This window comes from Aotus nancymaae, unplaced genomic scaffold, assembly GCF_030222135.1.
Source record: "Aotus nancymaae isolate 86718 unplaced genomic scaffold, 86718_ANA_hifiasm-v0.15.2.pri h1tg000004l, whole genome shotgun sequence".
NCBI lineage: Eukaryota > Metazoa > Chordata > Mammalia > Primates > Aotidae > Aotus > Aotus nancymaae.
The window spans coordinates 49,279,440-50,432,872 of record NW_026988415.1 but is presented as its reverse complement, the minus strand read 5'-3'; the positions used below and the strand labels follow the sequence as shown (position 1 = coordinate 50,432,872).

General features: G+C 37.0%; 3 protein-coding genes and 5 pseudogenes across 7 annotated transcripts; 6 read left to right on the top strand and 2 right to left on the bottom strand.

Annotated features, from left to right (window-relative positions):
- Positions 1-21,548: 21,548 nt before the first annotated feature.
- On the bottom strand, positions 21,549-133,797 carry LOC105725084 (Y-box-binding protein 1-like; annotated as a pseudogene).
- Positions 133,796-156,349, top strand: LOC105725086 (S-phase kinase-associated protein 2-like; annotated as a pseudogene).
- A 28,159-nt stretch (positions 156,350-184,508) lies between these two features.
- LOC105725087 (histone H2A-Bbd type 2/3-like) lies at positions 184,509-184,859 on the top strand. The gene has a single exon (XM_012464035.1). The coding sequence runs from the start codon at positions 184,509-184,511 to the stop codon at positions 184,857-184,859; it is 351 nt and encodes a 116-aa protein (XP_012319458.1).
- A 28,866-nt stretch (positions 184,860-213,725) lies between these two features.
- Positions 213,726-1,119,742, top strand: DIAPH2 (diaphanous related formin 2). Of its 5 annotated transcripts, none has more exons than XM_064362641.1 (28): positions 213,726-214,062; positions 262,762-262,794; positions 265,256-265,432; positions 282,910-283,014; positions 289,051-289,071; positions 402,642-402,781; positions 432,211-432,285; positions 432,368-432,437; positions 436,267-436,403; positions 438,272-438,380; positions 451,566-451,676; positions 457,637-457,755; positions 459,656-459,772; positions 461,945-462,063; positions 465,471-465,535; positions 468,659-468,763; positions 476,926-477,243; positions 489,336-489,450; positions 608,421-608,522; positions 610,324-610,418; positions 637,366-637,467; positions 653,515-653,754; positions 679,676-679,805; positions 784,377-784,502; positions 880,047-880,210; positions 918,505-918,640; positions 957,867-957,962; positions 1,115,891-1,119,742. In XM_064362641.1, the coding sequence occupies exons 1-28, from the start codon at positions 213,931-213,933 to the stop codon at positions 1,115,953-1,115,955; spliced, it is 3,324 nt and encodes a 1,107-aa protein (XP_064218711.1). In that variant the 5' UTR covers positions 213,726-213,930; the 3' UTR covers positions 1,115,956-1,119,742. The 5 variants fall into 5 exon arrangements, with proteins under 5 accessions (XP_064218711.1, XP_064218718.1, XP_064218725.1 ...); XM_064362648.1 differs by lacking the exon at positions 1,115,891-1,119,742 and adding an exon at positions 1,000,577-1,000,719; XM_064362655.1 differs by lacking the exon at positions 262,762-262,794.
- On the bottom strand, positions 324,523-325,816 carry LOC105725103 (keratin, type I cytoskeletal 18-like; annotated as a pseudogene).
- LOC110567335 (replication protein A 30 kDa subunit) lies at positions 405,727-406,595 on the top strand. Its single transcript, XM_064360290.1, has one exon. The coding sequence runs from the start codon at positions 405,727-405,729 to the stop codon at positions 406,510-406,512; it is 786 nt and encodes a 261-aa protein (XP_064216360.1). The 3' UTR covers positions 406,513-406,595.
- Positions 563,029-564,243, top strand: LOC105725080 (large ribosomal subunit protein uL3-like; annotated as a pseudogene).
- On the top strand, positions 565,595-579,606 carry LOC135277510 (uncharacterized; annotated as a pseudogene).
- Positions 1,119,743-1,153,433: the final 33,691 nt, after the last annotated feature.

The window sequence follows — 1,153,433 nt, the reverse complement described above, 5'->3', positions numbered from 1 at the left end:
ACCACCACACCGGGCTAATTTTTGTATTTTTTGTAGACAGCTTTCGCCATGTTGCCCAGGCTGGAATGTTATTATTATCAAATATCTTTATAATAAGAAATCCACTATCAAAATTTAGTTGACAAATTGAGTCATAAAACAGAGGAAAAGGCCAGGCACGGTGGCTCACACCTTTCATCCCAGCACTTTGGGAGGTGGAGGTGGGTGGATCTCCTGAGGTCAGGAGTTCGAGACCAGCCTTGCCAACATAGTGAAACCCTGTCTCTACTAAAAATACAAAAATTAGTCAGGCGTGGTGATGGGCACCTGTAATCACAGCCACTCGGGAGGATGAGGCAGGAGAATAGCTTGAACCTGGGAGGCGGAGGTTGCGGTGAGCTGAGATTGCACTACTGCACTCCAGCTTGGGCGACAGAGCGACACTCTGTCTCAATTGGAAAAAAAAAAAGAAAAAGAAAAATACAGCCCCATTTTTTCTGTTAGATTGTTAAAAAATTGTTTCATAACTAATTGTGAAATAATTTGGAGATACTACAGATCAGATGTGGCTTTTGAAGCAACTTTTAGCAGTTACAGATCAAATTCTGTTTTCAATGACTTCCTCATTAATACAGCATCTCCCTGTTACATACACGACGCGTGCTTTATTATCTGGTAGGGGATTCATTGCAGTATGGATTTATTTGTGAGATTCTGAGCATACCTTCCCTTCACGCCAGACTGCCAAGCAGCTCCCCTGACCCCAGCATACTTTGAAATACACTAAGGACATCTGACTCTCTCTGCTCCAATTTTACCAAGCAGCTTCCCTTCTACCTAGTTACAAAGTGTAGCCAAGAGAACAAATGTTCACCTTTATAGAGGTAATGTTTCCAGAAGGTACAGTTTACTACATTTGTGTGTTAATTCACTTGACCCTACTGATACCATTCTTACCTGTTTCTCCATCATAACTTCCCTATTACATTGGGAACCCCCAACTTTTCTATAAAGTTTTGAATAAAATCAAGCCCATTTTGGAAAGCACGGACTTGGAATCTTTTCAAAGCTGGGAATGAGTATGATACAAACAGTAATAATATAACATAGAAATCATTTGCTTTAGAGACTGTATCAAATATTATAGAATGTCCCATTGTGAAAAGCAGTTTAGCACAGAATTAGCAATCAAGGCTTTTTGCCAGCCTCCTTAGCAGCTGTTAAAATTTGTTTGGAACCTTAGCATGAGAAAAGCTGAAACAACTGTAAACTACAGTGGTTCATCTGAAATACATTTATGGTTATGAAAAGCACAGCAAAACATCTGCAAAAGAAAGGAAGCACAAAGGGGGTAGAAGGGCAAGTCAGTAAAGCTTCCCAGAATTATCTCTGGGCCTGTCAGGGAAGGTTAAACAAGAGGTTTCCCCAACAGCTGCTAGAGACAGAACTGGAGCTGCCAAGAGTTAAAGGAATCAAATAAAGGGTGGAAGGACCCAAGGGATTTCTATCTCTATCTCATAGGCCAAGAGTAAGGAAATGCACTGAGGTGTAGCTAGGCAGTAACCTCCAAATCAGAGGAATATATGAAGAAATGGGATGGGTTGTGCCATATATGACAGCACAGTCTGTACACGAACAAGAAGATACATTCTATATTGTGCAAAGGGTTCATTACACTGATTCCCAAAGAGTATCTTCTAAGTAGCAACTTTAGATGGCATAAAACTGAATTTCAACACATGCTAATAAATCAGGAGCTAATCAGAAAGGTTTAAAAAAATGCATGTTCAGGCTGGGCATGGTGTCTCACATCTGTAATCCCAGCACTTTGGAAAACCAAAGCGGGAGGATCACTTGAGGTCAGGAGTTCAAGATCAGCCTGCACAACACATAGAGACCTCTTCTCTATAAAGAATAGCAATAAAAAAAATTAGCTGGGCATGGTGGCATGAGTCTGTGGTCCCAGCTACTCCAGAAGCTGAAGCGAGAGGATCACTTGAGCCCAGCTCAAGGTCACAGTGAGTTATGATCTTGCTACTGCACTCCAGCCTCAGCAACAGAGTGAGACTCTGTCTCAAAAAAAAAAAAAAAGTAAAGAAAAAGCATGTTCGAAAGAAAATAGAAACTCTGAGTGGAAAATAAAAAAAGACAATGTGGGTCAGGCACAGTGGCTCATGCCTGTAATCCCAGTACTTCAGGAGGCAGAGGCAGGCAGATCACCAAAAATCAGGAGTTTGAGACCAGCCTGGCCAACATGGTGAAACCTCATCTCTACTAAAAATACAAAAATTCGCCAGGCGTGGTGGCAGGCATCTGTAATCCCAGCTACTCAGGAGGCTGAGGAAAGAGAATCTCTTGATCCCAGGAGGCAGAGGTTGCAGTGAGCCGAAATAGTGCCATTACACTCAAGCCTAGGTGACAGACCAAGACTCCATCTCAAAAAAAGACAAGTTCACAATAAATTCAGGAAACTGCATTCAGGAATTTAAGAAGACATCAACTATTATCAAGGGGTTATTTTTGCCTCAATTTATACTAGCCAAGTGATTTATCCTCTCTCACTCCTCTTGTAATCTTCTAAGCCATTCATAGGCCAAATACATGTTGAATGGAAATTTCCCAAGATTTATGTGGAAAAATGTCACAATAAAATGTAAATCTATGTTGATTATCTTTCCATCATTAGGTGTTTAGTAGTAACTTTAGACATACTCTAGAAATAATGTATAGAATGTTAAATGCATTTATTCTCTGAGGAGTTTATAAATCTAAGAAGCACTGGATAGCTGCCACTGTCTTCTACTGTGTTACAAGACAGTGTTGATAACTGCTGTGCATGTTAAAGACTGTATTGTCAAAAATGCCAGATAAGTGGACATTAGAGAGCTTGCTTAAGGCCACACTCCTTGAAGTCCACAAAACATAAAAATAGATTTTAAGTTCCAATATAGTTTATATTACTTGCTACATCTTAATGTTGGGTAAGTCTGGATTATTAACTAACTAAATGAGTTGAGCAATAATCTTAACTGAATGGTAGTTATGTTATCCCAGTCAAGCTTCATAACAGTCCTGCAAGGTCATTAATTACTAATATGCCCATTTTATGAATGAGGAACTGAGGCTTAGAGGTATGAAGTAATTTTAAGCTGGTATGTAACAGAGCTGGGATTTGTGTTAAACCACACAAAATTGACACCTCTCATTCTTGTGCTGAACTGCCTCCCATCTAGCCTATTCCAGTATCAATTAGTAATCAGGTAGGACACAAAGAAAGCATGATACATACCCTCCCTCTCAAGCAGTTTACTGAGAAGAATGAAAGGAAGAACACATACTCACTAATGGCCAAAGGAACATAAAATTAAGTAGCAAATTGTAAAGTAGAAAATTAAGGTGATTCTAGGTTTTCTTTTTTTTTTTTTTTTTTTTGGTCTTTTCAATAGTAAACTGAATATCATTAAAAAAAAAGATATTCATCCAAGAAGAAGTCAGAACAAGATAAAAATCTTTGTTATACATTTAGATTGTGTGTGTATAGGGAACATGTCTTAGAGATGTTCATCCTATATCTATGTAACAGTTTCTATAACATTAGGTCCTCCACACTCCAACATTCTCCACATCCAGGTTAATCAACTGCTATCACCTAAACTTCTCACAGTCAACTCTGTACCTTCACACATGAGGTCTCCCTACTTTAAATATTCTCACAGTGCCTCCTCAACAAATCCTTAAATCCCCCAATTCCTTTATACCTCAGCTGACTTGTCATGTACTTTATCTAGACTTCTAACTGGGCACAGTGGCTCACGCCTGTAATCCCAGCACTTTGGGAGGCTGAGGTGGGTGGATCACTTGAGGTCAGCAGTTTGAGATCAATCTGGCCAACACGGTGAAACCCCATCTCTATTAAAACTATGTATATATAAAAATTAGCTGGGTGTGGTGGCAGGCATCTGTAATCCTAGCTACTCAGGAGGGTGAGGCAGGAGAATTGCTTGAACCTGGGAGACGAAGACTGCAGTAAGCTGAGATCACACCACTGCACTCCAGCCCGGGAAACAGTGAGACTCTGTCTCAAAAAAAAAAAAAAGAGAAACTTTTGACTAGTCTTAGCTTATACTTAACTTTCCACAACTGAATTCCTCTAACACTTATCAATAGTTTATATCACAAGATCATATTCTTGTTCATATGTAGGAATTATTCTCAGAAATTATGTTAAAAAAATTAAGTTGGGCCAGGTGTGGTGGCTCATGCCTGTAATCCCAGTACTTTGGGAGGCCAAAGTGGGCAGATCTCTTGAGGTCAAGAGTTCAAGACCAGCCTGACCAACATGGTGAAACCTCATCTCTACTAAAAATATAAAAAAAAAAAAAAATTTGGTGGGAATGGTGGCAGGCATCTGTAATCCCAGCTACTTGGGAGGCTGAGGTGCAAGAATCACTTGAACTCAGGAGGTAGAGGGTGCAGTGAGCCCAGATCGTGCCATGGCACTCCAACCTGAGCAACAGAGACAGACTCCATCTCAAAAATAAAAATTAAAAAATAAGTCTTTTCACAACAGTTCTCAAATTCCTTAAAGAGAGAACTTCAACAATGCATTTTATCTCCCATATCTATTACAGCAGTGATATTTAGCTAAAAGGACAAATGGGGCATCTCCTTATGCTCTTAGGACTGTACAACGCATTATGGGTAGGGATTCTTGTCTATGCATAGAGTAGATTGTGAATAAATGTTTCTTGTACAAACAAATAAATGCAGTAATGGATTGTGTTTAGCCACAGTGTGGATCCTTCTTGTATTTGGGTATCTTTCCCCTGAGCTCTAGGATTTCTGTGGAGGTCCTTTCCAATCATATATCCTCTAGTGTAAACAGAAATTTGCATCTTCTACCGTTGAATTAGTAGCATTTAAGTTCAGTAATTATTAGCATTTCAAATGTGTGGGTGACACCTAAGCCAAATGATAATTAAACTCTGATCTTCAAAGCAATATGAATTAAAGGGGCACTGGACTAAGAGCCAGGAATCTGGGCTTTTTCGTGTGTTTGTCATGTGATATTGAACAGCTCATTTGGCCACTTTAAACTTGTTTTCTCATAAGCTCACCATCTCAATCCTTGCTTCTTAAAGTGTGGTCCGTGGACCAGGAGTATGGGCATCACCTAGGAGCTTATTAGAAATGCAGAATCTCCGGCCCCACCCTAAACCTACTTAAATGGATCCTATATTTTAACAGGATCTCAGCTGACTTGTATACATATTCAAGTTTGATTATCAAGTCCCTGGTCTATGAGACTTTTGAGGACAGAGACTATATTTTATTCACCATTGTATATTCTAACATCTATTATTGAACCCAGCACATAGTAAGTATTCAATAACTTGTTGAAAGAGTTTATGAAAATGTAAAAGGAAAGGGCTAAGACTGATTATTTCTTTGGTCCTTTCCAAGTCTATTACTCTATCATTGTAGAACAAGCCTAAATTGGTTGATCTCATAACAGGCAAAATTGGACTTCAGACCAATCTTAACTGTTGGCTGATATCTCTGGCCTATTTCTCCATTTCCTCAGTGAGAAAATATATGCCAACCCTTAGCATAGTATTTTTAATTAAGTAAAATGAAAGACTGGAGACTAAAAGGTGTGTGTGTGTGTGTGTGTGTGTGTGTGTTCGTTCAATAAGTAATATTTGTATATACTCACTGAGATTCTAGATGTTGGCATTAAAAATATTTGATAAATTTTTAGAAGTAGGAAAAAAAGTTGTCCTGGTCAGCTATTTTTATAGCTCCTGTCTACCAGCTGGCTTTAGACAGGAGCTATAAATAATAGCAAGAGAAAGAGAATGTATTCTGTTATTTACAGATACTGTCAAACCTTGTACACTGAATTTCTTGCCCCACTTCCACTACTTGTCTCTTGCTTTCAGAGAGTTTAAATAATCTCATACCCACTTCTGGGCTTCTGACTGTCCCCACTCACCTGGTTTTTACTTCCCCTTAAATACAGATCGCAAAAACTCATGTCTTCTCTAACAAATATTTTAAGTAAGAAAAAAATGAGGAAATATTCATATTGTAATATCTACTAATATGACTCTGCCACTGCAGCTTGAAAATACAGGTTTTGTTATCCACTTACCAATAATGCTGCACGGGAAATATCTATATCCGGGAACACTGGGCGTCAGATTTGCAGGCATCCAAAAACATATAAAGTTTTCACTTATTTCTGCAAAATCCTGATAAATTATCCACTTACATTCCTAAGTGTATTTATTGGATAAATTGATTCCCTACACAAATGAATGTGAATGTGCTACTTGCAACTTGCATAATTTCCATGACTAATTATGGTACCTTCCTGCAAATTTCCAGCAAATTCTCAGTCTTCGACTTTCTGAAAGTTCCAACCCATTATAATTTCTGACCAACTGAACTGCTCACCTATGTGGATCTGTGGGAACGTCTGGTGTCATAAGCAGTGATGGCCATAGAAGCAGAGCAATGGAAATGGCCAAAAAGAAATTTTTTTAAGCCTTGTATATGTCCTAAGCCAAAACACTGTTGTTATTTCAGAGCATAACACTGAAAGTCAGGATATGGCAAGAAGACAATGTTTCTGTAGGATAAGGCATTGTATTTCTGTCTCTTTGTGTCTGCCAGAAAATGGAATCATGAGATTAACTACCTTGTTCACTACTACCATCCTAAGTGGTCTTACCATTTGTAACTCAAGCTCCTCAACTGTTTATCTCTAGTGCCATTATAAATATTCCCATAGCTGACCTCTCTAAAAGAATGGTGAAGAATTCATCACTGATATCATCATCCTAATAAATACATCATGGATAAAAATGATGTTTGTTTGCTACTAAGATTTAAACAGAATCTATACTAGAATACGTAACAGTTTATAGATTAAAAACCTTGCTGGGGGAAAGAGATGACCTAGATTGCCACAAAATAATTTGAAACCTGGCTAAAAAGCAAACCATCTGACTAATTCCACATGTACCATTATTCATAATTTTGAATCTGCTAGTGTTTTAGTTCTGTTAATGTTTAATCTGAACTAAAAATTAACTCACTGAGCTAAAAATTAACTCACCCAGTCTAGTACCAGAGACCAAGTGAGTTAAGCAACATTTATTTCTCATAGTTCTGGAGGCTGGGAAGTACAAGATCAAGGTGCTGGCACTGTCAGTTCCCTTGAGGGATCACTTCCTAGTTCACAAACAGCTGTTTTCTTGCTATATTCTCACATGGGGGAGAGCAGAGAGGGAGAGAGGCCCTGTGTCTCTCTTCTTTTTATAAGGATGCTAATCCCATTCATGAAGTCTCCATCCTTATGATGTAATTTCCTCCCAAAAGGACCCAATTCCAAATATTATCATATTGGTATTAGGGTTTTAATATAAGAATTTGGGAGGTGGGACACAAATATTCAGTTCATTGCAGTTAATAATGAACATAACCAGAATGATTGAAGAGTCTGACTTACCTCTTTCAACACTTTAAATGTTTCTGAGATACACATAAACATAAACACACACACACACACACACACACACACACACACACACACACAAAATCCAGCAGCTCTGAAAATCCAGTCATTCATACAGAAAACATTAGTAGTTACACTGAGTTATTCAAGTACAGTTTTCCTGAAAAGAGATTTTATGTAGTAGCTTAGGTCTCTGGCATCACCCCTCCCAGATATCAAACCCCAGAACTCACCAGTAGCCAAAGATCATAAAAGTTCCCTGGTGTATTAGTCCATTTTCATGCTGCTGCTAAAGACATACCCAAGACTGGGTAATTTATAAAGAAAAAGAGGTTTAATGGACTCACAGTTCCACTTGACTGGGAAGGTCTCACCATCATGGTAGAAGGTGAAAGTCATGTCTTACATGGTGGCAGGCAAGAGAATGAGAGCCAAGTGAAAGGTGAAGCCCCTTATAAAACCATCAGAGCTCATGAGATTTATTCATTACCATGAGAACAGTATGGGGGAGCCATCCCCATGATTCAATTATCTCCCAGAAGGTCCCTCCCACAACACATGGAAATTATGGGAGCTACAATTCAAGATGAGATTTGGGTGGAGATAAAGCCAAATCATAACAACTGGCATGCTCTAGAATCTAACTGACCCTATTTAAGTATAATCCCGACAAGAGATACGAAACTAGGTGTGTTAGTTCCCTAGGGCTGCTATATACATGCATATATGTATATGTATGTATGTGTGTGTATATATGCATATATATATCACTTTATGCATATAGACATATATATATATCACTTTGCTCTTTTCAAAGCCTATGGGGGTGGATCCTTCTTCCAACTTCTGGTAGCCCCAGGCTTTTCTTGGCTTGTGGCAGCATAGCTTCAAGGCAGAGAATCTCTGCTATCTTCCCTCTGTGTCTGCCTGTATTTAAATTGTCCCCTTCTTACGAAGACACTAGTCAGATTAGGATCCACCCTTATCCAATATGAACTTATCTGATTGCATCTGCAAAGACCTATTTCTAAATAAGGTCACATTCACAGGTACTGGGGACTACTAGGATATAATATATCTTTTTGGGTAACACAATTCAACCGATATCACTGGACATAATAACATCTGAATGGCCCTTTATGCTCTGTCTTTTCTTAGCTCTCCTATTCAAATATTGAATAAGAAATCCAATTAAGTTCTATATTATTAATTTTGATATATTTGTAAAACACTAACTAAATGTAATATTCAATAAATGCAAGCATAGAGATTCAGTTTACTTTGCTAATGTTTTGTATAACTTGTTAAGTACCTTTCAGATTCCACACTGGATAAATACAAATCTCAGAACTAGAATCAAGTACACAGTCATTTAAGACCAAAACCACAGATGTCACAGGCTCCATGTGGTCAATGCCTTTAAGCAGACAGTCTGCTACAATCTGTACCAACTGACATTTCCAGGTGGTGTACAAGAGAAGCCTCAGGGAGAAGACTGCTTTGCTTCAATCTAGCCGCAGGGTAACATATATCACAGAAATCGACTTTTTAAAAATTTTTCCCCAGGAGATCTAGGTGCTTCTTAATTGCCTCCTTTCTTCTCCTTAAATTTGTCCTGGGGAAAAGTGAGCACATAATTTCTATTATTTGATGAGACTCTAATATTTGAGTGGATGCTGATGTTGGATGAAATCACTGCACCGACTGTGGAATGACAACCAGTCACAGCGGCAGGAATGTGTAGGGGTATCTTAAGGAAAATACAATGCTAGGACAAGCTCTATTATAGGCAAGTGATACACTCTTGTAAAAGAAAATGAGTCACTTTGACACCAGCAGAACAAAATTTTTCTAGAAACACTTTGGGTATATTTTGCTGCTAGATCTGATAACTTAAATTCAAAACAAAATGAGTATATGGCTATGACATCTCCTACCCTATAGGGAGGAATAGTGTATGGGGTCCTTTGTACCTAAGTCTTTCTGGGCCTTTTAACTCTCAAATCTTCATTCAACGCTACCCCAAACTCTGAGATCAGTTATGCCTCCAGGCAGGAGGAAGCTTGGAAGCCCTAAGCCCATAAGTAGGTGACCTGCTCAAAATCAAGCTACTTTGCTGGTGTTCCCATGCTGGCCTATACTGCTTTTTGTGTATTATATTCTAATATGTGACCTAATTCCTATAACTAGATATTGGCCTTCTGCCATAGTACCTAAGTCTCTGCCTTGGTTTTGACACCATTCCTCCAAGTCTAGCATTATGACTGATCACTGAGTCTTGACAGAACCTTAGATCCACCCTAAATCCTAGTTTCTATTGCTGGTTTCCTGATGCCCACTGAAGGTCTACCTGGTGTAGGCTGTTCATATCTGAATAGCCTAACAGGTCTTAGTGGCAGTCTTCTAAAATCTCATATCATATCCCATATTCCTTCTGGTAATCAGTAACATATGGGTTCCAGTCCCCCTTGGTCTGATCTATTCTAAACTCCAGTTTATGATTTGGGATGATAATTTCTTAAATGTGATAACCTAGAATAATCAGTCATTCAAAATATTAGCACCCCATAGAAATATTCAGTGTAGTCATACACTAATTTGCTTCAGAGATTAACAGGGATACTTGTGAACTTGTCTACTATTATTTATATTGTATATTTTGAAGATTTTGAATTACTATTTCTCCCCAGCTGGTCTGGATGCTTATTAATTTCCTTCTTTCTTTTTCTTCCTTCCAGCAATGGTTATAGGATAAAGCTTGTTTTTGTCTATTTATTAGGATTTTTCATTTTAAAAACTGCTTCAAGCTTAAATCTTCATGAGATGGCTCTGATTTGATATACAGCATTTCACCCTGATGTTGGAAGCTTTAAAAAATTTGATTATAGTTCTCAGATCCATCAGATGAAGGAGCATTTGCTTAACAAGCAATCCCCTATTATAGACTATTGTGTCCCTCAAATTTCATATGTTGAAGCCCTAACCCCCAGTATCTTACATGTGACTATATTCGGAAATAGGCTCGTTAAAGAGGTAATTAAGATTTGGCTGGACACGGTGGCTCACTCTTGTAATCCCAGCACTTTGAGAGGCCGAGGCGAGTGGATTGCTGGAGCCCAGGAGTTTGAGATCAGCCTGGGCAACATAGTGAAACCCTGTCTCTACTAAAAATACAAAAAAAAAATAGCCAGGTGTGGTGGCATGCACCTGTGATCCCAGCTGCGGGGAGCTGAGGTGGGAGGATCGTTTGAGCCCAGAGGGCAGAGGTTGCAGCGAGCCAAGATTGTGCCACTGCACTCCAGCCTGGGCAATAGAATGAGACCCAGTCTCAAAAAAAAAAAAAGATTAAATGAGTTCATACGGGTGAGGCTTAATACAATATGGCTGGTGTCCTTATACGAAGAGGAAGAGACACCAGGACCCACACACACAGACAGGAAAGGCAAAAAGGCAGCCGTTGGTAAGCCAGCAAGAAAGGCCTCAAGAGAAACCAACCCTACCAACACCTTGATCTTTGACTTCTAGCCTCCAGACTATGAGAGAATAAGATTCTGTGGTTTTAAGCCACCCAGTTTGTGGTACTTTTGTATGACAGCCCTAGCAAACTAATATACCCCCTTTGAGGTTACAACCTCTCCCGTGAAGAACAAAGAGAAAAGAGGATGATCTCTGACACTTTATTAATACCTTGTTCTTGGTATTTGACGGTCTGCTCCATGAGCCTCTACAATTTGTGTTAAGAATGATACATTTGAACAATGATTCAAACACTTAGTTACAGCTGAAAGTTTTAGAGAGTCAGCTAATAGGAAACCTGGTATAACCTTGTGCAGCTCACTTAACCTCTTTGAACCTTGGTTTATTTATATAAAAGGGGATAACAAGCCCTGTCTTGATCACCACAAAAAAATGTTATGATGATCAAAAGTGATAAGGTGTAAAAGTAGACTCAGGTTGTAGAACTCTGAACAAATATAAGGACTTTTTAAAAGCACAGGGCAGGGACTGCTGAACATTTCCAAAGGGGCCTTTTTGTCTTCCCACGTTTATCAAGTTTTGAAGAATAACTATGAGGTAATAAATTGTACACACAACAAAAGCTGCAGGAGAGAACAGAACTAGGAAGCAACATAGTCCTGTGATATACTTCGGTAGTTAAAAGTACTTACTTTGGCACAGAAAAGTGTGGTCTAAGTTCTGCCACTTACTCTTTGACTAATGTAACTCTTTAAGTGTTCATTTTATCACCTAAAAAATGGAGGAAATAATAAAATTTCCTTATAGGCTATTTCCCATACTGAGATAATAGTGAATGTAAAGGAGTTAACACACGAGCACAGTGTGTGGCACATGGTAAGCACTCGATAAATGTTGATTATCTTAATCATTGATAATATTATCCTTATTACTAAGAACCTAGACATTATTCAAGAGGCTGTGGGTGCTCTTACACTTTCAAACCACAATTGCACTATATCTCAACACCCTAAACCCTCACAGGTAAGGCTTGCAGAATAACTAAAGAAAGTATGAAAATTGAGGCCCAGCTAGTGGCTCACGTCTGTCATCCCAGCACTTTGGGAGGTCAAGGCAAGAGGATAACTTGAGGCTAGGAGTTTGAGACTAGCCTGGACAACACAGTGAGATCCTGTTTCTACACACATGTACACACACACACACAAACAGCTAGGTGTGGTGTCTTGCACCTGTAGTCTCAGCTACTGTGGAGGTTGAGGCAGAAGAATTGTTTGAGCCCAAGAGTTTGAGGCTGCAGTGAGCTCTGATTGCACCACTGCAGTCCAGTTTGGGTGACAGAGAGAAAGACTCTGTCGAAGAAAGGAAAGGAAAGGAAAGGGGAGGGGAGGGGAGGGGAGAGAAGAAGAGACAGAAAGAAAAGAAGAAAGAAAGAGAGAGAGAAAGAAAGAAAAAAGAAAGAAACGCAAAATTGAGAAAGTGATCATGGTAAGGAATCTGGTTCAAAAGAAAAAAAAAACACATGGGCTTTTCATTTTCTTGAAAGAGAAGTTAAAGTCTCAGTTTATAGAGTCAGGCCAAATTGAATAACACAACCCAGCTTTGGATTCTACATTAGTTGGGGCAGGTGATCAGCCATAAATGAGGGCAAATCTGATTAGATGGCCACAGGTCAGCAATTGAGCTTTGAGGTTCAACTGGGTTTAAAAGGAAAGAGCAGAATTTAGGCCTGGAGAGAGGAAAAGGACAACAGAAGTATAGTTGGGGTAGGACACAAAAGCTGCCTGTCTGACCTGCTGCTCTCTGTTCTGGACTAAAACACCCTGTGAGTATGACTGATTAAGGACTAGTAGAAATATGCAGTATTGTTGAATGAGGCAATGTTCTCCAGGTTCTGGTGACTACAGAAGAGATTCTTGATCCCCAGGGAGTCCTAAGAGTTCTAAAAAAATCTTTATCCATTTTTATGTGTATATGAGTCTGAAAAATCAACTTTTAGATATCCAGCCAGTGTGTTGATCAAGAATAGCAGTAGAAACTGGCTTGAGGTTCTAGGCTATCTGTATTTTGATCTTGCTTTTTATTTTATTTTAATTGTATAATATACATTTAAGGTGTCCAACATGACCTTTTGGTACACTTACCTTGAAATACATATACATAGAGATTACTACAGTTAAACAAATGAACATACCCATCATCTCGTGTAGTGGCCTTTCTTTTTACAGGTATTCTTTTCTGTTTATATTAAGTTTGGCTAAGGGAGAGGATGTACTAGAAAGGAAAAGAAAGGCCTTGATAAGGAGAATGAGTAACACGTAACAGTGTTGATCATGTGCTGTTCGAAATTCTTTGCACGTGATTATCCTATTTAATCTTCTCAGCATCCCGTAAGGTAGATATTATTATTATCTTTATTTTCCAGATGGTAATCTGAGGCATCTTAAGACTAAGTAACCAATATGTGATGAAGCCAGGACTCAAAACTAGGCAGTCAGTCTCCAATTTCTCTAGCACTAATATTGAGCATCTATTAGTGCATCAATAAATATTTACCCAGTGAATGAATAACTAAACGTTGAATGTTAGAAAACGTTGTAACTGTACGTGTATACCCTGATTCTCTTAGATTACAAGTATACTGGCTATCAAGAAGTGTTTTCTACAGTTTTTACCTACTATTTATTTCCCCCATAGTCAGTGCTTACAGATAATTGGTATTGATGGTGGAAATAAGAATTAGATTCAATGCCTAATAGACAGTTCACTCATAACAAACACTCTTTATTTTATTCCCCAAACAAACCCCAACTTCAGCTTTTCTGTCCTCAATTAATTCTGCTGACTTTAGCTTGACAATCTTTCAGAATTCGACCACTTCTCACTACTCCTACTAGCACCACCTTAGTCCAAGCCACTGCCAATAACTTTGTGGATTACTGCCAGAACACATTTCCCTGTTTCTGCCTTGGCCTTTTTTCAGCAGCCAGAGCCATCCCCTTGATAATCTAAGTCCGATCATGTCATTCCCTTGCTCATTTCAATGGCTTCCATCTCACTCAGAGTAAAAGACAAAGACCTTACAATGGTCTACAGGATCTGCCTCTCACCAATCCTGTTATCTCCCTGATCACATCCTCTGAGTCTCTGTCCCTTTCACTCTCACTGCACTCCAGCCACACTGGCCTCTGTGCTGCACCTATAACTCATGAGGAATGCTCCTCACTTAAGGACTGTGTTCTGTCTACAATTTTTCTCCCCCACACCTGTATGGCTCACTCCTCACCTCCTTCAAGTCTTTGTTTATATGTCCCCTCAGTGAGGTACATCCCAATCATCCTTTTAAAATCGCACCCTCCCCCCACACTCCAGATCCCATTGCCCTGTTTACTTATTTTTCTCAAGCCCTTAGCTTTGGAACATGCAATTTTCTGAAGTGTTTGATGTTTATTGTCTGTCTCCCTTCACTAGAATGTTAACTCCAGGACTTTTTGTCTGTCTGTTTTGTACAGTGATGTGTCCGAAGAACCTAGAAGAATACCTAGCACAGAGTTAGCACTCAATCAATACATTACTGTTGAACTAGATAGGAAATTCTCATGTGGAACACTGATAAACTGGCCTCAGGTTAAATATAATCTACACAGTTGTACTTAAAGCAATACTTCAAGATAATGCAGGTCAATGATAAACTGCTGGCTCGGGTAGGTAAATACCACCACCACTACCTGCCCACCACTCCATCACCCTCGGAATTTGTTCAAAGCTAGTATAGGTATATTCAAACTGTACTGGTATGTTCTATTACATTCAACAAGCTTTACGGTATGCACAAAGCAAATACACCACCAAGTTTAAGGACAGAATAAAATGTAAACCAGCACACAAAAATGTCATAATAAAATAGAACTTCTAAAAGTCTACCCTGCAAATGAGCACATGAAAATGGGCTGTTCCAAATGTTACTCATAAAAGTGATAAATTCATGAAAACTAATGCATTTGCTAAACTCATAAAAACACTTTTTTTAATTTGAGATTTTTGCATTTATTTTGTCATTGTTGGTAAAAAGCTAAATCACAGCTAAGTGGCGTATTATGTTCCAGAAAACATTTCCATTTGCAATCTATTAAAATACCATTTATTACAGTAAAATAGTATATGTGCATCACAGAAAATTAGAAAATACAAGTAAGGAAAACCTTAAAAATTAAGACTTCACATTGTCACCATCAGAGACATCCTATTAACTCTATAGTAAATATGTTTCTTAACTTTGTTAGGCATGTATTACACATAATATGTGGTTTTATATATTTTTGACCAAAATAAGATTATACTGTTTAGCACGTTTTCTTTTTTTTTTTTTAGCACATGTTTTCTTAAGTCAATGATCTGCACCTTTGCCTTTCAGTAAGATTTCAGTTCATCTAGTACCCAAACCACATTTAAATTTTCCCCCAATTGAATGAAAAAGGCAATTTACAGCTAGTTTGCCATAAACAGTACTCAATCAATGATAATGCAGTGAAAACAGTTTTTAAAGTAATAAGCAGTCCAAACTTCTTTAATCACATTATTTTATTTTGGGAAAAATTCCAACCCAAAACAGTCTCTTATCTGAAAATATTTATTTTTAATGCTACATTTATCTAAATGTGATTTAAGTTCTGTTCAGTCTAAATTCACCAGTGATTTGTTAACAAAAATGTAGAATAGATATTTAAAAGTACAAGATGTTCTAATGTTAAAATAAGAGAAAACTTGTTGAATTATAAGAAAAAGGCTTAGATCACTGTAATTGCTAAAAAAAAAATACACAGTACCATAGGACAACTTGCTTTGCTAAGTTTTTAAGAACATGGTCATTACTCATTTGAAACTGATTTTTTAAACTGCTTTTTCTCTTTTTACCATATAATAAACTAATTCATATTCTGTGACTTTTTATTAAGCTTTTTCAGTCATAAAAGTGAAATTTATTTCTGTTACTCTTGGTGATAATAAAGGGTTATGTAATAAAATGACAAGGACCCTAGAATTAATGGAAAATATAAGTCGCTTGTATTCAACAACTCTTTTTCTTCAATATCCTTTAAATTTCAATTTATATTGTCCTTAAAAACAATCAATGGAAGACTTTCCATGGTGATTTTCTGAATGAATCCTCTTTCTAAACATAAAGTACAAACATATAACATTCATAAAATTAATAAATCCATCCATCTGTACAGGTTCTAATCTATCATTGTGTGTTTGAGATTTGAATATTATGTGAAGAAAACTGAAGACACTCAAGTTATACTCTGCATAGTGCTTTTTTAAATTGCAGAAATATGTTGACATCCCCTGGGTTTTGTGATGTAGTGAGGATATGAGGACAAAACTTTCTGAAAGAAGATCAGGGAGTTGGTTCTGAATGTGATTTGATAAGGAAGAACTGAATAAGCCTATACTATCCCTGGGTGTTTCTGTGAAAGTAGGTTTAAGGACAGAATATTCTGGGGAAAAATAAAAGTCTTGAAGTAGATCTGAACATGTTGAATTGAAGGAGAAACTGAACTAAAGTCTCTCTCCTGGGAGTTTCTATTAGGGTTTTCATGCATCTGTGGGGAAGGGTGGGGGGGGCATGTAAGGACAGAACTTTCTTGAAGAAGTAGTCAAGAGTAGGCTCACTACATGACTGGATAAAGAAGAACTAAGTAAGCTGCTTTGGGGATTTCTGTGAGGGTTGGGGATAAGAACAGATCTTTCTATAAAAGAGCTATATAATGGAAGACAGAACTAATCAGAAGCTGTTACTGCATGGGGACAGACTTATTATATATGATAATGAGCTTATAAATAGTAAGTCACAAGTAGACCAACTTCTTTTATTTATTTATTTATTGAGACAGTGTCTCACTCTGGCACCCAGGCTGGAGTGCAGTGGCACAATCTTAGTTCACTACAATCTCTGTCTCCCAGGTTCAAATGATTCTCTGCCTCCCAAGCAGCTGGGACTACAGGTATGTGCCACCATGCCTGGCTAATTTTTGTATTTTTTTTAGTGGAGATGGGCTTTCACCATGTTGGTCAGGCTGGTTTCAAACTCCCGACCTTGGGTGATTCACCTGCCTGGCCTCCCAAAGTGCTGGGATTACAGGCATGAGCCGCCGCGTCTAACTTCTTTTATTATGTGGATTTTCTTTGCCTATTATTTCAAAGCTGGCACTGTTCTCCTACTTCTGATTTTAAGCCACATTATGGGATGAGTTTCAATGAAGGCTTTTGCTCTCCTTATGCTTCTCTTTTCTGTTGTCATAGCTTTTACATATGGATTATGTACACTGAACCTTCAGGATAAAGTATATAGGGTTCAGACATTTTATAAACTAGAGGGTCAAGAGACTTATGGAGGCCACATCCAAGCAGGTATTTCTGCAGAGATGGAGATGGGGAAATGGGTGGTAAAAAGTAAAATAGAAATAAAATTATTATTAGAGGAAAGCTTGAGTTTGGGTTTGGACAAAGAAAGTGTCAAAAAAAATCCAGGGAAAAGCTTAGGCTCCAGATTAACACCAGTAATAACTGCACTGGTGTTTGCTGGTATTTGACCCTGGGCAAGATACTCATGGGGGTGTGATTCATATAAGTTAATACATATCTGAAGGATAACAAGGAAGAGTGTCACCACTATAATTAATTCCTGTAATATTGGATCCTGAAATAATTAGTGGCCTGAACCATATAAACACAGGCTTATCCAAAGGAGGAGAGGGGAAAAAAATCCAAACAAATTACAGTGATATTGTATTCTGGACAAGTTAGTCTTAGGGTATAATCCAAATATAGGAACACCTCTCTGAAGGAGGAGAGGAAAAAATTACTCCAAATTTATATTTAAATAACACAAACTAGTTATTTGTGTTATCTAATCTCTTTTTTTTTTTTTTTTTTGAGACATAGTCTTGCTCTATCACCCAGGCTGGAGTGCAGTAGTGCAATCTCAGCTCACTGCATCCTCCGCCTCCCAGGTTCAAGCAATTCTCCCTTCCTCAGCCTCCCAAGTAGTTGGATTATAGGCATGCACCACCATGTCCCGCTAATTTTTGTATTTTTAGTAGAGATGGGGTTTCACCACGTTGGGCAAGCTGGTTTCAAACTCCTGACCTCAGGTGATCCACCTGCCTCGGCCTCCCAGAGTGCTGTAATTACAGGTGTGAGCCACCACGCCCAGCCGTCTAATCTTTAAAAGTCAAGATTTGCCTGAAGCAGAAGGGCAAACACACAAGCAAATTTAATTCTAGTGATATTGGATGCTGGACAAATTAGTCACGAGGTCTTATCAAAATAACCAAATGCTTATCTGAGGGAGGAGGAAAAAACTGCTACCACCAAATTAATTCCAGAGATATTAAATTCCAGATGAGTTAGTCACGTGATCTGGTCCATAAAAGTGATCACGTCTCTGAAGGAGGAGGGAGGAAGTCACCCCTAACATTAAATCCAAAGGTGTTTGTTTCTAGACTAGGTATGTGTGTTGTCTGATCCATGTAAGTAAGTGCATCTTTGAAGGAGTACAGAGAAAAGACCTATTGAAAGATTATGTAGACATCACTGGCACTGGGTTTTGTCCCAAAGTGCAATTTTTGTGAAAAAAATAAATAAGAGTGTGAGAGAGCCTCCTAGTATGAGGAAAATACCAGGGTAGAATAGAAGCAAGCTATCATAGACACATGGAGTCATGTCATAGAGCAGAAAGGAAACGACAGAATAGTGGCTGACAAAACAGTTATGCTGGGTCAGAGTGGAAAAGAAAGTAGGCGACTATGGTGGGCAGAAAACTGAAAATATAGTGGTTACCAAACAAGAAATCGGTCACTAGGTACCAATATTCAACTATAATAGAAAGCAAATCAACTGTCTTAGTGGAAAGGAAAGTGGACAACTGTACAGCCAACGAATCCAGATCATCGAAAAGCACCCAGAAATTTCACTGTGGAAAGGAATGAGGGCAGCTAGAAAAGGGCAGGAAATTCCAGGTAGTCAGAAATCATTGAACAGGTATTCAAGTTTATTGAAATGAGCACAGTAAATGGCCAGCCAATGAGAATCTGCAAGGTCAGTGTATTAGTCCGTTCTCATGCAGCTATAAAGAACTTCCCAGGATGGGGTAGTTTATAAAGGAAATAGGTATAATAGAGTTCAGCATGGCTAGGAGGCCTCAAAAAACTTACAATCATGGCAGAAGGTGAAGTGGAAGCAAGGCACCTTCTTCACAAGGTGGCAAGGAGAAGAGTGGCAGAGCGAATTGGGAAGAGCCCCTTATAAAATCATCAGATGTCGTGAGACTCACTATCACGAGAACAGCATGGGGAAAGGAAAACTGCCCCCATGACTCAATTACCTCCTCTTGGTCTCTCCCTTGATACATGGGGATTATGGGGATTACAATTCAAGATGAAATTTTGAATGGGGACACAACCAAACCATATTAGTCAACAATATAGAGGCAGAGATCTTAAAGATTTAGACTATTGGACTTTTAACTTTTGGAAGCTTAAAAGCCAGGTGAAAACAGCAGGATTGGAAGCCAAAGTGAAAGGTCAAGGCAATGAGGATGAACAAGACACCAAAATGTAAGTTGAATTTATTCCAGTGATCTTAGTTAGCAGTTAGAGGGAATTAGGAATTGTGTTTCATTATTCTGAGCAGCATGCTCCCCTTAAGATGGTAGTTGCAATATGTAGCTCAGTCATACCATTCTCTAGGCTTTTCTCATGGTGGTAGGAAGTTGGAGTTTATAACATTACTACTGCAAACTAACAGTAAGCATCTTCAATCCATAGAAGTTTTTTCCTACTGAGGGAATGTATTCTCTTTTGGGGTCCACAGTGGGGCATAGCTTTAAGGGCAAGAACTTCTCAGTGCCATGCCCCCCTCCCATCTCTCTCCATCCGGGAGATTTAAGGTTTATGTTTGAATTTTGCAGGCACAGGAATAAACTAGAGTCAATCACTCCAGCGGAAGTTCTAAGGAACTCCTTTCATTGGCCAGGGGTCTTAGAGAAGGTGGGGGCTCCTCCCAGGTTAAAAGTCCCCTTCTTCCACACCCCTTCAGACACTATGTTTGAATCCCCTTCCACGAACACTCCCTTCATGGAAGCCATCTTTCTCTCTCCTGGATTTTCCCTCTGGAGTCCCCTTCCACGAACACTCCCTTCGTGGAAGCCATCTTTCTCTCTCCTGGATTTTCCCTCTGGAGTCCCCTTCCACGAACACTCCCTTCACGGAAGCCTCTCTTCCCCTCCTAAACTCCATCTCTCTCTATTCCCTTCCACTCAGTGTGGAAGCTGCTTTCCTCTCCTGGATTCCATCTTTCTGGATTCTCTCACTCAGTGTGAGTTAGCTGTTTCTTTCTCTCTCCTTCTCCTATTTCTCTCTCTCTTTAAATAAATAACTTTCCACAAACACTTTGCATCCGGCATTTACTGCACACTGCACCGTGGTCCCCTCTCTCATTCTTGAGGGCAGGAGGCCAAGAACCTGGAGAAACATCCTCTCAGGGGAGCTAAGTGCACCCTGAACCCCAATATTACATTTTGGCGAGCCAGCCAGGAGAGGGGGTATACCAGAAGAGGGGTACACCTGAAGAGGGGTACAGCCAGAAAAAGGGTACAGCCGAAGAAGACCTCCAAATCGTGAGTAAAACCGGCCCCATTCTGTCCTGTCTCTTTAAGAACACCTCAAGCGGCCGCAGCTAGGCAGGGCTACAGGGAACCTGAGCGGGGCGGCTCCTCAGAGGCACGACCCAGCCCCTTAAGCAGCTCAGCCCAGCCAGAATTAAAAGCAGTTTTTTACCTTCAAGCTCTCTCTCTGCTTTCTGCCTCCTTCTGTATCCTTCGGATATAATCTCTGGGACCAAAACCTAAGGGAGACTGTGGGGCCTTGCAGGCAAGCACAGCCCCCGGGCCTTTCGCTCTTTGTCGGCCGGGAACAGCCCAGCCCCAGGGGCGGAACTAAGCGCGCAGCCACGGTGGACTGGAGAAAACAGAGGGGTGGGGCGAAGCACAACAGGAGCCTGCAAGGGACCGGGGAGCGTGGCAGCCTGGCGCCTGGCTCTGGCAAGCCTCTCCGGCATTCCCCATTCCCAGGCAGCAGGGTAAAAATGCTCCCCAGGGCATTTGCCTGCCGGCCACGGGTCCCTTTGTGGGCAGTAGGTATGGAAGTGGCCCAGGCGTGCAAGTGGTTCTGGCGGGGTCAATGTGGCAACCGAAAGCCACGGGGGCGGGGGAACTCACAGCGGCCCAGCAGCAAACACGACTTTTTTTTTTTTTTTTTTAATTATTTAAGACCTTTATTAACAGGTGCTTGCAGTTTGTTGACTTTTTTGAAAAAATCAAGTTGTAAACTTTTATTACAAATTAAAAATGAAGTTCTTAAAAATCTCAACTTGACCAGATATGAAACAATTTAAAAACCTTTAAAGGCATATTGAGAAAAAGCAGGCTTTTTTAAAAAACACGTTTGTTATTACGAAAAAGAGACGTCTTTAGGTAAAAATAACAAAAACCCCATGCTGCAGAGATAATGCAGATAGTTCTATTTATCTGGTCAATGGGCAAAAAGCAAGCACTTAAGGTCTTCAGCTCCAATCTTTCGTTCATTTCTTATTGCTGGAATTTCTTATTTCTTCTTGTTGGATGAATAAACCGGATGATGGTAGAGATGGTAAGCCGGCATTTACTCAGCCCCGCCCTGCTCAGCCTCGGGAGTGGACGAATTCTCAGCTGGTGGATCGGCTGCTTTTGTCTCTTTGGTATCTTGTGGTTTAGGGTTTTCTGGGCATCTGCGTAGGTAATTGAAGTTGCGGCAGTACGGACGTTGAGGTGGTTGCTGACCTTGGGTCTCATCTCCTTGATTTTCTTTATCCTCTTCATTGCCGTCCTCTCTAGGCTGTCTTGAGCAAGGAGGGCCCCTGCGGAATCGTGGTCTATATCCCCGATACATATTCTGCCTCATTGGTCTACCTTGTTCTCCTGCACCCTGGTTGTCAGCACCCTCCATCACTTCTCCCTGCACAGGAGGGTTGGAATATTATGGTCGACACCCACAGGGTCTCTGCATGTAGTAAGGTGGGAACCTTTGCCTGCGGTAGGGCCAGCGTGTTGGGCCTGGCCTTCGGGAGCACTCTCTGATCCCTCATTTTTTTCCCCACTCTCACTATTCTGGTAATTTTGCTGGTAATTGCGTGGAGGACCCCTACTACGTGGATAGCGTCTATAATGGTCATGGTCTGCTGCTTATTTACTGCCTTGAACTGGAACGCCACCAGGATCTGTAACATTTGCTGCCTCCACACCCTTTTCTCCTTCAACAACATCAAACTCCACAGTCTCTCCATCTCCTACACTGCGAAGGTACTTCCTGGGGTTATTATTCTTTATGGCAGTCTGGTGTACAAATACATCTTCCTTGGTGTCATTCCTGTTGATGAAACCACATCCGTTCCTTACATTGAACGATTTTACTGTTCCCAAAACCATCGTTGCGATGACCTTCTTGTCCCTTCCGGCAGGCGCTGCCGATGTGAGGCTGCCCGTAGTGCCGGGCTTGGTGTCGGCGGCACTGAGGGTGGGGGCGGTGGGGGGCGGAGGGAGGGAGGTGGGGGTGGGGAGGGGGATGGCGGCGGCTCGGCCTCGCTGCTCGTGGTTGCTGTGATGGTGATGGGCCGGCTGCGGCAGCTACGGCTCCTCCTGGGATGTGATGGTAACTAGGCCGGTGGCGGCAGTGTGGCTGCTCAGGGCTCTCTGGGATCAGCTCTCTGCTCCCACTACCTATCGAACACGGCTTTTAAACTGACGTGGCAAGTGGCTTTTATCCTCTACAGCTGCGGCTCTGAGGGAAAGGAAGCGGTCAAAGCGGCTGCTGGCCGTCAGTCCCACCCGGCTTTTAGACAGGCCACACCACCTCAGGGCGCAGCATTCTCATTCAAATAATCCAGTGACAAGGGATATTAGATATGTGTACAGATAAAACGAGATTGGTCATCTGTTGATAATTGTTGAGGCTGCATGATGAGTACATGGAGGTTCATTATACTACTATAACTACTTCTATATATGCCTAAAACGGTCCATTATCAAAAGTATAGATGTAAAATTATTACTTATTATAACAGACAAGCCTGATAGGTAACAGAAGCTAGGTAATAGTGAAGTAACAAAGCTAAGGGCAACTGATGCATCTCGTAGATTTTACCTTCTCCTCCATTGTCTTTCTTCTATTTTAGTATATGTGAACATACTTGGACTTTGGTGACTTAATTGTGTATGAAATTGATGAAATAGTGATAAATATAAAAAGTACCTTTCTGATCTGAGTTAAAGTGAAAGGAAACTGCAGATTTTATGTGAAAATGCCAGTTTCCATTTTTACTCATTGATCTATGAATATAAAATTTACTGTCATTTTTATTCACAACTGTAAGGGAGGAACCCACATTGAGAAAATAAATAATGGAAGTGATAAGACTTGCAGTGGACAAAAGCAGAGGTGTTAATGCCTCATTGCTGCAAAATGGAAAGGTTAACCAATGTGAAACAATATATAATTTTTTTTTATTTAAACTTTTTAGGCCAGACATGGTGGTTCATGCCTGTAATCCCAACACTTTCGGAGGCTAAAGCAGGAGGATCACTTGAGGCCAGAAATTCAAGACCAGACCAGCCTGGGCAACAAAGCAAGACCACACCTCTAGAAAAAAAAATTTTTTTTTTAATTAGTCAGGCATGATGGCTGATGCCTGTAGTCCCAGTTACTCAGGAAGCTGAAGCAGGAGGATCACTTGAGTTCAGGAGTTTGAAGCTGCAGTGAGCTATGATCGCACCACTACACTCCAGCCTGGGCTACAGAGTGAGAACTTGTCAGAAAAGAAAAGGAAAAAAAAAGAGAAAAGAGAAAAAAAAGGCAAGAAAAGAGAAAAGAAGAAAAGGAAAAGAAAAGAAAGGAAGGGAGGGGAGGGAAGGGGAGTTAAAAATTTTTTTTTTCAGAAATGGAATCTCACTATGTTGCCCAGGCTGGGGTCCAGTGGCTATTCATAAGCGTGATTATATCACATTGCAGCCTTAGTTCCTGGGCTCAAGTGATTCTCCTGCCACAGCCTCCCGAGTAGTTGGGACTGCAGAAGCATGCCACCACACCCAGCTTAAACATTTTTATTGTAAAATATAACAGAAAACTAAATAAAACAAATGGATAGCTTAAGCAATTATTTTGAAGCAAACATCCTTATAAACAACCACCAAAGTTAAAAATCAGAATTTTGCCAGCCACCCCAGAGCGCCATCCTAATCACAGCTCTCTCCATCTCCTCACAAGTAATCTCTACCCTGACTTTTATGATGATCAATTCTTTACTTTCTTACAGATTTATCAGCCAAGTGTTCATTTGTGAACACTGGTTATGTTTCCCCTGATTATTCTTAAGTCTTTTTTAATCCAGAGATCCCCCTTCATTCTTTTTCTCTTGCAACTTATTTGCTGAAGAAACTGTCTTTTTCCCTCTAATTTTCCGCAGTCTTGATTTTGCTCTGTCTTGCGTTTCTTGTAAATCGGTAGGTAGTTCTACAAGCTTGATCAGATTTTAGTTGATTTGCCTTCTTTTGCCTTCCCAGGTGCTAGTGTGTGCTTCTGTCTAGAGGTACAAAATATTTGGCTGCACCTGTTTCCTATGATAACTGCTTTTAGTAATCAATGCCATCAGGCTTGACGTTGAGGGTGTCTCTCCAAACATTTTAGTTGTCAGAAGCATATTCTCTAAAAAGAGAAAGGCCTCATGGGAATAATATTCCCTGAGTTCTTGAATCAGCAAATTGTTGATAAATTGTCCTGTGGCTTTTTATTTGAAAATCAGGCTAGATATAAAATCTGTGGCTCACATTTTTGTTCCTTGGCTATATTAATATGCTACTTCTTTTTCTACAAGCATAAAGCTTTGCTGTCAGTCTAATGATAATCTTATTTCCTCTCCTTTGTGAGTGATTTTTTCCTTCCCTTTAAAATCCAATATTTTACTAGACTATATCTCTCTATTGATCTAGGTCCATTCCTCAGGTATTTGGTTGTGCTCTTTTAGTACCCAGTTTCAAATCCTGTTTCAGGGAAGTTTATATTGTATTATACTTTTTAGAAATGGTTTTGTTTCCTTCCTGTGATTTTCTTCTTTGGAGAGTGAGAGCCTGCAGAAAGTAAAAAATATTTTGAACAGCTGCTGGGGGCAACATCACAGGGATAAATGAAGAATTGCCAAGCAGTATTGAAGGCCCAATTGAGATTAAATGGCATAAATTTGTAGTGGAGCCAATTGGCACTATTCTACAACTCTCTGTAGCAGAACTCACCACAAGCAAACAAAGCAGATGTTTGGGTTTATCCATTGCTTTATATCAGCAGAGAAGATGGAGTGTAAGGTCAAGAGGATGAGAGACTCTAAACATTAGGTGACATGAAGTTGAAATCGTTATTAAAATGTTACCTGTACAAATAAGACAAAAATACACCCCAGAATTTCTGGGACAGTCAAATTATATACTATTTTATTTTCTATTAAAAAATTAAAATGTGTGGCTAAAGGTGGTTTAATTCTAATTCCTCTGTAGGAATGCCCACAATAAACAAACAAATCATTTAAAAAAAAATACTGTTGGCAGACTATTTGTCACAATTTTTGATTTGGATGGAAATATCTGTAGGTCTTTGGCCAGACCATAAAAAGTACACATGTGTTTTGTTGTGTTGCAACATTGTCAATGAAAACAGTGCCTGAGAAAAAAAGGCCCTTTGAGACCTTCTGATTTTTTTAATTATTATTTTCAATCGACACATGATGATTATACATAATGTGGAGCCACAGTGTGATATCTCAGTACATGTATACTATGTATTATGATCAAAGTGTTTACTAGAGACTGGAAAGGATAGAGACTTTTTTAATCACTCATGTAAAGCAGTGTCAATGTAGGTTTCTGATTCTTGCTAATATTATTTCTAGTAAATTTTAGGCTTGTGGAGCTGAAGGTACCATCAACCTAGAAAATGAGGTTTTTCAGAGACTCCCTTTGTCCATGGACTCCTTTTCTGAAGTGGAAATTGATCATAGTTTGTCCATAGACTCCCTTTCTGAAATAGAAATTGATCAATGTTTCTGAATATTTTTTGCAGTTACACCCAACTTAAGGTAATACTACACAGGGATATCATTTTCTTGGTCTCTCTTTCCTCATAGAAGTAGTAACAATATCCCTTGGCCAAGTGTCTTCTTCTTGTCCTTTAAGATTTAGAGTGTTCCTGCTCTTTAACTGTGACACTGTCATAGCTGACATCATTTATGCTCATTGATTCATTGGCTTTCTGGGATTGCTTTTCTCTGTCTTCCTGTTAACCAGGGGTAATATATGGAGTTAATGTTTATCTCTACATGTTGGTGGCCAGAACCCCACCAAACTAGATACACAACCAATCCCATCCATAAACCTTTAGAAATTCTGCAGTCAACTTTAGAACCTCATACAAAGTTTATTACATTTAGCTAAGCTCTCTTTGCTTTTTCTGTCACTACTAAGCCCATTCTTCTTTGGAACTTCCTTGCAATGGTCCAGTCAATAGCCATTTTATCATCTTTGTTCCACTTTGGCTTGCCCTGACTAATATGACAAAATTTAGTTGTAATGCACTGGGATTTAGCTAAGCAGATTCTTAATATGAGTTTTTTGTTTGTTTGTTTGTTTGTTTGTTTTAATGGAGTCTTGCTCTGTCACCCAGGCTGGAGTACAGTGGCGCAATCTTGGCTCACTGCAACCTCTGCCTCTCGGGTTCAAGCAATTCTTGTGCCTCAACCTCCCAAGTAGCTGGGACTACAGGTATGTGCCACCACACCTGGCTAATTTTTGTATTTTTGGTAGAGACGGTGTTTTACCATATTGGTCAGACTGATCTTGAACTCCTGACCTCAAGTGATCCACCTGCCTCAAAGTGCTGGGATTCAGGCATGAGCCACTGAGCCTGGCCAATATGAGCTTTTTGACTAATTTACCCAGCTTGCAGCCCTTACAGCAATTTCTTTATATAAGATCTCAGTCATTTCTTGTCCCCATCTACTGTTAAAACATGTTCCATTCCTGCTCTGCACAGATGGCTTCAGGATGCTAATACCTTTACCAAGAACATCAATGCCTAATATCTTTGCTGGACCAAGGCAATATTAAAGATGCTGACTCCCTCCTGTGATAATGCTGCAGATGCCTGCACTGAGAGTGCTGATTTTAATGGGTTAAATAATATCACCCCAAAATTCATATCCACCTAGAACCTCAAAATGCAACCTTACTTGAAATAGGGCCTTTAAAGATGTAATTAAGAGATCATGCTAAGATTAAGGTCGACTCTAAATCTGATGAAAGTATCTTTATAAGAGACCAAAAAGAATATACAGTGTCAGAGGAGAAGGTCATGTAAAGACAGAAGTAGAGATTGGAGTTATGCTGCCATAAATCAAGGAATGCCAAGAGCCACCAGAAGCTAGAATAGCCACCAAGACTTTGGTAATTTGTTATAATCAACAGGACTTGTTACTATCCCTGTGTGAGGGCCCATGGGGTCTAGCAGAGAGCTATCATTTAGTACCTACTTAGGAAGCTAAACACATCCAGCACCACAGATACTGTATCATATTAGTGCCAAAACTGTTGGTGCCAATGCTGCAGATTCTTTGGCTTTGAATGTCTCAATTAGATTTACTCTTTTTGCTGCAGCCTCCTTGCTAAAGGATTCAGACTTGAGTTTGTTGAGCCTGGCCTAGAATACAATCTGATATATATAATATACTTAGAGTCTATTTCACTTCTGTCCTTAAACACTGGTCTTTTTCCAGAGTGGGATTCACTCATCTTGATTCTTCCTCTAAATTCTTTTCTAGAAGAAACATTAGCCACTAGTGCAATACACATGGATCCCTTGCTTTCTAATCCCACCAATTCTCCTGAAAATGCTCCAAATGTGTCTGACATGCCTGCTAAATTTTTTCCACCTCCATTACCCCTGAATATAACTTTTGGTATCTTTTTTAAAAGTCTAAGGCTATCCAATAATGAGCCCTTCTTAGAAAGACGGAGAAATTGATACACCTTCAAGTAAGTCTTATACAATGCTAAGGCAATGGGGGGAAAAGGTGGAGCTATCTAGTTCCTGCCTTTCAGTTCACATAGTTTGCCAGTGGTAGTTGCTTCTATTCCTGCCTGGTCTCCCATGGGGTCCAGCAGAGAGCTACTATTCAATGCCTACTTAGGCCATGGTAATCTTTCTATTGTTCAATGGCACTTTGGGACATGGGGATAATTTATTAGGGTTTCTTTTGGTCCCATTTTAGACAACACATATCACAGCCATTTCCTCTCTGGGGTCGTGAGATCTCACCATCTACACTGCAAAACATCAGGGTGAAGGATCCTTGTCTTCTTTGTTCTTAGGATCTACATGCTTCTTTCTTTTCATTTCTTCCCTCTCTAATCTAAAGGAAATAGCAAGACTGTAGGAAACACCCCATTCTCTCCACCACTCACTTATTCTTATGAATTCATTTAATTCAGCACACTTCTCTTTTCATATAGCTTGGCTGGGAAGCATATGGGAGTGTGGTTAACAGAACCAGTTTAAATATTTGGTAGAAAGCCTTAGAGTGGGTGTCTTACAGCTACTTGTTGCTTATTTTAGAATGAGGGGTGAGTACTTCACACTTACTCTCTTCAGCTTTAGAAGTTCAGCAGAAATTGTGATGAAAAAAATCCCATTTAAAATTCTGTAAAATTCCACCATTAAGTGCAGTCATTCCCCTAAACATAGAAGTATAGGCACTTCCCTAACTCTTAGCTGTTGCCTTAGGAACATTCTGACCCAGGGGTTGGGGTGAGTCCTCTTTTGCACCCAGAAATACAGCCCTACTATGATCTTGGATGGTTAGCACTGTGGAACAGCACCAAAAGAAATACTGACAGAATCTTGCATAATGTGGAAAATTTTTAAAGGGGAGCGATGTTTTAGTTATTGTATAATATGATAAACCAAGCCTGTTTGCTTAAGTTTCTCCCATTTTTCTAGTAACCAGTCAGTGTAAATAAATCAGTTGTTAGCGTACAATTCCAGAAGAGGAATCAGTAGCTCTTGTGTCCTAGGGATAAAAATAACTTGTGATCTTGGGAAGGATACAGAAAGAAAGCAGGGGATTATCACCATACAAGGTAATAGACTATTTTGCAAGTTATTTTGGAAATGGTCTGTTACTACTGTGGGCTTCCCTGTTAATTAGAGTGAATAGAGTAACCTATACATAGAAGTGATTCCCAATAAGATTCAAGAAAACACACTCATTCCAGTTGTAGAATGTACCTGGGATGGTGGGTTAAATAATCAGTTGCTTTTAAAATATGAAATCCCAAAGACAGATTTATCCATTCTATCTCTGGGTGGAATGGGAAGTGCTGCTATGAATGCTTTCTGTTATATAATGACCAAGTTGAAAGGATTGTCCTTGCTTATAATATGTAGCAATCACAAAATTTACATCAGGATTTCATACTTTTACATATATTAAGCTAGAAGAAGAACCTTATACTCCTCCTACTTTGTAAGAAGATTACAAGGAATAAGAGGTATACAACAGCTGCTTGCATTGAGACGTAGATAAAAGAAATCCAATGCCCAGGTCACTTCAGTAGGAAATGACATAGATCAAGATAAAGTGAATTTCCCTTGAGTTACTTCCTTGTATACATACATACTTTGTTATGCTCTTGAATCAGATACATGATATTAGGTTTGTGCAAAAGTAATTGCAGATTTGCCAAATGATTGCTACTATTCCTGTCTGGTTTCGCCAAATGGCAAAAACCGCAATTGTTTTTGCACCAACCCAATAATATTCTTTTATAAATTTAGGACGATAAAATACTGGCTTCTTACCAAACAGCACAAAGTACTTTATATTTAACGTTCTGTATACTCTTAGTGTGCAGGTTGAAAGCATATTAATCTATATGTATTGGAATATTTCCAGATTTCTTACTGCTATGATTACAAGCATATTGGCAGTGGGGTTTAATGACAATCCTATTCTCTAACAGTTCTTTCATTATGATTCTCTGGCACAGATTTCCTCCTAGATTATACTGAGAATGGCTTTGAGTCATTCAACTTTATGATGTGCTGCTCCTTTTGTGCTCACTCCATGTGTTATGCAAATAGAGAAACATCCAAGTCCTAGTCCTAAATTTCCTCTTCAACCTCACCTTCTACCCTACATCCTGGCAAGTCCTTCAAATGAAAATCATTTTGATTCACATTTTGAGATTTCCTGGAATTACTGTCAAGGGAATAAATTGAAATTCAGAGTTACTCTCTTATTTGCCATCTTTTTATACATTATTATGAAATGTGTGGAGGGAGAGCTGATAAATAGCAATTCAAGGTCTAGTGCTAGTATTTGTGTGCCAGGTGTTTAAAGTGGCTGCATATAGTCCCAAATAATGCCACTACTCCCTCTTCACCTGTAAAATCAGGATGTATTCAGTAGCCCATTCACTTTTCAATTCCTATAGTCTCTTATAGAAATTCCAACCTGACAGTTAAAATACCAATTCACCACCTAAAAACAATTCTCTCTACTCTGCTTCCTTACTACTAGAACCTGACTTTTTCAAGAAGTAGGTAGATATCCCTTAATCTCAGGTTAGACAGACACCTAACCCAGCCCCCCAGGTGGTTAACTAATTGTTCTAGTCATTTTAGTACCATTTTCTTCCCCTAGCAATTTATCTAGGGTTGGGCCTCTAGGTCAAGCTATAGTTTGGTGAGTTCTGATCAAAAATATATTAAAGGGAGTGTGGTGGACTCTTGCTAGAAAACATTTTGTTTCCTGGTAAAGGGACAGGGCATAAAAGGAGAGCTTGCTGACACTCTCTTCCCTCTTCTTCCAGCCTTAGATTAACAAGAGAAAAGTGGACCTCTGAGCCATCATACAACCATGAGATGACAATCATGAGTCGAAAAGACAACAGAAAGGAAACAAAAGACATTATTTCTGGGTCTTTGATGGTGCTCTTGAGCAGCTGAACCAATATTAGCAACTGCTTACCTGTAGAACAGCAGATCTCAAATTTCATGGTCTCAGAACTCTTTATAATCACACTCATTATCAAGGAATATTAATTTTTCAGTCTTGATAAATGTGTAATGTTTATATAAAATGTTAACATTAGAGGAAGCTGAGTAGAGGGTATATAGAAGCTTTTATCTCTGCAACTCTTCTGTAAATCTAAAATTATTTCAAAGTAAACAGTTTTGTTTTGTTTTATTGTACTTTAGGTTCTGGGGTACATGAGCAGATCATGCAGGATTGTTGCATAGATACATACATGTCACGGTGGTTTCCTGCCTTCATCCCCCCCTCACCTATATCTGGTATTTCTCCCCTCATTATCCCTCCACGATTCCCCAAACCTTTCTCTAATATGGAACATATCTATTAGTGTTTACCATATTGTACATAAAAAGGGGGAGATTTTTGAAAATTTTATTTATTAATTTTAAAAAGATCACTTACAGTATGCAATCTGAAGTCATATCAATGAGCTTTCCATACTGTCTTATATTAAAGGCTATTTGTCAATTTTTCATTTTCAATGGGTCTTCTTCCCACTTATTAGTTATTGCCATGAGGTATTCATTTATTATTTGGAAAATACTGGTCCACTTAGTTATGCAGGACTTCTAATTAATGACCCATTTTATAATGAACTATCATAAAAATCACATTTGTTAATACCACCACTGATTTCACCAAGTCTTTAAGTTGGGAAGCTGACAAGCTCATGGTGCCAGATGTAAGTTTTCCAGAACTCTAATTTTTACTTGAAAGCTTCAATGTTATTATTGGCAACAAATACTTTAAATTGTTTTCCTTAAAAATGACAGATTTATTTTGTTCATTTTCAAGAAAATATCTGCCAAATACCCAAATCTGTATCACTACAGTAAAAATGATGTTTCGTGAGGAAAGAAGACAATTCAGCTTGTTACTCAATTCTGCAAGTTCTTTCCTTGAGACAACCGTCAAACTCAAGTGTGCAGCAGAAGTATTTTATATTTTACTGTTTCTTCAAGAATGTTCTAAAGTGGAACTTGTTTCTTTTTTTCACAAAGGCATGGCAGTAAAGAATACAATGATTACTGCCAGCACAGTTTGGTGTCACCCCTTTGATTCCTGCTAAGAGGCCAGCAGTTTTCGCCTCTGTTGCTTTAGCATCATCTATACAAATGTCAACAGGAAAAAAAGGCAAACAAAATCTTATAACTATTGTTTAAAGGATCTTGAGGATCCACAGGGGTCCATGGATCACATTTTGAAAACCACGTTTAGACTTAAATGAGAAAAATAAATCCTTACTTGTTTAATCCACTCTTACTCACATTTTCTGTTATTTGCAACTAAAAGCATTCCCGATAGATGAAGCATAATATATTATTGAGTATTCCTTGGTATTCAAAACATCCATGTGTCCACTTAACGATTATGGCAAAAAAAAAAAAAAAAAAGACTGGTTATCTATTTGAATTGAGTCCCTTCTTGTGTGGAGGCAGAGAATTCATGCTTCAAAGTCCTGTGGCTTTTCCCTTGCTGATCCATCAGGGTTATACTTCTTCATGTATTGAAACAATGCTAAGCAACCCTTAGACTGCACACAGTCTACCTAGTTTTGAAATATTTCCCATGATTTAATTTCTATAACAGGAATCTTAAATTATTAGTTATTAATCAGTAATTCTAGTCATTTCCATAGGTGTAGTGTTTAGAAAGTCTTCCTTTGCATTACTGCTACATCAGGTTAGGTAGAGAAGCTGCTTGTCTCAAGAGGGTTGAGTCAGAAACAAGACCAAGGCAATGCCAAAGGCGTGGCACCAGAGACATTGGACACAAGATACTTGGCACAGTGAAGGTGAAGGTAAAAGAGAAAAGACCCAGGAGTAAAGATTAGCTTCTGTGTGCTTCTATTTTAGGGACAGATTATAGCAAGAGTATTGGTTTCATTCTAATCTATTCTATAGTTTGGGAGTAATAAAGAACATTACTTAGTATTTTAAATCCCCACTCACTGCAGTACCTAATTACAACACTTCACATTTGAGTACATTTTGTATGTAAAAAAACCAGTAGGTAACACAGGGAGAGGGAGCTTGAGAGATTTGGAGACAAAAATATATAAATTTGGCCAGAGTTTAGCTACAGGCTAATGTTTAATGAAAATTGCTTTTTAAAGACCAAGGAGTTCCTAAACTCTGAAATATTAGCCAGAAAAATGAAACAATTTAACGCCTGAATTTAACTGTGTATGTTTTGATTTAAAAGATATAATTTCTTAGTAGGAATAGAATGGAACTTTCTTAAACTGGTAATGGACATCTATGAAAAACTCACATCTAATATCATACTTAATGGTGATAGACTGGATGTGTTTTCCCTGAGATTAAGAGCAAGATAAGGATTCCATTCTTGCCATTTGTTCATAACAGGGTACTGGAGGTTCTAGCCAGAGCAATGAAACAAGAAAAAGAAATGAAGGCATCCATATTGGAAAGGAAGAAGTAACACTATATTTGCAGACAACATGATCTTGTTTATAGAAAATACTGAGGCATACATTTAAAAAAATTGTTTAAACTAATTAACATTATTGGCAATGATGAAAGATATAGTATAAATACACAAAAGTCAATTGTGTTTCTATACATTTGCAATGAGCAATCTGAACAAAAGGAATAAAATAATTCAACTTAAAAAACACCAAAAAGAATAAAATACTTATGAATAAATTTAACAAAATAAGTTCAAAAATTATACTCTGAAATCTATAAAACTGTTGAAAGAAACTAAAGATTACATAAGTGGAAAAATATCTTTTTTTATGTATCAGAAGATCTAATATTGTTACTCCCCAAGTTAATCTACACATTCAACACAATCTCTATCAGAACTCCAGCTGGCTTATTTGTAGAAATTCACATGATGATTCTAAAATTCATATGGAATTGCAAGAAACTCAGAATAGCCAAAACTATCTTGAAAACGAACAAAAGTTGGAGGACTCACAATTCCTGATTTTAAAATTTACTATAAAACAACAGTAATCAAGACAGTGTCGTACTGACATGAGGAGAAACATAATAGATCACTGGAATGGAAGTGAGAGTCCAGAAATAAACCCATGTGTCTATAGTCAATTGATTTTCAACAAGGGAGCTAAGACCATTTAATGGGGAAAAATAGTCTATTAAACAGATTGTGCTGGGACAACTGGATATCCACATGCAAAGAATAAAGTTAGACCCCTACCTCATACCGTATTCAAAAATTAATTCAAAATGGATTATCAGCCTAAAAATAAGAGCCAAAACCATAGAACTCTTAGAAGAAAACGTAATGGTAAATCTTGGTGACCTAGGATTTGGCAGTGGATTCTTAGATATAACACTCAAAGCATGAACAATAAAAGAAAAAAATGGATAAGTTAGACTTCATTAAAATTTTTAAAATCTTTTCTGCATGAAGGAACATTATTAAGAAGGTGATGATGACCTACAGAAGGGAAGAATATATTTACAAATCATTTATCTGATAATGGCCTACTATCCAGACTATATAAAGAACTCTTACAACTCAACAACAAAGAGACATATAACCCAATTTGAAATGAGCAAATCACTTAGATATTTCTCCAGAGAAGGTATATAAATGACACAAAGCACATGAGAAGATATTCAACATTATTAGACACGAGGGAAATGCAAATCAAAACTGCCATGAAGTAACAATGCACAACCACTAGGATGGCTATCATTGAAATAACAGAAAAGAACAAGTGTTTATAAGGACATGGAGAAATTGGAATCCTTAGACATTGCTGCCAGGAATGGAAAATGGTTCAGCCACTATGGAAAACAGTTTGGGGGTTTCTTAAAAAGTCAAACATAAAACCAGACACAGTGCCTCACACCTGTAATCCTAGCACCTTCGGAGGCTGAGGTGGAAGGATCATTTGAGTCCAAAAGTTCAAGACCAGCTTGGGCAACATAATGAGACCTCATCTCTACAAAAAATTTAAAAATTAGCTGGGCACGTGGCACATGCCTGTAGTCCCAGCTACTTTGGAGGCTGAGGTGGAAGGATCACTTGAAGCTGGGAAGTCAAGGCCTCAGTGAGCCATGATCATGCCATTGCACTGCAGCCTGGGTAATAGAGTGAGACCCTGTCTTAAAATTAAGTAAATAAATAAATAAACATAAAATTACCTTATTACCCTGCAACTTCACTCTTAAATATATCCCCAAAAGATTGAAAACACGTACTCAAGGAAATACATGTACACACGTGGCTCATTGCAGCACTATTCTCAATAGCCAAAAAGTGGAAACAGTCCAATGTCCATCAATGAATGACCAGATAAACACATTATAGAAAAGAATGAGATACTGATGCATGCTTCCAGAGAGATGAACTTTGAAAACATTATGTTAATTAAAAGAAGACATTCACAACAGACCACATGCTAGATGATTTTATTTATATGAAATACTCAGAATAAGCAAATCCATAGAGATAGTAGATAGTGTTTGCTTAGGTCTGGGAACATATATGGGATGAAGGCGATAGTTAAAGGGTGTACGGTTTTTTGTTTTTTGTTTTTTGAGGTGATGAAAATGTTCTAAAATTGACTGTGCTAATGATTGCACCTATGTGTAAATATGCTAAAAAATATTAACATGTACACTTAAAAAGGGTGAAATGTGTTATATGCGAATTACATCTTAGTTAAGCTGTTAATTTAAAAGATCTAATTTCTTAGAAAAATATAAAAATAAGGTTTATTTAGATTTTTCTATTTCCTTAATATCTCTCAAGCAAAACAGATTTTTCATCAGCATATTTAACAGCCACTTCTCTGACAATGCTTGGCAGCCTGTTTGTGCCTACCATCCTATTACAGAAAGCAGAGAATCTGGATATAGGCCTGGGAAAACTGTTCATGAAAAGAGCACCTGGCTATACCCATTATTAAAATTATTTGAACTTGGGACAGAGTTTACAATAATGAATTATTACAATAGAGTGGGAGAAGGGCTATACTAGCTGTATCAAATAAGATAGAAGCTGGATAGGAAGATTGAGAAAAAGGCATTCAAGGTTCCTATCTCATCCTTGAGTCAGGGTCACAGAAGACAATAATCAAAGTTTGTAGGGGAAGATTTCTGGGAGTTGCCATGAACCAAGTTAGTACAAATAGTGGAGTGAGGTGTGGATGGGGGAATCAGTGTACACAAACTAAGAGAAACAACCAAGATAACTGAGGATAGCAATCACTGGGTGATCTAATTGCAAAAAATGATTTTCTCTCTTTCAGTGGATCTTACACCTGCCAGGTCTTACATCAAAGCATTCTTAAAGATGCAGCTTATCATTTGAAAATAAAATTATGGGAGACTCAGTTTGAGTCTGTGCGTGATCAGACAAGAATAAACATATCTCACAAACTGGTTGAATAAACCCAGTTAAAGTCCATGTGCTGAGGACCTCTTAGAATCACTCTTCCTGAGAGAAGAAGGATCCAGGAGTACAGTCAGCCCTCTAAGGGTGCAGTGATATTGGGTAGAGCATGATGTCTGTCACTTATTTTGGTCTCTTGATCCAGCCTCAATTAAGTCCTAAACTCTTAAGTTGAAACCACCTTTGCAAAAATTTTAAACTGAGGAAATTATGACAGTGAAAAAGATCAGACCTAAATGATTCCACATTGCTTCTAATTTTTAAGCTGTCCTTTTTCATTCCTGGGTATAGGCCGAACTAACCTTGGAAAGAAATGCAGTTTATGGTTTCACTCTGAAACAAAATTGATAATAGCCCTTTTCTGAAAAGAAAGACCCCTTCTTGTCTGGTGACCAGTCTACCTTTGTAGGACTAATAAATTAGCTACAAGATTAGAAATTTAGGGGTAAGAGTCTGAATTTCCCAAATTGCTTGGGGGGATAACATCAGTATTGTAAAAGCTAAGATCTGTGCTTGACATATTTGCAGATCATGCACTGGATTTTACCTTCCCACTCAGGAACAGAAGACAGCAAGAAAACCTCACTTCAAACCCCTGTGATTCCATCTCCAACATGACCAATCAGCACTTTCCAATTCCCTAGGCCCTAGCCACCAAAATATCGTTTTAAAACACTGATCCCCAAATGCTCCAGGAGACCAATTTGAGTAATAATAAAACTCCGTCTCCCACACAGCCAGCTCTGCGTGAATTAATCTTTCTCCATTGCAATTCCCTTGTCTTGATAAATCACCTCTGTCTAGGCAGCAGGCAAGTTAAACCTGTTGGGCAGTTACAAAGTCCTTGAGGGTATAGGCATTATTCCATGGGATCCCTCATCAATAGAGGGTAATACTAGAGACAAATAAGAGCAAGAAAATGAAGTAGGCAGCCTGGTAAAGGTGCTGTTGAACTCAGCGGAAGCTGATTTGTTCATAAATATGTTACTGGTGGAAAGTATCTGAGTTACTGGCAGAGAATCATATGGGTCTGCAGCAACCTCAATTCTTGCCTCCTCAGAAGAAAGAATTCAACTGAGAGAAATAAGACAGAAAAAAAGACCAAGGCAAGTTTCAGATCAGGAGTGGAAGTTTTTTAAAAAGCTTTAGAGCAAAAAAGAAAGGAAAGTGCACTTGGAAGAGACCCAAGTGAGCACCAAGAAGGTCAAGTGTGGCATTTAACTTTGATCTTAGGACTTTAAAGGCTGACCCACTTCTGGTGTCTTGCACCCCTTTCCCATGCTTCTTCCCTTAGTGTGGGCTGCCCGCATGTGCAGTGTCCTCCTTACACTTGGGTGGTGAGCACATGTGGTGTGTTTAGAAGCTGTATGCATGCCCATCTCAGGCTCTCTTCCCTTCTCCGGTGGAATGCCCCCAGAAGGTCATACTCCACCATTTTGTCTCTTAATGTGCATGCCTGGGCTCACTCACCCAATACTTGAGATTTTATTGGAAGCTCTTTTTGCTTCTCCCTGGTGCCTGCATTCAATTAATACTCTAATGTAACAGCTGTGGACCATCAGGAAATTGTCTCTCCCTGGCACAGTTGCCAAATTATCATTTTTAGAGAGGCAATGTGATAATTGTTGAACCATCACCTGACATTACTGGTGGGTGGGGGAAGAGCCCTCTCCTGCCTGGCTCATACCTGTCTAACCACCTATAACAAATACACATAAGGGAACCCTTGAAACCTAGCAGAAATTCTTGGGGAAAGGATCTTTAAAGAAACCCGTAGTCATGTGTCAAACAGATGCGGGCATGAGCAACTTATTTGAGGTATTATTATTTACATGAAACTCAAAGGCTGGAGAAGCCTGGAGAAATGTGAATCATGAACAAAAGTCCTAATCCTTCTGGAGCAGCTGAAAATGATCTTACAGTGGAAGTGACCTTTGACCCATGCCCTGAGAGAGGGTCCAAAGGGCATTTCAGATTAGAGCAGAGGGTATATACAAAGACACAGATGTTCACTATGCTTATTTTTGAAAATTAATTTGCATGGACCAAGTGTTTTTCATTTTGTGCATAGCTACACGTGTACATAGTTAGCAGGAATCCTGACATTTGACCACAGTAGCCACTGAGAGCAGCTCAAGTCTTTCTCATAACTGTTAAAAATTATTCAGATATTAGAATTGGAAGGAACCAACGATGCCATCTATACTCCACCACCATCAAAGTGCAAGGCATAATTGCAAAGCTATTAGCAACCTCCAAAGCTCAATAACTACCTTGCTTTCATACAACATCTGCTTTGTCATGTAAATTAAGAGGCACTAAATGTCACTATAGGATTTAGAAGGCTGAGGGGATGCCAAAAATCTGATCAGCAGGTCATAAGTATTTCTTTTGTTAATCTAATGGTCGAGTAATTTGACATACAATGAGGGCAGAAAGTTACCTCTATCATTTCCTTGAGGTTCAGACAGCATTTATACTCATGACACTTCATTTGCATGAAGAGAGATAAAAGAAAAGGGTGTTAATGTCTAATTGTTAATGGATCACAAAGTTTCACTCTAGCATCTAAATGTCATGGTAGAGCCTGCAAACTGAACACTGTGAATCTAATTGAAATTATTTTTGTGTCACTTTACAGTGATTGTTTCTTTCACATTGTATCCAATAAGTGGCTGCATTAATTCGTCAGGAATTATACAAAGCAGAATTCCCTTTGTATAGAAAAATAAGATGACCTTGCGTTAATGTGGTGTGTTAGTGTGGTTTAAAAACATACAACAAGCACTGACTACAGTACAAAATGTAATTTCTTTGAAAACTTGGGTCAACAAAAAGCAATTCTTAAATTCAGTAAACAGATTAAAATGAAAATGTTTCCTTGGCTGTTCTCTTCCAATACAATTTGACTATGACAGTATTTCAAAGATTATAAACAAAAATCTTGGTAACAGATACAAGAACTTTAAGCATACTTATATATTATGGGACATGCATTATATTTGGCCTTTCCAATATGAGATTATCAACAACACATTGTTATCAAAATTACACACCAAAAATGTTCCATGCCAAAGCTAAAATAGTCACTACTATTTCATTTTCAGTAGCTTTAATTTTAAACTATTCTTAGGTTCATAGAGTACTATTACCCAGGTACTCTTTCATTATTGTTAGGCATTACAAGCAAAAAAAAATTCTTAATATAAAGTCTGCATGTTGGCCAGGTGCAGTAATCCCAGCACTTTGGGAGTCAGAGGCGGGCAGATCACTATGTCAAGACATCAAGACCATCCTAGCCAACATGGTGAAACCCCATCTCTACTGAAAATACAAAAATTGGCTGGGCATGGTGGCGCGTGCCGGTAGTGTCAGCTACTCAGGGGGCTGAGGCAGGAGAATCACTTGAACACGGGAGGCGGAGGTTGCAGTGAGCCGAGGTCGCGCCACTGCACTCCAGCCTGGGTGACAGAGTAAGGCTCCATCTCAAAAAAAAAAAAAAAAAAATCTGCATGTTATGCATCTTATAATAAGACTCTAACTTAGCACCACCTACACAAAGAATTGTTGGAGACATAAAGTCTAAGGCCTTTCTCTTAAAGGACTTATGGTCTAGTTGACAAGATGAGATATATATACATACAAAATGCTCAACATATGATGGTACCTCTGTGTCAAATAAGCGTAACAGACAGTAACAACTATAGGAATTCAGAGGAGGGTCTAAGATTCTTCTGTATAATATGGCTTTGCAGGGCTAGAATTTCTAAAGTGCCTTCTTTATTCTGGGCAGTTTAGCTGCAATTAAAGCTGAGATACTATTTGTTAGACAATAGTGTATTGGTTATTATGTCATAACCCTGGGATGGTTAATTGTCAATTGTAATTTTTTCATATTTTATTAAAATATCTAACCACATGTATTTCCAAGTATCATATTAAAAATAACACAATTGGAGCAAAGCTTAAAGAAATTAAAATATCTAAATATCATATGGTCTTAATTTCTTTTTTAAAATTCACTCCCTTTATGACTAAAAACTTGTATCTTCAGTTTCCAGATCCAAGAAGTTATGCTAATACCAATCACTTTCTGACAATCACTATACCACTAGCATAAAATTTTAAAGTGACCTCAATATAATATAACCTCAGTGGTTTTAATATGGAACCTACTGAATATACAGTTCCATACTCATCCCAAACTCTGAATTTTCCCCTTCTTCCCTCTTTAGTAAAATCTGTTGTATTATATCTACATGAGATGAGGCACAGTATATGAGAGAAAGTAGAAAATACTTTCTCTCCATCAATGAGATGAAGAAAGTAGAAAATAAATACCAAAATTAGATCCTTTAGGTCATTTGTAAATGCTCTGCTTCATTCAATCTGCCCTCCATTCCCATAAGTTGTTTTAGTAAAGTGATTGTCATCTTTCTTAGGAAGATTAATACAAACAAAATTAACCGTTCTCTTCTCTTCTAGTTAATCTCTGCAGTCAGAGGCTTCCACATTTATATGTAAGAGAGGAGACAGGCTGTGTGCGGTGGCTCACACCTTTTTTTCCCAGCACTTTGGAAGGCTGAGGTGGGAGGATCGCTTGAGGCCAGGATCGCTTGAGGATCGCTCAAGACCAATCTGGGCAACATAGTGAGCATTGTCTTTAAAAAAAGAAAAGAGAAGAGAAAGAAAAATCAGTCATCTTGGAAGGTTCAACAGCAACCTAGGGTCTTCCAAATATCAAAGAGCAACTCTTCTTTCCATACTTCAAAAGATTAATATAGCATTTGAAATTATCTTTTTATTCTATTTTTATTGTAATGCTCTAATTTTAAGTTACTATAGTAACCATTTTTTATTTGAGTGAAGGCTTCATTACTGTCACTTTAATTGTTTTGTTTTCTATTCTAGCTTCAAGTGAGTCTTAAAAATGGAAAATGGACTTATCATTTACTATTCTCTAAATATTACAGAACAGAAAGACAATTCAGGCAATGATTCTGCATGACTATATTGGAAATATCTGTTTATACACAAATCATCACTTTGTATTTTAAAAATCAGGCATTGTGCTTTAACCAGACCATTGTTCCATATGATTAAATATAAGAGTGCTAGTAACTAATCTGCAACACGCCACTGAAAAGTACCTAATTGTTAAAGAAAATTTATTTTTGACTTCATATTATATTGAGAAATGTAAAGATGGTAATCATGATATTTGCAACATTACACAATTTGTATTTTAGGAGAGAGAAACTGTTAATAGATTTATCTGATTTTTTTCATAGTATTAATTGAAATAACCAATTAATGTAATTTAAGTTGCTCATGTCTGATTAACTTCTTAATAACAGCTCCATTCATGGCTCAGTGCTTAACTAGCCAGAATAACCAATTTCACTTCAGAAAGGATTAGTCAGTAACAGTGAGCACCACAGCTTTGAGTGCAGTATTATAGTGAAAGTGACATTTCAATCTTATAGAGCAGGGGTCCCCATCCTGAGCTGCAGACTAGTACTGGTCAGTAAGCTGTTAGGAACCTGGCAGCACAGCAGAAGGTGAGAGGAGGGCTATTGAGCATTACCACCTGAGCTCTGCCTCCTGTCAGGTCAGCTGCCACATTATATTCTTATAGGAGCATGAATCCTATTGTGAACCTGCAAAGGATCTAGATTGTGTGCTGCTTATGAGAATCTAACTCATGCCTGATGATGTGAGGTGGAAAAATTTCATCTGAAACAATGCCTGTCCCCCAACCCATCGATGGAAAAATTGTCTTCCACAAAACCAGTCCCTGGTGCCAAAAAGGTTGGGGACTGCTGTCATAGAAGAAAAACAAATTCACATTCACTAAAGACACAATTTGGGAATTAATATACCCCCTAATATACACTTAAAATTTTCCAAGATGAACCAAATGGAAGTATAGACATACATTTTAAAAATTAACACCATACTTAAAATCATAAGATCATGCCTCTTTCAGCATATTCAAAGTGAAGTCATCTGAAATTCATTGAATATTAACTCATTGTTTTTGCATGTACGTAAGTAGCACATTTTATCTAAGAAACTAGACTTTAAAAAAAATTATTAGGTAAAATTATTTTGGTGCCTTCAGAAATGAAAAAGCTAAAATACAAAGCAAAGTCTCTATCCAAGACTTTTATTTATTTATTAGTGAAACAAAGTCTTGGTTGAACCAAGACTTTTATTTATTTATTAGTGAAACAAAATTACTAATCTTTCTATAAAATAATTATTTATATTTGTATAATCTATATTTTATTACTTACACACCCAACATTTTATTTAATCCTCTTAACAGCCTTGTAAGGTAATCAATGTCACCATTTTACAGGTTAAAAACAAATTCAAGACTCATTTTGAATACATGACTTTCTAAGATTATAGTGCTAATGAGTGGCAAAGTCTCAAATTCAGTCATCTCATTTACAATCAGGTGCTTTTCCACTAAATTCACAGTTTAGATTGTTTTCATCATTAAACAATCATTACTACTGTTGTCCCAGAAAAAAGACCAAGCTTTACGAGTCTAGGCCATATGAGCAGAAGAAAAATGAAGAAGGAGAAGGTATATGAACTTTTAGTTCAGGCTTATCAACAAATAAATTCTGTAACTACAGACAGAAGCATTAGCCCATGATGAATGCATAGCAATGTCTAGAAAATACTCTCCAAAACTAGATGAATAATCTTTCAACTGTTTAATAAGGAAATTTCACCTAACAAGATTTTTTCCCAAACCAATTCAACACTAAGTAAATAGTAAAATTATTTTTCTCATCCTTCAATGTAGAAGTTGCTTTTCTTAGGCAAATTCACAGAGACAGTCTACATATTTTAAGAATTCTCATTTAGTGTTACATTGACTCTCACCTTTTCTTTATGGCTGAAACTTTGAGCAAGACCAATAAATCACGACCAAGCTAAAATTGAGCAAGATCCTTAGAAGCAGAATAATCAAGACTTATATGCATTTGAGAGACCTGGAAAGTATGAATGAATGTTCTCTGCCCCTTCAATTTTATTTGTATTAAATTTACATTCAGTCTGCCTAAAATTATTTAAGACTTGCATTTGACGTAATTCTTAAGTCATTAGTGCCTAAGATGTCATACCATTTTTGAATAAATATGTAAATATTATGTAAATATTGATCTACGACTAAACATGTTTGCAAGAACTGTCTCAATGTATTTAATATTTTGGTTAAATCAGTTTTCTACTTTTTTACAAACTATAAATTTCACCATTGGCATTGATCCGTATCTCAATATATTCATTTAATATGGACACTTTATGTTTGTAAATTCAAAGTTAACTATATAATACATATTTGAAGATAGCAGGCCAAAGAGACTATTTTTGTAATTGACATTGAAACAAATGATTAGCATGCTGCAGTACTCATCTAACTCTTTTATATTCATTAATTATTAAGGCTTAATTCTGTGAAAATCCAGAGAATGCTTATGATGATGAATTCTTAAGATATACAACTGTTGGAGGAGATAAGAAATGTTCATTAATTTATCATATATTGAAATACACTATAAAGATCTTGACTGCTATAAATGTCTCCTACTTATTTTCATATAATTACTAAATATTGGTGGAGAATGTACATTAACATTTGCCCATTAAAATCCGATTACAATTTTCTAAACTATTAAGATTTATTAACCTTGTGCAAGGTTATTTACAAATTATTCAAATGCTTTTTACTTGTGGAAGTACTTTATATACCTTGCCTATTTCACATGCATTGCCTCATCTGATCCTGCCAAAAATCTCATGAGAGAGAGCAGTTAGTAAGCCCATTGTAAAGGAAGAGAAGGCAGGCCCATGTGTAGAAACCCAGCTGATTAAGTGCCAATATATACTAAGTACAGTACTAGATGCTTAAAATATAATGAACAAGCTAGATAATCAGGAAGCATATAATCTAGCCAGGAAGACAATGAAACAAGTATAAGTATGAACTGTGGAGAGAACTGTGATAGGACAATCCAGGATGCTATGAGAATTCATAAATGGGCAACCTGACTTAGTCTTGGAGGAGGCAAAGAAGCATCCTTGAAAGAAGAGATATTTAGAATGAGCAAACTTGGGAAGTTCCTTTAAGACATGCAAGGCTATAGGAGCAATGAGAGAAAAACAAGAAAAAAAATGCTAGAAACATAGGTCCATGCTAAACTGAAAAAGAAAAAAAAAATGGCATCAGCATTCATTAACCACTTAATATGGACCAAGAATTGTGATGAATATATTTCTGCAATCTGTATTTCATTTAATCCTCATATCAACCCTAGGAGGTATTGACACTGGTATTAAAGTTATTATTGCTATAATTATTGCTAACAGTAGTAGCAGTAGCAGCAGCAGCAGCAGCAGCAACAGTAGTAATAGTAATATTTGACCTAAATGTACAAATAGTTGATGATTACCCAAATACATTATAACAGCTCACTAAACAGCAAATATAGTAATGCCCTATTTTATAGAAAACTATAGAAAAACTATGTCAGACAGGATCTGAAAGTCTTACATCTAGGTGTTAACAGCTAACAGTCATTATTTCTGGGTAGGGGAGATTATGAGCACTCTCTGAGGTCATCTTTTGCTTAGGTATATGTGTGTGTATTTATGTATATGTGTGTGTTTTTTAATAAGAAAATATAAAACATAGTAAAATAAAATATTTCTTGGACACTCGGCTGGATCCAACTTTTCTCTTTCACAAAAAGCACAAAAAAGGAATAATTGAATGAACACAAATTAGAAATAAAAATTCAATATGTAGAAAATATTCTGAAAAAGATGGAGTAGAATGCTTCAAGATGCCTACAGAGTTTTAAAAGAACTCAACGTTGCACCCAAATTGCCAATTCTTGAAAAACTAATGATGTTAATAGCTATGGACTGAATTGCATCACCCACCCCCCACCTCCACCCCACCCACCACTTACCAAAAATACATAGGTTGAAGCTCTAACCTCCAATGTGACTGTATTTGGAGATAGGACCTTTAAGGAGATAATTAAGCTAATTGAGGTCATAAAGGTGGGGCCTTAATCCAATAGGACTGGTGTCCTTATAAGAAGAAAAGTCCTTGAACACAGAGAAAAGGACATATAAGGACATATCAAGAAGACAGCCATCTGCAAGCAAGGAGAGAGACCTTAAGAGAAACAAAACCTGCTGGCAGCTTGATCTTGGGCGTCCAGCCTCCAGAACTGTAAAAAAAATACATTTCTGTTGTTTAAGCCACTCAGTCTATGGTATTTGGGTATGGCTGCCTGAGAAGACTAATATATTTAGATAGTTTATGTTTGACCAAATCATCAAATTGACCTATTTGTTTTCAGAAAAAGAAGACCTGCTTTAGCTTTATGAATGTTTTGCTTATTTGTTTTCTTTGGGTTTTGTATTTTCTAATGAGAGGAGGGAAGATACTCTGCCTTAAATGGTAGCAGAGTGTGGTTGTGGTCCCACTGGAGCAGATGTGGGAACAAAGGGAAATGTGATGATTACTTTATGTGTCAACTTGACTGGGCCACAAGGTGCCCATAAATTTGATTAAATAGTATTCTAGATGTGTCTATGAGGGTGTTTCTGGATGAGATTAACATTAACGTCTCTTCCTGACTGTCTTTCGGCTGAGACATCGGTCTTTTGCATTTCAACTCAAATGCAGACTGAGACTTACAACATTGGCTCTCCTGGTTCTCAGACCTTCAGACTCAGACTGAAACTTGCACTTATCTCTTCTATGGTGAAGGAGTTCTTGCATCTGACTCTCCCTACAAAAAAAAAAAAAAAAAAGTGAGAGGAGAGATAATGCCCAGTAGGCCTGTTTCAATTTTGGAGGCAACGTAGTCTTCATTTGGATGCATTGCTCCATCCCACTTACCAAGTAATTCAAAAAGCTGCTAGGTTTTTTTTTTCTTTTTCTTTATTTGTTTTGAGACAAGATCTCACTCTGTTGCCCAGGTTGGAGTACAATAGTGCAATTATGGCTCATTGCAGCCTCAACCTTCCAGGCTCAAGTGATTCTCCTACCTCAGCCTCCTGAGTAGGTAGAACCACAGGTGTGTGCCACCATGCCTGGTGATTTTTTTGCCTGTAGATATGAGGTCTCCCTCTGTTGCCCAGGCTGGTCTCAAACTCCTGTTTTCAAGAGACCTCCCACCTCAGCCTCCCAAAGTCCTGGGATTACAGATGTGAGTCACTGTGCCTAGCCAGCTGCTGGTTTTGAGTGGGGCCCAAAATAAGAGAAGGCTCTAAAACAGATCCAGTCTGACGTGCAATCAACTCTGTCACTTGGTCCATATTATTCAGCAGATCCAGTGTTGCTTAAGGTATCAGTTGTCAATTAGGGTGCTGTTTGGAGCCTTTGGCAGGCCTAGGTGAGTCACAGCACAAGCCCATAGGATTTTGGAGCAAAGCCCTGTCATTCTCTACAGATACTCTCTTTTTAAGAAATAGTTTTTGGCCTATGACTGAACCTTAGTAGAAACTGAATGCTTAACCATGGACCACCAAGTTACCAGGTAACCTGAGCTGCCCATCATGAACTGGGTGTTATCTGACCCACTAAGCCATAAAGTTGGGCATGCATAGCAGCACTGCATCATTGAATGGAAACAATATATACATTACTTGTTCCAAGCAGGCCCTGAAGGCACAAGTAAGCTACATGAGATGCCTGTGGTCCCCACTGCTGCTACACTGCCTTCTTTTTCCCAGTCTCACCTGTGGCCTTATAGGGAGTTCCCTACAATCAAATGACAGAAGAACAGAAGACTTGGGCCTGGTTCTACACAATATACAAGCACCACTTGAAAGTGGACAGCTATAGCACTTCAGCCCCTTTCTGGGAATTCCTGGAGGACATTGGTGAATAACAATCTTCCCAGTGATCAGAGTTTTGAGCAGTGGACATGGTTGCTCACTCTGCTAGGAAGGAGAAATGACCATATGTGCAATAATATGCCAATTCATGGGCTTTTGGCAATGGTTTGACTGAATGGTCAGGGATTGGAAGGAACATGATTGGAAGATAGTTGGCAAGGAAATGTGGGGAGAAGAACATGGATAGACCTCTCTGAATGGGCAAAAATAGTGAAGATGTTTCTGTCCTATGCAAATGCTCACCAAAGGGTGACCTCAGTAGAGGAAGATTTTAATCAAGTGCATAGGATGATCTCTTCAGTAGAGATCATTGATCCTGTTTCCCTAGTCACCCCTGTCATTGCCAAATGGGCTCATGAACAAAGTGGCCAGGGTGGCAAGAATAAAGGCTATGCATGGGCTCAGCAACATGGACTTCCACTTAACAAGTCAACCTAGCTATGGCCACTGCTAAGTGTCCAATATTCCAGTAGCAGAGACCAACAATGAGCTCCCAATATGACACCATTCCCAAGGCTAATCAGCCAACTACCTGATGACAGGTTGATTGCATTGACATGCTTTCATCATGAAAAGGTCAGTGATTGCTATTACTGGAACAGACACTCGGTACAAATTTGCCTTCCCTGCATGCAATGCTTCTGTCAAAACTACCATGCATGGATTTATAGAATTCCTTATTCACACAGTATTGCTTCTGCTAATTATGGAATTCACTTCACAGCAATGGAGACATGCTCATGAAATTCACTGATCTTACCATGTTCCCCACTATCCTGAAGCAGCTTGTTGCATAAAACAGTAGAATCATCTTTTAAAGGTTCAGTTATAGCAGGGCCAGAGCAGCATTCCTCCAGATGGCTGTATATGTTCTGAACCAGCATTCAGTATATGATACTGTTTCTCCTTCTAGCCGGGATTCATGAGTCCAGGAATCAAGGGATGGAAATGGGAATGTCTCCACCCACTATTATCCCTAGTGACCTACTAGCAAAATTTTTACTGCCTGTTCCCATTACCTTATGTTTTGCTGTTTTAGAGGTCTTAGTTCCAAAGGGAGAAATGCTTCTACCAGGAAACACAATAATAATTCCATTGAACTGGAATTTAACACTGCCACCCAGCCATTTTGGATTCCTCAAGCCTCTCACTCAACAGGCAACAAAAGGAGTGATTATGCTGACTGAGATGACTGATCCTGATTACCAAGGTGAAATTGGACTACTACACCACAATGGAGGTAAGGAGGAGTGTGTCTGGAATATAGGAGATCCCTTAGGGCAAGATGTCCAATCTTGGCTGTTGGGGCCACATTGGAGGAAGAATTGTCTTGGGCCACACATAAAATACACTAACACTAATAACAGCTGATGAGCTTAAAAAAAATCACAAAAGAGTACCATGTTTTATGAAACTTTATGAATTTGTGTGGGGCCACATTTGAAGCCGTCCTGGGCTGCATGTGGCCCATGGGCCATGGGTTGGACAAGTTTGCCATAGGGTATCTCTTTAGTATTACCATGCACTGTTATTAAGGTCAATGGGAAGCTACAACATCCCAATCCAGGCAGGACAAAAAATGGCCCAGACCCATCAGGAATGAAGTTTCAGGTCACTCCACCAGGCAAAGAACCATAACCAGCTGAGGTGCTTTCTGAAGGCAAAGGGAATACAGAATGGGTAGTGGAAGAAAGTAGTTATATGACCAGTTACAGAAAGACTGTAATTTTCATGAATATTTCTCTTTATTTTGTGAATATATTTGTGTGTGTATGCAAAATATCTTTGTTTTCTTCCCTCTCTTATTCACCTATCATATCACATATTGACTATATATCATAGTATTTAAGTATCATATTGTTAATTTGTCATGGAGCAATGGCTCATGTCTGTAATCCCAGCACTTTGGGAGGCTGGGCCAAGAGGATCACTTGAGCCAAGAAGTTCAAGCCCAGCCTGTGCCACAAAGGGAGACTCTGCCTGAACAAAAAATTTAAAAATTATCCAGGCATGGTGGCGTGCACTTGTGGTCCCAGCTACAAAGGAGGCGGAGGTGGGAGCATCACTTGAGTCCAGGAGGTAGAGGCTGCAGTGAACCACGATTGTGCCACTGCACTCCAGTCTGGGACACAGAGCGAGACTCTGTCTCAAGAAACATTATAATGTATTGTTAATTTTATATAATAGCATCTAAGTTATGGCATCTCGAGAAGAGTAAACATCACTCAAGTACTTTGCCTCTTCTTCTAGGGAAGGGGTTATTGCATTTTTCCTTTTATGTAGGAGAGTTGTATCATATTGAGTGGAACTGTGGTCTTGTCATTTTATATGGAGATTAAGTGTGGATTAAAGAGATTCATCTCGGATGCCAAGTTGACAAAGGGTTAACTCGTGATGGCTGAGTTCATGTGTCAACTTTATTGGGCCATGGGGTGCCTATATATTTGGTTAAACACTATTCTGTGTGTGTCTGCGAGGGTTAGATATTAATTTGGATGAGATTAATATTTACATTGGTAGACCGAAAAAGAGGAGATTACCTTCCCCAGTGTGGATGGGCATCATCCAATCTGTGGGAGACCTGAACAGGACAAAAGGTTGAATAAGGGAGGATTTACTCTCTCTGCTTGACTCTCTTAGAGTTGGGACATCTATCTTCTGCTGTCTTCAAACTCAGATTCAGATTGAATCTTACACCATTAGCCTTCCTGATTCTCAGGTCAAAATACAATGATACCATCAGCAATCCTGAATCTCCAGCTTGCTGACTGTAAATCTTAGGACTTCTCAGCTTTCATAACCAGGTAAACCAATTTCTTTTTTAAAGAAATAATATTAACTTTTATTTTAGATGCAGGGGGTACATGTTAAGATTTGTTACATGGGTATATTGCATGATATTGGGGTTAGGGATAGGAGTGATCCTGTCACCTAGGTAGTGAGCATAGTACTCAACAGGTAGTTTTTCAGCCTTTGCCTCATTCCCTCTCTCCCCACTCAAGTGGTCCTCAATGTCTATTGTTGCCATCTTCATTTCCATGTGTACCCAATGCTTAGCTACAACTTATAAGTAAGGACATACAGTATTTGGTTTTGTGTTTCTGCATGAATTCCCCTAGGATAATGACCTCCAGCTACATCCGTGTTGCTGCAAAGGATATAATTTCATTCATTTTTATGGCTGAATAGTATTCCATGTTATATATGTACCATATTTTCTTTGTCCAATCCACCCTGTATGGGTACCTGGATTGATTCTATGTCTTTGTTATTGGGAATAGTACTGCAGTCAACGTGAGTGAATGCGTCTTCTTGGTAGAATGATTTCTTTTCCTTTGTGGATATACTCAGTAATGAGATTGCTAGGTTGAATGGTAGTTCCACTCTCAGTTCTTTTTTTTTTCTCCCCAGCTAATTTTTTTTTTGTAGAAACAGGGTCTTGATATGTTGCCAAGACTGGTCTTGAACTCCTGGGCTCAAGCAATCCTCTCACCTTGGCCTCCCAAAGTGTTGGGCTTTTAGACATGGGCCACTGCACCCAGCCTCAACTCAGTTCTCTGAGAAATCTCCAAAGTGCTTTCCACAATGGCTGAACTAATTTACATTCCCACCAGCAGTGTATAAGCATTCCCTTTTCTCCACAGCCTTATCAGCATTTGTTATTTTTTGATGTTTTAATAATAGCCATTCTGATTGATGTGAGATGGTTTCTCATTGTGGTTTTGATATGCGTTTCTCTGATAATTAGTGTTGTGAAGCATTTTTTCTTATGTTTGTTGGCCACTTGTATGTCTTCTATTGAGAAGTGTCTGTTCAGTGTTTTGCCTACTTTTTAATGGAGTTATTAGTTTTTTTGCTTGTTGAATTAAGTTCCTTACTGATCCTGGGTATGAGACCTTTGTTTGATGCATAGTTGGCAAATATTTTCTCCCATTCTGTGGGTTGTCTATTTACACTGTTGATAGTTTCTTTTGCTGTATAGAAGCTCTTTAGTTTAACTAGATACCACTTGTCAATTTTTTGTTTTGTTGCAATTGCTTTTGAAGACTTAGTGATAAATTCTTTCTCAAGGCTGATGTCCATAATGGTGTTCCTAAGTTTTCTTCTAGGATTCTTACAGGTTGAGGTCTTACATTTAAATTTTTAATACATCTTGAGTTAATCTTTGTGTGTGGTGAAAGACAGAAGTCCAGTTTCATTCTCTGTATATGGCTAGCCAGCTATCACAGCATCATTTATTGAATAGGGCTTCCTTTCTCCATTGCTTATTTTTGTCAACTTTGTCAAAGATCAGGTGACAGTAAATGTGTGGCTTTATTTCTCTAGTCTGTTCCACTGGTCTCTGTGTCTATTTTTGTACCAGTACCATGTTGTTTTGGTTACTGTAGCCTTGTGTTTTGAAGTTGGGTAGTGTGATGGCTCCAGCTTTGTTCTTCTTGCTTAGGATTGCTTTGGCTATTTTTGCTCTTTCTTGGTTTCACATAGGTTTTAGAATAGTTTTTTCTAATTCTGTAAAAATGATATTGGTGATTTGATAGGAATAGCATTGAATCTGTATATGAGCCAATTTCTTATTATAAATATGTATATATATATATGATATATACATATTTATAATATCCAATATGTATGCATATATAGCTCCTATTGGTTCTTTTTCTTTGTAGAACCCAGACTAATACAAGAACCAAACCTATGTCCAAGGCAAGGCAATGTAGTAAAGCAAGAAAACATCAGAACCTGGCTTGGGCTGAAGTGGTGGATTAAGGGTTGTTCTTTGGCAAGAATCAAATCTGACTCTTACATGGGAGGCACAAGATGATGAGGGTAGGTTGGGAAGGTGAGATTTAGTGAAATAGCCTGAAGCAACTGCACTCATCAAAGAGCTTTTATGAAGAATTGGCTTCTATGCCTGTGGGATAGTAGAGACCTTTAAAAGGCAGTCTGGACAAAACATGAAAATTGTTTCTACTAGGAAGGAAGAGAGGGAGGGAGGGAGGAAGGGAGGAAAGAAAGGGAAGAAAGTTACTACAATAACAACAGCACATCTGAATTGTCTATTATTACTAGCTATCTAATAAGATGTGGAGAAAAACTATAATTGTTGCTTATTACTTCATATTCTGTCCCCAAGCTGCCACAGACAATATTTGGAATAATTTTACTTAATTGCACATTCATTTAATCAATATGCCCCTATATTTGAGCCCCATCTCCAATTATACTATATGGTTACATCACTGTTTCTAATATTCTTTTTTTTTTTTTTTTTGAGACGGAGTCTTTCTCTGTCGCCCTGACTGGAGTGCAGTGGTGTGATCTCCACTCATCGCAACCTCAGCCTCCTGGATTCAAGCGATTCTCCTGCCTCAGCCTCCCCAGTAGCTGGGATTACAGGCGCGTGCCACTGCATCTGGCTAATTTTTGTAGTTTTAGTAGAGATGGGGTTTCACCATGTTGACCAGGCTGGTCTTGAATTCCTGACCTCAGGTGATCCACACGCCTCGGCCTCTCGAATTGCTGGGATTACAGGCGTGAGCCATTGCGCCCTGCTAATATTCTTTATTTCATTTTTTTGTTCACTCATGATAGGGGCTTAACTATAGAGATTAAGAGCCAGGCTCTGGAATCAAACTACCTAGATTCAAGTCCAGGTGCTGCCTCTTTCTAGCTGTGAGACCAGGGACAAGTTACTGAAACTCGGTGACTCAGTTTTTGGGGAAGGGTTATGATAATTAAACATGTTAATACCACACTTAGATTTATGCCAGGCACTGTTGGCTCCTATGATTGTTAAATGTGACATTAAAAGAGAGACTATCTATGGAAAACTGCCCTTACTAAATTCCATTCTGTTACTGCAGTGCACCATTGTTTTCAGTGATATAGCATAATACAGTAGTTTATATTTTTTCTTTTTATAATAACAATAGCTTTGCATCCTAATTATGAAATATACAAAGTATATAAATATAATATATAGTAATAAAGCTGTAAATATCTACATATAAACTCATAAAATATTTTGAAATGTTGTAAAGTATAAATAAAAATAAAAGTAATAAATAACCACATACATTTAAAATAACCACTATAATTTTTTAAATTTTCTTTTAATTCTTAAATCCGTTGTACAGATTTTAAATTATAAAATAAATATAGTTGCCAGGCACAGTGGCTCACACCTGTAATCCCAGCACTTTGGGAGGCCAAGGCGGGTGGATAAGGTCAGGAGTTTGAGACCAGCCTGACTCTAGTGAAATCCCGTCTCTACTAAAAAATACAAAAATTAGCTGGGCATGGTGGCAGGTGCCTGTAATCCCACCTACTCAGCAGGCTGAGGCAGGAGAATCGCTTTAACCCAGAGAGCAGAGGTTGCATTGAGTTGAGATTACGCCACTGCACTCCAGCCTGGGCGACTGATCAAGACTCTGTCTCAGAAAAAAAAAAAAAATAGACATAGTCATTTTTTACCTTACAATGTAATAGGAATTTCTTCCTATCAAAAATATTATTTGTAAATGTAATTTTAATTGTTGTATAATATTCCATCAAATAAATATATCACAATTTAGCCATTCATATGTTTAGACATTTCTGTTGCATCATTTTCCTCCTCTTCCTCCTCCTCTTCTTCTTCCTTCTCCCTTCTCCCATTCATTTTTCTACTTTACTATTTTAATTAGCACTTAAATATACATCCTGATACCAGAATATAGGTGAATTTATGAACAAATGAAATAATAGATAGATCTGCATTGCACATCTTTAACACTAATATTCATTATCATCACTAATATATTACCTTAAGGAGAATTCCTGGGAGTAATATTACTTGATCAAAACACTTACTATTATATTACCATTTCCCGTCAGATAGGTTGGACCAATTAAATATTCACTCACAACACGTAAGGGCTCCCATTTTCTTGCCATGCTGATAACACTGTATATTTCACCTCTTCATCTTTGCAAATCATATCCCTTTTTTTTTTTTTTTTTTTTCTGAGACAGAGTCTTGCTCTGTCTGGAGTGCAGACTCGCTCAGGCTGGAGTGCAGCAGTGCAATCTCAGCTCAACACAACCTCCCCCTCCCTGGTTCAAGCAATTCTCCTGCCTCAACCTCCCATGTAGCTGGGATTACAGGTGCCCACCACCAAGCCCAGCTACATTTTGTATTTTTAGTAGAGAGGGGGTTTCACTGTGTTGTCCAGGCTGGTCTTGAACTCCTGACCTCAAGTGATCGACCCACCTCAGCCTCCCAAAGTGCTGGGATTACAAATGTGAGCCACTGGGCTTGGCGCATGTGCCATCATTCTTTTAATTTGATTTTTTTATAATCAGTAAAATTCAAATGCATTGACAATTTGTATCTGTTTTATGGACTGTCTTTTAAAATCTTTAGATAACTTTTATTTGTCATATTTTATACATATACACACATATTCAATTTTATATAAGGCATAAACATAACCATATCATACACAGCTGGAGTTTTAATGGAGTTCTTCTCTTATTTTATTCTTTTTCTCTTTTTGCTTAGCATTCTCCTATACCACCTTCACCCCTATAACCTGTATTAACAACTTAGTATATATCCTTCCAGAGTTTTCTTCATGCTCATAATTAAACACAATGAGAGAGAGACATAAAAAGAAAACCAAAATGTGGAAGGGTATTGTGACAGAGAGAGAGGGAGTGTGTTTCAGAAAGAGAGGAAGAGAATATGAGAATATGAATGAATCATTAAGAGAGAGCATGACCACTCTGGAGCCAAAACACCTAGGTTCAAATTGCATTCCTGCCATTTACCAGCTATGGGAACCTGGACAAGTGACTTTACCTCCCTTATACCTCAGTTTCCTCATTTGTAAACTAAGCATCATTAGTAATACCTACTTAATTGAGTTAATACATGTAAATTTCTTAGAAGAGTTCTGGCACATCATATCTGTTTTATAAATGTTAACTATTGTTATATATATATATATATGAGTTTGGAGGTCATCATTTGTTTTGCAAAAATGATATTATACACAACTCTTTGGAAGGGGGATCTTGTTTTCTTCATAGGAGAGACATAATACAGTTGACTCTTGAAAAATGCAAGGATCAGGGGCCCTCCCCACCCTTGCATGGTCAAAAATCTCTGTATAACTTTTAACTCCTCCCAAATTTACCTGCTAATAGGTACTACTGTTGACAGGAAGCCTTACAGATAACAAAAAAGGTTGAATAAGACATATTTTGCATGTTACATGTATTATATATTGTATTCTTACAATAAAGGAAGCTAGAGAAAAGAAAAAGTTTTGAAGAAAATCATAAGGAAGAGAAATATATTTACTATTCATTAAGTGGAAGTGAATCATCATAAAGTTCTTCATCCTCATCATCTTCACGTTGAGTACGCTGAGGAGGAGGGAGAGAGGAAGGGTTAATCTTACTGTCTCAGTTTTGGCAGAGGCAGAAGAAAATCCTTGCATAAGTGGACCTGTGCAGTTTAAACCCGTGTTGTTCAGGAGTAAATTGTATTGTCTTAAAACGTCTTTGATTTTAAGATGTTATTTTATGCACCGCTAAGAAGAAAGAAAATGTGCTACCAGTTAAAAATGACACAATGCTTTCTAATCATTTAGAATCTTTATTTTATTCTTATTGAAAAGTTCTTTTAGACATATTTACACAAATAATTTTACTGTATATTATTCCTGTGCATATAAATAAACCAAATTGATTAAGGGTATTCCTAAAAAAAAACCTTCTAACATTGAATCCAACTTTTCTGTATGCTTTCAACTCAAAATCATCATCATCCATGTTTTTGCACATAATATCATTTTCTGTGTCATCAAAAACATTGGTGGTGAAACAGTTCTTAAAAGAATGCTCCATTATCATCACCAGGATTTTATTTGAAGCCATTGACACCCATTCTGCAGTTTTTGATGCTGGGATCTTCTTGATTATATCAGAAAGTATCAATACAAGATTTTAAATAAACAATCCTGATTCACATTATTTTCTTCCGTAATTTTGTTGAGTGAAACACATAGAGATTGTAATTGTCCAGCCATGCTTCCAGTAGCAACAACCATGTTCATGCACGTGCAGCAGGGAAAATCATCGTATGACTGTTACTCACCTACAGTGATTGTAGAATGCCATCAATTCTAAGGCACATTCCAATTTTAGAAATGAAATCTATGAAAAAATATGTTTCTGAATTAAAAGAATATGATAATTCATTGTTTCAATTTAGAAGAATCTTCCTGTTGGTGAGCTTTAGATGTTTACATGTTTTTAAATTCTTCTGTGATTTGCTTCTTTATTTCCTTTGTCATTTTTCTATTAGGGCATTTTTTTCTTTCTAATTTATAATAATTTTTGTAGATAGTAAACTATTTGTCACCTTAGTATTAGAATTCTCCCAGATCTATAATCTATTGATTTATTCTATCTTTTGTCGTAACAAATATCTCCATTTTATATAGTCAAAACTGTTTGCATTTTTAAATAACTTCTGGTTCTCCCGCTTTGCCAATGTCTCCCCTATTCCCAAGCTATAAATGTAATCTCCTTATTTTTCTTCCAGGATTTTAGTTTTTATTTGTTTACACTTAGTACTTAATCCATCTGTTTGTGTGTGTGTGTGTTTCTATATGATGTGCCATAAGAGTTTAACTTTATTTTCTTCCATATGGACAACCAGTTGTCCCAGAACCATATATTAAATATTCTATCCTTTTCTCACTGAATTTGAAATGCCATCTTTGTTATATATTAGCACCTCATATTGCTAATGCTGGGATCTATTACTTGGTACATTTTACCCTTTAATTTATCTAGAATTTATTCCTGTACAACTGGTTGTCCAGTTGTTCAGAATCGTTTATTCAGTAATCGTGCCTTCTCCACTAACTTGAAATACCTTAGATATTGGTTCCATTTATTATTCTGTTTTGGCACCAGCATCTCCCAATTTAAATTCTTGTAGCTCTATAAAATGTTTTTGTATCCAGTAGATGAGTCATCTCTCTCCATCCTTTTATGCTTCTTTATTAGAATTTAATTGGACATCTTCTCATGTTTGTTTTTTCAGATGAACTGTAGGATGCTCTGCCCATTTTACATCTCTCTCCATATACACAAATACAAAATACATGTATACATGCATGAATGCATACATACATACATATTGTGATATGAGTTTGCTTGAAAATTTGTTGCATGCGTAGATATACTTCCTATGTTTCTCCATTAATTAGTCTTCTTTTATGTATCATTAGTAGAGTTTTGTAGTTAGTCTTGGACATTTTTTAAAAAATATTATTATTTGGTATTTTTGTGTCAGTATTGTGAAGATGGTCTTCATTTCATTAACAAATTGATTATTGCTGGAATATAGTAAGTATATTTTAGTATATTAATATTATAGTTTTGTACTTCATTCTTCAGAAGTTTGCAGATTGAGAATTATATCACCTATAAATAATGAAAATTTCCTACTTTTCATTTATATTTGATTTACGTGTACATATTTCATGCATGCTTTCACAGACAATATGCATTTATTCACCATCATCACTAATCCTCACCAATTTCATGTTTTATTGAAATAACTTGATTTTTTACATTGAGGTTATTAAATTTTTTATTATATAATTTATATTTTGGTAATTCTTTTGGAATTACTGTTACATTTCATAACTACATCAATAACAATTATTCATACAAATTAACTGTATGGTCTTCTGATCAAAGCACTGATAACCATATTTTATGATATACTTACAAAAGTATTCAAATGATACTCAATTTCCTCATTTTTCTAGATATTTTAAGTTTTATTCTGCGATTAAGTAGACAATCTTGATCAGGTGTCTATGACCTATACCACCTTAGACTTTCAGAAATAACCTTCGGCAACTCAAATATGTGTTAACATCAGTGTAATTTTCAAAGGACAACACAAGAAACAATAAGAAGAATTAACTACAGACTTTGCTGTAGATTGAAATTGTTGTCCACTATACATATCATGCAGTATTCCTGATAGAAAGCCCAATGTGCAGAATTTCTTTTACAATCCAACTAGTACTTGGAAGCCTTCCACAAAGATCATGAAAATAACTATGTTTCTTTTCTTTTTCCCTTTCGATTTCTAGGAATCTCAAAGCTAAATTTGAAGCTAAATTTCAGGAATTTTGCAGACTCTTGTGCCCTGATTTTTCCTGATCTTGACTTTCAGCTCATAATTTTGTTTTGGCTTGCCCTGATAATTCCTATTTATATTTTCTCCTTATTCTATTGTATGTACTCCTCAAAAGGCTGCATCACATTCTTTATAGACAAGGAGAGTACAAAATGAATAAGTAGAAACTCTACAGAAATTCTATATTTTGATCTATGTTTCCTAACTATTAAAATCAAAGTTTCAGCCAAGTGCGGTGGCTCACGCTTGTAATCCCAGCACTTTGGGAGGCCAAGGCAGGCAGATCACGAGGTCAAGAGGTTGAGACAATCCTGGCCAACATGGTGAGACCCTGTCTCTACCAAAAATACAAAAATTAACTGGGTGTGGTGGCATGCACACCTGTAGTCCCAGATATGTAGGAGGCTGAGGCAGTAGAATCACTTAAACCAGGGAGGTGGAGGTTGCAGTGAACTGAGCTCGTGCCACTGAACTCCAGCCAGGCAACAGAGTGAGACTCTGTCTCAAAAATACATAAATAAATAAAATGAAAGTTTCAAGGTCCTTAAATAAATCAAAATCTACAACAATATTTTGGTTTGTCAGTATTTGTATGTTTTTCTATCAACAGATTTCTTCTGTATGTTAGTGTATAACAAAAGAAAAATAGGCTCTTTATCCCTTATGTAATGCATTTCTTGATTTCCTTCACTGCTTCAACCCTGAATAGCCAAAGCAATCTTCAGAAAAAAAAAAAAAAGCTGCACGCATCACACTGCTGAATTTAAAACTACATTATAAAGCTATAGTAATCAAAACAATATGGTACTGGCATAAAAAGAGACACATTGACTTGTGAAATAGATTAGGGAGTCCAGAAATAAACCCATGCATATATGGTCAACTAATCTTGTACAAGGGTGACAAGAATGCACAGTGGGGAAAGGAAAGGCTCTTTCCCAACAAATGTTATTGGGAGAACTGAATATCCACATACAAAGGAAAGAAAGTGCACCTTTGTCTTACACCATACACAAAAATTAACTTGAACTGAATTAAAGACTTAGATGTAAGAATCGAAACCATATAACTCTTACAAGAAAGCATGGGAGGAAAGCTCCCTGACATTGACCTTGGAAATTATTTTCTGGACATGAAACTGAAAGCACAAACACTAAAAACAAAAATAAATAAATGGGACTACATCAAACTGAAAAGCTTCTGTACACCAAAGGAAACAATCAACAACAAAAAAAGGCAACTTATAGAATGGGAAAAAATATTTTCAAACCAAATACCTTATAAGAAGTTAGTATCCAAAATATATGATGAATTTATACAACTCAATAACAAAAAACTAAATAACCCAATTCAAAAATGGGCACAGGACCCAAATAGACATTTGTCAAAGAAGATATACAAATGGCCAACAGTTATATGAAAAGGTGATCAACATCACTAATGATCAAAGAAATGAAAATCAAAGCCACAAGGAGATATTACCTCATACCTGTTAGGAGGGTTATCATAAAAAATACAAGACATGTCAAGTGTTGGCAGGAGTGTGGAGAAAAGGGGACCCTTGTACACTGTTAGATGGGAATGTAAATTGGTATAGCCATTATAGAAAACAGTATGGAAGTTCCTAAAAAAAGTTGAAGATACAACTAATACCATCCAGCAGTCCCACTTCTGTGTATATATCCAAAGAATATGAAATCAATACGTTAAAGAGATATCTACACCTCCATGTTCATTGAAGATATGTAAACAACCTAGTGCCAATCAACAGTTGAATAGATAAAGAAAATGTGGAATACTATCCAGAACACAATGGAATACTATCCAACCACAAAAAAGAAAGACATCCTGCCATTTGCAACAACATGGATGAACCTGGAGGATACTGTGCTAAGTAAAATAAGCTAGACACAGAAAGGCAGATATTGTATGATCCACTTATATAAGGAATCTAAAAATGTCAAACTCATAGAAACAGAGAGTAGAATAGTAGTTGTCATGGCCTAGGGGCTGGGGGAAATGAGATATTGACCAAAATGTACAAACCAAAAAGTTATGAGATGAACAATTTCTGGGAGTCTAATGTATAGCATGGGTAGTGATGGATGTGTTAATTTGATTGTGATTATCATTGTACAATGTATACTATATCAGGTCATCACATTGCATATTTTGACTATATTATACAATTTTTATTTTTTAATTAAATATTTTTAAATAAAAATTTTGAATTATTTGAATTTATATTAATTTTGGTTTTGATTTTCTGCTGCTGTTATAGTATTTTGCCTCATAAACTCCACTGAATTTAATAAAAACCTTATAGGTGATAATGAGGATGTCTTATTTTTGATGATTAGAGAGTAGTATACTGTAGTAGAAAGATCTCTGAAATAAGAGTCAGGCATTCTGGTTCCATTTTCTAGTTACAATTCAGATACAAATTTGCCTTTTGAGTTAGGGTAAATTGCTTTACCTGTCAGATCCTTAAAATGAGGGGATAAAACGATAAGCATTTTAAGGTCTCATCCTTTTTAACATCTTATTATTTGAATTACTTGAAAAAGAGCTAATAAATACTTACTGATATAATATGTTCATTATGCTTTTATCGTATCTACAGTATCCCACCTTTGGGCTATGCCCTAGATTTATATGACTAAGTTAATGTAGTTAAAATAAGAAGCAATAAAATAATGAACATCTCATTCATGTATACATAATTCTTGTTCTGATGACATTTTTGAAATCCATGGTATTACTACAAGTACTCTTTTTCCTGTTTCCATAATGACAGAGTAACATTAATAATACATTCCTGAAATATTAATTATCTTGTGCTAATGAGAAGTGTAATAGCCACAAAACTATTGTAAATAACTCATAATTGTGTTTTCTGAGGAGTTCATTCACTTTTGTTATTGAGATCATCCCTGAAATGCTGTGGATCCTAATGATGTGACCCCTGTGTACAAGATTATCACTCCTGGGTTTCTAGAGGCGAATTGTCCTCTATATTGCAAACAGATGCATCCATTCACTACGTATAGTATCAGAAATGTTCATATGGCAAGAAGTAGTTCCCACCATATACAAAATGTGAGTTGAACTTGAAAGCAAAGGTCCTCATTAATACTGTCATACCAGTGCCCTATTCTGGTGCCTGCCACAAGGAAAAATTATATCACTTGCGAGATTGGAAATAAAATGATAAATCAATTTATTTCTGCTTTACTGCCCATTTAGATAGCCCCCAAGAGGGTCCCCAATAACTCTCACTTTCTAGTATACACTCTGCTCCTAGTTTGTACTAGGGATGGTTTGTATGACCAGTGGTCTGTAGCAGAAGTGAGGGTATGTAACATTCAAGCTCAGGTAACAAGACTATGACTTTTGTCTTAGCTCCTTCCTCCTCAGGGCACTCACTCCATGGAAGTGAGGCTTTAAGCAGCCCTATGGAGATATGCAGGTTTCCTTGAACTGAAGCCTCCTGCCAACAGCAGTGTAAGTCATCTTAGAAGAGAACCCGGCAGCCCGGTCAAGTTTTCAGAAATTGCAACCCTAGCCAACAACTTGACTGCAACTTCATGAGAGACCCTGAGCAACCACTCAGCTGAGTGGCCTCAAAATTCCTGACTCTCAGGAACTGTATGAGATATTAAATGTTTATTGTTCTTATCTAAGTTTTAGAATAACTTAATACACAGCAAAGAGGAACTAATACAGAATGTTTTACCTTAATATTAAGAAATATTTTTAAATTTTTTCAATGTTTCTTCCAAGCTCTTTCAACAACTTATCTACACTTTTTTCTCACTCTGTCGCCCAGGCTGGAGTCCAGTGGCGCGATCTCGGCTCACTGCAACCTCCGCCTCCTGGGTTCAAGCGATTCTCCTGCCTCAGCCTCCCGAGTAGCTGGGACAACAGGCGCGCGCCACTGTGTCCGGTTAATTTTTGTATTTTTAGTAGAGATGGGTTTTCGCCATGTTGCGCAGGCTGATCTCAATCTCTTGACCTCGTGATCCGCCTACCTCAGCCTCCCAAAGTGCTGGGATTACAGGCGTGAGCCACCGTGCCCGGCCTTATCTACACATTTTTAATTATGCAAATTAAATTACTATGACCTGCACTTGGCCCAGACTATTCAACAAATACATGGCATGTGGGGAAAAGGATAAGGTGAAACTGTTACTGATTGAAATAGGTTTAAAGTACATATCAACAGCTTCGATGTATGACCTTGATTGGATTTTGATTCAAACTAACTGTAAAAAGGCATGTTTGAGATGATCGAGGAAAATTGAACATGAACCCATGTGATGATATTAATGAGTGATTGTTACTTTCGTTGGCTAATAATATTGTGGTTATAATTTTTAAAGCCTTGTTAGAGATATATAATGACGTCTATGTGGTTAAAATGATACCATAGTTGAGATTTGTTTTGATATGTTTCAACACAAATAAACAGAATGAACTGTTGGTGGAGAGGGGATAGATGAACCAAGCATGGCAGCATGGTGATAATTGTAGAAGCTGGGTGATGGATACATGAGGATTTATTAGACTAATATCCTACTTTTTCTCTCTTTCTGAAAATTTCCAAAATCAAAAGTTTTAAAAATAGAGCAAGTTATGTTTTATTTAAAGATTCCAAATAATTATTGAATATGGAATTTTAATGTCTATTGTTGGAAACCATGACACATTTCAAAAAATTTCTCCAAATCAAAACCTTGTTTTAAGATACTTCAAGAGTAAACAATTTGACAATGGTCAACTGAAGTCCAAGATGCTTTCTTTTACACCTTAAATAATAGTAATTATTTATTTTATTTTTTAAATGATTTCAACTTTTGTTTTAGATCAGGGGTACATAGGCAGGTTTGTTACATGTATATATCACATGATGCTGAGGTTTGGGGTACAGTTGAGCCTGTCACCCAGGAAATGAGCATAGTACCGAAAAGTTAGTTTTTCAACCATTACTCACCTCCCTCCATTCCCCCTCTAGTAGTCCCCAGTGTCTGTTGTTATCATCTTTATGTCCATGAGTACGTAATGTTTAGTTCCCACTTATAAGTGAGAACATTCAGTATCTGGCTTTCTGTTTCTGCATTAATGTACTTAGGAAAATAGCCTCCAGCTGTATCCATGTTGCTGCAAAGGACAAAATTTTATTCTTTTTTATGGCTGCATAGTATTCCATGGTATATATGCACCACATTTTCTTTATCCAATCCACCATTAATGGGCACCTAAATTTATTCCATGTCTTCTGTTCTGAACAGTGCTATGAGTACATGTGGTTTTTTTTGGTAGAATGCTTTATTTTCTTTTGGATATATACCCAGTAATGGGATGGCTAGGTCGAATGGTAGTTCAATTCTTACTTCTTTGAGAAATCTCCAAACTGCTTTCCACAATGGCTGAAAGTATTTCCACCCCACCAACAGCATATAAGTGTTCCCTTTTCTCTACAGCCTCACCAACATCTATTATTTTTTGACATTTTAATAATAACCATTCAGACTGGTGTGAGATGGTATCTTATTGTGGTTTTTATTTGCATTCCTCTGATGATTAGTGCTGTGGAGCATTTTTTCTTTCTTTTTTTTTTTTTTTTTTGAGACAGAGCTTCACTCTGTCACCAGGCTGGAGTACAGTGGCACGATTCCGGTTCACTGCAACTTCCGTTTTCTGGTTTCAAGCAATTCTCCTGCCTCAGCCTCCCCAGTAGCTAGGACTACAGGCACGCACCACCACGCCTGGCTAATTTTTTGTACTTTTAGTAGAGACAGGGTTTCACCATGTTGACCAGGATGGTCTCCATCTCTTGACCTCATGATCCGCCCACCTCTGCCTCTCAAAGTGCTGGGATTACAGGTGCGAGCCACCACGCCTGGCCTTGTGGAGCATTTTTTCATATGTTTGTTGGCCACTTGTATGTCTTCTTTTGAGAGATGTCTGTTCATATTCTTTGCCCACTTTTTAATTGGGTTGTTTGTTTATGGCTTGTTGAATTGATTAAGTTTCTTATAGATGTTGGATCTTAGACCATTGTCAGATACATAGCTTGCAAATATTTTCTCCCATTCTGTGGGTTGTTTACTCTGTTGATAGTTTCTTTTGCTTACAGAAAATCATTAATTAGATCCCACTTGTCAATTTTTGGTTTCGTTACAATTGCTTTTGAGAACTTAGTGATAAATTCTTCCCCATGACTGATGTCCACAATGGTGTTTTCTAGGTCTTCTTCTAGTATTCTTATAGTTTTAGGTGTTACATTTAAATCTTTAATCTACCTTGAGTTGATTTTTGTAAATGGTATAAGGAAAGGGTCCAGTTTCATTCTTCTGCATATGGCTAGCCAGCTGTCCCAGCACCATTTATTGAACAGGGAGTTCTTTCCCCATTGCTTATTTGTGTTGACTTTGTTAAAGATCAGATGGCTTACATCACATTACCCAACTTTATTTCTAGGTTCTCTATTCTGTTCCGTTGGTCTATGTGTCTGCTTTTGTACCATGCTGCTTAGGTTACTGTAACCTTATAATATATTTTCAAGTTGGGTAATATGATGCTTCTATCTTTGTTCTTTTTGCTTAAAATTGCTTTTTGGATTCCATATTAATTTTAGAATAACTTTTTCTAATTCTTTGAAAAATGACATTTGTAGTTTGATACAAATAGCATTGAATCTGGAGATTTTTTCAGACAGTATGGCCATTTTAAGGATATTAATTCCTCCAATCCATGAGCACTGAGTGAGTGTTTTTCCAATTGTTTGTGTCATCTATGATTGCTTTCAGTCGTGTTTTGTAGGTTTCCTTGTAAAGATCTTTTGCCTTCTTAGTTACATGTATCCGCAGGTATTTTTGTTTGTGTGACTATTGTAAATGGGATTATATCCTTGATGTGGCTCTCAGCTTGAACATTATTGGTGTATAGAAATGCTACTGAATTTTTTACACTGATTTTTGATCCTAAAACTTTACTACAATCGTTTATCAGCTCCAGCAGCCTTTTGTTGCAGTCTTTGGGGTTTTCTAGGTATAGAATCATATCATCAGCAAACAGAGATAGTTCGACAGTTTTCTTTTTGTGTTTGGATGCTTTTTATTTTATTCTCTTGCTTGATTGCTCTAGCCAGAACTTCTGTAATTGGCTTTATAAGCTGAAAGCATAATTACAAATAATCACAAGAAAAAATTTCCAGTGAAATGGTAGGCATAGGGAGGTCACAATTTGATGTATGTCTGCTGTGCCACTTTGCAATTACAGAAAAAAAATGCATAAAGATAAAAACAAGAAGATGCAGCTCAAGTCAAAAGCAAGAAAAACAGCTCTGTGGACCAGAAATCAAACAGAAATGCAAAGTGATGGGCAATCCTGGAGCCACTAGCTTACTGGTTCCAATTCTTAGAAGCAAAATATGGATGGCCAGGAGTTTGTCTCTAACAGTGTAACAGTGACTAAAAGTAATGTAGAAGTAAGAGGGGAAATGAGAAAAGCTTGTTGCATAAAGCTAAGATCTGGGGTGGATTTATCCTGCTCCAGGAAGAAAACTGGCAAAAATAAATTGCCTGCATATATAGCTCAAGAGAAACTACAACTTTGGTGAGGTGAGAGGACAGTATGGCATATTTATTGTCTATCTAAAAGATTTTTTATTTTAGTCAAGTAATTTTAGAAAGTAGTCTGACAAAGATTTTGAGTATGTTTAGAATACTAAAATAGAAGAAGAAATTCCCTCAATCAAAGAAAAGTAAATTATGGAATAAAAATAAGCAGAACTAAAACATGAACAAGCAAATTTGCATAACAACCCACCAGAAATTCTAGAAATAAAATATCTAATCTTAAAAAAGCCAATAGAACAAATTAGACACAGTTGAATAATCAATGAATTTTAAAGTGATGATAGTTAAAAATTCACCAGGAATGAGACACTAAAACTCAAAGAAAAGAAAAATACAATCAAGATATGGAGAATAGGTTGGGAGACCGCAATATTCTTTAACAAGAGTGCCGGAAGAGAGAAAAAGGAGGGAATGGTGCAGAATTCATATTTGTAGAGTTTATGGCTGAGGTTTTTCCAAAATCTAATGATACTAATTAATCTTTATATCAAAATTATATTCTGAGTATTGATTAAAGAAAAAATAAATCTGTACCTAGACACATAGTTATAAGAAAAAAGCATAACATCAAATATAAAGGTAAAATTGTGAAAATTGCTGGTAAAAAAGAGAAATTACCTTAGGTGGAACAAAAATTAGACCAAGCAGCTTTTCCCTTAGCAATAATAAAGACCAGGAAACATTAAAGTAATATTTATTTTCTTGGTCTTAAAAACAAAAGGTATTATTTCCAGTTAAACCGTCATCAAAAGTGACAGGAAAAATGGAAGGAAGGAGTGAAGGGAGGAAAGAAGGAAGGGAGGGAGGAAGGAAACAAGGGAGGAAGGAAGGAATAAAGGAGGAGGGAAAGCAAATAGAATCCAGAAGGAAGGCATCTGATAGAAAAATACAATGCTGAACAAATAAATCATCAGTAAAATGAATTAAAATTTTTTTGATACCTAGTTTCGCTCTTGTTGCCCAGGCTGGAGTGTAATAGCATGATCTCAGCTCACCGCAATCTCTGCCTCCCGGGTTCAAGCTATTCTCCTGCCTCAGCCTCCCAAGTAGCTGGAATTACAGGCATGAGCCACCATGCCTGGCTAATTTTGCATTTTTAGTAGAGATGGGGTTTCTCCATGTTGGTCAGGCTGGTCTCAAACTCCCGACCTCAAGTGATCCACCCACCTCAGCCTCCCATAGTGGTGGGATTACAGGCGTGAGCTACTGTGCCCAGCCTAAAATTTTATTATAAAAATAAAATGTTAACTATTTTTGAGTTTTTGAAAAAAGCTTGATAATAAAATAGGGTTAATGAATCTCAAGGTCCTTATTGTCGTCCTGATCAAGTCAAAACCTGAATAACTTGTTAGAAAAAAATATATTAAAAAATTTTGAAGTTCAATTTCCATTTCTACAAATATGGCAGACTAGAGAACCTGAAAATCCCCCGAACACAAAACAGCTAGGAATATTAGATAAAATATAGCAAACATCTTTTTAAATGCCTAGCTGTGCGCCAATGAAAGTAAAGGAGATCACCAGTGGCAAAGAATGAAGAGAAAATTGGAAAGCCAGAGAAATACAACCCAGAGCTGAAACTGTAGGCCATTGAGGAATGTTGCTGGTCACAACAAGTTAGAAGTTTGCGTTCTAAAGTCCAAGTAGAGGCAAGACATGGCCTAGAGTATACATTATGTGTGGAGCTGAAACTGAGAAATTCCTCACAAAAATGGGTCTTGAACAGCTATAACTGCAATAAAAGGAAGAAGTAGAAGCTCACAAACAACTGGCTCCAGAAATTGTGTATATCATGTTGCATTCTTTTCAGGGTTTGTGGGATGGGTACGGAATCTCCTCTAAGAATTTATTAACATAAACTTGTCTTTAAAAAACAAGTTCATGGTTTGGATTTACATTACCCAATTACACCAGAAACCATTCCTCAAAACTCACCACATTCAGAATGATCACAGACTGGTGATAACTCTGGGGCTACTGACACAATCAAATGAAAAATCATTCTGGAGAGGTCAGATTTCAAACCAGAAGATGGAGAAAAGGTGAGAATGGCAAATCTAGAAGGCAAGAAAGGAGAAAAAGAAAAAAGATAAAGAAAAAAACATGCTAAGTAGAAAACATAAATCATTAACAATACATACAAATACATATGTAATCACATATTTTAAAATGGACGAAATTATAAAACAGAAGTTTTTAGATGATGAGAGAAAAAAAGCAATTCAACTAAATGCTATTTTTGAGAGACATCCCTAAAACTTCAGAAAGTGGAAAGATCCAAATAAAACGGTGAAAAAAGAATTTTTTTAGACAAATGCTAACCAAAAAAGGGTGATGATTACTATTAAACAGCAAAAGAAGACACTTCAAGGAAAAAAATGGGTAAGAGTTCAGGAAAAGGAGATACTGCATAATGATAAAAGTTCGAATTTTCCAGGAAGATGTAACAATTCTAAACTTGCCATGAACCGGTTAGCAAAGTTTCAAAATATGCAAACAGAAAGTGACAGCATTTAAAAGGGAAATAGATTCCCTTTTAAATTTTAACAACAGGAACTTTTAACAAATCTCTCTCAGTGATTGATAGATTAAGCAAACAAAAAATTAATAAAGAAATATATGCTTTGAACAGTGAGTTGTTTGATCAAATGGACATGTATAAAATCCTACACATAACATCAAAAACTCCATATTTGTTAAGAAGACAGAAATGCATACACACATGTCATTTATCCAAGAATAACAGCACATAAAACAAGTATAAAAATGTACATGGTAATGATAAACACAAAAATTAGGACAAAGGTAGCTTTAGGGAGGGACCATACTGGGCTTAGAGTAGAGAATATAGGACTTTCAATTCTATTAGCATTGTTTTATTAATTTAAAATATCTGAAGCAGAATGCCATATTGTTAGTATTTAATAAAACTGGATGAAAAGTAGATGAGGGCCTGGCGCGGTAGCTCATGCCTGTAACCCCAGCACTTTGGGAGGCCGAGGTGGGCGGGCAGATCACTTGAGGTCAGGAGTTCGAGACCAGCCTGGGCAACATGACAAAACCCCATCTCTACTAAAAATACAAAAAAATAGCCAGGCATGCCTGTGGTCCCATTTTCTCAGGAGGCTGAGGCAGAAGAATCTCTTAAACCTGGGAGGCTGAGGTTGCAGTAAGCCGAGATCGCGCCACTGCACTCCAGTCTGGGTGACAGAGCAAGACTCTGTCTCAAAAATAAAAAGTATATAAGTGTTCATTATATTTTTCTCTTTATACTTTTTCTGTTTGAAATAACTCATAGCTCTTTTAAAAAAAGAAAGAAACTAAAGTCAAAAGGCAATAGGCAATAGCAAACTGGAAAGGATATTTGAAAAAAGACTATAACAAGAAGTTAATACCCTACAAATTGATGAGAAAAAAAAAGAAACATTTTAATTTAAAAGGAGCCAAAAGTATTCTGGCAAATACTATTAGTTGGTGTATTAGTCAGGGTTCTCCAGAGAACAGAACTAATAGGAAATGTATATATAGAGAAAAAGAGATTGTTTTTAAGAAACTGGGTCCCACAATTAGGGAGGCTGGCAAGGCCAAAATCTGCAGGGTGGGCCAGCTGGCTGGAAACCCAGAGAAGAGTTGATATTGCAGTTCTACACCTAATGCACTCTGCTGCAGAATTCACTCTTGCTCAGAAGAGGTCAGTCTTTTGCTCTATTCAGGCCTGGAAACTATTTGAACTTAACCCACCTACATTATGGAGAACAATCTACTTTACTCTGAATTTGCCAGTTTAAATGTTAATCCTATCAAAAAGCACCAAAGGACTTCCGGAAAAATATTTGACCAAATATCTGGGTATCGTGGTCCAGCCAAGGTGACACATAAAATTAACCATTATAGTCAGCTAACAGAGCAACCATTTCCAGCTTTGCTCTCCCTTGCCTTTTACCCACAAATACTATGGAGGCTAGAAAAGTTAATGCTTGCTTTCCCAACCTCTAGGAATGGCCATAAATTCCAGATCTGGCACTGAGACTTAACTAGAAGTTTGCTGTGGAAAAGGCAATGGCTTCTGAAACAGCTTTTTCTTTAATATATAAAAGAAGTGGACACAGATCTTGCTGCTCATCTTCTCTTTTATCTGCCTTTAATGTGGACGTGATGCCTGGAGCTGTGGCACATATCTTGCAAACATCAATTTCCCACCTGCAAAGAATGGCATATCTGAAAGAAAGAAATCTGGGATTTCGGTGCCATTTTTGAGAAACTGCATGATCAACTGCCTGCTTACTTATAGACATCTTGTAATGTGTTATTAATTGTCTTTATTGCTTAAATCACTCTTAACCAGATAGTGTGATACTTGCAGTCAAAACCATTTCTAACTGATACATATTTGAAGAGATATTTGAGAGACTAGTGTCCATGAAATATGAAAATGTGGTCAACCTCACTAGCACTCAGAAAAGTTACAGCGTTCAACATTGGTGAGAATATTTTTAATAATGGGTACATATCAATGTTATTGGTGAGAGTATAAATTTTTGCAACGTTCTAAAAACCAATCTGCCAATATCCAGTTAAATAAAATATAGTAAGTTAAATTGTATATGTAAATATAAATATATTTATATTAAAATAGTGGTTTATATTTATATCTAAACAAACAGTGGTTACATATATACACATATATGTATACCTACAAACATATGTATACATACAAATATACATGTATGTATACATATATACACACAAATATGTATGTACATATATAAATATGGTTAGATTATATATATACACATACACATGTATATAATTTAACTACATTCAAAAGGCAATGATAAACTGGAAAATACATTTGAAAAATTACAACAAAACATTTATATACTCCAAATTGACGATAAAAAGAGAAGCATTCCAATTTACAATAGGCCAATTATATGTATATATACATCATACATACACATATATATAGTTTAACCAGAATATTTGTATGTGTGTATATATACATATTTGTGTATATACATATGCATACACATATATGTGTGTGCATGTATATATATATAAACACATAGTTTAACCAAGAAGTCCCACATTGTGAAATCTAGCCTAAAAAATAAAAATGACCGGTATATATGTCTTAGGAGAAACAGTTATCCAAAGTTTTCTTGGAGTCCTACACATCTTGCTGAGTATGCTAAGAACGTAAAAGCCTGATTGCTCTTTACTTGGTCCATTCCTCAGGTTATGTTTGCAGTGAGCAACCTTAAAAAATAAATACAAAAGCAGGCTTACTTACTGTCTGCTAGAAAAGTGCTCAATTTTCTAAACTTAGTGCCCTCAGGTGTAACACAAGCACACCGCATATAAAGCATCAATTAGGGCCATATCATCTCCCCTGTGGGACTTAGGAACAGTGGGAACTGATGTGAATATGCTTGTACTTATATTGCTTGGAGTGCTATGTGTAATAAAAACTTTTGTCTTTAACCCAGAAGTATTTTGCCTCCTATAGCATCTATGAAATCACGGCAGTCGAACTAGTTAGCTTAGAAGTAGGGTTAAAAGTCTGAGACCTCATAGTAAGAGCATACACAAATTGTTGTTTTGCATTATTAACTTAATGGTAAACCAAATAATTAAAAGAAACAATATCAATTTCCATTAACAAGAAAAGAGTTCAACAAAATGGTGCATCAACATCATGGAATATTATACCACCATCAAAAAAGAATGTGCTCTATGTATAAGCATTACCTTAGAGAGGTGTGTGTGTGTGTGTGTGTGTGTGTGTGTGTGTGTGTGTGTGTACATGTATTTGAATGAGCATAAAAATGTGACAAAAAACATTACCTCAGGAAATGCATTGGAAAAAGTTTACATATAGATATAGATTGATATAGATTGACTTTTAAAATAAGTATTTTTCTTCAATTTAAAATGTAATGAACCACTAAACATCTATTAGAATTAAGAAATGAGTTCAGGAAGGCTGCAGAATACAAGATCAACATAAAAAAATTAATTGTATTTGCATATACTTGCAGCAAACAATCCAAAAATGACAGTGGAAAAACAATTCCATTTACAATTGCATGAAAAAAAACTTAGGAATAAATTTAACAAGATAGTTGCAAAACATACAATGAAAACTAAAAAATAATATTAAAAAATTAAAGTTCATCAAAATAAATGGAAAGTATCACATTTATATGATCAGAAGACTTACTATTATAGAGATCTCAATATGCCCTAAATTGATCTATAGATTCAATGCAATCCCTATCAGAATCTCATCTGGCTTTTTTGCAGAAATTGACAAGGTGATCCTAAAATTTATACAGAAATTCAAAGGACCCATGATAGCATGAACAATCTTTAAAAAACAACAAAGTTTGAGGACTCACACTTTTCAGTTCCAAACTTACTACAAAGTAATAATCATCAAGACAGTGTGGTAGTGGCATAAGGGTAGAGGTATATAGATTAATGAAATAGAATTGAGAGTTCAGGAAAAGAAACATGTATCTATGGTCAATTGATTTTTGACAAGAGTATCAGATCATTCAATAGGGAAAGAATAGTCTCTTCAACAAATAGTGCTTGAACAACTTAATAGCCACATGCAAAAAGAATGAAGTTGAACTTCCTACATCACACCATATACAAAACAAGTCAAAATGGATCAATTGTGTAAATGTAAGTGCTATAACCATAGCACTCTTAGAAGAAAACATAGGATAAGTCTTGATAACCTTGGATTTGGCAATGGATTCTTAGATTTGCTAACAAAAGCACAGAGAACAAAGTTAGATATAAATATAACACAAATTGAACTTCATAAAATGTAAAAACACTTGTGCTTCGAAGAATACTATCAAGAAAATGGAAACACAACCCACAGAATGGAAGCAAGTGTCAATCATATATCTGAAAAGAGACTTGTATGTAGAACGTATAAATAGCATTTACAACTTAAAAATTATAAATAACCCAAATAAAAAATGTACAAAGTATCCGAATAGATATTTCTTCAAAAAAGATAAACAAATATCCAATCAACACATGAATACATGCTTCACATTATTATCTCCCAGCAGAATACAAATCAAAATTCCAAAGAGATTCTCCTTACACCCACTAGGATGTCTGTAATTGAAAAGTCAGACCAAATTTAAAAAGTGTTGGAGAGAATGTGGAGAAATTAAAGCATCATGCGCTGCTGACAGAAATGGAATCTGGTGCAGTCACTTTGGAAAACAGTCCAGAAGCTTTTCAAACGTTTAGAGTTATCTTTTGATTCAGTAATTCTAATCTAAGGAATATACTCAAAAGAAATGAAAACATATTCCCACACAAAAACTCACAAATGAATGTTTATAGCAGCATTATCCATAGTAGCCTAAAAGGTAGAAACAACTCAAATGTCCACCAACTGAGGAATGATTAAACAAAATGTTACACCCATACAATAAAATACCGTTCAGCTATATAAAGGAATGAATTTCTTATTTGTGCTAGAACATATATGAACCTTTAAAATATTGTGCTAACTGAAAGAAAGCTGATACGAATGCCACATTTTATGATTCCATTTATGTAACGTGTCCAGAATAGGCAACTCTAAAGAAATAGAAAATAGATTACTGGTTGCCTATGGCTGGAAGGAAATGCGGAGGTGAGAGTTTAAGAGTCATAGCTAGAGGGTATAGAATTTCTATTTGAGGCAATGAAATGTTCTAAAATTGATTGTGGTGATGGTTGCAGAACTCTGTAAGTATAGTATAAACCATTGAATGGAACACTTTAAATGAGTGAATTATATGATATCTGAATTGTATCTCAATAAAGCTGTTACCAAAATATATATAGTGAAGGGGAAATATGTTTCCTTCCAGCATTTTCTACTTTCTTCAGAATATGATAAAGGTACAGAAATTCCTGCTTCTTAAAATATTTTTTTAAAAAAGAAGAAAGGAAGGAAGGAATGGGGAAAATCACCTCTGCCGAATCCATACAGGTGTCTAAGTGAGCAGAAATCCAAATCAGATTGTATCCTATTTTCTATGTGGCAGTGAAGAATCTGACCATACAATATATCAGATTTGAATGCCTTGTATTTTTTAATACTTTGCTGTTTATCTCCCAGCTGAAATAACAGTTAACATCTGAAACCCCTACCAGTATGCTTAGCAAGTAGCTCACCCTTAGGACAAAAAAAAAAAAAATTCCTTTGTTTAAACAACAACAGCAACAAAAAGAGAGTCAGTGGGAAGAGGGAAAGACACTTGGCTTTGTCTTTTTTTTTTTTTTTGGCAAATATATATTAGCAAAATGAGATTTCTTCAATTCTAGCACAGGTCCCAAAGACAGCAGACTCCAGTGGGTTTATCCACAGGAAAATAAAAACTTAATATTATAAAATATGCATGTTAATGAAAAAAAGAAAAACTAACATATATAGAATCTCCCGTTACCCACCAAAAAACATAGTTTATCAGTGTTTGTTTATCAGAAAATTCTTGAGAGTCACTAGTATAATAAAAGTATAATGACATAAACATTTACATACATAGAAGTTGCAAGCAATACTGTGATAATAGTTCACGCATTCTCTGACAGACAGCCTTCACTTAGCCCTCTAATTTTTCAATAGTAAATTTTAAAATTTCTCTTCCTTTGAAGTTTCTCCTTCTAAACAGAATAGAGGAGAAATTTCATACCCAGAAGTTACCACCTAATCTGTTGCAAAGTAAAATACAGATAAATAAATAACTGGTAAATCTTTGACCTGATAAATAAAATCAGCTCTGTTTGAAAGCTGAGTAGAGACTAAGAATTCAACTTCAACTTCTGAATATAGTTTAAAATATTCCCATTCATCAGAAAGAAAAGTTTAACTTCTACATAACACAGAATGCCAGGATTAAACAAAAGAATATGGTTAATGGGATAATTTTAAATAGGGCAAATGAATTTAGAGGAGATGAAAATTCAGTCCTGACAACAAGCCCCTGATGAGCTTCAAAATAATTCAGGCCCTCTCAAACTGGTAACCCTTAGCGCTGAGGTAGAAAGATGCAATGTGCCTATGATGCCATAAAATAAACATCTTCCTGGATCCTCATTTGCAGTTAAAGATTTGGGAGAAAGCATTACTTTTATACAAATGTGTATATCTATACTTGAAGTACCACACAAACATTTACATGTCATTTTAAAGAGAAAACAATATGTGTTTACACAGAGAAATTCTAATTTAATCACAGAGAAATTCTAGACTGACCACTTTGGACTATGCTTGAGAGTCATGCAAAGTGCTAGTGTGACAGGCAGTTTCTAGGGTGGCCTCCAGGGATCTCCAACTCTTAGTATGCACACTCTAGTATAATTCTGTAACTAAATGCAAGGCCGGCTGATCTCCGTTCGGAAATCAAAACATGAGAAGCAAGATGTGGTGAAAGAAAAGCAGCTTTATTTATCAAATCCTAGCAGCTGGAAGATGGCCAGGCTCAAGTCTCAGAGAAACCATCTCCAAGTTTTGGGCTGAAGGCAGGATGGACTGGATTTAATGACTCCCTTCTAACAAAATATGCCAGAAGTGAGATGGGATGTCACCTCTGAAATTAGATTACAAAAAGGCTGGGACTTTCATGTTGGGCTCCCTCTTTCACTCTTTTGCCCCAAGGGAAGCCAGCAGCTATGTTGCTAGTTGTGCTATGGAGAGGCCACCAGGCAAGGAACTGATAGCTCCAGCCATAAACCAAGCAAGGACCTGAGAGGCCTGCCAGCAGCCACCCAAGTGAACTTAGAATTGGGTCTTCCCCTATTTGAGCCTTCAGATGACAGCAACCTGAAAAGACATTTTGAGTGCAGCTTTATGAAAGACCCTAAAACAGAAACACTCAGGTAAATTGCACACAGACTCCTGACCCACAGGAACTGAGGTAATATATCTTTTGTTATACAGCACTAAGATTTTTGGTAACTTGTTAAACAGCAATAGAGAACTGATACAGCATGAAAAATAAAGCTGAAACAACATGGGGGGCGAGAAGAGAAAACCAGCTGAATTTAAGGATTTTGGGGATGCATTTCCACTTTTTGAACAACTGTAATTCTTCAGAAATGGAAAAGGAGAGAGTTTAGCCCAGTCCCTATTCCTGTCTTCCAATTTTTGGGGTGATCAGCCAATTATGAACTCTTTATTGACTGAAGATTGAAATATCCAATACAATCCTTATTCAACCATAATCTTAATTTCCTCACAATTTCTAGAACTAGCCAATCACATTATGAGAAATGCACTGGAAAAACTCGCATTTTATTTTAAGAGCCTCCATCCCTTTAAAAAGAGGAGGTACAGAGCTGAGCCTCAGTTTCCTTACTCTTAACAACACTCTTCATCTTTGATACATTGTATAAAGCCGTTTTTGTGATGTCATGAAATGTGCTTAGAGTTAAGCACATTTGAACACCATGTACACAAATCCTACCCTTCCCTAAGAGGATGTGTGAATCTATATGTACATGGATGTTAACATTTCACCACATTATAATAACTAGGGGAAAAAGCCAGTGTGGTGTGGTGAAAAATACCACATTTTTAAGTATTTTTCAAAACACCTGTTTTCTGCCTTCAGGTACATTAAGAAACAAGATACAAGCAATAGTACACATTCATGTAAAATGTTAATGAAATTTTTCCATAATTAACTACATTACATACCAGTACACTGTAAATATTGACATTCCATTTTCAACAAGAAATGTAATCATTCCTCAGCCAGGTGTGGTGGCTCATGCCTGTAATCTCAGCACTTCGGGTGGCTGAGGTTGGATGATCGCTTGAGTCCAGGAGTTCCAGCCAGCTTGGGCAACATAGCAAGACCCCACATCTACAAAAAATTGAAAAATTAACCAGGCATGGTGCACATACCTGTAGTCCCAGCTACTCAGGAGGCTGAAGTGGGAGGATCACTTGAGCCCAGGAGGTTGAGGCTGCAGTGAGCCGTGGTCACAACGTTGCCTTCCAGCCTATGTGACGGTGAGACTCTGTCTCAAAAAAAAAGAAAAGAAAAGAAATATAATGATTTCTTTTATGTGCCTTAAGTTCTTGGTACCGGAGTTGGATAAACTACTGAATTCTGATTCTCCTTAATCTTTAGTTAGACCTTAAAGTCAAAAGGTAAAGAAATGTTTAGCTTTTTCCTCAATAAGAATCATGCTGACATCAACAGATGAATGCATAAAGGTAACCAACAAACATATTATAAAAAGCTCATCATCACTGGTCATTAGAGAAATGCAAACCAAAACCACATTGACATACCATCTCACTCCAGTTGGAATGGTGATCATTAAAAAATCAGGAGACAACAGATGCTGGAGAGGATATGGAGAAATAGGAATGCTTTTACACTGTTGGTGGGAGTGTAAATTATTTCAACCATTGTGGAAAACAGTGTGGCCATTCCTTGAGGATCTAGAACTAGAAATACCATTTGACCCAGCAATCCCATTACTGGGTATATACCCAAAGCATTGTAAATCATTCTATTATAAAGACACATGCACATATATGTTTATTGTGGCACCGTTTACAATAGACAAGACTTGGAAATAACCCAAATGCCCATGAATGATAGACTGGATAAAGAAAACGGGGCACATATACACCATGGAATACTATGCAGCCATGAAAAAGGATGAATTCATGTCCTTTGCAGGGACATGGATGAAGCCGGAAACCATCATTCTCAGCAAACTGACATAAGAACAGAAAAACAAACACCGCATGTTCTCACTCATAAGTGGGAGTTGAACAATGAGAACTCATGGACACAAGGAGGGGAACATCACATAGCAGGGCCTGTCGGGGGGTGAGTGTCTAGGGGAGGGGATAGCAAAGGTGGGGGATTGGGAAGGGTTAACATTAGGAGAAATACCTAATGTAGATGACGGGGGATGGATGCAGCAAACCACCATGGCATATGTATACCTATGTAACAAACCTGCACGTTCTGCACACATACCCCAGAACTTAAAGTATAATAATAAAAAAAGAAAATATGGTACATAAAAGGAAGGAAATCTTGTCATTTGCAACAACACAGATGAACCTGGAGGGCATTAAGTAAGATAAACCAGGCACAGAAAGACAAATACTGCCTGATCTCACTTATATGTGAACTCATTGAAGTACAGTAGAATGGTGATTACCAGGGACTGGGGTAGAGGGCATGATGGGGAGATGTTGGTCAAAGAACACAAAGTTTCAGGCTGGGCGTGGTTGCTCATGCCTGTAATCCCAGCACTTTGGGAGGCCGGGAGTTAGAGACCAGCCTGGCCAACATGGTGAAACCCCATCTCTACTAAAAATACAAAAAATAAATAAATAAATAACCAGGCATGGTGGCAAGTGCCTGTAAACCCAACTACTAGGAAGGCTGAGGCAGGAGAATTACTTGAACCTGGGAGACGGAGGTTGCAGTAAGCTGAGATCATGCCACTGCACTCTAACCTGGGCAACAGAGTGAGACTCCATCCAAAAAAAAAAAAAAGAACACAAAGTTTCAGTTGGAAAAGAGAAATAAGTTCTGGAGATCTATTGTACAGCATGATGATTACAGTTAGTAATAATGTGTTATATGCTTGAAAATTACCAAGATGGTAGATTTCAAATGTTGTCACCACAAAAAGTATGGTATGTGAGGCAATGGAAATATTACTCAGCTTGATTTAATTATTCTGTTATGAATACACAATCAAAATACCACATTGTACCTCATAAATATATACCAAGACATTAAGAATATTTTTAAAATAGTAATGCTGGGTCCAAATTATTATAAATTCTAAATTATGAATGACAGTTACACAAACTAATTTTGTTAAGTTTCATCTGCTTTCTTTTCTTTCTGTCTGTCAATGTGAGGAAAATGAGTGGGAGCACCATAACACAGACAGTTTGGATTTGAGCATCAGCAAAAGGGCAAGCAGGGTATGTAGTACAGGTTTGGTACGCCTGATATGGTTCATTTCACAAAAGAGTGACCAACGTAGGTTTAACAAGCCCTTTCACTCTAACTAGAGTTCTGGAATACAGGGCAATGCGTTGCAACTCACTGATGTATCCAGATGCATAAATTATGTAATTTGCACTATGTATCAGTCCCCTTTACACAGTCCTTTACAAACCCATCTCTGGTAGGAGCAGAGTGATAACACAAGTTTGGTACTCTTTTTTTTTTTTTTGAGATGGAGTTTCGCTCTTGTTGCCCAGGCTGGAGTGCAATGGCGCCATCTCGGCTCACCGCAACCTCCACCACCCGGGTCCAAGCAATTCTCCTGCCTCAACCTCCCGAGTAGCTGGGATTACAGGCATGCACCACCACACCCAGCTAATTTTTGTATTTTTGTTAAAGACAGGGTTTCTCCATGTTGGTCAGGCTGGACTCAAACTCCCGACCTCAGGTGATCCGCCTGCCTCTGCCTCCCAAAGTGCTGGGATTACAGGCATGAGCCACCGCACCTGGCCCTGGTACTCTTACTCAACACTGCTGTTTCAGCCTCTTTCTCATTTTGGCAAGCATTCAACTTAAGGGAGTGATTTTTCCATTATTAAGAATTATATATAAACTGATTTTTTTTGTAGTGCAGATAATCTTGGTGAATTATGCATGGGTCTGCCAAGAAAGTTATAATTCTGTCATTCCAAATACATTGTTCAACCAGGAGACCTAGACTGATTTAAAAGTATGCTGTGATTGTAAACCACTTTGGTATCCTTTGGGATGAAACACAATGTATAATAACGTTATATCATATGAGAACAGGTAGGAACAAGAATGACAGAACATAGGTGTTAATCATTTAATATTATTTCTAAATTATTCAATGTGATTCCCAAGACAAATGTTATCTTCATTTTGATATCAAATCCATGTACACTTGACAGTTAGAAAGCATGCTGCTGCTTTATATTTTCCCTGCCTTTTTTCTTCAGATTCATAAATCAATAATAAGTTGGCTTGCTTCTTTACAAAAGACAGAGCTACATCAATAGATACCATCCATCAAATAAAATTTAGATCGTACCCTAGGGAAACTGATTTTCCCTAGATACCCTTAAAATCCCCACAATGGTCAATACACTGCTCTACTCTCTCCGCCTTTCGCATGGACAGAAATTGCTTTCTTTCTTGAATTCAATAGTGATTTGGTTTTTTCTAAGGCAGTCCTCTGGGACATTCTGAAAGCTTTCAGAAAGATTGTATCATTTATTTGTCTGCTGCAAAGAAATGCAAGCAAAAAGCCAAGTGTAAGTAACAGTTAGACATTGCATGGCAAGCCCCGCTCCTTCTATGCTCAGGTCAGAGCTTGGCTGTTTGGTTCTCAACCACGGAATAAGTTAAGTTACTGTTACTCTTTGGTAGAAGAAAGCAAACTGAGGAAAAGAGAAGCAATCCTTTTAAGGAAAAGAAGGATCAGTAAAACTCAATAGTTGGCCTTCATCAGTTGGAGCACAGGCTTTTATCTTCCCTTTCAAGAATATGTATGGAAGTGCTCGTCTTTTCCTTCAATCAAATCAATGAAAATTTTATTCATGTGCTAATGAGAATTTTGAAGACATTTCCGAATAAATTTTGACATCATCTTTATGATTAAAGGAAATATGTTTAAATGGAAGTTTGGAAGATTGCAGCAAAACATCATCAAAACAAAACAGCATTTCAGCTCAGGAGGCATCTCATATTAATGTATTAAAGGTTGCATTTTGAAAGTCCTGTTTATTATATAAACTACCAACTACTGTGAAAAGGTTTATTTCAAAGACTCAGTGAGGCTTTAAAGAACATAGCATCCAGCACAACACAGGCAATCAATCTACTGAATGACTCAATGAATTAAGGACTTAAGATTTTAGTGTTTCAAAAATTCACTAAATGGTACTTTGCTTCAAACATTTGTATAAATCTGTATCTCTCTGAAAACTAATATACACTGATGACATATGTCTGCAAAATTGAATTATATATGAACTGTATATACTCCTACTTTTTCTTCGACTGCCTATATTTCTAGGAAAGCTTCATTTTTTTTCTCCATTTATCTTCCTTTTCAAAGACCACTTCTCGTGCTCTTCTTCCTTGAGGCTGTACAGGTTAGGTAGACTGATGTCTCTATACGTATGTTTCCTGCTGTACTAGGAACTTTTTAAGAAAAAGGGAAATTTTATTTGGCTTTCTATTCTGCTCTAGCATGGCACCCTACAGCTAACTTTATCATTCTGTATGCTAATTGCCCATTTGCTTAGAGAGATACAGCACTCTTAAGATAAGACTTGAACCTTTAGATTTAGCCATTCCAGAATATCTTCATCATATCAGTCAATAAACAAGTTTGAATTGGTTTTTGTCCCTTGAAACCCAAAGACCGCTTATAAAATTGATGTTGGGCTGGAAGCAACAGCTCACACCTGTAATCCCAGCACTTTGGGAGGCTGAGGGTGGAGGACTGCTTGAACTCAGGAGTTCAAGTCCAGCCTGGGACACATGGCCAAACTCCATCTCTACAAAAAATACGAAAATTAGCCAGGCATGGTGGTGTGTGCCTGTAGTTCCAGCTACTCAAGACACTAAGGTAGGAGGATCACCTGAGCCCAGGGAGGTAAAGGCTTTAGTGAACCGTGATTGTGCCACTGCACTCCAGCCTGGGAAGCAGAGTGAGACCTTGTCTCAAAAAAATTGATATTGATCTCTAGAAGAGTGGTATTGAAAAGTAACATATCACAAAAGTGGAACTGGCCCATTGTGATTGGAATGCAGGACACTAAAGATTCTCTTGCCTCCAGCTGGAAAATTGGCAAGCTCTATTTTGCAGTAGCTTATTAACTGTTCCTATTGTATCCTAGGATTCAGGCCTTGGGGACTTGATGTAAACACTTCAGGGTACTGAATTTCATTGGCTACTGCTTTTGATCTTGAATAAGTGCCTATCAGGAAGATAAAAGCTCTGGCCCAAGCTTATGTGTCTGCAAGTAGACAGGGAGACACTTTCTGCTTATGACCAGCAACACAAAACGACTGACAGATAATCATGAATCTTACGAGGTTGGATGTGCTGTATACTCTGCTTCAAGCTAAACTTAATGTGAGTAAACTTTACGAAACAGGATACATCACAGGAGATAAGACTGGTACTACTCCCCTAGCTTCTTACCTAGGACTTTATCCTGTGCATTTCCTGTGTGACAAAGGGCACAATTACCTGCATTTTAAAGAACAGTTCTTTGGGATTCTGCTATGGGCAAGAGACAAAGAACCTTATCTCCACCACAACCTAACCTATGACTACTTGTATTATCCCAAGAATGAGCAAGACAAATGCCATTTAACTAAGGGTTGGTTGAGTCAATGGTCAAAGCCCCAGGTCTGTTGCCTAAAGACACAAACTCTGAGGCACAGATTCAAGGGCCATTGAAACAGTCAAGCATGATGTAGGCCTTGGAGAATCTCCAACTGGCCTCACTGGGAAAAAGGGGTGGAGCTGTGGAAGTTCCCATCATTTGCAGGGAGGAGGAGCCTGGCCCTTCCAGTTCCTGTGTGGTGACCTGGGATTCAATAGGTGAGGTGGACAGCCTGTTAGTGGGACTTCATCTCACTTTGCTGTGTTGTTTTTCCTTTTTCCTCTATGCCCAATAAATTCTGTAACCCCTCACCCTTCAAAGTATCTGCCAGCCTTTGATCGTGTGACAAGAACCGGTTTTTTCCTACAACACCATAACTCAAAGAGAGATGTGTCTTTGGTTACCAGCCCATAAAGCTGACCAAATGCAAATTGGCAAAAAGCCGATTAAGGTTTTAAATGGATTGGATTGATAGTCTGCCTAGAAATAAGCCAAAACAGTGGAACGTAGTGCCAAGAGACAGAAAGATATTCTACCAAGAGACAGAAGGATATTCTACTGGCATTGGTAGAATCCCTGAATTTCCCTGTTAAATGAACCAACGTTTTCCATTTTTGTTAAAGTCCATTTGATTTGGGTTTCCATCACTTGTAACCAAGAGTCCTGACTAAAACCAGGTTGAAGGGAATAGGAAGGAAATTAAACTATATTGAAAAGATATTATTTGCCAGAAACTGGGTAAGGTGATTTCCTATATTCCTATCTAATGTTCATAAAAACCCTGTGAGGTACATAGTATCTACTCTCATTTTGTTTAAAGGAAATTGAGGTTCACAACATAAGTACACAATAAGTGCCTATGGCCACATTGTTAAGAAGTGGTGGATTCAGGATTCAACCAAGTCTGTTTGACGCTAAACCCATACAGTACCATTTCTACTATACCACACTTCTCCACAATAAAATGGGGATAATAACAATGTTTGCCTCATATGATTATTGTAAATGCTTAGAATATTCTTTGGCACATAGTAAATTCTGAATAAACAAAAGGCAAAAGGATAATATAAATAAATAGGCAAACAGTGGATCAAGGGGTTCGTCCTCAACATGAGAATTTAATAGCATCTACGAATGACAAGTTGTTTGAGCCTGGCAAATTCTGTGATGTCTAATGGCCTCCATTATTTAAAATCTGTAATCAGATGATGATATTCAGTCTCCAACTTAAAAAGATTAAGTATGATTGCTGTAAAATTTTAAAATATAAAAGCCACCTATAGTCAAGGCAGCTTTAATTGCCCTTTTTTCAGGAAGGCTAAAAAAAATGTTTATTGTATTAGAAAAAATATTATTTGGAAGTCATAAATTTTTTAGGGTTGCAAGCTGGGAATTTTTAGCATGCACATTATAAACTAAGAATCATTAAATATGTGACTTCTGTAATAACAGTTCTCACTACATAATACTACCCACATGATTCAAACTTACTGATTTCTTAACTGGAATCTGCCTGAAAATTTAGGCAACATCAACTTTGCTTTATGCAGAGTTTCAAGCTATAAAATAAATTATTCACAATGAGTTAATTATTATCTCAGTCTATCATCATTCCTATTTTTTAAATGATATTCAAAAGATTAAATACCCAGGAATTTAATCATAATTTGCATATACTAGTTTTGAAAATAAGTAACAGTCTCTTGTTCAATGCAACATTACAAAATCCTCCAGAGGAAAGATAACCTTGACACTGTAACCCAAATAGAGAAAGAATTTCCCTATAAAAAAGCTAATGGCCAACCTCAATTGCTTGAGGGCTTTTTACAGTTTATTTTAATAAATTGCCTCACATGCTTTCCTACGAAAAGTGGAAAAATTATACCTGTAATTTTGTTTGGGCCTGTGATTTTCATTCAGCACATGGAGGATTGGGCTTAAATGATTCTCTGAATTCATGCCTCTACTTTCTTTTCTCTTGAATATATAGGTGCTTCTTTATCACTGAATCTTAGAGACAAAACAATGACTGATGTGCAGCGTCCCCTTCGAATTACTTAGACTTGCATGGAGTAGAAACTGCCAGGTCATTGCCGCAGTTATTATTTCCTCTGTGAAGCCACTGTGAAACAGAATGACTGAACAGGAAAAACTCAGCCATCTCTGTGTCCTCTGGTCTCCAAAGCAAGTGTTTGTGATAACCAATTCTCTACACGTAAAGAGAAGAAGCAAGGTCTAAGTCTTATCAAATACAAAACACAACATTGTTTCAACTTTGAGAATAAATAATATCTTGAAGTAAAAACTTTATGACTTCTCATATTTACCTCACTAACAGATTATAGTTTGCTCTAGTACTTTTTTCTGCACTGAAAAAAAAATAACTGAAACATATGGAGAAATTATACAAAATTAAATCATTTTTGCAAGTATATGTATTCCTTTGAACATGTTACAGATCTGAGTTAAGCCTGGTTCTCATAATTATCACTTAATCTTAGAAGTTTATTTAACCAAAACTTATTACAAATTCAAAATATTAGTGTCTGACAACTCTTTAACATTTTCATACTAACATTCTATACTTCATTACAGCACTGACACAATATTCTGTACTATTTCTTGAAAAACAAAACATGTTTGCTATGATTCTAACCAAATAGTGCCTAGACATCAAAAGAAAATATTTTTCTAGTTTTTCTACCTTTAAAAACACTCAGAATTTACTGGAGAGGAAAGGAAGAAGCCTAGATCAAAGTTTTATTTTTTAAAGCCACATGTTCCCATTCTGTGACAGATAGACAATGAATAAGATCTGCATCCTGTGATCAATAGAAATTTAGAGGTTTGGGTTTTACTGTTTTTCCCTTGCTTGCCTTTAAAAAATATAATAGAGCTTGCCAATGACTTTATTACAAACAACGCTTCAAGGTAAGCACAATAGAATTCTACTTTCCTGGTACACAGTGATGGCATGTTTTTTTCTAAGTAAAAGATGACATTGAATTAAAGAACTTATTCCTTTATAGGAACTCAATTATAGTCTTCTTTGGTATTTTCCAGAATCAAATTCAATGCTACATCTTGAGTTAGAGTCTCACATGTTCCTTTGGCACAGATGTAAAGGAATGTTTCTCTGCCTTCCTCTTTGATTTTCCTCTTCAACTGGGTTAAAATCCAACTCAGGATTTTTGACAGAAACAGCTATATATAATGCTAATTGCTAGAATATTCAAATTTACCGAGTCCTCCGGACTTCAGGGGCTACTCTTTTATTTAATATCCAACTATAAAATGATGCAAACTCCCATTGATCATACAGGTAGAAGTCTAGCATCTTGCCTAAATTCCAAAGATTCCTGGGGAGCAGGGAGCTAAACAGGTGAAATCCCACCCTAAAATATGTGCCCCCCTGATTTATCAATCCTCTTATCATACACTGTCTTAAAGCCGACCACTTATCTCTCTACTTTGAAGCCCTCCATGCCCCTGCCTCCATATATAGCACTCTTCCTCCTCAGTGCTCCAAACTGCCACTAACACATGCAGTGTGGAGGTTAAGGAGGACATGCTGAATCAAACCAGGCCAAAGTGAGATGAGACATTTCAAAAGTCAAGCAGGAGAAATGTCAAACCAACAGCCCAAAGTGGCAATGAAAATAGAGGCACAGCTCAGAAAATACAAGACAGATGGTTCCTGTCTTCAAGGAATATATATGCAATCTATCAAGGCATTTCAAAACATACCTGAGCACAACTGAAGCTCAAGCTGGAGCCTTTGCTATACACTTAATGTCTTTTCAGGATGGTGTTTTTCCTGTAATAAACCCAGTGATCAGAAATCTGTCAAAGGAAATAGGAAGCAAGAGAGTAACCAGGTAGCTAGTGTTGTGTTTCATAACTGGCCAGGTGATTGAAGACCTGTCTTGAGTGAATAACTGGACAGGAAGTGGCCAGAGAGGGATAATGTTTTCAGAAGATCTGACTGAAGGGGAGCTGTATGGCCCCTTGTCTGGTAGGATGTCCAATATCTGCCAATCATTACACATGGATTAGTAAGGGAGGCTGTTCAGCCACTTCAGCATATCGATGTGATAATATTCTAATTCCTGACCAGAGTCCACTTGCTTTACAGGAAGCCCTTCCCAAATGAAGTGTTACTCTTTCGTCTTCCTGATTTTATTCTTTGTTCCTTAGAGTCAAACAAGCACTTGCTAAATGGCTAACATTTTCTCAAATATACACCGAGCTGAGAATTCAAATAACTGCTGGACTCCGACTGTAAATAGAAAAGGTGCTAAAGAAAAGACATCTTAACAATGGACAATAGAAATATGTAATCAGAGTTGGGAATATAGATATAGAAATGGGCAAGACTTTGTCAAAAAGGAATCTTTCAGGCACCCTTGTAATCTACTTAGATATTTCAGTGTTCGACCTTGAAGCAACTTCTGGCAAGTTGGATGGCATAATTTCCTAGAATATCATAGTGGATAAATCCATTAGCCTGGTGACCCTTACTCGGCATTTTCAAAGAAATTTACAGCCAGTAGTGATAAGGTTGTGAACACTGAAAGCTGCCTGGTTGATGAAAATTCTGTTTGAAAAAAAATAATCTAGGCTGATTTCACATAGGAGTTCTACCAAACACACCCACACACCCTTACTGTTAAAATGTATACCTTCTCAAAATAGGCATTAAGTTCTGAGAATACCACAGGCATTTTAAACTCTACTCCACTTTGAAAATATTTTTTTCAATCAATGTGTTTTGAGACCTACTATGTGCAAAATATTATGCTACGTGCGTGGAGAATGCAAACATGAATAAGAAAGACCCTCATTCTTTCTTGTAATAGATAAGACAGGCAAGTAACTACAGCAGAATAAGTAAGTGCTAAATAGAGATACCGGTACTCTATTGGGAGAGCTCAGGAAAAAAAAGTGATTGATTCTGATCAACAAGGATTAGGGGAAGCTTAATTGAGGTGCAATTGACTCATAGCAACCAAATTAAGTCACACACTTTGTGGAATCAAACAAGAATCCACATTCTTTAGCTGGATTTAATTCACAATGGGAAACCTGCCCAGAGATTACCCATCCTACAATGGGAGAAATGTTATTAGTGAAACAAAAGAGCATTCAGCCATGTCATCAAGAATGATACAACCTAAGAGGCTATCAGCAAATAATATCTGTTCCCATGGGAGTTGCTACATGTTTCAAAAGTATAAAATATTTAAGTCAAGAAGAACGATGTCATGACTCTTACCTGCAGAAAAATAACATTTGAATACTGCCTAAAGTTGCAGGAGGACATAAATATTCTATCATTAGGAAAGATGTACCATAGAATAGAACAGGAGTAGTTTACTTGGTTCAAGCATGACCGAGATGCACTTTTCTCCCAAGACTACCAATTATTATTTTGCAAATCAAGAGTATTTTAGAAACAGTACTTTGTGCGGGTTTGTTTGTTTTTTGTTTTGTTTTGTTTAAGACAGAGTCTCACTCTGTCACCCAGGCTGGAGTGCAGTGATGCAATCTTGGCTCATTGCAACCTCCGCCTCCCGGAGTCAAGTGATTTTCCTGCCTCAGCCTCCCGAGTAGCTGTATGGGCACCCGCCACCACACCCAGCTAATTTTTTTTTTTTTTGTAATTTTAGTAGAGATGGGGTTTCATTATGTTGCCCAGGCTAGTTTTGAATTCCTGACCTCAAGTGATCCACCTGCCTCAGCCTCTCAACGTACTAGGATTATAGGTGTGAGCCACGGGGTCAGGCCAGAAACAGTAGTTCGAATAAGATCTGTGGTACTATTTTTGAGGTGAAACATCTCCACTTAATGTTATTTCCCAACCTTGAGCTTGTGTTGCCAATATTTTATAATTAGTGACTTGTTTGCTTGCTTTTTGTATGTATGTTTATAAAGAAAAACAATTACTGAGCATCTACTACATGCAAAGCAAGTTCTCTGGATATAATAAGGATTCGGAAAAAAATGTGCTCCTGTCTTCTAAGAGCTCCCAACTGAATGGTGGAAACACACATATAAATATGGTCCATGAAAAGCAGATTGCATGCAAAGACGGAGGCAATCAAATTAATAAAAACAAAAAACAGAACAACAAACAAAGCAGACTGTAATGAATTGGTGGCTTTATTTTTCTCCTTTCTAGCATAAACCAAATTAAGTTCACATTACATAGTTAACTGGTAGCCTTTTGATTACTAATGTTATCATGCCTCCTAATCCCATATAGGAAAATAATTTAAGGATAGTACTAATGTGTGAGCTCCTTGAGGACAGAGACTATATACTAGTTAGCATAGATCAATAGCATATATCAATGTGTAAGTGCTTGATGACCCCTTGCTTGGCAAAATTGCAAATTCACAAAATTGTCAAAATCACAATTATTTTATACATACCAGCAAAGCAGAATTGACTCGTAATCTAACTCTTATACATCCTATCAGACTTCTAAATTTACTTACCTGTTGTATCTTTGTTTTCTGAAATAAAAGAAAACCAGTACAAAATTATAGACAAATCTATATAAAGCAATCTAATACATACTATAAGGCTATGTTCTCAGTTCGACCACACATCTTTGATTTTAGAATGAAGTGGAAGGCTAGATGGTCAAGAGTTTATTTAAAATTGTAAATAAATCATATCAAGAATATTTTAATAATAAATATGATGGAATAATGTAGAATATTTTTCAAGTACATGTCAAAACCAGAGCACAAATGAATTTAGGGGAAAAAAGTCTAATAAAAAATAATGAAAAGAATATATCTTCACTTAATCAAAATTATTATTTTTTTTTGAGACAAGATCTCATTTTGCCACCCAGGCTAGAAAGCAGTGGTACAATCACAGCTCCCTGTAGCCTTGACCTTCTGAGCTCAAGCAATCCTCCCACCTCAGCCTCCTGAGTAGCTAGGACCACAGGCACAGGCCCATGCTATTTTTTTTTTCCATAGAAGCAGAGTTTCCCTATGTTGCCCAGGCTGGTGTTGAACTCATGGACTCAAGAAATTCTCCCTGCTCAGCCTCCCAACATGCTGGGATCATAGGCATGAGCCACCAGCATCCAGCCTAAAATTATTCTGAAGTCTTTTTGTGGCCCAGATATTTAGAAATACTTCTTATTTGGCAAAATTTCAATTCATTTATAGACTCAAGAACTATTTATTAAACACCTACTCACTAGTAGGCATTGGGTGATGAACAAGACAGACACAGTCTCTCTCTTTGTGACACCAGAACTATCCTATCCACTAGGCATGGTAAGCACAGTGCTTAGCACCCACTATGCTTTAAGGGAGCTCATGAAAATGCTTTAATTTCTTTTAAAATGAGAAGAAAAAAATGAATATAATCCAGGCTCGATTGCATTAGTCTTTAGACAATGCAGTCATAAAATAAAATTGTAATAGTTTTAATGGAGGAAGGGATCTCTGAAGGCAAAAGTGGCTGGGGCTCAAGAAAGTCACAATGCAGGCCTGTATGGAGTTTATATTCTATTAGAAAAGGCTGCCAAATAATTAAATAAAATAAAATACATTATACAAAGTGTTAAAATAAGGTAAATTCAGGATGCTATGGGAATTCATCTTGAGGAGTCATGGAAATCTTCTCAAAAGCCTCAGAGGACACATGCAGGATGATAAGTGTTGAAGAGGAAGTGCATTGGAGTAACAAGATGAACAGATTTGAAAGAAAGAGAGATCCTGACAAGTGGGAGTAACACCAAGCACTTCTGCAGGCTTAGACCAGTGGTTCTCAATCTAAGGTGATTTTCCCAACAAGAGGACATTTGACAGTGTCTGGAGGCATTTTTGGTTGTCACAGCAGGAAAGGGATGCTGCTGGCATCTATCTAGTGGCAAGAGGCCAGGGATGCTCCTAAACATCCTGCAATGAACAAGACAGCTGCACATGACAAGGGACTATCCTACCCAAAATGTCAATAGTGCGAGGCTGAGAAACCCTGTGTGGAAGAATTAGAATTAGAGTTTTTTAATTATTAGTACTTGCCAGTCTGATAGCCAGAATTGGTATCTTAGTGCTTAAATTCACATTCCTTTGATTACTAGTGAGCTTGAATGTTTAAATATATATATATGAAAACAATAGCAAATTATGTATGTATAATTATATATTTATATATACTTATTTATTTATATTTAGCTATAATCTATATATATTATATATATAATTTACTATTATTTTTCTTTTTTTGGTATATTTTCTGTTTGTGTCCTTTGGAGACGTTTCAATTGGTAATTGATCTTTTGCTTAGTGTCCTGGAAGAACTCTTTATATATCACAGATAGAAAATGTATATGTCATATATGTTATAAATATTTTCCCACTTTATTGTATTCCTTGCTTTATTCTTTTTCTGTGCAGCTTATTTTATTGATTCAAATCTGTTGTTCCCATCTTTCATATTTTCTGCCTTTATATTATAAAAGCTATTTTCTATCCAAGTTGCATAAACTGCTTATTTGAATACAATGTGATAAAGCATAGCAGTAGAAGGATGTACCAGGCTATTGGTATGTCTGTCCCATACCAAGACAAAATGTGATATTTCTTGTACCCAAGCAAACCTGAGGAGCAAAAAAGTGGCAAGATTTATTTATTTTTATTGTCCTATGTAGGTTTAAGTGCCTAGGAAAGTGCTATCCACATAAGAGAGTCCCAGTGAATATTCATTAAGTGTTGAAGGAACAAATAAGTGATATTTAATTGGTGGTGTATAATTACAGTTTATATAACAGTATAAAATATTTATACTTGCAAATATTCTTAATGGAATTGGATAATGAGTAGAAGAGATCATATACTTTACTCCTAGTAATACTCCTTCAAAACGATGTCTAAGTCTAGAGCTTTCAGGCCTCAAAGTCGTCCTAGGAGTATATAGTACATCAGGATTCGGGCTGGTTCCGATGACCTTGAAGACATCTATATACACTTGCAGATCCTGTTCTCAATCCAAATTGACTTTCGTTTTTGTTTTGAGAGAAAAGGATTGTTCCTCCTTCCCCCAGCTACACACTACATACATTTTAAGTAAAAAGTGAAAGTTCCTCTGACCTTCATCCTACTTCCCAGAGGTTTGATGTATCTATTTTTTTAAAATGTATTTCTTATAAGCATGAATTTGTTCCAGATTGCTCTGGTGCAAGAAATAGCACAATTTGTTTCTTTTTGATTTTCAAATCAAATCAGACTCGGTTCTGAACCCTCATATTCCTAGCTGATAGGGCGTTCACTATCAATCATTATTGCAGCGTCCTTCCTCATCAGATTCTATAGAATCCTCAGAGCTAAGCCACAGGAAAATGAGGGAAAAGGGACTAATCCTTAATATCTGGCAGTCACCATCATTACTGGTGTTCCTGCTACTCAATGATGCACTGAATTCTGATTCTCTGCTATATGCAAGGCACTGTTGCTCAGTACTGCATATGACAGGAAACAGGATGGCAAACCATGCCTCCATTAACTCCTGCATTTATCCCAGGGGATCCTCACTGCTCCTCTCAAGGCAACGCCATGGATCTTTTTGATCAGTCTCCAACATATACCTCTCTACTACAGTGATACTGCCAGCCTGCTGACCACGGTTTCAGCAATAACCAGTTTGACAGCAAGTAAAAACCTCTACAGCAACTCCAGACTTTACCAACAAATTCCTAGACAGGTTTGATTTTGTGTTCATTCTAGGAGTCATTTTGGTTTCTGTGTTTTTCCTCTAGGGGGTCTTCCTATTAAGGAGTGAAAGAGAGAAAAGAAGAAAGAAAAAGAGAGAGAGGAAGAGAGGGGGGAAGGGGTAGAGAGGAAAGAAAGGGGAGGGTAGTGGAGGGGAGGGGAAGGGAGGAGAGGGAAGGGGACCAGAGGGGAGGGGAGGAGAGAAGGTTGGAAGAAAGAATGAAAGAATGGAAGAAAGTAGCAGCTGTTAACTTTACTTACCTTTCCACCTTCCATCCCCACATAGAGAAATTGATTTCCAGAAACACATTGGCTTTGAGCCAAGCAAGATGAATTTAGGACTCCAGGAGTTGTATTCAATTTGGGGAATATCTTTGTAGGGCAACAACTTAAGATTTGGTTAGAGTGGATTTCCACTTAAAATGATAATATCAAGAGACTGTATTATTGGAAAACCATTGCAAGTAAGGATAAAGCAAAGCATGGACTACTTTAGGAAGAGTATACTTTAGAGTCCTTTAGCAATAAATGGGCAAAGTTATTTTATGACATCTTTACAAAGCTTTGCTATTCTGAAACTACTCAGAGTTCCAGCCAGTTTTAACATGAACAAAATACTTCCAAGAGTGTTCTGACACTAATTTTGCATCAAATTAATTCGCATAGTTTTTCAACCCCAGAGTATCAGTATTACAATCAGGCTGCCATTTAGACTGCCTAATGTTGATCCATTTCACTAAAAGTCATGACTGGAAAAGTTGTGGGAACGTTTATGCCTTTTTAATGGAGAAAAAGCCATGGCTTCAGGGAATGGAATCAAGTACATTGTTTACATTAGCTGGCCCACTACAAAGATTGTCTAAAAGAAATTATTAAACACTAGATGATGTATAAATAATCAGTCCACATGTTTTTGGAGGAAACAAAAGAATATCACACACATACACACACACACACACACACACAAACTTCAATAATCTCTGAGGAAAAAGTATTAATACTGAACAGCACCCACAGCAACTTTCTTTACCCAATTTAAAAGTGGAAGCAAAGTGAGGGGTGAGTTAAGGTTCAAAACGTCAGGGCCCCCTTGAGACTTATTCTTAAGGGCATTTTCTAACTCATAGACGAGCAAGCGTGCCAGGCCCATCTCTAAAGAGTTATAAGTTTTAGTAAGTAAAGTGAATTTTAGTAAGTTAATTCATCATTCTGGATTTTTGTCTCCTCATCTGTAAAATGGGATACTCCCCTATCTACTGTTGCATTAAGCCATCTTACGGCAGGCTGAAACGAGGTCATGTCTGTAACAGTTTTTCACAAAATACAAAGTTGTGTTTTTATCTATTCCACATTGTTTTAGCAAGGAAATATACTAGGTGTTCAAGATAGAAAACTGAATTCAACAGAGTCACTGTTCTCATGGGTCTTATAACACAACATGTTCAGCAACCAACAGATCTTCTTTCACTACCAAATATTATGATCATCGCTGTGCTAAGTGATGGGGGTTATGAAGATAAAAGACAGGGTCCTTAGCCTCAAGAAGCACACAGTCTGAGAAAGAGGCATTTCCATGAACTGACAACAGCAAAACAGCACAGTAAATGCTGTGATCAAAAAAAGCACAAAAGAGGAATGGCTTAAATGCATTTCTGTTCACTTCTAATGTACTCTGTCTGCAATCAAGGGACACTGCCACCATGTCACCAGACTGACTTGGGTATGCTCTTCTGAGCAGTTGCTTTCCTCATATGTCTGGTTAGCTGAGAAAGAAAGTAGCACAACCTGAATTCAATTATCCATTTTATGATTAAAAAAACAGAAATATTTTTTAAAATAACATTAATGTGTGAAGCAGATAGTCGTCAGAGGCAAGTTTTAAAAAGCACGTTAAGTATAATTTGTTCTTTCACACTAATGGTTAACAAGCACTGTTTAGAGCAGGTCCATATATTTTACATTCTAGCCTTCAAGATCAAAATATCTGTTTATTGTTGGAGAAATATCTCAGAGCAGAATTGCTCTTATTAACAATATAATTTAATCTTACTTGAAATATTGCAGCAAAATAAATTAAAAATTCCCACCAGAAACACATAAGAGTCACCTAAGGAAATTCCTGCTCTAAACACTTAGCTGATGTGAGATATTGTTGTGCAGGAGCTCTTTTTTAAGAAAATAAAGTAGCAGGTTTTCCCAAGATAACATCCCATGGGAGCTGCAAAATTTATTTTTAAAAAGTATAATTTTTTTCTTTAATATGCTGCCATAATTCTAGGACAGCAGTCTCGCTCTAGGGGAACAAAAAAAAGGCATTCAAGTGGCTGCCATCTGTATAGCCCCATTCCAAATGATAGGAACAAGCTGGTTCAGAGGCTGAATGACAAATATTATGAATTTCAAACAAATCTAAGCCTGTCATTCTTCTCAGCTCTGATGCTCAAGAAATCATTTAAAACATTTGATAACCATGTCATTGCACACCTTGAGAGGTGGTTTGATTTCAGGGATTACAATTACCTGAGAAACACAGAACCATTTGCCTTGCAGAAGCTATTTAGATTTGAATACCTTTTCATCACAGCCCTGAACTTCATCTTACATCATCTCCCGACATGAGCTGACTGTCTTATGCTTGAAACTGTACTGAAAGCTGCAGCACTCCCATCTCTGCAGGCTTGTTTTACTGACAAGTCATGCAGATAGCATCAGTATGATAGGCTGTGGCATATACGCATTCTTTTGAGAAGAGAGGTTAAATCCTAGAGGGAACAGGGTTTGGGGAACAAATGATTTAGCAATAGGAAGGAATCGGTAAGCCCCCACCAAAGCAGAAGGACTAATCGAGGTATTTAGCTCTTTAGGGACACATCCAGCTATGTATCAAGGTCAAGGAAAAGCATGAAATCAATTAGAGTAGATATTTACACGCACTTAATATTTGATGACGCTGATATTTAAAGAGAAAGGACAAGGAATTCATCTTTTCTATGCGCCATTAATTTATAAATATTCCACATTTAAAAATAAAGTTTTTCACAGAAATGATGTCCTTTTATCATCTTTCTTTTCTGAAATATATTTCTTGTTTGATTTGTTTTCAATAATTGAACTATATTAAATCACACCATTTAAAATGCCTCTTCATTTAACCCCAAAGTAATTAAATCAGCAATAGGCATGTATTATGAATAACTTTATCAATCAATGTCAGCGTTTCAAATGTTTGAAATTGTGCAGTAATATCCAAGATAATGATCTCAGAAATACAGGGGAGGCATCGTGATTCTTAATGTGTATTATGACATTTATAAAATGTTAAGGAGAAAGAAATCAGAAAGAAAAAAAGAAAATGAGCTATTAAAGGCATGCATGTCAATTTCACGAAGTGGTTCCAAATTAGCATTTTATTCAAAATGAGTTAATTTTCTGATTATTTTATAATCCCCAGACCAATAGACCAGACTCCACTTCAGAGATGTTCAGGTAACATTTTTCTAGTTTAAGGTTTCTCTTTGCTTAAAGTTTGCCTATGTGGAAAATAATATTTGTAGCAATTACAAGTTTCATCTATTTTTACCTCACTAACTGATAATATCCTCAGAAGATTTCTTGCCTTCAATGGCTTGCTTGTTTCTTTCAAGGTTTTTGTTATCAAGGTTTTAAATTGTTCCCTGGGATTTGTGGGAATAATCATATCACTGCCCTCAAAATCTGAATTCAGTGGCAACAATTTTATTTCAAGTTTTGAAAGAAGTAAAACAGCAGTTATATTATTAAAAGTCCATTGGATATGATGTGACTATACTTTTTAAAATGACTTGTTTCAGGGATCATTTTCCTTTTTTCTAGAAGCTTAATAGATTCTAAAATCCAAAATGCATAAATCCTCTTCCAAATTATCAAACATATTTGAAAGTAAAAAGGTTTTTTAAGTTGAATTGTTTCAACTTTAAATACTTGCTTTAGAATGTTATCTACCCTGTCTTTTATATGCAGTTACATATTGCAACAATGACATACATTGTGTTACTGTAAATTTGGAATGTCAAGGACATTTTCAGTTTTTAAGGTGTTTTGTTGATCACTTGCATAATAAAGTGAAACTTAGGTTTATATTGTTTCATTATCACCCTCTTTTTCCTTCTATTTCTGTATTCAACACATATCATGCATTCAAAAACTATTTTTGTTAAGTATTGTGGGAGACACAAAAGAAGTATAATGTATATAGTATTTTCCCTCAAAGACACACATCCTCTAGGAAGTGAAGACACATATACCATTTAAGAGAAAAAAAATGGTTAGGTACCAACATGTATGACACAGCAGGAGTTACAATAGAAATTCAAAAAAATTGAGATTCATGTTCACTGAAATGTACATAGAAGGTTTCCCAGAAGCGATAGGACTTTTTTTTAATATATATGTTATTGTGTTTTAGGTTTTGGGGTACATGTGAAGAACATGCAAGGTTGTTGCATAAGGCACACATGTGGCAGTGTGCTTTGCTGCCTTCCTCCCCATCACCTATATCTGGCATTTCTCCCCATGTTATCGCTCCCCAACTCCCCATCCCCCACTGTCCCTCCCCTAGTTCCCTCCCACAGATCCCAGTGTGTGATGCTCCCCTCCCTGTGTCCATGTGTTCTCATTGTTCAACACCCACCTATGAGTGAGAACATGCGGTGTTTGATTTTCTGTTCTTGTGTCAGTTTGCTGAGAATGATGGTTTCCAGGTTCATCCATGTCCCTACAAAGGACGCGAACTCATCATTTTTGATGGCTGCATAATATTCCATGGTGTATATGTGCAACATTTTCCCTGTCCAGTCTATCATCGATGGGCATTTGGATTGGTTCCAGGTCTTTGCTATTGTAAACAGTGCTGCAGTGAACATTCATGTGCATGTGTCCTTATAATAGAACGATTTATAGTCCTTTGGGTATATACCTGGTAATGGGATTGCTGGGTCAATAGGACTTAAACTGAGTTTTAAGGGATATTGGATTAAGATGACATGAGGGGCGAGGGTATTCACAAAGAAGACAAAGAAACAAAAGATCAAGAGATTAACGAATAGAGACTGCTTTAGATAACTGGAAAGATTCCGATGGGCAGTAAGAAAAGATAAGGTTGGAAATAAATTGAGGTCTGATATTGAAAGAACTCAAATACTAAAGTGGGAAGTTTGGACTTGATATTTCTTGGCTTGGGCTTGGCTTATGGTGGTAATGTGGTAGAAAAGATGAGTACAAGAAGCCTAGGAGAGGAAACATCGACAGAGCTTTTATCCATTCGTCCTAGTAAGTGTTTGTTGTGTACTGCTTAGTTGGTAGAATATTATAGGGAGTGAAGATTCTAAGATGGCTTCAAGGAATTGAGATTTCAAAACAGAAAGAAGAGTTTATATTAGAAATTTTGCTATACCTTCTGGTCCCTTTAAAAATAAGACTCTAGTCCCCAAACAGCGCTTGAGCTGTGTAAGAGGAATGGTGAAGCAAATGAAGCCAATTTGTGATAATTAGTTTCTGAACTGTCCTTCAGTTCCACCGTGCTTTTTCTTGTCTTTGAATCATTCCCTTTCTAAATCTCCTTTCTTTCTCCAGCTTCTTTTCTGCTCCACTGCTCCAATTTCTGAGACTTTAGTTAGCTACCTTTTTTCTAGATGTTGCTCCCTCTTGGAGGTTCGACCTCCTTAGGCAAAGCCCAAGTTAACTTTCCTTTCTGGTATGCACTGGGAAAAAACTGACTTAGAGACAATTTAGGAAAGTTTAGAGGAAAAACAATTGGGATGGAGGAAGGTGATCAATTTGAATGTGATTTTATTGATTTTGTAATGAAAGTAGGATTTACTATCATATACATGATCCCTGATAGACAGTTGGAAATACCAAATTCGAAGTTAAGGCCTGACAAGGTGGCTCACACCTGTAATCCCATCACTTTGAGAGGTTGAGGAGGGTGGATCACTTGAGCTCAGGAGTCTGATACCAGCCTGAGCAACATCTATTTAAAAAAATTAAAATTGGAAGTTAAGGTTGAAATGTAGATTTGGGGGGTCTTCACCAATAGTAATAGTGCCTCCCAGAGGCCTGAGGAGTGTTCCCTTCTCTTTAGCCTGCAATGGACATCAGAGGTAAGAAGAGATGTTTAAGATATATGGTAATATCTTTGTGTTAAATCTTATTAAATCCCTGCAATAACTTTATGAGACTGAGGTAGATTATGTTTAATTTCTCTTCAGGTTTTTTTTTTTTCTTATTTGATCAAGAATTTGATTTTTATAAAGATTTGTATACATATTTATCCAAGACTGATTTCTTCTAAGGTCCTACACACATAGACCAGTCCTTATTTTCATGACTGGTCTAATTATCCCTAAAATTCTTTGATTCTGCTGTCTTTTCTATCAGCATGCACAGTCTTGCTCTCACAAACAACCGTGATTAGAAAAATTGCGTATGTTAAAAAGAAGGCCAGCTTGAGGAAATTTGGTCTATAACACACAGATCTTCTATTCAGCTAAAAATAAAGCAACTATGTTAGGGCAAGTATTAAAGAGAAAAAGACTCGTTATTCCTTGAGGGATATGTTTTGAAACCATTGGTTACTGTGCCTGGAAAAACAATAGACTCTGGAAAGAAAAATGCCTTTTTATTCTTTATATACTAATTATCCACTAAACATGCCGCACTGTATTAGAGTTATTTTTAAAAATCATTTTGTTATATACCATCAAACAGATCCATAAAGATAAAATCTCAGCGAATGGCAGAACATTCAGTAACTATAAGGCATTATAAGGCAGGGGTGAGAAATTAGAAACATGGAAAACTGTTTTTTGTTTGTTTGTTTGTTTGTTTTGAGGCAGAATCTTGCTCTGTCACCCAGGCTGAAGTGCAATGGTGCAATCTCGGCTCACTGCAACCTCTGCCTCCCAGGTTCAAGCAATTCTCCTGCTTCAGTCCCCCGAGTAGCTGGGACTATAGGTGCGCACCACCATGCCTGGCTAAATTTTGTATTTTTAGTAGAGAGAGGGTTTATCCATGTTGGACTGGCTGGTCTCGAACTCCTGACCTCAGGTGATCCACCCACCTTGGCCTCCCAAAATGCTGGGATTACAGGCGTGAGCCACCGTGCCCAGCATGGAAAACTCTTATTCACTCCTTTGGATCACTGCATCATATAATTGAAAGGAATTTGGGAAAAAATGTGTAGTTTAGTCATTTTCATTTTAAAGAAGGAACAATTGCTCAGAGAAATTGCAAAAAGCTTAAGGTGATATAGCTTGTAAATGGTAGAGCTCAACCTCGAATCAAATTCTTCTGACTTCCAGTTCAGTGCTCCACATTTCTTGTACCAATCATTAGATGTTGACTAAATGAATGAACCCAAAATGATTACTGAGTTCCTACTGTGTGCTTACCAACATGGTATGTGTTGAAGAAGAAGCTAAAGGGTTTTTTTGTTTGTTTGTTTTAATTTAAAGGAGTTTAATTGAACAATGAACAATTCACAAATCGGACAGCCCCCAGAATCATAGCAGATTCACAGAGACTCACATACATATATATATGAGTCCCTGCATATATATGTGTGTGTGTGTGTGTGTGTGTGTGTGTGTGTGTGTGTGTGTAAATGTCCCTGCAAAGGACATTTATATATATATATATATATTTTTAAGTTCTGGGGTACATGTGCAGAGCGTGTAGGTTTTCTAAATAGGTATACATGTGCCATGGTGGTTTGCAGCACCCATCAACCCATCATCTACATTAGGTATTTCTCCTAGTGCTATCCCCCGCCTAGTCCCCCACCCCCGACAGGCCCCAGTGTGTGATGTTCCCCTCCCTGTGTCCATGTGTTCTCATTGTTCAACTCCCACTTATGAGTGAGAACATGTGGTGTTTAATTTTCTGTTCCTGTGTTAGTTTGCAGCTTCATCCATGTCCCTGCAAAGGACATGAACTCATCCTTTTTTATGCCTGCATAATATTCCATGGTGTATATGTGCTACATTTTCTTTATCCAGTTTATCATTGATGGGTATTTGGGTTATTTCCAAGTCTTTGCTATTGTGAACAGTGCCGCAATAAACATACGTGTGCATGTGTCCTTGTAATAGAACGATTTACAATCCTTTGGGTATATACCCAGTAATGGGATTGCTGGGTCAAATGGTATTTCTAGTTCTAGATCCTCAAGGAATGACCACACTGTTTTCCACAACGGTTAAACTAATTTACACTCCCACCAACAGTGTAAAAGCATTCCTATTTATCCACATCCTCACCAGCATCTGTTGTCTCCTGACTTTTTAATGATCCCCATTCTAACTGGCATGAGATGGTATCTCATTGTGGTTTTGATTTGCATTTCTCTAATGACCAGTGATTATGATGGTTTTTTTTTTTTAAGAAAAAGTATTTTTCAATTTTAAGTCATTAAAATTTAAGTAAATTTTAAAATTTATATGTTAGTGTATAGTAGTTAGAAGCATTTAACAAGTAGTATCAGAATAATATATAAACAAGTATTCAATAGCTACAGGGTGTTGACTAATGAAGAGAAAAAAGGTAGGTCAGAAGAACTGGATAGAGCAGAAGTAGGAAAGAATCTATTATCTGCTCCAAAGCTACTAGACACATCTCTAAGGAGCCATTCTTTCACAAGGCCATGTGTTGCCAATAATATAACAGGAATAAAAATATATTCTATATTCACCTTCCTCACAGGGTACATATAGAAAAGTTGATGAGAGATAAAATTTGCTAATGAATTTTTAAGTCCCTCTCCCCCCAAAAAAATAGCTGTATTCTCCCTTGATGTATAACTATTAAAATTCTTCCAAAGCATTAAAAAGCAGTTTCTTCAACTCTAAGATTTTAGATTTTGCTAATATATGATAAATATCATAGTCTCTTGTTTTCTGGCAAATAGCACATAACTCCAGAAAAACAAAATAGAGAAGCTTTGAGCAGAAGTCTTCACCCAGGTGGAAGCATTTAGTACCACAAATTGCTTTAAATTAATAGTTATTACAAAGAGACTAAGATGAAAATGTATACTTAGCAAATGATTTGAAGCAAACAAATGAGAAAAAGGAAAAACGAGCAAGCAATGTTACTGTTTGGTTTTACTCATTTAAAATAAAATGATTATGCTACAAATATTAAATCCACAAAGGTATATAACCTGTTTCAAGAAGAAATTACATCATCTGTTGAGAAATTTTTAAAATACATTTTTATTGCCATTAAATCAGTTTTTAGCATAAATGCATCCTTTTTTGTCTTCACTTTTTCGATTAAAAATAAAACCACTGCTGTGTTCCCTTAGAGCCAGAAATTATGCCGACACATAGTAGGAACTTATTAAATATTCGTTTAATTTTGCTATATCAGGCTCTTTTCTCTCTCTAAATGTATTAACATTTAATTTTGATTGTTGCTTAGGCCACAAGGGCTACACAAGGAGACTAACAGCAATTTGAAAACATACTTTCAAAGTCACTGCATAAACAATACTAAAATTAGATATAGTCTCGTGGAAAAAAGCCATTTCTCCTCTTCCTGTGGAAACATTAGGGATTAAAACTTACAAGACCTTGCAGAGCCTCAGTGTGGGTCAGAACAACCAAAAGAAAGAGAAAGAGAAAGAAAGAAAGAAGAAAGAAAGAAAGAAAGAAAGAAAGAAAGAAAGAAAGAAAGAAAGAAAGAAAGAAAGAAAGAAAGAAAGAAAGAGAGGGAAAAATAGCACGTTAGCATGATACAGAGTAAGAGGATCAAATACCACTCTTTACCACTACCCCTCAGAGAAAAGTGAATAAGCCGAGCAAAAAGATTATACTGTTTCCTAACAACAGAACTGAAAATGAGGCTACTGCCGATTTATATTCCTTACATACTTGGCTTGAAACATATTAGAGGAGTTTGGAGTTACGATCACTGGCTTTGGATTTAGGTAGATAGGAGTATGCCTTTTGGTTCTGTACTTTACTAGATGTGAGACTTTAAGGTTATTTTGACATTGGAGACAATATCAGTAATAGCAGCTACTAATAAGCATAGCCTTTTTAGCTTCTTAAGTTACTATTAGTGTTTACATTATAGACATCCATGATGTTTAGTCCTAAAAGGCAATTTATTTCTGTCTAAGACTAATATTCACACCATAGGTACTATTGGCCTGCCAATAAAACCTCATTTGAATATTTCAAAGCAAAACTTGTATCACACTAATATCTCCCAAGTCAGTGCAAACAAAAATCATTGCTCAAGTCTAATCAATTTCCCAAAAAATAAACATAAATGAGTGCCCACTATGTGCAAATGCTTTGCAAGACACTAGGAATAGAGCAATACATAAAGCACAATACTTTCTTTTAAAGTAGCTAATAATTTGGTAGGAGAAAACCTTTATAAACATTTATAAAGGTGTAGTGAGGAGGTCCATTATTTTAAATTCAACATGTCATTTGACAGAATAAAACTTAGGATCAGAAATGGTTCTAAATATCATTGGCCCCACTTCCCGTAGTACTGCTAACTACAATTGGAGTTGGTAAGAAGGTTGCCATTAAAATGAAAGCTGTCTAAATTCACTGAAAACAATTACATTTAGAAAATAGAAAAGAATGATATTCCATATCACAATAATGAAATCAATCCCTCTTTAAATTCTAAAAGTCACAGTTAACATAAAATTAGTATTTTATTTTTTTAGAGTATACAATTTACAAAGAACTGTATATAATCTCATTTGACCCCCATAAATCCACAGTAAAGCAGCCACTTTTTTGCACATTTCTAGGTAAGGAAAATGAGGTTTCAAAAGGTAAACTGAGGAGATTGAGTCGATATGGCACACTGGGAAACAGAAACTGGTGCCCTTAGGGATCAGAAAAAGTAAGAAATGCCCAAAAGATGAGATGACAGAAAGAGGAAAGAAGGAAGGGAAGAAGGAAGGGAGGAAGGAAGGAAGGAAGGGAGGAAGGAAGGGAGGGACAGTTCAAAGGTGCACAGGAGGGGCTCCTGAAGAGTGGGAAGAGCTTCAGGAGTGCTTCTAGTTCAGAGATGGCAGACTTCAATATAAATGGACTATGGGGCAACCAAATGATAACAGGTTTGAGGTCCACAAGAAGCAGCCAAGAAGTTTGACCCCATCCAATTGCCCCAATCATGGCTTCAGATCAGACAGCAAACAACAGAGTTGCCTATATTTCCTGTCTTCATTTCATCTCCTCCATGCTCTTAAGACCACTCTAATCAGCTCCCAGCCCTCTCCTCGAGTCCGCCAATACTGCTCTCATTAAGGGGGTCTATTGAACAGCAAATTGCTAAATCTATAATTAATTCTGTCTTCATCTTACCTAACCTATTAGCAGGGTTGAACACAATAGCTAACACCTCTTCTTGCATATCCAAGAGACAGTTCAAGCTCAACATGTTCAAACCTGAACTCCCGATCTTCTCCCAAACCTACTCTACCTGCAAGCCTTCTTCATCTCAGTGGATGGCAATCTCATCCTTCCAGTTGTTCAGGTCAAAAGTCTTGAGGTTTTTAAAAGATAACTTATTAAAATGAGGGTGTATATCAGAAATCTAATGTTTGAAGAATTCTTACAAATTGAACAAATCCATGTAACAAGCCCAAGATCAAGAAAGAGGACTTTACAAATAATCCCCAAACCTTCCTTAGACTGCCCCCTTCCAGTCACTAGCTCCCCCTAAATGGTATTAATAGTGTCTCTCAGAATGCAATGCAAAGGACAATAAGGAAGAAAAGTTAGGAAGCAAGGAGTATATATCCAGAAGTTCCAGTATTTACCTTCTACAAATGCCAAATGAAAAAGAAGAGTTAAAAAATGGATAGGAAGTAATAGATAAAGCAATAATCAGAGAAAATGTTCCAGAACTAAAGACACGAGCCCTCAGATTTAAAAGCTCCATCAGGTGTCAAGCCGGATGTATGAAAAAGGACCCACACTTAGACACGCCGTTACAAAATTCCAGAACAATAAAGAAAAAATTTACCAATAGTTTTCAAAGAGTAAAACACATTGCCCTATGTCATTGATTCTTGCACCTTGCAATGAAAATTCAGATGTCATTGATTCTGAATTTTCATAGGAAACATAGTGAAAGAAGAAGATGGGACAATATTTAAAATAAGAAAATGAGATTTTCTTCAAGGTTCTATATCATCTTTATATTTATGTTATGATATTATAAAAATAGGTTAAAATATCTGCATTCCCAAGTAAAAAAGGTCCAAAATCCCATCACCTAACCAAATCAATATTTTCGTTTATACAGATTTCCTTGTAGTTCTTGTTTATATGCATATTCAAACTTCACACAATTGCAGTAGTACTATTAAAGGTAGACATTATATTCTACTTGCTTGCTTTATAATATACCATGAGAATTTTTTCTATTTGTTAGCCTTTCTTCGTTTCTTATCTTCTGCCAGCATTTCTCCTTCTCTCTCATTCCTTCCCGCTCCTACTCATGGTAACTAATGTTAACCTGATGAATGTATGTCCACAACCTGATATATATATGACCACATGTCTGTGTATGGTCATACAAACATATATCTACATGTTGTTTCTTTCTTTTGTCAGGTGTTTTTTTTAAAAATTATGTCAGTTTAAACTCATTTGTCTGCAACTTGTCCTTCTCATGTAACAGTACATCATGAACTTACATCTCTCAAGGTTGATACTGTTTATATAGAGTCCATTCATAATTTTTATTTGAAGAAAAATATTTCATGATATTTGAATTTAAGAATAATTTCAGATTGTTTCCAGTTTTTCTGCTCATAATATTCAGATTGTTGCCAGTTTTTTCAGTATAAATATTAAATAGTATTATAACAAACATGTTTATAAATATAATACACTTTTTTTTTTTGAGACACAGACTCGTTCTGTCACCCAGGCTGGAGTACAGTAGGATGATTTTGGCTCACTGCAGCCTCAACGTCTCAGGCTCAGGTGATTCTTGCGGGCCACTCCACCCCCATACCCTCCTGCCCTCCAAATACCATCCACACCCCCACCAACCATTCAAGTAGCTGGGACTACAGGTGAGCACCACCATGCCTAGCTAATTTTTGTATTTAAAAGAGACAGGATTTCGCCATGTCGTCCAGGCTGGTCCTGAACTCCTGGGCTCAAGTGATCCACCCACCTTGGCCTCCCAAAGTGCTGGGATTAGAGGCATGAGCCACTGCGCCCAGCCTATAAATGTATTTCATATACATTTTAAAGTAGGTAAGACTGACCAGCGTGAGATTACTGGATCAAAATATGCATATTTACATAGTTTTAAAAGCTTTTGTTCAGAAGAAATCGCTTAAAAATGGAAAATAAAAAATGTTTTTGTTGTTTTATTTTAATAGGTAATATGTAATACATACATGTGGGGAAAAAGCAAACTGAAAAAATTTCCTATCAGTCTTCCAATTCCCCTCACCAAGGAGAACTATTATTAAAAGTGTAACTTTCTGAAGATATTGACACAAGTAAATATACTTGTTTTGAATTGAATTTTCAATTCAAACAGTTATAGCCAGATTACCTCTCTGAAGGGCAGTGGCAATTTAAAACCCTACTTGCAATATATCATAGTGTCCTTTTTGTAGCTAAGTGATCAGCACCGTTAGCACATTTTTTGGATATTAAAATGTGGTACATATATGAAATATTATGCAGACATAAAAAGGAATGAGATCATGTCCTTTGCAGGAACATGGATGGAGCTAGAACCCATTATCTTCAGCAAACTAACACAGGAACATAAAACCAAACACCGCATATTCTCACTTATAAGTGAGAACTGAACAATGAGAACACAGGGAGACAGGAAGGGGGAGTCGGGGAGAGCATTAGGAAAAAGAGCTAATGCATGCTGGGCTTAATACCTAGATGATGGGTTGATAGGTGCAGCAAACCACCATGGCACACGTTTACATATGTAACAAACCTGCACATCCTGCACATGTACCCTGGAACTTAAAATTAGAATTAAAAATGAAGAAAAGTTTCTGTTTGTAAAATATGTTGTAAATCTTGTTCCATTAGCTTTTGAATTTATAATTTCTTTCATTAAAAATGTAATATTTTCTATATTCTAATATCGATTTTACTTATCTAATTACTGTATTTCCTCCATGGCTTAAGAAGGTTTCTCCAACCACAGACAATTATATATTTTCTCAAGTTTTCCTTTAAAATTCCTATTCTTTTGTTTTTCATAAATACTCAACTTAATATTTAATTTTAATTCATTTGGCGTTACATACGGTGTGAAATAAGGATTCAACTTTGCTTCTAGATGGAGAGCCAAATTTACCCACACTGTTAAATAGATTATTTTTTTTTTCCCAAAGAACTGAAATTTTACCTTTTTAAATTTCTAAATTGTTATGCATATATAAGACTCTCCATTTTCTCTCATTGAACTGTGTAGATATTCTTGCAACATTAACACTCATTCAATTTTTTTTTCAAAATTGCTCAACTCTTCTTGCTTATTTCCTCTACCTCTTAAAATTTAGAATCAGCCTGTCACATCCCATTAAAAAAATTATACTGGGCTGAGGCCGGGCGTGGTTGCTCACGCCTGTAATCCCAGCACTTTGGGAGGCCGAGGAGGATGGATCACCTGAGGTCAGGAGTTCGAGACCAGCCTGACCAATATGGTGAAACCCCATCTCTATTAAAATTACAAAAGTTAGCCGGATGTGGTAGTGTGAGCCTGCAGTCCCGGCTACTCAGGAGGCTGAGGCAGGAGAATCACTTGAATCCAGGAGGCGGAGGTTGCAGTGAGCCGAGACCGCGCCACTGTTCTCCAGCCTGGGCAACAAGAGCAAAACTCTGTTGCAAAAAAGAAAAAAAAGAAAGAAGGAAGGAAGAGAAATTCTATTGGGCTGTAATTGGAACTGCACCGGATTTACAGATTAATTTGATGAGAACTGCCATATTTATAAACTTGAGCCTTTTCATCTAGGAATTTGTCATATTTCTCCATTTATTCAAGTTGTCTTTTTTGTGGAGAAACTACTAGCAACACTGTTACAACTATTTGGGAAGACAGTTTGACCATATCTTATTACAGTAGATGCGTACACACTCCACGGCCAGCTATTTCTTCTTATAAATCTTGAATAAAATCTATACTCAAATATGACCTACAGCATTCTCTATAGTAGCCAAAAAAAAAAGAAAAAAATCAGAAATAACCTAAGTATCCAGCCACAAAGAAGTAAAGAATGTATTGCCATCCATCTTCTGAATAATTATGCAACAATTAACTAAAATGAGATAGATCTACATGTTTTGGCATGAAGCGACAACCAAGACAAATCATTAAGGAAACAAAGTACATTATCGAGTGTACATCACCAAGCTAATAAAATGGTTATTTCTATGTGAAGGATTGAGGTGGAAGATGAGGTAAAGAGCAATTTTCACGTTCTGTTGTTTGACTTTTTTCCAATGAGAACATTCATGTATTATCCATGTAATTAAAAGTAAGAACAATTTACAAAAAAACGTTTAAAAGCACAAGTGATTTGAAAGTATTATTTTTAAGAGGCCACACATAGTGGAATTTCAAGATCCAAATTGTTCTCACATATTGCCCAATAAAATGGTGCAACTTATCCACTACTCAGATGCAATCCAAAAGAAACTAACCGCACAAATGTATGTAAAGGTGACAGACTGGAAACAATCATATTAAGAAACAGGTGGTTGTAATAGAAAATGGTAGCTAAACTCTAGGAGAAAAGAAAGACCTCCACCTCTTGGTCAATCAGAATCCATCTTTAATTAATTAGCCTTCTTGTATAGTCAATTTTGTTAGAAGACAAACTATTCCTTTTACCTAATATACATGTGTAACATAGTTGTTAAGACTTTGGAGTCATAGATTTGATTCCTGCGTCTGCTATTCACCAGCTTTATAGCCTTAAGTATACCTGATATTTAATTCATTGTTCTTATTTTTTCTGATCTGTATACTATAGAACCTCAGAGGACTGTAAAGAGCGTTAAATGAATTACTATTTGTAAAGTGCTTAAAGTGGTGCCTGGTGCAAAGTCATTACACTCAATGTTAGCTATTATCAATATTATTAGTATTTGTTCAATTCAACAAATATTTATTTTCTAGCCATCATGTGTCAGATGCTCTACTAGCCATTGGTGATATAGAGGTGACTAAGAATCAGTCTTTGCCATTGAAAAAGCTTACTCAATGTGGAAAAAATAGACACATGTGTCTATTATGTCAATGCAATGTGGTGTTTTAAATGAACTGTTGCTCAGTGCTGTTAGCATACAAAGGAGGTTCACTCAATCTATGTTGGGGAGGGAAAAGTGGAGGAGTAGGGCATATTTGATATGGAAAACTCTAATAATAACTTTCTCTCCATTCCCTTTTCCCATTAAGGGAGAAAATATCCTTGGTAGATTATTTACTCTTCTCCAAACCTAAAAGCCACTCACCAAACGTATGTCAGAACAAGATATTCTGATTTCAACTCTAGCTTGGCAATCAAGAGTCACCATTATGAGACATGACAGAGTTGTTCTGCAGGACAAGTTGGGAGACAACTACAAATCATGTTGTAAACCTCACAGGGAGTCAGCATTTCACAGGGTGCCAGCCTTTCATAACATAGTTTCCACATTCAGTGACCATTTTATGGTAAGCTTCCAAAGATTGTGTTTCACAACAAATAGCTAAAATCCCTGCCAAAGACTTGAGCTTGTATAAACCCAAGATAAACATGAGTCAGAATTTCATCTCCATTAAAAAAAAAAAACATGAGGATGGCTTGTATTAACTGGAGTGTATTATCAAGGAAGTATTAGGTTACTCTCCAACCATAGGTCACAATCTTATCAGAATCAGACTGAATACTTAAGTAAGAGACATAAAAAATCAGATATTGATAAAAAGACCAACATATAAGACTGGAATGGGTTAAAAGAATAAGGAATGCTTTTCAACTAACTTAGTAAGCGCTACCCACTCTGAGACAAGGAAAAATAAGAGATTTCTTACCCGTAAGAGCTCATGGTCTAGTCAGAAAAACAAAGTGCACATACAGAAAGTTGAATGCTGTCAATTCTTAAACAATATGAACATAAAGTATAGGTTTGAGCAATTGGGATTTTTAGCTAAATTTTTAACAAGGATTATACACCTTTTGTGAAAAACTTGTGGCTTTTCACTGCCTACAGGAGAAATCTGGTTTTCTCACCTTATTCCACACTATATCCCAATGATAATCCCCTGGTCAAGCTAGAATGACTTAACAGTATGCCTCAAGTTTCCCATCTGAAATATTTTTCTGTACAAATCCTAACCATGGGTAACTATATTAATCCCATCTCTTCTATGAAACTTTTGTGGCTATAGCACCCTATGCTCTGAACCTCCAGTGAATACTCCTACCACTTATCAGGAGTTTCCAGTCTGCTATCCTTTGTCAATCTCCACCTCCACCACAAAAAAATTGGTCATGAGTGAAGAAAATTGCAAAATGCATCAAAACAGAAGCACACAATCACCTTATATGGCCCAAATGACTCACAGGCCACTAACAATTGACTGTATCTTAATTGACTTAGTTTATGTATCTAAGGAAACAAGTGTTGACCAAAACAAAAAGAAAACAAATCTCAAAAGCTAGAGGTGGCATTGTCCAGACAACACCGTCCTAGGGAGAGGGAGGCTTAGGCCCTGGACTTAAGTATTACTTTTTTCTATTCCTTAAAACAAAGCATCCTTCATATGGAAAGTATACTGATGCTTCTATCCAACCAACTTCACACATTTCTGATCCCACTGGTCCCAAATTTCCTACCCACTTGTAGAAACTCCAGTGGATGGGCCCACTCCCCATAATCTTCATTTTTACAGTCAGCTTTATTTCAGTATAATTTACATATTGTAAATATCACCCATTTTAGGGTGATAGTCTTTGAGTTTTGACAAAAGTATAATCCCAATTATGATACAGAATATATCATTTATCTTCTTATATACATTTGTCAACAAGGAGGAAATGCACTATTTATAAAGGCACGCTTGTAACAATTATTTTTCACCAAAAAGATACTTTTGTATTAGCTTAGCTAGAATGAGTCCATACTTAATGAACTGACAAAATCCTGAAAAAAAAGAGAAAGAAGATTGTCCTTTCAGACCGAAATTATGTCAACACAATATATTAGATAAGAATTCCAAAAAGTTACCTAAAGAGACAAAATATTTCACAGACCTGCAAACCTTCTTGACTGTAACCTGATTGCAAATTCTGTATTAACAGTGTCTCAAAAACCAGCAAGGTTGGTTTGGTCAGTTATTTTCTAGACTAGAGCTACTCAGAGTGTGATCCTTGAACTGGTGCCCATATCAGAACTATTTGTTATGGGCCTTTGATGAGATATGCACTTAAATTAAGAATAATCAGCTGGGTGCAGTGGCTCACGCCTATTATCCTAGCACTTTGGGAGGCTGAGGCAGGTGGATTACCTGAGATCAGGAGTTCGAGACCAGCCCAACCAACATGGTGAAATCCCATCTCTACTAAAAATGCAAAAATTAGCAGGGCATGGTGGCTCATGCCTGTAGTTCCCACTACTCGGGAGGCTGAGGCATGAGAAGAGCTTGAACATGGGAGGCGGAGATTGCAATGAGCCAAGATCACACCACTGCACCCCAGCCTGGGCAGCAGAATAAGACTCAGTCTCAAACACACACACACACACACAAATACACACACATACACACACACACAGAGAGAGAGAGAGAGAGAGAGAGAGAGAATAATTAATTAGTATTTTTATTGCAATTTGACAAAGTAATTTTATATTGGTTAAAGCTAATACTAAAAATGGATTTCTATTTTTATATGTCTGTTTTTCTATTACTTTTTATTGTATTTAAAAGGAACTTGTTCAACAGGAGAATCTCTCAAAATAATATTAATACAAATTGGCCTAAACTATTTGAAGAGATTATAATGAACAAAAGTAATGTCCTGGATAATTTCTCAAAGTTGCTTTTACTTTCAACTCTATGAATTCACCAGATGACCTATTTTATTTTCCAGATACAGGCTCTATGCCTCGAATAAAAAAGTTCTTAGAAGGAAGCATAACATTTTATTTTAAAATAATTGATACTTCAAATTATATTTTTGTGCCCAGTAAAACCACAATGTCTAAAATAAAGATTTTAAGAAAATTATTCACTGTAATGGATGACTAAGATTTAATCCAAATTTGATGACTTTAGCCTTAGGTCATATAAATATCTATGTGGGTATTAATACTTAAAGAGTTAGAGGAAGGAGAATAGGTTATAAATATTGCAGAGGTAGAATACGAGGAATGTTAAATAAGTGAATTACCAGTTTTCATTACAGCAGCAAAATTGTCATGTAAGACCACATGCAAATATCAAATTAGTCAATCTTTATTGAGTACCAACTATGTGTCAACAATTGTGAAGCATAAGAGGAATCAAACATAAGCCCTGCCTTCAGGGAGCTTATACTCTTGAAGTGTAAGACATAATGAATGAACTAGCACAACAGATTAGCCAAATATTACTGCAATTCAACAGACTATATTGGTATTTTCCAAAAGCTATCAAATGTGCCTTATAAAAGTTACTCAAGTAACTATTTACACATTTTATTGTTAATGTGTCTCCCCAGAGTAGAAGAATTGTTGTCTTCAGTAAAGAAAAAAATAGCCTCTTTGGAGCAACATGAAGTTAATTAAGCTAATGTAATTGTCTGAAAAGCATGTCTAGTGAAAGAAATGTAACCGAAAGCAAAATGAAAAACTTTCAGACCTAAGAAACTCATTCCAACATATTCTGGTCTATACTCAATATGGAATCAGTCCACAGTTATTTTAAAAACTGTTTAAGATTCATAAAATTAACACAAGTGGTAGGAAAATTCTTGGCAGTTGAAATATTTACAAATGTAAAGTGAATCAGGTTGTGAAAGAACTATCTGCAGCTTCTTTAATTAAATCAATTGCATATTGATTTATTCATTAAAGCTAAAATGTAAAGTGTATGATAAGGTCACTCCTTCTGGGTACTTAATGGCTTTATTAACCATGAAAATCACCATTAAGAATAATCTTTTAAAGGCCAAGTTAATATGACAATTTTGATTTTTTAACCACATGTTGCATTATTTTCAACTTTCTCAAATAAGACTACTTTGGTCTGGTCCTTATAATGTGGTTAAGGCAGTGTGGTATACATTTGCATCTGTGATATCTAACTCGGGGTCACTAAGATTTTCTGTCTGTCCCAATGTTTGTCATACAGGAGGCCCAGAAGCCAGACATAATATAGCTTTTGACCATTCTCACTCAAGAGCTGGTCTGTCACTCAAGGCTTCTCACCAAAGCCTGAGGACCTTGACTGATTCAACAACAGCTTCCCTGCATTGTCTCTGTTTTGGTACTCACTTACTCAGGTTAAAATTTTTACTCTGATTTATGACCCTGGCTTTTGTTCTATGTCCCTAGTATATTAATCCCATTTCCTGGGCCTTACTCATTATTAAATTGCATTTCTCCCTGCCTTCTCCGGCCTGATACTTTGATTCCAGTAAATCACTTTGCTTCTCTAACCTAAACCTCAGTCTTTGGGCTACATATCTTCCAATTTCTGCCTCATGGTATACTGATCAGAATCTTAATGATGAAGTTTATATTCATTCATTCATTCATTCATTCATATAACAAACATGTATTTACCTGTGCAAAGCATTCATTTAGCTCTAGTGATACAAAGATGAATGAAACAAAAAATCCTTGTCCTCAGGAAGCTTACAGTCTAATGACAGATAGATACAGAGAAATAAATCAACAGTTGGCATAGAATATGCTATAAAAGTATTATGTAAAGGGAGCCATGCAAACACAAAGGGGGATACTAATAAAGACTTCTAAAAGGAGATGATATTCAAACTGAGTCTTGAGGGCCAGACAGGAGTTAGCAAGCCAGAGGAAACGATTGAGAAGACAGGAAGAGTATTCCAAGAACAGGGAGTTATATATGTAAGGAAGAGATAGCATGGCATATTGGAGGAACTGCAAGTGGTTTAATATGGCTGAAGCATATTTGTGACAACATGGTGAAATGTGAGGCTGGTTGCAGCCAGATGATGAAAAGCTTCCCTGTACTCTGTTCTATCCAGAAGATGAAAGGAATCCACTATTAATATATTCAGACACATGTTTTAGATTACTCTCCAGGATGGTGGAAGTCAGATTAGAGACAGGTGAAAGAGGACAAACAGAGAAGACACTTACTATGATTCAGATAACATGTAACGAGGGACCAAAATAAGATGGTACCAATAGAAATGGAAACAAGAGGATGGAAGTACAAGAGTATGAGACCATATAGAACTTGACAAATCATTGGACACAGGAGAAAAGGCCTAAGCTAACTGTGAGGTTACATATCAGAAGAAATTGTAGTTGAAAGTTTGATGCAGCAGATGACTTGTTTAATGATGTTGAGTGGGTGGCAGTATATAAGCATCCAAGTGGCGTTATCTAGCAAGCAGTTGAGAATGCATTTCTGTGACTCAAGATGAAAGTTGTGGTTGGGATAGATATGAGGGTTATCTTCATAGAGGTTATAGCTTATAGGAATGGCTATGGAGAGTAAAGAAAATCTGAAATTATTTTTAAAGGAAAAATGAAATTCCAGGTAAGGCTAGAGTTTCAGTTGTTTTAATATTTTTGACATACAACATGTCCTGTTTCAAGAGGAAAGTCACTATCTTATCGTTTCCTTTCTAAAAGGTTTCAGCTCATCCTTTTAAAAGTATTTCCTCCTAGTTTCATGTGATCCTCCTCACAAATGCCCTTTGTGACTGATACACAATATTATCCCCTTTGTAAGAACGCCCTTGTAATCATAGTACCTGTTTCTTCCCCCCATCAAACTCCTGATCCCAGACAAACCGAAACACCTTGTCCTGCTGCCACCCATGCCCCCGCATGACACTCATTTTATAGGCGTAAGGGCCAGTGCACTAAGTGTTCAAATGTTTGCCAGAGGCCACACAACAAGTCACCGCAGGAAGAATATTAAGAACTCAGGACTACTGACTCTGTGTCTAGGGGTCTTTGGACTACATTTTATCACGAACTCTCCAGGAATCCACCTATTTCACAAAGCAAAGCAAAGCATACTGGCAATATTGGATCTAAATATAAAAATATATGGCTATTGAAATGTATTATTTACAGACATATGAGAAAAAGGTGAAAAAATTTAAACACCTCATTACTAGTATTTATTTTCACTTTTTTTTTCTTTTTGTGGATACAGAATCTGGCTCTGTCACCCTGGCTGGAGTACAGTGGCCTGATCTCGGCTCACTGCAACCTCTGTCTCCTAGGCTCAAGCCATCCTCCCACCTCAGCCTCCCGAGTAGCTGAGACTACAAGCATGCACCACCACACCGAGCTAATGTTTGTATTTTTTGTAGAGACGGGGTTTCATCATGTTTCACAGGCTGGTCGCAAACTCCTGAGCACAAGTGATCTGCCCACCGTCGCGTCCCAAAGTGCTGGGATTACATCCATAAGCCCCCACACCCAGCCTATTTTCACTTCTGATGAGTTACATAAGTAACTCTAAACTCGAAATCAGTTCCCATATGAAAATCTCTCTCTGACATAAAAAAGAATATTAATTTTTAAAAATGTAGTAAAGCTCCTAGCATTAAGTGACTTTAAAAATTTTATTAGAGTGACATAGTATACTTTAAAAATAGCCTGGAATTTTTCACAAAAACACAGAAGGCAAAAAATTACAAAAGAGAGAAGTTCTATCTGAAAATAAGGCTATAAGGTTTTGCATACTGTACAAGGTACATGTGTGCAAGAAAAGGGGGAAGGGCGTACGGGCAATACTAAGATACCTTCCAATAATCTGGAAATCATTTTTACTCTCTATGAGTTAAACTATAAAATCAAGGCCTAATGGACCAAGTCATAGATAAACAAGACACATTAAAGAAAAATAATGTCTCTCAAGCTAGAGCAAGACTAACAAAATATATTAGCATACCTAAAGAATGAGTGAGTCCCCGAGAAAGTGGGCTCAGTCAGACAGGAAAGTTTAGGAAGAGGAGAATGACAAAGGCCTTGACATGGCATCCTAGCACTGTCCAGGGGAGAAAATGTTAGGGCTGTAAGATACTTTCATCTCTTTCACATACCTACTCCAGAAATGGACACACATCAGTCCCTCAGAATTCGTTGTCGTTACACATTAATTTCATCAAGAAACAATGCTGTTTCTGAGCTGAAACTTACGAGGAGCATGCAACACTACTTGCATGCTCCTCAAGCCCCTCTCCTGTTTGATAGGGCTTTCTATAGGGGGAGAACACTTTGGTCATGTCAACATGAGTGTTCCGTCCACTGTGAGATTTGTATTTTTGTCATAAATAAATTTTTTTGTCAATCTGAATTCTTTCTTGTAAATTTAGTCAATATGAGTTCATTTCTGGGCCACAGAGCCAATCTCCAGGTATAGACAAATCAGATTTCTGAGGCTATCTTGCCAACACCAACCTTGGACATGCCTTTTATTCACACTTGAAGGGGAAGAGATGTACATAATCAACACCTTAGTAATTGCTATATAATCTGCACAAAAAATCAGGGTAAGCAATGGCATAGTGTGTTTTGTTGATAAAAATGTGGTGCTCCGAAGCAAGAATGGTTTTATATGAAAAGTTTACAAAACAATTTTCAGGTATAGTTTTCTTTGGGCCAAATCTGATTCCCAGATACAGAACTTTGCCAATTATCTACCTCAGATCACATATACTGATAGTCTAACCCCAAATATGCCTATGTAGCACTGTGTGAACTGTGTGAGTGGGTACATTCTCCTTTTCTCCTCCCTTTCTCTCTGAAAAGTGAGCCAGTGAAACAAATAGATGTTTTGGAGTTACACAAATCTGGGTTTGAATCTGTTTCCCTACTTCTCAGTTTCTTATTTTCTCTTCATCTCTAAAATGGAGATAATAATAATATCTCATAGAACTGTTGTGAAAATTAAATGAGATAATATGTGTATAAGTACCCAAATGTAAGTTTCCTTCCTGTTCCTTTCCATGCCTTGACCTGTTCAGTTTAAAAATAAACACACACACACCTTATTCCATATAACCATAAGTTTTATGAGAGCAGAGATCAAAACTGATTTTTGTTTACCACTCAATCCCTGGCATATGGATTTTAGTGGGCCATCAAATATATTTTGAACTATAAAAGCAGATTGGTTAAGAAATTGAGGTTCTGTTTAATTGAATTTCCCAGTCAACTTAGGGATCTTAGTTAACTAAAAACAAACAAACAAACAAACAAAAACTATGATATACTTTAAAGGCTTCTATCCATACTAAAGACTTTATCAGGTGTCACTTCTGTAGAATCTATTGTGTGACTTTTTTTTTTTTTTGAGGTGGAGTCTCGCTCATTTTGCCCAGGCTGGAGTGCAATTGCGTGATCTTGGCTCACTGCAACCTCTGCCTCCCAGGTTCAAGCAATTCTCTTGCCTCGGCCTCCTGAGTAGCTGGGATTACAGGCATGTGCCACCACGCCCAGCTAATTTTTTGTATTTTTAAGTAGAGACGGGGTTTCACCATATTGGCCAGGCTGGCCTTGAACTCCTGACCTCAGGTGATCCGACCGCCTCGGCCTTCCAAAGTACTGGGATTACAGGTGTGAGCCACCACGCCCGGCCTATTGCGTGACTTTTAAAAATATTTTTGTCTGAAACTTCAGATAGACAACTATATTCATTGGCAGTGCTGCTGTAACAAACACAACAAACTGAGTGTCTTAAACAACAGAAATGTATTGTCTCACAGTTTTGGAAACGAAATCAGAGATCAAGGTATCAGCCTAGTTGGTTCCTCCTGAGGGCAATCAGGGAAGGATCTGTTCCCAGCCTCTCTCCTTAGCTTGAAGATGATTGTCTTCTCCCTATGTCTCTTTACATCATCTTCTTTCGTGTGTGTCTTTGTGTCCAAATGTTCAAATTCAATCATTTTCACAAGTACACCAGCTATATTGGATTAGGGTCCACCCCAATGACCTCATCTTAACTAATTCCCAAAATAACAGCAAATTCTGAGGTACTCGGCGTTAAAACATCAACACAGGAATTACTACTTAACCCATAACAGCAACTTTTGAGTGATTATCTTCGGGCCCTCTGGGCACAGCCTACTCCTTGGACTGTTTTCTTATTATTGCATACAGAGAAAAACACTTGGAACTTACTGAATTAACATTTTTGCATGTTTTGACTATCGTTAAATAGCTTTAATATGCAACCCACGTAGTAGAGTGAGTCACTTAAGTTGTGAGGGTATCGAGCTATCTACCAAGCATTTGTATCTTAATTGACTTTTTTGTTTTCTATTCTTAAGAACATTTTGTGTATTGAAGTGGGGAATAGGAAGCATGGCCATCAGTCTAAAATACAATTTAGTTAATTTTGAAAAGGCAGTATGTGACAATATGTCTAAAAAGTAGAAATATGGTTCCAGAGAAATGCAGGGGACTCTAAAAACATGAAAACATGATCATGAATTTGGGGATAGCTGAATTTCAGAGGAATATCAAGGAACATCTAGATGTAGGACAAGATTAAGGCTCAGCCATGAATATGTATTTCCTCCAAAATGTATCTAAGTGAAGTTGTTCCAATCATTTCAGACATCTTCACAATGGATTTGGATGTAGGTAAATTGATCTGAATATTGATCTTTAAAATGGTTAAAGTAATTGCTTTCTTTAAGAGCTTACAAAGCATTTCATTGACTGAAATGGTAAGGGTTTCATTGAACCTGTTTCCTGTTCCCCATCAGATCATCCAAATCAAAATAAGGTGAGTTTATTTTGCTTGATTTGGGGGAACAAATATAAATTCATGCAGTAGCCTTATGAAGGATAGTTTTTTTAATAAACATGCCTCATCGGCCATCAGCATAAGGGGAACATTTATTGTTTGATATTCTGGAAATTGTCATCTTTGTGCTTAACTTGACTTCTAAAAATCTTGAGTGCTTTGTTAGGTCACATCTTTGTCTCCAATGTAAAGCATTATGCTACAGAGGAGTGAGTTTTGGACTGGGAGGGAGAAAATCTAGATTCCAGTCCCAGCTCTGCCTTGTGCCCTTGAGAAAGTCACACATGAGCTCTGGTTCTGTCTCAGTAAACTAAGGAGTTAGCTCAGATGATAGGCAAGGTCCTTTTCAACTCAGAGGGTCTATAATCATGTTATATGTAATTATTATGTCTTTATTACAATATTTTCACACAAATGCAAAGTATATCAATATAAAAGAGGACTTTTCTCTGCTGAGTGTAGGGTTTAGAAATAGAGGCTATTCATCCTTATCAGCTTTTCAGTCTGATTATTTTCATATTGTACTTCATAAGGTACACTCACATAAAATGTAATGTGCTTTTAAATATTTTTGTCTATTGCTCCAAAAACCTAAATTCTTTGTTATATCAACATTACCCAAGTACAACTAGAAGCCATATAATTTTATTTTACATAAATCTTGGCAAGAATTACCTTGGTGCTTTTGTCTTGGCTAAGTACCAGGTGCATTTGTACTGGATACATACCAACTGCTCTTTTTATTTTACAACTTTACATGGATCCTGTATAATTGATTTTCCTACCTATCTAATTACCCTTGATGATATTATAATTCTTTTAAATAATTAAATGGGCTATGACTAATTTTAATACTGATAACAAAATTTTAACTTGATCTTGCAATTTTAATATTGGCAATGTGATACACGGAATGCAAATGAATTTAGCTCATATTCCAAGTGTTTCATTTTGTGACACTTATATTGAATAATAAAGTGTTCAATATAATACAACATTTATAAATCCAGCTCTTTAATGAAAATGGGCTTATATCGATTAGTTTATGAGCAGAGTTTAATTTTTGAGATACAATATTTAAAAGGGAAGATTAAATTTTATATTTTAATTCATGAAGAAATCTATTCTATTACTTTATGTTATTTTATCCATTTTATCTTAATCTGATAACCAAAATTAAATATTTTCATTTTGTTTTCTTTGTTGCCTAATATGAAAGCCAATGACCTTTTGGAAATGGAATTTTATTTTCAGTTCTTAATGTGTTTCTCTTATATTCCATGTTTGTTTTAGCAGCACTTAAATATTTTTGTTATGTTTAAAAATAATTCTTTAATTGGATAGGTTTCATTTATTATGAGATTTTCTCCAATGCAAGTTTACTTGAAACTATATGAACTCGATCCATTTTCCTTACATAATTTTAAACTAAAAGGAATCTGTGTATTTTTCTTAATCATAGCAGGCAATAATGACCAAAAAAATCATTTTCTCACAAGTTCCTTATGCCCCTCATCCACCCCCAACCTTTATAGTGTATTTACAAACTATGTACAGTTTTTATTTTTCCTTTAGAAAAAAGAAGCAAGTTGCTACTTGACAATGTTTTCTCTGTAATTTCTGCTGTGCCCCAGGAATTTAAGTAATAAAACCAAGGCTGAAGATGTTTTGTGATATTGGGAAAGTCACAATCCATATTCTTATCTGTTTGTCTCATCAGTAAAATGATGATAATTATCACTTTGCCTACTTCATAGAGTTTTTGTAAGGTTCAAATGAGATAATGTATGCAATGGCCTTGGAAATACATGGAATGATAAGCAAATATATGGACTGATATTATTGTCACTGCTGTTGCTATGTTGTTATGTTTGTGGTTAAAGTCAGGTATTGGAATGCCTAAAATGAGAAAGGAAAGTAACTTTACCGGAAGACAATTCTCTCTAGTTTTCCCCATGTATCATAGTAGACTATTTTAACATATAACAATATAGAAAGATTCTGAACTTCCTATATAACATCATATTAGTTGCAAGATTTTTGGAGCATGAGTAAACAAAAAAAGGAAAACATCACAGGAGGAACAGACTTAGAGATGAATCAAGGAAGGACTTTAATATTCAGAGCCAATAGAGAGGAAGCCAGTTAAAGACAGAATAGAGAAAAAAACCCAGATGTAGAGTTGGTCCTTCCAGAAGAGCCAGGCAATCCACTGCAGTATCCACAGGCAGGCAGCTCATAAGAAAATCAACTAATGAATGGATCAGGGCAATAAAAATCTAGACCATAAGTGGTATTTAAAGTTGGGAGCTTGTTCCTACTTTGGTTCTAGACCATCAGTCTATATATAATAGAGCATCTTCAAAAGTCTTTCCTTTGCCCATGCTTTAATATAGATTCATGGATCACCTCCTCTAGGAAGTCTTCCCTAATCACCATCCAGACAGTGTTCAAGCCATCCTTCTGTGCTTTCTATACCTTGTGCTGGTCTACAACACATACTATAGTTATTCAGCCATTTACTTAACAGGTACTTATTCAACACTCATTTTCTACCAGACATTGTACTAGCAATGGAGGATAGAATAGGAAACAAAACTAAGTCCCTGCCCTCATGGGGCTTACATTCTAATGAGGGAAGAGGAATACAGATAATAAAAAATAAACAAATAAATATAAAATATGCCATGGTGCTAAGTACTATTAGTGGAAATAATGCTGGATAATAAAGATAGAGAGTTTAAGAGAATTGCTATTTTATAATATACTTCGATTTAATGTTCTTTTTTAAAGTTAGCATTACCTTTGTTAATAAATATTCTTTTAAAACACTTTATGTTTGCATATATATTCCCCTATATGAAGGCATGTACCATACTTATGTAACTATTCCCTTATTGTTGTTGAACATTTAGCTTTTCTCTCTATCATATACAATATTTAAAAGAATATTCTTACAGTTATTTTTTGGGACACATCCTTGATTGTTTCCATAGGATAAGTTTCAAGAATGGAAGTGTGACTCAGCTGTTACCCTGCTGAGCAAGTCTCAGTCATTCCCAGTCCTTTCAACACCGGCGTTGGTATTGAAAGCCCCTTTCTGTGGGAGTCAGCGCTGGAGCCTGGTTTGTGCTCCTGATCCTGGACCCACGCATTCACTGTTCTTTTTCTTTTTCTAATGACTCAAAAGTCAACAAAATTAGTGGTGGAAGTTATGAAGGTTATGATACTACCAGAGAAGCTCCCCAGAACCTAAGAAGCCTTTGTCTAAATCCAAAGGTATTGGTGCTTTAAATCTTAAAATTTGTACTGCGGGTGTGGGTAGTGTCAACCTGAAAGTTGACTGTAAAATTCTACAACTCTGCTTCAGCTCCACATTTATCTCCATGCAGAGAAAATTTTGGGTTTAGAACCTGTTGTTTGACTTTCACCTCCCAGAATCCATTACTTCCCTTTCACCTCATTTCTGCTAGGTGTCAGCCTCCCTCAGCTCTAGTCTCCTGGCTGACTTCCTAGCTCTTGTCCCTAGTCTATACCTTGACCATATTTTCTTTTTCTGTCTACCAGCAACAAATGACTGACCTAGGTGTTGTTCCAGTAGTGATGAATATGGGCCTGACTTTGGTGTTGGAACCCAGAATAGGATAGCACATCCGCCATTTCCCTTTTTTTCTCTACTCACTACCACCTCCTCCTTATCAGTCAAAAGCATGCAGAAGGGATGTAGCATATCCATAGCACCTCAACACACACAAGGTATATTTGCCTCCCAAAGGTCAGAGAAATGGTGTACAGATATAAATAATATATATATTGGCTATTTATTGGCACTTTTTAAGAGCAAAACAACCTGATAATTAAATAGGATCATGTTAATGATTAAAAATAGTCTGAGGGCAGAGAAACAGTTAATACTTTTCATTTGTCCATGACTTTACTTTCTCTTGCACAAATGATTACAAGCTGTCTCTACACAAATTATTCTATTTCTATTAGTGTTTGACTAAATCTAACTTAAGATTTTGGGGAAACTAACAGTCATGCTGGCATAAAAGAGTACTGATGGCCGGGAGCAGTGGCTCATGCCTGTAATCCCAACTCTTTGGGAGGCCGAGGTGGGCAGATCACAAGCTCAAGAGATCGAGATCATCCTGGCCAACACAGAGAAACCCTGTCTCTACTAAAACTACTAAAATTAGCTGGGTCTGGTGGTGCGTACCTGTAGTCCCAGCTATTCGGGAGGCTGAGACAGGAGAATCGCTTGAACCTGGGAGTTGGAGGTTGCAGTGAGCCGAGAGCATGCCATTGCACCCAGCCTGGTGACAGAGCAAGGCTCCATCTAAAAAAAAAAGTACTGACAAGGAAATAAAAAGAACAGTTAAGTAAAATATTTTTATTTATTAATTAAATTTTAAACGTAAGAACCCATTACCTAGACTAGTTCATTTTAATCAACTCAAACTTGAGAAATAGAGCTTACAAAGTTAGACCAAAAATGCAAGATTTTCCAGGCACTGGAACTTTAGTACCCTGGAGGAAATCTGTCTACCTTAGAAAAATGTATTTAATATTATTGATCTGACTTTTTAATAGATGTTACTATCTTTTTATTTTCTTATTCAAATTAAAGAATACACAGACTTACCCATCGTCAGTTGGTTTTCTCAAGGTGATAATGGGAAAATCAGAAGCCAAAGAGCTACCCAGAGATACGATTTTTTTGTTATTTGCATTTCTTCTCCCTTCATTGCTGCTTTCATTCAAGATGTTTCTCAGACAACTAAACCATGCTGTGCACCACGAGTTCACATTTTCACTCTCAGCCTCCCATATTGAGAAGAAAAGTTATGGTTCATAAGTTATCTTGTGAGCATCCTCTATTGTTTTCCTACTTTCATGGATATACAAAGGGAATAAACAACTCTAATAGGGAGGTGTGACTTACCCTACCTGGAAAACAATATACTACACAGCATGATCAAAGCCAATAGGTGTGACAGATCTTCCTAGAGATGACAAATGGTGTCTTCCCACCTATAAATCATAGGTCACACTGTCCAAACTCCTCCATTCCTTGAATGATGGATTTCACAGGAGGTTGTGCGTCATATAATCTATATACGAGTAGTGCTTTCACTTTCACTCGAAAATGGAGCTGGCAAGGCCATCTAAATTTGGTTTTGAGAAAAGTGGACATACAAAACATGCTGAGAGAATCAAGTTGTTGCATTTACATTAGTTGAGAAGCATTTTTGAGTCTACCTTAAAGTAATTGTCATATACTCACTTTAACCTAGATCAAATGTGACAGGTCTGTGTTAAAAGCAAGACAGACCAAACTGAAGATGATCAAGGATCAGGAGACAAGACTAATTCATTAGGAAATAATGGAGGTCCAAACAGCAAGCCACAAAAGGTACTTCAGACAGGTGGACAGGTAGGGTCAGCAAGAGCCAGCAGGTGATAATAGATAAGATCTCTGAAAGTAGAGGAAGTATGACATTAGGAAAATATGAGTTCAGAATTACATTCCACCCTTAGTATTAGAGACCCAAAAATATTGGCTTACGTGAGATTTATTTTCTCTTTCATGTAATTAAAAATCTAGCAGTTTTTATGGCAGGGCTGGTATGGCAGCTCTTGGTGTCATCAAACAACCAGTCTCCCCCCTATTGTCTTCATTTGTCATCCCTAGAGTGTGTGACCCTCTTCCTGAAGGCTACATAATGGTCAGTGAAACTGTGTTACATCTGCTTTCATAAAGGAAGAAAAGACTAAATGGGGAAGGACACAGCAAACCCTTTAAAAGAGACTTCCAAGAAGTCCTGACTACTTCTGCTTACATGACCGCTTTTAGCACTCCTATCGGTAAAGGAGACTGTCACATGTAATTTTCCATCTTGACACACTGCTATCCCCAAATGTAAAAGAATTATGTTTGTAAGGATGACACAGAGACTAGAATATTGGGTAGGCAAGTAGCAGCATCTACAACAGTCTAATGCAGTTTTCAGTGGGAGACCTTCCATTCAGGGATTCAAAAACTCAGATTCCTTCTACCTTACAAGCTGTTTTCAACACATGGTTTCAGTGATCACCACAAAAGGGAAAAGACAGGTGAACAAGACACTACCTGCTTCTTAATCACATTGGCACTGAGTCATGTACCTCACTTTTGCTCACATCTACGGGTTAGGTACACCCTGGTTGGTCATACACTTCCTACAGTAAAGAAGGGTAACATTGGTATTTGGTGGATAGCTAGTCATATCTGCTACAGTAGTTGACATCAGAGAGACTGAGCAACACAAATGGGAACTCATCCAAGATACAGGTTCAAAGGTCAGGATACAACTCTATGAAACAGCTAGTGGAGTGGCTTTACATCTTGGCTGCTCATTAGATTTTTTGGATGCACCAGATATTTTAACACGTATTAATGCCCAGCCCCAAGCCAAATATGATAGAAATGGGCATCAGCACTTTTTAAAAAAGTCTTCCCAAGTGATTCTAGTGTTCAGCCAGAGTTGAGAATCATGTCGTGAGAAGGATACGACTGGACTTCAGACTCAGAAGAATTGAATGTTAGACAAAGATTGAAGACAGAGACTTAACTAATCTCATAAACAAATTCATGAAACTATACAGCAAAACAAACTTGATACTTGATTCTTAGATCCTGAATCTTGAGCTACTTCGACAACTTTATCCAAATATCTGAGGTAAGGCTAATATTAAAAAGGGGTTCTATGGTCCCAGCTGTAAAGTCTAGAGGACCCCCAGGCAGGGAGTCAATCATACCACACAAAAAAATTTAACCTTCTAGAATCTTTGAAGTATGTGTTAATATACCAACAATTTCATGTACTAGTATATCCTCAGTGCTGGAACAGACCCAGACCCAGAGCCAGGGTGCAGCAAATATTTTTTTAAACTTATAAACTAACAAGTATAAAGAGAATCTATGTACCACATGTACGTTGCCATTCTCCATACTCAGAATGGTGATTTTTTTAAATTGGGAGATATAAAAAATGTAAGTAATGATTACCTCCATAAAATGAGAGGAGGGGCAGAGAGAGAGAGAGGAAGGAGAGACAGAGGCAAGCTTTAACACATTAAGCAATAGAAATCAGACAAGTGGTTACCTGATACTGGGGGCTGGATTGATGGTAAAGGAGCATGAGGAAATTTTGGATGTGATATTAATGTTCTATAGCTTAATTGTGCTGGTGTGTGCAGTTGTCACAACTCATCAAGCTATACACTTAAAATGGGTAAATCTTATTGTATGTGAAGTATAACCTATATTAGTTTTCCAATGTCGCATAACAAATTACCACAAATTTAAGGGCATAAAACACGTTCATTTATTAGCTCATGGCTCTTTAAGTCTGGCTACAACATGACTGAGTTCTCTGCACAGGATCTTCCAGGCTAAAATCGAGGTGCCTGGCAAGGTGTGTTCTCATCTGAAGCTCAGGATCCTCTTCAAAGCCCACGTGGTTGTGATAGAATGCAGTTCCTTGTGACTATAGAACTGAAGTCCCCATTTCTTTGCTTGATGTGACTCAGAGGATGCTCTAATCTCCTACAGCACATATTTCTTGCTGCATGGACCCCTACATCTTTAGACCCAGCAATAGAGAATGTCTCTTGTATTGAATCCCTGTGTGTTCCAGGAAGAACCCATTCCCTTTTAAGCATTCACGTGATAAATCAATTACAATTACAAAATAATTTTTGCCATAAAACATGACATTATCGTGAGAGTGACGTCTCACACATTTGTGGGTTTAACCTGCACTCAAAAGGAGGAGATTATAAAAGGACAAGGGTCATTGGGTCATTTTAGAATTCTGCCTACCACATCCCTCAGTCATGTTTATCATAAAAGTAGATTAACACACAGGAAATTAAGGATAATTTAATGGTGACCTTTCGCTACTTACTCCCAAGGCCATATCTCGGAGTTTATCATCATCCAGAATTGCTCAACTTTTTAAATCTTAAATTGAGACATCCTACTGTCTGTCTACAGCCTCTTATCTTCCTGGTTTCCTCACTCTGTAGCTTCCATTTTGCTTGATCTTTGACCTTGCAGGTCCTCTAGTCCCTTGACCTCTCTGGTTTTATAGCTACTATCATTCTTCTATGTTCACTTTCTTCTCCCAACCAACTTAGATCCTATGATGATGCATCATTTTGCTCTCTTGTTTCTCTCCATAATAGCTCTTATATTATTGTCTTGCCATTTGTCTGTCTCCCCCACTGGACTGTAAATTCTAAGGCATATACTTACCCTGCTATAAGATAGCATCTGGCAAATAGAAATACCTAAATAAATATTTGATGAAAGGAGAAATGAATGGTTGAGATACTAACTATATGTATAAAAGCAATTCAGGGTTGGCAGGAAGGGAGAAGCCCAGCAGTCTGGGGCAGCTACAAAAGACTTAATACACGTGGTAGAAATTGAACTAGGCCTTGGGGATGGAATAAAAATTGAATAACTTGGAGCTAATTGGGGTCATTCCAGGATGAGGATTATTAGTACAAGCAAAGGCTTTCACTAATTTTGAGTAAGAATGTGCATCATGTATGAGGTGAGGCTACAAGAAAACCAATTTGTTTGATTGATAGGGAATAGAGGGAACAGACAGAAAACTGGGACGCATACCCGATCAGTAACAGAAAGCCTTGAATAGGAGACGTATTCCTAGTAGGAGACACTGTCATAGATGTCAGCAAACGTGATTTTAAAGAAAGAAGTCATGCAGAAAACCTATAAGTTTAATGATGATAATCTAAAAGCTAGAAAATAGGAAAGGAGTCAACTATTGGGAGCCAGAGAGCTCTATCATGTATGTAAGAGTGGGAGTTATTAATCTAATTCTGCTGATTATCTTTCTCAACTAGGACAGTTTTCACTAGACTTTCCAACTCTCGCCCTCTTGCTTTAAAAGCTTTGCCTAGCATCTGACACAAAAAGTACATTTCATTGTTTTTTAAAAATGTTTTATTTTCCGTAGGTTATTGAGAAACAGGTGATGTTTGATTACATAAGTTCTTTAGTGGTGATTCGTGAGATTTTGGTGCACCCATCACCCGAGCAGTATACACTGCACCTGATTTGTAGTCTTTTTTCCCTCTCCCCCTTCCTACCATTTCCCCCTGATTCCCCAAGGTCCACTGTGTCATTCTTATGCCTTTGCATTCTCATAGCTTAGCTCCCACTTATGAGTGAGAACATACGATGTCTGGTTCTCCATTCCTGAGTTACATCACTTAGATGTAACTCAGGTCTCCGGTCTCATCCAGGTTGCTGCAAATGCCATTAATTAATTCCTTTTTATGGCTGAGTCGTATTGTACCACATATATATACCACAATTTCTTTATCCACTTGTTGATTGATGAGCATATGGGTTGGTTCCACATTTTTGCAATTGTAGATTGTGCTGGTATGAATATGTGTGTGCAAGTATCTTAAAGTACATTTCAAAATAAGTTGGAGATAATATTGGAAAGAAAAAAAAAGAGCTGGCTTATTTTGGAAAATGGAAAGCTTCAGAAACATGGAAGGGAAGTTTAGATTAAATGTGACGGTAAACCAGGTGCATGCCTGTTTTCTTAATTAAGGAGGTGGCAAAATAGAAACTATGTTTTAGGAACATTTGTTAAGCTGGGAAATGTAAGATGAATTCATCATAATAGATTTTTTTCATCCTAATTTTAAATTAGTGTTGGGGCCATATTAGCATTTTCTATAACCCAGGAACAGGGTGATTTCTTAAATAATATATCCATTTCTTGAAAGAAACCATAAAATTCAGCCTTTTTCTGTCTAATTGTATCAAACCCAAAATATACTTTCTTTTACAGATACAAGAATTGTATCTGTAAAAGAAAATCTTTTACATCCACAATCCACAATCTTTGTGGATTTTAAAAATCAGCAGTTATGTACTAATATGAGAAGATATACAATACATTCATACTTATTTGTTTTATTTTATTTACAAACATGGTACTATATATTTTAAATTCAATAAATTGACCTAAAGTGCAGCAAATATAGAAATTAATGTTTTCTTTAAGGCTTTTCCATCTGATTTGAGGGAAGGGATCAAACCACCAGAGAGATAAACTTTCACTGAATGATATAATCACATTGTGTGATATGGAAAAAGAGCCTTGGCAAAGACTTTAAGAATTGTCTAATGTAACAAGTGGGCCTATATTTAAGCATACAGGTTCTATTATATAATGGAAATCTGTTGACATTATTGGATTCTATAATTGCTTAATTGTGATTTTTTTGTCCTACTTTCTAACATAAAAGTTATAATTTTCTAAAGGGCATAGATTCAGTTGAGTTCTGAATCTGAACATTGAATAAGTGGATTACAAGTGTATTTGTATTATAAGCTGATGACCAAAGTTCCCTATGTTTGGAATATAACAACCTATCCAAATTTTAATATTCGAATTATGGTCATTGTTATATAGTCTCAATAAAATTGTTTCTAAAACAGAGATGAATATATCCAAGTCCACAAAACCACACAACGTCCTAGATACAAAATGCAGATAGACACACTACTTGTCAATGCAAATGGAGCAACTACATGATCAGCTGGGCCAGGTGACAGAGAAGCTGAGCTACTCCTTCAGGCATTAATTTTACTGTCATTATAGTTGACACATTTGTTTCTTTTTCATTCTACTGGGATCACATTCCAGTTGTCAGAAAAGTGTGCGTGGGAGGTGGGATTTACCAGCACTCCCTTAACTACCTCTTACTTCTGACAGCAGTGACTGATCACTGGTGAATTCCTTTCAGTTGTCAAGAAGTTCTCTCACTTTATGTGTGCAAGTGTGTTCATAGGCACACAACCCATGGTAAAAAGATACACTTCTGGACTTATGACCCAGTGCTAATGCCGGTTCCACTTATTTGGCAGTGAAAAGTAAACACTATATAATATTTATTGTATATGTCAATGGATTTTCAAAACCAACATTTGGATAATTGTCTAACTGTAATAGTCACGCAGCTACTTTTAATTTATGCCTAGAAAACACGATACAAAAGAAGGTACTATGTTATTTCATGGAAGATATCAGGGAGCATGTGTTTCGGATCTCTGTTCACATTACAGTAGTTGTCTGTTTTAGAAAAGTGATTCACTTTTATATTTATATCCATGAGAGATTGATTAATTGCTTCTCAGCATTTTTATTAGAAATAATAATCAAACATAAGCACACTTGAGTTTTCACAATTTTAAAAATTTCAACGTCATCACTAAACATTTTTAAAACTTCAGAAATATGTCTCTCTCAAAGTACATGATGATGAGCTCATTCCAAATGCTTTAAGTTAAATTATAGTAGTATTTTTATTTAGCAAATTACATGGAAGCTTGTAGATGCTATCTTAGTTTAAGAAATGAATCTTCACAAGTGATTTATGCTTTTTATATATATTCCTACACTTAATTAAATATAGACTATGTTCAAATATGAACACACTGTTAAGACTTAGGATAAGTGACATGCCTTTCCCACTAGTGTGTTATTCAAATGATATATAACATACTTCTTTTCTGGTCAGAATGATAGATAATGACTTTGTACAAGCTAATTTGAAATCAGATCCTTAATTTTCATTCATTTAATTACAAAGCAGCATTATAAAATCCCTACCAAAATAGTTCACATAGCAGTCTGCAGTGAGGAAGCTTTTATGTGAAAGCACATTGTATAAGCTTGGTCAGCCGCCAGAAGTGGTAGGATTCTGCTGAGCAAGTCATGGCATTATTAGAGGATGCTGGCATAAACAGAAATGCAGATCAGTAAATGAAATGGAGGATAGAAAGAAACCAATAAAGATGGTGTAGTAAAAAATTTAAGGCCGGGCACAGTGGCTCACGTCTGTAATCCCAGCACTTTGGGAGGCGGAGGTGGGCGGATCACGGGGTCCGGAGATCAAGACCATCCTGGCTAACACGGTGAAACTCCGTCTCTACTAAAAATACAAAAAAAATTAGCCGGACGTGGTGCCACGTGCCTGTAATCCCAGCCACTTGGGAGGCTGAGGCAGGAGAATTTCTTGAACCTGGGGGGCGGAAGTTTCAGTGAGCCGAGATCGGGCCACTGCAGTCCAGCCTGGGCACAGAGCCAAGCTCCGTCTCAAAAAAAAAACAAAAAAAAAAAAATACACGTTTAATAGTTCAGTGTGAGTAAAGACCTGAGGAAAAACCTTTCATTTCAGCATAAAAGAAATGTGGTTATAATTTATTCCAACTGTGCTCTTTTATAATAAAATAGGGTCATTTACACTTGCCCATATAAATAATTTTATTGATAAGCCGACACTAATGATAAACTAACTCTTCATGATACCAACACAATCACTGATAGAGAAAGAAACAGACTTTAAAGAAGAGATATGTCCTCTAGGACAGCGGTCTCCCCACCTTTTTGGCACCAGGGACCAGTTTCATGGAAGACAATTTTTCCACAGACGGTGAGGGGTTGAAACCGTTCCACTTCAGATCATCAGGCATTATCAGATTCTCATAAGGAGTGCGCAACCTAGAACCCTCGCATGCGCAGTTCACAGTGGGGTTCGCATTCCTATGAGACTCTAATGCTGCAGCTAATCTGACAGGAGGAGGAGCTCAGGCAGTGATGCGCACTCACCCATTCCCCATCTCCTGCTGTGTGGCCCGGTTCCTAACAGGCCACAGATCGGTCCGTGGCCTGTGGGTTGGGGTCCCCTGGTCTAGGAGAATAAAACAATAGGTAACCTATATTAGGATAAACAATCCACTTTGTTATTGTGATATTTATAGTATCTACTGCAAAACTCAGGCTTTGTAACAGATAAAATTTGATAGCATGGCCATCAAATTTTCTTTTAAAAAGATAAAATGAATCCTACTAACAATTTTCTTGTTCAATTAAAAGTAATGATATTATTTCATTATCTATTGAGATGTTTATAATCAGATGCATCATAGGACACATATGTTTGTCATAGCACTTATGAGAAGATTGATGGCTGGGATCCTAAATCTTTGAATCTTCAGATTCCATCATGCTGCTTGCTCCTGTACAAGGCTCGTGAGAAGTATATATTGCACAGAGGACACACTGGACAAATGCACACTGCATTCTAACTAGAGCTGTGGGCTTAAATCTCTATATAGCCTCAGGTTAAATTGAGCCAGACCACATGTGAATGAAGATGTCTCTTTATATACCCAACCTCCACCTAGACTATGACTCAGACTAGAAGTAAGAAGAGTGACTTCTTGGCCTTTTTTCTTAGGATCATTCCACAGTCTTGACCCTTCTCTTCCTTCCACCCTCAGGTCTTACCCTGATAGTGAGAAGATGGACAAACAGAAAATCTTCCCTGAGAAACCTAGAGTAGATCTTGCTTAAAACTGCCTCCTGTGCCCTAGACACTAACCTTATGTTCACTTGGTTTTACCAAAAAAAGGAGTATGAGTGGGCTGTCAACATGGAGGAGGCTCATATCACACCTCTCATCTGAGAGCACACCTGAAGCTTGAACTGTTACTTCTTTGTTTCTCACACCAAAACTCTAGCTCTTGAGAATTATATGTTCTTTACCCTTATTAGAGAGCTGTTTCTTCTACAAGACAGAATTGTTGAAGGAATATTTGACCTTTCTCAGCAGTTAGAAAACATGTGCCACTAATGATAATTAAGACTAACAGTGAAGAATGATTAGACACCTCGTGTTAGAGTTATTCTTAATTCAGGGTCACAAACTCTAATACTTCATTGACCTGGTGCATATAAAGTAGCAGGAACTGATTTTTTTTTTTTTTTAGTTCTATATCCACTTCTATTACCTAGCCGTTTATTGTATAATAAGCAATTTGTTTTCTCTATATAGGAATATACACATTATGGTACATATTTGGAAAAAAACAGCAATTGCTAATTGGTCCAGCTTTTTATTTATTTATTTATTTATTTTTGAGATGGAGTCTTACTGTCACCCAGGCTAGAGTGCAGTGGCGCGATCTCAGCTCACTGCAACCTCTGCCTCCCAGGTTCAAGCAATTCTTCCTGCCTCAACCTCCCAAGTAGCTGGGATTACAGGTGCCCACCACCATGCCTGGCTAATTTTTGTATTTCTTTTTAGTAGAGAGGGGGTTTTACCATGTTGGCCAAGCTGGTCTCAAACTCCTGACCTCAGGTGATCAGACCACCTCAGCCTCCCAAAGTGATGGGATTACAGCATGAGCCACCATGCCCAGCCAGCTTTTAAAATGTTTTAAAATTTTTTGTAGAGACAAGGATCTTGCTATGTCCCCCAGCCTGCGCTCAAACTCTTGGCCTCGAGCAGTCCTCCACCTTGACCTCTCAAAGTGCTGAGATTACAGGAATGAGCTGCCATGTCCAGCCTGGTCTAGCTTTTAAAGAACCAGTTCTGCAGCCAGTCTCTACTATGCAGTTATTTATTTGTTTACTATTAATATCAACATACATTTACTGAGCGTTGACCAGATACTACATGTATGGCTTCAAAATTGGCTTCTATCTTCTAAAATCATCTAGTATTCAAGATAAACACATTATATAAATAACTTATAAATAATAAAAGACTATGATTATTATTATAAGAGATATCGAAAGGATGTAAAATACATGTTAGAAAGAAGAGCTATTTTTATGAGAGAACGAATTTTTATATGGAAGAGAGAGGATTCAGAGAGGCTTAAAATACATATAAGATTTCTCAACAGCTGAATTTCACAAACATAGTCCAAATCAGTAATTGTTAATGTGTGGTTCAAGGACAAGCAACATCAGCATTACCTGGGAACTTGTTAGAACTGCAAATTATTGGGCCTCACCCAAGATTTAATGAATCATAAACTCTGGAGATGAGCCTGGTAATCTGTGATTTATCAACCCTCCACATGATTCTGATGCATGCTGGGGTTTGAAGACACCAGTGGTCTAATCAATCAATAAGCATATATTTATTGATTGACTTATATGCGAGGAACTGAATAGACATTTCAGGAATAGAAATAATTATAGACACAGTTCTTATTATTCAAAACATTTCACTAACATTAGGATAGCAATCTTACCAGGTATACTATAAAAGAAACCTAACAACACAAAGTCATTGTTAGGGCCCACAGGACTTGACTGAAGTGCCAAAGTCCGACACGACATGGCGGCAGGTAGAGATTACAGAGACCTCCTACCTAAGGGGAGAGTTCCAGAGTAGTCAAAGGGGGATTTTACTAATTTATACGTCTTCCCTTTGGCAACATGGATATTATCATTCCTTTGGCCCAGATGGCGATCAGTTTTGAGAAATCAGAAAGGATACTAGATCAGGGAGCCAGAAGCAAGGAAAAACAGAGCTAAGGAATCAGAATAAAAGCCAGTTCAGAAGCCAGGGTTCAAGAAACAGTAAAAGAAACACAAATGGCCACTTTCTTTTTCCTGCTATGAGTTTGTTGAGCTTCCCGGATGCGTGCATTTGTAGTTTTTATCAAATTTGAAAAGTGGCCATTATTTTTTCAAATATATCTTCTTGCATCTTCAGTCTTTTAGGACTCCACTTACAAGTATGTTAGACTGCTTGATGTGGTGATTACTTGATATAGTCACTGAGGCACCTTTTGCTTTTGTAAGGGATTTTTCCCACTCTATATTTCCATTTGCATAGTTGTTTTGCTATGTCTTCGAGTTTATTGATCTTTTCTTCTGCCATGTCTATGCTGTTAATCCTATCCAATGTAATTTTCATTTCAGATATTTTATATTTCATCACTACAAGTTCCATTAAGTCTCTTTTGCAGCTACCATTTCTCTTCGCATTATGCTCATAGTTTTTTTAAACCTCCTCACAGGTATAGAATATATATGCCATAGCTGTTTTAATGTCCTCATTAATTTAAAATGAGAATAACTCCAACAAGAAGTGTCCAATTATTTTTCACTTTTATTCCTAATTATTTAATGTTCTAATAATATAATGTTTGCACATTCCATCTTCTCTCGTTTCAGGGTCTGTTTTCTTCTGCTTATGAGCCACATCTTTCTGCTTCTTCTTGTGTCAAGTAATTATTTTACTGGATGGTGGACGTTGTGAATGTTATGATGTAGAAGGCTGAATTTTATAGTATTCCTTTAAAGAACATAGGGCTTTATTCTGGCAGGCAGTTAAGGAAGATGAACATCATCTTCACTTTTGAGGCTTGTTTTTAAGCATTTTTTTAGGCCCAGTACTAAAGTGTGATCTTCTGAGATCTCTGCTGAATGCACTGGATATTCAACAATGTCTCTCTCTTCTGGCCAGTAGGAACCAAAATGATTCCCAGCCCTGTGTGAACTCTTGCAACTATTTGGCATATAGCTTCCTGGTAATTGTCCTTTTCCTGAGAGTTGTTCCCTGGCCAACCTGATGGAGTTTCACTCAACATATGCACAGATTGGTTTCAGCCAAAGATTTGAGACTCCCGTGTAGACTTCCAGAACCATTTCTCTACGTAGCTTCCTCCTATCCAGTATTCTGCCTCACAAATTCTAGTTGCACTGGCCTCCTGAAATCCCGATTTCTATGTCCTCATTTTAGTGAGATTCTCTCTCCCTGTACCACTGTTGTGCCACTGTCAGGAAAGTGTTTCGACCAGAAAGTTAAGGTAGTTGTAGGTCTCCCCTCATTTACTTTCCTCCTCTCAGGGACCAAAAGCCTGTGCAGACTATGGTCCAATGTCTGAAAAGTGTTATTTCATTTATTTTGTGCATCTTTCTAGTTGTTTATGACAGGAACGCAAGTCCCATAGTAGATATTCTACATGGGTGGAAGCTGAAGTCCCCAAAATGCCCACTGCAAAAACATATAAGAAAAATATAGACACAGACATATGGGCCTTAAAGATGGGGAGCTGAGTGTACTGATACATATTTGGTAAACGTGTTTTGGAGTAGATAGTTGTTTCCCGCTGAACCCTGGTTGGTTTGAAAGGTGTCATGGCTCCAAGTGACAGAGCATTCTATAGGCACTGACATTAATAATTAATTGCTATAGACATTAAGTGTTTCTGAAGGAATTCCTAATTTATTCACGTTATCAACAAGTCAGATAAAATGAAACATTCACATTATCTTGTAGATTCATCTGCTCTTTATAAGAGGAAATTTTTCTTATAAAAGTAATGTATGCTTATTATAAAAAATCTCAAACAATACAGAAATATATAAAACAGAGTAGAATTAAATTACTCCACTCTATCTCATTCACTGTTAGCAGTTTGGTGTATATATTTATACCCCTCTAGCTAGCTATACATCTATTTCTCGTCTATTACAAAAAAATGGATTTCTCTAACATTTACTATCCAGTCCCACTGAAGAAACAGTAATAAGACTTTCCCTCCTATATCACAATCATCCTCTGTTTTGGGGTCTTACCCGAGTCTTGGGCTATTGCCGAGGAAAAGTATTCACAAGGAGTAGTTTAGACGGAACCCAGAAATCCTCAGTGCCTACTTCTGCTGGATGAGGAGCAGTAAGGACCACCAGCAGATCTTAAAGCAAAATTTTATCTCATAGATAAAAAATGACATAGTCATGGTCCTTAGCATAGCCATTTACTCTCTTAACAAATAATGAACTTTTGCTAGTATCAATTCAGCTTTCATTTGGCGTCCTGACAGTGGTCACCAATAGAGTACTTGGTGTCCCTTAATACTGCTTCCCCCCGTCATCCATATTCCTCCACGTCTGGCCTTTCTGTGTCTAGCTTATGACCACCTCAAGGACTTGTCTTTTGCTCCTTTCCCCAGACACACACCTATACTTCCTCCTGCCCAAGTGACTCTAATCTAATCGCTTCTCAGTACCGGGGGTAGAATAAGTAGGCAGGGTTTTTTCTCCTTTTACTTTCCTTTCAAGCTTTATAGTGTCATGAACTCTATGTTCTGCTTTCCAGAGGGCCTTCCATTTTGTTTTTCTATAGACTTGTCTATAGAAAATGTAATAAAACAAAAACAAAACGTGACAAAACAAAGACTGTATATTAACTCTTTTCCTTTGAATTCTTGCAATAACTATGCCAATTAATCTCCAAGCCATGCAAGTGGCTTTGACTGACTAGGGAGAGGGTCAGTAAGTTCAGGAATTGAAAGAAAAGAAGAAAAAGCACAAAGATGAAGTTCAAGGTTATATTCTGAATCCTTATAAGCCACTACGTATAGAAATGCTTCAGATTATTATGATATTATTATACCATATAAATTACCATAATATAGTTGACCAGTCTCTTATTGATGCACACAATGAAAGAAAACTACATTTTATGTGCTCAAACTTTTCTGTTTATGAAGGAAAAATTCCTGAAAGTGGAAACACTGGACCAAAGGGTATGTAACAATAATTTAAAAGGTAGTATCAAATTGCCTTCTAGAAAGATTGTACCAATCTACACTTTTATAAATAGCGTATGAGATTATCATCACTTGATATTAACATTTATATCAATATTTGATAATCAAATAGTATAAAATACCTGATTTTTTAAAATATATTTTTGTGATGAACAAGTTGAAGAAATTTTTGTATTTGTAAGAGCTGCTTATACTTCTTCCATGAATTATCTGTTCATATCCTCTGTGCATATCTGATTTGGTTGTTATTCTTTTACTTTTTGGCGTGTCGCAGCTCTGCATGCATACCAATATTAACCCTCTAGCTGTCATACATTGCCTATACAGTTGACTCTTGAGTAACATGGATTTGAACTGGGTCCAATTTTATGCAGATTTTCTTCTGCCTCTGCCACTTCTGAGACAGTAAGACCAACCCTTCCTCTTCCTACCCATCCTCAGCCTACCCAACATGAAGATGGTGAGGATGAAGACCTTGATGATGATCCACTTCCACTTAATGAATAGGACATATATTTTCTCTTCCTTATGATTTTCTTAGTAACATTTTCTTTTCTCTAGCTGACTTTATTGTAAGAGTACAGTATGTAATGCATATTATATATAAAAGATGTGTTAATCAACTGTTTATGTTATCAGTATGGCCTCTGGTCAACAATAGGCTATTAGTAGTTAAGTTTTGGGGGCATCAAAGTTATATATGGATTTTTGGTTGTGCAGGGTGTCAGTTCCCCTAACTCCCATGTTCTTCAAAGATCAACTGCATATTCTGATTACTTTTTCTAGTTTGACATTGTATTTTAACATTATTTACAAAGTCTTTTTGCAAAGCAAAGATCAATTCATTCAACAAACATTTATATTGAGAAGCTACTATGTGCCAGCCAGTAGTCTGAGTTGTAGGGACATGGTGGTGAGCCAGACAGACAAGGTGCCTGCACTCAGAGAGCTTGCATTCTAATGGAGAAGTAGAAAAATAAGCAAGCAATCAAAAGATGTACAGACTGCAGTCGTATGATAATAAAAATAAACAATGGCAAAGAGTAAATGGAAGCGAATGACCAGTTAAGGTCTTACTGAAGACATAACATGTGAGGTTAGACCTGAAAGATGAAAGTGAGACAAGAAATAAAAGCACATAGGCAGTGGAGGAGGCTGCTGGATTAAGGGACCATTATGGTGGGGAAACAGTAATCCAAATGACCAAAGGCAGGAAAAAGTTTGATGTGTTTAAGGACAAAATGAAAAGCACGGATCCTAGAACGTAGTGAGGAACAGACAAAATGATACAAATGAGGCTGAAGCAAGGGTAGGTGCCAGATAATGCATGCTCTTATTTTATTCTAAGAACAAGAGAGCCACTGAAGAGTTTTAGGTATGGAGTGATATGGCTTGATTTATGTTCTTAAAGCTCACTTTTTCAGCTATACAGAGAATAAATTAGAAAGGAGAAAGAGAAAGAGTACAAACAGAAAGAAGAGATAGGCAACTATTTCAAGACACTAGGCAAGATATTATAGTGGCTTAGATAATGGTGGTAGCCATGAAGAGAAAATAAAGTGGGAAGGGCAGTTTTTAGGCAGTCCAATCTGCTGCTATTTTATCCTTTCCTGCCACACAGAATATAACTTCATTTTCATCTATTCTCTTATCCTTTCTAGTGTCAAGGAATGTCTCTTCTGTAAGACAAAATTCTCACGAAACAGCAAAAATCATCTATTCATTAAGCATTTCTTGAACTTTTTAACTTTGCAGAGTCACTTACCTGTGCCACCAATGTGTGCAAACTTCTGTGAAAGCATTTCACACATTATGTCTTACATATGTTCACTTGTCTAGTAGTCCATAGCCTTCGTGAAGCAAGTCTGTCGCATTCATCTATAAAACACAGTGCCTGACTCAGTATATGTCATGTAGTAAGTACTTAATTATTAATTATTCTTGAATTGAAAGAATGAGTATTAAATTTTACCTAAGGCATCCATGGAGATACTAATTTATCTTCATCTATTGATGTTATATATAAATAGCTTGTCTGGGAAATTGCTCTGTATTCCCGAAATAAGCCTTATATAGTTATGATAGATTATTTCCAGTAATATCAAATTTAATCTACTTATATTTTTCATCTTTATTTATAAGTGAATTTGGTGTATCTTGTTAACATTTTGTCATCAAGGTTATGCTGACTATAAAATATATTGAGTAGGTATACAAACAGGGTTCTTAATTTCAAGCAGCAGAAAATGATTGTGATTAATATAAGCAAACATGGAGTTTATTGAAAGAATGATAGATATTTAATAGAATTCATGGGAAGATCAAAGACCTATGATCAGTATGAATGCAAGAACCACAGGAGGATAGGGCTCAGCACCACAGCCCACCTTATGCCATTGAAAGAGTCTGTTGAGTACACTACTGGAATTGCTACCATGAGATACTGGATACTGCAGTCAACATCCACTGTGAGGAAGTCTTCACCATTCCTGCTTCTTTGTTTTAGATTCCAAGCTCCTGATCAGAGAATCTGATAGGTTTAGCCTACGTCATTTACCTAGGCTTGGAGGCAGAGATAATGAGTATCTGGCCTTCTCAGTTCCTGTAGTGGAAGCCAAGCCCTGCCTTCTCTCCATACTCATACTATGAGGAAATCCTCAAACATAAACAAGAGGTTCGGATGCTGGAAAGTCACAAAATATACTCATGAAACTCTCCCAAAAAGGGCAAACAAAAACTGAAGTCCATTCCAGGTGATTGTAGTCATTTCAATGATCTTGACTAGACTACATTGCGCGGGAATTTGCCTGTAAACTTGCAAAGAGAGAATTTCCTGGGAGAAATTCTGTACTTATGATTTAGTTTAGCCTATGGTTATAGCTCTTCTCAAGTTGTCTATAATTTTGTCGTAAAAATTATTTTCTAAATGTACTAAAATAAAATACAAGCACACAATATGAAATGCCGACCATTTACAAAGACAGTAAAAAAGTGACAGTTTCTCTTAGACTTTCCCTGACTTTTAGCAATATGTGCTGACATAGAGAATATGTGTATATATCCACAAAACATATTTTTTATTTACAAAAATATCATTACCTCAGGCTAGAGAATGGAAGATGAAAAAATAGCATTATCTTAAGCATATTACTCTGATTTTTTGCCCCTAATTAGCTAGCAAAGTCATCTTTCTATGTTATTATAGAGACACCACATGTTAAGGGTTTTATTATAGTCTATTGTATGGATTATAATATACTTAGCCAATAGTATCCTAATGGACACTTAGATTTCCAATTTCTTGACATTACATACTGTAATGCAATGAATATTCCTGTGATCATATTTCCATGTTCTTAATCTACTTGGTAGTTAGAGGCTTTAATGGTATGTTAAGCTTGTGATTCTGTTTCTGTCCATTTCTTTATTTTTAACATCGTTAACATATGCTGAATGAATTTTGATGTTACCTTTTAGTGTATAAATTGCATGACTGAAATATCTTCATTTTTTTAAATCAGTATAAACTTATTTTGTCCCATTAAATGTTTTTCTTAAGTTATACTTTATCTGACACCAGTATTGACATGGGTTTTTATTTGGTATGTGATCATCATACATATGTTCAGTCACCCATTTATTTATGTCATTTCTAGATGATTGAGCTTTAAGAATATCTCCAACACATGCTAGGATGGGCCACCCCCCCTTGGTTCAGCATCAGATTTCTCCTCCTCCATCTGTTGTTTCCCTCTGCATTGAAAGAAAGGAAGGATCAGGTGAGTATAACAGCACCCTTCTCAAAAGAAATCTGTAAGGAGTAGACGTGCCACTTCTCGATATTTAAATATGCCAAAATAAAAGACTTTTAAAATCAGTTGGCCAAATAATTGAAAGAAATAACAGTAACATAGATTGAATCTAATCAGGCTTAGTGCTTTAGTAACTCCTTTCCTACCCACAGGTGAGGTCACAGATGCCTCACAAAAGGCTACTGGTTCTATATTGCAACACATGAAGGTAACATTTCCTGGAATTCTTCGAATCATGTCTCAGAATGGTTCCTCCATCTTGGCAGCCTTCTGATTGCAGTCATATTGCTTAACTCCTGCTTTTTACCTCTCTTTCCTGCTCTTTTGACAAGGCTCTTTATATGACTTCTTCGGTTCTTCAAACCAGCTTTGCTACCGTGGCTCCATGCTTTGCAGGTCATAGGCTAGACCTACACTTGCCCCATGCCAAGCTACAGCTTAAAGGAGGCTCCTTGGATCTATGATCTTCAGCATAAAGATTATCCAAGGTAGCAAAAATCTGAAGTTTATATATGTATGCAAGAGATTTGAAAAAGGAAATAACTATTCATTTTGCCTGCTTTCTGATTCAGGCAGGACTAATACTGACTATGTCACTAGACTAGAATACAAAAATGGCCTCTCTACCAACTTGGCACTAGAACATAAGAAGGTTCATATTCAGCCATTACTCAGTATTATTCCTAAACTTCTCCATCACCTGGCTGCTATTTTATAATTTGTGAGCATTTTTGGCTCCTTTGATAGGCTGAAAGTGCCTGTGTCATATCCCCTTTCCTATTATGTGGCTTGGTAGTGTTTTACATGTTATATTAAAAGTAATACTCAATAATTGTGTAAAATAAAAGAGAAAATAATAAAACAAATTGTGGGAAAAGAGGAAGAGAACTGACAGTAGGGGTAAAGATGACTTCAGGAATTATGTTTACATAAAATTGGGATGTGGTAAATTGAATGAAGACTTGTCTAGGTTGGTTGGGTTTGGTAGTAATAGAAAAACGTAATTATACATATCAGCAATATGCTTGTAACCTTAGTTACTTTAAACTCTACCAATGAAGTGGCATGAATGATGGGCTAAGAGAGTCACAATAATAGTAACATCTCATCAATCTCTCAGCCTCCAATAGCTGAGTCTGGAATCCAATCCTCCTTCCAATCCCTCTCTACTGCTTCAAGAGGATGGGACAGGTTCAAAGAGAAACTCACATGGTTTATGAATGGCTAGTGATCATTTTCCTCTTCCTATGGCCTTTGTCATATCTGTCTTTCCTGCTCCAGACCCGTTCCCCAATGGCAATTACTGCTTCCATAATACCTCTGCATGTCAGCCACAATATTGTAGCCTTGGTTGCCTTTCCATTCCGTTTCAGTACTCATTTCTGCCCTTATTTGTATATTAATGTATTTCTAAGCCACTAATAATACTTCCTTGTGCTTTCAAGTTATTAGGATCACTCTAATGCTAAAGCTCTTTCATTTGAACTATTATCTATCAAAGCCCTGAACCAACATCCTGACCCACAGCCTCCAGCACAGCACAGATCCATACGTGCTCTACTAAACCACCCCTTACCCCTCTAAATCAGATCATATTTTTCTGATCAAACTAGTTTACTTCACCACTCTGTCACCCCATAGCTAGTTTCTTTCCATCTATTCAACCGAATTCTTGTTCAAGGGAGAGCTCTTATTCTTCCAAAACTTGGGGAGATGTCTTAGTGCTGTGGGCAGATATCAATTTCAATTTTTCCAGTTATTATAGCTCACATCAGAGCCCTGAAGCCCCAGTATAAATAAACCCCTGATGTGTTTTCCCTGCTGGGCATCTAGATATGCCTGGACATGTTTGAATCCACAGTGGGTACTATCACAACTTAGCCTCTCACTCTAGGACTCCTGCTATACTTGAATAGCTTTTATAATTAAAAAATAACAAACAAACCTGTGAGAACAAAATGAAAGCAAGCATGTGAAAGTGCTTTGCAAATTGCAAAGTGCTTTGCAAATGCAGTGTATTATAATAAGTTCCTTATTGTTTATTTGTTTAGTAGAAATTCATGTCCATGAGGGAACTGAAGGCATCAAATTGGGAAGATTAAAAAATAAAAAGGCTGGAATGATTAACTGAGGGAAAAATCAAGTTGATAAACACATGGAAAGTAATTCAAAATCTATGTGCAAAATAGAGTTTCTGTGGGCCTATTTGAATGCAAGACACATTTGTCAAACAAACAGATGCAAAAATTGGAAGATGGTTCTGGAGTACTTAAAAGGTATAATACTTGGCCTATATACTTTAGGCAACAGAAACCTAAGTGAAGATGTACAGTGTGGAGTATTACAAAGCGTGACTCCAGAGGTCAACTGCTTGGTTTGAAATCTCAGTCCTACCACTGAGCGCTAGATGAATTTTGACAAATTACTTAATCTTAGTTTCTCATCTGTGATAAATTACAGATATATGTATCATCTCCCCCATAGTTTTTTTTTCTTGTCTTCTTCTTCTTCTTTTTTCTTTTTTGCAACTACAGTGGTCCTTCAGTATCCATGGGGGACTGGTTCCAGGTTCTCGCTCACATGCCAAAATCCATACATGCTAAAGTCCATTACATAAAATGGTGTAGTACTTGTATCTAATCTATCCACATACATCCTCCTATATACTTTATCTCTAGATTACTTATAATACCTAATGCACTGTAGATGCTACATAAATAGCTATTTTACTGTATTGTTTAACAAATAATGTCTGTATAGTTTCACTACAGACACAATCATCCTTTTTTCCCAATATTTTCCACCTGTGGTTCTTGGATCCAACCATAGATGCAGAACTCATGGATACAGAATGCCTACTGTGTTATATGAGTTAATACACATAAAACACTATCAGGTAAGGCACATAGCAAGTGCTCAATATAAGTAAATTTTACTACTCATCTACTTATGTCACTGTATTTCATAAAAGCAAATTGAAGAGGACTATAGTTTACCTAAATTTTCAATAAAGCAGAAATTTAGGGACTTGTATTTTTCAGTTAAATAGTTTGGTGAATGTTACCTGTAATTGAATTGAAAATTACTTTTTTTCAGGGCCAGGCACGGAGGCTCACGCCTGTAATCCCAGCACTTTGGGAGGCCAAGGCAGGTGGATCACCAGGTCAGGAGTTCGGGACCAGCCTGGCCAAGATGGTGAACCCCCGTCTCTACTAAAAATACAAAAATTAGGTGGTTGCAGTGGCGGGCACCTGTAATCCCAGCTACTTGAGAGTCTGACGCAGGAGAATTGCTTGAACCCAGAAGGAGGAGGTTGTAGTGAGTGGAGATCGCACCACTGCACTCTAGCCTGGGTGACAGAGCACGACTCCATCTCAAAAATAAGAAAGAAAATTACTTTTTTTCTTTAGGTTAAGAAGTAGTCCAGAATATACAAATTGCTTCAACAATGCACATTATACACAACTAGGTCATTCATCCTTTTGCTCACAATATGGGCAAAGGGACACACTATCACACAACAAGATCAAGAAATAACAGTTGATATTAAAATGATTAAAAATCTCGTTTACCCAAAACGACTGCTATAAATGGAGATTACTCTCACAATTGCTATAGAAAACAATTAATATTCATGTGCAGATACAGTTTTATTTACAAATACCAGATAGTTTACAGTGTACTTCGTTTTAAACTACTGTCATAAATGAAAATCACTTTTGTTACTACTATAGAGAGCTGCATTAATAATCATATGTAGATATAGTTGAAGTTCTGAATATTAGTGAGTGTATCGAGTAATTTGTCCTAAAGTAAATCCTTATAAAAGGAAATTACTTTCACAACCATTTGGGAGCTTAATTACTAATCAAACATAGATACAGTTTTAGTTACCAATATTACAGTTTATTGTATAATACTTGAAAATAATTGTACTCTAAAAACATTTATTTTTGACAATTTTTGAAAACCAAATGTTTATCATAAGCCACAAAATGTTTGCACCATAACAGTGCTTTCAAAATGCTGTTTACTAAAACATGAATTTGCAACAATAATTTTTTTAAATGATCAGATACCAGCAATGCTTATATTCTCTCCCAGAAAGGCATGGGGGTGAGTCAACAACATTTCAAGTGGTCTAAAAGCAGGGCTGTCTGCCAGATACTCATAAGCAGCCTGTTGGCCATATTTAGCAGAGGAGCCTGCAGTTGATTAGCTGTACTCTGATGATAAATATCCTATCATTGCCACCAAGGAAAATCGCTGCAATATAGAGAACTTGTAAGACTATACTGTAATTCATGTTAACCAAGCTAGAATATGCACATGTGAAAACCCTTAATATAAAGATCTGGTTTAGTGACATATATCCTCATGGAATTTTGTTAATAGCTGATCCTCACTGCAGTTAGCCATTTTGAGGCTGATTATCCAGTTTCTGGGTTATCCATGTCCTGCATTTTCTCCTACCACCACCTTTGGCTGACATCCCTTTGACCATTTCACTGTTCATTAGCACCTGCAAAGGATAACTGAAAGCAGATGAACTCAAACCACTCAATTATGCTTCTCATTAGCAGCTCTACGGAAGGGTTCTGTCCATGAGGTGGTTGCAACTATTAGGTAAAATTAGGTTTCTGGATTTTCAGTGGGTTTCAATTATCCACGTTGTTTCTGTCCCTCATGACCTTGCATAATCTAGAGTTGGCCACATATACATTATTTGCCTTGCCATATGGAGAAAAGAGCGCGTCTTTAACAGGAAGATTAAAGATACTGGCTCCCTGTTCCTCTGTTTCTGTTGAGAATTTTCTCCCTAGTTCCTCTTTTGCATAGCTAACTAAAAAGCACACCAGGCTTTAAGAATCCACATCAATTATTCGTTTAATTATTATTGTAATTGGTAAAACCCTGAAAGCAATCTTATGGACATGTGGATATTTAGCCACGTTTCTCACATTTGAAGAGTTTTATGTGAGAGTTTAAAATACTCAATTTGACAACTCATTACTTATACAAATCTCAATAAGAAATATTGTTGTCAGGAAGTGCCAGTAATAATGCTGTTGGAGGTTTATTCTGTGATGCATGAATAAGGGTGAGTCTCCAGGGAAAATAGGACTTGTATATCTTTCTAAATTGTGAAATCCTTTAGTCTATTGTAATCTTTGTTATTCCATGCATTCAAAGATTTGTATTATTGTATCAATATTACACATTTTAGAAAATAGGGATAATCATAATCCCACCAGTGATAACCAGTTTCCATTTGTGATATATGCTTGCAGAACTTTTCTGTGCATAAATAGATTAACCCATCACCCTCCAAGAGGGGTCACATGTAATGCTGGTTGTTTTTGTTTGTTTGTTTCCTTTTTTGTTTGTTTGTTTGTTTTGAGACAGGGCCTCACTGTCACCCAGACTGAAGTGCAGTGGCACGATCATAGGGACTGCAGCCTCCAATTCCTGGGCTGAGGCGGGAGGCTGAAACTCCCACCTCAGCATCCCAAGTAGCTGGGACTAAAGGCATGCACCACTACCACCACTCCCGGCTATATGTATATACATATATATATAATGTGTGTATATATATATGGATTATGTGTATATATGTGTATATACATATATGTATATACATGTATATATATGTATGTATGTATATATGGTGGCTAGTGAATTTACCTCACTGTCCTCTGAGCCAGTGGTGGAAATTATGGCTTGCATCTTAAGAATTGTTGGAGGAGAGAGATCCAAGATGGCTGATGATTAGCAGCTCGGGCACGTACCTCCCAGTGAAAGCGCAAAGAACGAGAGGACGCCACACTTTCAGACGAATATTAGTTGCTCACAGACCAGGAGATTCCCAGTGGAGGAGCTCCACGGGTCGCTAGGGCGACTCTTGTGGCCGGCTTGGCGGTTTTGCTGGTGCCTTAGCACGCCAGTTCTTGGTGCAGAGTCCGGAGATTCCCAGGCAGAAAAGCACCATCAATCTTAACACCGCTGTTTTGGCCGACTCAGTGGATTGCTCAGATTTCGGCGCAGGGAATCAACAAGTTGGACGTCAGAGACCCAGTTAGAAAGTCGGTAATTATAAAGACGACAGATGGACAAATATATAATGAAGGGAAGAAACCAGCGTAAAAAGGTAGAGAATACTCAAAATCAGAATGCCTCTCCCTCTACAGGGGATTGCAATTCCTCATCAGTAACGGAACAAGGCTTAATAGATTACACGTGTGTTCCAATAACAGAAGCAGGTTTCAAAACGTGGGTGATAAGAAACTTCTGTTAATTAAAAGAACTTGTTCTAACCCAATGCAAAGAAACTAAGAACCTTGAAAAAAGGTTTGACGAAATGTTAAAGAGAATGGACAATTTGGAGAAGAATATAAGTGAATTGATGGAGCTGAAAAACACAACACGAGAACTTCGCGAAGCATGCACAAGTTTAAACAGTCGAATTGATCAAGCAGAAGGAAGGATATCAGAAGTCGAGGACCAGCTCAGTGAAATGAAACGAGAAGACAAGAATGCAGAAAAAAGGATGAAAAGGAATGAGCAAAGTCTCCAGGAAATATGGGACTATGTGAAAAGACCTAATTTACGTTTGATAGGTGTACCTGAATGTGATGAAGAGAATGAATCCAAGTTGGAAAATACTCTTCAGGATATCATTCAGGAAAACTTTCCCAACCTGGCAAGGCAGGGTAATATTCAACTCCAGGTAATACAGAGAACACCACAAAGATATTCTTCAAGAAGACCAACCCCAAGGCACATAATCGCCAGATTTATTAGGGTTGAAATGAAGGAGAAAATACTAAGGGCAGCCAGAGAGAAAGGTCAGGTTACCCATAAAGGGAAACCTATCAGACTTACAGCAGATCTCTCAGCAGAAACCCTACGAGCCAGAAAAGAGTGGGGATCAATATTTAACATCCTTAAGAAAAGAACTTTCAACCCAGAATTTCCTATCCAGCCAAACTAAGCTTTATGAGCGAAGGAAAAATTAAATCTTTTGCGAACAAACAAGTACTTAGAGAGTTCACCACCACCAGGCCTGCTTTACAAGAGCTTCTGAAAGAAGCACTATACATATAAAGGAACAACCAATATCAGCCTTTCCAAAAATATATCAAAAAGCAAAGAACTTTAACACAATAAAAAATTTACATCAACTAATGGGCAAAACAGCCAGCTAGCATCAAACGCCGGTATTAAACTTATATATATTTTAATTGGATAAAAAGCCAAAACCCATCGGTGTGCTGCATCCGGGCCCATCTTACATGCAACAATACACAAAGACTCAGAGAGAAGGAGGAAGATTTACCAATCAAACAGAGAGTAAAAATAAACTAATAAACAAAAAGCAGGAGATGCAATTCTCGCCTCTGATAAAGTAGACTTTAAAGCAACAAAGATCAAAAGAGGCGAGGAATGACATTACATAATGGCAAAAGGATCAATGCAACAAGAAGAGCTAACGATTCTATAGATCAACGAGATAGAAAATTAACAAGGATATTCAGAACTTGAACTCAGACCCGGAACAAGTAAACTTAATAAACATTTATAGAACTCTCCACTTCAAATACACAAAACATACATTACCACCTCACACCTATTCCAAAGGTGACTATATAATTGGAAGTAAATCACTCCTCAGTAATCGTATAGCATTTCATAGGTTTAAATTAAGTATTGGTTGGCTGTTTGTTTGTTATCTTCTTCCCTTATTCCTTCCTGACTACATCATTAAGTATAATTATCAGTATAAAAGAGGTTTTCAATACCCATTACTAAATTGCATTCTAGCCTGGGCAAGAAAGCAATACTCCCATTCTCTCTCCCTCTTTCTTTTCCTTCTCCCTCCTCTCCATTCTCTCTCTCTCTTTCTCTTCCTTTTTCCTCCTTCCTATTCTCTCTCTCTCTTTCTCTTAAAAAAAAAAAAAAAAAAAAAAAAGAATTGTTGGTGGGATAGGTGCAGTGGCTCATGCCTGTAATCCCAGCACTTTGGGAGGCCAAAGCAGGTGGATCACCTGAGGTCAGGAGTTCGAGACCAGCCTGACCAACATGGCAAAACCCCGTCTCTACTAAAAATACTGTAATCCCAGCTACTAGAGAGAGGGGCTGAGACGGAGAATGGCTTGAACCCAGGACGTGGAGGTTGCAGTGAGCTGGGATCGCACCATTGCACTCCAGCCTGGGCTACCACAGCAAAACTCTGTCTCCAGGGGGGTAAAAAAAAAAAAAAAAGAATTAGTTGGTGATCTTCTACCACAACAACTTCTTCCCTATTACTTGATCTTCTCTCTCGTTTATGCCTCAGACCTGCCAGTGGCAGTCAGTGACACTCACATGCATTCCGTAACCCCAAAAGTTTGATCGAAACTGCCATAGTCAGAAATGAATTATTGACCTGCAAGGAATTAGACATGGGGAGTCAACTGATTATTTTCTTAGAAATATGTCCAATTCTAGTCAGAATCAGTGTTATTTGGCTTTAAATCCATCCATCGCTGATCCTGACGATGTCCAAATATCTAAGATGATTCCGGGCTCCCTTGATTTCTCAATTCTGAGACTTTGGCTTACTGTGGAACAATGCTTTAGGTTATCCCTAGGGGTTTCAAGCAAAATAGAATTTCTTTATCTGCTGAACAGCCTGACTGTTCAGATAAGAGGAATTTAATTGACTTACCTATTTAGGAGATTCTGTTTTGAGATGAGGTATGGAAAAAATATAGCTCCAATGGGAACCTCTCACTTTTCTCTCCTCAAAACTCTGTTTTTCTCCTAGTCCAGCCATGCTCATAAAGGTTTTAAGCGGATTAATTAGTGCTTAAAAAGTACCTTTATAAATGACAAGTAGCTAAGTACAAAGATAATCTTTTAAACTCTAGATGTTTGCCTTTTTTATTCATATTACAGTTCTAATTTCATGCTTTTTCCATAATGTCACCAGATTGTAGGTGAGCTCCCAAAATAGACAGTTACTAGGACTAAAACTGTTGTCTGACCCAATATGCAAAATAGTTCTGGGAAAAGAATGCTGAAATTGACTTGATTGTAGCAATGGTCTATTCTTTTAAAATGATTCTTGTTTATTCGATGTCATAACAGTTTTTTCAGGGATTTGGAAATGAGAGCACTTGTATTTGGTGTAGTGCAAAAAAGCTATTTATGTAACAGTCATCACAGATTAGCTATAATGCCATAAGAAAGTTTGTTTCAAAACTCAGCCTTGGAATTTGAGTTTAGCAATAGGTTAGATTAATTTTCATGAAAATCTTGGTATTGTAAGTCCTCATTCTCCTTCCTAAAACTTTTCATTACATTTTTCACAAATAAAGCTTGGTAGATCTTTTTCAAGGCATTTCTCTTCCAAGACTGATTAAAAAATATTCATTTGGATTTATAACCAAGTGACTACCTGAGAAACAAATCAAAATATTAAACCTTCAGGCAATGCAGATATACCATTGTGTTGTAATGATTTTCTATTCTATTTCACCTTTCCCAAGTATCTTGCAAAAAAAGCAAGCAAGCAAGCAAGCAAAAGCTATAATAATAATATGAGCTGAAGCTACCGAGTTCTGAAATAGGCAGGTTACTGAAAGGTGGCTGAGGGAGGATGTGGGTGTATCATCGTTTTTAACTTCGAACAAGTTTCAACTTTTGTAGCTACTCTATAATTAGCACATAGACTCTATAATAAAGGAAGATTTGTTAGTTTGCTGCATCTACCTGAACAGAATGAGGATCTACTATTGCCCATAATATAGATAATGATTACTTAATACTCTTTTCAGCTAGCTCTATGCATTGCAATATTAAGGATGCCAAAAATTTAACTACTCTGTCATATGAATTTATTAATTTTTCAAACATTTTTCTTTGGAGATAATACCTTATTGGTTTTTGTCCTTTTAGTAATTCTGTTAATATAGTCTCTGAAAAATTAAGTGAAGAAAATATATCATATAAGCAAATGAAAAAATATATATATTATTCTATATATTATTCTGATGTAGCTTTCTAAGCTATTGCTACATAAAAAATGAGTTGACGGTGGCTCATGCCTGTAATCCCAGCACTTTGGGAGGCCAAGGTGGGTGGATCACTTGAGGTCAGGATTTCGAGACCATCCTGGTCAATATGGTGAAACCCCGTCTGTACTAAAAATACAAAAAATTAGCTGGGCATGGTGGCGCGTGCCTGTAATCCCAGCTACTCAGGAGGCTGAGGCAGGAGAATTGCCTGAACCCAGGAGGCGGAGGTTGCGGTGAGCCGAGATCGCGCCATTGCACTCCAGCCTGGGTAACAAGAGCGAAACTCCGTCTCAAAAAAAAAAAAAAAAAAATGAGTTGAACATTTATTCTGTAAAGTGTCTTATGAATATATGTCTTCAGTAATAAATATGTCAGATGCATTTAGTCAGTTAAAGGAATAAGAGTGAATATATGAGAAGGGCTGGAATACTTGGCAAACTATTTTTTAAGGAAAAATAGTCAATAATTATCTATGATATTCAGTAGGTAAACTAAATGGTTACTCTATAGGGGGAAAAAGTAATTACCTCTATAAAAACAGTAGAATCTTCGCATTCTTTGGTGATTATATATTAAATTCAGTATCTAAAGGGTGAGCATGTGCCACTTTAGCTGTAGCTTATAAAGTATGTAAGAGGTGGAAAGCTAATAGTAAAAATAAATGACCAAATTTCAGTGTGTATAAAAGGCTCACAGGGCGATGGTATAGTCATATGTATGACTGGTGGTGTTGCAGTTTCACCAATTTATTAACAACCAGAAGAGGGATGAACATAAGAGCCAGTTGAAATGAGGCAGGAATTATAAAACACTCCAGGGGAACTGAGCAAATGTTATCATTGGGCAACAGCTGAACAATGACAGATATAATTTAATATTTCTGTGTACAAGTCAATGCATGTTGGAAAAAATTAAACTGCTGCATACTCTGAAAGATTCTGAATTAGTACATCTTGAGGGAGGTAAAAAACAAAAACAAAAACCTTAAATGCCCACCACAGACCATGAGATTGTCTGCTCAATATTCAGCTATGATCGAATACTGAGCAAAGTATTAAAAGTGCCATGACACAAGTGAAGAATTATTCAAAAGATATAAAGATATATCACATACATCATACATATACCTAAGCTTTGTGATCACCACACACACACACACACACACACACACACACAAATAATAAATATATACATATATACATAAAAGTAGTCATTTGGCCTTGTTTAGAGCAAACAAATGTTTTTCAACTCTATTTTGGTGTCATGAAACACAATTAAGGATATGGACAATATGTCACTGTCTCTTAGTGTGATAAAATAAAACAGGAAAAGAAAATATATGGAACCACAGTTGTTTGTTGTAAGTAGATAAGGAAGAGAATATCTAATCATAATGGAAGGCTGTACAAGATAGTGGCTTTAAGCATGGGCTTTGACATCAGACACACCTAAAATCCAATCCCAACTCATCTATCAAAAGGCAATCCCTACCTCATGAGATTAACCCGTTGTGTAGTAGGTAGTAAGTTTACCATAAGAGCTTAAAATAATATAAATTTCCTCTCACATATATTTCTGATCATTTTTATAGAACTCAGTAGGTTCTGTTTGATTGCTTCTAAGTTTTTTTAATAAATGTTAGTGCCAAAATATAACAACATACATTTTAAAAATACACAAATCACAAGCATACAGCTCAATAAAATTTCACAAAATGAAAACGTCTTGTAACCATCACTCACCTCAAGAAATAAAGAGTGACTCAAATTCAAAAAGCCTCCCTCATTCCCCTTTCAACTCATTATTCCCCTCCTTTCCCAAGGTTTTCACTATCATAGATAAGTTTTGTGATTCTGAACTTTATATAAATGTAAAAAGAGTATGTAGCCTCATATGTCCAACAGCTTTCACATAACATGATGTTTCTGAGATTCATCCAAGTTGTTGCCTGTGGTAGTAGTTTGCTCATTTTCACAGCTAAATATTCAGTTGTCTGAATATACCTCAGTTTATGTATCCATTCTGTGTTAATAAATATTTTATTTTTTCTGGCTCTGGTATAATGCTTCTGAGATGTCTTGTCCAAGTTTCTTGGTGAATGTATGTACTCATTTTGTGAGATTTGGAATTACTGGGTCATAATTATTTAGCATATATTTAGATTTAATAAAAACGGACAAGTAGTTTTCCAAAGTGGTTTTACCCATTTACACTTCCACCATCATTGTGTAAGAATTCCAGTTGCTTTAAACCTGTGATGGTTGATTTTAGGTGTTACCTTGATTGAATTAAGGAATATCTAGAGAACTGGTAAAGCATTATTTTGGGGTGAGTTTGTGAGGGTGTTTCCAGAGGAGACTGGTGTGAGACTACATGCACTAAATGGAAAAGATCTGCCTTCAGTGTGGGCAGGCACCATCCAATGGGCTGGAGGCCTGTTGTATTAGTCCATTCTCACGCTGCTAATAAAGACATACCTGAGACTGGGTAATTTATAAAGGAAAGAGGTTTAATTAACTCACAGTTCAGCATGGCTGGGAGGCCTCAGGAAACTCACAACCACAGTGGAAGTGGAAGCAAACACATCCTTCCTTACATGGTGGCAGCTTGGAGAAGTGCTGAGCGAAAGGGGGAAATGTCCCTTAAAAACCATCAGATCTCATGAGAACTCACTCACTATCACAAGAACAGCATGAGGGTAACTGTGCCATAATTAAATTATCTCCCACCAGGCCCCTCCCATAACACCTGTGGATTATGAGAACTACAATTCAAAATGAGATTTGGGTGGGGACACAGCCAAACCATATCACTTGGATAGAACAAAAAGGGAGGAAAAGCAAATGAGTTTCTCTCTCTCATGGAGCTAGAATAAACTCTCTTCTTCTCCTGTTCTTGGACATCAGAACTACAAGCTCTTCGGCTTTTGAACTGTAAGACTTAAACCTGAGTTCTCATGTCTTCAGGCATGCTACCAGCATTCCAGGGTCTTCAGCTTGTGGATGGCCTGTTATGGGACTTCTCAGCTTCCATAATCCTGTGAGCTGATTTTACTAATAAATCCCCTTTCATACCTCTCTCTCTATATGTATATATATATTTCTCTATATATAGAGAGACAATAATATGCATATATATAATATGTACATACATATATATGTATGCATATATATTTTATTGGTTCTGTCTTAGAGAATCCTGACTAATATAATATCCTAATCAACACTTAATTTGGAAAATTTTCTTTTTTTTTAATTTAGTCATTCTGGGAGAAAATATTTGAAACTATGCATCTGACAGGGTATTAATATCCAGAATTTATGAGAAACTCAAACAACTCAACATAAATAATAATCCCTTAAAAAGTGGGAAAAGGATATGAATAGACATTTTTCAAAGAATACATACAACTGGCCAATAGGCATATGAAAAAATACTCAACATGATTAATCATCAGAGAAATGCAAATTTAAACGACAATGAGATATCATCTTATACCAGTCAGAATGGCTATTATTGAAAAGATTAAAAACAACACGTTGCCAAGGATGTGAAGAAAAGGGAACTCACATACTGTTGGTAGGAATGTAAAGCAGTACAACCTCTATGAGAACACAGTATGGAGATTTCTAAACGAACTAAAAATAGATGTAGCAATTCAATGTAGCAATCCTACTACTGAGTACCCCCCAAAAAAATAAATCATTGTATCAAAAAGATACATGCACACATATGTTCATCACAGCACTATTCACAATAGCAATGATATGGAATCAACCTAAGTGTTCATCAGCAGAAGACTGGATAAAGAAAGTGTGGCATATATACAAAATGGAATACTATTCAGCCATAAAAAAGAATGAAATCATGTCTTTTGCAGCAATATGAATGGACCTGGTGGCCATTATCTTAAGAGAAACAAGTCAGACACAGAAAGACAAATATCACATGTTCTTATAAGTAGGAGCTAAATAATGTTTACACATGGACTTAGAGTGTGGAATAATAAACAAATGGAGACTCTGAAGAGTGAATGGGATGGGAGGGGGTGAATAATGAGAGATTACTTAATGCGTACAATGTACATTATTTGGTAATGACTAACCTAAAAACCCTGACTTCACCAGTAGGCAATTTATGCATGTAACATAATTATACTTGTACCCTATAAATTTATACACTTAAAGAATTAAATAATTTTAATTCCAGAAAGGAAAAGTGGGCCTTAAATAACAATAAAAGGGGTGCCCATCGCACTTTAAATGTTGCGATTCCAGCAAGACTTCTGAACTCCTGGCAGGCATCAGAGTCTGTGCCCTGGAGAAGGAGGAGGCAGACAGTGAGAACATCCCCCAGCAACTGCTCTAAAACCTGGGCCAATCACACAGTCCTGCAAGGAAATGGCTGAAGAGCAAAAAAATGACAAAGACTGTGATCATCCACAGGGCTAAACTAAAGGGAGAGAATTTTCCAGGTGTTTTATGGGACTCGCTTCCAGATGAGCTGCTCTTTGGGATCTTTTTCTGTCTGTGCCTCATTGAGCTGCTAAAGGCCTCTGATGTTTTAAGAGGTGATATTTGTTGAGCCCTAGCATTTGTTGAGTCGCTATGGCAGACTTTACAACTCACAGGTAAAAATCTACACCCAGATATGATTAGTCTGGGGAGGTTGCCTTCCATGGCCCACAATCATTTATGACCAACCATTAGTTGAACATTTCAGCCCTTTTCATATACAACAGAAAGATCCGTTGAACTCAGTTATAGATGTGTCTGCCCTCCATAGCATTCTGTCTCAGGGCTCCAAGTTGCAGAATCTAAGCTTTCTGGAAGACCTACGGCTTTCAGATCCCATCGTCAATCATCTTGCACAGAACTCAAATTTAGTGCTACTATATCTTTCTGGATGTTCTGGGTTCTTTGAATCCAGCTATTCCAGACTGGATGAGCTAAACCTCTGCTGGTGATATGACCTCACTGAAAAAGCATGTGCAAGTGGCTTTTGCGCATTTGTCAGAAGCCGTCACCCAGCTGAATGTCAGTGACTGCCGAAAGAATCTCCTGAAATCTGATGTCTCTACTTTAGTTAGAAGATGCCCCGATGAGGGTCTAGATGTCTACCTAAACTTAAGTGATAATGTCATGCTAAAGCTAAAGAATGACTGCTTTCAGATATTCTATCAGCTCTACTACCTCCAGCATGTATCATTCAGTCGGTGCTGTGATATACCCAAAACTTTTCATGAACCTGAAGCAATTCCCACTCTAAAAACACTACAAGTCTTTGGAATCCTGCCAGACGGCACCCTTCAACAGTTAAAGGAAGCCTTTCCTCCTCTACAGATTAATTGCTCCCATTTAACTACCATTGCCAGGCCAACTATTGGCAAAAAAAAAAGAACCAGGAGATATGGGGCATCAAATGCTGACTGACATTGCAAACGTCCAGTTGTCTGTGAAGTATTTATTGCAGGATGGTGTCTCTCTTTTCTTTGGAACAGGGAAAACAGGCAGGAATCCCAATTGCTGGAGTGCTTGGCTAGTTTTATTCTCGGTTTCTCTTTGCCTTCATTCCAAAAGTGTATTAAGGAATGATTTAAAAGAGAAAACAATGTGCTTTTCTGAAATGACTCTAAAGCTTCTATCAGTGCTTTGCCCTTAAGGTGTAGGACTTTTGAAATTTCGGGAGCATGAGTCTGTAATTTGAAGAGCAAAATTTGAGCCACCTCTTCCAAGTGCCCTTCTTTTTAAGTCTATTCAGAGTCAAGCTTAAAAATTACCACGAGCAAACAATCTTCATAGCCTATATGGTAACTTTTATCTATTTAATTTCGTAGTATTGCCTTATAAGACAGTTTGGAAGAACAATACGCTATTATATTGTGGGTTGAACAGAAAGAGAATTATAGGATAGTAACATCTGAGGCAATTTCTTCTGGAAATAGGAAAAAATGCATTTAATTTTTGCCTTTAGATTTGAAATTAGGTTAAAGAAGCAAATAGCCCCATGTAATTCACCTTCAAACATAGATAAAAATAAATAAATAAATAACAAGAGATACAGAATTGGTATAGGATTTGAAAGCTCAAGAGACAATTTTCTATGACAGGTTAATTTGAAGTATCCTTTAATGCTCACTAAGGTACTATGTTTTCAGAATTCTAAATTAGGTGAGTAAACATAACTGTGGTTTTTTTAACTTTATAATCAAATTATATTAACATGGGTTCTTTAGCTTCTAAAATGACTTGTTTTGTTTTAGAAAGGTGGTATTAAACCAGTCTCTATTCTTGAAAAGTCTGACGGAAGAATTCTGAAGTGAAGTTGCCTGCTGTTTTCCTTTAGCACTGAGTTTCTTGAGGTTACTTGTATATTAATTAATTTGGAATCAAGTATTTTAAATTGTTTTTTTTTAATGGTGTCTCACAATAATTATTCAAAACTATTCATTTTACAGAGTAATGGGGCCTAAAATTCCCTAAGAGGAACTACACGTTCCCTTCAATCGAAAATAAACAGTAGAAGGCCGGGCAGGGTGGTTCATGCCTGTAATCCCAACACTTTGGGAGGTTGAAGCCGGTGGATCACTTGAGGTCAGGAGTTTGAGACCAGCCAACATGGCAAAACCCCTTCGCTACTAAAAATACAAAAATTAGCCGGTTGTGGTAGTGCACACCTGTAACCCTGGCTACTAGGGAAGCTGAGGCAGGAGAATCGCTTGAACCCAGAGAGCAGAGGTTTCAGTGAGTTGAGATTGCACTGCTGGACTCCAGCCTGGGTGACAGAGCCAGACTCTGTCTCAAAAAAAAAAAAAAAAAAAAAAAACACTAGAAGAAGGTATATGTTCCATGCATTTTCAGCAATAAGCACTACTTGCAGCTACATAAGAGTTAAGATTCAGGTACTGAACCTTTCGATAGCATCAGTGATTTTTTTTTAAACTGGTATGCAGAAGTAAAAAGATTATGTTCTTCCTTTTAAAAATAACAAAAAAACTAGTTTAAATTGATGAACTCCTCATATGTTCAAAATGCAACAAAAAAACCCAAACTTATGATTTCTATTAACATTAATTGATTTTTTAAATAAAAATTTTTAATGTTAGAAACAATAATATGAAATGCCCTTATCTGCTCAGACCTAGGTAGCATTACACAGGAAGTGATTATGCTTCAATTTCTTAGTAGTTAAAAAGTGCTAAATACTACATGAAATTATTGTTTACAGATCAGTGACAAGGACTGGTCACTGACTCTGACTTCCAGATGCCCTCAAACATACAGAACTCCCAAACTCAAATCCAGCTATAACCTACTTTGCCAACATGTCAGAGTAATCAATATTTTTGTGTGTGATTTCTACTTTTATATACTTCTTATAAAACACATTGTTGTTTAAAAGAAAGAATTGCACATACACAGACTGAGAGGCATTCTTCTGTGAAGGATTCATGAACAGAAGAACTTCACAACAATACTGAATCACGTAAGGTTGAAAACTCGATTATATTCTGATCACAGAAAATGAATAATGGTTTCTTTTCTGTAAGTGAATGGAAATAAAAGGGTTAAAATATATACAGAAAAAGTAAATGTCACTTCAGGGAGGGTCACTTCCACTTCCATCAAGTGATCAGGCTTGATAATGTCTCTCTATTATAGGTTTCCAAGGCAGATTATACATTTGCTTTATGGCAATAATCAATATTGAAATAAAATAAATATTTCAAAAATTTGTAGTTATTCTCCTGGGTATTGTCATTCACTATTAAGGCATGTATCTTGATGTTTCTTGTTTATAAAAAAACAGGAAAAACAATGATGGGAGTCTTTGATTATCCAATTAAGTAAAATTAGGCAGGTTGAGTAAAATTACTTAGATATACCTCTACTGGTCATTGCATTTCTTCGGCTCAAGTTTCATAATTGAAAGTTTTAAAGGCAAAGCAAACCCAAGCAACTTATTTTGTGGATATTGACAAACTGATTCTAAAGTTTATATAGAGAGGCAAAAGATCCAGAATAACCAACACAATACTAATGGAGAAGAACAAAGAAGACTAAAACTACCCAACTTCAAGACTTACTATAAGGATACACAGTAATCAAGACAGTAATCAAGTATTGGCAGAAAAATAGACAAATAGATCAGTAGAACAGACTAGAGAGACCAGAAATAGACCAACACAAATATACTCAACTGAACTTTGACATAGGAGCAAAGCAATGAGCTGGGGAAAAGATAGTCATTTCAACAAATGGTACTGGAACAACTGGATATCCACATAAAAAAATGAATCTTAACATAGACCTTACACTCTTCACAAAAATTAGCTCAAAATCGATCATCATTTATATCACCTAAATGTAAAATGCAAAACTATAAAACTCTGAGAAGAAAATAGAGGAGACAATCTAGATGATCTTGGGTTTGGCAATTACTTTTAAGATACAGCACCAAAGACAAAGCCCATGAAATAAAGACTTGATAAGTTGAACTTCATTCAAAATAAAAACTTCTGCTCTGTAAAAAACAGTCAAGAGAATGAGAATACAAGCCACAGATTGGGAGAAAATATTTGCATAAGACATATCTGATAAATGATTGTTATCTAAAATATACAAAAGATTCTTAAAACTCAACAGTAAGAAGTCTAACAACCCAATTAAAAATGGGCAAAAGATCTGAACAGACGCTTCACCAAAGAAGATATACAGATGGCAAATAAGCATAAAAAGGATGCTCAACATCATATGTAATGAGAGAATTTCAAATAAAAACAATGAGCTACCACTACACACCTATTAGAATGGCTAAAATGCTGCTGAGGATATGAAACAACAGGAACTCTTATTCATTCCTGGTAGGAATGCAAAATGGTGCAGCCACTTTTGAAGCCAGTTTGGCAGTTTCTCACAAAACTAAACATATTCTTACCCATATGATCCAGCAGTCATACTCCTTAATATTTACCCCAATGTGTTGAAAACTTATGTCTCCACAAAAACATGCACATAGATGTTTAGAGCAATTGATTCATAATTGCTAAAATTTGGAAGCAACCAAGTTATCCTTAAGTAGGTGAATGGATAGAATGTAGTACATCCAGCCAGTAGAATGTTATTTAACACTAAAAAGTAATGAGCTATCAAGTCATGAAAAGGCACAGAGGAACCTTAATGAATATTACTAAGTGAAGTGGCTAGCCGTATGCAGAAAACTGAAACTGGACCCCTTCCTTACACCTTATACAAAAATTAACTCAAGATGGATTAAAGAATTAAATGCAAATCCCAAAACCATAAAAACCCTAGAAGAAAACCTAGGCAATACCATTTAAGACATAGGCATGGGAAAAGACTTCATGACAAAAATGCCAAAAGCAATTGCAACAAAATCTAAAATTGATAAATGGATCTAATTAAACTAAAGAGCTTCTGAACAGCAAAAGAAACTATCATCAGAGTGAACAGGCAACCTACAGAATGGAAGAACATTTTTGCAATCTGTCCATCTGACAAGGGGCCCATATTCAGAATCTACAAGAAACTTAAACAAATATACAAGAAAAAAACAACCCCATTAAAAAGTGGGCAAAGGATAAGAATAGACACTGCTCAAAAGAAGACATTTATGCTGCCAACAAACATATGAAAAAAAGCTCAACATCACTGATCATCAGAGAAATGCAAATCAAAACCACAATGAGATACCATCTCACACCAGTCAGAATGGCAATTATTTAAAAATCAGGAAACAATAGATGGTGGTGAGGCTGTGGAGAAATAGGAATGCTTTGACACTCCTGGTGGGAATGTAAATTAGTTCAACCATTGTGGAAGACAGTATCTAGGATCCAAAACCCAGAAATACCATTTGACCTAGCAATTCCATTACTGAGTATATATCCAAATAAATATAAATCATTCCACTATAAAGACACGTGCACATGTATGTTTATTGCAGCATTATTTACAGTAGCAAAGACACAGAGTCAACCCAAATGCCCATCAATGGTAGACTGTATAAAGAAAATGTGGCACATATACACCATGGAATACTATACAGCCATAAAAAAAGAATGAGATAATGTCATTTGCAGGGAAATGCATGAAGCTGGAAGTCATCATTCTCAGCAAACTAACACAGGAACAGAAAACCAAATACCACATGTTCTCACTCATGGTGGGAATTGAGCAATGAAAATACATGGACACAGAGAGGGGAACAACACACACCAGGGCCTGTTGGAGGGTGGCGGTGAGGGGAGGGAACTTAGAGGATGGGTCAATAGGTGCAGCAAGCCACCACGGCACACGTATACCTATGTAACAAACCTGCACGTTCTGCACATGTAGCCTAGTTTTTTTTTTTTTAGAAGAAATTCTTTTAAAAAGAATATTACTAAGTGAAAGAAGCCAATCTGAAAAGGCTACATGCTATATGATTCCAACTATAGGACATTCCAGAAAAGGCAAAACTATGGAGACAGTAAAAAGATTGGTGGTTTCAAGGAAGTGGAAAGAGGGAGGGATGCACAAGTGAAACATAGAGGATTTTTAGGGCAGTGAAACTATTCTGTATGATGCTATAATGGTGAATATATAGCCTTATATAGTTGTCCCAAACCAAAGAACATACAACACCAAGAAGGAACCTAAGTATTTACATTAACTATGCACTCGGGGTGATAATGGTGTGTCAATTTAAATTCCTTTCTTGTAACTAATGTGCCAGTCTGGTGCAGGATGTCAACAGCGGGTTAGGCTGTGGGTGTGTAGGTGTAGGGGAACTCTGTGCTTTCTGTTCAATTTTGCAGTGAACCTAAAATAGCTGTTAAAAAAGTTTATTTTAAAATATGTAAAGCAAAAGCTTATGGTTTCTGAGAGACATCCTAAGGATGTGGCCATTGTGTAGTTTATCATAAGAGTATTAAAACGCCAGGAATTGCAGGAATTTTTAAAAGTATGCAAGCTTTCATACAGACCCATCAACTTCTCAATTAAATAAAATTCTTATTGTTTTCATTATGTAAGAATTGGAGGCAAAACTGCATAGGCACTTGGGAGGCTCTATTTATTTCCCACCATATGGAATAGGGCTGCTCTTTAGGTAGGTAGCCACCTACATAGTGAGATATGAGAGATGCTTAAAGGCTACTTTTAACCTAAAATCTCACCTACTATTCTGTCATGGTATCGCCTTCTTTCTCTCGTAACCCAAAATGGCTCCTGCCTGCTTCTCATTTTTAACACATCTAGTATCTAGCCCATGTACTGATTAGCACATACAAGGTGTTCAATAATTGTTTAATTAATTAGTTGTTGATTCTGATTTCTTTAAAAAACAGGCCAAATAGTCCCCAACCTTTTTTCAAAAAAAAGTTGAGTACTCTCCTTTTATTTCTTGAATCTGATAAAGCCAAATTATTTAAGCCTGAATATCTCATAACTTTCTTTTAAATTACATTGTTTATTTTGCTTCTTACAAGGGCAAATAACATGATTTTGAAACAAACAGAATCTTTCAAACTGGGTTGACAGACCAGTTGACTTTGAATTCACTGATGTTGCAATTAGACATGCTCATCCTCAAATGGGCTGATTTTTATATTTGGGATATAAAATGTATATGTAAATAAGATGTATTCATAGTTGTATTTAGTGTTTCTTCTAGTAAAAATGTCAGATGACATTCTAGAGCCTTTAAATATAATGACAACTAAATTAAAGCCTATTTCTATGAGTTTGGCTTTATTTCTTAATCTTTTCCTTACTGTTATACACATCTTAAGGCGTCTTTGCCTTCCTGTATCTTCTTGCTTCCAATGCAAAGTGGCAATAGTGTAGCTCTTCTGTCATTATGGCCACTACCTCAGCACCTGCTCTGGCCCCAGATCAGTCTAATGTTTGCATAAATGTACACCCATTTCATTCCTGGCTTTCTGATTGGTGAGCTTTTTGTTCTATGCTGATATATAACTAGACTGCTTTAGAATTAAAATAGTTTGAGATTCTGCAAAGTAACCCAGGAAATGAAAAGTAGAAACAATAATTGAGGTAAATCAAAAACATATGAAACATTTGTATGAAAACCATCTGTGATGAAGTAGTAGGGAAAGAGAAAAGTTAAAAGATAAATGAGTCCTTGTCCTTCTGGATATAAGATGAATAAAACCTGGAATCAGGAAAAAGTTCCCCTTGGAGTGTTTTATTACCCATTCCCATAGAGTGTAGATTTCTGTTCTCCCCTTACCCCCATTGAGAACTGTGTAAGAAAGATGTGAATTAAACAGATGGTTAAAAATACATATGATGCCTAGGTTTCTAAGCTTTGAAATGATAATTGAGCAAATACTACCCTAGTCTCTGACTTTACTACAGGGAGTGTTTTACAAACTCACTTAGGAGCATGGCCTCCAAAAAAATAAGTTTTGGAAGCTAATCCTTTATTTTTGTTTTTCCTTTGAAATGCCAATAAAGCTCAAGTGACTACAGTCAACAACTTTCTAATCCATATTTCTAGCTTATGAGATATTCCACAAATATCTCTCTTTCTACCATCACACCAGTATCTGCCCATCTATTAGAAGCAGTCTTCCACTGTTTAAGAAGAGCAACAGCAGGTGGGACATAGTGGCTCACACCTATAATCCCAGCACTTTGGGAGGCCAATGTGGGAGGATTTCTTGAGGCTAGGAGTTCAAGACCAGCCTGGGCCACATAGGGAGACTCTGTCTCTGCAAAGAATACAAAAAGTAGACAGGCATGGTGGCATGCACCTGTAGTCCCAGCTACTCGAGATGTTGAGGCAAGAAGATTGCTTGAACCCAGGAGTTTACAGTGAATTATGATCACAGCACTGCACTCCAGCCAGGGTGACAGAGTGAGACCCTCCCTGTCTCAAGAAAAAAAAGAAAGAAAGAAAGAAAAGAATTGCAGCAATACACATGTAGTAACAACAGCTTTTCTAAATCTTTTACAGTGCCCCCTTTAGATGCAAGTAGCAATAAGCCAAGTCCTAATAAGATGGAATGATTACTGCTCTATAGCTACTTTGTCCAAATATGGGCTCCTGGTTTATGCCATAAAGTACAGAGGTTTGAGCTAAACCAACCTTTTTCAGTCATTGTCACTAGACTATGGAACATCAGCAAATTTTTACTGTTAGCAGGTACATGGCTGATAACAGGTGATAGTCTATACTCTGTCCTTAATCCAGGCTTGGCCTAACAAAAGAGACAACATCTAAATGGAAAAGAATGGGAGTTCTTTTCATCTCCTTTGACATTGCCAACGCTTTATGTTATTACTCTCTAGGCTGACTTGAAAGAACACAGACTTTGTGAAAACATTTTAATGGAAGGAAGGATCAAGTAAAACTCAGAATTGTAACATTACTTAGCAATGCCTGGAGCCTACATCTTCCTGCCACCATTATCACGATAAACTCATAAAGGTGTAAAACTATGCAGAGCTATGTCAGACACATTAAAATAACATCTGCTAAATGACTCTTATGGCACATTTCTTTCCTTGTTATTCTTTCCATTCATCATTCTCTCCTTACCTAGTTTTGAACTGGGCTGAGATAGAAAACAAAGAAACAAAAACCATTACTACATTTCCTGTAGTACAGCTGTTTTTGTATTATCTTTTACATATTTTTTCTGCCAGTGATCTAAGATATATTAAAAGACAGAATAAGCACAGTAGTATGCAAAGATAAAATACTGTTATCCTGATCTCAATCTACTTGTAAATTTTCAGAAAATAATGTTTGTATAAATGTCAACTTTAAGAGTTGAGGCTGTGATACGGTTTGGCTCTGTGTCTCCCCTCAAATCTCATCTTGTAGCTCCCATAATTCACACGTGTTGTGGGAAGGACCAGGTGGGAGATGATAGAATCCTGAGTCTCACGAGATCTGATAGTTTTAAAAATGAGAGTTTCTCTGCAAAACCTCTTTGCCTGACACTGTCCATGTAAGACGTGACTTGCTCCTCCTTGCCTTTCACCTTCCAGCATGATTGTGAGGCTCCCCAGCCACATGGAACTGTAAGTCCAATAATCCTCTTCATTTTGTAAGTTGCCCAGTCTAGGGTATGTCTTTATCAGCAGCATGAAAATGGGCTAATACAATAAATTGGTACCAGTAGAGTGGGGTGCTGCTGAAAAGATACCTGAAAATATGGAAATGACTTTGAAACTGGGTAACAGGCAGAGGTTGAAACAGTTTGGAGGATTCAGAAGAAGACAGGAAAATGTGGGACGGTTTGAAACTCCCTAGAGATTGTTGAATGGCTTTGACCAAAATGCTGATAATAATATGGACAATGAAATCCTGGCTGAGGTGGTCTCAGATGGAGATGAGGAACTTGTTGAGAACTGGAGCAAAGGTGACTCTTGTTATGTTTTAGCAAAGAGGTTGGTGGCATTTTACCCCTGCCCTAGAGATCTGTGGAACTTTGAACTTGAGAGAGCTGATTCAAGGTACCTGGAAGAAGAAATTTCTAAGCAGCAGAGCATTCAAGAAGTGACTTGGTTGCTGCCAAAGGCATTCAGTTTTATAAGAGAAGCAGAGCATAAAAGTTTGGAAATTTTGCAGCCTGATAATGCAATAGAAAAGAAAATCCCAGGCCTGCACTGTGGCTCATGTCTGTAATCCTGGCACTTTGGCAGGCCAAGGTGGATGGATCACAAGGTCAGGAGTTCGAGACCAGCCTGGCCAATATGGTGAAACCCTGTCTCTACTAAAAATACAAAAATTAGTCGGGCATAGTGGCACACACCTGTAGTCCCAGCTACTTGGGAGGCTGAGGCAGAAGAATTGCTTGAACCAAAGAGGCAGAGTTTGCAGTAGCTGAGATCATGCCACTGCACTCTAGCCTGGGCAACAGAGACTCCATATCAAAAAAATAAATAAAAATAAATAAATAAAATAGAATAAAATCCCATTTTCTGAAGAGAAATTCAAGCCAGCTGTAGAAATCTGCATAAATAATGAGGAGCTGAATGCTAATCCCCAAGACAAGGGCGAAAATGTCTGCACGGCATGTCAGAGCTCTTCACAGCAGCCCCTCCCATTACAGGCTGGGAGGCCTAGGAAGAGAAAGTGGTTTTGTCATCTGGGCCCAGGCTCCCCATGCTATGTGTAGCCTATAGACCTGGTACCGTGTGTCCCAGCTGCTCCAGCCATGGCTGAAAGGGGCCAACATAGAGCTTGGGCCATGCCTTTGGAGGGTGCAAGCCTCAAGCCTTGGCAGCTTCCATGTGATGTTGAGCCTGCCAGTGTGCAGAAGTCGAGAATTGGGGTTTGGAGGCCTCTGCCTAGATTTCAAGGGATATATGGAACTACCTGGATGTCCAGGCAGAAGTTTGCTGCAGGAGCAGTGCTTTCATGGGGAACTCTGCTAGGGCAGTGCAGAAAGGAAATGTGAGGTTGGAGCCCCCACGCAGAGACCCTACTGGGGCACCATCTAGTGGAGCTATGAGAAGAGGGCCACCATCCTCCAGACCCCAGAATAGTAGATCCACTGGCAGCTTACACTGTGCACCTGGAAAAGCTGCAGATGCTCAACGCCAGCCCATGAAGGCAGCCAGGAGGGAGGTTGTACCCTACAAAGCCACAGAGGCAAAGCTACCCAAGACCATGGGAACCTACCTCTTGCATCTGTGTGACCTGGATATGAGACATGGACTCAAAGGAGATCATTTTGGAGCTTTAAGATTTGACTACCCCACTGGATTGTGAACTTGCATGGGGCCTGTAGCCCCTTTGTTTCGGCCAATTTCCCCCATTTGGAATGGCTCTATTTACTTAATGCCTGTACCCTCTTGTATCTAGGAAGTAACTAACATGCTTTTGATTTTACAGGCTCATAGGTGGAAGGGATTTGCCTTGTTTCAGAAGAGACTTTGGACTGTGGACTTTTGAGTTAATGCTGAAATGAGTTGAGACTTGGGGACTGTTGGGAAGGCATGACTGGTTTTGAAATGTGAAGATATGAGATTTGGGAGGGGCCAGGGGCAGAATGATATGGTTTGGCTCTATGTCCCTACCCAAATCTCATCTTGTAGCTCTCATAATTCCCATGCATTGTGAGAAGGACCTAGCAGGAGATGATTGAATCATGGGGCAGGTCTTCCCTGTCCTGTTCTCGTGATAGTGAATGGGTCTCATGAGATCTGATGGTTTTAAAAATGAAAGTTTCTCTGCACAAGCTCTCCTTGCCTGCTGCCATCCATGTGACTTGCTTCTCCTTGCCTTTCATTTTCTGCCATGATCGTGAGGCCTCCCCAGCTACATGGAACTGTAAGTCCAATAATCCTTTTTCTTTTGTAAGTTGCCCAGTCTGGGGTATGTCTTTATCACCAGTATGAAAATGGACTAATACAGGCTGTATAATTACTACTTCTGAGAGATACTTCTACAACTGGCAAAACACTTAAACTTCCTTCAGTTATCAGAAATATCAGAGCTTGGATGATCTCTTAACCATCACCTCCTTCTGTATTTCCTGTCTTGGTGAACCACCTGGTCACCCTAAACAGAAACCTGCGACTCCTTTTTGAGATGCCTATCTCTTTAGATTCACAGATCCAATCTATTTTGATTCTGCCTTTTTGATATATTTTGATTTTTTTCTAAGGACCTGTAATTAGTAATTCCAATCTTTTCTATCAATTCTCATTTCTACTGTCTTAGTTTTGGTTTTAATCACTTGGATTTTTTAAGTGTTCTATCTAGACAACCTACCACCATCAGCCTCTCCTCCCCAAAATGGTCCTAAATATTCTTAAAAAAGGATCTTTCTAAAATTCAAATATTAGGTCATTAAAAAATTCATCGGCCAGGCACAGAGGCTCATGCCTGTAATCCCAGCACTTTGGGAGGCCAAGGCGGGTGGATCACTTGAGGTCAGGAGTTCAAGACTAACCTGGCCAGCATGATGAAACGTTGTCTCTACTAAAAATACAAAAAAATTAGCCTGTGGGGGGTGGGGGGCACCTATGATCGCAGCTACTTTGGAGTCTGAGGCACGAGAATCATTTATACCCAGGAGGCGGAGGTTGCAGTGAGCTGAGATTGCACCACTGCACTTCAGCTTGGGTGACAGAGCAAGACTGTGTCTCAAAAAAAAAAAAAATTCATAAGTGATGCTCCACAAACTTTATAATAAAGCTCATACTCCTTAACATGGATTACAAAGAACTGGTCTTTACTTACCTCTCCAACTTCATCTCTCTAGCCACTTTCCCTTCATAACCCCAACTAGTTTGATCTACTTACAGTTTCTTCACCTGAAGGCATCTAACTCTGTTAACTCCATGCCTGTGCACATGCCGTTGTTTCCCATACGGGGAATGTTTTTCTTGAACTCTCTCCTACCAAATCCCAGGTTTTTTTGTTTTTTTTTTCATACAGGATCTTAATGTGTCACTCAGGCTGGAGTACAATGGTACAATCACAGTTAACCGCAGCCCGGACCTCCCAGGCTTAGGTGATCCTCCCACTTCAGCCCCAAGAGTAGCTGGGACTACAGGTGCATGCCACCACACCTGGCTAATTTTTTGTGTTTTTAGTAAAGATGGGGTTTCATTATTTTACTCAGGCTGGTCTTGAACTCCTGGGCTCAAGTGATCTGCCCGCCTCAGCCTCCCAAAATGTTGGCATAATAGGCGTGAGCCACCACGCCCAGACCCCAGTATTCTTTATTATTATTTAGAATTGTGTTTAATGACACATAATCGGTACAATAGAAAAACGACAATAGTAGCTTAAACAGAAGTCCAAAGGAAGTAGAAGTTGCATGATATAATCAGGGTCTGAGACTCCTCCTATCTTTTTTTTTTTAATCATTATTATAATGAGGCTTCAAGATGGTGGTTCCATCTCTAGGTTTCATATCTGCATTCCAACAACAAAGAGAAGAGTAAAGAACCTGTCAGATATGGTCACTAGGCCTAGAATGGTGTATAAAGGCAGAAGCAGATTTTATAAAAAAATTTAGAGTTCTGTTTGTATGTAAGAAGGGAAGAATGGATATTGTCTGCCACATCCTTTTACCTGGTTACCTCTTACAAGATTCAGATCAAGCTTCACCTTCTCTTAGGAAGTTTTTCATGACACCATAAGTCTAGGTTCGGGGTCACTCCCTGTGTTCCCAGATTAGTGCATGGAAAACAGAAGGCACTCAATACATTTGGTTGACTGGATGAATGAATGAAAGTTCCCTCTATTCTTTGTGCTTTCAGCACACTATTCTGGAATCATCAGTTTAGATGCTGACTCCCTCACAAACCTGTAAGTTTTCTAAGGAAAACTTACCTCAGTATTCCACAGTATCTGAAATATAGTAATCATTTAGTAAATGTTTGTTGAATGAATATGTGATTGAACACACTTTAAAATGAGATTTTGTAAGCAAGTTAAAATATTTAGAGACACAAAGATTAAATTCATCCTGTGTTGAGGAATAGTAGCAGAGATCTATGTAAACAGAGGTAGCACAGGAATACATTAATCTTAGTGTCTAGCTTTAGAACCCTAAGAGCTAAAGAATCCCATAGCTAAAGCCATTGAATTTCTGCTTTTGGGTTAAACCTCTGTCCCCAACTTTTCTGAAACCGTAGTCTCAAAGATCAGTACTACCACCTTTATTTTAGGTTTCATTCTGACCTCTCGCTGTTGCAGAACTTTCTCCTTAGTTCAGCTAAAAACTGGGTTCTTGTCACACAACCAGGAAAGATTAGGCTCATGGACACATAGAAGGGCGAGAACAAAAAAGGAAAGAAACTCACCAGAGAGAGAGGTTTTCCTGTTAACTGGCCCCATCTCACTGATTGAATCCCAGATTACCACCCAGGAGCAGGAGAGGCCAGGCTCCTCCCCCATGCAAATGACCCGAACTTCCCAAGGCCCCACCCCGTCCTTCCAGCCCGCTGAGGTTCTCCAGGGAGCCCTTTTTATTTGGCTGCCCCAATGCCTTATTATAACCTATCTTAGCTTCATGCCTAACTTGAAATTCATGTTTAAAATTTCTCTTCATGATTTAAGTCTGTCTGCTGTGAACCTTATCCTCATGACTTGTTACTTCTCATCTCAGGTCATACCTCTTTTATACCAAACATTGGCCTGACTGGACTTAACATAGCATCTGGGCTCTGTTTATCTGTACCTTCTTCTAATGCTTGCTATTGGGACGTCTAGACTGCCTGACTCCCTGCTGCCTGCTACCGATAAGACTGTTTAGATTCTCAACCCAAATTTCTCCCTCTCTGGCTCATTCAGTCAGTGAGAACAAAGCCTGCTTCTGACATGTGTGGGTGAGGCTGGGTTTACCTAACGAGCACTTTATCAGAGAATAGCTGGTATGTCAGAGAGAAGCAGACTCTTTTTTTTTTTTGAGACAGAGTCTCGCTCTGTCGCCCAGGCTAGAGTGCAGTGGCACAATCTCAGCTCACTGTAACCTCCACCTCCGAGGTTCAAGCGATTCTCCTGCCTTAGCCTCCCGAGTAGCTGGGATTACAGGTGCGCGTCACCCTGCCCAGCTAATTTTTGTATTTTTAGTAGAGACAGGGTTTCACCGTATTGGCCAGGCTTGTCTCAAACTTCTGACTTTGTGATCTGTCCACCTCGGCCTCGCAAAGTGCAGGGATTACAGGCCTGAGCCACCACGCCCAGCAGGAAGCAGACACTTGATAAGAATTGTGGGAAATATTCAGATAGTTGAATGAAACCAAATTCTTATTAAATACATAATTAAGTGTCTAGACTAATTTGCATAATGCTTTCTGTTTCTTAAAAATCTTAGGAAGCCAAAATCTCTATTTTTCTTTTTCATACATATGGTGGCTACTATTAACCTTTCTGTTACTGACTTATGATTGTAACTGCAGGAAAGTGTATATTTAGTATTTTTTACAACACTCAGTATTGCCTTATTTTCTCTGGTGGCAGTTGTTAATTAAGTGCAAGTGTCAGAAAGAAGAAAAAAAAACTTACGTAACTGTTATTTATGAAATAATCACTATATATAAAGTCAGATCCTCTCCTTTACGTAGAGTGGCTTAAACTCTATGCCCAGTTGTCTACACAAAGAACAGCTCCTCTTTGCTCTTAGTACGCTTGCACACAGATTCACCTGAAATAGTGTGTATGAGGGTATGTAGCAGATAATTCATGTCTACACAAATATTGCGGAAGTGAGCAGATTCATTCAAGTTTCTATGACTCATATATTGGGGCCTACAGACACGAGTTTTATTATTACAGAGCATAGGGATGATTCCTTCTTCTCAGCTTTCGTAAACGAGACCTGCTAATTTTCTTAGTCTTATGTCCATTGGTTAACAGTGATTCAGCTATAGTCAACTTTAACTATTGCAGCTTAAGGATGCATAATATAAGTAGCTAGTGCTTGGATAGATGTGCCAAAGAATACCATCCCTTATTCCATGCTGCTCTATGTCTTAGGACTACAACTAAGCACGAGTAGAGGGGACATGTGCAATTCTCCCATTCCTATCTCATTACTCTCATGTAAGTTAAATTTTTATTGAGAGCCTGCTAGGTGCACAATCCTGTGCTAGATGGAGAAATATAAAAAACGATACTGCGAGGCCGAAGTGGGTGGATCAACTGAGGTGAGGAGTTCGAGACCAGCCTGGCCAACATGGTGAAATCCCATGCCTGTAATCCCAGCTATTCAGGAGGCTGAGGCAGGAGAATCGTTTGAACCCAGGAGGCCGAGGTGGCAGGGAGCCGAGATCATGCCACTGCACTCCAGCCTGGGTAACAGAGTGAGACTCTGCCTCAAAAAGAAAACAAAAACCTAAAAGGATTTGGCAAAAATTTATTAGATATGATTACCAAAAACACAATGCATAAAAGAAAAAAATAAATTAGACTTCATCAGAATTTTTAAAACTTCTGTTATTCCAAAGACACTTAAGAATATAAAAAGACAAACCAAGGACTGGAGAACATCCTTGCAAAGCATGGATTTGATAAAGGATTGTATCCAGAATATATAAAGAACTCCTGAAACTCAATAATAAGTAAACACACAGTCCAATAATAAAATGGGTGTGAAAAAGAGGTAATGAGACCCAGTAGGTCTCATTGCTCACTTCTTGCACACCTCCAAGAGAACTTGGAACTGTTATTCATCACTGGACATCCTCTGGGAATGTGGTATTTGGCTGATTCTTTATGTTAATGATTGAGGATTTTATTGTATGCACCTAGAGCAATGTACTATATTATACCATGTTGCTTTGCATTAAATCAAGATTGATGATGTGAATCTGATTTCATTGTTGGGGTCTTGGGTTTTGATTGCCACAGCTGGCTGCAGGGCCGAATGTCCTGTGTGACCACCCTTCCATAGAAATTTCGGATCCTGAGACTTAAAACGCCTTCCTTGTATAGAGTCTTCACATGTTTGTCCTTTACAGTTCACAGCAGAGATAAAGTATACCCTCTGAGACCCCAGATGGGAAAGTGTTGGTAACCTGTGCCTGATCACTCTGGACTCCACCCAATAGACATCCTGTTACTACTGTGCTTGCACTGTATACTTTATTTTAACAAATGTGAGTCGTGAATAAAACCTTCTATTGGGTTTTGTGAGTCCTTCTAGTGAGTTAGTGAACTTGAGGGTGGTCTTAAGACACCTGAGACAGTAGAAAAGGTATTTGGACAAACACTTTACCAAGGAAGATAAAAGGATGACTAATAAGCACATGAAAAGCTGCTTAATAAGGTTAGTCACCTGGGCAATAAAAAAAAACTACAATGAGATACTATTACATGCCAGTTAGGATGACTAAAATTAAGATTGATCATACCAAGTATGGCAAGGTATGGAGAAATTGAAACTCTCATGCACAGCTGACGTTAATATAGAATGATACAACCTTGGGAGACTGAGGTGGGTGGATCACCTGAAGTCGGGAGTTTGAGACCAGCCTGACCAGTATGAAGAAACCCCATCTCTACTAAAAATACAAAAATTAACCAGACATGGTGGCTTATGTCTGTAATCCCAGCTACTCGGGATGCTGAAGCAGGAGGATCGCTTGAACCCTGGAGGCGGAGTTTGTGGTGAGCTGAGATGGTGCCATCACACTCCAGCCTGGGCAACAAGAGCAAAACTCCATCTCAAAAAAAAAAAAAAAAAAAAGTACAACCACATCAGAAAAACAGTTTAGTAGTTTCTTAAAAAGTTAAGCATCCACCTGCCATACAATCCAGCCATTCCATCTCTGTGTGTTTATCCAAGAGAAAAGAAAGCATGTGTTCATACAAAAGCTAATATATGAATAACCATAACAAATTTATTTGTAATAGCCAAAAACTGGAAACAACTCAAATATACATAAAGAAATGAATGGATAAACACATTGTTGTATATTCATTCAGTGGGCAACTACTCAGAAACCAAAAAGAAAGAATTATGGATCCACACAACAATATGAATGGATCTCAAAATAATTATGAGTGAAAGAAGCCAGACTAAAAGGGTACTTATTGCTTGATTCCATTTATTTAAAACTGTAGAAAATGCAAGTTAATCTATAGTGTCAGAAAGCAGATCAGTGGTTTCCAGATTCGGGAAAGGATATTGGGAGAGGCAGGATGACAATGAGAAAACATTATGCAGTAATGAATGTATTCATTACTTCGATTGTGGTGGTGGTTTCACAGGTGCATATTTATTTTTAAATTTTCAAATGGTACAGTTTAAGTATGTGCAAGTTCATTATATGTCACTTGTACCAAAACATGAAACTAATCTATGCTGTTCAAGAAAAAACGTGACTTAATGTTACAGACTTTACGATCTCTGCTGTGTTCCCAGCAATCAAAATTGTTTCCTCTGCAAACAGTAGAGGAAGGTAGAGTTTCAGACAGTGAGCAAGGAAAAAGGGGCTGGAGAGTACAACTAGAAGTTATACTGGCCCTTGCCCCAAAGGCTGGTTAGTAGGGAGAGAAAACAAAACAAAACAAAACAAAACAAAACAAAACAAAAAAGAGCTCCAGGAAAAAATGGGAGGGAGTGGGTCTAGATGAAGCATGATTGGTAAAATGTTCATAATCTGTGTAGTTGGATGATAGGTATAGGGGTTTTGTTATAGAAAAAAATGATATTAGCTCAACATATGAGTTAATAGAATAACTAAAAACTAAAATATTTGAAAGTGATTTTATCCTGGGAATGAAAATATGGGAAAGAGGGGCTGCCATTATTTACTGATTATATTTATACTGATTAAGTTTGTATGTTGATTTGTTAAAAGTAGTTTTGCAGAAGGAGGATTAATAAGTCAACATCAGATGTGTTAAAAAATGTTCTCCTTCCCTTGTGAAGTCACTAAGTTGTATAAATCAGTTAATGATTAATGTAGTAGTTTAGCTATTTTGATAATCACTTGTTTTTGACAGCTGAAATTTTTTCAAAATTCTAATTTATCTTTATTTGTACAGTTTGGGTAGAGGAATTCTAAATTTGGAAATTATAAGTATTCAGACATTTGAAAGTGATTAGGCTTTTATTTAAGAATATATAATTTTGATAGAGCTTTATGAACTGAAAAGAATTATTTACATATATTTTATATATATATAAGTCCTGGGCCCAATATATATATATATGTATATCACCTTGGGCTGGTCTGGTGGCTCACGCCTGTAATCCCAATAGCTGAGGAATCAGAGGTGGAAGGATTCCTTGAGCCCATAATTTTGAGACCAGCCTGGGCAACATGGAAAAACCCCATATCTACAAAAAATAAAAAGAAAATCAGCTTGTCGTGGTGGAGTGTGTCTGTTTTTCTAGCTACTCAGGAGGCTGAGGCAGGGGAATCCCCCTGAGCCCAGGAGGCCAAAGCTGTAGTGAACTATGATTGTGTCACTCCACTCCAATTTGGGCAACCCTGTCTCAAACAAAGAAACAAAACCAAAACAAATACCTTGTACTTGTTCTTTTAGGTGAGCAGCATTTTTATTATATTCTATATCAGTGTGATCTCTCTTTGCATAATAGGGAGAAAAATTTCAGAAATGAGATAATTCAAGAAAGAAAAAGAATGTCTTCATATTCCTCTCACTTCATCCCTCTACTTTGGGGGAATCTTTGACTAAAGAAAAATTATATATGTATATATATGTGTGTGTGTGTGTGTATAGTTTTTTATATATATATATGTGTAAAAATTTGGGAGATTTTGGTTTCCGAGGATTCAAAAAAGGATTCTGAATTCATTGTGAATTCTAAATAGGTGTAAGTGAGCCAAATGGTACCCTAACTTACTAAAGGAATTGGTTGCTAATAAACCAAAGAGGATAAGAACACAAGAAATGCTGTACTGAATCATATAAGCATCTCTTTAGAAGTGATACTAAAATAAATATTTGTAAAAGAATCCTGTGCTTCCATTCAAAGTAATTAACCTCAAAATATTTTTCAAAACACCTCAATATCCCAAAACATCCTTTCATATCTTATTAGGAATCTATAATCACTGAATTTACCTAAATCTTTCTTTGACCTATTTGAAGTGGAGGGTGTGCAGCAAAGTGTTAAGGACACAAACTGCAGTCTGTTAAATTAAGTTTGGCTTAAAGCTGCCTCCTTTTAAGTTCACCCTAAAGGTTTCTCCATACATAGTGAACTGTAACCTAGCTGAATGTGTAACCTACTCTCATACCAATCTCCAAGGTTCAGCCAATCAAAAGTGGCCAACTATTTGTTATATGTAAATTTTCATTGTCACAAAAGAAGTAGCAGTTGAATATAAATTTCCTCAGCAAGGCAATTTATTTCTATAGAAGGTTGCATCTCATAGATGGAGCAATGGTGAGTGCATACCTGGACAAAAGAGGGAAAGGGGTTCTTATTCCTGATGCAGGTAGCCCCTACTGCCATGTTGTTCCCCTATTGGCTGGGGTTAGACCACACAGTCTAAGCTAATTCTGATTGGCTGTTTTAAAGGCAGCAGGGTTATGAGCCAGAGTGGTAAGGTGGGTAGTTTGGTGGGAAGGATGTTTACAGGACAGGTCAGAGCAGGTGACCAGGGGCGACTCAGGTCAAAGGAGGTGACCAGGGCTGGTGACCAGAGCAAGTGACTGGAGCAGATGACCAGAGCAGGTGACTAGGATAAGTCGGGACACAGCAGGGAACCAGGGGAACAGATGTGAACTACTGATTAGAACTGGTGAAAAAGGTTGTTTACTGAAACCATGAGGAAGTTGTTCTTTAAAATGGAGAATTAAAGAATAAGAGAACTGAATATACTGACATACTAATTCTTTGAAAAGAAACTTGGAATTCACTATATCTAACATGTTCAAACTGTGTGCAGTGCAAATAAGTCAAAAACTCTAATCAATACAGCTGTTTTTGTATCTCACTTTCATTTTCTGTACATCACTTTACTTTTTCTGTCCATAAATTACCCTCAACCATATGGCAGTGCAGTAGAGTCTCTCTGAACTTATTCTGGTTGTGGGGCAGGGGGCAAGGAGTGGGGAGAGTTGCTGCCTGATGCATGAATCATTGTTTGCTCAATTAAACTCTGTTAAATTTATTTCAAGTTTCTCTTTTAATACGTCAAACAAACGAGGGTCAGACTCTTAGACTTGTACAACGAATTTCTCTGTGCCTCAGCCTTATCGTTTGTAAAATACAGATCAATAAAGTAGCTACTTCACAAGTATGTTGTGATATTCAAGGAGAAGTTTTATGTAAACCACTTAGCATAGGGTCTGACAGTCGATACTTTGTATGTAAGTCATTGTCATTTTGTATTTTCAGTGTGTATGTTTTCTTGGTGTTTACGGTTATTAGTACCAGACTCATTAAAAGAAAAATTCTTTTTATAATAAAGGCTGAGCTTTAAAAGGATGAAATAGTCAATCACCTACATGGCAAGATTTCTAAAAGTATCATGAAAATACCAACCCCTTCATCCCCCCACTTCCCACATAAACACAGCATACTCTTCTATTCACTTCCATCCCACAAATAAAGCACTATCTCTTTGCTGACTTGGTAAAATTAAGTTCAAAATTCAAATGTTCCCAGGGCAGGTACTTTTGTACATTTAAACGATAGATTAAACAAAGAATCTAAGGCTGATTTTGATTCTCTGGAAAGGAGAGGCTAGCAAATGACTGAATGGAAGAAGCTGGGTCAAGTAATGCTAGTAACTACCAGGAAAATCTAACTCTCCCCTCCTTTATATCATGGTTAAAGAAGCTATTTAGTGCACTGGTTCTCAAACAGTTCTGACACATAGAATCACTTGGGTCATTTGTTAAACACTGGACTCCCAAATCTTTCCCCTGGGATTTTGTAGGTTTAGGATAGGGCTTAGGAATCTGAAGGTTTAATGAGCATCCAAGGGATTCCTAAAAGCTGACAAGTTTGAGAAGTGCTGGAGTGATTAGGAGCCCAGGGTATGGAATCAGACTACACCTGAATTCAAATCCTAGCTCCCCTTCTTGGAGATGGCTGACCATGGAATTAATTAGCTACCCTCAACCTCAATTTTCCTCCTCCCAAAATGTTGCACTGGGATTAAATAAGTTAATATATGTAAGACATTTGTCTCACACTGAGCACCGAAAAAATTGTTGGCATTATTACTAAGTGCGTTTAGCTTCAATTCATTTATACTTATATATGAATCCTTAGAGTCTCTTGGGCAAGGTGCAAAAATGGTCAATGATTTTCAATAACTTTTTGTTTGCTCTCCAACACGTCCTTATCTTTCAAGCCAGAGTTAGAGAAATCAGCATTGTTATTGTGATTAGTGTTGTGGGTCACCTTTTATATATTTATGCCTTATCATGTAAATTAAGCATTCAGAGTGTCTGAAGATTCCAATTCATATCCTCTACCAAAGGCACTGGACGTCACTTGTCCCTGAAATGTTGATTTTCATCAGTTACAAGGTTTTCAGACTTTAGCCTTCTCTTTGAGTTCCAACTTGAAAAGACCCAAGAACACTGTCCTATGAGTTTCAGTTTAAGCAGGGCTTTAAAAGGGCTTCAGAGTTTGACCTCCAGGTTAGAAGGGAGTAGATGTCAGAGAAACAGAAATGGACAGACAGGAGAAGAGAAACCAGGGATAAAGTTACAGACATACCTACAGCAACAAGGAAACCACTGGAAAAGACACTGCAAGACAGATCAACAGTGCCAGATAGAGATTGAAGGAGTTAAGGAGACAAAGACAATGATGGAGAAAACAGACAGAGGCATAGAGAGAGATACACATAGGGACTTACATAGGAATAGAGATAGGCACAGGCACAGAGAAAGAAACCAAGATATGTGCTAGGATGAAAGCTTCTCTTGTTACTAATACAAGTAGGTTTCACGTAGGGAATTTCCCTAGCAATTGAGGAAAGGGGAAATGCATTCATTCCAAATGATTTTAAAGTAATTGCTGTAGGAAAGCCACTGCTAGGTACCATGTGGGAATACAAGCCTTCCATCCCCTAGATGGGGGAATAAAAGTGTGATAAGGCAGAATTCCAGAAGCAGCTTTAAAATGTGAGGCCCTTTTTAGTCCTGAGACGGAAAGAATACATTCAGTTGAAGGATGAAGGCGGTATTACAGCATTGGTGCTGGACCCAGAGGTATGAGTACAGATTTAACAGATGGAGGGGGAAGGAATTTTCAAACATCAGGAAGAGCATTAGTAAAAACTTTGGGCAAGGAACACAAGGGGCATGTTCGGGAAAGAAGGAATGGTATGCTTTGGCTAAAGTTTAGGTTATAAGTAGGGAAAGAGTGGGAAAAAGCTAAAAAATCATTTTGTGTGCATGAGGAGGAGTTGAAGGTAAGATTAAGGAGAAAACAAAGGTTTTTGGACAGGGGAGTTACAAGACTGTGGGAGGGAAGAATTAGGAGAAGGAGACCTGGAAGGTGTTAAGTGGAGACATGAAGGAGACTGTTGCTATTGTATGTTCTGGAAGTTAAATCCTATCAAATGTCTCCTGATCATTCTTCCTACCCGTTCTTTACTTTCTTTTCCCTAGTGTCTTCGTCATTATTTGGTTGAATCAGTAATGGTATAAAGTGTTTTTGTTGTTGTTGTTGAGACAGACTTTTGTTCTTGTTGCCCAGGCTGGAGTGCAGTGGCATGATCTCAGCTCACTGCAGCCTCTGCCTCCCAGGTTCAAGTAATTCTCCCACTTCTACCTCCCAAGTAGTTGGGATTACAGGCATGTGCCACCACACCTGGCTATTTTTTTTATCTTTAGTACAGACGGGGTTTCGCCATGTTGGCCAGCCTGGTTTTGAACTCCTGACCTCAGGTGATCCACCTGCCTTGGCCTCCCAAAGTGCTGGGATTACAGGCACGAGTCACTGTGCCCCAGCCAGTAGTGGTTTAAAGTCTTAATTGGAGGTAGAGGATGAGGTTAACGAAGGAAGTGAAGATAGCCTGTAGGTTTCTAGCCTGAGTAATTGGGAGGATGGTAATGTCATTAACAGAAATTAGTTTGGAGGAGATAGGTTTAGTTTTTGACATGTAGTTTTAGGGATGCAAGTGAATCATTTAGAAAAGCCTAGAGGTGGGTTATGATGTGTTCCAGGAGAATGACTGAAATAGGCTCTTTGGGAAGAGTTCTCATATACCTTCCTTTAGCCATGAGGTCCTTTTGTGTTAAACTCTGGAACCATGTTAAGATATCATAACTCTTGGGAGAGAGATCCAAGATGGCTGATCACTAGCAGCTCGGGCACGTAGCTCCCAGTGAAAGTGCAGAGAACGAGAGGACGCCACACTTTCAGATGAATATTTGTTGCTCACGGACCAGGAGATTCCCAGCGGAGGAGCCCCATGGGTCGCCAGAGTGACTCTTGTGGCCGGCGTGGTGGTTTTGCTGGCACCTTAGCGCAGCAGTTCTAGGTGCAGAGTCCAGAGATTCCCAGGCAGAAAAGCACCATCAATCTTAACACCGCTGTTTTGGCCGGCACAGTGGATTGCTCAGATTTCGGCGCTGGGAATCAAAAGTTGGACATCCGCTCAGAGACCTAGTTAGAAAGTCGGTAATTACAAAGACGACAGAGGGATAAATATATAATGAAGAGAAGAAACCAGCCTAAAAAGGCAGAGAATACTCAAAATCAGAATGCCTCTCCCTCTACGGGGATCGCAATTCCTCATCAGTAACGGAACAAGGCTTAATGGAGAACGAGTGTGTTCCAATAACAGAAGCAGGTTTCAAAATGTGGGTGATAAGAAACTTCTGTGAATTAAAAGAACTTGTTCTAACCCAATGCAAAGAAACTAAGAACCTTGAAAAAAGGTTTGACGAAATGCTAACGAGAATGGACAATTTAGAGAGGAATATAAGTGAATTGATGGAGCTGAAAAACACAACACGAGAACTTCACGAAGTATGCACAAGTTTAAACAGTCGAATTGATCAAGCAGAAGAAAGGATATCAGAAGTCGGGGACCAGCTCAGTGAAATGAAACAAGAAGACAAGATTGGAGAAAAAAGGATGAAAAGGAATGAGCAAAGTCTCCAGGAAATATGGGACTATGTGAAAAGACCTAATTTACGTTTGATAGGTGTACCTGAATGTGATGAAGAGAATGAATCCAAGTTGGAAAATACTCTTCAGGTTATCATTCAGGAAAACTTTCCCAACCTGGCAAGGCAGGGTAATATTCAACTCCAGGTAATACAGAGAACACCACAAAGATATTCTTCAAGAAGACCAACCCCAAGGCACATAATTGCCAGATTTATTAGGGTTGAAATGAAGGAGAAAATACTAAGGGCAGCCAGAGAGAAAGGTCAGGTTACCCATAAAGGGAAACCTATCAGACTTACAGCAGATCTCTCAGCAGAAACCCTGCAAGCCAGAAAAGAGTGGGGACCAATATTTAATATCCTTAAAGAAAAGAACTTTCAACCCAGAATTTCATATCCAGCCAAACTAAGCTTTATGAGTGAAGGAAATATTAAATCTTTTGCGAACAAACAAGTACTTAGAGACTTCACCACCACCAGGCCTGCTTTACAAGAGCTTCTGAAAGAAGCACTATACGTATAAAGGAACAACCAATATCAGCCTTTCCAAAAATATATCAAAAAGCAAAGAGAATGAATACAATGAAAAATGTACACCAACTAATGGGCAAAACAGCCAGCTAGCATCAAATGCCAGTATTAAACTTATATATGTTCCAATTGGATAAAAAGCCAAAACTCATCGGTATGCTGCATCCAGACCCATCCCACATGCAACAATACACAAAGACTCAAAACAAAGAGAAGGAGGAAGATTTACCATCCAAACAGAGAGTAAAAATAAACAAATAAACAAAAAGCAGGAGATGCAATTCTCGCCTCTGATAAAGTAGACTTTAAAGCAACAAAGATTGAAAGAGGCAAAGAAGGACATTACATAATGGCAAAAGAATCAATGTAACAAGAAGAGCTAACGATTTTATAGATCAACAAGACAGAAAATTAACAAGGACATCCAGGACCTGAACTCAGACCTGGAACAAGTAAACTTAATAAACATTTATAGAACTCTCCACTTCAAATACACAAAACATACATTACCACCTCACACCTATTCCAAAAGAGACTACATAATTGGAAGTAAATCACTCCTCAGTAATCGCATAGCATTTCATAGGTTTAAATGAAATATTGGTTAGCTGCTTGTTTGTTATTTTCTTCCCTTACTCCTTCCTGTCTACATCATTAAGTATAATTATTGGTATAAAAGTGGTTTTCAATACCCATTACTAAATTGCATTCTAGCCTGGGCAAGAAAGAAATACTCCCATTCTCTCTCTCTCTTTCTCTTTCTTTTTCTTCCTCTTCTTCATTCTTTTTTTTCTTTCTTTTAAAAAAAAAAAAAAGGTCACATGAAGATGAATGGCAGTGTCCCAGCCTGGATGCAATCTTCTGTGCCAGGCTGCTGCTTCTTCTCCCGGGCACAGCTGGGCTTGTGCAGGGGACATTTCTCTGTTTTTTTTTTTTTTTTTTTTTTTTTTTTAAGATGTCCTAAGTACCTGCAGTCACATAGATATCACTCAGGTGTGGTGAGGAGAAAATGGGTTTTCAGGCTGTATCAGTCAAAACAAAATATCACAGACTGGGTGGCTTAAAACCATACATTTATTTCTCACAGTTCTGGAGATTTAGGGATCTAACATGAAGGTGGCAGCTGGATTGGTCCCTGGTGAGGGCTTTCATCCTGGTTTGCAGAGTGCTGACTTCTCTCTGTGTCCTCACCTGGTCAGGAGAGAAAAAGGGAGAGAGGGAGAGAGAAAGAGATCACAAAAAAAAAAAAAAAAAAAAAAGATATCATAACTCTTGGTAGTAGATTCAAATTGGTTTCATTCTTCTACTTGACTGTCACCTCTATGGCTAAAGCACCCTTCCGGACCCAGAGGGAAAAGAGAGAGGGAATTAGTAGATAGTCATAGAATATAGACAGTAGGATGATATAAAAGGTGTTCTCTTTTTCCAGGAGAGCATGGTACCTGCCTGCCTAGATGCAGTACTCTGAGTAATGAGCACCGAGTAATAGCAGATAGTGTGAGAACGTATGTGGCAATGTGACATGACTCTGTGTCTATCTAGGCTGTCCTACTTTGCTCCTGGAGCTAGGGAAGTGGTATTCTGCTGATTTGTAGACAACCAATAGGAGTAGTAAAAATGGCTAAGACAAAATCCTACTGTCTCCATGTGGGTACTGGCTTCTTCTTGCAGGACTCTTTAACCACCTTCAGCCCTTCATGATGGGGTGGGAGATTGGTGGAGTGGGGCGGGTTGCTGTAAATATACAGGGAGTGAGGTCATAAACATTTGGCTATCTCATGACCTGTTATCACCTACTTCCCACCATAGTATCTTTTGCTTTCCTCCATCTCCGAAACCTGCAGGGTGTTTACTCCAACCATATTCAATGTAAAGTATCCCTTAAGCATCACAAAAATGTATGTATCTTTGTCATTTAAAATAGGTACACTCCAAGAATGGGGAAAAGGTTCCTGGGTCCTCATCAAGTTACCAAGAACTCTGCCAGTTGCTGGATACCCTGAAGTAATTGATCTGGTACAAAGGCTCTCAACTGTTAAAATATATCAGAATGACCTAAGGGAGGCTTTGAAACATACAGATGCTCAGGCCCTCCTTATGATTATGATTCCTTTAGTTTGGGGTTAGGACCTAGGAATGTGTGTATTTAACAAGTTTCCTAAGTGATTCTTTTCACATTGTTACCAGCAAATCGAATTATTTCCATCTTGACCTTTTAGGACATGAAGTTGGGTCCTATAGGCCTTATTCCCTAATTGTATTTGCACCGTCAATCAATGAGTCTCAAGGAAAATCACAGAGGGGAACATTTGAAAATGCATACTATCAGGCCTCATCCATATCTAGTCTATCAGAATCTCCAAGAACAGTGCCCTGGAATCTGCATTTTTACAAACACCACAGTCATGTGCAAGACACTTGTCTGGAATCCACACTTTGAGAAACACTGATCTACATATGGAAAGTTAAACTTGCCCTCCATTTTCAGGGGTGATGAGGTTTGCAGCACAGTGGAAAGAGAAGGTAGATCTGATTGGCTGTTGAGTCACTGTGGCTCAGTGAACCAAAAAGGTCCTGGTTTGAATCTCAGCTTCAGTAATGTACTGAGCTGTGGTTAGTGTCTAGGCAAATAAGGCCAGATGACAGCTGGAGAAGACTGCTAATTAATTAAACCTGGTCTAAGGGCAGGCCACCAACTGGCTGACACAAGATCTTTTTCAGTTGGACAATATGGATGAGAAAAATCAGAAAGATCTGAAATATAAGAACTTTTTATTGACTTCTCAAATATCTCTTGCTGTTTGTTTTAGAGCTTAAGCAGTTTCCTCTATAACAGTATCAGAATTGACTCCTGAATTATTATTCATTGTTAAATTATGTTAGGAATACATTTGAAATTCAAGAACAAGGTACACAAAGTAGACACTATTTGAAAAGGCATTTAGACTTTTTTAAAAGTGAGGAAGAAATATTTTTTCAGTGATATTTGAAAAATGGACGCAATGTTTGTATTTTTCATGGTGTGTATTTTGTGAAACCATCTCATTATTTTATGGTAACATTTCTTCAACTGTGAAAAGCCATGGAAGGTAGGGCTGGTTTGCTTTTCTATTAATGGGGGCACCAGAGAGCATAGCTCTTAGTGGCAGTTAAATGGAAAGCGATGAGGTCACCTGATGGGAGTGCCCTCCGGCCACTTCTAGGCCGAGGGCTGCTCCCTCGGGGCCAATGAGAAATCGATGAGGTCACCTGATGGGCATGTCCCTGGTGAGGCTGTCACCACGTGCGTGCTAGGCCGTTACCACGGGCATGCTAGGCCGTTACCAAGTGCGCGCTAGGCCGTTACCATGTGATGATGTGGTGGCACAAGGATGTGCGTGCCCATGGAACTCGGCTCCCCAGCCAATGAGGGGCTTGGCCCTGGTCGTTAGGATACACAGTACCGGACGCCGTAACCGTCATCTTGAGAGGCATCTTGTGCTAGAGCTAGCCGAACTGATATAGGGCACCCAATACCCAGCATGTCGGAGAGGAGGAGCCGTAGAGGGTCCTCTGGTGCTGGCCGCCACAGGCATACCCGCTCTCGCACCCCCCGAGCGGGACTCCTATTTTCGGTTAGCCAGGTGGAGCGCAGTCTAAGGGAAGGCCACTACGCCCAGTGCCTGAGCCGCAACGCGCCAGTCTACCTCGCTGCGGTGCTTGAGTATCTGACGACCCAGGTCCTGGAGCTGGCGGTTAAGGAGGCCCGAAACCACGGAGAGAGGATGATCACTCCGCGGCTGCTGGACATGGCGGTTCACAATAACGGGCTGCTGAGCGCCTTCTTTGACACGACAACCATCTCTCAAGTGGCTCCCCGCCGCCCGAACTAGCTGCTGATGACGACGACCCCGGGCCCCAAACCTCCTCCCCGCCCCAAAACCACCAACCCCCCCGTCCCCACCGGCCCTAAAGTCTTGGGCCTTCATTAATTCTGTCAATAAAGTGTTTATTGGAACCAAAAAAAAAAAGCAGACTCATGTTTATTTAGTATTTAAATTTGGAAGCTTGGAATATTTAAAACAACTTCTTGACACATCTTAATACTCATTTGGGAAAGTAAATCAGATGCTTAAATACCTAAAAACAATTCCAGGTGTTTTATTGTGTAGAGTTTTAAAAAGCTGCAACACATACACGCACACATGCACACAAAGCTCATGAGCTTCAAAAAGTTCATGGAAAATGTGCATTATGAAAAAGCTATGCATGGATTTCAATTTTCTTTGCACCAAAACCCCGGGTCCCAAACCTCCTCCCCGCCCCAAAACCACCAACCCCCCGCCCCAAAACCACCACCCCAGCCCCCTTTGACTGGCCCCAAAGTCTCTTGGGCCTTCATTCATTAATTCTGTCAATAAAGTGTTTAATGGAAAAAAACAAACAGAATTTGAGATTTTACATATACAGTGGTTTTTTGTTGTTATTGAAACGTGACTGTTAATTATGAGTCTTAGTCATAATTAACAGTCAAATGTCAGTCTCCTCTTCCAGTCAACTAGACGGTAAACTTCCTGAGGGCGGGTACCTTGTCTCCTTTTTTTTTTTTTCACAGTTTCTTTCACCCAGGCTGGAGTGAAGTGGCATAATCTCAGCTCACTGCAACCTCCACCCACTGGATTCAAGCGATTTTCCTGCCTCTGCCTCCGGAGTAGGTGAGATTATAGGTGCGCACCACCATGCCTGGCTTACTTTGGATTTTTGGTGGAGATGGGGAGGTTTCACTATGTTGGCCAGGCTGGTCTCGAACCCTTGACCTCAAGTGATCCACCTGCCTAGGCCTCCCAAAGTGCTGGGATTACAGGTGTGAGCCACGGAGCCCATCCATAGTTTTAGGTATTTACATTTAGGTCTGTGATCCTTCATGAGTACAATTTTTTGTATGGCTTGACTTGGAGTATTTTAAAGCAAATCTCTGACATCATATTTTTTCACTGAAATCTTCAGTATATGTCTCGAGTATATGAGGAGCATTTTGAAAACATCATTCTAATACCTTTTTCATAATTATTTACTAACATTCAGTACCCAACTTGTGTTTTAATTTCCCCAACTGCTCACAAATTATCTTTTCTTTATCTGAATTAGGATCCAAACAAAATCAGCATATTGCATTATGTTTATTTGTTTCTTAAATTTCTAATCTATAACACTGCCCTTTCGCCATATTCCCATGTCATTTACAAAATTTAAGTAGGTCATATGTGCCATGAAAGTTCCCACATTCTAGACTTGGGGGATTTTATCTTTGTGGTGTTTTCAACGGGTTTCTCTACTCTGAATTTTCAGCAATGCTGTTATTTCTTGATGTACTGATTTTGGATATTATATATTTACTCTGTGGTGTGAAAGATGAGGATCTGGCTAACAGACTACTCTTTACCTCCCTCTCAATAATTATCCCTCCAGTATCTTCAGAAATTGAATAAAAACAAAAGAGTTTTGAAGGCTCAATATGTATAGAAGTAAGATCTCACTTCATGCTGTCAATAGTTATTGGAACCTTTGATTCTAAGGGAGATGACATATAACAAAATCAGTTTTACTGTAAGATAACTTACATAAACAAGAGTTAAGTTCTGGTCACAGAAACAGCATCAGGATTTCAGAAAGAGATGGCAAGAGGGCTGACCAGATGCAGACAAATGGAACAGCTCTCACAGGGGGACTGAGACAGCTGGCATGCTTTTGACAGCTCTTTAGAGAAGAGACACCTAGAGTGGATGGAGGGAAGACACAGAACCAGTGCTGAAGGAGGAGAAAGATGGGAACACTGCCCGGGCTATGGTACATCCGGACTCATTTAGCTCCCGGGAATGAGTGAGTTGAACTGGCAAGGAGCAACCCACTCCTTCCATGGGCCTCTGGAACCTGGGCAGGAGGGAACCCCTCAACCATGGCAGACACATGACATGGCAGGGAATGATGCTTAGAGAAGTGGTGGGGCAGCAAGCCAGCTGATGTGGAGCCCAGAGGATATGGTGCTGGAGTGTCCACAATGAAGGACGGCCAAGGACGGCCCATCTCCCTAGCCTTAATTTGCTCCCATAAGAGACTTTAGCTCTAAGGGAATGGCCTGACCTGATCTCTGCAGAGCAGTCTTGCACGCCAGATAGGCTTGGTCTGACCTGAGTACCCTTTGGTCTGCTGGCCTCTGCTGGGGCCCCAACCTGGCACACCTGCTTGCAGGGCAGTCTTGGGTGTCCTGGATAGTCACAACATAGCTTCTGTGCTGCCGGGGAATGTGTCTGACTGGTAGTGAGCTCCAGGGAGGTAGCCCCTATAGCCACGCACCAGACCACACACTCCCTCCCCATATTGCAGCTTTCCCCAGGTCCACAGCAACTCCCTATACCACTTTGCTGGCTGCACGGTCAGGTTTTGCTTTACTTGCCCCACCAGCATGCGGAAATGCATTCCACGCTCCCACTCCCTTCACTGACTGCCATTGCAGATGGACCCTTGACTGGCACAGAGCCAGCAAGCCCCGCGCCGGCCAGCACCTCACCCTTGCACTAACACTGTGCAGAGAACAGTGGATCCTCCCACACCCAGAATGATCATGCCTGCTTGCTGGGCACAGAGAAGGCACCCAGACCTGTGCTGGCCAGTACTCTGTCCCCAAGCCAACCCCAACTCCAGTGCAACAGCACATACAGCCTCCAGCAAGGCCTCACCCCAAGCCCTCACCAGCTGTGTTGCCACCGCCATTGTGGTGAATGCCTGCAAGAAGGCACTTTTATCTACCAGCACTCATCTGCAGCTGCTGCACCTCAGCCCCACCCAGTGCAGTGGACTCCAAACCTCTAGGAGCCAGAGAACAAAGTCAGAGTCCCGTACAAGTCCTCCAGAGTTATAGCACACAGTCCAGGAGTTGGGAGCTAAGCATTGGACCCCTAAAATATCCCAGAAATGAAGTCAGTCTGCTGAATGCACCTTATACCACAATCAAACACTCAAGGTCATCACATAGGATAAAAGAAAAGAAAACATTCAAAGGTCAGCAACCTCAAAGATTGAAGGTAGATAAGCCCAGAAAGATGAGAAAGAATCAGCACAAGAACACTGAAAACTCAGAAAGCCAGAGAGCCTTTTTTCCTCCAAATGACCACATCACCTCTCCAGCAAGGGTTCAGAACTGGGCTAAGACGGCTGAAATGACAGAAATAGAATTCAGAATATGGATATGAAGTGAAGATCATTGAGCTACAGGAGTGCATTGAAACCCAATGCAAGGAAGCTAAGAATCATGATAAAACGATGCAGGAGCTGACAGACAAAATAGCCAGTATAGAAAAAAAAAAAAAAACTGACCTGATAGAGCTGAAAAACATACTACAGGAATATCATAATGCAATCATGAGTATATTAATAGAAGAATAGACCAAGCAGAGGAAAGACTCTCAGAGCTTGAAGACTGACTTTCTGAAATAAGACAGGCAGAAAAGAACAGAGAAAAAGGAATGAAAAGGAATAAACAAAACCTCCAAGAAATATGGGATTATGTAGAGAGACTGAATCTATGACTGATGGTGTTCCTGAAAGAGAGGGGGAGAATGGAACCAATTTGGAAAACATATTTCAGGATGTTATCCATGAAAACTTCCCCAACATGACTAGAGAGGCCAACATTAAAATTCAGGAAGTGCAGAGAACCCCAGTAAGATACTTCACAAGAAGATCATCCCTAGGACACATAATCATCAGATTCTCCAATGTTAAAATGAAAAAAACAAAATGTTAAAGGCAGCTAGAAAGATCAGGTCACCTACAAAGTGAAGCCCATCAGACTAACAGTGGACCTCTCAGCTGAAACCCGACAATACAGAGAGATTGGAGGGCCAGTATTCAACATTCTTTAAAAAAAGAAATTCCAACCAAGAATTTCATGTGCAGCCAAAGTAAGCTTTATAAGCTAAGGAGAAATAAGATCCTTTTCAGAGAAGCAAATGTTGAGGGAATTTGTTTCCATCAGGCATATTTTACAAGAGTTTTTGAAGGAAGCACAAAATATGGAAAGGAAAGAACAATACCAGCCAATACAAAGACACACTGAAGTACACAGACCAGTGACACTATAAAGCAACCACATAAACAAGTCTGCAAAATAACCAGCTAACATCATGATGACAGATAAAATTCACACTTATCAATACTAACCTTAAATGTAAATGGGCTAAATGCCTCAAATAAAACACACAGAATGACAAGGTGGATAAAGAACCAAGACGACTCATTGGTATGCTGTCTTCAAAAGACCGAATCTTACATGCAAAGACACGCATAGGCTCAAAATAAGGGGATGGAGAAAAATCGACCAAGCAAATGAAAAAAAGAAAAAAGCATGAATTGCAATCCTAGTTTCTGACAAAAACAGACTTTAATCCAAGAAAGATCAAAAAAGACAAAGAAAGGCATTACAAAGATGAAAGTATCCTAAATATATATGCACCCAAAACAGGAGCACCCATATTCATAAAGCAAGTTATGAGAGACCGTCAAAGAGACTTAGATACCCACACAATAATAGTGGAAGATGTTAATATCCCACTGACAATATTAGACAGATCATTGAAACATAAAATTAACTAAGATATTCTGGACCCAAAATCAGCACTAGAGCAAACTGACCTGATAGATATCTACAGAACTCTCCACCCAAAAACAACAGGATACACATTCTTCTCATTGCCACATGGCACATACACTAAAACTGATCATATAATTGGAAGTAAAACACCCCTCAGCAAATGCAAAAGAACTGAAATCATAACAATCTGTTGGACCACAGCACAATTAAATTAGAAATCAAGAGTAAGAAATTCACTCAAAACCATATAATTACATGGAGATTGAATAACCTGCTCCTGAAGGACTTTCGAGTAAATAATGAAATTAAGGCAGAAATCAAGAAGTTCTTTGAAACTAATGAGAACAAAGATGCAATGTACCAGAATCTGTGGGACACAGGTAAGACAGTGTTAAGGGGGAAATTTATATCACTACAGGCCCACATCTCAAAGTGAGAAAGATCAGTTAACAACCTGACATCACAACTAAAAGAACTAGATAATCAAGAGCAAACAAATCCCAAAGCTAGCAGAAGACAAGAAATAACCAAAATCAGAGTTGAACTGAAGGAGACTGACACAAGAAAAACCATTCAAAAGACCAACAAATCCAGGATCTGGTTTTTTGAAAAATTTAATAAAATAGATAGACCACTAGCTAGACTAATAAAGAAGAAAAGAAGGAAGATTCAAATAAACACAATCAGAAATGACAAGGGAATTTTACCACTGACCCCACAGAAATACAAACAAACATCAGAGGATATTATGAACACCTCTATGCACATAAACTAGAAAATCTAAAAGAAATGGATACATTCCTGGACACATACACCATCCTAAGACTGAACCAGGAAGAAACTGAATCCCTGAACAGACTTATAATGAGTTCTGTAATTGAGGCAGTAATAAACAGCCTACCAACCAAACAAAGCCCAGGACCAAATGGATTCACAGCTGAAGTCTACCAGATGTACGAAGAATAGCTGGTATCATTACTACTGAAACTATTCCAAAAATTGAGGAGGGACTTCTCCTTAACTCATTCTATAAAGCCAAAGTCAGCCTGATACCAAAACCTGGTGAAGATGAAAAAAAAAAAAAAAAGGAGAGAGAGAGAAAAAAAGAAAAAAACAACTTCAGTCCAATATCCATGATGAATATTGATGCAAAAAAATCCTCAACAAAATACTGGCAAACCAAATCCCACAGCATATCAAAAAGCTTATCCACCATGATCAGGTGGGCTTTATCACTGGGATGGTTGGTTCAATATATGCAAATCAGTAAATGTGATTCATCACATGAACAGAACTAAAGACAAAAATCACATGATTATCTCAACAGATGCCAAAAAACGCTTTCAATAAAAGTCAACATCCTTTTATGTTAAAAAGTCTCAATACAGGGCCAGGTGTGGTGACTCATGCCTGTAATCCCAGCACTTTAGGAGGCCAAGGCAGACAGATCATGAGGTCAAGAGATTGAGACCATCCTGGCCAACGTGGTGAAACTCCATCTCTACTAAAAATACAAAAATTAGCTGGGCATGGTGGCATGAGCCTGCAGTCCCAGCTATTTGGGAGGCTGAGGCAGGGGAATCACTTGAACTTGGGAGGCAGAGGTTGCAATGAGCCAAGATCACACCACTGCACTCCAGCCTGGGTGACAGAGCAAGACTCTGTCTCAAATAAATAAATAAAGCAAATAAAGTGGAATTCATATGGAACCCAAAAAGAGCCCAAATAGCCAAGGCAATCCTAAGCAAAAAGAACAAAGCTGGAAGCATTACACTACCCAACTTCAAACTATACAACAGGGCTAGAGTAACGGAAACAGTATAATACTGGTACAAAAACAGACACATAAACCAATGGAACAGAATAGAGAACCCAGAAATAAGGCCACATAACTATAGCTATCTGATCTTTGACAAACCTGACAAAAACAAGCAATGAGGAAAGGATTCCTTATTCAATAAATGGTGCTGAGAGAATTGGCTAGCCATATGCAAAAGATCGAAACTGGACCCCTTCCTTAAACCATACACAAAAGTTAACTCAAGATGGATTAAAGACTTAAATGTAAAATCCAAAACTATAAAAACCCTGGAAAACAACCTAGGCAGTACCATTCAGGGCATGGACACCGGCAAAGATTGCATGACAAAGACACCAAAAGCAATTGCAACAAAAGCAAAAATTGACAAATGGGATCTAATTAAACTAAAGAGCTTCTGCATAGCAAAAGAAACTATCAACAGAGTAACCAGACAAACTACAGAATGGGAGAAAATTTTTGCAAACTATGCATCTGACAAAGGTTTAATATCCAGCATCCATAAGGAACTTAAGCAAATGTACAAGAAGAAAAATACAAGCCCATTAAAAAGTGGGCAAAGGACATGAATAGACACTTTTCTTTTTTTTCTTTTTTGTGATGGAGTTTCTTTCTTGTCATCTAGGCTGGAGTGCAATGGTGCAATCTCAGCTCACTGCAACCTCTGCCTCCCAGGTTCAAGTGATTCTCCTGCCTCAGCCTCCCCAGTAGCTGGGATTACAGGTGCCTGCCACCATGCCCAGCTAATTTTTGTAATTTTAGTAGAGACAGGATTTCACTATATTGGCCAGGCTGGTCTCGAACTCCTGACCTCAGGTGATCCACCCGCCTTGGCCTCCCTAAATGTTGGGGTTACCGGCGTAAGCCACCGGACCGAGCCTAGACACTTTTCAAAAGAAGACATACATACCGTCAACAATCATACAAAAAAATGCTTAATAACACTGATCATTAGAGAAATGCAAGTCAGAACCACAATGTGATACCATGTCACACCAGCCAGAATTACTATTATTAAAAAGTCAAGAAAAAAAAAAACAGATGCTGGCAAGGTTGTGGACAAAAAAGAATGCTTATACACTGTTGGTGGGAGTGTAAATTTATTCAACCATTGTGGAAGACAGTGTGGCTAATCCTCAAGGACCTAAAGACAGAAATACCGTATCACCCACCAATCCCGTTACTGGGTATATATCCGAAGGAATATAAATCATTCTATTAGAAAGACACATGCATATGTATTTTCATTGCAGCACTATTCAGAATAGCAGATATGGAATCAACCCAAATGCTCATCAGTGATAGACCAGATAAAGAAAATGTGGTACTTTTATGCCATGTAATACTATGCAGCCATAAAAAAGAATGAGATCATATCCTTTGCAGGAACATGGATGGAGCTGGAGGCCATTATCCTTAGCAAACTAACACAGGAACAGAAAATCAAATACCACATGTTCTCACTTATAAGTGGGAGCTAAATGATAAGAGCTTATGGACACATAGAAGGGAACAAAACACGCTGGGGTCTACCAGAGGGTAGGTGGTGAAAGGAGGGAGAGGATCAGGAAAAATAATGGGTACTAGGCTTAATATCTGGGTGGTGAAATAATCTGTACAACAAACCCCATGACACAAGTTTACCTATGTAACAAACTTGCACATGTACCCCTGAACTTAAAACAAAAGTTAAAATAATTATCCCAAACACTTCTTACATTAAACGTTGAAATAAATATGACTTATACACACATTTAAAAAAGAATAATGAAAACAAGATAATTACCTAATTTTTGTTGAATTAGTGATTGGCAATAGTTGTAGTAGTGGATTAATCAAGGAATAATTATTACAAAGCAAAATTTGGGGTGCATATCTATAGTCCCAGTTATTTGGGAAGCTGAGGTGGGAGGATCGCTTGAGCCTGGGAAGTCAAGGCTACAGTGGGCTGTGATTGAAACACTGCACTCCAGCCTGTGCTACAGAGCAAGACTCTGTCTCAAAAAAAAAAAAAAAGGCAAGAACTGTCAGAAGCACCTGCTACTACCACACAGTTCAAAACAAAGAATAACAAATAGAGTAGGCTCACTGAGGACTTTCATACTGCATCATTTATTTTGTGTATTTGCATGATTATATTGTATAATTTATACATTTTTAATTTACAGTCATTTGTATTCATTCATTCATTTTGCAACCCGCTTATTTCAGTTCAATGTCTCCAGTGGCCAGAACTTCTCCCAGCAGCTCAGGGTGCAAAGTGGGAAGTGGACCGAGAGAGATCACCATCTAATTGCAGGGTGCACTCACACACACATCTCCACTCACTCACACTGGAACGATTGAGACACACCAGTTAATCTAACATGCATATCTTTGTGATGTGTCAGGAAACTAGAATACCCAGAGAAAGCCCACACAGACGTGGGGAGAAGATGCAAAGCCCACCCAGACAGTGGCCCCAGCAGGGAAGCAATTTTTTTTTCTCATCAATGTTATAACAAGATGACATTGAATAAAATGACCTTATTGAAGGATTTGCTGAAATTAATTTGCCTTTATCCGGTAATATCATTATTTAGGCTTGACTGTACCATAAACTACCATATACAATAAACTACCTTTTATCCAAGGCAATAGCAGTGGGAGAGTGGAGAATAGAGATTTTAGAAATATCTCAGAAGAATAACTGATAGCATTAAATAAATAAAGGAAGAAAGGACTGTAAAATGACCGCTTTGTTTCTGGCTTCAACAACAGTACATAGTAGTGCCGTTTACCTAGGTAGAGAATAGAAGAGCAGATTTGGGTAAGGGTTGGGATCACAGGAAGTAAATAAGTTATTTTGGACATTGACACATGGAATGCCTATAAACAATTAAGTGGAAATGTCCAGTAGACTACTGGAAGTATGAATCTGTAGTTCAGGAAAAATATGTGGGCTAGAGGTATAGATCTGATAATCATCAGTTATGTGTGTTCTAGTTGAAGCCACGGGCATGGATGATATTGCACAGGGAATGTGGAAAGAATGAAGAAAGAGGAAGACAAACAACAAAACCTTGAGGAAGACTATGATTTAAGGAGACAGAAACAATCAATTATTATCATGTATGAGAAGTATTGTGATAAATACATGAATGCGATACCCTAGTGACTCTAAATGAAATTCATCAATTTGGTGGGGAGAAGTTATCATAAAAAGTTTCACTTTGGGCCAGGTGTGGTGGCTTATGCCTGTAATCCCAGCAATTTGGGAAGCCTAGGCAGAAGGATTGCTTGAGGCCAGGAGTGGAGACCAGCCTGGGTGACATAATAAGACTCTGTCTTCTAAAAAAAAAAAGTTTTACTTTGGGGCGTGTGTGTGTGTGTGTGTGTGTGTGTATTTTTTTTTTTTTTGAGACAGAGTCTCACTCTGTCGCCCAGGCTGGAGTGCAATGGTATGGTCTAAGGCTCACTGCAACCGCCACCTCCTGGGTTCAAGTGATTCTCCTGCCTCAGTCCCCCAAGTAGCTGAGTAGCTGGGACTACAGGCTCATGCCACCAAGCCTGGCTAATTTTTGTATTTTTAATAGAAATAGGGTTTCACCATGTTGACCAGGCTTGTCTCAAACTCCTAATTTCAAGTGATCCACTCATCTCAGCCTCCCAGAGTGCTGGGATTACAGGCATAAGCCACCGTGCCTGGCCTTGGTGTGTATATTTAAGGATGTATAAGGGTGTGGCTAATGTGATGAGGAGCAGAGAAGCCACAAACTTACCTGTTTCACAAGGAAAACAGAGGACTTCAAATGAGAACTCTCTCAACCATTCCCCACTCCATACACTCATATCCAGAATAGTGTTCCTTCAAGCGTGGTCCACAATTTACTTCCATGAGAATCACATAGGGACTTTATCAAAATGAATATCATGTACTAAATGCCGTACAAACTAATTTAAAGTGTAACCATGGAATGTGCAGCTGAAATGGAGCAGAGATAAAAAGCCTTGGAGTTGATGAGGTCAGAGAATTGTGACCTTCAAGTTGCTAGTTTTAGCAAGAAGGCATAGTGGGAAAACTGGAGGGACAAGGAGGTTTTGCAAGAGGATAACTGACAACCTTTTTTCCCTCATTAAAAAGGAAAATGGAACCAGAAAAGACTAAGAGTGGAGTAGTTTTCTCCCGAGCTGGTCCCAAGCCAACTAGACAGCACAGTCACCTCGATGAAAAAGAAATAAACAATTGATTTGAGTGACTGAATGTGGTCATTAAAGAAAACCCCAAAAACAACAATGCATCCATGAATTACCCTGATTTTGTTTCCACTTTTCGGCTGGTTATCTGGCACTTTACACTCAGCCCTTCCTAATGAACTGATGGCAGCTGAAGTCACTGAATGTTTATAGTCTTTTATTTGATTAATAATTAATTGATAAACATTGGCCACGTTTCCCATAATTTTTACCCTAAAAAGAGGAAATCTTGAGTCAAGTTACTGTGTACTCTTAAGTCAGAAAATGTTTCTATGTCCTCATAAAAAAGATAGATAACTATAAGTTTGATAATACATCATTTGAAGTACATCACAAACTAGATTTCTCTTGGGAACTAACTCACCATGTCTTTATGGAATCCCAGTCCTGTACTCTCAAACTAAATTTGATGACTTATGAATATTCAGCTATGGCCAGAAATGTTCTTCTTCTGATAAACTGCTAATGTGGTTCATTATTATGTTAAAGGATCTATCTACATGGCTCTCTAGAGTTGGATATATCTTGTTAGAAATAAGCTATTGGACTTCTAAAGATTGTAACATATTGCTTGGTTTTCAGAAAAACTGTGAATATTCCTATTCATTACTTGTAACTTTTCTAGAAAAAAGTTATATGAAAAACAATCGCCTCCTTTAAAAAGAATATGATACTGGGCCCTTCCTGTGATGAAATTAAGTCAATTCTGATATCAAAATTAAATATGAAAAATAATAAGATTTCTTAAAAGAACAAGCTCTTCTTTTTGTGTATTCATTAATTCTGTTTATTATTCATAGTTTTCTAAGATAAGGTTCCTGTCCCACATGTTGTGCTAGTAAATTAATAATGCTGAAGAAGCTGATGATAGTACCTAGTTAAAGAGAAATTAGAAGATGCTTTAGAAAGTATTAGAGGTGGCTGGGCACGGTGGCTCACACCTGTAATCCCAGCACTTTGGGACGCCAAGGCGGGCAGATCACCCAAGGTCAAGAGTTTGAGACCAGCCTGGCCAACATGGTGAAACCCTGTCTCTACGAAAAATAGAAAAATTAGCCGGGTGTGGTGGCACGTGCCTGTAATCCCAGCTACTCTGGATGCTAAGGCAGGAGAATCACTTGAACTCAGGAGGCGGAGGTGGCAGTGAGCCTAGACCATGACATTGCATTCTAGCCTGGAGCAACAGAGCGAGACTCCATCTCAGAAGAAAAAAAAACAAACAAGAAAGAAAGAAAGAAAAAAAGTATTAGAGGTGTGACGGGGTTCTGTGATTCTACTCAGGAGCTGAGGGATTATGTTGTTAAAAGCGGGTAGGGGCAGTGTGCTGGCTCATACCTGTAATACTAGCATTTTGGGAGGCTGAGGCAGGAGGATCACTTGAGCCCAGCCCAGCCCTGGCAACATAGTGAGACTCCCATCTCTATAAAAAATTTTTAAAAATTAGCTGGGTGTGCTGATGTGCACTTGTAGCCCCAGCTACTCGAGAGGCTGAGGTGATCTGGAGCCTAGAAGATCAAGGCTGTAGTATGCTATGATGGCACCAGCAAGGGGGAAATTCATCCCCATGATCCAATCACCTCTCATCAGGCCCCTCTCCCAACACTGGGAATTATAATTCAACGATATAGAGTCAAACCATATCAACATTTCAAAATCAATGTTTTGGTAAAATCTGCTTAACTATGAGTTACCTTTCTAAACATCTTATCTACCTGGAGAATCAACATTCACTTGCTTCGTACCTACCCTATTCCAGGTACTGGTGTAGGTGCTCAGGCTGGAAAGACAAGGGAATACATTTCCTGTCCTTGAGAAGTTCGCACTCTAGAGGAGGAGAAATACTATAAATAACAAATACAATAAAATGTGCTAAGTTTTATGAAAGAAGAAATGCAATATTGAAGGAACAAATTCAGCTAGACCGTGGTGACCCAACCAAGGTAAAGGAATATATTAAGCCCTAGAATACTGTTTAATTAACACTACTGCATAAAGTATGAGTTTATTATTTTTAAGACTTAATTCACTCATGTTTAATTTTTTGCCTGAAGTCTTAAAACCCATTTGATGTAGATATCTTTAAATACACTTTATAAAATGTTGTTTATATTTGTCAAAAAATCAGTAGAAATATGTGAATTTTGTCATTGTAATATGGTCATGACCTTGCAGACTATGTTATTCAAATTAAAAATCAGTCTTGACAGGATACTATAAAGTAATCATAACAACAATGCTATATGGAAGAACTCAGAAATCTAAGAACAGTTCAAAAACAACTACACAGAATTGTTTGCAAAGTTCTGGAACAATCCCTAATAATACATAAGAACCAGAGTAAAAAGTGGTGAGATAACCCAATTCATAATGAAGTACTGTATCACTTAGCATATATTGATTGTATAAAAGTTATTCTGATATTATGATATAGTTCAAGAAGCATTCAGTCCATTCTAAATTATTTTTCATAATGCCACCATATTTCCTGATAACCAAGAATAAATTGATCACCAATCCCTACATACACCAGTGATTCTTCATTTTAGATCTATTTTCCTTAGTCCTTCAAAGATGCTATTTAGAAACGGAAAGTCAGCAAATACTACCAAGAAAAGTCAGAGACTCCTCTTTGGAGTTGTGTATTCAAAAAGGTACTCTAATATGTGTATAACAAATAAAGAGAAATATGGCATGACGAAAGCTAACAAAATCTATTTCATAAAGTAACCAGCTTTTGCTTCCTATAGATTTCTTCATCCTCAGCTTTCATGAAATTAAATATAAAACTGTGATTTAGCTTTAAAATTTTTTAAATGAGAAATTTGAACTGAATTATTTTATGGTCTTTGCTAGGAACGTTGAAGGGTCTGAGATTTTATACTATGTACAAGTTAGTAAGTTAGTCAGCCACATAGATGCTGGCAGAATACACATGACTCCAGGATCAGAGACGAAGAATAGTTTACTAACACCAGCAATGGCAGTAGCCAGAGTGTCAGCAATTGTACCAGTTCCCTGAGCTCCACTTCCCACAGTGTGATGCAAAGAAGGCCAGAAGATACCTGCATATGTAGTAGAGTACACTATAATAGAAGAATTCTGAATTTATCATTTATAATAAGCAGTAAGCTCTGGAAGGAAACTACCTCTGTTTCTCATGCTTGCTCACAATACATTCTTTAAAAATTGAGATACAATTCACATATCATAACACTTTCAAAGTGTACAATTCAGTAGTTTTGAGTATATTCACAAAGCTGTGCAACCATCACCACTCCATAATGCTATAATTCCAGAGCATTTTCTATTATCTGAGAAACAAAAAACTCACACCCATGGTACCATGGTAGTTACCTCCTATTCCCTCGAATCACTAGGAATCACTAATCTATTTTTTATTCTCTGTGGATGTGCCTGTTCTGGACATTTCACGTAAATTAAATCATACAATATGTGGCTTTTTGTGACTGGATTCTTTCGCTTAGCATAATATTTTCAAGGTTCATCAGATATTTATTGCCTGGATCCCCCTGTGCCTTGACCCACCTGCCCGACTGGATATTTAGGCACCAGATATGGCCTGCACAACAGTGGAGCCTGCTAAGCCTTTCTACCTGAATGACCACCTCCTTGCTCTTCCACCACCACCTCAAGCCAGACTATACAGAAGAATTTGTTCCCAGGTCCTTATTTATTTATTTAATTTTTTTTTTTTTTTTTTTTGAGACTGAGTCTTGCTCTGTCACCCAGGCTGGAGTGCAGTGGCATTATCTTGGCTCACTGCAACCTCCGCCTCCCAGGTTCAAGCTATTCTTCTGCCTCAGCCTCCCAAGTAGCTGGGATTACAAGCACCTGCCACCATGCCCAGCTAATTTTTGTATTTTTAGTAGAGATGGGGTTTCATCATGTTGGCCAGGCTGGTCTTCAACTCCTGACCTCAAGTGATCTGCCCACCTCAGCCTCCCAAACTGCTGGGATTACAGGCATGAGCCCCTGCACCCAGCCCCAGGTCCTTGATCTTAAATACCTGGATCTCTACCAATCCTAGATAGTATCCCTCTCACAGGCTTTGTGTTGCTGATAACCATAAATCCTACTGGCAAGTGTATTCAAATTATGACAAAGGCTAATATACAACCACCACAACCATTTTAGTCAGATTTAAATGTATCTACTTTCTTATAGCTCTATTGATTTATGTTAGTATTAGAAATTCCATGCTCATTTGAGGCCTGTGAATGTGAAATAAGGTGGTTTCATAGACCATACCCTCTGCTGCAATATCAAAGGCCGGGATTATTCTGAATGTGTTGTTTTTTTCAAGCACCCACTCAGATAATTTTGGAATATCAACACACACACACACATATACGTATATACATATATACACATATACATATACATATACAAGGAGAAGGGAGATATATATACACATATGTACCTATACACATATACATATATGTACATACGTATATATGTGTGTATATATCTCCCTTCTCCTTGACCTAATTCCTACCCTTGGAGTGGCTTGTTCTCTCTGGTGGTCTCAGGAGTGTCAGAGCTTTTGTAAACTATCAGAAGCAACTGATTCACCTCTTCTTCTACTTATCTACCACTGTTGTGCTTTGTTCTACTCTTGATGGCTCCTGCTGGTTTGGATTTGATCCATCTCTTACACCATCCACCCCGACTCTGTTTCTACCTTTGACTCAACATTTGGTCTCTCATTCCACTTCATTTATTGTTGCATTTTAAATGTGCAGTTTAGCCATTTTAAAACATCCGCATGGAAGAATTGTTCTTGAAAAAGCAGTCAGAACGATACTATTTGGTAAACTACTCCTTCAGTATTCCCTTCCTTAATTCAATTCTATCTCCATTGCTGGTACCTTGTTTTTCTCTCCTCTGTCCTATAACCCTCCTGTTCATGACATATTTTCTTCTATTTCAGTCATTTTCAAGTTTTAGTGGGCTTCAGAATCACCTGGTGAGCTTGGTAAGACACAGATTGCTGGATTTCACCACAGAGTTTCTAATCCAGTAGATCTGGGTTGGTGCTCAATGATTTTTATTTCTATCAGGTTTTCAGGTAATGCTGATGCTGTTGGTCTGGGAACCATAGTTAGAGAACCACTGTTCTAGGTCAACACTGTTCGTATTGACCACCGGTTTATCTCCATGGCTTGTCCTCTAGACTCTTTCCTGTGAATTGCCTTGATGTATAGAACTAGCTAATGTAGCTAAGAATTCTCACCTCTGATGGTCACATGGTGAACCCTCTGGATATGCCATAATCACCCAGAGGCACATCTCTAAATTAGAATCAATGATCATGGGTCACTCTAAAGTTAGAAATTTAATGTGCTGCTGTATTAGTCCATGTTCATGCTGCTGATAAAGACATATCCAAGACTGGGCAACTTACAAAAGAAAGAGGCTTAATGGACTTACAGTTCCAAGTGGGTAGTGAGGCCTCACAATCATGGCGGAAGTTGAAAGGCATGCCTCACATGGCAGCAGACAAGAGAAGAGAGCTTGTGCAGGCAAACTCCCCTTTTTAAAACCATCAGGTCTCCTGAGACTTATTCACTATCACGAGAACAGCACAGGAAAGACCTGCCCCCATGATTCAATTACCTCCCACCAGGTCACTCCCACAACACATGGGAATTCAAGATGAGATTTGGGTGAGGACGCAGCCAAAGAGTATCAGCTGCCTAGAGGTAAGAGCTCAGAATCAAGATGTAGGATTTATACTCTAAAGCTCTTGAAAAGTATTTCCAAAGTGTAGCTCACTGCCCAAATAAAGCTAGTTCCACTTTCTAGAAGTAACAGAGAGGAAAAATAAATTTAGAAAGTGAAATGCAATCTACTCCTAAATAACCAAAATAAATGTAGTCTCTCATATTCATATTCTTTATGTCATTATTAAAATAGACATGTTTGTATGTGTACATATTAAAGTGATAAATTAAGGGTTATCTTCATGTGTATCTATCTGTGTGCTTTGTCTATGACTTTTCATATATAAGCATATATCTAGGAAATTCTTAACTTACTGTAATTTGTATGTTATAAGCCTTCAGCCCTTAGAGCAGATTTTCAGCACACAAATACAATTATGGCAGTCAGTCTGCTTTCTGATGCATTGCAATTACTGCTTTCCTTGGCTCCTGGCTTCAAATTGGCTCCTTGGACTAGCCCCTACCCTGTATAGTTCCTCTACCCTGTGTCTGGTCAGAGACCAACACCAGCAGAAACTTTGATGGAAACAGAGCGGTAGGGTTATAACTACTATATCCGGCAGAAAGGGAAGAATAATGAGTAAATATGAGAGAGAGTAGGGAAGAGCGAAGGGGGAGGAGTATAAGAGAGAAAGAAACCACCACACGTGAATGTCAACAGTGGGTACCCTCTGACTTTTTATTTAGCTAGTGAACTGTATCTGAAAGGAATTTCAAAAGTGGAGTTCTGAGGAATGTTAGCTTGATTTTAATGTGGGTATAGTCTTCTAAGGGTACATTGTTTTCAAGAAGAAATCTGCTCTTCAGTTTCCTGATTTCCATCTTTAATGTCACCAAAGATCTCATTCTTTCTGACTTTTTTGGCTACCATGCCTCTAAAGTTAATGCATGGCCTTTCTGTTCTTGCATTCTTATGGATCCCATCCTAGCTGTGTGAATTTTTCTCTCAGCATCCAACCATCCAATATCAAAAATGTTTCTCCTTCTAGATTATTTATCTGCCTTAAAGTCTCATGGTATCATCACTCTCCCTGTCATTCAGTACTAAAATCTCAGAATCTACCATGAGTAGGCTCTTTCCTTGGATGCTTTATTTTCCTTGTCCACACTTAAAATGAGTTCCCATAGACTTCTTTCTTTGATTCTTATAAACTGCCCACACTCTCCTTTGATGATCTCACCTACTCTCACATATTCAACTAATACTGTTATGTATTAGGTTGGTGCAAAAGTAATTGCAGTTTTTGCCATAATGGTGATGGTGTGAAGCAACAACGTGGTAAGGGATTAAGCATTATTCTATAGATTTGGAATCAAGCTCACCCCTGTGTGCCTTTGAATTTGGCCACTATTTTAATGAAAGTTTGGAGACATTCTGATGGTGTGAAGCAACAACATAGTGAGGGATTTAAGGAGGAAAATTTTGATGCAGGTCAGGCCCAGGTGGGAGGATCAATTGAGCCCAAGAGTTTGAGATCAGACTGGGCAAAAAAGCAAGACCCCATCTCTACAAAAAATTTTGCCATGATGGCAAAAACTGCAATTACTTTTGCACCAAGCTAATAAATTTTCATCTCTGTCTCCAAACTTTCTCAGTAAAGCCAGACCTAATTTCTAAGGACATCTATATTTGTGTATCTTGCAGGCATCTGAAGTGTTGCTTTATCTCTCTCTCTCTCATCACATTTTTATAAATATATTTCTCTTCCTAGATTCCCAATCTGAATGTAGTATTATCACTCCTCCTACTCAGTGTTGAAATCTCAGAATCCTCTTCCACTTTTCCCATTCTCCCATTGCCTATATTAGGTCACCAAATCCTGACAACTTTACCTGTAAAATCTGTTCCCTTCTTTCCATTCTCTTTTCTACTGCCCCAGATCCTAGTCTCATTATTGTATGTCTATCATTGAAATACCTAACTGCCCCTGATCCCTTAAACCAGACCAACATACCCATGCATCTCATATCCACCAACAAATAAAGGTAAGGTCTGGATGCCTCTAGGATGTTTACCATTCATTCTCCTTCCTTCCTTAAGGCACCTTCTCACTTTGATCATGGCTCCAATTTGTCAACTCTTGGGTCCACAAGCCAAGTCTAATGGAGACTTTAATCTTTTTCATTCTGTTTATTTTTGTTTTTGTTTTTTGACTCTTGGTTATTCTTAACAGATTTTGTCTTAGTTCACCCTTTCAGCTCCTCCCTCTCTGGACTTCCCTGGATATCTATCCTAGGTCAGGTTCCTGTAACTGGCACCCAGGCTGAACTAACACATATTTCCCAATAGGAGACTGGCTTTTGAAAGGGCTGTCCTAATTTATCTCCCCACCTCCAGTTTCTCAACTTACAAACCATTCTACATTCCAGTGCCAGAGCATTTTTCCTAAAACGTAGGTCTGATCATGTGTTTCTCCTTTTCATTTTTTTCTGGTGACTCACCACAGCCTATAGAATAAATTTGGAATTCATGATGGCATTCAAAATATCTCTGATGTGATGCCACTCTGCTTTTTCAGTTTTATCTCACACTATACAATCACAACCCCTACTCTTCAGCTTCATTTAGACCACTAATCAAATTCAGCCCACATTTTCCTTTCTCTATGATGTTGGGTTATACTGTTCTGTCTACGTCAATGCCCTTTTCTCTCACTTCCAACATTTGGGATCCTACTTATAATTAAAGGCCCAGCTTTTCTTTTAATTTTATTTATATTTATTTATTTATTTATTTGAGACAGAGTCTTGCTCTGTCACCAGGTGCCAGGCTGGGGTGCAGTGGCACAATCTCGGCTCACTGCAACCTCCACCTCCTGGGTCCAAGCAATTCTCCTGTAAAGACCCAGCTTTTCTATGAAGCTTTTCCTGTTTTCTTTCTCCTGTTTCTGTAATTGTTTTGCAGTCAGTGGCCTTGACTAGATACTAAGCCTGTTGAGATCATGAATAGTATATCTTTCACTTATCTTTATTTAGCACAATGAACTGTACATAGTTACTACTGAATATATGTTAATATTATTTAATTAAAATCAGATATATAAGTTCTAACATGCTAGATAAAATCTAATCTGCTTTATAATCCTACATCATATTTAGTCACCAAAAATAGCTTAGAATAGAAAAACTAATCTCCTAATAGTTCTATATTATTGTAGGGCCACATACAGGGCTGTGCCTATGCTGGAAAAGCATTATTCTATGGATTTGGAATCAAGTTCACCCTTGTGTGCCTTTGAATTTGGTCACAATTTTAATCAAAGTTTGGAGACATTTTGATGGTGTGAAGCAACAACATGGTGAGGGATTAAAGGAGGAAAATTTTGATGCAGGCCGGGCCCAGGTGGGAGGATCAATTGAGCCCAAGAGTTTGAGACCAGACTGGGCAACAAAGCAAGATCCCATCTCTACAAAACAATTTTAAAAATTAGCTGGGCGTGGTGGCAGATGTCTTTAGTCCCAGCTACTCGGGAGGCTGAGGCAGGTGGATGCTTGAGCCTGAGAGTTTGTGGCTACAATGAGCTATGATTATGCCACTGCCTGGATGACAGAGTGAGACCCTCTCTCAAAAAAAGAAAAAAAATAATTAAAACTTTGAGGCAAATCAAGGTTGGTTCATAGGGTTTAGAGGCAGGTCTGCCCTTATAGCAGGTGTGAGGTGAAGCTGCTCATGTTGATGAGATGGCTACTCAAGTTAGCCTGTTTTGAATGCAGCAGAAGGCCAATGTGACAGGGTTATTTGAAAAAATAATAAATAAAATGAAAGCAGCAAAATACATATTCCAGCATCTGTTTTCAGGAAATCATCCAGTGACTGAAGTCTTTCTCAAAAATTTTCTTTAAAATTCATGTGCATATTTCTTCAAAGAAGGCCTTCCAAATGAATCTGATGACAATGTGGGTGTACATTTTAGCTTCTAATATGTTGGAATAGGAGACTTAAAAAATAAGTAAGTTAAGGCCTGTGTATTCCCTGATACTATACCAGGTAAAATATAATTTAATATAATTAGTTTCTGAGTTACCCTGTTTAATCAGCTTATATAGACTCCTAGGAGCTGTTCTGTATATAATGTATACCCAACTAAATACGGTATTTGTGATCATTTCTATAAAATGTCAGACATCAGGCCATGTATCAGAAAGAAATTATTCTATTATACAATTGTATAGGAAATTCAACCCACAAGTCTCTGGCCTTTGCCAGGAAATGAGGGCAAGATTAGATGCGTTCATGTGAGAATATCAAACTCTTTGGAATTGTAAGTAGGCATATTTTGGTCACTGTGTGCACAGCAGGGGAGAGGCTTAAACAACTGGCTTGTATCCGTGTCCAAGAAACAAAGAGTACGAGCAAACCAAAATTGATGTGGTCTGGATAAATCTTAAAAACATTATTCTCAGTGAAAGAAGCCAATTCCAAAAGACTACACATTGTACGATTCCATTTATATGAGATGTCCAGAACAGACAAATCTACAGACATAGATTAGCGGTTGCCTTGGGCAGTGTGAGGGTGGTTTGGGAGGACTGAGGGAGGAGTGATAGTTAAGGGATAAATGGGGTGGTGATGGTGATACAACTCTGTGAATATACGGAAAACCTTGTACACTTTACAATGGTAAATTGTATTATATATGAATTATATCTCAGTAAAACTCTTAAAATTGATGTGGGAGAATATATAAAATGTAAATAAAGCTGATTTTAGGCTTGCCTGACTAGTGATGCCCAGATATGAAAACAGGTTATTATTTACAGATGTCAAACATGTGTTTCTCAATTTTCATGTAATTAATATTTTGAAAAGGTCATAAAAAACACAAACCACAAAATAAGAGACTAGATTTTAATAGCATAATTTTAGTCTTGCTTTTGAACTCTATGAAGTTTTTCTCTCAGTGCTCATTACTATACCTATGTCTTAGTAACTTACAGGCTGGATAATTACCATTCATCATCTGTTAAGCCATTCTTGAAAATCACTTTGGGGTCTTGATGAACGTTAAGAAAGAAAAGTCTGTTGTTCTTTATTAGAAGCATATTTTCCAGATTAAATTCAAAGGGCTGGTTTTCAGCATACTATATAAAACTATAGGAGGCATAAGTTTGAGGATTCTCAAAGACTCTATTAGGCTTGACACTTTCCCCAAAAGGAGAAACTGGCACTGGTGTCACTTGGACAGATTTTTTGGGGCTGTGCTTTAGCTGCCTGGCTTCTCGCCCCCAGCCCTATAATCATCACACCTGAGCCCAGTAACCTTTACCTCCAGTTAAGTGACCATTACTGGTTATTACTGTTTACAGGTTTTTCTTGTTGTCTTCTTTTCCTCCACTGGAACCAATCCTGCTCCTAGTCAGAGAGGATTAAGGAGCAGTATTTAGTAGTTTGGTGGCTTGGCATCAAGCAGACCTATCCCTGATGGTCCTATTTTGCTCTCACAGACCAGCTGAAGTAACTGGGTATCTTGTGTAGCAATTTTATTTCTCTGTGTCTGCCGCTCTTTCACGGACTTCATCTGATGTGCTGGTTCCTTTAGGACCAGTTCTCTGCTTTGTTCGGCACTGTCTTGCCAGACCTCTTACTGGATTAATCATTTGTTTTTGAATCCCAATCCCCATGACTGGATTCCTGCTCCATACTTTGAATCAACCTCTGCCTATTGCCCGCCACCAGATTTTCTGGATTTTGTTTTATCAGCCTGCCAGGGCATCCACTGCTGGATTTTCAGAGTCCGGCAGTTTGCCTGCTTATTGCCTACTGTTACGTCCCCAAACCCCTACTCCATGCTTTACCAGCTTGACCAGACTTTTCTTGCTGGTGACTAGAGGAACTTTCTTAGCTTTTCCGTCTTGCCCTAATTAGGTTTTTTAAGTTTCTAGGTACCAGGTTCCTTGATCCGGCTTTGCCTGTCAATGACAGGCACCTGCTGACATAATATCTCCTAGTTTACCACTAGTCTTTTATTTCCTTGGGCCAACATTTTGGTAATTCTTGTTTACTCTCTCTTTTCCTTTGTTTCCTGTGTATAATATGTGAGGAGGAACAGTTTATTCCTTTTAAACAACTCTTGGATTCATTTGTTGCTATTCATTTCCTCTGAGGCCATGCCAGTTTCAATCCTCACAACTTTATCTAGTTTAAGCTGGAATTCAGTAGTGGTGCCTCAAAGGGTTGCCTCAGAGGATGAGGGAAGCCAAGTGGACATGAGCAGGTCTCCACTCTCGCACTGATTTCAAACAGGTCATCTACATTTGTATCTGTTGGGGTTCTATGAAGAGTTTTATTTAGAAAACAATCCTGTACTCAGCCTGGCGCGGTGGCTCATGCCTGTAATCCCAGCACTTTGGGAGGCTGAGGTGGGTGGATCACCTGAGGTCAGGAGTTCAAGACCAGCCTGGCCAACATGGTCAAACCCCGTTCCTACTAAAAATACAAAAATTAGCCAGGCATGGTGGTACATGGCTGTAATCCCAGCTACTGGGGAGACTGAGGCAGGAGGATCACTTGAACTCAGGAGGTGGAGGTTGCAGTAAGCCGAGATTGCACTACTGCACTCTAGCCTGGGTGACAGAGTGAGGCTCCATCTCAAAAACGAAAAGAAATCCTGCACTGAAGGAAAAATAAGTTTGAAAATCAGTTTTCAAAGTTATTCTGTATATCATTGCCAAACCAGCTCCCTAAAACACCTTTTGTTTTATAACTTCCTTGCTAAAGATCTGTATCAGTCATTCCCACTATGTCTTCCATTCACATGTGTTTACAAATTGCGAATACACTATGGGGATACGCATGTTTCCTACAATTATTCAACATCTATGTTCTCACCATTCTAGTCAAGTGCCACTGGCCTCTCAACATTATTGGTTAGTATTGTTTCCACACCATTCCATAAGTTGTCTTTCCCTTACTTCCTTTCTTTGCTTTGTCTATTCAAGTCTGATTTCTACTTCATAGCTCAGCAGCTTAAGTCTTACCTCCTCCTTGAAAACTTTATCTATTCTAGGCCCCACGGATCTCACTCCTTCACCATATTATATTGAGTTTAGAGTCAGTATCTCCAGGCAGCTAATTTTCTCTGTTTCACACTTTAGTTCTCTTGCTTATTTTCTCAAGATTTTAGGTCTGATGATGGCAGGGATTTTATATTTTACAGTCTGTTTCATTACAAGTGTTTGTGTATCACAAATAACATATTAGCAATTGGCAAATAGGAGAATAATGTCAAAATAATGTGGCATTCCAGTTGATATACGTGTGAATTTTCTTAGCGCTTTTTTTTTTCTTTTTGAGACAGGGTCTCACTGTCACCCAGGCTGGAGTGCAGTGGTGTAATCATAGCTCATTGCAGCCTCGATCTCCCAGGCTCAAGCCATCCTACCACCTCAGACTCCTGAGTATCTGGGACTACAGGTGTGTACCACCAGGCCTAGCTAATTTTTTAATTTTTATTTATTTATTTATTTTTGAGACAGGCGCCAGGCTGGAGTGCAGAGGCGCGACCTCGGCTCACTGCAACCTCTGCCTCCCGGGTTCAAGCAATTCTCCTGCCTCAGCCTCCCAAGTAGCTGGGACTAGAGGCGAGCACCACCACGCCCAGCTAATTTTTTTGTATTTATAATAGAGACGGGATTTCACCATGTTGGCCAGGATGGTCTCGATCTCTTGAGCTTGTGATCTGCCGGCCTCGGTTAATTTTTATTTTTAGTAGAGACGAGGTCTCACTATGTTGCCCAGGCTGGTTTCGAACTTCAGCTCCAGTGATCCTCCTGTCTCAGCTTCCCAAAGTGTTGGGATTACAGACATGAGCCACTGTGCCTAGCCAGCACTTTGTTTTGAAGTGATCAGAAGCAAACTTCCTCACAAATAAGAAGTCTTAGGAATATACGAAGACTTTTAAGAAAAATAATCCTGCACAAAGCTCTGCCTTCAGTGTAAGTAGTGACTGGTTTAGTGGCTACAACCTCTAAGTTTTCAACAACATTAAACTATCTGGTGAAGCTGTGAGTACTGTGCTAATGAAGCTGTGCCGACCTTTCACCATGTGTTTTTAAAAAGCTGACTACTCCTCAATTAGATTTTTAATTCTGAAGAAAATAGCATCTATTAAAAGTGAATGCCCTTGAGGATCCACATCAAGAAGGAGGAAGCATAAAGGCTACCACGCATTGATGGTGACTGTGACGCTGGGTGCAAAGGCCAGTGGAGATTTATCTGTGTATTTTTATTAGGACGGTTGTTTTCATTAGTGCTCTGACTATAAAGTTGCATTGGATTTAAGTGGTCTTCCCTAACCATATTTTCCCGATAAGCCCTGCTACGTTAGGCGTGCAATTCTGCAAAACAGGAGATCCTTCGGTAAAGACAATATGACATTAAAGGAGAATGTCTGGCATTTTTTTTTTTTTTAATCTGCAGGACATCTAGTCTGGTGTTAGCCATGTATTATATACTTGGTAAATACTGGCTTATTCTTAGGCATCCTTTAATGCATAAACATTTTGCTGTGACCTTGGAGGTGGTTCTCACGTTTTTCAAATCTATGTTTCATCTATGAACGACGCAGACTGTTTAGATGAGGACACACCGCAGAAGGGAAACACAGAAAGTCACAGGGATACTATCAAGATGGTCGGAAATCCTCAGGGGTAATAGATGGCTCTAAGGTCAGTTTAAAGACAGGGCCCAGTAGCCTTTTATAGGTCTCTCCCGGGGCGGGCTTTTAAATACTGAGTGGGTGCCACATTCATGAGAGGCCCGAGGGAGAGACCACAAGGTCAGTGGTTCTAACATACATTTTTGATATCCCAACTGATGGTGGTAGCCTCCTTCTTTCTTCAGCATTAAAGAAAAGACGTCTTTCCCTCCACCAACCTATTTGTGTGACCCAGGAAGGTAAAAATAAAGGATTATAGATGCAGAGAGATCAGCTGTAGGACCATAACTGGTGAGGTGCTTGGTTTATAATCAATCAGTGGACAAAGCGTCCTTACCGAAAGCAGGGGCTCCTTTCCTGTGTTACTTTCTGCCAGGCTAGTGACCCTGAAGCCTGAAGGAAGGGTTTTTGCTTGTTTAAAACTACTGTTTACATTAACTGGAGCAAAATGCTGAAAAACAAACATTAAGAATTAAGACAGGCTGAGGTAACCACAATAAAGTCAAATGTAAGCTGTATCAAGGACAAACTTTTTCACTTTTTGCAGAAAAGATTATGGATCTTTTATATGTACTTCTAACTGGTTATGAAATGTAGATTAACCTGGCCTGAGGACAATGAAACTCAACCTTACATTCAAAGTAATATCAATCCATTTTCAAGTCTATTTCTACACTCCAAACAGAAGTCATTCATATCCCAATGGCCTCCCTATCCTGCTCTTCCACTTTTTATTTTTTACTTTTATGGAGACAGAGTCTCTCTGTCACCCAGGTTGGAGTACAGTGGCATGATATCGGCTTACTGCAACCTCTGCCTCCCAGATTCAAGCCATCGTCCTGCCTCAGCTTCCTGAGTAACTGGGATTATGGGCACCCGTGACCATGCCCTGCTAATTTTTGTATTTTTAGTAGAGACTGGGTTTTTCAATGTCAGCCAGGTTGGTCTCAAACTCCTGACCTCAGGTGATCTGCCTGCCTTGGCCTCCCAAAGTGCTGGGATTACAGCCATGAGCCACCTCACCCAACCCCCTTCCACTTTTTAAACAATGGCAATGAAACTTATTGGCTGGGAGCGGTGGCTCATGCCTGTAATCCCAGCATTTTGAGAGGCCAAGGTGGGCGGATCACCTGAGGTCAGGAGTTCGAGACCAGCCCGGCCAACATGGTGAAACCCTGTCTCTACTAAAAATACAAAAATTAGCCGGGCGTGGTGGCATATGCCTGTAATCCCAGCTACTGGGGAGACTGAGGCAGGAGATTCACTTGAACCCAAGAGGTAGAGGTTGCAGTGAGCTGAGATCGCGCCATTGCACACCAGCCTGGGCAACAAGAGGGAAAATTCTGTCTATAAAAAAAAAAGAAGCTTATTAACTAGGGGCCTTCACAATCTAGAACAGATAAGGATCTGTTCTGCTTCTTCCCCTGCCAAGAGTCTCCCCAGCTCCCTGCCAATTTCTTAACCACAGGGCCTCTGCACATGCTATTGTCATTTCCTTTGCCTGCATGCCCTTCACTGGCCCTATTTGCCTTGTAATTGCTTAATACATTTTTGTTTAATATCTTTCCCAATAGCCTGGAAACTCCGTAAGAGCAAACCACGTCTGTCTTGTTCACCACGTTGTACACATGATGCCTAGCACAGTACTAACACTTAGTAGGCTGTCAACAAATGTTAACTTGAATCAGACCCTTAAGACTCACCTCAAACATCATCATCTTTGGGAAAGTGTCCCTGAGCCTCTGACACTCCAATAGTTACCTCTCTCATGCGCTTCAAAGGCTGCCTGCTCACATCTGTTACAGTGCAGTGGAGTTCTTTAATGGTGTGTCTCTCCCAGTAGGCTCTGAAGTTCTAAAAGCCAGAAACTGTGTCATCTTCATCCTTCTTACTCATGACACTCTGTATCACCTAGTATACTCTAAGGAGCTGAAGAAATGCCTACTGGGCAGATTATTGAGCCATGTTTGCACTTGGAGAGCCCTCAGCTATGGACCACACCTATGGCTCAAACAGGAATTACATGTAAGCATTGGCTAAACAGGTCACATCTTTCTGAAGCATCCATTTTAACCCAATGTTCCAGGAGAGGAGACATTTATATAAACTGTGTGTGTGTGTGTGGTGACTTGAATTCAAAATATTCACTAAATGTTACTATAGTCACTAAATTTTAAGTGAAACAGGAACTTCAACAAAGCAAATTTACCATGGGTCTCCTTGTCCACCCTGTTTAGGAGCATGTATTCCCTCTTCTCTGCTGTCCTTCAGTAGCTTGCCACCTTAGAAGTAGAAAAGTCACGCCTCCATGATTAAAAAGAAAGTTAATGACAATGACAAAGCTGGAATTAAAGTCTAGTGGTCTTTTCATTCTACTGCCCAAGTTAGCTGTCTCCTCACACCTATAGCATGGTCAAATGCATCCTAATGCACTCTCAATAAATATGTTCAGATACAAATTCCATTCAGCATATTAAATTTAGGCTGAAGGGGAGAAGGTCAAAAGGAGTCATAGTCTGAAGATATCTTCAGTAATAGGTGTACGGCATGTTTATAGATTTCATATTAAATTTACTTTATAGGTAGCTTTCCTAGCATACGTGCTCCTATTCTATGATGGTGGTTCATTCAAATCCTATCTACCCCCTCTAATGTTCTCAGTGTGTACCTTTATTTTTAAAGGGCATCATTTAAAGAGGATGGGAGAGAAATACCATGTGGGCACTGTATTTTGTCCTGAGGACAAAATGCTAGGTACAACGCAAGGACTAAAGACTATAGTCCCTACAGTGCCCTGCCGCTGCTGCTGCTACTGCACAAAAACACCTAGCATTTGTCTAGGGATTTTCATTCACAACAAAGCTTTGACACACATGATCTTATTCACTCCCCACAACAACTCTAGTTTGGGAAACTCAAAGTAGCACTCCATTCGATTGCTAGCTGTATGCAAGTGTTTTGGTTAAAAAGCCTAACAACCCCCTAGGGATTATGGGGGCCTGCTGCTTCAACAACCCCGCAGCATGGGAATAAAGGTATTTCTTCGGTCACAATGTAATCATGGCAACAGAAAGCACCCACCCTTCCCACTCTGACCCACACAGTCTGTCGAGGCAATTAATCAGCACTCCTGGTGGTTTTCCTATAGGATGCCAGTTCCTTTGCCAATCAAGTCTTTCCAGAGTGTAGCGGGGCCACACCCCCGGAGAGGCCTCTGGGAGGGAAGGTGCTCTAGCCCACAGGAGTGAAAGCTGATACTCTGGTTGACCCGCCAGTGAAACTTACAGGCGGATCCTCCCGGGCCTCAGTTTCCCTATCTCTAAAATGGGCTACCCCTCTCTTGATTAGTTCCCTCTCTGTTCCCGCTGGGCCACTAGGAAGTGAAATCAGTGCCTAACCACAGCTGAAGGTCCTCTGTTAGGCTCCAGTCGCCGCGCCGGGCATGCTCAGTTGCTGGGGCCGGCTCGGCTCCGGGAGTAGGAAGCAGCTTTGCGCGCCGGGGCGGCCGATGCGGGCACTTTGAAGAATCACGTGTGTTGAGGCCCTCTTAAAGAGACAGGCACCTACTTTTCCCTCCACCCTAAACACGCCCTGAGGGCGGCGGCGACCGTGGTAATTGCAACTGCTCAGGGGCAGGGCTTGCCCCAGCGCCGAGTAGTGGCAACGGCGTGGTTGCGTCGGGGGTGCCTGGGAGCCGGTAGTCCCGGGGGCCTGAAATCGGCAGCTTCCCGGGCAGACACACTCTCCCTCTGGAAGAGGTGCCGCCGAGTCAGCGCGGGGCAGCGTGAGCGCCCTGAGGTGCTTCCTCAGTTGAGGAGAGGTGGGGTTACAGGGCACAGGTGACAGGGCCGGAGAAAGATGGAGCAGCCCGGGGCGGCGGCGTCGGGAGCGGGAGGCGGCAGCGAGGAACCCGGTGGGGGCCGGAGCAACAAGCGGAGCGCGGGGAACCGGGCCGCCAATGAAGAGGAAACGAAAAACAAACCCAAATTGGTGAGTGCTCCCGCAGCCCCCGCCGGCCTTAGGGACAGGGAGAGCCCCGGGATCCTCCTGTCGTTGAACACGGGGGCACCCGGGGCCCCCTCCCAAGGGTGACCGCGACCTCGCTGTGCAACTCGGGGAGCCGCTAAAGGAGTGGCCACGCCGAGGCGCGGAGACGGCGTGGGGGCGGAAGAGCACCCCCTTCTCTACTTAACCCCTTTCTCACTCTAGTAAGCCCGGGAGGCGGTGCGGGAAGGAGAAAGGCCCAGCCCCAACTTGGGGACACCCCGAGTAGTGGGTAGGGCTGTTGTTTGTCTAACTTGTGGGCGCAAACCTTTGCGCGATTCCATTCTCCTCCCACCTCTTGTCAGTTGCTGTTTTGCCTCCTAACGCGTAGGGTCCGGGGCGGGGGAACCTCCTTGCTTTTTAATTCCAAGTCCTTGGGAGCCCACCTACAGCCTTGCAAATCAAGAAGAACACTATTTAGGCTCTCAGGCTTTCTACTTTACCAGAAATCTCAGGAAGAGGCGCCTACGTGCCTTTTTCCTCCTCCTTGCCTCTCTCCATGTGCTCGCCAAAGAAACGTTTTTTTGGAAGGGTGGGGGCGCGTGGGAGTTGGAGGCTGAGTGAGGTACCACCAACTGTCTGGTGTGTGTAATAGGCATAGTCATACAGTACTTCCACTTAGTTGATTAAGAACGCTCAAAAGCAGTAGGCACAAACTGTGCAAATCTCACCGTCCTGATAGTGCGAACCGGTGGTAGCAGTCCATTTCCTGCCACTGAATGTGCAGAGGAATGAAATCGATGAGGCCTGGTATTGCATTGGGAAATACTGGAGTTTCCTCAGATCATCAAAACAGTTCCGCTTTTTGTAAACTTTCTAATTTGGGTGGTATGAGGGGAAAAGGTCTTACTGTACAAATTCAGCAGATACTCCTTAGAGCTGGATTCTTAGTCCAGATTGAAGCATAAGCCACATGTTGCATATATAGATTTCAGGTTTAACTAGCAACTTGATTATAATAGACAAGGAAGGAGAGGGTGACATAAAGCCATTTCTTACGGCATTTGGCCATTTGGTATGGATCCAGTACAAAACTGTGGTTTAATCAGTGATAAAAAATTTAAGTAAAAAGTTAACTGATGGTTTCCACAAAGGGTTTAGTACATCTAGCAAGAATCTACCACTTTAATAAGTATGCTTTCGAGAAAAAAACACTTATCACTGTTAGTAACAACACCTTGATTATATTCTTCTCTTCCCTTTAGTCTTTTGTCATGTTTCATCTTGTATGTTTTACTTGCTTTGACAAGGTAACTAGATAGTTAGGAGATCGTATCATTTTCAGTTCCTGGCTAACTTCACTGTTCCGTGTTGAACATAGCTTGATACGGTAGAACAGATATTCGAATCCAAGAGTTTGTTAATATTAACACGAATTTTCTTTTTTTGCTCGGACATAACTTTCGAGCCTTACATGATTTTACAAGCAGATGTGTCAGAGTTAACAAAAACAAATTTAGGAAGACATTGTAGCGCATTTTAAGGCAAGCACGTTAAGCAAACAGTAAGATTTAGTAAACTTTTCAGGAAAGAATTTATCGGGTTTCTTAACAGTTTGCTAGTAAGATAAAACTTGACTTAGATGAAATTTTATTATTTTGAGTATTATGTTAATAATCTCTGAGCTAGCCCTTAATTTATGTGTGTATAAGAGTGTAAAGGAATTGTGGTATGGGATTATAAAAAGCCATATGGTGATAGAAATTGTTTGTGTAGGTGATCTTGGGAGATAGGGGTTCTTAAACTCATGAAATTGTATGAAAATATTTGAGTGTATGTGGGTACATTTATTTTTCTGGGCCCCATAGCTCTCATCAGTTTCTCAAAGGCATTCATTACCTGTAGAAGAGTAAGAACTATGGCATTAGAAAAGATAGAAAGTAAAGGAAAGGACAGATGATTCCACTCTAAGTTACCAGATAGGGAAGAAGGGAAATGGCATTGACCACACAGGTGGTTGATATTGAAAGTAATTCTTTTGGTAAAAAAGAACTACACAATGTCTACATAGCTTAGATTAAAATTTCCACTACATAGGAAAATTAATTTAGTTGCTCTAGTATAGTAGATTCATAAAGTATAAGGCTTGTGTAGTTCGGTTGTTTTCATTTAGTTCCTCAGAGTTCTGGAGAAACGGAAATGGAAAGCATATTTTCTATAAAGAGGAATTGCTTTTATTTATATCCTCAACTTTTTAATGAGTATTAGTGAGAACTTTTTCAGAGTGGCATTTCAACACTATAATGACTTCTATTTAAGATTAGTTAAATAAAAATTTAATGAAATTCACTTCAGTTTTCTTCATATAAACATCCTCATAATGACCCTTTCATTTTGATTCTTTTAAAATAAGGCATTCCTGTCTTGGACTCATCACATTTTGAATAATGCATTAGTAGTAGAGTTTGGATTTTATGTAACTATTTTGGTTAAGCCCAGATTGCAACATGTCATCAAACAGCATGAATCTTAGATTAATTTGTAATTTGATGTCAACCATGGAATGCATTTTGTTAAATTGAGTAGAAGAGAAAGCTCTAGAAGTGTTATGAAGGAACTACATCTTGAATCCCACTTATTTAAGGCAGCAACTTAACCGTTAAGAGAGGCCAGGCCGGGCATGGTGGCTCATACCTGTAATCCCAGCACTTTGGGAGGCTGAGGCAAGCGGATCACGAGGTCAAGAGATCAAGACCATCCTGGCTAACGTGGTGAAACCCAGTCTCACTAAAAATACAAAAATTAGCTGGGTGTGGTGGAATGGAGGCTGAGGCAGGAGAATCTTGAACCCAGGAGGTGGAGGTTGCAGTGAGCTGAGATTGCACCACTACACTCTAGCCTGGGCAACAGAGCGAGACTCCATCTTAAAAAAAAAAGAAAAGAAAAGAAGGAGAGAGGCCAATGTTGAGGCAGAACACCATACTCCCCACACCACACGGTAGTGTAGAGTGACCTAACAGTATCTGATGTTTTTGCATTTTGACTTTGTGTTTCTGTATAATTTTGAAGCCTTTAGTTTTTCAAACAGTAAAGTTAAATGAGTTAGTTTTTCTGGTTATTATGTAACTTTCTATTTGGTTATTTGTTTACAACTGGATAAATTATGTTTTGATTTTTTTTCTTTTTTTGAGACACAGTCTTGCTCTGTTGCCCAAGCTGGAGTGCAGTGGTGTGATCTCAGCTCACTGCAACTTCCGCCACCTGGGTTCAAGATTCTCCTGCCTCAGCCTCCTGAGCAGCTGGGATTACAGGCATGCGTCACCATGCCCAGCTAATCTTTTTTGTATTTTTGTAGAGACAGGGTTTCACCATGTTGGCCAGGCTGGTCTCATACTCCTGACCTCAGGTGATCCGCCTGCCTCAGCTTCCCAAAGTGCTGGGATACAGGCGTGAGCCACTGCACCCAGCCTTGATTTTTAATGATAAGGTATGAGCAACAATGATTTCATTTATGCAACACAGGTTTACTGAGTACCTACTGTGTGCTAGGCACAATTCTAAGGGTTGGTGACACAAAGATACTTGTAGTCGACTGAGACAGACAGGGAAGTTAATTGATGATTAAAACACAATGTGAGCCAGATGTGGTACCTTGTGCCTGTAATCCCAGCTACACAGGCTGCTAAGGCAGGAGGATTGCTTGAGCTCAGAAGTTTGAAGCTGCAGTGAGCTATGACTGTACCACCGTATTACAGCCTTGGTGACAGAGAACTCATCTCTTTAAAGAAAAAGCAATGTGATAAGTTGCTATAGGAATATGCATGGTGGTGGTGGGTGGTCATGGAGAGGCATCTAGTGGAATTGCATGCTTGAGTAAGAAAAGGCTTATCATAGTGGGTGACATTTGCAGCAAGGCTGAAGAAAATAGGTAAGGCATTCTAGGCTGAAAAAACAACATATACAAAGGTAAACAGATAAGAGAGCATACCCAATAAATAAAGTTCACTTAGATGAATATGGCTGAAACAAAGGGTACACTTGGTAGACGTGGTAGAAAAGAGATGGGGTCCGGATCATGATGGATCTTGTGTACCCTGTTAGAGTTTCAACTTCTTTCTGAAAGTAGGGGTAAGCCATTGAAGAAATTAAAGTGGAGAATGACCTGGTCAGATTTGTGTTTCAGAAGAAATCTTTGGAGAATTTCTTGGAAAGGCATGCTAGAATGGAGGCAGGAAGGTTAGAAGGAGCAGAGTGGCATTAAAGAGTTTTTGATGTTTAGAGACCTGGATTCCAGTTGCAGCTCATCCATTCATCCATTTACCAGCTCATCCATTTACTAGGCGTTTTTCTCTGCACTTCAGTTTCCTTCTGCCACCTCTGTTGCCTCTCCTTAGTGCCACCCACCCTGAACATCCCCACCAAATCTGAAATGTCCACCCCTTTCTCTTTTATAACTTTCACTCCTTTTCACAGCCCAGCTCATGTCTCAATATTCTCTCATTCTTCCATTAAACCTCCACCGATTACTTCAGTTTAGTGAGGGCTTTCTTTCTTCTGAATTCATAACTGTCATGAGTCTAAATGTTACATGCTGATCTTGTCTCTGCAAAGATTTATAAACTGCCTCTGGGAAGGGGTTCCATTTTATGTCTGTTCTTGAAAACCTGCAGGCTGGTACTTGGGTGCAAAACTACTCAGTAAATAATTATTAGCTGGGGATATTTTCCCCTATACCCAGATATTTTGAGAGTGTCAACTGGTGAAAAGAAGCTTTTTAAAAAAAATAAATGTTTATTTGTATGTGCCTTTTTTTTTTTTTTTTGGTATATTTACTCCATCAAATGAAACTATCCATACATTCCTCTTTGTCTTTTCTCCAATTTTGAAACTCAATACACTTCTTCAGGGCTGTGAGAACTCTCCTACCCTGCCCCCGCCCCCCTCCCACCTTGTTTGAATTCTTGTGATGTCAGAGCCGAAACTTCCAAGGACAGAAACAGTACCAACACTGATGAGCCAAGTAACATTTTACTCTTATTAGCAGGAGACTTCAGATTATTGACAATAGAATATGGAACAGAGAGCCAAAAGACCTGGGTTCCAGTGTCCCATCTATCTTTTATTTGCTTGTGATTTCTGATAAGCCATTTAGCACCAGAAGTTTGAGCTATTTGATTAATGTCTGCCAGTTGGAGATAATGCTGCCTGCCTGATTTGCTTCACAAGGTGTTTTAGATAAAATACAGTAATGAACGAGAAAGCATTAAGAAATTCTATATTGTTACACAAATCTAGAGCATTTTTATTAACCCCTTATATTACTTGAATCAAATGTGATTATGGTTGGATGGTTTAATGGCTTTCTTGCATTTTGACAGCACTAACATTATTACTGTATGAAGTACCATAATATTGTTATATGTTGAAAGATTTCTTATTCTCTCCCCAGTACCATTTGTCCCTTTGGAGGATTATACATTCTCTCCTTTTACTAATATTTTATTCTGTTGAATGAATATAAGATGTGAGTTTAATGTTTTTCCATGATAATTTTTTGAAGCACCAGGCTACCCTTTTCCTTCAGTGTGTCAATTTGAGACATTAAATTTTTTTTAAACAAAACTTCCATTTGATATCTGTGACATTATGCCTTGTCAGGCAGCTTACTGCCTTTGTACAAATAAGGAAACTGAGTCACTGAAATTATAAGGGGACTGATTTAGAGATAAGTTTAAAAGCTACCTCCTCTATTGTAGAAATTATCCATAGCACTGAGTCATTGTGCTTCAGGGATTCTGAAGGTGAAACAGTTATTCAATTTCTTTTTTTGTTCCTTTTTGGAACAATTGTAATTGTAATCCACCTAGATATTACTAAGCTCTGACAGTAGCAACATGTTATTGAAGTGAAATCATTCTTTTCCAACCTGGTCTCAAAGAACACTGTGAATAACAGCATGCATAATATATAGTAATTTATATAAATCAGCACATCTGATTAAATGTTTCTGGGTACCACTAGCACCACAGGGGTTATTATTGAAGCCCCAACTTGTCCCTACTCCTGTATTCAGTGTACCATGCAGAAGAGACCAGTTCCTTCTGCTGGATTTGGGGTGTTTAATACATTTTTTTCCCCTCAAGGCAGGAAAAACTATGATGATGTCCAGGTGACTTAAAATATAGCGATAGGCTGGCTTGATATCCAAGTGGGCATGTTGTGGAAGACACCCATTGTGGAAGACAGCTCAAAATTGATGCATTTAAAGAAAGATTAAGATAAATTTTCACAAAGCTATTTATTGTGAATATCAGTAATGGAAAAAAATTCCATTACTAATTTAAAACTTACTTACCTGATCAGGCTGTATCTGTTTCTAAATAATATACTCTGACTGTAGCTTAAACAGACAACTGAATTCCGGTATTTACTAGCTTTGTGTGAGGTTCCCTGGCAGGGCAGGGTATCGGTCCCTTTCTCATGAAAGAATGTAGAAAACAAAATTCTTACTGATCACCATTTACATAGGCTTTGGTTTACTGAATATTTTACTATATTGTATTGCTTAAGGAGAGTAAGCTACATTGCTATGAGTACCTACCAGCATATTGGTCACCAGCTGTATACAGTGTGGCCTGTTAATGAGTGAGAAGCTTCTAGGTGGCTATTGAAGCAGGCCTAGTAGGAATCCAACACTTCATTAGGAAGGAATTATTCTGAAATGGCTGTTGACTCAATCACCTGGCAATTCTGGCTCTCACCCAAGGGAAAAGAGATTTTGGGTACAATCCTTTTTAAAAAATCTATTTAACAACAAATAATCTATTTGTTGTTCTGTGATACAGACATCCAGGCTTTATAAAGAAAGAGCTGCTCAAAATTAAGATAAATTTTAACCTACCCTTAATTTGTTGGTCTGCTATTAAGCTAAAAGTAAAAGAGATAAAGTTTTAAACTTCATAATATGAGCCACTTAATAAGACTTTTACAAAACTTAAATTTTCAATCATGCTAAAAGGTAGAATAGTACAATGAACCACCACCATCTATCCATTGCCCAGATAAAAGTTATCTACATTTTGCAACATTTGCTTTATTCATCCTTTATTTTTTCCTTGCTAAAGTATTTTAGTGCAAATCTCAGATATCTTGTCATTTTACTCCTACATACTGTCATGTCTTTAAAAATTAAAATTAACATATTCCTCGGTATCATCTAGCATTCATTCCATAATCAAATATCATCAATTGGCTAAAAAAAATAGATTTTTGGTCTAATGTGTGCCTAATTAACGTACATGTCACTGAACTCCTTAAACAAATACAGCTTTAAATTAATGGTAAAATCCTTTTCAGAGTTACTCCACATAAAGTGCTATCATAAAGCATCAGCCCAAATTAAGTTCACTTCTGTCTTTAATTCTGTAGAAGTATCTGGAAAGGTTGACTATACGAGGGTGGGTTGATTCCTTGGAACAACTATTATGTACCATCAAAAATAGACCAAATTAGTTTTGGCTTTACTCATCGGTTGGGTAATCACTCATTCTTCTTTTTGCAATTTGTGAAGTGGGGTGGGGCTTATGTGTAAGAATTTTCCTCTCAGGGAAATGCTGTAAATAGTTAGGCAAAGGAAAATTGTTCTTCAGTTCTCTAGATAAAGATTTCATATGACTCTTTGACACACACACACACAGACACACACACATACACACACAGCCCACCGCAACAACTAAGTTTACGTTACTGGCTCTAGTTTTATTTCAAAACAAATGCCAGTTTGCTCTATATTTGTATTTCAGCCCCTTTGATATAGAGTAGGTTGCTGAATCTGGATAATTGGGGGAGTAAACCTTTACAAAGAAGTTATCCTTATTGAGATGTTTGTGGGCTTACAATTGGAAACCAGACTACACTAATGAGGTGATGGAGCTGGGGATGGGTGGAGTGGGCAAGTATGAGAAATCAACTTGGGCAAATGGCCTAGACTCCACACAGATTTACTGAAGAAATTGTGTAACTACTACTTTACAGACACCAGTTTAGTGCTGTTATTGTGCTGAGAGGCAATAGGCATATAATTTTACTAACGGTGAACTCAAGTAGATTTAGGCTAGTAATCCATCTCCACTCTTTAACTTCTAGACTGACCATTTACTAACCCAGTCAGCTGAATACTTTTCCTCAAAATAGATAGATGAGTGATAATTGTGAGAACCAGACAACTGGCATTTTCTCCTTTTGTTTGGCCCAAAGAGGGAAAACTATGGAGGTGGTGTTTTATGTGCTCTGAAATCAATCACTGATAAAGTATTAAATGCTTAGTTGTCTATTGTGCTGGCTCGAACTGTTTACAGAGATTCTATATGTAGATAGCAAGACCTTGTATAGGCTGTAAACTTGCATTGGGAGAGTTAATAATGTATGCGTATAGCAGAGACCAGGTCAGTATGCATGGGTGGGCCCAGATCAAGGGTGTGAGACCACAGACGTCCCACCACTTACTAAATCATGTGCCAGTTACAACACTGTGTCTTCCTGGGGCCACATTTTCTGATTCACACAGAAGCACCATATGGGTTAGCTACTACATTTAAAGCCAGATGGATTTTAGTCTCATACCTGATAAGAAATTCAGCAAGGAGGCTGGGCATGGTGGCTCATGCCTGTAATCCCAGCACTTTGGGAGGCTGAGGCGGTTAGATCACCTGAGTTCGGGAGTTGGACTAGCCTGGCCAACATGGTTAAACCTCATCTCTACTAAAAATACAAAAGATTAGCCAGGTGTGGTGACGGACACCTGTAAACCCAACTACTCGGGAGGCTGAGGCAGAAGAATCGCTTGCACCTGGGAGGCAGAGGTTGCCGTGAGCTGAGATCGTGCCATTGCACTCCAGCCTGGACAACAAGAGTGAAACTCTGTCTCAAAAAAAAAAAAAAAAAAAAAAAAGAAAGAAATTCAGCAAGGAGCAGGAGCAGGACATGGTTTAAAGTCTCACTTAGAGTAGGGCTTTCTTATTTGTCATTGGTTCTGAGAAAAGAATATAAGATGTATATCTCGGCAATATCCTACACCTGATTACTTTTGCTTTTGAATTATTGAAATCTTCAGCTGTAGATGGCTATGCCCCTGAGGGCCTAGGTTGTAGGTTCAATATGTTCATTACCTTCCGTAACTTAAGGCTCCTCCCTTTCTGCAGTCTCAGTAATTTTCTCTACAATTGTTTCACAGAGTTTCATATGGTTACACATTATCTGGGTAAGGCTGCATTGTGGTTTTGTTGTTGTTTTTTTGTTTGTTTTGTTTTGGTTTGGTTTTTTTTGAGACAGAGTCTCACTCTGTTGCCCAGGCTGGAGTGCAGTGGCCCAATCTCCACTCACTGCAACCTCTGCCTCCTGGGTTCAAGTGATTCTCCTACCTCAGCCTCCCGAGTAGCCAGAATTACAGGCTTGCACCACCATGCCCAGCTAATTTTTTTTTTTTTTTTGTAGAGACGGGATTTTACCATGTTTCCCAGGCTAGTCTTGAACTCCTAACCTCAAGTGATCCGCCTGCCTGGGCTAGTCTTGAACTCCTAACCTCAAGTGATCCGCCTGCCCGGGCCTCCCAGAGTGCTGGGATTGCAGGCGTGAGCCACCGCGCCTGGGTGCATTGTTTTTTGAAGTTTGTACCATACTTATTTCCACTTTCATTGCTCATGATACAAGGCAAGAACATATAGAAAGTTAAGATGGGTTAAAATAAATTTGGCAGAGGCATTTCCTCTAATAATATGCTCTGCAATCTGGTACCTCACATTACAAAATCATTTTTCAGAAGAGTTAGTGTGTACATAAAATATTTGTTAATGAAAATAAACTTTTATTAGGGTGCCCTCACCTTGCTTTTCATTGAAATTGCATTAGTTTATATTACCCGGCTCCCCACCCCCACTTTGGTTGACTAGCTAATGGTCTTTTTGTTAAGACAGAGTCTTGCTCTGTCACCCAGGCTGAAGCGCAGTAGCGTGATCTCGGCTCACTGCAACCTCCACTTCTTGGGTTCAAATGATTCTCCTGCCTCAGCCTCCCGAGTGACTGGGATCACAGGTGTGCTTCACCTTGCCTGGCTGATTTTTTTGTATTTTTAGTAGAGACGGGGTTTTGCCATGTTGGCCAGGCTGGTCCTGAACTCCTGGCCTCAAGCGATGTACCTCCCTTGGCCTCCCAAAGTGCTAGAGTCACAGGTGTGAGCCACAATGCCTTGCACTAATGGTCTTTAAACAAGCTATTAAAGGGAAGATAAGTTTATGATTCAAAAATTGCCTGGATTTTATCCATGCTGGCGGTTTGGATTTTCATTTGTTTGTTTTACAAAAGTAGGGCTTCCCTGTATTCTCTTACCTTAAATTCTTAGGCTTCTTTATTACAGCCTATTCTTGCTTCGTCAAACTGTATTCAGATGGTCTTGTAAGTTCCCACGAGAGCCAAATCCTACATTTTTATATAAGCTGAGTCGGTCTGGGACAAAATACTAGATTTTAAATGGCCATTATCTCTGTATAAAATGGAACTGAGGTATTAGTTACATTTTAAATAAGTAGGAACTGTGTAGGGCTCTGGGCCCAATTTTTCACATTCTTCCTATGGGTTCTGTTATAGCTAATGGTAGATCAAGATATGTTACAAATCCCTACTTTCAACCTCTTCTCTCCTCCTTAAATAATGTTACTACTTGCATGTTTATAACTCTGAAGGCCATTTTATTTCTTGTTGTTTTTTACTGATTTCTGTGACTATTATCAATGGTGTATTCTATTGTCTGACCACAGAGATAACAGGCAGAAGGATGGCCATTGGATGTTAAATCAATTACTGAATGTGACGGAGATTTATTTAAAAGCATTTCTTATCCTCATCACCATGTAGTTGTGAACTTGTAGAAACTTCATTTTGATCTCAGCACCACCACTTCATGTTTTTCAAGATTCCCACATTGTATTTTATAGAATCTAATAGTATTTAATATGCTGTACAGAGTTGCAATAAACTAAATAGGATATTTAGCTGATCCTATTGTTTTTTAGGAGCTTGTTTCTGGTTATTTGAAAAGGTTGGGCTGGGTGCAGTGGCTGACGCCTGTAATCCCAGCACTTTGGGAGGCCGAGGCGGGTGGATCACAAGGTCAAGAGATCGAGACCATCCCGGTCAACATGGTGAAACCCCGTCTCTACTAAAAATACAAAAAATTAGCTGGGCATGGTGACGCGTGCCTGTAATCCCAGCTACTTGGGAGACTGAGGCAGGAGAATTGCCTGAACCCAGGAGGCGGAGGTTGCGATGAGCCGAGATCGCGCCATTGCACTCCAGCCTGGGTAACAAGAGCGAAACTCCGTCTAAAAAAAAAAAAAAAAAAATTTTTTTACAAAAAGGTCATATAGAGATAAGCTGACTACTTTTGACAAATGTGACTCTGGGATTGATGACAGATTGCCTCCTTGATCAGTATTAACTCATTTCATCCTCACAGCAATCATTTTATAGGAGAAAAAAATGTCTCAGAGCAGATGAGTAACTGGCCAGAGGATATGCAAAGGTTAATTTAGAATTCAAGACCAATGTGGGGCCAGGCATGGTGGCTCACACCTGTAATCCCAGCCCTTTGTGAGACTGAGGCGGGTGGATCACCAGAGGTCGGGCTTTCGAGACCAGTCTGGCCAATCTGGCAGAACCCTGTCTCTGCTAAAAATACAAAAATTAGCTGGGCATGGTGGCAAGTGCCTGTAATCCCAGCTACTTGGGAGGTTGAGGCAGGAGGATTGCTTCATCCCGGGAAGCTGAGGTTGCAGTGAGCCAAGATCCACCACTGCACTCCAGCCTGGGAGACAGAGTGAGACTCTGTCTCAAAAAAAAAAAATAAAATAAAATAAAATAAAAAATAAAAACAAAGAAACAGAATTCAAGACCAATGTGACTATAAAATGTATGCTTTTAACCATGATTTTCTATACTGCCTGAGAACCTCAAGGTAGCTCTAAATTGAACTGAAGACCTAGTAGTTCTCTAGACTGGTGATGGTGGGCCCTAGCCTAGATTTGCACTGTGCTTATATATAATTTAGAAGACAGAATTCAGGGGCCATTCATTTTAGTGCCATTGTCAAAAAAAAATTCTTTGAATCACTGCCATGAAGTAGTAGGTCAGAAATGTGACCACTAAGAAAAAGCCATGAGGACAAAAGTGATATGGCTGTGGATTTTAAGACTATTTGAACACAGTTCTTAAAAATACCAGCCTGTGATAGCCCACCACTGGAAAAAAAAATTACCCATCTGGCAGTTTGGCCTTTATTAACTAATTGCATGACCAGCAGAAGGCCTGTGTATTTACTGCCATTGCATATTGCATGTGATTTTCTTTTTGTTATTTGTATGTCAGCCTTGTAGAGACTAGCTTCTGAAGAGGTTCCATTGCAAGCCATACTGTCTACTTCATTTTTTAGTTTCTCTCTCTCCTCTATTGCCCACTTCCTTTCTGTTTGTGATCTTTCGCATGAAGTAAAAGTGCTTTGGAAAAATTACTGCTATCTCCTGTTACACAAGTACACGATATGCATTGTTTCTTGTTTAGGGGAGTGCCAAGAACCACCTACCCTCTCCTGCTGCTTCCTGTGTGTGCTTTGCCAAAAGATTGGCTGCTATAAAAGTGTGGTGTATTCAGCCAAGTGCTATCTTTTTAATTAGTTTGCAGAAAGTGTTGTGACAAACTATTTTTGTGTTGATGTGTGACGAGTAATAGAGCCCTAAACTACGGGCTTTAAGTGCCAAACAATATGGGAAGCGCATAATGTAGTTTGAGTTCTAGTCCCCTTACTTTGATTCATCATCTTTCCTCAAAGAAAAAGCCCTTAATTTTAAAAAATGTGGCTGGTAAAATAGATTATGAATATACCAGTATGTGTCTGGAGTCTGAAATTGGCCTATTTCTTATAATTACTAATCTTAAACTCTTTTTAGGTTTTTTTTTTTTCCCCCAGAGATGAGGTCTTGCTCTGTTGCCCAGACTGGAATGCAGTGGCATGATCATAGCTCACTGCAAGCTCAAACTCCTGGGCTCAGGTGATCCTCCTCCCTCAGCATCCCAAGTAGCTGGTATTACAGGAATGCGCCATCATGCCCAACTATTTTTTTTCTTTTTTTTTTTTTTTGGTAGAGGCAGCATTTTGCTATGTTGCCCAGCCTGGTCTGGAACTCCTTGCCTCAAGTGATCCTCCTGCCTCAACGCAGCCTCTCACTTGGATTATAGGAATGAACCACCACACCTGGCTTGATTACCCATGTTAATGAGCTAATATTTCTATATTGATTCTGTTCATACAACTGTGTACAATACGGCATGAAACTAGGAGGCGAAGGATATCTTAAGCTCTCATAATGATATAGACATAACTAGGAAAGCTGAGGGTTAAGCAGACTAAGAATCTTAGTAAATTTCTGTTTTTCAACTACCCCTCTTATCTGTTTTTACAAATTCATATTTTCTCTAAATATAGTCCTGGTTGTTGATGTTCGTTTGTTTTTCACTCCATCTAACCCAAAGAGCTTTGTGTTACGGACAAATATGTAAGGAAGGATATAGCATTCTTCTGTCTCGAAAAGCGTTCTTTCTCTTCAGACCAGTGATTTTCAGTAGGGGCTAATTTTACCTCCCAGAGAACATTTGGTCATGGCTGAAGACATTTTTGGTTTTCACAACTGAGGGAGGGTGCTACACTGGCATCTAGTGAATAGAGGCCTGGGTTGCTGTTCTCTAGCCTAGAATCATAGGACATTCTCCCCAACACAAAGAATTATTCAGTCTAAAATGTCAAGGTTAAGAAACTCTGCTTTAGACCCTATAATATTTTGTATATTTAGTGTGAAAAACTTTTTGTATATTTAGTGTGAAGACTTTCTGTGGCTCCTCAGCTGTTCTTTACTTTCCATTCTTTCCTTTCCTTTCTATTCAGACAGGGTCAGCTAATCCCTGTCTTCATGGAAGCTTGGTTTGTTTCATTGACTCCCACCAATTTTATTTGCATTTTCTTCTTTTCTACTACTGGAAATCTGGTGGACTACACTGTTGTCAACTTTGTAGTTGTGAACTACACCTTTTATCACTTACCTCATTTCTGACATCTAAGGAAAATATTCATTTTCATCCTAGTGAGTTTAAAAGGCTATTTTTCCATCTGTGGATTCTTTGATACTTCAACAACTTTTGATGCTGGTGACTTTTAACTCATCATCTATATGAATTTTATTTATTTATGTATTATTTTGAGATAGGGTCTTCCTCTGTTACCCAGGCTAGAGTGCATTGGTGCGATCACGGCTCACTGCAACCTCGACCTCCCGGGCTCAAGCAATCCTCCCACCTTAGCCTCCTGAGTAACTGGGACTATAGTTGCATGCCATCACGCTCAGCTAATTTTTGTATTTTTCGTCGAGATGGGGTTTTGACATGTTGCCCAGGCTGGTCTCGAACCCCTGGATTCAAACAAGCCACCTGCCTCAGCCTCCCAAAGTGATTACAGGCCTGAGCTATGTGCCTGGCCTGAATTTTAGATTCTATGATACAGTATTCTCTGACAGCTTCTGCCTCTTGATTTGCTGACTGCTAAAGTACCAGCTTTCTTCGCCTCCCATCTCAAAACTTCTCACTGTTATCTGTTCTTCTCCATATACAATTGCAGGCAATCATACGCCTCTTCAAATACCACCTGGATGCAGATGCAGGTGATGTCAAATTTTTCTATCTACTCTGACATCTAAGTTTGATTCTTTGTCATCGTTTGCTGAGACGCATCTCCTGACGGTGTGGCAGTTCTACTAAAAACAGCATAACACCTGAAATACTTCATGGTGGTGTTTTTTAATATTTTCCTTCTTTACGGGAAAAATAAGAAACTTGACTGTCAACACACATACATACACATACGCACATGGACACACACACTCTATTTATCAAGTTTACCTTTTCAAGCTAAGGTTTACTTGCTTCACTTATCACCAGACTGCATTACTCCATTGTTAGTCATTGACTGACCTTTATTATTTCTCATCCAGTTGAATGAAGGTTAACTTCCCTATTTGACCAGTGAAAGTCATTGACTACTTCTCATTCAACTCATCAGATCCCACTGTATTTTTACATTTAGGGCTACTATTAAGTACCTAATTGCATCTTCTTTCTTTTCCTATTTGCTACCCTTTTAAAAGTTGAAGCCATTAGGTGTATTGTCCCATATGCCTGAAATAACCTCTTCTTTTTGTGAATTCTAAGTACTTTCTTTCTATTTCTTTATATAACTCTTAAACCCTTTATTGCCTGCTTGAGGGTGACATGACATGATCATTTCATTCCCCTCCAATATTCTCCCATAGAGAGCCAGCTCTTTCTGCAGCATACATGTCTATGTTAACAGTTGTCCTTATTAGAAATGTATATTATAGGGTTCATTCCACACACATCAAATCCTTATGTGTGTGGCATCATGCTGAAAGTATAAACATGACTATATACAGTACTCTTGAGGAGCTCATGGCCTAATGAGGAAAGGACAGATATGTATAAAGTAGTAGATTGTATAATAAATAGGCATGAGGAGAATGCTCTTGGGAATGCTGCATACTGTGCTTGGTAGGGAGAGGAAAGACTTGACAGAGGTAACATTTGATCTGGGTCTTAGGAATGAAGAATAGCTTTGTAAGATTAAAAGGCAAGCTATTTTTTTTTTTTAAGACTAGTCAGGTGCAGTAGTGAGAAGAGGGGAAAGAGTAGAACAAGAAGTTGGATCTGTAACCGACTGTGAACAATCAGTTGAGATAACTCACTACCTTCGGACCAGTCAAGGCAAGCCAGTCTTAATAGTGGGATTATCATGTGTGCAAGTTTAGAGTTATGTACAGGCACATATTTGTTTTACGTGTCACTGATTTTCAAATATTAAGATCTTAGAGAGAAGGTTGTGACTGAACTTGTTTTATGACTGAATGTAGGTGATCACAGGAAATATTTTTCACTAACTCAGAAGTGGGATACAGAGAGGGAACTAACATTTATTGAGCACATACTGTATTTTAGGTGTTAGGAGCTTTACATCACCATCTTAATTTTCTATAAACATCTATGGTAAGTGTAGTTATTTCCCACATTTAACAAATTATGGGAAATGAGTCTCAGAGAGATTAACTGATTCTGATTCCAAAATACTTGCTATTTTATGATAGCATTCTGTCTTCTTCTTAGAAGTAACAGGCTATATTTAAAATCCAAAAATGAGCTATAATTTTCTATTTTTTACATAAATATGTTTTCTTTTTCTTCTACCACAAATCCTATTAGGAGTCTAATAAATACATCTTAACACATATCATTTTTGTTGGATTGCATTAGTCCAGAAATAATAAAGCTTGAGAAATTGGCTGGGAATTGTCCACAAACATCTAATTTGTAGCTATATATGGTTAGTTTTATTACTGATGATTTGGGCAAGCTACTCAGTTGGAAATAATCTAGCTCTGAAATTCTTCATGTTCAATACTTAATCTAATTTAATAAATGTTTTGGAGAAGCTCACCTCAGTGCTGTGCTAAGCATTATCAGAGTTAAAATAAATAATTCCTTCCCACTAGAAACATAGAGGTGGAGAATCTGATGTATACAAACCCGTGGTGCTGGGTGGAACGTGGTAAGTGCTACTGTAGAAGGAAAAGGTGCTATGGGAACACGAACGGTGTTAATTCCAAATGAAGTATTGGGGATGGCTTCATGGAAAGATACACAATAAAGAGATTCTTAAAGTGCAGGGATTTTTTTTTAAACACTGTGATAGAATGGAAAAAGGGCATTCTCTGTAGTGAGAAAAATAATGCATATCTCAGTCAGCACAGGCTGCTATAGCAAAGTGCCATAGACTGAGTGGCATATAAAAAATAGAAATTTATTACACACAGTTGTGGAGACTGGAAGTCCAAGATCAGGGTACCAACTTGGTGGAGTTCTGGTAAGGGCCCTCTTCTGGGTTGTAAACTGCTGACTTCTTGTGATATCCTCACGTGGTGGAGAAAGGAGATCGAAAGCAAGCTGTCTTGTGACTTTTACAGAGTCACTAATCCCATTCATGAAGGCTCTACCTTCGTGACCTCATCTAATCCTTATTACCTCCCAGAGGCCCCACTTCCTAATACCGTCATGTGGGTTGGAGGTACAGTTTCAAGGTATATATTTTAGGGGGACGCACACATTCAGTCCATAACAACGCATAACTGCCAGGGGGCTAGGAAGTTAGGGCATGTTTGAGGAAAAATATGAATTAGTCTGGTGAGGCCCAGATGTGTGTATGAGAGTTGTGGAGGTCAGTCTGGAAGGAGAGACTGCAGTTTGATTACATAAGCATTCAATGCTCACCATAAACAATTTGGACTTCATTCTGTAACCCATGTAGAGTATTTGAACAGGGGAATAATATGATCAGAGCTTTTCAATAATATCTTTAGACATTTTACAGTTAGAAATATCATGATGTCTAAAATCTTACGTCCAAACTTTCTGGTAATTGGCCTGTTCGTAGTGTACATATAAAGATATTTATTAATTCTGATACCTTTTGTCATGCTTTAATTTGACAGCTTTGAACTTGCAAAATTAAACATGTACTGTAAATAGTGTGCAGTTTGATAACTTACTGTTTTATAGCAACTTAATTGGTCCTTGCTCCCAGCCTACTATTCTGTAGATCTGTGCCTCTTGGTCTAAAGATCTTGTTGTTGTTTTTTCCTCCACAAACAGATCCTACTGTAAAGGTCAGGTAGCTTAGATTACAAGGCTGCTGCTGTCAAACTGAATGTGTTGTGTCTAGACTGAATTACAGTCTTATAGTCCCTGGAATATTCCAAGAGAAGCTGCAAGATTTATGACATACAAAACTAGGTAAAGTTATCCTCACTAGATAAAGTTGTCCTCACTCAAGTATTGTCATGCATTTTTTTTTTCCCATTTGCCTATGTGAATCCCCTGTGACAAAATGAGGAGAGGTATGGTGCTCACAACTGTGGCAAAGTAGTTTTAGGGCTATGATTTGAACTCAAGTCCCCTACTTCAGATAATTCTCTTAAATAAGTAGGATTTTTATTAAGAGACTCCCCTCCCTTTCTTTTCTTTTTTTGTTTTGAGACAGGGTCTTGCTCTGTCATCACGCTGGAATGCAATGGCATGATCATGGCTTACTGCTGCCTCCATCTGCTGGGCTCAAGGGATCCTCCCACCTTAGCCTCCTGAGCAGTGGGCCACCACACCTGGCTTTTTCTTAATGCAGTGATGGATAGCTATAGAAACAGGACTTTATTTCACAAGGTATAGGCTGGGAAAATTTTCAGGTTCCTTGTTGGGTTACAAAATTATTCTAAAAAGATACAGATCTTTAGGACATGAATCATCTTTTGGTAGACTACTTTCTCATGAAGGATTTGTGATTCTTGCAAAATCCCTTTTGAGCCTTTGAAACATGAAGAGCATTAACTACAAACAAAGAAGACAAATACCAGGCCATATGAAAGGCCCTTGGGCAGGGGCTCCCCTGGTATGTTGAGCCAAATATTGCCTGGCCTTTTTCTCCCCCTTCCCACTGACGTTGCCTTGGGAATTTGAGACCCAATCGCATCAGAGTATGCTTTGTTTATTTCTTCTCAGTGACCCTCATAAATGTGTCGGTGTTGGGAACAGTCTACTTCCGAAGCATCGCTCTTACTTGCCCTACCATTTGATTTTATTGCCAGAAAGGTTGGGGCTGATAGGAGCTTTTCCTCTGCTACTGGCGTCTCCTCCCTTTTTGCTTAGCACATTTTCCCATGAACATTATTCCTTTAATACGTATTGTGGTATAGTTCAGTTTCCTAATACATTTAGTGCTGAAGGATATAGGTCATGAGATATAGGCACTTGTTATCAAGGAATTTACAATATTATAAGGAAAATAGCTGTGTATTACCTCAGTATTTGGTAAGTTCCATATGAATGGTTTAGATTTAGGGACAGGAAAGGTTAATCATTTGGATTAAAATAGACTAGAAACTAAGTCATATGGGACTTCTCCTTCTCTGTACTCCATGCAGTTACTCCAAGGGAAAAATGCATTCAAAATTCAAAACAGAGTGTTGTGGTTTTATTTTTGAGATCTCTCGCTCTGTTGTTGCCCAGGCTGGAGTACAATGGCATGATCTCAGTTCACTGCAACCTCCGCCTCCCGGGTTCAAGCGATTCTCCTACCTTAGCCTCCTGAGTAACTAGAATTACAGGTACGCACCACCACGCCTGGCTAATTTTTGTATTTTTAATAGAGACAGGGTTTCACCATGTTGATCAGGCTGGTATTGAACTCCTGACCTTGTGATCCACCCACCATGGCCTCCCAAAGTGCTGGGATTACAGGCGTGAGCCACCGCACCCGGCCAAAACAGAGTTTTGAGGCCGCAGTGAGCTATGATCATGCCACTGCACTCCAGCCTGGGCTACACAGTGAGACCTCATCTCTAAATAATAAAAATTCAAAGAAAAAAGTTTGTGGCATAGGTATATCTTGTTTTAAGAAAATATATATCAGCAGGAAATTTGAATTAAGGAAGCAGACAATTAATGGGCAATGATTGCTTTTATAAGCATCAATACAGGGTTACCACAGCCAATTCCTTTCTTCTTTGAAAATGTTTTATATGCCAAAAATAAATAGTACTTTAAAAATAATTTTTTAAAATAAACAAAATATTTATGATTTTTTAGAAGACCACCTTTTATTTTAATGCTAACTATAGCCATCTTCACACTATTGATCTGAAATGTGCAGTTCATTGAAAAAAGTAATTTTGTAATACTTTAATTCTCACTGGTTTCATATATTACTGAAAATATGTTTTTTGGATTAGTATTATACTATTGTTCAGAGTTGAAACAAGGACGGTACTAAGTTATAGTTCTCTGGGACAATGTAAAAATGAGAACATTTAAAGTATTTTAAATGCATTGGAAACATAGTTTCCATTTTCCCAAGCTTCTCATTCCCTTGAATCCTGTAGATTCCCTTTCACACAGGTTAAAATGGCTTTAGAATCACTTGCCTCAAGGCCACTGGGAAAGCTTGCAAAAACTGTAGATAAAGGAGTCCCAGTGGACCTATCGAATCAGAATCCCTTGAGTGTAGGCCCTGGGAATCTGCATTAATAAGCTGCCTGCATGATTTTGTACTCTAAAGTTGGAGAACCACTAAACTTGTGCACAGTTTGCAAAATGGCAGCTCTGCAAGTCATACCTGGCCCATAGATTTGTTTGGCTTTCAGTATTAGCAGTGTGGTTTAAAAAATTTGGTTTGCCAACTCTTAAGAATTGGGGGTTTGTACACATAAATCTAAATTTCTGGCTTCTCTTGAAACATCAGAGTACTTTTTACAGTACTAGGCTCATGTTCTCATATGGATGGCAGCAATCCACTGTATCTGAATAAGATCTGTCTCATTTGAATAGGCCATGTGCTCTTGGATTTGCCACAGACCACCCTCCTGCATTTGACATTTATTTTTCTATAGCTGCCCTGTATCACTCAATTATATCCCCTGCTTAGAATCCATATACATTTGAGTTTTTGACTCCGGATCTAGAGGTTAGGAACTACACAGAGACTATTGGAAAGAGGTGAGACTGGAAGCTGGGAGACCAGAGCTATTATAATAGAGATAGGAAATGAACCATGGAACTAGGGCAGTGGTACTAGGAGTGGAGAAGGAGAGGAAGATTTAGAAGCTACTAACCTTGGTGATTGAGTTGGGATGGGGATCTGGATGGGAGAAGGAAGAATGGATATGGTAGAGTTGGGAGAGATGAAAGTAGGTGGGAAGAGGAATTTGTTTCTGGATACAGTCATTTTAGGTGATCGTGGGACATCATTGAGAGGTGAAGTATATAGCTTGCTACGGAGCAGAGACTCTCTACGTTGTTGGAGAGGATGACTCCTAGATGGAACATATGACAGACTCCTGGGTTTGTGTGTGTAGATTGAGAAAGCATATTTAAAAGCCTACCATCATTTTTTAATGCAAGGTGAAAAAAAAGTAGAGATCTATATGTACCCTATATGGAAAAGAGGTACAGAAAGGGATTAGCCACGTATGGTGGCAGATGCCTGTAATCCCAGCTACTTGGGAGGCTGAGGCATGAGAATCATTTGAGCCCAGGAGACGAAGGTTACAGTGAGCCAAGATCATGCCACTGCACTCAGGCCTGGGTGACTGAGCAAGACTCTGTCTCTAATTCACAAATTAACTAACTAACTAAAAGTAGAGATGGGATTTCACCATGTTGGCCAGGCTGGTCTCGAACACCTGGTCTCAGGTGATCCACTCGCCTCAGTCTCCCAAAGTGCTGGGATTACAGGCATGAACCACCACGCCCAACTTTAGTAATTTTAATTTTTAATACAAAAAATAACCTGGTGTGGTGGCACTTGCCTGTAACCCCAGCTACTCCGGAGGCTGAGACAGGAGAATCACTTGAACCCGGAGGTGGAGGTTGCAGTGAGCCGAAATTGCCCCACTGCACTCCAGCCTGGGTGACAGAGCCAGACTCCTCTCAAAAAAAAAAAAAAAAGGTTGACACATTGCTGTAGGGTATCACCAAGACAATGATTTAATGACAACTGCTTCTTTCTTGCAAATGGTAATTTTGATTTCTTTCTCCCTTTATCTGTTCTACATTTTAAATTTTGCTCTGTGAGTATTCTTTAGTTCTGTGGATACTAGGAGCATGCTGTATTCTAAAAAGTGTTTGCAAGGCATTTTTTTTAATATCTCTAAGAAATTGTTTCTTTGGGAACATGTTATGAATGGAGGTTAGGTTCCCAGGGTAGCTCATCTTTTTTCAAATCCCACTTAATCTACATTGCAGATGAGCTGTTCTATTAATAGCGTGTGTCTGAGCTCTGGGAGCAGACATGCGCCATGTGGTCATAGAAACACTGAAGAAAGTTTCTTCCTCTTTTCTGACCATAGGCTAAATTTGGAAACTGGTAAATTTTATCTTTGGGGTATTCCAAATCCCTTTCTGTACCTCTTTTCCATATAATTGTATCCCTCCCCTCAGGTGACCCCCATCTTCCTGTGACTCTTCCCACCCCCAAGATCTTTCCCATTCCTCAGTGTACATACCTCTTCCCAAAGTTTTGATTTCTGTCATATAAGTTATCTCTGCTGAGTGTTAGAATGAACAAAGTTATGCAATTATTTTTGAACGTACTTTATTGTGATTTAAAAAATGATTTTTTTTTGAGACGAAGTCTTGCTCTTGTCCCGTAGGCTGGAGTGCAGTGGCGTGCCCTAGGCTCACTGCTACCTCCGCCTCCCGGGTTCAAGCCATTCTCCTGCCTCAGCTTCCCGAGCAGCTGGGATTACAGGTGCCTGCCACCACGCCCAGCTAATTTTTGTATTTTTAGTAGAGACAGAGTTTGACCCTGTTGTCCAGGCTGGGCTTGAACTCCTGACCTCAGGTGATTTGCCCGCCTCAGCCTCCCAAAGTGCTGGGATTACAGGCATGAGCCACTGCGCTTGGCCAAAAAAATGATTATTAACATCAATTTCTTGGTGAAATATCTGTCAATTAGCACAATAAAGTGAATAAAGTCTGACAGTGCAATAGAATGTTCTGGGAAGGTAGGTAATCATATAAGCAGTCTTACTTTCAGATTCTCCCCTAGGGATAATTGTTTCAACTTTTCAAGTCTTGCCTTCATTCACATATAAGCTCATCTTTCAGAACTTCTCTTTTTTCATGACTGCCTCTATGACACCAGCAGAGAGGCTTCTGGAGTTGAGGGTAGGCAAATAGGGCAAGAAGAGTAGCTGTAGGGGATGGGACTTCTGTAAGTCTGGGACTGCCCATATGGCCTTTTGGATGAAGGGAATATTCCATAATGGCTTATTTTAAGCAGTAATTAAGAAATGAAAAAAGTTTCATGTTTCTTACCCATAAATGGTAACATGTAATTTGTAAGCTTAGAGAATTTGATCATTGAGGCAAATGATGAATGTCATTAAAAGCATTGGTTTCTAATTATTTATAAAGTACTCCTTTTCTGTTTGTTGCATTGCTTACCAAATCTCTGCCTACCAGTCACTTACATTTGTTCCCAAACCTATATATGCCAGCAGTGATTGCTATTGCAACTGTATTATTCAATTAAACATGCAATTTGATGAAATGTGTGAGGCAAAAGAAATCTTTCTATGAAAATTAAGTCTTTTGCATAAATTGATAAAGGAGCTAAAAGGATTGCTACAGAATTAAGCATGAGTGAGGTAACTGAAAGCCTAGGAAAAAAGAACAAGTCCAGAAGGATTCATATGGCTTTGCAGGTGTCTCTAAGTTCTGTCTTCTAAAGAAAATGAAACTACGTACTGTAGAGAGTGCATTAAGGGTATGGTTTATGAAAGGAAGTTGCTCTGATGTAGCTCTGCATCCAAATATTGATAAATTTGTGTTTTGATGACATAAGTTACAATACAATGTTGAAGATGATTTTTACTTTTTTTTTTAAGATGGAGTCTCACTCTGTCGCCCAGGTTAGAGTGCAATGGTGTGATCTCGACTCACTGCAACCTCTGCCTCCTGGGTTCAAGTGATTCTCCTGTCTCAGCCTCCTGAGTAGTTGGGATTACAGGCACATGCCGCCACCTCTGGCTAATTATTTTGTATTTTTGGTAGGGACAGTGTTTCACCGTGTTCCCCAGTCTGGTTTTGAACTCCTGAGCTCAGGCAGTTCACCTGCCTTGGCCTTCCAAAGTGCTAGGATTACAGGTGTGAGCCACTGTGCCTGGCACATTTTTACTTTTAATGATTCTTCCATTTAACCAACTTAAAAAATTAACCACCTACTGGACCTTATGTCTGTATAATACTTTACGGTACAAGCTCATTTTCCATGCTATGAAATGAGATTCTAGTTAACATTTCCCTTCTTTGCCACTTGTAGTCATAGTGAAGGACCAGCATACCTTCAAATCAAAGCTTGTTGAATGATCATGGTAGTCAAACAGATTTTATTCTAATTATTTAGAACTTACTAATCACAAATTGTTACTTTATTGTAACATTCTTTCCATGACAGATGAAGGCATTTATTGAATATGATAATTTTATTTTATGAAAATGATAAAGTAAGGAATGATTTCAGCATATAGTGACTGAGTCCTTGCAATTAAAGATTTTTTCAAGTATACTACTTATCCAGGGACATACTTTCTGGAACATTTATTGTTCCTCTTATATAATCTTGAGAAATCCTATGTATTTGTACCTTGACATTATCTTAGTATTCCTCTTGTTTTTAGTAGGATTTTTGTTTGGGAGGTTGCTAAGTATTATTTACAAATGAAATCTGATAAGAGGATTGTAAAACCATTCTCCTACCACAATAGTTCTTTTCAAATGCAGGTAAACTGTCCTTCAGTGAGACTACCTGGGCTCAGCCTTCAGGGTAGGATGAATAAAGCAGTATATTTGCTGGATTGACTTTTTGTATATGCCATATTGAAAAAACAATGTACTTAGCCACTGACCATTTATGTCTTTTTAATGATTGTATGTACAGTAGTCAAATAGTTAGAATTTATATGCAGAAGGATATACCATATCACAATTTTCATTGTAAATTGCTGCTTTACTCTCCTGTCTGCCACATTTTTCTGGTGGTTCTATATTTGCGTTGATTTCTTTTCATGGATAATAAAAAAATTTACATTTTCTCTTTTTACTTTGTGTGGATTAATGCTTTAGATTTGAATGCCTAATGCTAGTCAATCTTTGGATTACATGTGTAACACTCCTCCATAATAGCACTTCCCTCCGCTCCCACTATAGGATAAGGAGGAAAAATTTTTTAATATTTTAATTTCAGTAATTTTAGGGGAACAGGTTCTTTAGTGGTGATTTCTGAGATTTTGGTGCACTCGTCACCCGAACAGTGTACACTGTACCCAATGTATAGTCTTTTATCCCTCACTCCCCCTCCCGAAAGTCCGTTGTATCATTCTTATACTTTTGCATCCTTATAGCTTAGCTCCCACTTATGAGTGAGAACATAAGTGGGATATTCTGACTCATGTGAGATGAGTGAGATGATGTTTGGTTTTACATTGCTGAGTTACTTCACTTAGAATAGTCGTCTCCAACAACCCAGGTTGCTGCAGATGCCATTATTTCATTCCTTTTTTTGGCTGAGTGGTATTCCATGGTGTATACACACCACATTTTCTTTAGCCACTTGCTGGCTGATGGGCATTTAGGCTTGTTTCATATTTTTGCAGTTGCTAATTGTGCTGCTATAAACATGTGTGTGCAAATGTCCTTTTCATATAATTACTTTGTTTCCTTTGGGTAGTGAGATTGCTGGATTGAATGGTAGATCTACGTTTATTTAGTTCTTTAAGGAATCTCTATACCGTTTTCCATAGTGGTTGTACTAGTTTACGTTCCCACCGGCAGTATGAAAAGTGTTCCCTTTTCACCACATCCATGCCAACATCTCTTATTTTTTCTATTTTTTGATTATGGCCATTGTTGCAGGAGTAAGGTGGTATATCATTGTGGGTTTAATTTGCATCTCCTTGATAATTAGTGATGTTGAGCATTTTTTCAAGTTTCTTGGCCATTTGTATATCTTCTTTTGAGAATTGTTGTTTATGTCCTTTGCAGACCTTTTTTTTTTTTTTTTTTTTTTTTTTTAAAGACAGAGTCTCACTCTGTCGCCGGGTGCCAGGCTGGAGTGCAGTGGCGTGATCTTGGGTCACTGCAACCTCTGTCTCCCGGGTTCAAGCAATTATCCTGCCTCAGCCTCCCGAGTAGCTGGGACTACAGGTGTGCGCCACCACATCCAGCTGATTTTTGTATTTTAGTAGAGATGGGGTTTCACTATGTTGGCCAGGATGATCTCGATCTCTTGATCTCGTGATCCACCCTCCACGGCCTCCCAAAGTGCTGGGATTACAGGCGTGAACCACTGCACCCGGCCTTTGCCCACCTTTTGATGGGATTATTTGTTTTTGTTTTTGTTTTTCTTGCTGATTTGAGTTCTTTGTAACAGCTGCTGGATATCCTTTGTCAGATGCATGGGAGGAAGATTAACAACTGATTAGAGTAATAGTTTTGTAATTTGTGTATATAGATTGCTGGTACAAAATGATTGAATGCCTATGTGTTATTCTGGCTGTATAGTGAATCAAATGGGTAAACTATTAGAGATAGTATATGAGGAAAAGGCAACTTTAAAAAAAAAATTTTTTTTTCCCCACTTTCAGAAATAACTTGCTCTTTCTTTTAGCTCTACTGTTGCTGTATTTATCTAGATTAGTTTTTAGATGTAACAGTCTATTCAAATGTCATGATATTTGTTAGAATTTTCTGTTCTTGCACATAATCAGGGTGGACTTTCTGTAGACAACAGATCTGTAGTGAAAATAAAGTAAACCCCTGAACTTCCAAATGGGTGATATCTTTGACAAACTAAAGTAGTTATATGGCTAGATATTGAATTTTTAGAATATTGAACTGTACTAAAAAAGCAGATTTATTACAAAGAGGTTGTAAAGGTAGAGTTACGTTCTAATCTTAACTCCTGCGGCTTTAGCTACATCACTATGCGGGCTCTTCTTCGTGTTTGTATCTGTCATTCTCTCTATCATCATCATATATTGTTCTCTCCAATTGTGTTTCATTTGACTTCATCGCACCTACCAACCATGTCCCTAATGTTATTTTTCAGTTGTTTTATTCTCTAAAAAATATTGTTGCTCCTCCTTCTGTGGATTTTTTATGCAATTTTTTTCATCCTTTTTTTCTAGAGCTCTACCAGCTTGGTTTTTACTTCCCCTTTTATAATTTTTCTTAAAAAGATCTTTATTTTTATCAAAGTACCATGTGTACATAATTAAAGTTAGGAGTACAGAGGGCTTGTGATAAAAAGTAACAACTGATGCCTCACCCTTTCCTATTCCTAGTGTTGCTCACCCGGTGGCAACCCTGTTAACTCTTTTAATTGTTTTGTCTGGTAGTTTTCTCCTTATCTCTAAATAATATGCTTATAATGTTATGTATTACCTTATCTATTTTAGATCTTATCTATTGCTTCCCTGCTACGATAGAAGAGGATTAATATCACATCACTCTTCATCATCCTGTCCTTATCACAATACAGTGATCATGATTTTTAGTTTCTCTGGTCTAAAGTATACCCTCTTTGATCTTTTTTTACATAATCAATGAAGAACAATACCTGTAGTGCATCTAGATTTGTTTGTTGCAAATTTTATGCATAGATCCTCTGGTTACTTTCTAATCATTTATTTATTAATTTAAAAAATTTAGTTCTATTTATTTTCTTCCACACTGGTAAAAGTTCCCAGGGAACTTAAAGTTTTGTAAACATTTTAACTACCCCTCTTGATACTCTCTGCTTTAGAATTTACCAAGCAAAGGAGAGAGCAGGAGTCTCAATTTTTAGTGGTTTCCCATCTTCTTATGCTATTTGATCCCACTCATGATTTGTCTTGGAATTGGTCTGGCTATCTACTGTGAAGAGTGGTATGGTGTGTGTGCATAGATACTCACATACACAATTATGCATACAAGGTACGTAGTAGTACATATTTCCAAGCTCATGCATGTAAAAGAGATGATAAAGGGGACCTGGCTTAACTCACAGCCTGAACTTGAGCTTGTTTCCTTGTGTATCTTCTCTCTTAATTCTTAAAAAAATTTCCTTTATCTTGAGAACGTCTTCCCAGGGTTTTGCTATCAGTGGTCTTTGTAACAGTGTCAGCCTAACTTCCTGCCTCAAGGATTTTGTGTGTGTTACTTTGTTTGTGTTTTTTTTTTTTTTAAGATGAACTTTATTGTTTATAGCAGTTTTAGGTGCACAGTAAAATCGAGCAGAAAGCAGAGTTATACCCTCTACTCCCACACACTCACAGGTTACCTGCTATTGACATCCTACATCACAGTGATACATTTGTTGCAGTCAAGGAATCTATATTGACACATCATTCACCTAGAGTCCATAGTTCAGGTTCACTGTTGGTGTGCCTTCTGTAGTTTTAGGCAAATATATAATGACATGGAATCACCATTATAGTGGAAAATACAGAGTAGTTCCACTGCCATAAAAATCCTCTATTAACCACCTGTTTATTCTTCTGTCCCTTTAACTCCTGGCAACCACTGATCTTTTTACTGTCTCTATAGTTTTGCCTTTTCCAGAATGTCATGTAGTTGGAATCATACAGTATGTAGCCTTTTCAGACTGGCTTCTTTCACTTAGTAATGTGCATCTAAGGTTTCACCATGTTTTTTCATGGCTAGCCAGCTCGTTTGTTTTTAGCACTGTATGATATTCCATTGTATGAGTGTACCACTGTTTGTTTATCTGTTCACCTACTGAAGGACATTTTGGTTGTTTCTAAATTACAGCAATTATGAATAAAGCTTATAAACATCCAAGGGTGGGTTTTAGTGTGGACATAAATTTTAACTCATTTGGGTAAATGAGTGCTATTGCTGGATCCTTTGGTAAGAGTATGTTTAGTTTGTAAGACACTGCCAAACTGTCTTCCAAAGTGGATATATCAAGGATTTTGCATAGGTTGTTCCTTGCAGCCTCCACTTTTTTTTTCTAATTAGCCTATACTCTTCCTTAAGACCTCAGTTCAGCAATCTCTCATTACCTATTGATTTAGTAACTTCCTCTCATTATATGCTTTCATGGCACATGTATTGCACTTCTATAGCACTTATCATTAAGTTTGCGTGTGTAATTTTTTAATGTCTAGCTTCCTCATTGGTTTGTAAGCTCTATGAAAGCATGGATCATGTTTCATTTTTTGCTCAGTGTTTTACCTCTAGCACCTAGCACAGTATCTGGCATTTTAGCAAGTATTTATTAAATATATAGTGAATGAGTGAATGAGTGAATAAATCAATAAATTGCATCAGTGTTCTTTTTTTTATTGTGATTGATAACTATGTTTTGATGTGGCAAGTTTATTTTTCTTGAAGAATTTTACCTGTAAGACAGCAGAAAAGCTAGAAAAAATCATTTGAAACTTCATATCAGAAGAGACTAGACACAAAAGTTTTTGAAACTCCGTATTTTGTGTATATGTGTCTGTGTGTGTATACATGCCTGTGTATGTTTAAGTATTTAAAATAGTGTGTTTTCAAGTGAATTAATTTGTGATAGCTGTTGACGTAGCAAGTAAAATATTAGGTAACTCTTTTTGAAAAGTGCTGTTATTAAGCAAGGGACATTTCTTAAATGCTATGAATGGTTAAATAGTGAATTGGAGAGTTCTGTATCTTTTAAAAAATTACTACACTAAAACTTTGCTTGTATTCTTATAGGATAAATGTATACTGCACACACAGAAAAATCACATGTATGATTTAAATCTTAGTGAAGACTTACATACCACTTATTTCTGATAATCATTAGATTACTCTTCAGTTCACATTTTAAAAATCTAGGTAGCAAGGCGTTTATTCACGTCATTCATTTTTGTGCAACAAAATAGTCTTGTAGTTGACAGTGAACTTTAGAACACAGATTTTCAACTCAGGGCAATAATTATTGACAATATGAATATTCACTTTATGAATATTGACTGTACGAATATGGAAGCTATTAATGGAGTCAAATGTCTTTGAAAGTTACACTCTAGGGATACTTGTTGGAATACTTCACTCTTTATGGCTGGATTATATATGCTTTCCCATGGCAGTATTGATCACACAGTGAAGATTTATTCTGTCACCACTGGAGTTAGGTAGTCATAGTGAAGAGAAAGTGGGGCACATATAAGATATAATGTGATGCTCTGCCTCATCTTTATATTTATTTTAAGCTTCAATGACCTAGACTTGAGTGTTTTACAAGAAATTTTGTGTGTGATTAAGAATGAGTCTTTTCATGTTTGATTAATGGTGAGAAAAGATTAGAGTTTGAGGGAGTGACTGCTACACAGTGTATATTTAAACATAACCAAAAGTAGTAGTCTTATCATAGAAATAAAGAGCATGAGAATAAGATGTATTTGTTGTTTTCTTTGCTTTTGGTTTAATCTTTTTTTTTTTCTTGTCTTGCAGTATCCCTGCAAAACAAAAGGCATAACCTAACACTTTTCTTGTACTTTGAATACCTCTCCTCTGGACAAGGTCAACCGTACAACTCTTTCAGTCATCTGGTTAGGATAGAAAACTTATTTTGCCTTAGTGTTAACACATCTCAGATTACAGTGGGCAAACTGAGGCTTTAATATAATAAGCATACATTTTATAGATACGTTTAATCATTTTCCCTTCAACATAGTCACCCTGGAAGATAGGGGTTTTGTTTTGATTTTGTTCTGATGCTGCTACCATTTAAAAAAATGCCTGTAGGATTGTTTGGGAACTGTACTCAAAATTAATTTTGTAAGAGACATGAGAAAACTATTCTTATGGTCACATTACTTTTGAGTCTAGCATGTACTTGAGAGCCTGCAATATTAATCAGAGTTTATTATTTTTGAAAAGGAGCAAGTGATTTGAGTATATACATTCTAGTGTATTGAAGAATAAATTCAGTCATTTCGTTTATTTAAACAGCTTTATTATTTAAATATAATTGACATAATGCTGCACATATTTAAGTGTGCAGTTTGCTAAGATTTGCATATGTGCAAATCATCCTCACAATCAAGACTGTGAACATATTCATTACCCTCAAAGGGGTTATACCTTTTGCTTATCTCCCATCCCTCTCCTCCATCCCCAAACTGAGAATCAGTTTGCATTTTCATCAGTTTTTTGGAAGAGTTGCTGTTGAATTGATGTTTACTAGAACACACCGGTAAAGCCATAGTGTTGGGTCTTCTCTCATTGTTTATCAGTTTTATGGATCTTCAAAGAACCAACTTGTGGTTTTATTTTTCTATATTTTGATATTTCATTATTTAAATTTTGACCCATTATTTCTTTTAGCTTGCTTACTTTGGGTTTCATTTGCTTTTCTTTTTCTATTTGCCTAAGGTGACAGCTAAGATCATTGATTTGAGAACTTAGTTCTTATTTTATAATATAGGCATTCATGGTTAGAAATTTCCCCCCTAATTACTGCTTTTTGGTGTCCTGCAAATCATTATATTTTGTGATTTAAATTTTACTTAAATTTTTTCTAATTTCTCTTTTGTTGTCTTCTTTGACCCATCGTTTACTTAAAGTGTATTGTTTATATTCCAACTTTTTGGGGATTTTCTAGAAATCTTTTGGTTTTGATTTCTAAAGACCGCTGTGATCAGAGAATATACTTTATATGACTTGAATACTTTTACATGTATTGAGACTTTGTTTTGTGGTAAATGTTCCATATGCACTTGACAAAAATATGTAGTCTTCTGTTGTTGGGTCGAGTCTTGTTCAGGTCCTCCATATCCCTGCTGATTTTCTGTCTGCTTGTTCTGTCATTTGAGAGAAAAGCATTGAAGTCTGTCTGTTACTGTGGATTTGTCTGCTTCTCCTTGTAGTTTTCTGTTTCTGCTTCATGTATTTTGAAGCTCTGTTATTATAGACATAAATGTTTAGGATTCTGTATCCTCCTGATAATTGACCCCTTTATCATTATGAAATGACCCTTTTTATACCAGGTGACTTTTTTTTTTTTGCTATGAAATTCACTTTTCCTATATTAATATAGTCACTCTAACCTTCTTTTGACTAGTGTTGGTATGGTTTATCTTTTATCCTTTTACATAACATGTCTTTCCCCCACCCGCTTTGGCTGCTTTTAATATTTTCTCTTTATCAAACTGGCTTTTAGTAACTTGATTAAGATGTACCTTCATGCACTTTTCTTCATATTTCTTGTGCTGGGGTTCTTTGGGCTTTGGGAATCACTGGTTTGTATTTTTTTAATTTTTAGTTTCTGTGGGTACATAGTCTATATATATATTTATGTTCACATGAGATATTTTGATATAGGCATACAGTGTATAAAAATCACATTGGAGGAAATGGGCTATCTATGACCTCAAGCATTTATCCTTTGGTGCAAACAATCCAATATACTCTTTTAGTTTTTTAAAAATATACAATAAATTATTGTTGACTGTAGTCACTTGATTGTGCTATCCAATACTAGATGTTAATCATTCAATCTAACTTTATTTTTGTACTAATTAACTATTTCCACACCTCCCTCACAACTTCCCAGCCTCTGGTAAACATCATTCTACTGTCTATCATCTCCATGAATTCAATTGTTATAATTTTTTTAGATCCCACAAAAAAGTGAGAACATGGAATGTTTGTCTTTCTGTGTCTGGGTTTTTTCACTTAACATGTCCTTCAGTTCCATCTGTGCTGTTATAAATGACAAGATCTTGTTCTTTTTTTATGGCTGGATAATACTCCATTGTGCATATGTACCACATTTTCTTTATCCATTCATCTGTTGATGGACACTTAGGTTGCTTCCAAATCTTGGCTGTTGTGAATAGTGCCACAATAAACATGAGAGTGCAGATATCTCTTTAACATACTGATTTTCTTTCTTTTGGGTATATACTCAGCTGTGGCATTGGTGAGTGTATTTCTTTCTTTTGGGTGTATACTCAGCTGGCTGTGGCATTGCTGAGTATATTTCTTTCTTTTGGGTATATACTCAGCTGTGACATTGCTGAGTACTCATTGCTGAGTAGTTCTATTTTTAGTTTCTTGAGAAACTGCTAAATTGTTCTCCATAGTGGTTATGCAAATTTACCTTCCCACCAACAGTGTACGAGGAGTTGCTCTTATCCACATCCTTGCCAGTGTTTGTCATGTCTTTCGGATAAAAGCAATTTTAACTGGGGGTAAAATGATATCTTTGTAATTTTTATTTGCATTTCCCTGATCAATGATGTTAAGCACCTTTTCATATACCTGTTTGTATGTCTTCTTTTGAGAAATGTCTATTCAGATCTTTTGTCCATTTTAAAATTGGATTATTAGATTTTTTTCTCTATAGAGTTATTTGAGCTACTTATGTATTCTGGTTGTTAATCCCTTGTCACATGGGAAGTTTGCAAATGTTTTCTCCTATTCTCTGGGTTGTTTCTTCACTTTGTTGATTGTTTCCTTTGCTGTACAGAAGATTTTCTAATTTGATGTGATCTCATGTGTCCATTTTTGCTTTGGTTGCCTGTGTTTGTGGAATATTATGCAAGTAATCTTTGCCCAGTCTGATGTCCCAGAGACCTTCCCCAATGTTTTGTTGTAGCAGTTTCATAATTTGAGGTCTTAGATTTAAGTCCTTAATCCACTTTGATTTCATTTTTGTATATGGAGACACACAGGGGTCTAGTTTCTTTCTTCTGCATATGGAGATCCAGTTTTTCCATTACATTTATTGAAGGAACTGTCCTTTACCCAATGTATGTTCTTGGCACCTTTGTTGAAAATGGGTTCACTGTAGATTTTATGGATTTATTTCTGTGTTCTCTATTCTGTTCCATTGGTCTATGTGTCTGTTTTTATGCCACTACCATGCTGTTTTGGTTACTATAGCTCTGTAGTATAATTCGAAGTCAGGTATCTGATTCTTTCAGTTTTGTTCTTTTTTCTCATGATAGCTTTGGCTATTCTGTGTCTTTTGTGGTTCTGCATAGCAGTTACAATTTTTTTTTTTTGAGGTGGGGTATCGCTCCGTTACCTAGGCTGGAGTACAGTGGTGTGGTCTCAGCTCACTGCAACCTTCACCTCCTGGGTTCAAGTGATTCTCCTGCCTCAGCCTCCTGGGCAGCTGGGATTCACCTGCCACCACACCTGGCTAATTTTTTGTATTTTTCATAGAGATGAAGTTTCATCATGTTGGCCAGGCTGGTTTCGAACTCCTGTCCTCATGATCCACCCGCCTTGGCTTCCCAAAGTGCTGGAATTACAGGTGTGAGCCACCCCACTTGGCCACCATTTTTAAAAAAGAAAAGAATGTCATTGATATTTTGATAGGGGTACATCACAAACAAAAACAAAAGTGAAAAAAAAAGAAAACACAAAAATCAGTTTGACATGGTTAATTTAACTGGTTGGGATTTTTACAATTCTCTTTTACTCTTCTACCCTTCTACCTGAGCATCTGGTCAATCTTGGCTGAACGTTAACCAACCCTTTCCAACTTTCTCACTTAGACTCCAGGTATAACCTCTTGGATTCAGGTCAAAATTGCTTCCTCAATAATTATCTTAACCTCAATCTGGCAGTCTCCCCTTACTTTGCTTAGTAGTTACTTGGCAATTCTTTCTTTTACTGAACTTTGTTCTTCCTTAAAAACTGTGTACATAGAGCTTCTCTTAGTTTCCAAACATTTTTTCTCCGATTGTTTCTCTGGTCATGTGATGTATCTTTTCCTTGCCTGTTGTTTATTACAAAAATCTCTCCAGACTGGGTCAAAATTCCATCCTTCTGGGTTCACATATCACTGTCTCCAGCTCAGGCACATATTGTATTTTTATTAAAAATATAGCACAGGAACAGAATTTTGGTGCTAACAGGAATTGTACAGTTCACTATTTAACACTTGAAGAGATTGAGAGCATACTTCTGAGTCTCTTCATTAAGCAGCACCTAGATTTTGCCTTGTCACACGATGCTTAAGGTATTTTCACCCTTGATTATTGGAAAAATTCAGCAAAACCTTATTAGAATACTTTTAATACATAATACAGTTTGGGGATTATTTTATTTGCATAAGTTTGTATGTTCTTTAAGCTAGAACATTCTCATTGGTCATGCTGGCAGGGAGAAGAGATGCCAGAAGAAAATTCAAGTCACTGTTCAGTAAGAACAAATGTTACCATTTGTGCTGGATGGTTACATCAACATGGATTTTGGCAGAAAACGTCCCATCAATTTGATGGATTTTACTTGTGATGAATGTACTTCCAGAGAGCATGCAACAACTGCTTAGATATAAATGGATATTTCTGAAGTAATCCTTTCTTATTTGTTTTCAGTTCTAGTCCCTCCCCAACAAAAGTGTACCCTAGAATGATCTCATTAAAACATATGCGATGTAGAGACTAGGAAACTTTTTAGTAACATATTATACATGTGACCTAATTCTATACTGGTTTTCCTTGTCCTGATTCCATTCAGTAGGACTGTTAGGCTTATGGTTCTACCTTCTTACTGGAACTAGAGGGAAACTTCTGCTTGAAAGAGCTGGGTCAAAGTAAATGATTTTTTCATTGTTGAGTGTCTCCAAAGTTTATGTTGAAATCATCAAGTACCTGAGGGATGAAGTTAATATACTCATTTTGCATGTTGCTGGCAGTAAAATTAGGTAGAAGAAAACAAAATCTAGGAAGGTTTTTATGTTTGTTTAAAGATTTATTCTGTATTATGGGTATACCTAACCTTCTTGTCATATAATTTAAATAAATAGGATAAATATTTTTAATGCAAATCCAAACTGAAAATTCACTTTGCAGAGATCATTAGCATTTATTTCATGTCATTTTCCTTCTATAGTTTTAAAATGCAAATACCATAGGAAAATCTTCTGGTATATGCTCATGAGAGGGAATTTGTTGCTTACTGACTATTTTGTATTTTACGATTGGCTAGTCAAGTGCTGATTAATGAACAAAAAGTCTGTGTTTGAAAATAAACTTAACAGCTTTTATACACAAGCTAAGTTTATGTAAAGTGATCTAGGAGACACATGACCTTTGTGCTCCATAGCCCTTGCTCAGATTCTGAAGGTAAACTATGTAAATGATGTAAGATGTCAGAGCAAACAATTTCAGCGGTTTTCAACCAAGGAAACTATTGAATAGCCGTCTCTGCTATGATGGGTCATACACCATACCATAGTACTTTGCTGTTTACCTTGTGAAGGTATATTTGCTGCTGGAACCATGATGCTGCATACAGGTCAGAGAACATTATATCATTTAGTTCTGTTTTTACCTCAGTATGCCTTGGTTTCCTAATCAGAAAAACAGGAATAATAATAATAGCTATATTACAGGTTTGTTTTAGGGATTAATTAAATCAAAGAACTAAAAACAATGCCTGGCACATAGTAGGTGCTCAGTGAATCATAAATAGTAGTACTACTAATAGTAGTGATGCTCTCTCTTTAGGTCTAGCTTTTTTTTTCTTTTTAATATACAAATTATAAATTAACGTGATTCCCTGTTATTCATGTCTACCATTGGCATTTAAAGAGACTCTCATTCATTCATTTATTCATTCCCTTCTTCTCTCCCCTTTCTCTCTTACCTTGTCCCTGTTTCCTTCCCTTCCTCTACTGTATTTCCTTGACTTGTTGCTGTCTAGCTGCAGCAATGTATGCAAACCAGGCAGGATCTAATGGCTAAAAATTGGTTTGTTTGGGCTACATTTAAAGCAATTGGATATGTAGCAATTTGAGGTGGGCTTTGACCTAATGGGTCCTATCCTGCTGTGAAGAAGTAAACAATATATGGCCAATATACTGGGGTCATCTTTAATCCATTTATGTAATATATACAAAATATATACATTTACGTAATATATACAAAACTATATAAGACCTACTTCCTGCCTTAGGAAATTCATACATTCTAGTGGGAAATTATTACACTATGGTAAATGCTATAATCAAGGTTCGAACTAAGCCCTTGGGAGTAATAAAACATTCTACTTTTGTGGTGTTTTCAGGTTTTTTCAAGTATATTGTAGCTCAGGAAGCACTCTACATTGTTGGCTACTGGCGACTGACATTGTGTCATAACTTTTAACCTTGAAAACTGTGTCACCCTTTCGATATCTGGGTTACGTGTTCATATTCAGTTATGTTTGTAGGTTTGAGTCTACATATAGTCTCATTTCTGTATTTCATGCTAAAGAAAATGCCAGTCCTAGCACATTCTCTTCTTATGTTATTAATGGAGAGGGGGAGAAGTCATTCTAGTACCTTCCTAAAAAAAGTGATCACTATTTCAAGCTCAAGTAGGCGGGTGCTTGTGTATAGTTTATGAAATTTGAGATACTCTGAGTTCAGTGAATACCTGAAAATGAAGAGACCTTTTAACCTGGTGGGTCAAGTTTGACTTAAGTTCTTGAACAAATTTACTTTAAGTGTTCTAGAGGCAGTGTTTATGAAGGAGTTTAGATCCCAGGGAAATTTTTTTTTAATAGAAGGAATAAATTGCCCTTTGTTTCCCTATTAAGACACCTAAGAAGCTTAATCTGTAACGATGTCATCTGTGGTTACTCTCTGAAGCCTTATGTTGAAATAAGTGGCCAACTGTCTCTCTTCTGTCCTCTTATGTGCCAGTATTGCCAGTCCTGCCTATAGAAAGGAAAAACCAAGTTTTTAACACCCCGTATTAGAATGTGTATTTTCTACAGAAACTATTTCAAAGGAGAATGGAGTTGGAATATTACTGACTACCAGTGTGACTCTGAAGGTGTATTATAGATTTTTACAGGATTTTAATAAGGTTTTTTAAAAGTTGATTTGCGAAGTCAACCGTCATTGAGAACTTTGTTTCTGTAGGAAAATGTACTCACAGAACTAACTCCTTATGTTGCATCAGGACTATAAAGGGCCCACGTATGTAGAGAACTTCAGTAGTCTTGATTATGGCTGCTAAATAGGTCGTTCTGTTGAAAATAAGTTTAACTTTATTAGAAAATAGAATGATAATTGAAGAGAAGTTAATTTAGGAGTTTTGTAAAAGACTTGGCTATGATTATGGTGCTGACACAATAATATGGGGCTAGAACTTATGGCAACCCCGTAAGAGTAATTCTATAAAATTTTAAGCATATCTATATTTGTTTTACACTGATCTTCTGACTATAAATCATTCTGTCAGTTGCATAGTAACATATAAGTTCAACCTTCCCAGTCCCTAATTGGCCAAACTTATAAAACCAAATTATGCAGCAGTGAGGAAAATAGAAACCTGAATGAATGCTGTTGAAATAAGTTTAGAATGTCTCAAAGTTATCCTCATAATTCACACTTTCTCTGTTTTCAAAGAAGACCTCTCATACACACTGAGTGTTATTGGCAGGTTTGACATGGTTGGAGTCTTATGTGCAGTGATAATATGTATCTGTCACTGGTTTTCAGGAGCCCCTATGAAAAGGCTTCGTTTTGCTGGTTGGAAGCCTTTGTTGGCATCAGCAAAGCCAAAGAGTTGTAGGCAAGGTTAACAGCCACTTCATATGTAATGGGTTTATCCAAACTGTGATCTTTATATTGATATATAAGATACATCACTGTTGTCTTAACATCTAGATGAAAAGGAAAAAAATATGTTTTCTACATCAAAATCTTCAGACTTAAAAATCTCAGTGATTAATGGTATTAATTAAAAGAGAAAAGAAAAATTTGCTTTGACCTGAATATGTATAAGGGTTATTATAAGGATTAGTGCTTGGGTTGCTTGTGAGTTTTCAGGCAAAGGGACATACAGCTCAACTTTTTTATATTGCAACTGATCAGTGATTAATACTTACGAGGCTTCAGGGGCTAAGTATAGTTGCTGATTTATTTGCAGGTCTTACTCCACTTCAATTGTTTAAATACAGTGAAGAGTCCATGGTGAAAAACACAGAGTAGAAGAAATTTGGGATCCATAAGCATAAACAGATATGTATTGCTTTGCCCAAAATAATAAAAAGTAAAAAAATTAAAAGTACCTGTTAATTCATTATATTATTTGTAAAACACAGTGACATAAATGATATTTTCCTGCAATGTGTTATTTATTATTTTGACAGTTTCTTTCACTATCTTGAGAAAGAATCTCTTATCCAAATTAAAACTAAGTAAAACACTATTTAAGAAACCTTATGAGACAAAAGGTTTTTTCAGAGTTATCACTACTCAGCATAGAACCTGAAGCCCATTGGGGGAAAAAAATCAGGTTGATAAAATTGAGTAATTTTTAATATTAAATTTTTCCAAAAGCAATTTTTAAATTTTCTGAAAATTATTTTTTGTTGACCATATAATCACGTTCTGCTTAAGCTTTTATGTTTTAAATATTTGATATAATATTTAGTGATTTTAGAAGTTCTTCCTGTGTGAGTCCAATTGAGCTGTTTTTGTTTTCCATGTGGAGAATGTTGTCTACTTTCACTTTGGAAATGATTTTTTATGGGTTGCACCATTGGATACATGTGTTCCAAGAACTAAACAACTGCTATACAAGTGAACTTTGAGGCATGACCCATTCCTGAATTGGGGATGGTTTGCAAATTCAAGACTATCGGTTACAAGTACTAATAGTGAAGTTAACTTTACATCACTGGCTGACTTTTATGTATTTTTTCCTACAAAAAATATGTTATAATAATATCTTATTCACAACTCAGATAATTTTCAGTTTTAGGCAATTTATACTCTTGAATTTTTAAAGCAGTGAATCATTTTGTTTTGTCAGATTAATTTTGCAGCTACATCAGAAAACTAAATGATGTGGTTATTTGTAAAAGCTACTTGAAGTAGATAGATGGCAAGTCATTGTGAGGTAAAGTATCTCCAGAGTGATAATCATAGCCATTTAGAGGTTATTTTTGTGTTATAAAGATAGTAATCATAACAACAGATATTTAAATTACTCTATTTAATACAAACAACAATCATATGTCTGGGTACATTGCTTCAATAACAAGGGTAATTTTAAACAAAATTATATATACTAACTGCCTTATCTATTTCTATTGCTACCATCCTAGACTAAGCTTCTATCATCTTACAACTGGATCAGATTCTCTCTCTGTCGCTCTCTTCCTCTGTCTCTCTCCTTCCCCCGGCCCCAATTCTGTCTATCATCACAGGTTTGAGTACTTACTATGTGCTAGAAATAGTGCAAAAACTTGAGGACACAGTGGGAATCGAGAAAAACCTAATCTTTACTACACTGAGTTTGATAGGTAATTGGGATGTGTTGCAGAAGGGGAAGTTCAGGAACCATGGGAGACTGTAACAGGATCATCTGTATCCTTAGCTGAGAGCAGAACAATTGAGTAGATGACCATATAATTAGGAAAGAGGTGAGGTGGGATGGAGCAAGTGCGCTAAGCAGAGCCAAGAGCACATGGAAAGGCCAAGACTGAAAAAGAGCTGGAGCTCTAACCAGTATTGTTATAGTGATGAAGACTGTTCACACAGATTTCATAATGTAGACAGAGATTATAGAGCTTGTGTTCTAGTCAGACATAAATGCTAATCTGGACTGTGTAATTTATTATTTTGATTTAGGAAATGACTTGACTGCAAAACAGGACAGTACCTTCTTGTACGTAGGATTATTGTGAGGATTTAAATGAGGCAATGCATATAAAGCTGTTAGCATAGTGCCTGTAAATGCTCAGTAATGGTAGCTATTAGTTAGGTACAATAGACCAAACTTGCTGATCTCTGCAAGCCTTCTTTTTAGCCTTTGATTCCTTTTTCAGTTTATTCTTAATATTACAAGTCCACAACCCTTTTCTGAAATTCTAAAATCTGAATGCTCTGAAAACAGACTTTTATCATTTGGCCCCGAACCCCAGCCTTCTTAAGGCTATATAGGTAGTCTTTATCCTGTTTTGTGGAATATCCATGTGTGCCATCCAAAGTCAGCTTTCTAAAATACTGCTTTCTCCATGTTTGTCTTCAAATCAGAAAATCATAAGAACCCCCAGTGGTTCTCCAATTTAGTCTAGACTATTCCTTGTGGTTTTCTAGACTGCCTCTAATCCACCCTACACATTCAAAATTTAATACCGTTGTACTTGAACCCTTTGTTTCATGAGTCTGTTCTCCTCAACTTCCCTGAAGTGAAATGTTAGTGCTGCTCTTTTTGTCTGACTTCCTTCTCTTTCTCTCTCTGTGGCTCTTCAGATCCTACCCATCAATTAGGCCACAATTCTTTGTAGTTTCTTAATGAAGCTATATTTATCTATTTCTTCCCTGAATTCTTATTGTACTTAAATGAATTTATTTACCAATATTTGAGCAGATATTATGCTCCAGCTACTGTTCTAAGTGTTAGAGATCTGAAAGTGAGTAAGACAGTTAAGTTCTCTAGTGTTAGGGAACTTGTTTTCTAGAAGGTAGAACACAAACAAGTAAATAAATGAACAGTATCATTTCAGATAGCAGTTAATGCTGTGAAGATAAGACAGGAGGATAGTGCCTTGGGAGAAGGAGAAGCTACATATTTGAGAAACTCATAGTTTAGCATTTGGTTATTTTTGTTTTTATATGGTTAGTTAGTTTTTTTTTTTTTTGGAGACGGAGTCTTACTCTGTCGCCCAGGCTGGAGTGCAATAGCTTGATCTTGGCTCACTCCCACTTCTGCCTCCTGGGTTCAAGCAATTCTCCTGCCTCAGCCTCCCAAGTAGCTGGGACTACAGGCACCTGCCACTATGCCCAGCTAATGTTTGTATTTTTAGCAGAGACAGGGTTTCACCAAGTTGGTCAGGCTGATCTTGAATGCCTGACCTCAGGCGATCCACCTGCCTCAGCTTCCCAAAGTGCTGGTATTACAGGTGTGAGCCACTGTGCCCGGCCTATATGATTAGTTTTTACTCCCTAGTTAGACTGTAAATGCCTTAAGGGAAGAATCCTCAAAGTTCTATGAGCCATAAAATGTTGGGCATAAAATGAGTGCTTGATTAAGATTTGGTTGAGAAATTTGTCCTTTTTTGACAGAGAAGGTAAAAATCTATTTATTAAATATAGAACACTACTTGGCTAAATAATTGATCTAATGGTATCTGTTATGTACAAAGTACTGTGTTGGGTTTGGAAATGTTTGTATTTGGGTAAAGCTAGCTGTTTCATTTCTGTTGCTTTTTATTCATAGACTAAGAAAGAAGAACTTTTATGTCCAAACAATTTTTTTTTTCCATTTGAAATGGTTGAATATTGTGCACCCCCAAACTTTGAGACAGGTCTCAGTTAATTTAGAAAGTTTATTTTGCCAAGGTTGAGGATGTGCCTGTGACACAGCCTCAGCAAGTCCTGATGACATGTGCCCGAGAAGGTGGTCAGGGCACAGATTGGTTTTATAAATTTTAGGGAGACATGAGGGATCAATCAATATGTGTAAGAAGTACATTAGTTCGATCCAGAAATGCGGAGACAACTCAAAGTACCCCCCTGCCCCCCCCACCCCCCCGCGGGGGCTTCCAGGTCACAGGTAGGTGGGAGTCAGATGGTTGCATTCTTTTGAGTTTCTGATAAGTATTTTCAAAAGAGGCAATCAGAGTATGCATCTGTCTCTGTGAGCAGAGGGATGAATTAGAATAGAATGAGAGGCGGTTCCCAGCTTGAAGAGGCCCAAGATATTTTTCTTTCACTGTATAAAGCAAACAAACATTCTTTCTATACCTGCAGAGGATGCTACTACTCTAAAAGCTGAATTATTCCTGCAATTGTTTCTGCTTAATTCAGGCACCAAGTGACTTCCTCCAATTCATTAGTGTGAATATTTTTAAAGACCTAAGTGGCAGACATATTTCCTGAACCATTTTCCCTTAGTCCTGAAGCTGATCAGGTTTGTCACACAGAGACTGCTGGATTCCCATGTCATAGTCACCCTTCCTGGCGGTTCAAGATTGAGCTTTATGGCAAGACAATTCATTTAAGATTGCGCATAACTTACTATGACAGATTGATCAAAGTTATCCAGTGAAGTAACAAAGTCTTTTGCTTCGTGAAGAAAACTGAAACCCTATACAGGGATGTCATATTTGATCTGTTATAGATAAATATTTTGTTCTTTATAAATTGAAAGAGCATCTTGAGAAGAAAATCTCAAAAGGATTTTTTTTCTTGCCATAAAAATGGTGGAACGAATTTTGATTTGTAATAGCAAAGAACTCTGGTGGGTTAAAATTTGAGAATTTTGATTTGACAGTACTTCTGAGATGGTGTGCTTATGGTCACAAAAATATAAAAATATTGCTCTACTAAAATGATGAAATGGACAGTTCAGGATGTTAACAATGGCAGAGTAAGGTGGAGAATTGGAACTTAATATCTGTAACTTCATCTTCTCAACTACTAGGCTTTTGTGCTTCGAGGGCAGGGCCATATCTCTCTAAATCCCCAGTGCCTCGCACCACCACTTGATCTAGCATCTAATCTTAAATGCTAATGGTGATAGAGGAGTAGCGTGCTTAAGATGAAGTGTAGGTGTCTGAAAATGACCCTTACTGTTAGAAAGGAGATGAAAGAATGTTAGGGAATAATTTTAAGTACACACAGTAAATAGTTCAATGATTGCAAAAGCGAAAATTTGTTTTCTGAAAGGTCATCTTAGACTCAAACCTGTACATTGAGCTTAGTTCTTAAAATAAAATTAGACATAGCTTTCTTGGTGAAATTAAACACAACTGAGAGGTACTCAAAGTATCTTTATAATACAGTGTTTGAATACCTAAACAGAATGTTCAGCTTAGTTACCAGGTGATTGGCCTTGAGTAGTTTGGATTGGTCTTACTGGTTTTTAAAGTTCAGGAATGAGTATAGGATCTGAAAAGTTGCGAGGCAGGCCTTTGAATAGTAACTACTTCCCTCTGTGACTGCTGCTGATCTGAATGGGGATTGGGCAGGAATATCGTCGAGAGAAATCAAGCCCTGAATCAGTGGTTGATGTTGATTACCTTTCTCAAGGTCCTTTCTGACGTGGAAAATATATGAAGATTATAATAGGGTATTACCATATCAGAGCTCTCAGAAGCTTTATATTATGATTGTTCTTTCACTCCTCTGATCTTCAACTAGAGTGTAACCTCCTTAAAGGAAGAGAGCATGCTTACCTTGTTTACCACTGTATTCCCTGTGCCTAGTATTGAACAGGTGCATAGTAGATGCTTAAATATTTGTTCAGCTGAAGTGAAGGTTGTTTTTTGTGTCCTATTGCACCTGCTATTCTTGGAGCGCAAGAAACTTAAGGCAGGTAATGAGTCGACCCTTCATCTCTATTGTAGTGGCCAACTTACTCATTTTCTTTAAAAGAAAAGAAAATAGTCAAATAGTACAGATACGTGTTTTAGTTGGTGGCGAGACTTTTGAATTATATGCAATTTAGTTGTCTAATTTCTGTGGTAGCAGAGTAATTGCACGATGTTTATAAAACATTGTATTACCTACCATGTAACATTAGCAATAAGAGAGTTGAATCTTTACATCTTGCTGTTTTTGTTAATTTCTCCCTGATTGAGAAAATTAAAACTTAATTTTCTTACAATAATGACTCTTGCATTGCAATCACAACTTCAGCATTAGAATTTATAAGTAAGTCAGCCATTTCTCTTAGTCTTAAGGGGTTGAGAGTCTGGAGTGATACTTGTATAATTATATAATACTCATATAATACTATACTAAGTTATGTTTAATATAGCTGATCATAAATGAAGTTTAATAAACTCTGATTGCTTGACTAATCATAATCTTATTGCTTTTCCAGAGTTGATTTTAATGAAAATATATGGTCACTATACGTATTGGTACAATATGCCCCCATTGTAATGAGCATGATCATTAGATTTGCATAATACAAACTTACTAAAATGACTTTAATCAGTGCTTTTAATTCAGGAGTATGACTCTAATAAAGATTTTTGGGGGGGTCATTTTTGTTTCTGATTTTTTTTAACTCCATAGTAGCTCTGTAGTTTGTACACAGAAGTAAAATCTATGTTTACTTGCAAGTGATGTTAGAGAGATACACCCACCTGCATAAATGAAATTTGAGAGCTTGCACCTGAAGAGCATCATTATAAATGAAAAAATTTTTTTGGTGTTTCTGTTGTTATTCTCGAGTCCTTTTATACCTTTCTTTTTTGACTAATATAAAAAGATAATTGTGTAGCAGAAATGATTTAATTTTGTTTGCAGATCATTGAATCTTAACTGATACAATGATTTCATGGCATTTTTAATGTAAATGGCTAAAAATTACCCCTTCTGAAATTCAGCCTCTTCATATCTGCTTAAAGATTTTCTTTTACAGTAGACCATATTTGTTCTTTTTTTCTGAACAGTTATAATGAAGAGCTTTAAATGGTAGTATTGTATTTATGAAAGCAGATTTTTACATGAGGGAAATCTGAGAAAATATCCATATTAAATGTATGCATTTATACAGGTTGTCCACTCTAGTTGAATGAAATTTACAAATCAAGAAATCAGGAGCAGAGTGTTTTTCTTTGTTTCTCTATCACAGGTAATTAGGATAATTTTTTACATAAGTGTAATTTCCTATGTGCCTTAGGGTACTCTATCATTCTTGAAGATGCCTGTTAGGAACAAAAAGTTCTTTAAGAATAAAACAAAGCACAGTCCTTCTCTAGTATTTTGACCAGGGGTCCACATTTGGTTTATCAACAACTAAACTTTCAATTCAAGGGCAGCTCTAGAATTAGAAATGTATACCGCAAAATGGACATTCCAGATCAAAGGGAACAGTAGGGGCACAAACAGGACATCATAGGAGTATGCATTGGGAAAGAGGATTTTAAATTTTGTTTTCTATAGAATAGGGGTCATAAGAGAAGAAGTAGAAGGTAGCCTAGAGCTGAATCATACAGGGCTTTAAATTCCATATTAAGGATATACATCTTTATAGGTAGTCAGGAGGAATTGAATATTTATGAACAGGAGGGAGTATGAGAGTCATTCATACTCATAATTGAGCCTCAATGTGTCAAACACTGCTTTAGGCATTAGGAGTACATCCCTAAATGAGATGGGCAGAAATCCCTGTCCTTGTGGAGCTTACATGTTTTTTGTTGGAAAAACAGACCAAGATAACGATAATGAAGTAAATTATAAACTATGTTAGAACATGCTAAAACTTGATCAGGAGTGCCAGGAATGTGTAGAGGGAGGCGGATGTTTCCATTTGAAATAGGACAGACAGGGTAGCTTCACTGAGCAAAACCTTGGAAGCGGGGTGAGGGAGTAAGCCATATGGACCATGGAAAAAGAGCATTCCAGGCAGAGAGAAGAGCCAGGGCATGTGGCTTATTGCCTCATTGGGGAGCTGTGAGGTGATCAGTGTGACTGGAGCTGGGGGAATGAAGGGACAGTAGTAGGAGATAAAGTCAGAGGGATATGGAGAGTGTACAGATCAGTAGGGCCTTGTAGGCCACTGTAATGACTTTGACTTGCACTAGGAGGGAAAATAGAGCCCTTGGAAAGTGTTGAGCCAAGGAGTGACATGATATGACTTCAGTATTCACAGTGTCACTTTGTCAGCTGTGTTCAAAATTAACTGTAGGAGAGCAAAGGTGGAAGCAAGGAGGTAGATTAGGAAGTCACTACAGAAATCTAATTGAGAGCTGGTGGTGGATTCCACCACATCTTTGCAGACTGCAGAATGATTATCCTGGGACTGGATAGCTGCTTGGCTATTGGAAATGAAGGAGAGGAAGGAGAATAACATGATGTGGATGTCTTAAACCTAGACCCGTCGAATGCAGGTGGAGCCAGTAACAAATGTTAGTCTCTTGTTTGTAAAATGAGAGGCTTTTACTAGATTATCTCAAATTCCATCTAACTTGAATAGTTTCTACCTCTATACTTTGTGGTTTAATATAGACAAAAAGTATGTTAATTCCAAAGAAGAGTAGTGAGGGGAAGAGAAGACTTCAGTCTCGTCCCATAAGACCAAGTGCAAATATTGCTAGCAATGCTTTTTTTCTTGTGTCTGTCTCCCATGATTAAACTGTCAACATGTATTCAATTGAGATACAGATTTAAAACATTTTAGACATATGTACCTTACCTTAGATAATTTGACTAAAGCAAATAGTATTTTCCCTTAATTTATATTCTTGCTTTGTAGATATAGATGGGTTTCCAGCCTGGAGTTTATAACCCCAAAAGGTGGGAAGAAAAGGAAAGCAGTGGTTGCATGAAGAACTGTATAATCTGTCTCAAAAACCCAGGGGGACAGGCACACGTTGGGGTGGTAGCAGGGTTAGTTGAGGCACTTTCGATACTTTGTCATTTTCTCTCTGATTTGGTATTGCAGGAAATCATGAAGCTGGCCATTTGTTTAAAACAGTTTTCTATAACCCACTAGAAAAATTAAGGAGAAAATACCTGGTAGAGAGAGTTGCAGGGTAAATTCATCCTTCTTAAGGTGGTTTCAGTTCTGATATAAATAATCCCAACTTTTTTCCTAGGCAGTAAAGATTGGTTGGGGTTTGTGTCAGCAGGATGTGATGAAGACATGGTACAGAGATTAGAAGTTTAGATCCCTGAGGTAATCAATGGATTAAAAATAGTAAAGAGTTATACATAGAATAGTATATTTTCCTCAGCTGATCTGGGGAGGATGGTCTTTAACAGCTTTGGATTGGTGGTATTTAAAGACAGTTTTTTGAGATCCTGAGACCAAGCAATTTTCATTTACCTAAAACATAATGGAATATCCTCCCCACAGTGAGAAGACCCTATTTTTTTAGTGTGCCTGACCAAGTTGATACACATTATTCAGTTTCTGTTGTACGAAATAAATGTATAGGATCTGGCAGAACATTAAATTCAATTTCTAACAGACAATTTTAAAAATCTGGTTCTTGGCCTGCCTCGGTGGCTCATACCTGTAATCCCAGCACTTTGGGAGGCCGAGGCAGGCGGATCATGAGGTCAGGAGTTCGAAATTAGCCGGGCATGGTTGTGGGTGCCTGTAATCCCAGGTACTCAGGAGGCTGAGGCATGAGAATTGCTTGAACCTGGGAGACAGAAGTTGCAGTGAGCCAAGACTATGCCACTGCACTCCAGCCTGGACAACAGAGCGAGACTCTGTCTCAAAAAAAAAAAAAAAAAAAATCTGGTTCTTTCCTAATCACACCCCTAAGTGGTACTTCAACATGTTTATAATAAGAACTATATTTCATGCTTATCGTATGTTATTGTGAGGTCTTGAGCTATCTTCTGAATCATGGAAGATTACTACATTGTTAGGTATTGCTTTAGTATTACTGTACTCAAATTCTTCAAATAATGGTGTCATATATGTTCAATTTTATGTTCAAATAAGTTTAATTTTATTTAGAATATTTTATTAAAATATTTGTAATATGTTTATAAGAATATTTTTTCAAAATAGGTTCAGTTTTATTTAAAATCTTTATAAAAGTGTCCTTTAAATATCCATCAGGAGTAACACAGTTCTTAGGCCACACTGTTTCATTATATTTCATTCCTGTTAAATGTGACGTTTTTCCTATTGTACATGTTGTTGTTTTTTAAATTTAAGTATCTTAAAAGCCTGAAGATTCATTTCCAAACTTCTATATAACTTGCCAGAGCATATGATTTTGTTGTGTCTTTTCTCACATATCAGCACTATGGTAGTGACGTCTGATCTAGATCTCATTTGGGACCTTGGGAGCCATATTTAAAAACAAATGAATACACCTTCGCCAAACCTTCATTTTTAATCATTAAAAACTTTTTTTTTTTCTTTAAAGAATGTATTGTTTATATGTTTGAACGTTCTGGTTCTTTTTGACTGTTTACAGTTAATAAAAATGAAAATTATTAAATTATTTTCTTGTTTGATCTATGAATTTCTCTTATCTGATTGGCATTTCTTCTTTTTGTTTGTTTCTTTTTGGTTTTAATAGAACATTCAAATAAAAACTTTGGCAGATGATGTGGTAAGATGGTCTTAGCAGCATGCTATTACATTACTTATGCATGTTGCCTTTTTATTAAAATAGGTGGACATAAAAGCATTGATATATGTAAGATATGAAATGTCTGGGTATTTACAAAGTATAGAAGAATGGAATTAATTGTCAATAGAGTGAATTCCTTTACGAATATTAATAGAAACAATTATATGAGATCCCAACAGAATTTTGATATCATCATCCTGATATTTACCTTAACCAAATGTTTTTTAAAATTGCCATGTGAATCTAGATTCTGGAAAACCCAGATGCTTCCTTTTTTGATGGCCAAATAAATTGCAAATATATTAAACATTAATGTTGGAGGAAATTAATTTCCGTTAGAAAGGAAATTAAGTTCATTATGTTGGTCAGATGTGTGCTACTGAATTTAAAAACCAATATTTTAAAGCTGAATTTATCATAGTATATCTTATTAAAAGTTATGGGCTCAAAATTTAAATATACCCTTTTATAGTTAAACTATAAAAATGGTATTTTGAGCATTATCAGTTTTTTCTATGTGAAATTACCTATCTACAAATAATATAAAGTATTCTTAGGGCTCAAAAGAGATGAAGGTATGTGGCTTAACTACATTTTTCTTACCAAAGTATAGCTGAAATCAAAAGCTAACTTTTTAGATAAACTGAATGTCACAGTAGAAGATCAAATATATATGTTATTAATGCTACTCAGTAAAAAGGCTAATACTGCAAAAGTAAATATTATGTGATGGGAAAGGAGAAGAGATATGTTGATTTAATGGTCAGTTGCATATTTAAATGCTTTCACGTCCACTATATTTTTTAGTGAAATTTGATTATTGGATATATCCTCAGCTTATTTGGGATTACTTAACTTTTCTCTTGAGTTGTTTGAAGATATACTGTATAACTAAACCAATTTAATTTCCCTCAAAAAGTTAAAAGAAAATGTGAAAATATAGTTCATGATGATTAGAAGAAATGAATCTTAAGTTAATGTGAAGACTGGGATGGGAACTAGGGGCTGGTGGATTTAGGAAAGTCACCTTCTCTGTGAAATGAGGGAATTGGTTTAGATTATTTTTCAAGTTTCTTCTCAGCTCTAAAATATTATGATTTATATAATCTCTTTGTAAGCAACCATGTACTCAAATCACTTTTGTAATCCTAAATAAGCTGCTTAAAACTGCTCATGTTTCTTTCAAAGTATACCTTTTAGTTTTTATAAAGTATTCTTTGACAATAAAATAAAAGGTATGCTTGTTAATGAGGAGTTCACATAATTTTACATAAGCTATGGTAATAACTTCTGTGATGCTTTTTGTATTGTTGAAGTAATTATATAAGGATTCTGGTAACATGGCAGTGAAGATGCAGTGTACTGATATTTAACATGTCTGCTTGTTTAATGTGAGCTTGATGGTATGCATGTGCTTCCTAACAGAAACCATAATAAAACTGAGTTGCATTTAGTTTTATGCACATTACTAATTTTTGATGTCTCATGTTTTGTGGTTTAAAATAGAATATCCCATTTACATGCAACTGAAGTCATTAACTCAGTTTATAGCAAGCTAATTATTAGAGATTTTACATAGAATCAATGGTTCAAAGTCAATATCCATAAAACAGCAAGTTCATAATAATAATATTTGTAGGAATAAGAAATTTGTTTGTTATATTTCCAGTAAATAGAAAAGGTGATGTTTTTATCTTTGTTTTGCTTTGTCATTGGTCCCAAATTTTAGGGAAGAAAAAGCTGGGGGAAAATAATAATAGTAATAATAATAAATAGCAGCTAAGTGCAATAAACATATTAACTTATTTAAATTTCACAATAACCCTATGGAGTAAGTAATGTCATTATCCCTGTTTTAGAGATAAGGAAACAGAGAGAGACCAAGTAACTTTCACAGGGTTACTCAGCTAGTAAATGGCAGAGCTTGGACTGAAACCGAAGTAATCTGTTTTCAGAGTCCATGCTCTTAACCCTTCTACTGCTACACTGACAAATTGTTCAAATATACTTGTCACAATTTTTGCAACTTTGAAGGAGAAAAATATTACCATAATTTTCTCTTAGAATTGGATATCAGTAGCTCTTTTTAGTTTCTTTCTCTTTTTTCTAAAGTTGCCAACAAAAACACATTCTCACTCAAACAACCAACAGGACTTTGATCCGAGCCTTTTTTCCACATATTTACTGTGCAAAACAAAAATGACAAGGGACTAAGTTTTACTTTTGAAGAATACTTTTCACCCCCAGAGTTCTGAGGCTGAAGAGCTACTTCAAGTTTTCAAAGTAGTACAATCTCTAACTGGAGCTTGCTGCTTAAAATAATATTTTGTCAAAAGACAATAGTGATGTATATTATACTAAGTACCATTTTGATGTTCTTCATGTTAGTGGTTCTTGATCTTTTTCTCAGGGCTTTTTATTTATTTATTTTTGTTTGCAGCGTGACCGAATTACAAGTTTTAGAAAATCTACTGTCAAAAAAGAAAAACCTCTTATTCAACATCCTATTGATTCTCAAGTCGCGATGAGTGAGTTTCCCGCAGCTCAGCCATTATATGATGAACGATCTTTGAATTTGTCAGAAAAGGAAGTATTGGATCTCTTTGAAAAAATGATGGTAAGTTAGACCCCTAATTTTGATGTAATTTTAAAAAGTGTGTGCCCAGAATAGCACAGAGTTTTAAGTAGGTGTGTTTGTGAAAAGACCAGAAACTTGATATAACAAAACTATTGGCAAAATTGTCTGTTTTTTTTTTCTTTTTTCTTGGCAAAAATATCCTTACCTGTCTGTCTCTTCCACTGTGAGCTCCTAAAAGTAGAAGCAGTTTTATTTATCTTTGTTTTCTACTATTTAGTAGTCTCTAGGACATTGAATCAATTTTTCAATGAACTGATTTGTGTGTGTGTTTCTATAAAGCAAAAGAGGCCTAAGTCCACTTTGCTGAAAACAGCACAAGGTCTCTTGTTGGGTATATGAAATAGAGTTGGGAGGGTAGAGAGTAACAATAGAAGGGACAGAAAAATTAATTCATCTAAGTTTGTTCTATTAGCAACATTCACACAACCTATATTTTCTAGCATTTTTTCTATGTTTTATAGCTTGTGGCCTAAATAATTTCCTATATTAGGTAATGAATACAGTATTTTGAATATTCAGAAGTTTATGGCAGGAGAGCGGGGAAATGAGGCATTAAACATTACATTGGTTAATTTGACCAGAGAAGAGCTAGAGATCTTGATTGGTGATTTATTCATTCAAAATTATATCCCACATGTTACTATACATTTTTTGTGGTTGTCTATTTATCTGTAGTTAAGAGTCCACAGGAGTTTCAAAGGTCGCCTTACATCAAAATAAAAGGTTAAGAATCAATGAAATCTAGACCCTACTGTGCCCACTGTGGAACATCTTGTTATCACCTCTTCCCTTACCTTCATGATTTATCTCCTGCACCTAGAAGAGTTAGTAGGCCTTTAATAAATATTTGTTGGTAGTTGTTGAATGAATCCAAGCAAAATTTCCCTTTATCTTTAAAATTTTCCTTGACTATTCCTTCCATCTAGCCACAACTGGCATTTTGGCTATTCCCCTGAAGCAAGTCCTGACATTTTTACCCTCCAACTCTTCTTCCTGCTTCTGTGATGCACCCTTTTTCCTGCTGCTCCTTTCATGCTATCTTCTTTAAACCATCTTTCAACAACCTTTTCTCTTTTGAAGTCTGTTATCTGCTGACCTTCCTTGACCTTCCTGGCTATACTTTTGTCCTTTTCCCTTTCTGTTCATTTTGGTGACTTCAAATATTATGCTAATAACCCATTCAATACATGCTTTTGCTCTTAGTTCCTTGTTTCCTAAACTCTGACATTTACCTTTATATATTTAGCTAATTATACCTATGACTATACCTGGGACTGTGTCATCCTTTAGAATAATTCCACCTCTAAGGTCTTTAACTCTGAAATTTTCCTTGGAAGCCATACAATTTACACTACCTTTCCAAGACCCTTAATTTTACAGAGCATGTATTGTGTTGTGGTTAAAAACTTGGACTTTGGGGTCATTCAGAATGTTTGTGGCATTCGTTTCCATTATCAAATAAACCCTGTTGTGTCTTTAATTGCTAGTATTTCTTGATCACCTAGATACCCCTCAGTTTATCACCCTGGTGTCCTTAATCACTGAAAGCAATGATGACAACAACGAACACAGAAACATTCCTTGAGACTATTAACACTGTTAATGTTTTTGAATCTTTCTTCTCTTTACATAAAAATTATAATCATTGCTTTAAGCTGCTGACAATTTGGTTAACACCTTTTGCGGTATTGAAATAGTTCTCTGAGTTCATCTATGGCATTGCCCTACTCAGTTCTCTTACACTCAGCGTTACAGGGCCATCTTCCCTTCATTGATTATCCCATTCACTTCTAATTTCTTGCCAAATCCCATTGGTTTTGCTTTTGTAATAACTTATATCTGTGTCCTCAGTCAGCCTCCAGCTGTTCTTGCCCTACTTTAGATGTTACCCTCTCTAGTTATTTCTTGTGGCTGCTAAAATAGCCTCCTAACTGGTCTTCCTCCCATCCTCCAGGTTTTACCTATTCCAATCCAGTATCACCCTATGATTTGGACACAGAGTTCTTTTCTGAAGCCCCAGATGGGCCTTTATGTTTTCAGAGAATCATTTTATATGTCCCTACTCTGTTCCTTCAACTATGCTCCTAGATGCCTTTCACACCTTTGCTTTGCTGCTCAAAACTCAGAACTCTTCCCCATCTTTATTCTTTTGCTGATGACCTTGCTGCTTAATTTACTGAGTAAATTGAAGCATTCAGAAGAGAACTTCCACAGGCTCCCACCACCACATTTACCTTTTAGTATCTGTATTCACATATCTGTCTTACTACTATCACCGTAGTTGAAATTTTCATTTCCCCATTCTTCTACTTGTGTATAAGTTAGCATTCCTTTTCACTTACTCACAGATACTGCTCAATAATTTTCTCTTCTCTCTCCTACCATTCTGAGTATATAAACATACTGTCCCATTTTTCAAAAACCTTCGCTTGACCCTTTCTCTCTTGCTTGTTATCACTCCATTTATTTACTCTCCTTTGAAGCAAAGCCCCTCACAGTAATTTTATTTAGATGCACTGCTTCCAGTTTCTATAGTTTGTGTTTTTTTTTTTGAGATGGAGTCTCATTCTGTCACCCAGGCTTCAGTGCAGTGGTGCAATCTTGGCTCACTGCAACCTCCATCTCCCAGGTTCAAACGATTCTCATGCCTCAGCCTCCCAAGTAGCAGGGATTACAGGCACATGCCACCACACCTGGCTAATTTTTGTATTTTTTTAGTAGAGACAGGGGTTTCACCATGGCCAAGCTGGTCTTGAACTCCTGACCTCAGGTGATCTGCCCACCTTGGCCTCCCAAAGTGTTGGGATTACAGGCCCAAGCCACCATACCTGGCCCATTTATGTTAGTCTTTAATTTTTAAATTTATGTACAAGATTTACAGTGTTTTTCAAACTTTGTACATTTCCACTTTGTGGTTTGAATATCCTAATGTTTCATCAGAAAATTACTATTTCCTGTTTAAATGCGATGTTTAAAAAAAAAAGATTTGCTTGTTGGATTCATTAATGTGATTTAAAGAACTGTACAACTTTGTGTCACATTTTCCCTAATGGGAATTTTTTTCTTCCATGGGAATTTTGAAATAGGATATTAAAAAAATATATTTTTCAGGTACTATCATATTGTATTATAATTTTATTTGATGAATCTCTTTTATGTTATTATGTGACCCACATACTCAAATGTTATAGACTTGTATATGCAGATATTAAAAACTTATTTATATCTAGTAGTGGGATTGCTGGATCATATGGTAGTTATATTTATATTTTTATTTTTTGAGAGTCTCGCTCTGTTGCCCAGGCTGGAATGCAGTGGCTTGATCTCAGCACGCAGCAACCTCTGCCTCCCAGGTTCAAGCAATTCTCTGCTTCAATCTCCCGAGTAGCTAGGATTACAGGTGCCCACCACCATGCCCGGCTAATTTTTGTATTTTTAGTAGAGACGAGGTATCACCATTTTGACCAGACTGGTCTTGAACTCCTGACCTCATGATCCACCTGCCTCGGCCTCCCAAAGTGCTGGGATTACAGGCGTGAACCACCGCGCCTGGCCCTATTTTTATTTTTTTAAGGAACCTCCATGCTATTTATCATAGTGACTGTACTAATTTACATTCCCACCAACAATGTATACAAGTTCCCTTTTCTCCACATCCTGGCCAACAGTTGTTGTCTTTTGTCTTCAATAATGGCTGTTCTAAAAGATGTGAAGTCATATCTCATTGGTGTCTTCAAATTTGCATTATGTTAAGTGAAATATGTTAGGTATAGAAAGATAAATACCACATGATCTCATTCCTATGTGGAATCTAAAAATGTTGATTTCATAGAAGTAAAGAGTAGTATAATTAAAAAAAATAAAAAAAATAAAGATACGCATATATATGATGTATACATATACAAAAAAAAAAAAAAAGAAAAAACGAAGTAGAGAGTAGAATGGTGGTTACCAGGGGCCGGGGTATTTGGGCAGTGGGGAGAGGGAGTAGGTTGGGGAGATAGTGGTCAAAGGATACAAAATTTCAGTTAGATAGAGGTATAACTACAGGAGATTTATTATACAATTTGGTGACTATTGTATTTTTGAAAAATTCTAACAGTAGATGTAAAGTGTTCTCACCACAAAAATGACAACCGTGTGAGATAATGCACATATTAATTAGCTAGATTTAGTCATTCTACAATGAGTATATACTTCAAAACATCATGTTGTACGTGCTAAATACATACAATTTTATCTGTCAATTAAAACATTTATAAATGGACATATGTTTTTAAATGGCAGTATAATAAGATATCAGAAAATATGGTTTGATTAAAAGTAACAACCCAAAGTTTAACTGAAAACTTTAAAGGTTATATCTCTTCTTTGAGAGAAGTCTACTTATACCCTGAATATTACATATTTTCTATATTATCTTAGTTTGACTGTAATAACCTTACAGTGAACAAATTATGAATAACTGTAGTTTTCATCTACTGTATACTTACGGCTAAGGTGTGAAACTAAACCATTTAAATTTATTATTTCAGTTGATCCTTAAAACAGTGCCACAAAGTAGGTAAGATTGTTATACCCCATTTTCAGATAAGGAAAGTGAAGCTTAGAGAGAGGTAAGAAAATTGGTTCATTAACTTGACTAAGCTAGTAAGTGGCTGAGCTGAAACTTACATTTAGGTACACAAAAATCTAAAACATTGACATTTTTGTAACATCTACCTTTAATAATGCTTCATTTAAGCTCAATATAAAATTAGTACATTTCTCTTGGACACATATTGAGGAGAAGTAGAAGGCAAATCAGAGGTACATTAGAGTGGTAGGTGAAGCCAACCTGGGATGGATTATTTCCTACTGATGATGGAACATTGTCTGTAATTGTTTTTACAGAGCATTGATTGAAAAGAATGGGTACAAAAATCTAGCAATGGAAAACTGTTAAAAATGTCATTATCACAGTTGATAGGGAGAAAGCACTTAAGTTGTTCTGTTTCTGAAACAGAAGTAGACTTCCAGATACAAAATTTCTCTTTTTTTATTTTACTTCTTGTGGGTGTCCTTCCTTGTACAAATAATGTAAAAGCTGTTCTTGTCATATTTGATGGCTCTTATGAGAATCTTCCTTCTCTTGAGTCTATTGACGGTACCCATTTATTGTGCTGTTTCTCTTGATTGCCTTTTCTAGACTTTAGAGAACTATGAAGGTTTAGACCATTTGGTCTCAGTACTACGTATTTATTTAAGGATAACATACCTTGAGGTATAAAACATTTTAAATAATTGCAGCAAATAGCACAACATTATACACAGTACTAATATATGAGATGCTTGACAAGAAATAAATTGCCTTGTAATTTACTATTTAGAATTTCTGGGTAATGATGTGTTGGTGAAACTTTTGATTTAAAACTTAAATAAGAAAAGACAATATTCAAATATAATCATTTCTTACTCTGAAAATTGAAACTGTTGTTATGCCTGAGGATCATATCTGTCAACAGCAGTTCTCATTGGATAGGCTTGTAGATATAGATAATTGAGCTAAATCTAAAATTACTGCAAGACTTTTTTTAAAATTAACTCTTTTTACTTAATTACTAATAGATCATTTCACAAATCACTTGATTCTTCATAGCTAAGAAAAATAGTGAAATGGGTCCAGGTAACTGAAAGATCTGAATAGTTTGGTTTTACTTTAGTAGTGTATTAGTAGACTACTAATGTCTCATTGACTCTGGCATCTATTCTATGAATTGGTACATCACTTTTTGTATTGTGCTTATTCAATGATGCAATTATGAAGGGACTTTCTGAGTAATGTTATCAATGACTATGGCTGAAAAGTTTAAAATTCCAAATTTGAAATAAATATTTATTTATTTATTTTGTTATTTAGAGACAGGGCCTAGCTCTGTTGCCCAGGTTGGAGTGCCATGGCACAATCACGGGTTACAGCAGACTCAAACTCCTCAGCTCAAGCCCTCCTCCCACCTCAGCCTCCCAAGTATCTGAGAATACAGGCATGTGCCAAATAAACACGATTTTTTGTTAAATTTTTTGTGGAGATGAGGTTTTGCCATGTTGCCCAAGCTGGTCTCAAACTTCTAGGCTCAAGAAATCCTCCTGCCTTGGCCTTCAAAGTGCTGGGATTATAGGCCTGAGCCATGTGCCTGGCCTTGAAATTTCTTGATGATTGTTTATTTTATAGAATATAAGCTCTTTATTAAGAGTGTGTCTTTCATAGTTTGTAAAACTGAATTTTGTATTTAGAGTATGGTTACCAACTAATTGAAAATTGAGAAGTGGTTCTTTTACTAAAATTTTCAAGAATTAAAACCATTGCTCTTATAAGATTGTTACAATTACCTGCATAGGGTAAATCACATTTGTTCTTTAAGATTCTTGTTCCCCTCCCCTACCCAGAGTCATGTTTTCAAATCTTCCACAAGTGGGTAAAGGTAGTAGGATGACAACAATACTCCTTCCATGTTATTATTATTGGTAACTATTTTTGTTGTTGTTGTTTCTTGTATTTTTGAGATGGAATCTCACGCTCTCCATTAGGCTATAGTGCAGTGGTACGATCGTGGCTTACTGTGGCCTTGACCTTCCGGGATCACACAATCCTCCCACCTCAGCATCCTGAGTAGCTGAGACTGTAGGCATGTGCTACCATGCCTGGCTAATTGTTTCATTGTTTCGTAGAGATGTGGGTCTTGCTGTTTTGCCCAGGCTGATCTCGAACTCCTGGGCTCAAGCAGTCCTCCTGACTTGGCCTCCCAAAGTTCTGGGGTTACACTGTACCTAGCCTATATTTGGTGACTTTTAAAGATGACTGAACTAAAGTGGTTCATATTCATAATTCTTTTCATATTGATCAGAAGCATTTTGTATTGCTTCTAATTAGGATTGGATAAAATATCTCCTCAATTCCACTTTAAATGTAAGGAAATTAAGAATGCTGTAATTTAATAACTCTTCATTTTAAGTTGTCATAACCTTTGAGCTTACAGAAAATGACTGAGCTGGTTTTTGTACATTGAGTATACTGCTTAGGGACTGTTAAATGCTTAATAGTGATAACTTCTTTTCATCTAGACTGAATTATGCAATTAGAGTTCTTTTTGGGGAGAGGAGTGTTGGGAGAGGGGAGATGTTCATTTTAAGATTAAAAAAGTAAACCCATAGAAACTTCTTGGGAGTTTAAGTTGGAATTTGATTTCTATTAGCTAGCACAAGGAACTCTCAAGTGGAGGTTCAGGTTACATTGGCAACACACAGATACGTCAGTAAGGACTGTGCTCTAATATAGGTAATTAAATAGTTTGTCTTATGCAAAAGATGAGGCTAGTGATGATTTATGATTAACTTCTAGCCATATTTCATTTCAACCTAATTTATTAAAGGTAATGTTTAATAAATGATTATACATGCAAATTTGATGTTTTACACTCTTTTCTATTCAGCAATTTATATTAATATACTTTGCATTTTTTTGTCATAATTTAATGATAGTAGTTATATACAATAAATACCAAATTATTCCATCTGCTAGAACTCTCATAAGTAATGTCAAAGCTTTTAATTTGTGTTCTCTCACTCTTTGATTAGAGAGAATAGTTGTGTTTGAACACCAGGTGTTGTACATTAACCCAAGCATCCTTGTTCTCCACTGACTGCTATTATGGGTTTCTTTCTCACTGAACCCTAGTCTTTTAGAAGTTAGCTTGGATAAGAATCTTTTCATGCCCTCAGCATAAGTAATTTTAATTAATAGTTAAGGTACCACAAAATAAATTATTGGAAAACTAGGTCTTAAAATCTATAATAAGCCGTGGAAATAGTTGTCAGAAATGATTAGATTCTCAGTAATTGTCTAGACAGCATAATTTCCATAGGTTGCATTTACATTTGCAATATCTTTACTCCATATCATTAGACTGAGATAATGCCAAAAGCATTTCTGGACAACATGTTTTATTTTCTTATAAAGCTCGCTTGAAGAGCTTACAAAGGAGGAGCAAAACTTACCCAGTAAACAGATCTAAAAAGTAACTAAATCTGGGTCAATTTTAAATTTTATTGCCAAACATGATTTTCCAAAAAGTGATTTTAGGTTCAGGGGTACATATGCAGGTTTGCTATGTAGGTAAATTGTGTGTCACGGGTTTGCTGTATAAATTATTTTGTTATTTAGGTAGTAAGCATAGTACCCAATAGGTAGTTTTTCAGTCCTCACCCTCCTGCAACCCTCCACCCTCAAGTAGGCCCCAGTGTCTGTTGGCCAAAGGTTCACAACTGAGGGAAGAATAGGATAGGAGTTTCAGGAAGAGGAATTAAAAGAACCAGGTTTGCAAATTTATTCTGATTGTTGCTGGTAAACTTCACAATTCACTGGCTTTGTTCTTGGTTTGTACAGAGAAATGCTTTCAAAAACATTTCTTCTGTTTTGAAGGATTCTACTAGTATTTATTTGCATGAGTGTATTTAAGCACTGTTTATTGATATGTGCAATGTGCCAGGTAGGATGCTACATGTTAGTGTAAAGATGAATGCAACACCTTCCTTACCCTCAGAGAGCTCAGCATTTACTCAAGGAGAAAAGTAAATAAATGATTTCCATAGTCCTGTAATAGTTGTGAATAGGCCACTTTGGGTACTTAGCCCTGTGCAGGGGCTCAGGATGGAAGCACAGAATACCACCTAAATACACTGTGAAACCCAATGTTACTTCTGAATTATCCATCTTTATTTTTTGGCATTAAATATTCTTAAAATTTGAACAATTTAGTTCATCAAAGTCTCATGCCTTCCATATGTCCAGTACTGTTTTAAGGTCTGAGAAGAGAACAGTGAACAACTCAAAGAAAATCCCTACCATCAAGGAGCTTATGTTCTGGCAAGGGTAATAAGGTGGAGTTACAAAAGAAAAAGAAAAGACACATTTCTGTGTCATGGTGAAGTTTATTTGACGACTCTCTACTGAATGCCAGATACTTTGTTAGGTACAGCAGACATAAAGATGCCAAAGATACTATCCCTGCCACAAGGTTTTTATTTTGTATAACCCGCTAGCTAAGAATGGTTTTTATATTTTTAAATTGTTACACAAAAAAGACCGTTTCAGGACACATGAAAGTTATATAAATTTCAGTGTCCACAAATAAATTTTTATTGAATATATCCATGCCCATTTGTTTATGTACTGTCTGTAGCTCCTTTGTGCTATAGTAGAGTTGAGTAGTTGAGACAAAGACTATATGACCTGCAAAACCTAAAACATTTACTGTCTGGCAGTTAACAGAAGAAGTTTCCCAACCTCTGGACTAGTCCAAGAGTCTCTAAAACTTTTATTTCCTATCCCATGAGAAAAAAAAATATATATATATATATGTTTGAGCAAGTATATATATATATATATATATATATATGTAATTTTTTTTGAGACGGAGTCTCGCTCTGTTGCCTAGGCTGGAGTGTAGTGGTGCGATCTCGGCTCACTGCAACCTCTGCCACCTGGGTTCCAGAGATTCTCCTGCTTCAGCTTCTTGGGTAGCTGGGACTACAGGCACGTGCCACCATGGCCGGCTAATTTTGTATTTTCAGTAGAGACGGGGTTTTGCCATGTTGGCCAAGCTGGTCTTGAACTCGTGACCTTAGGTGATCCGGCCGCCTCGGCCTTCCAAAGTGCTGGGATTACAGGCGTGAGCTACTGCGCCAGACCAATATATTTTAAACATTATACACTTGCATGTATATACTAATATTAATATGTACATTATAAAATAGACACAGTAAAAATGAGAAAAACATGAACAAGATTTTAAAACAATTTAAAATGAGTTTATTTCTTAATTATACAAAAGTCTTTGCTGTCATGATTAATAACTTTTTAGTGAGAACAGTGTCACTATGTCATTTTTAATGTCTTGCTTAAAAATAGGCAGTAATTAGAAAGTTTAGCTCCAGGTTCATTTTATTTTGATATTTGGTTTAATTTCTGTCATAATTGAAACATAAATCTGACAAAGATTTGTAGGTCCAAATGGAACAAGTGTACTGTTAGCAACTTACTAAATTGTTGTATTAACTTTTATCAGACCAGTCCCTGAATCAAGGAAAGATTTCCTGCTGAGCCATGACTAGTAAATTCTTGTCTTACTTGATGACAGCCAGTTATTCTTGCAACTAGTCTGGAGTGTTGCATTTCTGTATTTCTAAATAAATGGATTCAAAATGGACTTTAATAAATGGGTCTTCAACAAGTACCACTGGGGACATGGGCTCTTTTTATTTTTTCTTCTACATTCTTAATGTGTAGACCCTCATCCTCATGTGTGTGTACTCATGCCTGTTCCAGACAGTATATCTAATACCAGGAAGAAGGGAATAATTCAAGCAGGGGTGAAGGGGACTGACTTAGAAGTTGGGTCTGTCAATGTGTGGCTTTTCCAGTAAAATGGGTTTGAAAAGGAGTTACTTTCTTCCTAATGGTTAAAATATCAAGGAATTTATTTTCTTTTTATAAATGAAAAATGCCTAAGGCATGCTAAATTTCAACAGGTTTTTTTTTTTTTTTGAGACAGAGTATTACTCTGTAACCCAGACTGGAGTGCAGCTGCGAGATCTCGGCTCACTGCAACCTCTGCCTCCTGGGTTCAAGCGATTCTTCTGCCTCAGTCTCTCCAGTAGCTGGGATTACAGATGCCTGCCAGCATGCCCAGCTAATTTTTGTATTTTTAGTAGAGATGGGGTTTTGGCATGTCAGCCAGGGTGGTCTCAAACTCCTGACCTCAAGTGTTCCACCTGCCTCATCCTCCCAAAGTGCTGAGATTACAGGTGTGACACTGTGCCTGGCTAATTTCAACAGTTTTAAAATACGTTATCTTGAAATAACCAGAAATACCTCTGTAAGGTACAAAATGTTTTCATGGTAACTTCCTTTCTTATTTCAAAATATTGTAAATATTTTATTGTATTTGAAATATCTTGCTTTTATTTTATAAAGAAGAACAATGTTTTTGACTCTTTGTAGTACTCTGTGTACTTCAGTTTCAACTATTTGCAATGGCCTTGAATTTTACGTGTGGGTTAACCTGACTCAGGAATCCTTCCCTCATATATTTTCCACAAATCCTCCTTTTATTAAATAAGTCATTTATTTTGGTAATATGTTTTCTCTGTTAAATTGTTCTATTGGTGACTCAAAGAAAAGTAGTTTTTAGATGTCATTATATAGAAACAATCTAGCAAATACTATAAGGTGAGATGTTTTTAAAAAGGTGATAATTTTATCCAACTATGTAGTAAACCTCACACACTAATTTTTTAAATACTTGCTTTAGTAAATTTTCAGTAATGATTTATATGTGTCTTCTGATACATCAATATTTGCTGATAAAGAAATGTACTTCAGTTTCCTGCCATGTTGTTTTGCATGTATTGTTTCAGCTGCTTTTACCAAGTGTTTCTCTTAATGCCATGGTACCTTTTATCAGTTGTTATTAAAGAAAGAAAATTCAAAAGAAGCTTCTAAACACTTATTAAGTTTACAAAGTATTGCTAAGGTACTGGATTTGAATATAACATGATTCTAATTATTGCTGAGAAAATTAAAGAATGAATGAGAATTGAAGAATAATCAGTGAGAATAGAAATGAATGAATAGGCAGCTGGTTCAACTTTTGACCTTCTCATTTGATCCTATTCTTATATGGGTTCTCAGCGATAACTTTAAGAATACAATGCTTGCTGAAGTGAAGGAATTTGTCTGTAATAGGAAATTGTATCATGGCATATGAATACAAGAAGGATTAAAAAATGGTTTAGTATTTACAAATATGGCTTTAAAAACATTATAAATGGTCAATTATTTAGACTTCAAACAGCATTTTTTAAAACTACAAAATACTGCATTTTTTCTCTGTATTATAGAGCTATCAAATGTTAACCATGTTAAAAGCTAGCTTTTGTTTTGAATACTATAAGAAATCAGTGTGTTTAGAAATAGTTTCATATTCAATTACATTGTTTAGAGTTAATATTGAATTATGAATATTGCTGTATTTAGCTTTATTATTGTATTATAGATCTGGAGTTAATGATTTGGAAGTGTTAGCTGCCTAATTAGTAGTATGTATCTTATTTCTACAAGAATAAAATGAGTCATTTTGGTCTCTTCACATGAATGATACCCATTTCCAATCAACCTATGCAGCAAATTTATAAGTATAAAAAACTGTTGCTGATTCTAAAGCAAGTTAATATATTTAAAGAAAAGGTATTATATATCACATTGGTTCAACAAATGTTTATTAAATGTTTACTGCATTCCAGGAATTATGCTCTTCACTGCGAGTACAAAGATAAATAAGTTCCTATTCTCAGTTAGCTTCAAGTTTAGAGGAGATAGATTTATCATATAATTTCAATGTTAAGTGCCACATAAGGAATTAATATGGAAGAACAGGATGAGAGTAGTTATTTTCAAATCAGGTGCTTTAGGAGAAATCTTCCTGAAAAATTGGTGGTTGAGTATGGTCTTGCAGTATAATAGCCAGATGTGAATTTGGAGGGGGCAAGGATGGGCATTAACAGATGGAGAGGATGGTAAAGGTGACCATATTTCAGACAGGGAGAAGAGCATCATGAACAAAATAATTAGTGTGTAACGGCACAGTTTATGTAGCAAAACTACAAACAACCTAGCATTATTAAAACATAAGGGGTAAGATGAAAAGTGGTTAAAAGGATGAGGTTGGGGAGACGATAATGCTAATAGCTAGCATTCTTTGAAAGCTAGTTAATATACACCAGGCTTGTCATGCGTGATCACACTCAGTCTTGACAACATTCCTCTGAGGTGTATAATCTTACATTGCTCTTATTGTCCTGCCTGCCTCCCTACAAAATAATTCTACTGTGATGGCATGATAGCAGCAATGTGTTTCATTAAAAATTGAATGGGTACGTAGTAATGTAGAAATGTCACTGGAAGCAGAGCAAACTCTACCTAGAGACTGCCAAATGTGGCACTACCACACTCTTAGGCCAGGCTGTGAAGTATACAAACACAGGCACTTAATCTTGTCAGTGTTCCAGAGTTGATTCTACTTGGAGGATGCGGATTGATGATAACCACATTTACAGGAGACTGAAATTTAACCAGAATTATTTTAGGCAATAGAGATATAGCCCAACATATGTGAACAGAGCATAGGGTTTTTGATGAAAACACAAACAATATGAGTCAGCAGAATGATGTTCTTGGCCAGTAAGATAATAAAATCAGAGGCTGAATTAATAGAGGTGTAAGTATTTCAAGGTGAGGGAGGTGGACGTTCTTTCCTTCCTTGCTTTTGTTAAACCACACAGTATTTGAGAGAAGAGATGTGGACACCAGCCTGTCTTACATGAAGATAAGTTGAATACTTTAGCCTGAAAGAAAGAATGTGGTCTTCAAATAACATTTATGTGGCTCTTGAATTAATTTCCTTCTGTCCAATCTGACATTTCTTCTTAGTTTGACTCTTATCTCTAGTCACTTAAATTACTTCAGCCCAAATTATTGAGCATAAAAATCCACTCTGGCTGGTTTAAATACAATATAATTTTAGGGGATGTTAGGAAGTTCTTGAATTAAGAGAGTTGCCGAAACACGCTCCAGATAACATTATAGGAATAGTTTCCAGAACCACACAACTGAAATACAGTTCCTATTAAGGAGCTCTTACCCCAGAACTATTTGATCAAAATGTCTTAATGAAAAAGACAAGCTAATGCCATCAGTTCTGTAACAACATCACCTCTGTTGCCACCTACATCAGCAAAATGGATGGCCTATTTGTGGCCTGCTTCCTCACATAGTTCACTTCTAAATCTACATGTCCTCTACATGTATTTTATTGGTGGAGACTAAGCCACATGTCTGCATTCTAGTTAAAAGGGAGACTGACAAATGTAGTTTTTATAGATTCTACCTTTGTCAGGTGGGGCTGACAATGTGAGGATGTATTAAATTGTAGAGGGCATGTTCAAGTGATGTTGGGTAGCGGAAAATGACAGATGACCACTAGAGTTTCCTGGCTGGTTTCCCTCCTTCCAGTCAGGTTTTTTTTCATCCTTTGAGACCCACAACTTGGTGAAGACTTCTCTGACCTTTCCATCTGCCCTCTGTGTTTCCAAATCCAGTATATGCCTCAGTTAGAATTATTTGTTCCTACTAGACCATAAATTATTTATTCAACAAACATATATAGCATTTACTAAGTATCAGGCATTGTTCTAAGTGCTCTATAAATAATATTTAATTTGAGTATAAAAACAGTCTGCCAGATTAGATAGCCTGGCATAGTTGCTGGTGTGTAGTATGTGTTCAGTAAATAAGTGATTCAACATTTTAAAAGTAGAGAAGAAAAATAAAGTCACACCACCCACCTTAACACACAATTAATATTTTGTGTACATATTTCATGTCCAGTCATCAAAGGAAAAATTTGGCAAAAATTAAACTCCCCTAAGAGGAGTGGGGCTCCCCGAGGAGGTAGGGAGTTCCCTGTCAGTTGAAATAGATACAGAGGCTGGGCACGGTGGCTCACGGTTGTAATCCCAGCACTTTGGAGGCTGAGGTGGGTGAATCACTTGAGGTCAGGAGTTTGAGACCAGCCTGACCAACATGGCGGAACCCTGTCTCTAAAAATACAAAAAAATTAGCTGGGTGCTATGGTGTGTGCTTGTAATCCCAAGAATCTCTTGAACCTGGGAGGCAGAGGTTGCAGTGAGCCGAGATCGGACTATTGCACTCCAGCCTGGACAACAGAGCGAGTCTCCACCTCAAAAAAAAAAGAAAAAAAAAAAGGAAATAGATACAGAACATGGATGAGCATCTGTGGACCGCATTATAAGTGCTATCCAACCTACTTTCTGTGATTCTACTTTGATTCAACAATGCCAGAGCCTATGAGAGAGCGAGGAAAAAGATATCTTCTACCTTCTAGTAAGTCATTAACAAGTAAAATATCCAAATGAGAAATAGCACTTGATAGAAAAGTGGGAATAGAGACAGTGATCCAGGTAATTAGGAAGAGAGGTCATGTATATGTACACAAAATTTATAGGTATTGACTATGAATGAATCATCATAGGAGTCACCGCAGTGGTTGCAAATACAGATTTTTGCTGTCAACAAAGTTACTATTCAGTAGATAGATGCAATTTGTTTACTTTTAAGGATTCTTTGTCTTCCACATTCTCACATATACATCTTTAAAATAACTTTGATGCTGTTCTTTGCCAATTAGTTTTTTTTGATTAAAGAAACAGAATGCTCAGAATTTCTGTATGAGTGAAGGGATAAAAATACTGATTTTTTTCTTAAAAAAAATTAGATATGATTCACATACCATAAAATTCATCCTTTTACAATGTGCTTTTCTCTCTCTCTCTCTCTCTCTCTTTTTTTTTTTTTTTTGGAGACAGGGTCTTGCTCTGATTTCCAGGCTGGAGTGCAGTGACAGGAACATAGCTCACTCCTGGGCTCAAACAACCCTCCCACCTCATCCTCCTAAGTAGCTGGGACTGCAGACACACACCACTACGTCCAGCTAATTTTTTAAGAATTTTTGTAGAAGCAAGGTCTTGCCATGTTGCCCAGGCTGGTTTCAAACTCCTGGAACTCCTGGGCTCAAGTGATCCTCCCACTTGGGCCTCCCAAAATGCTGGGATCATAGGCATGAGCCACTATGCCTGGCCAAATTCTTAGATTTTTTTTTTTTTTTTTTTTTGTATATTCAAAGAGTGTGAAACTATCACAACAAAAAAGTTCAGAACAGTTGTATCACCGCATAAACACCGTACCCATAATCAGTCATAATCCAGAACTCCCTACTCTTCTCCCCTGGCTCTGGCAACCTCTAATTTATTTTTCATCCCTATAAATTTGCCTATTTTGGACATTTAATATGAATAGAATTATAGAATACATGGTCTTTTATGATGCTTCTTTCACTTAGCATAATGTGATTTCAAGATTCATCCAGGTTATAGCATGTATCAAGACTTCATTCCTTTTTAGAGCTAAATAATATTTTATTGTATGATACGCCACATTTTGTTTATCCATTCATCGATTAATGGATGTTTGGATTGTTTCTACTCCTTGGCTATTATCAATAATGGTGCTATGAACATTCGTGTACAAGTGTTTGTGTGGACATACGTTTTCATTTCTCTTGGGTATGTAAGCTGGGTCGTATGGTAGATAAATCTGTTTAACTTTTGGAGGAACTGCCAGACTGTTTTCCAAAGTGGTTGTATCATTTCTCGTTCCCACCAACAATGTGTGAGGGTTCCAATTTCTTCAATTCGTTGCCAACATTTATTATTTTCATCTTTTTTTCTAGCTATCCTAGTAGAAGTGAAGTAGTATCTCATTGTGGTTTTGATTCGCATTTCTCTACTAATGATATTAAACATCTTTTCCTGTGCTTATTGGCCATTTATATCTTCTTCAGAGAAATGCCTATTCAAGTGTTTTGCTTATTTGTTATTGGGTTTTCGTCTTTTTATTATTGAGTTGTAAAAGTTCTCTGTATATCTGGGTATACATCTATATTAGACATATAATTTGTAAACATTTTCACCTATTCTGTAGGTTGACTTTTCACTTGGTATTGCATTTTGAAGCACAATCACAAAACTTGGTTTTGTGACCCTGTCAAGGGTGTCTTCATATGTCACAAGGATTAGCATGAATTTCAAAGCGAAGAAAAACAATTTGTCTAGTGAAAGTGTTATGTGTGTGTATATCACAAAATAAAGATAGATTTCCAACCAAATTAAAGTTTATTGAACCTCAAAACAATGTGTTCTTGTAACTGAATATTTTTCGCTCTAGTGAGTGAGGTTTGTTACTGCAATACAACTAGCTATGTTTCTGATTATTTTTTTGTTTTCCAAATCTAACAACTTCTTGTGAATTTTTTTCAGTGACATATTACAGCTATATAGTCCCTGCCAATTTGCAAATTATATTTGCTTTCCCAGATAATAGCAATCCTAAGGGAGCATATACCAAACACTATTTTTTTTGTGTGTGTTTATGTGTGTGTGTTTGTTATCAAGGTAAATAAAGAGCTTTGTTAGCATAGATATCATGTACATCTATACTTTAAACTGTCAATTTATCCTGTGGAATAGTTTTAAAAATATTTTTTCTTTCTGCTCAGTAGCTGGCTAGGTAGAGATGTGAACCATAAATGCATGGTACAATTTACACAAAACTGTGGTATCTAGAGTGAAAAATAATAGTGAAGTATCCCAAAAAAGGATTTTTAATGTTAGTCACTGCATGGATTAGTATTTTAAGACATAGAAATTATTAATATTTATTAATCACTTTTGAAGCTCTTAAGTGGAAATTTATCAATGCTCACAGTAAATGTTATTTCTTACAGGAGGACATGAACCTTAACGAAGAAAAAAAAGCGCCTTTACGAAACAAAGATTTTACCACCAAGCGTGAGATGGTTGTCCAGTATATTTCTGCCACTGCCAAATCTGTAAGTAGGGAGATTATCCTGGCACCAACAGAATGAGCGATGAGCTTAGTGTTATTCTGCTTAAAAATGAACAAACCTCAGATCTTCAAATTACCTCATTGTACTCGTATAGACTATTCAGAAAACAATTTTTATATATATTACCCACTTAGTATTAAATATATATTTTAAAACTATTCATCATTAGAAATGAGACACTTCCATTATTACAAACAGGACAAAGGATACAAAGCTCTGAGGTAATCCAATCCAGTCCTGAGCCTTTGTGTACGTACTAAAAATTGACTGCATGTTGCAGGTATTCTGCTCAAAATGTGGTTTGTTAGATGAAAATTTCAGATTTTGAAGAAGGCACAACTTAGCATAGTCACAGCTTGAGTTAAGTTTTCATTAAAGCTACATGTCTGGTGTCTGCTTGCATGAAAGTTTTAGCAGTATTTTTAAATTCAGTTAGCTTTTTTCATAATTTCATGTGATGCAAACTATGTAAGCTGCCTCATAATTGCTGTTGTATAGCTTCATTTAAAGTAAAGGATGTCACTTAATAGGAGCTTTAATCAAATTTGATTGTGAGTCCCAAGACTTGAAAGTAAAGTTCATCGAAAGGACGTGTTATTAACAGGAAACTTTGTATTTTAATGGAGTATTTTGCTCTGTTCACTTCCTAATGCACTTCCAAATATAGTCTTAAGCTTTGATTTTGTGTTTTTGGTAAGAAAAAATTGCATTTTTGAAATAGCAAAGTGCATCTTTTACATTTCTGTAAAGAAAAAGCTTTTAATATTTAGAGTTGATAAAATCACTGTATGTGTGTATATGTGTGTATTCATATATATATATACACACATACAGTGATTTTGTGTGTGTACATATGCATGTACACACACATACACATTTAGACCATGCATTTTAAATTTCATAAATTGACCATTGCAGAAAACAAGTTTTCATTGGAAAATGTATTCTAAAGTTATTTGGCTATCCTATTAATGCTATTTCAGTACAGTAATTCCAGTGGCAATTACTAATGCATTTTGCTGTGAATTCTATGACTGTATTGATTCTGTATTGTACTTTAAGCAAGCTAAATCTGAATGCTGAACTATTTAAACATAACACATTGCAGCTCTGCCATAGCAGAGCAACAACATGTTTTTTAATTTGCTTCTGGTATCCAAGGGCAGAAATATGTTTCAAGTGATAAGTGAAATTTGCCATGAGCGTCTTTTTCAATAGAATTAGGTGATGCATAGGGTTTTACTTTGAAATTCTGATGAATCTCTTCTCATTTTTGCACTCAAGTTATTGTTCACAGTAAAATGCTTTAGGAAATGCAGGCTGTACATTCAATGTTATTTTTTCAAATACCTAAAGGCTAATACACTAGTAAATCTGTATGACTGAATCTGAGTGCAAAGTACAGATAATAATATATGAATAATCATGTGGTGGTTTTAATGATAAGATTTTGTTAGTGTCTCTGGCTCATTTGTTGTTGTTTGTGTAAGTGATTATATGAAACTCTTATTCCTTGACCTTTTGATTATTACTTGATTTCTGTGCAGAACTAGTTTTCGTTTATTCTCATATCGTTTCCTCTTCAAGTGACCAAAGAAATGCACACTTCAAGTTATATACTTATTTCTCAGATTAAAATGCAAAAAACTGGATAAATATTAGATTAGCTCACTTGAATTGCAGTATTCAAAAGATGGAAATTCAATGTTTCTAAAAAGACATGAAAATTCTATGTTTAAGGCATTAGCCTCAAAATCAGAACTACTTAATGGCCCTTATTTGTTTCATTCAGTGTACGTATGAGCACCTGAATTATGTACAGCACTTTGATAAGATTTCCATGATTATACATTTTTTGCTAATATTTTTCATGGGCCAGATATTATGAAGGAAGAAAGCCTGTTGACAAGCATGTTTTGAAGCTTTCTCACCTTGGAAAGACATTAATTAGTACTGTGTTTTCTATCATTAAAACCACAAAAATTATTTATGTAATTTCCTTTTGAAGGTGAGAGGGTTGACCTTCAGTGACAAACAATCATCTAATCTTTTGACCTTTTCATTATCACAATGCTAAAATGTGCATTTAGAGTAGATATGATAGTAACCACTACTTTATGAAAATGCTTTCTAGGTAGTCACAACTTTCATCTTGAGGTAAGAAAATTAAGAGCTAGAGTCCCTGGTGGAAACATGTTTTATAGTCATGGTAAAACATGTGAGAACTGTAGTTAAGTTTAAACATAAATCATACATTTTCCCCATTTAACACCTGCATTAGTCATTTTGTATGGGATCTAAAACCAAATTTTAGATAGAAATGTCTGTCATGCTCCTGGGTTCCTGAGTAAGGACATAAAAGTAAAATGAAGCTATACATCAATATGTGGTCAAAACTTGTTTCTAAAGCAAACAAGAATCTTTTGTTGTGTAATTAACTTTGCTAAAATTAGCATGGAAAAAGAGAATATAAAGGAAACCATAGGATAATAATAAAAACTATTGCTTAGTGTTTTTTTCTTAAAGTTCCATAGTACAGAATGTTAAATTGTGTGAATATTAAAGGAAAAAGTAGTTTGAGTCACTCTGTCAATGATGAATGAACTTCAGATAGAGGGGTGGAGAAGAACCTCCTTTCTTGCATTTTATCCTCCATTTTTCATTGTAGGAAGCATAGTTACGGACCTGACCTAGGGTAATAGGTACGTGTAGATAATTTGACTACAAATGTGGGTAACCCCCCATATAGGCACCGAGGAAGGAGAGCTAAGCAGAATCCTGGCAATTAGTGCCTGAAGAATATCTCAGTTTATAGTGTTACTACTCAGTTATTTCCCTTTATATAATCCTCTCTATATATAATCATATATTAGTTCATAAAATGAGTGCCTAAAGAATATCTTACCACTCAGTTATTTCCATGTATGTGTGTGTGTGTGTGTGTGTGTGTGTGTGTGTGTGTATAAAACTATATCTTAGTTCAAAATTGAGTAGACATGGTACAGAGCATGAATTAAAGAATAAGCAGCTTATAGTCGGAGGAATGTCTGGAGCAGACACGGTGCAGAGCATGATTTAAGGGAGAAACAGTTATACCAGGATGAGAATCCATGGCCCAGGCAGCAGCGTTTCAGTATCGTAAAGATACCCGCTGTATGGCAGGCTTGGAGCAAGAGCCACTCCTCCTGATAAAGGAGTTGTAGGACCTTGCTCCAGTTCTTGTGGAATGTTGCCATAAGACTGGCAATCCCTCGAGCATCCGAGGGCTCAAAACACCTCTGGATAATCCCACCTTGGTGACTGTGAACTTTATCAGCTACTGTAACTGTGCTAGCTCAAAAGGATCCTCCTATAGAAATCATTGGAATCTGCCAGCAGGTGGCGGTAGACCCTGACACCTCTGTCACTGCTGTATGACTTAAGCATCCTCCTATATTCTTAGAAGTAGTGTGCCCATAGATAAGAGATATTGCACACTGCACCCTCTTCACTGGGCACGGCCCACCTCCATGCCTTGGTGACGTAATAGGGGTGGACCCCTTACTGCACACGGCCCACCTCCATGACCTAATGGGGGTGGACTCCTTACTGCGCACTGTCCACCTCCTAGCCTAGGTGACCTAATGGGGGTGGACCCTTTGTTTTATTGCTCACAACCCTATCATTATCCTTAAAGATGACTTCACTCACTACCCTGTCCCTAACCTATACCCAATAAATACAGATGCTTCTGGACATTTGGGGCCTCGCCTGTCTCCGCTTATAGGTGGCATGGCCCGCCGCAAGCCTAGCTGCGTTTTCCTTGTACTTCTGTGTCCTGTCTCTTTATTTCTTGGATCCTGTGCCTCAGCATAGCATAAGGGACACCCCACGACCCTGTGGGGCCATTACTCTACACACAAATAACCTGGAAGAGTCTATGTTTTCAAAACATCAGCATATGTTTTCAGAAAATGGAAAACCAAACTTTATTAATACTGTAAAAGTTGTCCTACCATAATCCTGAAACAATATGTTGCTAGTTTGAGGACACAATATGTTTGGTAATTCAGAGGGGATCCCATGGGCACTTAACAGCATATATAGACATTTATGAGGAAAAGTTATTCACTGAGCCCCAACATTAGTTTGTCAAATGCCAATGTCGTTCCTAGAATATTAAGGGACTAGTTTATTTAGAATTTAAATCATATTCTTTGAAATTTTAAAATATATAAAATTATATTTTTTAAGACGTAAACCATTGAGAGGCAGCATTGGTTTTTTTTGTTTATTTTTAAATCTCAGTAGGAAATAATTTAAAATAGTGATGCCAGCTACATCTGCAGATTTGTTACACTGAACAGTATCATGAGTAGTTATAACTTGCAGTGTATCTATATGTGTATAAATGTATTACGATTTTGCTTTTGTAATTATCAGATGAGCTCTCTCAGGTCTTTTCCGGGTATAGTCTGGATATCATCAAACAGTTGAACCCAGACATGGCCAAAATATTTTCTCTTAGCTTCTCTTAGGTACTAACTCTTATCTATTGCTGTTTGTGCTTTAGCTAAATGCAGTTATTTTGCCATGAAAATCAATCATTAAATGGACCATATTCTGGTTGTTTCACTGAGTATATAGACTTGCTTTAATTGTTAACGCAGGCTCACATTCTTTTTTAAGTCTCATGTCTGTGCTAAATAAACAAGGGACAAATACGACCTCTGTCTTTTTGGTAGGAGGAAATAATTTAGGTCAATAGCATATCTTTTAATTCAGAAGACTGTTAATGGCACCAAAGAGGCTTTTATTCAACTAAATAATCACTGCTTGGAAATAGTCTGCTGAATGAATATTTAAGAAAGCTCCTTCTCTATTCTGAGATTCATGGATTCTTCTGAAATAATTTACTTGGAAACTGTCATTATCTTTTTGTATTTTATGATATCCTATTCAACATAGGATTTTTACCGGTGTTTCAATTAAATGTGGTTTTTATTTTTAAAGTACTAGCTGAAAAATAGAACACATTTTGATAACTGCTATTGGATTAATGGTTTTGTATTGTGGCTTAACTGTTTTTTGGACCCTGCTTGATATTCAAGTGTGGGAATCTGATAACAGTGATTTGATTTATATTCGTATTTTTGCATAAAATTATGTTTAGGACTATGAGTTTACTTCTTGCTTTCTTAAACACAATTCTGCCTCTCAGAAATTCTTTTATCACTTATCCATTAGGAAAGCTGTATTGAAGCTGCAGTTTTTGAACTATTTCCTCCTCCTGAACATGTGCATGTTTAGATGTAAAGTGATTCTTTGTCTTCACATTATGTAGAAAACTGATCTTATAATAGAAATGCTAAGATTACCTAGAAAACTAGAATAATAAGCAGTCTATCTTTTTTATAATTTTCAAGTTTGATATAAAACAGTATTATACACCTTAAATTCATAACAATAAAAAATATTTTTCAACCTAAAGTTTACTTCTGAACTTAATGCATGACTTTAAATGTAAAATTTATATTCTAAAATACCTTAATTGTATACCTGCCATAAGAAGGTGTACTATTTCAACCTTGATAGTGTACTGCCATAAGAAAGAAAGAAAAGAAAAGGCAATATTGGGGAAAAAAAGAACAAACAATTTTCTATTGATAGTTTTTTCAGGGGCTATGAGCTGGTAAAAAATCTGATGCCTGATTGCACTGAACCTTGCATAACTTGATATTTAGATTGTACTATATGAGACGCCTATTACAGTACATTTTTAAAAATCCTCGAATAGTAATTATCACTTATTTAAGAATTCTTATTCTGTAGACTTTACACATTTTTGAAACATAGTAGAAATTAATATTGATATATCTATTTTAGTCTGTAGAGCTAAAGTATCAAAAACATAAATAGGGTTAGCTATTTACTAATTTACTAAACACTTAACCCCTGTGAAAAGCTTCTGACTACTAATATTGTTGCTGTTTGTTTTTTTTTACACCATAACCATTCTTCGTTGACCACTGCATGCAGATAGTTGGAAGTAAAGTTACGGTGAGTACAAAAGATGTGTTTTACACTTAGATATAAATTTGTGGTTTTGTTAATTGTGATATTTGCTTATAGTGTTTTATATGTTTGGTTCTTTTGGTATATAGTTTACCAAAGCAGTGAGATGAATATTATGATCAGGTGATTAGAATTTAGCCTGGGCAAGTATTTTTGCTGTGGTTTTGGGAGATGTTTTAGAACTAGAATATGCTTGTATATTTTATCTTAGAAGTTTTCACATTTTTGTTTTGGAATTATGCCTGTTAGTCTTTATGATTCTGATGAAATTGTACATTTTACCTCAATTTATCAGGAGGAGAATCCTAAAATGTTGGTTTATGCTAACAGGATTTCTTATTAAGATACGTCACTTTGATTTCAGTATTACTGAGCACATAAAGTAATGACAACAACCCTTTCCATGAAGTCAGGAGGCCTGGGTGCTTGTCTTTGTTGGATGCTACTAATCAGCTTTGCTACTTTGGGCAAGTCGTAATTTCTCTGGGGTTCACTTATTAAATGGATAAATTGAAATGATTAGCTTAAATTATCTTTTTAGGTTCTTTCCGTGGCTGTCATTTAAAGGTTTTATGTTCACGGCACTGTATTTCAGTGCTATAATTACATGATACACTATTACATAACATGCCCAGAGTGGCCTGTATTGTGATTGAGAGCTATTTGTAATTACCTTATCTTCATGACCAAGCACTCTCTAGAGAACAAGGTGGTAGGAAACATTATCTTTAACATCATTGAGTACTGAGATATCTAGAATAGTGAATGTGTTTGTTTTGCTTTTAAAAATGGATTTCCTTTTTTCTTTATTTTGCTCATTTTTAAAAATTCACCTGACATCTAGGGGGAAAAGCCATCATCCTTTCAATATAATTTCAAAAATCAACAAATATTTATTTAATGTTTATTATCTGCCAAAAATTACTCTAGGTGCACTGATGACTGGAAAGTAAGAATGAGATACTACCTAGTTGATATATGTTGAAATAATCAAACCTTAAATTGTGTATGCTGGCTATAAATGTTAATAGGAATTCATAAACAGGAGAGAGAAGTAAGGTTGGAGTAATTAGAGAAAAATCTGTGTAAATTTCTGCACTTAAACTGGACTTTCAGAGTTAGTTACAATGGCTGGGGTTTGGCTAGAGAGGAGAGACTTTGGAGAAGCTCTCAGGTTCTGGAAGTAATATTAAATGCAAAGGCCTAGAGAGAGAACCAAACTACGTGTGTGGAGGCAGAGAAGAGGGAAGTGAGAGATGAGGCTGACTTTGTTGAAACAAAGAATGTATATTGGAAAGAGTAAAAAATCAAGTTGAAAGAGTGTCTTGAAGTCCAGGCAGAAAATTATAAATTAGTTTGATTGAGGAGGTAACATGATGGAAGCAGTGTTTAAGGAAAATAAATTCGATAGGTAGATAGGCTGGATTAGGCTAATGTTTCTTAAACTAAAAAGTACATAAAAATGCAAATTTTGTCCTGCTCCAAGAAGATTGTGATTCAGGTGGTCTGGGATATGGCCAAGAAATTTGCATTTTTATCTAGCACCTCCAGAGATTCTGTTAAGGTAGTCTGAGTAGTATACTTCACACTTTAAGAGGTACTAGATTCTGATAGACTTATTTGGGAAGCTACCTAGGAGATTTTTGAGTGAGTCAGTGACGATTTGTATTAAATTGGGGGCTAGGTGGGGTTAAATAAGGGAGTTTGGGGAGATAAAGAGATTTTTAGCTTATTTTAATAGGGGCTGAAACCAGCCTGTATTTCTAGTTTTCGTACCAATTCTCTCCCCTAATTACCTACACTGTTACTTCCTTAGTTCAGACTGTCATCATTTAACACCCTTGTGATTGCTGTAGCCTACCTAGTAGTCTCCTTGTCTTCAGTCTCTCACTCACCCTTGCATATTCTACATTGCTACCAAAGATCTTGCTCCAGCAGTACCCTGTTATCTGCGGTTTCATTTTCTGTTTCAGTTACCTGAGGTGCAGCACACTAAGACATTTTGAGAGAGACCATATTCACATAATTTTTGTTTTTGAGACAGGGTCTCACTCTGTTGCTTAGGCTGGAGTACAGTGGCACAATCTTGGCTCACTGCAGCCTTGATCTCCTGGGCTCAAGTGATCCTCCCACCTTAGCCTCTAGAATAGCTGGGACTACAGGCATACGCCACCGTGCCCAGCTAGTTTTTATATTTTTTTGTAGAGATGGGGTTTTGCCATGTTGCTCAGGGTGGTCTCTAATTCCTGAATTCAAGCAATCTACCTGCCTTGGCTTCTTCAAGTGCTGGGATTACAGGCATGAAGCACCACGTCCGGCCCAAATAATTCTATTATAGTATATTGTTATCATTATTCTATGTTATTAGTGATTGTTAATTTCTTACTGTGCCTAATTCATAAATTAAGTGTTATTATAGGTTTGTATGCATAGGAAAAAACATACTATATATAGAGTTTCAGAACTATCCACAGTTTTAGGCATCCATTGCGTGTCTTGCAGCATACCTCCTTGGATAAAGAGAGACAACTGTATTTCCCTCCTCAAAACCTTCAAATGGCTCCCTGTTGTCCTTTGTGATCTCATCCCTGCCTACTTCTCTAATTTCATCTCCTGCTTCATTTTTACTGGTGCCTATCTTCTATCTGTACAGGAACACTTGGCAATTCCTTCATATCTTCTTTAATACCTTTAAATCGAGCATGTTCTATTTTTTTGAGCTGGAATGCTGTTTTTTTCTTTAGTGTGTCCAGCAAGCTCCTAAATATCCATCAAGATTAAGCTTCATGTCAGTCTTAGGAGAAGCTGTCCTGGGTAACTCCTTCCTTCCCATATATATATATGTAGTTCCCAGAGTGTTTTGAAAAACAGCATAATGAGTTACATGTTTTGATCCATAATATAAACTATTTCATACTCTCTCTCTTATCTGGGACCTTTGATTATGCAAATCTTGCTATAAAGGGAAGAAACTATAGGAATTAGCTTCTAGAGGAAATGATTAAGGGTTTGTTCTAGAGTTTAGGTGGGACGGATGCCTTAAAGAAGAAATTTTTTTCTGCAACTTCCGGGAATAAGAAAACAATATATAAGATCACTGATGAAAATCAGGTACAAAAGGGCTTATGTTCACAGTCTCATTAATCTTCAACAGATGGAGAGGTGTTTATTCATTGATAAAAAGGGCAGATAGGAATTTTATAGAGGTGTTTCAAAAAGAAATTCTAGAATAACCACTTCAAGTATTGCAGTTGCCTAGAGAGTACATACATTGGTCCAGAAATGAGTGATATGAAAGCCAGATTGTAATCTGAAAGATGGAATATGTAATGAACTAGGAGGTCGGCATACACCTGTTTTGCCTTTGTCTATCCATTGTTGATTAGAAGCAGAAATGAAGGCATTTGAGGCTCTCCAGATCTTGAGCTACCATCAGTCTTTACTTTTCACTATTCTATATAATTGTATTTTAAAAGTCAAGCTAGGAAACTGCCTGTTACCTGAACAAAACCACACCCTTAGCCTCAGGCAGTATTGCTTCTGACTTTGCTCAAGGGATCTTTTTGTATAGAATGTTTTCTTTCCTTTGTCAACATTCTAGCCATCCTCCACAGCTCTTCCATGAAGCCTATCTTGATCCACCCTCCCATTTCCACCTACAGTAATTTATCTGAACTTTCATAGCACTTTATTTTTAATTCTTATGGAGTCACTCTTAAGTTATAATTTCTATTTCATTATATATTCCTTAAAGGCTTTTAGAATACTCCTATTTTACTTTATGCCTGTAGTAATTTATATCCTCAAATAATAGTCTCTCACATACTATGAGTCTTTGTATGTCCACAATACAGACTCTATGAAGGAATGCAAATTTTAGTAGTGATCATGGACCTGGTTTCAGATTCTGTCTCTGCTACATACTAGCTGTGTGACCTTGAATAATTTACTTCTCTGAATCTCAGTCTTTTCATTGATAAAATGAAGAAAATAATACAAAATTTGTGATATTTTTGAAGTATATTATTTATGTTTAATATATTTAACATATTTTTGAAGTATATTGTTTACGTTTAATATATTTAACGTGTAAAGAATCTTGCAAATAGTAGGTCTGAATTACATTTTTGTTAAATGTCTTGAATTCTACAAAATGCTTGATATGAAAGACGTGGTAAAATGAGATAAGACTGTGAGCTGACTTTTGTTGTTGTTGTTAAATGTTCAAGATGTTTGCTATTTGAAGATTTAAAGGGAAAAATAGGATTTATTCTGGGTCAAGAATGGTGGGAAGGATTCGGCTGGATGCTGGAAGTAGAATGGTTTGCCTGTTTATTGGAAGCTGTTTGTTATGTGGTGTGGATTATTGCTGGGCTTTGAGGAAAAAAGTAAAATCATTTATGATCTCAAGTTAATGTTGACAAGATTATTTTAAAGATTTAATAAAATAGTTGAGGATTTGGTATAGATACTGTGTGTGATGGGAAATGATAAAGTATCTTTCTGTAGGTCTCTAGAAATAGCAAAGAGAATTTGGAGTAGGGTAGAGATAAAGAACCGAATGACTTTTTTCAATGACTTCTAGTTGTAAATAAGTGTTACAGAATTTTGTGAAGCAAAATAAATTGTTTTTATTATTTAGTAGCACAACGCATGAAACAGATTTAGAAAACAGCTACAATGATGGATTTGATTTCATTGCAAGCCAGGAATAATTTATCCACAGGTAGAAAAATAAGCATTCTTCTGTGAAAAAAAGTAAGAATTGATATGATTACATATGATACTTGGAAAATAGCAAGCGTTGTAATGACCAGACCTTATAATGTTAAATAAGAGGTAATTTAATAAGTTGGCAGCAGCAACAGCTTTTTGGGAAAGCATTTGTCTCGGCGTCAGAAGTGACTGAGTTTGAATCCTGATGCATCACCCATTGATTCCCTGTGACCCTGTAAACCTCCGTAGACACAGTTTCATTCCTTTCTTGAACACAAAGTTACTGGGTGCTTATTAGTGCCAGGCATTATTCTAGGTGCTAGAATGATGAACCATACAGATAATGTCTTCATGGAACTTATATTCAAGATGCAGAAACAGACAATATGACACATATCAAATATAATGACAGGTAAGCCCTATTAAGAAACAAAAAACAAAAGCAAGATGAGAAAGCAGAGAGTGATCAGGGATGTGGTATTTTACATAGGCAAGCTCTTTGGGCAAAATGACATTTGAATGGAGACCTGGATTAAAATGAGAACGGCCATGCAAATATCTAGGGAAGAGAGAACAGCAAGTGTGAAGGCCTTGAGGCAGGAGTATGCTTGGAGTATCTGAAGGTATAGCAGAGGCCACTGTGCATGGAGTGGAGTAAACAAGGGAAAGTGTGGGAGTGTTTAATAACCAGTCCCAAGAGTTAGTTAGGATGACTGAAAACATATAAGCATCGTTAGTGGGTTGTTAATTTGTAAAGGTAGGTTCATGTCATTTTAGGAGAGAGATGTTGAGGAATTTTTACTTTGATAGCCAGCCAGGAGCCCAGGAAGGGTTTGAGCCATGGCATGACAAAATCCAAGGTGTATTTGGAGAAGATTAATGTAGCAGTGGGAATTGGAGAGGTTAAATATAAGGGCATGGAGGTCAAGCTGGGGATTGTTGCTGTAGTTTAAGTAATAAGACCCTGAACTGGAGTGTGGTAGTAGGAACTAAATGGAGGGTATAGATGAGAGACAGAGACTGTGGAAGTAAAATATCCCAGCCTCAGCAAATGATTTTAAAAGGCCAGAAGAGATGTGTGAATCAGTAATGACAGAAATTTCAAGCATGGGTGACCAAAATGACTTGAGCATTCATAGAGTAGTCAGGAACAAGACCAAGTTTGGAGTAAAAGAAGATTGAGTTCAGTTAGATATGTTAATCAGGGAGAAATTACTAGAATCACAATAACATGAGTAAAGTTATCACCATGCAAGAACATTTATTTAGCTCTTACAGCATTAGCAGTGTAATTTTATAATTTGGTTCTCTGTTTCAAACTACTGCTTTACTATTTTAAATGTACTCTCTGTATATTTGCTGCTGAGACTATGTTGCTGATCATTCTAATAACATTTACCTGCCTAAAAACTGACGACTGAATATCTTTACTAGGTATTGAAGGCCAAGTATACTTGTAGGTGATTTAGTGGACCAAGATAGAGAAGAGTGAATCATTTTGGTGGCCTGTAGTATCATTTACCAGATAAACCATCTGACATAAGAGATCACATTGTACCTTTTGCAATGTTTCTAAATAATCTCAGTCAAAAAAAACAAAACAAGCCCATCATAGTGAAGGTCAGAAACAAATGCATGCTTCTTTGCCCTAATGGCACATGGGAATCATGAGCACTAATTGAATGACTGTTGCAAGAGTTTTTTCAAAATAGAGCCAAATGAACACCCACCCCCCACTGCTCCCTCACCCAGGCTGATGAAGAAGGTAATACTGAGAGTAAGTTCCTGTTAAAAGTATAAATGTGGCTGGGTACAGTGGCTCACGCCTGTAACCCCAGCACTTTGAGAGGCCGAGGTGGGTGGATCACTTGAGGTCAGGAGTTCAAGACCAGCCTGGCCAACATAGTGAAACCCTATCTCTACTAAAATACAAAAATTAGCTGGGCATGGTGGCAGGCACCTGTAATCCCAGCTACTTGGGAGGCTGAGGCAGGAGAGTTGCTTGAACCTGGGAGGCAGAGGTTACAGTGAGCCGAGATTGCGCCATTCCACTCCAGCCTGGGTGACAGAGCAAGACTCTGTCTCAAAAAAAAAAAAAAAAAAAAAAGTGTAAACATATGATCAGGCTTAAAGGAATAAATTTAAAATGTTATCGATGTATTACTTACTATAAGCTACCTACTAATAGTGATATACCTAAAATACCACCAAATGTGGCAGCATGCTTTGTGGGCTGTTAAGCTGTTACTACATTAATAAATTGAAGTTTTATTACTTTATTTATAGAATAGTATCTTAATGATTACCTCATGTAGTATTACACTTGTGTCAGGCTAATTATTTGACTATGTTCCGTGAAAAAAGATTAAATCTTATTTTTCCTTTTTTCTCCTTTTTATAATTGTATAGTCCAGAAGGGGGAGACAAAACATTGATTATTGGAGGTTGAAGTAGCTGCTTCACGATGCTAAAACATTGCATTCTTGCACTCCAATTTGATTTTTTAAAATGGGCTTAGAAATTGTAGGATAGTAGCTACTGTAAAATATTTAGTTTTATGATGGTGATAATTTTGTTAAAAATCTAAATTCAATCAGAATAAAAATAATGCCATTATTTTAAACTAGTATATATAAAGTAGAAAAACTCATTTAGTAATCAGATGGAAATAAGACCTGAGACTGTTTAATGATGGTATATTATAAGTGATCTTTTAAAAATAGCACAAACACTGTTAAAGTACCAATTTCAGTCTTTTCTAATTTCACATTCATTATGTGCAATGAGTAGCTACTTTCCCATTTCCTAATGTTTTAACACTGCAAGCTAACTTGTATATTATACCTGTTTGGTATCTGTATATGTTTTGAAAGATTTTGTTATTTAAATTTCCATTTATTTTTGGAACACTAGCTTATCAATTCCTTCCCTTCCGGTGCATTGTCATAAATTACATTATTTCATCATGCCAGATTAAATTCATTGTTTAATGAATGTTTAAGTATAGATTATGAAATATTAACAAGTCATCTTACCTTGGGCATTTGGAAATGTCTAAAAGACATCATGAATATTAGTATTGTTTAGACATATTTTGAAAATCGATTATATTAATAATTATGAATGTGGGTCATTATGTTTTATAATATATCCTGATATTAGAAATGAAAAGATGTATATTTCGTATGATTTTGCATCACAAGTTCATTAGCTGTGCATTTTTATTGTGACCATGTTGCTTATTTCTATTGAGGATTTTTCTCTGTGTATATAATCAGGTAAAATAATTGATTTAAAATCTGATGCTTGGTATAAAACATTTAAGACTAGTATAGCTATTATTTTTCATACTGGATTGGTTTATTTTACTTTCTAACTCTGGCAAAATTTTGATCATCTATATAGAATGAGGTAATTATGTGATGTCTTTTTTTGTGTTTTTTGTTGTGAAGTAGTCTCTACGGTATGTATCCTTTGAAAGCTCTGTATAAAATTTGCTATTTATGAGGCAATTCTTTCACCATCCAGATAGTCTTGTTAGCAGGGGAAAAAGAGGAAACAAGCAGATTATGATCAATGTTTAAAAGTTACCTTAGGCTAGATGCAGTTGGCTAATGCCTGTAATCCCAGCACTTTAGGAGGGCAAGAGGGGAGGATCGCTTGAGCCCAGGAGTTCAAGATCAGCCTGGGCAACATGGCAAGACCCTGTCTCTACAAAAAATGAAACAATTAGCTGGATGTGGTGGCACACTCTGTAGTCCAATCTCCTAGGGAGGCTGAGGTGGGAGGATCTGTTGAGCCTGGGAGGTCAAGGCTGCAGTGAGCCGAGATGGTGCCACTGCCCTTAAGCCTGGGTAACAGAGTTGAGACCCTGTCTCAAAAAAAAAAAAGTTAGCTTAGCTACTGTATATAAAATTTTGGCCTTTTCCTCATATATTTGATTCCGTTTTCCATTTTACTTAATCAAGTTACTTTTGTCTGCTTATGTGTTTGGAAAGGACTATTTGGTTGAACCAACATTAGTTCCTTTGAATAACTAGAACAGGATAATCTTAAAAATGCCACCTTAGATTTATGAAGTGTTTTATAGTGTTTAAAGCCCTTCATGTATTTCCTCATTTAAGCTATGTGTTATATGTATTTCTGTAGGTTTGTGCATCAGTTTTTCAGAAGACATTGCTTCCATCCCCAAATTCTTGGAGGCTAGAGTCTGGCCTTGTCCCATGGAGTCTTTTTTTTTCTGGCTAATAGCTATATGGACAGTCTTTTGAGTAGTATATACTGACCAAGGTATTTCTTGTCAATGGTCCACTGATATTCATAACATTTAAAAATGACACATGATATTCATAACTTGTATTAGTATCTAGTTTATATGCTTGTGTGAAATGCTTTGTGGGTCTGCATCGCTAAAGAATGGTGATGTGACCAGTGACATTTAGAGTAATTTTTTTTTTTACTGTGGTGACCGTAATTTGGATACCATGATTACTACATTAATTGCATGCACTCTTATAGTTGCAGCCACAATTACCTATTAAAACAGTATAGAAAAAAATGAACTTTAACAGCATCAAAGATACTGAAAGCTTTTGGGTTCACTTTTTATGCTGATCTGTTTGTAAATTTTTAGTAACCTGTCATAGTTCTTTTCTTTAATGAACTTGTGATCTAAGGAGAAAATAACTGCTTGTCCAACGCTTGTGCTTGGAGAGTGTAACTGCTTTGTTTATTTCAGGTAAATCATTTATTTTTATTGATGATTATGATGCTTTTTTGGCAGAGTGCTTATGCACTCAAAGAGCTCTTCTACAAAGTGTGATTGGTGTCTGTATCCAAAATATAATATGTATTCTATGTGTTTATATGTCTCTCTCTATATCTATTTATCCATCTTTGTCTCTCCTCCCAAAGTTAAATGAGCTTAAATAGGTTCCCTCTGTGTTAGAAAGTGGAGAAGTATTACTAGAGAACTGAGGCTCTTCCCCAAAATAATTTCAGATTTTCACATTGTGTAGAGTGCTTTTGCTTAGAATGAGAAAACCTATGTGCTACGGGCTGAATTGTGCCCCCCGCTCTCCCCAAATTTGTATGTTGAAGCCCTAACATCTCAGAGGGTGACTGTTTTTTGAGATAGGGCTTTTAAAGTGTTAAGTTAAAAAAAAAAAAAAAAAAAGAGGCCTTTAGTGTGAGCCTTAATCCAATCTGACTGGTGTCCTGGTAAGAGGACATTTGGACACACGGAAATGCCAGGGTTGTGTGCAGGCACAGAGGAAAGGCCATTTCAAGACAGAGAGAAAAGATGGCCATCTACAATCCAAGGAGGGAGGCCATAGAAGAAACTAAACTTGCTGACGATTTGGTCTTGGACTTTTAAGGTGAAGAATGGGGAGAGGGGCTGGATGTGGTGATGCACGCCTGTAATCCCAGCACTTTGGTAGGCTGAGGGCAGATCACTCGAGGGCAGGAGTTCAAGACCAGCCTGGAAGACATGGCAAAATGCCATCTCTACTAATATAAAAATTAGCTGGGTGTGGTGGTGCATGCCTGTAGTTCCAGCTACTTAGGAGGCTGAGGCATGAGAGTCACTTGAACAGAGGCAGAGGTTGCAGTGAGCTGAGATCATGCCACTGCACTCCAACCTGGGCAACAGAGTGAGACTCTGTCTCAAAAAAAAAAAAAAAGGAAGGGGAAAGAAAACAGATTTCTGTTGTTTGTGTCCCAGTCTTTGGTATTTTATTATGGCAGCCCTAGGAAACTAATACAGTATATAACAGTTATTTTGTTATATTTAACACTGAATAATACCAAACTTTTAGAGAACACTAAGTGCCAAGAACTGTGCTAGGCAGGCTTCATGTAAAACCTAATTTAATCCTCATAAGAATTATCACCCTCGTTTTATAGATGAGGAAAGTGAGGCTTAGAAAAGTGGTACATTGTTTGGGTTACTTAGTAAGTGGGAGAGCTGGGATTTGAATCCAGTCTGACTTCAGAGCTTGGCCTCTTAACCAATATCTAAGGAAGATTTGGTGGATTTCAGGCAGTTGTGGATAATAATTGATACTACAGGTATTCATCCTCTCTAACACTGTTAATATTTAGTCTTTCATCGTATGCTAATAGGCAATTCTTATTTTCTGCCAACTGGAGAATGCCTACAGTCATACCTACAACACAGAGAGAGCCCTGCCCGTGGAAAAGCTGCTATATTACAGAGAATTAAAGACCTCTGTGTATGGTGTTGCTCAATGGGTCAAAAATGAATCTGCTGACACGGTCTTTGTGGCTTCCGTAGCAGTTGTTCACAAACAGGTAACATCAATGCCGATAAAGCATATACTCAGCAATTTAAATGTGAGGAAAAAGACACATAAATATTAGAAAGAATCACATTTTTAGCAATGGCCTATAATTCTATCTAAGCCATTTTCCTTGTGTCTGAAATAGATTAACCATTGTGCCTCTTTGAGTTTTTTTACCATCTGTGTGTTCACCTTTCTTATGCACTCTTGCCTTTTTAAAATTAATTTCAATTAAACATTAGTTTTGTTTAAATAATACTGTGTATTTAAAATGCTTATAAACTCTCGGAGGGCAAGTACATGTCTGAATACACCATAGACATTTTTAAATACGCTAGGCTATAACAGCAATAAAATAATTAAACATCCTTTTGTCCAATCTCTACATATTCATAACTCCTCTGACACTGAACTGTTTATAAACTGAAATCAGAAAGCTGCTAGTTATTTTATAATGCTTCTCAAAACAGAAGTCCTCTTCCATTGGAAATGCAGTCTAGCATCTTAAAATCTTTTTTTTTTTTCCAAGAATAAAACTGAATTTCTTCTATTGCCATTTTAGGTCCCTTGCCTCTTGGTAAGTTTTCTGTTTCTGCTGAGGACCACTGTTCATCATCACCCATGCCATCTCTCTTAGAGTACTCGTAGGTTTAAGTGGCCCCTCAGCTGCTGCTTCTCCCACTTCCTTTAACTTTTCCATATACTACTGCCTTCTTTTTTTCTTTTTAATTGCTTTTAGAATGTTTACAGTTTGGGACCTCAGAAGTGGAAGTGCTACTTGATAATACACCAAATCTAAATGCTCATTCTTACTTTACTCAGCGTGTGTGTATGTGTGCGTGCGTGTGTGTGTGTGTGTGTGTGTGTGTGTAGTTCGCCAGTTTTGGTGGTGTTTCTTCTATTGATGGTGATTGTGATTTTTTCTTGTACAGATTTGACTAAAATTGACTGAGAGTTTTTTCTCCCTGTTCTCTTCTCATTATCTAAGAAACTCCAAAGACAGCTCTTCATCATGCTAACTAGAAACATCTTGAGTGTTCACCTGGAGTTTTTCTCCAGTTGTTTTCACTTATAGCTTGGTGTGCAAAGTGAATCATACCCATAGGAAAGCCACCACATGAAATGGATGCTTACAGCATACATTATAACAGTGAAAATTATAATATTTGGGCTTTGAAGACCTGGGGTTTAGGTCCTGGCTCTCTTTCTTAATGGCTAAGTGATTTGGGGTAAAACACATGCAATCTTTCTGGAGCCTAAGTCTCTTTATCTGTACTTACTCTGCCATCCTAATAGAGTTATGAAATATTTTGTAAACTGTAAAACACACTACATATTCAAGTCATTAAAGTAATCAGTTAAGGAAATGATTCTCATGGTAATTCCTAATATATGTATTTTTGAAGAATGTGTTGAACCACAACTACTGCCACCTTATAGTGACACATACATCTCTGCATTTGTTCCTTCATTACTCCATGTCTGTTTAGAAGTCAGTTAGAGTTATAACCCTTGTAAAAGCTGACGTCTTCTAAGATAGCCCCTAGGCTACAGACTACATGTAAAGTTACCATTTTTATGAAAAGCCACAAGCAACTCTGAATATTATCCCTAATCTTCCATTTAATATGAAAATATTTGCATTTTAAACTACATAACCATGGTATCCTTTTCTTCTTTTCTTTTCTTTTTCTTTTTGTTTTATTTATTTATTTTTTTGAGACAAGAATCTCTCTCTGTCACCCAGGCTGGAGTGCAGTAGCACGATTCCCGCTCACTGCAAACTCTGCCTTCCAGGTTCAAGTGACTGTCTTGTGTCAGCCTGCTGAGTAGCTGGGATTACAGGTGTGCGCCACCACACCAGGCTAATTTTTGTATTTTTTGTAGAGACAGGGTTTTGCCATGTTGGACAGGCTGGTCTCGACCTCCTGACCTCAAGTGATCCGCCTGCCTCGGCCTCCCAACGTACTGGAATTACAGGTGTGAGCCACCATGCCTGACCTGGCCACTTTTCTTAATTTATTTGAGATCTTTTCTCCAGGTATACATATACTGTATAAATATTATATTATTAAATTAAATATTATAAATATATATAGTGAATAAATTAGGGGTTTAATAACCATTTCTAAACTAAGGTAAGATGAACTCAGAAATGGCAAAGTAGTACTTTGAGATTTGCGGTAGTAAAGAATTTAACTTTTTTTTTTTTAATTGTACTTTAGGTTCTGGGGTACACGCGCAGATCATGCAGGATTGTTGTATAGGTACATACATGGCAATGTGGTTTATTGCCTCCCTCCCTTGCGTCACCTACATCTGGCATTTTTTCCCATGTTATCCCTCCCCAGTCTCCCCATCCACCTGCTATGCCTCCCTTGCACCCCCCCACAACAGACCCCAGTGTGTGATGCTCCCCTCTCTGTGTCCATGTTCAACACCCGCCTATGAGTGAGAACATGTGGTGTTTGATTTTGTGTTCTTGTGTCAGTTTGCTGAGAATGATGTTTTCCAGGTTCATCCATGTCCCTACGAAGGATGTGAACTCCTCGTTTTTAATGGCTGCATAATATTCCATGGTGTATATGTGCCACATTTTTCCTGTCCAGTCTATCATCGATGGGCATTTGGGCTGGTTCCAGGTCTTTGCTATTGTAAACTGTGCTGCAATGAACATTCGTGTGCATGTGTCCTTATAGTAGAATGATTTATAATCCTTTGGATATATGCCCAGTAAAGGGATTGCTGGGTCAAATGGAATTTCTATTTCTAGGTCCTTGAGGAATCGCCACACTGTTTTCCACAATGGTTGAACTAATTTACACTCCCACCAACAGTGTAAAAGTGTTCCTATTTCTCCACATCCTCTCCAGCATCTGTTGTCTCCAGATTTTTTAATGATCGCCATTCTAACTGGCGTGAGATGGTATCTCAATGTAGTTTTGATTTGCATTTCTCTAATGACCAGTGATGATGAGCATTTTTTCATATGTTTGTTGGCCACATAAATGTCTTCTTTTGAAAAGTGTCTGTTCGTATCCTTAACCCACTTTTGGATGGGTCTGTTCATTTTTTTTCTTGTAAATCTGTTTTAGTTCTTTGTAGATTCTGGATATTAGCCCTTTGTCAAATGGGTAGATTGCAAAAATTTTTTTCCATTCTGTTGGTTGCTGGTTCACTCTAATGATTGTTTCTTTTGCTGTACAGTAGCTCTGGTGTTTAATTAGATCCCATTTGTCTATTTAGGCTTTTGTTGCCAACGCTTTCGGTGTTTTAGTCATGAAGTCCTTACCTATGCCTATGCCCTGAATGGTTTTGCCTAGGTTTTCTTCTAGGGTTTTTATGGTGTTAGGTCTTATGTTTAAGTCTTTAATCCATCTGGAGTTAATTTTAGTGTAAGTTGTCAGGAAGGGGTCCAGTTTCTGCTTTCTGTACATGGCTAGCCAGTTTTCCCAACACCGTTTATTAAACAGAATCCTTTCCCTATTGCTTGTTTTTGTCAGGTTTGCCAAAGATCAGATGGTTGTAGATGTGTGGCGTTGCCTCCGAGGACTCTGTTCTGTTCCATTGGTCTATATCTCTGTTTTGTACAAGTACCATGCTGTTTTGATTACTGTGGCCTTGTAGTATAGTTTGAAGTCAGGTAGCGTGATGCCTCCGGCTTTGTTCTTTTTGCTTGGGATTGTCTTGGCTATGTGGGATCTTTTTTGGTTCCATATGAAGTTTAAGGTGGATTTTTCTAGTTCTGTGAAGAAGGTCTTGGTAGCTTGATGGGGATAGCATTGAGTCTATAAATTACTTTGGGCAGTATGGCCATTTTCATGATATTGATTCTTCCTAACCATGAGCATGGAATGTTTCTTAATCTGTTTGTGTTCTCTCTTATTTCCTTGAGCAGTGGTTTGTAGTTCTCCTTGAAGAGGTCCTTTACATCCTTTGTTAGTTGTATTCTTAGGTGTTTTATTCTTTTTGTAGCAATTGTGAATGGGAGTTTGCTCATGATTTGGCTCTCTGTTAGTCTGTTATTGGTATATAGGAATGCTTGTGATTTCTGCACATTGATTTTGTATCCTGAGACTTTGCTGAAGTTGCTTATCAGTTTAAGGAGATTTTGGGCTGAGGCGATAGGGTCTTCTAAATATACAGTCATGTCATCTGCAAATAGAGATAATTTGACTTCCTCCTTTCCTAATTGAATACCCTTTATTATTATTTTTTCTTTCCTAGTTGCTCTGTCTAGAACTTCCAATACTATATTGAATAGGAGTGGTGAGAGAGGGCATTCTTGCCTAGTGCCAGATTTCAAAGGGAGTGCTTCCAGTATTTGCCCATTCAGTATGATATTGGCTGTGGGTTTGTCATAAATAGCTTTTATTATTTTGAGATATGTAAGAATTTGCCTTTTTTTCCCTTCTAAGTTTGCTAAATATTTCAATATAAAAGCCCCTATTTCCTTAAAAGATATGACAACCAACTATGTGATTTAGAGCAAATCTTTTTCAAGTTTGTTATTCTCATTATAAGAATAGTTCAATACATTTTAGAAAATTTGATAAAGCAGTTAAGGAGAGGGAATTAAAAATTACCTATAAACTTTGCATAAACTGTTGTTAGTAATTTGGTATGTTTATATCCAATCGTTTGTCAGCTGTGTAATTAAACTTTTAGAATTCTTTCTACCACTTTTAGTAGCTTTACTTCTTTTTCAGAAATGAATTCTGGTTTTATGATAAGGTCCACTGATAGAGATAATTTTGGTAAATGATAGCTCCTAATAGCAACATAGTATTTTAATAAATCCTGGCACCCTAACTTCATTTACTTATAGTCTGGTTACTGGAAATTCAGTATCTAGAAGCATTTTATGCCTTGAATAGTTGTGGCATAATTTTGTTTTTAGTAACGTTTGAATATGTCAACAGTCATAGGCCATTTTTATGTGTTTTGCTGGATAGCTTTAAAAACCTAATGAAAAATGTTTATGATTTGTCCCTTTATCAGATTAAAATTATACACAGTTTTCTATCAAGGTATAAAACAACAGAATCTCAATTTTCTCAGATTAGTAACTATAATGATACATTTTTCTTATTTTTGAGATGTGAAAAATTTGGAAAAAATCTAGAGGTGTAGCGTGAATAAGTAGTACCAGAAACATATCAATAAGTTTCAAGAAATCTTGTAAACTGCTATTTTCATTATTTTGGCGGTGGGGGAAGGGGGGTGGTTCTCTTGAATTACTGTTGCAAATGAAGCAAGATCTTCATTTGGAAAATTTACTTGTATTAAACAGATGACTGGCTGAAATAGCTGCTAAAACAATTTCATGCTTTTGTTTTTAATATAGTCCAATTATAAAATGTCACATCAGATTGTGAGTATACAAGTGCATAATTTTAATTTTATTTCTGAGTTATCACATTTTAGGAAGTTGATTAAAATCACCTAGAATTTTTCTAAGCTTTTTATATATAACAAATTAACTATTCAAAATGAGTAAAAACAAGATTGGTATTTTGGCAGTTAATACCTTTATTAAAGAAATTGATCAATTCTTCTGTAGTTACCCATTTTGTTATTTTATGTTTGAATATATAGGGAACTCACTGCCACATTTTATTTGCTCTAATTTCTTATTTTAGAAATGTTAAGCTTATAGAATCATTGTAAGAATATTACAATGAATAGCCATAGACCTTTCACTCATATTTAAAAATTGTTAACATTATATTTGCTTTATCATTTCTCTTTTTAAATTTTTTTTCTTTTTTGTCTTTTCTGAGTCTTAGTTCTCGATTTGTAACACTTCACTCCTAAATACTTAAAAATGTCTCTCTTACGAGCAAGGACTTTCTCCTACATAAGCATAGTTTAATTATTAAATTCAGGGAGTTCATCATTAATATAATGTTGTTGCCTAAAATAGAGTCCATATTCAAATTTCTCCAGCTATCCCAATAATGCCCTTTATAACTTCTTTTTTTCTAGAATTCAGTCAAGGATTCCACATTACATTATTTGTCATATTTTCCTAATCTTCTGTAGAACAAGTCCTAGACTTAAAAAAATTTTTTCATTTTATTAACATTTTCAAGAGACCAAGCCAGTTATTTTGCAAAATGTTTCTCAGTGGATTGGTTTCATTGTTTCCCCATGATTAGGTTCAGGGTAAACATTGTGGGGGAGGATGCTACACAGGTGATGTTCTTCCTCAGTGCATCACATCAGGAGGCACAGGGATATCAGTTTGCTCCATTATTGAGGATGTTACATGTGATCATTTGGTTGGAGAGGTATCTTCCCTATTTGTCTTTGTAATTAATCAGTGATATGTGAGATACTACTTTGAGATCATGTAAATAACCTATGCCCCTGAAACATTTCACGTGGTTTTAATATCTGTTGATGAGATTCTTGCCTGAATCAGTTATAACTGGGATTGCTACAAAATAGTGACTTTCCTAATTCATTGTTACTTCTGTATTTATCATCTGGCATTCTTCTGTAAAGTAGAACTTCCCCTTACCTCTTTTCCCCATTTTGACATTTTAAAAGAAATATCAGCATGGACTCACAGATTGTTTATTTAAATTCACTTCACTGCCCTAGCATATTGATAGATACTCTATAAAATCCATTCAATTGCTTACTGAAAATAACACATGAAATAAAGAAATCTAACAATTAACATCTGTTGGTTTTTACTTTATGAGGTAACTATACCCATACTAATTCATTAAGTCTAATCAAGAAGCAGTTCTGCTTTTCCCCCTAAAAGAAAACATTAGACAGGTGCAGTGGAATTTGAAGCAAAGAAATGTCTGATGTGATACATTTATTCACTGCATTTGTCATATTTAGGCCTTACTTATAGTCATTGCTGCATAATCTTTCTGAATATCTTAAACATTAAAATCTACTTTTCTATCTTATCAGATACAAATCTTATATCAGATTGCTATTTGAATTAGAATGCCTTTTACCATCTTCATTTTCAGGCTTCTACTGTTGTTTAAAAGTCTTGACGGCTTATCCTTAACTGTTATCAAGCATGAATCTATAAATACCTACAAATGTGTTTTCTAAAAAAAAAAAATTATGGTGTTTGCATGTAGAAATGTATGTTGTCATAGGGTTCGATAAGCCAGAGCAATGCTTTTCAACCTATCTTTGTTGTAAAAAAACTGTTTGCCTTAGGCTTTTGTGGAGATGCTTCGTAAGTTTTACTTTTTTTTCCGATTCTGTTTTAGAACTCTATTTATTTTAAAAATTTACAAAAATAGTACACATGTTCAAAGGCCTCAAAATTAGTAAGACCAGATGAATTCATTTTTGTGTACAACTCAGAATGTAGTTTCTCTTTGCATCTTTAATGATGAGGCATTCTAAGACTGCAAGAGATGCTGTTTTAACTGTTAAGATTTATAGATATTTATTTGTGAAAATCTGGATTTTCTTTGTATGATACAACTAAAACAAAATGTGTAAATCATCTGGATGTTTTGTGTAATAGGACTGTAGCTCTTCAATAAAATGCCTGGTGTTAGATGTTAATGTTTATTCAAATAGTCTCATTGTTCTTTTCGATTGACTTATAAAATCAATTCCCACTAATGGAACACTACTTTAATATGCTTGAAAAAATGTTTAGTCTTGGGAAAAAAAGCTTTAAAACCACGAATCTTCCAGAAAACGTCTATTTCAATATGTAAATTTAGTATACCCATCATTTAAAATGTGTGTATATATGTGTGTGTGGCACTTTTAAATGCATTTGTATTTCCTATCATGGGACATTGAGTCAGAATTTTAAAACTAGCTCCGCCGATCTGTTTTTTTTTTTTAGAGTCTTGCTCTGCCCCCCAGGCTGGAGTGCAGTGGCATGATCTTGGCTCACTGCAACCTCTGCCTCCTGGGTTCAAGTAATTCTCTTGCCTCGGCCTCCCAAGTAGCTGGGATTATAGGCGCCCACCACCACACCTGGCTAATTTTTGTATTGTTAGAGACGGGGTTTCACCATGTTGGCCAGGCTGGTCTCAAACTCTTGACCTCAGGTGATCTGCCCACCTCTGGCCTTCCAGAGTGCTGGGATTACATTCCAGAGTGCTGGGATTACAGGTGTGAGCGACCATGTGAGGCCTCTGGTCTTTATAAAAATAAGATAAATGGTGAAAATTGGGAATCCTTGCTGTTCTTATGTAAAAACAAGAATAATTTTAGTGGTCTGAATTGAGGGGTCATGAGAAGCAGTAGGTACACTAAGCTGTAAATCTGTGTGACTAAAGTATGGATTGTGGACCAAGTGGTCAAGCAGTCTTTAGGAGGGCAACAATATCATGGCATTGCTGTATTTCTGAGCTGACACTAGAGTTTGTATTGTCAATAAGATCATGGTAAAGTTTAACCAAAAGTTTTCTAGCCTTTCATATGTTTCCTCCATACTGATGGAATATTACTCTTCCAGCCTAGACATTTCCCTTTTAATAGAGGGTTATCCTTATTACCTCTACCATATTCACTATCCATTTTATATCCATATCTTGATTTTTGCCCTTCTAATTAGTCTACATTGAGTAATTAGGATAAAGCATTTCTGAAATTTCATTATATAATCATTAATTACTGTCACTTAGGTCTAAAGTAATTTTTTGGTCACATTTTCTAATTGCCAAAATTATTCCTTGGATCGACATTCATACTATTTTCCTAGAAACATTATATCACATAAATAAAAAGAAAAAAATTAATATATATACATATAAGTATTTTATGGATGAAGGTAGAACATGAGATAATTTCCTTACATATGGAACAACTATTATTCTTTAAGGTTTTATTTATAGCTCTCTTATGCAAGGAGAATAGCTTAAGCAAGATAGTACATCAGATAACTGTTATATGGTAATAGTGAGAGAGATTGAACTAACACTAAAATGTGTTAAAACACATATATTTATAAAATAGACTTCAATTTTAAGAAATAATACTGTTGAAAGAAGTGTAGAAATGATCATATAGTGACTTTAAAATTACACAAGTTCCCCTCATTTCAAAGGTGTGAATATTTTATGACTTTTATACTGCTACTTACTACTATGTAAAACCTTACTGTTTATTCTAAATATTTTTATTTTATTTTATTGTAGAGATAATGTCTCTCTATGTCGCTCAGGCTGGAGTGCAATGGCACAATCTTGGCTCACTGCAACCTCCACCTCCTGGGCTCAAGCTGCCCTTTCATCTCAGCCTCCCCAGTAGCTGGGACAACAGGTGCATGCCAACACACCTGGCTAATTGTTTTCTGTTTTTTGTGGAGATAGGGTTTTGCCATGTTGCCCAGGCTGGTCTCAAACTTCAGAACTTGAACAATCTGCCCACCTCTGTCTCTCAAAATGCTGGGGTTACAGACATGAGCCACTACACCTGGCCTATATTTCTTATTTATTTATTTAAAATATTTACTGAGTGTTTACCTAACATAGCAGGTACTTTTCTAGGTGTTGCGGTGGGGGCAGGGAAAAAAAGACCCCTGGGGTCTACTTGAGTTAGTGTTAGAATAGACCATTGATAAATGTATTTGTTTTGTAAGGGGATGGGAGAAGCCACATTTTCTAGTTTTCAATATACTTTTATAAATTGAGCATTTGATTTGATAAAATTGCAATTGTGTTAACGTCTCTTAACATATTTTGTTTCTCCACAAGGGATTATTCAATATTAATCATTCAATGCATACAATCAATGAAATCTTAGTAGACCAAGGTTAACTCTTGTGATACTCGTAAAACAACCAGAACAGATACCACTCTACAAGTAAAGGACGGTGTGGGGATCTACTGTGGTGGTGAGAAAAGCCCTGAATATCTGATCTGTGACTAAAATATGGAGAAGGATGGGAAGAAAAAAGGGAGAACATGAGGGCCAGCCAGAGTTGAAGAAGACTCTGGAGTTACATTTTTAATCATTAAGTTACTGGTTTAACAACAAGAGAAAAAGGCATGTTCTGGCTGGTAACGTCAGAAGCCTAGGGCTTCTTAGACAGGAGATACAAAGAAAAACTAAGAGACCAAGAAGGAAGAGAGTGAACATGATCGGTCATAGTGTTAACATCAATGACTTGTAGATATTAAAACCATCAGTGGCAGATGCAAACTAGAGATGGTGGTAACAATTTTCTGATGGACTTTAGAGTAGTGACCAAGGTAGTTGGATGGAGATAAATGTAATGAAAACATATGTAGAAGAGCTCTTTATTTCAGCAGGTCAAGGAGCAATGAGGTCCAAAGGGTGAAATCACAAGGCATCGCCTCTGTCAGAGTTTTCAGCATGCAGATGAGTGATGTCACCAGTTTGAAAAGGCTACTGCCCGCTCTTCCCAGCCTTGATTCTGAGGGCAGATACTTGTAACTTGAAAAAGTTCTCTCCCTTCCTCCTTTGGGAATCACTCCTCTATTCTGTGGGTTTTGCGACTGTATAAAAAATATCTGCTGGTATCTTAAAATAACTGCTAAGGATATTGTGTGAATGTAAAACCTGTAACACACACTGGTCATTCATTTGGCCCTAGTTATCATCCATCTGCATCTGAATATCCCAGGCATTTCTGTAGCAGATTGTAACATGTTCGGATCGCTGAGAAGTATAATAGTACATTGTAGACAGACAGACATATTTTAACCTAAAATCTTAAAATAGATGCATTGGAATGGATGCTCTTATCTCCCCAGAATATTCTATTTTCATGAAATGTTTCATTCTTTACTGATTTTTAGGTAGGGAGGTATTTTGCTTTATCAATCTGCTTTCCAGCTGTTTGGGATTTAATATTCCACATAGATGCATACATTTTCTTTGTAAATAATGACACAGACAAGTTACATAATTACAGACATAAAATTATCTCATCTTGCTAAAAATAATACAGTAACAGGATGAGTATGTGTATCATCTTTATGAGTAAGCCATATTTTTATTAAAATCCTAAGATCCATATTATGACCACACTTACGGGTTCATTGTCTACTTATTTGAATCAAACACTCTGGCCTTTGATTTCTTGTAGTTATAGATATATGGAATTGGCAATGTTGATTGAAATATAATACAGTCCTTTTAGTTTTGGTACTTTAGGAAAAGGTTTCTTTGTCCAGTAAAACATTTCTCAAACCCATGTAAAAACAGCAGTGTAAATATAAGCATCCACAATTAAATGAGTGAAGTAAAACTCATTTGTGTGACTATCAGGGATTTAAAAAAGTGTGCAGTTTGAAAAAACAAGTGGAGGTGATTATATAGCAGAACAAACATCTGTCTTTTTCCTACTATCCCTGTACTATGTATAGGACTTGCTTAATTAGAAAGAGGAAGACATGATGGAATATGGTCCAAAAGTTTGGGGAACACTGAGGGGCATCGGGGCCTGGATGATAAAGCTGGACTTCAGTGGATTCTGTCTTAACTGTCTAGAGATTGAATTATTGTATAGTAAGTCATCAATGCTGAGTGGAAACCTTGGAAATGTTGGCTGGACCTTGACTACAACTGGAGAATAGCAATTTCTGTAAGGTTGACTAAATCATAGTAAGATCATCTCAGATATGATGAGCAGCAGTGGTTAAGAAGGCAATCTCTGGAGTCTGTCTGCCCAGGTTTGAATCCTGGCAGGCTGTCTAGTCTTGGTTTTCTCATCTATAAAATAAGATGACAAAAATCGTATTTACTTCCAAGGTATGTTGTGAGGATTAAATGTCAGCCACTGCTATTGTTGTTAGGAGGGGAGTGAAATGGATTTTGGTTTTGGACACAAAAAATGGATTTGCTTTGTAGAAGTAATCTAATATAAATTGAATAGAAAGTCGGTGAAAGGGAAAAGTAAGAGTTGTTATTTTGTGAGTCCTTGTTTTTGTTTATGCTGTTACCACAGAATACCTGAGACTGCGTAGTATACGAAGAACAGAAATGTATTTTCTGACAGTTCTAGAAGCTTAGGATGCCCAAGATGAAGGTGATGGAATTTCATGAGGGCTCTCTTGCTGCATCCTCTGGAGGGGAAGAATGCCATGTCCTCACATGGTGAAAGGTAGAAGGGTAAAGGGACAAAAGGTGGTCAAACTTGCCCTTTTTTTTTGTTTTGTTTTTGAGATGGAGTTTTGCTCTTGTCATCCAGGCACGATCTCGGCTCACTGCAACCTCTGCCTCGCCTCCTGGGTTCAAGTGATTCTCCTGCCTCAGCCTCCTGAGTAGTTGGGATTACAGGTGTCTGCCACCACACCCAGCTAATTTGTTTTGTATTTTTAGTAGAGATGGGGTTTCACTATGTTGGCCAGGCTGGTCTCGAACTCCTCACTCAGGTGACCTGCCCACCTTGGCCGCCCAAAGTGCCGGGATTACAGGCATGAGCTACCATGCCTGACCCCAGACTTCCCCTTTTATAATGGGATTAACCTACCTATGAAGGCACAGCCCCCAGAGCCTTATCACCTCCCAAAGTTCCTACCTCCTAATACCGACACAATGGCAACCAAATTTCAACATGAGCTTTGGAGGGGACATTCAAACTGTAGAAGTCCTCATATAGGAGCCACAACCCAAACCTTAGAAAATTTTGAGCTCCCTGGAGCAAATGGAAGAGCAGAGGAGAATATCCTTCAGGATTACAGGGAGCAAGTAGATGAGAAGGATCAAGTAGAGACTTTCACAAGGTTGAGGACAACTGTGTATGTTTGAAGCTAGAGCTGGAGAAACCAAGAGAGATAATCCAAAATGTGATTACACCTACAGGCTCTTTTCCACAGAAAGGTACTAAAAGTCCCCTGTCGACATCAGTGAAACTTTACACTATTACATAGTATTAAAGTTATTTAGTGCAGTAGTAGTAAAGAATTTGGCAGCTGAAATGAGCTAATTGCCCTCTTGATAACCTGTGAAGACGTTACTATCTTACGGTAAGTGCTCATCTGATTACCAGGGAGTAATGAAGGTACTGTGGAGAAAGGGGCTTCAGGTAATTAGAACTTGGAATTAGCCATGTCTGTTGTGAATAGCTGCGATTGTAGGCAGATTTTGCAACAGTATAAAAACTGGTAACAAATATAATTTAGTTACTCTAAATGTAATTCTTACTACAGGGGAGATAACAGATATGTTTAGATCAGCTTCTGTTTGTGTAAAGAAAAACGTAAACTATTGATTCCAATTTGATGAGCACTGACAATGGTTATAGCTGTGTTATTTGCATAGCTATGTAACAGAGGAAACAAATACATAGAGAAGATAAATGAGAGAGCCCCAGACTGAAACACCTCTCACTGGGCTTTACTTTCACTGCTGATGACACTAATTCTTTTACTTTACTCCAGCAATAATTTAATGTTTTGTTTTGCACACTAGACTCCTTATAGTATTTGGAAGAATTCCAAAGGTAAAGAAGAACCTTGGTCAATACTATATATGTAATTGCTAGTAAATTTTCTTTTAATATTGCCTGTGCCAAATTTTAGAAAATGCAATAATCGAAGCTAGTATGCAAGCAGTAGCTTCTGTAATAAAATAATTTTATATTATGTACCATGATGTAAACCTTATTGCTTGCTTTGATTTATATGCAAATATTTCTTTTTCTTATAGTTTATACTGCTTTCAGCTGCTATCTTAGTTTTTGTGCTCTAGACAATCTCCATTTTTTCCATGATTACCACAATAAAATAGGCAAGCAGGAAAAATTATGGCTACTTCCTGTCTCATTTTGTGTATTTGTTTCAGTACCAGTACCAATTTTTTAGGCAACCAGTATTGCCAATGTCATGAATTTACAGTAAACCTGTGGAATTTACATATATACAACATAGATGTCATGCTGGTGAATTCAACTTATAAGCCATGGAATAGAACTCTTGCAGCGAGGCTATTAGTTTCAGGTAATTTAAATCTCAGTGGGAACCCAGAAATGGATTTTGAATTAATATATTTTTGAAGTCTTCAAAGATAGGAGATTGTAATATTCTGAGTGAAAAAAAATTATGGGTGATTTTTTTTAAGGTAAAGAGGTTTAAATTTAATGAAGTGATTAAAAGTAATTTCAAGATTTATTTTCCCTCTATAAACATTGTTTTTTGTTGATTTAAAGGAAATTGGTTAAAAAATTAGGCTTCCTTTCAATATAATGCCAAATAGAACTAAACTTTTCTTTCAATGTTGAGAACTTTTTTAAATGGGAGGAATGTGAAATGACATGTTTCTGAGGACCTACACAGAGCCTGATATAATTTATTCACCAATCCCATTGTTGATTAGGATGGTAGGTATTACTTTTTTTATTTTTATTTTTTGAGACAGAGTCTTGCTCTGCCCCCTGGCTGGAGTGCAGTGGCATGATCTTGGCTCACTGCAACCTCCACCTCCTGGGTTCAAATGATTCTCCTGCCTCAGCCTCCCAAGTAGCTGGGATTACAGGTGCCTGCCACCACGCCCACAATTTTTTTGTATTTTTAGTAGAAACAGGTTTCATCATGTTGGCCAAGCTGGTCTCGAACTCCTGACCTCAGGTGATCCTCCTGCCTTGGCCTCCCAAAGTGTTGGGATTATAGGAATGAACCACCACACCTGACCCTAGACATTACTTTTAAAGGATATTTTACACTACTTTTTCATCAGGAAAAGTTTATCTTGATAAAATGTTTTTCTAATTTTGTAACTTAAAGGAAAATGTATAACTATTTTAAAGTATAGATAGTCATAATAATCTTATAGCTAATTTTAAGACTCTGCCACTCAGGTGTTATAATTGTTAACTCCGTCTCACACATTTGTTTTCTAACATTAATGATGTGTGGCAGAGATCATCAGTTATATGCTCATCATTTGCATTGTCATATCACCTAGTGCAGAATTCTCACACCTGTAACCTGAAATGATAATAATTTGTTTACTTCTTTATCTCTTTTAGGACACTGTGGGATATGTAAAGGTTAGAACTTGGTTTCTATTTCTATTCCAAGCAAATGTTACAGAGTGTTTGATACTTAGTTATTAGCCAATAAAATCTAGGAAGGCTCCTACAAGAAACGTTTAAAGGGTCTGGCAAGACCTAGGGCCCACCGCCACCCATCCCCCAAAATGTTTTGAGGAAAATTAACACCCGTGTTATTATTGAAGAATTATGTAAATTGTGTATGTCAAATTATAAGTCAGAGAAAATTGAAATGTCCACGTGAAATAGTTAACATCTTTTTGTTTCTACTATTTCAGGCAATGTCATTTCCAAGAGGAACATTTGTTACTGTGTGCATGTTCTGTTAGTACTGTAAGCCCCTTTATACTAAGGCTGTGTTTAGTTTTTATATTCCCATTATGCCTGTTACCTAACATTGCCAAGAATACAATAGAGGCTCATTAAAATTTTGAATGCATGATCCCTGTATGTTGTTGCCAGCACACCCTCCCAACTCTCCCATTAGATGACAAGCAATTTGAGGGTAGCACCCAAGTATTAGTCATTTTTAAATTCTTCTCTCTTTCACACTCAATACAGTGCCACGTGTATAGTAGGCATGTGTGTTGAAGGTTTTCAGGCGCATCCCCACTTTAAGGGATTTGTTAGAAGGACTCACAGGACTCTGAATATCGTTTTACTAATGGTTAAAATTTATTAGAGTGACATAGTAGAGGTGCACAGCCAGATCATAGGGGAAAAGATACAGGTGGAGTTTGGAGGAGTCCGTTGGTAGGCTGCCTTATGCTGTGTCCCTCCCACAAGGGGTCACATAGAATACTTTTTTCCTCCAGCAGTGAAAATACAGAAATATATGTGTGATGCATCTGCCCAGGGAAGCCCATTAGAGAGTCAGTGCCCGAGGTTTTTATTGGGGGCTGGTTACATAGGCACACTCTCTTTAGCATGTACCAAGATTTCAGACTCCCCAAAGTAAAGCAGGTGTTCAGTATAGACTGCATTGTTTGTATAAACAGGCATAGTAAACCATCTTTATCAGCTAAAAGCAATGGTAACACGCGCCAAAATCCAAGTTCCCAGATACCAGCCAAGGGCCAACTTTGCGTGCAATCCTTTCTATAAATAGCAGTAGTAGGCTTGCTCTGTCCACTTTTCTGCATAGCCTGGCTTTGTATGAATACTGCTTTGGGTTGGAGAAGGAAACTCTATGACATTTCTTTCAGTACTTCAAACTAGTCTTAGGCTCAGTTTGTTAGGAATATTTTATTTTCTTTGTTAGAGGTGGCTCTAATGTCTTGGTTGTTTTAAGAGCCTGTTTGTCGACTTGCATAATTGCTAAATTCTTTTTGAATGTATCAAACATACCTGATCCCCACACTCCCCGCAACCAGAGCTTGAAAGCTTGCTGAAAGTACAGGTGCTTAAACATGGGGAGAAATGCCAGATATAGTATGCACCTAAAGTAAAATAAATATATTAAAAAAAAAACTCCACATCCTCTTGCAAATACAGATATCTAGGCATAGTCTCTCTTGATTCCTGGTTTCAGGTAGTTGTTTGAGTTTCATATAATATTATGTTGGCTTTTATTCAGATTGTGCGATTTTCTTTATTTTGGTTGGTGGGCTGGGGTATTTATAGTGCAGGACCTAAGAAAGCAATAAAGCAAAGAAAAAAGTGAGAATTCTAGAAAATCTGGGCATATTATTGTAGTATTACATGTCCTAAAATGTTCAAGATTTAATTTTTGAGCTGTTTAGATGAATCGCTGGTAGCATCTCCATGGTGATTGTTAGAAAATCATCTTTGATTACTGCTTTATGTGGTTTTCTGTAATGACACATTTTCTGATTGTAAAGGTTTCTATCAATTGGTCATTACCTTGTTGCTTTTGGAAAAACAATTACGACTGCTTTATATTCAACAGAGGCCCCCTTATCAGAAACACAGTATTCTGACTGATCTCAACAATTTACAGTATTGTCTTCATTTTTGCAAATAAAGGGGGAAAAACACTCCTATGTATCTTAGAGAATCATGGGTGTCAACTCAGGTTCTCACTTAATTAATCTTATGTTTTGAAAATAAAAAAAATGAAAGGTGCTATTGACAGTGCAGTGTGACAGCTAACAGCAGAAGGAGGAACTATAAAAATATAGTAGTCTTCAATTATTTCACAGGGAGAAAAACAGGCCCAGGCCCTTCAGTGGTTTTGGAGGGCATTGCTGTATTATTGTACAGAATAGAAATTGATCTTGATGAGGCATTATCAAGAGGAGTTTCAATGTACTCTTCATCAGTGCTGTGTGTAATATTTTCAAAAAGTTTTCATCAGGAATGGTTAGCTTCCCCCCCCTTTTTGTTGTTATACTTAAAGAGATATCTTTGACGTACACGACACACATTCATGGATCACTGATTATGCTTGATGAAGGACTCATTGTGTTTTCCTCTCTTCATAAACTCATGGAAAAATAGGTATCTATAACTTATTTAGCACTTAATATAATTAAAAATGTTATGGGTACAATAACAGAAGAACTACACCAAATGAAAGAGGAAGTTTCCAGAAGCATTTAGTAAAGTGTGGAACATATTTTTCATGCTTGCTATTGCCCCATATTTTAATATTTCTGAGATTAATTTCCAAAGAAAATAATTGGTCACCAAATATATTGTTTTAAAAAATGTTTTGTATTTTTTGAGGCAAAGAAATCTTGACACTTTGTGGAGAAAGGGAAGTCAATCAATCATTGAAATAAGATAAAAGATACTTCCAGCTACTTGGGAGGCTGAGGCATATGACGATTGCTTGAGCCCAGGAATTGGATGCTTCAGGGAGCTATGATCATGCCCCTGTCCCTCAGTTTGGGTGACAGTGAGACTCCTCTTTTTTTTTTTTTTTTTTTGAGACTCCTTAAGAAGAAAAAAGAATTAAAGATACTTGAACCTTGGTGCCATCCCATGGAAAGGATAAAAACCCTGTTTTTCAGATTTCTGCAATGCAGTTTTTTGGCCAGCTGGCAGTTGTACTTGATCAAGTAGGGGAGGGATGGTGCTGGTTTTATTACATAATGGTCTATTTCTGTCCTAGCATGTTTGGTAGGCAAGCCTCCAATAACATTTACTGACCACTTACTGTGCTTGCCAGGCAATGTGATAAATGTTTTTTTATGGATGACCTCATTTAATTCTCACTGTAATCCTTTGGGGAGATCATTATTATCTCCAGTTTAGGAGGAGACTGAAATTCAGAGAAGTTAACTAACTTGCCCAGGGTTAGTCGTGCCTGATGCTGAACCCTGATGTCTTAATTACTGTGCTGTGCTGCTTCCTACCCAACTGTGCTCTTTGGGTTTCATGATACGGTGTTAAGTAGGTTTGCCCCAGTCTCTACAGGAAAACAGGGAAGATTGTAGATGTGAGAATATACAAGAAATGCTAAGTGGCTCCTTATTTTTCTTAGAGTTTCTAGTAGGGGAATCTACCTATAATAAATGAAATACAGACCTATCATCCCTTACTTTTATGTTCAGAACTGTGAAACAGAGTGTTGTTCCGTGATATTTACAGATCTCTGTATGGTTTTGTACAGTTATACTTCCTGGATTGTTTTGATACTTTCTTACAAGCAGTTCTTGATTGCTCCTTTTATAGACAGTTTATGTAACCTCCTGAACAAGAGTGCATGGCCACCATAATGCTGGAGCTCTCCTTTGTTGCTTTTAGTGTCCTAGTGCTACTAAAGCTGGAATGGTGGTCCTCCCCTCCTGATAAACAACTCCATTTTCAGGGTTTCCTCCTGCCTCCATCCTTCCCTGCCAGCAGTTGCAAGGGTATTCAGAGTTTAGTACTTTTGTTATTATGGGAGTATTTTTCAGGATAGCTTTAGTGTTTAAGCATTTTATTTAAACTTATTTTTCTTGTGAAATATGTCCCGGAGGGTTTTATTTTTTTTGTCAACTGATTTAAAAACAGAGTTTAGAATACAACCCACTTATAAATTAGGACTGCTTGTATAACACATAGAGGTTTGAAGATACTTTTTCTATCAGATTAGATTGAATATTCTTATTTATTTGACTCCTGTGATATATGTGACATTGTGTATGCAGCAGTTAGTTTAACACTTCAGTTGCTATGAAAGCATAATTTCAATAGTATGTAAATTTAATGTAACTTTGGAGACTTAGAGTTGGTTTGTTCATTTTGATGTTAATTTATTTAAATTTTAGATATTTTAAAATAGGTTTGTTTGTGTAGGCCTGGTAATGTATTTTATTCCAATGTCATTATATTTTGAAATAAAAGTTACTTTAAAATAGGCTCCAAGGAGGTGTTAAATTATTAGTGATGCATTTGGATGCACTGACAAAAAGGTATACTTGTCAAGGAATAAACATAATGGAATGGCAGTAGAATCCCTTTATAATGCTGCTGTTACATGGACACTACCTGTTATGAGGACTGATTTTGCAATACCATTTTACTATATAGAGTAATGAGGACTGATTTTGCAATACCATTTTACTATATAGAGTAATAGTTTCAGGAGCAATAGGTTTTTTATTTTTTTTTATTTTTTGAGACAGTGTCTCACTCTGTTGCCCAGGCTGGAGTGCAGTGGTGTGATCTTGGCTTACTGCATCCTCTGTCTCCTGGGTTCAGGCAATTCTCCTGCCTTAGCCTCCTGAGTAGCTGGGATTACAGGCACGCGCCACCACACCTGGCTAATTTTTGTATTTTTAGTAGAGATGTGGTTTCACCATGTTGGCCAGGGTGATCTCAAACTCCTGACCTCAAGTGATCCACCTGCCTTGGCCTCCCAAAGTGCTGGGATTACAGGCATGAGCCACAGTGCCCAGCCCCCTTCCACTTTTTAAGCAACAGTAATGAAACTTATTAAGTTTGGGCTTTCACGATTTGGAGGCTGGGAAGTCCAAGGTCAAGCTGCTGGCATATTCCTTTTTTGGTGAGGGCTCTTTCCTGGCTTTCAGACTATTCCCTTCTCACTGTATCCTCACATGTCAGGGAAAGGAAGCTTTGGTGTTTCTTTCTCTTCTTATAAGGGTGCTAATCCTAATTGGGGGTTCCACCCTCATGACCTTATCTAAACCTAATTACTTCCCAAAGGTCCCACCTCCTAACACAATCACATTGCAGGTTGGACTTTGACATATATGTTTGGCGGGGGACAGAAACATAGTCCATAACTGGTGTTTTCATAAAAAACCCATATATCAAATAGTAGTGTGGTGCACAGTAAATAAGTACCCATGGGCATTCAGACTAGAGAAACACTGTTGAGGTGAGACAGCTAGTGAGGTAGAAAGACAGACAATGTGTTATTCATTTTTGTATCTGGCATAATCTGTTCAGGCTGCTATAACAAAATACCATACATGGATTAGCTTATACACAACAAATTTATTGATCAAAGTTCTAGAGGCCAGGAAGTCCAAGATCAGGATACTAACAGGTTTGATGTATGGTGAGGACTTACCCTCTGCTTCATAGATGGCACCATCTTGCAGCCTGCTTACTTGACAGAAAGGGTAAACAACTTCCTTTGGGCCTCTATTATATGGCACTAATTCCATTCATGAAGGCTCCATCCTCAGAAATAGTTGCCTCCCAAAAGGCTGCAACTCTTAATACTATCATGTTGGGATTAGGTTTCAAAATAAATTTGGGGGAGACATAAACATTCAGACCATAGTAGTATTTTTTTCTTTTTCTTTTTCTTTTTTTTGAGACAGAGTCTCACTCTGTAGCCCAGGCTGGAGTACAGTGGCGCGATCTCGGCTCATCGCAACCTCCACCTCCTGGGTCCTGGTTCAAGCAATTCTCCTGCCTCAGCCTCCTGAGTAGCTGGGATTACAGTCACACGCCATCATGCCCAGCTAATTTTTTTATTTTTAGTAGAGATGGGGTTTCACCATATTGGCCAGGCTGGTCTTGAACTCCTGATTTCGTGATCCATCCACCTCAGCCTCCCAAAGTACTGGGATTACAGGCATGAGCCACAGCGCCCAGTCCGTGGTAGTATTCTTAGTGCTGAGTACAATATCTGAAATGAAGTAGGCATTCAAGAAAGGTATGCTAAAATGGAAGAATGAAAAATCACAGAAATAGATATTTTGAGTTGGCAGATATCCTAGAGATCAGGTAGTCCAAGTTGCCCAGACCAGTTCAACTCCACTAGGAACATTAAAATAACACAAAGCCATTTTACTCTCATTAAATTGCCAAAACAATTCTGATAATACCAGCTGTTATTTTCTGTTGAGACTGTAAATAGGTAAATTATGTTGGAGAGCAAATTGACATCATTAACTGAAGTCAAAGATAGCTATATCCTGTGATTGTAACAAATCTCACTTAATATACAGACTATAGAGAATTTCTCACCTATGTGATGGATTGTATTAGTTTTCTGGGGCTACCAAAACAAACACACATAAACTTTGTTGCTTAAAAACATATACATTGATTATCTCATAGTTCTGGAAGCCAGAAATCTGAAATGAAGGTATCGGTAAGGCTCTCCTCCCTGCGATGGCTCTAGGAAAGAATCCTTTCTTACCTCTTAATTTTGGGTGGATCCAGAGATTCCTTGGCTTCTGGCTGCATAACTCCAATCTTCCTACTTCGTATCGTCTTCTGCTTTTCCTAGTATAACTCTTCTCTGTGTGTCTTTTATAAGTTTACCTGTCATTGGATTTAGAACTCATTCAGATAATCTAGGATTGTTCTCATTTTGAGATTCTTAATTATATTTGCAAAGATCCTTTTTCCAAGGAAGCTCATGTTCACAGGTTCCATGAGTTTGAATATGGACGTATTTTTTTGGTGGCCACCATTCAACCCACTATTTCAACAAGTTTTTAAAGCAGTGGTCTGTACCAAAACTAACTCTGACCTGCCTGTCATTTGTTCTGGTCTTCTAGTTCCTTGTAGGTCACAGGTTATCTCATTGCTACTTCAGTAATCAAAAATTTGGGGAAAAGTGATAGTAGCTTTATTTCATTACTTACATATTTCTTGAGACTAGTTTTATGGTCTGGCATATAGTCTGTTTTGGCTAGTGTTCCAGGTTAATGTTCCAATTATGCTTGAAAAAAAAAGATATAGTCAATATTTAGTTAAAGCATTTCATAAACATCATTTAGGTCAAGTCAGTTAGTAGTGGTATTCAAGTCTCCAATTTTTTAAAAAATTATTTATTGTCTACTTATTCTACCAATTATTGAAGAGGACAGTGAAATCCCCAATTGTTATTATGGATTCATCTACTTCTCCTTTAGTTCTATCAGTTTTTGCTTCATGATTTGAAACACCGTTGTCATATACACATTGATGGTTTTATCTTCTTTATTAAATGATCATTACATAATCACAGAATGTATTTCTTTATCTTTGGCCATATTCGTTATCCTGACTTCTATATTGTGTAATTTTTAGCTACTGTAGCTTTTTTATTATTACTATTTGTGTGATATATAATTTTGTATCCTTTTACATTTAAACCATTTTTATCTTTATATTAAAGTGAATCGGGTAGACAGCATATATTTGGGTAATTTTTTAATGCTTTCTGAAAATGTCTGCCTTTTAATTGATATGGTTAATCCATTTACATTCAATACAGTGGGCCCTTTATATCTGCAGTTTTCACATCTGGAGTCTCAACCAACAGAGAATTAGTAGATATAGAACCTGTAGATATGCAGGGCTGACCGTAAGGGATGATTGTATTTATTAATATGGCTGTATGGCTATATTTATATCAACTTTCATCTTTTTTTTTTTTTTTGAGATGGAATCTCACTCTGTCTCCTAGGCTGGAGTACAGTGGTGCAATCTCAGCTCACTGCAACCTCCAACTCCCGGGATCAAGCAATTCTCCTGCCTCAGCCTCCCGAGTAGCAAGGAATTACAGTCACACACCACCACACCTGGCTAACTTTTGTATTTTTAGTAGAGATGGGGTTTCACCATGTTGGCCAGACTGGTCTCAAACTCCTGACCTCAAGTGATCTTCCCGCCTGGGCTTCCTACAGTGCTGGGATTACAAGCGTGAGCCACCTTGCCGGCCTCTTACTTGTTTTCTATCCTGTCTGTCCTTTGTTCCTTTAACTCTTTTTCTTGCCACCATTTGGATTGTATATTATTTTAACTCTTCCATTTGATCTCATGTATTGGCATATTAGATATGCCTCTTTGTTTAGTTTTCGGTGGTTGCTATTGAATTTATAATATGTATCTTTAGCTTATGACAATCTAGCTTTACATAATATATACATTTTTCTATAAGCACCTTGCAGTAGCATGCTTACATTTGTACCCCCATTTTTTATTCTCAGACATTTTACTTCTATATATGTTATAGATCTGACCATACATTGTATTTTTTTCTTTAATTTATTATTTGGGGGAAAAATAGACTATAAACAGTGTCTTATATATTCTCATACTCTATTTCACACACATTTCTGGCACTCTTCATTCCTTTATGTAGATCTCAGTTTCTATCTGATACTAATTTTCTTTAGCCTGAAGAATTTTCTTTAAGTATTTATTATAGTGCAAGTTACCTTGCATTGGATTTTGCACTGTATATTTTCAGATTGTGTTTGTCTATAAATGTATTTATTTCACCTTCATTTTGGAAGGACATTTTCACAGGATGCAGAATTCTAAGATGACAGGTTTCCTTTTTTTTGGTTTGTTTTCTTTCAAAATGTTTAAAGATTTCATCTATTGTCTTGAGTTGCATTTTTCTTTTCATTTATAAAAGAAAAGAGGTTTAGGCCAGGTGCGGTGGCTCATGCCTGTAAACCCAGCACTTTGGGAGGCCGAGGCGGGTGGATCACCTGAGGTCAGGAGTTCGAGACCAGCTTGACCAATATGGTGAAACCCCATCTCTACTGAAAACACAAAAATTAGCCAGGCATGATAGTGCACACCTGTAATTCCAGCTACTTGGGAGGTTGAGGCAGGACAATTGCTTGAACTTGGGAGGCAGAGGTTGCGGTGAGCAGAGATCGCGCCACTGCACTCCAGCCTGGGTGACAGAACGAGACTCTGTCTCAAAAAATAAAATAAAAATAAAAATTTTAAAAAGAGATTGAATTGGCTCTGTGGGCTGTACAAGAATCATAGAGGCTTCTGCTTCTTGGGTGGGGGTTCCCAGGAAACTTGCATGGCAGAAGGCAAAGGGGAAGCAGGCACACACTTCTTACATGGAAGGAGCCAGAGCAAGAGACAGAGGGGGAGGTGCCATGCACTTAAAAAAAAATCATAGCAGTCGTCTTTCTTTTTCCTCAGTTTTTAAGTTAAAAGGTAGATGTGCAGGATGATCAGACTTGTTACATAGGTAAATGTGGAGTTGCATTGTTTTTTTTGACTTCTGAACTTTTTATTGGCCTCCTGCTCCCCAAAGGATCCCCTGCTTCTGCTGGCCTAATGTCTCAGAACTTTGGTGTCGTTGGTCTCAGACACCACTTTGCCGTCCACTATCCAGCGGGTGGTGGTCTTTTGGATGGTTTGCATGGAGTTGCTGCTGTCCAGGGCATCACTAAGACTGAAGTCCTCGCCATCTTCCAGCAGGCGGTGGTAGGTGGCCATCTTAGCCTCCAGCTTGACCTTGATGTTCAGCAGAGCCTCATACTCCTGGACCTGGCGCTGTCCCTCTGCCCAGGTCTGTGCCAGCTCTGACTCCAGGTGCAGCAGGATCCCGTTGAGCTGCTCCATCTGCAGGGCATAGCGGGCCTCCAACTCCCTCAGGCTGTTCTCCAAGCTGATCTTCATATTTCTCATGGAGTCCAGGTCGATCTCCAAGGACTGGACTATACATCTCAGCTCTGTGAGCATCATCTCAGCAGCTTCAACCTCAGTGGACTGTGTGGTGACCACTATGGTGCTCTCCTCAAATCAGCTGAGTCCAGTACTTGTTGAGTTCCTCTTAGTTCTTCCAAGCCAGCTCCTCATATTGAGCCCGGATTTCTGCCATGATCTTGGCGAGGTCCTGAGATTTGGGGGTATCTACCTCCACAGTCAACCCAGAGCTGGCAATCTGGGCTTATAGGCCTTTTACTTCCTCTTCATGGTTCTTCTTCATGAAGAGCAGCTCCTCCTTGAGAGCCTTGATCTCTGTCTCCAGCTGCAGCCGAGTGACATTGGCGTCATCGATGACCTTGTGGAGCCCATTGATGTCGCTCTCCAAAGACTGGCACATGGCCGGCTCTGTCCCGTACTTGACTCTAAAGTCATCAGCAGCAAGACGGGCATTGTCAATCTGCGGAACGATGCGGGCATTGTCCACAGTATTTGCGAAGATCTGAGCCCTCAGGTCCTCGATGGTCTTGAAGTAATGGCCCCAGTCTCTGACGTGGGGTCCCTTCTTCTCCAGGTGCTCCCGGATTTTGCTCTCCAGCTTCCGGTTCTCGGTCTCCAGGCTCCTCACTCTGTCCAGGTAGGAGGCCAGGCGGTCGTTCAGGCTTTGCATGGTCTCCTTCTCGTTCTGGATGCCTCCCATTCCTGCCAGACCCCCGGCCATCCCCGCGGCCAGGCCCCCGACACCCATGCCGCTCCGGAAACTGCTGCAGTGCGACACGGAGATGCGGGAACCATATTCCCCGGCGCCTGCATAGACGCTGGCCGCGCTGCTGACTGGCCGGGCGCCGTAGCTGGGCACCCGGACGGAGCCCACGGACCGGTAGTTGGTGGAGAAGGTGGAGCGAGTGGTGAAGCTCATGCTGCCCGGGGAGGAGAGCGAGAGGACAGGACATAAGAAGTCGGCAATCAGGATGTGGCACAGCGGTGCGCTGAGGAGGCGGCGCACTAAGGCTGGGCACTGAGGCTGCTCTCCCTGAAACGCCCCACGGCAGCCGCGCTCGCGGCCCTAAGAGAAAAAGGAATTGGGATATAGAATGCCAATCCTTTCCAGGAGAAAGACCACTGCAGTTCAGAAGAGCAGTACTCAGGACACCGGGGGCAGCTGCCTCCCTCTCTGAAGCATGGCTTAGGTGTGGAAAAGGATTTCAGGACACTTCTGGGACTCTGTCATTAACAGCTGAAGAGAAGACGACTACAGAAAAGCACCTTGAATTATCCCCTAGATCCAAGCAAGAAACCACCACATCTAAGAGCACCAGTGAGCTTACAGACGTTACATGGAGTTCCAGTGGAAGCGATTTGTCAGATGAAGATAAGACACTTTCTAAATTACAGAGAGATAATGGACATGGCTCTAGAATAGACAGATTTTGTAACAGGAACATTTTGTGTCCAGAAGATGGGGCCAGTGAAGATGAATTACAGTTTATCGATTGGGAGATCAACAGTGACATGGCAGATGCTAGTGATTATAATGAATTTGAAGATGGCGAGGGTGCTGTGGAAATGTCAGACTGTGCTTCTTGTGCAAGTAGTTGGTCTTTGGTAAGTGATGAGAAGCTATCTGAGCTTCCCAAGGCTGGAGTGGAGTGGCTCAGTATCAGCTCACTGCAACCTTTGCCTCCTGGGTTCAACCAGTTCTCTTGCCTCAGCTTCCCGAGTAGCTGGGATTACAACCAAGTTCTATAGAAATTTTAGAGTATTCATCAGATAGTGAAAAAGAAGATGACTTGGAAAATGTCCTACTCATTGATTCAGAATCCCCTCATAAATAACCACGTGGAGTTTGCATCGGATGCAAGATAGATTATGGAGAGACTGATAGACCCGAGGACAAAATTAACAGAGACTATCTTGCATACACCCCAGAAACCCACAGCTATGTTTCCCAGGACTCCAGAAAATTCAGTAAAGAAGAAGCTTTTAAGGATAAATTATACCTTTTTACATACTGATTTTTTTCTTTTCTTTCTTTAAATACTGAAATATCTAAAATGTCAATTTTAAGATACTTGCATATGAAATCCTAAGTTCTGGAGCTGATTAATGGAACATTCATCCAATTTGAGGGTCATGGGTTCAGTCATGGCCAGCAGATGTGACTGCATTTTTTAATGGAGATTTATTGTTTGGCTTATCAATTTTTATTGAGAGTCTATTCTAGGTGCCTTGGAGACAAGTGAATAATTGTTCTAATCTTGAGTAACTTAGAATGTAAAAAGTGAAATGGAAATATGTATAGATAGCGTCAGACTACTTTTATGAGAGAGATCTGCCAGGGCAACACTTGCAAGTACAAAAAAGTATGAGAGAGCAGAGACCCTCAGACAAGATGCGTCTGGTGTACCATGAACTAGAGTGTCATTCAGGGGCTGGGCCATGGCTATGGTGAGCAAAGCAGGAAAGATACAGGAAGGAGCCTGTAGACACCTTCCCCAACCCTGTGTGATGCAAGGTCTTTTCTTGTTTAAATCAAAAGCATTGGCAACAAAAGCCAAAATAGACAAATGGGATCTAATTAAACTCCAGAACTTCTGTACAGCAAAATTCATCATTAGAGTGAACCGGCAACCAACAGAATGGGAAAAAATTTTTGCAATCTACCCATCTGACAAAGGGCTAATATTCAGAATTACAAATAACTAAAACAGATTTACAAGAAAAAAACAAACCCATTCAAAAGTGGGCGAAAGATATGAACAGACACTTTTCAAAAGAAGACATTTATGTGGCCAAGAAACATATGAAAAAATGCTCATCATCACTGGTTATTAGAGAAATGCAAATCAAAACCACATTGAGAGACCATCTAACACCAGTTAAAATGGTGATCATTAAAAAATCTGGAGACAACAGATGCTGGAGAGGATGTGGAGAAATAGGAACACTTTTACACTGTTGGTGGGAGTGTAAATTAGTTCAACCATTGTGGAAGACAGTGTGGCGATTCCTCAAGGACCTAGAAATAGAAATTTCATTTGACCCAGCAATCCCATTACTGGGTATATATCCAAAGGATTATGATCATTCTATTATAAAGACACATGCACAGGTATGTTCATTCTGGCACTGTTTACAATAGCAAAGACTTGGAACCAACGCAGATGCCCATTGATGATAGACTGGACAGGGAAAATGTGGCACATATACACCATGGAATAGTATGCAGCCATAAAAAATGATGTGTTCCTGTACTGTGTAGGGACATGCATGAATCTGGAAACCGTCATTCTCAGCAAACTGACACAAGAACAGAAAATCAAACACCAAATGTTCTCACTCATAGGTGGGTGTTGAACAATGAGAACATATGGACACAGGGAGGGGAGCATCACACATTGGGGTCTGTTGGGGTGGACTAGGGGAGGAACAGCGTGGGGTAGGGAGGTTGGGGAGGGAAAGCATGGGGAGAAATGCCAGATATAGGTGACGGAGGGATAGAGGCAGCAAACCACATTACCATGTATGTACCTATGCAACAATCCTGCATGATCTGCACATGTACTCCAGAACCTAAAGTACAATAAAATGTATATATATATAAATATAAAGAAGTCAGCAATCATTTTAAACTTTGTTCCCCTCTGTGTAACATGTCTGTCTTTCTGACTGCTGTCAATATTGTTTTCTTTATCACTAGGTTTTGGCAAAGTGATTATGATGTACTTTGGAAGTGTTTTTAATTTTTACAAATGTTTATAGTCAGCTTTCTGTATATGCGGTGTATTGGTTGCAGGGCCCCCTGCAAATACCAAATTCTGCAGATAATAAAATCTCTTACATAAAATGGCATGTTACAGCTGGCCCTTTATATCTGCAGGTTTTGATCTGTAGTTGGTTGACTGTGGATGTGAAACCTGCAGATATAGGGAGCTGACTGTATCTTGTTTGGGATTCTTTCAGTTCTTAAATTTATTGGTTGATAGTTTTCATCAAATATGGAAAATTATGGGCCATTATTTCTTCTTATTTGTTTTGATTTATCCCTTCACCATTTTGGAAATTTTTTCTGTAGTAAATCTCTTTATATTGTCTATATCTGACTGAGGCTCTGAGAGTTTTTTTCAGCCTTTTTTTCCTCTCTGTACTTCAGATTGTTAGTTCTTTTTGCCATTATCTTAGTTTCACTCATCTTTTCTATTGAAGTGTCTAATCTGTGGCTAAGCCCATACGGTGAAAATTTCATTTCAGATGTGGTATTTTTTTCAGCTCTGGAGTCTCAATTGATTCTTTTTTTGTAGTTTCGTTTCTCTTATTATGTTCATGTTTTTCTTTATATCTTGTATATATACTGATATCTGTTCTAAAGTGCTTGCCTGCTCTTCCCATCATCTGTCATGTCTAGATTTATTTCCACTAAGCAATCTTTTTCTGTTTCTTCAATTATCTAGTAATTTTTTGGCTGGATGCTAGATATTAGAATGCAACATTGTTGAATGTTGGAATTTGGTTGTCTTAAAGAATATTAGGCTTTTTTTCTAGCAGGTAGTTAACTTATATGCAAATCAACTTGATCATATTAAGACTTGTTTTTAAACTTGCATAAATCTAAAGTAGCATTTACTCTGGATCTGGTTTAGTCCTACTTCTAACATGTGTCCTTTTTCTGATTTCCAAATGCTCAATGAAGTCTCTCCCCTCTCACCGATCAGAACTCGGATGTCTCTTAGCCCTTTGTAATCTTCAATAGATATTTATCCTTCTTGGGTAGTTCTTCTGATAGTTGTTCTGTGCCCATTCTCATCGAGTCTCCTCTACATTTGTATAGATAGATTTCAGCCATACTCATGTTGACTCTACTGCAGATGTCTGGAACTATTTTTTTTTCTGTGGGGATTCCTCTTCTCTGGTAATGTGCCCTATAAATCCAAGCTGCCACTGTCTTCCTGATCTCCCATCTCTCTTTTTTCAGCTCTGTAAGCCTACGGTACTCTACATTGTTTGTCCTCTCCCTACACTATAATGTGTCAAGTATTTCCACACACAAAGGCTACGTGGCTATAGGGCTCACTTAATTTGTTTCCTTTCTCTCAGGGATCACAGCCCTTTGCAGCCTGTTGCCCAGTGTCTAAAAACAGTTGTTTCATATATTTTGTCTGATTTTCTAGTTGTTTACAGATGGAGGTCTAGCCTGGTACTAGTTACTTCTTTATGGCCAGAAGCAGGAATCTCTAATGTAGCTTTTATAGATGGATGAGGTGTGTTTGGTTGCCTTTCTTTAGTTAATAGGCTCTTGAATTTGTATTCATTTTTTTCTTGGACACTGCATTTTAAAAGTAACCTTTCTTAATTCTAGAACAAAAATTACACATATATCATTACATGTAAGATAACATATAAATTACCATGAGTTAATCCTATAAGTTTAGTCAGTCATGTAGTATTCCTTGTGGTTTTTAAAAAATAATTCCTGTATGTGTGAGGGATATTTACATGCTGAATTTGTAGGTAGTCTGTTTCAAGTAAAAGAAAACCATTACAGTTGTGACCTACTTTTTTTCTTTTGATTTTATTCACTAATAGCCATGTGTTTTGATAGTATATAAAGCAACGTTTTATTAGTTTCTCAAATCCCTTGCTATGCTCTTTTACAGAATGAAATTTTTCACTATTTATATCATACTGGAGAATATAGAATGTGAAAATATAATTGTCCACTTCTCTTAACTGCAATTATAGTTTGAATAGTCTCACAAGATACATTTCTTTTTCCCTAGACGTAAGTGAAGCCTCTTTTGAGTTCAGAGCTAAAATTAAGGACTATTTTAGATTGAGTCCCCAGGACACTCAGTTTTTCATTCTAGGTAGCACTATCTCATTTTTACATTTCCTGTGTTGTCTCTGTAGATGGTTAGAAAAGCATACTTCATCAGAACGATGGGTTACTGCCAGCACCCCTCTGTGAGATGGTTATTAAAAGCCAGTCCTTTCCTCTACAATTCAGAGTGCAAGGTTTTCACTGATGTTATATACTTGAGCTCTTCTGACACAAGGGAGAGGATAGCTCAAACAGCTCTCAAAGCTGGGTTTATAGCCTTTCCTATCATTTGGCATTTCACTGAACTAGGTGAGGTGGTTCTTAATCTTTCTCTACCTCTTTATCATTAACATGGTTGATCGTCAGTGAAAGCTGCAGTCAAACAAAAATGGAAACTTTGTAATTTATGTATAGCTTTAAAAAGGCAAAGAAATGAAGGATTATTGCAGTTGGTGCAATCCCCGATAAAATTAATATCAAATGCATATAAATCCTATTAGAGATCTGTCATGGGTGAAAAAGGAATATGAAAAATGCGTGACCTATCTTTATTAGATTCAGTTAGAGAGAGACCATACAGAGCTAAGGAGCTTTATGAACTGCATATTAATCATAACCAGTCTTCTGAGATAAACCTATTTCTTGTAACTTATCAAAGCCGTACAGAAGATTAGTCATTCCCTTTGGTAAAGGAATGTTTTACATATTGTTCTGAGTTTTGAACATCACAGCTTTAAAAGCTGATTAACAGATATTTTAATACTAAAATATATCTCATTGAATTATATAGCTTAGGCAGCTATTATCCTGTAATGCTACCTCAATAGGGAGATGGGCTCTTTGTCAAAACCTCTACATCATTGTTTTGTTGCATATTGAACAAGACACTCTAGGGAGTTGTATTAGAGACCAGACAAAAGAACTTTGCTACAGCAGGCAATCATTAAATCATGCAGAAATATTTCTTTCTTAAATCTTTACTTTAAGCAACAATTGGTAGATGCCAGCACCATTTTTTAAATGTCACTTTCAATTCCTGAAGTCTTTTATCTCTTTGAGAAGGAGGGGAATTAGCTTAAGGGGACGGTTAAGACCATCATGTTAATACATGGTATTACTAAAGATAGAGGATGTATTAACAGCTCTAATCTGACAAAGATAATTAAGATTGTATTTTTAAAACGTGAGAGAGGGTTTCATAAGATTATGAAACTTTTAGACAAAACCTGAAGACTAAGAGGTATAAATGGATTTTGTATTACTGTCTCACAAAACTTAGAGATGTTGAGTGATATAAGCATTTAGTTTCTGACCTCGTGTTACCACTTCAGTACCCAGCATTTATGTCATGTTAATAAAAATATAGAACCATCTCAAGACGATTTCTATACTTGATAATATATACCATTTTACAGCTTTGTTTTTATATTTCTAAAATAATAATCTTGTTTAAAAAGCTGAAAAAATAGTGAAGTATATGCATTAGAAATAAAATCTTCCGCCTGGGATGGGCGCGTTGGCTCACGCCTGTAATCCCAGCACTTTGGGAGGCCGAGGCAGGAGGATCACGAGGTCAAGAGATCAAGAACATCCTGGCCAACATGGTGAAACCCTGTCTCTACTAAAAATACAAAAATTAGCTGGGTGTGGTGGCGTGTGGCTGTAGTCCCAGCTACTCAGGAGGCTGAGGCAGGAGAATCGCTTGAACCCGGGAGGTGGAGATTGCAGTGAGCTGAGATCGTGCCACTGCACTCCAGCCTGGCGACAGAGTGAGACTACTCTGTATCAAAAAAAAAAAAAAAAGATGTTCTGCAGATGCAAATACCCCCAGAAAACATGACTTTGCAAGGCCATTTCTAAATATGTCAAAGAAAACTTTGAGGGAGAAGAGGTAAAAAAAAAAAAGAAATATATATATATATATACACACACATATATATACATATTTTAAATATATTTATTGAAGGGATCCACATACAGAAAAGTACACAAAACATAATATTACAGCTCAATGAGTTATCTCAAAGTGAATACGCACATAGAACCAACACCTAGTTCAAGAAATGGAACAGTACTAGCTCTTCCCAATTCCTACTGTCCTTGTCTTCCCCAAGGACTTCCAGTAATTTGACTTGGAACAGTACAGTTTATTATTGCCTATTTTTTGAGGTTTATATAAATTAAACTACAGAATATCTACTTCTAGGTGTCTGGCTTCATTCATTCAACCCCATGTTTATGAGAATTATTTACAGGCCTGAATATAACTGTAGTTGAAAATTTTGTTCTTACGTAGCTGGGGTTGGCCAACTTACTCCGTATAGAGCCAGACAGTAAATATTTTAGGCTTTGTGGGTCATATGGTTTCTGACACAGCTTTCATAAAAGCAGGTAGATAATATGCAAATGAATGTGATTGTACTCCATTAAAACTTTATTTGCAAAAATAGGCTTCAGGCTAGATATGGACTGTAGTTTGCCATACATAAGATAAATAAATGAAATACTCTAGTATACTGTAGTATTTCGTTGTATGAATATATCACAATTAACTGAGCCATTCAAATATTAGCAGACATTTGTGTTTTTGGTATGAATGCCCTTGTAATGTGGTTTTGTATACATATGCATGCATTTCTGTTTGGTATATGGAATTGCCTCATCATAGGGTATATGTAGGTTCAACTTCAGTAGTAATGCCAAATGGTTTTCCAAGGTGGTTATATTAGTCAGGGTTCTCTGGAGGGACAGAACTAATAGGATAGGTGTATATATGAATGGGAGTTTATTAAGCAGCATTGACCCACATGATCATGAGGTGAAGTCTCACAATAGGTCATATATGCAAGCCGAGGAGCAAGGAAGCTAGTTCGAGTCCCAAAATCTTAAAAGTTGGGAAGCTGACAGTTTGGCCTTCAGTCTATGGCTGAAGGCCTGAGAGCCCCTGGCAAATCACTGGTGTAAGTCCAAGAGTCCAAACGCTGAAGAACTTGGAGTCTGATGTTCGAGGGCAGGAGGCATCCAGCACGGGAGAAAGATGAAGGCCAGAAGACTCAGCCAGTCTACTCATTCCACATTCCTCTGCCTGCTTTTATCCTAGCCACGCTGGCACTTGATTAGATGGTGTCCACCCAGATTGAGGGTGGGTCTGCCTCTCCCAGTCCACTGACTCAAATGTTAATATCTTTTGACACCACCCTCATGAACACACACAGGAACAATACTTTGCATCCTTCAGTCCAATCAAGTTGACAATATTAACCATTGCAGTGGTAGATTAATTTACACCCCACCAGTAGTTATACTCATTATCACTTGTTATTGTCTATGTTATTAAAGATGTTTTCTTTACTAACTTAGATTATACATAGTAAATGATGATATTTTCATTTTTAAAATTAAAGAATGAGAGACCCTATATATCAGTTTATGTTTGCCTACTCACAAAAATTCATACAGAAAATCTTGATATGTTAGCCTCTAATTTAACCAACTTGTTAAATCTTAACTAGTCTTTAATCTTAAAATGATGAAGGATCTCCACAGCATATATTATGTAATGTATGTACTGAACTGATTTCCATTCTCAGCAGTTGCCTAGTAGTAACATTAGTGTAGCTATGCAGAACAAAGGAAGAATACCTAAGTCCTAGATAACATAATTTCTGCACATATACTCTATTAATAGTACTTTCCAAAATTATCTGTGCCCTTTATCTTAGAATTCAAATCCAAAGTCCTTTTTTCAAATGTCATCTTCAAACTTGTTTTGGCATTTCATACCACCTACTACCCATTCTTAAAATTCCTGTGCTTTCTACTTATCTGTGCCCTTCTTCTCTGTCATCTGTGTCCTAGTGTCCCATTTCCCTGACCCAATAATTTTTCCCATTTCCTGAGTTTTTGTTCAAGGCTGTTCTTCTCCCATTAAAATTTGCCTGGCATGATGAGTTCATATTATCAACCTTATTTGGATGCTCCTAAATTTACATATTTAATCCAGACTTCTTACCTGCCTAATGATCTTATATTTTCAGATACCTAGAAGGTATCACCTTTTATCTCATTTTCTCAAACTTAAATATCCAAAGTGAAACATAATGTTGATACTCATTTTCTCTCTCTGCCTCTGCCATCCTCTCTACCACCCCAAAGTCCCAATATTACCCATTCTCCCTTTAGCAAATAAAGATAGTAGAAAGAAGTGTTTTATTAAGCATTGATAAGTAGAAAAGGATAGAATAATTTCTCTTGTCGGTTAAATGAAAGATAAGGGAAGGAATGACACATTTTATATAATGCTTATTAGGAAATAAATGTGCCGTATTCCAAATAATATGAAATATTATTAATTTTAATATTCAGCAAATACCAATCATTTTACAGTGATAATTTGGGATAGTTAGGCAAGTTAATTTTGGAAAATAGCACAAAAGTAGAGCTAGATCATTCTAATTGAACAATGATAATAGTTCAGTTCTTTTAGTGTTCCAAAAATAAAGTAATAAATATATGCTAAAATTTAAAAATAATTTATTCAGCATAAATAAATGATAACTATCATCTTGGAAAAAGTAATTGCTCTGGGAAGTAAGAAAAAGCATGTCTTTCCAGTGAGGCACTAATATCCTCTGAATCTAAATGGAGTTATTTTCAAACTTTCGAGAAAAGCATATAATTTATCAGAGTGTCATTTTCAAATGTGGAAACCCTTAATCTCATAGGGAATGAGGAGAGCCACTGAAATTCTTTAATATTCTCTGTCATATTGCCAAAAGGTGGGGTAACACTGAGGTGAGTTCCCTGATGATAACCCTGGCAACCTATTAGAGTTTAATATAGGCAAAATAACGAGAATGCCTAGCATGTTCCAGGCATTATTCTAGCAGATTCTGAGTACATTCTAGTAGGACAGATGAAAAAAAGTATGTATTCGTACATACATCCATATACATACATATATATATTTATACACACACATTCTCACGCATATATACATATGCATACATATATAATCATAGGTGTAAGTGCTATCCTGAAAAGAAATAGAGCAGGGTAAGGAGTACCATGGGGTGGGTGTTACAATTTTAAGTAGGATGATAAGAGTGGGCCTTGTGGAGAATGTGATATTTTGGCAAAGATGGGAACAAGGAGAGGGAGCGAGCCAAGAGGATATCTGGTATGGTTATATTTAGAGTTTTTTTTCTTTTTTTTTTTTTACTTATTTCTCACTTTACTCCTGAAAGGATTTGATGCCTACATTATTTAGTAGGTCAAAACTAGATAAAAACTTGATACATTAACGTTTTATTCCTTTGGTAATATAAGGGGACCAGGTTAGGGAAAACTTAGTCCACTCTGGGGAAGTGCTATGTCAAACTTTTTTGTTTGACTGTCAGAGCTCTCACTGGGGTACCCACCATGCTGCCATGGGGTGGAGTATTTCCCTGTAACATTTCTATGCTTTATGAAATTGACTTAGATTGAAAATATCCTACTACTTTAGCCCCTGAACCTGTTCTTTTTAAGTGCAGATTTTCTAATCTAAAAATCAAATGAGAGAGAATGCGAGAAGGTTTACTGGAAAATCCTAGGTAATGTATAGCTGTGTAACAGTGACTCTTTGGAAACATTTCTTCTGTTAAATAATGTTGATTATTTCTGGTTAGGTAAAGGGGAAGGCAGATAAGACCTTAGGGTAGCCCACAAATCAAATAGTATAGGAAATTACCTTTTCCAATTATGTAGAAGCTGCCCTTGTTGCTGACTTTCTCCATTATTCACCATCACTATAATTGGGAAAACTGGAAAGCTTGGGAAGAGAAATTTGAATAGCAAGCTCTTAGTTTGCTATGTTGCTGCTGACTATCACTGGTATAAATGCAGGTGTAGTTTTACAGGATGTTTGATGATTATTCTATGCAGAAGCCTAATACTTGTGTCATGAATTTCTACTTCAGTATTCGGAATTCCGTAATCTATTTTGGGAATTTTCCTTTTACTTATATGTACAGATCAATCCTCAGTTTTCCAGTATAACAGTTCACCACTGATGCTGAAATTAGAACATTCAGGGCTTATAATTTGAAAATTTAAAGATTAGAAATTATATTTCATTCATCCTGTCTATATACGATCCAATGTACTTTTGCTTTCTGGCTTCTGGTTTCTGTTAAACTGGACATGCCACTTTAACATTAGACTCATTCTTTATTTGCTTAGCAAATTATATACATTTTTATTCTTGCAACAAGGAAGGATAGGCATAGATGTTGTGGACTTATTGTTAAAGGAGAATCTAGGCTAGTGGACAAATTTAAGTAAGACAAGGAACATGGTTAATTGTCACAGGTCTGATACACAGGTTTCAGTGTTAAAGATGAATCAGTAATAGTCTATTATTGAAAGATAAACTGAGGTACATGAAAATGTTAAAGAGTTTATTTTAGCAAATAGTGACTCATGAATTGGGCAATCCCAGATCACAAGTGGCTCAGGAGCTCCACCCAAGAAATATGAAGTGAAGACTGTTAGGTGAACACAGAAGCAAGGCAAAGAAAATAGTCTGATTGGCTAACGTGGAATGGTAGCCTTATTTGGATCATTCAAGTGAAAAGTCCCTAATTAGAGATTAGTTTCTGATTGATTACACTTAATTTTCGTTTTCCTAAAATGTGATTGTTTACACTGAGTTGGGTTTTAGTTTGCTTACTTAAGATTCCAGGATGCTGGAGTCCCCTCAGTCTTATGGCCTCCTGATTAATTAACTTTAACACTAGGAAACTGGGAAACAGAGTCGAGGACACAAGAAGAGAGTCTGAGCTAAGAAAAAAGTCCTAAACAGAGGTCAGAGACACTAGGCAAGGTTAAAAATGTGCCAGGAATTCAATCAACTTGGTGTGGAGCTAAAGCCTTTACAATCATGGGCTTTCCTACTGGTAAGAGTGTATTACTGCAGGAAGGACACTCAAGAGGACACCTGGTCTATGAGGGTATTGGGGAGGATGGAACTCCCACATCTACTGTCTACCACAAATGAGATTTGATATTGTAGAAATAGAAAAAAAAAAAAAAGATTGAGCCCTGTGTGAAGTTGATCTTTTATATGAATTAAAAGAAACTAATTATATCTCAAAGAGTCAGTGTAAAATGTGTGTATTGTTTGGTTTCATGACCCTTTGTATTACTTACCACTCTAGTTCCTAGGTACTTTAATACAGTTGCTATCCTTCCCACTCTGTCTTTGCTGCATAATAGTACTGATTTAACAAATACTCACTAAATAGACAAAACCTACCTACCATTAATATAAACTGAAATGAGGCATAAATGTGGAATAAATAAAGAATATAATGATAAAATTTACAAAATATTATTAAATGCACCAGTACCTATTATATATCACTCTACAAATTAATTATTATATTAACGTTAGAGTGACAAAAGGTTTTTTACTAAGCAGAAGTAAAATTTTTGTGCATTCTTTCTCTGTATCACCTCCTATTTTGAATATATCTGCAAAGCTGGTTTAAATCTTGCTTAAAAATTTATGTTAAAAAATGTATGCACATCACATAAACATGGTAATGCTTAATTGTCCATTAAAGAAGACATTTCACATTTTCAACATGAATGCTTTTCTATTCTAAACATTTTTATTAAGCCATTTATTCAACCAGAGGCCTGCACAGCAAGCAATAGTGTAGTTGTTTTTCAACTAGTACTCTGTCAGGAACTTAGGTAGAAGTAATACATTTGAAATACCACTTTGAGAAAAAATGTCTTTAACAGAAATCTAAAAGCAATAATTGGTATTGGACTGTAAAACTTGTTTACAGTTGTATTTTATGATTTTTTTTTTTTTTTGAGACGGAGTTTCGCTCTTGTTACCCAGGCTGGAGTGCAATGGTGTGATCTCGGCTCACCGCAACCTCCGCCTCCTGGGTTCAGGCAATTCTCCTGCCTCAGCCTCCTGAGTAGCTGGGATTACAGGCACGCGCCACCATGCCCGGCTAATTTTTTGTATTTTTTAGTAGAGACGGGGTTTCACCATGTTGACCAGGATGGTCTCGATATTTTATGATTTTTTAAGGGGATACTACCTGTACGTTCTCTTACTATTTTTACCGTTTTCTCTTAATTTTTCTTCTATTGATGGTTGTTTTAAATTACATGATGCCAAAGATTGTATTTGTATCCTTTTTCTCCACTCAGAAATGCTTTTTATACTGCCTTGAACAGTACCATGTATTTATGTATTTTAAAGGTGTTTTAAGACATGCTTGGTAAAGATGTTATTAATTGCTTATGCATATTTCACTGATTGACATATACAATAGAATAGTGAATTATTAAACTTTTTAAACACTCAGCCACAAATTTTGTTTCCTTGATATTCCATGACAACTGTGCATAGTGCTCTATTAAGTATTTAATATAAACAAGGTATCTCTCTCTCTTCACCCACTTTTCCTCTCCATCTTCTCTTCATGCCAACTTTTCTGGAAACTTCTCCCTAGTCCAGAAGTAGCTGGAAGAAAATTCCTCTTATTTCAAAAAAGTAATTTCCCTATTTCAAGGTACAAATAAGTCAGTATGTTTACAGATCCAAGCTTCATTTTGTATGACTGTCCTTTTAAAAAAAATTGTGGTTAAAAAAAAAAAAACACATAACCTGAGATCTGTTCTCTTAAAAAATTTTAAGTGTATAGTACAATATTGTTAACTATAGGTATAATGTTGTACAACAATCTCCAGAACATTTTCATCTTACATGACTGAAACTTTATGCCTGCCCATTGAACAACAGCTCTTTTATTTGTCCCTCACCCCATCCCCTGTCAACAACCACTGTACATTTTGATGAATTTGACTACTTGAGATATAAATGGAATCATGCAATCATGCAGTATTTGTCCTTAAGTGACTAGCTTATTTTAATTACCATAAAGTTAGCTATGTTTAGCCATGCTTTAGCATATGATAGAACTTCTTTTTTATGACTAAATAATATTCCACTCTATGTATATATGTTTTCTTTATCCACTCATCCATTGATGGACATTTAGCTTGTTTTCACCTCTTGGCTACAGTGAATAATGCTGCAGTGAACATGGGAGTGCAGATATTATGTGGAGATACTGACTTAAATTCTTTTGGATCAATACCTAGAAGTGGGTATAAGGATAAAGGGTAACCATCTTGCTGATGTCACTCCTTATGTGGCTGTCTTTGGCATCAGTATATGAGTAATCGAAAATTAATTGAAGAAGGAGAGAGATGCATATAAATGCAAACGACATCATATTAACTTTTTATAGATTGGGGGCTATCTTCATTCAGGCTGCTATAACATCACGGTGGTACTGGGTAGTATAATAGCAAAATAAATTTATTTCTCATGGTTCTGGAGGCCAGAAGTCAGAGATAAGAGTGCCAATGTGGTGGGGTTCTGGTGAGGGTTCTCTTCTGGATTGCAGACTGCTGACTTCTCTTTATCTTTTCACATGGCAGAGGACTGTGAGAGAACTCTCTGGGATCCCTTTTATGGGGGCACTAATTCTATTCATGAGGTCTCTACCCTTGTGACCTTATTACCTCCCAAAGGTCCCCCCCATCACATTGAGGGTTAGGATTTCATCATAAGGATTTGGGGGGTCAGACAGACATTTAGCTATTTTTGTAACAAATGAAAGCTGCATACTGTATTCCTCTCTTGGAAATTAGTGAAGCATGTTAGCATATTTGAAACTTCTAAGAAGTCTTTGGTCTCATTTTCTTTAAACCCAGTATTTCTCAAATCTATAGGTTGATGCAAAAGTAATTTTTTTTTTTTGTCATTAATAGCAAAACCATTACCCAGGACCCTCTTTTGGGGTCAAGGGAATAGTATCCACTAAGTATCCATTTGTCTTCTGAGGCAAGGCGCTACTTTTCTACGGCCCACAGTTAGGTAAGTGCCGAATGGTATATTTAAGTATAAAGTAGCCACAGATCACATATGGCTATTTAAATTTAATTAAAATGGAATAAAGTTATTCAGATCATTAGTCACATTAGCCACATTCGAAGTGCTCAGTCACTGCAACTGGCTAGAGACTATTGTTATTGGACATATCTGTAAGAAAGATACATATTGGGATCCGTTTTGTCACCTCTACCCCTACCCCCAAAGAATTTACTGATTTGTTATTTCTTTTTGTGATATTAGATTACACTGAATAATGTTACAAAACTAGCCTTAAAAAAATCTGTTGCTACTTTCACTATAACATTGTTGTAGAGCAATGGTCCCCACCGTTTTTGGCACCAGTAACTGATTTTGTAGAATATAATTTTACCCCAGAATGGGCAGAATGCGGTGATGTGGGGATGGTTACAGAATTTAACTGTTCCACCTCAGATCATTAGGCATTAGTTAGATTTTCATAAAGAGTGCACAACCTAGATGCCTCATATGTGCAGTTCACAATGGGGTTCATGCTCCTATGAGAATCTAATGCCATTGCTGATCTGACAGGAGGCGGAGCTCAGGGAGTAATGCTCATTGGCCACTGTCCATCACCTGCTGTGAGGCCTGGTTTCTAACAGGCCACGCACAGGTACTGGTCTGTTGCCCAAGGGTTGGGGACCCTAGTTGTAGAGGACAATGTGCACTGTTACTGTGTCCTTTGTATGAAGACTCCTGTGAGACCTTTGATTTGGTTCTAAAGCTAGGAAAACCTTTGCTTCTTTGAAAAGTAACTGATTATATTTTTATTTCCTGTGATTTGGGCACCATAAAACAAGGTTAAATCTTTGTCCTAACATTGTTTTTAATCTTCTAATTTATATTTTTTCTATTCCTGCTTTCTATTGATATTTGTTTTCATAGTTTTACAAAATATTTCAAATTCCATAAGAACAAATCAGGTATAACTGAACATTAGTGATTTACAGTCTTTTTTCACAATTCATCATAAGTGGTCAACATTCTTGGCTGTCCATTTTTGCAGGGCATTTGATAGTTGAGCCATTTTTCCATTACAAGCGTTTCTAGTATCAACGGGAAGTTTTCTGTATTGTCTGTAAGCTGTTTCTTGCTCAGGTATCTTACAATCAATAGTATACATGGTACAGAATTCCTGAGAAGCAGGAATAGAAAATCTAATTGTAGTCTATATTTCTCCATAATACTTTAGAAGTAGACGAGACTAAACAGCTTTGTTTCTAATTCAGTATTTGGAACACTGTATATTCATTCATTTACCCTTTCATTTATTCATTCATGAAATATTTGTTGAATGCCTGCTATGCACCGAGGACTCTTCTGGGTGCTGGAGATACAGCAACAAGATAAGAAGACAAAAAAAAATTCCTTCCCTCAAGGAACTGACATTTTACTGAGATTAAGCTCAAATTCCAATTCAGTACACTCTTAATTTTTAAGATCATTAAAAGAAAAGATTGTCTCTTATTGGCGCCTCCTCTCCACATACACCAAAAGTTGTTTCATTTCTATGGTCTTATTGACTGTGGCAGTAAGAGAGAGAAATAGGCTACATCCAGTTGGAAGACAGGAGGAAGAACTCTTGTTCAACTTTCGTTGTATTCAAGAATTCAAGAATATGAGTAAGAAAAAGCTAGTAGGAAATACAGTTTGTTGATCCTAGGCTAAGCGCAGCAGCTCACACCTGTAGTCTCAGCAGTTTGGGAGACGGAGGTGGGAGAATCACTTGAGGCCAGGAGTTTGAGACCAGCCTGACCAACGTGACAAAATCCCATCTGTACTAAAAATATAGACATTATCTGCGCATGGTAGTGCACGCCTGTAGTCCCAGGTACTTGGGGGCGCTCAGCTGGGGGGATTGCTTGAGGCTGGGAGGCAGAGGTTATAGTGAGCTGAGATTCTGACACTGCACTCCAGCCTGGGTGACAGAGCGAGACTCTGTCTCAACAAAGAAAAAAGAAATACACTTTATTGATCCTAAAATATTTTGGGAGCAGATTTATGGTCAAAGTAAGACATAGTCTCTGAGACCTACTCTGTTCTTAGAAGTAATCAGGAACATTTATAGTTGTTTGGTTTTCAAAACAAAAATGCAAAGCAGTTAAATATATATTTGCTAAATTTATTGAACTATTAGTATGTGACAGTGTTCTGAATGCTGAAGATAGATCAGTGAACAAAACAACCAAACTCCCTGCTTTAGAGACCTTGCAGTGAAGAGTAGAAACCATGAGAGCAAGTAATTGACTAAGGAAACAAGACAGTGAGTGCTGTGGAGAAAAAGTGCTATAGAAAGAATTGAAATGGAACGATCGGATAGTGACAGGGTAACCCCTTTATAGTGATACTTAGAAAAGGCTTTCCTGATATAGTGATTTGTAATCTGAAACCTGAGTGATATGGAGAAACCAGCCACATGAAGATCAGGAGGAAGACTTTTCTAGACTGAGGGAACAGTTAAAATAAAATCCTTAATATTGGAAAGAACTTGGTCTGGTGGCGAAACAATAAGAAAGCCAGTTTGGGTAGGAAGTAGTATGAGGGCCAAGTGATAGGAGAATTGATCACAGAGTGAGGGGGAGGCCAGATCAAGTAGAGTTATTTACATATGTTAACTGAGCTAAAACTGCTATTTGTCTTTAAAGTAAAATGCTTTCTGAGTAGCCAGCCGTGAGTACTTTCCAACTGTTTATAAGCCAAAAGTCAATCACAATAGTTTAGGCTTCACTTAAACACAGGCAATCTTATGTTCGACTTTGATTTCATTCATTATTTGTTTTGTATTCGCCTTTACTCTTTTTTTCTCCTGGTGAAACAGCAGAACCCATTGACTTTTTGCTTTACTTTGGATTTCAACTTCTGACTTCCTTGCACATGTGCACATAGAAGGAGCTGTGACAGAACTTCAGCCAAGAGGTTGAGAAGCAGGAGTCCAGAGCTTTCTAATTTGCTAGGTGGATATGCAGTCAGTGATGATCATATCTATGTCTCACCGGTGATTGATTGAATCAACCATTTAACATTTTTGAAGTTATTTAAAAGTTGGAAATAAAGTGAAATCTCTAAAGAATATACTAAATTTATAATTTTGATAGTGAATTTTTTGTTCTTTTAAGTTACTTTATGGCTGAAATGCAACTTTTCAGTCTTAAATCTGGTATCAGTCACCTTCCCATAATTGTAAGACTGCAGTATTTATTTGGTTCTATTATATAACTTTTATGGCGTTTGAAAGTAAGAGAGTGAATATAACTGATAGTTTTTCTGTCACTTATACTGGTACAGGGTCTGACTTTTTAGGTCTTTCAAAAGTTATTTTCACTTTGGAAACACTTTAAAGATGCATTGAACTCTTTTTCTACAGCTCTATAATCCATTTTTATACACAAGACATAGTAGCATAAGGCTCCCACATACAAGGCTCACAACAGGCAAAATTCCATATGTCTGCTTTAGATTTTCCTGTTGAATACATTGTTTTGGCTGCTTCTAAAACATTAAAGACATACCTGCCAGGTTGTGGATTTTTTTTTTTGTCTTGACTTTTTGAAAGTTTCTGCAGTATTTTTGCTTAGATCACATATAGAATATAAAGTGCAGTTAAGTCCTCTGAAAGATGAGAATCTTATAGCCCTCTGGCCACAAGAAACCATCAAATTTACATTAAACTCTGCTTCTCTGTATTATCGATTTCTCTCAATAATATGAAAATAATAATTATGGCATGATACAACTTTAAAATAAAGGAATAGTGGATTTAGTTCCCTGAATGCTGTATTCCTTTCTTCCCTCCTTCCTGGTACCCACTGGTTTGCTGTTGGATTCTACATGAAATTAAAAGAAACTTGAATACATTGTGCCCTGGAATTAGTTGAATAAAAGTTATTGTGTTAATTCAAATGTTTGGATGCCTTTCAGCATACATTGTAGGATTTTTAATCAGAAAGATAGGTGAATTTTAAAAATTAGAGACATTTCAAATCAGTAAAGTGTTACTGGAACAGTAGACAAAGTATTTGGGGGGAAAATATAAATTGATTCCCTATATCACACCACTTACCAGAATAAACTTCAGAGCAATAAGTTGAGTATAAAAATAAAGCCATACACAAACTAGGGTTGAATATAGGTAATATTTACTTGAAATAAGAGCAGCTTTGTGAAAATAAAAACAAAGTAGAAGATAAAAATATATTTTTGACTGTATACAAATGAAGAACTTTTGTAAATCAAGAACATAGTATATGTTATTAAATATATTCAGCAAACACTGAATTTATAACAATTTCAGAAACTTTGATAATGGATTAATTAAATATTCTATATAAGAATATTCATATAGCAACATGAAAAATGGATATCCTAATAGAAATGTGGACAAAGGTATATTCATAAAGTTACATATATGATGTGCATGGTGTATATGATATTTATGAGTGGGCTTGTATGAATGTGCATGGCTGTGCATATATTCAGCCTAATTAGCAATAGGAGAAATGCCTATTAAAAGACTAATGCAGTTTAGTAGACAAAAAGGATCTAAAATACTGATCTGATATGTGAGGGTACAGAGAAGCATGCACTCTCATTTTGTGATAGTTGATTTGTGAAACAGTACAACCTTTCTGGAGGGCAATTTAGCAGAATGAAACTCAAGCAATGAAAATATTTATATTCATGCCTAGCAGTTCCATTTCTAGAAAATTTTCCTAATGAAGCAGATGTATAAAAAATATATCTGTAGCTAGTGTTCACTTCAGAATTATTTCTAGTGAAAAATTAGAAATAACATAAATGCTCAATAATAAAGGATTTTAAAAATAATTGTATGATAATTAAAATAATCTATATAATTATATGGGAGATGTTCATGATATATTGAATGATAAAGCAGGATATAAAATATATATACAGCCAAGAGTGTGACCCCAATTTTCTTTAAGAACATATTGCACATGGGAAAAATGATTAGACCAAGTGGTAAAATATATTAACAATATGTCTTTCTATATGAGAAATTATGGTGATGCTTAATTTTATTCTCTTGAATTAACTCTGTTTTCCAAATTTTTAACAATGAACTTGTATTATTTGTGAAATGAGGCAAAAGGAAAAAATGATAAAGGAGGAAGGGTTTAATTATATTATCTTTATTCCCTCAGCGTTCACAGTGTAGCAATTAATGATAGAATTAATAAACTCTATTTTTGCCTTGTTTACCAACTTTGAGTTTAGCAACAGGAGCTATTTGTATTCCATTATGTTTATGAAAGATGGAAATACATTTTCTGTTTTTTCTTGGGCGAGGGAGACAAAAGCAAGCCACAGCAATTCTTTTACTTACTATTACTTTTAGAGATTCAAAAAGACAAATATGTTATATACTCTTCTGATTTGATTTAAGGAAAACATACAAATATATATAAAGATATATAAAGGTATATATATGAAAATAAATATAAAGAAAGATATATATAAAGAAAGATGTATAAAGAAAGAAAATAGATATATAAATATCTTCACCTTTCCCTCCACACTCTGATCATTCTAGACACATTTGGTGTTCAATTTTAGACAGGACATCATATTAGTAATTTATTTTCATCACATCTGTAGGGGTCTTATATTTGTGGATTCTATAGTGATAATTAATTTAATGGGAGTTAACATTTAGAAATAGATTTGTAGCCAGGTTTTGTGCTCTTTTAATAGGCTGGGAAGCTAAAAATAACACTTTGTAAGGGAAAAAATTGCAAACAGATGAAATTTAACTGAGCACCAGACATTCAGGGTTGAAGAGCACACATCGGGCAAATTGTATGTCCTTAAATTATCACCTTATTGGAAATGAAATGCTTTGATACAGATGTGGAGAGTAAAACAAAAACAAGTCTGGTAGTTGGTTACATCTTCCCATCTGCTCTTTGTATTACAAGTAGGAGTCCCACTGTCCAAGCTCACGACACTAAGCTCTTAAAAAAACAAACAAATGCTTTATGATGTCAGCTTTAGATAATATATTCAGAAGGAGATGATAACATCATGTATAGTTGTAAGGGACAAATATGCTAGTTTAATTTACCTACAGATGTTCATTGGGATGCTTTCTCTCAAAGCATTTTTGATTTTCTCAAAAGACCAATCTCATGAGCTATTTAAGAAAATGTCAGTTGATTTGCATATGTAAACAATCAGGTCTATGAACCGTATGACTTTATCCCCTAATTATTTATGTAAGAGTTTAAAGTGAGCATACATAACATATCACAAACCTATCCTGCAAATTAGCAAATGTATACTAGCAAAGACAATTGTTTTGCTTTGGAATATCTCTTAAGGTGAGACATTTAATCCCTTGGTAAGTGGTTGTTTATATGTAACTAAAATAAACTTTTCCCTCCTTAACCAGTATTAATGTTTTTCTTTTCCTTTTTCTTTTTTTTTTTGAGATGGAGTCTCACTCTGTCCCTGAGACTGGAGTGCATTGTCACTATCTTGGCTCACTGCAACCTCCGTCTCCCAGGTTCAAGTGATTCTCCTGTCTCAGCCTCCTGAGTAGCTGGGATTACAGGCGAATGCCACCATGCCGGGCTACTTTTTGTATTTTTTTTTTCTTTTTTTTTTCAGTAGAGATAGGTTTCACTGTGTTGGCCAGGCTGATCTCGAATTCCTGACTTCAGGTTATCTGCCCGCCTCACCTCCCAAAGTGCTGGGATTACAGCCACCACACCTGTCCGTATTAGTATTTTTCTAATACATTCTTAATCAAATAAAAATTTCAATTTGAAAAACTTGAAATATTGATGTAAATTATTTGATTACTACATGTATTTTCTTTATTTTTTTTTACTATTTTGCTAAAGAATATGATTAGTTATAAGTTGACACTATGTCTATATTCATGGAGATTTTTAAGTAGGTTTTTTTATTGGCCCTGTGTATATGGGTAGGAAATTATGCTAAATCACAAAACTAGAAACAGCTGCTTCTTGCTGTGTAAGTTAGTTTCTCAAAAATCTAGATAGCTGTAATATTATTTTTGCTTGTTACATGGGAACATCCTGTATTCTCTGTCCCTTAATAGTGATTATTTTAAGTTATACTTGAATGTTCCACTGCCATTTTATACTTAATATATCTAATATGGAATTTGTAAGTTTTCCTTATTACCTACTCTAGTCACTCCTCCCCTGCATTATCTCTGTAGTCCTTGTTGCTGTTAACATCAGCATTTGTTCAGGTAAACAAATCTGGGTTACCTGTCCCTCCGTTCCTTCACTCTCATCTCCAGGGTTAACCACTCCCCACTATCTGTCATTTCCTGAGTAGTTTCCTGAATCTTCACCTTCATCTTCTCCACATCTCATCTCTGAATGCATCCTCCAGAATGCCTTCAGAATTACTTTTATAAAGCTTCGTCTCCTCTCTACCACTTTTTAAAAATATAATTCTTTTAATTTTGTCCAGTGTTCAAATAAAGCACCCCTAGAAAGAGCATTGCTTCATGAAGTCCTTTTTCTCATATCGCTATTTGGCTCATACTTCATTGCATTTTTGTAATCCAAGTCCCCCTAACACAAAATGAATTTAAAATGTGGTTGTTTTGGCTGAGCACAGTGGCTCACACCTGTAATCCCAGAACTTTGGGGGGCCGAGGCAACTGGATTACTTGAAGTCAGGAGTTGGACACCAGCCTGGCCAACATGGTGAAATCCCGTTTCTACTAAAAATACAAAAATGAGCTGGGTGTGGTGGCGTGTACCTGTAATCCCAGCTACTTGAGCTGAGGCGGTAGAATCGCTTGAACCCAGGAGGTGGAGGTTTCAGTGATCTTAGATTGTCACTGCACTCCAGCCTGAGGGACAGAGCAAGACTCTGTCTTAAGAAAAAAGAATGGTGGTTTTAATGGTTAAAGCCATTTAAAAACCCTTAATGATAAAAAGCAAGTAATAATTACAATTAGAACAGCACAGAAAGATGCACTTTACTATCAGTTACCAATATGTGAATTGCCACTCTTTTACATTATCTGTGAGTGTCAAACTGTATACCACCATGTAAGTCGAATATGTGTACATTTTGCCTTGGGGAGCAGCTCTGGGCTGACCTACCTAAATGGTGAGGAACACGCCTGATTTGTTAAGTTAGAGAGGGCTAGAACTGTAATCAATCATGTAGCCCAACACAGTATTTAAATTTTTTTTTTAATTTTGTTTTATTTTTATTTTTTGGAGATGGTGTCTTGCTATGTTGCCCAGGCTGGACTTGAACTCCTGGGCTCAATGGTCTTCCCACCTCAGCCTCCCAAGTAACTAGGACTATAGGCTTATGCCATTGCACCTGACTCAACACTTTTTTTTCTATGTTTTAAAATTTTTTATTCAACCTCATAAATCTCTGAAATGTAGATAATCTTAGTAGACTTCAAATAGTAAGGAAGCAATATTTCAAGTTGTTAAATGCTCTCTGTATTGAAATATACCCACGCTGCATTAGACACAACAGGTATGAGTGATTTTTTTCACTGAAAAATGGCTCATACCCTTTTACTCCAAGGATAGTCAAAGGAAGGAAGGAAGGCAGGCAGTTATATAATAACTTTCTTAAGAACAAAAGATGGGGAGATAAAATTATGTATTTTTAGGTTTTATGTTAGGATATTTATTTATTTTTTATTGTACTTTGGGCTCTGGGGTACATCCTGCAGGATTGTTGCATAGGTACATACATGCCATGGTGGTTTGCTGTTTCCACACTCCTCCCCCCAGCCATCATTGCCTACATCAGGCATTTCTCCCAGTTTTATCCCTTCCCTTCCTCCCTGTACCCCCTCCCCCCGCTGTCCCCCCCCTCCAACCCCCCTCCCACCTAGCCCAGTAAGTGTAGTTCTCTTCCCTGTGCCCACGTGTTCTCATTGTTCATCACCCGCCTATGAGTGAAAACATGTGGTCAACACTCTTTTTTTAAAGAGGGAAAGGACGGTGTCTTACCAAGGTTATATATCTAGTTCTTGAGCTATATTGCTAGTTATAGAGTAGTTAAACTTACTATGTGAAAGTTAATGTTTAACTTATTTGGTTGAAATTATTAAACATTTGAAATGCAATAATTTTTTAATGAAGTGACAAATATGTATTACGTTTAAAATATTTTTTGAAACACATTCTTGTACTTGAACACATTTTCTTGATTAAATATTGGTATAAAGCAGAAAATGATCTATTAAAATGAAACATTCTTAGAAAACTTGGTAACAGTTACTCCACATCAATAGTTGAGCCTAGATTAGATCATAGGTTTAAAGCATACTTCTGATAGTCTATATATTATCTGTTATCTATCTAACACTTTTAAATGATCTGGACGTCTTGTTGTAAAACAAGGGGGAGATACTAGCTGAAGATTTAAAGAGAAAAAGCAAACCAAGGGCTGGAAAATGATTCTCTGAGTAGCAAATTATCAGGGTCAAGGAGTTTATTGCAACAAAAAAATTATTTTGTCTACTATATAATTATTAAACCATAGTCCAGGTGAAGAGAGCATGTTAGATTAAAAATAACAGCACCCCAAAAGATCTGGAAGGCTACTTTTCAAAGGATAGCAAAACCAATTGTGTTATAGAGACAAACCTTACTTAGATCAGTAAGTTATGATGCCTTTCAAACTTATGGTTTTAAGGGCCATTTACCCTCTTAAAATTGTTGAGAACCCTGTGAAACTTTTTTTGTGTGGTTTATATCTATTGTTATTTTCCAATTTGATTTAAAACTGCGAAAATTTTAAAACATAAGGATACACAGTGTAACCAATCCATTTGCCGTTAGAGTGATGATGCCATTCCTGGTCATGCAGCTTCTGGAAAACACCAGTGTATGCTTGTGAGAACATGGGAGTGAAACAGTCAAATAACTTTTTTTTTTGAGATGGAGTTTCACTCTGCCACTCAGGCTAGAGTCCAGTGGTGCCATCTTGGCTTGCTGCAACCTCCGCCTCCTGGATTCAAGTGATTCTCCTTCCTCAGCCTCCTGAGTAGCTGGGACTACAGGTGCCTGCCACCTTTCTCAGCTAATTTTGTGTTTTTAATAGAGATGAGGTTTTACCATGTTGACCAGGCTGGTCTCGAACTCCTGACCTCAGGTGATCCACCCACCTCAGCCTCCTTAAGTGCTGGGATTACAGGCATGAGCCACTGCGCCCGCCTGAAATAACTTTTAGTATTGTTACAACAATAGTTCTGAACCTCTGACAGCGTCCAGGGATACCCCTGGAATCCTTTGACCGCATTTTGAGAACTGCTGCTCTTCTCATGGAGGTCATTGTCAGTGTACATGGACCCAGTAAGGACAGAAGTGAAGCCTGGCACAGGGATGAGAATGGGCCTCTATTACTAGAATTTTGTCATTTTCTCATCTCCACTTCTCTTAGTGGATCAGCTCATTCTCTCCTTTTGGAGAGAGGCTTCTTGATTTGGCCAGAGTCTTGGTTATCGGCAGCAATGAGAGCAACCAGCCTGGCTGGACAACAATTTCTGTGTTTCAACAATGCCAGTGCCTAATGTTATGTTATTTGTCACATATGCATGTGAAAGATGTCTTGGCCAAATAACTTTGGGAAATTTTGCATGATCTACACCTTCCCTCTCCCTCTGAAGAATCACAGTGTACATTAACATATTAAATTATCTGAAATGTCCTATAGTAGAGAAATTAATTACCTTTATTGCACTCACTGTTTCCAAATCTTAGATGATTTCACAACATTTATCATCATCCATGAGATACTAGTTTAGAAAAAGTTTAGAAATTACTTGGATGTTATAAACTCTTTTCTAAAAAGAATTTAGAAAAGCTTTAAAATTACTTGGATGTTATAAAAGTTTGATTCAGTTTTTACATTGTAGAATTTTCTACTCCCCTTTCAATATCAGGGAATTTGATGTGGTTTCTGTGAATAAGTAAGCAAGCCATGTAAATTTATACAAATATGCATCATTTGGTGGAAAGGGAGCACATCGTTGCCAGGGAAAATTGTGTTTAAGTGATATATGTAGAGTTTTTTTTCTTTTTTTTTAGTATAAATGGGTAGATAAATGAAATTATTCTACTTACACTTTTAAAATGCCACAGACAGAAGAAAAGAACCCATATTATCTCAATATGTATTATTAAAAAGTCTTTGATAAAATTTAGCATGCATTCTGATTATAAAAGTTGATATGGTAGGATAAGTACTTATTTCTTTAACTGGCTCTTCTTATTCAGATCTCAGCTTAACTATCACTTTCTCAAAGAAGTCTTTCCTAACTTCCCACCATAAAGTAGCTCCCACTCCCCATTATATTAGTCTGATAAAACTATATATTGAAAACCAAATGGCACTGTTCTGTTTAGTGCTAAAACACTTGAAGAATTCTCATGTCAGGAGCAAGACTAGGATGTTCACAATCACTAGTAATTTTTAGCCTTTTTTTCTTTTTCCTTTTTTCTTTTAGAGAAGGGGCAGTGTGTAGCTGCCAATGCAATGAAATAAGAGAGAGAAGGAAGTAAAAAGATTTAGAAAGAAATATGTAATTTTTTTCACATTATGTGTCTATCTGATAAAATATATCAAAATTAATAGCATATGTATATGTGTATATATATGTGTGTGTATGTATATATATATATTGTATCAGTGAGGGCCTCTGTGTGTATGTTTGTATATATATATACATATATATATATGTATATATATATCTCATTTAACTTGTTTTATATTTATATATATATTATATATATAAATAAATATATATATAAATATAAAACAAGTTAAATGATTTTGTGTGTGTGTGTGTGGTTTTCTTTTTCTGGAGATGGAGTCTCACTCTCTCGCCCAAGCTAGAGTACAATGGCGCTATCTTGGCTCACTGCAACCTTTATCTCCTGGGTTCAACTGGTTCTCCTGTCTCAGCCTGGGATTACAGGCGCCTGCCATGACAGCTGGCTAATTTTTGTATTTTTAGTAAAGACAGGGTTTCACTGTGTTGGCCAGGCTGGTCTTGAACTCCTGACATCAGGTGATCCACCTGCCTAAGCCTCCCAAAGTGCTGGGATTACAGGTGTGAGCCACCACGCCAGGCCTAAATGATTGTTAATGGAATAAAAAGTACTGTTTACTCTAGTAATAAGAAAGAGTCAATGAAATACCAATATAATTTCAACACACTTTTTTTTTCTTACAAATTGACAACATGATATGTATTTTTATCTGGAAATAAACATTTGGGAATAGCCAGGAAAAAAACTGCAATGGAAGTACACTGAAGGGGAACTAGTTCTACTAAATATGGAAAAAAAAAAAAGGTTAAAGTTATAGGATTAAAATAGTTTATTCTTGTTCATAACAGAGAGTCAAATAGTAGACCATAATAAATGTAGGAATTGACTGTATGATAGATGAGGCATTTGAACTCAGTAAAGATCAGTTATTCAATCCAAAATTTAATTTGATAAAAGGATTATATAGTTAAATATTACATTACAAGCTAAAAAATATATTCACAAAACATATGGCAAAGGGCTCATCATCTTAATATACAAAGATTTTTTACAAAATAAATATGAGCAAATTAAAATCCCAATTAAAGTGGCAAAGCCCCTGTAAAGGTAGCTCATAGCTACAGAAATACAAATAGATAATAAATATATGAAAAAGGAGTTAACTTCAAACAGAATTAAATACTTGGAGATGAAACCAGCAATGACATATAACATTTGGAAAAGTAACAAATTAACAAAGTTTTAAAATGTTTGATAATGGTATGAGAGAAAATATGCAAAGCAAGCCCTCTGTTGATACTTATTTTTTCTTTTTTCATCTTTTTGGAGGGACATTTTGTGATATCTACCAAAATTGGGCTCAGTAGTTCCAGTTCTTGGCATGTATCCTACACTTAATCCTGTACAAATACATGAAGGTACATGTAAAAGAATATCAGATGAAATATTGCCCCTCAGTGAAAGATTGGTGAAATCTGCTGTTCCTCTTCTTCTGGCTCAATGTGCTCCAACCACAGTGGCTTTCTATCTCTTTTTGGGACATACCCAGTCTTTTCCACTTTAAGCTGTTTGCACTAGCTAATCTTTCCTCTTGGAATGCCTTTTCCCTAGGTTTTTTATATGACTTTTTTTTCTTGTCATTCTGGTCTCAGCTTAAGTATCACTTCCTCAAAGAAGCCTTTTCTAACTTCCCACCACAAAGTAGCTCCCACTTCCTATCATATTACTCTATTTTATTGTCATCATAGTAGCTATTACTATTTGATATTGTCTTCTATGTTTACATATTATCTGTTTCTCTAGAATATAGTAAGGCAAAATAACTTGGTAATTAAAAGCATTGGCCCTGTAGCCATAGCTGGGTTCAAATTTTGGCTCTGTCATTTACAGTCTGTTGACACTTGGGGACAATTCTAACTTAATCTCTAGTGTTTTCACTTTTAAAAAAAGTTGTGCAACTGTGATTAAGAATAGAACCTACCTCACATATTTGTGAGAATTAAATGTACTTAACATTTAAAACACTTACAGCACTATTGAGGACGTGGTAGACACTCATAAAATACTTGTTGAACAAATGAATTAAATTATCATGTATTCATCTAAAAGAATATTATGAAACCATCTCAGTGAATGAGGCAGATCTGTATGTATTGATATGAATTTTCTTCAAAATGTAATATGAGTGAGAATAGACTGTGAACGTAACCTCAAAATCTGGGTCTTTAAACAACAATGAAGACTCATTTCTTGCTCGTGTTAACGTATCTATCATGTCAGTGAGGGCCTCTGTCTCATGTTATCCTCACCAGTGTCCTAGGCTCCACCATATGGCAAAAGGAAGTGTGACTGAATTCTGGGGAGCGTGGGAGGCTTAGCTCCCCTGAGAGGATGTTCTTCCAGGCTCTTGGTCTCTCACTCACCCAAGAATGGGAGAGGGGACCACGCTGGGCGTTGTGAACGATTAAGTAAATATTGGACCCCAAAGAGTTTTTCAGAAAGTGATTTATTTAGGCAGAGAGAAAGAAAAAGGTGAACGAAATAGAAAAGAGAAAGAGCCGCTTCCGCAATGTTTTGGAAGGGGATACAGACATGGAGTCTGCCGGGATGTGAGGGATAGGGACTTTTAACCCGGGTGGAATTCCCACCTCATCCAAACCTTCTGGCCTATGAAAGGAGTTCCCTTAAACTTCCACTGGAGTGACTCACTTTGATTATTTTCCCAAGCCTGAAAATTAAACAAAGACCTCTAAGTCCCTGGATGGAGTGTGAGGGTGAGGTATGGTGCTGGGAAGTTCTTGCCTTTGAAACTACGCCCCCTTGTGGACATGGGAAGAGAATAGATTCCCTTAGAAGTAGAATATGCAGAGTGGCATCTTAGATGCTTCCATCTGGAAGCACTACCCTCCATTTACCACGTTGCAATGGCCAAAATAAGTCACCTAGCCACACCTAACTTCAAGGAGTAGGAAAGTACGATCCTACTGTGACCTTCTTAGGAAGAGAACTGGAAATGTTGATGAACAGCAATTATTCATGAGAATGTAATGATTGAGAAAAAGGTACAAAAGACTAGGTATAAAGAGAGCCTATTTTTCAAAGATGTGTGTGTACTTGGATTTATTTTATAAAAATGTATGGAACAATCTGCAAAACAAATAGCGGTTTGCTCTGGGAAATGGGGTGTTTACTTTTTACATTATACCTTTATGTACTGTTTGATTTATTTTTCAACGTGGACATGTATTACTTCCATAACTAAAAAAAATTGCCTCCCGTCTGCCACTTACATATACTTTGCCAAAGTGCTATGGCAAATACTATTACAACTGAGTCAATATGGGATGGCTTATATTAAGAGAAGGAAACTGATTCACAATGAGAGAAAAAGGGCAGAAATACATAGGTTATTTTCTGGGTAGAGAAGTACAGAGAGGGGCTCCTAAAAGACCAGTGGCAATACTAAAGTTCTTTATAAACTATCTAGTAGAGAGGATTGTATGGTAAAAATTTACAAGCTTTCTAGTAACAAAGTTTCCTGGATAGTTAAGTGCCAAGACAGTAGGGGCAGACCACAAAAAGATTTTTATATCATTTTGTATTTGGATAGAAACATATTAAGGATAATATATTTCTGAATAAATATCAGTGATAAATTTGAAGATTCTGAACTATTGCAGAAGACTGGGAAAGTTCCCTGAAAGACTCCATTTTTCCATGATATTGTAAAGGTTGCTGTTGGCAATGATTCCAGGGCTTTTCCCAACTTGGAAATTCTTAGTTTTCAAAGTACTTTAAAAGCAAGATATAAAATTATGTTCAGAGAAAATGATAAGATAATATTTTATCCAACTCTGCTTGCCAAATTATTTTTAGATGTATATGAACATTTGTGTATGCTTTGCAAACAATGGAAGAAGTATTGATTTTAGATAAAAATCACTTCTATTTTAGATTCTTATTTGTAGTGACACCAGTGTGTGTGTGTGTGTGTGTGTATACACATACATACAACATAATTAGGGGTGTGTGTGTGTGTATGTGTGTGTGTGTATATATATATATATGTATATGTACACCTAATTAGTTCCCTTGTTTTTGCTGTTTTTTAATTCCTTGGAAATGCCTGCTTTTTGGGGGGAGGCACAAATACAGAAGTTCTATATGGAGGCACAGATTTAGCTCTAAAGTATACAGAATGGTCAATTGAGAGGATTTTGGAATTAAACATTTATTGAATCATCTCTAAAGTGTTATAAGAGTTTGTATATAGAAAATGTTGTGAGAGAATTTGAAGCAAAATTTTCTATTATCCTTAATTGTTCTTTGTAATATATTTTAAATATTGATATTAAATATGTATTTTTGTCTGTATTTAAAACTATAGTTAAGGTAGGAAATTATGATTTAGTGTATTTTAAATATGTATTTTTATTCCTTTCCTTAGCCTTCTGTTAAAATGAGTTGCATAATGCTTACATTTTACGTAGGAATGCAAACAGTCCTATTTTAAGTCTGGTCAAAATTTTTAAAGGATTAAATTCAGGTATTTAAAAAAATCATAGTGTCATTATGTAAAGATGAGTATAGAAAAATCAGATAGATTCACAGGCCTTTTACTTGCTCAGTATCATGACTTTTTAAAGGGGATTATTTTTAATTTATTTTTTATTTTTTTTAGACTGAGTCTCGCTCTGTCACCCAGGCTGGAGTGCGGTGGCTGGATCTCGGTTCACGGCAACCTCCACCTCATGGGTTCAAGTTATACTCCTGCCTCAGCCTCCGGAGTATCTGGGGCTACAGGTGTACACCACTCCATGTCTGGCTAATTTTTGTATTTTTAGTAGAGACAAGGCTTTACCATGTTGTCCAGGCTATTCTTGAACTCTTAGTCTCAAGTGATCTGCCCGCCTTGGTCTCCCAAAGTGCTGGGATTACCAGTGTGAGGCACCATCACACCCAGCCAACGATTTATTAACATATATACATATACCATGAGAACACTATATTTTGTACCTCACATTTTTGCATAATCATATTTAAGATAATAGGATTTGTTCAGCATTCCTGGGCACCTAGTATGTCAAGGAATGTTTCTACGTAAGTATTACTTATTGAAATAAACTGCATTTAGACTGCGCTACTTACCATATAAAGGTTGACCATGCCTAATCCAGACATCTGAAATCTGCGGTATTCCAAATCTAAAATGAAATACTCATTAGAATATTTCTGATTTGGGAATTTTGGGTTAATGATGCTCAACTGGTAGGTGTAAAGGAAATATTCCAAAATCTAAAAAAAAAAAAAAAATCTTACATCTGAAGCAGTTCTGATCCCAAGCATTTCTGATAGGGATACCCAGATTGTACTCTCCATTGGTAATATGCATCAACTAGTGAGGTAGTATTCCTGCCAAACAAATTGAGATGCATTTTGGGTTGGAAATAGGTGTCATATTCTCCTTTTCCTGAAATTTCTAGTAATTATAAGCTTTTCGCTTCAATAGTTATTCATGCATAATCAGTGAGTTTAAGAAAATTCTGGATATAGTAATTAGATACTAAAATGATATGGCAAAAAATAGGAACTAACTATACAAACATGGAGATTCTTTATATATTTAATACAGATGGAAGCCCTTGTTTAAATTTTAATAATATGATACATTAGGAGAAAAGGACATATTTGGTAAACATTGCCTTTAGCTTTCAATCATATGTTCAAAAAAATAATTGTTGATGGAAACTAAAATTTAGAATGTTGAGTCATGATTGGTCAACTTGCATTGTATACTGTCATAAAACATGTGGAAAGAAACAAAAACAAGCCTACTAGTTGATCAACAGTTATTTATTGAGTTTTTGTTATTTACTCAATACTACAATTAAGTATGGAGAATACAGAAAAAAAGTGTAAGAAATCTTTTTCAGTTAAAATTTTGCCGTTTGACCTGCTGAGAGAGGTAAATTGGATAGTCAAATTGGACTTTAAAGGATCTTCCTGGGAGAAGACCAACAAAAATGGAATTTTAAAAAGTGGCAATGAGTAAACTGGCCCAATCCAAACACAGGATGTGTCCTCAGGAAATAAGGAAATAACAACAGAAACCACAACAAACAGTGGCACTTCACATTAATTGAACACTTATTACTTGCTGAACACTGTTTGAAGTGTCTTTAGTTCATGAACGAAGTTAATTCTCACAACGCCTCCTTCCACATAGAGGAGAAAGAGATCTCTCCCCTCTTCCATGGCCACCGGGCCTGACCTCAGGAGGGCATTAAAAGCACCTAAAGATTCTTGGGTTGGATGGAAAATCCTTGTTTGGGATTTTAAAGACCTTTCCAAAAGAGAAGGAGTCAGAGGCATTTTGTAATCACCTTTCACCTTTCCCTAACCCTGTCAGGCCTAATGCCGAATCGGAAGGAGGAGTGTTCCATGTGTTATAAATTGTAAACATTTATTGCCCTGGGAATACATTGTTATAAGGTTTTGTTTTAGATTTTATGTTTAAAGGATTTTTAAAATTGAGTAGAGATTCGCTTTTATCAAAAAGAATGCTGTTTATCTGCAAATGCAGTTATCTATTTAACTATAAAAAAGGAGTTCTCAGTGTTGTACATGGAGGGGGTGATGTCCAAGTATCACACTTGACCACCAGCTTAGTTTTAATCTTTTTCTTTTTTATTTTTTTGAGGCAGAGTCTCACTCCAGTTGCCCCGGCTGGAGTGCAGTGATGTGATCATGGCTCACTGCAGCCTCAACTTCCTGGGCTCAGGTGATTCTCCCATCTCAGCCACCTGAGAGGCTGAAACTATAGGTACACACCTCCACAGCCAGCTAATTTTTTATATTTTTAGTAGAGACGGAGTTTCCCCATATTGCCCAGAGTGTTCTCAAACTCCTGGGCTCAAGTGATCCACCTGCCTCTGGCCTCCTTCACCGTGCCTGGCCAAGCATGGAATCTTTCTTTTTTTATAACTTCCATAGGTTTTTGGAGAACAGGTGGTGTTTGGTTACATGAGTAAGTTCTTTAGTGGTGATTTGTGAGATTTTGGTGCACCCATCACCTGAGCAGTATATACTCTACCCAATTTGTAGTCATTTATCCTCATCTCCCTTCCACCATTTCCCCCAAGTCTCTTAACCACAGTGGTGGTAAGGGCCTTGAAGGCTAGGCAAGAATTTATGGCCAAGTCTTTACCTTATAGGGTTATATAATCTGATGATTTAGAGAACTTTTGTTATCTAGAGTTTAAGGTACTCCTAAAATCCTGTTTGGTTATGGAATGAATTATCTCTTGATAAATGACTGTACTCAAAGGCATATTGATTTCCATATAATTATATAGCTAGTTATACTTTGTTTTATTAGCAGAACAGTCTTGGATTTTGCATAATTTATTGGATATAATTAATGACTTAACAATTCTTCCTTCCTCTGATAGGCTAAGTAATCAGACTGACCTAGACCAATTCTTTATACTCATTACAGAATAGAAAAAAAAAATAGCTGCAAAATAGTATTTTGCATGATGGCTCTATTTTTCTCAGTTTCCAATCTTAGAGACTTGACTAATTTCATTTTAATGCAATACAGGTATATATTTAATACAAGGAATAGAGACATTCTAGCCAAAATAGTGGTAAAGTAAAATTCACATGTAAAATATCCCTTTCCTTGCACGCTTTAAAGTAAAATGGTGTCACTGGAAAGATATGCACTGGTATAGGCATTAGTTTTTAAAAATCATTTAATTATTAGGTAAGAGTGTTTCATTTTGTTAAATACGGATAAAATCTGAACTATAAGTCATATTAGGTAATGACCAGTTCCTAAAGGAACCTTATAAATAGCTTCATGGATGAATGAGTTTACATCTAATAAGATGTAAACTCTCTAATAAGCGACTTTCTCTCTCTCTCTCTCTCTCTGTGAGTGTGTGTGTATGTGTATGTGTGTAGTACCAGTAGTAGTAGAGAGCATAGCCAAGGAAGTAACTACAAGGTGAGATAAGGAAGCCTTTTGTTTGATTAAAAAAAAAAAAAAAAAAAAAAAAAAGCAACTCTTTGAGCAATTCAGCTCTACCAGGGCAGGAACTGTGCTTTCTTTATTTCTCCTTCTGTGCCTAGAAGTAATAGATATTTAAAAGTTTTGATTGTATCATGTAAATAAAAGGGGGACTTGGATTTTGGTTATAAAAACATATATACTGCTTTCAGGAATGGATATATTGTATCAAAATGCAATAATTCTTAATTGAAATGGAGGCCTTTTTGAACCATTGTTGGCACATCAGAACTATTTTACTATACTTAGATTGTTCACATGTGGCTTCTGGAACTTATTTCCCATCGTGTAAATATGGTGTACTCATCTGTTGATCCCCTACCTATTAGGCACCACGCCACTACTCTTACAGATGTCATCTGATATGCCATATATCTTCAGTATGTGTCTGAAAGCAAATATTATAATCTCTATTTTTCAAATTGAGAGGTTGTGACTCAGAATTTAATAATGCTGCCCAGTAAGTTGCTTTGTAGTAAGCTCTTGGACTTGTATTTGAACTCAGGTGGTGTTTCTCTTGAATATCCTTGATGGTTGTAAATCTTTATATTCTAAGAATGGAAATAATCTTTGAAAATAGCCAGAATTTTCTGCCTTAAATTTGATGAATAAGATGAGTGACTAAATTGATCAAATTCTGGCCTTAAAATATAAAGCAATGAGCAATGTTTTTATTATTAGGGTGGTAAACTGTCCCTGAAGGTAATTTCTTCAGAATCCAAAAAAGGATGTTCAGAAATGTTTTCATCAGTGGCAGCATAATTATAGTAAGCATGTAGCCCCTGAGATAACTGTGATAGGCAATACACATTAGGAAGATTAACTTCCATTTGTTATAAAACAAAACAGGATAGTTATTTTATAGTAACATTTTTGTGATGCCAAAGTAAATCACTTTCATGTGATTATCTAACTGTATACATTGTTTTAAGAAATGTAAAGAAATACTGTATTAGTACCAAATTATACCATTTATGTTTGTGTGGAATGTTTGATCATTTTACTTCTAAGGGAAAATTACAAAACTGTTTAGCTCACCTCAGTTTCTATAATGCAGCCTCTAAAGTCTCATTTCTTTAACAGGGCCTTGTAGGTGTTCTAAAGGAATGATTGAAATGAAAAGAAATGAGAGAGTCAAACAGTGTATCATAATAGATGAAATGGAAAGTAATTATGTTAATGTTGACTCATTATGAAGCTCTAACCATTTTTACCTGTTCATTTCTGTGTGGAAACCTGTGCAGCTGAGATGCTGAGTAAGAAATTCTTGTACAAATGAGCCTAGAGGCATGTTTCTAGTATTGGAGCTAAGTCTATGCAGAATTGTAATGAATTACCCTAAGTCAGTCTTTAAATATGCTATCAGAGTAGGTGGTTCTCCTGCCAGAAAATTTGGATTCTAATGTTTATCATCAGTTTTTTACTTGTATATTTGAATCGACATAGCTGCATGTAATTTTTATTTGTTAGAGAGAAAAAACCCTAAATTCCATAATACATCTATATCATATATAGTGTCAGATTTTACAGGGTAACTTGTAATGAAGAGATTTATGAGAAAAAAATGTTAGTGGGGCACAACAACGTAAATAAATACATGTTGGCAAATGTGCTCAGGAGTATTTTGTAAGGAAAGAGTTCTAAATTACTTATTCAAGAAGTCTGGCCAAGAGGTGAAGATTGTGTGTGTGTTTATGTTTATATACAAACACATAGTTATATACATACATGAAGATACATAAGTGCTTAAGAACATAAGATTTGGAGTCAGACGGGCTAGATTTGAGCCAGGTCTGTCTGATTCCAAAACTGAAGCTTTTATTCATGGTCAGATAATTTTAAAAGTGTCACTCCCCTAAATGCTTATACCATTCCCCACATTGCACTTAAATGTTTCTCTTTGCCAGTATTCTGTTTCTAAAGCATGCATCTTTCAGTCATAATGTATAATAAAGTTTAATGGTCTTGCCTCCTATAACTAAAATGTCCTGCCAGTATTCTGGAAATAAAATATTATAGAGAATCTCTCTGACTATGTTAAATTGCCAACTATAGCTTAATTACTTCTTAGAAAAATGGTATGTTGTCATTTTTAATTAACAGACACTTAATTTTTTCCTATGCTAATAAGTGACTTCTAAAACAATTAAATCCCTAAAACAATTAAATACCTAATTTTTGTTAAATTATATTCAACATTAATTTAAGAGTTTAATTAAAGCTAGAGAACATTTTACCTTGGGCATGAACTTTTTCCCCTTACTGTCAGATATGAATGCTTTTAAGTAATAAACTTAAATTTCATGTTCTTAAAATTAATGTTGGTGCTTATAATGTTATTTTGTATTTGGTGGTATTTAATGCCAGTCTTTTATGTTTGGAATTTCAATTTTTGTATTATTTCCTACAAAGATGCGAGAACTAGTTTTACTTTACTTTTAACAGTGAAGTCTTGATAGCGTAGAATTATTACACTGGAAGGAATGTAAAAATTTCATCTAGAGCAGAGCTGTCTAGAAGAAATATAATGTGAGCCACATATGTAATTTAAAATTTTCTAGAAACCACATTTAAAAAGAAAAAAAGAAATAGGTGAAAATCATTTTAATGATATATTTTATTTAATCCAATATATTCAGTACATTATTTTAATGTGTGATCAATATAAAATTAATGAGATATATTATTAACTCTTCAAAATATGGTGTGTATTTTACATTTATAGCACCCTATTTTAATTCCAACTAGCCACATTTCAAGTGATCGCTTGCCACATGTAACTAATGACTTCCATATTGGACAGTGCAGATCTGGAGTCTCGATTTATTTTCCATCCCTGTATCCCTGATGATACGGCACACTGTGAATAGTGCTATTGGCTTATCACGTGGTACATACCTCCCTGGTAAGACATTATTGGAAAATTCAGGTTAGAGGACCTGTCTTCTGTAGTTCTGGAGAGGAAATGCATTCTATATGATCCTGATCAGCTCACAACCTTGGGTAGGGAAGCGTATATTCTCCACTGAGAATTACTGATCTTATTCAACCTCCTTATATTCTCCAAGAGGAAATGAGGCCCACCTTCATTTTGGGGTCCATGTTCTTCAATAAACTTGGCTCTCTTACATTTCTTTCTCTCTTGAGGTAGCCTTTTCCTGTGTTGTTTGTTCATTTTGGGATGTTAATCAGTTTCCCTTCTTTTCTAGTTTTGGATATGTAATGGAAGATTATCACAATTAATGAATGATAGTTCTGTTGGTGCTATTTTTTATTATCCTCTTTAAATCTCTACCATTTAAGTCACACTCTGTTATATACTCGACTAATCAGAACCAATTGCTTTGAATTTTGACTATGAATTGTCCATGTATTCTCTGGATTGAAAAACATCCGCCCTCCCCTCTACTGATTAGTAATGTGGTTTTTGTTCCTTTTCGATGTATATTCTAAACATTTATAGAGTCCTCTTCACTTTCATTCTTATATTATCCTCTTATTAAATAAAGTAATACCAAACCTACCATGTGAGTGTTTATTGGGAACTGAGAAATTCAGAACTGGGAAAACAGAGAAGGAACTCAGAAATCAAAGGAAGCTGGCTCACTGTGTTCAATTTGTCCACATTTCAGCCTCTTACATAATAAAATAGTTTTAAATAATTGCCTTCTTCTCTCCATTTTCTTCCCACTTCCATGTTTTTAGGCCACGACTTTTAGAAGAGCTTCTCAGATTGCACTCCTTATCCCTTGAAAGGGCTTCCAGAGTTGTCATTCTAAAAGTAAATCTAATCATATGTTCCTTTTTGTCTAGTAGTTATCCAGCATGGCAAGATGCCCAGGGTTCTTAGAAGCTTCGTTCCAAAACTTACTTTTCTACCAGCACTACCTGTCATTTCCTTTTGTTCTGTTACCCATTTCCCACAGACCAGAACACCCAGCACTCTAGCTTGATTGTTGTTCATAGTTTCACAATGCACTGTAAACATTCCTGCCTCTGTTCTTGATGTTCCTCCTTCACAGAATGCTCTCCTTTCCCAAGCTACACTAAAGGTCCATTGTCATCTCTGTTGTCCGTAATGTCCCTCCATAAAGAGTAATTGGAATTACTCTTTTCTTTGTGTTCTCCTAATACTTTTTCCTTTACAGGTTTCTTATTTTTCACATTATGTGGTAACTTCATGTCTCTTGCTTGTTTGATAGTAAACTGTTTGAGCTGGAAATAAACAAAACTGGCATTTATTGAGCATCTAGGTGCTAGACATCATGCTAGGTATGTTTCCTTTATATTTGTAACTCCAGCGTCAGAATAGTTTACGGTAGATCTGCAGTAAATATTTGTGGAGTTAAATGTTATTTGCATTATTTCATATCCGTTGGAATTCCTTTAGGAATCCTACCAGCGTTTCCATATGAGGAAGAAAATGCCATGTATTAAACACCTACTAGGTGCTTTACATATATTATTTCATTTAGGATTGTCAATAACACTGCGGTTGGAGTATCCCCATTTTAGAGATGATTAAATGAAGCTAAGTAAAGTGATCTAATTACCCAAATCTGTCACCTAGTAAATGGCAGAACTAGGATCTGAATCCAGGTATCACTGAAAAATGTCTCCTTAGATTTGAAAGTACAGATGTAGAGTAAGGAAATATGCAAGAAATATACTTTGGTGGGGGTAGGAGGTAACAGTCTTTGCTAACTAGATCAAATGATTCATGCATAATGGGTATTAGGGTGCAGGCATTTCCATCTGATAGCCTTTACTTCCTTTTCCCAAGCTGCACTAGTTTAATCATGTTACTTAATGTTTCCATTCGCCTGTGTTCGTGCATACTAAATTTTGGGAAGGTTATTATTGGTAACATACTAATATAGTTTGGATGTGTGCCCTTGCTCAAATCTCATGTTGAAATGTAATTCCCAGTGTTGGAGGTGGGGCCTGGTGGTAGGTGATTGGATCATGGGAACATTTTTCTCATGAACGTTTTAGCACCATCCCCCTGGTGCTGTCCTTAAGATAGTGAGTTCTGTGAGAGCTGGTTGTTTAAAAGTGTGTAGCACTCTCTCAACCTCGCTCTTTCTCCATGTGGCATGCAAGCTCCTGGTTTGCCTTCCATCATGATTGTAAGCTTCCAGAGGCCTCCCAGAAGCAGATGCCAGTGCTTTGCTTCCTGTACAGCCCGAAGAACTGTGAACCAATTAGACATCTTTTCTTTTAAATTACCTAGACTCAGGTATTTCTTTATAGCAATGCAAGACTGACCCAATACATGTACGTATGTGAAATTTGACTTAGTAAGACATAACTGTGGAAGGGAAGCCTCTTAAGTTAGCAGAAAGTCTCAATTATAGGACTTTTTCTTGAAAGTAGAGTGATTGGGAGAAGGCCAGCAGCATTGCTAGCATAGGACTGTTGTAGGAAAATCTGGGTTCTTGTCACATGACCAAGAAAGATTAGGCTGGCAGACACTTGGAAGGGGGAGACAAATGGAATTTATTGGGCAAAAAAGGAAAAAGAAAAAACTTTAAGCATAGCAAGAGAGAAGCCTGTTAACTACTCCCGTCCCACCACACAGGAACTCAAGAGGTCTGGCTCCTCCCCTCTGCAAAAGGCAGGACTCTCCCAGTATGAATGCTGGTTGAAGATTATCCTGGGACCCTCCCCCTTATCTGCCTCCTGCATCTATCAGGACCTTAGGAAACCTGTTCTACTGAATATATGAAAGCTTTCAGCAATTAGCATATCAATTATTTGTCCATAAGAAGGAGCTTCACAAGTACTTGAGGACATTTGAAAAGGAGTAGAAAACTAGCATAAATTGAGTGACATAATTTATGAAATCCTCACTCTATGTGGTAGGTTTCCAGAGATTTATAAATAGAGACTCTAAGAGGTTAAATCATTTGCTTAAATGACAAAGTAAATAATTGACAGAATAGCATCCAAATATACATTTTTCTGACTTCCCCAATACACATACTCTTTCAGACATGCTAAAATGTAATTTCAATATTTTCTGTAATATTTGTTACTCCATTAATTTCATTAACATATTTCATGAGTAGTACAAAGATGAATTTCAAAATAGCTCTAGCAATAGGCACCTAAAAATCCACGTTCATAATTCTTCACTATACACGTACATGCTAAATGAAAACATATTTTAACCATTTAAACCACCATCAATCCTTTCTTTTTAGTTATGCATAAGCTTTATGTTGGTAAAGTGCCTTATTTTTGCATTAAAAAAAATGCTTAAAAGCACAATTTAAAGGTAATAGTCATTGTTATACCTTTAAATTGAAATTAATATTCTTTACTAAGCCATTAGTTTACTTTTCCTTTATTTTTAGCTCAAATTTTTGATTCAGCTTCCGCCAAAAGGAGATAATATAAAAATAAATTCTATTTTAAAAATGGAAATAGTATAATTTTCATTGATTTATACACAGATTCTGAGGATCTAAATGCTTAATTGTTTTAATCATTGCAATTTCCAAACCCATCACGGTATATGGTTGCTTCCATTTCATATATTTTTGTGGATAACAGTAAACCTGAATGAGTCTAGAAAATTTATATTGACACAGAGTTTTCAAGGATATTTAGCATATTGCAGAGGAAGTGCTATTTCATATCAATACACTAAACTTCTCTGAACCCCCCATTCATTAAAAACACTGAACACCCCATTCATTACACAAGCTAGAGCTCTTAAGAGCTAGAAAGCTTTAACATTTTCCTTGTAATTCAGTTATGGTTATAAAATATGAAAAATAATATTTTCAGATTTATTTTAAAACACTTTGGGAAGGAAAATACATTTCTTCTTAGCCTATCATTAATCTGGCTTTACATATGGGCTGGGTCTCACTTATCCTGGAGGCAGTTAATCATTAAACATTTTTAGTGGCAAAAACCTCTCCTTATAAAAAGATTTTGTCTTCCTGTCATAAATTTCTCATTTTTCTTCCTGGATTTTTAAGCTAGAAAATGCTGTAAATATTTTAAGGTTGCACTGCAATTTTTCTGCCATATTGAAATGATAGCTGTCTAACATCATTTGTCCTTCTTTATAAGTGGCATATTGTTTACTAGTTCATGACGTCTGTCTTCAGAGATACTTAGGTACTCAACTCTATGCAAATAATACACTGATTACCTTGTCCATAGACACTAGATGACTACTTGATTAAAATAACATTAAGACTACTAGCCAAAACCAAGATTAATGGCTAATGAAAAGAAGCAGCTATCAGTTAATTGAAGAATATTTATTCCTTTATTTCCCTTTAAGTATTTAGAAAGTCTTATTGATGAGGTACCATTTCCATATTCAAAGGATAGGGATCTGTTAACCTTTTCATTAATGAGACAATGTATAATTTTTCTTTGTTTTTGTCTCTGTTAATCCTAACACAATTATTCTATGTAGGGAAGCAGGAAACTGCATTTGCAATTATTATTTAGGGTTAATTTCATTTAATGGCATTCTTGACAAAGATATGAATAGGGCAAGAATATTTTTATATTTTACATTTAATCTTAGTAATTTAATCTTTCTAATTTCATTTGATATAAAGGATAAATGATGGAGTTCTCTCTTTCAACTTGGAGCCCCCATCCCTTTGTCTCTGTACAGTGGGAGCCTCTTTCTTCTTTCTTCCTATTAAATTCTTCGCTCCCTAAAACAAAAAACAAACAAACAAAAAAAGTATAAATGAAAGCAAAAACACCATTTATAGCTGAGTGCAAAAAGTCCTGGCATTGGCAGGAAGAAAAACATGATTTATATCAAGCAATAAATTTCTTTTTCTTTTTCTTTTTTTTTTTTTCTTTGGTTGAGGGGAATGAATCTCACTCTGTTACCAAGGCTGGAGTGCAGTGGTGTGATTGAGGCTCATTGCAACCTCTGCCTCCTGGGTTCAAGCGATTCTCCTGCCTTAGCCTCCCAAGTAGCTGGTTTACAGGCGCATGCCACCATGCTCGGTTAATTTTTGTGTGTTTTTTTTTTTTGTTGTTGTTGTTTTTTAAGTAAAGATGGGGTTTCACCATATTGGTCAGGCTGGTCTCGAACTCCTGACCTCAAGTGATACACCTGTCTCAGCTTCCCAAAGTGCTAGTATTATAGGTGTGAGCCACGGAGCCTAGCCAAACAATACATTTCTTTGGATCTCTGCAATAGCATTATACTTTTTTTTTTTTTTTTTGGGAGGGAGTGTCGCTTTTGTTGCCTAGGCTGGTGTGCAATGGTGCAATCTTGACTCACTGCAACCTTTGCCTCCTGGGTTCAAGCAATTCTCTTGCCTCAGACTCTGAAGTAGCTGAGATTACAGGCATGTACCACCACTCACAGCTAATTTTTTTTTTTTTTTTTTTTTTGCATTTTTAGTGGAAACGGGGTTTCATCATGTTAGCCAGGCTGGTCTTGAACTCCTGACCTCAGGTGATCTGCCCCCCTTGGCCTCCCAAAGTTCTGGGATTACAGGTGTGAGCCACTGCTTCTGGCCTAGCATTAGACTTGAAATATTTTTATTTGAATACTGTTAATTATGAAACCTGCAGTATTAAGCATAAACTTTCAACTAAAGCAAATGTATAAATATATCCAATTTTGTTCCTATTCACTTAGTCCACTTTCTCATTTCACATATTTAGCAAAGCAAGCAATGGAAAAATATGCATATCTTGAGTATTATAATATGTATTTGAAACTGCAGAATCTTCTGGCTGAATGAATCAATAATGCAAATATCTTTCTAATTAGATATTTAGTGTTTTTTGGTTGTATTTTGTAAAATCTAAAGTTGTAGGTAAAAGATAGTTTTGTTTTGTTTAAAGAAATCTGACAGAGATTTTGGTCCTGTGTTTCAAAGTACATTATGAATTTTGACTGAAATCACAATTGCCTTTGGTATAAAAATTTGAGTTCTGCATAGTACCTGTTTCAGAGTTACAGTCGTGGTAACTGCTGGAATATTCAGGTCTAGTGGAACCAGTAATTATGTAAGCTTTTCTTAATAGAGGATTTCTTGGCTTAGATACATCCCTTATATGTGCATTGCCCCTTATTGCCTTATTGTCATTCTAATTACTACCACTCCTTTGTCCCCATCCCCACCCCATGGCCTTCATTCTTTGTTGCTATCTTTGTGAGTGGAAAGACAAACTAAGTAAAACTCATATGTGAGTTGTGTGGGGGTGGAGGAGTTAGTTATTTCTAATATCTAAAGAACAGTTGTGTAGAAGAATTAGACTTGATTCATGAAGGCACAAAAGGAATAAGTCGAACCAGTAATAAGTTACTGTGAGGCACATTTTACATTAATAAAGACACGAAATAGTTGATAACCCAAGATGCCTATTTGGACCTGCTGCCTTAAAAGATACTGAGTGGAATGTTAAGGCAGTGAAGTGCAATGGAAGGAATATGTGAGCTTGGAACCACGCACAGCTGTATTTTGGTTCTGGCTCTACTTCTTAATAGCTACGTGGCCACGAGCAAGTCACTAAGTGACAGAACCTTGGTTTCTTTATTTTTAAACTGGGAGACAATGCTTACCTTGCGGGTTGTTATAAAAATTAAGACATGATGTGAGTCAAGCCCCTTGGCACAGTGCCTGTCATGTAATAGGTCTCTCTATTATTATTGTTTTATCCATTTTTTGAGTGGTCAAAGGTCATTCCTTATTTAAAAAACTTATTTTAGGTTCAGTGGTACATGTGCAAGTTTGTTATATAGGTAAATTGCATGTTGAGGGATCTGGTGTACAAATTATTTTGCCACCCAGTTAATAAGCATTGTACCTGGGCCGGGCGCGGTGGCTCATGCCTGTAATCCCAGCACTTTGGGAGGCTGAGGCGGGCGGATCACGAGGTCAAGAGATCGAGACCATCCTCACCATGATGAAACCCCGTCTCTACTAAAAAACAAAAATTAGCCGGGTGTGGTGGCACGCGCCTATAGTCAGCTACTCGGGAGGCTGAGGCAGAAGATCGCTGGAACCCCGGAGGCGGAGGTTGCAGTGAGCCGAGATTCACCACTGCACTCCAGCCTGGCGACAGAGCAAGACTCCATCTCAAAAAATAAAATAAAATAAAATAAAATAAAATAAAATAAAATAAAATAAAATAAAATAAAAAATAAATAAATAAGCATTGTACCTGATAGGTAGTTTTTTGATCCTCACCCTCCTCCTACCTGCCACCCTCAAGTAGGCCCCCTTGTCTATTGTTCCTTTCCTTGTGTCAAAGGCCACTCAAGATTATACAAGGGAGTGAACTAAATTACATAATTTGTATTATCCCGTTTACCTAATTGATATGATTCTGTATTACTTTTTAAGATGTGTGGTTGACGTAATGAGCATTATCCCCTTCTCTTGTTATTGGTATACTAACTGGGTTAGTAATTTTAATTTTTATCTTTAAAATTATTTATTTATTTTATTTAAAGACAGTCTTGCTCTGTCACCCAAGTCAGAGTGCAGTGGTGCAATCATAGCTCAGTACAGCCTCTACCTCCTAGGCTTGAGGGATCCTCCCATCTCAGCCTCCTGAGTAGCTGGGAGGATAGGTGCACAACGCCACAACCAGGCAATTAAGAAATTTTTTTGTAGAGTCAGGGTCTCGCTTTGTTGCCCAGCCTGGGTCTTGAACTCCTGGCTTCAAGCAATCCTCCCACCTTGGCGTCCCAAAGTGCTGGGATTACAGGCATGAGCTATTGTGCCTGGCCAAGGTTAGTAATTCATGGAGAGAAAATAGGATTGATGCTTTGCTTTTCAGACTTCCATAGGCCTTTTTTAAGTGAACATGTAAGTTGACATATGGGAATTTTAAAATTATTTTATTTTTATTGATTGTTATGCCAACAACTACTCTTTTGTTTGTTTCTTCCCTTACTAATTTAAGCTATTTGACCTGGAACTATAGCTCATGTAGATCTTATGGGCATGTTTCAAGTTGTTCTTTCTACAATGCTTATTAATATGTGTCTTCTATAGCAAGCAATGGCACTTTTTGTTGTTGTTGAATAAATGGATACGGGGTTGAGCTGTTCACAATTTGATACATTTTCAGCCTGTTGTAAGTGAATTGACCATTTGCTCAAAATCAGTGAACATTAAGCTATTAAAGTAATTTTCATGTCTGTATTGCTGATAATTTTTTGGGGAAAAAAATATGAAATTGAAGAGGATCGTGATAAAATGCATTTATCTTTATTCTACCTTTTTGAAAAGAATCTTAAAGGGCACAAGCCTCTTGGCAGAGATATTCTTAAGTGATAAATGATAATGACAAGAGTGGTAATGGTTTTTTCATCACAGTTTTGAGGATCAAGGTGAGTCAGAGAGAATGATATCCTAAACCTTAGCCTCTTTATTAAATGCCAACAAAAGTATCATTTGCTGTTTTTTGGCCAATCATAAGTATTTTCTAGATCATCTTATCTATTTATGACTATAACTTTGGGATAATAAGTTTCTGATTTTATGTAATATACTTCCCAGCCTTTTATTTTTTTATAGCTTTGATTCTTTGAACTTGGTATGTGAAGCATGAGCTTTATTTATTTAGACAGAGTCTTGCTCTGTTGCCCGGGCTGGAGTACAGTGGCACAATCTTGGCTCACACTCTGCCTCCCCAGTTCAAGAAATTATCCTGTCTCAGCCTCCTGAGTAGCTGGGATTACAGGCATATGCCACCATGGCCAGCTATTTTTTGTATTTTTAATAGAGAAGATGGAGTTTTGCCATGTTGGCCAGGCCGGTCTCCAACTCCTGACCTCATGTGATCCACCCGGCTTGGCTTCCCAAAGTGCTGGGATTACAGGCATGAGCCACTGTGCCCGTCTGATCATTGTTCTCAAAGTGTGCTCACCTGGAGGTGCTTCTTTCCCCTAGGATGCCCACTATTTGTGTGAGGCCAATACTTGATGAGATTGTTTTTTTTCGTGATTGCTATTAAAGATATTATTTTTGTTACCCACCCTAATGCTTGTGCTTCACATAACAGTTTCAAAGAATCAGTTAGCATTTGGAAACATAAAATAATGACTCGGTCATTTGTCAGGAGTATGATATACTAATAAAATGATTTCTCATGAATGATAAATTTGCTAGAAATTTGGAATACTTTTGGGCTGAAAACAATTAGATGATAAAATACTGTGAAAACTATTTGTGAATAAATAATGAACCATTACTACTTCTGTTCACTCAAACATAATACCGTTGTTCATAAGAATGCAGTAACCTTCATATTGCTTAAAAGTTCAGTAAACTTTTAATGCCTCTGAAAATGTAGAATAGTTTCTTAAGAAAGCATGGTAGAATAATGAGAAAAGACTTTATTTTTTTTTTATTTGACACCAAAGGGACTCATATGACATGTTTTCATTTTTTCCACTTCCCTTCTTCTAGTAAAAACCGTAGAAATAATTGTTCCTAGGGATCATGTGATATTTCCACCTTTAGAGTCTAGCCTCCAATTATTTCAACAAAGTCCTCTTAGTACAGTTAATAGTAAACCCCACTGGACCAAACCGTTATAGTGTAGTATTGACTGCTATAATATAACACACATGGTATGTTTACATTAAATTGATCTCATATCTTAAAAAGCATTTATCTTTATATTTAGTATAGATAGAATCTATAGATTAACTGGCTAGATGATGATAATAATAATAGCTAATCTCTATTGACCACTTACTATGTACCAAACATTGTTCTAAGTCTTAATTCATAGATTAACTAGCTAGATGATGATAATAATAATAGCTAATCTTTATGGAGCACTTACTATGTACCAAACGTTGTTCTAATTCACTTGTTATAACATCCCAAATGATGTATGTAGTGTTTTTATTCTACCTTACAGTGACCTAAACTGAGAGACAGGGATTTAAGCATCTTTCTCAAAATTACACAGCTAGTTAAGCGGATGTAACCCAGGTAATTTGACTCAAGGTCCATTTTCATAACCATTGTGTGATACTGCTTCATAGCCATTATGTGAGACTTTAAGATGGTACACTGCTTTCTGCTTTTTCACGACCTATTTCCCTTTCATAGCCCTTGGCTCACAGGGAAAGCATAGGAAAGGAAAAACTAGAAGCTCCTTGAGTTTCACCTGTTTATTCTAGATTTTTATCCTGTGGTGTCTCCCACTGTATAACTGTCTGAGATCAGTAAGAACTACTATTATGCCATATGTTTCTAATCATAGCAATTGCTTCATGCTCTGAGGATACAACACTCGAAATTATTGTCAGACATACTGATTTTATATGTTTACAAATGTTCATTTAAATAGCCATTGAAATACAGACCTCAGTAAAGAGAGTAATGTTTGGTTTGCATGATGTCTCAATTCTGAGATTTGGCAATGGAGTAAAGATTTTACCTAGATCTTATCTTTTTCCTCCCATTCTACAGTGAGGTACAATGATAATTGTTATTCATAATGATGACCCTGGGAAGGGATTAACATCTTTTGTTCCCTAGAATGTACTTATTGAAGCAGGAATGTGGATGATTATTTTTATGTTTAGTTCAGTTTTGTTTTTGAGACAGGGTCTTGCCCTGTCACCCAGGCTAGAGTTCAGTGGTGCCATCTGGGCTCACTGTAACCTCTGCCTCCTGGGTTTAAGCATTTCCTCACATCTTAGCTTCCGGAGTAGGTGGGACTACAGGTGCATGCCACTACCCCAGACTAATTTTTTGTATTTTTGGTAGAGATGGGGTTTCATCACATTACTCAGGCTGGTCTTGAACTCCTGAGCTCAAGTGTTCTGCCCGCCTCGGCCTCCCAAAGTGCTGGGATTACAGGTGTGAGCCATCAGCCATCTTGCCTGGCCAGTTTCTTATGTTGTACATGTACAGTTGTCTTTAAATTCTTGTCTGTGAGGAATTGGTTCCAGAACTGTCCCCCCTCAAATCCCTTATATAACATGGTGTAGTATTTGCATATAACCTATGCACATCTTCTTGTATACTTTGAATCATTTCTAGATTACTTATAATACCAAATACAGTGTAAGTGCCATTCAATAGATCCCTCAGTCATTTGACCATTTGGTAAATACTTGAATATTTAATAATTGAGTATTTAAATGAGTTAACATGAGTAAATAGCAGCTATACTGTATTGTCTAGGGAATAATGACAAGAAAAAGTGTCTGTGTATGTTCGGTACAGACACAATCCATTATTTTTTGAATATTTTTAATCCGCAGCTGGTTGAATTCTCGGATGAGGAACCCACTGCCACAGAGGGCTGACTGTATTTTTACTGACACAAGTGTAGACAATAATAGCAATAACCAAAAAAGGTAGTATAGTCACAAAAAGTTTAAACTGAAAATTAAATTAAGTACAACATACTGTAATTCATGCCAAACAGTTATTCCTCTTAATCAATATTTGTATTTTGAAAGAGAAGTAATTGTATATGTGTTGTAAGAATTCCAGTGTAGATGAGTCACAGAGCAGATTAATGATCATATTTTTTGCTATGATAGTTAAAACTTTTTTATTCAGATTTTCATTTAGTACGAAATGAGTTCAAAATGTATATTACCTCTCTGCAAAAGCTCTTATGTTAGACTGTCAGCTATCTAGTCCATTTTATATTTGAAACCTGAAAAATGTTAAAAGTGTTTTAAATGTTAATTTATTTCAATTAAAATGTAACAGGTTGAAATAAAATGGACGTCAGATTTCTCTTTTGATTCATTCCGATTCAGAAAACATCTTTTGAAATCTTACAATGTGGTAGGCACTGAACGTTTCAAAGACTGTTAGGAAATGGTTCCTGTGTTTCCAAGCTTTTTCAAGTGGCCAGTTGGTCAAATTTATCAAATGTAATAAGATTATATTTTTAGACATATTCTTCTTGAAATTTTAAAGTGACTGTGTTTTTTTAATGTATTTATGTAAAGTTTACAGAATTATGTTGAACACAATCCCTCATTTTTTTTTTTTTTGGAGATGGAGTCTCACCCTGTCCCCTAGGCTGGAGTGCAATGGTGCGATCTCGGCTCACTGCAACCTCCACCTCCTGGGTTCAAATGATTTTCCTGCCTCAGCCTCCTTAGTAGCTGGGATTGCAGGTGCCTGCCACCACACCCAGCTATTTTTTGTAGTTTTTTTTTAGTAGAGGGGGGGTTTCTCCATTTTGTCCAGGCTGGTCTCCAACTCCTGACCTTGTGATCCGCCCGCCTCGGCCTCCCAAAGTGCTGGGATTACAGGCGGGAGCCACCACACCAGGCTGAACACAATCCTTTTTGTAGGTGTTCACAGTTTCTATGAGATTTTACTTGACTGGTTTTCATGTTGTCTTCATAGTAGTATTTTAATGAATATTTGTCTCTACCCAGCTCCTTACTATTACAGCTGGAGGGAGCTGTGCTACAAAGAGAGCACTCTGTTCAGAGAAAGTTGGAAAGTTGAGTTAACATACTGGCCTGGGTTGCTGATCCCCAAGAATGGGAAGTCTGAGGGCCAGAGTAAGGGAGGAGGTTTGGTAGAAGGAGTAGGGTCTGAACTCTCCAAAGCTTAGAGCTCTGACACCCCACAGTTTTATTTTTCCCTGCCAGTCCATCCAATGTGACTCTTTCAAAATTCTTAAAATAATTGAAAAAAATTTCTGATACAGCTTGTAAATTCTGCTAATTGATCCTTCAGTAAATTGACCTTTTGGCAAATAGGCTTTTCTGTGACTACATCAAGAGTCCCTGCTGTCAAAAAGATTCCTTAGCAAGTGAAATATATAAATAATAACTTTACCAAGTTACAGGTAAAATGGTACCCTTAATTAAGTCTAATTTTCAAAATAACCCATTGAAGAGTACAGGGATGATTATCCCTAACTAGTAATCTGTATTTCATACTGGAAGATTCAGAAAGGCTGAGTTGCCCTCACTCAGGTAAAAGATAATGAAAATGGAAGAATCAAGATTTGACTCAGGCATTCTGGCTATAAGGCCAGTAAGTGTATTTCTATTAAACTATTCTGAAGATACTTACTTTGTATAAATAATTTCTTTTCTCAGATTTTGAGGGCTAGAGAGATGGATATGGGAGATGAAGGAGTATTGAAGTTCGCTCACTTGATCACATAGTTATGTATACTTTTCTTATGCTTAGGAAATCAATTTTACAAGAAACTGTTTTAAGAAATTTTAAGCCAATTATTAGAGACATGAATTAACTACATACTGTTAGTTTAGAAATTATTATTAGAGCAGTTGTTACTTTTGTGTATAACAGCATTAGATAATATGGAGTTCTAATATTTTGATTTTTGTAGCTCACAGCCCTGTTCTGGATCTCCTTTTCAAGTTTTCAAACTTAGCAGGACCACATGTTTTCTTGTTTTAGACTCCTAGTTATCTTAAGACAAAAGGGATCACCCCAGGTTCTATTGGTTCTCACATTTAAGAGAAATTCCAATTTTCCATTAATGTATTCATATATATTCACTTTAAAGATACCTATACTATACTGCTAAAGAGATTACCTTGTATGTCTTACTCTCTATTTTAGGACTTCAGCCTTCAGAAACAGCTGTAAAACTTTCTTAAGCATTATGAATATAATATTTCTCAACTCATCTTAAAGCACTTGGTATTTACTATTCTCTTTTAGGTATGGCTCCTGAAATGGTTTAATTGCACTTCAAAACTATAGCATTTTATTGATTTTATTTTTTGAAAGCTGCTTTATGTTCTGTAGTGTTTAATGGAGGATAAGTTACCAGTCACATATGATGCTGTACATACACTGGATTTAAATGTTTAGTGCTTACTTTTGACAACTATGTAAAGAAGATCTATGTACTAGTTCTAGATTTATTTTTGAAATTCAAAGTCATGCTTTTAAAATTACTATGGGTGGCTTCAGTTTGTATCACAGTATACCAGCAGCAATACATTACTGGTGTCATCTTATGTGATGTATGAAAATTTTAGGTACTAGAGTATTGGTAAAATTCTATTTACCCCTGTGTTCTTATTCATTTAAATCTAAAGCTAAGTCATTCTACTGGTACTAGATTTTTTTTTTTTTTTGGTATCACAATGGAAAATTTTACTAACATTGTACAAATATATATATAGAAACAAAATGCAAATGACCTCATTCATTTTTTAAGCAGTTAAAGGCACTGGAATAAAGTGTGCAAAATAATGACATGGCAGAGGAAAACTATCTAAACCTTGTTTTCCTTTCCTAGCATAGCTTGTTCTATTATGGGTTTTATATAAACATACTTTGAAATGAAATTCATTAGTTGAAAAACAAAAATCAAATTCTTAACCAAGTGGTAGACATATACAATAGTCCCCCCCTTATCCACAGGAAATACATTTGAAGACCCCCTCCCCAGTAGATGCTTGAAACCACAGATACTACCTAACCCTTTATATACTCTGTTTTTTTTCTCTCTCTCAGTATGTATGTGTATATATAAAAAACCAAGACTTATTCTCTCATATCTGATATCTCCATCTGATAGCCAAGACAGCTACCAAATGACTAATGGGCAAGTAGCCTATGCAGTGTGGATACATTGGACAAGGAGAGGATTTGTATGCCAGGTTAAAAAGAGTGTGAGACAGTGCAAGAGATCGTCATGCTACTCTGAATGACACACAATTTAAAACACATGAGTTTTTTTATTTCTGCAGTTTTCCATTTAATATTTTTGGGCCATGGTTGATTGCAGGTAACTAAAGCTGTGGAAGGGTAAAGAAAACTATGGAAAAGTGGGGGCTACTGTAACATAATCTTTGTTTTTTAGGTATATCTCAGATGTATTTGAAATGAACATTGAGATACTGAATGAATATTTTATAGCAGCCAGCCATCTTTTCTTCTTTAAATCTAAGCATCCTTCTTAACTCTAAAATTATGAATCTAATTTGTGTTACATTTTCTATTGCTAATTTCTTAATTTTTTATTTTATGTTTAGTCCATCTTTCCATTGCTTAGAATATTTTTTTGAGGTAATTAGGAATTTATATCTTCTCCTAGGTTTTTTTCTGACATCACACTACAGTGTGATAGTTTTTCTTCATTTAATTAATTAGAGAAGCTGTAGTATAACTAAATTCATGATACAACATATTTTATACAAATTACATTTGAGAGCTGAGGTACTATCTTCAACATTAAAAACACAAACATTCCTAACCTTACTGTAACACCCTTCAAATTAGGATTGGGTTTATTTATCATATAAGAGCAAGGGCTGTGCAGTTTTCTGGTTTCTAAATAAATATGATAGATACTAAAAAAAAAGAATGTTCTGTTGCATACTCATTTATTGAGTATACAATTATATTGAATATTGTACAAGCAGATGCAGCAATAAATAACTATGGCTTAGTCTATATCCTCATGAAGATGGGAGATAGATATAAAACCAATATTCATTTTAATCATCCTAACTGCTTAAAGAAAACATCTAGGAGATTAGAGGGACCTAGTTCGGTAGGACAGGGAAGACTTCCCTGAGGAAGTGATATTTAAGCTGAATCTTTAAAGATGAATAGGATTAGATAAGCAAAGAGAATAGGAAAATATTTTTTAATGTGGACAAATTAGAGCTTAATGTTTTAAAAATATATAAGCAATCTGAGATTGGATATTCTGAGATAACAATTCAAGTTATTTAAACATTGTGAGATTTATAACAATATGGAAATGACAATATATGGCAGTTTTAGAACCTTGCTGAAAAATAACCTTGGTAAATCTGAATTTTATTTGAAATAAAGCTGTGTAGAACACATTGGTTCAAACTGTCTGTAAATAGAGTATTGAGAAATAATATGGCAGCTAGCACATGTCAGTGGCTACTTGGATTAAGAACAGAATGTTGAAAAAGAAATACCTAACAAAAACTAATCAATTAAAGTATGTGTGTGGAGTGGAAGGAGGAATAATTCAAAAACATGAAAGATATTTATAAGGAGCCACTATGATATCTAATTTTCCATGCCATTTAATAAGCAGACTAGCCGTGACTGGGTACCTGCCCTGTTGACCCGAATAACTCATTATTAAAGTGTTTACTAGATAATTTTTATCCAACAGCAACTTTCAATGTGACTATTGTAGGTAAATATATGTTAGAGCCCTCTTGTGAGAAAAGGTGTTTTATTAGCTGCTTCCAGACACCCCAGTTCTCACAAGGTTAGGTAAGTTGTATGCCTGCTAAATGAGTTAGCAGGAGATTTAAAAATAGAATCCAAGGTTTTTTTTTTTTTCTTTTTCTAGTGCTTTCTTACTGTGGTTACATTATCTTTAAAGTTTGTGTTGGTTTTTCAGTGGCACAGGTCTAGATTAGTTGCATTTGTATGCTTCCAAAGAGTCGAATATTTATTTGTCCTAATATGTATATATATATATATATATATATATATATATATTTTAAAAAAACTTGTTCAGAGATAGAGAAGGGTAAACACAGTAAGCTTATTGACCATTCAAAACTGCCTGTACCTACTCATTTGCTCTTTCAGCAAGTTTTTATTGAGTGTCCGTGGTGTGTGGTGTTGAAGGGTTATCCTTAGGAAAAAAAAAATGTGGTCTTGTAGTGGCTTACTCCTGTAATCCCAGCACTTGGGGAAGTCTGAAGCCAGCGGATCACTTGAGGTCAGGAGTTCGAAACCAGCCTGGCCAACATGGTGAGACTCCGTCTCTACTTAAAAAAAAAAAAAAATAGCTGGATGTAGTGGCTGGCACCTGTAATCCCAGCTCTTCAGGAGGCTGAGGCAGGAGAGTTGCTTGAACCTGAGAGGCAGAGAGGTTGCCTTGAGCCAAGATTGGTCCACTGCATTCCAGCCTTGTAGACAGAGTGAGACTGCGTTTAAAAAAAAAAAAAAAAGTGGTCTTTGAACTTGAGGAGTTTTCAGTATTACTAATGAAATGAAAGGTCTGCATATTCTCACAAGACATGAAGCTGGAAACAAAATGTCCTTCTGAATTCAGGGTTGTTTTTTAAATTAGAGAGATATGGAAAATACCTGCTGTAGTATTTCATTTCTTCTGTGTTCTTTGTGAATATAATGTGAATGCTCATTGAATGTATATGTTATATCACTGGTTTAAACTTCTGCAAGTTTATTTTCACCATTTGAAGGTGTATATTATATACATTTTTACAGGAAAGAGTGAGTAAATACACTCCAGACTACTAGTTACTTATTTACAAAAATGTTCAGAAATTGCAAATCATTACTTTAATAAAAAGTTTATCATAGTATTGAGTGTTTAACAATATTATTTCTAGAGATAGTGTTTATTTTCAGAGAAACAATCCGTTGAAATACAGATTTCTAAAGTATTTTCTGCATTAGATATCAAGTGTCCACAGAAAAACGCAGTATCCTTTAGGGGTACCAAGCTAACTAATGGTAAGTGTGTTTCACACACATTTTGAAAATTATGTTGCTTTTATTATATAGTTGGAATTTTCTTTCCATTAGAATAACAAGATTTTTCTTTAAAAAGACTGTTCTTTCTTCTATACTGTAACACGGAACCAAGGGAAGCCCAAACACCTGGATTCTAATGCTTTCAGTGATACAGCTGCGTGAATTTCATCACCAGAGTCACTTTGCATGAATCTTTTTTGGTTGTTATCATTATCTACATATCATACATGGTTGTTATAAGGATCAAATGACATAATATATGTGCAAATGCTTATAAGTTATAACTTGTTATATAATGTAAGGTATACCTATTTTATGAAAGCTAAGCTATAAGTACTTTTATCCAGTAGAGGGAGTCAACCAATTGGATGTTATAAAAACCAGATCTAAATTTGTCCTCCTCTTAAAATAATTTATTCTTATATCAAAGTAAATGTTTGGAGCAAAGTATCTGTGTGTAAGAATATTTTTGTTGATAGAACAATTGAAAATATTTGAATACATGGGCATTTAATAATATATTACATACATTGATAAAACTCATTTGATTCCCTTGAAGTACACATTTTTAATTTGGAATTCCAGGGTACTAGATAAAATCATTCATGGTGGTCATTGGTTGTTTATGTTAGATGTTGGACTATTTCAGCCTTGATGTCTACTGTGAACACTGATGTAATGGCCAGTGGTGACAGTAGAGTAAATTGACAATCACGAGTCAGAATTTCAGAACTTGGTTGAACCTTCCATGTGGCTTGGCCATAGATGAAATGAAGGCTCAAACAGATGTGGTGAAATGGTATTTTATCTGGCCTATTAAAAATATCCAGGGAGTCTGCTCTGGTCATGAGAATGCAGCTACGTGTTCTTCCGGGCAGACCTTTGGCAGAATTGTGGTTCCAGGTGATCAGTCTAGTTTGGAGCAAAAATTATTGCCAAGCTTTGGGATTCACCATGCAGGATGCTATATTCAATTCCTAGAGGAAAAGGTTAGCATAATACCAATTTAGCTATGGTTTGAGTCAAGTCCCTGCCCCAGTAAGGGTTGTTTACTCTAAGTACATGAGACTCAAGACTTAGGACAGCAAAGATAAATCTACATATGACTTACAGGCAATATTGTGGATCCTAAATATTTTGAGTTTCCTTGTCATAACTCAGCCTGCAGACTGAAGGTGTCATTCCCTGGAAGCAGCCATTTATGAGGCTGGTGGAACATACTAAGAAACATGCAGCTGAAATGTGACAGATAAGTCCACTTCTCTCTGCTTCTTTTAACTGATGTGGGAATTTGATTGATACATCCAAGAAAAACTTGTTTTTTGATATCTCTGAAGACAATGAATTCTGTAATAGAAATTAGAAGGCCTGGAGTCACATGTATTTGTGTCTCATATTCCAATTGAAGGTTTGAAGTTTGAAAGAGTTTAGGAAGAAGATAAAGAAGTCAGTGGTTGACTATGTGCCTAAATTTATTAAAATTTTAAATATTTAGTAAAATGATGTGTTATGAATACCATTTCCTTATAACAGTAATAACCAGTTTGAGAACATGATGAAAAAGATCACATTCCTAATCGTAAAAAAGTATAAGCTGATTTTAATAAGTTTAATAGGAGAGCATATAACCTACATAAATCTACAGCACTTTGACAGCTGTAGAAAGAGACTAGAATAAATATGAACACAGTAGAATTCTAGATGAATAAAGGCCATAAATATATAAAATTTCTCTTGTAAATTTATACACTTAATTATAAATAAAAACAAGAATTTTAATTGACTTTATTGAATTCAGCAAGATTATTACAGAGATGGAAGAGAAAAGTGGCAAGAATGTAAAATGCCATTTTGAGAACCATGGGCAACATTTTGGTGATGGATGACTAATCCTATAATAAGATAAAGCATTCACATTTTTAAAGAAGAAAGATATTATAATAGCGCACACATTCATGTAAATAAGTGGGAATAAAAAGAAAGTTCAATAATAGATATTTTTGAATATATATATTATAAATATAAACTGTTTTTGAAAGGGTAGAAAATAATGGGGAGGAAATACATATTCCAATACCATTCATTAAATAATCTGCCTATAAATCTGGGTATAAATTGGTCCATAACTCATATTGTATACCAAAATCATAGACAGATTAAAAGTAAATATTGAAGCAAAAACATAGTAAGCTTTGAATTAATTGGAAGATACAAAAGAGCTGATTTACAACTTTGAATAAATAAAAGCTAAACTGTATATAATGCTGTAAAAAATAAACAAAAGTATTTGCAAGTTTATTACACAAGGGATTAATATTGTTAGTATCTGTGCACTGCACAGAGTGTTTTGGAAACATGTAGGTTTGGATAGATAAATGTGCAGAAAAATAAACCATACATGTAAGTGGAAATAAAATTAGTAAAATGGGAAAAACTTTAACATACCAATTGAGATATGCAAAATTTGAAAATGAGGTGTCATTTTCCATCTTTTCCATTGGAAATTTAAAAATGACATTGCCTAATACCATGAAATTTGTACACTACTGTGTTATGCTGGTAGCATTGACTCTGTTTGAAAAGCACTTTGGCAGAATATACCAATCCTTATATCTATTGACCCCTGTGATTCAGTACTTCGGACAATTTATCCTAAGGAAATTATCCAAAAAGAAGGAAAAAGTGTTTCTTTGCAGGATTGTTTATACTAATGAAAAACTGGGATGGGCAGGAAATTTAATTCCAAGAGGGCAGGGCTTAAATTATGGGCCATACACTCAGGAGTATTATCAGGTAGGCACTAAAATGACTTAGATATGCTGTATAGAAAATGAAAGCATTCTTCTGATACAGTGGTTAAACAAAATTACGCATGTCATATGATGTATGCTTCCAGTTGTGTACAATGTAATCATGTAATTATATGTTAGATGACAATGTGAAAACGAAGCTTTTAGACTGGTGGGATTTTTAATGAGTTATAAAAAAATTATCCCCATACTTTATGGGGTAAAAGGAAATGAGAGTGGCATAGCTTTGTAATGTTTTAATGTTATGAATGCTAAAGTATGCTGCTAATTAAAAATGATAATAACTTTTATTGATCATGTTCTGTGGACCAGGAACCCCTTTAAGTGTTGTGTATTTATTCTCTCATTCTGAAATGCTTGAAGGCTTAAAAGGAGGTTTAGGCAGAATATACTTTTCTCCATATGATAGAAGGGCTGTGATAGGATGGGACAATTTGAATGATCCTCTTTCATTCCATTGGAGGTTAAAAATATCTATTGTTAGTAACGTAAAAATTTTAAGAAAACAGATCTTAATGCGAACAAAACAACACAGCAACATACATGTCCATTTCTTTGCTTTCTCCACCTCAGGAAATTGACATCCATTTCTTTGCTTTCTCCACCTCAGGAAATTGACATTGCTGTACCTCCAAATGTCTAAGCCAGAAACCTATGTTTTGTACTTGATTTCTTGCACTTCCTCATTCTCTACTTCCAATCTGTGACCACATTATATCTATTCTATCTGCTAAAATATTTCTGAAACTCATTTGCTCCTTCCCATTCCTCCTGTCACCTTCCCAGTTTAGGCCACCATCCACTTCACCTTGATTACAATAGCAGTTTCCTGACTGGTCTCTTTCCTTTGGTCCTTACCCACTTTCTTCTATTTGCTACACAGATCTTAACATGTCACTCACCAGCTTACAAAAATCCTCAGTGATTTCACTTTGCTAGATTAAGTCCAAACCCCTTAATGGAGCTTTCAAAGTCTTCATGACTTATATTTATTTGCCAGCATCTGCTCCCCAGCAAATAAATTCATTCCCCCTTTCCTTCTTCTTGACCCTTTCCCCACCCCTGTCTTTCTCAGTCACACACATGCAAATGTACACACAAATACACGTACACCCCTACAGCCATACTGAACTTATTCCATTTCCTTGACTCTATTTTATTCTCTCTTGTCACTGAGTCTTCCAAGGTGCTGTGCTCTCCCCCTGGAACACTCTCCGTTACTTGTCCAACTTCACCTGAGCTTTTCTCTTATGATCTCTATCTTGCTTATCCTTCAGTTTTCATATTAGACATTCCTTCTCCTACGAAGGCTTTTTGGACATCTGGGGTCCATCCTCCTATGTGCTACCCTAATACCCCATGCCATACCCTTTATACTTACATTACTGAACAGTAAGGACCACCCGAATAGCATTGTAGTTTTGGTTTAATACCATATCCATAGAGTTAGTGGAGTGTCTGGCACATAGTAGATGCGTGGTAAGTATTCACTGAATGAATTTGTATGGTTTGGCCCTGTGTTATCAACTCCTTAAGATTTATATCTTTAACTTCAAATTTGAGCACTGTCTTCTTGGTCATCATATTATTAACAACAAGCACAATGCCAAACACTGTACATTTTCAGTAATAATTGGAAATGAATGAATGACTCGGTAGGTATTTGAATGAATGATCATTGTAATGGTGACACTTCACCGAGGTTAATGAACATTCCCCCTTTCTTTAAGTCCTTGAAGGGAACTTCATTTGTCTCTGTTTTATGTACAGTACCTAACATAGTGTCTTATATGTAGTAGACACTCATTGGATACTTACCTTGAATTCCCAAGACTGACCACTATGTGTAGAGTTGCAGCTAGTGCTAGCGTTAATTAAGTGATCTTGACCATATCTGGAATTTGACTTTAGCTGGATTTCCCTGTATATTTATATATGTGTGCCTCTATGCATGGTCATGTCAACACATATCTTTTAAAGAAGTAGACTCATTTCATATTCATATCTACAGTGACCATTGAATCAATGACATCACAATACAACCAGTCAGAGTTCTCTTCTTGTTGGCTGTTGATTTGTTTTACTGTGGTTGTTTTTGCCTTGGCCTTCCAAAGAATCCTGGACTGTAAACTTTTAAGGCAAGGCTTAAGTCTTGTCCTAATCATTCACTGTGTAGTCAACAAGGAGGTGTTAGGACTTGAGAAAAAAAATTAGCTAAAGGAAATATATATGAGAAATGCTTCATGGGGAAGTTTTTTTGTCTTTTCTACTTGAGCATAGAACTTCAGATGTTGTGTGATACATATTCTTTCTCCTCCACTTGCCTTCATAAATGTGCTTTACTCATAAATGTGTCTATAAAGATGTATCCTGGGTCTTCTTTAACAAGTAGGAGGTGGTACATACTTTAATAAACATCATCTTTGTGGTTGAGGCTGAAGAGGTACAAATCTTTCTTGATGATGTAGGAGAGGCCGTACCTGCATTGTTATGAGTGTTTTCTTTGTGTTCTCATTATTCCTTTTTTTTTTTTTTTGGTTCTACATTTTTTTCCTGTACTATTTTGTACAGCTCCTTTCTTATTTTTCTTTCACCTCTCAACTCTTTTATTTTCACCCTGTTTTCATTTATTGAAACCATAAATCCATTTTTATGAGTAAATTTGACCATAACAGTTGGTTCAGCTTTCTTTTTAAAATAATATTTAATGTATTCCAGTTATAAAAGTAACAATCTTTAATTTGGAAAATCTAGAAACAAAGGAAATTTCAAAGATGAAAGTAGGTATCTAAAATCCTGCTACTTAGGTATAATTATCATTAACATTGCCATAAACTACTATTTAGATGACAGAGACATTTTTACATAATTGAAATCATTCTGTATCTAGAGTTTTGTATCTCATTTTAAATAATATTGAGTCAAATATATATTTCCACATCATTAAAATACTTTAGTGTGGCTCATGCCTGCAATCCCAGCACTTCGGGAGGCCAAGGTGGGCGGACCACTTGAGTCCAGGAGTTCGAGCTCAGCCCGGGCAACATGGGGAAAGCCCATCCCCACTAAAAATACGAAAGATTAGCCAAGCATGGTGGCCTGCACCTGTAGTTTCAGCTACTCAGGATGCTGAGGTGGAAGGATTGCTTGAGCCTGGGTGGTCAATGCTACAGTGATACACGTTCATGCCATTGCACTCCATCATGGGAGACAGAGTGAGACTCTGTCTCAAAACAATTTTTAATGGCTGCATAATATTCCATTTTAAATAGATGATTAAAGTTTACCTCTTTATTTTGCTATATTTGCACTGTTAAATGTATTTAAAAGTTTATTTATTGTGAAGATGATGTCATGTATAACTTAGAACATGAAGATCTATCTACAGTTCAGATTGTATCCTGTGAAAGATTCCTAGAAGTAGCATTATTAGATCAAAAATAAGTCATACTTTTTGAAGCACTTAGTTGTTTTTGTTTTTGTTTTAACCACATGGCTTTCCAGAAATGTAATGCCAAATCTGCCTATTGCTATCAGCATTGTAAAAGAATATCCATCTTACCAAATGGGTAGGGCTTTTTAGTTTCTTTAACAGTATTTTAGTTTATCTAACAGAATATTAACAGAATACTGTTAAAAGTGGATAAAAAATGGATAACTGTGTACTGTTATCAAATTAAACAAAGAATATTATTTGGCATACATATTTTAATCTTGTTCTCAAGGCAGTGGATACATGGTGTGTTTTCTTACACTTGGAATCTCTTGTATGTGTGTGTGCTGGGTTGTTATTCTCTGAAATTGCATTACTGTGTTAAATCCCCAAACTAAAGCAATTAATTTTTTTGTAAGTTCTGTATCTTTGTGGCCTTGACAGCTGAACCAGTCCTTTGGAGAATAAGCAATCCTGGACTGTATTTTAGGACAATGAGAACTGCCAAAGTCATGAGAGAGAAACACGAATGGATAGGACACTGGACTAGAAAATCAGATGCCCTAGGTTCTATTCCTACATCCATTCGTCATTGTGTATCATGGCCAAATTTGATTAAAGAACTTTCCCAATCTGTAAAACGGGGATAATATGTCTTACCTTACAGGGATGCTAAAGGGATTACTGAAATACGTTTTTCTAGTACATTTTGTGTTCTTCCAAAAGAGCTCTAATATTAGGAACCAAATACTAAAATCTACCTAAAATCTGAATGGTAGAAATTAACTATTATACTTTCAACCGTTTTGAACCCCGATTATTAAGAACTAATGCTTAATGAAGAAGGACAGATAGTCAACAGATGAATAAAGAAAACACCAAATAATAATGAGCCTCCAAAAGACTAAAACATTGAGTGTTCTTTTTTGTTAAGATGCCATTTTAACCCATTTATGCCAGAGGCTGCAAATTTTTTATGTGAAAAATCATATCTTGGTGATAACCTTGAGCAGTAGGATATAATAACTCCCACAAGCTTAGCATTCCAAGAATGGAACACTAGGCATAAGTAGGTTAATGGTGGGCCACATCATATCGGGTGGCCAGAGAAGGCCTTTGCGATGAGAGCATATTTGAATGAAGGGAAGGAGACAACCATGCTCAAATTCAGGAAAGGGGCCCTCTAAGCAAAAAGAAGAACACATGCAAAGGTCCTAATGTGAGAATGGGTTTTGAGTGTTTGAGTGCCAGATAAGAGACCAGTTTGAAAGTTAGTAATTTGAGTCAGGGGAGGGAATCCGATGAAGTTATAGAAAGAGGTAGGGGAAAAATTGCCCAGGGCCTTGCAGGCTCCCGGAAGGAGTTCAAATAGTTCACAGTCTGGAACTCTCATACTTCCTAGCTGTGTGACCTCAGATAAGTTTTTTAACTTTTGTGAATTTGTGTTCCCATTTATAAAATGAGCAAAATTACTACTTTTCAAGGTTGCTTCTAAGGATTAGGATAATAAATTTAGTGTACAGTGAATGATACATAGTACACTCAAGAATTGGATATTGTGGTTGATGATATTTGGACAGGCAATAAATGTCTATTGTGTACCTAACTGTGTATCAGCATAGGGTGGATACTTTACATTTATTTATATTTAAATCCTTAATTCTATAAGGTGTCATGAAACTGGGAAAAATTGTTACTTGTGCAGTTAAACAGAGGTCTTAAGTAGCAGACACTGGATTCAAATCAAATTTTCATAACTCTAAAATTAGTTACCCCTCCCTCCTGTATCATATCAAGGAAGTCAATCAATTGTAATGTGTTGGTGGCTTTTGTATGTAAATATAATTTGTGACTAGACATGTTTTTAGGGATGAGGTCAGTCTTTGACCTTATACGAACAGCTCTTGCCAGACGGGAACTTCGTGCATGTTCATATTCCTCTCAGTGCTTAGGATCATGCCTCGTTCCTCCTAGAATCTCTTATTATATTCCTTGACTAACTGGATCTGCATAACAATGTTAATACTTGCCTGCGACATGCTCCAATTTTTAAAATAACCTAAGAAATCTTCAGGTTTTTTGTTTTCCCAAGATTTCTTATTTTTTCCCAAAGGCATACCTCATATAGCAGTCTTTTCTTCTGAGAGTATTTTGCCCTTAATTGTACTAGTTGGAAGTATCAGAATAGTACATTAACCTACTGAGCTCCAGATGACTTTTTTTGTTATTTTGTCTTGTCTTGTTTAAAGGAATATAGAATTGGCAGCAGAGCCCACTAACTGATGTCAGAGTTGGTTAGCATAAATTGTATGTTTAATATCAAGTAAACATGCACTTAAAAATCATATGAGTTGTACTTTTTATTCTTTGCTGTACAAAATCTTCACTGAATAGATTTGATAAGTTGAAAGGCTCATTCATTTTGTGAGAAAGTTTATGAGATTATTGATTATATTACCTATTGAAAATATTTAGTATCTATATCCTACCTTGGATTGTAGAAGAAAGAAATGAAGCCTTTTGGAGGTATGTGTGTGCATGTCTGTTGAATTGTTAGATTATATTAATTTTTTTCTCTGAAAAGTAAATGACATGCTAGAATAATAAATTGTATAATGTGGACCATGAAAAAATATTATTTCTAAAATAATTGTTTTGAGGAAACAGAAATGTGTGTTTCCTTATATTCAGATTCACAACTTAGGTCCTTAGAGGTAAGAATGCTACCAGCAGAAACAGATGGTTGGTAATCTATAAAAATAATGCCATCATGTTGGGTAATGTTATACTGCTGTTTCTATTGGCATAACCTCTAACTATGACATGACATTAGCACTTATGGGCCAGTACATTGTTTGTACTTTTATAAAAACCCTATGAAGTCTATATGCCGGAGTGCTAGCTCAGTATTCTTATCAGTTTTTTTTTTGATGGAGTCTTGCTCTGTGACCCAGGATGGAGTGCAGTGGTGCAATCTTGGCTCATTGCAACCTCCACCTCCCAGATTCAAGCAATTCTTCTGCCTCAGCCTCCCGAGTAGCTGGGTTTATGGGCACGTGCCACCACACCCAACTAATTTTTTGTATTTTCAATAGACACGGCGTTTCAACATGTTGGCCAGGCTGGTTTCGAACTCCTGACTGCAAGCGATTTGCCCACCTCAGCCCCCCAAAGTGTTGAGATTACAGGTGTGAGCTGCCGTGCCTGGCCAGATTGTTCTTTCAAGTTAGGATAGGACTTTGGGGTAAGCAGTATTTCATGATATTCACTGTATACCATTTTAGAACTAAAATTGGTTCATGCAGCAAAGATAAATTATTTATCACAAGACTTGAATAACCTATAAGTCCATCACTGCTATAGAAAATAAACACAAATGTTTGAATTTGTTAGGTAAAATTAGTTTATTGAAATTCCCCAAAAATCAACTTTAATATATTCTTTGAATTTACATATATTAATACATATACTAATACAAATCATTTCTCTTTTAACTGTTAAGCAGAAGAGTATCCCACTAAGATTATATTTGATTTCAAAGATGTCAGTGTTGACTTTAAATATTTAAATTATATTGTTTACATGGCATCATAAGATACACACTATAGCAGTTTCTCTTATACAACTTATCAAATTTACATGTTAAATACAAGCGCAATAAAATTTAAATTAACATTATTTTAAGTAATAAATCATTTGCTGACTCTAAATTTCAAATTACATTATGAATATACTACAGTGCAGACACTTTTGGGTTCTCTTTGCCTACCATGCCATAGGATAACCCAATTGTACCACTAGTGTTCTCTGTTGGATCTATGGTTAAATTTTGATTGGTAGAGCATGCTGCAATGTTTTTGGTCTTTATTTTGATACAGAGGTGTTTTCATACTAAGGCCATCTCATTAGCCAGAGAGAATGAAAGTTGTACTTCCTGGTAACAGTGTGCATATGTGGATGCTGAGATTAGTTGGCAGGACTTGGTTATAAGGTAGTTATCTAGATGATCCAGCTTATGCTTATATTATATTAAGAAATGAAACTGCAGAATTTTAACATTAGTTTACAGGACTCAGGGATGATTAAGGCTATATACAAGGATCCCAGTTTGAGTAACACTGCTGAGACTCCAGGTGTGTTGATCTACTACCAAATCCCCCAAAATAGCATGCTGTATTATGACTCAATGTTTATTGTAACTTCTGACTGAAATAGTCTTATCTGCCTTTGGTGAACAGGTTTTATAGCTTGGCAGTCCTTCTTCCCCTAAATAAAGTCAAGTCCTCTTCAGACTCCCTTACTACCCCCTGTTTATTTCGAGGGCACTTATCATATTGACAGTGGTCTGCTTATTGTTGCTTACCACACCTGAATAAGCTCTTCTGGGATGTTGGGGCTATGTCTTTGCTTATCTCTGTACTCTCAGTGCCTGGAACCTCATGGGAACCCAATTCATGTTGACTAGTAATATTCTAATACAGAAAGGATACCATATGCACAATAAGAGATAGATGCCTTGTGTCGCTGTATTTTAGTTTGTGAAGAAACTGAGAATCTGTATAATCAATATGTGTGCAGAGAATACAGTGGCCAATTAAAATTTTATACTTTAAAGAAGAAAAGCTTTTGCTTTAGTATGCATATAGTGGCATATTCCAAATCATAGATTCAACAGGGCAGGACTTTTGGGATCATCTAGATCAGTGGGTTTAAAACCTTATTTTACTTAACATCAGAGCAGCTTATTCATAAGAAATCATATGTGGGATATGAGTAAATTAGAAGATAAATGTGTAAATGCCTTCATTATTTGGCGAGCAGAGGACTTGGGAACTCTACCCATGAGCCTTCCTTTTTGCACATTCCCTCCTTACCCTCCAAGGCAACCCTGAAAACACCTCAAGGAACTCCATGGACCCCCAGAATAGTTTGAAAATAATGGTCTTCTCCTACCTAAGGTAGTAATAATTTTCCAGCATCTCAGAAAGACCTAGTGGCGGATCTATGCTTGAATAATTTAGGTGAACAGAAACTAATAACTTTGTAACATGAATAGTTAACTAGGCAATTGTTAATGAAAGTACTCACTAAATTAATGATAAAATAATATATAATGGCACCAAACATTAGTTAAGTGCTTATTATATACCAGACCTTATGTTTGACGAGGATCCTTATTTCACCCTTACGACAAGCCTGAGGAGGGTAGATGCTTTATTGTTCCCATTTTGCCAATAAGTAACCCCAGGCCCAGGAAGTCAAGTAATTACTTGACTAAATTCAGGCAGCTATTAAGAGTAAGGAATATTTTAGATGCTTTTGCCCACTTTTCCCTTTTTGTTATAATCCTCCTTTGGGAACAAACTGTGCCCTTTTGAAGATAATTGTACTGTCCTCAGAGAGCAACTCTATAGTTTGGGTTCTAGCCTTGCTTCTGACTGTTAGATATAATCTCAGACAAGACATGACTTCTCCATGACTCAATTTTCACAGTTGAAGAAAAAAATGGTTTCAGTAATGTTTTCCCTGTTGTTAGATTCAGATGAAATAGTATGCAAGAAAAGTTGTGAAAGCTGTTTTTGCTATAGAAGTGTAAGGTATCCTTGATCTCTAAATCTATGAATCCCATTCAGTGCTGGAGGCACACTTCCATTTATTAACATGTCAGTTAGTTACCTTTCTTTTTATTTTTTCCTTGTTTTCCTGTCCTTTGGCTATTTTACTGTTGATGCACTACCTCCCATCAGCAGTAGACAAGGAACTGATAAAATTCACTGTGTTCGTTTTGTCTGATAGCACTTACTAAAATTTTAAAAGGATAGCATTTTGAAAATAATAGGGTAATTTTTTGTTTTGTGGAGGAATATTTCTTTATTTCCTTTATAATTTATAACTTCATTACCTACTTAAAATGTAGTTTATATCTAGGCTGTAGGAAACATTTATAATCTGCAAAAGTATTATTAAACTTGTTTTGTTATGCTGTCTAAAGTTACTCTTGGACTTAAATTTACTAAGTGGCAAAGCAGAGAGGGAAACCATTTTATTTAAATACCTTCATAATCTTGCCTCAACATAACAAATGTTGGTGAGTCTTACTGTTGTTCCTATCTTTAAACAGTACAATGAAGAGATTGCCTATGTGAAATATATTGATTATGCTGTTGGACATTATCATTGATCAAATCCTGCCCATTTTTTAAAGTCATTATTTACATAGATGAACTTTCTCTATTTAAAATGGTAGTGTACTTTTTCTTCTTTCCTAAGACAGTGGATGGAGTAAATGCAGTGTAATTCCAAAATAGAGGTAACAGGCTTCTAGAGGGGGCTCTTACTTATTTTGTGCCATGGGCCCCTCTGAAAGTCTGGTGAATCTATGGGAACCTTCTTAGAATCATATTTTTAGATGTAAAACATAAAAGACATAGGATTATAAAGGAAACCAATTACATTAAAATGTACTTATAAAATTGTTTTTAAAAATTATGACACATTCCAGAGACATAAACATGTATGTTCACACAAAAACCTGTGCATAGATGTTCATAGGTTTATTTGTAGTAGACCAAAACGGGAAACAGCCTAAAAGTTCTTTAACAGGTGAATGGTTAAATAAACTGTAGTATCCATGCTATGGAAAACTGTATGGCAATAAACAGGTACAAACTATTGATATACACAGTAACTTGTGTGCCTTTCCAGGGCATTAAGCTGAATGGAAGAAGCCCATGTGCCCAAAGGTTACATATAGTATGATTTCATATAAATGATATTCTTTTTTTTAATGGGTACATAGTAGGTGTATATACTTAAGGAGTACCTAAGATATTTTGATACAGGCATGCAATGCATAATAATCACATCAGGGTAAATGGATTGTCCATCACCTCAAGCATTTATTTATTTCTTATAAACATTCCAACAAATTATTTTGGTTATCTTTAATTATACAATAAATGATTGTTGACTATAGTCACCCTGTTAAGTGCTATCAAATGCTAGATCTTATTCTGTCAAACTATACTTTTGTACCTATTAACTATCCCCACTTCCCCTACCCACCCACCTCCCAGCCTCTGGCAACTATCATTCTACTGTCTGTCTCCATGAGTTCAATTGTTTTAAATTTTTGCTCTCGCAAATGAGAACATGAGATGTTTGTCTTTCTGTGACTGGCTTATTTCACTTAACCTAATGTCCTTCAGTTCCATCCACATTGTTGCAAATGACAGGATCTCATTCTCTTTTATGGCTGAATAGTTCTCCATTGTGTATATGTGCCACATTTTCTTTATCTATTTGTCGGTAGATGGACACTTAGGTTGCTTCCAAACCTTGGCTATTGTGAATAGTGCTGCAATAAATATGGGAGTGCACATATCTCTTCAATATACTGATTCTTCTTTTTGGTATCTACCCAGTAGTGGGAATGCTGGACCAAATGGTAGCTCAATCTTATTTTATTTTTTTTTTTGAGGAACCTCCATACTGTTCTCCATAGTGGCTGTACTAGTTTACATTCCCACCAACAGTGTATGAGGGTTCCCTTTTCTCTACCTCCTCGCCAGCATTTGTCATTGCCTTTCTTTTGGGTGGATACAAGCCATTTTAACTGGGGTCAGATGATACCTCATTGTAGTTTTGATTTGTTCTTCTCCAAGGATGAATGATGTTGAACACCTTTTCATATCCCTGTTTGTCCTTTGTATGTCTTCTTTTGAGACGTGTCTACTGAGATCTTTTGCCCATTTAAAAAAATCGGATTATTAGATTATTTTTCCTATTGAGTTCCTTGAGATCCCTAAATATTTTGGTTATTAATCTCGTCAGATGTATGTATAGTTTGCAGATTTCTTTTTCTATTTCGTTGTCTCTTTGTTGACTGTTTGCTTTGCAGAAGCTTTTGAACTTGATGTGATTCCATTTATAAACGGTACTTTAAAAAATGATAGAAATAGAGAATAGATTAGTGGTTGCTGGGGTAGAGGGTTGTGGGAGGGAGATAGGTGTTGTTATGAAAGGCCAACTTGGGGGATCCTTGTGGTGATGGAACTATTCCATATCTTGGTTGTGGTGTTTGAATACCTGAATCTACACGTGATAAAACTGCATAGAAATGCATATATGTACAATACATACAAGTAAGTACAAATAAAATTAGGGAAATTTGAATAAGATAGATGGGTTTTATCAATATCAATATCCCAGTTGTGATATCAAAATATAGATTAGCACGATGTTACCATTGGGGGAAACAAGGGATCTCTCTGCATTATTTCTTACAACTACATGCATATTTACAATATTTCAAAATCGTTTCATTAAAAAATTGAGAGACAGTAATTGTACTTCTTTACAATATTTGTTAAATGACAGGATAAAGTGGCAGGTTGTATAACTCAAGTAATTTTGAAGAAATGATAAGGATAAATGATAGTTAAGGTATTTTCACAAATGCAGTGTGTGTGGTACAACAGGAAAATATATGTGACTTGGTGACTAAGTTATAGGGGCTGCTAATACCACTGGAATCTGTTTCCTATATTCATAGTTAAAAGAAGTACTAGATTTAAGTAAGAGGTTACTGAAAATATTTTTTCCTTTCCGAATTTACATATCCCCTAAATTTAGACCCCAGGATAAGAACCACTGACTTTATATCTTTTTACATTTCATTATCTGATATATCTCAAAGGCCTCTGTCAAATAAAAGAGAAACATAATGTGTATTTGTTTTGCCTCAAGTACCATGGGTGATGATAGGGGCTCATAGAAAATGCTAGTAGACACACTTTACAGTTTTAAAGATTTACTTGCTATTATTCACCCATATGCACATTGTTCATCATAATTGCTTGACACTAGTTTTAAAGAGATGTGTTGATTTTAAATATAGAATAGACCACACATTATTGATATGAAAAAGAAATATGTCAAATTTATTGCTTATTATCAGATTGACTGATATTGACTATCATTAATTTGTTTCACTAATAAAACAGTTAATGATGGTTTAGCCTTCAATTGTCCATATCTCTGAGAGTATCTAGATCAAATGAGGCTGTTGTTTTGCAAGATATGAAGGTTAGTATTTTGGGATTAACATTCTCCTTTAAAATATCACCTTTTTGTTACATTTAATGTTAAAATTTAAAATTTTTGGAATATTTAACTGAATAATTATTTGAAATTATTATCAAGTATTTTCCTCTATACTCAGTTGGTTAAATACGTCTTTCATAACAAAAGAAATAACAATAGGGACACAGAATTAGAAACTATGTTTAGAGTTTGTGTACTTGACATTTCTAATACAGGCTGAGCATCTCTAATCCAAAATCTAAAATGCTCCAAAATCCAAAACTTTTTGAGAACCAACATGATGCCACAAATGGTATATTCCATCTCACCTCATATGTTGAGTCGCAGCTAAAAACATAGACGAAACTTTGTTTCATGCACAAAATTATTAAAATTATTGTGTAAAATTATCTTCAGGTTGTGTGTATAAGGTGCATATGCAACATAAATAAATTTCATGTTTCAGCTTGAGCCCTGTTCCCAAAATATCTCATCATGTATTTGCAAAGATTACAAAATTGGAAAAAATCCCAAATCTGAAACACTTCTGGTCCCAAGCATTTTGAATAAGGGCTACTCTGTAATACAAGTGCTCAAAAAATGATCTAAATATTTGTTCTGTGACGGTCTAAGAGTCTGTAATTTGGGAGTGAAGTGCCTAATTGATATTTAATATACAGAAGCTTCAATAAGTGAACAATAAATGATTTCATCATAGAAAACCTTATACTTTTCTTTCATTAATCATTTTAGCTAATCATACTTTAGTAAACTTACTCAAATTCTTTTGGGAAAAATGGCATATACAATCTGAAGAATTATGATGCTTCTACATTGTTGTAGAAAAGCTTTTATCAACAGATGCTGGAGAGGATGTGGAGAAATAGGAACACTTTTACACTGTTGGTGGGAGTGTAAATTAGTTCAACCATTGTGGAAAACAGTGTGGCGATTCCTCAAGGACCTAGAAATAGAAATTCCATTTGACCCAGCAATCCCATTACTGGGTATATATCCAAAGGATTATAAATCGTTCTTCTATAAGGATACATGCACACGAATGTTCATTGCAGCACAGTTTACAATAGCAAAGACCTGGAACCAACCCAAATGCCCATCGATGATAGACTGGACAGGAAAAATGTGGCACATACACACCATGGAATATTATACAGCCATCAAAAACGATGAGTTCACGTCCTTTGTAGGGACATGGATGAACCTGGAAACCATCATTCTCAGCAAACTGACACAAGAACACAAAATCAAACACCACACGTTCTCACTCATAGGCGAGTGTTGAACAATGAGAACACATGGACACAGGGAGGGGAGCACTATACACTGGGGTCTGTTGGGGGGGAGTGGGGGGGACAGCGGGGGGGTGGGGAGTTGGGGAGGGATAGCATGGGGAGAAATGCCAGATATAGGTGAAGGGGAGGAAGGCAGCAAATCACACTGCCACGTATGCACCTATGCAACAACCTTGCATGTTTTTCACATGTACCCCAAAACCTAAAATGCAATTAAAAAAAAAAAAGTATGCAACACACACACACACAAAAAAAGAAAAGCTTTTATCACCCTTGCCCTATAATTTGGGATATATTCTCTTGTTTTGCCTATTATTTTCATCCTCTGAAAATGCCTTAGTTAGAAACAGTATGTCCTGCAATGGGAAATGACACGATATGAAGTTAATCTCATGACAGTAATTTTCTGTGTAGGTTTTTTTCTTATAGACTTCAACTGATAATATGTGTCTTTTACTCTACATTTTTTGTTCAGTTAAAAAATTTTTGATGCAAATTGCATATTATTTTATTATAATATAAATTGATTTTAAGATACTTTTTACATTTTTTGGTACATAAATTACTTAACTCTAAAACTCTCCCAGTAAGAGATGGCTTTCTTACATGAATGGAGGGAAGCCATCTAAAGGTTCTGCAATATATGGTATTCTCTATTCCACCAAATACATTGCTATCAGAATAAATAAGTATATTCACTTGGATAGGGCCCTTATTTTGTATTTCCCTTTCCTCCTTGTACTCAAAGAACTGATGATGATGAAAATGGCTTTTTGATGCTTTGAAAGCTATGGGAGCCTCTCCAAGAAAAACACTGTGAACATTTGAGGATATAATCCCAAATATATTAATCTATAGCATTGTATTTTCAGAGAACACAATGATAGATAAGAAACTCATTTGATTAAAATAGCCAAAGAAATGGACTTCATCATTAGGATTTATAAATCATAGTCAATAACACTAACAAAATTACTGTTTTCATGAAAATATTGTCCTTCCTATTTGAAGATGACACCCCGATAATAATTGCTATTTGTGTGCATGTAGCCGAAAAGACCCATGTACAATCAATAGTTCTATCCAGTGTCTGCAGCAAGCTACCTTTACAGCTAAGAACTATAAACCCTTTTTTCAAATTATAAGTAAATCTGTTTTTACATTAAAGAATGACAGATCATGCTCAGACTAAGTCCATCTAAACTCAGAAGTACTTATGTCCACTGCAAACTAAAAGTGTTCTTTCTTAGAATATTGTTTCTCTGCTGTTGATTTTAACATTTCATGTCAGAGCAAGGGGAATCTGTGATTGTTAAACTAACCCAAACTACCTTTTGATTCTTTGTGTACTGTCTTAGAATAATATAAGCACAGTCACATTGACTAGTATCTCCATCCTAATGATTTTCAAATTAAGAAATGGCTTCAAATTAGGAAAGCTTCGTTCACCTAGGTTTGGAATAGCATGATGTACACTAATTGCTAACTTTGTCTGCATTATTTTTTAAAGATCAAATGGGCACAGTGGTAATTTTCATTAATCTCATACAGAGCAGCTAATTAAAATTTCCATTATCACCCATCCATTATCTAGTTGTTTCCTTTGTTCAGTATCAGAACAGGATGTTAATAAGCCATTCTTGTATTACAGCCCTATTAAGCATTGCAAGAATTAATGTATTGCACTGTTTTGTTTTTAGGTGATTTTTAAAATATTATCTTGCACCGTGTTGATTATGCTGAAGGCACTTTGACACCTTGACATTTTGTAATAGAGATTTCTGAATTAAATACTTGTTGCTTTAACATTTTATTCAATATTGAGGAAAAGTAGTATATAGTAGAGAAAGGAGCTATCCAAGGACCAGAATATTTGTTTTAGTCTCATACTCTTGCCTATGTGAACTTAGGCAATTACTTGAATTCCTCATTTTTGTAATAAGGATATTAAAAGAACTGATCTTTAAAGGCCAGTCCAGCCTTAGCTTGCTGTCACATTTTCATAATTTTCAAATAGGAACTTATGTTAAAATCTCAAAGTCCTTCTAAGCTTGGTAAAAGGCATTTGTTCTATAAAATTGTATATTCTCTGTCACACGCAAGTAGATTTTTTGTTTCCATTCTGTATAACCAGAGAGTATCCTGAATTATATAATTTAAGCTTGTTTCTAAGACTTGGGTGGGGAGTGAGCCACAAAGTGATGGGCTGGCTCAATTATCCATAAGGAGTAATTCAGCAGTGCCCATATGTCCCAGTTAGACTAATCCTGTAGGGAATCAATTGGAAAAAGGGAACCAACATTTTCTGAGTAGCTTATTCTGTGTCCATGAGATGCCCAATATGAAATACTTGTTTTAGGCCCTTTATACTGCATTGTCTTACTTAATCCTTGTAACAAACATGAAGGGTAGGTATTTTATTTCCCCTTTGTTATGGATGAGCAAACAGGTTTACAGAGATTAGTTAATTGCTCACCCAAAGATTACTAGAAGGTAAATGACTGGGGCCATAATTCAAACCAGGTCATGAAATCTGAGCTGTACTCAGCATGCCATACAGTATCTCAGTTTACCGGTTTTATATTCAGCATCTCTGAATATATTATAACTGAAAGTCTCAGAATTATAATATTCTGAAGCAAAGCTAAGCTTAGAATCTTCAGCATGTTGAAACTCATCACTCATTCGCCCTTTTGTTTATTCTCCATCCATCCATCCATCCATCCATCCATCTGCCCACCCATCCATCCATTCATTCATTCAGGAAATATGTATTGAGTCCTTAAACACTGTCTTAAGATCTGAGGATATAAGGAAGACAAGAATCCTGTTTTATAAGAGCTTATGTTTTAGTGTGGAAGGCAGTAAACAACTAAATTACCAAAATAAATTTTCATAGAGGTAATACTGTAAATGATATTTAAAATAATGTTGCAATGATAACTAGAATAGGGGATGGGGAGAAGACTGTGGGGCTGAGATTAAAATGATGGGAGCCAGCAATGGAAAGATTGGGGTAAAGGTCTTCAAGGCAGGGAGAAAATTGCAGAATTCAAAGGTCTCTCAACAGGGTTGAAGATCAGTAGTGCCTTTTTATATATTAATTTAAAAATAACTTTGAGTAGTATATGACTACAGACTTGAGAATTTTAATTCCTTTTACTCATAGTTTTCAGACTGATACATGTAGTAAATAGATCCCTTGTTACTGATGAACTTTGTATTGTTGTAGAAAGTGAGCTGGCCGAGCAAAAATAAAACTAATTTTGAATTTGTAAAGTTATGCTTTAAATATTTACTTGCTGTTATTCCTTGTGGAATAATAGATGGGTAAGGAAATTACAGGAATGTGGACATGATCTCTCAGTAATAGCTTTACTTACTATGCTATTTAGGTGATGACGATTCATCCAGTATACTTTTTTATTTGGCAGGGAGACAGAGTCTTGCTCTGTGGCTCAGGCTGGAGTGCTGTGGTGGGATCTCAGCTCACTGCAAGCTCCGCTTCCCGGGTTCAAGCGATTCCTGTGTCTCAGCCTCCCAAGTTGCTGGGATTATAGGCATGTGCCACCACGCCTGGCTAATTTTTATGTTTTTAGTAGAGACAGAGTTTCACCACGTTGGCCAGGCTGGATTTGAACCCCTGACCTCAAGTGATTCACCTGCCTCAGCCTCCCAAAGTGCTGAGATTCCAGGTGTAAGCCACCATGCCCGGCCCATCCAGTATATTTTTAACATCTACTGTATCTCATAGCAAAGCAAGAAATGCTAAGTCAGCGGCCATTATACAAAATGTGGGAGCTAAAATTATGAAATCGTATTCCTTGTTCTGCAGTTATTATGGAGAGATTCAATAATAGCACACTTTTATTGAGGCTCACTAAATTCATGAACTGTGTCAGTTATGTGTCATAGATGGAGTTCCCAATGTAGAAGTGAGATAGACACAAATAATGACCTCTACCACAATATTCTAAGTGCTATAATAATGATAATATTGCCACAGCACTAAGGGAATAGAGTTCCCCTATATGTTATAAGTCATTTAATGGCATTTTTTAAATTCAGAAATTAAGAATGATTAACAATTTCTACATTGAGAAGGCATTCTCAATAAAAACCCAAATAGTGTGAAACCATAGGGAATTAATTTCTCATTATTAACATTGTTTTCTTTTTAAATGCCATATCCTCTAATGATAATACCTCTACCCAATGGGGAAAAAATCTGTTCCTTATGATCTCCTTATACTATTTCCTATGATATTATATCCTTATGATATTATTTTTTTTATGGGTAAGTATCCTTAGATACTTAGCAGAAACTGAGTGTAATTTGTATGAACCTGTAAAATGGGACTCAAGCTGGAGTTTTAATTCAGGAGTATACATTTATAGTATGGAAAGGGGCAGTTATGATTAGGCATGTCTAGAATGTGAAACTATGAGATATTAGTACAGTGAATGTGTTGACAATGTTATTCTCCCAGCTTTTCTCTGAACTACTTATATAGTTATAGCAAGATGATGAAGTTAAGGAGCTGTGATGAGTTCTAGAAATAACTCCATGTATATTGGAAATTAAGTTAAAAACTAGTCACTATCAGATAAATGTATTTAATGACTTTTTAAGATTAATCTACAACCTGAGAGTAACAGAAAGGAATAATTGGGAACTGGTGAATGCTTTAGACTGATTTGATTAATTGACATGCTAATTGGAGACTATATTGTTTTACATTTTAATAACTTTTCAGTTATTTTTTTTTAGAAAGGCTGATATTCTGATATCTTTTAATAGATTTGGATTATGTATAATGGTATATATTAAATTTTATTTGCTGGATTTTGTGGAATAGAATATACATAACTAGGAAAATTAATAAGATGATTTTTGAATGCTTATCCTCTGGGTTAAGGAGGACCAGCTAATATTAATTCTAATGCCTGAATTGTAAATTTAAGCACTCCTGTCAATGACACTTTATGCAATTCAAGTTCATATCCTATTCAGGTCATGAGCACCAGCACTGTAATTTTTTTTTTTTTAATTAGGTTGAGGAAAATGTCGAGATATAGACAACACAATTTTACCACATCAATTTTGCGATCAATAATTTTTAATGTGTAGCACTTGCACACATTTTTATGTAATAAAATATATATTCTATACATTATTTTACTTAAAAATTTTTAAAACATTGTCTAAAATGGTATCTTTGTTTATTTTATAGGGTGGGCTGAAAAACAGCAAACATGAATGTACTCTGTCTTCACAAGAATATGTGCATGAATTACGATCGGGTATATCAGATGAGAAACTTCTTAATTGCCTAGAATCCCTCAGGGTTTCTTTAACCAGCAATCCTGTCAGGTAGGTCATTCTGATCATTTCGGTATGATTCATATAATTGTTTGGGAATATAACAAGTTTTGTTATTTAATCCTCAAGATTTTCTGAGATTTCTTTAACCAGCAATCCTGTCAGGCAGGTCGTTCTGATCATTTTGGTATGATTCATATAATTGTTTGGGAATATAACAAGTTTTGTTATTTAATCCTCAAGATTTTCTGAGATTTCTTTAACCAGCAATCCTGTCAGGCAGGTCGTTCTGATCATTTTGGTATGATTCATGTAATTGTTTGGGAATATAACAAGTTTTGTTATTTAAACCTCAAGATTTTCTGAGGTTTCTTTAACCAGTAATCCTGTCAGGTAGGTCATTCTGATCATTTTGGTATGATTCATATAATTGTTTGGGAATATAACAAGTTTTGTTATTTAAACCTCAAGATTTTCTGAGGTTTCTTTAACCAGCAATCCTGTCAGGTAGGTCATTCTGATCATTTTGGTATGATTCATATAATTGTTTGGGAATATAACAAGTTTTGTTATTTAAACCTCAAGATTTTCTGACTAAAAGTCTGATGTTAATAAAACAGCCAAATCTGATTGTGAAGTTGTAAACATTTAAAAATATATTTAGTTAATTGGATCTCTAGTAATGTACAATTTTAAGAATACAAATATTAACATAGAGCCAGAAGTTATTCACATTTACATGAAAATCTATTTGTGGGCTCAGTTAATTATCATATATTTATTTATAAAGCCAATAAAGTATGTTTGCTCCATGATTTTATTCTTTTAAAACTTGAAAGGTATGTATAACTTCATGTTCTTCTATGTTTTATATATATTCTTCACACATTTCTGTAATTTTGAGAAAAGAAAAAATAATTTAACCAATAAAAGAAACGAGAGCATTAATAAACTCCTCAAAACTCTACTCATTTAGGCTATTAACTAACTACAGAGGATTGTTAGGTTACTTGCCAATGGTGGATTCCAATAACTGTGGTTTCTTTATTAACCATTATAAAAGACTTTAAATCAGTAACACCCAAAATAAAATGTTTTATAAAGAAAAACAAAGTTTCAGTGAAATATCAAAACATTCTTGGCTGGGTATGGTGGCTCAGGCCTATAATCCCTGAACTTTGGGAGACTGAGGCAAGTGGATCACTTGATTCCAGGAGTTCAAGACCAGCCTGGCCAACATGGTGAAACCTCATCTCTACCAAAAATACAAAAAAGTCAGCCAGACATGATGGTGTGTGGCTGTGGTCCTAGGTATTCAGGAGGCTGAGGTGGGAGGATCTCCTGAGCCTGGGAAGTGGAGGTGGCAGTGAGCCCAGATCATGCCACTGCACTCCAACCTGAGAGACAGAGCAAGACCTTGTCTCAAAAAAAATTTTTTTTCTGTGATCTGTTTATACAACTGCTAGAATCTTAAGTTCAGAATTTACTCTGTAAGAGCATATTAAAAACTTACTGTGATTTTATCTGTGTTTTACCTAATATATAATAGGCCTAAGTCTTGTACTTTTCCGTCCTGTCCACAGAGCCTTGAAAATAATTTAGAACTCAGTCATTCAGTTTGGATTTATGTATAAATTGAAATATACTAATTGCTTATTTATAGTGCACTTGGCAAAATAGCTGGAAAATTGCAATTTTAAAATAACAAAAAAATTTTTTAAAAGCCAGTGTTAAGATGTGACTTATCTTAGAGTATGATAATCGTTGAAAGACGATTGCCTATTTTTTTTTTTTTTTTTTGAGACGGTGTTTCATTTGCCACCCAGGCTGGAGTGCAGTGCAGTAGTGCGATCTCAGCTCACTACAACCTCCACCTCCTGGGTTCAAGTGATGCTCCTACCTCAGCCTCCCTAGTAGCTGGGATTACAAGTGTGCACCACCACGCCCAGCTAATTTTTGTATTTTTAGTAGAGACGGGGTTTCACTATGTTGACAGGCTGGTCTCCAACTCCTGATCTCAAATAATCCTCCTGCCACGGCCTCCCAAAGTGTTGGGATTACAGCATTGAGCCACTGTGCCCAGCCAATGCTCCTAGTAATGGTTTGAACAGGGGACGTGAGTTCTTGAGAACAGTAACCACAGTGGTGCATTTTTTCCCCCTGCACATAATGTACAGCACTCTGCCATAGTGCAAAGCACTTTGTGCTCCTAAAATTTCTGTTGTATTGTTGTTTGAATGAATAAATGCGTCTTTTTTTTTTTTTGAGACGGAGTTTCGCTCGTTACCCAGGCTGGAGTGCAATGGTGCGATCTCGGCTCACCGCAACCTCTGCCTCCTGGGTTCAGGCAATTCTCCTGCTTCAGCCTCCTGAGTAGCTGGGATTACAGGCACGCGCTACCGTGCCCAGCTAATTTTTTGTATTTTTAGTAGAGACGGAGTTTCACCATGTTGACCAGGATGGTCTCAATCTCTTGACCTCGTGATCGACCCGCCTCGGCCTCCCAAAGTGCTGGGATTACAGGCGTGAGCCACCGCGCCCGGCCCATAAATGCGTCTTTTAAAAGTGATTGCAGAAGTTGCAGCATTAAGAAATGAAGATGGGGGACTAGTAAAAATGCATTTTGATAGAGATGGTGAGAAAGGCTGGCTTTAAAAGACACGTGGGACTTTTACTAGACAGGCGCTTTGACCAGCTAAGCAACCACTGGCACACAGGGAAGGATTATCGGATCAGATGAGAAGGTGGCAAGCCCTGATTGGCTGGAAGCAGATGCATTCTGGTAGCTGATTGGTCCCACAGGTAGCGGGAAGCTTGTCACGTCGTCAGGTTCCCAGCATTCAATCGGAGCCTTCTGTGGAGAGCTCGGAGCCTTCTGTGGAGAGCTGGGAGCCTTCTGTGGAGAGTTCGGAGCCTTCTGTGGAGAGCTCCAAGCCTTCAGTGGAGCCCCACACGAGCCAAAGCCCATCTTCTCCTTGACCTGAGCTGTCTTAAAGATGAGTAAGAATGGGTTTGGGAGCTATGGCAGCATTTCTGCTGCCGGTGGAGCGAGTGGAGGCAGTGACCAACCATCTCAGAGAGGTGCGGCTCCTGCTATTAAGACCCAAAGACCTAGGGTCCGAATCCAGGAAATCGTACCATGTAATGTGAACCAGCTGCTGAGCTCTACTGTGTTGGACAATGTGTTCAAGGTTAGGGGAATTACAGTTTCCCAGGTCTCCATCGTGGGGGTAATCAGAGGGGCAGAGAAGGCTTCAAATCACATTTGTTACGAAATTGATGATATGACGACGAAGCCAATCGAGGCCCGACAGTGGTTTGGTAGAGAGAAAGTCAAGCAGCTGACTCCACTGTCAGTCGGACTATATGTCAAAGTGTTTGGTATCCTCAAATGTCCCGCGGGAACGAAGAGCCTTGAGGTATTGAAAATTCATGTCCTCCAGGACATGAATGAATTCACCGTGCATATTCTGGAAACGGTCAATGCACACATGATGCTGGATAAAGCCCGTGGTGATACCACTGTAGAAAGTGTGCCTGTGTCTCCATCAGAAGTGGATGATGCTGGGGATAATGATGAGAGTCGCCGCAATTTCATCCGGGACAAAGTGCTGCGTTTGATTCACGAGTGCCCTCTTCAGGAAGGGAAGAGCATCCATGAGCTCCAGGCTCAGCTCTGCGACCTTAGCATCCAGGCCATCAAGGAAGTGATTGATTATCTGACCCTCGAGGGCCACATCTATCCCACTGTGGATCGGGAGCATTTTAAGTCTGCTGATTGAGGCAGGGAAACCATCCTTTTATTTTCTGAAGACCGTTGCATCCAGCTGTGAGTAATTTTGACCTGTTGACTTTTTAAGAAGGACAAAAAAAAAAAAAAAAAAAAAAAAACCAAAACACTCAACTGGCATTCTTCAGCAACTCGCCGCTTTTCCAACTGCTTTGAACTTTTCTTTTTTTCTAGCTATATTTGAAGCTCAGAGAGAGATGGTGATGGATAAAATGACTGAACACTCTGTAGGATTTACTAGCAAGCTAATGGAAACATGGTGATTTTGGAGTAAGAAAAACTACAGAAAATGTTGAAATTTATTATTTAATTGTGTTCGAGCTTCTTTTTCCAAAATATCTATGTATTGGGAAAAACTAGTTGCAGTCAGGTAGCCAGCTAAGAGACAAAAAAAAAAATGTATTGCTTGTTTTTAATGTTAGACTTATTTTCCATGTTTAGATTTAGCTTATTATAGTGATATTGTTATCTCTTGCTCAATATAGTATTTAGTATTTGGTTAATTCAAATGAGCTGAAGATATTAATTTGTGAATTCTAATGCTCAGTTCATTTATTGTGTGATTTGCTGTTATTACTATGAATTTATGTTTTCTTAAAATAAGATTATATTGTGTTTAAATAAATCATTTTTGCCAGATTATCTTTGAATATAGTTTTTTAATGTGGGCAAGTTTAATGATTATTTCAAATATGATGTGGTATTTGATGAAATTACAGTTTCTGGTAGTTGTATGGTAAATAGATGCCAGAATTTCTGTAAGTTTGATGTGCTGATATGTTATGTATTTTACTAAATGCTCTGTTTTATGTATAACAGGGTATTTTTTAAGGTTAGGGAAACAAGTCATAGGAATATGAAACTTACTGAGTTTGACACAGACTTATTCAAATGTTTTATTAAAATAGTTTTACAAAATCTTAACTTTCCTTTGTGATTTTTTTCTAAGTACATTTGAAAAAGCCTTTTTGTTTTATATCCTCGAGGATAGTTTTTTAATTGTCCAGAATTTTTTCTTTTTTATATATTATATCAAGAACATATGCTATAACCTAGTTTTAATAATACATTTTAGTGTAGATTATATAAATTATGTGATACCTTTAAATAATTGACCATTAATGAAAACCCTCAGTTACATATACACTAAAGATGGTATCTTTCAAGATGCTGAACTTTTTACATTAAAGAAAAAATACATACTTTTGAATTAATATATTTTATATTTTTATATAATATATGTATATTCATATACAATATATATTTAGACAGAAGGGAAGAACATTATTCAATTGAATCATGAAAACTGCAAAAAAAAAAAATCTCTTAAATGGAGCATTGCTAGTAATCCATACTTTCAGGAAAACTTTCAGAAAATGGCTTCTGTCAGTGGCCATTAGAAAAACCTTACCATCAATTCTTGCTTAAGCTTTGTGATGCTTTCTGTACACCTGAATTTAAGGCAGAAGACCAACCTCTTCCCCATCCTCTGAGGGGAAATATCCTCTATCTGTGTTCCTTGGGGTTCTTTTAGATTTTTAAAATTACTCGCCCCAACCCTTATTCTTCTGAATGGAATCATGTGCTTTAGTGGATTCTGAAGCAGGTAAGAGATAGCAGTGGAAAAATAGTAAGCAGGTCTAGATATAATGTCAGTGGAAATCAAACATTTTTAGGCACAACACAATCACTGCCTTTAGTCCATGTTAAAGGCAGCAGATTTTTAAAGTTCATTTTCAACACCCACATGGCATGCATACTTTTTCAATTTTGTTTAGACTGGGAATGACTTGGCCAATATCCCTTCTCCGAGGTCCTGCCCTGATTGTTAGCCACACCTTTTGAGGATAAGATACAAATCGTGGGGACGTACTATTGACTATTTTGGGCAGGGACATTTAAGCCTGAGGAACCTGAAAAACATAATTGACGAGTATAATCCACCTGAGGTTTTTTCCTATGGCTCACAGGAATAAATGTATGTATTTATAGTGAGGTTGATTCAAAATTAACAATGAATAAATATATTTGAAAGTGTTTTCAAGGCCAATATAATAATCTTACTATGGTCAAAATTATTAGCGATCATTTTGTTACTTTTACCTACTAAATTTAGTAATATTTGGAGTAGAAGCTGAAAAACTTAAATTCTGATATTTTTTCAATTTTTGTTTACTTTTTATAACAAATTTTAAAAAGGTAACTAGCAAGAATTATATTTGTTCATGAAATCTTTAGTGAGTTCCTACTATATGCATTTAAGTGTTAACTTTAATTTTGATAAGCTTAAATTTAATTGACTTATGAAATGCTTATTAAAACTATCCCATCTCTACCAAAATACAAAAAAAAAAAACAAAAAACGAGTGTGGTGTCATCTACCTGTAGTCCCTGCTACTGGGGATGCTGAGGCAGGGGAATCGCTTGAACCCGGGAGGCAGAGGTTACTGTGAGCTGAGATTGCGCCACTGCACTCCAGGTTGGCAACAGAGTAAGACTCGGTCTCCAAAAAAAAAAAAAAAAAATGTAATTGTTAACATTTTAACATTTCTGTAGTATTATCTCCCAAGTACTGTTTTGAGAGTGGGAGTTTTGTGTATGTGTTGTGTGTGTGTGTGAGTGTGTGTGTGTGTATGATCCCTGAGATGCCTAGATTTACATTTTCAGCTTATACTTCTCTCTTGAAATTGAGATTCTTTTTTTTTGAAATTGAGATTCTATTTCCAAATGTCTTCTTGGATGGTGTATAGGCATTTTTAATACATTAACAAATAGTAATGAAAAATTATGTGTGTGTGTGTATATGTTTTATATATATATGTACAGATATATATGATAGTATGTATATGGCATTTACTACCCCTATGCAATGTTGTAATACCTTGAAATATACATATACAACCAGGATAACATTATTAGTATTGTTCCTATTTTATAGACAAACTTGAGGCTCAGAGAGGTTAAGTAATTTGCTACATGTTAAAGTTGCATGGCCAGCAAGTGTCAGTGTTAACATTTAAACCCAGGCTGTGTATCTCTAGAGCCTGAGCCCTTAACGACTACTTTGTACAGTGTCACAATAAGGAAAGTCTATTAAAAATAGTATTCTTTCACTGTTACCGCATACTGTTTTGACTTTCTTTCATTAAAAGTTGTCTGATTTAAAAGAAAAAAAAACTATGAAAACTTTCAGCAAAAAGTATAGATAATATAAAACACCTTTTTACTCATCTATCAGCTTAAGAGACAAAACATTATTTTCTGTTGTTATAGAGAACTTAGTTGAATTACTTAGGTGATTTTTTTTATGACACTGTAATACCATTTGGGACTATATTTTCATTGATTTGAAAGATCATCTGAAATTCTACATTTTCTTAAAAATCTATGCTTGTATTTTTTGAAATATAACGTCTCAAGAATATGTATTAGTGCATTGAAAAGCCTATTTTTTTTAGCTGTGTGTAAATTGGGACTTCTTTGCCCTATCCATTGTGGATGATACTTCTAGTAATTCTAACACCATCTGTATGATGTTTATTCCAATTTGCCATCATGTGATAAATTAAGAAAACAATTTTTTAACATTAAGAGTTAATTTGCTTTGGTAATACCTTAAATTGGAGAGGTTCAATAAATAGCGCTTAATACTATGTGGTTTGTTTTTGCATATCACATGGATGATCCTATAAAGGAATAACAAAACTAAATTCCTCTTGTCCATATGGGGCTTATACCTATGCAGCTTACATTCCAGTACAGGAATTCAGACAATTTTTTTAAAGGTGTATATAAAATGTCAGGTTGTGATATGAGCTGAGGAGGAGATGTTGCTATTTTATATTAGATGATCAGTGAAAGCCTCCCTGACTTTAATGACATTTGCACAGAGGTCTAAACGAAGTGTGGCAGTAAGTTATGTTCACTGGAAGAGTAATGTTTTTAGAAACAGAAAACAGCAACAGCAAATACCAAAGATGGGAGCATACTTGGCATGTTCTAGGAATGTCAAGGAGGCTAGCATGCTGGATAACGTAGAGCCTTATCCACCATTCAGAGGACTTTGGCTTTTACTTTGAGTGAGCTGGGACACTCAGAGAGTTTTGAGGAATTGAATGGCATGAGGTGACCTACATTTTTAAAGAATAGCCCTGGGTAGAAGCAGGGAGAACATGTTGTACATTACAGTAAGGGAGCTGGAAATCTCACAGGAATTTTAGGGATAACTGTGTAGTTGTGCCTCATGGAGGTTAGTATGGAAGGTTATTTTGACATCCCAAGGTAGTCTAAAACCCAGTTATTTTTGTCATGGGCCTCTTTGAACTCAACTGTAGAAATTCATGATCTGTCATCCTGATGTTCCAGTTTTAATTCACGAATCAGTTTATTTTCCTGATATTAATTGCCTGACCTTTCTATTGCCCTGTTCACATTTCTAATGAGGAAATTCTAGTCTCCATTTGTTTCTGCTTGGGGAAAGCTTTTCATGTCAGGCAACCTCAGTTAGCAGGCCAACTTAAGTGCTTATCATACTGTGGGTCAAGTGCCCATTCCTAACCAAGTCGGTTTGCCCTTTGTGACGGAGAGAGGCAGGACAATGCATAGTGTCTTATATAAAAGTAAAAGAAATCTCTGAAATTAAACTGGAATTATTGAATATTATTTAGTTTCCTAGGGTTTCCATACAATTACCACTAACTCGGTGGCTTGAAACCACTAAAATATATTCTCCTGCAGTTCAGGCAAGCTGAACTATAGATGTTAGCGAGCTCCATCCAAAGGCTCTAGGGGAGGATTTTTCCTTGCCTCTTCCAGCTTCTGGCATCCCTTGACTTGTGGCAGCATGAATACTAATCTCTCCCTTTATGGTCACATGGCCTTCTCTGTGTATCCTTTCTGTCTCTTATAAGGACATTCTAATTGGATTTAGGGCCCACCCTACTCCAGTAGTATATAGTGTTATCTCGATCCTTACCTTAATTATGTCTACAAAGACCCTATTTCCAAATAAGGTCATCTTCTGAGGTTCTAGGTAGATAGTGTTTCAACCTACTACAATTGTGCCAGGAAAACTTATCCTTGAAACCATTGAAATAACCAAATTCTGTCTAGGTAATTAGGTCAGAATATCCAAAAAATCATGTAGTAGGTTTATCATCCTTAATTAAATTAAATGTTGTTAGCTTTGTTCCCTTTATAAAACAAAATTTTCTGTTGTATTGAATTCTGAGAAGTAGCATGTTATACTGATGGTGGTGGCAGCCCATCTGGAGCAGCCACTGTGGGGATTTCAGCTACAACTGGGGAGGCGCAGCCAGGGCCACATACTCCAGGGAGCCCCACCCCCTACTGAGTTGGTGGGTGTAGGAGCCCTGCACTCTGCCCCCAGGTGCAGCTGCCGCCACTCAGCCTCAGCTCCAGACCTGGGCATCTCTGTGCTCTCCAGGGCCCTGGAAATCCCTCGGCCCCTGCAGGCTCAGAAGTGCCAGTTCCTGCTCTCTGGCTTCTTTCTACTCCCCGCATCTGATTTCAAAGCAAAGTTGTGGCTGATCCTGGGCATTGTTGCAACCTATCTGGGTGTGCATGCTCTTGGAGTGGTGCTGACATGCTAGATACCACCTCAGGCCCCTCCAGACTTTGGGTACAAATGAGCATGGGAAGGAGGCTGAGGAGGTGCTGAGGGCAAATCAGAATGGGCCTGCAGGTGTCCTTTGGCACAAACAGCCTGGGCACCGTGGAGGACGTGTTGTTGGTGGCAGGAGGCAGGCAGGCTCCTTGGTGGAAAGGGGCGGGTCCCAGGTGAAACCCCACCTTCAAGCTAGGGACAGCCTGGAGTCCAGGCTGCCAGTTCTGGGTAGAGTCCACCACCAGGAGTGAGAACTTACGATGCTTTTTCTAGGCCTGCCTATGGACCAGTCAACACATACTTCCTCCCTTCTGAGCCCGTGAAAATCCCCGGATTCTGCTAGACTCACACAGATGTCCGGATTACCAGCTGCGGGTAGTAGCTACCCAATTCAGGTCTCCTCAACATTTCTGGACAACCTGCCCATGGAAAGGAGCTACCCACTGTTGGTCTTCTCTCTGCCGAGAGCTGGACACTAACTGGGACGACCTGCCTGTGGACAGGAGCCACCCACTGCAGGTCTCCTCCTCCTCTCCACTGAGAGCTGGACACTGGTCAGGAAGACCAGCCTGCAGAAAGGAGCTACCCACTTTAGGTTTCCTGAGAGCTGTTCTGTCACGCATTGAAGCTCCTCTTTGCCTTGCTTACCCTCCAGTTGTCTATATGCCTCATTCTTCCTTGTCTGGGACAAGAACTCCAGACCTGCTGAATGGCATGACTGAAAGAGCTATAACACAAACGGGGCTGAAACATGCTCCCCTGCTCACCACTTTGCAGGTGACAAGAAGGAGACAGCTGTAGCCTTTCGGGGATCCCAGACCTGGGGGTTCCCTAAGCAAGGGCTGTGACACCGCTTTGGGGCTCTGCAGTTCCCAGTGTTGCCAAGCTTCTGGGTGCCACCGCTTTCCCCTTGTGCAAATATGGGCGCCTGCATTGGAAGCCACATACGATATCTACTCCAGCCTCAGGCTTGCTCGGAGCTGGCACTTGTGCCGGTACCTGACCCGGCCATAGCAGCCGGGATGCCTGGCTGTGCACAGTGGCCAGACTCCGTGCTCACTTGCCCACACACCCTTCGTTGCTCTGTGCCTGTCTCACCCTTCGCAGGTCGGGGATCTGGGCTGGTAGCATGACCTGAGTGCAGCTTGCCAGGCTGAGTGGGCAGAACAAGTCCAGAGGGCACAAACGATACTCAGGTAGAAGGTGCCACTGGCCACAGAGGTTTCTAGCTGGCAAAGTGACACCCCAGGATCCTGTGACAATATGATAAATCATACTAATTTTTGGTCACTCCTCTGTAGTGACCTTGGTCTAGTCAATGGACCACTTTGGACCTCAGTTTATTCATATGTAAATAGGATTGGAGCCTTCCAGCTCTAAACCTCTGTGTTCTATATTCTCTTTTGCCTAGTTTCAATCCTCTTACCTTTGCTATTGGAACTACATTAGTGTTTAGAAATTATTTTGAAAAATGAGAATAATGTTCCTCAGTAAGGCTAGAGGATTTCCTAATGTTCTATTATTTTTGTATTTATAAATGTATTTAACCACCCCCAGACATATATTTATAATTTCCTTTAAATATGGATGAAAGCAGTTTCTAAAATCTGTTGCATAACTGTTTTTCAAACCTGGTGTTCATTAGAACCCAGACCGTTGTCCTCTCCTGGGTAATTCTCCTCCCCACCACAGTGTTAACTGGTTTCTTATTGTTCAGCCCCTTGTAAAATTAAAAAAGCAACAACATATAATTAAGTGCACACACATACATACATATACATACTAACAGTTTTACCAAACATTCTCAAAGCAGTCATTTTGGAATATTAAATGGAGTCATGAATTCCGCATTCACATGGTTTTTAATCACTCAGATGATAAAGGCTTTAAGAAAGTCATTTCAGTGTATTATTTTCTGCTAAAGCAAATACTTAAAAATCCCTTTTGTAAGCCATCATTAACTGGTCCTATTTCAAATCACTCTGTTACTGTACATTCCCTCAACACTTATTTTTTACTCTATACATTTACCTGTTCCTGTTTATAATAGTTTCATGCATGCATGTCTCTTTTTCTCATTTAGATTTTAGTCTCCTCTGGGGAAGGGACCCTCTTGCCCTCTTATTTGTCTCACGATGGCTGGTACTTTGTAATTTATATATACTAATGTGTGATTTGATGTGGTTATTGACCCACCATCAATAACAACCTATGCTTCTCCAACAGTGAGAATGAATTTGCATTAATCTGGCACTATTTTGTGGCCATGCATTTTCAGTTGTAATCAGAAAAAGAATGAAGCTAACTTCTTCCACATAAGAATGAAACGTTGGTTTGAATCATATTCACAGTCCACTGACAACATAGCATGCTTTACACAATAGCCTTGTTACAATTGCATGGTGAATTAATGAAATTGAATGTTTACAACTCTGTTTAACACTCTAAAAATCCATGTGCTTTGACTATGAAATAAATCCCAATCTGCCATCATAAATTGCATTAGACTTTGCACATACCATGGTCTATGTGTGATTTAGAATGAGGACTATGTTATTTAGAGATTTTTGTTCATATTTCTTTACTAAAGTTTATGAAAGGAAGCAGTTCCTGCTAAGAAATGACCAATGAGTTTGGACAATTTTATTCCCAGCCAATTCATTGCAAGATGTATAGGTATTTTGGCAATACATTTTATAAAGATCCGAAGAAATATGTAGCAATAGATCATTGTCACTGAGGTTTCTCAGCACATGGCAAAAACAGCAAATAGTGGTTTGAAGAATAGTATCACAGAATTGTGATTGCCTAGAATTCTTTTTGGAGTTGTTGCTGAAATTGCCTCACAGCTTTAGGGATATTTTACCCCACTTGGAAATTGTTTTTTCTGTTTGGTTGGGAGCCAAACTCATGGCACAGTGTCTGTGTTCACGTCCTATGATGATAGCTTCCTCAGCCAATGTTTCCAAGCCAGTGAAAACATAAAATATCTTTTCGAGTTGACACATGTGCAGTTATTTGCATTACCTCTGGAGTATTTGTTTTCATTTGATGCTATCTTACTTCCCTTTAGATTTCAACGTATTTTTCTAGTGTATTAACAAATGTGCATTTTAACATAATTGTTATAATGAAAACAGATGCATCTTGACATCAATACAAATTAGGACTAGAAAGCACTTTCTGAATTATAGGTCTTAATAACTGTTTAAACAACCTGTATTAAACTTATTAAAAGCTTGGCAAAGCAGCCAGCAGTACTTAGAAAACTAATATAAAGGTAAGTACAGATCAATACTCTTAGAACATTTTGTAGAGGACTAACTATGAAAGATGGAATAATAAGGACACTTTTTACAATGTAGAAATGTGAACAGTACTTAAAATTGTGAACACATCTCATAAAGCAGCATTATGTATGGTATTAGTAAAGCAGGTTTTTAGATATGGGCATTTTGAATTTTTTTGCTTTAACTTTCAAATTCATAAATCATCTTAGAATAGCATTAGTGCATTTATGCATAGAATAGAAAATAGTAAAGTCCTTACAGATGTCAGTTTATATGCCTTTTATTAAAATCTTAGTCAACAATTCAAATTTGTATCAAGTATATTCAGGCTCATTTCACTAAGTTGGTACCATAAATATTAAGTGACCTGGAATTTTTAATTATATACTATTAGCTTCAAAACGTAATTCTGACATCAGCACATCCAATGGTATTAACTCTTAATAGAAGCAAAGTAGATTTCGGTGTCATATATTAGGCACAGTAAATACTGACCCAAGTTTTTAAAGTATTATTAGGAGAAAATGTTATAGGCATTAGGATAAATAGTGGCTCTGTGTTGGATTTATTTTGTTACTATTTAAGCTCCACCAAGGCCATATGTTTTCTCATTTAAATATTGTGTTTTTAACTAGAAAGCCAATTTTTATATAATAATCATCTAAAATAATTAGAAGCATGTAACTGGTCATATAAAGGTATATATAATCTAGCAGCAGAATCTAGGCACACTGACTAAATGGATTTCTTAGTAGCAAGGCTAACTTCCCTCTTAAAACACTTATATGCATTTTCTATATATTCAAAATTAGTCTTGGGAAGAAAATGCATATAAATATGTCATTTGAAATATTTTTATTTCAAGTTACATTAACTAATTTAACTAAAGGTCTTGGGTGCACACTAGAGTTTTAATACTTCTCTCATTATTTTGAGAATATTACAAAAGCAGTTGCAACGTAAAATAAAAGAAGAAGATCCCACTTCTACAAGACTAGGGTAAAAATGCAAGCTCCAATTAAATGAGGAAAGAAGGTGGAACTTTTCAAAAAACCTAGGACAATGTCAGGTAATGATTTGAGTATAGAGTAGATTCAAGTTTCTTTGTGTGGAGTGGAGACATTTTTCAGGTAAACAGCTCTGTCTCTCAATAAAAGTCTCTCAATAAAAAATATTGAGAGACATAGCTGTTACCTGATAAATGACATTGCATCTTTTATTTTATTTTATTTTTTTGGTTGTTGTTTGTTTGTTTTTCAGGAGGGTCATTCTTCCTAATTCTGAATTCATTTCTGAACTCATTTTATTTTGTGGTTCTTTAAATGAGGGATATCAGACAACAGCAGTAGAATGAGTCCTTGATAGTTTTCCATAAAGTACAAAGGATTTCTGTGAATGTCCATCTCCTGCATGGAGCCAAAAAGTGAAAAAAATCAAGGTTATGATATATCTACAATGACCAGGAGTAATAGTACTGGAATGTAGCTTTCTAGTAATCTAACGTGCTACCAAGGTGTACTTGAGAAATGTGCCTGAGGCTTTCCCCTTGGACTATCTATCATCTCAGCTGGACTTTTGATAGAAGTTGGATAGCTGACAACTCACAATTAAGATGCCAGCTAGCACCTGGAGTGCAAGTAGTCTGTATGGTTGATTGAAAGAAGATCCATGTGCACTAGATAACAGTATTTGCTCTATGACCCCAGCTGTTCGACTGGTGTTAGATAATGGACAGCTAATTTGGGGAGATTTCCCACCTGGTCAGCAAAGCTGTAAGTGTATAGCCTCTCACACCAGGCAGTTTAAACCTGAAATCTTCTGTTAAGATGGAATCCATGAAGGCAGAATATAAAAACATAATGTTATAGTACTTCTAAAAACTAAAACATCTTCAAATGAGGCAGTTAGTGGCCTCTCATATGAATATGAATTTCAAGTCTTCATACACCCGGAATCAACCTACTTGTATTTGTTAGGTCAGTTCTGCAGCATCCAGTGTTATTGAAACTATGCAGATTGAATCTAATTCTATTTTGGAGGACACTACCTGAGTACTGAGTACTGCTATAGTTGTTTTTTTTTTTTTTCTTTTATGTGGTACCATAGTTTCTTTGATACCAGCTTCCAAAAGATTTTCCTGGAGATCATATCTTAAATTGGAGCATTCAACATTTATTCATCAAAACATATTGAAGATTGGAGTGCTGTAAACAGATTTTTAAAAATTGAGTTATAAATTTCCATATGTGAATTAATATCTGTCAAAGAATATCTTGAAATGGATCCAGCACTAAAACTATATTAAGTATTAATGAATTTTTCTTTGGTATAGAAAATGCTTAAGAATTCTATAGTGCCTTTGAGGTTCCCATTATGAGTATTGATTAAAATGGCATAATACTTTAAGTGTAAGTGATATGGGGCATCAAGCTGGGGGTATTCTCTGACCTTGTGATATATTTCGTATCTTCAAAAGCTTTATTTGCTCATCATTGCTTTCTCCTGGGAATAGAATGCAGGATGTGCTGTGGTGATAGGTTATTACATGGGTTTATCATTAATTTTGGTTTATGCTACTATTTTTGTGTTGTTTACGAATTATAATAAGGATTTACGTGTTGAAATCATGTGTCTTAATTTGCTGATGACCCATAGTTTGATTCAAGTATTCACCTTACTGCATTTTACAACTCTTTTAAATGTGCTTAGAAAGTTGGAATAATAAAAGTTAAGAATAAATTGCTATGGAGGAGTTCATTTGAGGAGCAAGAACAATTGCATATACAGACTAGTTTTTTTTTTTTGTTTTTTTTTTTTTTTTTTTGAGATGGAGTCTGGCTCTGTCGCCCAGGCTGAGTGTAGTGGCGCAATCTTAGCTCACTGTAAACTCCAACTCCTGGGTTCAAGCAATTCTCCTGTCTCAGCTTTCCGAGTAGCTGGAATTACAGGCATGTGCCACCACACCTGGCTAATTTTTTGTATTTTTAGTAGAGATGGGGTTTTACCATGTTGGCCAGGCTGTTCTCAAACTCCCGACCTCAGGTAATCCACCTGCCTTGGCCTCCCAAAGTGCTGGGATTACAGGCATGAGCCACTATGCCCAGCTCAGATTGGTTTTTCAAATATGTGACTGTAAAGTTCTGAATCATATTGATATGAAGGATGTTAGATAAATGTGAATCATCAAATAGCACTGTGGAGATATAAGCACTGTGCTGGTCATATACTGCAGAGGTATATATAAGCATTATGTTGAATTTATTAATCTGTAAACTCACAGATGATTCAGGATCACTTAATAGTGTTCAACTATTTTAAAAAATAATCCTCAGTATATTCTTTGTCTTAGAAAGCTCATCCATGCATTCAAGATCTTGGCTCTGATCCTTGTGTGTATGATTTGGCATCATCTTTGATACTCCTCATATGTCACATTTGCTCATTTTTTTCATTTGTGATATCTAAACAGCTTTTACATTTCCATTGCCAATATTCTAGCTCAGGCCTCACTCCATTTGGAGACAAAAATTGATAGAGGAAGTGATTGATCTGGCAAAACAAGATTACTGGGATTATTGAAAATTCACTATAACCAAAGTGAATAAGGTAAAGAGCAAAGGGATAATCAAATCAAGGAAGTTAGTAGGAAGCAACCCTGTAATGACTGACCAATGTCTTTCATGTTGGGTATGGAAGCAAGTAAGGGTTACCAAGGACTGTTATTCCCAAATGAAAGGCAAGTGGCTTCATTTTTAAAAACCGCTTTCTAATATTTTTGCAGTATTTTACATCAGGTCAAATACCAACTAATAGTTACTACATTTTTTGAAGTGGGTGTTAACAGCTGTGTATATAATTGACATGTCTACAGCCTATAGTCATAAATTGCAATATGATAGAGCTCAATAGTTTGTCCATTGGTACATGGAAAACAGAAAGAAAGTATATTTTTGGGCATGTCTGATGTTTTTATTATCTAAAGTATCCCTTGCTTTGAAGATGCAGCCCAAAATGAGTAATTAAAAAGATGAAAACCACCTCATTGGTATTTTTACTTCTACATATACCCATTGGTGGTATTTTTAATATATTTTAACTTTTATCCAATATTTGTCTTGTAACTTCTAATTAATGATTTTTATGTTGTTGATAATATAGCTTAATGGGAGGTATTTAAGAATTGAGAAGTACTGGATTGTTTTACTATTAAGAAGCTCTGTGTCCTAAGACAAGTCACTAACCTTTAGTTTCTTCATCTACAAAATGGAGTAACTTATTTTATTTCACAACCAGAAAAGCTACTCTTACTGGTGTGTGTTCTTTCATGGAGGTTTGTTTGTAAATGAAGAAAAATCCATGTTGTTAATTAAAATTGTCTGTTGGTTTTGGCTTTTAACTGTTCCAATTGAATAAAAAGTTCGTTATTTTGAATAAGGCCAAAGTTATTTCAGCAATTAAGACATGCTTTCTTTAAAAGGAATTTATATGTTTGGAAAGACTTAACAAGTATAAATGCATATATTTTAGGTGTAGCTGTATTTCTAGATTTTTCTGAAAATAGGTACAAGCCAGGTTGACTATAACAGAAGGCTGATATATCTTAGGGACTTTATACTGCATTTAGTCCCACAATTTTTTGTTTGCATGTCATGCATATATTTGTTACAGTGTTGTTATTGCTTTAAATGGTTTATAGCACTATGATATAAGAAAAATAATAGCAGATTTGGCTTATTTTGTGTTGGATAGAAGTCATAAGTTGTTTAGTGGGGGATTATTAAGGATTTTAAATAGTTGTATTTATGTTGGTCAAAAGATACAAAATTTCATTTAAACAGAAGGTGTAAGTTCAAGAGATTTATTGTACATCATGGTGACTATAGTTAATAACAACATATTGTATACCTGAAAATTGCTAAGAGAGGAGATTTTAAAAAAATATATTATTTAAAAAATTTCAATAGTTTTGGGGGTACAGGTGGCTTTTGGTTACATAGATGAATTCTATAGTGTTGAATTCTGAGATTTTACTGCACCCATCACCCAAGCAGTGTATATTGTACCCAATATGTAGTCTTTTATCTCTCACCCACCTCCCAACCTCCCTACACCTACTTTGAATAATGATGGTATTTTGATGGGAATAGAAATGAATTTATAGATTGCTTTTGGTAGCATGATCATTTTCACAACATTGGTTCTACCCTTTCATGAGCGTGGGGTGTGTTTCCAAGTGTTTGTGTCATCTAAGATTTCTTTCAGCAGTTTCGTAGTTTTACAGCTATTGTAAAGAGGGTCGAGTTCTTCATTTGACTCTCCACTTGGTGCCCCTGATTTGTGTACATTGATTTTGTAACCTGAAATTTTACTGAATTCATTTATCAGATCTAGGAGCCTTTTGGATGAGTCTTTAGGATTTTCTTGGTATACGATCATATCATCAGCAAACAGACAGTTTGATTTCCTCTTTTCCAATTTGGATGTTCTTTATTTCTTTCTCTTGCCTGATTGCTGTGGCTGGGGCTTCCAGTGCCATGTTAAATAGAAATGGTGAAAGTGGGCATTTTTGTCTTGTTCCAGTTATCAGGGGGAATGCTTTCAACTTTTCCCCATTCGTATGATGTTGGCTTTGGTTTTGTCATATATGGCTTTTATTACTTTGAGGGAAGTTCCTTCTGTGCCTAGTTTCTTAGGGATTTTTATCAGAAAGGGATGGTGGATTTTATCAAATGCTCTTTCTGCATCTATTGAGATCATATGGGTTTTGTTTTTAATTCTGTTCATGTGATTTACCACATCTATTGACTTGCTTATGCTAACCCATTCTTGCATCCCTGGGATGAACCCACTCGATCATGATATATTATGTTTTTGATGTGCTGTTGGATTCAGTTGGCTAGTATTGTGTTGGGGGGTTTTGCATTATGTTTATCAGGAAAATTGGTCTGCAGTTTTCTTTTTGTTATGTGCTTTCCTAGTTTTGGTATTAGGGTGATACTGGCTTCATAGAAAAATTTAGAGAGGATTCCCTCTTTCTCTTTTGGAATAGTTTCAGTAGGATTGGTACAAATTTTTCTTTGAATGTCTGGTAGAATTCAGTTGTGAGTCCATCAGGTCCTGGACTTTTTCTAGTTGACAATTTTTTTTTTTTATTACTGATTCTATTTCTTTGCTTGTTATTGGCCTGTTCAGAGTTTCTATTTCTCCCTGATTTAATCTAGGAGGGCTGTATGTTTCCAGGAATTTATCCATTTCCTCTAGATTTTCTAGTTTATGTGTGTAAAGGTGTTCATAGCAGTCTTGAATGATCTTTTATATTTCTGTGGTATCAATTATAATGTCTCCAGTTTCATTTCTAATTGAGGTTATTTCGATCTTTTCTTTTCTGGATTAATCTTGTTAATGGTCTATCAATTTTGTTTATCTTTTCAAAGAACCAGCTTTTTGTTTCATTTATCTTTTGTATTTTGTTGTTGTTGTGTGATTTCATTTGGTTCTGCTCTGATCTTCGCTATTCCTTTTCTTCTTCTAGCTTTGGGTTTTGTTTGTTCTTTTTAAATTTTTTTTTGAGACAAGTTCATCCAGGCTGGAGTGCAGTGGTGCAACCTCGGCTCAGTGCTGCAACCTCCACCTCCCAGGTTCAAGCAATTCTCATGCCTCAGCTTCCCGAGTAGGTGGAACTACAGGAATGCACCACCATGCCTAGTTAATTTTTGTATTTTTAGTAGAGACAGGTTTTGCCGTGTTGGCCAGATTGGTCTCAAACTCCTGGCCTCAAGTGATCTGCCCGCCTCGGCCTCCAAAAGTGCTGGGATTACAGGTGTGAGCTACTGTGCCCAGACTTCGTTTGTTCTTGTTTCTCTAGTTCCTTGAGGTGTGACATTAGGTTGCCAATGTGTGCTCTTTCAGACGTTTTGATACAGACATTTAGCACTGTGAACTTTCCTCTTAGCGCTGCTTTTCCTGTATACCAGAGGTTTTGATAACTCGTGTCACTAGTACCATTCTTTTCAAATAATTTTTAAATTTCCATCTTGGTTTCATTGTTAACCCAAAAATCATTCAGGAGCAGATTAATTTGCATGTATTTGTATAGCTTTGAGGGTTCCTTTTGCAGTTGATTTCCAGTTTTATTCCACTGTGTTCTGAGTAGATGCTTGATCTGATTTTGAGTTTCTTAAATTTATTGAAACTTGTTTTATGCACTATCAGATGGTCTGTCTTGGAGAATATTCCATGTGCTGATGAGAAGAATGTATATTATGCGGTTGTTGGCAAGAATGTTCTGTAAATTTCTGTCAAGTACATTTGTTCTAGGATGTAGTTTGTGTCCATTGTTTCTTTGTTGACTTTCTGTCTTGATGGTCCATCTAGTGCTGTCAGTGGAATATTGATGTCTCCCACTCACTGTGTTGCTGTCTATTTCATTTCTTAGTCTAGTAGTAATAGTTTTATAAATTTGGGAGCTCTACTGTTACGTGCATATAAATGTAGGATTGTAGTATCTTCTTGTTGGTCCTAAGAGAGGAGATTTTTAAGTGTTCTTATAACAAATAAAATCAAGTATGTGAGGTAATTCCTATGTTAATTACTTTGATTTACTCATTTCACCGTGTATGCATGTGTCAAAATGTCATATTGTACAGTATATATAGTTTTTGTCAATAAAAATAAATATAAATTAAAACACACATTTAACCATGGTTAAGAATGTACGTGCACACTGAAAAACATATACTCTCCATAGTATCTTTCTCAGTGTTAGGATAAATGGATTTTAAAATATTATATATAAATGAACCAGAAAAGAGTAAAGCAATTCCCATTACAGATAACATTCTCAGGAAAAAGAACATTTGGACTCGCTAAAATGTTTTTGACATCTACAGTGAAGACCCAAGAAAATGATTTTCTTTTTAGATGTGGTTGCAGTTGTCTTGTGCTAAAAATATCTGTGAACATTAAATTTCTTTGATCTTTGTCTACGTAGCTATCACCCTCTGTAATGAGTCTTTAATTATATGTTTTTGGCACTGCACCTGGTACGTGAGAAGGACTGTTGCATTTCTGTTGTTCACTCATCAAATAGCAATTACCCTTCAACTCTCCTTACCCCTGTACCATGAAAAACAAAATTCATTTAATTTCTCTGCTGCCCACCAGAATCAGATAGTATAACATATAAATTGGTTTAGGAAAAAAGAATATGTGCGGTTGGTATATGTTAATGCCTCTATGTTTCTTGATTGCATTCAAATAACTTCCTACTTAATTTATTCATGACATAAACTTGGTGTCACCTCTGTTTCATTTGCAGGGCTTATAGATTGGGAATGCGATTTTTTTGGAGTAAGTTTATTTTAACAAAATTCCAGTAAAGTAAAAGAAGTTGGACGTCCTGTGGTGTGTGTGATAGGATTTTAACTGTATTACTTAGGAAAATAAACCTATACATTTTTCTTGTGGAAGTTAACATTTTATTTTAAGTTTGACTGGTCATTTTACTAAGAAGGCATCTTTAATAAGTGTCCTAACATAATTATATCTACTAGTTCAAACATGTGAAGAAGATATAAAATGTGAGTCACCTTTAATTGAATATTTGGGATACTCTTTCTCTTTGTTTCCCCTATTAACTGTAGATTGAAGAGTCTATTTTCATTGTCATTCAAATTTTTTGGTAATTTTTCCCCATCATTACTTTGGAGCAAGACGGTCTCTTATACTTTTACAACAATAATGTTTAAAGGAAGGTGGAGAGGAAAATATTCTTTATTGTTAGCCTGTTAGGCATTCAGATAGATTTGGGCATAAGCCATTTCTTAGACTATCTCCAAAGTAACTTAGACAGCTTACAAAATTGATTTTAATGAATAAAGAAGTTTTATCCCTTTAAGAGAGTGTTTACTTGAACTATTGCCTTCAAGAGATTTTTGTGTGTAACTAGAGCATTTAAAATTGTTTTGTAAGAGGAATTTGTCTTTATGTAATATAAAAAATTAGAAAGAATGCACATTTCCTACTTTGTAAGGAATTCCTAAAAATGGATGAGTGGCATGAAACAGATTAGGATTTTTGCAGTGAGACTGACAGAGAGAATAAACGCAGCCAGAGAGAAAGATGGAATGTCTTCTTTGGTGTTTCTAAGGAAATTGTAATCTATCATAACACCGAAGTCAAAACCACTCAGAGGTAGAGCTGGTAAACTGACGCATTTAACCTTTCTATGAGTCACATGAAATAAATGATTAGTGACTGTCGGGCTTCAGTGGTTTATGCATAAATGTCTGGAAATGGCAGTGTTACATCAAATATCTATTTTTATAATTGGTCAGAGATATCTCATGCATTAATCTATGATGAATAGTTCCCAAGGACATCCAAATGCCCAAAGCTATTGTGTTTGCTTTCATGTAGAGAAACCTGAGTGGACATATATGTTTTTATGGATCTAAGACCAGGTCAGTTGTAGTGTATACAAATCCATGTATATATTATACATGTTTATATATTTTTTAGTGGGTATATATATTGACAGTGGGACTATCTCATATTTATTTAGCTGAACAAATTTTCCTTTAAAGATGCAGAAAATACTAAGATTTTCTTGGTTAGTCTTTATGCAGATTGACCCATGGACTGAATGCATGATACTGTTTATGTTGGGCTACATACTGGTTTTAATCACACGGAATTCTTTTTCTTTCCATAAGTGTATACAACTAAGATTTGATTTTAGTTGCATTAAAAAACATTACATTAGCAATATTGGTATTAAAATGAGATGTCCTCATGTGAAAAAAAACCAAGCCAAAAATCCACCACTGAAGATAATACTTAAAGTCTCCTGAACCCTTTGAATTAGTTGTTTCACATGTTATAATTTTACCAACTTTCTGAATTCCCCCAAGAAACTCTGAACTATCATTCATTTTATTTGATGTTCCAGTGATTCGGGTTGTAGTTTGAGATTACACATGGGAATAGAACACCATTAGAGGGAAATAAAATCCTTTGTACAGAACACATAACCCTCTATACTAGCCTTTAGCACTGCACAAACAGTGATAAAGGGATGACATGACTAATATTGGACGCCTTCACATGAGACCAATTGCCTTTACAGCTTATGGGGTTCAGTATAGAAGTTTCTAATTTTAGCTTTAACCCTTTTGAAAGATAGGTGTTAATCTGGATAATCTAATCATAGATGGACATGCAGTCAGTATTTTCTATTATATCTGCATTATATATAGCATACTGAACTCATCTGTTCATTATACCTTTGGTTTTACATTATATTTAAGTGAAATGTAACTAAATAATTCAGAGTCTGAATCTCTACTTTATGGGAGAAAGGTTGAGGTTTTGGGAAACCGTGAAATGTTGTCCTTTATAAGAATCTGTGAGGCAGCACAATCTTATTCCCTCCTTCAATAGGTACATTTATAGAAAATTTTCCTCGTTTTGCTTTTCCCTGAAGAGCTAGAGAGGGGAGAATCTTGCTTTCTGTTAGATTTAGGGTTAATTGAATCTTCTGATACCTTCACTAAATGTAAGATTTTCTTTCCTTTGATCATGCTAATCAGTATAAGTGGGTCCTTTAAAAATAATGACCTCAGAAGTTCTAAAGGCTGGAGATAGGTTTCTATTTTAAAACATAAATATATTTTTGATATAATTCTGTCAGGATTATACATAAACTAAAAATTCTCTCCCCCTCACCATTATAATTTCCATGTCTATTCTGATGTGAATTGGCCAGTACTAAATACAATTAGAATTAAGTATACACAAAGTTGAATAGTGACCATTTAAAACACATGAGGTAATATGAGTACCAAATATTTAAATCATGAAGTCTTTTTTAAAAAAGATTTTTAGAAACAGAGTCCTACTATGTTGCCCCATCTGGCCTCAAACTCTTGGGCTCAAATGATCCCTCTCTTTGAGCGTCACGAATAGCTGAGACAGCAGGCATGACACTGTGCCCAAGTCTTATTTTTAAACAAATCAATAGATTAGGATCAGTGTAATTTTAGTCTTCTGCACGTTTTATAAAAATTAATGTAATGTTCATTAAGTGATTAAAAGTCATGTTAATACTGTGGAAAAGGATGCTTTAATTTATGCCTAAAATTCATACTGCATTTTGGACTAGAAGATTCAAACAACATTCAGATTTTTGGTTTTAACATTTTCAAAAATATCTTCATAATGGCTTCATTATGAAGATAATGTTATATATATATAATGTATGTGATGTTATATATATATATATTATATCATTTAATAGTCACAGTGACTTCATGGGGTAAAGGTACTATTCTCATCTTTATTTTGAAAATAAGCTTAGAATATTTAAATTATCAAAAGTAATACAGCTAAAATATGTAGAGATGACATTAGAATCTAGATCTGTTTTCCTCTAAAGTTTATGCATTTGGCCATGCCGCTATGTGGCCCCACAACATAATCCATGGATGGATGGTGGAATATTTTCTTGATTTTTGGGTAAACTTGGAAAAAAGTCTTTAATTTTTATCTTCTTGAGCAGCGTAGCAGATGTTAGCCTCCCTGATAGATACAGTCAAACCTTTTATACGTGGGGTTGGAAAATGCTATCTCACTGTGATTCAGACCTCTTGTTCCCAATATAAGCTTCCCGGCTTCCTTTTCGGTCTTCAGATATAATCTTGGCTTCTGGCTCACTCAAACATTAATCTTCTTGACTGGTCTATTGTTTTTGTTTGGGTGGTTCATTTGTTCTACTTGGTCTCCTGACACGTGACCACAAATGTCAGCTTGGATGTGTAGCATATTAAGACAGTTCTTTAACTTAGATAACTTGATAACAAAATCACCAATATGTTAATACCTTAAAAAGTGAGATCATGGACTACGTAGCCCATCAAAAAAAGAAATAGTATAAGCTACATTTTGGTCCTATTCTTTCTGATAAATTACCTTACCTAAATCTTGACTGAAAATTTTAGTTGAAGTCTCCAGTTATCTTTCCTTAACAGTATTTTGTAGATTTCTTATGATGTTCAGGACTTTAAAAAACAATAAAAGCGTTGATTGAAAAGTACTTATCCTATCTCAATAAATGAACTAAGCTGTTAAATAATGAAACATGTGTTTGTATGTCTTGGCATAGATATATAGATATAAACTGTTCTGTAATACCACTAATTCTTCTTCAGTGAGGTATTGGAGCTATTAGCCTAGATGTTACAGAAAATCGTGTACTGGTCCTGTTATAATAATTTCTAAGGATGTGGTTGAAATAAGCATGGACTTAGGAGTCAGATATGGATTTGAGGCCTAGAACTGCTACTTATTTTTTGAGTGATGTTTAGGAAGTTACTTAACTACTTTGCTTCTTAGTTTCTTTACCCAGAAACAATTTTCAGAATGGCTAAACTTAAAAAGACTGACAAGGATTTGGGGCAATTAGAACTGTGATATTTTGCTGAAGGAGTACCAAATGAAATAGCCACTTTGGAAAGCAGTTTTTAAACAGTTAAATATATACTTCCCATAAGATCCAGCTATTCCACTCCTAGGTATTTTTTTTTTTTAACGGAAATGAAAGCATGCTTATACAGATACTTACATGTGAATGTTTCCATCAGCTTTATTCATAATCATCAAAACCTGGAGACAACTGAAATGCTCATCAACTAATGAATAGACAAACAAATTGTGATATATTCATGCAGTAACAAGGAATGGAATACTAATACATGTAATGAAATGGTTGAATATCATAATATTTATGTTAAGTGAAAGAAGCCAGACACAAAATTTGAAAGCTATACAATTCTGTTTATAATGATATTCTGGCAAGAGCAAAACCGTAGGGACCCAAATCAGATTGGTAGTTGCCAGGATGCTGGGAGTAGGGAAAAGGGATTGAATGCAAAGGGGAATGAGGCAATATTTTAGGATTATGGAAATGTTTTATATCTTATTTTTATTGGTGGTTATATGACTATAAATTTTTTAAATGTTTAAATTTTACTATATGTAAATCACACCTCAGTAAAAAGGAAACAAAAAGTAACTCATGTTTTGGGGTGGTTATGAAAATTATAAAGAATCATTCTCCTCTCCTATTTTTTCTTCCGTTTGGTTCTTCATTATTCTTTGCTTCTTCTGTGTCCCTCATAAATGTAAGGTCCATGAGAAATGTCAATTTCTTATTTCAGAGCTGAGATAATATAGAAAACTTTATGTCTTTGTAATCTCTGAGTTAGATTTTAAATCAGATCATTAACTGTATTCTTATAATTCTAGATGTTCCAGTTAGTACTAAATAACTCAGAGCTGTAATTTTCATATGCCATGAAATATATCAAATACGTCTGTTTCAACTGGATTCCTGATCTGTGTCCTGTAGCACTGGGAGGGCACAGTATGGTTGAGAGAGCACATGAAGCAGCCTTGAGTTCTGAGCCTGAGTCTTGCCTGAGAAAGGCTTCCCCTGCTTCTCAGCAATCCATTGTTCCATGCCAGTGTTTCTCAAACTTGAGCAAGCATCAGATTCACCAGGAGAATTAGTTAAAACATACATTTCTGTCTTTCTCCCAGCTACTGATTCAGTAGGTCTGAGGTAGGGCACAAGCACTTTCATTACTAACAAGTTCCCAGATGATGTCAATGCTGCTGATTTGGAGTGCACACTTTGAGAACCCTTGATTTATGCTTGCTTCTAGGGTTTCAGTGTCAGAATTTCTGCCCACATGCTCACCTACAGGAGCCAACATTTTGTTTTTAAACTGCCTTCTTAATTCATGGCCACTTCTGTATTGGCTGAAATTAGTATATTCTATGTATATGAGAGAGAGAGAAAGAGAAAGAGAAGCAGTAAAACAGTAAGTGCTTGGCTGGAGTTCACAGTGTTTGATGCCTGAAAGGCAGGGAAATGGTGCTGGCAAGAGAAAAAGGAAACAAAGATATGTCTAGCCACACCCCCTTCCTTTTAACCCGTTGAGTATTGTCATTGTACATCATAATCATTTTATCCCCTTAGCAACGGGCTCCTTTGGGGCTCCCATTCTCTCTACTTTAAAAGTTTTCAAAACTCTTACTAAGCCTCCTCTGCCCATTTGCCTAAAATGTTTTCATTTAAGACTTTTTTCACTGTCTAGTTGCTAATAAATAGGCCCTGCCTTTTTACACTTACGTTGTGTGATTACATCTTGTTTTTTAAGATAAATAGTAATTTTCTCTGAATAAAACCAAAGTACTATGAACTGTACCGTTTGAAACAGGGATGTGTAGGCGACTGATTTCAGTTGAACAAATGTGAATCATGTTCTCGTGAATCATGCTTCCCTAGACCAAGAAAGAAATAACCCTAATAATTTTAATAGCAGTGGGAATAAAGAGAATACGAGTAAAATATAGAATTTTAAAAACAATTTGTGGTAAATGTAAAGAAATCATGAATTATTTCATCTTCCCAAATGCCAAATCAGATATTGAGGACTATATATAATATTGTTCAGAATTTCTATTATGTAAAGGTTATTGTAGGATACAGTGTGCTGTAATGATATCTGCTGATTTTTCTCTGTGATAAATTAAATGGAGTATATTATACTTAGAGCTAGTGTCCCTTTATCCCTCTACCACCACCTCACTGATTATAGAGCCTTTAGAGAAAATGGCTCATTGCACTAGATGATTACACGCCTCAATTGAATAGTAGCTTGTTGGCAATTATCATTACAATGCCATATTGATTTTTTTCTTGTTTCCATTATGGAAATTAAAGCAGAATTTGTTTAAAATGAGCTTCTATGTATATCATGGATGGCGATTGGTTCTGAATATGAGCTATTTTAAAATATATTTCTTTCAGTGATGTGATGTCTCTGATATTCCCTTAAAAATTTAGGTCTCTGCTTTGTTGATAAGATTTACCTTACGTCTCTATGAAATGGATAATTTAAAAACTGGAATGGAATGTTTTAAATATATAAAGCATAGATTTTAATTATTTCACAGAAGTCTATATATTGATTTATGTTTATGATGTTCTTGGGAAGTATCAGATTGGTAATTCTCTTAACCGTACAAGCCAGTAAATTTAATTAAATTTAAATTAGCAAGTATTTATTTAGTGTTGACTCTATTTAATGTAAATACTTAGTGGCTATGTAGAAGTTACCTAGTTAAACACTATGAATGATAGAAATATTAATGAAATGATACAACTATCTTTAGAGAATTTATATGCCAAAGGGGTAGATAAGACATATGGCAAGAATCATTATGATAATGTCAGGCAGTAAAAGATAAATATTACATGGAGATTCTAAGGAAAAAGAACTCATTTGATTGGAGGAATTATGGGGAAAACACTAATGACTTAAAACAGCCAATTTTAGCTTTAAATGGTTTGGAGAGATGGAGTTGAGTTTACCTTCTGGGAAGAAAGAATAATGAGTTAACATGAGGAAGTCCAAGGTGGGCTCCAGCAATGATAATTTATCTGATTTTATTGGCACATGTGCTTTAAGGCCTGAGGCTGGAAAGGTAGATTGAAGCTACATCAAAATGTTGAGCTAAAGGATTTAAAATGTATTAGGTAGTCGAGGGGAAATCTTTGGACAGGAAACTTTGGTTAAGGGTAACTTAGTCTGTAGTTTTATAGAATGGGTACAAGAAAAGAATGAAGTTGGGGAATCACCAGTTGGGAGTCTCCAGGCTTATTAAAGGAAAGATAACTAGGGCTAAACTAGAATGTTAGCACAGGCATTAGAAAGGAGGAAAGGGGACATTTGGGGGAGCCATTCTAGAAGTAGAAGTAGAATATTTGTGACTGGATGCCAGAAAGTCAAACCAAGCTGTGCATTATCAATATTTCAGCCTTCTACCACACAGGGGACTTTATCTCCAGCCAGTCTCCTAAACCTGCTTGCTCAGCTCCTGCCACATGGGTCTCCTCACAGTTCCTGAAACATTCTAAACACACTATCTAATGCCTCATGACCCAATTTGCTCTTAATCCTTCTACCTGGAAAGTCCTCACTTTCTCAAGGGTTCTGCTGAAATACCTAACCTTATCAAAGAATCTTTCCTGATCACACATTGAAAAACAGCAACCTGCTACTCCTTTCATTGTATTTTCCAAGGTTTATTTTTCTTCATTGCATCAAAGCAATTATTACATTTATTATATACTTACTTGTTCACTGTCTCCCTGTCTCTAGACAGTAAAATCCATGAGGCTATTTGCTTAGTGTTGTTGCCTGTTCTGTATCTTTCTCACCTAGAACATGCTTGGAACTTTGTAGACACTCAACAAATATTTGTTCAATGAATAAATAGGATAAATGCAAAGGTGAAAGAAATGGGACATCAAATAACTATGCCAGTATTTCACGTCTGAAGAATTTAAAGGGTGGTAATGTTATTAATAGAGTATCAAAGAGTAGAAGATAAGTTGACTTAAGGGTATGGAGACAGAGGAAGATTAATTCAGCTTGTAAATTCATGCTTAAGTATGTCATGCTGGTGAAACAACCAAGGCAGTGCTGTGTAATGGGCACTCTAAAATGTGGACAAGTCTAGGATTGAGGTAAAGATCACTGAGTCATCCTCATAGAGTTGATACTTGAAGCAATGGGAATTGAAAAAATAATGACAAGCAATATTGAGACAGAATTATCAGATTTGAAAACTAAATTTGTACTGTGGATATTTAATGTTTTATATTTACAAACTTATTTATACATCTAATTTTTTGTTTACTTCTTAGCTGGGTTAACAACTTTGGCCATGAAGGTCTTGGACTCTTATTGGATGAGCTGGAAAAGCTTCTGGACAAAAAACAGTAAGAACAAACATTAAAAATAAAATCACCAAAGGGGAGATGTTTCAGCACCACATAAGATATATATTTTTTCTTTGTTTAGGCAAGAAAATATTGACAAGAAGAATCAGTATAAACTTATTCAATGCCTCAAAGCATTTATGAATAATAAGGTAGGTAGTAGTTATTTCTGCCCCATCACAAAAGGTGAGAACTTGTCCAACAGTACGAAAGTATGAAATGAACAAAATATTTTATTTTTTAATTATGTTTTTAAGTTCTGAGGTACATGTGCAGGATGTGCAGGTTTGTTATGTAGGTGAAACCCATCACCTAGGTAATAAGCCAGACATGCATTAACTCTTTTCCCTAATCCTCCTCCCGACCCTGTACCTATTTTTTACTTATGTTTCTGCTGTATTAATTAATTGTAGACTAGTTATTACAGGTGTATGCATAATAAATGTTTATAAAGTTTTACAGTGAGGTTAAATACACATTTGAAACCATATATAAAAGATAAATTTGATGTTTAATTTTCCAAAATGTGAGCTATTGTTAGTTTCCTCAGTCAATTTTTTTTTAAATTCTATGGTGATATTTCAGTTTAACCAAAGAAGTCCTCACAGCATCCAAAGGATTTCAAGGGTGATATAACTTCTATAGATCTACACCTGTTAAAAAAAAATGGATCCCTATTCCAGTGTTTCTTCTGTTCAAATATATTGCTTTCACATAGGGAAGATAGATAAAACACTACTTTCCATTGACAATGCTACTAATTTCCTCAGGAGGGTGAGCTAGTCAATGAAACAAACACAATGATTGGAAAAAGTGTATTTGACTCTTGTCTATAATTTAGAAATGCTGTGTCTGATTCTCATTCTGTGTTTTCCTCCAAGAATTTCTTTCATGTGAACAGAAGTCTTTTTGATTTTATAGTATATTCAATATTCAGAATACATGAAAAAAAAGAAATGAACAAAATAGTGAGTGCTTGTTCAGTTTACAAAAGGATCGTTATGATGCAAATCCTCATAATATTTAAGTAGTACTTAAATGAAACGTATACTTTGCTTCACAAAATATTGATTGGTAGGTTTTTGAAATCATGCAAATGAATTAATCTTGCTCCCAGTTTAGATAATAATATTGTTTCTTTAATGATAGTAGGAAAATTTAAATGTCTTTTCTTGAATACTGTTTCCATACAGAAAATTTTTATTCCATTGACAAAATTCTAAGGATGGGTTGACTTGCTCGCTAGGAACATTGTAAGGTTGAGATTTCTCTTTTATGTTTTATTAATGTCAGCAAGTTTACATACGTATAAGACATCTCTGAAAAATAGCAGGGCTTTTGATGTATATGTATAATACTAGTTGCATTATAATGGACCCTACGAATTTTAGACGATGTTTTTTCTTCTAAAAGTAGACTTCACTCAGGTTATGAAGTTACAGTATTTTTTTCTATAAACTATTTTTTTACTGTCTTAGAAGTGACCTCTACATACCTATAGATGAAATACTATTGACTAATTCACTTAATTACCTAATTCCTTTTATATAGTATTTTAATAATCTCAAAATAGAAATAATTATAGCAATAACTAGAAGCTTGCCAAATATAAAATATAGCTATTAACCAATGCAATAAGATTGTATATTAGTCTATAGAGTCTCAAGCATATGGAAATATATATATATGTTATACATACATATACCAGCAAAGGGTATTAATATATCAATATATGTAATGAATGTTTGCTAGTGGACATGAGACTCCTGAATACAATATGCTAGTTGTACTATTTCTGGAAGTTTCTTACAGAAACATTCCCATCACTACTAGTACAGATTTTCTCAAACTCTGGGCTCTTAGTGTTTGGCTACAAAGTTAAACAGAATCTGATGCCTAATAAGGAATTAATGAGCATTGCTGCTTCACAGCTCAAGATGGATCTCTTTCTTCAATCAAAGGAAACAGTGACTTGATGGAAAGAGAAGACAGTACCAGAACTCAGGAGATGCAGTTAATGCTTTGCCCCTAATAAGTTGCATGGCCTTTGGGAAATTACTTGACCTCTCTGAGTATCAGTCCCCTCATCTGTAAATTTAGCTATAGGACCCTTTGTTCTAAGTTTTTATTGACTTATGTTGTCAATTATCACAGCTTTTCAGGATGCTAAGTAATTTAAATCAGGACAGTCACTAGAGAGAGTTGTAATAGAAAGATTCTTATAGAGCCTTTGTTTTCACAGGACATACTTTGATTTGTCAACACTTTCTTAAGAGTTTGACAGTTTCAAAAAGCCTGCCGATTTGACTTAAATTATTCAAAATTTATATTTTCAGTTAGGCCATGTTAATGTCTTGCACATAGGTACTCTGAGCATGAATTAATAATATTTTAAATTATTGACATGTGAAACAATAGGCATAAAATATGCATTCAGAATAGAAAATATACAGTGATCTTTTCACTTCATGTTGGAATACACTGTCCAGATCAAGGAATTAAGCTTTTATCCAAAATGACTTACACATCAAATTTTTTGACCCCATGGAGTTTAGATTACCTACTTCAAAAACTCCTTTCTCTTATCCAATGCATATAAAAAATAGGATCATAAAAAGCAACCCATTGTTTTTAACTTCCAGTACTATAATACTGCTCTGATGTTTGGATTAATGATTTTCCAGATATATTTTCATGTCTTTTTTTATTTTTGATTTGTTTCTACATATTAAGAACTATTTTTAAACATTAGGTAAAATTTTTAAAAGCTAAATGATTTCACTCTCAGTCTCAATGACTCATAAAGCTATTAAGTTTGGTAATTGCATGGTAATAATCTATCAGTTTTACAAATGTGTTTTTCACTAATATTCATTACTTTGAATCATCTACTGGCCACCTTTATGCATACTTATCTATTTTGTTTTTGTTGCTTCTTTCCAGACATGTTTCTTCCATTTTTTTTTTTTGGTCTTATCTCCATATATTTTCTTATTTATTATGACCTGTGATAAAGTCACATTTAAGAGCTTTAGATGTGTTCCCCCATCTGCCACTCTGAGTTCTTTTAGAAGTTAAATTAGGGATGATGGAACTATTCATATGGCTGGTAATTAACTAAAGTTTAGCTGAAATGGAAATTCTGCTTCGATGAAATATCCAATTTCACTATTAGACTGTAAAATGAAGCAAAAATATTTTATAAGAAATCTGAAAAATACTTTGTGGGACAAAGATCAAAGAATATGTTGTCTTCTTAATGTAATAAAAACTCAAGTTTTAGACTTTCATTAGAATTTCTTTACTTATTCATGCATGCACACGCATACACACAGGTATTCATACTTAGGAAATAAATGAAAATGATGTTTTCTCTCTTTAGTTGACTTGTGACATTTAATAAAACACAGGTGCCATTTCTTTAGGTTCACAGCTTTTGTAGTGCAGCACAGCTGTCTGACTCGGAGGAGAAGAGAGAGAAGGCATGGGAATATCCATACTGAGGCTTATACTGGCATATAGTATTCAAAAGAGCCTTTTTTAAAAAAAAACATTTTTCTCTTTTTCTTCACCTTAATTTTTCATACAAACATATTGGACAATTTAGCCATGAATTCCAGACATCTCCAGGGAGACCCAATGACATAAGTAGAATTACTTTTGAAAATCATATCAGTATGTGCTTTACATGTTATTCTTTGTTGAAGAAATACTGATTGTTCCCATATTTCTCCAAATTTATGGAATTTTTAGGGCAGGCTAATGGAGATCATATCTGATCAAGGAGCAACAACTCCAAGATGCAGTCATTTTAAATAAAAAACAAAGACAGATATCTGCATTTGAAGAATATTCATATAATTAGGTAGAACCTTATTGTGGGGGTATGGATTTTTGAAAGATCATTGTAAGTTGCTTTTTTAAATTAAAGATATATTCCTTAGACATTTTGAATGAAGTTTCTTTTTTTTTTTTTTTTAGTTTGGATTACAAAGGATTCTAGGAGATGAAAGAAGTCTTTTACTATTGGCAAGAGCAATTGACCCCAAACAACCCAACATGATGACTGAAATAGTAAAAATACTTTCTGCTATTTGCATTGTTGGAGAAGAGAACATGTAAGTATTGCTATATTATTATATTTGCTGCATGGAAAATGACATTTGAGAAATTAATGAATCCTACTTTTGTCCTACTTCTTTGGATAACTTTCATGAAAACAGTATTTTAGATAATTTTTAATTGACAGTTTTATCTTGTCTGTTTATATTTTGGCTTTTTTGTTGATACTATGAAAACTAAGTTTAACTAGATAGAATCCTAGGGCGAAGTTCTTGGAAATTTGATTCATAGTGATTGAGTAGAATTTTGTTTTGCTGGAGGTACAGCAATCATTAGAAAGTGGACAAAAGTCAGAGAGTTATCTTGGCAAATACACACACATACATACACAAACACTGTACTGCATATCACACAATTTGAATAGAGGCCTTTGTTTTGCATTATTATCTTCTAATAGTATTTTACTTTATATGCCATGGTAAATTAAAAGATGAAGTAATTATTTGTAGAGTGAAATAAACCAACGTGTTAAAAAGAAAGCAAAAATAGGTTGTTGATAATTATTCAAAGTGTATATGTGCTACCAAATGCAGCAAGTTGTTGCTAAACATGCATTTGATCATATCTTCTTATGGAAATAATATTGAATCAGAAGTAAACTTTCAGATTTGATGGCATTAGTAAGTCTAGTTTGTAAGAAACCATTGTGATAAAGAATCAAATATCTGCTAAGGACCTGAACTATATGATATGTTGACTTTCTTATAACTGTTAGAATAAAATGAGATGTTGCTTAGTGTTAGCCACTGTCCTCAGAAACGAAAAGACAAACACTAAACAAAAATACTAAGTCTCACTTCAATGATAACAATCTGAGAATGAGATAACATATGCAAAAGCAAGGATCCGTAGATTTTATTTTTTAAAATCTCAGTTTATACATGTGTTAAGAAATATTTTTAATCACTTAGATTTTCAGTATTCATTAAATACAGTCTAGTCCAGTATAACTATTATAATTTAACTATAATTTCAGATATAATTTGATAAGAGTAGTATACTATATAGAGGTTAATTTGTTTTAGACATTGTGTAGCAATACTTAACAATATTTTTGGTCAGGTTAATAAGTTTCTTGTGCTAGATAATTATATATTCTTCTTTAATTACCTGGGCTTTCCTTTTTAGAGTCTTTTTTCTTTTTACATTTTCAAAAAATGTTGGTTTAAAAAATTATTTAAAAAATAATCACTCTGTCTAGAACTTTATTATAAAATTACAATCTGCTTATGTTCCAATAAACTGTTAACAATTATAGGTGCCATATTATGTTTAAGTGATATTAAAGTTAACACATGAAATATCAAAACCTGAAAATTTAAATTTTAATGTTTATCACTTAAGTATTCTTTTTAAAATGTCACCCAGTAAAGTTACTTTCTTTAGAATTTTTAAAATCGAATTTTCCTTTTGATGCCCTAAAATCATTTACATCTGTCAGTATTGGACTTAAAGAAATATGCAGACAGGAACACAGTTCTTATATTGTAATGGTCTTTCAGTTAGACCGGAGGAATCAGTTTAAGAAATCTGTTTTATGCCATAGTGACTATAGTTAATAACAGTGTGTTATATACTTGAAATTTCCTAAGAGTATAGATTTTAAGTGTTCATACCACAAAAAATGTAACTATGTGAGGCAATATGTGTTAATTAGCTAGATTTAGCCATTCCACTATGTATACATATTTGAAAACATACACTTTTCGTCAATTAAAAAAGTAAATGATAATTTAAAAAAATTCTGATAGTATATATAAACATCAAATACCAGAAAGAAAACAGGGAATACTGAAAGGACCCATGCTTATAGTGTGTGTATAAGAAGTATTTCTCATTTCTGTTTCTTCTTTTTTCTCTACAGTCTAGATAAACTTTTAGGGGCTATAACAACGGCAGCAGAAAGAAATAACAGGGAACGATTTTCACCAATTGTGGAAGGTTTAGAAAATCAGGAAGCCTTGCAATTACAGGTGAGTTAGTTTTGTCTTAAATTGCTTCTAGAGTTATATTTAGAGTACTCATTTTGTATGACATCAACTCCATTTTAGCTGACATTTAAATAGTATGGAATGTAAAACTAAAATTTTTCTGTTGCTTATTTGTGAGAATTACATTTTTTAAAAATTCTGACAAATACTTTGGAATTATTATAAATGTGGCAGTTATGACTCATTGATATTTGGACAGGAATTTAGTAATTAATATAATAGACCAGGGAAATTGAACCCTTAGCAATAATCAGACAAAAGGACAAGCAGTTCAGCCAATGCCATTATCCTAACATGTGTTAATGAAGTCTGTGGACTTGTAGAAATTTAAGACAATTAAACACGTCTCTCTTTGTGCCATTCAGACAACATTCAAAGGTCTGACTCGCCTGAATAGAAGGGATTAAATTGCAATTCTTAGGTTAGTGTCCATTTGATAGCCCTATATAGACACAACTTACTAAATGTCTTCTTTAGAAAATGACAGAACTCACTGTCTTTTCTTACATGGTTTCAGGAAATGATCCATTTTATGAATGATAACTCTGTTCTTGAGGGATGAGAATGCATGTTTATTGCCTGTATTTATGGTATGAGATCCTGCACTAAACATTTTAATTTCATATATTATTTGATTTAATTCTCAAAACAACCTAGATATGTAGCTATTTCTATAGTATCATCTTTGTTTTGCTTATGGGACGAATAAGCTGAATGAGCATGTCACTGGTCTAACGTGACAGTTTTTAAGTGGTACAGTTGGAATTTGATTCCAGATTTTTGGACTCTGCTGATCTCTCTTTTAGACAACGTATACCATTTAATGTACCATGGAAAAGTCTCTGAAATTTGTTTTTAATTTTCATATTATCATTTAACAAAGAGAAGGTAGTTTCTACATTTAATGTTTCAAGTTATTAGTATTGAATGTTTAAGTATTAAAATTTCTTGCTTGATGTGAAACAAACACAATTAATTTTCTCCTCTTTTATATATTATGTAGTATTTGTATCTTTGTTTGCCAGAATTTGAAACGGCATAAGATAGGTGAATTGACTTGTCTAAAGAGAATCTGTAATGTAACAAAATTGTAATTATTGTAATTCCTTTCCAAATATTTAAGGATCTTTGTTAATCATGACTTCTACTCCAACGATACTGAGCATTTTGGATCAAATTTTATGGTGTACTTTTCTGTCAAATATATTATTTATTTAATTAATTTTTGAGATGGAGTCTCGCTCAGTTGCTCAGGCTAAAGTGCACTGGTGCGATCTCCACTCACTGCAACCTCCACCTCTCAAAGCAATTGTCCTTGCCTCAGCCTGCTAAGTAGCTGGGATTACAGGTGCACACCACCACGCCTGGCTAATTTTTCTATTTGCAGTAGAGATGGGGTTTTGCCATGTTGGCCAGGCTGGTCTCGAACTCCTGACCTCAGGTAATCTGCCTGCCTCAGCTTCCGAAAGTGCTGGGATCATATTACATATTTTGGAAATTAGGATTCTTTTTTAGCAGTGTTTTCCTTTTTACAATACATTTTTTTCTTATAAAATTTAATCTTGATAAAATTTCATACCTCTACTGAAAGGTGGAAAACTGCCTTTTTTTGACGACCTTGAAAGTTTTGTTTGTGTTCCTGTGGTTGGACTTACCTAACTAAATTTCATTGGTTTTTCCGATATATGTATAAGTTTGTACTTCTCTTTGAAAGTTTGTTGAGTAGGAATGAACTATTTTATTTATATTCAAACTTTTCGTTACATTTTATACTCAGTTTACCATACTTGGGCCAAATACATTGATATATTTTAAAAACCTTCCTTAAATAAATTTGTAGCCACAACTCTGTGAGTTACATATTATTACCTCTGGTTTACTGATCAGGGAATTGAATTGCTGGTAGGCACTCAAAAATCACACAGCTGTTAAGGAATAGAGCTGTAATCTGAACCCAGGTCTTTGTGATGCCAGAATTTAAATACTGCATTGCCTATACTTTCAAGGAACACCTCTGCCAATGAGTAGTTCACCCCAAACAATAAGATGGGAAAGATATTTGCTAGCCTTCAGGAAGCTGGACAGAATGGAATGATAAAATAACAAGTTGTTAACAAGTAACATATGGAAGAATCATAGACATCTTGTTAAGTGTTCAAAAAACTGTTGAATACTGATTATAGATGCAAACATATGCAAACCACAATTTAAAATTTCACATTTTAATGAGCTACAAAAATTAGTAATTTGTTATATAGAGAGTCTAGTACTCTCACAAGAATTGTGAAATGAGTTTGTTTATTTAGACTATTTAATGTGAATGAAAAGATATCCTGTAAAAGTTCACAAATATATTCAGAATACAGAAACAAAAAACCAAAAGTTTAAATCTGTTGTTTAAAAAATACAATTAGTGTTGTATTTTAGCAGAACTACTTTTCTATTTCTGTAGTATCCTGAGACTTCCCAAAATGTTATTACAGTCTCAGGAAGTAATTTTGTTAAAATACAGGACTAATTATTTTTTAAAATAACAACTACATACATCTTCCCCCCTTTTTGGGGTTTTTAAAAAAGGTTATTAACTTCTCACAGATTTTTTTCCTAGCTTACCTTTAAAGCGAAGTTTTGTACCTATGATAGGATTTTCATTATCTTCAGGAGTTCAAGAAATAGGTGGAAGATATATCGCATTATCTTCATACACTCTCTCTTCATTGACTTACCTTCAGCTTAGTAGCATTCTCCGGTCTCTTCTGTAAAGCACAGATTATACACCAGCAGCTTCTTTTGATCTGACTTACCCTTCTAACTAGCCTCTTGTCTCCCTTTTTCATTTTAAAGTCCATGCCTCTGAAGAATAATCCATACTTGTTTTCTATGTTTTCTAAATTACCTTTTACTATTCAACTTTCTTACAGTTCTCAAAAAGATTTACAGTGAGCCTCTAATTTCAAAATCCAATGGCCTCTTTCCAATCCTGATCACTTGGCGCTATTGATCACCTTCCTCCTTGAAAATTTTACTTCCCTTGGCTTTCTAGGCACCATTCTCTCCTTTGTTTTCTGAGTACCTTTATGGTGGTTTTTTTTTTTCTGTCTTTCTAATGTGTTTCTCCTCCTCTTACATCCTGGGTATTTTGTTCCCTATGTTCTATCCTTGGTCCTCTTTTAGTATCATTTTACGTACATACATTCGTATGCACCTACATATATCTACATGTACATGAATATACACTCAGACACATACTTTGAAAAAATAATTTTTGTCCATGAATGTTCTCAATTACTTCTCTAGTTTTACAATTCAACTGTGGTAGTGAATCTCCAGATTTATACATCCAGCTCAGTGACTGAGATTATAAAATTAAGAAATCAAAAATAGCATTTATAACCCATATGCCAGAAAATGTTTAAATACTTTACATATGTTATCTCATTTAAACCTCACAGCAATTGTATGAAAGAGATAGAAGGATTATCCCCATTTTATAGATAATTAAACTGAGGCTCATAGTGGTTAAATAACTTTCCTAGGGTCACAGTGTGAATAGAAGTCAAAGCACAGATAACACACCAGGGAGTCTGGCTATAGATTACTTGCTTTACCTACTAAGCTGTGTCTCCTTTTATATTAAAACTTAGCTGATTCTCTCTTTCTGTTAACCTGATTTTCCCTAAGTCTCCTCTTCTTCCTGTGTTTCCTATTTTTGGTTATAGAGGTATCATCTTCTACCCAATTTTTAATTTTTCTCAACACTGCATTCTTTTTTTGTCCCCTGCATTCAGTCAGTCATCAAGTCTTATTTCAAAATATAGTACTGACTGTGACTCTAACCCATTCTACTTCCACTGCCTTTATCTTCTCCCACCAATATTATTTCAACAGTTTCCTAATTAGTACCCCATACTGACATGTTCTTTCTCTCCAGACAAATGTCCTACACTGTTGTCAGTTATCCTTAAAAGTAGATCAAATTCTAATATATTATCATCATTAAAAATCTCATGGGCTGTGCATGGTGGCTCACGCCTGTAATCCCAGCACTTTGAGAGTCTGAGGTGGACAGATCACCTGAAGTCGGGAGTTCGAGACCAGCCTGACCAACATGGAGAAACCCTGTCTCTAGTGAAAAGACAAAATTAGCTGGGTGTGGTGGTGCATGCCTGTAATCCCAGCTACTCAGTAGGCTGAGGCAGGAGAATCACTTGAACCCAAGAGGTAGAGGTTGCAGTGAGCAGAGATCATACCATTGTACTCCAGCCTGGGCAATAAGAATGAAACTCCGTCTCCAAAAAAAAAAAAAAACTATGCCCGTGACCCATTGCTAAATTTTTCATTGTGGCCTTAACTAAATATTCTGGCCTTTGAGCCTGTTATTCTCCCAAATGTACCATATGTTTGCCCCATACTACACTTGGTGTTTCCCAGATATGCTATAGACTTTTAAGTGCCCTCAAACATTTTATCATGTAGAACACTTTGCCTGAAATACCTACTATTCCCCACCTATATCTGTGTGTTCTATGTCTTGCATAAGTCTGCGAAGGCTTCAGTAATGAGGTGATATTTTAAGTAGGCCTTGAAGGACAAGTAAGCATTTTTTATAAATTATCTTTGCTGATAGAGAAGCAGTACTATGGTAGGATGAGAGGTGAAAAGGGCTTCCAGGAGGTAAAACAGATGCCAGTCTGGCAGTCACTTCATAAAAAATAGTGAGGTAATACCAGGATCTAGCTGAAACTGCTTTATAGATAGCCGGGTAGGAAAACCTAGGGTATACTGAGCATTAATAATGGTTTATAAAAAGGGAAAGTAGTGTGGTTAACATACAATGATACACTATCAAAACAGCGCCGGTCTTCGCAGGCCGCTGTTAGTTTGAAAGGTGCCATGTTTTTACAGTATTTCAGTATATACAAAGAAGTATGCTAGCATAGTTTAATACATTTTAAAACTGTTTTCTAACATGCTGAAAATAATAATGAACTTTGCACATGTTGTAATTAAAATGGTACACAGAAACAGAGCTGTAAATATGCCCTTTCCTGATGTGTGATAGCTTCATTTATCTAGTCCTCACCTATTGAATAGATTTGTCCTTTGGAATATAACTGAGAACTAAAAAAGCAGTTAAGACAAAAATAGAATAAAACAATCTCAGAAGCCTACAGATGTCACCAAATCTGTTAAGTAAGCCTCATGGTGAGAACAACTATTTGACCTTTAATCAGAGCCTATTTATTCTCATTTCTTATGTTACCTTGACGAACCCAATTATCTGTTTTCCATCCACAGCAGACTAGAAGTGCAGGTTGGAAGGTTGGGAGAGGGTTTATTCCAGAGTAGTACACTGGAATCATCAAGAAGTGACAACTGACAGGCTGGCAGCAGGAGAGGAGTGGATAGACTGAAACGGGAATGCAAACAATAACAATAGACCTCACTTAGCACAGAGGCTAGTAGGCCTGCATCCTTCAGTACCTCCCAAGATACTGAGTTACACCATAGCTCACTAACTCGCATATTTGGTGATGACCCTAACTCAACAGGAAATTGTTAAATTATGTCTAGTATATATTGCATGAGAATGTGGGAATTATATAATTCATTTCAGAGAATGTCCCATGTGAAAGAAGATGTTGATGCTTAAATAGATCAACAGATATATGGACCTATTCTATGTGGCTTGATTCTTTGCACAATGGTTCTTGAGTGTTGAGATTTTACTGTAAGCATACTTGTAAATTAGCTATTAGTGTACTCAGACCATCGCATATGAGGGAGTAGCTTTGGACTAAGCATTTAGCTTATAAATTTGCCTTTATAAGAAAACAAGGCATTGAGGCTTATGAATATGGAAAAAATATGTAGAAATTAGCATTTTATATATTAAATGTTGAATGAGTGCATGATAATACTTAGGAAATGTGTTCCATTTATTGACAGTTTTACATTAGTGTCATTTAGAAAATAGATTAATGGGAGTTTGTTTAGAGATATTTGTACAATGTAGTCATTTTTGGTATTTACATAAAACTAAGTTCTGAATTAAAGAAGGATGCCTTTATTTTAAATCTATGTCAACACTGAATAATTGTCAAACCTATCATTTTCAGTAATAGAGGGTTGCCGGTGACCTCCATGATAGAAAAAGCAACAGGCCACTTTTGAAGTCATTATATTAGCTTCCTCATCACTATTTGGCACTATTGATCACTCCTTCATCAAAACTCCCTCCTCCCTTGACTTCCATGATACTAAACTGTATTAGTCCATTCTCACACTGCTATAAAGAACTACCTAGCTAGGCGCCGTGGCTCCTGCCCATAATCCCAGCCCTTTGGGAGGCCAAGGTGAGCGAATCACGAGGTTAGGAGTTCGAAACCAACAAGGCAAAACCCCGTCTCTACTAAAAATACCAAAAAAAAAAAAAAAAAAATTAGCTGGACCTGGTGGTAATCCCAACTACTCAGGAAGCTGAGGCAGGAGAATTGCTTGAACCCAGGAGGCGGAAGTTGCGGTGAGCCAAGATTGCACCACTACACTGCATTCTGGGCAACAGAGTGTAACTCCATCAAACAAAACAAAACAAAAAACACTACCCAATGCTGCGTAATTTATAAAGAAAAGATGTTTAATTGACTTACAGTTCCACAGGCTGTACAGGAAGCATGGCTGGGGAGGCCTCAGGGAATGTACTGTTTTGGCGGGAGGCGAAGGGGAAGCAGGCGTACCCTGCATGTCTGGAGCAGGAGGAAGAGAGAGAAGGGGAAGGTGCTGCATACTTGTAAACAACCAGATATTGTGAGAACTCACTCACTATCACAAGAACAGCAAGGGGGAGGACCGCCCCCATGATCCAGTCACCTGCCATCAGGCCCTTACTCCACACTGGGGATTACAGTTTGACATGAGATTTGGGTGGGGATACAAATCCAAACCATATCATAAGCTCTCCTTGTTTTTCTTTTTTTTTTGAGACGGAGTTTTGCTCTTGTTACCCAGGCTGGAGTGCAATGGCGCGATCTCGGCTCACCGCAACCTCCGCCTCCTGGGTTCAGGCAATTCTCCTGCCTCAGCCTCCTGAGTAGCTGGGATTACAGGCACGTGCCACCGTGCCCAGCTAATTTTTTGTATTTTTAGTAGAGACGGGGTTTCACCGTGTTGACCAGGATGGTCTCGATCTCTTGACCTTGTGATCCACCCGCCTCGGCCTCCCGCTCTCCTTGTTTTTCTTTTACCTCTGTGTTTCATTTAAACTCTTTTATTTCTATGCTTGGCCCTTAAATTTTCAGATTCCTAGAGCTTGATCCTCAGTCCTTTGGTACTTTGCTTTTCTCATATTGAATGATCCTTGGGCAATCACATCCATCCTCACAACTTCAATTAACGAGCACTCATATGTGACGTCTTTATCTGATCTCTTCCTCCCAACTCACAGACCCCATATATTCAGCTGCCTCCTGACTGGAGTTCAAATTCAATATTCTCCTTAAATATACTTATTTTCCTTTTTAAAAAAAATCCTTCTCCCTACTCTAATCCTCTTTCCAGCTTTGACCTGCATTTCTCTTGTATTTCCAATCCTGGTTGACGTTAGTATTCCCCAAGAATTAGTATATAGCAGAAACATACTAGTCATCTTGGAATCTACTCTTACTCCATTTTTCCATTCCATTAGTCACCAGATCCTATCAATTCTGTATCCCTAATGTTATATTTCCCTTCCTTGACATGGTATCCTTCTCTCTCCGTCTTCATTGCCATTTTTTTATTTCAGGGCATTGTCACATCTCACTATTTTATCCTTTCCTTATGTTCTATTCTTCATTATGGTTCCCTTTAAATTATCTTCCACAATGTTGTCTTTCTGAAATGCATTTCATAATGCTTCAGCCCAACAAGGACTTCCCATAGTCTCCAGAATTACAGTCTAGTCCTAGCCCACACAAAATACTTCATCTGGCTGTTGCTTTCTCTTTCGCCTCATATTCCATTACGGTTCTACATATGTTTTTAGTCCAGTCATACTGTGCTTTGTTTCCTATAGGTTTTATGCCGTTTTATTCCTTTTCATTCATACCTTTGAAAGTGACATCCATTGGCTTCGAAAGTACTCCATTTCTCAGTTAACTTGCTCTGTACATTCATATCTTTCTTCTCTCATACTTACTTTGACTTAAATCATCTTTGTTCCTAACTCCTGCTGGGCTGAGATAAAGAAAGACCTTGTTAATGTCAACAGAGTACTTAATAAGGTCAACTGTGTAACAGTGTTAATAAAATTTTAAAAGTACAATTTGTCACAGATAATGGCAATATGGATAATCTGTCTGAGAATACCCTAAAGTTGGCAATTATTGTACCCCATAGCTCTATGAATTGTGATTAGATAGATAGATGTTTGTATAGTTTTCAAAGCCTGTAAGTTAAAATCAATAAAAGGTTCTAGCATTTTCCCAATAATTTTATGAAGATATTTATGTATTTCCCTTTCTCTGTCACTTACATAAAAAAAAAAAAACTTAAATTTTTTTTTGTAATGCTATGTCTTATGCCAATAAAATTTGAAATATTTAAATCGTATTCACTTGCTATATTTTAATTATTTTATTTGGAATAGTTAAGTGTTAGAAATAAACCCTAGGCATATACAGATGAGCTTTGCCTTTTGAAAGTTTATCATCTGTTTTGTAATATTTTACCCTCTGTACCATACCCCCTCAGAATGAAGACAACAACATTTGGTGACTAAAGAATGTAGATGATTATTCTAGAAATATAATATACTATTATAGTGATGGAAGGATCCTAATGTGGTAGAAAACTGATAATGATTCATTGTTGTATATAATTATACATGGCATAAATGATTGGATACTTTATCACATGCACAAAACTGGTGGTTTTTAACTATATATGCTTATGTATTCATTCAATGGGCTATATATGTATCTCATGTTGAAATCTTATGATACCACTGAATGAAAATGCAAATACAGAAATCGACTGTATTTACTAATTAAACACCAGAATTGTGGCCCTACCATGTATATTACTAATGGAGGAAATTCACTGATTTTCTGTGACTTTAAAATTTTAATTCTCATGGAAGCTATATTTGTAACAATAGATATAGCAGACCATTTTGAAACATAGCCATTATACAGACACTAAGCAACAGAGCAACTCTGGATAATGGACTTTGTGATAGTCAATTCAAAGGCATTTGTTTTCTTTTTAGTATAAGGAGAAATCATATTAAGCAAGACCAGATTTGTGCAATATAATGTGGTAGAACGAATCCAAGGCTAAAGGTCAGGAGAACTGAGTTCTAGTTGTATCATTGGGGCTTATTAGTTATATGATATTGGGCAAATCATCCAATCTTTCCGGGTTTTTTCTTTCTTTACTTTTAAGTAACATATTGGACCAGAGTATTTTATGTTCTGTCTCGCTTTAAAATCTCATATTTTCTTTCTCTGGAGTTAAATTTTTTTTTTTTTTTTTTTTGGAAAGCAGATTGATTTTGTATTATAAGAGGACAATAGAGTACAATTATCTCTTAAAGATTTAAATACTTGGAAGTTGAGCATATGAATTTTGAAATTTTTATTTTTCAGCAATGATCTTTGTAGTTCTTTGAAGCTAAGGTTTCAGAGATTAGGCCAGATGTCTTTTTTTGTTTAAAATCTCCAGTGTAGTGCTATTCAGTCAAACTTTCTCCCATGTTCTATATCCTTGCTATTCAATATGGTAGCTACTAGCCGCATGTGGCTATTGAGCACTTAAACAATGGCTAGTGATACTGAGCAACTGAATTTTTAATTTTATTTAATTGTAATTAAACTTAAACTGTTATAAATGGCTCCTATATTGAATAGCACAGTACTCTAGTGTGTGTGTGTACATGTGTTCACATGCATATACATGCTGAGTATGGAGTGGGGTAGCAGGAAGTAAAGGAGAGGAGTGGCAGACCATTATTTTGGATGATGAGATGCCACTTATACTTTACTGCTCAGGATGTCCATGAAGTGGAATTTAACCCACTCCAAGAACTATTTTCTACTTTTGCTTTTTTTATTTTTTTTTGCATTACATTATATGTTATGATAACCGCTATGTATTCTAGACAACATATTGTTTATATTATTGTATCTTTTTCTAATTAACCTATAGTTTTTTTTGTTTCTTTGTTTGGCTTTTTTTTTGGAGACGGAGTCTCGCTCTGTCGCCAGGCTGGAGTGCAGTGGTGTGATCTCAGCTCACTGAAACCTCCGCCTCCCTGGTTCAAGTGATTGACCAGGGTGGTTTCAATCTCCTGACCTCGTGATCCACCCATCTCAGCCTCTCAAAGTGCTGGGATTACAGGCATCAGTCACTGCACCCAACCTAACCTATAGTTTTAAAGCTACATACCCCCACTATATTATGCATGTTGCACCAGTTAAATTTTATCATCTTACCCATCCTCAAAATCTTTTGTTGCAAGAATCTATGCCTGGAGTATATGAGAACTTTGTAATGTGCTGGAAATTATATTTGTAGTAAAGTGATATTGTTTATAATCGTGAGTTTCCTCCTTGCTATGTGGCCTTACGTAAGTTATTCTACCTGCTTTGAGCCTCAGCTTCATCATCTGTAAAATAAGGATGACAGTAATACTAACCTTGTGTGGTTTTTACGAAGATGAGATTAGATGTTGAATTATGTAAAGAACTTAATACATTGTCTGGTAACTAACAATGATGATGATAATACTTTGTGATATTGTATTTAGCTATGAATTCAGGATACACACAATGGGTTTGTTATGTTTATAATTAAGTAATAATATGTTCTATCCTTTTATTTAAATTTAATTTTGTATTTGTAAATAATGACAATTATTTCAGTTTTGGATTTGAGATATTGTTCTTATTCTCTGAAAAGGGCAGCATTTGTGTAACGGCATAAAGGAATAGCAAAAATTTAGATGACCTTTTTGTTTTCCACATTCATATTACAGTATACATACTTCTATAAAATAGTATAACTTCATCAGCTTATGTTGGAAAATGACATAATAACGTGTCTATTCATCTTATGTTGTTTGTAATTAATTAAATACCTATTAGAATATGATATACAATAAATGGTACATTGTTAGGCCAGTGCCTTTACCTTTTTAAAATTGACTTTACATTATCTCCCAATTATTATATACTATAGTCAATGGATGGAACTTCTTTGTTTTCGTATTAAATTATATATTCATAAATTATATATAAAGTGAGTATTTAATGTCACTGAAACATATTATTAAAGTTATATTGACACATTCATTAATTTTATTGACTTTTATTATCTTTATTGTCTCCTGATCTAAATACTTTTATTTGTGTAAAGATACAGTTGCAGGACTCATTAACTTGTTTTTTACAGAAATGTTCTCTTTACTTGTAGGGTATTAATACAAGCCATTAAGCTAGAATTTCTTCTGGCAAAAACAATCCTAACAGATGGCAACTTTTCTCTCTATTAATTTTGGATTGGACATGTACTTTGGCTTGTTTGGTCATGTCATAGTTGTAACATAACAAGAGTCATTCAAGCAAAAACAATTATAATATAGCTGTGTACATGTACAGTATGCAAATTTATAGCCCAGTATCAAAACTGTATAAAGATTTACATGATATCCTATTGTAAATAGGAAGGTTAAGTAATCCATTAAAGCATAAGCTTCATAATAATTTATCTGGTGTGTCTTTAAAGGTAATGCCAAATTTATGGCAAATATTTAGTCAGTCGTCTAAGTGTTTTATCTTGACACTTCAACATTCATAGAAATTAGACTATATTGTTGTATCATTCAGATATTTGGTCATGTTAGAAACAACCTTAATCAGCCCTTTTAAAGCATGTAACTTTTGATTTTTGAATGTAAATGTGAGGCAGATGGGCTAATCTCCCCAAAAGTGACTTAAATATGTAAGATACAGATTCAAAAGTAAAGCATACCTTTTAATCTCTTCTCCCTATTTTGGAAAAAATAACTGTATCATAATAAATCTGTAGAAGTCAAGTCAAAATATTTTTGAAATATTGTCTTTTGGTAATATAGTTTTCCCATGCTAACTATTAATTTATTTGTATCTGCTTCTATATATACTTAGTATCTTTGTATACTCTGTTTTTTCTGAGGAGACTCCTTGTAGTTTGCACTATGAACACTCTTCTACTCATTGCAGTCTTCAAAAATAATAAATTTAAATGACATCTTTTCAGTTAAATGATTAGTCAGTTACCTTAGATTTGAGCAGCATTTTCCAAAAATACTATTTAGAAATAATTTGTGGAATACCTGGCACTTAGCATTTTGTTGATTCCCTTTTAGATTAAAATTACCAGAAAATAAGTTCCTTTTTATAATAGGGAATATGAAAATCAGAAGATAAGAAAAATATAACTCATTTTTTAGTATCAATATATTTAATCAAATACTTTACTTGAAAACAAGCCCTTACATATGCTTTATTTTGAAATGTGCATTAGTATTAGTGTCACAGTGCCTTCTAGTTGATATTAATTTACTTCCATTATCTTTTTTTCATACCTGGTAAGTTTATTCATCTTAATTACATATTTTAATACTTTATATATTTTGTACAAATAATCCTATTAAGAGGATGGAGAGAGTATAAATTAACGTAATAATTTAAGTTATCACTGTTCCCTGTTTAATATTAAGGTACTTTTATAACTTCATTTGATTTATTTTAGAAGTGTTTATAACCCTGTCAAATTGAGGCCAAGTGTACTGTGAGGACAACTGGACGTGAAAGATACATTTTGTGATCTTTTCAAAGGGCTCTGTCTGCCCACGTTTGCAATTTGGGTTTTTCAGAGGGAGTTTAATATTTCTTCATATTATTTTAAAAAGCATAACCTACTTGGTCATCATGTCTTTGTTAGAATTATTTTGAACATTATATACTATGTTGTTAATTTTGTTGTTTCTAATTAAAATCATAATCATTATACTTGTAGAAATATTTGCATTTCTTATTTTATCATTATGTGTGTATGCCTTTAGTGAATGCGTTACCTTCATGAATTACTTTATTAATTTATTTAAGGTGAATTTTTTTAAAAACAAAATTTGCTTTCTGATTGCAGGTGGCCTGCATGCAGTTTATAAATGCCCTTGTCACTTCTCCTTATGAGCTTGATTTTCGAATACATTTAAGGAATGAATTCCTCCGTTCAGGACTAAAAACAATGTTACCAGTAAGTTGAATGTATACATTTATTATGCTGATGAATTTTAATTTTTTTCACTTCCCCAAAGCACTTGAAACAGTAAATAAATGTGCTTTGCTATTTTGTTTTGTAAAGCATTAGACATTTTGTAAGCTTTTCTGTATTCCAGTAACAGCATTCTCTACATACAAATGATGATTCAGAATTCAGCTAATAATGTGCCCAGAAGTGATGTGTTTTTGTTTTTTGTTGTTTTCTTAAGTCAAAAGGGAACTTCTTTTCTTTGAAGTTTGAATATTGAAAACATGAGACTTGTTTTTGCAGTTTCAATTTTCATTTAAAATTTTCTGCTTTCATCTTTGATAACTTAGATTGATTTAATTGGTATTCAGCATAAGCGTGCGTAGAGCTTTGATTAGTATATGCTAGACACATCGCTTAAGAACGTTACTCTCGTTACAAGGCTGTAGGAACTTTTCAAATCAAAAACAATTTTATTTCTTAAATTGAATGTGAATATTTGCTCTAATTATGATAGTGTTGAAAACATTTTTGGAATGGCTTTATATGCTGAATCTGAACTAAATAAGCACATTTATTTTTATAAATACAAATACAACTACTGTGGTTTTATATTTTATTAAGTATGTTAACTGAGGGGTGATTTTATTGAAGACTATGGCATTGTTCAAGACAAGTAAAATTATGCTGGTGTCTTTAAGCTACTCAGAATATACCTATGAGACAAGAAGTAAAAGTAAGGAAGTGGGGAAAAAGCACTGAGGAGAGATTTAAAAAAAAACAAGAATAAATGTCAATGAGTGTGTATGTGTGTGTGTGCACACGTGTGCGTGTGTATGACCTAGTTTACCAGAAATACCCAAATTGAGGACATTTCCTGGTGAGGAACCAGTATGCAGTATAAATTTGTAATGTGTGGTGGGATACTCTTAACTGAAAGTAGTTGAAACTCATCATAATAAGTTGTGTGATTGGACCTGTTAAACCCATTGTAATAAGATGTGTGATTGGGTCTACCTGGTTTTGGAAATTTCTATGTCAATCCTATTTGAAGTGGTTCTTTCATTCTTGACACTTAAAACCAAGGAATTGGATGCAGTGAATCAAAGCAACATTTTAAGTGACCCGTTTAGAGATTCAGTGTGCAGTTAACTTAGGCACATTTACCAAATATAGTTTGTATGACATATGATTATTCTTGTTTTTTTTTTTTTCACTGATTATGTTTTCATCCAAAGTCTGTAGACTTAGGTCGCTAAAGATAATCTTATAGTCTTGATTGTAGTTTGCTTTTGAATTGCCTTCTTGTTGGTTTCCGTGCTTGTTCTTACTGGGCTGGTTCTCTGTTTATAGGATTATCTTTGAAGACTTGCTGGCTGCAAGAGCTCTGTAGCATCCTCTACTCATTTACTAATATGCCATGTTTTCTGCCATAGTTGTTGCTCTTACTTTTCTCTCTTTCGTTTCCCTCTATTTATAATTGAACATTCACTTTCTGCTTTATACTACTGAATGGCTAGTCAAGAGAACTGTGACTCTCACTTTAATTTATTTTAGTCCCTCATTTTTCAGAAAAGGTATAATATTGTAGCTCGTGTCCTCAAGCTTTTGCACTTTTGTCTGGGTATATTAATCTCTGTTGGGCTCAGTGGTCTCATGTTATTCATTTGGTTACACAGATAGCTAAGATTATGTGCTAGTGTTTCTAAGCTACACTTTTCCATTGGCCCTATGGCCCTATATAAAACTTTTTGTGGCACCATGTACTTCTTAATTTATATGTTCTTTTTTTAAATTAAAAATAATTTTTAATTATGGATACATAATGTACATATTTTTGTGGCAAAATTTATATTTTGATACAAGAACATGGTGTGTAATGATCAAATCAGGGTAGATATCTATCACTTCAAGCATTTATCATTTCTTTGTGTTGGAAATAGTCTAATCCTACTCTTATAGTTATTTTGAAATAAAGATAATTATGAACTATAGTCACTATTGTACTACTGAGCACTAGATCTTTTTACTTCTATCAAACTGTATTTTTGTATTCATTAACCATACCCTATTTTCCCCCACAGCTACTACCTGTTCTAGCCTGTGGTACTCTTAATATATACTTCCAGTTAGACTTTTCTTTAACTATCACATCTCTTTGTTATGCCCTACTTCTCAGATCTCAGTGATTCTCCAGCAAGATAAAAGTGGGAAGCAAAAGTTTTGGAATAGAACCTACAAGGATTCTCAAAAATTTTTTTTTCTCTCTAAGACAGTAGAGCTAAATATGATTAAATATGGCTCTGATTCCCAACTGAGAGGTTGGACGTGTCCCCCTAAAGAGAAATTGTCAAAATCATACTGTATCGAGGATAGGGCAGAGATGTTTGGTTGGGAAAAAAAAAAATTCTCCCCAGGTATTCCTTTCTTTTGTTTCTTTTTCTTTTTTTCTTTTTTTCTTTTTTTTTTTGATATAGGCTCTTGTTCTGTCACTCAGGCTAGAGCGCAGTGGCACAATCACAGATCACTGCAGCCTCAATCTCCTGGGCTCAAGCAATCCTTCCACTGCAGTCTCTCAAGTAGCTGGGACTACAGGTGTGCCACCACACCTAGCTATTCTTTTTATTTTTTATAGAGACAGGGTTTCACCATGTTGGCCAGGCTGGTCTTGAACTCCTGGCCTCAAATGATCCACCCCAGCCTCCCAAAGTGCTGGGATTACAGGTGTGAGCCACCACACCTGGCCAGGCATTTCTTATATGCAAGAGTAGAATCAGAATTCAGGCAGATAGGCCTTGAGAAGATTAGAGATAATTTCTTTAGAATCATAGATTTCACTACTATTGTAGTTTATCACAACTTGGGAGGAGGACAGAATGGTCATGGGTTAACATATACTGTATACCTCACATGTCAATTAGTATCTAATTAACCTACTAATTGACTATTTAAATTTAAACCACTGGAATTTATAGTAACATTACATATCCTTTATATATGCAGTAAAGCTTAGTAATATGGTCATAGATGAGCCTTTAAAATCCTTACATTTTTCTCTATTCTTTTTTTTTATATACAATTCTAACAAGAATTCCCTAATATTCTAGAATATAGTATATTCAAAGCAACAAATTAGATGTGGTTAGGGCTAAGATTAATTGTTGGAACATGGATGAAAAATTGTATATATCTAGAACCATTATGTGTTGGGGAAAACTAGTTCTTAGTATTTCAATAATCCTTGAGATCAACATTATAGTAGAGTGAAACTTTTTTCACAATAATTATCGGAATCTTCAAGATAACATAATTATCTTAATTATATTCTGTAAAAGTTTATTTTCAAGATTCCTCCCATCCCTATGCTTAAATTTTGATGTTTGAAAAGAGTTTGTATTTCATTTTTATGGAAATTTTATGTCTGATAAATTTACTTTAGTAATTTAGAATAAATGAGTTGTTACAAACTCTCTAGTGAGTTTTAAAATAGTATTTTTTTCTGTACTTAATTTGCATTGATTTCTTGTGAAGTTTTCCCCATCTGCCTTTTATTTAGTTAAATAATTAAGAAAATATTAGTTAAATCAGATATGTGAAGAAAAAACATAAGAAATGGTGTTTGTAGGCAGTAGGCATACTTTTATCTCTTTAAAAGTAAGCAAAACTCTTTCTTATTGTTTTGAAGACTCCATTTTGATTGACCGTTAATCAGTAGTGTACTGGCAATGGACTTTGATTTCCTTTGAAGTACACTATTTTCTAGGAAATTATATATTTCAGGGATTCTGCAAAAAATAGGTTTAAATCTATACAGCATATCTTTTTAAAAAATAACTTAAGCATATTTAGAGTATTTCACATAACTAGTAACAATATATTTCAGTAACTTTGTGATAGTTCACATTTTAATATATAAAACTTCAGTGATAGATTTCCATTTACTTTTATAGCATAGCCATCTTATTTGTAGTATGTAAAAATTTTTATTCAGTAAATGTTTATTTTATCATGAATTTATGAATATTTCGAGGCTTGAAATTTGGCTGAAAAGAAGTTTTATAAATGTAAACATATGTGTATGTGTATATGAATATATATTTACAGTAAGTTCTCACTTAATGTCATTAGTAGGCTCTTGCAAACTGTACCTGAAAGCAAAACCATGTACAGCAGATCCTTGAATAATGTCCTTTCATTATAACATTGATGAGAAAAAGAAAACTGGTTTTGTTATACTTTTTTTGCTTCAAGTTGCAGTTTCCAAGAACTACTGAGGACATTAAATGAGGACTGACTTTGATAGGCCTGGAGCATTACTAATAAAGAATATTTATAAAATATTGCATTTATACATGTCTAAATTTTATATTGTGCTATATATGCTCATATACTATGTATATTGTATAAATAATGTCCTGACCTAATTAAGAACTAAACTGCACATTTAACCAGTTATTTTCACTGAAAATATTTTAATCATGCTGACTGATTTTCATGTTTTATAACATTCTATGCTAATTAAATGGCAGTACTTAAGTTTTTCTGTTTTTCTGACATAATTGAAAGTGTTTAATTTTTATGATGAATTTCTGAGAGAGAATATTATGGTGACAAGAATGAGAAAAAAATTATACTCTAAAATGAGTAAAAAGTTGTTTCTGCAATGACCAGTGTATTGGGTTTGTCTGACTTATGTAATTTTCTAAATAGAGTTCAGAAATCACCTGATAATGTGGCCCAGCAATGTTAGATAATTTTGCATTCTAATAAATTTCTTCATTCCATTTCAAACTGGAAAACTAGAGCTAAAGCAAGTTATTTCTAAAAAGGAAACCAAATATAAATACATTTACTTGTTATGTTTTATATGAAATTATCTAGAAACAGTAATTATTTTCATATGCCCTGCAGGTAAATTGTCAATAAATTATTATGTATGTGAATGTTAGAAAAAAAGCATCTGGAAATTGCTGAAATTTGTTTGGCTTCAGTAATAGCCATTACATCTCTATAATAGTTCTATTGAATAAAGATAGAAACAAGAAATGTATCCCATTTTGTTTTATCAACCTAATTTGAAGTCCACCATGCTTGCATTTCCTTTTAGAGTTCAAGCTCAGCTCTGAACATCCTAGTCTCACTTTCGGTATCACCCTTGAACATCCACAGTTGTGATTATCGATTTGGGTTTTGAAAGCTGCAACTTAATGGACACATATTAAAAGATATTCCAGGTGATATATATTGAGCCCAACAATCTCTAGTGTGGCATGCTTCTAAATTTTTTATACTATTATTATGAAAATTATCAGAGATTTGTAATGCATGTGCTTATAATGTATTACAAAAACGTAACTTTTATTCCCAAGTTGGTATTTTGTGATTAGGCTAAGCAAAAATATAAGGTGGGGGAGGAGGTAGATGTACAGCTTGATAAAAAGTCCTGACGCCTTTTTGCTTTAAAATCACAAAATATCATTTAAAATAAATGTGTTTATACATCTTTTCACGCCATACTTGGGACTGTTGTGCTTGAATATATCCTTGCATTTGTTCTTCATTAATACAATTGATCTGTATTTGCATTTTTTGCCAGAGGCATATGTGAATGTTCTGACTGCATGAGTTCTTTTGCAATCTTTGATTAGTGTGTTTAGTCAAAACGACAACATTTAATTTGGGTTGTTAGCGATTAGTTTTTTTCTGTTGTAGAACTGATCGTTAATTTTTTAATGTGAATAATCAAAATGTAGGGCATGGAAAAAAATGAAGTGAATGCAATGAGGTTCTTTTATTTTGAAATAGAAAAATTTAGCTACATTTACTTTCAGAAAACCAAGTGCCCGCGTCAGTATTTGAAATTGCTTCTGTGTTTATAAATGAATAATTGTGTTCTGCCCTTTATTACCTAAATATGCTGTTGTCAAACTGTTATTCATGTGTTAAGTTTTATGTTTATATATTAGGATCTGAAAGAAAAAGAGAATGATGAGCTTGATATTCAGTTGAAAGTATTTGACGAAAACAAAGAAGACGACCTAACTGAATTATCACATCGTCTCAATGACATTCGAGCAGAAATGGAATATCCTTTGACAAACCACAAAACAATTTTGTGTGCATTGTGAGAAAGGGATTTGTGGGCGATTTTGTGGACCATTATTAGAGTTCTTGTCTGCCAGGCCAATTTATATCCATTTATTTATATTAGAACCTCACTATGATGCTGTCCTTGAGATTCATGTTGAGGAATTGTCACGCTGTTCTGATGATTTACACAGAGTGTATTGAAATCTGCACAATGGCTCACAGTATTATAGGTATACTCTGCTCAGTGATCTTGAATAAAGAAGAGCATAAGGCAATATATCTTACATGTAAGGATTTTTTTTGGGAAAAGTTCACTGCATTCATATGTGACTATAGGTAAAATACTTATTCAGTTTATTAAATCAAGCTTCAGTGACTTAGAGATACAGTGCAATTCAAATAAATGTCTGTATTCAAATATTTGTGTTTCTTAGCAATAACAAAAATGTTTAGGTGCAATAGTATCTGACTATAACAAGGCTGTGTGGTAGAAGCATCTGAGCCAAATACAGCTAGCATATAAGCTTCCGATGGCAACAATTTTATATAAAATGATTTTAGATCTAAGACATGGTTGTCATAGCATTGCTGGCCATTTTTTTCTCACCTGTTATGTTTCTTAATGGATTGTGGTGAAGTTGGGAAACACATCAGAACCAAAGTGACCTTTGCGTTGGACTTTTGCTCAGTGATGTTTTCTTCCCTTTCCAACCCTCGCCCCCACCCTCCAAAGCTGGAAGTAATATTCTCCTCCTTGAAATACCCAAAGTACTTTGTTTGTTCTATTTTATTTATGTACACTTTTGTGCCCCTGTGAGATTGAGGGCAGAAATATTATGTTTAATCTTTTTTCCTTCAGTGCATCTATGAAAGTCTTACACATAGGTATTGGATAAATGTGTATGCAATGAATAATGTTACTATAAGGAATAATTTCTAGTAATTTTTATTCATCATTAGTGACACCAGTCTACTGTGGCTTCTATAATATTAAATGCTTTTCATATCAATTATTATCTTTACATAGATTTCTCTTATAATCAAACTTCACCATAAAGCTATTTTTGTATCCATTTTGTAGCCATTTAAGGACCTCATGAGACTTTAGCACAACACTCTTATGTGGGGTCTAAGAAATAAGCCATCATGTGCTTAATTCTACTTTGGAGAAAATGTTGACATATTAGGTTATTTTAGGATATTGAATTACATCTTATGTTTTATCTTTATTTTACCTTGGTTTTTCCAGGTTCTCACTTTTATTACAAAAATGGATCCATTTTTGAAATCTGATTTCTAGTTTACTAAAAGCATCTAAATTTCTACCACTCTTTATATCTTGTCTCTACTTTTCATTTTTTATCAAATAGTGAAATACAAATGAATGAAAACAATAATAATTTCAGATTTAGTAAGTATTTCATCTGGATAAAATAAAACTGATTTTGTGATCTTTTAGCAGTTTACAGCATGCTCATTTGCCTTCTATCTTATGTGACAGTGAAAATAGAGTAGTAGTGATTTGCATGAATAATATAGGTCCTCTATCACAACTACAGGGAGATCAAAAGGAAACTGTTTTCACTGATGGCATGGCTATTCCAATGGTACGAGCTATAATCTGGAGTTTAAAATATGAATAACAGATCATTTAAGATTTTGATAGTCAAATGGTCTTGGACATGCTCTTGAGGTATGTCTCTCTAATTAAAAGATCAAAATGATTCCATAGAATCATTACTTTATGCAGATGTTTAAATACTGGATCATAGAGTTGAAGGTTTAGAAATAGTAATGGAAGCAAGATTTTAAGTCGATGTTTTACAAAGTTAAACACCTTTGTTATGAATGAAACTTCCATCAAGAATCTTTAATTTTTTTCCTTTACTTTCTACTGATATGAATGAAGTGTATCATCTTCTATATAATATGCTGAAGGACACTGCTGCTGAAAATTACTTCTTATCCATTCTACAACATTTTTTGCTTATCAGAAATGATTATTATATCAGGTAAGAGGCAGTTATGAGAGTACTATATTTATAATTTGAATTGGATATTAAAGGAAAATGAACAATGTAGTGGGGCCTACAGAATATGTGCATATATATACACAAAGGGTATAAAAGTTTGATTTCTTTAGGTAACATTTTTTAAAAGGCGTTCATTTTTTAAATTTGGCCAGAAGAGAGAGATGTACTTTTAAAAATGGGGTACTCCAGTGATAGGACTTTGGTAGCAATGAACCCAACAGATTGCACTGCCCCTGCAATGGATTTTATTTGCTAGATAGTGATATCAAAGAAAAAGCACTGAAGATTCTGGGGTAGAACTTTAAAGATTTTATCTTGTGCATATTAAGTAAGGTTTTACTGTTATTTCTCTTATTACAGTATTTACTAATGAATGTGATCTTAACATCTAAGAAAATTATAGTGCTGTTATTTCAATTTCATGTCTAGTAATGTCATCCTTCAAAATAAATGAGTATGATAATAACTGCTAAAGTTAAAAGTTTCAGAATCTAGTTAATAGGGAATATATCTGAAAACCAGAAAGTTATGCAAAGGCTTCTGAGTGACTGAAATTATCCACAGGCTGGTGACCATGATATTATATTTAACTGTTCAAGAGACTCTTAGTTGTCCTTCATACTCTAATTTGCGTGAAATTCTGACAACCTAGGTTCTTTGATTTCTCAAAACCTGCTTGATTAAAGGGAAAAGGAAAGCTACCATGAGGTCAGCACAGTCTCAACAAAAATTACAGCTGTAAAGCAGCACAGAGAACTATTATAGTTCAGACCAGTACAATAATTTGATGGGCATCGTTACATTACAGAGACATAAAAAATGCTTAAAATATTAAATTTTGTGCTGTTTTTTAAACAGTAAGGCTGGTAATACATTGAAATTATTGTATTTTAAATTAAGTTCTGACAAATGTAAAATCTACACATAGATACTCAGTTACCTGGGAAATGTCATTTATGTGAAAGTATCCATTTCTCAGCAACTATGAATAAATGAGAAGTTACCATCATATGGCATGTTTTTCATCCTAAGAACATCCATGTGAGGCAGAAGTGTGGCAAGCATTTTATTCCACATGGATGATTAACCTGGCTTGAAAGAGAACAGCTGTGTTTTCCTTATTTAGCCATTGACTAGACTGAGGTTATAATCCAGTATTATTTACTCTCGACCTGATGATGACTTGAAAAAACCTCAGATGTGTAATATATATTGCTATTTATTCTTATTCTTGGGATCAGACCCATTACTAAAGACATAGAAGAGCAATTAGAGTCTATTTGGCTTCATTTACACACTTTTAGTAGGTTGGCTAGTTATCAGCACACTGTATTTAGGGAAGTTTATATCGTAATTTGTCTATAGTAGTACTTCTTACTACTGATTTTTCTCCGTTGAATTTATTATGCCCTGACAAGTACTAAATCTTACTCAAATTTTAATGCAAAAGTGCCTTTTAAAAATTTTGCAGTATGTGAGTGGTCATTTTTAGAGCCAGAATTACCTTGATAGATTACAGAATTAGGATATGTTTTAAAACCTCTGACACTTTAAACAAATCGAAGCAATAGCCATGCATATTAAGTGTGTATGTTTTTATAAAATGGATCTTTTAAAATGTGTTGCATAAATAGATCCTTGGAATAGTCTTGTAACATAAGTGGCTCTGTCCAGTTTTGTAAGCTGTTATCGCTATCTTGACTAAGAGTGCTGTAGTAAATTCAAAACATTGCTTGCCACGTAATGTGAAGAAACTCATCCCTTATTGAAATTGAGAACCTGTGGATGCCTAGAACCGTTTCTGTATCTATGAATGTAGGACTAATGGCTCATTTGTTTTTATTAACCTTAGAAACAATAGCATAAGTAAATAGAAAAAGTTGATAAGTATCTTTGAACAGAAGCATGAATCCCCACAAACTAGATTATTAAGTCACTAGATGTCATTGATTACATCACAGTGGTTTGGTGCTGTAACACCCAGACCATCCTTAAGCTTAGGCATACTTGTCCTAAGGGAGTGTAGTGGCTGCAGGATTTTTTTGAACAACTTCAGAAAAAGACCTAGTTCTTCTAATGTGTTGACTCTCTTCTAAAGAAAATTGATTTGCCTGCATAGAAAGGCATTCATGAATACTTTCTCTTTTTCAGGCCACAGTATTACAAAATAATTGAAGAATGTGTTTCACAGATAGTGCTACACTGCAGTGGTATGGATCCAGACTTCAAGTACAGACAAAGATTAGACATTGATTTCACTCATCTGATAGGTATGTAACATAATCCTCATTGTCCTCTGATTGTGTTTTATACCTTCTGTATTATAAGCACTTTTTAAGTGAAGAAGTTCGGTAAGAAGTTTCAGTTCTTACTGAACTTCTATTCGTATCTGGTAAATCTCTGTGTCTCTGGGTACTCAATTGTTATAATTGTTAATTATAATGATTTTGAGAGTTCTTCTTGTGTGATTAGAAATACTAACCTATTTGATAAGTTCCCACACTCCGGGAGGTAGTTTAAGCTTAGTGCCCCACAAAAACCCATCATATTATTATAGATGAATGCATTACTATTTTAAAAACATGACTCTGAAATATCTAATTCATTTTATACTGGTACCTTAGTGGTCTCGTCGAAATCATGTATACAATGGGGTCTCATTATGTTATTAGTGCTCAAGTTTTAGAAAAGAAAAACAGGCTCATTTCAATAACTTGAGACCTTCTAAGGCTAACAAATAGATCAACTTATATTTTCATAGACCTTAGAATTAGAAAAAATTTGAGGTGATCATATTCATCTCCTTAGATCACTAAGGAAATGACCTTATAGCATCCAAGACTGGTAGTTAGCAGTACTTTTCAGGACAACCTTGGAAGGATGATCTGAACCTTCCCTTGTGAAATGTGCTATGCTATCTAGCCTTATGGCTAAGCAGTCTTATTTATACTTAATTGGAATTACTATTGTTAAGGTTCAAGCATGAATTCATTTGTCTTATCTTTAAAGAAAACAACAGCTATTTAATGCCAATTATATATTATTTTTCACTCCATAGCACAAGGCAGATAAACAGTAACATTCAAAGATGGATAACTTATTTATTATGTATTATTTCTGTTTTAAATGTAATGCATATTTATTTCAGGCAATCTGGAGACTCAGATAAGTGACAAAACACCAATTACATTCGTGATCACTCCCTTTTCAGCTTGGTACATTTCCTTATGTCTCTTTCTTTATGACCTATCTATCAGTCTGTATGCTGATTTTTCTTGGAGCATTATGAGAGTTTTTCCACATTAACCTTCAAAATATGACTTTTGATGTTTGCATAGTATTCCATTTTGTAAAATACCATAGACATTGTAACCAGTCCTTTCTTTTTGTGCATTTATAATTGTTTTTAGATTTTTACAAGTATAAATGAATGTGCTGTCAACATTCTTGTATATAAATGTTTGTCTTTTTCTCATTATTTCCTTAGGATTGATTTCTGTGAGGGTATGAACTTTCAAAGGCCAGATGCTTTTCAGAAAGCTTGTGCCAATTTACCCAGCCGTGAATGTGAATGCTAGCCTCATTGCATTTTTCAATGAGTTTGACAAGTTTATTTTGCTTTTCGTTGAGGGTGCCATAAGCGACTATTTTCAAATATGTGTATTGGCTTATAATCCATATGGACCATAGTTAGCGCACATACTCTACTGTTGATTTTGATCTTATTAACCTTAAGCATGGAGTCTTTGTCAATTCTCTATCTGTAATAAACTATAATTTTTTGAAGTATTTTATAGTAGAAAAATAATTGAATACATATAAAAAATAATAATTTAGTCAAGTAGTATTCAGTGTTCAACAGACATTTGTTTCGTGTACTGTGTGCCAGGTACTTCCAATTCTATACCATTAATTAAAAGTGTTGAGTGAGGAGAGATGAAGGGATCAGGTGAGAGAGGATAGTCGGCATCATAAACCCATTATGATCTTATCCACATGTCATCTCTGCGATTGTGAACAAATCATTTAACTTCTCTAGGTTTTAGTTTTCTCAACTTTAAAATTGATTAAATCAAATATGTGAGTGAGTCTTAATATTTTATGGACAAAATTCTTTGTGAGAAGTTGACAAATGCTTTGGAACTTTGATTAGAACACACATATGTTCACATACACAAAAATTATCAGGTGCTGCAAGAACTTCTAGGAGACCCGTGGATCTCTATTTTAAGATGACTTGGACCTGAAGAGATTAGAGTCTCTTTTAATTTCACAGTTACTTCAAGTATGGTATCTTTCATAAATCAGAACGTATCAGATCTCTTCCTGAAACTCTCTAATGCCTTTCCGTTTAAATTTAAATCAACATCATTACCACCGTGGCTAACACAACTTAGATATGGCTCTTCTTTGACCTCATCATTTCCTGCTTTCCTCCTCAGTTGCTTTGCTCCAGCTACACATTAAAAAAAAAAAAAAAAAAAAGAACAAAACAAAAAATCAACTTTATTGAGGTATATTTAACGTAAGAAAAACTACCCATATTTAAGGTATACAATTTGATAAATTTTGCTATTAATATATACACTTAAAACCGTCATCAAAGTCAAGATACTAATCATAATTGTTACTCCCTAACATTTCTGCATTGTCCTTTTAGTTCTTCCTTTACATATCTACCACATTTTTCCATCCTAGGATATTACTGATCTCTCTGTTACTAGTTACATTTTATAGTTTCTCTCATTAGTTGCATTTAAAAATTTTTTTAAAAATAGAAACATACAGCATATTTTTTTTACCTGTCTTCTTGCCTTCAGCATAATTATTTTGAGATTCATTCATGTTGTTATGTTGCATGTATCAATAGTTCATTCCTTTATATTGCTGAGTAGTATTCCAGTATATGGATATACCACAGTTTGTTTATGTATATACTTGTTAAGGGCTATTTAGGTTCTTTCCAGTTTGGGGTTATGATAAATAAAACTGCTGTGAATATTCATATACAATTCTGGGTACCAGTATATGTTTTTATTTCTTTTTGATAAATAAGTGTGGAATGGCTAGATACAGAATAGAGTTTCTATATATATAAAATAGTGAGAGATACAATATTTCCCAAAAATTGTTCTTCAGTTATTTATATTCTGAAGTGTTTCATTGGACCTGAGAAGTTTCAAGTTTGTTTCGTCATGTACATGATACATTTTGCCCCAGATCAGAAGTTAAGTAAAAATCTTTTCACGAAGAAGCCTGAATTGTTGAATGTTATTCTATCTCTAGCTTTTTTATAGGACAATTTTAAATCTTACTAACACTATTCATATCTTACTATTAATGTTAAACATGGAGTCTTTGCCACCTCTCCACCCATAATAAACTATGGTTTTTTGAAGTGTTTTATAGTTGAAAAATAATTGAATACCTATAAAAACAGTAATTTAGTGAATATATTTATGGATGCTTGGTTTTGTGCCTCTACAGTACTATCGTTGATTTCAGTTAGTGTGCTAAAGAAAGAATATATATGGTATTTGTGTTTTATGTGCAGTATAGGTCAATTTCCATTTAGTAACAATTGACATAGAAATGATAGTCTGCATTGCAGAGTTATAGACTAGAAGACATCTTTTGTCTAGTGATCTCATGAATCACTTTTGATTAATCTTAATAGATTCTTGTGTGAACAAGGCAAAAGTTGAAGAAAGTGAACAAAAAGCCGCAGAGTTTTCAAAGAAGGTAAGCTTATAAAATATTAGCCCTAATGGTTAGGTTAATAATTTAATCACAGAAATATTCTACCTTCTTTATTAAGGTGAGGCCTTCTAAATGTTTCAGTTATGTGGTACTTTATATTTTTGCATTCAAACATAGCCATGGAATACTGATTTATTTCCTTATAAGATAAAGTTGCTATTGTTCCCTCCTCATCACATTTAATCCATTATGAAAAAAAAACACTAGCCACATTACACTAAAGTGATAAATGGAATAAAATTACATTGCTGATTACATCACTTACAAAATAATTATCATTTTGTAAGTGATGCTGCTACATCATGTAGGCCTGGTAGAATTTGATGATCCCTTTTCTTTCTGTGTTAATGTCATAAATGCCTTTGAGTAAATGCCAGCTTTATGAATATCTGAATTTCATTAGATCTAAGCTTGTCTTTTCCTTGTTTCATGAAAGCATAGCTATAATTTTATTAACTTATACCAGAAGTTTCTCTTTTTTTGTTCTAGAACCTATTAAACATTAGTATAGTATTTCTCTGCTTTTGGGTGCAGGCAGAAGGATTGTGCTTATATACTGCTGTCTCTTCAAAGTTATGACTTACCTTGGAGATTAGATAATCACTTTTGCTATCACTCTAGAAATTATTGCGTATTACTGAAAAAGTTACTTCCAGGCATCTGAAGAAATGTCTTTGCTCTTTCAGTTACTAGAATAGAGCTTAAGCATAAAATGTTTGTGTGAAGCTGTCATTTTTATTGGTGAAAGAAAATGCATGCTTTTTGATTAGTAGACCTTTATATTTCTAATGTTCTTGTTTTAAGTGGCACATTTAAAATTACCTTTGAAACATCTTAGAATCTCCTTAATTTTTGGCTGGTACTGTGATTAGACACTATAAGACTAGAGCAAATCGTGATTATCTGTCTGCTGAAGTTTTTTTGTCAGCATATATATTATGGAAAAAGGAGTCCTGAAGCAACAGAAAAAAGTTTCAGTGTTTGATGCTTTAGTTTCATCACTAACATTTAGAATGAAAACATGTATGGTCTCCCAGTGGTTAGCTACATGCATCCTCTTGTTCTGGGTCATTTTAAGAGGCAGTATAAAGTCATTTTTAACAAGTGCTAGAATGAGAGGCAGTAGTTGTAAGATCTGATCTCAGCTTTTCCACTAATTAGCTGTGACTTTGGGTAAGCCACTTACTCTCTTTAGATCTTAGTTTCTTCATCATTAAAAGGAAAGAATAAAATTAGTGGACTTGTAAGAAGACCTCTTCCGGCTCACATATTTCAGGCTTCTGTGATTCCTGTTTGCTGTATTTGCAGATTAAGGTAATTTTAAATTAAAAGCAGAAACATTGTGTGCCTCTCCTTCAACATACTAATGAACCATTTATAGAGGAAAAATTGTGTATAGTGTGCTTGTGCGGGTGCCATGATTTAGAAGCACATAGGAGAAGCTAACTTTGGAAGTGGGGATGGGAGTATAGATTGAGATAAATCTTAACATGGATAGTAGTAAAGGCAAACAAGCTCACACTGCAGGACATCCATCTTCTTAATGAAGTAGGAAAGCAAGGTCATTGAGTGAAGGATATATACATCCTTCACTCCAAGGATCTGGGGTGGGTTTGAAATGTAAAGAAATTAGAGAATATTTGGACCAGGATCTGTGGGACATTTTCTAGGGATTCAAGAAGAGATGAATAAAAGCATTTCAGGTTCAATCCAAACATTATTATTATCCAGTTTGCTCACCCACTCTTTCTTCAGACTTAGATCAGAATGGCATTTTATAATTTCCAAACGTCAAAGCTACTATGAGGATGAATATTTGTTAACAGTGAACATACTTTTGTATTGTTCCACAAACTCTAAGATGGTTTTGGACAGTAAGATGTATCACTTTTAGAAACAGAAATAACATTGTTAGAATAATGTATAGACTTCTAAATTGATTTGAAACAACATTGGCAATAAAGGGCAAATAAAATGTTCTATAGCCAGACCCAGGCAGTATTCACTGTAAATGTGCAGGCAGGTTTGTGCCTGCTTAGAGTCCTCTCTGAGGTAAGGGCTAGGGCAGGATACAGTGAGGAATATTAACCATTCAGAGTCTTTTGCTTTAGCACTCCATATTTTAACCTCTAGTTTTTCCTCTCAGAACATGCTATACAAATGTTTTGGTTAACCCCATATGAATGAGACTGCTGTTACTGCATTCTACTGTCAGAGTTTGTGAAGTACCACTTTATGGATTCTAGCCAACTAAGATTGTAATAGAAACAATTCCAATTTGTATTATGATACATACATTTGAGCATTCTAAAAGTGCAATTTATTTTCAAGATGAAATATAGTTAAGGAGTTGAAACTGCTTGAGGATTTATTTTTAGATTTCATTTTCTAATTCATTAAACTTAAAAGTATGGGATGAGGCCATGCGTGGTAGCTCATGCCTGTAATCCCAACACTTTGGGAGGCCGAGACAGGTGGATTACCTGAGGTCAGGAGTTCGAGACCAACCTGGCCAACATAGTGAAACCGCATCTCTACTAAAAACATAAAAATTAGCCAGTTGTGGTGGTGCATGCCTGTAATCCCAGCTACTTGTGGGGGCTGAGGCAGGAGAATTGCTTGAACCCAGGAGACGGAGGCTGCAGTGAGCCGAGATCATGCCACTGCACTCCAGCTTGGGTGCAAGAGTGACACTCTGTCTCAAAAAAAAAAAAAAAAACAAAGGTATGGGATGAAATATTTTTAAAATTATTAATTCTAAAATTGAATTTTCAATAACAGAACAATAAAATTGTCCAATATGTGTGAAGAGAGACTTTTCAGTCTACCTTTTTGTCTTTGTATTTTTTTTTCAGAAGTGAAAATCCATTTTCTTACCTTGGGTAGGGGGCATGTTTCTTCTTTACTACCACTGCCACCGCAAGCAATACCCCACCTCTACTTGTATACTTAATTGTTATGAAAATAATCATGAGCTGTGATTTTCTGAGTGATCTGGTAATTCAACTAAGTAAAAACCACTCCACTTATTTAAAATATAATGTTCTTTAAAGCTTTCTCAAAACTCTATTATTAACTGTACATTGATGGTGATGATCATTGCAGTTCGATGAAGAATTCACAGCTCGACAGGAAGCTCAAGCTGAGCTTCAAAAAAGAGATGAGAAAATCAAAGAACTTGAAGCAGAAATCCAGCAACTTCGAACCCAGGTAATGAAAGAAGGTATAGACTTTGTGTCATGTCACAGTGAGTTCGATGGTAGAAAATTATCTTGTTAGATAGAAGGAAAAATGTGGCCAGAAGCAGACGTTTTGGCAGTTTTACATTTTTGTTGAAATAACTCTACAGATTTTATATTCCAGGACAATAAATCATTTTAATGCTTGGAAAAAATAAAGCATTAGTTGCTGAAATGGCCCTGAATATTTTTAACAGAATGTATTACACAGGCAAAAGTGTTTTTGAGATGAAATTTTCATGATGATTTGAAAAATTGGGTACAGACTATTTTCTTTCAAAAAGAATGTGGAAATGCTCATTGATTATAATTATCCCAAAAGCATCTTGAGATCTTTTTGAATCTCAAATAAATTTCCACCTACATTCTCTATGGTGAAAAGCTCCCATATACACTTAAAATTTCAATTAAGATATCTAAACTTTCAAACTGATTATGTACTCTCCTCAATATACTTTATGTCTTAAATGAAAATTAAGAAATTGAATATGATGTCCTAACATAGTGGGTGCTCAGTAGGTGTTTGTTGATTGAACAGATCTGTTTCCACCTGTCTAATGAAAGATTACTTCAAAAGTCACCAACAAACTCCAAAATACCCAATCCAGGGGCCTTTTCCTACCCTTTGCCTGCACTACTTAACTCTAATATTTGATCATTTCTTTTTAATAAATCAATGTCTTTCTCCATCTCTCTTCCTCCCTCTCTTTTTCTCAGACTTCTTTTTCTACATGATTGAGAATGTAGTTTCTCCTTATTTTTTCATCCTCAAATGGTCACATTCCGCAGTGTTCTGTCCTCTGCTCTTTTCTTTTCTCTATATATTCTTCCTGTAATTTTCCATTTAGTATCATACATTCACATATCCCCTTTTGGTAGGTGTCAAGTCTTTTGAGTTTGTCTTCTAATTCCAGCTCTTGATTAGCTAGCCCCATAGGATGGTCCTGTTGCATGTTGAAATCAAATCCAGTTTTGTGATTTTCTCTCTTTCCTTAAACCAGTTTGTTGTCCATTTCCTATTTAAATTTTACCACCCAATATAAAGATGGTGAAGCTGGAGTTTTCTTCCTCTTTTTTCTGCCCCACCCACTGACAAATTAAGCTTATCACTATTTTATGTCTGTTCTTTCTTCATGTCCACTCGTACTACACCTCTTTGCATCAAAACCCAGAAACCTTCAGGTTTACTCTCTTATGACATCCTGCCTGGGCTATTACAATTGTTGCCTAACTTTTCTCCTTCCTCAAATTCATCCTTTATGTCAGTGGCAAATTAATCTTCCTGAAACACTTCCCTGATTATTGTTACTCCAGGCTTTAATATGTTCACTTGTTGCCTGTTGCAATCAGGATGAAATAAAATCTCCTTACCAGGAATTTTAAGACCCTCTGGCATGGGTCTTTCCTCCCTTATCTCCCCTTTGCAGCTGAGGCTCTGACTGCTCCCCTAACTACAGCCTCTGTTGCAGAAGTCACCTTTCCTCCCTTCACATTTGGAAATTACTATCTCCAGATTGACCCTTCTGCTAGCATTTCCCAGATATTAGTTACAGAAGTGCCAATAGGTTGTTCATGAGGAAAGCATTCCATAGTCCAATAAATTGAGTACACATGAAATTCTTATCTTGGAGATTCATAGTATTCATTAGCATATTAAAGGTCCCAGATATTCTACATTGAAGAAACCTGTCTACCTGTTTTTTACATAGATTTCTCAGACTCATTTGACCACAGCACCCTTTATCTCAGAACATCCTTCAACATCTCTTAGAAATAGTGTTTTCATAGAACTTAGTTGAGAAATATTGGCGTGTACTATTCTCTGTCAGAAATTCCCTCCTTTGCTCATCTGTGTATGTGAAACATATCCTTTAAGGCCGAGTTCATTAGGACATCCCTTGGAAAGCTTCACCAAAAACTCCATTAGCAAATTTCTCTGAACTTTCATATCACTTCTCTAGACCACTCATGGGATATTTGTGTACCTGCTCTATTTCTTCTGCTAGAACATAGACACCTTGAGGACAGTGTATTTCTTATTCAAGGCCCTACTGTACCTAGCACAGGTCTTTACCACATAGTTAGTTGCTTACTCTTGGTTAAATTAACTGTAAAAACTACACAATCATGAAGTATTCTCAACTCCTGTCCTCAAGCATTCCTCCTATCTTAGCCTCCCGAGGAGGAGCTGGGATTACAGGTGCGAGCCACCGCACAGGACTGTATACTCTCTAGTGTACCCAAAATAATGTCAAATACTAAATTATTCATTTACCATATTCAATTTATGATACGCTGTGGTAGCCTAATTTAATTATTAAATTCCTAATTGTTCATGGGAGGGAAAAGAAAGGCTGATATGATTTGATTTTTAAAGACTGGTGGCATTTAATATAAATATTTGAGATTCTTCATTAAATTTGTAAAATAATATATTTAACTTTAGTAAAATTTTATTTAAATAATAGCATTTTGTGTTTGTATAAAATTCACAAAATAAATATGATCTAATAGAGGTAAAAATTGACGTTTACAAATGTGTATTACTTTGAATTATGTTGTTTATTAATTAAAAAATGAGACACACATTTCACCTTTTAAAGTATGAAGAATATCCTTTCATACACAAAATTTGTAGGATAAATTACTAATTTTCTGAACCTTTAATTTTTCCACAATTTCTTTTATCTCAATTAAGACTATAAAATCAGATTTTTCTATAGTTTTGCTACTTTAAAAGTAAAATTAAAATAATTTTACGTATTTTAATCTTGTATTTATTTCTAACCTCAGGGAGAATTGCATTCCAGGAGAGGATGGTCATTTGTTAAGTATAGAAACACCTTAGTTGTATGTGTGTATATATACATACATAAACATTCATCTATGTGAATAAACTAGTTAGTTTGCAGTGAGTATTATGGGAAACCTTGCCATGACCGTGTCTACCTATAGACTTACAGATAGTTAATATATAAAGTTATTATATAAAGACTTATATAAAGTTAATATAAAAATATTAACTTTAATATTTTTATAAATAGGTCAGTCCTTCCAATTGATTGTTCTAAAAATTTGCTTCAATTTATTTTCTAAAGATATATTTCTAAGTTTAGTTAGAACAACTAAATAATCCAAGTAGAAAATTTCTATCAGTAAAGGTGAGCAGGCTAGGCACAGTGGTTCTTGCCTTTAATACCAGCACTTTGAGAGACCAAGGTGGGAAGATCTCTTGAGCCCAGGAATTGAGACTGACCCGGGCCACATAGTGAGACCCCATCTTTACAAGCAAAAAAACAAAAAAAATTAGCCTGGTGTAGTTGTGCATGCCTGTAGTCCCAGTTGGTCAGGAGGCTGAGGTGGGAGTATCACCTGAACCCAGGAGTTCAAGGCTGCAATGCACTATGAGTCTGGGCAACAGAGCAAGACCATCTCTAAATGAATGAATGAAAAAGGTCAAAAATGAACCTATCCCAAGAAATGTAATTAGCTTTTCTTTTTGTTGACTGAAAATTTGTTTATTAAGTTGTTAATGTTTTACAAAGTTAGTTCAATGTTTTATGGAACTTAAAATCCTGAGTTTCCCCTCAATAATACAGATGTTTATAATACGGACATTTGTACAAACTGTTACAATTACTGATACCTGATATAATTAGACTTCTGTAACTTCCATTTGTCAGGTAAATAAAACACCTCTCAAAGTTACTATAACTTTAGGAATTCACAAATTCCTATTTCTCCAGTTTTTCATTAGTACATTTTAAACTTTCTTAAAAGTGTAAAACAAAACCCCCAAATCAAAAACCTTAATATGAACCAACATTGAGAGACAGAGTAATGTAAGAAGCTCTTTTATTCATCACAGAGAACAAAAATACAGAATATATTTACTAATTTCTTTTCCACTAAAGAAAATGCACTTTATATTTAGAGAAATAAATCCTTAATTGCTGGAAGTTGTCTTTGGAGAATGATCCATAAGTGCCCAATCAATGGTCAGATATTGATACCAGGGTCCATCTCTTCTGCATTAATCTTCATACTTCCAGCTCCTTTATCTGCAATTCAGCCTTTTCAGTTTCGAAAGATAGCCATTTTTCTTTAGTAATTCTTTTCACGATCATCACAGAAAGTATGGACAATCCACCTCAATATAGGATGCCTATAATAGTCCCATCGTTCTGGGATATAGCCTTCTGGAATTCTACTAGTTCAGTTTCACCAATGAATACGTTCACCAGAGTTTCACCAATTGCCACTGGAATCCTTGTAAACAAAATGTGGAATGTCAATAAATTCAAAAAACACCCATTGTGAAATCTAGAAGGTTTCATGATAAATAGGCTTTTCCCATGGTCTCCACTGCATTAAACAGGAGTGACAGCCCTCACAAAGCCACAGGTGAGGAAGCCCCTGAATCCCAATTGAATGCCAAGGCACTGGCCAGACAGCTGCCACTGCAGTGACTGAGGCCTGTTGCAAAAAACTCATGGCTTCCTTGGCTGACTTAATGAGTTTTAAAGCTTTCATTAAGTTAATCTAATGTCATATCTTGATTAAGACAGATGCATGTTCATTGGTAGTGGTTTCATAAGAATGTTTATAATGAACAGCTCTACTTTTCATATATATTTATTTAGCAAAGTAAACCATTGTGATCAGTAATGGTTTAAGGAAATGGATACAGATTAATCATCTCTAAAAAGAACACTCTATGGCATGCAGTGTTCCCCTTCATCTGTTACCCGTTGTCATTAGATAATGAGCTTGAAGTTACTTTCTGATAGAAATGTTATATTCTCCTCATAATCCTATCTATTTGAGTTAATTGTCCTCATTGTAAATGGCACCTATTGATGAAGAGGCAGTCTTTTATATTGGAATGAGGATGGCATTGGATGTGAGAAGAACCACATTGAAATCCTAATCATGTTTCAGACTCTGAAATCTTTGGTAAATCATTTAACTTTTTTGCAGTTAGCAATTTCCTCATCTTTAAGCAGTGAAATAAAGGTAAGATAATAATGCCCTATCTGTATTACAGGGTTATAATAAGGATCAAAAGAAATAATGAATATAAAAATGTTGATAAGCATATATTACTATGGAAATGGATGCTATTTAGTATTTATTATTGGTGTTAAAAGCCAGCTAAGTTACTAGTGCCATGAAACAGACTCTTTGTATAAAGCTAATTAGCCCCCAAGGGAATTGAATCCATAACCTTGTATTAATTATCCCATATTCAAACCAACTAATCTTACCAGCCCAAGCCATATACTGTACTTCTTTTTTGCATATATTTATAAACAAAGTTAATTTTTCATTATTTCAGAGGAGTATTTCACAAAATCTTGGAGGATACTATATTAGTCCATTCTCACACTGCTATGAATAAATACCCAAGACTGGGTAATTTATAAAGAAAAGAAGTTTAATTGACTCACAGTTCTGCAGAGCTTAGGAGGCCTAAGGAAACTTAAAATCATGGCGGAAGGGGAATCAAGCACATCCTTCTTCACATGGCAGCAGCAAGGAGAAGTGCCAAGCAAATGGGTGAAAGCTGCTTAAAAACCATTGGATCTTGTGAGAACTCATTCACTATCACGAGAACAGCATGAGGGAAATGACTCCCATTACTGAATTATCAATTATTATTCAATTTTCTTTCCCTGTGTCCTACCCTTGACACCTGGGGATTATTACAATTCAAGGTGAGATTTGGGTGGGGATGCAGAGCTAAACCATATAATTCCATACCTGACACTTCCCAAATCTCATGTCTCAAATTTCAAAACACAACCATGCCCTTCCAGCAGTCCCCCAATGTCTTCACTCATTGCAGCATTAACCCAGCGTTCCAAGTCCAAAGTCTCTTCTCAGACAAGACATGTTCCTCCTGCCTAGGAGCCTATAAAATGAAAAGCTAATCACTTCCTAGATACAACAGGGATATAAGCATTGGGTAAATATGCCTGTTTCAAATGGGAAAAATTGGCCAGAACAAAGGGGCTAGAGGCCCCCTGCAGGTCTGAAATCCAATAAGACAATCATTAAACTTCAGGGTTCCAAAATGATCTCCTTTGACTCCATGTCTCATATCCAGGACATGCTGATGCAAGAGGTGGGTTCCCATGACCTTGGGCAGCTTTGCCCTGTATCTTGGCAGGGTGAAGCCCCTCTCCTGGTTGTTTTCACAAGGTGGTGTTGAGTGTCTATGGCTTTTCCAGGCTCATGGTACAAGCTGTCAGTAGATCTGCCATTCTGGGGTCTGGAGGATGGTGGCCCTCTTCTCACAACTCCACTAGGCAATGCCCCAGTGGCCACTATGTGTGGGGGCTCCAACCCCGTATTTTGCTTCTGCACTGCCCTACCAGTGAGTCTCCATAAGTGCTCTGCCCCTGCAGAAAACTTCTGCCTGGACATCTAGGTGTTTTCATACATCCTATAAAATCTAGGTTAGAGGTTACCAAACCTCAGTTCTTCACTTTTGTGTACCTGCAGGCTCAACACCACATGGAAGTTGCCAAGGCCTGGGGCTTGCACCCTCTGAAGTCATGGCCCGAGCTATACCATATCCCCTTTCAGCCTTGGCTGGAGGGGCAGGGATGCAGGGCATCAAAGAGGCTGCACACAGCAGAGGGGCCCTGGACCTGACACAGGAAACCATTTTTCTCTTCTAGGCCTCCAGGCCTGTGATGGGAGAGGCTGCCATGAAAGTCTCATGCCCTGGAGATAGTTTCCTCATTGTCTTGGTGGTTAGCATTTGGCACCTCATTACTTGTGCAAATTTCTGCAGAGGGCTTGAATTTCTCCCCAGAAAATGGATTTTTCTTTTCTACTGCATTGTCAGTCTGCAAGTTTTTTAAACTTTTATGTTCTGCTTCCTCTTGAACACTTTGCTGCTTAGAAATTTCTTCTGCCAGATACCCTAAATCATCTCTCCCAAGTTCAAAGTTCCACAGATCTTTAGGTCAGGGACAAAATGCCACCAGTCTCTCTGCATTGCAAGAGTGATCTTTACTCCCTTTACCAAGAAGTTTCACATCTCCAACTGAGACCACCTCAGCCTGTACTTTATTGTCCATATCACTATCAACATTTTAGTCAAAGCCATTCAACAAGTCTCTGGGAAGTTCCAAAGCTTCCCACATTTTCCTGTCTTCTTCAGAGCCCTCCAAACTGTTCCAACCTCTGCCTGTTAGCCAGTTCCAAATTCGCTTCCACATTTTCAGGTATCTTTATAGAAGCACCCCACTATCCACTCCCAATTTACTGTATTAGTCTGTTCTCACACTGCTATGAAGAAATACCTGAGACTGGTTATTTTTTTATTATTTTTTTGAGATGGAGTCTCACTCTGTCACCAAGGCTGAAGTACAGTGGCATGATCGCAGCTCACTGCAACTTTTGCCTCCTGAGTTCAAGCAATTCTCCTGCGTCAGCCTCCCAAGTAGCTGGGATTACAGGCACGCATCACTACGCCCAGCTAATTTTTGTATTTTTAGTAGAGATGGGGTGTTGCCATGTTGGCCAGGCTGGTCTTGAACTCCTGACCTCAGGTAATCCTCCCCACTCTGCCTCCAGAAGTGCTAGGATTACAGGCGTGAACCACTGTGAAGACTGGATAATTTATAGAGGAAAGAGGTTAAATTGACCCAGTTCCGCAGGGCCGGGGAGGCCTCAGGAAACTTACAGTCATGGCCAAAGGAGAAGCAAACACATCCTTATTCACATGGTGGTAGCAAGAAATGCCAAACAAAAGGAGAACATTTCTTTATAAAATCCTCAGGTATCGTGAGAGCTCACTTGTGATCATGATTTGGGTGAGGACGCAGAGCCAAAGCATATCAGATACCAACTTTCCTAGCATTCGTGTGTTAACGAAGTAGTCACTGTCCAGAATTTATAATGCTTATTAAAAAATTTACACAAGTCTTTTTCATATACTGTTAAACCTTTAGATTTTGCTAAATATTTAGATATTTTAGTAATAACTTAAAAAGTGTATATAATCTTCAAAAATAAGGTAGATATAATCTTAAACTACAAATATCTATTGATATATATTTCCTCAATTTTTTCGACTATATTTTATAAGCATTTAAACTTGGATTATTTATATTTCAGGCACAAGTACCCTCAAGTTCATCAAGAATTCCAGGTCCTCCTCCACCACCTCCATTGCCAGGTGCTGGGCCGCCTCCACCACCACCACCACCACCTCTACCCGGAGGAGCTCCTCCTCCTCCTCCTCCACCACCTCCTTTACCTGGAATGGCAGGAATACCACCACCACCACCACTTTTATTTGGGGGACCTCCTCCACCACCACCCCTTGGAGGAATTCCTCGTCCCCCAGGATTATCAGTTGATCTACCTTACGGAATGAAGCAGAAAAAAATCTATAAACCTGAAGTGTCCATGAAGAGAATTAATTGGTCAAAGGTAATACTAAATCTAGAGTATTTTGATTTTGTCTAGCTGTTGGTGATCGTTGCTATGTGTATGCATTGTATAATGTTTGAGAGTATGACTGCTGACTCTTTCCCTTCCTTTCTGAGTTCATCATTTTATGTCTGTCTGTCAATTTAGGGTCCAGATAATTGGAAACTCTCCGGATAGTTTGACATTGTGAAGTAGACAAAGGAAAATCAAAGTGATGTAGACAATATTATTTGAAATATACAACAAGTGAAAAGCAATTTTGATTCTTTTAATGTAGCTTTTCTTTAAAAATTTTTTTAATTGATATGTAATATTTGTACATATTTATGGGGTACATATGATTTTTGCTACATGCATAGAATGTGTAATGATCAAGTCAGGGTGTTTAGGATATCCATTGCCTTTAATATTTGTCATCTGTTTGTGTTGAGAACATTTCAGATCTTCTCTTCTAGCTAATTTGAAATATATAATATTTTGTTAACTATGGTCACTTTACTGTGCTATCAAACACTAGAACTTATTCCTTCTATGTGACTATATGTTTGTACATATTAACCTATCTCTCTTCACCCTCCCACCTCCCACACACACCCTTCCCAGTCTCTGGTAACTAATATTCTATTCTCTACCTTCATGATATCTACTTTTAAAGCTCCTGTATATGAGTGAGAATATATATTTGCTTTTCTGTGTCCAGCTTTTTTTACTTAATATAATGATTTACAATTCCATACATATTTCTGGAAATGACAGGATTTCATTCTTTTATATAGTTGGATAGTATTCCATTATGTTTCAATACTATGTTTTCTTTATCCATTCATTCGTTGATGGACACTTAGCTTGATTTCATACCTTCATTATTGTGCCTAGTGCTGCAATAAACATGAGGGTGCAGTTATCTCTTTGATATTCTGATTTTCGTTCCTTTGTGTAAATACCCAGTGGTGGGATTACAGCATTATCATGTGGTAATTCTGTTATTGAGGTTTTCCATAATGGCTGTACTATTTACATTCCTAACAGTAGTATATGAAAATTCCTTTTGGTCCACATCTTGAAAATAGCTATTCTAATTGGCATAAGATGCTAATAAGATATCTCAGTGTGATCTTGATTTGTATTTCTCTGGTGATTAGTGATGTTGAGCACATTTTCATATATCTTGGCCATTTGTATGTCTTCTTTTGAGAAATGTCTACTCAAATTCTTTGTCTACTCTTTAATGTGGTTATTTGTTTTGTTGCTGTTGTTTGGATTTCTTGCATTTTCTGGATATATACACCAATGGAATAGAATGAACTATCCAACAATAGTCTAATGTTGGATAAATAGTTTGCAGATATTTTCTCCCATTCAACAGATTGTCTCTTTACTCTGTTCATGGTTCCCTTTTCTATGCGGAAGCTTTTAAGTTGAATATAACCTCACTTACCCATTTTTTTTTTTGTTTCCTATGCTTTTCAAGTCTTACCACAAAATCTTTGCCTGGACCAGTGTCCTGGAGCATTTCCCGTATATATTCTTCTAGTAGTTTTATAGTCTCAGGTCTTATGCTTAAGTCTTTAATTCATTTTAAGTCCATTTTTGTATATTGTGAGATATATGGGTCAGTTTTAATTCTTTTGCAAATGGATATCCAGTTTTCCTATCATCATTTATTAAAGAGGGTGTCCTTTCCCCATTGCATATTCTGGGCACATTTGTGCCAAATCTGTTAGCTGTAAATATATGAATTTACTTCTGGGTTTTCTATTCTATTCCATTAGTGAATATATCTGTTTTTACATTAGTACTATGGTGTTTTGACTACTATAGTCATATATTTTGAAGTGAACGTCCTACTTTGATCTTTTTGCTCAGAATTGCTTTGGCTATTCAGGCTCTTGTGTGGTTCCATATAAATTTTAGGGTTATTTTTCCTATTTTTGTGAAAAAAATGTTAATGGTATTTTTATAGGGATTGCATTGGATCTGTAGATTGCTTTGGGCTGTATGGTCATTTTAACAATATAAATTCTTTTATTCTATAAGCATTGTGTTTTTTTTTATTTGTTTGTGTCCTCTTTAATTGCTTTCATCAGTGTTTTGTAATTTTTCTTATAAAGTTCTTTTACTTCTTTGGTTAAAAGAATTCTTAGGTTTTTTATCTTTTTGTGGCTATTGTAAATGCGACTGCTTTTTTATTTCTTTTTCAGCAAATTTGTTGTTCAGGTATAGAAACATTAATACATTTTCTGTGTTGATTTTGTGTGCTCCAACTTACTGAATTTATTAATTCTAAGAGCTTTTTGTGGGGTGTTTGGGTATCTCCAAATGTCAGATCATGTTGTCTGCAAAGAGGGACAATTTGATGTTCTCTTTTACAATTTGAATGTCCTTTATTTCTTTGCTTGACTGATGGCTCTGGCTAGGATTTCCAGTACTATGTTGAATAGGAATGGTGAAAGTGAGCATCCTAGTCTTGTTCAAATTCTTAGAGGAAAAGCTTTTATGTTTTGTCCATTCACTGTGATGTTAGCAATGGGTTTGTCATATATGGCATTTATTACGTGGAGGTATGTTCCCTCTCTGCCTAATTGAGAGTTTTTATTGTGAAGGGATGTTACATTTTATCAAATGCTTTTTCTGCATCTGTTGAGATAATTATATAGTTTTCATCTTTCATTCTTTTGATGTGATGTATCATGTTTATTGATTGGTATATGTTAAACCATCCTGGCATTCCTGGGGTATATCTCATTGATTATGGCATATTATCTTTTGGATGTGCTGTTGGATTCAGTTTCCTAGTATTTTGTTGAGGAAGTTTATGCCTGTGTTTATCAGGGATATTTTTTAATTGTTGTGTCCTTATTTGGTTTTGGTATTGGGGTAATGCTGGTCTTGTAGGATGAGTTAGGAAGAATTTCCTTCTCTTTAGTTTTTTGGAATAGTTTGACAAGAATTGGTGTTACTTCTTTTTTACAAGTTTGGAAAAATTTATCAGTAGAGTCATTAGTCCTGGGGCTTTTTTATTGAGGGAACTTTCTTAGTAGATTGTATGTATTCAGTAATTTATCCATTTCCTCTGGCTCTTCAGCTTATTAATGTATAGTTATGCATAATAGTCTCTGATAGTTTTTTGTATTTCTGTGGTATTGGTTGTAATATCCCCTCTTCCATTCCTGATTTTGTTTGTTTAGGTCTCTTTTTTTCTTAGTTAGTCTAGCTAGTGGTTTATCAATTTTATCTTTTAAAAAAAATCCAACTTTTTGTTTTGTTGCTCTTTTGTGTTGTATTTTTAATCTCTCTATGGTTTAGTTCTGCTCTAATGTTTATTATTTTTTTACTTCTACTGATTTGGGATTTGGTTGGTTCTTGCTTTTTTTGTTCCTTTAGGTGCAAAATTAAACTGTTCATTTTACTTCTTTCCACTTTTTCAAAGTAGGTATTTACTGCTATAAACATCCCTCTTAGCATTGCTTTTACTATATCCCACAGGTTTTGGTACATTGTTTTTTCATTTTCATTTATGTTAATACATTTTTAAATTTTTTTCTTAATTTCTTAATTGACCCAATGTTAATTGAGGAGCATGTTCTTTAAGTCTACGTATTTGTATAGTTTCTGAAATCCCTCTTGTTAATCGATGTCTAATTTAATTCCATTGTGGTCTGAGAAGATACTTGATATGATTTTGATTTTTAAAAATTTATTGAGATTTGTTTTTTATAGTAATATATGATCCATCCTTGAGAATTATTTTTATGCTGATGGGAGGAATGTTTATTCTGCAGCTTTTGGACAGAATGTTCCACAAATGTCTTTTAGGCCTGTTTGTTCTAAAGTGCAGTTTAAATCTAATGTTTATTTGCTGATTTTTCTGCCTAGATGATCTGTCTAATGCTAGGAGTAGGATGTTGAAGTCCCCAACTATTACTACATTAGAGTCTATCTTTCCCTTTAAATCTTATAATATTTATTTGTTTATCTGGGTGCTCCAGTGTTGGGTACATATATATTTTGACATGTTACCTCTTCTTGCTAAATTGATGCCTTTATCATTATATAATGACCTACTTTGTCTCTTTTACTGTTTTTGATTTAACATCTTTGATCTGATATGTGTATATTTACTCCTCACTTTTGGTTAGCATTTGCAATTTAATATCTTCTATTTTATTATTTTCAGTCTATGTGTGTCTTGCAGGTGAAATATGTTTCTTGTTGAAAGCATATAGTTGGGTCATTCTTTTTAATACATTGAACCAGTCTATATCTTCTAAGTGGGCAATTTAATTTACATTCAAGTTTATTATTGATAGGTGAGGACTTACTCCTGTCATTTTGTTCATTGTTTTCTGTTTGTGTATCCTTGGTTTTTTCCTTTATTATTGTTTATCCATGTCGTTTGGTAGTTTTCTATAGTGTTAACATTTGAGTCCTTTCTCTTTCTCATTTGTGTATCTGCTCTACATGTGAGTTTTGTACTTTCATATGCTTTCATGATGATATATTCTCTTTTAGATATGTAGGACTTCCTTAAGCATTTCTTATAGGGCTTGTCTAGTGGTGTTGAATTCCCTCAGTTTTTGTGTGTTTTGGAAAGACATTATTTCTCCTTCATTTTTGAGGGATAGATTTGCTGGGTATATATAACTGGCTTCCAGTTTTTTTTTTTTTCTTTTGACACTTTAAATATACGGTCCCATTCTCTCTTGTCCTGTGGCCTCTCCAGTGTGCTGCTCCACATGTTCCTGGGATGGAGGATACTGTGTGGACTACAGAGCTGGGACCAGGTCTCATTGCTGGTACCAGCCAGTGTCACACCACTTCAGTCATTTGGGTGGATGTGGGGAGATTTCAGTTGGCTCCAAGGATGTGGAGATAGAGAATTATTCAGCCCCAGGGCAGGATGTAGTCTGATGGAGGTTAGGCTCTCAATCTGTTGCCATACTGCAGCTGCTTCGGTCTTAGTGGCATGTGTGGGATCCAGTGTGAATGCCCTTTCTAGAGCAATGCCGTTGCAAGACTGCAGGTAACTTTGTATACTGAAGACTAGTTTCAGGGCCTGTGGAGGCTGAGTGGGTGTCTTATGGCTAGAATCCTCAGAGTTCACAGTGTTCCAGAATCTGGACCACTGGGGATATGTTATTTACCCTTTTCCGACATTGGGGAGCTTCTCTGGGCTCTAAACTGATAACAGCCAGGCTTGCTGCCAGGATTCCCTCTCCTTCCATGCCTCATGTGTTTTCTCTAACTTCCCTGCCAAATTCCTGTGTTCTTACATGTTATGATTATCTACTCTCTTTTTTTGGGGGGCTTTTTAAAAATTTTTTTATTTTTTTATTGTATTTTAGGTGTTGGGGTACACGTGAAGAACATGCAAAATGGTTGCATAGGTACACACGTGGCAATGTGATTTGCTGCCTTCCTCCCCTTCACCTATATCTGGCATTTCTCCCCATGCTATCCCTCCCCTATTTCCCCCCAACAGACCCCAGTGTGTAGTGCTCCCTTCCCTATGTCCGTGTGTTCTCATTGTTCAACACCTGCCTATGAGTGAGAACATGCGGTGTTTGGTTTTGTGTTCTTGTGTCAGTTTGCTGAGAATGATGGTTTCCAGGTTCATCCATGTCCGTACAAAGGACATGAACTCATCGTTTTTGATGGCTGCATAATATTCCATGGTGTATATGTGCCACATTTTCCCTGTCCAATCTATCATCGATGGGCATTTGGGTTGGTTCCATGTCTTTGCTATTGTAAACTGTGCTGCAATGAACATTCATCTGCATGTGTCCTTATAGTAGAACGATTTATAATCCTTTGGATATATACCCAGTAATGGGATTGCTGGGTCAAATGGAATTGCTATTTCTAGGTCCTTGAGGAATCGCCACACTGTCTTCCACAATGGTTGAACTAATTTACACTCCTACCAACAGTGTAAAAGTGTTTCTATTTCTCCACATCCTCTCCAGCATCTGTTGTCTCCAGATTTTTTAATGATCGCCGTTTTAACTGGCATGAGATGGTATCTCAATGTAGTTTTGATTTGCATTTCTCTAATGACCAGTGATGATGAGCATTTTTTCATATGTTTGTTGGCCTCATGTATGTCTTCTTTTGAAAACTGTCTGTTCATATCCTTTGCCCACTTTTGAATGGACTTGTTTGTTTTTCTCTTGTAAATCTGTTTTAGTTCTTTGTAAAATCTAGATATCAGCCCTTTGTCAGATGGGTAAACTGCAAAAATTTTTTCCCATTCTGTTGGTTGCCGATTCACTCTAATAACTGTTTCTTTTGCCGTGCAGAAGCTGTGGAGCTTGATTAGATTCCATTTGTCTATTTTGGCTTTTGTTGCCAATGCTTTTGGTGTTTTGGTCATGAAGTCCTTGCCTATGCCTGTGTCCTGAATGGTTTTGCCTAGATTTTCTTCTAGGGTTTTTATGGTGTTAGATCTTATGTTTAAGTCTTTAATCCAGCTGGAGTTAATTTTAGTGTAAGGTGTCAGGAAGGGGTCCAGTTTCTGCTTTCTGCTTATGGCTAGCCAGTTTTCCCAACACCATTTGTTAAACAGGGAATCCTTTCCCCATTGCTTGTTTTTGTCAGGTTTGTCAAAGATCGGATGGTTGTAGATATGTTGTGTTGCCTCTGAGGCCTCTGTTCTGTTCCATTGGTCTATATCTCTGTTTTGGTACCAGTACCATGCTGTTTTGATTACTGTAGCCTTGTAGTATAGTTTGAAGTCTGGTAGTGTGATGCCTCCCGCTTTGTTATTTTTGCTTAGAATTGACTTGTCTATGTGAGCTCTCTTTTGGTTCCATATGAAGTTTAAGGTGCTTTTTTCCAGTTCTGTGAAGAAGGTCATTGGTAGCTTGATGGGGATAGTGTTGAATCTATAAATTACTTTGGGCAGTATGGTCATTTTCACGATATTGATTCTTCCTAACCATGAACATGGAATGTTTCTCCATCTGTTTATGTCCTCTCTTATTTCGTTTAGCAGTGGTTTGTAGTTCTCCTTGAAGAGGTCCTTTACGTTCCTTGTTAGTTATATTCCTAGGTATTTTATTCTCTTTGTAGTGATTGTGAATGGCAATTCGTTCTTGATTTTGCTCTCTTTAAGTCTGTTACTGGTGTATAGGAATGCTTGTGATTTTTGCACATTGATTTTGTATCCTGAGACTTTGCTGAAGTTGCTTATCAGTTTCAGGAGATTTTGAGCTGAGATGATGGGGTCTTCTAGATATACAATCATGTCGTCTGCAAATAGAGACAATTTGACTTCCTCCTTTCGTGATTGAATAAACTTTATTTCTTTTTCTTTCCTGATTGCTCTGGCTAGAACTTCCAGTACTATATTGAATAGGAGTGGTGAGAGAGGGCATCCTTGTCTAGTGCCAGGTTTCAAAGGGAATGCTTCCAGTTTGCCCATTCAGTATGATGTTGGCTGTTGGTTTGTCGTAAATAGCTTTTATTATTTTGAGATACGTTCCATCAATACCTAGTTTATTGAGGGTTTTTAGCATAAAGGGCTGTTGAATTTTGTCAAAGGCCTTCTCTGCATCAGTTGAGATAATCATGTGGTTTTTGTCTTTGGTTCTGTTTATGTATTGAATTACATTTATAGACTTGCGTATGTTGAACCAGCCTTGCATCCCCAGGATGAACCCTACTTGATCATGGTGGATAAGCTTTTTGATGTGCTGTTGCAATCGGCTTGCCAGTATTTTATTGAAGATTTTTGCATCTATGTTCATCGTGGATATTGGCCCGTAGCTTTCTTTTCTTGTTGAGTCTCTGCCGGGTTTTGGTATCAGGATGATGTTGGTCTCATAAAATGATTTGGGAAGGATTCCCTCTTTTTGGATTATTTGGAATAGTTTCAGAAGGAATGGTACCAGTTCCGCTTTGTATGTCTGGTAGAATTCGGCTGTGAACCCATCTGGACCTGGGCTTTTTTTGGATGGTAGGCTCTTAATTGCTGACTCAACTTCAGACCTTGTTATTGGTCTATTCAGGGTTTCGACTTCTTCCTGGTTTAGGCTTGGGAGGAGGCAAGTGTCCAGGAATTTATCCATTTCTTCCAGGTTTCCTAGTTTATGTGTATAGAGTTGTTTGTAATAATCTCTGATGGTGGTTTGAATTTCTGTGGAATCTGTGGTGATACCCCCTTTAACCATTTTTATTGCATCTATTTGGTTATTCTCTCCTTTCTTTTTTATTAATCTGGCTAGTGGTCTGTCTATTTGTTGATCTGTTCAAAAAACCAGCTTCTGGATTTATTGATTATTTTGAAGGGTTTTTTGTGTCTCTATCTCCTTCAGTTCTGCTCTGATCTTAGTTATTTGTTGTCTTCTGCTAGGTTTTGAGTTTTTTTTTTATCTTGCTCCTCTAGCTTTTTCAATTTTGACGATAGGTGTCAATTTTAGATCTCTCCTTTCTTCTCATGTGGGCACTTATTGCTATATATTTTCCTCTAGAGACTGCTTTAAATGTGTCCCAGAGATTCTGGTATGTTGTGTCTTCGTTCTCATTGGTTTCGAAGAACATCTTTATTTCTGCCTTCATTTCATTGTTTAGCCAGTCAACATTGAAGAGCCAATTGTTCAGTTTCTATGTAGCTGTGCAGTTCTGAGTTGGTTTCTGAATTCTGAGTTCTAACTTGATTGCACTGTGGTCTGAGAGACTGTGTGTTATGATTTCTGTTATTTTGCATTTGCTGAGGAGTGATTTACTTCCAATTATGTGGTCAATTTTAGAGTAGGTGTGATGTGGTGCTGAGAAGAATGTATATTCTGTGGATTTGGGGTGGAGAGTTCTGTAAATGTCTATTAGGTTTGCTTGGTCCAGGTCTGAGTTCAAGTCCTGGATATCCTTGTAAATTTTCTGTCTGATTGATCTGTCTAATATTGACAATGGGGTGTTAAAGTCTCCCACTATTTTTGTGTGGGAGTCTAAGTCTCTTTGTAAGTCATTACGAGCTTGCCTTATGTATCTGGGTGCTCCTGTATTAGGTGCATATATATTTAGGATCGTTAGCTCTTCTTGTTGCATTGATCCTTTTACCATTATGTAATGTCCTTCTTTGCCTCTTTTGATCTTTGTTGCTTTAAAGTCTATTTTGTCAGAGATGAGAATTGCAACTCCTGCTTTTTTTTGCTCTCCATTTGCTTGGTAAATCTTCCTCCATCCCTTTATTTTGAGCCTTTGTGTATCCTTGCATGTGAGATGTGTTTCCTGGATACAGCACACCGATGGGTTTTGGCTTTTTATCCAATTTGCCAGTCTGTGTCTTTTGATTGGGGCATTTAGTCCATTTACATTTAGGGTTAATATTGTTATGTGTGAATTCGATACTGCCATTTTGATGCTAGCCGGCTGTTTTACCCGTTAGTTGCTGCAGATTGGGTCTCTGAGTGGATGTCCAGTTTTTGATGATGAAGTTATTTCTGTTTCTTAGTTTTCCTTCTAACAGTCTGGCCCCTTTGCTGTAGGATTGCTGAGGTCCACTCCAGGCCCTGCTTGCCTGGGGATCACCTGCAGCAGCTGCAGAACAGTAAGGGTTGCTACCAGTTTCTTCTTCTGCTATCTTTGTCCCAGAAGGATACCCACCAGATGTCAGTCTGATCTCTCCTTTATGAAGTGATTCTTTGGATATAAAGGGTCAGGGAGCTGCTTGAGGAGACAGTCTGTCCTTTATAGGAGCTCGAGTGCTGAGCTGTGAGCTCTGTTGATCATTCAGAGCTGCTGGGCAGGTACGTTTAAGCCTGCTGCAGTAGAACTCATAGACCCCCTTTTTTTTCCCAGGTGTTCTGTCCCTGGGAGTTAGGGCTTTATTTAATGTGTTTCCGTTGTGCTGCTCCCTTTTCTTCAGGGCTGCCCTGCCCAGCAAGGAGGCAGCTTAGTCACTGTCTGCCGGCAGAGGCTTTGCTGAGCTGCTATGGTCTCCGCCTAGCTGCCATGTGAACTTCCCTGCAGTCCTGTTTATATGGGTGCAGTTAGAACTGCCTCGGCAATGGTGGCCCACCTCTGTAATGGGGGACTCTCTCTGTAATTGTGGGTTGCCTCAGCAACGGCGGGTTGCCTTGGCAATGATAGGCTGCCTCAGCAATGGCGGACTACCTCCGTAGTGGTGGAGTGACTCGATAATGGCGGACGCCCCTTTGCCATAGAGCTGAACTGTCCCGGGTTCAGCTGTGCTTGCTGTGAAGCTCTAAACCCAGAGCATTTCCAATTACTGTTTTTTTGTGTGTGTGTGTGATGGTGGGACCAGCCGAGCCTGATCTCCTGGCTCCCTGCCTCAGAACCTTTTTTGTTTTTTAGTTGAATGGTTGACTCTCTCCCAGATGTTCCAGTCGTCTGTTGAACAGGCGCCGGGATCTGTGTGATTTCCTGTGCGGTGACCCACTGCACTGACTGAAACAGTGACGCTGATATTTGTGGTGCTTTTTTGCCCAGGAATCTCCTGGCCTGGCTGCCTGTTTCAGTCCCTTTTTTTAATCAGCTGAATGGGCGACTGTGCCTTCCTGGAGCTCCTCTCGCCAGCTCAAACGGCACCCAGACCAGAGTATTTTGTACGAAGAACCGCCGCACCGGCCAAAATAGCCGCACCGGCCAAAACAGCCGCGCCGGCGACCCGTGGGGCTCTTCCTCCTGGGAATCTCCTGGTCTGTGGGCAATAAAAATCCATCTGGAAATGTGGCGTCCACTCACCCTCTGCGCTTTCACTGGGAGCTGCAATCCTGAGCTGTTCCCAATCAGCCATCTTGGATCTTCCTTTTTTTGGCTTTTTATGGAGGATGTGAGTACCACGTGCCTCCAGTCAGCCATCTTGAAGCCTCTTCTCCATTTTTCTTAAAATCCTTTGTATTATTGAGCCTTTTTATCTTACTTGTTTTTCTTAATGAATAACTTTGTTTTTAGTTTTACACTTCCAAATAGTATTAAATAAGTGACGATATTTAGTATTGACATACCTTAATTGTTTTTTGATAAGATGTTTGAAATTACTTTCTTCTGAATGTTGTTTGGCTTTATTATTATCAAATAATATGTTTCTTTTAAAAGGTTATTATGTAGATTGACACAGTCCTCATTGAGTGGGAACTAATATTTTAATGAAAATCCATATTTATCCAGACAACCATTTGGGGAAATATCTCATCCAAGAGCATATTTACAGTGTCAGACAGCATATAGGTAATAAGTTGGTTTAACAAGAATGATTAAATCATTTTTCAATCTTATGCATATATTTATGATTAGCTCATAAGAGTAAACTTGTATTAAATGGTTTTAGAATGTAGTTTTTCTTTTAAAAGAATTAGGTTCAATTCATCAAAATACTGGATTACAAAGCTGTTGCTTAGTTGTCTGCCTGTGTTAATGTAATGATATGCTTCCTAGTTTAACAGTATAGTGTACAGTGTAATGGTAGTTACACATAACAAAGCTTCACAGCTTATTGGAAGATGAAGTTCTAATCTTGGGTAGTAGTTAAGACCACAGTCCTCTGGAGCACACATCTAGATTTAAATCCCAGCTCTTCCATTTACTAATTTGGGTAGCCACTTAAACTTTCTTGGGCTCTGTTTCCTCATTTTTTAAAGTGGAGATAATAACAGGTCAAAAAATTATTATGAGGATTAAATTAGTTAATATATGCAAATCACTTAAAACAGTACCTGACACAAAGTAGGAGATGTGTGTCAGCTATCCTTATGCTACCTTAAACCTAGTGAGTGAAAAAGGAGAATTCAGTTTTCTCTATTTCCCTGTTTTAAAAAACGCAGGAACAAGATGATTTTATGTGAGTTGGAGTTAGGATTTCCTGAATTATTTTTAAGCCTCCTAAGTAGAATAATATTTAAGATGCAATTTGCTATGAGGCCTATTGCTATTGTGTACTATTTCTTCACACAATTCTGAGTTTCCCAATGAATATTTACTTTATAAGTATTATTTAGGTACATCCTGAAATTGACTTCGAGGATAGAGAAATAAAGGAACTGTTGTTCGACCTTGCTGAAAGTTAGTTTCTTGAAAATTTAAATATGAAGTTATAATTTAGAATCTTTTCTTTGTTATTTTTGTTTCAGGTTGAGCCCACAGAATTATCTGAGAACTGTTTCTGGTTAAAAGTTAAAGAAGACAAGTTTGAGAATCCAGATCTCTTTGCAAAATTGGCACTGAATTTTGCTACTCAGATAAAAGGTACATTTTTTAAAATAAAACATAAGTTTCTGATTCAGGTATAATTTAATTCAGTGCTTTGCTAAAAATTTCTAGTAATGTGTATATGTATACTTTTCCCACACTGGACAGGGTGAAACATCAATAGGCAGACATTTAACCATATTTTACCATAACTAAAGAAGGAAATTTATTTTACCTTTGAATTTTATTACACATAAATGTTATTATTCTTCTGAGAATACAGGGTTTATTATTGTTAAATATGTGTGTTGCACTGCTCCATTATAAAATTGTCATTTTTACTGAGAAGTAGGAGAGAGAAATCTGTTAATTCATCACGTAAGAGTAAATAATGTAAGAGAACACTGAAGTCTCAGAATTTTTCATGAAATTGAAATAAGATTGGTCCAATAGTCTTAATAGTCTTTCCTGTCATGCTTGTATTATCAATTTGGATTCTTGGGAAATGCTATAGTTTTTGCTTTAATTAGATATTTTGGATTAATATCAAAATCTAGTACCTTATAAGTATTATTTACTGATTTGATAATAGAGTGCTTTGTTTGTTATTAGATCATTTATTCACTTGTGAATTTCACACATGATTTTGATACTATACAGGTAGCTTCTCAATCTCATAATCATTATGGTTCATTAATTTTGGTATTTTTTTAACATGATTATTTCACTAATCATTGCAGATGTGACAGTTCAGTTAAGGATAGTATTTTTTGTCTGAATGAGTCCTTGCAATTGAAAAATGGAAATAATCCATACTCTCATGCCCTTGCACCTTTACCATTCATTTGTGTGATGTGTCACATCATGCCTTAGAATATGAGAATTTAAATTTTTGAGAATAGAGGTATGAAAATTTTTTTTTTAGATTATGTACGCTGGAGGTTTTCGTGCTGTATTTGTTGTTCTTTGTAAATTGAAGTTCATATACACATACAAATCTGGGGTGACTAGACTATTCTGAAGAATTTTGACAACTTAAAAAAGTTACTACTATTAGGCCTACCTTTTTTTTTTCCTCATTTGGTATCGCAGACCTCACATTTAATGAATTCTTCAATGACTCAAGTGATTACCATTTACTATAATCACTTTTTAAAGTTAAAAAATTGCTTGTAGCAAAGCGTTCATGCTTATAGCAAATTACTCATATAGTAAAATAAGGTAGTATAACAAATGTAAATTTCCCTTTAATCTCAGAAATACAGCATTTTGCCCAGATAAAATCATTACTTCTAATTTTTCACATTTTATCCTAGAAATAGTCTATGCCTCTCAACACATATGTGCATTTATCATTTTTTGTTTTTTATTTCTTGCTGTTTTCACCAGTTGTGCCTGAAGATTATTCTATAGGTGCTTGTGTTTATCTACTGTGTTCTTTTTACATACCGCATAGAATTTTGTGTATGAACCTATCTTAATTAATCCCATATTAATGACTATTTAGATTAGTTCTAGTCTTTTGCTAATTTAAGAAATGCTGTGGTAAACGTAACTCTGTATATGCTGTTTTTCACAAATGTTCAACTATCTGTAAGATAAATGCTACAAGTAAAATTCCTGGATAAAATGCTGTGTAAATTTAAAAATTTTAAAGATAGTATGAAAGTACGTTCTGAATGAGTGTGCATCAATTTATAGTGTCACAAAGAATATCTGTGAATATCTGTTTCCCAAAACCTTTGCCCATCTCAGAGGTAAAAATGTTAAATCAGTGTTGTTATAATTTTTACTTTTTGAATACGAAGTGAAATTGAGCACATTTTCTTATATTCACAGGCAATTTTATTTTACTTTCATTTTTAAAAATAATTTTAACTCATATTCAAGGGGTACATGTGCAGGTTTCTCACATGGGTATGTTGCATGATTCCAAGGTTTAGGATGCAAATGATCCCATCACCTAGGTAGTGATGAGCATTGTAACTGACCATTAGTTTTTTAATCCTTGCCCTCTTCCCTCCCTCTGCTCTCTATTAGGCCCTGGTGTCTCTTGTTCCCATCTTTGTGTCCAAGAATACCCAGTATTTAGCTCCCACTTATAAGTGAGAACATGCAATATTTGATTTTCTGTTCCTGCTTTAATCGCTTAAGATAATGGCCTCCAGCTGCATCCATGTTCCTGCAAAGGATATGATTTTTTAAATTGTGGCTGTATAGTATTCCGTGATATATATATACCATATTTTTCTTAATCCAATCCACTGTTGATGGGCACCTAGGTTGATTCCATGTCTTTGCTATTGTGAACAGTGCTGTGATGTACATAAAAGTACGTGTGTCTTTTGGGAGGAATGATTTATTTTCTTTTGGATTTAAACCTAGTAATGTGATTGCTGAGTAGAAAGATAGTTTGTATTAAGTTATTTGAGAACTCTCCGAACTGCTTTCTACCGTAGCTGAACTAATTTCCATTCTTACCAATAGTGTATAAGCGTTCTGTTTTCTCCACAGCCTTGCCAGCATCTGCTTGGGGTTTTTGGCTTTTGTTTTTGTTTTGACTTTTTAGCAATAGCCATTCTGATTGGTGTGATACGGTATCTTATTGTAGTTTTGATTTTCATTTCCCTGATAATTAGTGTTATAAGCATTTTTTCATATGTTTGTCAGCCGCTTGTATGTCTGTTTGTCTTTTTTTTTTTTTTTTTTTTTTTGAGATAAAGTTTCACTCTTGTTGCCCAGGCTGGAGAGCAGTGGCATGATCTCAGCTCACTGCAACCTCCACCTCCCAGGTTCAAGTGATTCTCCTGCCTCAGCTTCCTGAGTAGCTGAGATTACCGGCACCCACCACCATACCCAGCTAATTTTTGTATTTTTAGTAGAGATAGGGTTTCATGTTGGCCAGGCTGGTCTCAAACTCCCGACCTCAGGTGATCTGCCTGCCTCAGCTTCCCAAAGTGCTAGGATTACAGGCGTGAGCCACCATGCCCAGCCCATATGTTATCTTTTGAGAAGTATCGGTTCATGTCCTTTGCCCACTTTTTGATGGGATTATTTGTTTTTTAGTTGTTGATTTCCTTAAGTTCCTTACAGGTTCTGGGTATTAGACCTTTGTCAGATGCATAGTTTGTGAATATTTTCCTCCATTGTGCAGCTTGTCTGTTTATCCTGTTGATAGTTTCTTTTGCTGTGCAGAAGCTCCTTGGTTTAATTAAGTCTCACTTATCAATTTTTGTTGCAGTTGTTTTTGAGAACTTAGTCATAAGTTATTTCCCAAGGCAGATGTCCAGAATGGTGTTTCCTAGGTTTTCTTATAGGATTTGTATAGTTTGAGGTCTTTAATTTAATTCTTTAATCCATCTTGAATTACTTTTTGTGTATGGTGAAAGACAGGGTTCCAGTTTTATTCTTCTGCATATGGCTATACAGCCATCACAGCATTTTTGTTTGACTTTGTCAAAATTCAGATAGATGTAGGTGTGCAGCTTTATTTCTTGGTTCTCTTAGTCTGTTCCATTGGTCTGTGTTTCTGTTTTTGTACCAGTACCATGCTGTTTTGGTTACTGTAGCCTTGTAATATAGTTTGTGGTCAGGTAATATGATGCTTCTGGCTCTGTTCCTTTTGCTTAGGATTGCTTTGGCTCTTTGGGCTCTTTTCTGATTCCATGTGAATTTTGGAATAGTTTTTTCTAAGTCTGTGAAAAATGACATCGGTAGTAGTTTGGTAGGAATAGTGTTGAGTCTGTAAATTGCTTCGGGCAGTATGGCCATTTTAATGATATTGACTCTTCCCATTTATGAGCATGAAATGTTCTTCCATTTGTGTCATTATTTCTTTTATTAGTGTTTTGTGGCTCTCCTCGTAGATATCTTTCACCTTCTTGGTTAGATGTATACCTAGGTATTTCATTTTTTTGTGCCTATTGTAAATGATATTGCATTCTTGTTTTGGCTCTCAGTTTGAGAGCTGTTAGTATATAGAAATGATACTAGGTTTTGTACATCAAGTTTGTATTTTGAAACTTTACTGTAATTGTTGATCTGTTCCAGGAAGCTTTTGGTAGAGTCTTTAGTGTTTTCTAGGTATAGGATTATATCGTCTGTGAGGAGAGATAAGTTTGACATCTTTTCCTATTCAGTTATCTTTTATTCCTTTCTCTTGCCTAATTTCTCTTCCAAGAAGTTCCAATATTGTGTTTAATAGATACAGGAGTGGGCATCCTTGTCTTATTCCAGTTCTCAAGGGGAGTGCTTCCAGCTTTTTTTAATTCAGTGTGATGTTGGCTGAGTGTTTGTCATAGATAGCTCTTATTAGTTTGAAGTATGCCTATTTTTTGTGGACTTTTATCATAAAGGGATGCTGGATCTTGTTGATGGTTTTTCCATGTCTATTGAGATGATCATATGTTTTTTTTTTTAATTCTGTTTTTGTGATGAATCACACTTACTGATTTGTATATGTTGACAAACATTGCATCCCAGAAATAAAGCCTACTTGATCTTGGCAAATTAAGTTTCTGATGTTGTGTTTGATTTGGTTTGCTTTGGTTTGCTAGTATTTTGTTGAGAATTTTTGTGTCTATGTTCATTAGGGATAGTGGCCTGTAGATTTCATGTTTTGTTGTATCTTTCCCAGGTTTTGGTATGAGGGTGATTCTGGCTTCATAGAAAGAGTTGTGAGGAGTCTCTCCTCCTCAGTGCTTTGAAGCAGTTCCAGTAGAATTGGTACCAGCTCTTCTTTTTATATCTGGTAGACTTCAGCTGTGAATCTGTCTGTTCTGGGGCTTTTTTTGGTCATTACATTTTTTTGTTACTGATTTAGTTCTGGAACTCAATATTGGTCTGTTTTTTCCTGATTCAATCTTGGGGGGTTATGTGTTTCCAGGAATTTATCTATCTCCTCTAGATTTTGTAGTTGGTTTGCACAGAAGTATACATAACAGTTTCTGAGGATCTTTTGTTTTTCTTTGGGATCATTTGTAATGTCACCTTTGTTGTTTTTGATTGTATTACTTTGGATGGTCTCTTTATTCTTTGTTAATCTAGGTAGTGGTCCATTTATCTTGTTTATACATTCTAAGAATCAACTTTTGGTTTAGTTAATCCTTTGTATGGATTTTTTGGTATCAATGTCATTCAGTTCTTCCCTGATTTTATTCATTTCCTATGCTAGCTTTTGCATTGATTTGCTCTTGTTTTTCTGGTTTCTCTAGGTGTGAAGCTAGATCTTTAATTTGAGATCTTTATAACCTTTTCAGGTAGGCCTTTAGTGCTATGAACTTTCCTTTTAATACTGCTTTTGCTGCATCCCCAAGATTTTGGTATGTTGTGTCTCTCTTCATTTATTCCAAAAAATGTTTGATTTCTGTACAGGCAAAACTATTCTTTTTCTGTAAACTTCCCCCTCCATTTCTTTGCATGTTTCCTATTGAGCATTTACTCTTTTGATTATTGACTTATTTGAATTGAGTGCTACAAGAATCATAGATTTTATAAAATTTTAGAATTAGTCTGAATCTTGGAAGTTATTAAGCACAGACTCTATTTTCCCAGTGAAGAAACTCAAGTAAGAGACAGTGAGGTAAGTGTAAAATCTATTATGAAGTTCTTAAAGATACTGTGGTATAGTAGGAAAAGCCAAAGGAAATAAATTCGCACATACTTGCATTCCAGCTGTGACTGTAACCTTGGAGACTGAATTTTCTCATGCGTAAAATGAATAGACTAATGTTTACCTAGTAGTATTGTGAGAATTAAACAAGGTTATATATTTAAAGCACCCAGCACATTGTTTGGTATCCCTTTCATTTAACCTGATGCTGTTTGTGTGAGTGTATATGTGTGTGTGTGTGTGTGTGTCTTAGTTATTGATGCTTCAGTACAACTGTTAATTCAGCAGAATTTACTGCTATTCTTTTCAGCACTTGGTAGAGCTAATCAGTCAGAATTGAAGCAATTCTTACTGCAGCTGCCAAAACCTAATCAAACCAAATCAAAACTAAACAAAATTCATATAAAACCTCTTATGTATGTATTGCTGAGAATGCTTTATTTTCATTCCTCTTAATTTTGATTCTTTGAATTTTCTATTCCATACTACTATGACTTACCTAATTTTGGATATTTAGGTAGAAATCTGGAAAGGATCACCTTTCAGTACCATTACTTTTACTAAAATTTACTTCTGAAAGGACATATATGGGATCAATTATGCATCATAGCCTATTTCAGACATGCACACCATAGCTAAAACAAATTTTAATGACCCTAAACTGCCATTCTTTTGTAACATGCAGTAATTGTTGATTGATGTTACTATAATAGCTGAAGTTCCTTGTCATTTGCAGTGCCTTGATTCATATGTGGTCAATTGGTGGCAGGTTTAGTAGGAAATCAGCAGAAGGGTCTGGTTCCATCAAACTTAAAACTTCACCGCTCTGGTTTTCTTATCTCTAGGGCAACTTTCCCCCGCCATTTTGCTGTTCATTGCAGCTTACTCAGCTGTATTCCGGAAGGAACGTCATTCCTGTTTTTGCTAATACCTATTTCTAAACCTCTTAGATCAGTGTTCCAAAACCTCTATTTTTCACTACTGCAAGAGCATAGAAGAGCTCATGTCTCTGTCCTTGCTAAGTGTCCTGTAAAGCACTACAATTGTATTTTTCAGGAAGTTGTTTAAGAGCTAAATTGGAGCTTTAAAATACACTAATTCTGATATCTATAATATTTAAATGTTTAAGTTTTAATACGTGAAAGTAGCATAAAATTATACTTCCTAAATTACTCTTAGAGTTTAAGAGGAAATTATTTTTCACGTGTTATTTAAACAGATTATTTCTGTTTTAGGAAAGAATGGATCTCTCAATTCATTTAGCTTAAGTTTGTAGAGAACCTATTATGTGCAAGGTTCTATACTAAATGGAAGAGAAAGAAATGAGTAAGGTCTTGTCAAGGCACCAGGGAACTTACAGTCTACTGAGAGAGGTAGGAGAATGCTCAGTATATTTAGTCAAGTTGTAGTAAATGTTAGAATAGATATATTTTTTAAAGCCATTGGGGTACAAAAAAAATAATTTTGAGTAGGGTCAGTGGATATCCTAGAGGTAGTATAATTAGAGCTGGGACTTAAAATTTTAATAGAATTTCTATTGGGAAGGAAGGAAGGAAAAATGGCATTTTAGCTAGAGAATACCATTAGTAAAATGTTAAAAGAAAAACTTTAATCAAATTTAATAGAGTTCATGTGAGGAAAGAATCATTCATGAATTGGGCAGCACTCAGATCCAGCAGAGTTTCACTGTGAGCCTCAAGCTTTTATAGCATGAACATGGGAACAAAGTAGAAACATCATTTAATCATTTAATTGGCTAAGGATAGTCATTTATCTCATCTGGGCATGGTGCAATGAGGCATTTGCCTTGTTTTGGCATAGGCTCATCAGTTGGCTGCCTACAATTAGTTGAAGTTTGGCTGTTTGCTGTTGCCTGAAGCTCAACTATTTAAAATATACAGTTTGCCTTTCATCTTTGTGTAGGCCTCTGCATCCATGGATTCAACCAACCATAGATAGAAAATATTTGGAAAAAATTAAAAATATAAATACACTGGGTGTGGTGACTCATGCGTATAATCTCAGGACTTTGGGAGGCCGAGGTGAGAGGATCACTTGGACCCAGAAGTTTGAAACCAGCTTCTGCAAAAAGTAAAAAAAAAAATTAACTGGGTGTGGTGACATGCACCTGCAGTCCCAGTTGCTTGGGAGGCTGAGGCGAGAGGGTCACTTGAACCTGGAAGATTGAGGCTGCAATGAGCCATGATCGGTGCTGATGTACTCCAGCCAGGACGACAGAGGGAGACCCTGTCTCAAAAGGAAGAAATGTAAAAAATACAGTATAATAACTATTTACATAGTATTTACATTAATGGCAGAAACTGCAATTACTTTGCACCAACCTAATATTTAGGTATTATAACTAATCTAGAGATGATTTAAAGTATATGTGAGGATATGCATAGCTTCTATATGAATACTATGCCATTTATATCAGGCATTTGAATATTTGCATATTTTGGTATCCGCAAGGGCTCCTGGAACCAGTCCTCAGTTGATACTAAGGGAGGACTGTATTCCTTCTTTAGGTTTCCATTTGTTAAATTGGAACTTAAAGTTTGGAGACAGTTTTGGGCCAGTGATCTATGGTTCATTTAATTTATCAATAAGGAGGGGTGAAATGCATATTGCATTGAAAGCACAATGCAGTCAGCCTTGGGTCAGGACTCTGGAATGAAGAGTCTTTGCGGCGAAGGTCGTAAGGAAACTTCACGCTGAAGAATTTGGGTTTTATTCTTTAAGCATTAGTGGTTTAGTAATTTGGTGATTAGCCCTTGAATAGGCTTTTTGTGAACAGATGGGTGATGGGAATTTATAGATAGGTTATAATCACTGATTGTGAATAAATATCAGTAGGCAAGATATGATATCCTGACTAGTATGAATTCTTAATCTACATCTCTAAGGTCCATTTTAGTTCCCAAATCTTGTACCTTCATGCTTATGACATTTGCATTCTCCTCATAAGTCATAATGTTATATTATAAATTATATTTCAAAATACTCTCTGAATTAATGAAATATATATGTAGGAAACAGCTGGAGAATACTCTGTTAGTAGTTTTGAATATGTATCATATATGTAAGTGTTGGAATTTGTATATATGTTCTAGTTTTTGTATTATTTGATTTGATGATATTTGGGAGCATATAATCATCAGGGCTAGAATGGTAGTGTCATTCTCCTTAAAATACCTATAGTAATTATAGACAATAATGATATTATATAAGATTTAAAGTAATGGTGGTTGATATTAACTAAATTTGAAATAATAATAAAATATGTAGCTTATAACTGATAATTCTAATTAGAATTTCTAGGGTTCTCTAGAGGCTTCAGGAAGACCAAAGATAGTGTGGGTAGAAGTTGTAAGCAATTTCTTTGATTTTAATGTTGCTTGGAGGAGATATAAGAAATAAACATAAGAGCTTAATAAAATTTAGCTTCTTTAATAATATATTTCTATAGTGCAATTTAGCTTTAATAATAACAGGAAATCGAGGTGTTATAAATATTTGAAATGCATATAAATGTCATTTTGCAGTACTTGAAATATTGGACATAGCTTCAACCTTATGGTGTAACTGAGTTTGAAGATGTATGTATGTAAAAGCACTTTTTCTTTAGGATCATATTTTAAAGCGTGTTTCTTAGTCTTAGAATCAACTGGCTGCTTCTGAAGGTACCCACCCTTGCTTGATTGCTCAATACAGTCTTCTATATTTAGTGAACTAATGAAAAGACAAAAGAGTGGTAAAGTGTAATTCATCTTTGTCTTCATAATATAGAAATTATTTCAATTGACTTGAAATTAATGAGATGTCAGTCTCAGAGTGCACAGCCCTTATAAGAAGGTGCTAACGTGTCCAGAGAGTGTTGGTGTCCTAACAAATAATTTGTCATCTTAATGACACAACATGCATCCTTCTGGAGTATCAGCTTTAATATATATGGTAACAAACCAGGAAGGCTTAATTCTTTCAGGCAGCAAACCAAAAACTATACTTAACTGTCTTAGTGTGTTTGGGCTGCTATCACAAAATATCATAAATTGGTTAGCTTATAAACACAGAAATTTATTTCTCACGCTTCTGGAGACTAAGAATCCAAGATCAAGGTACTGGTATATTTGGTGTCTCGTGAGGGCCTACTTTCTGGATTATGGAGGATAGCTTTTTTCTGTAACTTCACATGATGGAAGTGGTGAGCTCTCTTTCTGGGGTCTTTGTTATAAGGGCACTAATAGAATCATGAAGGCTCTGCCCTCATGACATAATCACCTTTTGTATGCCCCACCTCCCAATACCATCACCTTATGGGTAGGTTGGGACATATGAATTTAAGGGGGACATAAACAGTCAGTCCATTGCAATACGTGTACATAATTCCTTCCCTTTCCCTTTCCCTTTCCCTTTCCCTTTCCTTTTTCCCTTTCCTTTTTCTTTTTTTCAGGGTCTCACTCTGTCACCCAGGCTGGAGTGCAGTGGCATGAATACAGCTCACTGCAGCCTCAACCTCCCAGGGTGAGATGATCCTCCCACCTCAGCCTCCCAGATAGCTGGGACTATAAGTATGCACCACCACACCTGGCTAATTTTTTGTAGAGATAGGGTTTCACCATGTTGCCCAGGCTGGTCTCAAAGCAATCTACCTGCTTCAGCCTCCCAAAGTGCTAGGATTACAGGTTTAAGCCACTGTGCCTGGCCCATAATTTTATCATTTAAATTATATCTAAAGTTTTTTGGATTTGAATATAAATAATTATTTTTGTATCTCACTTTGCCAAAGCTGTGTTTTTTTTTTCATTATGGACATTTTAAGTGTTTCAACTTATGATGACACACATTCATTTCCATTTGACATTTTCTAGCATTAATCACTTCCTTTATGTAAAAGAAGGCACAAGGGATGTTTGAGCCAGAGATACATGCCATTGTTTAATTATAAGTCACCAATTGTAGAGCGAAGTTGAAACAGAGTATCTTCTGCCTTCTAAGCAAATAGACTTCAAAATAACTCCATCTCTACATATTGACAATAGTGTGGTGATTGTACTACTTCTATTAATATACCGTCTAACAGTAACGATAGTAATAATAATAATAAAACAATAGCACATTTATTAAACATATCCCAAAAGCTATGATGATTATTTTAAATCCATATCATACCAACCTCACACCAACACTAGGTACTTGTATTGTTGTTTTATAGGTTAAGAAACTGAGACTATGAGAGATTAAGCAATATTTTGTTTACCTGTCCAGTAAGTGGCAAAATGGTGATTTGAGCCCAGGTTTCTTCTTAATCACATCTGTATGCTGTAACAATGACTTGTAATGGCTAGTGTGCCCTTAGTAATTTGTGAATTTTGTTGCACAGTTAACTGATCCCTTTTTCATATGGTTAGTCATACAGTTCCACATATATTGTATTATCTTGTGAAATATGTAATCCTATTATCCTGGCACTGAAGACATTTCTTTGGAGCTCAAGCCAAAGCCAGGAAGCTGTACACTATCCATGGAAAGGAATAAGGTTCTTTCTTAACTTAAAATTTTTTTTTAGGCATTTTCTATGTATAATCTGTCAGTGGTGAAACATTTCCGTGACTTGAAATGTGTATTTTCTAATAATGAGTGAAGGAATGTGGTCTTCATGTCATTAGGCATTTGGTAATGATATATTAATATACTTGAGATGCATAAAGTAATGAAATCAGTTTTTCACTTGGCCTCTTTTCAAGTTAGCTTCATAACATTATAGACACCTTGTGTTATTTTAATAAGGCACTTTTTAGCTATGAGTTAGTGTGACTGCCTTTCCCCATTTCAGTGATTTTTGCTGGTAAATATGTAGATTAAGCACAATAACAAGAGTTCTGTTAATAGCATTTCTAAATCATATAGCTTATCCATGTTTGGAATCATTGTTCTAAGTAAATTAGGGTTTTGTTGTTGTTGTTTTGTTTTCTTTTGTTTTGGGACAGTCTTGCTCTGTCACCCAGGATGGAGTGCAGTGACACAATTTCGGCTCACTGCAACCTCCACCTCCTGGGTTCAAGTGATTATTCTGCCTCAGCCTCCTTAGTAGCTGGGATTATGGGTGCGCACCACCATGTCTGGCTAATTTTTGTTTTTTTAGTAGAGACGGTGTTTTGCCATGTTGGCCAGGCTGTTCTCGAACTCCTGACCTCAGGTAATCCACCTACCTCAGCCTCTCAAAGTGCTGGGACTACAGGTATGAGCCACCGCGCCTGGCCAATAAATTAGTTTTATGTTAGCAAATAGAAATTATTTACATTGAAATCCAGTGGAAATTGTAATATTGCTGTATAAAAGGAGGTGTGCTTTGTTCTTACTGGATATTAATGGCAGTTAAACCAGTTCCAGATATATCTTGCATTATATAAGAAGAACAAGAGGTTTGTCTGACTTAAGAAATTTAGAGAGGTACAAATCTGGTAGCTTTTCTGAAGCATTATATACGGGTAATCTTCCATTTAGTCAATTAATCCTTGTTGGTGAGAGAAATTTAATGCATTCTTTTCAAATTGTATTTCAGTAATTTGTGTTCATTACTCAGTTTTACCTAATTTTAAGATAGGCCCGTTTATATTATCATTATCATTATTACAGTGATCACTAATGTTATTTTTAAAACAATGCTTATCATCTTGTAAGGTAGGTATGCTGATCGAGCAAGTTAAATTTTGTTATTAGGTGTCCTACAAACACCTAATGGGAGATGTCCCAGGAAATTCAAAATTATAATAGAAAAATCTCTCCCCTATTCTAACGCATGCTTCTAGGAATACAACTGCACTTGAAAACAGATTAACATTTTGTGTATGACTGTCATGTTGAAAGAACTTTAACTTTTTATTTTATTGTTGTGAATAATATTAATTACCTATAGCTGCATAACCCATTATCCCCAAATTTAACAATTAATAGAACACTCATTTAATTTCTCACAGATTCAGGAATCTTGGCAGATCTCAGCTCAGTCCTCTGTTTCAAAGTCTCTCAAGAGGTTGCATACAAGATGTTCTCAGGGTTGTGGTCCTGTGTGAAGGCTTGACTGGTGAATGATTTGTTTCTAAGCTCAGTCATATGATTGGCAGGATTCCGTTCCTCCAGAGCGATTGGACTGAGGGCCTTCATTCTTGGATATTTGTTGTCAGAACCCACCCTTGGTACATGGGCCTCTCAATAGGGCAACTCACAAAAGTCCATTTGCTTCATCAGAGTGAAAGCCAAGGAGTGAAGAGAAAGAATGAAAACAATGAAGTCACAGTCTTTTATAGCCTAATTTCATCATTAATAACATGTAACTAGGTTCAACCCTTACACACTGATAGGGGAATTACTCTAGGGCGTGACTACCAAGATTACAGGGAACATTTGGAGGTCATTTAAGAAGCTGCATTCGCACATGGATATATATAATTTGATTTTAGTAAATCTTATGATATCTCTTTCTTTGGTGACTTCAACAGAATCCTAATGGGTCTCTCTGCCTTCTTTCCTGTTTTGTTGTAATCATGGCATTCCTCTGTTTGGAACATTTCACTGACTACCTCTTATCTTCAGGAGATTGAAACTCCTTCTCATGTGTTTCAAGGTTACTTACCTTTTCACTCCCACTAAACTGTAAACTCGTTTGTTCCTGGAACAGAGACACTTAAAAGACTTGGAGACTTCTCCCTGAACACACTTTAATTTAACCAATTCTTCATTTGGCTTGTGTTTAGATGACACTTCCATCAGAATGCAGTCTTCACAATTTACTATCATTGTCTTACCTCATTCATGGCCCTCATTAGACACTGAGTTTGCAGGAAGGAGGAAGCATTTCTGTTTTCTTTACTATTGTTTTCTCACATGTACCACAGCTTCTGGCAAATACAAGTATGTAACACACAAATGAGTTAGTTATATAATACTTAATTTCATTGCACCAAGGCAAGTACAATAAGGTATGAGTACTAACCCATAATTATTTAGTCACATAGTAATGAAACAGGAAATTTTCCCTGACTCCTTCATGGGCAGGGACTGGAATGAGGGCACTGGAGCTAGCTGGCTACTTTTCCTGGCTTCACTTGCTGGATCTAATGCACTCCACCCCTTGCAGGAGCGGGGAGCACAGCTGAGTGGGTGCAGGAGCCAGGGCAAGTGCTTCTGGGCATCAGCAGGAGCAAAATTGGTGTGGCCCCGCAGCAGCATCCAGAGCATCACAACCCCTGATGCCTCAGAAGATGTGTTACAGGCAATGCTCTTACAGCTTTGCCATCTGTGGATGGCTTGAGAGTTTAACAGCTCAGTGGACCCTGTTCCTTTTCAAAAGGACAGAGAGTCAGTGTTACAGCAACTCTGTATCCTGAACTCTTGTTTGGCATCCAGGAAAAATCAGGTCACACCATTGAATTGAAGGATAGTAAATGCAGGGGATGCTATTGCCAGTGGAAGTGGCTCTTAGCAGCAAGGGGAGCTGGAAAAGGGATGGAGTGGGAAGGTATTCCTTCCCTGAAGTCCAGCCATCTCCAGCTTGACTATTCTCTGAAGTCCCGCCATCAAGCCATCCCTCTAAGTCAAGCTGTTTTCTTCTAATGTTCAGCTGCTGCTTCTCTTCTCCCCTTCTCTGCTCTCTGCCAGTGGAGTGTAGGGTTTTTATGGGTACAGGGTTGGGGGCCAGGGTGGGCCAGGGTTGGTTTTGGAAAAAGCAACATTCAAGTGGGAAAATGGGGATGTATTGTTTTCACTTTGGGCCGTGGTTCCAGGCTTCAGGGTGGGGCCCTCACTAAGGACCCTGCCCTTTCTGCCTAGAATTTCTGTCTCCTGTCCCTATTAGTAGGAACTCACCACCTTTAGTAATTCATTCAGTGTGTGTATATATATATGTATGTATATGTGAGAAATGAATCTGTTTTTTGAAACTTCTTCTTATTACTCATTAAATACCAGAAATCTGTATAATTGAGTCTGGCTGTGGCAGTTTGCTAATGTTAATTTGTACATTTATGTTTTTATGATTTAGTAATTCACTTCATTTGGGTGTTTTTAAAAAATGTATACATTAGGCCAGGTGCAGTGGCTCGTGCCTATAATCCCAGCACTTTGGGAGGCTGGGGTGGGTGGATCACGTGAGACCACGAGTTCAAGACCAGCCTGGGAAACATGGTAAAACCCTATCTCTACCAAAAAAAAAAAAAACCACACATAAAATAACCAATTGGCCAGGCATGGTGGCATTCACCTGTGGTCCTAGCTACTTAGGAGAGTGAAGTGGAAAGATCACTTGAACCCAGGGAGGCTGAGGCTACAGTGAACTGTGATCATGCCAGTACAATCTAGCCTTGACAACAGAGTGAGATCTTATCTCAGAAAAAAAAAATAAGTTGTATACATCATCACATATTTTCTTTAAAGTTTTCAAATGTGAAATTTAGATTTTTTTTTGTTTCAAAAGTGGTTGTGGTTGATTTAGACAATAAAGTTTTAGAATGTATGGTTGACCTACTGAAATAAACAACTTTAGTGGGCTGAAAATATATGTCTATTTCTTGATTTGTTGTTTGATTCTAAATAAAATTTTTAATTTCTTGTCTCTTTAAAAATAACCATGAGATACAATAATCAATAAAATAGAATAACTGTCAAAAGGTTTTAGGAGAATGAAGATAAATATATATTACAGATTCATAACACACTGACAATTTCAGTAATTATATGTTAATATTTGTTGTGCCCTCCCTATATGCCGGGTACTTTGTGAAGTTTTTACATGGATTATTACATTCAATTTTGTTTTCTGCCCTATGCAGTAGGTACTGTTATTGAAGTCATTTTTCAGATAAGCAAAGTGAAGCTTGAAATCAAGCTCAAGCAGAGTGAATCCATAGCCTACATGCTACACTACTTTGCTACACTTATGACACGAGCAAAGACATGGAAATAGGATGTATTAACACAATCCTGAATCCACAGCTTGTGCTTTTAAACACTACTGGATCACTCTGTAGTATAACTGTGCCTGTTAAAGCTCTACTATCAAAAATTTCACTTTGAGGTCCCCTTCTTTGTCACACAGGACAAGGATAAGGGTATTAATGTATGAATTTGTGCCCTCTGAAGTACCTTATTCCTGCCTACCCAATTCTGCCTAGTTTATATAGAGTATTAAGGCATTTCTATTCATTGGATCCAGTAAAAAATGTACTCACAAAAGACAGAACTAAATGACTCAATTTGGCCACTAAATGGTTTACAACATGTTAGAACATGTCTCTCAATATAAAACCAATCTAGAAAGAGTGAAAATATATTGAGGTTACTAACCACCCTAGATTAAGTTTTCCATTGTATGCCTGGTCTGCCTTTGTTTTACCCACGGCCACATAGTAATACTAATCTGATTTTCCCCTGCTTCCTGGCACTATTTCCTCCTGTTCTTTGTCATCTGTTGCTACTGTATTAAGGATCATTGATTGGATGACTGTTAATGAATTAAATTGATTTTGTAGGAGTCTAAGCAAAATATGTGAGGCATTCAAATGGCAAATACAACTGCTGTGAATTATCAATAGGTCCTCCGTTAGAATGGCTTACTGAGAGTTGACTGTGCCTGGCTTCTTGTGATAAGAATAAACTGATAACTTGCTTCTGGCAATGTGTTAGGAATGTGTTGTTTCCTAGCATGTAATTGCTTTTAATAGGAGGTAACAAAAAGTAACTACTCTGTGACATGTGATGCTATTAGGATATTTGTAATTTTCTTTGAAAAGAGAAGCTGGTGTGATTAGGTACCTTTTGTTCCATTAGCAGCAATGATAAAGATGCTATCACTCCTCTCATAGGTTTCACTTACTGTTTGCTCTTGCAGAATCAGATCACATCTCTGTTAGTTATTGGCATTTCGATTGTATTTTACATGCTTTTGTTTTCTGAATGCTTACAATTTAAGCATTCTAATGATTGATTGCATTAACAAATATTAATATATCTGCATGTTGGATCAGCATATGGTTCTGAAATCTTTGTAATATAGTGTATAGACACTCATTTTTAACAGTTTCGTAATCCATAAACACATACAAAGATAGACTCATCTGGAATTTCTTAGATTTGAGACAGGGTTTTGGAACACAAGCCATTTTTAAATATTTCAGACTAAGTCAAAATTTAGCTAAGGGATTCCTTAAGTGTTTTTTTTAGCAGTTACTGAGAAGACTTCCAGTTAGCCGTATTTTAGGGGAAGTACAGGTTCACTTATATTCTGTGAAAGCCATGGGATTTTTTTTTTTTTTTTTAGTGTTTTCTACTTGAAAGGTTTTGGTCTGCTAATATTGTCTATTATCTTTATATAATGATGATGCCACCAACTCTACTTAGTAGAGCGTAATACTGTTTTGATTTTCAGTAGTAATGTTTTATTTTAAAATGATCATGTCATCCATGTTTGCTTAATACTTCCTGTAACTAGTGACACTTCTTTATGATGACAAGGGGCTGGGATAGTGTTTGTGGCCATGATGCAAAACAAAGCTGAGGATTCAGTAAGCATTGAATTCATGACCTTGGTGTTATTAGCATAGTGCTCTAACCAACTTAAACAATTGACCACAGGTAAATACATGTGATGACAAAGATTACTAAACTTGTCAGCTATTTTAAGCTGATAGTATTTGCTTTCTGCCATAGCAGTGCCTGAGAACAGCTTCATATTATAGCGCTCTTAAATTGTTTAATAATGAAGACTTTTGAACATGCTTTTTAAATTTAGTACCTACCTATATCACAATATAACAATATAGAATTGATCTTATATTTTTTTAAAAAGACAATAAATTCTTGATTTTGTTTTTTTTAGGGACACAACTATATTTTAACTAAGGTTTATTGAGAGAGATGGTTACTTGTAGAAAGTCTTTTCTGCATTGTGTCAATATTATGGTGTCATTTGCACTTTTGTTCCAGCGATAGTCCCATTTCCTCAAACCCTCAGACACATTAAGGCAATTATTTATTGTTATCAACTCTTTCCAATTTAATAAGGTTTTTGAAAATATTATTATTACTTTCCTTGGTGGGCAGTGTATATTTGTGCCTCAGTGTTTATATATTGCATAATATTTACTTGAGAATTATTAGCAGTAAATTAGTTTAATTAATTCAGATCGACCCGAATTTGAATCTAATAAAGTAGTGGTCTTAAGAGTTTGTTCTGGTTTTTATGAATCTTGCAAATGATTATAAATGGGTAATCTGTTTTTATAATTTAGTATTTATGTGGTATATGTAGCTTCTCTCAGTTACCTGTTTTAATAGAGGGGAACAAATACACAGAACTTTTAGGCATATGTGGAAGGGAAAGGTAATTAAATGTTTTCATGGTAGTATTATTTTTGTATTTTAGTATCTTTAGTTCAGATCTATTCGTGTCCCTCCAGACTAGGAGTAGGAAGCAAAAGGAGTAGTGAGAACAATCAACCTCTGGTCAGATCTTTAGGGATTGTTTAGAGATCTTTTCAAAGATCATCTGTATCTCTTGGCAGCAAAGCAAAAAATGGGCTCTTGGGTTTTGGGAAATTTGCTATGTAGGTCCATTCTTAGGCCATAAGTTTCCTCTGGGCCATATGTTATGGAAAATCCTCTTATCTAGTATTGAATTCCTTTATGGTCATAAAAATTACTAGAGACTTGTGCTATTTGGGGTGTTATTTTAAGTTGTAAGACTCTTTTTGTTGATTGTCTGAAGTCATTATCTCCATTATTTGTCTCTTGTAGCAACAATAATATTGCTGGTCAGGGTCCAATGTCTCAGAATTAATATGGTTAGAACTGCAAAAAATATATATATAATGAATTAATTCATAAGCTGTGCTAGATTCGTTTCGCTCTGTAGGCATTCGGTTGACTGGTTTTGAGGATCCTCTACATTCCGTAGCCCCTGGGTAATGGCCAACCAGGAATATACATATGAGCTGGAAATTCAGCTGGTTATTGAACAGGAGCACAGATAGCATAGACAGAAAGGGGTTGATTTATATGGCATTTGTTATATATGTACATTCTTCTGAACATTTTATATATATTAACTCATTTAATGAATTCTAATGAGAGAAAACCTGTATGACAATGTTATTATCTTCAATTATATAGGGAAAATAACTGGATCATGGGGAGATTAAGTGACTTACCCAAAGGTTACAAGGGTAACAGATAACAAAGCTGAGTTCCCACCCGGTGCTCTTAAATGGTATACAAAGTGCCAGCTTCCAGTTCATTTACATGATATAGCTGGCAGTGTAGATTTTTTGTGTGTGTGTTTATGAAGTATATACTGTATTGTAGAACTGTCATCCTGTTTCAGTGGCCTGATACATGCCCTGGAAGGTCTAAAACTTATCTGAATACCAGGGTGGGTGTGACAGCAGGGAAGAGAATTTGTCTGGATCAGTGATATCTTCTGGCTCTGGTAGAATTTCTAGACTATTCACATTTCTGTCTGAGTTGCTTCTGAGTCTGAGTAGAATTACTCATTCTTGGCATCTAAGTAGGATCCTTCTTGTAGAATCAAATCTTGAAGATGACATTTGCAATTTTGGAAGGAAAGAGAAACCCTAACATAAGTTGTTGCTGCTGTTTTAACCCCTCCAATTTTTTGTTTGCACCAAACAAAATTTTTTTCAGTCTTTCCTACTGATGCTGCTATATAAACAGTATATGGGAATTATATATTCCTTATATACTGTTATGTAAGGAATGATTCAGAATTCCTTTATAAGCAATTGATATGTTTTACAAGTTTATTTCACTATTATGTAAAAGGCTGAGGATTGTAAACCAATATTGCTGTCTTGCTTTTGATATGTATATTGATCATTATTCTCTATCATCTACCCTTACTGAAAGGAGGGGCCATATGGGATTAGATTGTCAGTAATGTTCTTTAATCTTCCTGGAGGCCTCTAGTTCATGTTACTCTTAGAAATGCTGTAATCTACGTACCTAAATTATATTATTATGCCTGTTACGTAAATATTAATGCTTTCCTCATAGTCTTTGAAGTGTGGGGTTTTGAGTTCCAAGGTCATTTTCAAACATCTCCTAAGAGGTGACTGTTAGCAGGGGCAGGCATGACAGCATGAGTCTTTGACTGAAAGGAATCAATATGTCAACTTATCAAAATATATATTTTTTTTTTTTTTTTTTTTTTTTATTTATTTTTTTTTTTTTTTTTAATTGCATTTTAGATTTTGGGGTACATGTGAATAACATGCAAGGTTGTTGCACAGGTGCACACCTGGCAGTATGATTTGCTGCCTCCCTCCCCTTCACCTATATCTGGCATTTCTCCCCATGCTATCCCTCCCCAACTCCCCACCCCCCCCACTATCCCCCCTCCCCCCCAACAGACCCCCGTGTAGAGTGCTCCCCTCCCTGTGTCCATGTGTTCTCCTTGTTCAACACCCGCCTATGAGTGAGAACATGCGGTGTTTGATTTTGTGTTCTTGTGTCAGTTTGCTGAGAATGATGTTTTCCAGGTTCATCCATGTCCCTACGAAGGATGTGAACTCCTCCTTTTTAATGGCTGCATAATATTCCATGGTGTATATGTGCCACATTTTTCCTGTCCAGTCTATCATCGATGGGCATTTGGGCTGGTTCCAGGTCTTTGCTATTGTAAACTGTGCTGCAATGAACATTCGTGTGCATGTGTCCTTATAGTAGAACGATTTATAATCCTTTGGATATATGCCCAGTAATGGGATTGCTGGGTCAAATGGAATTTCTATTTCTAGGTCCTTGAGGAATCGCCACACTGTTTTCCACAGTGGTTGAACTAATTTACACTCCCACCAACAGTGTAAAAGTGTTCCTATTTCTCCACATCCTCTCCAGCATCTGTTGTCTCCAGATTTTTTAATGATCGCCATTCTAACTGGCGTGAGATGGTATCTCAATGTAGTTTTGATTTGCATTTCTCTAATGACCAGTGATGATGAGCATTTTTTCATATGTTTGTTGGCCTCATGTATGTCTTCTTTTGTAAAGTATCTGTTCATATCCTTCGCCCATTTTTGAATGGGCTTGTTTGTTTTTTTCTTGTAAATCTTTTTTAGTTCATTGTAAATTCTGGATATCAGCCCTTTGTCAGACGGGTAGGCTGCAAAAATTTTTTCCCATTCTGTTGGTTGCCGATTCACTCTATTGACTGTTTCTTTTGCCGTGCAAAAGCTGTGGAGTTTGATTAGGTCCCATTTGTCTATTTTGGCTTTTGTTGCCAATGCTTTTGGTGTTTTGGTCATAAAGTCCTTGCCTACGCCTATGTCCTGAATGGTTTTGCCTAGGTTTCCTTCTAGTGTTTTTATGGTGTTACGTCTTATGTTTAAGTCTTTAATCCATCTGGAGTCAATTTTAGTGTAAGGTGTCAGGAAGGGGTCCAGTTTCTGCTTTCTGCATATGGCTAGCCAGTTTTCCCAACACCACTTATTGAACATGGAATCCTTTCCCCATTGATTGTTTTTTTCAGGTTTGTCAAAGATCAGGTGGTTGTAGATATGTTGTGTCGCCTCTGACGTCTCTGTTCTGTTCCATTGGTCTATATCTCTGTTTTGGTACCAGTACCATGCTGTTTTGATTACTGTAGCCTTGTAGTATAGTTTGAAGTCCGGTAGTGTGATGCCTCCCGCTTTGTTCTTTTTGCTTAGAATTGACTTGGCTATGCGGGCTCTCTTTTGGTTCCATATGAAGTTTAAGGTGGTTTTTTCCAGTTCTGTGAGGAAGGTCATTGGTAGCTTGATGGGGATAGCGTTGAATCTGTGAATTACTTTGGGCAGTATGGCCATTTTCACGATATTAATTCTTCCTAACCATGAACATGGAATGTTTCTCCATCTGTTTGTGTCCTCTCTTATTTCGTTGAGCAGTGATTTGTAGTTCTCCTTGAAGAGGTCCTTTACGTTCCTTGTTAGTTGTATTCCCAGGTATTTTATTCTCTTTGTAGCAATTGTGAATGGCAGTTCGTTCTTGATTTGGCTCTCTTTAAGTCTGTTATTGGTGTATAGGAATGCCTGTGATTTTTGCACATTGATTTTGTATCCTGAGACTTTGCTGAAGTTGCTTATCAGTTTCAGGAGATTTTGGGCTGAGGTGATAGGGTCTTCTAGATATACAATCATGTCGTCTGCAAATAGAGACAATTTGACTTCCTCCTTTCCTAATTGAATACCCTTTATTTCTTTTTCTTGCCTGATTGCTCTGGCTAGAACTTCCAGTACTATATTGAATAGGAGTGGTGAGAGAGGGCATCCTTGTCTAGTGCCAGATTTCAAAGGGAATGCTTCCAGTTTTTGCCCATTCAGTATGATATTGGCTGTCGGTTTGTCATAAATAGCTTTTATTATTTTGAGATACGTTCCATCGATACCTAGTTTATTGAGGGTTTTTAGCATAAAGGGCTGTTGAATTTTGTCGAAGGCCTTCTCTGCATCAATTGAAATAATCATGTGGTTTTTGTCTTTGGTTCTGTTTATGTGGTGAATTACATTTATAGACTTGCGTATATTGAACCAGCCTTGCATCCCCGGGATGAATCCTACTTGATCATGGTGGATAAGCTTTTTGATGTGCTGTTGTAATCGGCTTGCCAGTATTTTATTGAAGATTTTTGCATCTATGTTCATCATGGATATTGGCCTGTAGTTTTCTTTTCTTGTTGAGTCTCTGCCGGGTTTTGGTATCAGGATGATGTTGGTCTCATAAAATGATTTGGGAAGGATTCCCTCTTTTTGGATTATTTGGAATAGTTTCAGTAGGAATGGTACCAGTTCCTCTTTGTATGTCTGGTAGAATTCGGCTGTGAGACCATCTGGGCCTGGGCTTTTTTTGGGTGGTAGGCTCTTAATTGCTGCCTCGACTTCAGACCTTGTTATTGGTCTATTCAGGGTTTCGACTTCTTCCTGGTTTAGGCATGGGAGGAGACTACTGTCCAGGAATTTATCCATTTCTTCCAGGTTTTCTAATTTATGTGCATAGAGTTGTTTGTAATAATCTCTGATGATGGTTTGAATTTCTGTGGCATCTGTGGTGATATCCCCTTTATCATTTTTTATTGCATCTATTTGGTTATTCTCTCTTTTCTTTTTTATTAGTTTGGCTAGTGGTCTGTCTATTTTGTTGATCTTTTCAAAAAACCAGCTCCTGGATTTATTGATTTTTTGTAGGGTTTTTCGTGTCTCTATCTCCTTCATTTCTGCTTTGATCTTAGTTATTTCTTGTCTTCTGCTAGGTTTTGAGTTTTTTTGATCTTGCTCCTCTAGCTCTTTCAATTTTGATGATAGGGTGTCAATTTTAGTTCTCTCCTTTCTTCTCATGTGGGCACTTATTGCTATATATTTTCCTCTAGAGACTGCTTTAAATGTGTCCCAGAGATTCTGGTATGTGGTGTCTTCATTCTCGTTGGTTTCGAAGAACATCTTTATTTCTGCCTTCATTTCAGTGTTTATCCAGTCAACATTCAGGAGAAAGTTGTTCAATTTCCATGAGGATGTGCGGTTCTGGGTTGGCTTCTGAATTCTGAGTTCTAACTTGATTGCACTGTGGTCTGAGAGACTGTTTGTTATGGTTTCTGTTCTTTTGCATTTGCTGAGGAGTGATTTACTTCCAATTATGTGGTCAATTTTAGAGTAGGTGTGATGTGGTGCTGAGAAGAATGTATATTCTCTGGATTTGGGCTGGAGAGTTCTGTAAATATCTATTAGGTTTGCTTGTTCCAGGTCTGAGTTCAAGTCCTGGATATCCTTATTAATTTTCTGTCTCGTTGATCTGTCTAATATTGACAATGGTGTGTTGAAGTCTCCCACTATTAATGTGTGGGAGTCTATGTCTCTTTGTAAGTCTTTAAGAACTTGCCTTATGTATCTGGGTGCTCCTGTATTAGGTGCATATATATTTAGGATCGTTAGCTCTTCTTGTTGTATTGATCCTTTTACCATTATGTAATGTCCTTCTTTGTCTCTTTTGATCTTTGTTGCTTTAAAGTCTATTTTATCAGAGATGAGAATTGCAACTCCTGCTCTTTTTTGCTCTCCATTTGCTTGGTAAATCTTCCTCCATCCCTTTATTTTGAGCCTTTGTGTATCCTTGCATGTGAGGTGGGTTTCCTGGATACAGCACACTGATGGGTTTTGGCTTTTTATCCAATTTGCCAGTCTGTGTCTTTTGATTGGGGCATTTAGTCCATTTACATTTAGGGTTAATATTGTTATGTGTGAGTTTGGTCCTGTCATTTTGATGCTAGCTGGCTGTTTTGCCCATTGGTTGATGGAGATTCTTCATTGTGTTGCTGCTCTTTACCATTTCGTGCGTTTTTGGAGTGGTTGGTGCTGGTTTTTTTTTTCTATGTGTAGTGTCTCCTTCAGGAGCTCTTGTAAAGCTGGTCTGGTGGTGATGAAATCTGTGAGTACTTGCTTGTTCACAAAGGATTTTATTTTTCCTTCACTTATGAAGCTTAGTTTGGCTGGATATGAAATTCTGGGTTGAAAGTTCTTTTCTTTAAGGATGTTGAATATCGGCCCCCACTCTCTTCTGGCCTGTAGGGTTTCTGCTGAGAGATCTGCTGTGAGTCTGATGGGTTTCCCTTTGTGGGTAACCCGACCTTTCTCTCTGGCTGCCCTTAGTATTTTCTCCTTCATTTCAACCCTGGCGAATCTGATGATTATGTGCCTTGGGGTTGCTCTTCTAGAGGAATATCTTTGTGGTGTTCTCTGTATTTCCTGGACTTGAATATTGGCCTGCCTTGCTAGGTTGGGGAAGTTTTCCTGGATAATATCCTGAAGAGTATTTTCCAGCTTGGATGCATTCTCTTCGTCACATTCAGGTACACCTATCAAACGTAGATTAGGTCTTTTCACGTAGTCCCATATTTCTTGTTGACTCTGTTCATTCCTTTTTACCTTGTTTTCTCTAATCTTCTCTTCTCGTTTTATTTCATTGAGTTGATCTTCAACTTCTGATATCCTTTCTTCTGCTTGGTCAATTCTGCTGTTGAAACTTGTACATGCTTCGCGAAGTTCTCGTGTTGTGTTTTTCAGCTCCATCAATTCATTCATATTCCTCTCTAAGTTGTCCATTCTCGTTAGCATTTCATCAAGTCTTTTTTCAAGGTTCTTAGTTTCTTTGCATTGGGTTAGAACATGTTCTTTTAGCTCACAGAAGTTTCTTATTATCCACTTTCTGAAAGCTGATTCTGTCATTTCATCACACTCATTCTCCGTCCAGTCTTGTTCCCGTGCTGGTGAGGAGTTATGCTGCCTTGTAGGGGGAGAGGTGTTCTGGTTTTGGGTGTTTTCATCCTTTTTGCGCTGGTTTCTTCCCATCTTTGTGGATTTATCCGCCTATTGACTTTGTAGTTGCTGTCTTTCTGATTTTGGTAATTTTAAGTCTGCAGCAGCTGAACTCATAAACCCCCTTTGCTTCTCCCCAGGTGTTCTGGCCCAGGGGTTTAGCACTTTATGTTTTTCAGCTGTGTTGCTACCGTTTTCCCTGCCCACAAGGTGGCAGTCTAGTCACACTCAGCCTGCAGAGGCTTCGCTGAGCTGCTGTGGGCTCCGCCCAGCTTCCGTGTGAGCTTCCCTGCAGTCCTGTGAGTGTAGTTAGAACTGCTTCCGCTATGCTGGCCCGCCCCTGTAGTGACGGAGTCTCTGTAGTGGCGGGTTTTCTTGGTTACGGAAAATTGCCCCGGGAACTGCAGGGTGTTTCCCGATGGAGGACGCCCCTCCCCCACAGAGCTGGACCGTCCCGGGTTCAGCCGTGTTTCCAGAGGGGCCCTCTTTGTCCTGTAATCTCTTGGCTTGCCCCCTTGCCACAGTTCCCCTTGCTGGCCCAGAGGGGACACAGTCTCGTTCACTTTGTTCAAGGAGCCGCTGCTCCCCGCCCCCCGTGCAGGCCGAGCGGCTGCTCCGGTCCAACCAGCGGCGCTGGGAATGCGGGGAGCTTCTCCGCGCAATTAAAATCCGCTGCCCTGTGTGCCGCTGCGTCAGCTGAAGCAGCGGCTCTGAGATTCCTGGCGCTCCCTTGCCCGGGGGTCTCCTGGCTTGGCTCCCTGCTTCAGCTCCCCTTTCTGGCTCAGAGGGAACTCTGTCTCTCTCGCTCTGCGCAAGAAGCCACTGCCTCCCGCTCCAGGGCGTAGGCTGAGCGGCCACTCCGCTCAAACCAGCGGCGCTGGAGACCCGTGGGGCTTTTCCTCCTGTGAGTCTCCTGGTCTGTGGGCAGTAAAAGTCCGTCTGGAAATGCGGCGTCCACTCACCCTCTGCGCCTTCTCTCGGAGCTGCAATCCCGACTTCCTCTTAAGTGGCCATCTTGGATCCGATCCAATCATGACATTTTAAAACTGTACTCATAAAGCATCCAGCATATAACTGTCCTCCTTTCTGAGCTCTCCGTTGTGGAGGTGCCGCAAGTCCAAGATCAAGGTGTCAGCAGGGCCATGTTGCCTCTGAGGATCCAGGGCAGGATCTCTTCCAAGCCTCCCTCCTGGCTTCTGGTAGTGCCTTGGCTGGAGGCAGCATAACTGCAGTCCTTGCGGGAGTCACGCTGTGTACGTCTCTAACTCTTCACACGCCTTCTCTTTCGTGGGGGTAAGGCTCTCTGCTCGATTCTTCAGCAAGGGAAGCCAAGAACCTGAGCCCTGAGCCCAAGCTGCACATCCGGTTACAATATGACAAAATGAGGTTCTTCACTAGCCCCCAGAATCACACTAGCTCACCAGCAACGCATCCAAACCAAGGAGAAATCCCTGATTCACCTCATCCGGAGTTCCCCTCAGTTCAGTCCGTCCCCACCCCGCGAGTCCAGCCAGCGGCAACGCCGGAGCAGCAGCGGTTCCCCTTCCAGGGAAGGAGGCCCTGTAGCAGCTTACGGGAGGGCCCCGGCCTCGTTCCGGCGGGGGACAGGCAGCTCTCCGTCCTTTCCGACCCCAAACCGGTGGCACCCAAAATATATTTTTTAATATTGTTTCAAACAGATTGCTTTTAAAAGGCATTGAAAAATACAAACCAATTAAAAGTTGTGGAAAGGAAAAGCTTAATTTTATAATAATTTTTGCCAGATTATTTATTAAATTGAAATCATATTATATCACTTTTACTTTTTGCATGGAAAACAGCTATTATTTATAAAAATAATTTTATTTAATGCCTATCATACTGGCTCACTAAACATTTGGTGTTCATAGGCTTTCCTTTCAAACTTTTTGCACTTCCAATTTTGAATTGGGGTCAGGGATTACATGAAATATTTTAAATTTGAATCTTCAAAAGGGAGGTTATATAAATGGACTTTGATACATGGTAATATTAATAATGTACATGTATATTAATTGTTGAACATTATGAATAATTAAACCTATCAATATTTACTTAAAATTTCTTTGATTTTAATACTTCTAAACAAACTTTAGCCTGACCACTGCCATTGAGGTAGTTGACTTTAGGACCAACCAACTTTCCATGTAGGAAGCAACAGAGTTACTGGGACTTTAGAGTTTGTGACATGACTGTTATTTACTTATCATATTGAAATTCATCAGAGATTTTTGTAGAGGAAATCAAAAATACTCCCTGCTTTATTATTTATATTTACATAACAGAAATACAAGATTTAAGGCGTAAGTGTGTTAATAATGCCTTCATTCTTAAGGACAAGTACCCTGAAATTTATAGGCTAAAGTAATTTCTTTCCCTTACCATATAGAGATCGGCAGTTGGGGCACATGAAATATTAGACATCTCTTTGCCAGTCAAAATACACAATACTTTGATGTACTAATAACTTTTAATGAAGGCACCAGCTGTGAGTTAAATAAACCATTCGATAGCCTTAACACTAACCAATGTTCAGAATTTGCTGGTTGTGGAAAATACATTTTTCTAAAGGTATTTGATGGTAATCTCCATTACTAAGCAGTGATTAAAGATTTTTTGAGACTAAATTTTAATCAAAGATAATTTTTTTTTTTTTTATCAGTCTTGCAGCTAATATCATAAGCCTAAATTCGGTGTAATTGAACTTTATAAAATAGTCCTCTGCCTGTTTCTCTTAGAAATACACACCTCCGTTTGCTCATGAGACCCAAACACCTGTATAATCAACATAGGGAGAAATTTACTTTGTTTCAGAAATCTTGTATCTATTGATGTTTTGGTATTAGGAGCTACATTTCTGTATATAGGTGTTAATAAGAAATGATGGCCTACATAGAGACTAATTTGCTGTAGCAAATGAGATAACAGCATTATTCTAGCAATTCTTCCAAGTGGCCACTGAGGCTGTCCTCCTTGTCTTATTTGTTCATTTAACAAATATGTATTGAATTTCTATCATATGCCATACACTACTAGTTTTTGCTGAATGGTTATTACTCCATTAGACCTATGACCCATGGAATAAGTAACTCTGAATTCTCTGTGGTAGAAATGGATTTTGTTTATCTTGTTTTGCCATGCTAGTATCTCTTTCTTTCTGTATTTTAGGCTCTGCTTGCTTACTTAAACTCAAGATAACTATTTCTTCTTACTCCCTTCAGGACTCTCCAAGGATCCAAATTTTGTTTTGTTGTTACTTACAGATGCTTAAACTGATGTGTATTAACTGAATCATTTTGTACTATGATACACAGTATTTTCGAAAGATCCTCTAATTAGTTATCCTCTTAGTTCTAGTCTGTTTTTATCTTAGTCCTCTCATTGCTTTGTAAACTCAAATGTCAATATGATCAAAAAGATCCAGTGAACTTTGGGCTCACTGTATTTTGAAGTTTAGAAGTGGGAATGGAGAAGGCAACAGTTAAGTATCCAATAAAAGAAAAACCAAGATAGTGATAAAAACTGTTCAGAGTAGTGGAATATGCTTGCCACCTCAGTACGCATTTCGTTTATAGAATTACTAATTGAATTTTTTGTTGGATAAAACGGCTTATATTTTCTTGGAAATGTATTTTTTATTTTCAAGAAGTATGTAGCAAACAGCCTTTCCAGAAAGTATGGGTCCCTTAATAGTATTCAGTAAATTCATTATTCTATGCATTCTTATATTTGGAAATATATATATATTGAGCATCTACTCTGTGCCAGATGCTAGTCTAGGCCTTAGGGGATATAGCTGTGACTAAGGCAGATGTGATCTTGACTCTTTTAGAACTTACAATTTAACAGTAAAAATACAATAATAAACATGTAATTATATTGCTGTGAATTTCAGATGGTATTAGTGCTCTAAAGAAGATGAAATACAGTAATATGATGGGAAAGTACTTAGGTGGGGACTTAAGTGTGATGGTTAGAGAAAGTAATTTTAAAAGCATATGAGTTGGGGAATTTGAAAAACGTATCTTCAGAAGCAGAATCCAGCAGGACTTGTTGATGGATTGAATGAAGTACATTAAAAAAAAAAAAAAAAAGCAAAGAATCAAGATGTCTTGTAGGTTTGGGGCTTGAGCCAAACATAGTACTGTCCAATAAGCATCTAATTGTAGCCACTGAATCAGAAAAGGCTGAAGAGTATAGTGTTGACAGAAAAAGTGGTCAGAGGATTAAAACAATGTGATAATCCAGAAAAACCATCTGTGGATGTACTATACCAACATTTTCAACAGTAAGAAGTACAGTGAAGCTCAAATTAATTTAGTGTTGGTACATGAAATAAATTGTATTACTTTATCATTAACCTTTGCTTTAACTCTAGGGATTTGTGCTTTGTTTGATTTGACTATAGAGACAATCTTTACTTTTTTTGTCTGTGTTTAACTATTTAGTCAAATGAATATTGCACCTCTAAGTGTTTTTTTTGATTTACTGTAGGCTGAGGTCATACTGTGTACTACACGTGAATTAATTACAAATTGAACAACTTTGCTCTAGTGAAGAGAGAATTTTATTCTCATTCCAACTAAATCTGTGATCTAAGAAAGATCTTTATATTCTTTGTGTGTCCAAGGGGGACTGAAAGTGTACTCATAAAAACCTGTTCTGATTTGAAAAAAAAAAGAAGACATGGCCTTCATTTCTTTTGGATCTTCTACTAAATGGCTTAAAGTATCACATCACAAAGTCCTCGTCCCCATAGAAATAATATTCTCTATCCAGGAAATTTTAAAAGTTGTGTATTATCTTGTTCTTGTGATTGATAGTAAATTTAGCATTTATTAATTATTGATAAGCTGCCAAAATGGATCATACATACATCACAAAATTTTGTGTAAATTTCAAAATATTCTATGAGAGATCGCTAAGGCCTCTCTCATTTCTTTGTGCTCTATTCTTAAGCAGCCATTTCTCTAGGAACTTAGTCCTACAGAATGAGTGGAATTGGTAAAGTAATTGTGATTGTTGATGACTTCCTCATCTTTTTAACCCAGAAAAGTTAGCAACAAACCTTAATTCTTAGTGGGTTGTCTGAGCTTTGCAACTTAGGCAGGACCATTGAAGAATATTTCAAATATACTATTTTACCCTATTTCCGTTTGGCAGAGAGGTATTTTAGCACCATTATAATAAACTCATTTGTGAAAGTATTGGAGAATTGCATTCTAGAAGATAATGTAATTTCTCTGTATGGTAATGTTTTCAAACAGTATATTAGTGCATGTGGAAGTATATTGGAATTGAGATTTGCTAACCTGCATCTAAGATAGCTTAGTTTATTTGATTAGTAAACTCCAAATATATTATTTTGGAGGGCCCCTGGGAAGCGTATAAGAAATTTTAAAACCAACTCCTTCAGACCACTAGTTTCCCTTCTGTTTATGATGTTTATTACTTCACATTTTTAATTCGTAAAGTATAAAAGGAATCACACAGTTTTAGTAGTTGAGTTTTTTGTCTTCTAGAAGTGACATCATAATAATGATTTTAAAACAGAGAGAGTCATGCATATGTATGTCAAAGGGTAATCAACATTGTTTTAGGGTCTTATGCTAAGTTGCACATACAAACACATCTTTTAATTTATATAAGTTATCTGCATTTCTACGTAAAATCTCAGCTGTTTTTACATGTCCCAGACTATACTGGATTCTGGTTTCCTCAGTTATTCCTTCCTTATTCTGAAAGTTTAGCAAAGGGAAAGTCATCCTTACCCTAGAGAAAGTAGAGAGCTAAGCAGTAGAAAAAGTTATTTGTTCCAGGCTTGGAATACCCCAGTCCTTCCGTTTCTGCCTTTCAAAGAAGCTCTTTCTAGGGGAATAGTACTAAAGGTTGATCCAGGGCTTCTGTTCTGGTTGTTTATAGCACAAGGGTGCATTGCTGATGGTTTGATTAGGGGCCAAAATTTGACATGGGCTCTACTTGTCAAGCTGAGTAGCCACAGGTCTATGTCCAACTTGAGTGCACATTTCTAATTTTCACGACAGTATCATATAGTCTGCAGACAGCCCAGGCAGGCCATGGTATATACAGCCACTGTACGGGGCTCTTATTCTTAATAGCCCCCTCAAAGTGTTTTCAGTAATACTTCCTGCTCTGTTCTCCTCTACCCTGTTTGTTTTAATCTTTTTGAAAAGTTTTGTTTGTTTTTTATTGATATGTAATAGTTATGCATATTTTGGGGGCTACATCTGATACTTTGATACCTGTATACAGTATATAATGATCAAATAAAGGTAATGGGGATCTTTCTTTTCCCTCTGCCTTTTCATTGCTAAGAGGAAGCTACTACCATTAAGGGTGCTTAATTATTTCTCTTTGTTGGAATAAGGTAAATGTTACCCTGAAGAGTTACATTTGCTATCATTATCAATATCACTGGAGTCTGGAATATATCTCAGCACTTTCTCTCTTTTCTCAGTAACCCCTTCCTTCAAAATGCAGCACTTTAAATGGTAGTTTGTATACTTTCTAATTTCTCAGTGAATGATGTAATTTTATTCATTTAAAAAAAATCAATTTAAAATAAATGAACTTGCAGATGGAAGGTGGAAAAGAAGAGATTATAGTAGTGGCTCACACATAGAATTTATTCTTTGCTCAGCATTATTATAATTGGCTTACATGCATGAACTCATTTTATCTTCTCAATAATCCTTTGAGGTTACCTATTATTAGTACCCCTCCCCTTTTTTTTTTTGAGACAGAGTGTCATTCTTGTCGCCCAGGCTGGTGTGTAATGGCACGATCTCGGCTCACTGCAACCTCCACCTCCTAGGTTCAACCAATTGTCCTGCCGTAGCCTCCCAAGTATCTGGGGTTACAGATGCATGCCACCCATGTCTGGCTTATTTTTTTTGTGTGTGTATATTTAGTAGAGATGTAGTTTCTCCATGTTGGCCAGGCTGGTGTCGAACTCCTGCCCTCGGGTGATCCACCAGCCTCGCCCTCCCAAAGTGCTGGGATTGCAGGCATGAGCCACCATGCGGGCCGAGTAGTCCCATTTTATGCATGAGGAAAATAATGCAAAGAGAAATCACGTAACTTGCCCAAGATAACACAGATAATAAATGGGGACATAGTAATTGAAACCAAGGTATTCTGTTTTATGGTCTTTTTTTACTATTATAATTTATGAATAAACTAATTGCTTCAGTATTATTTTCTCTTTAACATTTCATCAAGCTTTACAGTAAATCATTGCTTATTTTTTTTTCTGCTATTCACTGAGGATAACATACCATCATATCAGTAGCTTTAAGAGGTTTGCCATTTAATCAATGTAGTGCTTTTAGAGGTTAGCATGTTATGAAAGCTCCATTTCCATAACAAATGCCTGGAAAAACCAGGTTATTATATATATGAGAACACATATATACCCAGCAGTTTGTCTCTAAGCTTGTGGGATGGTATAATCAAACTTCAGTGTACTTGAAGTGCAGTTACTGTGCTTCAACTCATGAGCATTTTATTAGAAATAACATACACTCTGAAATACCTAGCATGCATTGATGAAGTAATCAAAATCTTGATCTCTAATACCTTTTCAAAGGGTTTCCTTCACTATTTCTTTCCCCTGGAATATAGCACGCATCTCCAGGTGGTCAAACACATTGAGACCCAAACCCTGACTAAATTTTTATAATCCCTAAGGTTTGCAATTATAATTTAAAGTTCATATATACTTCGCAAGCATACAGGAATATTCTTGATATGCATACTGGTAGACCACTCTCTAGCCTGAAATGTTAGTATGATGATTACAGAGAAGTAGGATCCATTTATACCTACGAGGAAGATTATTGACAGTAGTATTTCTACTGGTTAGTTGGCATTAAACCTCAATAGAACTGTCAAAAGATGAATGGGCAAAGGGCAGTGATAAAACCAAGATAATGAAAGCATATACCAAAAAAGATTTACCCTTTGTCTTTTTAACACAAGCCATGTTATTTGTCGTAGCCCCTTTAATACTTTAGTACTTGCTCTTAATTAAAAGTATTTCTAGAAAGAGATCTAGAGCAGAACTTTCCTGACAAAAATCAGATAATGGATGATGTTTTATAATATTGAGCATATATCTCATACCAACATATTTCTTTCTCTTTAAAGCCACAGGCATAATATGGATTCACCTGCCCATTCTCTCCCTGCTACTTCCCCAAATAGTTCCTATTCCTTTTATTTAAGATATTATTCCTCCGTTTGTGTTAGCAGGCAATGTGACTTTGCTTTGCATTTTGTATATCCAATTAATTCATGTATGATGATCACAATTGATTACAGCTCAGGGAATAAGATGGGGTGATGATATGGCCAATGTATACAAGCAGAATTAACAAAAGAGACTTTTTTTTTTCTTTGAGATGGAGTCTGGCTCTGTCGCCCAGGTTGGAGTGAAATGGCATGATCTCTGCTCAGTGCAACCTCCACCTCCCGGGTTCAAGTGATTCTCCTGCCTCAGCCTCCTGAGTAACTGGGATTACAGGTCATGCCACCATGCCCAGTTAATTTTTATACTTTTAGTAGAGACAGGGTTTCACCATGTTGGTCAGGCTGATCTTCAACTCCTGACCTCATGATCCACCTGCCTCGGCCTCCCAAAGTGCTGAGATTACGGGTGTGAGCCACCGTGCCCAGCTGAAAAGAGACTTTACTAGAAGATATTCAAAGGGTGGAATAAAGAGACTATCTTTAAGTGGGGAATCAGTAAATAAGTCTGCAAACTTGCTTCTAGCTCAAAAGATGTTGAGAAAAAAGATTTAGGACAGAATTTTTCCTGACAAAATTCGGCTAATGAATGGTGCTTATCTCATGACTGCTTCCATAGTCATATCCAAGGTTTTGTGCTATTATTCCTGTGTAAGTGGTAATTCTGTTGTGTTCTGTCTCTCACAAAAGACCTGGTGGAATGCAAACAAGTTACAATGACTTTATTCTAGAGAAAACATGGAATGTACTTTGTTTTGTTAAAAAGTTATTGAATCAAGAATTTCAACAAAGTATTTACAAAAAATAATATTATTTGTGTCTTACTTTAAAACTGATAATATCACACAAATGTGACAAGACATTCTGATTTTGGTCCACTGGAGAGTATTCCATGTTAATCCAGAGGAAGAATTACTTCTTGTCATAGTTTTATTGGTGAAGAAGGCCAATATACCAGTATCTTGACTTTTTGGGAGAGAGTTTTATATCTTAGGCCCCTATGTTCTTGGCAGCTAGAGATACTAAGTTGAATACGATGTGGTTTGCGTCCTCAAATTGCTCATTATTTTCAAAAGAGAGGCAGTGTATTAGTTTGTACTCACACTTCTATAAAGACATACGTGAGACTGGGTCATTTATAAAGAAAAGAGGTTTATTCGGCTCACGGTTCTGCAGACTGTACAGTCTTCTGCTTTGCGGGAGACATCGGAAACTTACAATCGTGGCAGAAGACAAAATGGAAGCAATTACATATTGACATGGCTGGCAGGAGACAAAGTGCTACACAGTTTCAAACAACCAGATCTCGTGAGAACTCACTCACTATCTTCAGAATAGCAAGGGGAAATCTGCCCCCATGATGCAGTCACCTCCCACCAGGTCCCTCCGCCAACACTGGAGATTACAATTTTAAATGGGATTTGGGTAGGGATCAGAGCCTAACTATATTGGGCAGATATATAAAGTAATTACTATACTACGATGTAGTAACTGCTGTAAAGAGGCATGGAGGAATAATTTTATTTAAGAATAATTAAAGATGAATTGAGATGTTTTCAAAGAAAAGTAATATTTGAACTGAGATTTCAGGTCTATGTATATTTTTATTTCCAAAAAAAACAGAGGGTCTTCAGGGCAGAAGAAACTACTTAGGAAGGTTTGATAAAGTATCACATTATGGGGAGTAAGGCACGAAATGTTTGGTTGGAGAATGTTGTATGAAGGATAGGAGGGAGGTGCATTAGAAAGGCTAGTTGGAGACAACTGGTAAAAGACCTTTTTGCTATAACCTATGGGTAACCTTAAATGGATTTTTAATTAGGGGTTTGTGATAGTATGATGAAATTGCATTTTAGAATGATTGCTTTGGTAGGAAAGTTTAGGATTGATGGGAGAAAATTAGGAGGCTTTTAAACAACAGTCGCAATTAGACATTTTAATGACTTGAACTAAAGCAGTAGAAGTGAGGATATTAAGGGGAGCTAAATATTTCGTAAGTGAACTTAACAGTTAGTGACATATTAACCTTGGGAAAGTTAGAGACAAAGGGAAAGCAGAAGTCTAATATGATTCCCATGTTTCTTGCTCATGCAGCCAGTTGGATGACAGTGTTACTTACTGAGATGGTGAAGAATGGGAAAAGCAAAAGTTAAGCTTTAGACATAATACATTTGAGAAATAAGATAGTTAAGTGGCTATAGGCTACTGTCTTGTAGACAGTCATGTGTAGAAAATTGTAGTTCAGAAGAATATATGTGTTTGAGGGAGAGGTTGGGAGTCCATCCAAATATGTATGGAATTTAAAATGGTGAGAATGTATAAAATTACTTTATTAGTCCATTGTCAACATTACTACAAGGAAACACATGAGACTGGGTAGTTTATAAAGGAAAGAGGTTTAACTGACTCACAGTTCAGCATGGCTGGGGAGGCCTCAGGAAACTTACAATCATGGTGAAAGGTGAAGGGGAAGCAAGGCACCTTCTTCACGAGGTGGCAGGAAGGCGAAGTGCCAAATGAAGGGGGAAGAGCTCCTCATAAAACTAATCAGATGTCGTGAGAACTCACTATCCTGAGAACAGCATGGGTGAAACTGCCCGCATGATTCAGTTACCTCCACTTGGTCTCTCCCTTGATGCGTGGGGATTATGGGAATTATAGGAATTACAATTCAAGATAAGATTTTGGTGTGGACACAAAGCCTAACCATATCAACTACCTAAAGAAGAACTGTAGAAAGAGGAAAATAAAGAGGGCCCAGGATTAATTCCTGAGTGCTAATATTTGAAGGGCCAATGGGAAGAAGAACAGCCAGCAAAGAAAATGAAAACAAAGAAGTGACCAATTGAAGAAGATATACTATAATAAATGCCAAGAGAAGAAACTGTTTCAGGAAGAAAGCAGAGACTAGTTTAGTCATGTAGATTGTTGCTTGGAGTTAAGTCAGATAAAGGCAGCAAATATATTTTAGATTTGGCAGTATCAAAAATGTTATTGATCTTAATGTATTATTTTCTAACACTTAGTGTAGATGGAAGCAAGATTGGAATTATTTGGAGTTTAGGACCATTGGAGGTGATCTGGTGATGCCAGTCATTGAGATAATCCGGAAGGAATATAGCGTTTGGTAGGAAAAAGAAAGAATGAATTGTTAAATCCTATTGAATATGGTAAGCAGCTGGAGATGTTCAGCAACTAGAAAAGCATATGGTCTGGAACTCATAAGACCAATCTGGGCTGAGGCTAAGGATTTGGATCATATTCAGTAGCTGAAGCCTCCCTGGGTATTCTTAGCCACATTTCAAAATAAAATTGGGTCCAATTTATTATGGAAAATTGTCAAGTTTTATCAATATATAATACCTTACAGCAGTACACACATCATAGTTTGCAAAGGAGACAGTTGACAAATGAATGAAATGTTAGTTTAGCCCTCTCTAAAGATTAATTTTTTGAATATACTCTAATATTGGTTAAGGCAGTTAATACCTGAAGAGTATATTTTCTTTTTTTTTTTTTTTCTCAGTTAAGTGGCTGTAGGCTATTGTCTTATAGGCAGTCATGTGTACAAGGCTGTAGCTCAGAAGAATATATGAAGAGTATATTTTCTGAGTCTAGCATCCTAGTTAATATAAAAAATTTTTAAATCAGACATATAAAATCCAAATTTAATTGAAGCAGATAGTCTTATTTAACTAGGCTTAAAAAAAAGAAAGTGTTAACAACTCAAATCATGAATTAAATTGTTTCCATTGTATTTTCCCTGTAGATTTCTATGAAGTGCCACATCACATTATATGCTTATTTATCTCTACTCTTCACCTAGAGATAAAATGCAGTCAGACAAATAGCTGAGAATCTGAAATTCAACATAGTTCTTTTGAAAGTTAATTCTCCAGTAAGTTTCATCCTCAGATTGCTTCATTCACAATTGAGTATAATGGCTGGAAATGTGGAAATGACCATTTTTGATTTAAATTATTTTTGTCACACAGTTTGTGATACTAGCAAAGAAAACATTGAATCTGATTGACCTTGTTAATTTTAATTTCATACAATTCATAAAAGTTATGTTAGTAATTTTACAGGATAAAACCTTTATCCATTTATGCTTCTGAAAAATGACCTTGTAAAATGTCAGAATTGCTATGGTATGATTTTGAAAAATACTTAATGATTTGTGCTTGATGCATTTAAACTCTTTATTTAAGGTCAAGGATTCTATTAGGGCATTTTTGTCAGTAAAATATTGACAGAAATGAACTAGGTAGTTGAATTCTCGCTGACAGTACTGTCACAATTGTTAAGAAATTGTCTAATGATGAGGCCAGATTTTGCTCATTATTTTAGTAACTACCAATAGTTCATTAAATATTGCCTTAATTAGAGTGTATGTTATGTGTCAAAATTTAGTGGTCACAATCACAATCCTTATTTAATAGATACTTAGCTTGAATTGCTATAGTTATGTCATCCCCAATGGCTATGTATATATGGTATGCATTTGGATGAGATGGAGTTATGTGGCTATTCCAAAAGCACCATGATTATGTTGATTTCAGCATATTTTCAGTATTCAATATTGAACTTAGATACCCACAATTTGATCTGTAAAATTACATTCCAAACTAGTAAAGCCACACAATAAAGGCAATGAAGAAAAGCTGGGATACATTCTTATTTTCTTATTTATAACTCTTTCGTATCACCTAATTAGTGTAGAATATTTTTCAAACAGTCGGATTTGTTACCACCCAAATAAGAGTTGCAGTTGTTTCATGGTGATAGTTTTTTTTGCCCCCTCCACCGCCCTACCCTCTTTAAGGAGATGGTATTAACACAATTGTTTTAAAGCCCTAATAAGATTATATAGACATGTGAATATAGTGTCAGAACTCCTGGGATTATCTCTTTTATTTATGTCAGTGATTACTTGAATGGAAAATTTCCGGGTTAGTCTATACAAAGATCATATTCCTTTGTGTATTTTTGTTATGTATACTTAGGTGTGCACATATTTATGTTCTGTTGATAGAGCATATTGAGAAATATTTTTAAATGTATGCATCCTAGAGATGGTATGGTTGTGTAACCGAATTCCGGGGAGCGGGGGAGGCTCAGCTCCCCCACTAGGACATTCTTTTCCAGGCCCTTGGTCTCTCACTCACCCAAGAATGGGAGAGGGGACCATGCTGGATGTGGTGAGCGATTAAATAAATATCGGACCCCAAAGAATTTTGCAGAAAGTGATTTATTTAGGCAGAGAAAGAGAAAAAGTAGAGAGAAAAAGATGAGAGAGAGAAGCTTTCACAATGTTGTGGAAGGGGATCCAGATATGGAGTCCACCCAGATGTGGGGGACCGGGACTTTTAACCTGGGAGGAATTCCCGCGCCCTTTAGGTTTTCTGAGCCTATGAAAGGAGTTCCTTTAAACTTCCGCTGGAGTGATTGATCTTTGAATCTTTCCCACGCGTGCGAAAGTTAAACAAAGACCTCTAAGATCCTGGATGGAGAGGTGGTGTGGATATGACGCTGCGAAGTTCTTGCCCTTGAAACTACGCCCCCTTGTGGACCTAGGAAGAGAATATATTCCTTCAGTTGTGGTATCTAGGAGTTGTGTAAGTATAGTGAAATTATCCTTCAGAATTTTTTTGCCTCAGTGTATAAGAGAAGTGTATCACTTTCCCATACATCGTGCTCTGTGGTAACAATGACTTTTCAACTTAGGTTTTTGAATCACATTTAGCAAATCGATGCATATCCTATGACTCCTTGGGTTTTTGCCAAGATTTTTCATTGTAGTATGCAATTCTGTTAAACTTTATATGACACATAAGAGTCAGGAGACTTCTGGTTACTAATGATTATAGATATGTCTCAGAGTCTCAAAGCTCTAAATACAACTGTGCTTCATCTTCTGAGAGTTTGTGAGTTTCATAGGTCTTTGAAAGACCTTGAGCCGTCATTGCCTTTTCTCTAGGCAGGACTATTCATACCCCCATTCCAATAATCATCATCGTTTTGTTAAGAATCTTCAATGTCTTGTGTACTTTGTTGGATTTTCTCATTTCATCAAATGATTGTGATCATGATCATTTTGATTATATTAAATGTCATACTTTTAGTATTCCTCATTTGAAAAGATATTTCAGTGGATAGCATGAACATTAAAGGTGAGATGGTGAATTTAGTGCTAAAATGTGTAAGGTAGGCAACCAGCTATCATTTGTGTAATTCATGCTTTTGTTACAAATGTCATTGTCCACTAATGCTGACTTCGTATCAGATTAAATAGTGGGAGGCTGTATTCATAGTTAATTGACAGAATTTTGTAGAGGCAGGAGATACTTTTTCTTTAAAGGACATCCTTAGCTTCTATATCCTGTGATTTAACTTGTGTATTTTGCTAATCAGTAAAAGTAGTAATGCACTGAAGAAATGTTTATATTGTACCTCAATAAAAATAGTAATTAATGTTTACCTTTTACTTCCATGGCATTTTTTAGGATATATGAATTAACTCCATGTCACTTATCACAAAATAAGGAGGAAAAATACATAAAATCTATTTTATATTTTCTGTCATAGTTTACTTGGTAGATTTTTGAATTGGGGGGAAAATGACAGTTGTATTAGAACAAACTTAATTTAATGATCCCTCTATTTTTCTTTCTATAAGGAAAAACATGATAATGCTCAATTATAGGAGGACACATTCATCAGTTTTCGTTTGAAAAACTGGATTATTTTCATGTTAGTAATAATTTTTGGTGGTATTGATTGAAGCCAAATACTTACATTTATTTTTGAATTGTCTTTGATGATCAAAATGGAGGATTGATGTACATGCATTTCTCTGCCAAACGCAACCCTTTACTATAGAATATATTTTAGTGAACTTCACTTGCTTTATTTATTCTTTATGCTGATCTGCAGGAGGTATTTATAAAATGTGAACCAAAGGCCCACTAGCAAATAGCACTGGGCTAGAGAGACAGAATTAGAGATGCTGGCTCTATAGACAGACTCATTGGGTTCAAAACTCACTTCTACCACTTCCTAACTGTTCTGATCTTGGGTATGATACTTAGTATCTCAGTCTCTTCATCTATAAAATGGGAGTAATAATATTATTTACCCATTAGGATTATTGACAATTGAATTAATATTTGTAAAATGTTTGAAATGGTGCCTGCCACATTACACATGGTATTTGTTGTAATCGTTTTTTATCACTATCAATAATCACTTATTATAGCAGAAGATATTTTTGAATCCAGGGATGTAGTCAGTTCTTTGTCATCTGTCTTAAGGGACTATGGTCTACATCTTTTAAATTTTTGACAGTATTAATACCTGCTCAGCTTCCCTGTAGTGTCTGTGAGCTGGCTAGCCCTTAGTACACTAATCTTATTTTGAAGATGAAGAAACAGTGGGCCAGAAATAAATCTGTTTATGGTTATAAAGCTGGTAATTAAGAGTCTAATTTTGAATATAGCTCTTCTGATGACTTGTGTGGTGGTAGTCCTTGTACTTCATGGCTTAAGCGTGTCTATGTATTTTTCTTTCATTTTTGAATGAGTTCCGTCAGGGCAAAAACCATGAAGTAAATGTACAAAATGTTGATACAGGTATTGTTGTTTTGGTTTTCCCAGGTGGAAAAATTTAACGCCGAAATGCAATTGATATGGTTTGGCTGTGTTCCCATCCAAATCTCATCTTGAAATGTAGCTCCCATAATCCCCATGTGTTGTGGGAGGGACCTGGTAATTGAATCATGGAGGTGGTTTTCTCTCATGCTGTGCTTGTGATAGTGAATAAGTCTCACAAGAACTGATGGTTTTTTAAAGAGCAGTTCCCCTGCACACGCACTCTTGCTTGCCACCAAGTAAGACATGTCTTTGCTCCTCCTCCGCCTCCCCAGCCATATGGAACTGCGAGTTCATTAAACCGCTTTTTCTTTTTAAATTACTCAGTCTTGGATATTTGTTCATAGCAGCAGGAAAATGGACTGATACAGCAGTTTATAGAATTATTTTTCTATTGATATCTGTTATGAAACTGTGTATTTGTACAACTAAAGTATGATAAAAAGTCACACTTGAGAATAGAAGAGAATAGGGTTAATGACAAATAAAAGAAAAAGACTCAGGGATTGGCTTTAACCACTGTGAGAAGACATAGGCTTAAAAAGAAATCAGTGATACGCCTGACAATTGTGGAATTGAAATTTCCTCTATCTTCAGTAAACAGAGATGGCTAAAATTTTCAAGATTCATTTAATCCTGCAGCTTTTAGCTAAATAGTATTCACTCATCTCTCTTAATTCTTAATTTAGTGATTCAGATTTCCATAAACATGAGTTTCTGTAAAACATTTATAATATGTGCCCACATGCCTGTAGTCCTAGTTACTCAAGAGGCTGAGCTGGGTTGATTGCATGAGCCCAGGAGGTCACAACCAGCCTGAGCAACATAGCAAGATGCCACTCCCACATACAAATGAATATAGACACAACACACACACACACACACACACACACACACACACACACACCCCTGCACACACACACCCATGTATGCATACAAGTCTATTTTCAGTTTTGTAAAATTATATTTCCTTTAAATGAAAAATGTAGCACTAGTGGTTATGCAAGTAAAAATTAATATTTTCTCAAATATTCCTGTTGTCATCTGCCATTGTTATCCATCAGTTCACCATCTAAGCCCCATTGCTCTCAAACTCAATGTACAGTGTGTTTGAACTGTACCCTTGCTTCAACCAGGCCAATTTGGTTGTTTTCACTTATCCATATAGGTTACATTGTCAGCTCATGTGCCTGTTACATACCACTTCCCCAAATAAAGTATCTGATACATTTGACTCAACTAATCAGTGAACTTACCTCCTTTACAATCTCATTTACTTCTTCTAATTATTCCTGATACCAGCTTTGAGAATACTGAAGAGAGTTAACTATGCCTGAGTGGAGCCTTTCATTTTCTTAATATGCATTCCATTAACATGAGCATTTTGCTTTCTAAATGCCCTTGAGTTACTTATAAATGTTCTCTTTGGTGTCCTCAACCTGTTTCTAGCTTTTTGAAGGTAAGAAACAGGTCATCTATTTGTTTTGTTCCCTTCACAACACCAGTGGGTGTTTAGTTCAAGCTATTTCCTGACTAACTTCCTCAGTGGGGAAATGTTCAGTTTATGCAAAATTATTTTAAATTAACTTATATAATACAAATCCAGGTAAATACAGGAGTTGAGGTGATTTATGATTGCTTTAAAACACAAAGCCAAATGTATTTATTATTAGTATGGAGTATATCAATGTTGAATTCTCTTTGTATCTTTTTTTTAAATTATTTTTAACTCTGAATACTGGAAGAAGATCCTAGGAAATTTAACGATTGTAGATTGTATCTGTAGCCTTGATTTTTTTTCCACCTTGCTTGGCAAAGGTAATCCTATTTAGCAATATATTTAAGTGCCTCTGCATTTGAAAGAATGTTGATTTTTGCACATATATTCAATATTTTATGAAAGTTTTTTTTTTTCTTGAAAACAGAATGAGCATCCCAAGATCAGAGAAGTAATACATAGATATAATTAGCTTTTCTGTTCAAAGAAAAAAAAGCTGATGGACAAATACTGTCTTGATAATTCTAGTCGATAATCCACAAATGTGTATTAGTCTCAGTGGCTGAGAGTCTATAAGTCTGTTGTCACTCAGCAGGTCAAATCTAATCCATGTATCTATAGTCTTAAATACTCATTTGCACATTGGATTAACTGTGTGTATTTAAGCATTACATGTTTTTATATAGCTAAGTTTGAGCACATTATTAAAAGTTTTATCCCTTTACTTTGCAATGAAAAGAAGTGATAATTTGTAATGAATACATACACGTTTGCATCAGTGTCATGTGGCCCATCCCTACACAGAGACGAACACACATGATCAAACTATCTGAGTACAAAGTCTCAATTTCATTTAGTGTTGTTGTGACAACTAATGTTTTATGTTAGCAAAGCAACAGATAAAATTCACATTTTACTAAAGCCAGACTATATTGATTCATAGAAGACTTTAATTGTGAATTCTTAGGTAAAGATCTAAATATGTTTCCCTTTTCCTTAGTATTTTAACTCACTGCATCGGACTGATCACTTCTCAATATATTATTATGAGATGGAAAAATGAAAAATGTTCTAAGTTTTCTTAACATTTCTAATTTCTTTTAAATTTTTAATTTTTGCAGGTCCATAGTAGATGTATGTATTTATGAAGTACATTAAATATTTTGATACAGGCATATAATGTGTAATAATGACATCAGGGTAAATGTGATATTCAACACCTCAAGTATATTCTTTTTGTTATACACAGTCTAATTATAATCCTTTAGTTATTTTAAAATGTAAAATAAATTATTGTTGACTGTAGTCACCCTGTTTCACTATCAAATACTAGATCTTATTTATTTTATCTAACTATATGTTCATACCCATTAACCGTACCTTCTCCCCTGACCCCTACTTTTCCTAGCCTCTGCTAACCATCATTCTACTCCCTATCTCTATGACTTTGATTGAATTTTTAGCTCTCATGAATAAGTGAGAATATGTGAAGTTTCTCTTTCTTTGCCTGGCTTATTTCACTCAACATATTAATCCCCAGTTCCATCCATGTTGTTGTAATTGACAGGATCACATTCTTTTTTTTTATGGCTGAATAGTACTCCATCATGTATATGTACCACATTTGCTTTATCCATTCTTCTGTTGATGGACAATTTGATTTGTTCCAAATCTTAGCTATTGTAAACAGTGCTGCAACAAACATAGGAGTCCAGATATCTCTTTGCTATACTGATTTCCTTTCTTTTGGGCATACACCCAGCAGTGGGATTGCTGGATCATATGGTAGCTCAAGTTTTAGTTTTTTGGGAACCTCCAAACTGTTCTCCATAGAGGTTGTACTAATTTACATTCCCACCAACAACAGTGTACAAGGGCTCCTTTTAATCCACATCGTGGCCACCATTTGTTATTGCCTGTTTTTCAGATGAAAGCAATTTTGGCTGTGGTACGATAATATCTAACTGTAGTTTTGATTGGCATTTCTCTGATGATCAGTGATATTGAGCACCTTTTCATATACCTGTTTGCTATTGGTACGTCTTCTTTTGAGAAAAATCTTTCTAGATCTTTTGCCCATTGTTTGATCGGATTATTATGTTTTTTTCCTATTGAGTTTTTTGAGCTCCTTATATATTCTAGTTATTAATCTCTTGTCAGATGTGTATTTTGCAAATATTTTCTACCATCCTGTGGGATGCTCTTTACTTTGTTGATTATTTCCTTTGCTTTGCAGAAGGTTTTTAACTTGATGTGATCCTATTTGTCCATTTTTGCCTTAGTTGCCTGGCTTTTAAAGTATTACTAAAAAATCTTTGCCTGGTCCAATGTTCTAGACAGTTTTCCCAAAGTTTTCTTGTAGTAGTTTCACAGTTTGAGGTCTTAGATTTAAATATTTAATCTATTTTGATTTGACTTTTGTATCTGGTGAGAGATGGAGGCTAGTTTCATTCTTCCACATATGGATATCCAGTTTTCCAATTACCACTTATTGAAGACACTGTCCTTTCTGCCAATGTGTGTTCTTGGCATCTTTGTCAAACATGAGTTCACTGTAGATGTATGAATTCGTTTCTGAGTTCTCTATTCTGTTCCATTTTTCTGTGTGCCTATTTTTATGCCAGTACTATGGTGTTTTGGTTACTATAGATCCGTAGTATAATTTGAAGTCAGGTAATATGATTTTTCCAGTTTTGTTCTTTTTACTCAGAATGGCTTTGGCTATTCTGGATCTTTTGTGGTTCCATATAAATTTTAGGATTTTTTTTCTTGGTAGTTTGTATGTGTTTCTATTTGTGAACAATGCCACTGGAATTTTGATAGGGATTGCATTGAATTTGTAGATTGCTTGGATAGCATAGGCATTTTAACAATATTGAATCTTCCAGTCCATCAACATGGAATATCTTTTTCATTTTTTTGATGTCCTCTTCAGTTTCCTTTCATTAGTCTTTTAGAGTTTTCATGGTAGAGATCTTTCAATTCATTGGTTAAGTAGATATTTTATTTTATTCGTAGCTATTGTAAATGGGACTACTTTCTTGATTTATTTTTCAGATTTTTCGCTATTGGCATATAGAAATGCCACTGATTTTTGTCTGTTGATTTTGTGTCCTGCAACTTTACTGAACTTGTCAGCTCTAATAGTTTTTTGATTGAGTCTTTAGGTTTTTCCAATATAAGATTCTATTAACTGCAAATGAGGCTAATTTGACTTCTTCCTTTCCAATTTAGAGGTCCTTTATTTCTTTCTCTTGTTTCATTGCTCCAGCTAGGGCTTCCAGGATTGTGTTGAACAACAGTAGTGAAAGTGGCGTCCTAGTTGCGTTACAGATCTTAGAGGAAAGACTTTTAGTTTTTCCCCATTTTCAGTGTGATGCTAGCTGTTGGTGTGTCATATAATAGCTCTTATTGTGTTGAAGTATGTTCCTTTGTCTCTAGTTTTTTGAGGGTTTTTATAATGAAGGGATGTTGAATTTTATCAAATGCCTTTCCAGTATCAATTGAAATAATATGATTTTTATCCTTTATTCTGTTCATATTGTTATATCACATTGATTAATTTACACATGTTGAACCATCCTTGCATCCCCAGAATGAATCCCACTTGGTCATGGTGAATGATCTTTGTAATGTATTGTTGAATTCAGTTTGCTATTATTTTGTTGAGGATTTTTCATCAATATTCATCAGATATATTGGCATAGTTTTCTTTTTTAGGTGTGTAATAGTTTAGTTTTGGTATAATGGTAATATTGGCCTTGTAGAATTAATTTGGAAGTATTCCCTCATCCTCTTTTTTTTAAATATTTTGATTAGGATTAGTATTAATTCTTCTTTATATGTTTGGTATAATTTAGAAGTGAAGCCATCAGGTTCTGATATTTCTTGACTAGGAGATTTTTTATTTTGGCCTCAGTCTCATTACTTGTTTATTCATCCGTTCAGGTTTTGGATTTCTTCATGATTCAATCTTGGTACGTTGTATGTGTTTAGGAATTTATTCATTTCTTCTGTTTTCCAATTTATTGGCATGTAGTTGCTCATAATAGCCTCTAATCCTTTGAAATTCTGAAGTGTTATTATTAATATTTCCTTTTTTGTCTCTGATTTTATTTAATTGGATCTTCTCTCTTTTCTTCTTAATCTGGCTAAATGTTCATTTTATCTTTTCAAATAAGGAACCTCTCATTTCTTTTGTATTGTTTTCTTCATTTCAGTTTCTTTTATTTCTACCCTGATCATCATTATTTCTTTTCTTCCACTGATTTTTTTTTTTTTTTAATCAAGTTTCACTCTTATTGCCCAGGCTGGAGTGCAGTGGCACAATTTTAGCTCACCACAACCTCTGCTTCCTGGGTTTAAGTGATTCTCCTGCCTCAGCCTCCTGACTAGCTGGGATTAGAGGAGACCACCACTACATGTGGCTAATTTTTGTTTTTTTAGTAGAGATGGGGTTTCACCATGTTGGCTTGGCTAGTCTCGAACTCCTGACCTCAGGTGATCTGCCCACCTCAGCCTCCCAGAGTGCTGGGATTACAGGTGTGATCCCCAACAACCGGCCTCTTCCACTGATTTTATTGGTTTGCTCTTGGTTTCCTAGTTCATTAAAATGCCTTGTTCGGTTTTTGAAGTTTTTCTTCTTTTTTGATGTAGGAGCTTATAGCTCTAAACTTCCTTATAGTACTGCTTTATTGTATCCCATCAGTTTTGGTATGTTGTGTTTTCATTTTCATTTGTTTCAATAAATTTTTAAGTCTTCTTCTTAATCTCTTTCTTAACCCACTGGTCATTCAGGAGCATATTGTTCAATTTCTATGTTTTTGTATAATTTCAAAAATTCCCCTTGTTATTGATTTCTAGTTGTATTCCATATGGTCAAACATCAAGTTTTTTGAATGTTTTGCGACTTGTTTTGTGGTATGTCCTTCAGAATGATCCATGTGCTGAGTAAAAGAATGTGTATTCTGTAATTCTTGCATGAAATGCTCTGTAAATATCTATTAGATCATTTGGTCTATAGTGCAGATTAAATCTGATGTTTCTGTGTTGATTTTCTGTCTAGAAGATCTGTCCAGTGCCAAAAGTGGAGAGTTGAAGTCTCTAGCTATTATTGTATTGGGTTCTATCTTTGTCTTTAGCTCTAATAATGTCTGATTTATATATCTGGGTGTTCCAGTGTTAGCCACATACATATTTTCAATCACTATATCCTCTTGCTGAAATGACTCCTTTAACATTTTATAATGACCCTCTTTGTCTCTTCTTACAGTTTTGAAATCTATTTTGTGTACTTCTGCTCTTTTTCCATTGGCATGGAATATCTTTTTCCATCCCTTTACATTCTATGTGTGTGTTCATGGGTGAAGCATGTTTCTTGAAAGCAACAGTGCATTTTAGCAAACTATAAAAACAAGAGCTTTTTTTAAAAAAAAACCAACCCCTCTATATCTTTTGATTGGAGAGTTTAGTCAATTTGCATTCAGTGTTATTATTGATAAGTAAGGACTTACTCCTACCATTTTGTTATATTTTTTTGGTTGTTTTGTGTTCTTCTCTTTCTTCTTTCCTTTCTTCTTGTCTTCCTTTTAGAGAAGGTGATTTTCTCTGGTGGTATGTTTTCATTTCTTGTTTTTTATTGTGTGCGTATGCTTTGTATGTTGTTTATTTGAGGTTGTCATGAGGCTTGCAAATAATATCTTAAAACTCATTATTTTAAACGGATGCTAACTTAACACTGGTTGCATAAAGAAACAGGCAAAGAGAAAACTAATAAAAACTCTACACTTTAACATCGTCCCCTTGCTTTTTAACATTTATTTTTTCTCTTTATATCTTATTGTCCTTTCTATGTCTCGGAAAGTTGTTGTAGTTATTATTTTTGATCGGTTTATTTGTTTCTACTCAAGATATGTGTAGTTTACACACCACAATTACAATGTCACAATATTCTGTGTTTTTTTCTGTGTACCAGTGAATTTTGCACCTTCGGGTTATTTCTTGTTCATTAATGTCCTTTTCTTTCTAACTGAAGAACTCTCTATCATTTCTTGTTGATGAAATCCCTTAACTTTTGTTTGTCTGGGAAAGCGTTTATTTCTCCTTCATGTTTGAACGATATTTTCTCTGCATATACTATCTCAGGTAATAGTTCTTTTTCTTCAGCATTTTACATATGTCATGCCACTCTTTCCTGCCTGTAAGGTTTTCACTGAGGGTTGTGTTGTCCTATGTATTGGAGCTCCACTGCATGTTATTTGTCTCCTTTCTCTTGATGATTTTAGGATCTATATCTGTTACTTTTGGGAATTTGGTTGTTAAGTGTCTTGAGTTAATCTTATTTGGGTTAAATATCCTTAGTGTTCTATATTTCTTGTACTTGTATATTGGTATCTTTCTCTAGGTTTGGAAAGTTTTCTGTTATTATCTATTTGAATAAACTGTGTTTCTCAGTCTCTCTCTGTACCTCCTCTTTAAAGTCAGTAACTCTTCGATTTGCCCTTTTCAGGCTGTTTTCTATATCTGGTAGGCATACATCATTCTATTTTACTCTTTTGTCTCCTCTGTATATTTTTATTTATTTATTTTATATATTTTATTGCGTTTTAAGTTTTGGGGTACATATGAGGAACATGCAGGATTGTTGCATAGGTACATACATGGCAATGTGGCTTACTGCCTTCCTCCTCATCACCGATATCTGGCATTTCTCCTATGTTATCCCTCCCCAACTCCCCACCCCCCACTGTCCCTCCCCTATTTCCCCCGCCACACACCCCAGTGTGTGATCCTCCCCTCCCTGTGTCCATGTGTTCTCATTGTTCAACATCCGCCTATGAGTGAGAACATGTGGTGTTTGATTTTGTGTTCTTGTGTCAGTTTGCTGAGAATGATGGTTTCCAGGTTCATCCATGTCCCTACAAAGGACATGAACTCATCATTTTTGATGGCTGCATAGTATTCCATGGTGTATATGTACCACATTTTCCCTGTCCAGTCTATCATCGATGGGCATTTGGGTTGGTTCCACGTCTTTGCTATTGTAAACAGTGCTGCAATGAACATTCGTGTGCATGTGTCCTTATAGTAGAATGATTTATAATCCTTTGGATATATGCCCAGTAATGGGATTGCTGGGTCATATGGAATTTCTATTTCTAGGTCCTTGAGGAATCACCACACTGTCTTCCACAATGGTTGAACTAATTTACACTCCCACCAACAGTGTAAAAGTGTTCCTTTTTCTCCACATCCTCTCCAGCATCTGTTGTCTTCAGATTTTTTAATGATCGCCATTCTAACTGGCGTGAGATGGTATCTCAGTGTAGTTTTGATTTGCATTTCTCTAATGACCATAGCCTGTTTTTAGGCTTACTGATTGTTTCTTCAGCTTTGTCATTTCTGCTCTTAAGAGACTGATGCATTATTCAGTATGACATTGCATTTTTCAACTCCAGAACTTCTGTTGATTCTTTGTAATTATTTATATCTCTTTGTTAAATTTTTCTGATAAGATTCCGAATTTCTTCTCTGTGTTATCTTGAATTTCATTGAATTTCCTCAAAACAGGTATTTTGAATTCTCCATCTGAAAGGTCACATACATATGTTTCTCTCTGGGTTTGGTCCCTGATGCCTTAGTTCATTTCTTGAGGACATGTTTTCCTTATTGGTCTTGATTCTTATGGATATTCCTTGGTGTCCGGGTATTGATGAATTAAATATTTATTGTAGTCTGGGCACTCTGGGCTTATTTGTACCCATCCTTCTTGGAAAGGCTTTTCAGATATTTTACAGGACTTGATTATTGTGCTAAGTTTTTGGTCAGTGCAGAGCCATATCTGCATTAGGGGTATCCCAATCCCACTAATGCTGTGGCTTTTGCACACTTGTAGAGGAACTGCCTTGGTGGTATTGGATAATATCTGGAAGAATACTCTGTATTAGCAGGCGGAGACTCTTGTTCTTTTTCCTTACTATCTCCTAAATAGTCTCTATTCCGTGTGCTGAGCTACCTGGAGCTGGGGAAGGGTTGACATAGATACTCCTGTGGCCACCACCACTGGGAATGCACTGGGTCAGACCCGAAGGCAGCAAAACACTGGTTCTCATACAAGGCATATGGTAAACACTGCCAGGCTATTGCTTGTGTTTGCTCAAGGCCCCAGGGTTCTACAGTTAGCATGTGCCAAAGCCAGCCAGGGTTGTGTTCTTCCCTCCAGAGCAGTGAGTTCTCTTTGGCCTTGGGCTGATCCAAAGATGCCATCTGGGACCCAGTTCCTGGAGTCGGGAACCTTAGAAATCTGCCTAGTGCTCTCTTCTGTTAGAGCTGAGCTGGGTCCCAAGCCACAAGACAAAGTCTGCCCCATACTTCCCTCCCCTTTTCACAAGCAGAGGAGGTTGTCCCTATGGCCATCACTAGCCCAGGCCTGTGACAAATACTGCTTGACTACCTTGGTGTTCATTGAGGACCCAAGAGCTCTTCAGGCAGCTTGTGGTGAATGCTGCCTCGCCTGGAACTCAGCCTTCAGGTGAATGTGCTCTCCTCGGGCACAGGGCAGGTTCAGAAATGTCATCCAGGAGCCCAGGCCTGGAATCAGGGACCACAAGAGCCTGCTTGGTGTTCTACCCTACTGTAGCATAGCTGAAAGCTAAGCTGTAAGGAAATTCCCCTTTACTCTTCCCTCTGCTTTCCGCAAACAGAAGCAGTGTCTCTCTGTAGGCACCATAGCTGTGAATGTATTGGGTCACACCTGAAGCCAACACATCCCTGATGATCACTCAAGGCCCACAGTTAGTATTTCCTGGCTACCATTGCTTGCTTCTTAGTCAGTGCCCAAGGCCTCTTTTTTTTTTTTTTTTTTTTTTTGGGAGACAGAGTTTCGCTCTTGTTACCCAGGCTGGAGTGCAATGGCGTGATCTCGGCTCACTGCAACCTCCACCTCCTGAGTTCAAGCAATTCTCCTGCCTCAGCCTCCCGAATAGCTGGGACTACAGGTGTGCGCCACCATGCCCAGCTAATTTTTGTATTTTTTACTAGAGACGGGGTTTCACCACGTTGACCAGGATACTCTCGATCTCTTGACCTCGTGATCCACCCGCTTCGGCCTCCCAAAGTGCTAGGATTATAGGCGTGAGCCACCGCGCCTGGCCCTAAGGCCTCTTTAGTAAGCAGGTGATGAATCCTGTCAGGAGTCTGTCTTTCCCCTCAAAGCAATGTGTTCCTTTCTGGGCCAGGATGTGTCTAGAAATGTCATCTGGTAGTTAGGATCTGGAATGGGGGCTTTAGGACTCTTCGTGGTGCCCTATCCTCCTGTGGCTGAGCTGGTATCCAAGTGGCAAAACAAAGTCCTCTCTACCCTTCCCTTTCTTCTCCTCAAGTGGAAGGAAGTGGTCTTTACCTAAACTGTGGGATGCACTGCCTGGGTGGTGGTGGGGAGGTTGACATAAGCACTTCCTTGGCTGGCCCTGGTGATGTCTCAGTTATGTGCCCCCAAGTCCAATGACTCTGTGCCCACCATACCAGGAGGCAGTTTTTGTGGACTAGACTGTCTTATAAGTTGATTTAGGACTGCAGAGCACTTTAGCCTGTGGCGGCGAGGTTTGCAGTGAATGAGATACAAACTGCTGACATATATGCCCTGCCTCTCTTGGTTAGGGCTTACCTAAATGCTCCCTCTGTGGGCACTGGATGAGTTATACCGAGTCTTGCTTTCTGCTGTGACATGTCAGCATTGAGTTACAATGCAAAATCCCACAATCATTGTTCTCTCTCCTCCCAAAGTGCATAGAATCTGTCTCCCTGCCATGCAGCCACTGCCAGGAGGTGTATGTTGGGGGTGGGGGGTGGTGGGATAGGGATCGGGGGGTATGGTGCTGGTGATTCAAAATGGTCTTTCCTACCTTCTTCACTGCCTCCTTCAGTGTAATTCCTATTTCAGTTTATTTGTCCCCAAATCATGAAGAAATTGAAGAGAAGAATGGCAGATAGTGATTTTCTTAGAGGAAAATTTTATATGAAGTTTCAGGACATTATTTTTATTGTTATGAAAGAAATTTAGTACTTGTAAAAATTATACTGAACAGTTTTAGAACAAAGCTAGGTACAACTGCAGTATGATCTAAGATGACATATAGATCTTTCCCATTGTTTTCCAATGCAAACCACACCTCTTTTCTGTCTTTATTTTTGTTTCTGCATTTTCCTTTCTCTTTTGTTTCCCGTTTCCAGGCTTCTTCCTATCTTCTCTTTTTCCTTTGGTCTTTTCTACACAAATGTGTGCTTAGCAGAAAATTACAACCTAAATCTTTATGTCTTTTAAAAATTTACCCCACATAATATTCATGAACGTGATGAAATTTTCAAATGGTTTTGTTTTATTTCAAAAGGGAAACTCGAGAAAAGAAGCAAACTCTTAATTGCTGTAACTCCAGATATCTGCCTACATATATATGTTCCTCTTGTCTCTTGAAATTAAACACATGAATATGTGAATTTCACTCAAAATATTCTTGTCTGTAAAAATTATAGTAGTCATAACTATTTATAAATGATAACCTGAAGTCCAGTTACTTCATAGTCCTTCAAATTCCATTTGATAAGCACATTGTGTATTGTTTAGTCCTTGCTCGCTTCATTTATTCATCAGCCATTCATCCAAAAAAATTTTGAGGATCTGCCATACGTTATGTTCTGTTTGGGCTGGGCCAAGACAATGAATAAAATGGGATTCCTGAAATGGAATTCACAGTTCAGTTAGAGAAACTGAACTGTGTAGATGAACAGATAAGTTATATTGTAGTGTGGTAAGAACTATGGTTGAGGTGTAAGAAAACTGCCCTGGGAATCTTAAGATCAACATTTGAGAATGTCTCACATTGGAAGCAATTTTGTTTCTCAAGAATGAAGAGGGGTTTGTGGCCAGTGCAGTGGCTGATACCTGTAATCCCAGCACTTTGGAAGGCTGAGGCGGGTGGATCACTTGAGGTCAGGATTTCGAGACCAGTCTGGCCAACATGGTAAAACCCCATCTCTACTAAAAATACAAAAAATTGAGATACCATCTCACACCAGTTAGAATGGCGATCATTAAAAAATCCAGAGACAACAGATGCTGGAGAGGATGTAGAGAAAAAGGAACACTTTTACACTCTTGGTGGGAGTGTAAATTAGTTCAACCATTATGGAAGACAGTGTGGCAATTCCTCAAGGATCTAGAAATAGAAATTGCACTTGACACAGCAATCCCATTACTGGGTATATACCCAAATGATTGTAAATCGTTCTATTATAAAGACGCATGCACATGTATGTTTGTTGCAGCACTGTTTACAGTAGCAAAGACCTGGAATCAACCCAAATGCCCATCAGTGATATACTGGACAAAGAAAATGTGGCACATATACACCATGAAATACTATACAGCCATAAAAAACGACGAGTTTGTGTCCTTTATAGAGACATGGATGAATCTAGAAACCATCGTTCTCAGCAAACTGACACAAGAACAGAAAACCAAACATCGCATGTTTTCACTCATAGGTGGATGATGAACAATGAGAACACTTGGGCACAGGGAGGGGAACAACACTCACTGGGCTAGATTGGGGGTGGAGGGGAGGGGAGGGGAGGAGAGGGACAGAGGGAGAGTGGAGAGGATGCGGAGGGAGAACACCGGGAGAAATGTCTGATGTAGGCGATGGTGAGGTGGGGATGTATCCATGTATCCCAGAGCCCAAAGTACAATAAAAAATTTTTTTAAAAAAATTAGCTTGGCATGGTGGCACATGTCTGTAATCCCAGCTACTTGGGAGGCTGAGGCACTAGAATCGCTTGACTCCAGGAAGTGGAGGTAGCAGTGAGCTGAGATCACTCCACTGCACTCCAGCCTGGGCAACAGAGTAAGACACTGTCTCAAAAAAGAAGGAGGGATTTGCTGGCTAGAGAACACAGTAAAGCGTATTTGCAGCAGAGGGATTTATACATACATGCATGTTAGGCACTGTTAGAGGATGATGTTACGAAGTTGAGTGAGATGATTTCTGTTTTGAAGGAACCCTTCTTGCCACTTGGAAGATGGACATGAAAACAGCCACCATTCATTTGGGGTAGTTAAATTGTAGGTTAAGATTCTACAGGAATATGGGGAGATGGTATTTCTCACTTTGTCTCAACTGGAAAAGCTTTATAGGACATACAACCATAGTAGTTCCTGAAGTGAATGACCTCAACGATCACAAGAATAAGAGCCACTAACATTTATTGGAAGGTTACTGTGTGCTAGCCACTGTTCTAAACACATTACATGCAGTCTCTCATTTAATGTTCAGGGCCATCTGATGTAGATACTATTATTGAAGCCTAATTAAGGGGAAAAAGGTTGAAGCTCCAGTTGGTTAAATAACTTCTCTACTCTCTCATGAAAATGACAGAACTGGGTGTTGAGCTGAGTCAGTTTGACTCTAGATTCCTTGTCCACATGTATATCCCATGCAAAATGGAACTTATTAAGTGACATATTGCCATATTATATAAAATGTGAACAGTTTTATCCTCATTTCCACTTGCCACCTGTTTAAGTAATTTCTCACTATTCTTCAGTGTACATTTTCTAATCTCAACTGACTAAACTGTACAGTCGTATCCATTGTTATCTTTGTAAATACATTACTTCTGTGCATTTAATAGTAAACAACCTAAAATATCAAGATGTTGAGTATTTTGAATAGTTAACTGTACACATTTCTTTATATGGTTGTGGGATTATAGAAAATTTAACATTTATTGACTGACTGTCCTAGCAAAGGAACCATACTGGGAACCATACTTCATCACAACATTGGAAAATATGTATTATTAAAGAATTTTATAGCCAAGAACAGTGAAATTAAACCATTTGTTTAAGTTCACACAACAGAATCTACGTCTAGAGTTTCCTCCACACCACTTTTTTTTTTTTTTTTTTCTACATAGTCCACCTCTTAAACTAACTGGGAGCCACAGGCAATCTTGCTGCCTCTCTCAACTTAGCTAAGTCTCTCCCTTGCTGTTACTCCTGTTTGGCTGCTGATGCTGGAAGGTTCAGGCATCCACGCTAATTCAGTAATTTAGAAATTTCTTTAATTCAGTAATTAGGATTTATTTAATGCTACCACTTAGGCCTCAACTACTGAGGTATGGCATGCTCACTGACAACCACACGAAGTGACAGCTGACAGCAAGGGAGAAGACAAAATACCTATAAAAAGCAGACACAGAAACTATTAAATGACAGCAGACTGGGACCATGAGCCTTTCCTGGTATTCTCTCTGTGCATTTCTCTCCAACTGAAAACTGACAAGCAAGAGCAGAGCAGCTGTCCACCCCCTTTTCTCCGTGACTATTTTCTGCTCATTGAACACATAAAGAAAAAGTGGAGGAGGGAGAGTTATTTCTCCAGGCCTTTTGGTTTGCTCTGGGTTTAGTCCATGACTGCTTCTTTTTCCTTGTAAAGATGCCCGTATGACAGACCAAGGCAATGCTCAGCTCTCAGCAACTTTTTTAACAAATACCAGGTGGTTTCCCATGGAGGCTTCTTTATGGCATCATTCTGTTCTTGCAGACTGCTTTCCTGTAGTGAACTCTTACCCATTTTCACAAGTTCAAAGGCTCCTTTTTCTCTGTTGCTTTCCCTGTACAAATGGGTCTTCAAAAACAAATTCTGGAGCTGAGATCTCTGACCGACATTAGGAAATCTTGGTGCACTTGCAGGGTGATGTTTGAGATAAACAGATCTGGCACCTGGACATGGCACTAGAGTGGGAGAAGTTTGGGGCAGGGGCATGAGTTATGGGACTGTTTTAGCAACCAAGGAGTAAGATAACTAAAACTTGGAAACTATTAATAGCTGTAGACACACAAGGGAAGGAGGCAGAATCAGTGAATATTGATGTTAGAGTCGAAGATCAACTGGCTGATAAGCCCAGGAAAGTAGAGAATGGCTCTGATGATAGAAAAATAGGAAAGAGCCTCTTTGTGATGCACTGTATTTTTTCCCATGTTTATTTTAATGACACAGTGGGATGTATAATTAGTGATGAGTTTTAAGCAACAGAAAATATAAATGTGGAAAGATGAGCTTTCTAAGATTGTCAGTGAGGAGAGAGGAATGAGAAATACAGTATTGCACTATGAGGTGAATGGCCAAAGGAGACAGAGGTAGAAAGTAGGGATGGTGATTGGTATTTAAGTAATAGTTCAGGAAGATCGACAGTGGAAAGGAATTCAGGGGAAATTTACAGGCAAAGTGGCAGTTTCAGTCAAGTGGTATATCTGCAAACCAGGTTGTTGGGTCTTAAAAGATGGAATGTGATTTGTTTCTTGGCTTTGTTTCTTAGATTTTATTTTTGGAAAATGTGCCTCTCTTTTTGTTTCAGATTTCTGGAGTTAATCTTTCTGCTGTTTACTTTCCTTTGCCTCTGTTTCTCCTCATACTTAGTTTCTACTCTTCCTCATGAAACATAATGGTTTTTATCTTCTTTTCCTAATCCCGACATAAATCTTGGCATCTACCTTTACAACACTTTGAACCAGATGAATTCCACAGCTTCTACTCCTCTGAGATCTATAGACATTTTTCAGTTAGAAACTACTTGTGAGAGACCATCCGCTTTTTTTCAGAGTCAATAGGAGAATCTGAAGCTCTAGTGTGGCGCTCACTGGTAATGAAAATTAGTGTCAGTGTGCTTGGTTTGGAAATAGGCACTGCCACTTACTAGCTAAGTAACCTTAGGCAAGTTACCTAACCTCTTACATCTCAGTTTCCTTATCTGTTAAATAGGAAGGACAATAATATTACCTTGTAGGGTTTTCATGATGGTAAAAATAATGAAAATATTTAGAATAGTGGCCTAGTCCATGGTAAATGTTATATGAGTGTTCGGTGCCATTGTTTTCTTGTTATTCTGATGTATCAGTATATACACTTAAAGCATGGGTATCACTTAGGAATATATCCAACATTTCGACCTAATTTTATTTTTTGGTATATTTGAGAAATTTATCCTTAAAGCATTTGCTTTTATTTTAAAAATTAAATGTTTAATTCAGTCTCTTTAAAGAATGGATAATGATTACATGAAAACATATTTCAGAAAGAATGGAGCTAAGTAGCATTGTTTAAAAGTTATATAAATAACATGAAAGATACATGGAAAAAAATTAGGCTACCTATAGCATCTGAGTCATCAAAATGTACCATATATAGCTTAAAATATTCTGTAATACCAGCTGTTATACAGGAACCAATTAAACAAGCATTCTTGATATTTCATTTCTTATCAGGTAAATAAATTCTCTGCCCTCCATGAGTCTATCAGTGTTTCATTTTTGGGAAGGTCTTGTTTTGATTTTCATTGATGCACAGCACAAAGTGACTGTACTCAGTCGTTTCCATTGTCTTTCCTGTGTGCATTCACTTGTCACTTATTCTTTAAGTGACCTGGCTTCTGACAATCCTTCCAAGCTTCTTATAGTAGCAAGTATTCAATATGCCGACCTTACATCAAAGTTACTTTTCCTTTTGTTTGATGTTATTATCTGTGCTTTAAAAATGACTTGTGTAAATATGTGTCGGTGTACATGTTAACATTGCATTTTCTAAATTGGGTGGCTTTGTAACACATCTTCTTCAATTTAAGCAAATACTGCCTCAAAATCTCTCTTTAAAAAAACCCTCATGTACGGAGGTTGCAGTAAGCTGACATCGCGCCACTGCACTCTGGCCTGGGCGACAGAGCGAGACTGTCATGAAAAAAAAAAGCCTCATCTAGCAGTTTACAGCAGATATCTGTCTAAGACAAAATTAATAGCTGTATCTAGAGTACTCTAACTGTGGATTTATACACTAAACTATATATTGATCAATTCCTCTATGCTTTCTTTAGTTTTGAGCAAATTATATTTAAATAAGTTTCTTGCTAGGAATGTCTTAAAAATCTACTCACCCTTTTTGTTAGAAGTAAGGAAAATGATTATATCAGGACCTACCATTAACTTGGTATACTAGGAATATATCCTCAGAATACTGGTAAAAAGGTGTGCCTTGAAACAAATCACAAGCTGTCAATATGTTGGCGATGAATTTCTTCTGTTTTCATGTGGATCAGTAGGTGGGGCAGTTCACCAAGTGTGAGATCGACATTTAGTCTCTCCATGAAATGCAGTCCCATCAGTGGCTAATTCTTGCAAAATTAGATATTGGGCTTTTCTTAAGGCTAAATTGTTCCCACTTGTTTTAGAGAACATCTCACTTAGCCTATGAGTTTATACAATTTGGCAGAATGTGAAAACATATTTGGAAGTATTGAAAATCACTCATTGTTGATCTTTTATATTGGAATGCCAAGTTTGTATCATCAGAGTATCATTATGAAAAAAATCAAAATTAGAAGAAAGAATCAGCCTTCTTTATAACCAGAGAGAGACTATATAATTTAGGCTACTGATCTTTACTGTGTCTGTGTAAAAAGTTGGTCATGTTGATGGAGTTTATACTTTGTCTCTTCAGGTTCATTCTTACACGTCAGGATATGGAAAGTCCTTCACCCTACCCCCGCTTAATAGTTTGAGACTGTAGCCACTGTTTGCAGAGTGGAATGCTATTCATACCTTTGACAAATTGCTTGTCACAAAGAAAATTGTTCAAAAGAAGCTACCGAATTCTTAGCTGCTATGTAGTTAACTGTTGTCACAGCTTCTGTTGTATCTAAGTTGTTCCACCATAATGTAATTTGTTTTAATTTCTTAGGGTATATCATTGCTTACATCATTACGTCCATCTACTTTGTAGTTGCCTCAGCTCATGCTGCAACTCTTCATGGTTGTGTGGTGAGAAAGAGATTAATATACAGAGAAAAGTGGTGGTGATCTAGTCTTGCTGGTTAATGTTAAATGTGACCATTTTTTAAATCCTTGCACAGCTGGCAATCTATGGGGTGTATCATGGGCTTTCATCATGGTGGTGGGCATGAAGTTGTGCACTACTTCTGTTAACACCTTCCTTGGAGCTATCTGAAGTAAATTGCAGGAACTTTTTAGGAACATCTATTGGAAAGTGCTTATTTTAATATTTGTCAACATGATTATCAGAAAATGTTAACCCCGAAGTATGTCTCTCAATACAAACTTGATAATCACTAAAGCTTTTTAATATAGGCCTTTGAGGAAAATATTATAAATATGATTAGTCTTTTTATTTTTCTCTATTAATTTTATTTACTATACGTTAGTAGTTTAGAATTATCTTATTTCTCCTTTGATGGTAGTGACAGAAAAACACTAATGTTTGAAATATTATAAATAGTACATTAAGTGAAAGGTTATAAATACTGTAAAACTTTGATAAAGCACTGTACAATAACATGAATTCCCATATGCATTGAATGGGGAGGAAGAGTTAGGAAGTGACTCTCAATAATTTGGGACCTTCTTTGTTCATTTTACAGTCATATATATTCAATGAAAGTTCCACTGTCTTTGTTTTAATGTTTTTATGAGATGATACATATACATTGAAATATATGGCATTTAGTTAAACTCAAGATAACACAACTCTCCATTTTATGTAATTTAATTTTTGAGACCCCCCCCACCTGTGATCTTATGGTGCAACTTGATGGCAGTGGAGGTGCAAGTGGTTTCTAATAACGAGTCACCTTTCAAATGTCTCAATGATGATGAGATATAAAAGACAGCTGCAGTAGTGTGACTTAAAGAGAAATTACCTGACTGCCCTTTTTTTCCGATTACTGGCACAATCTTCATGAAATCCAAATAAACTTAATAGAAGGAGGAAAAGCCATATGAGTGGAGCTGACCTGCCGCAAATTAATTATACTTAGTACTCTATGCCAGCATGGCATGGTGGAGAGCCAGGACTTGAGAGAAGCACATAAATATAGCAGAATCTTAGTTGCCTAGGTGAGCAAGGAAATTGCTGCTTGCAAAACACGTTAGCATAAGATGTTTTAGCGTTTGCATTTATTAATCTGATTTATGCATTTAAAATATGTTTCTTTATTTTACACATAAGACCAGATCTGGAGGAGGCTAAATGCCCGGAGTTTCCCTTAACGCCAACATCTTACGCTCATATACATTCAGTTGATTAATTATTTTAAATAAAGTGCAGCTGTCTTGTCGTGTTAACAACCTCTAATTTTATTTGCCTATTCATATGTGAAACAGGAGAGGCTAGTATTTTAGAAATTCAGTGTAAAAGTTTATACATACATGTTTATTTTATAATGTTTTGGGATGGTTTTTAAAAATTATTTTTCAGTCATTGTCACATAAGGTGGTAAAACAAGATTCAAGTATTATTGGTTCTTCATTTTTATTTTTATGAGAAGTACTACATTTACTTTGCTGCTATTCTGACAACATTGCCAGTAGACCAACATATACCACGTATGCTTTTGCTTTTAAATCCTGCTTTACATACATTGATTTTAATAGAGGAAATTAGTGATATATTAAAAATCCCTGTGCTTAATTAGCCATTCATAAATGACTGGTGCTATATTCTATTTTTTAATTGTTTTAACAAACAGACTACTTTTTAAAGGGCATTTTAGGTTCACTGGAAAACTGCATGGAAAGCAGAGAGTTCCTGTGTATACCCTCACCTCCTCTCTTCCCTCCAGTTTTCCCTATTATTAGTATCTTGCATTAGTATGGTACATTTGTTACAACTGAAGAACCCAATATTGGTACATTATTAAATAAATCCATAGTTTAAATTAGAGTTTACTCTCTGTGTTGTATAGTTCTATGGGTTTTGACATGTATATAGCGACATGTATCTACCATTTTAGTATAATACAGATGAGTTTCACTGCCCTAACAATCTTCTGTGCTCTACCTATTCATTCCTGCCTTCCCACCTCCAAACCCCTGACAACCATTGGTCATTTTCCTGTCTTCATGGTTTTGCCTATATCTTTCCAGACTGGCTTCTTTCACTGAGCATTTAAGGTTGTTCCATGTCTTCCAGTGGCTCGAAATCTCATTTCTTTTATTGCTGAATAATATTCCACTGTGTGGATATACCAGCACCTACCAAAGGACATCTTGGTTACTTCTAAGTTTTAACAATTATGAATAAAGCTGTCATAACAGTTGTGCTCAAGTTTTTCCTGTGTGTGTGGATATAAGTTTTGAACTCATTTGGATAAATGCCAAGGAGTATGATTGCTCAATCATGGTAAGAGTATGTTTATTTTTATGTGTCTGGTGCTACATTGTCCCTATCCTTCCACTTTCGTTTTTTGATTTCAGATTAATAGAATTGAACTAATCACAGTCCCTTTGTTCTTAACCCACTCCTTTTTTTTTTGAGACGGAGTTTCGCTCTTGTTACCCAGGCTGGAGTGCAATGGCGCGATCTCGGCTCACCGCAACCTCCGCCTCCTGGGTTCAGGCAATTCTCCTGCCTCAGCCTCCTGAGTAGCTGGGATTACAGGCACGCGCCACCATGCCCAGCTAATTTTTTTGTATTAGTAGAGACGGGGTTTCACCATGTTGACCAGGATGGTCTCGATCTCTTGACCTCATGATCCACCCGCCTCGGCCTCCCAAAGTGCTGGGATTACAGGCGTGAGCCACCGCGCCCGGCCTTTTCTTAACCCACTCTTATTGATTTGAGGGTGACTTACTTTTTATTTAATCAGTTATTTATGATAATTCAGTATTTCTGACGTCACCACCCAATGCAAAATCTACAGCCTAGAAAATCACATATTTCTTAAGTATGTGTACTCTTTTACCTATTCCTTGTCTCCCCTAACCTGAGGCCAGTGGTATTTTACTTTTAAATTTAATAATGGTTTCATTATTAAATATAATATATTCTCTCTCTCTATATATATATATAGTCTGTTATATATATATATATGTAATATATATATATATGTATAGTCTGTAAGTTCCATGATTTTTTAAGACCTACTTTTCTGGAATAATCATCCAAATAATTTAAAACAAGATTTTCCCTCTGAATATGTAATAGGCATTAATAGATTTTCATTTGGATTTTTTTACATTGGTTTTATCCATTTTGATGTCATTACTAGTATTAATGATACATTTTTCATTGGCAATATGGAAAGAAAGTCTTCTGCTAAAAAACTAAGGCTGTTAGTGAAGTTATAAAAATCACAAAAGACTAGGATTGTCGCATCATTATGTGAAACAGATCCTTGGGGGAATACATCAAATTGCAATGCCACAACTCCTGTATTTTAAATCTACCTACACCCTAAAGCTAATGGCAATAATGCCATTTCAACTGAAACATCAACTGGATTAAAAGAAATCCTAAAGGACAGGGAAAATTCAAGCTCTTGGCTATGTGGTGCTGCAGTTGACCCATTCACTTCTCTATTCAGGTAATCTAGTTAACACAACCTTCAGTATCAATATATCTTAAAAGAGAATGGTTAATGTCATTGTAGCATTTTCTAGTGAGAATGAACCTGAAGTATACTATATAAATAAGCCCTTGCTTGCAATGACTCAGGAACACAATTCTTAATTTACTTAGTGCTCTCTGCAACTACTTTGTGTGTGTGTACATGTAGGTATATCTTATGGAACTTGCTTCTAATTAACAATACAATAGTCTCCCCCTCCCCCCACTTCTAATTAACAATAAGGTAGCCCTGCCTTATCCACAGGGGGATATGAGACCCACAGTGAAACTGCAGATAGTACCGAACTCTATAAATACTATGTTTTTTCATATAGATGTGTATTTACAACAAAGTTTAATTTGTAAATTAGCCATAGTAAGAGATTAACAGTAATAGTAATAAAGTAGATCAATAATAACAGTATGCCAGCATCACTACTCTTGTGCATTGGGGCCTTATAAAATGGGGTTACGTGAACTCTAGCACAATGGTACCTCTACAGTTCATCTGATAACTGAGACAACTACTAAGTTACTAATGGGTGAGTAGCATACATAATGTGAATATGCTGGACAAAGGAATGATTTATGTTCCAGGCAGGATGGAACAGGACACGGAGATTGTATCACATTACTCAGAATGGTGCACAATTTAAAACTTATGAATTATTTATTTCTGGAATTTTCCATTTAATATCTTTGGACTGCAGTTGACCATGGGTGACTGAAACTGTAGAAAATGAAACCATGGATAAGGGGGGACTATTATAGTTAACTTTTGGACGTGTGGTGTTTGTACTAGCAAGGTGATCTTGCAGTTGTACTCATTATTACTCACTGACAAATGTTATTATACATAAGGAAGATTATTTGAGCCATCAAAGACGAAGTTGCAGGTAAGATGGGCATTACTCTTGGTTTCTTCACATGTTCCTAACTCTTTGAGAAGTAAAAAGTCTGTCTTTTCCCCAGAAGGTAAGATCTTCCTGGATGGGGACCATCTTTCATTCCTCTTAGTATCCTTAGGGACTTATACGAAGGAAGTCTTTTTTTCTTTTTTCTTTTTTTTTTTTTTTGAGAGGGGATTGTACTCTGTCGCCCAGGTTGGGGTGCAGTGGCATGATTACAGCTTACTGCAAGACTTGACCTCCTGGGTTCAGGTGATCCTTCCACCTCAGTCTCCCAAGTAGCTGGGACTACAGGTGCATGGTACCATGCCCTACTCCTTTTGGTATTTTTTATAGAGTTGGATTTCACCGTGTCACACAAGCTGGTCTCAAACTCCTGGCCTCAAGAAATCACCCACCCTGGCTTCCCAAAGAGCTGAAATTATAGGCATGAACCACCAGCCACGAAAGTCTTAAGTATTATTGCTGTATGAATGGATGTTGAGAGCTTTGATTAATGTATTTAGACTTAATATTACACTTTCCTAAAGATGAAAGAATATAATGTAAATGATGTTAAGGTATATAAATGAAATTAATAATGGTCAATAATTTTTAAATATAAGGAATAGTTAATAAGTAGAATAGTGGTAGAAATGACTAGGGAAAATAAGTAATTCGTTGTTAATATATGAGTACATTTGATAAAGAAAAATACTCTGAGGCTTGATGAGTATAGAATGTACTGTATGAATTTACATTTTGCTCATTCAGAAAACAGTGACTAAGCACTTCCATTGTGCAGAGTACCTTCCCTTGTTCTAGGGTTACAAAGAGGAAATGATATGATTACTGTCATCAGGAATCTTATGGTATAATAGAGCGTGGGGCTTGTAAAGAAACAGTCTAATAAAATAGCTGTTAAAATGGAAGTATTTGCTAAGTGTTAAAGCAATAGGAATAACAGGGAAAGAAAACCTAAATCTGTGTTACTGGAGGTGAAGCTATGAACTACTGATAGAGAGTAGGATCTATTGCTAGACTGGGAATCAGAAGACCAATTTATAATCCTAGCTCTGTACTTTCTAGCCCTGACATCAAGCAAGTCAATTTACTTCTCTGAACCTTTTTCCTCCAATGTAAAGTAATGATAATAATATTAGGTCTATCTATTTTTAGGATTATATTCAGGATAATGAGTAACTGTGAAAATGGTTAGCCTATAAAATGCTATGTGCTTTTGCAGATATACTGTTTCCACTGTTGACAATGTGTGGTGGTGTCCAATCTGACCACCTTTGTTTGGAAGACGGCATGGTACTATTTTTCTTCTGTTAGGTGGAATAGGAAAAGTTCAGCTGTGAAGGTTAGTTTTTGGGGAAGAAGACCTGCATTAATTCTCCAGGTAGATATCTATACACAAATGTAAGTTTTTTTTATTGTTAGCTTTTTCTCTGAAAATAATGTTTCAAAACTATTGTTGAACATTTTTTTTTTAGTAAAGTTATTTCATTATAAACTTAATACTTGTTTGTTGTGGAAAATCTGGATATATCATTGACAAATTTGGAAAAATATTATATACATCAAAAAATATTCTCATCTGGAATTCTGACATCCCAAGATAATTTTTTTTAACTTTTAAATAATGTTTTCAAAATTCATCTCTTCAGAGAGATTTATGTTCCTTAAAATGTTACTATGTTGCTGGGCATGGTGGTTCACAGCTGTAATTCCAGTGCTTTGGGAGATGGAGGTGGGAGGATTGTTTTAGCTCAGCAGTTCAAAACCAGCCTAGGCAACATAGGAAGACCCTGTCTCTAGAAAAACTTAAAAAATTAGCCAAGTGATACGCATCTGTAGTCCTAGCTACTGGGAGGCTGTGGCAGGAAGATTGCTTGAGGCCAGTAGTTCAAGGCTTCAGTGAGCTATGATCACACCACTGTACTCCAGCCTGGCTGACAGAGTAAAACTCTTTTTTAAAAAAACAAACAAAAAATACTACATGTTTTGTACTATAGGAATATGTTATGTATTTGGCAGCTGCAAATTTTATTCACATCCAGTATACTGTCAGACATTTATTTGATAATTTGGGTTTCTAACTCACCTTATTAGTTTGAAATTATTCATTATAATGTTTTGTCATTGGAAATAATGCAGATTTTATTTTCAGACTTTATCTTGGATATTAGAATTGCTATTTTTTTTCTTTTTTTTTTTTTTTTTTTTTGAGACGGAGTCTTGCTCTGTCGCCAGGCTGGAGCACAGTGGCGCAGTCTTGGCTCACTGCAACCTCTGCCTCCTGGGCTCAAGTGATTCTTCCGCCTCAGCCTCCCGAGTAGCTGGGACTACAGGCGCGTGCCAAACGCCCGGCTAATTTTTGTCTTTTTAGTAGAGACGGGGTTTCACCATGTTGGCCAGGATGGTCTCGATATCTTGACCTCGTGATCCACCCGCCTCGGCCTCACAAAGTGCTGGGATTACAGGCGTGAGCCACCGCGCCCTGCCTTTTCTTATTCTTTCATTGTTTCTACCATTTTCTGTCTAACTTTATTCAAAATTTCATGGTTTGGGTGTCATTCTGTATACCTATGAATTGATTTAGATTATTTTAAAGATTCTAACAATAATACTTACAAACACATATCTAGTGCTTGCTATGTGCCAGACATTGCTCTAAATGTTTAATGCTCATGGTCTAATTTAATTCTAACAGAAACCCAATGAAAACTAATATTTTCCTCATTTTATAAATGAGAAAAGCTGAGTATAAAGAGCTTAATTAAATTAACCAAGGTCATACAGCTAGTAAGTGGGAGAACTAGAGTTTGTACCCACGCTATCTGGATTCATAGCTCAGATTCTTAACTCTTTTATCATAATGCACCTCTTAACTTACAGGGCATTTGATTAAGTGAAAAGAATTTTCAAAGTAGGCATTTCATTTTCTGTTCTCTATTATTATGTGACAGACATAGCTATACATTTAAACCTCTGTAATACTAAGTATTTTTTAAGACAATATATTGGAAACATTTGCATTCATACCTATAGAATTAAGAATGTAGTCATTATGGGAAAAGATTATGCTGTGTTGGTGTAAGAGATTTTTTAGATTCCTTGTTTTCTTTGCAGTTTACTTTTTACCTATATAAATAGTTTAAATACCTTATCTTAGCAGTGATACTACACATAAACCATTTTTTATTAAAGCATAGCTAAAGATGACAAATCTGCTTCAATATTACCAAAGGAAATCAGATTACATTTGGAATAAATAATCAACAAGCATTCAAGAATATGTAAGTACATAATTCAATCTTGCAAGTTATAGTCTATCTAAAAATATATAGGTAAGTAGTAGTTTGGAAAGAAATTTTAGCTGTCTGCAATACAATGAGATTGATACTAGGGATTTTCTTACATATCAACTCACGCAAGAAGATGTTGACGTTGTTTCTTTAGATTATATGAGCCTAATCAAAGCCAATTAGAAAACTTTACACTTTTAATTTACATTTAAGGTATTTTACCTGGAAAATTATTTCGAGTTTGTTGTAGATTTTGCTAAAAATATGATATTGCATTTAATGTTATCAGTTAATGTTGTCAAACTCTTTGAAATGGAGAAATTCTGTGAGATACCTGGTGTCTCTAAAACGTTCAGTATACCTTCAAGTGAACACCCAGCATATTCATATCTACACATATTCCACCACCAGTGTCTCTAAAAGAGATAGAGATTCAGATCATTCCCACATCAGAGAAAGACACGCTTTAGTCTGTGTAGTATAGGCAGGCAAGAGTCACCTTCTTTGTGTGTGTTGATTATTTATCGCTTTTCCGCCCAGAAGAAGGATTGTCCTCTTTCCCTCAACCGTGTTAGTGCTTAGGGGTTTGTGTTCAAACATAAATTTTGTTATAGCTATGCTTTAGTAGCAGACTTGAATAAATTCACTTATATTTCCATTTATTTCTCCTGAGTAGGATCTGATTAGAAGAGGTAAAGAAACAAAGCAACTAACTAATATGAAAGGTATATTATTAAAGCCAAAATAAAATCTGACTATTCTTGATTTCCATCTCAAAATAACTGATGTCTTTCCCAAGTTGAGAATGACCTGATCTGTTAAAAACAGGTCAACTCATCAATTCTGACCACATCTTCTGATGTGAGAGAGTTGCCTGTTTCATTTTTCTGATATTCTGGATGGGGTCAGAGTGTTGTTATTCCTGAGAAAATTGATATATCACTGTATGGGAAACATTTGCTTGTGGTAGCAACAGTCTTGATGTTTGATCATGTTAGGTTTTATGAAGTATTGATAGATTTAGCTCCAGACTTAAGAGTTACCTACCCATTCTGGGTGCAGTGGCTCACGCCTGTAATCCCAGCACTTTGGGAGGCCGAGGCAGGCAGATCACTTGAGGTCAGGAGTTTGAGACCAGTGTAGCCAACATGGTGAAACCTGTCTCTACTAAAAATACAAAAATTAGCTGAGTGTGGTCACATGCACCTGTAGTCCCAGCTACTCGGGAGGATGAGGCAAAAGAATCACTTGAACCTAGGAGGCAGAGGTTGCAGTGAGCCGAGATTGCACCACTGCACTCCAGCCTGGGTGACAAAGCGAGACTCCGTAAGAGTTACCTACCCAGAGATCAACTGAGAATGCAATAATCTCTAAAATAAATCTTTCCTTTTTAATAGTCTAGAAGTCATGTGGTAATATTAATTTTTATAAGTGGTAGAACAGACTAATAAACAGTTTCAACCATCTTTCTCCTAAGTCTCAGTTAAGAGTTTCTCCTCCATTGTGAAAGCTGAAAATGGGAAAGAACCTGTTCTTCTTGCCTAAATGTTGATATCCTTAGACTCTAGGATGCAGTAGAGACTTAGATATCAACACCAAATATGACATTACCTTATAACACTCCAAACAGACTCCTGATTCATAATAGTCTGTGCTCTTGCCTGAAAACTTTATATATTAACTTGGATATGTTTATTTGAAGATATGTTTAATATGGGCCATGAGGACATTATGGTTACCCAACTGGGGATAGAGAGAATAAAAGCATTTTAGAATCATTGTAATCTAAACTTGAAAGTAGAAACTTTACTTTAAAAAGCAAGACAATTTCTATTTTGATAGTGCTCCCAAAGGTTGAACATTGTTCTTACAAGGACTCATATTGCTGCATAGTTGATAGTAAAATATCATTTATAATACAAATTCCATTGCCATCTGGTTAGGAAATAAAAAGTAACACATGTAGTAAGTGCTCAATAAATATACTTTGATTAACATACAATTGTAAAATAGTAAAAAGCATAAATCTTACATTGAAAGGATCATAGAACTCAAAGCATAATATAATTATTTTGCAGTACATCTGAGTTATATTGTGATGTACTTTCCTAACCAAGTCAAATTAATCAGGAACTCTGAGAGATTTGTCCCTAGAAACAATGCTTTTAAATAGAGGGTCACAGGAATTTTCATATTTCTGGATTTCAAACTGCAGGTGGCTCTCTCGATCTTTCAGTTCTGACTTTAGGTTAAGGACTGCTTTTGTGCCTTCTTCCTGTCCTTGTTATATCCAGGCTATCAGACTTCCTGTTGAAACTCTGATAATTGTCTTATTATTGGATTGTAAGCAACATCGCTTTTTCACACATGTAGAAAACAGGTTTTTTTTCTTTTACAAAATACATTGCTTACCCTTCCTTTAAAAATGCCTCTGATTTGCCTTTTCATGTCTTGTGTCAGGAGTTGCTAAATATCAATGACATTTTTGATAATGCTTGTAAAATATCATATCAGTATTCTAGCATTATTTTAAAAGAAAAAACAGGTGATTCTAATCATTTTCCTTCCTCTCATTTTCTGGATAGCATTGCTGTTTTATCTCATAATTTATTTTTTACATACCTGGTACTATAGGAATTTTAGAAGTCCCAAAATGAATATGAAAACCTGTTGATACAACTATAGGTGGAAACATAAGGCTTATCTGTACTTTTATTCATTCTGATGGTTATTTTAAAGAAATTGCTGGACACCATTAAAGTATAGAGATACAAATATTTTTATAAATTATGTGCAGAAGAAAATTAGAAGTCACATGGCTTATAGTGTAGATTCTTGAATTATCAATAATATCACTTCATATTTTATAAGCTGAAAAGCTAATTCTTCCTTTCACAAAGTAAATAAGTTTATATGCAACTACTACTTTTTAAAATAATAGATGAATCTAAAATATGATGGGTGATAAAGTGCTAAAAAGGTACTTCTTATCAGTACTTATTTGCGTTACAATTGTAACACAATTGTTACAACAGCCAAAAGATTGTTTGCAATAAAAACCTTATACTAAGACATTCATCAAAAAATAAAATATAACCTCAAGTGTATATTTCTATGTGATATGTGCCTTATAAATATGCTTGTAATAGTGCTACGAAAAAGGCACAGATACCAAACTGACCTTAAAAATGGCACATGTGGCGTTACTGCAGCTGGGCTATTGTCTTGGAGATTCACAGAGGAGGCCTCCCAGGAATTATTTGTATGTTCCTTTTGTGCAAAGTTTTTGTCTGGAAAGTCGCTGTGCAAACAGTAGCTGTTCGATAGCACCTGCTTCTGTTGAGGGAGAGTGAGTCTTTTATTTGGGGAGCATCGGTAGCCATTTCATTCATTACTGCACAATGGACTTACATAAAGAGCAGCATTCCAATGACGCCAAAAGAAACCAGAGCTTCTAACACGCTGAGGCGCTTGTAAACATTGAATCTCCCTATGTTTCTTTTTAAACTTTTCTTGCAATTACATCCAGGTCTTTATTTTGAGGAAAAAAATTATTTATCCAGAACAATAACAAGAAAAGTTATGAACTGCAATTTTTAATTTAAAAAGCTGTATTATGTAAAATGCTGTGGCAGTGTCATATATTAGCTTGGTCATTTACATAATTATTACTTTAATCTTCTTAAGGTATTAGAAAATTAATTGCATTATAGAAGTTACGATGCCAAAATATTCCATAGAATATTTTTTTTTAAATGGTCATGGAATTGTTTTTGGTGTGCCTATCGGCCTAACATTTAAATGATTTTATTATTTTCATGGCTAATCATCTTCAATATGATGTCAATATCCAGTGCATCTGCTACTTCCCAGCCTGTTCATTGACCCCTTGCAGTGTGGTACCCATGTTTGTTACTCTCCTGAAACTACTCTCTCTATTGCCTCTAGTTCCTAACTTCCAACCTTTTCTCTTAGCTATTTCTTATCGTTCTTCATCTTTATATTTGACAGGAACTTCCTGATACATCTTCTCTTCGTTTTGTTTTTGTTTTTCAAGAAACCTGTACCCATTAGCAGTCAATCATTCCTCATCTTCCATCCTCAAACCCCTACCCCTGTCAATCACTAATCTATTTTCTGTTTCTATGTATTTGTCTATTCCGGACATTTTATATAAATGTAATTGCATAACCTGTAGACTTTTTGTCTGGCTCCTTTCACTTAGCTTGTGCTTTCAAGTTTCATGTTGTAGTACATATCAGTACATCATTCCTTTTTATGGTTGAGTAGTATTCTGTTGTATGATATACCACAGATTGTTTATCCATTCATCAGTTGATGGACATCTAGGTTGTTTCCACATTTTGGCTGTTGCAAAGAGTGCTGATATTAGTGTTCCTATACAAGCACTTGTTTGAATGCCTCTTTTCAATTCTTTTGGGTGTATATTTGTATATATCTAGGAGTGGAATTGCTGGATCATATGGTGATTCTATGTTTAACATTCTGAGGAACTGCCAAACAGTTTTCCAAAGGAGCTGTACCATTTCATACTCCCACTAGCAATGTAAAAGGATTACAGTTTTTCCACATCCTCTGCAACCCTTGGTGTTGTCTGCTTTTAATGTTAGCCATCTTAGTGGATATGAGAGTATTAGAGTTTTATTTGCATTTCCCCAGTGGCTAATGATTTTGAGCATCATTTCATTTATTTATTGCCTATTTGTATATCTACTTTGCAGAAATATCTGTTGAGATCCTTTACTCTTTTTATTTATTTATTTATTTATTTTGAGACAGGATCTTGCTCTGTCACCCAGGCTGGAGTGCAGTGGCACAATCTGGGCTCACTGCAACCTCCAACTCCTGGGCTCAAGTGATCCTCCCACTTAGTAGCTAGAATACAGGCATAAGCCACCACACCTGGATAATTTTTGTATTTTTTGTAGAGATGGTGTTTTACCATGTTGCCCAGGCTGGTCTCCAATTCTTGGGCTCAAGTGATCCACCCGCCTCAGCTTCCCCTTTTACTCATTTTTAATGGGGTCATCTTTTTATCACTGAGTTGTTGCAAATATCATCTCCCATTCTCTGGGTTGTGTTTTCATTTTCATGATAGTGTCTTTTGAAACACGAAAGTTTTAACTTTTATAAAGCTGAATTTATCTGTTTTTTCTTTTGTTGATTGTGCTTTTAGTGTCACATTTAATAAACTGTTGCCTAACCTAAGATCACAAACATTTGTACTCTATTTCTCTATTTTCCTCTAACAATTTCATTGTTTTACCTAACTTCATTTTTTTTTTTTTTTTTTTTTGCATTGTGGCTATCCAGTGTTCCTACACCATTTGTTGAGTCTATTCTATTTCATAATTGTCACCCTTATCCAAAATTCATTGACTATAAGAGATTATTTCTGGATTTTTATTTTTATTCCATCGCAGTGTATGTCTATCTTTATGGCAGTACCTCAATGTCTTGATTACTATAGTTTTGTAGTAAGTTTGGAAATTGGCAAGTGTGAGTCCTCTACTTTTTTCTTCTTTTGATTCATACTAACCTACTTAGCCTTCTGCTTTTTTATGATGATCAGCTTTTCTTCCTACTAGTTTGTGGCTCAGGTTCCCTTTTAACATTCTTCAACGGTTTCCATTACACCAAGCACCGCCATTACCTTCTCTGATGGTTTCATATGATCCCATTTTCTTCACTTAGAAAAATATTCACAGAGTCACAAACCCTGTCTAATTAATTCATATTTATTAGCTGAGGAAATGGAGGAAAATGTCAAAAATCTTACCACCTCTGTGTTGCCCACTTAACATCATTCAAATTGGCAGCAGAACCATAGAGGAGACTAAGGTAGTAGGGATGGAGAAGAGGAGTTTTTGAGAAATCCTCAAAAGGTATAATTAACATGACTATTATTGATAGAAAAATAACTGGGTTCCTGAGAGAACAGTAAAACAAGTCTATTTTGCTATATTTTGGCAAAAATTATAATCACTTCTATTTTATCTTTTTTTCTACTAATTGGATGGTTATGTTTAAGAACAGTATGACAAAATATCATTTTAGTTGAAAATGCTAAAGCATGATACAAATATTTTTGATGGTTTTGTTATACTTACTAGTAATCTAATATGACAATATTATGCATATATGTACCATGACTTCTCGTGGGATATAAGCTATATTTGGCAGCAAGGGGGAATACACAAATTACAAGTATGAAGAGCTCATATTTTTGCACTCATATTTTCAGAATAACTTTAGTGTTTCCCCTTGTGTTTCTCATGCATGTTTCAAATCACCCTATTCAGTTTTCCTATCCCTGACTTAGATATAATGTACTGTATGTATATAATCTGTCATCAATTTCATTTTTAAGTAGAAAATTACATTAACCTCTGTGGATTTTTAGTGAAATGTTTTTCATGGCACTATGAAAACACAATAGTGTAAATTGTGCCATGATGGTATAGCTAATGATTCAAAACGGGGTCATGGCTTAAATTTTAGTGAGTAGAAACCTACGCTTAAACTAATTATAATCCAGCTCTACTGGCAGAATTTGATGGTATGATGTCTCACAGAAAGTTCTCTGCTCCCAGACATGGGTCCCTCAGCTTCCTGCCTCGGAAGCGCAGCAGCAGGCATCGTTGGAAGGTAAAGAACTTCCCTAAGGATGACCCTTCCAAGGCGTTCCACCTCACAGCCTTCGTGGGATACAAGGCTGGCATGACCCACATCATGAGGGAAGTCAACAGGCCAGTATCAAGGTGAACAAGAAGGAGGTAGCAGAGGCTGTGACCATTATGGAGACACCACAATGGTGGTTGTGGCCATTGTGGGCCATGTGGAAACCTCTCAAGGCCTCTGGACCTTCAAGACTGTCTTCGCTGAGCACATCAGTGATGAGTGCAAGAGGCGGTTCTATAAGAACTGACATAAATTTAGGCAGGCCTTTACCAAGTACTACAAGAAATGGCAGGATGAGGATGGCAAGAAGCAGCTGGAGAAGGACTTCAGCAGCATGAAGAAGTCCTGCCAAGTCATCCGCGTTATTGCCCACACTCAGACACCCCTGCTTCATCTGCGCCAGAAGGCCCACCTAATGGAGATCCAGGTGAACAGAGGCACCATGGCTGAGAAGCTGGACTGGGCCCACAAGAGGCTTGAGCAGCAGGTGCCTGTGAACCAAGTGTTGGGGCAGGACGAGATGATCAACATCATTGGGGTGACCAAGGACAAAGGCTACAAAGGAGTCACCTGTCATTGGCATGCCAAGAAGCTGCCCCGCAAGACCCAATGAGGCCTGTACAAGGTGGCCTGCGTTGGGGCATGGCATCCTGCCCATGTGGCCTTCTCTCTCGCACACGCTGGGCAGAAAGGCTACCATCACTGCACTAAGATCAATAAGAAGATCTGTAAGATCAGCCAGGGCTACCTTATCAAGAATGGCAAACTGATCAAGAACAATGCCTCCACTAACTATGACCTGTCTGACAAGAGCATCAACCCTCTAGGTGGCTTTGTCCACTACGGTGAAGTGACCAATGACTTTGTCATGCTGAAAGGCTGTGTGGTGGGAACCAAGAAGCGAGTGCTCATCCTCCACAAGTCCTTGCTGGTGCAGACCAAACAGCGGGCTCTAAAGAAGATTGACCTCAAGTTCATTGACACCACCTGCAAGTTTGGCCAGGGCCGCTTCCAGACCATGGAGGAGAAGAAAGCATTCATGGGACCACTCAAGAAAAACCGAATTGCAAAGGAAGAAAGAACTTAATGCCAGGAACAGATTTTGCAGCTGGTGGGGTATAAATAAAAGTTATTTTCCTCTGAAAAAATAAAAAAAATATATAATTGTAATCCAGTAATACTTTAGAGACGTGCCTTTACTTGCCACATTTTTGAGCCTTGATTTGATTTCCAGTTTAGTTTAACAAATTGCTTTACTCAGGACTTTAAAATATCTGTCCAGCTCATTAGTTGTTACTTCTTTTACCCTTTTTATACTTGTTCTGGCTTTTCAAGGCTCACTGATTAACCATCCTTTGCTGCATTTCTCCATTTCTCAGCCTTAGTGTGTCAGCTGAAGTCATACTACTTAGGGGGATTTTAGATGTTTGTTATAAGTGATGTCCATGGGTGACTTTAGGGTAGCCATTTGTGTATGGAGGCCAGTGGCTATTGGAGCCTGACAAGTGGTCTCCATAACTAGTTTTCATCAGAATGCAAAATGATAAAATTTTGAGGAATAACCTTATGCATGCATTTTAGAACCTATGGGGGGAACACCCTAAACTGTGATAATATAATACAGAAAGTTGGAAAAATAATGGAAAAATCTATAATCCTATAAACTTTACAGCCTACCCTGATACACAAAAGGTGTTTATTATAGCATAATATATTCCCATCTTTTGTTCAAGCATCATTCCGTCAGGGGAATGCCCACTGTATTTAATCTTGTTAATAGGATGTTAATTGCAAGTGGTAGTTGCTTTTCTGCTTTCTTTAGTCAATTCACATTTATTAAATGCATACTTATTTTCTAGGCACTGTGCTGAATGCTGGGGATGCATAAATAAGACTCTGTCCTCGGGGAACACAAGGATAGTGGGGAAGATAGATAGGTGATCAGTTATTATCATAGCATGTGTAAATGCCAGAAAAAAGGAGTAGGATATTGCAGGACCACAGAGGAGAGACATCCACTGAACTCAGAGGAAGGGAAGTAAGCAAGAATTCCCAATATATGTTGATGCCAGGTCTGAATTTCAAAGTAAGAATGGGAATTAGCCAGTTGAAAAAGGCTTGCAGTAGCAAGGAATTCTAGACACAGTGAGAGTACACAATGAGGCATGTGTTAAGGTTTGAGAAATTGTGGTGTTTTCAAGAAACTCTAAGCTGTTTGGTATAAGTGATAGGTAGTGTACTTTTAGGAAAAGTGGTAAGAAATGAGGGCATACAGGGATGAAGTTACCTATTCATTAATGGCCTAGCTTGCAGTATTTAGGAGTTTAGATTTTATTCTAAAGCAAACATGAAATGAGAATATGATAAGCAGAGAAGTAATGCTGTCAGATTAAGTAACTATAAAGATAACTCTAATTATGGTCTGAGAGATGTTTGGGACCTGGGTGGGATGAAGAAGGGGCCATTTGACCTTGAGGCAGAGACGAGTGTGGAGCTCATTGCAATAGAAATTGAGGCAAGGCATTGCACGTGTCCTAAAGTAGTGAGAATAAGAGCTTTGTACATATTCTATATATATGGAAAGTATAAAATTTGGTTTTAGAACTTGATAAGGGCTATTATTTTACATTACTTAAATTACTAAATTATGGTTCTGTTTCCTAAATTTATCCTTGTCATTTTGATTAGAATTTCGAGTGTTGGTTAGGCAATTTAGTGCCAAATCTTTGAACCGATCAGTTTAATGCTACCAGATAGCTATTAATAATAATAGCCATTATCTGTAGGCTTTTTTCTATTGTAATTTCCCTAATTTTTAAGCTCTTGTGGGGGCTGGTGTATTACCTCACTCTTATCTCTTTTTATATCTATTACTGCTATGCTCCACTTAAAAAAAGCACTCAAGTCCACAAATCTTAGTGTAAAGGAAGTATATGAAAGAGATTATCTCAATTACAGAGGAACTTGCATAAGTTTCCTGGAATATTTTTAAAAGAGTATATTATGAAAACTTAATTTTATTTGCCCTCTTTGCCTAAAGGATGTACTGCTTTGTTTCAGAGAGTCTCACTTACATGACTAACTACTTTGGCTCTTTTAAGTTTTCAGTTTTCCTCAAATAATTCAGTATCTCTATAGGGATCATTAACTGTTTACTTTACACAACCGTTTACTAAAGACCTGGTCTAGGCCGGGCACAGTAGCTCACGCCTGTAATCCCAACACTTTGGGAGGCTGAGGCAGGTGGATCACGAGGTCAGGAGATTGAGACCATCCTGGCTAACACGGTGAAACCCCATCTCCACTAAAATACAAAAAATTAGCTGGGCATGGTGACACGCACCTGTAGTCCCAGCTACTTGGGAGGCTGAGGCCAGAGAATCGGTTGAACCTGGGAGACGGAGGTTGCAGTGAGCTGAAATCGCGCCACTGCACTCTGCCTGGGCAACAGAGTGAGACAATGCCTCAAAAAAAACCTGGTCTATTCAAAGGACTGTAATTCTAAGTAACACAGGTATGATGCCCTTAAGGAACATGTGTAAACTATTGTATGGTATCCTTCCCAAAGGTTCTGGATTCTGTATTTCTAAAGTCTCAAATTCACTGCCAGCCATCCACGAAAAGGTTGCTGCTTTTTCTGGTAGAAAAATAATCCCTAATATGCTATAAAAAGTTTGTTGAGAATATTTGATCTTCAGATATAGTTAGGTTTCCGTAGATACATCTAGATTAGATAGCCATTCCATGTCAAGAAATGAAAATGTTAGATTTTTATGAGCAAGATTAGCAAACAATTAAAATCAGTTCCCAACTTTAAATATTTGAAATCCTCACATTCACAGTGTACTTATTTTCCTAAGTAAGATAATAGCATCAGAGATCAGAAAGATGCCAGATCTAATAAACTAAGTCAGTTGCATTAGAATGCTAGTAAATGTCTTTTTGAAAGGTCATCTCCATTAGTTTTTCTGTTGCTCTCCTTGTAGGGATTTTTTCCCCTCTTTCTTGCTCTCTCTTCTGAAAATGGTCATAGCTTACTTTTAACCAAATAGAGAACTTCATGAATTATTTAAAGTCTCTGTATTTAAGCAAAACAAAGCAATAGAGAATGTCTAAATAGTATAACAACATAAGTAAACACTTTCTTTAAAGATGTTTGAAAGAAAAGAGCTGGAAAGCCAAACTTACTGTCACAGGATTTGTAAATTCCCTCAGGTTAAGTTACTTTATGTTACATATTAGTAATTTTTTTTTAAAGAGTTACTGGATCAATGTAAATTTTCAAACTCTGAAAAAAACTATATGTTTCTTCTATATCTTGATGATGATAAAGTTATGTGTAGATATTAATTACAAGCATCCTCAAAAGAAAATACACACTGGTATAAAGGGCCAATGTGATTTTAGATTGCTCTTTTGATGATGACTTCTAATATTTCATGTCTATGTTGTTCTAGTAATTGGCATGAGGGAACTGCCCTGCCAGCTGGGAATGTCTTTAAGCCAACTTCTTACTATATTTTAAGTTATTGATAATGTAACAGAGATTTTGAATTTAAAATATACAAAATCTGAAATCATTATTTTGGTTTTTTTTGTAGAGCAGACATTGTTAGTGTATTCATTTCTTTTTTACTGTGACACTGTTTTATGGATTAAACTTAATAATGACAAGTAGTTTTATTACTGCTAAAAATGAAAACCAAAAGGATCCAGATGTTGCCAGATAGGATTTGGTCAGAATTTTTTGTTTATAGAAATTAGTATTTTTAAAAGTCAATAAAAATTATGTGTTGCAACAAGCATTGCAGTCCACTTTTATTATTATGTATGTAGATGATTAACAGTTTAAACCATATTGTGAGTAGAAATATATGTATGCTACAGATTGATCTTTAAAATAATCTACATGGTATATACAGGACAGACTTTTTTTTTAATGTTGTTAGCCTAAGGTTCCAAAAAATAGGAGAGTGAAAATCAATGTGGAATTGTCAAGTCTGCAAAATATCTTACCTTGGGATTATACAGAATTCGTTCTGAAAGAAAAGTCAAAAACTTCATCCTGCAGCAGTGTTCTTTCATGACTTAGGACTAGAAGAAAGAGAGAAATCAAACTACCACCATGTAACAATTTAAAAATTAATCCATTCTTGAGACCCCTGCACCATTGTGTTCTTTTAACATAACCTCCTCTTTTCTCTTATAAAAAACTAGATTCAGAACATTACAGTTCAGGAAGAATATACCACTATTGTAACTAGTGAACACTCTCTGTTACTTAATTTTTTTAAAAGTGTGTGTGTGTGGATTGGATACAGTAATCTAGGAAAAGTCTCTGTGTAACAGTGAGCGTGGTATTTTGTAGACATTGTTGGTCTCAGAGGTCCCCATTAAAAAGAATAAGAGTTGCTACTTCTCAAACCTTGTCAGATACTGGGCATATTACCTGCATGCACAATGGAGGGATTGAGGATACCAGTCTACCTTTGTGATAACCTTGTTTATACACTTACAAAACATATCGGCTACTGTATGCATTATTTCTACCACACTACCACAGCTTTGCTTGTAAGATTTTGTAAGAAATACACAAGAGGAAGGAATCATAGGCCTTGGATTCTGAAATGTCTAATTCAGTCACAGTGATGCAGTGCTCAAATGAACTATAACAGATTTAATGAGCAATCCAGGACAGAGACACATGTACTGGACACACTAGGGAAAGAGATTACGTGTACAGGGACTAATTAGCATGAAATATGAATACATTCATATAAGTAGTCTTGATCTATGGGACACCTTCATTATTGGGAATGATTTTTGCATGAAGTTAATGAAGAGAAATTCAGGAGTTATGCTGTATAAAGAATTTTAAAATAGTATTTTAACTTTTTGATTCTGCAAAGTCTCGATTTCTGGAGCAGAAAAGAAATTGCATATCATGAAATAGTATGAGCAAATGAATGTGAATCTGTTTTCTACAGAGTTTAAAATATAACAAGGTAGGGAATAGTAGCTATCCTTCATGTAACTGATTAATCAACAAATAGTCTGACTTCAATCTCTTGAATTAGATATGAGCAAGATATTGAGTATCACTTTGATATTTTAAAAAAGGGAATCTGGTCATAGTGTATTCTAGAATATATACCTCTAGCCAGACAGTTGAAAGGCTTGGATTCAGTTTGTTGGGTGTTACAAGCATCTTTACCAAAGAAATCAGTCTTAAAGCAGGATTTAGAGAAAGAATAGATTTCAGCTGGGAGTGGTGCCTCATGCCTGTAATCCCAGCACTTTGGGAGGCTGAGGTGGATGGATTGCTTGAGCCCAGGAGTTTGAGACCAGCCTGGACCACATGGCAAAACCCTGTCTCTGTAAGAAATACAAAAATTGGTCAAGCATGGTGACATGTGCCTGTAGTGCCAGCTACTTGAGAGGCAAAAGTGGGAGGATCTCCTGAGACCCTGTCTCAAAAAAAAAAAAGAAAGAAAAGAAAGAAAAGAAAAGATTTCATTTGTTTTAAGTTTGTTTAAGGGTTATGGGTAAAGGAACCAAAGAAGTGATAAGAAGAACAATATTTGAAAATAGATTTAAGTCAGATAGAAAAAATTTCAGGATCATAATATTAATTTGAATATTAGACACTTTATTCCATGTAAACAACAGTTTTAATTTTGAGCTTTGAAATTTAACATGTGAAAACCTAGAATTTAAAAGTACTTTTGATAAGTGTTAAACATTTGAAATTTGAGAAATTAAGCTGATTTTTACCATTGCCCTTCAAAAAGTTCAACATTGAATTGCTTAAATATATGGCCAGATTTATGTAAAATATACAATTAGTATTATTTTGTATCTGACTTCAATACATTTTTATTTGCTTCCTGTTTGTGGACATCTTAAAAACTGCTACAGAAGTCAATATTCTTCGAAAATTCAGTAATTTAGAGGTGTGAAATTAGAACAATAATAGCTTAAGTGATTGGTAAACTTATTTTATAGATTATTTTCAATAAATAGGATATTTTCTATGTAAGTTAATTTTATCACATGCCATCTAGCAGAAAGATCAGCACTGTATGGTATTTATGTTCAGTGTTATCATGGTTGCCACTCACACCTTTATATGTGCAAAACGTGTGTAAGTGGAGCAAGGAGTTAGTGGGGCTGGTAATCAGAATAGAATACGAATAGGAATAAATTTAGAAGTTCCCATCATTCTTTCTGTCCCAGCTTTGAACAAGTCAAAATGCACATGATTTTGTTCATTCCGTTATCTGGGCACCTTTTGAGAGAGAGAGTTGATTGACAAAAGATGGGTCGTAAATCAGACTAATTCTTTATGTGACTACTCTTTGCTTTATGGGAACATGTTTAACATCAGGGACATAAACTTTAGAGAGGTGCAGTAGGTAGATGACCGTCATTAAAACAGCAGAAGACACTTTCTGAGTATTGAGCATTTAAATTGTGCTAAATAATGTGCTGGATGAATTTGCCTAAGTCTCCTCGTTTAATGCCAGCAGATTCCTGGTAATATATAGGTAGTGTTTTTTTTAAAAAAATCTCACATTTGTAGTTGAAGAAACAAAGGTTTAAGGAGCTAGGTATTTTGCTTGAAGTTAAACACCTTTAAGTGGAAGATCCATTATTCAAATCTGAACCATTCATACAATGTATACCTCATTTAATTTAATAATATATTATTCTTAAACATTGAGAATAACAAAGGTTCCTTTTGAATCAGTTTTTCTATTTAGGCAATAATATGGCTTCATTTCATCTTTCGTGTACTTCACTGTAGTACTGCTTTGAGGAAATCACACTGGGTTTTCTGCTGGTTAGATCTCAGGCATATATGTATATTTATCCCCTGCTGCCTCTCCAAGCACATTTTGCTCTTGCAAATGCCTGAAATCTGGCCTGTACATCCTCTGTCGTTGTAGGTTCCACAAAATAGGATCTCTTTCCTTGCAGCAAGCATTGCCTTGGGGGATATTTTCATGTTTCCTTTTGTGTTCATTCGTGGTATGTAGGTTCATTTTATACCATTTAGGAAGCATAAGAGACTTTAAAAAGGTCTCTTGACTTTATATCACACAATTGCAATGCCCAACGTTAACATTTTGTTTATTTTGCTGTATATATTCTTTCAGTGATCGTTTCTCAATGTCTGCGGTTTTTTTGTTTTTTACTGTGTATCCTTATATTTTTATAAGTAGTTTATTTTGATGTGTAGTATATACTGTAACTTGCTTTTTGAACCTAATATTTATTCTTGGAACATAAACTGATATTCTGCAAATACATAATTTTATTGGTTCTATAAAACTTTTGTAAGAATATACCATGATTTATTATTATTATTAAAATTTCAATAGCTTTAAGGGTAAAATTGGTTTTGGATTACATAGATAAATTATATAGTAGTAAAGCCTGGGCTGTTAGTGTACATGATTTTTCAGCCCTCACTCTTCTACCAACCTGCCCTCTTCTGAGTCTCCACTGTCGATTATCCCACTCTGCATATCCCTGTGTACCCGTAGCTTAGCTCCTACTTTTAAGTGATAATATGCAGTATTTGATTTTCCTTTCCTGAATTACTTCACTTAGGACAGTGGCCTCCAGTTACATCCAAATTTCTGCAAAAGACATTATCTTGTTCTTTTTGATGGCTGAGTAGTATTCCATGTACACACACACAAACACACACACACACACACACACACACCCCTCCCACATTTTCTTTATCCACTCATCAGTTGATGGGCACTTAGTTTGGTTGCATATCTTTGCAATTGTGAATTGTGCTGCAATAAACATACAAGTGCAGGTATCTTTTCGATATGACTTCTTTTCCTTTGAGTAGATACCCACTAGTAGAATTGTTGGATCAAATCATAGATCTACTTTTAATTCTTTATGAAATCTCCATACTGTTTTCCATAGTTGTTTTACTAATTTACATTCCCACCAGCACTGTAAAAGTATTCCCTTTGTACCACATCCATGCCAGCATCTATTTTTTTTTACTTTTTAATAATGGCCATTCTGACTGGGATAGGGTTATTATCTCATTGTCACTTTAATTTTCATTTTCCTGATGATTAGGTATGCTGAGCATTTCTTTATATGTTTCTTGGCCACTTGTGTATGTTTGGAAAATGTCTGTTCATGTAATTTGCCCAGTTTTCAACAGGTTCATTTATTCTTTCTTGCTGATTTGTTTATTTACTAAGATTTATTTATTTCCCTGTTGTTGAATATTTAGATTGTTTCAAATTATTTGATATTATTATACCATATAGAATAGTCTTATATATAAATATTTTTATAAATTTATTATTGAAATTACTGGTGGAAGGATATGATTTGTTTTGAACTCTTGTTATGTATTACAAAGTTGTTTCTGAAAGGCTTTCAAATTTAAATTCCTACCAGCCATATGTGAGTAGCAGTCATAAAGAACACTCACAAATACTGAGTGTCATGATTTTTAAAAATATTATATTTGTTAAATTGATGATTGAAAAACTATCTTATTTTTTTATTCATATTTATTTGCTTACTCATTATGTTTAAATAGCTTTATTATGTATTGACCATTTGCTTTTCTTTCCCTAATTTTTGTTCATATAGTTTTACTCATTTTTGTTTTACAGGGATCATATGTTTCTTATTTCTTTAAATATCTTTATATGTTTATATTAATCCATTATCACTTTTTTTTTTCTTTTTTTGCAGTTTGCAGTTTTTTCCTGTTTTAAGATAACCTGTAGTTTTTTGTTGTTTAAAATTGGTGGGACCATTGAAACTAGAATTTCCCTTTTAGATAAAAATTTAATGTTAGTTACTTCAGGAAAACAGAAGAGTATAATAATTGTGATAGGGACTCAAGAAATTATACAAGTAGTGCTATTCATTATCATTGGCTTCCATTCAAATGGAGCTAGATCTGTTATTTTCATGTTTCTCTTCCTGAGTCTCCATTTTTGACAGTCTTTTGGCAGAATTTCAGTCCACTTCTAACTTTTATACTTGTGGTTGGAGCCCAGCCAGCTTCTCCTGCTTTTTGGGAGGAGCTCGCTATCATCGTACATCTCTTGGCTTGGATGTCTTAGAGCAATACATGGAAGATATTCAAGTTTCCTGAGACTTAAGTGGGTCATATCTCTCTAACAAAACTGAATCATTTGACATCTGAAAGCGGCTTTAAAGATCGTCGTTTAAAAATTTCACCATGTAGATGAGTCAAATCCAGAGACATTGCTTTTGCTTGCTTTCTCAGGCACACAGACTTTACTGAAGAATAGTAAGCTCTGTTGATTCCCTGATAGCTACAGTATATTGTAGAGACTTTGTTTTTATTGATCTCATTTACACGTTTAATTCCTATTCTGCATATGATAATATTTTCCTGATTTAATAAACCAGGCATGATTTCTTATTGCATGATTTATTTTGTGTTTTTTTTTTTTGTCACAAACTTTGTAGGATGAGACTTGGCAAATAACCTACCCTTGAGGGTGTTTTTTTCCAGATGATATCTGTAGTAGTCTGTCTAAGGCATTATTATGAAAGACGTTTATTAAACACATTTACATATTACCATCGTGAAATAAAAGAAACTGCCTTTCCATTTACATAACTTAACAAAGTATATCTCAGTCTATTTGAGTGCTACCTAACTTCTAGATCTCTCAACAGTTTTGCCTAGCCATCATTTCTCAGCTTGGGATGGTGTACATGTTTTAGGGTAGAATCATATTCCCACCTGACCTGACAAAACTGTAGCTAATGTCATTAGATGTCAGGGCTTTGAACAAGCCTGCTTGTGGGTGGTTTACCTTTTCCAGTGATTTGAGACTTGTGTTGCATTGAATATACTTTGAATTTCATGTATATCTCTGCTTAATTAGTCTGTATTTGGGTTGTTTTGAATGGTTTTTATTTTAATATGTAGATTGATACATTTTTGTATATATTGCTAGAGGGACTTTTGCACTGCTACATTTTAGAAATCAAAATAATAAATAATACATATGGTGTTCATTGTTTTTTTCCTCTGTCTTTTGATGACTAAACTTTCATTGGGAATGTTAGTAACATTTCTCTATTTTTATTTTAACTATTTTAAATAATAATAATAATAATCAAAGTTTAGCTTTTTAGCCAGGCCTAGCATTTTCCAATTTGAAAACGTACTGTTTATTTTTTAAATAGACTTTATTTTGTAGACCAGTTTTATGCTTACAAGAAAATTATGCAGAAATCTCAGAGTTCCTATTTACTTTTTCTCTTCTTCAGAATTTCCCACATTATTAATATCTTGCATTAGGGTGGTACATTTATTACTATTGATGAAACAATATTAATAAATTATTATCCTTCAAGTCCATAGTTTATACCATGATTCAGCTTTCGTGTTATACAGTTCTATGGGTTTAACAAATGTCTTGTCTACTATATACTTATATGTGACTTATCCTCTGATGACAGTATAATCATCTCTTATATGGTTCGTTTATTCATTTCATATATTTTTTCCAGTAGGTATTTATTGAGTACTTCCTGTGGTAGGCATTCTTACAGATGCTGTAGGAAATTGTCAACCTATGCACACCCAATGATGATGAGGTAATTTGTGAGAAAAGGCTTTAGAAGGGAATAACCTTTGCTGACAGAATGGTATAATAACTAGCTGATTACTGGCTTAAAATTTCTACTTGTGAAGTGTTTCTCTCAGTTCAAATAGGAGTAGCATGTTCCAACTATGCTTCAGACATTTATTTGCAGAGAATTGGAGTATGGGAGCTATGTTAACTGGTGGCTGTACTGGACATTTCTTTATATCTTCCCTACTTTTGTTTGTGATGGATATTTCTTTATATCTTCCCTATTAGAAGTTGTCAGAGGCATTCAAAAAAAGTGGTATTTTTCCTTGCAACTAACTATTCTGGGAGAGTGTAAGCCAGTGGGAAATTTTGACTTAATGTATTTCCCATTATAAACTTTCTGCATTAAATCTGTTGATATGTCCAAAAAATTGTAATATTTACATATCTTTGATGGGGAAAACAGGGTTGATTTTTTTCTTTTTTACCTGAACCAAGCATTCCAAATGAATAAATACCAGTAGAAATGAAGAGCATAAATAGAAGACAATAGGAAGACTTTATTGAGTTAATTCATCTTCTCTTCTGGTTCTGTCACTCCTTTTCTCTTTGGTTGTAAGATTATACATTGACTAGCTAGTGGTGATGCCATCAGGCTAGGCATTAGTATAAGTTTTTGGTAGGTTCTTATATAATCTGCCAACTTTTACTGTTACAGAGGTTATTTATTATTATTTTTTGTAACAGTTTAATTGAGAGTATATGATCTGAAGCCAGAATATCTGAGTTTAAATCCTGGCTGCCATGCATCCAGGGGCAGGTGTCTTAACTTCTCTAAATCTCAATTTCATCTGCCATTATAATAATATTTTTCTTATATGGATGTTAGTATGATTAAATAGAATGATGTGCATGAAAACCAGTGCTATTAATCACTGTTTAGAATTTGTTGTGACAATAATGATGACTGTATTGTAAGAGACCAAGTTGATGTTCTTCTTGATCTATAAATATATTTCTAACGTTTCTTAGATGAATTTGTTGAACATGAAAGAGATTTCTTTTCATGGCTAATGGCTGTGCTTTGAAAATTTTCATATTAAAGGTAGAACTATAATCCTCTTTCTGTGTAGATTGGGAAGCTAGTATTTTATTTGCTTTCTCTCAGACTTCTGATTTATGTTTTCAGAGTGAATATCAGACCATTGCTAATGTCATAAAATAAAATCCAGAAAGTAAATGAGTCAGTCATTGAAAATAAAATCTGATCTGAAATCCTTTGACTGTGTTACATTTTAAGATAATGAATGCTTGGTTTTTGAGTTTTACTATCATACCAACTTTTCCCGTGTGTGCATGTGTGTATACATGTGTATGCGTGTTAGAAAAACTGAAATACTATTTCTGCTCAATTCTATTTTGTGAAGTCAATCTAACTTTTATAGTCCCGTAAATATCAAATAAATGAAGTAATTATTGTCATTAAAGTGGAGAAACTATTGCTTTTTATTATTTATTGTGTTTGCTACTTAAATTGCATTGAGGCAAATGTTAAGTGAGTTTGTTGTGAAACCCTGCTAAAATTTGGAACTCAGTAGAGTTTGTTAAAATATATAAAAATAAATCCATTTTAAGTAGGTATAAAATCCACTGAAGATGTTTTTATTTTTAAGCAAGCTTGGCGTATAGATTTTTTTTTTATTTAAAAATTTTATTTACTGTTGGTAACTAACAAAAGATTGATGAGTACTGTGACAGGGTGTGGGCTGAACAAAAATGAACTGGAAGATACATAGCAACAGAAAAATCACATTATGAAAAAACTTTCCCCAATAGAGAAAATACGAAATTTGATTAAGGTTTAATTAGATAAATATTAACACTTTGACTTTTAAATCGTACTAGTGTGACATCTATATTTTTGCCAGTATAAATCTTCAGTGGATCAAATTACTTGTGGTAATCATGGAATCTCTCTGGCACCTTTTAGTTGAAAAACTGTGCAACAAATAGCATATAGCTGTTTTTCTTGGACACTTACTATTTGGGTATTATATACTTGGTAGGAGAGATTGTTCCTCTACTTATATTATTGGTTCTGTAGTGAGATTAAAATATTTAAAATTGTAGAAAAAATAGCTGGGTGTGGTGATATACACCTATAGTCCCAGCTACTTGGGAGTTTGAGGTTGCCTGAACCCAGGAGTTTGAGAACCACCTGGGCAGCATAACAAGGCTGCATCTGATTTATTTATTTATTTTTAATAATTATACTAAGTTCTGGGGTACATATTCAGAACGTGCAGGTTTGTTACATAGGTATACACGTGCTATGGTGGTTTGCTGCATCCATCCCCCTGTCATCTACATTAGGTATTTCTCCTAATGTTATCCCTCCCCAATCCCTCCACCCACTGCTATCCCTCCCTTACCCCCCGTCTCCTCCTGACAGGCCCCAGTGTGTGATGTTTCCCTCCCTGTGTTCCTGTGTTCTTAGTGTTCAACACTCACTTATAAGTGAGAACATGCAGTGTTTGGTTTTCTGTTCTTGTGTCAGCTTTCTGAGAGTGATGGTTTCCAGTTTAATCCATGTTCCTACAAAGGACATGAACTCATCCTTTTTTATGGCTGCATAGTATTCCATGGTGTATATGGAGTGTAGATTTTAAAGAATACTCATCTAGCAATATCCATAGCTTAAAATATGTAGACATGAATAGAGATAGTTGAAAATTAACTTATTTAACCATTTGAAAATGAGATTTATTTTGTTTAATCCAGTGAAAAATGTCACAAAACCAAGAAGACATTGTTTTTTTTGGTTAAAAAGGTCACAAATTTATGGCTGTATATGTTACTGGGATTAGAAGTGTTTTGCCTATTGGTAGTTTATCAAGTGAGTGAATACCTTGCTGCGAATGTGAGCAAGCTTCACGAATTTTAGAAAACCTGTGATGAGTTATTTTGCACAAAAGGCTTTATCTCTCAAACTCCTTTGCTATCTTTGCTTGACAGAGAGAGGATTTGATGACTTTTTCAAAACTCCCCTTTACTGCTTCACCTGAGTAATGTTTTAGTTGCCCTGTAATAAAAATGGAGCTGAGAATTGAAAAGCCAAAGCAAAGGGAGTTTTATAGTTTGGGATCTTTAAGTTTCATGGATTTATTTTGTATTTATATCCTGGAGGGGGATGTACATTCTGATATTGCTGAGTTTTTGTCTGTTGGGGAAGTCAGCTGTCCAGAATAGCACTTTATTTTTTAACATAAAAAGAGTAATGATTTGCCTTTTATGAAGGATAATTTTAATGGTACATTGCAGAGAATTAGTTGAAGAGAAATTGTAGGCATTATTTTAATATTTATAAAATATTTTGAGGGCCATGCGTGAAGGCTACATGTAAATACACTACCAATAAAAAAAAAAACACTAATACAATTGAGATATTAAAAAAAGAAAAATATATATATACTTACCATCTAGTGAGCAGAGTTCCTTTCCCTAATTTGCATTTAGAAAACTCTAAATTAAAATGCTAAAAGGAAGACAAGCAATTTCAGCCCGTGCTGCTGGTTTTGTAAATACAGCTTGTTTACTTGATATAATTAGAAATGAATACTCTTGACATTAAGACATATACTTTCTGATCATGTAATGGTAAGCCATAGAATAATAGAAATAAGCTTGAAATGGGCATAGTTTTTACCATAGTGCAACATTAATTGCATGCTTTTATATCTTCAAATTAATTTTTGACATCTCTATACAGAAATAGACTTGTACAAAGAAAAATGAATAACTTGATGGTCTACAAGAGTGTCATTTTACTTGTGGACCATTGTAACAGTTTTTTTGTTTGAGCATACAACAAATGAAATATGTAATGTTTTATCTTCCAAAAATACATTTCTGTATAATAAGAAATTGTAATTTTGTAATAGAAGAAAAATCCACTGAACTGGTTTATATGTGATTTTTTTTTTTTTTGTCAAAAAATGTAAGTTACAAATTTGGCATTTAATGTTATATTGTAAACTATCTGATATCTTTTTTCTTGCTCTTTAACGTACGTATCTCTCACTTTTTCTCTTTTTCAGCTTCTTTCATGCCTCACCTCTAAATCCCCAAAGTACACACCACACAAACGCTTAAATATAAATATACACACTTTTGATGACTTACCCCATAATTCATTGACAAATCTAGAAGCACTCCATCAAGAGCCGCTTCATCTTTTCCTGCAAAATCTATCAAATTGTCCTATATCTTTATTCATATTATTCCTGTTACTGTGGACAAAAAGAGTCCCTTTATCTATGGAAAAGCAATCTGTTTACTTGTGCACTGATTCCCATTCCTCAGTGATTGAGCTCCTTTCTCCATGCCATATTTATTTTCTCCTTCTCAACTGGATCATTTTCAGCAACATACTAACATGCTCTAGTGTCTCTTCTCTTGATAGAAAGAACCACCTTTGACCTCATACCTCACTCCAACTATTCCCTATCCCTCTGCTTCTCAGACAGCAAAGCCCCTTAAAATATTTCTTTGTTATTCTATTAGTCACTATCTTTACATTCTCATCTCACTCTCTTCAGTTCATCCCAATTGAACTTTCATGTCCATCACGCCACAGAGTCTACTCTTCTTAAGAACTTTAGTGATCTTCCATGTTTGTGGCTCAATTATTATTTTAATCTCTTAGCAGCTTTTTATATATTTGACCAATTCCCTCTTTCTTAGAGGAAACGATTATATTGGCTCTCGTGACTTCACGCTCTCCTGGGTTTCCTCCTTTTTCACCAGCCCACTCTTTCTCAATTTGCTTTGTTCACTGCTTTGATTGGTTTTCACATATGTTTTGGGGATAGAACCAGTAAAACTTGCTGATGAATTGGATGTGTGGGATAAAAGACAAGAAGGAAGCAAGAAAGACTCCTAATGATTTGGCTTAAGCAACTAGATGATGGTACCATTTATTGAGAAAGGGAAGACTTGGGTGGTCCCAGGATCAGGGGTCAAGAATAAAGAGTTATGCCTTGGCCATGTTACATTTGAGATTTTTATTTAGACTGAAATCACGTTGGAAATGTTGTTTGGTAGGTAGTAAGTAGTTAGAGTTTGAGTGTAGAATTCCAGGGATCGGTTATAGCTAGAGGTATCAGTTTGAGATCATTAGCACATAGATGGTATTCCCATAATATATCTGGTTGAAATCACTTTGCGAGAGTATACATGGAGAAGAGAAGAAAGTACAGGATAGAAGCCCTGGTGCATTCTGTCAATTAGAGGCCTAAGAAAGGAGGAAGATCCAACAAAGCAAATTGAGGAAAGTATGGCAAAAAAAAATAGAACAGTATGAGTCATAGAACCAAAGTAAGAAAATGTTCTCAGAAAGAGAATACAATCAAATAAATCAAATGCTACTGAGAGTTTGAACTAGATGCCATGTTGGTGTGAGTTGAAGAATACAGTTGGAGGTGAGAGAGCATAAGCAGTTTGGCTAAACAACTCTTGAAAAGATTGGCTCTGGAGGAGCATGGAAAAGGTGGTATGTGGGAAGGCTATAGTATAGGGTATTTTAGGGTTCTTTGTTTGTTTGTTTGTTTTTTGAAACAGAGTCTCAGTCTATAGCCCAGGCTGGATGGAGTGCAGTGGTACGATCTTGGCTTACTGCAACCTCCACCTCCCAGGTTCAAGTGATTCTCGTGCCTCAGCCTCCTGAGTAGCTGGAACTACTACAGGTGCACGCCACCATGCCTGGCTAAATTTTGTATTTTTGGTAGAGACAGGGTTTTGTCATGTTGGCCAGCCTGGTCTCAAACTCCTGACCTCAGGTGATCTGCCTGCTTCGGCCTCTCAAAGTATTGGAATTACAGGCATGAGCCACCATGCCCAGCCTATTTTATGTTTTTTTTTTTTTTTTAATGGGAAATGCTAAAGCATCTTTGAATGCTGATGAGAATAATAGTGTTGGAAAGAAAAAGTTGAAGATGTTAAGAGAGAGAGAAAATAAAATGAGAAAACAAGAAAAGAGGAGTTCTAGATCTACATGTGGAGGAACTTACCTTTGATAGGAGGATCATTTTCTCCTTTGTAATGGAAAAGATGAAGATGGAGATAGTATAAATGCAAGTTTATTTGCTGGTGGCATGATTAGGGGTGGAGGGTGCCATTTGATAGTTTCTATTTTCTCATTAGTTAGACAGCAATGTCATCACCTAACAAGCAACTGTGTGGGATGGGTTGATATGAAGTGAGTCATTTGAAAAAAATTGAAATAATTATCAGTATAGTATTGCTATCATTGCTGGATAACAGAAAGTGTTCCCTTGAAATTGATTATTATTACTTTAGAGTGATACCACTCTTCCCAATTATGTTATTTTCTAAGAATGCCATACAAACGCAAGCCTGCAAAAACATATAGAGCCATTAAGGGGAAAGACCATTAAATAATGATTACTAATGTCAAGGAATATATCTTGGGCCATGAAATTTAAACTAAACAGGGAGGCCAGTGAGGACAGGAGAGGAATGATGGATGGTGGGTCAAAGGGCTGGTGGCTTCATCGACCATTAAGGATTGGTTCAGCAGGGTTACTTGATTGATTAAACTGGAACTATAGGAAAAAGGGTCATCAGTTATGGTGATGGAATTGAGATTTGGGAGATCGTATTACTTTTGATGATCACGGTGTGATGATCACAGGATTAATGGCAGAGGCTGCATTCAGGAAAAGATGGAGAAGTTGAACTGAGAGACTAGAATAGGTCTGATGCGAATGATGAAGTCACTGAAAACAACAGAAGTTAGAGTGAACAAAAAGACTGAGTCAGTTGCTACAGTCTTCAGTAAATGAGCGGGAGTAACTAGGAGATCTGAAGATTAAACGGAAAAGATGGAGTAGCTGGATTATGCTACCTAATGCTTATTTCTGTCAACAGGATCATATGAAAATTAAATACTGGCAAACCAATTACTTTATAAACCGATGACCGAATGAAAATCACTTCATGCATCGTTAGAGATAGCCCAATGAAAATGGATCCCATTGTATTTATCTAGTTCAGATGGTACATTTAATGAGAACCATTTAAGTGGAGTGATATTTTTGATGGCTAACCATGATTATAATGAATTTTTAAACCTTAGTTAGGCATATATAGTACGCTTTATCTATAAATGCATGTTTTAAAATAAAAAATATATAATTATAATCTATGTTGAAATAAACACCGAATATACAAGTTATAACAGCTTAAGGGATAAAATAGGCTTTGTTTTTGCTCTGTTTCACAGTAACACTATATAAAGAACTTACTTGAAACATTTCTGTTTGCTCAAGTTAGCCAAGTACATACTTTGGCAGGTGACACAAGGCTTAATAGGAGTCCTAGTGTTTCAAGTCTTGGTTCTCTGTGACTGTGTGACCTCAGTTCCATAAACTGCAAAATCAAGTGGTTGTGTTTGGTACTTTTAAGATATCTTCTGACTTTGCTCTACGATTCTAACAAAAAGAAATTTGAAATATTTGTGTGGAAATTATATCTTAGCTTTTAATATTGACATTATAATATTACATGGTATATATCTCTGTACCCCCTTGATAGAGGATTCTAAACTATTGGTGATGGTGTGATTTAATACTTCTGGTTTTCCTTTAATTCTGTAATATTTAAATAGGTATTCAAATAATTTGCTTTAAAGCAAGACTAGGAAAACAGCATTATATAGTACACTAAGAAACACCAGGAAAAGACTAGTTATATATTACCTTGTATTTGGAAATCATTTTAAACCTACAGAAATCACAAGATTAAGAATACTACGAAGAACACTTGTATATATCATTTACCCAGGTTCAACTACTGTTAAGCTCCTCTTTCTCCTCCTCTCTTTCCCTCTTCCCGAACCCTCCTCCCGCTCTCTTCCTGCCTTCTTTCCTTCCAATCTCCATCCCCATCTCTATTGCTTTTTCAGCCTCATTGAATCTGGAACATTTCCACAACCATTCTTTGTCTTTTATGACATCGACAATTTGAAGAATATAAATCTCCTTTTTAGAAATATAGTATTCCTTGTGATTAGATTCAGGATATGTATTCTTAGCCAGCCAGAATTCAGCATAGGTAATGATGAGGTATCACACTTGGAGGTACTCAATATCTGTCTATCCCTCATTGGGGAAGTCAATTTTTTATTAAGGTATTATATAATTTTTCTAGTGTCTAATTACTCTTTTTTCCTTGGAATTAATAAGCAGTCTGTGGGAAGATACTTTAAGACCATGAAAATATCTTGCTCCTCATCAAAATGTTCCCCAAGGTTATCTAATATTTATCATAAGGGTTGTAAAATGTTATGTTGCCAGTTATATTACTCTTTCCACATATAGGAGTTGGCACTCAGCATTCTACTGTAAGGAAGATCTCTCCTTTCTCATTTATCATTTTACTACTTATTGATAGATTTGTTATCTGTATGGACTTATAAATTCCCATTTTTCAGTGGTTTATGATTCGTTACTGCAATGCATTATTTGGTGCTAAATTTTTCCCACATACAGCCAATGAGAGCTCCTTCAAGCTGTTCCTGTGAAATGACTGCATTTTTTTTTTTTTTTTTTTTTTTTTTTAGCACTACCTTACTTTTGGACATAGAAAGACATTTTAGTTTCATCTTGTACCTACTCTCACGCAGTCTTGGAATCTACAGTTTCTCTGAGGAACCTGGGATTTTTAGTGGGGAACTTTTTGAGGGACCATTACTTGGATGCTAGGTGTGTGCTCATTGCTAATAGAATGCAAGAAAATGCAAGTTACTTTTAAATTAACAGAGAATAAAACATTAAAATGTAATTAGGGTATGACTTTTTAGGCAAATCATAGGATTGTGCTTTTACATATGTCTCATTGATTTGATCCAGATGGGAGGTAATTTCGAGTCCGTATGTAGTAGCCTAATTGTAATTAATAATTTTAATTTTTAAAAATAATTATGAGGTGAAGAAATAGCAAATACTTTCCCTAACATAAGAAAAATACTATTAATTTATTTAACGGCCATATATTCCTACTCTAGTTGAGTTGCTTCAGTGACTCAGTTAATAAAATAAGAAATTAAATATCAAATAGAATTAGACAAGAGATTTTAATGAGAAAACAGAATCTGTTTCTACCTCAGGAAGTTACAGTTAAACAATAGCTTAAATAATCTACTATGCGGTACTACAGATGGAGAAAACAGTTCTTGCTATTTATATTTTCAACTTTAAAAATCAGATTATGGGGTTTCATAGAGTTTACTAAAGGCATGGTAGTACTTGGATGTTTTTAAAAATATATCTTTATTGTAGTTGGGACATAATATTGGTGAAACAAATTTCTACATGTTCAGTGAATTGAATAATTCAATTTAAATTCAATTCAAAACTCATACATTCAATGTTCTGCTTTATTTTCTGATATCACTCATGTTTATTTTAATTCCTTTTCTCCTGCTAAGCATCTAAATTTTTCCCTTCATTCTTGTATTACTTTATAAGTGATCTTCTTACAAAGAAGCATACACTGAGTCATAGCAACAGAAAAGTGCTTCACATACTTAGTTGCTTTCTGTTGCATTTGATATATTAATTGAGCACTTACTATATATGCAAACACTGTGCAGGTAGCTCTATTTCTTTAAAAGTTGTTGGAATTACTGGTGCTTCCAGTGAAGCTAGTGGTAGGGTCCGTTCTCTCTCTCCAAACTGTATTAGACCAGCTTGTCAGATGTATTACTCATTAGGTCGCTAAGGCGTAAGGTCAGAACTTCAGATTTATAACATGACATTTAATGTTTTTCTTTTTTTTTTTTATTATCAGTGCCATAGTGATTTCCCTGCTAGTGGAGACAAATATACTTTTAAATGGTCTGTCTCAAAATATATTCTTCCTAAAATTCCATGTTTTAACCAATAAATTTTCTCTAAAATATATCTTAGAATTGATGGTGTACCTTTCCCCCCTTTATCATGACAGTGAAGATCAAATGCTTGCTTTCTGAAATATTTTCTTGACATATTTGAACGGGGTATGTTTTTTAATCAGTTCTGCTTTTTGAGTCATCTTTTCCTTTCATTGCCTTTTGCTTTATGAATAATCATGTATTCTCACTTGGTTCATTAAGTAGTAGTAGCATAATGATGAGAGTATATTAAAAGAATTTCTTTTACATTGACCCAATCTATATGAGACATCAACAACACACAAATGATTGAACCATGTTTTGGGGTTTTCTTTTCCTCTTCTGGAAAGAAAATACTCTTACTATTAACATTGAAACTAGAGTCATCTTTGGACTTTATTCAAATGTGTCAGTTTTGGAAACCATACAAAGATGTTCGCTTAGCTTAAGGGAACAGAAGAACTTTGTTATGCTCTTTGAATGTTATATTAAACTAGATCATTGCCTGAGGAGCCTATTTAATATGTCCATCTGATTTATGATTTTTTTTGTAGTCCTTTTTCCTTTGATTTGTCTTATCTTTGGAAAAGTTGGCATTTATTTCTGTTTTATTTTTTACACTGTCTCAATGAATATCTGTACATTCATTACTTTCAGTAATATTGCTTGCTGAATTTAAATTATTGGGAATATTGTGTTCTGAGTTTACAATCATGGAATGAAGGTAGTAACATGGTTTCTAGGTTTACAGAATGATTTTGTTTAAAGTATCGCTTTCTGTAAATTCCTAAGATACTACACAGGTTTTAGCTTTTGGTCTTATATAATAGTTAGAACAATATGAATGTAAATAGGTTTTTATTATCATTGTTATTTATTCAAAGAGACTTTAAATTTCTACAGCAAATCACATTTCTCCCTTTCTGGACATCTATTATCATTAAGGTGATAGCAAAGACAATAAAATATTTAAGTCATTAAGATTTTAATTCTTAATTATGCAATCTCCCTTGCCAGGGCTGTTAAGTTTTATAATACAGGGAGGGTAGAAATTCAGCAGAGACATTTATTTATTTTCTTTTATGAACAAGCCTGTATAATTTGCATTTTTTCCAGGTGGTTTGGGGAATATTTAAATAGATCACACAGCTGCTGGCTTGGTGGGTTTGGGGGGTGTGTTTAGCAGATGCTTCCAGAATCTGGAATTTGAAGTATTCTTAATTTTACCTAGAGATGCAGATATCTATTACCTGGTTTAATTTGTCAGGGAATGTCTATTTCTTTGATGTCTTAGTGATATATAACTGTCTTGCTTTTTTTCTTTTCTTTTCTTCTTTCTTTTTTTTTTTTTGGCCACTCACCTCAAGCAATTTTAATAGCTCGGAGGATATATTTACTGTAGCTTTTAATAATTAGATAGCTATTTCTATTAAATAGCTGAATGTATTTTTAAGGATAATATGGGATTTTGTAATTAGCTTGATAGTTTACCTATAAGACAGAAAATGAAAACTGCAGCCAGCTGCATTTCCACAGCTCATTTGTGCATAAGAAGCACATATCTGGGCTAAAGAAGTACCGCTTTCTTCATTTAATCTGAGATGAGACACAACAACATGTGAAGAACTTGGAGCAATCTGATGTTTTTTAAAATGTTTTCTCTCATTAGCTGCTTTGGTCAAAAATAAGAGCTGTCAAACAACAGAAATTTGGGATGCTCATGACTGTGTTTATAGGCCTTCAGTGTAGTATTTACTGAATATAAGTGCTTGTTAAAGCCAATTTATCTGTTAATTCAAACAATTTATTGACACCTATTATACAAAAGATACTTTGCTAAGTATTTTTGAGGACTATAGATGACTAAACTAGACTTGGACCCTTACATTTAGGAGCTTAATGTTCAACAATAAGACATGTACAGCTATACCAAACATACAAAAGTCCTAAAAGTGAAATAGAGATGAAGTGATACTGATTTGCAAGGAATGAGGGCAGAGAAGACAAAGAGACATGGACATCATCATGGAAGCAGAGGTAATTGAGCTGGGCCTTTATAGTTGGGTAAGATTTGGACATTTAGTACTATGTTTGGGGGTAGGGGGAAAGATGTTTTTAGCAAAACAAATTGTATATTGAAAACCCTGGTGCTTATAATGTCATATTCCCAGGCAGTAGTAGGTATATAACATGAGGGTAGACTGCAAGGTTCGTGTTGGAGATGGGGGAAGCGGGGGTACCCTTAGGGGAAGTGACAGAAAATGGTCTTAGAAAAGCAAGTTTGGGTTGGATTATGAGGTCCTTTAAATGCTGGTCTAAGAAATTCAGACTTTAATTGATAAGAAACTTAGGGGCCGGGTGTCGTGGGTCACACCTGTAATCCCAGCACTTTGGGAGGTCGAGGTGGGTAGATCACTTGAGGTCAGGAGTTCAAGACCAGACTGACCAACATGGTAAAACCCCATCTCTACTAAAAATAAAAAAATTAGCCAGGCGTAGTGACGGGCACCTGAAATCCCAACTACTTGGGAGTCTGAGGCAGGAGAGTCGCTTGAACCTGGGAGGTAGAGGTTGCAGTGAGCCGAGATCACACCACTGTACTCCAGCCAGCATGACAGAGCAAGATTCCATCTCAAAAAAAAAAAAAAAGAAAGAAATTTGGAAGCATCCTGCGATCTTAGAAGCCAGATAGGAGCAGAGCTGTATTTTTTTTTTTAAGACGGAGTCTCGCTCTATCGCCCAGGTTGTAGTGCAGTGGCACAATCTCGGCTCACTGCAACGTCGGCCTCCCGCCTCCTGGGTTCAAGTGATTGTCCTGCCTCAGCCTCCCAAGTAGCTGGGACTACAGGCACTTAACCACCACGACTGGTATTTTTTTTGTAGTTTTAGTAGAGACAGGGTTTCACACAGAGCTGTATTTAAGGAAGTTGAGTGGAACAGTATAAGATGAGAGGACCTGAGAGCCTGAATAGGCATAATGCCTTTGGGAATGAAGATGAGAAGAATAAGAGCACAAATGTTGAGTTAGAATCTCTAGGAGTAGGGAATTTATTATTGTTGTGCAATAGGGTATAGGGAAGAGTTAAATATGACTTTATATTAAACACGCTTATTATTTCTTGTACATTTATCTGTGGGACTATTTTAAGGCCTAGCATGAGGGTTGATCAGAGGAGATTCATGTTTGCTTTTGCTGGGTTGCAAAAGCAACCTAGGCTGATGTTAATATTTTGGCTTAAGGTTTTTTTTTTTTGAAAGACTCTTGAGGAGCTATGAATTCAGGCTGCAGGAAGGCTGGCTTTGGACTAGGAATTCTCAGAAAAGATTTTTACCTTCTCCATCCACACCAAGGTTTGATATGGGCAATTTTCTTTTCAGGCCCTGTGGGAGATGAGCAAGTTTATTTCTAATTTACTGTTAAACTGAGATGTAGTCCTCTGGGGTTTGTAGAACCATTTCCTATTACTCCTTCCACTCTGATTAGGCTGTAGGCTTGGTTTCTACTCCCCTGTACTTGAGGCCTTGAAAACTGAAGCTCAAGTTCATCTAGGTTCAGAATATTCACTCAAGGTCAAAGCTGACTCTACTGATATTTCTCTCTCTAAGTTCATATTTCACTTAGTTTTTGGCCTCCAGGTATTCCTTACTTTCTTACCAGGTTATCTATACATTTTAAATTATTTTTTTAAATATTCATCACATTTAGTTTTTTCACTGGGAGTTGATATCAGGATACATAATCTATCATACTTTCAGAAACAGAAGTTAAGGTAACTCCTTCTTACATGGACATGTGACACCTCAGAATGACTTTATTCTTATGTTATAGTTTCCTAGTTTCCTAAACATGAGATATTGTTACTAGAATACAGAAGTTATGGTACCTGGTCTTTTCTGATCCAACTTAACTTTTTATGAATACTCATTTTTAGAATAGGGAAAGATACTATTATAACTACCTATTGAAGAATCAGAGTGATTCAGGAGGTGATTTCATGGGCAAGAACTATGTCTGTCAATAGTTGAAGTTTCCAGTAACTCTTTCACACAATTCTTCCCTTCTCCATTCACAAAAGAAATCTTTCAAAAGAAAAAAATCTAAGAAAAAAAAAATCAATATAGTCTACACAGATCATTATCTTATTAATGGACCCTTAGTAATGAATGTACATGTGCTTCTGTGTGGATATATGTAACTTTTTATTTTTCAGTTCAGGACTAGAAGGCATTGAATGAAAGCTGCCTGCATGCAGTCACTTCAGGCTCTAGGATCACCCACAGTGGTTCTTCTTATCATACAGAGTGACTTGACATTGTAGGATTTTGCCATAGGAAAATCTGTCTTAGTTGTTATGTGCCACTAGTAATGGGTTTTACCAGGGAAACACATATGCCAGTTGTTAAGTGTCATAGTAGTGATGGAAATGTAAAACATAAATCAATCATAGATTAGCCATTTTTAAGTGTAATATACACCAATGAATGACTGTGGCATCTTAAATGCATTTTATTTATAGATAAAGAGATTGAACGTCTATAACTGGAAAGGCTGGCTTTTAATTTGTTAGATTAGGAAACAATGTAATTTCTAACATGTATAATTTAGGATTTTTTACAGTTTGGCAATATCATTCTTTCATTGAATTAAATAAGGTTTATTTTCATTATCTACTATGTATCAAATTGGTAGTACTTTCTAGTGATAGAAAGATGATTAAGATATTGCTGATGGCTCTAAGTAACTCACACTTAATGGAGGAGCCAGATCTCTAAACTAATGATAGTGCAGTATATTAAGTGCTACATCCAAGATAGGGACAAAGCTTTGTAGAGGCCCAGAGGAGGGAATAATTAATTCTGCTTGGAAGGGTTCAGGAAGGCATCTCAAAGGAGATGGCATTTTAGCCCAGCCAAATGTGTTCAGGTTGAGAAAGAATAGGATATAAAAAACATTCAAGAAAAGTATACAGGCTTGGAATGTCCTGACTTAATCTAAGAATAGTGAGTAATCTGGTTTGGCTGGAGCATTGGGATACCTGGGTGTTATTAAGTTAATTTGGAGCCAGATTTTAAAAGGTACTAAATGACCTACTTGTTACTTAAGCTTTATCATATAGATAGGGAGAAAAAATAAGGATAAGTAATAATACCTTAACATTTTAAAAAGATCAGCCCAGTAATGAATGTGTAGAAGAAATTGGAGTAAAGGGAAAGAAAAAATGCAAAACAAAACAAAAATCAGAGAGACTACTGTAATTTCATGGCTCTTCTATACATCTTAATACATTCTTATAGCTATTTATTTGTCTATCTCAAAGCAAAGACTGTGCTTTAATCTTTTCTTTCCTTTTAATTTTATGTATGTATTTATTTAAGCAACAGAGTCTCACTCTGTCACCCGGGCTAGAGTATACTAACATGATCATAGCTCACTGCAACCTTGAACTCCTAGGCTCAAGTGATCCTCCCACCTCAGCCTCCAGAGTAGCTGGGACTGTAAGTGTACACCACCATACCTGGTTAGTTTTTTGTTGTTATTGTTGTTGTTTTTGTTTTTACTTTTGTAAACATGTGGTCTTATTCTGTTGCCCAGGCTGGTCTTGAACTCCTGGGCTCAAGTGATTCACCTGCCTCAGCCTCCCAAAGTGCTGGAATTACAGGTGTGAGCCACCACAGCTGGACTTTAATCATTTTTGCATTTACTTTGCCTATGATCATGCATGTTATAACTGTACAATAAATGAATTAATGAATGAAAGATCTAAGCAATAATCGTTGAGGACTCTAAACAGGGTAGTAGAAATTTAGGCAGAATTTTGCAGGTGGAGGGCAGGCTTTGGGAGGGAAGATTCAAAAATGAATTGAACGTTTCTTATTTCTGTGATATATATTTTGTTATGATACCTTTCACTGGAGTAGTGAACAGACACAACACTTCTCAGGTAACTGAGAATGAGTTCATGTTGGAATATCTTTATTTGGAGGGCCTGTGGAAGAGGTAAGAAGTTGGATTTATGGGTCTGCAACCTGGAGAAAATGCCTGGGCTGAAGATACAGATGCAAGACACATAAGCACATAGATTAATGATTAAAGTCAGGGTAGTGGATTGAACAGGGAAAAAATACAAAGTAAAAATACTAGAGGGTGGGGATTTGGGGGTCACTAATATATGAGTGGATAGAAGAAGAGAATACAATATGGAAAAAAAAAGACTAGTCAGAAACATAGGATTGTTTATCAGAGAAGTCTGGTCTTTGAAGTCATTGAGAAGAAAGTTTCAAGGAAAAGAACTATTAGTAACTTAATAAATTCAGTAGTTTCCTGTATCAGTATATACACATATATGGGTATGTATGTAACCTACTTATATTGACAGTGAGGCGCAGTGGCTCACTCCTGTAATCCCAGCACTTTGGGAGGCCAAGGTGGATAGATCACAAGGTCAGGAGTTCGAGACTACCCTGGCCAACATGGTGAAACCCCATCTCTACTAAAGATACAAAAAATTATCTGGGCATGGTGGTGGGTGCCTGTAATCCCAGCTACTCGGGAGGCTGAGGCAGGAGAATCGCTTGAACCCTGGAGACACAGATTGTGGTGAGCCAAGATCGTCTCACTGCAACCTCCGCCTCCCGTATTCAAGAGATTCTACTCACTCTGTCTCAAGAAAAAAAAGAGTTGAATGATAGCAAGGTCATTCCTATCTGTTATTGAATTTCAGATCTTAAACCAGTAGGACGATTTCTAGGAAAAACACTTTGTGATTCATTTCTCATCTAAGAGAATAGTGCTTTTATTTTTCTAGTGATCAGCTTGAAGTAGTTTTTTTCATTATGTGTGTTTATGCATTGCAGTTTCATTGATTACATGCTTTAAAAGGTTTTAATGTGGCCAAGTATTGAGGATGTAGCTGTAAGAGCCTTTATGTGGTGGTAAACTCTAGCATTTAATAACTGCTAAAAGTACAACATCTTTTCTCCTATTGTCTTTGACAGGTTTTTTGTTATTATTTTGATACTCTTCATTTTGCCAAGAGTGTAACTCATTCCCAAAGGTATTTTATGCCAGGGAAATTTCATTCCACTTTGTTATAGAAGGCTAGGTTTTATATTAACCTTTGAGTATGCATTTTTACTGTGGATTATATATTACTGGGATTACTTAAGCAAAATTCATATTGCGATTTTTTATTTTAAAACTTATAATGGCCATACGTATTAAAGCCCAGAAAACTGCCAGCAAATAATCATCTTTGCCTTTGGGAAATAGTGAAATCGTTGCATCATGCTCAAATTACCATAGAATATGTCAGCAGATACACTCATTGATTCATTTCGGTTCTTTTTGTTAAACCAAATTTTTCTTTCATCGTTTTTAATAATATAATTTTCTATGTCTGATATGCTTACCTGTAATTTTACAGAACCCCATTTCTTTGTATATCTCCCTCTATTAGAGTACATGCAGTTCAGTGTTTGTAGAAGGAGCCATTAACTGGGAATTGGCATTTACAAAGGTGCCTATTAAGTGCCAGTTACTCTGCTTTGTTTTAAAGGTAGTTCACTTAATGAAATGATAGGCAAATATGCTAAGGGAGGCATTTTGTTGTAGTGGAATGAATATTCATTGAAACCATAGGTTTGATCAAGGTTTGAATCCCAGATCTAATAGTCATTTGGTGGACAGAGTCACTTCAGGGGTCTGAGCTGAAGTTTTTGTATAGTAAAAATGGGATCCTATCTTGAAGAGTTATTATGATAATTAAAGAATTGAGAGATATAATCTAAGATGTTCGTTAAATAGAAGATATATAATAATCAACATCATTAATAATAACTACTATTAGAAAGGAAACTAAATGTTTGCTTTGAGTGCTATTACTAAATGATAAGTCATACATGGCAAAAGGAGACATGGGAACGTACAGGCAAATGCCTTTTGAATAAAGCCTGAAACAAATAGTAATTGAAATGTTAATTTGACAATTATGTTGCATTATGTAAGTTTCTTAAGGCCAGTGACTTGTTTCCTGGAATTTGCTCACTTCTTAGGGTAACAGATTGCCCCCTACCAGGAACTTAACTATTTCTTTAATTTTATTACATTGAAGCTGTTTGAGGAAGCGTGCTTTTTTTCACTAAAAGGACCTAGCAAATTTCATTCTTTCATTGGAATATTTTCTCTTAATATGAGGATGCATTTAGTAAGTTGAGAAAGTCACCTGTTGTATTGGCGGGCCACCTAACTGGTCCATCTGTACTTGGTGTGGAGGGAAGCTTTAATAACTACCATTAGGTCTGCACACTGTCAGATTTCACATACTCATCACACCATAGGTAATTGGGTAACAGCCAGTTTATTTCCATCAGCTAATGTTATAAGTAACTACTTCACATTTTAGGTTAAACCTGATATCACAGAATGGAATAATGTTCTAATCCTCATAGCAGTTTGTTATCCAACAACTTTTTGTATGCCAATAAAAATGGCATCGGCTGCTGCTTCTGTGGCATTTCCCCTTGAATATGCCATTTTATTCATTTGTTGACTCAGATAGATGGAGTTGTCATGTTTCTTTGTTGGAAATGTTGACAGAATCTTGTGGGCTGCGCTTGTATAAACGTTTGGTCCTCTAAACAATAATTTTCAATTTAGTTCTGTCGGTACTGCTACATGCTACTTTTCTCTTTCTGTGACATTGGGAAATGTTCTTTTGTTATCAGTAAAAAGAGGGCGTGGTACTGTCTATGTAGACTTTATTTTGCTATTTAATTTCATTAAAGAGTGATTCCAGGAAGCTTTGGGCCATTGTATCACCTTGTCTCATTCCATTATATGTATTGATGCAACATGGATCATTGAACAGTATAATCTCTTTTGCACGGTTCCTATTGATTTTATCCAGTAAATCATTGTCTGCTGGGTTTATTCTGAAATCATTTTGGGCATAAAAACTATTCTTGAACTTGACAATCAGGTGTCTTCTTATAATAGATAAACTTATACAAAACTGGGATCCTGTCATTTTGTTTTTGTCTCCTTCACACTATATAGTTATCTTTCCTACTAAACTAACCAAGTGAGTGGTCTGTATTCATCAAATGTTTCCATTCCCTTTCTCACTTCTTGTAATATGGCTTCTCTTATCATTGTTCTTTTGCAAATTGCTCTGTATGATCTGAAATGGCCTATTTTCTTCTGGGCTTTTCTTTCTTTTTTTTTTTTAAAGGACTTAGACTATGCGTGATCTTCCTGCTACTTTTGACACTGTTGATTACTTTCTCTTATTGAAACACTTTCTTTTCTCACTTCTGGACATAAGACTCCCATGTTTCTCATACCTTTTTTATTGTTCTTTTTGTGCTCTTAATTGGCTGTTCTTTCTTCTCTGGGCTCAACACTTCAGGCATCCTCACTGCTTAGGCTTTAGTTATACCTTGAAGACATAAGATCATCAAATTCACATTTATCTTCCTGTACCCTCATTTTTCCACTCTAATATTTCACATATTTTATTCATATAATATTTCCTGAGCATCATTTTCCACATACCATGAGAGGAAGGATTGATGTGGGAGATAAAGTTGTACCATGAATGTTCTCCTCCCTACAAGTTTATAACTTAGATAAGTCAATAACATGCATATATGAGAATGAATTAAGTAGGGCAGCATGTGGAAAATACCTTTTCAGTGCTATAGGTAGAAGAAGAATGTATTGGTAATTGGAGAAGATTTCATACAGAAAGTGACACTCGACTTGGGTTTTAATGGATAGATTAAGGTTTGACAGCAAAAATGTGAAAGGAGATGAACTGAAAGTATTTTACAGTCATTCAAGAGTCCTGTCATACCTTTGCTATCTTTAGCTACACTTGTCCTAGTAGACTATAGGCAAAAATCACTTAAAATTAGAACCTGTGACCTCTCCATCTGTATTAGGCACACAGAATAACAGTGTACACAATAGCTCATGTCATATCCATAAGATGTTAAAAATGTGTATATTTTGGAGGCAAGATTTCAAGGATGATGTTACCTAGAAATAACTTTTCTATATTCACTTATACCTATTGCATCTTACGTGCCTCAGTTTTCTTTAAATAGTGACCTGGTATCAGATAGAATCTCTGCCTTTTTGAATGTCTTATCAGATTCAGTTCCATGAAATCTAAGTGAAAAGCTAGATATATAGTTGATCCTCGAACAACATGAGGATTAAGGGTGCTGGCCACCCCCTATGCAGTTGAAAACTTGAGAATAACTTTGATGCCCAAAAAACTTTACTAATAGTCTACTATTGATTAGAAGCCTTACGGACAGCATCAATAGTGGATTAACACGTTTCGTACTTTATACTGTATTTCACATGTGTTACATACTGTATTTTTACAATAAAGTAGGACAGAGATGAGAACGTTGTGAAGAAAATTTTAAGACCGAGAAAATATATTTACTATTCATTAAGTGGAAGTGGATCACCATAAAGTTTTCATCCTTGTTGTCTTCACGTTGAGTAGGCTGAGAAGGAAGAGGAAAAGGAGAGAAATTGGCCTTGCTGTCTTGGGTGGCAGAAGAGAAAGAAAATCCGTATAAGTGGACCCTTGGCTGTTCAAACCTAAGATGTTCAAGGGTCAGCTGTATTCTGCTTTTTTTCATTCTTCATGGATTGTCACAACCAACTCTGGAGTCTGTGTTTTTTAACTGATATTTTAGTGAAAGTTTCCAGTAAGAAGCAGGAATTTATTGTTTATTATAAGCCAGTTTGAATTTTTAATTTGATTTTATTATGGCACTTCTGTTCCAAATTTTACATATTTACTTCCTGCTCTGTCTCTGTAGTTATAACCAGTTCTTAAGTTCAGATTCAAAGCATTCTGGGCTAAAAGAAGAGGCACACTTTGGTGGTAGCCATGAGGGAAGCAACAATGATCCCCCACAGTGACAGGACTGAAGTGGCTGGGGTGAAGTAAAGGCCAGCCTAATGGCGAGCACAGCGGGTTTGAAATAGTTTGCTAGGAAAAAGAGTCAGCAGGTTGCTGTCCTGATCCAGTCAAATACATTTGCCGTCTGCAACTATTAGCAGTTGCTTCTTACCTGGGCTATTACTTTGTCTTTTATCTTCAATAAGTTTCCAGTAAAACCTTCAATTCATGGGATTTCTGATTTTTTTTTTAACATAATACAGATTTCATTCTATTCTTTCTGAGATGTTTGTTACTTTATATGGTAATAGCACTATCTGCAGTCTACAGATTTCAGAAAGCTAGTAAGAATTTTCGGGGCCATATATTGAAGATCCACTATATATTTGAGTTTTGTTTTGCCTTCAAATTTAGTGTTTAATCTTAAACATTGCATTCATCTTATATATGTCTCTATAAACAGTATAGGACCGTCTATTATCTAACTCTTGGCTACAAAATTAATAAGAGGTGCACAGTGGGCAATTACACATTATTTTACTATAAATGGCTAGTCTTTATGTTTGTGTTCTATATTGTTTGCAGTAATGTTATAAATGCTCTACAGCACTGAATATAGAATTAAACGGTAGTGCTCACAGAAGACAGAGTTTCTCATAGCTGAGCTGCTATCCAACAATTTTTTTTTTTAAGTTCTTAAAAGTTTACAGTCTAAACTGTTTCTGGCATTTAGTAGAATAAATATCTCATGGAAACGGATTGTTAACTGAAGCTACCTAATTGTAATACACAAAAGCGCACGTGTGCACGCAGACGCGTGCGCGCGCACACACACACACACCAGTTGTGATTGTCAATGACTCAATATTAAACTGAGTTTACTTATTGAATAGGTTTCATAACAAGTTGACTGTATGTACTTTGATGAATAGGTTACATGTTAAAATCAGGGTTATTTTCATAGATAGTATCAAGATGCTACTTGCTAACTGAAACGGACCGTGACGTAAAGCAGAGTATTAGACTCAGTAATGTGCACTTTCAGTAGAATTTGGTTTTTGAGATCTGTTGGTCTAAGGCACACAAACTTTAAAATGACTACATAGTGTCCTAAAGCAATGAAACTAAGCTATGATGTGCTTGCTTAACATTTTATCTAGCTCAGCTCTGGACTTTTATTAGATTGAATTTTCTCTCTTTTGAAGACTCTAGTTTTTATTGAATAAAATATTTCATCTCTTCCTTGTTTGCATATTCCAAGTCTTTGTCTGCCTTGATTGTTTTCACTGACCCGGCAGAATAGGAGTGTGTGTACAGCAAGCAAGAATACATTCATTTTAACTGCCTTTTGATTTCTTTTTCAATAGCAGATTATTGTTTTTTTTTTAATTTATTTTCCCATCTCCTCTACCCTTGTGACATCTGTACCTGTAAAAGGGGGGAGAGACAGTGGTATCTGATATTCATTTTAGTATTTATTATGTGCATAGTTTTAATCAATTCATAAAATGCATTCTAACTTATTCTAAGAACTTATATACCCCAGCACAGTGATAGATTTTACAAATATATGCAAGATCCTTGGCCTCAAGGATATATCTAGTTTGTAATTGATTTAAAAATTAACAGAGTGTACCTCGAGGATCCTTTGCTCTCTCATAAAATCTCATTACTTGTCACTCCTATGAGCCCAATGGTTGACCAAGTATTGCCTTCAGTGTTAGATTCCAAGATTTGGAAGAAATTATAAAGAGGGCTTTCATGGGTTACTGTTAACAATATTTGCACTTTTCTACTTGTGAAGTATTTATTGAGCTATTATAGAGTGTTGTGTTACGTACTATAGAGCAGTTATTCTGAACCTTGCCAATATTTGGAATTACCTGAGGAGTTGTTAAGAGATACAGGTCCTGAGGCCCTACCTGCAGTGATTTCAGCATTCTAATTCAGTAGATATGAGTGTGTTAGAATTCAGATCACAAGTAGATGAGAAAATAGGAGGGAAGGGCAGGGAGATGGTGTCAGCATTCTTCTAAGATGCTTGGTAGTATAACAGGACAATAGACTGAGAAGGAAGAAGGTAGAGTCTGTTCGGGAAACAAGAGAACTTAAAGCTTATTTGAATTTTATTCTCATCATGTCTTTTTACATTTCCAAAATGGTCTCCAATGTTACTTTTCTGCTTTCAAATAGAATGTCACCAGCCGACTAAATTTGACTTAAAAAAAGAAACAAGGGGCCAGGTGTGGTGGCTTACGCTTGTAATCCCAACATTTTGGGAGGCTGAGGTGGGCAGATCACTTGAAGTCAGGAATTCGAGACCATCCTGGTCAACATGGTGAAACCCCGTCTCTACTAAAAATACAAAAAATTAGCTGGGCATGGTGGCGCGTGCCTGTAATCCCAGCTACTCGGGAGGCTGAGGCAGGAGAATGGCTTGAACCCAGGAGGCGGAGGTTGCAGTGAGCTGTGATCCTGCCACTGCCCTCCAGCCTGGGCAACAGAGAGAAACTTCGTCTCAAAAAAAAAAGGAAAGAAATGAAATGTTCAAGTGCACCCTATCTTACTCTTCTCAGAATTCTTCTAATGTTTTGATCACCTTCAAAAGCATACACTGATGTGGTTTCTGAACTAAAGAAAATTACTGATGAAAGATAAAATTGAAACCAGTTGGAATCCAAATGGGGAAAACAGGGACAGTGTAACTCTGGATATTTCCCATTGAGCTCAGCCAGCAACAAACAAATTGAGATACACAGTAATATTTTTTATGTGCATAGAATAAGAGAACTGTATTATATAAAATACAAAAGTTTGATTTATGTGTGTGTGTGCAAGTTTTTACAGAACTTTTTTTTTTCATTTCATTATAAACCAGTATATCCCAAGTGAAACATTACCAAACACTGTAGCTACTTATGAGCTGTCATTCAACCTCAGTAAGGATGGGATGGTAGAAGCTAATTTTTTAATTTTATTAAAGTTGAGCTGCTTTTTTAGTCATTTTATATGACAACATATATGAGACTATGGGGGAATAAAATAACGGACAGTTACTGTTTCGATCAGATAATTGATCCCTGTAGGACTGACACATTCAAAAACCATGAGGAGTATAAATGTGTTTGATTATGTGTATCCTACTTGAAAAACAGAATGTCAACAATTATAGCAAGGAGCCTCTAGGTCCTAATTTGCAAGGGGAGTGTTGAACATTTTCTCATATTTGCAAAAGGGGAAGCAAGTATAAATTGACCTCAGTTACAGAAGGAAGGGGATAAGGAATCAAACTTTTTGTTGAGCATCTTGTTATGTCAGGGGTTTGGAAACTATGGCCTGCAGGCCGATCTAGCTGACCACCTATTTTTGTAAACAAGATGGTATTGGCACACTTCGATGCTTATGTGTGTATTTACTATTTCTGTCTGCCTTCACAATACAATAGCAGAGTTCAGTTGTTGCAACAGCGATGTTATAACCTGCAAAGCCTAAAATATTTACTATCTAACCTTATACAGAAAAAGTTTGCTGACCTTTTTATGTTACTGGAACTTTTACATATATGTTCCATTTCTTTCTCACAACATTCCTATGAAGTAGACGTCATTAGCATGTGGTATAAATAATCTAAATGTCCTATACTTCAAACCTGATGAATACATTTTTAATACCCACATTTTCATACTCCTGAAACCCTACTTACATGATATCTAGAATTTGCTTCAACTGCTTTTCAAAGACTCTCCTGGTTGATTACGGGAGTCTCCGGGGATGGAGATGATCAGAAACTAATCAGCTAATGTTCTTTGGCTTTGGATTCTTCCTCTCACCTATGCCTTCCGTGAGCACATTACTCCATTCTACACAACCCTTTTTTTTATGTTCCTTTTTTCTTTTTCTTTATTTTTTGTTCTTTCTTTGTGTTGGGGATATAATTTTTTAAAGAGTATTACATGGTAAGAATTCATCATTATATCCCCCCAAACTTCTAGAATTCTGATTTTTTTTATTGTACTTTAGGTTCTGGGGTACATGTGCAGATCATGCAGGATTGTTGCATATGTACATACATGGCAAGGTGGTTTGCTGCCTTCATCCCCCCATCACGTATATCTGGTATTTCTTCCCTCATTATTCTTCCCCACCCTCCCCTCCCCCGCTGTCCCTCCCCTGCCCTCCCCCCACTGACCGCAGTGTGTGATGCTCCCCTCTCTGTATCCACGTGTTCTAATTGTTCAACACCTGCCTATGAGTGATAACATAGTGTTTGGTTTTCTGTTCTTGTTCTACACAACCATTTTTTTTGTTCAGCATCTCCTCCGAGCCCTTGGATTCTTGACAAAATCTCCAACCCTCTCACTCTGGTTCTTTGTACATAAGTTATATGGCTGGACTATGTAAGTATGGAAAACATAGCCCTACACACCATTGTTTCATCTTTAGTCTCCAGTCTTCATCTTCCCCTGCAAACCTAAAAAATTAATAACACCCAGCACCTCCGGCAGCAATCACCAACTGTCAAATTCAGAATTAGATTTCAGGCATATAAGGATACCAACCCATATATAGAAAAAAAGAAATCATAGCTTTGAGTTAACATTCAGGAAGGCACAGCAAAGCACTTTGATTAGGCCACAAGGAAGAACTTAATGAGGAATATTAAAGTGCGGGTTATGTTCAGCATATCCACTGAAATTTTTTATCTCAAATTATTGAGTAATAAATATGTAGGAGGCAACTGTGAGTCTTCTAGTCTGAAAAGTCCTACATTGTCAACTTGAGATTATGGCTACAGATATTTCAGGGTGTTACTTTGTTTAGTCTTGCTCAGCAAGGTTAACTGCATTTTGCATTAAACTAAATTGTGTGAAGGATTTGCATCAGGCTGAGATGGTTCATATTAAATCAGAAAAGCCTGGGTGTGAGAAGACCCATACTGTATTCTCAATAAGAATTGTCCTATTGGCCTAGTGATACTGGTTTTTGTAGCATCGTAATTCCTACAGATATGCCTTTCTTAGTACTCTGTTTGATGCACTTAGCTCTTGGAGTTGATTGCAGGACTCATTGATTCGTGGCATGAATTCTGACATTTAACGTAACAGGAAGTTCTCTGAATAAATGGCATAGCCAGAAAAATGTCAGTTCATACTTACAAAGCCAGAGACAACTTGTGGGTAAAGGGATTGACTTGAGCTTGAATAAGGTAATTCATATAGGTTAAAGGTTAACAGGAAAGTACCTTGACAACCTCATTTGTCAAATATAGTCATGTACCACAAAATGATGTTTTGGTCAACAATGGACTGCATGTATGATGATGATTCCATAAGATTATAATGGAGCTGAAAAATCCCAATTGCCTAGTGGCATTGTAGCCATCATAACATTGTAGTGCAATGCATTACTCACATGTTTGTGGTGATGTTGGTGCAAACATACTGTGCTGCAAGTAATATATAAGTATAGCACATACAATTACATACCGTACATAATAATTGATAATAATAAACAACCATGTTACTGGTTTATGTATTTACTATATTTTTCATTGTTATTTTAGAGTGTACTCTTACTTGTTAAAAAAAAAAAAAAAGTTAACTGTGAAACAGCCTCAGGCAGGTCTTTCACAAGGTATTCCAAAAGAAGACATTGTTATCATAGGAGATGACAGCTCCTTGTGTGTTATTGCCCCTGAAGACCTTCCAGTGGGACAAGATGTGGAGGTGGAAGACAGTGATATTGATGATCCAGACCTTGCGCAGACCTAGGCTAATGTGTGTGTTTGTGTCTTAGTTTTTAACAGAAAGGTTTAAAAAGTAAAAAATAAAAATAAAAAAAAAGTTTAAACAGGAAAACTCTTACACAATAAGGATAAAGAGAAAATATTTTTGCACAGCTATGCAATGTGTTTGTATTTTAAGTGTGATTACAAAAGAGTGAAAAGTTAAAAAAAAGTTTATAATTGCTATAAGCTAGGTTTAAGCTATTATTGAAGAAAGAAAATTTTTATGAATTTGGTGTGGCTTATGTGTATAGCCCGTGTCTATAGTAGTGTACAGTACTGTCTTAGGCCTTCACATTCATTCACCACTTAACTGAATCACCCAGAGCAATGTCCAGTTCTGTAAGCTACCTTCATGCTAAGTACCCTATACAGGTAAACCATTGTCTTTTATATTGTGATTTTACTATACCTTTTCTATATTTAAATATGCTTAGATATACAAATACTATTGTGACAATTGCCTATAGTATTCTGTACAGTAACATGCTATACAGGTTTGTAACCTAGGAGCAATAGGCTACAAGCCTGTGAAGTAGGCTATACCATGTAGGTTTGTATAAATGAACTCTATGATGCTTGCATAATGACAAAATCATCAAAGGAGGAACTTCTCAGAATGTATCCTCATCATTAAACAAGACATAACTATACTACTTTGAGGTAAAAACCATACTTCACTTTTGGTATTTAACTTACCACTTTAAACAAGGGAAATTCTTCCCTAAAACTTCTAAGACGACTTTATTTATCCTTCCTAAAATATACATTACCTGCTGAGCTGTTGGGGCCCATTTGAAAATACACAGCATTAGCTATGCATGCTGTTAAACATAGTGTGTTGGTGACATTTAGCAGTGTTTAGTAATTGGCTTAATGAACAGGTGTGCAAGTATATTAGTTATGCAGATGTTAATTTGCAGTAACATGTGCTTCCTGATTTGGGGGGGTTCTTGTATAAACTACAACCAGTAAGATTTGTTCCTTAATTAGGAAATCACTACAAAGTATGTGTGTTTTATCCCCACCATTAGAATCATTAGTCTTGTTTAATGTGCTCTGAACTTCAGAAACACTCTTGGTAATGCCATTCCTGTTGCTTCAGGTACTATGCAGGTGTCAGAATGAAATCTACATTTCTGTGGGATGCCTTGGTTAGTGTGCAGCTGTAGGCAACATGGAGAGGGGAAGCTTCACAGCTGTAATATGTAGCATGTACGAGGAGACAGAAATGGAATCTTATGACATATTGCATCAGCTTTCCCTGTCAAGGTTTAACACGTGTTATTCGTCACAAAATAGACTCAACAGCAATTGAACACAAAATTGTGGTTCCTTACAAACTGATTAATCTTTACCAGCGTTTTTAATTATTCTTTTCCATATTGTTTGTAATTCCTGTGTACATTTGGCACTTGGGATTTCCAAGGTTAACAGTTTGCAAACTATACAAATAGATGGGAATATTTATGTAATTTAGTCATATGATTTTTATTTTTATGTCAAAAAATGGGAAATTACAAAGGCTAATGTAGCAAATGCCCATCTACCAGCCACCCAGAATGAACAGGTGGTAACATTTAGTCATATTTACTCTAGATCTTTGCTTTTAGGGAAATAAAACATGAGAGTTAAAATGGAAGTTTCCAAGGTTCTACCTATTCCAGCATCAGATTCCTCATCTTAGGTAACCACTGTCATTAATTGGTGAATATATAGTCTATGTTTTTATAATTTTGCTACATGTATACTCATCCATAAATAACACACAAGATTAGTCTCTGTTTTATTTTTAACTTAGATGAATATTATACTATATGTACCATTTCCATAACTTTAATTTTTCTACTCAGCATTGTATTTGGCATTAATCCTTGTTGAAATATATAGCTGTAGTACAATCACTGTAAATCCTGTGTGATATTACATTGTATTAATATGCCACAATTTATCCATTTCATAACCCCTGGGTACATGGACTGTTTATAATTTTTCTACTGTTACAAACACTGTTGCAGTGAACATTTTTGTCTCCTTGACCATTTGACCTACAAGTGGAAATGTTGGGATGTATTTATGACAAGCATACATATCTTCAAATATATTAGATACATGTATATTTTAATTCATTGCTGAATATTTATTGTCAACTGTTGGCATAATCAAATTCTTCTTATGTTCATCAGTACTTGGTATTACGTGACTTAAAAAAATTTTTCAATTTGATGACTATTAACAGCATTTCTTTGGTTATTTTCATTTGCATTTCCCTGATCACTGGTGAAGTTGAGTATGTTTTCATTGCTAGCTATATAACCTTGGGCATATGATTAAATTTGTCCTTGATTTCCTCATTTGTAAAATGACAGTGGTTAATACCTATCATATAAAATGGTATAAAAATTAATGCCAGATACAGAGCAAATATTTAATAAAAATTGCTTTTGGAGGTGCTCGTGAAGATTCTATTGGTGGTTACCAGTAGTAAAACTACTACTACTACTGTTATTGTTGTTTTTGTAATACTGTCATCTGTTGTGTATTGCATATGTATTTATCTGTTGGTCTAATCTTCCTTGCCCTTTTCCATCAGGTTCAAATGATATTTTCAGAAATGCATAGACAAAGATGATTCAGAATAGAGTAGAAAATAACAAAATAATACTTAAACCTATCACACGCAAAAGCCAGTCAATTTTCTATATCTTTCATTGCCATTCTTGCACTCATTTTAATATTATCAAGTCATTAATTGAAATTGAAATACAATTTCAACCAGTATGTTAAAAAATTATTTCCATGTAGCTGGAATCACCTCTGGAATTGTATCCACATGGATAAAATATGTATTTAAGTATATATGGATCACAATTCTTATATTTGTATGTTATATGTAAAAGTACAGTTGGGCATTTACTTGTTAAATATACAAATATGTATCCATGAAGTTACATAAATTTTCAGTGTGTTTGTTGGCACTACTATTATTAGCTTTATTTACCCTGGCTTTGTATGTAGTGTCCTTTTTTTTCCCCCCGAGATAGAATTTCACTCTTGTTGCCCAGGCTGGAATGCAGTGGTGTGATCTCGGCTCACTGCAACCTCTGCCTCCTGAGTTCAAGTGATTCTCCTGTTTCAGCCTCCTGAATAGCTGGGATTACAGACACGTGCCACCACACCTGACTAATTTTTGTATTTTTAGTGGAGACGGGATTTCGCCATGTTGGCCAGGCTGATCTTGAACTCCTGACCTCATGCGATCCACTCACCTTGGACTCCCAAAGTGTTGGGATTACAGAAGTGAGCCACCACCCCCGGCCTGTATACAGTGTACCTTATAGGAAGGGACATGCTTTTAATTTTCCTCCCATTTCTTATGATGCAACACATAATGTGATGCTGATTCAAAGATATGATGTTCCCTAATATGGAACTATGCTTGCAATAACATAATGAGAATTCACTCAGTGATATGCATGTATTCATCCAAGCTATATTTTTATGCATAAAGAAAAGTATAAATGTTAGATACCTTTTGGGAATACTTTCATAATTAGTGGTTTACATATGACCATGAGGTATGAGTAGATATTTATGTGTTGCCTACCATTGTATGCTCATGCTAGACCAATTCATTGTAGGTGTTCAAGAAATATTTGGTAGATGAATGAATGTGATTCTGACTATAGAAATCAGTCTTTCTCACTGAAATTTTAAGATAAAATAGTTTTGCAAATTTTATCATGATTCATGGTTAGTTGTCACTATGTAAATCATCCAATGTTACCTATTTAAAATATCTTAATACTTGCTACAAATTAGAACATCTTGTCAGATGCTCTGTGTATCCACTGGGATAGCAGAAATTAATAGGAAATTCCTGAACATTGCCTATGTTAGTTTGGGGGAAGAATATAACCATGTTTACTTTATTTATGCTAATGAGCATTTCTCAGTCGTAAAGGAATACATTTATAGTACAATTGCTTGTAAAAACCCATGTATTAAAGGAAATATAAGAATACTCAGTGGGCATTTTATCTTAGATGATGAGTATCTTGATATTAACATGTCTTTAATAATAATACAAATGTCTTTATTATTATGATTATCTTCCTGCAGACAGTATTTTATGTTTCATTATTATTTTGTCAATTAGCAGTGCCAATTTACACACTCAAATTAATTCAATCTATTGGATTCAAACCCAGTTTTTTCAAAACCATGTTTTTTCATTTGTAAGGGAAGGTCATGTTTGACTCTAGGCACCCTTGTGAACCTAAGGACCACAGGGCAGTTGATGATAAAATCAATTCTTGAAGTTTTTGTATCGAAACTTAAAAAAAAAAACTTTTTAGTTTCATCCAAGTAATTTCAAATAATTATAGAGTTGCTATTTATTTAAAGTTTTGTAACTGTTAGAAACATACAGAATGAAAGTATCCTAGGACAAGTGACATTTTGAGGTCACTGTAAAAGCAGGCAATTTTTAACCCAAGTGTTCAACACTGTAGGGATGTTTGATGTCACATTGCTGTTCTTTGAACTCTCTATTTATCTAAGCCTGTGATTGTGATCCCTAAGGAATGCTTTTTTAAAAAAAAGAAGGCCAAAGGCAATAATAGCCACTGGTCTGTAATTATTTATCATGGCAAAAATATGATTAGTTTTGAAAGCCTGTCTAGTTAGAGAACTGTTTTAAACTTGTTTTTCTCTAGTGATTCTCAAAAAAGCAGTGCCCACTCATGGAATACTTATCACTTTTCGAACCCAGGATTTAAGCCAAGTTGTATAACACAAGGAAAATACATTAGGATTCAAGAAAGAAAACTGTGAATTATAGATATTTAGGGCATCTAATCTTAATTTTAAACAATTCGTTCACTTGAAAAGGGGAGCGGCTAGACCATATTTTAATTTTAAAAAATGCAAAAATATAAAGTCATGAAATGAGCATTATCTATTCCTGGATTAGTCAGGATACTGTTAGTCTGCAGAACCATCTTTGTAGGTCCTTCATGGCATAGCATTTTTTTCATATATGTACTTGGCTAATTAGTCTCTCATAGTGAATTCTAAGGCATATTGGGAGATTAGGAAAATTTTCTTGACTATTTCCTTGACTGGATTCAAATTAGTGAATGATTCTAGAAGTAATTTCAGTATGATTCAGATACTTCACATTTTATAGACAAAGGAAATAACTATTGGACTATCATTTCCTTATGTACAGTTGTCTTAAGGTGGAACTAGCTTGATAATTAGAGTAAATTAAAATGTTGATTATTGCATATGAAAGACTCTATGCTCTTAGAAAGATCCTTTGAAGAATATTTGTGGTGTGTTTTTAAATATATTTTAAAACATATATTTAGAAATATATACAGACAAATATAAATATAAAATATGTTCTTTTAATATAATTTAAAAGAAATATATTAAAAGTCACTTTTCTTCCAGCAGTAGCAATGACTATTGTGTTGAATTCACATGGCAAACTGCTTGCCATGTCTCATAAGTTCATAATTTTTAAGTGTAATTATTATCCAGTCTCCTTAGACTGCATATAACTTTAGATTGGCCGGAATGATAAAATTTAGCACTGGTAGGGCTTTAGTTATTCAGGTAATTTATTTTATTAGTATCTGGTATTTCCGTAGTATGCTCACTTAATTTTTCTATATTTTGTACCATTAAAACAAAGGAAGTCTTAACAGACTTGCAATATTTTGATGAATTCTATAGGATGTTGCAAAAGTTTTCAAGATGGTAACACCTACGAACATATTGCCTTTGTAAAAATGTACTGTGGCTTTATGTTGCTTTTTCTTTAAAAAAGAAAATCAATAATGCATTTGTGGTCTTTTTAAAAAAAGTTAGACGAATTAAAATGATATCATTATTGCCTCAAAATGAAGTTATCTTTTAACATTGATAAAGCAGAAGCATGATTATGGTCATATATGAACCAGTGATGCAGTTTAGCAGCATGAATTTGGGGGCAAGGACCTAACGCTCTACTTTACTGAAAAGGTTTTGGCCTTATTTTTCTCATAGTTTTTGATGGTCCCATTACTTACAACCCTGTTTTTATATTGGAAAAGGTAAACTGCCAACGCTTGAGTACAGTGGTAGCTATAAAATGTCTATACAGGAGGGCTTTGGGGATTTAACTTATTGCTTTATTTTCATAGCAGATAGCCACATTGCTTTTTGGGCTGGCTTACTTGGGGAGTTGGCTGATGGAGGTTATGGAAGGCTAAAGCCACTCCTTGGCACTGCTACTCCTTACACTTTCAGTCCTTTAAACTATTTTGAATTATATGGTTACCTTCTGAAGAAAGCAAAGTAAATCTTCTGTTGTAAGACAGCAAATAGTATTTTTCAAATAGTGAGGGAGACAAAGCTGACTTACTCAAAAGACCACATCACTGAGTCTCTTTAATTACATGTATGCAAATGGTGCTACTGTTGTATAACTTGCAAATGCTTCATACCTATTCTTCAAAACCATCTCAGCAGGAATTTTTATATGGCAACCTGTTTAGCAGTTAAATTTACCTTAGGTGCTTTAAAGCAATTTCACTGAATTAAAGAAATGCTTAAATTTTAGCATACTTTAAGAGAAATACATGTCTTCCTTTTCCCTCAGTTAGTTCAGATTAGTGAGACTGTACTATATATTTAATTCCAGTACTGCTGTAGGTACTTGGTAAAGGAGTAATTAATGTTACACATTAGGTAAGAAGGAGCAATTGATTTTTGGTTCTATTTGGCTTATCTTTTCTGCTTAAGTGCTGATATTTAATTTGTAGTGAAAACTCTAAACAGGTCTGTATTTTTATGTTTATCCTCTTCCTTGAACTAATGAAATAAACACATTTATTGATTTCAGAATGAGCTTTATTAATGTAGTTAATATGCCTTACTAATGTTATTCCGTGTACTTGGATTAGTACCATTATTGTTTATGAATCAACATTTTTTTCTTTCAGTTCAAAAGAATGCAGAAACATTAGAAGAGAAGAAAACTGTGCCTACAAAGAAGAAAGTGAAAGAACTGAGAATTTTGGATCCCAAAACAGCTCAGAATCTGTGTATGTAATATTTTCTTAGTAGGGTTGTTGTAGGTAGTGGTGAGAGGGGTGCGGGCTGTTTAATGTATTTAATCAAAGTTGTAACCTTTTAAACAGGCATATTCAGCATCTTCTAGAAACAAAATTCGGTGTAAACATGATTTGGATGCCTTTTTTTCACTTAGCCAGTATGGAGAAAATTCTAATTCAGCCTCGGTCAGCCCACAAGAAACTTGTGAATAGTAAAGATTTGGAAAGTACTGATATTAAACATTGTTAGAGGACATAGTGAAACATAAAGCAGAAATGATAAAAAGTGATCTTTTTTCCTTCTGCCTAGACCTGGGATTGATAGTTTTAGAGTATTCACTAGTTACACTGGGCAAATCCTTTTACTGCTATTCCTTTATGTTTGAAGTAATTGTGGTGTGAACTAGTTAAATTGTTAAACTTAACTGCATTTAAAAACTGGTTAGTGAACCTTGAAGCCTTTAACAAACCAGTCAGCCATTAAATATACTTTTGCTAAAGCAGATGGACAGTTAAACTCATCTTCATTTATGTAGGCCTTTAAGTTTCAACACACTCTTCCCTCTGTCTTGAATTCAGAATTTTTGTTCTGTCACTACAGTAGACTGTGTTTAAATTTTGCTGATAGTAAAACACTGTGCATCAGAAATTTCAACATGTCAAGCATTTCTAATTGCACAAAGTAATACCATGGGAGTTTATTTTGTTAAGGAATGTGGTGCAGGGAATCATTAAAATAAACAACACATCATTTTCATGTCGGTAGAAATGTTGCTATCAGAAAAGCAGTTTACTAATAGCTGTTGTGAATGTGTGCATTGCTTACTTGATAGTACATTTTTAAAGTTGACATTCAGTACTTTTCTTTAAAACATAGTATGATCTTAATTACTGGTTGATATCTGTCAACATTGTTGTTTCAGATTGTGGGGATCTGATTTCGTCTTACGTATAATGTAAATCATTTGCCTATAGAGTGAGGATTCTGTTTCCTTTTGGTACAGCTGAAAGCATAGAGACCTTTTCATGGAAAAAAAATGTTCTGAGAAATGTTCAAGTTCTGGTGATAAGAGCACATCTATGTTCTTTAAAAAAAAAAATATTTAATGGAACATGTTGTTGTAATTACCTTGTGAATAATTGTTAGCTATTCTAGGTTTAATTTGCTGAATTATTCTACTATGATATGATAGATTTCCATTTAAGAAAATATTGGCAGGGGAAATTGTGAGTCAATATATAAAGTAAGTAACAGTGTACCGCAGGAATATAAGCAGTAATGCAGGGCACACTGTTGATTCAGGCATTTTAATTGTTTTCTTATGTGAGAGAATTGCAGAGTAGATTGATATGATTTTTTATTTGGTTATTTTATTGTCTTTCCTGAGAAATACTGTGTTGGATGCATCTGACAATCTCCACACTAAATTCTTCATTGAATAAAAAGGTCAGCCTGAAATAAAATCTCTAAGTTTTTATGGATTATTTTATGTATCATCCTAATCTGAAAAGCCTAAGTATATAGCCATGAGTGCTATTAGTAGGAATTTTATTTTGTGTGTAAATATGCACTAACTGTAAACATTAGAGCTTGAAAAAATAGGCCATTTTGTCTAGATAGATAGAGTGAGTAGTCCATCAAATGGAAAACCTTTTGTTTGTTCACAATTCTGTAAATTAGTATTAGTGCCAAATTTCGTATTTTGAGTCTATGAAATGAAAATCAGGCATTTAGTAGGACTTTAACATGTTGATGCCGTTCTACTTTTAATAAAATCAAATTTTATTTTAGCCATCTTTCTGGGATCATATCGCATGCCATATGAAGAAATAAGAAACATGATTCTGGAGGTTAATGAAGACATGCTGAGTGAGGCTTTAATTCAGGTAACTTGAATTTATTTTCCTTTTGATTTCTTTCCACAGATGTCTTTAGACTATTCTCAATGGAGTTGTAAGAAAATTCTCTTCTATATTTAGATTTTTTAAAAGATATTGAGTAATTTGATAAAATCAGGAATATCTAACTGTGTTGATAGTAAGAGGACTAAGTATAGAAGATCTAGCCTCTGATTCTGTTCCTGCCACTTATTTATTAGCTATATATCATTCTCCATTATTCACTGTACATGCAATTATATGTATTTCATCATCACAAAGGCTCCATTAAGTAGATATTGTTATTACCATTTTATGGGTGAAAAAGCTGAGGGGTCAAGAGGTTAAATAGCTTGCTGAAAATAAGTATTTAACATACCCATGTTGAGTTGAGTATCTAACTTTTACCCAACCTTGTTTGAGTGCTTAACATGTATTGCTGATTATGTCCAGCACTTTCTATATTTATTTCATTGAATCCTACAATAATCCTATGAGATAAGCACTATTACTCTCATTTTACAAATAAGGAAACTGAGGTTTAGAGAGACTGCCCAATTTCACAATGCTTGTAAGTGGCAAAGTAGCAGAGCTGGGATTCAAAACAATGTCTGTCTTAACTCTAAAGCTGTTATATTATTGTGCCTTACATGAACAAATGAATCTTTCTAAACCTGTATTTCCTCATTTGAAATTACAGGGTCATTGTGAGGATTTAACCAAATAAAGTGCTTTGTATGATAAAGGAGTATATAGATCTAACACATTTGAATTCTTGGTATGCGTGACCCTATCTGGTTTAATTTCTGAAAGGAATAACTAAAGATTTTTGTGGAAGGGTATAATCATTGTAGTTTTTTGTTTTTCTTATTTTTGTTGTTGTCTTTTGTTTTTGAGCCATGCAGTTGGTTTTGATTTTTTAGAAAACATCAAATCTTCAAATAGTTTATGCTATAACTTTAACAGTTTTGCCACGTTTCCTGCAAACTCTAAATCTCCGAGAACCTGTGTATATAATTTGAGCAAATGATGTCTCTGTTGAAGCTCCTCTATTTTGGATTGTAGGCTTACATTAAAGTTTATCTCATATATATGTTTTAAATCTAGGCAGAATTTTTTTAAGTAGGACTAAGGTTTAATGAGATGACCTATGTCATCTCTTCCTAGTTTTTAGATCTCCATTACCTTTTCTAAGGCTTTATCTCTTTTCCTTTTTCACATATCTGTACATTTTACCCCTTCCCTGTTTTACCCACCAATTTCGTGCCATCTGTTTGCTGAGGACTTTTTAAAGCCAACTTGCTTTCCTTCTCGGTGTCAGATACTCTAAAGTTTCTTCTCAGTCCTTACACTGTTCGATCAAAACCCATTTTCTTAGTTTTGCTTGTAGGAAGAAAAGAGTTTAACATGTAGTATAATGTACATAATTGGAATTTGTGCTACTTGAGAAACGGGTATAGGGCCTAAGTGGTGAGTAACTCACCTGAGTTACTAAAGTTAGTATTGTTTTTATCTAGACAAATCACATGTCTAAGTATCTTCTGGAAAGGCAGATGGATGTTCCTGGGTTGAAATAATTACATGGTTTTCTAGTCCCCAAGAGAGATGGCTTCCCTCTGTCAGGAGAAAAGACTATAATCACCAGCACCTTTTTCTCCCCCACTCCATTCCAGGACATTTGTTTCAGTGATGGAAAAGTAACATCAATTTGCCGTTCATATGAGCTGTTTACCATTTATGTCTAATTACCATGTAGCACATCAATAATGCATGGCATTAACTGTGTATCATCAGATTAACTTTGTTGTAAGTTCTATTTGATTACAGTGCTAAACTCCATCCATGCATAATTATCGTTTTTGCTCATGTAGCATGGCTGTCTCCTCATAACAACAAAAACAAACAAACAAAAGAACAATTAAGTATACATCACTTCCCAGAGACTTGAATTAACAGTAGTAGTATTATCTCTTCTAGTATGGGTCAATACGCTCTTGCTGGGCAGACAACTAATAGATTTTGGTTATGTGGTAGGATAAATGTCTTAATTAAAAAAAAAAAAAAAAAAACAAAGAAAACCTTTTATTTAATCAGCAAGATCAAGCTCCAAGTTGAAGGTTATTAATAAATATCAATTTTCCTTTTATTTCAAAATATCTAAATTTAAGCTAGAAAATGAGTTTGCTATGTGGGAAAAATTGAAATGTATAAAATATTTGCAGTAGCACGTAGAAACATTTAAAAGTACACCACATACTGAGGTTGTTAAAGAGTCTTTAATATATGTAATTATGAGTTACTGTCAAGTAATGTGTACTAAATTTTGGTGACTTTTGGAATTATTATTCTAGCCTTCAAAATTTGTTTCAGTATAATTTAATTTGCTATATTGAGAGAAAAATGTAAGACCAGTCAGTCAGTGCTTTTTAGGATAACAGTGGTAAAACAGATATATGTGTAGACACACTTACATATAGAGGATTGATATAGTAATGAAACTGGCATTTGAAAAAAATGATGCATGTGTGAAAAGAAAAATAAAAGTATGTTCTACTTGAGATTATTAGTGCATGGAAATGATTCTTAAATGCTGAGGAAATGTCATTTAGGCAGGGAGTTTATACTTATATTCTTAAGGAATATGTGAAAAAAAGATGATCAACATAAAAGATAGTATGCTATTACTGCAGAATAATTTGTAAAGACATGATAAAGCATGGGTTGGTAACCTGGAGTTCAAAGCCCTCTTTGGGGACCCATGGAGAGAATTCAAGTGGTCTTGAACTTGTATGTGAAAAATATTACATCTTTATTTTCATTAGCTTCTAATTAATATTTAGCATATTATTTAATTAAGGGTGTAGGCAACAGACCAAAGTAGTATTAACAGTACCCCTAACTTTTTCACTAATAGAAATAATAAATATTTTCATATCACATTATAGTCGTGGCAGATATATTTAAATACTGTTACAGTCATTAATACTTCAAAATTACAGTACTTAGAGCTGTGACTAGATCTTATTTTTAATGCTTTAATCTAGCACATCTATCATATCACTGTTTTGGTAAATATGTTGATAACTACTTAAATATAATTAGTATATTATGTAACCCTATTTATTTTGTTTTGTCCTGGTATAGAGGTTCACAGAAGGTGAACTGTAGGTTAGTGTGGGCTGTGGTTAGGGTGGTCTTCCTGGAAGAAGTGTTCTAGCCTTTGAAATACTAGTAGGATTCAGTTAGAGAGGCCTAGGATAAGAGAATGATGGCCAAAGTCTTGAGGTATATAAAGGATAATATCTTTATTTTTCTGGTGTAGATAAGAGGTCATATAGGGTAGCAATGAGAAAGAGCATATAAAAGATTAGTAGCTTGGTGGTGGTCATACTGTGGAGGCACAGAGATAGCATATTGGTAACTCACAGGCGCTCACATTCTCTGCCTCTCACTTTCTCTCTCTCACTTAGGTTTTATTTGGCCTTCCTAGTACCTAATCAGTGAAATTTTAATGTCACACACTCTCCAGTTTGCCCCACCACTCCCTATTGCATTTTATTTACTCTGACTCATTCCTAACCCCTGTATATACCAGATGCTTTTATCCCTGGTAGACAACGTGAATGCTGAGCTGTTGAGTTTGGTCATGGTCAAATTGTGTGCTTAGGAAAGGTATTCTTAGCTGCAGTATATCAGATGGCTTGATGTAAAGAGGCTTGACAGAGGGAGATTATTGCAGTTTCAAGGGTAAGGTGTAATAAAACCCTGAATATTTCAGAAGTAGGAGAAAAGGGAATTTGGGTAAATAAGAAATTTTTTAAAAATGATTAATTGAAAAATCCTGGTGATAGAGATAATGATTGTAGCCCTGACACAAAGAGGCAAATCAGGTACGGGAGAAAATACTTTTCAGGGCAAAGGAGAAAAAATTTACAAATAACATTACATTAGGAAATGTATTGGAGGTCACAATAGAGGCCGAGACTGAAAATAAGGATTTGTGGAGTCATTTGCAAAGAAGTGATTGTTGGGATATGAGGACCAATGACGTTCTTGAGATTCCTCATGAAAAAAGTAACAAATGGAAGGTTAAGGGCTGCATATCTGGCGACCATAAAAGTCAAGGGGATGGGAAGTATTAGAGAAATTAGAGCAAAAGAGTCAGCATATCAAAGAGAGGGCCCGGATGCTATGGTGTATCACAAAAGCCAACACAAGAGCCTTTGAAGGAGTGATGAATAAGAGAATGAGATTGAGAGAAGAGATATTTCCTTCAATATGTTAGATTATAATGATTTATTTAGTTTAAATAGTTATTTTGCTGTAGTTTTTTCTTGAAACAACCTGCACTACATACCAGCCACCTGTATTCCTTAAGCAAATGTTCTGTTTATTTATGGTCTTTTGGTCTCCGTCTCCCTTATTTGTAAGGAACATCTACATTCCTACTGGGCATGCAACTGTCTGGAGTCCTATCTATTGCTCTCCTTCCACTTGCTTTGGTTTTTTTGACTTTCCTTCCTTCCTTTTTTCCTTCTCTCCCTCCCTCCTTCCTTCCTCTCTTCCTGCTACTTCCTCTTATGTCCTTTCATTCCCTTCGCCTTTCATTCCCTTCTTCCCTCCCTTCTTCCTCCTTTCCTCCCTCCCTTCTTTTCTTCCTTTCTTCCGTTCTAGGTAAATTCTTTCTTTGATAAAACACCTTAATTTTCTCTAATAATACCTAAGGTGAAATACAGCTCCTGGATGCCTCCATACCTGGAAACTACAGAAATACCTCCATAGATGTTTCTCTACAATGCATACATGGGAATATTCTCACTTGCTTCTACCCTCCCAGACCCCTGTCACCAATAATTACTACATATACTGGCTGTATTACTTTTCTGAAACCCATTTGAGTAACCAGCACTGTACTCAGTGTGTGGTGTTTATAGTTTGTCACATGATTATGTTTTCTCAAATGTGATTTTCATCTCAAAACAGATTATATGATTTATATAACTTATCATTGGATACCGACAGGATGATCAGAATGACACAAAGATCATCCAGTCCATTCCCCTGATTCCTGGCAATGCTGCACCTAAGTCATCAAAGATAGATGGGTGTCTATTGATTCTGCAGGGAAAAAAGATTCTTCAGCTTCCCTCAATTAACCAGTTCTAGAGTATAATTATTCTTATAGTCAGGAAGTTCATGCATGTGTAATAGTAGAGCTCGTTTTTGTCTCCTCAATCCATCTTTGTAATCATTGATCTATTTACGTGGCTATCGACCATCTGTATTTTATGCAGGCTTGTGAGTCTGCATGTGTGCATGCACTTTACAACGGTTGATGACTTTAGAATATTACTAGCATATCAATTAAGGCAATAATCGCATTAGTATTGTAGAATTTGAAAACATTTTTCTCTTAACAACTTGTATTTACCATGTTCATTTTCACAATTCTTTAGGGAAAATGAAACAGCTGAAATAAGAGTAACAATCATAAAACATTTCTTTATTTCTCGTCATGGTGGAATAATTTTATGGCATGCTTTTGCAGTCTGAAAATACTTTTATCCATGAGCTGCTCTTCTTTCACATCTTTTGCTTTTAAATAGTTGAGTGATTTTAAAAAATTGTTTTTTCGTTTTTTTCTTTGACTGAAGTTTCCTTTGACCCTTGTTTGCTACTTTCAGTCTGTTGTTAAAATTACACATATTCCAAGCAAGTGTTATGGCTGCTTATTTTTATTCTATGTCAATTATTGATTAATGCCAGTATTTCATGTGTCACCATCACTGGTTGTATTGTTGTTTACAGAGAAGGAAAAGGTAGCTTTAAACAATTAATCTTTTCTTGTACTAATTGGATTGTGGAAAATGTTTTTAAAATTTAAAAAATTGAGCCTATGGCCGGGCTCAGTGGCTCATGCCAGTAACGCCCATACTTTGGGAGGCCAAGGCAGGTGGATCACCTGAGGTCAGGAGTTCGAGACCAGCCTGGCCAACACGGCGCAGCCTTGTCTCTACTAATAATATAAAACTTATCCAGGCATGGTGGCGCACCCCTGTAATCCCAGATCCTTGGGAGGCTGAGGCAGAAGAATCACTGAACCTGGGAGGTGGAGGTTGCAGTGAGCCGAGATTACGCCATTACACTCCAACCTGGGTGACAAGAGAGAAACTCCATTTCCAAAAAACAAAACAAAAATTGAGCCTATTTACATTTGTAGCAAAATGTTAGTCCTACAGTTCAGCAAGCTGCGACCTCAGAAATCATATTTTATGCTGCCTTGGACACTTTAAACCATGGTAGAACTTCATTAAAATTTTGGTTCTTTCATACTGTAGATCCATTGGGTCTACTGAACTGAGATGATGATCAGGGTAGAAAAAGAATTTCCTTATAAGTGTAAAACTTGGGGCCAGGTGCATTGGTTCATGTTTGTAATCCCAGCACTTCGGGAGGCCAAGAAGGGAACGTCACTTGAGGTCAAGAGTTTGAAACCAGCCTGACGAGCATAATGAAACCCCAACTCTACTATAAAAACAAAAACAAAAACAGTATTAGTCGGGTGTAATGACATGCACCTATAGTTCCAGCTACTTGGGAGGCTGAAGCAGGAGAATTGCTTGAACCCAGGAGACAGAGGTTGCAGTGAGCCAAAATCATGCCACTGCACTCCAGCCTGGGAGATAGAGCAAGACTCCATCTCAAAAACAAATAAACAAAAATAAGTGTAAAACTTGGTAAGTGGCTTCTTTTTCCTTATATAAACTTCCAAAACCTGCACTGGAAAATGAAAAGCAAGATTATACCATAACCCTTACTCTAAGTAGTACCTCTGAGGTTACTTCTAGACAAAAAGCATTAAACCTTTACCCTAAGGGATTCAGGGGACAGGGAGTCAAGGCTGTAATGTCCTTGATGGAATTATCAGAGAGAGAGAGAATAATCATGATTTCCACCCCCAGCTAGCTCCCTATACATTTTTAGTAGCATACAAATTTGTTTAAATTCAAAGCTTATTGGCTAGACATATATTTAACCAATTATATATGTTTGTAATTGATCATATCTATAAAACCACTTTCTCTTGTTTACTAAAGAGGTAATCAAAACCTTTCCTTCTATAAATAAGGAATAAATGTTTACATTCTTTTTGTAAGGTTCTATTATAATTCTAGATATTCTGCTATGTAAAGTAGAAATGTACCTAGTTTTAAATCTTTTAAAGACTTGTAATAGTTATAGCATAATCTAACATAATATAAAATTTAACGTGCTCCGGCACACTTTAACATAGCATAATAACAGGCATAACATAATGTTATTTTAACTAATATCTTTAAAATATTTTAGGGAGGCAGGAAGGAATACACAAAGGAAATTTAACTTTTAATTTCTTAAACGCAATGGTAGACACGTAGATTCATTGTCTTATGTATACGTCTCGTGTCTTTAATGTTACACAATGAATAAATTTAAAAGTATTTGGCAAGTGCTGAAAGCATATGCTTAAAGCAGGTTTCCTCAGCTTTTGCACTGTTCATGTTTTGGGCCCATTTTCTCTCTCTCTCTCTCTTTTTAAATTTTTGGGTGCTGTCCTGTACATTATAGGATGTTTAGCAGTATCCGTCACCTCTACCCACTGGATGCCAGTAGCAGCCCCACCATCAGTTGTGGCAACCCAAAATGCCTCTAGACTTTGAAAAATGTCCTCTGGGGTGCAAAATTGTCCTTTGTTGAGAACTGTTGTCTTAAGAATTACTTTTATTTCTGAAGTATATGTAGTAAAGTTTTAGAATTTAATACACTTCCAATCATTTGCTTTTATTTTCTATGTTCATTATGAACTTCATGACAGGTTTTGAACATTGAATTAGTATAGGTCCAAACAAAATGATACCATACGTTTAAAAACTCTATATCCCAGGAATGGAAAGTACTCATTTTAAGCTCTGATTCTAACAGAATGCATTCCTGTTACATTGCAAATATCCCTAGTCAAGCATTGCTTAAAGTACAGGTCATAATTATTTTTCAACTGTGGATACAGGGAATCATATTAGTGTGAGTTGGCTTTGTTTTCCTTTACCACATAGTATTTACATTTATAGTTTAATAGTGCTGAGTATTTCACTTTACACCATTTAAAAATATTTATTTTTGTTTTGTTTTTTAAACATGTCATTTAGGTAAATCAAATAATATCTTGGCAACAACTTCTACTCTGAAGTCAAGAAAGCTGGATCTGAATCCCAGCTCTGTCACTTACCAGCCATATGAATGGGAGCAAGTTACCTAACCTCTCTGAGTCCATTTTCTTTTATCTTTTAAATAGCTAGTAAGTTTGTTTGTTGAAAGGATCAAATTAAATAACACATGAAAAAGTCCCCTAGCACATTGCTGGTTACATGACAGGCACACAAAAAAATGTCTTTTCCAGTCAGTGGGAACAGTTCAGTTACATTTGGTATTTTGAAATATTTTCCTTCTAAACTTACAATTGAATAGTCAGCCCTCAGTTTTCTATGTTAATAGAAAGAATTATCAGCAGGGTGATAACTCTCCTGGGGCTTCTTCCTTTCTCTGTACTGTCTGAATCCCAGAAATAGAGATATCAAATAGGGACAAAGGAAGTGTCCAGGAGTAGTGTACTATTTTTGAGGGGACTATGCAGAAGCCTCACTTTAACCCCTTTGAGCCTTACTTTTTGTGCTTTATTTTGTATTTCGATTCATTTGCATGCTGACAAGAGAAACGTAGTCTTCAGAGTAGACAAAGATAATTGAAGGACAGTAAACTAGTAAGGGGCCTCTAGATAATGAAATCAAAGCAATGCTAAAGCAAGAGCTGCTTTGGGGGGACTGCAGTAGGTGACAATGAGGACTCTATAATGACATCAAAACCTTTAAATATTTATACATATTCTATAGATTTTTGATATTCCACTTAAATAAACGAAATAAAAGTTTATCAATCAGTTGTTTCCAACAGCTTTAATGTGTTGTTAGATTTGTATTATTTTAAGTTGTTCATGTCTTTGGTGTTGTAAAATTAGCTTTCAATGTTTGCATTATTATTAAGCACTGAGATGAGGCTATGATAATTTGAGGTCCTTAGGGCAAGTGATCTGAAAATGTTTTAGATAGGAACCTGGTGTTTTTGTATTTGCATATTTTTTTGTTTAGATTTTGTTTTGTTTTAGTATATTGGGTAATATTAGAATCATATATTCTATATTTAGAATCATTTAGAATATATGAGAATATTTGAAATCATGGCTGTATAAAATTATCAATACCTAATATGAATGCAATTGTATTTTTTTAGTTTGAGTATTACTAGACAATATTTTGTAGAAATCGAAGGACCCAAAAGTAAAAACATGACCTTTTCTGAAGTTCTGGCAATAGAAGAGATTTTTTTTTGGTGGGGGGCAGGGCAGAGTCTTACTCAGTTGCCCAGACTGAAGTGTAGCAATATACTAAAATAAAACAAAATTTAAAAAATCCTGGCCCACTGCAATCTCTGCCTTCTGGGCTCAACTGATTTTCCTCCCTCAGCCTCCTGAGTAGCTGGGACTACAAACACACACCACTATGCCCGGTTAATTTTTGTATTTTTAGTAGAGATGGGGTTTCATCATGTTGGCCAGGCTGGTCTTGAACACCTGACCTCAGGTGATCTGCCCACCTCAGCTTCCCACAGTGCTGGGATTACAGGTGTGAGCCACCGTGCCCGGCCAAGAATTTGACATATTAAAGAATTAGGAATGGTATGACCCATTCAGAATAACTAGTTAGAATTTAATATAAACTTTGAGTATTTGTTCTAATAAAGGACTGCAAAATATAATAAATACTTAGAGACTAACAAAGCTACATGGCAGTGCTAAAATGTGGCTTCAAGAGTGCTTTCAGTTGACCAGAAGTGGGAGAATGGGATTAGTATATGACGGCAGGCAAAGGGGAAAGTTAACAGGAAAGACTGTAAGTAGGAGTCCCTCCTAGGAATGCCTAGAAAGCATATGGATAAAAGCCAATATGATAGGGAGAATTCTACCTGGTGGAATGCTTAAAATATCTCTGTCTTTTCTTCTCTTCCAATTGTGGAACCTTTCATCTATGAAGTATTTACTAAGGTATGACCATCCTCTTCAGCCTTACACATGTTGTGCTCAAATTCATAGTATGTCCATGTTGGAACACTATTCACCCTTTAAAAGAAGGAAATCAGGCCGGGCGCGGTTGCACACACCTGTAATCCCAGGACTTTGGGAGGCTAAGGCGAGTGGATCACAAGGCCATGAGATTGAGACCATCCTGGCTAACACGGTGAAACCCCGTTTCTACTAAATATACAAAAAATTAGCCAGGCATGGCAGCATGCGCCTGTAGTCCCAGCTACTCGGGAGGTTTTTTTTTTTGAGTGGGGGGGGCGGGGGCGGAGTCTTGCTCAGTTGCCCAGGCTGAAGTATAGCAATATACTAAAATAAAACAAAATTTAAAAAATCTTGGCCCACTGCAATCTCTGCCTTCTGGGCTCAACTGATTCTCCTCCCTCAGCCTCCTGAGTAGCTGGAACTACAAACGGGAGGCTGGGAGGTGGAGGTTGCAGTAAGCAGAGATTGCAGTAAGCCGAGATCGCACCACTGCATTCCAGCCTGGGCAACAGAGTGAGACTCCGTCTCAAAAAAATAAATAAATACAAATACAAATAAATAAATACATAAAAAAGAAGGAAATCTTGCCATTAGTGATAAGTTGGATGAACCTGCAAGACATTGTGCTAAGTGACATAAGCCAGACATCAAAAGACATATACTGTGTGCTCTCATTTATACAGTATATAGAACCTAAAAAAGTCGAACTCATAGAAGCACAGAGTAGAGTGGTTGTTACCAGGGACTATAGGTGGGAGTGGGGATTGGGAGATGTTGATCAAAGGACATAAAATTTCGGATAGAAGCAATAGTTCAGGAAATTTATTTTAGAACATGGTGATTATAGTTAACAACAGTGTGTTGTGGTTTTGAAAATTGCCAAGAAAGTCTATTTTAAGTGTTCCACCACAAAAAAATAAGTGTGTGAAATAATGGATATGTTAATTAGCTTGATTTAGTCATTCCACAGTGTATACATATATCAAAACATCATTTTGTACACCATAAATATATATCTTTTTTGTTTGTCAGTTAAAAATTATTTGCCTTTGTATCTGTCATAGAATCAGAGGCCACCAAAATTACAACTAAAACAATTCATTATAAATTAATCATTTCCCTTATTTCATGGGAGGAGAAACAAAGGCTCAGAGAGGTTTACATCGCAAAGTCAATCTGGGATCACAACTCAGTTCATAAGATGCTAAATTTATTGATTTTTTTTAAACCCCCGTTGTTTGACCTGTTTTTCCTTGCTGTGGTACGCAGGTGGGCGAACAGGTTGGGGAGTTTACTGCTGGAAAGCAATAAAAAGTAGTAACAGAAAGTTTACTAATTGAAAACAGTTTGTGCAATCTCTGTCATTGGAAGTCAGAGTAGAAATTAAATTATCCCTTAAAACATCTTCTTCCAATATTAGAAGACATTATAAATGTCTTCATTGACATTCATTATTGTTTGTGTTGTGAAATATATAAGGTGCCAAAAAATAAAGACTTCATTTTACTTAATGCAGTGTAAGGGGCACTGGATTCTGTTTCTGCATTAATAAGCAGCATTTTAGTAAAATGAAAGGGTAGTTCAATTACTAATAAGGCCATCATTTATTTTATCCCGTATGAAGGATTCAGAGTGATGGAACCATTTAATGAAGTCTTTAAGCTTTGTGAGATAAACAAGAGTACATATTTTGGCCTTCATTTTATAATTTTTCTTCAGTGCATATAGATGAATAGCATTGAAAAATTAGTTGCTTCTTGGGAAAAGCAAATAAGGTGGCTGCCTTTCTTCTTTGAGTGCTATGACTAATTGCCACATCATCTCTTTGGAGTTTCTACTCATCAGTGGTTTATACTTCAAATGCCACTCTCAGTGTAGTGGAAAAAAATTATTTTGGGTTTCAGTCATTTATTCTCTATATGACCTTGGGCAAGTCACTTTTCTTCTTTTAGCCGTAAAATTTTTCCCCTTAGAAGGGGAGCAATGTATACTTACAAAAGTTGGTTATTATAAAAATTAAATATGAGCGTATGTTAAAAATCCTTGCAAACTATAAAATACTAAACAAATTGCACACACATAGAGATGAGTCTCTTATACAGACATCCATTTAGCTGTAACCTGTCACCTTTTCTGGCCATTTATCTGAAGATATTAACACTTTAACACTTAAACATTCAACTATTACTTGAAAGAACATCCCAAAAAGAACTCATAGTCTTCATCCTTCCCCCAAATAAAGGCCTATATTTCTTATCTCCCGGAAATCTTTTCATCCCCTCTCTCTTCTTTGACCCTTCCTGAGACTCATCCTAGCTCATCATGCATTCTTACTGATCTTTTCACTGAAGATTTATGAGATTCACTCTCACCTCCCATGCCCATAGGACTAGACTGCAATTGTTTTGTAGTTGGTCTTTGTTTCTAGACTTCCTCCAATCTAGCACATTACTTCATTTGACTAGGTGTTATTTTTCCTCCATTAATTCATTTTCTTCCTTAAGAAGTGATCACAGTGATTTCCACCTGTTTTCTTCTGTTTAAATGCTGTAACGGATCTCTAGTTAATCTCTAGGAATTGGAGAGTTTCTCAAAATCTTGATTTTGAATAATCTGTGCATTAATTGCATTTGCTCTTCTCCATGACTTTGCACCTGTCCTTCCATCCTTTAGGTGTCTTTTTTATCTTTTAAAATATACTTTCTCCTGGAAATACTCCCTACTCTCTAAACCAGAATGAACATTCTCTTCATTCTTCATCTGCTCATTTCTACTGTGTTATTCATAGTCTTTAGAAGTGGTTTTTGAAAAGGATCTTTGCATATGATGCAGACATTCTGAGCTGTATCATAAGCATTCTTTGTATTGGTCATTCATTTTAGTTGTTTTTAGAATCAGATGCATGATACAGAGTTTTCTTTATATGATAACTGTTATATCATGTGATTGCTGATATTTTCAATTAGATATTTTGAGTCTGTTAGGCCAGTCCCCTCTACAGGGCTGTATTGAACGGACGAGCACTCTATGTTAAACTTACTTTCAGATTTACAGATTTCCCTTTCTTGAATATTTAGGGTTGTTTTAGCTCTCAAATATTTCTGAGAATTCTAAGAACCACCCAATGTCCTTTATTGAATAAAAGGTCTTTATGAAAGTAAGCATAAAAATTCCATACAATATCAAATACATATTTACATAGGTTTTGCTTAATACTTCATGTTTCTACCAGTTCTAAATATTTCTGTCATAGATGAATTCGAAATTTCTTGTGCATTGGGAGATAAAACCTATCCTCATCTACACAGTTTCCTGGGTTTCAGCTGCCTATTTGGGGGGCTTTGGTTCACCAAAGAGAATATTGATGGTCTTCATTGGTCTAAGTGCATGCAGTCAGTGTGTTCAGTACACTAGATCCAAACAGAGCAGCCGCTAGATTCTGTTTATGTAGATTCCATGTTGTATATAATCTTAAAAATAAAAATGTGACTACTTCCAGATGAAGAGATTTTTTGTCAGTGACGAGTAGCATCGCAAATAGGGAAGCTTTTATTTTTGGCTGCCCTAAATCTTCCATGAGGAATATTTGAAGTATCACAAAGACAACAGATTCTAAACAGTATGCATATCATGTGAAGTTGTGCTTCCCCTTTGGACTGGAGGTGTCACAGGTTGAGCTTCCCTAAAGGAGAGCTTGGGAATGTTTGGCATCTTCCTTAGATCCTGAACGTATGGTATTATCTTATCTGATCTTAGGCCCAAGTCTCCTCAGAAGAGCCAACAGGTTAAACGTCTTCAAGAGGGTGGGCTTTCAGAGGATAAGTAACTAGTTGGTGGCATAATGAGCAGTCATATAGATATGGCTGTTTAGAGTGGGACTACATCTGAATAAAGCCAGGATAAACTCAGCTCAACCAACATAAAGCCAATTATCAGAAGACAAATATATTTGGTCACCATATGTTGTCAGTATATTAATTAATCACTTTATTTTTATGCATTTTGGTAGTGGCATAGGTTCTAGACCATCTTTACATACAATCCATCTCATTGCATTTCATTTGATGGTAGAGTGGTGGTAGAGTTTGCCTGATGAATGTGTAAACATGAACACATATTGCTAGTTGGGAAAATAATCAATTCTTAAGCAGTAGAGTGAAGACTGTTACTTGCTTTATATCTGTTAGAAACAGTGTCCCAGGTCAAATACACTTATGTAGGTTATATGTATAGATAATTTGAATACTTCTTCAAGGGGAAAATATTTCAAACAAAGCTAGATTTGCAATTTGTTGTTGGATTTCTTCAGTTTCTACTTGACTAGTTCCCTTCAGTTCGTGGTACAATGATGGCTAAGAGTAAGAATTGTTCGAGATTGTCTGATTGTCTCTGATCTCATTTTTTTTTTTTTTTTTTGAGAAAGAGCTCAGGGAAGGTGGGCTGGAGGGGGTGCTCCCCTAGGAGACCCCCAGGCCCCTGCTGCCTGCCCAGCCAGGGCTCACTGCCCCTTCTGTCCCCACCCCCCATCTCATTCTTTTTAAATTCAGTTGATGACTCTCTTTGTGAAAATGTATGGCATGTTTGGAAAGGGTCCGCAAAAAGCCAAAGCAAATCCAGGAGTGTGTCTATACATTATGAAACTGAAGGGTCATTATCTAGATGATGGTGACCAGCTGAAAAATGTCCCTGAATGGCTCATCAAAAGAAATCCATATTGAATTGGATGAGATTAAAGGAAGACTGAGTCCCAAATTGTAAATTTTTAGGGCAACAATGTAAACTCTCCCAGAGTAATCAGAGACTATCTAAGAACAGAAGGTTGAATTAACTTTAAGAGAAAAAAAGGCATTTGAGATACTTCTCTAATATTTAGGCTGTATGTGTACAGTTCAAAGCATAGTATTAATAAAATGCAACCATGGGTGCGCATGTTACCAATACCTGTGAAGCCACGGTTTACTCCTCCTCAGGAGAAACCACTATTCTGAATCTTGGGCTCATCAACCCCATGCCTTTCTTTATAATTTTGCCATATATGGATGTGTCCCTAAAATATATGTTCTTTAGTTTTTTGCTTAGTTTTTGTTTTGAGACAGAGTCTTACTCTGTTGCCCAGGCTGGAGTGCAGTGGTGCCATCTTAGCTCACTGTAGCCTTTCAGAAAGAAAGTCTTTCACTAAAAGTTGCCCAGGCTCAAACGATTCTCCCATCTCAGCAACCCCCAACTCCCTGCTTTCCATCGCCTGTTTCCCACTTAGATTTACTCACATATTTAACTTTTTTGTATGCCTTTCTTCTTATATGACAGAACTTCCTTCTAGGATCATTTTACTTCTCCCCGAAACAAATCTGTTCATTTTATTTATTTTAGTTGATTATAATTATTTTTAGAGACAGGGTCTCACTCTGTTGCCCAGCCTGGAGTGCAGTGGTGCAATCCTAGGTCACTGCAGCCTCAGTCTCCTGAGATCGTCTCACCTCGGCTTGCTGAGCAGGTGGGAATTCAAGCTTACTACCATGCCCAGCAAATTTTTTTAAGTTTTTTTTTTTTAGCAATGGGGGTCTTGTTATGTTGCCCAGGCTTGTCTTAATCTCCTGGACTCAAGCAGTCCCCCTACCTTAGCCTCCCTAGTAGCTGGAACTGAAACGAGTCTTTTTGAAAGACTTTTAGTGAGATTCTGGTTATAGCAAACATTGTTTTTGTTTCTCTAATTATTTTTTTCACCCTTGTTTCGAAACTATATTTTCACTGGGTATATCATTCTAGCTTGTCAATTATTTTCTCTCAGCACTATGAAGAGATTATTTCACCATATTCTGGCTTCAATTATTAAGTGAGCTATAGTCTAAATTGACATTCCCTGGGAGGTAATCTTTCTATTCTACCTGGGTGTACTACCAAAGAATAATTACTTTAAATTTAAATTATCAGCATATATTTTTACAACTAGGTAGTTTAAATTCTGACTCAAAACTTGCATGAGGGTGGGAGTTGCCTTGTGGTTAGAAGTTTCCAGCAGAGAAGCCCCTTATCCCCAATCCCAGAGTCAAGGCAAAACCAGACACAATTCTTGACTGTTTTCTTCTGCAGGTGGGCTTTGTTTTTTCTCTGAAATAACCCCTTTTCTGGAAGTATTACCTTTTGGGGTTCTATAAAAGCTCTAGACCAGTAGAGTTTGGTAGATGTTCCTACAATAGTCTTGACCTTCAGTGTCTGGTTATGTGAATGGATTAGTGCTTTCTTTTTATTTTTATTTTTTCCCTTGGGGAGTTTGGTGGAGGGATGAGTAATGAGAACCTTTTAAAAATTTCTTGCCAAGTTAGCTTTTCATCTAAAGGCGTCTATTCAGCATTTTAGGTATTCGGTAAATTGACAGTCCCTCTGGGTAACTAATCAGCTATATTGTTGGAAGCAGAAGTCTATTCTAAAGAATCCCTATGACTTTTTTATTGGGAAGTCAAGAGAAACATTAGATATTGATAATCTGCCACCATGTTCAGGTTAGTGTATTTAAAGTTCTACAGATGACAAGTGTTGTTTCTGCTTAGTTAAAGAAAAATGTGTTAGCTTGACATAGATACCAGATGTGTCAAAATGTCCTGGGCATTATGGATACTCCATTTTGACTTTGTATTTCTTTAATCTAATGGATAACTGTATACTTTGTTTTCAATACAGGTACCTTTAACTAGACTTAAATGAAAACAGAAAAGTAAATACTTAATGATAGCTGATCAGCATGTATGGCAGTTTCTATTATAAATATTTTGAACTAATTGAAGTGATTTGCTTGGTACTATAATGATAGGAGTCTTGAATGTGAGGATAGAATTCAGCTTTGGAAGCATCTGCGTGTACTATTTTATAATAATGAATCCTTGCATTAGTTTGTGGCAGTTTGTCATGGCCATAATAAGATAGCTAATGAAAGCAGAATATAGCATTAATAGGATATCATATATCTGTCAACCTATTTTATCTGTCGAAATTCTATTTTAGGCCATGCACTGTGGCTCACACCTATAATCCCGGTGCTTTGGAAGGTGGAGGCTGGAGAATTGCTTGAGCCCAGGAGTTCGAGACCAGCCTGGGCAACATAGTGACACCCTGTCTCTATAAACAGTTTTTAAAAATCAGCCAGGCATGGTGGCATGAGCCTGTAGTCCCAACTGCTTGGGAGGCTGATTTGGGAGGATTGTTTGAGCCCAGGAGGTTGAGACTACATTGAGACTACAGTAAGTAGTGATTGTGCTACTGCACTCCAGCCTAGGCAACAGAGTAAGACTCTGTCTCAAAAAAAAAACCAATTAGGAAAAGGTAGCTATATATAAAATAAGTGAAGGATGAGGATCAATCCAAGGAAAGCACACCAAACAGGAAGACAAGTTTTCAATCCAGCCTAAGGATTTAATCTGTAGCTTGACTTTCAGGCTTTAAACTGTCTTTGGCTTGGAGTTGGGGTTTCACCAGGTAGCCGCCCGTCTGCCTAGGCATTTGGCTGCCTCCTGTTGCTACCATTACATTTAGACATGGGCATACATACTTTGTGTGCTGCTATTGAATACTCATAGTGACTAATTTTTCTATATGTCCTACTTTTTAATGCTTAATATAACCTTTTGTGTTTTGTGGTTTATAATTTTTATTTTAGAGTACAAAATAGGACATAAACAAAAGATAATTAGCATTAAAGGAGTACTTTTCATAATTATCCTTTATATTATAAATCATAAATTATGTAGAAAGAAATACATTTCTTTTGCAAATAGGATCCTGACAGTCATGGGAGTAGAATTTTTTTTACACATAATCACTATTTTTTCTATTATAGTAATTGTAAATATATCTGTGCTCTTCACTAATCTACTTACTACAAGGCTAGAACCCTTTGAAGAATTTAATTGAATTTAAATTAGGAAATGTTTAGCTACCATGTAATTTCCCTAGTCCAGATTTTTGGCTGTGGAATGGAAAGGAAGGGTTGAACCTGAAAAAGATTTTGCTAGGAAAAACTGTCAGAAGTGTGACTGAAAGGTAATTGCCAGTTTGAAAGCTTAGAAGATGAAAAGGATGCCAGTTCTGTTGGCAGAATGAAGCCATTAGGAGAAGCTGATAAGGGGTAGGAATGGGTCAGAGTGAGGATGAGTTCTCCTTTAGATTTGTTCAATTTGAGTTAATGATGAGACATCTGGGTGGGAATGTCAGTTAGAAACATGGAGCTTGAAGATGCCTAAGAGTGGTCAGGGCTGGAGATGTTCATTTGGCATTATCAGCACTAAGGTGATATTGATCATAGGAAAGTCAATGAGCCTTCTAGAGAACTGAGTATGCTCTGAATATTAAGTGTCAGAGTTTCAAATAATTTCTTTAGGATATGTTTCTGTGCCTGGGCTAAATTAAAGATTAGATAGAAAACTTTAAATCCCTGATTATTTGTAAGATACATTTGTTACTTCAAGGTCAGGAATTTTCTTATCAATTTTCAATGGTCGTATGTTTTATCAACTAATGTGTTTTTGCAAATCGTGACTGCATGTTGAGGGCTTGAAAAGCCCCACCCCCAAATGTTTTACGGGTAATCAGGTAGTCAGCATTTTAACAGACTTCAGTATGTATGTCGATTCTTGGAGTCAAGTGCAAGAGTTTTGGAAATATTATATCAAAATTTTGGAATTTTATATCAAAAGAAGAAGATTCTATCACCACCACCTGACAGAAAATGTATTTTGGATCAAATGGAAGACAAATTACTGAGTCATATGTTGATTGTGTTCCACTGTGTAAACAAGAACATACACAACCCTTTTGGCCCTGTCATCTTCATGAGGGCAGAATCTCCAGTGGTTAACGTGGTAGTAGTCACATGGTAGACAGCCAGTATATATTGGCAGACTGGATGAATGAAACAGAAAATAAGTATAGAACCAAGCACTGGCATGAAACTGTTTGCCATTTAACTCAAAGAAAAGTACAGGAACATATGATTTAAGAACAGTAAACAAATACACAGTGATTTAAGCCATATACCGTAAGAAAATGGGGAAAAGATGTGTTCTGATGATAGAGATTTAACCAAGGGACTTTGAGGGGAATGTTTCTTATATGGATTTTAAAAAATACACACTTGTCAACATAAGTTAAAGGAAGATTTTATATATATATATATATATATATATATATAAAATCTGTAATATATTTTTATAAAGAAATATTGGCCCCAATCCATTTATGTGGAAAATGTTAGTTTAATCAAAATGAACCTACTCCTATTCCTAAAGTGAGTTAATGAGATAGAAGACAAAAAAGAAAGGTTATGTTTTGGCAAGAAGGAAAGGGCATTATGGGTCAATACCTTTACTTAACTAACCTTTAAGTGTTCAATTAACATTTAAAGGAAATAAAGTTTTGTAAGTATTACAGAATAATTGCAGAAATATAAAAAGTAGTTAAAAGCATGTGGTCTGTTACTAGAAATTCTTTCACATAACACTGACAGTCATCAGAATGTAAATTTGTGATGCGTAAAAGATGAAGAAAAATCTGCTCAATCATTGACATAGTTGCTGCTTTCTCTTTTGCTGTTTTCTTTGTAAACTTCAACTCACTGACATGTTCTAGGATGAAACTTTCATACTTATCCAGAATTGATCTTCTAAACACGAATCCTGAAATATTTGAAAAAAAAAAATATGCACAGTAGTAAGCAGCATCAGGGAGAAGGAGAAATTGAAGGACTTGTGCCTTGAAACTTTCCAGGATGTTGGCCTATCAACTCACAGTTTGTCAGAATCTGTTGTACTTAAAAATTTATCACTTTTGGCCTTTACTACTGTGAACAGTTTTTCACGTACAGTGAGCATAGAGGGTGGTCTTTGACAATTAATTCACCTTCGCAGTTTATTTAGAGAACAGAAGCAGTTGTAGTATCAAGGAAGCATTAAATTCAAAAGCTGTTTTAATTTGTTTTAAGTACAGAGTTTTGGGGCAATATGAATTTTGCAATTTTACTGAGTAGCCAGATCTATGTCACTTCACCCGTATTTTTCTTGTTCTTGCTCTTAGCTGCTGTTGGAGGACCCTGACTCTTATCAAAAGTCTCAATTTTAGATGTTTCTAGAGGTCTCAGGGAATAGCTTACACATTCCCTGAAAGAATTTTGTCAGCTTCTATGTGGCAATTGCAGGTTCTTGTTTTGATCCTCTCCCCTGGGGACAACTGTGTGTGGGAAGAGGGGAGGAGTTTCCTATGGGGAACAGCTGGTGGTGTATTGAAGCCTTCTAGGTGCCAAGGGTGTGGGATGTTCTTTGGCAAAGTATGGAAACGTGTATTTTCCTTGCTTTCCTTTTTTTTTTTTGTTTTGTTTTGTTTTTTTTTTTTTGGAGACAGAGTGCAATGGCGGGATCTCGGCTTACTGCAACCTCCACCTCCCGGGTTCAAGCGATTCTCCTGCCTCAGCCTCACAAGTAGCTGGGATTACAGGTGTACACCACCATGCTCGTCTAATTTTTGTGTTTTTAATAGAGACAGGGTTTCACCATGTTGTTCAAGCTGGTCTTGAACTCCTGACCTCAAGTGATCAGCCCGCCTCGACCTCCCGAAGTGCTGGGATTACAGGCGTGAGCCGCCGCACCCGGCCCCTTGCTTCCCTTTTTAAATATACTTGATTAGAGGAGTACCAACGCAGTGTTCTTCACACAGTTCTCCTTTCCACAGTACTCAGATATCTGACCACGTTGGGGGTGAATAGTCTGGGCCTGGAATCACATCCAAGAAACAACTACAGTGCACTCAGAATCACCCTAACTCTTTCCAAATTGCAGTTTTTCTCACTGGACTAATCCTGTCTGCTTGCTGCTTGACTTTTCTTCCTTTAGAAAATTTCTTTTCCTAGAGGCCCCTTAGTCCACCACACAAACAGACTTCAGGCTGATTGCTAGGACTCTGTGTATCAGTGTCAAGCTGTGCTTTGAACCCCTGCATTTTTTCCATTTTCTGTCTTGGTATGCTTTTGATGAGTAGGTGAAGTGGAGGTAAATGAATACCATTCACATCTCTCTCTCCTCTATGTATTATCTTCCTTCCTCTTTTATTTAGGAATTTATGGGCATGAAAAAAATACCACTATCCAACCTGATATTACATCTTTGTCTACAAAGTTTAGTGTGTACATACATTTAAAAAATCAGATATGTTTAGGCATTGACTACAAGGACCACTTGCAGCATGAGATCCTACAGGTAGTTGACTCATAAGAACAACATGTACTATCGTAGTAGTCTGCATCTGCCGCACATTTGAGAATGAGTTTTATTCTAATTTGCAAGTACAACCTACTAAACAATGGCATGTATATACATTTATAACTCATAAGATGATATTCAGAGTCAGAATACATCCAAGGCCCCTAAAAATGTTACATATTTCATACAGCTGAACAGAGAAAGAAAAGATACGTTATCTCCCACTGTGGAGCCTTCATTCAGAAAATAACAGGTTACCTATAGCTAGAAGAAAAATAAAATAACAAAAGTTTCACATTCCAAGCTAAAATTATATTTTAGACTTGATTCATTCCACAATACTTATTTTCACAGTTACAACTTAAAATTGATGTGGAAGTTTTTAAATATGCAAAATCAATTTTGAAAGTAATTTTAATAATCTTAATCTTTCTAATTTAGTTTCACTGAAGTGAAATTTATTCAGGTTACCAAGCTGAGTCTTTGTTTTTCTTAATAACATACTTTACCAAAAAAATCCCATTAGTAGAAACAATTCTGAAAAACAACTGAGTAATTTCCATGCATCAAAAATATTTGTGAAAATGGAAATAGCACCTTGGTATGTACTTACCTTCTTATTCTATAAGAGAAAATATTGTTAATGGAGCAAAATAATGGATGCCCTTGGTTTCATTTCACTATACATCTATGTGGTTATATTCTTATTTATATTTAAGTCAAAAGGTGCAATATTTTAAAACTTGGGTCTCATTAATTAGATGATAGGTGCCATTGCAGGCCCAGAGCTTAATGGACAGGCAAAATTGAGTGGGAGGAGGGAAAGATAAATGGGAAGAACAAAAGGGCACTTATAGTGGGGTATAATACAATTGTTTTCTGTGAGACTTATGCTGTGTGTTCCCTACCCTAGTTATCTTTTCATTGTGGAAAAATATGTAACATAAAACTAACCATTTTACCCATTTTACGTGTATAATAAAGAAGCATTAAGTACATTGACATTGTTATAAAATTACCACTATTTCTAGAACTTTGTCATCATCCCAAACAGAAACTCTAAACCTATTAAGCAGTAACTCCCCATACCCTTCTCCCCCTAGCTCCCAGTAACTTCAGTTCTACGTTTTGTCTCTAAAAATTTGCCTATTGTTGATACTTCCTATCAGTGGAATCATACAATATTTGTTCTTTTGTATCTATTTTGTTTTACTAACAAATATTTGCAGTTTATCTATGTTACAGCATGTGTCAAAACTTCATTCCTTTATGACTGAATAAGATTCTATTTTATGTATATGCTACATTTTATCAATACACCTGTTGATAGACAGATAAGTTGTTTCCACCTTCTGGATATTGAATAATGATGCTATAACATTTATGTACAGTATCTGTTTGAGTCCCTGGTTTTAGTTTTTTATGCACATATCTAAGTGTATTAAAGTTCTCCAAAGAAACAGAACCACGTGTGCGTGTGTGTGTGTGTGTGTGTGTGTCTGTGTGTACATAAATAAATTTATTATGAGGAGGTGGCTCACTGCATTATGGAGGCTGAGAAGTTTCATGATATGTCATTTGTAAGCTGGAGACCAGGAAAGCCAGTAGGGTAATTCTGGTCCAAGTCCTCAGTCTGAGGGCTTGAGAACCATGAGCACTGACAGTGTAAATCTCAGTTCAAGGACAAGAGAAGATCAGTGTCCCAGCTCAAGCAGGCAGACAGGAAGCGAAAGGGATGAATTCCTCCTTCTTCTGCATTTTTGTTTTGTTCAGGCCCCCAAATGATTTGCTGATTCTCACCTGCATAGGGGAGGTAGTAATCAACTTACTGAGTCTACCAATTAAAATTCTAATCTCATCCTGAAACACCCTCATAGACACACCCAGAAATAATGTTTAGTCTGGGCACATCTTTGCCTACTCAAGTTGACACATAACCATCATATTAGGGATGGAATTATGGGGTCATATGATAATTCTGTGTTTATTTTCTGAGTAACCACCAAACTGTTTTCTATGGGGACTGCATCATTTTATATTCCCCCCAGTAACGTACAAGTATTCCTATTTTTTCACATCCTCACTAACCTGTGTTATGTTCCACTGTTTTGAAAATAGGCATTTTTCTGAGTGTGAGAGAGTATTTTATGGTGGATGCTATTGTAAATTGAATAGTTTTTCAGATTTCCTTCCTAGACTATTCATTGCGACTGCATAGAACTGCAACTGATTTTTGCATGTTGATTGTGTATCCTTCAATTTTGTTGAATTCATTTATTAGCTCTATCAGTTTTTTTGCGGATGATTAAGTGTTCTCTACATATAAGATCATGTCATCTGTGAGCAGAAATACTTTTACTTCTTCCTTTCCTATTTACATGGCTTTTATTTCCTTTTTGCCTAATTGCTCTTGATCATGGTGTATAATCCTTTCATTAGGCTGCTGAATTCAGTTTGCTAGTATTTTTTGGAGGAATTTTACATTCGTTCATAAGAGATATTGGCCTATAGTTTTCTTTTTTTGGTATTACATTTGACCAACCTCCTTATCAGGGTAATGATGGCTACATAGAAAGAGATAGGAAGTTTTCCCATCTTCGTTTTTTGGGTAAAGTTGAGAAGGATTGCTGTACATTCTTTAAATATTGATAGAATTCATCAGTGAAGCTATTGGGTCCTATGCTTTTCTTCATGTGGAGGTTTTTGGTTACTGATTAAATCTACTTACTTGTTATAGGTCCATTCAGATTTTCTGTTTCTTCTTGAGTCCATTTTAGTAGTTTGTGTATTTCTAGGAATTAGTCCATTTCTTCTAGGTTATCCAATTTTTTGGTATATAATTGTTCATAATTTTCTCTTATAGTTTTTTTTATGAAGTCAATAGTAATGTTCACTTTTATTTCTGATTTTAATTACTAGAATTTTTCTTTTACTTTAACTCTTCAATCTAGCTAAAGGTTTGTGGTTTGGTTGTTGTTTGTTTGTTTTGATCTTTTCAAAGAAACAACTTGATATGGTTTGACTGTGTCCCCACCCAAATCTCAACTTGAATTGTATCTCCCAGAATTACCACATTGTGGGAGGGACCCAGGGGGAGATAATTGAATCCTGGGGGCCTGTCTTTCCTGAGCTATTCTCATGATAGTGAATAAGTCTCACAAGATCTGATGGGTTTCCGCTTTTGCTTTTTCCTCATTTTCCTTTGCCACTGCCATGTAAGAAGAGCCTTTCACCTCTCACCATAATTCTGAGGTCTCCCCAGCCATGTGAAACTGTAAATCCAATTAAATCTTTTTTTTTTTTTAAGACAGAGTACTGCTCTGTTGCCCAGTCTAGAGTGCAATGGTGTGATTTTGGTTCACTGCAACCTCCACCTCCCAGGTTCAAGAGATTCTCCCGCCTCAGCCTCCCAAGTAGCTGTGATTACAGGCACCTGCCATTATGCCTGACTAATTTTTGTATTTTTGTAGAGGTGGAGTTTTACCCTGTTGGCCAAGATGGTCTTGAAATCCTGACCCCAGGGGATCTGCCGGCCTCAGCCTCCCAAAGTGCTGGAATTACAGACATGAGCCACTGCACCTGGCCTTAAACCTCTTTTTCTGCCCAGTCTCGGGTATCTCTTTATCAGTAGCATGAAAATGAACTAATATACAACTTTTGGTTTGGTTTTATTAATTTTCTCTATTGGTTTACAGTTTTCCTTTTTTTTTTTTCTTTTTTCGAGACAGGGTCTCACTCTGTTGCCCAGGATGGAGTGCAGTGGTGCAATCTCAGCTCACTGCAGCTTCAACCTCCTTTGCTCAAGTGATGTTCCCAAGTAGCTGAGACCACGGGCATGATCCATGGCTAATTTTTGTATTTTTTTGTACAGACAGGGTTTGCCATGTTTACCAGTCTGGTCTTGAACTCCTAAGCTCAAGGGATGCACCTGCCTCAGCCTCCCAAAGTGCTGGGGTTACAGGCATGAGCCACCACACTTGGATGGTTTAGTTTGTCTATCTTGTTTCTCTCTAATCTTTGTTTCCTTCCTGCTATTAGCTTTGGCTTTAGTTTGCTCCTCTTTTTCTAGTTCCTTAAGATGTACAGTTAGGTGATTGCTTTGAACTCTCTCTTTTTTTTTTTAATGTAGGTATTTACTGCTATAATTTTCCCTCTTAGCACTGCTTTCACCGCATTCCATATGTTTTGATATATTGTGTTTGTATTTTCATTCCTCTCAAGGTGTTTTCTAATTTTCCTTGTGATTCTTTATTTGACCCATTGGTTGCTTAGGACTCTGTTTGTCAATTTCTGCATAATTGAGGATTTTCCACTTTTCCTTCTGTTATTTCTTTCTAGATTCATTCACTTCTGATCACAAAGACACTTTGTATGATAATAGTTTTTATAAATGCATTAGGTCTTGTTTTGTGGCCTGACATGATTATCCTGGAAAATCTTTTATGTGCACTTAAGAAGAATGTACTTTTTGCTTTTGTTAGGCAGGTGTTTTGTATAAGCCTTGGAGGCTTATAAACAACAGAAATTTATTTCTCATTATCTTGGAGGCTGGAGATCCAAGTTCAGGATGCCAACATGGTTGGGCCCTCTTTTGAGTTGCAGACTGCTAATTTCTCATTGCATGCTTACATTGTGGGAAGAATGCAAGCTAGTTTTCTGGCCTCTTCCTAAGAGGGAACTAATCCTATTCCTGGAGGCTCCATTCTTATGACCTAATTACCCCCCAAAGGCACTGCCTTTAAAGATAATCACATTGAGGATTAGATTTTAGCATAAGGATTTTGGAGGGACACAAATATTCAGTTCATAAGAGTCATCAAATTTGAGCATGCATACAACTTCATGAGTTTTGCTTGATTCTCCATTAAAAGTAGGAATATATTGTGTACTTAAATGTAGACATTGTAGGCTGGGTGCAGTGGCTTGCACCTGTAATCCTAGCACTTTGGGAGGCCAAGGTGGGTGGATTGCCTGAGCTCAGGAGTTTGAGACCAGCCTGGACAACATGGTGAAACCCCATCTCTACTAAAATACAAAAAAAAAAAAAAAAAAAAAAGTAGACATTCTCTTAGATCATGGAAGATTTTATACGAGCTAGGTGTAATTAAGATTGAAGATGATTCCAGGTTTTGAATAATTATGAATAGTAGAGTTGATAATTCCTTTTGAGTATTATTGTACATAAACATTCTACATAGTATTTTTCTGTTTTTAGTTTAGATTGACAAATTATTATGACTGAAAATAAAGCTTAAAAATTATTCTATATGTTTAAGTCCCAGAATTTTACTTAATTTTGGAATACCATTTATTCTTATATAATCTTTTATTCAATATGTATGTACTATATTATACAGAAACCAAATAAGTTTATACATTTTATTCACAATTTATTGTAGTTCATTTTAGGTCAAATTTTGGAGAGAAGGGAGAATACTCTGGTACTATAACAGAACCACAATCAGAAATTTACTGTCCTAGTTAATCACTTTCATAATTGATAATGCATGTTTAAAAGTTCTAATACTAAGACACTAAATTTTTATACTTTTTTTTTTAGAACCTTGTGAAACATCTCCCTGAGCAGAAGATACTCAACGAATTAGCAGAGCTTAAGGATGAATATGATGACCTCTGTGAGCCTGAACAATTTGGAGTTGTGGTATGTATCCAACATAAGGGACCACGAACTCAGCTGGGAGGTTAACACTTGTCAGAAACAGTGAAAGGAAAGACATTTCAGTTGTCAATTTTTTTTTGTTACTGTATTGCTACATAACTTAATATAATGTTGGCTGTCAGAAAAAAATCCTTTTTTTAACCTATTATTATTTTTTATTGATTTTTATGGTTTTTTTATTGCATTTTAGGTTTTGGGGTACATGAGAAGAACATGAAAGATTGTTGCATAGGTACATACATGGCAGTGTGATTTGCTGCCTTCCTCCCCTTCACCTATATGTGGCATTTCTCCCCATGCTCTCTCTCCCCAACTCCCCACCCCCTGCTGTCCCTCCCCTATTTCCCCTCATCAGACTCCAGTGTGTAGTGCTCCCCTCCCTGTGTCCATGTGTTCTCATTGTTCAACACCCGCCTATGAGTGAGAACATGCGGTGTTTGATTTTGTGTTCTTGTGTCAGTTTGCTGAGAATGATGGTTTCCAGGTTCATCCATGTCCCTACAAAGGACGCGAACTCATCGTTTTTGATGGCTGCATGATATTCCATGGTGTATATGTGCCACGTTTTCCCTGTCCAGTCTATCATCGATGGGCATTTGGGTTGGTTCCAGGTCTTTGCTATTGTAAACTGTGCTGCAATGAACATTCGTGTGTATGTATCCTTATAGTAGAATGATTTATAATCCTTTGGATATATACCCAGTAATGAGATTGCTGGGTCAAATGGAATTTCTATTTCTAGGTCCTTGAGGAATTGCCACACTGTCTTCCACAATGGTTGAACTAATTGACACTCCCACCAACAGTGTAAAAGTGTTCCTATTTCTCCACATCCTCTCCAGCATCTGTTGTCTCCAGATTTTTTAATGATCGCCATTCTAACTGGCGTGGGATGGTATCTCAATGTAGTTTTGATTTGCATTTCTCTAATGACCAGTGATGATGAGCATTTTTTCATATATTTGTTGGCCTCATGTATGTCTTCTTTTGTAAAGTATCTGTTCATATCCTTCGTCCACTTTTCAAAGGACTTGTTTGTTTTTTTCTTGTAAATCTGTTTTAGTTCTTTGTAAATTCTGGATATCAGCCCTTTGTCAGATGGGTAATCTGCAAAAATTTTTTCCCATTCTATTGGTTGCCGATTCACTCTAATGACTGTTTCTTTTGCCGTGCAGAAGCTGTGGAGTTTGATTAGGTTCCATTTGTCTATTTTGGCTTTTGATGCCAAATTTTTTTATGTTTTGAAGATGGAGTCTCACTCTGTCACACAGGCTGGAGTGCAATGGCGTGATCTCAGATCACTGCAACCTCTGCCTTCTGGGTTCAAGCCATTCTCATGCCTCAGCCTCCCGAGTAGCTGGGATTACAGGCACTCGCCACCATGCCCAGCTAATTTTTGTATTTTTGTAGAGACAGGGTTTCACCATGTTGGCCAGGCTGATCTTGAACTCCTGACCTCAGGTGATCCGCCCAGCTCAGCCTCCCAAAGTGCTGGGATTACAGGCGCGAGCCACCATGCCTGGCCCTTTTTTACTTATTATTTGTCATGGTATTGAAAAATAATGAAATATTCACATTTATAAAATACTTCAAGATATCTCAGGGGATCTTTTGTATAACAGTGCCAATTTTTAATTCTATTAATATAAGCAAACAGTATACAATATTATTATATGGGCTGTTTTTCCTTCCATTTAGATCTTAATGTTAGAATTTGGCCCCAAAAAACATAGGTCAAAATTAAAGGGTAATTACTAGATAATTAGCAAAGTACTAAAGACTTTTCAAGGGTATATATTGTGTCATAAAAGGTGAAGGAATTTTCAGATTTCCTATTAGTCAATTAGAGTGTCATTAATTGATTTAAAGCTTGAAAAGTGCTGTTTTAGCTGGGAAGAAAATCTTATAAATATACATCATGTCTTTAAATCGTCATGTAGTTAAATTGTTACTGAAATGAATTAGTTTTTCTTATCCCACCCTTCATATTAAAGGGTACAAAAGATGAGTAAGTATGTATTATGAATTCAAGAATATAATTATATCTTAAGTATTCCCTAAACTGACTATTCAAATAGTTAACGAAAAACAAAAAAAAAATGGCAGGAAAGAGGGCATCATGACGTATTTAATTTCTTGGAGAAAAAGCTGTTTTTTACTTAGGTATTCAGTGCAAGTTTGTTTGCTGTATGAATAAATAGTTACGTTATGGTCGCCAACTTTACCCTGGCTCCCCGAACATTTCCATTTGCATACTAAGAATTGTAAAATTACTATTGGACCTAATAGTCAAACATTTTCAGCTTTATCCAAAATATTTTATAAGCTTTTAAATAGTATAATATGTTAGAATTGATCTAATTTGATACTTTGCAGTTTAAAAATCCTGTTTAAAATCAAACTGTGCTAGATGAGACTGAGAATGTTCCTTTGAACATGTGCAATAAATGCTCACCCACATTTAGAGTTTATTAATTTTGACACAAGGCGTTGACCACACTTATGTAGAAGGATTCTGTCAAATTCTTGGAAAGAAAATCAGGACTGTATATTTGGGATCAGATAGAGCATATAATGGTATCTGAGAAAGGTATTTCTCTTATTTTTGAACAAGGTGAATTAATCAACTGAGTTCAATAGCTATCATTCGTTAACTAAAAGCGATTTAGCACAACATTGAGTAATACAATTACTTAGACCAAAGTCCACACGTGAAGCCTAAGCTGCTTCGATTCATATTATAATTGAAGCAAGGCTATCTACCCTCTGAGAATTCAGCTGTGTCATGATGGTTATGAGTTTTACAGTAGGTATACTACACAATTTCTCTCAAGCCATTTTTTTTTTCTGAATGCAGTTTATCTTGGAAGATGTATTAGTTTGCCAAGCAGGTCCTTTCAAGAGGCATATCCTTGGTACCACACTGAGGAAATGAAGTTTGGGGACATAAAAAGCAATATACCTTCTGAACTAAAAGCAAAATAGAAAATGGAAGAGATTTCTTGTTTATGCACATAACCATAAATAATTCTGAGGCTGTGTGTACATGAAGTAACCTAGTCCCCTTATTTACTCTCACCATTCTTAGCTATATGTCTGTGGGGGAAAAAAGTCAAGGACATTACAAACTAGTTTACGCTATGTAAATTATCAAAGAAAGTATCAATCAGGATTTGCCCAATAAAGTTTGGCTACATTCACATCAAGGAAATATTTTTTAAATAATGATATACTTCAGTCTTTGCAGTGTTTAGAACAATATCATGTATAAAATAGATGGTAAATAAATGTTTATGGAATTGAATTACAGGACAATTATTAAACCTAAGGAGCTTGAAATTAGAAAGCAGTATAATTTAAATCTGTAACAATAGAAATTTTGCTAAAACGTATTTCTCTAGGTGTATGCTGAAATTCAATTCACTTGTGTGTGTATACACCCAAAAACTTTTTAACCCTTAAACATCTCAACAGCCTAATAATGTGAGGACAATTTCGGAAACTGCATAATAGAATCATCTGCAGTAATGAGAGAGACTCCAAACTGGAGAGGCTCATTGCCTCTGCTCACTTCTCCTGTTAACATTATTAGTGTATTTATCACATGATTCTATATCAAAAACCTCCAGTGTCTCCTTGAATTTACAGCATGAAATCCAAGCTCCTTCGCATTCTCATTGTGCCTCTGTCTTGCTTTTTTCATTTGTGTTGCCTTTGGTGAAGTGAGTCAGTTGGTATCTTTTTGACATTTTAGCCTTTACCTCAGTCAGACTCTCATTGCTATTTTAACAGCTATTTCACTCGCTCCCTGTTCAGCATACTTTCATTTTTCCATAATGGCCATACCATACCTTTCCTGCTCTCTTCAAGTCTTCTGTCTCCTCCCCATTCTTTTAACTTACCACAAACATCCTAACCTGTTACTTGCCAGAGAAAAAAGAAAACATTTTGACTTCAGAACCTCCAATATCTCTTCTACCTACGAAATTATCTCCAGCTATATATCTTTTACTTACTCATTCTCTGTCAATCCTCAGAAAAAGAGAAGCTCAATTATCATTACCATTGTTGTTGTTGCTATTCGTATGGATAGAAGCAAAAATATTGAGGACTTAACTGTGTCAGATTCTATGAGAAGCATTTTTACTTGCACCAATTTATATATTCCTCAAGACACCCCTACGAGTTTGGCACTATTAATAGCTCTATATTAAGGATGAGGATGCCAGGCACAGTAGCTCATGCCTGTAATCCCAGCAATTTGGGAGGCTGAGGTGGGAGGATCACCTGAGGTCAGGAGTTTGAGACCAGCCTGGCCAGCATGGTGAAACCCCATCTCTACTAAAAATTCATAAATGAGCCGGGTATGGTGGCACATGACTGTAATCCCAGCTACTGGGGAGGTTGAGACAGGAGAATCTTGAACCTGGGAGGCAGAGGTTGCAGTGAGCCGACATTGGGCCACTGCACTCCAGCCTGGGCCACAGAGCAAGACTCTTTCTCAAAAAATAAAAATAAAAAGAAGAGGAAACTGGACCCAAGGGAGGCTAGTTTGCTTGTCCAAAGTTACATAGTAACTAGTAGTCACAGAATTCAAATATGAGCAGTCTGAATTTGTAGCCAGTGCTTTAGCCACGGTGCTCCTGGGTTGTGGGTATGTGTGTGTGTGTGTATGTTATACTCTACTACATCCTCATCTTCTCATTTCAGTTTTGGGCATTATTATGCACTGCCTACTTTAGGCGGTAGTATCTCTTGCTTGCTTTCCTTCTCTATTTTATTACTTCCTCAATTTGTCAGTTTCCACTCTGCCCTCCTCTTTAGAAAAAAAAGACATCTTTAGGCATTCGCTTCCCGGAAAGGAATGGATAGATGGGTGGATGGATGAATAAAAATCCTTCCCTGACTGAGGTTTCTGCTTGCTCCCACCTTCTCTCCATTTCCTAGCATCAGTTTTTTTCAAAAGATCAGTCTCCTCTTCCTCCTCCTTCCTGACCTCTAAATCACTGTTCAACCAATGGCAATCAGAATTCTGCCTTAAATAATGCATTGAAATTGAACTAGGAAAGGCCCTTAAATACCTCCTGTTCACATCTGAAATACACATCAAATATACTCACTTCTCTCCATCTCCATCGCCACCACCTTAGCCCAAGCCAGCATCATCATTGCAATTAACCATCACATGTACATTTCTCTTGTTTTTCCCACTTACACTTTTGCCCTTTTCCAAATCAATCTCAGCACAACCCTTAGTGTGCTATTTCTGGAGTGTATCTGTATTGCATCATAATTTTTATCTGCTTAAAATACCAATGCCGTTCTATAGCAGTAAACCTACAGCATTAACTTCTTACCATGACCTAGAAGACACTATCTGGTCTGGCACCTGCCCACCTCTCCTACTTTTATCACCTTCTATTTGGCCTCTTGCTCATTATGCCTCAACCACATTTTATTTTTGAACTTACTATGCTGTTTCCTGCTCAGGACCACTGCACATGCTGCTCCTTTACTCCCGCTTGCTGCCTCCCTCTCTCTTGTTTATACTTTAAGTCATAGTTTAAGTTTTGCTTTCCCAGTGGTACCCTCATTTGCCTATCAGTCAGAAATAGATCTCCCTACTAAAGTCTCCCAGATTACCTTTTTTCTTTTCCTTTGTAGAAATTATCATGGTTTTTAATTAAATGTTGATTTATGGTTACTTCTTGACTGTTTATAACCCCAACTATATTGCAAGTTCTATAAATGGATGAATCATGTTGATTTTATTCATGTATGCTTAACAAATATTTCTTGAACACATTTGCTTGAATGGAAAATCAAGTGGATTCTTTCAGTCCTATCTTATTCTGTGTCTATATGGCATTTGATAACATAAAAGAATTTAAGCCCCTTTTAGAAACATTTCCTTTCCTTCTTAACCAATAAATAGTATTTCCTGATATATTTTTTTAAGAGGCAGGTTCTCTCTGTCCCCCAGGGTGGAGTGCAGTGGCAAGATCATACCTCACCTGCAGCCTTGAACTCCTGGGCTCTAGTGATCCTCTCACTTTAACCTCCTGAGCAGCAAGTGCCACCATGCCCGGCTAATTTTTTTTTTTTTTTTAATTTCTGTACACATGGAGTCCCACTGTGTTGCCCAGGCTGGTGTTGAACTCCTGGCCTCTAGCAATCCTCCTGCTTCAGCCTCCCAAAGTACTCAGATTATAGGCACGTGCCGCCATACCTGGCCTTATTTCCTGATTTTAATACTCTAACCCTAAGTAGTGCCTTTTAGAGTTTCCATGATTATATAACTTCTTAGATGATAATACACAAAATCTCATCAGCTAGGGGTATAAGTATGCTAGAAATGAGATTACTTTTGCAATATTCATTAAAATAATAATAAAGAATAAATAGCAAATTGGCCAGGCGAGATGGCTCACATCAGAATCCCAGCATTTTGGGAGGCCAGTGCAGGGGGATCGCTTGACCCCAGGAATTTGAGACCAGCCTGGCCAACATGGCAAAACCCCGTCTCTACAAAAAGTACAAAAATTAACCAAGTCTGGTGGTATGCACTTCTACTCCAGCTACTTGGGAGGCTGAGGTGGGAGAATTGTTTGAGCCCGGGAGACAGAGGTTGCAGTGAGCCGAGATTGCACCACTGCACTCCAGCCTGGGTAACAGAACCAGAACCTGTCTCAGGAACAAAAAACAACAACAACAACAAACACCACAATAAAATTGAAAAAACTGGGAAAATTGTGAAAGAAAGAAATTGAAGGCAGTGACTAGACTACTAAGCTTTCTCTACCTTTTTGGGTTTTTCAGCAGCCACATTATTAGGGTTGCTTAGAATCATGTGAAATCAGTTAGAGAAAAGAAGAAAAGAAAAAAAAAATAGAAAAACATAGAGGCTTTTCCTCTGTCTAGAGATAGATCTCCTGGTTAGAGGGATATGCTCATTCCCACATATTCTGTAATCAATAATCTTCTTGTTTAGGGGGTAGATTGGCTGCATAGCTTCCCACTGACTTTTCCTCCAACCTTCCTCCCACAGAATTGAATTTCGTACATCATTGTAATTATGTGCTGTACCTTTACTGGGGGAAAAAAGCACAGATTTTTGAAAGCTCTGGCAGTTAGAACCCTCAGCAGGAGCTTTTAGACTCTTCTGAGTGTCTTTGCAGCTCAGCTGTTCTCAAACCTCAGAGCTATGGAAATTCCCACTTGTCTTGCACAGGGGATGGAGACCCATACTGTGTGTATCTATTAAACTAACACATCTTCTGAGGAAAAGAAGGCAATAATTAGTTCTCTTAGTAATCAGTACTTTGTTTTTCTAACTTCAAAATTACCCATATTTTTCAATTAAAAACATTCTAAAGCTATAATCTAACAAAAGATGTTGAAATAGGCTTGTGCATAGAAATCTTTATAATAAAAGCACAGATTATGTGATATTGCTGACAGCACATTTAAATTTTTTTTACACAAATATGTGAAGTTGAGAGGAGAGGATTTATGCATATAGTTGGAAGTACAACTACAAATTTACTGTGCTTTTTAATTTTTTAAAGCCTCATAAGAGCTTATTAGCTGTATTTAAGATAGCTTAACCAGGTGAAAAGAAAATTCCTAAAAGCTTGTTTGCCTTCCACATATCATCAAAGGCAATTAGTTTGGATAGAAAATTGTAAGTCTTCTGTTCCATTAATATCAAATTATTTTTCACTTTTGCATATTCAGTGGGAAAATCGCATTTTTCTTTATTTTATATGGCTGCAGAGTATTAAGTGTTTTGATATGTAATGCCCCGATTGTTACTATTTTCATTATTTTTGTAAATATTAATGCTAGCTCTTACTTCTAGATGTATATTCTTTTTATCTGAGAAAAAGCTCGTTTAATAATTTTGAGATCAGGTAAAAGAAAACTCACCACGACTCATTCTCAAATCCATGTATTTATATTCTTATCCCTCTTATTAACTTATCATAATAATCCATTTCTTGTGACAGAATTTCTTATTTCCATCAGCTTTTGCAATAAAATAAAACCACCTGAAAATTGAATATTCAAATTAGGTCAATGGATGTCAATTAATTTTGCTATTGATTGGTTTTCATTAATTAAAAACAAATCAAAAGTTAACCCTTTCACTTTTTTTCCCCCACATATCAGTAATTCCTAATCCAAAAACACACCATCACCGTACAAATTTTGATGGCTGTTTTCTGCCTCAAACATGTTTTCAGAAGGGTGTTTTAAAATTCTTGCCTAGCTTTATAGTGCGATTCTTCTGAATTTATAGTGCCTTTTGGGGCACACGATGTTATTGTATTCTGTTCTAGACTAAAGACGAGTAGATGGTTGTTCATATGTAATTTCCACATATTTTTATCTTTGGGGAAATATTCTCTACCCGTACATCATTATTTTTCTGATGTAGAATCAGTTTTCAACACTCAGTTTTTTCAAGGCTTCAATTCATAGATTAACTATGGCCCTTTTCTCTCATGACATCTACTGTACAAACATTTGCCATTGACTCCATATAGTAGGTACAATTGTATTGATTATTTTGTCCAGGCTAGGTACTCTATTTGCTACAGAAAGTATAAGAATGAATATAGCCAGGCACGGTGGCTCACACCTGTAATCCCAGCACTTTGGTAGGCCGAGGTAGGCAGATCACGAGGTCAAGAGGTCAAGACCATCCTGGCCAACATGGTGAAACTCCATCTCTACTAAAAATACAAAAATTAGCTGGGTGTGGTAGCACATGCCTGTAGCCCCAGCTACTCAGGAGGCTGAGGTAGGAGAATGAGTATAAGTAGGAGAGGTTCTGCCCTGGAGGAGGTCGTTGCCTAAAAGAAGATAAGAAAATTATTTACTTTATAGGATGTCATAAATGCCCCTGCCTTATTTTCATACCTCCAGGCAGACATCTGGTCAGTGTTGACTCTGAATCTCATTTCTGTAGGCAGTTCTGCCTCCTATTAAACTTAAGTCCATTCTCCTTTAATGTGGCTTCATGATCATTCTTTTTGTTATAGTCACAGATACAAAATGATTCTGTATATTCAATGGACAATGGATCAAAAGAATAACTATTTGGGAACATACCTTGTAGCACATATATATTTGTTACAAATTTATCTTGGTTTCTAATGAATTTATCTTGATTCTAATGAATTCTTAACATCATATTTTGAAGAGACCAGGGGACCAGTTTTGCTCCCATATGATAGGCCTTAATGGAATATGTCTTAGAAGTGAAAAGGAAAGGTGATAGAAATAACCCTAAAGGCCACACCTGACCATAGGAGTGCCATGTGGCCATCTCCTTTTCCTTCACACGTGATTTTTACGTTTGTGCCCTTTTCTTTTCTTGGTGGATTCTTAGGGTAGTTGGGTAGTAGATCAATATTCATGAGCTGCATAGGTAGTGAAGTGTATAAAATTCAAATTATATAAACAAAACTGTGTCTAACTCTTTGGGGAAATAACCCACTTGTAGTTGCTCTCACTAAAGCTGTCAATGCACTTCTTTTTTTTTTAATATAGTGCAGATCAGCTAAAGAAATGAGAGCCACTTGATGTGATTTGATAGACAAGTACATTGTAACATGAATAAATCCCCTACATAATACAATACCCTGGTCAGCATCCCACAGCACTTCAAGGAATGAATTACAAAACAAAGGATGCCAGTCAACTAAAATGCTACAAGGGACCACAACTAAAAACAAACACACATTTCAGTAGAGTTTTTATTTTATTTACTTATATCACTTAGGTGCACTCAAGTGCCTTTATGAGACATGAGCTTTTTAATAATTGTATCTGTGGCTAGGGATGTCGCTCAGTGCTTCCTATTATTTCTAAGCTTAGTTATTAGGAATTTTTTTTTACATATTCAAATCCTCTGATGGAGATTCAACTGTTTCTATCAGTATACACTGGTCTGATTGTAAAAATTCACACTTAGGATTGCAAAAATTCTGTGGTTATGATCAATATGTACTGATTTGTGCCTTTTGTTAAGAGATGCAAATGTATAGCTTGCCTCCTCCATCATCTCTTGATTTTGTTATAATACAATTTTAATGATAACATTTCTAATAGACCTATATTATGAATTAAAAATGGCGAAATAGAGCATGATATTTACAGTGGATAATGAGATCTGTTCTTCACTGAGCCCTGAAAATATATTTCTTAATTTTGAATGAAAGAAAATTTCCATTGGATTTGGGAGAACAGAGAAAGACCCCAATTTCTTCATACTGACAATTTCTGAGGAGAATAAAGAATGTCATAACAATAATAACTATTGTTTTAGAGTGTTTACATCGTGTCAATTACTATGACAGGAGCGATGCACATAGTATCACATTTAAGTTCTAATGCATCTTGTATAGATGATTTAATGAATACATTTCCTCATGAGGAAATACTTAAAAGCTCCAGGTAACTTGCTGTAGGTCATAAAACTAAAAAGTGAGTTCCAGTGAGGTTGCTCACATATGTAATCCCAACACTTTGGAAGGCTCAGGTGGGCAGATCGCTTGAGCCCCAGGAGTTCAAGACCAGCCTGGGCAACATGGCACAACCTCATCTCTGAAAAAAAAAAAAAAAATACAAAACTTAGCCAGGCATGGTGGCATGTACCTGTAGTCCTAGATACTCAGGAGGCTAACGTGGGAAGATTGCCTGAGCCCTGGGAAGTCAAGTTTGCTGTGAGCTGTGATCACCCGACAGCACTCTAGCTTGGGCGACAAAGTGAGACTCTATCTCAAAAAAAATAAATAAATTGACAGAAGTGTGGTTCAAACCGAGGTCTGTGTAACTCCAGTATCCCTGTTTCTTATACTGCAACTTACAGTATGGGTCTGGAGAATGCAGATGATTGTTTCCCCTTCTTTCCTGGGTTTAGAGAAAAAAATTCTCCTAAATCCTATTCTTTTAAAAAAAGCTGTATGGGGCTCTGAATTTGGGCTAAGACTGGGCCTTGGCATTATTGTTGGGGTGACCTACCTGGAAGCTAATGAATGACCTTACATAAGGTACTTCCTCCTTCCCCACATCAGTCTGCTGTTATACCTCTTGAAACTATGCATCTTCTTCTTGACCCAGCGTTTTACTGAATATTATGTTTCCTATTTATATGAATGAAGCCATTCATTCATTCATTTTATAATTGTTTATTTTCAGAATCACTTTCATCTTTATCACCTGCCATGTATAAAAACCTTATGTACGAGATGAATCAATGAAGATTTTTTGCCAAATCAAAGGGGAACTTTGAACCCCTTACAATATACAACTTCTTCCCAAAAGCAGGCTGACTGATGATAGATTAATATCTAGTAATAGTGGTTCAACAAAGTTAATTCCCTAACATTTCTGATTTGACATTATAACTGAAGACATTATTTTGTGGAAGTAAAATATTACTATCAGCTATTAATTGTGTTGAATAGATAATTGTCTTACTTGGGAAAAGATCTGGAAAATGGTGAGTCAGCTAAGGAGTGCTTTAAAAATCAATCAGCACATATTTGAATGTCTGATATACTCAAGACTCTTTGCTATGTGCTCCACAAGATGCAGTTTTTGACTCCTTTCTCCTTTTTTTCTCCATGCAGTCTCCTCATCAATGACCTTACCTCCCATAGCATCTATTCAGATAACTCCCAAATCTGTCAACTCCAATACTTCTAACACCTTGAACTGTAGGTTCAAATGCTAGCAGATATCATAATAATACAAAAAACTCAACATGTCAAGGAAGCAATTGTATTATTTCCCTATCATGCAGGTATCAGTTTACTATTTTTAAGAGGATTTGAGAGGGATCAAGGAGAACATTTAGTCTATGTTAGTAATCCAGACTTGAAGTACATAAAATTATGTGTTTCTATATGGTCAGCATGGAAAATAAGGGACAACTCTCAGAAATTCTACAGTTTAAAATATTGGTAAAGATTGGTATTATTATAAATAACATTGTATTTACTATGATTTGAACATCACTTCAAGATTTGGAGTCATGAATGGGAAAATAAGAGTATCATGGTTAGAAGTAAGATGCCCTATTTGATGTCTGAGAAGATGGACAACTGAATTTACATAAATGCTAATAAAAATTTTTGGTAGCAGCCAGGCAATACTTTTCCTTTATGGAGCTAGTACTTTTTACTCTACCTTCTCACAGCCCTAGAGGCAGAGCCTAAAAAAGAAGAAAGTAAATGTTATGAATCATTTATTCTGACTGCCTTCTTTTTATCGAAACAAGATCCCTTTACAGGAATTTCTGCCACTTTACGACGGGGAAACGTAAGACCAGAAAATTAGGCAGACCGTTTTCACACAGTCAGATCACGTGACAGTTTCTAAATTCAGTCTTAATTGATTGAAGTTGCTACCAAGCTACACCTACCTGCCCTTGCTGCCTTAGTTCCTGGTTGGCTTACTGGAATCTAAGTAGTAGCAGATCAGGGAAAGCAAATCCATCTATTCTCATTCCCTGAAACAAGCAAACAACCAAGTGACAAACTGTACCAAATTAGCACTTCCTTCTACCTTCATTATTGCCAACATTGTTCTGCCTCACAACAGACTTCAAACTTTGGAGCCATCTTTGACTTTCTCCTGCTATAACTCTCCATCGATTCTTCCTTAATTCTGTCTTTTGTATCCTTGGTTTTCTTCCTCTTCTTATTGTCGTCATGCTACGTCATTACCTGTTTCTTGCACCATTTTGCTGACTTACTGATGGTTTCCCTGCCGTTAATCTCTCCTTCAACCAATCCTAGTTACCGCTCCTAATAAGACTCAAAAGTCAGTGTGGGATAGCAATGGAGAGTCTGGGATCTGTAGCCCAAAGGCCTGTGTTCAAATCTTCGGGTTTCCAACATACAATTTGACTTTGTGCAAGTTACTTACTATTTCTGTTTTACTTTTCTCATCTTTGGAATGAAAATAATGATAATAACGTTTTCCTAGGATTGTTTTGAGAATCAAATCAGTTAATAAATATATAAGGCAAATGTTGAAAAATGTCTGGCACAAAGTACTTAATAAATGTTAATTGCTGTTATCATTGTTACCATCATTATCAAAGCATACTTAGGTCATGTTATTTCAATTGGAGCTGATATTTTTATAAAAAGATCAAATGTTCTCTTAGTTTGTAGGCCAAACATTGCAGGCCAATACAAAACCTGGAAAGGAAAAGAGTATGATTGAAGGCCCATGATATTGGAACTGAAGAAGACTAGAAGCCCACATATCCCTAAGGGTTTTGTTCCTTGTCCATCTGGGACCAAGGGCACACTGATGAACAGGGCCCCTATAAGCTCTGCAAAGTGTGGCCAGGAGAGCAAGGGAATGGTCACTAGCAGCTGCTAAAAGTAGCTCTATGGCTTTTTTAGTCATCAGGGAGACTACAAAACTACTCCCTAAACATAAAATGATAGAAAACGTGCTTCAGTGCTAGTGATGGCCAGTTACCAGTAAAAGGAAAGGAAAAATAAAGTGAGGAGGGATTTGGAGACAGAGGTAGAGGCAGAAATGAAGGCAGAAAAATATAGAGAGAAACTCTGAGTGATTCCCACACAGACATACACAAAGAGACCTGCAAATTCATGGAGACATAGACTTTAATGTGATTAGCTTCCACTTCTGTGGCCTTTACCTGGACTCTTTAGATACTTTGTTTCAAATTGTGCCCCTATGTATATACGTCACATATACCTAGCCTATAAACCTTTTCTCACACCATTCTCTCACTCTCTACTTCCCTTTTTGTTTTTTTGAGACAGGGCCTCACTCTGTTGCCCAGGCTGGAGGGAAGTGGCGCAATCTCGGCTCACTGCAACCTCTGCCTACCAGGCTCAAGCAATTCTCCTGCCTCAGCCTTCTGGGTAGCTGGGATTACAGGCACTGCAGCACCACCATGCCTGGCTAATTTTTATATTTTTAGTAGAGACAGGGTTTCACCATGTTGGCCACACTGATCTCAAACTCCTGACCTCAAGTGATCATCCTGCCTCTGCCTTCCAAAGTGCTGGGATTACAGGACTGACCCACTGCACCTGGCCACTTCTTCCTTTTCGTGTCAGTTCTATGTGTGCTTAAATTTATACATGCATGTACACACCTATGCATACATTTTTTTCATTTGTATTTCCTCTGCTGTGAAGCCTTAATGAAACACTGTAATCATAAGAGTTTAAGGTTTTTTTCTTCTTCCAGTGAACACCTCCAGAACTTAATTTTTTTTTACTTATCTAAAATCATGTGCTGGCTTTTTCACCAGCTATAGTTTTCAAAGGTCTGTGTTGAGTTTCTGACTATATTGTAAGCTTTTTGTGAATAGGTGTCTTATACCTGCCATCTGAGTACTGAAGAAATGGGAGGACGATTTGTACAATAATACCTTGACCAGATAAAAGTTAGTCATAAGTGATGAGACCTACAAAAATATAGTAACAGGTAGATATTTCATCATACTGTTGTATATCTGCATGTGAAAAGCATGCATATTGGAGGATTAGTAGAAGGAAGAGGTTCATATTTGGAGAAGCAGATGTTCATGGTTAATGGGCAAATTTGAAGAAAAAAAATAATGGACTATGTCTTGATTCTGTATTAGAGGAGATAAGGTCTGCCCAACAGCTCATCTGCTGCTTTTGAAAGGTATTTTGTGGTTTAAAAACTTTTGTTTATGTTGTCAAATCTCTTCATGTTTTTTACAGATACCTTGGAGTCTAATCTTTACTTGGCATTTGTAATTGAGGAAGTAGGCTATACATACAAAAACAAATATAATTAGGATTGTTAATAATTGCTTTTTATTGTGTGTATGTGTCTATGTGTATGTTCATGTGTGTCTACCCTCTCCCCCAACCTCCTTCCCAGAATTTATTTTGTGAAGGAAAACTAGTTGAGTAAGTTGTATAGGACCTTAAAAACTAAAAATTATTATCATAGTAACTATACCAAGTGGAATATTTAATGTTCACCAATGTTATAAAACAAATAATTAAAACCAAAGTTGAACTCTATAGAATTCTTCCATAATGTACTTGAAAGTAAGTTCATGGCCGGGCGCGGTGGCTCACGCCTATAATCCCAGCACTTTGGGAGGCTGAGGCGGGTGGATCACGAGGTCAAGAGATTGAGACCATCCTGGTCAACAAGGTGAAACCCCGTCTCTACTAAAAATACAAAAATTAGCTGGGCATGGTGGTGTGCGCCTGCAATCCCAGCTACTCGGGAGGCTGAGGCAGGAGAATTGCCTGAACCCAGGAGGCGGAGGTTGCGGTGAGCCAAGATCGCGCCATTGCACTCCAGTCTGGGTAACAACAGCAAAACTCCGTCTCAAAAAAAAAAAAAAAGAAAAAGAAAAAGAAAAAAAAAAGTAAGTTCATGTGATTTTACGATCATCTAATTACTTAATATCAACATCTGTCAAGTAGGTAACATTCTTTAGAGTATATATAAATAATATATTTTATGAATAGAAATAATAAGTTTAAAAATTATTAAATGCTCAATCAGAGCTAGTCTTCTGATTTCAAACAGCATAGTGATAGGTAATTTCTTAGGAAATGTTCCACTGTATTTTCTGTCATCACATACATCTTTTATCCATGGCCGAACTATTCACTCAACTCAATTTAATGTTTATAAATTTTCTTAGCTCACCTCAGAGACAGATTTTGGCCGTTTGAATGCTATTGATGGCTAATGATTATGCAATTAACATATAGCAACTGTTCAGCTTCAATAATATTTTATTAATGCTATAAGGATGATTTATTTTTTAAAAACCTGTACAGCCAACTGCTTTTTAAACTTTGATAAAGTATTTCTTTGGAATGTTTAAAACAAAATATTTTTAAATTCCCGGACCAAATTCACTTTATGCAGAAATGTTACAGTGTTGTCTGTGAAATTATCCCCACTAAAGAGATAAAATAAGAGGCATTAAATGTGTATTCTCATAGAATATTTCTTATCTTTCAGATGAGCTCCGTAAAAATGTTACAGCCTCGTCTCAGTAGTATCCTGTTCAAGCTCACATTTGAAGAACACGTAAACAACATCAAACCAAGCATCATAGCAGTAACTCTTGCCTGCGAAGAACTGAAGAAAAGTGAAAGCTTTAACAGACTTTTAGAGTTAGTTCTTCTTGTTGGAAACTACATGAACTCAGGCTCAAGAAATGCCCAGTCTTTGGGTTTTAAGATCAATTTCCTTTGTAAGGTAAGATGACATTTTATAATGCTAATTTACAACAGTACTCTTCTTGTCTATGAAAGAGGATACTGCAAATAGCAATAGTGCATAAACCACAAAATTGTATGCTTAAAAAGGGTGAATTTTCTGGGATGTGAATAACACCTGAATTCAAACTAATAAATTTTTTAAATCTTAGTAAAATCTAAAAGACTTTAAAATTATTTTGGAACATATTACTTAACACTTGCTGATTATATTTTGCTGAAGTTTATAGACAAAAAAAAATTTCACTTTTATAAAATAGATGCAGTATTGGCCAGACATGCTCACTCATGCCTGTTATCTCAGCACTTTGGGAGGCCGAGGCAGGCAGATCACCTGGGGTCGGGAGTTTGAGACCCAGCCTGGCTAATATGGTGAAACCCCATCTCTACTAAAAATACAAAAAGTAGCCGAGTGTGGTGATGGGTGCCTGTAATCCCAGCTACTCAGGAGGCTAAGGCAGGAGAATATCTTAAACCTGGGAGATGGGGGTTGCAGTGAGCCAAGATCACGCCACTGTACTCCAGCCGAGCCCACACAGCGGAACTCTTGTCTCGAAAAATTAAATAAAATAGATACAGTATTGTATTTCATTTACATTATTACTTATGTCTTTCTACAAAGTATCTGAGAAGCTAAATTTAATGAGGTATATAGCTAGAAATTTTTAAGATAATAATACTCTTCGATGTCAAGTAGTATTGTACCCTGGTATCTAGTGCATTAACTAAGAGGTAAAAAAGAAAATTGAATGATAATCATCTTGTTTTGATTGGGCCATTTAATAATAATACTTTTGAGACTTAATTCTTGTGAAAAGCAAGCAAAGTAACAGAGAAGTCCAAAAGGGCTTGTATATGTCCATTTTGGGGCTAGAGCAAACCACCTTATTCACGAAAAAGAAATCTGTCTGTTATAGAAGAAGCCTGAACAGACTCTGAGGTGAAGGCCTGTAAGAAAGCTGAAGATGAAAATAAATCTGAAAACAAACAATCTATCTTTGAAATCTCACCATTCTTTCACTTTTTTTCCTCTCACATCTGAAGACATTGCAGAACTTTAGTTAGTTCTTGAAGTATATTATAATGAGAATCCCAAATCGAGCAATGGATATAAATTTCTTTTCTATTCATGCATCAAATTGATGTGTATTACATATACATTGACTAGCACTTTGATATGTATCAAAAATGATTTGATCTTGGTAGTTCTAACCCAAATAGACATAAAGAATAACATTTATAGATAATAGGATATACAATAGAATTGTGAGTATCTGTTTACTCCTCATATATTTTTGAGGGCTGTTAGGAAAGAGAACAAGGAAAATAGGGACGATTATCTGGAAATGCTAGATTTTGGGAAGAAAACTTTTTTACCCCCACCCCTTGTGATATTTGGGGACATGTAAAATCATTTCATAATGCCAGAGGGAATAAGGCAATGCTTGTAATAAACTGTACTAAATCATGCCAGATTTATAGGATAAAATACAGTATTTAGGACTTTCGCATTGTATTGCATACCATATACCCAATGTTAATAGAGTCATCTCTTTACCATGGTGCTACTTGGCTAGAGTGTATGCTCTATGTACAGTGAATGAATCTAAAAGTGTTCTTGCTTGACAATTATAAAAAGATTATAAGTTAAAAGAAAATATCATTAGAAATTTGTATTAGATACCTATTTTACATTTAATTCATATAAAAATATTTTAAATGAGCCATTCTAATTTGAAGAAATATATACTTTAGAAGTGTCTTAATTTCACACTATTCAAATTAATTACATGAACTGATTTCTTTGAAGCAAGAATGAATAAGTCATTTACATATAGGAAGAAAAGATTACATTAATCTCACAGAAGGATTTTACAGTTACATCTTATATTTTGGAGAAAGGCTTCTCTTTCTGTCATCTACCTGTCAAATAAAAGTTCTTCCACACAACGCTCATCTGACATCTATCACTAGAGGTATGCTCAAAGGATTCAGCACAAAGATTTTTGCCAACTTCAAATAAAATAAAAAATAATCTTGTGGGAAATACTATCATGTAGCAATAGGTGTTCTAAAAGTGAAAGAAGTGAAGGTTTTAAAATTTGCCCCCCACCCCACCCCCTGCTTTTCAGTAAGATTTTTATCTTCTGGGAAATTTCTAGGAAAACACTTGTCATTTAGAAAGAGAAATATTATATACATGCATGATATTCCCATAATGTCTAGTATTCAAAGGATGTTCCTGGAATACAAAGCATCGTGAGTAGATGTAAATGTCTAAAATGACAGAAATTTTCAGAAGCACATAGAAATGGTTAGCTTAGGTCTGTATTCTGTTTGAAATACAATTAACTACTGATGTGTGATTAGCTAGAATTGCTGTTTAATTTCAGTTGTATTATGAAAGATTACTTGGTTGATTTTTCTTAGTGATTGCTTTCTTAAAGAAAATAGCAAAGGGAATTTCCCTCATAGAACACTGATTATGCTCTAAAAATGATACCATTTACTCTTCTAAATTTTTCTAGTGATAATTTCCTTTCTCAGTGATTTTAAAACTGTAATCCAAGGCTTTTAACAAGAAGCTATAGAGTATGTTAAAATATTCACCTAGGTAAAAAGGAGGCATGTTATACATGGTTAAATTTATCAGATATATCTTGAATAGTAAGGTAATATAAAAATTTCAGATGGTCACAATTGGCTGCTATGGCATTTGGGAAGAAAAGGAAAACAGATGGGTTAACCAAAATGTGAACACTAAAGGGTATCATTATTTTAAGTACTACCCTCACCACAAAATGCTTTGTTAATTTGTAGCAGTGCATTATCACTTTGTGAGTCACCAAACCAGTGTGCTGAACTGTAATAAAATTCATTTCAATGACGATGAGCTCCCAATGTTAGCTTAGCCTGTTGGTTATTAAAATTCTAACCAATAGAAATGCTACACTTCAAGGCCATTTGTTTGTTTGTTTTTTTTTCAATATGAAATAGCAAATATAATCTGCATAAGGACAAAACATTTAAAAATACTTAGCATTCCCTATATACTCAGCTTTGTGGGTTTATCAAATAAGAGTCTTTGTTTGCAAGTAACAGAAAGTGACTCTGCCTGATTCAAGCAAAAAGTGAAAATTACTGGAAGGATATGAAGTAACTCAGCCAGAAACTGAGGAAACACTAAAGAACTTGGCCTTTAAAAGAACAGCCACTGTGACAGCTTTGAGAATTCAGGTAGCAGAAATGAATGAAAAGTCCTTCTAGGATGTTGCCTTTGGGATGTATCGGCTCCAACCATTTTCCTTCTCCCTTCCCTATGTTTGATTGAAATTCAAATTATGAAGAGAGCCTATTGAGCCCAGTGTGGAGTATAAGAACACCGTGTGTTCAAGGGAGAACAAAGAACCTTGATTGACAGTGCTACCAAAACTACCTGCCATGGAAGACTGCTTATGCCCTAAAGGGTGCCATTACCAAAGATAGGGATACCAAAGGTTAGGAGCAGGTAAAAGGATATCAAGCAGCTACAAACAAATACAAAATAAAACAGATGATCTCTTCATCAGAGGCCTACAAACAATATAGGAGATATACAGAAACCTCAAGAAGCTTGTGGTACAGTTGAGTTAGCCAGGAAATATGCATATAGAATATTATGTAATGTCACAAAGTACACTGTCAATGAGGGCAGAAATAAATGGCCACTGAGATTAGCAGTAGTTCAGGGGAGGAGGGAATCTTTGGTGAATGGGCAGTGCTGGTAAATTGAAAAAGAAGAATCTTGAAGGATAGGTAGGATTAAGAATCCATAACCTTACACAAGGGGAGAACATTGTGGGCTTGGAATCTACGTTTTAACTTACATTTTGCTAATTACTAGCCAAATTTTCATGACTAAGTCACTTACCTTCTCTGAATCTTAATTTGAGATTGAATATTTGAATATTTCTTGAATATTTCTCCATTCACTTCTTGTATCTTTTTTGGACTTCCTTGCATTGAGCTTCGCCTTTCTCCGGTGCCTCCCTGATTAGCTTAATAACCAACTTCCTGAATTCTTTTTCAGGTAAATCAGGGATTTCTTCTTGGTTTGGATTCATTGCTGGTGAGCTAGTGTGATTTTGAGGGGGATGTTAAAGAGTCTTGTTTTGTCATATTACCAGAGTCAGTTTTCTGGTTCCTTCTCATTTGGGTAGACTCTGTCAGAGGGAAGGTCTAGGACTGATGGCTGAGATTGTTTTGTCCCACAGGGTGTTCCCCTGATGTAGTACCCTCCCCCTTTTCCTATGGATGTGACTTCCTGAGAGCCAAGATGCAATGATTGTTGTCTCTTCTGGGTCTAGTCACCCAGCTAGTCTGCCTGACTTTGGTCTGGTACTGGGGGTTATCTGCACAGAGTCCTGTGATGTGAACCATCTATGGGTCTCTCAGCTGTAGATACCAGCACCTGTTCCGGTGGAGGTAGGGGGGTGGGGGGGTGTGAAATGGGCTCCGTGAGAATTCTTAGCTTTGGTGGTTTAATGTTCTATTTTTGTGCTGGTTGACCTCCTGCCCAGAGGTCGTGATTTCCAGAGAGCATCAGCTGTGGTAGTATGGAGGCAAACTGGAGGTGGGCAGGGCCCTAGAACTCCCAAGAGTATATCCCCTTTGTCTTCAGCTACCAGTTTGAGTAGGGAAGGGCCATCAGGTGAGACAGGGCTAGGCATGTCTGACCTGACACTCTCCTTGGGTGGGTCTTGTGGCTGCTGTGGGGGATGGGAGTGAAGTTCCCAGGTTAATGGAGTTGTGTACCTAGGTAGATTATAGCCACCTCTGCAGAGTCATGCAGGTTGTCAGGGAAGTAGGGGAAAGCCAGCAGTCACAGGCCTCACCCAGTTCCCACAGAATCCCAAGGGCCAATCTCACACCCTCATGAGAACTTGCCCCAGGCTACCCACCTCCCAGCCGCAAATGGACAGGACTTTAGTTCTTCCTCTGCCTGTAGGTATGCACAGTGGATTCCCACCCTCTACCAAATTCTGGCCAGGAGGCTTCTTGACCAGTTCAAACTGTTACAAAGTTCAGCTGTAGATGTTCTTCTTCCTGTGGCTCGCTGCCCTCCCAAAGTATCCCAATGGTGCCAGTCAGGAATGGCCTGCTTGGGGACCCAGTGAACTCCCAGGGCCTTTCCTGCTGCTCCCTCTACCCCTGTATTTTGCTTGGCTCACTAAATTGACTTAGGTCCAGGTGAGGTTGGAAACTTCTCCCTAAAATTAGACCCGTTTCCCTGGTAGGGATGTGTGTTCAGTGGTGGAGGATCTCCCTTTCCCACTTCTATAGTATTTGGGTCCTGCAGGAGTACTCTGCTTCCTTCCAAGGTCTGTGGGTCTTCTCAGGATTCCTAGTTTATTCCCGCAGTCATTCTGGAGTTAAAATTCACAATGCAAGCCTCCTCATCCTTCTCTGTCCATATGAGTCAGAGTTGCAATCTAGTCCTGCCTCCCGTCCATCACAATCCTCCCATAAATTCATAAATTTTCTTAAAACATTGTGAAATTTTTTTGTGATTTTTTTTTTTTAACTCATTAATCATTAGTGATAGTACATTTTACATGAGGCCCAATTCTTCTAATGTGGCCCAAGGAAGCCAAAAGATTGGACACCCATGATGTAGATTATAACATGTAAAGCCTCATCTAGAGGCAATTACATAGTATTAGTTATAGAGTATCATACCAGCTATACAAAGGAAACATCCATCTCCATCCATCTCCCCCACAGAAGTTGTAAGAAGGAAAGTAAAATAGATTCAGCTTTATTGTGAAATAGAAAATTACTCCAGAAAATATGTTTTGTAAAGAAAAGTGACAGCTGTCTATGGCAGTAAAATTTGGAAATCTGTAATCCACAAAAAGCAATCTACAAAAGACCTTAGAAAATAGTCATACATAAGTTTACCCCAAGTTTCACAGTGTCTCATCATTTCTAGCTAAAATAATGTGGATTGTGTCCATATAAACTCAGAATCTCAGCATATAAATACATCTAGTCTAACCTCTTCAGTCTACAAGTGAGAAAACTGGTGCTTGGAGAAGCAAAATACTATTGTTCAGCTTGGGCTGACGTAACAGAAACCATAGGCTGAGTGGCTGAAAGAAGAGAAATTAAATTTTTCACAGTTATGGAGACTGGAAGTCTAAGATCAAGATGCCAGCAGGGTTGGTTTCTGGTGAGGTTTCTCTCCTTGGGTCACCATATGGCCACCTTTTCACCATGTCTTCACTTGGCATTTAATTTACTGTTTTATTCCCGTTTGTCCCTTCACAAGACTCAGAACTCATCAAATTTGGATGTATCTTTTATTATGCATTATAACTCCACTGTCTATTTTATGTGAAGCTCTCAATATATTACTACAGATTGAAAGTCAGACAATTTGATTAAATAGAAGATTTGTTTTTAATATTCAACATGTGTTCACTTGTTTTTTTAAGTGAGAACATTTTGTTACTCACAGATATAAAGGGCATATTTTTGCCAGCAAAACTATTGAATATGTAACTAAGTTTTTTATGCTTTATTTGTAAAGACATAAAAATGTGTTTGCTGTAAATCTAAATCAGCAACTCATCATTAAATATGGGTTATTAAATAAATTAATATGACACTATTAATTTAAAATCAAAGATATTTTAGAAAATAACCACTATAGGATGTACCGAAAGGGAACCTAGCAATGATCAATCAATCCTGGTCAACAGTCCACACGTTTGGTTGCCTGTGTTTTTATAGTTTATAAAGTGCTTTCCTTGTGATTCAGGGAGGTTAAGTATTATTAACCCCATCTTATAAATTAGAAAACTAAAGCCCAGTGAGGTTATGTAATTTGTCCAAGATTAAAAAGCTAGTATAGGCCCAAGTTGGGCCTTACATACAGGTTTTCTGTATACAAAATTGTGTAGCACCCTGCCCCTTATTGCACTGTAACAATGTTTGGTTATACTTGGCTCATTTCAAGGAAGCATTATAGAGCCAACTCTGGCACTTACAGTGTTCTGAACATGGGGAAAACCTCATGTGAATTTTCTCGGCTCTCTGGCCTGAAACTTGGAATCTAACTTTTTTATTTTAATTCAGTTTGGAGTAACTGCTGGCCTATTAATAGGAAGTTTCTCATCTTGTAATAGATTTTAATGTATCCAAGCAGCAGAGCCTATATATTTGTAATAAAATAGCATCTAATAATTTGAATAATTATGAAGCTATCCCTTGGCATTGTATAGGCTGTTAGAGTATATTAGTTTTGTGTAGGCAAGATTGACTGTTGTTCTCAATATTTTACAAATGATCTGCTCTCCAGAGAGATGGCTTTACCCAGGATCACTCAGTGACAAAGGCAGAGTTAGGATCCAGCTTTTCCTGGGACTCAAACAAATGATTTCAGTGGATCATGCTATTTTTAGAATTTTCATTGACTCTTTTGCTTCACTGAAATATACTTTTGCCTATCAGACAATGTTTAGCATTAATTGAATTTGAGGGAGATGTGGTTGATAATTTGCTGAGAAGAAAATGACTTTTTGGGTTATAATTTGTCTTGAAAAAAATTCTGTTAAAGGGAAGATTAGACTCTCCATCATGTATGGAGTGGGATGAAATGTTAGGCCCTATTTCCAAACTTTTCTTTTTCTTCTTGGGGGTCCTTTAAACTTTCCTTTCTGTGGCGCTATTTGCAGGAAAGAGTTTTCATTTGGTGATCTCTCCAAGTCACTGGTTGGTAATCAATGCCATAAGATTCTATGCTACGCCAAATGCAAAGGAACATATTCATGGTACTTTGCATTTTAAAATGTCGTCATATAATATAGTGACATGCTGTACCATTTGTTCATAATTCATGACCAGTGGATACAAACATTTGAATTTAAGGGTCTGTCTGTGCCTCATTATATTACACTGAAGCAAGAATATTCACTATAGTTTAGACCTCTGAAATAACTAAGCACCATAGAATGACACAACAGGATATCATTCCTAATTTTAAATAGTTTCCTTTGTTCAGCTTATTTGATGGTTGACCTTTGTGTTTTATTGTACTGTGCTTACTGGGCTCTCATCATTGAGAACCACTGAGTAGTTTCTGGAGCTTGAAGATGAATGTTACACTGCTGTGATACTGTGTCAGTGGTGACATTCTAGATTGAGTTTTTATAATTGTGTCACAGGTTTTTGTTTCCTATACTTTCTCATGTAAATCAATACACCAAAATACGTAAGTTTTAAAAGGCAAGCATTAATACTACTTAAGTTAGAAAGTCTAGACGGATTTAAATTTATAGAGCACTAAAGTTTTTAAAGGAATTCTCCATAAGGTCTTTTCATATCTTGTGCTATTCATTATATATTCTAATGCACATGCCGTTAATCTGTGCATATGTACTTGTGCATGTAGGCAAATGGTAATAGCAGAAGATTGCTTCGGTCATCTGATTTCTCCACTAAATCAAGATACTTGGATACCAGCTCAGAAATCCAATCCAAAGCCCTCACCTCTAATGTTCTTCATTGCCATTTAAAATCTAACCAAACACAGGCCAATTCATTTGAGTTTATCTTCTTTTAAATGCAGCCCTCTAAGTTTTGGAAACAGATTATGATGACTCCTTGATTTTGTAATCCTGTGAGCACACTACTATGTGCTTTGAAGATTGTCCTTCAAGTAGCAAGTCAGTGCTTTTTCCCACTTCTAAGATATCAGCTACCTGGTCTCCTTATCTGTCTGTATATTACAGTGATGCATATACAGATTGACTACTTAAGTAGAAAGAAAACTTAATGAAGACAATATTTGTCTCTGTCTTATGAGGTGCCCTCTTCTAAAATGATAACCTCAATTTTTCCAAATGGTCATACATCTTCTAGATTTATATTAATGTGGAGATGCTTTATATCTTTCTTGTTCTCAGTAGCCTACATTAAGAAATTGAAATGGGAGAAAATACTAAATTTTTGGTAAGTTAATTACAGCAGAGGGAAAAATATATGATCACATCAGGCATAGGAATTAACAAAGTTTATAGATGTACTTTTAAAAATTGCTGTAGTTATAAAAGCTATGGGTCTCAAAATATCTTTTTGAAAACTTCAGCTCTGAGTAAGAGAAACTAACTCGCACCTTTATTCTCCTCCTTGTCTCTTATATAGAGGTCCCTTGAGCTTATTTAAATATTTTCTTCTAAGTTGAAATGTTCATTAATTTGATTAGTATTCCTTGTCAATACTGACTGCTTTGGAGACTCATGGGATTTTTTTTTCTATTATTCTTATGTATGTTAAAATTTTCTATCCCCTATTACACACACACACACCTGCCCTTACCTGTGATCATTAATATTGTGAAGCCTATGCTGCTATCTCTGATTTTAACTTATATGTTACAGTTATGTCTGCCTCCTAGATATCAAGATAACACACTGTCAAGTGTGTATGTGTGTGTGTGTGCGCGCGCGTGCGCATGCATGTATATAACATACTTGCCTTGAGTACTAGCAATGCCTCGCTATTATACTCCCCTATGCAAACACATGACATTTTTGATATGGAAGAGATTTCAATTTTTGAAAATTTTGTATTAGGGAAAGGACCAAGGAAAATAAAATAAGAGCCAGACCAAGCCAAAAAGGGTATATGTGCACATGGGTGTTAAGTAAGAGACACAGGGAGATAGACAGAGACAGAGAGACTGAGACACAGAATGAGAGAGAAAGAGAATGAAAGAGGAAGAAGGATTGGGGTGATTTTCATAATTTGATAATCAGAGAGAAACAGGATTGAGTTAAATGTTCCTTCGTATACATCAATTGACAGACTTGTAAAGAGCATTGAAAAATGCAAACTAAGAGTTGCCAAATTATACTTCTTATCTTCGACCAATAATAAGCATCAAAAACTCAACCATATGTATTTGTGTATAGAACTATAAGGATGGGCATAATTTATTTTCTGTAGAGAACTCACATATGGCTTAGTTTATTGACTCATTAAATACAGATACATTTTCAGGAAATTAAAAAAATGAATACATCTGCATTTTCTTTCATTTTATCTTTATACAGTAATACAAAAAACGCAATTAAATTGATACTATGTCACAGCTATACTTGTTGAGATCATTGTGACTAAACAATAACAGATACAGTTAACGGTTGAATAGTATAGCTGGCAGAGATGAATAATTTCTAGTTTACAAAAATACAGTTTTTTGGTTCTTGATGAATACCCCATATATCAGGAGCAGCAATAAACATTTTCAGCACTGGAGCAGACAAAAAATGATGATTTATGGAACTAGCTGTAGGTCTGTCTTAGTTCACCATGAAGACTGTTTCCACAGAGGATTTAAATGAACCCAGCTGGCTTAGTATTCTGTGAATTGCTATAGTCATTTTCTGAGTATAATCTTATGACTGATCTTGTCATTCTCACAGTAGGGGAAAGTTGACAACATGAACAGCATTTAGTGAATATAATTAGTAACTCTGAAAACAAAGGCTTTTTTTTCCATAACAGCTCTCTTCGAAGGAGATTTTGACCCTGTATGAGACTGTTGTTCCAAAAACATGGCTACTGTGGCTAAGTTTGACCAGTCATCTTACAAATGGACTTTCCTGTCAAAGGAATTTTCCTAATGAAGGCATTGCACAACCTTAACAAGGAGAGCTCATGACCATGAAAGGAAGTTTATAAAGTAGCAGTTGATACTAAAATAAAGCTCTGTGATAATTTTAGAGAATCTAAAAATTATTTATGTACATTTAACGACTTTTTAGTGAGTACTTGTGCAGCAAGTTGGCCACATTTATTGAGCCTTTACTCTCTGTGGAACCTTGTGCTAGATACTTTGCAGGGATAAAGAGAAATAAAACATACATCTCCAGTCCTTGAGGAGCTTATAAGCTAGATACCAGATATAGAACATTGTAATGCTAAAGCAAGAGACAGGGAGAAGTGTGTGTGGGGACGGGCAAATGGATTTTATGTAATAGCACACATGAAAAATAAATTATGTTGCTCATAAACACTGGCTAACTAACTACAAGTAAGTACATACTCTGTTAGATGATATCCATACTGTAAAGCTGCTCCACTTCTTTGGAAAGGAAGGAAAAAATAATTCCAGCCCCATTTCCAACATGTACTTTTCTTCTCTTCGCCACACAATGTCCGGTTTTGCTTTTCCTGCCTTCCTTCATGGGGACAAGCACAAAGCCTTGCCATTCATTATTTCTTAACCTTTATTCTTTTTTTGAATTTTAAATCTGAATTTTCAGAATGCTCTCTTCCCTTTTATGCTACAAAAAGAGTATCTTTAAAACTGATTCTCAAGTTCCTACCATCTTTCTATATGTAGTTAAATATTAGTATTTTAAATTTTTTGGATAAAATCAATATCTGTTCAAAAGCAATAGTAGAATGGTACTACTTATAACCATTGTATGTCTGCACCCCTCCCAATTCACTAATGAGGCACAAAAGTCAAATAATAATTTCCTTTTTGCCAGAGGATATCATGAGATTGTCCAGATAAATAAGAATGAAAACACTTGTTATTTAATGTTCAGTATCAGGGATCACTCCAGGATGCGAGTAATCTACTATGAGGAAATACAAGCTATTCAGAGGCTATTTAGAGAAAGGATCTCAATATTCAGATTTAAGCAACTGGATAGATACACATATTAAAACTTGACTTAGAAATCTGTGCTGAAGGCCAGGCGTGGTGGCTCACGCCTGTAATCCAAGCACTTTGGAGGCCAAGGCGGGCGGATCACCTGAAGTTGGGAGTTCAAGAAATCTGTGCTCAGTGAAGTGGCAAAGTATCGTAAGTTATATTCAAAGACTTGGGGAGAGATGCACATGCTTGATTCCAAGGAGTTTTTATCCATCACAGCCTGACCCATTCAGATCACTTTATACTTCCAAATTTCAGCTTTCATAAAGTATACAAGAAAGGCCAGGGTACTCACTGATTTCTTAAGGCATCTTATTAGGACTTTGTTTGTTGTATTGTTATTTTATTAGAATTAAAATATATTCATGGTCAAGAGAGACTTGAACCTAACCTATAGTTTCTTGTAGTAACTTTACTGAGGTTTTTAACTGACATACAATAAAATTTACTCATTTTAGGCCAGGTGCGGTGGCTCACTCCTGTAATCCCAGCACTTTGGGAGACTGAGGTGGGCAGATCACTTGAGCTCAGGAGTTCGAGACTAGCCTAGACAACCTAGTGAAATCCTGTCTCTGCCAAAACTAGAAAAGATTAGCAGGGTGTGGTGGTGCGCACTTCTGGTCCCAGCTACTCAAGAAGCTGAGGTCGGAGGATTGCTTGAGCTTGGGAAGAAGAGTTGCAGTGAGCCAAGATTGCGCCACTACACTCCAGCCTCGGAGACAGAGTGAGACTGTTAGAGGAAAGGAGTCCTGATCCAGACCCCAAGAGAGGGTTATTGGATCTCGCATAAGAAAGAATTTGGGGTGAGTCCACAGTACAAAGTGAAAGCAAGTTTATTAAGAAAGTAATGGAATAAAGAATGGCTACTCCATAGACAGAGCAACCGTGAGGTCTGCTGGTTGCCTATTTTTATGCTTATTTCTTGATGATATGCTAAACAAGGGATGGATTATTCGTGCCTTCCCTTTTTAGACCTTATAGGGTAACTTCCTGACATTGCCATGGCATTTGTAAATCGTTATGATGCTGGTGGAAGTGTAGCAGTAAGGACAACCAAAAGTCACTCTCATCACCATTTTGGTTTTAGTGGGTTTTGTCTGGCTCCTTTACTGCAAGCTGTTTTATCAGCAGTGTCCTTATGACCTGTATTTTGTGCTGATGACCTATCTCATCCTGTGGTTTAGAATGCCTCAACCATGTGGGAATGCAACCCAGTGGGTTTCAGCCTCATTCTACCCAGCTCCTATTAAAGATGGAGTTGCTGTGGTTCACATGCCTCTAATAAGACCCCATCTGAAAAAAATTTTACTCTCTTTAGGCATACAGTTAGAAGAATTTTGTTATTTGTATACAGCTTTGGAAACTCCATTGCAATCAACCAATGTAGTTTCCTCATGCCCCTGTGTAATGGATCCCTACTCCTAGCTCTAGACAACTGCTGATTTGTTTTAAATCACCCTGGTTTTGCCTTCTTCTAGAATTTCATATGAATGGAATCATACGGTAATAGCGTCTTTGTGTTACTTTATGTTTTTATTGACATTTTTCACTTAGTGTAAAGTTGTGGCATGTATTGGTAGTTCATTGTTATTTTGGGGTAGTTATTCCATTGTATGGCTGTGCCACATTTTGTTTATCTATTCATCAGCTGATGGACACTTGGGTTGTTTCTAAATTTTAGCTATTATAAATGTTGCTACCATCATTTATGTATATGACATAAATTCATTTATCTTGGGTAAATACCTAGGAGTGGAAATCCTGCATCATATGGAAAGTGTAGTTTTAAGAGATACTGTTTTCCGAAGGGTCTATACCATTTTTCATTCATACTTAGGATTAAATTAAATTAAACTACAATGATTGATTTCATATTTGGAATCTATGAATATATATAAAAAGATATTTCATATTCATGAGACTGGCAAAAATGTTAAATTCTGTTAATATAAAGTAGAGGTAAGAATAAGGGACAAAGGGAACTACTGGTGAGAGTGTAACTCGTTCAATTCCTTTTGGAAAACAATTTGGTACTATTAAGAAATGTTAAAGAAACCGTACGAAGAAATGCCCCTTCTAGTATATAATCTAGATAAACTCTTAGGTAAGGATCCTGGAGACATATACAAGAATGATCACATAATCAAAGGACACTATCAACAGAGTGAAAAAAAAGGCAACCCACAGAATGGGAGAATATATTTGTAAGTAATATATTTGATAAATGATTCATATCCAGAATATATAAAGAACTCCCACAATTCAACAACAAACAACTCAGTTCAAAAATGGGTAAAAAAATTGAATAAATATTTCTCCACAGAAGATATATAGGTGGTCCATAAACACAGGAAAAGATGCTTATCACCACTAATCATTAGGAAATTACAAATCAAAACCACAATGAAACTCCACTTCAAACATACTGTGATGGCTACTATCAAGAAAATAGAAAACAACAAGTGTTGGCAAGAATGTGGAGAAATTTGAACCGTTATGCATTGCTGGTGGAAATATAAAATGGTGCAACCATTGTAGGAAATAGCATAGTGGTTACTACAAAACTTAAATGGAATTACCATATGATCCAGCAATTCCACTTCTAGGCATATACATAAAAGAATTGGAAGCAGGGACTCACAGATGATTGTATACCAAATTCATAGCAGCATTATTCATAGTAGCCAAAACATGGAAACACCCCAAATGTCCATTGAGGGATGAATGGATAAACAAAGTGTGGCATATATACAATGGAATACTATTCAGCCTTTAAAAAGAATGAAACTCTGGTATATGTTATAATATGAATGAACCTTGGTTAAATTATGCTAAGTGAAATAAGCCATACACAGAAAGACACATACTATATGATTCCACTTATATGAGGTACCTAGAATACTCAAATTTGTAGAAACAAAAAGTCCTTGTTTACCAAGGGCTGGGGGATAAGGGAGATGGGGAGTTAATGTGTAATGGGTAATAGTTTCAGTATAGGATGATTAAAAATTTCTGAAGATGAATAGTAGTGATGGTTGCACAACAGTGTGAATACACTTTACCCCACTGAACTGTGTGCTTAAAAATGTTTAAGGCCAAGCATGGTATCCCACACCTATAATCCCAGTGCTTTAGGAGCCTGTGGCAGGATTGCTTGAAGCCAGGAGTTCAATAGCAGCTTGGATAATACAGCCTGTAATCTTGGCAGTTTGAGAGGCCAAGGCAGATGAATCACTTGAGCCCAGGATTTTGAGACTAGCGAGGGCAACATGGCAAAACCCCCTCTCTACAAAAAAATACAAAAATTAGCAGGGTATGATAGCAGGTACCTGTAGTCACAGCTACTTGGGAGACTGAGGTAGGAGGATTACCTGAGCCTGGAAGTTGAGACTGTGGTGAGCCATGATCATGCCACTGCACTCCAGCCTAGGTGACAGTGAAATGCTGTCACACACACAAAGAAGTGTTTACAGCAGCATTATCTGTAATTATATCCAAAACAGTGATTCCCCCACAAAAAATGGAAACCAGATACTGTTCAATGAGAGAATATGCCTAAAATTAATCATATTTATATGGTCAACTAATATACAGCATAGATGAATATAGCTAGAAACATCAATATGGTTAAATACCTCACTCTTAAACAGCTGCTCCTCAATGCTGAATTCTAATTATGCTTTTGTAATATTCCATGTCTTAGACCTTCAAAGTTGTTCATAAATAGCTAAAATTACTAATGTTAAGTGCCATTTAATGCCATTTATTAAAGGTTAAAACCTTTAAATGCCATTTATTATTTATTTACAGTGTATATACACAGCAAATGAGTCCTATGCACTCTTTTGGTGGTATGACAATCTGAAGCTATATACAGAAAAAACAATTATTCCATTTACTCTCAAACCTCATATGTATAAAACAATTTGTTAAGTAAAATTCTCATGACAATAAAAGTTAAAAGTTTTAGTTACATGCTTAAACCGTGTCTGAGAAGAAACCATCTAACAGCAACATTCATACTTGTAAACTATTTCTATACCAATTTAAATAATTTGATTTGTATTAAAACTATTCTCAGAAGGATTTTTATTTGGTAAGCCAACTAAAGACAGGATGATTAAAAGCATGTGAAAGTATCAGAACAGCTTTTCTTTGTATAGACATATTTCATTAATTCATTCTGGCCTTTCCTAAAACCAATGAGTACAAATGATAGTTGATTTGTCACTGGTCCTGGCAATGCAGGCTAATGCACATGCAGGTCATTCTCCTTGGATAAGTGGGGCTAAAAGGGAAGATGCTGAGAAGGGGAGCAGGAAGGGCAGGAAACAGAATTTGTCTTGTCTAAGAAACTAACTGCACAAATGCCCCGCTGGGCCGGAAGGTGGCAATTGAGATGAATCCTTATTCCATTTAATGTTGTCATAGTTTCAAGTTTAAGCTCTCCTTTCACAGATTGCTACCATAAATTGAGCTAACAAGTGTAAAACTTTTAAATTGCTTGACTATACAATTGATATTATCTGTTTCCTTTTTGTTGGAAATACCATTATAATACCAAGCTAAAGAGTATAAAAAAGGGACGATCAGGCCTACATAAAGAATGAACACCTCTTTCCACCATAAATTACATTTGGCTGAATTAGTGTCAGCCCTAGTCATGTAGTGCCCAGAAAAGCATTTTTGGTGACAGATTTAGAAATAAAGCTGGGAAAACATGTATTAAACCTGTCCAGTCATAGCTACAGAACTAATGTCTTTATGGTAATTGCAATCCTTAAAAATACATTATCTTTTTCAATGTTACTGCAGTGTGTGGTAGTATTGAAGAAAGCAATAATTTGTAAACAACCCTTGGCAGAGAGCAAAGAACTTAATTTTGTTTAAATCAAGGAGACTAACATTAGAATTCATGTGCTGTATCAAGACTGGCAAGCAGTAGTAGCTGTTTTGATATATGCACTGGAGCATTCATGATTGCTTAAATATTAACTGTTCCATGAATATACAAATATAATAGGGGAAAAGGAAGCCATGATTAAGGAAAATTTTCACTAAAAGAAATAAAGTTGAATTATATGACCTTATAGGTAGTTTAGATGGTTTTATTCCATTGACTCAACCAGATCTCTTCACTGAGTTTCAGTATTTCTTTTCAAGGACAATTATATATGTGTATTGTGTGATACTGCTATGTGTTAGGAATGTTTCCTTGACACAGAAGGATTAGGCTTTTTTTTTTTTCTGAGGACGGGACCTGTTGATAAGTTTGCTGAACTTCATGTGGCCATTCGTGTAAATCCCAAAGGAAAAGGGAGAGATTCAAAAGGGCTTCCTTCAGATACAGTCTATAGATTTGAACTTTTGTTTCACATTTAAGTTTTAATACACTTTGAAGACAGTGTTCCTTAAATGTGTGCAGAAACATTTCCTTTAGTGATATCTGTGCTGCTTTACTACTTAATTTCTTATACTCTTTATGCAATAATCAATTTTTGCCTATGATCAATATACACTCTACAGAAATTCATGCACGAAAAGCAGGTGCTCCTCCCACACATTCTTGCATGTTTCCAGAAGAAAACCATTTTTTTTTCCTTTTTTTTGGGGTAGGGGTTGGAGTTTGGCTCATGTTGCCTAGGTTGGAGTGCAGTGGCACAATCTCGGCTTACTGGAACCTCCACCTCCCGGGTTCAAGTGATTCTCCTGCCTCGGCTCCCAAATAGCCGGGATTACAGGCATATGCCAACGTGCTCAGCTAATTTTGTGTTTTTAGTAGAGACAAGGTTTCTCTATGTTGGCCAGGCTGGTCTCAAACTCCTGACCTCAGGTGATCCACCTACCTTGGCCTCCCAAAGTGCTGAGATTACAGGTGTGAGCCACCTCACCTAGCGAAGGGAACTGTTTTCTGTGCCTTGCCCGGCCGAGAGAACTGTTTTCTGTGCAACTGAGGTTAAGAATTGTTTTGGGTCAGGGAGCTAAGGTCTGCTGCTTTGTTCCTGTATAATGTATGGTAACACATGAACCTAGCCCCATTCTCTCTCTTGGTCTTCAACCTGAAATAAGTATGATGACAAAGGAAATGTGGTATCAGCATATGCCAGTGCCATGGAGCAGGAATGAAGCTACCTCCCTTGGCTCTCTTCTTTACATAATACCCACCATAGTCTGATTTCATACATGTAAACTCTGTTTGGCATAGGGGTCAAGGTATTAGGTTATTTAGAACCCATGCATATTAGTCCTGAAATTCAGACAGTTGAAATACATTAGCAATACAAGAACTTTTATGGCAAACACTGAAACCTGATATCTGCAACTTACAATTTCAGATTTGGATTCAAACTTCCTGACTAAATATCTAAGCAACAATGCAGATTTGCTTGAAGAGGAGTTGGAAGACATCAATGATCTGCTAGGTTATCTAGTCCATCACTCTGATGATATATAGTAGATAAGACATACTATAGCAGCATTTAAGTATTTTTTTAATACAGTTTTAGGTGAAGGATGAAGTACAGTTTAGAACACTGAAGAGCAATGTATCTGGAATCTTCACAGCATGGAGCATACTGTCTGTCTTATCTACTTTTGGATAAGTAGCTGATAGGTTATGATACCAATCAGTCTCATTTTTATGTGAATTAATCAAGAACATTCAGAGCAATTCTGTCCTTCAGATGCCACAGATTGCTAGATAACTCCTCGCTTATTTTAAATTTATACTAAGCATTGAAAACATGTTGATACTTCAACTTTTTATATGTAAAAGCAGTTGTGAGAAGACCTAGGCAAGCTGTAGACAATTACCAAGCATCATCTTGCCTAGAAATTTCTTTGAAAGTAGCCTAATGTCTCCCTAGTGGCATGCATCAGAATCACCTAGAGGTGATATCAGAATTTTTCCCCTAGTATTCTCAAGCTCAAATTGCTGGACCACACCCTCAGAGTTTCTAATTCAGTTGATTTGGAATTGAGCCCCCAAATTTGCATTTCTAACAAGTTCCCAGGTGATGCTGATATCGCTGGTCCAGGGACCAGGGTTTGAGAACCAGCGAAGCAGCAAATGCTCATGAATTCTTGATTTTTCATTTTTATTTCTTCCATTGCTTGACCCCTTCAGGCATAATTATGTTGAACTTATTTGGGACAATAATTAGAATAACTTTTGTCACTAACCTGACTATTTTCCAGCTGCCAGCTCTGCTGCATCCTGTATTATCTGGTTATTATCCACAGTCAATATTTGGAATAAATTATTTTTTCACATTACCTCTTCTTTCTGACTATCCATATTTCTTTTAAGTTTACATCCTTTGCACTATATTCACACATGCTTGAAGGTCACCAAAGATTAACATCAAATCAGCCCTAATTATTTTGGCCTGTCTAAAGAATTTATTCATTAAACGTTTACTGGACAAAATTGATATAGTTCTCATTTTTAAGCAGTTCACAATCTGGTGAGACTGGTTGTGTACACAGAATTATGTATTGTGGAATAAGTGCTATAACTAGAACATATATAAATCACTATAGGAGAACAAAGACAGAATTTAGTAGTTTTTTGGGTTTTTGTTTTTTTTTTTGAGACAGAGTTCTGCTCTGTTGCCCAGGCTAGAGTGCAGTGGCACAGTCTCAGCTCACTGCAACTTCCACCTCCTGGGTTCAAGCAATTCTCCTGCCTCAGCCTTCTGAGTAGCTGGGATTACAGGTATGTGCCACCATGCCTGGCTAATTTTTTTTTTAACCCCCGACCCCTCCTTTTTTTTTTTTTGTAGAGACAGGATTTCACCATATTGACCAGGCTGGTCTTGAACTCCTGACCTCAGGTGATCCACCTACCTTGACCTCCCAGAGTGCTGGGATTACAGGCATGAACTGCCACGCACAGCCTAGAATTTATTAATTCTATTCGGGAAAGTTGGGAAAGGCTTATTACTAGTAACTACCACTCTCCCTGAAAGATCGTTCCTTTTCATACACATACCATCTTCATTACCCATGACAATTCAATCCAGTAAGAATATCTTAAATTCCAAGTGTGCATAAGTTGCCATGCTTTGATCTGGCACCAATACCTATTAAGTGTGGGAACTAGATCAAACAACTTATGAGTTCTATCTTATCTATAAAAATGGCATATTCATAACTAACTCACTGAATTGATTTTAGAATTTTAAAAAAAGCAATGCATATAAAGCACTTATGAAAATGCCTGGGTTATAGTATAGGCACGTGATAGATAGGCAACAAATGTTGGTTCCCCTCTCCCTTAAAAGAGGAGTAGGATATTATCACCTGATGAAGGAAGAAGAGTATAACATAAGTAAATGGGTGGAAATCTTCACCCATTCGTGCAGTCAACAAATACATATAGAGTGCCTATTGTGTGCTACCCACTTTTCTAGATGCTGAGTGTATATAAAAGTGAACAAAGCAGACAAAAAAGCTCTGTACTTGTGTCCAGCATAGCTGAAGTGAGTGTGGGAACGTGAGAGAGGATAATAGCTAGAGATAAGATCACAGCAGAGTAGGAGCCAGATTAACAGCGGGATTTTTAGTTTATACTGATGAGAAGCTAAGGTATGCTCTCATCACTTCTTATCTGGATGATGATGGTGCCCATGATAGTACACTATCTTGTTCAATTCTAAAACATGTCTATGAACATAGGTGCTTATCCAATGCTCATTTTATAGATAAGAAACCTGAGATACGGAGTATTCATGTAACTTGCCCAAGGTCATACAAGTAGTAAATGGGAGGGTCAAGGTTCAGACCTGGTTTTGTCTGAATCCAAAGTCTATGCTTAATAATTATTCTGATTAGAAATTTGAACTTTATTACATGAGTCATAGAGAACCATTTACTTTTTTTTAAGGAAGGGAGTGACATGATCATATATATGTTTAAGAACCATAATTAGGCTAAATCACATAGGATAAAATGAAGCAAAGAGAACGTAATGGTTATGACCATCTTCTTATAGTGTATCTTCACGTAGCTAACACCTCTGTTTAAAATTTGAACTGCCATCCTTTTCCTAAAGCCAGTTCACTCTAGAGTTATCTCCCTTATTCTGAACATGATACACCATTCTTTTAATCATTGGGACTTAAAACTTTTGGAGACTTTGATTTTTTCCTTTCATCCTAATATTCACTGAGTAAATCCAATTTTTCCTTACAGACTCTCTTGAATTTGCCCTTTCCTGTCTTTTCTACACATTCCTCCTAGTTATCATTTTATCAGTCCTTGACATTTGCCACCAAATTATTCTATGTCTTTTCTTTTCTATATAATTTTGTGTTTTCTACTAAATTCTAAGCTTAAGGCCTCAAAAGTACCATGCATCATTTATCTCTTATCCCTAGTGTTCTGCACAGTCCTCAGCTCACAGTGGATTAATGAATGTACTTCTCCATTCATATTTGCTTTGTTCCTAACCTGCCTCCCCTAAAAAATGTACGGTGCTCCATTTCCTGAGTGACAAATTATATCTTTATTTTGGCATTCACTTGCACCTAACTCTAGCAAATATGTGTCCTGGAAAAGTCTGGCCTTTGTAGTCAACCTCTGTGTATGTGGTGGGATCATATATGCACACAGGTACACATACATATATATAAATAAATGTAGAATGAATTTTAGGAATATTGCTCTGTAGCCCACACAAGTTGGAGTTTATGTAGAGAAGAATCTTGATTCTGAAACGTTTATCGTATTGACCATCTAGTATTTTCTAGCATCCTCGTAGGCACCGCGTATTCAAAAATGTTGCCAAAGTAAGGTCTCCAGCCTTGTAAGAGCTCATGTTGAGTGTGAGAAACTACTGTGTTGAAATGTTCAGAGTGAATGAAAGTGGCCAAAAAAAAGTTATTAATTGCTTCTAAGATAGAGAAGTCTTCAGAAGTGAGGTGGAATTAGTCTTGAGATATGAGTAGGTATTTACTTGGAAGATAGAAAGAACATAAAGAAGGGGGGTCTAGACAGAGAGAACAGTTGGTGCAAAAGCACAGTGGTAGGAAACTGCATGGTACGTTTAAGCAGGTGTAATCAGACAGACAGCAGCAGGAGGCAGGTTAGGAAGGTAGACAAGGGTCAGTTCAAGAAGGATCTTGTATGCAAAATCAAGAACTTTTCTTTTCCAGTAGATAACAGGAGCCTTTGCAATGGGTGTTTTGAACGGATTCTAATTACCATTGAAAAATTAAACATTTGAAGAATAACATCTATGTGGATAGGTTAAATTAACTGCAATTGTTTATTTCAAAAACAGGATGGGAATGAGAAGGGAACTTTCACTCTGTGAGAGGTTGTTATGTACAGGATAGTGACCAGTTATTTTCAGTTCCCACTGAGGACGAAGCAAGAAGAAATAAGCTTACATCTCAGCAGAAGGGAAAATTACCTACAGAAGGGGTCCTTCACAGAAAGATTGAATGTGACTGACATAGATCATTAAATTGTTGTCTGAGGCTCTCTGGCTGTATGCTGGTTTCTGTGTACTCAAACAGCCCAATTTCAAAGATATGGGAAGACTGGAGATTTTCAAGCATGAATGAGGATATTTGGAATAAATAAATTTCTTATGTGTCAATTAGTTATTGAGAAATTTTGCTATATACCAAAGAAAATTTTGGAGATACACTTGAACATATAAAATATATTTAATATATTTTATAATGTAGCATTCATGTTTGTTAGGAAAAAGAAATGACCAGCAGTAGCTATAGAAATAGGTGTCCTATTAAAGGTACTTTGTATTCATGTACCATTTTAGAAAGTTACTGAAGATTAGGTAGATAGAATTAATTTAAATTCAGTTATTAATCTTTATGTGTAACATTTATTGGTCGGATGATTACAATTAAAATTGCTGTATGTGGTTTATTAACTGATGGCACCTGATCAGTTAATACAGTGACTCACTGTCTTATTTTCATTATCATCCGGTGATAACTGAGCTTATTAAAATAATATAAAACTTTTTTTTAGCTTTTTCAAATATTTCCTGTTTCTAGAACTGCTGTTTGTGTTTTTAGTGTTTGAAAATATATAAAAGAAGATTGTAGAGTGGCCATTTTGTTCATCCTTTTGCATCTTATAAAAATAAGTCATATATCTGTCTCTCCCTGCCTGTCACGGCTAGCTAGAGGAAGAGAGGAAAAACACATACAGGGATGCAAAAAGGCACTTTGCTTCTGGCTAGAGCAGACCTTGAAATGCATACAGTGCAACCATCACTAAGACTTAGGCAGTCTAGGCAACTATTAACTGGATATTTCATGTTAATGTAAAATTTTAACATAATTTCATGTTAAACAGCTATCAAATGGAAATCAGTTATATTTCTTAATAAACTAACTCAAACACTTTGGAACTGACTTGTACATACTCAGATTAGATTACTCTTGTTCTACCCTAAGAGATGTATATATCCAACTAGTACACTCAGAGGAGCAAATTATTGGATAAATGTCTTTAACCAGTAGAATTGATGACAATGAATGTTCTTAGTTGCCTTCTGTGCTGACATTGAACAACATGATCGGGCCTGAGAGAGATGCAATGGCTAATGTGTGAATGGTGTAGGCTTGGTAAGAGAGACCGAAGGCACGGTAATACAAAGTAAATACGCTTCAATACGTAAAAATTATTTTCCATTATATTTTAATACTGTATATATTTTTAAAATAATCAGTCTAAGGTCTCTCACACACATAAAGGTTTAAAAGACCATCCATTTGTCATGATTTCCTGTCAGCTTGAAACATTAAAATAGTCTCTGTGTGTGAGATTTTTTTTTGTTTTTTAAAAAAGCAAATATTACAATACATTAAGCAGCTTGTCTCCCAGTCCAACTAAGGTACTTCTCAACTTGATGAGACAGCCATTTGGCCATGTTTGCCCATGCTTTAAAGAGAGTATTATGATTCTAAAATAAAATACATGCAAATAGCCGGTTGCGGTGGTGGGCACCTGTAATCCCAGCTGCTCAGGAGGCTAAGGCAGGAGAATCACCTGAATCCGGGAGGCTGAGGTTGCAGTGAACTGAGATTGTGCCATTGCACTCCAGCCTGGGCAACAGAGTGAGACTCCATCTCAAAAAATAATAAATAAAATAAATAAATAAATAAATGCATAGTCTGTCTAAAAGTCTTTATCATTTTATGGAAGATACAAATACATTTAACTGATGTTATGTTTTATCTTTTTAAAATGTAACCATTAATTCTACTAACTTTTGTAACAAATTGATAATGGACTGGATACTGAATAAATATTTATTAATAAATACAATTTTTGAAAATTAAGCACTTATAAGTATGCTTGCCAAGAACTGAAATGTTTTTTAATACATAACAATATAACACATGTGAGAAAGAAAAAAATCATCCATAAAATTGACATATGAACACAGTGCTATTTTTCTGTTTTTGTATTTCCTTTCCAGTGTTAGCCATGTGCATTTTATTGTAAATTATAATGCACTTGTACAATTTGATGTCCTAAAAAACTAGGTGAGTTTTTGTTTTTGTTTTTATTGTGTTCTTTTTTTTAAAAAAAAAAATTATTTTTGTCTCCAAAGAGTTCATAAAATACATAGGAATTTCCTTTCCTTTGGGAAGAGGTACTGCAATTTTTTCTAAGCACTTAATGTTTTCAGAATTTTAGGATTTAGGTGGTTAGTGAACTTGTAACAAAAAAGAAAATGTTAATTTCTTTTTTATTTGGCATATCCGGCATACTGTAAAAACGATGCACTTTGTAAACACATCACACAGTAATCCCAGGTAAAGACCTCTCTTTAGGAATGTGAGCCTCCCATTGATTCCTCTACAGCTGCTGTCCTTACTTAAGAACAAAAAAATCCTTCAGGTTTGTGTTGCTTTTTGTGCTTACAGCTTGTCCTTGAGTTGTGTCATTTCTATCTAATAGTAGGTAAAAGTGTTTAATGGATCAGCATGATAGTATAAAATTTTAAATATTTTTCTTATGTGGCATAAAGTAATCCCAGAAATTTTAAAAGAAATCAGTGTGACCTCTTGAACTCTTAACATTTTGCCTCCTGTGGCTGTTTGGAACCTTGAGACTAATATTTCTTCTAAGTTGTTTACATCATTGAGATGTAAATAGTTCTTAAAAACCTGTAGAACAAAACAGATCCAGTATGGGCCTGATTTATTAAATGCCATGTTTTTCTTTCTTAGTCATTAAAACAATAAGGATTAATTTAGTCTGTAATTACCTAAATATCCTGTACAGCCTTTTCATAAACTTGTTTGTGAAAAATACTCATTTATTCTAAACAGAGTAATCCTTAAAGCTAAAAAACTCCAAATCAGTATGAACATCAGTGGACAACCCATCATCTAAGGATTATAGAATTAAAACATCCAATGGAATGAGAAAACTTGATACTTTATGCTGTATTTATGCTTTGTTTCTAAGCAAATCCTTGATTTTATTTGCAGCTTAGTCTAGTATGAGAATTACATTAAAGCACTAGATTCTCTGTTGTTTTTTTTTTTTTTTGTCCTATGCTTTAAAGATTTTTACCATTCTAACTGTGGCATCTCTTTTGTTGTGTGTCTGAAAAGGAAATGCAATATGTAAGCAAATAAAATTTTTCATGTTAGGATTATGTGGTCAGATTTTTTTAAATAACCCAGGATAAGCACAACCTTGAGAATTATTTTCTGATGGTCCATGCAAGTAAAGGAGGATAAAAGGTGCTTGCTCCTTTATATTAATTTACATCAACAATGGCTAGAAATAAATATAATCTCACAAATGAATCTTTCAAGAACATATTTTTGTAACAAAGCAAAGAACAGAATGATGACAAAATAATCACAGTAACTTGGGCAATTATCAATACTTAAATGAATGTTCTTCTCTCATGAAAAGAATAGTTCATTTTGCCACAATCATTTAGACATTTTTGAAAATACCGATTAAGGCTTAATTTGGCACTTTTATTGGTCATCCTACTTGCTTTTAAAATATGGAGCTCATTTTAAAATCTGGAGCACTGCTGCTAGACCAAATTAAGAACCTACCCCAAGGTTTTAAAAAATTTTAAATGGGTTATAATAAATTCATTCATTTCACTTGTTTAAAAAAAGAATATATTTACTAAAACATTACAAAAAAATGTGTTGTTGTTTTCTTCCAGATCAGAGATACTAAATCAGCAGATCAGAAAACAACGCTTTTGCATTTTATTGCTGACATTTGTGAGGAAAAATATCGAGATATCCTAAAATTTCCTGAAGAACTGGAACATGTAGAAAGTGCAAGCAAAGGTAATTGATTTATAACTGCTTTGAGATTATTTCTTGCCTATGTGGTTTAAATGGATAGATTAAAGGATCTGTAAATATTATTCATAAAACTATTTTTGTTTATTTACTAATATAATAAAAGCAGGAAAATAGTTTCCATTAGCTTATATTTGACAGCATACTATATTTTAATAACCTATTTTGTCTTACATCATTTTTTTTACCACTACTACATTATTAAAGCTTTCATTTCTCTGATTAGATAATATGTTTCTACTTAAATCTGATAAACATTTAAGTGGATATTGTTTGCAAAGGAACCATACTATAGGGCTCTTGGTTATATGACAGTGATTGTGAGAGCTTTTGCTTGAGTATGGTTAAAATACAGTAGATGAGAAAAAATGTGTGTATATATACATACACACAGATGTGTTATAAAATAAGGATGCATGTGAGAAATGATGCAGGAAAATATAATGTCCTATAGTTGAGGTGAGGAGGAAAGTACTTTTGAATGGGTAGATAAGAGAAGGCTTCATGGAAGATGTCAAAGGTGAAATAGGAGGTCAGGGTTTTACAAACATGGAAAAGATGTTGAGAAACATACATGAAGAGATGTTGTATATGTTGTTTCCAGAGGGAAAATAACATGAGCAAGGCAAAGCGGCAGAATGTTTTAGGGCAGGTGAAGGGAATGGTTGACTCTAAGGCTGAAGCAGTAAGGCATGTATCTTTGAGACTCGGTGTCAGGCTAAGGAGTCTAGTCTTGATGTGGTAAGCAGTACAGCATCATTGAAGGGATAGAATGGGCAAGCTGTGGCTCCTGTGAGGACCAGGATGTGGGAAACAAAAATGTCTCTGAGATTTTAATTCAGGGTAATTAGCTTTGTCAGTTAGTAAGTATTACATACATTTCCAAGACGTTGAAAAGTGAAAGAAAGGAAGATGAAGGAAACATTTGCTGAAGATGAGATTATGTGTGTGAAGAAGTGCATTTTCCCTTTTAGATAAGAGAAGTACACCATAAATCTTATACTTGAAATTGCACTGAAGTGATTTCATTCTGTAACTCAGAGGACTTTTGGTAAGGACTTCGTATATGTTTCTCAAGTTTATTACGAACCATATAAACCTGTTAACTTTCCTTATAAGTTAAAAATAGTGAGTATATAAAACCCAAAATATTCTTTGAATAACATTGTGCAGTGGTCATCTCAGCCGGTCTGGTATTGTCAATCAAATCCTCACCATGTTTCTTTAATTTTATCGAGTTTGTATCATTTTATGGTCCAAGGAGAAAAATAACACAAGAAGATAAACTATGATTATATCATATTATTTATTTTCTTTCACTGTTTTCAAAATATGGTATGATATGATGGAAAATTGCACAAGTTATAACTGTAATGGCAACTTTCTGGTAATAGCTCTTCTAAAGAATTTCTCCTTTGATTTAAAAATACAGCTTTCTGACTAGAAGCATATTTACTAACATGTAGCTAATGTGGAGTAATAGCAACATTTTAAGCATTTTGTATTATAATTTGAAAATATATATATATAGCACAAAAAACACCAGTCCTTAAATTAGCTCATTTTGTTGCTACTAATACTTTTTGACTGCCTTCTACCAGAATTTTTTTCTAATTTTTCTTTGTTCAATATGTATAATCAAATTTTACGACATTTTGGAAAGAAGTATATCAATAATATGTTCATGCATAATGTTCTGTGAATTTTATATTCATAATTTTTAATTCTTATATTGGGGATAGTTTACATGAATATATATCTGATAAATATAATTTTTAGTCAAAATAATCTGGAACAACTGAAATAAAATCTGGAATGAAGCTTGTATCAGCTTTGATTTTTAAGTCTAAATACCTGTTGAGTGATATATGTGTGCGGTAGTGTCTCTGTATTTATAAATATATTACATATACTTATATGTTACATATGATACCTATATAGTATATATATGTATATAGTATATATGATACATATATAGTATATACATATATATACTATATAGGTATCATATGTAACATATAAGTATATGTAATATATTTATAAATACAGAGACACTACCATACACACATATATATACTATATATAGTATAGTATTATACTATATGTGATATACCATATATATACCATATGATACATATATAGTATACTATATAGTGTATATATATAGTATATATATATATACTGTATATATATATATACTGTATATATATATATATAGTATATATATAGTATATATATGTGTGTGGTAGTGTCTCTGTAATATATTACTATAGTATAGTATATATAGTATAATATATACTACAGTAATGTTACTATAGTAATATTACTATAGTAGTGTATATATAAATATGCTATATATAGTATTACTATAGTACTATATACTATATATATTACTATAGTAGTATATAGTATATATAGTATTACTAATAGTATTACTATACTAATATTACTATATAGTAATATTAGTATAGTAATTAGTATTAATATAGTAATTAGTAATTACTATTACTATATAGTAATATTAGTATAATATATATTACTATAATATGTATTACTATATATGTAATATATATTACTATATATTATAGTATAGTATAATATATATATTACATATATAATTATACATATATATTACATATATACTTATAGTAATATTAGAGTAATATACTATAATAATATTACTGTTACCATAGTTATATTACTATATTATTATCTTACTATAATATAGTAAGATTACTATATTATATTACTATAATATTACTATAGTAATATATTGCATATATTCTTATATGTAATATATTTACTATATACAAATATGTATCACACACATATATCACTCAACAGGTATTTATATGTACCTCAATCAACAGTTTTATATATATATATGTTATATATAACTACAGGTATTTACATGTGATCTAGCAGTTTCACTACTAGGTATTTATCCAAAGCAAAGGAAATCAGTATATCAAAGGGATACCTGTATCCCCATGTTTATTGTAACACTGTTCACAATAGCTAAGATATGAAATCAGCCTAGGTGTCTATCAACGGATTAATGAATAAAGAAAATGTGGTATATATACACAATCGAATACTATTTATCTATAAAAAAGAAATAAATCCTGTCCCTTGAAGTAACATGGATGGAACTGGAGGTAATTAAGTGAAATGAGCCAGGCACAGGTAGACAAATATTGCATGTTCTTACTCATATGCAGGAGCTAAGAAGGTTGATCTCATGGAGATAGAAAATAGATTGGTGGTTACCACAGGCTGGGAAAGGTAAAGGGTAGGGGGATAAAGAGTGGTTGGTTAATGTGTACGAACATACAGTTAGGTGGAAAGAATAAGTTCTGGCATGATGCAATGGCTCACACCTTTAATTTCAGCTACTTGTGAGGCTGAGGTGGGTGGATCACTTGAGGCCAGGAGTTTCCTACTACTTGCAGAGGCTGAGGCAAGAGCATCCCTTGAGTCCAAGAGGCTACAGTATGCTATGATCATACCACTGCACTCTAGCCTGAGCGACAGAGCAATACCCTGTCATAAAAAAATTAGAGGAAGAATATGTTCTAATGTTTGATAGCAGAGTAGATTGACTGTGGGTAGGAATGATATATTGTGTATTTCAAAATAGCTAGAAGAGAAGATTTGAAATGTTCCCAAATAAAGTAATGATAAATGTTCAAGGTGATGGATATCCTAAACACCCAAATTTAGTCATTATACATTCTATGCATATAGCAATATATCACATGTACCTCATAAGTGTGTACAAATATGTATCAAACAACTTTAAAAAATAACTATGGATATTTAACTATATATTTGTATATACTATTTATATATATATATATATATATGTTTTATATAGTTATAGAGAGAGATATTCAATAATATTGTATACTTTAGCCACTACCGCTACTGACGAAAGTAGATTGTAGAGCTCAGCCTTTTGAGTTAGATACTATAACTTTCTTTTCTTTTCTTCCCCCTTTTTTTTTTTTTGAGTTGGAGTCCCCAGTCTGGAGTGCAGTGGCACAATCTTGGCTCACTGCAACGTTCACCTCCCAGGTTCAAGCAATTCTCCTGCCTCAGCCTCCTGAGTAACTGGGATTACAGATGCACACCACCATGCCCAGCTAATTTTTGTTTTTTTTTTTTTTTTTTTTTGAGACGGAGTTTCGCTCTTGTTACCCAGGCTGGAGTGCAATGGTGCGATCTCGGCTCACCGCAACCTCCGCCTCCTGGGTTCAAGCAATTCTCCTGCCTCAGCCTCCTGAGTAGCTGGGATTACAGGCACATGCCACCATGCCCAGCTAATTTTTGTATTTTTAGTAGAGATGGGGTTTCACCATGTTGACCAGGATGGTCTCGATCTCTTGACCTCGTGATCCACCCCCCTCGGCCTCCCATAGTGCTGGGATTACAGGCGTGAGCCACCGCGCCCGGCCATTTTTGTATTTTTTTTAGTAGAGACGGGGATTCACTGTGTTGGCCACGCTGAACTCCTGACCTTGTGATCTGCCCACCTTGACCTCCCAAAGTGCTGGGATTACAGGTGTGAGCCACCGCGCCTGGCCTGACACTATAACTTTCTAATCCTAGCTTGCTCTGCTACTTATTAGTTCTACAATTTGAGCCAATAATTTAACTTCCAAGATTTTGTTTTCTCATTTTGTAGAATGAGAATGATAATAAGATTAAATTAGTTAATGTAGGCAAAGCATCCAGTAAAATGCTTCACACATAATAAGTATGCAGCTGTTGCTGGACGATTATAATATTAGTAGTAGTATTGATATACTACTAAGAATATTATAGTTGTTTCTTTTGTCTTATTAGAAGAGAACAATCATAAAGATATCTTATAGTTCCTCCAGTCTTAGTAAGTGTGTATTATATTCAATTCTATTTGTTTCATATTCCTGGGCTTTTGATAAATCCTTTCATATATATTTTTCTTAATTTTTTATTTTATTTTTTTGTAATATCACCAACTTCCTTTTTCCAATCCATTTCAAGAGCAAAATCTCTCTGCTCAATTTTGATTATTCCTGATTTTGTGCATTCTTCCTGCCAGTGTATTCAAAAGACTGTTGCCAAAAATCCTCTTCCTAGCTCACTGTTTGGACCATAGCAATCCCTATTCTCAAATTATTTTGACTAGTTATTTTTCTTTCCCTGTAAAATTCAGACTGAGAATTCTCAACTCAAAAAGTTCTTAAGCACATTCTGCCTGCTTGCATCCCTCTTTCATTTCCTCCTAGTTCTCATTTCAGTATACCCAGACATGTAGTCTCTTGAGCCGTTTTTATTCCTTTATAATAATCCTGTCTCTGTGTATGATTTCATGCTGCATCCTCTGCCTGGAAATTTCACCTGCCCTGTACTCTAAGACAACTGACTATCATTTGTCAAATCACTGTTCAGAATCTATTTCCTTTTTCTTCTTCTTTTTATTTATTTATTTATTTTTTATTTTTTACTAAGGCCTTAGGAGAAAATACTTTTTGTATTAAGTCTGCAGGAAGAAACAAAGCATTGTAAAAGGTCAAGCCAATTACCTCTTATTTATATTTAAACACTTTTCCTTGGTATTTGAGTCTAACTTGTCTTGTTTACTTAATGTACATTCCAGCCCTGTTTGAATCACATTCCATCACATTCAGGACTGTGTATAACATAGCAAAAAGCAAAAATAGGTCAACACTATATAATTCATTTTCTTTGATGATGGACTATCTCCTTGTAAAATGATCCCCCTTCTTTTCAAAAACAAAAAGAGTGCTTTTTTTTAAAACTGGAGTGATACAGATAAGACAAAACTAATTCAGTTAATGAATGAATTATATTGTTCATATTGAAAGAATAACTTGATTACTACCAATATCTGGTTTCATACTTTTTTGTTATTAGAACCCATGTACCTTCTTTGGTAGAGTAAGACCTTTTCTGTGTGGTATAGCAAACATCAAATTTATTTTAGTTTAGTACTGAAATTACAGGCATCAACATTACTGGCAAAGGGGAGAAAAATCACCTTGATGTGAAAGGCAAACAAAAAGAAAGAAGTATGTGGGTTCCATGGAAAAAATTATAATTACGTTTATTCCTTGTAAAGCTAAGCTGCTAAAATTGTGTGCTTCTTGGGAGATACAGAACTATGGTATAAACTTGGCATATTTTTCTAGGTCTCTGTAACTCAAAGATATTGGGGAAAACCACATCATTTTTACATTAAAACGGATATATAGTATGGAATAAAATTCAAAATCCACATGAATTTTTTAAATAAAACAGATGACTTCAAAGAAATTTCCCACTTGTAGCAGATACCTAAGGGAGTATTTTCAGTCTTCTCTTCCATTAGGGGTACTTTGGTGGCAAAAGTTTATGAAGCATTGCCTGAAGAATTAGAGAACAGTTTTGCTTTGGGTTAGGTTTACTTATTTATTTAGTTAGTTTGTTATTCAGTTAGTTAGTTAGTGTCTATTGCAGGAAAAAGGGAGGAAAGTAGGCAAGACGAGGGAAGAGAGTGCATCAATTCCTTTTAAACATTCTCATAGGCCTTATGAAGTTCATTTATTCAGAAGTAATAAAGGTGACTTTATTACCAGTAAAGTTAATAAAATAACATTGCTCTGGTCATTTTATTCTTGGTTAAATTATAAATCTCCAGGTCATTTCATTCAAGATTGGCATACCAATTAGTCTTTAGAGAAAGAAAATGGTTGTTATAGAGACTCTGATGCCTTCAAAACATTGAATTATTTTTTTGTGAACCACAATTATTTTTCCCCCAATGATTAATTTTAAAGATCATATATGTGTGTATATGTACATATATATAAACTTACATCTAATAGATATAGTATAAAATATTGCTGGTTTATTAGACATATTTGATAAGTCTTTTTTCCCCCCTGTGGCTATAACTTTAATTTTCAGCTTTGAGGATTTTTTTACTGTTTGATTTAAAAACCACTCCTGTTTTATAGGTCAACTCCAGGTATTAAACCAAAGGGTTCTATTCAAAAGGGGGGAATTATATTAATGTATTTGAAGGTACTAGTTTTCCTAAGGTTTGCATACATCTAAAATGGGTTTCACTTCATTAAATTGGTGCCATCCTACAAGATAAAAGCTAGTTAAGTTTGCTCTGAACAGTGTTAACTTTTTTTATGAATTAAATAAATTATTCTAATTTTAACGATCAACTATACCTTTTGATATCTGCCATGTTTTGATATCTGCATTAATTACTGATTAGCTGTTTATCCACTCTGACCTCTTCACAGGATTAACAAGGCAGTGTTATAGGTGAAAATCTATGGCTTTATTCCATAGTAATATTTCTTTTTTATATAAACAAACAAAGTAAAATAATAGCAAAGTAAAAAAGTTTGGGGGGAAGAAAGAAAAAATGACAAAACATTTTCAGAAACTCCACAGCTGCTTGAAGCTTTAAAGATTATTTAGTCCCTGCTAAAAGGGACCCAAGATGACATTTCATCCAAAGTTATTTAACAATTGAAGAAACTGAGATGCGGAATGATGAAGGACTTGCCTGTGATCACACAGCTGGATGGTAGAGTCCATGTACATTTGGAGACCTTGTCTAAAGTTATTACATATATTTCATCCACATTTTTAGTATCGTTGTGGTTGAAAATATACAACAAAGACTCATGTTCACATATTGGAAAACATATAGAAAGTAGATGCTGACCAAATAAAAAACTTACTGCAAGTGTAAATGCTACTTTCTCTGTAGTTGTCCATAATCTCTCTCTAGCTCCATTTTAACGGAATTAATCACTCCTTCCTCTGTGTCACAGCAGCCCTTTAGCCTTATTGGTAATAGAGCACATACCACATTTGCACTTTTTGTTTAATTATTCGCTTCTATCTGTACCTCCTACTGAGTTTCTTAGTGATAAGGACTGTATTCTATTTGTCCTTACAATCTCAGTTCTATCACAGCACCTCAGTCGGAGGGTCTCAATCTATGTCCATACCACCCTGATTGCACCTGATATTGGAAGCTAAACAGAGTCCTGCCTGAACAGTTCTTGGAAGGGACATAGAAGTGCTCAGTAAGTGCTTATTAAATTGAGTTAATTGCATATCATTTTTGTACAGCAGGCATATTTCAAAATAAGGCACTGTGGGAAGTTGACAAATAGAGAGTAACAGTCTGCAAATTACTGCTTACTGTAAATTTGAGAGGAATAGCAAGGTAAATTAGAATAAGTATTTCCTAGTCCACACTTTGCTTCTTCAAGGGAAATAGTTAAAATTGGAAACAATTGAGTTAATAATGGAAAAGACCTAAACTTATGGATACCACCAAACCACAAAGGTTTATGGTGAACAGTAAGGACCAAGTCACAGGGCCAAGCGGAGTGACTGTCTCAATGTAAAATGTAACTAACCACTGAAACATCTATACTTTATACTAATAGCTGAAAAAAAAAATTTCATATTGTCTACTATTAGTTTCAATGAAAAATCTTTCAGTTCTTTAATAATCTATTAAATAAAAATCTATGGCGCAAAATCCTACTGTTTTTAGAGCATTTAACTTTTACTTATAGTGACTTACAGGACCTAAGATACAAGAAAGTGTTAAACTAAGGTTTCCTAACAGATTTAAACTTTGAGTTGTAATCTAACTTTTTAGAAGCACAGAATGATATACCAATATGACAAAATGTCAGTAGAATTGACCTTCCTTAAATCTTAGCAGTCTGAGTAAAATTGAATATACATATTACTATATATATATATATTTTTTTTTTTTTGAGATGGAGTCTTGCTCTGTCTCCCAGGCTGAAGTGCAGTGGCATGATCTTGGCTCACTGTAACCTCTACCTCCTGGGTTCAAGCAATTCTCCTCTCTCAGCCTCCCAAGCAGCTGGGGCTGCCGGTGCCTGCCACCACAACCAACTGATTTTTGTATTTTTACTAGAGACAGGGTTTCACCGTATTGGCCAGGCTGGTCTCAAACTCCTGACCTCAGGTGATCCGCCCACCTCGGCCTCCCAAAGTGCTGGGATTACAGGCGTGAGCCACCGCACCCAGCCTTACTACATTATTTTAATAAAAATGTTGGGCCGGGCACGGTGGCTCACGCCTGTAATCCCAGCACTTTGGGAGGGCGAGGCAGGCGGATCACCTGAGGTCAGGAGATCGAGACCATCCTGGCCAACATGGTGGAATCCCTTCTCTACTAAAAAATTAGCTGGGCATGGTGGTGTACACCTGTAGTCCCAGCTACTTGGGAGGCTGAGGCAGGAAAATTGCTTGAACCCAGGAGGTGGAGATTGCAGTGAGCCGAGATGGCGCCACCTCACTACAGCCTGGGCGACAGTGCAAGACTCCTTCTCAAAAAAAATAGAAAGTTATTTGTTCAACTTTCTTTGGATTTTTTTTTTCATATGTAGGATTTCAAGTAACTTAAACAATTTTTGCTGAGTTCATTGTATTTAGGGGAATATTGTTAGATTATAGGGAATCAAATACATATTTATCTACATAAATTTTCCAGTTTTTAAGACTTTTCTTCTTCACCATCACCATGTCACTCCTAATTTTTTTTTAAACAAAATGAGAGGTCCAAAACATTCACAGAATTTTTAGTTTATTTTTATTTTTGGTAAGAACACTTAACATGAGATCTATCCTATTAAATTTTTAAGTGTATAATACATTATTATTGACTATAGTTACAATGTTGTACAGCAGATCTCTAGAGCTTATTTGTCATTTAAGGAAGATGAATAAGCTCGGGAAAATGTATTTTTAATGTGAAATGTCAAAAGGACTTAGGAAAGAAAGTCATGTTTCCTTTCTGCTGTTCAGTAATCTAGTCATTACCAAACAATGTTTTCAATGCATAACATATAAACATTTCACAATTCATTTTCATTTCTAGAGGAAACTATTGGGTGAAAACAGTATCTTCAGGTAGCAGTGAAAGGAAGCAGAGATCATGGCCATTTGGATTTAGTGAATTCTTTCAACACAAATCAATGATTTGATAGACTTCTATAGGTATTTGTCAGGGTTCCTCAGCTTTTGCATCTCAGAATCTACTTTTGCTAGGGAACTGTATACATAGCTCATCTGTCTTACCCTTTTTGTCTCAGAGTCCAGGCTTCTGTCCCTTTTCCAGTCTGAAAAGCCTCCTCCTTGTATCTGTCCTTCTGAGCCTCATGTATCTTTTTAAAGGCCCACTTTAAATTCCACCACTCTGTAAAAAGCTTCCCCAACTATTCTACCTTCCGTGGCTTCTCAGTTTCCTCCATAATACTTTGAACCTTTTAGCTGATCCTGTAGTCTCTTGCACTACAGTATAAAGGTTTCTGTGTTTATGGCTGCATACTGGCATGATGCTTTCTCAATTATGTATGATATCATTAGTCTGCTTTTTCAGGACAAAATCTGTGTCACACTGTTACAGACAAAATCTGTGACACAGTGTCGGCATAGTAAATTCAGCTCAGTGAGTGCTTATTAAACATCATCCTGATCCTTGTTGCTTTCTTTATTCAACCCTACAGTGAGATTTCTGAGTGTTTGGAGTAACTAAAATATATTTGCAGATATTTAATTTCAACTTCTTACCCATTAAACAAGTAGAAAACTAGGTCTTCAAAACATACTCTTTAAAAGCGATTGTTTAAAGCAAAAGAATCTATGATGTTAGAAATCGTTATAATATCATTATAATAGTTACTCTTAGGGTAGGTTCATGATTGGAATGGAATATGCAAGGGCTTCTGGAGTGCTGGTCATGTTCTGTTTCTTAATCTGGATCCTAGTTACATGGGTGTGTTTGGTTTCTGCAGATTCATTCAGCTGGTCACTTATATGCCCTTTTCTTAATATATGTTTTACTTCAACAAAGCAGTTTTGAAAAGCTAGTCATTCCCATTTTTAATATGTGTAATATGAAAAGTGAGGATGCTACTACACTTTACTTCAGAAAGTCCTCTTGCTTTTACCCATGCTTAGTTACGGTGATCACATGCATTGTATAAGTGTAAACAGGCAGCTGCTATCAGAGTTGTTCTGATGTTATCCTAAATAATTATTGTTAGCAAGTTGTATGTCTCCTAAAGATTTCATCCAAACACCTTTTTTTAGCCTAAGAGTGGATGGGTGCACTTTATTTTAAAAAAGAAGAAAGAAAAAGACCCACCAACCACATTATGTACCACGTGAAGATCATGGTAATCTGTATTATACTTGTCAATATTATGCTGTTTTATATGTCATTGAATCCTTGGCACATACTAAGCTAAAATATTCACCAATAACCTGTCACTGCTGTCATTTTTATTATTTGATCTTTGCTTCAATGTCAGTAAATAGAATATATGGGAATATTAGTCAGCTTTAGCTCATTGTGGATCCAAGCTTGTTAGTTAAAAAGTAAATATTCATATATCAAATGTTGTACTTTGACTTCTGAAGTAAAACACAGGGACATACTTGATACAAGAGGTTTAAGTACTGATGTTGAGTGGTATTGTCAAGGGGGAGATGTGAGAGTAAGGGAAGAAGGAAATGAAGAACTAGCTTTCTGCTGCCACAGCAGAATCATAAGAAAAGCTGGATCATACCCTGAGTGGAGACTCCCTTGTATCACTATGGAAATAGGTGGAATCCAGGAATCAACTTGGTTACCATTATTGTAGTTTTCATCACCACCAATCCCTCTGATGTGTTCATCAATAAGGATGAGCCTGCTTAAGAGATGTAGGGCTTAGGGATTGGGGGCATGCCAAACAGTATCAGAGCTACCTAAGCAACACCCTCCATTTTCCACGTTTTACACATTTTGAGTGTGATTTGAACACAAGGACCAAGTCATGGGCAGTACCATTGCTGTTGTGATTTCTTGAAATTAACTGGCATCTTTTGCTGGAGTATGGATTCTACAGGTTGATGACACAAATTTAGCAAATATAGCATTTCCTTGTGCCAAATTTATGACTCAAACTCTTCAGTATTTTCATGTAAAACAGTCAGAAGGGAGGTGGCAGTCTTAGCCAGTTTTGCATTGCCATAATAAAATACCACAGATTAGGTAATTTATTTATTTATTTATTTATTTTTAGATTAAGTAATTTCTAAAGAAAAGAAATTTATTTCTTACAGTTCTGGAGGCTGAGAAGTCCAATATCAAGGTGCTAGTACCAGGCGAGGGCCTTCTTGCTCTGTCATCCCATGGTGGAAGGGTAAAGAGGTGGAAGAGTCAATGATGATATGTATATGAGAGAGAAGCAAGAGAGAGTACAACTCGCTTTTATAACAAATCTACTCCTGTGATAACAAACCCACTCCTGTGATAACCATATTAATCTATTTATGAGGGCAGAGCCCTCATGACATAATCACCTCTTTAAGGCCCTATTTCTCAACATCTCCACACTAGGGATTAATTTTCCAGCACATGAACTTCAGGGAACACCTTCAAAGAACAGCACTGATATTTTAATTTTAAGATTCATTGAGGTAGTGAAGACCCTGACTTTTATTAGAAACTAGTAGCTCTTTGGCAAAGGATTCTGATATAGTCAAAATTGAAAGACATATTTACTAGAAATAATATGTCCAGGGATGAGAATCAGGACATACACATTTGAGTTCCACCTTTGTCACCAGCTACTTGTTTGGACATAGTTTGGCCATATAACGTCTCAGTGCCTATTTGTACAACAAATGTTCTTAATTTGAAAAATAGCAATGGTGCCGGGCGCGGTGGCTCACGCCTGTAATCCCAGCACTTTGGGAGGCCGAGGCGGGTGGATCACGAGGTCAAGAGATCGAGACAATCCTGGTCAACAAGGTGAAACCCCGTCTCTACTAAAAATACAAAAAATTAGCTGGGCATGGTGGCGCGTGCCTGTAATCCCAGCTACTCAGGAGGCTGAGGCAGGAGAATTGCCTGAACCCAGGAGGCGGAGGTTGCGGTGAGCCGAGATCGCGCCATTGCACTCCAGCCTGGGTAACAAGAGCGGAACTCCGTCTCAAAAAAAAAAAAAAAAAAAGAAAAGAAAAGAAAAATAGCAATGGTAATATTTAGGCTACTTATCGCTCAAGGTGGTTATGCAAGTAAAATTAGATGTTCAATGTGAAAATGCCTTACGAAAAAGGTGTTACATCTAAGTAATTATTATTCAAGCTAGTATGAAGATATTAATTCCAGTTGATTTTGATTAAATTTTGTTAGTCCAGTTTAAAAAATGAACCTCAGAATTCACAAGTTAAAATATAAAGCTTTCTGAAATAATGTATGATTGTACTAATTTTAGATTCTCTACCTACTCTTTTAGTGTTTTCCATTTTGGACACTTTTAAAAATAAGACTCTAGAAACATAATCACAAAGGTTCATGTTATGAATGACATCTCTAAGCTCTGATGGAAGAATCATTGTCTGTCATTTAAGGGTTGATCATAAGATTTCCAATATCCTGTTTGTTAGGGTATCTTTTTCCTTAGCATGTATAAACATGGAAAAAAAGATAAAGCATATAGTATTTAATCGAATAGTCTAAGTAATTGGTAGTAAAAGTTTAGGGGAAAATAAAGGTATAAATATCAAAGATTATTATAATAACTAATAAAAATGATAATAAAACAAGTAGAAAACCAGGTCTTCAAAAATATTTTCTTTTATGTGAATTTTAAAGAAGTAGATTCTGCTTGCATTTGTAGCAGAAAACCCAAAGCTAATGTTTATGCTAGCTGTGGTTTCTTAATTATGCATTTGCTGATACCTAATAGTGAGTATAGTAACCACTACCATTTATGAAGGGCTAAGTGCCAGGCACTGTATTAAGCATAGTTTTATAGAAAAGGAAACTGAGGCTCAGAAAAGTGAAGTAAAGTGCTCAAGATCACACAAAATAATAAGAGCTCGTATTTTTTCTACTTCATATCTCTTGTTCTTTCCACTATAACATGGACAATAATATCACAAACATAATTCAAAAGGATATAAAATGTGAAAATTTTAGTTATAAATTTAATATAAACTGATAAAGCAGTATAAACCTTAGTAAGGTACATATTTTCATGGGAATATTAATTATTATAATTAGAAATATCTAATCACATCATACCAACACAGCTTTGTTCTAAAACTGCAGTAAATTCTTGAATATATAAAAGTGGTATCTTTAGAATTTAGTGTTTTACTCAATTGGTTTTTCCTTCTACATGTCTACAGAGAATAGTAACATACACTATGATGAGAAGAGAGAATAATCATCTCGGTTGCAGACCTTTTTTGAGGGGTGTGGTCATCAACTAACCACATCTTTATTTAACTCTATTCGTATAAGGAACTGCAGCCACTAAGTTGTTCATTTGTATCCCTTGGTTTGAATGTGTCAGTTTTCTTCAGTTATCTATTCTCTGGAAGTAAGTGTATGCTTTAAATTAATCTGTGCACTTATTCGTGTATCTTTTACCATTAGAAACCACACTGAATAGATGTTCTTCAGAGGAAAATGAGTTGTTGATATCTCAGCTCACTCAGAAATTCAGTAGAAATGATTCTTAACTCTTAAATGGGCAGATGGCACATAGACAGAACATTTTCATAGGAAAAACATTTCAAAAGTATTTAGCCTCACCAGTAATGGAAGAAGGGCACATAAAACAATAAAATAGAAGTTTCAGCTATCAAATTGGTAAAGGTTAAAAAAATCAAACTATATTGTATCCTCAGCACTAAGACAGGTGGTATAGGTGAGATACTTATGTATTAATTACTTGCTTCTCTCTGTAAATTCTTCATCATCACAAAATCCCATACATAGCTATTTGGAGATTAACGTGTGAAATATTATATAGTGTTCTGGGATTTAGAGGACCCGAAAGTATGCAAAGATTTATCACCTTGAAATTTGTATGATTTTGAATTGTATATTATTATTTTTATTATTTACCTAGCAAACCTTTGCTACAATAACTTCTAGTCAGAAGTCTGAGAATGTGGGCCTCCTTATGAAAAATGCATTGAGGAAAATCTACCATTTTTGCAGCTTTGAGACTCTACGATGTGCCCCTCACCACACTTTTTAGTAATAAAGGTCTCTTCAAAACACACTCAAAATACCTACTTGTAACTAGCAGCTTTTTTTTAAAGAAGGAAGACTGATGTTTATGGCTGCATTTTGATTATATTTGCATGCACTGAAATATAATTATTCTGAAGGGAATTAAAACAGGCAGGTGATTTCAGGAAGTGGACAGAGTTTAAACATGGGATGGATTAAGTGGATAGGAAACATGGGGTTTGTGGTAATGATTGGTGTAACTAACGTCTTTCATGGTCTGGCACTGTTGACATGTGGCAGTGATCAGCACATCTCTGACACTTTTGCATGGTTAGCAATGATGTTAGACAGCAGTTTTTCCTGAAATAAGTGAGCCAAATGCCAGTCTAGCTAATTGCTTTACTTGGGAAATGCTATTTACCAATATAAAGCCTAGAAAAGTGAAATTTCAGTATGCACATTATAAACTCCATCTGCATGTAGATAATCAACTAATCTTGAGTTACAGTTGGTCCAGTACCAGAAGTATTGTATGGTTTATATGAAAGGACTATACAGACTTCATTACTGATATTTAAATTTTTCTCTTTATGATTGTTTTATAAAAGCAGCCAGGTAGGTTACAGAATTCTCTGTATTGACAGATCGTTAATAAATAAATTTTAATAAATAAATCAATAATAGGCATAGAATTAACCTCCAGAAAGAAACATACTGCTTAGCCTTAAAAGACATTTTTGAAAAAAATGATTTACAGACACAGTTTTAACTCATGCTGTCAAACCTTATTTTATAATTAAAATCCTCCATGATTTGGAGTCTTCCTTTTATTAACAGTAGCTAAGGAGCTATAGCAGTGAGACTAGAAAGGAGAGAAAAGATTCTAGAAAATGTGGACTTAAATATATATTGCATGGTGACATGAGTGGTGGATGAGGGAACCACCAATGGGGATAAAAATTGCGAAAACAAAAGTAATATTTGTGTGCAAATATCCCACCTATACAGTATATGTAATAATTTGAAATAACCTGTATCTATTTTTCTAACCATACATGATTCCCTGAGTAGATTTCATTTCTAGTATCAGCAGTGTCATACTAGGAACACTCAAAAGTAAGTTTTAGAATAAACTGTGATTTCAGATCCAATAATCTCAATTAAATTTGGAAGGAAGTGTCAGAGATGGTCCAACCAGAGGGACTCCCTTTTGAATGAGGGCTAGGAAAATGAGGCTGAAATTTTCTGGGCTGCATTCCCAGAAAGAAAGGTATTCCTAGCCTCTAGACATTTAGGGTTAAGGGAACAAATTAATTTTACTAGGAAGACCCAGACTTGGGAGTGTCCAGATATCCTGATCTCTGGAGAACAAAGGCATTCCTAATTTTGCTTTAAAGATAATATCAATTCTTGCAAAATATACTAATTAAGAAAATTAATCCTTTATCACAAGCCCTTGTAGCAAAGCACATCTCCCCGTCTATATAAGTGTTGTACCTAGGGTACATGCATTCATTATCTTACTTTCAAGAATGTCCTACTCTGTCTATGGATTAGCTGTTCTTTCACTTTACTTTCTTAATAATCTTGCTTTTCTTTTGCACTGTGGACTCACCCTGAATTCTTTCTTGCATGAGATCCAAGAACCCTCTCTTGGGGTCTGCATCAGGACCCCTTTCCTATAACAGAAGTGTATACAAAAGAAGTGTTTATTCTGCCAGTCCAGATTTCAAAACAAAGTGTGTAGCAGAATCAAACCATCATCGTATTTGTATTTTGTGTTCTGTCTATATTTCTGTTCTCAAAACTAATTATGTCATTTGATATAGTTAGCACAGAAAAGTATATGCCGAGTCTCATTATGATGTTAAATGCTTGTGGCATTCAAATATTTTGTAAAATATAATTTACTTTTCTACAGATATTAATCAAGGTAGAATTACCTCTCTCTAAATACAATCTTGTCTGAAGTAAAATACCAGCCACAGTTTATTACATATGAAAAGAAGTAAACAGCTTTTTGCTTGATTCTCTAAGAACCATAATCAGTTAATCATCTTCATTCTATTGCCTTAGTCTGGTCTTCCGTGATCTTAAAAAATGGGAAATGAGAAATGATTGTGATTAATGAAGCTATTTGGACGATGAAATTTAAGACCATATTTGCATTTAAATGTTATATTGCTTAAATTATACGCAAATATCTGAGATCAAAGGAAACGTAAAGAGCTCTATTGTCCCATAAGTAATTTCCAAATTCTGCTAGAAACGGTGAATTCGTTAGATCAGTTCTATTTTCTTGTCCAGATTCTTTTCTGTTTGTGCAAACTGGACTTGAGGGGAGTATCTACAGACAAGAGCAGCATTTCTATCACTCCTCGGCAGTGTTCTCTTCAGCAGTGCTGATTGCCAGCTATCGAAATGTGCAGTGTGTATGTGACTAAGAGTGGATGAGTACTGTAACACCTTAATTACAAAATAAATAATGACTGTTACTTTTGCTTTTTGTAGAGCTTTCTGACTCAAATGCTTGGTTTCCTCTGAGTTTTTCATTATTTGCATGAAAGAAAAAAGAAATCATTCCTTTGACATTCGGTGGGAGAAAAGGAAGAGCTATTATCCTCTTTAGTTGTACACTGACAATTCTAATGCAGAGTCACTTTAACCAGCTTTGCAAATCAGAATTTGCTGGGCCCTTTATTATTTCTCCAAATTCACTGAACAAGTCCATTCCCAGAGATATTGAAAATGCAAAGTAAGTCCAGACTGAAATATCATTTATTTCATGAAACATTCATTAGCACTTTCAGTAGCTGAAGATAAAGGGAAAACAATCTTTCACAGGGAGTCGTGAGATACTAATATATACAGATTTTTAAAAACAAAACACCGAAGTTTGAAAACCCATCAGGTATTTCTTTGAAAGGAATATAGAATTATATGGATTTTGAATGTGTTGAAAAATGGCTTAAATGTACTGAGCTATTCACAGCCCTTGGCTTTTACTTTTTATGTGAGTTATATCTGAACAAAAATTTTATTATGGTCAGTGTTGTTCACGCTGCTATACTTAAGGTTGTCAGCATTTCCATTACAAACCCATTATTTCAGTTGGGGTTCATAACTCAGCTGTAGAAGTCACCCTGGGCTAAAGGTTGGCAAATGCCTTTTCAACCTGTGGTAGTAATGATGGGTATGAGTGTTATTAAATATGTAGTAAACATTTAAATTAACATGTTACTTCTTATGTTATGAAATATTTTAATTAAATAATATATTACAGTACCCTGATAATAGAAACTGTCTGAGGAATGTTAGCTTTGTCAGTGTAACGGATTCAGAATTAAAGAAAACTTTTTTTCAATCTAATTAGTTCTTGTAGCCAAGAAACGCTGGACATACCTTGGAGCCATGAGCCAAATACTTCCTGCTACCAATTGAGCAATGGCTTGTAAAAGGCACTCAGTAATAAACTAACATTACAGCCAAACAACTGGTTAATTCTGTCCAAAGATTAGTGTGTGCTATGAGGATTGAAAGGTTAAACTGACAAATTTGAGATTCTGTATACAACCATAGCCACATACGCAGGTAGCTAACAGATTTTTAAAAATGAAAATCTATTTCTTTTGAATTAATCTGACTTTTCTGGCGATAAAATTAATTTGCTTAGTAAATATAGAAGAATTAAAGAAAACATAAGAGTAAAGAATAAAATAAGTTACCTATAATTTCTCAAGCCAGTAATAACGACTGTGGTGACATGTTGATGAGTATCCTTCTGATCTTTATATTATACATATGCACAGATATGCTGCAGGACTGCCAGCTTCATCTGCCCGCTGTGCAGCAACGGAATACACTGACAGCAGGGTTGCAGCAGAGTAGTTTAATCACAAGGCGCCAAGCAAGGAAATGAGAGGGATTCTCAAGTCTTGAATTTGTTTCCTTGAGGGGTTCTGGGCAGGGGTGTTTAAGGGGATTCGTAAAGGATGAGGGGCTGGAAAATTTGGTGTTGTGATCAGTGGGGATGAGGGGATGAAATCCTAAGAATGTGGTAACTGCTTTTCTCCAAGATGCAGCTTCTTACTGGGCCCACCAGACCAGCTTGATTCCCTAGTTTTGTTGATATGCATGAAACTCCTAAAGAAGCATCTCAGACAGAAAGCTTATATTCTCACAATGTCTGAGATTTTATCTCTATAACAGGAAAAGAACAAAGAATCTTGTGACAAAGACTATGTTATCTTGGGGTGGTAAGTAGAAACCAGTTACAAGGAAGTGGGCCAAAGGGCAAGCTGGCTTAATGATTGCTGCTGCTAGCCTAGTTGGAATTTATTTTGTTTTATTATTTTATTTTATTCTCTTGAACAATTTCATAAAATTATCCTTGGGAACAGTGTCAGACACATATATGGCTAAGGCATACTTTCCCTGGCTGCCCAGTATTCCACTGCATGGAATGTTTAGCTTATCGCCTGCTGTCCTGGATTTTGAAATCTGTTTAATGATTTAACCTTAATTGCTTTGGAATAAAAATCTGTTGAAATCTTTCAGCAGCTAGAGTTTGCTCAGGATCTTGGTCTTATGTCTGGTTTTAGCCACTTTTAGGTATGCTAGTTACTGTATCCTCCAAATGTTAATAATGTATAAATTTGATTCCAAAAAAAGATTAAAAACATAGAATTTATTATATATTGATCACAGAGAGAAACCATATACCAAATACTTAAATTCTATTGGTAGTTACATATTGATGCTTTTAGTGTAAATAGAGCAGAATTTTAAAAATTTAAAAATCAATAAATTTGGAACATATGGAATGATCATTTCCTTTGAATTCCTATTGTTTTAACTTGAAGAGTAGGCAAGGGAAAAACTTTATTGCAAATAACATTTTTTCCTTTAACTTTTTTTTTTTCCTCCCTAGAGAGGATATAGTGGTGGGATACGGGGGTGGAAGGGATCCTCTGTAGGAATGGAATATTATTTAATATAGAGTTCCATGATCAGAAAGACTTGGATTTTAATCTCAACTCTGCTTTCTAGCTGTGTATGTGACTTTAGGGAATGTACGTGTGAGCCTTACTTTTCTCTTCTTTATGATGTAGCTAATACTTGGGTCAATGCTGTTATAAATATTAGATGGATTATTATATAAGGATTTACTTACTTGTAGATTGGTATATAGCTGGTTCCTGTTAGGTAAAAACGATGAAACTATGTTATACTGGACTTGAAAAGTTTTTTGTGGGTTTTTTGTTTTTTTCTTGAGAAGTCACGTTCTGTCACCCAGGCTGGAGTGCAATGGCACAATATCAGCTCACTGCAACCTCCACCTCCTGGGCTCAAGCAGTACTCCCACCTCAACTTCCCAAGTAGCTGGGACCACAGCTGCATGACACCACGCCTGGCTGACATTTTTGTATTTTTGGTGGAGAAGGGGGTTTCGCCACCCAGGCTGGGAAAAGTTAAATTGAGTTTAGATTCATGCATTAAGGCTGGGTAGCCACTGCCTACCCCAGAGCAGGAGAGTGATTTAATGAAAGTGCTATTTTAGGAAAACTATTCCAGCACTGGTATCAAAATGTCTTTAAAAGGTGAGCAGTAGATGGGGGTATATTGCTTTTGTCTTTCTCTAAAATTCATAATTATCAATAAAAGACTGTCTCATTACCTCTGTTTTAGTTAAGAAGGTGCCAGGGTTTTAGCATTATGTTGCAGTTTTTAATCTTCAGGACTCATGTTAATCCTTATTTCTGTAACATAGTCTCTTCATCTGTAAATTTTTTTTTTTTTTTTTTTTTTTTTTTTTTTGAGACAGTTTCACTCTTGTTACCCAGGCTGGAGTGCAATGGCGCGATCTCGGTTCACTGCAACCTCTGCCTCCCGGGTTCAAGCAATTCTCCTGCCTCAGCCTCCCGAGTAGCTGGGACTACAGGCACATGCCACCATAACCACCTAATTTTTGTATTTTTAGTACAGACGGGGTTTCACCATGTTGACCAGGATAGTTTCAATCTCTTGACCTCGTGATCCACCCGCCTCGGCCTCCCAAAGTGCTGGGATTACAGGCGTGAGCCACCGCGCCTGGCCCATCTGTAATTTTTATAAGAGAGATTTGTCCTCCGAAGTTTAACTTTTCCTTCTTGTATCCATCTCTTAGTATCTCTTTATTATTCCTTTTTATATCACTTCTTAATAGTGCTTCTTAGTATTTCTTCTTAATATCTCTTTTGTTTTTGTTTTTTTGAGACGGAGTCTCACGCTGTTGCCAGGCTGGAGTGCAGTGGTGTGATCTCGGCTCACTGCAACCTCTGCCTCCCGTATTCAAGCAATTCTTCCACCTCAGCCTCCCGAGTAGCTGGGACTACAGGACGTGCCACCACGATCAGCTAATTTTTGTATTTTTAGTAGAAATGGGGTTTCACCATGTTGGCCAGGATGGTCTCGACCTCTTGACCTCGTGATTCATCTGCCTCGGCCTCCCAAACTGCTAGGATTACAGGTTTGAGCCACAGCGCCTGGCCATCTTAATATCTCTTAATATTACCTTAATATTATCAATGTCTTTAGAATTATCTTCCAATGTACTAATTCTCTTTTTTCTCCCCACTAATTCTCTCTTTAGCTGTATCTAGAAATCTTTTCAAATTATCTGTTAAGAAGCAGTATAGTGTGGTGGTTAAAAGCAAAGACTTCGAAGCCAGAGTTTCTGATTCAAGTCACTTTTCTGCCACTTACTAGCTGGGTAATGCTGGTCTAGTTTCTTAACCTCTCTGTGCCACAATTTCTTCATAGGCAAAATGGATATAAAGATAGTATCTGCCTCATAGGTTTTAGTATTAAATGAGTGATATATGGAATGAGCTTAGAATAGTACCTGTCATATAGTAAATTTTGATTTTTTCTGTTTTTATTGATGTTTTATTATTGTACCTATGTTTTTCCTCCTCTCCCCTCCCCCTCTCTTCTCCTCACAGAGTCTCCCTCTCTTACCCAGGCTGGGGTGCAGTGGCATTGCAGCCTTGACCCCCACAGGCTCAAGTGATCCTCCTAGCTTTCGCCTAGAGAGTAGCTGGGACTACAAGCATGTGCCACCACACCCAGCTAATTTTTGTTTTCGTTTTGTTAGAGATAGGGTTTCGCCATGTTGCCCAAGCTGGTCTCAAGCTCCTGGGCTCAGGCGATCCACCTGCTGTGGCCTCCCGAAGTACTAGTATTGCAGGCATGAGCCACCATGTTCCTTTTATTGATCTATCTATTCTTTTTTCCCCCTCTATTTCCTGCTTTATGGTGCCCATGTCTTTATTCATTTCTTAGATGGTTGTGAACATATTTAAAATATTATTCAGATATTTGCAGTTTCTAAGGTCTGAATTTCACCCTTTGTTATTTCTGCTGACTTTGTATCACAGTGGTTTTTATGTGTATCTGATTTGCGATTTCTTTACTGAGAGCTCACCTTTAGCAGAAGTTTTCTTTGGAAGTTTCAGGTGCTTTGGGTTGTAGAGGTACCAGATGAGATGGTTTCAATTTACCAGTTTTTACATTAATTATCTTTTCCTTTTTTAATTTTAATTTTTATTTATTTTTTATTATATATATATATTTTTTGAGACGGAGTTTTGCTCTTGTTACCCAGGCTGGAGTGCAATGGCATGATCTTGGCTCACCACAACCTCTGCCTCCTGGGTTCAGGCAATTCTCCTGCCTCAGCCTCCTGAGTAGCTGGGATTACAGGCACGTGCCACGATGCCCAGCTAATTTTTTGTATTAGTAGAGACGGGGTTTCACCATGTTGACCAGGATGGTCTCGATCTCTTGACCTCGTGATCCACCCGCCTCAGCCTCCCAAAGTGCTGGGATTACAGGCTTGAGCCACTGCGCCCGGCCTATTTTTATTTTTTGAGACAGGATTTCACTCTGTTACCCAGGCTGGAGTACAGTGGTGCAATCATGGCTCATTAGCCTTGAACCTCCTGAGCTCAAGAGATTCTCTACCCTTCAGCAATTGCCCTCACCTCCACCCCCACCCGACCATAGTGGGGGCTACAGGCACACACCACCATGCCTGGCTGATTTTTTATTTTTTTTTAGAACTGGGGTTTTGCCATACTGCCCAGGCTAGTCTTAAACTTCTGGGGTCAAGCAAACTGCCCACCTTGTCCTCCCAAAGTGCTAGGATTATAGACGCGAGCCACCACACCTGGCCTAATTTTTCAGTACAGGGTCTCCACACGGGTTGGTGAGGCATTGAAGCTTCACTTTTGTACCCGTAGACTGATGTGGTTAACTTTTTCCCTGCTATGTCTTTCAGTAAGTGGCTGATGTTTTTCTAGACTTAGTTTTCCAGATGAGACCACCCTTCCAGGCTCTTAGCTTTATTCAGCTCAATTCCATCTCCTCATGTACAAGAAACTTAGGACATAAATTCTCTTCCCTATGCAGGTATTAAAACTCTAGTCTCTATGCTTATATTTACTTCCTTATTCCTCTTAGCCTGTTGCCTTTATCTCCCTATCAGAGCTTTGACTTTGGATTTCTATTTTGTTTCTGGCCCCTAGGAATTTTCCATTCTTAATTTTGAATCTGGCTTTTTTCTTAAGTTTTATACAGAATAATTTGAACAGTAGTAGCTTTTCACATTAACTTACTTATCATTGTGTTTGGTAGAATATTGTCAAGAATGACAATGTAAATTTACCAAAGTGATACTTCTTTAATGAGTAAATTGACTCAATGTACACATTAATTGATTCATAAGTCTTTAAGAATCTGATTTCAAACAAACAAGCAAGAGTCATTAAAATCAACAATTTATTGAGAACCTACTTTAACCCATTTTTAAGGTCACTACTGTGTCAGTTCCATTTCAAAGCTAGTCTCAACCTTTAAAATACTTACAGTCTAGTTAGAGGCAAGGAATAAATAAATGAAGTACAATGAAAAGAGAGAGCTAAGTGACAATGCAAAAAAACCAATCCATAAAACTGTAGATCAGAGTCATCTGGGCTGGAGTACCTTGTTCTGACAGGTCATACAACTGTACCTATATCTATAAATACCTAAGGCAAAAATACCTCTTACTTTCTAAAAAGAAATTATATAAAATTATCTTTCCCCCAATCTTTATTGTCTGTCGGCAAAAGTGAGGCAGACTTATGGTTCCGACTGAACACTACTATTTAAAAGAAAAAAAAGCAAAGAAAAAGAGAGCATGACTTGCCTTAGGTAAACTGAAATTGTCAACTCTGAGCCAAAGCTACGCAAAAAATTTAGAAATATATGCCTTTTTACACATTGGCTTTACTATTTTCACATGGATGAATTTTAACTTTTCAGATAATGTATACCTATTATCAACTTTCTTAATAAATTGTTTATATCAATGATCATTAATTCGTAGAAGTCTTTGTTGTTACTTTTTTTTGGTGTTTAGGAATAAATTAAAATTCTCTTCTTTGTTCTTTTACCTAGTAGTGTTTCACAATTTTTTGATACAGGAACAATGGGTTAGGATTTTATACAGTGAATGATATGAAAGTTGGCTTGAATATATATACCACAAGGTTTGCCATATGGTCCTCTGTCAAATATTTGTTCCCAAGATACCCCAAGACATCATAAAAACAAAATGGAAAACTGCAACAGATGACCAAGAAAGAAATATTTTAGGGTAAACAGTAAAGCAGGGAGATGACACATTTCGTGCATTGTATTTCACTCTTTTAACAACTATGGCTTGAATGCTGAATTTGTGCCAGGTATTTTATAAACTGGGCACTTGTCATACAGTGGTGATCAAAGTGGATGGGATCACTACCCCTTGCCACAGTCTCATAGGAGAGACAGACAATTAATTATGTAACTATAGACTTAATATGCTAGGAAAGAAACAGACTAGGTATAATAATGGATAATACTACTATATGGTGGGTGCAGGGAGAGGGCTCCTTCTGAGAGTGTGTTCAGAGATAGATAGCTTCTTTGAAGAGTAGCCATTTAAGTGGGGACCTAAAGGCTGAGAAAGAAGTTGAAGTATTTTCTGTTGGCAGATTTAGAGTTTCTTGGAAGACATAAAATAGTTTCAAAATAAGCATTACCAGAATAAGATCTTTTATATCTTAACCTGTGAATTATACTTTTTTTTTTTAAATTGTATTTGGGCTCTGGGGTACATATGCACGTCCTGCATCCTGCAGGATTGTTACATAGGTACATACATGCCATGGTGGTTTGCTGTCTCCATCCCCCTGCTCCCCACCCCCACCCCCCGGCCTTCACCTATGTCAGGCATTTCTCCCAGTGGTATCCCTCCCCACCCCGCTCCCGCTCTCCCTCCCCTCCACCCCCACAACCTAGCCCTATGAGTGTTGTTCCCTTCCCTGTGCCCAAGTGTTCTCGTTGTTCATCAACTGCCTATGAGTGAGAACATGCAGTGTTTGGTTTTCGGTTCTTGTGTCAGTTTGCTGAGAATGATGGTTTCTAGGTTCAACCATGTTTCTATAAAGGACACGAACTCATCGTTTTTTATGGCTGCATAGTATTCCATGGTGTATATGTGCCACATTTTTTTTGTCCAGTCTATCATCAGTGGGCATTTGGGTTGATTCCAGGTCCTTGCTATCGTAAACAACGCCACAATGAGCATACGTGTGTATGTGTCTTTATGACAAACGATTTATAATACTTTGGTTATATACCCAGTAATGAGATTGGTGGGTCAAATGGAATTTCTATTTCTGGATCCTTGAGGAATCGCCACACTGTCTTCCATAATGGATGAACTAATTTACTCTCCCACCAACAGTGTAAAAGTGTTCCTATTTCTCCACATCCTCTCCAGCATCTGTTGTCTCCTGCCTTTTTCATGATTGCCATTCTAACTGGCATAAGATGGTATCTCAATGTGGTTTTGATTTGCATTTCTCTAAGGACAAGTGATGGTGAGCATTTTTCATATGTTTGTTTTCCTCATATTTGTCTTCTTTTGAAAAGTGTCTGTTCATATCCTTTACCCACTTTTGAATGGGCTTGTTTGGTTTTTTTTCTTCTAAATCTGCTTTAGTTCTTTGTAGATTCTGGATATTAGCCCTTTGTCTGATGGGTAGACTGCAAAAATTTTTTCCCATTCTGTTGGTTGTTGATTCACTCCAATGATTGTTTCTTTTACTGTACAGAAGCTCTTAAGGTTAATTAGGTCCCCTTTATCTATTTTGGCTTTTGCTGCCATTGCTTTTGGTGTTTTAGTCATGAAGTCCTTGCCTATGTCTATGTCCTGAATGGTTTTGCCTAGGTTTTCTTCTAGGGTTTTTATGGTGTTCTTATGTTTGAATCTTTAATCCATCTGGAGTTAAGTTTTACTGTATAAGGTGTAAGGAAGGGGTCCAGTTTCACAACACCATTTATTAAACAGGGAATCCTTTCCCCATTGCTTGTTTTTGTCAGGTTTATCAAATATCAGATGGTTGTAGATGTGTGGCATTGCTTCCAAGGCAATGTTCTAGCCAACGTTTGGTACTGTCAAACTTTTCCATTTTTGCCAATCTAATGGTTTAAGGTGGTGTCTCACTGTTCTTTCATGTTACATTTCTGTGATCACTAATGAGCCTCAAAATTTGTATTGACCATTCAAAAAGACTGACAGGTCTTTTTCTGATCTTTCTTTTGGGTTGTTTATCCTCTTTAAAGAAAATTCTGTTAATTAGTTATTGAAATATTGCAGATACAAACCCATTGTCACTTACATGTATGTCCTGGTGACATCTAGAAACAGTTGTGGCTAATATTATTACTTTTAAAAATGTGCCTTTCGGCTGGGCACAGGGGCTCACACCTGTAATCCCAACACTTTTGGAAGCCAAGGCAGGTGGATTGCCTGAGGTTAAGTGTTCGAGATCAGCCTGGCCATAATAGTGAAGCCAGTCTAATGGCTTCAAAGACTATCTATGTGCACTAATGCCTCACAGATTTATATGTCCAGGTTGGACTTCTCTCTGTAAGTCCAGACTCTTATATCTAACTGCCTTCTTGGTGTCCCTATGTGGCGAACATGGACATAAGAACATTACCATGCTCAAAAATAACTTCTTACTCTTGTACCTAAACTTGCTCCATCTATAATCTCCAAAAAGAGAACTTTGTCTTTCTAGTTACTCATGTCAAAAAATAACAAATGCAACAAAAAAGGAATTACTCATTTTTGACTCTATTTTTCTCATAAACCATATTTAATCAATTCGCAAATCTTTGCTTGTTTGTTTTGGGTATTTTTTTTATTTTTTTGACACAGAGTCTCACTCTGTCACCCAGGCTGGGATGCAGTGGCACAATCGTGGCTCATTGCTCCCTTGACCTCCCAGGCTCAAGTGATCCTCCCACCTCAGCCTCCCAAGTGGCTGGGACCACAGGCGTGTGCCACCACTCCCTGTTTGTTTCTGAAAAAACATTATTTGTAGAGACGAGGTCTCAGCATGTTGCCCAGCCTAGTCTCAAACTCCCGAGCTCAAGCAATTCGCCTGTCTTGGCTCCCAAAGTGCTGGGATTACAGGTGTGAGCCACCCTTCCTGGCCAATTGCAAATAAAGCTTCAAATTATATCAAGAATTTGGTCATTTTTTCACTACTGCCACCACCTGATGCAAGCCACCCTCATTTCTGCCTCAATTGCTGAAACGATCTTCTACATGTTCCTCTAGTTTTGTCCCTTGCTTGCATATAGACTATCTCAAACCAGGAGATAGAGTGATCTTTCAAAAACCTGTCATTTATTTTCTCAAAACTTTCCAATGTCTTACCATCTCAAAATAAAAGCTCAAGTCTTTAAAATGGCCCAGGAGGTCATAGGTGATCTGGGTTTCTGTCATCAACCAGACCTCATCTCCCAATACTCTTTCTTCCTCTTGCTCACTCCATTCTAGCTATCTGGTCTTCTTCCTTTTCCTCAAACTCTCCAGGTACATAACTGCCTTGGGAAGTTTGTGCTTTGCTGTTCTGTCCTATAGAACCTCACCTCTGATCACTTGCACTCTCATTTACTTCATTATTCTACATAACATTTATCACTATCCTTCATACAAAATCATGCTGCTAGGGACTGAATGTCCTGCCAAAATTCCAATGTTGAAACCCTAGTCCCTAGTCTGTTTCGTAAAGAGAATGATGAAACTTTTTAAATGAAATGAGGTCAAGTAAAATGAAGACAGAATTAGACATGAAATCTGACAACATGAGCCTGACAAGTCGTGTTTAGATATAGTGCTAGGGGTAAGAACAAGATTGGAGGAGGTTGAAGAGAGAAGGGAGAAATTGGTAATAAGAAGTATTTTCTTCTAAAGCACTTAAATTTTCAACATGTTCTTTAAATGTATAGCTTTTTACCAGTTACAAAAGTAATAGTGTTCATTTTAGATAATTTAGGAAAAACTTAAGAAAATAAATATTTTATATGATCCAAACTTAACCACCGTTAATATTTTGGTTTATAGCATTTTAGTCTATTTTTTTCTGTGCATTTTAAAAAATATATTTTTTTATTTTATTTATTTATTTTTTTGAGTTGGGGTTTCACCATGTTGCCCAGGTTGTTCTTGAACTCCTGAGCTCAGGCAATCTGCCCACCTCGGCCTCCCAAAGTGCTGGGATTTTAGGTGTGAGCCACCGCACCTGGCCTATTTATGTGAATTCCTCACATAAGAATATACCATGTTTATCTTTCCTTTGCACTAAATAGTTCTTAGTATTTTTAATGGTAGTATAGCATTATATTATGTATTATGGTTTATATGTAGCCAATATCTTATTATTAGATACTTGTCAACATTTTCTTTTAGAAAACATTGCAGTGAACATTTCAATATGTAATTATAGTCTTTCATTAGCATATTCTTAAAGATGTTGACAATTAGCCCACTGAGATGTGTCCAGAAGAGAAATACTCTGATGATGGTGGGTCTGCAAACCTTGTCATACAAACAGAGGAATAGTTGTCCACATTGCAACAATTGTAAGGGTTCAGTGGTAGAAGAAAGATGTTCAGCAGCAGAAGGCAGTCCTAACAGGGAAGGGGAATTCTCTGACAGGAAGAGGCCCTATCCATAGAAAAGATATTGATAGAATTGCAGCAGTTTTTTAAATAAGAAACTTTCCATTTTCATTGAATTATGGGTCATATAATGAAGGCTTTCCATATATCTCATAGGTACAAATATAAACATTGTATGCCTTCCAAAATCAAATAAACGTAATCTCATTTATATATGTATACGCATGTCTGTGTTGTAGTTGAGGAACGTGAGTTTATATGTTAAACTAATAGTTTACTGAATATAAGTTTGAAATATTTTTCTAGAATTAAAAAGTATTTTTAAATAAACTTAGAATTCCATTTTCTGCAAAAGGAATATGACAAGCATTTTCTCTTTCTTGACCATAAACTAATTGAACCCTGTAGTTTTCCAATTAGCTTACTATTTTAAGGAATGTGATAAGTCAATTGTGAGACCCCCTTTTTTTTTTTCTTAAGGCTTCTGTTGTAATTTCCAGAAAAAGATTCGATGTAGGTAGCATTTTCTCTGATGTTGATGTTGCTTGGGATCAGAATTGACAATCAGGAGTAGTCTCTCAGTTTAGATTTACAAAAGGCCAGATAACTTGGATATCATTACTGCTTACAGAAACATCTGTATCTCTCTTCTATCTTTTCAAATATTACACTCACTAGATCATTAATAAGTAAGATAAAATGTTCTTTATACTTTCACATAGCGTCTGAATTTTTCCCATTTAAAATGAGCTGCTTGAAAAATCAAGGGGAAAACAAAGCTTTAATTTTTTTTTTTTAATTTTTTTTACATTTTAGATAATGGAAAGAGGGCTCAATGAAGAGTTTAACAGAGGTTCCTGATGGGACCCTTTCTATTGCATATCTGTAGAACTAATAATGATGCTGTTTAACAATCAAAATCTAAATACTTTGGACTGAAGATCAAGTCCCTTACTTTCAAACTGTTTCCTAAAGCTTCCCATTAAGGACTGTGTACTCTAGGTGCACTGAATTACCTTCTGTTCATTATGCCCAGAATACACTTTTCTACTCTTGTCTCTGTGATATTCACATCACATAGATTTCCTATGTCCATGACTTTGAAATTCTAAATCTAATCCATAATTTAAGGTTCAGTTAAGTTGCCACCCCCTTCAAATAGGCTTTCTGGAATACCACAATTAAAAGTAAAATTTCTGCCATTGAACTTTATTTTCTTTCTTTTTTTTTTTTAATTATTATTTTTTCTTTTTTTTTAAGACGGGATTTCACCATGTTGGTCAGTCTGGTCTTGAACTCCCAACGTCAGGTGATCCACCCCCCTTGGCCTCCAAAGTGCTTGGATTACAGGCGTGAGCCACCACGCCCGGCCCGAACTTTATTTTCATATACCCAGAGACTACTACAGTGCTAGAACATAATTATGACTATGGGCCAGTCGCAGGGGCTCATGCCTGTAATCCCAGCCCTTTGAAAGACCAAGGTGGGTGGATCACTTGAGTTCAAGAGTTTGAGACCAGCCTGGGCAAAATGGCGAAACCCCATCTTGACAAAAAATTAGCCAGGTGTGTGGTGGCATGGGCCTGTAGTCCCAGCTACTTGGGAACTCAGAAGGCTGAGGTGGGAGGATTGCTTGAGCCCAGGAGGCAGAGGTTGCAGTGAGCTGAAATGGCACCACTGCACTCTAGCCTCGGTAACAGAGATAGACTCAGTCTCAAAATAATAATAATAATATTTATGACTATGTTCCATTTTTATTTGTTCTGTTACACTATTATGATGCATGATACATATAATAATTCCTAAATGTGAGTTTTCCTCATGAAAATCACTAGCATATGTGGATACATACTTATATGTATTTTTAGCCTTTGGATTGAGTATTCACAAATCATATGCATTCGCTTAGGAGTACTTTTAAAAAGTGGAAAAAGGGCTGGACCTTGTGGCTCACACCTATAATCTCAACACTCTGGGAGGCCAAGGTAGGCAAATTGCTTGAGCCCAGGAGTTTGAAAGCAGCCTGAGCAACATGGCGAAATACCATCTCTACAAAAAAACAAAAAATAAAAATACAAAAATTAGCTGAATGTGGTGGCACGCTCCTATAGTCCCAGCTACTCAGGAGGCTGAGGTGTGAGGATTGCTTGACCCTAGGACAAGTTGAGGCTACAGTGAATCATGATTGCCACTGCACTCCAGCCTGGGTGACAGAGTAAGACTCTATCTCAAAAAAAAAAAAAAAAAGTGAAAAAAAGTTAAATAGAATAGTATCTAATAATAGTATCTAAAATAGCAGTTAAGCAGTAGTGACAGCTGGATTTATTAAGGTTTGAGTATACTACCTGGTACATAATTTTTTAATATGCACTTATCTCCTGTATACTTCACATAAACACTGATAGGTAAGGTACTGTTATTATCCTCACTTTACAGATGAAGGAGCTGGAACTTAGGGAGATTGTGTAACTTACTTAAGTTCTCATATATAGTCAAAGACCCCAAGCCTTTTAATCACTTTACTATGCTGATAAAAAGTCAGAAGACATAACAAGAATATAAAGTTTTGAAATTAAGCCGTAGGACACAGAAAGGAAAATGTTAGAAATTATACTTAGGATTACATTCTCATGTGTGTTAGCAATGAGGATGCTACTGGCTGAGTAAGAAATGATGTGTGTGCTTTATGACTTTGTTATGTGAAACAGTACTAACCATAGAAGAGGGTTAGATTAATATAGCTTTAGTTGTTGTAGATATTAATGGGAGACAAAGATTTACAAGAGCTTTCATAAAATAATTTGATTCCTTTATGCCTCTAAAGCTGTTTTCCCATGAAACATTAAAATTGTAAATAATGATTTATTCTACTGTGGGCTTCTTGAGAAACCTAACTCTTGGGGTTAGATTTCTACAGGGGTGTGTGTGTGTGTGTGTGTGTGTGTGTGTGTGTTTAAAAGAGCTATTAGTAAAACTGCATATACATTATTCCATTGTGATGTTTTAATTATTTTTGATTGATCCTGCTTTCTAAGCTCCAAATTAGAACAACCTCTTTAAACATTTATTAGGAAGAAGTGTCTGAACCAGTTTGACCTGACATTTGTAGACATCATCTTAGGGCTATTCTCCCCTTAGAGGATCGTAACTTAGGACTATATCAGTTATGTCTGTTAACTATATGCTATGTCTGTTATACTAGCTTGCATTTCTATACAGAAGGAAGAGATTGAGTGAGAAATGAATTTGTTTTGAATACTCTGAAAATGTCTAGCCAGTGGATTATAATAACCATTATCACAGTTTTTGGCCACTTGGCTAAAAGAATGTTGTTAATGCACATACTGCTAGCTAAGACAGTCATGTGCACACTGCATTATGAACCTATTTCCAATAGATTAGGAAAATAGTTATAACAGGTTTGAGGCTTCTTTATTGCAAGAACCTTTTCTAGCGTTATGGCCTCAGAAGGAACCGTTGAAGAAAATAGTCATTAACATTTCCTCGAACACTAAATCCCCCGTTCTGCTCCTCCAGTATCTCATAGGCTGTCATCTGATATCAGCACTTATGTAATGTCACAATAGGTGGTGCCATAGTTCTATACTGCCTGACATTATAGGAAAATATAAAGTGTTATTTGCCAATCGAATAAAAAGAAGAAAAAATATAAAAAGTTTTCTGAACCCTGGTTTTAAGAAATTTATGAACAACTAAAAATTTCTCCAAAGACTGAATTCTTCCATTCTCTGTTAGTAAAATATCTCAGCTGCCTTTTGATTCTGCTAGCTGCAAGAATGTCAGAATGGGGCCTGAATGGCAAATTACATTATTTGTAACATTAATGCCAGCCTGTGTGGAGATTAATTACTATCTTTGTATTAAAGTACTGGTTGTGTTGGAATTGCTGCCTTTTTAAACTTCTCCCCCACCTTTGGTCATTTATACTGACAATTTGCAGTAAAATAGCTGACAACTCCCTATGATTAGTTTAGCCAGATGCTACTTGCTCTGGTAAATTCATTTTAAGCATTTGACAAGACTGCAAAGATTAGTGGCAGCTGAGCTTAAAATATTTTTACAGACGAATGATGTGTGAAAAGTCAGTTACTTTTCAGGTGTATGATGACTATGTAAATTAACTGACAACATATCTTCTTTGGTGTTTATTTGTGAATCATTTATCTACTTTATAGAACAATTGGTAGAGTTATCCTTCACAGGTATGTTCAGAAGGTGTCACCAAATGGAGTGCGTTCAAGTTTTTGTATGTTATTATGTTGTCCTATGAATTGCCTGTGCTCCAGGACTTACAGAATTGCCTGGTAAAATTGGGAATCTCTGGATTAGAGAATGAAAATGAAAGTGAAAAGTCTTTTCTTTAGATATTTCTACCATTCAACATCAAGAAAAAGGCTCTCACTCTCAATACATTGTTCTTAGGAATGGCCGTCGAATGCCTTAGTTACCTACAACATTGAACTATGATGAGTAGTTGATTGGTTTTTCACCTTTACTCATTCTTTGCCCTCCTTTATTATTATATCTTTAGTCTTTCTCTTATACTCTTTTTAAGAAGCATGTATTATACTGTAGAAATGTCTTCTATTAGTGGTTAATGTGAGAAATTTGATTAGTTGAATAAAAGCGAACTTAGATTCTAGATTTCATCTATTTCTTGGTATCTGGCAGCACCATCAAACACAGTTGTCCCTCAGTATCCATGAAGGATTGGTTCCAAGACCTCTGCAGATCCCAAAATTCATGGATGCTAAAGTTCTTTATATAAAATGGTATAGTATTTGCATATAACCTGTGCACATCCTTCTATATACTTTAAATCATCTCTAAATTACTTATAATACCTACTACAATGTAAATGCTAGGTAAAAAGTTGTTGTACTTTATTGTTTAGGGAATAATGAAAAGAAAATTAGCCTGTACTTATTCAGTACAGATACAACCACCAAATATTTTTGATTTGTGGTTAGTTGAATCTATAAATGTAGAATCCATGGATATGGAGGGTGGAGGGCCTACTGTATAGTTATCTCTATAGGTTTTGAGCAGTTTCCTGTCCTTCACCCAGCTGGGTATAACCTTAACTATTAGAATCCTATATCATATACTGTTCTGGAATAAGCTCGAGATGCTATCTTGTCTAATCTCATTTTACCAATGAAGAAACGGGTCCTACAATTTCAATAATTTGTCAAATAGCACATAGCAAAAAAAAGTGGTTTATGTAGGATCAGAACCTAGTTTTCTTCACATTCCAGTATTCTGTCCCCTTTGTGGACTTTATACATTTGAATTTCTTTATACTTTGCTGATTTCAAATTCCTAACCAAACTTACTGACTTATCTGACTTCTGAATTAGAACAAAACACCTGTATGAAAGTCTTCAGTGGCCGCCATGTTCTTTTCCTATTTTTCTTCCCTTCTTTCATCTCCCCCTCCCATCAGGTCTTCTTTGTCCTTGATTACTGCATTTTTTTTTTTATTGCATTTTAGGTTTTGGGGTACATGTGAAAAACATGCAAGGTTGTTGCATAGGTGCATACGTGGCAGTGTGATTTGCTGCCTTCCTCCCCTTCACCCATATCTGGCATTTCTCCCCATGCTATCCCTCCCCACCCCCCCGCTGTCCCCCCCACTCCCCCACAACAGACCCCCGTGTATAGTGCTCCCCTCCCTGTGTCCATGTGTTCTCCTTGTTCAACACCCGCCTATGAGTGAGAACATGTGGTGTTTGATTTTGTGTTCTTGTGTCAGTTTGCTGAGGATGATGGTTTCCAGGTTCATCCATGTTATTTTTGAATTCATGTAGAATCTATATATTTACCTTGAAGTTTTATTTCAAAATTTGTTAATTTTTCCTATATCCTTTTTTTGTCATCATTCTGAAAAGCCTACTATTAAAAAAAAAAAAAAAAACAGCCTTCTAATTGGCTTTTCCTCGTGGTCTATTGAATAAAGCACTAGATGGGGAATAAGAAAACCCTGATGCATTTTCTTACCTTGACCAATGACATATACACTCTGTGCTCTAGTTTTCTAATAACACCAGTAAAGTGGTATATCTCTGTGCTGCAGAGTTATCAACCTGATTTAATTTAAAAATCTAGATATGGGCCGGGTATAGTGATTTGTCCCATCACTTTGGGAAGCCAAGGCGGGCCAATCACTTTGATCCCAGGAGTTCATAAACAGCCTAGGCAACATGGCAAAACCCTGTTTCTACAAAAATACAAAGAAAAAGTCACCCAGGTTTGGTGGTGTGCACCTTTAATCCCAGCTACTAGGGTGAGGGCAGGGGCTTGGGGGGATGCTGATGCAGGGGATCACTTGAGCCCTGGAGGTCAAGGCTGCAGTGAGCCATGATCATGCCACTGCGCTCCATCCTGGGTAATGGAAGAAGACCCTGTCTCCAAAAAGGATCTCGATAAATTTGGGGCTTTCCCAGAAAATGGTGCACAGAAAATAGAAAATGGTATTACCATTTTAAGATATGGAAAGAAAGATAATTGTTTTGATATTGATGGTTATTATTACTCATTTTTAAAGACTAGTATACTCTTAGCTTTCCAAGACAATGATGAAGCAATCCTGTACCTGTGACAAGTCTATATTTATTTTTCTTTTTTTTTGAGGCCAAGTCTCGCTTTGTCGCCCAGGCTGAAGTGCAGTGGTGTCATCTTAGCTCACTGCAACCTCTGCCTCCCAGGTTCAAGCAATTCTGCAGCCTCAGCCTCCTGAGTAGCTGGGATTACAGATGTGTGCCACCATGCCTGGCTAATGTTTGTATTTGTAGTAAAGATGGGGTTTCACCATATTGGTTAGGCTGGACAGGTCTGTATATATTTTTGCCCTTATTTCACAACTACTATGGTCTGAATGTTCCCCAAAATTCAGGTGTTGAAATGTAATCGTCAATATGATGGTATTAAGAGGTGAGGCCTTTAGGAGGTGATTAGGTCCTGAGGGCAGAGCCGTTATGGATGAGATTAGGACTCATAAAACAGTTTGAGAGAGTAGGTTCATTTTCTTCCATTCTTCTGCCATGTGAGGACACAGAATTCATTCCTTCCGTAGCACACAGCAATGAACCACCATTTCTTAGAAGCCGAGTAGCCCTCATTAGATGTACAATCTGCTGGTGCCTTGATCTTTGACTTCCCAGCCTCCAAAACTGTGAGAAATGATTTTCTGTTGTTTACAAATTACCCAGTCTGTGGTATACTGTAATAGCAGCACAAAAATACTAAGACGACCATCCTATGCTTTAGATTAACCCAGTATTTACCATATAACTTGTAAACTGGTGTTAGTGGTGGTAATAGAATTACTAATGTGCTTGTGTTACATGTTCATTGGTTCAATGTAAGGCTGTGGTTTTGTGGTGATCCTATACTCGAAGTGTGCTTTTTCTTTTTTTTAACTTTAAGTTCTGGGATATATGTGCAGAACATGCAGGTTTGTTACATAGATATATTTGTGCCATGGTAGTTTGCTGTACCTATTAAATCATAATCTAGGTTCCCTCTCCTTGCCGCCCCCCAACAAGCCCCATGTGTGTCGTTCCCCTCCCTGTGTTCATGTGTTTACGTTTTTCAGCTCCCACTTATGAGTGAGAACGTGCGACGCTTGGTTTTCTGTTTCCTTGTTAGTTTGCTGAGGATAATGGCTTCCAGCTTCATCTATATCCCTGCAAAGGACATTATCTCATTTTCTATGGCTGCATAGTATTTCATAGTATATATGTACCACATTATTTTATTCAGTCTATCATTGATGAGCATTTGGGTTGGTTCCATGTCTTTGCTGTTGTAAATAGTGCTGTAATAAACATATGTGTGCATGTGTCTTTATGATAGAATGATTTATATTCCTTTCGGTATATGCCCAGTGTATTAGTCTGTTTTCACGCTGCTGATAAAGACATACCCAAGACTGGGAAGAAAAAGAGGTTTATTTGGACTTACAGTTCCACATGGCTGGGGAGTCCTCAGAATCATCACAGGCACTTTTTACATGGCAGTGGCAGGAGAAAATGAGAGAGATGCAAAAGCAAAAAACCCCTGATAAAACCAACAGATTTTGTGAGACTTATTCACTACCATGAGATCATTATGGGGGGAAACCACCCCCATAATTCAAATGATCTCCCAGCAGGTCCCTCCCACAATATGTGGGAATTATGGGAGTAGAATTCAAGATGAGATTTCATTGGGGACACGGAGCCAAACCATATCACCCAGTATTGGGATTGCTGGGCCAAATGGCATTTCTGGTTCTAGGTCCTTGAGGAATCAGCACACCGTCTTCCACAATGGTGAAATTAATTTACATTCCCACCAACAGTGTAAAAGCATTCCTATTTCTCCATAGCCTGGCCATCATCTATTGTTTCCTAATTTTGTAATAATCGCCTTTCTGACAGGCATGAGATGGTATTTCATTGTGGTTTTTATTTGCATTTCTCTAATTATCAGTGATGTTCAGCTTTTTGTCATGTTTCTTGGCTGCATATATGTCTTCTTTTGAAAAGTGTCTGTTCATATTATTTGCCTACTTCTTGATGGGGTTGTTTGGTTTTTTTTCTTGTAAATTTGCTTAAGTTCCTTGTAGATTCTGGATATTAGACTTTTGTTAGATGAGTAGATTGCAAAAATTTTCTCCCATTCTGTAGGTTGCCTGTTCACTCTGATGATAGTTTCTTTTGCTGTGCAGAAACTCTTTAGTTTAATTAGATCCCATTTGTTAATTTTGGCTTTTGTTGCCATTGCTTTTGGCATTTTCATCATGAAATCTTTGCCCATGCCTATGTCCTGAATGGTATTACTTAGGTTTTCTTATAGGGTTTTTATGGTTTTGGGTTTTACATTTAAGTCTTTAATCCATCTTGAGTTAATTTTTGTATAAGATGTAAGGAAGGGGTCTAGTTTCAGTTTTCTGCATATGGCTAGCCAGTTTTCCCAGCACCATTTATTAAATAGGGAATCCTTTCCCCATTGCTTGTTGTCAGGTTTGTCGAGGATCAGATGGTTGTAAATGTGTGGTGTTATTTCTGAGGTCTGTGTTCTGTTCCATTGGTCTATATGTCTGTTTTGATACCAGTACCATCCTGTTTTGGTTACTATAGCCTTGTAGTATAGTTTGAAGTCAGGTAGCGTGATGCCTCCAGCTTTGTTCTTTTTGTTTAGAATTGTCTTAGCTATACGGGCTCTTTTGGTACCATATGAAATTTAAATTAGTTTTTTCTAATTCTGTGAAGAATGTCAATGATAGTTTGATTTTTTTTTCTTTTTTTCTGGGATGGATTCTTGCTCTGTTGCCCGGTCTGGAGTGTAGTGGTGCAGTCTCGGCTCACGGCATCCTCTTCCTCCCAGATTCAAGTGATTCTCTTGTCTCAGCCTCCCGAGTAGCTGGGATTATAGGCGTGTGCCACCATACCTGCCTAATCTTTGTATTTTTAGGAGAGATGCGTTTTTGACATGTTGGCCAGGCTGGTCCCAAACTCGTGACCTCAAGTGACTTGCCAGCCTCAGCCTCCCAAAGTACTGGGATTACAGGCATGAACCACCATGGTAAATAGGTGTCTAAGATGGCATGAGTGAGTGTTTTTAACAAAGGCCCTGCTTGCCATATCCTCATCCCAGTCCTAGTTTAGTTAATATGACAGTAGTTGTCTTTTGCAAGATAAAGATTATAAGTAAGTAACCATTTTGGCATTTGATGCACTTCACAGATCGCAACCAATAATGTACTATAAACTTATATTTTATAATAAGATCATGGTATGTTAACAGATCATATTCTGTAGGATAGTTATGGAAAGTTTCTAAGTACTCTTTAAGGCCATGATTCATCAACCATTTGCTTAGCCTCTCACTATTTGCTGCCACTTGGCAGTATCCTTCATAATAAAAATAGATCCTGAAATACCTTGGGGGTTCAGTGAAGGTAAAGACAAGTTAGGGATCCAGGTAAAGCTTCAGAGAGGTGATGGAATCCCCTTGATGAGATTCCAGTAAATTAAGATCTTAGTATCGCTTGTACGGGTTAGGGATGATAGGAGGAAGAGAAGAGGTTAGAATTCTAGGTAGAAGGCCGGGTGCGGTGGCTCACGCCTATAATCCCAGCACTTTGGGAGGCCGAGGCGGGTGGATCATGAGGTCAAGGGATCGAGACCATCCTGGTCAACATGGTGAAACCCCGTCTCTACTAAAAATACAAAAAAATTAGCTGGGCATGGTGGTGCGCGTCTGTAATCCCAGCTACTCAGGAGGCTGAGGCAGGAGAATTGCTTGAACCCAGGAGGCGGAGGTTGCGGTGCGCCGATATCACGCCATTGCACTCCAGTCTGGGTAACAACAGAGAAACTCCGCCTCAAAAAAAAAAAAAAAGAATTCTAGGTAGAAAAAAAGCAAATTAATCCGAGATATAAGGTAAAGAAAGTACAGAGTAAATTTGAAGAGCAATAAGTAGTCCATCTTGCCTGAAGCATAGGATATGTGTATAGTACTGAGAGAAATTCTGCGGTGGAAGAACTTTGATACCACATCATGATGGCCTTGAATGCCACGTCAAGGATTTTCAATTTTATTTATAAGGCTTAGGGGAGGCTATTGAGGAATTTTGAGTAGCAGAGGAATATTATCAAGAGGTGGTTTTGTAATGATTGATCTGACAGATATGAATAAAATGGATAGAGTAAAAAATTGAAGGAGGATCTTGTTATTAGGTTACTGCAGTAGTCCATGAAAGACAACCTAAACCAGAGTAGATGCAACTGACATTAGGAAGCATGACTCAACAGTAATTTATATTTTTATGTGGCCAGGGTATGATCAAAGACAATTTTGAGCCTGAATAACTTGCTATATAGGGATGCATTTTTTGCCTTTTTTTAAAGGAGGAGAGCAGTAGGTTCAGAGAAAGGATCCTGGCTTGGGGAGAAATTATTTTTGAACTTCTCTGGTTTGAAGTATACATTGAGTATATAGCTAGAGTGGCTTAATAGGGAGATGAACAGATGGTGCTAAAATTAGAAGAATGGTCGGTATCAGTAATTACCTATTTTTGCAACTATATCTACAAAAATAATTAAAATGATGAGATTAAAAGAGATCACTAGGGCAAAGAGTATAAGAAAGGAAGAAATACAAGGAAAGAACTTTGGTGAATACCTCATTTAAATACAGAAATAAGAGCTGTCAGAGAAGCTAGGTGGGGCATTCATGCCCAAGCAATGTTCAGAAAACTTATGGGAGAGAAAATTTCAGGAAAGACAGGATTAATCAACAATCTTAGTTTTTAAAACTTTTGTGAATTTGGTTTTATTGAGGTATAAGACATGCGTTGGAAAATATCAGTTTGGGGTATACCCTTGTCCCCAGGAAATATCTATTCTCATTTTCCCGGGATGGTTTTTGGAACTTCTTCTTTTTATTGGAGCTGCTCTTGCTGCCAGCAGAGATTCACTGCTTACTGACTAAGAGAATTTTCTCCTTTGTTTTGGAGACACTTAACAAGTAGATTAAGGATTAAAAAGTAGGTTATTTGATTTGTTGGCCTAGGTTATATTGCTGATGCTGCAAGAATAATTTTAATAAAGTAGAAAGGACAAAGATCATATTGTATGGGGTTAAGTAGTTCCTCAGTGACAATTAAGTGCAGTCAAATTTGTATAGATTGCAGTCTTTTCAAAAGTTTAACATTGCTTATTTTTGTCTTCATAATATTAAACCAGGTCTATCTAAAATTTTAATATTACATTCAAGAAGCATTTTTATAATTTTGTAGCAGATTTTTAAAGCTGTAATTTCCGATTTTGAACTGATCAGCATGAGACAGATTTTCTTTAGAACCATTTTTGTTCTGGACAAAATTCAAGCTGGATATTACTGATTACTCTGAAATGCAAATAGTGCTATTTTGTTTTACAGCTATCATTTAAAAAGCCATGTACTCATTAGGATAAATATGTGCAGCATGAACAACAAAAAAAATGAGAAAGAAAATGGACATTATTTGTATTTTGTAGGCTCTCTGATATGGAACTGAATGTACTAATTTTCAAATACTAATGAGCAGCAAAATGCAATTTGCAAATGCGCAATTAACTTCTGACTGGCTTCTGTTGATTTGTAGTGCTATAACCCCACGCCAGGTGAAACTTCCCATTTTTCGAGATTTTATTTGACCAATATTTATAATTGTGGCCAAATAATGAGATGATTATTATGACAAATGTTATGTTGGAATAAATCATACTTACATGGAGCTCTTGTTATTGTTTCTCTGTTGAATTGTCTGCCACCAGGGCCTTGAGCTTTTATTTTCCTCTTTCCCCTTCTGCTCCTCTTGCCTTTTCCCACCATTGAGAAACAAAGGCCTCCCTCTCAGTTTTCAATTTGGAAACCTGCTAGTAGCTTGTCTTAGTTACAAACACTGTGTTTTATCTCATGTGGTTATGTTAGTCACTTATCTCTTCTTTTTGTTCACCTTTTTTCTATTACTGTGTCATGTCATTTATATGTATGCACATATAGATACATAGACATGCATGTATATTTATACTCAGATGTATGTGCATCCCCCATGCATGCATACATATCACACAGTAGTGGTGGGGGGAGGTTGTAAAGCATAAAGTTTACCTGTTTTGCTCATGGTTTATTGAGGCGGATTTGGTCCCATAGCTCAGATGAGAAAATCCCTACTCCACAATCATAAGCTGAAATTCTAAATCCAGCCAGATATTTTGCAAACATGCCTCTGGTGCCTGGGGAGATTGGGTTAAAGCATATATGGCTCAGTGAGACCAATCATTGTGATTGGCAAATGAACTCAAAACACTATCTTAATAATGTTAAGGCAGTTGGGAATTTTGTTTCCACAACATCCAAACTAATACTCTGAATGAGTAGCAGACTGGAAAATGGTGGAAAACTTTGAAATTGTGATTCTCAAATAATTTAGGCTAATGCTTGTTTCATAGAAACATGAAATCTTATTTATTGTAAGGAATCCTAGAGGATCATCTAATTTAATCACTTTTTCTAATGCAGCAGTATGTTGTATAACACCCCTGAGAGGTAAATGTCCAATGACATGGAATTCTTTACTTCGTGTGGGCTCCTGTTGCATTAAAAACACATTCTTCATACTCAGCTGGGTGCGGTGGCTCACGCCTGTAATCCCAGCACTTTGGGAGGCCAAGGCTGTAAGGTATATTGCCGAGTTAAAATGAGGAAACCGAGGCCAGTGAGGAAAAATGAGAATCCAATTTATTCAACTCCCGGGCGAGGTTCTGTGGTCCAGGAAGGGGCCAGAGAAGTCACAATGGGCTTCTCAGGGCGTGGGGTTTTATAAGAAGTGGAGGTAGTTGATTGGTCATTGGGAAACAAAGAGCAGACAATTTCATTGGTAAGGAGATTTGATTGATTGTTAGGGAAACAAAGAGCAGACAGTTTCATTGGTAGGCTGACTGGCTGGGGAGGTTAATGTTAAACTGCCATTGGACAAATCTTCCGCGGGCTTTTTAAATTTTGAAAGGGTTGAGTGAGGAATGCAGGAGTGGGCGTGTGGAGCCTGCATGGAGAAACCAGATAGGAGCAGGTGTGGGGAGCCAGCACAGAGAGATAAGTGTGTCCATTTGGCTCTTCAGCAAGGCAGCCGGCCTTACAAAGGCAAGTAGATCATTTGAGGTCAGGAGTTCAAGACCAGTGTGACCAATATGGTGAAACCCAGTCTCTACTTAAAAACAAAACAAAACAAAAAAAAACCATACAAATGGGCCAGGATTATAGGCGCCTGCCACCAATCCCAGCTACTCGTGAGGCTGAGGCCGAGAATTGCTTGAACCCAAGAGGCAGAGGTTGTCGATGAGCCAAGATCACACCACTGTACTTTGGGAGACAGAGTGAGATAGTGTCTCAAAAAAAAAAAAAAAGAAAGAAAGAAAGAAAAAATATATATATGAATATTATATACATATACATGTATTTTCTTCATATCGAATTAAGATCTGTCCTCCTGTCAGCTCTCACTCATTCCACCATGAGGGACGATACAGAATCTGAGACTTACAGCAGTTACTTAAATATTTGAAGCTCTTTCCATTTCTTTACTTTTCCAACGTACTTTTCTATGCTACCTATGGATACTCTGTCAACCATTTCTTGATTATTGACTCCTCCAGAATGTTGGTTGTTCCCTCCCTTATTTATTATAATTTGTCAATGCCCCTTCTAAAATGTCATCTGTTATTTAACCTAATGCTTCAAATAAAGTTTTACCTTTGCAGATTACAATTGAACAATGCCTTATACTTTGTAGGTTCAAAGGTCAAATTTTTGAAGTATCGGTTCCCATCCTAGATTATTGATGACAGATTTTTAGCTTTTATAGTAATTGTATCTGGTTGCGAATGTATGTTGACTCGCTGGTCAACAGAAAACTTCATTCCTTTTTTTTCCCCCCTTTTTATTTTTATTATCACAAACTGCAATCAAGTTAGATTATCCCAAATCCTGGACCTATATAATTGATTTTTTAAAAACTAGTTGTAAGATTTTCATTTATCCCTGATGGATTTAATTTTTGTTTGGTTTCAGTTGAGCACTGCTACCTATTACAAAATTTTGAGTTCTGGCTGTCTTCTAGCATATTTGCCATCCCTTTGGGTGTTGTGTCATTTGTAAATTTAACAAGTATACCTTCAAACAGCTTCTTCTAAGTCATTGATTTTTTTAAAAAAAAAACGAACAATAAATGCCTGCGACTAACTACCATAAACCTCCTACTGGTTGACACCAATCTAATAATAGTCTTTGAATTTAATTTTTAAGCCAAATTAAAATCTACCCAACTGTACTAAAATCCAATTCTTATGCCTGTTCCTTTCCCACAATGATATCAACAGAGAATTTACCCAAAATAAAAATATGTTATACATTTACCTTTCTTTTTTTTTTAGAGACGGAGTTTCGCTCTTGTTACCCAGGCTGGAGTGCAATGGCGCGATCTCGGCTCACTGCAACCTCCGCCTCCTGGGCTCAGGCAATTCTCCTGCCTCAGCCTCCTGAGTAGCTGGGATTACAGGCACGCGCCACCATGCCCAGCTAATTTTTTGTATTTTTAGTAGAGACGGGGTTTCACCATGTTGACCAGGATGGTCTCAATCTCTTGACGTCGTGATCCACCCACCTCGGCCTCCCAAAGTGCTGGGATTACAGGCTTGAGCCACCGCGCCCGGCCTATACATTTACCTTTCAATTGATTTTCTCTAAGAAGGAGTTAGCTGGATACAGTGGCTCACACCTGTAATCCCAGCACTTTGGGAGGCCAAGGCAGGTGGATCATGAGGTCAGGAGTTCCAGACCAGCATGACCAACATGATGAAACCCGTCTCTACTAAAAATGCAAAAAAAAATTAGCTGGGCTTGGTGCGCACCTGTAATCCCAGCTACTCAGGAGGCTGAGGCAGGAGAATCGATTGAACCCAGGAGGCAGAGGTTGCAGTGAGCTGAGATCACGCAACTGCACTCCAGCCTGGGCGACAGAGCAAGACTCTGTCTCAAAAAAAAAAAAAAAAAGAGTTGCCAGTAGTTTGGCATCAGTTATTTTGCATAATCCATGTTACTTCTTGATTTTTAGCATGGTGTTTTATAAATTTTGAAGACCTTGGGTATACCCAAGCATGAGGCAGAGTTGTGGGTACTTCATTTTCTTTAACACAGTTGAGAAAGGTTGATATTTTTATCAAGACATTTGCTAAGGAAGAAACAGGGAAGGTATAAGAAATCTAAATAAACTGGTTTACAGACTACAGGATTCTAATCTCCCTCTAGCTAATGCAGCTACAGGGCCTAGCCCATTCCACATGGAGACCTATGGAAAGTGAGGGGCTTTGCCTTGACTCCTCATTTCCACTATTTTGATCTGCTTTCATGTTTTGAGTGTCATTTGATACACCTTCTACAAGATAATCAGTCTGGATTTTATAACTCTTTAATACAGTACAAGATAAGTTACGTCCTTTTGCCTGTTTACCTAAAGACCATTCTCTTAATTCCTGTTTCTAGAATGAAGAAAATGCCTTTTCTCATCTGGTAACAACAAGATGATTGTTACCCAAAATGACCTCATATTGTTTGCAAGATTCCACTCTAGCCACATGCTTGTGGCCTTTTCCCATACAGATTCAAGAGCATAGTAACTTAATAGAACCTACTAGCATGGAATTCATTTAGTAGGAATTACCAGTCTGTAATAACAGGAAATATGGGCATAAATTACCACTTATTCTGGGAAAAGTGATGAGAATGTATCAGAGGAAGGAATAGGGTTTGAAGACTAATTAAGTAGCTTTTTTTTGGTGGTGGGGGTTGCGAGACAGTCTTTCTTTGTCTCTCAGACTGAAGTACAGTGGTGCTCACTGCAACCTCTGCCTCCCGGGTTCAAGTGATTCTCCAACCTCAACCTCCCTAGTAGCTGGGACAACAGGAGTGCACCACCATGCCCAGCTAATTTTTGTATTTTTAGTAGAGACAGGGTTTCACCATGTTTGCCAGGCTGGTCTCGAACTACTGGCCTCAAGTGATCTGCCTTCCTCAGCCTCCCAAAGTGCTCAGATTACAGGCGTGAGCCCCTGTGCCTGGCCTAAGTAGCTATATTATCCTCCATACGAAATGTGATGAGTACCTTAACTAGTCTGTAGCAATGTGATTGAATTATAGGCAGTTCGGTGGTAAAAACAGGCAAATGACAAAATATAAGAGACTAGGGAATATAATAATCAGTATAAGTAAAGAGTTTGAGTCAAGATGGTATAAAGTTGATACCCTTTTTGAAACATGACATCTATCGAGGTTGGAGAGCAGGGTGAAAATGATGGATTTAGATTTAGTGCTGTGTTTCTCTGGGTGGAGATTTTAACCATGCAGTTAGAAGTTTTACCTGGAGAGATATTTGGAAGTTGCCAAAAGATAGTAGGTAAATTCAAAGAAAAGTCTTTGGAGCAGAAGAGGAAGACTGCAGATAAAATCTTAGAGAATAATGCCTACATTTAGGATGGAGGTTGAAAAGAACTTGCCAAGAAAGAGTTACGGAAGAAAAGGGGGATAACCAAAATCAGTGCTTTGTCTCAGAAGTCAAGGGAAGAAAACATTCTTAGAGGGCCAGGCGCGGTGGCTCACGCCTGTAATCCCAGCACTTTGGGAAGCCGAGGCGGGTGGATCACGAGGTCAAGAGATCGAGACCATCCTGGTCAACATGATGAAACCCCGTCTCTACTAAAAATACAAAAAATTAGCTGGGCATGGTGGCACGTGCCTGTAATCCCAGCTACTCAGGAGGCTGAGGCAGGAGAATTGCCTGAACCCAGGAGGCGGAGGTTGCGGTGAGCCGAGATCGCGCCATTGCACTCCAGTCTGGGCAACAAGAGCGAAACTCCATCTCAAAAAAGAAAAAAAAAGCATTCTTAGAATACTAGGGAGTAAAATAACACCATCAACATCCACAGAGAAGTTGAAAAGAATATACTGGTATCAAGCCTTTAAAGTTGGTGGTGACATAGTTATGGAGATAGTCCACAGAAGAGGTTGAGGCAACTGGGAAAGGTGGATTGGAAGGGCTCAGTGAATAGAAGTAGCAGTAGAGGAAGCAGAAGCAATAGACCATCTGCTATGAATAGCCATGAAGGTAAGGAAAGGGCTTTACTGTTGCCTCTTCCCATTTAACTGATAGTTCAGTGGATGGAAAAAGGAGAGTTAGATAAACTTATTTGCTGAAAAATTACTAGAAATTTGTTATATTGTTTAAATTGATTTCAGCTTCAGACTGTTTAATAATGAGTACATAGTTTAACCACCATAGGAATGAATTTGAGTTCTTTGCTCTGCATAACTTTAATAACAGACAGATGTTAGTCTTTCAGCAAAGAAACAAAGGTTGTTCCCTAAATTACTTTAGATTTACAATGCTACAGAGCATTTTAATTACATTCATATGTGCAGACTTTTAAAAAATAATTTTTAAATGGTTTATTATGGTAATAGAAGCATATTTATGCCACATCAAGCAACATGGAAAGCATTCTCTCTGTTGAGTGGTGTGAACTGTTTTTAACGTTTGCATTTCACGTTTCTTGCATTAAAAGTGCTACCATCATTTACATCCCTAGTAATCCAATTGTGAATTTTATGGATATATATATGAGCATGTGAAGACAGGATGCCAGTGGAAAGCCAAGAAAAGGAGAAAGGTGGCCAGGCGCGGTGGCTCACGCCTGTAATTCCAACACTTTCGGAGGCTGAGGTGGCAGATCACCTAAGGTCAGGAGTTTGAGACCAGCCTGATCAACATGGTGAAACCCAATCTCTATTAAAAATAAAAAATTAGCCAGGCGTGGTGGCACACACCTGTAGTTCCAGCTACTCAGGAGGCTGAGGCAGGAGAATCACTTGAACCCAGGAGGTGGAGGTTGTAGTGAGCCGAGATCACACCACTGCACTCCAGCCTAGGCGACAGAGTGAGACTCTGTTTCAAAAAAAAAAAAAAAAAAAAGAAAAAGAAAAGAAAAGGAGAAAGGTAAATAACAGCCAGAGAAGTTGGCAAGATTACTTTTTCTTCACTGTGCCAAGACAGCTATTTTAGCTGAAAATGAGAAGGAAGAGGGGTGCACAAGAATTTAGTTAGGTATAGAAAGAGAAAAGCTGGGCAAATAATTTAGGTATGTAAGCAAGTTCAAGAGATTAATGAAGACATTATTCTGATGTCTAAAGAGCGGAGGTCAAAGGAAAGGTTGACTAACAAAAAGCCTTATGTGAACCCAGGGTAATCAATAACTGGGCTTGATTAGAGGTCTTGTAGCATGGTATATAGAAGAACAGAAGAAAGATGTGGCCCCCAAGGTCATATTTACCAGAGAGAATGCGCTGAGAGACAAGCCACAAAAGAATTGGTCTATGAAACTTTTCTCAGAATCAATCCTCCCTCCCTCCCTCCCTCTCTCCCTTCTCCCATGTTAAGTAATGACTGGACACTACACAAGTACTCTATATTCCTGGGTTTATCTTATGGATATTGATAGTGAATTACAAATGATATTTTAACCTACCTATTACCATTAACGTGTAAATAAAAACATTTTATTTATTAAAAATTGCCAACCCCTATGACCAATATTACAAAATTAATGTCTCTACTAAATGAAGAAAAAGGTTAAAAAATAAGAAGCAGTTAAAAAAAAAAATCCCTCTTGCTGCCTAACCAAAAAGAAAATAAAAAGTGAGTAGGATTTATTGTGAAAAAATGTAACCTTTAAAGCTGGCATGCGGTTTGAGTTACCTGCCTCTGAAGGTCAGGGCTCTGGAGAGGTGCTTAACTAGGCAGGTATGATGATTGCAGTGTTCGTAGGGCAAGAGCAGAGGCGGAGATTGTCAACACGTAGGCAGTAAAGGCTGCCTACTCAAACTCTGGGCACTTTTACATGGCTTGTTAAGTTGTATCCTACGTGCATGGGTGTTTTGGCTCAGGAGAAAAACTCTAGTGCTGTTAGAAAATGTCTGTTTCACGTAGACAGTATCAAAACGGCTTTAACAGTCTTAAATAATGAAGAAGTAGCAGAAACATTTAGAATGTAATCTCTTGGTTTCTAGGTTTCTCGTCATTTGCTTCACCACTGATGATGTGCTCTGTTTTTCAATCAAATTCTGTGTGAATTCATAGCATTTGTAGCCCCATTCTTTGTGTTTGTGCAATGCACTGGTCGCCAGAGTGCTCATACCTTGAGTGTTAGAGGTTTTTACTTATAGTGGCATGGGCCATCACCAGGGTAGAGGAACAGATTTTTGATTCTAGGATATTATGCCAGTCCAGATTGGGAAAGGGTTTTGAAGGTTTAAAGGTTTTTCTGCGGGCTGCCTTTTATTTCAGCAGAGTGGTGAGAATTTAAAAACATGTACCCTTAATAGGACCAATAGAGTTTAAACTTCATGTTGTGTAACATTTAGAAACTTTCAAAGGACACATCTTAGCAACTTCAGAAGGATGACATGAGGATCAGCCTCACTAAAGATGCTGTCCCATGTTGCTCCTTAGTTAGCAAGAGAATGTTAAAGGTACTGGTTTCTGGAATCTCTGCCAATCCTCACCCCCAGTCCATTATCTGAAGTCAGACGGCAGAGTTATTTGTCCCAATCCCATAAAGTCCTTTTCCTTTCCCCACGTAATTCTCTGTGCAGTAGTCCCCTCTTTCAAATGCTAAGTGGACCTGACTCCTATACATAGATATAAAAATGGGCTGTGGGAGGTGGCTCACGCCTGTAATCCGAACACTTTGGGAGGCCCAGATGGGTGGATCACCTGAGGTCAGGAGTTCAAGACCAGCCTGACCAACCTGGTGAAACCCTGTCTCTACTAAAAATACAAAATTAGCTGTGAATAGTGGCATATGCCTGTAATCCCAGCTACTTGGGAGGCTGAGGAAAGTGAATCACTTGAAACTGGGAAGCAGAGGTTACAGTGAGCCAAGATCATGCCATTGCACTCCAGCCTGGGCAACAAGAGTGAAACTGTTTCAAAAAAAAAAAAAAAAGAAAAGAAGAAGAGAAATCAAAATGTATTGCTTCTTAGCCTTTTGGCTAAGATCAAGTATAGAAATTTTTAAAAATTACACATTTGTTGGATTTTTTCCTTCAGAGTTCTTCCTTTCAAAATCTCTGGTGGGATAGATACCGAGAAAGCGTTTTGTATCTTCTCTGGAAAGCAGGCTTAAGGAGTGTAGTCCTACTCTACTCTCAGCTCTAGAAAGTAGGGTGTAGGCTGCAGTCTGCTCAAATTGTAACTATATTTCTCTTAATATTTGTATTAGCATGATATGTTAATTACCCTAAGTTTGGAAGATAACCCTTAAAAGCCTACAGTCATTCATTAGCATTCTGTTTATATGATTTCCAAGTGTAACACAAACAAGATACTTTTTATACTTTAGTTCCCTTAATTTTTGGTTTTCATAATACTGTCAGTTTATAGTTAGATCTTAGGGAAATAAGGGAGAAGAAAGGAAAGTGACTGAATAGCAGCATGAGCTTTGCTGCCCTCCAAATAAATGCTGAAAAGATGAATATGAGTCTACTCTAATTATCTCAAAAGGGAGCAGTGAAAAACTGAATATTAGTATGTCCATGAACCTAAAACTAAAATGGCCACACCGAAACAAGAATTTATCCCAGACAAGACTCTTTCTTTGCCTTGGCCCAATGAAAAATAAACACTTTTGTCAGGTGCAGTTGCTCACACCTGTAATCTCAGCTTTGGGAGGCCAAGGTGGGTGGATCACAAGGTCAAGTGTTTGAGACCAGCCTAGCCAACATAGTGAAACCCTGTCTCTACTAAAAATACAGAAATTAGCCAGGCATAGTGGCTCATGCCTGTAGTCCCAGCTACTCGGGAGGCTGAGGCAGGAGAATCACTTGAACCTGGGACGTGGAGGTTGTGGTGAGCTGAGATCGTGCTACTGCACTATAGCCTGGGCAACAGAGCAAGACTTTGTCTCAAACAAACAAACAAAAAAATTAAGTACATTTTAAAAATAGAAGTTCTCTTTATCTCCACCCCAATGCCCAATAATACCTTTAACACTAATACATGTTTTTTTTTAATCCATGCATATACCCATTTTGTAAAGTAAGAGAGTATTCAAAAAAGAGATGAGCCATAGAATATAAGAGTTAGATGTGCCCTTAGATTCCATTTGCTAAAACACTGTTCTGTGAACCAGTGTCAACCTGTGACGTTTTCATCAGTCTGTAAATGACAATTTAAAACACACAAATTTAAGCTAAACATTCAATATAAAGAACTGCTCGTTTATGCTGAGACTATTTGCTTTGCATATTTTTTCATAATGAAATATCCTACTTTTATGAGATGACGGTGATGATAGATGGTAGGAATTTTCCTCTTAAAATAATAGCCTAATAGGGCAGTATAGAAACTGTCTCCCCATTTTTTGCAGTTTCTGAAATCCTAACACCTGAGAACGACTGGTCTAGTTTAATCTTCTTATTTCATAATTGAGAAAAGTAAGGCATAAGAGAAGTTAAGAAAGTTACTTAAGACTCACTACCAGGAAAAGTCATGGAATTAAAACTAGAACCTGCACATTCATATTCCTAGTCCACAGCTCTGAATTCAAAGCAACAAATTCCCTCTCTTTTTCCTAAATAATACAGTATTTTTTTCTCTCTCTGTTTTATTTTATTTTATTTTTGAGACAGGGTCTTGCTGTGTTGCTCAGGCTGGAGTGCAGTGGTACCATCTCAGCTCACTGCAGCCTCAACCTCCTGGGCTCAAGCAGTTCTCCCACCTCAGCCTCCTTAGTAGTTGGGACCACGGGCGCTCGCCACCATGCCAAGCTAATTTTTGTACTTTTTGTAGAGATTGGGTTTCACCATGTTGGGCAGGCTGGCCTCGAACTCCTCAGTTCAAGCAATCCTCCGGCCTTGGCCTCCTAATGTGCTGGGATTACAGGTGTAAGCTACCGTGCCTGGCCCACATTTCTATTCTTAAATTAACTTGAACTTTGTCAATTTTATTTTTCTTCTTTAACCAGATTTATACTTCCTATATTTTGATGTTCCAGTACTTCATTTGGTTACCTTCATTATGCAGTTAATTTAGTTTCTCAAGCACATTTTAATTATTGATTTATCTTATTAAAGTGAATTAAAGGTACATTTGTCTTGTCAAAAATTTAAGGCCTTTTATTGTCCTTGTACTAAGACTAAGTTATCTCCCCATTGGTATCATTTATAAAGACATAGATTGCATTCTACTTGGTTGCCTCCTGGTGCTGGAAAAGTGATTTCATTTCCTGGTGAAGTTTATGCTGACAAGTTAAATGGAAAATGTACTGTATAATACTTTTAATTACATGTCATATCCATTTATTTTATTTTGCTTTTTATCAAGCAGGATTTTAGCATTCTCACAAAATATGATATGACTCAAGGAACTACCTATAGTCTCTTTGCTTTCTCTGCTGGAATTAGGCAATCAAGCCAATTGGAAAATTTAAATCCATGAATTATGGGTTCTAATTTCTGGTCTATAAATAAGTTAGTTTGGTTATATTATGTATTTCTATGATACTTTATATAATAAACACCTGTTTATTTCTTTTTGGTATTATGTATCTTTTACATACATTGTCAGACTTTGTTTTTTCTGAAAACACTGTGAGGACATATTTGCTCTTACTCTCATTTTGTGGATGACGTACTGAAGCTCAGATACTTTAAGTAATGTGCACAAAGCAGGAGAACTAGCTAGTAAGTCGCAGAGTGAGATTTAGAACCTCAGGTCATATGACTGCAAGTCTTCCATTTGTTCCATATTTCAGCTCTATAGTAATGTTTCTCTTTGCATATTAGTACTAAAAATGGCTTCTCCCTTCCCTCCCAGATAATGATATGCTTCTTAGTAAAACATCCAATTTCCATATTAATAGCCTAGAAATGTTTTCAAATTGTTGAATTTGTTTTAGTGATTTCACCTATCCAGATAATCCACTACCTCAAACATCATGATGAGAGGGGAGGGGAAAGAATAAATAGTATCGTTATAGAGTTTAGGCTTGAATTAAGTATGAAATCTTAAACTCAATTAAATGTGATTAAATGAACCATTTTATAGCTTAACAGTATACAGGAGCATATTAATTATGTCAGCAAGAGAAAGAGCCCACATTATTAAGAATGCCTATTTTTAAGATAATTCAAAATTGTTTCCTAAACTGTATAACCACCTTCCTCGAGTATGGATTACCTAAGAGTTCTGTAATAATTGGTTAAATCATTTGATTTGGGAGTATGGTCCCAACCTTACCATATTCTAAAATAAATTTTATATTGATTAAAAAGCAAAAGCTAATAAAATGAATCAATGAAGGACAACAAAACCTAAGTGACTATTGTCTAATCTTAGGATAGGGCTGGGCTTATGGAGCATGAAAGTTTAGGAGAAAACCACATGTAAGTTTTGATAGATATGTGTCACTTGATCAATTCTTTAATTTAAAAAAAGATATAAACAAAGTTAAAAAGTAAATGATACTCTCTAGGAGATAGCTGAAATATATGTAACATCAAAATATATTGTATAATAGTTCATAAATTGGGGGCATCATTATGAATTTTTAATCAAATATTAAAGTGTAACTTCAGCATTGTCCCTGGAAGTGTATTTGGAAATTGCCATTGACTAGTCTCACTGGTAAAATGAGAAATGATTAAAAATGGATAGATTAGGCCGGGCATGGTGGCTCAAGCCTGTAATTCCAACACTTTGGGAGGTTGAGGTGGGCAGATTGTTTGAGGTCAGGAGTTGGAGACCAGCCTGGCCAACATGGTGAAACTTCATCTCTACTAAAAATACAAAAGTTAACCGGGTGTGGTGGTATGCGCCTGTAATCCCAGCTACTCAGGAGGCTGAGGCAGGAGACTTGCTTGAACCCGGGAAGCGGAGGTTGCAGTGAGCTAACGTCATGCCACTGCACTACAGCATGGGTGACAGAGCAAGACTCCATCTCAAAAACAAACAAAAAAAGTGGGTAGATTGCTAATAAGTGGAAAGTAATACAAAGTCTAAGATAGCCTGCACTGGCCTACCATGTTACAAATTTTTGATGTCGAAATATTATGTTCTACCTATTAAAGAAATAAAAGGGAAGTAAATAACATTATGTTTAAAAAAACAAGAGTAAGCATCCATGGGGCAGTGGTAAACATGACTATTCATACAGCAGAAAAGCTTATCAGTAGCTGGGTAGTTAACTTAGAAGCTAATGAAAAACAAATCTATGTGTAAAGAGAACACAAGTTAATTATTTGACATGATGCCATTATTTTTCAAAATAAAATAAAGCATACTTTACAAGATTTACTTTCAATAAATGACTAAAATCATAACTCTATTTTCAAAGAGGAGACATAAAATGTGAAAGAATATGTCAGTAATAGCTCAAGAAGCTACTAATTATTGGAAACACATGGGGGTAATTGCACAGGCCAGCAAAGCTCGGTAGCTTATCACTGAATCCAGAACTCAGAATCAGAGTTATAGTCATACACATAAAAAAATCTACACACACACACACACACACACACACACGCATGTGTGCATAGTTTTGTTATATTGCAGTATATAGAGAAAGAACAATAAAAAGGGATTTTCAGTATCATATTTTACCTTTCTTCATTCAGTTCCATGTTACTGCCTTCTTACCTGCTCTGAAGCCAAGCAGGATATAACAGAAGATTGTAGGCATTAAGACATCACCAGATGCTAACAGAAATTTGTTGATAGAAAATACGGTTCTAGTGGTATAAAATTCACAAAACTAATAACAAGGGATTTTTCATCAAATGTTAATAAACACAGAAATGGTAGAGATACCAGGAAAGAAATAACATGAAATGCTTCAATTATGAGCTAGCACTGGAAGTTTGTTACAGAAAAAGGGAAAATGTTTCACTGTGACCTTTACCAACAATTTATTTCAAGATTGAAATATAGGAAATGGGCCAAGCATTACTGTATGGTTATTTTAAATGCAATTTCTATGTTGAGAGTACATATTTGCAGCTAATACACATCTGATTTTTCATTTGGAAAATGTAAATGAAAAAGGATTTTTTTTCTTTTCTTTTATTTTTTTGAGATGAAGTTTTGTTTTCTTGCCTAGACTGGAGTACAATGGTGAGGTTTTGACTCACTGCAACCTCCGCCTCCCAGGTTCCAGAGATTCTCCTGCCTCAGCCTCCCAAGTACTGGGATTACAGGTGTGCGCCACCACGCCTGGCTAATTTTGTGTTAGTGGAAATGGGGTTTCACCACATTGGTCAGGCTGGTCTTGAATGCCTGACCTCAACTGATCCACCTGCCTTGGCCTCCCAAAGTGCTGGGATTACAGGTGTTAGAAAGTTTTGAGGAAATACATAAAGAACAGTAATGTGTAACTAGTAAAAGAAAATTAAAGAGAAATACAAGTGAAGACCAGTTCTTGTTCTGCCACTGCCTGGCTGCTGTTCTCACTATACTCACATGCTATCTCTATTTCCTCTCATGCCAAAAAAAAATGGTAACTTAATTCATAAATGTATAGTGAGGACTAAGTGTATTCCCCATGAGATGTGTTCTGAGTCACATGGAAGGTTATCTGTACATTCATGTGCATATGTATATATACATACAGACAAATCATAAAATTCCTAATATTCAACAAATATATATGCTTACATTTTCCATATGTGTCTCATTTTAAGAATAGTTCAAATTAGAATACCTTAGGACCATAAGAAGGAGAAACATTGTGTGATTCTTCATCTCATATAAGGTTGAGTATAAGTTATTTTTATAAACTTCCTTCAGACATCTAACAACTGATCACTTATGTAAGAAATTTAGTTTGCCTACTTTTTTGGAAGATAATTCTATGGTAGTTCATGAGCTGTATCTGCATTTTAAAGTATATTTACTGTGCCTTGCTTACTATAGATAACATTTGTTTCAGTTCTCTTGTTTACCAGGGGCATACTCTTCAGCCTTTTCCCAAGGTTAAGTTTGAAGTGTTCAGGAAATTTTATGATTTTCCTTGACCACAACTATGCTGGTTGTCAAGGACTAACATATTTACTAATTTGACCAGGTTGTTCTTTAAAAAACCAGTTATTTTAATTCTTTTCTCTATTTCCCCAGCCTTGTGTATTTCAGTTGAATAAAAATAATAGAAAATGCTGGCCGGGCGCAGTGACTCACACCTGTGTAATTCCAGCACTTTGGGAGGCCGAGGCAGGTGGATCACCTGAGGTTAGGAATTTGAGACCAGCCTGGCCAACATGGCGAAACCCTGTCTCTACTAAAAATACAAAAATTAGCCAGGTGTGGTGGCGTACACCTATAATCCCAGCTACCCAGGAGGCTGAGACAGGAGAATCACTGGAACCCAGGGTGCAGAGGCTGTAGTGAGCTGAGATTGCACCAGTGTACTCCAACCTGGGCAACAGAGCAAGACTCTATCTCAAAAAAGAATAAAAATAAAAAAAAGCTATTCAGTATTCTAAAACAAGCCAGTTATATTTGCATCACTTAGACAGCTTTATAAGATTCAGAAAGAGTGACTGTCAGATTCATGAGAGTCAGCTGAAAACCATTTGTTTCTTTCAGAAAACAGAGGGAATGAATGATTCTGGTACATGTGTCATGAATGTTGAGAAGCTCATCTTACAGTTAAAAAGAAAAGCTGATTGAATAGACTCTAGGGAGATATATAAGAAACCTAAGGATTCTATGTTTTATTTACCTAAAACGTTTCTGGTCAAATCAGTGAGATATACTAACAACAACAACAAAATACACACACCACAGACACACACATATATGTGTGTGTGTATATATGCATATATGTGTGTATATATATAAGTATAAGGACCATCAGATTTTAATATACACTTTAAGCTAAATTTGTCCATTGTTACACATAGTCACAAAAGTTTTTCTATGAAAACTTATGAAGGGGATGAAACTAGAACTTATTTAATTTGAATATGTATATTATGCATATATAGGCACAAATATGTTTTAATTTGTACTTAATGTATTTGCATTTATAATTAATAAAAGTTTATTCCTATGTAAAATATTATGAATTTACAGAATCACCAGCAATGCCTTAAGTGTATTATTTCTTCTGATCTTTTATTCCATTAAAATTATAACCTCTTTAAGCTAATGATCCATGCCAGCTACCACATTTTTATCAGTTCGTGCAGTGGTGACTATAGACAAGTAAGTACCTGATGGGTTTAATCAAATATATTGAAGTTCACCCACATAGTTTAAGCAGTGTGGTCTTCTGTTATCGTAAAGTCACAGTGATTTCCCAACACATTCATTTGATGTTTCCATCACTGACAGCTCACAAATCCCCTCATACTTTGACAGCATTATACTTTGTTAAGAAAGGAAAGCAGGAGATATCCTTTATATTTCAAATATATTACGTTGACATGTGAGCTGTGGCCAAACCTGATTAAAGGTGAGGGGAAGTGAAGGTAGAAAGAATTCACAAGCAGAGAAGTGAGTGCTTTGGGAGGGTGGGGTCAGGGCAGGTAGTAGATGAAAGGAAACATACCTAGCCATAAGCTAAGGCTTGTTTCAGAGGAAGACAATGCTGAGGTTTTCCCTTATCCTATTTTTTATAATCTCGCCTTATAATAGTTAGCCACCCTCAATCTAAGTAATCATCCCATAAGGTGGGTTTTTTTGAGGATTAAGTTAGCATATGTATATGTGTATGTATGTATATATGTGTGTGTGTGTGTGTACATGTGTATGTATCTGAGCATAAAAACTGAAAATACATTGCTTATAAAAATAACTTGTGGGCCGGGCACAGTGGCTCACACCTGTAATCCCAGTACTTTGGGAGGCCAAGGCAGGCGGATCACGAGGTCAAGAGACTTAGACTATCCTGGCCAACATGGTGAAACCCCGTCTCTACTAAAAATACAAAAGTTAGCCAGGCATGTTGGCAGACGCCTGTAGTCCCAGCTACTGGGGAGGCTGAGGCAGGAGAATCGCTTGAACCCAGAAGGCAGAGGTTGCAGTGAGCCGAGATCACACCACTGCACTCCAGCCTGGTGACAGAGCGAGACTCTGTCTCAGAAAATAAAATGAAAATAAAAAATAATTTGCTTTATCATGTTACATAGGTTAAATTGCTTTTATTCCATATTTGTATGGAATATGTGTATACATGCATATATATGTGTACACATGTATCTCTATGTATATGTGTGTATCTGTATCTTTTTATTCATATTTGCCAGTGGCATGATTCTGCACTCCAGTCTCCCAAACAAGCATTTATGGAAAGCTTGATCCAGGGATATTTCTTTCTTTACATCATGTTCCTTGCTCCTTTATTGAAGCAATTTCTATTTTTCCATCTTTCTTGATCTCCTGCAGTGTTCTAGTTCTTGTGAAATATTAGTTTTCTCAGCACTGAAGTTGAAACCTTTCCATATACCAACTGCTGTTTTCAGTTCTGATTTCAGCCAGGGCTTGGTAGAGGAGTAGGGTAGGGAGATTTCCTGAAACGTTGTTGATATTAATAGTGACTTAATCCTTTGGCTTCTACTCTGATTTCTATGGACTATACATTCATGCTCTCATCTTTGAATTATCTGACACTTTTTCAGCCATGAAGAAATCAGAATATATGGTCTGTTGTATTTCCTTTTTAAGTGCTTTTTAAAGGTTATCTACTTTTAAAAGAGCTAGACCAAGTATAATAAAAGTATACACCTTTTTATTTTTGGGATGGAGGAGCCAAGATGGCTGAATAGAAATAGCTCCAGTCTGCAGCTCCCAATAAGAACAACGCAGAAGGGGGAGGTACCTAGTTGATTTCACTGGGGCTGGTTAGGCAGTGGGTGCAACCTATGGAGAACAAGCAGAAGAAGGGTGGGGTGTCGCTTCTCCCAGGAAGCGCAAGGAGCCGGAGACCTCCCTCCCCCAGACAAGGGAAGTAGTGAGGGGCTGTGCTACCTGCCCCAGATACTACACTTTGCCCATGGATTTTTACAATCTGCAGATCAGGAGATTCCCTCGTGTGCCTACAACACCAGGGCCCTTGATCTGAAGCACAAAACTGGGCGTCTGTTTGGGCAGGCACCGAGCTAGCTGTAGGAGGTTTTTGTTGTACCCAGCCGTGCCTGGAACCCCAGCGAACCCTCTACTCCCCTGGAAAGGGGGCTGAATCCAGGGAGCCAAGTGGTCTCCCTCAGCAGCTCCTACTCCCACGGAGCCCAGCAAGTTAAGAACCACTGGCTTGAAATTCTCACCGCCAGCACAGCAGTCTGGGGTCAACCTGGGATGATCAAGCTTGGTAGGAGGAGGGGCATCTGCCATTACTGAGGCTTTAGCAGATGGTTTTCCGCTGACACTCCTGAGGAAACTGTGGTTTAGGCTGTGCAGAATTCACCACAGCACAGCAAAAATGGCTGTGGCCAAACTGCTTCTCTAGATTGCTACTCACTGGGTAGGGCCTCTCTGAAGGAAATGCTGCAATCCCGGTCAGGGGCTTACAGATAAAACTCTCATCTCCCTGGGACAGAGCATCTTGTGGGCAGGGCAGCTGCAGGCCCAGCTTCAGCGGACTTAATCTTTCCAGCCTGCTGGCTCGAAAGAGAGCAGCTGATCCTGACCAGGGTGTTCTGCCAGCACAGCACACCAGCTCTGCTAAGGCTCAGTCTGCCTCCTCAAGTGGGTCCGTGACCCCTATGCCTCCTAACTGGGAGAGACCTCCTAACAGGGTTCGACAAATACCTTATACAGCAGAACACTGGCTGGCATCAGGCCAGTGCCCTTCTGGGATGAAGCTTCCAGAGGAAGAAGCAGGCAGCAATCTTGGCTGTTCTGCAGCCTCCACTGGTGATACCCAGGTGAACAGGGTCTGCAGTGGACCTCCAGCAAACTCCAGCAGACCTGCAGCAGAGGGACCTGACTGTTAGAAGGAAAACTAACAAACAGAAAGCAACAACAACATCAACAAAAAAAACCCATACAAAAACCCCATCCAAAGGTCAGCAGCCTCAAAGATCAAAGGTAGATAAATCCATGAAGGTGAGGAAAAACCAGCACAAAAACTCTCAAAATTCCGAAAGCCAGATGTGTCTTCTCCTCCAAATGATTGCAACACCTCTCCAGCAAGGGCACAAAGCTGGATAGGGAATGGGAATGACAAATTGACAGAAGTAGGCTTCAGAGGGTGGGTAGTAACAAACTCCTCTGAGCTAAAGGAGCATGTTCTAACCCAATGCAAGGAAGCTAAGAACATTGATAAAAGGTTACAGGAACTGCTAACTAGAATAACCAGTTTCGAGAGGAACATAGATGACCTGATGGAGCTGAAAAACACACCACAAGAACTTTGTGAATCATACACAAGTATCAATAGCCAAATCGATCAAGCATAAGAAAGGATATCAGAGATTGAAGACCACCACCTTGCTGAAATAAGGTGTGCAGACAAGATTGAAGAAAATAGAATGAAAAGGAACAAACAAACCCTCCAAGAAATAGGGCATTATGTGAAAAGACCAAATCTACAATTAACTGGTGTACCTGAAAGTGACGGGGAGAATGGAACCAAGTTGGAAAACACACTTCAGGATATTATTCAGGAGAACTGCCCCAACCTAGAAAGACAGGCCAACATTCAAATTCAGGAAATACATAGGACACAACTAAGATACTCTATGAGAAAATCAATCCCAAGGCACATAATCATCAGATTCTCCAAGTTTTAAATGAAAGAAAAACTGTTAAGGGCAGCCGGAGAGAAAGGTTAGGTCACCTACTAAGGGAAGCCCATCAGACTCACAGCAGATCTCTCTACAGAAACCCTACAAGCCAGAAAAGAGTGGGGACCAATATTCAACATTCTTAAAGAATTTTCAACCCAGAATTTCATATCCAACCAAACTAAGCTTCATAAGCAAAGGAGAAATAAAATCCTTTCCAGACAAGCAAATGCTGAGGGATTTTGTCACCACCAGGCCTGCCTTGCAAGAGCTCCTGAAGGAAGCTCTAAGTATGGAAAGGAAAAACCAGTACCAGCTACTGCAAAACACACCAAAATATAAAGACCAATGACCCTATGAAGAAACTGCATCAACTAATATGCAAAATAACCAACCAGCATCATTATGGCAGGATCAAATTTGCACAAAACAATATTAACCTTAAGTGTAAATAGGCTAAATGCCCCAATTAAAAGACACAGACTGGCAAATCACACAAAGAGTCAAGACCTGTTGGTGTGCTGTATTCAGGACACCCATCTCACATTCAAAGACACACATAGGCTCAAAATAAAGGGGTAGAGGAATATTTACGAAGAAAACGAAAAGCAAAATAAGCAGGGGTTGCAAGGCCGGGCACAGTGGCTCACGCCTGTAATCCCAGCACTTTGGGAGGCCGAGGCGGGTAGATCACGAGGTCAAGAGATCGAGACCATCCTGGTCAACATGGTGAAACCCCGTCTCTACTAAAAATACAAAAAGTTAGCTGGGCATGGTGGTGCGTGCCTGTAATCCCAGCTACTCAGGAGGCTGAGGCAGGAGAATTGCCCGAACCCAGGAGGCGGAGGTTGCGGTGAGCCGAGATCGTGCCATTGCACTCCAGCCTGGGTAACAAGAGCGAAACTCCGTCTCAAAAAAAGAAAAGGGGGTTGCAATCCTAGTCTCTGACAAAATAGACTTTAAACCAACAAAGATCAAAAAACACAAATGGTAAAGGGATCAATACAACAAGAAGAGCTAACTATCCTAAATATATATACACCCAATACAGGAGCACCCATATTCGTAAAATGAGTTCTTAGATACCTACAAAGAGACTTACACTCCCATACAATAATAATGGGAGACCTTAACAACCCACTGCCAATGTTAGATCAACGAGACAGAAAATTAACAAGGATATTCAGGACTCAAACTCAGCTCTGGATCAAGTAGACCTAATAGACATCTACTGAACTATCAACAACAAATCAACAGAATATACATTCTTCTCAGTGCCACATTGGCACTTATACTAAAATCAACCACATAATTGGAAGTAAAACACTCCTCAGCAAGTGCAAAAGAATGGAAATCATAACAAGTCTCTCAGACCACGGTGCAATCAAATTAGAATGTACGATTAAGAAACTCATTTAAAGCCGCACAACTACATGGAAATTGAACAGCCTGCTCCTGAATGACCCCTGGGTGAATAACAAAATTAAGGCAGAAATCAAGAAGTTCTTTGAAACTAGTGAAAACAAAGAGACAATATACCAGAATCTCTGGGACACAGCTAAAAAGTGTGAAGAGGAAAATTTATAGCACGAAATGCCCACATCAGAAACCTTGGAAGATCTCGAATCAACACCCTAACATCACAATTAAAAGAACTAGAAAAGCAAGAGCAAACAAATTCAAAAGCTAGTAGAAGACAATAAATAACTAAGATGAGAGCAGAATTGAAGGAGATAGAGGCATGAAAAACCCTTCAAAAAATCAGTGAATCCAGGAGCTGGTTTTTTGAAAAGATTAACAAAATAGATGGACCGCTAGACAGACTAATAAAGAATAAAAGAGAGAAGGATCAGATGAGACAATAAAAATTGATAAAGGCAATATCACCACCGGTCCCACAGAAACACAAACTACCATCAGAGAGTACTATAAATACCTCTATGCAACTATACTAGAAAATCTAGAAGAAGTGGATAAATTCTTGGACACATACACTCTTCCTAAACCAGGAAGAAATCAAATCCCTGATTAGACCAATAACAAGTTGTGTAATTGAGGGAGTAATTTGTAGCATACCAACCAAAAAAAAGCCCAAGACCAGACAGATTCACCACTGAATTCTACCAGAAGTACACAGAGGAGCTGGTATTTTTCCTTCTGAAACTATTACAGACAATTGAAAAAGAGAAACTCCACCCTAACTCATTTCGTGAGGTCAGCATCATCCTGATACCAAAATGTGGCAGAGACACAACAAAAAAAGAAAACTTCAGGCCAATATTGCTGATAAACATTGATGCAGAAATTCTCAATAAAATATTGGCAAACTGAATCCAGCAGCACATCAAAAGGCTTATCCACCACGATCAAGTTGGCTTCATCTCTGGGATGCAAGGCTGGTTCAACATATGCAAATCAGTAAATGTAATCCATCACATAAACAGAACCAATGACAAAAACCACATGATCATCTCAATAGGTGCAGAAAGGGCCTTCAATAAAATTCAACATCTCTTCATGTTAAAAACTCTCAATAAACTAGGCATTGATTGAACATATCTCAAATTAATAACAGCTATTTATGACAAACCCATAGCCAATATCATACTGAATGGGCAAATGCTGGAAGCATTACCTTTGAAAACTGGCACAAGACAATGATGCCCTCTCTCACCACTCCTATTCAACATAGTATTGGAAGATCTGGCCAGGGCTAATCAGGCAAGAGAAATAAATAAATGGTATTCAAATAGGAAAAGAAGAAGTCAAATTGTCTGTTTGCCCATGATATGATTGTCTATTTAGAAAACCACATCGTCTCAGCCCCAAAATTCGTAAGCTAATAAGCAACTTCAGCAAAGTCTTAGGATACAAAATCATTGTGTACAAATCACAAGCATTCCTATACACAAATGACAAGCAGAGAGCCAAATCATGAATGAATGCCTATTTACAAATGCTACAAAGATAATAAAATACCTAGGAATGCAACTTACAAGGAATGTGAAGGACCTCTTCAAGGAGAACTCCAAACCACTGCTCAAAGAAATAAGGGAGGACACAAACAAATGGAAAAACATTCCATGATCATAGATAGGAAGAGTCAGTATTGTGAAAAAGGCCATACTGCCCAAAGTAATTTATGGATTCAAGGCCATTTCCATCAAGTTACCATTGGTTTTCTTCACAGAATTAGAAAAATACTACCTTAAATTTCACAGGGAATGAAAAAGGAGCCCATAGAGCCAAGACAATCCTAAGCAAAAAGAACAAAGCTGGAGGCATCACACTACCTGACTTTAAACTATATTACCAGGCTACAGTAATCATTACAGCATGGTACTGGTACCAAAACAGACATATAGACCAATAGAACAGAACACAGACCTCAGAAATAACACCACACCATCTGATCTTCAACAAACCTGACCGAAAAAAAAAAAAAAATAGGGAGAGGATTCCTTATTTAATAAATAGTGATGGGAAAACTGGCTAGCCATATGCAGAAAACTGAAACTTGACCCCTTCCTTACACCTTATACAAAAATTAACTCAAGATGTATTAAAGACTTAAATGTAAATCCCAAAACCATAAAAACCATAGAAGAAAACCTAGGCAATACCATTCAGGACATAGGCATGGGCAATGACATCATGACTAAAGTACCAAAAGCAATGGCAACAAAAGCCAAAATTGACAAATGGGATCTAATTATAGTAAAGAGCTTCTGTACAGCAAAAGAAACTAGCATCAGAGTCAATAGGCAACCTACAGAATGGGAGAATATTTTTGCAATCTACTCATCTGACAAAGGTCTAATATCCAGAATCTACAAGGAACTTAAGCAAATTGACAAGAAAAAAACAATCCCATCAAAAAGTGAGCAAATAATATGAACAGACACTTTTCAAAAGAAGACATTTATGCAGCCAATAAACATATGAAATAAAGCTCATCACTGGTCATTAGAGAAATGCAAATCAAAACCACAGTGAGATACCATCTCATGCCAGTCAAAATGATGATTATTAAAAATTCAGGAAACAATAGATGCTGGTGAGGCTGTGGAAGAATAGGAATGCTTTTACACTGTTGTTGGGAGTGTAAATTAGTTCAACCATTGTGGAAGACAGTGTGGCGATTTCTTAAGGATCTGGAACCAGAAATACCATTTGACCCAGCAATCCCATTACTGGGTATATACCCAAAGGATTATAAATCATTCTATTATAAAAACACATGCACATATATGTTTATTACAGCACTGTTTACAATAGCTAAGACATGGAACCAACCCAAATGCCCATCAATTATAGAATGGATAAAGAAAATGTGACACATATACACCATGGAATACTATGCAGCCATGAAAAAGAATGAGATCATGTCCTTTGCATGGACATAGATGAAGCTATACGCCATCATTCTCAGCAAACTAACACAGGAACAGAAAACCAAACACCACATATTCTCACTCATAAGTGGGAGTAGAACAATGAGAACACATGGGCACAGGCAGGGGAACAGCACACACTGGGGCCTGTCATAGGGTACGCGGAAAGGGGAGGGAGAGCATTAGGACGAATACCTAATGCATGTGGGCTTAAAACCTAGATGACAGGTTGATGGATGCAGCAAACCACCATGGCACACGTATACCTATGTAACAAACCTGTACATTCTGCACATGTATCGTGGAACTTGAAGTAAAAAAAAAAATAAAAAAATTTAAACATTAGAAAATAGTGGCTGGGCATGGTGGCTCACGCCCGTAATGCCAGTACTTTGGGATGCCGAGGCGGGTGGATCACAAGATCAGGAGTTCAAGACCAGCCTGGCCAAGATGGTGAAACCCTGTCTCTACTAAAAATACAAAACTTAGCTGGACGTGGTGGCGGGCACCTGTAATCCCAGCTACTCGGGAGGCTGAGGCAGGGAACTGCTTGAACCCAGGAGGTGGCAGTTGCAGTGAGCTGAGATCATGCTGCTGCACTCCAGCCTGGGCAACAGAGCGAGACTCCGTCTCAAAAAAAAAAAAAAAAAAAAAAAAAAAAGTATACACATTTTTATCAGCTTTCTTTCACACTGTCTCTTACAAGCTGAATGTAAAAAAAAAGACATGTTATAAAAAGACCAATTTATTTAAATATTGGAATGATTGTGAATATAGTTGTCATGAGGTCCTAAAATGCTGTTTCATATTCATTATGGGGGTTAGTAATGAAAATGGATACTTATGTCATAGGATTTTTTTTTTTTTTTTTTTTTTAGTGTTCAAACTGAGTTAACTTTTTTTTTAAATTTTTTATTGCATTTTAGGTTTTGGGGTACATGTGAAAAACATGCAAGATGGTTGCATAGGTGCATACGTGGCAGTGTGATTTGCTGCCTTCCTCCCCTTCACCTATATGTGGCATTTCTCCCCATGCTATCTCTCCCCAACTCCCCACCCCCCGCTGTCCCCCCCACTCCCCCCCAACAGATCCCAGTGTATAGTGCTCCCCTCCCTGTGTCCATGTTCAACACCCGTCTATGAGTGAGAACATGCGATGTTTGATGTTGTGTTCTTGTGTCAGTTTGCTGAGAATGATGGTTTCCAGGTTCATCCATGTCCCTACAAAGGATGCAAACTCATCGTTTTTGATGGCTGCATAATATTCCATGGTGTATATGTGCCACATTTTTCCTGTCCAGTCTATCAATCATCGATGGGCATTTGGGTTGGTTCCAGGTCTTTGCTATTGTAAACTGTGCTGCAATGAACATTCGTGTGCATGTGTCCTTATAGTAGAACGATTTATAATCCTTTGGATATATACCCAGTAATGGGATTGCTGGGTCAAATGGAATTTCTATTTCTAGGTCCTTAGGAATCGCCACACTGTTTTCCACGATGGTTGAACTAATTTACACTCCCACCAACAGTGTAAAAGTGTTCCTGTTTCTCCACATCCTCTCCAGCATCTGTTGTCTCCAGATTTTTTAATGATTGCCGTTCTAACTGGCGTGAGATGGTATCTCAATGTAGTTTTGATTTGCATTTCTCTAATGACCAGTGATGATGAGCATTTTTTCATATGCTTGTTGGCCTCATGTATGTCTTCTTTTGTAAAGTATCTGTATGAACATATCCTTCGCCTATTTTTGAATGGGCTTGTTTTTTTCTTGTAAATCTGTTTTAGTTCATTGTAAATTCTGGATATCAGCCCTTTGTCAGATGGGTAGGCTGCAAAAATTTTTCCCATTCTATTGGTTGCCGATTCACTCTTCACTCTATTGACTGTTTCTTTCACCGTGCAGAAGCTGTGGAGTTTGATTAGGTCCCATTTGTCTATTTTGGCTTTTGTTGCCAATGCTTTTGGTGTTTTGGTCATGAAGTCCTTGCCTACGCCTATGTCCTGAATGGTTTTGCCTAGGTTTTCTTCTAGGGTTTTTATGGTGTTAGGTCTTATGTTTAAGTCTTTAATCCATCTGGAGTTAATTTTAGTGTAAGGTGTCAGGAAGGGGTCCAGTTTCTGCTTTCTGCATATGGCTAGCCAGTTTTCCCAACACCACTTATTAAACAGGGAATCCTTTCCCCATTGCTTGTTTTTATCAGGTTTGTCAAAGATCGGATGATTGTAGATATGTTGTGTTGCCTCTGACGCCTCTGTTCTGTTCCATTGGTCTATATCTCTGTTTTGGTACCAGTACCATGCTGTTTTGATTACTGTAGCCTTGTAGTATAGTTTGATGTCTGGTAGTGTGATGCCTCCTGCTTTGTTCTTTTTGCCTAGAATTGACTTGGCTATGCAGGCTCTCTTTTGGTTCCATATGAAGTTTAAGGTGCTTTTTTCCAGTTCTGTGAAGAAGGACATTGGTAGCTTGATGGGGATAGCGTTGAATCTGTAAATTACTTTGGGCAGTATGGCCATTTTCACGATACTGATTCTTCCTAACCATGAGCATGGAATGTTTCTCCATCTGTTTGTGTCCTCTCTTATTTCGTTGAGCAGTGGTTTGTAGTTCTCCTTGAAGAGATCCTTTACATTCCTTGTTAGTTGTATTCCTAGGTATTTTAATCTCTTTGTAGCAATTGTGAATGGTAGTTCATTCTTGATTTGGCTCTCTTTAAGTCTGTTATTGGTGTATAGGAATGCTTGTGATTTTTGCACATTGATTTTGTCATAGGATTTTTTACATTGAATGACTTGGATCATACATGAAAACATGTATATAGTCATACATAATGCATGTAATCAGATGATCAATTCATAATATCCTTAGTCATATCTACTGTGATGCTGAATGATAATTAAACATTCATTTAGCATTTGACACATCTGACGCTCTGCTGAGGTTATGCTAAAAGATATTTTTTTTAAATTGATGAAGATAGTATGTTTGACAGAAAAAATCAATATAAGTGTACCTATCAAGGGACAGGCAATGCTTTTAAGATGATATGGGTCAGGAGCACTCAGGCATGTACACTTGTGACACATTAAAAGCATCCTTTCCAGTAATAATATCATTTGGCAGAATTATTTTAATGGCCTGTGACCCTGTTTCTGTGATTCTTTTACCATTTACCTTGACTATGTTTTCAAAAGATGCTTTAAGTTTTGGGTTCTGGTATTCTAATCTCAGTATCTCACAGTGACTTCCTCTTACCTACTCACTTGCCATTGCCAGTGTCTTAGACCGTGAATTGAACCTTAGACCATGAATTGAATCTTAGGGAATTTTGGCACTGTTTCTAACCAATCCTTTATCATGCTAACAGTATCTTTATTGTTGTTTTTGGCTAAATTAATAGCTAAATTAGATATTTGCATGTTTTATCTAATCACTTAAGAAAGTGCTTTACCAATGTAGTGACAAATGTTAGCAGTCATAGTATTAATGCCATGTAACAATGTTTAAGGTGTTAAATTGAAGCACTTTAATATTTAAATTCGAGTTAGATTGAAAGCTACTCATTCAGCAAACATTTTAGGGATTTTACGATCATATTTTAGGGTCGTCTATGGACTTTTGTAACAACAGTAATCACAAGAATGGTGATGTTGATGATGATGATGATGATGACAGCTCACATTTATTGAGCTCATAGTATATGTCAGACTCTATTCTAAGGACTTTACATGAATTAAATTTATTTAATCTTTACCAGAACCTTACGAGGTAAGAACCATCCAATTTTAGAGATGTAAATACTGAGGTACTAAGCAGTTAAGTGACTCGCCCAAAGTTAGAAAACTAGCAAGTGTCAGAGCCAAAATTGGACCCCTGCGTTTTTTCATGCCTCAGATTGAGATGCTAAGATTTGTCTTACCTTCTGCCCAGTATTTGATTAATAAACCTTATGGAGCTTCACAAAAGTAATATTTTCATTAAGTGTTGCTTATCAGTCATGATCCATATATGCAGAGGACTAAAGAGTGTGCAATGATGATTAATTTTTCTACTGAAATTCTTTTTTTTGTCAAATGAAGAACTTTGTCACAAGAGTGAATCAGGGCCGGGCTCAGTGGCTTACACCTGTAATCCCAGCACTTTGAGAGACCGAGGTGGGTGGATCACAAGGTCAGGAGTTCGAGACCAGCCTGGCCAGCATGGTGAAAACCCGTCTCTACTAAAAGTACAAAAATTTCCCAGGCATGGTGACACACGCCTGTAATCCCAGCTATTCAGGAGGCTGAGGCAGGAGAATCACTTGAACCCAGGAGGCGGAGGTTGCAGTGAACTGAGATCAGCCCATTGCACTCCAGCCTCAGTGACATAGCCAGACTCTGTTTCCTCCACGCCACCCCACACACACACAAAAGAGTGAATCAGCATGAAAATGAAAACGTTCTTGTGTCTTTTCTTGTAATTATTTTTTATATCCATCTATCCGTCCATCCATCTGGAACTCACTGTGTGACCAATACTGTAATAAGTGATAAGAATATAATAGTAAACAAGACATGGTCCCCTTTTCCAAAAACTTAATTGAACTCAGGAAGAGAATAGAAACCCATTTATCCTTGTTGATTATATATTCACCTGCCTGAAGGCAGATTAACTCTGAAGGAGTCAACCAGTTCTGTAATTCAGATTGTAAGAATAAATTTTTCTTCAAAATAGAATTTAATTTGCTTAATTTGTTTCAGTCTGTTTTCAGATTAGCTTGGATCTAATTAATGCATTAGCTACTATTAGATAAGGAGTGCTTTTCTCTGTTCGCTAGTTTTGCCAAAAGGGAATGACTGACAAAATCCAATATAAATTTAAGGTACAAAATAGTCTATTTTCTATGGCAATATATCTTTAGAAAGGAGTGTATAGACTTTCCGGGTGTTTCGAGATAATAAAATATTCTAACAAATGTTCTTACAAAAAATATCTTTTGAGTAGGATGCTCATTCTGTTGGCCCAGAATTAAGTGGACTATTATGTAAGCGTTTGCATTATTTCAATTTTTATCTTTTATTTTTTAAACAATCATGAAAAGATATTTTTGATATCCTTCTCCCAATAATGTAAGACAGTGGTGAGTTCTTTTTGTCATCATTTTAAGGTTTTTTTCCCCCAGTCTTTATCCATAGGTAATGTTTATAAGTCTTCATTTGCATTTATTACACTTAACTTTTTAAAGTATGATAGTCTTTCTATGTTGCTACATTTACTACGTAATCATTTTTAATTATTCTGAATCCTGACTCAAATTGATGTACAAAATGTCATCAGTCTTCTGTAGAGCACAAAGGCCTCAAACCTTTCTTTATTATACATACATTTTACATTTTCTGTCTTTAAGTATGTACATTGTATCTCCTCCCTTTGATGATTTCCTTTTAGATGTACCAAGATCTGTAAACATTTTTCTACTCTTCAGTTGTCTAGAAAAATTGTTTTCCGGGGAGATTATATCAATGTATATACAGTCATCAGGAATAAAGAGGCATATGAGTTTCATCACGGCCTCAAAAACAGTAGTTTTATTGTATTTTATGTTACTCTGACTTCCAAAGAGTGATAGCAACAGCTGCTCATAAAAACAAACAAATGCACAAATTCAGTAAAATGTACAAGTAAAAATGAGACATTTAAAAAAATTGTGCCCGTAAATATAAAGTGGTAACCTTTTTGTTATAACTTAAATTCCTATGACTCTGAATGAAAAATATTATTTTCCTTTTTTAGTTCACTTTATGACTTCATTTGTGAATTGACTTCATATGTCCTTGGTCTATTGATTGATTAAGATGAAATGTTTAGCTCTTTAGGTAGCTTCAATTCTTTATATAACAAATATTTGTTGTGAATGTTTCCCTGTTCTATTTTAATTATAATTAATTGTAATTATCAGAAATTATAACTATGACTTGATATGTTTGTATGTTGAAATAGTAAGGTACTTTAAACTTATTCCCACTTAATTTTTATGTGAAATAATTGTCGTTTTTGAATCATATATGCTAATTGAGTATCAGAACTGATATTTGATACTAACTGCATTTTATTATTAGGACCATTTATGATCCTCCTTTTAATGAGTTTAGTGGAAGTCACTTCTTAATTAGTATAGCTTTTAGTATATCTTTTAGACATGTCATCTTTACTTTCATTTCTGGTACAGGAAAATGTCTCGTGTTACATGACATGCCCAAAGCTAGAAATTTCTCAATTAAAAAAATGTATTTTCTATTTTGTTTTTTCCACTATTGTATTTTCCCGGGATTTGTTCATTCTGCCGTTTCACAAGCACTTTGTGTTTTTATGTGGTTATAACAATGATGAGACACTGACTTATGAAATTAACATAGACACATGGAAAGTATTTTATGGTACTGGCATAACAAGAAACTAGTTCTGGGCCACGATTGAGACCGGGAGCTACTGAGGTTCAACAGTTTCTATTCCACAGAGTGCCATTTTGTCCCAAATGATTGATGACATTCTCTTGCCCTATTCTCCACAGATTATAAGAACACTGTTGCAATCTAGAGCTTCTGTAGATACCCGCTTCATTAAGCATGATCCCAAAATGTCATTTAATTTATTTCTCAGATTGAATGTCTCATTAAACTCTGATGAGGCCAGGAGCTACTTTGGGCTGGACTTGTTATGAAGCACTCTTATCTTAAAATTTTGTTCTGTCCCTGTTGGCAAAGGAAGTGGACATGACAGTGAAATCAATGCACGGTGCACTTTGTCTTTGACAAACTGAAATATTGTTTTACTAAAATAGGCCCATGGGGTAGGGAGATTAAAATCACACATAAAGTAGATCAGCATAAAGAGTGAATATACAAACTTATGCAGTCTTTGGTGTAATTTATTTTGTTCAAACCCACTTTGCCTCATTTGGACAAACATAACACATCTACTTAATTAAACAAGATACTGACCTCTCCCAGCCTCATTTGAAAAGAAACGTTTTCTTTTTAGTTATAAGAAGTGAATATATATAAGATGAAGTGAGGGCATGAGTAATGTTCTATCAATTTTTAGTAAAAGATATATCTCAATAGTTGTGTTATTCACCTTATGGGACAGGTTTGTGTCAAAAGAAGAAAAAATAAACTAATGGTATTTTTATTTCCCTGTTAGTTTCCGTTGTAGAATCAGGAGCGTAGTCATAGATTGGTATAGGTGGAAGGTGGAAAAAAGGAGGTGATTCCTTCAGTAGACCAAAGTGAAAACAACATTCCTTGCAAATGAGGAATTTAGATGTTGGCCAGCCCTGGATCATGCTGGGCATTGGAGTGTAATTTTTTGTTGTTTTCTTGGGTTTGGGATTACCATCTTGCAACTGATTTTTCTCTCCGGGCTCCTGCATCCTGCCACGTTGCCATCCTGCACGCTTAGAACGTTAGTTCCACCCCCTGTATGCTTCCCCTCATTCCACCCCAGAACTTGCCAGCTCTTTGATCTTCCCTGAGTCTTTATACAGCATATTAGAGAGCTGCTCTGCAGTCTAATGCTTTGAAAATCAGTAGTGTCATCTAGCATATTTTATACTGTTGCCTAAGATGTCTTGGGTTTGAAGCTTCTCATTTTGTTAACTGCTAGTTTGCTACCTGATCAAATTTGCAACTTTGAAAATTGCCCTTGTGTACAGGGTTAATGTCAGTAGTTTAGTATGAAAAACAAACGACTAAAAATAACAAAACAGATACCTATAAACAAAACAGTTTGCCTAAAGAATTATCAGTCTACCTCCACGTTTGATGCCAGGATAAGAAAAGAAAATCTGAGACCATTTCAATATGTATTTCGTTAATATCTTGGGATTTCACCTTTCCATGGAATGATAAACTTTAGTTCTAAAATCATTAAGAATTGTTCATGTTATTTGAGACAATATAGTATACTCTTCTTTATTGTGCCTTCCATTGAAAATAAAATATCCCTTCAGCATCTAAAATGCCACGTGAATTAACACTGTGAAATAGCAACAGGAGTAGATAAAACTGTCGGAAAATGACTGGACAGTGCAACAATTTTTGCAATTTATTTGATCAGTCTTTATTTCAGAGCATGTAAAAGTAAGTAATGATTTTGAGTCTCCATTTTGTGGATTATTTGAGAAAAAGATATGTGAGAATCTTTTGGTTTTTTTTTTTTGCTATAATCACAAACTACATGGCTTGCAATGCCTGATTTTGGCTCTACCTTGTTTAAATAGCTTAGTTTATTTTTTATTATATTAATTTTAATGTAGCCTCAACCAAGATCCTGTTCTTACCTTTCTCACTAAAAAACAAGATAAACTCTATAGTATTAAATCCTGTGAATCCTAGGGTTTTTGTTGTTGTTGTTGTTGTTGTTTTGTTTTTCAAATTGTGGTTACTAAAAGATAAAAGCAATGTTGGGTGAGTCACATAGAAGGAACTGATTTTTATTTCTTCCTTTGCAAGTAACTAGTTATGTGATATTAGGCATGTTTATAACTTCTTGAGACATTAGTCTCCTCTCGTAAAATAACTAATTGTCAAATTTGTTCTATTTTGGGTATTGCTAAAATTAAATGAGGCAATCTGCATAAAAACTATGCTTTTTGCATACTCAGGAATATGTGAGATTTACCAAATTTATGTAGCTTTTAAAATTTGTATGTAAGAAGTCGATGGTTAAATAGTTGAAGTTTTGGGTATTTTCATCATTATGTAACCATTATTATGGTTTTATTTTGTGTATATGCTTTAAAGGAATGGATGATATGTGTAGAAAATGCAGTTTCGGTTTCTGGAACTTAGAATTGTTTTTAAAATGTGGAAGTCACATGAAGATTTGATAATAGATCAATGTTCTGTTCGCTATAGAAATTACATCATTATAGGAAAAGGAATTGCACTTGTTTTTCTTGTTTGAGCATATGAACTTTAACAAGGCAACCTGAGACTAATTTCTAAGATATGAGATGAAAATGTGTTAAAATAATAGACATATTTCAGACTCTGACTTCAGTCGGAAACATAGATCCCATTTTTATTTCTCTAAACCAGAGGAGGAAAGACTGTTTCTTTCCTGTATTTTTCCCTTTCTATGCTATTCTTCATAGTCTCTTAAAAATGCCTCTGTTTTCACTTGTTCCCAAGATTAAGAAATGTATTATTATTGAAATGTTAAAATATGCACAGTATGTCACATTTTGATAATAATATCATCCGGAGGAACAGCTAAGCCAGTTCTTTATTTCCTATCAAATTGCTGTTAGTTACCAAAGCCAACTAAATACTGTTATGTGTAGATTAAGAAATGTATTATTATTGAAATGTTAAAATATGCACAGTATGTCACATTTTGATAATAATATCATCCGGAGGAACAGCTAAGCCAGTTCTTTATTTCCTATCAAATTGCTGTTAGTTACCAAAGCCAACTAAATACTGTTATGTGTCATGTTTTAGAATTCTGCTTTGCTTTATCATATACTAAGATGCAGCAAATACTGGTTTACATCTCTTAGAAATGGTTCCAAAACCATAACTATATTAAATATTAGCAAAGGGCTGAATGTACTTAAGCAATATACAAATGCACTCTTGATTTACTGTAGAGAATAATTTTGTTGAAGTGGTTGTATTTTCATGTTTATAGGTTCATTTGAGGAACAGTTATTAAACATCTATACATCAGATACTTTTGAGAGTACAGATAATTTTGTGTAGTACCTGCCATTCGGTATCCTACATGTAGTAAGGGAAACAGAAATCTAAGCAAGTAAATTACGGTAATAACCTCAGTGCTATGGAGTACAGTGGACATAGCAACCAACTCTACCTGTTAAAGTCCGGGAAAGCTTTACTGAGCCGGTTTTGATCTTGATCCTTGAGGATGAGTAGGAAATTGCCCAGTAAAAAAGAGTGTAAGGGCAGGGAATTGCATATGCAGAAAAATGGAGTCATGAAAGGACCCTAACATCCATATACTAGGGAGTAGCTAATTGTAGGGGCAGAAAATCAAATTGTTGCTACTTGATAACTTGAAGACCAACCTTCTGTTCTGACATTCCATAAATCAAACTTGTATAATTGTATAATTTGAAATTGTCCAATTGTATAATTTGAAAATGACATGTTTTCAATGAAAAGCAAGAACAAAAAGTATTTGTTTTATCTGTGTGTGCATGTGTATATAGTGTTAAAAGTTATAATGTCAACAGGTCATGGTGTTATGCACCTGTACTCTCACCTACTCGGGAGACTAAGGCAGGAAGACTGCTTGAGCCCAGGAGTTTGAGGCTACAGTGAGCTATAATCATGACACCGTACTCTAGCCTGGGCAAGAGACCTCATCTCTAAAAATTGTTTTAAAACATTTGTAATATCTTCATATTTAGAATTTTCTTAGAAACTTCCTTTTAAAAAAAAATGGATCCTAAATTTTAAAATGATGAGTATAAAGTTGAGTATTGATTTTTCTGTTTTCCCTGAGTTACTCAGAATTTTTTTTCTACAATAATAGGTACAGTTTAGATAAGAAATGCTTAACTTGGTCAAATTTTAGAAATTCCAGTAATGAAAATGATAAGTCTCCTATAATTTGGCTTAAGAAAAAAAATCCCCTGGTATTCAATTTATATATAGCATGCAATCTAGATGAATAGGTTTAGGTTTTGTTTGGTTTTTAGTAACAACATGCATAAAGGAAATATAATGATCTCATCAAATCTGTCTCCTTGTGAGAGACAGTAGCCTACTGGTCTGCCTCTCAGGATCCTTCTAACGTAGTTTTCTTGGATATTAGGTGGTTTCGTTTCATTGAATCTCAGCAGTTTATTGCTTTAGAGGCCTTTTACTGAGTTGGGTCAACATTCCACATCGAGGAGATTTTTCTTTCTAGTCATGCAAGAATTCAACTGTTATTAACAGTGATATGAATCATTCATGTACACTAGGAAGGAAATAGTTTCCAGTTGTTTCAAAAACTGTTAATTTCTAGTTCTAACCATGGGTAGCTTTGTGAAGTGAATTGTATCACTGTCTGTGGAAAAGAGAAATGGGAATTAACTTCTTTGCTCGCCATCAACCATGTCATTATTGAAGATGAAAGCTAAGGAGATAAATCCTCCACTCAGTTTTCTATCATTTATCCAATAGGCTTTCATATGCTCCTTTAGCCATGAGACTGCAAGGTGGTGTGTGAACCTCCGCACTTTATATGAAAGTCTGTTAGAGAAATAATGTGCGTTTGGCTACTTGTTTGGGCCATTAAGACAGCAGCTACCCTCTGCTGCCTGAGTTAATTACGTTCCAGTAGTGGGAAAAAAAATGTATTTACCTATATAGACACCCATGAATATAAACATATCATTCATACACTTACAGAGAACATGCAAGTACTGTTCAGAGTGAGGAAAAATTGTAGTTTATAGCTCATATACTTTAAAATGCTTTGTTTCTAAAGATATAAGTATGGCCGGGCGCGGTGGCTCACGCCTGTAATCCCAGCACTTTGGGAGGCCGAGGCGAGTGGATCACGAGGTCAAGAGATCGAGACCATCCTGGTCAACATGGTGAAACCCCGTCTCTACTAAAAATACAAAAAATTAGCTGGGCATGGTGGCGCGTGCCTGTAATCCCAGCTACTCAGGAGGCTGAGGCAGGAGAATTGCCTGAACCCAGGAGGCGGAGGTTGCGGTGAGCCGAGATCGCGCCATTGCACTCCAGCCTGGGTAACGAGAGCGAAACTCCGTCTCAAAAAAAAAAAAAAAAAAAAAAAAAGATATAAGTATGAAATTGATCCAGTATGTTCAGCAATCTTGTGATCAAAATTGCTCTACTTCCTTTATTCGTGTATCAATTAAGAACCCTTTCTGATAATGTCAGAGACTTATTCACTGGCCTCAACTGTCAAAAGAATTTTAAACTAACAGCTGATGTATCAGTCTAAACTTGAGAAATGTTATTTATGGTGTTTCTTAGCTATAAGAAACTAGGTATTCTATTATATCAATACAGATACTGTTGAGTCCTCAATTAATGAATCTTCTGTGGGAAACATCTTTTAAAATGACGGTGCCTGTTAAATATATTTCTTGTACACAGGAGTGTCATATAGATTATAGATAAAATTGTTAACTCATGCTACACGTTTTCTTTGTTTTTATTCTTCATTATTTTTGAGACAGTGTCTCCGTCTTGCCCAGGCTGGGGTACGGTGGTGTGATCACAGCTCATTGCAGCCTCGACCTCCTGGGGTCAAGAGATCCTCCCACCTCAGCCTCCTGAGTAGCTAGGACCACAGATGCGCACCACCATGCCTGGCTAATTTTTTTTATTAGTTTTTATTTTTTGTACAGACTGGGTCTCCCAATGTTGCCCAGGCTGGTCTCAAGTTCCTGGGCTCAAGTGATCTTCCCACCCTGGCCTCCCAAAGTGTTGAGATTACACAGCGTGAGCCACCGCACTGGGCCATATTTTGTTTTTAAGAAAGCAGTATATTTTTGGTAAGAGAAGAAGAGGGTAGATAGGAAAGAAGAATCAGGATGTAACATTTGAATGATCCTGATGGAAGAATTACATGATATAGGTAAAATATACCCATCCATTAAGCCCCATCTCAAATGCTAGCTCTTCATTGATAGTACGCCTAGTGGGGGCAATAGTATTTTCTTTTGAAAAGTCAGACACTGCTATTGTAATTCTGTGGCACTTAAGATTTTCTGCCTTGAACTATACGTTTGCTTGCCTTATCTCAACTACTGTATTAGAGTCTAATTTCAGGAAAGACGGAAGTGGAAAGATGTGGTACACAAACTTCTGCCATACCTGACATAGTATTTCTGTCACATGGTCAACAATAAGTATGTGGGGAATTGAATTTAATAATATTAATTAGTTTAACATGAGAAAATTATCATATGAGTTAAAGAAGCTAAGAAGGACAGAAATAAAATAGAAGGAGAAATATATTTGATGCAGGTCTTTTTTTTTTTTTTTTTTGAGACAGAGTCTCACTCTGTCGCCAGGCGCCAGGTTGGAGTGCAGTGGCACAATCTCGGCTCACTGCAACCTCTGCCTCCCAGGTTCAAGCAATTCTCCTGCCTCAGCCGGGACTACAGGCGCACGCCACCACGCCCAGCTAATTTTTGTATTTTTAGTAGAGACGGGGTTTCACCATATTGGCCAGGATGGTCTCGATCTCTTGACCTCATCATCCGCCCACCTTGGCCTCCCAAAGTGCTGGGATTACAGGTTTGAGCCACCACACCCGGCCACTGATGCAGGTCTTATAAGTTGCAATAAAAAGAGCTGGAATTATGTCCATCACCACTACCTTCTCTATGCCACTCTTGTGTTTATCAGTACAGAAAGTCAAGGCCACATTAAAAACTATGGGACTGTTTCATCTCACTTCAAATTCATCTGGTTTTCTTGGGCCACATGGGAAAGGGAAAGGTTGGTAGTTTAACTCTGTCATACAGACTCCGACCCCTACTAATTCCACTGGTCCCCTGCTTTGGAAGCGCATCTGCTGCAGTAAGAAAGGGAAAACTGTGCCTCTGTTTCCCAGTTTTTTGTGGATACTTACCTGCCACCCTGATGATTACACTCTAAAACTGTTCTGCTGGCGTTCTTATGTTCTGCTCTGAATCTGCCAACTCTTATCACTCCCATTACACTCCCCCATGTTTCAGAAAGCCACTATTCTGTCTATGCCCTGAGGGAAGGAGATTTTTTTTTAACCATCATTTTATTCTTTCCGCAAATAATCAGATATTTCCTCAAAATTTCACATAGGTGTTCATTCATACATTTAAAAAATTTAACAACACCATACACATTTTTTGAAAAAGAAATTTAGAATTTCTTAAAATGATTTTTTAATGAAATTTTTTTGTTTTTTGATGTTTTGAGATGGAGTTTCACTTTGTCACCCAGGCTGGAGTGCAGTGGCGCTATCTCAGCTCACTGCAACCTCTGCCTCCCAAGTTCAAGTGATTCTCCTGCCTCAGCCTCCCGAGTAGCTGGGACTATAGGCGCCTGCCACTACGCCCAGCTAATTTTTATGATTTTAGTAGAGACAGGGTTTCACCATATTAGCCCGGCTGGTTTTGAACTCCTGACCTTGTGATCTGCCCACCTTGGCCTCCCAAAGTGCTAGGATTACAGGCATGAGCCACCGAGCCTAGCCAAGAATTTCTTAAAATTTAAAGCCAAGAAATGCTCTAGGAATACAAAGGAGAGAACTCCTAATTTCTCTTGTGAAAAATTAGGACATGCTTTTTTTTTTGCTTTTTTTTTTCTTTGAGATGGGGTCTCGCTCTGTTGCCCAGGCTGGAGTGCAGTGGCTTCATTGCAACCTCCACCTCCTGGCTTCAAGCAGTTCTCCTGCCTCAGCCTCCTGTGTAGCTGGGATTACAGGCATGTGCTGCCACACCTGGCTAAGTTTTGTATTTTGAGTATAGATGGGGTTTCACCATGTTGACCTGGCTGGTCTCATACTCCTGACCTCAGGTGATCCACCCGCCTCAGTCTCTGAAAGTGCTGGGATTACAGGCATGAGCCACTGCACCTAGCCAGGACATGCTTTTCATGTGAGATGACATTTTAGCTGGTTTTGGAAGATAACACTATAAAATACACATGTAGTAAACATATATATAAAATAAGTTATTGGAATGATCTCAGTTGTTACTGAGAAATCTCACAATTATATATATTTTATTCCACTTTTTTATTAACTTCAGGATCTTGACCTAATAGGAAAAATCAAATATTGCCTGCTAATACAAGAAAAAAAATCAAACCAAATACGGTTATCCTGTATCCTTGGAGGAACTGGTTCTACAACCCCTGGAGATGCCACAATTTGGAGATGCTCAAGTCCCTGATATAAAATGGCCTAATATTTGCATATAATCTAAGCATATCCTCCTGTATACTTTCACCATCTATAGGTTACTTATAATACCTAATACAATGTAAATGCTATGTAAATAGTTGTTATACTATATTGAGGTTTTTAAATATATATTTTTTATTGTGTTATTTTTATTTTCTAAAATATTTTTGATCTGCAGTTTGTTGAATCCATGGATGTAGAACCCATGGATACAGAGGTCTGATTGTATATAAGCTAACAATAAATTTTCTTATCTATGAGATAGTATAAGTCATACTTAAAACAATAAATCATTTATTAAAGTCAAAATAGGCTATCTTGGGCCCTTACAAATACAGACCTCTGGTAGAGAGTCTTGAGAAATTATTAAACCTTCATAGAATTTGTTGAGTGTACCATAATATGTTTTGTGCATGTGAAATTAGCAGAGTAGTGTAGACTACGTTATGGATGAAAAGTCTTTTATGTATTTAGCAGGTTCTTCTGAAAGCAAGTCATGGAGAAAGGAATATAATTATTTCAATAGAAAAATTGTAAAACTCTGCTATATTTTAATATTTTAGTGACTTATATGATATATCATAAGCATACATACACTTACTATTTTTCTTTCTCTTTTTTTTTTTTTGAGTTAGAGTCTCACTCTGTTGCCCAAGCTAGGGTGCAGTGGCGCGATCCTGACTCACTACAACCTCCATTTCCCAGGTTCAAGCCATTCTTCTGTCTCAGCCTCTTGGGTAGCTGGAATTACAGGCATACACCACCATGCCTAGCTAGTTTTTTTGTATTTTTAGGAGAGACGGGGTTTCACCATGTTGGCCAGGCTGATCCTGAACTCCTGACCTCAGGTGATCTACCTACCTGGGCTCCCAAAGTGTTGGGATTACAAGCGTGAGCAACCATGCCCAGCTCTTATTTTTCTTTTTCTTTTTTTTCTTTTCAAAAGATTCAGAAAATGGAGTAACACTTATATTTTTCTTCTAGGAAGTAATATGGGAAAATTGAATGTAAATTGTTGACTCTGAAGTGTGGGGATTATTTTTGTTGTTGTTTCAGGGAAAACATAAAGAAGTTGAATAGATGTTATTTTATACTTTAGAAAGTTTGAAAAGTAAAGATAAAAAAGGAAAATTATACCTATATCCACTAGGGTTTATAAGTGCTATTGTTTTCAAAAAATCATATTTTAGAGCCACATCTTCATTCTTAGGAATTCTCAGGTAAAATTATAACAACATTATTGAAGAAATATGATTAAATACACTAGCTTCATATGTTCCTTTCTTCAGTACTATCAATAATAAAATAAATGGAAGTACAGCACTGAAGAGAAACTACCCTAGCGAAAGTATATGCTTACCCATAGTTGTGGCTTCATTGTTTTCCCAAGATAGACTTTTCATATTTCTGCACCATCATTTTTCATCTTACTCACCAACTGCATATCTTTTATAGATGTCAGAATGATTAGATTTACCATCTGCAAAATACTCATCGTTGAGAATTATAGACCACTTAGAAGATTGGCAAGGACAAGTTAAAACTGAAAATAGACCTCTCAACAGGCATGCAAAATCATGGCAGTGATTTAGTAAATTCTCAGAGATATTTCCTTTTCATGATAGGAATGGGGGGACAGTTTATATTTTGAGATTCTTTGCAGAATAAACACTGGGAGCAGAAAATTATACCTGTGTTTACTGCCAAGCTGCATTTGTTATATCCTGCATTTTCCACTTCCCTAGATGTACCCCACCTTCTGTCAAAATGTTATTTCCTTGGCTATTCTCTTTTTTTTTTTTTTGAGACGAAGTCTCCTTCTCTTGCCCAGAGCAGAGCGGAGTGCAGTGGCATGATCTCAGCTCACTGCAACCTCCGCCTCCTGGGTTTAAGGGATTCTCCTGCCTCAACCTCCTGAGTAGCTAGGATTACAGGCGCATGCCACCATGCCTGGCTAATTTTTGTATTTTTAGTAGAGACAGGTTTTTACCTTGTTGGTCAGGCTGGTCTTGAACTCCTGACCTCAGCCTCCCAAAGTGCTAGGATTACAGGTGTGAGCCAGCGCAGCCAGCTTTCCTTGGCTGTTCTTTGCTGCATGTGGTTCACTTCAGGCCTGACTCCTAAGATTCTGCCGATTTTCTTTTGTTTTGTTTTCCCCACCCAGAAAAGTGAAAGTTCTGTTTTAAAAATTCCTAAATGTTTATAAGTTTCAATCTGACAAGCCCACTTTTTCAGTATGATTTTATCAGTGCTTACAAGTTTTAGAAAAAAAAACAAAGAAAAGAAATCTCAGATGACCTTTAATGTCATAACTCAACTTTTGTTTTGAGGAGAGCAAGGAGTGCAACAATTTGAAGTTGTAGGTTTGCTAGTAAACACTTCAGTTCCACCATCTGCTCCCCCGCAACCGCATCGCAGATTAGAGTGGAATGAGATACCAGAGTGGGGGCGGAGGGGCCGTGGTACAAGGGGGATGAGGTGAGAGCAGGGAAGGTGATGGGGGAGCAGATGGTAGCTGGTGAAAGAAGCACTCCATGGCACTGTTGGCATGGTTACAGAGAAGTAGATGTCCTAACATGCTGTGCCAGTTTCAGGATGTTTCCAACTCTACTTTGTAACTTGTGGCTTCAAACTAAACTCATTTGCTGTCTAGAGCTTCCCCTGTGACAAACAGTTCCTATAAAAGCATTATTTGTGTGTGTGTGTGTTGTAAGTAATCTATGGAAATGTAAAAATTAAAAAGTATTCACTGTCCTTGGTCTCTAGGTGAATAATAATTACTAAATGTAACAACCCTGATAATAATATATATGTAATAGTGAAATAGTTTTGCTGTACCTTCTATTTGTATAACGGGAGCAAATATTGTTAAATCAGTTCAGTGGATTTTTGTTGTTGTTGTTTTACATTCGGTTTATAAAACTCGTGGGCATTTGCCTGTCTCATCTTTAGTTGAATTTCTGTTTTCCATTAAAAAAAAAAGAAACTGAAATGGCCTAATTTAAGTTGAACTAGGTCATTGACTAAAGTCTTATTTTTGTCTAAAAATGCATCCATTGCAAATGTTACTGCCATTTCTAGTGTCTGAAGTGTCCTTAGAGGATATGCATAGCGAGTTGATTTGAAGTTTTCGGCCATATGGCATGGTTGAAGCAAAAACATACTGTGTTAGGTCAAATCATGTATGATTGCTTATACTACACAATTTTTTAAAATATGAAATAGCAACTTTTGTGCTTTAACCTGATATATACATTTTTAAATTCCTTATTCTGATTTTGGGTAAAAATAAATAATAACTTATAAAACATATATATGTATATTTGGTCTTACAGTGAAATAAAGATGGTATATAATTTTCCAAACCTTTGGAGAGTCCAGCTTAATTAAAAATACTATTTTCACAAGTGTTCAAGTTTGTCTCCGTAGAGGCTCTGAGAGCTTATTCGTTTATATGTAATTTATTAACCCAAGTTTCTTTTACATTTACTTAGAAGTAACTCTGCTGTACATAAAAATATTTGATTCAATAGAGAAGTAGCTAAACAATGTCCTTTTTGTTTTAAAGTAAAGGGATTAATTCATGTTAGTCACTGGAATGTCTTGCTTAAAATTTCCTCCAACATTTTTTGTTCAGGTTTTCATTACAATTTTCCCACAATTTAACAAAAATGATTTTGTTCCTTCTTTTTTTGTTTCTGAAACTGTTTTTAGAATGGAATTAACTGATTCTATAAAGTACACAAATGATTGGTATTAAATGTCTGTCTCTTTAGTCCAAAAGTGTTTAGTTTTTTCAACAGAGATGAAAATTGAATTGGGCTTTGTACCAAAGATTTATATTTAGATAAAGTTATTCCAACAGTATTCAAAGTGTTAATTATATTTCTACAGAAAACTTCATTGTATTGCATTGAAGCAAATATCATATTTGAGAAGCATCTCAACTACATTCCGGCTTGTTCCTTCATTTGTTTATTTCAGTATTTGAAGTATAAAAGGAAAGTCTAGATGACTATTATTATTTTTGAGATGGAATTTCACTCTTGTTTCTCAGGCTGTAGTGCAGTGGCGCGATCTCAGCTCACTGCAACCTCCGCCTCCCAGGTTCAAGCGATTCTCCTGCCTCAGCCTCCCAAATAGCTGGGATTACAGGCGTGTGCCACCACGCCCAGCTAATTTTATATTTTTAGTAGCGAGGGGGTTTCACCATGTTGGCCAGGATGGTCTTGAACTCTTACCTCAGGTGATCTGCCCACCTCGGCCTCCCAAAGTGCTGGAATTACAGGCATGAGCCACCATGCCTGGCCCAAGTCTAGATTGTTGAATAGAAAAACATGATTCTGAATGACAAAATGTTTTTGACCAAAGTAGATTAACCCATGTACAGAAGTCAAAGTCAATTTTTAATAAGACCACATATTAAATATGAATCATCTCTTAGATTTCTCCTAAATTCACTTTAACATATAATGTGGCATAATTGTTAAAGGAAGGTCTGAAAGTCATATAATCAGTCTTCATTTACATGTTCAGACTAATACACAATGCTAGTATAATGTGACCCTTGAATTCTGAGAGAGAATTTTCTGGAGCTTATAGTTTGGTTTGTCCTCCTAAGTAGGTAGGACCACAGGCCCGCATCACCATGCCCAGCTAATATTTTACATATACATATATATATATATATATATATATATATATATATATATATAGAGAGAGAGAGAGAGAGAGAGAGAGAGAGGGAGTCTCCCTATGTTGCCCAGGATGGTCTCATACTCCCTGGCTCAAGTGATCCTCCCAACCCAGCCTCCCAAATTGGTATTACAGGCGTGAGCCACTGAGCCCAGCTTTGTTTTGTCTTAAAGTGCAAAAGGATCTTAGTTTTGCTTTTGTCCTTAAGTATTCCTTATTTCTGAGTCCAGGGCAAATTTTCCTTTTTTCATAATGTTTATTTTAAATGAAGAAATTTTACTATTACATATGGTTCAAATTTTTACTCTGATTTCTAGATAATTTACCTAAGTATCCTCTCACTAGTTGCAGATTCACTGCCAACTCTCTCTAAATTTTAGGCCACTAGTAGTGTTTTTCATGTTTTCTCAAATAGGAATGATTCAAATTTACTTATATCAGCTTATGGTTTTTTGACTGTTTTTAACCCCTTACCAGTTTTGGGGTAGAAAATGGTAGATCATTCTATACGATTATAGTCACTATGATTATTTTAAATTCAAACATTTTTAATTTCTCTTAGTGTCTAATATGTTTTTATTTACTCAACTATATATTTCTTCAAATATAATTGAATATAGGTTAAGTTAAAATATCATTTTTGATACCTTTTATACTGCCTGTCTCCATTTTTTGCCTTATATTTTCTAATGTCTAAAACTTCTAGGACAATTGATATTTAATAAACATTCTCTATGATGTAGCAAAACTTGTATTTCTACTGATTTAAAGTGGTAGTATCCTATTAGTTTAAACAACTTTAAACTAGCTCTCGATTTTTCATAGTTTAGTTGTTTTGGTGTCAACTATGAATGAATGGAAGAATCTTTGCATTAGCAATTCAAGAAGCAGCAATTATGTATTTCTGAGTTTTTTGTTTTTGTTTGAGTCTAGTTCAAAGTAGATAAAGTTATTGTTTACTCTTTTTTAGTTTAAAATTAAATGAAAAAGATAGATATGTCTTGAATATCAAGTGGAGTAGCATGTACTCACGAAAAGCAACCATTTCCTAACCAAATTAGACCCTTATTAACTATAAAACATAATGATATTTAGTTTGTTTGGGGTATGCTCTTACCCCAATTGTTAATTGCCAGTTTCTGAAAAGAATCAGTTTTCAACATGTCAAGGGTTTTTCAATTAGGCTGTGGTGACAAATGCCGTTGTTGCTAATTACCACCGAGTTTAGTCAGTAAAATTATGATGTGGTTTTTCTTTAACTATTATCAGGTCACTTAGTATCTGCTTCATCTTTTTATGCTTTAATAAACTAAGGGGAAGATTGAGATCATTAGATATCCAACTGTAATTTAGTACTGTCAAGATTAAGGAGGAGATTATGGTCATTAGGAGCAAAATGGTTTCATTTATGGACTGAGAACAATGAGGCCCATCAATAAACCACTTTCTGCTTCTAATGATCTTACTTCTCTCTAATTGTGTGCTTATCTAACAACAAACTCATTTTCTTCTTTCATTCTTGAGGGTAAGATTGCTAAACAGAAATGCTTTGCACATATGTTACTTTTACTTTTTTAAGTTTTGGTGCATGTTCATGAATGCAGTAAAGTTTTTCTAGGTGAACGAATATGTCTTTTAAGGGAACTATGCTATGTTCTCTCCTAGTTTATCAACATATTTTTGGCAGAGGAATAGCTTTTTTATGATTAGATGTGCTTTAATATTAGTGATATCTTAATCCTTATATGAGTCATTCATTGTAGATGGATATCTGTCTTATAAAATTCCCAAATCAAAATATCTAAGTGTGCTAAGAATCGAAAATTACCTCAGTAAAGAGGGTCATAAGGGATATATCTCTTATTGAGTTGTCTGCCATTCTATCACCTTTATGATAGAAGTTCTCTAAACCCACCTCTGTCTAGCCACGTTCCTTGAGAAATCAATGCTTGCACTTCACTGAATTTAAGATGTTGACTGAGGCCCAGGGCACTCTTGACTATTTGCAGGCAGTAGACAATCCTTGAGTACACCCTGGTACTTCTGCTTTCGACATTTGAGATCTTGGCTTATCATAAGTCAATTGTGTTTATTCTCCAAACCTCCCTTATGTGGCAGTTGTACTTATTGGTACAGTTATTTACTCTAATTAAATATATGAACCAAGAAATAATGCTAAAAAAGAAACCTGCCATTTATACAAAAACTATGTTGACTGCTTGAAAAATACTTGCTAAAGTCATTTTAAATTTACTCTCTAATTAGGTGTGCGTAAACATACTTAAATGATAGGAACTCATTCCAAAAGCCTTTTCTAATTAGATTCCTTCATGAATGTTTAAATTCTAGAAACTTAAATCTAGAAATCAATCTAGAAACTGGTTTAGAGGGTATGCTTCCTGTGTGGGTTATGTGCAAGGAAGGCTCTGCAGATAGCCAATCGGAGCCTAACTCATATAGGATACCTCAGCCCTACATCAGAAAGATTATCAAATGAATATTATTTATATTTTTTCAGTTATTTAACATGTATATCATGTCTTCTGGACACCCACTTTAACTGACCTCTTTGATTAATTGACCTTGCTGGATTTTCTAATTATATTTATTAGTCATGCTTAATGTATTAAAAACTTTACTGCTGCTCACTCATATTCACTAGAAATGTTAACTTCATGTTCTGAGTCTATCATTTTCTCTCATTTCTACAACAGAAAAATGGACCATTGAGTGTTTATATATGGAATTTTTTTCTCACGATGACCTCAACTCCCATAAGCTATTGTCATTTTACCCAATTAACATATTTTTAAGAAAAAAACACAAATAATTGAAGGCATCTGTCTTGTTTCTGTCGTTAATATTGTTACCAATAGTACATAGACTATCTGCAAAAGAGAATCTAATAATGACCTGAGTAGAATTTTGTTGGCAATTTTAATTTTAACATCAGAGATAAATATGGAGGGTTTCTGGTAGTACCTAGGCATAGTAGGTCCTATGAGAAAAATATGACACAGCTACTCTAGAGGAACTTACATTCCTATTGAATAGATAAAATTAACACATAAGATGTACTTAGAGAGTAGTATAAGAGACTCAAATGCTTCTGGTGCAGGGCAGATTATAAATTTTTTAGGCACTAAGAGAAAGAAGAACTAAAATGTGTCATTATGGTCACCACCTCCCAAATGCTACCCATATCTAATGAGCAAATGGAAGAATGTCCCAGAAAGACTTGGAAGTCTGTAGTCATTATTAATGGAATGTTCCTTCCACTGTAAACTGGAGTGTAAGACTGTAAAAATAAATACTATATTAAGAATTACATAATATAATTTAAAACATGGCAGGACTTGTTTCTGAAGGATGAGGATATGTTTTAAAGTATGTAATGTAAATACTCAGGCAGTCTGGAATCTCAGGAATTCTACTTAGTGGGGTGGAATTGGAACTTGTTCCATCATCTATACCTTGGCATGGATTCATTGACTTACAAAAATTGCAGTTTCGTGAGGATCAACTATTAATTTTGTACTCAAAATTCCCTTAAGGAATTTAATCAGTAGAAATGTATATGTATAGGTGTGTGTGTATACATATATGTGTATGTGTGTGTGTATACATATATGTGTATATGTATACATTCCAGTAGTTACAGTTAATGTATATGTCATAAAAATACAGAAAAAATATTAAAATTTATATCACCTTTATTCATTCACCTAACATAATCAGACTTGACAAAACATGTTAGCCATTCATGGCACTGAATGGAGTGTTCTGAGCACAGTAGAAAACTCACAAAATCATTAAAGCAATGTGGGTCAACATAACATGTGAATATCATAAGGATATTTCCCTATTCTGTTCATTTATTATTTAGTACTTCATATAGTTTATTCTTAGCTGATTAGTGATTAAACCATTGGATAGTAACATGTTTGTTCATTTCACCTAACATGTATTTAATCCTACTTTGCGCAACATAATATACTAGGCCCATTGAGAAATACAAAATGTACCCCTTACATTCAAGGACATGACAGAAATATAATTTTCTTGATAAAATGATTATAAAAGATTTAATCAGGGTTACACTAAGAGAACGCTTTTAAAGACTTATCTCAAATTGGTCTTAGTTTATTCCAAGTCTTACAAAATCAAAGTTTCATGTAATGGTGAATAGTGAGGCAAATCAAGATTTTTTTAGATTATATAAGGAAAGCTAATAATCCAAAAGTAAAACCCAGTTGCTAAATTTGGATTAGTTAATACAAGGTATGATTATGTAAAACTGACTGTAAAATTGAAATCCAGTTTTTAAAAATCCAAGTTATTTTTAAGCAAATCTTTAGATCCTTAAACAATTTTTTTTTTTAATGTGTTTAATATTTTTGAGACAGGATCTTGTTCTGTCACCCAGGCTGGAGTGCAATGGTGCCATATGAGCTCACTGCCACCTCTACCTCCCAGGTTCAAATGATCATCTCACCTCAGCCACCCGAGTAGCTGGGACCACAGGTGTGTGCCACCATGCTATGCTAATTTTTAAATTTTTCATAGAGCCGAGGTCTCACTAGATTGCCCAGGCTGGTCTCAAATTTGTGGGCTGAAGCGATCCCCCCACCTCAGCCTCCCAAAATGTTACAATTACAGGCATGAACCACTGTGTCTTGTCCTTAAACTATTTATATTATTAAATCCTGCCCCTGATTTTATATTAGAAAATTCAGCAAGTGCATGCAGCAAATCTTAGGAGGAAAATGGTAGTTTTCCTAATACTTAAACTTTAGCTGCAAATATATAAGTCCCTGGATCCTAAAATGATTGGGGTCATATGCTAGATTCTGTGTGTATGGTGGAAATTTTGAAAATACTATTTTTGTGGGGGAGAGAATTCAAGTAGAAAATGAAGTCTGTTGATGTATGATAAGTAAGACAAGTGAAGAAAATGTTTTCCAACTTCGCTTGTTGCTCTGATACCACTCATTAGTGTATGCTCACTTTTTTCTTTCTAAGATCATACCCTTTATTAGGCAACAATATTGTGCTAATGGAGAAAAGAAAATGAGCAGTTTACAATTATGTAAATAAGACATGGTTTTTCTATTTCTGAAAAGTAATAGAGAGAACTTTTTTCCTCTAAATGAATAAAATCTCAAATAAAATTAGAATCTCTGTACCTCACTACTCATTAAAGGGTGACACTAGTAGCAATTGTAGAGAGGAAACTGTAGATATGCAATAAAAGAAGATTATCTTAGCAAAATTGAGATTTCTCTGTGTATGTCATGCTAAAAATGTAGCTGAGAGCTGGTCTTTGCAAGATCAATATGGGATCTATGCATGAAATGTGATTTGCATATTTAAAGAAACAATTTAAATCATAGCTTATAACCCATGCCACAGAGAGAAATAAGTAATGTAATACTGTTATACCCTTATCCATCTATGTATAACTGTGTCCATGTGTGTGTCAAAAGGGCACAGGTACACTTTTAATTCCCCGGAGACAGTAAGACTGGTGTGTGGGGTTTATAAAAGCTTTTTCTTTTCATGTCCACCATGGAGATTATGACTATTTTTTATATTTGGGATAGCACTGCCATTTCCCACTATTTTGTGTTACTTAAATGTATTCAATTCCAAAAACCTCTTGATTCATGTTCAGGATGTTAGTCATATTCATTAGTTTCTAATGGCATTCTGTAACCTATGGTAGCTTTGGGAACTTCAAATGTAATTGAAGGTTTTAATTTTAACTCACTGAATCAAGTAGTGATATGGTGACATTAATGTCTTAAGAATTTTTTTTCTGGAAACATTATGTGATATGGATTGAATGAATGTAGAACAGTTACAGTGTTCTAACCTTTAGGTGAGATGCACTTCCTAAAAGTCACAGTTGCAATGCACAAAGATGCATTCCAAAGGCATTTTGAAAATGATTGATGAGACTTGGTGACTGGCTGGTTATGGTTAATACAAAAGATAAAGGGTAAAAGCTATCTCTGTGGTTTTAAGCAGTGACAGCTGGAACAGTGGTGATGCCACTGGGGAAAACAGGATAATCAGAAATAGATCTGGCTTCTGGGAGAAGGTGGTGTGCGCAGGTTTGGATGTGATGCTTATGAAGACATGGGACACTCAATTACACGTGTTTTATGTGAGACTGGAAGACCATTCCTCAAATAAAAGGTTAGGGTTTGGGAACAGAGATTTGGAGATCCTCAACTTATATATAATAACAAAAGCCTTGGTGTAAGAGCAATGCATTAAGATAGAGTTTATTGAGAAAAGAACAGAGGATCTTGGGGAATGCTTCCATCTGAATGGTGGGAAGGAGAATAGAATACAGCAAATGAAACAAGGGAAAAGCTGTCATCTTGCTCTATAGAAGTATTTAGCATGAAAGAGATCTCTATTTGGAGTTGAAACAGTATTATGGTATTGGCCTCAAACAGTTTTTCCATGTGTCAAGTAGTCATTTCTTTTCAAATATAGTTAAGAAATCTTCATAGATATTATAATAAATGTACTCAGAATTCTTATTATATACTATGGGTCTGAAATCAACCATAATTATTTTTATAAGTTGACAAAATTATAATAAATGCAAATATCCTTTGCTGTAGACTAGAGGAATTTTTGGAAAGTTTCCTGTGAAAAATATATTCCATGTATTGGGGTTTTCTTTCTAAATATTCCCTTTGTATGTAGAAACTTGAAGGAGCCAGAGAACTCTTTTGGCTCCATCCTGCTGCGAAGCACAATTTTCTTATTGCAGCATTTATAATGCCATCAAGTAAAGATTTTTCTATTACAAACACTATTTACAAAGAGTCACAGACCCATTTGTATCTTTTTTTTTTTAAGATGGAGTTTCACTCTTGTTGCCCAGGCTGGAGTGCAATGGCACAATCTTGGCTCACTTCAAGCTCTGCCTCCCAGGTTCTAATTTTTTGTATTTAGTAGCGATGGAGTTTTACCATGTTGGTCAAGCTGGTCTCGAACTCATGACCTCAGGCAATCTACCTGCCTTGGCCTCCCAAAGTACTGGGATTACAGGCGTGAGCCACCATGCCCAGCCAACTTGTATCTTTATAACCATCCCAACAGATCAGAGGGGCAGATGATATTATTCCTGTTCTGCAGGTATGAAAACAGACTCACAGTGGTTTAGGTGTCTTGCCCAAAGCCATATGTAAAGGAAGTGGGACTTGGGTCTTCTGATTCCAAGACCAGCTTTCTTTTTGCTGTTACTGTGCTGTCTCACATTTGTTATACATTCCCTGAAGAATGAGGGAAACTTTAGAATTTCATCAAAGCAAATTCTAAAGGTAAATGATAAATTTGCTGTCTGTTTTATTGAGTAAAAATCTGTCTAGGCAGTAGTCCATACGTTAGGTCAGAGGTCTAAAGTAATTGTTTACTGGGCTTTTTTGGACACGTTCTGAGACATATTAATTCTTTCAGGCTTTTTTTTTTTTTTTTAAAGAAAATTACTCTTGAAAGGGTTCTTATTGGTACCCTCCAGAGGTTCGGAAGAGTTAATTGGCTTACAAAACATATGTGGATCGAACTCAGGGAATAGTTCAGTCATCTCTTAACATCTGGATGTACTGTTTTATTATTTTACCATTATGTATTCATATCTGAAAACTGCAGCCATTTAAAAATGAATATGGTAAGTAAACAGTATGTATATAATTAAGTATAATTCACTGTAGCCCTATGGCACTTTATAAAAAAAAATGTTTTCTAAAAATCCTAGACTGCTGAAAGTTTAAAAAAAAAGAAAAAGAAAGCCTTCAAGTTCACAACACTGTATTAAAAATAACCTGGTGTATCTATGTAACTTATGAGTTCAATGAAATTTAAATAACTGAAAAACAATTTTTACAGTAACACACCATTCACATTTTGAAAGTATTACCAATTATTTTAATATCATGTTCTTTGAAAATATGGGAAACAAAATTGTTCACAATGTTTGTGTGCACGTCATTCAAAGCACCAAAACACAGATTTTTTTTTATCAATCTGCATTCCCTCAGAGAGATAATAAAATATTGCTCTGCTAAAATCTGATTTTTACCTTATGCTAATCATACTCTCTTCCACAGACCTATTCTCTTACTTCTTCCTGAACATAACCTTCCATCAAAACAAGAAACAACACAAAAACATCTCCCAAGAAAAAAAAAGTACAAAATACAAAAGCAATTCACAAAACCAGAAATACATGTTTATTTGGTGAAAAAAAAAAAAAGATGAATGTTGATGACTTCACAATTGAAAATGATGCCTCAATCTACAACTTGGCCTCAAAGATCCTTCGCCTTGATTTGATCCTTTGCCTTGATTCTATCATCATGAGTTATTTTCTCCATTTCAGCTCCCCCCATAGCATGTAAACATCAGACTTTGTCATCACATATGACAGGATCTCAAGCTCTGAATGTGCCCCTGTACCCACAACCATACTCACACAGCCCTTGCCTCTGGCGCCTTTTTTTTTTTTCTGTTGCTCTCATTATGACCTTATCCTTACCCTCCTCATCCTCTTTTTTTTTTTTTTTTTTTTTTGAGACAGAGTCTCGCTCTGTCACCCAGTTTGGAGTGCAGTGGCATGATCTCCGCTCACTGCAGCCTCTGCCTCCCAGGTTCAAGAGATTCTCCTGTCTCAGCCTCCCAAGTAGCTGGGATTACAAGCATGTGCCACCACGCCTGACTAATTTTTGTACTTTTAGTAAAGACAGGGTTTCATCATGTTGACCAGGCTGGTCTCGAACTCCTGACCTCAGGTGATCCACCCGCCTCAGCCTCCCAAAGTGCTGGGATTACAAGCGTGCATCGCCACGCCCAGCCCCTCTTACTTTTCTCCCAAATTATTTGCTCCCCTCAAGCTGCATTTGCCATATAACCTACACACTGTCTAGCACTGTAGAATCCCCACACTTGCCTCAAGCTCCCCTCCTTTAGCCTTCTGCCATCCACACCCTGCTATTCCTGTTGCTCTGTTCCAATCCCAACTCCTGCATACATGACAAAAGTCATACAGTCTGCCTGATGGGATCCGTTCCATAATTTCTAACCTTAGCTTCCTGATGGACTTGGGGTAGCTTTTCATTTAACTCTAATTCTCTCTTTTTTCCCCACAACAGCAGTTCCAAACTAGGTTTGTTCTCCGCAAATCCCTGAATCTATATTCCCAGATAAACATCTCTTCTCATTCTTGACTGAAAATGGAAAAAGATTCTTTTCATTTACTGCCACATATCCCAAGAAGACGTTACATCTCCTGTTTGCAAATTATTTTCTTTCTACTAACTCTTCAGTCTGTTATCATCTGACTGATACTTCCATCAATTTATACATCTTTGTATTTGCTTGTCTTAACCTCCCTACAATAAAGCTCCATGGGGACAAAGACAGTGCCCTCTCACTTCCTTGATGTTTGCTATTACAGTGCTATGTCATTAGCAGAACTATGTGTTAACTTTCGCAGCCTAAAAGAACATCAGATACCAGGTTCACCTTGTACTTCCCGTACTTGGAAATACTGCCAAACTAAATCTTGCCTTATTCTCAGCAGGCAGTAGAACATGTTGGTTAAGAGCACAGATGAGACTCTAACTTTAAATATTGTCTCTGCCACTTAATAGTTACATGACTTTGAGGAAATTATTTACTCTCTCTTTGCCTCGGTTTTTCATATGTAAAACTGGCATAATAGCAAGATATATTCTATAGGGTTGTTATGAGGATGAAATGAGCATGTGCGTGTGTGTGTTTGTGCATCTGTTTGTACAACACTGGGATTTATTACTTAGTAACTTCCTGAAATGTATGGGTGTGTAATTTTAAAGCCGATGGTAATGGCAAAGAGATCAGTTATTTAGGATACATTTTGGTCAATTCTAAAAGGAAGCTATAAGATGGGATAATGGAGAATTTGATTTGGACTCCTCTGTGTTATTTTCAGAAGTGATAATTTGGCCATTGAGATTGAATTTCATGTTGCTTTAGAGTGGCTGATTTTTCCTTTGATACTGACTGGGATACAGGACTTGGCTTTGAGTTTCTACGGGTGTCTGTTGCTTTCATATATTATTTATTTAATTTGAGGATTTATAAAATAAATTTTGCCAGCCTGCTTTGATCATAATTGTCTGTGGCATTGTGCAAACTGTATAAAAAATGCTTTTTTCCATCCTGTTAAATTAACATTCTATTGATACATTCAGCAGAATAAGCTTATATAAACAACTCCACATTATGGAATTCACAATATACATTTTACCCTCAGAAGGATGCAAAGGATTGTTGCAAGGAGACTCAGTTGCATTATGGTTATAGAGGCATCAAGAAATCCAGAGGCCTGGTGGTGTATACCTAGGCAATCCACTTCTGATTTCTCTCTGTTTCCATATCTTCATGAGCGATCTGGACTAGGAAATTGATATCCCTCCCCAAGAGGGCATTTTTATGAATCTAGAACATGGATCAACATTTTTTTCTGCAGAGAACCAGATATTAAATATTTTATGGCTTGTGGACCACACACAGGCCCTGTCACTCAGGTCTGCTTTTATAGTGCAAAAGCAGCCATGGGCAATATTTAAATGAATGAACCTGGCTGTTTTTCAATAAAACTTTATGGACACTGAATTTGAATTTCATATACTTTTCATGTGTCACAAAATACTATCCTTCTTTTGATTTTTTTTTTTTCAGCCACTTAAAAATGTAAAAAGCATTCCTAGTTCACAGGCCATACAAAAACAGGAGGCCAGCCAGATATGGCCTGCAGGTATCACCAATGCCTTCTCTAGTCTAGCCAAGCAATTTATACCTATGTCTATTTAAGGACCTTCTATATGCAAGACATTATCTCATAGTACTTGTATTAGTGATCATTTTCACTTTCCTTTCCCTTGTTTCATAGATGATCACTAGGTATTTGAATATTTCAGAGCGTTTTGACAGATTGTATGTGTATTTGTGCTTGTATACATTTTTGCCAGAACACTTGAAAGTCTCTGGGCTTTTTATTCATCTTTGCTTTGCCAAATATTTTCCCACCTGTATAGATGAATTAAAATTTTCAACAGCCTGTCTTTGAACATGACTTTTGAGACCAGTTGCTATTTGAATTACACAAAAGTGTCGTTAGGCTTCTTTGTGTTTTATTCTCTTTTTGCCGGGGTGGAAGGAATTTCAGGAACATATTTGAATAGATGGAGAATTCTGAAAAACATAGTGTAGATATTTATTTGGGTCTCAGAGAAGAAGACGTTTTGAAAACCTTTGTAGCTGGGCACAGTGGCTCACGCCTGTAATCTCAGCACTTTGGGAAGCTGAGGCAGGTGGATCATTTGAGGTTAGGATTTTGAGACTAGCCCCGCCAACATGGCGAAACCCAGTCTCTACTTAAAATGCCAAAAATTGGCTGGGTGTGGTGGTGCGAGCCGGTAATCCCAGCTACTCAGGAGGCTGAGGCAGGAGAATCACTTGAACTTGGGAGGCAGAGGTTACAGTGAGCCGAGATGGTACCACTGCACTCCAGCCTGGGAGATAGAATGAGACTCCATCCCCTCCTCCCCTCAAAAAAGAATCTAACCTTCCATCAAATTCAAAAGGTCCATCATCAACCCTCCAGTTAGTTAGCAAATTGCATTTACTACTGTAATCTCTAGCCTTTAGTATTCTAAAATAAAGGTTTCACAATTACGGATTATTTTACCTCAACAACCTGCATTCAGTTTGGGTGAAAATTCGTGGCTTTGTATATGTTACGTACATGTGGACTTCATGCATTAAACTTGTTCCTGAAAATTGTGTCAAGTCCAAGAATCTACATATAGTCCTATTAATTTCCCTGACGAGTTCAGGAATAAAATTCATGAAAAATTTACCCAGGATCACAAAAATTGCACTCAACAAGGCTAACATTCTTTTAATATAGCATTATAGCTTTATGGAAACACTATTTACATGTACTTAATTCTTGCCAAATAGTAATATGAAAGACAGTATCTATTCAAATAGTTCATCAATCTGTATGATCTTTTCACAACTTATTGAAGATATCATTTACCAGAAGTAAGGGTATATTAGTAAAGTTATCATTAAGTGATTGCTCGGATAAAAGCATTTGTGAATGCTTATTCAAGAAGCAGGTGGTCGTCTTGGTGTGAAACAAACACTGTTCATTTATCGCATCTAATTTGTCAAAACAGTTTGGCAGTATTGAATACAAGTTGTTCTCTACCCATTTTTTCTTTGACACCTTTTTCAGTACTACTTAATTATTGTTCACAACTAAAGACTCCTATAAACATATACTCAAAATTCCAAATTTTACAGACTAGTAGTTTCCGATCTCTTAAACTAGGGTTTTGTTCTTTCTAGTCTTAGTCAACAAGTTTACATTTTCCATAGCCCTTGCTTTTCCATAATTTCACTAATTTATTTTAAGCCTTTCTATTGTTATATTAAGTAGCCTGACAACCTTCACTTTTATCATTAGTGTTCTAGTTCCAAGGTTAAAGAAGAATGCATTACATAGATTTGACAAGTGAAGACATTAGTACGGGATTGTCATAAAGGATTTATCAGCATTTGAAGCTCCTGACAAGCTTTTTTATTGAGAAGAATGCCATTCCAGCCATTTACATAAAATCTCCAGGGGAAGACAATTCAGTATAGAACAATATCAAGTCGATAAGACTTGACCTATTAAAATTATTCCAGTTTGAGTTGCAGGTGCGTTGGGGGATTTTTTATTACAAAACGACCAAATGAGTTTTTAAAAAGATTTTTCTTGAGGAGAACAAACTATTCCAAAAAGACTTCATCTAGCATTGCTTTATTACTTCCTAGTCCTGGCCTTGAGCTAAGGCTGTCAAGAAGAGTAGGAGATTTAAGTTTGTTTTTTAGCTTTTGATTTAAAAATTCACACATAGTATTCGCTGCAGGCAGAATAACACTTGCAGAAGAGACAGCAGGGGAAGGGACTGGGATTCTTCAAGGGGCAGCTTGACTGTCCGCTACTGTTGGTTTGGTGCTCAGGCTACAGAATTTTTTTATTGCAAATTATTTGGAGAGTTTCAAACTTTTCTTTCCTCCTTGTTTTCTTTTGTTTAGAAGTCTCTATTTCTTTATTTTTTTTTAAACATGCAGTCAGTTTGAGGTTTTCCTCAACCAGGCTGAGAACTTGTACGAATGTATGAACTCAGACATTGAAATGTACTTAGTGAAGTTTTAAGAGTTCAATCATAGAATGCAGCTTTCATGTTTTCTTATTGGATTTCCTCTGCTGTCAGCATCAGTTCAGACCATATTATGAATCCAGTCGAGAAAAATGGCACCTTATTCCCAAGGGCACACATTAGAGAGTAAATGATGGTACTTAGGAACACATATTTGGAATGCATGTTTTTAAGTTTTATGGAATGAGAATTCAAGTTGTGTTTTCTGTGAAGGTGACTGTTTAACAATTTTTTTTTTCTCCTAAGAATGAGTCATTTTCTCATTTTTTTTTTTCATTATAGGGATTTTTTATTTGGGTGCCATTTACTATTTATTTTCTTTAAAGGCCAGAGAAGCTCCCAGTGATGAGCTTTTGCTATTGTTATTGTATAAACACATTTGCTTCATTTCCAGGTAAAGCATTCATATAAAATGAAACTAACTTATAAATGCACTTGAGAAAGAATACTAATGGTGTCTATTGTTCAGGGTGCTTGTAATGTTCCTTTTCTTTTTTACATATGCTTTCTGGATGAGTCACTTTAATGGTATGCCGCTTCACTGATAGTAATTCTTCAACTAAATATATTCAGTTAAGAAAAATTACAGGGTACTTATATAATCATACTTGGGTCTATTCATATACAGACTTGCAAGAGTAGATTCTTACTTGGTCTTTCTTAGAGCAAAGATGTAAGAAGTGCTCTGTTACTTTGTCAATGGTTACAATTAATAGAAACATTTAATTCAGAAGAAAAATCCACAAGTTCCTGGAAATGCTTTTATATTTACATAAAATTATACATTCTGAATATGGTCTAGAGAATGTCACTGGAATACTGTGATTTTTTTTTTCTTGCATGCATATCTGTTATGTACTGTGTAATTGAAGAGTCTTTCTGTTCAAACTCTTACTTAAAATGTTTGTCTTATACTTTACTTTTCTTAAAATTATGTATTAGAGAAAGTCTGTCATTTAAAATGCTTTGAACGAGGATCAGGCCACTATCATATATTTGCTTGAAGCCAGGGAAAAAGTATATGTATATTTTTCAACTGAAGCAAGTAGATAAATAAGATTTGTGAGGAAAGTTTCTCCTACATATAACTCAAGAGAGTATACTGAGCTTAAAAGGTTATTTATGGAGTACAAGGAAGAAAGCTATAATAAGGAACCCGATAGCTATAATTTAATTTTTTAGTGTTATAATTCAGATTCAGTAATTCAGTAGCAGATGTAAAAAATGAAATGAGAGAAAAAAATTAAAGTGCTACCAGACTGACTAATCAGTCATTGAAAATGCCTTTAGTGGGAATTTACTCAGATAGAAAATGTTTGCACTGTCATTAAAGACTCCCTAATTTATATTAGTGAACTAATATAATGACAGGCACAAAAATATATCCTGAGGCTGAGGCTGTGCAGTAGACAAGCATTTCTAACCCACTCTGGTACTTAAATATTCTTGGCATTCCAGGTACCCTCATCACTCTGCAACCTCTAGTAAAAATCAATCTCTCTCTCTCTCTCTCTCTCACACACACACACACACACACACACACACACACACACACACACGTACCTCCTACCTGAGAAATATTAAAAGTAGTGTAGACTAAGACTTAGTTAAATATTTAAATAATCATAACATTAATTGAGTCCCAACTCTTAAGATCGAAGCAAATATATTCGAGGCAACTAATGAGGCAGGTAAACACATATTAATTCTTTCCTAATACTTTTTTTTTTTTTTTTCATCTGTTACCTTTTAGGCAAGCCTAGAAAGCCAAAGTAATGAACTTTTAAATGGCAAGGAAATATAGACTATTGCATAGTTTTTGGATTTTTATTTTTTTTTTTTTGAGACAGAGTCTCACTCTGTCACCCAGGCTGGAGTGTAATGGCATGATCTGAGCTCACTACAGCCTCCACCTCCCAGGTTCAAGTGATTCTCCCACCTCAGCCTCCCAAGTAGCTGGGACTACAGGCACCTGCCACCATACCTGGCTAATTTTTTTGTATTTTTTTTAGTAGAGAGGGTTTACCCTCTTGTATTTGCTGTCTCTCCCTCCTGCCTGTTTCTCTGGGATTATATCCCACTCAACCCAACAAGACCTTAACAAGTCAGCTCTTAACTCAGTCTATATTTTGCAGGGACTTAGACTGTGATACTCTGTAACCTGAGTTTTTCAAATGTGAGAGGCTGGTCCAAATCTCCTTGAATGTTACTTCTAACTCAAAGATAACATAATTCCCCCAATGGAAGGATACACACTTTACATAATGGCATTGTTTAATGCAGCCATAAATTTCTCTATAAGCTAGAATTCTCAGATTATTACATCTCCAATATTTTATTCTCTTTTGTTCAGGCATAATATAAATAATTCATTAGAGGGGAAGAATGGCAGAGCCTAATAAAGAAAGATGCCCTTTACTTTTTTTTTCTTTATCCCCGTTCCTTACTTTCCCATTTGTCAAAGCATCTCCTGAACCACTTCTATATATTGTTAGACAGATTTCAACTCCCTGCTCTCTTTCTCTACTTATATAGTAATTGGCATGGTGACTTAAAATCATTCTGATTATATCTAAGCTCTCCCTGTACTTTCAATTGTGGAAGTAGACATAAATTTAAATGTGAACCAAAACTTCTTGAAATGTATGTATTCATCTAATAAATATTTATTGAGTGATAAATACTGAGCACAGTGATAAGTACTGAGGGAAAAGCAAAAAATTAAATATAGATCTTACCATTAGGCAGCATGGAGTTTTATAAAGAAGACGTTGTTTATGTATATGAGACAAAAACCAATTCTTATTCAAAGCAGAAGGTGATAGGTGGAAGATCACTTGAACAAACAGAGAGTGCATATGAAATGGTAGAGAATTTGGACTAGAGCTGTGGAGAGATTTATAGAGGACCGAAGATTATACATGTGAAATTGGGGAGGACAGATGTTCAGAAAAATATTGATTTATTCAGAATGCAACTTTAGGGTAAAAGCAATTTCACTGGGTTAAAAAATATTCTCACTTATTATTTGAGATATGTAGAATGCTGTGTGTATAGCAATTTGATTAGGCTAGTTTTGTACTGAATGATTAGAAGATGAAGTCATTATCATCATCCCCTTTTTACTAGTAGCATTACTATTGTGACCTAAACCTAGCCTTTGAGCACATTTTATGTATTACAGAAAGTCAGCATGAGTTTATTTCTAAAAAGATAACTTTTTTCCCCCCATTTTAGGTTCATTGGCCGGGTCTCTATACCAAAAGGCAGATTAGCAAAAGAAAGGAACACACATTTATTTAAGTTTTACATAACTTGGGAGGGGAACCTTCATAAGGAAATTAAGATCAAAAGAAACAGTTAAACCTGAGTATTTTCTGTTGTATGTTTGATGAAGAATGGAGAGATGTGGAAAATATGATAGGGAGAAGAAAATGTATGAGCTAAGTACAATAAACTGGGGGAAATTTTGCAAGACCTATTTGTTTGTATTTCTATGTCCCTTTGTCTTCAAAAATAAGGATGTTAGTTTCCTCAGTGTACGTATAGGAAAGTTAGCTCTCAGGCTGGACGCCGTGGCTCACGCCTGTAATCCCAGCAATCCCAACACTTTGGGAGACTGAGGCGGGCAGATCTCAACATGATGAAACCCCATCTCTACTAGACTCCATTTCAAAAAAAAAAAGCATTCACATGAAGTTTTTTTTTTTTTTAATTTTAAAGAGAGAGGATCCATCTGTGTTGCCCAGGCTGGAAAACAGTGACAGAATCATGACTCACTGCATCCTCAACCTCCCAGGCTGAAGCAATCCTCCTACCTCAGCCTCTTCAGTAGCTGGGAATAGGCGCAACCACCACACCCAACTTATTTATTTATTTAAGGCAGGGTCTCGGTCACCTAGGCAGGAATACAGTGATGCCATCATAACTTATTGCAGCCTCAAGTTTCTGGGCTCAAGCGATCCTCCTACCTCTTTTTTTTTTTGGAGGGGGGCGGGTAGAGACAAAGTCTATGTTGCTCAGGCTGGTCTCGAACTCCTGGGCTCACGTGATCCTCCTGCCTCAGCCTCCCAAAGACCTGGGATTACAGGTGTGAGTCACCATGCCCAGCCTAGCTTTTATTTATTTTTTTTGAAAGGGACTTTTGCTCTTGTTGCCCAGGCTGGAGTACAGTGGTGGGATCTTGGCTCACTGCAACCTCCGCCTCCCAGATTCAAGCTATTCTCCTGCCTCAGCTCCCTGAGTAACTGGGATTACAGGCATGTGCCACCATGCCCAGCTTATTTTTTTGTAGTTTTAGTAGAGACAGGGTTTCTCCATGTTGGTCTGGCTGGTCTCGAACTCTTGACCTCAGGTGATCCTCCTGCCTCAGCCTCTCAAAGTGCTGGAATTACAGGTGTGAGTCAGCTTGCCTGGCTATTCTTGTATTTTTTGTAGAGATGGAGTTTTGCCATATTGTCCAGGCTGGTCTTTCTTTTTTTTATTTTTTTATTTATTTTATTTTTTTAAGATGGGGTTTCACCATGTTGGCCAGGCTGGTCTTGAACTCCGGACCTCAGGTGATCCACCCACCTCGGCCTCCCAAAGTGCTAGGATTACAGGCGTGAGCCATCGCTCCCGGCCTACCAGGCTGGTCTTGAGCTCCTGAGTTTAAGCAATCCATCCACCTTGTCCTCCCCAAGTGCTGGGATTACAGGTGTGAGCCCCCATGCAGAACCTACTTGAGGATCTTAATACCTGTGCCCTGGATCAGATAGTCCTTCCTACATGTGTCATTTCTAAAAGTTCTTCAGCTTAAAGTACTCGATATGCCAAGGCACCATATTTTTGGGTAATGTGTGCTGAACTTCATCATGCCTGTGTAACCTAAATAACCTGAGTAACTGGTCAATGTTTCATCTTCACTTTTTTTTTTTTAGATGAAGTTTCATTCTTATTGCCCAGAGTGCAGTGGCAGGATCTTTGCTCACTGCAGCCTCCACCTCCTGGGTTTGAAGGATTCTCATGCCTTAGCCTCCAGAGTAGCTGGTATTATAGGCGCTGACTACCAGGCCCCGCTAGTTGTTTTTTTTGTTGTTGTTTTATTTTTTTTTCAAGTAGAGATGGGGTTTCACCATATTGACCAGGCTGATCTTGAACTCCTGACCTTAGGTGACCCACCTCGGCCTCCCAAAGTGCTGAGATTACAGGCATGGAAGCCACAGCATCCCACCTGTCTTCACTTTTTCAATCAACCAAGTGGGGAAAGAGAAATCTTTTGAATAATTAGGGAGAATACACCAGAGAAACGTAAGCGAAAAAATTCAATTTTAAAATCCGAGAGAGAATTACTTCTTCCATAGCAAACTCATCCTTTAAATAAAGCAAGCAGTGATTGGTGAACCATTAGCAAATTTTTGGCAAAACTCTCTTCTGCAATAAAGAATAATTTCCAAGCTTGTCAGATCTAAACAAATGGAACTAAATTGGACAGAGCTATTTAAACTGACAGATTAATAGAAAAAAATAGTCTTTAGTGTTGGTGTTTGATTTTTAGCCTCTTGAACTTCCATGTATATTTAAGGTGATTTCTCCTCATTGAGTTATAAAGATGTGCCCGTCAACATGATGAATTTGTATCCGAACAGTTTGGCTGAAATTTGCCAAGGGGTTGATTTTGCCAGTCTCTTGAATTTTTCATTGTAATGCTGATATGTCTCTGTATAAGACTAACTTTGCTTAAAAAAAAAAAAAAAAGAAAGACTTGTAGTATTTTTATATTTGTGTTTCATGGTCCTTTAATGAAAATAACAGTATTTCAGAAGCCTGGGTTTAAAAACCAATGCTACAGGCCATCTATCAAATTATAACACTTAATTCATCTTTGTAGCTAGAATCCTGCCAAATGCTGTTGATATTGATAGAAGTGTCTTCATAACTAATTGGCAGTTATGCAGCAATACAGTATCTATAAAATAGTTGCAAGTTACAAAATATATGTATCAGGTAAAAAGAAGATCTCCTGACAGGTCTGAAAAGTGCGCATGTATTTAGAAGCAGATTGAATATAATACTTAAAATTATTAGTTGTCAGTGAGAGATAAAGGAAGGTGCAGAGAATGTTAGGGGTGATTAAAGCAACTAATGATAGTGTTTGAGGGCAGGCTGAATCTTTGTGGGTATGTACGTGCATTTATGTTTGCTGGCGTTTGCTCTAAGTGATCTTTCTGTATCAACAGTTATTTTTCACATTTCTCTGAAAAGGACTAGAGATGGGAACTTTTACCATAGATATTGGTAAAATCTATGGTTTATAAAAATCAGGATATTTCAACAAAAGAAAAATATTTGATCCTTTTATATAATTTAATCTTAAATCATTTATAGAGCTAAGAACATGAATTAATAACATCTCTTTGAACCTTAGTTTTTCTTTAATCTTCAAATTAGATTATAAAGAATGAAATATTAGCAATTCCATCAATAAATTTAAATAGAAATGTATTCATTTGAAATAATGGCTGAGTAAAATGGTGACATTCCCATATTAAACATGATGATTTGGTGTATTATATTACACATTTTCATTTATTTCATGGAGAGTAGAATTTTTATGAGCAGTAATTCAGAAAAATGTGAGTTGACTTCATGGAACTGTTTCCCACGTTTAACAAAAAAAAGATTTTTACTGCTAATGTCTCCTTTTAGTTGTTTTGTGGAACACCTGGTAAAATATTCTAAATCCTTTGCACATTGTTCTTTAGTTTCAGCTCAAATTCTCAAGAGCAATCTTGCATCAATGGAACAACAAATTGTTCTTCTGGAACGTGACATCAAGAAATTCCCCCAAGCAGAAAGTCAACACGATAAGTTTGTGGAAAAGATGACCATATCCTTTATTTATTTAAGCATTTTGTCTAGTTATTAATCTCCGTATCTGTCTGTTTACTAACTGTGTGGTTAGTTCTACTAGTCTTTTCACACCATCAAGATGGATTTGTGTATATGCTGTTTTTCTATTAGTAGCATACATTTTGTTTCATGGTGTTTTCAACCAGTAGGCAAGGAAACAATTAGATTTTTTTAAAATGCTATTTCTCAAAGAAGAATTCCGTTTGAAAGCCCACAGGATATGCAAGGTAAGTCTTAAGAGGCTTGATGAGACCTAAACAGAAACAAAACAGAATGTTCTTATGTAACCAAATGTGTAAAGGAAATAATCAACAGAAGATTGTTTTGGTTTTTTTTGTCTGAGATTTTGTGTGTGTGTACATAGATTTTCTGAGGGCATGTGTACATTTTCAAGGACAATAAGAGGATAACTAACATCACTAGGCTGAAAGGATTGTGAAGGATAAATGGATACATGGATGGATGGATAGATGAACTGATCAGTAGATGATATATTTAAATAAATTATAGTAGATGTCTATATAACATTAAGCATTTCTTGCTAAACATTTTTGATACTTCTAGTTTATAGCAGTATATTCATATACATCATAAAAGTATATAAAAGGAGAACTTGAGAAATAGCATTTAGCTTGAATTGTTTAATGTTAAATCTGGTGTCTAAAGATAAACTACATTAGAGCTGATTTTTTATAATTTTCTATTTTAGTTTTCAGAAGTTAAAGCCATATTCTCCTCTGGGTTTAAATAAATATCTTGAACTGCAGATTGATTCACCATTTTATATCTCTAGAGGGAATAAATACTGTAAATTCTTTATCTGATAATAAGTAAATTCCTTCAACAACTATTTGGCAGTCACCTTGTTTCAAGGTTAAATCTGTTGCCTTTTTCTTCTCTGATATGCTTTCTTTTCTGCCCAACTTGGAAATTACAGTGCTGAACTCAAATTACTTAAGAATGGCAATTTAGATTTATGTAAAAAAAAAAATTTAACCCTCAGTGTTTTAGTTCATTAATTAATGCTGTGTTTTGTATGGTCCTTTAGTGATTCTGAGTACCTTCATGAATACAAATATTGGCAACATAAGTTCGTGAGTGATTGGAGGCAGGGAATCCACAAAAATAACCTTGGGTTGCATTACTGGCCACACTGGGATACTTAATGTGAAGGTTTCACTTTACTGCTGATTACATTTTTAAAAAAATATGTTATATTGTTCTGTTCCTGGAGACACCACCTTTTTTTTCACCTTTCGATTTTGGTTCTTGCCTCATATATTTGAATTTGATTCCTGATCCCCTTTTTTTTTGAACATTTTATTCTACAGTTGGCTTATAGCCACACAACAGCTTGCAACATTGCGTCTTTGTTGCTCATTTAGAAAAAGAAAAGTAATTTCAAACCCTCATGAACTTGGCCTGGACTCCTTATTTTATTTCTCTCTTTATGCAGGTAATTAAGCACTTTAAAATGAAAATCCAGAGCCTTCTGTATCTGTATTTTACAGATGAATGGTTATTCTGTTATTCTTTATTTAAGTGGCACTAAAGTGTGACTATTTGTCCACAAGGGGATTGAAAACTGTATTAAAATGTATGGGGCTGTTACTTTGCATATCATATTTTTTAAAGAAACAAAATAAAATACACAGCAATTTATTTCAGAGAAAAAAATTAGAATATTGAGTTGAGTTGGTTAAAAACTATGAATTAATGGATTATAATGATAAAACTGTGGCTCAAAATATTCTTCCTTTGAAAGACTTCTTGGTCACCCATTGAGAGTTCCTGTCTTCTAGAAAGAGATAAACAAAATGCATAATCAGTATATGTATATATATGAGTTCTGATGCCTACCTAACATATAAATATTTTTTACCCTTCTGGCAATTCTAAAAGAGATGGATATTTTATTGTGGGATACTTGATCCTGTTTTAAAAATAGAACCATGATTCCATTTCTAATATAGGATCCTTTGTACTAGATGATCTTTCCAATGTTTCTATCCAGTGCCAATAAATTATTTTGCTTCAAGTCACTGGCCCTTTAAATTGAATACTTAGGGGCACAAGTATGAGAGTAGTTACCATGGAAAGTAACTTTAGCTACTTAAACAGTAATCTCTCTTTGAGGACTGAGTTCACAAGCTGAAAAGCACTCAAATGCCTCTGGACTTCAGAACAGCAACAGTGCTATAGTTAGCAGCAATGGCATGATGGCCTCAGAGCAACTGAATATGCAGGGTGAATCTTCAAATCTCCAAGACAGGCTATGTCGTGGAGCACCCTACATTTACCCTTACTCTTTCCCAATTTTGATTGAACACTTACAATATACTAGACGTTGCCAGGCATGAAAATTGAACGGTACACAAGATGATAGAAAACTTGACCTCAGGCTGCTGACAGTCTGGCATTTACATGTTCTCTGTCTTGCTGTCCCCGTGGCAGAGATTATGTATGGTTTGTTAATTATGCCCACCACAATGCTTACCACCTAGCCCAGTGTAGGCAGTCAGTAAATGTGTGTTGAATCACACAGTATTATAGCTAGAGACATGAAGATTATCTAGTCCAAGCCCCTACGTTTACTTAGTACTTCAAAACAATATTGTCAAACAGTGGTAGGCTGTGCTTACAGTTATAAAAATTTTCTTCATATAAATCTCACAGATGTGAGTAACATTGAATCACCTTTATAGAGCATGCTATAAAGGATAATCAGTTTTAGGAAAGAGGATCCACAGCTTTTAAAGTAAATGTCAGAAAAAATAGACCAAAAAAGAAAAAAGAAAACCTCCCTTTTGAATGGAGTTTCCAAGGGGACAATGGCTTTAGAAGAAACTCATCACCTCTTCCTTTCTCTACCCAAAATTGGTTGCTTGTTCTGACTCAGAAAAAGTTAGATGGGGCCGGGCGCAGTGGTTCACTCCTGTAATCCCAGCACTTTGGGAGGCTGAGGCGGGTGGATCACGAGGTCAAGAGATGGAGACCATCCTGGCCAACATGGTGAAACCCCATCTCTACTAAAAATACAAAAATTAGTTGGGCGTGGTGGCGTTTGCCTGTAGTCCCGGCTACTCGGGAGGCTGAGGCAGGATAATTGCTTGAACCTGGGAGGCGGAGGTTGCAGTGAGCCGAGATCGCACCACTGCACTCCAGCCTGACGCCTGGCGATAGAGCGAGACTCTGTCTCAAAAAAAAAAAAAAGAAAAAGAAAAAGAAAAAGTTAGATGATATAGGAGAGAAAATCTTTCTTGACCCATTCCAAGGTTCATGACTGACATCCTATAGTATAATATTAACAAGAGAAAAAGCATACAAATTTATTTAATATGAGTTTTATGTGACACAGCAACCTCCATAAATGAAGACCCAAAGAAGCAAGGGAAAACCGTGTATTCTTATGGGCAGTTGTGCAGAAGTATAACTGGTGGACAAAAGGATGTGATCTAACGGTAATAAGCTGGCGGGGCGGGGGGAACTCATCAAGGCTGGTTCAGATTATTTTCTGTATCTCTGTATGACATTCTTCCCCCAGGTATGGGGAAAAGACACCTGCCATATGAAGGTCTTTTTTGGGGGGAGGGGGAGACGGAGTCTCACTTCCACCCAGGCTAGAGTACTGTGGTGCGATCTCAGCTCACTGCAACCTCCGCCTCCCGGGTTCAAGCGATTCTCCTGAGTCAGCCTCCCGAGTAGCTGGGATTACAGGCATGCACCACCACACCCAGCTAATTTTGCATTTTTAGTAGAGACAGGGTTTCACTATGTTGGCCAGGCTGATCTCGAACTCCTGACCTCAGGTGATCCGCCCACCTCAGCCTCCCACAGTGTGGGGATTACAGGCGTGAGCCACCATGTCTGGCTCATGTGAAGGTCTTTAGTGGAGAAGGGAAGAGCTAAGAAAGTGATCTAACTAGGTTTTATGGCTTGTTTCATATGAGAGGAATTCTAGTTTCTATGACTTGCTTCAGGAGACAAAGGAAGGTAGAAGGAGAAGAGAGGGATAAGTTCAGAGACACCTTCTTGCTCCTGTGGCCCTCCCAGTGTTCTTCAGCTCAAAGTATTCAACATGTCAAGGTAGCATACTTCCAGGTCTTGTGTTCTGAACCCCAATACTTTATTTTTTTTTAAGTCAAAGCATCGTTTTTACTTATGAATCCTTGCTTTTTCTCACAGGAAAGAAACCCATTATTAAAAGAGGGCTTCTTAGACTTTTAAATATGTGTTGCGGTCCATCCTTAACTTCTTAAACTATCTTAAAAAGCACATCAGCCACAATGCTGGCCTTACTGCTTATATCCAGTTGACAAATTCCTTACCACATTTACTTGCAGAGATTTTATCAATGGCAGGGCTGTCTGTTGCCCAAAATCAGCTTAGCTTTTTGATTGACTGCTGGCTAAATCATTTCCCCAACCTGAGGACAGAGAGTGACTGAGCAGCAGGGGCACCATTAACACATTGACAAGAAGAGCTGACAGAATGTTAATGACATTAACACCCTGTCAACTAACTATCAACACCTGGGATTTCCTCCTAGTATGAGGGAAGTCATTGAAGTGGTTACAAATCAAGTTACTGAGGAAGCACATTATCCTTTCCAGATAATTCAAAACAGATTTGGAGTCTTCAATGTCCTGCCATTATGTTAATTGTATTCCACTTTTTTATTAAGAGAATAATTTTTAAGTAGATGAAAAAACTCACAGAATTATTATTCAACCACCAGTAACATTGATCACCTTTGAGAACATGCCGGTAACAGGTTTTAGGGAGATGATAATCCACACTTTGTAAAGCAAATGTTATATAAAATTGACAAAACAAAAATAAAAGTTAAAACGACCCTCAGGAGCAAAGCAGTTTTTTGTTTTGTATTGTTTTGTTTTTAATGAATGTAGTAATTCCAGTCATTTTCTGGCGCCTAGAGAAAAATTGAGAACTTCAGGCTAGACTGGAGGGGAAGTTCCTCACCTCTGACTCTCTCCTTACCCTCAATTGCCTACTTGTCTCAAATGCAGAAAAATAGGAAGTTCAAAGCAAACGTTTTTTATGAGACTGTTCAGGGAGAGAAGGGTACAGGATTTAAAAAAGGGCATGGTCAGTAATATAGATAATGTATGCATTGAAAAGCAAATTGTTTTAGAAAACCACAAGGGGGGCCAGGTGCAGTGGCTCATGCCTGTAATCCCAGCACTTTGGGAGGCTGAGGCAGGTGGATCACCTGAGGTCAGGAGTTCGAGACCAGCCTGACAAACATGGTGAAACCCCGTCTCTACTAAAAATAAAAATTAGCCTGGCATTGTGGCACAGCTATTCGGGAAGCTGAGGCAGGAGAATCACTTGAACCTGGGAGGCGGAGGTTGTAGTGAGCTGAGATCGCGCCACTGCACTCCAGCCTGGGCAAAAAGAGCAAAACTCCATCTTAAAAAAAAGAAAGGAGGGGGAGAATATTGCTTTTTAAAAAAAGATCGTTAGCATTCTTTGAAATATACTCTCTTGACAATGGTATTGGTCAATGGAATTTTTAGTTCAACTGAATTGAAATAGAAGTTGTAATCATTTATAATAATAATAAACTAGTAATAATAGCAACTGTTATGAAGGAAAATCAGAGCTAGACGGAAGTTAAAGTGGTAAAGGCAAATTTTTTTTTTTGAGACGGAGTTTCGCTCTTGATACCCAGGCTGGAGCGCAATGGCGCGATCTCGGCTCACCGCAACCTCCGCCTCCTGGGTTCAGGCAATTCTTCTGCCTCATCCTCCTGAGTAGCTGGGATTACAGGCACGCGCCACCGTGCCCAGCTAATTTTTTTGTATTAGTAGAGACGGGGTTTCACCATGTTGACCAGGATGGTCTCGATCTCTTGACCTCATGATCCACCCGCCTCGGCCTCCCAAAGTGCTGGGATTACAGGCTTGAGCCACCGCGCCCGGCCGGTAAAGGCAAATTTTATTAAGAAACTATTGCAATAGGAGAGAGACCTTAGGAGGCTGCGTTCTGATAGAACAAAGGCAGATGGGATTTATAGCCCAGAAGCGGGGTGGGAGTCAGGGGATGGAACATTACTAGAAGATTATCAAAGATAAGGGGATTCCCCCTAAACCAACTTGATAGGATTCTTGCCGAAGGCAGGAAAGGGTAGTAAGATACGAAGGGTGGAGGATGAGGAATTTGACCATATATGAAGGGTGGAGGATTTTTGCTAAACTGACCCAGTACGATTGTTGCTAAAACTGGACTATCAGGCCCAAGGAATGAGACCTACTCAAAAATGAGCCTAAGAATGAGACGTAGTCAAAAAGAGGACTCAAAGGAACCTGACTAAGATTTGGTTCAAGAGAGAGTCTTTGTCACTGTTTAGTGAATGTCATATGCCAGCCATTATGCTAGGAATAGCTCTATCTATATATCTGTCTATATATTTTCCTCAGTGACCTCCAAACAAGTATTATGAGGTAGGTACTATTACTAACCTTATTTTAAATGTGAGAAAATGAAGGATATGGAGGTTCAGCCATGTGCATGAGATCACACAGGAAATATGTGTGGTTCGTGAGGATCAGAATTCCAGTTTTGGTCTTTGCGACGTTAAACCTTGTGCTTCTAACCATGGTATTGTGCTGCCTCCTACATGTTTGAAAATCTGAGATAAGATATACATTTGTTCCCCGTGAAACTGTTTTTTTGCTTCCTTTTCAATCTCTCGCACATGGGAAAAAAATGTTCTTTTTGAAAGGACTGTAAACTAATTTAAAAATTAGCTGCTCGCTTGTACCATCTCCTCCAGAAAGCCTTCCCTAATCATAGCAATCAAAAGTAATTTCCCTGTTCCCTGCATTTTCATAACATTTTAATACTTTGATTATTGTACTTGCTGGTTTGCCTGTACTCTGTTTTTGTATATATCTGTTTTGCATACTGGTGTATGTACTCTTTTCAGATACAGATTCTGATTCATATTTTGAGTACTTTACAACAAGCCTATTACAATGCTTTGTAGAAAGTCAAGTGCTTAATAAATATTTATTTAAATAGGTTAGAGTTTATTATATAATAATTAATATTAAACTTAACGTTATGGCCAGTAAACAGAACATTAGCTTGTTATTCTGGCGTAGTCTCAGTTTAACAGAAGAAAGGAATCTAGCATGTTTCAAATGTTATTCCTTTATCGTGTCTTCTTGATTTAAAATGCAGCTATTGAAAATTATGTCTTAACAAACTCTAAGATAGAAATCGTATTCTAAGACCCTGTCTGAATGGAGCATATTTTTTAAGGATCTGTTAGCACAAAAATGTTCTCTTTGAAGAGTTTTCCTTGCTTGAAATTCAGCTTGAAATTACATTAGACTATGAGCTACATTTTTCAAACTTTGTTCAGGGAATTGATAGACATTTGGTGCATGATGCTAATGGTGAGAAGAGAATATATTGCTCAGTTAAAGGATGCATAAACCCTTTCAGGCCACAAGAGACTCATCTGGGAAATCATCTTTTTCAGAACATAAAATGGAACTTAATTTGTCTGAAAGAGTTAATGTACCCTCAACCTGACAAATTCTAATCGCTTTTACCAGAAGCTACGTTTTAAGATATGTAAAAATCTTTCTATAGGATTTATTTATATTGAGTAGAAATAATACAAAAAAGAAGCTTGAAAGAATAAATTACCCAATATGAATACTTTTTTGTATGTGCATACACATACAGAACATGTAGCATATGTACATGTCTGTTCATTGATATAAAGCCATTTTGGTATTTATAAGATTATAAATTGGACATCATACCAATGAATCTGTGAATTTGTTTTCTTTGCTTTGATTTAAAATTTGGTAAAACTTTTCAATTATGAAGGCCACATGTGGTTTGCTAAGCATACATAGTTTTTTTTTTTTTTTGAGACGGAGTTTCGCTCTTGTTACCCAGCCTGGAGTGCAATAGCGCGATCTCGGCTCACCGCAACCTCCGCCTCCTGGGTTCAGGCAATTCTCCTGCTTCAGCCTCCTGAGTAGCTGGGATTACAGGCACGCACCACCATGCCCAGCTAATTTTTTGTATTTTTAGTAGAGACGGGGTTTCACCATGTTGACCAGGATGGTCTCGATCTCTTGACCTCGTGATCCACCCGCCTCGGCCTCCCAAAGTTCTGGGATTACAGGCCTGAGCCACCGTGCCTGGCCAAGCATACATAGTTTACAGGTAATAACAGTGATGTTAGCATAATTCTTCAAGTAATATACTCTTGTGCAAAATCTCAATCATGTACTGTTTTCATAATGAAGAAAAATGTATCAGTATCTTTTTCCAAACTAGAATAAAGAAGTCTGTTTACTTATTCCTAGTTAGGATGTGTTTAACATATAGCTTATGAAAAGTATGGCAAGTAAACTTGCCTTTTCATTGAATATTCCCTGTTCTTTTCTTCTGTTTTGTTTTTGTTTTGAGATGGAGTCTCACTGTGTCACCCAGGCTGGAATGCAGTGGCATGATCTCGGCTCACTGCAACCCTCTACCTTCTGGTTTCAAGCGATTCTCCTGCCTTAGCCTCCCAAGTAGCTGGAACTACAGGCACTCACCACCATGCCTGGCTAATTTTTGTATTTTTAGTAGAGACAAGGTTTCACTATATTATCCAGGCTGGTCTCGAACTCCTGACCTTGTGATCTGCCCACCTCGGCCTCCCAAAGTGCTGGGATTACAAGTGTGAGCCACTGCACCCTGCCTTTCTTCTAGATAAGTGATTCACCAATGGTAAGAATGGAAAAATCAATGAAAAATTTTAAAAGGCATTATAGGCAAGTTTTACAAACATCATCAGTAAGGAGAATAGGACCTAGTTACAAACTGATGTTGTCTGAGGAAACAAAGGGCATGAGTTTCTGAGCTGACAGTGGTTTTGAGAGGTAACGGTAACGACCCTCTTTACCTTATCAAAAGCAAATATCTAGTAAGTAGCTTTTCATATCTGCTAAGGCATTATCAAATTTGTACACAGCAACTCCGTTCAATTACTGATCTTTGGATGCCTTTATCACAGCCCTGACTCAGAACCTAGATATAAAAGTACTTTCAAAGTTTAATGTTCTTTCAGATGCCAAGTCTTTTGCTTAATCCTTGTGAATGAAAAGATATTTGGACTTGGTATCCATAGAGTTAAGCTCTAGCATTGATATTTGTGATCTTAGGAAAGACTGTTTACCCAGTCGTAAAATTGAAAAAAACAGGGCCAGGTACAGTGGTTCATGCCTTTAAATCCCAGCACTTTGGGAGGCCGAGGCGAGTGGATCATGAGGTCAGGCGTTCAAGACCAGCCTAACCAAGATGGTGAAACTCCGTCTCTATTAAAAATGTAAAAAAATTAGCTGGGTGTGGTGGCGGCTGCCTGTAATCCCAGCTATTTGGGAGGCTGAGGCAGAGAATTGTTTGAACCCAAGAGGCGGAAGTTGCAGTGAGCCGAGATCACGCCACTGAACTCCAGCTGGTGCGACAGAGCAAGACTCTGTCTCAAAAAATAATAATAATAATAATACTTGGCTTGTCTACATCACATAAGTTGTTATTAAGATTAGGCATAATCGTAACTTTTAGCATGCCTTGTATAATGGAAAATGATTTGTAAAATGAAATAACCATTTAAAGTTGTCATTTATGTATCATTCTGCCCTAAACCTCACAAACAGGAAATCATTCTATGCCCCAAGGAAAATGTTCTTTGTTAAAAACAAAACAAAAAATACATTTGTCTCCTTCTTTCCAACTTCATTTTATCTAACTTGAAAAAAAATTTTTAAGTTCTAGCCAAGTTTGCTTTTTGTATGTAAACCAATAAAGGGCACATTTTTCAAAATGTAGTGAATGCCTGTAGAGTAAGCAGGATGCTAACACCTCATTATTCAAGAAGTATCCTGATGTTCAGTGTTAAACTTTGATTCCTTACTTTTTTCACTTTGGTAGGAAAGAGGGAGATGGAGCAGTGGAGTTTGAAAATTCTTTCGTACTCTGTGAACGAAGACATTCTATATGCTATGACACCTGTAAAACAAGATTAGGGGGCGAGGCACAGTGGCTCATGCCTGTAATCCCAGCACTTTGGGAGGCCATGGTGAGTGGATCATCTGAGGTCAGGAGTTCGAGAACAGCCTGGCCAACATGGTGAAACCCCATCTCTACTAAAATACAAAACTTAGTCAGGCGTGGTGGCACGTACCTGTGGTCCCAGATACTTGGGAGCCTGAGACAGGAGAATCTCTTGAACCCAGGAGGCAGAGGTTGCAGTGAGCTGAGATCACGCCACTGCACTCCAGCCTGGGAGACAGAGCAAGACTCCACCTCAAAAAAAAATAATATGATTAAGGTATGTTTCCTGCTTTCAAGGAAGAATGTAGTCAGAGAAAACTGACAGAAAGAAGACAGCAATAAACTATACAATGTGATTTAATTGCTGAGTATAATACAGGCTAAAAATGCAGTAGGCATTTTCAATAATCCTTACCAACTTTCCAAAACCTTTTTGGGCAAAGGGACAGCATTCTGGCTTTGGCCACGTTTGGGAATGAACATTACAACTTTATTATTTTGTTGGAAATGTATTCTCAATCCAACCAAGAGACCCAAATGAAAAGTTAAATATGGAAATTCATTCCAAAGCCAAATGGGAACAACTTGTATATTATCCTTTATTTTAAATTAACTGTCTCTCTTAACATGGATAATTAAGTAAGAACTGTGTGTACCAACAATTTCTCTAGATTCACAAAGTTTATTTCCATGTTTGTACCAATCCAGCATATCTTAATTAAGCAGCTACTGCAGTTCCTAACACTATGCTAGGTGCCATGGAACTGAAGCGTAAAAATGAAGTACAAAGTGTTCTCTTGGCTCTAAAGGAGCTTAACTTTTAGTTAAGTGCATCCATATGAGAAATCCATGGCTAAAAGGATGATGTTTAATAAAATTGAATTATATGGTACTGTTATAAATGCATTAGGAGTTAACGCAGGGGACATTGTGGTTTGGGGCAGCTTCATGGAGGAGATGGCTTTCAACTCCTAATGAAATAATCTCACTGTGTGCAAGTTTACTATGTTGGTTTGGTGGTGATCATCTTTTCTACTCCCAGTGCCTGGCACTTAGTAGGGCTCAAATGTGTCTGGTGAATAAATGAATGCATGATTTGCCTTTTACAGACGTTTTATTTCAAGGTCATAGTTACAAAATATTTTGCTATGTTTTCTCATAGGTCATCCAAAATGTGATATTATTTTGCATTCCAAGAAATTGCCTAAATTATAAAAATCAAGGATTAGGTTAAAGAGGAATTCATAATTTAAGATCTGAAGTGAACAGTCAACATAGACATTATAGACTTTTGAAAGTTTACAAACAAGATTTTTTTTTTTTTTTTTTGAAACCGAGTTTCACTCTTGTTTCCCAGGCTGGAGTGCAATGGCACGATCTCGGCTCACCACAACCTCCACCTCCCGGGTTCAGGCTATTCTCCTGCCTCAGCCTCTCAAGTAGCTGGGATTACAGGCATGCGCCACCACGCTCGGCTAATTTTGTATTTTTAGTAGAGATGGCGTTGTTGCTCAGGCTGGTCTCAAACTCCCATCCTCAAGTGATCCACCCACCTCAGCCTCCCAAAGTGCTGGGATTACAAGCATGAGCCGCCACGCCTGGCCAGGATTTTTTTATTACTGTATTTTCTCAGTGATCCCCATATTATTGGGTTAAATAGCTTAAATTCTCAGAGTGTGTTAAAAATAATTAATTGTAATAGGCGTTGAGATGCCATGTGATGGCACGTATGAGTTAGGTCATCTAACATATCTGCCTAAACATTCGTGTATCAGAACATATGTGACACAGGGTTTGCCTTCTGCTCTTTATTATCCCTCCCTTTCCCTGCACATATATTTAGGCATTCTTTAATGCCAGAATTTGCCTTGTGTCCAAAACATTAAGACTGTGAGGTATGCAAAAATGATAAGACATGGACTTTTCATTTCAGAAACAAGTTAGAAAACAGAATCAACACCATACCCAAGTGATTATAAGACGACATGGATATGATAAATGCTGTATACGTGATGGGATTTTCATTCTATAAAATAATGAAACCTAGAATATAAATAGAGGTTTTCTGTCTGTGTTGAGTGTTCACGTACATTGTCTTAGAAGTTCGGAGCAGTGGAAGGAAGATTACTTACTGAAGATTTGGGGGAAAGAGACTCAGGGTCAATAAAGATAAAAAGTGTAGGCTGGGCATTATAGCTGACACCTGTAATCCCAGCACTTTGGGAGGGTGAGGTGGCCAAATCACCTGAGGTCAGGAGTTGAAGACCAACCTGGTCAACATGGTGAAACCCTGTCTCTACTAAAAATAAAAAAATAATCCAGGTTGGGGGTGGGCACGGTGTGCATGTGCCTGTAGTCCCAGCTACTCAAGAGGCTGAGGCAGAAGAATCACTTGAACCCAGGAGGCAGAGGTTGCAGTGAGCCAAGATCCTGCCACTGCACTCCAGCCTGTGTGACAGCATGACTCCGATCCTTCTCAAGAAAATAAAAAATGTCCTGAGAAAACATCAAATAGACCTCTGGCTGGAAGTAGTGAGAGCTGTTACTAAGAAAAAGAGTAAAAATCAAATTCTAAATAAGAATATCGGTCTAAGGAGTTTGAACAGTATTTGGTGGGTTATAAATTGCTGAAAGGCAAGAAACTTGTGTTCCCCTCTTCTGCCTGCTTCCAGCGACCAAATGGTATTTGCCTAAATTAGAGCGATACTTGCTACCTGCCAACTACTGATCCAAGTAAGTACTAAAGTCAGAATTGTCTCCAGTATTAGAAAGGTATGGGTGTGCACCCACACACATGTGTCTGATGGGGCAAATGGATACTTCTTTGTCCTTAATAATGCATTTAACTGTTCTGTAGTTTTGTAATACATATCTAACAACTTGGATTTATATGGTGTTTTACAGTTTGAAAAGCTCTTTCTTTGCCGGGCGCGGTGGCTCACGCCTGTAATCCCAGCACTTTGGGAGGCCGAGGCGGGTGGATCACAAGGTCAAGAGATCGAGACCATCCTGGTCAACATGGTGAAACCCCGTCTCTACTAAAAATACAAAAAATTAGCTGGGCATGGTGGCGCATGCCTGTAATCCCAGCTACTCAGGAGGCTGAGGCAGGAGAATTTCCTGAACCCAGGAGGCGGAGGTTGCGGTGAGCCGAGATCGCGCCATTGCACTCCAGACTGGGTAACAAGAGCAAAACTCCGTCTCAAAAAAAAAAAAAAAAGAAAGAAAAACTCTTTCATCTTCTCATGTCTAACCCTAAATGTTCTGTAGCAAAAAATTATTAAGACTTTTTTTTTTTTTTTTGACACAGAGTGTTGCCCGGGCTGGAGTGCAGTGACGTGATCTCAGCTCACTGCAATCTCTGCCTCCCAGGTTCAAGCAATTTTCCCTGCCTCAGCCCCCCCAGGTAGCTGGGATTATAGGTGCCCACCACCATTCCTGGTTATTTTTTGAATTTTTAGTAGAGACAGCGTTTCACCATGTTGGCCAGGCTGGTGTCAAACTCCTGACTTCAGGTGATCCGCCCACCTTGGCCTCCCAAAGTGCTGGGATTATAAGCGTTAGCCACCACACCCGGCCACATATTAAGTCTTGTACTTAGTTGATGTTGTTGACGATTCATCCATTTTACAAATATTGATTGATTGATTGCTCACTGTGTGCCAGGCACTATGTCAGGTACTGGGAACACAGTGGTGAACAAAAAAGATACAGTGCTTACTGTCAAGGAGATTTTAGATTGCTAAAAGAGATAGACATTAAACAACTACATAAGCAACCATGGCAGGTGATAAGGAAGAGATTTATAATGCCATGCCAGTCAGCAACCTACATACAAGGACTGCCCTCCAGAGAGAATAATACTTGAGCTGAGATCTGAAAGATGAATAAGAAATAATTCAGGGAAGAGGTGAAAAGGAATCTTTACCTCAGCCTGTTTATCTACAGGTGTTTCAAATGTTTGACAGTTTGGTACCTTGGCGATGATTTGGTTAGTTTCTTGTTTATCGCCTTACTGGATTTACAGTGCTAGTGGAGTTTTAACGTTGGAGAGTTAGAAATCTCTCAAATTGAGCCAAATCTTGGAGACATGTTATGATTCAAAAACCCTGTTAACTTTTCTCCCCCAAAAGTTGCTTTTTTTACTATTGGCTAGGGATCGAGGGTTGATACTTTTGAAAACCTATGTCAGATTCTGTGGAAAACCTAAAGCTCTATGAACCTTGTGGGAGCTGGAATTTTTGAGCTAAGAGGTTCGAATAGATTTAGGTATTTATCCAAAGCGAACTTTCAAACCACCAGAGATTTGCTCATTACTAGTTTACGTAGAGCTTAACTACAGTGGTTTCCTCTTTCAACATTTACTTTTTTTATTTAAACAGCTTAATCGAGAGCTATAAAAACACTGGATCAGTCTTTTCAAATAAAAATGAAATGCAGCTGCCGTTGGTTAGTGTTGTAGAAGAAACCCTTCTGCCTGTAGGCAGTTTTGGTGTTAAAATGATGGCTTTTTAAATACAAAAAGATCTAGTTTTTGATTGCAAGGTCATATCTTTGAATTATAAGTTTATAAAATCCTGGCAGTTCTTTTGATTTTCGTTACATGTGCACGTGTGTGTCTGTGTGCATGTGCGTGTGCATGTGAGTGAAATACCAAGAATCATAAGATTTACATTATTGGCATGATAATTAAGGGAAGAATTCCATGATTAACTCAATCACACTGCACAGGGGAAATTTTGTCAGTTTTTCTGCACATATTTTATATGTCATTGTTTATGTTTTATTTAAAATGCCAAGATGTGCTTAAATTAGTAATATTTACCCAAAACTCTGAACTTATGACTATCCATTTTTATCTTTTGTAAGTCATTGCTTTGCATGTAAATCTTAATGTTATCAGGAATAAGGTGTTTTGATACTCATGTCTTCTTTTTTTTCTTTAGTGCACTTTAGGTTCTGGGGTACATGTGCAAGTCATGCAGGATTGTTGCATAGGTACATACATGGCAATATGGTTTGCTGCCTCCATCCCCCCGTCACCCATATCTGGCATTTCTCCCCATGTTATCCCTCCCAACCTCCCCACCGCTGTCCCTCCCTTGCCCCCACCAGACCCCAGTGTATGATACTGCCCTCGCTGTGTCCCTGTGTTCTCATTGTTCAACAACTGCCTATGAGTGAGAACATGCAGTGTTTGACTTTCTGTTCTTGTGTCAGTTTGCTGAGAATGATGGTTTCCAGATTCATCCATGTCCCTACAAAGGACATGAACTCATTGTTTCTTATGGCTGCATGGTATTCCATGGTGTATATGTGCCACATTTTCCTTGTCCAATCTATCGCTGATGGGTATTTGGGTTGGTTCCAGGTCTTTGCTATTATAAACAGTGCTGCTACGAACACACGTGTGCATGTGTCCTTAGAATAGAATGATTTATAATCCTTTGGGTATATACCCAGTAATGGGATTGCTGGGTCAAATGGAATTTCTATTTCTAGATCCTTGAGGAAGCGCCACAGTCTTCCATAATGGGTGAACTAATTTACACTCCCACCAACGTGTAAAAGTGTTCCTATTTCTCCACATCCTCTCCAGCATCTGTTGTCTCCAGATTTTCTAATGATTGCCATTCTAACTGGTGTGAGGTGGTATCTCAATGTTGTTTTGATTTGCATTTCTCTAATGAGCAGTGATGATGAGCATTTTTTCATATGTTTGTTGGCTTCATATATGTCTTCTTTTGCAAAGTGTCTGTTCATATCCTTCTCCCACTTTTGGATGGGTTTGTTTGCTTTTTTGTTGTGAATCTGTTTTAGTTCTTTGTAGATTCTGGATATTAGCCCTTTGTCAGATGGGTAGATTGCAAAAATTTTTTTCCATTCTCTTGATTGCTGGTTCACTCTACTGATTGCTTCTTTTGCTGTACAGAAGCTCTGGAGTTTAATTAGATCCCATTTGTCTATTTAGGCTTTTGTTGCCAACGCTTTCGGTGTTTTAGTCATGAAGTCCTTACCTATCCCTATGTCCTGAATGGTTTTGCCTAGGTTTTCTTCTAGGGTTTTTATGGTGTTAGGTCTTATGTTTAAGTCTTTAATCCATCTGGAGTTAATTTTAGTGTAAGGTGTCAGGAAGGGGTCCAGTTTCTGCTTTCTGCTTATGGCTAGCCAGTTTTCCCAACACCACTTATTAAACAGGGAATCCTTTCCCCATTGCTTGTTTTTGTCAGGTTTGTCAAAGATCAGATGGTTGTAGATGTGTGGCGTTGCCTCCAAGGCCTCTGTTCTGTTCCATTGGTCTATATCTCTGTTTTGGTACCAGTACCATGCTGTTTTGATTAATGTAACTTTGTAGTATAGTTTGAAATCAGGTAGCATGATGCCTCCAGCTTTGTTCTTTTTGTTTAGGATTGTCTTGGCTATGTAGGCTCTCTTTTGGTTCTATATGAAGTTCGAAGTGGCTTTTTCCAGTTCTGTGAAGAAGGTCATTGGTAGCTTGATGGGGATAGAGTGAATCTATAAATTACTTTGGGCAGTATGGCCATTTTCATGATATTGATTCTTCCTAGCCACGAGCATGGAATGTTTCTCCAAGGTCTTCTCTGCATCTATTGAGATAATCATGTGGTTTTTGTCTTTGGTTCTGTTTATGTGGTGAATTACGTTTATAGACTTGTGTATGTTGAGCCAGCCTTACATCCCCGCAATGAAGCCTACTTGATCATGATGGATAAGCTTTTTGATGTGCTGTTGCAATTGGTTTGCCAGTATTTTATCGAAGATTTTTGCATCTATGTCCATCATGGATGTTGGCCTGAAGTTTTCTTTTTTTGTTGAGTCTCTTCTGGATTTTGGTATCAGGATGATGTTGGTCTCATAAAATGATTTGCGAAGGATTGTTTGGAATAGTTTCAGAAGGAATGGTACAAGCTTCTTTTTGTACGTCTGGTGGAATTCAGCTGTGAACCCGTCTGGACCTGGACTCTTTTTGGTTGGTAGGCTATTAATTGCTGCCTCAACTTCAGCCCTTGTTATTGGTCTTTTCAAGGTTTCAACTTCTTCCTGGATTAGGCTTGGGAGGGTGCAAGTGTCCAGGAATTTATCAATTTCTTCCAAGTTTATTGGTTTATGTGTATACAGTTATTTGTAGTAGTCTCTGATTGTAATTTGTATTTCTGTGGAGTGAGTGCTGATATCCCCTTTATCATTTTTTATTGCATCTATTTGATTCTTCTTCCTTTTCTTTTTTATTAGTCTGGCTAGCGGTCTATTTTGTTGACCTTTTCAAAAAACCAGCTCCTGGATTTATTGATTTTTTGAAGGATTTTTTGTGTCTCTATCTCCTTCAGTTCTGCTCTGATCTTAGTTATTTCTTGTCTTCTGCTAGCTTTTGAGGTTTTTTGATCTTGTTCCTCTTGCTCTTTCAATTTTGATGATAGGATGTCAATTTTAGATCTTTTCCTCGCTTCCCTGGTGGGCATTTATTGCTATAAATTTTCCTCTGGACACTGCTTTAAATGTGTCCCAGAGATTCTGGTACGTTGTATCTTCGTTCTCATTGGTTTCGAAGAACATCTTTGTTTCCACCTTCATTTCATTGTTTATCCAGGCGACATTCATGAGCTAGTTGTTCAGTTTCCATGAAGTTGTGCGGTTCTGAGGTAGTTTCTGAATTCTGAGTTCTGACTTGATGGCACTGTGGTCTGAGAGACTGTTTGTTATGATTTCCGTTCTTTTGCATTTGCTGAGGAGTGATTTACTTCTAATTATGTGGTCAATTTTACAGTAGGTGCCATGCAGTGCTGAGAGGAATGTATATTCTGTGGATTTGGGGTAGAGATTTCTGTAGATGTCTATTAGGTCCACTTGTTCCAGATCTGAATTCAAGTCCTGGATATCCTTGCTAATTTTCTGTCTCGTTGATCTGTCCAATATTGACAGTGGAGTGTTAAAGCCTCCCACTGCTATTGTGTGGGAGTCTAAGTCTCTTTGTAGACTTGCTTTATGAACCTGGGTGCTCCTGTATTGGGTGCGTATATATTTAGGATAGTTAGCTCTTTTTGATGCATTGATCCTTTTACCATTATGTAATACCCTTCTTTGTCTCTTTTGATCTTTGTTGGTTTAAAGTCTATTTTATCAGAGACTAGGATTGCAGCTCCTGCTTTTTTTTTTTTCTCTCCATTTGCTTGATAAATCTTCCTCCATCCCTTTATATTTAGCCTGTGTGTGTCCTTGCATGTGAGATGGGTTTCCTGAATACAGCACACCAATGGGTTTTGACTGTTTATCCAATTTGCCTGCTTATGTCTTTTGATTGGGGCATTCAGTCCATTTACATTTAGGGTTAATATTGTTATGTGTGAATTTGATCCTGCCATTTTAATGCTAGCTGGTTGTTTTGCCCGTTAGTTGACACATTTTCTTCATTGTGTCAATGGTCTTTACCATTTGGTATGTTTTTGGAGTGGCTGGTACTAGTTGTTCCTTTCCTTGTTTAGTGCTTCTTTCAGGAACTGTTGTAAGGCAGGCCTGGTGGTGATGAAATCTCTCAGCAATTGCTTGTCCATAAAGGATTTTCTTTCTCCATTGCTTATGAAGCTTAGTTTGGCTGGATATGAAATTCTAGGTTGAAAGTTCTTTTCTTTAAGGATGTTGAATATTGGCCCCCACTCTCTTCTGGCTTGTAGGGTTTCTGCAGAGAGATTTGCTGTGAGTCTGATGGGCTTCCCTTTGTGGGTATCCTGACCTTTCTCTCTGGCTGCCCTTAGCATTTTTTCCTTCATTTCAACACTGGTGAATCTGATGATTATGTGCCTTGGGGTTGCTCTTGTTGAGGAATATCTTTGTGGTGTTCACTGTATTTCCTGGACTTGAATGGTGGCCTGCCTTGCTAGGTTGGGTAAGTTCTCCTGGATAGTATTCTGAAGAGTGTTTTCCAGCTTGGATTCATTCTCTCTGTCACATTCAGGTACACCTGTCAAACGTAGATTAGGTCTTTTCACATAATCCCATATTTTCTGGAGGATTTGTTCATTTCTTTTCACTATTTTTTCTCTATTCTTGCCTTCTCATTTTATTTCATTGAGTTGATCTTCAATCTCTGATATCTTTTCTTCTGCTTGGTCGATTCGGCTATTGAAACTTGTGTATGCTTTGCAAAGTTCTCGTGCTGTGTTTTTCAGCTCCATCAAGTTGTTTATATTCTTCTCTAAGCTGTTTATCCTAGATAGCATGTCATCTAACCTTTTTTATAGGTTCTTAGTTTCTTTGCATTGGGTTAGAACATGTTCTTTTAGCTCTGAGTAGTTTGTTATTACCCACCTTCTGAAGCCTGTTTCTGTCAATTCATCCGATTCATTCTCCATCCATCTTTGATCCCTAGCTGGTGAGGGGTTGTGATCCCTTGGAGGAGGAAAGGCGTTCTGGTTTTTGGTATTTCCCTCATTTTTGCGCTGGTTTCTTCCCATCTTAGTGATTTTATCTACCTGTGGTCCTTGTAGTTGGTGACTTTCAGATGGGGTCTCTGAGTGGATTTCCTTTTTGTTGATGTTGAAGCCATTTCTTTGTGCTTCTTAGTTTTCCTTCCAACAGTCAGGCTCTTCTGCTGCAGGACCACTGGAGGTCCACTCCAGACCCTGCTCACCTGGGGATCGCCCACAGGGGCTGCAGAACAGCAAGGGTTGCCACAGGTTTCTTCCTCTACTATCCTCGTCCCAGAAGGGTGCTCATGAGATGTTGGCCTGAGCTCCCCTTTATGAGGTGTCTCTTTGGGTATCCAGGGGTCGGGGAGCTGCTTGAGGAGACAGTCTGTCCCTTATAGGAGTTCAAGTGCTGTGCTGGGAACTCCGCTGTTCCATGCAGAGCTGCTGGGCAGGTACCTTTAAGACTGCTGCAGCTGAACTCATAACCGCCTCTTTTCACAGGTGCTCTGTTCTAGGAAGGTCAGCTTTATTTATAAGTCCCTGTTATGCTGCTGCCTGTTTTTTATAGATGCCCTGTCCCCACACGGAGTAGTCTAGTCACAGTCTGCCAGCAGAGGTGCTGCTGAGCTGCTGCAGGCTCTGCCCTGCACTATGTGAACTGCACTATGTGACTACGGGCACGTTGCTCCCATGCCCAGCTAATTTTTGTATTTTTTATAGAGATGGGGTTAGTGGCAGACTGCCTGGGTAGTGGGGTTGCCCTTCCCCCCACTGAGCTGGACGGTCCTGGGTCCAGCTGCTCATGCTGTGAAACTCTCAATCCAGAGCATTTCAGATTGCTTGTTTTGTGGGGGTGGTACCCACCGAGCCAGATCCCCTGGCTCCCTGTCTTTGCCCCCTCCCTTTCAGTTGAATGGGCAGCTCTGTCTGCAAGGCGGGCGCCCGCCAAAAAGGCAGCCCAGAGTTGTGTGAGTTTCTGTGTGCTGACATGGCACCAGCTGAAACCACCACCCTGAAAACTTGTGGTGCTTTTCAGCCTGGGAATCTCCTGGTCTGTGGGCAGTGAAAACTTGTTTGGAAATGCGGTGAGCACTCACCCTCTGTGCTGTTTCAGCTGGGATCTGCACTCCAGAGCTGTTCCTATTAGGCCATCTTGGATCCTCCCCCGATACTCATTTCTTTTAGAAGAAATAAAATATCAACTTTCTTTTTTTAATTTTTCATTTATTTTTACTTTTGGAGATGAGGTCTTGCTCTGTTGACCAGGCTGCTCTGAAAATCCTGACCTCTAGCAGTCCTGCCATCTTGGCCTCCCAAAGTGCTGGGATTACTAAAGGTGTGAGCCACCATGCCTGGCCTCAACTTTCAGTAAATTAACCTGGAACACAGAAAGTCAGAGAAATGAAATAATAATTCCAAGTTATGAAAATAAGTACAATTATGTACAAAGGGATTGTACTGAGTGATCTTGAGCATCAGTTTCAGCTCTAAAAAGTTTTTATATTGCCAATGCTAGGTAGTGCCTTCATTCTTGTTCTGCTCAGACATTAAATGCTTAAATATTGAATTAATTTCCTCTCTGATTCATTACACCAGTATTGATATTGTAATACTGTGACATCATTCTTACTGGTCACAAATTTATCTATTCATTCAACAAATATTTATTTTTTAAATTGTCAAACACCTACAATGTGCCAAGCCCTGTTTATTTCAGTGGAGATTCAGTGATGAGAAAACTAAAAAAAAAAGTCCTTTGAGCATATATTCTAGTAGTGTAGAGAGGCAAAAACAAGTGTGTAGTATAATATCAGACAATGATAAGTGATAAGGAAAATAAAGGTGAATAAAAGAATTCATTAAAGAATGATAGTGACACTTGTTTTTAAAGTTGGCCAGGGCAGGAACCCTCCAAGGGAGTAACATTTAGGCAGATATTTGAATCAAGTGAGGAGATGATTTGCATGAGTAACTGAGGGAAGAGCTTTTTATGAAGAGGGAACAGCTAGTGCAGAGGCTGTAAGGAATGAGCATGAGTACCAGCACACTTAAGGTATAACAGGAGAGCAAGACCAGTGGCTGGATTGCAGCAAGTGAGGGAGAACGTAGAAGGAGCGAGGATAGTTTTGAGGTGAAATCATGGTACACATTGTATAAGGGAATGCCATTAGAGAATTGAAAAGAGATAATGACACAGGGGTGAGGATGACTGGATGAGGAAGAAGGAAGGTTGTCGGGGTGATGAATCAGGAGTTTGGGTTGAGATGTGGGAAGTTTGAGATGCCTATTAGGCATCCAAGTGGAGATGTAGGTATGTGAGCCTAGAGTATAACAGGAAGGTACACATTAAAGATAGAAATTTAGAAGCCAACACCATGTAGATTCTGTTTAAAGCCATTAGGCTGGTTAAGATTACCTAAAATAGGCTGGGCGCCGTGGCTCACGCGTGTAATCCTAGCACTTTGGGAGGCCGAGGTGGGTGGATCACCTGAGGTCAGGAGTTCAAGACCAGCCTGGCCATCATGGTGAAACCCCATCTTTAAAAAAAAAAAAAAAAAAAAAAAGATTACTTAAAATACATGAACAGACAGAAGAAAGAGGTGCAGGGACTCAGATCTGGAGTATTCCAATATTTAAAAGTTTGGAAGATGAGAAGAATTTTAACAAAGATGTAGGGGAACTTTAAAGGTACAGCCTGTGTGGTAGGAGGAAGCCAGAAATTCTGTTGGTCTGAGAGCTAAGTGACAAAAATGTTTGAAGAAGGATCTTTTGACTAGACTCTGTGCATTGATTAAAAAGATATTATATGTAAGGCATTGAACACAGACAGCAGAGAGTAGCTAGTGACTTTAGAACTCTCTAAGTATTTTATTGACAAAATGTAGACTCATATCATGCATCTATTCTTTTACTTGGCTGTTTGTTAGGATAGCACATGCATTAGATTTTTTTTCTTCTATCATAGCTGACTCTCTATTTCCAGATCAATCAAAATGTCTCTATTAAGTTGTCAGTTACATCACAGATAATTGCCATAAGCCATTCATTTTGTGTTTCCAGAATCCTGTGCAATAAAAGGCTGTGAAACACTTTGAACAAGTATTCAGTGAAATCTCAATTATCTGGAATTCTGCTAAGCATATATCCGTTTATAGATAACCAGGATATCCCAAATTTGAGCATTAACCATTTGAAGGCTAAAATTTTTTTTAGGAAAAGCCTTTTAAAGTGCATTATTATATTGACAAACAGCCACGTGCTAGGCATTTTATTAGGCACTGTAACTATACATTCTTATAGCCTATAGGCCTTTGTAAAGAGAATATTCCAACATTCATTCATTCATTCATTCTTCATTCATTTGAGACAGGGACTCATTCTGTCACCCAGGCTGGAGTGCAATGGTGTGATCACAGCTTACTGCAGTCTTGACCTCCTGGGCTCAGGTGATTTTCCCACCTCAGCCTCCTGAATAGCTGAGACTACGGGCACGTTGCTCCCATGCCCAGCTAATTTTTGTATTTTTTATAGAGATGGGGTTTTGCCGTGTTGCCCAGGCTGGCCAACTGTAATTTAACTACATCTTAATGATCTTAGATTATCATCAATTCCTGTCAGCTGATTTAGAGATATTTGTCTGATAATGCAGTATCATATGCCTAGAAGGCTTTTTTTCTCTATCCTTCTGAAACTTTATTTCATTTTTTGCTTTAAGAAGGTCACACAGGTGCTCTATAGGCACAGATGATTGTTTGCCCCCTTGTGTATGAATAAATGCATATATTTCTCTTTCTCATCTTTTTCAGTCATTCTGTGTACATGTATGTCTCACAGAAATACTCATGCATAGACACACACACTATACATTTCAGAGCACTATATTGAAACAAATATGGTTATTTTCTTGCACACACACAGGTACACATGTCTCTGATGCCATTGGGGCACCTGGTCAAGTGGTTAATTAGCCTTTGCACAAACATATTTTAGAAAACTTCTGTGGCATCAAGGGCTACGTTACTGTCGGTCCTCACAACTTCCCACCCTCGAGGAATTCAGGGTGGTCAATCTTCTCTTTAGAAATGACTTTATCCTCTGTTGTCAGTGTGTGCTCACCCTGTTATTGCATTTAATTTCTGCAGGTGTTAGTCTACTATTATTTTTGTTCCGATATCTCAGCAAGTCAAATAAGCACAGAGTAAGAATTTCAAAACTGGAGAGGGCTGACGATAACAGAAAACAGAAACATCCTCAAAACATACTCCTCTCTCAGTAGGAAGCTAGGGCACTGCATAACCAGAGAGGAGTGGTCCTTTAGTAAGATTGCTCTGCCAATCTGGTCATTGCGTGCAGAATGAATAAAGAAAGGGAGAGACTGGAAATAGGAAGATCAGTTAAGAGAGTCAGATATTTCCTATGTGCCATTCACTGTTCCAGGCCTTCAGTCTGAGAGAGTAATGAGATGGATGAGAGTGCCTGCTCTCATGGAGCTTAAATTTTAGTTGAGAGTGGAATGGGCTTGGGGATTCAGTGCTATGTTGTGCTAAGTGCTATGGAAAGAAGTAAAACCAGGTTATGTGATAGTGACTGGGGAGCCATTTTAGGTTAGAAGGGTCTTTTTGCCATGGTGACATTTGAGCTGAGACCTGAAATATAGAAAGATTCTAGACATGTAAAGATCTAGTTAAAAGCATTTTAGGCAGGGAGAATAGCTTGTTCAAAATTGTTTGGAAATGGAGATAAAGTTAGCATGTTCGAGAAACAGAAAGAAGGCCAATATGGCTGGTGTGTGGTTAACAAAGGGGAAATTACTATAAGATGAAAACTGAGAAAAAGGTAGGGACAGATCATGTAGGTCCTTATTAGCCAGGAGAAGGAGTTTGGAGATAACTATACTAATCCAAGTGTTCAGTAATATTATTATCACTATTGAGTTTTAACTAGACTATTCTCTAAATGAGCTAGTCAGCGTTTAGGAAAAACCCATGCTCACAGCATCATTAAATGTTTACAACTTCTGTTACTTCTCACTGCTCTTTCTCAGTTTCTTGCAAGGCATTGTTACAAAACTAATTTATCACATACAGGCCTAGTTGGGGTTCTTAAAAGAACATTTCTTTTTCTAGTATGACAGTACAGAATATTTGTGTGTGTGTAATGTTTGTGTGTGTGTGTGTGTGTGTATATATATATATCTGTGTATATATTTGTATATACTGCATCTGAAAGAATGTTTATTCTCACTGACCCTTTGTACATTTCTCAAATAGTATCGTTTAACTACCCATGAGCCAGAAACTGTTAGATGCTAGAGATCTACTGGTGAATAAGTCATGCTACTTGTCCTAAAAATTACAATATAAATAATATATTCTTTTGATGAAGAAAGCTTTGTCCACAGTTTTGAAGGAACAAATACTGGCTATTCTCTTTGTTATTTTATACAAGTTATTATGATTCATAAGGATTCATTGCCAGCATTTATTTTGCTGATGGACTTTGAAAGTAGGAGTTTCATTGATTCTCAGTTTGGACAGTATTATCTTTACATGCAGTTAGTGCAGTGATTGTCATCATTCTTATTAGAAAACCACCAGGACATTTGGCAAGATGTCTAATATAAAGCAGCTATGCTATCTATTTCCAATCAAATGATTCTTTGGTGTTTTGATGTCCTGTAACTTCTTCACTTATGTCATTCACTGCCATAATCTAATTTGTAACGTGGAGTGGGAAAAAAAGAAAATTTAGAAAGAAACACAGAGCACAACTCTTTATCCTGGTAAAGCATCTCGTATTTGAATTTGTGGTTGTTTTGGTAAAGTATAAATCAAGAAATATGATTATAAATACAGTTTTTATTTTTTACTGTGGGTAGGAATTTTTTTGACTAACACATGCTCTTAATTGCCTAATCTATTTTGGCTTTACCTTTAAAGAAAAATTACTGCACTTGGTTGCATCTGTCAGAAATGACAGCATAATTCTTTGAGTCAAAACAGGGTACATGAAATGTGATTTTTGTTTATTTTCTGAAGAATAGCAGAACTCATTTTTTGACACTTCCTTTACTGTGGTTAAGATTCCATGGCATAGAACAGACTGCTTATTTTGAGGTTGCAAAGTACAGCTAAACTACAAGAATAAGCTTTCTAATATCATCTATCAAACCAAGAAATGATGTGTTTCACCGGAAACATGCACACATAAAGGAATTGATTTTCTTACACAGGATGCTGCTGCTTGGATTGTATGTAGAGTTGATTTGTAATATAAATTGACTCACCAATTATCGATCGTTCCATCTGACTTTGTACACATTAAGAATCTGCAAAGAGTTTCCGAGTTATCAATAATAAGAAAGCTGTGTATGAAATGTAATGGGGTGCGTCAGCTGGATCTGAGTTAGATATTGCAGTAAATGTTGCTCAGCTTTGCCATCTGTCACATACACTTTTTGCATAATATTTAATCCATTAAAATGTGTCTTTCTTTTTAAAAATTTAGCTTACTTAGGTTACAATGAAAACCACTAAAGAAATAGTCAGTGACCACTGACCTTTCCGTGTCTTATTTTGTAACTGTTTTCGTCTTTGTGCCCCCTCATTAAGATGAATAATGACAGTCCTTAGAAATAGGAAATGCCAAGCTCCCAGTTGCAATGCTAACAAGTAGGAAGTCCCATTAACTTTTTAACTTCTCAGACAAGAAATAAATTTGGACATGAGATATTATTTCTGAAACTACTTGTCCTCAGGAGCAGTGATTGAATGAACTAAGTGGAATGGAAAACTCATGTCACAGCATGTCAGTTTCTGCTTAATGAATGAGATATTCCTTGGGGCATAAATTAGGCACCTCACCTACATAACTCTTTTAGGGTACCCAGATCTCATTGATTTCCTTTTGTGGAATAGTACCCACATGACTTATAAGACTCACTGTACAACTAAATAATCAGACTTTGACCCTCATGAATAGTTTTGTCACCTGGGAGGGTTTGGTTCAAAATGGTCTCCACCCCTTAATAAGAAAGTCAACTCTTTACTCCCTATTGGCTCACTGCTCTCAGGCCACTTAATGAAAGGCGCTTGGGTGCCATTTAGAGCCATTTACCAAATGAACTATCTTGGCCTGAAAAAGTTAAGCATTGTTGGGCCTGGCAATTTACCATAATCAAAGAGCTATAGCAGAAAATATGCAAGATCTGATTTCTGGCCAGTTTGTGTTTTTCCCCGTGTTGGTCTTGGCAGCTCTGTCTGTTTTGAGTAGACCACTCTTCTACTTCTCTCCATGTTATTAATTTGTAAAGTGAAACAAATTACTGACCCTTGAATTGTGCTATTACACATGCTTGAGTAGTTTTATTTCATTTGCAGAGAATTTCATTTCATTTATGTATTATTTATTCTCTACCTATTTCCAAAACAATGTGTACTGGCTTATTTTAATTCTAATTCAAATCATCTGAGTATTTTTCCAAGTCCTATCCTGAAGAAGACTTATGTCATCACACATTATTTCACTTTTACTGTGCTATGGTGATATATTGATTATGATGCCATGTCTTTGGCCACCTAAAACGACTGTATTAACAAAACATTATGCCTGCAGTCTAAGGTAACTTCTTTTGATGTGGTTTGGTCTATTGGGAAAGAACATGCAACGCAGAGTTAAGTCCTTAGTTCTACCAATTATGTTACCTAGGGAAAGTCGTTTGCCACATCTTGTTCGAGTTGACTCAGTTTTAATTGTAGTTGTTAATGATTATCGCCCCAAACCTTACAAGGTTATGATAATCAATGCAGTAAATACTGCATATAAAATATTTGTAAATTCCCATATTTCTCCAGTTGTTAACATCAGGAAGGAGAATTGTCAACTGAATTGTAATGATCAAGGAGCGCTCATGTATTCAGGCACTGTTCAGACAAATGAAGGACAGAGACATGCAAGACAGAGTTTATTTTGAGGAGCCACAGTGTTGTGGTGGAAAAGGCCCAGCACACAAACAATTATAAAATTCCCAATGGGATAAGTGGCACAAGTGAGGTATGCAAAAGTGTCATAGCTGACAGGAAGAGGAAGCAATGAACTCTGACCAGGGAATTGGGGACTAAGTGAAAAATTAGGGTAAAACAAGACAACCTGTGGGAAATTCCTTCAGAAACACTTTGTGGATACTAAGACGCATTCTTATCAATGTCATTTATTTAACAAGCATTTGTGTATTATTAACAATTTGCCTGACAATGTTCTATCCTGTGTATTCAGGTCTGTTTGCTACGAAATGGAGTCCTAGAAGCACTAAGGAAATCCTAGATACTGAGACTCCTTAGTCCTCTAGTAAGGAGGAAGCACACTGGGTCAGTTGACATCACATGTCTGTGAGGCAAATGGTTAGAAAAGTATATGCCAGGCCGAGCGCAGTGGCTCACGCCTGTAATCCCAGCACTTTGGGAGGCTGAGGTGGGTGGATCACGAGGTCAAGAGATCGAGACCATCCTGGTCAACATGGTGAAACCCCGTCTCTATTAAAAATACAAAAAATTAGCTGGGCACGGTGGCGCGTGCCTGTAATTCCAGCTACTCAGGAGGCTGAGGCAGGAGAATTGCCTGAACCCAGGAGGCGGAGGTTGCAGTGAGCCGAGATCGCGCCATTGCACTCCAGCCTGGGTAACAAGAGCGAAACTCCGTCTCAAAAAAAAAAAAAAAAAAGAAAAGTATATGCCAAAAATAAATAAATGAATGAATGAACAAACTAAGGAATAAAGACATAATGAAGGAGATACTATTAACCTCATTTTACATGATGAGAAAACTGTGGTACAGAGGGTCTTAGTTGCCAAAGGTCACACAGCTACTAAGTGGCAGAGCTGGAGTTTGAACCAAAGGAGTCAGGCTCTAGAGGTGGCACCCTTAACAAGGACGCTATACTGCTTCTCCCATCACTCATGACACAGAAGTGGACACCTTTGCTGGAATCCAGCACTGGAATATTTTAGTCATCATTTTGATCTCTGTTTGAGTACCTATAGAAACAAGGACCTAACCAGCTCTTGAAACAGCCAGCTACATTTTTGGACAGTTGCAGTTACTAGAGAGTTCTGAATTTTGAGCCAAGATCTACTTTTCCTGGAACTTCCACCCATTGATCCTATGTCTGCTTTCTGACACTACATAGACTAAACCTTCTTCCACATAACTGTAAAAGTATTGGAAAAACATCTCCCATGCCTCCTGTTTGAATTCCACATTCCCATGTAAAAAGAAAGTGGCATTTGAGAGCAATTAGATTTCATTATTCTATGGAGCATTTATTTATAGGGTGCCTACTGTGTGCAAAATGTTATACAACGTGCTAGCAATCACAGGGAAAATGAATAGCACCAGATTCACATGTACAAAGTATGTACTCTGCACTAAGCTGTTCTACTGCTACCCAAATGTTGCGATTATCATTTAAGATACAAACTAATGAATAGAAGTATTGCCTGCACTTATTTAAATCAGGATTTAAATAAGCAGTGGCTTGCTGGGTACACCTGTATATGTGCCTTAATTACTCCACAGGATTACAAACCTGTGGGCGGAAGCTGCTAATGTAGCCTTGTATTTCCTACCGCACGTAGCACAGGTTCTTTGGCAGAGTAAATGAGCGATAAATACTTTTGAATGAGTGAGAGAAATACAGTATTCATTAATGCTGTCCTTCAGATAATTGCTCTAAATGATGTTCACATGCGATCGTAACAATAACAAAATTTTACCTTCCTGTTTGAATTTCTTCAAGTTTTGTATGCCACATTATATAGCACTAGAGAAGCAAATTTTCCCAGAAGAAGTGTAGTAAAATGTTTGAAAAACAGCAAGGTAATTCAACAGCCAGAAATATAGGGCTTTATTGTATTGATCAGCCTTCAACTCTCTTTGAAAAGATTCACTGTTATCAACTGAGAAGCTCTCTGTGCCACCATGTGAGCCCGATAAAGGCATTTTCTAGATTACCATCCTGGGGTGCTCCTTTGGTCGCAAGTGTTCTAATATTATTATTATTATAGTGGGAAATGCAGCAAAATCATTGAACCTGTACCTTTACCATTCAGTTGGCCTTGGTATAGAGCATCACACAGTCAAAGAGTCAATTCAGATCAGATTTTAACCCCACCATATTACTGTTTGCTCTGCTTTTTGAGGAGGATGGAATGGCTATATATATACATATACACACACACATACAGACATACATATATGTACACATACGTATATGTATGCACAACACTATTTTCTTTCTTTTTTTTTTTTTTTTTTGAGACAGAGTTTTACTTTGTTGCCCAGGCTGGAGTGCAATGACAGGGTCTGCTCACTGCAACCTCCACCTCCCAGGTTCAAGCAATTCTCGTGCCTCAGCCTTCCAAGTAACTGGGATTACAGGCGCCCACCACCACGCCCAGCTGATTTTTTTTTTTTTCTGTATTTTAGCAGAGACGGGGTTTCATCACATTGCCCAGGCTGGTCTTGAACTCCTGAGCTCAGGCGATCTTGCCCATCTTTGCCTCCCAAAGTGCTAGCATTACAGGCATGAGCCACCTTGCCCACCCAGCACACACACTATATTTTCTCTGTCTATGGAAAATGTATATTTCCATTCTGTAGTCTATGAAAACTTGTATGGATGGGGCAAGGTACAATACACAGTAAAATAACACATGCCCATGTTAAAAACTTTTTGAGTGCCTGTTTGTGAACAAGAAGCCTTTCTGCTGTCTCATCTGCCATAACCTTAGCATCATGCATTTATTTGTGCTACCTAACATAATTAGCGGTGATAGAAAACTTTAATGTAGCATCAAATCTTTAAAAATCACTTTAACATTCAGTTGATTATTTTATTAGCCAGGACCTCTGTCAAATGACTCTAGGATGAGAACTAAAATATAATGGAATGGGAGAGGTTCATTCATTATGTTAGAGATTTTGATAGTGCTAGGCCTTTAATTAATTGGCATTTCATTAATAATCTGTAAGGAGTACCAGTAAACAACACTTTAATTAAGTTCATGGGTAATACATTAATAGGTGTAGAAAATACCAATAAAGACAGGAAAATAATTCAAATAGACGAGAGAATTTATAAGATATAGGAAAATAACAGGAAATCCATTGGCCACATGCAGTTCCCTACTTGAGCTAATAAAAGGCAGTATTCACTGTATACACGGGGTATAGAAAATAAACAAGTATAATAAATAAATATCCTTGTCGGCCAGAGTGGCTCACGCCTGTAATCCCAGCACTTTGGGAGGCCAAGGTGGGTGGATCACTTGAGGTCGGGAGTTTGAGACCAGCCTGACCAACATGGAAAAAACCCATCTCTACTAAAAATACAAAATTAGTCAGACGTGGTGGTACATGCCTGTAATCTCAGCCACTTGGGAGGCTGAGGCAGGAGAATCGCTTGAACCCAGGAGGTGGAGGCTGGGTGAGCTGAGATCGCACCATTGCACTCCAGCCTGGGCAACAAGAGTGAAACTCCATCTCAAAAAAATAAATATTAAAAAAAAAATCCTTATCAGCAATATAATGGCTACAAGAAGCAAAAACTTTTTGTTTCTAGTGGGGCCTCTGAATATATTTCTACATACAGAAATTAAGAATACAAGAAATACATACAAGAAATAGGAATTCATTTCTACTTATTTTAGCTTTATGCGTCTTAGAAAAAAATAATCATGTCATCTGAATGGCAGGGCTAGTAAAGAAGCTACACTTAGTGAATGCAAACTACTGGCCAGTTCCTGTATTTAGGCATGATAAATACATTGTTTTCTCTAATCTTATCTTTTTATAAGTTCAGAGACAGGAAAATTATCAAGGTTTCATATCCATTAAGTGGTAGAGCTGGGTTTGAACCCAGATCTTTCTATGGTATTCCAATAATGACATGGACAATTGCATGATTTTATGTGTCAGCATGTGTGTGTAAAATAGGTTTGGAAACATTTACCATCAGCTAAATATGGTATACTAATCAGTGATACTCAGGTATTTTTCAGTAAGTTTCAGTTTATGGAGGGGGGGATTTTTACATTTAAAGTCACTCTAGGAGTCTGTTTGTCTAATTAGGCCACCCGGGGGCTCTTATAATAGTTATTTTTGGGTTTTCACTGAGTCCGTACCCACTTACACATGTAGTTTGACATTGGTCATTTTAATGAACACTTGAGCCTTAGGAAACTTTATCCATTATGGCAATAATTTCATATATTTACTCTTGGCCCTGACATCATTCCCAGGCAGAAGTAGAAGTGGTCATCATCAGTTTCCTTCTAATGACTTAAACCAAATGCAACTTTGAAACTTTAACAGTAAATAGAACAAGTGATGTGTGTGTGTTTGCATGTGCACACAGAGAGACAGACTGGAATCCGTTTTGTTTTTCCTATCTTTAAAGTGCATGAATTAAAAAGATATTAAACATACATCTTTGAGTTTATCAGCCATCAGGAACACATTTTTAAAAACCAGGAGGACTCTGAATAAGTACAACCTGTTTTGGCTATAAGAAACGTAACTAAAAGTCATATATCCTGTTGGCAGTGAATCAGTAGAATCATGTCAACGTATAAAGGACTATATTTTTTACCATCATTTTTCACCATTAGTTTTTAAAATAATTTCTTTAAATTTTTATTTTGTGTTCATTCCTAAAACTATATGTGGTAGTAAATTTGTAGACAAAGTCAGGATTTATTTTGCTAAGTCACCACAGTGAGTTCCTTACATAACTAAGCAAGACACCTGTTTATTAGTCACAAATTTCCAACCATATCTAGTTTTTCATTTCTAAGAGATGGAATAGCCCAATAAGGTTCCTTTGCCAAGCAGAGAGAAGGAAACAATCCAGATTTCTAGACTGTATAGCTGAGCAACGTTTATGCTTTCAGAAATGACCTCAGAATCCTTCTCAACTCAGCATTCTAGGCAGTTTTTATCAATTGCTTTGAGTTGTAATGCAACCTGAAACATGCTTATCTCCTCCAGAGTTTACCACTTAAATGGCTCATCATGAATGAGAATTGCCTTTAGTCATGACTCAATGTGACATTAAGTAGTTTGGACATAAATTATTTGGAATATTGGCCGGGCGCGTTGGCTCACGCCTGTAATCCAAGCACTTTGGAGGCCAAGGCGGGCGGATCACCTAAGGTCAGGAGTTCAAGAACAGCCTGACCAACATGGTGAAACCCCGCCTTTAAAAAAAAAATTATTTGGAATATGATAGATAGTCTTTATATGAGACTTGTACATGAAATATATAAATTTTGCTATGTACATTCCATAGAATAATTTAGATGACTAGATCTTTAAGGTACTGAAGTTAGAAAAACTGATTGAAATGAAACTGTACGAAATGCCTACATGGTACAATCTATGATCATATAGACACTGTTTCTGCTAGTCAATGTTAGATACTTCATCATGTGATTAATTGAAAATGTTCTTTAAAAATGCCACAACTAAAGAGGCATGTGAGGCTGGACGCAGTGGCTCATGCCTGTAATCCCAACACTTTGGGAGACCGAGACGGGTGGATCACCTGAAGTCAGGAGTTTGAGACCGCCTGGCCAACATGGGGAAACCTTGTCTCTACTAAAAATACAAAAATTAGCCAGGCATGGTGGTATGCGCCTGTTATTCCAGCTACTCCCAAGGCTGAGGCAGGAGCATTGCTTGAACCAGGGAGGTGGAAGTTGCAGTAAGCTGAGATCGCGCCATTTCACTCCAGCCTTGGCAACAGAGCAATATGCTGTCTTGGAAAAAAGAAAACGAAAATGTCCATCCAGTCTCTGTTTCTAAAACATGAAATTCTGTAATGTTCTTAAGGTGAACAATTTTTGTAAAAATTTTTTTTTTTTTGAGACAGAGTTTCACTCCTATTGCCCAGGCTGGAGTACAATGGCTCGATCTTGACTCACTGCAACCTCCGCCTCCTGGGTTCAAGTGATTCTCCTGCCTCAGCCTCCCCAAGTAGCTGGGATTACAGGCATGTACCACCATGCCCAGCTAATTTTGTATTTTTAATAGAGACAGGTTTTTTCCATGTTGGTCAGGTTGGTCTTGAACTCTCAACCTCTCAGTTGATCCACCCACCTCGGCCTCCGAAAGTGCTGGGATTATAGGCATGAGCCTGGCCTTTTTGTAAAATTTTTTTTACCACCGATGGAGTTGTTTCCCCTTACCACACCAGATTTAAGAGGATAGTAAATATTTATTTATGTCCATAATAGCATGTGCAGAATGTGACTGGTGAAAATAAGTGGAAGAATATGCATCTCGGGCTGTTTCTTCAGTTTCCAGGCAGACCGCAACACTTTTAACACTGTAAGTCACTAGTGAGAAGAAAGATGAGAGAGTTAGCTTTCCCCTTGGCTTGGTTGCAGTTAAAGTAGATTCCCGAATCTCCCATTTTCTACATTATACATACTGAGAGGGACATAAATGTAGATATATGGATATGGATTTTTTTCTCCCTCTCATACTTAACAAGCGTAAAATCCTGGAATTTTCTTTTTCCTTATATATCACAAGTTTTCTGAGTCTCAGTCCTTTGAAGTGTTTAACCTTTTAGATTGGAGAGGTAAATAAGCCCACATCAGATGAGAGTTACATTACAGTAGCTATAATTAAGGACCAGCATGGAGACATTTTTAATAATAGACTTGCTAAATCTGAGGTTAAAGTGAACACTTTTAATAATCAGTCAGGGTTAAAATATTTGTTTCATATGATAGTCAGTGAAAAAATGTTCTAAATGAAAACCTGGTACTAGAATTATTATGTCTTCAGGTTGCCTAGAGAAGCTGGGGAGACACTAGATGTTATACTGTTTCTCCTCCTTGTAATCATATAGTTTTGATTTAATTAACAGAGAAAGTCTGCATATACAATAGGGGATAGAGTGTGGATTTTACTTCTTTAATGGTTTGACAAGCAGATTGCAACAAACAAGGCATTTGGAAGCCTGCTAGGGTCTCAGAGGCCTTATAAATATGCAGTGCACTTCTCTGCATTTCCCCAGGCCCCTGAGGTAGAGACTTGATGAATAAAATTAAAACCACCAGATCTTTTTGTATAGCTTTTAGCTATCACTAATTTAAACCGAGTAATGACTATTTTACAGGTGTACCTGCAGTAGTTTAAAAAGCAAAGGAAGTGAAATGTGAATGTGTTTTGACTTTGTATTAAGTTCCTCTTAAATGGAAAGATTTTTTTACTTTTTGCATCATGATACCTTTTCTTTAAACCTAATTTCGAGAGTAAAACTCTTTACGCCCCTGTAGGATTGTTTTATATTTAATAGTGCTATTGAGACTGACATGGGACGAAACATGTAAAGTATTTCTTGAAAAGTGATGTGTATTTATATACAAACACATCATTGGAATAGCACACTCCATTTGGAACAAGGTCTTCTTTAGAATTAGGTTTTAATAGATTAAAACTCTTCTTATTTACTGTATTTGTAGCTATTAATGATTGAATAGCTCTCTGTGGTTCCTTTTCAAGGATTTCTTGAAACATACTGAAATTCGTGGGTAGATCATTTAAGGCTTCTGAGCCCTTTAATATATTACCTAGAAATGGTAGGATATTTTAGAAGACATATGAAAAAGGTTAAGGTAAAACACAATTCATTGTATATATATTTGCTACAAAGTTCATTGAAGTCTGGGGAAAAATGGTATAATGTAAAGCTCCTTAGCTTGATGTAGAATAAAAAAATGTAGATATTACATTAATAATAAATAGCATGAACACTTTTGGCACTGGGTGTGCACTTAGTGAACAGGCTGGCCTTTTCTAATGTTAATCCTGAGGAAGAGGAGAGTCTCTTGATTAAAAGCCAACATTGGTATGTTGCTTTCAAGAAAAAAAAAAGCATTGATAGGGATATGAAATTTACTTACTAAAAATTCATTTCTGAAGTTTGGGGAGTGGGAAAACTAATTTGTCAAATTATACCTTCAGAGTTCAACAGATGAAGTCTCCCAGGCTTATATCTAGCAAAAGGCACCTATATTTTGTTTTAATGTGCCTATGGCTTCACAGCTGCAACTGAACCTCACCCAGAAGTTGTAATTCCCAGTAGCCACTTTTAGTGCATTTTTTAAAGAATGTATCCAAATAACAGACAGCTGTATTAAGAAAAGCACATTGTCATCTTTAATCCTTTCCTTTTATTGTCCTCTTGATAGATGACCTTTATATTTTTGCTTTTTGACAATTTTAACCAGAGGTATGATATAACTAAAATGAGATGGGCAACATTCTAACATGATAGTGTAGTTCTCTGAATTAATTTATGCTCATGGTTTTGCTTTGTTTCTACCTTACCAAAATGCTTTTTTCAGTATTACACAAGAAAAAGATCATGAATTACATAGTGATGTACATAGCAAATTTCCTGCTCCATCACATTTCTGACACTTTTTTTAACCCACTGAGACACTAGGATGTCATAACATAATTAGATGTCAGACGTAGGTTGAGAAATCAAGGGTGGTGGTAGACGGAAACTGACAGATACCTTCCAGATCCACTTTAGAAATACTGAGTATTCCTAAACCAGTTATGTAGTTTGCATGTGGTCATATAGCTAATTGCTCGCTAAATCTGGGATAACACATGTATGTGAGTATCATTCTATCATCTACTTATTGACAGAGAAGAAGATACTTGTTTTGTATAAATGATTGCTCTTTTCTTTTGTTTTTGTTAAACCTTATCATAAGTGAAACTATTCATGGATAGTTTCTGTCTGATGATGGTGGTGATGATGAGGATGATGTTAGCCTGTGAGATAGCCACTATTCTTTAACCCTTGAAACTGAGGGGCATAAGGTACAATAGTTTGCCCAAGCTCACATACATAACAAGTTTGCAGGGCTAGAAATCTTTCTGGGTTTCATCTGAAATGCAAACTCTCAGAGAGAGAAAGAGAATGCTGAGTGTGCCTTATTGTTTGTCTAACAGTGGTTAATGAATGTTTAAAGAGAAGACCGCTTCCTAGACATGAGTGTGTTAAGACTCTGTTCCCATTTCCACACATTTATGCTTACATGAAGGCCATTGGTTGCCCAATTTTAGCATTTCCTTGTACTTGTGGGATGATATTTAAAATATTTAACAACTAATATGTCATGAGCATTGACCAATCAAAATGCATGCAGTCGTAGGCTAGCCTAGAGTCTGGGAGGCCCTTGTTTTGCCAGGTACCTTTTATCTAACAGGTCATGAATATGTCTGGGGAGTTCTGGGATGAGAGGCTAGTGCAGTTGGGACAGAAGTTATTTACCAACTTTTGTATGAAAATATTTGTTTAGTATTTTAATAACCAATGCAGCTATTTTAATATAATCTAACTAAATATTGGCCCAGCATCTTGTCTAGCAAGCAAAGACAACAGTCGTTGTTGTGATGTTCATAAGGACATCTCTTATTGGTGTTTATGCGTGCAATACATGAGTTACAAGATTCCTGATAAGTAAATGAACGTGTTCTTAAGCCATGGTGCAAAGGCAAACTGAATGCATCAGGCACATTTTTTTCTCTCACCAGCCTCCCAGGAAGTTCTCAAACTGTGAATATTTGGAGTTAGAGACAAAGAGAGAGACAGAGAATGCTTAGTGTGCCATATCTTACTTGTGTATCGATCTCTTTTCTAAACTATGAATACCTAGAAACCAAGGGCTATAAGCTCATCTTTATCCCAGTTGCCTAGCACAGTATGTGGCACAGAGCACTCAATAGTTATTGAACAAATAAAAGCATTCAACCCCACTGATGAAAAGCCATTCTATTTGTAATCTAGAGACATAAATTAATCAGTTTCCTAATCTTGTGGAAGTCATTAATCTCACTGTAAGATTAATTCTTTAGGCTGGGCGTGGTGGCTCACGCCTGTAATCCAAGCACTTTGGAGGCCAAGGCGGGTGGATTCACCTGAGGTCGGGAGTTCAAGACCAGCCTGACCAACACAGTGAAACCCCATCTTTATTAAAAAAGAAAAAAAAAAAAGATTACTTCTTTATAAAACAAAAACAGTACAATGTCACCATTACACCAAGTGTGAAGCAAACTGACAAATGTTTATAACAATCAGATTTGCAATGAAAGAAATCTGAAAGAAGACCCAGTTATTTAAATGAATTATTCCTCTTCCACTTTTCTTGTATTTTATGCATAATGACGTGAACCTTTCTAATTCAGCTTTCTAGAATGCTTGTATCAGTTATGTCAGGCTGACAGTCTATATAATTGCTTCAAATGCTTTATTGCATCTTTTTACAATACTAAATCAGTATGTCAGGATGGCTACTACAAACTTGGTTATTGCTGTAATCTTGAACTTGTAACCCATACGTTGAACAAGCATAACCCATAGACTATGATCAAAATGCAATTATGTCTCCTGTTACTTTTTTTGGAGTCTCACTCAGTTACCCAGGCTGGAGTGCAGTGGCAGCGATCTTGGCTCACTGCAACCTCCAGGGTTCAAGCGATTCTCCCATCTCAGCCTCCAGAGTAGCTGGGACTACAGGTGCACACCTCCACGCTCAGCTAATTTTCATATTTTTAGTAGAGACTAGGTTTTGCCTTGTTGGCCAGGCTGGTCTCAAACTCCTAACCTCAATAATCTGCCTGCCTTGGCCTCCCAAAGAACTGGGATTACAGGCATAACCCACCACACCTGGCCTCCTGTTACTCCTTTAATATTTATTTTGTGGGGATTACCTTGCCCTATACCTAGATGAAAATATAGGCTGTTTCCATGACTTTTCTGCATGTTTTTAGGTCTCTGAAGTTTCTGTGAGTTACTAATACAATCTCAGCCCAGAAACAATTAATAGAATGCTACTCTAGCATGCTAGCAGTACTAGCAATCTAAACTCTTGGGTTTTATGTTTTCTGCTTCCCCAGCTGGGCTGTAGCAGTGCTAGAGGGGGCAAGGTGCTTTTCCACTTGAGACCCTCCCGTGCAATTCCCTTAATGTGGGTAATGCATTTCCTTCAGCTTGTCACTTAATCTTGTCCTAGTCTTCTCAGAGCTCCATGCCACACATGTTGTAACAAGGATTCTCTGGCAGAGTATCCCTGAACTCCCAGATGTTCCTCTTGGATAGGACTGAAACACAGGCACCAAATCACCTCTCACTCCCACATGGTTCACTTCTAGTCCATGGAAAACACTCGCACAAGACTACAGAGATTGAAACCTATCTGTATACCACTGGCACGGGGCACCTTGGCTTCTTCAGGAATGACCCAGATACCCCTCTTCTGTGTCCCCCAACTTCAAGGAACACATCCCTTTTCTGAATAGCCTGATCAATGTCCCTTCACATAGCTCAGCTTGAAGAATGTAGCGTCTCCATCCACATACTTGGCAGTGGGGTAAGGCGCAAGATGGAGCAGGTGTTATCATGACAACAACTTCTTCCAAAGAATGTCTTTCAAAATCCTCTTTTCTGGCCGGGCGCGGTGGCTCACGCCTGTAATCCCAGCACTTTGGGAGGCCGAAAGAGATCGAGACCATCCTGGTCAACATGGTGAAACCCCGTCTCTACTAAAAATACAAAAAATTAGCTGGGCATGGTGGCACGTGCCTGTAATCCCAGCTACTCAGGAGGCTGAGGCGGGAGAATTGCCTGAACCCAGGAGGCGGAGGTTGCGGTGAGCCGAGATCGCGCCATTGCACTCCAGCCTGGGTAACAAGAGCGAAACTCCGTCTCAAAAAAAAAAAAAGAAGAAGAAGAAAGAAAAAACCTGATTTACTCTAGGAGCACTTTCTCATAACCTTGGAAAGCCAGCCAGTTAAAACTGGTTAAACTCCGCATCTGTCCTTCTTGATTACTTAGCACCCCCATGAACTTAACATGTCATATATTTCAGGTGTTCCATTTTAAATTTTTTCATGAGCAGCATTCCTTCTCTTGTAACAACTTTATTTTCTTAGTTGACTAATGTTTTTATATTGATGAATTCTTCCCATATATTTTCTAAACTCACCAATTTGTTTTTGTAGAGGGTGTTGCTGCTCCCATGATTATTTTGAAGGTGAACATACTGCTTTTTGCTCAAATGAGTTACAGACTCTACCAACCAGATACAGGATTTTGGAGACAGAAATCTGACATTCAGCAAGGGTACAGAAATCTTGCTCTCTAAATTGATGTTAAAACATCACATGTCCATAATTAACGTATTATTTGTCTATAATTTTCTCAGGTGTTGAAATGGTAGTTTCACACTACTTGCCTTTCAACATATATGGACATTGTTTAGTCCATTCAGAAACTCAGAAATATTCAAGATAAATCACAAATGCAAAACATGCTGTAATGCCACTAATCTTTTCTATTAGATTTGCTTTAAATGGTAGTGTGTTTATGTCTTCATTTACATTGTCCATTTAATAGGCTTCCCCAGCAGTCCTGCTCTGGTAATTAGTTGGCTTATTTATATCTCAACACCTTGAGCTGCTACATCTCATTTAACTTATTGCTCTTTAAAGTTCTTGTATCCCAGTGGTTCTCAGCCCTCAATACACATTAGAATCACCTGGGGATCTTTTAAAAAATACTGATGCCTGGGCACCATCCCAGATCAATTAAATCAGAATCTGAAAGTTGTAGCTCTGAGAACCATGGGTTCCTAACCTTTGACCAATACCACTGCAAACACTGTGCTCAAGGTGAGGCTGAAGCAGTAAAAACAACAACAATCCAATTATTTTGTTTGTTTGTTTCACGCAGGGTCTTGCCCTGTCACCCAGGCTGGAGTGCAGTGATACAATCTTGGCTCACTGCAGCCTCTGCCTCCCAGGTTCAAGCAATTCTCCTGCCTCAGCCTCCCAAGTAGCTGGGACTACTCACGTGTGCCAGCTCGCTCGGCTAATTTTTGGCATTTTTAGTAGAGACAGCTTTTCGCCATGTTGGCCAAGCTGGTCTTGAACTTCTGGCCTCAAGTAATCTGCCTGTCTCAGCCTCCCAAAGTGCTGGGCTTACAGGCATGAGCTACGGCGCCCGGCCAGCAATCCAATTCTTGACCTCATCCCTTCTATTCTTATTTTCCTTTCCTTGGCAGTAATTATGATTAAATACCATCACATTCATGGGTTATCAAAACTTAATATTTCACCACCAACCCTAAAATGCCATTGCAAAATGCAATAGAATTCTGGAAGTAAGATTGTATTTGAAAATTATAAAAGACATCCATTTGTTTTGTTTTCATTTTATTGTAATGCAAAGAGAAACGAGGCAAGGAGACTGTTAGCAAAGACAAAGGAGATTGAAAGAGCATGGGACATTTAAGAAGCTAAAAGTTGTTTAGCATGATTGAGCCTTAGAATAGTTTCCAAGGAAACAGGGGAGGCAAAGCTGGAGAGGTAAGCATGATCCACATTCTGAGTGACTTTGGATCAAAAAAAGTTTGATCATGACTGGTTATATAATTTGTGTGGCCACAAAAATTACGTAGCCAGTACAGTATGAAAATGTGGGGCCCTTGTTAAAAAATCATTAAGAATTTTAAGATGTCAGCATAAGAGTATTAAACCATGCTCTTCTAAACATTGGCCTGTGTGTGACTGCACAGGACTTATGCCCAGGAAGTTGGCCTTGGGTTTAATTATATCCTGAAGGTGATGTGGGACTTGAAAGATTTAGATAGTGACTTGAAGTCATTATAAAGATTGTTCTGACCTTGGTTGGAAAAGGATTGTTGGACCCAGAGAACAAGGTTCTACAATGGCTTTAGGAAAGCTAATGTGTCTGTCTTGGCCAGGTGCGGTGGCTCATGCCTGTAATCCCAACACTTTGGGAGGCCGAGGCAAGTGGATCACTTGAGGTCAGGAGTTCGAGACCAGCCTGGCCAACATAGTGAAACCCCGTCTCTGCTACAAATAAAAAAAAAAAAAAATAGCCTGGAGTGGTGGTGGGTGCCTGTAATCCCAGCTACTTGAGAGGCTGAGATGGAAGAATTGCTTGAACCTGGGAGCCGGAGGTTGCAGTGAGCCGAGATCGTGCCACTGCACTCCAGCCTGGGCAGCAGAGCTAGACTTGTCTCAAAAAAAAATTTTAAAAAGGCCAGGTGCTGTGGTTCATGCCTGTAATCCCAGCCCCTTTGGGAGGCTGAGGCGGTCAAATCACCTGAGGTCAGCAGTTCAAGACCAGCCTTGCCAACATGGTGAAACCCCGTCTCTACTAAAAAATACAAAACAATTAGCCGGGTGTGGTGGCGCGTGCCTATAATCCCAGCTACCCAGTGGCTGAGGTAGGAGAATTACCTGAACCCCGGGAGGTGGAGGAGGCAGTGGTTACAGTGAGCTGAGATTGCACCACTTCATTCCAGCCAGGGCAACAAGAGTGAAAACTCCACGTAAAAAAAATTAAAATTAAAATAAATTTTAAAAAAGGCTGGCTGGGCATGGTGGCTCACGTTTGTAATCCCAGCACTTTGGGAGGTTGAGGCGGGTAGATCACGAGGTCAGGAGTTTGAGACCAGCCTGGCCAACACAGTGAAACCCCGTCTCTACTAAAAATACAAAAAATTAGCCAGGCATAGTGACACATGCCTGTAGTCCCAGCTACTTGGGAGACTGAGACAGGAGAATGATTTGAACCCGGGAGGTGGAGGTTGCAGTGAGCCAAGATCATGCCACTGCACTCCACCCTGGGCAACAGAGCGAGACTCTGTCTCAAAAATAAATAAATAAATAATTTTAAAAAGCTAGTGTGTCTATCTCCGTATTTTTTTCTGTGAATTTTAACTCTTGTGATGGTAATATTAATGGTAGTGCCAGGAATAGCTTCTACTAATACAACAAGTAAACACTTTCATATACAATACTGTCATTTGATTCTTCAACTTTCTGGTTGTCAGGCAAGGCATATGTTGTTATCCTTAGTTTATAGATAAGGAAACAGTTAAGTGACTTGCCAAAATTACATGACTAGTGATTGATGTGTATAGGATTTGAATCAGCCCTTCTGACATTTACACTACTGATATTTCTACTCTATTAATACTGCTAGTTTTATTATCAGCTACTTATAGAAGCAATTATTTTTTCCTTTGGAGACAGAATCTCGCTCTGTCGCCCAGGCCAGTGACAGAGTGCAGTGGATCCTCCTGCCTCAGCCTCCTGAATAGGTGGGACCACAGGTGCATGACAGCACACCAGGCTAATTTTTTTTTTTTTTTTAACCAGGCTAATTTTTTAATCTTTATTTTTTGTGGAGACGGGGTCTTGCCATGTTGCCCAGATTGGTCTAAAACCCCTGGGCTCAAGCAATCCTCCTGTCTCAGCCTCCTAACATAGAAGCAATTTTAAAAACATCCATTTGTATAGTATTTAATAGATTTTATTAAATTCTAATTGAAGTTATTGTCTACTGTGTTTTCAAAGCCTCTCATTACAGAGATCCACATGATGAAATTTTTACTGCCAGAAAGATCTTTATGTAGAAAGATGTCTGTTTTCTTTTAGTCAGACATTAAAAATGACTAGCCTGGGCAACATGGTGAAACCCCATCTGTACTAAAAATTAGCCGGGCGTGGTGGTGGGCGCCTATAATCCCAGCTACTCAGAAGGCTGAGGTGGGAGAATTGCTTGAACCCAGTAGGTGGAGGCTGCAGTGAGCTGAGATTGTGCCACTGTACTCCAGCCTGGGTAACAGTGCAAGACTCTGTCTGACAAAAAAAAAAAGGACTTAGGCTAACAAATCTACTTTTAGAGATTTTCTAATATCACGATAAATTCTAGTATCTCTGTGTCCTACTCAACATCTCTCATGCTTTTATCATCTTCCTTGCTTAGGCCTTATAATTTTTATTCTTTTTTTTTTTTTTTTTTTTTTTTTTGAGACGGAGTTTCGCTCTTGTTACCCAGGCTGGAGTGCAATGGCGCAATCTCGGCTCACCGCAACCTCCACCTCCTGGGTTCAGGCAATTCTCCCGCCTCAGCCTCCTGAGTAGCTGGGATTACAGGCACGCACCACCATGCCCAGCTAATTTTTTCTATTTTTAGTAGAGACGGAGTTTCACCATGTTGACCAGGATGGTCTCGATCTCTTGACCTCGTGATCCACCCGCCCCGGCCTCCCAAAGTGCTGGGATTACAGGCTTGAGCCACCGCGCCCGGCCTATCATTTTTATTTTAGGCCTTTCTTTGTTGACATTTCTTTATTATAATTTTGTGTATGTCATGACTGGGGATTTAGGGATTTAGATATTTGAAGGCCTCGTGTTTTATAATAGATATAACAAGTAAATTTTGGAAATTCATATTTTATAAATATTTGATATTTTTATAGAATCACTATGTTTAGATTGTTAAAGGTGTTTATTTCTTTGTTGTAATTTAAGCACTTAGACTTAATTACACTCCAGGGAAAAGCAGCATTGTTTTAATCATCTTGGTTTCACATTTTCTTGATTCTCTTGTCTATCTTAGTTTGTTCCTACTTGGTACATGAATAGTAATTAAAGTTCAGAGTGTCTACTGCAAAAAATAATGCTTTAAGTTCAAAAATTACCTTATTTCTTTTATGATATTAATATATTCAAAGTATCAGAGGTAAATTGTAGCATTTGAGACCATATGGAATATAAGCTTCTATGTACAAGGGAGATCTTATAAAAACAGCTTGAAAGAAGGTGTTTAGCAGAATTTATTTGCTGGATTGAATCTCCAGTCCACCATTCACCGCTGTATTTGAATGGATTCCTTGCCTTCTTATCCTGGGTAGGTTCACAGTTTATCTTGTCACATGCCAGCCCTTGTTGTCTACCTTGGACTTCACCTCTTAAGTAATAGACAGCCCCTGACTTTCACCCATAAATTATCTGATGGTGACTGGCCTGCCTCCTCAGTTTTCTTTCACTACCCAGTGCCAGCCTATCTAAGCAAGATTTCTATAGAGATAATAGTTTTATTTGTTAGGACTGGAAAGTAACTTAGAAACATTCTAGTTCATTGATTTAAATTTATGGATGAGAAAACTGAGACCCAGAAAAAGGAAGTGACTTTCATCTGCATTGAATAACATTTTGTAACATTATATTGGAATCAAAACATGGAGATTATTTCTATAGCACTTTGTTTAGTTTTTTTAAGAAATTATATTTCTCTTTGAGTTTTTCAAGTTATGTTTGTGCATATTAGTTACAGGAGACAGATTAGTCTTTCTTGTTTCACACAGATAATTATAGGCATGTAGCGCATCCAAAAGAAAAAATCAATAGCACTTAATAGAACAACTTAGATGTATCATACTCTATTGAACCTTGAAACTGTTTGTTATACACTGTCATCATCATATTATTTTCTCTAAAACATATGTAGGTCACAAAATTGAATTGTAAAATTGCGAGTAATTTGTATAATTTAGCAAATTTTCAACTAATATTTATGGAGTTCCAAGTGTGTGACATTACATTTGTGTTTTCTTTACGCCATGACTACTTGATCTTGCTTTTGTGTATGAAACGCTTCGTCTGCTTTTATAATTTCCCTCTATCTTCCCTTATTTCTTCATTTCCCTTGGCAGTCTTCACCAGTCCCAAAACTTTAATCAACCCTTTAACATACAGGACTATTAGGTCTGTATCTCCCTTTTTTGCTCACGCTTTGGCACACCAGACCTAATCTTCTAACCATTAGCTGCATGTTTCTACCTAGATATAGATCCTCAACCCCCGAACTCAGTATATTTACTAATGAATGCATTCATCTTCCTCTGGAATCTATTTCTTTTAATGTTACCATCACCTTCCTGAATTATATAGGTTTAATCACTGGTGGTTTTCTTGATACTACTCTCTCTTGGCTCCTACATCCATTCAATAATAATCATTTTTACCATTTATTTAGCACTTACCATGAGCTTTTGAAATTCAAATATTATCTTTTGCAGTAGCCACTCTGAACTTTCATCACTGTTTATATACGAATTAGGAACAAACTAAGATAGACAAGAGAATCAAGAAAATGTGAAACCAAGACTATTAAAACAATGTTGCTTTTCCCTGGAGTGTAATTAAGTCTAAGTGCTTAAATTACAACAAAGAAATAAACACCTTAAGCAATCTAAACATGGTGATTCTATAAAAATAATCAAATATGTGCCAGGCCTTTAACATTTCATCCTCAGAACAATCCTGTGAGTTAGGAGTTACTGTGGTCTCCATTTTACGGTTGGGTCATCTGATGTCCAGAGAAATTAGGTAGTTTCCTAAAATCAGAAGACTAGTAAATGGAAGAGTTAAGATTCAAATCTGTACAACCTGTCTCTACTGAATCTACTCTATGATAAGTGCAACATAGCTTTATCTAACACTACTCAAATTGAAAAGAAATTGCTCTTAATCACTGCATTCAGTTGCTTGCTAAATTAATATGTGCTATATTTTCTTTTTTTTTTTTTTTGAGACAAGTGTTTCGTTCTTGTCGCCCATGCTGGAGTGCAAGGGCATAATCTCAGCTCACTGCAACCTCTGCCTCCCGGGTTCAAGCGATTCTCCTGTGTCAGCCTCCCGAGTAGCTGGGATTATAGGCGTGTGCCACCATGCCCAGCTAATTTTTGTATTTTTAGTAGAGACGGGATTTCACCACATTGGCCAGGCTGGTCTTGAACTCCTAACCTCAGGTGATCCACCTGCTTCGACCTCCCAAGTGTTGGGATTACAGGTGTGAGCTACCGCACCCAGCCATATTTTCTTCTTTTATAATATATTTGTCCCCATCTAGTTACCTTCTGTTATTACCTTAGCCCAAGCTCTCATTACTTCTTGCCAGAACTATTGCAGTAGTAGTCTAGCCAGTTTCTCCAGACTCTACCTCCCTCCAGTCCATTTCATATACCGTCCTGAGATAAATCTTCCCGAAGCATGGCTAGGTGTGTTTAGCTGTCCCTAGCCTAGAGAAAAATGGAGTGACTCCAAACTAATTAGGCCCTTGAATAATATTGGAATATTCCCTACTACCCTTCATTTATAAGCAAACTTAATTACTTCCTGAAACACCATTCTCTTTATGTATTAATTTATAGATGCCTGAAGTTACCAGCTTTATGTTCTTATTTACGTATATGGTTTTATAATTTTTTTTTTTTTAGAGGGACTCTCGCTCTGTTGCCTAGGCTGGAGTGCAGTGGTGTGATCTTAGATCTCTATGTCCTCTGCCACCGGAGTTCAAGCGATTCTCCCACCTCAGCCTCCTGAGTAGCTGGGATTACAGGTCCGTGCCACCATGCCCGGCTAATGTATTTTTGGTAGAAATGGGGTTTCACAGTGTTGGGGAGGCTGGTCTCGAACTCCTGACCTCAAGTGATCCACCCACCTCAGCCTCTCAAAGTGCTGGGATTACAGGCATGAGCCACCATGCCCGGCCATGGTTTTATAATTATACATATTATACATTATCCTATGTACATGTATCCCCAGGACATATAGCCATTGTATGTGTGTATTGCTTGTTTTCTTTCTGAGATCTTTAAATTCTCTCACATGTAAGCATATGTTGTTGATGTATTTTGAAAACATTTTTAATGTGTAATTGGCATGACTGTGATTTTACAACATAATTTCCCAGTGTTTATGTAAACATTATAGGAACTCTGTATTTGAGTATGAAACTATGCCATTAGGGCAATTGCCCCATCTGTACATTTTCTGGTTCCTATTTTAACCTGGGACATGAATTTGTACCCTGGCCAGCTATAGTTATAGATATTGGCTACAGAACTTCTTTTTTTTTAAACAAAACTAACTGGCTCGTACAGGAATCAGACTCATGACCTTGGCCTCATTAGCACTATGAGCTAACCAATTCTGACATACAGAAATTACACAAGCAACAAATCGTAAGAGAGACCAGAACTATAAATGGCCTTTTGGGAAATAATTTTCTTAAAGAGCATATCCGAATGGAGACCTTCATTCAGCAGCTTATATCAAATTCTTGATCGCAGAGTTGCTTCATTTTAAGAGTGAAAAACAATATAACAATAGCAGTAGAAATTGAAAGCAGGGAAGTTGTCCTGACATACTGTTTTCTTGTATAATATAGATTTATATAGAACAGGGGCTCTAACCCCCTGTCAGTGATATGTTTTTGTCAATTTTCCTGTAGATTTTTATTCATGAAAATAGCACTGGTGGCAAACATGAGCTAGTGAGTGAAAGTATCCTACACAATTCCCCAAACGCCTCTGCCAGTTTATTTTAGTGTTGATTTTTAGCGCACTTTTGTTTTTCAGTGTGGTTGGAGCAAAACAGAGGTTAAGAGAAAACTCCTATGGTTCTATTGGTTTGGATAAATGGACAGGTGCCAACAATTACTATTGGTGTGACTTTTCCCTCCAAGATAAGCAGTACTATTACTACTATTTTGTTTCTACCTTTTAGAAAATGCCAGCTGGAATTTAGAGTTCTTATTGTGAAAACTAAGGCCTATTCCTCATTGTCTTCTGAATTTCATGACTTTGGTAATATCCTTTAGTTTATATACTACAGTTACCCCTTCCATAATATACGGACACCATGGTGTTGAGATTGATGTGAGAATTAACGTGTTTACTAGTCAGTCTTCTCGCCAAACAAAGATGCATTTGCACAGTTTTAGTTGTCAGAAAGGTCAGGAGCAGTTGTTACATCCTCTGTATACTTCTGCTTGTGATTTGGAGGGCTTAGGGTATGTTGCTACAACCATATTTATGACTACTGCTGCATTTTTTTTTTTTTTTTTTACTATTTCTGGTTGTTAACTAAATTAATTTTTCCTCATACGCTGATACTAGGCATTTGGAATTTAGTAAGTAGCTGAAATTTAAATAAATAACAAATATGGTATGAGTTTTCAGGGGTTTTTTTGTTTTTGTTTTTTTGAGATGGCTAGAACAGACACATGGACTGAACATGGTATCTGACATTGTTGATAATATACTGAGTAATATCGAGGAACAGTGAAGCAAATGTAGTTTCTAATTTTTTCCATATGGAAGTGAATCTATGATAAGTGCAACATAGCTTATCTAACGCTACTTAAATTGAAAAGAAAATGAAAGTTAAATGATAAGATTTAAGAAGTCATGTTTGCAAAACTCATGTGAATAGTCAGAAGTACAGAAATTCATCATTAGGCAGTTCCTCATATATTTGTTATTAAATCTATGCAATTACAGGTGTCATGTATGTTTTTTTCACATTTACTATTAAGGAACTCTTATTCATTTTCTTACCTGTGTGAGTTTGTCAGTGCTACACAGACTAGGAAGAATGTTAATTTGCTGGCCTGCCTCCCTTGAGCTGTTTACCACATTTTTGATGCAGAATAGAAAAGGAGAGGAACTTAATTGAATGTAATAAACTTTAAAAAATCTTTCCAGGCCAATTGAGCATTCATTTCATTACTTTTAAGACAAGCAGGGAATGATCTATAAAGAGGGAAAATAAGAGGAGCTAGCTGTGAAGACTAAATGAGACAAAGACAAAGAGTACAGCATAGTACAAGGCACATGGTGTCCTCTAAATAGTAGTAATAATAGTTATTATTTTTGGTAAGGCCTTGAACTAAATTATACGGGGGACCTTGAATTACCATTAGTATTCATAATAGTAATATTAATACTATTATATTTTCAGGTGATAAAGTATACCCAAAAACATAAAAATTCAGGTTTAAATATGATGAATTGCCCAGTGAAGTTTGCCATCAACCCCTATGGTTAAGATGTTTCATTTTAGAGAATGCTTGGTAGAAAATGCTAGATGGAAAAGTCAGAAGATTCTTTGTTACAGACTACATAGCTTGAAATTTGTCTTGTAAAAATGCATTGATGGAAAAATACTTTAAGAAGACCTCAATTGTAGATTCAACTCTTAGGGATTTTAGACATCACTGAGTGCAATGTCCCTCAATTTTGAGATACTGCGAGGTTCAGATGATTTGCCCAACGTCATACCATTTGTTAGAGACCAAAGAAGGTCTTGAACCTCAGACATCTGATATGAAGTTATTCCAGTGTTCTATTTTAACAACCTGATAACAGGATGGATATAATAAAAATAGTGCCCGTGGCTGGGTGTGGTGGCTCACACCTGTAATCCCAGCACTTTGGGAGGCCGAGGTGGGTGGATTACTTGAGGTCAGGAGTTCGAGACCAGCCTGGCCAACACGGTGAAACCCCGTCTCTACTAAAAACACAAAAATTAGCTGGACATGGTGGCACGCTCCTGTAATCCCAGCTACTAGAGGGGGAAGCAGGAGAATCGCTTGGACCAGGAGGCGGAGGTTGCAGTGAGCCGAGATTGTACCACTGCACTCTAGCCTAGGTGAAAGAGAGAAAGTAACAAAAAAAAAAAAAAAAAAAGTGCCAAATGTCAGCCTAGAGCAAAATATTTTTGTATTTTGATCAAAAAATGAAGAGTTATACACATACGTTGGATGAAATATATATGACTAAAGTAAACAGACTTTTAAATTTTAAATCAAGACTCTTTCATAGAAGTTGCATAATAAATGCCATTTATAGTTAATTTATTCTATATGTCATATACTTAAAATGCACTCAAAATCAAATATCAAGACTAAATTGTACTCCAGTTGAAAATCCATGGCAATTTTTTCTTTGTCTGAATCCTGACTGATATTTGTTTATTGCACCCCTTTCTTTTAGAACAATAAAAGCTTGAGAATTATGCTTGGTAATATAACAAGAAAGCATCGTTATAGATATAAATGATGTAACAACAATTCTATCCCCAGTTGTGTGTTGTAAGACTGACAAACATTGGATTAATGTTGAACAGGTCATTTGCAATTCTGTGCTGTTTGTAGAGATATTATATTTTGCTATTCTTAGGAACTTATATATGAGTTCGAAGGTTTTCTGAAACCTGAAAGACATAAAAAAGACAGACTTTTCCTGTAGCATGTAGCAATTCGTAGAATACATTGTACATTGTTCTTCCTAAACTATGTAACTCTCTATATAGTGTATATGGTGATATAGCTTCTTAAGGTGGTTAATGGGTTTCACGAGATACAGAATAATTGATGTATTCAATAGTAAAGCACTTATTTGAATTTGGTAACAGATTGTGATCAATAATGGTTACAGCTAAAAGATTTGAATGGCATCTTGATTAGTTTCCTGGTTGACAAATGGTCACACTCCAGAACATACTACTAAGATTTATGTTAGTCAGACCTGTTGTCATTTGGATATCTGAAGAAAAAAGCTGTCAAGTGAGTACTAGAGATTGGTATTTCAGGATGTGAATAAGACATCATATGCTACAAGCCTTACAAATTTGACAGTCCCTGAACCTATTGTGAGAATAAAGATGTCATGCCTCATATATTTTGTTATCAGTGAAAAAAAAGAAATAACATTTTCTTTTTCATATTTTGGTAGAGAATGCATACAATTGATAGTGAAATACATACCTATAGTAACTATATGTAGTTATAAAAAGAGATAAAACAATTCAGTGAGGCTCTCCAACTTTACCGGGACCTAAAACCTGTACCTTTCCAAGTCCAAAGTGACGAACTCTAACTTTACTAGTAATTGGTTATAGCTTACTTTTTAAAACAAACGAGAAGAATGTCTCCATAGTTATTCATAACCTAACAATTGTGAAAATTAAAGTAATTGGATGAGTTGCTTTTATGTAAATTTGATACATTAGTTTGATGTCCTCATGGTATTCAGAGAGCTAAGATGTATATATACAGTTAGACATGAGTCATGCCCTCTATGATGAGTTTAACCATTTAAATCAAATATTTGTTATATATGATACCTTAAGTACAAATGTTTTTTACATATGGTACCTTAATTTATATAAGATACCTTAAGTTATAAAGTGTTTGTTTATAACAACAAATAAAGCAAAGTATTCAGAATGGCTTGTAGCAAGGTACTGAGACATGTGAAGGACTGCTAGATTGTTCTTGATAATTTACTTCCTACCTCTGACTCAGTTTTACACGATCAGCTTTCAGAGATTAAGCACAAAATATGTTAGCAAAATTAAGTGTACTTTAAAGTTTTTGTTGAGATGTTTTAAGTCTTAAACAAGATTTCAAACCCAGATATTTGTAGGACCAAAATGATGAATTAAAAGAGAAGGATTCAGTGTATTTTCTGAAAAATTATTACCTATAACTGATATGACCAGTGCCAGCCATGAATCACCTATCCCCCATGTAGTAACAGCTGATTTATATTCTTGCACCAGCTCCTTATCTCATAGTGGATCAGGCTTTTTGGGTAGCATGACATTAGCTGATCTGATTTTTGAATATCAGTAGAGCTCAGCAAAGGACTATAGAACTGTATACCCCAGTCAATAAGTTAGACACTTACTAAACCTTTTATAAAAGTATTGGACACTCATCCTCTGAGAAGGCAGTGCAACTGGGTGAGAAAAAAACTGTCTTATATATCCTTTAGGTACAGCTCTGATTTCTGATGATATGCTTGCTATAAAACAATCTATTAAAAATGATTCTGGCCAGGTATAGGGGCTCATGACTGTAATCCCAGCACTTTGGGAGGCTGAGGCGGGTGGATCACCTGATGTCCAGGAGTTCAAGACCAGCCTGACCAACATGGTGAAACCTCGTCTCTACTAAAACTACAAAAATTAGTCGGGCGTGGTGGCGTATGCCTGTAGTTCCAGCTACTTGGGAGCCTGAGCCATAAGAATTGCATGAACCCGGGAGACGGAGGTTGCAGTGAGCCGAGATCTTGCCACTGCACTCTAGCCTGAGGGATAGAGCGAGACTCTGTCTCCAAAAAAAAAAAATTCTGGGTGATGTCTCCTATACGTTGCATAAGCGAATGATTTGAGGAAAACTTGCTTAATTAAGATCTCAGTTCAATTTTGTTTTGGTGCTCTTGACACTCTTCGTGCTTGACTAAACTTTTTCAATTCAGATTTGCATGCCACTTTTATTTCTTTTACTTATATAGATAAAAGGTCTACTCCCTTATTGGTTTGAATTTGGGTTACTTGGTGTCTTTGATCAGTAAAGAGAAATAATCTGTTTTAGCATTAATGGATTATGGTCTGTTTCCTGATTGTCTTTGTTTTTCAACTCCATCCTGATACTGGAACAATAAATCATCTTGTTTTTGCTATGAACAGGTGACACCCGACTATAGTTAGTGTATATTGTAAGACAAACAGAGAGTGTTGCAAATTCCCGGTGTTTTCCTCTTAGTCCTGTACTATTCAGAAAATGTTTCATACCAGTCTTGATAAACTAGCATTCTCAAGAAGGAAGGTTATGTTATGTTGTTGTTTTGAGATGTTGAAATTATATTAAATTATGCATAGGAGGTATTATTTATTTATTGAGTTTAGTGCTCCCAAACTGTATTCTGCAGACTATCGTTCCACAGGATGTTCAAGTAACTTTAAAAAAGGAAAAGAAAAAGTGTGGAGGTAGTCAAGGGGATCATCTGTGGCAAATGAGTTGTGGATGTGCTGGGTTAAACAAAGACAAACAGGTCTATTTTCTGCAGAACTTCCTATGCCTTTTTTTTTTTTTTTTTTTGAGATGGAGTCTCGCTCTGTCACCTGGAGTGCAGTAGCGCAATCTTGGCTCACTGCAACCTCCGCCTCCCGGGTTCAAGCAATTCTCCCCGCCTCAGCCTCCCTGAGTAGCTGGGACTACAGGCACACACGACTATGCCAGCTAATTTTTGTATTTGTAGTAGAGATGGGGTTCCACCATGTTGGCCAGATGGTCTCGATCTCCTGACCTCGTGATTCACCCACCTCGGCCTCCCAAAGTGCTGGGATTACAGCTGTGAGCCACCGCACCCAGCCTGACTTTTAATATGCTATTTTTATTGTAAATCTATAAAAAGGAACTATACAAAAAACACTTTCCTAACTTATGTAACCATGGGGGGTGTGTGTGTGTGTGTGTATAATATTTTTCTTTTTCTTTTTTAATTTTATTATTTTTTTTTTGAGATGGAGTTTCGCGCTGTTGCTTAGGCTGGAGTGCGGTAGTGCGGTCTTGGCTCACTGCGACCTCTGCCTCCTGGGTTCAAGTGATTCTTGCTGTCTCAGCCTCCCAAGTAGCTGGGATTACAGACGCCTGCCACCATGCCCAGCTAATTTTTTTTTTTTTTTGCATTTTTAGTAGAGACAGGGTTTCACCATGTTGGCCAGGCTGGTCTCTAACTCCTGACCTCAGGCAATCTGCCCACTCGGCCTCCCAAAGTGCTGGGGTTACAAGCCTGAGCCACTGCACCCAGCCAATAATGTTTAACATCTCAAGTGTGGCACACAGTTTGGGAAAAGGTGGTCTAGCTATTCTTGTATGCAAAAGACATGGGTAAAATGGACACAGGACAAAATTGTTAAAATGTTTGTAACATGCCTACAGACCTCATTAGCAAAGCTTCCTGATTATAGGAAATCACCATTGAAATGTTCAGGGGGAGAAAAAATCAAATAGGATTACTTTTAAAATGCACTGGCAATAATACCCTTTATGTTGAATATGGGAAATAGACTAGTTTTAGCTAATATATAAATAAACAGTATGGATTATATTAAACCCAGGACTTCAGAACCCTATGCATAAATGCAAGCCTGATTATTGTTAATTAGTAAGGATGTGGTTTTCAGATCATGCCATCCAGTTACAACAACATACCATAAACACTGTCCACGCATTGTCAGTTTGTAAACATATCATTTGCTGTATGAGTTGCTTAAAACATTCAAAAGGTGTTTAACAACAACAGTATTAGTTGATCTGAGAAGAAATCACAGTGGTCGAACTTGAATAATTATAACAGCAGCATGAAAACCATGGGACTGCAGTGAAGCTGTGATCATGAAAGAACGTCATGTTACAACGTAAAACCCTCTGTGAACCATTACTGAGAACAGAAAGACACTGAAAAGGCCTGGATAGATATATTGCTTGAAACAGTTGCCCTAGTTATTTAGTTTCAAAATGAAGTAGCAGAGAATCCCATATGGGAAAACTACTTGTACATATCTCTGTGATGGCGTTCATCTCATGATGTTTGATTCCATTTTGATGAGTTTGTTGATAGCATGATTCCTGCTGTCACTATGATTTGTGTTTATTATAGCTGTTTCCTTTTTAATAAAGGATGCTGTTGCATATAAACACTGACATGAAGCTGTCTTTTCAGAAATTGCATTCTGTATGCTGCTATAGTCATTGCGGTGTTGTAAAGTGAATATTTTGCTACCAACAGAGTTGGATTATATTTTTTAATATATCGATTAGTGCATTTTGTTGTTTCAATATAAGAAAGGACCTATAGTTATTTTTATTTTGCATTTGTTCTTAGGTAGTATACACACTTTCAAGGAGAGATACCATAGTAGGCAATAAAATAATGTGGCTGAAGCACACCTTGATAGAACAACAAATAAAGGACTGGACAGAGGTGAAAATGAATATGTAGGAAGTAGGAGGGTGTCAGATTCACCATAGTCGAAGAGTCATGGCAGGAGACCATTGAAAGTCAATCGACATCATCTATCCTAAGCTGAGCTGAGGCAGTGTCTAACTGCCATAGCCAAGAGTAGGAGCTAAGAAATCTCAGACGGAGGCCGGGCGCGGTGGCTCATGCATGTAAACCCAGCACTTTGGGAGGCCGAGGCGGGTGGATCACGAGGTCAATAGATCGAGACCATCTTGGTCAACATGGTGAAACCCCGTCTCTACTAAAAATACAAAACATTAGCTGAGCATGGTGGCGTGTGCCTGTAATCCCAGCTACTCAGGAGGCTGAGGCAGGAGAATCGTCTGAACCCAGGAGGCGGAGGTTGTGGTGAGCCGAGATCGTGCCAATGCACTCCAGCCTGGGTAACAAGAGTGAAACTCCGTCTCAAAAAAAAAAAAAGAAATCTCAGAAGGAGAAAACAGCCAAAGAATGGGAGGCTAGGCTGGGCACAGTGGCTCACGCCTGTATTCCCAGCACTTTGGGAGGCTGAGGCAGGTGGATCACCTGCGGTCTGGAGTTCAAAACCAGCCTGGTCAACATGGTGAAACCTCGTCTCTACAAAATATACAAAAATTAGCCGGGGTGCTGGTGGGCACCTGTAATCCCAGCTACTTGGGAGCCTGAGGCAGGAGAATCACTTGAACTTGGGAGGCAGAGGTTGCAGTGAGCTGAGATCAGGCCACTGCACTCCAGCCTGGGCAACAAGAGTGAAACCCCGTCTCAAAACAAACAAACAAACAAACCAAAAACCAACAACAGCAGCAACAAAATTGGCCAGGCGTGGTGGCTCATGCCTGTAATCCCAGCAATTTGGGAGGCCAAGACTGGTGGATCACTTGAAGTCAGGAGTTTTTTTTTTTTTTGGGGACGGAGTTTCGCTCTCGTTACCCAGGCTGGAGTGCAATGGCGCGATGTCGGCTCACCGCAACCTCCGCCTCCTGAGTTCAGGCAATTCTCCTGCCTTAGCCTCCTGAGTAGCTGAGATTACAGGCACGTGCCACCATGCCCAGCTAATTTTTTTGTATTAGTAGAGACGGGGTTTCACCTTGTTGACCAGGATGGTCTCGATCTCTCAACCTTGTGATCCACCTGCCTCGGCCTCCCAAAGTGCTGGGATTACAGGCTTGAGCCACTGCGCCCGGCGAAGTCAGGAGTTTGAAACCAACCTGGCCAACATGGTGAAACCCTATCTTTACTAAAAAAAAAAAAAAATACAAAAATTAGCCAGGTGTGGTGGTGCATGCCTGTAATTCCAGCTACTTGGGAGGCTGAGGCAGGGAGAATCACTTGAACCCGGGAGGCAGAGGTTGCAGTGAACCGAGATTGTGCCATTGCACTCCAGCCTGGGTAACAGAGTGAGACCTGGTCTCAAAAAGAAAAAAAAAAAAAGAATGGGAGGCAAGAAGGCAGGGAGCTGTCATGTCACTAGGGCAGTTCAGCTGGTTGTGCTGAATAGTGTTTTTCTCACCTGGAGATGCTTTTAACAACCTCATACCTAGTGGTATTTTAAATTTTATGTCTGGCTCCGGAAAAACATTTGCCTGTAAAATAAATTGAACATGATTGAATAAAAAGTATATAAAAAAAAAACTTCAGTACACACCTGATTTAATTAATTTACAGCCCTCCAGGAAAGTGTCATTAAAGGCATTTCTGATCAGATCCAGATTGGTAGCAAATCAAAACCCATCATTTCCTCTCTCCTTCTTTCCCTCCCTTCATCTCTCCTTCTCAGGTTAGAAAAGGATGCTGTTTGAATTAGCCAAGGATATACCATGTTGTAGATGGTGAGGGGAGAGGTGCATTCAGCAGAATTCAGTATAGCTATCTTTGGCCCCCATAGTAGCTTCAGGGGGCAGGGCCATTGGTGGTGGTGAAGTTGTGGGGAGGGTTTGTGGTAGGTAGGGATAACCTTCCTGGCCCCTTACTGTAAGCTGTCAGCAGATCTGGAATGTTGAAATCTTGCTCTATCACTGCTCTTTTTCATACATACCTATCATTACCATTCAGGGAGAATTTCTGCAATCTGTATACATTCTCATTTAATGGGATGTTTACAAATTCTGAGCCTTCCTTATCTCTGAACCAAATTCAGCATTACCAGTATTGGAGAAAATAGAGTCAATGCCAGGCATCATAGAACGATATCTCTTTTTCCATTTCCTTGCAATCAGTTTATCATTTCATCCTTCTCCACATTTGAATACACTCTCTAATTTCTTTTTATCTGGGTGGTTATGATACAGCCCTGTTTTTGGAGGACCATGGTGACAAATTCATTTCCTCATGAGTATTTGTTCCTACTTATCCAACTTAGCCTTATGGAAGCACTTGTGACAGATAAACAGTTGCTTTGGAACTTTGTGCTCTTACCTTAAAGGAACTAGCTTTAAGCTTTGAATCTGAAGTAGGAATAGAGATAAGAAAAAAAGACTTTCCACACTAGAGAGACAGTTAACAAAGGCTGAGAAGTGGGAAACTCTGAAAGGTAAGGAGCAGTGAATTGTTACATTTAATTGGATTATTGGATAGATAATAAATTGTGAATGGGGCAGCTTAAGATAAGACAGAAATGTCTATTGAGACCAGACCCCTCTGAGTCTTGAGTGCCTAAAGAAGAAGCTCTTATTATATGTATAAATAAGGTTTTTGAGTAGAACCCCACTAAAAGGCTGCTGATTTGAATAAAAAGCCACTGTTGAATCACCAGGATGATCTTGCCAATTACAAAACCCTTGCCATGTGAAACTAAGAGTTTATTCCTGTAAAGTAGAAATCGTCAGAGCTGATTATGTATGGGGAAAGATGAAATGAGCATTTATGCAAAAGCTTAGAGCATGCATCCTGCCTTTCAGGTTTAACCCTTGCGTCTTGTTTGGCAAACCAGTTGTGCCCTGTGTCTGAAACAGTCCTGCCCTTCATTTGAATGGAAACTCTTTCATTTCTGTTATGAGATTGAATGATCAGTAGATTGGAGGAAGGCTATAGATAAATGTGATTTATAAGCAATAGATTTTGCCAGAGGAGATTTTGAAGCTATGTAAAAATTCGTTTTATTTTTTCATGATATTTACTAAGGTTTTATAGGTTCAGACTCAGTCTCAATAGAAAATAGTAAAAACATTAGTCATATAAATTTCATTAGCACATACTTAGATATAAGAAATCATTCCTATAGATTAGATTGGCATGACTCAACCTTCTTTAGAGGTTAGTTGTTTCTACTTAGTATGTTTGCCATTTGGAGACCTGGCACTTGGATAGTATTTGTGCTTCAGGTGGCTTGAAAGATCCTATGGGTTCTCCATATGTTTGCAGTCTTAGAGATTACATTATCATCTATTTTCAGTAGGTTTTTGATATTGAAAGAAATCATTTCCAAACAGCGTCACTACTGTCTAAACACTGCGTAGTTACACATACATATTAGAATGACTAAAAAATACTGTTTGTGGCAAGGTTGGAAAGAAATTGAATAATCTAGGCATAAACCACCTAACTTCCTAATTAAATGAAACAGTATTTTATTACTGCTTAACCTACTCTTGTCTTACAGATTGACCTTGACTTACTTCCAGGTCAGAAGTCTTCTCACACTGTGCTTATTAAGGTCTCTGGCATTTGAAGTGGCAGAGCTGCTCTATTCCTGAAATCCCATCACTTTACTTTGCTTGCTATACTCTCTTTTCCCTTTACTTCTGTACAGCCTACAAGTCTTATGTGTTTAAAAGCCTCTGCTAAGGCCGGGCATGATGGCTTACACCTGTAATCCCAGCACGTTGGGAGTCCCAGGCAGGCACATCACCTGAGGTCAGGAGTTCAAGACTAGCCATGACCAACATGGTGAAACCCAGTCTCTACTAAAAATAAAATTAGCCAGGCATGGTGGCACATGCTTGTAACCCCAGCTACTTGAGAGGCTGAGGCAGGAGAAGCGCTTGAACCTGGGAGGCGGAGGTTGCAGTGAGCCTAGATCTTGCATTGCTTTCCAGCCTGGGAAACAATAGCGAAACTCTGTTTCAAAAAAAAAGCCTCTGCTAGCAGATTTTTGTTCAACATTTTCTTTTATCAGTGGCTTGCTCAATTTTACCTTTTTTATACCCAATTTTCATTGATGCATTCTCAAGACTTAAATAATAATGAAATGCCTGCCCACATGTAATATTTCCTGATGGTCCATGGATTTTAGCAGTAAGGTAACTTTGTCATACAAGAACCTAAAAGAACTGTAGTTAGAGTTTTAAAATGGCTTGTTTTGCTAGTGTTGCTAGAGAAAATGCTTTATAAATAACATTTCAAGAAGTATATTTCTCTGAATCTCCTTATAATTGCCAGAATGTTTCCCAGCAACTTAACTGTATCTACAAAGAAAGTGCTATGTTTAGATACTGGTCAGTTCTAAATGACAACATTAAGTATAAGTTATACAAAATAGTAGATAATCCAACTAAAATTTTATCTCTTCTTTGTGAAGGATCTGTTTGAGTCCTTAAGAAATAGTCAGGCCGGGAATGGTGGCTCACGCCTGTAATCCCAGCACTTTGGGAGGCTGAGGCAGGTGGATCACCAGGTCAGGAGATCAAGACCATCCTTGCTAACATGGTGAAACCCCATCTCTACTAAAAATACAAAGAAAAAAAATTAGCTGGGCATGGTGGCACACACCTATACTCCCAGCTACTCGGGAGGCTGAGGCAGGAGAAATCACTTGTACCCAGGAGGCGAAGGTTGCAGTGAGCTGAGATCGCACCACTGCACTCCAGCCTGGGCCACAGAGCAAGACTCAATCTCAAAAAAAAAAGAAAATTTGGGTGGGAAAACCTGGAAACAGTTTTAAGGCCCAAGGTATGGTGAAGTCACCAACCTGTTTTTCTCTGCCAGTTCTAATCTTGACATAACAAGAAAGTTACTGGACAATCAATCAATCATAGCCTTTAGGGGTATCAGGGAAGGAAAAGAAAAGGCAAGGTTAGACTGTTCCTCTGTTCCTAAAGAATACCGCAGAGAAATTTAAATCCTTGCTATACTTCTTTACCTGGCCCCTCCTGGATTAATTCATGAGAAAAATGAGATTTCCTCACTCTGAATTTGCCAAGTGACAAGATTTCCACTGAAGAATTAGCGTGAATGGGATTCGGAGAATGGAATAAAAAGTGAATTAAGCTACTGATCACCCTAATTTTTTTTTTTTTTAATAAAGACGGGGTTTCACCATGTTGATCAGGCTGGTCTTGAACTCCGACCTCAGGTGATCCGCCCACCTTGGCCTCCAAAGTGCTTGGATTGCAGGTGTGAGCCACCACACCCGGCTGATCACCATAATTTTTAAGACTCATTCATTCATTCATTCAGCAAAAATTCATTAAGTGCCTCCCGATCTGCTAGATAGTGTTGTAGTTCTAGGAATACCATAGTACACAAAACAGATAAACATTTCCGTCTTCCTGGAGCTTATATAATAGTAAGGACAAACAGACAAAATAAAGACATTGCAAAGTATATTCAAAGATGATAAATGCCATAGGGTAAAAAAGTGAAGAGGGAGTTTGGTGGTAAGTTGGCATTTTAGCACAGAAGGGAAAGCCTTATTGACTTGCTGATTTCTGAATAAGGATCTAAAGAAAGTTAAGTCATGCAGATATGTGGGGAAAGAGCATTCCAAGCATTCCAAATGCAAAGACCCTGAGGCAAAAAGCATGCCTGGTGTGTTCTAGGAAAAGTAAAAGTAGTGAGTTCAGTTGCCTGAAGCTCATGAATGAGAGGGAGAGTAATAGAAGATAAGGTAAGAAAAATTGTGAGGGGTGGAGGGAGTTGTATACCCAAATGATAGAGAAACTTATGGTTCAGCCAGCATGGTGGCTTACACCTGTAATCCTAGCACTTTGGGAGACCAAGGTGGGTGGATCACTTGAGATCAAGAGTTTGAGACCAGCCTGGCCATTATGGTGAAACCCTGTCTTTACCAAAAAAATACAAAAATTAGCTGGGCCTGATGGCAGGTGCCTGCAATCCACACCACTCGGGAGGCTGAGGCAGGAGAATTGCTTGAACCTGGGAGGTAGACGTTGCAGTGAGCTGAGATCGCACCATTGCACTCCAGCCCGGGTAACAGAGTGACACTCTGTCTCAAAAAATAAAAAATAAGTTAAAAAAAAAAAAAAAGAAACTTATGGATCATAATAGGGACCTGAGCTATTATTAAAAGATGAGAAGCCATTGAAAGGTTTTGAGCAGAGGAGAGATGTACTCACTTAGGTAGGAACACAATCACCCTGAATACTGTGTTAAGAACAGACTGATAAGCGAGGCAGATAAGAAGCAGGGAGACCCGATAGGAAGTAATTGCAATAATCCAGGAGGCTATTGCAGTAATCCAGGCTAGTGTTAGTAAAAGTGATGAAAAGTAGCCGAATACCTGGATATGATGTAACTGCCCAATAAGTTCACCTTGTCAACTGCCTAGACAGAGCTGATTTATCAAGATAGGACAATTGCAATAGAGAAAGAGTAATTCATGCCTAGCTGGCTGTGCAGGAGACCAGAGTTTTTTTTATTACTCAAATCAGTCTCTCTGAGCATCTGGGTTTAAAATTTTTTTTTTTTTTTTTTTAATAGTTCACATTAAGGCCAATGTTAGACAGAGTTTTTAAGGACAACTTGGTGAGGGGAAGCCAGTGAGCTGGGAGTGCTGATTGGTTAGATCAGAGATGAAATCATAGGGAGTCCAAGCTGTATTCTTGTGCTGAGTCAGTTCCTCGGTGCGGGGACACAAGATCAGATAGGCCAGTTTATCAATCTGGGTGGTGCCAGCTGATCCATCAAGTGCAAGGTCTGCAAAACTTCTCAAGCACTGATCTTAGGAGCAGTTTAGGAAGGTTCAGAATCTTATAGCCTCCAGCTGCATGACTCCTAAACCGTAATTTCTAATCTTATGGCTAATTTGTTAGTCCTACAAAGGCAGCCTAGTCCCTAGGCAAGAAGGGAATTTGGCTTGGGAAATGCCTGTCAACATATTTGTTTTAAGCTGTAAACTAAGTTCCTCTCAAAGTTAGTGCAGCCTATGCCCAGGAATGAACAAGGACAGCTTGGAGGTTAAAAGCAAGATGGAGTTGGTTAGGTCAGATCTCTTTCACTGTCTCAGTTACAATTTTGCAATGGTGGCTTCAATGTCAGTTTGTACCATATGAAATTGCCAGTATTTGACCACTTTTGATCAATAGAATCCATCATTTCTCTTTCCTTTTTCTTTTTTTTTTTTTTTTTTTTTTTTTTTTTTGAGGCGGAGTTTCGCTCGTTACCCAGGCTGGAGTGCAATGGCGCGATCTCGGCTCACCGCAACCTCCGCCTCCTGGGTTCAGGCAATTCTCCTGCCTCAGCCTCCTGAGTAGCTGGGATTACAGGCACGCGCCACCATGCCCAGCTAATTTTTTGTATTAGTAGAGACGGGGTTTCACCATGTTGACCAGGACGGTCTCGATCTCTTGACCTCGTGATCCACCCGTCTCGGCCTCCCAAAGTGCTGGGATTACAGGCTTGAGCCACCGCGCCCGGCTCTTTTTTTTTTTTTTTTTTTTTGTGAAATGGAGTCTCGCTCTGTCACCCAGGCCGGAGTGCAGTGGCATGATCTCAGCTCACTGCAACCTTCACCTCTCCAGTTCAAGTGAGTCTCCTGCCTCAGCCTCCTGAGTAGCAGTGATTACAGGTGCCCGCCACCACGCCCAGCTAATTTTTGTATTTTTAGTAGAGTCGGGATTTCACCATGCTGGCCAGGCTGGTCTTGAACTCCTGACCTCAAGCGATCCGCCCACCTTGATCTCCCAAAGTGCTGGGATTACAAGCATGAGCAACTGCACCTGGCAACAATCCATAATTTCTAATGGTTCTTTCTAACTTTTTGAAAGTATAATGGATAGAAGTTTACTAAAATTATACACTAGATGTGTGAGATATGACAGGAGTGAAGGAAAATTTCCAAGGCTTTTGAGCTAAGCAAATGGTAAGAATAGAGTTGTCATTAACTGAGAATGGAGAGACAAGGCTATTAGTGGGACACTTCTGAGCTAGTCAGCTTTAGTTTACTGAAGTTTAAATTCAGGCAGCTTTTTTGTTGCTGTATACCAGCGGTCACAAGTGAACACTGGAGAATGTGCATAATTCATTGTAGATCCATCTACATTGCTGGCAAAAATAATCAAGCTTTCCTGTTATACTGATTAATATTGGCTCCGTATGGTCATCTTCAAAGAAGAAGAAGAATTATGGTCATCTTCATAGAAGACCTTTATATCTTTTGTATAATGTGGTTTGAAAAATGTGATTTTAATTTTGTTATCTTGCTGCTTTCAACTTTTATTGTCTAAGCTCATTTTCTTCGTTTTATTGTATTTCATGACTTCCTTCTAAATCAGTTAAGATTCAGCTAGAATGTATGTTGGTACATACAATTTGGAAAGATTGTCTTTATGTTCTGTGATCAAATGTGAAAAATAGAACCATGGAGTCAAAACAGAGTAAGGCTTTACTGTTTTTTGTTTGTTTGTTTTTTGGTTTTTGGGTTTTTTTTGAGATGGAGTTTCGCTCTGTCATCCAAGCTGGAGTGCAATGGCGCGATCTCGGCTCTCGGCAACTTCTGCCTCCCGGGTTCAAGTGATTCTCCTGTCTCAGCCTCCCAAGTAGCTGGGATCACAGGTGTTCACCACTATGCCTGGCTAATTTTTTTGTATTTTTAGTAGAGACAAGATTTCACCATGTTGGCCAGGCTGGTCATGAACTCCTGACCTCAAGTGATCCACCCACCTTGGCCTCCCAAAGTGCTAGGATTACAGGCGTGAGCCACCCCACCCGGCCTGGCTTTACTGTTTTGTAAAACTGCTTTCAGGAAGTAATTGAGGTGGATACACACAAGCCCAGGTTGAACAACATTATATCTCACTTACTCTGAATGACCTTGTCAGGAATATTGTATATATCCAGAGACATGAAAGTAAAACATTTGGTAATGCATTTTCTTTAGGTGTGTTAAGATATAAGGCCAGGCTGGGCATGGTGGCTCATACCTGTAATCCCAACACTTAGGGTGGATGAGGCGGGAAGATCACTTGTGCCCAGAATTGCAAGACCAGCTTGGGCAACATGGTGAAACCCTGTCTCTACAGAAAAAAAAAAAAAAAAAAAAAAAAAAACTACGTGTGGTGGCACAGGCCTATATAGTCCCAGCTACTCAGTAGGCTAAGACGGGGAGGATCACTTTAGCCCTGAAGGTTGAGGCTGCAGTGTACTATGATCAAGCCACTGCACTCCGGTCTGTAAGACAGAGTGAGACTCTGTCTAGAAAAAAAAAAAAAATGGTAGGAGGCCAGTTAATCGCAATAAAAAATAATATTGTGGAAAATCTACAGTGTTGAGTTACATTCAAATTAGAAATTAGCAAACACTGATAACTACTTGTCAAAAATGCTGATAATGTAATTTTAATAGAGGTCACAGTATTTGTCTAGGATGAGTTAAAGATAAGAGTCTATCCCTTTGCTGAGACTTTATCTTTTTGCCTGACTAGCAGTCTCTTTGATAGATATCTTTCTATACTGTAGGGGCTGATTTCTTCTTCTGTGTTTGAATTTATGAGAGAAAAAATAGAATTGGACTGAAAAGGTGTTAGAGAATTTAGAGAAGTACTTAAATGAATTGTTCAGTTTGTTTAAATTTAGAAACAATAAAAGCTGTTTGTTCAGGCTACTATTTTCAAGATACCATGTTGTGTGTGAACATAAGTAGTGCCCCAGGTTCCTGGAAGGCAGACTTGGTTTTGTTGTTGAGAAATGTTTTAGTTGAACAGTCCTTAAAAGAAGAATTGGTCGTCCACATGTTTAACATTTCACTCCTCCAGATATACTTGTGGTGAGACAGGAAGGAAGATGAGAAACAATATTCTCCCATGATTATGGAACCATACCTTTAATATATGGCCATTGACTGAATGCTTAGTTTTACTTGTCATTCTCCTTCTTTTTTGTTAGACTCTTTTCTTTCTTCTCCCTGCCCTTAAAGACCTAATAAGAGAGAAAAACAAGTATACAAGTCAGTTGCCATTGTGCACAACTGTAGTTTCAGCTATTCAGGAGGCTGAGGCATGATGATGGCTTGAGACCAGGAGATCTGGGCTGCAGTAATGACCATGGTGCCTGAGAGTAGCCACTGCACCCCAGCCTCGGCAGGTGAGACCCTGGCTCTTAAAAACAAAACAACAAAACAAGACAAGCACACAAATAAAGCAAATAATATATAATGCATGATATGGTGTAACAGAGATGCATTTGTGTTTTAAGCATTTTTTACTGGAGGTTTATGAGTGAATGTGAATTTTAAGGTGTGCTCCAAGGTACCCAAGGGATTTTGATCAACATGCATCAGAGGTTGCTGATGGGATTGGAAACTTCCCTCCTTCACCTCATTCCCCTATGCGTGTGCTCACACAGAGCAGCTCCACTTTTATCTGTTTTATAAATTGGGTTTTTGTGTAGCACTGTGAAAAGAAAGTGTTCTTTTTTTGGGGGGAGTGGGTTTGAAAGTGTTCTTTTGACCAATTTTTTTTTTTAAACCACAGCTTTAATAGAAAGAGCATGAGCTTTGGAGTAAGAGAAATCTGAGTTGAAATTCTAGTTTTGCTCTTTGATGTTTACCGCATCCACCACCATAAACTCTCTGTGTTTCTCAATGTTGGTCTTCATTTTGAGGATCAAAGGAGAGACGTGTAGAGTGCATATTGTAGTGACTGACCAAGGATTCCTATTAGATTGGAAAAATGTGGCTTCTATTAAACTATTTATCTATTTATTGAGACAGAGTCTCGCTCTGTCACCAGGCTGGAGTGCAGTGGCACAATCGTGGCTCACTGCAACCTCCACCTCCCGGATTCAAGCGATTCTTCTGCCTCAGCCTCCTAGGTAGCTGGGACTACAGGCATACACCACCACGCCCAGCTAATTTTTCTATTTTTAGTAGAGACCGGGTTTCACCATGTTGGCTAGGATTGTCTTGATCTCTTGATCTTGTGATCCGCCCACCTGGGCCTCCCAAAATGCTGGGATTACCGGTGTGAGCCACTGTGACTGGCCTATTAAATTATTTTTTATATCATAGGTATTATTTTAAAACCTTGAGAGACCGGGTGCAGTGGCTCATGCCTATAATCCCAGCACTTTGGGAGGCTGAGGTGGGTGGATCAGGAGGTCAGGAGATCGAGACCATCCTGGCTAGCACAGTGAAACCCCATCTCTACTAAAAATACAAAAAAATTAGCCGAGCTTGGTGGCACGCACCTGTAGTCCCAGCTACTCGGGAGGCTGAGGCAGGAGAATCACTTGAACCCGGGAGGTAGAGGTTGCAGTGAGCTAAGATTGTGCCACTGCACTCCAGATGGGCGACAGAGCAAGAATCCATCTTAAAAAACAAAACAGGCCGGGCGCGGTGGCTCACGCCTATAATCCCAGCACTTTGGGAGGCCGAGGTGGGTGGATCATGAGGTCAAGAGATCGAGACCATCCTGGTCAACATGGTGAAACCCCGTCTCTACTAAAAATAGAAAAAAAAATTAGCTGGGCATGGTGGCGTGCGCCTATAATCCCAGCTACTCGGGAGGCTGAGGCAGGAGAATTGCTTGAACCCAGGAGGCGGAGGTTGTGGTGAGCTGAGATCGCGCCATTGCACTCCAGCCTGGGTAACAAGAGCGAAACTCCAACTCAAAAAAAAAAAAAAAAAAAAAAAAAAAAAACCTTGAGAAAAGCAACTTCGCATATTTATTAAGCTGATGATTACATTTTTTAACGTCTCCCAAGTTTCTTTATGTAATTTTGCCTAAATAACTATATCTGAGATCCTTTAAACCATCTATCTATATTTGTACTTGATCATCGCATCATAGTGATCTCACTAAGTTGAGATGTTAAACTCCTGAGCCCTTGGGGTAGCCAGTGTCCTCTAGCGGGTTGGTTTGCCTTAGCAACCTTGAGCAACCCTGTCTGTTTACCCTAGCGTGCCATACAAATAATGCCATTTCCTAAATATGCCGGGAAGACATTGATTTAGAGAAGCATAGATGATCCTTAATGTTCTGTTTTTCTCCTTCTCCTCTGTTCTTTCTCTTCTCACTTTCTTGTCTTCAAATCCCCTGGTTTATAAAGGCCCAAGAAATAAGTAGACTAGAGGGTAGGCAGCATAAGCAATTTGATGACAGGAGACAGTCCATTTCTTTTTCCTGTACCTCAAGCCCTATTTAGGTAGACTTTATTTACACATTACGGAAAAAAATATGTTTTGACAAGTTGACTAGTTTCCCCTTGAGTTTCCATTTGTCTTGAGCAAAATCTGCAACAGTCTCATGTAGATGGGGCAAATGTGTTTATGTATGGGGGTCCACGCCACATGAAAAAGTTAGATGCCCACTAGCTTCCATAATAGGAACAGCAAGAAGTGAAAGAGAAAGGAAATAGAAACCAGTGCAGGGTGTCTAGGCAAGATGAGAAAGCAAATTGCTTGGAATATGAACTGCATGATGACTATTGTAATGCTTCTATTATTTTTTGAAAAGTAAGGATGTCTTTATGTTGAACTTGAGCCAGAAGGATTACTGAGTCCATTCTGTGTTCAATCTGCAAAGAAATAAACTAAAGCAGGTGAACGTTGAAAATGTTACAATGTCATAATTTGTTTTCCAGCCCAATCACCACTTTTCTGATTGCAAAGTAAGTTCTGCAGTCAGGTCCATTGTTTGTTTGCGGTTCTTATGATTAACTTATTTAAACTCAAATAACGTTTTAAGGATGTTTCTAAATAAGCATTATTCTAAAGGTGCAAGGATATTTTTTAATACTTTGCCTTCTCTTGCCTAGAAAAGAGGCAGAATTTAGACTTGAAATATCATTTTCCTTTCTTTTAAGTGATTATTCAATATTTTAGTTGATTGTAAACAGACATTCCTCTTTTGCTTATCATTACCTGATGATGATTCAAGTTAAATCATTGAGATAATAAAACTCATACATTGATTTGATGAGAGAAATCAGTGTTAACGCCAAACCATGTTGAAATTAGTCTTAGAGACATAAGCCATTTTGCAAGACTGTGTTTTTGACTAATCATGCCAGAGACAAATTAATCAAATTGTGGAATATTATACTTTGCATTCATGAAAGAATGTGATAATGGCACTACTCTTCAAATGCATGAACGTAACTGAAGGGAACAGTAATTACCTGCATTCCTTCCTACTTTAGAGCCAGTGTATCCTGATCTTGTGAGTGATGGTAATCACTGTAACTTGAGTACAGTTTTTTTTTTAATTTTTTAAAATTGACACATTGTAATTGTATGTATTTATGGGGTTTAATCTGATGTTTGGATACATAGCTATATTATGATACAACCAGTTTAGCTAGTATATCCATCACCTGTGTATTTATCATTTCTTTGTAGTGAGAAATTATGTAACATACAATATTTTACTGTTAAAAATAGTCACCCTGCTGTGCAACAGAACACTAAAATTTATTCTATCTAATTGTAACTTTGTACCCATTGACTAGCCTTTCTCCATCCTTCCCTTCCTCTTCCCCTCTTCAATCTCATCTAACCATTGCTCTATTCTTGATTACAATTTTCTTTTTTTTTCCTTTTTCTTTTTTTTCTTTTAACATGGAGTTTCACTCTTGTTGCCCAGGCTGGAGTGCAATGGCCCATAATCTTGGCTCACTGCAACCTCCACCTCCCCAGTTCAAGTAATTCTCCTGCCTCAGCCTCCCGAGTAGCTGGAAATACAGGCATGCACCACCACACCTGGCTAATTTTGTATTTTTTAGTAGAGATGGGGTTTCTCCATGTTGATCAGGTATAGGCGTGAGCCACCGTGTCCAGCCTAAAAATACTATTTTGTAACCAAAAAAGCCTACTTATTTATTTATTTATTTTTTTGTGAAACATTCACAACATAAGTGGTTAAACAGCATAAAGGACTGTACGTTTGAGTGTTACCTCTACATTAACTAACTGCAGGCACTGAAGGAGTTCCGTGAACACAGGACTTTTTTTTTTTTTGGAGGCAGAGTCTGATTCTGGTTCTGTCGCCCAGGCTGGAGTGCAGTGGCGTGATCTTGGCTCACTGCAACCTCTACCTTCCGGGTTCAAGCGATTCTCCTGCCTCAGCCTCCCGAGTAGCTGGGACTGCAGGCACTTGCCACCACGCCCAGCTAATTTTTTTTTTTTTTTTTTTAATTTTTATTTTTAGTGGAGACTGGGTTTCTCTGTGTTAGCCAGGACGGTCTCCATCTCCTGACCTTGTGATCCGCTTGCCTCGGCCTCCCAGAGTGCTGGGATTACGGGCCTGAGTCACCGCGCCCGACTGAACACAGGACTTTTAGTACTAAAACTTGGGAGGGGGGCTATCCCAGGCAAACCGAAACAAACTGACCACCCTTAAAATTATCTCTCAAGTTGAGGCTGCCTTGAATGTAGATAAAACTTTTTGGATAACATCTTACATTAAAATTTTTGGGATAGGGCACGGTGGCTCACACCTGTAATCCCAGCATTTTGGGAGGCCAAAGTGGGCAGATCACGAGGTCACGAGATTGAGACCATCCTGACCAACATGGTGAAACCCCGTCTCTGCTAAAAATACAAAAATTAGCTGGGTGTGGTGGCATGCGCCTGTAGTCCCAGCTACTCGAGAGGTTGAGGCAGGGGAATCGGTTGAACCCAGGAGGTAGAGGTTCCAGCGAGCCGAGATCACGCCACTGCACTCCAGCCTGGGTAACAGAGCAAGACTCCATCTCAAAAAAAAAAATAAATTGTTGGATAATTTCTTACATTACAAACTGAGTCAAATGAAGGATCTTTTATTTTACTTGAAATATATAACATATTCAGCATAGAAGGAGTAAAAAGTATAAAAATTATTTTCATTAAAAGCTATGCCTTTAATTTCAGATGGAATTAGTAGAGATTTTATTACTAATTCTTTTAGTATTTATGAGTCCACTATGGTTGTCAGTTATCCTTTATGACATAATTTATAAGATTACTGATAGGAGCACATTTTCTAAGCTGAAATATTTAAAATACCATTATGCAATTCTTTAATAGCTGGAGATTGAAAGAGAGAGTGCTAGATGGAGAATTAGCCTCTGAATCATGTTGTGCACTAGTGACTTAGGGTTACATTTGGAGTAGTATGGGAAACAAATTTAAGAATAGAGTGTGCAGTACAACTTTATAACATGACTCATTTTCAGTGGCAGAGATCAAATATATAATGTGAAATGTAGCATTGCTATGTAATAAAAATCCAAAATAATGCAGATAGCATATGATATAGACATTATCATAGTCCTTAACACACAACAAAAGGTGTTTATTATTATCATAATGTGATTTGCCCTAATATTTCTTTACTTTAATAAATTGTTATTACAAAATAAGTAATATAAGTTAAATGAATTTGTATATCATTGCATTCAGATATACATATATATACATATGCATGTATGTTCACATACGTTCACATATTTATGTGTTTTAAATGGCTACTTACCAGATCTTTAAAGTTAACCTTCCAATTTTGGTTGAGAAGCACCTTAGAAATTGTTTTGATTTCAGGCATATTTATACAGATGACATGCTAATTTATACCTTTAAAAATATATTTGCATGTGGCATAATTTGAAAAGACATAATTTTATTAAAGTATTTGGATTAATAAATGTTAGTGTCAAATCTAAAAGCCCACAGCAATACAGTTGAAAATTTAATTGTAACTAAATTGTAATGTATTCATCAAATACATGTCCCACTGTACTTAATAAGGATATATTGTTTATAATTCTCACTTTGCAGACCCCTTTGAAGACAATAAAGGCATACTTTCAGGACAGAAAGTAGTCTTCATAGTTTGTGAATTGGAGCCAATGTTCTCTTGAGTTTATTCTTCTTAGCTTTAATGCAATTTAAAAAATGTATTTAGGGCACATTTCTGTAAGTTTAAGCATATGATTCTTTATGGGAGAATACAAAAAGAAATCAAATATATTTTGTGAGTTAGAAGAAAAGCTGAACATAGGATTTAGAAGGGGCAATGCCAAAAGGAAAGGAAATAAGGACGGGGAAGGGCCATAGTTTTAATTACTTCCAAAGGGTACTGGTGTATGTTTTATAACCATTCATCTCTGTTTTTATGAAGCACTAACTCCCTGAAGCACAAAAATTACATGTGTGTGCCTGAAGGCATACAGAAAGAAAACACCAGAAACCATAGCTGACTCTTAGTCACTGGTTTAATATGTACAGTTTTGGAGAGGTCTGGGAGTCTATCTGAATCTTCTGATTTTGATTAGTTTTTCAAGAAAAAAAAAAAAACTTTCACATGAAACCTACCACTCAAAATTTAAGTTAGATTAGAGATGGTGCTTTGAGATTTCCTTCCTGACTAAAAAGTAGGTTGTTGATAGCAAAAGATCTTTTGCAACTCTAGTATTTCCTGTAAACTATGATATATTCCTACAAATAGAAATATTTTAACATTTATTCTTAAGTTTATCCCAGTTCTTAAAAAATGAGCTCAGGGGCTGGGTGCGGTGGCTCATGCCTGTAATCCCAGCACTTTGGGTGGCTGAGATGGGTGGATGGATCGCCTGAGGTCGGGTGTTGGAGACCAGCCTGACCAACATGGGGAAACCCCATATCTACTAAAAATACAAAACTAGCTGGGTGTGGTGGTGCATGCCTGTAATCCCAGCTACTCGGGAGACTGAGGCAGGAGAATCGCTTGAACCCGGGAGGCAGAGGTTGCCATGAACCGAGATCACACCATTGTGCCCTAGCCTGAGCAACAAGAGCGAAACTCCATCTCAATAAAAAAGCCCAGAAAAAGAGGCTTTTTATAGGCTAAACCAAATAACTTGTTGAACCTAATTTTAAAATTTGGCTCTTATTTGTGTACTTGGTATCTAAATCTAATTTGACTCGGATAATAACCGACTTTAAGGGAACCAGCTACCCTTTGGTGCCTACAGATGACTCTCCTTTCGATAAAACATATTTAAATAGATAACAAGTGACATATTCTATAACATTCCCATTTGAAAAGCCCCTTGCTCTGGTTCTGGAAAGGCTTCCACAGCAGGTGATGTGGGGCTCATGAGAGGAGTGCCTTACTTACTCCTATAGAAAGCTATAATAAAAGGAGCAAATAAATACCTCCTGTAGCTAAGAATCAGATGTACCACTTAATATTTTCAGGTGGCAACTGCACTGTCATTTCATATAAAATTCCTTTCATTAACTGTAAAAAACATTACCTGCCTGCCAGCTGTTTGGAAAGCATCGTAAGATCAGTAAAATGACAAAACAGCCCCACATTCACAGTAGATACAATGAGCTAGTCAAATAGTACATTTTTTAAAGCTATCTTTTGCAAAAGGAATTTTTGCTTTTCATCTCATGCGTTTTTGTTTTTAATGACGGCATCTCAATTTTTGTTCTTGTTTTCTGTCTAAGCTAATAAACAGATTATGATAGTCTGTACTCAAACACGAAGGTTCGAGAGATTTCGAAGAACCTGCATATAGTAGAGGAGAAAAGGCCTGTGCAACTTAGACTCAAATATATCTATGCCCTCGAGAAAACACCACAGACCAGCTCTTTGTATATTCTCTACTCAGGTAGTAATAACCTAAACCATCTCTATGAGACTGCTGAAAAGTTACCAAAGTAAATTTCTTTTTTTTCTTTTTTTTTTTTTTTTAATGAGATGGAGTCTCGCTCTGTCGCCCAGGCTGGAGTGCAGTGGCACGATCTTGGCTCAGTGCAAACCTCTGCCTCCTGGATTCAAGTGATTCTCCTGCCACAACCTCTCGAGTAGCTGGGATTACAGGCATGCGCCACCACGCCCAGCTAATTTTTGTGTTTTTAGTAGAGACAGGGTTTCGCCATGTTGGCCAGGCTGGTCTCAAACTCCTGACCTCAGGTGATCTGCCTGCCTTGGCCTCCCAAAGTGCTGGAATTACAGGTGTGAGCCACTGCACCCGGCCAATAAATTATTTTTCTTAAACATGTATCATTCATCTTAGAGTTTAGAAACATTGGCCCTGGTGATGACCATTGTTATTTTTGCACGTGGCCGTGGATGAAGGGGTAAATGAACAGCTTCTATTGTCACTGCCTGCATGTGGAGGAGGCTCTGTGGTTGGCCTTGTGTCTGATGAGTGTAGTCTGCATCTGCAACTCCGCTTCTTAGAGCTATACTTTGCTTAATAGTATTGCTCAAGGAGAGAATACATATCCATATCTTCAGGAATATAGGACCATCTGGTGAGAATTACTTTTAATGGCTACACTGAATATTAGTAGTTGATCGTTAATACAGAGAGCAGGAAGGATATTCTATTATAATGCTCAGTAGTTGTCCAGTCTGGGCAGTTACTCAACTGTCTTAGACAAGACCAAGTTTTGCCTTTCTTAGTTTTTCATCTTAATGTTATTTTAGGTATTTTAGGTGTGGTGCCTGGTTTTCAACTGTTGTTAAATTTTTCTTAATGCGTAATTCTAAGAGGCTTCATTTTAACTTGATCTACTTTATTTCATCTAAGGCATTTGCAGTATTGTTTCTGTTCTTTAATTTAGTCAAAGGAAAGTTAATTATTATACTCTTTGGAGTAGGAAGTCTTTGTGAATTTAAATATTTGTTGTATAGAAGTTTAACAAACAAAATGTTCTTTTAAAAATATGGTCAAATACAAATTGAAAGCAACTACCATCTGTAGAAAATTTTTCATAAAAATCCTTGACTGAAGGAACAAAAGCATGTCATTGTATATACCAACCCTTCTTTATGCATTATCCACTAAAATGACATTTCAAAAGATTCACAGTGGGTAGCATATGGAATACTCCATAAACACTGATTAGATTTAATAATGTTTGTATCACTGTTTGGGAACATGTACAAGGAATGCGACCGCCATATATTATTAACATCAAAATAACTCAGAAGAAAAGCTCCTAATTAAAGCAGGGCTGGTTTAAAACTTAGCAAAATTGCAGCCAGAAATAACCACCTACCCACCTGCCTGGGACTTGGGGCTTTCTTTCATGCATGCGAAACAGACTTGGTTCTTAGAGCTTCCAGATAGCTCTATGAAAATTATAATGGGCTGTGACAATACCATTTTCAGCCCGTCCAGATCTTCACAAAACCTAGTTTCAGAAGGACAACAATGCTGCTTGAATTGAGGTTTCAGCCAAGTAGCATCAAAGGAAAGCAAGTTTGTGGTTTGCAGTTCTGCTGAGCTGCACTCAGTGACTCTGCATGATGGATTAATATCCTTTTGCTTTGCAAATGTGCATATATTAAGTTCAGCATTGCAGTTTGCAAAGATTCACTCATGGCCTGCCATGGTAATTGATGCACACCTGTCCTGGGAAGCAATGTATGAGTTCTTTTGTGTTTTCATATAAGAGGTCTCCGGGGTATTTTTAATTGGTCATTTCTAGAACAGGGAAACAGGAGCAGATTAAAAGTAAACAGGAAAAGGAGGTTGTTCTACAAGCAGTTTGAAAATCCATTTGAAAAAGATCCCCACCACTTATAAACTGAATAGTTATACTATAATCAGTTTCTGTCCCTGCATTCTAAAATAAGAATAGTCAACAGGTTTTGCTTTTATGGACAAGTATCTGTAGGCTTAGGAAATTTCTTTCTTTCTTTCTTTCTTTTTTTGAGACGGAGTCTCACCCTGTTGCCCAGGCTGGACTGCAGTGGCAGGATCTTGGCTCACTGCAACCTCTGCTTCCCAAGTTCGAGCAATTCTCCTGCCTCAGCTTCCCAAGTAGCTGGGATTATGGGTAACCACCACCACACCCAACTAAGTTTTGTATTTTTAGTAGAGAAAGGGTTTCGCCATGTTGGCCAGGCTGGTCTCAAACTCCTGACCTTAGGTGATCCATCCACCTTGGCCTCCTAAAGTGCTGAGATTACACGCATAAGCCACCGCGCCCAGCCTAGGAAATTTCTTTGTTATTTGTTGTTGCTGTTGTTTTGAGACAGATTCTTGCTCTGTCGCCCAGGCTAGAGTGTAGTGGCATGATCTTGGCTCACTGCAACCTTTGCCTCACCAGTTCAAATGATTCTCATGCCTCAGCCTCCTGAGTAGCTAGAATTACAGGTGGCTGTCCCCATGCCTGGCTGATTTTTTGTATTTTTAGTAGAGACACGGTTTCGCCATTTTGGCTAGACTGGTGTCGAATTCCTAACCTCAGATGATCTGCCCGCCTTGGCCTCCCAAAGTGCTGGGAGTACAGGCATGAGCCACTGCACCTGGCCTAATTTTTGTATTTTTAGTAGAGATGGGATTTGACCATGTTGGCCAGGCTGGTCTTAAACTCCTGACCTCAGATGATCCACCTGCCTCAGCCTCCCAAAGTGCTGGGATTACAGGCATGAGCCACCATACCTGGCCTGTTAATATGTTTAGCCCTTTTTCCAAGTTGACATTTCTCTGATACTTACTTCGGCTTTTTAAATAGCATACCCTTTCCTCCAATTTATTTAATGAATCCCTTCTTAATTCACTTAAAAGCAAAGATGTTCCTCCAGAAGAAATCATTTTTTTCCCTATGGTTTAGTTTAGAGATTGTGTTTTCTGATTTTGTAATAGTATCAAAACATATAGGTAAATATTACTTGGGAGTCTAGTTTAATCAGATCACTCTTTTGTTACAGAAATATATTTTTAGCTCCATAATGGCCAGACACAGTGGTTCATGCCTGTAATCCCAGCACTTTGGGAGGCCGAAGCAGGTGGATCACTTGAGGCCAGGAGTTGGAGATCAGCCTGGCCAACATGGTGAAACCCCATCTATCCTAAAAATACAAAAATTCACCGGGCATAGTGGTGCGCACCTGTAGTCCCAGCTACTTGGGAGGCTGAGGTGGCAGAATCGCTTGATCCCAGGAGGCAGAGGTTGCAGTGAGCTGAGATTGCGTCATTGCACTCCAGCCTGGGTGACAGAGTGAGACACTGTATCAACAAACAAACAAACAAAAAAGAAATATGTTATTAACTCCTTAAGTTCTAAGTCATGTCATTGCTTTCTTTAGACCTAGCATCTATCATTGCTTTTGGTTAGTGTCTACATCTCAAATTCAATCTCATTTAGATAAATGTGATTTTTTAAGCTGAAATTCCTAAATCAGTATTAAGTTTGCAAATATTTTAAAGATTCTTTGCCATATGTCATTTTAGATACTTATCCCTATTTTTCTACTTTATTTTAATTAGAAAAAAATAATTTATAAACTGGATGATGTTAAAATATATAAGTAATTTATTAATTTCATTCATAAAATGAGCTCTAATAGATATACTTCCTATATTTCTAGACTAATATACAGCTACATTCATCATTTTTTCCTAGTACATTAGTATTTTTATCTAAATTACTTTTCACCCACTAATGAATATTAGGAAGCACTATACATTATTACAAGTATTTATTCCAAGATGTTTTCCCCAACTGTGTTACTATATAAACATACCCAGTTCACCCCTCCCTTTCCATCAAAAATAGCCTTGAGGCATCATGATAAAAATGATAACGTATGTATGGACAGGATAAATCAAACACAGTGAAGATGAAAGAATCAGGTTAGGCATTCCATTTGCTTACTCAATATGGTTGCTTTGATGCCCAGGTTTCCATCTTTACAGAATTTACTGGGCATGTTTCACCCACACTGCAATCTAACTGATTTTCTTTTCTCTGCCATCTGCTGTTCAGTTAATAGTGTTTGGATGTGTGTTTTATGCAAAATAACTAACAGTCTCACATTTTGGCACATTTTGCTCTTATGTCTTGACAATGTCTGCGCATTTGTGGATGGAAGAAATACATTTTTGATACATGTAAGTGAGTGAAAATCACGGTCCCCCACTCACCTCTCTAAAATGAGAATACATTCAGAGGCTAAAAGCAAAGAGTCCACATTGAAAAAAGAAACAAACACTAAATCTCATTTCAGAGTGATTCAAATATTGATATCCATTAGAAGCATATATTAACAATTACACTGTCTTGTTTTTATTTTTTTGAAACTGTTTCACTAAACTGGACACTAGTATATATAACTTGTTCTATCGGTTGTTGGGATCTTATCTCTATATCTGAAAGTCTTTAGACCAGCCGATGACTACTTTTAGTATTCTGAGGTAGTAACTTGTCCTCCAAGACACCAGGGCATTGCGAAAAGTCGAGCACATGGGAGGGAACCAGCCATATTCTCCACTTATGGTTGGCTCAATCATAGAACTTTTCTCTTGTAGCTAATATCTCATTCCATTGCTGTTCTCAAAGTAACTCTGTGTAACACTGAGAAGCCTTCTCTCAGCATTGTCACAAAGGAACTCTAAAATGTGGATCTCAAAGTCTATCTAGGCAAATCTACTGACATTTTTTCTGCCTTCCCTGCATTCTTAGACACACACGTGCGCTCACACACACACACACACACACAACATGCTTTTTCTCTGGGATCTAATCAAAGCCTGTGTGTAATGAATTGCCCAGAGGAGAAGAAAGTCGATTGACCCCTCTCCCCTGAACTTGCACATAGCCATATGACTACTGAAACATACAAATAAAAATTTAGATTCTGCATGTGTGTACTTGTGTGTGTGTGTGTGTGTGTGTGTGTGTAGAGTTAGTGACCTAAATAGAAGTTTGCCTATGTTTTCCTTTTTTATTGTGGTAAAAGCGCATAACATGAGATCTGCTCTCTTAATAAATGTTTGAATGTACAGTACATTGTTATTAATAAGCACAGTGATGTACCACAGATCTCTTGAAAATTTTCGTCTTATGTAACTGAAACTCTACACCTACTCAATAGCAACTCCTCACTTCCCTCACCCCTCAGCCCCCGTAGCCACCTACTCTCTGTTTCTATGAGTTTGACTACTTTAGATACTTCGTATAAGGGAAATTATACAGTATTTGTCCTGTGGCTGACTTATTTCATGGATCATAATGTCCTCAAGGCTCATCCATGTTGTAACATATGACAAGATGTCTTTCAGGCCAGGCGCGGTGGCTCATGCCTGGAATCCCAGTACTTTGGGAGGCCGAGGCAGGCGGATCACAAGGTCAGGAGTTCAAGACCAGTCTGGCCAACATGGTGAGACCCCATCTCTACTAAAAATACAAAAAATTAGCTGAGCGTGGTGGCACATGCCTATAATCCCAGCTACTTGGGAGGCTGAGGCAGAATTGCTTGAACCCGGGAGGTGGAGGTTGCAGTGAGCCAAGATCACACCACTGCACTCCAGCCTGGGCGACAGTACAAGACTTCATCAAAAAAAAAAAAAAGATGTCTTTTTTTTTTTGAGACAGTCTTGCTCCGTTACCCAGGCTGGAGTGCAATGGCACAATCTTGACTCACTTCAACCTCTGCCTCCTGGGTTCAAGCGATTCTCCTGCCTCAGCCTCCCGAGTAGCTGGGATTACAAGCACCCGCCACCACACCCAGCTAACTTTCCTATTTTTAGTAGAGATAGGGTCTCACCATGTTGGCCAGGCTGGTCTTGAAATCCTGACCTCAGGCCATCCACCTGCCCTGGCCTCCCAAAGCGCTAGAATTACAGGCGTGAGCCACCGTGTCCGGCCTTTTGATGTCTTTCTTTTTTAAGACTGAATAATATTTCATTATATGTATAAACCACATTTTCTTTATTCATTGGAGGACATATAGATTGTTTCAACTTCCTGGCTATTGTGAATAATGCTGCATTGAGTATAGGAGTGCAACTATCTCTTCAAGATCCTGCCTTTTTCTTTTTTTCAGTCCAAGAGCTGGCTTTGAATAACACATTGACATTGAAATATATATGGTTTCTAAGATCATGTAATTTTTTGAAATGTCAGAGACACCTGGAGACAGCAAACACATTAAAGATAGATTCACAGTTCTAGTTTAGATCCATGTCACAAACTGAACACTACTGAAGCTATTTTGTTATTGTTTGTTTTCCTCAAGCAGAAAATTTTCAGAGGGCGCATTTTTATCTCTAACAAAGGAAAGAAAAGAAATGTGTTCTTTGGAGGTAATAGCACTGTATTCAAATAGCTTCTTCCACATAAAGCTAAAAATGTCTTTCAGAGTTAAATAAGGCAGTTGCATATTTAAGACATACATTAAATTGATACTGGGAAAAAACACAAAATCCACCAGTGACCCAGCAAAATTAGTAAATTCTTAACATATGTATGAGTATATATACATACATACATACACATACACATGAATGCATATATTTTAGGGAAACCTTCAAATAGAAAAAGAGTTGCTGAACAGCTTAGGAAATATAGTATAAACAAAAAGCAGTATTGTCTATAAAGAAATTTTTGTTGCAAAAATAAAATTTTCCTAGTGAAAATTCTGGGCCAGAGTTGGGCCAGAATGGCTATTACCTACATTGAATAAATTCAGGGAAACATTCTGAAATGTTTGACTGCTATGATTGAAGTATTATATTAAAGTACTTTATATCCTGAGATGCACTTGTTTTCAACCATGCAAACATTTTCATTAAGTAGGAGGATATCAAGGTTAAGGTTAGGGTTACATGACCATGTAAGAAAATTTATATAAGGTGATGGCATGAATGGATTCTGATCTTCAAAGCTTAGAGAACTAGAAGTTGGAATTCTAATGTCAGGGGTGTCAAACAGTTCAGATGGAAAAGAAATGAGAGTCTTTAATAAGCAATTGGGTTAGAAAATATAAAGTAGTGTGTCAATGTTATTACTTTATTTCAAGTAACTGTCTGCCGTTTAGTTTACTATAGGTTAAATTCAAGATGAGGTTGCTGTGTACTTGCAAGGTCCTTAACCCTGTTTTAGAGATCATAAGACATTAAAGTGTGCAAAATATATTCATTCTAGAATAGGGAGTTCACATACATTAAACAACCAGCTTAAATAATATAATCAAGTATTTCCATGAGAAAAATAAATCAAAATACTTTTTATCAAGATGTTAGTGCTTTCATTTTACCTGAATATGTATAGAATCTAGCTTTATACAGCTGGAAGGAACCTTGCAGAATTTCTTCTCAAATTGCTTTACTTTGCATCTGCAGTGAGGAATGTAAATTCCACGGATCATCCTGTATATGTGTAAAATGGGCTAAATCTCTTGCCTCAGTTCATAGATCTTTTGAATGCACAGAGTTGGCTCTTATCTTTATTGGTAAACTTGATTTGGAAGACATTTCCTTTTTTGTTGCCACTTCTTTACCTCATTGGTGATTTTAGTTAAGTAAGCAAAGATAAACAAGAAGTGGAAAAGCAATATCAGCTGAATCGAAATCACTACTTAGATTGAAAAAGCGTGATTGGACACTATCTATAATTCAGTATAATTCTCAAACCTAAAATGGGACATTTGAAAATAAGTGTAGGAAAAATAGTTACAAAATGGGAAAAATGAAAATAAAATGTCTGAAAAATTCAGAAAATTGTACTAAAGGGCACAATCAAATCCAGATATCTACATATTCATTCCAAAGCAACAGACATATCAGAAGTACCTGGTATTGTAAAAATTAAAATACACACTCACAAAGACTGTACAATATAATGAGAAACATATTCTCAGACACTTGGCATCACCATTTCTAAGTAATTTCATAACTGTATCCAGTTATTCTTGAATCTGTAGTAATATTTCTTAAACTCCTTTTTGGCCTATTTCTGTCACTGTTCAATAAAACTAGATTCCCCAGGGACCTGCCCTTTGGCAAAATTCACACTGAGTACACTTTTTGTTTCATTGACATTTGTAGTAAAATCATCTTTTACAATCATTGGAACTGTTAGCACAGACTGCAGGATCTGATATTTTGCTATTTTAGGTATTTCCAGAATATCCCATATTTAGGGGGAGCTTATCAAGGCCAAGCATATTCGGACTAAACGAATGTCCTCTGAACCAACAAGAATGTTAAGGGAGCCTTGTTAAGGTACTGTCCCGATCTCAATCCGATTGTATAAGAGGAAGTCTTCCTATCCTTGCTCCATTTGCTTTGGCTTTGCACTTACTGCTGCCATGCAGCCTGATCTCCATTTTATCAAGGAGCCTATGTACTTCAACTGCCTGTTAGATTTCACTATCCCAGTGTTGCACAGATACCTCAAACTCAATTTGTTTAAAACTAGTCACTGAGGCCGGGTGCGGTGGCTCACTCCTGTAATCCCAGCACTTTGGGAGGCCGAGGCGGGTGGATCACGAGATCAAGAGATTGAGACCATCCTGGTCAACATGGTGAAACCCCATCTCTACTAAAAATACAAAAAATTAGCTGGGCATGGTGGCGCGTGCCTGTAATCCCAGCTACTCAGGAGGCTGAGGCAGGAGAATTGCCTGAACCCAGGAGGCGGAGGTTGCAGTGAGCCGAGATCGTGCCATTGCACTCCAGCCTGGGTAACAAGAGCGAAACTCCGTCTCCAAAAAAAAAAAAAAAAAAAACTAGTCATTATTCTCCCTCCCTCCTTCCTTCCTTCCTTCTTTTCTTCTTTTTGATGGAGTCTCCCTCTGTTGCTCAGGCTGGAGTGCAGTGGCGCCATCTCCACTCACTGTAACCTCTCCCTCCTGGGTTCAACGATCCTCCTGCCTCTGCCTCCTGAGTAGCTGTGATTACAGGTGTGAACCACCATGCCTGACTAATTTTTTGTATGTTTAGTAGAGATGGGGTTTCACCATGTTGGCCAGGCTGATCTCAAACACCTAACCTCAGGTGATCTGCCTGCCTCAGCCTCCCAAACTGCTGGGATTACAGGTGTGAACCACCGTGTCCAGCCCACATTTCTTATATCCATCCCCTACTTTCCATTTGCAGTACTATTCTGTTAGCTTTCCAGATGTTCTCCCTATGTACAGTCTCTCATCTCTCCAAACTGTCCTTCCCACTGTTGCCGAACTAGATTCCTCAGAACAGGTACAGTCATGTTACTCCTTTGTTTAAAAATATTGATTACTCATCATCTACAAAGGAAACTTGAAAACATTAACATGCATTTCGTTCTTTTTCAGGCTTATTCCCTCCATATCTCCTTTCTTGTACAAACTACCTTATCCCAGAATAATCACAGTTCCCTGACAATTCTAGATACATTGAGACCTTTGCTCATACTATTGTCACTGCCTGGAGTGTCTTCTCTCTGGATAGAAAAATCCTTTCCATACCTCAAGATGTAATTTGGAAGTTACTTCTTTGTGAAGCTTCCTAACAATTCCAAAATCGGGCCTTTCTATGTATAATTTATTTTACCACATGCTTTAAAAAAGAGAAAAAAAAGTGGAGGAAGCAAGCTATGTGCTAAACATGCTGCTTAGCACATAGTTTTGTGTTCCAGTGGTATAGGGGAGGGTACCCCTTTCAAATACTGAATCCACCACATACTATTTAGATGGCGATGAAATAGTTAGTTGGTCTCCCTGAGGCTAATTTCATCATGTGTAAAATGTAGTTAATAATAGCATATATAGGCCATGGTGGGGGGTGGGAGGGGCAATGTTTAAATAAGACAAAGCTTGTTAAGCATCTAGTTTATATATTCAGTGAGGGTTAGGAGCCGTGTCTTATCACTTTACTTTCTTTTTCTCTATTTAATCCCTAGCAGTTTCTTATATATTGTAACAACATGATAAATGATGCTAAGAACTGAATGTGAAGTAGGGCTGGGGGTAGGACTTTATCTAATTAACATCTGTGTATGCCTGCTATGAATATTACATAATACTGACATTCCAAAATATACATATCAATCTCAAAAACTTTACCCATAACTCTTATATTCCTGTAAACACAACTATATGGCAGTCTTGATAGTTATATATTGCCTAACACCTGTTATTTTTTAACTGCCTTTGATTCTGTGTAACATTCTCAATAATTTATCAAATGTATTTTAATTGGATATTTACATACTGCATACTCTTCTCATTAGTAGGAAGTAGCAAATAGACTTACTGTCATTTAGATCATATTCTGTGCTTCATTTAAATTAGTCAGAGGGTTTTTGGTTATTGTTGTTAGTGTGTATGTATGCGTTTAATTTAGGTACCCTTTTTTATGCCTTTGAGCAAAGGAAATCTGATCCTACCACTTCTCTGTTTCTACCTGGTCAGTGACTTACGTTTCAGCAAGAAATTTATTTATTTATTTATTTTTTATTTAATTTTTTGGAGATGGAGTCTCACTCTGTCACCCAGGCTGGAGTGCAGTGGCATATTGACTCACTGCAACCACCGTCTCCTGGGTTCCAGCGATTATCCTGCCTCGGCTTCCTGAGTAGCTGGTACTACAGGTGTGCGCCGCCACACCCAGCTAATTTTTGTAATTCTAATAGAGACAGGGTTTCACCATATTGGCCAGGCTGGTCTTGAATCCTGACCTCATGATCTGCCCACCTTGGCCTCCCAAAGTGCTGGGATTACAGGCGTGAGCCACCGCACCTGGCCAAGAAAAACTTTTAAATGCTTAATAGTTGTATAGAATCTGGTTCCTGCTTACCTCCGAAACCATCTCCTTCCTCACTCCCACTTAACATTGTAGTCTTTAGCATTACTGGCCTTTTTCCTCTTCTTTGTGTTCGTAGAATATTTAATATCCTTCCAAGCCTTCCCTCATTCAACCCCAGTGCTCCTTCTGGCTCTTACCATCCAGGTTTGAGCTTTAATGCTTCATTCTTCAAGAAACATCACCAAACTCATGGCCTACCTCTGTCCCCCACAAGTCTATTAAGTCTCCCAAATATATATTCTGATATAAGAATATATATATATATATATATATATATATATAAAGCTTTGCAGTCACGTTTTTCAAATTGCAATTAAAAAAATATTTTGTATTTGTTTAATGTATGTTTTCCTCACTCAACTGGCATCTCCTTGGAAAGCAGTGACCTTGTCTGAATATTCACTACTCTGTCATCAGCACCTAGAAGATACCTGGCACATAGTAGGCATTTAATCAATATATTTGAATAAATGAGTGAAGAAATCACTCTGTTGGGTGACTAAGAATGCATAGATAAACTCTGTCTTCAAAGGAAGGATAAAAAGACAGACATAAAAGATACAAGAGAGTGACTAAAGAAAGTGGTTAGAAAAAATTAAGAGTGCTGAGTGTACTTCTTATCTCTCTAATAACTACCACATTTGTGACTTTAACAGGAGGCTTATTTAAAAGCATTTTCTTTATCCTAGCTGACTCAGACCATTTATGGAAAAGTGGGGTCATTGCAAAATGTTTTCATCTCTCTGCTAGCATAATTACCTCCTGTATGTTAAAAACCGAGGACTTTGCTTCAAGATCCTCACCACTGACTATACTATCTTTGTTATATTATTTAAATGTCCTATGCCTCAGTTTTATTTCTTTTGTTTTTATATTTGATTTTAACAGATTTACTCTCCGAGTAGTGAGAGAGCACTAAGAAAGTGGCTACTCCGATGGGGCAGGAGGTAAAAAAGAGATGCAGGGGTATTTGACATACTTCAGATAGTACAAATCTGGTAATTCTGATCCCCAGAAGGGATTATGGACTGATATGGTTTGGCTGTGTCCCCACCCAAATCTCATCTTGAATTGTAGTTCCCATAATCCCCACGTGTCATGGGAGGGACCCAGTGGGAAGTGATTGGATCATGGGGGCAGTTTTCCCCATAGTCTTTTCATGATAGTGAGTTCTCACGAGAGCTGATGGTTTTATAAGTAACTGGCATTTCCCCAGCTGGCACTCATTCTCTCCCCTGTCTTCCTGTGAAGAGGTGCCTTCCTCCATGATTGTAAGTTTCCTGAGGCCTCCCCAGCCATGTGAGACTGTGAGCCAGTTAAACCTTTTTCCTTTTTAAATTACCCAGTCTTGGGTATTTCTACATAGTAATGTGAGAACAGACTAATAAATAGATGTAGCCCCACCTTGGGTGTGAGAGTAATGGAAGAGGTGCAAGAGTGAGGTGACCGATTCTCCTCTAGACTGTTTGGGGCGAGCCTGGAGGGAAGGCTGTCCTGGTAGGCTGCCACCAGGATAGTTGCTACTCACCTGTGTCCTGGCCTGGAAGTCCTCGCCCAAACTCCTCTGATGGGTGGGAGTAATCATAGCCATACCTCAGTTTTACAATCTGATTTTGTTTTGAGATGGGAGTTTTGCTTTCGTTGCCCAGGCTGGAGTGCAATGGTGTGATCTCGGCTCACTGCAACCTCCATCTCCTGGGTTCAAGAGATTCTCATGCCTCGGCCTCCCAAGTAGCTGGGATTACAGGTGCATACCACTATGCCTGGCTACTTTTGAATTTTTAGTAGAGATGGGGTTTTGCCATGTTGATCAGGCTCATCTTGATCTCCTGACCTCAGGTGATCTGCCTGCCTTGGCCTCCCAAAGTGCTGGGATTACAAGTGTGAGTCACTGCATCTGGCCTGTAATCTGATTTTTCATAGAATTTTTTAGTCTGTATCTTGAACTACTTTAAACTATTATGTTGACCCCAAATGAAAATTAATACGTGCATTCCATATTATCCTTGTTAATGTTTCACATTTGTAAATATTTGTCAATCCATATTCATCACATAATGTGTGGTTTGTAAGTAAATTTCACCTATTTTAATATTATTTTTTAAAGATATTTCTTTGAAATATTAATAATTTCTAACTAAAAATTATCCACATTAAATGGAAAAATTCAGTTTTGTTTTTAGCATTAAGAGGAATCTTTTCTGACAAGTTTTGGAAAGTGGAAATGCTGTCTATATTTTAATACATTGTATATTTGTGATTTCCTTTTATTTAAATGGGTAATTATGCCAGGTTGTTAACTAAAGCTTGTGTGAAGGTTAAGTGGATCTCAAGTTGATTTTTCCATGTTCTTCAACAACCCAGCAGTAATGATATTTAATATTTCAGGCTTTTAAAATGATAAGTAACTAATGTACTACCTCTGAAGATGAAAAATTATAGCGACTGATTTGACTCAATTATCTATGAGCTCTATAAACTACTTCATCCGCAGTGCTCTGCTAATGCTTATTCTAGTTCTAATGGAACAAGTTTTTTGTGGTAACAGTTACTCCTTACATCAAAATTAAGTAAAATGATAAACAGTTTTCTACACATAGCACTGATGAAGTAATCCTATTTTGCCAATAGGATCAGTTAGCAGGCAAGTGGGTATAACACCTGCCGTCAGCTACCTAAAATAGTCAAAGCCAATATAAATATACATTAAACTATAACGAAAATAACTTACTTTCTATTTGAGTATAAGCCTATGGAGGAATTACAACTACCTCAGGTTGAATTTTAATTCCATATTGTTAGTATATTATTAAGGAATATAATCTAGAAATTTGTATATAGTCACACAAAAACATAGGTAATAAAAGCTTTAAGAGAATTCTCTATAGTGCATAAATACCCAAGTAATTGTGATCACTGTTTCCCTAAATGAGATTTTCAAATGAGTTAATATAAAAATGCTCTGTGGGCCAGGTACAGTGACTCACGTCAATCCCAGCTACTCAGGAGGCTGAGACAGGGGAATCTCTTGAACCCAGGAGGCAGAGGTTGCAGTGAGCCATGATTACCTGACTATACAGGCCCAGCATGGTGGCTCACGCCTGTAATCTCAGCACTGTGGGAGGCTGGGGCGGGCGGATCACTTGAGGTCAGGAGTTCAAGACTAACCTAACCAACATGATGAAACCCCATCTCTACTAAAAATACAAAAATTAACTGGGCGTGGTGCTGGGCGCCTGTAATCCCAGCTACTTGGGAGGCTGAGGCAAGAGAATCACTTGAACCTGTGAGGCAGAGGTTGCAATGAGCGGAGATTGCACCACTGCCCTCCAGCCTAGGTGATAAAGTCAGAGTCTGTCTCAAAAAAAAAGGAAAGAAAAATGCTTTTTGGGACTTACGATAAATGTTTTATAAATTAACTTTCCAGATTCATGACTGAGACCAAACCAATTTCAAATTAATAACATTTTCAAAAGATTAGCATTTTACCTTGCAGTGTTTTAAAATGCTGCACACATTTTAGTTTATAAACCCTGCAAAGAATACTTCTGTTAGGGAGAAGATGATGTGATTTTAGCTTACAGTTATCTTGAATAACTTCCACGCTTGAAAAATCAGAAATATCTGTCTTTGTAGAACAAGAAATTTGAAAGGGGACTACTAAAAGGAAAATTGCATTGAATTTCTTATTTTCCTCTCATACTTGACAAGTTTATATGTATTAGATATGTCCCACTTCACCACCATAAGGTTATATTTATTTTATGTTATAAATTACTCTGAATTACCTTCATCTTGGTAGGTCCATTGTTTTCCCAGAATTCTTCTCTTTAAATATTTCAAGGACTTCCAAAGTTGCTTAAACAGATGGGAAGAGGTCACTCTACATTTTGATCCTAGAATAATCTAATCATGTCCCCCACAGTGCCCTGTTCTTTGAAGCTTTTATAGTTGTCACTCTCTCCTGTAGCACCAAATCCCAGGAAATCTGGGTATTCAGGAGCAAATGCGCCTTGGCTGCTGATCTTACCAATGGCTTCAGTAGTTTCTCAGGGAACTGTGTTAGGAGAGCGTCTAGCATTAGTTATATAGTGTGCCCATAACCAGGCTTCCCATGTCACCCTAAATATGGCCATAGGCTTCTCCCTCATTGCTGCCAAAACACAACTAAGGGCAGGCTGCCTGGCCCAGTCAAGTCAATCATAATGGTCTACAACACACTTTCCTAAGACTCAGTTATATTCAATCTTAACCCCAAGTAAGGAGTAACATTTACTTGGGAGTAACTTACTCCCAAGTAAGGAGTAAATGTCATTCTGTTTCTAGAATCAAAACTGCCTGTAAGCCGCTAAATAGCATTTTTTTTTTTTTTTTGAAACGGAGTCTTGCTCTGTTGCCCAGGCTGGAGTGCAGTGGCACGATCTTGGCTCACTGCAACCTCTGCCTCCTGGGTTCAAGCGATTCTCCTGTCTCAGCCTCCTGAGTAGCTAGGATTACAGGCACCCTCTACCACACCCTGCTATTTTTTTGTATTTTTAGAAGAGATGGGTTTCACCATATTAACCAGGTTGGTCTCAAACTCCTGACCTTAAGTGATTCGCCTGCCTCTGCCTCTCAAAGTGCTGGGATTACAGGCGTGAGCCACTGTGCCCAGGCAATTAGTCTTTCATAAAATACATTTTATAATAATTTTTTTTTTTTGACCAGGCATCTCACTACATACATTTAAGTCTTATTTCTACTGGGTGTGGTGGTAGATGCCTGTAGGCCTAGCTACTCAGGAGGCTGAGATGAAAGGATTGCTTGAGCCTGGGAGTTCTGGGCTGTAATGCACTAAGCTGACTGGGCATCCGCACTAAGTTCCACATTAATATGGCGACCTTTCAGTAATGGGGCACAACTAGGTTGCTTAAGCAGCATATACCTAGCCCAGGTCAGAAACAAAGCAGGTCAAAACTCTTGTGCTGATCAATAGTGGGATCACACCTGTGAATAACCACTGCACTCCAGCCTTGGAATGTAACAAGATCCTATCTCTTTACTCTGTCTACTGATTCACATGCAAATTTTTTCAGAAACACCTTCATAGGCATACCCGGAGACAGTGTTTCACCAGCTATCTGGACATCCCTTAACCCAGTCAAACTGACACATAGAATTAATCATGCATCTACTAAAGTATCTACTAGAGCAACATTCAGGTCTAAAGACACAAACTTAATTTAGGCTGACCATCATTCTACTGATAATGTATTCACTATTACATATGTAACTTTAAAATAAATATGATTGAAGCCAACCTTGTTATTAAAATGTATTTAAGATGTTCAGATTGATGAAACTCTATGAGGGGATTAAAATGTGTTCTCAAATACAATGAAATAGTACTGTGAAAATATTCTCAGTAAATGAGTTTTGCTGTGAAATTGGTTTATCTTAAGATTCGTAAAAGGGATTTCAGGTTTGTAAGTACTCAAGTCAGCCCATGACCCAGCCTTCAGTGGGGTCATTCTATGCAGTGTTAGAATGAGCCTTTACTCCTTCAACAAGTATTTCTTTTTTTTTTTTTTTAAATATAAAGATGGGGTTTCACCATGTTGGTCAGGCTGGTCTTGAACTCCCGACCTCAGGTGATCTGCCCGCCTTGGCCTCCAAAGTGCTTGGATTACAGGCGTGAGCCACCATGCCCGGCCTCAGCAAGTATTTCTTAAGAAGTTGTATAGCTTTCTGGTTAAGAACATGGGTTCAGGAGGCACACTCAGTTTATTTCCATTTTTGTGACATACTAGCTGTGTGACCTTATGCAATTATTATTTTTTAATCTCAGAGAGCTGTTGTGAAGATTAAATGAGTTAATCCATGGGAAGTCTTCTACAGCAGTTCACACTATTTATGTTTAAAAAAGGTTAGGTACAGATATATTGTCGTTATTGTTGATTTTCATTTCTTTTGTTACTGCTACTATTTCTTCCATGTGCCAGGCACACGTCTAGGTGTTGATGGGTCAGTGATCAATTAGAGAAGGTCTACTTTCATGGACTGTATTTTTCAGTAGGGAAAGGTAGGCAATAAACAGTAAATAAACAAAATACACAAAAGAGATAATGTCAGATAGTGATTAAGTTCTCACAATGAAATAAAACAGGCCAGAGTAACAGTGATGGGGATGGATATTTTAGATTGGATTGTTGAGGAAAGCCTGTCTGAGGAAGTGGTGTTTGAGCTGAGACTGAATGACTTGGTGGGAAAGAAACATTCTAGGCAGAGAGAACCACAAGTTCAAAGGCCCTGAGTTGTCTTTGACCTTGGTATGTCCAAGCAACAGAAAGAAGGTTGATGCGGCCACGCATAGGACTTAACAGGGAGAATGACATGAGCTTACATTGCAGGGATGGATAGAGAACAGATCATATAGAGCCTTGTAAATCATGGGAAAGAGTCTGGATTTTCTTCCAAGTGTTGTAGAAAGTTATTAGAGGGTTTTCAGGAAGGAATTTATATTTGAAATATCAATAGATATCATTTTTCTAAAAATTCAAGTAGAGATGGTATGTAGACAGTTGATTATAAAAAGTGTATGTCTCGAGAGAGATTGGTATAGGAGATACATAAATTTTGGCATCATCAATATAGATATTTAAAGCTATGTGAATTGCTGAGATCAACTAGACAGAGGATGTAGATAGAGGGCTCAGGACCAAGCCCTCTATTCTAACATTTGATAGAAGTTGCCGGAGGAGTCCAGGCATGGTGGCTATGCCTGTAATCCCAGCACTTTGGGTGACCCAGGCAGGCGGATCACCTGAGGTCAGGAGTTCAAGACCAGCTTGGCCAACATGGTGAAACCCTATCTCTACTAAAAATACAAAAATTAGCTGGGCATAGTGGCGTGCACCCGTAATCCCAGCTACTTGGGAGGCCGAGGCAAGAGAATTACTTGAACCCAGGAGGCAGAGGTTGCAGTGAGCCAAGATCACGCCACTGCACTCCAGCCTGGGTGACAGAGTTAGACTCTGTCTCCAGAAAAACAAAAACAAACAAAAAAAGAAGTTGCCAGAGGAGAGAAAGTGAGAAAGAAAACTTTTCATTTCTGTGTCACAGAATTTAAGAGAAGTGGCTAAATGTGTCATAATGCTGCTGAGACCTAAAAAGAAGAATAAAGGAGTGAACATTGGATTTTGCCACGTGAAGGTCACTGTTATTGTAAACAGTGCACTTCTATATGAAAAGAACTAGGTGTCATGTCATAGACTATTACAGTGTCCACATTCTAACCCTAAATGGTTAACTGCCTTTTATCTAGCTCCCTCAAATCTAAACTTTGAATAGCAATATTGCTCTGCCTTTTTGAAAAGGTTGTTATGAAGAACATGGAATACAATGGAAGGAAATGTATACAGTAAGTGATAAAGTCTTATACACATGCAAATTAATGGTGGTAGAATTATTTTTACTATTAGATTATAAACTTCTTCAGTGTGGAGATTAAGGCTTTAATGATCATTCTATCGATCACAACGCTTAGCATGATACTACCCCAATATGTTGTATTTAGTGGCTGCTCAAAAAACAAAACAAAACAAAAATTTCCCATATGAAGCCAGGTGTGGTGTCATATATCTGTAGTCCCAGCTATTTGAGAGGCTAAGGCGGGAAGATGTCTTGAACCTGGGAGTTCGAGGATGCAGTAAGCTATGATCGTGCCATTGCACTCCAGCCTGAGTAACAGAGCAAGATCCTGTCTCTAAAAAATAATATAGATAATTAAAAATAAATAGTAAATTTTAAAAATTCCCACATTAAATTCAGGGATGATATGGAGTGATGTTGTCCACTTCTTTTCTTACCTGCAGTCCCGTGTAGGATTTGGTGACATGGTTGCAATTATGAAAGATTTCAGTGCTGACTCACCAGCCATCTCTGCCTTTTACAAAGTAATCACTCTGAAGATAAGTGAAGGATTTAGAGATTGGGATGCTTTCCATTTGTTATTTTGAAGATAAAACATTCCCAGAATTTTTCAGATTTCCTCACTTGGGTACAGAGACAATTTCTGAAATCAGTTTTTGTTCTATAAGAACAAATTTCTGAAGCTCGATATCACCACATGGACATGTTTTAGCTGGTGAAAAATTGTGTTATGTGATAAATGGAGAACATACAAATTTTGGCTTTTTTGTTATCTTTGGCTTTTTCTCTGTGTTATACAGATGTTGAGCTTCCTGCAGTATACAAACAGTTTAGTAATTTGCATTGCAAATAGATTACAAGCAAGTGACCTTTGCAAAGTGTTTCTGCCTAGCAAGTCCCTGGAATGAATCTGTTTTATTTAGGGAAGAGAGGCTAGAAAACAGAAATGTCACTTTCATTCTATGCTAAAAAATGAAGAGTCTTCTTTCTGCTACACTTAAATATGATGATAAAATTTTCTTAAAAACCAATATATATGTGATGACAGTCTCAAAGGTAAAAAATCAGAATGTTTTTATATGAAGCATTACATACCCTTTCATCGGCAAAAAGAAAGTAGAATCTGTCAGAAATGTATTTGTTCTTTCGGGTCTATTGACATAAAAATGGGCTTGAGGATTGAAAGATTTAATGTCACTTTTCAGCATGAAAGGGGCTGTTGTGTCGTTAATGTGAATGCTAATACTTACATAGCATAAAAAAAGAACATAGGAAGTGGGCATCTCACTCTTAAAATCATGCTGTATTCCGTAAGTGTCAGCTTCGAAGTAACTTTCTAGAAGCAGTCTGATTTCCCCATTGACTTCCATTATAGAACTAGAGCTGTGTTCCCATGGAAAATAAATTTAGCCCTAGGTTATAATAAAACATAGTGAAGAATTCAGAAAATCTTATAAAGTCAAGCTTTTCAAGGCACAATTATCAGTACTTGATAAAATAATAGCACCACAAAATATTAATACACTATAGTAGATCTTAAAATAGTATGCCCCAGACTGCAGTATTATTTTTCTTTACAATTCTAAGTCTATTACTTTTCCATCTAAAGAAATTTTACTTCTGTGATCATTATTGATTTTTAATGGATTTAACTCTAATTTTAAACTGTTGATTTTGTTTCCTTTATTCTTTGTGGTTAATCACTTACCTTTTGCTAAAACGTTCTTGTCCATTAACAATCAAAAGTTACTGGCCATAGAAGAAAGACCGGAAGAAAATGTTCCAAAATGTTCACAATACGTGTTTCTGAGTTGGAAATTTTAGTTGATTTAAGTTTTTAATATCTAAGTTGTAAAAAAGGGTCATTTATATCTTCTATAATCAGAAAAAAAAATAATTCCTTTCTATAAGTATAAATTTATATATAGTGAGATATCTTTAGTAGGACACATTTATATATTTGGTTCATTTTATGATTTGGTAATGGTGGTGGTTAAGATCACTTATTTCTTCAAAGTTTTTTTAAAACTGGTAAAATTAGTTTCTGGAGATAATAGCTTCTACTTAATCTTCTAGAGCATACTACTCAAAGTGTGCACCTGGACCAGCAGCATCAGCATCACCTGGAAATTAGTTAGAAATGATAATTCTCAGGCCCCTGATCTGGGGCCCCAGCAAACAGCTATTTGTATTTTAACAAACTTTTTGGGTGATTAGGTTCTAAAGCTACAGAAAATTCTCTCTAGATCTATATCAGATTCTCTTTACCTCTCTCTCCCTCTCTTTCCTCTCTCCCTCTGTGTCCCTCTCTCTCTCCCCTTCCTCCTCTCCTTTCCCTCCTTCTCCCTCTTCCTCCTTTCTTGCCATGCCACTTCCTCTCCTTTATAGAGGAAAAACAGTTTCTCTTCTCACCCAGTGCTGGGTTTGTGGTTGATACCTCTGAAACAAAAGACAGATTAACAAGAGGAAAACTTGTGGATTAATTTAATATAAGGTTTATGTGACACAGGAGCCCTCAGAAATGAAGACCAAAAAAAATAAGGCAACTTGTGTATTTTTTTTTTTTTTTTTTTTTTTTTGAGATAGAGTCTTGCTCTGTCGCCCAGGCTGCAGTGTGCTGATGCGATCTCGGCTTACTGCAACCTCCGCCTCCAGGTTCAGGTGATTCTCCTGCCTCAGCCTCCCGAGGATCAGATTACAGGCGCCCGCCATCACGCCCAGCTAATGTTTTGTATTTTTAGTAGAGACAGGGTTTCACCGGTTAGCCAGGATGGTCTCCATCTTCTGACCTTGTGATCTACCTGCTTCAGCCTCCCAAAGTGCTAGGATTACAGGTGTGAACCACTGCGCCTGGCCGATTTATGTATGTTTATGATTAGGTTTGATGAAGAGTGAACAGTGGGGAAATATAATTGGGCAAAGGGGATGTGATCTAATGGTAATGAGCTGGGGGGACTTAGCAAGGCATGCTTGTTCAGATTCTTCTCTGTGTCCGTATGTCTCCAGAGATAAGGACATTCTTTTCCTTCATGTATAGGAGAAGCAGCTGTGAAATGAGGGTCTAATAACCTACTTCAGGGGCAATTAAGAGAATTATTTTCTTGCATGCTTCAGTAGAAAAAGATTAGAAGAAAATCAGAGAGACCTTCCTGCTTTTACTGATTTCTCAACTGCCAAGGTGCCATATTTTGGGGAAGTGTATCTTGAACCCCATCACCTTCTTCCTTCTCTCTTTCTCCTCCTCATGTGGGTTATGCATATATGTATACACACACACACATATATAACTCATATACAGAATTCACTATAACCTCATCTCTATTTATATAGAGACATATATTAAAAAGAGAAAAATATATATAGTTTTTTCTTTAAGTTTTTTGTCACTGTTTTCTACCTTTTTTATTTATTTTTTTTTCTTTCTTTCTTTTTTTTTTTTTGAGACGGAGTTTCGCTCTTGTTACCCAGGCTGGAGTGCAATGGCGCGATCTCGGCTCACCGCAACCTCCACCTCCTGGGTTCAGGCAATTCTCCTGCCTCAGCCTCCTGAGTAGCTGGGATTACAGGCACGCGCCACCATGCCCAGCTAATTTTTTGTATTTTTAGTAGAGACAGGGTTTCACCATGTTGACCAGGATAGTCTCGATCTCTTGACCTCGTGATCCACCCGCCTCGGCCTCCCAAAGTGCTGGGATTACAGGCGTGAGCCACCACGCCCGGCCCTATTTTTTCTTTTAGTTCTCATGAGATCTGATGTTTTCTACCTTACTTACAAAAATGTATGAGGCCTTTTTCTGGCATTTATGCCTATGTGCTTTCATTTAGCGAACATTTTCTAACAAACATGTTCTGTGTGGTTACATATTAAATAGTTCTGCCTAATTTAGAGATCTTCAAGACTCACTAACCAATGTAATGACTCTAGCAAGTTATTTTGGGCTAAATTGTGTCTTCCACAAAATTCATATGTTAAAGTTCTAACCACCCAGTATTTCAGAATGGGACTATATTTGAACATAGGGACTTTAAGGAAGTAATTAAGTTAAAATGATGAGGGTGGGCCCTATTCCAATATGTCTGATATAAGAAGAAGCAATTAGGAAACAGAGGAATGACTGTGAAGAGACCTCAGAAGAAACCAAACCCACCAAGTCGCTGATCTCGGACTTCTAGCCTCCAGAGTTGTGAGAAAATAAGTTTCTGTTGTTTAAGCCACCCAACCTGTGGTATTTTACCATGGCAGCCCTAACAAATTATACACAAGTGTTTGTGAATTACTAATGTATTTATAGAAGTGATGGTGATGGTTTCATTCAATCTTAACACCTAATGATTGCCTTTAAAAGGTACTGTTGGGTCATTTTCCTTAACAAAAAGCTACAGCTTTACAAAGAGTGCCAGAGAACAGTATGAAAAACTCTCCACCATGCACAACAACATGCTGAAGCTCTATGAGAATCTTGGAGAATACTTCATTTTTGACTCAAAGACAGTGAGCATAGAAGAGTTCTTTGGTGATCTCAACAACTTCCGAACTTTGTTTTTGGTGAGTAAATACATCTGAAAGCATTGCAAGGCCTGTTGCTTATATTTCTGAATGTCTTCCTTCTATTGTCATTTTATGTTCCTATTGACTATATTGATTTCATGTGACAGTTTTTTAACAAGAATTGATAGATATTTTATACCTGTGACATGGATAAAAATTAAGTTATAAGCCATGGCTGGCTTAACATAATGGGGACCTGAATGAATTATCTTCAGTGTTAGGTATACATGGGAAATATTTCACTGAAATTTTATAGAAAATAAATGAATTGGTACTTAAATAATCCCAATTTTTATGTAGCATAATATAATTTTACATAGCTTAAAAATTACTATCTAGAATCGTTCACATAATAAATTCAAATGCTATGATTTACAAACAAGTTTCTTTCACAGCCTAAATGAGAAACTGATTTTGAATTGGACTGTGTAAATGATCTTGACTATCTAAAGTTTCTTTCACAGTGTGGGCTCTTGTTTTAAACTGGAATTCTTGAGGATTACAGGAAGTATTAGCATTAATTAGGGGTGGGCAATTAGGCTACAAGTTATGATGCTAAAAGGAATCGAAGGCTTTGCTATATAGATGCTGTGGAAATATACCTCCTCTGCATCCAACAGAGACGTAGCCGGAAGATTACTCTGTAATAGTAACAGAAAGATATGCACAATGGTTGATATCAAACAGGTAAATATATATGTGTATATATATAGTTTTTTGAGTTTATATATATATATCATTTTATATATATCTATATATCTTATATATAGATATCTTCTTTTAATATGTATATATCTTTACCTGTTTGAGATAGATATAAATATATATGTATATATATATATGGTTTTCATCCATAATGATCCTTTTGCATATTTAGTATAACAATAGATTTTTTTTTTTTTGAGACAGAGTCTGGCTCTGTTGCCCAGGCTGGAGTGCAATGGTGCAATCTCGGCTCACTGCAACCTCTGCCTCCTGGGTTCAAGTGATTCTCATACCTCAGCCTCCCAAGTAGCTGGGATTACAGGTGCATGCCACCACGCCTGGCCAATTTTTACATTTTTAGTAGAGGCGGGGTTTCACCACGTTGGCCAGGCTGGTGTCAAACTCCTGACCTCAAATGATCCACCTGCCTCAGCCTCCCAAAGTGCTGGGATTATAGGCGTGAGCCACCACGCCCAGCTTATATATTAGAAAGAAGGACCTCTAGCAATAATCCCCAGCAGGAATGTCAGTTGGCAAACAGATTCATTGCAGTGTGAGGTATGTTTCTATTCCCAAAGCAGTACTTTCTTTGTCAATGCTGTTTTCCGGTGAAATCATTTGATTTTGGTGTGACTTCATCTGTGAGATATGAATATGCTTGTGGAAATCAAATTGCTTTCATCTCCTAACCCAGGGCCTATAATCCAGAGCACACCCCAACAGTGAAACAACCAGCTTTGGTCGTAGAAGTTAAACCACAAACTTCCAGAAATATGATCGTATGTCTTCTTTTTTTGCTGAAAATATTAGTTGATTTTGGTCTTTGACGTTTCATAGGGACACATACTTTTTGGCTAACCCATAATTAGTAGAATGTGTTCCACTGGCAATGAGAACAGGGGTAAGAGAAAGTGGTCAAATCATTTTCAAAACTTAAAAGCTGATTATATGCTATGAACACTTAAGTGCACAGGTTATATCTACTTGGATTATTTTCAAAAAGGAAAAAAATGTGCATTGAAAAGGAATGAGGACCACAAAATATACTTTAGTTGACACACTGAAATAAATCCAATAATTTTTTTGTAACAATGTCTGTGGGTGAGTGGATATATAAGAATATATATGTGGGCCGGGCGCGATGTCTCACGCCTGTAATTCCAGCACTTTGGGAGGCCAAGTCAGGTGGATCACGAGGTCAGGAGTTCAAGACCACCCTGGCCAACATGATGAAACCCCGCATCTACTAAATATACAAAAATTAGCCGGGCATGGTGGCGCGTGCCTGTAATCTCAGCTACTCAGGAGGCTGAGGCAGGGAATTGCTTGAACCAGGGAGGTGGAGGTTGCAGTGAGCTGAGATCATGCCACTGCACTCCAGCCTGGGCGACAGAGGAAGACTCTGTCTCAAAAAAAAAAAAAAAGAATATATATGTGGCTGGGTGCGGTGGCTCACATCTGTAATCCCAGCCCTTTGGGAGGCCAAGGAGGGTGGATCACCTGAGGTCAGGAGTTTGAGACCACCCTGGCCAACAGGATGAAAACCCGTCTCTACTAAAAATACAAAAATTAGCCAGGTGTGGTGGCAGGCACCTGTAATCCCAGCTACTCGGAAGACTGAGGCAGGAGAATCACTTGAACCTTAGAGGCAGAGGTTGCAGTGAGCTGTTGGAGACAGAGTAAGACTGTCTCAAATAAATAAATAAAAGAATATATATGTAAAATATATAAAAATAAATATTAATATTGTTGATCTCCATTTAGATCCTAAAACACTGTCTGTCATATTATATGCTCCCTTACCTCCCCAATCCAGAGACACAGAATAGTAGATGGGGTACTTCCCCCATGTTGCAGCATTCTTTTAATGATAATTCCAGTGTTACAGCCTATGTGCACTCATATTAGCCAGCTGCCTAGAAGGCTAGGAACTCTACTTATGTCACTTCTCAATCATAATTTGTTTTTTAAAAATGTAACAATATTATTGTTTAGAAGACCTAATTTTTTTGTCCTGGTACTGCCACTACAAAGCTGTGTGACTTCAAGTAAGTCATTTATCCTTTCTAGCTCTCCATTTGTCTGTCTGTCTTTTGTCAAATGAAAGAGTTAGAGGATTGATCTCTAAGAACTCTATTCCTTGTTAGTCTGAGTCACCGTCAGAATTTCAGAGATGGCAGAGTCATATATATCACATACATATGTAGGATATATTTTATGTCTTTCTGCTAACTTCACATGTAGCTTGAGTACAAAGTAAGAATTTGTCACATATTGTTACTGATTATAAATAATTTGATACTCTTGGCTAGGCGTGGCGGCTCACACCTGTAATCCCAGCACTTTGGGAGGCCAAGGTCGGCAGTTCAAGACCAGCCTGACCAACATGGAGAAACTCTGTCTCTACTAAAAATACAAAATTAGCCGGGCGTGGTGGCACATGCTTGTAATCTCAGCTACTCGGGAGGCTTAGGCAGGAGAATCGTTTGAACCTGGGAGGCAGAGGGCTGCAGTGAGCCAAGATCGTACCATTGCGCTCTGGCCTTGGCAACAAGAGCAAAAGTCTGTCTCAAGAAAACAAAACAAAACAAAAATAATAATTTGATATTCTCGTGTCCAGTTTCATGTCCATTTAAGTTAATTTCTTTAGACCCTGTTAAGATTTACTTTCAAAACAAGTATTCGGATCCTAAAATGTGTCAATCAATCTGAAACACTTATGCACTCCTGGCCAGCCGTTGACATCTGTGCCTTATATAACAGTACTGCTACCCCTTCTATCTGCAAATCTTTATCAACTTGCTGCCATGAGAATTAGGTGTGCAACATATTAACTGTTTTGGACATGGGTGGGTCATATAACCTCTCTGGGCATTTGTTTCCTTGTCTATAAAAGACAGAAAATAATTTAAGTCATGACTTCCTTACTATGTGAAAAAACCTTGAAACCTATGCTATGCAGATGTAGAGTATTATTAACCATTTTCTGACCATCCTTTCCATTAATTATTGAGAGCCAGCTTCATTTTGGTAATGCTTCAGTTCATAGATAAAAGGAAGAGAATGGTTTCTCTCTATCATGAGTGGAGACAGACAAACAAATGCAATATAATTTGATAAGTGCTGCCATAGAAATATGTTAAAGTGTGATGATAATATAAAGGAGGAACTGCCTAACTCTGCCTGTGTTGGCCAGAGAGGCCTTCATAGAAAAAGTGACATTTGGGCAGAGTCTTGAAAAATCCATAGGCATTTGACAAGCGGACTTTGACAAGCAGGTTTAAGGTTTTTATACCTGACCTTTAAGTCGAAGATTCCTAAATCAACATCACCAACTTCAGTCAATCATTTGTGCTCACCATGTTCCTGTTTCATAGTGAACTTAAAGTGATTTCACTCTCCCAGGGGAGGGAAAAACCTTGAAAGAGAGGCAAAAATTGTAATCGCCAGAAGTTCCCATTTTCTTAGTGCTTTGTGTGTTTGGCCTCAGGGTTCTTAGCACTAAAAGCATATTGGACTATAGATGGAAGCAATAAAATACCAGTAGTGCTGAGAAGAAAATAAGAGTTCTGATTCATGTGCTACCAAAAATTACTTCCAAATGAGCTCAGAGTTTCATCTTGGGAGATCTATTTGGCATGTGTAGCATAAACAAAATGCATATACCAAAAAATCTTCCTCAGATACAGATATCCTCTAAAATAGGGAGCAAAGAGAAATAAACAAAAGATGTTGACATTATGGATTAAGACCTTTTTCAAAGTAATCACTTCAAATGAATGAAAGTAGAATTGGGTAATGTCTATGGAATACTTCTCTATTAGTTAATATTCATATTCTATATTACTCACCTAATGAGGATATTAAAGGTATTCCAGATGAATGTACAATATATTGGTATTAACATGTATGTAATTAGAAACATTTCTAATTTCCGAATTAAGACTCTAGTTAATTTCTCAGAGATTTCATAAGAGTTTAAAGAGCAGCATACAATATAGACGAAATTAATAGCCGCTAGATTTAAGTTGAATATTTTGTGGAAGAAAGTCAAATTCCATGATAGGCAATGGAGACTCAGGAGGGTTTCGGGGTAGGAAGGTTGTGGATAATGAGAAAAACTACTTAATGGGTAGGATACATGTTATTCGGGTGATAGATACCCTAAAAGCTGACTTGACCACTGTGCAGTCCATGCATGTAACAGAATTATACTTGTACCCCGTACGTATAAATAAAAAAATCCAATTCCTTTATGCAATGTCTAAACATCATTTTTGCTTATTCTCCTTTATATGCTTCAGTCATTCTGCTAGTTCAAATAGTTGACTGCACAAATAGTCTTTTTTTTCTTTGAGATATTTTGAATGGAATATTCAAAATCACTGAACCGTATATGTTTCACCACCATGCAGTATCTTGCTTAGGCATAAAAATTAATTTCAGCTGTTGGGAAAGAGTTCGAGGCAAGTATTATACTTCGATAGCTTTCATAGCTCCAAATAAATTATAGAAAATTCTTCTTTTCTGTTTTAAATCTGTCAGTTTCCTACTGCTTCTGTGTGCTTTTTGTTTTTTTTTAAAAGAACAATATGTTACCCAGGCACTCAATAAATATTTGTTGTGCGTGTCCTCATTCTGTACCTCATATACTGGAAATATAGGAATAAGGCTTTGCAGAATTATTAGATTCATTCACATAACTTGAAAATGTTACCGTTGCTATTAATCATGCTAGCCGATTTCTCCTCAGCAAAATCAGTATGTGCTACTCCTCATTTGATAGACTTTGGAACAGCTCCTAGATGAGCATTAAAATTGCTAAGTGTTAAGATGCTAAATGATACCAAGTAATCATAGTGTTTTATGCGATTGTTCAGTCTTGGCTGCTTCTACTTTCCAGATTGACTGATTGATTGAGACAGAGTCTTACTCTGTTTCCCATGCTGGAGTGCAGTGGTGTGTTCATACCTCATAGTATCCTCAAACTCCTGGGCTCAAGTGATCCTCCCACCTCAACCTCCTGAGTAACTAGGACTACAGGCATGCACCACCATGCTTGACTAAATTTTTAATTTTTAGTAGAGATGAGGTCTCACTATGTTGCCCAGGCTGATCTTGTATTCCTGGCCTCAAGCATTCCTCCTGCCTCAACCTCCCAAAAATGCTGGGATTGCATGCATGAGCCACTGTGCCTGACCCTAGATAACTTTTGAATCCGTCCATTTCTCTCCAAGCCCATTGATGCTGTTTGAGTTCCTGGCTTTAACCATTTCTCGGCTGGACTATAATAATGCCTTCTGACTGGTATCTGTGTCTTCTTCTCTTACTCGTTTTTATTTCCTAATCCATTCACTCCATTTTAGTCAGAATAAAATTAAAAACAAAAGAAACCAAACAAGATAACCTTAGTTTCCTGACTTAAGGTTCTTTCATAACTTCCCTGTGGCCTCAGGATAAATCTGAGCTTTTTTTTTTTTTTTTGAGACAGAACCTTGCTCTGTTGCCCAGGCTGGAGTGCAGTGGCGTGATCTCAGCTCACTGCAACCTCCACATGCTGGGTTCAAGTGATTCTCCTGCCTCAGCCTCCTGAGTAGCTAGGATTACAGGTGCCCACCACCATGCTTGGCTAATTTTTGTATTTTTAGTAGAAACATGGTTTTGCCATGTTGGCTAGGGTGGTCTCAAACTCCTGACCTCAGGCGATCCACCTGCCTTGGCCTCCCAAAGTGCTAGGATTACAGGCATGAGCCACCGCGTCCAGCCAAAATATGAGCTTTTTAAACTAAAATGGTTTACAAAATCAAAAGAAGTATGGTTACTTTAAAGGCCAGACCATCTATGGTTGGCTCCGAATGGGCCGCAATCACTTAGATTGAACTCTCCTCCCAAATTGGGAAATGTAGAAGCAGTAGATCAAGACAATAGCAAGTTCCTAAGAGGAACTGTGTCTCTTAGAACAAAGAGAAACTTAGGAAGCACCATATGAAAACTCGAAGAAGGCTGAAAGTCCAAAGTATGATTGTCATTATGCCTTTATTGCTCCGATAGCTGGTGTGACATGGAGAGTTATAACAACCAAGTTCACTGTTACATTAATTCTCAAGGATGTTCTTCCTTCTGTCTTAAGTAATTGTTTTTTAAAAACCTGAACTTGTCTGAGAGTGCCCTGTGTAGCCATGTTGGCTCATGGAGACAATTAATTTTGAAAAACTCTCATCTCTCATCTCTCTTAAGCTATCTTCCCTTTTACAAGGCTTCAATCATGTCTAAATCTAAACTATAATTGGAAAGCCAATGAGTACATCTGCATTTAGTTAGACTTGAAAGACTAAATTGATAATACACAGAAAATTTTATTCATTTATTAACGGTAATTTACATTTAAAGAAATGAGGGTGAATTTTTACATGAAAGGATTGTGTATATAATCCCTGATGCAAAAAGACTTGTTACTTTGACATTTTTAAACCAAGCACTTGACATTAGAAAAAAAAAAACAAACTTTACTGCAGTATTATAAAAATGATAGGCTTATGTAAGAAGCTAAATATATTGTTTAATAAAGTAGTGTCTTAATCAGTAATGTAAATTCTGACATCTAGAATTCCATCATCCAGAAATTTCTATTAGATACCTCATAAGGTGATGCCTCTTTGCTTTGCCAATAAAATGGTAATATTCTGAAAAGAACCTTAAGAAGCTGCAAGACCCTGATGGGCTTCTTTAATAATATAGTTTTCTTTCTTTTTTTTTTTTTTTTTGTATTTTAGGTTTTAGGGTACATGTGAAAAACATGTTTTCTTTGTAAACTAGACATCTCCAGGTCCCTTCATCTATGAATTCAGAGCGGGTGGCCTTAGTAACAGTGATTCAAATATCCCCGTTATCTCCTCTTTTGTCCCGCTGGCAGGACTTAAGCTCCCTGCAAAGTCTTTACTCCTAAAAGTACATCTGGAGTCATTTCATGGGTGCTGAAAACATGTCATCTGTAGTCACCATTTGACATTTGCTCACAAATCAGCAACCGAGTGCCTGTACTCTACAGTCATGAAAATATAGCAATGAGCAAAACAGACAAAGCCCCTGCCTGTCCTGTCTTGCTATAGCTTCAGCTCTGTTCTGCTAAATGCTTTTTGCTGGCAAAGCTGCTTGGGGTTGCCTTTAATGAAAATCCCTATGTGTGGGCCAAGGGTGCAGTTTCCTCCTGCTCCAATTTTGCCATCAATCTTAAAATACCATCGTGGTATTATGTTCAGTGCAGAAGTAGCCATGTGTTACCGGACACTTCATAAAAACAGTGCCTTTTGCATTTCTTCTGATCCCTTTCTCCTTGGAGAGTAAAAACTGTTTCAACTCCTAGAGACCTGAAGGGGATCCTAAAATCATAAGCCCCTCCATGGCCCTCCTTCCCCCGTTTTGTTCAAGTGCCTAGGCATGTATCTTCTTTTTCCTAGAAGCTGGGAATAAATAAAATGCCAGCATAAATCGTTTCATGCAAATAGAGCCCTACAGGCCCACCAACTCTCTCTAGTTAATCATATACACCCAGATAATTCCCTTTGAGCTCAGCTGGGACCACCCTGGGTACATAGCCTTAGGTTTATTTTGATCTATTGCAATTCTTTGAAAATAGGCAGTCCATGTAAAATATATGGTGACTCTATTAAGCAGAATATTTGACCAGAATACCTCATTCCCCAGCTGTGCCAGAGAGCAGACTTTGCTGTATTTTACACATATCATTGGATTCTTCTTTAGAAAGAGATATCACCTATCAACTGTGGTATTCTCTTTGACTGTTTACTTTGGGCCAGAAGTGGATGTCCTATTTTTCTTATATGATTTTTCCTTGTATAGAAAAGCTAAATATCATATCATAGGGAACTGAAGGAATATGTAATAAGGGAAGACATAGTTTAAAGAAAACTTAAGGTCCCTAGCATGATAAAAAATATTTACTGGTATGGATAGTTTTAAAATATGTATACATTTTAGATTAATATTATAAAACTAAAAAATACCATAATTATTTCTAAAAATATTTATAAAAGTTGTCAGAATTGTTTATGACAAGCTGAATTTTGCCCTTTAAAACTCTGACAATATAATAATTAACAATGAAAACATTAAGAAAATCAGTTCAAAGCCACCTTTTCCTATTAAAGTCTAGTAAGAACTAGAATCAGGAAACAAAATGTGTTATCTCTATTTCCAGCAATAACACCTCATACAGAATTTTTCACAGAAGTGTTCCCCATAAATAAGTTATTATTGAATTATGTCCAAACACCAGGAAGTGGGAAAGCGTAAGATAAGCAATATGGTGTACAAGCTGACCTTTTCCAGAGGTCTTAAGATTGGCCAGAGGGTATTGATTGTGATCGGAGCATGCCTGTTTCAACCTGAGCATGAAGATCCCTGAGGTTAATACTGCTGGTGGCACCCTCTGAGCTGGCTGAATTTTTCTTCATTCTGCTTCATCCTGTTTTGTTTGTCCATTTGCTAATTAATCTTCTATCAGAAAAGATGCCCTTGCCCCTGAATAAGGCAGTAGAAGGGAGGACTCTCCCTTGATTGTGCCCATTGAGCTCCTTTTGTCTGGTATGCCTGCCCTCTCTTCTCCTCCTTCTTCCTTCTTCCAGTTGTCTACCAACTTGTTCAAGTCATTTCCTCTAAGAAGCCCTCCCTAACACTTCCATTTTGGTGTGGATTACCCTTCTGTGTGCTCTCATACCTCCATCCTAGCACATTTTGCCCTTAATATGCTCATCTCCATACCCTCATTGATGAGTACTATAATTAGCCTACTATGAGTCAAACACAGTGCTAATCTCTAAGGATATATATGAATGGTTTAATGAAGTAATAGAACAATGAGTGACTCAAACAACAAAAAATTTAAAAATCAAAATATTTGCTCTCCAAAGCTCACATTCCAGTGGGAAGGGCAGTCAAAGAACAAATAATAATAATGAAATATAATACACATGTACAGAGAGCTTATAAGCACAGAGGAGTGAGGCATTTCTTCTGTCTGATTTAAGGAAGGCTTCAAAGACACAGGGACATGTGAACTGGGTCTGAAAATTGTTTTGCTACTCTATGGCCTTTCTTGTTTTAAGGAGCCCTTTCCTTTTTGTTCTCCCCACCCCATTTGGTGTTTAATTTTAATGGCAAACATACACTGTCTCCTAGTTTTCCATGCTGAGTTCCAAGTGGAAAAACAGCTATTTCGTTGCCAGAGAAGCAGTTACCAGCTAATTATGATGATGTAAAGCTTATTTGCCATATGCTTGGATGAGCAGTAACCAAGCTTCAGTTACTTCTTAAGACTGACAGTTGTCCTGAGCAATTGATGCAGAATATCTAGGGCAAAAGCAACTGCTTAAAGTCTGACTTGAGGCCGGGCATGGTGGCTCACGCCTGTAATCCCAGCATTTTGGGAGGCCGAGCTGGGCAGATCACGAAGTCGGGAGATCAAGACCATCCTGGCCAACATGGTGAAAAAGTACAAAAACTGCAAAAAATAAGCTGGGCGTGGTGGCACGCACCTGTAGTCCCAGCTACTCGGGAGGCTGAGGCAGGAGAATCGCTTGAACCCAGGAGGCAGAGGTTGCAGTAAGCCAAGATTGCACCACTGCACTCCAGCCTGGCGACAGAACGAGACTCTGTCTCAAAAAAAAAAAGTCTGACTTACCTAGTGTTAACTTAGGCCAGTGGTTCTTACCCAGGAGTGATTTTTGCCTCCCAAGGGACATTTGGCAAGATGTAGAGACATTTTTGGTTATCACAACTAAGTAGGATCTGCAAATGGCATCAAGTGGCTGAAACCAGGAGCACTGGTAACCATCCTACAATGTACAGGACAGCCTCCCACAACAAATACACATTCAGCCCAAAATGTCAGTAATGTTGAGACTGAGAAACCCTGTTTCAGGGTTACCTGCGAAAGAGCTTTTTTAATTTAAAAAAAAAATCAATGGAAAACAATATTCAATAGTCCAAATTAATAAGCAAAATCTGTACTAGATAAGTTAATAACATATCTGTCACATTGATGTAATGTTTTCACAATTTCAAATGTCAATTTGATCACTGTATTGTTTCAGTTACTAATTTTCTCTATATCTTTGAAACGTCCCAGTTTATATGGCTTGTAGAATTTTAAAATTACCAATCATGCATGTAAATTGTAGGAAAATTAGAAAATAGAGATACTAAAAAGAAACAAACTGTTGACTGAAATTCCACTACCCAGAGTTAATTAATATTAATACCTTGGCACTTAACCTTTCCAGGCATTTCCCTGTTCATGTACATATGTATTTAGATTTTGAATTTATTTTTCTTAAAATAATAAAAAGTCTTCTGAAAATTTGTTTTAAATTTATATTTTCTTGTAAAAAGGCTAATGGCTCATGCTTATATGGATATGTCCATACACATTCAGTGTATAGTGCCCATGGTTATGTATTCCGTTGTGATTAAACATGTTAATAGGCTCATTTCATGATGTCTTTTTCCCAACACCTGGTCTTTGGCACCGTGCTAACAATCGTGACTACCGTAAGCCATCTGTAAATGGACCAGTGGAATCTTGATTTCTGTTTTTGTTTTCTACATAATACTCTCATCAACCTTCCCTGTGTCGAGGGGCCTTAAATCAGTAATTGGTGACCGGCTAGTTAGGCCTATTTACACTAGTGTGTCTTAAGCACTTTGCTGTTGTTCTCTGCTGTGCACTTTGACTTAAGAACCATTATTTACCTCAGCTAGGGTGTTCTATAATGGTTTCTAATCTAATCACAAAAATTCTTAGCAAAAGCAATGTTATGATTCAAAAATGAGAGGAAGTGTGTGTGTGCGTGTGTGTGTGTCTGTGTGTGTGTATTCTGTTTCTGTCATCTTCTTCTTGAACCAAATTCCAGTGTCATGGAAAACAGTCTCCTAAACTCCTTTTTAAAGCCCTGAAACATGTTACAATCTTAATAATGAGACAGCTACTATTTTTGCTCATATCTCCATTTCAATTTCTGTTTCTGCAAATATATGGTTTCAGAATATTCAGAATTTCCCGACATTGTTCATGGGGATTGAGCAAACCAGAGAATACATAGTATACCTGAAAAGCTAATCATCCATTCAAATCTTGGCATTTTGAAATGGAAGATGCTCCATTATTCTTCAGGGATCTTATATATTTTGTGTTCAAACTACTAGACTACTCAATACGATAGTGCAGTTGTAGTCATTTTATTTTATTATTCAAATTTTATTAATCAGGCACAAAAGTGCCAAACTTTATATTGGAGACACTATAGTTTGGAGTAGTATATTGTTTGTTTGTGCTCAATTGTGTTTGGTCTAGGAATAAAAAAACTAAAGTCTCGGCTGGGCGCAGTGGCTCAAGCCTGTAATTCCAGCACTTTGGGAGGCCCAGGCGGGCGGATCACCGGAGGTCAGGAGTTCTAAACCAACCTGACCAACATGGAGAAACCCCATCTCTACTAAAAATACAAAATTATCCAGGCATGGTGGCACATGCCTGTAACCCCAGCTGCTCGGGAGGCTGAGGCATGAGAATCGCTTGAAACTGGGAAGCAGAGGTTGCAGTGAACTGAGATGCCACCTTTGCCCTCCAGCCTGGCAACAAGAGTGAAACTCCGTCTCAAAAAAAAAAAAAAACCACACACACACACACACACACAACTAAAGTCTAATGTACATTAGAGACATATAAAAACAGCAGTAATTGACAATACAGATGATTACCTAAAATGCGGATAAAATCACAAATATAGCTGTATTAAGCTATATAACCTCTAGATGGGTGATATGAGTGAGTTGGTATCCCCCCAAAACTTGAAACTTTATTTTTATTTTATTTATTTATTTATTTATTTTTGAGACGGAGTTTTGCTTTTGTTACCCGGGCTGGAGTGCAATGGCGCGATCTCGGCTCACCGCAACCTCCGCCTCCTGGGTTCAGGCAGTTCTCCTGCCTCAGCCTCCTGAGTAGCTGGGATTACAGGCACGCACCACCATGCCCAGCTAATTTTTTGTATTTTTAGTAGAGATGGGGTTTCACCGTGTTGACCAGGATGGTCTCGATCTCTTGACCTCGTGATCCACCCGCCTCGGCCTCCCAAATGCTGGGATTAAAGACGTGAGCCACCGCGCCCGGTGAAACTTTATTTTAAATGTTAATTATTTTTAGTGTTGTAAGAAATCCTCCTTTATCAAATGACATCTACAGGAAATTATATGTGAAAGTATTTGCTCCTTTGTTTAAAATAAAAGATTTACAAATAAAAATTCAATTTAAGATGAAGCCTTTTATTTTTATCCTTTTAAGTGAGAGTCTCCCTCTGTTGCCCAGGCTGGAGTACGGTGGTACAATCATAGCTCACTGTAGCCTCAAACTCCGGGGCTCAAGCCATCCTTCCACGTCAGCCTCTTGAGTAGCGAGGACTACAGTGCACACCACCATGCTCAGCTAATATTCTTCTTCTTCTTTTTTTTTTTTTTAGAGACAGGATCGTGCTATGTTGCCCAGGCTGGTCTTGAACTTCTGGCCTCAAGCAGTCTTCCTGCCTCAGCCTCCCAAAGTGCTGGGATTACAGGCATGAGCCACCATGCCTGGCCAGAAGCATTTTTTAATACATCCTAATCATATGGTTATTCTTTCATACGATATTAAAAGTTTTAGAATATAATGTATTCAAAGAAACAGACTTTTGTTTCATTTGAGCATTATTTAGGCAAAATATGTTTTAGGTAACTCTTTTAGGTAACAGTCTTTAATGAATAGGACAAATTAATTTTCAATTATTACTATAATTGCTTGTGTATGTAGATATTATGCTTAAGTTTTTCTGTACCTGAAAATAATTGATTTAACTGTGCTTTTTAACAGACTAGCATGTTTTGATGTTTGCACTTTTGTATAACGTATCAGGATGCTTTCAGCTGCCTAGTGACATAAAACATAACTAAAATTAGCTTAAGTAATATGGGTTTACTCTCTTACAAGAAGTATGGAGGTAAGGCAGTTACAGGATTGGTTAATTCAGTAGCTCAGTGATATCGTTAAGGACCCAGGATATTCCAGATGTTTCTGTTCTGCCATCCTTGGCATGTTGGCTCGTGGTTGCACAATGGCAGTAGTTGTTCCAGGCATCACATGCAAACATGGTAACATCTAACAAGGGAGAATGTGTTGTCTCTATGAAGCTTTTATTTTTTTTTTTTTTCCTTTTAACAAATTAGGGAGAAAAGCTTTTTCAGAAGCTCCTGGGCAGATTGATTCCTTCAGATTTTGTTGTCCGGGATGGTGCGGCATTCCCATCCATCCCTAAACTAATCACGGTCAAGGAAAACCTTAGACTAACCATGATTCACCCCAGGACTAAGATAGGGCCCCTTCCTTGAGCATGTGGCTGCCTACAGAGTGAGCAACCAAAGCAATCTGTGGCTTTGCTAGCAAGTAAGAAGACTGGCATTGGCAGGGCGTGGTGGCTCACACCTGTATCCCAGCACTTTGGGAGGCCGAGGTGGGTGGATCAGTTGAGGTCAGGAGTTCAACACCAGCCTGGCCAACATAGTGAAATTCCATCTCTATTAAAAATACAACAATTAGCTAGGTGTGGTGGCGGGCACCTGTAATCCCAGCTATTTCAGAGGCTGACGCAGGAGAATCACTTGAACCCAGGAGGCGGAGGTTACAGTGAGCCGAGATCATGCCACTGCACTCCAGCCTGGGCGACAGAGTGAGACTCCGTCTCAAAAAAAAACAACAAAAAAAAAACCCAGCAACTGGCATTGCGTGGAGGATTGGGACAGGCACCTAAAAGTATCGATACAGGACAAAAGTAAATTGTCACTCAGTGCTCAGTATTGTTTGAATTGTCAAATGTTCCAAATTGGCAAAATAAAAATGAATGAGATATTATTTGTGAAATATACACTTGTGTTCAATAAATAGTTTTTAAAAATCTTAGAAAACAGAAATGTAAATAGAAAACATTACCCATTTATTTTCAAGTTATCCTTCACTGTTTGTGTTCTTTCACTGGAATATACCTATACAAGGACATTCAGCTTTTCTAATTTGCTTGAAAAGCTACTAGTTTACTTGCTTTATTTTTTTCATTCATTCATTCAAGGATTACTTATGGAGTGCCTACTAAACAATGGGCACTGTTCTAGCCACTGGCATGGTTTGATTTACTTCGAAAACTAAAACAGATTCTAAAGCTCTGCCCTTATGGAGCCAAATGAGGAAAGTGAGACGATAAACTATAAACGTAATGATTGGGAAAATTATATTACATGTTAGAATGTAAATGCTATGGAAAGAAGAAATCATACCAGTGGAATGGCTACGTGACAGTGGCTAAAAGGTTTCAACAGTAGTTATAAAATTCCATTGTACACTCAATTTCTTAAGCTAAGATTTAGATTTTAAAACTGTAAATGTTTCCTAAAATGTAGGGATTACTGGGTTGTCCTATTTAGAAGACTTCACTAGTTACAGTTAGATGATTTTTATACAAACTCTAACTCTTTCATTAGCCATGTATCCTTATATGATGTAGAAGAAATAAAAATGAATTCTGTCCCACTTGAGAGAAAAAGTCTTGCCAATGGCTTTATTGTTTCTGTTAGATAATTGTAACATTGTCATCTGGAATGGGGGGATCACAAATAGAGAACTTTACCTAGAAGCCTGGCATCTTATCTACTTTTAGACAGCTCAAGTCCAAAATTAAAGAGGAAACTCCTGAGAAGAAATCTGTCCTTTTCCTAATGTCATTTCAAAATCTATGTCTCTTGTCTTTGTTAATTAAGCAAGTTAAAACCTTTCCTTGTTCAAGAGAAAACAATGGCTCATGCCTGTAATCCCAGTGCTTTGGGAGGCCGAGGCAGGTGGATCACCTGAAGTCAGGAGTTTGGGACCATCCTGGCCAACATGATGAAACCTTGACTCTACTAAAAATACAAAAATTAGCCGGGCATGGTGGTGCACACCTGTACTGGGGAGGCTGAATCAGGAGAATCGTTTGAATCCAAGAGGTAGAGGTTGCAGTGAGCTGAGATCACGCCACTGCATTCCAGCCTGGGTGACAAAAGTAAAACTCCATCCCCCCCAAAAAATAAAAATAAAGCAAGAGAAAACAAAACAAAGCAAAACAGTAATTTTGCTATTAAAAATACCAAGTAGGCCGGGCGCAGTGGCTCACGCCTGTAATCTTAGCACTTTGAGAGGCCGAGGTAGGCGGATCACTTTAGGCCAGGAGTTTGAGACCAGCCTGGCCAACATGGCAAAACGCCATCTCTACTAAAAATACAAAAAAAAAAAAAAAAAAATTAGCCGGGCATTGTGGCGTGCACCTGTAATCCCAGCTACTTGGAAGGACGAGACAGGAGAATCACTTGAACCTGGGAGGCATATGTTGCAGTGAGCCGAGATCACACCACTGCGCTCCAGCCTGGGAAACAGAGTATGACTCTGTCTCAAAAAAAAAAAAAAAAAACCACTAAAAAATACAGATTCAATCTCTGTCACTACTTCTTCCTCAAGGGAACTCAGATATCTTATTTAGGAAGATAGATATTAACATCCAAAAATGGGTTTCTAGACAGCAAGCTCTGACAAAAGGTGAGGTGTATAGCAAAGCATGTAGTGAAGTCAAAGCATAGTTTTAGTGCCAAAAATATGAAAAATTATAAGGAACTTACAAAGACATTTGGTTCATCTTGGATTCCTTTTCCCCTGGTCCTTGTTCGCTGCCAACTGTCAGCTAGTTGATCTGATAAACTAATGCAGTACTAATGTGTCACTCATTCTGTATTACATACATGCCCTTTAAATTCAGGACAATGCCTTAATCCACCAGAGCAATTCTGCTGTCAAGAACTTCTTGCAACATGCCTAGCTGATAGAGGAAATATTGGAGGGAAAGACAGCCTTCCTTGTACCTCTGAAAGAACATCGTATGTGCAGCTGCACAATCTTCCTGGGTCTCGGATTGTTCCCTCCACCTCGCGCCCTCCTCCCAAGGACGTTTCACAATTTAACCTGTCTGTTCTTGTCTCATAATACAGCTTTGTCAAATTGGCATCTTCCTGGGAATGGCCTCCCTTTCGATATAGATAGAGAATTCAGGCAACCCAAGACCCCAATCCAGCCCAACCTGGCTTTTGAGAGGCTGGAAACTCAGGAGTTTCATTGGCAGAAATGTAGTATCAACTTAGCTTTGATTTCTTCTTTCTTTTTAGGTGACATTTACTTCTTTATATATTGTCCCTTAAGCATAAATACTGCACTCACCTTTTAGGCTTAGCAGGATGTCTACAGGGGGTTACTCCAGGCTTCCTGTGTGAAACCCAAGCCATGCTCAGCTTGTAATCCTGATTTCATTTATCCAGGGAGACAAAAGACAGTGCCTTATAGTATAGTGGGTACAAATGAAATGTTTTATACTCCAGATTTCCACCCTACTCTACCTTATGGTGTGGTACATATACAGCCCAATCACTAGAATAATTCTATAGTCATAATGAAGGCAGGATTTCTTGGTTTTGATTTTCCGTAGAAGTATCTCCTTTTTTTTTTTTTTGGATCTCCTTCCTTGAATCTTAAAGCATTTCCATAGGTCTGCCTTTAGTCCTGCATATTTTTTTTCCCCTGGGTAGTTCATATCTATTTCAATGGTTTCTACACTTTCCTGAGTTATGATTTTATTCTTCAGCTCTAGACTCAAGTTTATTTTCTGTTGGATGCCTCTAACTAGATTTGCCACAACTACCTCAAACTCAGCATATTCAAAATGGAACTCATTACATCCTTTTCAACTTTCTCCCATATTCTCTTTGGTTGGTACAACTTGATATCTTCTTTACCCTTTTTCCCTTGCTATTTACATCTGTTCAGTCTCCATTTCTTTCTTTTTTTAAATTTTTTTTTTTTGAGACAGAGTTTTGCTCTTGTTGCCCAGGCTAGAGTACAATGGCACGATCTTGGCTCATCGCAGCCTCTGCCTCCTGGGTTCAAGCAATTCTCTTGTCTCAGCTTCCTGAGGAGCTGGGATTACAGGCATCCGCCACCATGCCTGGCTAATTCTGTATTTTTTTTAACTAGAGACAGGGTTTCTCTATGTTGGCCAGGCTGGTCTCGAACTCCCGACCTCAGGTGATCCGCTTGCCTTGGCCTCCCAAAGTGCTGGGATTACAGGGGTGAGCCACTGCTCCCGGCCCAGTCTCCATTTCTTTTCCAGCTTATGCAGTTAAACCTCAAGAGACTATGTCTGTTTTTTATGATTTCCCTATCAGAAACTTACCAAAGCACCCTTGTTTGCATGTTCTTTTTTAAGGCTCAGCAAAGAAAAAATACATCTTACATTTATCCTCACGTCAACTGCCCAAGTTTCAGTATTTGTCCTCTCTCCCTCCGATGGACTACTGCAGTAATAGTTGTCATGAGCTTAGTCTTAGCACTCTCCAAACTGTATGCTGCTACAGATAATTTTTTTCTAAAATGTAAGTCTCATTGGGACATTCACCTTCTCAGAAACCTTCAGTGCCTTCCAAGGGTGACAGTAAAGTCTAAACTAGCATTTTGAAACCCTTGCTAATCTAACTCTCCCCAGCCACTGCCCTTTTTCTCTGATTGGAATACATTCACACTCAGTCTCCATTCTACCTGGTGAAATTGTTTTCAACCTTCAAAACTCCATTTAGTGGCTGCTTTCTCTGTTACGTCTTTCCTAATACCGCCTCCTGAACTCCAGGGATAATTAATTAATCCCTATTTGGTATGCTCATATCATAATTTTCTTTTCGTTTTTTTTGTTGTTGTTGTTGTTCTGAGATGGAGTCTTGCTCTGCTGCCCAGGCTGGAGTGCAGTGGTACCATCTCGGCTCACTGCAACCTCCACCCCCTGGGTTCAGTTTTCCTGCTGCAGCCTTCAAGTAGCTGACAATGCAGGTGCACACCACCATGCCCAGCTAATTTTTATATTTTTAGTAGAGATGGGTTTTCACCATGTTGGCCAGGCTGGTCTCAAACTTCTGACCTCAAGTGATCTGCCTGCTTCAGCCTCCCAAAGTGCTAGGATTACAGGTGTGAGCCACTGCACCTGGCACTCATATCATATTGTTAATACGGCTGTTGTAACACTCAGCTAATTGGTAGTGTGCAGACCTGCCTTCTTTGTGCTGTGAATTCCTCTACAGTAAATGCATCTCACTTATCTTTGAATTTTTATTACACAACAGAATGTGTGGCACATAAAAGTAACCAGCAAATGTTTATTGATTGCTAACCATGTTTGTAATTGGTAATCATGTTTCTACTGTTCTAGAAATCTAATAATAAATGGCCTTTTAGATTAATGTTTCACAGCTCTCTAGCTGTTTTTCTCTCCCTCTCTTTCTCTCTGCCACTTTTTCAAGATCTTTCATTATTTTAATGACTTCTTTGACTCTTCGTCAACATTGATTTAGCAAATATTTGACTCAAGTACTTAAACTTGTCTACTTTCACTCCATCACACTAAGTTGTGAAATCCCAAAGTGAGCTATGTTTTCCTGGTATAGTTCTTTTTTTTTTTTTTTTTTCCTATGAGCCTGTAAAATCAAAAGCAATCCTGGTATAATTCTTGAGCAGAGCTAATCATAGGCACAGGAAGAACCTCATGTTTACTCCATTTTATTTGTATATTCTAGCATCAAACCTCTCATTTGTCAGCATGACTTTGTGATTTACTGTTCACTTGTGACCAATCGTGACCTTTTATATCTTCATTATTGATTCATAGCTAGCAGACACCTGCTTATGTCAGTAGATTTTTTTTCTCTTTATGATAAAAATCATTAGAGAAGGACTATTCTTCAAACATACCTGATCTCTTTACTTTTTCTAAGTCTTACCATCTTCAAAGATCCTTTGAAGAGAGAATAAAAAATTCCAACTTCTCTTTTCTGGGTGTTGCTCTACTTTTAAAAAGTGAAATAATTATAAGTTTCACGGGATAAAATTAAGCCATTTTAAATTTCTTAAGCATATTATAGTGTCATATTTTATTTTTATGAGTGCTTAAGTATAAACACAATATGCAAAAATAACACAGATTTCATTGTACTAGAGTATCCACGAGTCAAAAGGGCATACAGAAGTTTACATTGAAAGAAGTCAAGTCTAACACATAACATTTATTATTGCAAAGTTTTCGTTAGGAAATAAAATCCAATGTGTCTGTAAATGCCCTAAATCCTCTTCTAAGTTATTTGTCCAACATATCAAACCTAATGGAAAAAATCCCTTTATACCAATAAATAAGGCAACTTAAGCAGAAGATTCATGATGAAGCCAGAAAACTCTATAAATCATGGGATAGTACCCAGGGAGGAGGGAGGTAAAGGAAAGGGCAATAGATCGTTAGCATAGTAAGGAAAGGATATTCCCATCAGTAAGTAAGCAGTGATATTTGGCTAAATCTAGGTCATGATCAAGGATATAATCACAAGTGAGATGTTTTACATTGTGCAATGTAGCTGGCATACTCATCTACAGATGGAATGGCTTGCTTCCCAGAATGCAATCACTACTATATAACAGTGTCCTTATTATTTCTAGTTTGGAAAAGAGGATTGTAAAGCAGAATATCTCTGGTTCCGACCTCTATTCCGCTCAAACCCAATTTTGAAATGATCCACACAATTTTGTATTTTTATACGCCAACTCTCTGCTGTAGCGTACCCAAGATTCAAGGTGTCAAAGAAATATTCATTTTTTGTTTTGTTTTTGTTTTATAAACTAGTGACTCAGAAACATATACCTGTAGAGCCAGAATAAGCTTAGGATAGAAACTGAGATATTCTTTGTCAGTAAATTATCTTAATAATTCAGGCTCCTGGCAAGTTTTCCCTAACCCTTCAGCAGCTAACTAACCTTTCAGATAGTTTTCTAGAGAAACAAATATTTTTCTAAAGAATAGTTTTAATAACTTGACTTTGTTCCATTGCTTTGTCATGCTTAATATAAAGGTCTTTTTAATTATCAGTTTCTTTTTTTTTTTTTTTTTTTTTTCCTGAGATGTTTTGATCTTGTTGCCCAGGCTGGAGTGCAATGGTGAGATCTTGGCTCACTGCAACCTCCGCCTCCCAAGTTTTAGTGATTCTCCTGCCTCAGCCTTCCAAGTAGCTGGGATTACAGGCATGCACCACCACGCCCGGCTACATTTTTTGTATTTTTAGTGGAGACGGGGTTTCACCATGTTGGTCAGGCCAGTCTTGAACTCCCAACCTCAGGTGATCTGCCCACCTCAGCCTTCCAAAATGCTGGGATTACAAGCGTGAGCCACCGTGCCCGGCCAGAGTTTCTCTTTTTAAAATTTAAATGCAGGTCCTATTATTTTGACTTCTGAAACTCTGGAAGATATCTAATAAGCCTTGTCCTGTAAATATCCACTTCTCGACCATGGATATAGTTATATTCCTTAATTCAGTCTTCCCTGAGCTTAATTATCCATCTTTTGTTCATGGTTTGGCATTTCCCAAACTTTCAGCACTTCTTATATTCTTCATCAGACATCAGGTTTTTACATATTGTTTAAACAGAGGAGGATCCAGATTTGTGAAGCTGGATTTTATATAATTTGGGAGCAGCCATTTAAGAAAAGGAATATGTGTGTATATATATATATATATATATATATATATTTAAAAAAAAAACTTTTCATTTTTAAATTTTAGCAAAACACATGGCCAGGTGAACACATTGCCTTTGCCCCTCCCATGCAAATGAGAAGTCCTAATGCTTTTGCTCGTTAGTTTCGTGGTGAATCTGTCTCTGCCCTTTGAGTTGTTCAGCCCATAAATTAACCACAGCTCTTTAAAAAAGGCCAAACTGTCAAAAAGGATAAGCCCAAGTTAGATGTTGCTGTCGCATATGCATGCAGGTCTGGTATTTACACTAAACTAATCAGCACTGTCTTCATTAAGAAATAGTTATTGCATGCCTCTTTTGTATTAGGTGCTATATTAGGCTTATAGTTAAGAGTGCATATCTGAATAGAATATCACACCTGAAGCAAACTAAACCAACACAGATTCTCCCCTTTCAGAGGCTGCTAAACTAAGCCAACACTGAAGCAAATGTGCACAAAGGATATCTATGAATATCTGAATGCATGGTAAATATGTAACAGATATATTAACATTATATATAAGATAGGGTGAGTTCATCTTGTAGTTCATCTTGTAGTGATGGTTACTGAAGTAGCCCTTGAAGTCTCCAATTTAATCTGAGGGAGAAGAGGTTTAAGGGTATGCTTGCTCTATTTTAATGAAAACTTCATTGCCCTTACCATCAATAGTACCTGGTGGTGTGAGGTTAATTTCAGGACCACTGTGACCCCTAAGTGCTATGTTTTCGTACTTTTCCAGGCCTCAGCAGGGCTCCTTTTTGTGTTGCTCGGTTTCCATTCATTTTTGATATTATATATATATTTCTCTACATATAAAGATTACCCTGAGTATTCAGACATCAATAAAGGGAAAGGTGCTACCCCATAATTACTGAAAGGACATCTTGCTGTCAATATCTTGGAAGATAGGACAACAAATTGTCAAACAATCACTTTCTACTTAGAAAAGTTCAAGGTTCTGACTGGCAATCAAGATGGCTTTGTGAAAAACAAATTGAGCAAAACCATCTTAATCTACTTCTATGAAAGAATCTGTTCCCCATATTCCAAGAGAAAGAAATCTCTCTTTTCGCTAGGAGTTTTATTCCCTCCCCTGTGACATTCATTCTCGATGTTGAAAAAATACAGGAACTAGACTTCCGAGTACGATTTTAACTGATAGTAAGAGTGCTCCAGGTGGGTCCGGGAGATAGAGCAAAAGTAGACTAACCCTCTAGTGCTGCTTTTGATGACCCCTAAGAGCCATGAGTGAAAGAGGCTTGTTTGTGATGCTTATTATTGATTACCCAGGGACTAGAACAGTATATGACAGTGCATGCTAGATAATGAATGAATGAATGTTTCCTGCTTCTCAGTGAAGGCATAAGTCACTGGATATTAATCAGCCTACTTTTTTCTTACCTTTATTGCTTCCTTGGCCTCTTCTTCCTTTCTCTGTCCCTCTCATCACCCAAAGGAAGGATAAATTTTCACTGGCAATATGTCCAGAGAGATATCTAACACTTCATTAAAAAAAGAATTTTATTGGCTCTGTATGTTCCCTCAGAAATAGGCCGAAGCTCAGTTAGGAATTAGTAAGATATAAATTAAGGGCACCAAGCAGGTAGCATGCAGACAGGAATATACATAAATTCACCGGAAAAATATTCTTGGTCTTTAGTGGAACAGTACAGTACTAACCATGAATTAGCAGTATATGAGGTGTAACTGTGTTTTAAAGAAGACAAATCAGAAATGTGTAAAGTCAAAGAAATTTTAAGCCTCTTATTATCTTAATTGAAGGATAATGACATTGCCCTAAATGTTTTGGAAACCCTTATTTTGGATTTCCTTAAGAGTTACGCAGCATGTACTTCAGGTCTTTCCAGGACTATTAAATCTTTGTAATCTGAGGGTGCACTTGGTTTTTGGAAATAGCCAAAAGTGATATTGAGCCAAATTTTATCAATAAGACACATGATCAAATGGAATAACAAAATCTATGGTCAAAAATGTTGTGACTATAAAATAATGAGACTAATTTCATTTGATTCAGAGGTTAATTCGGAAAGAGGAGTTTCAATCACAGTGTAATAACCCTCACCAACACAAGTTTAGGACTTCCAAAGGTGGCCATGTGTAGGACAGGATTCAGCAGATATATCAGAACCAATCTTCTAACTTCACAGTTGCACTTGAAAATGTTACAAAATAAATGCTATAATATTTTAGAAGATTTAGAGCATGAAAAACTGGTGGATATTGGATAGCACATCTCTTAGAGTATTGTTTCCAGCTTTATCCTCTTCTTTTCCGGGAAGGCAGGTGAGGATGGAGAAGCCTGTAATTCAAAAATAATATCTGACAAGTAGAGAAGACCCAGAAGAAAACCTAAACATTATTCGATTTAGGAAAATTAGTCTCTATGAGAAAGGTATTGTTCTAGAAAATGGTATTGATTGGCTTAATTTGAAGTCCCAACCGTTTTTTCCAAGGGTTTCTTGGATCCCATCCTTCCCCTGTCTGTTACTCTACAAACTAAGAAATTCACCTGCATTGCATTTGGGGATTAGCTTCATCTTTGTGGAACCCAGGCAATATGGTGGTTCCTGGGGACAAGCTACGCTCCATGAAAAAGTCTTAAGGAGGATATTGACCAAGTTTCTATTTCACAGAGGCCAGTAGACAAGACCTGGGCTTAAAAACCTGACAGCTTTTAGTGAGACATAAGGAAGTATTTCCTTTTCAAGGAGGTTAAGTATCAGAACGGGTTCCTGAGGGAGGTCATGGAACCCTATCCACAGGCAGAAGACCAGAGCAAGCATTTCTTGAGAGCCCTTCCTGTTCTGTGACTCTGTAATTCTACTTGTCAAGGCAATTTGATATTCTTATCCAGGTCTCCGAGGTGCTTTTGCCACCACCTAAATTGGTCTCATCAAAAACCTTATTGATTGTGCTGCCTCTCCCATCTTCTAAAATGGTGACAGTATTAAGGCAGTAAGCTCAGATCTCAGACCTGTCACATACCACTTGTTTTGTCATTTCCCTCCACCCACACCTCCCCAAGACATTTTCTCATTAAAATATTGTTATCAGTCTCTTTAGAATTTCATTCTGTTCCTTTGGTTCAAAAAAATATAGATTAATTTCCTATAGTCACTTAAAGCGCTTTGTAGATTTTAATCAACAGAGGTCTACAGAGGCATATTGAGCTCAGTTGTTTATCCTTCTCAGATGGAGAGAAATATTCTCAAATACCTACTAAGAAAAATGTGTCTGCAGAAACCTGCAGCATTGGAAAACCTTTTCCTTGCTACAGATTGCAGATTAACTTCTAGCTAATCAGAGTTCAGCATTCTAATGGACTGTGACGGTAGAGACAGTTTTTCCCCCAACTTCAGATCACATGTATCTGCAGTTGTAAGGCAAATTTTAAAAGAAGGCCTTGGGGATCACAGCCAGCCTTCATTATCGGTGCGTGACCGCTTTGTAACCAACTGCAAGTTTAATATCCAAGGAGATTTGCACATAACAGTCTTTTTTCTTTCTTCTTGTTTTTAATAATTTACCTTTGAGATTCTCTTCACCACCATGCTGGTGTGCAGAGATCTGTTTGTCTGTCAAACCACCAGATATGTAGCGCATGTGAAAGGTATATTAATTTTTTATTTGTTTCCTAAGGAGGCTGAACAATAAGCTGGTTATGCTGAATACAAGAGGGCTACTTCAGTGAACACATCCTTGAATTCACTTCAGCTGGCTAGCTCCCTCACCTGTAGCACAGCAGTTTCTCCTATGATTCTCCCCTCTGCCAAAAGGGAGTCACTTGTACAAATAAGGAACTTTTTGTATAAACTGTCCACCTGAACCTGAGAAGGTTTTGTCTGAAACCAAAAGATCTCTAGAAAAGCTGTGTAATACTGTTTGTGGATCCTGAAAGTATCTCATTCAAAACAAATGCCTCATTTTCAAAATTAGAACACCTCTTTTAACCTTGGAGGCTCTATGTAAACCCTAATCTCTACACAAGTGAATTTCCTTAGTAGAATATTGAGCTATGTCAGTGTGACAAATGTCATGGATACCGGGCCTCTGAAACACTAAGCACTGGCATTTTTAAGAAAATAAATGTAGATGTCACTGAACCATAACCTATAGATGATTAGAAAGAAACTTACCATTCAAAAGTGGATAATGTTTTCTTCAAGGCTGCTAAGATTTTCTACAATAAAGAAATATGAGGTGCATAGGGAACTATGTGTAGAGACGTTCTTGGTAATTTAATGTTTTGAGAACTCCCAGGCTGAAAACTATTATTATGTAAATCAACTAGCTCCAGCTGCTAATTCTTAGAAAATGGAAAGAGTATCTAAAGTTTAACTAGATTTTGACCTTTTATGTTATGTAGACTACAATAGGGAAGAAAGAATTAGGAAGTTTGTTAGGGGGTTATTTTATTTATTTATTTTTTTGAGATGGAGTCTTGCTCTGTCACCAGGCACCAGTCTGGAGTGCACTGGCATGAGCTCACCTCATTGCAACCGCTGCCTCCCGGGTTCAAGCAATGCTCCTGCCTCAGCTTCCCTAGTAGCTGGGACTACAGGTGTGCACCACCACGCCCGGCTAAATTTTGTGTTTTTTAGTAGAGACGGGGTATCACCATGTTGGCCAGGATGGTCTCGATCTCTTGACCTCATGATCCACCCGCCTCAGCCACCCGAAGTGCTGGGATTACAGGCGTGAGCCACTGCGCCCGGCCTGGGGGTTATTTTTTAAGGTGGTCAGGTAAGGCTTCACTTATAAGGAGACATTCAAGCAGAGACTTGAGGGAGATACTTAAGAGCAGAAGGAACACAAGTGTAAAGATGAAGAGCGAGGGAGATCAGTGGGGTTGGAAGAAAATAGCTGAGGAAGAGATGAGGACAGAGAGAGGTAATAGGTCAGATCACACAAGGCTTTATATGCTATTGGAAGCACCATTTGTTTTTAACTATGCATAGGAATAAATGGCTTCGCTGGCAGAAAAGAAGGGACAGAGATGAGGACAAGGCTTTGGGGAAGCTGAAAATGAGAGTGGGACAGGGAAGTATAGTCTAGAAAGGATATGGAGGGAATGCAATGCTTTCTATAGGAAAAAATGAACATAGTGTAACCAAATTGCGAATGATGGGCTCAGGTAACTCCCTGATAGGATGTGTTCTTCTAGGCCCTTGGTCCCTCACTCACCCGAGAATGGGGGATAGGAACCCGCCAGGTGTGGTGAACTCATTTAAGTAAATATCGGACCCCAAAGAGTTTTGCAGAAAGTGATTTATTTAGGCAGAGAGAGGGAAAAAGGAGAAAGAAAGAGCGAGCGAGCTCCTCTGAGAGGGGATCCAGAAATGCAGTCCGCACAGATGTGCGAGAAGGGGACTTTTAACCTGGGAGATATTCCGCTGGATTCAAGTTTTCTGTCCTATGAAAGGAGTTCCTTTAAACTTCTGCTGGAGTGATTGATTTTTGATTTCTGACATTTGATTTGTTGTTTGGCCCAGAGTTTCCCATAGCTTCTGGAGGGGTTTTCTAAACAAAGGAAACTCATCTGGGCAGTCTATCTTCCCACCCGCGAAAGTTAAAGACCTCTAATCTCCCGGATAGAGACGTAAAAGAAGGCAGGTCGGGCATGTTGCTGGGAAGTTCTTGCCTTTGAAACCATGCCCCTTGTGGACCTGAGGAGAGAATACATTCCCTCAATCGTACTTCAGGAATCAAAGAGGGAAGAACATTTCTATTTTGTTTAGTTTAGCAGATTACCTATGGTCTGTTATACTTCTGTGATTCATACCATATTACATAGGTTCATAAGCATGTCTTTAATCCCTGTTTAACTACAGTATCAATGCATTTGTTCAGTGTCTGTTACTGAGGCACCTAACTACTTGAGCAAGCTAATCAAGGTTTCCATTACCCCAGTGAGAAAGAAGTTATACTTCTCTGTTGCAATCATAGTTGATTGGTTGATGAAGTATTTATGAGATCTTTCATAAGACCAACTTTAAAGATCACTTGTACCATAATAAGTGGAAATCGCTGGGAAAGAAAAAGTTTAGTGGTTTTGTAGTGCTGATAAAGTCTTCAGAGGTACTGACTCTCAGAGACTAGTTACTGCAGCTGAAAATTCTTTGCCCTGAGCATTTGTCATGACTCCTTCAATCCAATATGCCCTTTAAACACAGTGAAACCATAGAAAAGGAATATCTAATGTTGTTGGGTGTTAATTAAAGAGTAGGTTTCCTTCATTTCCTTAATGGAAAGCCTTAATTTGTCTTCAATTGCAGCTGAAAATTCTAAAGACTCGTTTCCATCATCTTATATAGGCTTTTTCTCTAATGATCAGGTTGTGCAATTCCTTGTTCAAATGCTGAAAAACTCATCTTGGCTCACACTGTATCTTCCTATTTGTAACCTGATGTGATCATTCTAAAATGGGAGTGAAAAAGACCTGGACAATTATATGAGTCCTGATTTATCTTTGATATTCTTTAGGATTTTCACCCACTTTTACTGTAATAACAAATAAGAACCTCAGTCTAAGCTACAAATCAGTTAGAGGTAATATACATTGGGATCTGTGTTTCCTATCACCTCTTTTCTTCTTGGTTCCAGACAAGTGCAGCAAACTGCAAGAGTGTCAATAGTATAGGCTGGGCGAGGTGCCTCATGCCTGTAATCCCAGTAGTTTGGGAAATTGAGGCGAGTGGATCACCTGAGGTCAGGAGTTTGAGACCAGCCTGACCAGCACGGTGAAACCCCATCTCTACTAAAAATATAAAAATGAGCCTGGTGTGGTGGTGCACGCTTGTAATCCCAGCTACTTGGGAGGTTGAGGCAGGAGAATTGCTTGAAACTGGGAGGCGGAGGTTTCAGTGAGCCAAGATTGCGCCATTACACTCCAGCCTGGGCAATAAGAGCGAAACTCCATCTCAAAAAAAAAAAAAAAAAAAAAAAACAAAACTGTTACTAGTAGCCAAAACAAGCACAGAATATGTTAACTATATGAAGTAGAGGTAAAGAGAAGGAAGGAGAATTTTTAAAAAGAAAAAATTTTTTGGTAAAATGATGAAAAGTTGTTGCATATAGAATTGCCTTTCCTTTTTCTTTGTCATGTTTAGGACATCTTTGGGAGAGGGAAAGGAAACTGCTGCTGTAACCCTAGTTCACTGGTCTGGACAACCTGTCCATTGCTTCCTATTTTTCCTCCTGTTATGACTGGAATGAAACGAGAACCCCACCAACAAGCAAAACGTTTCTGCCTTTCATCTTATCTTATCTCCTATTTGAAATCCCTCAGTAATGATGTTCCAGCACAGCTAACAGCCTCCTATTAGTAAAGATGGGAAAAGTACAAGAAAGCTTAACAAGGCCTGGGGTAAGGAAACAAGTGTGGGCTAATTCTCTCCTGGTCCTTCCATAAACATTGAGGCAGACTAAGTGAATCCTTCATTCTAAGACAAATGTTCACTAAGGAAATAAAATTAAACTCCTAATTTCCAAAGCAATGGACTTTCCTTAGACTGTGTGCTTTATTTTCTCAGTGAAGTGACAGAACTAGAGATGCTGAAAAATCAAAAACAAAACAGTAATTCTCCCCCAAATTCACTACCTTTCCCCAGGAAGCTTCAGCCCTCAGTTTTTGCTCCAGTCCTGTGAGGCATGTTGAAACTTGAGTAAAATGATGAATGAAATTCTTTGTTAGTCAAAATAGCAAATTAGTCTATGATCTTTATTATTTCTTAGATTTGTCAAATATGACATCCTAACACCAAGAATTTTCCCCCAAAACCTCTCGTTGTTCATTCTACCTCTATCTTTTTTCTCATGGCACAGAAAGACAAGTCTTCTTATCTGTTCAAAGTTGGTGGCTAAGAGAGTGTGTAGGTGTTTTGTTTCTTCAAATTTTTACCTGATGTTGCACAATTTTCATATCAAAAAGCATTTTTCCTTCTCCCCAGTGTGCATGCACATATGTGGACATGCTCCTAGGTTGGAGGAAATGGTGTACAGACCCTGAAATGCATAGGACCTTTGTATTGCCCAAATGTGGGATAATATAATAATAACAACCACCATTTATTGAACATGTTTTATGTGCCAGGCACTGTGATTAATAGCTTTATATGTGATTCCTCATTAAACTGCAAACCAACACTGCAAAGTACAGGTACGATTATGTGTTGCTTAATGACAGGGATACAGTCTGAGAAATGCATTGTTAGGTGGTTTCATTGTTGTATGAATATGATAGAGTGTACTTACACAAACCTAGATGCTAGGGCCTACTACACATTCAGATCATACAGTATAGCCTATTGTTCCTTGACTACAAAACTGTACGGCATGTTACGGTACAGAATATAGTATGTAACACATTGGTAAGTGTTTGTATATCTAAACGGAAGAGGAACAATAAAAATACTATATGAAAGATGAAAATGGTACACCTGTATTAGGGCACTTAGCGTGAATGCAGCTTAGAAGATTGGAAATTGCTCTCGTCAGACACAAGCACACACATTAGCCTAGGACTACACAGGGTCAGGATCATCAATATCACTGTCTTCCATCTCCATGTCTTATCCCACTGGAGGATCTTCAGGGGCGGTAACACACATGGAGTTGTCATCTTGTGTGATAACAATGTCTTCTGGAGCACCCGAAGGACCTGCCCAAGGCCATTTTATAGTTAACTTGTTATAAGTAGGTGTACACTCTAAATGGTAGAAAGTATAGTATAGCAAATACGTAAACCAGTAACATAGTCATTTATTACCAATATCAAGTACTGTGTATTGTACATAATTGTATGCACTATACTTTTATAGGACTGGTAACACAGTAAGTTTGTTTATACCAGCTTCACCATAAGAGCATGAGTAATGTGTTGTGCTATGACATTATGATGTCCATGACCTCACTAGGTGAAAGGAATTTATCAGTTCTGTTATAATCTTATGGGACTGCCGTTGTATATGTGGTCCCGTCTGTTGTACTAAATGTCATTATGAGATGCATGACTATATTTCACAGATTGGGAGAAGAGGGTTAGCTCAGTTAAGTGAATGGCCCAAGAGCATAAAGCACTATAGTCTCTAGAGAAGCTTGGATTTAAATTAGATCTCTCATAAGGCCATCCTGTGTTCATTACAACATGCTGTTTTACTTAGAAAGTTTGGATTGTGGATCCCGACTTAAAATGAACAATATAAAGAGGCCACTTTCCCATTATTTTTACTCTGGGCATAAAATTAGAGGTCAGAAATTTTTTAAAAATCTTATCAAGATGCATAAAATTAGAATAATATATCTCTAGGAAATATGGAAATGGATGATATTCTGGTCAGGGGTTCTTCAATATAAATTTTAAATGTTTTGTTGTTGTTGTTTTGTTTTGTTTTTGCGACGGAGTTTTGATCTTGTTGCCCAGGCTGGAGTGCAATAGTGCAATCTCAGCTCACCACAACCTCCACTTCCCGGGTTCAAGCAATTCTCCTGCCTCAGCTTCCTGAGTAACTGGGATTACAGGCATGCGCTACCACACCTGGCTAATTTTGTATTTTTAGTAGAGACAGGGCTTTCTCCATGTTTGTCAAGCTGGTCTCGAACTCTCAACCTCAGAGGATCCACTCCCCTCTATTTTATTTTTAAAAGAGGTGAATGAAAGAAACAATTTAAAAAGTCTTCAGTGTCTAGCAAAAAACCCCAGAAAATTAAAAAAAAAAAACCAAACTCTAAAAGCACAGTCTAAAATAAAGCTAATAAAGCATTAGTTACTCAGAGAATTCAAGATTAAAAATGTGAAAAATATTTTAAAATTAGCTGAGTGCGGCTGGGTGAAGTGGTGCATGCCTGTAATCCCAGCACTTTGGGAGGCTGAGGCAGGAGGATCACTTGAGGTCAGGAGTTTGAGACCAGCCTGGATAACATGATGAAACCCCATCTCTACAAATACAAAAATTAGCTGGGCGTGGTGTCACACACCTGTAATCCCAGCTACTCGGGAGGCTGAGGCGGGAAAATGTCTCGAACCCAGGAGGCAGAGATTGCAGTGAGCCGAGATGGCACTACTGCACTCCAGCATGGGCAACAGAGCAAGACTATGTCTCAAAAATATATATATATTAGCTGGGCTTGATGGTGCAAGCCTGTAATTCCAGCACTTTGGAAGACCGAGGCTGGAGGATTGCTTGACTTCAAGACAAGCCTGGGCAACATACCTAGGCTCAATATGTACAAAAAGAAAAAAAAGAAAGAAAGAAACTTTGCCAGGCATGGCAGCTCACACCTGTAGTCCCAGCTACTTGAGAGGTTGAGGCAAGAGGATCTCTTGAGCCTAGGAATTCGAGGTTGCAGTGAGGTAAGATTGAACCACTGCACTACAGCCTGGGCGACAGAGGGAGAGCCTATCTCTAAAAAAAATGTGGAATTTCCCCTATTTTGTTGAGTTTTCATTAAAAATACTATCTCAGTGACTCATATTTAGTGTATTAAAAGATTTTCAATATAAAGATACCAGGTTTCTTTATATTGTTGCCAAATCATTTCTCTCAGTATCATTTTCAAATCCTTCCAACATCCCTGATGAATGAAGAAATACTCTTCAGTGTGATCACAGTATTCCTCTGGTGCCAGAGTTACCAATTTTTTCACCAGGACATTTCTAATTTATATAAGTTTATGGTTATGTGACTCTACTATCATACAACTTCTGATACTGTAATGAACTGAAAGTCTTGCCAACTGTATTCACGTGGGTAACCACAATGATCCAAAACTCAAGAGAAAATGAATACATTCCAATTTTTTTTTCTCTTCATAGTGCCAAGTTATAGGGATATATATGGAATTGTAGAATTACCTTAGATGCCAATAATGTGGTACAGTTGAAAGTCATATTCAATATAGTTATGAGGGTAGATCAGGTTGGTATATTTCTGGTCATAGACTGTGTCCTCATAACTTCCCAAAAAAAGGAGAGAAGGGGTTTGCAAAATAAGTCATTGAAAACAGATGTGGTCATTTGTCTGCCAAGGGCTGAATTCTTACTGTTCAAACTCTTAGATGTTCCTGTTATACATAATAATCACAGCTACTATATAATGAGTATTTCCTCTGTACCAGGCTTGTCTTAAGTGTTTTACATAAGCGTTATTTCACTTAATCTGTTTAACAATCCTGTGATTTAAGCAGTATCTTTATTCTGCAGATGTGGAGACTAAAGCTCAAAGAGATGAACTAACTTGTTCAAGGTAACACAGTTTTTAGGATAAGTGATGGAGCTTTGATTTGAAACCACATTTTTCTGATTCCAGGATCCTTACTACTAATTGTTTTATTTCTCTGTCCCTGAAATACGCCTTCAGCTTTCAGTGATCTCACGGTGCTTATAAAGTACTTCAGCAGTCAGCTCTGGAATAGGAAGCCATTGGAGGCAATGGAAATAAGGAATTGTTTGCTTCGAGGTTGGTGCTGGTGATGGTACTGGTGGTATTGTTTTCAAATATCAAGATAAGGTTGGAAGATGCTTGCTTCACGTAGACCTGATCTGAATGAGGCTGGCATCTGGGCTCCCTGGAATTTTCTGAATCAGTTCCATCCATTTCTTAAAGCTTAATTGAAATAAATGAGAGATCTTAGTATTTACATGAATTTCTTTTTTTTTTTTTTTAGCATATGACATTTTTAGTCCATAGGTCTTGTTTGGTAATTATGCATAGCAAGGGAAATAAGATTTGTAATTTATTCACTTTTTTTTTCAATAAGGCAATAGAGATTTCAGTCAGAGATTTAAAATTAGGTTGGTGAATATTTTGTAGTCAATTCTACATGCATTTTTTATTATATTTTACTCTTTTACTCCTTTTGTACTTTTTACCGACTCTTAACAAATAGATATGCCAGGAAAACTGAGACTTTTTTTCTGTAAACATATTTCTTATCTTGTATGAGGTTACTACCAAAACACTTTTCCAATTAGCATCCTTTTAACAGAACACTGTCCTGTACAATGACAGAATCTAATAAGTTGGCATTTCCAACCCTGAGAAGTAATGATTAATGCTTACTTGAGAATGATGTTTAAGTACTCATGAGTTAGTGTTTTAAAATGTTTAGTGAGCCTTGACAAGTACAAAGAAATGTTAATCACAGTCAATTATTTAGGGGATTTTCTTAACCTGACCTTACATTTGCTCCTACTGCTTTTGTTCTTTTGATTATTTGAGTTTTATTTTGTAAGAACTAGCATGATGAGAATACAACCCATCCCTCAAAATAATTATTTTCCTCAGCAGCTTTTACATTTGTAGGAGGGTTAATGTCTTGAAAACTAAAGATTATTGATATGCAACTATCTTTAAGATTTCCCTTTCTCTTTTAAAATTGTTTCCTAAGGAAAGAGAATTAAACAACCTTGTATTTCCTATCCCTAATTTCCTAAAGCCAGAGCCAAGAAAAAACACCAAGAGGAATATGTTATTCTTTTCCGCATGAGGCCTTTTCATGAAAACAGCACGGGTGACATCAGGACCGGAATCTTATTCTAGTCTGTGTTGCTTGAAAAACATATGCCTTTGTAGATGTTTTCCTTTACTGTCAATAATGACAAACCACAGAAATGATTTTTTTTATTCTGTTTTGGCCTCCTTAAGATTACACATGCCATTACAAATTGTGATTGTTTTGTAGTTAAATCTATTCCTGAAACATTTCAGATATAAACTGATAGACCTATTACTTGTTCTGTTTTATGCTTTACTAGATCTACATTCACGTTGCTTTAGTGGTGCCTGTTGCAAGCCTCTCTCTCAAATAAAAATTTAATCTCTTACCTTATTTTCTTCTATCCCAGATTGTATCAGTTTGATTTTTATATAAGCTTTTTTTTTAACTTTTAACATATTTTCCAGAAATAATAAATACATGGAGAATGCTACGGAAATAGTGTGATTCAAGTTCATGTACAATATAATGCCTGTCAATAATCTATATCAACATTTCTGTTCTCAAAATATGGTTTCAATTTGGGCATTTGTTTTTGTAATCATTTCTACTGTCTTTTTTAGATGATCTTAGTCTATCAAAGGATGCTTGCAGAAAATCAGCACAGTTTTGGGAATCGGACTGCCAGGTTTATCAAATGAAAATATAGGATTCCCAGTTGAAGTTGAATTTCAGATAGTGAATAATTTTTTGGTATCAATATATCCTAAATATTACATTAATTTTTTTCTGTTTTAGTATGTTCCAAATATTATGAGACATACTTCTACAGAAGTATTCACAGTTTATCAGAAATTTAAATTTAACTGAGAAACCTGTATTTTATCTGGCAACTCTATTTGGTAGGCATCATGATAGTGAAAATGAACATAGATGCTAATGCCAAACAATCCGAGGTGGTTGTGCTACTTAAGCTGTGTAGCTTTGGGTATGTCACTTAGCCTACCTGAACCTAAATTTCGTGTACAAAATGGAACAAATAATACCTACTTTGCAGGCTTTCTATAAGGATTCCAAAGTATGTTTTTAAGACGAGCTATTATATGTTTAAAATACTGGGTACATAATAGATTTACATTAAAGAGTAGCTGTTATTATCAGAACAAAGAAGAAGTACAAATGCAAGTAACAGGTTGGTTTTTTCCCTCCATCTTTATAGTGAGGATCCCTAATGGCAGCACTTAGCATCTAATCAACCCATTAGATTGATAATACAATAGTCCTCCCAGATCTTGGTGACTGTTTACCAACTCAGAGATTTGACCACTAATAAAATATATTCAAGTGTTGTACTGGCCTGAGCATAGAAAGTCAACACCAAGACAAATTCACCATTGTAGTATATATAATTCAGTGGTTTGGCTGGGCACAGTGGCTCATGCTTGTTATCCCAGCACTTTGGGAGGCCGAGGCAGGTGGATCATGAGGTCAGGAGTTCAAGACCAGCCTGACCAACATAGTGAAACCCCGTCTCTACTAAAAATACAAAAATTAGCGAGGTGTGGTGGCGTGTGCCTGTAATCCCAGTTATTCAGGAGGCTGAAGCAGGAGAATTGCTTGAATCTGGGAGGCGGAGGTTGCAGTAAGCCGAGATCGTGCCACTGCATTCCAGCCTGGGTGACAAGAGTAAGACTCCATCTCAAAAAAAAAAAAAAAAAAATTCAGTGGTGTTTATTATATTTGTAAGGCTGTGAAACTATCACCACTATCTAATTCCAGAAGACTTCCGTCACCTCCCCCTCACCATCCACAAAAGAAACTCCATGTTCATTGTCAGTTTCTTCTCATTACCCCCTCTTTCACCCTCTCACAATCACTAATGTACTTTCTGTCTCTGTGGATTTGCCTATTCTGGACATTACAAATAAATGGAATCATACAATATGTGACCTGTGTTTGGCTTCCTTCACTTAGCATGATGTTTTTGAGGTTCATACATGTTTTAGTATCATGTATGATACTAAGCATGTATCGGTATTTCTTTTTATGGTTGAATAATATTCAGTTGTATGGATATATATCACATTTTGCTTATCCATTCATTGATTGATAGACATTTGGGTTGTTTTTACTTTTTGGCTATTAGGAATAATGCTACTATGAACATTCTTGTACATGTTTTTCCATGAACATCTATTTTATTTTGGGTAGTGTGTATCCTGGCGTGGAATTGTTGGATCATATAGTAACTCTATGTTTAGCATTTTGAAGGATTGACAGACTGTTTTCCTAAAAGGCCACCATTTTACATTTACCCCAGCAATGCACAGGAGTTTCCATTTCTTCACATCCTTACTTGTTATTATCTTTTTATTATTATTATTTTGAAATTACTGCCCTCCTAGTGGCTGTGCAGTGGTACCTCATTGTGGTTTTGATTTGCATTTCCCTAGTGATTAATGATGTTGAGCATCTTTTCATGTGATTATTGGTTATATGTTTATCTCCTTTGGAGAAATAACTGTTCAAACCCTTTGCCCATTTTAATTGGGTTATTTGCCTTTTGATTGTCAAGTTTTAAGTGTTCTTTATATATTCTTATGAGACATATGATTTGCAAATATTTCCTACCATTCTGGGTTGTGGCTTCACTTCCTTAACAGTGTTTGTTGATGACCAAAAGTTTTCCATTTTGATGAAGGTTTATTTGTCTATTTTTTGTTGTTGCTTGTGCTTTTGATGTTACATCTACATGTTCTTTTCTTCCTTATATAATAAAACAAACACTAAACCAGGGTTCCCTTCCAGCCTTGTAATTACATCAATGTGTGAACTTAGGCAAGTACGTAAACTCATTTAGAATTCAGTTTCCACATCTGTAAAAGGAAGGTTGGTTTAACAGAATGGACACTAATTTTTTGTGAATAAATTATCTTTATAAAATCCCTTACATTAGTAGTTCTCTGCCTGGGGCAAGGTTTTCCTCCGAGTAACATTTGGCAATTTCTGGAAACATTTTTGATTGTCACAACTGGAGTGGGATGATACTGGCACCTGGCAGGTAGAGGCCAGGGATGCTGCTAAACATCCCACAGTGCATAGGACAGCTCCTCTAACAAAGAATTATCTAGCCCAAGGTGGCAGTAGTGCTGAGATTGAGAAACCCTGCTTTAAAATTATGATTCTTGTATGCCAGTTTATTTTAAGTAGTGGTCTTTGAGTTCGTCTATAACAGCCAGGTACTTCTGTGCTCCTAGCCTATTGCTGTGGAGTCTAAGAGCACAAAAAGAATCACCGGAGAAAGAGGAGGTACCAGTGAAAGTAAAATCATTTAGATTTTGTAGGAATAAATCAATTCTTGCACACAAGGAGAATTTTGAAAGGGATTTTAAGGCTAAACTACTGTGTCTTTTAACATAAAGAAAAAATTATTTCAATGTAAACCCCTCCAGGCAAAGCCTTGTAGACATATTCTTGTTACTGAGTCTTTTTCTTTAGGATTTCTGGAACAAAATAGTTTTTGTGAAACAGTTTGTACATGCTACGAAGCATAGTTAATCAATCATAATAGAAAAAAAAAACAGAGCAACTTGATAGAAGGAACTTGTAGTTAATATGTCTCTGCATTCGTGATTTATCTGAACTCAAAGGAAGTTGATATTCCAGCTGATCACATTAATTCAGCTTTCTCTAATGCCATTACTGGAATGTACTCATTCGCTTGAGTTCCACAAATAATCTATCCAAAATAAAATAGACAATAGCTTGAAATATGTTTCAGCATTTCCAAATATTTTGACATGTAAAAAGCTGTCAAATTTGAAGGTATTTCTTTTCTGTGATAATACTGCTGATTGTTTCATGCCCTGCATGATTAGATGTAATCATTATCACCAGTACCAGGATGACCACCATCACCGTCATAGACTAAAATTCCTTGATTATCATATATCAGGATCTGTTCTAAGCACTTTATGTTTATATCATTTTTCCTCACAAAAAAATCCTATGAGGTAGTTTTTTTTAATCTCAATTTTGCAGATAACAGAAAAGTATACAATAAAGGGGGTAAAATACTTGCTGAATCATGTTTACTTACTAAGTCTTCTCTTTTGTGTCAAACTATTTCATATTTTAATAATAGATAAAGTATGTTTATCATTAAATCTGTAACATTGATATCCTTAATTTTCTGGCACCCTAGATAATGGCAATTTAAGACTGAGTTATTTCTAAATCTTTTTTCAAAAAGAGACATCTTACAATTAATTGTCTCTCTCAAAAGTGTATGTATACGTCTTCAGGCTGCTGTAATACCTTCCCATCTTGGCATATTTATATAATTTTAAAGCTGTGCAACTTCTCCATTATATAAGTAATGGAAAGGTTTTTGTTTAACTTTGTTTATGTGTATAGGAAGCACTGAGAGAAAACAATAAGAGAAGAGAAATGGAAGAGAAGACCAGGAGGGCAAAACTTGCAAAAGAGAAAGCTGAGCAAGAAAAGTTAGAACGCCAGAAGAAAAAGAAACAACTCATTGATATCAACAAAGGTATGAAAATATGTCCCATTTTTACAAAAATGCATAAGGTGCAAAATAATTGGCAGTTATTTATTTTTGGATTATAAAGTAAAATTTCATAGAAAATTTACAATAGTATTAGTTACTTGTGCCAAATTTCTCTCATGATGCTATCTGTATTTCATATCTCCCTACATTGAGATTCAGGATTTTTGATAATGCAAGATGATATTTTGTTGAGAAAATGTTTTTCTCCCTACTTTTCTTACCATAGTATATCGTATTCTGAATGAGGCAGTGGGAGAGAAGAAGAGGGTGAGATGAAATGTGAAACATGGGTGTGGGGAGATGAGACTTACCTTCATTTTGTTGGCACATGTCTGTTGACAGTGCAGTAACAATTAACAGTCTTTCTTGGAGGCTTGAACATTTCAAATCCTAAGAGATATTGACAGCACTATTACAAGTTGAATAAAATAGGGAAAGACATCTTGCACGACTGTGAACCTAAGTACAAAATGCTGGTATGTTCATAGAGTTTCAAAGTAAGTTCTTTGAGGCCAGGCACAGTGGCTCATACCTGTAATCCCAGCATTTTGGGAGACCAAGGCGGGAGATTCGCTTGAGGTCAGGAGTTCAAGACCAGCCTGGCCAACATGGTGAAACCCTGTCTCTACAAAACATATAAAAATTAGCCAGGCATGGTGGCAAGCACATGTAATCCCAGCTACCTGGGAGGCTGAGGTGAGATGATCACTTGAAACTGGGGGGGGCGGAGGCTACAGTGAGCCAAGCGGCACTCCGGCCTGGGCAGCAGAGCAAGACTCCAGCTCAAAAAAAGAATAAATAAATAAATAAAGTAAGCAAGTAAGTTGTTTTGTTGGTTAGCAAGAGTGATTGTATATTGTTGGTGAGTTATTTAGTTTGGTTGGTTTGCTTTCTGAAGAAGAGAGGGCAAAAGAAGAAAGTGATTGGTATCAGGTATCTTCACACTGAAAATTTAAGAGTAAAAAAGCACACATAGTCTTTGTCACCTGAGGTTTAGAGAATTTAAGATCAAAACAAAACAAAATCGGAACAAGATACAAGGTAATATGACTAATATGGACCATGTATTACTGAAGATAACAGTAGTAAAAATTGCAAGCACTCTACAATATCGACCATGTGCCAAGCATGATTGTAAGACTCTTATGTATTTTAAGTCAATCCTTACAACATCTCTATGAGGTAGGTGCTATTATTATCTCATTTTACAGATAGAAAATGGAGGCTCATAGAAATTAAGGAACTTGCCCAAGGTCTCACAAATAGGAAGTACCAGCACCAAGATTAGAATCCAAATTGTCTCGCTATAGAATCTTTCTGTTTACCTATGCCACTGTCGGGAGAAAATGATAACAACAACAACTAACATATAGCACTTGTTATTTACCAAGAACTATTCTAGGAATTTTATATTTAGGAACCAATTTAATTCTCATAGAACCCTATTAGGAAAGTACTACTACCTCATTTTAAAATGACAACACTGAGGCACAGAGAAGTTAAGTAACTTGCCCAAGGTCACAATGATAGTAAGAGGTAGAAACAAGATTTGAACCTAGGCATTATGTAACCAGAGTTAATTTTTATGTGTTTTTAGTATAATTATAACAATCATTAGCAAGTATTTTTACAGTAGTGTTTCTTAATGGCTAATCTTCTAAAGAAATATCTATACCATTAAGTTTAGTCTTCGTACTTTTAAAATAAGTAAAAATTTTCAGGAAGTGACTATAGTTTATATCTAACACCTAGAAAACATATATAACATAATTTTTTATTATTATTATTATTATTATTATTATTATTATTATTTGAGATGGAGTCTCATTCTGTCTCCAAACTGGAGTGCAGTGGCGTGATCTTGGCTCACTGCAACCTCCACCTCCTGGGTTCAAGCAATTCTCCTGCCTCAGTCCCCCGTGTAGCTGGGACTACAGGCAAGCACCACCACACCCAGCTTATTTTTGTGTTTTTAGTAGAGACAAGGTTTCACCATGTTGGCCAGGATGGTCTCGACCTCTTGACCTCGTGATCCGCCCACCTGTGCTGGGATTACAGGCGTGAGTCACCACACTAGGCTCCACATAATTTTAACAGAAGAAAAAAAGTAATATTATGTAAAAAGCTGTGTTAGAATAGTATCAAATGATTTAGCAAACAGTCTTTATAATTAGAATCAGGAAAACTGGTCATGACTGAGGTCCCTCTGTTAGGAGGTAAGCACTAGAGTACAGCATGGCAATGTGTATTTATAGGAAGTTACCACTGAAAAGGTGAAGAAGTCAGTAGAAAAGTTCTGAAAGTTAGCTCCCTTATGTGCAAGGAAGAGTAGTTGGAGAAGAGGCCGGAAGAGATACTAGGGGACAGATTGTGAGCTTCTTTTCTGGTATGCCAAGGGTCTTACCCTGAAAGCTGTGGGAAGCCTGTGAATGTTTATAAACTGGAAATTGATGCACATATTCAGGTTTCTTAGATCATTTTTTTTTTTTCTGAGACAGAGTCTCACTCTGTCGCCCAGGCTGGAGTACGGTGCCATGATCTCAGCTCACTGCAACCTCCACCTCCTAGGTTCAAGCAATTCTCCTGCCTCAGCCTCCCAAGTAGCTGGGACTACAGGTTGCACCACCATGCCCAGTTAATTTTTATATTTTTTGTAGAGACAGGGTTTCACCATGTTGGCCAAGCTGGTCTCGAACTCCTGGCCTCAAGTGATCTGCCTGCCTTGGCCTCCCAGAGTGCTGGGATTATAGGCCTGAGCCACCGCACCCCGCCAGAAAGATCATTTTGACAGAAGCAGAAAGAACATGTTGGAAGGGGAAAGCCCTAAGAGAAAATAGAGGTTATGAGGATATTGTCATAGTCCTGACAAGAGATGATGGTGGCCTGTACTAATACAGTGACAGTGAGATTTGAAAGCAACAAGAGGTATATTAGTCAGAGTTATTTTGAGAAACAGAACTAGTAAGATGTGTGTATACATACACGCATGCACACACACACAGATTTGTTTTATAGAATTGGCTCAAGTGATGATAGAAGCTGGCACGGTTAAAATGTGTAAGGCAGGACAACAGGCAAGAGACCCAGGGGAAAGCCAGTGTTACAGTTCAAGTCTGAAGACCATTTGCTGCAGAATTCTCTCTCGCTTGGGGCATGTCAGTGTTTTTGTTCTAGTCAGGTGCTCAACTGATTTGATGAGGCCCACCTACATCATGGGGTACAAACTGCTTTACTCAAAGGTCACTGATTTAAATGTTGATCTCATCCAAAAACACCCTCACAGAAACATCCAAAATAATGTTTGACCAAATATTTCGACATGTGGCCCAGCCAAGTTGACATGTAAAATTAACCATCATGAGAGGGTGTTAAAGGATAGAATTGACAGGTGCTGATGATTGATCAGATGTGTAAATCAAAGGAGGCAAGTGTTAAAGAAGATGGTACGCTTCACAGGGAAAGCAAATTCAGAAATAGAGCAGATTTTCTCAGGAGAGTTACAATGACTGGTATCATTTTAAATATGTTTAGTTTTTAGATATCTTGTAAAGATGGAAAATGTCTAAGAAGCCATTGTATATGTGATTGTGAAACTCAGGAAAGAAGTCTAAGCTAACCATATTGGCTTGGGGATTATCGGTTTCTATTTGAAGATTGAAGTTACAGTGTACTAGTTGGCCACGGCTGCCATAAGAAAATGCCGCAAGCTAGGTTGCTTAGAACAACAGATATGTGTTGTCTGACAGTTCTGGAGGCTAGAAACCCAAGATCAAGGTGCCAGCAGGGTTATGCTCCTTTTGAAGAGGTTGTCGTAGGATCTGTGCCAGGCCTTTCTCCTAGATTCTAGTAGTTCCTTGCTTTGTCACAGCATAACTTCAACTTTCTCATGGCGTTCTCTCTGTGTGCCTATCTATCTTTTCACATGGTGTTTATTTTATTTTATTTTATTTTATTTCTTTGAGACGGAGTCTCACTCTATCGCTCAGACTAGAGTGCAGTGGTGCAATTCCGGCTCACTGCAACCTCTGCCTCCTGGGTTCAAGTGATTATCCTGCCTCAGCCTACCGAGTAGCTGGGACCACAGGTGCCCATCACCACACCCGGCTAATTTTTGTATTTTTAGTAGAGACGGGGTTTCACCATCTTGGCCAGGCTGGTCTTGAACTCCCAACCTCATGATCCGTCTGCCTCAGCCTCCCAAAGTGCTGGGATTACAGGCATGAACCACCTTGCCTTGCCATGGTGTTTGTTTTATAAAAATACCAGTGATATTGAATCAGAGGCCTACCCTACTCCAGTATAACTGCCTCTTAATTATTTTTTATTTTATGTCTTTAGAGATGGGGTCTCACTCTGTCACCCAGGCTGGAGTACAGAGATGTGATCATAGCTCACTGTAGCCTCAAACTCCTAGGCAGAAGCAGTCCTCCTTCCTCAGTCTCCCATGTAGCTGGGGTTGTAGGTGTATACTACCATGCCCAGCTGCTCTTTGTTTCCGGTTTTTTTTCTCTTACAATAAATATTTTATAATGATCACCTCTTAATTACATAGTTCAACTTATAGCATGTGTTTGTTTGAACGAAATCACCAGGGTAAAGTATAAATCAGAGGTTCTGAAACTATTTGGTCTCAGAACTCATTTACACTAATAATCATTGAGGACCCCAAATTCCTTTTGCTTATGTAAGTTGTTTATATTAACATTTATCGTATTAGAGTTAAACCTGAGATAATTTTAAAATTATTTATTGATTGATTCAATTAAATAACAACAGTAAACCTTTTCATGTTAAAATACATAACCTTTTAAATGAAAACTACCGGTATTCTCCAAAACAAAAAATAATTAGAATAGAAAAAAATTAGTGTCATTAACCTCTTCACAATCTCAGTAAGACAGCTTGATTCTCATACCTACTTTTCCATTCAATCTGATTCAATATCATTCCTCATGTAACTTCTGGAAAACTCCATGATAAACTCAGGAAAGAATGAGAAATACAGAAAGGCAAAACATTGTCAGTATTATTATGAAAATAATTTTCACCTTGCAAATCCCTGAAATGATCTTGAGGGACCTCTAGGAGTCCTCTGCCCACACTCAGGCATTGCTGGAGTGAACAACGAAAAGAGTTAGTGGTTGAAAATGGAGACTATCCAAATTTTGTTCTGAGAACATAATCTTTCTCTCACACTACACCAATTCTTGCCCTTCTTCAAGTATTTATCAGCCTTTCACTGTTCTCCTAAAAATGTGTCTATAACAGAAAAAGAAAGAAGGGCTTATTTTGATTGTATCTATAGTTGTTATAAGACCAACAGGTTTGTATGCCTGCTGCACAGTAACAGACCAATACCCTGAGACAACTGGGATGCAGCAGAGAAAGACATTAATGATTGCAGGGCACCAAGTAAAGAGATGGCAGGCGACCCTCAAATTCATCTCCCCAAGGAGTTCTGGGCTGGGATGTTTAAGTAGATCTTGGAGACCAGGGGGCTGGAAAATTGGAGTCATTGATTGACCAGGGCAAAGAGGATGAAATCATCAGGATGTGGAAACTGCATTCTTTGATGAGTCAGCTTCTTGTGGGATCCTTCAGACCAGCTGACGTCAGTAGTTTCCTTGGTATGCAGGACTGAAAGTATAGCTCAAATGAAAAACTTAATGTTTGATAATGTTCAAATTGTTATCTACAGAGCAGTTAAGGGGAACTATAATCTTGTAACAGGGTCTGTGTGATTCTGAAGCAGTAACTAGCAAACAACTCTGAGGATGCAGGTCAGAGAGCAAGCTGACTTAATGATTAACACTGAATCACTGAATGTGCTGAAAGCTTGATTTATCTCCCTCCCTCCCTCTCTCCCTCCCTCCCTCCTTCCCTTCCTTCCTTCCTTCCTTCCTTCTTTTTGAGACAGGGTCTCACTCTGTGGCCAAGACTGGAGTGCAGTGGCGCAGTCTTGTCTCACTGCAGTCTCCGCCTCCCAGGCTCAAGCAATCCTCCCACCTCAGCCTACCCAGTAACTGGGACTACAGCCACACACCACCATGCCCAGCTAATTTTTGTATGTTTTGTAGATGTGGGGTTTCGCCGTGATGCCCAGGCTGGTCTGGAACTCCTGAGATCAAGTGATCTGCCTTGATCTCCCAAACTACCAGGATTATAGGTGTGAGCCACTGTGCCTGGCCTATTTTCTCTTTTTCTTTCTTTCTTCTTCTTCTTTTTTTTTTTAAGATGGAGTCTTACTCTGTTGCCAAGGCTGGAGTACAGTGGCACAATCTCGGCTCACTGCAACTTCTGCCTCCCGGGTTCAAGGGATTCTCCTGCCTCAGCCTCCCAAGTAGGTGGGATTATAGGCATGAACCACCTTGCCCAGCCTCGAGATATTTTCATTTCTTTACCTCCTTTCTCCATGATTAATTTTTTAATTTGTGTAGGGATAGTTTCATAGTCTGTATTTTCATTTGCTAATATTTAGTTAATTACCTCTTCAAATTCATTGAAACCGTAAGATAAGTATCCAAATAAGTTTTTATGCATATGCTTGGCTGAGTGATTTGAACGTGAAAGATAAATTTTTAAAAATTTGATTTATTTTTTATGTGTTCGTATCAAAGCTCTATTTACGTATCAATCAAATAGTAAACTGTACTGTTAGCTTCTTGATTGATGGCCCATGTGTTACAAATATTACTTTTATTGTAATGTTACTTTATACTTGGACTATAGGTGCCTTAGTACTTATAAATATGTTTCAAAAAGAGATCCTTCCATTGCAAGTATATAGTTTTAATTATGAAGATGAAAAGATGCAGGAAAGAAAGAATAAGAATAATAGAGTTGGGTGTCTGTCAAGATGGAGCTCACTATGAGTTTCTCAGAGAATGTCTTAGGAAAGATGCTCTTATCAGCTAGACAGAAGGCAGTTGTGAGCGCTCTGAGAGCTGGGAGTAGTCATGATGGAGACACATCATATGTGAATACCTGGGGTGTGAAAGCCTATGGAAGACAGGAGTGAGGTGTCGTCAGAAGGTGGTTTATAGAACTTTAAATATGTCCAATTAGAACACTGTAATCTTCTTTTCCACCGAAAGAGAGATGATATGGAACATTTCATTGCCATTGTGAGGTATGTAATATGTAGTACACAGAGGTATTTCATGCACATAGCATTGGAACCGTAGGATCTTACCTATAACAAAAGGAACGAGTCCCTCGAGTAAAGTAAGTCACATTGGAAATTACAAATAACTTTTTAAAAAACTCTGCACTTTCCATAAGGCTTCTATTTCCTATCAATTTAGCAAAGGACAAACACTTCTCCCCTTACTTTTTTTTTTTAAACACATCTATTACTTAGTAGACGTAACTTAGCAAATGTGAGATATGTTTATCTGGCATGCAAAATTATATACATTCATCAAGGAGAAATATTTGAGGATTTAATTATTCAGAAAAATAATAGGATAAAGCAAACAGAAAAGATTATTTCTGTAATCTAGATGTAATCAACTGAGCTCAGAATTAAGTAAAGATATCATGAAAACCAAGCAGCCAGAGAATTATATCTTTCAAGTTAAATCCATAAAAAAATATCATGTACCAAGGTTCCATTTTGAGAGAATCAAAGATCAGAAGGCAAAGGTCATGATAAGAAACAGTTTTTTTAACTGTAAAGACGAAAATAGATACGATTAAAGAGACAGGCATTTTATAAACATTAAGCGGCATTACTAAAAATTTAAATTCTTTGTGTTCGAAAATAAAGTTCAATCTTAGCTCTGCTGCCTAGCTTTATGACCTAGTTCTGTTGTCTCTTCATGCCTCAGTTACCTCATCTGTAATATAGGATAATGACATTCTTGCCTCCTATAGTTTTAGTGAAGATTAAGTGAGATGATTAAGTACAGTACAAAACACAGGGCCTAGAATATACTTGCTGCTGCTGATATGATGAAAGAGTCATTTTTATTTTCCTTGAAGAATCTGGTAAAAGCTCAAGAAATAGTCTCCACCCTTAAGAAGTTTTCATTTTTGTCAGAGAAAGAAAGCAAAGCTGACCCAGCAAACATTAAACTGTGTACTGATACATAATAGAGATTATTTGCTCTTTAGCTCTATCTAAAAAGGGAAATCAATGAGGTCTGGTAAAATTACATAAAGTTTCATGGAGAAGGCAAAATACAGCCTCTGAACAAAGCAGTCAAGCTAGACCCCGAAGGTTGGGTAACATTTGGCTGAGCGGAGGTGAAACTATCCAAGTAAAAGGGAATAACCTCAGCAGTAGTGCATGTCAGCACATAAGGCAGCATGCTTTATGTAAGATATGTGTAATAGCCTATAGGAAAATACATCAAAACAATTCAGAGAATGGGTCCTAAGTTCAAGTCCCAGCACCACAGTTTACTGGCCATATAATCTCTGACAAGGTGTTCCATCTTTCTGTGCCTCAGTTTTTTTCTTCTATAAAACCAGAGACTGGTGTTATTTATACTCCAGTCTGTTTATGGATTATACGTTCATGTCTTTTGGCCTATTCCCAGTCTCTGATAGTTAAACGTTCAGTCAATATTTTCCGTTGGTGTCATTTTAGCGCAGGGTTTGATTTGGAAAACTGTTGGAAAGGTAGGATGGAGCCGGGCTGTGAAAGAGCCTTCAAAGTCAGGCAGGGGAATTGTGGCATGATGAGGTAGGAGAGCTAAGGTTATTATGGGAATTCATTTAGGGATTTTCAAGAAGTAAGCCAGAAGCACAAGAAAGGAGAGGAGACTACAAGGAGGATGTAGCTGGAAAAGAACAGTGAAAGGTGATGAAAAGGGAGTGAGCTCATACCTGATTCTCTCTTCAAAGGAGTTTAAACCTGTTAGCAGTTTCAGAAGATGGTAACAGGAAGGAAAAAATTTTATAAAGGAGATTTTAAAAGGCAGTTGGAAGTTGCATGCAACAGATTGATGAGCAAGAGACATCTTTTTAAAAGAACAGCACAGTTTTACCAGTAGATAATTATATATTGATGTCTTTTGGCACATTAGACTATTTGATTCATCCAACTAGCATTTATTGCACCATTTTCCAAATAATTATAATTAGAGCATGCACAGTAATATACCACTTATTTAAATGTAAAATTGAGAAAGCTAATTTAAATGCGACAGAAATATGCTAAATCAACAAATGTACTCTAATATATGCACTAGTATGCAAACTATGTAAAGTTCTTGGTCTAATCTATGTTCTCCAATGTTGGGCTATATTGGTATAGATGACAATTATCTTAGGGACCACTAAAAAAAGATTAATTCTGTAGGTAAAAAGAGAAAGCTGACCAAATATTTGTAAGTAAATCTCTTTCTTTTCATGTTTATGGAAGTCAGCAAATTAACTGCAAAATCTTAGAGGAAGCAGTAGGAAAAAGTACATTAAAAATGGGCATTTTGAAATTGCAAACTACAAGCATGATTTTTATGCAAATATTAATTTAATCAGGAACAGTTTTACTCCTCCTTAGATAAGATTATATGGAAATCAGAATTGCCTGTTTACTTCTAGTGTCATGAAGAATAAGGTACCTTAGATTTGATGATAAATCAGTCTTCAGAGAGTAGAGTAGCAATTTTTGCCAAATAAACCTAAACATTTAAACTTTGTGGCTGATAGCAATTTTCTTTTTCTGTGTTTTCCTAGTCGTAAAATAATTACATCTTATAAGTGAATAAACTCATTGCACATTATATTGCTTTGATCTGAATAGGTCTATTTATGTTTCTTACCATCATACCCCAGACATTAAATCATAGTCACCAAAATTATATATTAGAAAACTCACAAATAATGGAATTGATCCAATTAGTAGTAAATCACCTCTAATAATATAAATTAATGAGACAATATCGGTGCTGTCATTCTGGCATATATTTATAACTGCTAATAAACAGCTCCTAGATACTAATACAAAGTAAAACAAGTTTGTATCCTTGGTACGAGGTAAGGCCTCGTAAAGCCTTACCTATGAAGAGAAAAAGTATATCTGGCTGATACTATGTTTACTTTAAGTTACCTAGTTTCCTACCTTAGCAAACATTTCAAGAAATCTATGTTTATTCAAAAATCAGAATTTTTTTCTCTTTGTTCTCTAGATTTGTTTTTTTCAGTGAAAATCTGGGGTTTGTTTCCCTAAATAAAACTAGTCAGTGCAGTAAAGGTTTACCCAGGTCTTTGGAGCTTCTCACACATTAAGGTGTTTCGAATGATTTTGTGACTTTGTTATTCTAATGAAATATCTTTAGGTCCATGTTAAGGCAATATCATGTCATGCTGCTGCCATTTAGTAAACATTTGTTGAGTTACTAAGTTTGAGCACTGGGATAACAGATATTGAGGTGCAAAGAGGAGGAACTCCTACTGTAGCAATCTTCAAATGATAAATCACACCCTGCTGGCTGAATCTGCTGACCCCCAATGACATGTAATCTGTCAGATGTCTCCCTCCTTGGTTTAGCCTGTGGTTGAAATGAGTGTGCCCTTCTTGCCTTTGGAGCGAGACAAAATGAGTTCGCATCATTTACACAGTGCATCCTTGAACAATTCATCTAACCTCTCTGATCCTCAACTTCCTCACCTATAAGACAGAAAACAACAGCATCTACCTCATAGGATTTTCATAAGAACTAAGTGAGAGGATACATGTAAATCTCTTACTACTTGCCTGGCACATGGTTAGCGTGTAAGAAGTGGTAAATGTTATTGCTTTAATAATAATAATTGTTTAGTGAATGTATCAAGGAAAATTATCAACGGCAATAATCATTACAATAAGATCTTCATTGACTAGCCTAAGAGAAGTGGTGTTTTGATTAATCTGACTTTATAATTATATAGAAAGCTATCTTGGCATCAGTCTTTATCATCTGAAATATTTTTGAACTCTTAGTGTACAACCCTCCTCACACTCTCCCAACCACCACCCCCACAATTTTAGCTTTACATGTTACACAGGTGAAAATGTACATCAGCATATGGCACTTAAATATAATTTTGGACATGTAGCCAGCACACAATATATATTTACTGGTAGATCATTAGGATTTCAGTATTGTCTCCGGGCCATTATTCAGAGCATTGGTGATCACTATACACTGGCATTGGAACATGTGCTTTATCTGTACTATTTCCATAACACACTCCATCCACATTAATTGAAGATTCTAGTTATTCTTTCCTGTAGCCTATTTAAGCCACTTATCACCAGTAATTTTTTTTTCCTGACCCTATACTAAAATAATTACATTTACGGCTTCAGCTCACGGGAAATAAGTGCTAAACTCTTATTCTATCTGCCTTAGCAGTTAAACAAATTCCTACATATACTAAAAATATTCTTTTAAATGAGAGACAAAAATAAATATGTGAAACAAGATAGGTAATATACTCTAGATCTCATTAAGAGTTCTTGCATTCTAAATGCAGAAACTCAGATTTGCAAAAACTGTAAGAGCGGTCTTCAGTGTGCTGAACATTTAACAAGATTTCATCAATTCCTGTGTAGAAGATGAGTAATGCCGGCAGTTACAAATTTGGCTTTTCTCTACAGTATATGCTTGTTGCTATATATGATTTATGCAACTTTACTAGGCAGAAATCTATGAAAATATTAGAGCAGGTAAGTGAAAGCAATAAAACTGACTACATAAGAAATGACCAAAACACATTATAGGTGGCCTAATCATTTATTAGAAACATGTTTTGGTTCCATATTTTAATATTCTAATTCTTATTCAGAAAAGTGTCAAATGAATAACAGCTGTTATACAGCAACATTGCAATTAATTTGGCTCTGTTCTTAGTCAAATGCGCTTAGATTCATGTCAGTAATTACACCTAACCGATTCACAGAACCAACAAACTTCACTGAACCCAACTGAGTCTCTAATTACGTTTTTTTTTTTTTTAATTATATCTGTTCCACCCACATTGAATCCCTGAGCTCCTGGGCTGCTTCAGAATCAGGACAAAATCTACTGTTACACTTGGCAGGGCATGGTGGCTCACGTCTGTAATCCCAGCACTTTGGGAGGCCGAAGTGGGCAGATTGTGTGAGGTCAGGAGTTTGAGACCAGCCTAGTCAACATGGTGAAACCCCATCTCTACTAAAACAACAAAAAGTAGCTGGGCGTAGTGGTGGGTGCCTGTAATCCCAGCTACTAGAGCGGATGAGGCAGGAGCATTGCTTGAACCCGGGAGGTGGAGGTTGCAGTGAGCCATGATCAAGGCACTGTACTCCAGTCCGGGCGACAGAGTGAGACTCTGTCTCAAAACAAAAAAAAAAAACCTATTGTTATATTAAATGTGCAAAAGGATTATTTTAGATGAAAACCTTTCAGTGATTGTTAATTTAATTCCACAAGTATTTATTGAATGCCTACAGTGTGCTGGTCAGTGATGACATACCCTAATCAAAATATGGTTGACTGATAACTCAGCACTATTAACCTAGTTCAGGGGTTATTAACTATCAGCCTTTCTCCCTCTCTTATGTACGTCTCTTCTGTAAGAAATAATGGTTCTTGCTGCATATAGTCCCATAGGTGTATGTGTACATGCACACAGGAGTGTATGTAGCATATAATATATATATATATGTGTTTCACATATATATGTCTTTAAAATGTCTATGTTTTTTTTTTCAGTGTCAATCCTCAGTCCTCTGTTACACCCCTCACACGTGAACAACCTACAAAGTATATAGTATCTTAACTAGTTAGTGGGAAAAAGTGGAAAAGAAGACATAGTTTAAGAAAGCAATTATACCTTTGTTACAATGGTATTAGGAAGACATTAAAACCTAAACTTAGAATACCTGCTTGTCACATATATCAACAGTAGGTTTCATATGCTATTTCATAAAAGCTCAGAAGATGATTGTATGATTCATATGGAAATCAAAAAATAATTATCCTTTTAAATGTGCAATTAACTATGGATGGCATAGTACTTTTATTTGTTTGAACCAGTACTAGAATCTATTTTAAATGTACTTCTAAAAAAATTCTTTTTGCCAGAGTAGGTATTTCAGAGCTCCTGTATTTGATTTAGCCTTTTCTATTTGCTCAGCCCTGGAGAAAGTTGCCTAGGAATTATTTGGAGCATCGTTAAATAGGATGGATGCATATAGGGCTACGAAGACCCAGGCATAGCCCTGCTGAGGATTGGACAGTGTCCAGGAGATTCTTTTTACATCCATGTGGTTCTGTGGTATAAGACAACCGCATTCTCAGAGTACGCTGATTGAGGCTGTGTTGTAATCTGATAATCATAGTATCTTGTTTTGTTTTGCTCTTTAGTCCCTCATTTTTATAATGTAATCCCTACCACAATTTTTAAGCTAATAATTTTATGCAATTGAGTGTTTGAAGTTGAAGAAGTTTGCCAAATTTCCTGTTGATCTCACCAATATTTACACATTCTTGGTTGAATCACTACTTTGTCTGATTTTCTAGAACAGTATTTCTGTGAAAGGAAAATGTGTTCCCTCTAGTCCTCTTTTGTCAAAAACCCTTTGCACTTGCTTTCTTTTGCCAATTGAACCTTTTTTGAAATGCATCAGTAGGGAGAGCTTGCCTAGCCTTTGCTAGACAGGAGTAGCTGTAGGTGCATTTAAACAATTCAACTTGAAAAGGGGATTTCTCTCTTTTTATTTGAAAACAATTGAAAATGAAAAGTGTATGTCTCAGGACAGAGTGTTTAACCGACCTCATTCTACTGAACTTCAGCATGGTATATGAAACTGCCTCCCCTGGGTCTTCCCCAGTGTTTTAAAAAGATGCTTTACTTGTTTGAGGCAACTCCTTCTGAGTCAGAGCTCTATCCAGCATCACCAGAATCCACTATGTTGTTAGGTCTTGTTATACTGTTCTTTGCATCTCTTTTTCTTCACTCAAACAGTCAATACAGCTTTGTTCTAAGGGCTGTCTGATCATATTTTGAGGGGAAATCAAGATCGAGCTATAGAGATGAACTATGGTTATATTAAGCTTTAAATGTAACCACACTCCTTCCCCCACGGTATATTCACATGCAGCGTGTACTTTTAAGTAATTCTGTAAGCTCCTGTGGCTAAAGCATGTTGAAAGTATCTATTTCCAATTGAGTAACCATGACAGTAGATGAAACCTCCAAAAGATACCTCCCTCCTCAATGGTGGAAGGCGGGGGTAGGGGCAAGGGGTTGGCAGTGCAGTTTTCAGCCTATACTCCCTCATCCTCTCTCTTGTTTTAAGACCCTACAGGAATAAGGTAAACATCTTTATAAGGAAATGTATGGGTTCGCTCTTTTAAAATCACAGATAATTATAACCTTAGGAGAAGAGGTCATGTGCCCTGGACTTCAGTAGTTAACATTTCTTTGGAAGGATGTGATTTTTTGAAGACAAAGTAACTAAAGACTAATTGATGCTGGCATACCAAAGTAAAACCAGAAGTCCTTATTATTGAGGAGCCATCTCAAAACTTTAAAGAAAAAAATATATTATTTAAATGGAAAGTAGGACCATATGCCAGGTTTCGTGTTGGTTTGTTTTGTTTGTTGTCCTGTTTTTATTGTTGTTTGAGAGGGGAAATAAGAGACCAGTTGCTTGTCTCTCAGATACGGTAGGGAAAGGACACCTTTGGGTGGAAGTTGGCCATCTCTCAGTCTCTGATATGCAAGGAATACTCAGTTTCGGTTCACCAAATGTAAGTCCCTCGTTACAAGCATCTTCTTTTATGTTGGTTTGTTTAGCCTGTAGACAGTTTCTGAAACTAGTTTCTGATTTCCATGTAATGCTTTCATATAATATTCATCTATAAAACCATTTGGATTTTATGAGTTGATACATTTTGATCATTCCACTGCACGTCTCTCCCCTCCTTCTTCGGGCTTGTTGCGCTGTCGCTCTCTTCCTGATGCATTGCCTCCTGGTGGGTGACATCAGGATTTGTGAGCAATCCGATGTATAAATAAGGTGGTGAGAACCGCCTCAGCAATTCAGTTTCTATTTGAAAGGCATTAAGCAGCCTTTTTCTGTTTTCTTACATTTTCCTGTACTTTGTGTTTTCACAGTTTTATTAGGCACTGTAGAAGGGCCTCTTTTTCTCTTTCACTCCGTTTCTGAAAAGCATTAGGTTGATTCACAATCTTCTTGAAATGTAATGCCCCCACACACTGTAATATACTTCTCATACTGTATACATTTTGGTCACACCAGGATGTGGAGTTTAGCAATAACTAACAGCTACAAATTTTTAGGAGCATCCTAGGAATACAGATGCTTTCAGCAGTATGTTTTTATTTTCGCTGATATTAAAGGAGTGTTTATCTTAGAAGAGTGATAGGAAAGCATGCATCAGATTTGGACCTTAATCCTCAACTGTGTAGGCATTGAATATTCATAGGTGTTTCGTGTGCTCTGGCAGGTTTGGAAATGTATGTGAGATCAATATCACTTCACCTCAATTTCTTCAAAAGTGAATATGGATATGGTTTTATTGGCTGATCTCATTAGCAAAGATACCTTTTAAAAATAGCAAAAATAGCCAATGTTACAGTATATATAATGTATCTGTGAATATCCACATATTATTAGATAGACTCCAACAAATGGCTATTTGTATGTGTTTCTGTTAACAATATAATTTGCTATCACAACTCATTTTCTAAAATTCCATTGAAGTATAAAGCTAGTTAGAAAGGCATACAGTATCTTTTTCTTTTTTTCTGCTTTCCTAAGGTATAATTGGCAAATAAAAAATTGTACATATTGATGGTGTACAATGTGATGTTTCAATATATGTATATATTGTGAAATGAATAAATCGATCTAATTAACATATTCATCACCCTACATACTTTTTGGTGGTGAGAACCTTTTAGATCTACTCTCTGAGAAATTTTTTAGTGTACAATACAGTATTATTAACTATAGTCACCATGCTGTACAATAAGTCTCCAGAACTACTCATCCTGTCTAACTGAAACTTTGTAGTCTTTGACCAACATCTGCCCATCTCTTGCCCTAGCTGTTGGCAACCACCATTCTTTCTGCTTCTATGAGTTTGACTTTTTTAGATTACACACATAAGTGAAATCATGCCGTATTTGTTTTTCTGTAGACAAGCATACAGCATGTATCTCACTGTGTTGCCCGGGCTGGTCTCGAACTCCTGGGCTCAAGAGATCCTCCTGCCTCAGCCTCCCGAGTAGCTAGCATTATAGGAGTATACCACCCACCCTGGCTCCACATTTTACTCTTCATTCTTTTTTAGCATTTCTGACCATCTATCTGGGATTAGCTCTTTCTGCCTGAAATACTCTTTCCTTTGGGCAACGATAGCAAAGTATTTGGGCATAGCTTCTTCGGGAACTTTCTGAGTCAAGTCAGACCCAAGCTTTGTCCCACTCCTCCCCCAAGGCATGGGACTTTTGCCCTTCTTGTTAACCTCCTGTGAGCTTTCATTCCTATTGTCCCATCTCACTAAAAGTATTCCTCATGTGTTCTTACTCATCACTTTAGCTGATTCTCTCTCATACCTTAGTTTACCTGGTTTCATTTTCTGATTTTGGGCCTTGTATAGTCTGATTGATGAGTCTTAGTTTCAGGCCATAACCTCCTTGCTTTCTCAAGGCTCGTCCAGCCCCACTCCCCTCACCCCACCCCTTGTTAATTAGCAGGCCAATGTACACTGCCTTCCTTCAGCTGGAGTTTATTCTTCTGAAAGAACACTGCTGTTCTCTGTTGATACTGTAGCATCTTGGCGGATGCCTCAGGAACCCTACTACTGTGAGTTTAGTACTTCAGATTCTTCCCATTCTGCAGCTTCAGCATAACCTGGGAATTGGTTAGAAATGCTAAGTGTTTGGCTTAACTGTAGACCTACTGAATAAGAAACGGTGTGGGAGTAAGGGGACAGCAATCCATTTTCTAACAGCCTTTCTAGGTGATTCTGATGTACACTAAAATTTAAGAACCCTACAATCCAATGACTCATCTTCTTATTTCACAAGTGTGGCAGCTGAGTCACAAACAGCACTCACTCCAGGTCATAAAGCCAGTTTAGTGCTAAACAGTAGAGCTGGGAGTAGCCCACCACCCTGTCTACTAGGCTTCTCTATGTTACTTGTGCTAAAAATTGCTTTTAGTTAAGTATTAGAACTGAGCCATGACATTGCTTTACATTTACAAATGAGAGGCTTGTCCTCTAAGCTTTGCATTTCTTCTGCCAGTGACAATATCAATCAGAATCAAGTAGTTCTCAGTGACAAAGTGGGAGGATACCCTTGGCATTGGACTCTTTAAAGGAAATTCACTAGAGTCTTTGTGTTGTCCATTATGGCTTTGATTGATGTATAATATATTTCCATGTTCTTAAAACTGAAACGTCCTACAGTGAACTCAACAACTGATAAGGAATGATCATTTGCATTGTGTGTGTGTGTGTGTGTGTGTGTGTGTATAAATGTATTAATATTTAGTTTATAAAATGTATTACCCAAGAATTTCTTAAGTAGTAATGTCCCTGTATAATAAAATCGAATTCTTTGAAAGTGGGAAGGAGGTAGATAATGAGTTGGATAACTGCTCAGGAACATGTCTTCTGAGGAGCACATTTACCTTCTCTTAGCTCCTAGTATATAGTATAGTATTAGTATACTTATTCAATAATTGTTCTTATTTGTATGTACTTTAAAACACTTTGTTCACCCTTGGGATGTTCTCATATCTTCTTCAGATAGCAAGTAAACATGCTTGAGAGTTTCCATTTGTTTTAGTTTGACATCTTTGCCCCACAAACCCTCATGGATCTGAACTTAGAAGAAAGGAAATCCAAAGCTACTGTTTCAATCTTTTCTGCTTTCAATTTTATTTTAACAACCAGTTTTTTCGACGATAAGGAATCTGAGCACTGAGACCATCTTCTTAGTAAATCACGCTCATGTGGATGGAAAAAGTTAGTGCAGCCTCTAAAGGAAGTGACTTAACCACTGGGAAATTCTTCCTTTATATGATTTTATAAATACAAAAGCAAAGAAAATTGCACTAAGAAATTATCAGGAATAGTAAGTACTGCATAATTTTGAAGACCTTGTAATCTTTCAAATGTTACTTATAAACTTGCGAAAAATGGACAACCAAGACAGTTTATCATGTTACAGATAAGTTTTGTTTTACCAGAACTGGCTACATAATTTGTGGAGCTCCTTGCAAAATGAAAATGTGGGGCCTCTTGTTCAAAGATTATTAAGAATTTCAAGATGGCAGCAGCAGAGCAGTAAACCAAGTGTGGGGCCTTTCTGAGAACAGGGCCCTGTGTGACTCCTCAAGTTGCAAGCCCGTGAAGCCTCTGTGGTTTGCCTGATTGAGACAGTTAATGAGAGAAGCAAAATTTGCACCATTTTGTTCCTGTAATAAAATGAATGTTTTGACTTGAATAAAAGTGAGAATCTTTTAACAAAAAGCCACTTCTAAAAAAGATTCCTCCTGTAAGTGACCTCTTATTCATTTCCAGATGTCTATCTTTTTCTATCAATTCCAGCATGATCTTTGTAGCAAATAAAAAAGGGAGCTTTTCCCATGAGAACTTCTGTCAAGAAACAATCTTCTTCAACCCTCTTCTGATATGAAGAAATAGTTCTTATCTCTCTTAAAGTAGGTTTGAATCTTTTTCTCTGATGAATACTTTACATACTCTAAGCAAACAGCTTCAAATTTCTCACATTTTGCCGATGAGATTCTCATTTCTCTTTTTTAATCCCTAATGACTAAAGGTATCGTATCTAGGGATAGTTTGCACCACGTTCTCTCGAAGTACTGTGATAGGACTTACAGCATTTCATTTTGCAGCATATCTTTGGGTCTGTTTGCACTTGACATGGAGTTTGCTTTGAGTAATATCAGTCCTTTAAATTTGTTTTATGTGATTTGGTTTTTGTAAAACATTAGGATGCTCTCTAGATTATCCAGTCCAGTTCCCTGCCTCTATGTGTACCTGAATGTAACTCTGTAAGACAAATGGTTAAACAGTAACTTTCTACATGTCCCAGGAGAAGAAAAGTGTGATGATACAGATAATCTTTACATAGTGAGGGACGTCCAGGGAAATACCAACTGTACTTGTATCCTGGCAAGTTCCATTATTCTTGAATGTAATCATTGTTCTTTTTTTAATTGCAATTATTTGACGTGTCTTATTCCTTTACTTCAGTGAAAGTGTTTTATTTCTCAACCTAACCTTGTTTATATTCTTTGCGGAGAAAATCGTAAGCAGACTTTTCTACCCAGTATACTCCACTGCGTAAAACTCTTGAAAAGTTTCTCATCATATTTGTCAGCTCTCTCTGATACATAGACAGACCTGAATTAATGATTGTTATTATTTACATTTCTTTTTTCTTTAATGAAAAACTATTGAATTATTCAGTTTTTCTTAAAAGTTCAATGATGTTTATATTTCAGATGCTCTTTAGTATTCAATATAGTCACAGCATACTCCAAGTCTCCCTCACTGGTCCACTGGTTCTAATATTTATTAGAATAATTTTATTTACCTTATGTTTGTGTCATATTGGAAATGTTAGGGGGAAAATTGAATTTTGAATGTAAAAGGTCCTTTCTTTTATCAAAAGGAAAAAATGCATTCTCTGACATTAATAAAAGTCATACTGACGTTCTCTTACAAGAAACTCACTAAAATGACAAAGAGCATGAAAAATGTAATTAGGTGTTTGGTTGAGCTGGGTTGGTTGGTTTGTTCTCCTACCTGATAAATTCTAATACACAGAAATAAAATTCCAATTAATGAGAAAGTGCAGACATGGCAGATATATCGATATTCTAGATAATATTGAAGCAATTGTCATTATTTCATGTGCTTATGACAGAAAAAAATAAATTTGACTTTTTTGCAAATCTTGCTGAGTTTTTCTCTGAAAAGCACTATAATGAGTGGATTTATTTATTCAATTTTCAGTTACTGGCTGAATCAAGGTTTTGGAAAAATAAACATGTATTCTCTATCTCTAAGTATATTAACTAATCTATAAAGGCTTGACATTCATTAATGCTTGCTGAGGGAAAAAACGAGTTCTTGAGATTGTGTTTTGCTCAGTACTGCATAACTTACTTTCACAAACTCTGCTTAAGCTTTGATTTCTAAATCTCTCCCCAGTGAAATCATACCTCAAAGATGTTTCATTAAAATGACAAGATAAGCTGCTTCGCATCCCTGTGCTGGAGTGGGGGCAAGGGACAGAGTTCTGGGAGATCTTGCAAAACCGTTCCTAAGCTTTAGGGAAAGAAGTGCAAATTATTGACTTCAGTGAAAAATTGACAACATCTCCAAGGTGAAGACAGTAGCCAAAAGGGCGGGCCAACTGTGTGCGGAGCCTCTTCTGGTCTTGATCTTGTTCTCACAGTTTTGTTGATGACTCATACAAAGTTAGAACATAGAGGTTCGAGTCGTGGAATAGGGGAACCATTAGAAAATCCATGCTTTTTCAAGTAATGCATTTTAGAAAAGATTTTGAAATGCATATTTTCATTGTCATAACCTGCATTATACCATCTTCCACTTTTCCTTCCTTACCCCTTTTCTATTTGGAAATATTTTCTCAGAGCATCGGTCAGTAGTTCACATGGCTTAATTACGTCTCTAAATATTAGTTCAAACCATATGAAATTGTTGCTATTTGAACATTTTTTGCCTATAAAAGGACATAATTCTCAAATAGAAGGTAGTATCCTAGTGTTACGTAACCACTTTTTGTTGTGGATGTAACTCAAATTCTACCTTAGTTGATCATTTACTGGCTGTTTGACATTTACTGTCTGTGAAATAATTTTCTCAAAGATTGTTGGCATTTAAAGAGAACTCTTAAATAGGAAAACCCTCTCTCTGTGCATTCAGGGCCACCCTGGAAAACAAGCCTTAATGAAGTCGTCCGATCGGTAGCCTGGTCTCCTGTGGATATAGTTCTCCTGTTTGCATTGTATATTTTCAGGGAAAAAATGCAGTGTAGTTTGTTAATTTATCAGTCTTTATTTTTGTTCCAAATGAAACAAAATGCCATGGCCATTCTAATTAGATCAAGAGACACTGTGATGCCTTGGATACAGCTGGGTGTTAACAGGGTTTTCTCAGCTACCAGTTTTCAAATCGTCTTTTAAAAGTGGATGATTAATCCATCTAGCACATGTTGATTTCTCCCAGTTTGACTCTGAGGTGGAAGTGACATCTTCCTCACTTTACTACCCAGTTCAGGGTGTACCTTAAAATAGCTTCCTCTAAACTGGATATAAAGATGCCTGCAATGTATAGATTCTCTAAATATCCTTTTCTTTCTTTGTTCAAGACAGTGCTAATGTGAGTGCTTAGTTACTAAAACAAATACAATGACATTTTTAAAGCCTCACACAGTTGGATAATTGCTTTAAAGAAATCATGGTACATTTTTTTACTTCCTTTTCCTGAAATAGAAATCGTAGTCCTATTGAAGACCCAGGATTCCATACATCCAAAGAGTGTAAGTAGTGTATTCCTTTTAAAGGATGGGGATAAATTTCCCCTACACTAAAAATCACTAACTGCTGTAGAAGTGCTGAGTGAAAAATGGTTCTTCTCATTTCTTTGTGGACTGCAATTTCCCCCTGTTGATATAGGCTATAAATAGGAAATAAACAGTCTTGAATGAAATCAGATAGTATGCAAAGATTTCACTGATGAGTTTACGTGAGCAATACTCATAAAAAGAACAAAATATTTCCTGGTCCTAAATCTTTGCCAAGGAACCTTTAGTAACCTCGCTGTCTACCCTTTTGTCAAATACGACTTTTAACTCCATTTTTTGGAGAGTAACAGATGTTTGTTTTCAAATTTTTTTTTACATAAAAAAGCAAAAATAAGAATATTAAAAATTATGATTGTTAAGTGAATAAGCCAAATAAACATAGTCTTTAATATTCTTTATTTAATCCAATAAGCACTTCCTCCCTTTCTGACATTTATCTGAGATAATTTGTCAGCATTTGGACTATACGAAAATGAATTGCTTTTCTAAACAGTAGAAACTTGGCTTCTGTAAATACTTGATCCATGCCCAAAGTATAATATAAAAGTAGGCTTTTCTATTAATTATTGTTTGAAGAACCAAAAATCTATAGTATTTTACTGTTCTTCAGATATATTACATATCAAACAGGTAAAGATTTTCAAAGAATATTTCATTTTTATTTTATTAGCAAAGAGTTCCCTTTATTATTATTATTACTGGTCATGAATCTTCTTAATCTTCAAATTAGCCCACATAGAGGAAAGAAAAACACACACACACACAATTTGCCTATTTGGAAGATGCCTTAAAGTTCCCTGTTTTACATGGTTCTGTCTGTCGAGTATGCTCCCAGTGGTTATGCACTGATAGTTCAAAAGAGTTAATTGGAAACTACATACGAATTTACTGAAAGCATGATTGAAGCAATGATGATGAACTGTATCTAAGTTTGCCCTGCTTTCCTCTCTGGAGCCTACTGTTCCAAGAAGAGACACAGTTAAAAACAAATTTGAAATTGCAAATCTTTTCTAGTTAATCCCACGCAAGAAATTAAGTGCCTATTTGTAAGTCTGGCTCTGACCATAATTCTATCCATTTTACTAAAATATAATGATATTTACAGACAGTAGTGACACAACAGTAACTAGATGGAAACATAATAACTTCGTAAAATAACATATGATATACATTATGGAAGTTTTTGAATTAAAAACATCAAAGAACTGCAAAGGTCAAGTAGACACATCAACTTAAAGCACTTATGAAGTTAAGCTCCAAGGAATGACAGTATCTTAATGCCAGTATTTTCTCTGGTTTTACCAGCTTTTGGGAGGTTAAGAATAATTTTTGGGCCGGGCACGGTGGCTCATGCCTATAATCACAGCACTTTGGGAGGCCGAGGCGGGTGGATCATGAGGTGAGGAGATTGATACCATCCTGGCCAACATGGTGAAACCCCGTCTCTACTAAAAATACAGAAAAAATTAACTGGCGTCATAATGCACGCCTGTAGTCCCAGCTACTCAGGAGGCTGAGGCAGGAGAATTCCTTGAACCCAGGAAGCGGAGATTGCAGTAAGCCGAGAACGTGCCACTGCACTATAGCCTGGGCAACAGTGCGAGACTCCATCTCAAAAAAAAAAAAAAAAGTAATTTTTATCCATGACTTTATTTTAAAAGAACCACATAATGTTCAAAAATTGATGTAATTATATCTCTGAGCTATTGGTGCCTAATATTGTAATTCTATACCACTTTCTTCTATGTGATCAACTCTCATGTAATTCCACGGCATCCATATTATTTACTCAGTGATCTGTAATTATAGACTTCCTCTAATGAAGCACCCTATGCTTTATTGCCCTGTGTTCTCAGGAGCTCTGTGGGTTTCAATTTTACAAAATTTGACATTGGAAAAGCTATATTTTTCCAGATGAACATTATAAAGTAATGAAGAGGTTAAGCAGTGTTGCCTTGATTGTTTGAAACATCAAAAGGCAATACCACCCAATATATAATTATCATATTGCTTTTAGTGTGTCTCCTTTTTTTTAATTTACAGGTTAGATTCAATTAAATGATAGTAACAGTATGTTAAATTTACTATGAGTATATGCTTTAGGAAGTTATTTATGTTTTTATTTACTTTGAAATTATTTTTTTTCTATTGGAGAACAACTTCTCTTTTATGTAGTAAAGTATATCATTAAGGTCTATCTGAATTTTATTTAATAGAGCAGAGTATTAATATGTATTTGTAAAAATTGTCAAAATTACCTGAATTTAGATCATTTAAGTTTCCAAAGCACTCCCTCTAGGAATTTGATCCCTTGAATAGATTTAGTGAGCTGAACTATATTTATGTAGTAGTCTTTCTAAAAGCGATATTCATTTAAACTTGCGAGTGTAGAGAGTCTGGGCTTGGTTTTTATTTTTTTGCTATTTTTTAGAAGTTACATGTATCTTTTCTTTTCTAAATTAAGCACATGAGGGAAGATACATAGATGTGAACACTCAGGGTATGTACAACATGATAAAGAGAAGTAGCCTAACAGGTGGAGTTGAAGAAACCAAAGAAAAATTTGGGGAAGCAATTTATAAAACCATTGTAGTTTGGATTATATCTGATGTGCATTGAATCTTAGAAAAGAGGATGATGGCCCAGGCGTGGTGGCTCACTCCTGTAATCCTAGCACTTTGGGTGGCCGAGGCGGGCGGATCACGAGGTCAAGAGATCGAGACAGTCCTGGTCAACATGGTGAAACCCCATCTCTACTAAAAATACAAAAATTAGCTGGGCGTGGTGGTGCACGCCTGTAGTCCCACCTACTCAGGGAGGCTGAGGCAGGAGAATCACTTGAACTCAGGAGGCGGAGGTTGCAGTGAACTAACATTGCGTCACTGCACTCCAGCCTGGTGACAGAGCAAGACTCTGTCTCAAAAAAAAAAAAAAAAAAAAAAGGAGGATGGTGTGATTAAAGTTATAGTTTAGTAATGGGAGAGACTAGAAACAGGGAATTCAAAAAGTTAATCCATGTAGTAGTAATCCAGGTTAAGGATGGAGTGGTAATGTTAGAGAGGAAACTCTGATTCTGAAATATTTTGCCTGTGAAGAAGTGGTATAGCTGAGTCACTGTTTGAATTTGGAGATGCAGAAAAAAATGTCAAAGACCATTCATAGATTCCAAGCCTGGGAAATAATCAGAAATGAAAAAATTGGGATGAGAGGTCATTAGAGGTATGGTTGGGTGGGGAATTTGTGGATGATTAAGTAAGTCTTAGACATGCTAAATCTGAGATGATGGGAAATCTTGTAAATAACATTGTTTGAGGGTAGCTGATAATTTAGACCTGAAATGGGACTGAGCATTAATAGTGAAGATGAAAATGAAGGCATTACCACCATGGAAAGGAACTAGAAGCTTTGAAACTGAGATAACTTACCAGAATCCAAAAAAGCAAAGGCCACAGACTATCCAGTGACACCTTGGCCCGTTTTCTAAATAATTATCTTTCAGCAGCTTGTTTCAGTTTTATCAACAGACAGCAGTAAGACTGCTGGGAGCACAGATATATTCTAGTTAATTGAGAAAGAATCCAGAGTCAGACTGGCCCTTTCCTGGAGCAGATTATTGAACTCCCCTTAAGAAATTATTCAGGGATTTAGATCCAGGCTTAATGGTAAATCCTTCCCTCTTCCATCTTGTTACATCAATATAAATTACAATATTGAGTTACGATAATCTATATCAGAAGTATATACCTTCAGCTGTTTTTCTGAAGCTAGTGACAAGAGACAGTCTCTTATACATTGCTGACCATGTTTTGTGCCATGTCATCCTCCACTACTTTCACACTGGGCAGGAGATTGATTTAGGACAGCCGTCTATAGGCTGCTCCACTTTGTAAAAGATAGCCTGTAATGTACACCCCTCCCAAAAGGCTGTTCTGTACTGGTTGAATCAATTTGCTTGTTTTTCTTGGGGAGTTTGGGCTCAAAGACACAAAGGTAGAAAATTAGTTGGTAAATGGCAGAAGAGAAAATTAAAACAGATACTAAGAGTAGATGTACATGGGTAGAGCTCATGAGTAGGGGAGAATGGACATCAAAATACTAAAGTAGTAACATTAATGAGTCACTAGGACTCTTGTGCCTGGAGGCACAGTTGTGGTTATATCTTGAATGATTCTTGGGGTCTTTGTGAGGCCTGACCATGCAGCTACTGAAACCTGTTTCTTTTTCCTCTTTACTTCTGTACGTATCCTTATACTAAGCCCTATCTTTGTTTCTGGCAAGCCATTTAGCATGCTTATCAAAAGGGTTATAGCAATAGCCAGTTAAGTAACAGGCAGTACCTCTTTTCCTTCTCCTTCTTCCCTGCCCCAAGCCACTAGTGGATCTAATTCCTCTAAGGAAAAAGAGAGGCAGGGGAAGCAAGTGGTGCCACCCATTTGCCCCTGCAGGTACCTGGGTCCAAAAGACAAACCATCAATGGAGGAGGGAAACACTTTGAAGCATATGTAAGATTAATAATTAAACTACAATCAGAAAGTTATGGAATCTTCCCAAGATGTTATTACAGGGCTTGAAAGGAAGATTTGACATTGCATGTCTGGGGGCAATGGTGAAGAAAACCAAAAAACAATTTTATGTTCTTACTCTCACTGAGGTGAGACTTCTCAATAAACTAGTTATTAATAGTTACACATGCCCTTTTTCAAACTATTTTGCTTTTCTAAAAAAGCAAAAATATATAATACCATCATATAAAAGAAAAGGATGATATGCTCCTCAATTTGAAATGTGTGGTTGTAGTAAGGACACATAAGTTTGCAGCAGTGTGCATTCTCTGGGCATTCAAAAAATAAGGTGGTCAGACAGACACACACACACACACACACACGTACGCACGAGATTTATTATACTTTAAAAATAACACCAGATCACCTGAGGTCAGGAGTTCAAGACCAACTTGGCCAACATGGCGAAACCCCATCTCTGCTAAAAATACAAAAATTGGCTGGGCATGGTGTCACACGCCTGTAATCCCAGCTACTTGGGAGGCTGAGGCAGGAGAATTGCCTGAACCTGGGAGGTGGAGGCTGCAATGAGCAGAGATTGCACCACTGCACTCCAGCCTGGGTGACACAGCAAGACTCTGTCTCAAATAAATACATTTAAATATAAATAAGAAACAGTTACGTTCCAGTGCAAAAAACAGAATGAAGTTGTTACAGTAGCCCCCGCTTACCTGAGAAGGATATACTCTACCCTCCTGTGGATGCCTGAACCCTATATACAATGTTTTTTTTTCTCATACATACATACTTATGATAAAGTTTAATTCATATATTAGGCACAGTAAGTGATTAACAACAACAATAATAAAATAGAACAATTCAGTAAAATAGGGGTCACTTGAAAACAAGGACGGTGATACCACGACAGTTATCTGATCACTGAGATGGCTGCTAAGTGACTTGTGGGCAAGGAGCATCTACAGCATGGAGACACTGAACAAAGGGTGCATGCTACTCAGAAAGGCATGCAATTTAAAATGTATGAATTGTTTGTTTCTGGAACTTTCCATGGAATTTTTTCAGACCATAATTGACCGTGGGTAGCTGAAGCCATGGAAATGGAAACTGCGGATAAGGTGAGGACTACTGTTTTGCCTTTCTGCAGTTATGCAAGAAGTTGGCAGGGGAATGGATTCATCATCTAATTTGATAAAAAAGAACACTAGGATTCAAAAGTTAGATTACCAAATGATGAATTGTCAACTCGTTCCCTGCACTCCAAGTATCAGCAAATTAAGAGCACCAGTTCCCTCATTTGCCACATTTTTATACTCAGTGGTGGGCTGCCATTACTGTTCTCATGTTTCACTTTTGTTGCAGTTACCTGACTGCGCTCTCATGAGGACAGTTCTTGAAAAGTCACTTCATCCCACACTTGCTTCTTGCTTGGGCTTGGCACTGAGGAAGACACAGATACACATTTGACCTCATGATGGTGCTCTGGAAGCCAAAATGATTCCTTTCCCTCTCCCCTCCCCTACTAGACTTGTGTTTGTGTTTCTTATGAAGATGGTTAGGTGTATTTTATGGTGTTATATTCTGAGATGGCAGTCCAGTTCAAGTCCATAGGTAAGGAGCTAGGTCTTTGTAGAGAAGCTGAATTTATGCATTGTTATTCAGAGGCAGAGTCTCGGACAGCAAAGCAAAACTTGAAAAGCCGATTTCTCCGTGGCTTTTTGAAAAACCTCTCTTCTCTTTTTTGTGACTGTTCTTTTGGAACTGGACTTTGCGGACTCTAAAATGTAAATTCAGAAGTAAATGTGTAATCCTTGCTTCACTGTCCTGTGTCATTCTTGGCTTTGGCCCTCTAAATGGAAGCATTTCAATTGCGAGTAGACTTATATCGAATGCTGATGTTCTTTCCCGCCTTCCACCTGTGATGAGGCCTTGTTTTACTGATGTGGCTGGCCCTTGCCAAGGTCCTTCAGCACCTCAAAAGCAGATTGTGAGATCCACAGGTCTGTACCTAGCGTGATTTTTTTTTTTTTTTTTTTAAAGACACAGCATCTCAGTATGTTGCTCACACTGGCCTTGAACTCTTGAGCTCAAGAGATCCTCCCACTTCAGCCTCCTGAATAGTGGAGGCTACAGGTGTGCACCACCACACCCAGCACTTAGCATGGTTTTGTCATTGACAGTATATGCTCTAGAGCAGGGTTTGGCAGACGTTTTCTGTAAAGGGCCATGTACTAAATATTTTAGGCTTCATGGGCCATAAGGTCTCTACTGCAATGACTCCATTCTGTATTGTGACATTAACACAGCTATAAACAAAACATAATGAATGATCTTGGCCGTGTTTCCATAAACTAAGGGACTAAAATTTGGATTTTGTGAAATTGTTATGTAGCACAAAATATTATTCTATTTAAAATGTGAAAATCATCCTTAGCACATGGGCTGTTAAAAAACAGCCAGTAGGCTGGATTTAATGACAAGAGATGTAGTTTGACTTCCTCTGCTCAAGGCATCTCGGGGTCCTAACGCTGGTTCTGTCAAATTTCACAACTATGTGACCTTGAACAAGTTAAGTTAATTCACCCAAATTACCCTCAGTTTCTTTACCTTGCCAATAAAATAGGTTGGTGTGAGGACTTCAATATAAATCTCTTACAACACTGACATATAGTAAGCATTCAATAAATGGTAGATATTATTACTGTTCCTACTGCCAAAAACATCTTTGTTTTATCTTTTCAGATATTAAACTCAGATCACTTTGCTACATGGTTTTGAATTGAGTTAGATTTGTTCTTTTTCCAAGTTTGTTTTTTGCTTACTCTTCCCTTCACAAGCATTCCATGCCCTTAGTAAATGATTGATTCTGATAAGACACACAGAGTATTTCAAAGGTCTCTTTGAAATATTAATTATTTAAAATATCGAATGTGAGATTTTTTTTTTTCCAGAGGCATCAACAGTGGTTTTTCTGGTAAGCGTTAACATTCAGGTTTATTGGGTGTTTGTTTATTTATAGAATGTGTAATTTTCTTCTCTCAATCTTCTAGCATATAAGTAACTGGGAACAAATGAATAAGCATAAACTTTTTTTTAATCACCATTTACTGTCAAACTCTCTTACCTTATGCAAAGTGTCAAAAGGTACCCTTGGCTGAAAAGTTTCTTCACTGAAAGTCTACCATTAGAAATAACAAGCTTCTCTTTAAGATATACATAGATTAGGGAAAGTTAACTCACAAATACAGTTCCCCTAACAAACTTTTAGGTACATCTACCATGTAGATATTTTGGGGAGAAATCACTTCATCCATCCTTCATCATTCATCAGTTTGGGGCATAATATCCACTTACAACCCCTAATATAGTATTTATTCCATGACAAAATGTACCTAAAACATTAATTTTAAAGGTATTTAGGAAAAGGGGTAGTCACTATGATGTTTATCTGGAATTTGATGATTTACCTCACTATAGGAAACCGTTAATTACCTGTTCTGGCAAGGAGATGAGATAATAGAATGAATGAACTCTCTAACCAACATTTTCCCCTATGGTTTTAACTTTAATTGCTCTGAGATTAATTTTCTTTTTGGTGGATACCACTGTGCAAGGCCTCAACCTGGGAATGTAATGTTTTTCTGTTTTGTTTTACAAACTTTCAACTACCGCATAATATAATTACTACACTGCCCCTAGCTCATCCTGTGGATTCTGGTAATTTCTTCTAAGCTCCTGTGCCCTCTTTTCCCATCTTGAAAGTTTTCTTCTTTTGAATAACAGCATCTGCCTTCATTATTTTCCATAGAACTTTATACTTTCTATTTATGCTCTCTTCTAATCTCTTTGGAATATCTTGAGTTTCTTAAACACTTACTGGCTGTAAATAACTTCATAGACTATTATCTTAGTTACCATCTGTTGATTTTTCCAAGTCACCATTAACTCCATTTTTCACTCACTTCCAATTAAACCAGAAACTAACAAAAACCTCCTGTGGGCTAGAGGCTTTCTAGGTGCTTGTGGACTGAAACACAAGTTGCTCAGGCTTTTATTATGACTGTTGACACGGTGCTTTGCCAAATGGTTTGATTTCTTTTATTTCTGACTCATTTATGGTTTTGCTATTACTCTTACCGATAGATATTAAGGTCTTGCAGGACAGTGTGTTATTTTCACCATATTGTGGTAACCTTTTACTTGGTCTTTATTATCTTCTATTGTTTCATGTTAAATTCTAAGAGTTATTTGTCAGCCCTGGGCCTTCATGTTTGTTAGATGTCAGAGAAGGGGTTTTTGTTTTCCTCTTCTTTAATAAATGAGCAGTCTTCCAGTTTTGTGTTGTCTACAGATCTGTATATCTTGCAGCACATTCTTAATCTGGACCGCGATTGAATCTAGCACTGTTTTCTCTTGCACTCCACTTGTCATCGCCTTCTTATGCTGTCAACTTCCATTTACTACTGTGGATGACCTTGCTCACAAAACAATTTTACCTTTCTATTTATTCTTTTACCAATAATGCCCAAATTGACCATCCGACTTTGCCTAGAGTTTTATGCTGAATAATATTTGTCACTGCAAATTAAGTTGTATTTGTCATATAATTGATTTCTGTCTCAATCTTGTCCATTTTGCATACTACTATGAGGCTGATCTTAAATGCCACCTTTGTCGCATCACTGTCCTATTGAAGATCAATCAGTGGCTTTTTAGAGTCCATTGAAGCACATTCAAATTTCTTAAAATGATATCCAGGCCCCTTTAGAACTTTGCTCTGATCTTACCTATCCAACTGTAACTCCTGTATCTTTCAACTCTATTTCTATCTTCATGCTTTATCATGGATACCATCCATATTTTATTTCAAGTGGTTATGCTGATTCAAAATGGCCTCAACTCTTTTTACCCCCTTAAAATTATGTGATATAAGTAGATAAAACTGGTCAAGCGTGGTGGCTCATGCCTGTAATCCCAGCACTTTGGGAGGCCGAGGTGGGCGGATCACCTGAGGTCAGGAGTTCAAAACCAGCCTGGCCAACATGACGAAACCCCATCTCTACTAAAAACACAAACATTAGCCGGGCGTGGTGGTGGGTGTCTGTAATCTCAGCTACTTGGGAAGCTAGGCAGGAGAATCACTTAAACCCGGGAGGTGGAGTTTGCAGTGAGCCGAGATCACACCATTGCACTCCAGCCTGGGTGACAGAGCAAGACTCCATCTCAAAAAAATAGATATAGATAGATAGATAGATAGATAGATAGATAGATAGAACTATATATGATGATTGATATTCAGACTTATGTTTTCTCTGAGTGGTGAGGCAAAAGAGAATTTTCTGGAGAGATGAAGTGTTCAATATCATGATTGTGGTGGTAGTTCCATGGATGTATGCATTTTTCAAGACTTTAAACTGTACAATTAGTATCTTTCCATTTCAACATTTGTAAACTTACATATGCACACATAGTGCACATTAATGTGAACTAGCAGTTCAGATATTTTAGATTTTATTATCTGTGAATCTGTATGGTCTGTTTTTTTTTTTTTTTTTAAATCTATTTGTGTCTTTTAAAAGAAATTATAATACCTAAAGTGCTCTAGAAATGTAATGTTTTCAGAGGCTTAAGTCTCATTTCTTCCATGAAATCTTCCCCAACTCTTTGAGCCCACAGGAAGCATAGTTTTATTTTTAAAAATGATTTCATATGTGCAAGTATTATCTCACATGGAAGGGTCCTACTTTCAGTAAGAAGCCTTTTGCTTCTATAGGTTCATTTAACAAGTGATTGGTTCATAGCAACTTTTTCAACTTTGAGCAGCTCAACTTTTGCAGAAAGCCTTAATTATACAATCGAGAATTCAAGGAGGCTATAACAGTGAATTAAAACCATTATGCCCAGGTTGTTAAGATTTTAGGAAATGATTTTTATAGTATTGGCTTTACTTTAGTAATTTTTAAGGTGTGATAAACTGGAATAGGGTCTTAGGGAATGAGAGAGTCCAGGGCACTTGGTGCTTGAGTTCCTGGAGGAGTAAGGGCTATTCTAATTAATAATATTTTATAAAAAGGAAGGAGAGGCCGGGTGCGGTGGCTCACGCCTGTAATCCCAGCAGTTTGGGAAGTCGCGGCGGGCGGATCACGAGGTCAAGAGATCGAGACCATCCAGGCCAACATGGTGAAACCCCGTCTCTACTAAAAAGTACAAAAAATTAGCTGGGCGTGGTGGTGCACGCCTGTAGTCCCAGCTACTCGGGAGGCTGAGGCAGGAGAATTACTTGAACCCAGGAGGCAGAGGTTGCAGTGAGCCGAGATTGTGCCACTGCACTCCAGCCTGACCCCTGGTGACAGAGTGAGATTCTGTCTCAAAAAAAAAAAGGAAGGAGAGCTCAGAGTAGTTTCAAAAGCTATGAAGGGTCAGAGATTTTCCCCTACTTGCATGCCAACAAGTTAGCCTGCTGCAGTTTCAGTGAAGCTGGCAGAATACACAAGACTCTGGGGTTAGAGACACATAACACTGTTATTCATGGCACAGTCAGCAGTATGAGCTTGACATTCACATTGTTTTCCTCTGCCCTCCACCTCCCAGAGTTGGAACGCAAACCTAGACCAGAGTTGTGAAGCAGACCTAGGTGGATGCTGCACTCACGGTGGGTTTGTGCCATTGCTGAGGAATCCCATGTTTAGGGAACCCAAATCTTTTGTAATGGACTGAACACAAACCTGCCTGACATTTGCCCTAGAGGGAGATATAATCTGTCTGCAAAGCAAACGAACCTGCCGTCTTCTCTAGAGAAAGACACTGTATCTTCCAAGGTTGTTTTCTGTAAAAACATCCTTGAAAAGATAGTACAGGAAAAGGCCATCAGTGCCTCTGTTCACAAACTGTGCAGAAATGTGAGAAACCCATAGAGAATTGTCTGTAAGTAAGTATGTGCTAGCCAATAGGGAATAAGCTTGCACAAAGGTATAGCAGAGGTAATTAATTTACCTAGTGCTAATTGTAATCTGTATCATCTCCAAACTCTTTTGGGAAAATTAAGACAACACAAGTAAATGCTGATACTGAAAATTGAGATCAGCAGGCGTTTGGCATCTACTAGATGACAAATACTGTGGGAAACATGAAAAAGAAGGTACAACTCATGCCTTTTATTTGATAGGATGATAAGTAGCTCACACAAAGCCCACAGACTGCATGCAGCCCACCTAACGCCTTAGTAATATCTGTGACTTTTAGGCTGATTAGAAAGTTACTTCTGAAGTGTTACCTCTCAGATATGCCCATATGTTATCATTTTAGTGGCTAAAAGTATTACAGAATTTTCAGTTGACATTCTTTCACTCAGTTAAATAGGTATTGTATGTTGTAAAAAACATGTTTTGCATATGTGTTCATAAAGTTTTTGTCTTTTTAAATGAAATAAACACATACACAATTTTTTTTCTGAGTTTGAACTCATAGATCAAAAAAAACTACTCCATACTAATGACATCTAAGTAAGAATTAATGGTTCTATGAACTTGGAAATTCTAGATTAACTGTCAACCTCAAATTCAATCCCATACCAAATTTCACTGAAATCCGTTCAAAATGAAGAATAACTTGTTTCAAAGGATCGTGTTGACTTCCATTTTGTTTTAGGAAGACTAACTGAAATGTAACCAATTCCATTATTATATTCATAAAATCTTGATTCAGTAACGTTAGACATTTTATGAAAAATACTCAGCTTCTTTGAAAGTTATCGTGGAGCAAAAGAAAAAGTAATGGGAGACTGAAGCATATGTTCCTTTCCTTTAATACATCAGTGATATTTACAAAGATTTTTTTCGTTGTTTATTTTTTAATAGAACTATCTAGCATATGCATTCTCAGAAGGGACAATATTTCCCCCAAAAGGGATGAATACTGGTTCTTGTGAATGTGGGTAAAAAAATATATCTTAGATATTGCAATGGTTTGTAGCCTTCTGAAGGACCGCAGTACATAAACAGATGTATAAGATATCTATGGCATTAAATTTTAACAGTAGAGGGCACAAGAAAAAACACTTAAAAAGACTCCCAGTGGGAGGAAGACAATAATGAAAAACGGTTGAGAAATGCTGTCTAGGCTAATATTTTGACAAGTACAATGAGGTGGCAACTACTAAATTAAGCAAAAGTACTTATTTTTAATTCTTCTCGACTTTATTTATTTTGAAACAGGGTCTCACTCTGTCACCCAGGCTGGAGTGCAGTGGCATGCTCATGGCTCACTGCAACCCCAACCTCCCAGGCTCAAGTGACCCTCCCACTCCAGCCTCCTGAGTAGCTGGGACTACAGGTGCATGCCACCACACTCAGCTATTTTTTTTTGTAGAGATGGGGCTTCTCCTTGTTATCCAGGCCAGTTTCAAACTCCTGAGACTAAGTGATCCTCCCACCTCAGCCTCCCAAAGTGCTGGGATTATAGGCGTGAGCTACCGTGCCCAGCCTGCTCTCAACTTTTTGTCATATTTGTGTTTCCATCTTTTTGTCTAATTACAATATAATAGTATTAAATAATTTTAGTAAAACAATATCTATAGTGTTATACATTTTTAATGTTTGTATATTAGGTAAATCATATTTTTTCAGTCATTTACAGATATTTACTTTTCTGCATAGTCTTTATGATTATTTTTATAACGATACATAAAATTCACTTGTGCTGTTGTTCTCACCTTCTTGTACTTCTACATCTCTAAAAATTCCTTCCCTGTCTTCTTTGCAATTCTGCTTCTCCTGACTGCCTGTTAAAAGTTAGGTTTCTCTGATTCTGGGGAAGGAATTAGGAAGACATTAGTCAAAAGACACAAAATTTCAGTTGGACAAGAGGAAAAAACTCAAGAGATCTATTGTTCATCATGGTAACTGTAGTTTACAACAACACATTGTGTATTCGAAAATTGCTCAGATTTTAAGTGTTCTGACTACTAAAAATGGTGATATAATACATATGTTAAATAACTTGATTTAGTCATTCCACAATGTTTACATATATTAAAACATGGCATGATGCGGTGGCTCACGCCTGTATTCTCAGTACTTTGGGAGGCCGAGATTGGCAGATCACTTGAGGTCAGGAGTTTAAGACCAGCCTGGCCCACATGGTGAAACTTCCTTTCTACTAAAAATACAAAAAGAAAATTAGCCAGGGATGGTGGCACACACCTGTAATCCCAGCTACTTGGGAGACTGAAGCAGGAGAGTCACTTGAACTCAGGAGGTGTAGGTTTTAGTGAGCCATGATCACACCACTGTGTTCCAACCTGGGCAACACAGTGAGACTCTGTCTCAAAAAAATAAAATAAAAATCATATCATATACTGGGTGTGTGGGGGTATATATGCATAATTTTTACTTGTCAATTAAAAATTCTTAATTTTTTTAAAAAAGTTGGGGTTTTCTGGAATTATATCCTCTATTCTCTCCTTCTTCTAATACACTTTTTCAGGGTAGGTAATCTCATCCACTATCTGATGACCAAATCAGATGGTGGATGAGAATCTTTAGCTCCAGCCCAAAGTTCACTCTTGCGTTTCAGACCCGTATTTCCAACTTCTTTTTTGTTATTTCTACTTATATATTCCTTAGGTATATCAAATGGATCACATTTTCTCATACTTGTTTGTCTCTGGTCATCTAAACTCCTCTCCTTAATCTCACCCTCCTTCTCCTGCCCACCAAGTCCTATTGACTGTATTAATGCCTTCAAAATGTCCATCCTCTCCATTCACATTGCTCTCTGGTTAGTGTAGTGGCATGATCTCGACTCACAGCAACCTCTGCCTCCTGGGTTCATGTGATTCTCCTGCCTCAGCCATTTGAGTAGCTGGGATTACAGGTGCCCACCACCACACCCGGCTAATTTTTCGTATTTTTAGTAGAGATGGGGTTTCACCATGTTGGTCAGGCTGGTCTTGAACTCCTGACCTCAAGTGATCCTCCTGCCTCTGCCTCCCAAAGTGCTGGGATTACAGGCGTGAGCCACCACGCCTGGCCAAAATTTCCCTGCCTTTTATCTAGCCATCCTCTGAGTCATTCTCCCCAGTGCTGTCCAACAAGTCTTTCTAAAGTATAAATCTGATCAAGTCACTTCCTATTGTTTATAGTTGATATGCCCAGTACAGTAGCCACAATCTGCATGTGGCTCTTGAGTGCCTGAAATGTAGCTAATCTGAATTGATGTGTGCAGAAGTAAATAGGTACTAGATTTCTAAGAGTTAGTCTAATAAGAAGGTAAAATACATCATTTAAAAAATACATTTGGTTGAATGTTTACTTAATGTATTAAAAATCAATTTGGCCGGGCACTGTGGCACAAACCTATAATCCCAGCACTTTGGGAGGCCGAGGCAGGTGGATCGCTTAAACCCAGGAATTTGAGAGCAGTCTGGACAACATGGTGAAACCCTGTTTCTACAAAAAAATACAAAAATTATCCAGGCATGGTGGAACACACCTGTAATCCCAGCTACTCAGGAGGCTGAGGCAGGAGAATCACTTGAACCCGGAAGGTGGAGGTTGCAGTGAGCCGAGATCACACCACTGCACTCCAGCCTGGGTGACAGAGTGAGACACCAGCAAAAAAAAAAAAAAGAATTTCACCTTTTAAAATTTTTTAATATTACTACTAGAATGTTTAGCATTATTTATGTGGTTCACCCTTATGTCCTGCATTTTATACCTATTGAGTACTGCCAGCTTATAGAATAGTTCATGTTCCATATCATAGAATTTACGTCTTTCATTATCTTGCCACCAATGCCTAGTTCATTTCAACTTCTGCCAGCTATTGAGCAAAGACAGCTGGGCTTGGTATCAGACTCATCTGAATTCATACCTGGGCCTTTCCACCCCAGTTGAAAACATATAGTACTTATCTCAGCGTGTTGTGAGGATTAAAAAATGTAACAACTGTAAAGTGTCTACTGCATATAATTTAATTCTCCCAGGTACATTCTAGCCATACCAAACTATCTTCAGTTCTTCTTTTCTTTCTATTGAAAAGAGCATGGGTTATTCAAACGTGTCTGTGACCTTAATGAATGTTTTTGTTTTTTGGGGGGCGGCGGGGAGATGGAATCTCACTCTGTCACCCAGGCTGGAGAGCAGTGGTGCAATCTCAGCTCACTGTAACCTCTGCCTTGTGGGTTTAAGTTCAATTGACTCTCCTGCCTCAGCCTCCCAAGTAGCTGGGATTACAGACGCCCACCACCACGCCTGGCTAATTTTTTGTGTTTTTAGTAGAAACAGGGTTTCACCATGTTGGCCAAGGCTGGTCCCAAACTCCTGACCTCAAGTGATCCACCCGCCTCAGCCTCCCAAAGTGCTGAGATTACAGGCATGAGCCACCATGCCTGGCCTCTTAATGAATGTTAAAAGTACACAAGCCTCTTTCCATATTTACTCAATGGGCTCTTCTTCATTTTTCCTGTTTTCACCAAATAGTAGACCTGAGAACCTCAGTGTTTCTCTTCACTTCTGTTTTCCACTGAGTACCCCATCCTACACAGTTTATTTTAAAAGAATAAATGGTGGCCGGGCACGGTGGCTCATGCCTGTAATCCCAGCACTTTTTGGAGTCTGAGGCCAGTGAATCACCTGAGGTCAGCGGATCACCTGAGGTTGGGAGTTTGAGACCAGCCTGACCAACATGTCTCTACTGAAGAAAAAAAGTACAAAAAATTAGCCAGGCGTGGTGGCACATGCCTATAATCCCAGCTGCTCGGGAGGCTGAGTCAGGAGAATCACTTGAACCTGGGAGGCGGAGGTTGTGGTGAGCCAAGATTTCGCCATTGCACTCTAGCCTGGGCAACAAGAGTGAAACTCTGTCTCAAAATGCAATAAAAAATATATATGTATTTTTAAAAAAGAATAAATTAATATAATATTGTAGAAGTCTCAAATGAAATGCAGAACATAATCAAAAAAGATGTTAAGCTTGCTCAGTCCCATAAGAAAATGTATTTTCATTTGTGATTTCATACCCCATAGTTAATTCTTTAAACAAAGTAGGATTTAGATTTATCTTTGGAATAGCATCAGAAACAGTGTCCTCTCCCTCTTTCCTCCTTCTTCTCTTAACCCTCTTGCCTGCAAATGTCATCTGTCTCAGACTCACACATTTAGCTACCCTCAAAGTAGCCACCTACTTAGGGTCCTTTTCATCAGCTAGGCCAGTTAGGAAGAGTGGGCTGAGCTCACTGGGGCTTATCCACAGTGTCATAGAGACTTTCTGGCCATTGACGCTTCAAGACAAACATTCTAACAAACGTTAAAAGTTGTTTTTCATGGCCAGAGTTGTCAAAGATAGGAGGAGGGTAAAATGTTTTAAATGCTGTTTCTGTTAGAAATTTCCATGAACATCTTCTGAGCATCCCACTCATGGCTTCTCAACAGTTCTTTTCCACAGGAAAAGTTTAGACACACAACAGCATTCTAAAAAGGAAGTGGGACTCTGGCTGATGTCTCTAAAATTTAAAATGTGGCCTTTCACATAATGTGGTCACCTTTTCTTTATACAGTGTCAGCATCTCAAAATGGTAAAGGATATGGATTAGGTAAGAATTGAATGCAAATGTGTTTTGCAAATAGTGTTTTCTAAGATAATCGCAGATGATGGTTGAATGCCGAAAGTATTAATACAATCAGTATTTAACCTTGTGTAACTCCGCTTCATCAAATCACACCCTGCACATTGATTGCATTAAGCCGGGTCAGTGGTTTCTTGCTTAGGAATATCTTATAAGAATCTTAACAGGAAGGCAGCAGTAGCTGATCAGCTACTGTTTATTTGCATACTGAGCGTGTCATCAATAATACAAAAGACAAGGTCTTTAAGTTGAAAGAACAGTGGGATTGGCATGAATTTTGCTTAATGGTGCATAATAAGCAAAGTAGTCTGTGGTACCAGAAACTGACAGGATCCATTATGTTAAAACAGATATATGTCTTTAATTTAGTGGTATTATATAAATCCGACAGGAGTTTTTCCCTTTATTTTCCTGTAGTTTAACTTTAATTGCTCCAAGATTAATTCTGATTTCTCCCTTTCTCCAGAGGGTGATGAGACTGGTGTGATGGATAATCTTCTAGAAGCCCTACAATCAGGTGCAGCATTCAGAGACCGACGAAAGCGGATTCCAAGGAATCCAGGTAAAACCCATTCCACCTCACATAGTATTGTAAAATGTGAATGTTCAGAGCAAAGAAACAACACCGAAAAAAACCAAAAAAGGAAAAATAAAAACACTTCCTCATGAAGACTTTTTTTAACAGTTGATCTCAGCTCATGTGTGAAATCTCAGCAGGCATCTACATGATTGCATGTTTCGACTTGGTAAATGTGTCTTCAAGTAACTGTAGACTTTACAACAAAAATCGGAAATAAGGACTCCCACTGTGTTTAATATTAAATATTTTAATTGTTATTTTATGAGCATGTGGTTTAGGTGGAAAGTAGTTTAAAACCATAAATGTAATTAAATCATTAAAAGTAATTGGCCCTCAGGATATCACATTAGCTTTTCACAGGTAAGGAAACTGAGACAACGCCTGTTTCTAGAGACCGTTTTGGTTTTGCAGCACAGTCTGTTCTCTATGATCCATGTTAATAAAGGGAGGAGAAGCACAGATAATCCAAGATCCCCTCAAATCCCAAAGTTTCTGTTTTTATATTTGATTATTAACAGTTAAAGCCATACTATGAAAATAGATCTCAGGGGAAGAAAAAGCATAAAAGAAGTAAAACAACCTCCCTCACCCAAGTGAACTAGAAAGTTGTCCACTTTCTCTGTCCATACCCTGTGGCAGAAGTAAATAATGTAATAGCTCCTCTAAGGATAATCCAAGTCGGCTGAACTGTCTACCTCCTCTCAGTAAGGTTTTCTATTTTTAGCTCATATCTTTCTTGAAGTGGAGAAAGAAATTAGGTATGTTGATTTTAAGAGTCCTCTTCATGGGCCATAAGGCAATATGGAGAAGTAAATGAAAAAAATGAAAATTAATAGCAAATATGTAAACTCTATTTAATTTAGATTAATAAGATTTTCCTTAAATACCCTGCAATTCCAAAAATGTTCTGTATTTGGACTGGAAGTTACCATGTGTCATTTAATGGAAATTGATAGCTCTCAAAACCATTGTACTGCAACAAACAAGTGAGAGAAATGGGATCCAGAACATAGTTGTCCAGGAAAGCTTTTGGCAGTGATGACCTTCATGGAAAAAGAATATATCAGTTATGTTCATGTTTTTCACATTTGGGTGAATCCTGATGGATATTGGGTAACATTCCGCCTCTGCTATTCATGGACGGTCCCTGGGAGATTAGCCTGAAGATAAGATTTGATTGAGAGGGGAGAAGTGTTTTGGTTGGAGTATAAGACTACTTTTATGTATATGAATGCATCATAGATGGCCTACAAAAAGGGCGGAAGACTGGAGGAAAAAAAATGGAACCTGTATTTATATGTTCTTATTCATTTTTAAGGTAATGCCGCATGCCACAATACCAAGAGCACTGCTCATCTATAACTATGAGGCAGCCATTCAGCCTTTATCTGTAAATGAGAATGTTCTAGCATGCCATCAGAGGCCCCCTACCACCTCTTAAGAAAAATAAAATCCTTCACTCCTCTTTCTTGAACCGTCAGAGCAATAGTAGTCAGTGAAAGGTGAACTGAAATAATTTTTGTGTCAATTCAGTTCTCTGTTAAGCAGCTGATAAGTAAAAACATGTTATTCTGGGCCATAAAAGAGCTGCCATAATTTTTCTAGGCTGTTTATTTTTAAAATGCACATTTGCTAAAGCCCTTGTCTGATTAGTCTCACACCTCATACTGATTATAGAAAAACTGTACTGGGAGAGAGAGATCATTCCATGAGGTTTCTGTGAGTTTGGTACTCAAGGGAATATAGTGTTGTCAACTGTGAAACACCCAGAATATATTCACAAACTGCATAATTTTATACTACTGACTCCAAGTAATCTAAATTGGGATTTCCTTTGGTTTGTTGCTGGAGTGCCTCCATGAACACATAGGGTTAAAAATATCACTCAACTTAGCTGTGGCAGTCCTTCCAAGTGGCAGCAGCTAAAGCAAATGTCCAGAGGTGAAAAGAAACTGGAAGGTAGACAGTGGTAGTGGTTGGGAAAGCACCTTGGTCATCAGTATAAGAGCTGGAAGTGAGGGGAGGGGACAGAAGGCGCAGAGTTCACAAGTCTGCCAAAAACCTCTGTTTACTTCTTTCTTTCTTTTTTTCTTGTGAGACAAAGTCTCACTCTGTTGCCCAGGCTGGAGTGCAATGGCGTGATCACAGCTCACTGCAACCTCCGCCTCCCGGGTTCAAGCGATTCTCTTGCCTCAGCCTCCCGAGTAGCTGGGACTACATGTTTGCCTTTTTATAGAAGAAGCAGAACCAGGGACTTTTACAGATTTCCTCTTTGTCTCGGCCCTTCCTAGCGAGACCATCTTTTCCTGTTAGTCCCCTGTTATTTTTACTTTCTTGGGCACCTGATTTGTTTCCTTTCCAAGATCCCACTGACTTGGTATTGTTAAGCTTTCCCTGTTCAACATTGGCATCCTTGATTTTTTCCAACAACCTCTACTTCAACATGAGATAAAAGCAGAAAAGCCAAATTATAAAGAAGGCTATTTCCTCCCAAGTAAAGTGAAATAAAAGAAAAATCCAAAAAATCTAAAATCAGAGTAAACCACAATCAACAATGATGTACTTCTGCTCTGCTTGCCATTTCCATTACCATTGCTTACAGATGGGAGTTACTGTTATGTAAAATACAGAGCTCTACCATTGTGTTTCTAACGGTAATGTTTTTATTTATTTATTTATTATTTTTTTGAGACAGAGTCTTGCTGCCTTGCCCAGGCTGGAGTGCAGTGGTGTGATCTCGGCTCACTGCAACCTCCGCCTCCCGGGTTCAAGAGATTTGTGTGCCTCTGCCCCCCCAGTAGCTGGGATTACAGGCACGCATCACCATGCCCAGCTAATTATTGTGTTATTTTTTTATTTGTTTTTATATTTTGAGAGAGAATCTTGCTTTGTAACCCTGGCTGCAGTACAGTGGCGCAATCTCAGCTCACTGCAACCTCCACCTCCTGGGTTCAAGTGATTCTGCTGCCTCAGCCTCTTGAGTAGCTGGGAATACAGGTGCTTGCCACCATGCCCAGCTAATTTTTGTATTTTTAAGTAGAGACGGTGTTTCGCTAGATTGGCCAGGCTGGTCTCGAACTCCTGACCTCAGGTGATCCACCCACCTTGGCCTCCCAAAGTGCTGGGATTACAGGTGTGAGCCACCATGCCCAGCCAAATTGTTGTATTTTTAGTAGAAACAGGGATTCCACTCTTGCCCAGGCTGGTCTCAAACTCCTGGCCTCAGGTGATCTGCCCACCTGGGTCTCCTAAAATGCTGGGAGTACAGGTGTGAGCCAATGAGCCCGGTCATCTAATTGTAATGTTTTTAATTTCACATATAAACAAAATGAGGTGATAGTCTGTATTCCTCATTAGAAAATCAAAATGGTAATAAATGATATGATTAGTTGCCTAAATTATAAATCACCCACTCTGAGCCTGTGCCCCCTCCCCAAGACCTACCATATTTAGTAACTCAGAAGGAGCTGCCAAATTTTGCCTTTGATCCATTCAGCAGAATGTACTGTTGCAGTTAAGGGTACCAAAAGGCATTTCAAGGTACATGATCATATCACTAATGGTAATTGAAAATATATCTGTTTAACAAAAAACAAAAAAGCTGGGCTTAGTGGCTTCTGCCTCTAATCCCAGCATTTTGGGAGGCCGAGATGAGAGGATCGTTTGAGCTCAGGAGTTCGAGGACAGCCTGGGCAACATAGCAAAACCTCATCTCTACAAAAAATACAAAAAAATTACCCAAATGTGTTGGCATGAGCCTGTAGTCCCAGCTACTCAGGAGGCTGAAGTGGGAGGATTGCTTGAGCCTAGGAGGCAGACGTTGCAGTGAGTGGAACTACGGCCTGGGTGACAGAGCCATCGTGTCGCTACACTCCAGCCTGGATGACAGACAGAGCCAGACCCTGACTCAAAAAAAAGATAACATTAACTGGTGTAGCACGGGCCCCCAGTAGTTGGAATGTACACAGGTGATAAATAGCCACTCTGGTTGTACTGGTGCATACTAGCTGAATATTAACCCAGATCACAAGCTTTGCTGATGTCAAAATCAGAGATTAGTAAATGAGCCCCTAAATATTCATTTATTGTACGTCATCTGCTGTGTAAAAGGTACTATGCTACACATGATGAGGGATGATGTCGAAATAATTAAGATTTCCTTAGTTATAAGACCCTGTATATTATTATAGGAAAGATAAAAAGCACAGAAAGACTACAGAATAAGGCAGAAGATAATAAGTATTAAACAGGAGGTGTTAATAACATACTATGTGACTTCAGAGGATGGGACTAGCATGCATTATTGGATATATCAGAAAAATAACCATGGAGGAAAAGACTTGGACGGACGAGTAGGGATTCCAACAGTGAGAGCTGGAGGTGGGGTTGGTGGTCATTTCAGTCAAGAGAAATGTCATTAAGAAAAACAGAGGCAAGAAAGTTCAAAGCATTTTTCAGCACTGGCAAAAAGTACAGTAAGAAAATAGGATATATATAGTATAGAAGTATAGAGATAATTCTGGAAAACTAGGTTGGCTCCATGTCATTGCTTGAATGAGAGACTAAGGTGTTAACTTACAATTCTTTAAGCAATGGGGATTTATTGAAGGTTTTTAAGCAGTGGAGGAACACAATCAAAGTTATGCATTCGAACATTTAATCTGAAGGAGTGTAAGTAGTGAATTAGGAGTCTATGATCATATTCTTGGAGATAACTTAGAGGTAGAAGGGTAGCCAAAAGGCAAAGATAATCCTAGGGCTTTGAGTATGATTGGCTGAGAGGACAGTTGGGTTACTAAACTATTAAGATCAAAAAAGGAGCAGTGATAGTAGAAGATAAATTCAGTGCTGGGTAAGTTAAACTGAAAGTGATAGCAGAGCATTGAGGTCCAGAAGGTTCTTGGAAATGTAGATATAGATTTCATGACAAAATGGATTCTTGAGTATTCTGGATGTAGTGTGGATATGGAAGAGATTGTTAGAGGGATTTTTTAGAGAAAAGATAACCAATGACAGAGCCTTGCAAACACCTTCGCTAAGGGGCTAAAAGAAGATAGACAAGGAGCAATTGGGCAGGTAGGAGGAGAATCCAGACATTATTGTCCTAGAAGCAAAAAAAGAGGGAAGTACTAAGAAGGCAGGAGAGGTGAACATTTTTAACAATGACTTATGCTCTGGTGGAATAAAAAAGGGTAAAGACCAATGATTTGCTATTTGGGAGCTTTCTAATGACTTTTTCAAGAGCATCCTTTCAATATTGTGATAGAACTGGGAAGAGAATACAGAGCTATCCAGAGTAGACGGTGAGGCTGTAGGGAAAGATCGTATTCATTCAACAGTTGTGCAGTCTTATTGAATGCCTTCTCGGTGCCGTAGACTGAGTTAGGTACTGAGGATACAAAATCAAACAGGACGCTTGCCTAGAGGAGCTCACATACTGTTTGGGAAAACATGAATATAAACCATGTGATCAAATTACAATGCGGTCTTCTATGCTCTGGAATAGCGATAGGAACAGTGAGCCTGTGCAGCATAGGAGTTAGACTAACCACTCCCAACCCCCCACCTCTCTCCTTTGTGTCTATGTAAGATGGGCTATACTTTCTAGCAGTTTGGTGGGTGAAGGCACATCTCGCTTTTCCTTAACAACCTAGTATGGATTTATCTTCTGTGAATTTTGCTAAATCTTTCTTGACCCTGTGTTGTTACAGCCTTTGTTACCACTTAAGATAATAAGTTGCATATGTTTACTGTCTACTTCGTAAAGAATTGCCCATAAGTATTCCTGACTGTGTCATTGTAAGATCAAAGGTAAGCTTTAGAGGTAAAAGAAGCACATAGGGAGACACCTTGCGGGAGTGAAAACCACTCTTAAAATACAAATACACAACTCCACGTCTGTTTTATTGCCAAATAGCTGTAGATACTTAGAGCTTGCTTCTCTTTCTTCAACCAACCCGACTTTTTCATTCTTTGCCCACTGTAAGTAAATAGAAATGGGCCTCTCAACAATAGCTGGATATCTAACTTAGCATTTTGGCTATGACTGGATTTTGATATATAGTTCTAGACATTAAAAAACACACAAGAGAAGCATTATGAAGAAATGAAACCAGGAAACAATAAATGTATTTTGGTTTTAGAACCGCACAGGGCAACCAAGAAAACTAAATTTCAAAAATCAGGAGCAACTCAGGAGACACATGATCCTAGTTTTATGTATCAGCAAGATAACAGTATAAATGAGAAGGTATAATTTACCATTTGAGAACAGATAGGGGACAAGAAACAATGTTGTACAACAGAGGGTAAAAAAATCTCTCTATGTATTAGGGAGGAATAATTTCACAGCAAAACCAAACCCACATTTCCCCAGGCCTCACTGCCTCACTGCCTCACGTAAATAACAAAATTTATGGTGGCTTTTGTCTCCACATACACATTCAGGACCTCATCTGCTTTTGAGTCTCTCTGAAACATTTCTGGGAGTTTTGCTGGCTTTTGTCTCCACATACACATTCAGGACCTCATCTGCTTTTGAGGCTCTCTGAAACATTTCTGGGAGTTCTCAAGGGGCATTTCACAGAAACAAGCACTCACCACTGTTCCTCCACCTCTGCTATAAGATGCCTTTCCACGCTTGCTGTCTTCTATAGCAGCGGGGACTCTCATGCCTTCTCAGTGCCAATTTGACAGTGGTCATTGGCAAAGTAGGAAGGAAATGCCTCTCTCTTTTCTTTTAGTGTGGCACTCCACCTGTGTCCCAAGTAGTACTGCTTCTGCCTCAGAGTATCACTGATAATTTTAAAGAAAGAGTTTTCAATTGTGAATGACAGCCTCCCCCGCCCATCATCACTATAGGATTTGACCCAGGATGGCAAGGGCCAAAGACAAGCTCATATCAGGTCCCATATAATAGTCAGTATCATCTTGATGACCAAGACCTGTTGTGGTTTTGTGCTCATTTTGTTTTAATATTACTAGGTCGTGCTGGTCATTCATTCCAAGCTGTTTACTTCTTTCTCCCTGAAGATGAGTTCTTCTTCATGACTTTCTCAGTCTCTATTTTATAAATGTCAGAATCTTTTTTTTTGAGACTGAATCTTGCTCTGTCGCCAGCCTGGAATGCAGTGGCACAATCTCGGCTTGCTACATCCTCCACCTCCCGGGTTCCAGTGATTCTCCTGCCTCAGTCTCCTGAGTAGCTGGGACTACAGGCATTCGCCACCACGCCCAGCTAATTTTTGTATTTTTAGTAGAGACAGGGTTTCACCATGTTGGTCAGGCTGGTCTCGAACTCCTGACCTTGTGATCCTCCCACCTTGGCCTCCCAAAGTGCTGGGATTACAGGTGTGAGCCACCACGCCCAGCCAAATGTCAGAATCTTATATTAGCACACTAAGCCCCATTTGGTCTATAATATATTCATTATATTGTAATGTACAATTAAAATCTGGTTTTAAAAAGTAGTGTAAGGAAATAAACAAATAAAAGCATGACATTCATCCAAGTAATACTTATTGATCAAATACTAGGGGCCGGGCAACAGTGCTAGGGCCTTGCCCTTAAAAACTCAGAGTCTCATGGGAAAGGCATACATATGGTATAAATTTTATAATATAAGTGTGGAAAATGTGCTAAAAGGAGCAACTAACCACCTGGATAATTCAAGAGAGGCTTCATGATGAAAGTGGCCTTTGATCTGTGTTTGGAAGGATGAATAGTAGTTTGGGGGAAAACAAGAGGAACAGACTTTTCCGATAAAGGAAATGACAAAAAACATGTGATAGAGACATGAAAGAGTAAAGTGGCAATGACGAAAAGTTAGTTTGTTGTAGCGAAGAGCCAGCAGGGGGTTTAAAGTGAAGAATTATATTGTATTACATACACACACGTACGTAAATGAGGTTGAGGCTGGAGATCGATTTTGGGGATATCTGCATGTATGTATGGTTATTGAAACCTTGGGATCACCTAGAAAGAACATAGAGGGTTGAGGATGGTACATTTGGGAATTATAGTATTTAAGAGGCAAATAGAAAAATCAACAAAGGATACTCAGAAAAAGAAAAAAAAATTAGAAAGGGAAGAAGAAAAGCAGTAAAAAGTGGTGCCTAAGAGCTGGGCATGGTGGCATGTGCCTGTAATCCCAACTGGTAAGAGGAATGCTTGAGCCCAGGAATTTGAGACCAGCCTAGGCAACATAGTGAGCCCTCTCTTAAAAACAAACAAACAAACAAACAAAAAGTAGTACCTGGAATACCAAGAGTAAAGAGAATTTCAGAATGGAGAATTAATCAACATGGTCACATCCTATAGAAAAGCTAGATGGAATGACAACTGATAATTGACCAATGGGTTTGTCAACTAGCAGATTACACCTGACCTTTTCTCAAAGGTTAGTACAACTGTGAGGGCCAAGAGACAGGTTATTTTTTTGGGGGGTAGGGGGGACAGGGTCTGCCCCTGTCACCCAGCCTGTAGTGCAGTGGTGCGATCACTTCTTACTGCAGCCTCAAACTCCCAAGCTCAGGTGATCCTCCCACCTCAGCCTTCTGAGTAACTGGGGCGACAGGTGCATGCCACCATGCCCAGCTAATTTTTTTTTTTTTTTTTTTTTTTTTTTTTGGTAGAGATGGGGTTTCATCATGCTGCCCAGGCTGGTCTCAAACTCTTGGGCCCAAGGCATCTGCCTGCCTTGGCCTACCAAATTGTTGGGATTACAGACGTAAGCCACTGAGCCGCACCAAGAGCCAGGTTCTAATGTGTTAAACAATGAATAATATATTTTATACCCTGAATGCTGAGATTTGAGGGAAAGAAAGGTAGTTAGAAGACAATGAAAAGATAAACTGTGTCTCTTAGAGATTCTGACGGGAAACACTAGACACTCCCATGATCTTGAATGGAATTGTCAGTCACTAATGATTATGCCAAATTTTACTTTCAAATATGTGATGTACCCCAAATTCAATTACATTTGTTGAGCATCTACTGTGTGATTCAGCTAAAATACCTTAGCATGCCTAGTGATTTGCAGTTGTGTGATATGTAATTCATAGCCTCCAATGTAGAGTTTTACTCTCATAAGTTAAAAAATGAAGAACATTTATGGCTCATACAGAGAGGGACTGGATTGAGGGTAGAAGAGAGATAGTCTTGAGTTAACTGGATAGAAGAGGGTAGGATGGAAAAGGTGCCAAAGATGAATAGGAGCTGGGCACAGTGACTCACACCTTTAATCCCAGCACTTTGTAGAGCCAAGACAGGAGGATCTCTTGAGCCCAGGAGTTCAAGACCATCCTAGGCAACATAGGGAGACCTTGTCTCTACAAAAATTTTTATTGAAAATTAACTGGGTGTGGTGGTGCACACCTGTGGTCCCAGCTACTCAGGAGGCTGTGGTGGGAGATCACTTGAATCCAGGAGGTTAAGGCTGCAGTGAGCTGTGATCATGCCAATGCACTCCAGCCCAGGTGACAGAGCCAGACTCTGTCTCAAAATAAAAGAGGGGCAGGGTGTAGGGGGGCCACCTTAAGAAAATCTTTGTCAACTTTAGAATTAACTGGTTTGCAAAGGGTGAAAGTCAGGAGCAGGTGGGTCATAGTACACATGTAATTCTCTTGAGAGGAGGGAAGGAGGTGGTTGAGTAGGGGCAAATCACATATCCTTATGGTAGCCATTTAGTGTTCTCTGGAGCGTGAATCCAGCAGTCTTGGAGAAGTAATAAACATCCAGGTGATAGTTAATAACATGAGGGTGGGTCGGATAATCTCGGGACAATGAATAGACCAGTGATCGTAAGAGAGAACTCTAGAGAAAACAAGCATTTATGGCAGTGATTCTCAGCCCTGGCCACACACTGGTATCACTTTGAGGTACTTCTGAGAAATACCCATGTCCAGTTCCTCTCTGAACCAATTAAACTGAAATCTATAGGATTGGAGCCTGGATGATAGCATGCTTAAAAGTTATTCAGCCAATTTTAATGTGCCCTCAAAGTTGAGAACCACCAACTTATGGGACTAGCTCAGAAGTTGGAGCCCATGAAAGAGAGCGTGAAGGTATTGATTATGGAGTATGGGGAGAAGAAAGCTATTGTGGTATCACAGGGGCCAAAAGAGAAAGGGTTTAATGGCATCAAATGTAGCAGAGATTACATGGACATAGAGTGTGGAATAATAGAGATGGGAGACTCAGATGTGGTATAAGGGTAGGACGGGGCTGAGACATGAGAAATTAGTTAATGGGTACAATGTACATTATTTGGATGGTGGTTACAATAAAAGCCCAGACTGCACCACTGCAGGATATATCGATGAACTGCCCTTGTACCCTTTAAATGTATACAAATTTATAAACATGTACCTGAGAGGATGGATAAAATAAGGATTGGAAGGGCTCCATTGGATTTCACTAACAGAAATTCATTGGTGACCTTAGCCAAAACAGTTTCAGGAGAATCTATTTGGAGGGAGGGGAAAAGAAAGGGATAGAAGTCAGATTGCATTGAGTTCGCAAATGCTATTAATCTTTAAGACCACTTAATCTAGTGTCTTTTTTTCATCCCTTCATATGAACCTTGTGATGAAGTGAGTACCTGTATTAGTTATATAATTTTTGTTTATTTCTGTTTTCTTTTTATTTTTAAATGAAAATTTAATTTTACATTTGGGACAAACATACACATGTTTTGGCTAATAAGATCCAGGTTTGCATTAAGGAAGCTAGAAACTGAAGGTTGCTATATAGTCTGTCCTTGATTATTCCTTGACAATTAGAAAACAAATTGAACATGGACTATTTATGTCCTATTTATATGCAAAATTGTTCTAAGTATTGATGATGTTCTCTATAGAAATTTCAATCACTCCTTTGCTTCTCTGTTCTATACAATGTAATCATCTCTGCTGCACATTTCCTCAGTGGTGAGCCTTGCAGGGAAGTAGGAGATAAGGTCAATTCGAGTTAATTTTTATGAGAATATGAATATAACAGGCTTCCTTTAGTTATTGGAGTATGGGATAAGTTAGGAGAAACAATTATGCAGCAGTAAATTTGTCTTGTTAGTTTTAAGTTCATGTCAAAAATTCACAGACATGCTAATGTTGGTAGCTAAGCTCACACAACTACCTGCTTATTAACAAACCCGCAATTAAGGAAAAAATGGTTGGGATGTTATATGGCAAGTGCGTGATGCCAGTCTAACAAGAGCAGATGCTCTATGCGTTTGCAACTACAAAAACCAAAACTGTATCCAACAGATTGTCATAAGTACCTTAAAATTTCTAGAAAATTAAGTGCTTTTACAACTAAAGAAAAATAAGCATTCTAGTTAGTGGCCTTGATTATGGGAAAATTTCTCTCATATGGGCTAATTTCTATATTATTATTTTCCTAACTAGGGATAAGAATTTTTAAGCTCTACTTGCTTTACAGCAGAATCCATCTGCTTTCCCAGTGGACGTCCCAAGGCAGCCAGATTTACTTGGACATGAATGTACTTTCGACCCTTCAATTTTCATTAAACCTTTGGATACAACTCTTCTGTGTATTAAAATTTGAACTTACTCCTGGTAGTTCCCTTCCTTGTGCCCATTAGAATGAGAGGAGTGGAAGCTGAAAGAAGGAAGGAAGGAAGAAAGCAGTGGGTATCTTAAGTGCCACAGTTGTTTTGTTTTGGGTTTTGTTGTTGTTGTGGTTGTTTGTATGTTTTGAGATAGGGTCTCTCTCTGTTGCCCAGGCTGTAGCACAATGGCGTGATCATGGCTCATTGCAGCCTTGACTTTATGGGCTCAAGGGATTCTTCCCCACAGCCCCTCAACCCCACTCTCAGCCTCCCGAGTAGCTGGGACTACAGGCTCACACCACTATGCCTAATTTTAATTTTTTTTGTAGAGATGGGGGTCTCAATATGTTGCCCATGCTGGTCTCGAACTCCTGGGCTCAAGCAATCCCCCTGCCTTGGCCTCTCAGAGTACTAAGATTACAATCCTGAGCCACTGAGCTCAACCCCCAGTACCCTTTTGAAATTCCATTTCTTCTATTATTTCTTGGTATCTTTTGCATTTGCAAAATATCTTGAATCTAAGATAGTTCCTCACCTATTCCAGGAAGCCTTTTAAAGTTATGCTCAATGTCAACTCTCTTAAAGATATATTAATAGATGATACAAAGTATTAAAATACTATAACTATATTCTGCTATTTAAAGATTGTGATTTATTTTTAGCATCTAGCACATAACTCAATATATATATGCTTTTGATAACTGCTTGTTGAATACTTCACAATTATTTTAACAAGACTAAATCTACACAAAAGCCTTTTTAATATATTATACCTAAAACTATCTCTGAAGTTTGAAATTTGAGGGATGGAGGAAATAGAAATTTTATTCTACATCACTGTAAATGAAATCCCATTAAAGCTGAGTTTTTATGAGCAAACTCGCATGTCCTATGTATGTTACCTTCACATGACCTTTCTACTCAGTAATGTTTATGCTTGACAAGAAAAATGCCGACTTTATATAAAAACCACAAAATAACTGTATGCCATTACTCTTACTCTTACATCCATTGCGTTTGCATTTGACTGCTACCTCTATGTCATTCTCAACTCAAATCATGGTTTGTTCCACTCCCACATGGCTACTTAGAGGGCAAATTCCTAAATACTGCGAGAGAAAATAAAAATTGAGTGGCAATAATATCCTTTTGTTTCAGCTTTACATCATCATTTGCAAGTACTATTATGCTCTATAAGATAGGGAAATAGCAGTTAGTAAATTTCTTTAGAATATCAGTAAGTAATTAACTGCTTTTCCAACTATCATACTTATCTGCTCAGAAGAACAGATCGTTCTCGTTTAAGAGTTTTATTCAGTTCTAAGTAATAGTATGTAGGACTATTATAAGGATTTGATCTGTTTGTTTGAGGGACTTCTGGAATCCAGGGTGGTATTTTCCCTTTCCACTTGGGAAGGTTTTAGCTTCAGATTTTAGGTTTACTGGTCTGTTCTATTGTTTGTCTAGCATAGAAGTAGTATACCACAAGCAATACAATACTCTCTGGGCAATGAACAGGAATTTTTTTTTTTTTTCATACATTATTCACAACTCTGCAGTGGTTTCAGAAAGTCAGTGTATATCCTGGACACAAAGAAATGGAAAACACAAAAAGATATGATTTTCATATACTTCTTTAATACCATTGTGCATGGATTTCATTTTTATTTCAGTTATAATACCTGTTAGAGCTTTAGCAGCCTTATAGCTATTAATCAAAAGTGTTCATGTTTATCTTATTTCATAATAAACTGATAGATTATCTTCAAATACTTGGAGCTAAACTATGAAGAAATATTTGTATCAGGAGGGTTAAGCAATATGATTTTCTGTGGATAATCCAGTGTTTCTTTTAATTATTGTGACATCATCTCAGTTGTCTATATCAGTACTACCTTATGTGGCATAGATAATGAGAAATGACAGCATAATATTGTGTACATAATATTTGTGGATTTCAATTCTATTGTCATATCAACCATAAACAATCATGAATTGAAAAAAAAAAAAAAGGACTTTAGAAAGAACTTTTCTAGTACATAGATTTATGGTCCAAATTTAAACAAACTCTTTTGCACCTAGAAGAGCATTAAAAGAAGCTCAGTTAGTAGTCCTGAAAACCCAGAACATGGAAGCACCCAGATGATGCCCATCCTATAAATTAGTGAGTAATGGACCAAGATAGAAAGTAAATTTAGAATGAAGTTACAGCATTATGTGTTTCTAGGAAATTATTAGAGAATGTTTTAAAAGTTGAATTTCCATGGGATACAGGTTGGAAAGGCAAATATCACATCTAGCAATTTAAATAATTTTTTTAGTTGCCATAAACAATATTGATCAGTTTGCATGGCTTATTTATTAGAACTGAAACTTCCTGGCAGGGGAAAATGCAAAGCACTGAGAAAATATTATGGTCAAGTTGAATGCTGTCCCCACAGATTGTGAGAATTATACATTATCCCTTTTTCACTTTTTTCCTACCTCCCATGCTTTATGGTCCTGAGGCTTTTTGCACACCACTTTCCTCATTTTGTTCTCGTGATTCAGAAGAATTTTGTTTTATCTATTTATCTCCCTCACAATACTGTTTCCTTTCACTTCCTCTCCTCTCCTCTCCCCTCCCCTCCCCTCCCCTCCCTCTATTGCCCAGGCTGGAGTGCAGTTGCATGATTGATCTTGGCTCACTGCAACCCCTGTCCCCAGGGTTCAAGTGATTCTCATGTCACATCTTCCCGAGTAGCTGGGATTACAGGTGCATGCCCAGCTAATATATATTTTTTGTTTTTTTTTTAGTAGAGACGGGGTTTCGCCATGTTGGCCAGGCTGGTTTCGAACTCCTGACCTCAGGTGATCTGCCCACCTCAGCCTCCCAAAGTGCTGGGATTACAGGTGCACCACACCCAGCTCCTCACAACACTGTTTCTCACCTCCATTGCCCCAACCTGATATTCTACACATTAGTTGTGGGTAAGAAAAATAAGGGGAAAAATTAGGAAAATATAGTTGTTTAGGCATTGTTTGAAGTCTTTTCTCTCTCTTAAATCTCAGCGTTGTCTCTTTTATGGGGGAAAAAAAAACAAAACAAGAGTGACAATACACAGCTCCTCCAAATAAACCCTCTCTTAATTTATGTAAAATTGTTCTAATCTTGTTGGTGGGGGTTGCGGGGAGAAATGTTTAAAAGGAATAGAGAAAAATTCCTGGATGGAATTCTTGGTTCCCAGCCTGTTTGGAATTATGACCTCATCACCACTGGAATTTACAAGTGTTTGTGATAGTGAGTAAGGCATCAAGTAGATAATTAACCTTTTGTAGTTCTATGTCAATGATTTCATCAATTAGTATATACAATTGCAAAATGACTACATAATTATTTTGCTCTCAAAAAGTCTACACTTTTAAAGAAGCTTCAAAAGGAAAAAATATCTTTTCATAAAAGTTCCTCAAACCACAGTTCATATTTATTTACATCTGGCAAGTGTAAATGTGTTTAATGAAAAGGAAAATATTCTGGATTTCAATAGGTAGAACAGGTTGATAGGTTTAGCATTTTTTATTTTTGCCTATCCAAATTCAGTCAAAATAGTTCTTACTAGAACAGATCATACTTAAATTCTACTCTAAGGAGAATTCTTTATTATTAAGGCATGTAAAACAAACAAAGAAAAAAATTCAAAGCACTTCCCTTATAACCTAATTGATATGTTAATGTTTTTCTCTAATATTTTGAAAATGTACACCTATGTTCATCCACTTTCTTTTTTTTTTTTTTTAGCTTGGAGGCTCACTTCAGTAAAAGTAGGACTCTGTAGTGTTTGTGTTTATCTGTTTACCTAAACTGAAGTATGGCCCCAGGAAAATAGCATATTTGATTGATTGATTTGTTTTTTTAAAATCAAATCATGCAAATCATTTTAATTATGCATAACTTCAAACTACTACTTAACTCGCATTCTTGACAATTAAATAGGTTTTGTTCTCCTAATTAGCTGGGTTATAAAAGTTAAATGTTGCAAAAAAAAAAAAAAAAAAAAAAAGAACATGAAAGAAGCTCAATTTCGAAGTATGGCTTCTTTCCTGGGCCCTGTAATATGTGGTACATGTCCTGGCATAATTGAAGGTAAAAAGGGTAGTGATTAGGTGGAACTCATCACAGAGTATCACTTCCTCTATGTCCAAAGCTGCTTTTGCACCAATTAGCGATGACCTTTTCTGCTAGCCTTGGGGCGTAAGATTACTAGAGGCAACAATTTCTGAAATATTTTCTTTCTAATATTAGTTAAAGCAAATTTCCTTGCAGAGCTAACTATTCTTTCATGGTTTTTGGTTTTCTTTTTTTTTTTGTCCTCCGTCTGCTGCTTCTTTCCACTAAGCTGCTAAGTCTTTTGCTGAGGAATTAAACGTAATGTTTCTAGAAACATTAATAGCTCGTGCCCTTTTCTGAGTGTCCTACTTCAGAAATATTGCAGCTGCAGTGGTATTAAGTGCTATCATTTCTTCCTGTTTCTCTCAGCAGGGAAGTTCCAGCTTTAAGGTAGATCTGAGTTCTTTTATTCCTGGCTTGGGTCTCAGAGATTTTCTTTTTCTCAATGATGTGAATGCCTTAGTCAGGGTTTTAAAAGCCTATTGCTTCTTTGTCAACTTATTTCACGTTGGTTCACTATGCAGCTCATAGTAATAATGGAGACTGGGCAAGAGTATAAATGAATAATTACAAATCAAACCCTCCTGTTGGAAAAGCAACCCAAAGCAGGGGGCTGTGTGAGTAACTGTCATGGTAACCTCACCTCTAGAGATGATGGGTGGCGCGTTAGCTCTGTATGTAACAGGGAAAATCCTCCACAGGCTGTAAAATGTTGAAAGCACAGCTAAAATGAAAACAAACCGCTGTTACATTTTTTTTACGGTAGTTTGGGTTATAGGACTACAATGTGGCCAAATGAAAACGTTTTTTAATTTGACTTGCGTTTGGGGCAGAGAATGGCAGGGCTTTGTTGAGGCTCCCTCCCTTGTTAATTTCTTCCCCTCCGAAGCATGCCTTTTATATGGTTCTTCTTTCTTATCCCATTTCACTTGTCATTTTATTTGTTTTCAATTTGAATATCACACTATTTATGCAATAGTCACTGCTTTTGAAGTTCATTTTACAGAGCTGTAAGTTTTATTGAGACAAAAATAATTTTCTAAAAGCATTAGTTGAGAAAATTAGTTAAATCCTTTTCAAATAATAAAAGAAGGCAGATTTGACTTACTCGATTTTTGACATGTAATTTGAATCTTTTGTGCTTGTTGTCCTGAAAGCTGCTACCACTTGTTAAATTTGAACAAGTGGAGAGAACAAAACAGACATAGTAGAATATTCTACTTAACTAGCTTTAAATTAATTTTAGATTACGCAGAACCTCATCTTCATTATTAAAGTCAGAAATTCAGTATGTATTCCAAATTGTTCTACTCTTCTAACTCCTTTAATAATGTCAAAATTTTATAACAGAGAAACAAGGGAATTAATATTTTGTTATGGTATAAATGTGTTTCTAACATAATGTGAAGTTAAAAATTATTTTTTCCCACATTTACAACTCCTCATAGCTAATTGAAACAGAACTCACATGACTAATTTATATTACTGACTACCTGCCACTTAAGCATTAATGGAGACTGAGCAAGAGTATAAATGAATAATTACAAATCAAACCCTCCTTTTGGAAAAGCACCCCAAAGCAGGGGGCTCTGTGAGTGCTGTCATGGTAACCTCACCTTCGTGGGAAGAGGAATAAAGTTTTGAAATAAAAGGAAATAGGCCTACTTTGAAAAGATTGTATATCATTAACAATTTTTGTGTTTTATATTTTCCTAAATAAACTAGTTTTAAAACAGATAAACACATTAAGTTGGAAATGAATCTTACTAATGCCAGCACTAGTTATAATTCATGATTAGCACTGGGACAAGCTGGTAATTTGAAAATCTCACAGATTTTTAATGCTATTTGTACCCATCTATGTCAACTGTACCAGTGATAAAATAATGATCAAAGGACTGATGGCTTAATATAATAGCTATTGTACTCTAAATATCTTTTATGCTTTGACATTAAATGTCTCTATTGCCTTCGTATCTACTTTCAAAAATCTACTACCCATTCCTGATAGTATTTAACTGGAGTTATTAGTCCTTTGACAGTGCTGCATGCTATTGACAGTATCTTTTAATTTGCTTAATTTCCTGACATTTGCTATGTTAATTTTTTACTTTGGGACTTTTTAATGCCAGATTTGTGCTTAAAATAGAAAAACCCTCTACTAATAAGATTTAGTCATATCTCCTAAGTACTACAGAGTTGTCCCAGATGTAATAGGGAGAGATAAAGAAGGGATCACAGATAATAAGTTTGCCCTGCTTTCTGCACAAAGTTATTACTGCAAGCTTTAAGTCTCAGGCTTTTATTGATAAATATAAATACAGGTTATGTAAGGAAAGCCTATGCCTATTTATAATAGCATTCAAATCAGGTTTTAGTAATTGCTTTAGGCCATACTGCTCCATAACCAGTCCCATGGCAATCTGAAAACAGGTATTTGTTGCATAATCTGTTTTTATTACAAATACTTTTTGTTTTAGGATTTTTGTAATTAAAGTAATGAAACTAAATAATAGTTTCTGGTTAACTAGCAGGTAAACAACTTTACATAATACAGATGTATTATATTTTGTGAAACAACTGATGGTCATTCAAAGGGAAGATTGTTGGAAGGTACTATTTTCAATTGGTTACCAGGCTTTTTACAAAACAATTCCTATTATAATCCTAGGGAATTTCATCTGACTAAATCTCCACTCAAATGACAAGCAAGGAGTGAGAGCTGTAGCCAAAGGACAAAGAGTCGGGGAAACCAGTGTCTGAATGAGTCCCACCATGGTGCCCTTTAGCGGGTCCCATTGTGCCCTGGGTTAGCACCTTTCACCATTGCTTATGAAAATACTCAGCACTGAATGATGCTGTATGTCGTACATTCTACTTACTAAAATTGCTTATGCAATTTCAATTGGCTATGGTATTTATCATTTACTGTCCTCTGCATTATATAGCATGGTTAAGCCTAAGAAGCAGCTGCCTTTTTTTTTTTAAGTGGATCAAGCGATTGTTATGTATTGTGTGAATATCAGTCCAAGTTTCTTGAGTGCTGTGGCATCTAAATGAAGGGTAGTAAATAAACATTAGGCTCTTAAAATAAAAAGACTTTTATGCGATTCTTCAAATTCTGCATTGCCTGGAAATAAATAGTGGCTATTGGATCCTTTTATTTTAATAAAATTTAGATATATTCACCTGCTGTGAGCACATATAAATCTGCACTTTAATGTTAATGGAAGTTACGCATGGATATCGAGAGGTAAAAATCTTAGAAGATATTATAAAATCATGTTATATAGCTCAGTTTTTACAGTAGTTCAAATGTAAGGGGCATCTCTGCATGCCATAAATTACTATGCATACATTCTTTAACCTACAACATCCTTGAATAAATAGCTTTAGAATCATAGGCTTGGTTAGTTTCTTTTGAAGTATAGGGAGGTGGTGAATGTATTTTAATTATAAAAGCCTCTTAGAAAATCTGAATGGTAAAAGGAGCTATATTATATGTACACATATGTAGCTCCTTTGGTGTTTGGTAAGAACACTAGTAGCCACTCTAGTATTTTTTCCCATTGTCTGCTCAGGCCGTTTTAGGACTGAGACTTTCTCATTCCGCAGCCCCCACCTCCACATAACTTCTGCCCTGATTCCTTCAATTGCATAGTCTCTTTTCTTTCTCTTTTCATTTCCCAGGAGAATTTGGGAGCTCTTATGTCCCACAATTTACGGAACTGCTATAATTATAGCCTGTATCTTTTATTAACATACTTACAAGCTATGCTTTTCTGTGGTAGCACAGAATATTAATGCATTAGCACCCTTCTTTAAGATGTACTGTCCATTTTGAATGACAGCTTTAAGTCACAGGATAAGCCTCCTATACAATGGGCTACTTTTTTTTAGAAAGGAAGAAGGGAAGATTTGTAATTTTAAAACAGTGAAAATTTCTAGAAAATCTTCCGTTGCTAATCCCCCCCACCCACCCAAAAAAAGAGCAAGTTTTGACATTGAAATTTCAGGAAATCTTCATACGGATAGCACATTTTCCGCACTTTAAAAAGTTAATCCATAAGTTAATCACAATGAAGACACCCTGCTTATTTCCTACAGTGGCTAAGAAGATAAAGTGAGATGGCAAATGTGAAACTTCTTTGAAACTTTTTAAGTGTATTTATTTAAAATTTGAGTAGAGCTTTAAAGTGTTCAAAGATTATTATCAATACTATATTAAATCAATGCCACTTAAACCCTTCAGTGGCTTCCCATTTCTTCTAGGAGAAATTTAAATGTTTTACAGTAGCTCAAAAGACTCTGTGTGATCTGACATGTATATCCATTACCTGCGTCATCTCCAGCAGTCCAACACTGTGAGGAAATGCGGTGTCCCTTACATTTGAACCACAAGACTATTGTATTAGAGACGGAAGCATGGTTTTGGTGCAGATATCTTCCAGTATTTCTCTCTCAAACTCAGGCTTTTTGGTAAAATTCAAGCAGGATTTTGATGTTAGAAGACATGATACCATATTTCACTTTTATTATGGTTGTTTTGGTGTTATTATGAAAATAGGTACAGTGTTACTGGATTCATTTATATCTATTATATAATTGATTAAAGTAATGAACAATTAAAACATAAGCAAGAATTTATAGGGTGCTTAACTCATAGCAGTAAAAATAGGATATTGAACTTACAGTTGCATTGCCTATTAGACACTGCTGATATAGAATAGGTCTGATATTTTCTTTTTCTTTTTCTTTTTCTTTTTTTTTTTTGAGACGGAATTTCACTCTTGTTACCCAGGCTGGAGTGCAATGGCGTGATCTCGGCTCACTGCAACCTCCGCCTCCTGGGTTCAGGCAATTCTCCTGCCTCAGCCTCTCGAGTAGCTGGGACTACAGGCGTGTGCCACCATGCCCAGCTAATTTTTGTATTTTTAGTAGAGACGGGGTTTCACCATGTTGACTGGGATGGTCTCGATCTCTTGACCTCGTGATCCACCCACCTCGGCCTCCCAAGTGCTGGGATTACAGGCGTGAGCCACTGCGCCCGGCCTAGGTCTGATATTTTCTAAATGGAACAATTAAAACAAATCTTCTTTTTTTTTTTTTTTGAGACGGAGTTTTGCTCTGTTGCCCAGTTGGAGTGCAGTGGCATTATCTCAGCTCACTGCAACCTCCGCTGCCTGGGTTCAAGCGATTCCCCTGCCTTAGCCTCCTGAGCAGCTGGGACTACAGGTGCCCTCCACCATGCCCAGCTAATTTTTTGTATTTTAGTAGAGATGGGATTTCACCATGTTGCCCAGGATGGTCTCAATCTCCTGACCTCATAATCCACCTACCTTGGCCTCCCAAAGTGTTGGAATTACAGGCGTGAGCCACCGCGCCCGGCCAAACAAATCTCATTTTAAAGTATTCCTCTCTGCATACTCCATGTTCCAAATAATTATAAGAAAACCTACTGCTTCTGCTGTTACAAGTTTACAAAGCAATAGAATTATTGCCTGTAACCTGGCCTCATAGTTCAACTTTAGACTTTTTTTTATGACTGCATCTATAATATGGAAAATGTTTATTTTCCAGGCTAAGCTATGCAATTCGAAAATTTTTGAAAGGAAAATTACTTTGGATCAAGGACAAGCAGCTCTAGCAGTTCAGTCATTGTTTTATCTCATTATTTTTCAATCTAGGAGAAATATTTAAATATATAACACCAATATTTTGTTTGGATAGATTGAAGCTTCAGATGTTTTAGTTAGAAATGGACTGCAAAAATAATCTCTCTTAAAAAAAGAAACCAATATAGTCAAGTATGCATCTAAGAAATACAGCTTGTTCATACATCTTACAGTATCTCTACGAAGATTTTCATGTTGTTGTTCTGATTGAAGTGTTCATTACTAGAGACAAATGTATTTTTAAGTCTTATGATTAGAGGGGCCACAGCCATCATCGCTCTATTGGAGGCAGAAACATAATATTAATATTTTAGTGTTTCATTTGCTTTCATGAAACTTATGAACAGAAGCTATCAGTGTCTAGGGTGTGTCTTCAAATGACAAATTTAGCATACTGTAAAAAGTGATACTAGGACTTCCTGCTGAGGGTGTCCAGAGTTTGACCATCCTGAGAAACGACTGTGGGTAGATTCTTATTCTCAAGTGCTAGAGGTTCTTGTTCCCTTTTTATATTTGGTTTTGATGGTGACCAACAGGAACTACAAAGGGGAATTGTACCACATGAAGAGGGACACTTACAGAATTACAAATTGGTCAGTACTCCTTTTCTTTTTTTTTTTCCTTCCTTTTTTTTATTGCATTTTAGGTTTTGGGGTACATGTGAAGAACATGCAAGATTGTTGCGTAGATACCCACATGGCAGTGTGATTTGCTGCCTTCCTCCCCTTCACCTATATCTGGCATTTCTCCCCATGCTATCTCTCCCCAACTCCCCACCCCCCGCTGTCCCTCCTCTATTTCCCCCGCCACAGACCCCAGTGTGTGATCCTCCCCTCCCTGTGTCCATGTGTTCTCATTGTTCAACATCCACCTATGAGTGAGAACATGTGGTGTTTGATTTTCTGTTCTTGTGTCAGTTTGCTGAGAATGATGGTTTCCAGGTTCATCCATGTCCCTACAAAGGACGTGAACTCATCATTTTTTCTGGCTGCATAGTATTCCATGGTGTATATGTGCCACATTTTCCCTGTCCAGTCTATCATTGATAGGCATTTCAGTTGGTTCCAGGCCTTTGCTATTGCAAACAGTGCTGCAGTGAACATACATGTGCATGTGTCCTTATAGTAGAACGATTTATAATCCTTTGGATATATACCGAGTAATGAGATTGCTGGGTCAAATGGAATTTCTATTTCTAGGTCCTTGAGGAATCGCCACACTGTCTTCCACAATGGTTGAACTAATTTACACTCCCACAAACAGTGTAAAAGTGTTCCTATTTCTCCATATCCTCTCCAGCATCTGTTGTCTCCAGATTTTCTAATGATCACCATTCTAACTGGCGTGAGATGGTATCTCAGTGTAGTTTTGATTTGCATTTCTCTAATGACCAGTGATGATGAGCATTTTTTCATATGCTTGTTGGCCTCATGTATGTCTTCTTTTGTAAAGTGTCTGTTCATATCCTTCGCCCACTTTTGAATGGGCTTATTTGTTTTTTTCTTGTAAATCTGTTTTAGTTCTTTGTGGATTGTGGATATTAGCCCTTTGTCAGATGGGTAGATTGCAAAAATTTTTTCCCATTCTGTTGGTTGCTGATTCACTTTAATGACTGTTTTTTTTTTTTTTTTTTTTTTTTTTTGCTGTGCAGAAGCTGTGGAGTTTGATTAGGTCCCATTTGTCTATTTTGGCTTTTGTTGCCAATTCTTTTGGTGTTTTGGTCATGAAGTCCTTGCCTACGCCTATGTCCTGAATGGTTTTGCCTAGGTTTCCTTCTGTGGTTTTTTATGGTGTTAGGTCTTATGTTTAAGTCTTTAATCCATCTGGAGTTAATTTTAGTGTAAGGTGTCAGGAAAGGGTCCAGTTTCTGCTTCCTGCACATGGCTAGCCAGTTTTCCCAATACCATTTATTAAACTGGGAATCCTTTCCCCATTGCCTGTTTTTGTCAGGTTTGTCAAAGATCAGATGTGTGGTGTTGCCTCCAAGGCCTCTGTTCTGTTCCATTGGTCTATATCTCTGTTTTGGTACCAGTACTATGCTGTTTTGATTACTGTAGCCTTGTAGTATAATTTGAAGTCTGGTAGTATGATGCCTCCCGCTTTGTTGTTTTTGCTTAGAATTGACGTGGCTATGTGGGCTCCCTTTTGGTTCCATATGAAGTTTAAGGTGGTTTTTTCCAGTTCTGTGAAGAAGGTCATTGCTAGCTTGATGGGGATAGCGTTGAATCTGTAAATTACTTTGGGCAGTATGGCCATTTTCACAATATTGATTCTTCCTAACCATGAACATGGAATGTTTCTCCATCTGTTTGTGTCCTCTCTTATTTCGTTGAGCAGTGGTTTGTAGTTCTCCTTGAAGAGGTCCTTTATGTTCCTTGTTAGCTGTATTCCTAGGTATTTGATTCTCTTTGTAGTAATTGTGAATGGCAGTTCGTTCTTGATTTGGCTGTCTTTAAGTCTGTTATTGGTGTATAGGAATGCTTGTGATTTTTGCCCACTGATTTTGTATCCTGAGACTTTGCTGAAGTTGCTTATCAGTTTCAGGAGATTTTGGGCTGAGACGATGGGGTCTTCTAAATATACAATCATGTCATCTGCAAATAGAGACAATTTGACTTCCTCCTTTCCTAATTGAATACCCTTTATTTCTTTTTCTTGCCTGATTGCTCTGGCTAGAACTTCCAGTACTATATTGAATAGGAGTGGTGAGAGAGGGCATCCTTGTCTAGTGCCAGATTTCAAAGGGAATGTTTCCATTTTTTGCCTATTCAGTATGATATTGGCTGTTGGTTTGTCTTAAATAGCTTTTATTATTTTGAGATATGTTCCATCAATACCTAGTTTATGGAGGGTTTTTAGGATAAAGGGCTGTTGAATTTTGTCAAAGGCCTTCTCTGCATCAATTGAGATAATCATGTGGTTTTTGTCTTTGGTTCTGTTTGTGTGGTGAATTACGTTTATAGACTTGCATATGTTGAACCAGCCTTGCCTCCCCAGGATGAAGCCTACTTGATCATGGTGGATAAGCTTTTTGATGTGCTGTTGCAATCGGTTTGCCAGTATTTTATTGAAGATTTTTGCATCTATGTTCATCATGGATATTGGCCTGAAGTTTTCTTTTCTTGCTGAGTCTGCCATGATTTGGTATCAGGATGATGTTGGTCTCATAAAATGATTTGGGAAGGATTCCCTCTTTTTGGATTATTTGGAATAGTTTCAGAAGGAATGGTACCAGCTCCTCTTTGTATGTCTGGTAGAATTTTGCTGTGAACCCATCTGGACCTGGGCTTTTTTTGGGTGGTAGGCTCTTAATTGCTGCCTCAACTTCAGACCTTGTTATTGGTCTATTCAGGGTTTCGACTTCTTCCTGGTTTAGGCTTGGGAGGATGCAAGTGTCCAGGAATTTATCCATTTCTTCCATGTTTACTAGTTTATGTGCATAGAATTGTTTGTAATAATCTCTGATTATGGTTTGTATTTCTGTGGAATCTGTGGTGATATCCCCTTTATCGTTTTTTATTGCATCTATTTGATTCTTCTCTCTTTTCTTTTTTTTTTAATCTGGCTAGTGGTCTGTCTATTTTGTCGATCTTTTAAAAAAAACAGCTCCTGGATTTACTGATTTTTTGAAGGGTGTTTTGTGTCTCTATCTCCTTCAGTTCTGCTCTGATTTTAGTTATTTCTTGTCTTCTGCTAGGTTTTGAGTTGTTTTGATCTTGCTCCTCTAGCACTTTCAATTTTGATGATAGAGTGTCAATTTTAGATCTTTCCTTGCTTCTCATATAGGCATTTATTGCTATATATTTTCCTCTAGACACTGCTTTAAATGTGTCCCAGAGATTCTGGTATGTTGTGTCTTCATTCTCGTTGGTTTCGAAGAACATCTTTATTTCTGCATTCATTTCATTGCTTATCCAGTCAACATTCAAGAGCCAGTTGTTCAGTTTCCATGAAGCTGTGAGGTTCTGAGTTAGTTTCTGAATTCTGAGTTCTAAATTGATTGCCCTGTGGTCTGAGAGACTGTTTGTTATGATTTCCGTTCTTTTGCATTTGCTGAGGAGTGATTTACTTCCAACTATGTGGTCAATTTTAGAGTAGGTGTGATGTGGTGCTGAGAAGAATGTATATTCTGTGGATTTGGGGTGGAAAGTTCTGTAAATGTCTATTAGGTTTGCTTGTTCCAGGTCTGAGTTCAAGTCCTGGATATCCTTGTTAATTTTCTGTCTCGTTGATCTGTCTAATATTGACAATGGTGTGTTGAAGTCTCCCACTATTATTGTGTGGGAGTCTAAGTCTCTTTGTAAGTCATTAAGAACTTGCTTTATGTATCTGGGTGCTCCTGTATTGGGCGCGTATATATTTAGGAAGATTTACCAAGCCAATGGAGAGCAAAAAAAAGCCTGAGTTGCAATTCTCATCTCTGATAAAATATCCTTTAAATCAACAAAGATCAAAAGAGACAAAGAAGGACATTACATAATGGTTAAAGGATCAATGCAACAAGAAGAGCTAACGATCCTAAATATATAAGTACCCCTTTTCTAGTATTCCAGAGTCATCTGACTAAAATGATTTTGTTTAGTTCCATTTTCTAAAAACTAAAACATAAAATACAATGGACATAGGCTTCTGAAATGTTCCGAGTCACCCATGTGAAAAGCCATGGCTAAGATTGTTTGTGTGCCTGGCACATACTATGTCATCAATAAAGATTTCTGGAATGAATTCATAAATTTTCCGAATAAATGCTCTATTTTATCAAGTACATATCCCTCTTGTCTTCCCTCTTTTCTTGGCCAACTTCTTTGAAATATATTGCCATCATATATTTTTTCTTTTAAAATGTTTCTGTTATTAAAGATAATGTATGTTCATTGTAGAAAACGTGTGAATATATAAAATAGAAAGACAAAGGAAAATATGTAGTCTCAACATCCAGAAGCAACCAACTTTATATTTTATTTTTTTCTTCTATCTGGTATTTCTATGCATATTTTACATTGTTCATATTATACTGCATACAAAGTTGTATATACTACTTTTTCACTTAAATTTATAAGCATTTTTATATATTAATGAATATCTTTATGTCTCCTTTTAAATGGTTGTATATTATTTGAACATAAGAATGTAAGATAATTTACTCCATCCTTTAAATTAGAAATTTAATTTGTTTCTATTTTTTTTTTGCTACCATAAATAATGCTGTTGTAAACATTTTTCTACATATAGTACACATACTATATGTAGAAAATCAGTACAACTTTTTCCTAGAAGAGATTCAAAAAGTAAATGAAATGAAATGAGAATTTTTTGCTACTTACCAGATGCAAAGCATGATGAACTTGGGTCAAGTCAGTGCATAAAACTTGTAATCACTGATTTGAATATACTATATTTACATTCTTTTAACAAATATTTTAATATTTATTATAGCCAAACCCTGATGGTACAAAGATGGACCTTACCCCAAAGGAATGTACTGTCCAGTATGAAAAGAGAAACACAATAAATTAACTATTAGGTTGAGCCATATGATGTAGTTTGACCTATGAAAATATTTATTTCATGTGATTCAATTTAAAATAATATAGAATGCTAAGGGTTAATATTGAAGCAAGTACATGGTGGCTTGGGAACACAGATAAGTAATTAAATCTTCCAAAGAAAGATAACACAGATTATTACTGCTTATTCAGCAGAAATAAATTTAAATGAGGGAACTTTATATCTGTGTAGGTGTGTATTAGAAAGCTGCTAGGTCAGACTCATACATCAGATTTATGGTGTTCTGCAACATTGCAGCACAGGAATACTTCACTTCTCTGAAATTCCCCTCTTCCAGCCACTGTACCTACCTGGAAATGCTATCTATCTCTTCAAAATATGGCAGTAAACCTGAAAGTAAGCAAAAGCAAAAACATCCCTCAATATGCAAAAGAAATGTGATCAAGTCCTTAAACAGCAGCATGTAGACTTTTATCAAAAGAGATTCTTCCAAGTACCTTACTCAAAAATCTATTTATTATGTTAGACATAGTTCTATCAGATTGGATTTTCTGTTTTTTTCACCCTCCAGCAAATATGAAGCAGCATACATACCAGGATTGAGAGGTAGACAGAGTTTGAGACTCACTGGAAGCACTAAGATGTGATAGTTAATATCTTGACTATAGTGGAAGAGATGAACTAATTATCAAAGCAGATAAGTATTCCAGAATCATATTAAAAAACAAAAAACAGAATACAGAACTCTTTATAACTGGTCTCAACAATGTAAAAAAAAATGTATATATATATGTAGTTGCTCATTTAAAAATTGGAGTGAAATGCACCAAAGTATTAATAGTCCTTGTGGCTATACCGTGGCATATGAGTAGTTTGTACTTCCTTCACACTTTTTATAATCTTCAGTGACTCTGTGCTGATTATATTATTAGAATAAATAAAATAATAATTAAAATTTTGTAAATGAAAAAGATCTTTCAGCATAGAATAGTTTAGGTTTATTTAGAGAAGAAACAAATAGACACACCTCAAATATGACCTACAGACCTTATAGTTATAGCACAGCACAGTATTTGATGTTCATGATAATTGTGTGAATTAGCAAAAATGTATTTTTAAAAAATTTTATTTATTTATTTTGAGACGGAGTTCCGCTCTTGTTGCCTAGACTGGAGTGCAATGGCGCGGATCTTGGCTTACCGTTAACCTACACCTCCTGGATTCAAGCAATTCTTCTGCCTCAGCCTCCCAAGTAGCTGGGATTACAGACATGCGCCACCACTTCCAGCTTATTTTGTATTTTTAGTAGAGACGGGGTTTCTCCATGTTTGTCAGGCTGGTCTCAAACTCCCGACCTCAGGTGATCCTCCCACCTCGGCCTCCCAAAGTGTTGGATTACAGACGTGAGCTACCGTGCCTGGCCCAAAAATGTATTTCCAATAGATTGTCCTTATGGAGGCAGCAAAGTATACAATATAACTTCAAAAGATTTCTATACAAAATGGCTAAGATAAAAATTGTTGCTATATAAGATGTATAAACTCTGCTATCCAGATCAACTCATTGTGTGAGGTTTCTACATAGCTGAGATCCTATTTTAGGCTTTCTATTTTAAAATGAAATTACTCAGCAGCTATTTGTCCTATTAAATTATGCAATATTATTATATCTAAGCTTCCCGTCCTAAGTGTCCATAGCTATCTATTGAGGCATTATTCTCAGATGGCCATGACAACAAATATTTATCTGATTATTCTTTTGTAAATGGCCCAGTTATATGTTAAAATATCTTTTTTCTCAAATGTGAAGTTTCTACTGTTTGATGTTGCATTTGTTCGTTGACCCTTGCTTTTTTCAGACTTTCACAAAGTAAGAGAATAAATATTTACATATTTCCAAACGATTGCAAAATATTAAAATCCATTCATAAATTATTCAAGCTATTGGGAATGTTTTCTGCGAAAACATATACACCATAAAGAATAATGTATTTAGAATGGCTCTGTTCGTAGTGTTACAATTGAAGCACAGTTGTTGTTACTCATTCCTCTCCTCCTAAATGTAATAATCAAATAATATAACTACAGAACCAAATATAGTAAAAATGAATTCACTGCCCTGGGCAAAGAACCTTAAATATTCTGTTTATTGGGCCGGGCTCCGTGGCTCACGCCTGTAATCCCAGCACTTTGGGAGGCTGAGGTGGACGGATCACCTGAGGTCGGGAGTTTGAGACCAGCCTGACCAACATGGAGAAACCCTGTCTCTACTAAAATTATAAAATTAACTGGGCGTGGTGGCATGTGCCTGTAATCCCAGCTACTCAGAAGGCTGAGGCAGGAGAATCACTTGAACCTGGGAGGCGGAGGTTGTGGTGAGCCGAGATCATGCCATTGCACTCCAGCCTGGGCAAAAAGAACAAAACTCCATCTCAAACAAAAAGAAAGAAAGAAAATCATTATCTTTATTGTTTATGTAGCATAGTTGCATCTTCATCACTCCTTAGCAGTCTCCTTGTTCATTGTTCACTGAATCATATACCTTGGCTGTTCGTCCAGATTTTCTCTATTCTCTTTAGTTCCTCCAACTGAAACTCACACCTCACAGTCTTGGTAAATGACCATCTCTTTCAAGTTCCCTTCATTTCCCTCAGTGTCACTTCCTGAGGCAAACTTTGTGCTCCTCATCTCATTCCTCTTACCTCCTTCAGAATCAGGCTTTTTTCCTTCTTAATGTCTTTCTTTGAATTGACTTCTTTCTACAGACATGCTCATGTCCTACTTGAATTTAAAAGCAATCCTCAATGATAAACCAAACAATAAATAAACACAATATGTCCCTAAGTTAGTGTCCTATGTCTAGCTGGGGAAAAAAGACATGGACACACCAAAGAGTAAGAGATCAGATATGTATATATCAGTATGTATGTACCATGTCTGAATTTGCATGCACTAACACCCATAGATGAGCCCTATTTGCCGATTGGGACTGTGCCTCTCCTAATTGGGTGTCTGGGTTGGAATTGCTTCATCTGCTGTGGAACCTCAATAGTCAGTCAATGATTTTTTTTCTCTTTGCTTATTCAGTCTTTATTTTGAAATTTCAACTATATACAAAGTACAGTAATATATATAAAAAAAAACGACCCATGAACCCAGCTTCCACAATGATCAATTCATGGTCCATTTGTTTTCTCCATACCCCTACTCTTGGATATTTTGAAACAAATCTCAGACATTATTTTTTTTTTTAATCTGTAAATGTTTCTATAAGCATTCACAAAAGATGAAGATTATTTCTAGCATAAACAAATACTGTTATCATGCCTTACTAAGAAAAAAATCCTTAATAACAAATATCTATTTACTGTTTACATTTCCCTATCTGTTTTTTTTTTTTTTTTCACCCCCGAGACAGAGTCTCATTCAGTTGCTCAGGCTGAAGTGCAGTGGCACTATCTTGGCTCACTGCAACCTTTGCCTCCTGGGTTCAAGCAATCCTCCTGCCTCAACCTCCCGAGCAGCTGGGATTACAGGCACCTGCCGCTATGCCTGGCTAATTTCTGTATTTTTAGTAGAGACAGGGATTCACCATGTTGGCCAGGCTGCTCGCCAACTCCTAAGCTCAAGTGATCTGCCCCACCTCCCAAAGTGCTGGGATTACAGGCGTGAACCACCACCACCATACCACACCCTGCTGATTATCTACTCCTTTTGGTTAGTTTGAATTGGGAACTAAACAAAGTTGATTCATTATTATTGTTCTGTTAAATCTCTTTTTAACAATGGAATCCCCCTTGCATTAATTATCAATTAGTTGTCAATTGCTGCATAACAAGTTACCTTTAAAACGTAGTAGCTTAGAACTACAAATGTTTACTATGTCATGGTTTCTGTGGGTCAAGAATTTGGGAACCGTTTAGCTGAGTGATTGTTTCAGTGTCTCTCCTGAGATTGCAGTCAAGATATTGTGCAGGGCTACCATTGTCTCTGGGCCTGACTGAGGCTAGAAGATCTACTTCCAAACTCAATTCTTCACCATATGGGCCTCTCTATAGAGCCTCTTGACCATTGCTATGGTCTGAATGTTTTGTCTCTGCAAAATACGTATGTTGAAACATAATCCCCAATGTGATAGTAGTAAAAGGCGAGGCCTTGGAGAAGTGATTACCCTTATAAAAGAGGCTCAAGGGAGTGTGTCTGCTCCTTCAGCTATGTGAGGACACCTAGAAGGTGCCTCTGTGAAACACAGAACGAGCCCTTATCAGATACCAAATTTACTGGTGCCTTGATATTAGACAAATACTACTGGGTATTTTGTTACAGTAGTCCAAATGGACGAAGACAAGCATCTTTACAACATGGCAGCTGGCTTCCCCAAGAGTGAGTGATCTAAGAGAGAAAGCAAAGTCTTGGCAGTGATATAACAATACTTCTTTCATATTCTACCAATCAGTCACACAAACCAGCCCAGAAACAATGTGGGAGGGAATTACACCAGAGTGTGAATAACAAGGGGTTGGGATAATTGGCGGGGTTGGAGGGATGTGGGATCATCTTGGAGGCTGACTTCTACATCTTTTCATCTGTCTCTTTTTTTTACTTGTAAATTTCAGGGTTTTTTTTTTTTTTCCTTTCTTTCTTTCTTCCTGTCCTTCCTCAAAATCCTGAGCTCAAGTGATTCTCTAACCTTGACCTCACAAAGTGTTAGGATTACAGGTGTGAGCCACCATGCCCAGCCCAGCTGTTATTGTTGAAGCAACCGGGTCACTTGTCTGATTGAGTTTATATTTTTTTTATTGCATCCCATTGGTGGTATTTACCTGTTTCATCTGTCCCCCTACCCTATATATTTTCTATAAATTGATAGTTAGATAAATCTAGCCACTCTACGGCTTGATCAGATTGAGGTTTTGTCTTTTTGTCAAGATGTCCTTACTGTTGTTGGTGTTGTGAGGTTTTATATTGGAGCACATGATGGCTAGTTGACTTTTTTTGTTATATTAGCAGTCGCTGATGATTGTCTAGGTCCATTCATTCAAAAGAGTACTATTATTCCTCCTTTAATTAGTTGGATTACTTCTAAAAAGAAAAGAAAAAAGAAAAGAAAGAAATGTCCATCAACTATTTGATTACATGATGGTATATTTCATATAATGAAGGCATGATATATACTTGATTCTCTCCCTTTATTTGTTAGTTTTCAGTAAGTTGTTGTCTCTATAGAATCCTCTAAAGGTAACAAGTGAGGTCTGGGAACCAACATGGATATGCTGCAGCAGAGTCTCCAGGGTTAGGTCCTGGTCATGGGGATTTTGACAAAGCTTCCTATTTATTTTGTTCCTCTATTAATAGAGTGTTTGTTCTTCTTCTTTTTTTTTTTTTTGAGACGGAGTTTTGCTCCTGTTACCCAGGCTGGAGTGCAATGGCGCAATCTCGGATCACCGCAACCTCTGCTTCCTGGGTTCAGGCAATTCTCCTGCCTCAGCCTCCTGAGTAGTTGGGATTACAGGCACACGCCACCATGTCCAGCTAATATTTGTATTTTTTTTTAAGTAGAGACGGGGTTTCACCATGTTGACCAGGGTGGTCTCGATCTCTTGACCTCATGATCCACCCGCCTCAGCCTCCCAAAGTGCTGGGATTACAGGCATGAGCCACCGCGCCCGGCCCCAAGTGTTTGTTCTTCTATTAACTTCTACCAATCTCTGTTCCCAGAGTCTGACTTAGTAGGTATGGGTGGGGCCAAGGATTCTGTTTTTGTTTTTTTCTTTTAATCTCTAGGTAATCCTCTTCAGCTGACAGGTTTGGGGAGCACTACACTAGAAAACACCTTTTTAAACTTACTGCAGCTATATGCATCTGTGCTATTCTCCCATGCTACGAGTGTCTCAAGTTTACTCTCAAGCCAGCTGCCATGTTGTAAAGATGCTTGTCTTAGTCCATTGGGCTAAGGAGAGTTGAGAGTCTTGCTCAGTGCTGTAGTTAGAGCAAAGACTATGGAGTTAGACTGTGTGGGTCTAAATCTTGGCTCTGCTGCTTATTAGCTTTGTGACCTTGGGGCAGTGAATTACCTTTTTGTCTCAATGTTCTCCCATGTAAAATGGAAATGATAGTAGGATTTTCCTCATGGTTGTTTTGAGAACTATATGAGTTAACATTGTCTGTGTTTAGAACAGGGTTTTGTAAGGATTTCTTAAATACATAATAGAGCTTATCTCTCTCTGGGAGTACTCCTTTGGAACATTTTATTAATAAAAGCCAAATTTGGTGGTTATTAATCTCATCGTGATAATATTGTCATTTATTGGATGTTTATATATGCCAGGCATGATGGGTTATATGTATCTCTAGTTCACATAATCCTCATATCAATCCTATGAAATTAGCAATATTATTTTAATTTTACATATCGGGAAACTGAGTCTCTGAGAAGTAACTTGTTCTTTGTAATAGAGCTCATAAGTGATGGCATAGATATGACATATATTAAAGAAGCAACATGATGGTTAAGAGCGCAGAATCTGGAGCTAAGCTCTCTGGGTTCAAATCCTGGCACTACCTCTTCCTTCTTGTGTATCTTGCACAAGTTACTTAACCTATGTATCAGTTTCCTTATCTGTAAAATGAGGATACTAGTTATATCTACCTCATGGATTATTATGAGGATTAAATGAGTGAATACTTTCAAAGCACCTAAAATGATCCCTAGCACAAAATGTTGCAGAACTTTTCCTTAGTTCAGCTATAGACAGGTTTCTTCGTCCCACTGCCACAAAAATTGGCTTGCAGACAATTTGAATGGTAAGACAGGGTTTTGTTCAGTGAAAAGGACGAAAAGGGGGAAACAGGGACTCTTGCAAGGCCAGCGTCCCTGCTAGGGCAGGATGTTGGAATTCCAGCTTCCACACAGGAAGGGGAGCGGCCAGGCTCCTCCCCATGCAAACTTAACAAGGCTCCACCTCAGTCGGCAGGCTGTTTGGAGTTTCTCCAGGGACCCTCTCCCACCTGGCTGTCTCAGTAATAAATACTTTGTATGTACTAGCTTGCTATTTTTACTGCTATTATTATTTTTATTAGGGTGTAAGGAAAAGGCAGCAGTAAAGAAGGAGAAACTGAAGTTGCTAATAAGGGAATACATGTATTTCAATGAATGCATTAGTAAATGAATCTTCAGAAGGGGAGAAAAGGAGTGTTGTCTCTACCACAAAGATGAGCAGAATAGAACGTAATTGGTTTCTAGGCGAAGGCAGATGATTAAACTCCTGGGAGATAGACTCATTTTTACAAGGTAGAACTCAAGCTAAGCCTTTAGAAATGAAGAAAGGAAGGTAGAGTTGGAAGCCTGTGGAGGCAGGGGAGGTTTAAGGACACTTGGGAGTCAAACCAGGGAGCACGCAACAGACAGAGCCAAGTTGCGTTTTGTCAGTTCTTGATCATCGTTCAATTCCTTGTGGCTAAAAAATTATGCGTTGGGGAGGGGAGAGCTCAACAGCCTAGTGAGGGCGATGAGTTTGGACATGGTTGAATGGGATGGTTATGATGGTAAGTAGAAGTGAAGGAGCATTGAACAAGGAATCATGAGACTTGGATTCATTTTTTTAACTTTACTATCAACTAGCTTGTATGACCTCAAATAGTTCACTTGACCTTTGGGTCTCAGTTAATTCACTTGTGAAATAAGAGAGCTATGTCAGTTTATCTCTAACATTACTTCTAATTCCAGAATTTATGACCCTACGTGGCCAATTCTAGCATCTAGCTGCACCAGAAAAGAGTCAGTGCCAAGCGTAGGAGAGTGATGGGAAGACCCAGGGTGGGTGGGATGCAGGTTCAGTAAAAGTGAAGGTAGATGAGGGAACTCATGTCAGTCTCTCAATCTTTCTGCCTTTAAGTTTTTTTTTTTTTCTGCACTCAAAATTCTAAGACTAATTTGTCTTTTTTTTTGTAGCAAATATTATGTCCATTGTGAATTTAATAGACTATGTTCGACACACAAAACAGTGAATGTCATTTTAGTTTTACGTATCTAAAATGTTCATTAACACATCAGAAATAAACAGTTTGCTTGTAGAGAGTTATTTTTTTTCTCTTAAGCAGAAGATAACAAAAGAGTATTTTATGCTTTCCTGTGCCCATAATAACATTACAGTTTGGAGCAGCTAACTAGGTTGCTTGAACACGCCGTTACAGAACTGGTTAATCCATAATTCAGCAGGTTCTTGGCTTCCAAGTTGCCTTATTGACAAGCCTGAAGAAAGTGGATGGAACTAATTAGCACTCAGCATTATAAAATAGGAAGAATTAAATAAAGCAGCTTCAATATTAAACTCAGACCCCTATGAAGATATTCCCTTTAGTTATGGGGATTTTGAAATGATGGACAGGCTAAAGCAAAACTCATAATCCTATTACAGTCTCCTACACCCACCTAATAAGCTTCAAGAGCTGTTTCCTTGGAGTCTGGGATATTGCCATCTTCCTCTAGGCTTTTCTGTATAGAGCTTATAAATTCTTTACTGTTTCCACTAAATACCTTGTTATTTAAAATAGCATAAAGAGAGTATATAAGTATATATACATATTGATGCATTTTGACTGTAATAATACCCTTGGCCTGTAGGGAACTTCAAATTATTAATAATTTCAGAGGAAAGCTTTTTAAGAGAAAAGCTCCAGGCTTAGCTGTAATGAGGCATTTGAAAAGGAGGAGGGGGTATGTTTATGTGCCTAATGAAAATATTGAACCCTTTGGGATGTTATGAACCATGGTATACTAATAAATGATCTTTCCATTTCAGTGTTCCAGCAGACATCTTTGTACCTCTGATGTACTCTTGCAAAATGCCTGTAGCTCACATTTCCTTTTAAATATTTCTGTCTCCTGACATGCATTACCATGGGTGGGGGTGCAACAGGATAAATCTGATGGAGAAGGGAGGACAATACAAGAAGCAGACAAAGTTGGTGGCTTAGAATAATGAGCCCATTTTCAGCTGAGCTGTGTAGTTCATATGAATTAATTAACCCCTTACAAACATTTGTCTGACAATCCAAATTCTCATTCAGTTCAATGGGTTTTATAACTATCGTTTAACTAAATAGCACTAAGAACTGTTTATATCCTGACATTGAGGAAGCTTTGTCGAATTCTTTTTCTATAAATCATCTGAAGTTGTTTACAATTTGCAGTAGTCTTGGTTTGTACTCAGGTTGCTGTTTTGCTGCTTTAAGATATATTTTCAGGGTGCTAATTATAGAATATACTCTAGAGTTCGGTTAGGTTCGTAAGGGTAGAAGACCTTCGTAAAGAACATTTTCACATTTTAATTGGAAGAATGTAGGCTTAAGCTATTATCTATCATGTTAAACAAAATGAATCCGATGATGCTAAATGGATATAGGATGATTAATTACTCATTCTTAAGACCTGTGCCATTTAGTTCCTGGTGATAAGATAGTGATAACGCACTTTTTAACCCAGAAAGAGAGAAATGAGAGTGTTGTGATGACACTGTGAGAACACTAAAAAAAGAAAGAAAAGAAAGAAAGTTTGAAATGAGAAGCATCTGGGACCTCCCTTCTAGGCTGTTTGTGTATGTAATTGCTTTTAATTTTTGTACTAAAATTTAAGGTACTATTAATAAGCATTTTACTTAATTGAGCCTCTTCTGATTACAAGGAACAAAAAGCTATTTAAACTGGGTGTTCATTGAACAGATACAGAGAGGCTCAAGGGAACCCAGGGCAGGATGTATTATATACCTAGACCTAGAGCCCTGGAAATGGGATCTTTGCTCTCCTTTCAAGGTGGCTCTGGGGTCCTTCACAGCATACGTCCATCGGCCGTTAAGCTAGTGCTTGAAACGAGACTTTTTTTTACCCTTGTGTAACTGCTTCTTCTACCTCCTAACAAAGATTCTTGGGTCCCAATTCTGTGTTCCTGTGACAGGAATGTTATTTGGTTCCTTTTTTTTTTTCCCCTGGTTTTTTTTTTTTTTTAAACACCAGACCCCAAGTGATGGTTCCTCTGTAGGTCAGGTTCCTTCCCTGATTCAATCACCGTTTTTTTTTTTTTTTTGAGATGGAATCTCGCTCTGTCACCCAGGCTGGAGTGCAATGGTGCGATATCGGCTCACTGCAACCTCTGCCTCCCAGGTTCAAGTGATTCTCCTGCCTCAGCCCCCCTCCCCACCACCAACCAAGTAGCTGGGACTACAGGTGCGTAACACCATGCCTGGCTGATTTTTGTATTTTTAGTAGAGACAGGATTTCACCATGTTGAGCAGGCTGGTCTCGAACTCCTGACCTCAGGTGATCCACCCACCTCAGCCTCCCAAAATGCTGGGATTACAAGCATGAGCCATTGCTCCTAGCCTCTACTATTTGTGTTATATAATAACTAATTTAATCCTCACAACAATCCTATTAGAGAGGTTAAGTACTATTACTATATTCCCTTTTATAGAGGTGGAAACTGAGGCAAAGAGAGGTTAAATAACATTTCCAAGGTTATGGAACTCCAGGGTCTGTGATGAATTAGGAGATCCGGTTTCTAATGCTTGACCCATCACTGTGCGGATGACTTGGAGGGAATCACTTAATCTCCCTGGGCATTCAGCCATTCCATGAACAGTTTAGAAATTATTTTTCTAATTTTTTTTATTGACAAACTAAAGGAAGGAATCAGGTCCATTAACACATTGTCGTAGGCACTGCTTGGCTGTATGGAATAGAAATCTACACAAGGTAGCTTGAGCAAAGGGGAATTTATTTAAGGATATGATAAGCAACCTTGTGGACATCCAAGGATAGAAAACAACAGTGAGACCATAGAGTGTCTTAGGCTGGAACCAAAATGGAAAAGTTAGAATTATAAGTTGCTGTATCTGTCCTTCCATGATCTCACTCATCTCTGTCTCCTCTTTTCTCCTGTTTCCAAAGGAAACCCACTGGTTTCCTTTGTTTGAACGTGACTGCCACAACTATGATACAGTATGACGCTTACTTCAATTGCCTATCTTTATGTGACATGGATCTCTCCGAGTTCAGATTCTTGTGACACAATCTGCTGGCTCAGCAAGTCTGTGAATTTGTTTCCCGTAAGTCAGGTGTTCAGTCTGTGGCCAATCAGACAGAGCAGAGATAAGCTCACGTGGTGCATGGGACTGTGGCCTTTTCCAGAGACTGGATGAAAGAGCAGATTCTCTGAGAAAGGTATGGGAAGGGCTGGCAAATAGACTGATATTTGTTACACCCATAATCTTAGCATTACACATACACACACACACACACACACATTTATGCATTTATCTATATTTTGCTGAATACAATTGGCCTTTGATATTCATAGGTTCTACATTCATGGATTCAACCAACTGCATATGGAAAATATTTTTTAAAATTGCATCTGTACTAAACATGTAAAGACTTTTCATATCCCCTAAACAATACAGTATAACAACTTTTACGTAGCATTAATATTGTATAAGGTATTGTAATTAGTTGAGAGATGATTTAAAGTATATGGGAGGATGTACATAGGTGATATGCAAATACTATGCTATTTTATACAAGGGACTTGAGCATCTGCTAATTTTTTGGTTTCCAGGGGAAGTTCTGGAACCAATTCCTCATGGATACTTAGGGGTGATTGTATATTGCTTTTGTTACCAAACCATCCAGAATTTTTTTTTTTGAGGCGAAGTTTCACTCTTGTTGCCCAGGCTGGAGTGCAATGGCGCGATCTCGGCTCACCACAACCTCCACATCCTAGGTTCAAATGATTCTCCTGCCTCAGCCTCCCAAGTAGCTGAGATTACAGGCATGTACCACCATGCCTGGCTCATTTTGTATTTTTAGTAGAGATGGAGTTTCACTGTGTTGGTCAGGCTGGTCTCAAACTCCTGACCTCAGGTGATCCAACCACCTCGGCCTCCCAAAGTGCTGGGATGACAGGCATGAGCCACCGTGCCCAGCCCCAACTAGAATTTACTTATCCCAATGAATGTTCTGCAATACCTTGAATTTGAGCCAGAGAAGAAATTCCATCTCATTTCTTCAGTTACATCTAGTGTTTAACCAAACTTTAGTATTGCACAGTTTAGTTACCCAGGTTCCTTATCGATTTAGTTCTGAAATATTTGCTTTCTAAAACTCAAATCTATTAAAGGTCAAAGACTTGCCTTCATCAAAACTATTTAAAAGGCTGTAAGGCCTACTGTAAAGATATCCTGACGAAGGGCTTCACAAATGTTTTTTTGGCAATGATAGAATCATTGCTTAATTCTGTAGCTCCTAAAGCAACTGCCTTGAAGAGGACAGATCTTACCAACATATGTAGATTGTTTAAAAAATTATTCTTATTATATACAGAATCAAAGATTTTAAAAAGTATACAAGATACAAATACCCAGTTAAATCTGTAGTTAGGTGATTTGAGACTTACAAAACAATTTGGTGGGACTCTTTACTGAAATATTGAAAAACAGAATTCTATCTCACATCTATTTCACCTACTGTGACCCAGGATCTAAGTATATGTCAGTATACTTCTCTTCTTATGCCCACGTGGAAAAAAAACATGGATTGAAATGTTTAGAACAAACTGGAAACTAGATGAATCTAGAGGTTTTAGAGGAAAAACACCTTGCCACAAATCTCCCCCTGAACCAGCCAAGTTAATTAATCTTTGTTTTTGTTGTAGCTCTTGCTGCTGTCTTACTGTAGTTATGCGAAAGTAATGCTGCAAGTAGAGGCCAAAGCCCCAGAGGGGGTAGTTGAGGTTCAGCAAAATACAGTTACCAAATCCATTTGTGTTTGCTTAGTTTTATGTTGGCATTTAGAGGCTGTCTTTATTTTGGTAGCTGAGTAGCTTGAGAGAGAGAGAGAGAGAAGAGAGATGTGTGTATAGGTATGTTTATATGTATTGCTGACAAATTCAAAGACTTTTGATTAAATATGCTTTATGTAAGAAGTAAAAAGTATTTTTCTTTTTCTGTGGATTACAATATCTTCATTTCTGTGGCTACTTTTTACAAATATTAGTCTGTCCAGATTCATCATTCTAGTTTCTAAGAGGAATGAAAGACAATTTAAAACTAAATTCAAATTTTACATAAGCAGTATAATCCGATGAACATACCCTTTTATCTCAGATTTAGAACAACAAATGTTTTATTTGAGAATGTGAAATAGGAGAAGTCCATCATAAAAGTGGTTTCAGAAGTTCAAAATGTTAACTGCAGCTTCCCTGCATTACAACCCCATGATACTCATTTAATTCCAAAATAAGTCACTTATGATTTCCAGAAAACTAGTCATAGTTAGACTAATTCCTTTTTGTTGTTATTTTACAAAGATTTAAAAGAAATGCACAAAGTCTTTCTTCTTTGTAGCAGGCTAGTATCCTGGTTTCTGCATTTTTCCTGAGGAATTATACTTTAAGACCTAAGATAAACAATGTAGAATAATTCTCTAAATGTGACTCATGGATTCCCTTTGTACAGGACATATTTTTTGGTGTTAATAACGATCCTGAATCATTCCTGCCCCAGCCTTTTGTCTTATCTTCCCTGTTGTACATTTACAAACTGGCCCTGATGGGTAAGGAATAAACAGACAAAAGAGCGTAAGATGAACAGCAGTTTTTTACAAAACCTTAACATATTTTTTACAGTCTACAGGGGAATAAGCAGATAATTTGCATATACACTTGTGGCTCTGTGATGTTTTCATATACCAGAATTTAACAAAACCTTTGCAAAATCCTAGCAGAGATCATGGGGATACACAATTAGATGCTTAATCTAAACCTGGAACAATGTGATTTGGGCTGATTTGCAGAGAGACTATAAAAGCTGAAAAATCAGTTTGACAATGTTCCTGCTGGGACTGGCCTGCAATAAATGTTCGCAGTGGTATTTGGAGGCCATGCCACTTTAGTCAGATCACTGGGGCTTAGGAGATGATGCCTACAGTAAAACTTGAGTTCACTGCATATCAGGGAATGTGTGGAGGCTCCCAGGCTGAAGGTTCATTAGGTCAGTCTGTAAGAGCTGTCAATCAGACCAAGCTGTCAGGGGAATACTTTTTAAAAAATAAATAGAAGTAAAATTTTTCTACTTAGGTTTTTTCCACATTGCATCCCTTGTGCCATCATATCGTCCATGCAAGACAGCTCTTGCAGGAGAGTAGAATACTAGCCCGTCGTAATGTTCCGAATGTGAGCCTTTGGCCACCATCACTTATGAGCATGGCTGCTAGTCTTAGTAATCATTGTGGTCACCTAGGATGAATAGGATAGAATGGTTGTCTAAAGTACATAAGTCTTTAAGGAGTTAAGGACTTGCATCATATTCATTAGCCCCAGTGTCTTACCACTGTGATGGAAACGTACAAGGTGCTCAGATGTTTGATCCCAGCATCAAGAACAGAAACTACTGTATGAATCTAGCACACATATGGCCTTTACCACCCCATTTCCCACTCCTCTTGGCTTAACAAAATTTGACAAAATTATTTCCTATATTTCTTCCATATTGTCAAGCGTGCGTTGTTTTATAGCTAGCAAGCCTGTTATTTAAGTTTGATTTTGGTGTATTTATTGATTGAGCATGACTAGAATATTTGAAAGATCTTTTTAAAAAAAACATAGTGTATTACTTGTAAAGGAAGCAAAGAAGGTTTGGAGATGCACCGTTTATTAGGTTTTGTGTGAACATTTAACACTAAAACATTAGTTAATATGTATTAACCATTTAGATGATTGTAAAACATTATATCCGTGTGGCAAGTTACTAAATCAAAATACTGGTACTGGAACAGACTGACAGACAACACAGTTGGCCGCATCTGATACCTAGAAACCATAGTAGGAGGACCAAAATAAACAGTACAGCTATGAAAGCATCAAGTTGATGATAGCATAGGCTCTAATTATTATCATCATCAATAGAATGTGAATGTATAAAAAAAGTATTATATGATTTTTGTTTAACTCTTGTTTTAATTAGCACCAGATTCAGCTACAGTTGTATCTTTGAATCTATGTTCATTTCTAATAGTTAGAGTTAATTACTTCTTTCTAAAATAATACTCTTCCTAGAATGGGAACTTAGAAAATATACTGCATTAAATATCAGTTGATTTTATTTCCAGGTGGCATCCATTAGGACAAACATTATGAAAAGGCCACTGACCAAAATGTTGATTTCCTAGCTGACACCTGGAAGAAAAATAAACTTATGTTTAATGGAGTAGACTGTCTAAATCCCTGTTTTGAGAAGAGTGCACATTCATGAATATGTATTCATTGCTGAATTCAATAGATTCGAGTAGTGAAGGACATCCGTATCATAGAAAGTAGCATCTATTCATTAACTTACAACTTTCTAAAGAAACAAGCAAGAATGCAGCTTGAGATGGAGCGCTGGCAATACCCAGTTCATTCCTTTAATATGTGACACGTTTATCATGACCTGCATAATAACTAATGAAATAAAAATGAGATTTTTGTTTTATCTGTGGCCTAATTTGTTGAAATTCTCGTTTTAAGTTTCAATAGCACAATCTCAAATCAGTGTTATAAATGAGCAATTTATGGTTTTGTCTTATTCAGTGTTCTAGGTGCATTATGTTTTTTTAAATTTATTTATACATTTCAAATAATTTTTCTCTTTATTTCTTCTTTTCTGCAGTGGTAAATCATCCCTGTGCAACAAGGGCTAAGCCAAGATCAGCCACATAAACGGCCTGAGTGCTGTTTTAAACAGGATTGGGTGATTGTACAACATGACTTTTTAAGATAATCAAATAGTAAAAGTTTCTGGTGGAAACATGATATTCATTTTGTCCAGTCCTCTTTTCTTTCTGCCTAAGGCTTTCTGGTAAAATTTATGCTATATGCCCCGTAATACCAATTTCATGATGGTTAACCATATATATGCTTGGAAAGAAAATGTAGACTTGGGAAGCAAACAGATACATATTCTACAATGAATATTTCTGGCTTTCATTTGAGACTATATGCTTACTGTGTGGTTCAGAACATTCTGCCAGGCGTTAAGCAGGATCCAAAAAAAAGTCTAAGATATAATCTCTATCCCATGAATGTGTTTTTAAAATGTATACTAGTCATTATTGGAGTGACTATTATATAAAGACAGAAGCCACTAGGGTAGCCATTTCTTATGCCAGCTATTAGCTATATATAGCATGCATGCACACACACACATAATATATGTAATATATAATTTTAGTATATTTAAATTAATCCATATTTTCAAGAACTTCATTAATTTGAACACCTAGAAATACCCTGAGTGTTTTAAGACAGTATTTGCAAATAACTCGTGTAATACTTGCATTTTTCTATCTTTATGTGTATGAGGTTTATGCATTCTGGCTTGTGCAAATGTGTTTATATCATTTACCTAAACCCTTGATTATTTAAATATTCCTATGTGGGATCACAGTCCTTCAGATAGGATTCATGGCAAAGTGATTTCTTTACCTATTGGTATTCTACTATTGAGATACTTTAAGAATCCTGTGAGTTGTGTACCTGGACCTATAAAACTGATATTATTATTAATCCATTCAGAAATCATATTGGGCAATAGCACTACTACATGTACATTTAGTAGCAAGCATGGATAGAATATTTGGAGATAATGAAGATTTCAAGACTGTGTTAAGAAAATTGGCTCTCAGCTCCAAAGCATGTGAAATATTCAACTTAATAAGAACGGCAGTGCAGGAAGCACTTCTAGGTCATGGGAGCTGCTATGCACAAAGGAGGTATGCTTGTTCCAGCTCAGAGAAGCTTCCACATATATTATTTACTGAGGAAGCCTCATTTTAATGCTGAATAGAGAAGCCCGAATGACATACTCTTCACAAGTGGCAGTATTGGTATTACAGCATTCCGAGGGCGTGAGAATTAGTTTGGAAATGAACTGAGAAAAAAGCAAAGAATGTTTCTTAACTATTGTAGAAAATGGAGGTATTGCTAGCAAAATTGTATTTTCTTCTGGTCTTTCTCACCATTTATTTATTCCCCTCACCAAAGACCCTGGCTTTTGAGGAGAGGTCCATGGCTGAGAGAACATTAAAAGGAAAGTGTGAAAGTAGAGAATGCAGATGCATATTTGGATTCAGGTGGAAGGGGAGGTTCAAGAGGTGCCTTCGATAGCAGAGTTGGTTGTTAAGGCTCACTACCCACAACATGCTACCCACAATAACCAATACACCATAGAAGAAAGGTTACACATACATAGGCCCGTTCTCTCTTTTATACTCTCTTACTATGAGAATGGCATCTTTGTGCCTGTTGCTTGGGGTCATTTCCTAAAAAAGTTGAGTTGAACCTGGCAATGAAGAAAGAATGGGCCTGGCGCAGTGGCTCACGCCTGTAATCCCAGCACTTTTGGAAGCCAAGGCGGGTGGATCAGCTGAGGGTAGGAGTTCAAGACCAGCCTGGCCAACATGGTGAAACCCCATCTCTACTAGAAGTACAAAAAAATTAGCTGGGTATGGTGGTGCATGCCTGTAGTCCCAGCTACTGGGGAGGCTGAGGCAGGAGAATTGCTTGAACCCAGGAGGCAGAGGTTACAGTGAGCCAAGGTCATGCCATTACACTCCAGCCTGGGCAAGAGAGCAAAACATCATCTCAAAAAAAAAAAAGGAAAGAAAGAAAGAAAGAGAGAGAGAGAGAAAGAAAGAAAGGAAGAGAAAAAGAAAAAGAGAAAGAATGGAGGACTTTTTAACATTTCTTGAGTTCTTATTGTTTGCCTAGCACTGTTCTAGGTGTCATATGTATACCATCTCATTGCATCTTCACAACATTCCTGAGCATTAGGTTTTATTTTCTCAAGTTTACAGGTGAAGGAGTGGAAGATTAGAGAAGTTAAGTAGCTTGGCCAAGGTCACAGCTGGTGAATGGCTCAATCAGAATCTGAACACCAGTTCGTCTAATTCCATACTGCATGCTATTTCCTTACAATGCTGCGTTTCACTCAGGGCCTTATGCAAAAGATTTATGATTTCCTTCAGATTTTCTTTGGTCATAGTGCTGCTCTAAACACTCGTAGGTGAATTTTTAGTTCTTACCTCAAATAAGTCTGGTAACACTACTACATTTTTTTAAAGAATGAGTGATTAATTTGTGGAAATATTCACTGGAATGCTTTTAAGAGATTTCAAATCATAGAGTTGAAAATTCATGCTCTGCTCTAGGCATTATTGATCCTGAGTCATCTCATGCAGGTAGATATAAATCCTCTTCTTAAAGATCTCTGGTGAAAAAACACTTTCAGGCTTTTCCATAGTAATTTACCTCATTGCTGAAAAGGTTTACGGATAGGTGTATGCACATTGTTAGGACCGATGACATAATACCCAGTTGCGGTGAATCAAGCTAATAATGTAATAATCCCTTTTAAAATTATAATCTTCAAAAGGCTTCCAAAAATCACTTATAGGAAGGAAGTTTATGTGATTTTGCTGTTTCTCTAGGAAAGGCAGTTATATTTGAATATTTAAATGATCAGGCCTTGTATGGGTCACACGGGGATTTTTATTTTCCGTTTCGATTCCCTTCGTGGTTTAAATCACAGATCTCTACCTTAAATGCAAATGAATGGAATGTTGAGAATTGATATAATTTTTTAAATTGCCAGTTATTTCTGAGGAGCTTTATACCTCAGTGTAAGTATCTTATCCTGTATTATAATTGCTTTTGCTTGTTTGTCCTTCTAACAAGACGGTGAGCAATTGGAGGGCAAGGATTGTGCCTTACTCATCACGGTATCTCTAGTGTTTAGCATAATGCTTGACACACAGGAGTGATCAATAGTTATCTATTGAGTGACTGAATTAATTTCTCCAATTGATTCTGCTTAGACAGGCCTTTCTCCTGCATTCCCCCAAATGCAACCTGCTAATTCACATTTCTCTATCCTGGTTTATGTTATTTCTCTTACCTGGAGTGCTCTTTCCTCTCTTCTCCACTTACATAAATCTACCTGGTTCTTCCTGGTACAACTACTTGCTACATGAGTCCTATTCTGACTATTCAAGCTCTCATAGAGTCATGTCCTCCTCATGCCTTGACTCTTTTAGCTCTTATGGGATGCCCCCCACACTTTAGCCATTTATTATGTGTGGCTTTATATTATTTGCCAATTAAAAAAATATATTTTTGTCTTTGTTTTCCCAACCATTTTGAAAAGTGGCCATGTATTGTATCATTTTCTCTCCCTTTCATAGTGACTTAAGTGTCGAAGAGACCATGAGATAACAAACTATGGCCTATAAGCCAAATCCAGTCCAAAATTTGAGAATATTTCCTATGATTTTAAATGGTTAGAAAACAATCAGAAGCGCTGGGTGCGGTGGCTCACGCCTGTAATCCCAACACTTTGGGACACCGAGGTGAGTGGATCACTTGAGGTCAGGAGTTCTAGACCAGCCTGGCCAACATGGCAAAACCCAGTCTGTACTAAAAATACAAAAATTGCCCGGGTGGGTTGCGGGTGCCTGAAGTCCCAGCTACTCGAGATGCTGAGGCAGGAGAATTGCTTGAGCCCGGGAGGCAGAGGTTGCAGTGAGCAGAGATCGTGCCACTGTACTCCAGCATAGGCGACAGAGGGAGACTGTCTCAAAACACACACACACACACACACAGACACACAAGAAAAATGACATTTTGTGATGTGAAAATTATATGAAATTCAACTTCCCATAATAAATTTTTTGGGAACATAGCTACGTTTATTCATTTACATATTACTTATGCCTGCTTTTGGGCTACAGCAGTAGAATTGAGCAATTGTGGCAGAGAATCTGTGGCCCACAAAGCCTAAAATATTTACTAGCTGACCATTTACAGAGAAAGTTTGCCAGCTGCTGGAGTAGATCATCAATGAGTACTTACTGGTTAAATAATTCATTGTCTTATGACTCTATTATGAAACAAGATACTCTGAAAGTACTGTTAATTATGCTGTCTTGCCTTACATAACAAAAAATAGCAATAAAAGCAACCTCTGGAGCACAGATTATTTTTATCTTTTAGTTGGTAAAGTAGAAATATTTTCGTTTTCTCATTCTCTGGTAAACTGACTTACAGTGCCCTTAGTAGTTTTAAACCTTTTCAACATATGCAGAACCTCTTCCTGCAGAGATTGCAAAGAACAGGGTAAGGCAGGGTGCGGTGGCTCATTCCTGTCATCCTAGCACTTAGGGAGGCTGAGGTGGGCGGATCACTTGAGGTGAGGAGTTCGAGACCAGCCTGGTTGACATGGTGAAACCCTGTCTCTACTAAAAAGACAAAAAATTAGCCAGGCGTGGTGGCGGGGGCCTGTATTCCCAGCTTCTCCAGAGTCTGAGACAGGAGAATCGCTTGAACCCAGGAGGCAGAGGTTGCAGTGAGCAGAGATCGTGCCAGTGCTCTCCAGCCTGGGTGACAGATCGAGACTCCGTCTCAAAAAAAAAAAAAAAGAAAATAATAATAATAATAAAGAACAGGGTAGATGAAGATCATTCTGGGATGGACTAGATAACCTCTAGTATTGCGCAGCCCAGTGATTCCTTGAGTCTCCTGTAAATGTAAACCTTGCTTTATTAGAAATGAGAAATCAGATTTGTGGATATGAAGTCTCCTCATCCCCAATAACTCCTTGATTCTCCTTTGCCAGGACCTCCCCTCCACCCTCCACTTTTGGTTTAATCTAGTTCTTCTAATTAAATATGAGATAATTAAAGTTCACAGAGTTTAAACCTAGCAGGTTTGATTTAATGATAAAAATCTTGGTTTGTCAGCTTTTCAAGGCATAATCCTGGCTGCTGCCTTATCTGACAGGTAGTCAGCCTAGCAGGTCTGAGGATGAAAACCAGAGCATCTCATCTTTTCAGGCATGACTTGCTGTTTATCTTCTGAGGCATAATTTACAATTGCCCTATAGAAAATGGGTAGGGTTAAATGAGTAGAAAAGGCCCGCTTTTGCTTTGGCTCAATTAATTCATTTCCTATGCAGTTGTCGATGACTAGGCCTACAAAGTAGACAGGTATATTTCAAATGAGGGGAAAATACCCCAAACATAGCATATTTGATTAATGTAAATTATTCCTTTACTCACTGAATATGTAAAGTATGTAAATTTAGTCCTGCTGTCAAAAGGTAGCTCTGTGCCATTAGTTTCTGCAGCAGACAAGGCCTGCTGCATCCTGCACTGCATTTGCAAAGAGAGAATGCTAACGACAGCTTGAGCAATTGCCTTAATGAGCCAGAAAGGTGTTCCTTTTTTATTCGTATTTAGCTGCTTAGAGTCATCTGAAATAGAGATCATCTGTAGATATTACAGAGTGAAAAAAGACATGGGTTATCCTATTAATGTGTTTCTCCAAGCATGCTAAGAATGAACCATCAATCAGGTATTTGCCAAGAAAATAGCTTGTTGTCAGTTCTGTATAGGTTATATGGCAACCTGAAATGCAAGTTTAGGTTCTAATTATCATGCTAGCTAAGTAAAATAGTTGTCAAGTTGCATCTCTAAGTCATTTTGGGAAATATTGTAGGGCTTACCAAATTGATCACAAAATAGCATTAATATTGTAAACCTAAAGTGAACAACACAACCAGTTTTTTTAAAAAATAAAGCATGGGCCGGGCGTGGTGGCTCACGACTGTAATCCTAGCACTTTGGGAGTCCGAGGCAGGCGGATCACCTGAGGTCGGGAGTTCAAGACCAGCCTGACCAACATGGAGAAACCCCGTCTCTACTAAAAATACAGAATTAGCCAGGTGTGGTGGCACATGCCTGTAATCCCAGCTACTCAGGAGGCTGAGGCAGGAGAATTTCTTGAACCCAGGAATCAGAGGTTACAGTGAGCCAAGATCACGCCATTGCACTCCAGCTTGGGCAACAAGAAGAAACTCCGTCTCAAAAAATAAAATAAAATAAAGCATTCTACATGAGTCATCAGGAAAACATTAGAAATCCACCTACGTGCATCGTATTATATGTAAAATTTAATTGCAGCTTCACTTTGTGTTGTTAGAACCCAACACATTAATATTAATATTTGAGACATTTCCTGTCATCTGAGTCTTTCATTCTAAAGGAGATGTCCATATTTTCTCATTAAGTTGAGTCTGTTTAAAGATAAGTCACATCACATTAATAGAAAGATTGGAAAAGTAATGTTCACATTTTAGTTAAAGTCATGAAATATATACCCATAATTGACTATGGTGTTTTGATTTGGTTATAAAATTTAGCTGTACTTTCCACATGGAGTTAAGAGAAGTCGTGGCTTAACACATTAGTGGTGGAAAGTGTGAGTTTACATTTAAGCCACTCCCCAGCTAAGGTTTTGCATAAAAAAATGAGCGAAGTTCAGTTTGGGCGTCTTTTAGCAAAATAGCGAAAGCATAGGTACTCTAAAGGGCCTTTCTGCCACCGTTGTGTACACTTCATGCCTGCATCTTGCCTAATCTTAATTAAATCATGTCTTCTGAGTCTGAGGACTGAAATTCTGAAATTTAACCAATTAGAGCTTAAACAATGCTTTTGTATAGAACTTGTAGTATGGACTGGATGTGGTGGTTCTTGCCTTTAATCCCAGCACTTTGGGAGGCTGAAGCAGGTGGATCACCTGAGGTCGGGAGTTTGAGACCAGCCTCACCAACATGGTGAAACCCTGTCTGTACTAAAAATACAGTATTAGCTGGGCGTGGTGGTGCATGCCTGAAATCCCAGCTACATGGGAGACTGAGGCAGGAGAATCGTTTGAACCTGGGAGGTGGAGGTTGCAGTGAGCCAAGATTGTGACTTTGCACCCCAACCTGGTTGACAGAGCAAGACTCTGTCTCAAAAAACAATATATATGTATACACATATATATGTGTGTGTGTGTGCGTATACACATATCCTTTTTAGTTTAAATAATTCATTGCATTAGAAAGAAAACGTCATGCGAGTGAATCAGTTCTACAGTTTTCAGAAGGTGAATCAAATAATTACTAAATTGAAATACAGTAAGCCGAACTATCATGTGAAATTATATTTCCCTATACATTTCTTATTGAAATCTTGCATTGATTTTTGTGTGTATGTTTGACTGATGAAGTGTGGGGACTACTACTATAGAATTTAGATTTAATGCCGAGGTAATGGGTACTTGTCAAATTACACATCTTCATGAAGTTTCTAATGAAAAAAACACTAAAGAGCTCTTCTTCCCAGCTATATCATAAATGACAAAAAACTCAGCTTTGTAGGCATCAGTTAGTAATAATTGGAAGAGTGACTCTTCTAGTTACTAATTCATTTGTGGAGTTTTCCAAAGTTAGCTTGTGTTGTAAGTTTCTTATAAGGAGGATCATTTCCTGATAGTTTTTTGATATTGTCACAGTTGTGTAATAATCCCCATAGAAGCATCATATGCATACACTTAACACATTCCATTTGTAATTCTTCTTGCTAGTAAAGCCAAAAATTCTGTTCCATAGTAACACATCCACGGAGGTGATCATTATAATGCATTATTTGTCAAATTTTATTCTTTTTCAAAACTGCAAAGAAAATGTGCCATTCTACGATGTCTTTGAATCTCTGATTATGTAAATTTGTTTATGTTAATCTATAACATGTTACTTGGTTTTTTTGAAGCTCTGCTTTCAAGCTGATGATGCTAAAATTTGTGTTAATTGACATCTAGGTGTATTTGAAATCACCTAATTTGAAATTGCAGTTCTTACAGTTAGCTCTAAGAAATGTAATTATGTAAAGAATATTTTGAATGAAATTTTGAATAAATTGGTAGAAACATAGTTAATTGTTCAGTGTGTCCCAAAATAGTAGGCTTAGGAAGTGATGCTTTTCTACTTTAATTTTAAATCTCGTACATTTTATGAGAAAGAAGTAAGCCTATCCCCATATTAGGCAAGTCAGATTAAATGTTAGTTCCATGAATTCAGAGAAAACTACGCTCAGTTGATGATGATTCAATGCCAGTTGAAAAATAAACAGATATGCAAATTCTTGGTTTATTCCTGTAATTTCTTACCATTTTTTTTTCAGTGTCTTTGTTCTGTTAAGTCTTTAGTTAGGTTATGATAGAATGCCATGGTACCTCATTGTACTTTAGCTCCAGTGGTTGGTTGTTTTAAATTCCATTAATGGTAGGTTTTTTTTTTTTTTTTCATCTATCACACATCTTCTGTGAAAGGAGAAAGGAAAGAAGAGCTTTGACTTACAAACTGACTTGAAAGCTATTCCAGCAATTGGTTGTCTTTGAAGTAGGCAATTTACCCTTTTTTTTCCCCTTCAAAATCAGTAATACTACATATTTCTTTTTGAAATAGGAAAGAGTGAACTGTGCATCACAGTTCTCTTATCTATAGCAAATCTGTAACTTCTGAATCCTTTCTTCCTGACCCCACCCACCGTAGGGGCTACTTCTCCACCATTAGTTTATGATCATCAGAGAATTACAGCAGGCAGAGCAGCACAGCCTTGTGCTTCCTACTCTAAAGGTGTTGCTTCCTCAGACAACTGAAATTTGAGTTAAGCCTATGCCCCAGGAAAAGAAAAGTCAGGAAGTTATTTTGCTTTCTGGGAGGCTACAGAGATGAGAGCAAAGGAGATGAAGAGCCTTGACATCTACTCCAGAATTGCTGTTGACTGCCAGACTTCGATCTAATCTCTCTATGGCACGTCATCAGAATTCACTGTGTACTTCATACACAAAAGCAAAAGCGTAGCTGGATTTCTTTAAAACTGTGCCCTTCATTTGTTTCCCTTGCATGTTCTATTTCCCCAATTAACTTTGTGAGTCCTGGGCAAATTAGTTAACCTCACTAGGCCTCAAAGGCCCCATCTATAAAATGAATGGTTTAGAATAGATGATCTTTATGATCCCTTCCATTGCGAACATTCTATGCAGTGAAACTTCAAGGCTGTAAACTATATGTGAGTAGGAGCCAATTTTTTTTTTATCATTTTTTTATCTCCCCACAGGGCCTAATGTAACTTTGACTGTACTACCTTGCTTTCACTATGTGAAGTAGATTTTGAAGAGAGCTCTAATATGTACTAAACTAGATTAGAAATTAGACATTCCATTTCAGTTGAAAGTCAGATTATTAGGTGTAGATATTATATGAACTTGCTTGTTTCAAATGAATCATTGGGATGAAATTATGTAATCCCATTTAGGGAAATGGTACTTTAATAATAGGCTATGAAAGAGTTGTGGGTTGAATTGTCACCCAGGAAAGGTATGTTTAAGTCCTAATCCCCAGTATCTGTGAATAGGACCTTGTTTGCTATTGGAGGCTTTGAAAATGTAATCAAGTTAAGATATGGTCATACTGGATTAGGGTGCACCCTAAATCCAATGACTGGTGTCCTTCTAAGTAGGCCTTGTGGGACACAAAGACACACAGGGAAAATGCCACGTAACTGTGGAAGCATAGATTGGAGTGATGCGACTGCCAAGGAATCCCAAGTATTAATGGCTACCATAAAAAGCTAGGAGAGAGAAGTGGAACAAATTCTCCATCAGAACCTTCAAAAGAACCAACCCTGCCTGTACCTTACTTCAGAATTCTTGTGTCCAGAGTTGCTAGAGAAAACATTTCTGTTGTTGTAAGTCACCCAGTCTGTCGTAATTTGTTAGGACAGACCTAGGAAACTGATACAGAAGATGTGGACACTGCCCTAGCAAAAGTCCCCAAAGAATACATACAGCTCTGGACTGGAACAGTCATGGCTTGCAATTACTGTAGGACATCTACTTTCAGCTTAGGATGTCTTCATATTTTATAAAATATAAATCCAAATAGTAATAGAACATTAAGATCTTTGGAGCAACTCACCATTCTTTACGAGATCAGGACCTATCTTATACAAACCCTGATCAGCCTGAATTAGGATCATTTTTGTTATAATTATTACTGATCCCTTGAGAGCCACCTTTGACCCACTGTATCATACCCACAATCCTAAGAGTAAGCTGCAGAAAGACTTTCCCTTAGAATTGTCCATTTTTTTACTACCCTCTTCTACCTTATGCATGTTTCTTTTGTCCTTTTTTTCGTTAACCATTTATAAAGTTAGATACTAAAGAATTTTGAGCTCAGAAATAATCTTTCCAAAGAAACAATGTGTAAATCAATTTAGGCTGCTTACTTACCCAATTGGGAATAACCTCTCTCTTTCTTTCTACCTATGAAACCTTCATCCAGGCTTTCCCCATGCATAGCTCAGATCCCATCTACCTCTTCAAGGGGGTTCGTTGAATCCCCTATTTCAAAGTAATCTGCTTCCTACAGTTATGTAACTTATACTCTCTGTGTAGTTCTGTTGACACTTAGCAAAATTTCCATATATTATAGTTTTGTTTTTACAACTGTGTGTCTTACTGTTAAAGAAAAAAATTATTCGGACATTTGTTAAAGATGGTAAGGCAGACTTCATTCAGAGGGACTACTACCGTGGAATTTTGTAGTAGGGTAGTGAGATTAAGCACAATTCCAAATACAAGAAGTACTAAGTGGATATAATAGCCACGAACCAGGGTGGGAGTCAGTGGATGGAAAATTACTAAGAAGAATCATTAGGCCTAAGTGCATTCCAGCTAAACTGACTTGACAGGATTCTTGCTGAAGGCAGACCAAGATGATAAGATATCCAGGGTAGGGAATAAGGTATTGGATCAGATATCAAGGGTGGGGGATCTGCATTAAACTCACCCAGTAGTATTTTTGCTAAAACTGAACTCAGTGAGCCAGGGATGAAGCTTAAGTTTGGGCCCAGTTAAAAAGGGAGCTCAGAAGAACCTGACTCCAGTTTGGTTAAAGGAGAGAGTCTTTGTCATTATCTCCTCAATGAGATTCTAGAGGATGGGAATTAGAATTCACACTCTTTTGTATCTCTACTCCAAACTGCCCCCACCCTCATGAAAAATAGTGTATGTCTGTCATAAAGTAGTTTGTAGTTGAGTATTTTTCAATGATGGTTGACTAATTATGACAGACCCAACACCTTAATTCACCAGTTAAATTGACTCTAGGCACAAACTACCACAACTCATCATTATTTGACTAAATGAAGACAATATATTCTGAGACTGGCCCAGAATTTCTGGTTAACAGTGGTTGGCATAATTTATTCTCTTGCCTGCTATTTTCAAGTGATGTTACTGCTTTGAACTCATTTTTTAAAGTAATATTTATAAATATAACTGGTAAAAGTCTGGCATCCTTAGCCAATGAAAAGAATTGCTGTCAGCTTGAGAAAAGAAACGTAAAGCACTAAGTATACTAGAAATTGCAGACATCCTCACAAAAGTGATGGATTAATGACCACAGACAGCATTATGAAAGCTAGTTATGGTTTGCCTAAACCAGTCTCTCTCTTTATGGCATTCTCAATCTTTTTAAACAGCGAGGATATAATAACATTTTAAAAATTAAAGTATTTCACATAACCAAGAACTTGATATGAAATGAGCAACATTAAGCACAAAACAATTGAAGCTTCAAATGCTGGAGCAGGCAAGAATTTTAAACAGCCCAAATGAATACGGATGCAACACTGTTGTGCTTCTTCAGATGCAGGAATAATCAGGCTCAGAGGTTAGCAGAAAGAGATTTCAGAGCAATAATGGCTCCCCGTACCATTTTTCTCTTGTGACTTTGACTCACAAAGGTGAAGCTTTCATTTGAAGATTTGATACAATGCAGCTGCCAACAGCAGGGGGGAGAATTTGGCCAAATGGCTGGACTCTCTCATACATCTATGAGGGATGGAGATTGAGAGGGAGAGACAAGGAGAAATTGAGAGAGATAGAAAAGGAAAAGAGGAGGGGACCGAAAAGGAAAAAAAAAAAAACAAGATTTGCATGACCAATGACAAATCAAAGCTGAAAGTTTGCCTTTCCTGTTGTCATTCATTGCCATTCATATTTAGAAAGCAGACTGCTGTGATAATTGATTTGATGGTCCAGCTTGAGTGGAAGCACTTCTGGGCATAGCAGCCTCAGAGATGCCAAAAAAGAAGAAAAGGTGGGAATGAAATAATGCACTACTTTCTCCTCAGAGGCATGTGGCCCAGTTTTTAAGAGCAGAAAAACATGCTCTGGGGTGGGGGGAGTAGAATGGGGAAGAAACCTAGAGAACTTAGTAATAAATACAAAAATGACCATATAGCTCCAGTCAGATAAAAATAGGCATTCAAACCAAGACAATGAGAGGACATATTTTACTGACAAGTGAATAATAGGGGAGTGTGGTGGAAATAATCTGATTTTTAACAGACTCTGTCCTTTGGGAGTACCTTTTTTGCTCTTCTTTTATGTAGAGACAAAAGTGATTTCTTTTCTAAAAAGCCTTTTAATTTTTAAGCTTTTCATACTAGATTAATAGTTCAGAAGGAGAAAAAGAAAACAATAATTGAGACTGAAAAGCTATATATGTGCCCGGATTATCTAAACGTCACTGATTTATTTCCTTGAAGCAATAGGTAATAATGAAGCTTGTCCTTACATTTGTGAGTAGAGGTTGGTGTTCAACCATTGCTTCCTGCTGATATGAATAAGTTAGGAGACTAAAGTGCCAGTTGAAGGGGGCAAAAGAGAGAGAGAAAGAGAGAGTTTTTTAAAGTACTGAATTCACTGCCTGACCTCTTAATCACAACTGCCAATTGGATTGTGTGCCCTGTCATTCCGTTTAAGAACCTAAACAAACCAGATAAAAGACATAGCTGTCAAAACACAAATTTTAATCAGAACCTGGTTGTCTTTTGAGAGAAATGTACTTATTTGTGTTCAAAAGTAGCTCAGTCCTTTAACTTTGCTGCCTTTCTTTTCTTCCTCTCCCTTCTGTCTTCGTTTCTCCTTTCTTTTAAGTACCTAGCTAGCTGCCTCTACTTATACCTACAGAGAAAGCCTGTTGTTTGCCCTCACTGAATGTGTCATACGTATGCAGCTGTTATGCAAATATCTATACCCTCCCTCACAATTTCTGTTTTTCTGGTAAGGTTCTCAACTACAGTGAGACAGTAAGCTTTCTGAGTTAAAACAACAACAACAACTACAACCAAAACCCTCAAATATATAACTTATTTTAAAAGGATTCATACAAAATTAATCTGGAGAAAATAATGTTAGCTATCAGTATAACGTATGACAGTATTTCTGAAAATCTGTTAGAAAAATCATCATGAGAATTACCTGGGAAACCTACTAAAATTCATTATACAATGTATACCTATATCAAAACATCACATTGTACCCCATAAACATACATAGCTATTATATGTCAATCATAAATTTTTTTTAAATTTACATTATCAGACCCCACCCCAGGTCTTGAATCACAGTATGTAGTGCTCAGGAATCTACATTTTAACAAGTGCCCAGATCATTTTGCTACATATTGCTGAAGTTTGAATACCAGAGACACAATAAAGGACAATATTTAATTACATCAGCTAGAATCTGATTCCGTTTTTACCATTACTAGTTGTGTAAACTTAGGCAAATTACCCTTTCCAAAGCTTAATCTTCTCATTGATGAAATGTATGTGACAATGCCTACCCAGTAGCGTTGTTCTGAGAATTAAATAAGTTAATGAGTATAATAGCACAGCAACTGGTGATTATAATGTCAATACCTAGTCGATATTATTGATATTGTTTATCTTTTGTGATTTAGAAATAGGTTATTTTCTGTGGGTTGTTCATGTTGTCTCTCTGTAAAGTAAATATTCGTTTTTATTTCAATTTTATATTAGATAGTACTTTTTCATGTCTCAAAGAATGTAAAAAGTTAAACATCATCACCATCACTTCATCTTACCCAGTGGGGAAACAAAACTATTTTAAACTAAAACAGTAGCACATGCTTACTGGCATAGAGCAGAATGTTCTTATTAATACCAACTCTATGTAGATAACTAGATATATACATTATTCACACGTGAATGTGTAATTAAAGATCATGTAGGTACTGAACTTGATGAATGAGAGGGAAAAATGCCTATGATGTCAATGTGATGCTGTAAATACCAAAGGCAATTCACGGTGTGACTAGTAGCACCACCTGTCTCACACCCAAAGATAATTCATCACATAATACCATATTTAAACTGACGGATTCTTTGTCTTCATAGCCTAAAATAGAGAAAAGATCACTAGATTTTTTAAAAATTTAATCTCAATGCTTACTAGCTCTGTTACTTCAGACAAACCTCTTACCCTCAGGGCCCCAATCTATAAAATGTGGATAATTATATTTGCCCTACCTCACAGCCTTGAGGTGAAAAGAAATGTAATGTATCCAGGAAGCATTTGTAAACTAAATGCTATACAAATGAATTGTATTATTTCACACCTATTCAAATGGACTGAAAGTCATTTAGAAATGTTATCAACTTTTGACCGTGATTGCATTCTCATTTTCCAAGGAAGTCCAAAAAATAGATTAAATTTGAATTCTTCATTGTTGTGCCTTGCTGGTTTTTGCTTGAGGTGATCAAACTGCATTGATGCATTTTTACACAGCTTTTGTTGAATATTCCTTGGTCCAAAAGCTTTCAGCTTTGTGGCTTTGAAGCTCCAATTCCCTGATCAATGTCTGAACTTGTGAAGCTTGAAATTTGTCATTTGGCATTGACTTATGTGTAAATTTGAGTCAAAACTCAGTGTCCTTTAAACATCTCGGGGCAAATTTTCAGCATGGCCTCATTTTTACTGATATGATCATGTATTTGTAAGTACAAATTGCCACTTTTGTCCTCAAGAGAGCACAGAGTGGTCATTGCACCTGCCATGAGGTAATTGAAGGTGCAAAAAAAACCACTTCTACAAAAAAGTCTGTATAACACTCCCTTCCCCTACACTCCTCCCCTCCCTTCCTCTGTGTATACAGAAAGGAAAAAAGAAAAAAAGAAATAATGCTATTAACAGGCTCTGAATAGAGATCAGCGTTTCTTTTCAAGAAAAATAAACTGCATTTAATTTGAGCTTCTTCTCTTAAAGAAGAAAGAAAAAAATACACAAGATACCTGGAGTAATTTGAAACAAAAATATTGATGGAAATGACAATGTCTTTCACAATTATTATTTAATTGCAGCGTTATATACTCCTTATCTTAAGCAAATGAGTAATGTTGACTACTGAAAAATAGCATTTGAAAGTCAATTATGCAACTTCCAGCTCACCTGGAGTTTTAGTGTCCTAAACTTATCCTCTAAAGTTACTCGAGACGAAAAGAGTAACATTCGATTTTAATACAGCCTTCTTTGTACCAGTGTTCTCTAAGTCCTTTTTGGATTCTCGTGCTAGAGAAAATAGCCATAAGGAATGAAAGACAAACCTAACCTAGGGTTTATCTGTTACCTAAACAGTATATATGTTACAAATGACTTGTAAAATTACCCAGGCAGTGGGAACACTTCCTAGCCATTTCCTGGTGTGCTACCTGTGGCCATTCTAAGCACTGACTAAAAATTACTCACAGAGCTTGATTTTATTGCTAGTGATATATTTACACATACTATTTATTCCAGACTTCATATACTACATATATGCCTACTAGCCCAGTGCAAGTAGACAGTCACTTGTTTACCGCTCAGAAACAGCAAGCTGTTGTCTATTTTTCCTTTTTGAAAATTTGGCTATCTTTGTTTTTTGGTGGTAGGAAGAAAACTTAAGAGATCTACCTTCTTATCAAATCTTTCAGTGCACAATACGATATTGTTAACTGTAGGCACTAAGCCATACAATAGATCTCTAGAATTCATTCGTCTTGCATAAATGAAACTTTATACCTGTGGAACAGCAACTCCTTACTCCCCCTTCTTCGCAGACCCTGGCAACTACCGTTTTACTCTGTTTCTATGAGTTTGACTATTTTAAATAGCTCATAAATGTGGAATCCCACATTATGAGTCTTACTTCACTTAGCATATGTCTCCAGGTTCATCCATGTTGTCACATATGGCAGGATTTCTTTCTGTCTTTAAAGCTGAATCATATTCCATTGTATGTACATACCACATTTATTTCATTTACTCCATTCATTCATTGACGGACATTTGGATTCTTTCCCTATCTTGGCTGCTGTGAGTAATGCTGCAGTGAACATGGGAGTGCAGATATCTCTTTGAGATCCTGCTTTCAGTTCTTTTGGATATATGCCCAGAAGAGGGATTACTGGATCATATGGTAGGTCTGTTTTTAATTTTTTGAGGAAGTTTCATACTGTTTTCCATAATGGCTGCATCATTTTACATTCCCACTAACAGTTGTATAAGGGTTCTGATTTCTTCACATCCTTAACAGCGCTTGTTACCTTTTCACATCCTTAACAATGCTTGTTACATTTTTTATTGTTGTTGTTAAATAGTAGACATCCTAACTGGGGTGAGTTAATATCTCAGTGTAGTTTTTGATTTGCATTTCCTTGATGAGTGATGTTGAGCATCTTTTCACATACTTGTTGGCTGGCCATTTGTATGTCTACTTTTGAGAAATGTGTATTCAAAACCTTTCCTTATTTTTTAAACTGGCTATTTGGGAGCTTTTTGTGTTTTGTTTTGTTTTGCTCTTGAGTTGATTGAATTCCTTAAATATTTTGATATATTTTGGATAGTAACCCTTTATCAGATATGGGGCTAGCAAATATTTTCTCCCATTTTTGTAAATTGCCTTTTCATTTTGATTGTTTGCTTTTTAGTTTTATGTAATCTCACTGTGTTTTTGCTTTTGTTGCTTATGCTTGTGGTGTCATATCCAACAAATCATTGCCCAGACCAATACAATGATGCTTTTCCCCTTTGTTTTCTTCAAGGAGTTTTGTAGGTTTAGGTTTTATGTTTATATCTTTAACCTATTTTTAGTTAATTTTTATAGACAATGTGAGATGAAGGTCGAATTTTATTCTTTTGCATGTCCATATCCAATTTTCCCACTACCATTTATTGAAGAGACTTTCCTTTTCTCATTGTGTGATCTTGGCACCCCATACAAAGATCAGTTGACCATATATGCATGGATTTATTTCTAGGCTCTCTATTCTGTTTCCTTGATCTACATGTCTGATTTTATGTCACTTCCATACTGTTTTAATTGCTGAAGGTTTGTGTATTTTAAAATAAGGAAGTGTGACGAATCCAGCTTCTTTCTCAAGATTTCTTTGGTTATTCATGGTCTTTCGTAGTTATGAATTTTACAATGAGTTTTTCAGTTTCTCTGAAAAAATGCTATTGGGACATTTAAAGAGATTGCATTGAATCTATAGATTATGTTGGGTAGGATGGACATTTTAGCAATATTGTCTTTCATTGAATTTCTTTTCATTTAATTATGTTGTCTTTAATTTCTTTCATCAGTGTTATATAGTTTTCACTGTACTAATCTTTCACCTCTGTGGTTAAATGTATTCCTAAGTAGTTCACCCTTTGTGATACTATATAAATGGGATTGCTTTCTCAGTTTTGTTTTGAGTAGTTTATTGTTAATATATGGAAATGCAATTGATTTTTGTGTGTTGATTTTGTATCGTACAACTTTGCTGAACTTTTAAATTAGTTTTAATAGTTTTTGTGGAATAAGTAGGGTTTTCTATATATAAGATCATGTGTCTGCAGAAATAGTTTTACTTTTTTTTTTTTTCCAATTTTAATGTCTTTTATTTCCTTTTCTTGTCTAGTTGCTCCAGCTAGAGCTTCCAGTACTATCTTGAATATAAATGGTGAGAGTGGGCATTCTTGCCTTTTCTTGATAAGAGAAGAAAAACTTTGTGTTTTTTTTTTTTTATTTATTTTACTTTAAGTTCTGGGGTATATGTGCAGATCTTGCAGGACTGTTACATAGGTACACACATGCCATGCTGGTTCGCTGCCTCTATCCCCCCGTCACCTACGTTAGGTATTTCTCCTAATGTTATCCCTCCCTAATCTCCCCACCCCTTGCTATCCCTCCCCTAGCCCCCCACCCACCAATAGACCCCACTGTGTGATGGTTCCCTCCTTGTGTCCATGTGTTCTCATTGTTTAACACCCACTTTTGAGTGAGAATATACAGTGTTTGGTTTTCTGTTCTTGTGTCAGCTTGCTGAGAATGATGGTTTCCAGCCTTATGTCCCTGCAAAGGACGTGAACTCGTCATTTTTTATGGCTGCATAGTGTTCCATGGTATATATATGCCAAAAACTTTGTATTTTATCATTAGTTTGATATTAGCAGTGGACTTTTCATACATGGTCTTAATTGTGTTGAAGTAAATTCTTTCTATATCTAATTTATTGACTGTGTTTATCACGAAAAGGTGTTGAATTTTGTCAAATGCTTTTTCTGCATCTAGTGGGATGATTGTGTGATTTTTATCCTTCATTCTATTAATGTTATGTAGCACATTAATTGATTTGCATATGTTCAGCCATCCTCACATACTAGGGATAAATCCCATTTGATCATGGTGTATGATTTTTTAAAACTTAGTGATGAATTCAGTTTGCTAGTATTTTCTTGGGGATTTTCACATTTGTTTTCATCAAAGATACGGGTCTGTAGTTTTCATTTCTTGTAGTGTCTATGGCTTTGTATTAGGGTAATACTGGCTTGATAAAATGAGTTTTGAGGTGTACGCTCTTAAAGTCTTTAAAAAGTTGCAGTTTGTTCTTCCTTAAATGTTTAAAATTCACCAATGACACCATCTAATCCTGGATTTTTCTTTTTGGAGAGGTTTTTGATTACTGATTCAGTCTCCTTGTTTATTATTAGTCTGTTTAGATTTTCCATTTCATCATGATTTACCCTTGGTAGGTTGTATATTTCTATGAATATAACCACTCCTTTGAGGTTATCTAATTTGTTGTATATAATTCTTTTTTTTTTTTTTTTTTTTTTGAGATGGAATTTTGCTGTTGTTACCCAGACTGGAGTGCAATGGTGAGATCTCGGCTCACCACAACCTCCGCCTCCTGGGTTCAAGCAATTCTCCTGCCTCAGCCTCCCGAGTAGCTGGGACTATAGGCGCGTGCCACCATGCCCAGCTAATTTTTGTATTTTTAGTAGAGACGGGGTTTCACCTTGTTGACCAGGATGGTCTCGATCTCTTGACCTCGTGATCCACCCGCCTCGGCCTCCCAAAGTGCTGGGATTATAGGCGTGAGCCACCGCGCCCGGACTATAATTCTTAATAGTATTCTCTTCTGATCCTGTTCATTTCTATGGCATCAGTTCTAATATCTCCTCTTTTATTTCTGATTTTGAATCTTTTAAAATTTTTTTAGTATAAGGATTTTTCCATTTTGTTTATATTTTCATAAAAAAAAATTCTGTTTCATTGATTTTTTTTTTTCCTACTGTTTTTCTATTTTTTATTTCATTTGTTTTGGCACTAATCTTTGTTATTTCCTTTCTCCTGCTAATGTTGGCCTTCTCCTAAATTTGTTCTAGCTCCCTGAAGCATAATATTAGATTGTTTATTTGAGATCTTTCTCCTTTTTTAATATAGACATTTTATCACTGTAAATGTCCCTCTTAGAATTGCTTTTGCTCTGACTCATAAGTTGTAGTATATTTTCATTTTTGCATGTCTCAAGATATTTTCTAATTTCCCTCTTGATTTCTCCATTAGCCCATTGATTGTTAAAGAGTATGTTGTTTAATTTCCACATATTTGTAAATTATCAAATTTTCCTTCTGCTATTAATTTCTAGTTTCATTCCACTGTGGTCAGAAAAGATACTGGGTAGGATTTCAGTCTAAAATTTGTTAAGAATTTTTTTGTGGCTTAACGTGATATATTCTGGAGAATGTTCCACGTGTGCATGAGAAGAATGTGTATTTTGCCACTGTTGGGTGAAATGTTTTCTATATTAGTCCCTCTTGGTCTAAAGTGTTGTTCAAGTCTATTTTCTCCTTATAGATATATATATATATTTTGCCTGGATGTTCTATTCATTATCAAAAGTGGTATATGCATTATCTTACGAATACCATAGTGCTATTTCCTATTTCAGATCTTTCAGTGTTTATATATTTAGATGCTCTAATATTTGGTGCATATATGGATTTATAATTGTTATATCTTGCTGATTAATTGCTTTAGTATTATATAATGACCTTTTTTTGCCTCTTTGTCAGTTTATGACTTATAGTCTATTTTGTTTCAAAATAGACTATATAGTATTATAATATTATTATATTCTGGCCGGGCATAGTGGCTCATGCCTGTAATCCCAGCACTTTGAGAGGCCAAAGTGGGCAAATTACTTGAGTCTAGGAATTCAAGACCAGCCTGGGCAACATGGCAAAACCCTGTCTCTATTAAAAATGCAAAAAGTTTTGTCTCAAAACAGATATTTATCAAGTATAGCAACTCCTGCTCTCTTTTGGTTACCATTTGTGTGGAATATCTCTTTATATCTCTTTACTTTCAGGCTGTGTTTGTCCTCAAAGTTAAGTAGTCTCTTATAGATAGCATATATTAGATCTTGTTTACTTATCTATTCAGCCACTCTGTGTCTTTTGATTGGGGAGTTTCATCCATTTATATTTAAAGTAATTATTGATAGGGAAGGAAACCCTTTTGTTGACTGTTTTCTGTTTCGTAGTCTTTTTTGTCCCTGTTTTCTTCTCTTGCTATCTTCTTTTTTTTTTTTTTTTTTTTTTTTTTTGGAGACGGAGTTTCGCTCTCGTTACCCAGGCTGGAGTGCAATGGCGCAATCTCGGCTCACCGCAACCTCCGCCTCCTGGGTTCAGGCAATTCTCCTGCCTCAGCTTCCTGAGTAGCTGGGATTACAGGCACGCGCCACCATGCCCAGCTAATTTTTTTGTATTAGTAGAGACGGGGTTTCACAATGTTGACCAGGATGGTCTCGATCTCTTGACCTCGTGATCCACCCGCCTCGGCCTCCCAAAGTGCTGGGATTACAGGCTTGAGCCACCGCGCCCGGCCTCTTGCTATCTTCTTTTGTGATTTGTTGATTTTTTTTTGTAGTGATATGCTTTGATTCCTTCTTCTTTTCTTTTGTGTATCTTCTATAGTTTAGGATTACCATGAATCTTGCATAGATTTTGTCTTACAGTTATAGCAGTTCTATATTAAGCTGCTGACAACTTAACTGTACTCACATACAAAAACCCTGCACTTTTACTTCTCCCTCCCCATACTCTGATGTCATAGTTTACATATTTTTATATCATGTATCCATTAACAAATTTGTGTAGTTGTAGTTATTCTTAATATTTTTATCTTTTAACTTTAATAGTAGAATTAAAAGTTATTTACAGTCCACCATTATTATAATATTCTGGCCGGGCATAGTGGCTCATGCCTGTAATCCCAACACTTTGGGAGGCCAAAGTGGGCAAATTGCTTGAGTCTAGGAATTCCAGACCAGCCTGGGCAACATGGTAAAACCCTGTCTCTATTAAAAAAGCAAAAAATTGGGGGCCGGGCGTGGTGGCTCACGCCTGTAATACCAGCACTTTGGGAGGCCGAGGCAGGTGGATCACGAAGTCAAGAGATCGAGATCATCCTGGTCAACATGGTGAAACCCCGTCTCTACTAAAAATACAAAAAATTAGCTGGGCATGGTGGCGCGTGCCTGTAATCTCAGCTACTCAGGAGGCTGAGGCAGGAGAATTGCCTGAACCCAGGAGGCGGAGGTTGCGGTGAGCCGAGATCGCGCCATTGCACTCCAGCCTGGGTAACAAGAGCGAAACTCCATCTCAAAAAAAAAAAAAAAAAAAAAATGCAAAAAATTAGCCAGGCGTGGTGGTGTACACTTGTTGTCCCAGCTTCTTAAGAAGCTGAGGTGGGATAATCACCTGAGCCCAGGAAGCTGAGTTTACAGTGAGCTGTGATCATGCCACTGCACTCTACCCTGGGCACTGGGAATGAGACCCTGTCTCTAAATAAATAAATAGTATTCTGTGTTTGTCAATATACTTTTGTCTATATGCTTTTGTGTTACTGTTTTAGCATCTGTTCATTTCTATTTAAAGAACTCCCTTTAGCATCATGTCTAGTGGTGATGAACTCCCTTGCCTTTTGTTTGTTTGGGAAAGTCTTTATCTCTTTTTCACTTTCGAAGGATAGTTTTGCCAGATATAGTATTCTTGATTGGCATTTTTTTTCTTTCAACACTTTGAATATTATAAACCTTCTGGTCTGCAAGGTTTCTGCTAATACACTGATAGTCTTATTGAGGACTCAGTTTACATCATGAGTCACTTTTCTCTTGCTCCTTTAAAATTTTTCTTTGACTTCAGACAATTTGATTATATTGTATCTCAGTGTAGACTTCTTTGGGTTTCTCTAATTTAGCATTCTTTGGGCTTCATGAATCTGGATATCCATTTCCTTCCCCAGATTTGAGAGGTTTTCCTCCATGAGTTCTTTATATATGTTTTTCCCCCTACCTATCCCTCTTCTCCTTTGAGATTCCCATAATGAATATATTAGTCTGCTTGATAATGTTCAGTAAATAGCTTAGACTTTCTTCATTTATCATTCTTTGCTTTTTGTTCCAATGACTATATAATTTGGATGACTTGCCTTCAGTTTCAAGGATTCCTTCTCCTTAATCAAGTCTGCTGTTTTATCACTGTAGTGTTTTTTTATTTCAGTCACTGAACCAGAATTTCTGTTTGGTTATTTTTAAAAAATAATTTCTACTTCTATTAGGGCCAGATGTAGTGGCTCATACCTGTAATCCCAGCATTTTGGGAGGCCAAGGCAGGTGGATCACTTGAGGTCAGGAGTTTAAGACCAGCCTGGCCAACATGGTGAGACACCATCTCTACTGAAAAAAACCTACAAAAATTAACCAGATTTCTACACATCACTGTTAAAGCAAAAAGAAATGTATATTTAAGTGATACTAAGGTATCAGGATTCCCTGCAGGCAGTTTGAGATTTAATATAAAACCAAATACTCCTTTCAGACCACTGATCTAAATGATGACAGTCAAAAATTCCCAAGATTATGAAGTTTTATTAATGAATGTGATGGAAAATAAGATCTTGGATTGTGACTGAAATATTTTTAAGGTGATGAGTTAGTAAGAAAGAGAGAGGTGATAAAAGTTTTTGAAAACTTGTTTTCAAAGCAATGCTATTACATATTAATTATACAGTTTAAACTTTTCTCATCCTGCTGACAAATATATACCTGAGCCAAGATTACTGTTTTGTTTCATTTTAACCCTTCCCCTACACAGTAATATCCATAGTGATGACCATTTCTGGAGAGTTTCACTTTGATATTTTAGCAAATTATTACCTGTTAGGTAGCCCCAAAATGTAAATAAATTGTACCTCATTCCGTATTGTCAAAACACAAAAACAGCAACAATGATACTTAAAGGAAAGAAGCTCTGATTATTTTTTCAAAACCAAAGAAGTATAAGAAAAGCATTGAATTTAAGGGGCAGAAACTATCTCAGAAAGTTACTGCTAGTATTCAAATACTAAAGAAAGTAGTAGAATTATATACCTTTATAAAGATTAGGAGTAACAAATTGAATTTGAATTGGTACCATTTTCATTATTAAATTTGTTCACATGTTAAAAAAAGAAAACATAAGCATGTTTTAGTTTTCCATCTTCACATTAGGTAACACAATGAAGGAATATAGTTCTTTTCTAAAACCCTCACAAAAAGTTCTTTGTAGCTCTGAATTAGATTTTTTTTTTTTTTTTTGGAAACAGAGTTTTGTTCTTGTCACCCAGGCTGGAGTGCAATGGCATGATCGTGGTTCACTGCAACCTCTGCCTCCTGGGTTTAAGCAATCTCTTGCCTCAGCCTCCTGAGTATCTGGGATTACAGGCAGGCACCACCATACCTGGCTAATTTTTGTATTTTTAGTAGAGATGAGGTCTCACATATTGGCCAGACTTGTCTTGAACTCCTGACCTCAGGTGATCTGCCCACCTTGGCCTCCCAAAGTGCTGGCATTACAGACGTGAGCCACCATGCCTGGCTGTGAATTAGATTTTGATTGATAAAAAGGGAGAGAATAATTCCCATAATCTTATATTCCGTAAATGAAATTTTAAAACTGATATATTTTTATATTTAAAAACTTCAAAATAAATAGAAAAATGCAACTTTGAGTTGTAGTTTCTTTCGGTGGCCAATCTGATGAGCTTGGGCCCATACAAGGTATGTTGGACAAGAAAACACTATCCTAATAAATGTTGGCTTAACTGAATTCATTCAAATAAGTAGAAATATTGTTAGATTTGTTGACTGGAAGGAAGTCTGAGTTTGATTAGTCCAAAGGTAATTTGAGGAAAGGTAGCAGCAAGCCGAACGTGACCTCCCCTCAGTATTACAGAAAGGAAGGAGAATTTGAACTAAATTTTAAGATTTGGCCAGGGCCAAATAAGATATCACTGCAAAAAACCTGTGCTATATGTCAATGACACTTCAGAAAATAAAAGGTAGAGATAAAATGGAGTTCGCACTCCATCTCTGATCTGTGTGTGCTGCCCCTCCCTTCTGACTCTCAAGTTTTGAGGTCATTCCTGTTAACCTCCTCCTTTCTTCCCTGGCTTAGCCAGTTTATAAGCTCTGATCACATGTTTTACCACATTCTCTTTGTACCCTATCTTTTGCTTTCTTGTAGTTGCTTAATATTATATAATGGAGGCCAGGCACAGTGGCTCATGCCTGTAATCCCAGTACTTTGGGAGGCCAAGGCGGGCAGATTACTTGAGGTTAGGAGTTTGACACCCTCCTGGCCAACACGGCAAAATCCCATCTCTACTAAAAATACAAAAATTAGCCAGGTATGGTGGAATGTGCCTGTAATCCCAAGTACTTGGGAGGCTGTGGCAGGAGAATTGCTTGAACCAGGGAGGTGGAGGTTGCAATGAGCCTAGATTGCGCCACTGGTACATTCTCTACTCTGTATTTTCCCCTAAGAAAGAAATTGTGGGCTAAAGTGTGTAAGGGAAGGGTTAAAATGAAACAAAACAGTAATCTTGGCTGAGGTATGCATTTTCCAGCCTGGGCGATAGAGTGAGTGATACTCTGTCTCAAATAAATAAATGAATAAATAAAAATAAAAATATACGTATATATATATGTAGTATATATGTGTGTGTATATATACACATATATGTAGTATATATGTAGTCTTTTTCTAATTGCAAGGAATAGAGAGACATGCGAAAGTTTTTCAAGGTGATACAGGGTTAAGAAAATATGGGGAAGAAATTTCACAGTGGTTTCCCAGCCATGGCTCATCAAAACTAGAATGTTCTGACTACAGCAGTGGTTCTGGAAGTTTGACAGTACCTCTGACATATTGACCATGCTGCTGGTAGTTATCCATTAGGAGCAGGTGTCTATTGTGCTTGATTCCAGTTATACCTTATTAATCCCTCTATTCTCATGATTTGCCATTATGGTGTCTCAGCTACTCCATTTTTATTTTTCTGTTTGTCTAATTCTTCTTCTATTCCCTTAACACTAAATGAACTCTCTGTTCTCCTTTCTATATCAAGGTATCTGCTTATTTATGGTTTCTACTGCCATGTGGCTTTTAACATCCTCTCTCTCTTAGCTTCTGCTGCTGCCTTACATACATACATCCCTTTCTGCATGTGTCTCACTAAGGTCCCCCAAGAAAGATTTGGTTGTTTAGTTCAGAGCAGAGGTTTTCTGCTGGAAAAATCTCTCATGGCAATCTATAGATAGTTTTGATAGTTTTCTTTGGTACCTACTCATTACCTAATCTCTCATGATTGGGGTTATACAATACTAAACATTGTGACCTATATATAAAGTGCCTCTTTAGTAGGGGACTCTAAGGTATCTCAAAAGAGAGTAATACAACTGAGAGAGATTATTTACAGAACATTCTGTATATTGAGTCATTACATCAGGGGACTTGAGGTACTAGATATTTAGTTTTACCATGTATCATTGAATCAAAGATAGTATCAATCATAAGATATGCATTAATTTATTTACCATTGAAAAAGGAAAAAATTAATTTATTTATCATTAAGAAAGGAAAAAATGCTGCCAGTGAAATCACAGCACACCAATGATTGTTAGATGCATCTCAGTCTCAGACATGTTAAAATGTGAAAAAAGCACATTTTTAGAAAGATGTAATGTGGTGTCAGTAGCATATCTGAGATTGTCTGAGGATTAGAGCAGGTATAGTGAATCCCCAGACCAGAGAAGTTCCCTGAGGACTGACTCCTAGAGTGGGGTAAATGCTAAAGGTTTCAGGTTGGATTACTAATCTGACAGACCAGAAGGTAGTGTCTAGTAGAGACTAGATAGCCAGCTACCTATCTGCAAGTGGAGAGGAGGCTTGTCACTGGTCCAGAGTGTGGTTTGCCTCAGGGACTTGACAGATATCAGAAAGTATATCCAAGGAGAAGGTGAAGTATTCCCGTATTGATTTAAATGACATGAACATATCAGAAATTTCTGTTTCTCTTAATTCCTCATTTAAGTTCTGGGATCAATTCAGCTGTGTCTCTTATCTTCTAGAACATCTCCTTGTTTATTACTTGTACATTAACTGTATGTCTGGATGTAGGGTCATTTTATAAACCAAATGCTGTATTTTGTCTATGAGGCACCTAAGCACAGCCAGAGAGAGTTAAGCTTACAATTGTGATACATTAATGAATAACCTCTGGTTATTGACTCCCTTTTTGTTATTGGGAGAGTTAATGTAGCTTTTTTCAGACTTTTAGATTGAGCAGGTACGTGTGCAAGTTTGTTACATGGGTATATTGAATGGTGAGATTTGGGCTTCTAGTGTACTCGTCACTCAAATAGCAAATATTGTACTTTATAGATTTGGAGATTTCTCAGAGAACTAAAAGTAGACCTACCATTCAACCCTGCAGTCCCACTACTGGGCATCTACCCAAAGGAAAATAAATCGTTATATGAAAAAGACACCTTTACTTGTTTGTTTATTGCAGCACTACTCACAGTAGCAAAGTCATGGAATCAACCTAAATATCCATCAACAGTTGACTAGATAAAGAAAATATGGTATATGCACACCATGGAATACTATGCAGCCTTAAAAAGATAACTTTAATTGTAATTATGAATCAACACGTCTTTCTTTTTATCTCTATTATGTAAATAGAGCAGAAATCCCACATCAGTATGATTAGCATGGAGGAAAGTGCTCACTGAATTCCCCTTGCTCTCTTACCAACTGACTGGACAGGGTATAGGTGGTTATCTAAGGAGACTACCCCGTGTGATCTTCACAGCATTCAGAGAGGAGTTTACTCTGGGTTTGTGAGATATGCGATATGGGGTAGCTGTTTTTTAGGACCACATTTCCCAATGTGTTTCCACTGAACACTTATTTTTTTCTGATGTCGTTACATGTCTTGTGTAAAAAGCATTGGATAAAAATGCTGGGGAAGCTAAAGGGCTCTGATAACTCTATATAATGTATGTAGATTTCTGACTGAATCTCTGGGTGTTTACTGCTCATGGGTTCCACTGCTATTATAGCCCAACACGACTGGTATGATTTTCAGGTTGGTCTCTTTGGGCCCTTTCACCTTCTGAGCCATCAAAGCCCAAGATAAGCAATTTTTCCTATGTCCTTCAAGATGACTATGGTCTCAGCTTAGACTCCAGGGAACTCATTTGAAATTGAACAAGAGCAAGCCTAGCTCAAGAGGATAGCAAAGTGCCTAGTTTTATGTGTCACTGCACTAGACACTTCATAAGGAGTAATTTTTAAAAGGGGGCCAGTTTTGTTTCTGAGACTCAACTAGACTTTCACTCATGCTCTGGGGGAAGGAATTCAAGTCTCCAACATTGTCCTTATCGTACACCAGTAGGGCCAGACTGATTATCCTAAATTTTACATAGCCTAAGAATGAGCTTAGATGTAAAAATAAAAAGCTTTCTCTCCTTTTGCATAGAACATTTCTATTTATTATTTCAGTTAATTTATCTTTGTCATCAATATTGAAGTACCACTTGCTATACATATGCTAGACATGGGTAACAGTGTCTAGAAGTACACTCTGATTTCACAACACTGTTCCAGGATATCTCCTTGCAGGTGCATCTAGGGCTACTGGGACATGTGTTCCTAAATCCTCCTCTGCCAGTTCTCTAAATATGCCAAATTGTTTTGAAATGGCAACCTTGTCTTGTCTTCTCGAATCCGCTCTTCTATTCCTTCCTTTAGCTTTTTATTCCAACCTTCCACTTTCCACCCTTTAATTAAAGAGATGGCCGATATATGGGAGATGCTGTAGTCCGTTGTTGTCTAAAATGAGTTCAGCAGACACTCCCCCACCATTCCCTCTCCCCAAGTTCAGCATCAGGAATAAAATTCTCATCAGTTCCTTTGGCAGCATTTAAGTGAATGGTCCCCAGTGACTTTGTGCTTGCTAATTTGAGTTCTCTTTTTACATACAGAGCTAGTCACATTGACAGACCATACTGTACGAAGATATATACTATTCTTTGGGGTCATGGATTTTGTAAATAAACTGAGAACAGTGGCTGAAAATCAGATTACCTGAAAGTCTGGAAGGAAAACGGCATTGAATGATCTTATCTAACCTCTTTTCAAAAGCACTACATATATTTCAAATTTTAGTTTCTAGAGACAATTAGCAGGCAGTAGTTGCAAGAATAAGCAGAATCCCTGTGAGATGTATAAGATGTGTGATCTTCATTAACTCATATCTAAAAGTTTAACAAACATATACTGAAGTTTGTTTGTTTGTTTGTTTTTGAGACACTTTTACTCTGTCGTCCAGGCCAGAGTGCAGTAGCACGATCTCGGCTTACTGCAACCTCTGCCTCTCAGGTTCAAGCAGTTCTCCTGCCTCAGCCTCCAGAGTAGCTGGGATTACAGGCACGCACCACCACGCCCAGCTAATTTTTGTATTTTTAGTAGAGATGGGATTTCACTGTGTTAGCCAGAATGATCTAGATATCCTGACCTTGTGATCCGCCCGTCTTGTCCTCCCAAAGTGCTGGGATTACAGGCATGTGCCACTGCGCCTGGCTACTGATATTATTTTTAAAAGACAAGTATGTTAAGGAATTTGTCTTCTACATAGTGACAGGTATCAAAGTGAAGAATATGGCCTTTTGTTTTTTTCTTACTATACACTAAAATGTTGCTACATATTAGAAGATTGTAATTTATTTCCATGAATCAAATTCTGTACTTAAAACTGACCTGTTTATATACTGTTGTGTGATAGAAATTCTCTTGGTGGGGGCAATAGAAATATTACATGCCTTTTAATAAAGTGGGCTTTTAAAATAATTTAGTTCAACTTTTCACTTCTTATAAAATTTTTGAAAAGATATTTTCTTATTTTGTTTTATTGTTTTTTATTTTTGAGACAGAGTCTCACTCTGTTGCCCAGGGGGAGTACAGCAACATAATCTTGGCTCACTGCAACTTCTGCCTCCCAGGTTCAAGCAATTCTCCTGCCTCAGCCTCCCAAGTAGCTGAGATTACTGGCATCCCCCACCATGCCCAGCTAATTTGTGTATTTTTAGTAGAGACTGGGTTTCTCCATGTTGGCCAGGCTGGTCTTGAACTCCTGACCTTATGTGATCCACCCACCTTGGCCTTCCAAAGTGCTGGGATTACAAGCTATCACGCCCAGCATTTTTTTCTTTTTTAATTTTAAGTAGAGCTCTCTAAATAATGTCAGTTTTGTATTGAAATGAATGAATTCATGAACTTGCTTTCTTCGCAGCATGAGGGACTAACAGCTAGAATAAAAATAATCAACCTAATATTTCTTGTTGCTGGAAAATAATTATGAGAATATTACACAGAGGAAGCCATGCTTAAAATAAAGGCTTCATATTGCATTTAAACCTCAAGCGGGACTTTCAAGTATTCTGTTTAGTAGAATAATATATTGATGAACCCTTGGAGAACTAATTATGTTGTTTCACATGAATTACAAATGCATCATTTAGCTGAATTATAGTCTTACATGTGTCCTTTACAATTAGTCATCATTAAATGTTAGACATGTGAAATTTAAGAAGCAAAGAAAGCATACTTCTTTAACAAAGTGGCCCAAACAAAGCCAGTATTTTAATTTGAGGTCTATAACAGGTCTACAGATTTTATTTTCTCTTTTTGCAAAATCAGTGTATGCATCTGAGAAGTTCTTTTAATAGATTTTTCTCGCTAAAATCTTATTGTTAATTGCAAGTGTAAGTTGTGACAGTAATTTTTATTATGCCACTTTAGACTTACTTCTAAAATTTGAGCAACAGAAACATATTATTAGAACTTTTTATTATTTCTGTAACTATCTTTTCAAATATTTCCAAAGGGTATGGCTTTTTAAGCCTTTGCCTCTGCAAGTCACAGTTTCAAGTAGGCCCTGAAATTCTAGTAACATGAGCAGTGCAACAGTACATTGAGCCTTAGCAGTAAGTTTTAGTGAATTATTTAGGAGATGAACATTGATTCCCTTATGAGTCAGTTCAGCCTCTTTCTAAAAATAATGTCATTCCCATTATCTCTCCCATTTTACAGGAAAATATTATAATCCAAAGAACTGGGTGTCATTGGTAATTAAGTAGGCAGAACCCATAGACATTGAATAGTTTAAGTTGTAAATGTGATAAACTTCTATAATACAAATATTTGTGGACAGAAAATGCTGAGAGATATGGAAACACAAAGTAGAAGGAGCATTTGTGAACTGCTTCTCAGTTTCGGACATTGTACTAAGTGCTGAGGATACAGAGATAAATAAGACATAATCCCTTTCCTCAAGAAATTTTACCAGTAGTAGAAATACTCCAAAGGGCCAACAGTGAAAGAATCACAATAAATTAACAAACTATGGACTAACTAGATCTGCTCACATCCTAAGGTCTCCAGGCAAGGTTTACATGCACTGGAACTGCCCTGCATAGTTGTTATTCTGTATAATGGCTGACAAAGGTATAGGTGTGCTATGGTAGAGCCCAAAAGACTCTCAGAGGTGATATAGTCCTAATCCTTCATTTTTCAGAAGAGGGGAACCAGGCACAGAGTGGGTGAAGGGATTTTCTCCAGATCGTGTAGCAAACTAATGACATTTGGGACTAGAATCTAGATTTCTTGATCCTCACTACAGTCTTTCAAGTGGAGATAACCTCAAACCTTTTTGTTTCCCCATTCTGTACTTTAAGCAATGGCACCAGAAGTCCATGGGAAAAATGAAATTTCCTAAATGAGGAAAAGAGGCCCTGGATAGAATGCTCATGAGATCAATAAAGAAATTAAAGGATAGGGTGAAAAAATGGTTAAAAGTATGTAGAGAGTACATCTAGACCAGAAAGAAAATTAAGAAAAGCCCAGTGGCAAAAATAAGAGAATCGCAAATAAAGGACTGAAATAATTATCCAAAACAATTCTCTTTATGGGTAAACAGGCTAAAATGCCATAGGTCTAATTGTATGCATTCAATCTGCTTCAGAATTTTTTTTTCAAACTAAATAGCTATGTTAAGTAGCCTCATATTAAATGGAAGAACTCTCTGTTATCTCGCACATTTGTATAGCTGCAACATAGTGATGAGTGATGTGTCTACTGATGGCCCTGAGACTGTGTAATACCCCAATGTACCTTTAGAACTATTGAAAAATATTTTTATTATGTTCAGCCTAGTTTTATTGTTAACTATATTTAATATCCAAAATCTTGGAAATGGGGGCTATGTTTATGATAATATCTCTGGCAATTATCTATAAGTACATCTAAATTCATTGCAGCACTTCATATCTTAGGTAGGCTGTATGGTACGGACTTTACTGTAATGAGAAAGATTCTGCATCGTTATCCTGTTTGTCTTCCCAGATGTTTTCTTTGTTAGGCTTTTTGGGATTTTTGATTTTTCTTGCTCTTTTTCTTATAAAATGTGAAATATATAGCCTGTGATAATGCTAGGCCGCCCTGCCCAATTACCAACCCCAATCTCGATCCAATTATGCTTTTAAAAGTATACATTATGTAAATAGATTATTTTACCTTCTGCTGCCTTATAAGTCTTTTTTTATACAGCAGCAAAGGAAGATTATAATGTCATTGGCTCTCAAATGCCCTTTTCATGTAAGTCGGCTGCCAGGCAAGGATCCTACATCTGTTTTCTAGCATCCATATAAATGTCTGTGATAAATAAGTCATTGCTCACTGGAGCTGCCTTTGTGAAGCAGATCACTTACCGTTTCTTTCACATGCACAATGACAGCAGTCAACCTAATTGACTATTACTTGGTCAGTTTCGATGTCAGAAGTGATGCTAGGTAAAATAGAAAGGAGAAATCCAAATGTAATGCATTTCTGTTTAAAGCCAGAAAGATTTAGTAATAGAAAAAACACCACTAATTTGATGTTTTTCGGAGATTAGTGTGTTCCCAAAGGATGAACTTGACACTACCGCATTCTACCTCACAACCTAAACTGGTTTCTTGTATGAATCTCTGAGTGAATTCCTAATAGACACATTGACATGGTATAAAATGCCTCACACGGCTATAATAAACATAGGTTAGAATTGTGGTTCAGTTTTTAGTCAAACGCCAGGAAACCATTTTCATATGTAGTCTTTCCTAATTGGAAATCCAGATGATGGGGTGCAAAACAGTCATCCTAATCTGTTCAAACATCAATGGACAATTATGTCTGTAAAATTCTCTATACTTTGCAGTTAGAGTTTGTGATTCCTACATTGCAGAGCAAGCCTCTTCTTCTGTGACTGATGCTGCCCTCTCTTTTCTATGTCATCTCTGCTTCGGAATCATCATTATTATGGGGCATGACACCAGTCATGTTACGCCATGCTGCTGACAATGGTTATTTTCAATAGCGGGGAGTAACCAGGGAAAGAACATCCATCATCATGTGATATAGGGGAAAAAACCAAAGACTCAGAAGCCATGTTAAGAACACAGCTGGAAGCAAGGAGCCATTTGAGTAGGATTACAAACATCTTAGATTGTGCAGATTAGTACTAGATTCAGGGAAAATAGGAATTGAACAACCTCTTTTGCACAAATGAGCAACCTGGAGTTTGCAGTAATGGAGCCAATAGCCTCATCACATTTTTAATCCATTTGGATGTCATGTAAAGAATGAACATATGCAGTACTTAATAAAGAAAGGTCAATTCTGCCATAGTGATCACTGAAGCTTAATGCAGCAAATGAGGTAGGGCTTTTTTTTTTTTAACTCCTCAATCCTAGAACATTTAAATTTATCTTTTCAGTAAGTTGTGGGATTTTTTTAAATCTCCTGCATCTGTTAAAACCTAAGTGAACAGCAGTTCAAAGCCAACTCCACACCTGCACTGACATATTAAAAATGTCAAATAATTTATATAAAAATGCTGAGATGCAGTTTCACTAACAGTCTGTTTTGTCACTGCCCTCCCTATTTATCAAACTCTAAGAAGATTGTTGGGGTGATGTAGCTCTGTATATTTGCCATTTCCCTCCTATTTTTGGATTGTACTGTTTTAATTATAGTTAACAACCAATCTTGCAAGATTTCAAGATTTGTCATAACTACAATCCTTTTTCCACCTCATAGCTTTAACAGTGGCATTTGCATGTTACCCAAACCAAACTACTGAGTTAATCATCTTCATCCAAAGAAGAGTAGCTTCCTTGATTTTCAGCATAACGTTTCTGGCTACCTAGAGGCTTTTTTTTTTTTGACAGTCTCGCTCTGTTATGGTGCCGTCTTGGCTTACTGCAACCTCTGCCTCCCAGGTTCAAGCAATTCTCCTGTCTCAGCCTCCAGAGTGGCTGAGACTATAGGCACATGCCACAAAGCCCGGCTAATTTTTATATTTTTTAGTAGAGATGGGGTTTCACCATATTGGTCACGCTGATCTTGAACTCCTGGCCTCAGGTGATCTACCCACCTCGGCCTCCCAAAGTGCTGAGATTATAGGCATGAGCCACCACGCCCAGCCTTTTTTTTTTTTTTTTAGATGGTAAGCTAAAAGGAAATAAAATTGTAACCTAAACAAGTGCCATAATTCTTTCTTGGCTTATAATTTCTGAAAGGCATAGAAATGATTACATATTTATCCAAGAGTTCCAAAATTGCCCTCTAATTCAAGTCATTAGAACCTTCTTCCACCTACAACTTATTTGAACCCTTTTCATTAAAAGTCATGTCCAAGAGTCAGCTCAAATGTCACATTATTTGGTCATTCCAGCTTTCTTTCCTCCTGAGTCTTCTAATCCTATCATTAGTTCTGCATATAGTTCTGTCCACTTGTCTCATTTTCTTATCCAGTAGATCTTGGAGGGCATCAACTACGCTATCTTTGTTGTTTTCACGTTGCTTATACGTTGTGGAGATTGAATACATTTATTCATTTTTAACAAATGTTTGGTGTGCTCTTCCGACAGCTTGACAACGACCTAGATCAGCGGTTTGCCAACTTATGGTCAGTGGGCCAAATCCAGCCCATGGGCTAGAGCTAAGAATGTTGTTTATATCTTTAAAGGGTTGTAAAAACAAATAAAGAAGAATATACAGAAGAGACCATATGTGTCCCACAAGCCTAAAATATTTGCCATCTGGCCCTTTACAAGGAAAATGTTGCTGGCCCTTGTTCTACATGCTGAGGATACACCAGTGAACAAAACCAACAAAAAAAAATTCCTCCCTTCAGAGAGCCTAAATTCTATTTTTACAACAATTTCATGCAGAGTAGGTATCCATCTTTGTTACTCCCAATATTTACATATAGTACATACTCATTATTTGTGAAATGAATGAAAAATGCATAAATAAAATCCATCATCCAATATTATATAATATTGGCAAGTAGTTCTATATGATATAATAAAATGTTATATTTAAAAAATCCTTATATGAAGAATTTTTCCCTAGATAATTTTTAAACCAAAAACTCAAACACTACTTACTTGTCAAGACATTTTATTCTGGTACTTAATAATGATTTCCCATCTTAATATAACTTTTATTCATGATGAGGTCCTGATTATCTAGCCTCCTTATGAGAGGTAATCATAATTACATTTGATTCTGAAAGCTTTCTGAAATGGTGATTCTTTCATAAGAGATCATTTTGTATACGTGACAGTTAAAACAATGAGTTAGTTTTTCAGAGAGTTTCCATGCTTGAATTCTACAAGCTTGTGATGTTTATAGCTTATATTCAGATAAAACCATTTTGCTCCACATTTGAAAAGACAGTCTTTTGCATAAGACTCAGAGTTGACTAAAATTATGGCAACTTTTCATAAAGTCAAGTCATAGATGCACCAAATTCTCCCACAGAGCCCACAGTCCTTTGAAAGTGATGGTAGAATACTGGGGATGGGTCAGAGTGCTGAGAGGAAAGGGGAAGGGAAGAAGGGGAAAGAGAATGGAATCTAGAAATGGAAAGAGTTGGATTTGTAGAGCCAACAGATGGTGTTGGTGATAAAGATGACTACGTGACTTCTTTCTCTAACCCATGAGTGGTGAAGGTCTCCACTCAGTGCCCTGTCTCCATCCCATTGCCCCAACCTAAATAAGTTAATTGTTCTAACACCTGTCTATCCCCACACCAAACCATCATTACCACCAAGCCATTTCCTGTACTGTCCTTTATCTTTCAAATATTCAAAATTAGAAGTAGATGAGATGTGAGATCTAAAGAGAAAAATTACATCACCTTTTATTTATTTTCACTGGTCTTTTAATCTGGGCTGCCCTTACTCCTCGTAGACTGTACACTGCCTCTTAGATACTACACTGCTATTAGTCTAAATACGTGGCTTTATTAACGAACTGCTCATTTCTTATTCCTTGCATAGTTTTAGGGTTGATAAAATGAGAGTTTAAAATGCAGTAACAGAGAATCTTAATTACAAACGAAGGAAATTGAAACATACTACTGTATGTGCTGATTTACTTTCAGATTCTTGACCTTTGTCAAGACTAATGAGATTACACATCCTAGTATAGCGAATGGTTAGAAATTTTAATAGACTTGCCTAATTTACATTGTTAGGGATTCTGTAAAACTGAGAGTTATGCCAGCAAACCTAGATGTGCTGTCTTTTAAATTGCATTCCCTAATATCTGTGGCTAGCACATATGAAGTCATTACTTACATTGCGAAGTGACAAATATAGGAAACCATGGCTTTGTTCTCTGAATGCAGATAACTCATGCCCATCAAAGTTTCTAATTTACAGAGCTTTCCTTTGGAGGAGGCTAGAATGCTGAGTAACGATGAAAAAGCAACATTTGTTAAATCTGATTTGGCACAGGACTTGTTTCTGTTCAAAGCAGCCTTTCATAATATCAGTTTGAATCTATTTCTATTATGTAGTATAGGGGGAAAAAAAATCTTTTCTTCCCATCTTAGGTTCATAGCTGGGGCCCCTTAACAAAAAACAGATTACCTGATTACCAAGAGAAGAGCGTACAAATTTATTTATTTTTTATTTTTTGAGATAGAGTCTCGCTCTGTCATGTAGGCTGGAGTGCAGTGGCACAGTCCTGGCTCACTGCAGTCTCCACCTCCCGTGTTCAAGTGATTCTCCTGCCTCAGGTTCCTGAGTAGCTGGGATTACAGGCATGCACCACCATGCCCAGCTAATTTTTGTATTTGTAGTAGAGATGGGGTTTCACCATGTTGTCCAGGCTGGTCTCGAACTCCCAACCTCAGGTGATCCACCCGCCTCAGCCTCCCAAAATGCTGAGATTACAGGCGTGAGCCCCCATGCTCAGATTAATTTAGTATATGTAAATTGTCTGTGACAAAGGAAATTTTGTAAGGAAATAAAGACCCAAAGAAACAGAAAAAACTGTGTATTCTTATGCTTAGGTTTGGTGAAGAAGTGGAGAGTAGTGGAGTAGTATGATTGGACAAAGGGGATATGATCTAATACTAGTAAACTGTGGGGGACTTAACAAGGCCTGTGTTTTCTGATTCTTCTCTGTGTCCTTGCATCTTCAGATATAAGGATGTTCCTTTCCTCTGAATGTGGGGTTCTGGGGGTACCTCTGGAATGAAGGTTTTATGGCCTGCTTCAAGAGAGAAGGGCAAGGGGAAGGTGAGAGTGACCTGGCTTCTGCTATTTTATTAAATGCCAAGGTGACGTATCGTTGGGTAGCAGGTCTTGAACCCCATCAGTAGCAAAACAAAAAAGGCACTTCTCACTCTGAAAAGCTTGTGTATTAGTGAACTCTACATCTGAAGGATTATGCTCAATAACATACATATAAAATAAGCTATAAGGCCGTGAATGTACTCCATCTACAGGTATTTATTGAAGAAATACTACTTGCTTAGTACTGTGGGAAGTATTAATGTAGAAAGCTTGCTCTGTTTCCTTGGGGAATCAACACTTATAAAAATAAAAGTATTATATGCAAAAAAAAAAGTACCAAAATGTTGTTCTATAGGTTTTCATATATCCTAGATTTTTCAAAATCTCAATTCATTATCATATCACATGTTCACATTTTTAATGCAAAAAATAGGATCTGTGGCAATGGGACCTCAGAGAAGGACAAGATCACTACAGTTTGTGATACTCCAGTCTTCACAGAGGAGGCAAGACAGCTTGTTTATCCTACAGATATTGTGTCATTTCTTTTCAGATATTTGTCTAAATACACTTATGACTATTTCGCCTTGAATTTATTACTAAGTTGGTTTTTGGTTTTGTATCTGTTCTTTAAAATAAGATTTTGCTCTGTCATCCAGGCTGGAAGGCAGTGGTGCAGCCTTGGCTCAAGTGATCCTCCTGCCTCAGCCTCCTGAGTAGCTGGGACTACAGGCATGCACCACTGTATCTGGCCTGTTTTTTTCTTTTATCTTCTTTTTCCCTGATTCATAATAATGCAGAATTGGTAGCAATCCCACATCTTTTTTTATCTTTATTGAAGTTAATTGACAAATTATGTATCTTCAAGGTGTACAGTGTGATATTTTTATATGTGTATACATTGTGGAATGATTTCTACAATCAAGCTAATTGACCTGTCTGTCACCTCACATAGTGATGGAGTCCATAGTGATGGACCTCATAGGTTTTTCTTTCGAGTTAATTTTTGCATTGTTTCAACTCTGCTTCTACCAGAGTTCGCATTCAAACACGTATCACTATGGTAGTTCACAGTACAATGGAATAAATTATTACAGAGAAATTCGAACTGGGTAATTTTATTTATTCATTGTGGTCAGACAGCAAGTCTAATTCTGTTGTCATTTTTATACAAGTGATAGTTTGGGAAAAAAATTATTTACAGACCTCAGCAGCCTATCTTGATTTCTGTATTTTTCTTATCAAAAAAATAATAAAGATGAGCACTTCAAACTATGCCTCTCACAACTTTCACGAAGCATAGCAATGATCGATAATTTATGTAACTCTCACCTGTAAGGCTGAGAATCATTGACAGGACCTAAAGGGAGGGAAAAAAGTCATCTTTCTAAATAAAGTGATGATAGATTTTCCCAGGTTTTAAAAAAATATGCAAGGAGTTTATGGTGAAACACAATAGCATTTTAATAAATTGTTATTAACTTGTGTTACTAATAAAAATTTAAGCCCATTGATCTCACCTGAGAAGCTTAAAACACTGAAGAGCTAAGGCTTTAGTCACACATATTCTTAGAGTTTCTCAGAAACCAATAGCTTTTATGATTTTTAAAAATCTATTTACAAACATCATCTTTACATTCCTCTAGCCCTGTTTTTATTAAAGGAAACCCTACAGGCAAAAATGTAATTTTTCCAAAGTTGGACATATGGCTGATGTCAGAACCAGCAAAATCATGTTATACAAAGCCAAACGCTGAGTTAAACCTCCCAATGCTGATGTTCATCAGACCCCAGAATAGGTGTCTGTTACAGGATGAGCAAGATGAGAAGTGGAACTCTACGGAGGTATAACTACTCACCTGCAAAATCAGGTGGCTCTGAAAATGAATAGCACTGTAGCGTTGGGCCAATTCCTGCTGCCCTTGGCACCGGGAATGCGATCTTGTATGGCAAATCAAATGAGCAGAAGGCTTCGGGCCAGGATACTATCAAGCTCTTCTCAAACTTTAAATGTATGAGAAATCCTGCTCACTGCCGTGGAACATGGCATGGATTCTAAGTGCCTAGTAGGCCATTTTATTTTGTTCTGTTCTTTCTTATTTTTGGTAAGCAGAACTGGCAGTATGAGATAAACTTACATAAACAGTGAGTTCTTGATTTTTATATTTGTTTTTCATGTAGATCCAAAGTCAGCAGCTTAATTTACATGTAGCTGTAAAACTGAGGAGATAAGTAATAGCGTAGGATTATGTTGAAAAATCAGGATGGGGAAGAGTCCCAAAAAGAGCTTGACATTTTATTAACCCCTACTGAAAAATACGTCCCAAAATTTTAAAAAATATTCTTCTAATGGCATATATATATATATGTATGTGTGTGTGTGTGTGTGTGTGTGTGTGTGTATATGTGTGTGTGTGTATATATATATATATATATATGGTTTTTTCCATCTAGTTTTCTCTCAGTAGTATCTATTTAATCTAGCAGGTGTCTCAAGCCATGAACTTCTGTATGGATTAGATTCTGTGTATTAGAGCACAAGTGAGTGTAGCTTTAGTCTTTGAATGAACAGGGAAACTCCTCAATGAAAAAATATGGGATTTTCCAAGAAACTGTCCACCGGGGCCCTTCCTGCCCTTCCTATTCTTAAGCTCTTCTCTGTAGCTGAGGAGAGTAGCTGCATACCTTCTAGCTCCCCCAATTCTAGAAACACAAATAATAAAGCCTTGACAATCCATGAAAAGACTTTAATCTGCTCTCAGGATTCCTGATGCCAGCTCCGTTTCTAATGTTCCTGGACAGTGACTCATACCTCAAAGGCAATTTTGGATTTAAAATGATTTTCCAAATCTAGATAAATAATTTCTGGATTGATTGCTGTTTTAAATTAGCCAAACCACCCCTTCTCTTTAATAGCCTATATAATTGAGAGTTGGCTACATATTGGTTGATACCTGTAAGAAGTAATTGAACATTCTGAATAGTGTATTTTGATGACTACAATTTCAGGTGCCAAAATTTGGACAGGTTGCTTCGTTTTTGCTCACAGTGGTATTCAGGTATGCCCCTATTTAAGTAACCCAAGAAGTGAAAATAATATTTTACAAGATGTCTGAGGGTGATTTTTTCTCCCTCAGACATCTCTTACTTTTAAAAGAGATTCATTGTAGTGTTAGTCATTTCCCCAGTTGCATCGAAAACATGTTTCAAAAAAAAATTCTTATGGATTGTTTTTTCCTCAAAATATTATTTTCCTCATATTGTAAGTCACCTGGATCTGCAAGAATAGGCTAAAAGACAGTTATTACCACATATCATATTCACCAGTTCTCTCTTTTCTTTAAAAATGCTTAGATGCTTTTAAAATGGTTTTTAAGTGTTTAAAAGAATAGTAGTCTATGCATAGCCCTCAGTATGCCTAAGAAGACGATATATACTTGTGACTCTGATTGATAAGAATGCCCGTAATTTTCAACAGAGGTTACTGTTTAAATGGTGGCACAGATATCTATCTGTCAGTCTTTGTGAAATAGCTTATTAGTTATTTGTTTTTCTGTAGCCCCTTAGACTGTTTTTGTACTTTCCATATATTCATTCCCTACCCCCCTGTTTTTTCCCAGTGTTCCATTCTAAAAGTGTACCAAAAAAATTCACCTACCAAATCTGGATAACAAGAATGTTATTTCATTTTACTTTAATCTTTGCTATTCTTAGACCTTCTTTTCTTCTTCATCTTTTCCAATTGAAATAAAAAAGATTTTTGATGTATGTAGAGGCTATTTTTTTTTGAAGAACTGTTAAAATTGTGCAACTTCAAAGCGTTTCCAAATGTTGCATTTTCAGAAATGTTTTATCATATTTTTTCTTTAAATTTCCTGTTGCTGTGTAGTCTCAGTGATGGCTGAAGGCACTGAATTTTACATTCTATATTGCTTTTTATGTTTCACATCTAGTTAGTAGTTATAACTTCTCCCACAAAATAACTGTGCTTTTATGGAAATAATTGCTCAATGATGATTTATTTCTAATGATTTTTTCATATCATGATTTTAAAGTATCTTCTAATTTCCACTTACATAAATGTTTTCCTTCTCTATTTAGATAGAACATAGATACATGTTGATTACATCCTAATCTATCCTTCATCTACTTCCCAGAAAGATTTCTGGTGGTTTACAACAAAGGATCATTAAAGTTAAATTAAAAGTTAGAAGAAAACTTTTACAAAATTATTCCAAATATCCAAATTAAGGCTAGTTGCTGTTACTGAGCATTAAATTTAGCTCTGAGCTTACTGAAAGCCGTACAGAAAGGAAAACATATATTTTCTAATTCTTATTGTCTGACAAAACAAAGACAGTTTAAAATGGAAGACAAAGTACAACATTGTCTTCTGTAATAGTTTTAGAGATGATACAAGAGTGTTCTTCATGATCACTTGTTTCATCAACAAACCACTTTCATACTGCCTTTGACTGTGTTCATTTATGAAGCCCAATTAAATATTGCTGTTTTGGTCTAAATTTGTCCCCCTAGAATCCGTATGTTGAGGTCTAATCTCCATTGTGATAGTATTAGAAGGTGGGGCCTTTGGGAGGTGATTAGGTCATAAAGGCTCTGCCCTCATGAATGGAATTAGTGCCCTTACAGAAGAGGTCTGAGGGAGCTCGTTTTCCCCTTTCACCATATGAGGGCACAGTGAGAAGGTGCAGTCTTTGAGGAAGCAGGCCCTCACCAGACACTGCTGGCACCTTGATCTTAGACGTCCCAGCTGCCAGAACTGTGAGAAATACATTTCCGTTGTTTACATGTTACCCAGTCTATGGTATTTTGTTATAGCATTCCAAATGAATTAAGACAATTGCATTTATGGAATACGATTTGCAATAAATTGTACAAAATGGTATATATTCTAGAATGAGTCCTCTTCTCACTTCTTACTCCTGTTTCCTTATATACACACTCGTTGCCTTTCCTCACCCCCCAAGATAGTTCTGGGACAGGAACATTTTCATTTACTTCTAAAAAGGTATAAAATCTTGATATGGTTTGGCTATATCCCCACCCAAATCTCATCTTGATTTGTAGCTCCCGTAATCCCCATGTGTGGTGGTAGGGACCCAGTGGGAGGTAATTGAATCATGGCAGTGGTTTCCTCCATGCTGTTCTCATGATAGTAAGTAAGTTCTCATGAGATCTGATGGTTTTATAAAAGGCTTCCCCCTTGGCTCATTTCTCATTCTCTCTCCTGCTGCCTTGTGAAGAGGTGCCTTTGCCAAATTGTAAGTTTCCTGAGGCCTCCCAGCCTTGCCTTGAGGAACTATGAGTCAATTAAACCTCTTTTCTTTATAAATAACTCAGTCTTGGGTATTTCTTCAAAGTAGCGTGGGAACTGACTAATACAAATCCTAATTCTTCTTGTAAACATTTATTGAGCACCAACTTTGTGCATCTTTCTCTTTTCAAATTATAAATTATTTCAAATGTACAGAAAGCGTTACCCCTAGAACGCTTTAACCAAACAGCCTTTGTAGAAGTTTGTGATTAATAACTGTATCTGCCAATAGAACTCATGTGCACATAGGTCCTAGAATCATAGAATTTTAAAAGTGAAAATGAGTTTAAAGTAGATTCACCAACTCCTTCTTTTTACATAAACATTAAGGGCTTATATAGGTTGTTATACCTAGTTAGTAGAAAAGTTGATGACAGAACTCATGTTCTCTAGTACGTTTCTACTATACCATAATATAGATTTGCTGGATTATATATACATTCAAACTGTGCTTGTATTCCTGTATGTGATAAGCCTGAGCCTCATGTGATCTTGTTACTCTTTATACAGAACTTATATCCTTGATTAGTATGTAGAATATCTGTGTTTTTTTTTTTTTTTCTTTTTTTTTAAGACACGAGGTCTCTCTATGTTGCCCAGCCTGGTCTCAAACTTCCAGACTCAAGCAATCTGCCTGTCTGGTCCTCCCACAGTGCTGGGATTACAGGCATGAGCCACCCCATGTCTGGCCTAGACTTTCAAGTTTCATAGTGAAAGTGTCTGGCAGATTAATGAGTTGTTGATGCATTCAGTCAACAGATACTTCTGAACTCTGAGGTTCATAATTTGAGGTCCATCTGGTTAAAAATCATGTTTTCATTAGTGCTTTAATTAGCACTAATTCTATATTTCAGAATTCTATATTTCAGAGAGGCATAACTAGGAACTGACTTTTACTGATAATTGAGTTATGCTATGCCATTTAGGTAAATGAAACCCTCATTTTTTGTCCTTATGGTCATTATTAATATTTTGTTTGTTCTTATTTTTGCTTGGAGAAGGAGAACTATCATTACATTACTGCAAACAGTAAATATATTTACCTCCTGCCCATGAACACATCTTTCCCTATTTGGAGAAATAAAGATACTGTTTGTTTACAACTTAACATCCTCTCTAGTGGTCTGTCTGGTAAGCAGCAGCAGTCCTGAACTAAGGGCACAAGAAAATGGACTTGGTAATCACAAGCAAATAATGCAAGGTTTTTAACACTTTACATAACAGATTCAGGCGGGACTTGCCTACTTTATTATCTAACGTGTTGCTCTTTCCTTTCATGCCTTTGGAGATCCAAGAAGAAGGGGAGCTAGCTGAGTCAAACCTCTGTTTCACAGGGCTTTCGTGAACAATGACAATTCATTTCAGGCAAAGAAGGTGACTTTTCTTATGAGACTTTTGTTCTTACTGCATGGTGAATTTTTAAATCAAATTGGTGGAAAATTGGAATGTTTTCCTCTCTTTTGTCCTTTAGCACCTCCATACCTGCCCTCCTCCCAATATTTTTGAGACCAGACAGAAGCAAATAGACTCATGGGGGCATCCTTTGTCCCTAAATCCTATCTAGAGTACTTGCTCTTCCTAAGATATATAGAAATGATTTGAAATAATTCTAACTAACCTCAGATACAGAGATAATGACCACGATTAAATGGACTCAACATCTCATTCATATCAATTCCGATTCATAATCCTATTTTATTTAAGTGGTTATCTTTGTCCTTTGGAATTCCAATTAGCCAAAGGATGCCAGTACTGTTAATAATACCGTATGCCAAGGGAAATTATTTCTTCTGCTTCCACAACTATCAGGATTCACTTTGTGGAAGCTGTGTCATGACATAATTTCTTTCTTACCCATCACCCCTTTTGGGCAATATTTGAAAACAAAAAAGGGGAAAGAGTTGGAGGGCAAAATCATTCAAGTAATTGAATGATTGAAATTTAGAATAGTTTCAAAACCAGATTTGCGCATTAAAAATAGTACTTGAAATACATAGCAGCTGTAGCTTCCATTTTGTAATTTTTCTATGATCTGTTTCATTTCTGTTTTCTAAGCTACTTAAAAGTATTGTAAGCTATTGATAGTATTATAACTTTCCCCAAATTATTTGGCTCCTCATTTCATTTCCCCTGCTGTGTTTTGTAAAATTTCAGACCACTTTCATATCAGAAATAAGAATTAACTAGATATTTTTGAAATTTTGAGTAATTTTTATTGTTAGTAGAATTAGATTTCTTTTAAGAAAAAGAAAGCTGGTACAGTAAAAATCAGCATTTCAGACAAGGGTGGCAAGAATTCACTCGAATTTACAGTAACCTGTAGAATAGTGCCCTCCTCTTTGCTCCTTACCATACTTTTGTTTTCTGAGCATTTATCGCAACTTGTCATGTATTTATTTGTTCATTGTTTGTCCTCTGCTCCCCACTGAAATGTAACCTCCATGAGAGAAGATGCTTTAACCCTTTTAGTTATCCAAAGACTCTCCAGTGCCTGAAACAGTGTTTGGCAAATATTTATAGTAGTTGCTCAATATTTGTTCTATTAGTGATTAGTCTTCGTGAGCTCTCTGGCTTGCCTATTTCAACTGCTGTAATGAATATTCTTTGACTGAGAAATCATCCTCCAGACAGGATCGTTACCATTATCTTCCTTTGCCATTTTATTACCAAGAAGATAGTACCCTGGCTACCCTAATGAAAATGGCTTAAGTGCTTTCCATGTTCTTGTGCCTTTATATTTTACTTAACAACATATATTCTTCACATTGACATACATTCATTCAATAAGTATTTGTTGAAAACTTACAATGAGCCAGACACTTACTTGCCCAGAAATAGAGGCATATATAAGATATTGCACCTTTATTGTAACTCTATTAGAACACAACCCTAGAAGAAATTCAGAATCTGTCATCTCCATAGTTGTGGATTTCTCTGAAATACAATGAACTTCTGTGAAATTCGTTGTTGTTTTTGTGGCAACACACTTTTGCTGATTTTTCTGATACCTTTTGATTTATCCTCATCATTGATGTTTCTTTTTCTCCCTGTACATTAAATGCTTTTGTTCACCAAGCTTCAACCCTCAGCTCCTGCTCTTTTCACTCTACACAAGAATCTCTCTGTGTGATCTCACCCACTCTCATATTTTTAACTGTCTATATGCAAATCATTTCCAACTCTGTAGCTATAGTCTACAGTTCTTCCTGGAACTTCAGGCTTGCAGAATTAAATGCCTGCTGGACAATTCTACCTAGATGTTCAATAGGCACCTTCAGTTCACGTCAGAATCTTAACTCTGCTTTTTCTTCTTAAATCTCTTCCGTTTCTGATTCTTTGTAGGCGGCACCACCACCCAGCTACTCACTCTAGCAGTGAATTGGGTGTGAACCTTGATTCTTCCTTCTCTATAAATCTACACATCTCACAATCTCTGTATCCTGCCGGTTTTCCTTCCTAAATATTTCTTGAATATGTCACCCCTGTGCCATCCTAACTGCCATTTTCCTATTCCCATGTCTTACCAACTTTTGCTGAGACAACTGCAGCAATCTTCTAAATGGCGTTCCAGCCTCCAGTCTTGTCCCCTCTCTAATCCCTCCATTCTTTTATAATTTCACCCACTGTGTCCCTCTGCCTGGACTGCCCTCCCTTGTTCTTTTCATTGAATGAACTCCGGCTCATCCTTTAAAACTCAATTTGGCTCCATCACCAGGGGAGCTGTGAATATAATTTCTCAGTTCTTGCATGATGCTTTTGGCATGTTGTTCCCCCTGAATTCCCACACTGCTTTGTCTTTGTTTCTTTACCTGACTGTCTTTCCTATTAGATAGTGAGCTCATTGAGGGGCATGTCTTATTTATCTTTGTAGACCCAGCATTAAGCATGTCAAGCATGTCACTGGGAGCTTAATAGGCCGTTCAGACATTTTTGAATAAATGAAAAGAATGAGCAAAAGAACAAACAGCAAACAAAGGGTAGCTTTGAGGTACAATATAAGTATATCAAAGAATGTGATATTCTTTTACTTTAGATATCAACCTTATAATTAGGAAAAATGAAAACAGAAAAGGGCAGTAATCTACCAGCCCACATGTAGTCTCATATTCCAGTACAGTTTTATCTGACTTTGCCTTTTCAATACTGATGACATAGAGAGCATCTGGGGCTAGATAAACCGTTCATGCTCTGAACTATATGTTGCATATTTTGATAGAAACTCTTTTTGCCTGTGGCTTATTTGTTGTATGCCCCTTGAGTGTGGACTTAATTTGCATGATTGAAATAAATGAAAAATGTTTCTTAGTTCCTACTTCAAGTACATAAATTTGACCTTGATCAATGTCAGTAAACCAGGCCTCTGGCAATCACTTCACAATTTTGACTGTCCAGAGAAGTTCATCGTCATCTTTAGACAACTATACTCTGGAATGGCAGCTTGAGTTAGTATCAGTGGAATCTTGTCAGACCTGTTTCCTAACAAAAATGACCTCAAGCACGAGTGTGTGGTTTTCTCGGAGAAAGCTTTTCTTCCCCTGAGCAGATCATAGCCTTCACAAATGTCTTTGAAACAGGCATGCAGAGGTTGCTTTATACAGATGATTGTGACACCGAACATGAGGTTGATTTGAATGGTTATCCTAAAGTGACCCGCCAAACTGAAGGGCAAAATGCCACTACTCTTGAAGTCTGAAAATAGTATCTCTTCTTGTTGAGTCCATGGGAATGGAAATAAGAATTGTGGTCAGGCCATATGAGAAGGAATGGCCCCCCCGCAAAAAAATAAAGTCACTATTTCCATTTAGCACTTGCTAACAGAAGGTAAGAATAGGCATTGAATACTATACCATTTTTAGTATCCATTCCAGCATAGTGCTAAGTATGTTGTGCCTCTAAAGCATGTTACTCCTTTTACCTTCTCCATCTCTAACAGTAATAAGCCCAGTCACCTAGGTTCAAACTCTGAGTCAACTTTGACTCAAGCTTCTCATTGATTCCCTAGAGCCATTGGTTACCAATTTAGATTTTGTTATCTCTTGAAACTATTGTACCTCTAAGTACTCTAACATTTTCTTTTCTTTTCTTTTCTTTTTTTTTTGAGACGGAGTTTCTGTCTTATTACCCAGGCTGGAGTGCAATGGCGTGATCTCGGCTCACCGCAACCTCTGTCTCCTGGGTTCAAGCAATTCTCCTGCCTCAGCCTCCCGAGTAGCTGGGACTGTAGGCATGCGCCACCATGCCCAGCTAATTTTTGTATTTTTAGTAGAGACGGGGTTTCACCATGTTGACCAGGATGGTCTCGATCTCTTGACCTCATGATCCACCCGTCTCAGCCTCCCAAAGTGCTGGGATTATAGGCGTGAGCCACTGCGCCCAGCCAATACTCTAAAATTTTCTTATTTGAACGTGTCCACTTCCTTCCACCTTTCCTAGTCCACACCCACTCTACTTGTGATTTTCTGTTTGGTATTCTACCAGCCTTTTTCCCATTCAACTTTTCGATCTATCTCATTTCTGTCCCTGGGTACCCAACTGTGACTCTGCTGTCAAACAGGTCAACACTGTACTCAAAAGCACTCCTCATTCATTCACTACCCAATTCTCCAGTGGCTCCTAGCCCCAACCCTGGAAATAGCCATTGTCCATTTTCTCCTATACTGTTTCTCCCCTACTGTTCCCAGACTAATGAATGCTGGTAGGCAATGACATACAATAGTAGCATGTTGAACAGGCCCATTGCAAGTGAAAGAAAAATTCTAAATTCATTAGTTAGAATTTTGAAAACAAAACATCTGTCCTAATACATCTGAAAAATGATTACTGTAATTATTGAGAGGTTTCTATAACCGGAATACTGAACTGGATCTTACATGAAAATTATTTTTTAAAGATTAAAAGTAGAGCATCTGTTGTACTGACAGAATTTTCTTTAGGATTTACATGAGTCTAATCTGATAGAATGGAGGAATTTAATTGAAAACTAGGAAGAGAAATCCAGGCATGGAACTTCATCATTCTAACATTATTTTTTTCCACAATTAAAAGCAACATATCAGCGTGTGTTTTTCAAATACAGGCAGTCCCTATCTTACAAATGGCTTGTAGACAGATGTAGGGCATATTATTGTTTGAATTCTGATTACTCAAGTGGGAAAACTTTGCTTTAGATGTCAGTTGTTTGGAATCCAGAAAGCATTTTCCTACCAAGACAATGTTATAAATGGTGGTTGGGCTCCCCTAGGATAGCCAATGATGTTACTGAAATACTATACATTTGCAGTGAAAACAGTAATGAACATATTTATGATATACTACTAATTAAACAAAAGCAATAATGTTAAATAAGATCATTTTATATTTTGGGCTTGAATGGTGGTGTTTGAGGAAAAACAGGTTTGATTATAAGAGAATGAAAAAGTAGATGGAGACTATAATCTCAAAATAGGGCTCATGAGCATTTTTGAAGACTCCAAATGGCACATGTTCTTTATCAAGTATAATTGATTTTAAAACTTGTGAACTTTTACTTCCCTTTTTGTGGTTGTAAGGGTTTTGTAGTACAACTACTGTGCTATGATTCTGGTCAGTTTTTAACTAGTGATGAAAATAAAACAAGGAAAGAGGATAAAGATACTTTGATATGGTGCCAGAGGAAAATTTTGAGAAGACAGGACTTATATTCAAATGTGAGCATTAAAAAAAACAATGTTATACTTTAGCATTCCACAAGCACCAGCATCCAAAGGAAAAGGAGTTCTTTGTTGCTTAGTTCTTAGGCCATCCTGTATGTATATACTAAACAGAGATAAAAGTTGCAATAAGTTAAAGAGGCTAAATTGAGCCACACTATAAGGAGATGATTTGTAAACCACAAAGCTTGCATGAGCTGAGGTGGGAAGAGAGTTATTTATTTGCTTTTGTTGTTGTTATTTGTTTTTTGTTTTTTTTGTCTTCAGTTATGTCTTAATCTGTTTAGTGTTGCTATGAAGAAATACATGAGGCTGGGCAATTTATAAATAAAAGAGATTTATTTGGCTCATGGTTCTGCAGACTGCACAGGAAGCACAGTGCCAGCATCTGCTTCTGGTGAGGGCTTTAGGTTAATTCCACTTATAGCAGAAGGAGAAGGGGAGCTGGCATGTGCAGAGACCAAATGACAAGAGAGAGAGAGGGAAGGGAGCTTACAGGCTCTTTTTAACAACCAGCTTTCTCAGGAACTAACAGAGCAAGAACTCACTCATTACCACAAGGAAAATATCAAGTCATTCGTGAGGGATCCACCTCCATGACCCAGATTCCTCCCATTGGGCCCCATTTCCAACATTGGGGATCAAATTTCAACATGAGGTTTGGGGGATAGACATTCAAGCTATAGAAAGTTGTATGGAATATATCTTTGAATAGGGAAGGATATGTTGGAAGTGTGCTACCTTCTAAGTGTCAAAGTCAGAGAAATATAGAAAAGATTTTAGTTTTGTTGCACATTATAAATGGAATCCTCCTTTGATATCCTTGGAAAGGATTTGGTAACTGCTTATATTGTTTCTCAGTCATGTTTTGTATTCACATTCCTGTTTTCTTGGATGTGATTCTGTACTGGTAGGGAACTATGAGGTAGCTTGGCTTTATTCAAGTTATATAGGTGTGATAGACTTCCTAAGATCACATTAATTGAGCTGTCAGTGGGGGAAAAAGGAGTATGATTATTCTAAAGAGAAAGAATAGAGGAGGTAGAAGACAGATATAGAGCCACATAGTTAATTCTCTTTGCTGTTTACCAGCTGATCGACCGACAATTATTCAACCAATTTTTATTGTGCTATATTCTAGGCAATGTGCTAAGTGCTTAGAGATGCAGTGGGAAAGTACTTGGAATACAATAGTACACATGATATTACGTTTGCCCTCGTATGTTTTACAGAGTGTGCAGGGGAGGGTACAGATAAGTAGATAAGGAATTATAATGAATTGTGTTAAGTGCTCATGTGGAGGTACTGTTGGGTATTAAGGGCATATATAGAAAAATCACCTCAATCTGACTTTTGGAGTTAGCACACATCCTAGAGCATTCTAAACTTATGTAGAAAGATATGTCAGAGTGAAACAGGAAAAGAGAAGTTAGGTGAGAAGCAAATATTCCTAAAAGAAGAAATAATGTTTAAGATTCAATCATATGGCAAGAAGCCTAGAGAGAGTACTGGGGGAAAAAAATACCAAAGAGAGATTTCTGCTTCTGAAAATTATATAGTAACTTGTGGCAGAACAATGCTCTGCCAAGAATATCTACATAAGCCAGATAACAGACAAAAAGTCTGTTTGAAGGCAATGGAAAGTAGCCAAGACAGCCAGGGCTTGAGAAGTTAAAATCTCAAGCAAAGAAAACTGCAGAGAAATAAGGCGTATTTCCTTTTGGGGCATTTGCCAATTTTTACAGCATGATACACAGAAGTCACCAGAAGTTCTAACTATCTTATAGGCTTAGAGAGAGACAAAAATATTGAAGGCTGTTAAGGCAGTCAGTTCTGAAGAGGGCCAAAATCCTGAAGAGAGTGGATGAATACAGAAATGAACTTTCACTTAGTGGTTTTAACCTTCAGGCATTTGCCAAATCCTTAAGCTGTTCATGGGATAAAAAACCCTAACTCAAGCAGTAAGTGGCTGAAAAGCAGAGTGGAGCTTTCTCATTCATAGGATTAAAGAAATACAAAATAATGTTGAGGACCCTCCACAGAGGAGCAGCCTCAGAAACACCCCAGAATTTCATTTGGGACTCTTAAAGAATCTACCCTTTAGGAATTGGGGTGACTGAATGTAGACTGAACTTTTGAAAGACTGCAACTCCACCTATTTGTTATTTGATTCGTTGATTAGATTAAGGTGATCTATACCTCTCTTTCAGCTGCCTATGAATGATAGTGAGAACCCTCTCTGGAGGAAAATATCATCTAGTGGCTCCAAGATTTTTGCAAACAATATGTCTGTATTTAGTCATACATTAATTGGCATATGAGGAAACTGAACCAAGGGAAAAATCAGACAATAGAAATAGACCTCCCAATGATTCAGATATTAACATTCTCATAGACTTTTAAATTAGCACGATTTTTAAAATTACTATCATTAATAAGTTTGAGAAAATAGATGACAGTATGGAAAATCTCTGCAAGAAACTGGAATCTATTAAAACAAAAATAGAAAGGTAGAAGGAGAGTGACAATTAGTGGAAACTGTTTCAATAAGAAAAGAGTAGCTGATACTAACTTATGCTACAGTGAGGTTCTTTCGATGTAGTAACAAGTAGCACAAGTACTAAGAAGTCCTTTGGGTTTTATATGTAGGTCATTGGTGGGTGCAGGTTCAGTGGAATGGTGGGTAGAGAAGCCATGAAGGTGATAAGGTCAGATTTGAGGTGAGCAGAGAAGGTGACTCTGGAAACATGAAAGGCATGATGGGCTTAAAGTTTTGGTCCATTAATTTGTAGTTTTATAATCTATTATATATGACTTTAATTTTCTCTACAAACACATTAACTTGAATAGAAATAGTAGGGATAGGTTGCATTGTTCTTCTTCCTTTCCCATGTTTTCCCTTCTCTTCCTTCCCCTTCCTTCTTGTAGTCCTTTTCCATTTTTACTTCCTTTTCCACTTCTACTTTACATTATTTTTCTTTATTATTCTTTCCTTTCCTTTTCTTCCTTTCTTTGTTTTCTAATAGTGGAAATAGCAATAACATTTGTAGATTGAGGAGAGGAGAGCTTATATACTGAGAGACCTAGTTAGACTCAAAGCATGCCATCATAAATCTGAGATGGTTTTTAGAAGTAATATGTATTCCAGCAAAATCTGCTAACTGCATTTTTACAGATGTAGTATACATCACAATTAAAATGCCTTTTAGAGGCCCATTCTGTTTTACAAGACCAAAATTAAATGTATATATACATACTAATATTTATGTGATATGTGCATATATCTGTGTGGATCCAATGTATATAACAACACAGTGTTTTACTGAAGTAAATTTCTAGGACTGAAAGAAATAGGTTTCTCTAGTTGTATAGACTGCTTATGAAAACTTTACAATCTGATATGTAGAGAGATGATGATTACAATTTATTAGTCTATCACCGTTTGGAACAATAGATGTCCTAATATAATTAAACATTGAAAGAAATACATTTTAAGCATCCTAAATTGCATTTCTAATTACTTGTAACTAAAACTCTCTAGAATTTTAAAATCCATTTTGTCTTATGAAAGCCTTCATTGCTTGTCCCTGATGTTGCACTATTACTTTAGATTAGAGTAACTTCGTTTTAAAATTACATGTCAAATATAATTTGCTATTAGTAACATGGAATGTGTGGCTTTATTCTGAGAAAAAAAAAGCCTGTTCAGCATTTTTTAATATCATATACCTAAACAGAGCTTCCAGGATGATTAGATCACATCTGGCACAATGTAGATCTATTTGTACTTGCATAATGCATGTACATGTACACACTGTTATATTTTATGACTATTTGGGTACATTGATTTTTCTATAAAGAGAACTATTATCCACATCTTTTTGCTCAGAAGTACACTTAAATATTGGCATAGGTAAACAACTTACTAAAATAAAACTCATGCTTGGCACAACTATTACTGGTGTCACAGATTTTACAACTATAATATTTCTGAAAAGCTAGCTTGAACGCTTTGGAACATTTTTTTCTGGGTGAATGCAGAGACAGTTTGGTGAGCTGTAAAACCTGTACATTTCATTTTGTATTCTAGTCTAGGACAAATCTTAAGTGTCACTAAATCTGATTCTATCTGGAATTGTGGTCCAGTGTCATCCCCAGAAGGAGGCCTCTCCCCGACACTGGCTAGGTAAGCAGTCTGTGTGAAAGAAAGGAAGTGGCTTTGCCAGCAAGCGACTATTAAGAATGGGAAAGAGGTCGGAATAGGCTAACAAGATGCAAATGTAAATCCAAAGTCCAAAAGTACAGGCAGCTTTAACTCTGTACCGTTTTTCTGTTGTGATCTTCTTTGAAGAAATGTATCAATTCATTATAACTGAAGTAAAAGTCACTAGCATAATATGGCAACAATCTTAAACTGGTAAATATTCCTTCTCCTTACTTAACATAAAATGAAACCCATATTAAGATGCTAGTTCCTTCTCATCAGCAGGAGGAATCACTGTATAGACTGTCTGAAAGTCAGTTTGGCAGTTGACTGACACTAGAGTAGGTAATCGCAGAGACTGGAAATTGATATCGAAAAGTTTGGTTTTTCCTGCTCTGTTTAATATGTAATTAGTCAAATTTAATCTTAGTGGATAAGGTATCCGAATTGGGCTCCCAAAACTCATCTTTATTTCTATTTTTTGTTTTACATTTTGCAATAATTTTAAATTCACATAAAAGTTGCAGGAATAATACTTGAAAATTCCTGTATACCCTTTACTCAGATTTAGTCTTAAACATTTAGCCACATTCATTTTGTTATGCCTCTTACATTTTTAATACTTCAAGTACTGTTTCCTAAGAGCAAGATTATTCTCTTAGGTAACAATAGCAAAGTTATCAGATGCAGGAAATTTATCATTAATGTAATACTTCCATCTAATCAACCACCCATGTTCCAATTATGTTAACTGTCTCAATGATATCTTTTATAGCATTTTCTCCTCCAATACAAAATCCAGTCCAGAATCACATACGGCATTTAGTTGTTATGTCTTCTTAGTCTCCTTTAATGTGGAACAGTTCCTTATGCCATTGCATGCATTGTTAAATATGAAGAATACTGGTCAGTTATTTTATAGAAGATTCCTCAATTTGTATTTACTTTATGCTTGGATTCAGGTAATGTACTCCTGTCTTAACTACTACGTAAGCAAAGTATGTCCTTCTTAAGGTTCACATCTGGAGGGACATAATGTCTCTGTCCCTCATTGGTAATGTTAACTTTGATCATCTGGTCGATGTGTTGCCTGATATCTTCATTTTATAGGTATTGTTTTCCCTGTTTCAACTAATAAGCAATCTGTGGAAAGACATTTATGACCATGTAAATATATTGCTCTACATCAAACTCCCTGGCTAGCCTTAACTACTATTGATGATTCATCCCTGAACCAATCTTTACCACAACAGTTGCATGTCATCTTGTATTAATTTCTTTTGGAATGAGAAGAAAAACAGTAGTTTAATCTGGTAATTTTCTGAAGAATGCCGTTGATTTCCTTTGACAGTGTTCTAATAAAGGAAATTGGTCTCTATGGAATTGTAGTGATGTGTATCCACTGAGTAGTTTACTCATTCTAACTCAACTAAAATGAGCAGAAATTAAAAGCAAATTATTTTTGCTCTAGAATCAATACTTATGTTCACAGTCAGTATATATGCTCTGCAACAAGTTGCACTCTGGGTATACATATACACAATTTCAGTGCTGCTTGAAAAAAAAAGAAAGCATTTTTATTGACTTAATGGAAGAATTTTATAGTTTTCAACCACAACAACTTTATTTTTCTGGAATTTATTTGTTCGCTTTAAAACTTTTCAGCCTTTGCTTTTCCATCTCTTTAACAAATTATCACCTCATTCATTTAGTCATGTTCTATCTAACATATATATATATATATATATATATATATATATATATATATTGTTTTTTTTTTTTGAGATGGAGTTTCGCTCTTGTTACTCAGGCTGGAGTGCAATGGCGCGATCTCGGCTCACCGTACCCTCCGCCTCCTGGGTTCAAGCAATTCTCCTGCCTCAGCCTCCTGAGTAGCTGGGATTACAGGCATGCGCCACCATGCCCAGCAAATTTTTGTATTTTTAGTAGAGACGGGATTTCACCATGTTGACCAGGATGGTCTCGATCTCTTGACCTCATGATCCACCTGTCTCGGCCTCCCAAAGTGCTGGGATTACAGGCGTGAGCCACCGCGCCCAGCCTAATTTATATATGTTTATTCTTTTGCCATTCCACATTGCCTAAATCCTAGTGGCTAGGATTACTTAAATTTTTCTACATGGTTTTCATTCACCCCCATTCTCATAAATTATGTGTATCATTTATTTACTAAATATCTTGGCCAAGAATTGAAGGTGAGAGTTTTCAGGCATCACATTGAAAAAGATTAAAATTGTATTACATGCATAAAAATATTATACTATAAAAATCCTTGTGTAAGTGCTGCAAATCAGTATTTTGTATATTTAGTGAACTGCACAAAAGGCAATTTCTATTCGGTGTAATAACCCTAATTTTATTTCTTAATTTTAAAATTTTAATATTTTCTATTTAACATTCTCCATAAATAGCTGATTATAGTGTTACAATGAAGGAAAAATTTTAATATCCTCATGAATCCCGACTACTTAGTATATACATATGTAAGGTGCAATAGGTTAAATAGCTTATGTGACTATTTTCCAGTTACTTCATTGAGTCTCTAATGCCTTTTGGCTAAAGAAAAATGATGAAAATTAGGTCAATTGGCTACCTCAGCCAGGTGATCAAGATCAATATCATTAGAGATAGTGATAAGACATGTAGATAATATGTTCTTTTCATGCAGTGAGAATGGCATTTTACCTGTCTTCTCCCAGAGCATATAACCCCAATCTAATTATGAGGAAATTATGAGACAAACCCAAATTGAGGGATATTCTACAAAATACTTGACCATTACTCCTCAAAAGTATCAAGGTCATCAAAAACAAGGAAAGTTTAAGAAGCCGTCACAATCTAGAGGAGCCCAAAGAGATATGATAGCTACATGTGATGCAGTATCCTGGCTCAGATCCTGAGACAGAAAAAGGATAGTAGGTAAAAACTAAGGAAATTCAAATAAAGTATGGACTTTATTTAATGATGATTTATGAATGATGATTCATTTGTTTGACAAATGTAGCACCCTAGTATAAGATATTTACAACCAGGGAAAGTGGGTACAGAGTTTATGAGCACTATTATACTATCTCTGCAATTTTTCTTTAAACCTGATATTATTCTAAAATAAAATTTTATTTTAAAAGATAAGTGTATGAGAAAGTTAAATTTTATATGAAATGTGAAGTTGGAATTCTTAAGATCAGAAAGTTCCTGCAAATATACCATAAAGTGGGTTTTTTTTTTTAAATTGTATTTATTTATTTTTTTGAGACAGAGTCTCACTCTATCGCCCAGGTTGGAGTTCAGTGGCACAATCTCAACTCGCTGTAACTTCCACCTATTGGGTTCAAGCGATTCTCCTGCCTCAGCCTCCTGAGTAGATGGGATTACAGGTACGCACTGCCACACCCAGCTGATTTTTATATTTTTAGTAGAGACAAGGTTTCACCATTTTCGCCAGGCTCATCTTGAACTCCTGACCCCAAGTGATCCACCTCCACCTACCTTGTCCTCCCAAAGTGCTAGGATTACAACTTTGAGCCACTGTGTCTGGCCAAATGGGGTTTTTAAATACTTGGTAAAGAATAGATCATGTCCAAGATCACTATCATGTAGCTTTATATTTTTTAAATAACGAAGTATACAAATATAATTGAGTATTTGCTGATATACTGATTATTGTTTCAAATACTGTATGTTGCAGAAAATAAGAATAGAAAGTGATTAAAAGACTATGGTCCCAGTATATGGTAACATTGGTGAACACAATTCATAGAAACAACAGAGAATAGAGTGTTCATTCGAATCTTTTATACATCTTTAGGGAAAGTGCTATCAAAATGATATAATTGCTTTATACTTCATAGAGATACCACACAAAGGGAATACTTTTAATATCAAGGAACTCCAAGAATTTCAAGAAGTTTACTAAATGAGGAATTAGAGGAAAATGCAGCTAAGAATATCATAAGGAAATACAAGTTTAAAAGCATATCAATACTAACTCAGGCTCAGCTGTTATAATATATAGCATCTTATGGACAAGGACAAAACAAATCTCACTGAAAACTTAAGACCATTTTTCACCTTGAAAACTGAATGCGAAAATTTCCGTGAAGAAAAGCCTTTGTGATCAAAGCACTCAGATATAGTATTGACCATATGAAGCCCACACTAGTGCTTCTAAGTCATTGGAATGAAGATATCATATGAATCAGCTTTTTAATTATTTTTAAATTCTATTATTCTGATCTTAACACATTATTAATACATGAAGTTTATCCTCAACATTTTCATCAGCCCTTTTTAAGTAGACTATTGTATAGGTACGACAAATATATTAAAATACACATAGCCATTTCATATTTGTATCAGAGTCTTCAAATATTCCACACTAGAAATACCTGTTTGTGGCCGGGCGCCGTGACTCACACCTGTAATCCCAGCACTTTGGGAGGCCGAGGCAGGCGGCGGGCGGATCATGAGGTCAAGAGATCGAGACCATCCTGGCCAACATGGTGAAATCCCGTCTCTACTAAAAAATACAAAAATTAGCTAGGCGTGGTGGCGTCCACCTGTAGTCCCAGCTACTCAGGAGGCTGAGGCAGGAAAATTGTTTGAACCCAGGAGGCGGAGATTGCAGTGACCCGAGATTGCGCCACGGCACTCCAGCCTGGTGCCTGGCGACAGAGTAAGACTTTGTCTCAAAAAAAAAAAAGAAATACCTGTTCGTAGAATTTCTGCACTGGATCACTTACCTCTTCTTTCTATAGCATTTTGGCTTCACACCTTTCCCCCATAAATCCAACGGTTCAGTTATACTTTTTTCAAATATGTTTAAATATTAGATTGAAAGTCATGTACCCTGAAACCTTGTGAAACACTGTCACCAAAGAATATGTCAACAGATTGAGTGGGATCCAATAAAGACCTGGATTACATAAAAATTATACAAAATCATACATAAGCAATTAAGTCTAAAATACATTTATTTACTGCTAAATTATAAGCAAGGTATTGTGCTAGGTACTGTAAGGGTTGAAAATAAGCTGACTATTTTTTCATATGTTTGTTGGCCTCATGTATGTCTTCTTTTGTAAAGTGTCTGTTCATATCCTTTGCCCACTTTTGAATGGGCTTGTTTGTTTTTTTCTTGTAAATCTGTTTTAGTTCTTTGTAAATTCTGGATATCAGCCCTTTGTCAGATTGTGGAAGACAGTGTGGCGATTCCTCAAGGACCTAGAAATAGAAATTCCATTTGACCCAGCAATCCCATTACTGGGTATATATCCAAAGGATTATAAATCGTTCTACTATAAGGACACATGCACACGAATGTTCATTGCAGCGCAGTTTACAATAGCAAAGACCTGGAACCAACCCAAATGCCCATCGATGATAGACTGGACAGGAAAAATGTGGCACATATACACCATGGCATATTATGCAGCCATCAAAAACGATGAGTTCGCGTCCTTTGTAGGGACATGGATGAACCTGGAAACCATCATTCTCAGCAAACTGACACAAGAACACAAAATCAAACACCACATGTTCTCACTCATAGGCGGGTGTTGAACAATGAGAACACGTGGACACAGGGAGGGGAGCATCACACACTGGGGTCTGTTGGGGGGCAATAGGGGAGGGACAGCGGGGGGTGGGAAGTTGGGGAGAGATAGCATGGGGAGAAATGCCAGATATAGGTGATGGGGAGGAAGGCAGCAAATCACACTGCCACGTATGCACCTATGCAACAATCTTGCATGTTCTTCACATGTACCCCAAAACCTAAAATGCAATAAAAAAAGAAAGAAAATAAGCTAACTAAACCATGATCTCTGTTTTCAACAAGCATACAGTTCATTAGAGGAAGCAAACATATATATTCAAATACATTTATTACAATATATATTCATATTTTACAATAGAGGTTAAACTGAATTATATGGACCATATTGAGGAGAGAAGGATTTAATTTTACTGGGGATGTCTCAGAAGCATTAATGGCAGAAAAAGTATTTGAATTGGGCCCTAAATGAATACAGGAAACTTCACAGATAAAAATGGAATAGGAAGATAGGGAAAGTACGTGTGGTGAAGGAGGTATTTCAGATAGAGGGGGCGTAACGGTGAAAAAGCATACCATGTTTACAAGTAGTCCAGTGCAACTAGAGTGAGAAGTCAGATCCTGGAAGGCCAAATATATGACTGGGGAGTTTAAACATCATTCTGTATTAGAGGTTTTTGAGCAATAGAATTTCAAAATCCTATCTTATATTTGAATGTCTATTGGGCAATCATGTGATAGACAGACTGGAAGAGACAGAAACCACTTAAGTGATGCTATACTAAGGATCGAGTTTATTTAAGTAATACATTCACTTAATTTGAACAGGTAGTTAGGTGTGGTAAACAGCCTCTAAGATAGTCCCTGATGATTCCTGCCTCCTGCTATTCATGTTCCTTGAGTTTAGGCTAGGCCTAGTGACTGACTTCTAACAATAGAAGGAGAAACTGATGGCATGTCACTTCTGAGATTAGGTTATAAGAAGAATGTGGTGGCTGGGCGCGGTGGCTCACGCCTGTAATCCCAGCACTTTGGGAGGCTGAGGTGGGCGGATCACCTGAGGTTGGGAGTTCGAGACCAGCCTGGCCAACATAGTGAAACCCCTGTCTCTACTAAAAATACAAAAAAATTAGCCAGGCATAGTGGCGCAAGCCTGTAATCCCAGCTACTCGGGAGACTGAGGCAGGAGAATCACTTCAACCTGGGAGGTGGAGGTTGCAGTAAGCCAAGATTGCGCCATTACACTCCAGCCTGGGTAACAAGAGCAAAACTCCATCTAAAACAAACAAAAAAAGAACGTGGTTCCCTTCCATCTTTGTGCTCACTGTCTGTCTCATGGATCACGAACTTCCATGTTGTGAGGACACTTAAGCAGTTTATAGAGTGGGCCACATGTCCAAGAACGCATGCTGGCAGCCATGTGAATGGATTAGAAGGAGGTCTTGGCCCTGGTTGAACCTTATTTGAAACCAAAGGCTTGGTCAGTGGCTTTTTTTATAACCTCATAATAGACATTGTGCCAGAGACACTGCTTAAGCTACACCTAAATTCTTGACATATAGAAACTGTGAGGTAATAAATGTTTATTGTTTGTTTGTTTGTTTGTTTTTGAGACGGAGTCTCACTCTGTCACCCAGGCTGGAGTGCAGTGGTGTAATCCCTGCTCACTGCAACCTCCACCTTACAGGTTCAAGCAATTCTCCTGCCTCAGCCTCCCGAGTAGCTGGGACTACAGGCCCATGCCACCAGCCCGGCTATATTTTTGTATTTTTAGCAGAGACAGGGTTTCACGTTGTTAGCCAGCATGTTCTCAATCTCCTGACCTCATGATCTGCCCACCTCAGCCTCCCAGAGTGCTGGGATTACAGGCATGAGCCACCGATCCTGGCCCATGTTTATTGTTTTAAGCCACCAAATTTTGCCATAATTTGTTTGGCAGCAATACGTCATTAACAGAGATGAAATCCAGTATCTAGCCTGGTTTATCTTTGTACTAAATTATTGAATAATTTATTTCTATCAATTCTACACATAATATGGCTTAAAGATTACTGAATTATTAATAAAATCCAGAATTTTCTCCATATTGCTTAGTATAATCTTAACTATTATATTATATTGTAAAAGCTTTGTGATCCTTGCATTTACAGCTTTTAGAGAAATGAAAGATACAGGATTTATATGTAAGAGAGGTCTTAGAAACCTATTTTGAAATTAAACATTTTTAATATTTCTGTTCATTGTTTTTAGGAAAAAAATACTTGTTTTTAAAGTTTTTACTCAAGTTAAAGAACACTAACTTTATGCATTCACTGCAGCTTTGATAACGAAAAAACTACTGGAAAATAATTAAAGAAGTTGCTAATCAGTTCATTAATCAAGTGTATCTGCTGCACATTCTACTGAAACAAATTGAAAAGGATGCTGTGCTAGCCAGAAACTCCCTCTCAAATAAAGTCAAAAGTGAAGATAAACTAAATCGACTTTTCCTTTGTGGTTGATTTCTATCTAATTAGATCCATCTCTAAAACACTGAATAAAGAAAGTTGCCCCATACATAGATTCAAGACTCCGCTAGGATTCTGCATCTTAGTACTACTGAGAATAATTTGAACTATATTTAATCAGTCTATCTTTAGTTTTTGTTTTTTTGTTTTGTTTTCATTTACAACCCACAGACCACTTTTATTTTTAAATGTTAAATATACTTAGAAAGAAGAGGAAAAAAATACCACTTTGCTCACTACATTAAGACAACTGGGTTTTGTAAACCAATCAAGAGGCTTACATAGCTTTCTTTACAGCTTACCCTCCCGAAAATCTTTCAATGCACAAAATATTTGTCAGTGGTCAGAATGATACCAGTCCACCCTACTCTCTGGGGTGCCTTGGCTATAATAATGGCAGTGAGGCATTGTAGCTTGAAAAAATATATAGTCAGATTTTCAATTATGATTAGAGTAGATCTCCCAGAGAGGTCTCTACAGAAGGTCCAAGGTCCTCTAAAGGGTAAAAGGAGTGACAAAATTCTGACTTAAAACAATATAGTCTTTCCTCTCTTTTCTTGATACCAACCTTCGAACATTTTGGGGTTTCTAAATGCCAAATTCTAGGAGAAACTGAAGGTTCAAAATTGGAATTCGCTTGAGTTTCATTAGGTTTAAGCCAGATACCAGCCTATGTCATTTTCTACAAGCAGAATAATTTAGTTTTAAAGCAATGGTACAAGACAAATTGTACAAATAAAACAGGTACCTGGCAATCACATGAACACTCCTTTGGTGTGGACAGATACGTATGATAACTTCTTTTGACAGGTTATTTTGTTTATTCATTTAATTTTGGCATTCAATTTTAAAAGAGCTGAGAAATCATAGGCTTTTGATATATATAATTGATATGAATCTGAAATCAGTAAACTAAGATGCATAAGAAATATAATTTTCTTTATTTTCTTGTGACTAAATTTACTTCTATCTTAAGACCCTATTCTACTGAGGGGTACCATGGAAGACAAGAAAACAAACCACAAAAAAAAAATACACAAATTTATATTTCACATACTGTTCCTGCCATGTTATAAGGATATAACGACACTCATTCATTAAGACATGGGTTGCATGTTTTCCCCATTATAGATTATTTAGGATTATGCTGGATTTACAAGTGAAGGAAATGAGCAAAGAAATGCCACTGGATAAAAAGTGTTTTGCTTTCCAGAAGCATTAATTTAAGTGACTGGCCCATGATTATCCATCTGCTCTATCAGTGAAAGATCCCTAAAGACAATGCTTGTCTTCTATCCTTGTCATACTCAGTACGCTGTTCGCATTGGCAAGTATTTGCTCAAAATGGCTCAATTCGGGATCCAGAATAGACATATGAACTGCAGTGAGTCACTGATAGGATCTGAGTGAACATTTTTTATATTTTTTTAAGGCTTAGGTAAATGGACACAGTTTTCTATTGTTTTGTTTACCTTTGTCTGGTTTCCCCTCCCACCCCTACACACGTGCTCATGTGCATTTTATTAAACAAAGAAGAGTTCCAGGAAGTTGGAAATGTCAAATGGAAACAGACACCTTCACAAGAGCTGAGAAAAGATGCTATATCATTTATCCTTGTGCAAACATGCACACCAGATTTGAATAGTTTTTAACTTATTTGCAAAATTTGCAGTAGAAATTTCTGGTAATTAGCAACTTGCTGAAATTAAGTGAAGTAATAGTTAACTTCACAATGGTTAAAACCATATTTAATTGTTTTGCATGTTTTAAAAATCAGATTATAAATTAAAAACATGAAGAAAAATTCACCAACTTATTAATAGAGAATTGATCATATCATTATGCATCCAATTAGAAGATATAAATATACAAATCAATCATGTATAAAATGGAAGGTGCTGCAGAATGTTAACACCATACAGGCAAGTGCTTGACAAATAATAATGAACTATAAAGATAGCCTAGAAGCAAAACAGTAGTTTGGCAGCTTTGTTGGAGAGATTTTCTAGAAATGAAGATGCAGGACCTTCAGTGCCTTTGTTAATCATCAGTTATAGATAGTTAAAATTTTATATCTACAATAATTCTGTGACTTTCAAAGTAATTGTTTATACAACTGCATTGAACTTACTAGTGGCAGTATGTTCATGTCTACATGTATCTCTCTTGAGCTCTCAGGAGAGAGAGAAAAAAATGTGAGGAACTGCTAGCAACCATAAGAAGGGAGATGATAATAAAAATAAACTATCTTATAAGTATAATAAAAATCACCCATTCTTCATGGATAACCTAACTCCCCAATTAAACATGACATTTCCTCCGAAATATTAAGCAGCAAACTAGAATTCTGTTTCTGAAGCCAAGGAAATTAAAGAAAAATAGAGTCAAGGAGGTAAGTAGAAGAGAAGAGAGTTAATTACATTTAGCAACGGTCCCAATCCACTTAGATACTTACTAGGGTACTCAGCACTTGTTCACTGCAGCATTTGCATTTAGCACTTTTAAAATTGGGATGAAATGAGTTTTATAGATACTAGAGGAATCATTATGAGATCACAAAGAAGTACTGCAATGTCATAACTGAAGCTAGGAGAGGGGAAAGCAAATTCATATCACAGAGGAAAGCAAACTTGCATCCTCTCAAGTTATCTTTCCAGTTAACATTGCCTGCATATCACATATGGTGTGCAAAAGGGGACAGATTAACGAAGTACTCAACAGGAAGGTATAACAATCCAAAATACTTCCTTTGTGACTCTATCCGTTTCTGCCATATCCCAAGAAAATGCAAAGGTATCTTCATTTCTATGCCGTAATATACTTGGGCTGGGAAGGGGGGACAAACCCAGAGTGATTGTTCTCTTTTCTGCTGTTCATAGTTGTGTATGTGCACACACATGCGAGGGCGAGCCTGCATGTATTCACACCCCATGATAGTCCAACTTCACTGATTACTTTCTGGAATCTCTTTTCCTTTACGTCCCCTGGACAAGAGGGTGGACAGGAACATGGTAACAAAAAGATAAACATCCTTCTATAATTGTAAAGAAGTGTTTTTCTGTTTCCTCTTAGGAGAAATAAAAATGCATCATTTAAATTACCAATTAGGATCACATTGGGCTTGAAAACTTTTTTTGGGGAAACTTTATGAGGATTGCAAAAATGTCATGCAAAGAAAGATAGTGAAATCTCCTAACATAACATGCTGAGAAGAAAGTTAACGATCAGTTTTTCTGGTATTTTTTGCATGTAAGCCTACTAGGAAGCACTTTGTAGGCCTACGTGGCTTTCCTCAAATGGCAGAGAGCTGATTTGAAATCTATTATCCGATAGGCATGAGATTAAGCAGCTTGATAGGCATCTTAGAGCTGTTTCCATGGCCTTATTAATTTGTAACAGTTGTGTGGTAACAAGTTAAGCCAACCTCCCAGTCAGAACGTCTTCAGTAAGTTTTTCAGGCTGCAAGTAAAAGGATGGATAAGACCCTGGGACAAGACCCTAGTGGAGGCTTTTAGGAGATTTTGAGCATTTCTGGATGCTTAAATTCTAGATGCTACATTCTACATGCTACAGGCCCAGAATTCCACACTAAAGTATTTGTTTGGAGAACTCAAATATATTATCGGTATCTTATTTGTATTATGTGTAAGGAAATATCAACATGGGTTTGATCATTTAATCCCATATTCTGATTTTGCTCTAAGCGAAGACAGATATTTGAGTGCCAGCTTAGAAAAGATAATTCACTGTTACCTGGTAAGTGTGAAGAAACAGGACTTCTCAGCATATCTTTCTTGATGGTATTTTAGGTTCAAAGCTAATGGATTAACTTGTTGTCCTTTCACACATTCTACCATGTGACACCATGTGACACCAGTGGCTAAGGGAGACAATCTAATTCACTTCCCTGACAGAGTTTTGGGTGATGATTATATTGTTCCATATCCTGAAATGCAAGACTCTGCTTGTATTGATCTTAAACATATAAGCTAAACTCAGTAGCAAAAACATAACCAATATATGGTGGAGAAAACGACAAGGGCGGGTTTTCTAAAGCCAAGAAATAATAAATAGGCTAAGACCAAGATGAAAAGTGCAAACAACCAACAAGACAGGGGTAGAAAGAACGCGGGGCTCAATAAATGGTACTATTATCAGAAGGTATATTCCATTATCTATTGTTGTATAACAAACTACCCAAAACTTAATGGCTTAAAATCATTGTTCCTAATTCTACAATCTGGGCTGGCCTCAGCCCGGCAGTTCCTGCTACTAGTCTCATCTGAAGTCACTCACAAAACTGCACCCCATTGGTCCAGGGTGGTCCCATTCATATGTCTGCTGGTTAGTCGGGACTATCAGCCCAGCATTTCAAATCCCATGGGTTCTTCAGAAGGAAGCTCAGGCCTCTTACATGGCAAATGTAGTGTTCCAAGAAGTCAAGCATGGAGGCTAAACAGTCTCTTGAGGCCTAGGTCAGAAGTCACACATCATTACATGTACTGCATTCTGTTGGTCAAAGCAGGTCACAAGGCCAGCCCAGGGTAAAGGGACAATGAACTGGATTCCACCTCTACATGGAAGAAGCTGCACGTAATATGTGTCCATATTTAAAATATCACAGAATTTAGAGGAATATGAAAATAATCATGGCAAATGTAGCATATTCTTAGGAGGAGTTATTTTTAATGTCCACCATTGTATAATGCTCCCGGTAGAGCCTCTATTTAATGCTTTTTAAAATGTCTCTACACATTTTATTTTTGACTCTCTTAAAAGCTAGTAATGAGAAATATTTACATTTTAATAATTCAGTAAACATTAAGTACCTGTTGGTGCCAGGCACTATGATTTCTCTATTGCTCTCAGATCTATCCGAAACCTTGGATGTAAATGGAGCCTTTGATGCTTTATTATAATAATTGTTAAACATTCTTCATAAATGTAATATTGGCCCTTGATAGAAAAAAAGTTACTTCATGTTATACTTATTCATCAAAAACACAAGAAGTGCCCTTCCCTGTCAAACTCCTTCAATTGTCACCCCTCCACTTCACTGGAGGTACAAATAATAATAGCACATGAAATTGTAGCTGGAAGGGAAGGGGAAGACTGGTAAGGCTTATTTAAATTGCATTTCAAGCATAGAAAACATATCTTCTTCCCAAGAAATGAAAGCTGGTAGAATACTAAATAATATACATACTTAAAGGCATATTATTTTAAGTGATATGTTAAGCATTACATAGAGTATCTCAAACCAAAGTGATTCAATTGTCATTACCATCAACAAAATGAAACTTAAAAATGGATCGTTACCAGCCTCTTTTTAGTTTGTTATAGGGTGTTCCTCTAAAGAGAGGGGAGACCAGAAATCAGCTCAATGCACAAGACACAGTGTTGCTGCATCTCCATTTTTCCACACCCATTTCAGTCTTGATATTATTTCCCTGTGGAGGCTACCTGAAAGCTAAAAGCCTATACAAAAGTAACTTAGGGCATGTCATTTTTACTTACTAAAAGTAAGTTTTCCTATAACATGTACCACAAGATATTACTTTAACAGTTTTGGTTCAAGGATCACCAGACTGTACAGACCACCTGAGCTTCAGCAGTGACATTCTTTCAGGTGGCGCTCTATAAGTTGTCTGAATCATTGAGTTAACAGTCTCTTCATGTTTTCATCTTAGAAAGGCAATTTGAAGTATTTTTAAAGAGGTTTAAGAAGAAGGCTTAAGAAAAAGTTAAAAAAAGTTTTTAACCCATTGAAAAATCATTTTACAATTTATTCAATTCCCTGAGTTTTTATTGCAGACCTACTATGTACACAAGCATGGTGTACCTGGCAGCTGTGAGAATAGCAAAGACATGTTAACAGTCTCTGCACCTAAGGTACTTAGAATCTAGTTAGTGAAACAAACATGAGACGCTTAACTTTAAATGATTCATCAGCCTGGTATTCAAGACCTTCTATGATATGGTCTCCAATAGATATTTTCTGTCTGTTTTCCCCTGCTCCTCTCATCCACCCTATACTCCATCCTAAGTGAATGATACTCTTTTATCTGACTATATCATACCTTTCCTCCCTCTATGCCTTTGTTGATCACTTTCACCCTAGCCGCTCTTCAAGGCACATTTCAAACACAAATTTCTTCAGGAAGACTTTTCTCCTGAATACACACACTGCTACCTCAAATCCAAAGATATTTCTCCTTGTTTATCTCCCACTGCAGCCTTAATTCATCTTCAGGCTATGGTTGTCTCTGTGTCTTGTCTCCACCATCCGCCAAATTTTAAGATCTGAAAGTAGAGACATCATTTTGTTCTATCTCGTAATGTACCTTGCAGTTAATAAGAGGCAAAATAACTGTTTAGTTGAAATAAGAATGAATGTGAGGAGATATTGTGACCATCTGCTAAAATGCATAGGTAACAATGTTGGGAAAGAGGAAGCTCTTTTTTCTTTGACATTTGATTTAAATATATATATATATATATTCTTAAAAAATTAATCACTTGTCCGAGATTTAACAGCTAAACTAACATTTACTGTATGTTCATTATTCTGCATAATATGTTTCTCATACATGTAAAAGCACATTATTTAGTCAAAACTATCATATTAAATTTCGCCCGTAATTCCTAAGGGCTGTCAGCTGCTCATTAAATCTTGATTTTCTGTCAGGAGGAATTAATAATCTTGCCTTTGACTGAATTTAGAAGCAATGAGGGATTGAGCAGGAATATTTGAATACCCTCTCGGTGGTAAATTGGATATCCAATTTTCAACTTAGTCTTAATGGGAAAAAATGAATAAATTGAATTCAGAAGCTGTTCTTTACTTTTTAATATTTCTTCCCCCCTTTTAACTGAGTTAAAATGGAAGGGTATGGTTCTTTCTCGGTGGTGGGGAAAACCTACTTTCACTCACTTAGATAGGTTTGTCAAATTCGAATGAGACTTAATATATGGACAATGTATATGACTAAGCCTATAAGGTGATCCTTTGGAAATCACAGGAAAATTCAGTACAATCACACAAAAATTGATTTGCATGAGGTTTAAATCGTGTTTTTCTAAAAGCAAAGATTCCTGCTCCTCCCTCTCCCCAAATGAATTTTATTGTCAAATACTGGTACTAATAATTATTGATATCACAACTCAGTCTCTAAAAGCAAACTGTCCTATTATTACCATAGAGATGTTAACTCATGTAAAACTAATAATATACAGCTCTTAATTTTCAGTTTTCATCTTTCACCATTTTTCAGCTACTCATGTCTGTACCATGACCTTAGATTTAAAGTCCCTTAAAATTATAAAAGGTTGAGAGACTGATAAACAGGCAGAAAACCTTGTGGATTTTTTCCTCCTCCACTCTTTTTCTAACTAAGCTACATGGTACCATCATGTACCATCCATCAGTTAATTTAGCTGTCATGAGGCTGCTGATAGAAGTGGTCCATCCACTAGGCAGCATAAAATTACAATCACATTCTTTACCGGACCTGGCGGCTGACACCTGTAATCCTAGCATTTTGGGAGGCTGAGGCCGGCAGATCTCCTGAGGTCAGGGGTTTGAGACTAGCCTGGCCAACATGGCGAAACCCTGTCTCTACTAAAAATACGAAAATTAGCTGGGCATGGTGGCACATGCACAGCTACTCGGGAGACTGAGGCAGGAAAATCACTTGAACCCAGGAGACGGAGGTTGCAGTGAGCCAAGATCGTGCCACTGCACTCCAGCCTGGGTGACAGAGTGAGACTCTTTCTCAAATAAAAAAAAAAATTACAATCATATTCTCAGTGAGGCAGTAAGGTAGAAGAGTGTATTTCTTTCTGTGTAGTATGACTATATGACCTCATGTGTGTCACTCACTCGCACTTTTTTTTCAAATACCAGGCAGCAGTTTGTTTGAAGTTAACTATCTGTTTTATCATGCAACTTAAGAAGTTGTAACACATACAACTCCAAATTATTCTTGTTCATAACTCTGTTCTATAGTAAGTATTTGAATATGGGTGCAGCTCATGTGATGACCATCACTCTACTTGACATGAAGGAATGAGATCCAACTGCGAGGACCGCAGTCGGAAAGAGTGGGTCCACTGATGCCTCATCTTTTCTCCCTGCTTCCCCCACTCTTGCTAAGGATCATTAGCACCACCACTCAGACTGATGGTAAAACTTGACAAGAAATTTTCTTCTGTCTGGTTCAGACACATCACTTGTTCAATTCCACCCCTGCTTTGGGTACAGAACATTTTAATCTGGTTAAGTTGAATAGAGTTTCTCTTCTAGCTTTTGCTGTGCTAGAGAAACAAAAGTACAAATGTCAACAAGCAGAATAAGAAGAGTATTACAAGAAGTGGTAAGAAGTCAAGGCCAAAATCTAGATACTGACCTGTGAGTAATTGAGAGGTGTCAGCAAATCTCTAACATCAAACAGACATAACAGAAATCTAACAAAAGATGCTGAAATCTGACCAGCATATCTCTTACTTTGCCTGTGCTTAAAATCAGCCTTCAGAATGAATGTTGATAGCCTTTGCTGTTCTACATGCCTCACTTCAGTTTACAGCATTCCAACCTTTTCTCCTTCACAACGAAAATCTATATATATATATTTTATTGCATTTTATGTTTATGTTTTATTGTTTTGGGGTACATGTGAAGAACATGCAGGATTGTTGCATAGGTAGGTATATGGCAATGTGGTTTGCTACCTTCCTCCCCATCACCTCTATCTGGCACAAAAACTTTTTTGTATCAATGTGAGGCAAGCTCTGTCAGTTCATCTAATCTTCAGAGATTTTTTGCAGAATAAGTATCATCATCCCCACTTTATAGATGAAGAAATCAAGGCCCAAAGAAGTTCAATTAGTTGCCTAAGGCCGTACATCTGGCAAATGATAGAGTTAGGAGTTGATCCCAGATCTGCCTGATTCTGAATCCTTTGTTTGGTCTTTGTGTTGTTCCTTATCATTTCGCTATTTAAGAAGCTCATTTATATTTGCTCTCCGCAAATATCAACCCTGTTGGAACTAAGTTGTTATGCGTTCAGCCTCAATTCTTGTTTACTGGTCTGGGCTAAACAGTGCTGATAGAAATGCTCAGGTGACCACTGGGAAAGGTCCAAGTTCATGCTCTAATATCTTACAACAGAAACTACTGCCTTCTAGAGAAAAGAGCGGACTTGAGGATACCTTGTGCAATGCAAAGTCACACTCCCTATTCATGTATTCATTCATGCATGCATGCATTCATGTTTATTTTGTGTGTGTCTCTCTTTCTGTCTCTTGTGCACATATGCACGCACACATACAATTTTGGTCAATGCACAGTTTTAAGGTCATTTTTAATCTAAAGAATTTGGTCCTCTCTTCTTTCCTGACTACATGGCCATACAGCCTGCCCCAAACAGTGTGACTCACTCTCCATGACTCTTCTGTGGCTCTTTGTTGTGAGTTTTCATTTTGTGCCTCCTTTTTGAATATGCTCTAAAGAGCAGGGATGGTCTTTGGCTAAAAAGAATGGCATGTCAGGAGGGTTCCGTGAGCCATGTTGCTTTTCTTAATCATGAAAAGGCACCAGCACTCAGTGACATGGCCCAGTTTTCTAATCTAATTTAATTGAATGTACAACGATGTGGGCATTGGGAATTAAATACAACCCCACTTCTCTGCAAAGTTCACACTGCCTTTAAAGCAAAGTAATATTTTTCTCATTTCTTATGAACGGTTTTGTGTATGTATCACGTATAATTTTACTTGTATTCTCTGTGCAAAGTGATGCCTTAAAAATTATCTGTAAAAACTCTAGCGTAGCTTGGTCTTCTGGATTATGGCTTAATTTAATTTATTGACCAAGATTACTTTAACCATTAAAAGCTTTTTCTTGTCACAATAAGAGCTAGAGCCATGTCCTAACAAAGTACTAACTTATTTGCAACTGATATGAAGTGAATTACTATATTTGTTACTTTTAAGAGAGAATCTATTTTGAAATTTTGCCATTATTTGTATATTAAGGCCCATATTAAGAGCCTGCCCATTTATAAAATGATGAGTAATTTTCCCAGGTGCTGATAAAATATTTTATCATCTAAATTTGAAAAGAAAAACTAATTTTAAAACATTTCTAATTTATTACATTTTGTGACTAACTTACTTTCTATTCAATTTATTTCTTTTCATTCCCCTCACTGTGATCCAATTTGTAGACAGGCAGACTTGCTAAATAGCTTCAGCATTTGGGTTTGATTTACTGTGAAGTAGATCTTAGAAATTAAAATTTCAGGTTGAAATTTGCCTTTCAGATCTTCTTGCCTAAGTATATATGTAAATTTGGGAGCAATCTAACATATGCATAAACACATTCAAAATATTCTATAGCTTGAAAGAATTTTATTTTGAAATAATTTTAGACCTACAGAAAAGGCACAAATTAGTCCAGATTTTGATACCCCCTTCACCCAGATTCCCCAAATATTAACGTTTCACTGTGTTTCCTTTATTATTCGTTTTTCTATACACTCATACACAAATTATTTTTTTCTGAATGTTTGAGAATAAATTGCAACATGATGCCCCTTCACCCCTAAATACCAAAGTGTGTATTTCTCCAAAATAATAACATTATTTTATATAATAGTACATTTATCAACATTGGTAAATCAACATTGATAAATTACCACATAATCTATAGACTTTTAAAAAATTTTATCGGTTCTTTTACTAATATCCTCTATAGCAAAAGAAAAAAATCCCAGACCACATGTTGCATTTAGTTATCATGGCTCTTCATCCTCCTTTAATCTGGAATAGTTCCTCTGCCAAAAATGCATACCCTGGATCTAATCATGAGGAAACATCAAAGAAATCAAATCCACATTCTACGAGATAATTTACCTGTATTCTTTAAAAATATTATGGTTTAGTTTTTAAAGCTATAGTACATCTCCAAGTAAGCACATATGAATATCTATATTTTTAATTTTCTCTAAGAAAGAGCAACAATTCAAAACAATGCCTAACTGTGTTTTAAAATAAAGGCTTCTTTTTGAAAGTTAAAGAGAAATGCTCTTAGCCTAAGGTTTCATTTACACATAGAATGGCTATTTCATAAAACGGTGTTATATAAAATCTGGGCTGGGCGTGGTGGCTCACGCCTGTAATCCCAGCACTTTGGGAGACAGAGGAGGGCGGATCACCTGAGGTCACGGGTTCGAGACCAGCCTGGCCAACATGGTGACACCGCATCTCTACTAAAACTACAAAGATTAGCAGGTGTGGTGGTGGGCACCTGTAATCCCAGCTACTTGGGAGGCTGAGATGGGAGAATCACTTGAACCCGGGAGGCAAAGGTTGTAGTGAGCCGAGAATGCATCATTGCACTCCAGCCAGAGTGACAAGAGCAAGACTCCATCTCAAAAAATAGTAATAATAAAATAAACTAAAAAACTAAATTTGCACTGTTATGATTCAGTAAAGCAGGGATGTTATAGTTGGTTGTTTTCTCTTTTTTTCCTCTGTAATTTGTTTAATACAATGACGATTTTTAGGAGGCTCTAGGTAGATATGTCACTCTGATTATTCCCAAAGTATGAAGTCTCCCATACTGGCTATTTACATCTAACTTAATTCATAAGATTTTAAGAAATCTCTTTTTTTGCCTTCTCTTTACTCTCCAGACTGGCATTGTGAAGGTGAGGGCCAACAAATGATACCTCGATGTCTGGGAAATTAGTCAACTGTTCCATAGTTGTGCGTGAAACATTTCTGACGTTGTGATTTGTGAAAGTAGCAGTGACTCAGCTAGGGATCGTGGAAAGAGCATAGACTTAGATCAGAAGACTCACTTTAGTTGCTAACTGTGGATCTTGATCTGATCACTAAGACTCTGCACACCTTAGGAGTCTCCCCTTGCATGAAAAGAAGTTGATGAACTAGATGATCTTTGCATTGTCTCCCAAGGCGTAAACTCAATGATTTTGAGTATAGGAATTAAGAAAGCCACTTACGGGGGAAAAAGTTCCATTCATTTCTTGATGAAATACTTGTTGAGCTATGTACCATGTTCCATAAAAAGAAAGAAGCTAGATCTCTTAACCCTACTAAGTTGTTTGTATATCTTAACCCTACTAAGTTGTTTAGTGAAAAGAACATGAGAAGTTCATATGAAAAGTCAGGAAGTCAACATAGGGAAAAAACAGATAAACTAATAAACTGACTAAGTAAGTAATACAGCTTCAATTAAGTACTGGACTTCCAAATGGATAGAATCATATTATTCAGGGCTAAACTGTATTTGAGAATACGTACTCTTAGGAATTGATTTTTATGCTCTGGAATCATCACCTCCAAATTCATCATTTAATTCATTTCACTCTTCACTCATTACTCTTTTCTTTGTGAATATACACTTCTTTTTAAACTATAAGATAAACCAAAAATAAATGGTTAGGTGAATAGCTGGAGTTTGCTTATTTATTTTAATAATAGTATAAATCCATATAGAAAAGTAATATATGTGTTCCTGTATGAACAACCCAAAAGAAAAATAACTTTTAAGTCACAGAATTTTGAAGGTCTGCAAATAGTTTTTGACTTAATTATTACTATGTCTATTAGTTTGCTAGGGCAGTTACAACAAATACCATAGACTTGGCGGCTTACGCTACAGAAATTAATTTTCTCAAAATTCCAGAGGCTAGAAGTCCAAAATCAAAGAGTCAGCAGGTTTAGTTTCTTCTGAGGCCTCTGCCCTTGGCCCTTCTTACCGTGTCCTGATGTGGCTGTCCCTCTGTCTTTATGGTCTGTGTACAAAGGGCAACGGTCAGATTTAACGTAATTACCACTTTAAAGGCCCTATCTCTACATACTGTTACATTCCGAGGCACTGCACGTTAGGGCTTCAACATACGAATTTGGGGAAGACACAATTCAGCCCAGAATAATACTGCATTTATCTTTATCATAAGGAACAAGGATTTATATTATTTTACTACTGTTTTCTGTGCTGAATGTATTTTTGACTTTGTACAATTTGCCTTACACATGCATCAGCTTATCAGTGTGCCAAGGATGTGAAATGAATTGCTTCAAAATATATCCTAATTAAGATAATTAAATATTCACAACATTTTTATAGCATTTGATTTTTTTTCTTGTTAAACCTAACAGAGAATTGGATGTTGTTCACATATCACAGATAAGCCAATAAACCAGACATTTTGCCATACTCTGTATTGATAAGAATGTCTTTGGCATGGAAATGATACATTTTATTGCCTTTAACTTCTAATAGTCCCTTAATTACATACACAATGGATGTTTTACTAGGGATATTATATATCAGCAGTTGTTTAAACCTGAAATAGACATGCTAAGAGGGAAAAGTGTTCAGGTCCAATGTAGCCCGATGCTGAAAGATAAAATCGCAGCTTTTGACATTTTACCAAATTATTGATTCTGTGCTCTGGCTGGCTTTTTAAAACTTTATGCAATTAGTAGGTTAAAACAAAAAAAGAAAATGGCTGGGAAAGCATAAAGTCAGAAAAGTTTTTTGAAAAAGTATGAGAAAGCATAACGCCTAACTCAAATCATAAGCAGCAGATTTTATGGCAATGGTGCCAGCCAGCCGGGGTTTGTATCTTGACACTTCCTACTTAATAACTCACTGTCAAGCTTGATGTGATAATAAAATAATTCATGTAAAGCACTCACCACATGCCTGGCTTACACTAAACTCAACAATTTCTAGTTATATACATAGATAGACATACACTAGTATATGGGTATATATGTATATGTGCCTTGTATATGTATGTGTGTATACTAATGCATGTAGGTATGTATTCATATACATAACATGTATACATATTCACATTCATTTTCATATTCTTCAGCCTCCGTTTGGTACACTTCTATAGTGTGTGTAGTTCAACTAACAGCTGGTCTTGCTGTCATAATTGCTAAATTAGCAAAAACCTAGTCAGCCAGAGAAACCAGCCTCAAATGGTACATCTTTCTGTAAGCAAACATTAGTGGACTACAGAATCCTGGCTTTGCAACTTACAGTTATTTAGCTTGGGCAAATTATTTGACCTCTCTGTACCTCATTTTCCTCATCTATAAAATGATGGTAATCAGATGATCTATTTCCTAAGGTTATGAAGAATAAGCTTATTTAAATTTATTATGTGCTTGGAGTAGTTCCAGGTACAAAGTAAGTGATAGCACTTACTTTAAGTGTGTACTACATAAATAAAATGAAATAATGCCTGGTGTCTCAACACTGACCCATAAACTAGGCTCTTCTACACAGATCTTCCGGACTAAGAGCCACTGTAAACCTAATAGACATCTCTCAGCAAGGCAGCTATAGGTCTTCAGTGTTAGTGTTGGATTTTCTCAGCAGATCAAGTATTAGGCTTTAGCCAAGGGTTTCCTGAAGAGGTTTAAAAAAAACAGCCTGGTGGGACATTTGGTATGTGTGTTTCTTTGGTGGTTTACAATCTGTGTTTCTAGTGTCTCCATCATTAATATATTTCTCTTTCTGGGTTTAAACTCTGCGGTTACTCATCTGTGTCTGTTTTGACTTAAATGCATCACTGGAAGAAAGAAAGAATATGGGTCTCATTGAGTTCTATTGCTTCTTTATGGCAGTAACTTTAGCGCCCACAAGGAAATAGTTGCATACCCATTGGCTGCAAACTAGGTCTGCATTCTTCAGGAAAGAAGTTACATAGCAATCTTTAAGAAATGCAGTCTTCTTTTACCTTCAACTTTGTGTCTTATTTCACTGTGTGGTATTTAAGTGACGGAGATAAGAAGAAAGAGCTAGCTGCCAAGGTGAGAGCTGAAATATTTTTACAGAGGCATCATTATAATGAACGTGATGGACTGTCATTGTAAATAGGGTGAATGGGAGAAAATTTGAAGAAAATTAGAAACAGAGATGAAGAAAAGGATTTCAGATAAAAATCAGGGAAATCAATGCCAGTATAGAAAAAAGATAGTAAGGTAGAAAAGGAACTTTTAAATGAAAAGAATGAAAAAAGATGATTTTATATTGATTTTAAATAAAACTCCATGTCAAAGCCTTTTGTACATAATAAGGTTATAGATGATTGTAGAGGATGGTTATGTTTGTTTCGCAAAAACTTTGTTAATGAAGTAGCTAAGAAGCAAAATCTTACCAGGTTTTACATATGAGTTCACTGTGTTTATTACCATAATTTTTGTTATAAACTTACCCTAAAATAGGTCTTTTAGGCACCAACAGTAATAGCGCCAATTGCAGTTACTCTACCATTCTACCACAGACCGGGGAACATTCTTATGAGGACTTCAGCATTAGATGGCCCATTTTAGGGCACAACACTTCAGCCAAAACTTCAATAGAGAAGCAATTTCAGTGAGTCATTCATGTTTCTAAATCTTTTGGCTATGGCTTCAAGATCTCTCTTCTGTTCCCAGCGGGAATTATGGTAGAGAGATGCAGTTAATTGCCTGTGGGTTTTATGACTGTCCCCTTCCCTGCAGCCAGAATCATCATGGAATTAAACAGGCACAGAGGTTATAAAGGGATTCTCTGTTAAGCGAACTGAGAAACTTAGGTTAGACCCTTGGAAGAATTCATTGGACTGGATATAGAGTGTCTACTGAGTAAAAGGATCTCCTCTATTAAGTTGTTCATTATTCATTTATTTATTCATTCAATAAAAATGTATTGGGTGCTGTCTGAGTTTCCTAGAGCTGCTGTAATATGTTATCACAAACTGTATGACTTAAAACAACAGAAATTTATTCTCTCACATTTCTGGAGGCTAGAAATTTAAAATCAAGTTGTCAGCAGGCTTGGTTTCTTCTGGGAGCTCTGAGGGAGAAGCTGTTCCACGTCTCTCTCCTCTCTCCTCTCTTCTGTTCGTTCCCAGCAAACCTTGGCATTCCTTGCATTCTAATTTCTGCCCCCGTTATCACATGGCCTTCTTACCTCTGTGTATCCTCTGTGTCTCCAAATCTCTCTCCCCTAATAAGATGCCATTCACTGGATTACACTTATTTCCAAATATGGCTACATTCACAGGTAACAGGGGTCAGGACTTCAACATATACTTTGGGGTGACACAATTCAACTCAAAACAGGTACCTTTTTTGTAGCAAATACAATCCTAAATGCTGGGGATAGAAAGATTAATAACATGTAGTCACTGAACTCAAAGACTTCATTCAAATAGGGGTAGACATAAATATACAATTATAATATACTGTCATAAATATTCAATTATATGTCTCAACAAAATGCTATGGAAACACAGAAAAAAAAGGGCAAGTAACATTGTCTCAACAAACCCGAAACGTTTCACTATGAAGCTGTCTTTTGAGTTATAGGGTAAAGGATATTGGAATTCATGCATGAATTCATAGTTGTGAGTGTGCAAAGGGCATCCCAGAGGAATGCAAAAGTATGTATAAAAACATGGTATCATGAAAAGACTTTGTGTCTTTCAAGATAGGCAAGGAGTTGGTGTAACTGGAGTCTAGGGTTAGTTGTAGGGAAAGGCAAAATACATAGAAGAGAATAAATAGAAGTTGGTAGATGGCAGAGGGTCTTCAATTTCATCTCAAAGAATTGGGGCTTTATAACATAGAATGTCTCTACCAAGATTCTTGGGGATATTTTTTAATCCTTAAAGTAACAATAAATGTATTTAAGTAGTGTTATAAAATGAAGTGAAACAGTAGTTAATAAAGCATCTTGCAAATTTGGAAAGGCCATTTTGATTTTGAGAGAATTATTTGAATTATAGAATAATTTTAAGGAATGCTTTTTAATTTATCTTTAGGATGCATAGGAGCTCAAAATAACAAGATCCAGTCATCCAAACCATTGCCTGATAAGGGTCTTTAAGGATCCATTCTTAATAAACAAATACAGCTAAATTATAGCTGGCATATCAATTGTATGTAAATTGAAGCTTATAAAGTACTTGAGGGGATTTGAAAAGTTTGTTCTCTTAAGCATTTTAAATATTACTCATATAATATTGGTTATACTCTTTGTTATCTGTGGGAAGGGGTTTGCTAAACCAAAGTAAATGTCAATGCTAGTTCCTAGACAACTATGATGAATTCTGAATTAGTCACTTTTTATTTATTCAACAAATATATATTACTTAACATCTGTGAACTAGATTATGTCCTAAGTAGCAGGAATGCAAAGATACGACAAGGGCACATTCATGTCCTCTTATAGCTCAGTCTAGTTGGGGAGACTAAGACGAAAACAAAGAAACACATCATAGTTTGTTGAGTTAGATAATGGTGGTGTATACAGGATGCTTGGGTGAACGCAGTGGAAGACCCAGCTCTTTGTTGAAGAAGGCTTTATATTTAGCTTGTGAACTTTGAAGGATAAAAAGTGGTTTTCCTAGGGGACAAAGAAGCTGGACAGTGTAGGGAGTATCCTAGGAATCGGGCACAGTGCTTTAAAAAGTTAGGAGAACTAAAGGCTAAACCAAAGTCCCAGAACTGCAAAAAATTAAGGGTGTGTGATTTTGGTAAGGATGAGAGGAGGCAAGGTAGGAGATGAGGTTGGGGGGCTAGCCAGCAGCCAATAAGGGGTCTGATACAAAGGAGTTAGAACTTTTATATGATATAGGATCCACTGATTTAAGCAGAAGAGGGCCATGATCAAATTTAGGTTTTAGAAAGAGACCTCTGGGAACAATTTGGAAGAAGAAACTGGAGCAGTGGTTTTCTTTTTTTTTTTTTAATTGCATTTTAGGTTTTGGGGTACATGTGAAGAACATGCAAGATTGTTGCATAGGCACACACGTGGCAGTGTGGTTTGCTGCCTTCCTCCCCATCACCTATATCTGGTATTTCTCCCCATGTTATCCTTCCCCAACTCCCCACCCCCCGCTGTCCCTCCCCTAGTTCCCCCACAACAGACCCCAGTGTGTGATGCTCCCCCCCGTGTCATGTGTTCTCGTTGTTCAATACCCACCTGTGAGTGAGAACATGCAGTGTTTGATTTTCTGTTCTTGTGTCAGTTTGCTGAGAATGATGGTCTCAAACACTTTTTTTTTTTGTTAATGAAGAGAAAACTTTTCTAAAGACAATCTTACGTCTAACCACGATAGATAAAATAAGAGTAATACTTCATTCAAATAAATATTACGCATTCAAATGTATAACATTTATTTACTAAGAGGCCAATGAAAACAGGTGATTTCAGGGCCGGGCGCGGTGGCTCAGGCCTGTAATCCCAGCACTTTGGGAGGCCGAGGCGGGCGGATCACGAGGTCAAGAGATCGAGACCATCCTGGTCAACATGGTGAAACCCCGTCTCTACTAATACAAAAAATTAGCTGGGCATGGTGGCGCGTGCCTGTAATCCCAGCTACTCAGGAGGCTGAGGCAGGAGAATTGCCTGAACCCAGGAGGCGGAGGTTGCGGTGAGCCGAGATCGCGCCATTGCACTCCAGCCTGGGTAATGAGCGAAACTCCGTCTCAAAAAAAAAAAAAAAAAAGAAAACAGGTGACTTCAAACTCAACACTGTCAAATGGGAGGTTGTAGATTAGAGTTCCTGTGTTATATTAGACTCAGTATCAAAATTATATCTGTATAGACTTAGGAATTATGATGATTCAACTATTTTTCAACTTTACTATGGTACGAAAGCACTATGCATTCAAGTAGAAATTGTACATCTCTTATCATGCTGGGTGGCAACAGTGAGGTGTAGCTCCCACTCAGCTACACATTTTCAACTTCTGTTGGGTTTATCAGAACGTAACCCCATTGTAAGTCAAGGAGCATCTGTATTTATTACTGTACCGTATTGAGACAATTCTGATTTTCTGCAATAAGTTGTAAATAGTTAACAGTCCAAACGACTCTCCCTGTCATGTCATGGAACTCCTCAGTTGCCTTGATCTAGAAATATAAAAAACTCTGACAGTGGATAAAAAAATTCCTAACAAGAGTCACTATAGCTCACATTCTTTACTGTAAATATAGGCATGCAAACCTTTTTTTTAAATGACAAAAGCATTCACATGTCTATTTTATGTGTTCACTTTTTGTTTCTATGTACATGGTAGACATGGTAAATATCTGTTGAATTTAAGCAAAAGATTTAACCAAAAAAAAATAGACTTGTTATAAAACCATGAAGATTCAAAGTCAAAAGAGGCTATAATCTCTAGCAAGGCACATGTTCACTGGCATTTGTCCTCTGGTTCAACTTCCAGCCCCAATTTATATAATCCTGACCTACCAAAAATTGGGATAGATATCACTTCATGGAAAAAGACATCATGCTTTAAGAAAGAAGAGGCATATAAACTTATATGGGGGTTTGACGATTGTATGGGGTTAGAGGATTGATAAACTTGTATGGGGTTAAAGGATTGATGTCTCTCTCTAGTTCCATTAGAAATTGCTGTTAAGAAGGGTTGGGAACAAACCTCTTCCAATCCTACCCACATCTCAAGGCCTAGATCAGATTGCACTGTCTCTGTGTGACACACTGATATCTCAACACTTCCTGAAGGTGACCCATATGCCAGGACCAGCACTAAGTCCAGAGATGCAAACATTAAAAAGATCCCTGCCATCTCTCATCTATATTTCTAGCATCTGTTTTTACTCATTTGCCATTTGATCATTTCCCATCTGTATACAAGACTTTAAGGCCCATGTTAAAGGGAAAGTTTCTGTAAATTTAATTCAACCTACTTTTGTTGGCCACAAGCTTTGTGGCAGGCACCACGTTAGGTATTAAGAAATACAAAGATATAGAATACAAATCCTCCAGTAGCGTGCAGTCTACCATGTATAAACCTCAGATGGCTATTACCACATACCCCTCAACAGCCAGTTAGCTCTGAGAGTAAATTGTAAATTCTTTCATGCACTGACCAGATTTCAAAACATTATACATTAATATGTATGTTCTTTTTCCAAATGTGTCTCTTTTTTTCTTTTTTCTTCTTTTCTTTTCTTTCTTTTTTTTATTTGAAATGGAGTTTTGCTCTTTCACCCAGGCTAGAGTGCAATGGCGCAATCTTGGATCACTGCAACCTCCACCTCCTGGGTACAAGCTATTCTTATTCCTCAGCTTCTCGAGTAACTGGGATTACAGGCACCCACCACCATGCCTGGCTAATTTTTGTATTTTTAGTAGAGATGGGGTTTCGCCATATTGGCCAGGCTGGTCTCAAACTCCTGACCTTAGGTGATCTGCCCGCCTCAGCCTCCCAAAGTGCTGGGGATACAGGCATGAGCCACATTGCCCTGCCCAAATGTGTTATTTTAGATTTCACTTTCTTCTTGAGGTCATGATGATGCCCCATGAGAAATCCTTAGGTCCAACTCCAATTATACTGTATATCCTACAATGGACCATTACATTTACAAGAATTTTAATATGCCAACCATTACAAGTCCTTCATATTGTGAATGTAGTTTGCTGATTTTCACACATTACCATGTATTTCAGCATTCCCTATAGTTATCTGAAGCATCTGGGGGAAGTGGGAGAGAACCTTTAAGTTTTCTGTTTCTGAGACTATTTTGTTGTTATTGGATATCGCTTTTACCCCCTCCCTTTAGTGCTTCACTAAGTATCTGCCATATTTAATGAGGTGTGTCATTTCGTTTAGTATCACTGACTTGGATCGATTCCTCTTCCAGGTTTCTGTACTGACTTGATACATGTATTTGTTTTGCTTTGAAAGAAAAATCAACAATTGAATTGCCAGTGATAGACATACCAGTAGGACCATTCTTAATGGATGTGTAGAGACCATTTCTCTTCCTTTAACATCTGTGAATTACCATCCACTGTGATGCCACTATGATGCATTTAAAAATGCAACTCAAAAACAGTAGTCTACTGATGAACAGGTGACTGCCGCCTGTGATGTGTTTTCAGTTGTTGGCTTTTCTAAGTAATTACTTGTCAGAAAGAAAGGAAAAAGGATGAAAATATCCATTTTGGCACGTCTTGAAATGTGTTGACTACCTCTCTTTTAAATTGCCCGGTACCTGTTCGGCATCACTAATCACAATACTAAGTGACTTTTTACTTTACTAGGCATTAAGCTTGTGCTGCTTAACCTTTGAGCATCAAACAGGCCTTTCCCTGGCACCCTGCTGTATCTTTAGCACAAAACTCCTGAATCATTATCCATCTGGAGGATCTGCCTTGCCTTAGAGGTACTCTGACATTTGCTAAGGCTTCCCATTGGACCCTGAAGACATTTCCAGATCATGACAGTGTCATTTGATATTTTGATTTTAAACATCATCAGAGTGGCTTGTGCTGAAGAACCTGAACTAAAAAGAAAATGGTAAAATGAAAGGAAGGCCGTTTCCTCTGTGCCGATTGTTAAGATGGGATTGGAAACATTTTTATTTTTACTATGGATATAGCCATAAAACCATGAATATTTCAAAGGATCACAGTGTGAAATACAGAGCCAACAGTAGAATATATGAAATTAGCCCATTTGAAAGAGGGTCTATCTGTTCATAAGCCTTGCAGTCAAGAAAGCCAGTTATGATAAAACTGTGTAGTTACCTGGTAAACTATCGTTTATAAACTATTTTAACTTTACAATACCTTATTTGAACCTCACAAGAAATGTGCGAACATAGTAAGACAGGGTTACTCTCCTCATTTTGCAGGCGAGGAGACTGAGAATTAGAAAGGCCATGTAACTTACTCCTAATTTCCTGACTTGCATGAGGCTGAGCCAGAATGTGAGCCTAAAGCTTCTGAGTCCAAATTTGGCGTCCTCTCCACTATATCATGCTGCTTCCATTTATAAGATGGAATTTGGCAATATTCAGGAATTTTAATTGACAAAAGTGAACTGTGTTCAGGACAGAACTTAAAACTAAGGTAGATATTAAGGCAACGCTCTATAGTTCAATGTGTATTTGTCTAGGCTATAGATGAGGAGAATGCTAAGGTTACTACCTACTCCAACACCACCACTTTGTGGTACAAATTAACAAAGACACCCCCCAAATCTAAGTATGGTTGGCTTGCACAAATTAACTTTGTATTGGGCAAAAATAAAAAGCCCTCAGAATACTATTTCCTTTATGTAGTAAAATAGCTACAGCAGAATTTGACAATCTTCATTATTTTCTGTTGAAATGTCCACAGGAAAATTAGAATTCTAATTGATTTTTTTTTTTGTATTTATAATAAGCCCTCATACAATTGAAGCATATCTGAGAAGACTATACCTTCTCAGGCATAGTCTTTATTTTATTTATCTTACACTCTGAAAAGGGAGTGTTATAAAAATTAATAAGGTTTCCTAGAGTAGGAAATAAAAATTTAAAAATGAAGTAATGATAAACATTAAGCTCTTTAAATATATAAGAGGCGTATAGAATTACAAATCAACCTGGGGAGACCAGTTGGAGGGAATGAATGATGACAGTGAAAGTAGACGCATTTTAGGATGTTTGGCAGATGCATCCTTCAATTTTATCCCTTCAGAGGTATGAGAGGTCAGTAGCATATCTAAATGTAGGCTTATATTATTTACTTTTCATCATCACTGTGAGGAATGGTGAGTTTTTTATAAAAAGAAACACCTTGCTTTTTTTTTTAATTGGCAGATAATTTTACGCTTATTTCTCTTTCAACTCCATATATTATCACTTTAATTGCTCTGAGAAAGTAGTTAATCCTATGAAAAAAATTAAGGAAACTGCAGTAGGAGAGTTTGCAGTTTACACTCAGCTGTTCTGAGTCCACTGAAAGTGAAATGCCAAGCTGCCAGTATCCACTGCAGGAAGCTCTGGTGAGGCTCCTGAGTGGGCCGAAAAGTGGCAGATGAGCTTCGTGTGGATGCGGTAATGCGTTTAGGGAAAAATGAAAGTGAAAGAAGCTAGGCTGCATTCACAGGCTGGCAGGTTCTGACTTCTCCGTTCCAAACTTGAAAAAGGGATCCAGGAGTGACTGACTGGTAACCATTCTGTAAAAAAATTAGCTCAGGAAGGTGCTGTAATCACAATGGTCCACATTCTGCCGGTCAGTCTCAGGAAAGAGATTGGCATCCTAAGAGATTGTGCTTCCTTAGTACAAGATTAGGGTCCTCCAGACAGGATGAATTATTGCAGGTAATTCTGATTGCTGCTTCTGTTTAAAAAGAGGCTGCTGCATTCGGCTCGAGAAGGCTCTTTGTAATGAAATAAAAATGGGTGAAAATTCCCTGTTATGAAAGACCAAAACAATTAGTGCTCTTCTCTTGGAAAATATAATAGTTGAGTGGGAAGCTTCAGAGAGCTGCCTGGCCCTTCCACTCCTTTTGCCATGTGAGGACACAGTGTTCATCCATTCTACAATGTGAGGATGCAGAGGCTATGCTGAGTTTTTGCAATCAAGAAATCATAAACGATTTGGATAGGAGCATGTTGAAACTAAGCGGAACCTTAATCTGTTCAGGCTGCTGTACGTGAAACTGAGTAATTTGTAAACAGAAATTTATTGCTTACAATTCTAGAGGCTGGGAAGTCCAAGATCAAGGTGCTGTCAGATTTAATGTCTGATAAAGGTTTGCTCTCTGCTGCCAAGATGGCACTTCTTGCTGTATCCTCACATTGTGGAATGGACAAACACTGTGTCCTCACATAGCAAAAGGAGTAGAAGGGCCAGGAAGCTCCCTAAAGCCTCTTTTATAAGGACATTAATCCCATTCATGAGGGAGAAACTTTATGACTTAATCACTTCTCCAAAGGTGCCACCTCTTTTTTTTTTTTTTTTTTTTTTTTTTGAGACGGAGTTTCGCTCTTGTTACCCAGGCTGGAGTGCAATGGCGCGATCTCGGCTCACCGCAACCTCCGCCTCCTGGGTTCAGGCAATTCTCCTGCCTCAGCCTCCTGAGTAGCTGGGATTACAGGCACTTGCCACTATGCCCAGCTAATTTTTTGCATTTTTAGTAGAGACGGGGTTTCACCATGTTGACCAGGATGGTCTAGATCTCTTGACCTCGTGATCCACCCGCCTCGGCCTCCCAAAGTGCTGGGATTACAAGCTTGAGCCACCACGCCCGGCCGGTGCCACCTCTTAATACAGCTACAATAAGAATTAAGTTTCAACATAAATTTTAGAGGAACACAAAGCACTCAAGCCATAGTAAAGGGTATCTTTGAAGCATTGCAGAAACAAATGGGGAAGGGGAAATACTATACGTGACTTACAGAATAACTTATCCTGGAAGTTCTAAAGAAATAGCATGTTTTAGAAAGTAAAGTGATTCAGGTCAACTCATGCACCATAGACACGTGGTTGCTTTGTAAGAGAAACAAAGGAGGAAAAGCCATTCCTTTCTACAAAGCATCCCTTGGTGGCTCCCACTAAAAATAGAATCACGAGGCTAAATAGATCATGAATTTGGCATTCTTCATGGTTTTAGTTAAAAAAAAAATTTTTTTTGGCCGGGCGCGACGGCTCACGCCTATAATTCCAGCACTTTGGGAGGCTGAGGCGGGTGGATCACGAGGTCAAGAGATCGAGACCATCCTGGTCAACATGGTGAAACCCCGTCTCTACTAAAAATACAAAAATTAGCTGGGCATGGTGGCGCACGCCTGTAGTCCCAGCTACTCGGGAGGCTGAGGCAGGAGAATTGCTTGAACCCAGGAGGCGGAGGTTGCAGTGAGCCGAGATCGCGCCGTTGCACTCCAGCCTGGGTAATAAGAGCGAAACTCCGTCTCAAAAAAAAAAAAATTAAGTATTAAAAGGATTAGTATTGAAGATGGTAATACTGGTAATGGATTGCAAAGCTTCTTGTTCTTGTCCTACTTTGGACTCCACCTGCATTTACACAAAGTACCTTCCTGTCAAAGTCATGGACCTAGAAATCCAGGCTTAATGCTTGTGGATGCCATCTGGTATGGGGGTCAGCTTATGGACTTTGAAACTCCACCAGATGTCCACCACTTATTAACTACATGATCTTGTGCAAGCTTTTTAATTTCTTGGAGGCTTACTCTTCTCATTTGTAAAATGGTTTTATAATACCTATCCAATGGGATCCTTTGAAGATTCATTGATACAATATATGCAAGTCACTTAACACAGTGCATGGTATCCAGTAAATGCTAAGTAAATAGCAGTCTTACTACTGTTGTGAGCTAAGTGAGCCATGTGTACCACCCTGGATTCAAAAAGTTGTAATAAGTATGGTGGATAAGGTGAACCCACATTTTCCTAATAAGACTTTTTAAAAGTGTTATGACCATTTTGAGTATAGCTAGACTTTTGGAAAGGTAGATGAAAGAGTGAAATGTATAGTTATGATATTTAATTTGCTTAGTTATACAGATATATTCAAATTGCAGATGATGCAGAATAATATCTTCATGTGTAATACTTTGCTTTTCTTCCCCACTATCCCATTTTGTAAAACAATTCTGTTGAAACTTTTCACACGTATCTCCAACATCAGTGGTTCTAGAAGCACTAGAGCCAATTTTTCTGTCATCTAACAGTTTTCTGGAAGATATTATATTCATGTCCACCTAAGTTGTTAGATAGAGATATAGCACTTTAATCTGTGTATCATAGTATCAGTATCAGACTTTTTCCCCAAGCCATAAATACTCATTTGCATACCTCTAGGTCCATTGGTTTTTCCATTCATCTTGCATGTGTATATTGGTGATCTTCTTTGGGTATTTACTGCATGGAAATCTTAAGTAATCTTTCAAAGGCTTGTTTACAATGGTACCTAACACTTAGTACTATGACGTCATACCCTGTAAGCAATTATTAGGTCTGTGTTAAGATTCATTTCTTAACTGCCTTCCCCAATTTTGTACATTTACATTCATAAGCATCTAAAACCCATATTAATTTAAGTTGTTCCAGACTAATGTGTGTTTTCCAGAGAGTACATTATTAAGAATAATTTAGAAAATGTCCCTTATAATTAAGCGCTTGAATCTAAGACAGCTTCCTTTTTTTTTTTTTTTTTCTGAGAGATAACTGGTAGGGAGCAAGGGGAAGGTATGCTTTATATTTGCGAGGATAGGAGGAGAGATTTTATTGAAATATTTATCCAATTATATGACTTTAAAATCATGCAGATTTCTTATTTTTATTCATTGTATATATGTATTAAGTGCTGAGATGATCCAAACACATAGAAGATGAAGTTCCTGCCATTATAGGAATTTTTGGACCTTAGAGAATATCCAATTCCAGAACAATGCATTGGATACTTTGTGGAAAGCATTTGCAGAGAGAAAGCTGTGAGTTGCAGCCCTTGTCCTCAGCAACTGACAGCAAATTTGTCAACAAATTTAATTATGTTTATATCAGGCAGAATGTGTTTGAAGGGCCTGCACATATGTTTCACACAGGAAAAGAAAGAGGTGAAGAGAGAAATGCTACATGTAAAAAATTTTACATAGTAAATCACCACATGGAAAAGCGCATTTTTCACTGGCAAGTAAAGAAATACGACAATAAAGTAATGGTAAGATAGCAACATATATCAGTTGTAATGGCTAAGCACTAAGTGAGGTATTGGAGAAGCTGTTGAGAAACAGGTACAATTTCATGGTGGTGCCATTCCGTGACAATTCATGGAAATGTATACACAAAACAATGTTAAGTGAAAGAATTAGATCACGAGAGAGTATCTAAACACTGATTACATCTATAATAACGTATGTATGTTGACATCTATTGGAAGAGGATTTGAAAGAATATAAGTAGTTTAATGTTGATTTGAATTTTCTCTCTGCAATAGTTATTTAAGTGCTTAGTAATTTGAAAAGAATACAATGAAAAATGACTCCTCATCACACCCCTGAAACACATAATACATACACACATCTTGGTAAATAGATTGTGGTAAATAGAGATGTTCATTGTTTGCAACGTTTCAACATTATCTATAAATCAAGGACTTAATTGAAGTTGTACTTCCCTGCTTTATCTACTGTAAGTTTGATGAAGCATTTTTTGATCACTGTTTATTACAGTAATGAGAAAAGAAGAAATCTTTTCCTCATAAATCCTGACAATATGCATTTTAAATCCTTGCACAACCTGAATTCTTTGTCTCCACTAAATGAATACAGAAAATGTAAGCCTGTGATTCCCTTATTTATTCTGCCTCCCTACCTCTCAATAGCTACTTAATAGCTCTTTCTCGACCTTTACCTGTCAGTTAATAGTTGGTATATTGAGATGTGTTTATTAAATACAGACAGCTAAGGTTCAGATTTATATGCAGCTAACACGTTGAATGAACTAAAGATCTACTATGTTCCACACATCTTTGCCTGGTACTCTACAAAGGGGATTTCACTTAATCTTGGTAGTAACCATCTGAAGTCTGAAATATACCTATTCTGACGTGACAAAACTAAGTATCAGTTCAGTAGGAAGTTCTCTTCCAAGCCCAGGACACTCTTGTTCCATTGTGCCTTTTAAGTGGCTAGTTCCCAGTGTGTTGTGGATAATAGTATAGTTTTAAACATATGAAATACATTTGTAGGAAGCAGCATATTTCAAAGAAAGATCCTTTTTAAAAAATGAAAGTAAGTGTGTTGCTTTTTTCCTCATATGAAAATTGTATATTGTTGCTATAAAATATATTTATAAGGGTGCTTGGAAATTTTGATACAAAGCAGTTCAAAATTATACAGACAATTTGAGTGGAGTCCAAACATGAAGCAAGATTCTCTACTACTTTAATAATTTCAATTAAATAACAGTTAAAATCTGATTAAACCATTTCAGGTTTTATTTAAAGGGGAGCATAATATTGGCATGCTGACCAATAACACTGGGAAATTGATGTATTATGACATGATACTACAGATAACTCAAACAAGTATAATTTTTGGAAAATAGTAAATAAAATAGAAGGACTGTAAAATGGAAGAAGCATCAAGAGGTGATTGGTACAATAAGATATTAACTCTGAGAAAGTTTTCTGGCTCATCGCAAACATTATGGATACTGCATTGGGATGACTGCAATATTAGCTTCTGTATGATGGCTTAAATATTGATATTGGAAATGTGCACCACATGATAACCAATATTTTAAGGTGGGGGCAAAATAGCTGCTGGTATGAAACTGTAGAAAGATGAACTAGAAATCTGTCTTGTGGAACAAAAGCAAAGAAGAATATCTGGGAGGATAAAGGAATTATCTTAGAAATGGGAAATGTGGCCATAATGTAATGTGATTCATTTATATAACCCATGTATGCATGAACATTCATCTCTTTTTACTCTAGTCACACTATGTTTGTGGTTTGCATGAGTAAGAACACTAGATGAGGAGGTAATTGATCAGCAAAAGAATTATAGAGTTGAAATCAGTGAAGGGAACAGTATTTTATAGCAGAGATCCCTAATAGTAAGTGGCATAAAGAATAGATGCAAAGAAGTATTGCTTTCTTGTTCAGTTCCAAAGACCTCTATTGATGACATTTTGCTCATTTAAATTCCAGAGAATAATTGGAAACAGAGAGTTTATGAGACAGAGCTTTCATTTAACTTGTTCACCTGACAGTTGGCTTTGAATGATATTTTATTACCAGTCAACCAAAATTAAAATACCCAGCTCACTGCAAAACCCTGCAGACAGTGTCTGGAATGCTAAAACACATACCATATATAATAAAATTAAGGTAAGGACAAAGATTGACAAAAGCAGTGACAGTGAACATTAGCATAATACCAGCAGCTTTGAGCTTCTTCTGTCAGCAATGTGGACCATGATGAAATTACCAGAGAGGGTAGTACAATTAGATTTTCTAACTTGCATTTATCAGAAGAAATTTTTGCTTTTCAATCTTAACTATGTCTTATACCTTTTAATAAAGATGTGGTGTCAGACATCAAATATATACGTCTATACCTACATATAAATATGTATACATGTGTGTATATGTATAGCCATAGCCATCCATCCATCCATCCATCCATCCATCCCAACGTGCATCTCTCCAAGGTGCTAGTCCACATAATTGTGTTCATTTCTTCTCTGGTGTTTGTATAAATGTGTAGTTAAGGACTTTATGGACAGTACATGATATAAATATGGTTTAGGCCCATCAAAATGCAGCTTATAGGATCCAGGGAACTTTTCCTTACCAAAGAACTGAATTCCTGAATGTTGTATTATTATAAAATTACAGAAGTTGCAAACTTAGTGCTATTCCCTAATGACTTCTATAGAGTGGTTATTATATGGGATCGTCAGATGATCATGGTCTGTCATGCTATTGCTATCTTTCTTCATAAACATATATTTTATCAAGGCTTAATCATAATCATATAGTTACCTAATAAATGAATAATAGAATAATTATGGTCATGCGGTTCATTACCTTATGTCCATTCTCTGATTGAAGCCTCTCAGCTTCATATCTTTGTTGTGTAGACTATTTATGACAAGTCACTTCCCTTCTCTGGAACTTAGTGTCATCATCTATTAAAATGAAGGATTGAACTTGAATTAAATAATTTATAAATTTCCTGTCAGCTCTAAAATATATATATTATTAGAAGGCCTTATGAACTTGTATAATAGTTTGAGTATAATCGATGGAACATAGAATTTTAGAACTGACAGGAAATAATATAATATAGCATTATAATTATATAGGTATATCAAATTTATATATATAATTATATATATATTAGAAGGCCTTATGATTAGAAGGCCATATGTATATGTGTATATATATGCACACACATATATATATATTGTGTTCAGTTCTTCTATGGTCTTTCTATAAATGTGTTCTATATATATATATATTTTAAAACACTTTATTAATGTGGATGAATTGAGAACTGCTGTGGTATCTAAACTCCTTTCTGCTTGACTCTATGATGAGAGATGAATGAATTTGGAAATATTTAGTCCAAGAAAAGAAAAAGTATGGGGATGATCAGTCTTCAGGTTTATGATGAAATTGTGACTAGCTTTCACTGTCTCGGTAAATGATAGACAAAGAGGGAGCAAACTGTATCAAATCTCAGAGTTCAGAGTGCATCCACTATGTGATAGTCCATTGGAAAATGCTCTAGAAACTGGAGGTACTTAGGGAAGGTAGTCATTTGATGCAAAGTATCAGTTAATCTCCTCTCTAGTGTGCTTTAAAACTAGGGAATCTGAAATGGGGGAAGTCAAGCAAGAGTGGAGTTGTTTCTCACAGTTAACAGGAAGGCGCTTTCTATATTTACTTATATATTAATTATTTCTGAGCTATTTCTCCTAAGAGAAAACCCTTAGATCTGCCCTACAGAAGATGTACTTATCATTGGCCTTTAATGATACAGATGTCATCATTGCTACCAAAGTTAACTTATATGCACAAGGTTATATGTAGTTAGTTTATGTGTATTAAAATGCAAGGACAGAACCTAATCCCTTCTCTTCCTCTGTACTAGTAAATTTATAATCTGAATGTGTCAGAATGCAGATTATGAATTATGTTATATCTATGAATCCTTGTAACCACAGCACATTTTATAAAAATATACATACTTTGATTCTAAATGATAATGTAGTACAATTTCAAAACTGAGTAAGTCACAGTTGGTAGGCACAGAGACATTGGTAATCATGGGATCATCCAGCTAACATCAAGTCTCTGTTTTTTCTGTAATGTTATATGATGAAGGTAATACATGGCCAGTAAGAATAAAAAGCTACTCAAGAAAGAACCAGTCTTAAACTTGGCTCTTGTGTTTTTTTCAAGTTTTCTCATAATATATTCAATCTCATGTAAATATTGCAAACAGCTGAATTGCACACATTAACCTAAACATGAATAAAAAATGCTGATATTTTATTTAACCTAAAAATAGTAGTTATAGATAGGCTGCTTTTATGATTATCATATGTAAAATATATCATTTTACATTGGGAATACAGGGAGGATTGTCACTATTATTGTATAATAAGAAAATTTGTTTGGAGTACATTAAAAATACAGTAGATGATTATTGCAATATAAGGGGAAAAGTTGTTTGCTTTTGACAGTCTGTCACGTAGCCTAGGAAGACATATATGGTAGCTGCTTTATATAAAACAGTAGGAGAAGGACACAAGCTCAAAGAAATTTTACCTAGCTGCTGTTATTAAAGAAATTCTTTTATAGAATAGAGGCTGCTTTTTTTTTTCATCTTTCCGTTTTTGCTTCTTTCTCTGAATCCTTTGCTTTCATATGGCATGCAAAGCGTCTGTGCATGGCAGCCTGTAACTTCTGTTATTTAAACTGCCAACTGTTAAAACGCTTTGAGTTGAACCAGAGGAGGAAAATAACCCCACTGAGGCAAATGCATTTTTACACCCTTCTTTAATAAAATATTGTAAGGTATAGCTCGAAAGTTTCCCCTCGGACTTTCATCTGAAACTGTTAGATTGTAGCTTTGTGAAAGAATCATTATTGACTCCTGTCAGACAGTTTTGGAGAGGAGGTGAAGAGACTTGTCTTCTGACTTTCTGTGCACTTTGTCAAATCAGGTACTTTGAGCAGAAGTACGAAGTGAAGGCCGATGTCAGAGAATGCCTTGAAGCAGGAACTTGTGCTAGTCTCCTGTGACTTCCTTTTTTTTTTTTTAAAGGAATCAGATTGGATTGTAAAATGATGGGAATATGACTGGACATAAACACATTTATTGCAGGCTCAGCAGCCGTTACATATCATTAGTGAAGGGAGGCAAGGGGCAAGGGGGACCATTTTGATGTCAGTTTCATTCTTTTTAAAGACAAATGCATTCACTGATGAGAAATAAAGCAGCATTTGTAAAATTTCATAGACCGGTAATATTTTAATGCCTTCTTTTCCTGTAGATAAACATATAACTTTTCAATAGTCATTAATATAAGCTGAAATAATGGGTAATTATGTTAATTACCCATAATGTTGGAGTTGCTTTTAAGGAAGCCAATTATGAAGCAACTGTAACATCAAGATCTGTATATTTCTGTTTCAAAATAGTCTGTTTCTTACCTCAGTACATATGTTTGCTGGTATGCTACTTCAGCTACAGTTAATGACAAAATCTTAAAAAAAAAAGGCGACAATGCTTTTTAATAAGAAATATATTTTGGCCTTAGCTTTCTACTTATAAAAGGCCATATTTCTTACACATCTACTCAAAAGTTAGTCCCATTTTCTGACTTTTCTTTTTCTGTATTCTCTTTGCCAAAGAATCTCTGTAATTGGCTTGCTCTGCAAAGCATATTATTTGCCCTTCTGAACATTAACTATTTTAAAGATCCAAGTGTATTATGGCAGGGAACACACAATTTTACTTCGACCCCTTCTATGCCCTCCCCTCTCTACTAAATTAATTATTGCTGTTTTGAGTGTTCCAGGGAAAGAGCAAAATTGCTAAGGTATAACAGGTACCAAGGAGTCATCCAAATAGAAGTGCCATTCCAGGAAAGTACAGTATCTGTGTGCCCAGCATGGATCTTGGCCCTGCCCTACTTTTAAGCTTCTAACATATCTTCGTAATCATTTCTTCTGTATTGTGATTTTTTTTAAGTGAAGCACTTTTAGATGTCCCATATGGTTCAAACTAAATCAGAAATTCATGTCTTAAATGTTTCGTTAGTCAGAATAATTAAGTTGATCAGTTACGGGAGCGGTAGAAGCAAAATAATGGGGTCATTGAAGCAGTCAAGCTCTAATGGGAACCTGAGCTCATTCAGATATCAAATCTAATAATTGTTCTACACCTGTATGCCCAGTCCCATTGAGCAAATTCACATTAAAAGTTTAGTGGAACAGTTTCAATGCTGTGGTCCAAAGGGACTTGCTACTGTTTTCACAAGAAAGCACTGAATATTTTTTGGCAATATGTTTATGTGTGTGTGTGTGTGTGTGTGTGTGTGTGTTTGTGTGTGTGTGTGATGTGTTAACTAAGCTCTGTGCATGTACGTTGGTGCCCTATCCCTACCTAGGGAGGAAGAAAAGGGAGAGATGTATTTCCAGGAATGTTTTTGTTACCATTTAAGGATAATAAAGGTCCTCTCAAGCATTTGCCACCTGGAAGCAATAATATGAGATGATTAAACTCACTAGATAGTTTGGGGAGAGGGGGAGTTTTGTTAACCTATGCAACCTACTAGAAATGAAAGTCAGTTAACCCTTTTTCTTCATAAAATAAAATGGTATCAAAGTATCAAGCATGACTATTTTCTTTTGAGATGGAGTTTCACTCTTGTTGCCCAGGCTAGACTGCAATGGTATGACCTCTGCTCACTACAACCTCTGCCTCCTGAGTTCAAGCGATTCTCCAGCCTTGGTCTCCTGAGTAGATGGGATTACAGGTACCTGCCACCATACCCAGCTAATTTTTGTATTTTTAGTAGAAATAGGGTTTTACCACATTGGCCAGGCTGGTCTAGAACTCCTGACCTCAGGTGATCCGCCCGCTTAGCCCTCCCAAAGTGCTGGGATTACAGGCGTGAGCCACCTCGCCTGGCCATCAAGCATGGTTTTGGTTATTGAAGTAGAAAGTAGCAATTAAGCATTGTGTAGTAATGCAGTGTTTCATTTCTCCTATGTCACTATATGACTGTAACAGCAAACTGACTGCCTTTGATTCTCCTGTAAGATATCTAAAGAGAGTTGACAAATGTAAAAAAAAAAATTAAAGATCTAAAGAGTGGAAGTATGAATTTAATTCTGCCCTAAACTGACCATTGAACTGACCTATATCTAATAAAACTCTCTCATTGGAGGATTCAAAGCACACAGGAAAATTAGAAGATTTGCAATTTACCTTGAACAACTATGAAATTCAGATCTGACCAGCTTTCTTTATCAAAAAAGGCAATCAAAGCTGAATTCACTTACCTAAAGAATAGTTCAAATACACACAAACTTATTCATTCAAATGAATATTATGGTCTAATATTTTTGTTTCCTTTGGGGAATGTGTTCATTTGCATATTAATTCAAAAATCATTTACCAAATGTCTCATACTACAGGTACTAAAAAAAAAAATTAAAATGGCAGTTGCTGCCTTTCCAGAGCTCACGGTAAAATGGGGGAAGACAGATCGCACAGGGACAATGACAGTATAAAGCTCAAGCTGAATCTTAACAGATAAGTAGGAGTTTCTTGGGTAGGAAAAGAATAAGGAAGAGAAGCATGATCCAAGAAAGGGAACAGCATTTATGGAGGCATTAGGAGAACACAGTATATTCAAGGAGGAGCCAGCTGTTCAACATTGCTGGAGCATAGGTATGAGAGGCTGGAAAGATGAAGAGTCATGATAGGCCATGTATAATTAGTTTGATTATTTTACTGCATGGGTGATAAGGAGCCATTTCAGACTTTAACTTATGGTAGCATGGCTAGATATACATGTAGAGTGATTATCTTCTAACGATATGAAGGTTGATAAGGTAGGAGTGAGGCTAGAGACAGGAGAAATTCAATAGGGATCTGTTATAAGAGCCTAAGCAACAGAAACATAAGGCCTGCACTAGAGCAGTGACAGTGGAGATAATGCAGAATAAACAGATCCAAAAATGATTCAGGAGTTAGAATTGACTGAACTTGTTGAGCAACTGGATATGAGGATAAAAGAAGGGAAGGATTCTAGGATGATTTATTGCTTTATTTTATGATTGGTGTATGATAGCTATAGTCATTTAATTAGGTCTGCTGTGACAAAGCACCACAAACTGAGTGGCTTAAGCCCTAGAAGTTTATTGTCTCATAGCTCTAGAGGCTAGAAATCCAAGATCAAGGGGTTGACTGGGCCATGCGCCCCCTGAAGGTGCTAGGGAAGCATATGGCCCAGGCCTCTCCCCTAGCTCCTGATGGTTTTCTGGTAATCTTTGGCATTCTTTGGCTGGTAGAAGCATCATGTTGATCTCTGCTTTCATCTTCACATGGCATCCTCTCTTAGTGTGCGTTTGTCTTCAGATTTTTCCTTTTTATAGGGACACTAGTCATAAGGAATTAGAGCCCACCCTAATCACTTCATTTTAACCCGATTACCTTCATAAAGACTCTATCTCCAAATAAGGTTACCTCATTCTGATGTATTGGAGCTTCAGAGATCCAACATGTGAATTTAGGGGGACACAATTCAACTTATAACATGGCTCTTAATCATCAAAATAAGGACATATAAAAAGGAAGGAATAGGATGAAAGGAAAGGAAATCAGTTTAATTTGGATCTGCAGTGTGAGGTAGCTTTGGAATAATCAGAAGAAATATTGAGAAGGTGATGGAAGCTGTAGCCTAGAGCCTGAGAAATGCAGAATTGAGATCCATTAGCATGCAGGAGATAGAATAGAGTAGTTGAAGTTTGGCAATAGGTTGAGCATACCCCTGGAAAGCAACTCATGGAAACTATATGGAGTTAAAATATGGGAAAGGGCAAAGAATAAAGTGCTGAAAATTACCAACGTAGTGTGACTGAACCAAACTGTGTCTGTTGCACACAAGCAATGGAAAGCCAAATACCAAAGCACTGTGTTTTCGCAGTGAGAAAGTTTATTGCCAGGCAGCCAAGCAAGGCGATAGGAGTCAGGTTCAAAGCTGTCTCCCGTACCAGCTTTGCAGCCATGGATGGATTTAAGGGAGAGATTTTGAGGCTGGGATTTTGGGGCTGGACAGTGATTGACTGTAAATAAAGGGGGATTGGAAAGCCCCTTGGGCATGAGCTATTGACCATGCATGCTTCTTCATGGGTCTCGTGTCCAGAAAATGGCAGTATTAGCATGATCTGAGGGTGGAGATTTTGGCTGTCTGACATCAAAAGGTCACTCACCAGGTGACCACGTCTATTCTGTGCAGATTGCAGTCACACACATTAATGGGTTTCAACTGTTCTCAGCCTGTAAGCCAATTTTGTTGCAAACTAGGGGAATTGTAACAAAGTGTTTTCTTCTCTGCTCTCCTGCCAGACAAGCTCAAGAAATTTTGCTACTTACTACATTCTCAATGAAAAGGATAGTAGTTTAGAAACAGAAGAGGATTAAAAGGTCATGTGAGAATGAAGACAGAATAATGATATACAAACTAAAAGAAAAGAGGGTTTCATGGAAAAAATAATTGTCAACAGTGTCATGTGTTACAGAGAGGTCAAGGAAAATGAAGAATGGAAGAAAAAAATCTTAATACTGACTGCGGAATGTGATATTGATTCAGGATAGGCCAATTCATAAATATAGTAATCATGGAACACACTCTGTATTTTCAATAGAATTTCACTCTATTTGTTACTAGAGAAAAGAATGTATATAGTATAAAATTTTATAGTTATGGAAATTGTATTTTTTCTACATCATGTAGTTTTTCTGCTCCATAAGAAAGTCATGTCTGCTGTTGGACTGTCTTTCAAAAAGTAGTTAAATAATCCTGACAGAGAATCTTTTAGAAACAATACATGCAAATTTTGCCTTGGTCTTAAGATTTTGATATTTATGATTATTATATTTTGTGACTAGTGTTCAGAATTGGATAAAATAAGGCATCTCAGGATAAGATTGTAATGTGGTTGGTCAGAAGAAAGTCTTCTAAGGAAGTGTCTTTCACTTCAAGTCACTGTCTGTTTTTTATGTGGTTACTACTGGATCTCTCAGGGCTGCTAAATGTCATTTTATGTGCTACTTCACAATCTAACCATATATATTAACCTTTCGCTTCAACTCCCCTAAGAACACAAAGCTGTCTCTAGAACCAGCTTCAAAGATTCACAGTTAGACCCAGAGTAAAAGAATAGATTGAAAAGAGAGTTTGTAAACTATTTATTGTCCAGCATGAATATGTATATATGGGAACAAATGACATATTCCTATAAATCCTTGTAAAAGTTTTATTCAGAGAAAGTATCAACATGTATTTACTGCATGGCTGCTTAACATTGAGAAGCTGATGAAGAGGGAGAAGAGGCTTATTCTCTGCCATCCCAGAACTGTCCTCTTAGAAAGGCAATACCTGAAACGATAGTGAACAGTATGAAATTGGCTGTAATTAAAAGCTGAATTCTGTGAAACAAGCTAAGTTTGTACTACTGGAGTCCAAACGAAAGAAAGATCAGTGAAGGCCAGAGGGATTGGGAAGGTGGGATTTGAGTTGGGCTTGGAAGGATGAGTAGTCTTGAATGGAGGGGAAGGAGAAGGCAGAGTGGATACATAAGCACAAATCTGGAATATGTATAGATGTGTTTGTGGAACAGTTGTGAAGCCAACCTAACTAGATTCAAGGGGAAATAGTAGAGAATGGGAGAAAATCTGATTGGTTAGAGTGGGATCTGTGCAATACAAACAGTTTTTTAAAACCCAGAAAGTTTGTACTCCATAAATCTCTCCTGTACTTTTTTAGCCGCCGTAAATTTTGGGACCAAATTTATTACACATATATTCTAATCTCCCTGAGCTACTTCCTTTAGTGTGAATCTGTTCACATTTGTCTTCATGGGTCTTCTCTTGCAGTGAATTTTAATCTTAGTCCTCTGAAGTCCTTTTGAAAGTTAACTTGTTACAATTTTTATTGTTTTTTTTTTTGTTGTTGTTTTTTGTTTTGTTTTGTTTTGGGTTTTTTTTTTTTTTTTGGTCTTCACCACTTCAAGTTAGGATTGAACCAAGTTAGCCTTGTTTTAAATCCACTGCAGCCTTTTGGGCTGGGGAATAAGGTCTCTTTGAGAAGACTATTTGCAGAGATGGATTAGAGATTGACTAGGAAGGAAGAAAGCCTGAGTGTAGTGATTAGTCTAGCCAATGCATTGTTTCTCAAATTTTAGGTGTAGAAAAGGGGATCTGTGGATACATTTTAATGAGAACCTAATACTTTCAGGTCCCCAGTAATTGACTTAGACTTACTTTTAATATATTGTCTCTTAAATATAAAAATAGGCATAAACTCTATATGCTTTAACAATTTTAATAAAACAGATAAAACTAAAATTAATGTTCACAATGTGCCTACTGATGCTAGATTTAATAATAGAGCTTCAGATCCACCTACACATTTTATTGACCTTATCATTACGAATACAGAGAATCCCTGTTGTATAACTAGACTGAACAAAATGGTACTAGTAACTTCAGTCAACATTTTGTGATAGAATTCAGAATCATCAGCCTCTTTACTGAATGAAAATTTTGATAATGAACAACTATCAAATTCCAGTTTTAATAGGATGTCTGCTCCATAACCTTGTAAAGTTATATTGCTCACATGAAGAGAAGGCTAGTATTGGAATCTGTATAACATGCACATTTAATCCATTTACTACTGGAATCAGAAAGCGAAAAACTATTCAGTATATATTTACCACTCAATGTACAGCTAGTGGAACAATTGCAAGTTGGTTCACAAAGATTACATCCTTATAATGCAACTGCTCACATCCTGAAGACGGTACTCACTGTTATGTCGCACTTTTCCTAAGTCCAGCTTGCCTAGACTGTTGTGTGAAAGAACATTGTACCCTGTGATGACTCAACTCTGAAAAATTTCCCCCCTTCAAATTATCGTGAAACCTTTATTAGTACAATGCACAATAATGTTGCTTGGCTTTTATGTAATATAAAAACAAATGTATATATAAGCCTTTTTGTATCTCAGTGATCAATACACTAGTTACTTATAAGGTGCTGATGCAGGATATCCTTTTTATGTACCATAAAATGAAAACACAAAACTGTAAATATACCCTGCTTTAAGAAATAATGTCCTGGTAAGTTCCACTGACTATTTTTTAAATGAAATTGGCTGCAACATTGGGAATTACATCATGTAATTAATATCTTTGTTACACTGGGGACTTTTAGAACAGAAATTTACTCTGGACACCTTAAGAAACAAAATGGATTGTACTTCCTTCTGTGTGTCTGTTCATTCTTTTCTAATTATCTTTCAACTGGCTTATTGCCCTATTGAGTAGTGCCTTTCATCACAAATCATGCCGTGTTTTACCTATGAATTGGCTCCCCTGAAGGAAACAGATGTCCATAATGGCCCCTTCATTGGCCACTGTTGAGGGAGAAAAAGCCTATTTAGTACTGCTTTCCTAAGCAAAAAAAAAAAAAAAAAAAAAAAAACTATGAGGATGATAGTTTCAGCTAGAAGTGGTGTTGGATAGATCAGGCACAATGACCCGAGGCAACTGTTTGCACTCTAAGAAAATATCACCTCTTTCAGGGTCATGGGAAACGCAAGTGTGAGTTATATTCATTGCCTCCACTTACTCCTCAACTTCTGCAATCTGGCTCCTGCTCCCCTTATTTCAAACTGAAATTGCTCTCATTAAAGTTTCTAATGACCTCCATATTTTAAAATCTGATAGGCTGTCCTTATTTTACTGCATCTTTCTACAACATATATTATTGCTTATTTCATTTTTCAAAATATCTATTCCCCTGAATTCCATGATGTGTACTCTAATGGTTCTTTATATGCATCTCTGAATATTTGCTATTTTTTTTTATGGACTTTTCTTCCTATACTTACCTCTTAAATATCAGTGTTTACCAGGATTTGATCATTAGCCCACTGCTCTTCTCACTTTACATACATCCCTGAATGCTGGCTTCGATTACCATCTACTGTCTATTACCCAAATCTCTCTCACTCTTTCCAGGCCTCTCCCCTGAACCTTGGTCTTGTAATATTTCTAACGGCCTGCTAGGCAGGTCCACCTAGATGCTTTAAATGCATCCAAATTGACAAATCCCAAACTGAACTCATTATCACCTTGAATGCACCTTCTTCTTCTGTATATTCTTAGAAGATGGAACCACCATTCTCCCAAACATATCAGCTGGAAATTTTAGAGTGACCTTGGATTCCTTTTCTATCCTCCATGTCCAATTAATCCCTACTTTTTTTTGTCGTTTTTAAGTTCACCTACTTCGTGATCACCACATTGTACTATCTTACCATTTCACTCCTTATTGCATATCTGAAGTTCAAGAGCCTTAAAATGGCACATAGGCCCAATCTGTGTTCTAACCATCCTCCCTTGCTTTTAATCAACACTGATTTGCTTTAGTCTTAACACACTCTTTTTTTTTTTCCCTCATATTTTCTCTTCCTTTCCTCACAGCATCTTCTTTTCCGAGAATATACTTTTCCTCCAGGATAATTCATCCATATCCTTTAAGAATCAACGACAATATTGCCTTCTCTAGAAAGTCTTCCCAAAGATGCTTCTCTTAAGGCTTGGCTTAGTATTTAATTTCTGTGCTCCTGAACAGTATACCCCTCATCATAGCACTCACTATAACTCTCTTCTCATTATCTTTGTATGCTAACCCCATTTGAAAGAGAACACCATGAGGCAAAGGGCTGAGACATTTTATTTTGGTATCAGGGGATCCAATAAAATCTTAAGTTCTCAAACTGACTCACTGAGAACTATATAGCAGAGTACAGAGAAAGCCTTAATATATTTTCATTAGACTAATTTTCAAACCAAAAGGCTACAGTCACTACATATTACCTGCCTTGAAAGACCAGCTTATTTATCTCTGTATCCCTTTAGCACTATGCCAGGCACATATCAATGTTCAAGAAAAGATGGTTGAAATTAATTGCAGTCTAGTTTTTGGACCAAGGGAAATATTCCTGACATGGGAACAGATTCTGCTTATGACAGCAAGGCTCCTCCTCTTTTGAGTGCATAAGTCTACTCAGGAAACCGAATTAAATTTCAGCAGGTTGCCTGGTAAATCTGCTGTCCTAGAAAAAAAAATGAGTGACCGGTTTCACTAGATGCATCATTCAAGCCAGGCTAGAATCTCTAGAAATAATCTCTTTCTACCCTAAGGGACAAATCTGTCCAGACAACTGGAATCCTAGAACAGTGAAGTAATAGAAAGCAGTCTGGCAACATTTCTATACCCACTGGATGACAATAAGAAAAATAAATAAATTGTTATAAAAGATTTTCACTGCTTCTCAAAGGCATAAAAAAAAACATAGCCTATGATGACTTGTGAAATAGAGTTAGAACCTTGACAAATTCTGACTTCTGGCTGATCTTTTTAAGTCTTTGTTTTAATAGGCTAATCTGAAAAATACTTTTATAAACATCTGTTTGCATCTAATCTCGTTGGCCCAAAAGTGACTAAAAAATGTCATAGTACCATAATGAGTCTGTCTAGACTTTGGAAAGTGTCATATGATCGTGATGCTAAAATCCTTAGAATTTGACTCTCACGATATCTAATATTTAAAATGTTAAGCTTTTTCTCTGTATCGGGTACCCTTCTGGCCATTCTACATTATCATCTTATTACTAAAGTCTTCGTAACTACCCTGTTAGGTAGGTCTTTAATATTATTTTTATGTTTACAAAGGGGAAATTAAAATTAGAAAGACATAGCTATTAAGTGGCAGAACAAAGATGTAAGCCCATATATATGCCCATACCCTGAGAACTTTGACCTATCTGTCACGCTAAATTGTGACTATCCATTATAAGGAGAAACAGCTTTTTGCTTGAGGCTTGTTGATTGATTTGTGTGCATGCTCTTCACATCTATCAGAAGATTAGTATGGGCCGGGTAGTAGATGATCTCATTTAGTTCTGTTACTACTCTTCAGTGTAAGTATCATTATTATCCCCATCTTACAAATAAGGAAACTGGTGTTTAAAAAGGTTCATTCTGTAAATGTATAAATGCAAAATGGTCCTAATTGGTTAGGAAACAAATGAGTCTAATAGTCTACATTTATAAGTTCCAAGACTACACATAGCAGTTAGCTTTACTTTGCTCCATTGTTATAAGTGGTAAGAAAGAATATAATGCTTAGTGCTGAGACTTCCCTTTCCACCCCCACACCGCCTGCACTATGAAGGGAAAATTAACCCAGAACGTATGCTTTACTAAAAATGGGTCAGTATCTTTTACTATCAAAGGGCAGACTTTTTTTTTTCTATTTTAATTTGTCATTTATCGGTATCATGTTGCAAAGCAATTTTGAAGTCTCATGTGATTTTATCATTGAAGTAAAACTCTCTCCAGGTGATGTAATGACATACCTCCTATTTTTTCTAAATTTTTACCCATCTTTTTAGAGAGAGTCAATCCTTTAGAGAGAATCACTTCTTAAGACTTTAACTTTTAGAATTTATAATCTATGTGAAATACCTTTTTAAATAACTATGTGAACACAGATTTATTCATGTTCTAAAACTTGTAAGCCATGACTTCCACATCAGGGAACATTCCACTGCCTTACTTAAGCAAGGCAGAAAAGTGGCAACTGTTTTATATCCTTTTTTTCTTTCCATTATAGTGTACTTAGGGATGGTATAATCAACAAGGAATTAGTTAAGAGATTATTGGATCCTATGCTACTCTTTCTTAAAATTGAAAACAGTATGGGCTGGGTGCGGTGACTCACACCTATAATCCCAGCATTTTGGGAGGCCGAGGAGGGCAGATCACGAGGTCAGGAGTTCAAGACCAGCCTGTTGTCCAATATGGTGAAACTCCGTCTCTACTAAAAAATACAAAAATTAACTGGGCCTGGTGGTGTGCGTGCGCCTGTAGTCCCAGCTACTTGGGAGGCTGAGGCAAGGAGACTCTCTTGAACCCAGGAGGCGGACGTTGCAGTGAAGAGATTATGCCACTGCACTCCAGCCTGGGCAACAGAGTCTCGAAAAAAAAGAAAAGAAAACAGTATGTACTTTGTAGCTAAAGACTGAGAATTTAACATCCTATCTAGATTTTTTTCTCTAAGTTGACAAATTAATCATGCTCAATGCCAAAAATTCATATATTATAGAAAAATATATATATAAAAAAAAGAATCAGCCAGGCATGGTGGCTCACGCCTGTGATCCTAGCACTTCGAGAAGCAGAGGTGGGCGGATCTCCTGAGGTCAGGAGTTCAAGACCAGCCTGGCCAACATGGTGAAAACCCATCTCTACTAAAATACAAAAATTAGCTGGGCATTATGGTAAGTGCCTGTAATCCCAGCTACTTGGGAGGCTGAGACGGGAGAATCACTGGAACCCGGGAGACAGTGGTTGCAGTGGGCCGAAATCACGCCACTGTACTCCAGCCTGGGTGGCTAAACAAGACTCTGTCTCAAAAAAGGAAACAAAAATCATCCCACCATTCATAGATAGCCACTATTTTTATTGGTATATATCCCTCTAAACTTTAAAAATTTTATTATAAATCTTTTTTTTTTCCAAAAATAAGATTATGACATTCTTACAACTTGCCTTTTTCACCTTATCATATGGACCTCTTTTTATCAAGTACATGTAGATCTATGTAATAATTTAGATTGACTGCATAGTATCCCAGTGTTTGTAGTTTCCCTGTTTTCTCTAATTGCATGATGGACATATAGGCTATTTATGATTTTCATTAGTATAAACAATGCTGCAAAGAATATCAGTGTATGATGATCTATATCTGTATATTTATCTGTTAAGGTGAGGACTGGCTTTGTTCCAGTAGATATAAATGTCAGGAATGATTCTTTCAGACGTCTTATATGAGAAGTAAGCTGCTAGGTTAGTAGCCATTTTTATTCATGTATAGGCTCAGCCTGGCACTCAGGTTGTGCATGGATTGCATTAGATACTAGACTTACAAAGGAACTTGTGCCAATTATGAATATGGAATCAAGAAGCTGTGTTTTAACTGTGTCCTAATTGTTCATATTTAAAACAACAGCTGACTGGCTCCTACCTTAAGGGACAATTTATATTTTAAAACAATGGCACCGACAGCTGTTAAAGTGTGTGTGATATTAACCATACAGGATGCCTTTGTTCATACAACTGGTTAAGTCATTAAGCACAGGTTAGCATGGGGAACACTGCTAATGGGAAGCACCTGTTTATAGACTAGTACGCTGCAGGTTAAATATCTTCTCTCCTCAAAATCATAGGCAGTGGTATATTTTTGTGATCTGGTTCTTTGGGAAATGGAGGCATCATGCCATTTCTCCCTTACTACTGAAACTAGCAAGCTTGCATACCAAAGATACCTGGGCTTACTTAAGCAAGAGAGTTGGGCCGACTACCCTAAAACTTCCATTATCAGCAAGAAATACGTAGCCCAGACACAAGAGATGGGTTGCACATGTTAAAAACAAAAAGAGTAGATATATGGTCTTAGAGTGATTCAGAAACAAAAGCAGATGACAGGTAAGTGTATTCTAAGTCAGCACATCAGCAACAAAGTTCAGGCAGATCACAAACAACTGCCTCAGAAAATGACAGAGGATTGTCCATCATATGCTCAAAGTTAGAGAAATGGCTGATGCCTACTATTCTTAGTCATAGGGATATATGCCACACATAGAGTAGAAAGGCACAGAGATGACAGGTGGTAGTAATGAATTGACCCTGTAGCCACCGTGCCATTTAACAGCTAGTTTATTTTCCACCAACCCAAATGGCTGCTTGAGCTCTCACCCTGCCAAACAGTCCCGGCCCAGGTTATTGCAATCTATGCCTTGATCGGTTTTTCTACTGTCACTCTTGATACTATCTAGGATATCTAGGCTTCAACAATACAACCTCTTCGGAAGGTTTCAGAGAGCCTTATTTCTGCTGACTTTTTAAAGCAGAACTCCTGTTTTCTGTGTAAATACTTCAAGATTAAAAAAAAGAATTAAAATTAATATCGCATGTTTATTGAAACAGCTATCCCTTTATTCTAATAACTACAAGTCCAGTGAGTACATATTCTTTCATTACTTCCTTCCTTTTCTTAGAAAATAAAGGTTAAATATGTATAAGCATTCTGGTTCTCCCTTTATACATTCATTGCTTTTCATAACCTCCCTGCAAACAGGAAACATTTAGTCATTAAATAGCAATATTTGAAAACTAAAAACTCTCTTTTCCTACTAATCAAAAATTAACAGCTATCTTTTGCTTCTTCTTGTTGAAATCCCCCTATCTTTTAAGGCCTAATTGGGATGAAGTTTTCCCTGACTCCCAACTCCTGTACTCAAGGGATATGATTTTTCTCTACTTTGAACCTCCATTGTACTGAAAATGTAATAGATTGTACAAGAGACAATATAGTTAGTTTCACGTTCTAGTTGTTGGTACATTTATCCTTTCTACCCTAATAACATAAAGGTGCCTGTTAAGGTACCCCGCAGATAGCTTATGCAGTAATAATGTGTGGATGGACAGACAGAAGAAAGCCTTTCATTTCCTTGTATTAATGTCAAAATACATTCCATCTACGAAAGCAGCAGAGCCGAAGGTGCATTCAAGGATCAGTTTCTGATTTGTTGCTAATGATTGGATGATTATTTAATCAACAGGCAAGTTTCTAGAAACTGCTATGTATAAGCCACTATCATAGACACCTTGAGCATCTCTGTTGTAATTTGTGTGGTTTCTGTTAGCTTGCTCTTCAGTATAAGCTTCACATATATAACTTCCTTGGAAGCTTTACCAACTATTGCATAACTTTCTTGATATATTTATTTGTCCCCTTTTTCTATATTTTCTAGATATGCAGGCATCCTCATCAGACTTTGAACGTCATAGAGAGAAAATCTGTCTTATGACCCAATTGCATTCTCTAGTAAAGAAGCAAACATAATGCATGGCTTATGTACAAAACCAAGGACATTTTTAAAAGTCTATTCACTAGCTTTGACATTGAGTCCAAAGATAATCAATAGCAAGGTCTGTGGCAGTTGAAATACTGAACAATACACTGATGTAATTTTTTTCTGAACCATACTGTTCTAAAATTTCTTGAAATGACCATGTTATCAATTATGTAAATGCCACTCATTCAGAATCCCAAGACATTGGTTGTATATGTTATGAAAACATCATATTTATGATAGATAAAAGGAAATATTGCATATTTTCTACATTTTGTAGTTTAATGTGGATATGTTTTTAATGGCTTGAAGTAATATTATTGTACTATGTGATTTTACTTTTATCAGGTATTTCAATCTTCCTAAAGTTACTATAATTGAGTTTGTTTGATAATGTACCTTTATATTAGTACGAGACTTGATAGTTTGCAAAATATGAGGCTCATAATAGAGATAGAGAGTAGAGTTACTACCTGGCAGGGAGGATAGGAAGAAAGTGAAATATAGAAAAGTGATTTAATCTCACTACTGCAGTTTTGTAAAATATAATTTGTTTTTCCCCTAGCACAGCAGAGTTTCATGCTGATAACAAGCTACTGAATTAATAAATCCATTGCAACTATTGAGATTTTTCCTTTAATAACATAACGAATGCTGAGCATTAAGAAAAGGAAAGGCGTTCTTTGTACAGACGTTACCTCTAGCAGATCCACGTCCCTACGCATAGGAAAAATACCAACGTAGTACCGTGAACAATACCAATGTGAAAGTAATTTGTGCATCGCAATTAGAATACTGTATTTTCTACACAAAAGCACTCTGTTTTGCGGAGCACATTTGCTTATTTTCCAATTGGAAAGACATTTAGGGGTCTATTTTGCTATCATTACATGTGCTTACCTCCAATTACAGTTAATGGGAATCGTGTGTCTATAGTCACAGTAGCCTCTGAACTATTTTAACATTATTGCTTTCCATTACCATCCTCGTTAAAATAACTTTCATCTCTTCTACCACCTGAACTACCACAGTAATCTAGGTTTCTGTTTTCTTTGCACAGATTTATTTGGATGTAATGAAGGATACAGATTACACAACACGACCTGTTTCTAGTTTGCACATTATAATGTCATTGAGATTAGGATAGGTCTAGAACTACCTAACTGCTAACTGGAGGTAATTGATTGGCTTCTAGACATACTTTTTTGCACAGCACTCTGTGTACACAATTCTGTTGGACTAAAGCAATTGGATGTAGTTTAGTACTTGTGGTATCCTGTAAATGCACAAATTGTAAAACATTATGAAACATATGAGAAAATAAGGTTATAAATTAGAAGTAGACTCGACAGCCAACAAAACTGTACATTTCGTTCTAATTATTCAAATTTTTGACAAGTCAAAAACAATTAAATACCATACTCTAGTAAATATAGCGGTAATACCAGACTCTGCTATATTTCCACAAGAAAAGTGGTTAGCCATCAGAAATACTGATCAGAATATGAAGCAAGAGGGCTTGTTAAGTCTTTAAGAAAATGAGGAAGTTGAGGAGAACTCTTAAAAACATTATTAGGAACCTTAGCATCACTTGACTCATTGGCACTCAACATACAGACATCTGCCTATGTTTACCAGGATCAGCCTAGTACCCATTGGGTTTGTTTATCTAGCTGTGTATAGCATGATGTAGAGTTCCAAAATGTGTTCTAAAAAAATACATAGTGGCCGGGCGCGGTGGCTCAAGCCTGTAATCCCAGCACTTTGGGAGGCCGAGGCGGGTGGATCACGAGGTCAAGAGATCGAGACCATCCTGGTCAACATGGTGAAACCCCGTCTCTACTAATACAAAAAAAAAATTAGCTGGGCACGGTGGCGCGTGCCTGTAATCCCAGTTACTCAGGAGGCTGAGGCAGGAGAATTGCCTGAACCCAGGAGGCGGAGATTGCGGTGAGCCGAGATCGCGCCATTGCGCTCCAGCCTGGGTATCAAGAGCGAAACTCCGTCTCAAAAAAAAAAAAAAAAAAAAAAAAAAAAAATACATAGTTTAAATGAAAATGTAAGTAATGGAGGTTTGACTCCACCAGATATTAAAACACGTCATGAGGCTGAAATAATGAAATCAGGAGCTATTGGCACAAAAATAAGGAATAACCTCAATGTCAATGGAACAGAAACCCTAGTATAACAATTTAATATATGATAAAGGAGTTATCATAAATCATTATAAAAATTCATGATTATTCAACAAATAGTGCTGGGACAGCCCATCTCCTCTTCGTAAGAAAAAAAAGAAAGAAACAAACTAATGTGGAAACTTACCTGATATTGTGCAACAAAATGAATTACAGATCTTTTAAATCGTTAAATGTAAAAAAATAAAAGTGAAACCTTAAAGAGCAAGAAGAGATATAGTTGAATGTCACGTGTCTCTGGCTAGAGAAGGACTTTCTAAGCGAAAAACAAACAAATCACAGTGTAAAAGATGATAGATTTAGTTGCATAAAAACGGCAAAAAATGAAACCATATGTTCCTAAAAACCTACAACACAAAATAAATGACAAAAAACAATCAACAAACTAAGGAAAATATTTCTGATAAATTTTTCAATTGTTTACTATCCTGAATATGTATAATACAAAATAAAAACAAAAGCAAAAACTTAAGATCCCAATAGATAAATGGGCAAAAGACATGGTCAGTATAGAAAGGAAGACATATGAAAAGTTCCACCTAATTAGTATTTGAAGAAATGCAAAAAGAATGAATCAGATGCAATTTTTTCACTTTTTGGGGGGAAGGGCAGAGTTTTGCTCTTGTTGCCCAGGCTGGAGTGCAGTGGCCCCATATCCGTTCATTGTAACCTCCACCTCCCAGGTTCAAGCAATTCTCTTGCCTCAGCCTCCTGAGTAGCTGGGATTATAGGCATGCGCCACCACGCCCCGCTAATTTTTTTTTTTTTTTTTTTTTTTTTTAGTAGAGACAGGGTTTCTCCATGTTGGTCAGGCTGATCTCAAACTGCCATCCTCAGGTGATCCACCCACCTCTGCCTCCCAAAATGCTGGGATTACAGGTGTGAGCCACCACTCCCGACCTTTCAGTTTTTATATTAGCACATTTAAAAAAGATTAATACCTAACAAAGAGATAAGATACACAAATTCATATACTGCCAATTGTATTTCAATTAATACAACTATTCTGGAATACATTTGGACTTTTGCATGCGCTAACAATGCCACTTTTACACATGGCATACGTAAATATGTAACTATCATGTTCCAGCAGTTTAATGACATGGAAAATTTCTACAATACAGTATGAAATGAAAAGATAGAACACCAAACTGCATATGTAGTTTGAGCTCAATATACATATATACATACACACACACAAAAGACACTATTCTCGTAACAGTGAGGAGAAAGAATCTGGTCAACTAGTAGAGCAATTGGCTGTCCCCCACAAAGAGATTAGGCTCAAGCCTGATTTGGCTGCCATCTTGCAGTCATTTCTAGTGAGTGAGAAACTATATCCAAGTCAGGATTTCTAAAATCACAGAGAAAAGCATAAATCAACCCGTTTTGGACACAAGGGGGAAAAAATGTAAGTCCATATGAGATGATTTCAGTATAACGGTCCAAAATAAATCATCTTTCTGTCATCAGTGCTTGGGATGCAAATAGCTACCCCATGGACATTTTTGGAAGTAACATAAAAAATTTTCTTGGTTCCTTAGCCTAAGCTGCAATAGACCCAGACCTCCACTTGCTCTCATTGCTAGAAACAATTCCTGACCACTGATGGTAAATCTGCCACATCGTCACTTTCAAAGAGCTTTGGAGAAAGCAAAGCTTACTGTAAATTACAGAGGGTTTCTTTTACTTTGTTTTCTAGCCTACTAATTGGCATTAAAATGGGATATTTTGTAACACTCTGTATATAAGGGTCATAGACTTGGTTTATGTTATCCTGCTGTGAGGGACTAGTATATAATGTTAGCTCTATGTTAGTACCTCTACATGCCTATGAAGCACCAGGAAACAAGCAGCCTTCCCAAACCTTTTGGGGAATGAATAATGGATGTGGCCCTTTTATTACAGTTTTTTCAATCCCAAGTTTACCTCCTCATGCCGTATTCACGATATAGCCTTGTATTTTTGGCACTCACTCACTTGGTCAGAGGATGATTTGCACATTCCCAGGTTATATAACGCAGGCTCGAGTCGTCCAGTCTATCTCATGTCACATTGTGTTTAAGCTTTATCTGTACTGTATTTACTCCCCAATTATTTCACTTGACAAAGTTTTCAGTAAGAAGGAAATGAATGATGTAGATTTAGGTGTGGATCTGAAACTTTGTGACGTTCAGGTATTTTGTGGATGATGTGCGTTGTACATAGTTGCTGAATACATGATTGCATGAATGAATTCAAAGCAATACAATAATGGGTTTAGTCCATTTACTGCAGAACTCAGGAAGGTTTTGAGATGAGTGCCAAATCGATTTATGCTTAGAAAAGGCATAACGCTTCTTACTCATATGACAGCAGGGAAAGCCTTGACATCTGTTGGAGCTGGTTAACCTGATACTAAGAAGTGGCAGAACCATGTTTAAGCTGGCCCATGGATTTATATTGCTTTCTGGTGAAAGATTTGCATATTACTTGTGTTTTGGCCACCCCTTCTCCATAGGATGCACATTTTTATAGAACTGTGTTCCTGTCTTCAACCTTATGCTTTAACCAGGTCACTCTTCATAGTATCAGAATCTGTTCATGTTCACATGAGGCACATTTGAAAGCCTTTAATGAACAAAAAGAATCTGCTAGGGTATGTATAGCCAACACTGGTGGATTTGGGAGGTCCACCTGGGGACTGATTTCTCAGGATTATTGCTGCATTAATCCTCATGTTGACAAACATTAGAATCCCTTAATGAATTCTTAGACCATAATGTGTTATGAATTAAGAAAAATGAAGCAGATGAAGAATATGACAAATTATGTTACCCCATCCTCCGATCAAGTGTGTTTTTCTGTATTTCATTACACAATATCCCCAACAAGTATATATACATAGACAGACCCTCTTCTTCCATTTTTCTCTCTTTGGTTTCCAAAAAGATAACAGGCAGATTGGAAGGGCTACCACTACTTGTTAACAAAGCCCTCCATATAATCTCAGGTAAGTACATGTGTTGTCAACTATTGACTTTCTGAAAGAGAAGCCTCTATTTTTTTTTTGTCTAAACTACAATAGTATTAGGAGAATGAGACCAGTTGGAAAAGTGAGTTTGATTCAGGCTGGGTCTCATGGAGCTCTCAGGTCATACATATCACATGAGCACCCAGTTTCTCCACGTGTTTCCAAACAGGACATATAATCCTGTCCACTATCACTCAATTAATCTATCACCTGTGGTAGCAATCATATCTAACGTTTATCCTTTTCTCATAAATGTGATATCACCTATGAGTCCTGACTTTATTAGGGCCAGGCCACTGGTTTTTCCCCATTAGTTTTTAATACTATAAATACAAAGTTGTATTTTAAACTATTGAGTGATTTCTAGTCTCTGCTTAAAAGGAGACATGACTCCAAATATGGAAGTCATCATCATTAGATTACTAGCCATTAGAATGTGAAGATAAGTGAAACCAAATTTATGCACACACACACATGCATGCACATGCACACATACGCATGCAGAGTATAAGTGTGTGTGTGTGTGTGTGTGTTTGTTTTTTAACTAAATTAGTTCTAACCTAAATACAGAGAGTTGGAAATAAAAGGTCCAGATCAGCCATTGCTGCTATTGTTTCTAATGATATTTTCTTCATAAAGGCTGTAGGTTGACGTTATGAAAATGTTAAGTGGCAACTTTTACAGAATTGCTTCTTATAATTATCTCATTAACATTGGGACAAATTAGGCATCTAGAAAGGTGTGAGGGATGGAGGCAAAGAAGGAAAGGAGGAAGGAAAAAAGGGAGGGAGAAAATCTAGAATAATTCTGTTTTTTTGCATGTCAAAAGCTGGATTTAGGCCCTGAACTCAGTGTTTATCCTGCCTTGCAAAAGCTTCCATGTCTTTTCGTCAGTTGGTTTTGACCTGAAACTTTATTTTCTCACACCAGATGACACCAGTAAGTTGCAGGTTGATGTGAAGCCTTACCTCCCATAATTTAATGCTGCAAAGCTGGGGTTTTTGGGTGTGGTACTTGTCTTGGATCTAGTGGGTAGTGAGTGACGGTATGGGGTGGCGTTCCTGAAGTGAAGTGTGGATGCCTGTTGACCTTCGTGTGTACGACCACCAAGGCACAAGACTTTTTTCTAGTCAGCATGATCCTCTGGGAATGCTACCATCATTCTCATGTCTGGTAGCTTTAACACTGAATATTATCATGCTAGCAATGCAATGGGAACCATTATATTGTAATCCCATTTTAAAATGTTTTCTAAGAAGTCCAAAACCAATCTAAGCAAACCAGTGACAACTAAGTAATAAGTCCTCCATTCAGGAATGTTATCTTCACATTTTTAGCTGAATTGTGATCCATATCTCAAACTAAATAATGGATTTTTTAATGGTATCTTCAAAAGGATACCCAATAATCCATCACTCAGATATATCTCTGAGTAGAGAAAATGCCTCTTTCTTTCTCACCTCTCAGTGGTATTATTGCATTATGAAGCACTCGGCAGGCTTTAACTTTATGGCTGGTTGGCTCAGGACACTCATACCGTGGTGTTAATGAGGCTGGGGTCATGGAGGCCCGTTAGCTTTGCTCCGTCTGCTGACCACAGACTACCGGGAAATCAGTCAAGAGATGCTAGCACAGACAAGAAAGGCACCATGGCAAAACCTCAGCACTTCTCAGTTTTTCCTCCTCATATAACAGGCAGGATGTGTTAGTTGGGCGTCATCATCTCAAGGAGGAAATGAGTAGCAGCTTGAGAGGCTCCAACATTCACCTCTGAACAAAGCAGGCCTGACATTTAGGCATTAACTTTGCACTATAATCCCCCATCATACCATTGATTTGCTGTGTAACCTTCATCACTAAAACAGAGATAATAGAATAGAATGAAATGGGCTTACCTCCCGGGGATGTTGTGTGAATTAGCAAATTAACGAGTGTAAAGTGTTAGCATTTATGTAAGTGCTGGTGGTTGCCATTATTTCTAGGGACCTAGTCTCATTCGAAATAGAGAATCTGAGTATATTATGCTTTTGTCAGAAAGGGATTTTCACCCACATCAATTGCATTTAAGCTCAGCATAAAACAGAGGTGATAATGACATAGTAGTGATCATTGCAATGCAGAGCTGTAAACCTTTTCCCTGTTAAAGCTAGAACTATTTTCAGCAACTTTCAATGCTTTTAAACTTTGTTTTCCAAGCTTTGTGTAAATAGTTATCTCTATAATAATTATTCTTCCTGTGACGAGTGGTGGGAATGGGATATAGAATAGGTCCTATTCATTATTCATTCCCACGGTGACTATATAATATATTGAATTTGTTTACATCATACAATCAAGCAAATTTGGTAAATAATGTGATTGCCACATATTGCAATCATTGTAAAAAATAAAAACTCTTTTCTGCTCTGCCCACGCTGGTGTCCTCTAGAGGTAGCCATAGATCTTTTCAATTTAACATCTTTCCAAAGAATTTTGTTGTTGCCTGTTATTTCCAAGGGGACTGTGCTTGAGAGAATGCTTCCATTTCTTTTATCACTCTGACTTCACTTACCAGGAAAAGTCATTTATTGCTGATTGCAGAACTCTTGAACTCAGCCGGGCAGCTGCAGCAGGAACTCCTCAGATCTGAGTTCCCTGTTACTTATTTACATATTCATTTGAAGTGATTTTTCAGGACTATTTGAAAACCTTTCTTGACCTAACATCTTGTAATAGCAAAGATCTAAAGCTTACCATGTTTTCGGTTCTTTTTCTCTTTGTCTTACAGATAACAGACGAGTACCTTTGGAAAGGTCGCGCTCTCGCCACAATGGAGCCATCTCATCTAAGTGATTCCTGATGCCAAAGAATATGAAAATATTAAAGTAAACAAAGTGATGCATTTTGAGAAGAACAAAGTGTGCACTCAGTGGCTGGAAAGAAAATAAGTGCATTTCTGCAAAGATCAAGATAAGCTGGAGGAAGTAATGTGCATTCGTAAAACTATTACAAGACTCCTCCCACAGTTATTCTAATCTGAACACAGTTATCAGGATTACAAAATGTGTTCCATTTTAGTGTAAAGATGTGTATCATTTGTAATTGTGTGTGACCTGACTGTGATAATGAAAGTGTAAGAAATTGAAGAGTTCTAAGGCTTTAAAAAACATTCAGTCTGTCAAAAATTTAAAATCTTAAATGAGTAAGTCACCCCCACCATAAACAAAAGAGAAGAAAAAGAATAGAAAAGAATTATCCAGTGTCAGCTTCCAATCCCTATTACCTATAGACTAGAAAAGAAAAAGATGCATCTTAATGATTTGGAGCAGGGCTAGTATTATGCACGCTGGAAGAGAAGCCATTTTGGAAATTCACAAAAGTACTGCTCCACCCCAGTTGAGTTATTTAGAATCTTATCTCAAGTGAAAGCTGATGGATTCATCTGCTTTGGCTGAAATTAAACTTATCATTAGTCTAGCTAGCATTTCAGCATGATATTGCAAGCAGTTCTCATTGCTAAAAATAAACCAAAGTTTAACCGAATCAGTTAGGGAAAGTGATTCAAACTTTATTTAAAGAGGTATTTTCTAATTATGCACAGATATCTACTTTATACGAATACTTTATATGGCTATTTTTGAGAAAACCCTCACATTTTAATGTTTTTGCTAGGGATGAACCTGAAAATTCTATTACCTTTACTTAGATTTCAGAGGCAAATATTGATTCCTATGCTCTGTGGTTTATTTCTTTTTTCTATTGCTTCTTTCTCCCTTGAGCCCCTTGAAGGCAGGGAATAGACTTCTAGGATACCTGAGAGGAAAAAGAATTCTTTTTGCAGGAGGCAGCAGAAAACTGTCTGAAAGGTCAGTTGTTTTATCTCCCTTTCCACTCTCTTTCCAATTTCACCTTGGTGGTCTGAAGAAGAAAAAGAAATTTTATGTACGTAAGTGTAAATATGTGTATATATTTATATCTCTTGCTACAATAATTCCAATTCAGTGAACTTCTCAATTATCATCATACTTACTTACCTTATATTAACAAATTAAAATGATGCTGCCAAAACAAGTCTAGCAGGGAAAACAGGTTCTACATTTTTCTTAAATAGATTAGGGAGTAAAAGTTATACTTAACTTGTCTATTATTTTAAAATATGTGTTGAAATAATGTGGTATAACTTCTCTGGAGTGCAATTTTAAGTCTAATTCATGCAGCTGATTGTGATTATTGTAAGAAATTTCTTACATGTATATTTCTTATGTAGAAAATACTATTTCTACTCATTCAAAGCACATTGTAGATATTCAGAGAGAAGAACAGATGACTGGCTTGGCAAATCCCCATCTGAGATAAAGTAAACAAGTGACCAGTGGCTCGCAGATTCCTTTATATAGATGTATAACGATTCAAACTGCTGCCTTTGCCTCCAGTGCATCCTTACTTAGGCATTATAGTTTAAAAAGCTCTGAAGCTGCTACAATAGAGAAATCAAAAAGGGCAACAGTATCTGAGATTTTACAGTCCTATCCTATCTGAAAACACACATACACAAACACACACACACGTGCACACACGCACATTTAAGGGACATGTCAGTTTCACGCACTATTTTGTAACAACAAAAGTTTAGGTTTTACTAATTTCTGTAAATACCTAGTGTGTGTATTTTTGACTTTACAAAGTCTTTTCTGAAATCTTTGTGGTGTGGCTTCTTTAATTCTTTTGACAGCTTATCAGTCTGTAGGAAAATGATTTTGAAATGTTAACCCTGACTAAAATTTGGGAGCATATGCCTTGCTATATTATCAGGCTGGTCAAGGTAGAAATACTGATGTGTATCACCTTTTCCAGATGTAAACTTGCCTTATTTTCTAGTTTGTGAACAAGAACGAATGAAGTATTATTATTGATAACTTATATATTTTTATTTAGACCAATCCCACATGCTATTCACAAACATCTCATTCAAATATCATAAAAAAACCTTTCAAGGTCTTTCACGAAGTTCCGATAGTTGAGTTAAAAGGTTTGTTTCCCAGGTTTATAATGGTCCTGCTCTAGCCATTTGCAGTTTTGTTTTAGATTGAAAAGTATCACCAGATAAAGTATATAGTGACATTTTTAGTATGAAAGCAAATTACGCTAAGGTCTTTTGTTGGCCATAATACTGCCAGACGTGAGAAGCACCATTTACGCAGATTTTCTGCAGAGTATGTTTCAAAAGGTACAGAATCCTTAAAACACCAACTAATTGCATTCATCTCCTTTGGCTGCTGTAACAAATTACCACCAATGTGATGGCTTAATACAACAGAAACTTATTTGCTTACATTTCTGGAGGTCAGCAAAGCCATGCTCCCTCCAGAGGCTGTAAAGGAAAATCTTTCTTTGCCACATCCACCTTCTGGTGGCTTTTGGTGTTTTTCAGCTTACGGCCACATTTCTCTCTTGGCCATGTCTTCACATCACCTTCCTCTGTGTACCTAATCTCCCTCTGCCTCTCTTTTATAAGGATCCTTATGATGAGTTTTAGAGACCACCCGGATTACTCCAGGATAATCTCCTCACCTCATGATTCTTAATTAAATCTGCAATGCCCCTTTTCCAAATAAGGTAATATTCATGAGTTTTGGGGATTAGGATGTGGCTATATCTTTTAGGAAACCACTCTCAGACCACCAAAGTCTGCCCTCTGGCTCAAAATTTATGCCTGTCTTGTGTAAAATACATTCATCTCATCTGAATATTCCCAAAAGTCTCAACCCATTATCAATTCTAAGTCCAAAATCTCATTCAAATATTATCAGTTCAAAAGTTCCAAAGCTTATCATTTTGATCATCTAAATCAGTTATGAGTGAAACTCCGGGTATGGTCTTTCCTGAGGCAAAATCTCTCTCCCTCTGAGAACCAGTGAAACAGAAAAGTTGTCTGCTTTAAAATTACAGTGGTGGAAACAGGCATAGGATAACAATAAAGACATTTCTGTTTCAAAACAGAGAGAATGGAAAATAGAATGGAGTCTCCTGTCCCAATCATTTTCAAAATCTAGCCAGACAAATTTCTCTTATATTTCAAGGCCTGGCAATAATCCTCTTTCTCAGGGCTCCACCCTTTGAGCCTGTAGCTCTTCTTTCTTGGACCATGGATTGGGCCTCTGCCTCTGTGCCTATGGCTTGGACTTCTTCCTCTGTTCCCACACTTGGGCTCTGTCTCTGTACCTGCAGCTCTGCTCTCCAGGTGGTCCTTTCTTTATCCTGAAGGTTAGCACATGTTTGCAGCTAAGTAGTTTTATCAACAGATTTCCTACCTGTAGAATTTTGGTAGTCTCACAATCTTGTTTCATTTTGTTCTGTCTGTTGCCTTTTGAGGCCCAGTTGGAAGTGTTTCTGTTGGTATGACAGTCTCAAAAACCTTGTGGGTCTTCTATATATGTCACATTGATTCATACATTCAGAAAAGAGGGTCCTCACAGATTTTTCCTGAATAACCCCATCTCTATTCTTGGCTTTTTTTGAAACAGTCAAATAAATCCCCAAGTTAATGCCTAATCTCTTCAGCACTAGCCAAAGGTTGTCAAGACACACCCTTGGCCTTATCTCCAGAGCACACCTTTCTAACGGTGAATCTCCTAAGTCTTTTTTTTTTTTTTTTTGAGACGGAGTTTCGCTCGTTACCCAGGCTGGAGTGCAATGGCGCGATCTCGGCTCACCGCAACCTCTGCCTCCTGGGTTCAGGCAATTCTCCTGCCTCAGCCTCCTGAGTAGCTGGGATTACAGGCACGTGCCACCATGCCCAGCTAATTTTTTGTATTAGTAGAGACGGGGTTTCACTATGTTGACCAGGATGGTCTCGATCTCTTGACCTCGTGATCCACCCGCCTCGGCCTCCCAAAGTGCTGGGATTACAGGCTTGAGCCACCGCGCCCGGCTCCTAAGTCTTTTTTTACAATCTGAATAGGCTCAGAATTTACCCAGTCATCAGATACTGATGCCTTGTCCACTTATATGGTTCTTTTCTCTTTAAACATTTTTTTAAATTTATTGGAGATGAGGTCTTACTCTGTCACCCAGGATGCAGTGTAGTGGTGCAAACAGAGCTCACTGTAACCTCAAACTCCCAGGCTCAAGTGATCCTCCTGCCTCCCTTCCAGGTAGCTGGGTCTACAGGTGCATGTCACCCTGCCTGGCTAATTTTTCATACTTTTGGAGAGACTTGATCTTGCTATGTTGCCCAGGCTGCTCTCGAGCTCCCAGCCCTCAGCCATCCACCCATCTTGGTCTCCTAAAGTGCCAGATTATAGGTGTGAGCCACCATGACCAGCCTCTATTCTCAATGTATCTCTTTTCCCTCTTATTTTACTGTAAGCACTAAGAAGAAACTACGCTATACCTCTAACACTAGACTTGAGAATTTCCTCACCTAAACATCCAAGTTCATCATTTATAAATTCTACTTTTTGCACAACTGGAGTAGACAATTTAGATAAACTTTTTGCCACTAATATGACAAGGATTGCCTTTGCTTCCATTTGCCAATAAAATCTTCATTTTCTTCTAAGCCATCACTAGGAATGCCTTTAACATTCATACTTTTGCCAACTACCTGGTTAAGGCAATCTAGCTTTTTCACCCACCACAGTTCTTCTATTCTCTACCCATTATCCAATTCCAAGGCCATTTTCACATTCGAAGACATTTGTTATAGAAGTACCCAATTTCCTGGTTCCACAATCTGTACTAGATTCCTGTGGCTGCTGTAACAAATTACCCTCAAGCCCAGTGGCTTAAAACAATAGAAATTTATTATCTGGTTGTTTTGGAGACCGAAAGTCCAAAATTGAGGGGTTGGCAGGGCTGAACTTCTTCTGGACACTCTAGGGGAAACTCTGTTCTCATGTCTTACAGTTTCTTGTGGCTGCCATCATTCCTTGGTTTGTGGCTGCATCTCCCTCTGCTCTGTCTTCACATCACTTCCCCTCTGTATATATAATCTACCTCTGCCTCTCTCTTAAAAGGACACTTATGATGGCATTCAGTGCCCATCCAGATTACCCATGATAATTCACTTATTCCAAAATCCTTAATTACATCTGAAAGGACTTTTCTTTCCAAATAAGGTACTATCGCAGGTTCCAGGGATTAGGATATTGAATATCTTTTTGCGGGAGGGGGCACCATGCAGCTCACTACACTAGTCATTGCACATAAATGTATTTTTCACTTTTTAAGATGCATTCTTGGTGCTCAAACCAAATTGAAGTTTGTCTCTAAAAGCTATCATCTGCACAGGCATGCAAAACTGCATGCTTTGTTGTTAAATGGATGGACAGGCTCTTCTAAATTTCGGTTGACACTTTTACCTCTATGGCCAATTAACTTGAAAAAATAATCGATCCCAGCTCTATGCTCTGATGTACCTCTTCTACCCCTTTTATGATGTCTTTGACCAAATGCCTTCTGTGGTTCACAATGCAGGCACAAAACTACCTCTGATACAGAAGGGATTTTTACAAGCTTATTTTAAATACCATGAATCCCTCACCTGAAGGGAGAGGTGAAAGCAAAGACTGCTTTGAATGGGTATTGAGGGAGATTGTGTCCATACCAAGCCACCCTGAAGAAGTATTTCACTTGCAGTAGAACTGTGGATTTGTGCTCTCATTTTGCTTTGGAATAAACACCTATCTCTAAGCAGGACCAAAAATGACTTGCAATCTATATGTAATGGCTATTACTTATTCAATAAAGTTAAGATATACATTAAATGTTGTACTGCCTATGAGAATTAAGATTAAAGACAAATGAAAAGGCATGAACTATGGAGAGTCAAAACAGGATGGGAGAACATTCTAGAATAAGCTTCAACCAAACAAGTACAGGAGTGCTTTTGTATGGGCCTGGTCAGGTAGAGATCATGGGATCATATTAAAAACATACTTCTAGGAATCATACGGTTTTCTTTAGCAGTGCTTGCCAGAGTAGTGGAGATATTATACAACTGAAAAGTTTAGAAACATCAGAAGGGTGATTTACATGCTCCAGAGAAACAGTTTCAACAGAAAAGGTTTTCGTTTTGTTTTGTTTTGGTATTGAGTATAGAATTAAGCAAATGTGCTTCAAATGCTCAGACCGGTAAAAATCCAGAATGAGTAACAAAAGGACTATAGATTATTATTTTCTGGGGAGCTTTCAATAGAATATCTCATCATGGTTGAGGTAACTTAAAGATGAAGGTCTGGACAATGTAACAATCAGGTCTATAAATAATACAATCAGAAACCTTTGTTTCCAACGCAAACCAAAGACGATTGTTTCCCTTGGAATGGTTTACATCAGGAATCAAATACATTGGCGTTTTTCTTTCCACTGAGACCCAAATGGGCACATTCCTTAATAGGAAGTCTGAAAACGTTAGTATCCACAACTAGGAGAATTCGAGCTTAAGGTCAAGACCTTAAAGGAAAATGGAAATCCAGAAATTAATATGTATGCAATGCATGTAACATGCTATATAGTTTTGATTGATAATGGAAAGAAAGCTATAGCCAAATATCTCATTTACAGACTGAATTTATTTAGATGTCTAGAGTCCCAGTAGCCACAGACAAAATAGTATTACAGTTAGTGTCCATTTCAGGAAAAACAACTTGAAAATATATGAATTATACAAATCATAATTTTGTTCCTAGTTCTTGGAGATTAGCCAGAGTTCAATCTTTAGCCATGATGACCTTACATCTTGGATAATAGCAGTTCAGCTAATATTTTCAGCTATATCTTGGCTAATTGAGGTCCAGCCATCACCTTTTGATATTTGTGAGCAAAGTGTGAGCACTATTATCATATTATTTGATATAATAATAAATAAATAATATAAAACCCCTCAACTTCTCTACTTTGTTAAAGTCTGCCCCCACCTGCACTCCCCAGTATGGCTATTCTAATCATCGAGTGTCCATTAATGGAAGCTGCTTTTTCAGGACAGAATTATGAATTAAACATAGCTCCTGGCTGCAAGATCTCACAGCCTAGTGAGAAATGGGAGATGTACAAACAGAATTCTAATCCAAGGTAGAAAGAAACTGATTGATGTTGAAACTGATATAAGGCCTATGGAGGTTCAGAAAAAGCAAGAATTTAGTTTCAGAGAAGTGGGGTGATTATTTGGATGGGAAGCTGGTGTCTGTGTAGATTTTGAGGAGTGGTTGGCATTTAAACTGAAATTTAAGAGGTAAGTGGATTTGGATCTGTGACTGTTACTCATTCAGTCAGTATTTACTGAGTACCTATTGTGTGCCACACACAACGCTAGATTCTGAGAACGTGACAGTGAACCAGCTAGATGTGGTTCATGCTCTCGTGGAACTGACATCTCTTTGAAGAGGGAGGGAGGGAAGGCATGAGCAGAGGTACAAACGTGGAACCGTGGTGCATATGCAGAGAATGTTGAACAATTCTGTTTGACTAGAGCGCAAGGTCCATGAAACACAGCAGTGAATGTGTGGTTTGGGCTTCTCGATTCTATACAGGACAGGGAAATATTGTGGGGTTTTGAGCAAAGAAATTATTTGGAGCACTGAAGAAAGATGACTCTAGAAGCTCTATGTAGGACAGGTAGACGGGGGAGAGGCCACAGAAGGCCAACTTTGTTGGAGGTTATTGCAATAATACTTTTGAGAAATGAGGGCCCAAACTTGGATAGTAGGTTTCAGTGGCACCAGTTTTCAGATACATGCAGCTGCAGCTCTGAGGCTTGCTCTGAGCTCTCAGACTTTCAAACAGTGCCCAAGTCTATTCCTTTTATGCTAAATGATCCTATTATCTGGACTGTTGCCTGGCTCATGCAAGCCTTATATGCAAGTAACATCAAATCATAGAGACACAGAGCAGACAGGAGAACATGATTTCTGCACAAAAACTTATTCAGTGATATTATAGTAATGATGGTAATACGAGCAAGGGTAAGATCTCTAGGTTGCTTTCTTTTCCTTTCCTTCCCTGCCCCCTTTCAGTTCCCTTCCCTTCTCTTTTCTTTTCCTTTCTCTTTCTTTTTTCAAACAACACTGAAAGCCAAAACATTGAATGGCTGTGCAAGGAGAGAAAAAACTGACAAAGACTGAGTGGACATTAAAATATACTGATTCAGTTTTGGTTTCATACTGGCAGGAAAGAAAGGCATTTAGATAAAGTATAATTTATGGGAAAAGCTTCAATTAGTTCACAGCTAGGCCTTCTTAAGTGTCTGGTTAATATTTTAAGCTGTACATTTAAGAGGTTCTTGAACAATTATTACTCTCTAAAAGAACAGCAGATTCTCCTGTTTTACTTTGCTCCCAGTAATCTCTCAGACTTTCAAATGGTGCCCACGTCTATTCTCTTTATGCTAAATGCCTTTCTACTCAAATAACTCTAAGGCTTCTCTCCCAGTACATTCAGCTGCTGGGTCATGTGACAGTGAATGGCTTTATTTTGGCTACTATTGTTTTATTCCAGAATGAGGCCTGTTTTATGAATCTGCTCTATCTCCTTCCCCCCCAGTACCTCGTGTTACCATCCCTCCATTTTCCTACAAAAACCCAAATATCACAATGGGAATTACATTGAAAATACCTAAATATTGTAAATTGTCTTTTTGAACAAGTCTTGGAAACCTATGGCACATAATAGCACAGTGGCCTAGACTTTTGGACAAAAATCGAGTAATGGAGTGCTTTATCTGGCTGAATAACAGGTAGCACTTAATGACGGTGCTTGAGGGAAAGACGGACGGGAAATGAAAGGGGTCATGGACTAAGGCCCCTAGCAGAATTCAGTTATAATGATAAAAATGAAAACGTCTTTCAGATGTCAATGACTTTGTTACTTCAGAGCATCTGTGATAACAAAGCTGACTTGCTATGACCTTATATCGTGTAGTACTTTGTGCTATTGTAAGGACTTCACTCTTCACATCCATCATCACATTTCCTCTCAGTCTACAAACATCTTTAAGGTTCCACCAGACTATTAAACAACAACCTTCGAGCTGGGACTCTCCTTCAAGGCTATCAATGACCCACCTAACTGCCAAATCCTACCAATGCTTCTGAATCCTCATCCCATTTACCTTGTCTCATGTCGTCCACCAAGTGTACCTAGCCCTGTCTTCCCCTACCTCTCAGAAAACTCATTCCTGTTTTATCAATGGTTGTCTTCAAATGACCCCTAAATGTAGGCATTATTTTATTTTATTTCACTAGGTTTTGGGGAACAGGTGATGTTTAGTTACATGGGTACGTTCTTTAGTGGTGACTTCTGAGATTTCGGTGTACCCATCACCCAAGCATTGTACACTGTACCCATTGTGGAGTCTTTTATTCCTCACCCTCCTCCCGCCCTTTCCCCCAAGTCCTCAAAGTCTATTGAATCATTCTTATGAATAGACATTGTTGTTAGTTGCCTTCATTTGTGTTCTCTTCACCTCCAGGGTCATCCTAGCCATATCCACAGCTTCAAGAATTTCTTTCAAGGAGATGAAAGAATTTCTTTCAAGGAGATGACTCTGAGGTCTCGCCTGAACTGCAAAACCACCTTCCCACTGAAAAGGATAGCTCACACACTAAACTTTGTACATCCCCAACCAAATATGTTCTTCTCCAGCAAATGTATGTTTCCATCCAGGTCACCTGTCTCAATATTGGCACTAGCCTTTTCCCAATTTCTACAGCTAGAAACTCTGGAAGCATTTTGTATTATTCCCTCTCCCCTAATATCCAGCCAGGCACAGAAGTTGCTCTCTCTAGCAGTGTGAAGAATGGGTTGAAGAGGTAAGAGGTCTCTAAATGCCTTCCTTGGCCCACTTCAAAGATCTTTCATTGTTCTCCTTAATTAATGAAACCAGTGCAACCTTCAAACGTCTCAGCAGCAGACTCCAACATAACTTTCACGCCTCTTCTACCTTGTTCCTTAAGCCATGCCGCACAGGATTTATCATTGGAACATGCCAATGGTAAACATATGATTACATCACTGTGCATATACCTCTATGCTATTATACACACATGCACTTTGCTCTGACTGTTACCGCCTGACTGCCCAGCCTCAGCCCTTTTCTCCTATCAATCCTTCAAGGACCAGTGCTGCCTTTCTGAAGCCTTTCTTAATTTTTCTTCCCCCGTTAAAATAAATTGTGTTATCTGTGCTCCCTCAGCAATGTGTTGATACCTCTATTCCGGCCTTTATTTCATTCTGCCTTCCACTATAGTTACTTGTCTGTGTCCTTGACTAAAGTGTAAGTTCCTTGATGGCAGTGACTGTCTCATTCATCTCTGGGCCTTTACACAAAGCAATTGCTCAATGAATTAATGTGTAGTGTCAACTCTCAGGGAATTAAACAAATGAAAAGGAATGTTCGCTACAGGTAATGGAAAATCATAGCTAATTTCCTCATCCAGGTGAGAATATAGCCTTCATCACTGTCCTGGGAACTGAGGACCTGTCTAAGGTCAGCATTAAGGACAAACTCCCCAGACTGTTTGGCTGAAAGGTGACTTTAAAGGAGTACTTTCAGGAGGTGAGGACGGATTGAAGACAAGTAGGAAGTTTTTTTTCCTCCAAGGTCAAGCTTTTAACAAGTGTCTGCAATGTACACTGAGGGATTTGGCTGTACTCCAATTATGCTGATATGTTTTATATATGGGCCTCCAGCATCCAGGAACCACCTCCCTCAACAATTTAATAAGTGTAAATATCAAGGCAGAGTTGTAAATGTGGAACTTATTTGTAATGTACCAACCTTGTTATTATCAAATGTCACAGGGTATAAGTCATGGCAATTATGCTGCCTGCTTTTTATTACATTTATTTTACTTTTTAAAAGTGCAGTATATCCTCATAAGCTTCTCCTATTCTGCCCTACCTAAAGAACCTAGTGTACCTGTGTGTTCTGGAATCAGAGATGGCAGAAAATTTAGAGTCATGGGATTGATGGGCATCCCTAGTAAGAAAGGGACCTCGTGAATCATTGATTCCACTACTGACACTATACCTCTACATTAGGATTCACTGTGTATTTCAACAGTTCAAGTTATGAGACCTTGTGAGTTTCTCCATACAAGAAATTTCATGATTTAAAGCACAGAATTGTTCCTTCCTCCACCCTCCTACCATCTAAGCGTGCACATGTGTGTACGTGGGCCTGTCATGGGAAAGCTGGTTGGTCATTTTGCACAAAGCCTTCAAACTCGATTGGCCAGCTTGGTGTGATACAGTTCCGAGTCACCTCTTCAGTGGTCTATTGGCAGGTGAAAGTAAGGGGGAAAAGACCTCACTTTTCTGATTAGGACCAGAAAAGCATCCACTACATCCAGCACATAATTCCCATTTCCCAGCAGTCTACTCCTCCTCCCCACTTCTTACTAAATTACATCAACCACTCAGAAGGGGAAGGGTAGGTGAATCTCTTCCTCCATATAACTAAGCATTCTGTGGCAACAGTCCTCTTTCCTTGTAGAGGAGTCTTAGCCTATCTGCGGGCTTCAGCAGGCTTCCCTGGTATCAGGCAGAAAACCTGCCAAGCCAAAGAATCTGCTGGCAAGGAGATCTGTTTTTAAGGGGTTTGAAAAGTGCCACTGCTTTCGAAGTTTCCTTGAAAGACAAGGACCAAAAAGAAAAAAGTAGTACTTCATCCTTGCACCTAGGAGGTACTTGAGTAGTCTTATTTCTCTTAATCAAAGCTCCCTCCTTTGTTTCTGGTTTATGATCCAATAACCATGTAAACAATAAGCTATTCATCTCTTCATCATCCATCCCACAAATATTCATTGAACATCTACTGTGTGACAGGCACTATGCTAGGCACTATCTAATAGCAAAAGTAGACATGTTTTAGGTGTTCATGAGCTTCGTCAAGTGGAGCATGCCAATGGTAAACAAATCAATATAGCCAGACACAGTGGCTCACGCCTGTAATCCCAGCACTTTGGGAGGCCGAGGCGGGTGGATCACGAGGTCAAGAGATCGAGACCATCCTGGTCAACATGGTGAAAACCCATCTCTAGTAAAAATACAAAAATTAGCTGGGCGTGGTGGTGCGCCCCTGTAGTCCCAGCCACTCTGAATGCTGAGGCAGGAGAATCGCTTGAAACTGGGAGGTAGAGGTTGCAGTGAGCCGAGATCATGCCACTGCACTCCAGCCTGGCGACAGAGCAAGACTCTGTCTCAAAACAAAAACAAAAACAAGTTAATATATGATTACAGTTGTGTTTAATGCCTTTGAAGGAAAGACTGCAGATAGTGTAGGAGAAAATAATGGGGTGTGTGTGTGTGGTGGAGAGGGAAGGGGCCTAAGTTAGATTGGGTGGTCATGAAAGTCCTCTCTGAAGAAGTGATATTTAATTGGAGACCTAAAGGATGAGTAGGAGTCAACCAGATTAAAAGTAAGTAATTGTGTAGTCAATGTAAAGGAAGTAAAGTCCATATAATGGGATAGTGTATTTGTCAGCTTTTGCTAGGTTGTATTATGGCTAAAAACAACCCCCAAACCTCAGTTACTATAGCAAAATTATGCTGTGGCATCCATGGGTCATCTGTGGCACTGCTTCATTCAGGCTTCTTCATTCTAGGATCCTGGCTGAAGGAGGAGCCCTTTTTGTTGGACATGCCAATCTTATGGCAGAGGGAAAAGAGCAAACAATGCTGAACCTTGCCACGGCTTTCAGTCTTCTGATCATATGTAGCGGAAGTCGCTTTGGCTCACATTCCATTGATCAAAGCAAGTTTTATGACCAAGCTCATATCAGTTCATCAGAGCACATGGCAGGAGGCAGGAAGATAAAGCAATAGCCAGAAACAATAGCGCAGTCTACCACAGCCCTCATCTGAGTTCCACCTATATCTCTTACTGATAGATGTTTCAAACATTTCACTAACTTCTCAGGGCCTCAGTTTCCTCACGTCTACAAATAATGTTTGAAACAACTAAAGAGAACCTAAGATGGTTTTTCCAGGGTTAGAGCTAGCCCTTAATTTAAGAAGCAACTTGCGGGAACTGGAAATATATAATCTGGAATCTAAGGTTTCTCTACATTTACCCGTAACATTTTCTTTCAATTACGATGATACAAGGAAGGTGAGTTTTTTTAGCATGCTACCTTGGCCACTAACTAGCTATGTGACCTTGCACAACCTAAACTCTGTGAATCTTGGACTATTGTAAGGATTGTGTAAAATAGTATATAGGATGAGTACATTTTGTGTATGTTGTGTATTATAATGCCATAAACATACTAATCATTATTATAATTATCTGACTGCCATGATCACCTCAACTAAGATCCAAAAATCTGCCTCTCAGCCAAGCATGGTAACTCACGCCTGTAATCCTAGCACTCTGGGAGGCTGAGGTGAGCAGATCACCTGAGGTCAGGAGTTCGAGACCAACCTGGCCAACACGGAGAAACCCTGTCTCTACTAAAAATACAAAAATTAGCCGGGCATGGTGGTGGGTGCCTGCTACTCAGGAGGCTGAGGCAAGAGAATCGCTTGAACCCAGGAGGCGGGGGTTGCAGTGAGCCAAGATCTCGCCACTGCACTCCAGCCTGGACAACAGAGCAAGACTTAGTCTCAAAAATCAAATAAAAAAATAAGTAAGTCTGTCTCTCATACTCTCAATCCCATGTTTCACCCAGCCAACTCAAGCTCACCATGTCAAAAATCAAACTTATTTTCCATCTCAGGCAGTTCCCATTCAGTTCCCTCTCCAGACTTTATTACGTTTATCACTGGCACCGATGTGCTTCTAATCGCCAAGATCAGAAAACTTCAAGTTATCTCTGACAGCCACACCCCCACTCAGTTCTCCTTCCACAGTATAGGTTACATTTCTCTCTTTCTGATTTCAAAGCGACCACCTAAACCCAGAACCTAGCACCTCACTCCTTGATTACTATACTGACTACTCTTACTGCCTCTACCTTCACCCCAGCCCAAAGCAGCCCTTTGATTATCTGACTCCCACACTCAAAATCCTGCAGTGACTCACCAGTAAATAAAAAAAAAGAAGTCTAAACTCTTCAGCTGAGTGGCCGACATCCTTCAGAATTTGCCCGGGCCCTTTTTTTCCAACCTTTCTTCTCGCGCTTACCCATATACACCTTCTGCTGCGGCAGCACTGACCTGACTCACAATTCTCTGAAAATCTCCAGGATCTAGAATAGCACCATCCAGGAGAAATCTAATGCAAGCCACAGATTCGATTTTAAATTATGTAGCAGCTAAGGCTTTTTTAATGAGAAACAAGTGAAATTCATTTTAATATTTCTATTTTCCAAATATCATTTTAACATGTAATCAATATAAAAATTAATGAAAATTTTTACATTTGTTCATACTATGTCTTCAAAAATCCATAAGTACCTTACGCTTTTGGCACACGCTAGCCACATTTCCAGTGCTCCATGGCCACATGTGGCAGGGGCTACAGTATGGGACCTGCAGAGATCTATTCGCCACCTTGTGGCTCAAGGCAAGCTCCCACTCAAACTAGGACCCGAGGAAATGCTGCCTTTCAAAGACCCAGCTTCATAGCCTCCAAGAAGTCTCAACCGAAATTAGCCTCCAGGTTCTCTCAACTGAAATTAATCTTTCCCATCTTCCATACACGTTATTTTAGTATATTAATACGTTTTCAAATGTTTTGAGTAGATAACACATTCATTTTAAACTCAGAGAGGGTACCAAAGGATATGCATACAACATTCCCAGCCCACCCCCACTTCCTAGCCAAACTAATTCCTTTCCTTAGAGGCAACCAATGTTATTTGATTTTTGTGTATTTCTGCAGACCGGAGGAGTAATACTGCAACTGGAATTCTTCGTTCCCACACCCAGGAGTTGAACCAGGGAGTTGAACACAATCCGCCTGGGTGAGAACCAAGAATCCTAACTACTAGGCCACCACGGACGTGGTGTAACTGTAGCTGGCACTTAGGTTCTTGGCTTTCCCTGAAGAATGGGGAAAGGGGTCCCAGAGGCGTGTTGAATTTTACAGCCGAAATAAAACTGTGGACACAAGGAGTATGCGAAAGTGCAGTTTATTAGGCAGAGTGAAAGGACGGGTCCTATGCTTTCGTGGAAGGGGATCCGGAAAGAGCATGCCATCCAGGCAGGGACAGCTGGAATTTTTACCCTTGAGTTATTCCCTCCCCATTCATGTTCTCATCCAATGAGAGGAGTTCTTTCAAACCTCCTCTGTACTGATTGATCTTAGATTCCATTACCAGATTGGCTACTTCTTTTATATACCGGAGTCTCAGAGCCCCCACCTCCAAGAGCCAGCGTCGGGAAAATCAGAGACAAAGGGCCCTACCTGGCTTGCCAACACGGGAAGGTGAAACAAAGAGCTCTAGCTGGCCTGTGGCGGGAAACTGAACAAAGGGCTCTAGCCAGCCTGTGGCGGGAAAACCGAGAACTCCTGCACTCTAAACAACGCCCCAGCTGACCCCGGGAAGTCCCTCTAACACAGTCCCTCGTTACATACATATGCACATGTACATGTATATGTAAACACACATTTTTTTCTCGTTTTTCAACAAATGGTGTCAGAGTGAATGTGCTGTTCTGTATCTTATATTTTTTGCATTTACTAGCTTACCTTAGCGACCATTCCATATGGAATGTACAGTACATAGAATGTTTCATCGAACTTTCCACTGCTCATTAAAGATCACTGTATTTGTGTCTGTCTCCCTGACTAGCGTTTTAATTTTTGAAGGGTATATATTTTGTCTTCTTTTCTGTATCCTTGCAGAGTTCTGCATCTTGGACTCTGGTGCTATACATAATACGCAATAAATACTTATTAAATTGCTCAATCAGACTGATCTTAAAATGCTCTTTTGCATATGACACCCTCACCCGCAGGAAAATAACATTAACTTCTAATTGCCCACAGCACAGCTTTCTCTTTCTTTCTCTTTCTTTTCTTTTTTTTCCTTCCTTCCTATTTCTTTCTTCTTTCTTTCTTTCTTTCTTCTTTCTTTCTTTCCTTTTCTTTCTCTCTTTTGACAGAGTCTCACTCTGTCACGAAGTGCAGTGGCGCCAGCTCAGCTCACGGCAGCCTCCACCTCCCGGGTTCAAGCAATTCTTCTGCCTCAGCCTCCTGAGTAGCTAGAATTACAGGCGTGAGCCACCATGCCTGGCTAATTTTTCTGTATTTTTAGTAGAGACGGGGTTTTGCCAGGTCGGCCAAGCTGATCTCGGACTCCTGACCTCAAGTGATCCGCCCACCTTGCCCTCCCAAAGTGCTGGGATTACAGGTGCCCGGCCCCACAGCATACTTTCACATTCAAGGACCTTCACAGTCAAGCTCAACTTTCCTTTCTAAACTAATGTTTACTCCCCAGAAACACACTTCGCTTTAAACAAGTTTCCTCACTGGAACTTTCTCACAGGTTGGTATGTATGGACCTATCTACTTCTCTCTGTGTGTGTATATTTTATTCTAATGTCTTCTCAACTGGACTATAATCCCCTGAAACAGAGGCAACGTCTAATGCCTTTATTCATCCCAGGACAGTACATACAACTCAATGATACTCACTGCATGCTTGATGGGCTTGTAAATATCTTTTTCTAGGCTCTCTTCCCTCCTTTCCTTTCCCTTGGGCCTGGCCTGCCCCAGGCTGGATGATAATTGCCCTGATTCTACATTTCCTTTCGGCAGAGACAGAATACAATTTGTTTCTCTAATTCATTTTTATTTTTAAATCATTCTTTCCTTATTCAAGTAATTCTCAAGCCACAGAAGTTGTGTGCAGGGACAGTGGCAAAGGTCAAAACACATAATAAGTATACTTTCTCGGAGGGAGTTTTTCTTCCCATTTTAACATTTTTGGCTAGAATTCCATTTACTTAAATCCAAAATCACTGACTTTTCCTATGTCTCAAATAATGGAAGCTGCTCTGAGATTCACATCAAAAGCCAATATGGCACTATAATGGCTGGCTAACACTTGAATAAAGCCCAGTAGTACTTAAACAGTATCAGCTCACAAATGGGAAGCGTTACAATAGCTACCACATAATGAGCAGTATGCGGACGGTACTATTTGAAAGCTTTACACTCTTCATTTTGTTTAATCCCCACAATCATCCTGTGATAAACTATGTTATTCATACTTTACAGATGACTCAACTAAGGCTCAGGGATGTAAGGTGGCATGATCAAAGTGTCTGTCAGAAAGTGATAGAGATGGAACTTGAACCCAGGCAATATGGCTCCAGAACACATACTCTAACCCCTAGGCATATTTTCTCCCTTTGTTTGTGAGCCGCTGCCTTTCTGATGTATATTGCTTGAAATCTATTATATTTGGGCTGGGCATGGTGGCTCACACCTATAATCCCAACACTTTGGGATGCTGAGGAGGGCAGATCACCTGAGGTCGGGAGTTCGAGACCAGCCTGACCAACATGGAGAAGCCCCATCTCTACTAAAAATACCAAAAAAAAAAAAATTAGCTGGGTGTGGTGGCACATGCCTGTAGTCCCAGCTACTCAGGAGGCTGAGGCTGGAGAATCGCTTGAACCCAGGAGGTGGAGGTTGTGGTGAGCCGAGATTGAGCCACTGCATTCCAGCCTGTGCATCGTGAAACTCCTTCTCAAGAAAAAAAATCTATTATATTTGAACCCCTTAGGAACACAGGTGTCATCAGCCTCGTCTCTCCGTCCCTTTTGTTTCCTCTTCCCTTAACTTGATCCAAAAGGAGAAGTGCTGCTTTTCCAGTAAGCCTCTTCACAATTTGACTGCTGCTATCCAGGGAAGCCTTTCTACCTACACTCTGTATGTAGAGTGTTCCTTGCTGCTCAAAATATGCTCCACGGTCCAGCAGCACCAGCATCACCAGGGAACTTGTTAGAAGTGAAGCATCTCAGGCATCACCCCAGACTACTGAATCAGAATCTGCATTTTAACAGATTTTCAGGTGATTCGTGTGCACATTAAAGCCCGAGAGCACGGCTCTCCATCTTTTGCAGTACTTACTCCCTTAGTAATTCCTTGCTGGAGTGTTCCGGACACAGAAGTCTAAAATCTATAGCTTGAAAGGGAGGGAATCATTTAAGCTGCTCCCTGTTCTCTGGCCTTGAGGAGCTTCAAAATCAGTCAGAGACCGTGCTAAAAGATCTTGCTGTCGTTAGAATAACAAATATATGGGCGAAATGAAAAGGCAGCCACGTTAGCAGTGGTTTCCTTCCCATATTTCATTCATGCTCTCCCTGTATCTCACACTGCCACAACACAGACACTTTCTTTTATATCATGGGAACATTTTTAATTAAAGCATTGGAACCTTTGAGAATAGACAATCCTTTAAAAGTTAAGTTTATTTGTATTTACAAGCCTCCATTTATTTGGTGGTGACAATAGGATTAAAAAAAAAAAAATCCCTGCTGCTGAAGGCGTATAGAGGAATGATTAAGCTAATTTACAATAATTGCTTTAATCTTGACATATTGAATTGTAGCATCTAACTCTTTGAGTTCGCTCAGTCTGGGTAAAGGAAAAATACATCACTGTGTTCGATATTGTACCTCTGAAGCACAGTGGAAATTTTGCCCTACCGTGCCAGCTCGTCACCCACGGTGTCCATGTGATAGACGGGGAGAGATCATCCCCAATGTCTAATTGCCACTGTACTCACTCCTGGGCTTTAAGATAGAAAGCCCATGTTCAGAAGCAGAGCCATTAGCAGCTATTAATTTCTTAGCTCTAATAAACTGTCCAGACCAGGACTTAATTGGGGAAGACACTTAGGAACAGGACACAGGACAAGAGGACGTGAAGGAGAGCCGGGAATGAGATGAAACCTGGGCAGCCAGGAAGGCCAGGATGGGGTCCAGGATGGAGGGAATATAGTTGAAATATGCAGATGTCAGCTTGACTTACTTGCTGATCCCGTTTCAAGACAATCCGGCTAGCTGCTGCTTCTAAAGACTCCTATTATTTTGCATCTGTACCTCTCCAGGAAGCACCTGGACTAGGAAAAGCCACGGTATCTAAGGGGTTGTCCACTTCTCTCCTTGATGGGAATGGCTGGGTCAGGCCTGGTTTTGCTGTCTGAGTGACTCATCAAGACAAAAAAGTCCTAGTCACCGGTACAGCCCTTTCAAGTAAGAAACATGGAATTTCATCTAAAGAAACTGTGAGCTCTCCAAGACATTTGGCTGACAGTTATTGTCCCATTATTTTACTTTTAGAGAAACTACATTTTTCATTTTTGGCCCTTTGTGAACCCTGCTCCACCAGTGATTTCAGTCTCAAAGTTTCCTGAAGGGCTCTGGGCAGATGTGACCAATAGCTCATCATGAGCTGATGTCTCATATATGGCCTCATACAATAGGAAGAAGATGATCATTATATTCAGGCAACATTTATAGAGGGTGTCTGTCTCCAGATTCTGGCAAGACGTTGCAAAAAAAAAAAAAAATGAACTATTGCTTTTGAATTGGAAACAAAATACTTGGCTTCTAAAAACGTGGCACTGCAGCACACATACAACAGTTGAGGGCATCGTGGGTTAGACTCTCTTGGTGTCAATGCTTTAAAGAAAAGCATTATCAGCAAGAAGCAGACGTGAGTCATTCTTATTAATATTTCCATACTCGAACTTCCTTCTGAGGGGTTTAGTGCATTCTACCTCAATTATCTCAGTTATCTTTGAGGGCTTTTGATGACCTTGAGAGGGGTTGCAGGATAGGAAGGGTCAACACACAAACGCATACACCCTAAGAGCTCAAAATGCTTTTACATCTAACAGCTTGTTTGAATCTCACAAGTCCTTGAGGCCTACAGAGATTATCATACCTTATTTGTGAAGGAACCATGCTTGAAAGCCAGGGCTCCCAGCCTTACATCCCAAATACCCCAAGAGCTGCGGCTCTCCGCACCACTGTTGCTGTAGGTAGCATTCTCTGTTCTTCAGCTTCCAAGGATGTCAGGGTAGCTGTGCTTCCAAGGACGGGGCACCAGGGCCTTTTTCTTCCCCTTCTTCTTTCACTCTTTCTTTCTTACACTCTCACTCCTTGTTGAAGGTTTGTGAACCTAAATGCAGTTGTTTGTTTTTTTTTTGAGACGGAGTTTCGCTCTTGTTACCCAGGCTGGAGTGCAATGGCGCGATCTCGGCTCACCGCAACCTCGGCCTCCTAGGTTCAAGCAATTCTCCTGCCTCAGCCTCCCGAGTAGCTGAGACTACAGGCACACATCACCATGCCCAGCTAATTTTTGTATTTTTAGTAGAGACTGGGTTTCACCTTGTTGACCAGGATGGTCTCAATCTCTTGACCTCGTGATCCACCCACAATGCAGTTTCTTTATCTGTCTCTTTCCCTCTTTCCCTGTATAGTTCGCATAGGTATTTCTTTATACCTAAATTCAAAAGTGTTTCTTGACTTTCTTAAATTTATATCCTTTTCTGATCAACATCTTGCATGGCCTACCATTTCTCCCGCTCCCCTGCCCCTTGCAAAGACACTGGTATGGACATTCATCCCCAGTGGAGAGTTCAGGCTCCTGGTTTCCATAACCTTCATCTTATCCCTACCAGCAGGGATTCACATTTTTATGAATCTATTTCCCATCTTAAGAAAGCAATATGCCTAGTTTTTCTCTGCTACATAAGGTGACATAATATTGATAGGATCTTTCAAACTATTTATCTTTGACCCTGGTTCTGAAACATATAGCCCCTTGAAAAACATGGCTCTATTATTACCTATCGAGTTTTATTGTATTTAAAACTGTTTCCACATCTGTCCCACTAAACTGTGACCTCCTTGAGGATGGGGATATAATCTGGTTAATCTTTGTATTTACAAGTGCCAAGCAGAGTGCCAGGTATATAAATTGTTGGATGAATGAATAAATAAATAGCGTCAGAAGAAGACAATGCTACTGCATCATTTCCCCCGGTCTTGCTCTATTTTTAGCAAAAGTACAAATTGGAAGTGTCTAAGATATTTAAACACTCAACTGTGAATAGTGTCAATGAAAATGACAATAGTTCCCTTCTCAGTTCCCCCATTCTGTCTATTATCCCATTGAATCTTTACTGCTCAGGTTCTATATGCCTCTGCTTGATTAATTATACACTTCTTTCTTTCATCTTGAATGTTTAAACTGACAGTAATTGCCCAGAATTGAATGCATGACCTCTAAGAATCTAACACTACTAAAAAGGGTTGGTTTCACATTCTAATCTGGCTGTCATAATAATCCTCAAGAGGACTGATTCAGTAACTTGGAAGAGGTTGCCATGTCAAAATAAAGGTTCAGCTCAGCTCCGCTGGTCAGCCTACCAGCTGCACCTGAACTTGAAAATACCTTTGTGTTGTTAGTTGTTGACATTTCTTTTTATAACCAATAGATCCATGCATCTGGAGTGAAGACCCAAGTATTTTGTTTTACTTCATTTCAATTTTCATTCTATCTAAGCTTTTGTAAGATATAATAAAAATAAATTACTAGGGAAATATAATGGGAAAAAAAATCATGCAAAATAAAAGCTCCCATCTTTTTTTAGAGTTGACAGATACGAGAGTACTCTGTCAAATTGCTGGAAGGTTCCTGAATGCTTACTCTCAATAGCTACACTTACGTCATCAGACCCTCCCAGCCCATGATTCTGGTATTACATCAATCTGTAAAGCAAGAAGTGAGAACTGCGGCATGAGACTGTGTGCCTACCTAGGACTTAGCCAAAGCTTATTAAGGCCTGAATTGTCTTTGAATCCCCAGAGCCTAGCCTCCATTATACCTAGTGGTTATTGTGTCCAAGTGAATGCCTGTGCCCTTCTTTAAAGGTCTATCAACCTTGTGAGTGTGAGTTAGAATTGATGTAAATGATCCAGCACTGTAATTAAAGGGGCAATCTCTAGAGACAAAATCAGTTTTAAACTTCTGGTTTAGCCACTTACCAGCTATGAGACCTTGAACAAGTTATTTAACCTCTCTGTGCTTCAGTTTCTTTATTGATAAAATGGGGATAATTATAGTATCTATGTCATAGTGGTGTTGTGAGGAATAAATGATACGATGCATTTAAGATACTTAGCAAACTGTCTGGCACACAGTACAAACTCAGTAAGGTTGGCTATTATCTCCATGTGACTGCCGTAATTCCTTGAGGTTGCTATAACACAATACCATAAACTGGGTGACTTGTAAACAACAGAAATTTACTTCTCACAGTTCTGGAGGCTGGAAAGTCCAAGATCAAGGTGTTCGCAGATTTGGAGTCTGATGAGGGCCCATTTTCTAATTCATAGATGGTATTTTTCTTCTGTGTTCTCACATAGTGAAAGGGGTGTCTCTTTTGTAAAGGCACTAATCCCAATCATAAGGGATGCTGCTTCATAACCCCATCACCACCTACAGCCTCTGCCCCTCGATACGATCACCTTGGGGGTTAGGATTTTTTTTTTTTTTGAGATGGAGTCTCACTCTGTTGCCCAGGCTGGAGTGCAGTGGCGCAATCTTGGATCACTGCAACCTCTGCCTCCCAGGTTCAAGTGATTCTCCTGCCTCAGCCTCCTGAGTAGCTGGGATTACAGGCGCCCACCATCACACCCGGCTAAGGATTTCAACATATGAATTTTGAGGGCACATAAACATTCAGACCGTAGCAATGGCTAATAAATGGTGTTACTGTCCCCTTCATTTCATGAGAGAGTGAAATTCCAAGTTTACAGTCCTACAGGCCCCTCAACCCATGACTATGGGATTACAGAAGTTGCCCTAAGGCATGCTGTTCTGTCTCCCTTTTCCTACTCAGTGTAATGTTTTATTGCTCCCAACAAGGCTCCCGCACCCTGGCAAGTCAATTTACTTACTCCTCTTCCCTTATACTTAACTTGCTAATTCTCGCTTCTTGACATTTTCTCAGGACCACCGTCAACCTGGATTGCCCTCTCCTTTCATCTCTGTTACAGTCATTTTCCTTGTTCAAAATCAATCTCCAAAATAGCCTCCATAAACAGTACTTCTCAAACTTGAATGTTCATCACAATCACCTGGAGAGCCTGTTAAGCATGCCCTTTCCCGAGCGCCACCTCAAATTCTGATTTACTAGGTCTGGGGTAAAGCTCGGGAATTTAATTTTTAAAATAAGGTTTCCGCCTCTATACACCTCCAACTGCCAGGGGACTTTGAGGCATTAACTCTTTTGGGTCATAGATTGACAAGAACTGTCTTATAAGAAAACATGAATTAACATCACTTGAATCAGTTCTTTCGCTGAATTTTCTTAAATGCTAATACTTTCAATAAAGCAACACCATATTAATTCAGCTCCATTAAATTGGAAGTCTGGATACTTGGATAGAAGCCAGGCTGCCAAAAAGAGAGGTGGGAGGCTGAGGATGCATCTCCCTTCAAGATGGTAAGTAGAGCTAGCCATGCATATTTAGATAGGTGCCAGTTAATTCTTTGCTGATTTCTTCATTGACAAAGTTCCTTGTTTAGTCCACTGAAGGTCTCATCTACAATTTCTCTCACTTGGATGACTGCCCTAGGCTCTTTCCCAGTCTCCCACTTCCACTGATGCTGCCCAACAGTCTATTTTCCACATTCAACACAAAACAATCGAAAGGTTTTATTCAGGTGAGTGATGCATCGGAATTTTATTTTTTAAAGATCACTCCGGTGTTTACCTTAGGATAAGGGTCCAAAGCTTTATTAGGATCTACAAGGCACTGCATTGTCTAGTCCTGACTACCTTTCCAGCCTCATCTTGTTTTATACACCCCCTTTCTTTCAGTTCCGTGACTAGGAACAGCTCCTTCCGCTGCAGAACCTGTGCATATGCTCTTTCATCAATTTGGATTGTTCTCCTCAGCATCCCCTCCTAACCCCATGTACCCACTCAATCACACAGTTAGTTAATCCCTACTTATGTTTTGGATCTTAGCGCAAATGTCTCTTCCACAGAGACACCTCCCTGGCTTCCCACTCTAAGTTAGCTTTCATTGCTATATGTTCTCAGAGAATCATCTTACTTTCCCTCAGAATATTTGTATCAGTTTGTGATTATACAGTCGTTATGATTGCTGTAATTATTCAGTCAATGCCCATCTCCTTTTCTAGATGGTAACCTCCCTGAAGACGCAAAGTATATCTGTTTTTGCTTGTCACTATATCCTCTGCATCTAGCATAGTGATCAGCATACAGTAAGCCCTTAATAAATGTTTGTTAACAAATGGGCAGGATGAATTCCTTCTGTTCCTTCCCAGAGCAGACCACAATGATCTAAACTTCTCTGTCTTGACTGTGTAGGAGTGTGTGTATGTGTGTGTGTGTGTGTATGTGTGTGTGTGTGATATGAGTTCAAACTGCCCTAGAGGGAAAACCCCCGTCAAGGTAATAGGACTCAAAATCTACCCACTTCATCTTTAAGCTTTTGGACAGCTCTATCTGCCAGGGGATGAGACAAGCCTGATGCTGATGGCTCCTACCCATTGGCCTTTGCACTGAATAGTTAGCTTGTTTCTAGAAGTGAACCAGGCATCATGGTAAAGATGGGATCCTTGTTCAAGTCATTAAGTTGCTGTTCAGCATTATCAAATCTTGTTAGCTATTACCTTAACCAGCAAATGCCCTCTATACTAAACACTGAGTAATTTTACTTTGATTAAGTTATCTATCGTACTCTTTCTGATATGCATGTAGTTATAGTTCCTGAAGTGAAATAGAGGAGGAATGGTAACAAGATATTGCTGGTGACAGTGATGGGGGAATGAATGGGTGGCTAGTGTAGCATGATGTGTCATTTGTTAGCCCCAGATGCCATTCGGAATTTCACAAGAGTGGTGCCCCCGTTGTACATAAAAGCCACCTCAACAACCTGGAAAGCTTCAGCTCAAATCACATCTTAGGTTCAAGAGTTGAAATATACTGACTCCTTGTCCCGAAGCTTGTGAGTCACCCAGTAAAATCATAGGCACAAAAAGATTCAAGATATTTGAGCTGGAGGACGATTGAACACCTGGATTTTTAAAAGCTCAGATTGAGTCAGTAGGTTGCCTTTGCTCCCAGCATAAGTAAACCCCAGATAAATCCTGTGACTCCAGATGGATAGAGGCATAACATACTAATGCTTCTATCAGGAAAAACCTTAACTACAGAGCAACTGGGCATTTCAAATGGTTTTCTAACTGGTCCTAATTTTCCAAACATTGTCATATCACACACTGACCCTAGAATCCATCTGAGAAAAGGCATGCCACAGGAAGACCATAGGTGTGACTGGCCTCACAATTACTCTATCTGCCTAAATATTCTGCTATTTGTATTTTCTTTAATTGTGGTTATTTTAACTGCCCTTTCCAATGATGTAACAAGTGATAGTCTTCAACATGTGAGATGCTGTTGAAAAACTCTGTGGATCTGGGTAGTCTGAGTAGCTTTCAGCAGGGTTTGCAAAGCCCTTTTAATACAATGAGTTTTTCAAATGAGTATGCCTTGTGTGTATATGTTATGACTTTTCCTTTTTAGTTTTAACTTGCAAATGGAATAAAATTCAAACAGAAGGATTAATATGAAAGTATAAAAAGAAAATCTCCAAAGTGCCATACTTTTTAGATACTCTCAACCCATCCTTTGTTAACTTGTACATATTTTCATTAGTCTCTGTGATTAGGAAGCATATTGGAAAATTTCTTTCCTTGGTAATAACCAGGTTTTGTTCAATATAGAGTTTTAAGTTTCTCAATAAAACCATCTGTTATGTAAAGTAATCTCTTCATTTGCTAAACATTCATTTACAAAATGTTTGGAAAGTGTCCATTTGATATAATTATTCCTTGTCTACTCTCTTTTCCCAATCTCCATTAAAAATATGCATTAGGATTTTTTTTTTAAATGAGGTAATCGGTGAGATCAGATGGTAAGTTACTACAGTACCCAGCTCCTTCGCCGTGGATAACTAGACTGTGGATAGATACTAGACCCAAAGGCAGTATTGATAGGCTGACCAGTGGCTTATGGGGTGGAGTGGCATAAGAATTCTTACCAATCAGATCCTCACACAAAGGGAGTTTCAATTTGAGACTCAAAACATCAGCCCACTGATCAGTGGTCACAGAAGTAAAAGTAGAAACAGAATAGCTGAGCTAACCTAATAGCAGAGCTCCCTGTGAGGACAGCTTACTGTTGTATGATGAACAATGGTGAAGTTCTTTAGATGGCTCGTAGTTTATTTAAAATAAACTTTGAGATGTGCTGAGCATGTCACTATTGTGTGTAACTTGACTGTGCCTAACACATGGACCAACTTTTAGAAATTTTCTGAAGTCCAGTTATCAATGCAGAGCAAATAGAGGCTGCTGAACAAAGATAAGAAACCAGGTCTCCTCATTTCTAGTTTAATGATATTTGCAAGATCAACTTTACTTCTTTCAGAAAAACTCTAGACCTCAATGAGATATTGTTATTTCTTCAGACTTGCCGCTATCAACTGCATCAACACTATGATACTGTCTTATGTAAAGGAAAGCCTGATGACAATTCTGTGAAAAGACAGACAAATTTCTAGGTGGCATATGTAAAATATTTGATTGACAAAAATGGTACCCCTAGGAATTAAAGCTCCACGTAGTCACTCTAAACTCTGATGAGGGAAACCCGCACCCAGAATCACACTTAACTCTTAACTCTTCAGTTGGAAAATAATTTTTCTCAAATGTTTCAGTAGAAGCCTTTAATTATACTTTGTAAGCTCAGATGTGATTAAATGTACCTTTCTGAATAAATCTGCCTCTACACCAGATCTGTTCAAAGTTTTGGGACAGTGCCACCATTTCCCTTACTTCTTGGGATAGTGTCTCCCAAGATTCAACTTTCTAGCAGTTATTATTTCAAGGCAAGGAAACTTTACCTAAATTAAGCTAAAAGTATAATGTCTCATGCTGATTTTTAAAAAATCTAAATTCTCCATATCTGAAAAATTTCTGTGTATTATGCAGTATCTGGACTGGTGAAACCTATTCTAAGACTTTCCAAATACTGGTAGATTCAGCTGATCTACAGAATCAAAGTGACTTAAAAGAAACTTTGACTCTATTTCTCTGCACCTCTATGGCCACATCAGTAATATAGGAATGATAAAACCTGCCATGCCATTATAACCCTCCTGAATTTTAGGACATGAGAGTTGGAAATGCCTCTCCCAAATGATTTCATCCATCCTCCCTGCTTTACCTTGTGGTTAAGGCATGAGCATCAAATGGAATAACAGAGATGCATTTGGAAGAATGCTACAAGGTATTAACATCATCACTTTGTTTTTATTTGAGTGATGCTATTACTAACTGTTCCAAAGGATCTTCTTGGCTCTTTATTTATTGGTTATCTTGATTGAAAAGACTTCCAGACTACCTAAAGTCCTGGACATTAGCTCTACATGGAATAACAGCCAGTATTTTTTTTTTTGTTCTGTCTGTTCTGTCTGTTTCTGTCTCCACCTTTGATAGTTACATCTAAATTTATCCCCAGAAAAACTAACATATATTCTTAACCAAGACAGCACTTCCTAATTTGTCCTGTTCAGGTCTCATCCTCGTTGTAGAAAACCAGTATGTCTTAGCTGAAAAAGCTTTGAGACATAATCTTGTCTAGAGACTCCTTAATGCCAGACTGCAAGCCAGCTGCATCTGAATTACCCAGGAGACTTTTTACAAATGTAGACTTTTGTTTGTAGTTTTGTTAAACTTTTTATTACAAAAAATTCAAACACACAAAAAATGACAGCCTGTCAAAAAGAACTCTCAGATACTACCCAACTTCCACAATTAACCGCCCATGTTTAATCTTATTTCATTTATATCTCATCCAAATCTTATGTATAAATATTTCAAAATGCAAACATACATATTTTATGTTTGTTTTTCCAAATAAAAGTTCCTGGAATTCTGATTTGGTGGGTTTGGAATAAGGCCCAGGAATCTGTATTTGTAATAGATGAATCTGATATGCAAATTTGAGAACTGTTGTGTTTGATCTTCCTTTACATATATAGAGAAACGAAAGCTAAACAAGGAAGTCATTAGCTGAAATTTATTCCATTGCTTTATTCCAGAGACAGGTTACTGTTTTGAATGGAGAAATATTCTGAAGCCTATTTAGGAAAAAATAAATAAAAAACACGATTTGAGTGGTAAGTGCTTTGAAAATAATAGGCTAATGCTAGGAGGCAAGGATGAGATGTCAACTAAGCAATGAAGCCTTCCCAGTCCACACTGAAGTCTCATGCCTTTGAGCTCAGCCTTCATTGACTGGCCTTCTAATTTGGAAGTTAATCACAGGCAGCCTTGTGACAGCTCATGTATTATGGAATCGATTTCACTCTTAAACTGCCTTAACTCTCCAACTAAAATGTAAGTTTATGAAGGGTGGGGACCTTGCCTGATTCAGCTTTGTACCACTCTCCTCCCCATCTCCTAACAAAACCCTGCTTGGTGTTCTGTTACATGTGATATTGTATTACAGTGCATTACTTCTTACCTTATATCACTAAGGGATTAATTCACCACATTTCCATGGTGATGTGCTAAATGTAGAGAAAAAGTGAGTGTCCCTCATAATGTACCTAAATACAAGGACTATGTATTGTGATCTATGTGTCATGATTCAAAAGGTTCTGTTGAAATGTCCTGAACCAAATGCATTTCTTCAGTGGCTCACCATATTGCCTGGAATTGCTACCATTTATCATCTCTTTAAGTGACTGGATTGAAACCCGAAAGTTCACACAGGAGTTAATCCAGAAGCTCCTTAGCATAAATTAGCTGACAGAGCTGATTGCATTTATGATGCAGATCTCTTTGATGTCATAAAGGGATCATAGGCATTGCTTCGGGTCGATAGCTCAATTGGGATTCTACAGTGGAAGTCAAAGGGCTGTTGAGTACCCTATGGGTAGGAACAGGTTTGCTGAAAAGGGGCACAGCGGCTAAGAATGCAGGTTTTGGAGTGAGATGGATTTAAATCTCAGTCCTGACTCTACCATTGACTAGTTAGTTATGTGGCATTGGAGTAGTCACTTAACTTCTCTGACCCTCATTTCATTCATCTGTAAAACACAGGGGTTAACAATAGAAATCAATTTCATTTATTCAACAAATTCGAGGGCCATTTATTTGCGACACGCTGTGCTAGGCACTGGGGATATCAGATAACACAGCCAGATAAGGTCTCTGCGTTCCTGAACTTTAATTCTACATTTTAGAATTTTGCTGAGGCTAACATGAGATAATGCCCCTGAAGAACTTAGCATAGTGGTTGGATTTCAGAAACACAACAAACTTCACTTATCTTTATGACTATTAGCATCCAGGAAGGAAGGTGAATGGCACCACAGAAAAATATTTCATAATTTGCCCAAGACTCATGCTGGTAAAGAAAAAATTTGGCTTGGATCCCCCAAGCCTATGAGAAGGCTCAAAGCAACCCACAAAAGGACATTTGAGGAATGGAGAAAAATCTTTGTCAACCAAGAAGATATTCTTATTTCTGCTTAAAACCATAGCATACCAAAAGAAGCCCTCTTACCACAGCAGCAAATGGCATGTTGGGGTCTAGTTAAGCCAGAATGTTTATATCACATGGATTCATATAGTACCCAGAGCAACAGAGGTATTGATAAAGTTTGGCTGTGTCCCCAACAAAATCTCATCTTGAACTGTAGCTCCCATAATCCCCACATGCCATGGGAGAAACCGGTAGGAAGTAATTGAATCATGGGGGGGCGGGGTTTCTGTGCTGTTCTCGTGATAGTGAATAAGTCTCACGAGATCTGATGGTTTTATAAGGGGCAGTCCCCCTGCACACGCTCTCTTGCCTGCTGCCACGTCAGACTTGCCTTTACTCCTCCTTCACCTTGTGCCATAATTGTGAGGCCTCCCCAGCCATGTGGAACTGTGAGTACGTTAAACCTCTTTTACTTTATAAATTACCGAGTCTCGGGTGTTTCTTCATGCCAGTATGAGAAGAGACTAATACAAGTATGGTGAGTGAGCTTTGTGTAGTTGAGACAAACAGGCTGTGTACTTTAATGTTTGTGCAATCACAGACAGAAAGGTTGAAATTTCTCTGTGATGAGTATCAACAAGCCCGATATTGAGAAGTGATCATCTCTCTGGTGAGAACTAGCGTGGAATTCAATACACAGAAAATGAAGAATAGCTACAAGACAATAAAGAGATAACTGGTAATGGAAGAGGAGGGTACAGGGCTTACCTCTGAAGACATGAATTGCAAATCCAATGTAGGGCGGGGCACAGTGGCTCTCGCCTGTAATCCCAGCACTTTGGGAGGCCAAGGCGGGTGGATCGCGAGGTCAGGGGTTCAAGACCAGCCTGGCTAAGATGGTGAAACCCCGTCTCTACTAAAATACACAAATTAGCTGGGTATGGTGCCAGGTGCCTGTAATACCAGCTACTCGGGATATTCAGAGAATTGCTTGAACCAGGGAGGCGGAGGTTGCAGTGAGCCGAGATAGCGCCACTGCACTCCAGCCTGGGCGACAGAGCAAGGCTTCATCAAAAAAAAAAAAAAAAAAAAAAAAAAAAAAAAGTTCAATGTAAAATATCCGGGGAGGCATGCTGAACTTGAGCTTGGTTCAGGGAGGAATTGAGAGGGGAGAGGGTAATCTGGAAGGTAGGGTAGGAAAGAAGCACCCAGATGTCCAAGGGCCATGCCCAGCATACAAGATAATGGGTCTACTCTAGGAAAACAACAATAACTTTAGTCCCCATCTGTTAATATGGTTGAAACTTCCAATATATTTTCTGCCCTGGTCAGGACTAGCTTAATCACTTGGCGGGGCTGAGCCTGTAGACACCTTACATTAGTGACTCCAGCTGGAGACGCCTGACATCAGGTGTCTTTGTTTTATTTGTACCGTAATCAATAAGGAGAGAGAAAACTCACAAGCTACAGGGTCAATCTTAGCAGGTATGTATAGAAACATCTGAGCACACACAGCAGGATTCCAACTTAAAGATATACAGACCCAGATATACAGACTCATATTTAGATCCACATAGAGAGTCAATATTCAATCATTTTTCCAGTGACTGCTTATTCCTACCTTACCTTAATTTATGTAGAAAGCTAATACTTATGCATTGCATATATTCATGGCCTAAAATAAAGGGCCATTGAATAAATCTAAAGATGGGTTTGAACAGGTCTTTTGCCTATGTTCTCTTTCTCTTCCCGCAACTGACTAATGCTAGATTCCAAAGGTCACTTGTCTTTAGCAATTACTCTGAAGCACTACATCCTACCTGCAGCCTTTTAAACATTCTAGCCTAAAGAGGATTCATTCTATTTTCTTGGAAATAAATGTGAGCTGTCAATCGAATGCCACTAATAAATGTTTCTAATTGATGTTTGAAGAGAGGGAATTTTTTCCCTTAGGCAGGCTGCCTTTTATCTTGGTCAGTGGCCGTGTTGTTTATAAAAAAAGAAAATTATTTGTGCATTCATAAAGCATAGGATGAGAGTTAAAGGACAATACTTCATTTTTCTGTTTGTCAAATTGGATAAAGGCACCATTAGTACTGAAGAGTTTTTCTTTTCTCATGATTTAAGGTCACTGTGTTTTAATCAAACACAGATTCAGATATCAGTTTCACTTTCATGAAATGAAAATATCTATCCCCATCAAATGCCTGAGGCCAAATCATGTGTTGCAAAGTTTGAATTTTGCTTCTTCCATTCCCTACCTCAGTGCCCCATCTTTTTTCTTTTTTTTTTTTTTTTGAGTTGTAATATAGGGATTACAGCAGCTACCTCATAGAGGTCCTGTGAAAATGACAGTAAATAAGATAACCATTGCTGTTGTTGGAGGGAGAAATAATATCTGACTTCAAAGCCAAGTGAGAAATAAGATACAGGCTTAAGGCAAATGAAGATGAAAATAACCTTATTACCTATAACACTGAACTCAATGGTATAACTTTGATATGCAACCAAATGGTTTTAGTAATTTTCTCCTCTTCTCCTCTAGTCTTTAAGATGATTCCTCTGAAGGAATTTGGGTCTACAGAGTAGACAAACTTATCCGTAATGTCCTCTTAGCTCTACCTAATTGCAAACCACTGACCAATGGATGTATTCAGATAATTCACTTCTCCTCCCATGGGTAAGATTGCCAGATTTAATGTATAAAAATACAGAATACACAGTTAAATTTGAATTTCAGATAAACAATAAGTAATTTTTAGTGTAAATATGTCCCATGTAGTGTTTAGGGTATACTTATACTATCAACATTCTCCATCGTTTATCTGAAATTCAAATTTAATAGAACATCCAGTATTTTAGCTGACAACCCTATGCATGGGATGAAAATGAGTAAGGGTGGGAAGAGAATTTCAGAGTATTACCATAGCAGAAGGGATGTTACTCATGAGATCATGGCAATAGAAGGTCCTCCTAACAATGATACAGTATGGGAGCACAGTGTCCAGCACAAAGGGTGTGCTAAACACTTATTTATTACTTTCCTTCATGCCTATAAGAACCCTTGTAGTAAACTAACTCATCTATACCGAGGCATTCGTTTCTTACTATGATGCTCTTCTAAAAGTATTTTTACTTTAAATGAGGTCCAGGAGGAGATCAATGCTTAACTCACAGAAATTCTTCTCTAATGATTGATTTTCAACCTTGACCGAGCATCATAATGCCCTGGGGAGCTTGTTAGAAATACAGATACCCAGAATCCCCCTCCCCAAGTTTGATTTTGGGGTAGGATCTAGGCATTTGTATTTCTTTTTTTTTTTTTTTTTTGAGGCGGAGTTTCGCTCATTATCCAGGCTGGAGTGCAATGGCACGATCTCGGCTCACCGCAACCTCCGCCTCCTGGGTTCAGGCAATTCTCCTGCCTCAGCCTCCTGAGTAGCTGGGATTACAGGCACGCGCCACCATGGCCAGCTAATTTTTTGTATTAGTAGAGACGGGGTTTCACCATGTTGACCAGGATGGTCTCGATCTCTTGACCTCGTGATCCACCTGCCTCGGCCTCCCAAAGTGCTGGGATTACAGGCTTGAGCCACCGTGCCCGGGCCTAGGCATTTGTATTTCTAACAAGCTTCCCCAGGGATTCTGATACACAGCAAAGTTTAAGGCACATCATTCTAACATATAAGTGCAGTGTCTGCAGTGTCAAGGAGCAGGGGATTGGTGTATACAGGGAAAGGTGTATACTTCTACCCAACAAGTTACCTGAGAAACCATTATGCCCATGCATGGACCATTGGTTTAGACCCATTGTTCAAGATCATGGACAAAGAGAAGCATGCCTTCCTTCCATTCCTAGTAGCAGTAGGCCAGAGCTACAACAATAAAAGTATGAGCATTGACATGCCTGAGTAGAGATCATTTTAATTAGAGGTTCCTTCCAGTGCTCTTCAGCTACCTTAGACATTATGTGTGACTGGCTTTGAGAGCAGACCTTGTCAATTATACCATTTCTTCTCACTGCAGATTACAGTCCCATGTGAAAGGGCTACAAGAGAGGCAGGTACAGGGAGTAGAGGGTCAGGAAGGAGTAGGAAGGGAGTGTCAAGGAAAGCTTTACAGGGACAGTGAGTATTGTCCTTCAGTGGTTGAACGGTGAATAGAAATTCAGCAAGGGGAAGGACAGAAAAAAGAGAGATACATAGAGGGTAGCAGACAAGAGACTACTAGAGCCAGAGAAAAATGAAAGAAACAGTTATATATTCTATGGCTAAGATAAATCTTCAGAATGAGGCAAAAATAGGCAGACGTAAGGTGGAGAAAGAAGAGAAAGAAAAAAGGGGAGACACACATACACACATACATTACACATACAAACACAGTTGCGTTCACAAAGAAAGATCTTGGGGAGATAGAGAAAGCAGAAAAGGGACAGAGGGAGATCCAAATCCAGATTATAAAAATAATTGCAATCACCCTTGCTGTCGGATTTTCACTGTTGTTTAAACATGATGAAACAAAACATCCAATATACATATACTTTCTCAGAAGACTAACTCGTGCTGAATGTATAGGAAATGAACACCACATTTGCTCATTCTTGATGACATTTGCTGCTTACAAATGGCTGTTTTCAGGGGAAATATTGATTATAGTTCTAAAAGTAGGCAGATACATCATTAATATATTTAATAATTAAGAGTAGAATCATAATACACTATTGAGAAGTAAGGCAGCCTTTTTCCTGAACTTGAGCTAAAAGTGGACTCTGTAATAGCTGCCATTGCAATTCTCCAGTACTGCAGTGTGTCTCCCCCCTCCGCCATTTTTTGTTATTCGGATTCATTTTGTTGCTGTTATGAAACTTTTGGAAAGCCCTTTGCAGCTGATGAACCCAACTGTTAAATGTAGGTGATTTGGCTTCTGCTCTGGGCCATGTTGTTGTGCACACCAGCTTCCTGGAAGAAACACAGAAGAAGGAGATCAATTTTGCTTCATGGTGCTTAATATCACCTCAAGGTCTTATCCCTTCTGTTTCTTTTTCCTCTTTTTTTTTTTGAGTCATACATTCAAATAACCACGTTTGAACATTCAGAGGAACACGGCTCAGCATGTCTTTGTAAAGGTACAGAAGACAATATGGCATTACACATGCTCAATATGCTGTTTTGAATTCTCTAGAACTTTGTTGCTCCAAAATCAAATATCTTCAGATAAAGGGAAAGTATGTTGCTCATTCAGAAACATGTAGGTGCCAGGCTTGATTTCTCTTCTGTATCTTTACCATTTTCAGCATCTACTTTGCAACGTGAAGAGGTTTTTTTTTTTCTCTTTTCCATTTGTAGTTTAGAAAATAAGCACCAGATGTGGAATCACTGTGTCTGACGAAGGGTACTAGGTGATTTCTCTTTGAAAAGCTTGTATAAGCCACAGTCATGAACCTAGGATGTAACTGGACTGGGTGATCTCTGGTATGTACATGAGAGCTCAATGGACAAAAGAGGATAGGCTAGCAAGGAGGGATTGCCCACCTTCTTCACTCCTTTGATTTGGGGGAAGTGGTCACTGTATCGGTAGATGGAAAAGTGGAATTAAGAGTGCCCTAAGCAAAATCATAACTATAAGAACCTCCTACTGTTTCCCTGTCACAAAAACACATTATTCATTCCAGAGGAATGCAAGCAGTTCCAAAAATTAACAGCGCTTTTCCAAACGCTCCTAGTGGCTTACAGTTTCTGCTGCAATTGCATTAGCACCTGCAATTCTTGTTTTTGATGATGGCTGAGCTCATCATTGCTTTCTCTGTCACTGCTACAGCTGGTGTCTTCGCGCAGGCACAGGGGCACTCACTGGTGCCCTTATTCTCTTGCTTATGATCTACGTCTCCTACTTATATCCTTATTCTGCTGCCCTGGATTCTGGATAAGAGTTTTTCTACCATGTGGTCAGAGCATTTTTCAATGTCCTTAGGTAGCCCCAAATGTCAATTATGACAATTATTTTTATCCTCAATTCAAAGTACACTTATTCCTTCAGGATGATAATTCTCTAAATATTAGAATAGTTTCCTCTAGAGAGGGCCGTGAAGTACTTGAGTAACTTTCAGCATTTCTTATTGACTATTAACCATTATTCCCCGATAAGGAATATACCAGTACTGCTCTACCTTCTTTCTCATAACGTACCCTTTATTAACAAATCAATCACTCACCAAATGTTTATTGAGCACTGTGCTAAGTACTAGAGATAAAGTAGTGAAAGAGACATAGAAGGCTCCTACCCTCACAGAGATTACAGTTTAGCAGAAGAACAAGCAAGTAATTACATAAAAGTGTAATAAGTCTTATGCAAATGAAAGCAGATTTGCAGTTGAATCCAACAGTCTTTCTGAGGAAGGGACAGTAAATATGAAATATGAACGCATTTGCTAGGAGGAAAAGAAGTGGGGTAGGAGTGGAGATTGTTCCCAGAAGATCGCATATGTAGAAGTCTAAGGGAAAGAGAGAACCTAGCAGTTTTGCAGAGCTGATAAAAAAAAATTAAATGCAGCTGGAATATAGAGTACAAAGGGAAATGTGGTGCAAGAGAGATGGGATAGGTAAGAAAAGTCTAGATGATGGAGAACTTTGTAATCGAGTCTAGAAACTTTAGACTTTATCATGGGTAGCAGGAAGCCATGTGCAGGATATAAACAAGGGAGTGAGTGAGTTGATCAGGGTTGCATTTGGGAAAGCCCAGCCTGACTGTCAGGTAGCAGAACCAACTGGAAAAGGACAAGGAGGGGAGAAAGAAAACCAATGAAGAGGTTATTCTTGTAGTAGGCCAGGCTACAGGTCATGGTGGCTTGAGTTAGGGTAGTAGTGTGAAGATAGAGCAAACTGAGCAGATATAAAAGGTATAATTTACTCAACTTAGATGTGGGAGGACAGGGAAAACAAAGAATCAAGAGGGTACCTGGCTTCTGGCTCGTGTAACTTACTGGCAGGGGTGGTGGTGATGGCTCCTATTAGGATACAAAACAAGTAGCAGGTTTGGGGATGAAGATGATTTTAGTATTAGAGTTTGGAGTTTGAGGTATAATTAAGACATCCAAGTGGAGATGCCAATTACTCAGATACAAATGATCAAAGCCCAAAAAAGAGATCAGAAATGAAGCTAGATTTTTTGTGGGCATGCGAGTCTATGAGCTAGTTCAAAAGGAGCATGCTGAGTTAAAAAGCATAAGGCCTAGGGTATGGCTTTTAGGATCACCTGCCTTTAAGGACTGCAGAAAGGCAGAGAAGCTTGCAAGAAGTCTGAGGAAGAGTGGTCAGGTAAGTACAAGTAAAGCTATTAATTGTTGGGAACCAGCCCAACCCTGTGTGTGGGTGCCCCATGTCCTGGCGGTGATGAGGCAGTGAGAAAAGGAAATAAAGACAAAGACACAAGAGTAGAAGTTCACGGCATGGGTCCAGGGGTCCGTCGCACTCTCTCTCCAGGTGATCCACGTTGGCCCTGAGCTCTGGGCTTCTCGTGCTTTTATTAGGTGTACACACTTTTTTTTTGTTTTAATTTTTCAATCTTATTTTATTTTTATTTTTTTATTTTTTTATTGTATTTTAGGTTTTGGGGTACATGTGAAGAACATGCAAGATTGTTGCATAGGTGCATACGTGGCAGTGTGATTTGCTGCCTTCCTCCCCATCACCTATATCTGGCATTTCTCCCTATGCTATCTCTCCCCAACTCCCCACCCCCCACTGTCCCTCCCCTATTTCCCCCCAACAGACCCCAGTGTGTAGTGCTCCCCTCCCTGTGTCCATGTGTTCTCGTTGTTCAACACCCGCCTAT

Coding starts and splice junctions, on each gene's coding strand:
- LOC105725087 (XM_012464035.1), top strand. CDS start 184,509: ATGTCGGAGAGGAGGAGCCGTAGAGGGTCCTCTGGTGCTGGCCGCCAC.
- DIAPH2 (XM_064362641.1), top strand. CDS start 213,931: ATGGAGCAGCCCGGGGCGGCGGCGTCGGGAGCGGGAGGCGGCAGCGAG. Junction 214,063..262,761: donor CGAAAAACAAACCCAAATTG/GTGAGTGCTCCC, acceptor TGGTTTTAATAG/AACATTCAAATAAAAACTTT. Junction 457,756..459,655: donor GACATTCGAGCAGAAATGGA/ATATCCTTTGAC, acceptor TTTACTTTCTAC/TGATATGAATGAAGTGTATC.
- LOC110567335 (XM_064360290.1), top strand. CDS start 405,727: ATGAGTAAGAATGGGTTTGGGAGCTATGGCAGCATTTCTGCTGCCGGT.